This window comes from Cetorhinus maximus, chromosome 14 (assembly GCF_964194155.1).
Source record: "Cetorhinus maximus chromosome 14, sCetMax3.hap1.1, whole genome shotgun sequence".
In the NCBI taxonomy this organism is placed as follows: Eukaryota; Metazoa; Chordata; class Chondrichthyes; order Lamniformes; family Cetorhinidae; genus Cetorhinus; species Cetorhinus maximus.
In genome coordinates, this window is record NC_135892.1 from 15,118,010 (window position 1) to 16,271,442 (window position 1,153,433).

The 1,153,433-nt window shown below is 43.1% G+C and overlaps 8 protein-coding genes, 1 non-coding gene and 1 pseudogene across 28 annotated transcripts in view; 4 read left to right on the forward strand and 6 right to left on the reverse strand.

Annotated features, from left to right (window-relative positions):
* Window positions 1–9,593: 9,593 nt before the first annotated feature.
* Window positions 9,594–64,023, forward strand: nup133 (nucleoporin 133). Its single transcript, XM_078556544.1, has 26 exons — window positions 9,594–9,801; window positions 13,254–13,372; window positions 16,595–16,695; window positions 21,053–21,151; window positions 29,545–29,673; window positions 30,265–30,435; window positions 30,686–30,841; window positions 31,343–31,413; window positions 33,218–33,365; window positions 34,292–34,442; window positions 35,823–35,980; window positions 40,241–40,326; window positions 41,006–41,169; window positions 42,223–42,317; window positions 46,301–46,525; window positions 48,963–49,085; window positions 51,572–51,671; window positions 52,693–52,944; window positions 53,936–54,069; window positions 58,250–58,408; window positions 59,010–59,145; window positions 60,073–60,191; window positions 61,450–61,530; window positions 62,687–62,763; window positions 63,305–63,390; window positions 63,736–64,023. Exons 1-26 carry the CDS (start codon window positions 9,635–9,637, stop codon window positions 63,870–63,872), a joined length of 3,444 nt encoding a protein of 1,147 aa, XP_078412670.1. The 5' UTR covers window positions 9,594–9,634; the 3' UTR covers window positions 63,873–64,023.
* Window positions 63,993–71,933, reverse strand: pdcd2 (programmed cell death 2). The gene is made up of 5 exons (XM_078556545.1): window positions 71,402–71,933; window positions 69,476–69,610; window positions 67,502–67,617; window positions 66,871–66,984; window positions 63,993–64,778 (listed from the first exon to the last, which is right to left on the reverse strand). The coding sequence occupies exons 1-5, from the start codon at window positions 71,922–71,924 to the stop codon at window positions 64,617–64,619; spliced, it is 1,050 nt and encodes a 349-aa protein (XP_078412671.1). The 5' UTR covers window positions 71,925–71,933; the 3' UTR covers window positions 63,993–64,616.
* A 2,315-nt stretch (window positions 71,934–74,248) lies between these two features.
* On the reverse strand, window positions 74,249–83,143 carry LOC144689453 (centriole, cilia and spindle-associated protein-like). 3 transcript variants are annotated; one of them, XM_078556547.1, is made up of 4 exons: window positions 83,126–83,143; window positions 82,489–83,022; window positions 80,686–80,951; window positions 74,249–75,343 (listed from the first exon to the last, which is right to left on the reverse strand). In XM_078556547.1, the coding sequence occupies exons 2-4, from the start codon at window positions 82,844–82,846 to the stop codon at window positions 75,101–75,103; spliced, it is 867 nt and encodes a 288-aa protein (XP_078412673.1). In that variant the 5' UTR covers window positions 82,847–83,022; window positions 83,126–83,143; the 3' UTR covers window positions 74,249–75,100. The 3 variants fall into 3 exon arrangements, with proteins under 3 accessions (XP_078412673.1, XP_078412674.1, XP_078412672.1); XM_078556548.1 differs by lacking the exon at window positions 83,126–83,143 and having other exon boundaries at window positions 82,543–83,051; XM_078556546.1 differs by lacking the exon at window positions 83,126–83,143 and having other exon boundaries at window positions 82,489–83,051.
* A 1,253-nt stretch (window positions 83,144–84,396) lies between these two features.
* On the reverse strand, window positions 84,397–103,793 carry LOC144690074 (uncharacterized). Of its 2 annotated transcripts, none has more exons than XM_078557580.1 (6): window positions 103,714–103,793; window positions 101,721–101,906; window positions 100,008–100,098; window positions 93,062–93,248; window positions 85,644–85,677; window positions 84,397–85,441 (listed from the first exon to the last, which is right to left on the reverse strand). In XM_078557580.1, the coding sequence occupies exons 2-6, from the start codon at window positions 101,759–101,761 to the stop codon at window positions 85,423–85,425; spliced, it is 372 nt and encodes a 123-aa protein (XP_078413706.1). In that variant the 5' UTR covers window positions 101,762–101,906; window positions 103,714–103,793; the 3' UTR covers window positions 84,397–85,422. The 2 variants fall into 2 exon arrangements, with proteins under 2 accessions (XP_078413706.1, XP_078413707.1); XM_078557581.1 differs by having other exon boundaries at window positions 84,878–85,438.
* A 30,903-nt stretch (window positions 103,794–134,696) lies between these two features.
* stx11a (syntaxin 11a) lies at window positions 134,697–150,906 on the forward strand. 2 transcript variants are annotated; one of them, XM_078556549.1, is made up of 2 exons: window positions 134,697–134,879; window positions 148,963–150,906. In XM_078556549.1, exon 2 carries the CDS (start codon window positions 148,968–148,970, stop codon window positions 149,823–149,825), a length of 858 nt encoding a protein of 285 aa, XP_078412675.1. In that variant the 5' UTR covers window positions 134,697–134,879; window positions 148,963–148,967; the 3' UTR covers window positions 149,826–150,906. The 2 variants fall into 2 exon arrangements, with proteins under 2 accessions (XP_078412675.1, XP_078412676.1); XM_078556550.1 differs by lacking the exon at window positions 134,697–134,879 and adding an exon at window positions 139,381–139,591.
* Window positions 150,907–162,867: 11,961 nt separating this feature from the next.
* trnal-uaa (transfer RNA leucine (anticodon UAA)) lies at window positions 162,868–162,950 on the forward strand. The gene has a single exon. It is a non-coding gene; the product is annotated as a tRNA-Leu (tRNA).
* A 16,198-nt stretch (window positions 162,951–179,148) lies between these two features.
* utrn (utrophin) lies at window positions 179,149–810,041 on the forward strand. 8 transcript variants are annotated; one of them, XM_078556557.1, is made up of 79 exons: window positions 179,149–179,298; window positions 192,961–193,177; window positions 267,176–267,237; window positions 273,569–273,661; window positions 281,264–281,341; window positions 284,818–284,910; window positions 285,268–285,440; window positions 289,640–289,755; window positions 295,479–295,642; window positions 296,553–296,756; window positions 303,478–303,659; window positions 306,308–306,458; window positions 308,995–309,114; window positions 313,588–313,689; window positions 316,973–317,080; window positions 324,114–324,293; window positions 340,311–340,465; window positions 342,847–342,970; window positions 350,993–351,080; window positions 355,517–355,734; window positions 359,260–359,437; window positions 363,560–363,696; window positions 364,195–364,404; window positions 373,849–373,962; window positions 376,970–377,125; window positions 378,021–378,191; window positions 379,824–380,006; window positions 384,197–384,331; window positions 385,154–385,303; window positions 389,672–389,833; window positions 397,076–397,204; window positions 399,154–399,327; window positions 402,294–402,449; window positions 406,481–406,651; window positions 408,004–408,183; window positions 415,611–415,739; window positions 429,406–429,576; window positions 432,213–432,389; window positions 435,495–435,632; window positions 435,830–435,982; window positions 436,223–436,399; window positions 436,652–436,840; window positions 442,848–443,020; window positions 448,418–448,568; window positions 455,836–456,011; window positions 456,436–456,571; window positions 460,860–461,009; window positions 464,567–464,728; window positions 466,829–466,930; window positions 474,258–474,372; window positions 479,422–479,660; window positions 480,650–480,767; window positions 481,724–481,929; window positions 490,740–490,894; window positions 495,271–495,460; window positions 570,877–571,049; window positions 578,170–578,326; window positions 598,597–598,726; window positions 616,435–616,703; window positions 638,202–638,348; window positions 649,361–649,439; window positions 650,433–650,496; window positions 671,612–671,673; window positions 683,786–683,860; window positions 694,260–694,461; window positions 704,004–704,089; window positions 718,103–718,260; window positions 719,920–720,086; window positions 721,747–721,858; window positions 747,261–747,397; window positions 754,587–754,625; window positions 755,412–755,477; window positions 763,576–763,641; window positions 767,020–767,178; window positions 782,526–782,763; window positions 790,485–790,593; window positions 801,565–801,651; window positions 809,194–809,216; window positions 809,783–810,041. In XM_078556557.1, exons 2-79 carry the CDS (start codon window positions 193,093–193,095, stop codon window positions 809,792–809,794), a joined length of 10,926 nt encoding a protein of 3,641 aa, XP_078412683.1. In that variant the 5' UTR covers window positions 179,149–179,298; window positions 192,961–193,092; the 3' UTR covers window positions 809,795–810,041. The 8 variants fall into 8 exon arrangements, with proteins under 8 accessions (XP_078412683.1, XP_078412679.1, XP_078412681.1 ...); XM_078556553.1 differs by lacking the exon at window positions 809,783–810,041 and having other exon boundaries at window positions 809,194–809,382; XM_078556555.1 differs by lacking the exon at window positions 809,783–810,041 and having other exon boundaries at window positions 378,033–378,191; window positions 809,194–809,382.
* Window positions 514,132–514,520, reverse strand: LOC144689461 (histone H2A-like; annotated as a pseudogene).
* A 58,308-nt stretch (window positions 810,042–868,349) lies between the features above and the next one.
* Window positions 868,350–1,020,914, reverse strand: LOC144689463 (ras and Rab interactor 2-like). Of its 9 annotated transcripts, none has more exons than XM_078556568.1 (15): window positions 1,020,769–1,020,803; window positions 1,019,824–1,020,033; window positions 1,014,949–1,015,071; window positions 945,116–945,171; window positions 923,967–924,051; window positions 916,644–916,738; window positions 912,104–912,296; window positions 899,580–899,691; window positions 894,670–894,742; window positions 892,426–892,517; window positions 890,909–892,030; window positions 883,151–883,456; window positions 878,046–878,177; window positions 873,209–873,375; window positions 868,350–872,461 (listed from the first exon to the last, which is right to left on the reverse strand). In XM_078556568.1, exons 5-15 carry the CDS (start codon window positions 924,006–924,008, stop codon window positions 872,126–872,128), a joined length of 2,670 nt encoding a protein of 889 aa, XP_078412694.1. In that variant the 5' UTR covers window positions 924,009–924,051; window positions 945,116–945,171; window positions 1,014,949–1,015,071; window positions 1,019,824–1,020,033; window positions 1,020,769–1,020,803; the 3' UTR covers window positions 868,350–872,125. The 9 variants fall into 9 exon arrangements, with proteins under 9 accessions (XP_078412694.1, XP_078412693.1, XP_078412696.1 ...); XM_078556567.1 differs by having other exon boundaries at window positions 912,104–912,299; XM_078556570.1 differs by having other exon boundaries at window positions 1,020,650–1,020,776.
* Window positions 1,020,915–1,062,360: 41,446 nt separating this feature from the next.
* Window positions 1,062,361–1,153,433, reverse strand: part of slc24a3 (solute carrier family 24 member 3) — a 369,032-nt gene continuing 277,959 nt past the window's right edge. Inside the window, exons 7-17 of the mRNA XM_078556574.1 lie at window positions 1,111,327–1,111,401; window positions 1,099,098–1,099,123; window positions 1,097,887–1,097,940; window positions 1,093,989–1,094,125; window positions 1,091,851–1,092,011; window positions 1,088,731–1,089,004; window positions 1,080,586–1,080,752; window positions 1,076,332–1,076,446; window positions 1,071,966–1,072,078; window positions 1,069,772–1,069,837; window positions 1,062,361–1,066,920 (exon numbers count right to left, since the gene is read on the reverse strand). Coding sequence (XP_078412700.1) covers window positions 1,066,771–1,066,920; window positions 1,069,772–1,069,837; window positions 1,071,966–1,072,078; window positions 1,076,332–1,076,446; window positions 1,080,586–1,080,752; window positions 1,088,731–1,089,004; window positions 1,091,851–1,092,011; window positions 1,093,989–1,094,125; window positions 1,097,887–1,097,940; window positions 1,099,098–1,099,123; window positions 1,111,327–1,111,401 — 1,338 coding nt within the window. The 3' untranslated portion in view covers window positions 1,062,361–1,066,770. The remainder of the gene's footprint in view (window positions 1,066,921–1,069,771; window positions 1,069,838–1,071,965; window positions 1,072,079–1,076,331; window positions 1,076,447–1,080,585; window positions 1,080,753–1,088,730; window positions 1,089,005–1,091,850; window positions 1,092,012–1,093,988; window positions 1,094,126–1,097,886; window positions 1,097,941–1,099,097; window positions 1,099,124–1,111,326; window positions 1,111,402–1,153,433) is intronic.

Consider the following 1,153,433-nt stretch of genomic DNA (forward strand, 5'->3'; position numbering starts at 1 on the left):
TATTCTTCTTTTACCAATTACCTTTAAATCTGTGCCCTTTCATTCTCAATCCTTTCACGAGAGGGAAGTTTCTCCCTATCTCCCCTGTCCAGACCCTTCAGGATTTTGAATGTCTCAATCAAATCTTCTCTCCGCCTTCTCTTCTCCAAGGAAAACAGTCCCAACTTCTACAATCTATCTTCATTGCTAAAGTTCCTCATTCCTGGAACCATTCTTGTGAATCTTGTCTGCACTCTCTAATGCCTTCACACCCTTCCGAAAGTGTGGTGCCCAGAACTGGACACACTACTCCAGCTGAGGCTGAACTAGTGTCCTTTACAAGATCAACATAACCTCTTTGTTGTTGTGCTTTATGCCCGTATTAATAAAGCCCAAGATACTGTATGCTTTATTAATCACTCTCAGCCTGTTCTTCCAGCTTCAATGATTTATACACATGTACACCCAGGTCCCTCTGCTCCCGTACCCCCTTAAGAATTGTACCCTTTATTTTGTTTCGTCTCTCCAAAATCAAAGGTATGGTTGTTAAATTTGCAGATGATACAGAGATAGATAGGAAAGTAAGTTGGAAAGAGGACAAAGGGATATAGCTAGGCTAAGTGAGTGGGCAGAACTCTGGCAAATGGAGTATATTGTGGGCAAAGGTGAAATTGTCCATTTTGGGAGCAAGAATAAAAAAGAAGCATATTATCTAAATGGTGAGAAATTATAGAGCTCTGAGGTTCAGAGAGATCTGGGTGTCTTAGTGCATGAATTGCAAAAGGCTAGTACAGCAAGTAATTAGGAAAACTAATAACGTGTTATCATTTATTGCAAGGGGAATTGAATACAAAAGTAGGGAGGTAAAAGCAAAATACAGCAGATGCTGGAAATCTGAAACAGAAACAGAAAATGCTGGAAAAACTCAGCAGGTCTAACAGCATCTGTGGAGAGAACTTCCCTTCCTTTCCTTGACCTCTCTGTCTCAATTTGGTGATAGACTGTCCACCAATATTCATTACAAGCCCACCAACTCCTACAGCTCCTCACACTCTGCTTCCGGTAAGGACTCCATCCCATTCTCTCAGTTCCTTTGCCTCTGTTGCATCTGTTTCGATGATGCCACTTTCCAAAACGATGCTTCTGACATGTCTTCCTTCTTCCTTAACTGAGGTTTCCCAATCACAGTGGTTGACAGGGCCCACAACCGTGTCTGACCCATCTCCCGCATCTCTGCCCTCACACCTTCCTCTCCCTCCCAGAACCATGATAGGGTCCTCCTTGTCCTCACTTTTCACCCTACCAGCCTCTGTATTCAAAGAATCATCCTCCACCATTTCCGCCAAATCCAGCATGATGCCACTACCAAACACATCTTCCCTTCACCCCCCACTGTCAGCACTCTGTAGGGACCGTTCCCTCTGGGGCATGCTGGTCCACTCCTCCATCACACCCAACACCTCATCCCCCTTCCATGGCACCTTCCCATGCAATTGCAGAAGATGCAACACCTGACCCTTTACCTCCTCACTGTCTGCTGTCCAAGGGCCCAAACACTTCTTTCAGGTGAAGCAGTGCTTCACTTGCACCTCCTTCAATATGGTCTACTGCATTCACTGCTCCCCATGTGGTCTCCTCTACACTGGAGAGACCAAACGCAGACTGGGTGACGGCTTTGCGGAACACCTCCAGTCTGTCCACAAGCATGACCCAGACCTTACTGTCGCTTGCAATTTCAACACACCATCCTGCTCTTATGCCTACATGTCCGTCCTTGGCTTGCTGCAATATTCTAGTGAAGTCCAACGCAAACTGGAGAAACAGTACCTCCTCTTCCAATTAGGCATTTTACAGCCTTCCGGACTTAACATTGGGTTCAACAACTTCAGACCATGAACTCTCTCCTCCATCCTTACCCCTTTTTTCATTATTCATTTTTATTTTTAAATTTTTATCCATTTATTTTTAATTTTTATTTATTTTCATTTTTATTCACTGTTTTATCCCCACCTTTTATCCTATTTTCTATCTTTTTCCTCACCCCCACAAGGGTCATCTTTCACTTGTTTACGTTGTTCTTTCCAGAGTGCTTACCCTTGTCTTGCTTTTATCACATTCTGCTTTCTTACCTTAATGCCACCATCACCACCTCCTTTAGCCAGTACCACTATCATTAACACCACTTTATCCTTATTTTCATGACATCTTTGTCAATTTCTCCTTTGCCTCCACCCATCGCTGACCGTCTATCCAGCTTTACCTGCTCCACCCCCTTTAAACAGTATAAATTTCATCACATTTTTACTTCTCTTTAGCTCTGAAGAAGAGTCATACAGACTCGAAACTTTAACTATTTTTCTCTCCACAGATGGTGTTAGACCTGCTGAGTTTTTCCAGCCTTTTCTGTTTTTGTTACAAAAGTAGGGAGGTCATGCTTCAGTTGTACAGGACACTGGTGAGACCACATCTGGAATACTGTGTACATACTGGTCTCCTTAAGGAAGGATATAAATGCATTAGAAGCAGTTCAGAGTAGGTTCACTAAGCTAATACCAGGATGGGGCAGGTTGTCTCATGAGAAAAGATTGGACAGGCTAGGCTTGTATCCGCTTGAGCTTAGAAGAATAAAGGGCGACTTGATTGCAACATATAAGATCCTGATGGGTCTTGACAGTGTCGATGTGGAAAGGGTAATTCCACCTGTGGGGGAATGTAGAACTGGGGGGGTCACTGTTTAAAAATAAAGGGTCACCCACTTAAGACAGTGATGAGAAGAAATATTTTCTCTGAGAGGGTCGTGCGTCTTTGGAATTTGCTCCCTCAAAAGGCAGTGGAAACAGAGTCTTTGAATGTTTTCAAGGCAGAGATTGATAGATTCTTGATAAACAAGGGGGTGATGGTTTACCGGGGGTAGGCGGGAGGTGAGAGTCAGATCAGCCATGATCTTATTGAATGGTAGAGCAGGCTCAAAGGGCCAGGTGGTCTACACCTGTTCCTAGTTCGTATGTATATAAGAGCAGAAGAACATAAGAAATAGGAACAGGGGTAGACCATTCAGCCCCTTAAGCCTGCTCCGCCATTCAATAAGATCATGGCTGATCATTTTGTGTTTCAATTTCCACATTCCCATCTAACCCCGAGAGCTTTTGATTCCCTTGCCTCACAAGAATCTATCTACCTCTGCCTTAAAAATATTCACTGACTCCGCCTTCACCACCTTCTGAGGCAGAGAATTCCAAAGTCACACAACCCTCTGAGAGAAAAAAATTCTCCTCATCTCTGGCCTAAAAGTGCGACCCCTAATTTTAAAACAGTGCCCCCTAATTCTGGACTCACCCACAAGAGGAAACATCCTTTCCACATCCACCTTGTCAAGGCCGTTCAGGATCTTGTATACCTCAATCAAATCACCCCTCACTCTTCTAAACTGGATGGAAACAAGCCCAGTCTGTCCAGCCTTTCCTCATAAGACAACCCACTCATTCCAGGTATCAATCTAGTAAACCTCCTTTGAACCACCTCCAATGCATTTACATCCTTCCTTAAAAAAGGAGACCAAAACTGCACGTGTGATAAAGGATATCATTCCATTAGCCTTCTTAATTATTTGCTGTATCTGCGTACTAGCTTTTTGTGACTCATGCACTTGAACACCTAGATCCCTCTGCACCTCAGAATTATGCAGTTGTTCTCCATTTAAGTAATACTCTGCTTTTTTGTTCTTCCTGCCAAAGTGAACAACTTCACATTTTCCCACATTAAACTCCATTTGCCCGATCTTTGCCCACTCACTCAAACTATCTATGTCCATCTGCAAGCTCCTCATGTCCTCTTCACACCATATTTTCCTACCTATTTTTGTGTCATCTGCAAATTTAGCTACCATCTTTGCTCCCCTCATCTAAGTCATTGATGTAAATCGTAAAAAGTTGAGGCCCCAGTACAGACCCATGTGGGATTCCATTTGTCACATCAGAAAAAGACCCATTTATGCATACTCTCTGTTTTCTGCCAGCCAGCCAATCTTCTATCTATGCTAATATTTTACACACTACACCATGCGCTTTTATTTTCCGTAATAATCTTTGCTGTGGCACGTTATCAAATGCCTTCTGGAAATCCAAATACAGTAGGTCTAAACGCTCCCCTTTATCCACTGTTTATGTTACTCCTTCAAAAACCTCCAATCCTTTCACAAACCATGCTGACTCTTCCATATTGCCTTGAGCTCTTCTAAGTGTCCAGCTATAACCTCCTTAATGATTCTAATAACTTCCCCATGACAGACGTCAAGCTAACTGGCCTATAGTTTCCTGTTTTCTGCCTCCCTCCCTTCTTGAATAGAGGGGTTATATTTGCTACTTTCCAACCTGATGGAACCTTTTCAGAATTTAGTGAATTTTGGAAAATTAACACCAGCGCATCGACTACCTCATTAGCCACCACTTTTAAGGCTCTAGGGTGTAGTCCATTGGGACCCGGAGACTTGCCAGCTCGCAGCTCCATCAATTTGCTTGGTACCGTTTCCCTAGTGATTTCAATTTCACCAAGTTCCTTTCTCCTGTTCACCTCCTGATTTGTAATTATTACTGGAATGTTTTTTTTATCCTTGATGTTAGTAAATACAGAAGCAAAATATTTGTTCATTTCTCCCGCCATTTCTTTGTTATCTACTGTTAACTCCCCACTGTCACTCTTGAGAGGATCAACACTCACTTTACTTACTCTTTTCCTTTTTAAGTACCTGTAGAAATTCTTGTTATCCATTTTTACATTTCTAGCTAGCTTCCTCTCATACTCTAATTTCTTTCTCCTGATTAACCTTTTAGTTATTCTCTGTCGTTCTTTATATTCTGTCCAATCATCTGTCCTCCCACTCATCTTTGCAGAGTTATATGCTTTTTCCTTAAGTTTGATGCTTTCCTTAACATCTTTAGTTAACCGCGGATAGTGGGTCCACCCCTTAAAATTTTTCTTTACAGTAGAATGTACTTATTCTGAATACTCTGAAATATCCCCTTAAATGTCTACCACTGCTTCTCTATTGATCTATCCCCTAGCCTAGTTTCCCAGTTCACTTCAGCTAGCTCAGCTTTCATCCCCACATAGTTGCCCTTATTTAGGTTTAAGATACTAGTCTTTGACCCACTCTTCTCCCTTTCAAACTGTATGTAAAATTCAATCATACTGTGGTCGCTGCTACCTAGGCGTGCCTTTACTCTGAGGTCATTAATTAATCCTGTCACGTTACACAATACCAAGTCTAATATAACCTGCTCTCTGGTTCGTTCCAGAATATGCTGCTCTAAGAAACTATCTCGAAAGCATTCTAAGAACCCCTCATCCGGGCTACTACTGCCAATCTGATTTTTCCAGATATGTGTAGATTAAAATCACCTATGATTATTGCCGTCCCTATATCACAAACACACACTATTTTCTCTTGAATACTTTGTCCTACACTGTGGCCATTGTTAGGGGGCCTGTAGACCACTCCCACTAATGACTTTTCCCCCCTACTATTCCTCATCTCCACCCAAACCAATTCTACATCCTGATCTCCTGAATCAAGGTCATCTCTAACTATTGCACCAATACCCTCTTTGATTAACAGTGCTACCCCTCCACCTTTACAATGTTTCCTATTCTTCTTAAATGTCATGTACTCATCAATATTAAGGACCCAGACTTTGTCGTCCTGCAGCCACATCTCCGTCATTGCTATCAGATCATGTTAATTTACTTCAATGTGGGCCATCAATTCATTTGCTTTGTTATGAATGCTCCGTGCATTCAGATAGAGAGCCTTCAGTTTTGTCTTTTTGTTATCTTTGTGACATCTAGTTTTGGCTGTTGATGTATTGTTAGGGTTTTGCTCTGTCCCTTCCTGCCATTCTCTGACCCTCATTTCTCATATTACTATTTTGCTCTCCTGTCTTGACTCTACATCTTGAATTGATACCTCTAACCAAGCTTGATCCCTCACCCCTCTTGTTTAGTTTAAAGCCCTCTCTACTTCCCTAATTATGTGATTTGCGAGGACATTCATCCCAGCACAGTTCACGTGTAAACCGTCCCAATGGTACAGCCCCCACTTTCCCCAGCACTGATGCCAGTGCCCCACGAACTGGAACCCACTTCTACCACACCAGTCTTTGAGCCACACATTCATCTCCCTAATCTTATTTGTCCTATGCCAATTTGCACATGGCTCAGGTAATAATCCAGAGATTATTACCTTTGAGGTTGTGCTTCTTAATTTGGTACCTAGCTCCTCATACTGACTTTGCAGAACCTCCATTCTAGTTCTACCTATGTCATTGGTACCTATATGGACCACAACAAATGGCTCCTTCCCTTCCCACTGCAAGTTCCTCTCCGGTCCTGAGCAGATGTCCCGAACCCTGGCACTGGGCAGGCAACATAGCTGTCTGGACTCTCGCTCTTTGCTGCAGAGAACAGTGTCAATCCCCCTCACTATACTATTCCCCCACTACCAATACATTCCTTTTTGCTCCCCCTGCTTGAACGGCTTCCTGTACCACAGTCCATAGCCAGTCAGCTCATCCACCTTGCAGACTTCACTTTCATCCACACAGGTTGTGAGCACCTCAAACCTGTTTGACAATTGCAAAGTCTGAGGGTCCTCCACTACTGTCTGCTCGGTCCCATTACCTGCCTCACTGACAGTCACATTCTCCTGTCCCTCACTGCTGACCCTATTCTAAGAGGTGTGACTGTCTTCTGGAACAAAGTATCCAGGTATTTCTCCCCCTCCCTTATGTTGCGCAGAGTCTGCATTTTGGCCTCCAGATCAATAATACTGATCTGGAATTCCTAAAGCTGCTTACACTTCCTGCAGCTGTGTTTGTCATGAATCACTCTGGCGTCCAAAAGCTCCCACATCTCCCAGCTGCAACATAACACTTGTCCCGCCATTCTAACTTGTTATTTAATTTACCTCAATTACTTTCTTCCTATGTATGCTACAATTTACTGTGTTTATTGAATGCTAATAGCACTAACAACTAAGGTTATATGCTTCTTAACAAAGTATGTCTTTGTGCTCTTTTATCCTGTGTTGCTGCTCTCTTCGTGCTCTTTTAAGCTGTGTCTCCGCTCTCCTCATGCTCTTTGATCCTGTGTCTCCGCCGCTCTCCTCGTGCTCTTTTGTCCTGTTTCTCCGCTCTCCTCGTGCTCTTTTATCCTGTATCTCTGTCGGTCTCCTCGTGCTCTTTTATCCTGTGTCTCTGCTCTCCTCGTGCTCTATTATTCTGTGTCTCTACCGCTCTCCTCGTGCTATTTTATCCTGTGTCTCTGCTCTCTTCACGCTCTTTTATCTTGTAAATTCATAAGTCTGTTGTGTGGCATCGTATCAAATGCCTTTTGGATGTCTACGTAGACCACATCAAACCTCCGTGTTACCTCTTCAAAATACTCCCAGTTAGTTAAACACCATTTCACACAGTGTTTAGCTTGGTATAATTTGCAAACATCAAAATTGTATTTACTGAAATGGGTGATGTTGTGTTCAGTGTATTTACTGAGACGGTGATGTTGTGTTCAGTGTATTTACTGAGATGGGTGATGTTGTGTTCAGTGTATTTACTGAGACGGTGATGTTGTGTTCAGTGTATTTACTGAGACGGTTGATGTTGTGCTCGGTGTATTTACTGAGACGGGTGATGTTGTGTTCAGTGTATTTACTGAGACGGTGTTGTTGTGCTCGGCGTATTTACTGAGACGGGTGATGTTGTGTTCAGTGTATTTACTGAGACGGGTGATGTTGTGTTCAGTGTATTTACTGAGACAGTGATGTTGTGCTCGGTGTATTTACTGAGACGGTGATGTTGTGCTCGGTGTATTTACTGAGATGGTGATGTTGTGTTCAGTGTATTTACTGAGACGGTGATGTTGTGCTCGGGGTATTTACTGAGACGGTGATGTTGTGCTCGGTGTATTTACTGAGACGGGTGATGTTGTGCTCGGTGTATTTACTGAGATGGTGATGTTGTGTTCAGTGTATTTACTGAGACGGTGATGTTGTGCTCGGCGTATTTACTGAGACGGTGATGTTGTGCTCGGTGTATTTACTGAGATGGTGATGTTGTGCTCGGTGTATTTACTGAGATGGTGATGTTGTGTTCAGTGTATTTACTGAGACGGTGATGTTGTGTTCAGTGTATTTACTGAGACGGGTGATGTTGTGCTCGGTGTATTTACTGAGATGGTGATGTGCTCGGTGTATTTACTGAGACGGGTGATGTTGTGCTCGGGGTATTTACTGAGATGGTGATGTTGTGCTCGGCGTATTTACTGAGACGGTGATGTTGTGCTCGGTGTGATGCTGGTGTAAATGGCGGGATTTGATGTGGGGAGCGGGTGTTCAGCGAGGCCATGGGCGGGGCAGCGCCTGGACTGCTTAGGGTGGGGCCTATCAGAGGGGGTGGGGCCTATCATTACTGCAGACCCCAGGTCCGTTTGGGGGCGGAGCCTGCCACAGGGGGCAGCGTCTCCAGGGGCAGAGATAAAAACGAAAAACTGCAGATGCTGAAAATCCAAAACAAAAACAGAAACAGAAATACCTGGAAAAACTCAGCAGGTCTGGCAACATCGGAGAAGAACACAGTTGACGTTTCGAGTCCTCATGCCCCTTCAACAGAACTAAGTAAAAATAGGAAAGGGGTGCAATATAAGCTGGTTTAAGGGGGGGTGGGGGGTGGGGTTGGTTGGGACAAGCAGCCAGTAATAGGTGGAGATAACCAAAAGATGTCAGACAAAAGAACAAAGAGGTGTTGAAGGTGGTGATATTATCTAAAGGAATGTGCTAATTAAGAGTGGAGAGCAGGACAGCCAAGGTACAGATGGCTCTAGTGGGGGGGGGGGGGGGTAACTAAAAGGTAGAGATAAACAATGGATGGAAATACATTTAAAAATAATGGAAATAGGTGGGAAAAGAAAAATCTATATAAATTATTGGAAAAAACAAAAAGGAGGGGGAAGAAACGGAAAGTGGGTGGGGATGGAGGAGGGAGTTCATGATCTAAAGTTGTTGAACTCAATATTCAGTCCAGAAGGCTGTAAAGTGCCAAGTCAGAAGATGAGGTGCTGTTCCTCCAGTTTGCGTTGAGCTTCACTGGAACAATGCAGCAGGCCAAGGACAGACATGTGGGCATGAGAGCAGGGTGGTGTGTTAAAATGGCAAGCGACAGGGAGGTCTGGGTAATGCTTGCGGACAGACTGAAGGTCTGGGGGCGGGGCCTGTCAGGGGCGGAGCTTGTCGTGAGGATGCGGAGTCCGGACGGCCGCTGGGCGGAAGCTGGTCTGAGGGGGCGTGGCTTCCTGTCCGCGTGCAGGGTTGAATGTTGCCGCTCGAGGGCGGCACGTACCGTCCAGGACAGTTCCCGTCGTGAGGCCAGGAGTGTTTACAATATGGACCAATCAAGAGCGCCGTTCATCCGAACCGCTCGATTCAGACCAATCAGAATTGCGTTTGCCCCCATGCGCCCCGTAAATGTGACCAATCAGGTAGTGGGAGGGTAGGCGGGTCACGACGGCATTGTGGGTGCGTGCGGGATTTTGAAAGGCCGCGGCAGGAAACCGGGGGCCCGCGGAGAGAGTCAGAGACCGAGGCCGGGGCTGCGCTGCTTTCTCCATGTTCTCGCCGCGGACTCCTGGCGGGGCCAAGCGGCCCCTGACGGGCTGCCTTGGGTCGCCGCTGAGCCGGAGCGGCGGCGGCTTCACGGTGCAGGGGCGGCGCAGTGTGTCGGCCGGCGGGACGGGCGTCTTGTCCCCGGCCTGGCGGTCTAGCTTCTGCGCCCGGTGAGTGTTGTTGCTGCAGCTGGAAATAAGGAGGGAGGGAGGAGGGCGGAGGCGGGGGGAAAGCTGCTTTGGATCAGCGCTCGTCAAATCCCCAGCCGGTGAAGTAGTTTAGGAAGTGGTGGTGACGGTTAAACTGGAGCACAGGAAGATCCCATAAGTGGCAGTGAGAGAATCTGATCACCTGTTTTATAGATCGAGGTGCAGGGGTGGCACTGACCCCCCCCCCCCCCCACCCCAAACAGTGCTTGGTCTCCAGCCTCTGGTGTGGTGCAGGTTACATTTGCAGAGATTTTGAATGTGCTTGAGATTTTTGCAAACAGGTGGCGGATGGAATTCGATGTAAGAGGCTATTGAGCCCAAATAGTGAGGTAATCCATTCAAGTCAAATCAAAATGCTACCGATGCTGGAAATCTGAAAGGAAAGCGGGAAATACTGGAAAACCTCAGCAGGTCTGTCAGCATCTGTGCAGAGAGAGAGAGAGAGAGGAAACAGCCCATGTGACTCTCCTTCAAAGCTGAAGAGAGGTAGAAATGTCATGGGTTTTAGGCTGTTGAAGCGAGGGAAGAGACATTGTCATCCTCAAGAAGAGAACCAAAATCCTGTGAATGATGGGGGTTTTGTCCATTTGACTTTGGCCTGTAGAAGGCCCTGATGGCTTCAAAAAAAGCTTTGCATGTCATAACAGTCAGTATGCTGTTGGATCTCTTCCTACCGCATGTCCTTTATCTTCTGGATTTCTGTTTGGGTATCAGCCTTAAGCTGTTGGAATGCTGCCTTGACTTGTGACCTTGGGTTGTTCTGCCATGCAATGAAGACTGCTCATTTATGTCCCAGGTGGTGACATATTTAAGCATAATTTTCGTTGAATCAATCCTGGTGACGATGATGCTTGAACTCAATGGTCTGGACACAGGAAACTAGTTCAGCTGATTTTATTTGATCCCAATGTTCTGGAATTGAGTTGGATGTTTGAAGATTTTCCAGATTGCTTGCGAGATGCACTTGGAATTCCTCTCTTCAGTCAGGTTGCTTTAGGGCTGAGACATTGATCATCATCTTGTTGGGCTTTTGCATCCTGCGATGTCTTGGTGCTAAGTGGATGTTCATCACCAATTGAACAAAATGACAATCTCTCCAGCAGGCATCGGTCCCCAACATAGAACGAGTGATACAGACATTACTTGGATCTTTGACTCGAATAATGACCTAATCCAGGAGATGCCAATGCTTTGATCTTGGATGCCTCTGTGTGGCTCTGTATTTGTCCTCCTTGGTTGGAAGAGGGTGTTTTGTTATACTGAGGCCATGCTGAGCACACTTTGTCAGCAGGTGTTGTCAACAAACATTATTTGCATTGGCATTTCCCACCCCGTTTTTCCCATTGATTCCTCTCCAGATGTCGGAGTCACCTCCAACCCTGGCATTAAAGTCCACCAGAAGGATAATTTTCTTTTGGGATGACAGTGAGGCCTTCAAGGTCAGAATAGAACTTTTCCTTCACATCATCAGAGTTGAGGGTCAGGGTATGAGCAATGATGATGGTGGCATATTGGTTATGGCTGAACTGTAAGTGAAGCATCATGAGCCCCTCATTTATACAGTTGAAGAATTCTGGCATTGTATCCAAGATCCTATTTCAGATGGCAACACCAACTCCATGGACGTGAGGGTCTTTGTCAGCCTTTCCTTTCCATTAGAAGAGAGATCCCCCATACTTGGCCCTTCAGCTGCCCCTCCCAAGCAAGGGGGAATCTCACTGACGTCATTTGTGTCAATTTGGAGTTTTGATAGTTCACGTGATACAATTGCAGTTCTTTCTGGACAGTCATGCTCGAGATTATCCATAAATGTTATAACGTAAAATTTATTTTTCTTTCCATGAAATGGTGATCCCACAGGGTGTGGTTCCCTAGCCAGGAGAAAGTGAAACGGCCTATTTTTAGGACACCTTTTCTAGCCCCCTCTTCATTTGAGGTGAGCGGATGATACCCCGAGGAGGTCAGCTTAGTCACAGATGTTGCTGTCCAACGATGTCTCTGTCCCAACACAGGTGTCTGACAATCTCCACGCACTTGTTGCCTGCAGATTCTTGACTGGGGGCTTCAAGGTTACAAAAGTAAATTAGGTACAGAAGTAGGCCACTCTGCCCCTCTAACCTGCTGCACCATTCAATAAGATCATGGCTGATCTGACTGTAACTTCCCGCCTACCCCCAATAACCTTTCACCCCCTTGTTAATCAAGAATCTACCTAGCTCTGACTTAAAAATATTCAAAGTGTCTCCTTTGACCTCCTTTTGAGGAAAAGTTCCAAAAACTCGCCACCCTCAAAATTTCTCCTCATCTGTTTTAAATGGCTGACCCCTTAAACAGTGACCTCTACTTCTAGATTCTCCCACAAAAGGAAACATCCTTGCCACATCCACCCTGTCAAGACCCTCAGGATCTTAAAGGTTTCAATCAAGTCGCTTCTTACTCTTTTCTATATTCCAGTGGATACAAGCCTAATCTGTCCAACCTTTAGGTTCACAGCCCTGTCCTCGTTGCCAATTCTCCATCACCCCAGACCTTGGCACGTAGACCCTGGTAGGAGCTTCACTTTGTTTAACATGGAGACATTGTATGGACAGTACCCCAAACTTGACAGGTTGGTGGTCAGTTTTGGTGACATTTTGAGTCACCATGACTGGGAGCATCTTGCTGCTGCAGCCTTCCTCGCCTTCACAGATGGCGAGAGACAGCCTTTCTTCATCTGTTGTGCAGTTGAGGATTTTTTTGGACCACACTTTGTCTGCCCCCCCTACCCCACCCCTCACCAACCCTGGCATCTTTGCCACCATGGGTGACCCTACCAGGAGCAAAGAGCACCTGTGGCATTGCTCAAAGGATTGATTGAACGACACAAACCACCCCACCATGCCAAGGTGGAGATCCATGGAGGGAGTTCCTCAATCATGTTCTCTAGTTCCAGTTTAGATATATTGGCTGTTCATAATTAATGGTAAGTTCCCTATAATCCCTCTGCCAACATTGCAAATTCCTTTTTTTTTAGAATTTGAATAATCTTCTCGTAGCTGGTCCTATAAATGAGATTTAGCTTTTCTTCCTCACTCCGTAGTTCATGATCTCTCTCACCCTTCTGCAACTCTGCTGTTGCCTCAACTCTTTTTATATTGCAGTGAGAAATACACAGATGCTGTTTATTATTGGAATCATCTGAAGTTTACCATAAAGAAACTAGACTTCCTGGGGTTACAAATTTCTTGGACTCAATGAGTTTGGAAAGGAAATGTTCAGTTTAGGAAAGGTTCTCCAGTCTGGTGTATATTGTGTCTGGCAGATTTGTTAAACCGGAACAGTCAACATATTTTTGACCGAGTACAGTGATTGGTTTTGTGATTTTAAATATGGTCATTGTTGTGAGCTTTGACTGGAATTATTTTCTTCTCAAGTCCAACCCCAACCAGAGGAGCACAGTATCAAGCAATTGGTGAGACCCTCAACTATGAAATCAGGAATTTTGGATCTTCTCTTCCTGTTAAGGTTATGGAGGCTATAACCCTAGCTGAAGGTAACTTTCTGTTTTACTAAACAACTAAATGGTGTATAAATCATTGAATTGTTGCCATGTGTTAGGGCAGTTCAGAACTTTTGCATTAAGTACATTATTTCCAATGTGTCTGCTCACTGAGGCAGTAAACTCCATCTCTGCTCCCACCCTTAAAGTAAAAGAAGTTCAACTTGGCTTTGTTTGTTGCCTTTCAAACTGTTTTAAGGGACAGAGTACTTTATACTGCATTACTGCACTATTCCATAGGTAATTGCACCTGCATTGTTGCTATGTCTTTACCTCTTTAGTGTTTCACACTTTAGAATTGTTCGGCAAAGGCAGTCGAGGTACAGACACAATCATTACAGCATCCTTTAAATGACATGCAATCATCAATCTTCATCCCTGATACTAAAGTAGTATCACAAGGATGACTATACTGCACATTCCACATTGTCAGCTTTTAGTACAACACAGAATCAATGGGTAATCGAGTAGCACAGATCAGTGCAGGTACCACTGGAATAATGGAGCCTCTCAGGGATGCTTCAAGGTCATGGAAATGGTCAGTACAGTGTTTGTCCAATGGAAACCACTGACGTGCCTACAGTGATACTGGTTTACGCGCATGCATTAATTTAGTAGAAAATGGGTTACATACAATACTGGTAAATGTACTGCACAAGTGGATATTTACTTAACAAACACATCTCCTACCATTCAGTGACCAAGGAAGTGAAGGAGCCACAACATTCTAAAAACACTGGCATATTCTGCTTTTCATTTTATCAATCAATGCATGGAGGTTCAAGTTCTCATGCATACATCATGTGAATGAATATTGTGATCTTGTGGTGTCTTTTAGTTAATTTCTCTTTACTAATCAAACATTTACTGCCCTTGGTGCTACCATGGTTGACAGGACCATTTCCCACAGCTGCTCTCACCCCTTCCCTCCCCTCACAGCTACAATAGGGTTCCCTTTCCCACCTTCCTCCCCACCAGCCTCTGTATTCAATGAATTATCCCCTCTCATTTCCACCACTTGCAATGTGATGGCATCACCAAATATATCTTCCCCTCACCTTTTAAGCATGCCAGATGGACCTTCCCCTGCAATATCCTGTTCCAATCCTCAGTCACCCTGTAGAAGCACAGGAGATACAGCACCTGCCCTTTTATCACTTCCCATTTCACTCAAAGGCCCCAAGTACGCGTTTCACTTGTACTCCTTTCAATTTAGCATACCTTATTCACTACACTCAATGCTGCCTGCACTGGGGAGATAAAATACCAACTGGGCGTGCTTTGCTGAACACCTCCACTCAATCCATAAGCATGGCCCCGAGCTTCCTGTCACCTCTCATTTCAATTCTCCACCTCACTCCCACCCTGACTTTTCTGTCGTTGACCTGCTAGTGTTCTAATGAACCTCAGTGCAAGCTCGTGGAACACCAACTTATCGTTCAACTTGGCTGTTTACAGCCTTTTGGACTCAACATTGAGTTCAGCAATTTCAGATCAAGACCTCTGTACCTAATGTTTTTGTTTCCTCTCGTTTCCTTGTACTCTGTTTCCAGATGGCAACTATTCAAGGTCCTGCCATTCCCACCTCTAGACATCTTTCTTTTTTTTTTGTTTGTTCCATTACCACTTCATTTGGCCTTGCACCAGTAAGGTTACCTCTCCTGCCCTCCATCCCATCTCCCTTTTGTTGTTATTCCCACCCTTCACTTCTCATAACTTATTACATTTTTAACTTTTCCCAGTTCTGATGAAAGATCACAGACCTGAAACACTAATTATGTTTCTCTGTCCACAGATGCTGCCTGACCTCCTGAGTATTTCCAACATTTTCAGTTTTTATTTTGGGTTTCCAGAATCTGCAGTAGTTTGCTTTTGTCTTATTAGCCACATCTGGATTCCCGATTTAAGCACATGTGGCTAGTAACCAACGTTGAGCGACACTGCTGTTGCATGTGGCTACTGATTAAAAGTCTTAACAAGAACATGCATTTATATAGTGCCTTTAACGTAAAACATTGCAAAACAATTTGCGAACATTATCAAACAAAATTTGATACTGGGCCACATGAGATATTAGAATGGGTGACCAATTAAGGTTGGTCAAAAAGGTTTTAAGGAGGGAAGAGATCTTTCTGAATTCCCTGTTCCAATTGGATATCTTGAGCAAATCCTTTTGAGGATAAACTGCAATTAAGTGAGGGTGATATCTATTTTCTAATCCACTGAATAGCATTATCGCCAAATTTGGCAGTGTGTATGGTGAGGACTCACTGATTTATTGGAAGTATCTTGAAAACATCTTGTGATTTTGTGCATAATAATGGATAAGCTCAGCAGATCCAACAGCATCTGTGGTGAGAGAAACAAGTCTGTATGACTCTTCAGAGCTGAAGAGAAGTAGAAATGTGATGAATTTTATACTGTTTAACAGGGGATGGAGAAGGTGGAACAAAATAGAAGGTCAGAGTTAGGTGGGAGCTCAGGAGAGATTGACAAAGATGTCATGGACACAAGACAAAGGGAGTGTTAAAGACTAAAAAAGGTGCTGATAGTGACATAAAGGTAAGATAGCAGAAGCTGGTAATAGCAGAACAAGGGTCAGTGCTCTGAAAGCAAAACATAGAAACAAGTGACAGATGACCCTAGGATTTTGTACTCTTTGTCTCATTCTATATCGTGGTAACTCCGTGTTGCACTGTACTTCACAATCCTGCTTCTGGTGCTAATGTTAGTCAGAGGGTGTAATTAATGTCTCAACTTTTAATTAGGCAGCTTTCATTACAACTTGAACATGGGACATTATAAACATAATGACAGGATGCATAACTTTAACATTAAGAGTGAATTATACGTGTGCCTTGGACCCGTTCGTTATTCTCTGTCCTGTAGACCCTGCATCACTTGGTTCTTGAGTGGCCTTGATCCTTGAGTGCAACTAAAGAGCTTATTGTGATGAAAAGGCAATGCTGTGTTTATGACATTAATTGTTGTTTTTAAATGCCCCAAATCATTCCAAAGATGGGTAGAAGGAACTCCAGTGCTGAGTATAGGGCAAAGAGTTTAGGAGGATGACCAAAAGTTTGGTCAAAAAGTTGGGTTTTCAGGAGGTTCTTGGGAAGAGAGGTACTACTCTGATTATTGCAATGGATGTATTTGTGTGACTATCTGAAATGATGTTAAAGTTCTGTTCTTTATTGATCCTTTTTATTTTCACAGATGAGCCATTGAGTGTTAAAATAAGTGAAAATGGTTGGGCGTGGCTAGTTTGTGGTGAAAAACTGATTGTCTGGAAGATTGGCCAGATGCCCATTGCTAAGGTAACAAGCATTCACACTTCATGTTTCAATATGTTGCTGATTGTTGCTGCGTGACAGTTAAGTTTCAGTGGGTACCTTTCCTTTGAGTTAGAAGGTTGTGGGTTCAAGTATCTCTCCAGGACTTGAGCGCAGAAATCAATTTATCACTACAGTGCTGTACAGTCAGAGGTGCCATCTTTCAGATGAGACGTTAAAACGAGGCCCCATCTGCTCCCATGGGTGGATGTAAAGATCCCATGGCACTATTGCGAAGAAAAACAGGAGTTATCCCCAGTGTACTGGCTAGTGTTTATCCCTCAGTCAACATCACGAGCCGATCATCTGGTCATTATCCTGTTTGTGGGATCTTGCTGTGCACAAATTGGCTGCTGCATTTCCTTCCTTACTGCAGTGACTACACTTCAGAAGCACTTTATTGGTTGTAAAATGCTTTAGAAGGTCCTGAAATTATGAAAGATGCTATATAAATGCAAGTCTGTTTTGTAATTGGTTTATAGTTTTATTTTGCATGTTTAGAAGTGCAGTTATTGTGACTCGGAGGTGTATGTGAAACCAATTGTTTTTAGTGTGTCAGAGAGCTATGCCCTCAACTGTCATACTGTAGCTATTTGGTTTGTAGCCATGAATCCCCATGAGTGCATTCCCCATCTTGCGCTCTCAGTATCCAGCACCCCATGCTAAGTGTGGATTGGCCAGAAGCGGAAAGAACACTTCCCCTGGGCTAAGGCACAAACACCTAACATGTTGGTATGAATGTTGCCATCTCTCACTCTGGGTGCTATTATCTGTTTGGAAGGAGATTGCCAATCTGGTGCCTGCTGCTGAATTATGGGTGATTTGTACCAGGGGCAAAGGGTTTTAGTCTGCGCTGATAACATTCACATTGGTGAGCAGAGTAGTGATAGGAATTTGATCGGTGCGAGTTAGATTCAAATTGCGATTCCCAAATTGGGAGGGCTGTCTGCTGACCCAGGCTGCTACCTCACCTTAAAACAATCGATAAAAAAGACGTTAATGCACAATAAACACTGTCCTGTACAGTGACCAGGTAAATTCAGGCGGAAATTTCTATTTGAGTACTGCATCATGAGAACGGATACGGCGAGATAAAGAAATGAGTCAAGTATCTTCTCGAGGGCAGAATTCCTGACTGAAGGAGTGCTTCCCTGCAATCTCAGAACTCTAAATCTAAACAAAGGAAAGTACGAAGATATGAGGTGTGAGTTGGCTCAGATAAATTAGGGAACTTCATTAAAAGGTGGGTAGGCAATGGCTAATATTTAAGGAACGAATGTATGCATTGAATTCATTTCCGGTGCAAAAACGCAACAGGAAAAGCAGCCCAACCATGGCTAACAAAAGAAATTAGAGTTATAATTCGATCCAAAGAGGGGTCATATAAAGTTGCTGGAAAAAGTAGCAAGCCTGAGGATTGGGAGCAGTTTAGAATTGAGCAAAGGTGGACCAAGAGATTGATTAGGAGAGGAAAAGTAGTGAGTAAACTTGTAAGAAACATAAAAGCGGACTGTAAAAACTTCAATAAGTTCATAAAAAGAAAAAGATTAGTGAAGGCAAATGTAGGTCCCTTGCAGTCCAAACAGGAGAATTTATAACGGAAAACAAGGAAATGGCAGAGCAATTAAACAACTACTTTAGTTCTGTCTTCACGGAGGAAGACAGAAATGACTTCCCAGAAATGCTAGGGAACCACGGGTCGAGTGAGAAGGAGGAATTGAAGGAAATAGGTATTACTGAAAAAAAATGCTTAGAAATTAATGGGATTGAAACCCAATAAACCCTTACAGCTTGATAGTCTACATCCCAGGGTACTTAAGGAGATGGCCATGGAAATAATGGATCAATTGGTTGCCATCTTCTAAAATTCTGTAGATTCTGGAACAGTCCCTGCAGATTGGAGGGTGGCAAATGTAACCCCACTTTTTTTTTAAAAAAAGGAGGGAGGGAGAAAACAGTGAATTGCAAAACAGTTAGCCTAACATCAGTAGTAGGGAAAATGCTCGAGTCTATTATAAAGGATGTGACAGCAGGATACTTAGAAAAGATCAATGGAGTTAGATGTAGTCACCGTGGATTTACGAAAGGTAATTCGTGTTTGACAAACCTACTGGAGTTTTTTTTGAGGACATAACAAGCAGAATAGATAAGGGAGAATCGGTAGATGTGGTGCATTTGGATTTTCAGAAAGCTCTTGATAAAGTCCCACATAAGAGAGTTTGTAAAATCAAAGCACATGAGATTGGGGATAATATATTTGGCATGGATTGAGAATTAGTTAGCAGACAGGAAACAGTAGCAATAAATGGGTCTTTTTCAGAGTGGCAGACTGTGACTAGTCGGGTACTGCAGAGATCAGTGTTTGGGTCCCAGCTATTCACAGTATATATCAATGATTTGGATGAGGGAACCAAATGTAAAATTTCCAAGTTTGCTGATGACTCAAAACTTGGTGGGAGTGTGAGTGGTGAGGACAGTGTTAAGAGGCTTCAAGGTGATTTAGACAGGCTGAATGAGTGGACAAATACATGGCAGATGCAGTATAAAATGTGTAAATATGAAGTTAGCCACTTCGGTAGGAAAAACAATGGCAGAGCATTAGATTGGGAAATGTTGATGTACAAAGGGACCTGGGTATCCTGGCACACCAGTCGCTGAAAGCAAGCATGCAGGTGCGGCAAGCAGTTAAGAATGCAAATGGTATGTTGGCCTTCATTGCAAGAGGACTTGAGTACAGGAGAAAGGATATCTTGCTGCAGCCATACAGGGCCTTGGTGAGACCACACATGGAGTATTGTGTGCAGTTTTGGTCTCTTTTTAAATTTTTTATTCATTCATAGGATGTGGGCTTTGCTGGCCAGGCCAGCATTTATTGCCCATCCCTAGTTGCCCTTGAGAAGGGGGTGGTGAGCTGCCTTCTTGAACAGCTGCAGTCAATGTGATGTAGGTACACCCACAGTGCTGTTAAGAAGGGAGTTCTAGGATTTTGACCCAGTGACAGTGAAGGAACGGTGATATATTTCCAAGTCAGGATGGTGAGTGCCTTGGAGGGGAACTTCCAGGTGGTGGTGATCCCATCTGTCTGCTGCCCTTCCCCTTCTAGATGGTCATGGGTTTGGAAGGTGCTGTCTGAGGAGCCTTGGTGAATTCCTGCAGTGCATCTTGTTAATGGTACACACTGCTGCTACTGTGCATTGGTGGTGGAGAGAGTGAATGTTTGTGGATGTACCAATCAAGCAGACTGCTTTGTCTTGGACAGTGTCAAGTTTTTTTCAGTGTTGTAGGAGCTGCACTCATCCAGGCAAGTGGGGAGTATTCCATCACATTCCTGACTTGTTACTTGTGGACGGTAGGCTGGCTTTGGGGAGTCAGGAGGTGAGTTACTCATTGCAGGATTTCTTACCTCTGACCTGCTCTTGTAGCCACAGTATTTATATGGTTAGTCCAGTTCAGTTTCTGGTCAATGGTAACCCCCAGGAAGTTGATAGTGGGGGATTCAGTGATGGTGTGAACATCAAGGGGCCTTGCCTAAGAAAGGATATACTTGCCATAGAGGGAGTGCAGCGAAGGTTTACCAGACTGATTCCTGGGATAGCAGGATTGTCATATGAGAAGAGATTGGGTCAACTGAGCCTCTATTCACTGGAGTTTAGAAGAATTGGAGGGGATCGCATTGAAACATAAATTCTGACAGGGTTGGACAGACTGGATGCAAGGATGATGTTTCCTCTAGCTGGGGGTGTCTAGAACAAGGGGTCATTGTCTCAAGATATGGGGTAGGCCATTTAAGACTGAGATGAGCAGAAATGTCTTCACTCAGAAGGTGGTGAACCTGTGGAATTCTCTACAGCAGAAAGTTGAGGAAGCCAAGTCATGGAATATATTTAAGAAGGAAACAGATTTCTGGACTCTAAAGGCGTCAAGGGGTATGGGGGGGAGAGCGGGAGTATGGCCTTGAGGAGAGGATTAGCCCTGATTTATATTGAATGGCAGAGCACGCTTAAAGGGACAAATGACCTACTCTTATTTTCTATGTTTCTATAACTGCTGTGACATCCTTAAGCCACCATGAGGCTGTCTAAAGTGTGGGCATTGTGGGTTAAGGAGCTTTAACAAAGGTGTGGAAAACAGAAGGAAACAAATGCTGGTCCAAGTTGGATATGTTGTGCTAAACAAATAGTTATGATTTTAAGATCGAATCAGAAAAATCTCCACATTTGTAGCTTGAATCTTTCTGTGGCTTTAAAAACATTTAATACCAAGAAAAAAGTTGGTGCCCACAACAGATTTCACTCAGCATGTTTCTGGAAGTCTAGCTAAAGTTTTTTGTTTTCCTCCACAGCTTTCTGTGTGTAAAGAGTTGCAGTTGCCACCTTGTGATCTCCCATATGTTGCAGACCTGATCGCTTTATCTCATCCAAATGAACACTATTCCTTACAGGTGAGTACTTGTGTGTGTGGACAGCGGCTGTATAGCCAGCTGTGAATTTAGTGACATTGATTATGTGCACGAGTCCCAGAATAATGTTGGTACTTGCAGTGTAATCCCGAGAGAGTCCTCACAGAATCTACAATGCGCAAACCAGTCAATCTGTCCAGTTGGTCTACACTGGAGTTAATGATTAACTCAAACCTCCTCCCACTGTAATATCACTATCTCCTGTGTCTGTTCCCCGTTATGTATGCTTCAGGCCTCTTACATGCGTCAATGCTTTCTGCTTTGAACACTTCATGTGACAGCTAGTTCCATGCTCTCAACTGTGTAGAGAGATTCCTGTGTTGTCAGAGATGCTTTCTTTTGGTTAATGCATTCAGACTCAGGGCTGGTCTGCGTGTTTGGGTGAATGTAATTGATTCAAAGCATTTACTTTGTGTCCTTATCATTACCAAGAAATAGACTAATTGGCGGTCCGACCACACCTGCTGTTTGTGAGACTTCATTTTGTTCACTTTGGATAAAATAGCTGCTCCATTTACCTATATAGCTGTATGCTTTAACAATAATCAATTGAGTATTTCTGAAAAAAGAGACATGCTGGCGAAGCTTTTCGTCTTGTGTTCATCAGGATAGATTCGCAAGAACAACAATTTATGCCGCATGAGAAGAGATTGCTGATTGGTTGGCAAGTGGACTCTGGTAGAGACGTTGCCATGGAGAATGCACTAGGGAACAGTAACTGCCAAGCTATTGTTTAAATTTAGGCAAGTTGACACTGGTCAAGGCATTGCGATGGGGATTGAATCACGGAATGGCTGTCCCCAAGCTTTTGTTTAGCTGAAAAAGGCACAATGCATGCACATGCTCCTTCTGTCTGCAAAGGACAGGGCCCTATGCATGAACATATGTAGCTTCTAGCATGCATAAGTGAGTCACACTGTGTCCCCAAAGAGCTCGGAACATCATTAATGGTAATGGGTCCAGATTCGTATCCATTGGCTAAGTATGACTGGACAGCCTGGCTCAAAAGCAAGTTACAAAAGTGCTTGTTGGATTTGTGTAAGAGTGACAAGGTGCTGGGTGGTATATATGATAGGATTCATCCTCATAGCTTACTGTGCCCGCGTATGTATGTGCTGCCCATGGCACACACAAGTGATGCCCTTGTACACCCTACCTCCTCTATGACTGACTGATTCTGCACAACATGAATTGGCCAAATGGTTGGGCAAATTGCCTGAATAACTCTTCCACATGCACAATGAAGGATTCCTTCACTTCTGTGAAGACCATACAGGCTTTGTGTATTGATTGCAATGCTGTGTCCGTGTGTTCATTTGACATTACTAACGTTTACACCAATGTACCACTCAAGGAAGCCATTGATGTTTGCACCGCTTCATATCATGGAGATCTAGATGCACTGCCAATTTCTGAATCTGTATTCATTGAACTTATGAACTCAGCAACTCATGCAGTTGAGTTCAGTTTAAAAACACATCTACGCCCAAGTAGATGGTGTTGTCATGGGATCCCACAAACATGTTCTCACAAACATCTTTGTTGGTTTCTACGAGAAATACGTCTTTGGAATGACACCTAATCTCCTGCCCCTTGTATATTTCTGTTATGTAGATGATACATTTGCTATAATTAAATCTGCAGCTGCATATAAGAATTTCTTTACACACCTTAAGGGGCTCCATCCTGTGCTCCAATTCACCTTTTGAAATGGAGCAGCGAAATGAGCTCCCTTTCTTCAGCGTGCTAATTGAGAAATCTGCCAATGGATTCTCTACTAGTGAGGTAGATGCAGGGAGGATGTTTCCCTTGGTTGGGGAGTTTAGAACCAGGGGCCTCAGGATACGGGGCAGGCCATTTAGGACTGATGAGGAAAGATTTCTTCACTTAAGGTGGTCAACCTGTGGAATTCTCTACCACAGAAGGCTGTGGAGGCCGGGTCACTGAGTATATTCAAGAAAGAAATTGTTAAATTTTTGTATATTAGGGGCATCAAGGGGTATGGAGAGAAAGTGGGAATATGGTGTTGAGATAGAGGATCAGCCATGATCGTATTGAATGGTGGAGCAGGCTCAAAGGGCCGAATGGCCTACTCCTCCTAGTTTCTATGTCCACTGCTGTAAGCCTACCTTCACTGCTCATTATACACATTGAGGTTCCTACAGTTCCTGATCAGCAAACTTGTAAACAGGCCTGAGCCATTTGTTCGCCGTGCAAGCTTGATGCTGAAATTGGATACATCATATGAACATACATACATGCGAAATAGGAGCAGAAGTAGGCCATTCGCGCGCGTGCGCCCCCCCCCCCCCCCCCCAGCAAACCCCCAAGCCTGCTCCGTCATTGATTAAGATCATGGCTGATTTGTTTGTGTTTTGAATTCCACATTCTTATCTACCCTTGGTAACCTTTGATTTCCTTGCCTAACAAGAATCTATCTACCTCCACCTTTAAAAATATTCAATCACCCCACCTCCATCGCTTTGAGGCACAGTGTTCCAAAGTTGCACAACCCTCAGACAAAAAAATGTCAACTCTCTGTCCTAAAGGGCAACCCCTAATTTTAAAACAGTGCCCCCTAGCTCTGGACTCACCCACAAGAGGAAACATCCTTTCCATGTACACCTTGTCAAGACCATTCAGAATCTTATATATTCAATCAAGTCACTCCTCACTCTTCTAAACTCCGATGGAAACAAGCCCAGTCTGTCCAACCTTTCCTCCTAAGACAACCCACTCATTCCAGGTATCAATCTAGTAAACAAAAACAAAAAATGCTTGGAAAAACTCAGCAGGTCTGACAGCATCTGTGGAGAGAAAGACAGAGTTAACGTTTCGAGTCCGTATGACTTTTTAGTTCTGAAGAAGTCATACGGACTCGAAACATTAACTCTGTCTTTCTCTCCACAGATGCTGTCAGACCTGCTGAGTTTTTTCCAGCATTTTTTGTTTTTGTTTCAGATTTCCAGCATCTGCAGTATTTTGCCTTTATCAATCTAGTGAACCTCCCCTGCAAAGCAATATTGCGGGATAATGGCTACCCCGATTGGATCATTGCTCACTGTATATCACACAAACTTCTGAATGGGTCTAAGGCTGTCATGTTTGATCCTGAGAAGTGCCCAGTCTACTTCCGATTACCCTGGAAGGGCAAGGTATCTCAAACATTTGAGCAACAGGTCTTGCTTGCTGTTTTATGCTGCTACTATGCAGTAGCAACTCAAGTGATCTTCCCTACTAACAGGATGCTGCCGTCAAGCTAAAAAGATGTTCTGCCTATAGCACACGTGAGTAATGTGGTAGATGAATTTCGGGGCCAGTGTGTTGCCAGGTATGTAGGCCTTGTGTCCCAACAACTGGTGGATCGTATCAAACGGCATGTCCCTTCAGCTGCTCGCGACAGGCAAAGTACTGACTGTATCCAACCAGCCCATGCTTGCAAAACTCGAAACATAGTGTCCAACATTAGATGTGATTCCACAATTGGACATGCTATTTCAGCATCAAGCTTGCACGGCGAACAAATGGCTCGGGTCTGTTTACGAGGTTGCTGATCAGGAACTGTAGGAACCCCAACGTGTGTAATGACCAGTGAAGGTAGGTTTATAGTAGTAGACATAGAAACTAGGAGCAGGAGTGGGCCATTCGGCCCTTCGAGCCTGCTCTGCCATTCAATATGATCATGGCTGATCCTCTATCTCAACGCCATATTCCCACTAGACGATCCCAATTGTGCTAAGAATTACACTGACAACCAATTTAAGATTATCAGTTGGACTCGCAGTATAGCTCACATATGCATGCTAGAAGACACATATATTCACACATAGGGTCTGTCCTTTGCACACAGAGCCAGTCCACATATTACATCTTTTTCAATTAAACTAAGCTTGGGGGACAGCTATTCCTTTGTTCACTTCCCCATGACAAATCAGAGTTGACCTGCTTGGTTTGAATTTAAACAATAGCTTGGCAGTTAACATTCCCCTGCTGCATTCTCCATGGGGAGATGATAGCGTAGTGGTATTGTCACTGGGCTAGTAATTCAGAGACCCAGGGTAATTCTCTGGATTCGAATCCCACCACGGCAGATGGTGGAATTTGAATTCAGTAAAAATCTGTAATTAAATGTCAATTGTTGTAAAAACCCACCTGGTTCACGAAGGAAATCTACTGTCCTTGCCTGGTCTGGGCTACATGTATCGAGACCCACAGCAATATGGTTGACTCTTAAATGGCCTAGCAAGACCCAACTTCACACTGTGTAAAACTGCTACCAGACAGACCACCTGGCCTCGACCTAGGCATCGGATCTTGGAAAGTCCTCCTGACTAACATTTGGGGCTAGTGCCAAAATTGGGAGAGCTGTCTCACAGACTAGTCGAGCAACAACCTGACATAGTCATCCTCCTAGTCATCCTGATAATGTCCCACACACCACTGGCAGGACAGACCCAGCAGAGGTGGCAGTTGGGAGGGAGTTGCCCTAGGATCAACTCTGGACCCCAGGAAGTCTCATGGTACTAGGTCAAACATGGGCATTACCAAGTACTGCCTTCCCACAGCTGATGAATCAGTGCTGCTCCATATTGAACACCACTGAGGATTTCAATGTCCATAGTCAAGAGTGGCTCGGTCACAACACTCCTAACCGAGCTAGTCGAGTCCTAAAGGACATAGCTGTTAGACTGGGTCTGTGGCAGGTGGTGAGGGAACCAACAAGAGGGAAAATCATCCTCACCAACCTGGCTGCCACAGGTGCACCTGTCCATGACACTATCAATAGGAGTGACCACTGCACAGTCGTTGTGGAGAAAAAGACCCAACTTCACACTGAACATACCCTCCATCGTGTTGAGTGGCGCTGTGCTAAATGGGATAGATTTAGAATAGATCTAGCAACTCAAGATTGGCTATCCATGAGGTGCTGTGGGCCATCAGCAGCAGAATTGTACTCGAACACAATCTGTAATCTCATCACAATCTCATGGCCCGGCATCCCTCACTCTACTGTTACCATCAAGCCAGGGGATCAACCCTGGTTCAATGAAGAGTGCAGGAGGGTATGCCAGGAGCAGCACTAGGCATACCTAAAAATGAGGTGTCAACCTGGTGAAGCGAAAAAACAGGACTACTTGCATGCCAAACAGCATAAGCAGCAAGTGATAGACGGAGCTAAGCAATCCCACAACCAACAGATCAGATCTAAGCTCTGCAGTCCTGCCACATCCAGTCGTGAATGATGATGGACAATTAAATCACTTGCTGGAGGAGGAGGAAGCTCCACAAATAGTCCCATCCTCAATGGAGGAGCCCAGCACATCAGTGTAGCAAATGCTTCAGCCTTATGTTTTGCAATGTTCAGCCAGTAGTGCTGAGTGGATGATCCATCCTGGCCTCTTCCAGAGGTCCCCAGCATCACAGATGCCAGTCTTTAGCCAATTCAATTCACTCCATGTGATATCAAGAAACGGCTGAAGGCACTGGATACTGCAAAGGCTATGGGCCTTGACAATATTCTGGCAATAGTACTGAAGACTTGTGCTCCAGAACTTGTCGCGTCCCTAGCCAAGCTGTTCCAGTACAGCTACAACACTGACATCTACCCGGCTATGTGGGAAATTGCCCAGGTCTGTCCTGTACGCAAAAAGCAGGACAAATCCAACCCGGCCAATTACTGCCCCGTTGGCCTACTCTCCATCATCAATAAAGGAATGGAAGGGGTTATTAACAGTGCTATCAGGTGGCACTTAGTCATTAATAACCTTCTCACTGATGCTCAGTTTGGGTTCTGCCAGGGCCACTCAGCTCATGACCTCATTACAGCCTTGGTTCAAACATGGACAAAAGATCTGAACTCCCGAGGTGAGGTGAGAATGACTGCCCTTTGACATCAAAGCCACATTTGACCGAGTGTGGCATCAAGGAGCCCTAGCATAACTGGAGTCAATGGGAATCGGGGAAAACTCTCCACTGGTTGGAATCATACTGAGCACAAAGGAAGATAGTTGTGGTTGTTGGTGGTCAGTAATCTCAGCTCCAGGACATCACTGCAGGAGTTCCTCAGGGTAGTGTCCTGGGTCTAATCATCTTTAGCTGCTTCATCAATTACCTTCCTTCCATCATATGGTCAGAAGTGGGGATGTTCGCTGATGATTGCGCAATGTTCAGCACCATTTGCGACTCCTCCGATGGACTACATCAGTATGTCCGATTGTAGTAAGACCTGGACAATATCCAGGCTTGGGCCGATAAGTGGCAATTAACATTTGCATCATACAAGTGCCAGGCAAATACCATCTCCAACAAGAGAGAATCTAACCATTGCCCCCAGACGTTCAGTGGCATTACTATCACTGAATCCCCCACTATCAACATCCTGGGGGTTACCATTGACCAGAAACTGAACTGGGCTAGCCATATAAATACTGTGGCTATAAGAGCAGGTCAGAGGCTAGGAATTCTGCAATAAGTAACTCACCTCCTGACTGCCCAAAGCCTATCCACCATCTACAAGGCACAAGTCAAGAGTGTGATGGAATACTCCCCACTTGCCTGGATGAGTGCAGCTCCCACAACACTCAATAAGCTTGACACCGTCCAGGACAAAGCAGCCCGTTTGATTGGCACCACATCCACAAACATTCACTCCCTCCACCACCAACGCACAGTGGCAGCAGTGTGTACCATCTACAAGATGCACTGCAGGAACTCACCAAGGCTAAGCAACACCTTCCAAACCCATGACCACTACTATCTAGAAGGACAAGGGCAGCAGATAGATGGGAACACTACCACCTGGAAGTTCCCCTTCAAGCCACTCACCATCCTGACTTGGAAATATATCACCGTTCCTTCACTGTCACTGGGTCAAAATCCTGGAACTCCCTCCCTAATAGCATTGTGGGTGTACCTACACCACATGACTGCAGCGGTTGAAGAAGGCAGCTCACTACCACCTTCTCAAGGGCAACTAGGGATGGGTAATAAATACTGGCCCAACCAGTGAAGTCCACATCCAGTTGATGAATTTCTTAAAAAAAATAAATCCCCCCAACCAATCGGAATCCACTTGCCAACCAGTCAGCACTCTGTTCTCATGTAGCATGAATTGTTGTTCTCTTTACTATTGGTATTTTTGCAAATCTGTCGTAGCAAGACAAAAATCTTTGACAGCATATCTCTCTTTTTCAGCAATACTCACGTTCTCTATGAGCAAATGACTACTAATAATTAAATTGATATGTCAGGCTGTAGGATGTGACAAATAAATGAAGTACAAGTTTTCTTTAGTTTAACTGAGTAGCACATTTATCTGTCTATTGAGGATTCAGTCATTTATGATATTGCCATGCCTAAGTTTTGATTTTCCCCACGTTATCAGGCAATCGGGTATAAAATGATGTTCAGACTCCTGATGGTAATGCTTTTGATTTCAGTTGTGTTTTCTATATGTCAGAAACTCAAAGCTGCTGATTGACCAGCTCAATTTCTGTGGTAATCTTATTAGATAAAACACCTTTCTGTAAATTATTATCCATAGATCAGCCCCTGCACTGATGCTTTGTACATAAGGTGAGGAGGGAAATTGTATAGAATTACATCAAGTCTCCAGTACAGAAAGACGATTTAGCCCTACTGATCTATGCAGGTGTTTATGCTCCATATGAGCCTCTTCCCACCCAGCTTCATCTAGCCCAATCAACATATTCTTCTATTCCTTTCTCACTAGTTTCTTCTTAAAGACATCCATACACCTTGCCTTAAACTGTCCTTGTAATTGTAGCTCCCATGCTCTCATTGCCTTCTGGGTAGATAAGGAAGCAGGTGCGAATGTTGGTTTGGGGGTGTGGGGGTTGATATTTGAGTAGGTTTAAAAAAAGGTGCAGTTGATTTGGAAGTTAGTGTTCGATCTTTGAGGATAGATTTCTGACCAGCTGTGTCGTCTTAAGAATCTTGAGTTTTGTTTGTTTTCAAAAAATCTTGCAAAAGAAAATTTGAAAGTATGAGAGAGTGGATTGAAGCACTGAGGAGCCTAAAACTAGGGGCAAAGCAATTTTACTTTAGAGTTGTTCTCTACAGCTACTTTAATAGTGGGCACATGAAATTTTGTAGCCTGTGTTTAGACTTTATAAAACTGTTGCTATAAATAGCTCATAACTTGGTTTTGTTCACGGTGACCAGCGTAGCTTTTCATTTGTTCTTTGAGTTATGAAATCATCCTTGGCAGTGAAGTATATAAAATTAATCAATCACAAACTCAAATACGTGAGAATATAGTTTCTTTTTGTTTCTCCCCTTTTTGTATGCATCAAGAATAAAGACAAAAGCATTTAGCTGTTAATCACTGAAAATATTGTCACTTTTTTTTCTAGTCTGTATCAGTAATGGCAGCTTCCAGACAGGGAGTGATATGTTACTGGCCCAGCCTGGCCCATGAGGAATCCTACACAGAAATCACTCTGGATTCTGGCAATGACTGGAAGTGTCTGACTGCTGTATCGGTAAGTCCCATCACTGGCAGCCCATTGAGCAAGGGGGTGAAGTGTGATGGCTTGTGACCTATAGCCATGCAATTCCAGTATTGCATTAGTTGCAACATGCATTCTAAACTTGACTGATCAAGCAATTGGCATTTGGTCTTCTGTATTCCTGATTAATCAAAGCTGTAGCACAACATTGCTCCAGTACCATGATGAGATATGCCAACTGTGGCTGGCTGGAATACAGAGGGCTCCTATTTTCCCCTCTATCTACAAATTATATTTGGTGGGGATGGATTTGAGGGCAGAGACCCACTGCAGAATGTAGATGAGCTGTTAATGTAGAGAAAACTATTTTGGCTGTGGTCAGAAAAGCATACTGAATACTGAGGATGCATTAAGATCTGAAGTAAATACCATCTGCAACTCAAAATTAAACAGGTGAACTTTGGGATTGGCATCTGGCCATTGGTTATTTTGATGGAGTCATTTCACTTTGTGAAGTGCTGTCATGAACTAACTGAAGCTGTTTTTCAAGTTTCAGTATATTTGGCATTGCACTAAATCTGTTAAATAGGTTTCAGCCAACCATTGTGTTTTTCTTTGTTTTAGGGAAGTGGATTTATTCTTGCTTCCCAGAAGAACCAATTGCTACGATTAACACCAGATGGTTCAGGCAAAGTGACCTTCCGCCCCGTACAACAGGGGCAGGGAATGCTATCGGGGCTGGGGCGCAGAGTCTCATCACTCTTCGGCATTTTGACACCAGTTGCTGATGATGTGGTAAGACTTTACAACTGTTTGGGTCTATGTACAGCTGACTGATCTGTTGGGTTCATTCTTCTCATGTTGAATATGTGATTATTTAAGTTGTTAACTAGGATCGCTATTACCTAGAAGGAAACCTACTCTTTTGTCATTACAAACTAAGGTGTAACTCATAAATTGTCACTGTTTGCTTTGATAAGAGCTGCGGACTAAAGTATATTGTTGGATTTTCTCAGCTGTGACATTCTTTTCATTTCTGTGACAGCTGAGTTCTGTATTGTGGGATGAGGAAAATGAGTGTTTCTATACCCTGACTAATTCCAGTCTGAATAAATGGGAAGTGGATGAGACATCTGAGCGTCATGTATTCAGCTGGGACTTGAACAGATCCATGAAAGATGATCTGGGGGATTCAATCTGGGTAAGATGTCTTAATCTGATTTATCGAGACTTTTTTGCATGCAGATTGTGTGGAGTTTAAGTGGTACGCCTGTATAGAGGGATGTGCCCTGATGAGATATCTCTGTTAAATATCTTTTAAATGAGTTGATATAAATTTTGTATTATCAGTCTTTTTGAAGTTTTATTGCGGGGTCTCTTTACTGTCTAATTTCCTGTTTGTAGGAAATTTAATCCAAGTTCAATGCTCTGGGAGCAGTGAAACTGAATGCAACTCCACAGTGCTGTGAAGTGGGGTGGGGGGGTGTCTGTGGGATTTGTCCATCAGATCTGATTTGGGAGGGGAGGGGAATAGGTCTTTTGGGCTGCTGACTCACCACCTCAGCTGCAGGTAGTGACAGCAGACCAGGAAAAGGAAATATAACTGAAAGTAGAATTTCAGCTCACTGCTCCCCATCCACCCACCCCAGCCCCCTAAGAATTGAGGTGTTAACTTTGTGCTTTGACCTTCCACTAAACCTAGGGAGATGATGAAAATTATGAAGTCACTAAGTCTGGAATCAATATGCAGTATCTGGATTTGCAGCTGAGCAAGTAAGTGGAATTCCTTTTCTCATTACTGCATTTACTTGGAGTGTTTCTGGTGAGATTGACTTAAATCCTTTCCTTGTCTAGCCCCTCAAAGTGTAAAAGAAGTGGCAGCGAGGTTGTTCTTATAGCTTGGAATGAGAAAATTCAATCCATCAAGCCCTTCCCTGTACCGACCTGGTATAGTCTAATTGTCCACTTGATTAGTTTTGCCTCCTATGGAAGGCAAAGACCCAAACGTTCAATCTCCAAGAAGAATGGAATTTATCCTGAGTAATTGTGGAGATTAAGCTGAAAATTCAGTTCTATGAGCACTACAGTTTATACTGTAACAAAAACAAAAATTGCTGAAAAAACTCAGCAGGCCTGACAGCATCTGTGGAGAGGAAGACAGAGTTAACGTTTCGAGTCCATATGACTTGTGTTTTTTCTACAGTAGTCCCACTCTGCTGAGTTGTCTGCATTGGAAGGGGACACTGATCATATGTTTTTCTGTGAGCCTCAGTTGCTTATTATGGAGCCCAGAGGATGCTTGTAAAAGCTGTGGACTGATGCCACATAACATGGCCAGTGGGTAATGTGTGATGGAGAGAATGAAGGATGGAACTGTTGTGTACATCAGAGGTGAGTATGTGAGCATGGGAGGCAAAACTGGAGGCAGTGCAGTGTAGAGTTACAGTGTGATGGATGGCAGTGGAACAAAGAGGAAGGCTTCAAGGGTGGAATAGAAGGCAGCAGAGAGTCACGCTCTCTCTCGCCCATTACTCATTGAGGGAATGATGGAGGAGGATATGCTGGAATGGTTCAGCAAAACTAGGAACACGAGAGCAAATTCCCTTGATCTTGGACCCGAAAGCCCACCATTTCTGTTTATTTGTTGTGTGGGTTGAGAGTGGAACACTGCAAGGTGGCTGGAGAAGACTGTAAAGAGCTGGGAGTTGTTCCTGTTGATCTGGACGATGGATTAGACAACCTGGTGTGGAGGGGGGATGATGGTAAATGCTAAATACACAGAAGTAATGAAGGAGGAATGCCAAATGATCCACATGTTGAAAATGCTGCCAATTCAGTTCAGCAGGTCCTTGAAGCTTATGATTGAGCTCACACCTTTGTGTCCTAATGGAACTCCTTTATTGATGGTATGATTCAGCTCAGGTGGTCCCATGGGATCGAGGATGACTTGCTTCCACTTCAGTTTGTTGGCTGCTAAGTCCAATGTGCGATCTGCAGACTGCCACATGTAGGATGGTGGTGCTTGAAGTGTTGAGCTGAGTTGTTTGGTGGTTTGTGACTCTGATGTGTCAATTTCATCTCTGCATGCTCCCAAGGATGTGTCTCGGGATGTCCGGTGCCATCCCAAATAAATGCTCCCCATTTTGGTTGGTTATAAGCCAGGGGCTCCCATGAGTCAGTGGATATGTTTAGTCTCTTTAGGGATACTTTTGAGGACATTCCTGAAGTGTTTCCACTGTCTTCCTGGAAGTCTCCTGCCACAAGAGTTCTGAGCTCAGCACCACGTGATGTTCTCTTTCTGTGTGGAGTGTGGACTTTTCCCCCACTCATGCTTTCTCTCTCTGCTGTGCAGGTGGGGAACTTACATGTACTTATGCCCATGGGTTTATCTCCTTTGTACTGGCCCTGCAAGGATTGGGGGAGATATTCTACAGCCAAAGTTTTGACTTCAGTTGGGGATACTTTTATATATTGAGGGCTGCTGTTTGATGCTGTTGTTCTCCGTGTTTCAAGGGGGTACTGTTTTAAAATGAACAGTGATGTTTATCCTTCAAATTGTTGAATCCTTGTTTTCCAGGGAGGGTCTGGTGATTTTGACAGCAGCCTGGAACCATGGAGATGCTCCATGCTTAATCTACTACATTTTAACCACTCTGCAGGATAATGGCTATCACATATCTGATGAAATTAGAGTGGAGGTCACTGAATATTGTCCAGTGTATCAGGTAATACTTGGATACTGTGTTTGTTTTCACAGGTTTATTGTGGAATTTATACCATGGGAAGTAATTGAGATTTGCATAAATGCATTTTAAGGAGAAACCAGCTAAGTACGAGGGGGGAAAGGAATCAAAGGTACGGTTGGATTAAGTACAATGAGAGGAGGCTCATGTTGAGGACAAATGCTTGAATGGACCAGTGGAACGTATGGTTTGATCCTGTGCTGTGCATCCCGTGTAATTCTGTGTATTGGTTTTGGAGTTAAAATTTCCCCGTTAAAGGTGTTATAAATGCAAGTCATTGGTGTTGACTGGGTGCATTTTTAGAAACTTAAGAGGATGTTTAGCCAATGGAAGTTTTTAGTTTGGCTATGTATCCTTACAGTTTAGTTTTATGGCATGTAACTAACTAAAGCTTACTATTCTGATTTTCTAAAACCTAATAAAGAAGAACTTTTCACTTGTTCGACAATCTGTAGCATCCCTAATGTGGATTTCCAAATAATGCTGCAGTGGGGAGCATTGATGAGCTGAGAGCACTTGTGGGGCTGCTTGTGGATATCTGAGAGTGGTGGGACTTGCTGGGGATAGGAGAGGAAAGGTGGTCTAGGTGCAAGAGTATTGGGATAGGTGGTCTGGAGGTTGGGGGAGAAGTACCCCGACTGAACACACTGCCAGCCCGGGGGCTGCGATATGGTGAGACTGAGTGGCAGCGTATGCATTTGTCAGAATACAGCAATATAAATTTTACAAAAAAAATCTTTCCCCAGTTAATTTAACATTGGAGTTTCAAAATGGGCAGTACTGATTATAGCAACAAGATGGTTTTAAAGTTGTATTTCAATGCTCACCTACTGTTCCATTTCTGTCTTTTTGTTGCACTGTCTCTGCCAACTGAGAACACTGATCACATTTAAACAACTACATTTCAGCCAGGTGAGGAGCTGCCATGCCAGCGATTTTTGATTCCAGATTACTCGAGCCCATCTGCATACCTCTACACATACGATTTGGTGTTTGCCTGCTGCACGGGGACAGGACGAGCCAGTCTGCCCCAGGAGAAACTTATCCTGAATATGCCAGGTATAACTTCACAAGTGTTAATCACTGGCCTGTTGATAAATATGTTTTGGCACAGTGGTAGTAACTTTCTGCATTAATTAGAATCCTATAATAAATGGTTTCTTTATTTGAAATTGCTGAACATAGTTGTGTTCACAGAGCAGTTCTCCCTGCCCCCTACCACCCAGGATGTGAATTGTCTTAAAGTATCATTAATTCCCCACGTTTTCTACAGTAAAAAGCAGAAAGTTGTACGTATGAAAGCTAATGTAATGGTTTGTGTGTGGAGCTGTAAATTTGAAGTTTAATTTGCATTTTTTTTTTGTTAATTCATATCTGTTATATCTACAGAATCACCTCCAATGGCTTCTCTTACACCATTACCTTTGGTGTTCCCTAAGGATCATTTAGCCACCTTTTATTTCTCATCTACTTGCTGTTCCTTGATGACACCATGCATAATCATGGCATCAGTTTCCATCTGTACGTTGACATTACCCAACTATACCTCTCCACTGCCTCTGTCAATCCCTCCCCTTGTCTCAAAATTGTTCGACTGATTGATTGTTTAACGCCCAGTATTGCATTGAATTATCAGAAATTTCCTCCAGTTGTATCTTAGGAAGACAGCAGCTATTTGTCTTTGCTGCTCACCACTGACTACATTCATCTCCCCCTCAACTTTGAGGCTGAACCAGACTGTTTGTAACCTTGGGGTCTCATATTTGACCCCTAGATAAGATTCTGACTACATATCGGCACCATCACTAACATCGCCTCTCTCCACCTCCGCGATTTTGCCTAACTTTGCCCTTGCCTCATCTGTTGCTGAAACCCTAATAGACTTGATTTCTCCGATGCATTCTTGGCCATTCTCCCACATTCTACCTTTGGGAAACTTGAAGTCTGCTACCTGTGCCCTAACTCGCACTGTTTCCCCCTCACCCATCACCCCTGTGTTCACTGCCTTACGTTGGCTCCTAGTTAAGCGATGTCTCGCTTATTAAAGCTCTTGATTTCAAATCCCTCCATGACCTCTCCTCTCCCTATCCCTATAACCTCCTCTAGCTCTACAACATTCAGACATCTCTGCATCCTGCTAATTCTTGCTTGAGCGTTCCCAATTTTAATGGCAGGACAGCTGGCATTCCCTTCAGCTGCCTGGGCCTAAAACTCTGGAATTCCCTCCCTTAATCTCTTTGCCTCTGTTCCTCCTTTTAAAATACTCCTTAAGACCTATCTCTTTGGTCACCTTGTCCTCGAATCGCCTTAGGTGGCTGAATGTCAAATTTTGTGCCATTACACTCTAGTAAAGCACCTCAGGATGTTTTATTATATTATGCAAGTTGTTAATGTATCAGTTTGTGTGTTAATTGTTCAATGCTGTCACTGATATTGCAGCTGATGGTATCCTGGGAGCTGGAAGTTTTGCTGGAATGCCTGTGCTCTTCTGCAGGAACAGTGGTTTGGTTGCTGCTCGTCTGAAGGAAAGTGCATCAATGTTGCCTGAAAATATTGAAGATTCTTTGGCCTTGGCAGCATCTGAGACAGCGGGGCAGGTAAGGTTCAGTTCTGTTGTATACTATTTGGAATATACTGTGATGTCTAGAATAAAAACAGAAAATGCTGGAAATACTCAGCAGGCCAGACATCATCTGTGGGGAGAGAAAGAGTTAACATTTCAGATCACTGACCTTTTCACCAGAACTGACTGGACTCAAATGGAATGTCGAGTTTAGCTATCCATTTGATTGCTGCCTCAGAGGCTGAATGAGGAAATGAGGTGCCTCCGGCACCAGATGATATTGGGCAGGATGATTTGATGTATTCCATGGTCTGGGACTTGTGGCCACAGTTCAGGCTGTCCCTTAATCTCCTCTTATGGGGCAGATAGCTGCATTGTCCATGCTCTATTTGGATTTCTGTAGGCACTGCCCACTGTCTTTAAAGAAGGTTCAACTGCTATTGGATCAGTGATGAGATGTTGGTACTTTATGCTGTATAAGGGGAGGCGGTGGCTTAGTGGCATTGTCACTGGACTGGTGATCCAGAGACTCAGGTAATGCTCTGGGGTCCAGGGTTCAAATCCCGCCATGGCAGATGTGGAATTTGAATTCAATAAAAACCTGGAATTAAAAGTCTAATTGTTGTAAAGACCTATCTGGTTCACTAATATGTGACTCCAGATCCATAGTAATGTGGTTGACTCTTAAATGCCCTCTGAAATGGCCTAGCAAGCCACTCAGTTGTATCAAACCGCTAAATAGCCAATGAAAAGGAATGAAACCGGAAGGACCACCCGGCATTGACCTAGGCACCAGAAACGACAACAGCAAACCCAGCCCTGTTGACCCTGTCATCTTGTGCCAAATTGGGAGAGCTGTCTCTCAAACTACTCAAGCAACAGCCAGTTACAGATAATGTCCCAGACAACATCATCCCTGGGTTTGTCCGGTCCCATCAGGACAGACCCAGCAGAAGTGGCGGCACAGTGGTATAGAGTTGGGAGGGAGTTGCCCTGGGAGACTTCAACATTGACTCCAGCCCCCATGAAGCCTCATGGCACCAGGTCAAACATGGGCAAGGAAACCTCAGATGATTACCACTTTCCACCCTCCCTCAGCTGTTCATGTTGAACACCACTTGGAGGAAGCACTGAGGGTGCAGAATGTACTCTGGGTGGGGGACTTCAATGTCCACCACCAAGAGTGGCTTGGTAGCACCACCACAGACCAAACTGACCAACTGGGTAAACATAAATGACCTAATCCTCAGCAACCTTCCTGCCGCACATGCACCTGTCCATGACAGTATAGGTAGGAGTGACCACCGCACAGTCCTTATGGAAATGTCTTCACATTGAGGAATGTTGTATGGAACTATCACCATGCTAAATGGGATAGATTTCAAACAGATCTATCAACTCAAGACTGGGCGTCCATGAGGCTCTGTGGGCCATCAGCAGCAGAATTGTACTCAACCACAATCTGTAACCTTCTGGCCTGGCATATGCCCCACATTACCACCAAGCAAGGGGATCAACCCTGGTTCAATGAAGAGTGCAGGAGGGCATGGCAGGAGCTGCACCAGGTATACCTAAAAATGAGGTGTTAGCCTGATGAAGCCGCAATACAGGACTACTTGCACGCCAACAGCATAAACAACAAGTGATAGACGGAGCTAAGTGATCCCACAACCAATGGATCAGATCTAAGCTCTGCAGTTCTGCCACATCCAGTCGTGAATTGTGGTGGACAATTAAATAGCTCACTGGAGGAGGAGGCTCTACAAATATCCCCATCCTCAATGATGGAGGAGCCCAGCATATCGGTGCAAAACAAACGTTTGCAACAATCTTCAGCCAGATGTGCCGAGTGGATGATCCATCTCAGCCTGCTCCAGAGGTCCCCAGCATCACAGATGCCAGTCTTCAGCCAATTCGATTCACTCCCCGTGATATCAAGAAACGGCTGAAGGCACTGAATACTGCAAAGGCTATGGGCCCTGACAGTATTCTGGCAACAGTACTGAAGACTTGTGCTCCAGAGCTTGCCGCGCCCCTAGCCAAGTTGTTCCAGTACAGCTACTTCACTGACATCTACCCGGCAGTGTGGAAAATCGCCCAGGTATGTCCTGTACACACAAGTCAAACCTGGCCAATTACTGCCTCATTAGTCTACTCTCGATCATCAGTAAAGTGATGGAAGGGGTTATCAACAGCGCTGTCAAACGGCACTTGCTTAGTAATAACCTGATCACTGACTCTCAGTTTGGGTTCTGCCAGGGTCGCTCAGCATCTGACCTCATTACAGCCTTGGTTTAGACATGGACAAAGAGGTTGAACTTGTGAGGTGAGAGTGACTGCCCTTGACGTCAAGGCAGCATTTGACCAAGTGTGGCATCAAGGAGCCCTAGCAAAACTGGAGTCAATGGGAATCATAGGGAAAGCTCTCTGCTGATTGGAGCCAATCCTAGCACAAAGGAAGATGGTTCTGGTTGTTGAAGGTCAGTCATCTCAGCTCCAAGACATCACTGCAGGAGTTCCTCAGGGTAGCGTCCTTGGCCCAACCATCTTCAGCTGCTTCATCAATGACCTTCTTTTCATCATAAGGTCAGAAGTGGGGATGTTCGCTGATGATTGCACAATATTCAGCACCATTCATGACTCCTCAGATACTGAAGCAGTCCATGTCCAAATGCAGCAAGACCTGGACAATATCCAGGCTTGGGCTGACAAGTGGCAAGTAATATTCATGCCACACAAATGCCAGGTGATGACCATCTCCAACAAGAGAGAATCTAACCAGCGCCCCTTGACATTCAATGGCATTAGCATTGTGGAATCCCCCACAATCAAAATCCTGGGGGTTACCATTAACCAGAAACTGTACTGGACTAGCCATGTAAATACTGTGGCTGCAAGAACAGGACAGAGGCTAGGAATCCTGTGACAAATAACTCACCTCTGACTCCCCAAAGCCTATCCACCATCGACGAGGCACAAGTAAGGAGTGTGATGGAATAGTCTCCACTTGCCTGGATATGTGCAGCTCCAACAACACTTGACACCATCCAGGACGAAGCAGTCCACTTGATTGGCACCCCTTCCACAAACATTCACTCCCACCACCACTGATGAACAGTGCCAGCAGTGTGTACCATCTACAAGATGCACTGAAGAAACTCACCAAGGCTCCTTACACAGCACCTTCCAAACCCACGACTACTACCATCTAAAAGGACAAGGGCAACAGATAGATGGGAACACCACCACCTGCAAGTTCCCCTCCAAACCACTCACCGTCCTGACTTGGAAATATATTGCCGTTCCTTCATTGACGCTGGGTCAAAATCTTGGAACTCCCTCCCCAACAGCACTGTGGTTGTTCCTACACCACATGGGCTGCAGCAGTTCGAGAAGGCAACTCACCACAACCTTCTCGAGGGCAATTAGGGATGGACAATAAATTCTGGCCTAACTAGCAATGCCTACATACTGTAAATGAATAAAGTGTTCCATGATTCCATTCATATGGATAGTGGATTGATACCAACTGCATGAATATTAACTGCTGTTTCCCAAAGCGGCCGGTGTGATTTTTAACACTTATTAGGTTTTCAAGTCTTTGAACAGGAAGGTTTAAGTTGCTTGTGATTTTTTCCATCTCACTGAGCATGATGGTGTTGCAATGAACAGCAAATGGACAATGTGGGATAGCACCAGGAGCCACTATTAGAATGGGCTTGAGCTTTTCTGACACTGTCTTCATAGTGCCGTTTAGCTGCAGCTCCACGATCTTCGTGCAGCAGCTGCAGGACCAAGAGCAGAGTAGACTCGGACCCCAATAGTGGTGCAAGGTATCCTGGTTGTCGTTCTCATAACCTCCCTGACAGTTTCTGGACTAGGTTCAACCTATTGTGTTGTGTAATGGAACCTGATCGCTGCACTGCTGCCATGTGCAGTGTGACCAGCAGGGAGTGTGATATGTGGAAATGAATGGTGTCAGTGTCTTTAATTTTCTTTTACAAGAATAGTTCTGGCTTTATGGAAATCTGAACTGGTATTAATTTGATATGAAGGTAGAAACTTTGAAAATAGATGAAATTGTAGATAACTAAGATTAAAAATGCGCAAAATAAAAATTCTGGGATGACTTTTTTTCTGATTCCGCTTTGGTTGCAACCCTATCTTCCCTGGGGTGGGCAGGAGGCATTACAGACACTGGTCTGCAAGCTGGTGCTGCACTGTTTGTTTGTTGCAGTTAATTTCTGAGATTTAATGTTTAGTTAGATTAAAATCCATTTTTTTTTTCTCTCAGGCTGATGCCAGGCAACCATTTGAAAGGTCAGAGGCACAGGAGGATAAAACGAAGATGTTGAAGACTGCCTTTGTGATGTATTGCAGGTATGAGCAGGTGGTGTGAATCTTTGTTCTAAGTGTAGGTGCTTTGAGATTGTAGAATGCAAAGTGCAGATTTGCCAAAATGACACTCGGGTTTAAGAGGGTTAAATTATGTGCATGGGTTACATAAACTTGGACTGTTTTCCTGTAAGTTTTTAGAAGGTTGAGGTGTGATCTAATCCAAGTGCTTAAAATGTTAAGGGACTTAACAAGGTAGATTCAGAGTAACTTAACTCGGGTGAAGGAATCTGGATCAAGGAGATATAAATTACAGTTAGGGCATTTAGGAGTGAAAGGAGGAAGCACTGAACACAAAAAGGTTGGGGAAATGGGGAACTGTCCCCAGAAAGGCTGTGGACACTGGGGATTAATTGGAGTTCATCAAAACTCAGATCAGTAGATTTTTAAGGGAACCCCATGGAGTATGGTGTTGAGATACAGGTGAGCTATGATCTAACGGCATGCTTGAACAGACTCTGGGCTGAATGGCCTCCAGTTCCTATGTATTTCTGAAATGAAAGATGTAAATGTTATTCAGGTTGTTGGTTTCGTATTGAAGCAGATCTTCCATTCACTTTCAGCGGTTTTGTTTGTAAACTTAAAAAAAGAAACTCAAACCTCTGAAATCACTTGTTCATTCTGCTGTTGGAATTGGAGTTACTTTAATCATTCTAACTTGCAGAAAGGACGTTATTGGTGCCCAGAACATGTTGGAGGAAATCTTCCCGGACGATGCTGATATGGGACCAGACGCTGATCTGGACATGGCTGTGGCACAGATTAGTCTTGATCTGATCAATGACTATCCTGCTTGTGACCCACGCTGGGCTGAATCTGTACCCAATGGTAAGATTCTGTATTGGAAAGCTGCACCACTGAATTTGTTGGAATACACTGTTTATTAGATAAGTAGAAATTACCGTGGAAAGTGGATTAAAGTCCATCAACATTCTCCAGCCTGTCCACTGTTTCCCTGATGCTGCATTGCCCTCTTGTGCTGCTGTTTGATCACACTTGGTGAACTGTCCATTTGCTGCTGCAACAACAGGATAATTGGTTACTGCTCACGACGAACATCTGATGAGAATATTGTCAGTATGATCTGAATTATGCGCCTTTTAGATAGGTTGCTGAGACCTCCTTCAATATTTCAGATCTCCAGTGGTATAGGACCTTTACTCGACTCTGTGAGGTTAGAAGGGGAGATAACAGCATTGTAGCTTTGGCATAGTCCTGGGATCTTGGATAAACTTTTTAACTTTGTGAATATCTTCTTCATTTTTCCCCCACAGCCCAAATGAAAACACCAGTCTGTGAGCAACCTAGGGTTTCCATGTTTGCTGCTGGAGCTTACAGTTCCTTTGTGAAACATGTTGTGATTATGGGGTTTGGACAGATATCTGTGTAAATTTGGAATGGTTCAAATATCTTCCTGATTCGGCAGCAGAATTTGCAGCCAGTATATTTCCTGTTCCTGTGCCCACAGGAAAGAATGCCTGGTGTAAAGGACAAAAGCAAACTTTCTTGCTGTAACTACCCTTGCAAATTAAAAGCTTTTGTGCATTAATAAGGTAGCACTCCCTTCCCTCTTGTTCCTGAGTCTTGATGTGGGAGATTCTATGTAAGCAGTGAATGCTTCATGTCTGATGTGAGGAATTGATGGGTATCCGCTGATGGAGACAAACCTGAAGGATTCCAGTTGTGCAGCCTCCTTGGCATACTTTTATCCTGAATTTTGGGCTGGCATTGGGTTGTTAATGTGGAAGAGATCTTTTGCAACCATAATTATAACATAACTATATATGAAGGTTGTGAATAATGCTTAATTTTGAGGTGATTCTTGCAGTTTATTAGAGCAGTGTAAGGTTGAGCTGTATGAACATTGTGTCTTCTTCACAGATGTGAGTAGGTTTAGCAACACCTCCCTGCTGCTGCTTCATCAGCTGGAAGATAAGATGAAAGCCCACTACTGTTTGATGGAATTTCTTCAGGATGTAAGTTTTAATTCAAAGAATGAAGAGCTCGCTCTTGTATAGTGTCTGGATGTGCCAAAGCTATTGAATTATTTTGAAGTCTAAGAACATAAGAGCATAAGAAATAGGAGCAGGAGTAGTCCATTCAGCCCCTCAAGCCTGCCCTGCCATTCAATAAGATCAGGCTAATCTGCCCCAGGCCTCAACTCCTCTTTTGTGCCAGCTCCTCATAGCCCTCAACTCCCTGATATTTTATTTTAAAAATCTACCTCCCTCCTCTTTAAATACTTACAGTGATCTAGCCCCCACAACTCTCTGGGGTAGAGATTTCCAGATATTCACTACCCTCTTGAGAGAAGAACTTCCTTCCATCTCAGTTTTAAATGAGTGTCCCCTTATTCTGTAACTATGTCCCCTAGTTCGGATCCCCCCACTAGTGGAAACACTTTCTCAACATCTACCCTGTCAAGCCCCTCAGAATCTTGTACATTTCAATAAGATCACCCCTCATTCTTCTGAACTCTAATGAATAAAGTTTAGCCGTTCTTGATAAGTCCACCCCTTCATCCCAGGAATCAGCCTTGTGAATCTCTTTTGAACTGCCTCCACTGGGACCAAAACTGTACACAGTACTCCAGGTGCAGCCTCAACAACACCCTGTACAGCTGTAACAAGACTTCCCTATTTTTAAACTCCAATCCCCTAGCAATACAGGCCAAAATTCCATTTGCCACCATAATTACTTGTTGCACCTGCATGCATATTTTTTGTGTTTCATGTACAAGAACACCCAGATCCCCCTCTGCTGCACTTTTCTGGAGTCTCACTCCGTTTAAATAATAGTCTTCCTTTTGATTTTTCCAACCAAAGTGCATGACCTCACTCTTCCTTACATTAAACTCCATCTGCTAAACTTTTGCCCACTCACTCAACCTATCTATATCCCCTTGCAGATTCTTTATGTCCTCATCACAGCATGCCCTCCCACCTATTTCTGTTTCATCAGCAAATTTGGATACATTTAACTCTGCCCCCTCCTCCAAGTCATTAATATAAATGGTAAATAATTGAGGCCCTAGGACTGATTCTTGTGGCACTTCACTAGTTACATCTTTCCAACCTGAAAATGACCCATTAATCCTGGCTTTCTGTCTCGTGTGTTAACCAATCCTCAATCCATGCTAATACATTACCCCGAATACCGTGAGCTCTTACCTTGTGCAATAACCTTTTATGTGGCACCTTATCGAATGTCCCTTGGAAATCTAAATACACTACATCTACCGGTTCCCCTTTATTAACTCAGCTGGTTATATCCTCAAAGAACTCTAGCAAATTTGTCAAACATGATTTCCCTTTCACAAAACCATGTTGACTCTGTTTGATTGCAATAAGCTTTTCTAAATGTCCTGCTATTTCTTCCTTAATAATGGACTCTAGCATTTCCCCAGCAACAGATGTTAGGCTAACTGGCCTATAGATTCCTGCTTTTTTTCCTCCCTCTCTTGAATAGGGGTGTCACGTTAGCGGTTTTCCAATCCACTGGGACCCTCCCGGAATCCAATGAGTTCCGGAATATTTCGATCAGTGCCTCCACTATATCTGCAGCCGCTTCCTTTAAAAACCCTTGGTTTCAGGCCATCCGGTCCAGGTGACATGTCTGCCTTTAGTCCCATTAGTTTCTCAAATAATTTGTCCTTCATGATAGAGACTGTTACACGATCTTTTCTTCCCATTAGCTCCTTGCTTATCTGATATCTTTGGGATGTTTATAGTGTCCTCCACCATGAAGACTGATGCAAAATATTGGTTTAAATTATCTGTCATTTCCCTGTTGTCAATTCTCCAGTCGTATCCTCCAAGGGTCCCACGCTCACTTTAGCCACTCTCTTTTTATATACCTGTAAAAGCTCTTGCTGTTTGTTTTGGGTAGGTTCTGCAATGTATTGCTCTAAGAAACAATCCCTGATGCACTCTATAAATTTGTCTTCTGTGTTACCCCTGCCAATCTGATTTGTCCAGTCAATATGCAGATTAAAATCACCCATGACAATTGTAGCCATTGATATGCAGGCAAGTGCAAAGCTGATTTACACACAGGAGAATCCCACAAACACAAAATGAGATAAGTGATTAGGTGTCCTGACATAGGTGGTTATGAGAGGAATGCAGGCCAGGAATCTTGCATCTCTCCTCTTTTGAATATCTTTTTCTTATTCATTCACGGGATGTGGGCTTCATTGGCTGGTCCAGCATTTGTTGTCCATCCTTAATTGCCCTTGAGAAGGTGGTGGTGAGCTGCCTTCTTGAACCGCTGCAGTCCATGTGATGTGGGTACACCCACAGTGTTGTTTCGGAGGGTGTTCCAGGATTTTGACCCAGCGACAATGAAGGAACGGCGATATATTTCCAAGTAATGATGGTGAGTGGGTTGGAGGGGGACTTCCAGGTGATGGGCTTCCCATGTATTTGCTGCCCTTGTCCTTCTAGATGTTAGTAGTCGTGGATTTGGAAGGTGCTGTCTAAGGAGCTTTGGTGAGTTCCTGCAGTGCATCTTGTAGATGGTACACACTACTGGCACTGTGTGTCTGTGGTGGAGGGAGTGAACGTTTGTGGATGTGGTGCCAATCAAGCGGGCTGCTTTGTCCTGGACAGTGTTAGGCTTCTTGTGTTGTTGGAACTGCACTCATCCAGGCAAGTGGAGAGTCAGGAAGTGAGTTACTCATCGCAGGATTCCTAGCCTCTGACCTGCTCTTGTAGCCACAGTATTTATATGGCTAGTCCAGTTCAGTTCTTGGTCAATGGTAACCTCCAGGGTTTTGATATTGGGAGATTCAGTGATGGTTATGCCATTGAACGTCTGGGGCGATGGTTGGATTCTCTCTTGTTTTAGATGGTCATTGCCTGGCACCTATGTGGCATGGATGTTACTTGCTACCTGTCAGCCCAAGCATGGATATTGCCCAGGTCTTGCTGCATTTGGATATGGACTGTTTCAGTATCTGAGGAGCCGCAAATGGTGCTGAACATTGTGCAATCATCAGTGAACATCCCTATTTCTGACCATATGATGGAAGGAAGGTCATTGATGAAGCAGCTGAAGATGGCTGGCCCTAGGACACTACCCTGAGGATCTTCTGCAGTGATGTCCAGGAGCTGAGATGACTGACTTCCAACAACCACAATCATCTCCTTTTGTGCTAGGTATGACTCCAACCAGTGGAGAGTTTTCCCCCTGATTCCCATTGACTTCAGTTTTGCTAGGGCTCCTTGATGCTGCACTTGGTTAAATGTGGCCTAGATGTCAAGGGCAGTCACTCTCACCCCGCATAGCGTTATGGCCTCACTTGCTTCATGTGAACAGTGGATGAGATCTCGACAACACCTCATCCAAAAGACAACATTTCAAACTATGCAGGACACAGTACTGCTCTTGTCTTTACGTGGGACTGGAACACATGAGCTGCTTACTCAGGTGACAGTGTCATCACTGGGCCATGGCAACCTTGAGTTTCAGTAGCAAATCCACCTGAATTTATTTTCCAGCTTTGAAACGTGTAAAATGTCAGGGACAGATTCCCCTCAGGACTTGGCCATACTTTGCAGAAATTTGAAGTTTAAAAAGAAGGCAAACTTACTCCACTAGGCATCCCCAAACCCCACCCACCGTGTCTCCCTCAATGATGTCCACCATCCCCTGCAGTGAAAGCGAGGAAAAATGTTTTCACAGAACTGTTGAAGGGTCGTGAGGACTCGAAATGTCAACTCTTTTCTTCTCCGCCGATGCTGCCAGACCTGCTGAGTTTTTCCAGGTAATTCTGTTTTTGTTTTGTTTTAGAGTAAATAGCACTGGTTGAAAAGCTAGCATCAGCACCAGCACAGTGGGCTGAATGGTCATTTCCTTTGATGTAATTTATATTAAAGAATGACTAGAGAAACATTTAATGTTGTTTAGCATCAAATTTATTAATCCCTATGGATTCTTGCCTTTTTTAAAAATCTAGGCGGAATTACTAAATCGCCTCCAGACCGTTACGGTGCGTGGAATCCCAATGGCTACGCGCCTCTTGCTCTGTGAACATGCAGAGAAACTTTCCGCTGCTATTGTTCTGAAAAACCACCACACCAAGCTTCCTGAAGTTGTAAATGCTGCAATTAACTCTGCTCTGAGTAAACAGAATGAAGGCATTCCTCAGAACCTGACCCCAGCTGATATTTTCTTCCGGGAGGTATGCGTTTCGTGTTCTGTTTAGATTACACTGGTTAGAGGACATGAAATGTTTTGCTGGGATGATTACTGATATCTGTGAGAAAAGCACTAAATTAACTTTTTAAGATGAAATTTGTCTTTTCTTTTAAACATGAATTAGAAAGTTAGAGAGGCTGAAGCTGTTTTATATTATGCACAGTAATTTGAATGTAACCTGCAATGCCCAGTTGCCTGAGATTTCAGGTGATGTGTTAATTAATGACCATTGGTAAGTGTTTACAAATACCATGTAAGCTGGACTCGAAGCTTAATTGGGTAGGAAGGAAGAGTGAGCTTGCCCTTCTATAGCGCCTATTGTGTTCTCAACGTCCGAAGAGTTTTGGAGTCTTGCAGCCAATGCAGTGCTGTTATAAAGTGCAATCGCTGTTGTAATGTAGGAACCGCAGCAGCCAATTTGTACACAGCAAGCTCCCACAAACAACAATAAGGAAATTGATCAGATTATCTTTTTTTGTGTGTGATGTTGAATGAATAAGTAATTGGCCAGAGCACGGGTTAACTCCCTGCTCTTATGCACATTGGAACATTGGAAATCGGAGCAAGAGTAGGCCATTCAGCCCCTTGAGCCAGCTCTGTCATTCTGTTAGATCTTGGCTGATCTTCTACCTCAGCACCATTTTCCCACACTATTCCCATATCCCTTGATGTCTTTACTAACTAGAAATCTGTCGATCTCTCTGTCTCGAACATATTCGGCGACTGAGCCTCAACAGCCCTCTGGGGTAGAGAATTCCAAAGATTTACCACCCTCCTGAGTGAAGAAATCCCTATTCATCTCAGTCCCAAATGGCCTACCCCTTATTCTGAGACTGTGCCCCCTGGTCCTAGACCCCCTGTAGCCAGTGTATGTATCTATTTCTAGGCTGCGTTAACCTTCTGTTTTCTGAGCAAGGCTTCTCCATTAGAAATGGAGCTAAGTTGGTCATTGCAAACCATTACGGTATGCTGAATTCCAGCAGGGCTTCCTAGGAGAGTACAGTTTTTGTCACTCAAAGGTGCTCAAGTTAAAATAAAGCAGCCTGTTTTTCTAGATATATCAGATATTTATGCAAACTGGAACATAAGAATAGGAGCAGGTGTAGGCCATTCAGCCCTTCAAGCCTGCTCTGCTATTCAACCCATTTAGGGTTGCCCTCCCACCTTAACTCCACCTTCCAACACTCCCCCCATATCCCTTAACTCCCCCCTCCTTGAAATCTCTGCCTGAAAGCAGGTTCTTCGGTGATTATTTGCCTAACCATGGCAAAGTGCCATGATTTTACGGGTAGGGCGAGGAGTTGGGTCCTGAGGCTACTGATTGGGGATTGAACCCTGTGCTGTTGGCGTTAATCTGATCCACACACCAGCCGCCTCGCCAACTGGACTAATTTATTCCTTTTAGCATCCAAAAATTTATCAGTCTCAGTCTTGGATACGCACAATGAGGATCCATACCTTATTGGGGTAAAACTTGAAATTCCTGATAGTGATCCGTAAATCCAATGACTTTGTACTTGCTGGGACTCTGCCAGCCCTCAGCTTTGCCGTTTCTTCCCCCCCGACCCCAAACTCCCGGCCAACCTCTGCACTTCACTGTCTGCTGCAGGTGGTTCTTGCTGCCCTGTTGCCATTGGATTTTTTTTTCCTAATCTTAAAGTTTGAATGTTTATTTCCTTTTTGTTCAGCTTGGTTTGTCAGTGTGGGGAGAAAGTCACTGCCTCATTTGATGGAAATCTAACTAACTGGTGGATTTAAATCCTAAATCACCAATCATGCTGCAGTCCTTTTCCACCCAATGATATAGTGACTTTTCGCAATTTCTGTTTTCCTTTTAAAATTTATACTTTTTGTTCAGTTGGTATTTATTTTAAATCTGCAGAAATACAGAAGGGCAGGGCTGCACCAGCACCCAGCCTCACAGGCTGTTGTTTAGATGCCCCAAGTGTATTTTCAGTTGTGTGCAGCCCTGCCCTTGTCTTTTGATTTTATTGTTGGTCAAATATCCTCATTTCTGTTGCATTTTCTCCTGGACAGTCTGTTGGAAATCTCTGCTTTTTTAACTTCATAACAGTCAGCCCACAAAACGTGCTGAGGCTGCAAGAGACCATTCACTTTGCCACTTCAATCAAGGGTGGGTATTGTAAGCAGCAATATGCTGTTGGGAAGGTGCTTCTGCACAGTGAGGGAGATCTGAGGTACCTGGTGGCCACCAAAAGCTTGTATTGCAGGAGCAGCTCATCAACCAGTCATCTTGGTGCAAAAGGGAGAGGACAAGCATCAAGCTCTCTTGAATTGCAGAGAAATTATAGAAACAGGCTATTCAACTCAATGGGTTGCAGTTTACTGGAAAGAGGTTATTTATTTTCTTTTTGCAGTTATACATTGTGGCACCAAATTTACATACCTTCCCTTGACAGGTCTCCCAGATTGATACTGCATTCGATTGTTTGTTGGAGGAAGAAGAGCGTTTTTTGGAGGAGAACCACCCACTGTCTCTGGAATGGGCACAGATGGTAATAAATGTTAACAACATCTTGAAGGTAAAGCATTGAGAATTTTCATATTTTAATTTAAAGTTGACACAGCCAGTTTACTGAGCCTACAGAAAAAGCAAAATACTGCGGACGCTGGAAATCTGAAATAAAAACAGGAAATGCTGGAAAAACTCAGCAGGTCTGACAGCATCTGTGGAGAGAGAAACAGAATTAACTCTGTTGAACTTGTTTTTGAGCTCTGAAGAAGGGTCATACGGACTCAAAACGTTATCTCTGTCTCTCTCTCTCCACAGATGCTGTCAGACCTGCTGAGTTTTTCCAGCATTTCCTGTTTTTATTACTGAGCCTTCACTTCACCTTTGGAAAGTATTCTATTTTCTTATTTTGTATGGAAACAAGGGTGGGGGGGTGTTGATTGGATTTAAAGGGACACTAGCTTCATATAAGAGTTGAGCTGAACTTATGAAGCAGTACTGGAAATCACATCAACATTGAGTCACTAATGCGTCATCTGATGGAAATGTACTATTTCTGTTTCCACCTTCTACCCTAATATAGTTAGCTGTTTCTTGGCAGTTGGTATTTTGTTCCAGTGCAGTCCTCCTGGAAATCTGAGGCAAGTTAGCTTTTGACCTTCTGCGTAGCACAGGCTGTGAGCGGACCAGGAGGAGGAGGAGGACCAACTCAAATCTTGTTTTAGCTGTTCTTGTTGTTCCTACCTGCTCCAGAACATAATATCTTGCATTTGATCTGTGACGTGCATCTCGAGCCTAGAAAGTGCGAGTGCACCTCCTCCTTGTACATTGGTGGTGATCAGGACCCCTGCTCCTACAGCTTCCTCTCCCTGCACTGTAGCTGTACAGTTCTGTTGTTGCTGACGCTTGTTGGGACATTACAGGTAGTGTGGGGGAGGGATCAGCTGAAGAGCCTGCTGTTGAGGCGAGGCATTGAAGATCAGTTAGTGTTCTTGGAACCATAACCCAGCAGCACCTTCATAGAGGCGACATTGGGAAGAGAGTTTTTACCTGTTTCAGTTTGAATTCTCTTACAACTGCATTCCATTCAAAATATTCTCACTTGCATCGATCTAAATCCAGTTGGCATCCTAAGTACTGTTTTGTCGGCCTATTGAGCAATGCTCTTTGTTCATAGTGTGACCCAGAAGCCTTCACAAAACTAGCTGTTTGATTGAGAAAGTGGTTTCTGCTTGCCTGTTGTCCATAGTCAGCATGGATGGAAAAGCTAATAAACTAAATAAACAGATTGAGAAAAGACAATTGATCCCGTCAAAGCTATTCAATTTGTGAACTGTGTGTAAGACTTAGCTCTGCTGTTTCAGTGGGCTACAAGTCTACAGTGGTCACAAGTTAATTGAAATACTAATGGGTTCAGTGCCCTACACACTCATACATGGAGGCATTGATCAAAAGGTAATAGCCTACACATAAAGAGAGGGGACAAATTCATCAAGGCTCCTTAGACAGCACCTTTCAAACCCACGACCACTACCATCTAGAAGGACAAGGGCCTCGACCACATAGGCTGCAGTGGTTCAAGAAGGCAGCTCATCACTACCTTTTGAGGGCAACTAGGGATGGGCAATAAATTCTGACCCAGCCAGTGAAGCCCACATCACGTGAATGAATGAAAAAAAAATCTTCACTAGCAATCTAATCTGCCTCTTACTGCTGAAAACACAACTATCTGAGTGAAAGTAAACTCATCACTTCCAATATTGGGAGAATTATGGTGAAGCAATTAGGTAGGCTAATAAAATATTTGGAACAGTGGAGTGTACAGGGATGCTGGACCTGTTTAGCATTGGTCTGACTGTTTCTTGTCTGTAGGAAGTACCTGGCTTGATGACACACAAGGGTAAAATAGAATCTTTGGATGTTTAGAGCAGAGAATATAGCCATTTAGTCTAAATGTCTGTGCTAACCCTCTGCAAGAACAACTTGGCCAGTCCCACTCCCCTGCATTTTCCCTGTAGCCCCGTAAATTTCTTCCAGTTGTCCAATTCCCTTTTGAAAGCCATAGTTGATCCTGCCTCCTCCACACTCGGTCAGCGCATTCCAGATCCGAACCACTCAGTGAGTAAGAAAGGTTCTTCCACATTTTGCCTCTGGTTCTTGCGACATTTACCGTAAATCTGTGTTCTCTGGTTCTCGATCCTTTCACGAGTGGGAACAGTTTCTCTCTATCTGCTCTGTCCTGACCCCTCATGATTTTGAACACCTCCATCAAATGGCCCCTTAACCACCTCTCCTCAAAGGAGAAAAGCCCCAGCTTCTCCAGTCTATTCACATAATTGAGTCCCCCATTCCCTTTCAAATCTTCTCTGCACCCCCCTCTAACGCTTTTACATCCTTCCTAAAGTGTGTTGCCCACAATTGGACACTTCTCCAGTTGAGACCTAACTATTTTATGTAGATTTACAATTACTTCCTTGCTTTTGTACTTTTTTTTAAAATATAAAGCCCAGGATTCCATTTGCTTATTAATTGTCTCTCTCTCTAATTGATGTGCAGGATATGCTGCATGCGGCTGTCCATTACCGACACAATAAAAGCTCATTTTATAAGTCACCAGAAGAGGCTGAACAAGAACCCGAGTATGTTCCCTGGACAGGTGAGATGGTTTCTGTGGATTTAATTGGAAATGCAATGGAATTCAGTGGTTTGGAATATAGCTGGTGTGGGAAAGCTCTGGTGTAGTCTGTAGTAAAGATTTGTGTTTCTTAGTTTAGAATGGCTTATCTGGATTCTAATCTAGAACTGTGTTCAAGTTTGCTGTGGCAGTTGAGAACTTTCCATGTGCAATATGTCTGTTTACCAAGTGGTGTTGTGACACCAGCAAGTATACATCATTCACATGAGAGGTGGAGAGTGAGAGTTCTGCACATTTCCTTGAGGTATTCGCTCAAGATTTTGGCTCATTTAGTACATTCCATCTTCACCCCTCCTTCCCTCACCCCCATGCAGAATTATTTTGGGAGGATTTGAGAAGGAAGTCAAGCTGCTCCCTGCCTCTGTGCAGGTTTTGAATCCGTCATTGGCTGCCTTGAGCTGTAATTTTGTCCTCCCCCTGCTATTTGTATATAAGTAACGAACGAACTCCACTTGTTTCCTGTCACAACTGAGTTCAGGGCAGTTGCTGGAACAAGGTGATGTGCCATTCTATGGTGCATCAGAGAGGTAGGACATCAGGTAGAGAGGAAGGCCGGTAACCTGTGGACACAGATTTTAAAAATTTCTGCGTAAGAGATGAAATTTTTTTTTAAACTCGTCGAGTAATGATCTGGAATATTCTGCCTGAAAGAGCGGTGTAAGCAATCTCAACAATAAGTTTCAAAAGGGAATTGTATAGATACTTGAAAAGGAAAAAATTGGAGGCCTATGGAGAAAGATCAGGAGGGTGGGACTAATTGGATATCTCTTTTAAAGAGCCAGCACCAGCATGATGGGCAGAATGACAGAATCATTCTGTGATTCTATGAACTTTACCTGCCCCATACAGAGAATTAATCTAATGTGTAGAATCATTGTTAAAAATTCAGCTATTGCTTATGACCCAGCTTACAAATGACAATGCAATTTACATTTCAGGCTTTCAATTTCTCAGCATTTTATTTATTATTTCCTCTTTAAAGCATCCAGTGGTCCAACGGGTGTGAGGTCTGTGATCCTTCGGCAGACTGATGCTGTTCTAAACAAGGTGTACCCACAAGTCGACACTGCTTTACGCAACACCCTTCTTGAACAACTGGTGGCCCTAATTGATTTCTATTTGGATGGCTACGTATGTCAACTCAAGTCAGTGGACAGACCCACTCAGCAGGAAAGATACAATAAACTAGAGTTGGAGTACACCCAGAAACGCTCACGTTTGCTGTCGCAATTACGTATGTACAACAATCCACTTTTCCAACATTTTTGTCTAAGCTTGAAGAAGGTGGGGCTGTTCTCCTTAGAGAAGAGAAGGTTGAGAGGTGATTTGATAGAGGTGCTCAAAATCTTGAGGGGATTGGGCAACGTCGATAGGGAGAAATTGGTCCTAATGGTGGAAGGGTCGAGAACCATCGGACACCAATTTAAGGTGAATTGCAAAAGAAGCAAAGGTGACGTGAAGAAAAGCTTTATTACGCAGCAAGTGTTTAGGATTTGGATGCATTGAGTGTGGTGGAGGCAGATTCAATCATGGTTTTCAAAAGAGAAATTGGAGAATTATCTGAGGAGAAAATAATTGTAGGGAGACAGGGAAGAGGCAGGGAAGTGCGACCAGCCAAGTTGCTCTTGCAGAGAGCCGGAATGGACAAGATGGACCAAATGGTCCCCCTTCTATGCTATAGCCATTCTATGATACCAAGTTTACAGAGTAGAAGTCTGCACTCCTCAAATGTCACTTCTTTCTGCATCTTCAATGGAAAACTGATGATTTCAGCAGCTACTATCATCTTATTTCTTTCATCAGTACATTTTCTTTCCCCTGACCTGGTTGGCTAAAAGCTAGATGTAAATTAATTCCTTATAAAGGTCAGTAGTTTAGTTGCTCACTTTCAGTTACAGCAATGGTTTCTGTTAAATATCAGTGAGACTTCACTGCCTATGTTCCAAAGGCCAGTAATGCCTTTGTCTTCTATTGGCTGCTAATTTTACTCTTCCAGCTCCTTGTGCTCATTGCGCCCCAAAATATCAGGAAAGCCAAGATAACTGGAGACTGAATACACTACACTTGGAAGATCATTGTTCTCCTCAATTCACATTCCCAGATTCTATAGGTGATAACCTGTAGGAAAGTGTGATTTGCTCAGTAGATTTTGAAGTAACCTGATGTGTGGGCCTGGGATGGTGGTGTTTGAGAAATATGTGACTTTAATATTTTTATTCTTTCAGTTTCTCTTGGGCAGTACCAGCTGACTGCTTCACTGGCAGAGAAATACTGTGACTTCGACATCCTAATACAACTGTGTGAACAGACTGACAATCAGACCAGACTACAGCGTTACATGAACCAGTTTGCAGATCAGGTGCGGCCTTTCTATCTGTCTTCCTATTTTTTTAAGTTGTAGATTTTAAAAGATAACTAGTAATTTTGTTTTCAATAAGTAACTTGCATTTATAATAAACATAAAATGCTGGGGAAACTCAGCAGGTTTGGCAGCATCTGTGGAGAGAAAGAGTTAACGTTTCGAGTCCAACATGACTCTTCTTCAGAACTTGCATTTATTTCCTGCCTTTCATGACCTCAGGACATCAAATTGTGCTTTACTGCCAATAAAATACTTTTGATGTACAGTCACTGTTGTAATTTAGGAAAAGCAGCAATCAAATTACATACTGCAAGCACCCACAGACAGCAGTGAAACACTTGACCAGGTAATCTGTTTTAGTGACGTCAGTTGAAGGATAAATGTTAGCCCTGGGATCTTTAAATCCATCTGAAAGGGCAGATGCGGCCTTAATTAAGCAGCTCACCTGAAATACAACACCTCCAATAGTGCGACACTTCCTCAGTGTTAGACTAGATTACATGTGAATTGAATCCACAACCATCTGCTTCAGATGAGTGCTACCCACTGAACCACAATTAGGAGCATGAATCGGCCATTCAGCCCATCGAGCCTGTTCTGCCATTCAATATGATCGTGGCTGAGCTTCCACTTCAATGCCATTTTCCCACACTACCCTCATCCCTATGTCATCAGCATTTACGAACATACATATGTATGAACGTACGAATTAGGAGAAGTAGGCCACTCGGCCCCTCAAGTCTCCTCCGCCATTCAATAAGATCATGGCTGATCTGATTGTAACCTCAACCCCACATTCTTGCCTACTCCCGATTAACTTTTCACCCCCTTGTTAATCAAGAATCTATTTAGCTCTGCCTTAAAAATATTCAAAGACCCCTCTTCCTCAAAAGGCGGTGGAAGCAAGTTCCAAAGACTCACTACCCTCTGAGAGAAAATTTCTCCTCAGCTCTGTCTTAAGTGAGCGACCCATTATTTTTAAACGGTGACCCCTAGCTCTAGATTCTTCCACAAGAGGAAATATCCTTTCCACATCCACCCTGTCAAGACCCCTCAGGAATCTTAAAGGTTTCAATCAAGTTGCCTCTTATTCTTCTAAACTCCAGTGGATCCAAGCCTAATCTGCACAACCTTTCCTCATAAGACAACCCACCCACTCCTGGTATTAGTTTAGTAAGCCTTCTCTGAACTTCTAATGCATTTATATATTTCCTTGAATAAGGAGACCAGTACTCCAGATGTGGTCTCACCAGTACCTTACTTGTTGTACCTGCACACCAGCCTTTTGTGATTCATGCATTAGGACACCCAGATCCCTCTGAATCTCAGAGCTCTACAATCTCTCACCATTTAGATAAATGCTATTTTTATTCTTCCTGTCAAAATGAACAATTTCACATTTGCCTACATTATACTCCATTTGCCAGATTATACTCCATTTGCCAGATCTTTGCCCACTCACTTAAGGAGACTACAAAGGTAGGAAAGCAAATTGTGAAGAGGACATAACCCTTCTTTGTGTCATCAGCAAATTTAGCAACAATTCCTTTGGTCCCTTCATCCAAGTCATTTATATAAATTGTAAAAAGTTGAGGGCCCAGCACTGATCCCTGTGGCACACGCCTCGTTCCATCACCAAGAGTGGCTTGGTAGCACCATGACTGACTGAGCTGGCTGAGTCCTAAATGACATAGCTGCTAGACTGGGTCTGCAGCAGGTGGTGAGGGAACCAACAAGAGGGAAAAACGTAGTTGACCTCATCCTCACCAACCTGCCTGCCGCAGATGTATCTTCCATGACAGTATCGATAGGACTGACCACCGCACAGTCATTGTGAAGGCGGGACTTCGTCTCCACAATGAGGATACCATACCCTCCACTGTGTTGTGTGGTGCTACCACCATGCTAAATGGGATAGATTTCAAACAGATCCAGCAACTCAAGACTGGGCATCCATGAGGCGCTGTGGGCCATCAGCAGCAGCAGAATTGTACTTGAACACAATCAATGACCTTCCTTCCATCATATGGTCAGAAGTGGGGATGTTCACTGATGATTGCACAGTGTTCACCATTCGCAGTGACTCAGATACTGAAGCAGTCCATGTCTAAATGCAGCAAGACCTGGACAATATCCAGGCTTGGGCTGACAAGTAGCAAGTAACGTAAGTGCCAGGCAATAACCACCTCCAACAAGAGAGAATGTAACCATCGCCCCCCAGACGTTCAATGACATTACTATCACTGAATCCCCCACTATCAACATCCTGGGGGGGTTACCATTGACCAGAAACTGAACTGGACTAGCGATATAAATACTGTGGCTATAAGAGCAGGTCAGAGGCTAGGAATCATGTGACGAGTAACTCACCTGACTCCCCAGAGCCTGTCCACCATCGACGAGGCACAAATCAGGAACATCCAGGACAAAGCAGCCCGCTTGATTGGCACCACATCCACATTCACTCCCTCCACAGTAGCAGCAGTATGTTCCTTCTACAAGATGCACTGCAGGAACTCACCAAGGCTCCTTAAGACAGCACCTTCCAAACCCACGACCGCTACCATCTAGAAGGGGAAGGGCAGCAGACAGATGGGAACACCACCACCTGGAAGTTCCCCTCTGAGCCACTCACCATCCTGACTTGGAAATATATCACCGTTTCTTCACTGTCGCTGGGTCAAAATCCTGGAACTCACTCCCTAACAGCCACTGTGGGTGTACCTACACCACATGGACTGCAGTGGTTCAAGAAGGCAGCTCACCACCACTTTCTCAAGAGCAGTTATGGATGGGTAATAAATGTTGGCCCAGCCAGCGAAGCCCACATCCCATCAATGAATAAAAAAACGCATGTGGCACTGCGAGTAATCCTGAGATATCTGCTCTTGAAGTCCTACTTTTGAATTTCCTTCCTAAAACCCTTAAATCTGCTTTCAGTGCCTCATCCCTCTTCCTACCCATGTCATTGGTACCAATGTGGACTGTGACCTCTGGCTGTTTACCCTTCCCCAGAAGGATGTCCTGCAGCAGATCTGACATCCTTGATCCTGGTACCAGGGAGGCGACACACCATCCTGGAGTCATGTCTATGGCCACATAAACGCCTGTCTGATCCCCTGACTTTTGAATCCCCTATCACTATTGCTCTTCCACTCTTCCTCCTCCCCTCCTGTGCAGCTGAGCCAACCATGGTGCCACGGACTTTGCTCTGGCTGCACTCCCCTGAGGAACCATCCCCCCCCTTACCAGTATCCAAAATGGAAAACCGATAAGCCAGTAAGATAGACTCAGGGGATTCCTGCACTGTCTGCCTGGTTCTCTTAGACTGCCAGGCGGTCACCCATGCCCTCCCTGCTTGCATGCTCCTAACCTGCAATGTGACCACCTCTCTAAAAGTGCTATTAACGTAATCCTCAGTCTCACAGATGCCCGACAGTGACTTCAGCCGCCGCTCGAGTTCCAAAACCCAGAGCTCAAGCTTCTGCAGCCATTGACACTTCCTGTAGATGTGTCCATCTTGGACATATGGTGCATCCATTACTTCCCACATACACAGAATGTACATCGCACTCAGTTGAACTGACCTGTCATACTGTAACTTTTAAAATGTTATTACAAATAGAATAAGTAGAATAACTTAACCAGTTACTCACAAATCAGCTTCTTCCCCTGTAACAGTGAGCCAGCTACTGGAGGCTAAAGAAAGGAGCTCCTCCCTCACTGAGCTCCCTCAGTCACCAAACTCCCACTTAAACTCTATGGCTCAGAGCAGCACTCAGGCAGATGAAGCAGTACTGAGGAAAGCCTGTTATACTTTCTGACAAACCTGGTTTTCAGAAGCTTGAGTCAGTTGTTTAAGCTCGCTACCTAATTAACTAGCTGCAGCTGCTCTGAGCTTGTATACCCCTGTTTTAAGGCTGGAATAAAACTTCTCAACTTAAAGAGTAATTTTTAGTTAATTGTAAATAAAAAGAGAAAAAAGGAAAAAAAACTGGACTTTAGATAGAAATTAACCCTTAAAACTCCATCACTCACCAGTTCTTGGTGCACAGATTTTCTTTAAAAGTGAAACTTGTATTCAGCATGAGCCAGTTTCAGGCTTGTACTTGCTGTGTGAAAGAGACTGGTTACTCAAAGAGGAAAGGTTGATGCAAATCCTTGTTTCATTTAACAGAACTTTTCCGACTTCCTGTTTCGTTGGTACATGGAAAAGGGGAAAAGGGGGAAGCTTCTTTCACCGCCAGTGTCACAGCATGCACAGCTGGCCAGCTTCCTGCAGTCCCATGAGCACCTCAGCTGGCTTCATGAGATCAATGTCCAGAACTTTGAAAAGGTATTGGATTACGCCTCTGAAACTTGTGCTGTTTACATGTGAAATCTTGGGAAGAGAAAGAGAAAAGTCTGCAAAGGTTGGGAATTGGGTCTGCACAGAGGAAAGTTAATGTTTAGGGAGGAAACCCTACATTAGGAATCCCTTCCCCCCCCCGCACTGGTTATTTTCCCTGAGGGTGTGAATATAGTTGGTCAGTATTTATTGGCCATCCCTAATTGTCCTGAGCCAATGCTGCTGGATGGAGGTGACTCTGTTCCCCCGATGTTTCAAGCAGTAACCTTCTCCCTGGTATAGGTTACAGTTCAGGAGCTGCTGCAGATGTAACTGTGGTGATGTTTTACTGCCTAAAGGCTGTGTTTCCAGTGTGTTGTCTCCAAGTTGCTGAGTAGCAGCCCTGGATTTGTTTGTGCGCTTATCTGGAACCTGTGGCATGATTTTACAGAAACCAAGGGAAATTGGGAAGGAAATGAGACAAGATTATTTAAAAGCAAACTATTTTTATTTTGCTTTTGACCTGGAGTTGCCTGTGACCTGTTTTCAAGTCTGTGATAGGACACACTTTTTCATGTATAAGAGTCTGGTTAATTTTCACTTGTTGCAGGCACACAGGACATTGCTCAATCTCGCCAACCTGGAGACACGGTACTTTGCAAAGAAGAAAACTCTCCTGAGCCTCAGTAAACTGTCTGCATTTGCTTCTGATCTCCCTGATGACACTCTGCAAGAGAAGGTGGAGGGTAAAGTCAAGCAGTCCCTTAAAAGTTTCTGTCTTGCTTTTCTTTTCTCTTGTTAATTTTTGATAATTGCTCACAGATGTCAGAATTCATCATAACAACTCATAAAACTCTTTGCTGCATTTTGGCTTCTCGATGCAGCTTCAGATCTCGGGTGAGTTCTCCAATGCAGAGCCTGATGTACACACCAGATAAGAATCTGAAGCAGAATCCATTGCTGAGTCTGACCCCATCCTCCCTCACATAGGGTGTAGGATGCTCCCCTGAGGGTACAGATCTCAATGCAGTGCTGGTTTGTTTTCCACCCTCTTCTTGAGGTACAGTTTAAATGGAGTCAAATCTGTGCTTCTCTGGCTCTTCACTTCGTACCTTCTAAGTTGCTGCCATTAATCACTGTCATTAGGGTAGCTCTCCTCTCCTGTTCCTCTTGAAGGTTGTTAAAATCTAGAATGCATTACCTGAAAGGGTGGTGGAAACAATTCCATAGGAACTTCTGATGGGCATTTGGGCATGAAGGAGAGCTAATTTGCAGGGTCCTGAGGAAAAGGCTGGGGTGTGGAAATAAATTGGACAGCTCTTTCAGAAATCTGGTGTAGGTATGATGGGCTTTGCTACGATTCCAGTTACCTGAACCTGATTCTTCCTGGAGGTGCACAAGTGTCAATGAATAAAGCCGTACTGAATTCCAAGTTAGAAGTAGCAATGTAAATGTTAACTGTGATGCATCTGATCTGGGAATGTTTGACACTAAGAGTAGGAAATGCTTCATTGCCCAAGCATTTATCTCAAAGCTGCAGAAAGCATATGTCTGTCTGGTCACAGCAGTAAAACCAGTTATTAATGTTTGACTAATAATGTTTCTCATGTTCCTGATGCCTTGATCTTCCTCCTATCTAAAGCAGCAACCTCATTGTGCTTATTTTGTCATAGACTTGACCGTGCAGGAGCGGTATCTGCTTCACCAGGAGACCTTGCCAATGGAGCTGCTAAATAAGAAACAACTCAACATAGACACCATGCCTGTGTTAACTGCTTCACAACTGATCTATGTAAGTACACCTTAAGTGTGAGGCGCTCCGTGACTGATCCAAATGTCCAAAATCACGATATAGAATGTGTCATGAGGAATTGCAGCAAGATGCTGAAACCATGGAAAGTGTGCAGTCTAGATCGACTAGGATAGGAAACTAGTTATGGGGAGTGACATGATTGATGGGAAGGTTCCCACTGGAAAGGCAAGAGGAGATTTAACAGAGGTTTTTGAACTACTAGGGGAAAACAAAGATCACTTCTTCTAGTTAGTCAGTGACCAGGAGTCATTGGTTATTAGAGACAAAGGTTGTTTGGAATGCTTCACACTGGAAAAATAAGCACATGGAATGCACTGTTAATTAAATTTGGGAAAAGCAAGGTGTTGCTATTCATCCAGAAAAATTGTAAAATTATTATCCATGTCTTCAATGTCCTGAAGCTCCTCACAGCCAATTAAATTTCTTTGAAGCACAGTCTCTATTTCGTGGGTAAATGTATGCACAGCAAGAACCCACGATGAGTAAATGAGCTAAACAACCAGAACCATCCGTTTTTCATGGTGTTGGTTGTGGGCAAAGTTGGCCAAGGCACCAACATTTCCTGCTATGGGATTTTTTTTGTATCCGCCTGAGCAGAGTTACTGTTACAGTCAATACTCCTCCAAGCCATCTGCTTTTAGTTTTCCAAGGGGAATTGTTGCAGTTATGATCACAGGTGAGGTGAGAGTGATCGCTCTTTACATGAAGTAGCATTTGACCATGTGTGGCATCAAGGAGCTCTTTCAAAATTCAAGTCAATTGGAATCAGGGGGGAAAAAACATACCACTGGTCATACCTACCACAAAGGAAGATGATTGTGGTTGTTAGAGACTGATCAACACTGCAACAGGGCACCACTGCAGGAGTTTCTCAGGATAGTGTCCAAGGCCCAATCATCTTCAGCTGCTTCATCAATGACCTTCCTTCCATCATAAGGTTAGAAGTGGGGACACTTGCTGATGACTGCACAATGTTCACCATCCTGACTTGGAACTATATCGCCATTCCTTCACGGATCATTGGATTTAAATCCTGGAACTCCCTTCGTAGCAGCACTGTAGGGGGGTGTACCTGCACCACATGGACTGCTGCAGTTCAGGGTGGTTCACACCACCTTCTCAGAGCAATTAGCGATGGACAATAAATGCTGGCCTAGCTAGTGACGCCCACAACCATGAAAGATATTTTAAAAGTTATGTTTGATAATTAATCGGATTTAATATCCAATTTCTGCAGCTTTACATCAGCGATGACAACACAAGAGCAAATGAATACGATTTCAAGAAGGCCCTTGATCTCCTGGAGTTTGTTGAAAAGGTATAGGGGGGAATCTTGGAGCTGAAGGAAGCTTCCTTAAACGGTAACAGGAAAGCACATATTGCAGTTTGAGTAGAAGCAATAATGAATGTTGGTTGTTGATTTTTGTGATATTTGCTCTATATTAAATGATTAGATCCAATAATTACACATCCCCAAATGATTATTCATTCTGAAATGTTAGTTGTATGCACTTATTCTGTTTTGTTCCTTCCAAAAATTTCAGCCAATTTTCAACCTGAAGCATTCTAGTTACAAAGATTCTGTATTTCCTTGAACCTGGGTTCACCATTTTTGTACTAATGCCTCAAAATATTTAGTTACTTAGCAAAAGGAAAGGCATCAGGCCCATAGACATTTTGCCCCACTCCTTCACTTGGATAGCCCCTCACTCTGCCCCCACCAACCCCAAACCACCTGCAGGAGAGACAACAGGAAATGTTGCAGCCAATTGAGGAAACCTCTGCCTATAATTCTCCTTGAATGTGATTTGATGAGCTCCAAACACCACAACCCCAGGTATTACCACTGTGGCTTTTGCCATGATCTTGTGGTGTTCCAAGAATTCATTTTAGTTTATAGAAACACTCAAAATAAAAGCTTCATTGCAATGAAACAAACATTCTTCTGTTCAAGTTAGCTTTTCTTTTCTGTTGGCAATTTCAGTTTTTACGTCAGAGGCAGGACTTTTGCAGGTGCCCACTATGTAGACTTCTGTGAAGATTCCCTCTCTTGAGGTACCCAGGGAAATACAGCACTGCATGTGTATAGGGGGAAAAAAATGAGGGGATTTTTTTTTTTTGAATGTATTACTTATGAAGGAGCTAAGATTTCCTGCATCGATACAAACCTGCAGCTTTTCACCCTGTTCCATAATTCTTCTACACTGTAGAACATAGAGTTGAACATCTCACCTGGTGTGACAGAGTAGAGAAACAACACTGATTTCCAGCAAATGGGGGACATATGTAAGAGACTTGAGATGGAGAGCAGGAGAATTTTATTTGCATGAGTTGTGCAGCTGTGAAATGCAGTAAATGCTTTGGCAACTGAGGCAGAAACTAAAGGGGAATAAGCGCATGTGGAGGAGCACAGCAGCAGGCCCTTGATAAACTATTTTTGGAGGCTGATTGTGTTTTCTGTCTATTCTCTATAGGAGGAGGGTCTTGATGCTGATGTCAACGTTGATTCATTGAAACTGGAAATCTTCTGTCGAGCTATTCAGAGAGATGAGTATGTGCATTATCGATTCTCTATCTTCCCTTATCTCAACATATATATTAAAAAAAGAGGCTATCTAGTCACAAATATAAAACTATTGCCTGCATTGCTTTGTAAAGCTCTGCTTACATTGTTAGATCATTTATAATGAAAGCTTTTTAATTTAAGCAGCTATTATTAGCCTTCTAATTTTTGACTTAATTACCTCACTTTTCCCTCCCACCAAATCCATTTTCCAGCTGTTGGTTTGACTCGGTCAATCCCCTAATGGCACTATCCCAAAGTGCAGCACCTGACTTTCTTGCCCCAAGTGATGTGTTGTGGGGAGAGTTGGAATTGTGCAGGTGTTATTATTTTAGCGAATTAATATATTAAATGTTTGAACAAACCAACCTTCTGGTGGGAGCCTTTCCCCATGTATGAAGTCAGTTACTCCTGTGCTGGCTGTTTCAGATCAGTCATTCCCTTTGCCAGAAAATGCCATCCCCAATGGGTTGTTGAACTCTCAATTAACACAGACTCACAAGACAATGTTCTGTTTATTTTTGTTCAGTTGGTCTTTTGATGTAAAAGCTGATCCAATTGAAGCTGCAAAGGCGACTGTACTGATAAAGGTCATAGAAAAGCTCATGGATGAAGGTGAGTGTTACATTAAACGGGCTCCTAGCAGCTCGATACTAAATGCTGGATCAGTAATCACGCACTGACCTTAAGCTCACTGTTTTTTGTCAGTGTTCCTTATAGCAACAAAATGCTTTATTGGGGATCCTGCACAATTGCTTATTGATCTCTGTATATGAAATGTAATCAGTTCATGTGGGTATGTGCTTGAGTCTCTGGGGTGGTGCTTAAACTGAACCTTCAACAGGTTCCAGAGTGGAGGAGCTGCAGTAGCTAGCGTTCCTCATCCACCTGCTGCATTTGTTGATCTTGGTAGACAGGTATGTAGTGGCTCTGACTCTTTTCAAATGTCTTTCATTTTAGGAGTTCAACTGAAATATTATTTGCCTGAAGTAAAGGACTTGCTACAGTCAGATTATCTGGTAACCCTGAGATCCAGTTCCTACTTTGAATTCCTCTTACAAGCAAACTACGAACATTATTTAAAAGCACAATCCTGATTCCTCTCACGTCTATCTCCACATTCTGTTGCCTTTAAGATCCTTCACTCAGCAGGTCACGTACTGAAAATAAACAACCTGCAATGTTTAAACTTCTGTGTAAAAATGAATTAATTTGCATTTCTAATAAAAGTCATTTAATTTTATAAAAGGCAAGTGAACTGTTGATGCTTACAAAATAGGCAATTTGACATGCAACTGAATGTGGGCACCTTGGTCTGACAGGAGCAAAGTATTTCTATTTCCCAACAATGGTCTCTGCAATCTTTGCTGAACACACTCATAAGTGCCAGCTTTCTCTCTCTCCCTCCTGCACTCCAATGACTGTTGACATTAGGGGTGGGGGGAAATCCAATGAACATGATGCCAACCTGACCTGCCATGCCATAGGATTGTTCCTTTTGCTCCCCTTTCCTTAGGACTGCAGGTAGTTACTCATTTTTGTCTGTACAATATCTTACAATTTTTCAGCACGTAACTTAAACTTGCAGATAGTAAAGATGCCTGGAAATGTCAGCTCCATTGATCTCAGACTGTGATGTTCCCCTTGGATCGAATAGTTGAAATTCAATCAGCAGGAATTACTTAAAAGCTGTAGTATAAAATCCGTGTGTGATGAGATTGAAACCTTCCACAAGCCAGATCTCTCCCAAATCAGTAAGTTTTCAGTCTGAGAAGCTGTGGTGTTGCAGGGGAAACGATTGCTTGAAACAATGGGTAGCCGTGTTCCTGTGCAATGAATAATTACAGCTGATCTGGAGCGAAGTCCTGTTTCCAGAGAAATTCTGCACTATACTCATTGCTGTGATCACAGCTTTGCTCACAAGTGTAAACACTGAGTGTTCCCCAATCCAAACTCTCATCAAGGCAATCCACTTTCAAGTGATTTAGCAACTGTGGCATCACCTGAAATAAAGGTCAGTGAAAATTAGTGGCTGAAATTCATCCCCCCGCCCCCTCCTCCAAACACACTTTTCTAGTTCTTCCACAAGCAGATTTCAGCTATGCAAATGCTGTAAACTTAAATTACCCCCATCGCAGAGTACAAATCCCTGAGCAGCAAAACCAAGGGTACAGCAAGCAATTAAGTCAAATGCTACATTAGCCTTTATCGCAAGTGGATTGGAGTAAAGAAGTCTGGATCTGCACCTGAAGTGCTGTAACCTGCAAGGTTAATGGGGTGGCTAGTTTTTTCAGTCAGTACAGACACAATGGGCTAAATAGCCTTGTTGTGTGCTATAACTTTTTTTTCTATGGTTCTAGCTGCAATTACACTTGGGTAAGGAGACTAAAACTGTGCAGTATTCCAAGGCTGGATATACTTGCCTTAGAAGGAGTCTAACAATTCACTAGCTTGATGCCTGTGATGAGGTTTCAATAAAATGGGCCCATACTATGTAGTTTAGAGGAATGAGAAGTGATCTAATTGAAATACATAAAACTCCAGGGTAGATGCTGGGAGGTTGTTTTCCCCTGGCGGGAGATACTGACAGTCATACTCTCAGGATAAGGGGTTGGCCATTTAAGACCGAAATGAGAAATTTCTTCAGAGTTGTGAGCCTTTGGAATTCTCCAGGCAGTGGGCTGTGGATGTTCAGTCACTGAGAAAGCTGGAGAGTGCATTAAATAACATTAGAACTCGGAGCAGGAGTAGACAATTCAGCCCCTCGAGCCTGCCCCGCCATTGATTACGATCATGGCTGATCTCATCTCGGCCTCAACTCCAATTTCCTGCCCTCTTCCCATAACCTTTCAATCCATTACTAATTAAAAATCTGTATCTCCTCAAATTTATTCAGCATCCACTGCACTCAGATTCACGACCCTTTGAGAAAAGTAATTCCATCTCATCTCTGATTTAAATCTACCACCCCTTAGCCTAAAACTATGGCCTTTCGTTCTAGAATGCCCCACAGGGGGAAACATCCGCTCCACGTCTACTTTGTCTATCCCCTTTGGCATCTTATATATGTCAATTAGATCTCCTTTCATCCTTCTAAACTCTACTGAGTATAGGCTTAAACTGCTCAATGTCTCCTCATAAGACAAGCCCCGCATCTCTGGAATCAATCTAGTGAACCTCCTCTGAACCGCCTCCAGTGCAACAACACTTCCCTATTTTTATACTCTATTCCTTTAGCAATAAATGCCAAAACTCCATTTGCCTTCCTTATTACCTGCATACTGTATGATTCATGCACAAGGACACCCAGATACCTCTGCACTGAAGCACTCTGAAGTTTCTCTCCATTTAAATAAGTCGCCTTTTTATTCTTTTGACCAAAATGGATAACCTCTCACATCCACGTTAAACTCCAAATTTGGCCCATTCACTTAACCTGTCTATATCCCTCTGTAAATTGTCATCCTCACCACTTGCCTTCCCACCTATTTTTGTGTCGTCAGCAAACTTGGCGATAGTACATTCATTTCCCTCATCCAAGTCATTAATATATATTGTAAATAATTGTGGCCCCAGCACTGATCCCTGTGGCACTCCACTAGTTACAGGTTGCCATCCTGAAAATGCCCCCCATAGATTATAATAGACTCCAATATTTTCCCAATGACACATGTTAAGCTCACTGGCCTATAGTTACCTGTTTTTTTGTCTCCCCTTTTTGAATAAGGGTGTTATATTGGCAGTTATCCAATCCTCTGGGACTTTACCAGAATCTAAGGACTCTCGGAAGATTACTACCACCGCACCCACTCACTGTGCAGCTATTTCCTTTAAAATCCTAGGATGCAACCCATCAGGTCCAGGTGACATATCAGCCTTTAGCCCCATTAGTTTCCCTAGTACTTTTCCTCTAGTGATTGTTATTGTATTTATTTCCTCCCCCCGCCCCCTGTTTTGCCCCGTGATTATTTAGTATTTTTAGTATGCTATTAGTGTATTCTACTGTGAAGACTGATGCAAAGTATTTACTCAAATCCTCTGCCATTTCCTGGTTCCCCATTATTATTTCCCCAGCCTCAACAAAATAATTCAAACCTGAAATTCAAATTCACGCTTGGCTCCACATGAACAGTTGGGGATATCTGTTTCGGAGGGTATGTTCTCCCCAGACACCCACAATGGACTTCCTCCTCTGCAATAACGCAGCACCTAGAATAAGGAACATTAACAGCGAGGAATGAATACAACCCCTCTAAAGCTTCATCTTATTTTCAGGTTAAGTCAAACCTAGCATTTACTGAAAAGCTACTTGTGGGTGTTAGAACAGAAGTCATTTTGCTTTGGCCATTTCTAAACATTAATCCTGCAGTAAGATTATTAAGGAAAATATTTAGATTTTGCTCAAGAACCATGACTTCTGTATTCTATCTATTGAACCAGTGGTAAATGATGACTATTATAAGCCCCAAAAACTAGCAAATGGAAGGTGAGAACTAGAGCTGTGATGGGACTGGTCTCCCCTTATATCTTTGCCTATAAAATGGACCCCTCTTCCACTTTAAATCTCCCACCTGTACCAGGAATTCTTGGTGTACAGTTTGTATATAATGAGGTTGTCAGGCTACAAGTCAGTGTAACAGATTACTGCTCTGCATTGTGACATTGTAAAACTCAATAAAACTAGTTTAAGTTAGGAGTGAAGGAAAAAACAGTATAGGACATGTACCTGATCAGGTGCCAGTGCTATCCTCCTCTTAAACTTAGCGAAAATGCGGTCTTCCCTCAACTCATGTCTTGCCATGGCCTCCAGCTCCTGCTCGTCTATGTCTTCAGTCACACAATCTGAAAACAAACATCTAGGTGAGACTAGAACTCATCAACCCTCCATCACACTTTCCTAATGACCCTATCAGGGTCAAGCTGCCTGCTTAAATTTCAAACAACGTTTGGCAGTTATCTGTCAGTCACCATTAATTGGTGCATTCGCCATGGCAATGCATCTACCAATCAGATTCCACTTGCCAACCAATCAGCACTCTCTTCTCATGCAGTATAAATTGTTGTTTTCCCCTTGTATTGGTATTCTTGCAACTGTCCTAATGAATGCAAGACGAAAATCTTTGGCATTTCCCTTTTTTCAGCAACATGAAATCCTCGTAGTCTTAAGTAGGTTAAATGTATCTTTATTAACTACAAAAACTATGCACACATATACAGAAAAGGGTTCAACTTAGGAGCTGTCTCCATGCTCGCTTGTGCACACTGCTCTGTCCAACATTAGACTGACCCCTAGTTGCAGGTCATCTGTTCTCTTACATCACTGTATGGGTGGTACAGTACTCAGTCCCAGTTAACCCTATATGTGCAGACCCTTATATTACAGAAGCAGGCCATTCTGTTCTTCAAACCTGCTCCTTCATTCGATAAGATCATGGCTGATTTGATTGCTATCTCAACTCCACCTTCCTGTCTGCCCCCCACAAACCCTTAACTCCCTTGTCTATCAAAAATCTGTCTAACTCAGCCTTGAATAAGTTCAATAACCCAGCCCCCACTCGGGAAGAGACTAACAACCCTCAGAAAAAAATGTCTCCTCATTTCCATCTTAAAAGGGAAAACTCACTTCTTAAACTGATTCTCCTAGTTCTAGTCTCCTCCATGAGAAGAAACCTCCTCCCTGTATCCACCCTATCAAGTTCCTGCAGATCTCATATATTTCAACAAGATCACCTCTCATTTTTCTGAACTCCAGTGGGAACAGGCCCAACCTGTTCAACCTTTCTTCACAAGATAAGCCCTTCATCCCAACAATGAGTTCAGTGAATCTTCTCTGAATTGCTTCCAATGCAAATATCTTTTTTTCAAATAAGGAGACCAAAACTGTACATAGTCCTTTACCTCTGGTCTCACCAATGCCCTGTACAGCTGCAGTAAAGCTTCCCTACTTTTATATTCCATTCCCTTTGCAATAAACACCAAAATTCAATTTGCCGTCCTAATCACTTGCTGTACTTGCATCCTAACTTTTTGTGATTCGTGTACCAGGACACCCAGATCCCTCCGTACCACTGAGTTTTGCAATTGCTCTTCATTTAAATAGTATACTTACTTTTTTATTCTTCCTGCCAAAGTGGACAAGTTCACATTTTCCCACATTATACTCCATCTGCCAAATTTTTGCCCACTCACTTAACCTGTCTATATCCGTTTGTAGATTCTTTACCTCCTCTTGACAACTTACTTCTCCATCTATCTTGGTATCATTAGCAAAGTTAGCTACCATACATTTGTCCAAGTCAATAATATAATTATAAATAGTTGAGACCCCAGCACTGATCCCTGTGGCACTCCACCAGTTACAGCTTGCCAACCTGAAAAACTCTCTGCTTCTTATTAGGTAACCAATCCTTTATCCATGCTAATGTGTTACCCCCTACACCATGTGCTCTTATTTTTCATCGTAACCTTTGATATGGCACCTTATCAAATGCATTTTGGAAATCCAAACAGATTCCCCTTTATCCACCTTGCTTGTTATTTCCATAAAGAACTCTAATAAATTAGTCAAACATGATTTCCCTTTCACAAACCCATGTTGACTCTGCCTGATTCCATTATGATTTTCAAATGTCCTGCTATAACCTCCTTAATAATGGATTCTGGCAATACAAATAAACTGTTAATCCAAGCCTTTACTTACCACTTTCTGCTGCCGACAAGGATTCCACACACACAAGATTTTCTGGCTTCTGGTCCTCCGAGTTCTCAAGTTCCATCACCAATTCAAACTCTGGGAAAAGGATGTTGGGAGACGACAAACTGCCAGCTGCTTCACCTACAAAAATACTGGGTATGTAACTCAGCACTGCTGCCCAAGGGAACTGGCCACTGCCTTTGGTGGGAGATGTTGCCACCAGGAGGAAGAGCCTAAGGTTCTTAATCCTCCTGCTTTGGGCAGGAATCTACCAGAATGGGGGATTGATCACCTGGGTGTTGCTGCTGGTAACTCAGAAAAAAAGCTGTACTTGATGTGTTCGTGCATGTACAGTACCCGCTGGGACCTCCCATGAAACCAAATTGTCCCAGCCCTGCTAGCACCTCACCATTATTTGGAAATACTGCTGCTTCATTACTGGCTGTGAACATAATGGCATCAACCAATGGAAATGACCTGGAAGCTCTGAGTCTTAGAGCAGTACTGAAGCTAAAGAGAAAGAGAGCAACACAAAGTTGGGCCAAAATTTGGAAGTCCTTGTACAGCATGTGATGGATATGATACTATCCTCTGCCATTTCTGCCAACTCCAGCATGATGGCACCACCAAAAACATCTTCCCCTCACGAAAAACTAAAGTTAGTTGAACAAGATTTTCCTTTAACAAATCCATGCTGGCTATCCACAGACATTGGACAAGTATGAATTAATTTAACGCTGGATTATCATTTCTATTGAGCTTCCCCATCACTGAAGTTAAACTGGCTGGCCTGTACTTCTTTTTTTGAACAAAGGTGGCCTGTACTTTTTTTGAACAAAGGTGTAACATTTTCCATTCTCCAGACCTCTGACACCCCCTGTATCAAACACGTATTGGAAGATCATGGCCAGTGCCTCTGCAATTTCCACTCTCACTTCCCTCGGATCCATCCACCTGGCCCTGCTGACTTATCAACTTTGAATACAGCCAGCCTTTCTAATATCTCCTCTCTATCCCATCCAGTGGCTCAGCTCCCTCCTCTTTCACTATGACACAAACCGACTCTGTCTCTAGCTGCCTAACCTCTGGAATACTGGTTTACCAATACTTACTGGTAAATGTATCAGTGGGTTATTGTATTTTTGGCTGTCCCTGGGCTTCATCACTCACCCATATAAAAACTGAAAATGCTGGAAAAACTCAGCAGTTCTGGCAACACCTGCGGAGAGAGAAACAGTTAACTTTTCGAGTCTGTATGATTTCTTCAGAGCTAAAGAGAAGTGGAAATGTGATAGATATTACACTATCTCCCACCATTTCCAGTATGATGCCACCATCCCCTCACCACTCCCCCGTCAACATTCCATAGGGACTGTTCTTTCTGTAACGCCCTGGCCACTCTGCCATCACCTCCAACTACTCATCCCCTTCCTACGGCACCTTCTCATGCAATGGTAGAAGATGCAACACCTGCTCCTTTACCTCCTCACCACTTCACTTGCACCTCCTTCAATTTGGTCTATTGTACCAACTGTTTCCAACGTGGTCTCCTCTGCACTCCCCCCACCCCGCCCCCCCCCCCCCCCCCCGCAAAGGGCCATCTGTCAACTTGTCTCTATGTTGTGCTTTCACAGAGCGCTGACCCTTGTTCTGCTATTAACACATTCTGCTATCTTACCTTTATGCCACTATCAGCACCTTCTTTACCACTATCATTAACACTCCCTTTGTCTTGTGTCTGTGACATCTCTGTCAATCATTCCTTTGCTGTCACCTATCCCTGACCTATTTTGCTGCACCCCCTCTTAAACACTATAACATCCACATTTCTACTTCTCTTCAGTCTGGAGTCATATGGACTCGAAACGTTAACTTTCCACAGATGCTGTCAGACCTGCTGAGTTTTTCCAGCATTTTGCTGTCATCACTCACCCAGCCGCCCACAGGCCTCTCGATGCCCCGCTCTCCAGTCCAGGCTCTGATGCTCCTTCCCGCAGTAATGGGCCCAGCGGCAGCGGGAGCAGCTCTTGGGCCCCGAGGCCCCGCACACGCGGCAAAGCCGGAGGCCGGGCCTAGGCCCCAGGACAGCCTCGGACTCGGGTTCGGGTTCGGCTGGGTAGAAGTCGTTGATCCGCCCCAGTTGACTCCGGAAAGCGGCGAATCGGCGAATGGGGCAGGCCGGGGCCGCGCAGCAGAAGACGAGGAGCGTGCGGTGGAATGCGCGGCCCCGAGGCGCGTACACCTGCAGCAGGAAAACCATCGGCCGCGCGCAGCCGCCGCACCGCAGCCGCTCGGGGTCCGGGAGCTGGAGGCTCAGCCAGGCCGGCCGCCCGCCCACCTTACTGGGGAACTGCGAGCTCAGCAGCCGCGCCGGGGCCGCTGGCTCCACGAAGCCCAACTCGACCGGGGCCGGGGCCTCGCCATTCGGCACCATCGCGGGGTTCGGCGCCGCCATTCTGCGTCACTTCCGGCAAAGTGTCCATCAGCCTAAACCTTCCCCCCAGGCATCGAGAGTCAGGGAATTTAATCCTTCCCAGGTCAGGGGAGGCCCCTGGGATTCGACTCATGGAGATTTCACTGTGAATGTTAGTAAATCCGAGCAGGTTAGCTCCTGGAGAGAAATCAAAATCCTGTCACTAATTTTGACAATTTACACCAAATGCTAGAAAGTTAAACACTACCAGATCATGGTGAATCAGGAAGGCCACTTGGCCCAATTTAGATCAACCACCCAGAGATCCAGTTGTTCCTGAGATCATTCCAGTGTTTATGTCTGCTCTCCTATCTGCAAATTTCAATCAAAATCACATTTCACTCACTTGAACCACCTGTGGGCATTCATTTCCATAGAAGCAGGAAACTACGGGCCAGTTAGCTTCACATCTGTCATAGGGAAAATGTTAGAAGCTATTATTAAAGACGTTACGGCAGGGCACTTAGAAAAATTCAAGGCAATCAGGCAGAGTCAGCGTGGTTTTGTAAAAGGGAAATCATATCTAATCAATTTATTGGAGTTTTTTGAAGGAGTCACATGTGCTGTGGATAAAGGGGAACTGGTGGATGTACTGTACTTAGATTTCCAGAAGGCATTTTACAAAGAGCCACTACAGAAAATAAAAGCTCATGGTGTAGGGGGGTAACATATTGGCATGGATAGTAGATTGGCTAGCAAACAGGAAGCAGAGAATAGGCACAAATGGGTCTTTTTCTGGTTGGCGGAATGTGACGAGTGGTGTGCCATAGGGATCTGTGCTGGGGCCTCAGTTTTTTACAATTTATATAAATGGTTTGGATGAAGGGACTGAAGGTATGGTTGCTAAAATTGCAAGTGACACAAAGATAGGTAGGAAAGTAAATTGTGAAGAGGACAGAAGGAGGCTGCAAAGACAGATAGGTTAAGTGGAAAAAGATCTGGCAAAATGGCGTATAATGTGGGCAAACGTGAAATTGTTTATTTTGGCAGGAAGAATTAAAAAAACAGCTTTTTAACTTAATGGCAAGAGATTGCAGAACTCAGATTCAGAGGGAACTGAGTGTCCTGGTGCATGAATCACAAAAGATAAGTATGCAGGTAATTAGGAAAGCTAATAGAATGTTATAATTTATTCTGAGGGGAATTAATTACAGAAGTAGGGAGGTTATGCTTCAGTCAGGGCACTGGTGAGACCACATCTGGAACATTGCATGCAGCACTGGTCTCCTTATCTCCTCAGGAGGTTTACTGGACTAATACCAGGAATGGGCAGGTTGTCATGAGGAAAGATTGGACAGGTTAGGCTTGTATCCTTTGGAATTTAGAAGAGTAAGAGATGACTTAATTGAAACCTTTAAGATCCTGAGGGGTCTTGACAGGGTGGATGTGGAGATGATGTTTCCTCCTGTGAGAGAATCTAGAACTAGGGGTCACTGTTTAAAAATAAGGGGTCACTCATTTAAGACAGAGAAGAAGAGAATTTTTTTCTCTTGAGGGTTGAGTGTCTTTGGAACTCTCTTCCTCAAAAGGCGATGGAAGTAGTCTTTGAATATTTTTAAGGCTGAGCTAGATAGATTCTTGATTAAGGGGGTGACAGGTTATCAGGGGTAGGCAAGAATGTGGGGTTGAGGTTACAATCAGGTCAGCCATGATCTTATTGAATGGTGGAGCAGGCTCAAGGGGTCAAGTGGCCTACTCCTGCTCCTAATTCATATGTTAACTTTACTTGTACCCGCAATAATCTTATAAGATCACCTTCCAGATGCCTCACCTTCAATTGTTTCTCCAGAACTCTCGCTGGAAGACTCAAATCAGCCTTCAGTGACCAGAGCTGGGTACAGACTCACAAGAGCCTAGAGCCAGTTTAGAACCATAGAAAAGTTACAGCACAGAAAGTGGCCACTCAGCCCATCACGTCTGCACCGGCCGAAAAATAAAAAAATCTAGCCACACAGTTCCATCAGAACTTCCTGACTTATCTCCTGCTGTTTGACTATTGTAGTTCAGCATTCTACTGGCTTTGTCGATTAATTCTACTGACATTCTCGGATCTCTTTCAGCTTCACCCTTCGCTGTTTCAATCTTGCTGTTGCTAGTCTAGCTGACCCCTGCTGGGAGAGCAGTCAGAGCACATGGGTTGGGAGAGGGAGAGCTAAAGAGAAATTCTGTTTGGACATTTTCAAGCACATGATCACCACCTCTTAGGGCTAATAGACAAATAAGAACTGATTATTTTGTGTAAAGGAAGAAAAAATATATCCCACCAAGAATGCAATTACTCTCTTTTGCTAAAGAGGGACATCCAATCACAAATAAATACATTTATTGAGCATATTAGCCTATTGCACTTTACACAGAAGAAACATTTACAGATACACACCATAACGTGAGTCCTTATTAAATATAATTTTTACAGCAAGTTTCACAACCTCAGACTGCCTCAAAGTACTTTACAACAGTGACTACTCTTCAAATGTATTTCATTGATTTGTAATGTACAAAACAGCAATATAATAATGACTAGGTCATCTACATAAATTACAAAAGCCAAAATCCCAGGTGTACAAAGATTACAAAAGTGAACCCCTATAGAAAACAGCCCGCTTACACTTTCCCTGAAAGTGCACTCTCATTATGTAATGAGTATCATTGTGTAAAGATCACTGACAAAACCACAGATAATAAAAATTACCAATACAAATTGTGCCATTTGTGCAAAGTAATACTAAGTTTACAGAAATTCAAGTGCAATCAATCTTTACTAACAGGACTCAATGTATACACACTAATGAAACCCTAACCATTGGACCCATGCAGCTCACAGAGTAATTCGAAGAGTCAACCACACTCAGTCTTGAAAATAACTGCGGGAGAGGTTTCTGTTTAAGCAACACAGGGAACAATTCCCATTTCCGAAATGGATCCCTTTAGTCTCATTGTCAATGTCACAGTTTGAAGATAGAAAACCAATGTCATCATTAGGTCTATTCTATAAGTCAGCAAAACAATTCTTCTATGTTTGCTAATTATGAGTTTTACATATGAATTAACTCTTGTAATACAGATTCAAGTCAGGTCCGTTAACTGAGCTCTATACACACACCTGAATAAATAAGCGAAACCAGCCCAAGCTCTCTCTAACAGGAAGCTACTGGAACTCAGAGGGACCGTGTTGAGTAACATCGCATGTATTCAGACAGCCAGGGATCTTCTTCCCCAACAGGCTTCAACACGCGAACTTGCAAGTGCTCAGAAAGTGATTTGTGTCCTGGGGAAAATTTACACTGCCGGTCAGATGAGTGGGTGGTCAGTGGCACTTTGCCCCGGGGTCGTCTCTGAGGCATGCGCATCGCTCTCTGCACCTGACGTCTGGTCTGGGCACGTACTGCAGATTCATAAATCTGTCAAACAGAAAGAAAGTTCACTCTGTGGAAAAAGTGTGCAGTCTACATTTGAAACAAGATCAGCAAGGACAAGCACCGGCCAAGAGTTTCCACTCTGGGTGCAATCGTCAATACAGGCACACCTGGGTTCAACATCTTTCAGATCATAATCTCTGCCCAATTTTTTCAGACAGTAACAATTGGTAATAATTGTTATTCCCATTTACACCTCCTCTATACCCATCTTTAGTGGTTAATGGATGTTTTCCAGGCTGGAGGAAGGTTTGTCGTGGAGTTCCCCGGGGGTCTGTGTTGGAAACATAAACATAGAAAAATAGGAGGAGTAGGTCTTTTGGCCTTCGAGCCTCCTCCGCCATTCTATATGATCAGGGCTGATCCTCTATCTCAACGCCATACTCCCGCGCTCTCCCCATACCCCTTGATGCCTTTAAACTAGAAATCTATTTCCTTCTTAAATATATTCAGTGACCTGACCTCCACAGCCTTCTGTGGTAGAGAATTGCATAGGTTCGTCACCCTCCGGGTGAAGATGTTTCTCCTCATCTCAGTCCTAAATGGTCTACCCTGTATCCTGAGACTGTGACCCCTTGTTCTAGACACCCCCCAAGCCAGAGGAAACATCATCCCTGCATCCAGTCTGTCCATCCCTGTCAGAATTTCATACATTTCAATGAGATCCCCTCTCATTCAAACTCCAATGAATATAGGCCTAGTCTCCCCAATCTCCCCTCATACGACAATCCTGCCACCCCAGGAATCAGTCTGGTGATTCTTTGCTGTACCTCCTCTATGGCAAGTATATCCTTTCTTAGGTAAGGAGACCAAAACTGCAAGGGTTGGGACCCTTGCTTTTCCTGATATATATTAATGATCTAGACCTTGGTGTACAGGGCACTATTTCAAAATTTGCAGATGATCCAAAACTTGGAAGTATTGTGAACTGTGAGTAGGACAGTGTAGAAAGGACATAGGCAAGTTGGTCAAATGAGTGGACAGGTGGCAGATGATGTTCAATGCGAAGTGATTCATTTTGGTAGGAAGAATATGAAGAGTCTCTAAAGGGTGTGCAGGAACAGAGTTACCTGGGTGTATATGTGCATAAGTCACTGAAGGTGACAGGACAGGTGGAGAGAGCAGTTAATGAATCATGCAGTATCCTAGGCTTTATTAATAGGGGCACAGAGTATAAGAGCAAGGTGGTTATGTTAAACCTGTATAAGACACTGGGTCGGCCTCAGTTAGAGTAATGCGTCCAGTTCTGGGCACCGCACTTTAGGATGTGAAGGCTATGGAAAGAGTGCAGAAAACATTCATGAGAATGGTTCCAGGAATGAGGAACTTCAGCTATAAAGATAGATTGAAGTTAGGACTGTTTTCCTTGGAGAAGAGAAGGCTGAGAGGAGATTTGATAGGGACATTCAAAATCACGAAGGTCTGGACAGAGTAGACAGGGAGAAATTATTCCCACTCGAAAGGAATGACAGCGAGAGGGCACAGATTTAAAGCAATGGGCAAAAGAAGCAAAAGTGATATGAGAAAAAACTTTTTCATGCAGCAAATGGTTAGGATCTTGAATGCACTGCCTGAGAGTGTGGTGGAGGCAGGTTCAATCAAGGTATTCAAAAGGGAATTAAGACTGTTATTTGAAAAGGAAGAATGTGCAAGGTTATGGGGAGAAGGTGAGAGAATGGCACTAAGTGAATTACTCATTTGGAGAGCTAGTGCAGAGATGATGGGCCAAATTGCCTCCCTTTGCACTATAACAATTCTGTGATTGTTTCTTTACTTATCCCATTACCATCTCCTTTTGTCTTGTACCATCATCACTTTTGTCATTTAATCTCTCCCAGCTTCCACCCTACCAATTCCACTTTCCTGCCTCCCCATCCCATAACCGTCAAACTCCCTTGTAGATCAAAAGTCTTGAATATATTCAATTACTCAACCTTCACTGCTCTGCAGAAAAGAATTCCAAAGATCAAACTATTGAAAAAAGAAATTCCTCCTCATTAAATGGGAGACACCTTATTCTGAAACTGTGCCCCCCCCGCCACCCTATTTCTTTCTCTCTCCAAAGATGGTGCCTGACCCGCTGAGCATTTCCCTCCCAGTTGGGGAGGCAGTGGCGTAGTGGTATTGTCACTGGACTAGTAACCTAGAGACCCAGGTTACAGAGACATGGCTGCAGGAGGACGTGGATTGGGACCTGAATATTAAAAGGACATATAAGGACAGAAAGCAAGGAAAAGGTGGAGGGGTGGCTCTGTTAGTTAACAATGGTATTAGCACAATAGAGAGGAATTATAATTCAGGAAAACAGGATGTGGAATTGGGTGGAGATGAGAAATGATAAAGGCAAGAAGTCACTTGTGGGAGTCTTGTATCAGCTCCCCTAACAGTAACCACGTGGTAGGATGGAGCATAAAGGAAGAAATAATGGGAGCTTGTCAGAAAGGCACGGCAATAATCATGGGAGATTTTAATCTACATGGAGACTGGAAAAATCAGATGGGCAAAGGTAGCCTAGATGAGGAGTTCATAGAGTGTTTCTGGGATAGTTTTTTAGAACATCACGTTCTGGAGCCATCCAGAGAGCAGGCTATACTGGACCTGGTATTGTGCAATGAGATGGGATTAATTAATGACCTCATAGTGAAGGTGCCCATAGGTAGCAGTGACCATAATATGATTGAATTTTACATTCAGTTTGAGGGAGAGAGGAGTAGGTCCAAGACTATGTTTTTAAACTTAAATAAGGGCAATTATGAGAGCATGAAAGCAGGGCTGGCTAAAGTGAACTGGCAAATTGGGTTAAGGGATAGGTCAACAGAGATGCAGTGGCAAACATTTAAGGGGATATTTCACATTACACAGAGTGGAAACATTCTAACGAGTAAGAAAAAGTCCAAGGGACAGACACACCATCAGTGGTTAACTAGAAAGGTTAAAGATAGTATCAAACTTAAAGAACAAGTATACAATTGTGCAAAGATAGGTGGGAGGTCAGAACATTGGACAGAATTTAAGAAACAGCAAAGGATGACTAAAAGATTAATAAGGAGAGAAAAATTAAAGTTCAAGAGGAAGCTAGCCAGAAATATAAAAACAGATAGTAAGAGTTCTTATAAATATTTTAAAAAGAAACGAGTTAACAAAGTGAGTGTTGGTCCTATTGAAAGTGAATCTGGAGAATTGATAATGGAAAACAAGGAAATGGCAGATGAATTGAACAGGCATTTTGCATCAGTCTTTACTATAGAGGATACAAGTAACATCCAGAGGCAGCTATAAATCAGGAAATGGAAGGTAGGGAGGAACTCAGGAAAATTACAATCACTAGAGAAGTGGTACTGAGTAAATTGTTGGAGCTGCGGGCCAACAAGTGCTGGGTCCTGATGGACTTTATCCTAGGGTCTTAAAAGTAGTTAGTGAGATAGTTGATGCATTGGTTTTAATTTTCCGAAACTCCCTAAATTCGGGCAAGATCCTAATAGATTAGAAGATAGCAAATGTAACTCCATTTTTCAAAAAAGGAAGGAGACAAAGCAGGAAACTACAGGTCAGTTAGCTTAACATCTGTATTAGGGAAAATGTTAGAAGCTATTATTAAAGAAACTATAGCAGGGCACTTGGATAAGTTCAAGGTAATCAAGCAAGGTCAATATGGTTTTGTGAAAGGGGAATCATGTTTAATCCACTTATTGGAGTTCTTTGAAGGAGTCACGTGCTGTGGATAAAGAGGATACTGGTGGATGTACTGTACTTGGATTTCCAGAAAGCATTTGATAAAGTGCCACCTCAAAGGTTATTGCACAAAATAAAAGTTTGTGGTATAGGGGGTAACATATTGACATGGACAGAAGATTGGCTGGCTAGCAGAAAGTAGAGATAAGGCATAAATGGGTCTTTTTCAAGTTGGCAAGATGGAATGAGTAGTGTGCCACAGAGATCAGTGCTGGGACCTCAACTGTTTACAATTTATATAAATGACTTGGATGAAGGGATGGATGGGATGGTTGCCAATTTTGCTGATGACACAAAGATAGGTAGGAAAGTAAGTTGTGAAGAGGACATTCGGAGTCTACAAAAAGATACAGGTAGGTTAAGTGAGTGGGCAAAGATCTGACAAATGGAGTATAATGTGGGAAAATGTGAAATTGTCCATTTTGGCAGGAAGAATAAAAGAGAAGCATATTATTTAAACAGAGGGAGATTGCAGAGCTCTGAGATACAGAGGGATCTGGCTGTCCTAGTGCATGAATCACAAAAGGCTAGTATGCAAATACAGCAAGTAATTAGGAAAGCTAATATAATGTTATAATTTTTTGCAAGGGGAATTGAATACAAAGTAGAGAGATTATGCTTCAGTTATGTAGAGCACTAGTGAGACCACATCTGGAGTACTGTGTACAGTATTGATCTCCTTATTTAAGGAAGGATGTAAATGTGTTGGAAGCAGTTCAGAGAAGGTTTACCAGACGAATACCTGGAATGGATGGGTTGTCTTATGAGGAAAGGTTGGACAGGCAAGGCTGTATCCACTGGAGTTTAGAAGAGTAAGAGGCGATTTGATTGAAACATAAGATCCTGAGGAGTCTTGACAGGGTGGATGTGGAGAGGATGTTTCCTCTTGTAGGTGAATCTAGAACTAGGGGTCACTGTTTAAAATTATGGGGTAGCCCATTTAAAACGGAGATGAGGTGAAATTTTTTCGCTGAGGGTCTTGAGTCTTTGCAGCTCTCTTCTTGAAAAGGTGGTGGAAGCAGAGTCTTTGAATATTTTTAAGGCAGAGGTGGATAGATTCTTGATAAGCAAGGGGGTGAAAAGTTATCGGGGGTAGGCAGGATGCAGATTTGAGGCTACTATCAGATCAACCATGATCTTATTAAATGGCGGAGCAGGCTCAAGGGGCCAAATGGCCTACTCTGTTCATAATGGTCTGGGGACCCGGGTTTGAATCCCACCAAGGCAGATAGTGGAATATGAATTGAATAAAAATCTGGAATCAAAAGTCTAATGATGACCATTGTCGATTGTCGTAAAAATCCATCTGGTTCACTAATATCCTTTAGGGAAGGAAATCTGCCACCCTTACCTGGTCTGGTCTACATGTGACTCCAGACCCACAGCAATGTGGTTAACTCTTAAATGGCCTCCAAAATGGCCTAGCAAGCCACTCAGTTGTATCAAACTGCCTCTGCAGTGCTTCAAGAAGGCAACTCACCACCACCTTCTTAAGGGCAATTACGGATAGGCAATAAACGCTGGCAAAGCCAGCAAATCCCACATCCCATGAATGAATTTAAAAAAAGCTTCTATTACTTTTCCAGTTTTTTTACCTGTCCTCTCAAAGCAGAAGCACTGACATTGTATGTCTTTTTACAGCCCACCTCAGCCTCCCTCTCTGCCCAGCCAAACATTGCAAACGGAGGTTTGCTTTCTTTTGAGGCAGCAGGTGGTGTTGTCAATTGGGGTGCTTTTCGTGATTTTCCCAAATTTGCATTCCTTACACGACGACAATCGAGAGCTGGTTGGACACACAATTCACTCTTTGTCTGTCCCTCAGCTTTATCTTTTTGATTCAGCTGAAGAACTGTTTCATTCACTGTTTAAAGAGAAAACAAATGGTAAATCCCTGTAAATGATCATTTCACAAACCACCACACATGACAATCACATACTGAAAATGGCACAGTGCGAGGCAACATGAGACCAGCTTTTGCGAGCAGGCAGCAACATTTCAGACATTTAAGAAGTATTTAGATGAGCACTTGAAACGCAATAGCATACAGGATTACGGGCCAAGTGCTGGAAAATGGGATTAGGATAGGTGCTTGATGGCCGGTGCGGACATGATGGGCATGAGAGCCTGTTCCTGTGCCCGGAGGCAGGGGGGGGTGACTCCTTTACCCAGGGGTCATGGGGGGGTGGGTCATAGAAACATAGAAAATAGGAGCAGGAGTAGGCCATTCATTATGGTTATGGCTGATCATCCAACTGCTCCCACTTTCTCCCCATATCCTTTGATCCCTTTCGCCCCAAGAGCTATATCTAACTCTAATGTTTTGGCCTCAACTACTTTCTGTGCTAACAAATTCCACAAGCTCACCACTCTCTGGGTGAAGAAATTTCTCCTCATCTCAATCCTAAATGGCCAAACCCTATACTCAGACTGTGACCCCTGGTTCTGGACTCTCCCAACATCAGGAACATCCTTCCTGCATCTACCCTGTCTAGTCCTGTTAGAATTTTATAGGTTTCTATGAGATCCCCCCTCATTCTTCTGAACTCCAGCGAATATAATCCTAACTGACTCAATCTCTCCTCATATGTCAGTCTTGCCATCCCAGGAATCAGTATGGTAAACCTTCGCTGCACTCTCTCTATAGCAAGAACATCCTTCCTCAGATAAGGAGACCAAAACTGCACACAATATTCCAAGTGTGGTCTCACCAAGGCCCTCTACAATTGCAGCAAATCATTCCTGCTCCTGTACTCGAATCCTCTGGCTACGAAGGCCATCATACCATTTGCCTTCTTTACCGCCTGCTGCATCTGCATGCTTACCTTCAGGGACTGGTGTACGAGGACACCCAGGTCTTGGTGCACAATCCCCTCTCTCAATTTAGAGCATTCAGATAATAATCTGCCTTTCTGTTTTTGCTACCAAAGTGGATAACTTCACATTTTTTATCCACATTATACTGCATCTGCCATGCAGTTGCCCACTCAGCTTGTCCAAATCACATTGAAGCATCTCTGCATCCGACTCACAGCTCCCCCTCCCACCCAGCTGTGTGTCATTTGCAAATTTGGAGATATTACATTTAATTCCCTCATCTAAATCATTAATATATATTTGTGAACAGCTGGGGTCCCAGCACCGATCCCTGTGGTACCCCACTAGTCACTGCCTGCCATTCGGAAAAAGACCCGTTTATTCCTGCTCTTTGTTTCCTGTCTGCCAACCAGTTTTCTATCCACCTCAATACACTGCCCCCAATCCCATGCTCTTTGTAGGAACTGTTCCAGAGTCTACAGAATATCGGAAGATGACCACCAATGCATCCACTATTTCTAGGGCCACTTCCTTAAGTTACTCTGGGATGTAGATTATCAGGGTCGGGGCCCCGGTCGTTTACCTGGGGGGTCGGGACCGGGTCGTCTACCCGGGGTTCGGGGCCCCGGTTCTTTACCGGGGGGTTGGGGCTCAGGCTGGGGCTGGGGCTCGGGCGGCTTGGCGGCCGCAGTTTGGTTCTGAGGCCGGGGCGAAGCCTCGGGCTCCGGGGAAATCGGTTCTGCCCGGTCCCTGGGAGTGGAGGAGCCGGAGCCGGAGCTGGAGTCTGAGTCCCAGCCGCTCCAGATCAAGGGGATGTGGGCCTGTTCGAGCAGCCGCCTCATGTTGCGGTATTGAAGCCGGTCCGTGTAGCAGCTGCTGTGAATCTCCCACTGCGGCCCCTTAAACTGCTTCATGTATTCGCTCTTCATCCGCTTCGCCATCAGCTTCCTCACGACACGGCTATCGAGCCACCGGCAGCTCCAGACTTCACCACTGATTCCGCCTTGGAGACTGGTGAGGAAACGGGGGGAGAGATGAGGCTCTCGACGGACAGATCCACAAATCAAGCCCGCGGCTCAAATTCCCCTCGGAGCCTGAGACAGGGCCGCCATTAACACTGACCCCACCCCTGGTAACATCACCGGCCCCGCCCCTGTGAACTTCACTGACCCCGCCCCCTGCGAACTCCACTGACCCCGCCCCCTGCGAACTCCACTGACCCCTCCCACCCCCTGCGAACGTCACTGACCCCGCCCCTGCGAGCTTCACTGACCCCGCCTCCTGCGAACTCCACTGAACCCCCCACCCCTGCGAACGTCACTGACCACGCCCCCTGCGAGCGCCAATGACCCCCCCACCCCCTGCGAACGTCACTGACCCCGCCCCCTGCGAACGCCAATGACCCCCCCACCCCCTGCGAACGTCACTGATTCCGCCCTGACTCTTTCACACTGACCCCGCCCTGTGTACGTCATCACCACGCCTCCTCCAGACAATGAACCCTATTACTTTACGTCACTAGCCACGCCTCTTTCCTCCCTGATTGGTTTGAATTTCCCGCTCTATTTCACGACTGGAACCCGCTCGGTTTCCAGCTTCAAGCCGGGTTTGGTGACGATGGGTTCAGGTCGGGACGGAGCTCCCTCAGGCCACCGAGCAGTTTCCCCTTCAAACCCTCACTCCCAAACCACAGCAGCAAAGACCAGCCCTCTGCTACTCACCTCCCGATACAGCCGCGGGATCTTGTACATCCCCTGGAGAGGGCAGTCTGATCCCACTGAGAGCACCCCTGACACTGCAGCACTCCTGCAGCACTGCACTTGTTTGTAAGGCTAGATTGTGGGTTCACAACATGGGATGGGGTTTGAACCCAGTCTTTCCCAACCTAGTTGACGTCTGGTATTTGATTCAAAAAGCAAGAAATGAAAGATGTGCATTTATACAGCACTTCTAATGTCTTCAGGACATGAAACAATTCTCTTCTCAACAATTGCTGGTCCTTCTGAGGTGGCCGCTCCTGGGGAGGTAGTGGTGTAGTGGTATTGTCACTGGATTGGCATTGCAGAGACCCAGGGTAATGCTCTGGGGTGCAGGGTTTGAATCCCACCACACCAGATGGTGAAATTTGAATGCAATAAAAATGTGGAATTAAAAGTCTGATGATGACCATGAAGCCATTGCCGATTGTTGTAAAAACCCATCTGGTTCACTAATGTCCTTTACGGAAGGAAATCTTCCATCCTTACCTGGTCTGGCCTACATGTGACTCCAGACCCACAGCAATGTGGCTGACTCTTAAATGTTCTCTGAACAAGGACAATTAGGGATGGGAAATAAATCGCCTAGCCAGCGACACCCACATCCCATGAATGAATAAAAACTTGAAGGTGAGATCCAGGTTCTTGATGCAAGAGTTGAGCCTCATTTGGAACATTTGCCAATGGATTTGTTTCCCTGTCTCAACTCTGAATAAAAGTAAACATTTTATTTTGGAGCTCCTTTATTTTATAAATATCATTGCAGTAAATTTTCAGGTAACTGAAAAATAAAGATGGTGATCAGTGCAAGTTTACGATTGTTTTGAGTGATTTGATTGGTTGTTATCTGCTGCTTCACAGTTCAGGTCTAGTACTTTAAAAAATCCCTATTTGATCACTCTTACTGCTGGATGTTTCCTTCCTATGGTAGTCATCAAATTAGTCAAATATATAAGCATAGGTAAGTGTTTATTTTAGCTTGTCACTAATTTTTGCTAAATGAATATGTGATGCCCTGAGGTGTGAAACCCCTGACATGTGAGACCCCGAGCGGTGACTCCCTGAGCTGAGAGACCCTGAGAGATGACATTGTGAAATGTGATAGTTCTCAGTTTCGAGGACATACTTTCAGGTGTGACATCTTTTGTGAGGTTTGATACAACAATCATGATCTGGAGTTAAGAATTTTAATTATATAGATTAATTCTTTTGGTGACACAAGAACAAATCACGTACAGTCAAACTTCTGAAAGCTGACCTGATTTAAATGTAGTTAATTTGGAAAGCTTAATGACAAACTTTTATTGACCAATAAGAGTAATCGTTGGTCCTCAACCACTAGTCTGATCCGGCTCCTTCAAATCACAAAATTGGGACTTTTATTTTCCTGCTAAACACGGGGAAATTTCGATGAAGGTTTTTACAATTGGTCAACTTCTTAAAACAATAATTTATGACAATGCTGCTTTATTATAAACATTTCTGTAGCTGATCTGAGCAGTGTGAGTGAAGAGTATGAACCTTAATGAGCTGATAAACCATTCAGACAAAGTGTTGCTATTGCTACTTCCCCTGAGGAGAACAAACATTGTCTTAAATAAGCACAGATGTTTCACACAGCAGCTTCACAAGGTGACCCAGTGGAATAGTACGTTCGTGTATACTTGGTGAATGCAGAGCTGCCCACGAGTTCAATAGAGTGGTGCATATTATTTTAGTTGTGTTTATTTTTTCCAATGACTTGATGAAGCTGCACCGACTCAGGCCAGTTGGAACCTGCTGGATGAGATTAAGAGAAGGTGAAGGTTGGAGTGGAACTGGGCTGCATATCAGCTCAAAGACAATTGAAATAAACTCTAGCTGCAATTAACTGAAGGAACAACAAACAAGACAGCAACAACTTGCATTTATATAGAACCTTTAACATAGGAAAGTGCCCCAAGGTTTCTCACACAAATCAGACAAAATTGACAACATTTACCTGAAGATTTTTTTATTTTTCTTCTTTCTGCAACCTGCAAAAGGCAAAGTAAAAGATTGTTTAATCACTTTGTGAGTTCGGCGTGTCAGAGAGTTTTGCAATTCCTCCTACTACATGCTGAAGAGCTAGGAACAAGGGGGAAATCATCACTGTTGTTCCTTCCCAAGTAACACAGAGACCTGGGTTCGAGTTGCCCACTGACACTGATCCCAGGGGAGCAATATCTAAGCAACAGTAACTCATTCATTGCTATTGTTTATTCATTCTCAGGGTCACTGGCAAGGCTGACACTTACAGCTGCCCTGGTTAGTGATTTGATTGGCTCACCAGGCTGCTATGGGCAGTTAAAAGTGAACGCTGTTGATATAGATCCGGACTCTCATAGGGCAGAATTTTTCCGATGGCGAAGTTTGCCACCCTGATACCAGAGATGTTGGCCAGCAATGCATTCCCAGTGATCAGAGCGGCCATACAACCACAGGCTGGAGACAAGACTACCACGCCTTACTCAGGAGGAAGTCCCATTTTAGATAGCTGCAGCCAATCAGATTGGCCAGCAGGCCGGGGCCCTCGGGCACCCGAAGGTAGGAGGAGCAACAGCTGGACACCCTTGGGTCATCAACTCAGGAATCTCAGAGGCTGTCCTCTCCCTCCGAGTCCCCTTTGCCTGTGACACCCTCAACCTCATCCTCTGCCGCCGCAGAGGGAGCAGCTGACCCACTGGGGGACAGCCAAAGCAAGCCGGGACCCTCAAAGCCTGGGCTCTCCAGAGGACCCACGCCAAAGTCATCAGAGCCAACAGGGCCAACTATTGCACAGGTCATCTCCACCCCTGCTGCAGATGTCAGGGCAGCACCTAGAAGTGTTAGGCCTAGAAAAGTTAAGAATTTTTGATCACAAGTGATTGCACGCATTTTGTCACTTTATAATTTGAGAATATATTCACTTTCACTGAATAATGTGTCATGGTGTCTTTCAGCTTCATTTACAGGCTTTGCAAGTCCTCCCCCTGCACCCATGCCCACCGCCTCCCCACCCCCACCCCATGAGCAGTTATTTTATTCATTCATAGGATGTGGGCGTCGCTGGCTAGGCCAGTATTTATTGCTCATCCAGTGATGGGGGAAAGGACATGGGTGAACTGGGGGAGGGGAAAGGACAGGGGAGCTGAGGACAAACTTTACCAGTACCATGCTTCTAAAATCGAAAGTGAGTGGAGCCTCGTGTTGAGTGGGAACAGGTGCTGCTTGGGAGTGTGATCAGTGGGTGGGTGGAGATGCAGCTCAGCTCAGATGCACAACTGAAAGAGAACCCCAGCAGGCAGCATTGAAAATGTTCAGGACATTGAGATGAGTGTGATAGGAGCAAGGATTCACGTGCATGGGAGAGTGCTTGCACGAGGCTCCAAAAGGCCCTGCCACACACACACTTCTCCCTCCAGAATCACTCGTGGGCTGGCTGTGTGAAGCTGAACTGGAGGCAATGGCGTAGTGGTATTGTTGTTGAACGAGTAATCCAGAGACCCAGCGTAATGCTCTGAGGACCCAGTTTCAAATCCTCCCACGGCTGATGGTGGAATTTGAGTTTGATTTTAAAAATCTGGAATTAAAAGTCTGATGATAACCATGAAACCAAAGTCGATTGTTGTAAAAACCCATCTCGTTCACTAATGTCCTTTAGGGAAGGAAATCTGCCGTCCTTACCTGGTCTAGCCTACATGTGACTCCAGACCTGCAGCAATGTGGTTGACTCTTAAATACTCTCTGAACAAGGGCAATTAGAGATGGGCAATGCCCATCCCCCTGTCATCACTTGCCAGCTCCCCACTTTCACCTACAAGCCAGTGCCCTTTTCTTTTCAGAATGTCCAGGTGTATGTTCCCTACTTTCCTGAGGATCCCACCCCCATCCACGTTGATCTCCTCGACCTCCTCCTTCCCACCCCCAGGGTCCATGTCTGCCTCTGAGACCCCACCGACCACCCTCACCGTCCCTTCCACCGCTACTGTCTCACCCTCCCACCGCACGGCCTCACTCATTCTCACCATTCCCACCTACCACGCCCACCATCATTTCACTCCACAGGAGGCAGTCGTTGACTCCACAGATCCCTCCCTTGCCATCCCCCCTTACTCCTTCCTCCACCCGGACTCCTTCCTCCCACTGGACTCCATCCCCCCCGCGAGCTCCTTCCTCCACCCGAACTCCTCCCGCCCCATCAAAGTCCTTCCCTTACACATTCCTCCCCCCTTACACCTACCTCACTAGTTGCTGTATTCTACCCCGTTACACCCTGTTCCACCCATACTCCCTCCCAACCTCAACCCCCCCCTCTGACATCATCGTTCCCCCCATCCTACCCTCGCCCTCCTGGTACACCTTCCTCTCCCAATCAAACCTATACCTTCCTCTTCACCCCCTCAACGATCATCTGTAGCAGACCATGGCCAAGATACTGGTGTCACGAAGTAGACCCTCAATGGTGACCTTCCAGCTTCTGTGTGCTGCTTTGTGGCGGAGCCACGTTCATGAGAATCCACCCAGCATGTGATGCAGGTGTTCCTCCAGGGTCTGGTTGCTGTCGGACTCCAGCATCTTCTGCTCCTCGGATGTCCGCGATTTGGGCAGTGGTAAGTCCCGACTTCTGCACGTCACACTTGTCAAGTCACGTTCTGCACCGGCGTGTTTTCCCACCGACCTGGGTGGTAATTTGACGTGGCAATTCCGGTGAGCCGGACTTACAATGATATGCAGATGTGTTAAAATGAAGTTCCAATGTGCAGCGGCGGGAAACACAGCAGCCCGCCATTGATGGGTAGTGCAAACCATTGCAAACTGGTTTCATGATGGCGTGAAATTGATTTTTGGCCTTCCCGCCATGATGCCCAACGCCAACGGGCATGGAAAATTCCATCCTGAGTGTTCAATATAGTTCGCCACGTTGTAATTAAAATCAAACCCACCCAACGCAGGGAAGATTTACAAGGATGATATCAGAAATGGGTGGATATACATTTCAGGAAAGGAGTGACAGCTGGGTCTCTTTTCTCTTGAAAAAAGGGGTGGCCTAATAGTGGCCTTTAAACTTATGAAATATTTTGATAGTGTGGATACAGAGAGAATGTTTCTTCTTGTGGGGAATGTTGCAAATATCTAATTCCATAATTCAGGTGTTTTAGAGGTATAACTTTTAGTTTTAGGAATTAAAGTATTAAATGTAAAATAAATGGGAAACATCTGATTGAGAAACTGATAAACAACCCTGAAGTAATTACAATTCAAACAGATCTGGGGTAATTACAGTTTAAATGGTAACCTATGTTTCTTTCTTGAGGTCAGGGTTAGAATTGAGAAAACTTAAACAATGGATGAGCCATCTTGGAGATTTTTGGTAGGGACAGCAGGTCTACAATTATTTCAATAAGAGAATTAAATTATTCACATAGTCCCAGGTCAAAGAAGTTAAAAGCACTTTTGTAAACAAAGGGGTTTCTTGCCTGAAAAGGGGCCGTTAACTCAATTGGAGATATAAATTAGTCATGCAAATCTCAGGGACAAAATGTTTGGTTTTGAAGCTAAACCTTAATTAATGTAATTTTCTGATTGGAACCATCCCGGGTATATCACATTACCATGGAGACCAGTTGCGGGAAACTGCCCTTTTGTGTGGGGTTTATCTGTGTGTTTTTGCTCACTGAAAACAAGCAATTCAGCTTGTAGCAAGCAGAGTAGACGGAGCTGTAAAGCAACTATGGGAGCAGACTGGAAGAAAGCAGTCTGTGTTGGTCCAAAGCCAGGTCAAGGAATGTAGGCTGGCTGGGCTGAATGGCCTGTTTCTGTGCTGTATGTTTTATGTAATCCTGTGCATCCTCAACTTCAGGTCTGACTCAACAGTGTTGGCCAAGATCCATCTTTCAGCTTTCCTGGGAACTGGCAAAAAGGTCGTGTGGAGATGAATTAGATGTTGAGACTAACTTTGTGAAGCAAGAAAAAGGTGTAAAAAATAAAATAAAATGTATATTTCCTGATTGTATTAGGAACATTTTCACCAGAATCGAAAATATTTTATTACTCTTAGAAATTGGCATTCATGCAAATTTCTGAATTTGTGTTCAGAGCACAGAAGCTGATTCTACTTTGAAGCACCTTTTTTTTGCCATGAATGGATAGCATTGCCACAGGAATAACACTGGAAAAGTGTTCCTCAGCACCAAAGACCACATGGGACCCCCACCACACTTTCTTATCCACTCCAAAAGGTAAACATTAAACTGTCAGATCATTGAATTCAGGCTAAAATTTAACAATCATGTTTATGTACATGCATGATAATTATAACTGAAGCAGAAACTCACAGCAAGAAACTGGCAAAAACAAAACTCCAATTATACCATTTTGCCTTCTTGTGGTTTTTGAGAAGCTGCTCTATTTTTGCTGGAAATGGTGGGGGAAAGAGCCCTTATTCAGAACAGGAAGCCAGGCCCAGACCAGGGTGTGCTAAATATGTTTTCATGGACACCTAATCCTCATGGCCCTCTAAAATAAGTAAGTGCTCCTATTCGACAGGACTTCCAGCTGACAATGGGGTAGTGCACAAGTTCAAAAATACAATTTGTAAATGAGTCGAGTAATACTTAGAAAATATCACTCTGCATACACAGTATGGGATAGGATCATACCAGACTCATCCTAAAGAAAATAACAGGACACAGGAATAAGAACCCACTTTTCCTCAACCACAGGAGCTCTGCGTTATTAGTTTTGGTACATCAAATAGATGCTCTTTCACTGTTTCATCATCTTATGAATAGGAGAGAATTCTAATCACCTTCCCTTGACATTCAACAGCATTACAATCATCAAAACCCTGCCATCAACATCTTGGGGGACAATATTGGCCAGAAACTAAACTGGACCAGCCATATAACTACTTTGGCTACAAGAGCAGGTCAAAGGCTGGGAATTCTGCAGAAAGTAACTCACTTCCTGACTCCCTAGAGCCTGTCCACCATCTACAAAACACAGGTCAGGAGTGTGATGGAACACTCTTCACTTACCTGGATGAGTGCAACTCCAACAACACTCAAGAAGCTCAACACCATCCAGGACAAAGCAGCCCTGCTTGATTGGCACCCCATTCACCACCTTCAACATTCACTCCCTCCATCACCGATGCACTGTGGCAGCAGTATGTACAAACTACCAGATGCAGCGCAACAACTCACCAAGGCTCCTTCAACAGCATTTTCCAAACCCACTACCGCTACCATCTAGAAGGACAAGGAGAGCAGACACATGGGAACACCACCAGCTGGAAGTTCCCCTCCAAGCTGCTCACCATCCTGACTTGGAAATATATCGCCCGCTCCTTCACTGTCACTGGGTAAAAATCCTGGAACTCCCTTCCTAACGCACTGTGGGTGTACCTACGCCACATGGACTGCAGCGGATCAAGTCGGCAGCTCACCACCACCTTCTCAAAGGGCAATTAGGGATGGCCAATGAGTGCTGGCCTAGCCAGCGAGGCCCACATCCCATGAATGAATAAAAAAAATAAGGCACCAGTACAGGATGGGTTGCATCCAATTAAACTGAGAGAAGTAAGAGTAGAAATTGTAGAGGCACTGGCCATAATTGTTCAGACTTCCCTAGATTCAGGGGTGGTGCCAGAGGACTGGAGAATTGCAAGTATTACACCCTTGTTCAAAAGTGTGAAAAGATAAGCCCAGCAACTACAAGCCAATCAGTTTAACCTTGGTGATGGGGAAACTTCTAGAAACGATAATTTGGAGCAAAATTCATAGAGTAAATGTGATGTGAGGAAAAATTTTTCACCCAGAGGGTGGTTGGACTCTGGAACGAACTTCCTAAAAGGGTGGTGGAGGCAGGTTCCATCGAGGTATTCAAAAGGGAATTGGATTGATACCTGAAAGGAGAGAGTGTGCAAGGTTACAGAGATAAGGCAGGGGAGTGGGACTAGGCGGAATTCTCTTTCAGAGAGCCAGTGCAGACTCAATGGGCTGAATGGCCTCCTTCTGCACGGTAATGATACTGTGATACTTGGGCAAATGTGAGTTAATTATGGAAAGTCAGCATGGATTAAGGGCAAATTGCATTTAAGTAACTTGCTGGAGTTTTTTGAAGAGGTAACAGAGAGTGTTGATGAGGGCAATGCTGTTGGTGTGGTGTACATGCACTTCCAAAAGGTATTTGATACAGTGTCTCGCAACAGACTTGTGAGAAAAGTTAGAGCTCCTGGAATAACAGGGACAGTAGAAACATGGGTCAGAAATTGGCTGAGTGACAGGAAACAAAAGGTAGTGGTGAACGGCTGTTTCTTGGACTGGAGGAAGGTTTGCAGTGGAGTTCCCCAGGGGTCAGTGTTGGGACCCCTGCTCTTCCTGATATATATTAATGACCTAGATCTTGGTATACAGGGCACAATTTCAAAATTTGCGGATGTTACAAAATTTGGAAACATTGTGAACTGTGAGGAGGATAATGTAGAACTTCAAAAGGACATAGAAAGTTGGTAGAATGGACAGACAAATGGCAGATTAAATTTAATGCAGAGAAGTGTGAAATGATGCATTTTGGTAGAAAGAGCATGGAGATACAATAGAAACTAAAAGATACAATTCTAAAGGGGGTTCAGGAGCAGAGGAACCTAGGTTTAAAAAAGCATAAATCATTTGAAGGTGACAGGACTGTTTGAGATAGCTGTTAATAAAGTATATGGCATCCTGGCCTTTATCAATAGGGACAGAGAGTACAAAAGCAAGGAAGCTATGTTAAAAATGTATAAAGCACTGGTTCAGCCTCAACTGGAGTATTGTGTCCAATTCTGGACACCACACTTTAGGAAGGCTGTGAAGGCTTTAGAGAGGTTGCAGAAAAGATTCACGAGAATGGTTCAAGGGATGAGGACCTTCAGTTACATAGAAAGACTGGAGAAATGGGACTGTTCTCCTTGCAGAAGAGAAGGCTGAGAGGAGATTTGATAAAGATATTAAAAATATTGAGGGCTATGGACAGAGTAGATAGGGAGAAGCTGTTCCCATTGGTAGAAGGATCGAGAACCAGAGGGCACAGATTTAAGGTAATTGGAAAATGAAGAAATGATGGCATGAGGAAAACCTTTCCAAGCAGCGAGCGGTTAGGATCTGGAATGCGCTGCCTGAGTGCGGTGGAGGCAGGTTCAATCGAGGCTTTCAAAAGGAAATTGGATCATTATCTCAAGAGGAAAAATTTGCAGGACCGGGGGAATAGATGGGAAAGTGGCACTAGGTGAAGTGCCCCTACAGAGGGCCAGCATGGACATGATGAGCCAAATGGCCTCTTTCTTTGCTGTAACCATTTTATGATAATACAAACATTTTCCCTATTCAACCTGTGAAGCTCTGCTTTGATTACACTTACCCGTATCCGATGTGACATCAGGGTTGCTGTGGCTTTGCACTCTTTCAAACAATTCTTTCTGTGGACTCTCAGTTGGGCTCACTGCGATTTTATTTTTCTTTGTATGCTTCCTTTTTGTAGCCAGGCCTGGTATGAAGACACTGCTGGTTTCTTCTTCAATCATCAGACCCTTGGCCTCTGGAACATTCTGATAATGTTTGAGACGAGATATGCGATATTATCTCACTCTGGAAAGTTTTTTTTATTGTAAAAGTGTTTATCATCCAACAAAAACAAAGGCCTCACATTTCCTGTCATTTCTTTAAGTTGTGCTAGGGTGAACTAAATGTGCTACTGACAGGAGCAGCGGGTCCATATTTCTTGCACAATTATATGGGGTTTTGTTTTTTTTTTATTCGTATGGCTAGGGAAGCAATTACAGTTTGATGTTGAGGTTAACAATCCATTCAATGGCTTCAGCTGACACATTGTGAATGGTTGTGATGCCACCAGGAACGGATCCCTCAGGACAGAAGTTCAGCAGATGAGTAATGTGTACCATCTACAAGATGCATTACAGCAACTGATCAAGGCTCCTTCGACAGCACCTTTCAAACCCACTACCCTCTAGAAGGACAAGGGCAGCAGATAGATGGGAACACCACCACCTGGAAGTTCCCCTCCAAGTCACTCACCATCCTGACTTGGAAATATATCGCCATTCCTTCACCATTGCTGTGTCAAAATCCTGGAACTCCCTCCCTAACAGCACTGTGGGTGTACCTATACCACATGGACTGCAGCGGTTCAAGAAGGCAGCTCACCACTGCCTTCTCAAGGGCAACTAGGGATGGGCAATAAATACCGGCCCAGCCAGCGACGCCCACATCCCGTGAATAAATAAATTTTAAAAATGGTCTGACTTGGACTTGAATTGGCCACAGACACAAACTGAGCTGTTCCTCATGTTCCACTTGTGGAGCAAGTTGCCACATCTTTCCCGGCCCGTCCTCATGCAGTCGATGGTTGTCCAGATTTGGAAGGTTGAAACCTGGGGTTTCACTCGGGTCAGTTACCAGGTTTCTGTTGGTGATGTTTGCCAGTCAGTCAGGAGGTGTGCCTTCGAGAGATGGGGCTGTCGTCAGTTTGTGGAGTGTGGTCCAGTAGGGACTATGGGATTTCAGATGAGCCTGTGTCTTTTTATTTGAGGATCTGTCTCAGTGGGAGTGCTTAGCTAGCTCAGTCAGTGGGGTTCTTTGAGGAGGATGTTCACACTATGGACATCAGAAGGTTCAATATGTACTAGCACAGGAAGCAACTCAAGCTGTGTTGGTCTCAACATCATACGAACATACCAATCAGGAGAAGGCCACTCGGCCCCTCGAGCCTGCCCTGCATTCAGTAAGATCATGGCTGATCTGATTGTAACCTCAACTCTACCTTCCTAATATCAACTCCACATTCCCACCTAACCCTGATAATCTTTCACCCCCTTGCTTATCAAGAATTTATCTAGCTCTGCCTTAAAAATATCCAAAGTCTCTGCTTCCATCACTTTTTGAGGAAGAGAGCTCCAAAGACTCACTATCCTCTGAGAGGAAATATTTCTCCTCGTCTCTGCCTTAAATGGGCGACCTCTTATTTTGAAACCGTGACCCCTAGTTCCAGATTCTCCACATCCACCTTGTCAAGACCCCTCAGGGTCTTATGGCCAGAACCTTCTGGTCAGCGTGCGGGGGTGGGCCCCACTCACCGACGGGTAAAATGACGCGCGGTGATGTCAGGCATGCATCCTGATGTCACCGTGCGTCATTCCGATCTTCAGTTCGGCGGGCACGCACCGGAGTCAGCTGCACACCCGCCGAACTGTCAAAGACATATTAAGGCCATTTAAATAGCAATTTAAATAATTAACATAGCTGCCCATCTAACCTTAAGGTTGGCGGGCAGGCAAAGCATTTATCATGAAACTTCATCCATGGGCGGATTGAGGTTTCATGAAGGTTTTTAAACTTTAATTAAAAAATTTTAATAAAATTCATAGACATATCCCAGCTCGTGACACTGTCATATGAGGGGACATGTCTTAAAAATATTTTTGTTTCTTTATTTAAATTTTAAAAAATCAAGCTAATCTCCCTGAGGCAGCTCTGTGACTCAGAGAGATTTCTGCGCTCTTTCGTGCACATGTGTGAAAGAGCGCAGGCCCCGACTCTCCCACATCCCCCCCGCCCACACAAGGAGCACACAGCGCATCCGGGCGCACATCATGCTGGGCGGGCCTTAATTGGCCCGCCCATGTAAAATGGTGGCGTGCAGCCAATTGTGGGCGGTGATCGGCTGCATGCCCACTCCCACCCAGCCCCCACAACGGGGAGAAAATTCTCCCCTATATGTTTCAACCAAGTCGCCTCTTATTCTTCTAAACTCCAGTGGATACAAGCCTAGCCTGTCCAACTTTCCCTCATAAGACAACCCACCTATTCCAGGTATCAGTCTGGTAAATCTTCTCTGAACTGCTCCCAATGCATTTACATCCTTCCTTAAGTAAGGAGGCCAAAACTGTACACAGTACTCCAGATGTGGTCTCACCAGTGCCCTGTATGACTGAAGCATAACCTCCCTACTTTTGTATTCAATTCCCCTCACAATAAACAATAATATTCTATAGATAAAAACAAAAAGCTAAAAGCTACTGCGGATGCTGGAAATCCAAAACAAAAACAGAATTACCTGGAAAAACTCAGCAGGTCTGGCAGCATCGGCGGAGAAGAAATCAGTTAACGTTTCGAGCCTTCATGGCCCTTCGGCAGAACTGAAGCATAGTTAGAAGAAGGGAGATCTCCCTTCTTCTAACTATGCTTCAGTTCTGCCGAAGGGCCATGAAGGCTCGAAACATTAACTGATTTCTTCTCCGCCGATGCTGCCAGACCTGCTGAGTTTTTCCAGGTAATTCTGTTTTTGTTTTATAATATTCTATTAGCTTTTCTGATTATTTGTTGTACCTGTATGCTGACCTTTTGCGAATTATGCACTAGGACACAGAGATGCCCTTCCATCTCACAGCTCTCACCATTTAGATAATGTGCTTCTTTTTTATTCTTCCAGCCAAAATAGACAATTTCACATTTTCTCACATTATACTCCATTTGCCAGACCTTTATCCACTCACTTAACCTGACTGAACCCCTTTGTAGCCTCTATATATCCTCTTCACAATTTACTTTCCTACCTATCTGTGTATCATCAGCAAATTTAGCAACCAAACCTTTGGTCCCTTCATCCTAGACAATTATATTAATTGTAAAAAGTTGAGGTCCCAGCACCGATCCCTGTGGCATACCACTCGTTACATCTTGCCAACCAGAAAATGACCCATTTATGCCTACCTTCTGCTTCCTATTAATTAGCCAATTTTCTATCCACACTAATTTGTGGCTCCTCAGATACTGGAGCAATCCATGTCCAAATGCACTAAGACCTGGACAATAACCAGGCTTGGGCTGATAAGTAGCAAGTAACATTTGCGCCACACAAGTGTCAGGCAATGACCATCTCCAACAAGAGAGAATCCAACCACCGTTCCTTAATGTTCAATAGCATTACCATCACTGAATCCCCCATTATCAACATCCTGGGGGTTACCATTGACCAGAAACTGAACTGGACTAGCTACATAAATACTGTGACTACAAGAGCAGGTCAGAGGCTAGGAATCGTGCAATGAGTAACTCACCTCCTGACTCCCCAAAGCCTGACCACCATCTACAAGGTACAAGTCAGGAGTGTGATGGAATACGCCCCATTTGCCTGGATGAGTGCAACTCCAACAACACTCAAGAAGCTTGACACTGTCCAGGACAAAGCAGCCCGCTTGATTGACACCACATCCAAAAACATTCACTCCCTCCACCACCGATGCACAGTAGCAGCAATGTGTACCATCTACAGGAATTCATCAAGGCTCCTTCAGCAGCACCTTCCAAACCCACTACCGTCTAGAAGGACAAGGGCAGCAGATAGATGGGAACACCACCACCTGGAAATTCCCCTCCAAGTCACTCACCATCCTGACTTGGAAATATATCGCCTTTCCTTCACCATTGTTGAGTCAAAATTCTGGAACTCCCTAACAGCATTGTGGGTGTACCTACACCACATGGACTGTAGCGGTTCAAGAAGGCTTCTCACCTTCTCAAGGGCAACTAGGGAACTAGGGATGGGCAATAAATGCTGGCCCAGCCAGCCACGCCCACATCCCATGAATGAATAAAAATTTTTTAAAAAAATGTTACCCCCTACACCATGAACTTTTTCCTGCAATAACCTTTGATGCGGCACTTTATAAAATGCCTTTTGGAAATCTAAGAACAGTACATCCACTGGTTCCCCTTTAACCATAGCACATGTGACTCCTTCAAAGAACTCCAATAAATGGATTAAACATGATTTCCCTTTTACAAAACCATGTTGACTTTGCCTGGTTGCCTTGAACTTATCTAAGTGCCCTGCTATAATGTCTTTAATAATAGCTTCTAACATTTTCCCTATGACAGATGTTAGGCTAACTGGCCTGCTGTAGCTTCCTGCTTTCTGTCTCCCTCCCTTTTTGAATAAAGGAGTCACATTCGCTATTTTCCAATCTAATGGGACCTTCCCTGAATCTAGGGAATTTGGGAAAATTAAAACCAACACCTCAACTATCTCACAAGCCACTTCTATTAAGACCCTAGGATGAAGTCCGTCAGGACCGGGGACTTGTCAGCCCACGGCTCGAACAATTTTCTCAGTACCACTTCCCTGGTGATTGTAATTTTCTTGATTTCCTCCCTTCCTTACATTTCCTGATTTATAGCTATTTCTGGGCTGTTACTTGTATCCTCTATAGTGAAGACTGATGCAAAATACCTGTTTAATTCAACTGCCATCTCCTTATTTTCCATTATTAATTCCCCAGAGCCACTTCCTATCGGACCAATGCTCACTTTTTAAATTCTTTTTTAAACATCTATAGAAACTCTTACTATCTGATTTTATATTTCTAGCTAGCTTTCTCTCATACCCTAATTTTTCCCTCCTTATTAATCCTTTTGTCATTCTTTGCTGTTTTTATATTCTGTCCAATCTTCTGACATGCCACCTATCTTTGGGCAATGATATGTTTTTTCTTTAAGTTTAATACTATCTTTAACTTTTTTAGTTAACCATAAGACATAGGAGCAGAAATTAGGCCATTCGGTCCATTGAGTCTGCTCCACCATTCAATCATGGCTGATAAGTTTCTCAACTCCATTCTCCCGCCTTCTCCCCGTAACCTTTGATCCCCTTACCAATCAAGAATCTATCTCGGTCTTAACTACACTCAATGACCTGGCCTCCACAGCCTTCTGTGGCAATGAATTCCATAGATTCACCACTCCCTGGCTAAAGAAGCTTCTCCTCATCTCTGTTCTAAAAGGTCTTCCCTTTACTCTGAGGCTGTGCCCTCGGGTCCTAGTCTCTCCTACTAATGGAAACATCTTCCCCAAGTCCACTCTATCCAGGCCTTTCAGTATTCTATAAGTTTCAATCAGATCCACATCCCAGAAATAATCCTCATGAGTTCCCAGAGCTGGATATCTACCATGCTTGTGTGTTGGGCTCCTGAGCCAGGTTCAGCAGAAGTACTGCGCTGTTGGTTAGACCAGGGGAAGTGAAGCAGTGTACAGTGTGTTGGTTCTGCTGCCCCAGGTGGTACCCACCAGGTTCCAGTTGAGATTCCCTCTCATCTTGACCTTGGCTCCGGTATTCTGGAGGTATTCTGTCAATGTATGGTCAAGAGTGATGCCAAGGTATTTTGTCTCCAGGTCGTGGGTGAGTGGTCGGCCACAGAACTGAATATGAAGTTCTTCCCTGGCCTTCGAGCTATTTAGGCGGAAGCTGATACAAGTATTGGCAGCGTTTGATCAAAGCCTCCATTTTCTGAAGTAGGCTTCCAGAGGCTTTGCTGAGATCACACCTACTGGAATACTGTGTGCAGTTTTAGTGTCCGTAGCTATGATGTACTCATAGGATGTACTCGCCTTGGAGATGCTACAGCAAAGGTTCACTAGATTGGTTCCTGGAGAGCGTTGCCCTCTACTGAGAGGCTGAGTAAATTGGAGTCTATATTCTCTGGAGTTTAGAAGAATGAAAGTTGATCTAATTGAAGCAAAGAGGAGTCTGAAGGGCTTGACACTGTAGACATGGAGATGTTATTTCCCCCAGCTGGGGATTCTAGAACACGGGGGCACAGTCTCAGGTAAGGGCCCGATCATTTAGGACTGAAGTGAGGCAAGATCAGCAGCAGAAGGACTACCCTCCCTCAAGCAGGGGACAGCTGTTAATGGCAGTTAAAAGCCTATTGTTAGAGGCCAAATGGAAATTTCCTGTCAGTCTCTGGGCCCCCAGGCATTGGGGATTAGATCAGTGGCCTGCAGCAGCCTCCCAGTGGCTGACCTGGGAGGCCAGCACTTCAGGCAGACCCTGAGGCCCTCCTCACCCACTTAGTCTCAGCTGCAGCCACAGGCCACCCGATGGAGGGGTTCCCTCTACTATGGTAATCTGGCTGCTGAGACCATTTTTAAATTTAGAACTTTTCAAAGTTGCAGAGAGGGCATCTCTCTCTCTCTTACTGGAACAGCAGCGAGCTGCAGCTCCTGCCAGTTTAGAGGGTTTCCTATTGGCCCTCCAGCTTCGAAGGCTGCTGCCATCCTTACTTGCAAGCGCCCTGTGGACACTAACCGGCAAATTCAGGGAAAATCACTGCTGGGCGACTGTTTCTCATACAGTGCAATGCTGTGACTTCCATTTGATCCTAATGTTTGGGTCCCTACCCAAAACCCAAAATCCTGCCCCATGTATATAGTAACAGCTGCCTAGTTGTTTACAGCAGTTTGAGGAGATTCAGCAGGTTTTTTTTATATAAAAGAGGAGCAGTAATAATCACCTGAGTTAGTGCAAGAGTCTCACTGTAAACAGGCTGGAATGGGTCATTAATTAGCTCATCCTCCACTTGAGATTCCTGTTTTCTCTGCTTCCTTTTGAATAAGCACATCACAAATATTTAGTTTGTGACCAATATGTAATGTTGATGCAAACATAACGACCCAATTAATCTGCTTCCTGCTATCCACTTGACTAAATATTCTCTACTTCACCAAATCTCACCGGAAAGAATAGCACATTACACTCAGCTTGAAGAATAGATAAAACTCTTGCTGGTTTGAATTATTCACTGCATGGGGTGTGCAACAAATCTCCCTCTCATAACCAGTTTACAGAATTCCTTATTTACACATGATAGGAGGAGAGAGGTGAGGGGGTGGTGGTGTAAGGAGGAGTGGGGGAGTGGGAAGGAACAACAGAATGAAAAAACAGTAAAAACTGGGAAATAAGGATACTGGCCCTAACTGGTCTTGTACACCTTAAAATGGAACACCAGTAAAACATGGAAATAAGAGTGCTGGTCCGAACTGTTTATTCCTATTGGGGGTGAACAGAAGAACAACTTACTTCCTTATAATCTCACTTTCCAACTCCAACTGTTGTCATGTTAGTTGGTATGGGGAAGAGGAATGGAGTCAGAGGAGAGAGAAATGGGCAAGGGGTTGGGGTGGGGGTGAGGGGGACAGAATTAGGAGACAAGATAAGATAAAATAAGGTAGGAGAGGGTTAGTTAAGACAGGTGGGTTGGTGAATAACTCCGCCACTGTTCGTGCTCGCTCTCCAAACAAACCGAGGATAAATCAACAGGAGCAAGGGAAAAGATTCTCCTGTTAGTGGGATATTGCAGAAATCGAGAACCTTGAAGGAGCTGAGCTGTTTGGAAATCTGTTCACACCAGACTCTGCCCGAAACAGCACAGGATTTCCACTAAAACATCAACAGAGAATAGCAAAAGCGCCTGAAAATGAGCTGCCATCTGGATATTCCTTTGGGGTTCGCTAGGGAAGCTGCGTTTGGATTACAACATTCCCTTGCCCCAAACATGAGCTCCACATTGAGAGAGGATCCATACTCAAGAGTTCTAGAAACTGCTCTGGATAGGCTGCTGGAAAACGAAGGTAAATTTAGTAAAGCCTAGCTCCCAGCAGGAGTCTCAGTTGGTAAGATTCCCATTCAATAAAATGAAAGTGACAGTGTGGAAAGTCAGGATTGGGCTCATTTATCTCTGTCTTTTTCTCCGATCCATAATCTCATCCAGCCAGTTGCTGCCAGACAAGTACAGTCTTGCAAAGTCCACCCTATGGTGTATATGGAATCATAGAACCATACAACAGGAAGGAGGCCATTCACCCATCATTCCTGTGCTGGCTCTTTAAAAGAGCTATCTTATTGGTTCCATTTCCCTGCTCTTTCCTCATAGCCCTGCAAATTTTTCCCTTTCAAGTACTTATCCAGTTCCCTTTTGAAAATGATTTTGAATCTGCTTCCATTGCCCTTTCTGCAGCTGATTCCCAATCACATCAATCGCTGCATTAAAAAAAAATTGCTGTTTGCCTGCTTTCAGGTATTTTTGCTGCTACCTGAAATTTATCTGGACTGTATAATTTCAGGTAACCTCAATGACCAAAGACATAACTAGGACTATCATACAACTTCTTACTCAAACCTGCTAGTGAGTGGTTTAACTTATTCTAATTCCCATCACCACACGTACCCCACACTGAGCCTTTTCTCTTGGTCAATCGTTTGCTCCATCGTGTTTGTCACTTGAACGGAGAAGGTGCTCCTTTGACCAGTGATTAAGTTAATTTGGTTTCACAGCCGAGTGCAAAAAAGCATGATTCCACAACGAGGACACAAACTATCCCAGAAAACTGGATTCAACAGCAGTTGGAAAGATCTGGTAAAAACAGAAGGTCAGGAGTTCAAGCTCTTTTTCAGATTTTGAGAACATGATCCAGGCTAACAGTACAGTGCAAGACTGAGGGAGAGCTGCAATGTTGGAGGTGCCGTCTTTCAAACGTGGTATTAAATCAGGCCTCTGTCTGCCTGATCAGGCGATGTAAAAGATTTCACAACACTACAGGAGGAGAGTATGGAATTCCCCAGTGTCCTGACTACATTTATGCCTCAGGAGTACAGACATTATTTAATTTTTTTTGTGCATACATTGGGTATCATGTCTGCCAACATAGCAGCAACTGCCTTCAGTCACCTCTCTTAAATCCTCTGCCACTGTGTCTCTAATAAATTTTTTACTGTTCAGCCTTTCCATCTCTTGTACACTCTCTGCTGTTTCTCCTGCCTCTCTCCTCAATCTTCCACTGACCAATGCAACTCTCTCTTACATTCTCTAACGCTTTGTCCATTGCTCTTCTAAATATTCTGATGCTCACTCCATCTTTTTCTAAATTCACTTAATGTTCCATCCATTTCTCTGTCTCCTAAATTCACTGCTGTTCAAACCAATTCTTCGAAATACCCTCTTTCGCTCAGTCTCTCTCCGAAACCCTCTGTCAATCTCTCTCTTAAACCCTCTCTCCTCTGACAGTCTCATCTGGAAACTCCTATTTCCACTTGTTCGTGTCTCAGTGCAATATTTATTTAGTCGATGTGAAAGGGCAGCGTCATAAGAACAACTTGGCACCTGTAATTTTAGCTCCTTTACATTGAACGGAAGCAGACTATGACTGAATTAAATAGATGTGAATCAAATCAAACATTCACAAATTTCTGTAGTTAAAACATTGTTCCTTGTATTTATCCAATGAAATTAATCTTGTACATAAATCTTCCAGTGCTACAATTTGATGTACCAGGAGTGTCCTGGGGTGTTTCATTATATTCAAGATGCTGCGTAAATATAAGTTGTTGTCGAGTGGCAAGGTGTCTCTTTAGGGTCATATTGGCTTCATGGTGAAATACTCGGTAACAGGAGATTTAAAGCAAGTCAATTTTCTGTAGCTGAATGTGTAACTTGTTATCTGAGTCAGGCTGGACCGGCCTACTCTCAGGCAGTACAGGTCATTGACCACATGGGCAGTGTTGGTAATTGACCAAATGGGCAGGGCTGAATATCAACCAGCCAGGTTGGTGCACTAATGTGAGCCATTAGGATAGATGGACTACAGGGGGGTGCTTGAGTTTTCTGGCTCAGCTCCAATCCCTAAAGCTGGTATCCCAAGGTGGAGGCTTCTCCTCACTGGACAAACTCTGTGGTTTGCCAGAACCCTGTGCTGATAAGCTGCATGGTTTTAGCTGGTTAATGCCACCCGTCTCTCTCCCACGCTCTGAAATCCCTAAACTTTGGCCTTTTACAATCTGTGATCAATGCTCTTTATGTTTAATTTATTGCATTCTTTGGACAAATGGGTGCAGACCGGGGTGGGGGGGAAGGGCGGGGGGGGGGGGGGGGGGGGGGGGGGCGCTGTGCAGGGGAAGCTGGATTTACACGACTTAGTGTATCGCCCCAAAGTGAACTTGCCAAATTGGCTAAATCCAATTGCCAGGAAGATCCAGCAAGAAACCTGATGCCTATTTAAATCTGACTTGGGATGATTTGCCACATTCTCCTACTTTACTCACTCAGCCAGCCTCAACTTTTGCTTAGAAGTTCCTACATCCTGATTACACTGAGTCCCAGTGTTTGTGCGTTATACTTGCACCAGTAAACCTAGCAATTGCTCCATGTTTTGTGTTGTACTCACCTCTTGTCCTGTGTACCTGTCCTGACTGCACAGGTGATTAGAACATCAACCGCCACCTACTGTGTCTCCCAGTCACTGGCCTGGAAACTTCTTTGTGGCTCTGCATTGTCATTGGTCCATACACGCAGCAAACAATGGCATTTCCAACCCCTTGAAACAAAGAATGTTTGCTAAAGAAAGGTGTTGCAAGGAACCAGCTGGATGGGTTCCAGTTTCTAGCGAAGGAAGAGAGAATGTGGAGAGAGAATGGGGGAGGGGGAGGGGGAGAGGAAGAGGAGAGGGACGGGGAGAGTGGGAGCAGATGGGGAGAGGGCTGGGGGAGGGGAGAGGAGGGAGCAGGTAAGGGAAGAGGAGAGGAGGGGGAGAGAAAGTGGGAACACCCTTGCTGAAGGTTAATAACATTGCATTTGTTTTTCAAATTAAAGCTCCCCAACTGTGGTTGAGATTATGACATTGAAATGAATATGTACATTGGACTGTGAGGTTAATGAGTTATCCGATACGTAACTTGAACCAGCACTTAGAAACCACACAGAGTGACAGTCACACCTCTGCTAAAGACTGCTGCTCAGAACTCTGTATGCCGAGAACTCCCGAGCTGCTTCTGCTGACTTTGTGTCAATACCTTTCAACTTCTTGCCACCTGCAGCCTGGTTCCAAGGGTTGGGTTGAATTGGCAAAATCAAACTGTGAACAACCTACGTTAGATTTATATAGCGCTTTTAATATAGGAAACATATCCTAGAGCCCAAGCAAGTGAAGGAGCCATTAGAAGGGGCAACCAAAATCTTTACCAAAGAGATGGGTTTATGGAAGATCTTAAAGGAGGAGAGGGAGAAATGAAGAAGGTGGGAATTAGGTTCTAGGCAGCTGAAGACACAGCTGTCAACAGCGGAGTGAAGGACAGGGGGTATGCACGAAAAGTCAGAGTTGGAGGAATGGAATTATCTGGGAGGCTTTAGAGCTGAAGGTTACTGGGGTGAAGGAATGAGGCCAGCAACAAATCCTGCTATCCAACCAGTCAATTCAGAGTGTGACATTCAGCCCATCTTCTGTCCTTGTACAAGGGCCATGAAAGGATTTCAACAAAGCCTGACAGTCTGTGGTCTTTTGTCTCCCCTGGGCCAATTCATGAGCACAAATGAATCATTTTATAATCCCGTTATTGGGTTTCTTGTTAATGAAGCATCATGTGACACACTACGTACACAGCTTATCAACACAATCGATAAAACAAGAATTCACTCTTGCCTGGTGTCAGCCATGGCTCGGTGGGTCGCACTGTCGCTGCTGAGCCAGCAACTTGTGGGTTCAAACCTCACTCTGAAGGATATTGAATGTGAACATGGGCATTGCATTATTCTGCTTCTAATCTCCAGGTGCCTCTCCAGTCCTCATGCCAGCAGCTTTTCCGGAATTTCCCTGGGTCTCCTGTAGCCAGGATCCAGGCAGAAGTGGAAACTGAGTCAGGCCTTAGTTCTGGTGTCTTTGAGGAAAGGTGGCCCTCCTGTGCCTGATAGCGGGCACGTAGAGCACACTCACCCAGCCTGTGCCCCTGGCTCGGTAGTTTACACCATTCCCACAAGGTGGAGACAAGCATTAAACCTTAAAGGCCAATTACGGGGGCATGAAGATAGAGCTGATTAAAGTGAACTGGGAAATTAGGTTAAGGGTAGATCAGTAGAGATGCATGAGCAGACATTTTAGGAGATATTTCAGAATACTCAGAAAAGATACATTCCAATGAGAAAGAGAGACTCTAAGGCAGGCTTGTCCAACCTTTTCACGTGGAAGGGCCACATTTCAACTTTTTACTCACTCAAGAGTCTAATCAGCAAATTTCAGAAGATATGCTTTGGCACAACATTAAACATAATTTCAAAGAAAAGCTGACCAATGAAAATAAACAACTTGCTGAACAAAAAATGTCAAAACAAATTGATCATTTTTTTGAAAAGAGTAATAAATAAAGATGACCATTAGAGTGTGAAAGTGTGTGTGTCCAGCTCACTCCCAGCCTCAGGTTCTCACTTACTCATCCTCACCCCCTGTGAGAGTGCCTGTCGGTGTGTGGGATGAGGGTGGATGAGAACCCTGAGACTGGGAGTGAGCCAGACACACACTCTCCCCTCCACACACACACACGCACACCCCTCACACTCAACCCTCACACTAAACCCTCCCTCTCACAGACTTACTCCATTCACACACACACACCCCTCTCTCATACACACACACTCACCCCTCTCACTTCTCTCTCACACACTCACACTCACCCCTCTCACCTCTCTCTCACACACTCACACTCACCCCTCTCACCTCTCTCTCACACACTCACACTCACCCCTCTCACCTCTCTCTCACACACTCACACACACCTCTCTCTCACACACTCACACTCACCCCTCTCACCTCTCTCTCACACACGCACACTCACCCCCTCACCTCTCTCTCACACACACACTCATCCCCTCACCTCTCTCTCACACACACACACCCCTCTCTCTCACACACACACACACCCCTCTCTCATACACACACACTCACACCTCTCACTTCTCTCTCACACACTCACACTCACCCCTCTCAACTCTCTCTCACAGACTCACACTCACCTCTCTCTCACACACTCACCCCTCTCACCTCTCTCTCACACATGCACACTCACCCCTCTCTCACACACTCACACTCACCCCTCTCACCCCTCTCTCACACATTTATAACTAACATTATAAGAACGGTCAGTCCTGTATTTGGATGGGTAATAACAGTAAACATTAGGCCAGCCAGGTATCTGGATTGGATGTTTACAGTGAAAGTGATGTCAGTAATCCATATGGTTGGATGTTAAATGCTCCAGTTTTGCTAAGACAAATTGCACCATGCTGTAACAGAATCTTGGTTGAAAATCCACTTATTGTATGGTTCAGGGACACTGTCTGTGTGTAAATCACCCTCCCACCCACCCATACCTCACCCTCACTCACTCTCGATCACCCCCACTCAGCCACACACCCTCATTTACTCACCTACCCTCACTCACTAAATTGGCAGGGGATGGGGTGCAATGAGAGGGGAAGAGAGTCCTAGAGTGAGGCCTGAGGCCTAGCGGTGCACGGACGCGGGTGCACTCTGTGGGCCGTGGGAAAGCAGTGGGAGTTGGGGAAATGCAGGGAGAGAGTGGGGAATGCGGGGGAAGAGCTGGAGGAAAGTGGTGACAGTCTGGGGGAAGTGGTGAGAGCCTGGGGGAAAGTGGAGAGAGCCGGGCGAGTGGGGAGGAAGTAGGGGGAATGTGGGGGGAGCCGCGGGGGTGGGGGGAGAGTGGGATGGATGTGGCAAGAGCCCGGGGAAAGCAGGGAGAGAATGGGGGCAGCCAGGGGAAATTGATGAGAGCCCGGGAAGTGGGGAGAGAACAGGGGGGGTGGGGTGGCAGGAAAAGCATGGTTCAGTGCGCCCCACAGTTAATCTCTCTATCTCCACATATTCGCAACTGCCAGCATTCACTGGCCTTCCAATCACAGCCTGTTCCTCTCCCATGTTGGCTGCTGATAGGCCCTCTAGGCAGTCCCTTGCTGAAATCTTCAATTTCACTAACGTGTCTTACCGGCATTTTGATCACTGGCTCTGGGGGACACATGGAAGGGCTTCACAGGCCACAATGCACCCATGGCATGCTGGTGGAAAAGCCTGGAAGGGAAAGACGCACCATCAGTTGTTAACTAAAGAAGTTAAACATAGTATCAAATTGAAAGAAAAAGCATATAATTCGGCAAGTTTGAGTGACAGGTCAGAAGATTGATCAGAATATAAAGAATGGCAAAGAATGACTAAAAGTTAATAAGGAGGGAGAAATTAGAGTACGTGAGAAAGCTAGCGAAAAATATAAAAACAGATAATAAGAGTTTCTATATGCATTTAAATAGGAAAAAAAGTAAGTAAAGTGAGCATTGGTCCTCCAGAGAATGAGAATTGGGAATTAATAATGGAAAATAAGGAAATGGTGGATGAATTGAACAGGTATTTTGCATCTGTCTTCACTGTAGAGGATACAAATAACATCCCATAAATAATTATCAATCAAGAGGTGAAAGGGAGGGAGAAAGAAAACAATAACAACGACCAGGGAAAGGGTACAAGAAAATTATTAGAACTAAAAGTAGACAGGTCCCCAGGTCCTGATGGACTTCACTCTAGAGTCTTAAAAGAAGTGGCTGCTGAGGTAGTAGATGAGTTGGTCTTAATTTTCCAAAATTCCCATGATTCTGGAAAAGTTCTATAGGATTGGAAATAGCAAATTTGACTCCTCTATTCAAGAAAAGAGTGAGACAGAAAGCAGAAAATCACAGGCCAGTTTGCTTAGCATCTGCCATAGGGAAAATGCTGGAATCTATTGTTAAGGAAGTTATAGCGGGGCACTTAGAAAACCTGAATGCAATCAGGCAGAGTCAACATGGTTTTGTGAAAGGGAAATCATAGTTGACTCATTTATTGGAGTTCTTTGAGGAGGTAACAAGCAACATGGTTAAAGGGGAACCTGTGGATGTGGTGTACTTAGATTTCCAGAAGGCATTTGACAAGTTGCCACATCAAAGGTTACTACGCAAAATAAGAGCTCATGGTATGGGGGGAGGGGGGTGGGGCGTGTAACATATTAGCATGGTAGATGATTGGTTAGCTAACAGGAAACAGAGAGTAGGCATCAATGGGTAATTTTCAGGTTGGCTAGATATAATGAGTAGAATACCAGAGGGATCAGTGCTAGGGCCTCAACTTTTTACAATCTATATCAATGACATGAATGAAGGGACTGAATGTATGGCTGCTAAGTTTGCTTATGACAGAAAGATAGATAAGAAAGTAAGTTGTGAAGAGGACATAAGGGGTCTGCAAAGGTACATAGATAAGTTAAGGGAGTGGGCAAAAATTTGGTAGATGCAGTATAATGTGGGAAAATATGAATGTGTCCACTTAGGCAGGAAGAACAGGAAAGAAGCATATAATTTAAATGGAGAGAGATTGCAGAACTCTGAGGTACAGAGGGATCTGGGTGTCCTGGTACATGAATCACAAAAAGTTAGTGTGCAGGTACAGCAAGTGATTTGGAAGGCCAATGGAATGTTGTGGTTAATTGCAAGGGGAATGAAATATAAAAGCAAGGATATTTTGCTACAGCTGTACAGGGCATTGCTGAGACCACATCTAGAGTAAGGTGTACAGTTTTGCTCTCCTTATTTAAGAAAGGGTATAAATGAGTTCAAAACAGTTCAGAGAAGGTTCACTCAACTGATTCCTGAGATGAAGGGATTATTTTATGAGGAAAGGTTGGACAGGCAGGGCCTTATTGATCTTATTGAAACATATAAGTATATATATATATATAAGTACTTGAGGGGACTTGGCAGGGTGGATGCTGACAGTACGTTTCCCCTTGTGGGAGAGACGGAAACTAGGGGACACTGTTTAAAAATAAGGGGTCTCCCTTTTAAGACAGAAATGAGATCTTTTTTCTCTCAGAGGGTCATGAATCTTTGGAACTCTCTTCCCTAGAAAGCAGTGGGGGCGGGTCAATGAATAATTTTAAGGCAGTGGTAGATAGATTCTTGACTAACAAGGGAGTCAAAGGTTATTGGGGGAAGCTGGAATGTGGAGTGGAGGTTAGAATCAGGTCAGCCATGATTTGAATTTTATTGAATGGCGGAGTAGGCTCAAGGGGCCAAGTGGCCTACTCCTCCAGACGTACTGGAGGACAGTGAATGTGGTATCATTATTCAAAAGGGTAGTAGGGATAAACCAGGTAATTACAAACCAGTGAGTCTAACATCAGTGGTAGGGAAACTATTGGAAAAAATTCTGAGGGACAGGATTAATCTCCACTTGGAGAGGCAGGGATTAATCAGGGATAGTCAGCATGGCTTTGTCAGGGGGAGATCAAGTCTAACAAATTTGATTGAATTTTTCGAGGAGGTGACTAGTTGTGTAGATGAGGGTAGTGTAGTTGACGTAGTCTATCTGGGCTTCGGTAAGGCTTTTGACAAGGTCACTCATGGGAGACTGGTCAAGAAGGTAAGAGCCCATGGGATCAAGGCCAATTTTGCAAATTGGATCCAAAATTGGCTTAGTGGCAGGAGGCAGAGGGTGATGGTCAAAGGTTGGTTTTGCGATTGGAATCCTGTGATGAGTTGTGTACCGCAGGGTTCAGTGCTGGAACCCTTGCTATTTGTAGTGTACATTAATGATTTAGATGTGAATATAGGAGGTATGATCACTAAGTTCGCAGATGACACAAACATTGGTGGTGTTGTAAATAGTCAGGAGGAAAGCCTTAGATTACAGGATGATATAGATGGGCTGGTAAGATGGGAAGAGCAGTGGCAAATGGAATTTAATCAAGTGTGAGGTAATGCATTTTGGGAGGACTAACAGGGCAAGGGAATATGCAATGAAATGGTAGGACCCTGGGAAGTACAGAGGATCAGAGGGACCTTGGTGTACATGTCCATAGATCCCTGAAGGCAGCAGCACAGGTAGATAAGTTCGTTAAGAAGGCATATGGGATACTTGCACTTATTAGCTGAGGCATAGAATATAAGAGCAGGGAGGTTATGTTGGAGCTGTATAAAACGCTAGTTAGGCCACAGCTGGAGTGCTGTATGCAGTCCTGGTCACCACACTATAGGAAGGATGTGATTGCACTGGAGACGGTGCAGAGGGGATTGACCAGCATGTTGCCTGGGCTGGAGCGTTTCAGCTATGAAGAGAGACTGGATAGGCTAGGATTGTTTTCCTTAGAGCAGAGAGGGCTGAGGGGGACCTGATAGAAGTATACAAAATTATGAGGGGCGTAGATAGGAAGAAACTTTTCCCCTTAGCGGAGGTGTCAATAACTGGGGGGCATAGATTTAAGGTAAGGGGCAGGAAGTTTAGAGGGGATTTGAGGAAAAACATTTTCACCCAGAGGGTGGTTGGAATCTGGAACACACTGCCTGAGGGGTGGTAGAGGGAGGAACCCTCACAACATTTAAGAAGTCTTTAGATGAGCATTTGAAGTACCAAATCATACAGGGTTATGGACCAAGTGCTGCAAAATAGGATTAGAATGGGTAGGTGCTTGATGGCCGGCACAGACACGATGGGCCGAAGGGCCTGTTTCCGTGCTGTATAAATCCATGACTCTATAACTCCTGCCCCTAGTTTGTTTGTTTGTATGTTAAAGGCTGAATTTGTAGGCCCCTGTGGGGTTGGGCATGGAGTTGAGTTGGTGCAAAATTTTATGCCACCAGCTGGAATACTGGCTCCCTGGCTCCATCCCACTGCCCCAGGCCATTTTCCCAGAGGCATAGTGGAGGGTGGGGTGAGGCAGGAGGGGTGGCTACTTGCCCACAAGCAGCGGGTTGCTGACTCAGCCAATTGAAGGCTTAATAAGGATGAATGTCAGAGGCTGACTGGGATTTTCCAGTCATCCTCCAGGTCCCCAGAGACATTAGGGAACAGGGCAGCTGTTTGGAGATGGCCTCCCAGTGACCAAGTGCAGGCCACCCTGTGGAGGAGTTCTGCTCCCCGCTCCCCGCGCCCCCACCCTTCCAAAGTGGTGGCCATGCTGCTTGATCCATTTTTAAAATTTTCAATTTAAATAAGTTGGAGAGAGTGAACCTTCAGCCTGTAGCATCCTCCCATACACCTGGGATGACATCATGCTACTGCTTTCAAGCTGGAGGAGCCAGTTCTAATGAAAGGTATGACATGAAACGTTAACTCTGTTTCTCTTTCCACAGATGCTGCCCGACCTGCTGAGTATTTCCAGCATTTCTGTTTTTATTGGAGACCTTCCTTTTGGCCCTCTGACTTTGAGAGCCCACCCCCTGTCCTTGCTTGGATTGCAAGCCCACCATTTGGCCATTAATTTGCCATTTCCTGGAAAATCAGAGGTGAGTGACTGTTCCCCAGACTGCGGAAGTTTCTGACCCATTTGTGCCCAACAGCAGGGTCCTGGGACTGAAAGGGAAAATCCTGCTCTGAAGAGTCTATTCGCAAATTGTCAGTTCTGTTTTCTACATTGCAACAGTGACAACACTTGAAAAAATTGGTTGTAAAGTGCTTTGGGAGATCCAGAGATTGTGAAAGGTATTCGGTAAAGGCAAGTCTGAATGTCTGCATTCACCAAACGGTAAAACAAAGTTACCACAGCTATTTCGTAGCATAGAGAAAGTTCCAGAACAGTCCATCCTTGATCAAACAGTCATTTTGTATTCTAATGACTGAGAAGTTATAATGGCATCTCAATCAAGATGAGAATCTTTACTTCCAGTAAGTTCCTGTTTTAAATGTAAGAACCCAGGAAACTGTAAAAAAGATATTGAGCAAAACTTCCGTGAATATTTCCAATTCCTTTATCAGGAAACGTATGATACGTTCAGTATGTTATTGCGAGTGTGTTAAGGGAAGGGCTGTGTTAATACGCAACCCTGGAGATGGAATGAGCTGATGATGAATGTGATTAGGGGGTGGAGGGCTTAAATTCGGTCTCCCTTTCTCTGGTCAAGGTGCTCTGCCTGGAGTTGTAATTTGGAACCAAGAGAAACCATGTGATAGGTTTGATAATCAGATGGCCAAACTGAACGGCTCTGCACTGTTTATACAATCTTCGCATCCAAAGAGGAACCAAGAGCATGAAGGTCCCAATAGACACTAACGATCTGCCTTTTGTGTTTATTTCCTCATCTCGTGTGCCAACAAATGGGGGAAGGGATAAATATTTCAAATTGGGACTCCTATGAAAAAAGCCTCCCTCACATGGGTGCACACGCTGTTTGTTGTATATTAATTTTATGCATGTGGGGAACACCTGCAGGTGGGGAACATTAACTTCCTAACAGCACTGTGGGTGTACCTACACCACGTGGACTGCAGTGGTCCAAGAAGGCGGCTCATCACCACCTTCTCAAGGGCAATTAGGGATGATAATGCCCACATCCTGTGAACAAATAAATAACAAAGAACCGAGCATTCACTTGAGCTCAATAAATAGACACAGACTAAAATGGTAATTGTTGTGTTAGGAGGTGTATACTTGTAATGTGTAACACTGTAAATAAATATAAAAGTGTGTTAAGATTGGCTCTAATTCCATCCTTCACCAGCAAGCTTTATGGCTGTAATGATTAAAGTTTATAGAAAGAAGACATAGAAAAATGGGAGCAGGAATAGGTTGTTCGGCCCTTCAAGCCTGCTTCGCCATTCAATATGATCATGATTGATCATCTATCTCAACAACATACTCCTGCACTCTCCCCATACCCCTTGACGCCTTTAGTGTCCAGAAAGCTACCTATTTTCTTCTTAAATATATTCAGTGTCTTGGCCTCCACAGCTTTTGTGGTAGAGAATTCCAAGGCTCACCACCCAGTGAAAAAGTTTCTCCTCACCTCAGTCCCAAGTGATCTACCTCGTATCCTGAGACTGTGAACCCTTGTTCTAGACCCCCAAGCCAGAGGAAATATCATCCCTGCATCCAGTCTGTCCATCCCTGCCAGTATTTTATATGTTTCAATGAGATCTGCTCTCATTCTTCTAAACTCCAGTGAATACAGGCCCAGTCGGCCCAATCTGTCCTCATATGACAATCCTGCCTCCCAGGAATCACTCTGGTGATTCTTCACTGCACTCCCTCTATGGCAAGTATATCCTTTCTTAGGTAAGGAGACCAAAACTGCATGCAATACTCCAGGTGTGGTCTCACCAAGGCCCTGTATAGCTGCAGTAAGATATCCTTGCTCCTGTACTCAAGTCCTCTCACAATGAAAGCCAACATACCATTTGCCTTCTTAACTGCTTGCTGCACCTGCATGTTTGCTTTCAATGATTGGTGGACAAGGACACCCAGGTCCCTTTGTACATCAACATTTCCCAATCTATCACCATTTAAATAGTACTCTGCCATTCTGTTTTTCCTACCGAGGGAGGATAACTTTACACCTATCCACGTTATACTGCATCTGCCATACATTTGGCCACTAACTCAGCCTGTCCAAATTGCCTTGAAGCCTGTTAACACCCTCTTCATCGCTCACATTCCCACCAAGTTTCATGTCGTCAGCAAACTTGGAAATATTACATTTGGTTCCCTCTTCCAAATCATTGATATACATTGTGAATAGCTGGGGCCCAAACACTGATCCCTGTTGCTACCCCACTAGTCACCGCCTGCCGCTCTGAAAAAGACCCATTTATTCCTACTCTCTGTTTCCTGTCCGTTAACCAATTCTCAATCAATGGAATATATTACCCCCAATCCCATGGCCTGAATTTTTCCCACGTCGGGCGGGCTTGGCGGGAGCAGTGGGGGCGGTCGTGAAGCTAACCGCCACCCGCGATTGGCTCTGCACTTCCATTTCATGTCACTTAAGGCCCAGCCAGTGTAATACGCGAGTAGGAGGGAGAGTCGGGTCCAGCGCTCTTTCGCGCATGCACATGTGTCACACGAGATGGGACATGTTTTTATTTTTCAGAAAAGGTTTTTATTTAATTCGTAAAAGCTTTAGGAAAACTCATCCCGCTCGTGGGTGAGGTTTCCTAAAAAACGTAAAGGCCACTTGGCCTTTTCACCTGCCTGCCAAATGTTAGGTTGGACGGAGAGTGTAAAATTAATGTTAATTACCTGTTTAATGGCCTTAATAGGCCTATCAATTATCGGTGGGCACGCAGCCGACTCATCGCGAGACAACATGGTGACGTTGGGATGCACGCCCGACGTCATCACGCAATATTTTACATGCTGGCGTGTCAGGCCCACCCTTGTACGCCAACTGTAAAATCCTGACCCACGTTCTTTCATTTTACACACTAACCTTTTATGTGGGACTTTATCAAAGACTTGCTGAAAATCCAAATACACCACATCCACAGGTTCTCCCTCATCTATCCTGTTAGTTATGCCCTCAAAAAACTCCAGTAGGTTTGTCAAACATGATTTCCCTTTCATAAATCCATGTTGACTTTCTCTAACCTCATTGATATTTTCTGTGTCCTGTTATCACATCCTTTATAATAGATTCTAGCATTTTCCCTTCTACTGAGTCCGTAATTCAGTGTTTTCTCCCTCCCTCCTTTTTTAAATAGTGGGACTACATTTGCCACCCTCCAATCTGCGGGGACTGTTCCAGAATCTACAGAATTTTGGAGGATGACAACCGATGCATCCATTATTTCCATGGCCCCCTCCTTTAGTACCCTGGGATGTAGATTATCAGGCCCTGGGAATTTATTGGTTTTCAGTCCCATTAATTTGTCCAGCACTATTGTTTTAGTAATACTAATTTCCTTCAATTCCTCCTCCTCACTAGACCCTTTGTTCCCTAGTATTTCTGGGAAGTTATCTGCGTTTTCCTCACTGAAGACAGAATGAAAGTAGTTGTTTAATTGCTCTGCCATATCCTTGTTCTCTATTATAAATTCCCCTGTTTCTGACTGTAAGGGACCTATATTTGTCTTCACTAATCTTTTTCTTTTTACATACTTATAGAAGCTTTTACAGTCTGCTTTTATGTCCCTTGAAAGTTTACTCTCATATTCTATTTTTCCCCTCTTAATCAATCTCTTGGTCCTCCTTTGCTGAATTCTAAACTGCTCCCAATCCTCAGGCTTGCTGCTTTTTCTAGCAACTTTATATGACTCCTCTTTGGATCTAATACTATCTTTAATTTCTTTTATTAGCCATGGTTGTGCCACTTTTCCTGTTGTGTTTTTGCGCCAGAAAGGAATGTAACTGTTGCAATGGATACATCCATTCCTTAAATATTAGCCATTGTCTATCCACCATCATGCCTTTTAATTAAGTTACCCAATCTATCTTAACCAAATCATGCCTCATACCTTTGTAGTTTCCTCTGTTAAGATTTAGGACCTTAGTTTCATATTGGACTACTTCACTTTCCTTCCTAATGAAGAATTCTAGCATGTTATGGTCACTGTTCCCTAAAGGAACATTGCACAAAACCAAATCTAGGATCACCTGTTCCCTAGTTGGTTCCTTGACGCAATGGTCTAAAAAACCATCTCGTACACACTCCAGGACTTCGTATTATTGCTAATTTGGTTTACCCAGTCTACATGTAAATTAAAGTCACCCATGATCACTGTAGCACCCTTGTTACATACATCTCTAATTTCCTGTTTAATACTGTCCCCTATCTTACGATTACTGTTTGGAGGCCTATGTACAACTCCCACTAATGTTTTCCGCTCCTTGTTGCTTCTTAACTCCACCCAGACTCACTCTATATCTAGATTTTCTGAGCCAATATCCTCTCTCACTAGCACACTGATTTCATCCTTAACTAACAATGCCATGCCACCTCCTTTACCTTTTAGCCTGTCTGTCCTAAATATTGAGTATCCTTGGATATTCAGTTCCTCGCCTTGGTCACCCCACAGCCATGTCTCCGTAATCACAATCATATCTACCTTATTGCAAATGCTCCGTGAATTCAGGTACAGTGCCTTTAGACTTGTCTTTTTAACATTTTTACACATCATTTTTTGTACTGTGCTGCTGGCCCTTGTTTCCTCTGCCTTCCGCTTTTTCATTCTACTTTTCTGTCTTTCATTCCTATCTTTGTTTCCCTCTCTTGTGTCTCCCCACTCAGGTCCCCATCCCTCTGCCAATCTAGCTTTTATCCTCCCCCACAGTACTGGTGAATACCCCTGATAGGATATTTGTCCCGGTCCCGCTGGGGTGCAACCTGTCCAGCTTATACAGGTCCCATCTGCCCCAGAATTGGTCCCAACGCCTCAGGAATCTAAATCCCTCCCTGCTATACCATCTCTCCAGTCATGCATTCATCTGGTCTATTCTCCTATTCCTGATCTTGCTAGCATGTGGCACTGGGAGTAATCCTGAGATTGCTACCTTTGAGGTCCTGCTTTTTAATTTATTTCCAAACTCCCTATGTTCTGCTTGCAGGATCTCATCCCTCTTTTTACCAATGTCTTTGGTATTGATATGGACCACAACCTCTGGCTGTTTACCCTCCCCCTTCAGAATGTCCTGCAGCCGCTCAGTGACATCCTTGACCATGGCACCAGGGAGGCAACATACCATCCTGGTGTCACATCAACGGCCGCAGAAATGTTTATCTGTTCCCCTTACGATAGAATTTCCTATCACTATTGCTCTCCCAATCTTGTTTCCCCTGCTTTGTGCAGCTGAGCCACTCGTGGTGCCATGGACTTGGCTCTTGCTGCATTCCCCTGAGAAACCATCTACCCCAGCAGTATCCAAAATGGAAAAAGGCAAAATACTGTGGATGCTGGAAATCTGAAACAAAAACAAAAAAATGCTGGAAAAACTCAACAGGTCTGACATCATCTGTGGAGAGAAAGACAGAGTTAACGTTTCGAGTCTGTATGACTCTTCTTCAGAACTAAAGAGAAGTAAAAATATAGTGAAATATATATTGTTTAAGGGAGGTGGGACAGGTGAAGCTGGATAGAAGGCCAGTGATAAATGGAAAATCTGTTGGAGAGGGAGATGAACCCGGGAATTCCTACATTACCTGCCTAGCACTTTTACTCTGTCTGGTGGCCATCCATTCCCTTTCTCCCTGTGCACTCTTTATCTGCAGTGTGACCACCTCATTCTACATGCTATCCATGACGATCTCATCCTTGCAGATGCTCCACAGTGACTCCAGGTGCAGTTCCAGCTCTGAAACATGGATTTTGAGTAGCTGCTGCTGGAGACACCTCCTGCACACATGGTCGCCCTGGACACTGGAAGTGTCCCTGACTTCCCACATTGCACAGGAGGAGCATTCCAATTGGCCAAGCTGCCTTGCCATGACATACCCTTAAATTATTCCCTTTACTTTTACTTCCTCTAGTTTAGAAAATGTTAAGAACAGAAGAAATACGCACCAGGTCCTACTTACCAAGGTCATGGCTCTTCTTACAGAGGAAAGGTACCAAACTCCCTCTCTCACCAAACTCCAACTGAAGCACTCTAATGCAGCCCAGAGCAGCACTCCAGTGCAGACAAAAGCAGCATTGTAGATGGCTTGTTTTTACGCTGTCTGAATCTAGCTTTTGAAAACCTATTTAAGCCAATTAACTAATTTACTAGCTGCAGCTGCAGGAAGAGCCTGTATAACCCCTGTTTTAAAGCTGGACTAAAACTCACTTCTCCCAACCCAAAGAACAACTTTCAGTTATTTGCTAAATAAAAGAAAGAATAGACTTCAGAAAGAAATTAACCCTTAAAACTCCCTCTCTCACCAAACTCCAACTGAAGCACTCTAATGCAGCCCAAAGCAGTGTGGTGGCCGAGACAACTATAGGGAGCCCACTCAGTATTGAAAGGGTTAATGGAGAAATTGAATTAAATGCTTAGGCCTAAGATAAAAATACTGCAACCTTGAAGAACGATAGCATCTTGTCTGACCACTATAGCAGGATGGGCCTTGAGACATTCCATGTGTCTCTCACTTGGGCCGAATGTAATCAAAGTTGTGATAGTCAAATTATAAACAACTGCACTTGTGGTGTAGGAATGGAAATTTACTGGAACATGAATTGGTCAGTAAACTTATGCAAATAAGTGGATTGAGATGTACAAAATTTACTGATTGGTTGTAAAATGCTTTTAAGCAAGTCTTTGTGTATTCTGCTTTGAGATTGTACAATAACTCTCGCTGTATTGTTCTCCCTTGTGCACAAGTAATAAATGGGGTATCTACGTACGAAATGATGCCTCGGTGTGATTAATCTCCGACAGCAGCACTCTAGTGGAAATCACAGGCTGTGAGCCCACAGTTTCACAATGCATGTTCCTGCAAGAGGGGAATTGATTTTTTAATATTTTAAAAATAGCCTTTATCTTTGAGGGACAAAAAATATCCAAAGCTCATTCCTGCAGTATTTCCATTCATTGCAGCAGGAGATCAAGAAATATTTCCATTGAAATTCAGGGGTAAAGTTCAGCAAGTAACAAGGTTTTAGGAGATTCCATACCTTTTTCAATGGGGACCATGAGTTGGATAATCAACATGGAGGTCACCCCATTCTCCCTGTGACCCTCCTGCACCCTACATTCCCTATGATTCCCAAGAACTCCACTCTCCCTAATACACTCCCCCTACACCCCACTGTGACATGGTGTTAGGAATCTATATCTTCAAGAACTATATGGTTTTTTACAAAAATTGAAAGGACATTGAATTATTTGGACGCTCCCCCTGAGTTTTTTTCTAAAAGGTTACAAGTTCACTCTGGTTGGTGAGCAAACTACTTTCTACCAGAAATCACATGACTTCAGCTAAGTGACCAGCAAGATACTTGGGGAGATAAGAGTTAAAATATAAGAACACTTCTGTTGCCAGGCATTGGGCTCCTACTGATTGGCTGAAAAACACCTGGCCTGGGAGAAGTTCTGTCTGAACATGTTTTTTGAACTCAGTGTGTGTTTTGGGAACAAACTGTGAAGGAAACTTGCTCCTCACTCTCTCTCCGTCCATCTCTTCCTGTATTGCCTGCAGCCCAGGGTGTTCATCTTCAACCAGAAAATCCTCATCTCGGTATAACTCCTCTGTATTTGAAAGCCTGCCACAAGTGAGGGTTAACAACGACTATTTCACTGAAGATCCTTTGGAAAGGACTTTCAGACAACTACTGTGACCAGCGCTATGTCTTCGCACACAGGAACACCAAATTGACAGCGTCAAGACCTTTTTGAACTTTTTCATTTTTCATAAAGTGTTCCCTTTTGCCAAGCTCCACAGGACCTTACTTGCCTTGTCCTTTGTTTTGTGTGTGTCTGTGTGTTGGAATTTTAAAAGGGGTCAATTATTACACTTCTGGATTATAAATTGTATGTTAACCAGCTTTGCAACTTGTTTAAAAAGGGAGTTTTGTTTCACAATAAATCAATTATTCTGAGTTTATTGAAAGAAACCTGGTTAAAGTCTCTTTTATTCCGGGTCTAGCAGTAGTGAAGGTAAACACTTGGGCATTTTGGGTGAGTACATTAAACATTTATACTTATGGTGTGACCTGTGGGGTAGTGGGGCTAGAGAAACTACACAGTCTTCCCATCCCAGTCATAACAATGGACACTCATTGACCAAGACACCTGCCCCTTCTTATATTTACCATAGTGCTGCTTGGTTTTGGTACTCTCATGTTGTGGTTGTTTATACGTGGCCAATTGAGGCTCCAACACACAAACAAAAAATGCATTTATATAGCAATTTTCATAACATTCTTACATGCTTTACAGCTGAATGAAGTACTTTTGAAATGTAGTTACTGTTATAAAGTAAGGAATGCAGCAGCCAATTTGGGCAGAGTAAGATCCCACAACAGTAATGTGACAATGACTAGATAATCTTTTAATTATGTTGATTGTGTTATGAACCCCAGCTGATTTTACCCCTGGACAAGCCTGATCTCAGAGTGGAACCCAGCTTGATAGATCCTAATTTTTAATTTGTTTGTTTAGGTATGCGGAGAGTAGCTACTGAACAGAGTCACATGAGATGAATCAGCTGATGAACTTTTAGCAGAAGAATAAAACATTTATTTGACAAGAAGATGAACTATATTACAATGCCCCTTCACCCACAAGTATACCTTTACAGATATATACAGATTTGTAAGGATAACACAAGTTACAAAAGCTATCTTATACTCTAATGTTCACAGTAGATACACAGTTCATGTAAACCAATAGTCAACGCGTGGTCAGACACACCACACTCTGAAACCAAATGACAGAAGCCACTTCAATCAGATGCTATGGATCTCTCCTCAACTCCCCCCAGATGCTTGTCACACTGTGAGTCAATCAGTCTCACTGCATTTCATCTTTCACATGAGTGTTTTAAATCTCCACTGTCTAAGAACTCGCTTTGGAGTCTTCTCCCAAACCAACACTTTCTCTCAGATGCCTTCTGCAAGGGTTCACCTCCAGAGTTTCGAATTCTCTTTCCAATGTTCCTCTCACCTGGGTCACCACATGCATTTAAGTTGTCTTCCACACACTCTCTCTCACTGACTCAGCCATCAACAGTGCTGCTTCACAGGCCCATAGCAAGGAGTTACAGACCTTCAGTTGGGTCTTTGGACCTTCTGGCCTCTTGCAAGCTGTTCTTGCTTTAAATGTGCTCTCTGCAGCTTTTGTCTCTTTAAATCTGATGCTTGGAGCCTTTCTGCCCCTCATTCATGACTTCATTAACAGTTCCTGTCCTTCCTTTGCCTAGAAGGTCTGCTTGGGACTTTCTCCTGTTCCGCTCCCCTGGATCTTGGTGTCTTTTGGGGCTTGCTATCTGTTTTTTTTGCTCCAGTCTCTCTCTGGCAGATACTTTCAACCAATTTTAGCTTGAGGCTGGCTATCTGTCCCTTCTGGATGGGGCTTCTGTTTGGCAGCTGTCTTCAAACTCTGAACTCAAAAACTGATGTTTCTTTAGTTTTTCTGTGTGTCTGTGGGAGGGAGCTGCCTCTCTGGGCCCCTGTTGCTAGGCAACAGCCCAGTTTCTCTACTCATTTGTTTAATTAGCTGCCACAGTCATAAAACTTTCATTAGAAATGCAGGCAACCTTTAACATGAAACTAAAACTCAATTTGACTTTTTCTTAACACACAGATACAGAAATATAAATCAAACTTAAACATTAAAGCTAAAACTCATTCCTAACACCCACAAAATACAAATATAACTTAGTTAAACTATCTCTATTTCCTAACAATTGGAGGGGTAAATATTGGTCAGAATATAAGGGATAACCCCCCTGTTCTTTGAAATAGTGCCATGGGATCATTTATGTCCACTTAAGCAGGCAGCTGGGACATTTCTTTGAAGGTCTCAACTGAAAGACAGCACTTCTGACAGTGTAGGCCTCCCTACTGCACTTTGGCATCATCCTATATTTTTGTGCCTGGGTCCCTGAAGGGGGATTTGAACCCACAACCCTTTGACCCAGGAGTAAGAGTGCCACCAATTGAGCCAAGGCTGACATCTATCAGTAAGTCAATCAGTTGTGCAATAACTTTATGAGTTACAGAGCCAGCACCATCCCTATTACAGAGTCTCACTAAGCATTGATGCTAAAACTGATTTCTTTCCTTATCACATGCAAGAGCCTTCAAGGAGTCTCATCTGAGCCCTTGGTAACGCCTACCTTCTGTATGGGAGGGTACAATAGTCTAGAGACATTGAACCCTGGATTAACAATTTAGAACTTGCCTCATTGAATTTAATTTCTCAAGTTGCACAATCAATCTGGTGATTTGTGGATTGGCAACAGAAAAAAATAACTTTGAGAGCTTGCCAGACTGGTGTAAAAACTCAACTGCTTCAGAAATGACCTTGAGGGAAGGAAAGCTGCCGTCCTTACCCAGTCTTGCCTACAGGTGACTCCAGTCCCCCACTCTGCATTTCACTCTGCTCTGAAGTGATCTGACAGGCTCCCCAGCTGTCAGGATACAGGAATGCGCAATAGCTGCGGCTGTACACACCTTGAATTAAAATACATTTTAAAAAGTATCTCCATTGTCTGAGTGGTTTGTTTGTGTTGAGAGCGTTCCCAACATGCCCGAACCTGCTGCCTTTCACAATTCAGACAGAATGAACTAAGGCAGCAGGTGAATGGTTCTCTGCTCCAGGAGAATTATTTCTCTTGCTCATCCTGGAGCCCAGCGTGAGGGGATTGAGTAAAGATTATGACTGGGGTGGGATGTGTGGCTCACAGCGTTGGAACTAATACTCACTGTAGATGGAGAAATTGTACTTCAGTGAATGACGTTACTTAAAATGTTTCTCTCTGCTCTGTTAACAGGATCCTACACTCCTCAAGGCACTAGAATCTGTGAGTATTATTGCACGGATTTATTAACCAAATTATCTAGCAGTTTCACTTCTCGTTTTTTCAAACATCAGCTTTTGTTTCTGCACTTTAAAAAAATAATAATTCTCGCGATGTGGGTGCGGTGGTGAAGCCGGTATTTATTGTCCAGCCCAGAACCCCGCAAGGTGGCTGATGGGGAAGCAATTGTTCATAGTTCATCTCAGAGGCTCCTTAACCACATGACCTCAGTCATCAGGCACCAATTCGTTCATGGCGGGTTACTGACCCCTTTGGAGGAGACAGTCCTGGCCACTATGGAAAGGGATAGCACCGGAAGATTCATGGCCAGGGTTTCTGCATTCCTAATCTTTATCCCTCATCCCACATACTTTGCATGAGAACATGCAGGTGGTGGTGGTACACGATTCCTCCTCTATCGTCCTTGCTCACCACAACCAAACTTTGTCCTTTTTCATTTCAGTTTGTCAGGATCTGGAAGTATGGGTGGTGCAGTGGTTAGCATTGCTACCTCACTGCTCGAGGTACCTGAGTTCGACCCTGACCTTAGGGTCTGACTGCCCGGAGTTTGCTCTCCCCATGTCTGTGTGGTTCCCGCTGGGTGCTCTGGATTCTTCCCACTGTCTAAAGACGTGCTGCTTAGGTGGATTGGCTATGGTAAATTGTCCCCCTGTTTGTGAGTGTGTGCCCTGTGGCATCCTGCCCATCACAGGGCACACAGGTGAGGTGACCACCCATTCCATATTGGAAAGGATGGGCTCCAAAATATGCACAAAACCCTGCGCCAAATTGGAGCTGGATTTCTCTATGATCTGCTTGGATGGCAGAGTAAACTCAAGGAGCTGAATGGTCTTCCTCTGTTCTTAGATCCTGATCTCCGTTTTTCCATTTACCCGCCTTTGTTTATTGTCCTTGAAGTCAAACAAAAATCTATCGATCTCAGTTTTGAACATTTCCTTCCTGAGATACAGTGCCGGGAGCTGAACACGGTTATCCAGATGAGGTTTGACCAAGGCGCTCTTCATCACTTCCGGCACTTTGTGTCCAACCCTTGAGATAAAAGTCAATATACCATTGGCCTTTTTTTAAATTACTTTTTGTACCAGTCGACTAGCTGTAAGTGATTTACGCAGTTGGACACTCAAACCTCTGCTGCTCCACAGGTCCGAATCTCTCACTATTAAGATAATCCGATTGATCTTTCGCAGATCCAAAGTGGTTGACTTCACATTCCCCGACATTGATCTTCATCTGCTACATGTGTCCAACCCACCTACTCCAAAAGGTTAGTTTTTCTGCTTTGGATCAGCCTGAACTAACTTTTATTAAATTAGATCACAGCAGGTGATTTCCTTTGCACTTGTTTTATTTCCTCCAGAGTCTTATCATTCTCACCAGGCGATCTCCCCACACTGCTCCCACCAGGTTCCCATGAAAACACCTGTCTGTAGAGATTGCCTGTAATCGGGACTGTTGTTGTGACTGTAACTCACCCCCTGAGTCTTGCCCCTGCTTGTTTGCTTCAGTTGCCAAGGTATTTAATGTGTGACTGAGCACCATCCAGTGTGCATTCTCTCTGTCTGATCAGGCTGTTGGACTGCATTTTGGAACAACTGTATCATTATATCCTTCCTGTTGCAACAATATTTTGTGTGCTATTTTTCATAGAAAATGTGCGGGTTGGTTCCATAGCTCGAGAACTCAAACACCTGATCAGAATTGGTTGGAAGTGATGTGGTATTTTTTATTCTTCTTTCCTCACACCCCCCAATGTTGTCAGCCCTGAGTGGAGGTCACTTGCTTACTGGCAATGCGTGTGTGGGTGCAGGAAAACAGAAGCATGAGTGGAACATGGCTTAGCTACGTCCACAGAAACAGGAAATTCACATTGTATAACAGTGAAATGTTACAGAGGCCAACCTCAGTCAGTGAACCATCTAGACCTGAAATTCCACAGGGATTCTCCTGCCCTAGGTCCAGCACCAACAAGACTCCGCAAAGAATGGTTCAGCTACACTCCTGTACCTCACAAAACTGGCCATGGATAAGGAATAGTGGCAGGCTCTTCAGCTGCTTAGGACTTAGGAACCTATGTTCCTATGACTTAAGAATAGGAAGAGACCATTTGGGCCTTCGAGCCTGCTCCACCATTCAATAAGAACATGGCTGATCTGGTTGTGGTCTCAACTACACTTTCCTTCTGCCCACTGCGCCCCCACCCCCACCCACCCATAACCCTTGACTCTCTTGTCGATCAAAAATCTGTCAAACTCAGCCTTGACTGACCCAGACTCCACTGCTTTCCGGGGAAGAGAATTCCACAGACTAACAACCATCTGAGAGAAAGAAATTCTCCTCATCTCTGTCTTACTAGGGAGACCTCTTATTCTTAAACTGTGTCCCCTAGTTCTAATTTCCAGCATAAGGGGAAACATCCTCAGCATCCACCCTATCAAATCCTCTCAGAATCTTATAAGATCATCTCTCATTCTTCTAAACTCCAATGGGTATAGGCCCAGCCTGTTCAATCTTTCCTCATAAAATAAGCCCTTCAGCCTGAGGATACAGCTCCTCCAGTTGCTTGTGACTTAAATTCAACAGCCAGTTCTACCCGAGGCCCTCACACACACACTATCCGACGTGGACTGATTACACAGTGGTCAGGAGCACATTGCTTTGACTGTAATAGCCTTCACTTTTTCTTCAAAGCTTTATGTCCTTGCTCTCTTACAGTCATGCAAAACTTCCCTTTTCAACTCCCATGAGTTAATGTGACTAATTCTACAGCCCCCACGATCATCATTCTCGAGCCCTACATATCAACCTCACTATCAGCATGTGTGATCTGACTAACAAGAATTGGACTTTTGCTAAGTACTGCTCCAGTGTGTAAAACATCTTCACCCATAAATATATAATCTTTTATTTAATCCACCTTAACGCCTCCACCCAAAAGGCCACTGCTATTTATCACCTTGGGGTGGCCTGGATTCTGCATCTGATTTGTAACTAGTTAATGGAAGACACATTTGGAGAATATGGATATTGTATTAAATTATATTGGTTATAATTGAATTTTTTTGTCAAACCAACCAAAGCTCAGTGGCCAACACTCTGCATTGACATTTCACAGGCTAGGATGTTGGCTAAACAGAACTTGTGTCCCTCAATGTGTTAGTCTGCAATCCTCAGCTCTCACCCTCCCCCATATCTTTAAGGACTGATCTATTATTCTTAGGGGAAGCCTAGTGTGTGGCAGTACCCACCTGCCCCCCTCCCTCCAGAAATTCAGAAATGTGCAATGTTTCAGGGCTTCTGATACGAGGTCACTGACCTCCATCATTGCAGGGTTACGCCCCAGTGTCTGCATGGAACATGACCTCAACCCTGACGGCCACAGGATTAGACGATGGTATCTCTCTGTTACTCTCTCTCCAGTTATTCTTTCCCTGTATTCCTTTCACTGCTACTTACATAGGGCAGAATTTTGCCCTTGGTGGGCGGGCGGGCCCCAATGGCTTGGCGGCGGGCACACAGCCGACCCCCGCCACCGAAACGGGGCCCGCTGCCATTTTGAGTGGGCGGGCCAATTAAGGCCCCGCCCAGCAGCCTGCCAGACAGGAAGCGCTTTGCATTCCAGTGCCGGGGAGGGGAGGGATTCCCCATCTGTCAAAGTGCGCTCTTTCGCACATCTCCCTGAGACTAAGTGCTGTCTCAGGGAGAGTACTGACAGGTAAAAAAACACCAAAAATAGAAAAATTTAAAAATTATTAACATGTCCCCCTCATGTGACAATGTCACAGAAGATGGGACATGTTAATAAAAAGGACATAAACTTTATTACACTTTTTAAAAACGGACATGAAACCTCATCCCGCCAGTGCATGAGTTTCATGCACTATCAGAAGCCCGCTGGGGCTCCTGGCCTGCCCGCCAGCCTTAAGGTTGGACAGGCAGGTCTTTAATAATCTTAATTACCCTGTCAATGGCCTCAGTTGGCCATTGACAGGTTGGTGGGCGGACAGCTGATTTCGTTGTCCACCCGCCTTCCTAAAAATTTAAAGGGGCCAGGATGATGTCAGGGGTTCCTTCTGACATCATCCCATGTCTTTTTCCCATCGGCGAGCGGGCCCCGCCCCCAAATCGCGGATGGGAAAATTCAGCAGATAGAAAATAGGAGCAGGAGTAGGCCATTCGGCCCTTCGAGCCTGCTCCGCCATTCATTATGAGCATGGCTGATCATCCAACTCAATAGCCTGCTCCCGCTTTCTCCCCATACCCTTTGATCCCTTTCATCCCAAGAGCTATATCTAACTCCTTCTTGAAAACATACAATGTTTTGGTTTCAACTACTTTCTGTGGTAACAAATTCCACAAGCTCACCACTCTCTGGGTGAAGAAATTTCTCCTCATCTCAGTCCTAAATGGTCAACACCATATCCTCAGACTGTGACCCCTGGTTCTGCTCTCCCTCAGCATCAGGAACATCCTTCCTGCATCTACCCTGTTTAGTCCTGTTAGAATTTTATAGGTTTCTATGAGATCCCCCCTCATTCTCCTGAACTCCAGCGAATAGAATCCTAATCGACTCAATCTCTTCTCATATATCAGTCCCGCCATTCCAGGAATCAGTCGGGTAAACCTTCGCTGCACTCCCTCCATAACAAGTACATCCTTCCTCAGCTAAGGAGACCAAAACTACACACAATATTCCAAGTGTGGTCTCACCAAGGCCTTCTACAATTGCAGCAAGACGTCCCTGTTCCTGTACTCGAATCCTCTAGCTATGAAGACCAACATACCATTTGCCTTCTTTACCGCCTGCTGCACCTGCATGCTTACCTTCAGCAACTGGTGTACAAGGACACCCAGGTCATGTTGCACATTCCCCTCTCTCAATTTATAGCCATTCAGATAATAATCTGCCTTCCTGTTTTTGCTACCAAAATGGATAACCTCACATTTATCCACATTATACTGCATCTGCCATGCATTTGCCCACTCACTCAGCTTGTCCAAATCACACTGAAGCATCTCTGCATCCTCCTCACAGCTCACCCTCCCACCCAACTTTGTGTCATTTGCAAATTTGGAGATATTACATTTAATTCCCTCATATAAATCATTAATATATATTGTGAATAACTGGGGTCCCAGCATCGATCCCTGCGGTACCCCACTAGTCACTGCCTGCCATTCGGAAAAAGACCCGTTTATTCCTACTCTTTGTTTCCTGTCTGCCAACCAGTTTTCTATCCATCTGAATACACTGCCCCCAATCCCATGCACTTTAATTTTACACGCCAATCTCTTATGTGGGACTTTGTCAAAAGCCTTCTGAAAGTCCAAATAAACCACATCCACTGGCTCCCCCTCATCAACTCTACTAGTTACATCCTCGAAAAATTCCAGTAGATTTGTCAAACATGATTTCCCTTTCATAAATCCATGCTGACTCTGTCCGATTCTGCTACTGTTTTCCACGTGCTCAGCTATTAAATCTTTTATAATGGACTCTAGAATTTTCCCCACTACCGATGTCAGGCTGACTGGTCTATAATTCCCTGTTTTCTCTCTGCCTCCCTTTTTAAATAGTGGGGTTACATTAGCTACCCTCCAATCTGTAGGTACTGTTCCAGAGTCTATAGAATCTTGGAAGATGACCACCAGTGCATCCACTATTTCTAGGGCCACTTAAGTACTCTGGGATGTAGATTATCAGGCCCTGGGGATTTATCAGCCTTCAATCCCATCAATTTCCCCAACACCATTTCCCTACTAATACTGATTTCTTTCAGTTCCTCCCTCTCACTAAACCCTGTGTTCCCCAACATTTCTGGTATGTTATTAGCATCCTCCTTTGTGAAGACAGAAACAAAGTATGTATTTAGTTGGTCAGCCATTTCTTTGTTCCCCATTATAAATTCCCCTGTTTCTGACTGCAAGGGTCCTACATTTGTCTTTACCAATCTTTTTCTCTTCACATACCTATAGAAACTTTTACAGTCAGTTTTTATGTTCCCTGCAAGCTAATTCTCGTACTCTATTTTCCTCTTTTTAATCAATCCCTTGGTCCTCCTTTGCTGAATTCTAAACTGCTCCCAATCCTCAGGACTGTTGATTTTTCTGGCCAATTTGTATGCCTCTTCCTTGCATCTAATACTATCTCTAATTTTCCTTGTAAGCCATGGTTTGGCCACCTTTCCTGTTTTACTTTTGTGCCAGACAGGAATAAACAATTGTTGCAGCTCACCCATGCACTCTTTGAATGTTTGCCATTGCCTACCCACCATCATCCCTTTAAGTAACGTTTCCCAATCCATCATAGCCAACTCGCACCTCATACCATCATAGTTTCCTTTATTAAGATTCAGGACCCAAGTCTCAGAATCAACTAAATCATTCTCCATCTTGATGAAGAATTCTATCATATTATGGTTGCTCATCCCCAAGGGGCCTTGCACAACTAGATTGCCAATTATTCCTTTCTCATTACACAATACCCAGTGGAGAATGGCCTGTTCTCTCGTTGGTTCCTCAATGTATTGGTCCAGAAAAACATCCCGTATACACTCCAGGAATTCCTCCTCTACGGTATTGTTACTAATTTGATTTGCCCGATCTATATGCATATTAAAGTCACCCATAATTACAGATGTTCCTTTATTATATGCGTCTCTAATTTCGTGTTTAATGCCATTCCAAACATCACCACTACAGTTTGGGGGTCTATATACAACCCTCACTAACGTTTTTTGCCCCTTAGTGTTTCTCAGCTCTACCCATACAAATTCCATATCGTCGGAGCTAATATATTTCCTCACTATTGCGTTAAATTCCTCTTTAACCAGCAATGCAACTCCACCGCCTTTTCCTTTTTGGCTGTCCTTCCTAAATACTGAATACCCCTGGATGTTCAGTTCCCATCCCTGGTCACCCTGCAGCCATGTCTCCATAATCCTAACTATATCATACCTGTTTACATCTATTTGCGTGGTTAATTCATCCACGTTATTGCGAATGCTCCTCGCGTTAAGGCACAAAGCCTTAAGGCTTGTCTTTTTAACATTACTTGTTCCGTTCCCGCTATTTTTCACTGAGGCCCTGTTTGATTCTTGCCCTTGATTTCTCTGCCTATCACTTTTCTTATTCCGCTTTCTGTCTTTTGTTCTTGTCTTTGATTCCCCTTCCTGTGACTCCTTGCCTAGGTTCCCACCCCCCTGCCATTTTAGTTTAAATCCTCCCCAACCACTCTAGAAAATGTTCCCCCTAGGACATCAGTCCTGGTCCTGCTCAAGTGTAACCCGTCCATTTCTACTGGTCCCACCTCCCCCAGAACCGGTTCCAATGTCCCAGGAATCTGAAACCCTCCCCTTCACACCATCTCTTCAGCCACGTATTCATCCGATATATCCTGCTACTTCTACTCTGACTGGCAAGTGGCACTGGTAGTAATCCTGAGATCACTACCTTTGAGGTCCTACTTTTCAACTTACTTCCTAACTCCCTATATTCTGCTTTTAGGACCTCATCCCTTTTTTCATCTATGTCCTTTGTACCAATGTGCACGACCACTGGCTATTCACACTCCCCCTTCAGAATGTCCTCTAGCCGCTCTGAGACATCCTTGACCCTAGCACAGGGAGGCAACATACCATCCTGAGTCTCGTTTGTAGCCACAGAAATGCCTATCTATTCCCCTTACAATTGAATCCCCTATAACTATCGCATTCCCACACTTTTTACCCCACCCTGTGCAGCAGAGCCAACTGCAGTGCAACGAATTTGGCTGTTGCTGCTTTCTCCTAAGAGGCCATTCCCCCCAACAGTATCCAAAGCGGTATATCTGTTTTGCAGGGGAATAGCCACAGGTGATTCCTGCACTGCCTGCCTAGTCCTCTTGCTTTGCCTGGTGGTCACCCATTCCCTTCCTGCCTGTGGACTCTTAGCCTGCGGTGTGACCACCTCTCTATACGTGCTATCCACAATACTCTCTGCCTCATGGATGCTCCACAGTGTTCCCAGCCGCCGCTCCAGTTCCAAAACCTGGGCTTGCAGAAGCTGCAGCTGGAGACATTTCCTGCACACATGCTGGCCCCGGGCACTGGAAATGTGCCCGGCTTCCCACATAGAGCAGGAGGAGCACACCACGGCTTTGAGCTCTCCTGCCATGACTTACCCCTTTATATTAAATTAAACCTTTTGGAAGAGACTTAATATCAATTACTCTCGGGCCCTTCTTCCCTGCTCCTCGTTGTTACAGGATATAGTCCCTACAAATGATGAGCCACAAAATAAGACCTTAAAAGCTATAAGCAATAAAAGTAGTAAATGCTTACCCGGCCGTACTCACGGTACTCAAAGGATCACCTCGTTCCCTCCTCACCGAACTCCCTCAGTCACCTCTGCTCCCCCAGCTACTCTTCAAACCCTGACTCCTTTCGCGCTCCTCTTCAACTCCCAACTCCTCTTGCGCTTCTCTTCAACTCCTGACTCCTCTCGTGCTCCTTTTCAACTCCCAGCTCCTCTCGCGCTCCTTTTCAACTCCCGACTCCTCTAGATGCTGCTGACTGTCTGAACCAGAGTCCTCTCGCTCTCTCCTCTAGGTGCTGCTGACTGCCTGTCCCAGAGTCCTCCTCTCGCATTCTCCTCTAGGTGCTGCTGACTGCCTGTCCCAGAGTCCTCCTCTCGCTCTCTCCTCTAGGTGCTGCTGACTGCCTGTCCCAGAGTCCTCCTCTTGCTCTCTCCTCCTACTTCTCTGTGCCTCTCTATAAATCCATCTAATACTCTCTCTGACATTCCCTCTCACTGATCTGCTGATTTCTCTGTTACTGTAACAATCAACCTCACCCCCACCTCCCCCCGCACCACCTTTCCCCACCCCCCCACCAACCCCAGAGGCCATTTTGTCTTTTGGCTCCAATGATCCAGTGCTACTTTATCTCCAGCAATATTTCTCAGCTCTGCTTCCTGAACACTGTGGGAGCACCCTCAACACATGGACTGCAGCTGTTTAAAAAGAAGGCCCACAGCCATCTCCTCAAGGGAAACTAGGGATGGGCAATAAATGCTGGCCCTTGCCTATGATGCCCATAGCCAAAGAATGCATTAAAAAACTGATCATTATGCACTGTACAGCTCTCCATTGTCACCCCTCCTCCTCAGCAGTTGTCTCTCTGTTGTATAGCTGATTGCTGCATGTTTAAAAACTTCGCAGGATTATGAAGATGACTAGGCATTGCATATGCTGTTAAAAAGCTACACATCAATGTCACTTCCTCAACTAGCTACCCCAAATTTACACATGTTCTTGTGTCAATCACTTAAGTGATAGAAAGAACAAACAGCCTAAAAACAACTTATATTTATGTGGCACCTTTAATGTAGTAAAACATCCCAAATGTTCATAAGAATATTATCAGAATTTTCACATCGTGCCACAGAGCTAAGCGATCCCACAACCAACAGATCAGATCTAAGCTCTGCAGTCATGCCATATCCAGTCGTGAATGATGGTGAACAATTAAACAACTCGCTGGAGGAGGAGGCTCCACAAATGTCCCCATCCTCAATGATGGAGGAGCCCAGCACAGCAGTGCAAAAGATAAGGCTGAAGCATGTGGAATAATCTTCAGCCAGACGTGCCAAGTGGATGATCCATCTCAGCCTCCTCCGGAGGTCCCCAGCATCACAGATGCCAGTCTTCAGTCAATTCAATTCACTCCACGTGATATCAAGAAACGGCTGAAGGCTATGGGCCTTGGCAACATTCCAGCAATCGTACTGAAGACTTGTGCTCCAGAACTTGCCACATCCCTATCCAAGCTGTCCCAGTACAGCAATAACACTGGCATCTACCCAGCTATGTGGAAAATTGCCCATGTCTGTCCTGTACACAAAAAGCAGGACAAATCCAACCCATCCAATTACTGCCCCATCAGTCTACTCTCCATCATCAATGAGGTGATGGAAGAGGTAATTAACAGTGCTATCAAGCGGCACTTGTTTAGCAATAACCTGCTCACTGACGCTCAGTTTGGGTTCTATCAGGGTCACTAAGCTCCTGACTTCATTACAGCCTTGGTTTAAACATGGACAAAAGAGCTGAACTCCCGAGATGAGGTGGGAGTGACTGCCCTTGACATCAAGGCAAAATTTGACAGGGTGTGGCATCAAGGAGCCCTAGCAAAACTGGAGTCAATGGGAATCAGGGGGAAAACTCTCCACTGGTTGGAGTCATACCTAGCACAAAGGTAGATGATTATGATTGTTGGAGGTCAGTCATCTCAGCTCCAGAACATCACTGCATGAGTTCCTAGGGTAGCATCCTCAGCCCAACCATCTTCAGCTGCTTCATCAATGACCTTCTTTCCATCATAAGGTCAGAAGTGGGGATGTTCATTGATGATTACACAATGTTCAGCACTATTCGCGACTCCTCAGAGACTGAAGCAGTCCATGTCGAAATGCAGCAAGACCTGGACAATATCCAGGCTTGGGCTGACAAGTGGCAAGTAACATTCATGCCACACAAGTGCCAAGGAATGACCATCTCCAACGAGAGAGAATCTAACCATTGTCCCTTGATATTCAATGGCATTACCATCACTGAATCCCCCGTTATCAACATCCTGGGAGTTACCATTGACCAGAAACTGAACTGGACTAGCCATATAAATATTGTGGCTACAAGAGCAGGTCAGAGGCTATGAATCCTGTGGCAAATAACTCACCTCCTGACTCCCCAAAGCCTGTCCACCATCTACAAGGCACAAGTCAGTAGTGTGATGGAATACTCCCCACTTGCCCAGATGAGTGTAGCTCCAACAACACTCAAGACCCTTCCAGGACAAAGCAGCCCACATGATTGGCATCCCATCCACAAACATTCACTCTCTCCACCACCAACGCACAGTGGCAGCATTGTGTACCATCTACAAGATGCACTTCAAGAGACTCACCAAGCCTCCTTAGACAGCACCTTCCAAACCCACGACCACTACTATCTAGAAGGACAAGGGCAGGAGACACATGGGAACACCACCACCTGGAAGTTCCCCTCCAAGCCACTCACCATCCTGAATTGGAACTATATCACTATTTCTTTGCTGCCGCTGGGTCAAAATCTTGGAACTGTCTCCCGAACAGCACTGTGGGTGTACCTACACCACATGGACTGCAGCGGTTCAAGAAGACAACTCACCACCAACTTCTCAAGGGCTATTAGGGATGGGCAATAAATGCTGGCCCAGCCAGCAAAACCCACATCCCATGAACGAATAAGAAAAAATATAAGGAGATATTAGGACGTGTGACCAAAAACTTGGTCAAAGGGATAGATTTTAAGGGGAGTCTTACAGGCGGAAGGAGAAGTGGAGAGCTTTAGGGAAGAAATTCCAGAGTTTAAGGCCTTGACATCACACACGGCTGCCAATGGTGGAGTGATTAAAATTGGGGATGATCAAGAAGGCAGAATTAGAGGAATGTAGCTATCTCCGAAGGTTCTAGAAGAATTAAATTACAGCGATAGGGAGGGTCGGCAGGTTCGATCACTGGAGATTTCAGTACCACTGTGGTTTACAGATTAATTGGCAACAGGGACTAGGAGTCCCCAACTCACAAACTACCCACGACATTCTGTTGTGAATTCGTTATTCAAAGGATACAAAGTGAAACACACTTACAGGGCAATCAAGTCAACAATGAGTCTGCATTTATATTTGATGTACTGTCGAGGGGAAATTCTGACCGAATGGGGCTTGTCTGTGGCTAGGAGTTCGAGGAACTGCGTGCCACCTCTCTCCCCCCTGCCATCTGACTTTACATGCTCAGTAATCAACCGTAACTCACCCACAGGAAAGGAAACTATTTCTTTATCTCATTGTCACTTCCCAGAATGATGTTATAGTCACATGGTACAATAATAGTGCCTCCTGTCCTGGGCTCAGCAGTCTGACTCTAGGCTACACCGTGACTGGGTGCTGATTTCTCGCCTGCATTTGTTCAAGGAGGAGAGGGAAGCCACTGCCTGCCCTATTCTCAGCCTCAACGAAACGCTCCAAACAAGAAGGGGACACACATTAAGCAGAGGTACTGGATTCTGACACCATCCGTTCAGCTGGTTTGCACAGCAGCTGAGTGAAAAGTTACCTGGAAGACTTTGAACTGCAAACAGAACCCGGCTTTTAACAATTGTAAGAAGGAAGCCGGAGTGAGGGGCTTGAAGCCCAGTCTGCACAACACAACTCGGTCTGTTCCGAGAACTCTGCTTGCTTTCTCATTCCACGAGCAGGACTATTTCTGAGGGTTATCTTGGTGAGTGACCAACATTTCCTGTTCTCAAAACAGCCATAGCTCACATTGAGAAAATAGATAAGTTAATATGTTGTTTCGCTTTAAAAATAGATTCTAATTTTAGCTGCTGGCTGGTTGTTGGCATGATGAAAAGGCTTTTAAATAAAAGAAAATTTGGTTAGCTTTACTGAAAAAGTTGAAGCATGAAATATTTTGCAATGGGCCAGCCTAATAAGCTTCTAGGAGTAATAATCGACATTATGTGCATCTCATCTGGAGAATCAGCTTTCCTAAGCATAACTTTTCTCGCCCAACTAAATAGGTCGAAGGTGCACAGACATTGAAATGTGCTAGAAAACACTGACACCTTTCACAATCTCTAGTTTGTTGACTGTTAAACTGTTCATTTTTTCCATAGGATAAGAAGTGGCATTTATTGCTCAACCCTAGTTGCCCTGAGAAGTTGATGGTGAGCCATTTTTTGAACTGCTGCTGTCTGTGTGGTGATGGTGCTCCCAGAATAGTGTTGGATAGGGAGTTTCAAAAGATTTATACAGTGTTGAGAATAGAGCGCTGGTAAAATATAAGTCAGGATGGTGTGTGACTTGGAGGTGATGGTGTTCCCATTAATCAAAGATCCAGTAGTTGGATTGATAATTGTCTCCTAGAGCCAGTTGATGTTTTTATAGTCACTCTTTAACGCCCCACCTCTAGGTGAACTTACAGAGTCTCTCCTCCACCATTTCCGCAAACTCCAGCATGATGCCACCACCAAACACATCTTCCCTTCACCCTCCCCACCGTCGGCATTCCGTAAGAGCCATTCCCTCCGTGACCCCCTGGTCCACTGCTCCATCACCCCCAACATCTCATCCCCTACCCACGGCACCTCCCCATGCAATCGCAGAAGGTGCAACACCTGCCCCTTTACCTCCTCTCTGCTCACTGTCCAAGGGCCCAAACACTCCTTTCAGGTGAAGCAGCACATCACTTGCACCTCCTTCAATTTAGTCTCCTGCATTCACTGCTCCCAATGCCGTCTCCTCAACATTGGAGAGACCAAACGCAGACTGGGTGACCGCTTTGTGGAACACCTTCGGTCTGGCTGCAAGCATGACCCAGACTGTCCTGTCGCTTGCCATTTGAACACACCATCCTGCTCTCATGCCCACATGTCCGTCCTTGGCCTGCTGCAATGTCCCAGTGAAGCCCAAGGCAAACTGGAGGAACAGCACCCCATCTTCCAATTAGGCACTTTACAGCCTTCCGGACTTAACATTGAGTTCAACAACTTCAGACCATGAACTCTCTCCTCCATCCTCACCCCTTTTTTATCCCCCCTTTTCAATATTCATTTTAATTTTTAATTTTAATTTTTTATTTTCTATTAATTTATTTTTATTTTTATTTATTTTCATTTTCATTCATTGTTTTACCCCCGCCTTTTATCCTATTTTCGATCTTTTTTCCCCACCACTGTCCCCTCCCCCCACCCCACCCCCACAAGGGCCATCGGTCACATGTTCATGTTGTTCTTTCCAGAGTGCTTATCACATTCTGCTTTCTGACCTTAATGTCACCATCAGCACCTCATTTAACCCTTACCACTATCATTAACACCTCTTTGTCCTTTCATCCATGACATCTTTGTCAATCTGTCCTTTGCCCCCACCTATCGCTGGCCTTCTATCCAGCTTCACTGCTCCACCTCCTTAAACAGTATAAATTTCATCACATTTTTACTTCCCTTTAGCTCTGAAGAAGAGTCACACGCACTCGAAATGTTAACCATCTTTCTCTCCACAGATACTGTTAGACCTGCTGAACTTTTCCAGCATTTTCTGTTTCAGTAATTTACAGAGACTCTGTCTTTTTGGAAAAGCGTATGGATAATTATTTCTTGTTAATTTCCAAGCTCTTCTTTGTAACACTGTAGGGTGTCCAGGCTGAATGTGCTGTATTAATGGATGATAGGGAGAGGGAGATTTAGCCAATACTCCTGATGTGGACTTTCCCAGGGTAGGAGGTCATTCTGCAAAAGCTGCACGTATCCTACAAGTGAGGATGATGGTGGTCAGTCACACAGATACCTCTGCCTGACTTCCTGGAAGTGGGATAATGGAAAAGACAAGTTTGCTTTTATAACACAACATCTGCAGGTCTCAGAGCTAACAAAGCCCTGGTGAAGAGTAGTCACTGCTGTAAGAAATGTGGCAGCCAATCTGCACACAGCAAACTCCCAGAAACATCAAATGAGGTAATGACCAAGCCATCTGTTTTTGGTATTGGTTGAGGGAGGGAAATATTCTGGAATCTTCTGCATACACCTGAACAAACAGGCTTGGTTTAATATCTCATCTGAATGATGTGCTTCCAACAATGCAGCACTCCCTCAGTACTGACATTCAGACAGTGCAGCACTCCCTCAGTACTGACCCTCCAACAGTGCAGGACTCCCTCAGTACTGACCCTCTGACAGTGCAGCACTCCCTCAGTACTGACACTCAGACAGTGCAGCACTCCCTCAGTACTAACCCTCCAACAGTGCAGCACTCCCTCAGTACTGACCCTCCAACAGTGCAGCACTCCCTCAGCACTGACACTCAGACAGTGCAGCACTCCCTCAGTACTTACCCTCCGATAGTGCAGCACTCCCTCAGCATTGACACCAGACAGTGCAGCACTCCCTCAGTACTTACCCTCCGACAGCGCAGCGCTCCCTCAGTACTGACCCTCTGACAGTGCAGCACTCCCTCAGTACTGACCCTCTGACAGTGAAGCACTCCCTCAGTACTGACCAACTGACAGTGCAGCGCTCCCTCAGTACTGACACTCAGACAGTGCAGCACTCCCTCAGTACTGACCCTCCAACAGTGCAGCACTCCCTCAGTACTGACCCTCTGACAGTGAAGCACTCCCTCAGTACTGACCAACCAACAGTGCAGTGCTCCCTCAGTACTGACCATCTGACAGTGCAGCACTCCCTCAGTACTGACCCTCTGACAGTGCAGAACTCCTTCAGTACTGACACCAGACAGTGCAGCACTCCCTCAGTACTGACACTCAGACAGTGCAGCACTCCCTTAGTACTGACACTCAGACAGTGCAGCACTCCCTCAGTACTGACCCCCCGACAGTGCAGCGATCCCTCAGTGCTGACCTTCCGACGGGGCAGCATTCCCTCAGTACTGACCCTTTGCCAGTGCAGTGCTCCCTCAGTACTGACCATCTGACAGTGCAGCACTCCCTCAGTACTGACCCTCCAACAGTGCAGCACTCCCTCAGTACTGCACCAAAGTGTCATTCTAGATTATGGGCTCAGGTCCTTGGAGTGACTCTGGCTCAAACATTACCAAATTACACCAAACTGACCCTAGATTAGCAACTGCAGGGAAATGGTGCCATGTGTGAGTTTAGAGAAAGTGCACAATATAAAGGGCCTCTAGAAATAATGAAAAGGGGAAACAATAATGTGCAAACAGGGAAGATATCTCTCTGAAGTTGTTCCTCTTCTTAAGTGAAAGTTATAAACGGTTCATTTCCCATTGCTGCACGGTTCCCACACTTGGACCTTGTACATCTGCTGCTTTGGATGAAGATTTTTTTCTGAGGCAGCTAGTTTTGGATTTAGCTGTGTGTGGGAGTGGGGCTAAAGCAGATGGTAGATCAGACCTAGAGAGAAAAGCGGATCAGTGAGTCATTCTGAAATTCGTGCTTACACGCATTGAAGTAACAATTAAAAAATTTGACGTAACTCTGAACATGAGAGTTCAACTGCATTTCAACCGCGTCAATGCATTAAAATCAGGATAGTTCAGGAACATCACTCATCAGTACTGAACAAGAATGGCACTACTACCAGCTCCTTTGCTGATCTCTCTACAGAGAGATCCCTCTCCTCTCTCTCTCCCTCCCTCCCTCTCTTTCTCCCCTCCCTCCTTTACATTCTGAATTCAATATTCAGCTTCTGGAATCTCCCTTCTCTTATTCGCCTCCTGAACTTGCTGATTGCAGTCATACAGAGGCACCAGTAACTCTCCTGTATCTTCATATATTAGCAGTTCCCAGCCAGGGAACTGGATGAGAAGCTGGTTAAAGACAGTGAACGATGCAAGTGATGTGTAGCAACAGGTTGGGGGAAGTTTGCGCCCCAGCTGGATAGCTGTTCTTTGGAGCAGTCGCCCAGTTTTTCCAGGATCAATACAGGCAATGAACCCAGTGAGATGAATTTAGTGAATGTGGACGACCTATCGCGTTTGAAACTTTCTGGAGCAGATTTGATAAAAAATCAAGTTGCCACAGTCGCTAAAATGTTGTTTAAGATATTGGTGGCGTCGGATAAAATTTCAAATAACGAGCAGGAACTTCAGAATGTACACGGATTTTCCCCAAATGACATACACTTTCCATAAACTGCTCGTGTTTATAAATAGTTTGAGAAGCCCCAGTGGTTTCAGTGTATTTGCGCTGGGTTGAATCTGTGGCGACAGAAGTAGGCAGGGCGGGGACACTGGTTAATGCTACATTTCAGAGGCTTTATTGTGGAGTCTCTGCAGAGAGATCAGCAGAGGAGCTGGTAGGAGTGTCATTCTTGTTCAGTACTGATGAGTGATGTTCCTGACCTATTCTGATTTTAATCCATTTACGCGGTTGAAATGCAGTTGAAACTCTCATGTTCAGAGTTACTTCAAAGTTCACTAGAGCATCTTTCAGCGAAGTCCTCCCAACAGAATGTAAGTGATCACTCGGGGAGCTGAACATTGCTGGGAGGGTTCAGTGAAACCAGTATTCTGTGAACGTGGAGAGAGGGAGAAACATTGGCCATTCTCTCTCTCTCCCCCTCTCTCTCTCCCCCGTCTCTCTCCCTCCCTTTATCCCTCACTTTCCCTCCCCCCTCTCTCTCCTTCCCTCTCCCCCTCCCTCTCCCCCTCTCTCCCTTCTCCTCTCTCCCTCCCTCCCTCTCTTTCTCCCCTCCCTCCTGCCACAGCCCTGATCTGAGATACCTGCTGCATGTTTGAACCTGATTGCTGTGCGACAAATAGCAACAAGCTTGTTTGATTAATCATGGCTTGCAATAATCTCACTTTGGAAGGCATGTTTTTACATTTCTGTGTCAGATTGTGTACTGTATTTCCAAATGCGGGGGCAGTGGGAGTGAGACCATTTTTTTATTATTCATTCATGCAATGTGGGCTTCGCTGGTTGGGCCAGCATTTATTGCCCATCCCTAATTGCCCTTGAGAAGGTGGGGGTGAGCTGCCTTCTTGAACCGCTGCACTCCATGTGGTGTAGGTACACCCGCAGTGCTGTTAGGAAGGGAGCTCCAGGATTTTGACCCAGCGACAGTGGAGGAATGGCGATATATTTCCAAGTCAGGATGATGAGTGACTTGGAGGGGAACTTGCAGGCGGTGGTGTTCCCATGTATCTGCTGCCCTTGTCCTTCTGGATGGTAGAGGTTGCGGGTTTGGAAGGTGCTGTCTAGGGAGGCTTGGTGAGTCTCTTGTAGTGCATCTTGTAGATGGTATACACTGCTGCTAATGTTCTTCGGTGGTGGAGGGAGTAAATGGTTGTGGATGTGGTGCCAGTCTAACGGGCTGCTTTGTCCTGGACGGTATCGAGTTTCTTGAGTGTTGTGGGAGCTGCACTCATTCAGGAAAGTGGGGAGTATTTCATCACACTCCTGACTTGTGCCTTGTAAGTGGTGAACAGGCTTTGGGAGTCAAGAAGTGAGTTACTCATCGCAGGATTCATAGCCTCTGACCTGCTCTTGTAGCCACAGTATTTATATGGCTAGTCCGGTACAGCTTCTGGTCAATGGTAACTCCCAGGATGTTGATAGTGGGGGATTCAGTGATTGCCATTAAACATCAAGGGGCGATGGTTGGATTCTCTGTTGTTGGAGATGGTCATTGCCTGACACTTGTGTGGCACGAATGTTACTTGCTACTTGTCAGCCCAAGCCTGGATATTGTCCAGGTCTTGCTGCATTTGGACATGGACTGTTTCAGTGTCTGAAGAGTCGCGAATGGTGCTGAACATTGTGCAATCATCAGCGAACATCCCCACTTCTGACCTTATGATGGAAGGAAGGTCACTGATGAAGCAGCTGAAGATGGTTGGGCCAGGACACTACCCTGAGGAACTCCTGCGGTGATGTCCTGGTTGTTGGAGGTCAGTCATCTCAGATTGACCTCCAACAACCACAATTATTTTCCTTTGTGCTAGGTATGATTCCAACCAGCGGAGAGTTTTCCCCCTGATTCCCATTGATTCCAGTTTTTCTAGGGCTCCTTGATGCCACACCCTGTCAAATGCTGCCTTGATGACAAGGGCAGTCACTCCCACCTCACCTTGGGAGTTCAGCTCTTTTGTCCATGTTTGAACCAAGGCTGTAATGCAGTCAGGAGCTGAGTGGCCCTGGCGAAACCCAAACTGTGCATCAGCGAGCAGGTTATTGCTCAGCAAGTGCCACTTGATAACACTGTTGATGACCCCTTCCATTACTTTACAGATGATGGAGAGTAGGCTGATGGGGCGGTAATTGGCCAGGTTGGATTTATCCTGCTTTTTGTGTACAGGACATACCTGGGCAATTTTCCACATAGCTGGGTAGATGCCAGTGTTGTAGGTGTACCGGAACAACTTGGCTAGGGGCGTGGCAAGTTCTGGAGCATAAGTCTTCAGTACTATTGCTGTATCTTGATATCACGTGGAGTGAATCGAATTGGCTGAAGACTGGCATCTGTGATGCTGAGGACCTCCAGAGGAGGCCAAAATGGATCATCCACTCGGCACTCCTGGCTGAAGATTGTAACAAATGCCTTCTCTTTTGCACTGATGTGCTGGGTTCCTCCATCATTGAGAATGGGGATATTTGTGGAGCCTCCTCCAGTGAGTTGTTTAATTGTCCACCATCATTCACAACTAGATGTGGCAGGACTGCAGAGCTTAGATCTGATCTGTTGGTTGTGGGATCGCTTAGGTCTGTCTATCACTTGCTGCTTTACTACTTGGCATGCAAGTAGTCCTGCGTTATAGCTTCACCAGGTTGACAACTCATTTTTAGATATGCCTGGTGCTGCTCCTGGCATGCCCTCCTACACTCTTCATTGAACCAGGGTTGATCCCCTGGTTTGATGGTAATGGTAGATATACCGGGCCATGAGGTAACAGATTGTGTTCGAGTACAATCCTGCTGCTGCTGATGGCCCACAGCGCCTCATGGATGCCCAGTTTTGAGTTGCTAGATCCATTTGAAATCGATCCCATTTAGCAAGGTGATTGTGCCACACAACATGATGGAGGGTATCCTCAATGTGAAGGTGGGACTTCGTCTCCACAATGACTGTGCGGTGGTCATTCCTACCGATACTGTCATGGACAGATGCATCTGCGGCAGGCAGGTTGGTGAGGATGAGGTCAAGTGTGTTTTTCCCTCTTGTTGGTTCCCTCACCACCTGCCACAGACCCAGTCTAGCAGCTATATCATTTAGGACTCAGCCAGCTCAGTCAGTAATGATGCTCCCGAGCCACTCTTGGTGATGGACATTGAAGCCCCCCACTCAGTGCTTCCTCCAAGTGGTGTTCAACATCAGCACTGATTCATCAGCTAAGGGAGGGCAGTACGTGGTAATCAGCAGGAGGTTTCCTTGCCCATGTCTGACCTGATGCCATGAGACTTCATGGGGTCCGGAGTCGATGTTGAGGACTCCCAGGGCAACTCCCTCCCGACTACATACCACTGTGCCGCCACCTCTGCTGGGTCTGTCTTGCCGGTGGGACAGGATATACCCAGGGATAGTGATGGTGGTGTCTGAGACATTATCTGTAAGGTATGATTCCGTGAGGATGACTATGTCAGGCTGTTGCTTGACTAGTCTGCGATAGAGCTCTCCCAGTTTTGGCACCAGATGTTAGTAAGGAGGGCTTTGCAGGGTTGACAGAACTGCGATTGCCGTTGTCGTTTCCAGCACCCAGGTTGATGCCAGGTGGTCCATCTGGTTTCATTCCATTTTTGTGGTTTGTAACAGCTAAGTGGCTTGCCAGGCCATTTTTTAGAGGGCATTTAAGAGTCAATCACATAGCGATGGGCCTGGATGACAGATTTCCTTCCCTAAAGGTGAACCAGATAGATTTTTACAACAATCAACAATGGTTTCACGGTCATGATCAGACTTTTAATCCCAGATTTTTATTGAATTCAAATTCCACCATCTGCCATGGTGGGATTCCAGAGCCCTGGGCCCCAGAGACTTACCCTGAGTCTCTAGATTACTAGTCCAGCAACAATACCACTATGCCATCGCCTCCCCTAAGTTTTCAGGTAAACTCACCTCGAACAGTTTGCTGTGAATATAACGTGACAGCTTCATGGCTCTGAAGCCCAGCTGGAATTGCACATAGAAAATAACAAGGAAGCATTCTAAAACTGCATCATAGAAGATGTCATCCTCCCAGGGAGAGTTTCATATCTGACAAGGGGAAAGGTACTTTGTATTAGTGCTGGTAGACATCTTAAGCAGAGAGTATGGGACAATTGTCATTCCTATACTCAGTGTAGAGCAGAAAGATCAGGTGAGTTTCAGCATACCCTGGAATTTCCTTTGTGGGGACAACTAGTAAATTAGATCTGAAAATGCACCCATTCGGTGAATTTTCCTGGCTATAAGGTGGGTGGGCTGGTAATATGGTCGGGGAAGGTGCCAGGGAGGGAGCTCAATGTCTTCCCATTGCCATGACATATCAGCAGCAATGCTAATCTGCATCATGGCTTCAACTGGGCAGCCAGTTGAGCCACTTAAGGGCCACTTCCTGCCTCGCCGGCATTTTGCCCACTCCGGGAGGGCACACCACCAACTGGGGAGACCTCCAGGCAAATCCTTGCAGGTTTCCTGGAAGAGGGACCCTCATTTATATGAATCCATGGCACAAGGGGAGGCAGTGGCATAGTGGTATTTTCACTGGACCAGTAATCCAGAGGACCCACGGTAGATGGTGAAATTAAAAGTCTAATGATGACCATGAAACCGTTATCATAAAAACCCAACTGGTTCGCAAATGTGAAAGGAAGGAAATTTTCCATCCTCACCTGTGACTCCAGACACACGCCAATGTGGTTGACTCTTAAACGCCTTCTGAAATGGTTTGACTAGCCACTCAGTTGTATCAAACCGCTAAAAATCCTAAGAAGAATGAAACTGGATGGACCACCCAGCATTGACCTCGGCACCAGCAACGACAATGGCAAACTCAGCCCTGTTGACCCTGCAAAGTCCTCCTTACCAACATCTGGGGCTAGTGCCAAAATTGGGACAACTGTCTCACAGACTAGTCAAGCAACAGCCTGACAGAGTCATCCTCATGGAATAATACCTTACAGATCATGTCTGGTAATGGCTACCCTTGTGGAAACAGCCCAGCTGCTGTAATATGACCCCCTCCCCCCATATGTAGGCTTACAGAGCAAAAGGACATGGCAGCATTGCAGGGCAGCTATTTAGGCAATGATACCCAGAGTGTGACAGGAAGGGACAGAGTGTATAAACATAAAAAACAGCAGGGTCAAAGAGGAAAAAAAATGATAAAAAGACAAAATTAATGGCTCTTTACTTAAATGCATGGACTATTCAGAACAAAATAAATGAATTAATGGCACAAATGGAGGTAAATGGGAATGCTCTTATAGCTATTATGGAGACATAGTTACAAGGAGATCAAAGCTGGGAACTAAATATTCAAGGGTATGTGACTTTTTGAAAGGACAGGCAGGAAAGAAAGGGCGATGGGGTAGCCTTGTTACCACGAGATGGAATAAGTACGATAGCAAGAAATGATCTTGGATTGGAAAATGTAGAATCCATATGGGTGGAGATAAGAAATAACAATGGGAAGAAGACACTGGTGGGAGTAGTCTTTTGGCCCCCTAACAGTAGCTATACTGTAGGGCAGAGAATAAATCAGGAGACAATGAGGGCATGTAAAAAAGGCAGTACATTAATCATGGGTGACTTTAATCTTCATGTAGATTGGGAAAATCAAATTTGCAGAGGTAGCCACGAGCAAGAATTCATTGGCCAGAATTTTTCCGTCGGCGATTTGGGGGTGGGGCCAGCTCGCCGACGGGAAAATGACGCGGGAGGAACCCCCGATGCCATCCCGCCCCATTTAAATATTCAGGAAGGCGGGCGGACAGCAAAATCAGCTGTTCGCCCACCGACCTGTCAATGGCCAATTGAGGCCATTGACAGGCTAATTAAGCTAATTAAAGGCCCTGCCCGTCCAACCTTAAGGCTGGCGGGCAGGCCAGGAGCCCCAGCGGGCTTCTGAAAAAACAGGAAACCTCATCCACTGGCGGGATGAGGTTTCATGTCTGTTTAAAAAATCTTCAATAAAGTTTATATCCCTTTTATTAACATGTCCCATCTCGTGTGACATTGTCACATGAGGGGGACATGTTAATAATGTTTTTATTTTGCTATTTTTGATGTTTTTTAAACTTTCACCGATCTCCCTGAGACAGCACTTAGTCTCAGGGAGCAGCGCGCTCTTTTGCCTGTCCGCCAATTAAGGCCCGCTCAGCGTGATGTCCACCAGGAAGCGCTATGTGCTCCCTGTGCAGACGGGGTGGGATTCCCTCAGCCGGGAGTGTGCGCTTTTGTGCATGCGCGTGAAAGAGCGCACAGATCTCCCTGAGGCAAAGTGCTGCCTCAGGGAGATCGGCTCTGATTCTATTTGGCTGCGCGTCCACCGAACTGAAAATCTAAATGACACGGGGTGACATTGGAACGCACGCCTGACGTATCCCCATATCATTTTACGCGTCGGCGAGCGGGCCCCACCCCCGCTCACCAACCAGAAAAACCTGCCTTTGGAGTCAATTATAAAGGATGTAATAGCAGAGCATTTAGAAATGCATAATATAATCAAGCAGAGTCAGCATGGCTTCATGAAGGGGAAATCATGACTGACAAATTTATTAGAATTCTTTGAGGAGGTAACAAGCAAGATAGATAAAGGGGAATCAGGATATATAATATTTTTGGATTTCCAAAAGGTGTTCGATAAGGTACCACACATAAGGCTACTTAATAAGATAAGAGCCCATGGCGTTGGGGGTAGTATATTAGCATAGATAGAGGATTGGCTAACTAATAGAAGACAGGGAGTTGGGATAAGGGGGGCATTTTCAGAATGGCAACCTGTAACTAGTGGAGTGCCACAGGGATCAGTGCTGGGGCCACAATTATTTACAATATATATTAATGACTCGGATGAGGGAAATGAATGTACTATCGCCAAGTTTGCGGATGACACAAAATTAGATGGGAAGACAAGTGGTGAGGGTGACACAAAGAGTCTACAGAGGGATATAGACAGATTAAGTGATTGGGCAAAAACTTGGCAGATGGAATATAATGTGGGAAAATGTGAAGTTATGCACTTTGGCAGAAATAGAGGAACTGAATATCATTTAAATAAAGACTGCAGAAAGCTGCAGCACAGAGGGATTTAGGGGTCCTCGTGCATGAATCCCAAAAAGCTAGCATACAAGTTCAGCAGGTAATAGGGAAGGCAAATGGAATGTTGGCCTTTATTTCAAAGGGAATGGAGTATAAAAATAGGGAAGTCTTGCTAAAACTATACAAGGCACTAGTGAGACCACACCTAGAATACTGTGAACAGTTTTGGTTCCCTTATCTAAGGAAAGATATACTGGCGTTGGAGGCAGTCCAGAGAATGTTCACTAAGTTGATCCCGCATACAGAGGGATTTTCTTATGAGGAGGGGTTGAGTAGGTTGGGCCTGTACTCATTGGAGTTTAGAAGAGTGAGAGGCGACCTTATTGAAACATATAAGATTCTTAGGGGGATTGACAGGGTAGATGCTGAGAGGTTATTTTCCCATTGTGGGAGAGTCTAGGACCAGAGGGCATAATCTCAGAGTAAGGGGTCGCCCATTTAAGACAGAGATGAGGAGGAATTTCTTCTCTCAGAGGGTGGTGAATCTGTGGAAGTCATTACCGCAGAGGGCTGTAGATGCTGGGTCGTTAAGTATATTCAAGGTTGAGAAACACAGATTTTTAATCAGTGAGGGAATCAAAGGTTATGGAAAAGGCAGGAAAGCGGAGTTGAGGATTATCAGATCAGCCATGATCTCACTGAATGGTGGAGCAGACACGATGGGCCAAATGGCCTACTCTGCTCCTATGTCTTATGGTCAGTGGGCTAGATGCTCTTGGGAGTTGGGCTAGTGGCCTCAATTGGACAGCGGCCTGTTGATTGGCCTCCGCCAGTAAAATGCCACCCAGGGTCTTGCTGCCCGCTGTTTTCAGCCACAGTAATGGGACTTCTCCAATGCCAACAAAATTCAGCCCAATGCGTCGCTCAAGGTACGTTCAAATTTCCTGCGAATTTAATTAGAATAGCAGGAACATAAAACTGGCAGTAATTGCTAAACTATTTCCCTAAGGACAGTTTCAAATCACTTTCGGCATCATTCATGCCCATCAAGTGCAATGTGTTCAAGAATCTACAGTTGGGGTAACTTTTCTATTCTGACGCAAGGTCATTGACCTGAAATGTCAACTCTGTTTCTCTCTCCATGGATGTTGCCTGCCCTGCTATTTCCAGCATTTTCTGTTTTTATTTTCTTGCATAGTGTGATTTAGCCTTGTGCCGGAAAAATCAAAAGAAACGGAATCTACAGACGAGGACTCCAAAAAAATTACAATAAAACACCAGAAAAATTATCTTGTTTCCTGAAAATCCGGTGGTAAATTCAGGGGAGCCTCCGAACAATTGCAGGAAACTCAAGTCTAAAGATTTGTAACTTGGGGTGAAACCAGTTTCATTAGAAGATGGATTGACAGACAATCACAAAAGGTCAAGGAGATTTGAGCAGTTTTCAGTGTTAAAAGCGCTATATAGATTTGTTATTATTCTACTTACATTACCCACTTGCAATCTTTTAGGTCACATACTTGATTTGCACTTAGATTACGCATGTCTCAGAGCTAGAAAATGCAGGAAATTCCAGGCCACAGTACAAGTTCAAGGTTGTGATATTCGGGTGAGGTTATTTACATGGTTTCTCCATGATTTCTGCCAAAGTTATGTTTGTAGATTAGGGGAGGAGAGCGCGCAGGTGAATCCTTCCAGAAATTCCAGGTCTTGGAGTGTAAAAAGTACAGCATTTGGCCCAGCTGACACATGCTGATGTTTATGCTCTACATTAGCTTTCTCCCACCATACTTCACACAACCCAATCAGCAAAGCCTTCCATTCCTTGATCCCTCATCTGATTACCTAGTTTAACACTTGAATCGATTATTAAGTCCAGGAGCTATCTCCACACCAGAGCCCAGTGGAAGACTGTCCTCTTGGGACTGTCATGCATTTGCTTTGTGTCACTTTAAGCATGGATTCAGACTGTTTACAACTACTGTATCAATGTGAAATGAAACCCCTGTACAGCATTGCTACAGTTTAGTAACATGGATTGCATTTTATGTACTGAGGGAGCACTGCACTGTCAGAGGGTCAGTACTGAGGGAAGTCCACACAGTGGAAGGGACATTATTGAGGGAGTGCTGCACTGTCGGAGGGTCAGTACTGAGAGAGTGCTGTACTGATGGAGGGTCAGTACTGAGGGAGCTCTGCACTGTTGGAGGTGTTGCCTTCCTGATGAGACCTTAAACCAAAGTCCCATTATCTCTCTTGGGTGGATTTTAAAGTTCCCATGGGTATATTCAAAGAGCAGCAAGAGAGTTCTCCGTGTTGTCCCGGTCAATATTTATCCACTAACCAACATCACTAAAACAAATTGACCTTTATCTCAATGTTGCTTCTGGGATCTTGCTGAACTGAAATTGGCTGTCATATTTCCCACGTAGAACAGTGACTGGACTGCAAAAGAGCTTTATTTTTTGTAAAATGCTATGGGATCATCCTCAGGTTGTGAAAGACGCTATGTAAATGCTCGTTTTTCTTTTTGTTTTGATTGAATTTTGTAAATTCACTTCTTAAGGTACACTGAAGTTTCTAGTTTATTTTTGCTGGTGTCATTTTGCTTTACTGATCTTGATTTTCTGTGTGTTCTTTCAGAAACAATGAAGGACAGACTTGAAGAATTGATAGAGTGTTCGAAATCATATCAAGAGCAAACAGAGGCCCCTGATGAGACGGATTACCCTCAGGAAAGCTTGGTGTTTGAATGCGACTTCATTTTGCAGGTGCTATACAAGGAAGTGCAGCAGCTCCGAGAGGAAATTGGGCACCTGAAAATGGACATCAGACGTTTAGGGAAGCAGAACACCCGCTTTCTCACCTCAATGCGACGTCTCAGCAGCATCAAGCGGGATTCAAATTCTATTGCCAAAGACATAAAAAGCCGGGGTGAGAAGATCCACCAGAGGCTGCAGGACCTGAAAAGTTACATAGAAGAAATAACGAATACTCATGGGCCCAATGCTGCCATCATTCGTATCGCCCAGGCTCAGCACTTTGCCCTCTTGAATCATTTCCACGATGCTATGTTGGAGTACAACACAGAGGAGATGAAGCAGCGGGAAAACTGCAAGACCCGAATCCAGCGGCAACTTGAGATCATGGGGAAGGACATTTCTGGCAACGAGATGGAGGACATGATAGAGCAGGGTAAGTGGGATGTGTTCTCTGGGAATCTGCTGAGTGAGGTACGTGGGGCACGGACTGCACTCTCAGAAATTGAGCAGCGGCACCGGGAGCTACTGAAGCTGGAGTGCCGAGTCCGCGAGATTCATGACTTGTTCCTGCAGATGGCAGTGTTGGTGGAGGAACAGTCAGAAACACTCAACAACATCGAGGTAAATGTGCAGAGAATTCAAGACTACGTGGGTGAGGCAAAAGTTCAGCTGCAGAAGGCAGTGGAACACAAGAGGAACAACATTTGTCGACAAATATTCTGCTGTTCCTGTTGCTGCTCCTGATGCAACAATTCTCGCTCCCAACTGTACCTGGCCATTCTTTCACTGGGTCAAACCACAGTTAAATACTCTCTTCTTTTGACGGTAGCTGTTGCAGAAAACATCCTGATTGTAGCCATGATTGTGTCCCTTTGTAGCTTTTTTTGTGTTCCAGCGACCTCTCCAATTATAAGGAGGGACTTAGATTGCAAAATTTGCCTTTGTCCTCCTACAGCCACAGCTCAGGACACCCACTCTCCCATACTGAACATGCCCACTTCCTTCTTCCACATCTCCAAAAGTTGTGGCTCATCATCTGTTAGATTCCAAAAGCCAAGCTTGGATTACAGACCTGGATTTGTTTATTGCCCTTCTGGACTGAACTTCAGGAACGCATCAGATAGAGAATCTTCCATGGGTTGACGTGACAACATTTCTTCTGTTCTTAGGATGTCTGGCTGATGACAAGGTTGGCATTTATTGCCCGTCCCCAGTTGATCCAAGAAGCTAGTGCTAAGGCTTTTCCTTGAACTGCTGAACTCCTGATTTTTATCACCAATGCTTTGAGCTCCATAAAAACTGGACTTTCTCATCACAATTAGGAATGGGGGTTTGCGTTGTTTATACCAAGAGTTTCTCATGCTTCACTTTGCCCTAGGTTGCGGCTCCAAATGTCTCACAGTTTTTAATCTTCCTGCTGAACCTTTCCTGCTTTGTTTCCCAGTTTTGGTTGGAAGGGGGATGAGGGAGTGCGGGAGATTGAGGAAGGGGAGGAGAGTGAACAAAGGGCTGTATGATGTGGCATTTGTGCTGTTCACCCTCTCTCCATCTTTTTCATCTCCAGAGCTACAGAATACAAGGCAGAAAGTAAACTAAAAGTGCTGGTTCTCGCAGCCAATAAGAATACAGGAGTCCCGTGATTCTTGTAGTGTAATGGGTTAATCGAATAACTGATGTAAGCTACGATGTATCTGTGACATCAGCAGTCATGTGCTAGAGACTCTGTACAGCAGAACTATCAGGCAGCACACAGGGGAGATGTGTCCACTCAGTAACCCACCTTGTATATATTGTACATAGTGTAAATAAAGCAGTTTGCAGTAATTGCCTAAGTCAGGTTACAGTCCCTCTATGTAAGATACATAACCTAGCATGTCCATGAAACAATTCTGGCCCCAGATGAGCAACCCAGAGGTCATAAATTCAAATTCCATCATGCCAAATTATAAAATTTAATTTATGAATCTGCTGATTTGTGAACCGCAAGTGACAATGAAGCTGTCTGACTGTTGTCAAAACTCAACTTGTTCATTAATGTTCTTCAGTGAGGGGAAGCTGCATCCTTACCCAGCCTTACCTACACAGGACTCCAGTCCCACACTATGTTTGATTCTTAATGTCCGTGGAATAGTCAATGATTGCCAATAAATGTGGCTTCACCAGTGTTTTTCACATTCCATGCAGAAAGGTCATGCCAAGGAGATTAGAGTTATGGGTATTAACGCTCTCCTCAGCTAGTTTTAAAGAATCTTCCACACCAACAATCTTAAATTCTATATCCCTTCCACACATTCTGAGTCTTTCACCTTTTGCTGTTTTGCTTCAGATTTCTAGCCTACTTGGTTACTCTTTCTGATTTACAAGACAGGGGCTCTAGAAAGTGTTCAGTGTAACTGGTCTTGGACAGTTGCATCAATTCAGTCTCTTCTTACCCTCCAGTCCCCATCTCCCTCTTCCGTCACTCCCGTTCCTCCTCCTCTCAGCCTTCCCCTCCCCTCCCTCCCCTTTCTCACTTTCCTCCACCCCTTTCCCTGCCTCCCCCTTGCTTCCCCTCACCCTACTCTACCCCTCTACCCACCCACCGCCCCCTAGAACTCGCACTATGAAGCATTGTGTGTAACAGTAAACAAGCTGCTACAAGCTTAGGAGCTGCTAAATGCGAGAGGCTGAAGTGACTCATTTAGATCTAAAGAATGAGGAGATGTTGCTTTGAGAGGTCAGGGGCTGCAGTGTACACTCGCTGAGTGTTGTTAGTTGCAGATGAACACACTTTGAAAGAGCAAAACTTTACCCTGAAAATGTTACTGGGCTAGGGAGGTAGAAAATTAATCAGGGACCCTGCTCCCAACTGTGGTTCTTGTTGGAGAGTGATCCTGTGGGTAGAAGGTGTGAATTTACACAGTCACACTTCCTTGGGCTCATTCAGTATAGGTCAGAGAGAGGGAGGACCGTAATGTCCAGGCTCATTCTCTCTCTGGGCGTCTGCCTCTCACTGCGAGATTCACGACATGGACCTGCCAAACTCTCTGTGCGCACATGTAGGAGGATCTGTGAGGGGTGTGGTGTTGCTGAACTGTACTCTGACCTGAAAAAGTTCCAATTGTCAGTATACAAATTGATTAGATGATTTAAGTCACTGTGTTTCAAGCCTATTGGCCCTCTACAGCTAAGATGCTGAACAAAATTAAAATATTATCAAAAAAAAGATAAAGCTTTTAAAGGTGCACTCCAAAGATATCCTGTATCTTCCAAATTCACTTGAGTTTATGTCTCTTCAGCTTGTTTGCAGTTGGAAGGAACTTGGAATTTGTTTTATAGGGTGATGATGACAAAAGAATCAAGCTGTTAAAGGACTAAATTGGAGCCATCGGCCAAGGTGAGTGGGACACGGATCAGGTGCAATGACAGCTGGATTGACAATGTGCCTGAAAACTCTCCGGTCAATGGGGGGGTATTGGTTAATTTGCAGAAGAGCTCTGTTTGAGATTACTGAGCGATTCAGCCCAGCTGGTGATGGGAGGATGGTTGGGCTTTGGTGAATGAGTCCTCCTCCTTTTGCTTCTTCGGCAGTCTCTTGGGATTAAGGATGACTTGCTTCCACTCTGGTTCAATGGGTTCTGAAAAGGCTGACAGACCAATGCATGATCTACAGACTCTGCCACGTGTGGGTAAGACAGTGCTTGCAGGGTTGGGTAGATTGGCTGTTTAGAGGTTTGTTCACTCCCTCCGAGGTCTCGACTTTGCCATTGCATATTCCAACAAAGTCAATGTGTTTGGTTTCTTCTCAAATGAACCTTCTCCATTTTGGTCGGTCACAGGTCAGCGACTCCCATGAGTCAGTGGGGATGTTTGACCTCTTCAGGAATGCTTTGAGGACCCTAAAATGTTTCCATGGTTCTCCTGGGAATCTCCTGCTGTGGGGGATCTGTGTCAAGCATTCAAACAACATGTCCTACCCAACAGAGCTGGTTTTGAGTGATTAGCACATCGATGCTGGGGGCATGTTGGCTTGGGAGAGAACGCTGCTGTTGGACTGGCTTTTCTTGCCACTGGATTTGGGGTATCTTGCGAAGGCACCATTGGTGGTACTTTTCCAGTGCTTTGAGGTGCCTGCTGTAGGTCGTCCAAGTCTCTGACAACCTATAGCAGTCAGCCATGACCTCATTGAATAGTAGAACAAGGTTGAGGGCCCAAATGGCCTCCTGCTATTCCTGTGTGTTTCAGTATTTTATTAGATTCATGCAGGATGCATTTTAAAACAAATCAGGTGTAGGAAGGGATGTGCTTCTGCCTCCAGTCAGAATCTTACTCCAACTGTGTCACAACTTACCAGACAGCTGTATAACTTTGGTCTTCTTTGAAACATTCATTGCCAACGGAATTCTTGTTTCAAATCCTAATTTGATATTTAAAACTATTCCAATCCAGGACCAAAAGAAAAATTAGATGTTCAGTTGATCACCAGTCAAAAGCAGTTTTATAAAACAAAATAAACTGTAATTGATAAGGTGTGTTTGAAATTGTTTACCATGATGTGGGAAAAGTAGAAACAAGATCTGAAAGCAGAAACTTTAATTATTTGAAGAATTATTTCACATTTTTACTACCTGAAAAACGCATTTCACCACATGCAACAAAACCTTGAGTTCCTGAAAAAGGCTTCAAAGCAGCAGGAAATCAAATTGATTATCACCAGTCTCTGGATCAGGAGAACTGAATTTGTCTTTCTCACTGTTTGGTAAATAATTAAAGATTTTGTACTGTGTGTTTATTTGTAAAACTTTGTATACAAGACTGATCTTTGATGTTTTAATTCCACCCTATGTTATCTTTTTTACCTAAAATAAAACCCACCGAATTGTTTAAAAGGTAAAAGACACCTTTTAAAGGATATCAGTATCACTATATATTCATGTTGCAGTGGGAGTGATGGTGACTGGTGATGTGCATATTTTCTGATTGCAACTGAAAGGGAAATTTAAACCTGTGTTCTCAGTCACCGCTGGGTACAATAGTCACCGAGAGTTTCCTCGGGTTGCCTGATCCATGGGAGTAACTACGGCGGAGTTTGGGTGGAATGGGATGTCTACCAACATTAAAATGACTGAGTGGGAGACCTGAGGAAATTCTCCGTCAACATTGTTGTTTTAGATAAATGATTGCTTAAAAAAGTTGATATGAAGATGTAGGGGCTTCGGCCAAATATGAAACAGAAATTTTATTTGTCTTCCCTTTTCAGTATCATTTGGGATTTGCAGGTGGGAGCTCAGTGGGTGTTTATTAATAAGCTTTAAACCTAACACTGAATACCTTAAGTACTGGAATCGATTTTACAAATCTGTGTTCCCGAAACAGAGCCTCTCCCAATGAGAAAGAGATGAATTATTCCACTCCCAGAGGGATAGTTCAGGAAACACTCCTGATACTTTACAGTATGGTCATTCATCCTTATCAGGATAAATTTATTGTTTCAGTGGGTTACATTTATTAACAAAATACTTGTATTCAAAGTGAAGACAATTTCGAGTGTGTTTCTCTCTTTCCTCTAAGCCAGAGATTGGTGACAGGTCTATCCCGCTCCACATCACCGTTTTTCCTTTCCTCTCTCAGTTAACTTCATTACACTGTCGTTTCTTAGCACGCAAACTTTGCACATTTTGACCATTGCATCTTTGTCTGTTATTTTTCATTTCTCAATCAGGCTTTGTTTTACATTAAATTATTTTTGATGCCTTTTTGACTCAAAACTCACTGTAAGATCCGTCAAGATCCCAGGACACTTTTCAAAGAACAGCAGGAAAGCTTTCCTGGTGTCTTACCCAATATTCTTCTCCAAAATTCTTCCCCACTAGTACCCAAAAGCACACCTATTCATTCCATTTGCTGTTTTTGGATCTTGTTGCGTGGAATTTGGCTGCCACGTTTCCTTCATAATAACACTGACTGCATTTCAAAAGGTAATGAATATGAAGCATGTTGAGATGGTTATGAGAAAGGAAAGAACTGCATTTATATAGGACATTTTGTGACTTCAGGCATCCCAAAGCACTTTATATCCAATGAAATACTTTCCACATGGACTGCAGCGGTTCAAGACGGCAGTTTACCACCACCTTCTCAAGGGCAATTAGGGATGGGCAATAAATGCTGGCCTAGCCAGCGAAGCCCACATCCTGTGAATGGATAAAAAAAAAATCACTATTATAATGTAGTAAACACAGCAGCCAATGTGTTCACAGCAAGCTCCCACAAACAACAATGAGATTAACAATTTAGATCATTTGTTTCAGCGATGTTGTTGGGATAAATATTGGCCAGGATATTGGGGATAACTCTCCTGACCTTTTGGGTTGTAGGAAGATGGAGATGCTCTAGTCAATTGGGCAGTAAAGTGGAAAATGGAATTCAATCTGGAGAAATGTGAGCTAATGTATTTTGGAAGGTGCAATAAGGCAAGGGAATGCACGATAAACAGAGGATACTGGGCAATGTGGAGGAACAAAGGGACCTTGGAGTGTACATCCACAGGTCCTTCAGGGATGCAGGTCAATAATGTGGTTCAGAAAATCTATGACATGCTTTCCTTTATTAGCCCAGGGATAGAATACAAGAGCCAGGAGGTCATGCTAGAACCATTTGCAACACTAGTTATGCCACCAGCTTGAGTATTGCGTACAGTTTTGGTCACTGTATTACAGGAAAGATATGATTGCACTGGAGAGGATGCAGAGGAAATTTATGAGGATGTTGCCAGGACAGGAAATGCCATTAGGAAAGATTGAATAGACTGGGGTTGTTTTCCTTGGGACAGAGGAGGCTGAGGGCTGACTTAATTGCAGTGTATAAAATTTTGAGAAGCTGAGATGGGGAGGTGGCAGCACAGTGACTGGACTGGTAATCTAGTAAACCAGGGGACCTGGGTTCAAATCCCACCATGGCAGATGTGGAATTTGGAATTAAAAACCTTGAATTAAAAGTCTGATGATGACCATGAAACCATTGCTGACTGTCATAAAAACTAATGTTATTTAGGGAAGGAAATCTGCTGTCCTTACCTGGTCTGGCCTATATGTGACTCCTGACCCACAACAATATAGTTGACTCTCAAATGCCCTCTGAGTCAAGGGCAATAAATGCTGGCCCTACCAATGATGTCCACATCCCATGAATGAATAGAAAAAAAAAAGGATGACCTATTTTAGCAGAATTAAAGAAATTTGTAGAAAGATCAGAGGGGAGTTGAGGAATTTTTTTTTATACAGAGAGTGGTAGGGGCAGAAACCTAGAGCTCACTGTGAAAGGATGTTTAAAAGGTTTAAAAAGTATTTGTCAAGCGGCACAGACTCCTTTTGTGTTGTAAATTTTCTGTTCTATGATTTCTTCGAAATAGCGTCATAGGATCTTTTATGTCCACCCAAGAGGGTGGGTGGGGCTTTGGATTAACACCTCATTTATAAAAGCTCCTTCTGACAGTGCAGTGCTCCTTTAGTACTGTCAGTCTGGATTTGGGGCTTGTGAGGCTTGATGAGGTGCTTTATAAATGTAAGTCTTTCTGTTTTCTCTGCCATTAATCCTTTTCACTGCTTCTAAATTTTCCCTGATTCCAGTTTTGAATTTAATTCAGTTTATGTCCTCAGATCCAGTTATGATGTAATTCCTGTGGATTTACCTTATGTCTAATCATTAAATATTTTACATAATTTGCTGAGGTCCAATCTTAGCAGCCTTCATTCCAGACTGTGTTATTTGAACTTATCTTTTCAGCGAGATATAAAAGTATTCATTCTATTTCGACTCCAAGAAAACACTGGGGTAAAGTGTGAGTGCTGTAGTGAGATCCGTGTAGTGGAGCCTCACTTGGTTTAAGTGTGGAGGTCAGTGCACCCAACTCAAACCTCTTCCAGTTTTACAACAATATCAAGCGTACCAAAATACATGCCAATAATTTGTCCCTTAACCTAACAATTCAAGTGCTTTTTACTGTCTGCAGAGTTTCACTGGAGGGTCAAAATGCAATGGAGAAGACAGCATGAAGAATTCAGTACACCTTGAGTTATAATCATCATACTTGTTTGTCCTTCATATCAAAATAATTAAATAAAGGAGAAAGGAAATAATTGATATTGGGTAAAGCCTTCCTCATACTAACACATGAATTGAGATCTTATCCTCTGTCACCACTTTAGTCATTGATATTCATCAAGATCACTCTTGACCTGGTTAACTCAGGATTCTGCTATCCTTATCACATCCTACTGTTCACTGCTATAGAGTCAAGCAATCCAGCACAGCAGATTGATGATGTTCCTTCAGTCACTTAGATCCCTTGTCCCTGCCTCTCTGCCCCTCATTGTTTAAGCCGCTTCTAAACATTCACCAAGCTCTTTGTTACTCTTCCTAATATTTCCACCTTTGACTTGGCATCCATTTTTGTCTCTGAAACAAATTTTCTTCACATGTGAAACCAGATGATGAGTGGTGTCAAACTGTTCTACCATGTTGGACATTCCAGGCCAGCTTCGTTCCCTAGCATAACGCATTGGATAGTGTCAGAGAACAGGAGCTCTTGATTGATTTTGCACAGTAACCCAGTGACGCTGAGGTTAATTGTAAGGCACCTCCTCTCGCCTTGACTAGTGCAAGGTAAGTCAGTAACTGCTCCACTGAAGCAACAAGGTGAAAGGAAACTGCACATCCCACTCCATGTCAAAGTTTCACTGGTGTGAATGTGTCTCCCATACCGCGCACAATCAAGAGGGAACCATAAAACTGCTCACATATCACGAATGGAGTTTTGAAATACACCAGGGGAAACATTATCCAGTGTGGGGAGGCCAGGGGGTTATAACCAATCAGCTGACAGGCAGCCAGCGTTCTCGTCCTCAAGCTATGAAAGCAACTCTGCAAAATTGTGCTGGCATTTTATCGACTTCATGTGTCAGATCTGTGCATTCGATATCAGTGAGAAGCAAACTGTGAAAAAGGAGCAGGAAGTGTGTTGGTTTTCACTCGTCCATGCAGCTGGTATAGTTTCTGTCAGAGCTGTGGGTGGTGATGTGACTCTGTGCAAGCTTGTTTTATTTTGCAGGCATACAAATACTTTTGGTGATTACTGTGCAAGATACTTTTCAACTAAAAGTCAAAGTTTGCAATAGATTTTGTTCAGATGAAAGGCATGTTATTACAAAATATTTACAGCACAAAAACGGGCAATTTGACCCAACAGGTCCATACTGGTGTTTATGCTCCACGAGTCTCCTCTCACCCTTCTTCATCTAACATTATCAGCATATTCTTTTATTCCTTTCTCCGTCATGTGTTTATCTAGTTTCCTTTTGAACACATCTATACAATTCAGCTCAACTAGTCCCTGTGGTAGTTCCACATTCTGATCAGTATCTGGAGAAAGAAGTTTCCCCTGACTACCCTCTTGGATTTATTAGTGACTATATTATATTTGTGGCCCCTAGTTCAATTGTAAACACTATCTCTATGTGTCCCCTATCAAAACCTTTCATATTCCTACAGACCTCAATCAGGTCACCACTCAGTCTTCTCTTTTCTAGAGAAAAGAATTATGTTTTCCGTATTCTATCCTCCAGCCCTGAAGGTGCTGACTCTTGCTGGCGTAAAGTTCTCCAGGCTACATCCCTCTGGTATCTTATCCCCGTGGGTATTCTTGTGTGCAAGTCTAGATTATAAGGAAATAAAACTTTTCTTAGCACTTTGAATTTATTTGCTGCAAACGACTTTGAGGAAATGGAATGTTCCGGAAATGAAAATGCATAGATGTTATGAAAGGTGATAAATGTCCAAAGTCATTAAGTAATTCTGACCCCAAGCCAAAGGCTGTTCTTAATATGTGCCAAATGTAACAACTACGTCAATGTACCAAATCTGTCCGTAAGTACCACATACACATATGCACAATTTCTCAATTTACAGACCCAGAGTAGATTTCTAAAATTTGTCTACAGATTTTGCTTTCAATCATTTTCTGTAAATTGTTAGAATCTGTAGAAGCTGACTGTGATTCAAATGGTACCCACTTCTTCCACCATGGGTGTATAGTAGCAGGTGAGTTCCATAAAAGATGCACTGCAGGAACTTACCAAGATTCTGTCAATAGCACCTTCCTGACCCTCTACCATCTAGAAGGACAAGGACAGCAGATACATGGGAACACCACCACTGCAAGTTCCCTTAAAAGCCACCCACCATCCTGACTTGGAAATATATCGCCGTTCCTTCACTGTCACTGGGTCAAAATCCTGGGACTCCCTCCCTAACAGCACTGTGGACGTACCTACACCACATGGACTGTGGTGGTTCAAGAAGGCAGCTCGCCACCACCTTCTCAAGGGCAACTAGGGATGGGCAATAGATGCTGGTCTATCCAGTGACGATCATAGCCCAAGAATGAATAAAAATATTTTATTTTAATCTACATCACAGGAAGAAACAAATTCTACTGACTACTCAGTCCTCTTCAAGTAATCTTCAAGCTCTTTAACATTTTCAATTACCCAACTGCAGCTACCATTTATACAAATAAACATCCAGGTGGAATCATTGTGAGATTTAATTAGTTACATCAGGAAGAGAAGAAGCGACTAAGTTAGTTACTAGTTATGCAGAATCACAGAATTGGTACGGTGCAGAAAGAGGCCTATTGTGTCTGCACCAGCTCTAATAATGAGCAAGTAGTACCAATGCCCCGCCTTCTCCCCCTAACCCTACACATTCTTCCTTTTCAGATAACAGTCTGATTCTCTTTTTGAATGCATCAATTGAACCTGCCTCCACCACATTCTCAGGCAGAGCATTCCAGACCCTAACTACTCATTGCGTAAAAATAGTTTCTCCTCATATCACATTTGCTTCTTTTACCAATTACTTTAAATCTGTGCACTCTCATCTCATTCTCAATCCTTTCACGAGTGGAAACAGTTTCTCCCTATCTTTTTTTATTCATTCACGGGATGTGGGCTTCGCTGGCTGGGCCAGCATTTATTGCCCATCCCTAGTTGCCCTTGAGAAGGTGGTGGTGAGCTGCCTTCTTGAACCACTGCAGTCCATGTGGAGTAGGTATACCCACAGTGCTGTTAGGAAGGGAGTTCCAGGATTTTGACCCAGTGACAGTGAAGGAATGGCGATATATTTCCAAGTCAGGATGGTGAATGGCTTGGAGGGGAACTTCCAGGTGGTGGTGTTCCCATCTATCTGCTGCCCTTGTCCTTCTGGATGGTAGTGGTTGTGGGTTTGGAAGGTGCTGTCGAAGGAGCCTTGGTCAATTCCTGCAGTACATCATGTAGATGGTACACATTGCTGCTACTGTGTGTTGATGGTGGAGGGAGTGAACGTTTGTGGATGTGGTGCTAATCAAGCAGTTACTTTGTCCCGGACGGTGTCAAGCTTCTTGAGAGTTGTGGAAGCTGCACTTATCCTGGCAAGTGGAGAGCATTCCATCACACTCCTGACTTGTGCCTTGTAGATGGTGGACAGGCTTTGGGGAGTCAAGAGGTGAGTTACTCATCCCATGATTCCCGGCCTCTGACCTGCTCTTGTAGCCACAGTATTTATATGGCTAGTCCAGTTCAGTTTCTGGTCAATGGTAACCCCAGGATGTTGATAGTGGGGGATTCAGTGATGGTAATGCCATTGAACAACATGGGGCAGTGGTTGGATTCTCTCTTGTCCAGACTCCTCATGATTTTGAATACTTCAATCAAATCTCCTCGCAACCTTCTTTTCTGCAAAGAAAACAGTCTCAATCTCTCCAATCTATCTTAATAACTGAAGTTCCTCATCCTTGGAATCATTCTCGTGAACCTCTCATGCACTCTCTCTAATGCCTTCAGAACTTTCCAAAAGTGCAGCGCCCAGAACTGGATGCAACACTCCAGCTGAGGCCAAACTAGTGACTTATACAAATTCAACTAAACTTCCCTGCTCTTGTGCTCTATGCCCCTATTAATAAAGCCTAGGATACTGCATGCTTTATTAACTGATCTCTCAACCTGCCCTGCCACCTTCAATGATTTATGCACATATACACCTAGGTCCCTCTGCTCCTCCATCCCCTTTAGTGTTGTGGCCTTTATTTTATATTATCTCTCCATGTTCTCCCTACCAAAATGAGTCATCTCACACTTCTCTGCATTGAACTTCATCGGCCACCTGTCTACCCAAGCCACCAATTTGTATATGTCCCTTTGAAGTTCTACACTATCCTCCTCACAGTTCGCAATGTCTCCAAGTTCTGTATCACCCACAAACTTTGAAATTGTGCCCTGTACACCAAGGTCTAGATCATTACTATAAATAAGGAAAAGCAAGGGTCCCAATACCGACCCCTGGGGAACTTCAAGCCTTCCTCCAGCATGAAAAACATCCATTAACCAATGCTCTCTGTTTCCTGCCAATTCCGTATCCATGTTGCTACTGTTCCTTTCATTCCATGAGCTATAGCTTTGTTCACAAGTCTGTACTGCAGTGCTGTATCAAACACCTTTTGGAAGTCCACGTACATCACATCAACAGCATCGCACTCATCAACAGTCTCTGTTGCCTCCTCAAAAAACTCCAGAAAGTTAGTCAAACATGGTTCTCCCTTAAGAAATCCATGCTGGCTTTCCTTTAATTAACCCACATTTGTCTATGTGACGATTAATTTTGTCCTGAATTATTGCTTCCTGAAGTTTCCCCACTACCAAAGTTAAACTGACTGGTCTGTAGTTGCTGGACTTATCCTTGTACCTTTTTTTTGAACAAGGGTGTAATGTTTGGAATTCTCCAGTCCTCTGGGATCACCCCTGAGTCCAAGGAAGACTGAAAAATGATGGCCAGTGCCTCCGCAATTTCTACTCTCACTTCTCTTGCATCTCATCCAGTCTTGGTGCCTTACCCACTTTACGGGTAACCTATCCAACACGTCTTCCTTTTCAGTTTTAAAGCTCTCTAGTATCTGAATTATCTCCTCTTTTTCCCCTGGCCTGGGCAGCAGCATCTTCTTCCTTGGTAAAGACAGAAGCAAAGTTTAATATTTAATATCGCAGCTATGCCTTCCGCCTCCATGAGTAAATCACTTTTTTTCAGTCCCTAATTGGTCCTATGACTGCTTTTTTACTGTTTATATGGTCAGGGAAGACTTTGGGACTCCCTTTTAATGTTAGCTGCCAGTCTCTTTTCATACTCTCGCTTTGCTTCTCTTATTAGCTTGTTTACCCCCTCTCGGTATTCAGCCTGGTTTCAACAATATTTGAAAACTGCTGCCTGACCTGAATGTTTTTGGTTTGTCCAATTTTTTATTTGTTATCGGTCACATATGAGCTAATTAATCAGTAACATTAATTGTAATTACTGAGAGGTTTCACTGTCCTATTCCCAGGCCCCCTCGGTGGTGAGGAGTGGGGGGAATGAGGCCCGGGCCAGGGGGGCGTGGCCTGGGCCGGGGGGGGGGCGGGGACTGCCACAGTGGGCGGGGCCTGCAGCCGGGGATGGGAACCTCAGAAGGGGCGGGGCCGTGTGCAGGGGCGGGGCCATGAGTAGAGGCGGGGTCTGATGCAGGGGGGGGCGGGGCCCGTCTTGTCGCTCCGCGGGCTCGAGTGGAATGACGTCAGGCGCCGCTCTCGGTGTCCCGCAGCCCCGGGGGTCGCGGGCGGGATCGGCGAGGGACGAGCAGATTCGGTTCCCGCCCCCGGCTGGGTACACAGAATGAGACCAGAAGCCTAGTTCGCACCCTGTAACATCATGGGGCCATGTTCCCGTAGGTTTTCTATCTCCTACCAGGATGGCCGAGTGGTTAAGGCGTTGGACTTAAGATCCAATGGACATATGTCCGCGTGGGTTCGAACCCCACTCCTGGTAGCTGGATTTTTGTACTAAATTCAGCTGAAGGCACTCAACACTTTTAATTTCTCATGGAATTATAAGCAAAATGTTGCATTGTAAAAATATATTCAGTCACTACATATTTAGGATCTTTATAATTTTTGCATATATTGAAATTATATAAAATAGAACTTTTATATTCATATTCCTGTATGTTCATATGTTTATGTTCATATTCCTGTATGTTCATATATTAACTAAAATTATTTAAAATATATCAAAACACCAGTATATGAATATTGATCAATTTTTAAAATAAAATTGCAACATTCATATTTGTATTTAATATGTAAAACGGTTATGCAACTCCAAATTGTGCTTTATGCTGAGAAAGAATTTTATAAAATTATTTCTGAGAAACAATGTTAACGTCATGTGTTAATTCGTGATCTGTCAACTCAGCCACAGGTGGTACTTGAAGAGTCAGGTTGCTGAGGTGTTTGGAGGTTTGTGTACTCTCTCCAATGCCTCATCTTTGCCTCTGGATGTTCCTGACGAAGTCTCTCAATGTGTTTGGTGCCTTCCTGATGTGCCTTCATATTGGTTGGTCACAAGGCAGGTTGCCCCCTGGGTTGGCGGGTATGTTCGACCTCTTCATGGACGCTCTGAGGGCATCCCTAAAGCATTTCCATGTCCTTTCATTTATAGCACTGGTTATATAAAACATAACTTTAATATAGTGTCTATTTCCATATTATGTAAAAGAAGTTACATAGAAGTATTTACTATTAAAATATACTTCTAAATGTTTTATGTTTAAAATGCACACTGCTTACTTGTCCAGAACTACAACATACGAAAAAAGTATTTTAAATAATTATATGAGGTGAGTCAATGACCATCTTAATGTTAAAGTCTGTGAGGAAGTCGTCCTGTTATAGTATCTGGATGGATGAAGTTAGAAACACAGAAAAAGTTAGGGCTCAGGAGGAGGCAGTGTGGGCTGAATGATCTCCAAATGATTCTCTGCTTTACAGAACATTGACTCCCAGTGTTCACTGTCTCACATTACAGCACAATCCTCCTCTCACTTGTCGCTCAATGGCAGCAGAGGGCAGCAAGTTAATGTTGCTTTTTACTCCTGCGTAAGTACCAGGTTTCATTCTATAAATATCTTCCTATTCAGAGATAACACAGACAGAAGTAATAAATTAATGCAAATTGTTTCGTAACTTTAAAACATTGAATTTTTTTTATCCTTGACAGTTTTCGCCATTACTTTGCTGCATGCTGGATGACCGTTAATAGGTTGGTGTTAATCATCTTGTGGTATTTTTCCACTATCCACAGCCCAGGCCTTGAGGCTATTCAGCTAGAGGAGGTGTGTTAGAGGCAGGTGAAAATTAGCACCACCTGCGATCCTTGCCGCTCAGTGACCAGCAGCCCAAACCATGGCAGATTTTGACTCACTATATCTCTGACTACTCTTAGTACATCCCTGACTGAGATCAGCTCCTCAAACACAAATCAGTGATTAAACCTGGTCTGCATGGCTGACTACTCACTGGAGGAACTCACTGAACTACTGGGGGAGTAGACAGTGAACTCATGATGACAGAAACATCATACTGCCTATGGCAGCAAGTACTTATATCACTGAAAGAGGACTTGACCAGTAGTGGAAGGGTTAGCATTGACCTGAAACATTAACTCCATTTCTCTCTCCACAGTTACTGCCTAACCTGCTGAGTATTTCCAGTATTTTCTGTTTTTATTTCAGATTTTCAGCATCTGCAGTACAGTAAGTCCTCATTTTAATGTGCCCCAATTTAAGTGGATTCGCTAAAAAGTGGTGTTTGTTTTAGGGTCCTGTTTCCTTGTTATAAGTGATGACCTCCGCTATTGTGTTTTCTCCTGTTTCGCATGTTATCGTGTTTTGTCATGCACCATCATGTTTCATGTGTGTGCCATCGCTGTCTGCATATATGCTGTCACTTTTCACATCCTGTTGGGTCAGCGCCATTGGGCACTGTAGTGTGGTACTGTATTCAAGGCAACATTGATTTTTTATTTGAAAAAACAGAGGCATCCAAAGCCAGAGTTTATTCAATTTTGGAGTTTTGCTATGGGCGAGACTTATAAATCACTTGTAAACATGAGCGGGAAACACCCGGTAAGTTGTGGCAGTGTACCTGCTGCTGCAGAGAAAGCAAGGAAAGCCATCAGCCTACCAGTGAAATTGGATGTTTTAAAATGCCTTGAGGCTGGAGAACAAGTAGTCGATGTTGCTGGAGTTCTTAGGCTACCCCCTACGTCAGTGGGATCAAGCCATAGTAACACTGACAAAATCAGTGGCCATGGAGAATCTCAACAATGCTGTCCCTAAGATTCAGCGTCAAATCATCACCTTGGTGTGGAAGGCTGGCTTTGATGAAGTGGATGAGGCTGATGTGGTGGAATTGCTTGAATCTCATGGAGAGGAATTGTCCAATGAAGATTTAATGCAGCTAGAGAATCAACGAGCTGAAGAAGAAGACTGTACTAAAACACCACCCCATCGGTCAACAATACAATTATCACGAGCTTTCCAGCTCATTGAAGGGGCAATGGAAATCATCACAGAGGATGACCCAAACAGAGAGCACAGTGCCAAAGTGAACAGGGGAATCATGATTTAATTAACTGCTACAGAGAGACCTACCAGGAGAAGCAAAAGAAAACCATTCAACAGTCCTTGCATAAATTTTTCAAGGTTGTTGACGATCCTGGCCCTTCATCCCATTAACTCCATCAGGACCTGGTTGCTGCACACCACCTTCACTTCGAAACCAAATCACTCCAACTTCAGTCATTACGCTTACAGAAGAAGAGGACCAGGATCTCAAAGCCTAAGGTCAAGGCATCATGCAGACAGCTCAAGTAATGTCTTCGAGAGATCCTCCAAATCCAGTGGTAAGAAAGGTGGAGCAACAGCCAGGTCTTCCCCCAAGCCAACATGCCCAACATTGAAGCTCTAAATCATTCAAAGCCCCTACACTTCAGGGATGTCCCCAGCGCATCGCTGAAAGCATCCAAAACATCTCCTCAACCCCTCAAGCCAGAGTGGAAGCAAGTCATCCCCGAACCTGAGGGACTATCTAAGAAGAGATTGGTGAGTATTATCTAATTTGAATTTTTACAGGATTTATTTTATATTTAATGGTTTATTTTATTTTGCAAGTTATTTCAGCTAGGAATGCACAGTGTTGCACACGTATGGTACAGTATTTCAACTTGTACATTGTTATTTTCTAGGCGAGAGAGGTCCAATGGAACCTAACTCCAACTTTAACATTGATTCCTATGGGAAACCATGATTCACATCAGGTTAATTCACTTAAAGTGGCGATTTTCAGGAATGCAACCACCACTTATGGTGAGGACTTATTGTATTTTGCTTTTGACCAATGGTTTTGTCCCTTAGCATGTCCCTCAATGACATTTTCCTCTGTGAACAGATTCTCTTGGGTATGTACTACAGCAACTCACCACGGTTACTTCACCAGCACATCACTCTCCTGAAACCACTTACGGCTGAGAAGAACAAGGGCAGCAATGTTGTGGAACACCACCACCTGCAAGTTCCCCTCCAAAGCCACACACCACCCTGAGTCGGAAATATATCACTATTCCTTTATTGTCACTGGGTCAAAACCCTGGAACTTGCTACCTAACAGCGCAGTCTGTGCACTTTCGTTTCACAGACTGCTGCTTAAAGGAAAGAAACATCTCAAGGGCAGTTAGGGATGGGCAATAAATGCTGGCTTGGCCAGCAACACCCATTTGCTGTGAATTCACAACCTCAATTTCAAGCCGTGCCTTCAGGTGCTGGGGTCCTAAGCTCTGGTATTCCTGCCCTAAGTCTCTAACCCTTGACTTCTATTTCCCCCTTCGAGGCGTTCCTTAAACCTGACCTCTGACCAAGCTTTTGGTCACGACCTAATATATCTTCATGTGTATCAATATCAAATATTGTTTGATAACACTCTTGTGAATCGGATTGAGATGTTTTACTATATTAAAGGTGCTATATAAATGCAAGTTGTTGTAACACTTAACATAGCATTAACTATGCAAAGGCAGTTGATTGTAGCCATAAAAGTAACGTCTACTCCTTGAATTCAAAGTTAATTAATTAAAGCTTTTCATGTTTGTTGTCAGGGTGTGAGCATTGCTGACAAGTCCAGCATTTATTGCTCATCCCTAATTGTGAAGTTGATGGTGAGCTGCCTTCTTGAACCGCTGCAGTCCATGTGGTGTAGGTACACCCACAGTGCTGTTAGGAAGGGAGTTCCAGGATTTGGACCCAGCGACAGTGAAGGAGCAGCGATATATTTCCAAGTCAGGATGGTGAGTGACTTGGAGGGGAACTTGTAGGTGGTGGTGTTCCCATGAGCCCGCTGCACTTTTTCTTCTAGGTGGTAGCGGTTGCAGGTTTGGAAGGTGCTTTCTAAGGAGCCTTGGTGAATTCCTGCAGTGCATCTTGTAGATGGTACACACTGCTGCTACTGTGCGTTGGTCGTGGAGGGAGTTAATGTGTGTGGAAGGGGTGCCAATCAAGTGGACTGCTTTGTCCTGGATGGTGTCAAACTTCTTGAGTGTTGTTGGAGCTGCATTCATCCAGGCAAGTGGGGAGTATTCCATCACACTCCTGATTTGTGCCTTGTAGATGTTGGACAGGCTTTGGGGAGTCAGGTGCTGAGTTACTCGTCGCAGGATTCCAAGCCTCTGACCTGCTCTTGTAGCCACAGTATTTATATGGCTGGTCCAGTTCAGTTTCTGGTCAATGGTGAACCCAGGATGTTGATGGTGAGGGATTTGATGATTGTAATGCTGTTGAAAGTCAAGTGGTTAGATTCTCTCCTATTGAAAATTGGCATTCATGGCCAACTCATGGATGATGAAATGGCGAAAGAGCATCTATTTGATGTACCTAAAGATGAGTCTTATTGGACTCCATCTCATACTGTTTTACACAGAGTAATACTTTTTAAGTGTTACTAGATTGTCATCTACAAATTGTGTTTCTGAAAGCTTAGATTTTATCTGGAGGTTGATTTCAGTGATAATTTGAGGATTTGGATCAGTCTTGACATCTATAAACACAAGAGGTGCCATTAATCCTCACCTTTGTCTATAGCAATTGTCACATTACCGGGTGTGACATTTAGTAACAAGCAACATGGGTGAGTTTATCTTCTCTTCAGCAGGGCCACATTTCAGTCATTGTCCAACATCCTTCCATCTACAGAAGATGGCAGACGTGCAGCAAACAATCCGTTTCATTGGGGTGTCTTCATATGGTGCACCTCTGCTGTGGCTGAAAAGGCCGATCCTTGAGAGACAGGTTCTGCTACAAGTGCCACACATGAAGCTACCAGGTGGCATTGTGGGCTGTTGTTTTTGGTGTTGGCATCTGTTGCCAAGTTGCTGTAGCTGCTGGTCATTGTGGTGGTGTACGCCAGCCCACAGGAGGTGTTGCCATTTCTCTCTGTTGTCAGTTAGTTACTCACAGGTGTGACAATCAATGTCTACGGCCTTCATTTCAAGCTTGGAAACATCTTTGAAACGGAGCTTTGGGCATCTGACTGGTTGTCTGGTTCTGGCTACCTCACCGTCCAGAAAGTCCTTGTGTGTATGTGACTGTCTTACAAGCTGCGGTACTGCCTGAGCCAAGAAGCTGTCTCTGTTTGATAAGTGCCAACATGTTTGGGAAATTTGCTTTTGAGAGAACTTCTGCATTTGTGATTTTGTCTTGCTATGATATACCCATAATGCATTGCAGACAGCGAAGATTGAAATTGTTGAACTTCTTTTCTTGTTAGCTGTAAGTGGTCTGTGTTTCACAGCCACACAGCAAGTTGCTGGGAACACAGGCCTTATAAACCATCAGCTTGGTCCTAAGGGTCAGCTTGATGTTATTCCACACACCTTTCGTGAGTGGGCCAAGGTGGTTTGCTTCGGGGTACACTCGGTCTGCAAGTAGATGGAGTCTTTTAAGTATCACCCTGGCAAAGGCCTCCCAGTGACGCTAAGGAATGAGATGTCCCTAGTTGTTGTAATCCCCTCTGCCGCCTTAGTTTTTGTTGAGTGAGATAATTTTTGTGTCACACATCCCCTGTGGAACAGAGCCTACATTCCAGCAGAGAAGGAGAAGGTCATGAAGCTGTGGCAATAGATGGAACTTTCCATGCTCCAGCAGTTTTGCTGAGATTCCATCCTTGCTGGGTATCTTTTTATTTACTAAGCCAGTCTATGGCCTTCTTGAGCTCAAGTGATGAGGGTTTCTTGTCCAATTCAACCATAACAGGAAGCAGTTGGAGAACATCAAGTGCTGACTGGGAGATATCCATCTCACAGTTAACAGTGGTGTTCAGCCCATTGGGCCACGTGTTTACTTATGTTGGCGAGTATTTTACCGTCTCCGACTTCAGTGGGGCAACTTTGGTGATGGTAAGATCAAACGACCTCTTGACCTCTTCATACGTAGCTTGTAGATTTCCATTGTCACAGGCAGTCTGGATTTCTTGACATATATTGATCCAGTGTTTGTTTATGCAGTATCTCCCTGCCTGTTACACAGCTGTCTCAGCTACTTTCAGGTCGTGCAGTGTTTTAACCGTTGGGTTTATGTTGTGCATCTTGTAGTCTTCATTTTTGCATCAATGACAGATACCATCTCAGCTGAGTAGGTCTCAAACCAGTCCTTGTTGCGGGTTATGTGAACATACAAACATACAAATTAGGAGCAGGAGTAGGCCACTCGGCCCCTCTAGCCTTCTCTGTCACTCAGTAAGATCATGGCTGATCTGATTCTAACCTTTAAGGGTTTTAAGGGTTTTTTTAAGGTTTTCTTTTAAGGGTTCCGCTTTTCCCAAATGATGCTTCTGCAACTTCACAGATGATTGAGCTCAGTGACTGCCAAGCAGTGGAAGCTGGGTCATTGAATTTATTCAAGGCTGAGTTAGATAAATTTTTGATACACAAGGGAGTCAAGGGTTATGAGGAGCAGACAGGACAGTGGAGTTGAAATCACAATCAGATCAGCCATGATCATATTGAATGGTGGAACAGGATCGAAGGGCTGAATGGCCTACTCCTGCTCCTATGCCCTATGTTCCTAAGCTTCACTGATACCAGCATCAGTGCTTCCTGGTAAACCTATGGTGGGTAACAGTCGTCCTAGTGACAGTGTGAAGTGCTGGTATTTGGCATCATTACTTGTGCAAGGGATGTTGATGCTTGGTGGCCCATTGTGTTTAGAACTGTGAAACTTTTGGGAGTGCACCTTCACTTTGCTGCTGACAAGAGAGTGTTCAGTGTCACAATCTGCACTGTGGTAGGTGTGGGTGTGGAGGACACTGGGCAGATCATGCCTTCTCGTGATGCCCAGGCCTGGGTAGTGCCAATGTCCAGACCTTGGATGTTGCCATGATACCTCATGACGATGCCTGCCCTGAAAGAAGGTGTGATGATGCAGAGTTCATTCAGGGCACAAAGCTCAATAAGACATCCACTCTTGTTCATTTTGCCCACCCCATGACAACCTAAGGCAGGTTGACTATGAATCACTGTCTGCCCCAACATGTGAATTGAAGTCACCCAGGATGAATAGCCTCTCTCCATTATAGCCAATCTTTCAGAAGAACACATCCAACCTAAAGGGAGCCAATGTTTAAAGTTCAAGCAACGGTATTGGGAAAAAAAACTCAACCGAAACAACCCTAAATGTCACCTTCACAACTCCCCAGCAAATCTGTAATACTCTTGCCTGTCAAACCACAGGCTTTTAATGGTGTTACAATAAGCTGATGAAAGGCATCAGGGAGATTGAATCTAAGAGATTACCTAATGATCTGTGGTCAACAGTTCTAGTTCCGCCAGCACATCTACACTTTTCTGATTTACACCCTTTTAGGAAATGACTTCAGTTCCTTAAAACATTCTGGGAGATAAGTGCAGCTCATTGTGCTCCGAGGTGTTGAATCATTCAGAATTCTAAATTCCCACCTGTATCAAATGAAGTAGAGACTAATTCTAGGTGAAGAGGTTGTGATCTATCCTTGCTTTAATACCAAAAAACAGATCGGACAGTGACTTATCGAAAATTAAATGACAGGATAATGTCAGGAAATAGCACCAAGGGGTTAAAGATGATTCATGTGTTACGTTTAGGTCACACCATGGGCAGAATTTAATCCAGGTGATGGGGGTCTTGCCAGGCCAGCTGGAGAGCTGATGTGATCCTCTGTGCATTGCCTTTGGGGAGGGCCTGCTGATCAGGCCATTGGGCCCTCCCTAGCTAGGATTAAGAACCCTGGGGTTGGAAATCCTGCCTCCTGAGAGCTGCCAACCAATAAGAGGGCGAGGGGAACAATTGAATTAGTTTGGGAATAATACAGGGCAATGGGTAGAGTGTGGGGCAGTGGGATTAGTTTGGGATTGATACAGACCTATGGGGAGAGAGCAGGGCAGTGGATTTAGTTTGGGACTGATACAGGGCTATGGGGAGAGTGGGGCAGTGGGATTAGTTTGGGATTGATACAGGCCTATGGGGAGAGTAGGGCAGTGGAATTAGTTTGGGATTGATACAGGCCTATGGGGAGAGAGCAGGGCAGTGGATTTAGTTTGGGATTGATTCAGGGCTATGGGGAGAGTGGGGCAGTGGGATAAATTTGGGATTGATACAGGGCTATGGGGAGAGTGGGGAAGTGGGATTAGTTTGGGATTGATACAGGGCTATGGGGAGAGTGGGGCAGTGGGATAAGTTTGGGATAATACAGGGCTATGGGGAGAGTGGGGCAGTGGGATTAGTTTGGGATTGATACAGGGCTTTGGGGAGAGTGGGGCAGTGGGATTAGTTTGTGATTAATGTAAGGTAACGGGTAGTTGTAATGTGAATTGTACTTTTCTTTATCTCATTGTTTGTAAATGCTAAAGAAAGATATTGTGTGCAATGAAATGGGGCAAGAACTCGCCATATTGGAGCAGTTTCACTCTGGAGATGGAACAGTGAGCTGTGAAGAGAGGTACTACCTCACATCCCCTGGGATCAGAGACAGGCTGAAGTCAGTGGGATCCCTTCAGGTGAATTGTGTTATTGTGGATGGGCTTGGGATGCTCAGCTGGGAATGGCTGCTGGCTGGGACACGTTGACATGTCTCTGACAATGAGGCTGGCATTGTGTCATATCCTGGGGCTGTTGATATATTTTCAAGCTTCCAGAGAGCAGCAATTATTACATCTAAAACATTCTCTTTGAGAATGGGTAACAATTTGTAATTTAATCAAAAAGTTCAGATGTTATAAATTAGGAATGTACTGATAGATCCTGATCAAATTACAGCCTCAAACATCCGTCTTGTTTTATTTTTTGTCTCTATAAATAAACACAGTTTTTCATTACAACTCTGCCTTTGTTTATCTTCACTCACTCTCTCCCCACCTCCTGGAGGGGGTGAGGTGTTGACTATCCTGGGGTTTCCCTTCCATTAGCATCTGCTACCAAAGATGAACATTTGATTAAACTAAAGGAAAGTCTCATTTTCACTGACAGTGGCAACCCTGGAGCCAACCTGAGTGTTCGAAATGGAGCTGGACGAACTTCTACGAGTGGGTATGGAGAGTAGGTGAGTCAATGGGGGGCTATGGAGGGTAGATGAGCCAAGGGGATTTATGAGGATAGGTGGGTGGATGTGGGGTGCTGTCACAGAATCACAGAATTGTTACAGTGTAGAGGAGGCTATTCAGCCCATCATGTCTGCACTGGCTCTCCGAATAAGCAATACACTTAGTGCCTGCACATGCTTCCTTTCCAGATAACAGTTCAATTCTCTTTTGAATGCCTCGGTTGAACCTGCCTCCATCACACTCTCAGGCAGTACATTCCTGATCATAACCACTCATTGTGTGATTTTCTTTCCTCATCACTTTTGTTCCTTTTGCCAATTGCTTTTGATCTGTGCCCTCTTGTTCTCGATCCTTTCACAAGTGGAGGGCAGGTGGGTAGATGTGGGTCTTATGGAGGGTAGATGAGTGGGTTATGGACGGTAGGTAGGTGGATGGGGTGCGATGGAGAGTAGGTGGGTAGATTTATACGCTCAAAGGGTGGCCAAAGGAAAAGGTGTAAGGATACGCTCAAGGTTGCCCTAAAGCACGGAGGCATTAACACCACTGACTGGGAGGAGAATGCTGCCGATCGCTTGACATGGCACCACCTGGTCCATCCAGGTGCAAGGCTCAGTGACTCGACAGCGAGGCAGAGCGGCAGCGCCAGAGGAAGGAGAAGGAAGCCAACCCGGGTCTGCGATTTTCACTCCCCTGTGCAACAATGCAACCCCACTGCGCAAGAACATATGGATCCAGAATTGGGCTCCTCCGTCATCTGAAGTCTCACCAACCTGATGGATGTCTTCCTCGATTCAGAGGGACTGCCGCCGCTGAGATTTACAAGAGATTAATGCAGTGAGAGGTGCAACTGTCACATGGACAACATTTCTCCAGAAACCAACACCACATTAGAGCAATGACTACATTTTTAAAGTGCTTCATTGGCTGTGAAATGCTTTGGGACATCCTGAGCTTGTGAAAGGGGGCTTTATAAATCTACTTTTTCCATTTATTCAGCCTGTATGTTGGGTATATACATACAGTGCTATGTTAAACCCACTCTGCCACACAGTCTTGATGCTTAGTCGGTAAGCCACAAAGTCTGGAAATGTTTCCTACCCCTATTTGTGAGGAGTCCATCGATTTTAGATGGGGAAGTGTATGTGGTGCTCCCCCTGGTAGACCAGACTTAATAAAGGCTCAAACCTGAATCGTGGTCTCTTAAGAAAGGCACCAGTAGTTTATTTCTACCTATGGGATACAGGATCTTAGGAAGGAGTCAATCAAACTTAGGTGGGAGGAGATGTCACCCCATCAGTGTAAAAAATTGTCCTACTGGTCCTGGGCATCCTTTAGTATCTCACACAAATGCTATTTGATCAGGTGTCTCATAGCGAGGGCTTTCCTGTCACCCACACATGGGCAGGAGCATATAGACTAGTGACAACAAACTCAACACTTGACCCGTAGACTTCAGCTACTCACTCAACAAACTCCCTGAGCCATTGACAAACCACAGTCGGCCCTTATCAGTTGAAGTAATACTTGTGCTTAAAATAAAATCATGTGCCTGATGTGTATGATTGGAAGCAGAATACATTGAAGCATGAACTGTGATATTCTGCAGGGGTTTGCTCCATGGATACCAATGCTTAAAATCTGCTCCAGTCCTTTTACAGGAGCCTGCGATCAGTTTAAAGGAGAAAAGGCGAACTGCAGGAATCTGGGCCTGAATTTTACCTTTGGCAGGCGAGCCCGATTGGCGGGCCCAGGAGCGGTTGGGAAACAAGCCCCTGACCACGATTTCACGCTGGTTGGTCAATTAACGGCCAGCCAGCACGAAACGCACACTGAAAAGCTCAGCGCTGCCGGGGTGAGGGTGGGAAGAGGGTGGGCAATGACATGTCTACGGGCGAGGGTGAGCACTGAAAGAAAGCTCCCTGATGGCAGACAGCTGGCTCAGGGACCTGGAGACCTGAAAAAGCAGAAATAAAGGTTTTAAAAACTGAAATAAGTGTCCATGCATCATAATCAATCACCTGAAAATATAGCTGATAAAAACGCTGTCCACAGGTTTTTTTTAAAATTTTATTTGATCGTGGAAATTTCCAAATGCCCTTGGATGAAGTTTGATTAAAAATGCAAAGGCTGCTTGGCCAATTCGCCTGTCCACCAACTGTAGGGTTGGATGGGCAACGAAAAATCGGATTCAGTTGCACCGTTAATGGGCTTAATTGCCCTCTTAATTGTCAGTGGGTGTGCTTCCGACTTTTGTGTGCGCCCGCCAAGCAAAATATTGCACGAGTGTGCAATGACGTCAGGATGCTCGCCCGATGTCTTCCTGCACGATTTTACGCCCGATTGGATCGGGCTCGTGCCCATCTGCGGCATGTAAAATTCTGCCCCTGAAGTAAAAACAGAAAATGCTGGAAATAGCCAGTATTGTGAAAGGCAAAAACATTGGTAATGCTTCATCCTCAGAGCCATCACCCCAACCTTTCTAATGTTAGATGTTGACTACTGCTGTGTATTTCCAGCATTTTCTGTTTTTATTTCCCTGGTACATGTTGTCCAAGTTCTGCTTGTCAATTGATAATTCTTGTGATAAAAAGATGTTGATCTGTAAACTCAGATAAACCTTATTATACTTGTGTTGAAAAATAACTATACAAAGGAAAGTAATTTTCATGGTTGAAATGTCACAATGACAATGCGATTAAACAAATTTCAATTGATTGATTTAAATTACAAACATGTGCCTGAAACTAATTTGCTATCCTCTTGACAGTTTACCTCAGGCGCTATAAATAGAATATATAATTCCACGTGTCATGTGACTATGATCCCGTCTGAGTTATGCGGTCAGCCTGACTTATGCAGATATTTATCATGTCATGTGACTGATCCCTGTTTGAGATGTTAACCTGAACCAGTTCTGTTGGCTTAAGTCGATGTAAAATTTTTTCGTGGCAATGTTCAAAGAACAAGACCAACATTCTTCCCTCAAGAAATAGCATGAAATTCAAATTAACTTGTTATTTGTGTTATCACGGTTATGGGATCTTGCTGTGTGCTAATTGGCTGTGCTGTATTATTCTATGATACTGTGAATTTTCTCTTTCTCATTTACACTAGGATTTGTGCACCATTATTATATATGTTGTCTCCACTAATTGTTTTACTTGGCCATATTGCCATTATTATCTGTTGTGGCAAAGCTTTTATATTCACATAACCTCTGTGGAAAATTTTACAAATTAATGTACTTAAAATTAATCAAAAACTTCAATGTGACTCAGCACCAAATCTGCTACATTGATCCTTATCTACAGCTACAGGAAAGCAGAGGGAGGAAATGTCGATTTTCTGTTGTGAAGAACAATAGGATTGGTGGCAAAAAAATAGTTCCAGTCTTGAAAGCTGAAACAAACGTGTGTGAAAATAAAACATATTTATGGAGTTCCCTGACCACTTAAGTGCTATAAAATTAAAGGGTCATCATTTTCATGAAAAAGTGCTTGGCAAAGTTTTCTTATTGTTTAGCAAGGGAAGATAGCCAAAAGCTTATAGGAGTGCTGCACAATGTTCATGGTAATGCCGCAAGTGTTTACATCATTATATGTGTTTGCAGAGAAGTGAAAACAGGTGTTAGGAACATAGGACTTCAGAGCAGGAGGAGGCCATTTGGCCCTTTGAGCCTGCTCCGCCATTCAATAAGATCATGACTGATCTGGTTGTGGTCTCAATTCCCCTTTCCTGTCTGTCCCCCCGTAACCCTTGACTCTCTTGTCTATCAAAAATCTAACTCTTCCTTGAATGAATTCAATCACCCAGCCTCCAGTTCTCTTTGGGGAAGAGAATTCCACTGAGAGAAAAAAAATTATTCTCATCTCAGTCTTAAAAGGGAGACCTCTTATTCTTAAACTGTGCCCCTGTTATGGCAGTTGGATGGTAAATGCCAAGCTGCCCAAATCTCAAAGGGAAACTTGAAGCAGCTGCCACAACTATTTGCAATTTGTGCTTATTTTGAGATGCGGGCTTTGAATTCAGTCAAAAGAAGGCCACCAAGTTTTATAGGTTTCTTAAAAAATTATATGAAACCTTTATGAAGTAAAAAAAATATTTTAAGCACATACATAGGTTTACAAATTACTATTATAATAACTTCTAGCTCCCCTGATTAATCTAACTCCCAATTACACCTCCATTAAGGCAACAGTAAAAGCACATGGATTTTCAAAGACCCAGGCAAAGTAACACGATACCCTGAACAGTCAAATTCAAGTTTTCTTAACTTCAGTTCTTGCAGACAGCAGTTTGAGGCTTAGAGGCTAGAGGCTTTTCACACTTGTTAGATCTTAGAATACCTTCCCTTACAAACAGCCTTCTCTCCTTTCTACATATTTTCCCCTTTGAATGCAAATTCCCATTGTCTCACTATGCCTTTGGACTTTACATCTCTAACAATAAAAATCTATCATAGTGCCAATTTTACCAGCAATCTTTGGGAAAAATAAACACACTGTTTCTTAACTTCTCCTGGGTAGGTGTAACATTTCACCCCCTCTTTTGAATTCAAGCTGGTCTGGTTTATTTAAAAATGCAAATGTTCCCTTTACACCTCACATTCTAAAACATCCCCCATGTTTACCTACTTAACATTTCAAATCTAGCTTATCTTCTGACACATCAAAGCCTTCAAGCCAGCTGCCTTTAATTCAATTAAGTCCCCTCCCCATGCCACACACACACCCATAGACACAGACCTCACTATTACTCTACAATGAATTCCAATAACATTATGAAAATTATTATATCTTCCTGACAGTCGCCTAGTTCTAGTCTTCCCCATAAGTGGAAACATCCTCCTGATACCCACCCTATCAAGCCCCCAAACTCTGAAGACATTCTCTCTTTGAGGCTCGGTTCATTTGCAAATTGGAAAATTTGGGATTCTGGTTGATGACCATCTCAAATTGAGAATGATGTCAATAGGGAGTTTAAGAGCTCTGCTGTTTTGCACAGTATAATCTCTTGCATTGTATATGAACATCAATAGTCAGGATTTTTATATGGCTTGATAATGGTGGTGGTAGTGGGATTGGAGAATGGAGATTCACAACTGAGATTGATTTCTTTTTTTGACCTCAAACAGAAACAGGAACCTTCATTGAGCCTTCTATTCCCTTTTTGTTATCTATGCCAGCTCTTTTTTAAATCCCGCTTCCCCTCACTTTCTCCATATCTTTTAATACCCTTACTTCCCAAGTAAGCATTCGTCCCTCTTTTAAACTTTTCAGATATGTCCTCTGAGACAGTGCATTCCATGTTCTCACAACCCTTTGCATGAAAAAGATTCCCCCTAGTGTGTGCATTGTCTTGAGTTATATGACACATCCAGATTTTAAGGACAGAGTTTTTGGATAATGATTACCAGCAGGATTTTCCATGGTATTTGAACTTCCCTAGCCCAGGGGCATGGAAGGAAATTTGGAAAAATAGACGAAGGATCAAACCTATGACCTTTCTGGTTTGAAGCTAGACATCATATTGCACACTTACCAACTGATTCACCAGGGGAACTGCACAACTGTTTGTTGCCAGGGAGCACTCTGAGTTTGGTGCACTAAGATCACAATATCAGTAGTGCCATGGGATCTTTTATGGGTTCTTGGTTTAATGTCTCATCCAAAAGACAGCATTTCACTCCTTCAGTGCTGCACTGGAGTATCAGCCTAGATACTTCAGTCCTGGAGTGACTTAGACTGCCATAGTGTAGGTGCTATATATAAATGCAAGTGTTGTTCGTTGTAAGTGGAAGTGAAACAAAAAGCAAAAGTTGGAAATGTACAACATGTCAGAACAGCAACTGTAAAGACCAAAGGCAAGATTACAACCTGTAGGTCAGTCAGAATCTGTGCAGACAGGAGACAGGTTCAGGTTAGTGAATTAGTTATCTAAATCATACTTAAACTGTCAACCTTTTGTTTTTACAGACTTGGACTTGATTTGCTATGCATTTCCTGCATTTTTGGAGTTTGTTTCAGATTTTCAGCAAATGCGATGATTTTCTTCATCTCTATAACTGCAAGCTGCTTTGTATTTCGACATCACATTGAGTGGGAGCTGATATGTCTTGGTATTTGGAGGATGAAATGGCTCAGGGTGAAAGCTGCAAATCAGTAGGGTTGCCAAATAGTTGGAGGGGAGGCTGAGGAGTGGCCCCAGGGTTCCTGTCCAAGTCCTGGAATGCAGGACCACTCATGGATTGTAGTTGATCTCTGGGCTGTGGTCCCCAGGTTTGTGGATTGACTCCTGGGTTGACCCCCTAGCCTGTGGATTGGCCCCCAGGTTGATTCCTAGGTTGCAGATAGACCTTGGGTTGACCCCTAGGTTGACCCCTGAGTTGCTGATTGACTCTAGGTTGACCCCTGAATTGCTGATTGGCCCTGAGTTGACCCCTAGGTTGACATTTGGGTTGCTGATTGACCCTGAGTTGACCTTAGGTTGACCCTGGGTTGCTGATTGACCCTGGGTTGACCCCAGTGTGCGCGAGTCGCTGCCACTTTGATTGACAGGCGCTGTCATGTGACCCGGGCGCCATGTTGGAGTCGCGGCCGCTGGAAGCCGCGGAATTTTGCGGAGCGGAAACCGCAAAACGGAGCCCGCAGCCCGAGGGCGGGAACCGCAGCGCAGCCCGGCCCAGACTGAGGGGAGACTGAAGCGCAGCCACGGGGTAAGTCAGGCGGTTCCTACCAGCCCCGAAATTCCGGGATCGTGTCCGCTTCAGGGAAAATCCGGGATCCGTCAGTGAGCGAGAAGCGAGAGGAAAAAAGCAAAGGCCGAGCGGGGGCCTGAGGGGCAGAGGCCGGTTCACTGGGTATCCGGGTCGCACTGGGTCAGTGGGTGGGTGCCTGGGTTGCGGTGGGTCAGTGGGAGGGTGCAAGGTTGTGGTGGGTCAATGGGTGGGTGCAAGGTTGTGGTGGGTCAATGGGTGGGTGCAAGGTTGTGGTGGGTCAGTGGGTGGGTGCCTGGGTTGCGGTGGGTCAGTGGGTGGGTGCCTGGGTTGCGGTGGGTCAGTGGGTGGGTGCCTGGGTTGCGGTGGGTCAGTGGGTGGGTGCCTGGGTTGCGGTGGGTCAGTGGGTGGGTGCCTGGGTTGCGGTGGGTCAGTGGGTGGGTGCCTGGGTTGCGGTGGGTCAGTGGGTGGGTGCCTGGGTTGCGGTGGGTCAGTGGGTGGGTGCCTGGGTTGCGGTGGGTCAGTGGGAGGGTGCAAGGTTGTGGTGGGTCAGTGGGTGGGTGCCTGGGTTGCGCTGGGTCAGTGGGAGGGTGCAAGGTTGTGGTGGGTCAATGGGTGGGTGCAAGGTTGTGGTGGGTCAATGGGTGGGTGCAAGGTTGTGGTGGGTCAGTGGGTGGGTGCCTGGGTTGCGGTGGGTCAGTGGGTGGGTGCCTGGGTTGCAGTGGGTCAGTGGGTGGGTGCCTGGGTTGCGGTGGGTCAGTGGGTGGGTGCCTGGGTTGCGGTGGGTCAGTGGGAGGGTGCAAGGTTGTGGTGGGTCAATGGTTGGGTGCAAGGTTGTGGTGGGTCAATGGGTGGGTGCAAGGTTGTGGGTCAGCGGGAGGGTGCAAGGTTGTGGTGGGTCAGTGGGTGGGTGCCTGGGTTGCGGTGGGTCAGTGGGAGGGTGCCCAGGTCGCGGTGGGTCAGCGGGCAGGTGCCCTGGTCACGGTGGGTCAGCGGGCAGGTGCCCAGGTCGCGGTGGGTCAGCGGGCGGGTGCCCGGGTCACGGTGGGTCAGCGGGTGGGTGCCCGGGTCGCGGTGGGTCAGCAGGCGGGTGCCCGGGTTGCGGTGGATGGGTGCCTGGGCTACCCACCAGGTGGTGCTTAGTTTACATTGATAAGTGAGTTTTGCCCTCTGCATGTTATTCCATGTGAGGCAGGTGGGTGGGTTAAGAAGGTCGGGAGGGCATTAATAGTAAGCTTTCCTTTGTCATGAGTTGGGGAAATGAAAAGAATTGAGTCATGCTAGGAATCTAGAATAAAATCAGGAAATAATTGGCAGATTTATGTTAGAAAAGAGAAAAGGCAATTTGATATTTCAAATGTAAATTTCTTGTCAAGAACAGAAAGCTGGACATTTGCTTTGTCCTCTGTTGACGGATTGTTGTATCTTCAGCATTTTCTGCCTTTAATTTGTTGGTGGATGCAGCATGGATGGGAGGGAGTCGTGGACTTGGGGGAATTGTGGTTGTAGTCATCAGTCTCAGCGTCTCAGTGCACATGAACTGGATAGAGATAACGCTTTCAAAAAAGTGACAGGGTGATCTTGTGATGTAACATTACAGCTGAGTTGTGAGATTACTGCTCTTGGAGTTGTAAAACAATCATCAAGGCTTGATTAATAACCTCAGCAGATTGTTTCCTTGCTGGTGTACAGATCCTGTGTGCTGTTTTCACTCTAGCTTCTCAGCTGTATAGTAGTTCTTGTGAGCAGGATGATTAACCCTAGAGATGTCACAGCTGAGGTCAGCCTTGTGCTCACCTCCAAGAATCATAGAACAGTTGCAGCACAGAAGGAGGCCATACAGCTTGTGTCCGTACTGGCTCTCTGCAGCAGCAGTTCACTAAGTGCCACTCCTCTGCCTTCTCCCTGTAGCCCTGCACGTTTTTCCTCTTCAGATAATTACCCATTTCCCTTTGAAAGCCTTGATTGAACCTGCCTCCACCACACTGTCAGGCAGTGTATTCCAGATCCTAACCGTTCACTGCGTGAAGAAGTTTTTCTTCATGTTGCCGGTGTTTCTTGCCAATTACCTTAAATCTGTGCTCTCTGGTTCTTGATCCTTCAGCAATGGGAACAGTTTCTCTCTATCTACTCTGTCCAGACCCCCTCATTAATTTGAAAACCTCTATCAAATCTCCTCCCAACTTTCTCATTTTCAAGGAAGGCAGTCCCAGCTTCTCCAATTTATCCACATAACGAAAGCTCCTCATCCCTGGAACCATTCTCGTGAATCGTTTCTGAACCCTCTTTAATGTCTTCACATCCTCCCTAACATGTCCGCCTCTAGCTGGGATTACTGTGCAATGAGCAGGAGATGATTGTTTTCTATTCCACCCCATGCCATCCCACCCCATGCCATCCCATGCAAATACTGTGACATGCAGACTGAGATCGGCACAGACATTGTGTGGAATCTGGGATTTCCCTCATCTGTATAGCTCAAAGTTATTCCACTGTGTCACAATGATCTGCAATCTGATCAGAATGTCAAGAAAGACCTGGGATGAGGGTAAAATTAAGATGTTGACAAGGGGTCAAACCAAAAGCGACAATGTCGCCAAACCAGGAGTTCCAGTTTTCTGAGCAATTGTATTGATTTAATGGCAGAGAGTGATTTTCACCTTTTACTCTGGTCTGTGTGATGCCTCTCTTGCTCCATCAGTAGCAGAACTTACAGCTGCCTGGCTCCGACTTACTGAAATTCTCTTCCTCTGTTTTCCCCCTTCCCTCCACCCCATGCCCTTCTCCTCTGTTTCTGGGTCCTGTCTCCATTTTGACTGTCTTCATAAAACCTACCACTTGACTATACCTTTGGTCCCAGATCCCTAAATTGCTCTAATGTTCAGGAGAGATTGGGTCGACTAGGCCTGTATTCACTGGAGTTTAGAAGAATGAGAGGAGATCTCATTGAAACGTATAAAATTCTGACAGGGATGGACAGGCTGGATGCAGGGATGATGGTTCCTCTGGCTGGTGGGTGGGGGGGTCAGAACAAGCGGTCACAACCTCAGGATACGGGGTAGGCCATTTAGGACTGAGATGAGGAGAAACCCCTTCACTCCGTGTGGTGAACCTATGGAATTCTCTGCCACAGAAGGCTGTGGAGGCCAAGTCACTGAATATACTTAAGGAGAAAATAGATAGATTTCTAGACTCTGAAGGGACCAAGAGGTATGGGGAGAGAGCAGGAGTATACCGTTGAGATAGAGGATTAGCCATGATCATATTGAATGGCGGAGCAGGCTCGAAGGGCCGAATGACCTACTCCTTCTCCAATTTTCTATGTTTCTATTTTGTTGTTCTGTGAAGTGTTTGGGACGTTTTTCATTTTTATTAGTGTTATATTAATACAAGTGCATTCAAGAGACTACTGGTGTCCTTTGTGACTTCATTTCTGGAGCTAGAGCAATGACAACTTTTGCCATGACCATAAAACAATTTGTGTTAGAAATACCAAGTAATTTGCTTTCAGTTTCTAACAACAATAAGCAATTGTGGTTTTCCTTGAAGTCATGTTGAAAACATGTCACTTTTTTTATTGCATCTGCGGAGAGGAAGACAGTTAACGTTTCGAGTCCGTATGACTCTTCAACAGAACGTTCTGTTGAAGAGTCATATGGACTCGAAACATTAACTGTCTTCCTCTCCGCAGATGCTGTCAGACCTGCTGAGATTTCCCAGGTATTTTTATTTTTATTTTGGATTTCCAGCATCTGCAGTTTTTTGCTTTTATCACTTGTTTTATTCCTAAGATTGCTATCTTTCACTGCCAAAGTGTGCTATTCAAGAATTAATATTTCTAGCCTCATTTAGAACGAAATCACATTGCACTTTCAACATAACTTTTTTGTTGCTTGTGGAACTGGGATTTTATCTTGAGACATTTGGTGCTCAAAGATATATGAACATGCCAGTTAGGAGCAGGAGCGCTCCCCCATTTAATAAGATCATGGCTGATTTGATTGTGGCCTCAACACCACTATCCCCCCTACCCCTAATATCCTTTGATTCCCTTGTTAGTCAAAAATTTATCTACCTCTGCCTTAACAATATTCAATAACACTGCGTCTACTGCTCAATGCATTAAGTCAAACAGATTCACCTGTAGTTTTAGAGTCCTTAATTTGCTATCAGCTTTGTGAATTAGAGTTGGTAGTCTGGATTGGCTTTTTATTGGTTTATACAGTGCTATACTTTTCTAGTTTTTAACAATAAAATTTTTTAGCAAAAATAAAGCCATATTAGTAAAAAATCATGCAAAATTTATACTAACAGTATAATACATATTTCTAGCTTAATGACATCAGAAACTATGCTAGGCTGCTTTGTTGATTGTGGCATGAAACATTGCATCATTCTTTAGTTATTTTTGCCTCTATGAAGTGTTTTGTAATATTTTATCATGTTAATAGCACTGTAGCTACTCCTGATTAATCAAAATTGTTTCTTACGACTATAAAATTTTCTAATAATTTTAATTGGGTGAAGTAAGTAACACCAAAATGCTAAAAAAATGTGAATTTGGATCATTTGTGTGCCATCTCATGTTTGACAATCTGTACATAGTGTAGGTGAAAATCACTGGTTATGAAGCACAGTTTTAAATTACAGAATCTTCTGCAGAAGGAGGCCATTTGGCCCATCAAGTCTGCACTGGCTCTCTGAAAGAGTATTCTATCTAGTCCCACTCCCCTGCCTTATCCCCATAACCCTGCATGTTCTTTCTCTTATTTTATATTGGAGTGGACTACACTCATTTTATCAAAGTAACATTTGCAGGTGATTGCTTTGAATTTCCTTTGTAATTTGTTTAACATCCAGACAGGTAATCTTATATGTGAAAAACATCTTTAGGAGTGAGGCTGAAACTATAGAACCCCTTTGGACATGAGATTTCGATAAATAGCTCCAGCATACTGAAAATTGATTCTTCTCTCTGTTTTATCTGACTCTCACATTTGTCTATATTTTCTCTTACTAATTTGTATTTTCCTTTTACTTGTTTATTCCTCTGTTTTCCATTTTTATGCTTGAGCCTTTTCCAGAACATTTTTTTCTCTTTTACACAAAGTCAGGTGCAGCTCAGTTTAACTTATTTTGTAAACTCAGGAGTTAGTCTTGTTAAACAAATCCAAAGGATCACAAAGGATCACAAAGGGGCAAAGGTACTAAGAAGTACAGTTAGTAATTAGGAAAGCTAAAAGAATGGTACAGTTTATTGCGAGGGGAATTGATTACAAAAGTAGGGACGTTATGCTTCAATTATACAGGGCACTCGTGAGACCACATCTGGAGTACGTGTACAGTAGTGGTCTCCTTATTTAAGGAAGGATGTAAATCATTAGCTATAAGTAGTTCAGAGAAGGTTCACTAGACATACCAGGAATGGGCCTTACAAGGAAGGATTGGACATACTAGGCTTGTATCCATTGGAGTTTAGAAGAGTAAGAGGCGACTTGATTGAAATCTTAAGATCCTGATGAGTCTAAGCAGCGTGTTTCCTCTAGTGGGAGAATCTAGAACTAGAGGTTTAAAAATAAGGGGTTACTCATTTAAGACAGATGAGAATTTTTTTCTCTGAAGGTCGTGAGTCTTTGGAACTCTCTTCCTCAAAAGGCAGTGGAAGCAGAGTCTTTGGATATTTTGAAGGCAGAGCTAGATAGATTCTTGATTAACTAGGGGGTGAAAGGTTATTGGGGGTAGGCAGGAGTGTGGAGTGGAGGTTACAATCAGGTCAGCCATGAGCAGACTCAGAGGCTGAGTGGCCTACTCCTGTTCCTAATTCATGTTTGTACGTAAGTGGAACTAGCAGTTTAGGAATTGTGTGCCCCGAACATCCATTCAGTAATACACAATACAGCAGAGCATGGAGGTTCATAGGCTTGGCTCCTGGTGTGCAGTTGAGTTGAAAAATTGCAATATTGCTCTGTTCTAATGGTTGGGGGAAGAGAAGATTGAAGAAAATCAGAGGGAAAAATTGTGTCTAGGTATCATTGCCATCTCCCAGCAGCTAGTTACAGGGGCAACAGCGATTTGGGAGAAGTTCATGTGCCTGGGCCCTCAGCACTAAGCTGGGGAAGTTAAACAGCTCTCAGTATGAGGAAACATTTCCTATGTTACACTCAAGTTTTCAGTGAATCTTATTTTTCCTGGAGTGGGTGTTGGCTGATCCAAATGAATCACTTTAGTGTTCTTTTTGTGCTCAACTTCTCTCATTGTGCTCCCTAGTGGCAGAAATTAAGCACTACAGATCAAATTCATTCTGGGTAGCGACCTTGCGTGTGGAATTTATCAAACACTGCGTGCTGTATAAAAGATTAGTGGCAGATCTTAACTGCTGCTTGTGCTAGACTGAAGGTTGCTTGATGTGCAGACTGTCTGGATGTCAGTAAGTAAACTATGGAACTGAACTTTAAACCAGAAGAGTTGCTGGTTTGATCTAAAATATGAACTGCATTAGCTTAGCAGATCTTAGTTAGGTTGGCAGCTGCACTGCTCCTTTGGGCCTCTGGTGTCCCTGGGCTAGGGAGGGGAAAGATTAGACTGGGTTTCTGATTACTGTTCAATGACTTCTGCTGGAAATTGCGTTTAGGGGTGTTGGATGAGGATAGGATTTGGTCTGAGAGTGATGCCCCCGACTCTCCCCACCTCCTTGTCCGGTTTTATAATTCTTTCCTGTGCTCACTGTATGAAGCATGTTTGCTTGGGGTACTGGGAGTATCAGATACCCCAGCACCGACATGAGTGTTTTTCATATTCATTTCTGATATTTAGTTTTGGTTGAATTATGTAAATGTGGACATTTGAAAAAGCACACTGCTTGGAAAGTGAAATGTCACAGGACTATATTTTTTCCTGGTGTTGTGTTTTTTTGATTTTTTTTTATGTCTGACAAGTTGTAAAAATGCAGTGCAATGTCTGCATTTTGAAACTGTGATGAATAGATGGAAGCGTGCTGAACTGGTTATTGCTCTTCCCTCTGTCTTGTTAACCCAATCACTTCCGAATCCTTCAGACTACAAAATTTTAATGTCACGTGCAGTCCACCCCCTGAATAAGTGCTGCTGGTTTGAAGTCTCCTTCTGGGTGCACAGTTCAGCATGAACTTGCTGGTCACAGCATTTTGACTGCTAATTATGAAATTCCACTTTATTCAGCAGAATAAAGGTTTAGTCACTGCAGAACACAACAGGCAGCATTTATAAGAAGTTCTGTGTGAGAGCATAATTAAGTTGGTCATTAATCTCAAGTCGTGCTTGCTTCAGGGAGTACATTCCCCCAACAAAAAATATGAACCCAGTTAATGCTATCTATAGCAACATAATCTGTTGGTGAGAATGTGCATGGACAGGGACTATTTCCTGATTTGTAATGATGTATTGCAAAGGATTTTGACCGTGTCCATATTTTGAACAATAAAGGGATGTTTTTGTTAAAGGGTAATTTTAATTGGTGATTTAAAAAAAAATAATTGATAAATGCTTCAACTATTGCTTTATGTATTCTGCTCTTGGCCTGTGACTTTTAAAGAAAAAATCCGTTATTATGTGGTTGTGGAATAATGCATGGAATTAGATGGAAACTATTGCTTAGTACCATGTGGTTTTTGGCTGTCTCTGCTCAGTTTATCCAGTGAGGCGCACAGATGAGAAAGGCTCCATGTTCGTTCTCTGAACTGAACTGAGTTAGCTGGTTATGGCACCAGGGTGAGACAGGGAGGAAAAAGTAGTCACAATTCCTGCTCCTGACAGCTGCTCCCTGACCTCCTTTCCACCTTTACTGGAAGTGTGTGTTTGTGCACTTCTTGGGTAAAGTTGGGATTGGCTATGATGTCCTTCGTAGTCAAATAGCATGTCAGTATTTCATTGTCCAAGCCCATGCAGGTGACTTGGGTGAAATTCTGAAGGACTATCATGGAAATGTGTCCCAGCTTGGATTAACATTTGCAGAACAGTCAAAATTAGGACAGAAAAAACATGTTTGGAAATGCATTGAACTTTGAAATAACTGGTGATTGTAGATACCAGTAAGACCTTTTTAATGTAATAAAAACAGAAAATGCTGGAAAAACTCAGCAGGTCTGGCAGCATCTGTGGAGAGAGAAACAGAGTTAACGTTTCGAGTCCGTATGACACTCCTTCAACGTATTTTGCACCTATTTTTCTATCTGATGCACTATCACTGATGGCCCTAACTTTGACTGCAGTGCTGGATGATGGATCTAGTTGTTGTTGTCACCTTTTTTGTTTCTGGCTGAGGTCGCCTGTATTGGGCAATAAAATGGTCTTACTGTTGATGTCCTACAGACTGAATCTGGTCTCCGTTTTCAGTGCTGACTTCTACTTTTGGTCCAATCCCAGCTCTTTAAACTTCTTAGGCTTGGGATGGGCTGATGAAGGCTGCTCCCTGATTGGTACTCCTTCAATCGCGTCTATGAGGTGTCAGCTGTGGCTCAGTTCATAGCACCCTCGCCTTTGAATCAGAGGGTTGTGGGTTCATGTCCCACTCCTGGAAACCAAGAACTGTGATTGTACTTGGAAGAGTTGCAATCTGTGACTGTTGATAACTCGAAAGAGTTTCAATCACGTCTATTCACTAATTAGGGAAATAGCCTTTAGCAGTTCTCTGCAGACCTGGAAAGTCCAAGGAGCTGAAATTGGAGCCTCTGCGTTTAAACTTTGAGCATAGATGGTGGACGTGGAGGAAGAAAAGTTAAGCGCTGTGATAGTGTTGACAATAGGAAGTGAGTGGCAGAGAGGTATCACTGGCATGGAAGAAAGTGGTGTGTAGGAGGGGGGGAATAGACTAGCCTGATAAGTGAACATCAGAAAGGTAAGTGAAGCGTAGGTGCCTGAGAAATATTTGCTATGGATTTTGTGTTTTTGAAGGAGCTTGGAGTTTTTTGTTGGGTAAGTTGTATTTTTCTTTTGTTGATGGGGAGGGATTCTGCATTTGTTATGAGTGAGAGTTGATGAGAATTGCTTGCTGCTTGTGGCAGTTGGATCTGAAGGATTAAAATGAACACTTCAAAGCTATTTGAAGAGGGACATTGCAATGTGTCTGTTTCTGTCTTTACCCAGTGTCCATATACTGACCTTCAGTAGGGGTTTTTGAATAGTGATGAGTAGTGGGAGCTCTGGCTCAGAATTTGTTTTTGCTTCCCTAGCCAGAAAGCTTGGTTTAAGTTAAAGTTTAAGTTGGAAAATATTTTTAAAATAAAACCAGGCCTCAGTCACGGGCTGGCTGTATTGGAGAACACTGACACACTGAGTCTCAACATCTTTTTTATTAATATGACTACAATGAAACAAATAGGCAACATGGCGAAATAAAGTATGCAAGAAGAAGTAAAACATGAATGCCAGTATAATGAATGATCTAGTGTGTACATTTCCTCGGTGTAGTCTTTGCTGAAATCTGTGACAGTTGGTTTAAAAAAAATCAAATCACCTGACTGCCTCAGTGATTCAGTCATGTAGTGAAATTAGAACACTCGTGGGAAGCCGCACATTCATTAGCTGGTAACCAAGTTTGTCCCCTTTAATAAGGCCTCACTGTAGTGGTCACATTCTTTATTTCTCCTTTTTTCCTAACTTATTTTAATTTCCTAACTGAAGATCAAACTCTTAAATTACAAATACTGCTGGGTTTTAATGCTACGTTTGTGTCTTTGATGTTCCCAGGACATAGTTTATGATGAGTTGTAACTCTGTCTTGCTTTGATATCCATTTTTTTTCTATTAATGCACACAATGGGCAGGGATCTGTGACCTTGGAGTTCCAACTATTGCTGTTTTGGTAGTGATTGTGTGACTTGTTAAAGGGACATTAGGCTGTGTCCCACAGTTTTCTGGACTACTGCCAGTACCTAGGAAGTAACTTCTCCTTTGACATGGTGCTTCTACACTGTGTATGTTTTGGTTCCCTGTGGACCAGAGATCGCCAGTGTTTACACATTAGGATGCATTTCAGGGCGTGGTGTTGCAGCCTCTTCAGCTCCAGTTTTCAAGCAGACCATGAGAGTTCTCAGCCTTTGTGGGCTGCATGGTGTGGCCTCAGATTTCGGAGAAGGTTTTTAACTATGGTTAATTTTTTATATATAATTTTAATTATAATATAATCAACTATAATTTCATTTATCTCAAATTGCTGACCCTAACAGATCTTGGTGTTCTGGTTTGGGATTGATCCTCCAAATCCACGTTTCCAAACCTTCAGCCCTACAAACTTCAAACTGGAAAAAACAGTGAATAGGAAGTACAAGTATGAATGGGGCTGAGACAGCTGAGTTTAAAGGATTGGACAGTCTGGGCTGAGAGATTTCTGGAGGACTGTGGGCCTAGTGTGAAGGCACCTGCCATACTAGTACAGGGATGTCACTAAGTGTTTTTAGGGAAACAAACCCACAGGTTAATATGCTTTAATGCCAGTAAGCTTCTTATGGGGTTATCTTAAATTAATTAGTTCTAGTTGTTCCTACTCATGTCAGCACTGGTATCAGATATACAATCATCAATATTTCATCCTAGCGTTTATAGATCAAAAGATGCTGCCCACATTGTGTATAATTTGCTGTGGGATTTACTGCATTATACAAAATCGTTAGGACAACATTGTAGAGAGAAATAATAACCTGTTGAGTATTTGAAGCTACAGGTAGCACTCAGGGTAGTTGGGATGATTCTGCAACAAATAGAAACAAAAAGTGCTGGCAAAACTCAGCAGGTCTGGTGGCATCTGTGGAGAGAGAAACAGAGTTAATGTTTCAAGTTGAATATGACCCAAAAGACTCTGAAGAGTCACATTTGACTTGAAGCGTTAACTCTGTTTCTCCCTCCACAGATCCTGCTAGACCGGCTGAGTATTTCCAGATTTCCAGCATTTGCAGTATTTTGTTTTTATTTTGTGATTCTGCAACAAGTCTGCCTTCACCTAAAAGAAAAGAAAGAACTTAGAACTCATGACCTTAGAATGTCCCAAAGTGCTTTACAGCTAAAGATGTAGTTAGTGTTGTAGGAAATGTGGCAGCCAAAATGTGCATCATAATATCCCACAAGCAGCAGTGAAATAAATGAGCAGATAATCTATTTTGACGATCTTGATTGAGTGGCAAATATTGGACAGGACACTGGGAGAAACTCCTTTTTTTGAATAGTGCGATAGGATCTTTTATGTCCACCTGAGAGGCTAGGCAGAGCCACGGTTTAAAGTCTCATTTGAAAGACTGCACCTCTGACAGTGCAGCACTCCTTCAGTTCTGCACTGGGATTGTAAGCCTAAATTTTGGGCCGAGGTCTCTGGACTGTGGAGGTGAGAGTACTGATTCTGTGGGAGAAAATGGAAATGATGCGTTAAAAAATGATACTGGGGTTAATCCAAAGATGTTATATTGTGTCTGAGTGATAAAAATGACTGTTCAATTTGTTCAATTAGAATATGCTTGAATTTGTAAAATTACCAGGATTTGACACAACTAAAGTACATCCTGGATCAACACCCGCCTGGCCCTCAATTATTAATCTGTATTAACCTAAGTCAAAACTCTTAGTTGGGTGTCATACTGCAGACAAGTCACCATCTTGATTGAGTAGCCATTTTTCAAATGTAAACCTACACATTGGGTTTCAGAAGGCCATTCAGATGTTGGGAGCTACAGAACCGAGACTAATTCTGGTCCCAAAGGGATTTTGATAGTTTCTTTAAAAAGAGGATTGTTAATGGGGAGTGAACACAAGAGTGGAATTAGCAAAGATGAAACATGGAAAACAATGCCGGTTCAGATTCGATGGGCAGCATGACCTGTTTTTGTGCTGGAGCATTTGTGATTCACCGGATTTCCACACAGTGTTCACTAGCAGTATGAAACAGGAAGCTTGGCTCATCTTTGGCAACCTCCCCAGCCTGGAGAAGCTGAGATCGATTGTAGCATGCTAATACTGCTGCAGTAGAGATCAGTTCAGTACTGTTAAGTGCAGTAACTGGAGCTGGGGCCAGATAGATTGGATTAAAACAGAAAACAACTAGTATGTGTTTAGGGAGGTTTCTTGAACTAGTGGGAAGTGTTGACCTTTTGGGGTCCATACTGGGATGACTGTTGTTCATACCAATTTATGGGGTGTAGTAAATAACATGGAGGACTGTGCCAAAATACAGGAGAACATACAGGCTTGCAGAGCGGGTGCATAAATGGCAAGTAGAATTCAATATTGCAAAATATGAGGTGGTTGGATTTGTTAGGAAGGATAAGGGGGCGACTTACTCCTTGTGAAGTGAGAAACTAAATGGGGCAGAGGAACAGAGATTTGGGAATACAGATATCTCCCTTAGTACTGCATTGGAGTTTCAGCCTAAACTTTCGTGCTCAATTCCTGGAGTGCAAATTGAACCTACAACCTTCTAATTCAGAGCCGAGAGTGTAACCGGCTAATCCATGGCTGACACATTGAGTAGGCTGCAGCTAGTAGGCTAAGAGAAGACCCAATAGAGTTCTTTAAAATTCTGGAGTGATAGGATGAATGTAGGAAAACTGTTTCCACTTGGGGGTTAGTCTGGAACAAGAGGTAACCATTAACATATCAAATTAAAAAACGGAGCAATTTCTTTACTCAGTAATGCAAATGCATTTAAGGGAGACTTAATGCAGACATGAAGGAGAGGGGAATAAATGGTTATGGGGGCAGGGTGGGCACAGGTATTTACTGTGGAGGAGGCTTGTGTGAATCATAATTACCGGCATAGATTAGATGGGCTGAATTACATGTTTCTGTGTTGTAGATTTTATGTAATTTGCTGTTGTACAGACAAACAACATGTTTAGTATAAAGAAAATAATGGATGTTTGTAGGTATGGTTTCAATTAAAATGATAAAGGTTGACTTTGAAACCATTCTTTTGAAAGAGATTGTTTTAATTCTATAACTTGATTACATTGAGAGAAGTAGAGTTGCTATGATAAGAGATTTCTATCACCTCTAAGGTTGGTCTTGTGATTGCTGCCCTCTCCTTGAATTTGCACAGCATTCGTGAACTGGTGACAGCTTATATTATGCATTGGGAACATAAGAAGTAGGAGCAGGAGAAGACCTTACGGCCCATTGAGCCGGCTCTGCCCTTCAGTAAGATCAGCTTGATCTTCGGCTTCAGCTCCACTTTCCCACCTGCTCCCCATATGCCTTGATTCCCTGAGGTTTCATGTTTTGATGAATGTGAAAAAAAACCCATGACGCCTTTTCAAAGAAGTGGAGTTCTTTGTGCTGACCAACTTTCATCCTTTAACCGGCACCACCAAAGCTGATTGTGGACATTTATTTCATTTACTGTTTGTGGGATCCTGCCCTGTACAAATTGGGTACAGCCTGTGCCTAGATAATAGTGAAATCAATTTAAAAAAAAAATCTTATGCCTGTTGACATATTGAAGATATGGAAGAAACTTTCCAAATGCAAGTTCTTTGTTTAAATTGTATGGAGGGTGTGCTGTTGACTTGTCAGTATATTTAACTTAAAGTTTCAAATGTATAAAATCTGCAATGTAAAATTTTCCTTCAAATACTCTTAAATATATATGTTTCCAAAATATTTTGTTTTATGGTATCCTTTATTATTTCCCCTCTGATTCATTTAGGTGTTGTGGGTCCAAATAGAGGCAAAGTACATGAGGGAACGCTGGAGAAAAAGGACCTCTGAAGTTTGCCCGATTTTTCTTTTTTGACTCAACAGTGGATATAAGCTACAACAGGTCATATTACCATTAACTATGGCCAAGGTTGCAAGTGGGGGAAGAAATGCTGACTGTGGCAGCGCAGCAAATGAGTTCGGTGACATCATCAGATGGAGATCAGGTATGTCATAAAAAGTTTTATTGTATTAGAACCTTGGCTTAGTTTTTTCTTCTCCTTAACCTGGATGTTCATAACAGTTGCAATATATCTGTCTCTGTTGAGAATAACTAGTTATTTTAGGTATTCTATCTGGCTATATGTACAGGGAAGCTTTCCTGGTCCCTAACTATTATTAACTACACTCTGGTTTTGTGCTAGGTGTTTTCATTCATTTGGAGACCCAAGGTGTGATTGTGTTCTGTCTTGATCTCAACACTTTTATAACTAGTGTATCACCTGTGTTATGAATGCGGGACTTTATAAGACAGTTATGTTTTAAAAAGCCGTCTTTAACTTAAGGTGAAACAGAATGGTCTGGATAGGGGATGATGGTGGTCATATTAAACCTTTGCCAAGACAGGCCATAGATCTGGTTGTCATGAAGAAGAAACTCAAACTGAAACTTATTGAAAATGAAGTAACAGTTTTCACACCTTTACCGGGAAAAGGGACAGCTGCTTTTTGGATGCAGAGACACAGACCGAGAGAGAAAGAGATAATGCAGCTGCTGTGAAGAGCAGTAGGAGAATGTGTTTGTGTTAACAGCCAGGCAGAATGCTGGTGAGAGCTGGTTCTCTGTCTGAAAAGAAGATGGAGAAGGCAGGACCTTTGGAGGTTTAAGGAACAAGGAGTTGCTGACCTTGCTGGTGCGAGTCGGTTTATTCGGAGTGGGATGATTTTCGAAGGATACTGGAGGATTCAACCTGTTGTGGCAGGGAGAAGTGAGCCTGCTGGAAAATTGAGAGCATCTTGGGACTGAATCTTGTAATGTTAAATGTCTGCCAGAAGTGCGATGCACAGTGAAAGGGGCTGTAAGACATGTCTCGATTGTGTTAGTTAGTTAATGTGAAAGTGTTTGGTTTATGTTGATTTTAATTTTTGTTACATTAACAGTCTTAAAATGTGAAATCCTGTCTTTTGGTTTATTTCTGTTGGTTGCTGAGAAATTAATTTTTTTTAAGTTATCGGTCTCTACAGGAATTGTAACACCTGTGGCGTTGATAATGGCATAAAACCAGAAAATGCTGGATAATATTCAGGTCAGGCAGAATCTGTGGAGAGAAACAGCGTTAACGTTTCAGGCTGATGACTTTTTGATGACCTGAGGTTTGTTAAAACTGTTGGTATGGTAAGTTTCCAAACGGCTTGTTAATTTCTAGTTCTGGGCAGAAATAAGTGCCCCTTTTCCTTCATTTATTCATATTTTGACACTCAGAAATATGACTCTATCATTGTCGGTATTGATAGTCACCATCAAACATTGTTCCTTGAGCCACGGTTTTTGAAAGTTAAGCAGTCCCACCTGTATCGAAATTTAAACTTAATAATAAAGCCAGAATTCAGCAACAATTATTATTTTTACCCAATGTTTTCTTCCTGTCATGTTGACAGAAATTTATACTGCAGCATGGTAGTTGGTTGCCCTCTGATACCTACATCAGGATATTCATTAGGGAGGAGGGAGGGGTCAGGTGGCGTCATGGTCTCCTGATCCCAATCTCACCTGGTATTTGGGGGCATCTTTCTGGCAGGATTCAATATATAACAACTAGGAGTTGGAATCCTGGCTGATCTTTTTCCTACTCCAGGTGGTCAAATGTAGTGTGCCAGCATCTGTCCCAGCTGGGATCAAATGACTCATCCCAGAACAGGACCTGAGCATGGCACTTTCCCTAGTGTGGGGTTGGTTAGCTCACTTGGCTAGATGGCTAGAGTGTGATGCAGAATAATGCTAACAGCTTGGGTTCAACCCCTGGAGCAGTTGTGGTAGTTCATGGAGATTTGCCTCCTTGCCTTACCCTACACTTGGAAGTGGTACCCTGCAACTCATGTATAACCAATTGTCTCTCTCTAATGGAGAGAGATGCCTCTGGTCCTTTATGGATTATGGCTAATTACCATACTTTTCCCAGTGTATGTGGTTTATGATATTTACCACAGCTGGGGGAAATACAGATTTATTTTTAATATTTAAACATGCCATGTATGGTGGTGATATTCAGTGACTGTGTTGAAACATGTTTTTAATATTTCAATAATTCAATATTTTAATATTGAGCAAAATTCAAATATAATCAAAGCAGTACCTTCTATGGGCATTTCTTAGCTCAGTGAGTATCAATTGTTGATTTAGCCAGTGTATCTATATTCATTTCTACTTTGACTTTTTCCTTCTCCTCCTCGTCTACCCTCTGCATGCACTTATCTGTGGATAGCAGAGGCTTTCCAGTATTTTGGCCAAGTATCCAGTCTAAACGTTTGAGTGTTAGTGGGTATTTGTTAAGGTAAAGGAGCTTCGCAGTTATTGTGGCTGAATACAGTAAAGTCCTGTCATTTGTGACTTCCTGTTTCACAAATTCATTTACCTGTGCAAAAGTCTTTGTACTGGATCGCCCATTGCGGGTCCAACTGTTCACTAATCCGTGGTTTTAAGCCTAAAAAATACTGTAAGAGCCAACTTTGGAAAATACAGGACCAAAAAAAAGAAAAACTGCCTAAATGAAGATTAAAGAAAGCAAGGTGTCTGTGGCGTATTTCCTGCAGTAGGAAATGTGCACTGCACGTGTGTCGTCTGTTACTGTTTGCACATGGGTGTTCTTTGTTGCTGTGATTTAATTCCTGATCACAGTGCAGTATCGAGGAAATCTTTAAGCCTGTACAGTACAGTACCGTATTAAAAAATGAGAGAAAAATCTTTTTCACACAGCGAGTGGTCTGAGTCTAGAACGCACTGCCTGGAAGTGTGGTGGGGGCAGGTTCAATTGAGTCATTCAAGAGGGCATTAGATGATCATTTGAATAGAAACAATATGCAAGAGTATGGGGAAAAGGCATGAGAATAGCACTAAGTCATAATTCTTATTTGGGGAGTTGGTGCAGACACAATGGGTCCACTGGCCTCCTGCGCCATAACAATTCTGTGATTCTGTGATTGAGTCAGAGCCAAGTAGTAAATGTCCTAAAAAAAGTGACGACGCTTGCACCATTTTTCAGTCTATCTAATATTGTCACTTTTTGGGCAAGTGCTACCATGCTGGCCAGTGTACACAGTGTCAGTGAATCTATAATCAGGTACATTAGGTAGTCTGAAGATAAAATAAGGGCCAGTGTTAGTGTTTCTGGAGTCGTACTGCCAGGTTAACTTTTGTTAAGTAGGAGAGATTCACACTTGGAGGAGATGGAGAAGTTACTAAATGTGTGGATAGAGCAACAGAAACAAAGGAGGACCCCAGTTAATAGCCAAATCATTAGAAATAAAGCACTTGAATCATACCAGCACATAGAAAGTAGTAAAGAGGATAGTGCTGTTGCTACTGGTGATAATAGTGATAATGAAGGTGGTGCAGAAGGTGCCTATCCTTTGCTTTCCAAAGGATTTTCAGCCTATACAGGATGGTTTGATTGCTTTAAAAAGCATTTTTGTCTACGTAATGTGAAGTTGGTGGGGTTTGGGGAGGGGGTTGGGGGGGCTGCATCAGCTGGCCGTGCAGCTGCAGGAGAGTTTCCCATGGTGCTGCAGGAATACATTGAGGAGAGAAGGTACAGAGTGGGTCTTGAACACAGACAAAACTGACCTCTTCTGGAAGAAAGTGCTGAATAGGGCTTGCATATCCAAAGAAGAAAGGACTGCAAAGGACAGGCTAACACTTCTACTATTGTTACGATCCCCAGCTGAGGTTACTATTGACAAGCCTGATCCCAGGGTGGAATCCAGATTGATAGATCCTAACTTTCATTTGTTGTTTAGATACATGGAGAGGGGCTACTGTTAGAGACACCAGAGTCAGCTTATGAACTTTTAACAAAAGCATAAAATATTTATTAAACAAGAAAAAATGAACTATATTACAATGCTCCTTCGCTCACAACTATATCTTTAAAGATATATACAGATTTGTAAGGGGAACACAAGTTACAAAAGCTATCTTATACTCTAATGTTTACAGTAAGTACAGTCCATGTAAACCAATTGGCGACCTGTGGTCAGACACCACACTCTGAAACCAAGTGACAGATGCCACTTCAGACAGATGCTGTGGATCTCTCTTCAACTCTCCCCCAGGCACTTGTCACACCGCGAGCCAATCAGTCTCACTGAACTCTGCCTTTCACACGAGGGTGTTCAATCTCGACTTTCCGAGAACTTGCTTTGGAATCTTATTCCAAACTGACACTTTCTTTCAGATGCCTTCTGCAAGGGTCCATCTCCAGGATTTTGAACACTCCTTCTGATGCTCCTCTCCCCTGGGTCACCACATGTATTCAAACTCTCTTCCACGCACTCCCTCTCACCAGCTCGGCTGTTAATAGTATACCACTGCTTCACATGCCCATAGCAAAAAGTTACAGAACTTCAGCTGTCTATTTGGACCTCCTGGACTTCTCACAAGCCTAAATCACTTTAACTCTGCTTCCTGCAGCTTGAAGCTTTAAGCTTGAAGCTTGGAGCCTTTCTCTGCTCCTCACCCTTAACTTCACTTAACAGCACCTTTTCCAAGTTCCTGTCCTTCCTTTGACTAGAAGGTCTGCTTGGGACTTTCTCCTGTACCACACCCTTGGATTCTTGGGGACTTTCTTCTTTAGCTTGGGACTGGCTATCTGTCCCTTTTTGCTCCAGTATCTCTCTGGCAGCTATTTTCAACCAATTTTAGCTTAGGATTGGCTATCTGTCCCTTCTAGGTGGCTTTTGCTTGGCAGCTATCTTCAAACTGAACTCAAAAACTACTGTTTCTAGTCTCTTGTATGTGTATCTGTGGGAGGGACCTGCCTCTCTGGACCCCTGTTACTTGGCAACAGCCCAGTTTTTCTGCTCTTGTGTTTGCGTAACTTCTCTTACAGTCGTAAACTCTCATTAGAAATGCAGGAACCTTTTAATGTGATACTAAAACTCAACTTGACCTCTCCTTAACACACATGCAGAAATACAGATCAAACTTAAACATTAAAGCTAAAACTCATTCCTAACACCCACAAATACCAATATAGCTTACCAAACTATATCTATTTCCTAACACTATGTGCCATTGTGGCTGATTTTAAATGTAAACCAATGCTGGTTTATAGGTCAGAAAATCTTGAGCCCTTAAAGGGAAAAATAAATCTCATCTGTCAGATTTCTGGAAGGCTAACAGCAATTCCTGGGTTACAGCATTAGTGTTTGAAGACTGATTGGAGAATTGTTTTCTGCGTGAGGGCAGGACTTATCTGAGGGAAAATAACTTGTCCTTTGAGGCCCTACTTGTCGTCGATAATGCTCCTGGATATCCACACACTCTTGCAGAGAGCCATCTAAACAGTCATTTTGTTTTTACCCCCAAATATGACCACTTTTCCAGCCTGTGGTCCAGGGGGTCATTGCATCCTTCAAAGCTTGCTACACCCAAAAAAATTTCAGCCACATTCTCAACCTTATGGAAGCAAACCCTTCGACCACAGTGCATGATTCCTGGAAGGAATTGAACATCCTCACAGCAATAGGGATAATTAAAGACTCAAGGGGTGAGGTTGGAGAATCAACCGTAAATGCCTGCTGGAAAAAAGTTTGGCCTGAGGCTGTGAATGATTTCAAAGGGTTCCCCAATGTGGACGCTGAAGTGACCAAGATTGGTGAGTTGGCAAAACCAGTTGGTGGAGAGGGATTTGAAGACCTGGCCACAGATGAAGTAGAGGAGTTACTTCAGTGTAACAAGAGTAACTGTCCACAGAAGAATTGTTGGAACTGGTGAAATTAAGTGAATTTAAACAGGAACAGGAGCAGCAAGAACCTAAGAAGTCTCATTTTACACCCAAGATGATGGCAGATCTCATAAGAGCAACTGAAGATTTGAAAAGCCAGGCGACAGGCTATGATACAAACCTGGAAAGAAGCATTGCCTTTAGTAGTGAATTGACACAGCTGTTGCTCCTTCCCGAGAACTTTAGAAAATTGGAAGACAAAAGGTGAAGCTGTCAAGAATAATGTTTTTTTAAATCTATGTCAGCATAGCTATGTAGGCAGTTCACCCACTCCCTCCACCTCTACTCTCAAGGGAAGTAAAGTACTGTTAAGTGTGACAAATTTTACATTGTTTTTTTTTACTGTTTTGTTAAGCAATTTCTCCAGTAAATTTCTCAAATTTATTAAAAAACAGTTTTTATTGCCTTTGAACCTTTATACGGGTCAAGTTTTAGAATGGCTGGAACCTATCTAATTGACTCCCATTGTAAAGTGTGTTCGCTGTTCGCGATTTCGCTGTTCGCGATTTCGCTGTTCGCGATTTCGCTGTTCGCGATTTCGCTGTTCGCGATTTCGCTGTTCGCGATTTCGCTGTTCGCGATTTCGCTGTTCGCGATTTCGCTGTTCGCGAGGTTTCACAGGAATGTAACCCCTGTAAACTTTACTATATCTTACATTTGCGTTTTTTTTCCAGGGCCTTTAGAGTGGTTATACATCTCTGCTTACATTCAAGACTGGTTGGAAGGAACTGTTCTTTGCATAGATGGAGAGGGCAGCTTGTTGTAATTATACTTTCATTATTGAGTAATCATAGTACAGACTTATTTTATATATACCTTGACAGGTCATGACTGTAAGATCATTTAAACAGATTAGCTAGTTGCTATCCCATTGCTTTTTGTGGTATTTTGCTGCGCACAAATTAGCGGCCATGTTTCCCTATATTACGACATTGACTTCACTTCAAAAGTTGCTTAATTGGCTGTGAAATACGTTGGTACATCCTGTGGTTGTGAAAAGCACATTATAAATGCAAGTTCTTTCTTTATATAGTAAAGATGAAAAATGTGTTTAAAAGAACTCATTCTTTGGTTTCCAGTCCAAAATCAATATACTTGCTTGCTTCTTAATAGATACATCTGTGTGGGTCACGTATATCATTTGCAGCTCCTGTTTTCCCTGCCACTTGACTGCTTTGGGAATGCTTGTGAGAAATCAGTTTGGTTGGCTTTACTGTTTTCAGTAGGAACATGAGTGATGCCTGCCATGGTCTTATCTGGAATTATGAGTTATGTTGTTTGTGTATTGTTCTTTTGGCATGAGGGTGAGGCATTTAAAACAAGATGTTCAGTCTTAATTTTAAGTGATGTAATCATGGACAATGAAAATGAGGGCACATGCTCTTCATCAATAATCTGAACAAGATGCAATAAAGGAGAGGAACTTCTGGAAATTCTGACAGATAAATACAGAGTTTGGAATTGAAATAATGTATTAAATAAAGTATACCCATCGATATTGGCCCTATATAATTATATCCAACTGATAGCAATTATGCAAATTTGATGCAAGTAGGACAGGTAGACTTGATGATTTATATCATTGTTGATCAAACTCTAGTTTGCAAATCATATGTGGCTCCATGCCCTGATTATTGAGCCCTAAAAGCCCAAGTAGCAGTGTCCTGTACTACTATTTTCAATCCACTGATTTGTCCTGTTCGATTTTTGTGGGCCTGTAGTTTTAGAAAGGGCTTTTTTTAAAAATGCTATTTGCTCATTGTTGGATGAATCCAAATGACATCGGGAACTGCTAATAGTAGTTTGAGATGTATGGGAGTTAAATTTCTGCCAAGAATCTGTGCTATTCGTAGAAGGGAACCACAAGGGTTAAAGATTGGAAACTTCTCGTACTTTAGAATTAGTTATTTTGTTTTTTAAGCGACTATTCTCTTACACTACATCATTTGTCATTTTGAGCACTGGCTAATAAGTTGCCCCAAGGTTTTTTTATTATGCACCAATGGATTTTTGGTGCCATGGCCAATTAAGCTTTCACAATTGGAATAAAGATTTTATTTTCAAACACCTGTCATAAGTGATATTGAGTTGGAGTGTTACACAGGATTAGGAGTCTTGAAGTACTGAAATACTATAGGTATGGGAAATAAGGGGATGATTCACTATATTGTCCTCTTTAAACTGAAGAAAATACATTGATTCCCTTTTGATATAATTTTCAAATTATTTTCTCTATGCTAACACTGAAAGGTGGTGGTAGAAGATCCAGCGGTAATTTTCAAAAGGAAATTGGATATACATTAGAAAAGGAAAAGTTTACAGGGCTATGGGGAATAAGCAGAGGAGTGAGTCTAACCAGATGGTTCTACCTTTCTGAAAGAGAGCTTCAGTTTAGTGTTCCTAGCCATACATGGTTTTGCATGTAGCTGAAAAAGCACAAGTAGACAACACTGCTCTGGCATCTGAACCAGTTTGCATCTGATTTTTGTATCCAGGGACCAAACATTACCAGGACCAGGCTTGTCCAACTTTTCAGCATGGGGGACCAAATTTCAAATTTTTTCTCACTCAAGGGCCAATGAGCAAATATTGGAAAGATAAGGTTTGGCACAACATTAAATATAATTTTTTTAAAAAGCAGAGGTATGAAAAGAAGCAACCTGCTGAGCAAAATAAAAAGCCAAAGCAATAAATTGATGATTTAAAATAATGAGTAATAAATAAAGAAGGTTTGTGTGTGTGTCCAGCTCACACTTAGTCTCAGTCTCAAGGTGCTCACTCACTCACCCTCACCCAGTATGTGTGGGTGTATGTGTGTGTGTGTTGGTGTGTGGGGGTGAGGGTGAATGAGAATCCTGAGACTGGGAGTGAGTGGGAGTCATTTTGAACTCAAAACGTTACATCTGTTTTTCCCTCCATGGATGCTAAAGACCTGCTGAGTTTTTCCCAGCACTTTCTGTTTTTATTTCAGATCTCCAGCATCTGTAATATTTTGCTTTTATGGCCTGGACTGTTGAATGTTTGCTAATCTGTTGAAGACAGTATCTGGAAGTCAAAGAAGGAAAATCCTTAAAATAAAAAGCAAATGAAACGTCTCTCTCATTTCCTTTGTATGAACCTAGGTTAGCTTTCTTTTGATGACCGAACACCCAGATTGTTTGCCAGAGATTTGTGGCAAGCATGAACTTTTCTAATTTCCCTTCTCCTTAAAACTTTAGTTCACTTCAAAGCTAAGATTTGTGTTGCAGTTTAATAATTGTCCAGCTTATTGTAGAACACCCTGAGTTGCAATTCATTCAGTCTAGATGATGGACAGGCTTTGGGGAGTCAGGAGGTGAGTTACTCACAGCAGGATTCCTAGCCTCTGACCTGCTCTTGTAGCCACAGTATTTATATGGCTAGTCCAGTTCAATTTCTGGTCAATGGTAACCCCCAGGATGTTGATAGTGGGAGTTTCAGCAATGGTAATGCCATTGAATGCCAAGGGTTGATGGTTAATTCTCTCTTATTGGAGATGGTCATTTCCTGGCACTTGTGTGACGTGAATGTTACTTGCCACTTGTAAGCCCAAGCCTGGATATTGTCCAGGTCTTGCTGCTTTTGGACATGGACTGCTTTAGTATCTGAGGAGTCGCGAATGGTGCTGAACATTGTGCAATCGTCAGCGAACACCCCCACTTCTGATCTTATGATAGAAGGAAGGTCATTGATGAAGCTGCTGAAGAAGGTTGGACCCAGGACACTAACCTGAGGAGCTCCTGCAGTGTTCTCCTGGAACTGAGATGACTGACCTCCAAAAACCACAACCATCTTCCTTTGTGCTAGCTATGACTCCAACCAGTAGAGAGTTTTCCCCCTGATACCCCCTGACTCCAGTTTTGTTAGGGCTCCTTGATGCCACACACAAATGCTGCCTTGATGTCAAGGGCAGTCACTCTCAAATCACCTCTGGGGTTCAGCTCTCTCAAATTTAACAAACAGGTACTGACTTTAAGGGTTCCATAAATCCTACACATATCAGCATTCTTGGCCTCACTGACTCTGACATCTACTCCATTGCTAAGATAAAAGCAAAATGCTGCAGATGCTGGAAATCTGAAACAAAAACAAGAGTAGCTGGAAAAGCTCGGCAGGTCTGACAGCATCTGTGGAGAGGAAGGCAGAGCTAACGTTTCGAGTCCGTATGTCTCTTTATCATAACTCTTCTGATGAAGAGTCATACGGACTCGAAACCTTAACTCTGTCTTCCTCTCCACAGATGCTGTCAGACCTGCCGAATTTTTCCAGCTATTTTTGTTTTTGTACTCCATTGCTAAACCCACTTTGTACCAAAATTTACTTTCTCACCAACAACTTTCGTAATGTAACATATATAATACAATTCAATACTTAGCCCTTTATAAACCTCAAGGCCATCCCAAAAATGGATCCTACTTCAATTTTGGAGAGGGTCTTTGAACACTTCATACACTCATGGACAGGGTGCAAGAAAAAGATTATCTGATGAGCAATTTCTTTCTTGCCTCCAGTCCCATATCTGCCGCGTGCCAACCTTCTTTACCAGTACTGTACTCCTCTTCCTTCCAAATTCCCAATGCACCATCCCACGTGCCCTTCTTCCTCCTTGTGCTGACAAAGAGCTCAAAACAATGGAACTCAGCATCTTTCTCAATCTTTCCTTCCTTTAATAATCCGCAAGATTTTAAAAACTTGAACTTGGCCTCAACGAGATTAATACTCAATCTACAGTATCTTCTTTGTTGGCATCCTGTACAGCAAGCTTCGGCTGTTCACCATTATTTTCCATTTAAAAGATACAATTTTGCTTGGAGCACATTTAGTACCAATTAATTGAATCTCCCTGATAAAAAAAGACCCACATCAATAACAGATTAATAAGGACTTCAATTTGTACTAGATAAATCTCCCAACACATGTATGTGGAACAGTGTATTTAGTAATAACCAGTAATAATGATACAAATCAGCAACTATAACAGCACATCACTGTTCATCTCTCTTTGTCCTCTTCACAACTTTCCATTTATTTTTAAAGCTGTCTATTACAGCACCCAATTGGTTGCCAAGGTATGCTTCTCTGTAAACAAGGGGAATTTCTAATAATCTGGATTGGAAGTGAACCAGAAATCCCACTCTCCTAAACCAGTGACTCCTGTGAATCGGTATCAAATGATTGAACTGCAAATTACTACAAAGCCTAGCCTTGAGATCACCTAGTGAACATTAAAGGTGGTGCTGTAGTGGTATTGTTACTGGGCTAGTAATCCAGACACTCAGGGTAAAGCTCCAAAGACCTGGGTTCAAATCCTACCATGGCAGATGGAGGAATTTGAGTTCAATCAATAAAAAACCACTGTAAATTGTCATTAAAAAACCATCTGGTTCACTGATGTCTTTACGGGAAGGTCTGGTCTACTCCAGATCCGCAGCAATGTGGTTGACTCTTAAATGCCCGCTTAAATGGCCTAGTAAGCTGCTAGAAAGTCAATAAGGAACGCAACCGGATGGATCACCTGGCATCGATCTAGACACCGGAAATGACCCTGCAAAGTCATCCTCACTGACACCTGTGGGATAATACCAAACTGGGAGAGCTGTCTCACAGACTAGTCAAGCAATAGCCTGACATCTCATTCTCATTCAATGTCCCAGGCAGCACCATCACCATCCCTGGGTATGTCTGAACAACCTCCTCTTTCATCATGACCATTTTTATATTTGTTCATGGGATGAGGGTGTCGCTGGTTAGGCCAGCATTTATTGCCCATCCCTGATTGCCCTTGAGAAGGTGGTGGTGAGCTGCTCTCTTGAACTGCTGCAGTCCATGTGGTGTAGGTACACCCACAGTATTGTTAGGGATGGAGTTCCAGGATTTTGACCCAGCGACAGTGAAGGAACAATGATATATTTCCAAGTCAGGGTGGTGAGTGGCTTGGAGGGAAACTTGCAGGTGGTGGTGTTTCCATGTGCCTGCTGCTCTTGTCGTTCTAGATGGTCGCAATTGTGGGTTTGTGTTAGGAAATAGAGATAGTTTAAATAAGTTATGTTGGTATTTGTAGGTGTTAGGAATGAGTTTTAGCTTTAACGTTTAAGTTTGATTTGTATTTCTGCAACTGTGTGTTAAGAAAAGGTCAAGTTGAGTTTTAGTTTCACTTTTAAAGGTGCCTGTATTTCTGATGAGAGTTTATGACTGTAAGAGAAATTAAGCAAACATGAGTAGAAAAACTGGGCTGTTGCCTAGCAACGGGAGCCCATAGAGGCAGGTCCCTCCCACAGACACACACAAGAAACTAGAAACAGCAGTTTGATTTGGAAGCTGTTTGAGTTCAGTTGGTTTTGAAGATAGCTGCCAAGCAGAAGCAACGTAGAATGGGCCGCTAGCCAGCTCCAAGCTAAAGTTGGTTGAAAGTAGCTGCCAGGGAGAGACTGGAGTAAAGGGGACAGATAGCTAGCCCCAAGCTAAAGAAGAAAGTCCCCAAGAATCCAGGGGAGTGGTACAGGAGAAGCAGGCCTTCTAGTCCAAGGAAGGACAGGAACCTGGAAAAGGTGTATTTAGGTGAAATTAAGTGTGAGGGGCAGAGAGAGGCTCCTAGCCTCAAGTTTAAAGCTTCAAGCTGCAGGAAGCAGAGTCAAAGTGATATAAAGGCTTGTGAGAAGCCAGAAGGTCGAAAGAGACAATTGAAGATCTGTAACTTTTGCTATGGGCATCTGAAGCAGTGGTGTACTGTTGATAGCTGAATCAGTGAGAGAGTGTGTGTGGAAGAAATCTTGAATGCGTGTGGTGACCCAGGGGAGAGGAACATCAGAAGGAGAGTTTGAAACCCTGGAGGTGAACCCTTGCGGAAGGCGTCTGAGAGAAAGCATCGGTTTGGGGTAAGATTCCAAAGTGAGTTCTTGGAAGGTGGAGATTGTAAACCCTCCTGTGATAGATGGAGTTCAGTGAGACTGGTTGGCTCATGGTGTAACTAGCGTCTGCGGGGAGTTGAGGAGAGACCCATAGCATCTGTCTGGGGTGGCCTCTGTCACTGGGTTTCAGTGTGTGGTGTGTCTGACCACAGGTCACCAATTGGTTCACATGTACTTACTGTGAACATTAGAGTATAAGATAGCTTTTGTAACTTGTGTTACCCTTATAAATCTATATATCTGTAAAGGTATAGTTGTGGGTAAAGGAGTATTGTAATATAGTTCATCTTTTCTTGCTTAATAAATGTTTTATGCTTTTGTTAAAAGTTAATTAGCTGACTCTGGCGTCTCTGTTCAGTAGCCCCTCTCCATGTATCCTTAAACAAACAAATAAAAGTTAGGATTTATCAAGCTAGGTTCTACCCTGTGATCAGGCTTGTCCAGTGGTAACCTCAGCTGGGGATCATAGCAGTTTGACAAGTGCTGTCTAAGGTGCCTTGGTGAGTTGCTGCAGTGCATCTTGTAGATGGTACGCACTGCTGTCACTGTGCATCAGTGGTGGAGAAAGTGAACATTTGTGGATGGGCTGATTTGTCCTGGATGGTGTCAAGCTTCTTAAGCGTTGTTGGAGCTGCACTCATCCAGGCAAGTGGAGAGTATTCCATCACATTCCTGACTTGTGCCAGCGTGATTCCAAGTCTCTGACCTGCTCCTGTAGCCTTGGTATTTATATGACTAGTCCAGTTCAGTTTCTGGCCAGTGGTGACCCCCCAGGATGTTGATAGCGGGGGATTCAGCAATGATAATGCCATTGAATGTCAAGGGGCGATGGTTAGATTCTCTGTTGTTGGAGATGGTCATTACCTGGCATTTGTGTGGCGCTAATGTTACCTGCGAAGTATCTTCTTCCTTGGTAAAGATAAATGCGAAGTATTCATTTAATACCTCAATTATGCCCCCTGCACCCATGCATAAATCCCATTTTTTGGGTCAGATCCATTCTTACCCCATTGAAATTGGCTTCCTCCCAGTTACTGATTCTTACTCTGGATTGCTCCTTTTCCATAGCCAGCCTAAACCTTATGATACAATGATCCCAGGAACCAGGTCTAGGAATGCCTCCTTTCTCGTTGGACTGGAAACATACCACTGTAGAAAATTCTCCTGAACACACTCTAGGAACTCTTGCCCCTCTCTACCCTTTACACTGATACCAGCGCAGTCTATAATCAGATAATTAAAATACTCTATAAGTGGTTATAACCATTAAGCTATTCTATAATGTTTGCACCTCCCTGTAATTTCTTTGCAAATTTGTTCTTCTACAACTTTTCCACTAGTTGGTGGCCTATAGACTACACTGAGCCATGTGATCTCTTTTGTTCCTTAGTTTTAGCCAAATAGATTATGCTCTTGACCCCTCTGGGTTGTCCTCTTTCTCCAACACTGCAGTGCTCTCCTTAATCAATACTGCCACCTTTTCACCTTCCTTTCCTATCTTTCCCAAACATCTTGTATCCAAGAATAATGCCCAATGCTGCCTTCCTATGAGCCAGGTCTCCATTATCACCACAACATCGTATTTCCACATGGCTACCTGCACCAACCTTTTTTATCACACTCCTGTTCAGAAACATGCACGGTAACCCTAATTGAGATTTTATTACTCCCCCCCCCCCACCCCAAACTTACACTAAAGCCACCTACTACTTTACTATATCCTATTCTGGTGCTCTCTCCCAGTATTCTGTGCACCTTGGAATTCCTCTCTCTGGTTCCTACACCTCTGCCAGGCTAGTTTAAATCCTCCCCTATAAGCACTAGCAAATTGCCCCACAAGGAAATTGGAACTGGCTCTGCTTAGTTGCAACCTGTCCGGAATGTACAGGCCTGATCTCCCCAAGTGTTGGTCTCAGTGTCCTGGGAATCTAAAGCCCTCCCTCCTGCACCATTTTTCTAGCCACATATCAGCTTTATCCTCCTATTTCTACACCTGTGCATGGTACTGGGATGAAACCAGAGATTACTACTTTTGAGGTCCTGCTTGTTAATTTCCTACCTAGCTCCCTAAATTCTGACTGCAGGACCACATCCCTGTTTCTGCCTATGTTGTTTGTACCAATGTGGACCATGACTGTTTGCTGATTACCCTTCCTCCACAGGGTGCTCTGCAGCCATTCAGTGACATTCTTGACCCTGGCACCAGGGAGGAAACATACTATCTTGGGTTCACGTCTATGGCCGCACAAACGCCTGTCTGTTCCCCTGACAATCGTATCTTCTATCACCATTGCTCCTCCAGTCCTCTTCGTGCCTCCCTGTACAACTGAGCCAGTAATGTTGCCATGAACTTCACTCTGGCTGCACTCCTCAGATGAACCATCACTCTCCTGAATATTCAGAACTGATATATGATTTATATAGATTGGTGTGGGCAGGGTTCTGGTTCATTGTGATTCATTATATCTGCTGTACTTATATAACCAAATAATTGAGTAACTTAAGTTTGTATTATGTCTTATCCCTCAAGTTGTGGTAATCTGCCTTCACATCCAGTTAATTTCTTCTGAAATTCAATCACTTGTTATGTATGCTAGAATGGCACATCAAGGTCTCTGAGAGAACAAAATGAAAAGTGACCATTGATTTGGTTTGTTTTTGGTGCTGTTGGTTAAATGATGCCCTTGGTCATAACATGGGGATCTGGGAAATGCCATTGTGGAAAGCAACTAGGGAATGTTGAAATCTGGGCTTCTACTTCAGGAGATTGGGAAATATTTATACAGAGTATTACCCCGCCTTTTCAGCTTTCTGAGGGACAGTTTATAATAGGTTAAATTGTACAAGGTTCGTGGAAATTTCAAAGGCCTAATGTCATTCTTCTGTTCCAACAAAAGCAAAGAAATTCTTAAAATTCCATGCTGTTTGTCTGTTTGCTGCTGACAGGTGAACATTGGCTTCAGCAGCAAAACAAACTAGATTGTGTATGTTTTAAGATCTAAAATTGAAGGAATTTGAGTGAGCTGTCAGTGGCGTGTATCGTGTGCAGGCAGGTCCACTACATATTGGTCTGTGAACTTCTGACAGTGATAATAAAACAACACTTCTTATGTTAGGTATTTTTTTCTTCCTTGTGGAATTTGAAGATCTTGCACATGAAGCCATTTTAATCTCTTTAGGCATCTTGGTGGAATTCTCGTCGTGCGGGGGAGGAAAAGGTTGTTAATTAAATACATTCTTGCACCCCATTTTTTAACGTTGTATGCATTGTTCAGAATTTTATGTAATGATTACAGTGATAAAATGCAACTTAAAAATGTAAAAGTGGATAAAATTTAACAGTATTCAAAATATTAAAATAATTCGTATTTGTACATAAGATAAAAACAGAAAAAGCTAGAAACACTCAGCAAGTTTGGCAGCTGTTGATATTTTGTAATTTTGGCCCTTCCTTGTCTAGTATTTATTTATCACCTTACATTTCTCATGATCTTCCAAAATGCATCCTATATAATGAGTTATTTTGAAATGCAGTCACTGTTATGTAGGCAAATGCAGCATATATTTTCTGTTTTTTTTATTCATCCATGGGATGTGGGCGTCGCTGGCTAGGCCAGCATTTATTGTCCATCCCTAATTGCCCTTGAGAAGCCCTTTGTTGCCCCTCAAAGAGAAGAGGATGCATCTATACTACTATATTTGCTTCACCCACTCCATGTGGTAGCGAGTTCCACATTTTCACCACGCTATGAGCAAATGAATTTCTTCTGAATTCCCTATTTGATTTCTTACATTGCTGGCCTCTAGTAATCCTCTTCTCCAAAGGTGGAAACAGTCTCTGAATCCATTCTATTAAAAACCTTTTCATAATTTCAAATATTTCTATTGGGTCACCCCTCAATGTTTTTTCAGGAAAAAAGATACCGAGCCTGTTAACCTTTTCCCCCAGAAAGTATACTTTGTTCATAAAATTTGTAAAACTATATTACACAACAGTTCAAATTTGATGTTACATGAAGTTCAATACAGATAAATTTCTCTTAACACACTACATCAGGTGCCTCACTATACTTTGCCGTTAGTTATCCCTGTTCATCCTTTCCTGATATGTAGACTGTTATGACCATGTTGAGAGGGGTGAGCTGAGTCATCTCTTTGCCCCACCCCTGGGTTGGTTATAACAGAGTTTGAATTAAAAAAAAAATGCAATATTACTAATTCAATACGTACTAAACTATGTATAGCTTGGTGTAAGAATTAAGCCAGCCAGATTCCTTGAGTTAACAAGTAAGGAGTTAGTTTTATTACTAAAACTCACTCAGGTAAAGACACAGACATGATTAATGATTAACACAAAGGTTTAAAATGTACAAATATGTCCAGCTTGCCAGTAATACAAAAAAAAACACACACACAACTTCCCCAGGCATGCACAATAGAAATAAAACTTTACAGAGTATCAGATGTTAAAACTTGCCCAAGTAAAAAAAAAATGGTGAAGTCAGAAAAATTATTCACTGATGGTCCGAATGCTTGTTCACAGCTAAAGTCACTTTCTAGGGTAGCTGCTGGTACTTTGGTTTGTCACTGAAGCAGTCACTTGCAGTTGTGGCTGGTTGATTCTCTTTTCCTTTGAAGACAGTGGTGTTGAGTTGGAATCCTCCTTTAAGAGCTTTTGGTTTGCAGCAATGAGATCTTTTGGTGGATTTTCAAATCACAGACAGGACTGTTTTGTTGAGAGAGAGAGAGAGAGGCGGGTGGTGGGCACTTCTGTCCCTGTGGCAATCTCTATCTGTTAGTTCAAATCCAGTATATTTTACACCCAAGAGCTGGTCACGTGTCCTCTCGCTGGTTTCAATCTGAGGCTTATCTTAGCCATTGTCTCTAGGAGCTCAGTAGACTCTGTGTCTCCATAAAGTGGCTTATGACCTTCACAAATGCAATCTAGTAGCTGCTGTCGGCCCAGTATCCTTTGTTTGACACACAATATTCTTTTCAATAAGGTTTAATATATATTTATATCCAACAGATGACATTACAAATTAATATTCTGTAAAGGACATCTTTGTAACAATACCCACACATTTCTGGTATCATCCTTGTAAATCTTCTCTGCAACCTCTCCAGTGCCTCTATCCTTTTAATATGGCAACCAGAACTGCACACAGTACTCTAAGCATGATCTAACCAAGGTTCGATACAAGTTTAGCATAACTTCCCTACTTTTAGGTTCTATGCTGCTAGAAAAAATGTCTAGTGCTTATAGTATCATAGATTCATAGAATGAATATAGCACAGAAGGAGGACAATTTGACCCAACACATCTGTGCCAGATGTCTGCAATAACAATTCACATAGTGCCAAGTGATTGGTGTACTTGTACTCCAAGATCCCTTTGTTTCTCTACCCCACCTAGACTCGAAACTTCCAAATAATAAGTGACCTCCTATTCCTTCTACCAAAATGTACCCCCTCACATTTGTGTGTTGAACTTCATTTGCCGTATGAACCAATGTGAACTTTAATGTGTCAGATTTTGGATAAATTATTTCTAAAACTGTAAATTGCTAAAAATAATGAAGGAAATTTGCTCTTTAAATACTGCAGAAAATATGTGCATGTAAGATGAATGCTAAACAAGGTGCACAAAGTGGGGCATGGGGGGGAACACATTTTGCACCATTGGTGCTTTTCTGTATATTGGACAGTTTTATGGTGATGCACGTTATAATTGTGAAAACAGCAACCTTTTTTTTTAATGACTCAGTGAGGACTTTACACTTGATGCACTGCACACCTCTTCTCCCCCTCTTCACAGCTGTGATAGTTCAACCCAGGAAACTGGGTACTTTAACCTGAATCCCAGCATTATTATGACATACAAAACTGGTACTCTGAATTCCTGTGCCATGTTGTCAAATAAATGGTTGCGCCCATGTTTTGTCCAATTTCGTGCATGTTGGTGCTCTGATGACATGTTTTGACTTCTGAGTAATTTCCACAGCTGCTTTGTCCTTTCTTTTGCTCTTGGGACTAATTATTTAAGGGTAATATTGCATTTAAATGCTATAATTAAGAACTCAGACATCTAGTTGCTTGAGCTTTTGAAGGGGGGAGGCAATGCTCACTAAGTCATTTGAGGCAGTAAAGAACAGCCATGTTTGTTACTTCTGCATTTGTGTCATTATGATGCTTTTCAACGCAACTTCTGTCACTGTTTATATGAAAAAAACACACCAAGTGCTTTCATGAGGGTGATGTCTCTTCAGACTCTTGTCTGAGATTTGTAAAACTGATAAAAATGTTTGGTTGCATGGATAAATCAAAGGCAAACACTTTGTGCATGATCTCAAATGCTTTTGATTGCAGTAACCATGATATCAGAACCTTGTGTGTACGTGCACTCCCCAATGAAAAGTTTGCACATAGAGAGCCTTACCATCTGTGTGACTTTTATTTGACAAACAATAAATTCTAGCTTTTTCTCGCAGGACAATATAACCAAAAGGTCTAATTAGGGTTACAATGACTTTTGTCAGGAATTTCACCTTTTTTGGCCTCCTTTTCAAGGTATTTCTGCTATTGCTTCTGGTTTTATTTGGCTGGACCTTGCTGTAAAAATAATGTGTATCAACAATGAATTTGCTGGTCCATTTGCATAGGCAGTTAATTGATAGACTGTGACTTGTGAATCTCCAGAACTCGCTGGTTGATATATCCCACTTTGACAAAAATAAAAATACCTGGAAAAACTCAGAAGGTCTGACAGCATCTGCGGAGAGGAACGCAGTTAACGTTTCGAGTCCGCATGACTCTTCAACAGAACTAAGGAAAAATAGAAAAGAGGTGAAATATAAGCTGGTTTAAGGGGGGTGGGACAGGTAGAGCTGGATAGAGGGCCAGTGATAGGTGGAGATTGCCAAAAGATGTCATAGACAAAAGGACAAAGAGGTGTTGACGGTGGTGATATTATCTAAGGAATGTGCTAATAGGTGACATTAAGGGTAGAAAGCAGGACGAGCAAGGGACAGATAGCCCTAGTGTGGGTGGGGTGGGGGGAAGGGATTGAAATAGGCTAGATCTGAATTAAAACACTCCTATCCTGAGAGCAAGAGGAGGACACAAAACCACACTATATTTGAATGGAGTTAGAAGTTGCATTATCCCACAATTTGCTAAATTAAAACACCTTTGTTGCTTCGTTTCATCCCTGAAAGAATGGTAGGATAGTTGCCACTCCCAGACTTCTGCCAACAATATCTAAAAGCCCTGCTTGGTAAGGAATTGAGCTTTCAGATTGACAAGGCTCCTCTTCTCATGCTGAGCTGGTTGATTTCTGCCAGAGTAGAGGTAGCTATGCTAACACTCCCTTAAAGAACCTGTGCTGTGGGGGTGAAAAAGGTACTGGATTCATGCTCTTAATGGTTGTCAAGTGACTTCTACTAAAATATGGTTGCATTGCATATTTTGGTGAAGAGAGGATTGGGTCTGTTGGGTTAGGGATGCTAAAATGGCTCCACAGCAGCTTGCAGCTAGTATGCTGGCATCTGTCCTGTGAGTTCTATAAATTCTGGAAAACAAGTCTGTTGCAGAAGAACTTTTTAACCTGTAATTAAGCAGTCTCGAGGGGTGAAATGGCTTACTCCCCCTATTTCCTATGCTAAATCAGACCAGGGAGCCTGTGCTGACTTAATTACCTAGCGTCTTCCATTAAAGAGTAGATAGTGTATATACATATGTGTCCTAATTACAGAGCAGATACTGTGGAAGTTATTTATTTTCTTACCACTAGACAGAAAACCTTTCCAGTTATGAAAATGTCATTGTAAATTAATATACCTTTTAGCACCTGTATATCTTGATGCAAGTTTGTAAAGTTATCTTCACTGAATTGAGTGACATATGTCAAGAATTTGTCCTGCCACAAATCTCATCTATCAGACTACACCATCAGCTTCAGTTTTCCAATAGGAATTCTTTGTTATCTCGGACTTATTGTTTATGCTTTGACACTTTCCCTTGAATTCAGGGTTTCATAAACCATAGCAGTCAAAGACATTTAGTCCATGAATAACAACAACTTGTATTTATCTAGCACCTTTTAACATAATGAAACATCTTCAGAGGTTCAGTATCAAACAAAATATGACAATGCATCTCATAAGGAACCATTAGGGCAGGTGACCAAATGCTTGAAGAGTAAGGTTTTAAGGAGCTTAAAGGAGAAAAGAAAGGTAGTGAGGCATGGAGGTTTGGGGAGGGAATTCAAGACAATGTTTTGTTAGCTGAAGGAACGCCACCAATGGTGGAATGATTTAAATCAGGGATACTCAAGATGCCTGAATTGAAGGAGCACAGATAACTTAGAGTTGTAGGACTGGAGGAGATTACAGAAATAGGGAAGGACGAGGCCATTACAGGATTTGAAAAGTAGTATGAGAATTTTAAAATCAAGGAGTTGCTTAACTGAGAGCCAATGTTGGTCAGTGAGTGAGTGATACGAGTTCGGCCATGGGTACAGATACTTAAAAATCCTATTACTCTTAACAGATTATATGATGCAGGTTTCTTATCAGTAACTGTGTGAATTACTCTTGAAATGTTATGTAGATAAACATAGAAACCAATTTAAATTTCCAAAATGGAAATTAATGACCTGTTAATCTATTTTTGGTTGTGATTGTCGAGGGATAAATGTTGGTCAGGAAGTGGGGAGAAGCCCCTGCTTTTTTTCGAATTATACGTTGGGACTTTCTTACATTTTTAAAAAATTCATTCATTCATGGGATGTGGGCATCCCTGGGAAGGCCAGCATTTATTGCCCATCATTTGTTGATTTGGATGTGGAGACTAAATGTGATATTTCCAAGTTTGCTGATGACACAAAACTAGGTGGGGATTTGAGTTATGAGGAGGATGCAAAGATGCTTTCTGGGGATTTAGACAAGCTAAGTAAGTGGGTAAGAACATGGCAGATTAAATATATTGTGGAAAAAGGTGAAGTTATCCACTTTGGTAGGAAAAACAGAAATGCAGAGAATTTCTTAAATGGTGAGAGATTGGGAAGTGTTGATGTTCAAAAAAGCCTGGGTCCTTGTTCATGTGTCACTGAAAGCTAACATGCAGGTGCAGCAAGCAATTAGGAAGGCAAATGGTATGTTGGCCTTTATTGCAAGAGGATTTGAGTACAGTAGTAAAGATGTCTTGCTGCAATTGTTTAGGGCTTTGGTGAGACTACACCTGGAGTATTGTATACAGTTTTGTTCTCCTTACCTATGGAAGGATGTACTTACCATAGAGGGAGTGCAACAAAGGTTCACCAGACCAATTCCTGGGATGGCTGGATTGTCCTATGTGGAGAGATTGAGGAGACTGGACCTATATTCTCTTGAGTTTAGAAGAATGAGAGGTCACCTCATGGAAGCGCATAAAATTCTTACAGGGCTCAACAGGGTAGATGCAGGAAGGATGATCTAGTTCAATGACAGAGCAGGCTCCAGGTGCCTATTCCTGCTCTTATTTCCTGTGTTCCTATTTCTAATTGCCCTAATGCATGTGGTTGTTAGCCATCTTCTTGAATACAACTGAGTCGGCTTGTAAGGCCATTGAAGTTAAGAGTCAACCACATTGCTGTGGGTCTGGAGTTACATATATATAGACCAAACAGGGTAAGGATGGTAGATTTCCTTCCCTAAAGAGTGATGAGGAGTAGAAGAGTGATAATATTGATAATATAAAGCTAATGAGGTAACACTAGCCAAGGGGACTTGTAGTAAGTAGAAAATTGCTCAATTTGGATTGTGCCAGGGCCACTCAACTCTTGACCTTATTACAGCCTTGGTCCAAACGTGGACAAAAGAACTGAATTTAAGAGGTGAGGATAGAGTTGATTGCCTTTGACATCAAGATAGTATTTGACCAAGTCTGCCATCAAAGAGCCCTAGTAAAATTGTAGTCAGTGGCGAAGTCATACCTAACACCAAGGAAAATGGTTGTGCTTGTTCACCCCCGGGTAGAAGTACAATCATCTCAGACCAAGTACATTGCTGCAGAAGCTCCTCAGGATAGTGCCCAAGGGCCATCCATCTTTAGCTGCTTCATCAACCTTCCCTCCATCATAAAGTCAGAAGTGGGGACATTCGCTGATGATTGTGCAATGTTCACCATTTGCAACTCCTCAGATACTGAAGCAGTCTGTGCCTGTGTGCAGCAAGTCCTGGGCTGATAAATGGCAAGTAACATTCATAACACACAAGTGCTAGGCAGTAACCATCTTCAACAAGAGTCAATCTAATCATCTCCCCTTCACATTCAATGGCAGTACCATCACTGAACCCCTACCAACAACATCCTGGGGTTACCAATGACCTGAAGCTTAACTAGTCCAGCCATCTGAATACTGTGACTACAAGAGCAGGTCAGAAGCTGGAAATTCTGTGGTTCTTTTGCCAGTCACCGTAAACCTGTGCCTTCTGGTTATTGATCCATCAGCCAATGGAAATAATTTATTTTTATTTACTCTATCCGAACTCATGATTTTAAAGAACCTCTATTAATCTCCTTGCAGTCTGTGTTCTTAGGATAACAACCCCATTGCTCAATTCTGTCCAAGTAACTGTAGTGTAGTGGGGCTGTGGCTGGCAACTTTTGTTGCAGTTGGAACTGTTGACAGTGCTTGACTAACTTTGTTATCTGCATCTATACCAGGCCACCACACGAAACTCCTTTCGAGCATTTTCAATTTAGAAATGCCAGGATGAGTGCTGTGTAATTCGGTTAGGAGCAGTTCCCTGCTTGATTCAGGAATGCCTACTCTTGCACCCCAGAGTATGATTCTATCCCGACAACTCAATTTGTATTTGAGGGTAAAAAATGGTTTCATTTCCTTGGAGACTGGCTCATTTATCCGTCTATAAGTCTAACTTTGGACAGAAGTGGATATTGATTGGTCCAGTTCCTGATCTGCTTTTTGCAGATAGGCGATGTGTCTAGAAAATTCAATGCAAGGACGATTTCTTGGGGTACAGGAGTACATGAGATGCTTTCTTGCAAGGGTCGGCAGCTAAGGGTGCCCACATTTGCTATGTGTATCCCAGGTTGGTGCTTGAATGTGTATTCATAACTGGACAGAATTAACGCCCATTGCTGAATTCTTGCTGAGGCTGTCGGTGGGATAACCTGGACTTGATTGAAAAGGTCCAAAAGCGGTTTATGATCGGAGACGATATAAAATGCGTGCCATGTAAGTACTGGTGAAATTTTTTAAACTCCGAGTACTATTGACAGTCCTTCCTTCTCAATCTGCGAATTACCTTTTTCAGCCACTGAGAGGGTTCTTGATACGTAACCTATTGGCCTCTCAGAGCTGTCGTCAATTTCATGGGACTCCTGCACCAATGCCATGTGGAGAGGCGTTGCAGGTCAATATCAATTCTTTAGACAGTTCGAAGTGCACTAACAAGGTTGAGGAGTGCAGCAGTTGCTTTACTCTGAAATTTTACTGTTGAAGGCTGCCTCCTGTGGAGCCTTCCTGGACCAACGATGGTGTTCCTTCAGTGGTATGTTCAAGGGGGCCAGTACAATCGATAAGTTGGGTAAAAAAATAGACCCGTAGTAGTTTTAACATCCCTAAAATGATTTGAGCTCGATGATATTTATGGGGGAAGGTGCCTCCTTTATCGCCTTAACCTTTTCTTCCATGGGGTGTAATCCTTGTGCATCCACATGGTAGGTAGCCTCGGTGGCTTGGAAAGTGCATTCTCCTTTTTTAGGCGGACTCCAGCTTCCAGAAATCTTTTTAATGCCTCCTCTAAATTTGCTAAATGCTCGGCCTCTGTCGATCCAGTTATGAGGACATCGTCAAGGTATACGAGAACGTGTGGTAATCCCTGTAGCAAACTCTCCATCGTCCTTTGAAACATTGCACATGCCAAGGACACGTCAAAAGGTAGGCACCTATACTGGAATAGGCCCTTGTGTGTATTTATTGTTACTTACCCCTGGGATGTGTTATCTAACTTGAGTTGCTGGTACATGTGGCTCATATCTAACTTAGTGTAGAATTGACCTCCTGCCAGCTTTGTGTACGAGTCTCCAATTCTTGGAATTGGATATTTATCCAACTTGGTGGCCTGATTAACTGTTAGATTATAATCACCACAAATGCAGATATTCTTATCCGGTTTCAGTACAGAGACGATAGGTGCTACCCATTCCGAAAATTGAACCGGCTGTATGATGCCTAGCTCTTCCAACTTGTTTAACTCAGCATTGCTTTTTCTCTTAAGGCACATAGCACTGGTCTTGCCTTAAAAAAAAAATCGGGGAGTTGCCTCTGAATCAACATAAATCTTGGCTTGCAAACCTTTGATTTTTCCTAACTCGTTGCGAAGGATGCTGTCTTTTTTTAACAATTCTAGTAGTCCTCCTGCCCCCATTTGAAAAATCTTGGATCAAGTTAACTTGATTTCTTCTAGCTAATCACTCAGACTCAGCTGTCTACAGCACAGAAGGAGGTCATTCGACCCATCGTGCCCGCGCCAGTTAAAGATCTGACTGCACTAATCTCATTTTTCAGCGCTTGGTCCATAGCTCTGGAGGCTGTGGCAATGCAAATGAATATCTAAATACTTCTCAAATGTTACTAGAGTTTCTGACTCAACCACCCTTTCAGGCAGTGAGTTTCAGACTCCCACCACCCTCTGGATGAAAAAATTTCTCCTCAACTCCCCTCTTAGTCTTTTACCTCTTACCTCAAACCTATGCCCCCTGGCTATTGACCCCTCTACTAATGGAAAAAGTGCCTTCCTATTTATCCTATCTATGCCCCTCATAATCTTATACACGTCTATCAGGTGCCCTCTCAACCCTCATTGCACCAAGGAAAACAACCCCAGCCTATCCAATCTTTCCTCATAGCTCAGACCCTCCAGCCCAGGCAGCATCCTGGTAAATCTCCTCTGCACCATCTCCAATGCAATCACTTCCTTCCTATAATGTGGTGACCTCAACTGCACGCAGTACTCCAATTATGGCTTAACCAGCGTTTTGTACAGTTCCAGCATAACCTTCCTGTTCCTGTTCCTGTATTCTGCGCCTTGGCTAATAAAGGCAAGTGTCCCATATGCTTTCTTAACCACCTTATCTACCTGCCCTACTACCTTCATGGATCCATGGATATGCGCACCAAGGTCCCTCTGACCTTCAGTACTTTCCAGGGTCCTACCATTCATAGTGTGATCCCTTGCCTTATTAGACCTCCCCAAGTGCATTACCTCACACTTTTCTGGGCTGAATTCCATTTGCCACTGCTCTGTCCATCTGACCATTCCATTGATATCCTCCTGCAGTTTACCTCAGGTTTGTCCTCCTCACTATTTATCACCCTACCAATTTCTCTCATCTGCGAACTTCTTGATCATACCCCCAACATTTAAGTCCAAATCATTTATGTTCACCACAAACAGCAAGGGCCCCAGCATTGAGCCCTGTGGAACCCCACTGGAAACAGACTTCCAGTCACAGAAACATCGCTCTACCATCACCCTCTGCTTCCTGCCTCTCAGCCGGTTTTGGATCCAATGTGCCACTTTGCCTTGGATCCCATGGGCTCTTACTTTCTTGGCCAGCCTGCCATGAGGGACCTTACCAAAAGTCTTCCTAAAGTCCATGTAGATCACATCAAATGCATTACTCTCATCAATACTCCTCAATACCTCCTCAAAAAATTTGATCAAATTTGTCAAACATGACCTTCCCTTAAATTCATGCTGACTATCCCTGATTAATCCGTGTCTCTCCAAGTACAGGTATATTCTGTCCCTCGATTCTTTCTAGTAACTTCCCCACCACTGAGGTTAGACTGACTGGCCTGTAATTTCCTGGTCTATCCCTCCCTCCCTTTTTTAATAATGGGACAACATTTGAAGTCCTCCAGGCCTCTGGCACCTCACCTGTGGCCAGAGAGGATTTGAAAATTACTGCCAAGGCCCCTGATATCTCTTCCCTTGCCTCCCTCGACAACCTGGGATACATCTCATCTGGGCCTTCAGATTTATCCACTTTTAAGGCTGCTAAACCTGCTAGTACCTCCTCTCGCTCCATGTTAATTTCCTCTAATATTTCACAGTCCTCCTCTTTGATGTCTATACCTGCGTCATCCTTTTCCATTGTGAAGACCGACTTGAGGACTGCACCCACGTTTTCCGGGCCCACACATAGATTACCTCTATGGTCCTTAATTAGCCCTACTTTTTCCCTAGTTATTCTCTTGCTCTTTACATTTTTAAAAAACCCTTTGAGTTTTCCTTTATTTCTCATACATTCTCTTAGCTTTCCTAATTTCCTTTTTAAGTTCCCCTCTGTACTTTTTAATACTCCTGAGGACTCTGCCATATTGAGCCCTTGGTATTTGCCATAAGCTTCTCATTTTTTGTGAATCCTAACCTTTTCTGTCCCTTGACATCCAGGATTCTCCAGACTTGGTCCTCCCCCTTGTCTTTACAGGAAGATATTTGCCCTGTACTCTCGCTATTTCCTCCTCGAATGCCTCCCACTGCTCTGATACAGTTTTATCTGCAAGTAGCTACTCCCAGTCCACTTGGACCAAATCGTATCTCATCTTAGTAAAATTAGCCTTTAGAAGTTTTATTCCTGGCCCAACCTTATCCTTTTCCATAACTACCCTAAATCTAACTGAGTTATGGTTACTGTCTCCAAAATGCTCCCTTACTGATACGCCTTCAACCTCCCCAGGCTCATTTCCAAATATTAGGCCCAGAATTGGCCTCTACCTTGTTGGGCTTTCTACGTACTGGCTAAAAAAGTTCTCCAGGATGCAACTTAAGAATTTTGCTCCCTTCCTACTTTGCACACTAAAACTATCCCAGTTAACATTTGGGTAGTTAAAATCCCTGACTATTACTGCTCTATTATTCTTACACTTCTCTGAAATTTGATTACATATTTGATCCTCTATCTCTCCCTGACTGTTTGGGGGCCTATAGTACACACGCAACAGCGTGTTTGCCCCTTTTGTGCTTTTTACTTCTACCCATATGGCCTCATTTGATGATCCTGCCAAGATATCATACCTCCTCACTCCTACCCAGGCCCACTATTATTACTGGGAGCTGGGCTGACTGCTGCCCGTAGCTCACAGGCACCATGGCAGTGCCTTTCACTTTTGTGGCTTCTCTCGTGTCAGCCTTCAACTGGGTAGAAGTTCTCTCCTGGCTTAAGGGTTGGGTACCTTCTCTCAGGTGCTGAAATGTGCGCTCACCTATCACTGTGGCTGATGTCCCTGTATCCACCTCAATAACTAGAAGCTTCCTGTTTGCGTGGAGTGTGACAGTAAGAGTTTGCCTTGACTACTTTATGATTAAAAGAAGAGTGAATGTCTGAATCTGTTATTTAAGGCTCTCTCACATTATTTATTTCTAACATCTTTGCTGGCTGGTTACTTGGCAATCTGGACTTAGCTCTGTACTGCTGTATCAAATAGCCTTTTTTGCGACAGTAATAGCATCTTGCCTTCTTAAGCCTATGTATTTCAGGAGTGTGGTCACCTCCACATCGGTAACATTTCAACGCCAGGATTGCTGATTGCCTCCGGTATTTTTTTTGATTTCTGGGTGATTGGGAACAATTTCTGCTTCGCAGCTGCTTCTGCGGTTTTGGCTCCACATTTGGCTGCAGGTTCCTGCCCTAACTGGTAAACGGTGCCATTTTGCATGCTCTGTGGCTCCTGAGAACCCTTTTCAGCACTTTCCCTGGCCAGCGCTATTTCCATTGCTCACTTAAACTTTATATCGACTTCTGTCAGCAATTAGAGATGAATGACGTCGTTGCGCATGCCACAAACTAACCGATCCTGTAGCATGTCATTCAAGGTTGCTCTGAAATCACAATGCTCTGACAATTGCTTCAACTTAGCAATATAAGTTGCGATCGATTCACCCGTGGCCCTCACCCTCGTATTAAATTTGAATCTTTGCATAATGACTGGTTTGGGCTGAAAATGGCCCTTCACTAAATCCACGAGCTCACTGAATGATTTGGAGTTGGGTGCACTTGGGGCTCTGAGACTACGAGTAAGTTTGTGGGTTTGCCTCCCACAGACGCTCAAGAGAAATGCTTTGCGCTTTGACTCCTCCCCTATTTTGTTGGCCTGGAAATAAAACCCGAGGCGCTCGATGTAAAGTCCAGTCCTCCGTGGAGGAGCGAAATAGGCCAATCCTCCCAAAGAGAGGCACCCAGGTGAGTATATATATTTTTCCCTCCTTTAAAATGAGATACTCTCAGTTGTAGGGCGAGAAGCAGCGCAAGGATCATTTATTCTCATCGCCAGATGTAGAGATGTACTACCAAGAGGCTTCTTTAGCTGAACAACAAACTTTATTTACAGAGTTGCAGGCATGTAGCAAGGCTACAGTACACACTCTAGACTAGGAAAACTTTGCCCCTTATAAGCTTCCCTGTGCTCGGTGCTGGTTGGCTGTTCTGACCACATGACCTTTACTCAGTAAGGCTGGCCTTAAAGCAACAATCACCACATCCTGCTTTCTGCATGGTGAGGTCCCATCCTGCAGTGGGATGATGCCCTTAAGTAGGCATTAATTGGCCACTTAAGGATCTCAGTTGACAGTGGGTAGAAAGGCTATCCACGGGCCTTCCCACCACAGACTTAATTGGGGCGGAGGTGGGAAGGTGACGGTGCCCCCAATTGCTGCTCTCCCATCCGATTAAAGGCCCCCCTACCAACAAGTTCTCCATGGGGGACGACAGAAGATTCTGTTCCTGGTTAGGCCTCAGCGGGAGTATTGTGTCTAGTCTGGGCACCACATTTTAGAAAGGATGTTGAGGCCTTAGAGAGGATGCAGAGGATTTCTACTTGAATGGCGCAAGGTATGAGGGACTTAGTTATGTTTAAAGACTAGAGAAGCTGAGATTGTTCTCCTTAGAGTGGGGAAGGTTAAGGGGAGGTTTAAGAGAGGTGTTTAAAATTATGAAACGTTTGTTTGAATAGATGTGGAGAAACTAGTTTTGTTGCCAGAAGGGTTGGTAACCAGAGGATGCAGACGTAAGGTAATTGGTAAAACAAGCCCAGGGGACATGAGAAATATTTTTACTCAGAGTTCTTAAGATCTGCAGTACATTGCCTGAAAGGTTTGTGGAAGCTGATTCAATAGTAACTTTTGTAAGGAAATTGGAGAGAATGCTTAAAAAGGAAAAAAATGCTGGGCTATGGGGAAAGAGCAGGGGAATAGGGCTAATTGGATAACTCTTTTGGTGAGCCAACACTGATCCGAAGGACTGAATGGCCTCTTCTGCTGTACGATTCTATTATTCTTGCTCATGAGCCTGGTAAATGCATTCAACAAATGCAATTCAATACTACTTCCTGTTTGATTGTCCCTAATTAGCCAGTACGAGTTTAGACCTGTAGAGGTGGGATGGTGATGTTTTGTTAGTGGCTTATCGTGGAAAAGAAAAGCAAAGAAAATTGGGTTAAAAGATGAATGTACTTCACAATGTTTAATGCAAAGCTGATTGTTGGAGAAAATCATTCTTGAACCTCTATGCTGCAGTAGAATGCTGAAATTTAGACTAGTTGCTCTGCTGTCCCTTCTATTTACTTAGTGTAATATGTTGTCCTTGAAATTTATGAATAAAAATTTGAGTTTAATATTTTGGGAACAATCACAATGACAATTGGCAATTGCTACAATTGGAAAGGAATCACCAGCACAGAATAGCTAATTGCTGTTTTGTCATGTGTTCCTGAACCAGATGGGCCTGTTTGGGGTTTGTCCATTTTCCCTAAGTAAGCTACTTGAGACTGTAGTTTGTTAAAACCATTATTAGTTATTTACAGCTCTATGTACATCTTGGAAACTCTGCATGAGGTTGGACTTCTCCCCCCTCCAGATCTCTGTCACTTAGTTATGTGTCACCACACCATAGTTACAGCAGCATCAGGTGCTTTTGATGTTAACCCTTTACTCTACATCTTCCCCCAAGTCTTTATCCCAACTATATACATCCTCCTACATCTCCCCCAGAAGTCTCTGACTTTACAGGGCTAGTCCCTGAGATGACTTGACCAATCTCCCTGATCTTGTTCTGATCTCCTTAGGTCGAGGACATTCTATGCTCTCTCTTTGTTTGCTATAAGTGTCCTTCCCGTGGGTGGCTGTAGAACTTTGTCTTATTTCTTCATTATCTCCATCAGGATCTCAATAGCAAACTCAATTTTCTATTGGCCTTCTCTCCAAAGATATTAAGGCACTGCGTTTCTTCTTATATTTCCCTGGTCTATCTCAATCCTGTAAGATCTCGATTGTGGAGCTCTTTCTATTATTATGCCTTCTTCCTGTCAGTCTTGTATCCATACTCTCCCCAGGCTGCAGCACTGATGAAGAAGGGTCATATGGACTCAAAACATTAACTCTGTTCTCTCTCCTCAGTTGCTGTCAGACTTGCTGAGTTTTTCCAGCATTTTCTGTTTTGTTTCAGATTTCCAGCATCCGCAGTATTTTGCTTTTATCCTTGTGGGGGTGTTTGCTAGTGCTGTTGGTGGAGGTTTAAACTAATTTGGCAGGGGGATGGGATATGGAGTGGAGGTATAGTCGTGGGTGATGTACAGGTAAGTATAGAAGAAAAACCAAGTCAGTCTGGAAGGCAGAGCGTATATAGTCAAATAAAGGTAAAAGGGAGCATGGCAAGGCTGGATGGCATTTATTCTAATACAAGGAGTCTTGCGAGTAAGGCAGATGAGTTGAGGACGTTGATTAACACACGGGGATATAATATCATTGCTATCACGGAGACATGGTTGAGGAAGGAGCAGGACTGGCAGCTCAGTATTAGAAACATAGAAACTTGGAGCAGAAGTAGAGTAGGCCATTCGGCCCTTCAAGTCTACCCCGCCATTCAATATGATCATGGCTGATCCTCTATCTCAACACCATATTCCCGCTTTTTCTACATACCCCTTGATGCCCCTAATATCCAAAAAAAATCAATTTCTTTCTTGAATATACTCAGTGACCTGGCCTCCACAGCCTTCTGTGGTAGAGAATTCCACAGGTTGACCACCCTCTGAGTGAAGAAATTTTTCCTCATCTCAGTCCTAAATGGCCTTTCCCATATCCTGAGACTGTGGCCCCTGGTTCTAGACTCCTCAACCAGAGGAAACATCCTCCCTGCATCCAGTCTGTCTAGCCCTGTTAGAATTTTATACGTTTCAATCAGATCCCCTTTCATTCTTCTAAACTCTAGTGAATACAGGCCCAGTCGAACCGATCTCTCCTCATATGACATTCCTGCCACCCCCGGTATCAACCTAGTGAGCCTTCGCTGCACTCCCTCTATGGCAAGTATATCCTTTCTTAGGTAGGGAGACCAAAACTGCATGCAATACTCCAGGTGTTGTCTCACAAAAGGCCCTGTATAACTGCAGTAGGACATCCTTACTTCTGAACTCAAATCCTCTTGCAGTGAAGGCCAACATACCATTTGCCTTCCTAATTACTTGCTGCACCTGCCTGTTTACTTTCAGTGTATAAGGACACCCAGATCCCTTTGTACATCCACATTTCCCAATATATCACCATTTAAATAATACTCTGCCTTTCTGTTTTTCACACCAAAGTGTATAACTTCACATTTATCCATGTTATACTGCATCTGCCATGTGTTTCCCCACACACACAACTTGTCTAAATGGCCCTGAAGCCTCCTTGCATCCTCCTCACAACCCCATCCAGTTTTGTGTCGTCAGCTAACTTGGAAATATTGCATTTGATTCCCTCATCCAAGTCATTTATATGTATCGTGAATAGCTAGGACCCAAGCACTGATCTCTGCGGTACGCCACTAGTCACCACCTGCCACCCGGAAAAAGATCCATTTATTCCCACTCTCTGTTTCCGGTCTGTCAACCAATTCTCGATCCATGCCAGTAAATTACCCCTAATCCCAAGTGCTTTAATTTTGCCCACTAGCCTCTTATCAAAAGCCTTTCTGAAATCCAAATACAGCACATGCACTGGTTCTCTCTTATCTATTCTACTAGTTACACCCTCAAAAAACTCCAGTAGATTAGTTAAGCATGATTTCCTTTTCATAAACCCATGCTGACTTTGTCTAACCTTGTTAATACTTTCCAAGTGTTCTGTTACCATGTCCTTTATAATAGACTTTAGCATTTTCCCCACTACTTATGTTAGGCTAACTGGTATTCATATCCATATACTCTGGCGTATAGAATCTTCAGGCGGGACGGGGGTGAGGGGGCATGTAAAAGAGGAGGTGGTGTCGCAATATTGATCAAGGAGTCTAGTAATTATAGTTTTATTTAGTGTGTAACGCATCTTTAAGAATAATACTTGTTACGGAAGATCACATGATTTGTAGTAATCAGTAGGAGAGTAGTGCGGGCTACCTCTAGCCGTCAGCGTAGAGATAGAGTTGGAGTTGAAAGCACACGTGTAGTTGCTGCTGAGTATATTGTAAATAGACTTAATGTTTCCATCCACCAAAGCCCTCGGTCACGATGCAGAGGTTTAGGTTTAATTCGCGAAATAGAGCACGAGGTGAGACAATTGCATGCTACTTGGCAAATTTGAAGCAGCTCACGAAACACTGAGAATTCGGTAGGACTCTATGCTTCGAGATTGTTTAGTGTGTGGTGTGAATGAAGTGTGACTATTCAGAAAAAGATTATTGTCCGAAGTGAATTTTGATTTCAAGGAGGCACTAGAGATAGCACTGGCCGTGGAAGGTGCAGTAAGAGATTCAAAGCAATACAGAGTGTGCAAAGTGGTGCCATCCTCCACATCAGGCAGTAAGCCCCAGCTGAAAAGGGCGCGAAAATACAAGACTCTGCCGAGAAGCGGGAAACAGCCCCCACTAGCCGAAGAATAAAGACAAATAACTTAGCAGCAAAATCGAAGAATAATTTTAATAAGGGTGGAAACAAGCAGCATTTTAGCGATTGGCAGTTTAAAAAAATGGAATGCTACTATTGTCACAGAAATGGATGTACGAAGAAGCAATGCAAGGAAAGATTCAAGCAGGCTTGTAAGCAAAAGAAGAAGCCCAGTGAAACCTACAATGAAGAAGAGCCTGAAGCATACATTAACTCATTGCTTAATCTGAAAGTTGGAAAGACAGAACCAATATTTGTCACAGTGAAAGTAAATGGCAAACTGGTTACAATGGAAGTGGGCACGGTAACTTCCACTACAGTAATTGGGGATCACTTTCGGATATCTGAGTAATGGTGAATATCAATTAAGTTTAGAATAAGCAGCCGCCAAGCTAAAAACATGTACAGCTGAAGACATTCAAGTAAAAGGCTTAAAGCAGAGTAACTGTCCATTATGGAAACCAATCGACAAAGCTACCAGTGTTGCTGTTGAGAGGCAGAGGACCAAGCCTTCTAGGGTGAAATTAGCTAAGGGAAATCAACCTTGATTGGCCACTGGGATTTCAAAAGGAAGCTGGAAGTGTTCCTGTTCTGAAAAAGGAGTGTGTAAGGACTCAACAACCTGAAGAAAGGCAGGTTGTCTTAAGTCAAAACCTGGTAAAACAGCAGAAGAAACTCGAAGAGACCCTGCTTGATGGCAGAGTTCGAGACGAGGTGAGCAAACATCGAAGGGAAAAAGAAAACCTGTTGAAAGATCTTCACACACTACAAAGTTCCCTCAGGTCTAAGTTTGTATCTTTGGCTAAGTATGAAGAGAAACAGAATTCGGCACCTCTCCGAACAAACTGAAGAATCAGTTGGCAGAGAAGACACAACAATGTTCAATTTTCCAGGAGGCAGCAAACAAATACTAAAAAGAGATGGAAGAGCTGAAGAATCCGCTAAATGAAGCCGAAAAGGCTTTGGAAGCAAAAGTTGCAGAATTTTCCAAGTAGACAGATAATGAAATTGTGGGAGACTCAGCCACTGAGCTCAGACAAGTTGAGCTTGCACCTGAGAGAAGTCTGGCTAATGGCGAAGTCAAAAAGAAGGCCAAGATTAAATTCTGTGCTAGAAAGAAGGCACGTAGAAAGAAAATACAGAAATACTAATAGGGCCTTCATTCTGGCAGCATACGAATACACTTTCGTACATAGGCCTGGCAATCAAATCGCAAATGCCAACGCCTTTAGTCGTTTGCCTTTACAAGAAATTGATGAGCACATCCTAATTCCACAGGAACTTGTTCTACTGTGAAGTTTCTTAGATTCCTTGCTGGTATGTGCCCGACAGATCAGAGACTGGACAGGTCAGGACCCAGTCCTATCTCAAGTACGAGAACAAGTGCTACAGGGTTGGTCGCAGGAGCCCATATCTGATGAAATAAAATTGTACTTCAACAGAAGACATGAAATAACCAGCCAGGATGGCATCTTATTGTGGGGAGCAGGAGTGATAGTTCCTCCAAAAGTTAGGGAGCACTTTTAATTGAACTACCCAGCGCACATCGAGGAATTTCTCAAATGAAGACCATAGCACGCAGCTTCTATGGTGGCCGGGGATGGATGGCAAAATAGCGTTTAGTAAAGCACTGTATGCAATGTCAGCAACTGCAAAAGTTGCCAGAGATAGCTCCATTACACCCATGGGAGTGACCAGGTAGACCCTGGGTGCGGTTACACATCGACTACTTTGGACCTTTCCTGGGAACAATGTTTCTGCTCATTGTCGATGCCAATTCAAAATGGTTGAACGTATATGAGGTGAAGTCACCAATGTCAGCCACTACAATTGAGAAACTACATCAGAGTTTTGCCATTCACAGACTACCAGAAGTAGTCATTTCCAATAACAGCATGGCCTTTATGAGTGCTGAGTTTCAACAGTACCACTCATGTAAAAACTGCAGCATACCAACCTTCCTCAAACAGACTGGTCGAAAGTGCGGTTCAATTTCAAGGCAGGCATGAAAAAGCTAACTGGTGATTCCTTGGCAACTAAACTAGCACGTTTTCTTTTTTATTATATGACTACCCCTCACACAACAACAGGTGTCACACCTGTGGAGTTATTGTTGAAACGCTGTCTCAGGACAAGATTGAGCTTAATAATGCCGAATTTAGAGGGGAAAGTGGAAAGGAGTCTGGGAAGCCAGAAAACTAGACACAACTGGCATAGTTGCGAGAGGAAATTTACCGTGGGAAGCTGGTATACGCGAAAAACTTCGGGGAAGGACCAAAGTGGTTACTGGATGAAATAAGTTCAGTGACTGGGCCTCTATCTTACCACGTGAAGGTGGAAGGCTGGATCATCCATAAACAGTTGGACCATTTAAGGAAGAGAGAGACAAATCAGCAAGATATGGTTCCACTAGTGACCATGACCGGGTCTGCATTCCCTGTTGAGGTCTCAACCCAGGACAGACATGTCTGATGTTCCTGTAAAAGTTGAAGATACAGAACTGCAAGTGCCCACCAAAGCACCTGATGTTCAGGCAACTCCGGAAAAGGAGGTTCCTGACAAAGAATCTGAGGTTGTGGAGCTGTGACACTCCACGCATACTAGGAAACCACCTGAAAGACTGAACTTGTAAATTCCTTACCCAGTGTAAATATTATGTTGTCTTTAAAAATATGCACTTGTAAATATAATATGTGTAGCTGAGTTAAAGGGGGAGGGATGTAGTAATTGTGGTTTTATTTGGTATGTAATGTACCTTAAGTATAATACTTGTTAGGGAAGATCACATGACCTGTAGTAACCGATAGGAGACTAACCCTGGCTACTTCTAGCAGTGTAGAGATAGAGTTAGAGTTGAAAGCACAAGTGTAGTTGCTGCTGAGTATATTGTAAATAAACTGAATATTTCCATGCAAGAAGTGTCTGCAGATCAACTCTATCATCAATAGTAGCAACTTGGCCACCCTTACATCAGTCAATTACTGCAATGAGGAGGGATGATATCTTAGAAGGTTCCTCAAATGAGGCCAAATGGGTAGAATTTAAAAACAAAAAGTGGGCAGTTACATTGCTGGGAGTGTACTATAGACCCCCAAACAAGCAGGGAGAGATAGAAGGCCAGACATGTAGGCAAATATCAGAGAAGTGTAAAAATAATAGGGTAATAATAGTAGGGGATTTCAACTTCCCCGCTATTAACTGGGATAGACAAAGTGTGAAAAGCTTAGAGGGGACGGAATTCTTAAAATGTATCCAGGAGAACTTTTTAAGCCAGCGTAGAAAGTCCTATGAGAAAGGGGGTGGTGCTGGACCTAGTTTTAGGGAATGAAGCCCGACAAGTGGTTGTAGTGTCAGTGGGGGAGCATTTCGGTGATAGTGACCATAACTCAGTAAGAATTAAGGTAGTTATGCAAAAAAAACAAAGATGGACCTGAAATAAAGTTTCTGAACTTGGGGAAGGCCAATTTTAATATGATAAATGATCTGGCCAAAGTGGACTGGGAGCAGCTACTTGTAGGGAAATCTATATCAGACCAGTGGGAGTCATTCAAAAAGGAAATAGTGAGAGTGCAGGGCCAGCATGTTCCCGTAAAGGTGAAAGGTGGGACCAACAAGTCCGGAGAACCCTGGATGTTGAAGAATGTACAGGATTTGATAAGGAAACAAAGGGAAGCTTGCACTATATACTGAGGGCTCAAAACAGCGGAAGCCCTAGAAGAGTATAGAAAGTGCAGGGGGTTACTTAAAGAAAGAAATTAGGAGAATGAAGAGGGGGCATGAAAAAACACTGGTGGGTGAAATAAAGGAAAATCCAAAGGCTCTTTATAAGTATATTAGGGGAAAGAGGATAACCAGGGAAATAGTAGGGCCCATTAGGGACCAAAGTGGCAATCTGTGTGAGGAGCTGGAAGATGTAGGTGAGGTTTTAAATGAGTACTTTGCATCTGTATTCACTAGAGAAGGATGATGTAGGTATACAAATTGGGGAGGAGGACTGTGATTTACTTGAACAAATTAGCACTGAGAGGGAGGAGGTTTTAGCGGGCTTAAAAGTGGATAAATCCCCAGGCCCAGATGAGATGTAACCCAGGCTGCTGTGGAGGCAAGTGAAGATATTGCAGGAGCCCTGACATTAATTTTCAAATCCTCTCTAGCCACAGGAGAGGTGCCAGAGGAATGGAGGACAGCTAATGTGTGCCATTATTCAGGAGGGGTGGTAGGGATAAACCAGGGAACTAAAGGCTGGTGAGTCTAACATCAGTGGTAGGGAAACTTCTGGAAAAAATTCTGAGGGACAGAATTAATCTGCACTTGGAGAGGCAAGGCTTTTGACAAGGTTCTCACGGGAGACTGGTCAAGAAGGTAAGAGCCCATGAGATCCAGGGCAATTTGGCAAATTAGATCCAAAATTGGCTTAGTGGCAGGAGGTAGAGGGTGATGGTCAAAGGTTGTTTTTGTGACTGGAAGCCTGTGCCCAGTGTCGTACAGCAGGGTTCGATGCTGGGTCCTTTGTTGTTTGCAGTGTACATGAATGTAGGAGGTATGATCAGTAAGTTCGCAGATGACAAAAAAATTGGTGGTGTAAATAGCGAAGAGGAAGGCCTTATACTACAGGATATATAGACGGGCTGGCTAGATGGGCAGAACAGTGGCAAATGGAATTTAATCCTGAGATGCGTGAGGTGATGCATTTTGGGAGGACTAACAAGGCAAGGGAGTACATGATGAATGGTAGGACCCTACAAAGTACAGCGTGTCAGAGGGACCTTGGCGTGCATGCCCATAGATCTTTGAAGGTAGCAGGACAGATAGATAAGGTGGATTAGAAGGCATATGGGATACTTGCCTTTATTAGTCGAGGCATTGAATACAAGAACAGGGAGGTTATGTGGGACTGTATAAAGCGTAAGTTAGGCCGCATATGGAGTACTGTGTGCAGTCCTGGTCGCCACATTATAGGAAGGATGTGATTGCACTGGAGAGGGTGCAGAGGAGATTATCCAGGATGTTGCCTGGGCTGGAGTGTTTCAGCTATAAAGAGACACTAGAAAGGCTGGGGTTGTTTTCCTTTGGGCAGAGAAGGCTGAGTGGGGACTTGATAGAGGTATACAAAATTATGACGGGCATAGGTAGGGTAGTTGGGAAGAAACCTTTCCCCTGAGTGGAGGGGTCGATAACCAGGGGGCATAGATTTAAGGTAAGGGGCAGGAGTTTTAGAGGAGATTTGAGGAAACGGTCTTTCACCCTGAGGGTGGGGGGGCATCTGGAACTCACTACCTGAAAGGGTAGTAGAGGTGGGAGCCCTCACAACATTTAAGTATTTAGATGAACACTTGAAACTGCATAGCATACAAGGCTACAGGCCAAGTGCTGTAAAATGGGATCAGAGTAGATAGGGGCTTGATGACTGGTGCGGACAAGATGGGCCAAAAGGCCATTTTCCGTGCTGTAAAACTCTATGACCTCCTGGATGAAATTTAAGTCCTCTATTTTGGTTGCTTCAACTAGTATTCTTGATAGTGCATCTGCTGTCGTCTGGTACTTGCTTTGAGTGTACCCAGTTACTGAATCATACCTCATTAGCCTCAGTCTGAAACCTTGAATTCTCGGTAGCACCTTTGCAATCTCCTTCATGTTCAGAAGAGTGACTAATGGCTTATGGTCGGTTTCAATTTTAAACCGCCATCCTATTATGGATTAGCTTCAATTCTAAGCATGCCTTCCTGCTTAATAACGATGATTCTTGGTTCTGTACGACATACAGAGGTTCAATGATTTTTCTATCCTTGTATTTAATTTTTGCCAGGTATTGTCCTATGACTGTCAGTGTGGTCCCACCTGGACCTTGTAACTGGATGGATGATGGCTGTAGTGTAATGTGCTTAAACCACTTTACTTTGTCAGATAAGACTGAAACACCTGCCCCTGTGTCTAATTTTAAACTCTGTGGCTTGTCCAGTCACTTCAGGTTTAATGCTCCAGTATTTATTTTCTGTTTCATTCACTTCTCCAAGGAAAGTTATTTCCTTTTTCTGTGGTTCTTCTACTACTTGTGCTTGGGTTTGGCTTTAATATTTTTTATTTCTTTTTTGCAGACTCTCTGTTCGTAGGATCGGCAGACAATTTTAAAATGACTTAACTTTCCACAGTTGTGGCACTCTACTCACCCTGCTGGGCATTCTTCCTGCTTGTGCAGGCTTTTCCCGCCACACCGAGACCATTTCAAGATGGCGGTTGGTGCCTTTTTTGCCATTTGCACAGGCTTTTGTTTTGGTGCAATTTCATCTCCTGGCCTACATTTTGAATGGCCTCACTCATTCGATTCCAAGGGACCTCACTCTCCCTGCAAGCATATACTCTATTTTGCTTTCTGAGCTCAGTTTGCCCCGTGATTTGTACTGCCTTAATTAAAGTTAGGTCTCTTGTTTGTCAGAGATCTGATGGAGCTTCATCTAGGACCCTGCCTACTATGTGATCATGAATCCCTCAGTATTCTGTAGTCGCAATTTTCTGCCAGCCTGAATAGATTGTTGGTGAACGAATTCATGCTTTCACCTGGTCTTTGTTTTCACTTGTTAAATTTTATCCGTCCTATAATTAAATTTTTGTGAAGGCTGAAATATGAATCAAATCGGTGCTGGTGCAGACACCATGGGCTGAATGGCCTCCTTGTCCACTGTAACGATTCTGTGAAATGCCTGCAAGATCTCATTGTAAGGGCTCGAAGAATTATTGACTCTCTGTCTCCCTAGTACATTGTTGACAATAGCTCCAATTGCATAGAGTACTGACCAGATCCTTTTGTTCCTTTTTGTGCAAGCTAGAAATGGTTTTATACTTGGAAAACCTCTTTCTCCATTTGTCCCAGTGCTGAGCTTGTTGCGAACTTTCTGTGCTTTGTAAAAGTTCTGGGAGTGGCAGTTTAGATTCTATGCTTGTACCAAGTTCTGGACTTGTTGCTGCTTCACTGGTGTTGCTTGTTGATTCTGGTCTGTGCTCACTGCTGTCCATACTCCTGGTCTCAGCTTGCAGAAGCTGCACCCACGACGCTCCGACCTTTTTGGTGAGCCCTCAATCTGCCCCTTTCATCCTTTTTTCAAGGATCTGTAGGTTTGTCAGGTCTGAAGTCTTTTCATGAAGTTTTCTGGGTCTTTTACTTGCTGTCTGCTGCTACCATGTTTCATTGTTTATTTGGGGTCCAGCTGGGGTTCTTTGGGATTTGCCTATTTCCCCTAGGTAAGCTACTCAAGACTGTAGTTTGTTAAAACTGTTATTATTTATTTACACCGCTATGTACATCTTAGGAACTCTGCACGAGGTTGGACTCCTCCTCCCTCCAGATCTCTGTTCCCTAGTTACGTGTCATCATATCATATTATATCAACATCGGCCGCTTGTGATGTTGACCCTTTACAGTTGCTGTGAAATGTGCTCTTGTGTTAAACTGTTCCACACGCCCATCATTTTGAGCCAGACAAAATTCAACATCTAATGACTTAAATGGAGTTGCGATCACTGGGAAACCTGTGACTATGCTTAGCAGAATAATTAAACAGCAAGTCTGTAGTGTGTGCCATCAGCCCAGCTCATAGCAGCATCTCAGATTCACTCTGAGCAAGTGTATGGAGAGAGCGAAGCGCTGATTGTGGCTGGGGTTTGTGGTTACCTGTTTTTGACTGTGCGTATTTTAGCTTGTGTGTTTATCCTGTACCTCCCAGCTTGCATTGAGTGATGTTAAATATCCGTTTCCTCTGCATGTTTTCCTGTGAACTGAGCTAAAGAGATGAATGTCCGGAGGGTGAAACCATTCACGTGGAAAACCTATCCTATTTTTCATACTTGCAGCAAATATTTAAATGTACCAAATGGACTAGGTGGTAAGTATGCAAGTTTTAATGGATGTTTACTTGAACGAGGAGGTGTAAAATGAACAGTTTACATAAAGGACCCTATGAAGGCCTAGTTCCTACATTACAACAATGATGCAAATCAAAAAGTACTTAATCAGGTAACTTAAGATCACGAAAGGCACAATAGGAGTGCAATTCTTTGGGGACCACATTCAAAGCCTGAGCTTCTGAAATAAATCCAATCCAAAAGCAGAGGTGGTACAGGTAAAAATGAATGGGGTGAAAATTTATAGGCAGGATGTACTGGAAAAGCTGACTATGCTTAGAGTGGATAAGTCACCTGGCTTGAATGTCTTGCATCCCAGGTTGCGAAAGGAAGTGAGTGTGGAGATAGTGGAAGGGCTTTCCATAATATTCCAATCTTCCCTAGATACAAAGAGGGTGCCAGAAGGTTGGAGAGTGGCAAATTTGACACCCCTATTCAAGAAAGGGTGTAAGGACATTCCTTGTAACTATGGGCCAGTCAGTTTAACATCAGTGGTGGGTCAGGTTTTAAGACCATAGGAAAGAGGAACAGGAATGGGCCATTCAAACCCTCGAGCCTGCTCCACTATTCAACTGGATCACGGCTGATCTTCTACCTCAGCACCATTTTCCTGCACCATCCCCATATCCCTTGATGTTTTTAATATCTGGAAACCTATCGATCTCTGTCTTGAATGTACTCAATAACTGAGCCTCCACAGCCCTATAGGGTAGAGGGTTCCAAAGATTCACCACCCTCTGAGTGAAGAAACAATAATCAGGTTTGAGTTAGTTAAGGAGAGCCAGCACAGATTTGTGAAAAGCAGATCGTGCTTGACTAACCTAGTTGAATTTTTTGATGAAGTAGCAGAGAAGGTTGATGAAGGAAATGTGGTGGATGTTGTCTAGATGGATTTGTACACATTTTGACAAAACATCACATAAAAGGCTAGTTAATAAAGTTGAGATTCATGGAATAGGATAGCTCAGATCAAAATTGGCCGTAAGGACAGAAACCAGCGAGTCATGATAACAGGTTGTTTTTTTTCAGACTGAAGGTTGGTAGACATATATAAATGACTTAGATATTGGAATACAGATTAATATTTCAAAATTTGCTGATACCAAACAGTGAGAGGATACAAATCGACTGCAACAGAACATAAGCTAGCAAAATGGGCAGACAAGTGACAGATGGAATTTAATAAGATCATAAGAAATAAGAGCAGGAATAGACCACTCAGCTCCTTGAGCCTGCTCCGCCATTCATTAAGATCATAGCTGATCTGATTGTAGCCTTAACTCCACTTTTCTGCCTGCCCTCTATAACCCTTTACCCTTGTTGATTAAAAATCTAATTAATTTAGACTTGAATATATTCAATGACCCAGCCTCCACTGCTCTCTGGGGAAGAGAATTCCAAAGACAAATGACCCTCCAAGAGAAGTTCCTCCTCATCTCCATCTTTAATGGCAGATCCCTTATTTTTAAATTTTCCCCTAGTTCTAGATTCTCCCACAAGGGGGGAGTATTCTCTCAGCATCTGTTGTGGAATACCACCCCCAACTCCATCCCCCTCCTCCTCTGCGCAGTCCTTCAGTTTGCTATTGCCTCTCAAATCCATGCTTTTTATTTCCCCAGAACATCATGCTTGAATCCCTCCAATCAGGTTTCCATCCCTGCTGCAGTACCGAAATGGCTGTTATCAAAGTCACGGGTGACATCTTATGTGGCAGTGATAAACCTCCTTGTGTTTGTTGACCTGCAGTCTTCGACACTGCACCATTCCCTTTCAGCCCACCTTCTCCATTGTCCATCTGGGTGGGACTGCAAATGCCTGGTTCCATTCTTATTTGTCTTGCCTTGACTTGAGAATCATCTTCAATGACTTCTCTACTTGCTCTCACACCGTTACCTCTGGAGTCCCCCAAGGACCTATCCTTGACCCCCCCTCCTCCTGTTTCTCATCTGCATGCTGCGCTTTGGTGACATAATCTGAAAACATAACGTCGGGTTTCACATGTACACTGATGAAACCTAGCTTTACCTCACCATCACCTCTCTCAACTCCTCCACTGTGTCTCAGTTGTCTGCTATCAAGTACCGGATGAGCAGAAATTTCCTCCAATTAAATATTGGGAAGACAGAAGCCATTACCTCTGTTCCCCACCACAAACATCATTCCCTCGCTACCAATTCTGTCCCTCTCCCTAGCAATTGTCTGTGGCTGAAACTTGGTGTTGTACATGAACTTGATGAGTTTCTGATGATTGTTATGTTTCCCAGCTGAGGTTACCCCTGGACAAGCCTAATCCCAGGGTGGAACCTAGCTTTATAGATCCTAACTTTAATTTTTGTTTGTTTACATATGTGGAGAGGGGCTACTGAACAGAGTCACCGGAGTCAGCTAATGAACTTTTAACAAAAGCACAAAACATTTATTAAATAAAAGATGAAGTACATTCCTCAGGGTAGTGTCCTGGGCCCAACCATCTTCAGCTACTTCATCAATGACCTTCCTTCCATCATAAGGTCAGAAATGGGGATGTTCACTGATGATTGCACAATGTTCACCATTCGCGACTCCTCAGATACTGAAGTGGTCATGTCCATGGAGCAAGACCTGGACAATATCCAGGCTTGGGCTGACAAATGGCAAGTAACATTCATGCCACACAAGTGTCAGGCAATGACCATCTCCAACAAGAGAGAATCTAACCATTGCCCCTTGATGTTCAATGGCATTACCATCACTGAATCCCCCCCATTATCAACACCCTGGGGGCTACCATTGACCAGAAACTGAACCGGACTAGCCATATAAATACTGTGGCTACAAGAGCAGGTCAGAGGCTAGGAATCGTGCAATGACTAACTCTCAAATCCAGTCCGCCATCTACAAGGCACAAGTCAGGTGTGTGATGGAATACTCCCCACTTGCTTGGATGAGTGCAGCTCCCACAACACTCAAGAAGCTTGACACCGTCCAGTACAAAGCAGCCTGCTTGATTGGCACCACATCCACAAACATTCACTCCTTCCACCACTGACGCACAGCGGCAGCAGTGTGTACCATATACAAGATACACTGCAGGAATTCACTAAGGCTCCTTTGACAGCACCTTCCAAACCCACGACCACTATAATCTAGAAGGACAAGGGCAGCAGATAGATGGGAACACCACCACCTGGAAGTTTCCTTCCAAGTCATTCACCATCCTGACTTGGAAATATATCACCATTCCTTCATTGCCGCTGGGTCAAAATCCTGGAACCCCCTTCCTAACAGCACTGTGGGTGTACCTACACCACATGGACTGCAGCAGTTCAAGAAGGCAGCTCACCATCACCTTCTCAAGAGCAACTAGGGATGGGCAATAAATGCTGGCCCAGCCAGCAAACCCCACATCCCGTTAATGAATAAAAAAAAATTACAATACTCCTTCACACACAACAGAGGGTGATGGTCAAAGGTTGTTTTTGCGATTGGAAGCCTGTGACGAGTGGTGTACCGCAGGGATCGGTGCTGGGACCCTTGCTGCTTGTGGTGTACATTAATGATTTAGACGTAAATAAAGGCGGTATGATCACTAAGTTCGCAGATGAAACGAAAATTGATGGTGTCATAAATAGTGAGGAGGAAAGCCTTAGATTACAGGATGATATAGATGGGCAGAGCAGTGGCAAATGGAATTTAATCCTGAGAAGTGTGAGGTGATGCATTTTGGGAGGACTAACACGGCAAGGGAATACACAATGAATGGCAGGACCCTAGAAAATACAGACGATCAGAAGGACCTTGGTGTACATGTCCATAGATCCCTAAAGGCAGCAGCACAGTTAGATAAGGTGGCTAAGAAGGCATATGGGGTACTTGCCTTTATTAGCCAAGGCATAGAATATAAGAGCAGGGTGGTTATGTTGAAGCTGTATAAAATGCTAGTTAGGCCACAGCTGGAGTACTGTGTGCAGTTCTGGTCGCCACACTATAGGAAGGATGTGATTGCACTGGAGAGGGTGCAGAGAGGGTTGCCTGGGCTTGTGCATTTCAGCTATGAAGAGAGACTGGATAGGCTAGGGTTGTTTTCCTTAAGAGCAGAGAGGCTTGATGGGGGGGGACCTGATAAAGGTATACAAAATTATGAGGGGAATAGATAGGAAGAAACTTTTCACCTTAGCGGAGGTGTCAATAACCAGGGGGATAGATTTAAGGTAAGGGGCAGGAGGCTTAGAGGGGATTTGAGGAAATGTTTTTTCACCCAGAGGGTGGCTGGAATCTGGAACACACTGCTTGAGGGGGCCGTAGAGGCAAGAACCCTCACAACATTTAACAAGTATTTAGATGAGCATTTGAAATGCCATAGCATACAGGGCTACGGGCCAAGTGCTAGGAGATGGGATTAGAATAGATAGGTGCTTGATGGTCGAACTCTCCTTCTGATGTTCCTCTCCCCTGGTTCACCACATGCATTCAATCTGTCTTCCACACACTCTCTCTCACTGACTCAGCTATGGACAGTACACCACTGCTTCACATGACCATAGAGTTACAGACCTTCAGTTGCCATTTTGGACCTTATGGCCTCTTGCAATGCAAGCTGGTTTCGCTTTAAATCTGCTTTCTGCAACTTTTGTCTTTTGAAACCTGAGGCTTGGAGCCTTTCTCTGTGCCCTCACTCAACTTCACTTAACAGGACTTTTTCCAGGTTCCTGTCGTTCCTTTGACTAGAAGGTCTGCTTGGGACTTTCTCCTATTTCACTCCCCTGAATTTTGGGGTATTTTCTTTAGCTTGGGACTGGCTATCTGTCCCCTTTGCTCCAGCCTGGCAGCTGCCTTCAAAACCAGCTGAACTCAAACAGCTTCCAAATCAAAACTGCTGTTTCTAGTTTCTTATGTGTATGTCTGTGGGAGGGACCTGCCTCTCTCGACCCCTGTTGCTAGGCAACAGCTCAATTTTTTTTACCCTTATTTGTTTAACTTAGCTGCAACAATCATTAAACTCTCATTAGAAATGCAGGCACCTTTTAAGGAGAAACTAAAACTCAGTTTGACCTTTTCCTCACCCATAGTTACAACAATACAAATCAAACTTAAACTTTAAAGCTAAAACTCATTCCTAACACTCAAAAATACAAATATAACTTAAACTATCTCTATTTCCTAACACCATAAACTTCCCCCATCACTAAGAGTGCATACTTGCACCTCCGTAACATCAACTGACTCAGCCCTTGCCTCAGTTCATCTGCTGCTGAAACCCTCATCTATGCCCTTGTTCTGTCTAGACTTGAATATTCCTTGCTGACCGCCCATCTTTGACCCTCCATCAACTTTAGCCCATCTGAAATTCTGCACCTAGTTCTGTCCTATGATCACCTCTTTGCTGATTAACCTGTCTTGACTCCTGGCCAGTGCCTTGCTTTTTAAAAAATTCTCATCCTTGTCTTCAAATCCCACTGTGTCTTGCCCCTCCTTATCTCTCCAATCTCTTCCAGCCCTACAACTGTCAGCAATATCTGCACCGCACCAATTCTGACCTCAACTACTGAGGACCTAAACTCTGGAACTTCCTCCCTAAACCCTTTTGCCTTTCTACCTCTCTTTCCTCCTTTTAAGATGCACCATAAAATTAACTCTTTCATCTGCCGTAATATCTCCTAATGTGATTTGGTGTTAGATTTTCTTTGATAGTGCTCGTGTGCTGAACCTTGGGGCACTTTACCACGTTAAAGGTGCTGTATGAATGAAAGTTGGTTATAGGGATTCTGGAGTGGTTTGTGTTATTGCAGCAATTCTCTCTTCTCCCCTCTCAACATCTGATACAGTTATAGGGTTAAAGGCAAAATACTACCGATGCTGGAAATCTGAAACAAAAATAGAAAATGCTGGAAAAACCCAGGCGGTCTAACAGCGTCTGTGGAGAGAGAAAAAAAAACAGAGTTAATGTTTCGAGTTTGTATGACTCTGGCTCTGAAGAAGAGTCATCCAGACTCAAAACGTTAACTTTTTTTTTCTCTCCACAGTAAGAGGGTTACTGGAGTGGTGGCTGGTATTGCGACACTCTGCTCCTGTCTCTTCTCAACACCTAACACTGTACCTAGTGAGGGCAAGGGTGGCCAATAGGGAGCAATTGTGAAAATAGCTCAGTGGTTCAGCTGAGCCTCCCATTTCAGATAAAGACAGGATATTTGAATCCATTGATTTAACTGCAACTGGGACAAACAAACTGGTTGTGTGTGTATCTGAAACAAGGCAGCACGAAATGTTAAAAATTTCTCTAGCACATTGTTGCTTTCAGTAAGTAGTGTGGGAGTGAGGGTACATAAATCTCTGAATAAATGTGATCGCTTTCTTCGAGTGGACTGCAAGGTCTTTGGCCAGTCAGCTACAGTAACAGGCTTGATGTTTTCATTATCAGGGCTCCTGTATGGTGTGTATTTTGATACAGGTATTACTGTGTGGGTTTTGTACACTCTCTTCTATGTTACATATATCATGTATCTGTTCTGTGCTCAGTGAAAATGATGTCCTTCAAATTAACACTTGTGCTCACCCTGTTAGCTAATGAATAATTGGGGATCAGAAAGAATTTTCTTCATTGCTTTTTCCTGAAAAACATCAAGATGCTGAGTTTCCTGGCTGCTGCCTTCTCCTGCCCACAAGCCCCTATTTTTAAAAAAAACTTTGGAGATGCGCTGTGATTATTTAGTGTGTTTTTTTTCGCCTGTGGTTGTGGCCACATTAGTGAATATATACAAATTCCCCAGCTTTCTGTAGCAGTGTGCAGTGATTGCTGTGCGAGGAGATTTTTAATGTTGCTGAAAAGCAACCCACAATGATTCTCAACAAAGCTAGTGGCCTTTGGGTTGATTTATAATCTTGGAGCTGGCAGGCTGATTTAGTTGCAGCACCTCAGGACTTGCATATCTTCCAGTGTTGGATAGGAGCCATGGAAATTCAGGAGTTTCAAATTGTTTGGAATGCGTAAGTGATATACGCTTACTGCTTGTGTGTCAATGAAAACAAAATGTAAGAAGAAAAAGCTTACATCGAAATAGCACCTTTCGTATCCTCTAGACTTCTGAAAATTAACACATTTCGAATACCTTTAAATCTCTTCCTTGCAGGTTTGGTGCTTTTGGGTAAGGACACTTGAAATGTGCGAATTCTGCTTTATACTGGAGGGTTCTGCTTTGTACAGGGGGTGGGGGAGGGGGGTGGTGATCTGCTTTGTTATGCAGGCCTGCAGGCCAAGATGTTTATAATTTAGATTTTGGAAGGAATGGTTGATATATTTATGAAAACAGTTCAACCAGGGAAAAAAATTCTTCTGGCCTACTCTATCAGCTACTTAAATTAAAAAGCACAATTATGCTCATTGTGCAACTTTAAAAGTTAATTGTTGGCACTTTATTTCCTTTGCTATCATGTTCCAGCACACTGGTCATAATTGTGCTTGTTTTAAATGTAGGTGGAAATTGGCTCTTGGTTCAACAGTCACTTGCTTATGTGCATTTAGAGCCTTTGTGAAGAGATTGGCGAGGGTGTAGAAGGCGGATGTTTCACATTTTGCCTTTGCGGTTGTAAAAAGTATCAAGTGTTCATTGATGGGATCACACTACGTTGCAGCATAATTAAATTAATTTCACATGTGCTGAACGTATTATTGGCATTTTAGAAACCTACTGTTAACAGGTGCCCTGGTGTCAAATGAAGTGTGGCATGATTGCGCAAGAATTTATTTACACATTTGTAGATATGTTGAGCAGTATGCAGTGGTGTTTTTTAAAACTATAACTGGCCATTTCCTTGGCATTGGTACATTCTTGATGATTAGATCAGAAATGCTTGTTGACTGCTGGTAATGGGGGAGAGAAGTATTTTGTAACTGTTCAAAACCATCAAAGAACAGGAGTCTTTCCAAAATGAGAAAACCAGGAATTCAAATTCTTTACATTTTAAATCTGGTTGGTCTACAATTGATAAGCAGAGAGGTAGTATCTGTTTGCAAGTTTGTGCAAGTACAGGGTGGTATATATTCCACACACATAGAAAAAATGAATTGAAGTCAGTAATTTCAGGAATATTCTGTGCGTTTCTGCTTTGTTTTTCTAGAACAATGATCAGAAAAAGTTTGTTTTAACTCAACAGTGCGCACCTTTATTTCAGAGAGCCACCTTCGTGCCCCTGGGTTTGTTTTATGGAGTGATTTCACACAAGTTTGGCTTCAAATTTTTCTGTGCTGAAAACTCCCTGGAAATGTCAAGACTCTCCTGGACATTGCCTGACCTAATTTCCAAAAGGTAGTCATTGACCCAAAGCAAAACGTGGTAACATTGCACAATTTTTTTTAGTCAACCACAGTAACAAAAATGATATGTTGGTAGGTTAGCCAATATATAAATCTCTGATGGATTCCAGAACTTGATCTTGATGTCCCCAAGATTGAAGAACCTGCTGATACTCCCAGTGCTAGGGCTGGGGATGAAGGAGACATGAAAAGGAGTGATGCAGGGTTGGAGGCTGGATGCATTCCAGGGCTATTGCTTGTGTCTTGGCAGAGAGTTGTGTGTTGCTACAAGACAATTAAGAATTGGAGGAGGGTGCAGGAATGCTGTGGCTGTTCAGCATATGGCATAACTAGCTACAAATTTAGTTTTACATCAACATATATTAAGTCTAATGACTGAACTATTCAAAAGTTGTAAATATATTTATAAATATGTCTGAAAATGCAAATATGGTTTTATGGTCAGAGCATGACCATATCTATGTTTATAGAGAAACAGTGGACAGCAAAGGCTACATTTATATATTGAAATTGTTGTTCGTGTGCACTTCTTGTCCTGACTTTTTGGTCATGCTTTTACGCCAAAATTTTGCATTGAAGCTGCCCAATTTAAACATTTAGAATAGAAATACTCTTGTCAACAGTTGCCTGTCACAATGTAATTGCAGGCTCTAGCCAACGGTTGGGAGGGAGGTGGGGGGTGGGGTTAGTTTCTGAAGTCTCTCAATTCCATTATTTTAAGAAGAAGCATTTTAGGAGTATATTTTACAGTTTGCTAGAAATGGCTGGGAAGAGTGCACCTAAATTGATATCAGAACATATGGAAAGTGTTTCTCCTCTTAGATTCCTACCATATGCTTAAAAACTACAAACAACCCTATATCAGAAGATCATGAGTTCAAGCCCCACTCCAAAAACTTGAACATATAATTTAGCTTGACATTGCAGTGCAGTATTTCCCTACTCAATTTATTGACGATATTCTCTGGATTAGTGACAGACATCAATTAAAGAAGCATGATGTGTAGTGTGGTTGGATAACTCCCTAAGCAAGGTAAAGAGTCAAAAATCCCAGGACACCAGCAGGCAGAGGTGTTGAATAAGTACCAGCATTCAGGCCTTTTTAGATCTTGAGGTAGAAGAGAAAGCTGAAATGCCATTACCAGTAAGAATGTGGTGACTCCCCAGGAGTCACCAGCACACATGCTTCCAAGGCACTAAATAACACCGCCAGTAGGGAGACCGTTGTGTTCCAAGGTAAGGTAGCAAGTGCTGGAGAACAATACTAAGGAGAGCCAGTGGTAACTGTAGCTGATAAGAGGGCTATTAACGTCACATTTACTAAACCTGGAAATGAGCTGATGTTGATAATCAAAGTAAGAATTACTGAGGTGGAAGGCACTGTTACAAGTTCAGAGTTTTGCCTTCTATACCATTTCAGGTACAGCAAGTACATCTCATAAGTGGTCTGAGCATCTTAAGTTTTGGGTGTGACCCTACTGCCTAATAGCTAATATGTGCAACCCATACAGAGAAACAGCGAGGTTAGGATTCCCTTCTTTAAATCAATACAACCTGCCTTTGTGTAATAGAACAAAATAATATATCACAGACATGGGCGATCTGTTGGTCTCGTGCTGATCGCAATTGTAGAGCACCCCTTTGGGGATGCGGCCATCATCCATCTCACCGACCTAAAGGAGTCGCCGCTGACTTGAGAGAACAAACCTGGGGATCCCTGCATGTTGGTGTACTTCCATATTTGGCACACTGTTCTGCCAGGGGATGTCAAATATTCACCTGAGGCAGCAGAGGTGGAAGCTATTCAGCCACTTTCCTTGGCTTGCATGAGTTGTCCATGCTCACTGCTGTAAAAGAGGGTGCTGGGAACCTAATCCTGGTACACATGGAGCTTTGTTTTTTGGGTTAGTTTGCTGTTGGTCCACACTCGACTTTTCAACTTTGACATGACAGCATGGCCTGGGCAATCCTGGTGCTGATTTCAACATCAAGGTTCAGGTTGCTGGTAATTGTTGATCTAAGGTATGTGAAGCTGTCGATGACCTCCAGAGAGAGGTTGTCAAAGTTGATGGAAGGTGGAGTCTCTACGTCCTGGCCTGTAACTTTGGGCTTCCTGGTGCTGCTTCAGTTTAATCTCCTTGCAGACTCAGGAGAACCGATCTACAAGCTGTTTCAAATGAACTTCAGTGTGGGATGTCAGCGCAGCATCATCAGCAAACCAGCAACTCACTGACAGGACATTGCGCACTTTGATCTTGGTACACACTCCACCAATAATGTATATATGTTATAATGTAGGGAAATGACTAGGCACCTTCCATATAAAATAAATACATCAATTTAATGCATCTTTTTGGGTGGACTTGCCTTGATGCTGTTACCTTTGCTGGAAGGATCCCTGAAGTGAAAGACAGCTTTGTTGGATGCCAGCTCCACTGAAAGCTCTGTTGATCTGGAGAAGACAGCACAACATTCTTTGAGAGGCAGGGTAGTCTGAAGTTATCAGTTTACACTCTGTTTTTAGTAGGTAGTCCAGCTGTGCTTCCAGGAAAGGTTTGGTATAAGGAATGCAGAATCACATTGAGAAGAGATTTTTTTCTCAGGCTCATGGACCCAATAGTGATGTTGATGGTTCTAATCATTGATTTTTATTAGTTATGAGCGGCTATCAATTTTTTTCCTTGCCACTCCCAAAAAGCCATTAACTCTCTGGAGCATGTTTGTACAGGCATGATTTGACGCAGTCCAGTTTCCCAAATGACATTTATTCAGCTGTGACCTGTGGTGACATTTGTGAACAATATGATCAAGTTGGTGCAGCATCACAGCTGATCCTGATCCTATCTTGTTGTAGTATTCACAAGTGCAATTTGTACAGGGGTCCTGTTTTTTTATTTATTCATGGGATGTGGGCTCCAGCCAACATTTATTGCCCATCCCTAGCTGCCCTTGAGAAGACAGTGGTGAGCTTCCTTCTTGAACTGCTGCAATCCATGTGGCGTAGATACACCCACAGTGCTGTTAGGGAGGGAGTTCCAGGATTTTGACCCAGCAACAGTGAAGGAACGGCGATATATTTCCAAGTCAGGATGGTGAGTGACTTGGAGGGGAACTTCGAGGTGGTAGTGTTCCCATCTCTCTGCTGCCCTTGTCCTTCCAGATGGTAGTGGCTGTGGGTTTGGAAGGTGCTACCGAAGGAGCCTTGGTCAATTCCTGCAGTGCACCCTGTAGATGATGCTGCTGCTACTGTGCGGCAATGGTGGAGGAAGTGAATGTTAGTGGATGTGGTGCCAATCAAGTGGGCTGCTTTGTCCTGGATGGTGTCGAGCTCCTTGAGTGTTGTGAGAGCTGTACTCATCCAGGCAAGTGGGGAGTATTCCATTACATTCCTGACTTGTGCCTTGTAGATGGTGGACAGGCTTTGGGGAGTCAGGAGGCGAGTTACTCTTCACACGATTCCTAGCCTCTGACCTGCTCTTGTAGCCACTGTATTTATATGGCTAATCCAGTTCAGTTTCTGGTCAATGATAACCCCCAGGATGTTGATAGTGGGGATTCAGTGATGGTAATCCCATTGAACATTAAGGAGCGATGGTTGGATTCTGTCTTGTTGGAGATGGTCATTGCCTACCACCTGTGTGACACGAATATTACTTGCCACTTGTCGGCCCAGCCTTGGAACACTGGCTCTCTTTCCTCTGTCTAACTGGGGTCCGCCGAGACTAATTGTAGTGCCCAGTTGCCGCACCAGCAGATACCAGTTCAGTCGACACAGAGCTAGGCTCTTTCATGTTCTTTGGGTTAGCTACTTGCGGCAAACTTTGCTGAGCCCTCAAAGGAGTGCTTTGCTGTTTGTGTTACTGCCAAATGCTGTGGAATATAGCTGCATTATAATTGCAGCTCCTGCATAATACTGAATCTGTACTGCAATATTATTGGGTATTTGTGTATGTTAAAATAGAAATTGGCGTTTATGGTTGCCAGGGGAAACTGCAGAGGCTGGTGGGATAGCATTAGTGGTGTCAAGCTGACTGTATTCTTACACCAAAGAGCTACTGATATGAAAGTGAAACCTTCTGACCTGAAGGTTAGGTTCACAAATAAATTGCTCTGTTGGCAGCATTTATTGCTACTAAGCATATTTCATACTGCAGCAATGTCACAGAATTGTCGGTTTATCACTAGTTGATGCTTGCTTGCCATTTAATATCTGATTTAAAATATAACTTGCCCCCAGTTCAGCAGGAGAAAAGTGGCTAGGGATCTAGCACCTCTTAAATGCAATACTTCTAAATTTACTGATGACACAAAACTGGGTGAGTTTGTGAGGAGGATGCAAAGAGGCTTCGGCAATTTAGACAAATTGTGTGTGTGGGCAAACACATGGCAGATGCAGTATAACGTGGATAAATGTGAAGTTATACACTTCGGTGTGAAAAACAGAAAGCAGATTATTTAAACGGTGATATATTAGGAAATGTGGATGTACTAAGGGATCTAGGTGTCTTTGTACGCCAGCCAATGAATGTAAACGGGCGGGTGCAGCAAGCAATTAGGAAGGCAAATGGTATGTTGGCCTTCATTGCAAGAAGATTTGAGTTCAGAAACGGGGATGTCTTACTGCAGTTATGTAAGGCCTTGGTGAGACCACACCTGGAGTGTCGTGTGCAGTTTTGGTCTCCCTACCTAAGAAAGGATATACTCGCATAGAGGGAGTGCAGCGAAGGCTCACTAGGCTGATACCGGGGATGGCAGGACTGTCGTATGAGGAGGAGTTGGTTCGACTGGGCCTGTATTCATTAGAGTTTCGAAGAATGAGAAGGGATCTTATTGAAACGTATAAAATTCTAACAGGGCTAGACAGACTGGATGCAGGGAGGATGTTTCCCTGGTTGGAGAGTCTAGAACCAGGGGCCACAGTCTCAGGATAAGGGGAAGGCCATTTAGGACTAAGATGAGGAAAAATTTCTTCACTCAAAGGATGGTCAACCTGTGGAATTCTCTACCACAGAAGGCTGTGGAGGCCGGGTCACTGAGTATATTCAAGAAAGAAATTTATAATTTTTTGGAGCATCAAGGGGTATGGAGAGAAAGTGGGAATATGGTGTTGAGATAGAGGATCAGCCATGATCATATTGAATGGTGAAGCAGGCTTGAAGGACCGAATGGCCTATTCCTGCTCCTTGTTTCTATGAATAACCAATAGTCCCAGCCGGAACGGAGCATGTCGACCCTGGGTGGTGATGGGTTCAGGCTCAGATGTGCTGTAGCTCATGTTTGCATCACCTTTGAAACAGAATAAATTAAGGAGACCAGGTTTTTTTTAAGTATGCAGAAAAATTGTTTTCACAGAGAGTTGTTGGAACATTAAATAATTTACTACAGATGGCTATTGAGGCAGAGTGTATAATATTTAAAAGGTTACTGGATAAGGTTTTGCAAAGAACAAATATGAAAGGATACAGGGAAATGTGTTTCAAACATCTCCGGTGAAGGAGACATTAGGAACCAGGCTCAATGGGCTGAATGTGTGTCCTCTGTGTTATCTAGTGAGGCTATGTGAAATTGGCAAACTATGCAGTTCATATTGATTCAATATTTTGCTATTCCTCCAACACCAAAGCCAAATAACAACTGACTCACCTACAGTATGAAAATCCAGGGAAAAAATGTGTTCAAGGTTAATTGGCCCAGTTTCAATAACATGTTTTTGATACAGTATACATTTATTTGGCAGCTGCAGATGCATGCCAAGGAATTTGTTGTGAATTGTATGACGAGTCTTCTGGGATCTATATTTCTCTTGGCCACAGCTAGTTTCCTGTTGGTTTGATGAATGCAGGCACATCTTGCACTTTGAAGAATGGAAAAGTGCTCATGGGAGGCACTGCACATTTGTTGTGCAGTGTGCTGAGTACTGGTGCCTTCCTTATGCAGTCTTCCTTATCAGATGGGCTCAAAATTTCTTTCAGTCCCTGTGGCTGTATGAATATTGTGGGAGGAGAGGCTTGTCTGTGAGAGTGGAGAAAGGTTTGTTTGTACAGCACCTTTCCTACTGGCCTACAGCTTATGAGTTATGGCTGCTCTCCTAAACAGAAACACACCAGTAAATTATTTTCCTTGGATTTAACCCTTAGGCTTTTGGCAGTTCAGACAAGCTCCTCAGTCACTAGACTGATCGATTTTTGTTTTTCAGCTCATGCTCTGTGTTGCTAACATGAACATTGGTGCAAAAAGTTAAAGAAACATGAAGTGATTCATCACTTTCAATACCATAAAGGACTAAACATCCAAAACACAATTTTACCTAAAATGAACATGATCTTTGTGTCCTCGTCCTTCCATCTCTCTTTCCTTTTCCCTTTTTCTTTCATTAATTTGAAATTTTGTATCCATGAATCTTTTCTGCGACCTCTGTGTTGCTCTGCCAGTTAGTTCCCTTACTAAAACATTTGACCAGTTAATTATTGTACATCTGCCACCATTAAAACCAGTGACAGTCACAAATTTGCTGCATTAATGCTGTGACTGTTGCTGCTGCTTAGACTACTACAGATTGTTGCTAGCGGGTTCAGTATGTTTGCCATAATAATGTGTTATTTTCTCATAAAGAGATTGTTCAGATGGGCATGTTCAAGGGTGTAATAAAGTGAAATATTTTTACTTCATAATGAGAAGTTTTCCTTGTCATGAAGAGTCTCCTTTTGCTTTAAAACTTGCTGTTTGCATCCCCGTCCTTGGGTGTTTCTTTGCTTACTTAAAAAAAAGCTCTGGCTAAAGATTTTCTCCGAGTAGTTTTAAAATATTAACTCTAGGCTGCAGCAACAGAAGCTATAGGCTAAGCAATGGTGATGAGACCTAACTAGGGGCAGCATTCTGAGACTTTTATTAATGATTTCAACAGTTGCATTCTAGTAGCAGCAGGAATACCTAGTATTTATTGAGTACATCTTATGTAGATTAGCCTGCTGCTTACCTCAATGACACCATCTCAATAAACAATAAATGAAACACCCTCTGAGTTTCTCTCGCCATCTATTCTTGTATGGGACTAATTGCAGAAATTAGAAAGCACATTAGATCAGTAGCCAAATACATCATAAGACCTCTCTGTGAAGTCCTAAATATTATATATCCTATTAACTGAACAGAGTCATAACAGCACAGAAGGAGACTATTTGAACCATTGAGTCCATGCTGAGACTACAGAGTAATCCAGTCAGTCCCATTGCCCCATTCTATCCCCATAGCCTTGCAAGTTTATTTCCCTCAAGTGCCAATCCAATTTCCTTTTGAAATCATTGATTGTCTCTGCTTCTGCCACCCTCGTAGACAGCGAGTTCCAGTTCGCTACCACTTGCTGACAGCATTAACTGTATCACCTTCCTTCGGTTGTTCTTGAGGTATGCTTGACTGAAGGCTACCACTCAGCTCCAAATACATCTATTCTGCTCTGTAGTAGCTTTGGCAAAAACATCTCCAGAGAAGTATGTTGAAATAGTACTTTATCTGCCATACCTAATGCTTCCTACCTATTGTTTGTTGTATGATGTGAGATTGGTTTGATAAGGCCTGTATTCACTGGAGTTTAGAAGAATGAGAGGGGATCTCATTGAAACATATAAAATTCTGACAGGGCTGGACAGACTGGATGCAGGAATGATGTTTCCTCTGGCTGGGGGTCTAGAATAAGGGGTCACAGTGTCAGGATACGGAGTAGGTCATTTAGGACTGAGATGAGGAGAAACCCCTTCACTCAGAGTGGTGAACCTGTGGAATTCTGTACCACAGCAGGCTGTGGAGGCCAAGTCACTGAATATATTTAAGAAGGAAATAGATTTCTAGACTCTAAAGGTGCCAAGGGGTATGGGAAGAGAGCGGGAGTATGACATTGAGCTAGAGGATCAACCATGATAATATTGAAGGCTGAGCAGGCTCAAAGGACCGAATGACCCACTGCTCCTATTTTCTATGTTTTTGCAATTTATTTTTAACTATAAGGGCAACCATAGTTTTGTTAACCATACAAATATTTACTTACATTTAAAGATGTAAGACAATCTAGTTAATGAGACAGGTCCAAAATGGGAGATGTGGGCTTTGATTCATGGGGTACTGGTACCAGTATTGGAGAAAGAGGGAGCTGTACTGTTGGGACAGCCTTCACCTGAACCAGGCTGGGATGAGTGTACTGGCGAATTCTATAGCTAGGGCTGTAGAGAGGGCTTTAAACAGCAAGTAATTAGGAAAGTTAATAGAATGTTATCACTTATTGCGAGGGGAATTGAATACAAAAGTAGGGAGGTTATGCTTCAGTTGTACAGGGCACTAGTGAGACCATATTTGGAGTACTGTGTACAGTATTGGTCACCTTATTTAAAGCAGGATGTAAATTTGTTGGAAGCAGTTCAGAGAAGGTTTACCAGACTGATATCTGGAAAGGGGGGGGTTGTCTTATGAGGAAAGGTTGGACAGACTAGGTTTGTATCCGCTGGAGTTTAGATGAGTATGTTGATTGAAACATATAAGATCCTGAGGGGTGGATGTGGAGAGGATGTTTCCTCTTGTGGAAGAATCTCGAACTAGGGGTCACTTGAAAAATAAAGGGTGGCCCATTTAAAACAGAGAGGAGGAGAATTTTTTTCTCTGAGGGTCATGAGTCTTTGAGACTCTCTTCCTGAAAAGGTGGTGGAAGCAGAGTCTTTGAATATTTTTAAGGCAGAGGTGGATAGATTCTTGGTAAGCAAGGGAGGGTGATAGGTTATCGGGGGTAGGTGGGATGCAGATTTCAGGTTACTATCAGATCAACCATGATCTTATTAAATGGCGGAGCAGGCTCGAGCTGCTGAATGGCCTATTCCTGTTCCTTGTTCATATGTAACTAAATAATGGGAGGGAGGATTCACATGAGGGGAAATCTGGAATGTGAAAGAGAGGGTGAGGCAATAGTTCAGGTTAGTGATGCAGGTAATGATAAACAGTGTGTGACAGGGAGAAACAGACCATATAATCATAAGAGTGCACCAGCAAATAAGGTCAGATCAGGGAACAATGGTGAAGAGACATCATTAAAGGATCTTTATCTGTATGCACTCCACATTTGTGACACGATAGACAGTACAAATAGAAATAAATGTGTATGTATTGATAGTCATTACAAGGACACATTTGCAAAGTGACCAGGGTTGGGAGCTGAATATTCAAGGGTATTTGACATTTTGGAAGGACAAGAAGAAAGGAAAAGGAAGTGGGATGGCTCTGTTTATAAAGGATGAGATCAGCAGTGAGAAATGATCTTGTTTTGGAGGATCAGGATCAGAATCAGTTTGGATGGAGGTAAAAAAAATAGCAAAGGAAAGAGATCACTGGTGTGAATGGTTTATAGGGCCCCTGACAGTAGCTATGATCTTGTGGAAGAATCTGGAACTAGGAGTCACAGCTTAAAAATAAGGAGTCACTTATTTAAAACAAGAGATGAGGATTTTTTTCTCTGAGGGGGGTGAGTCTTTGGAACTCTCTTCCTCAAATGGCAGTGGAAGCAGAGTCTTTGAATATTTTTAAGGCAGAGCTAGATAGATTCTTGATTAACAAGGGGGTGAAAGGTTATTGGGGGTAGGCAGGAATGTGGAGTGGAGGTTACAATCGGATCAGCCATGATCCTATTGAATGGCAAAGCAGGCTCGAGGGGCTGAGTAGCATACTCCTGCTCCTAATTCATATGTATGTATGCATGGCCTTAGGTGGTTTTATCATGTTCAAGGTGGGGGCGATGGTGGTGTTGTTGCTGGGTTTGCTATCATAAGTTTGCAACAAGCCTAGGAAATTCAAATGCCTTCGTTCAAGAAAATAAACCAGTTTGCAAAATATTAATTTGATGCTCAACTACAGAAATCTCAATCCTACACTGCATAGAATTTAAAATCTGAGTAACCATCCAACAGCAACTTCACAGGAAGGAATATTAGCCTTATTCACCAGCTGTTTCCGTGATTAGCAAGTTGTGTTGTGAGAAAGAATAGTCTCACCATATGCAGGAACTGTACTAAGGTACATGGAATCCCTGCATCCACCCAATGCACAAAAGAACACTGTCAATGCTGCAATTCTTAATAACAAGTGTTTCATCAACTGCAAATTTCTACAATGGTGTAAGATTGCTTAGGGTGGTTGATATGACATCCTATATATGATATAGAAATGTCGAGTTAATTTGCACAGTGTATAGACCACAGCATCTAGACTTTGCAAATTGTATGATGTACTTTTAAATTTAACACAGAACATTGTGTAGCTAATAGACAAATCTGAATTAATATAAAGGCTGATTTTGCAGCCAATGAAAAATTTAGATTGTGAGGATCAGTAGTACTATGGAATGGCCAGATCAATCTTTTTGTTTTAATTAATTACACCTCCACTAAGAAATTCTTGGCTCAGTAAACTAAGTTAAGATCATAAGAAATAGGAGAAGTGGGCCATTTAGCCCATCGAGCCTGCTTTGCCATTCAATAAGATCATAGCTGATCTAATTGTGGCCGTAACTCCACTTTCCTGCCTGCCGCCCCTCACCCCATAACCCTCGACTTCCTTGTTGATCAGCAATCTCTCTAACTGAGCCTCAAGTTATTCACTGACCCAGTCTCCACTGATCTCTGTGGAAGAGATTTCCAAAGTCTAACATTCAGAAGAAATTCCTCCTAATTTCCATCTTAAATAGGAGACCCTTATTTTTAAACTTGATTTTCCCCTCGAGCCTGTTCTGCCATTCAATAACATCATGACTGATCTGAGCGTAAGCTGTGCTCCACATTCCTGCCTACCCCCAATAACCATTCACCCGCTAGTTTATCAGGAATCTATCTAGCTCTGCCTTAAAAATATTCAAAGACTCTGCTTCCATTGCCTTCCACTTAACCTATCCATGTCCCTTTGTAGCCTCATTATGCCCTCTTCACAACTTACGTTCATACCTATCTTTGTTGTCAGCAAATTTAGCAACCATATCTTTGGTGCGTTCGTTCAAGTCATTTATATAAATTATAAACAGTTGAGGTCCCAACACTGATGCCTGTAGCACCCCACTTGTTACATCCTGCCAACTAGAAAAAGGCCCCTTTATGGCTACCCTCTGTTTCCCGTTAGCTAGCCGACCTTCAATCCACGCTAATATGTTTAGATATATCTAGAGGTGACCAAAAGCTTGGTCAAAGAGGTGTGTTTTAAGGAGTGTCTCAAAGGAGGAAAATGAGGTGAAGAGGTTTAGTGGGGGATCTTGGCTGCTGAAGGCATGACCACAAATGTTGGATCAATTAAAATTGGGGATGCTCAGAAGGTAAGAATTACAGGAGCACAGATACTTCAGAGGAATGTAGGGCTAGAGGAGATAGCAGAGGCGGGGAAGGATGAGACCATGGAAGGATTTGAAAACAAGAATGAGAAGTTTAAAATTGAGACATTGCTTAACCAGGAGCCATTGTAGGTCAGTGAGCACAGGGGTGCCAATGTGAACTGGATTTAGTGCGAGTTAGGAAATGGGCTACTGAGTTTTGAATGACCTAAAATCTTCGGAGGGTAGAACTGGGAGTCTGGCCAAGAATGCATTGGAATAGTCAAGACTAGAGTGAACAAAGAAAATGATGAAGGCTTCAGCAGTGGGTGAGCTGAGATAGGGCCGGTGCTGGGTGGTCAGATGTGGAACGGTGCTGTTCTTCCACAGACTGGCATTTTACTACATCTATCATTTGGAACTGTTGAGCTTGACATGGTGTATTAGTATCTTGCTGGTATGAGGCATATTTATGTTAGAGAACGGTCTGGAGCTTTGAAACATGCTTGTGGACATTCTTGAATTTATTAAATCTCTCATCCTTTATGCCTCTGCTCCTTTCCCTGAAAAGCCTCCAGCTAATTCTTCCCTTTGTTCCCAAATTCCTGCACAGCAGGTGACAGGGTAGAAAACCCTAGGCTACAACAGTCGACCTTCTTGACAGTTCTAATTAAGCAGAGCACTTGGTCATGCTAGCAAGGTTTAACTTCTACTAAAGCTGTTGAAATGTCTAAATTCAGAGCAAATACTAGGTGATAACATACGAATTAGGAGCAGGAGAAGGCCACTCGGCCCCTGACCCTGCTCCGCAATTCAGTAAGATCATGACTGACTTGATTGTAACCTCCACTCCACATGATGGTAGTGATATCTAATAGTTAAAATGTAAATGTGTCCCCTTTCACTGAAACCCATTGTTTATTATTAAATATCACAATACATTCATAAATTTAAAACTAGTCTCCCTTCGTAATACAGGGATAAACTTCCACCAGAATTTTATTTCCCAGTGTTTAATACTTGTGTCTTAACTCTAGTGGCTGTCCTGCATATTAGACTGCTTGTAGCCATTGTAATTTACTTTGGAGCTTTACTTTGGAGCTCTACTTTGTTGTGTTGAAAGCTGACTTCACCTAATGACTAGAAATGCTAGGTTGACCAGTTGAATCCCTGTGACAATGCACATAGACAACAGAATTTCTCTCTGGCTGTAATAATCTCTTGTGCTTAATTTTCTAAGCACTGCTTATTGTCATAGTTTCTACTTTTTTCCTTCAATCTTTGTTATTGTCGCTATGTCTCTCACTATTTGCTTATTTTTCCTTTCTCTGATTCTCTCCTAAGTGCCTTTTGCACATGCAACTTGACTGATTGACATTGTAGCTTTAAAGTTTAGAGAATACAGCAAAATGCAACCCACCTGCTGGAGCAGGTAATGAATGGGATAATAGGTCTACAGCTGGGAGGTGCTCTAAGATGCATGGGTGAGAAAGAATTAAGAGAGGAGGGAAGGCCTGGTATGATCATCTTAGTTTTTTATTTGTTCATCAGATGTCAGCATACGAGTATTTATTGCCTATTTCTAATTGCCATGAGAAGGTAGCAGTGAATTGTCACCTAGAACGGTTGCAGTTGTGTAGCGTAGGTGCACCCACAGTGCTGTTAGGTAGGGAGTTCCTGGATTTTGTCCCGGCAGGTAATGTATTTCCAAGTCAGGATGGTCGGAGATTTGGAGGGGAACTTGCGTGGTGTTCCCCTGCACCTGCTGTCCTTAATCTTCTAGGCAGTAGAGGTCACGGGCTTGGAAGGTGCTGTTGAAGAAGCGCCAGTGAGTTACAGATGGAACATATGAATTAGGAGCAGGAGTAGGCCCTTTAGCCCCTCGACCCTGCTCCACCATCCAATAAGATCATGGCTAATCTGATTGTGGCCTCAACTCCGCATTCCGCCCACACCTGATAACCTTTGACTCCCTTGTTAGTCAAGGATCTTATCAAACTATGCCTTAAAAATATTCAATGACCCTGCCTCCACCGCTCTCTGGGGAAAAGTGTTCCACAGACTTTTGACCCTCAGAAAAAAGTTCTCCTCAACTCCGTGTTAAACGGGAGACCCCTTATTTTTAAACGGTGTTCCCTAGTTTTAGTCTCTCCCACAACAGGAAAGATCCTTTCAGCATCCACCCTGTCAAGTTCTTCTCAGGATTTTATATACTTCAATCAGCTCAGTTTCCATTCTTCTAAACTCCAATGGATACAGGACCAACCTGTTCAACCTTTCCACATAAGATTAACCTCCACTCACCACTTTGCCATATCGCAGGAATCAGTCGAGTGAACCTTCCCTGAACTGTTTCTAATGCAGTTATGTCCTTTAATAAATAAGGAGACCAAATCGAGTTTTGGGCTCACCAATGCCATGTACAACTGTAGCAAAACATCCCTACTTTTATGTTCCATTCGCCTTCCTAATCACTTGCTGTACCTGCATACTAACTTTTTGTGATTCATGTATCAGGACACCCAGATCTCTCTCTACCATTGAGCTCTGCAGTCTCTCTCAATTTAAATAATATGCTGCTTCACTATTCTTCCTGTTGAAGTGGAGGGGGGGGGACTGTTTCCTGTCCAGCCCAATTTTCAGGCTGGTGGGAGGAGTTTTGGGTTACTGGGGAAGGCCAAAAATAAACCAGGTTCAGGCCTTGGACTTAGAAGGTGTGAGGTGGGTAGGGTCTCCATCAATAACCCCATTCTACGTCAGGCTCTGCCCCCTCCCCCACACCAAATAAGGTCCAGTCACTGCAGGTCCCTCCTCTTTCACCCCCCCGTCCCCAACCACTGGCCTCTCCACCAACAACCCAGAACCCCTCTGTCCATCCCCCACCCCCCCACCAAGCCTTGGCCCGAAGACCCCCAAAACTTACCTGGTCCTGCACACTCAGGACTTAGTCTCTGGAGTCCTGTCCACTGCAGCTTCTGGCATTGTGGAGACTAGACAGCTGCAGGCCAATCAATGACTGGCAGCTCTGTGAGGCAGGAATTCCTCCTGAGTGAGGGGCAGAAGTCCCACCTCCAGCCAATTAATGCTCTTTGGAGCATTAAATGGCTGTGGGGCAGGCAGTATTGGTGGGGATGTGTTCCCTGTCATCTTTTTGGATGGCAAAAAAACAAATCCCGCTATCCTAAAAATCCTGGCCCACATCTACATGTTCCCCTTTAACTACGTTGTTTGTTACTTCCTCAACAAACACAAAACAAATTAGTGAAACACTATTTCCCTTTCAGAAAACCATGTCGACTCTACCCTGATTGCGTTGAGATTTTTTAAATGTCCTGCTATAACCTCCTTAATAATAGATTCCAGGCAGATGTTAACTAACTGGCCTGTAGTTTCCTAATCCGTGTCTCCCTCCTTCCTTTCTTGAAAAGAGGAGCTACATTGGCTATTTTCCAATCTGATGGAACCATTCCAGAATCTAGGAAATTTTGAAAAATTAAAACCAATGCACTTACCACCTCAGCAACCACTTCTTTTAAGACCCTCGAATGAAATCCATCAGAACGTGGGGGCTTGTCAGCTTTTAGACACCATAATTTTCTCTACCCTTTCCCTGGTGATTGGAATTGTTTTAAGTTTTTCCCATCTTTCATCTCTTGATTAGCAATTATTTCTGGGACATTATTTGTTTTCTCTACAGTGAAAAAATATCTGTTTAATTCATACCCCATTTCCTTAATTTCTGTTATTAATTCCCAGAACACACGCTCTAGAGAACGAATGCTCACTTTACTACTACTTTTCCTTTTTTAAATATCTGTATAACTCTTACTATCTGTTTTTATATTTCTAGCTAGCTTTCTCTTGTGATCTTAATTTCTCCCCCCTCATTATTTTTTTAGTTATTCTTTACTGTTTTTCATATTCTGTCCAATCTTTTGACCTGCCACCAATTTTGTGGAATTGTATGCTTTTTCTTTTGATTTGATACTATCTTTAACTTCCTTAGTTAGTGTTATGACATGGCAGATGACGTGTGCCAGGTGGATTGAATCCACGAGGGAAACTTGATCCCGCTATCACAATGGTTTTGCAATTTGTATTTATTTCTAGATGTGTGCCCTGAATTCAATAGTAATAAGTCCACCCAGACTTCAGGGATTTTTTTTAGAAAACTAAATTAAATATTTATTAACAAAAAAAAAAAAAAAAAAAATTTTCAAGCACATACATAGGTCTACAAGGTTGGCAAGTCACCACAATACCCTGGACAGTAGAATTCAAAGTGGTTTTTCTCCTTTATACATGTTTCTCCCTTTTAATGCAAATTCCATTGTTTCCATATGACTTTGGAACTTTACTTTTCTCATAATGTAATTCATTGCATGGTGTTAATATTATCAGTAATCTTTGGGAAAAATAAACACACTGCTTGGCCTAGCTTCCCTGGCTAGGTGTAACATCCTACCATCTCTTTGAAATTCAAACTACCCTGATTTATCTAAAAAGGCAAATTCTCCTCACTTCACCTTCTAAAACTTTAGCCATTTTTACGTATTTAGCATTTCAAACCTAGCTTCTTTTAATGAGTCAAAGCCTCCAGACCAGCTGTCTCCAATTCAATTAAATCACACACACACACACACACAATCCAGAACAAACTACTAGCCTACTTTTACAATAAATCACAATAATATTATGAGAATTATTATACTTCCGTGACATTCGTCACGGATGCGTGTCCTACCCCTAGAGATTTTCATTTTCATTAGAATGTATCTTTGCTTAGTGTTATGAAATATCTCCTTAAATGTCTGCCAGTACATCTCTACTAACCTATTCCTTAACCTAATTTTCCAGTCCATTTTAGCCAGCTCTGTCTTCATATCCTCATAATTGCCCTTATTTAAGTTTAAAACATTAGTCTTGGACCCACTCTTCTCTCTCTCGTTGTATTCGAAATCCAGTCATGTTATGATCACTGCTACCTGGGGGTGCCTTTACTATGAGGTCATTAATTCTGACTCAGTGTGCTTTATTAGATCTAGAATAGCCTACTCTCTGGTTGGCCCTTGAACCTGCTGCTCTAAAAAACTATCCCGAAAACACTGTATAAGCTCATTTTCCACACTACCTTTGTCAATCTGATTTGCCCAATCTATATGTAGTTAAGTCACCCATGATTACCACTGTACCTTTCTCACAAGCCCCCATTATTTCTTTCTGCATACCCTGTCACACAGTGTAGTTACTGTTAGGGGGCCAAAAAGCTACTCCCACAAGTGACTTCCTCCCTTTCCTGCTTATTTTTACCCAAACTGATAATACATCTTGATCTTTAGAATTAAGGCCATCATTCTCTGATGTACGAATGTCATCCTTAATTAATAGAGCTACCCCCCCAACCCCAACCTTTCCATAAGCCACTCATCATCCTGACTTGGAAATATATCGCCGTTCCTTCACTGTCGTTGGGTCAAAATCCACTGCATTTATATGGCTAGTCCAGTTCAGTTTCTGGTCAATGGTAACCCCAGGATGTTGATAGTGGGGGATTCAGCGATGGCAATGCCATTAGGTCCTGTGGGGTGATGGCTGGATTCTCTCTTGTTGGAATTGGCCATTGCCTGCTACTTGTGTGGTGTGAATGTTACTTACCACTTATTAGCTCAAGCTTGAATGTTGTCCAGATCTTGCTGCATATGGGCACTGACTGCTTCAGTATCTGAGGAGTTGCAAATGGGGCTGATCATTGCACAATCATCAGCGAACACCCCCACTTCTGGCCTTATGATGTTGGAAGGGTCATTGATGAAGGAGCTGAAGGTGGCTCAGCCTAGGACACTACCCTGAGGAATTCCTGCAGTGATGTCATGGGACTGAGATGACTGACCAACAACCACAATCATCATCCTTTGTGCTAGGTATGACTCCAAACAATGGAGAGCTTTCCCTCTGATTCCCATTGACTCCAGTTGTGCTAGGGCTCCATGATGCCACACTTGGTCAAATGCTGCCTTGATATTAAAGGCAGTCACTCTCACCTCACCCCTGGAGTTCAGCAAATGTGATGCACTGGGGAGCAAGGCTGGTGGTGGTTTGGACTGAGTGAGGTAGGAAGGCAGCAGTACCTGAGTCATCTTTGGTGTCTCAGCTGAGGCAGTGGGATTAAAGCAAGAACAGGTGAAGCAAGACCACACTTCCATGGCTTGATGTGAGGTTGTGGAGAGGAGCATGAGATGCTAACTGGAAATGGGATTGGGGAGTTATGGGGTTCTTGAAGTATTTCAAGTGTTGGAGGTAGAAGCAGGATGACGGGAGAGAAGATGGAAGGAGAGAAGAGCTGACATATTCTAGGTGGGCTTGAAAGAAAGCCAGATCAAGCTGAGGAGTAGAGCAGAGACTGGAGAGTGAAATACACATTGATAAATTTGTGGTCTGGATCAAGTGCTTAAGATGTTGGTCCTGATCCAGTCTGCTTGTAGTGACTTAAGCTTAGAATGTGCTAGGTCTTTCTATATTACAATAATCACAGAATCACACAGTGCAGAAGAGACCCTTCGGCCCATCGAGTCTGCACCGTCACGTGAGAAATAATAACTACACTTTAAAAAGTTTTTATTTGGAGAGCACGTTGGGAAGACCTGAGTTCATGAAGGATGCTGATAAATGCAAGTCTTTCTCTTTCATTCATTCTTTGCACTTTTAACTTGTGAAAAATCACTCCTCTAGAATGTGTCAGTGCAGCCAGTCTGAGTGATGAGCTGAGCTGAACCTTCTGATACTGATGTTTCCCAGATCCACATCACAACTGTTTTTTGCAACAGCAAATTACATTTCTATCTTCTAGAAGATGTGCCACTGAATTTCCAAACTTTCGGACCATCATTTCAGTCCGTAGTGATTGAAAATCAAATTCCCTACCCCTTATTGGTGAACTCTCTGCAAGAATCCTTGAAATGGATTTTCATTATTACAGTGGAGTTTGCCATCTGACCTATGAACTGACAAAGTTGTGTTGCCAGTTTTTTTTTGCTGATGTTTGGATGGAGGATTCTGGTCACATTAGTGAGTTAATGAGTTTTTTTGCGCCCATTAACTGCCGCTAGGAAATTGCATATTAGCAAATAATTTACACGTTGAACCAGTGGTAGAAAGTTCTAAAACTGCTTTTAAAATTAACCTTTCATTATTAATGGATCATCCTGCTCTGGGATCTGTTCTATGGCAAATTAGAAGCTGACAGCTAGAAGTGTATCAGGTCATTGGAGAAAAAGAGCAAAGCATTGCTGTCCTGTTTTTGTATGTGTCTGCTGCTGATTAGTTTGAAGCAATGTGGCAGCTACTTTAGTGTGTAGGATGTGATTTAAAAAAAAAAATTCATTCACAGGATGTGGGCTTCGCTGGCTGGGCCAGCGTTTATTGCCCATCCCTAGTTGCCCTTGAGAAGGTGGTAGTGTGCTGCCTTGGTGCACCCACAGTGCTGTTAGGAAGGGAGTTCCAGGATTTTGACCCAGTGACAGTGAAGGAACGGTGATATATTTCCAAGTCAGGATGGTGAGTGACTTGGAGGAGAACTTCCAGGTGGTGGTGTTCCCATCTATCTGCTGCCCTTGTCCTTCTAGATGGTAGTGGTCGTGGGTTTGGAAGGTGCTGTCTAAGGAGCCTTGGTGAATTCCTGCAGTGCATCTTGTCGATGGTACACACTGCTGCCACTGTGCTTCGGTGGTGGAGGGAGTGAATGTTTGTGGATGTGGTGTCAATCAAGTGGACTGCTTTGTCCTGGACAGTGCCCAGCTTCTTCAGTTGTTGTAGGAGCTGCACTCATCCAGGCAAGTGGGGAGTATTCCATCACACCCTTGACTTGTGCTTTGTAGATGGTAGACAGATTTTGGGGAGTCAGGAGGTGAGTTACTCGCCACAGAATTCCCAGCCTCTGACCTGCTCTTGTAGCCACTGTATTTATATGGCTAGTCTAGTTCAGTTTCTAGTCAATGGTAACCCCCAGGATGTTGATAGTGGGGGATTCAGTGATGGTAATGCCATTGAAAATTAAGGGGTGATGATTGGATTCTCTCTTGTTGATGGTCATTGTCTGACACTTGTGTGGTGTGAATGTTACTTACCACTTATTAGCTCAAACCTGAATGTTGTCCAGATCTTGCTGCATATGGGCACTGACTGCTTCAGTATCTGAGGAGTTGCAAATGGGGCTGATCATTGCACAATCATCAGTAAACATCCCCACTTCTGGCCTTATGACGTTGGAAGGGTCATTGATGAAGGAGCTGAAGGTGGCTCAGCCTAGGACACTACCCTGAGGAATTCCTGCAGTGATGTCATGGGACTGAGATGACTGACCTCCAACAACCACAATCATCATCCTTTGTGCTAGGTATGACTCCAAACAGTGGAGAGTTTTCCCTCTGATTCCCATTGACTCCAGTTGTCCAGGTCTTGCTGCATGGACATGTCTGCTTCAGTATCTAAGGAGCCGCAAATGGCGAACATTGTGCAATCATCAACGAACATCCCCATTTCCGACCTTATGATGGAAGGACGGTCATTGATGATGTTTGGATGAACATTGATTTTTCCAAGAGCAGGTTGTGAGACTTAAACCAGGTCTGTACTGCCACTGGCATAAAATCCACACACCTGTAACCAATGGCACATGAAGTAACAGCTCCTCTTAATGGTCGATTTTATTTGGTTATACTCTGTGCAGTGCTTTGGGATATTTTACTGCATTAAAGGTGTTATATAAATATGAGTTGTTGTTGATGGTTTCTGAATACCAATGACAGGCAGCTATGTAATGCGCAGTAAAAACAGAAAATGCTGGAAAAACTCAGCAGGTTTGGCCATATCTGTGGAGAGAGAAACAGAGTTAACGTTTTGAGTCCATATGACTCTTCTTCAGAGTTAGTCAAGTAGAAATGAGATGGATTTTATACTGTTTAATAGTGATGGTGGAGCAAAATAGAAGGTCAGGGATACGTAGGAGCTGAGGAGAAATTTGATGAAGGTGGCATGGACACAGGATAAAGGAAGTAATATTGGTAATGTTAAAGACTAAAGTAGGTGCTGATAGTGGCATAAAGGTAATAGAGCAGAATGTGTTAATAGCTGAACAAGGTGCAGCGCTCTGTGAAAGAAAAACATAAAAACAAGTGACAAATGGCCCTTTTTGGGGGCGGTGGTGTTGGGGGCAAAGGATGAAAAAAAAAATAATTGGCTTAAAGAAGGGATTAAGATGGAGGAGAGAGTTCATGGTCTGAAGTTGTTGAACTCAATGTTAAGTCCGGAAGGCTACAAAGTATATAATTGGAAAATGAGGTGCTGTTCCTCCAGTTTGTGTTGAGCTGCGCTGGAACATTGCAGCAGGACAAAGATGAATGTATGGGCATGAGAGAAAGATGGTGAATTGAAATGGAAAACAGCAAGACGGTCTGAGTCATGTTTGCAGACTTAGCGAAGGTGTTCCGCAAAGCGGTCACCAGTCTGTGATTAGTCTCCCCAACGTAGAGGAGATTGCATTGGGAGCTGTGAATACAATAGACCAAATTGAAGGAGGTGCAAGTGTAGCGCTGCTTCACCTGAATGGAGTGTTTGGGGCCTTGGATTGTTGGGAGGGAGGAGTTAAAGGGGCAGGTGTTGCACATTCTGCGATTGCATGGGAAGGTGCCAGGGGACGGGGATGAGGAGTAGAGGGTGCAATACTGGAGTCCTTAACTTGGTGATGTGGGATTTGACTTCCAGGCTGTCCAATGTGTGCAAAATATTCAACTTTTATACAATTCCTCTCTTGTGCAGGCAGAGTTCCCCAGAAGATTTACTTGCGCCACTAGGCTTTACTGATTTTTAAGGATCAACACAGTTAGCCCTGCAGAGAGTTTATCACCCAGGCAGATGTGGTTCAGCCATGATCTTATTGAATGCTGGAGTAGGCTCAGTTGACCATATGGCCTACTCTTGCACCTTTTTCTTATGTTCTTATTCTCATATTCTCAGCAGCTTCAGTCCATTGTTACCCAATGTCTCTTATTGGGAAATTTGCTTACGGACATCGCCATCACAGTTTTGATAGCGTCCATGATACTAATAGACTCCTGCTGATCATTGCAGAGCAGCAATAACATTTTTCAGAGATAGTAAAGTAGAGTTAGCCCCAAGAATAGTACGTTAGTACCCTAAATGAGGAGGTGGTGGCATAGTGGGAATGTCACCGGATTAGTAATCCAGAGGCCCAGGCTAATGCTCTGAGAACACGGTTTGAATTTAAATTCAGTTAATAATTCTGGAATTAATAAGCTAGTCACAGTAGTAGTGCCGGCGAAACCATCGTCGATTGTCGTAAAAACCCATCTGGTTCACTAATGTCCTTTAGGGAAGGAAATGCTGTCTTTACCTGGTCTGGCTGACCAGTGACTCCAGACCCACACCAATGTGGTTGACTCTTAAATGCCCTCTGAAGTGGCCTAGCAAACCTCTTAGTTATATCAAACCTCTGCGAAGTCTCAAAAAAGGAATGAAACAGGATGGACCAGGCAATATTGACCTAGGCACCGGAAATGATGGCAGCAAACCCAGCCCTGTTGACCCTGCAAAGTCATCCTTACTAACTATGCTAAAATTGGGAGAGCTGTCCCACAGACTAGTCAAGCAATAGGCTGACATAGTCATATTCACAGAATCACACCTTACAATGTACCAGACACCACCATCACCAGAGGTGGCAGCACAGTGATATACAGTTAGGAGGGGTGTTGCCCTGGGAGTTCTCAACATTGACTCTGGACCCCATGAAGTCTCGTGGCATCAGGTTGGACTTGGGCAAGGAAACCTCCTGCTGATTACCACGCACCATCCCTCCATAGCTGACGGATCAGCACTCCATGTTCAGCACCACTTGGAGGAAACACAGTGTTTAGGGCACTGAATGTACTCTGGGTGGGGACTTCATTGACTTCAAGCTGCAAGAATCAACCTAGGTTCAAAGAAGAGTGCAGGAAGGCATGCCAGGAGCAGCACCAAGCATACCTAAAAATGAGGCATCAGCCTGGTGAAGCTACAACATAGGACTACTTGTGTGTCAAACAGCGAAAGCAGCATGCGATAGACAGAGCTAAGCGACCCCACAACCAACAAATCAGATCCAAGCTCTGCAGTCTGGCCACATCTAGTCGTGAATGGTGGTGGACAATTAAACAATTCACTGGAGGAGGAGGCTCCACAGATAACCACATTCTCAATGACGGGGAAGCCCAGCACATCGGTGCAAAAGATAAGGCTGAAGCACTTGCAACAATCTTCAGCAGAAGTTCTGAGTAAATGATCCATCTCAGAATCCTCCCGAGGTCCCCAGCATCACAGATGCCAGTCTTCAGCCAATTTGATTCGCTCCACGTGATGTCAAGAAATGGCTGAAGGCACTGGATACTGCAAAGGCTATGGGCCCTGACAATATTCCGGCAATAGTTCTGAAGACTTGTGCTCCAGAACTTGCCACGCCCCTAGCCAAGCTGTTCCAATACAGCTAGAACACTGGCATCTACTTGACAATGAAGAAAACTGCTCAGGTATGTCCAGTCCAAAAAAAGCAGGACAAATCCAACCCGGCCGATTACCACCCCATCAGTGTACTCTCTATCATCAGCAAAGTGACAGAAGGGGTCATTGACAGTGTTATCAAGTGGCACTTAGAAACAACCTGCTCATTGACGCTTAGACTGGGTTCCGCCAAGGAGCCCAAGCAAAACTGGAATCAGAGGGAAATCTCTCCACTGATTGGAGTCATACCTAGCACAAAGGAAGATAGTTGTGGTTGTTGGAGATAAATCATCTCAATCCCAGGACATCACTGCAGGAGTTCCTCAGGGTAGTGTCCTAGACCTAACCATCATAAGCTGCTTGATCAATGACTTTCCTTCCATCATAAGGTCAGAAAAGGGAATGTTTGCTGACGATTGCAGAATTCAACACCATTCGTGACGACTCAGATACTGAAGCAGTCAGTGCCCAAATACAGCAAGATCTGAACAGCATTCAGGCTGGGCTGATAAGTGACAAGCAACATTCGCACCACATAAGTGCCAGGCAATGACCATCTCCAAAAAGAGAGAATCTAACCATTGTCGCTTGACATTCAATAGCATTACCGTAGCTGAATTCCCCACTACCATCATTCCATTGACCAGGAACTGAACTGTACCATATAAAAACTGTGGTTTTAAGAGCAGGTCAGAAGCTGGGAATTCTGTAGTGAGTAACTTACTCCTTAACCCCTCCAAGTCTGTCCACCATCTGCAAGGCATAAGGCAGGAGTGTGATGGAATACACCCCACTTGCCTGGTTGGGTGCAGTTCCAATGACCCTCAAGAAGCTTGGCACTGTCCAGCAGATGCATGGGAACACTACCACCTGCAAGTTCCCCTCCAACCCACATACCTTTGACTTGGAACTATATTGCCGTTCCTTCACTGTCATTGGGTCAAGATCTGGGAACAGCACTGTCGGTGGACAGTCCACCACATGGACTGCAGTGGTTCAAGAATGAACTTACCACCACCTTTTCAAGGGCAGTTAAGGATGGGCAATAAAAATGCTGGCCTCACCAGTGATGCCTACGTCCTGCAAAATCAGTGGTGTGTTTTAATTTACTCATGGGATGTGGAGTATGTGAAGAGAAGAAGGCGATGAAACTGGGAAAGAAAAAAAAATGATGGATTGCTTCTGAAAGTGTGAAACCCAGCATTGTAGCAGTGAATTATCTGCTGACTGTAAGTGTTAGTTCCCATGACTTTGTGATCTAGTTTCCATGACTGCAAACTTATTGCATTCTGTTTTCCTTTCAGATGAACATGATGGTGTGCAAAAGAAAACCTTCACAAAATGGATCAATGCACGCTTTGCAAAGGTAATATTGAGATGCAGTGTGAAACTTGAACATTGTTGTTGAGAGCACCTCTACTTCCTGGTGTTGAGGCAACATGAGAATATGCAGGATTATCGTGTAGTCTGCAAAACTGCATGAATGAACTGGATAGAAATGTTGATGTTTATTTCATAAGTGGCTTGGTTTACTGTGTGGGGTTGATATACTTTACAATGTTTGAATTCTGATGATGTTACTGGAACACTACTCTGTAGATTGGTCTCTCATACTGAAGTTGGAAATGCACAATATGACCTACTGTCTGTTGTTTCTGGAAGCAGAATCCCATATTTGTTTACATAGTTCCATCTTTCAGTACAGTTGTCTCCAAGAGAGTCATCATGTGCTGGGAATTGGCACTTTTTCTTTCCCCTCAAATAAATTTTTCCATGACGTACCCACTTCCTGTGCAGTCTTAGTAAGGGATCTGGCAAGCTGCAAATTGATGTGTTCTGTACTTTAGGTACAGTGTGGCTCAGTGAGGCTGAAATAGACCTAATCTCTCCTCCTTTGGTAACTTTTAGATATCTGAAATTTTGGAAACTTGCGAAATTTAAAGTAAAGCTTCAGAATTGTGTCTCTACTGTGATAGTGATTCTGCGCAACTTGTGCTGGTGCTGCTTCAGTCAGATAAGATTAACCCTTGATACCTTCAGTAAAGATTGTTGTACCGATGCATGGTGGGGGAAAGAGGAGAGAGAAATACAACCTGATTTGCACCAGGTTGCTATTATGTGACTTTTGCACTTCAGTTGAGCAAGTTGTATATTAGATGGGGAATAGGTATTGGAAGGCTAAGGTGTGCCAGAGACTCAAAAAAATTAACTCCAGTCGGGGAAGGGACTAGGATAGTTAATAAAACAGGGCATGCATGTGAAAACCACTTAACAGGCCAAAAGTCTGGGTGGGCTGAGGGGGCTGGGGTTGGGAGGAAACAAATTTTAGGGAATTAGAGTTTTTTTTTTCTTGAGAAAAACTAAGTTTCCCAAGAATAGAACTGGATATAGTTCATTGTGGAGCACATCTCCCAAAAATATTTCTCATCTATTCCCATGTGAAAGTACTCTGTTTATTTCTCTTTTTTTTTGCTTTTGAGGTGTTTGGAGTTTTTTTTCGAAATAACATTGAGGATAAACTAGCAAGTAATTTTAAAGCAGACAGTAAGAGCTTCTTTAAATATGTAAAAAGGAAGAGAGGGAGGCCAAAGTCAGTATAGGCCCCTTAGAGAATGAGACTGGGGAAATAATAATGGGGAACCAGGAAATGGCAGAGGAGTTGAATAAATACTTTGCCTCAGTAGAAGACACTAATAGCATACCAAAAATACCAAATTATTATGGGGCAAAAGTGGGGGGGGGGAGAAGAGGAAATAAATATAATAACTATCACTAGAGAAAAAGTACTAGGGAAACTAATGGGGCTAAAGGCCAATAAGCCCCCTGGACCTAATGGGTTGCATCCTAGAATATTAAAGGAAATAACTGCAGAGATGGTTGATGTACTGTAGTAACCTTTCAAGAATCCTTAGATTCTGGAAAAGTCCCAGAGGATTGGAGAACAGCCAATGTAACACCCTTATTCAAAAAGGGAGGGAGACAAAAACTGTTAAATAGGCCAGTTAGTTTAACGTCTGTCGTTGGGAAAATGTTGGAGTCTATTATAAAGGATGTAATAGCAGAGCATTTAGAAATGCATAATCTAATCAAGCAGAGTCAGCATGGCTTCATGAAGAGGAAATCACGCCTGACAAAATTATTAGAATTATTTGAGGAGGTTACAAGTAGGATAGATAAAGGGGAACCAGTAGATGTAATATATTTGGATTTCCAAAAGATGTTCGATAAGGTACCACACATAAGGCTACTTAATAAGATAAGAGCCCATGGTGTTGGGGGTGGTATATTAGCATGGATAGAGGACTGGCTAACTAATAGAAGACAGAGAGTTGGGATACGGGGACATTTTCAGGATGGCAACCTGTAACTAGTGGAGTGCCACAGGAATCAGTGCTGGGGCCACAATTATTTACATTATATATCAATGACTTGGATGAAGGAAATGAATGTACTATCGCCAAGTTTGCAGATGACACAAAAATAGGTGGGAAGGCAAGTGGTGAGGATGACACAGTCTACAGAGGGATATAGACAGGTTAAGCGAGTGGGCAAAAATGTGGCAGATGGAATATAATGTGGGCAAGTGTGAGATTATGCACTTCGGCAGGAAGAATAGAGGAGCGGAATATTATTTAAATGGAGAAAGATTGCAGAAAGCTGCAGCACAGAGGGATTTGGGCATCCTTGTGCATGAATCCCGAAAAGCTAACATACAAGTTCAACAGGTAATAGGGAAGGAAAAGGGAATGTTGGCCTTTATTTCAAAAGGGAATGAAGTATAAAAATAGGGAAGTTTTGCTAAAACTATACGAGGCACTAGTTAGATCACACCTAGAATACTGTGAACAGTTTTAGTCCCCTTATCTAAGGAAAGATATACTGGCATTGGAGGCAGTCCAGAGAAGGTTCACTAGGTTGATCCCAGGTATGGAGGGATTTTCTTATGAGGAGAGGTTGAGTGGCTTGGGCCTGTTCTCATTGGAGTTTAGAAGAATGAGAGGCGATCTTATTGAAACATATAAGATTCTTAGGGGGCTTGACAGGTTAGATGCTGAGAGGTTGTTTCCTCTTGTGGGAGTGTCTAGGACCAGAGGCCATAATTCAGAGAAAGGGGGCTCTCATTTAAAAGATCAGCCATGATATCATAGAATGGCGGAGCAGACTTGATGGGCCGAATGGCCTACTTCTGCTCCTACATCTTATGGTCTTATATCATCTTTGTAACTGAATCTCCAGCACATCAATATTTTTAAATTGTTAATGGGATGTGGGTGTCACTGGCCAGGCCAGCATTTATTGCCCATCCCTAATTATCCTTGTTCAGAGGGCATTTAAAAGTCAACCACATTGCTGTGGGTCTGGAGCCACATGTAGGCCAGACCGGGAAAGGACAGCAGATTTCCTTCCCTAAAGGACATTAGTGCACATCAGAACCTACATATTACATTGATTGAGACATTTAGCAAGTAACTGACTTGTTTACAAGTTATTTACTGTCGCTGTGTAGATGTGCAGTATGGACTCAATTGGCTCCTATATAATGCTCAAATCAATTTACACATCTCAGGCTGGAGATGTTAATTGTTTGGAGTTGGAAGGTTGTGGGTCAAAGTCCCATGCCAGGAGTTAAGCATGTGATCTACCTTGATGCTTCATTGCAGTACTGAAGGGAGTGCTGCATTGTCCATAACAAAAATAAAAATGCCTGGAAAAACTCAGCAGGTCTGGCAGCACCTGCTGAGAGGAACACAGTTAACGTTTCAAGTCCGTATGACTGCTGCATTGTCCATGTTGTGATCTTTCAATTGAGATGCTAATCTGAGGCCCCATCTGCCTGTTTGCGATGTAAAAGATCCTCTGACAAAGCAAAACTGGGAGTTCTCCATTGTCTGTCTGGCATTCCTCCTCAGCCAAAACTGGGTGTTCTGTGCAAATTGATTGTGGCACCTTCCTACATTGGAACCGTGGCTGCACTTTGGATATAACTCTGGCCGTGAAGCACTTGGAAATGCCCTGAGGATGTGAAAGATGCTATAGAAATGCAATAACTTATTTTCCTTTAAGATTTAGTGTTGTCCACTAATGTGGCAATGATATTAAAAAATAAAGCACTTCCTAAACCTCTGGGCCCATGAAATTCAAACAGGAGAAAACAAGAGTAAGGAATATCAGCACAAAATGACAGATGGAAGGGGCCACATATAATCTGTACTTTGGAAAGAGACAATCATAGCAGGATTTCAATCCTGAAGTTGGTGGTGTCCAGGGTGAACATGGCGGCCTTTGGTACTGTTACTCTGTAAATAAGAAGATTGATAGGCTCAGACCTTGGAAAGCATAGTTGTGGAAGGTTTTATTAATGTTCCCCCACACTCCATTTTGCTTGACTGGATGATCCACAGAATGATGGAGAGCGATGCTGGTAATCAATTTTATACATGAAAACACATTTTAAAAGTATGACATCAGTAAATAATTAGCACTTGGGTAAAACAATCTCACAACATAATCCAAGTGCTGCAATATGGCATGGCAGATTGTACATGCAGATCAGATTTTGGAATTTCCGTCAAGGGTTGTAGGCATTCTCCTTGTTACCTTCCACAGGCTGGTGCTGCATGCAGGTCCTTTCCAAAAATGGAGAAATTGGTATTTTGTGGACTTTTCTGAATTGTATCAGTGTCTGCTTAAATTTAATTGCGTCCTCTGAAGAGAGCTCAATTTAATGAGTCTACAGTCTTGAGTAGTTGTTTAATCACAAACAGCACAGATTAAAAGTGCAGCCAATTTGATTGTGAGCAACACAATCATGTAGGGCAGTGCAGTGGTGCACTTAGCACATGTAATGTTCTATATATACACACACACACACGAAGTTCAGAAACTTGGGCAGAACTAGAGGTAGCACAGTGTGTTCAGGAGGCAGCCACATATTCAGAATGCTTGAAGCATGAACACTGAAGGTAAGCCATCTGCCCTAACATAGTTCAGTGTTTGCTAACATTTCCGTGTGTAATTCCTCTCTTTTTTAAAAATAATTATTTTCTTTGTGCAAACATGCAAGCTGTTCACTATAAAGTATTAGGCACAAAATGTTTCAAAAAAAACAAATTTGGAGAGCACTAGAGAGTGCAATGCAGAAACTTTTCCCATGGATTTTTTTTTAAACAGCTTTTAGTGATCTTTATTTACTGAAATTATTTGCTTACTGATTGGCGCATTTCTTTTTTACATCCTTCGTTCTTAGAAGAGTGAGGCGTGGTCCCACAGAGGTCAGCTGTCCTCTTGCCCAAGTGGCCATTCTCTGTGTGTGCCTCTAGTTTGTCAGTTCTGGATTACTATTCTGTCGTGGGGTGGTACAGCTAACCTCACTGCTGTTGTCATCTGAGTTATACCTCAAAAATGAGCAACCTGGATTTTGCCCTCTTTTTCCTGCACCCACCGCCCACTCCCCACGAGGATGCTTTTGGTATTGGACTGTTGCTGCATGTACGATTCACTAACTTGGCAAAGTGCAGGAACTAAACTTCGCACTGTATAGGTCTGTTTTGGCTTTGTCCCAAACTGAGTAGCCCATGTGCTTAATTTCAAATCTCTGCTGGATATGGTCAGTGAAAACTGGGAAGATGTGAATACAATGTATTTAACGTAATATCCAATGCCCTTGTTGTTTTATTTGATGAGGGCAACCAGTTGTATTTATGTACATCTTCACTGTAGTAAAATGGTCCAAACTGAGAAGTGAAATTGGATACCAGGCAGTGGGGGAAAATTAGGGCAGGTACCACAAACTGGGTCAATGAAGTTAGGCTTGATCTGCTAGCTCATTTGTGATCAACTAACTCAGCACAAATTGGACGCTAAACGAGAGAATTTCTTGAGCTCAAGGCAAAATACTGCGGATGCTGGAAATCTGAAGCAAAAACAAAAAATGCTGGAAAAACTCAGCAGGTCTGACAGCATTTGTGGAGAGAAAGACAGCGTTAACGTTTCGAGTCCGTATGACACTTCTTCAGAGTTCAGAAGAAGAGTCATATGGACTTGAAACATTAACTCTGTCTTTCTCTCCACAAATGCTGTCAGACCTGCTGAGTTTTTCCAGCATTTTTAGTTTTTAATTTCTTGAGCTGTTGGGGAAATGCCATCAGATTCTAGAATGATTGCTAAACCTAGCTCTATTTTGCTTCTGTCAATTAGGTGGCTGAGTTGAAATAAACTAGGATTAATTTTTAATGTCTTAGTGCAAATCATTAACTATATGCTAACAAGAATTTGCCGAATCAGAGTCCTGCACTGAAAAGTGAGTTTTCATCCTAGAAATGACTAAGGTCAACAGTGGCAAAGGGGCCTTGCTCAGTTATCATGGCTCCTTATGCCTGCTGCACTTGTAAGTCTGTTTCCATAATAATATTTTACAGGATGCTGGGAATATAATGTCTAAATAATTGGAGGTGAGACAAGTTCTTTGTTCAGTTTTATTAAGAACGTTACTTATTGTTAAGCATTAAGAAAAGGTTTTCAGTTGTTTAAAAATCTAGTTTCACCAATGGAAATCGTGTAAGCGAACTTGCATGTTTCCTGAGATGCAGCTGGGACCTGGACACTGATGAATGCAAGTTGAGAAGAATCTTTCAAAGAGCAATTCTGCAGCACGTTTATTAAAAATGGGAATTTTCTGAACTTTGTTTCTGCTGCAGGGCGGAAAGCCACCAATCAAGGATCTGTTTGCCGACCTCCGAGATGGGCGAAAACTCTTAGATCTTCTGGAAGGACTTACAGGATGTGTGTTGGTGAGTTTTCATTTTAATAACTGCATATGCTGTATATGGGATGCAGAATAGAACACTTGCTACTGTGAAATCTTTATTTAAGTATTTGTCAGTTGCGGGCACTAAGCTTCTCCTCTCTACCTTAGAGTTAGATCATGCTGCAGAGCTTCAAGCTCCAACATCTTATGGTACAGATAATTTTAGATGGAGGCACTTTTGTTCTGTAGATTAATATGTACGATGGCTATATAGAGAATGCAATAAGTTCTTTGACAGCTGTGACTATAAGTACCAATAATCATTGCCTGGTTATATTAAAGTTGAAAGGTATGGGATGCCTTTAGACTGCTCAAGAGGATTTTTAAAGTTAATAATTACATTTGTACAGAGGATTTTAAAATGTGTGTGTTTATATCAAAGGCATTTTGCGCCAGCAGTAATAACCTTGCTCCTGGGTTCTGAGTCCACGAAAGTTGCACTACTACTCCTCCTGCAGTTCTAAATAGAAATCACATGTCATTCCTTAGATAATATCACCAACTTCAACACCTTTGTCCTTTTGTCTATGACATCTTTTGATTATCTCCACCTATCACTAGCCCTCTATCCAGCTCTACCTGTCCCCCCACCCCCCCAACCAGCTTATATTTCACCTCTTTTCTATTTTTCCTTAGTTCTGTTGAAGAGTCATACAGACTCGAAACATTAACGGTATTCTTCTCCGCAGATGCTGTCAGACCTGAGTTCTTCCAGGTATTTTTGTTTTGGATTTCCAGCATCTGCAGTTTTTTGCTTTTACTGTTTAAAGTAATCACCAGTTACATTGAGATTTGTTTTTTTCCCCCTTGTGGCTGATTAACCCTCAAGAAAGTTCATTATGGAATGATTTTTGACAGGCTCCCTGTTAGAAAAAGTAGTTCCTGGGCTGATTCTCTCTGCTAAGACCAATGTGATGCTGATAGTGCCATGAATTGGGACAGGTTCAATGTTTGTTCACTTTTCCACTCTTAATTATTTTTTTGTCCATTCAGTTATTTTCCTTGTCTCCAGTGCTGAAAGTGCTGTCTCTTGCTGGGATTCAGTTCTGTCAGGGTTGATAGCCCTCTGTCTCAGGCAGCATTCTTCATGTTCAGGTTTACACAAGTGAGTGCTGCTGGTCTATTCTTCCTGCCTCTGAGGCACCAGAGGAGCATTCCCACGATTGTCTGAAGAATAGGAATTTAGTCTGTGGAACGGTGCAGGCCCCTGCTTCATCCACCATTCAGTCTGTTGGATCACCCCTGCGTCATTGCAGCTTTGCTGCAATGGTGTTACCTAAAAGCCACTGTAGATAGAAACACTCTATAGGGCATCAACTTCAAGGTTTATGCAGACTTAAAGGAGTCAGTCAAATTGGCCTTAGAAGAGTAGATTGTGGCAGCAGTCTGTCTTATGTCCTCTATCAGTGCACGTGCATTTTATTTCCCTCTGAGCAAGTTTAGGAGGTTAGCGTTCGTTTTCTTCCAGCTGTTGGCTTTCCAGAGGAGGTTCTGCAGTTGACATTGGATTTGAGTTTTTTTAAATAAGTTTGGAAATTCCGTTTGAAGATGGTTCATCTCTATATTCAGTGTGCTCGTTTGAATTATCTAGGTGTCTGCTTTCCTTTGCCACAGTTTTGGCTGTTGGGCTTTTTTTCTCCCTGCAGCTTCACTCGTATGTTTATGCTTAATGTACCTGTATATTTTCTATTAAGGTTGCTTGTTTCTCTCCCCCCGTCCATATGTATCAGTATGACAAACATTGAGTGCCTTGACCCTTGTTTTTATTGGTATGAAAGGAATAAACAGTTTTCCAAACCAGGTGGTGTGTGTGATTACCATCACCTCAGATTCAGTACTTGTTCTAGATTGTTAGAGTGAATTTAAAGCAAAACCATGGAAACAGTTGCATGGCTAAAGCAGGGAAAAGTTCTGATCCATGCATGTGTTTTAACTCTTGGTGAAGCACGTGAGCTGTTTTTACTGGATTTGATTGTATTAAGGAATGTTAAGTAACTACTACATGTTTACAGTTTACACATTGAACAGTGTTGTTTGTATTCCTGTATTATAGGAACATAAGAAACAGGAGTAGGCCATTCACCCCTTCGAGCTTGCTCCGCCTTTCAATGAGATCATGGCTGATCATCTACTTGAACACCATTTTCCTGCACTATCCCCGTATCCCTTGATGCTTTGAATATATACAAATCTATTGATCTCTGTCTTGAACTTATTCAAACGACTAAGCCTCCACAGCCCTCTAGGGCAGAGAATTCCAAAGATTCACCACCCTCTGAGTGAAGAAATCCCTTCTCATCTCAGAATAAGGGGCAGGCCATTAGGACTGAGACTGTGTCCCCTGGTTCTAGACCCCACCCAAAACCAAGGGAAACATTCTTCCTGCATCTACCCTGTCGAGTCCTGTGAGAATTTTATATGTTTGAATGAGATCACCGCTCATTCTTTTGAACTCCTGAGAATAAAGGACCAGTCAATTTAATCCAGTCATAGGACAATCCCTCCACCCCAGGAATTAATTTAGTGAACCTTCTTTGCACTCCCTCTGTGGTAAGAGTATCTTTCCTTGGGTAAGGAGACCAAAACTGCACATGCTTTTCCAGGTGCGGTCTCACCACAGTTTAAAGCCCTCTTTACTTCCCTAGTTAAAGGGGGACATGGTGGTGTAGCGGTATTGTTACTGGACTAGTAATTCAGAGACCCAGGGTAATGCTTTGGGGAGTTCGAATCCCACCACGGCAGATGGTGAAATTTGAATTTAACATCTGGAATCTGGTGAAATCTGGAATTAAAAGTCTGCTGATGACCATGAAACCATTGTCGAGTGTTGTAAAAACCTATATGGTTCATTAATGTCTTTTAGGGAAGGAAATCTATCATTCTTACCTGGTCTGGCCTACATGTGACTCCAGATCTACAGCAATGTGGTTGACTCGGAAATGGCCTAGCAAGCCACTCCGTTGTATTAAATTGTTAGAAATTCAATAAGGAATGGAACCAGATGGACCACCTGGCATCAACCTAGGCACCAGAAACGACAATGGCAAACTCAGCCTTGTCAACTCTGAGAAGTCCTCCAGACCAACATCTGGGGCCTAGTCAAGCAACAGCCTGACATACTCATACTTACAAACAATGTCCCAGACACCACAAACACCATTCCTGCAGAGGTGGCAGCACAGTGGTACACAGTCTGGAGGGAGTTGCCCTGGGTGTCCTCAACATCGACTCCAGACTCCATGAAGTCTCATAGCATCAGATCAAACATGGGCAAGGAAACCTCCTGCTGATTACCATGTACCATCCCCCTACAGCTGATGAATGGGTATTCCTCCATGTTGAATACCACCTGGAGGAAGCACTGGGGTGCAGACTATACTCAAGGTGGGGGACTTCAATGTCCATCACCAAGAGTGGCTCAGTAGCACCACTACAGACCAAGTCCTAAAGGACATAGCTGCTAGACTGGATCTGTGGCAGATGGTGAGGGAAAAACATACTTGCCCTCATCCTCACCAACCTGCCTGCCACAGATGCATCTGTCCATGGCAGTATCGGTAGCAGTGACCACCTCATAGTCCTTGTGGAAACAAAGTCTCATCTTCACGTTGAGGATACCCTCAATCATGTTGTGTGCCATTACTACCGTGCTAAAAGGGATAGATTTCAGAAAGATCTAGCAACTCAAGACTGGGCAATGAGGCGCAGTGGGCCATCAGCAGCAGCAGAACTGTATTCAGCCACAATCTGTAACCTCATGGCCCGGCATATCCCCCACTCCACCATTACCGTCAAGCTGGGGGAATCAACCCTAGTTCAAAGAAGAGTGCAGGAGGGCATGCCAGGGGCAGCACCAGGCATACCTAAAAATGAGGTGTGAAGCTACAACACAGGCCTACTTGCATGCCCAACAGCATAAGCAGCAAGTGATAGAGTGAAGCACTTCCACTGCCAACATGTCAGATCCAAGTTCTGCCACATCCAGTCGTGAATGGTGGTGGACAATTAAACAACTCACTGAAGGAGGAGGCTCCAAAAAATATCCCCATTGTCAGTGATGTGGGGGCTTAGTACATCAGTGCAAAAGATAAAAGCAAAATATTACAGAGGCTGGAAATCTGAAATAAAGACAGAAAATGCTGGAAAAAGTCAGCAGGTCTGGCAGCATCTGTGGGGAGAGAAACAGTTAATATTTGGAGCCTGTATGTCTCCTCTTCAGAGCTATTTAAAAGCCATCACATTTCTACCTCTGTAGAGTCGGACAGACTCAAAACGTTAACTATTATACTCTCTACAGATGCTGCCAGACCTGTTGAGTTTTTCCGGCATCTTCTGTTTTTATTTTAAAGTAGTGCAGAAGATAAAGCTGAAGCATTTGCAACAATCTACAGCTGAGTGGGTGATCCACTTTGGCCTCCTGCTGAGATCAGAGCATCACAGATGCCAGTTTTCAACCAATTCAATTCACACCATGTGATATCAAGAAATGGCTGAAGGCATTGGATACTGCAAAGACTATGGGCCATGACAACATTCCGATATTAGTATTGGAGGCTTGTGCTCCAGTACTTGTTGCACCCCTAGCCAAGCTGTTCCTGTACAGCTACAACATTGCATCCGCCCAGCAATTTGGAAAATTGCCCAGGTAATACCCTGTCCACAAAAAGCAGGACAAATCCAACCCGACCAATTACCACCCCCTCAGTCTACTCTTGATCATCAGTAAAGTGATGGAATGGGTCATAGTCAGTGCTATCAAGTGGCACTTGCTTAGCAATAACCTGCTCACTGACGCTCAGTTTGGGTTCCGTCAGGGTCGCTCTGCACCTGACCTCTTTACAGCCTTGGTTCAAACATGGACAAAAGAGCTGAACTTCAGAGGTGAGGTGAAAGTGACTGCCTTTTACATCAATGCAGCATTTGAACGAGTGTGGCATCAAGGAGCCATAGCAAAACTGGAGTCAATGCGAATCAGGGGAAAATGCTCCTCTGATTGGCGTCATACCTAGCACAAAGGAAGATGGTTGTGGTTGTTGGAGGTCAGTCATCTCAGCGCCAGGAAATCACTGCAGGAGTTCCTCAGGGTAGTGTCCTAGACCTAACCATCTTCAGCTGCTTCAATGACCTTCCTTCCATCATAAGGTCAGAAATGGGGATGTTCGCTGATGATTGCACAATGTTCAACACCATTCGCGACTCCTCAGATACTGAAGCAGTCCATGTCCAAATGCAGCAAAACCTGGACAATATCCAGGCTTAGGCTGACAAGTGGCAAGTAACATTCATGCCAAACAAGTGCCAGGCAATGACCATCTCCAATAAGAGAATCTAACCATCATCCCATGACATTCAATGGCATTACCATTGCTGAATCCCCCATGATCAACATCCATTGACCAGAAACTGAACTGGACTAGCCATATAAATATGGTGGCTACAAGAGCAGGTCAGAGGCTAGGAATCATGCGATGAGTAACTCATCTCCTGACTTCCCAAAGCCTGTCCACCATCTACAAGGCACAAGTTAGGAGTGTGAAGGAATACTCCCCACTTGCCTGGATGAGTGCAGCTCCCACAACACTCAAGAAGCTTGACACCACCCAGGACAAAGCAGCCTGCTTGAATGGCGCCGCATCCACAAACATTCACTTCCTCCACCATGATGCATAGTAGCAGCAGTGTGTACCACCTACAAGGGACAATGCAAGAACTCACCAAATACCCCTTAGACAATACCTTCCAACCCACGACCACTTCTTTCTAGATTGGACAAGGGTAGGAGACAGATGGGAACACCACCATGTGGAAGTTCCCCTCCAAGTCACTCACCATCCTGATTTGGGAATATATTGCCGTTCTTTCACTGTCGCTGGGTGAAAATCCTGGAACTCTCTCCCTAACAGCACTGTGGACTGTCGCTGTTCAAGAAGGCAGCTCACCACCACCTTCTAAAGGGTAATTAGGGATGGACAATAAATGCTGGCTTAGCTAGCAATGCCCACATCCCATGCACAAATAATAAAAAAAACACAGCTCACTGGAATATTGGCCCCAGCACGGTTGAAATGTAGACCCTCCCAATGGTATAGGTCCCGTTTTTCCCAGTACTGGTGCCAGTTGAAACCCATTAGTCCCACACCAATCTTTGAACCACATATTCAGCTCTCTAATGTTATTTACCCCACACTAATTTGCATGTCGCTCAGGTAGTAGTCCAGATATTACCACCTTTGCAGTTCTGCTTTTTAATTTAGTGCCTACCTCATACTTTCTATGCAGAACCTCTTTCCTAATCTTACCTATGTCATTGGTACCCACATGGACATCACCACTGGATCCTCCCTCTCCCACATGCAAGTTCTTCTCCAGCTTTGAGCAGATATCACGAACCCTGGCACCGGGCAGGCAACACAGCCATCTGGACTCTCACTCTCAACTGCAGAGAATAGTATCTACCCCCTGACTATACTATCTCCTATCACTACCACATTCCTCTTCGCTCCCCCCACTTGAATGGCATCCTTCACCACGGTGCCATGGTCAGTCTGCTCAGCCATGTTGTAGTCCTTCTCAGCCACTTTGTAGTCCTTCTCCTCAGCCACATAGGTAGCAAACACCTCAGACCTGTCGGACAAAGTCAGGGGCTGAGGTTGCTCCATCACTACATGCTGGTCCCTCTTACCTACTTACTCACAGTCACATGCTCCTGTCCCTGACTAACTCTAAGGTTCTGTCTAACTTAAGGGGAGTGACTGCCTCCTGAAACAAAGTGTCCAGGTAACTCTCCCCTTCCCTGATGCCCCACAATATCCGCAACTTGGAGCCAAAGTTATCTAGGCTGCAAACACTTTCTGCAAAAATGGTTGTCCAGGATTGCAGTGCATTCCACAGATTCCCACATGCTGCAGTCACAGCACACAACCAACCCTGCCATTTTTGTCCAACTTTATTTATTTAGTCAATTGGTTAGTAATTTACATAGATAAAGTAATAGAACATTGCTCTCACCTAGCTTAGAGACAAGGAAAGAAATTCACCATCCACTGGAGGTTGTAGAAAAAGGAGTATCTCTTTCCCTCTGTGCACTAAATTCCCAATTCCTCACTTAAACATAATCTGGTGTTCCCTTTCTGTATGTGGTTCTCAAACCGCTCTGTTTATATGGAGCTTCAGATGACTCAGATGGCTAGCTCAGCTTTCTGTTACAGTAATTAACACCTATTAAGGGCAACTACTTTCAGCTGATTAACAGATAATTGCCATTTCAGGCAGCTCCCTGTTTAACTTGGCTATTCAACTAACAATATTTGAAATTAAGAACCTAACTATTAATCTAAATTTAAAGTTAAGAAAAGCTTATCAGAAATTCCCATATGAACCAAGTTCCCAACTCTTCACTCAATCTACGCCTCATTAAGTCATAGCCTGGTGTCCACGTGCCCCTTTCTCTGTTATAACTACAGAAACAAGTTTGGATTCACAGCTTATTGAGTGACTTTAATTTGCAATTTAGCTAATTCCTTTCATTGCTTCCACTATAATTTGCTATGTTTCCTTTTTAAGATGTACTTTTTTCCTCCAACAGACCAAAGAACGTGGCACCAGTAGGGTACATGCTCTCAACAATGTCACCCGAGCATTGCATGTGCTACAGCAGAATAATGTGAGTTGGTTTAAATATCTAATCTTTGCCTTCATGATGCATCCTTATTAATCTTTCAAATTTTGGATGCATTTCGTATGATGTACTTTTTTCAGGACAAGGTAACTTTGAGATTTGCCTTTTTACATGGTCTAATGCAGGGGTGTCCAACTTGTGGTCTCTCAACTCGGAGTCCAAGCAACTGAGTTCAATTTCTATTTATTTCTTATGTTATTTGACCATTGTTGTCTCAGGAAATTTGAAAAGGATAGTTCTTAGCATTGTGGCTAAATTGGCAGATTAATCGTAAATTGGAACGTCAAGATTTATTCGTGTCAGCAACTTGAAATATATGTAAATCGCTAGGAAGATGGATTTAAATTTTAATGGGTCTCCTGATGCTCTATGATGCACACGTAGCCCATGAACACAGAAGTTTGGATGTCTTTAGTCCATTTAGGTTACAGGGTTCAGGGCACACCAAGTGCAAGGTAAATTTTGACATGAAAGCAGTCAGCTTTTTGCAATGTACTGTTCACGTTTAAACCAGATTACTAAAGTTTTACTCTGGCAAAAGCTGTAATTTTTTTCAATTTTTCAATGAATAATCTGCTTCATTTAAAATGTGATTGTGTGTAAAATGATACTTGCAATAGAAAATGATCATGTGCAACTTGAAGCTTGATGTTGCGTTATGGTTGCAAGCATTGAATTGCACCTACGGTCATGAACTAAAAGTAACAAATGTGTTCACAAATCTGAAGTGTGTGTCCATGGCTCTGAAGAAGAATGGTACGGACTCGAAACGTTAACTCTGTTTCTCTCTTCTCAGATGCTGTCAGACCTGCTGATTTTTTTCAGCATTTGCTGTTTTTATTTGTGTCCACAAATTTACCTTTAGCCTTATGTTTGGGAACTTATATGTTGAAAATTTACACATGCCAGCCAGATGTTTTTATAGACATTTTATATTGTCTGAACAGCATTCAAATTCAAATGTCAGATTTTTGGGCTCTCAGGGAATTGAAGGATAAGGGGAGTGGGCAGGAAAATGGAGTTGAAGCCCAAGATCAGCCATGATTGTATTGAATGGTGGAGCAGGCTCGATAGGCCATGTGGTCTACTCCTGCTTCTATTTCTCGTGTTATTGTGAATTTTTATGCAAAAACACTACACAATTTTGCAATACTACAGCTCTCAAATTTTGCTCTCTTCCTCTTCCCCTTTGTTCTGTTTTGGATGAGGAAGGGGTATTGTCATATTGTCACATGGTCCATCAGGAAGTGTGATTGCTTGTTGCAGGGACCTACCTTCCTCTTCCGTCTCCTGCAGCTCTCATCCCTTAAAAGAAAAAATTCTGGGAAAGACCAATTCCAGCAAGTAACTCTTAGTGTGAGCTTCTGAGAGTTGAGTGACTTAATGTTACAGCTAAAGGATTACCCATTAGCGTTTTTTTTCATCAAACTCTTAATCCCTTCTGCTTCATAAATTATAATTGTTGATTTAGCACAGGTTCGGGGAGTGTTTTAAGGAATTTTTAAAAATCCTGTCCGCTTTAAATACTTTGAGTGAAAATGTGGATGATTATTTTTTGTATTTGATATCAAATTGCACAATTTGTTGCGCGATTATTTTCCCCTGTATCTGAGCATGTTTACTGACCAAGCCAAATTCTTAATTACCGTCAAGCCGTACAGTGATTTTACCAGGTGCATGTATTTTTTCCTGAATAAAGAGAAAATATAGCATAAGTCAGAGGTAGCAACAGAATTAGACACTAAGAAACGTTTCAAATTACCTGTTGAGAAGAAAATCAGAAATGGATTATAATGACAGTATTTTAGAAGGAAAATGAACTTTGTGAATATTTAAAATATATTATGCTCATTCTAGTTATTATGCAGAAACTTGGTGATAGTGGTTACACTGAAGGTCAAGAATTAATAAACAACATTGCCTTCCATTATTCAAGGTGGTCAATACCAGACACCTATATGACATGACTCTAAACTCATGCTGGGATGTTATCCTGGTCTTGCTGTTGGATGGCATTGGCTATTTCATTATTGGGGGAATTGTCATGAAAATATAATAATTTTCATAATATTCTGATTTATTGTATAAGTGAGTTAATAGTGGGGTTTGGATTAGTTTTTGTGTGTGTGTGTGTGTGTGTGTGTGTGTGTGTGTGTGTGTGAGAGAGACTTAATTGAATTGGAGACAGCTGGTCTGGAGGCTTTTGAGTCATCAAAAAGAAGCTAGTTTTGAAATGCTAAATATGTGAACATGGCTGAAGTTTTAGAATGTGAGATGTAAGGAAAATTTGCATCTTTAGATAAATTAGGTTAGTCTGAATTTCAAAGAGATGATAAGATGTTACACCTAGCCAGAAGAAGCTAAGCCAAACAGTGTGTTTATTTTTCCCAAAGGTTACTGATAAAATTAGTATTATGAAAGATTTATATTATGAGAAAAGTAAAGTTGCAAAGACATAGAACAATGGAATTTGCATTGAAATGGGAGAAATATGTATAAAGGAGATGAGGCTGTGTAAGAGGAGAAGGAATTCTAAGATCTAGCACAAGTGTGAAAAGCCTCTGTACATCAAGTTGCTGTCTATAGGAACCGAAGCTGAGAATACTCATTTTGAATGCGACTGTCCAGGGTATTGTGTTGCTTTGTCTGAGTCTATTTATTTTGTTTTTACTGTTGCCTTAATGGCGGGGTAACTGGGAGCAAGATTAATTAGGGGTTTTAGGAGTTGTTATTATAGTAATTTGTAGACTTATGTATGTGCTTGAAATCTTTTCTTTTTTTAATAAATGTTTAAGTCCGTTTTCTAAAAACCTCTGAAGCCTCAGTAGTCTTATTACTTCTCAATTTAAGACACGCATCTCAAAATAAAATACAAATTGCAAAACAGCTGTGACTGCGTGATCAAGTTTCCCTCGTCGATTCGATCCGCCTGACACACATCATCTGCCACATCATAACGGAGTTGTGAATGGGATTGTACACTGTAGAATTGTCAATGAACAGCTCTACTCCTGACTTAATGAACTAGGGAAATTCTTAAAGAAACAGCGAAAGGTGGCTGAGCTAAGCATGGCACCTGAAGGAACTCCTGCAGTGATGTCCCATCTCCCACACCACAATGGTATTCTTTGCATTATGTATGACTCCTCACTGCAGACCCTTGATCTGCTTTGCTTCTCACCATCTTAATTCAATATTCAAAACTTCATGTTGAGAAGGGTGTGGAAGAAATTGAATGTGTTCTGTTGGTTCATTTCATATCATAAGGTGACACTATTTTCTCTGAAAGTTAAGCTATACAGTATAATATGGTACCTCTCCTTTGAGATGAACTTATAATGGATACAGTGCTTTTCCCTTTTGAGATTAACTTTTGAGATAGATGTAGAACTTGGTGAATCTTAAAAGATTTTAGTTTCTGTTGTGATGTAAAAGTTATTCCTGTTTCTTTCCTTCTCCAGGTGGAACTGGTAAATATCGGTGGAACTGATATTGTGGATGGAAACCATAAACTGACACTTGGGCTTATTTGGAGTATTATTCTACATTGGCAGGTGAGTAAACAGTTACCAGCTCAGCCCATTTGCTGGTTCATCTACTGAAGGGTTCTGATGCAACTTTTACAACCGAAAGTAAGGAAGCTATCAAATACATTTTAACAAGCGACTCCTTCACACATATGACATGATCACTATCTAGTGCAGTGAAGGTAATAGTGACTGAAGCATCCTTAATTAACGGGCAGCAGTTAGGGTGGGTAAGATGGTTCCTAAGAGAAATGTGCACCTAATGGCTGAGCCATCTGCAAACATTTTTCTTCTTTCCCTAGCTTCTGCCAGAGATTGTGGTTTAACTTTAATCCTCATTGTAAATTATTTTAATCTGACTAATTATATTATACTTTGATACAGGTCAAGGATATAATGAAAGCTATAATGTCAGATTTGCAACAGACCAACAGTGAGAAGATTCTGCTGAGCTGGGTCCGTCAGTCAACCCGACCTTACAAACAAGTTAATGTTTTGAATTTTACAACCAGCTGGGCTGATGGACTTGCTTTCAATGCCATTCTTCATAGGCATAAGTAGGTATCAGGCATAATTAGGCAAGTAGATGTGTTTTAGCATACATCGTGTATTAGAAAATTTTAGATATCTGTGACACCAAATGATAACTGGTTGAAAGTATAACCTTCCAATCCATTGCTGCGTGGAGTCATCAACTGAAGACACAGTATTAGTTTTTGCATGTACGCTGGCAACACACATCTCTACCTCACCACCATGTCTTTTGACTTCTCCACTGTTGCTAAATTATAAACTGTTATCTGACATCCAGCAGTGGATGAGCAGAAATTTCCTCAAGTTAAATATTGGGAAGACTGTTTTTGATCCCCACTCCAAACTCTGTTTCCTAACTACCAACTTCATCCCTCTTCCGACAATAGTCTGAGATTGAACCAGTCTGTTCACAACCTTGGTGTCCCATGTGATCCCGAGATGAGCTTCTGACCTCATTTGCACCATCTCTACGACCGCCTATTTCCACCTCAGTAACATCGCCCAACTTTACCCCTGTCTCAGCTCATCTGCTGCTGAAACCCTCATCCATGCCTTCATTACCTCTGGACTCGACTATTCTAATGCACTCCCGGCAGGTCTCCCACATTCTACCCTCCAGAACCTTGGGGCCATCCAAAACTCTGCTCCTCATGTCTTCACTGTCAGCAATTACCATTCCCCCATCATCTCTGTGCTTGCTGACCTACATTGGTTTGTGGTCAAGTATTTCAAAATTCTCCCATGTTTTCTATTCCCTCCATGGCTTTGCCCCTTCCTATCTCTGATCTCCTTCAACTCCACAACCCTTTGAGATTTCTGAGCTTCTCTAATTCTGGCCTCTTGGGCATTCCCAAATATAATTGCTCCACGATTGGTGGCTGTGCCTTCAGTTGCCTGGGCCCCAAGCTCTAGAATTCCCTCCCTACACCTCCCTGCCTCCCCTTTCCCCTTTAAGGCACTTCTTAAAATCTACCTCTTTAATCAAGATATATCCCCTTATGTGGCTCAGTGCCATACTTTGTTTTATAATGCTGCTGTGAAGTTCCTTGGAATGTTTATGTTAAAGGTGCTATGTCAATGTAAGTTGTTGTTGTTTTAAACTTAGAGAATCAGATGGTATGCTGAAGACTTGGTTTAAAAAATACAAGGCATGAAAAATATGGAATTTCTGCAAATGTGATTTAAACTAAAATTCAATTTGGTCTGCAATTACAGTATTTCAGAATTCTAATGTATTATGTTTTCCTCATGACAGAATTGTAAAGTTTTTGGCTGGGCTGTCATTATTTTTTCAGCGTGGTTCATAAAGTGTTAAAACCAGGTTGAGTTGAAAAATGACCCAGTCTGGCTGATGCAGATCAGCTAGTATAATTCAGGAAGGCCTGGATATCCAAATGTTTATTGTTAGCGTTGTTCTTAGATGAAAGAACATCTCACAGTTTATCCTGTGTTTTTTTGAAATTAATTTGTTCTTAGGCAGACACTGCAAGATATTCAACTAAAATGCAAACATATTTTGTGCTTTTTTAAAATATATGTTTGACAGCTTTACTGGAGTCTGAGAGATTCAGTATTCATTTCCCTTGTTCCGGTCAAATTATGGAGGATTGCAAAATTAAATCTGAGAGATTAGACTGAAGCATTCACAACAATCTTTAGCCAGAAGTGCTGAGTGGATGATCCATCTTGGCCTCCTCCAGAGGTCCCTAGCATCACAGATGCCAGTCTTCAGCCAATTCGATTCACTCCACGTGATATCAAGAAAAGGCTGAAGGCACTGGATACTGCAAAGGCTAGGGTCCCTGATAATATTCTGGCAATAGTACTCAAGACTTGTGCTCCAGAACTTGCCGCGCCCCTAGCCAAGCTGTTTCAGTATAGCTACAACACTGGCATCTACCAGGCCACGTGGAAAATTGCCCAGCTATGTCCTGTAGACAAAGAGCAGGACAAATCCAACCCGGCTAATTACCGCCCCATCAGTCTACTCTCGATCATCAGTAAAGTAATGGAAGGGGTGACCAACAGTGCTATCAAGCAGCACTTGCTTAACAATAACCTGCTCACTGATGCCCAGTTTGGGTTCTGCCAGGGCCACTCAGCTCCTGACTTCATTACAGCCTTGGTTCAAACATGGACAAACGAGCTGAACTCCGAGGTGAGGTGAGAATGACTGCCCTTGACATCAAAGCCGTATTTGACTGTGTGTGGCATCAAGGAGCCCTAGCAAAACTGAAGTCAATGGGAATCAGAGAGAAAACTCTCTCCACAGGTTGGAGTCATACCAAGCACAAAGGAAGATGGTTGTAGTTGTTGGAGGTCAATCATCTCAACTCCAGGACATAACCGCAGGAGTTCCTCAGGGTAGTGTCCTCGGCCCAACCATCTTCAGCTGCTTCATCAATGACCTTCCTTCCATCATAAGGTCAGAAGTGGGAATGTTCGCTGATGATTGCAAAATGTTCAGCACCATTTGCGACGACTCAGGTACTTAAGCAGTCCATGTCCAAATGCAGCAAGACCTGGACAATATACAGGTTTGGGCTGACAAGTGGCAAGTAACATTCACGTCACACAAGTGTCAGGCAATGACCATCTCCAACAAGAGAGAATCCAACCATCGCCCTTGATGGCATTACCATCACTGAATCCCCCACTTTCAACATCCTGGGGGTTACCATTGACCAGAAACTGAACTGGACTAGCCATATAAATACTGTGGCTACAAGAGCAGGTTAGAGACTAGGAATCGTGCGACGAGTAACTCACCTCCTGACTCCCCAAAGCCTGTCCACCATCCACAAGGCACAAGTCAGGAATGTGATGGAATACTCCCCACTTGCCTGGATGAGTGCAGCTCCTACAAAACTGAAGAAGTGGGTCACCATCCAGGACAAAGCAGTCTGCTTGATTGGCACCACATCCACAAACATTCACTCCCTCCACCACCGACGCACAGTAGCAGCAGTGTGTACCATCTACAAGATGCACTGCAGGAATTCACCAAGGCTCCTTATATAGCACCTTCCAAACCCATGACCACTACCACCTAGAAGGACAAGGGCAGCAGATAGATGGGAACACTACACACCTGGAAGTTCTCCTCCAAGTCACTCACCATCCTGACTTGGAAAAATATCACCATTCCTACACTGTCGCTGTGTGAAAATTGTGGATCTCCCTTCTTAACAGCACTGTTGGTGTACCTACACCACATGGACTGCAGCAGTTCAAGAAAGCAGCTCACCACCGCCTTCTCAAGGGCAACGAGGGATGGGCAATAAATGCTGGCCCAGCCAGCGAAGCCCACATCCCATGAATGAATTAAAAAATTTTTTTCCCAGCATCCGCTGTATTTTGTTTTCGTATATGATATTTTCATTATGTTTGATAACTGTTTGGGATAAAGGTCCCCTCCACTGTGTCCTCTGGTTTGTAACATAACATTGATGCTGTTGTGTGGGATTGTAAGAAATTATGTTTTTGTTTGTATGAATTTAAACAGTGGATAAGGTAATTCCACCTGCACTCAAAATTGACCCCAACTGTAAGAAAGTGGGGAGAGGTTGGAGAATGGCCCTGGTCTTACTGCATTTGCAGTAAATTAACATTTTTTAAGGATCTTAACAGGGAATGGTTCTTGCCCACTTTGTGAACATTTTGTTGCACTTAGTAGTCATAAGAATCTAATCTTGACCATAATAACAAATTAAATCTCAAATATGGAAATCAGCTTCCTGCTTTCCTCTTTTTTTCCTCTACCTTGCAATTAACCAATTATACAAATCACTGAAATAACCACTCAACTGAACGGTTCTAAGTTTCCATGTCATATATGTACTGTATAGTAGGAGGATGCATTCATTATCGGGAATGTTTGTTCCTCTTCTGTTTACCTCATCAACTAGTTCCTGTAGGTCATTTGACCATGGTCTTCACAGCTGAGCACATTCCTGTTATTCCTGATATCCACACACATGCCATTGTGTTGGGGTGAGAGATTGGATTGGTGCTTTTTCTGAATTGTGGTAACTCCTTCAAAGCAGTAGCCAAAATTGAGTACAGATCAGGAGCTGAGCCTGGAACCTTGCTGGTATTGTGTTGCTTAGTGACCACTGAGACCTAGGCACTGCCCATCATACTTTGATTCTAACTTAAAACTATTCCTCTACAACATATTGTTTTCTAATTGAACATTGTTTTAAAACCATGTCTCTTCCAGACCAGGTTTGATCAGCTGGGATAAAGTTATGAAGATGTCTGCATTGGGACGCCTGGAACATGCTTTTAACATGGCTAAAAAGCATCTGGGGATAGAAAAGCTGCTGGACCCTGAAGGTTAGCTGTAGTTTGGTATTAGTGCATCTGGTTTATCTATATGACACAGTGCAGTGAATTCATTCTGAATGGTATAAATGGGTGAGACTAAGCAGCGCCATGAAGTATTTGTCATCTGCTCTGCTGTATTTCTGATCTTGACTGTGCTGCTGAAGAGGTTGGTGGGGCAAGGGAGGGAGATTTGGAGCATTAACAGAGACCTTGGAATAGATTTGCCACAGTCAGTACATGATGGGAAAATGCTGGAATCCATTACTAAGGAAATCCAGACAGTGACCTAGAAAATCATACTATGATCCAACAAAGTCAATGTGGTTTTACAAAAGGAAATTTATTATGAGTTTTTTTGAAGATGTAACCAGAAGGGTAGATAAAGGGGAACCAGTAGGTGTGGTATGCTTAGATTTCCAAAAGGCATGTGATAAGATGCCACACAAAAAGTTAGTATGCAAGATAAGGGCTCATAGAATTAGGGGTAATTTATTAGCATGGATATAGGATTGGTTATTAGACAGTAAATGGAGAGTAGGGATAAACAGGGCATTTTCAAGTTTGTAGGCTGTGACTAGTGAAGTGCCACAGGGATCAGTGCTGGGGCCTCAGCTATTTACAATCTATAATAAAGACTTGGACAAAGAGACAGAAAATGATGTATCTAAGTTAGTTGATTTTACAAAGCTAGATGGGAATCACAAATGAACAAAGAGCAGGAGTGGACCATTCAGTCCCTCGAGCCTGCTCTGATTGTAACCTCAAATCTGCATCCTGCCGACCACCTATCATCCCCTTGCTTATCAAGAATCTATCCACCTCTGCCTTAAAAATATTCAAAGACTCTGCTTCCACTGCCTTTTCAGGAAGAAATTTCAAAGACTCATGACCTTCTGAGTGAAAAAATTTCACCTCATCTCTGTTTTAAATGGACGACCACACTGCGAGCCCGACTGACAATCTTAAATTGGTTGTCAGCTTAATTCTTAGTATACTGAGGATTACTGAGCAAATGTTGTCCAATTGTGGAATCACATCTAATGTTGGACACTGTGTTGACTTTTGCAAGTATGGGCTGGTTTGGTATGGTCTGTACCTTGTCTGTTGTGAACAGCGGCTGGGGCACTCTGTTTGATATGATCCGCCAGCCTCTGGGATGTACGGCCTACATACCTAGCATCACACTGGCACTGAAATTCACATACCACGTTACTCATTTGTGTTAAAGGCAGAATGTCTTTTTGGCTTGACAGCAGCATCCTGTTAGTGGCGAATACCACATGTGTTGCTCCTGCATAGCAGCAGTGTGAAACAGGTAACTTCAGCTGTTGCTCAAATTTTTGAGATATCTTGCGCTTCCAGAGTAATCTGAGGTACAATTTGTTGTTTTCCCCTTATATTGATATTCTTGCGAAGTGCACTGACGAGTGCAAGATACAAAGCTTTGACATGTCTCTTTTTTCAGCAATACTCAAGTTCTGTACTACCAAACGACTATGGTGGTGGTTATCGGAGGCCAATCAACTCAGCCCCAGGATATCACTGCAAGTGTTCCTCAAGACAGCATCTTAGGCCTAACCATCTTCAGCTGCTTCATCAATGACCATCTCCAAAAAGAGAGAAATAACTATCCCCTCTTGACATTCAATTTTTTTTTATTATTCATCCACTGGATGTAGGCTTCGCTGGCTGGGCCAGCGTTAATTGCCTACCCCTAGTTGTTCTTGAGAAGGTGGTGGTGAGTTGCCTTCTTGAACCGCTGCGGTCTATGTAGTGTAGGTACACCCACAGTGCTGTTAGGAAGGGAGTTCCAGGATTTTGACCCAACGGCAGTGAAGGAACGATGATATATTTCCAAGTCAGGATGGTGACTGACTTGGAGGGGAACTTTCAGGTGGTGGTATTCCCATCTATCTGCTGCCCTTGTCCTTCTACGTGGTAGTTGTCATGGGAAGGCGCTGTCGAAGGAGCCTTGTTGAATTCTTGCAATGCATCTTGGAGATGGTACATACCGCTGCTACTGTGCGTCGGTGGTGGAGGGAGTGAATGTTTGTGGATGTGGTGCCAATCCAGAGGACCACTTTGTCCTGGATAGTGTCAAGCTTCTTGAGTGTTATGGGAGCTACAGTCATCCAGGCAAGTAGGGAGTATTCCATCACATTCCTGGCTTGTGCCTTGTAGATGGTCTTTGGGGAGTCAGGAGGTGAGTTACATGTTGCAGGATTCCTAACCTCTGACCTGCTCTTGTAGCTACAGTATTTACGTGGCTGGTCCAGTTCAGCTTCTGGTCAATGGTGACCCCCACCACTGAATCCCTTACTATCAACATCCTGGGGGGTTACCATTGGCCAGAAACGGAACTGGACTAGCCATATAAATAGTGTGGCTGCAAGATCTGGTCAGAGGCTGGGAATTCTGCAATGAGTACCTCACCTCCTGACTCCCCAAAGCCTGGCCACCATCTACAAGGCACAAGTCAGGAGTGTGATGGAATGCTCACTACTTACCTGGATGACTGCAGCTCTAACAACACAAGTAGTTCGAAATCATAAAGGACAAAGCTAACCGCTTGATCGGCACCCCATCCACCACCTTAAGCATTCATTCACTCCACCATGGGCGCACAGTATCATCTACAAGTTGCATTGCAACAACTCGCCAAACTTCCTTTGGCAGCACCTTCCAAACCCATGACCTCTACTCCCTCGAAGATTAGGACAGTGCATGCATGGGAAGTCCACAAACTCCAAGTTCCCCTCCAAGCCACACAACATCCTTACTGGATCTATATCACTGCTGTTTTACTGTCACTGGTCCAAAACCGGAACTCCCTCCCTAACAGCACTGTAGATGTCCCTACACCGGATGCACTGCAGCGGTTTAAGAAGGCAGCTCACCACCACTTTCTCAAGGATAATTAGGAATGGGCAATAAATGCTGGCCTTGCCAGTGATGCCCACAGCCCATGAATTAATAAAAAAAAACAGCCTTCTTGAACCACTGCCATCCATTTGGTGTTGGTGCACCCATTGCTGTAGGAATAAAAACAGATAATGCTGGAAGTACATAGCAGGCCAGTATCTGTAAATAGAAAGGATGGTTACATTTTCTTGTACATCCCTCACCAGAACTATGATAAAATAAACAATATGTTTTAGTAAGGTTGGAAAAACTGACATAAAACATGATGGTGTGTGATCCATTAGTTGTACCAATCACAAGAAGACTTAAAGTAGTGAGTCATAGGGAGTTCAGGGTCACTTTGGGAGATGCTCGATTAAAGCAGTCACCTTTGGTTTCCTCAGTGCAGTGAGATGGTGGCTGGAGCAGTAAGTGCAGTGTACTGGGTTGAAGTGTACCCGTGAATTACTGACTCTAATTTTGCATCTTTTTGTTTACCATTTTCAAACTAGTATTTGACTTGGTAAAAGAACTTTGTAATGATCAGCAGGAGTTATTTTGAGCAGGTTAAGTGACCTAGCTTGGTTACAGTGAGCCCTTGAATGTGCTTAATTTCCCACACATTTATAATGCTGGCTCATAAAACTGCTCCTGGAATATCCCTCATTAGCCATATGTTATTGCTTAAGCAGCCTTATTTTGTTCATTGAAAGCTGTAAAATTTGTACATGAGATTGTGTTTGAGAAGAGTGCACTTTGTCAGTGGAACTTAGCTTAGTTATTTCTGTGGAAAAGCTGCTGCTTGGCAGTATTTGCATTCTTCCCTATTTCAATTTCTGTTGAAAATGAAGAAGTCATTTTTTTACTGTGTGGCAACCTTTTTTAAATTGTCACCTCCTAAATTTGAAACTTTGTTACTAAAAACACTAAAAATTCATGCAAACCCAGACTTGTTTTAATGTTATGCTCCTGGGATTTTTGAAAAGGCTGCACAAAGCAAAGTGATTCTTCCATGAAGCCTAAAATTGTTTGTATTGAATGCCTTCAATTTCATGGCTTCCCACAACTCTGAAATGGGCTGCTCAATTGCATTGTAAGGTCAGACAGTTGGGGCACAAACTGTCACAGTAATGATGATTAAATTCATCCATGGTGAGTTTAGTCATTCTCAGTTATTCATTAAATTTGTTATTCCAAATGTTTGCCTAATTGTTTTCAGTCTTGAGCAATTTAATTTACATTGTTTTTTGGCAATGATCCATTCCTGGGATGTGGCATCGCTAGCAAGGCCAGCATTTATTGTCCGTCTATAATTATCCTTGAGAAGGTGGTGGTGGTGAACCGCCTTTTCGAAATGCTGCAGGAGTGGTGAAGGTACTCCCACAGAACTGTTGGGTAGCGAGTTCCACGATTTTTCCCTAGTGACGATGATCTATTTCCAACTCAGGATGGTGTGTGGCTTGGACAGGGACTTGTGGATAGTAATGTTCTCATGCACCTGTTACCCTTGTCCTTCTAGGTGGTAGAGGTTGCAGGCTTGGGAGGTGCTAGTGAAGATGCTTTGGTGAGTTGCTGCAGTGCGTGCATCTTGTGGATGGTACATGCTGGAACCATGGTGCACCAGTAGTGGAGGAAATGAATATTTAAGGTTGTGATTGGAGTGCTGATCAAGTTGGGAGGTTTTTCTTGAATGGTGCTGAGTATTCCATCACAGCCTTGACTTGTGCCTTGTAGGTAATGGAAAGGCTTTGGGGAGTCATTCACTGCTGATACCCAGCCTCTGACCTGCTTTTGTAGCCAGAGTTCTAATGTGGCTGATCCAATTAAGTTTCCGGTCAATGATGACCCCAGGCTGTTGTAGGTGGAGGATTTGGTGACAGTAATGCCAATGGTTATCAAAGAGGGGTAGCTAGATACACTTTTGTTGGAGATGATCATTACCTGGCACTTGTGTGGTCTGCATGTTACTTGTAACTTACCAGCCCAAGCCTGAATGTCGTGCAGGTCTTTCTGCATGTGGGCACGACTGCTTCATTGTACTATGTTAGAGATTGAGATAAAGTGTGATGCAAACTGCATTATGTATTGACCTTGTCTTACATTTGACTGAAATCGTATTTTCTCATTCAAAGGGCCATTTGATTGAACCATATGATCACAATTGTCACTTGACGAAATAGCTATATATATGACTTTTTTTGCTATTGAAAATCGGCATTTTTAAACTAGTGTTTTTAATCTGTGTTGGCTGGTATTCCAACTGCTGTCCTTTTGTTAAACTTTGTATTTTGATAAACTTCACTGAATGTTGGAGAAAAGAATCATTTCTAACAGTAAATGTGTCTTCAGAAATTGCGTGTCTTCAGAAATTGCATATCACAGCTATGTGATGATTTGAATGCAGGATACATTGGCTCAATCTGGTTCAAAATTGGATTTGCAAAATTGTATTGTCCAGGTGAATGGATTTAGCATTGGCTTATGAAGCATCCTCTTACTGTTGCATATTTGGGTTTTGAAACCTGTGATATTGCTGCATATTTCTCGCTCTTATAGTGGAACTAATAGAACTCCTTTGTGAATTTGAAATCACTTCACTACCCCCTCCCCCTCAGTTGAGTGCACTTTCTGCAACACTTCAAAGGTGGCCTTTTATAGAGAGAGAGAGTGGTGAAAACATTAGTGGACAGGTGCAGAATGCTGAATTTTTGAAGTAGGTCTGGTCCCTATGGTTATCATGTGTAGGCTTGAACAAACTGTACATTTTAATTTTACACCCCTGTGGTGTTTGCCTAGGTCTCCATTTCTGATTTATGCTACTTTTCATCCAGATATTGCTGTTTCCCTACCTGACAAGAAATCCATCATCATGTACGTAACCTCTTTATTTGAGGTGCTTCCTCAACAAGTCACGATGGAGGACATCCTTGAAGTGGAGACTCTACCAAGGCAGTACAAAGTTGAAAATGCAGAGGGACCTTTATCTCGTCAGCAGGTATGGAACTGCCTGGTATCATGTAGCTAGTGAAGTACACAATGGTGAGAGTTCTGGGGTGACGTTAGTGAATTACTCAACTAGAGCACTGGTTCCATATGGTCCCTCAACATTATTGGGCTTACTTTGCTACTGTGTTATGTCGTGTACGGCTCTGAGGCAGATGCACAATATTGCTGAACACAAGCCCATATACCTTGTGATTATACACTAGGGAATCCTTTTTGTTTGTTGTGGCTTTCTTGCCTCTTATCTAAGCATCATTGAAAAGATACAAAGTGACTAAGAGGTTTTCCTAAACAATATCAGACAATGGTGGCCATCGTGATGCTAATGTTTTTGCATTAAAATGCTGTATTATTAATTTTAAATACATTATAAATGTTGACCCTAGTGGATACTGTATTAAACAGATTACTGATTGCAATTGGTTATAACACTTTAGCTTTAACCAAAAATGGTGGGAGTTAGTAAGCATTTAATAAGCAGAAAACATTAAAGGAGGTGTCCAAATGGCAACCTTTGGATTTTATGTGGCCCCTGAGCTTTAGCTGCCTTGCCCTAGAAGCCCAGACAAATCAGTCCTGCTGCTAATTCTTTCTCTGTTGCCCTGTTTGAGTTTTGAGAGACTGGAGGTTTGGAAAGGGCTGTACTGACTGTTGTGTATAAATTCTAAATCAGAGCACCATAATCTGCTTGTGTCTGTGACTTGAAATGTCTGTAGATTATTTGTGGGCCTTGAAACATCAAGGTACGTACCTGTATAGTTCACAAAAACAAAGGGCTTGGAGACCCCAGTTTGGATCAATCCCTGGACCAGTTGATAAGTTAGATGTTCTAAAGTTCTTAACTTACAAATTGAATAACCATTAGCGTTAAAAGGATGATTCTTCTTCTATTCTTTGATTAGAATGTGACCTCCGAGAAGGAGTCACCGAGCTCTCGGGCTGAAACTTCTAGCACTGTGCCTGAGACGGACGTGGATTTGGACAGTTACCAGGCAGTTTTGGAGGAGGTTCTAACATGGTTATTGTCTGCTGAGGACACTCTTCACATGCAAGATGACATCTCCTCTGATGTTGAGGAGGTGAAGGAGCAGTTTCACATCCATGAGGTATGTACAGCTACTGTATTAGGAACTGTCAGGCTTGGTCTTGTACTCTAAATCTTTGTTAGAAGTAAAATAAAATACAGTTAAGATTTATTGTAACTAGGATTGTGTACAGGGCTTTAAATTAAATGAGGGGAGTGGGGTTAGGGGAAGGGAGGTTTAGAAATCTAAAGTGCAAAGTTGAGACAATAGAGCAGTGTAGTGATTTGGATAAAGGCAAGCAGAGTGGGACAGGAGGGACAGAGAGTTTAATGGTTACAGTGCATTAGCTAATAAAGTACATGCAAAGAATAGTGGTAAAATAATAAAATTAAAGATTTCATAGAACATTAAGCAAGAAAGAATTGCAACTTGTAACAAAGATAATGTAATAATTGTGGGGGACTTTAACATTAGACTGGACAAGTCAAATTGGCATAGGAAGTCTGGAAGATGAGTTTGTAGAACTGTTGCTTTTGTAACAGTTTACAGGAACGATATGTTGTGGAGGCAATGAGGTGTAATGAGGCAGGATTGATTAGTAATCTTTAAGTAAAAGATCTGCTAGGGGGAAAAGATATCATAATACAATTGAATTCCATATTAAGTTTGAGAGAGACAGGAGAAATTACCATGGAGAATTATGAAATGGCAGAGACATTGAACAATATTTTATGTCTGTTTTCAGAATAGAAGACACAAATTGCTTGCCAGAAATAGAGGGTAACCAAGGGGATATTAGGAGTGAGGAAAGTAATTAATGTCAGCAGAGAAAAGATGTTGGAGAAACTGAAAGGACTAGAAGTCAACAAATCCCCAGGATCTAATGGCCTAAGGTTCTAAAAGCGGTAGCTGCAGAGATAGTGGCTGCACTGGTCTTGATTTTCCAAAAATCCCTAGATTCTGGATTGGAATTTAGCAAATATAACACTGCTATTCAAGGAGAAAAGAAGGAAGACAGAAAACAGGGAATGACAGGCCAGTTAGCCTGACATTAATAGTCAGGAAACTGCTGGAATATATTATGGAAGTCTTAACAATGCACTTAGAAAATCATGTTATCATCAGACAGGGTCAACATGGTTTTGCAAAAGGGAATTCATGTTTGAAGAATTTATTAGAGTTTTTTAAGGATCTTACTGACTGGGTAGGTAAAGGGGAGCCAGTAGATGTCACATGCTTGGGTTTCCAAAAGGCGTTTGATAAGATGCCGCACAAAAGGTTAATACACAAGATAGGGCTCTTGGAGTTGGGGGTAATATATTAACATGGATAGAGGATTGGTTAATGGACAGGAGGCAGAGAGTAAGGATAAATGGGGCGTTTTCAATTCTGTAATCAGTGGACTGCTGAAAAAAACAGTGTGGGGCCTCATCTATTTATAATCTAAATGAAGAGACCAAAAGTAAAGTAACCAAGTTTGCTGACGATTCAAACTTGGATGGGAATGTAAACTGTGAGGAGGCTACAAAAAGATACAGGGTAACGAGGTGGCAGATAGAGCGTATTGTGGGGAAGTGTGAGGTTATTCATTTTGGTTGTAAGAATAGCAAAGCAGAATTTTTTTCAAGTCTGACTTCTAAATGTTGATGTTGAGAGAGACTTGAGTATATTTGTACAAGGAACATAGAAAGTTAGCATGCAGGTACAGCAAGCAATTGGAAAAACAAACAACACGTTGACCTTCATTAGAAGAGGATTGGAATACGAGAATAAGGAAGTCTTGCCACAATTGTATAGGACTTTGGTGAGACCACACCTGGAGTACTGTGCACAGTTTTGGTCTCCATATTTAGGAAGGATTACTTGCATTTGAGTTGGTACAGCAGAAGTTTCAGTAGATCTGTTCCTGGGATGTGAGTGTTGTCTTTTGGTGAGAGGCTGAGTAAAACATTTGTTCAGCGTCAACTGGAGTATTGCGTCCAGTCCCGACCACAACCCTTTAGGAAGGATAAGAGAGCGGAAATGATTTATAAGAATGGTTCCAGGTATGCATAACTTCAGTTACATAGACCGATTGGAGGAGCTGGGACTGTCCTCCTTGGAGAAGAGAAGGTTGAGAGGAGGTTTCATAGAGGTATTCAAAATCATAAGGAGACTGGACAGAGTACATTGAGAGAAACTGTTACCATTGGTGGGAGGATTGACAAACCAGAGGGCACAGATTTAGAGTAATTGGCAAAAGAACCAATGGCGACATGAGGAAAACATTTTTCATACAGCGAGTAGTTGGGATCTGCTTGAGGGTGAGATGAAGGTATTCAGAAGGGAATTGGAGCATTATCTGAAAAGGAGAAATTTGCAGGGCAACATGAAAAAGATGGGGGAGTGGCACCAAGTAAATTGCTCTTGCAAAGAGCCAGCACAGACACATAGGGCCGAATGACGCCCTTCTGTGCTATAACTATTCTATCATTCTATGATTGATTCTAAATTGGGCTTTATACCCCCTGGAGCTCAGAAAAATGAGAGATGATTGAAACGTGCAAGATTCTGAAGGGGCTTGACAGGGTAGACATGGAGGAATTGTTTCCCCTGGCTGGGGAATCTAGAACACAGGGGCACAGTCTCAGGATAAGGGATCAATCGTTTAGGATGATGAAAAATTTCTTCACTCAGAGGGTTGTGAACCTTTTGAATTCTCTACCCTTTAGGGGTGGCGATTGTTGCTGGACTAGTAACCCAGAGACCCAGGGTAATGCTCTGGGGACCCGGGTTCAAATCCCGCCACGGCAGATAAAATCCTGGAATTAAAAGTTTGATGACATTGTTGTAAAACCCATCTGCTGGGAAGGAAATCTGTCGTCCTTACCTGGTCTGGCCTACAAATTGGGAGAGCTGTCATCCTCATGTAGTCATCCTCATGGAATCAGAATGTCCACCATCATCACCATCCCTGGTATGTCTCATCGGCAGGACAGGCCCAGCAAAGGTGGCGGCACAGTGGTATACAGTGGGGGAGGGAGTTGCCCTGAGCGTCCTCAACATCGACTCTGGACCCCATGAAGTCTCATGGCATCAGGTCAAACAGGGGCAAGGAAAATTCCGCCCTCCTTCAGCTGATGAATCAGTGTTTCTTTATGTTGAACACCACTTGGAGGAAGAACTGAGGCTGGCAAGTGGGACTTCAATGTCCGTCACCAAGAGTGGCTCAGTAACACCACTACTGACTGAGCTGGCTGAGTCCTAAAAGCTGCTACATTGGGTCTGCGGCAGGTGGTGAGGGAACCAACAAGAGGGAAAAAATACTTGACTTCATCCTCACCAACCTGCCTGCCGCAGATGCATCTGTCCATGACCACTGCACAGTCATTGTGGAGACGAAGTCCGGCCCTCACATTAAGGATACCTTCCATTGTGTTGTCTGGCACTACCAGCGTGCTAAATGGGATAGATTTCAAACAGATCTAGCATCTCAAGGCTGGGCATGAGGCGCTGTGGGCCATCAAAAGCAGCAGAATTGTACTTGAACAGAATCTATAACCTCATGGTCCCGCATATCCTCCACTCTACCATTACCATCAAGCCAGGGGATTAACACTGGTTCAATGAAGAGTGCAGGAGGGCATGCAAGGGGCAGCACCAGGCATACCTAAAAATGAGGTGTGAACCTGGTGAAGCTATAAAACAGGACTACTTGCTTGCCAAACAGCATAAGCAGCAAGCGATAGAGCTAAGTGATCACACAACCAACAGATCAGATCTAAGCTCTGCAGTCCTACCATATCCAGTCGCGAATGGTGGACAATTAAACAACTCATTGGAGGAGAAGGCTCCACAAATATCCCCATCCTCAATGATGGAGGAGCCCAGCACATCAGAGCAAAAGATGTGGCTGAAGCAATTACTACAATCTTCTGCCAGAAGTGCCGAGTGGATGATCCTTCTCGGCCTCCTCCGGAGCCCCCAGCATCACAGTCAATTCTTCAGCCAATTCGATTCACTCCATGTGACATCAAGAAATGGCTGAAGGCACTGGATACGGCAAAGGCAATGGGCTCTCACAATATTCCAGCACTAGCACTGAAGACTTGTGCTCCAGAACTTGCCGTGCCCTTAGCCAAGCTGTTCCAGTACAGCTACAACATTGCATCTACCCGGCTATGTGGAAAATTGCCCAGGTTTGTCCTTACACAAAAAGCAGGACAAATCCAACCCGGCTAATTACCGTCCCATTAGTCCACTCTCGATCATCAGTAAAGTAATGGAAGGGGTCATCAACAGTGCTATCAAGCAGCACTTGCTTAGCAATGACCTGCTCGCTGATGCACAGTTTGGGTTCCGCTAGGGCCATTCAGCTCCTGACCGCATTACAGCCTTGGTTCAAACATGGACAAAAGAGCTGAACTCCTGAGGTGAGGTGAGAGTGACTGCCCTTGACATCAAAGCCGCATTTGACTGGCCCTAGCAAAACTGGAGTCAATGGGAATCAGAGGGAAAACTCTTCACTAGTTGGAGTCATGCCTAGCACAAAGGAAGATGGTTGAGGTTGTTGGTGGTCAATCATCTCAGCTCCAGGACATCACCACAGGAATTCCTCAGGGTAGTGTCCTCGGCCCAACCATCTTCAGCTGCTTCATCAATTACCTTCCTTCCGCCATAAGGTCAGAAGTGGGGATGCTCACTGATGATTGCACAATGTTCAGCACCATTTGCGACTCCTCATACTGAAGAAGTCCATGTCCAAATGCAGCAAGATTTGGACAATATCCAGGCTTGGGCTGACTAGTGGCAAGTAACATTCGCATCACACAAGTGTCAGGCAATGACCATCTCCAACAAGAGAGACTCCACCCAGCGCCCCTTGATGTTCAATGGCATTACCATCAATGAAACTCCCACTATCAACATCTTGGGGCTTACCATTAACCAGAAACTGAACTGGAATAGCTGTATAAATACTGTGGCTACAAGAGCAGGTCAGAGGTTAGGAATCCTGCAATGAGTAACTCACCTCCTGACTCCCCAAAGCCTGTCCATCATCTACAAGGCACAAGTCAGGAATGGGATGGAATACTCCCCACTTGCCTGGATAAGTTCAGCTCCCACAACACTCAAGAAGCTAGACACCTTCCAAGACAAAGCAGCCTGCTTGATTGGCACCACATCCACAAACATTCACTCCCTCCACCATTGACGGACGGCAGAGCAATGTATACCACCTACATGATGCACTGCAGGAATTCACCGAGGCTCCTTATACAGCACCTTCCAAACCCATGACCACTACCACCTAGAAGGACAAGGGCAGCAGATAGATGGGAACACCACCACCTGGTAGTTCCCCTCCAAGTCAGTCACCATCCTGACTTGGAAATATAACGCCATTCCTTCACTGTCGCTGGGTCAAAATCCTGGAACTCCCTTCCTAACAGCACTGTGGGTGTACCTACACCACAGGGACTGCAGCAGTTCAAGAAAGCAGTTCAGCACCACCACCTCAAGGGCAACTAGGGATGGGCAATAAATGCTGGCCTAGCCAGCGAAGCCCACATCCCATGAATGAATAAGAAAAGAGGGATGTGGTGCTTCATCATTGAATGTATTTGAAGCTGAGATAGACACAGATTTTTGTTCTCTCAGAGAATCAAGGTGGGTGGGTGGGCAAGTGGGATTGAAGTAGAAGATCAGCCATGAGGGCCAGTATGGTCTACTCCTTCTCCTGTTTCTGACATTCTTATGTTTTTATCTGATCATTTATTGTTATTTGTAGACTCCTACTCTGTGCAAATTGGCTGCAGTGTTGCATAAATCACAACAGGGATCACATATCAGAAAAAGTACTTTAGTGGCACTTACATGTTCTTATACAACCTGAATATATGGATGGTGCTATAAAAATGCAAGTTCTTTCTTTACAAAAGGGAAAGATCGAAATGCTTTGAAATTTGTTGCTGTTGCCATAGTGGTAGATGAAGAAACATGTAACATCTCCGATATATTGTGGTTTACTTGTGCGTATGGCTGCGTTGGTGGCCGGATTAAGACAGTGGAGTTTCAATTGTTGGAGTAGAATTGCCACTCATGACACTTAATATGGTGACATAGACACAAGGCTCTAACTGGCTATTATCCTCCCCCCATCCCCCTATTCTCCTGCTCCCCCATTCCCCCCTTCCAAGTAGTTTAAACTCATGGGGTTTAACATTACATCTGTTAGTACCTGTGTCAAAATAGCATGTAAAGGAATTTTTCATAAACATGTTAAACATTGCTATTAGCAGAGAAAATGCCTAGCAGTCAGTAATTAAATTTTTCTTTATTTTAAAAAATGAAAATGGCTATGAAGTCTGCAGGATGGTGTTCGATAAATTAGTTATGCAGTAGAATGACTTTCTGGAAAATCAATTTGATTTACCCCATTGAGGAAGGCTGTAGGATATTTATATTGATAACCTAATACCTTTATAATATCCTAGGATACTGTCCTAATAATGGATTGAAAAGATGGTACGATTTGATTTTTAAAAAATACAATACATTTTTGGGGTTTTAAAGCAATCGTTTATTCCATAACGTTTGCGATTTAGGCTGAAAACTGATTTCTTTTTTAAAAGTCAGAATTAGCCAAGGCACAAAACCTGTAAACTAAAATACTTACTGACGTTATCCTTGTGCACCAGAGTGACTTTTATTAATGGGTTTAGGATGATTGGTGGGTATGATTACATTTTTTAGTCAATGATGGATTTTGTTAAGCATGTAGCCCTCAATTTAACTGTCATTTTCATCTTTCCTGACCTAGGGATTTATGATGGAACTGACTGCTCATCAGAGTAATGTGGGTAATGTACTTCAGGCCGGAAACCAGCTCATTGCACAGGGCAATCTGACAGAAGAGGAAGAGAATGAGATCAGAGAGCAGATGTCTTTGCTTAATTCTAGATGGGAAAACCTGAGAGTTGCCAGCATGGACAGACAAGCCAAGTGAGTTGTAAACTGACTGTTCAGCCTAAATATCTTTAACATTGTAGTTTAAGACCAGCTGTTGAATTAACGCTTGTGATGGCTGGGCTGGAGAAAGGCTTTGAACGTTAATTTTTAAAAATATTGCTTAACTCTGGACCTCTGACTTGAGTGAAAGCCCATCACCATGCCTAAGGCACTGAGATCCACCATCATGTGTCTGACCAAGTTTCTCTGCAGCTTAAGCATTGCTTCCTCCCTGTTGTATTCCAGGCTTCTTGAGATAAAAACTAATATTCCATAAGCCTTTTTGATTATCTTTTGTATCTGTGACCTAGTTTTTAGTGACTTGTGTACTTGGACACCCAAATCTATCTGCTTCTCCGCAACTCCTGTTATCGGCATTTTACTATGGTAATGTTGAAACTGTCAACATTTGCTGTCATTACTCCACTTAAACTGACTACAACTTTGGAATTCGGACATGTGCAGAATAATGTGAAGTCCAGAAGTTGTTATCAGTAGGCCTGCATCCTTCCATAGATGCACTGTAGAGCTTCCCACAGACTGCAATCTCCTCTGGAATCAAGAGCTTCCAATCTGTTAGTTTCACCGTAAAGTCCCTGGAAAATGTCACATCTTGTTGAATGAAGTATAAATGGGTTTTTAATGGAATGCTAACTTAATAATTGCTGCTGAACACTTTAACTGGCTCAGAAAGGCTAATTTTATATTTGTGGAATGTCAAATTTCTCCACAATGATCAAAAGTTCTGCATATTCTTAAACTATTTTTCTCTTTTAAAAATGTTTTATCTTTCCTTTAGTTTCTGTCTTAATAGTCATATATTTATTTTGTCATCTGAAAATTAAAATTAAGATTGAAAGAGTTTAAGTGCTTTTAACTTCATGGTTTTCTGTTGGTGAATAATTCAGTTCAATTGGCTGCCTACCTGCTTACCTGACATTGCTGCTGCTACATGCCAAGACATCCTCTTAATTTGGCGCTAGATTTAAACTGCCGTCAGGAGAGGGAAAATCCCTGCCAAAGAGATTGCTAGGTTCTCGCGGTCAGTGGCAAGCAGCCTTTCTTCACAAAATCCAGGCCAATGTATTTAGCAAAATATTCCAATTCGTCCAATTCAAAGTGGATGATCTTGCATTGATCTCTGTCACAGTCTTGCCCTCCCATGGAACATGGCAAAGTTTGAAGATGGTGAATTATGAAAACTTAGCATAACTGGGCTTTTTACAGTGTATTCCAACAATGTATTTGCTTTATTGATTCAGTATATTGTCTTGAGATTAGCCTCATCAATTTCAATATTACTTCTAGGTCCTATTTTAATCCTTTATGCACAAATTCTAGGTACATTTATAGTGAAAATAATCAGGCTAATTCTTATGACTGCAGAATTCTTGCTGTTATAGAGTGTAGCCACTTTCATGTTTTGTCTCACTTTCATCCTCTCTCCATTCTCTTCTAACTTGTACACATGGGGAGATATCCATTCCTAGTAGGTGTGAATTTTTCATGAAAAATATTCATGAAATCAGCTGCTATTGCTCTGGTGGAAAGTCATTGCCTTTTGGAAGTTATTTGTTTACTGATCTGAGCACTTGATGATGCTTGGTGACCAGTGTAGACTGCTGCAGCTCGGCATGCTTAAAGCACGTTATATATGTGCATGGTTAGGAAAGGGAAACCAGGACCCTCTATTGTGAATATATTCCAATGTTCAGCTGCAGTGTTTGATCTTCTTCATAGGATGACATGGCATAGAAGAAGGCAATTCAGACCATCATGCCCATGTAGGCTCTTTAAAAGAGCTGTCCAATTAGAGTCCCTGCTCTTTCCCACTGCCCTTCAAATTTCTTCCCTTGAGGTATTTATCGAAAAATACATGAATTTATATTGTGCCTTTCACAACCACCAGACATCTCAAAGTGCATTACAGCCAATGAAGTATTTTTGAACTGTAGTCACTGTCTTATTGTAGGTTAGTTCCCATTGACCCTGCTTCCTGCACCCTTTCAGGCAATGTATTCCAGATCAAAAACAAAAACAAAAATACCTGGAAAAACTCAGCAGGTCTGGCAGCATCTGTATTCCAGATCATCGTTACTCACTGATTAAAAAGGAAATCTCTTCATTGCATCTCTGGTTCTTTTGCCAATTAACCTAAATCTGTGTCCTCTAGTTACTGATTCTCATGCCATTAGCAACACTATTTCTTTGTTTATTCTATCAAAATGCCTCATGATTTTGAGCACCTATGTTGAATGCCCCCCTAATTGTCTTTACTCTAAGAAGAACACCCCATTTTAATAGTCTCCCCACATAACTGCATGTAACTTAGGTTCAGCTCCTGCATTGCCAACAAGGTCTTGGTGAAATTTTTTTTATTTGAAAAATAATGGTGACTCAAAAACACCAGAAATAGGAGCAGGAGTAGACCATATGGCCCATCGAGACTGCTGTGCCATTCAGTGTGATCATGGCTGACCTTGGGCCACAGTTCAGTTTTTCTACCTAATTCCCATATCCCTTAATTCCCTGAGAGACCCCTTACCACCACCAGCCACCACCACCCCCCTTCCAACCTGTGCCTAGTCTCATTCAAAATTGTATGTTTCTTGATTTAAATTCCAAATTCCAAAATTTTTCAGGCTTCACGAGGTGCTAATGGAACTGCAGCAGCAGCAGTTGCAGCAGCTATCAGATTGGCTGACTCAGACAGAGGAACGTATTCAAAAGCTGGCAACACAGCCTACAGGAGATGAGTTGGAGTCCTTCAAACAGCAGATTGATGAACACAAAGTAAGTGCATTTGGCCTGAGAATCACCAGCCACCGATAAGAGTTGGTGTGATGACTGAGCAGTGCTGTTTGACAATAGTATCGAGTGCTGAAACTCAGCAGACCAGGGGCTTATCTTAAAAGCAAATTACTGCGGATGCTGGAAATCTGAAATAAAAACAGAAAATGCTGGAAAAGCTCCAGCATTTTATGTTTGTATTTTAAATTAGGGAATTAGGTTACTGATTTGTGAATACCTTTACATTAAGAATTGTCATTCTTTTTGGCCTCTTTCAGCCTCCATATGCATATTAAGACTCAGCCACCCAGTTAGGGGAAATTAGTTGGGATTTGTAATTCTGTTAGCCGGACCATTCACAGCTCTTATCTGTACCTTTGTCTGTTCAAGCTTTGTTTTGCACTGCATCCTTTTACCAGTTAGCTGCAGTCCTTATGGTTCTGTGTGTACAGGAACAAATGATTTAGGATTAATGAGTTTCAACTTCAATGGTGTTTTTCTAGCCATTCTTTTGCACAGGACTTATAGTGTTTCATCAGCTTTCCAGCTAAACTTCACTTTGAGGACATTAGCATCTCAAGTCTAGTTGGGCTACAGTGCTCTTGGTTTTAGCTTCTTCTGTTGGATATTCAGTCAATTTGTTTTCGATCTGGAAAGATAGTCCTCGTTTTCATAGAATCGTAGAATGGTTGCAGCACAGTAGGAGGCCATTTGGCCCATCGCGTCCATGCCAGTTCTCTGCAAGCGCTTCACAGCTAGCCCCACTCTTGTCTTTTCCCATAGCCCTGCAAATTTTTCCTTCAGGTATTTATCCAGTTCCCTTTTTAGAAGCTGTGACTGAAGCTGCCTCCACTACACTTTCAGTCAGTGCATTGCAGATCAGAACTGCTCATTGCATAAAAATAGTTTCCTCCTGTCTTTGGTTCTTTTGCTAGTCGCTTTAAATATGCCTTCTAGTTCTTGACTCTTACACTGATGAGAACATTTTCTCTCTGTTTATTCTGTCCAGAACCCTCATGATTCTGGACACCTCTATCAAATCCCCTCTCAATCATTTCTTCTCTAAGGGGAACAATGCAGCTTCTCCAATCTATCATGTAACTGAAGTCTCTCATTCCTAGAACCATTCTCGTGAAACTTTTCCACCCCTTCTCAAATCCTTCCAAAATGCAGTGTCTAGAATTGGACACAATATTCCAGTTGAGGCTGAACTAGTGTTTTATAAATGTTCAGCATAACTTCTCTGCTTTTATACTCTCTGCCTTTATTTATAAAACCCAGGACCCATGTGGCTTTTTAACCATTTTCTCAACCTACCCTGCCTCCTTCAGTGATTTGAGCACATGTACCATGAGGTTTCTGTTCCTGCACCCCTTTAGAATTGTACCTTTTAGTTTATATTGTCTTTCCTCGTTCTTTCCCTTTTTGGGAATGTACCTCGACTGTACCCGAATCACCATCTCTTCAAAGGCAGCCCATTTTTCAATTACAGTTTTGCCAGCCAATCATTGATTTCAGTTTACTTGGGACAGATTCATTCTTAACCCACTGAAATTAGTCCTCCTCCAATTAAGTGTTTTATGCTAGATTTCCCTTGTGCTTTTCCACAGCGAATCAAAACCTTATTATGCAATTATCATTGTTCCCTAAATAGACACCTGTCCTATAGACACCTGATCCACCTCATTCCCTAGAACCAGTCCAACAATGCCTCCTTCCTCATTGGGCCAAAACTTTGCTTCCTTTAATTTGATCTTGGGATGTCGGTGACTCTGACAAGGCCACAGAGCTTGTGGTGATGTACAATTCTGTTGCTGTTCATAGACCACAGTGTCTCTTGCATGCCAGTTTTGAGCTGCTAGATATTAGCCTTTCACACTTAGCATAGTGTTAGTGTAACACTACATGATGGAGGATATCATTAATGTGGAGCAGAGACTTGAAATATGACTTGAAGCCCTGGGACTTCATGATTAGTTACAGTTGCTTCAGTTTCTCTTTGTGGTCTCTATCAAAGTTATGAGATTTTCAAATGTTGACAAGTGCACTGTTAAAATAGTAGAAACTGGAAGTAAAGCACCAAGATTGATGCCTTATACTGGCTGTGCTGTACCATATCAGCTGGAGACGCAGCTTGGTTGTGCCTCTCATTGCACCTGCTACACTACTGTACACCTGTCGATCCTGCACACCAGTTGTAAGTTTCTATTATCTTGCAGGGTGCAATTTAACTAAATTTGTTAGATTTTTAAAGAAAAAGATCTCACAAAATGCAAAATTGCCACTTGGGCCAAAAATGATCTTATCCTTTGGGGCCACAAGAATCACAGGTTTTGCTTGGGGGTGATTTCCTCTTTGAATTGGCTAGCCAGAGTTTAAGGACCTCCGTTTGGTATCCTGATATTGAGAATTGAAGCTTATGTTTTGTAGTTAATACCTATCAGAGATTTGAATTTTATAATGATCTCTTCTTGTAGTCCTAAGGCACTTCTTTATTAATAACAAATATGATCTGCTGATGTGTTGCATTCTTTCTCAGCTATTGCAAAGTGACTTGGAGAAAGAGCAGGTGAAGGTGAACTCTCTGACCCACATGGTAGTGGTAGTGGATGAGAACAGTGGCGAAAGTGCTACAGCTGCACTGGAGGACCAGTTGCAGGTAACTGACTTCTTCTAGCTGCTGACTTCACTAGCCCAGCAATGCAAGAACCTTGAAGCTGAAGGAATTTGTTGCATGATATTCAATAACAGATTGTAAATATATTGTACATTATTCAATATTAGAAAGTATGGATCAGAATGTGAGGACATTTTTTTTTAACACTTGGGAAATGTTGCTTCCAATCCACATCCCATATGACGATCCGAAGAGCTTAATAGTCGATAAATTCCTCTTGAAGTGCTGTCACTGTTATGTAGGAATATTTGGCAGCTAATTCGCATACAGCAATGTCACACAAAACAGAAATGAAATGAACAACCAGTATAATCTATTTTTGTTGATAAAGGGATAAATATTGACCAGGTCACCAAGAGAATTCCCTTGTTCCTTTTCCAAAAATACCATGGTCTCTTTTACATCCACCTGAACAGACAGATGATTCCTCAGTTCCCTCATCGAAAATAGCCACCACTGCCATGCACCACTCCCTTAGCACTGCATTAAATGGTCAGTCTGGATTATATGATAAAGTTCCAGAGTGGGACTTGAACCCATAATCTTCAGACCCAGGTGAAAGTGCTACCACTGAGCAGAGGCTGACTACGTGTAAATATCAACCGTACCTACAGAGGAGGAGAGAACTGAAACTCCAAGCCTTCTGCTTCGGGTTTATATATTTATTTGACTGAAGAAATTTTGAATGTTACAGCAGTGCAGTCACCTGTCCATTATACATTCAATTGCAGAAAATACAATCTCTGAGTATAGGGGTTATTTTTGAGAAAGGTAGTATGCTTTCCAGAGTAGTAATAATGGGGGACTTCAGTTCCCCGTACGTAGATTGGGATAGTGGCAGTGTAAGGGGCAGTGAGGGACAAGCGTTCCTAGAGTGTGTTCAGGAGAATTTCCTACAGCAGTATGTGTCCAGTCCGACAAGAAAGGAGGCACTGCTCGACCTGGTTCTTGGGAATGAGATGGGCCAAGTAGATCAAGTGACAGCGAGGGAACATTTAGGGGACAGTGATCATTGTATCATAAGGTTCAGGATGACAGTGGAAAATGACATTAGTCAATCCGGAGTAAGAATAATCAACTGGCAGAGAGCAGACTTCAATGGGGCAAGAATGGAGCTTGGCTGGATAGAATGGAACCAAAAGTTGGCAGGAAAAACAGTAGCTGAACAATGGACTACCTTCAAAGAGGAGATGGTTTGGGCACAGTCAAGGTACGTTCCCTCAAAAGGGAAGGGTAGGACAAACAAATCCAGAGCTCCATGGATGACAAAGGAGATAGAAATTGAGTTAAAGAAGAAAAAGTGTGCTTTTAATAGGTATCAGGTAGCAAATACGATTGAGAACCAAGCTGAATACAGAAGGTTCAGAAGGGATGTGAAAAAGCAAGCACGAGAAGCAAAATGGTATTATGAAGAAAAACTGGCAGCTAACTTAAAAGGAAATCCCAAAGTATCCTATAAGCACATCAATAGTAAAAGGGTGGTAAAAGAAGGAGTAGAGCCAATTAGGGACCAAAAAGGGGATTTACACAAGAGGCATGGCTGAGGTGTTAAATGAATACTTTGCATCTGTCTTTACCTACGAGGTCGATGCCAGGCCATGGTGACAGACAAGGAAATTCAGTAACTAGAAGGGCTTAAAATAGATAAGGAGGAGGTATTGGATAAGCTGTCGGTGCTTAAAGTTGATAAGGCACTGGGACCTGATGAGATGCATCCAAGAATATTGAAGGAAGTGAGAGTGGAAATTGCAGAGGCACTGGCAAAAATCTTTCAATGTTCCCTGGATTCGGGGAGGTGCCGGAGGACTGGAGAATTGCAAACATTATACCCTTGTTCAAAAAAGGTTGCAAAGATCTGACCGGCAATTACAGACCAGTCAGTTTAACTTCGGTGGTGGGGAAACTTTTAGAAACAATTATTTGGGATAGAATTAATAGTCACATTGAAAAATGTGGATTGATTTGGAAGAGTCAGCATGGATTTGTTAAAGGAAAATTGTGTCTCACTAACTTGCTGGAGTTTTTTGAAGAAGTAACAGAGATGGTTGATGTGGTGCATATGGACTTCCAAAAGGTGTTCGAAACAGTGCCACACAACAGACTTGTGAGGAACGTTATAGGTCATGGAATAAAAGGGACAGTAGTAACGTGGATACAAAATTGGCTGAGGGATAGGAAACAGAGTAATAGTTAATGGGTATTTTTCGGGCTGGAAGGTTTGTAATGGAGTTCTCCAGGTATTGGGACCCTTGTTTTTCCTGATATATATAAACGATCTAGATCTTGATGTGCAGGGGACAATTTCAAAGTTTGCAGACAACATAAAACTTGGGAGAATTGTAAACTCTGAGGAGGACAGTGTAGAACTTCAAAAGGACATTGACACATTGGTGGAGTGGGCAGATAGGTGGCATATGAAGTTTAATGCAGAGAAGTGTGAGATGATACACTTTGGTTACAAAGAACATGGAGAGACCGTATAAGATAAAGGATACTATTCTAAAGGGTGTGCAGGAGCAGAGAGACCTGGGTGTATATGTACGTAAGTCATTAAAGGTGGCAGGACAGGTAGAGAGAGCTGTATCTAAAGCATACAGTATTCTAGGCTTCATTAAACTGGGCAGACAGTGCAAGAGCAAGGAAATTATGATGAACTTATATAAGACACTGGTTAGACCTCAGCTGGAGTAATGTGTACAGTTCTTGGCGCCACACTGTAGGAGGGATGTGAACACACTGGAGAAAGTGCAGAAGAGGTTTACGAGAATGGTTCCAGGGATGAGACATTTCAGTTATGAGGAAAGATTGGAGAATTTGAGACTCTTTTCCTTGGAGAGGAGAAGGCTAAGAGGAGACTTGATCGAAGGGGTCTGAACAGAGTAGATAGTGAGAAACTGTTCCCGCTTGTAAACGGATTGAGAACCAGAGGGCACAGTTTTAAAGTGTTTCGTGCAAAAGAAGCAAATGCGAGGTGAGAAAAAACATTTTCATACAGTGCGTAATTAGGGTTTGGAATGCAGTGCCTGGAAGTGTGGTAGAGGCTGATTCAATTGACGCATTTAAGAAGGCTTTGGATGATTATTTAAATAGAAACAATGTGCAGGGTTATGGGGAAAAGGCAGGAGATTGGCACTAAGTTAAAACGCTCAGAGAGCCGGTGCAGACACAATGACCCGAATGGCCTCCTTCTACACCATAACGATTCTGTGATATTCATAATAAAATACAAGCAAAGAAACCTGCAGTTTTCATCATTTTGCATCCAGCACAATCTCTGTCACAAATGCCATTCCTATCTGACCATTGTTTTTGGTTGCATTATGGCAGACCCAATCCTCACCTGACATACACATATACACTGCTAAGAAAAAAACCCTAATCAATGTATTATCTTTGTTTTTCCTCTCTCCCCCTCTTCTAATCCCCCCTCCCCCTAAATTTCAGGTTAATTGAGGTCAATTGTATATTCTCAGTAAATCAGTTAAAGTACCAAGCTAACAATTAGACTGGGAGTGAAGGAAGGTGCAGCCATATGGTCATATGTACGCATCTCCCTCTGCGTATGTTTCTGTTTTTTTCCCTCCTCCTCCCTTCACTCTGTGTATGTGTGTCTTTCTCTTTCTCCCTTCCCCTTTGTGTCTCCCTGTTTCTCTTACCTTGCTATTTTGTGTGTATGGGTCTCTGTCTTTTCCCCCTTTTTAGCCGCCTCAAAAAATTGCTGCTTCTTTCCAAAAGCACCATTTTGCTGCTCATGTTTTTATTGACTTTGTGTCTTCGCAGATCCACTACTGAATCTAATTTATGTAGTTCACACCGTTATTTTTCCCCCTTTATAATTCCTGCTGGATTACGGTTCCTTTTTTCTCTGACTGATTTATGCTGTACTCCCATTCATTCCATTGAATTGCTTTTATCACTTCTTTGTTGTCATGGAGTTCTTGATTTCAAGTTTTAAAGAGCCTGATTGAGTTTGATGTGAGATATTACCCCACCAAGCTGCCATAGATCTGTTCTCTTTCAGTAGTCTCATGTTGCTGCAAGTGAACCTGGATTCTTTATGATCCAGATCTCAAACCCTGAGCACTCATACAGGCATTGGGTGATCAGTGTGCCTCACCCCTTGTTTCAGAAAATGGAAAATAACAGAAAATATCAGTGTATGAGAGGCTCCAAGTTGAGCAGCTAGGTTTTATTTGCAATTTTTTAAACACATGGCATCATATGGAGAACAGTACAGTCCGATACAGAGACTAATTACAAAACTCCCAAACTGCTGAGATGCAACCTGCCCATATCATAAGCCTATCACTCGCTTCAGCACACCTGCCAGTTCAGTTGCTGGAAGTGAGCTGTGTCCCTATTCTGTGTTGCTCAGCTATTCAATGCTAAATTTGCTGAACGTGTGCAGAACTTGCCCAATGAGAATTTGTTAATTTTTGGTTTTAATTGTTGCAGTCACTGGGTGAGCGCTGGGCAGCTGTTTGTCGTTGGACTGAAGAGCGATGGCACCTGCTCCAAGATGTTTTTGTCAAGTGGCAGCAACTATTCGAAGATCAGGTGAGTGAAGATACGGATAATTGCATTACATTACGAACAAAAACTCATAAGACCATAAGACATAGGAGCAGAAATTAGGCCATTCGGCCATTGAGTTTGCTCCGCCATTCAATCATGGCTGATAAGTTTCTCAACCCCATTCTCTCCCCGTAACCTTTGATCCCCATACCAATCAAGAACCTATCTATCTCGGTCTTAAATACACTCAATGACCTGGCCTCCACAGCCTTCTGTGGCAATGAATTCCATAGATTCACCACTCTCTGGCTAAAGAAGTTTCTCCTCATCTCTGTTCTAAAAGGTCTTCCCTTTACTCTGAGGCTGTGCCCTCGGGTCCTAGTCTCTCCTACTAATGGAAACATCTTCCCCACGTCCACTCTATCCAGGCATTTCATTATTCTGTAAGTTTCAATCAGATCCCCCCTCATCCTTCTAAACTCCATCGAGTATAGACCCAGAGTCCTCAAACGTTCCTCATATGTTAAGCCTTTCATTCCTGGGATCATTCTCGTGAACCTCCTCTGGACCCTCTCCAGGGCCAGAACATCCTTCCTGAGATACGGGGCCCAAAATTGCTCACAATATTCTAAATGTGGTCTGAGCAGAGCCTTATAAACCCTCAGCAGCACATCCCTGCTTTTATATTCTAGTCCTCTCGAAATAAATGCCAACATTGCATTTGCCTTCCTAACTACCAACTCAACCTGCAAGTTAACCTTAAGAGAATCCTGGACTAGGACTCCCAAGTCCCTTTGCACACCAGATTTCTGAATTCTCTCCCCATTTAGAAAATAGTCTATGCCTCTATTCTTCCTGCCAAAGTGCATGACCTCACATTTCCCCATGTTGTATTCCATCTGCCACTTCCTTGCCCATTCTCCTAACCTGTCCAATCCTTCTGCAGCCTCCCCTCCTCCTCAATACTACCTGTCCCTCCACCTATCTTTGTATCATCTGCAAACTTAGCCAGGATGCCCTCAGTTCCTTCATCGATATCATTAATGTATAAAGTGAAAAGTTGTGGTCCCAACATTGACCCCTGCGGAACTCCACTAGTCACCGGCTGCCATCCTGAGAAGGACCCCCTTATCCCCACTCTCTGCCTCCTGCCAGACAGCCAATCTTCTATCCATGCTAGTACCTTGCCTCTAACACCATGGGCTCTTAGTTAATGAGCAGCCTTCTGTGCGGCACCTTGTCAAAGGCCTTCTGGAAGTCCAAGTAGATAACATCCATTGGCTCTCCTTTGTCTAACCTACTTGTTACCTCCTCAAAGAATTCTAACAGCTTTGTCAGGCATGACCTCCCCTTGATGAAACCATGCTGACTTTGCCCTATTTTACCATTCACTTCCAAGTATTCTGAAATCTCATCCTTAATAATGGACTCTAAAATCTTACTAATGACCGAGGTTAGGCCAATCGGCCTGTAATTTCCCATCTTTTGCCTCACTCCCTTCTTAAACAGGGGGATTACGTTAGCGATTTTCCAGTCCTCTGGGACCCTCCCTGACTCGAGTGATTCCTGAAAGATCACCACTAACGCCTCCACTATCTCTTCAGCTATCTCCTTCAGAACTCTGGGATGTAATCCATCTGGTCCAGGTGATTTATCCACCTTCAGACCGTTCAGTTTTCCTAGCACCTTCTCTTTGGTAATGGCCACCATACTCACCTTTGCCCCCCGACTCTCTTGAACTTTGGGGATGTCACTCGTGTCTTCCACCGTGAAGACTGACGCAAAGTACCTATTCAGTTCCTCCATTTCTTTTTTCCCCACTACTACTTCTCCAGCGTCATTTTCCAGTGGCCCAATGTCCACTTTTGCCTCTCTCTTACCCTTTATATATCTAAAAAAACTCCCTTGCAATCTTCTTTTATATTACTGGCAAATTTACCCTCATATTTAATCTTCTCCCTCCTTATTTCTTTTTTAGTTGTCCTCTGTTGGTCTTTGTAGGCTTCCCAATCCCCTGGCTTCCCACTGCTCTTCGCCGCATTGTATGCTTTCTCTTTAGCTTTAATGCTGTCCCTGACTTCCCTTGTCAGCCATGGTTGCCTCGTCCTCTCTTTAGTATGCTTCTTCTTCCTAGGGATGAATTTTTGCTGTGTCTCCCAAATTACTCCCAGAAACTCCTGCCATTTCTGTTCCACTGTCTTTCCTGCTAGGCTCATCTCCCAGTCAATTCTGGCCAGCTCCTCCCTCATGCCTCTGTAGTTGCCTTTATTCAACTGTAATACCGTTACATCTGATTCCAGCTTTTTCCTCTCAAATTGCAGGGTATATTCTATCATATTATGGTCACTTCCTCCTCAGGGTTCCTTCACCTTAAGCTCCCTTATCAAATCTGCCTCATTACACATCACTAAATCTAGAATTGCCTGTTCCCTAGTGGGCTCCACCACAAGCTGCTCCAAAAAGCCATCTCGTAGACATTCCACAAATTCCTTTTCTTGAGATCCACTACCAACCTGATTTTCCCAGTCTACCTGCATATTGAAATCCCCCATGATCACTGTAACCTTGCCTTTCTTACACACCTTTTCTATCTCCTGGTGTATCTTGTGCCCCACATCCTGACTACTGTTCGGAGGCCTGTACATAACTCCCATTATGGTTTTTTTACCTTTGCGGTTCCTCAACTCTACCCACACAGATTCTACATCATCTGACCCTACGTCATTTCTTGCTATCGATTTAATTTCATTTCTTACTAACAAAGCAACCCCACCCCCTCTGCCAACCTGCCTATCTTTTCGATAGGATGTATATCCTTGGATATTTAGCTTCCAATCCTGATCCCCTTGTAGCCATGTCTCCGTGATGCCCACCACATCATGCCTGCCAATTTCAATTTGCGCCACAAGCTCATTTACCTTATTTTGTATACTGCGTGCATTCAGATACAACACCTTCAGTCCTGTATTTCCTGTCCCCTTTCTCATTGTCGTCCCTTTATCTGTTGTGTTTGAAGTTAGATTCCTAGCCCTTTCCAAACACTCTGTCCTATTTTGTGTTCTGGAGACTTTAATAGCCTCTCCTGGGCTCTCCTTTCTTTTCAGTTTTTTCATAATTTTCCATGAAGTTGAATCCACCCCCCCCCACATGCTAACCTGCTGCTTTGTTTCCCATTAGTCATACTTCTTGGAGTTTTACCCTTCCCTTCACTCACCTGCATATTCAGTAATACATTGACTTGAGTTTGTGATAGCTTCTGTGGCATTTAGGAGGGATGATGGGGAAAATCAATTTAAAAAGAACTTTGTCTTGCTTCCTTTTGCAGCTGATGCTTGAAGCTTGGTTAACTGAGAAGGAAGAAGCTCTCACTGAGGTGCAAACCAGCAGCTTCAAGGATCAGAGTGAGGTTGGAATGAATATCTGCAGACTGGCAGTAAGTGTGCATTTAATGAGCAACAGTTTTCAGGGGAGCAACTGGTTTCAGTTCTCCCATTTGGTTAGGGTGATGGAAGTATTGCTAAGGTTGCCTTTGTGGGTTTGAACTAGTGATGGGATACAATAATCAGTTCCTGGTTGCTGTCCATTTGAGGTCTTCTGGGAACTCAACATGTGTGGACACTGGTTGAAGAACGAATCAGACTCAATGCCTGACACTGCTCCTACCCTCCATGCAGAGAATCACTTTCCTGAGACTGGTATGAAAAATGGCCACTTGGGCAAGCTGCTGGCGGTAGAAATAATGGGGCGGGGGGGGGGGGGCGTGGAGAGTGCGCAGGGTCTATGGAACTGTCTTCTGGGGTAGATTTGAGAAAATAATCCTGGGTAGGTCCTGGACTTTAAAAGGAGAAAAAGGTCATTTTTGATGTAAAATTACTTATACTTTTATTTATCTTCAGCCCCTTGCAAACCTGGATTTGATTTTTGCAGATAGTGCATGGACTTTACAAATGCCTGGTAGAACTGTATAAGTGACTGCAAAATTACACAGAGACAGTGCATTCCAGTGAATCTATGGTTATATTTACAGAACTAGTAATAAAAGCACATTTGTATCAGTAATGATAGCAGCCTGGAGTACTGAGAAGCAGTGATCCAAAGGTTAAAGGTTAGGAAAAGGAGAGGTGAGACCAATTAGGGGCCAGAAAGGGGATCTACACATGAAGGCAGAGGACATGGCTGCAGTACTAAATGAGTACTTTGTACCTGTCTCTGTCAAGGTGAGATGAGAGTGACTGCCCTTGACATCAAGAGTGTGGCATCAAAAGTCCCAGCAAAACTGAAGTCAATGGGAATCAGGGGGGGAAAACTCTCCACTGGTTGCAGTCATACCTAGCACAAAGGAAGATAGTTGTGGTTGTTGGAGGTCAATCATCTCAATCCTAAGACATTTCTGCAGGCGTTCTTCCGAGTGCTGTCTTAGGCCCAATCACCTGCAGCTGCTTTATCAATGACCTTCCCTCCAACATAAAGTCAGAAGTGGCGGTGTTCACTGATGATTGCACAACATTGTACATCATTAGCAGCTCCTCAGGCACTGAAGCAGTTCATGTTCAAATGCAGCAAGACTTGGAAAACATTTAGGCTCGGACTGATAAGTGGCAACTAACATCCGTGTCACACCAATGCCAGGCAATGACCATCTCCAACAAGAGAGAATCCAACCATCTCCTCTTAACATTCAATGGCATTACCATTGCTGAATTCCCCACTATCAACATCCTGGGGTTACCATTGACAGAAACTGAACTGGACTAGCCATATAAATATTGTGACTACAAGACCAGGTCAAAGGTTGGGAATTCTTCTGCGATTAACACACCACCTGACTCTCCAAAGCCTGTCCACCATCTACAAGGTACAAGTCAGGAGTGTTATGGAATACTCCCCACTTGCCTGGATGAGTGCAGATCCAACAATACTCCAGGAGCTCAACATCATCCTGGACAAAGCAGCCTGCTTGATTGGCTCCCCATCCACCATCTTAAACAGTCACTCTCTCCACGACAGGCACACAGTGGCAGCAGTGTGCACCATCTACAAGATGCACTGCAGCAACTGTCCAAGGCTTTTTTTGACAGCACCCTCCAAACCTGTGACCTCTACTACCTAGAGGGATAAGGGAGCACTAACACCAGCAAGCACTCCTCCAAACCTCACACCATCCTGACTGTCGTCGGGTCAAAATCCAGGTACTCTCTTCCTAACAGCACTGTGAGTGTACCTGCACCACATGGACTGCAGCGGTTCAAGAAGGCAGCTCACCACCACCTTTTCAAAGGCAATTAGGTATGGACAATAAATGCTGGCCTAACCAATGATGCCCACATTCTGTGAAAGAATAACTTCAGAAAAAAAATCTGCTGTCAAAGTCATAGTGAAAGAAGAGATAGTGGAGACACTGGATGTGCTAAAAATGACAGCTGTGGTTTTAGAAAGGCTGGCTGAATTTAAAGTTAAGTCCCCAGGACTGGATGAGATGTATCCAAGCATACTGAAGGAAGTAAGGGTGGAAATTGCAGAGGAACTGGCCATAATATTCCAGTCTTCCTTGAGATACAGGTTGGTGTCAGAGGACTGGAGAATTGAAAATGTTACACTCTTGTTCAAAAAAAGGGATAAGGTAAACCCAGCAACTACATGCCAGTTAGTTTAACCGTGATGGTGGGAAAGCTTTTAGAAACGATGATCGTGGACAAAATTAACAGTTGCTTGGACAAATGTGGATTAATTAAGTGACTTCTTGCCTTTATCATTTCTCATTAATTAAGGAAAGTCAGCACAGATTTGTTAAAGTCAAATCATGTTTAATTAACAAGATTTGAGTTTTTTGATGAGGTAACAAGAGTTGATGAGGGTAATGCAGATTATGTGGTACACAACAATTTCCAAAGTGAAGTGTGAGGAGGATTTCCAGAGGACATAAACAGACTGGTGGATTGGGTGGAAATGTGGCAGTTGAAATTTATGCAAAGAAGTGTGAAGTCATATATTTTGGTAGGAAATATAAATATAAAGGAAATATAAAAAATACAAATTGTTGAAGGTGGCAGAGCAGGTTGACAAAATGGTGTGTGGGCATCAGCATTTATTGCCCTTGTTCAGAGCGCCTGGAGTCACATATAGACCAGACCAGGTAAAGATGGCAAATTTCCTTCCCTAAAGGACATTAGTGAACCAGATTGGTTTTTACGATGGTTTCATGGTCATCATCAGACTTTTAATTCCAGATTTTTGTTGAATTCAAATTTCACCATCTGCCATGGTGGGATTTGAACCCAGGTCCCCAGAGCATTACCCTGGGTCTTTGAAATACTAGTCCAGTGACAATACCACTATGCCACCATCTCCCATCAAATTCTGGAGGATTTTTAAATAAATATAGACATAGAGTGCAAAAGCAAGGCAGTTATAGTGAACCTTTATAATACACTGGTTCAGCCTCAATTGGAGTGCTGTGTTCAATTCTGGGCACCACACTTTAGGAAGAGAATGAAGGCATTAGAAAGGGTACAGAAATGATTAAAAAGAATGTTTCCAGGGATGAGGTACTTCAGTTGCTTGGATAGATTGGGGAAGCTGGGCTGGTCTTCTGAGAGGAGATTTGATAAGAGGCATCCAAAATCATGAGGAATCTAGACAAGAGTAGATAGGAAGAAACTGTTACAGAGACACAGCTGCAGGAGGACATGGATTGGTCCTGAATATTAAAGGGCATAGGACATTTAGGAAGGACAGGGAGCGAGCAAAAGGTGGAGGGGTGGCTCTGTTAGTTAATGATGGTACTAGCACCACAGAGAGGAATTACCTAAGTTCAGGAAACCAGGATGTGGAAATGGTTTGGGTGAAGATGAGAAATGGTAAAGGCAAGAAGTCAGTTGTGGGAGTTGTGTACAGGCTCCCCTAATAGTAACCACATGGTAGGATGGAGCATAAAGGAAGAAATAACGGAAGCTTGTCAGAAAGGCACAGCGATAATCATGGGAGATTTTAATCTACATGTAGACTGGAGAAGTGGCAAAGGTAGCCTAGATGAGTTCACAGAATATTTCCAGGATAGTTTCTTAGAATAGCATATTCTGGAGCCAACCAGAGAGCAGGCTACTAGACCTGGTATTGTGCGACGAGATGGGATTAATTAATGACCTCATAGTGAAGGCACCCCCAGGTAGCAGCAACCATAATATGATTGAACTTTACATTCAGTTTGAGGGAGAGAGTGGGTCCGAGACTATATTTTTAAACTTAAATAAAGGCAATCATGTGGGCTTGAAAGCAGAGCTGGCTAAAGTGAATTGGCAAATGAGGTTAAGGGATAGGTCAATAGAGTTGCAATGGCAAACGTTTAAGGGGATATTTTGGAATACACAGAGTAGAAACATTCCAATGAGTAAGAAAAAGTCCAAGGGATGGACATATCATCCGTGGTTAACTAGAAAAGTTAAAGATAGAATCAAACGTAAATAAAAAATATAAAATTGTGCAAAGATAGGTGGAAGGCCAGAAGATTGGACAGAATTTAAGGAACAGCAAAGGATGACTAAAAGATTAATAAGGCGGGAAAGATCAGAGAGAAAGTTAGCCAAAAATATAAAAACAGATAGTAAGAGCTTTTAAATAGTTTTTAAAAAATGAGTTAACAAAATGAATATTGGTCCTATAGAAGTGAGTTTGGAGAATTGATGATGGAAAACAAGGAAATGGCAGATGAATTGAACAGGTATTTTGCATCAGTCTTCACGAAAGAGAATACAAGTAACATCACAGAAGCAGCTAGAAATCAGGAAATGGAAGGTAGGGAGGAGCTCAGGAAAATTACAGTCTCCAGAGAAGCACTGAGTAAATTGTTGGAGTTGCAAGTTGCCTGGATCCTGTTGGACTTTATCCTAGGATTTAAAAAAGTGGCTGGTGAGATAGTTGATGGATTGGTTTTAATTTTCCGAAACTCCCTAGATTCGGGGGAGGTTCCATTAGGTTGGGAGATAGCAAATGTAACTGTATTATTCAAAAAGGGAAGGAGACAGAAAGCGGGGAACTACAGGCCAGTTAGCTTAACATCTGTCATAGGGAAAATGTTAGAAGCTATTATTAAAGAAACTATAGCAGGGCACTTGGATAAGTTCAAGGTAATCAGGCAGAGTCAACATGGTTTTGTTAAAGGGAAATCATGTTTAACCAGTTGGAGCGCTTTGAGGAAGTGACATGTGCTGTGAATAAAGGGGAACCAGTGGATGTACTGTACTTAGATTTCCAGAAGGCATTTGATAAAGTGCCATATAAAAGGTTATTGTGCAAAATAAAAGCTCATGGCATAGGGGGTGACATGGATAGAAGATTGGCTGGCTAACAGGAAGCAGAGAGTAGGCTTAAATGGGTCCTTTTCAGGTTGGTAAGATGTAAGGAGTGGTGTGCCACAGAGATCAGTGCTGGGACCTCAACTGTTTACAATTTATATAAGTGATGGCTGAATGGATGGATGGGATGGTTGCCAAATTTGCTGACGACATAAACATAGGTAGGAAAGTAAGTTGTGAAAAGGACATAAGGAGGCTACAAAAAGGATATAGATAGGTTAAGTGAGTGGACAAAGATCTGGCAAATGGAGTATACTGTGGGAAAATGTGAAATTGTCCATTTTGGCAGGAAGAATAAAAGAGAGGCATATTATATAAATGGTGAGAGGATGCAGAGGAATCTGGATGTCTTAGTGCATTAATCACAAAAGGCTAGTATGCAGGCACAGCAATTAGAAAAGCTAATAGAATGTTATCACTGATTGGGAGGGGAATTGAATACAGAAGTGCGGAGGTACTGCTTCAGTTACACAGAGCACTAGTGGAACCACATCTGGAGTACTGTATGCAATATTAGTCACTTTATTTAAGGAAGGATGTAAATGCATTGGAAGCAGTTCAGAGAAGGTTTACCAGACTAATAACTAAAATGGGCGGGTTGTCTTATGAGGAAAGGTTGCTCAGGCTAGGCTTGTAGCCACTGGAGTTTAGAAGGGTAAGAGGCAACTTGATTGAAACCTTTAAGATTCTCTGGGGTCTTGACAGGGTGGATGTGGAGCGGATGTTACCTCTTGTGGGAGAATGTGGAACTAGGGCTCACTGTTGAAAAATAAGGGGTCGCCCATTGAAAACGGAGATGAGGTGAAATTTTTTCTCTGAGGGTCGTGAATGTTTGGAACTCTCTTCCTGTAAAGGTGGTGGAAGCAGAGGCTTTGAATATTTTTAAGTTAGAAGTGGAGAGATTGTTGGTAAGTAAGGGGGTGATAGGTTATCGGTGGTAGGTGGGATATAGATTTGAGGGTACTATTAGATCAACCATGATCTTATGAAATGGTGGAGCAGGTTCAAGGGGCCAAATGGCCTACTGCTCCTTGTTTTTATGTTCGTATGTTCCCAGTGGTGCAGGGTTGAGAGCCTGGGGACACTTATTTAAGGTGAATGGCAGAAGAACCAAAGGTGACATGAGGTAAAATGCTTTCATGCAACGTGTAGGTAGGATCTGGAATGCACTGCCTGAGATTGTGTTGAAGGCAAAGCCAATCATGGCTTTCAAAAAGGGATTTGGATAATTATCTGGAGGAACAATTTTCTGGGCTGCAGGGAAAAGGCGGACCTGGTGGGACTAGCTGACATGCTCTTGCAGGGAGCTGGCACATACACAATGGACTGAATAGCCACCTTCTGTGCTGTAATTATTCTAAGTGCAAATGCATGTTTGTTTTTCGGTAGCATAATGTAGTGCATCACAGTGTTTTTTGTGCTCAAGGTTTGTATGAATTGGGTGCTGTTTGTAAAGAAGCACAGACAAGCCCTACTATATGTTGTCTGCTTTCCTGTTGACCTGTTGAGTGTAAAGGCTTCATTAGAATTACCCATTTGGAGTCAGAAAAGAGAGAAATAGGATATGAACTTATATTTTAAAAGAATAAAACTTCAAAATAATGAGCAACAACTTAACTAATGTTGATCTTTGATGAGAAAAGCTGCATAAGTCGGACAGTGCAACTGCCTGCTGTTTAATTTTGTTAGTAAGTGACTAATAATTTTGAATTTTGTGCTTCCATAATGAATTACTTTTGTTATCTAATGACCTGGAAGCACAACTGCTAAACCTTATGTGGTGTTCAATGGTTTAATTGACCTGTGTTTGATTGTGTTAGTCTGTTGACTGATCTATATTAATTTGCTTGATTGATTAAGCCTGGGTATAGCCTCAGAGTGAACAGAAGCTTCCAGAAAGACCTGAGAAGCCAGAACTGTGAACAAGTGTGTAGAAATTCTGTGATTACTGATGTAATTTAAAGCACTGTAAATGAGCCTGTTGTAGACTTAGAACCAGTCTCATCTCTATATTATTCTGAGGTAAGTCAGACATGTATAATATACAACAAATTGGCAAATACAACACCTTATTCTACAATGAGGCATTGATTATTGCCATGTACATTCTATTAGATTTTGAAGGAAGACCTGGGAATGAAGCGTCCAGCATTGGACCATCTGGGTGAACTTGGTCGAGACTTAATGGAACTGCTGAACAACAGTAATTCATCAAAGAAAATTGAGAGCAATATGGAACAGCTATCGCAAAAATGGGACAATTTAGTGCAACAGCTGGAAGATTACTCCAAACGGGTATGAACTGCATCAAACTGAATTGTTTAATTGTACCACGTACCAAAAACAGAAAATCCAAGCAGTGTAGTAGGTGCTGTGGGCACCAAACTTACACGGTGTATGTTGTGACATTTCCAGCACATTCTGAGACTTCTCTTGGAAGAAGGTAGTTTGCATGCAACTGAATCTGAAATGAAAATTGGTTAGTATTTGAGGATTAGTAAACGTGGTGGTTTAGGGCTGTAGGTTCTGATAAAAATGAAAACTACTTATGTACATAAGATAAACTGGATTCTTTCCAATGGTCAGCTGTTGTGGGATATTTGCAAACTACATGTTTGCTGTGTGGTGAATGACCTATTGCTTAATTTACTAAGGTTCATTTTCTTAACTGCTCAAAGCCCTCTCTACACATATTTGCAGGAACATTTGGCAGCTAATTTAAACTCTCAAGCACTTTTTATAGTCCCAATCTTAGGATAGTCAAACGACTTCATACTTGTGGTTTTCAGTTTCATTTTTGGGGCTTTGGTTGCTTTGAGTTATGGCTGAACAGTTTCCAGGAATATTCTGGGAATGTCTTTACAGTTTTACCTTCCTTTCTTTGTATCCTCCCCTCTTCCCTGAATTGGGTGACTTCACACTCCAAAAGCAGCGCTGTTGTTATAAAGAACTTCCTTGTCATTCCAATGAGTAGGAGTGAAAATAGTCAATGTTGAGAGGTTCCAAATCATTATTTCTTCCTTCAGCAAAGAAAGCACTTTCCAAGTAGAGTATTATTAACAGAACATACTTGAATATAGGCATGCATTCCTCCTTGTGTTTCTCAGACAAAGGAAAAATGGCTATTGTAAACACTATCCTTTTCAAACTAGAATTGGCATCGCCTTATGTGGTAATCTCTTGGTTAATTCCGAGTGAACTTCAGAACATGATTATCCTCATGCACGCATCAATTATTTTTGCAGTCTAAGTATGGAATGGCTTTTGAACATTGTCAGCAGTGCATGTAAGTCCAAGTGTCCTTGTTTTATTATTGTTTTGACTAGTTCATTGGCAAAACTTCCAAGTCTTGTCTCCAAGGCTGGAACAAACTGATGGTTGCTAGGTAAATCTCTATCTCCCTTTGACTCTCTCTCTCATTGTTGCTAGGCTTGGGTAACACTGATAATGTATTCCAAGCCATTCACCATCCTGACTTGGAAATAAATTGCCATTCCTTCACCGTTGCTGGGGCAAAATCCTGGAACTCCACCCGTAACAGCACTTTGGGTATAACTACACCACATGGACTACTGCGGTTCAAGAAGGCAGCTCACCGCCACCTTTTCAAGGGCAATTAGGGGATGGGCAATAAATGCTGGCCTAGCCAGCGATGCCCACATCCCATGAACATATAAAAAAAAGAGACTATTCTCCAAGTGATTTTTAAAAAATTCATGAGATGTGAGCGCCGCTGGCTAGGCCAGCATTTATTTCCCATCCCTAATTGCTCTTGAAAACTCAACCACATTGCTGTGGGTCTGGAGTCACATGTAGGCCAGACCAGGCAAGAACGGCAGATTTCCTTCCCTAAAGGACACTGGTGAACCAGATGGGTTTTTACAACAACGGGCAATGGTTTTGTGGACATCATCAGACTTTTAATTCCAGATCTTTTTTTATTGAATTCAATTTTCACTATCTACCATGGTGGGATTTGAACCCAGGTCTGCAGAACATTACCCTTGGTCTCTGGAATGCTAGTCCAGTGACAATACCATTATGCCACCGTCTCCACATTGCTATACATTTCGGTCTATATAATGAGTACTGGTGAGATCAGAGCTAAACTCAGTGTGTTCTTTCCCTGATGTTCACACAGACACCTGCCAATGGTCCACACGAATGAGTGCTGTAGTTATGGGAATCCCGGCTGAATTCCCTCCCTGTTAGCCTAGGGTTGCTGAGGACTAAAGCAAAAGCCTGTAAGCTCTAATACAAAAGGAAAATACTGGGTATGCTGGAAATCTGAAATAAAAACAGAAAAGACTGGAAATACCCAGCAGGCCAGGCAGCATCTGTGGATGCTGTTAAAAGTTAACTTTTCAGGCTGATGAGCTTGGGGTTCTACTGAAGAGTCTGGGCTTAAAATGTTAACGCTGTTTCTTTCCACACTTGCTGCCTGACCTGTTGAGTATTTCCAACATTTTTATTGACCTCTAAGCTGCTGCCTTGGCTGAGAACAGTTACCAAAGCACAGGCTGGGAACTCACACCCGGTATTCAGTTCCACACTAGGTAGCCAGTCTCCCAATTGAGCTATCACTGAAAGCTCTGAGTGTCAATTTACAAATTATGTTGAAATCTTGGATTGGTAATCCACAATCCACTTCCCTATCCTGGTCTTCCTGGCTACATTGCTAAATATAAACTTTGGTTTGTGAATTTTAATTTGGGGTTGTTGAACTAGCTAATTTTGTTTAGTAAAAGTAATGTCTGTCTGTTAGGTTTAAGATTTTGTTCTTTTTAAAATAGTCATACTGCACTTAAAATAGCAATACGTTCTTCATATGTGTTTGCATAGAAAAACCATCAACTTGAAGCATTAATTCTCCCTGTCTCCACAGGTGCTGCTTGGCATACTGAGCATTTCCAATGTTTTGTTTTTATTACATGCTCTTAGTGCTTTCAGTTACATGAGGCAAACAATAACAGACAAAATTTCTACTCATCAGAGAGATGTTTCTGTAATTTTATGGCCTTACATGCCTGATTTATGCGCATGAGGTTGTGGATCTCAACATCATTTAGCTGGTTGCCAAGAACTTTAAAGATTTTAAATCTAATTTAATGTTTCCATGCTCCATGGCTTGATATGCCAGCAGTAAAATGCCCCAGCATGCTATTGAGTCCTGTATTAGTGTAAAGCCATTTTTTGACCTGGTAACTGGTTAGATCAAAATCCTGGAACTCCCTTCCCAACAGCACTGTGGGTGTACCTACACCACATGGATTGCTGCAGTTCAAGAGGGCAGCTCACCACCACCTTCTCAAGGGCAGTTGGGGATGGGCAGTGAATGCTGGCCCAATCAGTGAAGCCCACATCCTGTGAATGAATAAAAAAAAACTTGAGTTTAATGGTAAGGATAACAGAGACCTGAAGCTCAGGCAGGGTGTAGCAGCTCTCATTTTAAGTTCTGTTGGAGCCTCCAGTTGCCAAAGATCATCATGACCCTGATTCCAAGTTTGATATTTTCCTAAAGCAGCATTCCCTAAACAGGCTATTCAGAATTTTTCAAGTTTTATCTTTGAATCATAGAAATTTACAGCACAGAAGGACACCATTCAGCCCCTCATCTATTGATTGGTTCTTGGGAAGAGAAGCCGTGCTTAACCCCACACCCCTGTTTTTGGTTCGCGATCCTGTAAGTTCCTCATCCTCAAGAACCTGTCCAGCTCAGGTTTAATATTATTTATGAAATCAGTTTCCACCATGTTTTCTGTTAACAGCGTTCCAGACCCTGACAACTCTGAGTGAAAAAGAAGCTCCCCATCTCCCTTGTACATCTTCTGTCAATAATTTTGAATCTATGATCTCTGCTTATTGACTCACTCATGGGGTAGGGTGGGGGAGTAGTTTTTCCTCTATCGACTGTATCAAAACTTTTCATCTTGAAAACCTCTTAGTAGGCCACCTCTTAACCTTCTATGTTCCAATGAAAACAGTCCTAACATTTTCAACACCTCATAATTGAAGTCCCTCATCCCTCGTAACATCCTGGTAAACCTGTTCTGTACCCTTTCTAAGGCCTTTACATCTTTCCTGAAGTGTGGAACCCAGCATTGTTCCAAATACACCAGTTGAGGCCTAATCAGCGATGAACAAATTTCTAGCATGAACCCTTTCGCTTTCATATTCTCTTCCTCTATTTGTAAACTCAAGTAACACACATGTTTTTGCAAGGACCTTATCAACATGCCCTCCACCTTTAAAAAGTTGTGTATATGGACAACAAGGTCACTCAGTTCAATAACACTTTTAAAATTGTGCCATTTGTGGGAGTGTCTCCTGCCAATGCAAGATGGCCGCCGATACCTATCTGCACATGCACACTTGGCTGCGCATGCACAGAATCCTATGCCATCATTTGCAGGAGACACAGTGCCGATTGGGAGCCGTTCACCCAGTTTCTGAGCCCTGCAGCAGGCGGGCAGTTGGGATGTGACCTTCCTGCAGTTTCTGGGCATCAAAATGGGGAGGGGGGAAGGCTCCTGATTCAACTGGTGATGCTCGTAATTCCGTTTGCAGCTCCACAGCTTGTTTCTCCCAGCACAGCACATTTAAGCACCAACAGGACAGACAGAGGATGGAATGCAGGCTCCACATTACTGAGATGTGTTGCTATGACGATGGTTTATTGGAAGAAAGGTGCCTTCCCAAAAGAATGGGGGAGAAAAGGCAAGAAAAATGTTAAAGGAAATCAAATGGGATAAAGCAAACTGCGGGACGCCTGAGAGATTCTGGTGCCAGCTCTGTAATATTTGCAATTCCAGGGCCAGTGATCACTGCCCATGTGTCCTGCTGCACATTGCCCCCTATAAAGATGGTGGCTACGCATTCATGCACATGCTTGGTGTTGGCAGCAAACACAGCCACCATTTACACTGTCTTTGCATATTTGACCTCACAAAGTGCATCACTTCATGCTTCTTTGCATTGAACACCATTTGCATATGTCTGTCCATTTCGTTGTACTGACTATGTCATCCTGAAGCCTATAACTATCCTCATCTCTATCTCTCTTTTGGCAACTTTTATATCACTTACAAACTTTATAAGTGATAAAGTTTCCTGCTCCCCACACATGATGCTGGGCTGTTTAGAAAGATTGAAAAGTATAAAACATAAGAAATAGGAACAGGAGTAGATCATTCGCCCCTCGAGCCTGCTGCGCCATTCAATAAGATCATGGCTAATCTTCTTGTGTTTCGATTTCCACATTCCCATCTAACCCTGAAAACCTTTGATTCCGTGGCCTCACAAGAATCTATCTACCTCTGCCTTAAAAATATTCAATGACCCCGCCTCCAACACCTTCTGAGGCAGAGAATTCCAAAGTCTGACAACCCTCTGAGAGAAAAAATTTCTCCTCATTTCTATCTGAATTTTAAAACAGTGCCCCCTAGCTCTGGACTCACCCACAAGGCCATTCAGGATTTTGTATACTTCAATCAAATCACCCCTCACTCTTCTAAACTCCGATGGAAACAAGCCTAGCCTGTCCAACCTTTCCTCATAAGACAACCCACTCATTCCAGGTATCAAACTAGTAAACCTTCTCTGAACCGCCTCCAATGCATTTACATCCTTCCTTAAATAAGGAGACCAAAACTGCACACAGTATTCGAGGTGTGGTCTCACCAATCCTCTGTGTAACTGAAGCATAACATGCTTATTTTTATGTTTAATCCCTCTCGTAATAAAGGATAACATTCCATTAGCCTTCTTAATTACTTGCTGTACTTGCATACTAACTTTTTGTGACTCATGTACTAGAACACCTAGATCCCTCTGCACCTCAGAATTATGCAGCCATTCTCCATTTAAGTAATACCCTGCTTTTTTGTTCTTCTGGCCAAAGTGAACAACTTCACATTTTCCCACATGAAACTCCATTTGCCAATCTTTGCCCACTTACTCAGCCTATCTATATCCATCTATAACCTCATGTCCTCTTCACAACATACTTTCCTACTTATCTTTGTGTCATCTACAAATTTAGCTACCACGTCTTCACTCCCCTCATCTAAGTCATTGATGTAAATCGTAAGAAGTTGAGGCCCCAGCACAGACCCCTGTGGGACTCCACTTGTCACATCTTGCCAATCCGAAAAAGACCAATTTATGCATACTCTCTGCTTTCTGTCAGCCAGCCACTCTTGTATCCATACTAATTTGTTACCTCCTACACCATGCGCTTTTATTTTCCGTAATAACCTTTGATGTGGCACTTTATTAAATGCCTTCTGGAAATCCAAGTACAGTATGTCTTTATCCACTGTGCATGTTACTTCTTCAAAAAACTCTAATAAATTGGTTAAACATGATTTTCCTTTCACAAAACCATGCTGACTCTTAGATTGCCTTCAGCTCTTCTAAGTGTCCAGCGAAGACCTCCTTAATGATCGATTCTAACAGCTTCTCCATGATAGAAGTCAATCTAACTAGAGTTTCCTGTTTTCTGCCTCCCTCCCTTCTTAAATAGAGGTTTTATATTTGCCACTTTCCAGTCTGATGGAACCTTTCCAGAATTTAGCAAATTTTGGAACATTAATGCATCCAAAACTGACCCTTAAGGGAACACCACTGTGACCACTTCCCAGTCTGAAAGCAGCTTTCTATCACCATCCTTTGCTTCTTGGCACTGAGCCTATTTCATATTCATACCACCACTTTCCCCTTAATTCTGTGGGCTTCCATCTTCTTAATAAGCCTCCTAAATGCCACTTTGTCGAATGCCATCTGAAAGTCCGTATATACAACATCTACAGCAATATCTTAGTCAACCTTCTCTGCAGCCTCTTCAAAGAATTCAATCAAATTAGTTGGACCCAATTTGTGTTTAACAAATCTGATAGGAATGTATGAATCAGCGCATATTCTGTGGTGATGGATTCAAGCTTGTTTTCAAAATCAGGTCACAAGGTTGCACTTAGAGCTCCAGATCACTAGGATCTTTCTAATTGCTGCTGTAATTTAGCAATTTGGGGCTAAATCTAAGCTTTATTTACTGGTGTGGAAAAAGCTGGGCAGCTGTTGTGTGACAGTGCACCCGCCTTACAGAACATTTAGTACCAACAACTGCACTCTGAGCCTACCCTAATATTATTGGTGGAAAGCTGACAAAACTCCTAAGGAACAAAACAGTATTGTGTAAAAGTAAATCTGATGCACCTACAGTTGTTTGTCCATAAGGCCACAAAACCAGTGCTATGTTTTTGAGGTTGTAATAAGATTATTTATCCTATTGCTCAAAGATTGTGTTAAATAGAAACATAGAAAATAGGAGCAGGAGTCGGTCATTTGGCCCTCGGAGCCTGCCATTTTTTTATTTTATTCATTCAAGGGATGTGGGTGTCGCTGGCTGGGCCAGCATTTATTGCCCATCCCTAATTGCCCTTGAGAAGGTGCTGGTGAGCTGCAGTCCATGTGCTGTAGGTACACCCACAATGCTGTTAGGGAGGGAGTTCCAGGATATTGACCTAGCAACAATGAAGGAACGGCGATATGATTCCAAGTCAGGATGGTGAGTGGCTTGGAGGGGAACTTCCAAGTGGTGGTGTTCCCATGTATACGCTACCCTTGTCCTTCTAAATGGTAGCAGTCATGGATTTGGAAGTTGCTGTCTAAGGTGCCTTGGTGAATTCCTGTAGTACATCTTGTAGATGGTACACACTGCTGCCACTGTGTGTCGGCGGTGGAGGGAGTGAATGTTTGTGGATGGGGTGCCAATCAAGTGGGCTGCTTTGTCCTGGATGGTGTCAAACTTCTTGAGTGTTGTTGGAGCTGCACTCATCCAAGCAAGTGGAGAGTATTCCATCACACTCCCAATCTGTGTCTTGTAGATTGTGGATGGACTTTGGGGAGTCAGGAGGTGAGTTATTCACTGCAGGATTCCTAGCATCTGATCTGCTCTTGTAGCCACAGTATTTATATGGCTAGTCCAGTTCAGTTTCGGGTCGATGGTAACCCCCAGAATGTTGATAGTAGAGGATTCAGCGAAGGTAATGCCATTGAATGTCAAGGGTTGATGGTTAGATTCTCTCTTGTTGGAGATTGGCCATTGCCTGACACTTGTGTGGCGTGAATGTTACTTGCCACATGTCAGCCTAAGCCTGGATATTGTCCAGATCTTGCTGCATCTGGACTGCTTCAGTATCTGAGGAGTTGCGAATGGTGCTGAACATTGTGCAATCATCAGTGAACATCCCCACTTTTGACCTTATGATGGAAGGAAGGTCATTGATGAGCTGCTGAAGGCGGTTGGGCTGAGGACACTACCCTGAGGAACTCCTGCAGTGACGTCCTGGAGCTGAGTTGACTGACATCCAACAACCACAACCATTTTCCTTTGTGCTAGGTATGACTCTAACCAGTGGAGAGTTTTCCCCGATTCCCATTGACTCCAGTTTTGCTTAGGCTCCTTGATGTCATACTCAGCCAAATGTGGCCTTGATGTCAAGGGTATTCTCTCTCACCTCACCTGTGGAGTTTAACTCTTTTGTCTACGTTTGAACCAAAGCTGTAGTGAGGTCAGGAGCTGAGTGGCCCTGGTGGAACCCTAACTGGGCATCAGTGAGCAGGTGATTGCTAAGCAAGTGCCACTTGATCGTTGTTAATGACACATTCCATCACTTTACTGTTGATCAAGTGCAGATTGATTGGATAGTATTGGCTGCGTCGGATTTGTCCTACTTTTTGTTTGCAGGACATACCTTGGCAATTTTTCACATTGCAGGGTAGATGCCAGTGTTATAGCTGTACTGGGACAGCTTGGCTAGGGGCATGGCAAGTTCTGGAGCAGAAGTCTTCAGTACTATTGCTGGAATATTGTCGCGGCCCATAGCATTTGCAGTATCCAATGCCTTCAGCCGTTTCTTTATCACGTGGAGTGAATCAAATTGGCTGAAGACTGACATCTGTGATGCAAGGGACCTCTGGAGGAGGCCGAGATGAATCATTCACTCAGCATTTCTCTCTGAAGATTGTAGCAAGTGCTTCAGCCTTCTCTATTGCATTGATATCCTGGGCTCCCCCATCATTGAGGATGGGGATACTTGTGGAGCCTCCTCCTTCAGTGAGTTGTTTAATTGTCCACCACCATTCACAATTGGATGTGGCAGGACTGCAGAGCTTAGACCTAATCTGTTGGTTGTGGAATTGTTTACCTCTGTCTATCACTTGATGTTATGCTGTTTGGCACACAAGTAGTCCTGTGTTGTATCTTCAACAGGTTGACACCTCATTTTTAGGTATGCCTGGTGCTGCTCCTGGCATGATCTCCTGAACTCTTCATTGAACCAGGGTTGATTCCCTGTCTTGGTGGTAATGGCAGAGTGGAGGATATGCCAGGCCATGTGGTTACAGATTGTGGTTGAATACATTTCTGCTGCTGCTGATGGCCCACAGCACCTCATGGTTGCCCAGTCTTGAGTTGCTAGATCTGTTTGAAATCTATCCCATATAGCATAGTGGAAATGCCATCAGGAGTGCTGCGACCGAGCCACTCTTGGTGGTGGACACTGAAGTCCCCCACCCAGAGAACATTCTGTGCTCTTGCCACTCTCAGTGCTTCCTCCAAGTGGTGTTTACCATGGAAGAATACTGATTCATCAGCTGGAGGAGGCGGTGGGGGGGGCACAGTACATGGTAATCAGAAAGTTTTCTTGCCCGTGTTTGACCTGATGCCATGAGACTTCATGGGGTCTGGAGTCGATGTTAAACAGCTAGGGCAACTCCCTCCCGACTGTATACCACTGTGCTGCCACCTCTGCTGGGTCTGTCCTGGTGGGACAGGACATACCCAGGGATTGTTATGGTGGTGTCTGGGACATTGCCTGTAATGTAGGATTCAGTTAGCATGACTATGTCAGGCTGTTGTTTGACTAGTCTGTGAGACAGCTTTCCCAATTTTGGCACAAGCCCCCAGATGTTCATAAGGTGGATTTTGCAGGGTCGACAGGACTTATTTTGCCAATGTCGTTTCCGGTGCCAGGGTCGATGCTGGGTCGCCCATCCAGTTTCATTCCTTTGAGACTTTTTAGCAGTTTGATACAACTGAGTGGCTTGCTAGGCATTTGAGTCAACCGCATTGCTGTGGGTCTGGAGTCACTTGTAGGCCAGACCAGGTAAGGATGGCAGATTTCCTTCCCTAAAAGCAATTAGTGAACCAGATGGGTTTTTATTCAAAAAGGGAGGGAGACAAAAAATAGTTAACTATAGCCCAGCTAGTTTAACATCTGTCATTGAGAAAATGTTAGAGTCTATATTAAAGGGTGTAGTAGCAGAGCATTTAGAAATGCATGATATAATGAAGCAGAGTCAGCATGGCTTCATGAAGGGGAAATCATGCCTGACAAATTTGTTAGAATTGTTTGAGGAGGCAACAAGCAGGATAGATAAAGGGGAGCCAGTAGATGTAATATATTTGGATTTCCAAAAGGCGTTCGATAAGGCACTGCACACAAAGCTATTTAATAAGTTAAGAGCCCATGATGCTGGGGGTAGTATATTAGCATGCATAGTGGGTTGGCTAACTAATAGAAGACAGAGTTGGGATATGGGGTCCATTTTCAGGATGGCAACCTGTAACTAGTGGAGTGCTACAGGGATCAGTGCTGGGGCCACAATTATTTACAATATATATTAATAACTTAGATGAGGGAAGTGAATGTACTATAGCCAAGTTTGCAGATGACACAAAAATTGGCGGGAAGGCAAGTGGTGAGGATGACCCAAAGAGTCCACAGAGGGATATAGACAGGTTAAGTGAGGCTTATGGCACGCATGCCCGCCGCCGCCCGCAAACTCCCGCTATCCATGGGAGTTGTGAAATACACTGGATGGGCATGCGTGCCAATCGGGTGCGCACCCGCCTGCTCCCACTCTCCCCCCCCCACCACCACCACCACCACCAAATGGAAAATCCTGGCCCTAGATTTCCTGAGCCAATATCCTCTCTCACTACTGCACTGATTTCACCCTTAACTAACAACGCCACCCCACCTCCTTTTCCCTTTTGCCTGTCCGTCCTAAATATCGAGTACCCTTGGATATTCAGTTCCCAACCTTGGTCACCCTGTAGCCATGTCTCCGTAATCACAATCAGGTCGTACACTTTTACATCTATTTTCGCTGTTAATTCAGAAATTTAGAATAATTAATTTAATGAGAAGATTAGTATTGTAGAACACAAACTTCTTTTAGATCATTTTTCAGAAAGATAATTTTGAAGCAATATTTTTCAAACTCCAAGATGAGAACAAGTAGTTTTCCAGAGTACTAGTAACTTATTGTTATGTAGCAAGATCTGGAATGCACTGCCTGGAAGGGCTGTGGAAGCATATTTAGTAATAACATGCAAACATGCAAAAGAGAATTCGATAAATACAGTAGTTGAAAGGAAATATTTATTGGGCTATGGGGTAAGAGTTGAAGACTGGAATTAATTGGATAACTCCATCAAAGTACTGGCACAGACAGGATGGGTTGAATGGACTCCTCCTGTGCTGTAAGATTTTATGGTCTTGGATAGGATACTGAAAGGGTTTCAAACTTGTTTTTCTTGAAGGAAAACATCAGTCTTTCAGAGATTGGCTTTCTGATGTGCTATTGAGCAGTACTGCTGATTGAGTTTTCTGCTGTAATTCAGCTGAAGAATTGTGGCCTTGGATTGAAAATGTCTAACCCATCTGCCACATTGCAACTTTCTGATTCCTTGTGTGTCTCCTTGAAGTATGATCTTTCACCCAAGACACGATATGCCTTTGAGCAACACTCTATATTTATGCATTCAAAAATCCTGTTCAACTTGATGTGGCATTGCCATATGTTAACCTCTCAGCAGATGCTTTAAGCATCCTTTGGCCCATAAGGTATTTGGTATGTTCTATTCATGATTTCATGGTTGTCTTTTCCGAGCAGTGTCTAATTCCTTAAAATTGTTTGCTCCTTCAGTTTACCTTCTGTCTGGTTAATCTCCTTATAATCAAGTTGTTTCTTAGCTTGGGCGAGCATTTCCTTTACATTCCCTTTTGGCTTAGAATTATTTCTGTTTTGGTCTGTGATGATAATCTTACAGGTCTAGCAATGGTTTTGCCATTTGTGGTTTTGGGATCTGCAATTGCTGAAGATCTGTGGGCAAAAAGCACCTGACCATTAGTTTTAGTAAATATTTGTGTTGGGAAACTCATGCAATCTTTGGATTCAGATGATTGTGAATTAATGGATCGGACTTTCGTGCTTGCCTGACACTTGAGTTCCATGGTTGTGTTACAGATTTGTAGTGCCTTTGAACTGAACCTTTCTTTTGTTTTCAATTTCATTATTTTCTTTCCAGTTAATAGTAATTTCAACCTTGGCTCAAAAGAGCATGTTGTAGAATCAGTTTGGGTAGAGATAAGAAATAGTAAGGTCAGAGGCCACTTGTGGGAATAGTTTACCAGCCCCCTAACAGTAGTTACATGGGAGTATACAGGGAGAAAGAAATGGTGTGTGTAAGAAGGACACCACCATAATCATGGGTGACTTTAGTCTACATGTAGATTGGGAAAATCAGATTGGCAAAGGTGGCTTGGAGAATGAGTTAATCGAGTCTATCCGTGACAGTTTCTTAGAGCAGTATGTCCTACAGCCAATCAGGAACCAAGCTATTCTGGACCTGGTAATGAGCAATGAGACAGGATTAATCAATAACCTCATAGTAAAGGAGCCTCTAAGCGACTGCACTCTTGACATGATAGAATTTCATGTTTGGTTTGAAGGGGAGAAGTGTGTGTCTAAGACTAGTGTTTTAAACCTGAATAAAGGTAATTATAAGGGTATGAAAGCAGATCTAGCTAAAGTGAATTGGGAAACTAGGTTAAAAGGTAGTACAGTAGAGATGCAGTGGTAGACTTTTAAGGAGATATTTAATAACTCTCTGCAAAGATATTATTCCAGTGAGAAAGAAAGACTCTTTGAGAAGGACGCGTCATCCATGGCTGAATAAGGAAGTTATGGATGGTATCAAGTTGAAAGAAGCACTGTACAATCTGCAAAAATTAGTGGTGGGTCGGAGGATTGATCACGTTTTAAGAGCCAGCAAAGAATGACTAAAAATTAATAGGGAGAAAGAAGAGTATGAGAGAAAGCTAGCTAGTAATATAAAAACAGATAGTAAGAGTTTCTACAAGTATTTAAATAGGAAAAGAGTAACTAAAGCTAGTGTTGGTCCTCTAGAGAATGAGTCTGGGGAATTGAGAGTGGAAAACAAAGAAATGGCGGAAGCATTGGGAACAGGAATTTTGTGTCTGTCTTCACTGTTGAAGACTTAGAAAATTTCCCAAAGATACTCAAAAATCAAGGGTTGAAAGGGAGGGGCGACTAAAAACAATCACCATCACTCAGGAAAAGGTGCTGGGAAAACTATTAAATCCGAAAACCGAACACGTTCAAAAACAGTACTGTTTTTTGAACCTCATAGACCTTTAATGCAGGAAGCCTGTGACCCAAGCTGACATGACCCGAGCTGATAAGGAACCTTGCCGACTGCACCCGACCTTTATTATTCAGTGGTACATCTTACTTTTCTAACCATTCTATTTATTTTAGACTATAGCTAGCCTATGCTTAGGCCGTTGTAATATAAATAGGCCTAGGCTTATATGCGGTATCTGAAAAACAAAATGATCTGAAATCCGAAACGCAGTCGGACCCGGGGATTTTGGATAAAGGATACTCGGCCTGTCGACCTAAAGGCTAACAAGTCCCCAGGCCCAGATAGCCTGCAACCTAAAGCCACAAAAGATGTGGCTGCAGAGATAGCAGTTGCATTGGTTGTAAGCTTCCAAAATTCCTTGGATTCTGAAAGGGTCCCGGTGGATTGGAAAATAGCTGACATACCATCTTTATTCAAGAAAGGCGGGAGATAGAAAACAGGAAATTACAGGTCAGTTAGCCTAACATCTGTAATAGGGAAATTGCTAGAATCCATTATTAAGGAGGTTATAGCAGGTTACTTAGAAAATCATAATGTCAAATCAGAGTCAACATGCGTTTGTGCAAGGGAAATCATTCTTAACGAATTTATTAGTGGTTTTTGAGGAAGTAACAAAAAAGGGGAACTGTAGCTGTGGTGTATTTGGATTTCCAGAAGGCATTTGATAAGGTGTCACATCAAAGATTACTACACAAGGTAAGGTTACATGGTGTAGGGGATAACATATTAGTATGGATAAAGGATTGGTTAGCTAACAGGAAGCAGGGAGTAGGGATAAATGGATCTTTTTTGGGTTGGCAAGCTATAACAAGTAGCGTGTCACAGGGATCAGTGCTGGAGCCTCAACTATTTGAAATCTATGCCATTGATTTGGATGAAGGGATCAAATGTATGGTAGCTAAATTTGTTGATGGCACCAAGACAGGGAGGAGAGCAAGCTGTCAAGAGGAGGTCTGCAAAGGGATATAGACCTGTACCATGTGGACTGCAGTGGTTCAAGAAGGTAGCTCAGCACCACCTCCTCAAAGGCAATTAGGGATGGGCAATAAATGCTGGCCTAACCAGTGACACGCAGATCCCATGAAAGAATAAAAGAAAAGATAGGTTAACTGAGTGGGCAAAAATTTGGCAGATGAAGTATAATGTGGGAAAATGTGAACTTGTCCAGTTTGTCAGGAAGAATAGAAAAGCAGTACACTATTTAAATGGAGAGAGACTGCAGAAGTTGGTCATACAGAGGGATCTGGATGTCCTGGTACATGAATCACAGAAAGTTAATATGCAGGTACAGCAAATGATTAGGAAGGCTAATGGAATGTTGTCATTTATTGCAAGGGGGGGAATGGAATATCAAAGTAGGGAAGATTTACTGCAACTGTACAGGACCTTGGTGAGACCAAGTCTGGAATACTGTGCACAATTTTGGTCTCTGTATTTGAAAAAAGATACAATTGCATTAGAAGCAATTCAGAGAATGTTTATTCGTCTCATTCCTGGGTTGAGGGGATTATCTTATAAGGAAATGTTGAACAGGTTGGACCTGAATCGATTGGCGTTTAGCAGAATGAGAGGTGATCTTATTGAAACGTATAAGATCCTGAGGGGACTTGACAGGGTAGATACTGGGAGGAGAGGGTGGGAGAGACTATAACTAGGGGACACGGTCTTTAAGAATAAGAGGTCTACCATTTAAGATGGAGATGAAGATAATTTTTTTCTCTCAGAGTTGTTTGTATGTGGAATTCTTTTCCCTAGAAAGCAGTGGAGGCTGGGTGATTGAATTTAACCAAGATAGAGTTAGACAGATTTTTGATAAGCAAGGGAGTCCAAGGGACAGGCAGGAAAGTGGAGTTGAGACCACAAACCGATCAGCCATGATCTTATTGAATAGCAGGGCAGGCTTGAAGCACAAAATGGCCTACTTCTGCTCCTAAATCCTATCTTCCTGAAATATGTCTGCATTACCAATTTTGTGTGGTGCAGTGGAAGACAGGCAGCTGATAAACTGAATAACCCTAGCTTTCTGGGCCTTAGAGGGTTGTTAGTTTAACAAGGCATAACCTCCTTCATTAGTTAGCTTGTTTCTAAGAATCTTTTTTTATTTAGCCCACATTGCAAGGCACAGTTGGTATATTTTTGCTCTCAATGTTTTTGGCAATTATTTTTTCTCTTCCTTTTCAAGTAGGTGATGATTGGTAGTTGATCAGTTCCCAGATCTCTGACAATTCTTGAGACCAGCTCCCTGTCGATTCTAATCTTGAATTGGCCTTAGGTTGACTCCCTTTACATTTCACTCAGACATCTTCAGGTCTGCTTAGGGAGTTGGGCAGGAGTAAATGTGTGGTGTGCAGTATAACAGTGCATAACACAATTGGGCTGAAGTATCACTGTTTGTATCATATAGAGCAGTTTGTGTTTAAAGTGTTGAAATATCAATTGTTTTTCCTTCTCACTGTTTAAAAAGGTAATCGTACATGTTATTTACAAGGTATGTCGGAATTTGTAATTTGAGTCGTGTAAGCAAGGATCTGGGATGAGAAACATGCAAAAATGATAGTCTGGATATTGCTGTACAAGAGGAATAGAAGTTTAGGAGCTGGTATGTCAGGGGGTCTGTTAGCATAATGTATCAGTGAGCTTTGTCATGAGGGCAATACCAGTGATTTTTACCAGTTAATGTCTGGCATGTATTTGGAGTAAAAATAGAGAGGGAAATGGTGCCGTAGAAAACATTCCACTTTAAATATGCATTTCTTTCTTTGTTTTCTGTCATCTTCCTGCCACCGCTCCAACAGGTGTCTCGGGCAGTGCCTGATTTGGGAATAGCTCATGTTGGTCCCATGGAAGTCGTGAAAATGACCACAGAGCATTCAGTTCAGAAGCAGGAATTGGTTCCTCCCCCACCACCCAAGAAAAGACAACTCCGCGTGGATGTGGAATCCAAGAAGAAGTATGAGATGTTTTAACTTCATGTTTTTCACTATCTTTTCCATGTGCAACAAACATTGGCAAGTAGTGGGCATTGATGCTCCAGGAAAAATTACATTTTAAGGAAAAGCAGTTAAAAACTGGTGGGAATACATTTCCAATAAATCAAAAGTTTCTAAAAGAACCAAGAAAATCTAAACAAAATCAAACAATGCTGGAAATCATCATCTGAAAATAGAAAATACCAGCGATGATTTCAGACTTAGCCATTCATCAGAACCCAAGTGTTAATGAAGGGTTAACCTGCTTCCTTTACAGAGGCTGACTGATTTTTTCATTTCCAGCATTTTTTGTTTTTGAGCAGTCAGTTTGTTAGAGATTGTTCACAGGTGTAACCTCAAGCTATTAAAAGTTCGTAAAATGTTGAAATCGGTGCTGCATTTCTGGTAAAAGAAGGTAAAATCTTACTAAAATTTTAACTGCATTAAGAACAGCAGCTGCATTAAGAAAAAAATCCACATAAAGATGCCGGGAGAAAATAAAGGCTGACATGCCATCTACATCTAAATCAAGACTACTAAATAACCTTTCCTGTTGAGTGTAACCAAGTGTGCAAACTCCCCCTAACTCCACTCCCATGAAACTAGCAAGTCAAGTTGAGGTATAGTCCCACAAGAACTCCCAGCCACCTGTTGCTCGCTTCAGTGCCATTCTTTATTTGTAATCTAAACTTGAGCATCAGGATAATTGTCATGATCCCTAGCTGAGATTACCCCTGGACAAGCCTGATCCCAGGGTGGAACCCAGCTTGATAGATCCTAACTTTTAATTTGTTTGTTTAGATACGTGGAGAGTAGCTCCTGAACAGAGTTAGGAGTCAGCTGATGAACTTCTAACAAAACGTAGCACATTCATTGAACAAGAAAAGATAATACAATACTCCTTCACCCACAGCTACACCTTTACAAATATATACAGATTTGTAAGGATAACACAAGTTACAAAAGCTATCTTATATTCTAATGTCCACAGTAAGTACACAGCCCATGTACCAATACGCAACCTGTGGTCAGACACACCATACTCTGAAACTAAGTGACAGATGCCACCTCAACCAGATGCTAAGGATCTCACCTCAAATCCCCCAGACGCTTGTCACACCATGAGCTAACCTGCCTCACTCAACTCCGTCTTTCACATGAGGGTTTCCAATCTCCACTCTCCAAGACCTCGTCTTGGAATCTTCTCCCAAACCAATGCTCCCGCTCAGATATCTTCCGCAAGGGTTCACCTCCAGGGTTTCGAACTGTCCTTCTGATGTTCCTCTTCCCTGGGTCACCACATGCATTCAAGATGTCTTCCACATGCTCTCTCCCACTGACTCAGCCATCAACAGTACACCACTGCTTCACATGCCCATAGAAAAGAGTTACAGACCTTCAGTTGTCCCTTTGGACCTTCTTACCTCTTCTCAAGCCTTTATCTCTTTAAGCTTGAAACTTTAAACTTGAAACTTGGAGCCTTTCTCTGCTCCTCTCTCTTAACTTCACCTAACAGGACCTTTTCCAAGTTCCTATCCTTCCTTTGACTAGAAGATCTTCTTGGGACTTCTTCCTGTTCCACTCCCCTGGATTTTGGGTCTTTTCCTTAGCTTGGGACTGGCTATGTGTCCCCATTGCTCAGTCTCTCTCTGTCAGCTATTTTCAACCAGTTTTAGCTTGGAGCTGACTATCTGCCCCTTCTAGGCTGCTCCGGCCTGGCAGCTATCTTCAAAGCCTGCTGAACTCCAACAGCTTCCAAATCAAACTGCTGTTTCTGGAATTTCTGTGTGTGTCTGTGGAAGGGACCTGCTTCTCTGGACCCCTGTTGCTAGGCAACAGCAGTGTTCTTCTATTCTTGAGCTTGCTTAACTTCTTAAGTCGTAAACTCTCATTAGAAATGCAAGCACCTTTTTAAAGTGAAACTAAAACTCCATTTGACCTTTTCTTAACACATAGATACAGAAATACAAATCAAACGTAAACTTTAAAGCTAAAACTCATTCCTAACACCCACAAATACCAATATAACTTACTTAAACTGTCTCTATTTCCTAACAATAATCAACTATCATCAAAGCCAAACTCAATCCTGCGATGACCCAACATTGATGCATATGTTTCAGAATGGAGTTCTGGCTGACTTATTACCCTGTTTCCCCTACCCCTTTGCTACCAACGCAGGAATTTGAAAATGCATCCATTTCACTATAATGGTATACCTTTTCCTAACATATGAAGAACGTACCAGGAGTATTATGGGTGTCAGACCTCTGATAATGAAATCATGATTTTCTAAACATGATTGTAAATTTTGTCCGATGTCTTGTAATGGTTGTACCAACGCACATTACCCTCTTGCTAGATTCAATGTGGATGCTAGTGAGCTCCTGAACTGGATTGGTAAATCAAAATGTGAGATTCAAGCCATGATGCTCAATGACTTCAGGAGGCAGAAAGATATTTCTGGCATGAAGGAAAAGATGAAGGTAAGGTTGCAAGTTTTTGGAAGAAAATATTAAATGAAAACTGTTTAGTCTGTTAATTGATCATTTGGGTTTTAAGGATAATGTCAAACGAGACAATTAATACTACAGATCAGGCAGCCTCCCTGCCTCGCCCAGAATGCAGGCTGTGAGTGAAGCAATAGTGGTTTACCTTGGCAGTATCTCCTGAAGCGGCCACTGCTGCTGCTGGAGAAATCCCGAAACAACTCCAGCTTCCACTGCTAGATGGGGAAGCAAACAGCAACTTCATTTTTGGTTAAACTCTTTTGTAGCAAATTGGAAACATGAAGATTCACTCAGTGTGCCTTGACATAATCTCCAGTGCACTGTATTTTACAAAATTTTCAGGTAGGTGTGAAAGCAGACAGCAGCTAAAGGATTATCATTGACACTGAAACTAAATTTTGACAGGCGATGGCGTAGTGGTATTGTTGCTTTACTAGTAATCCAGGGGCCCAGGGTAATGCTCTGGGGATCCAGGTTCGAATCCCGCCACGGCACATGGTTGACTCAAATGCCCTCTGAAATGGCCTAGCAAGCCAGTCGATTGTATCAAACCGCTACAAAGTCTCAAAAAAGGAATTAACCCAGATGGACTACCTGGCATCGACCTAGGCACCAGAAACAACAACGGTGAACTCAGTCCTGTCGACCCTGCAAAGTCCTCCTTACTAACATCTGGGGGCTAGTGCCATAATTGGCAGAGATATCTCACAGATGAGTCAGCTTGACATAGTCATCCTCACAGAATCATAACTTATAATTAATGACCCAGACATCACCATCCTGGGTATGCCCTGTCCCACCGGCAGGAGATACCCAGCAGGGGTGGCAGTACAGTGCTATACAATCAGGAGGGAGTTGCCCTGGGAGCCCTCAACATTGACTCCAGACTCCATGAAACCTCAGGTCAAACAAGGGCAAGGAAGCCTCCTGCTGACTACTACGTACCGCCCTCCCTCAGCTGATGAATCAATGCTTCTTCATGTTGAACACCACTTGGAGGAAGCACTGAGGGTGGCAAGGGTGCAGAATGTACTCTGGATAGGGGACTTCAATGTCCATCACCAGAAGTGGCTCGGTAGCACGACTGCTGACCTAGCCTACTGAGTCCTAAAGGACAAAGCTGCTAGACTGGGTCTGCGGCAGGTGGTAAGGGGACCAATGAGTTAAAACACACTTGACCTCATCTTCACCAACCTGTCTGTCGCAGATGCATCTGTCCATCACAGTATCAGTAGGAGTAACTACCACACAGTCCTTGTGGAGACGAAGCCCAGCCTTCGCATTAAGGATACCCTCCATCGTGTTGTGTGGCACTACCACTGTGCTAAATGGGATGGATTTAGAACAGACCTAGCAACTCAAAACTGGGCTTCTGTAAGGCGCAGTGGACCATCAGCAGCAGCAGAATAGTACTTGGAACATAATCTGTAACCTCATGGCCTAGCGTATCCCCCACTCTGCCATTACCATGTCAGGGGATCAACCCTGATTTAATGAAGACTGCAGGAGGGCATGCCAGGAGCAGCACCAGGCATCCCTAAAAGGGTGTCAACCTGGTGAAGTCCTGTGTTGTTACAGGACTACCTGCATGCCAAACAGCATAAGCAGCAAGTGATAGACAGAGCTACGCGATCCCACAACTAACGGATCAGATCTAAGCTCTGCAGTCCTGCCACATCCAGTCGTGAATGGTGGTGGACAATTAAAAAAACTCACTGGAGGAGGAGGCTCTACAAATATCTGCATCCTCAAAGATGGGGGAGCCCAGCACATCAGTGCAAAAGATAAAGTTGAAGCATCTGCAACAGTCTTCAGCCAGAATTGCCGAGTGGATGATCTCTGCCTCCTCCGGAGATCCCCAGCATCACAGATGCCAGTCTTCAGCCAATTCGATTCACTTCATGTGATATCAAGAAACGGCTGAAGGCACTGGATACTGCAAAGGCTATGGGCCCCGACAATATTCCGGCCACAGTACTGAAGATGTGCTCCAGAAATTGCTGCGCCCTTAGCCAAGCTTTTCTAGTACAGCTACAACACTGGCACCTACCCAGTTATTTGGAAAATTGCCCAGTTATGTCCTGTACACAAAAAACAGGACAAATCCAACCCTGCCAATTACCACCCCATCAGCCTACTCTTGATCATCAGAAAAGTAACGGAAGGGGTTATCAACAGTGCTATCAAGTGGCACTTTCTTAGCAATAACCTGCTCACTGATGCCCAGTTTGGGTTCCACCAGGGCCACTCGGCTCCTGACCTCATTACAGCCTTGGTTCAAACATGGACAAAAGAGTTGAATTCCAGAGGTGAGGCGAGAGTGACTGCCCTTGACATCAAGGCTGCATTTGACCGAGTGTGGCATCAAAGAGCCCTAGCAAAACTGGAGTCAATGGGAATCGGGGGGAAATCTGTCCACTGGTTGGAGTCATACCTAGCACAAAGGAAGATGGTTGTGGTTGTTGGAGGTCGATTATCTCAGCTCCAGGACATCACTGCAGGAGTTCCTCAGGGTAGTGTCCGAGGCCCAACCATCTTCAGGTGCTTCATCAATGACCTTCCTTCCGCCATGAGGTCAGAAGTGAGGATGTTCGCTGATGATTTGCACAATGTTCAGCACCATTTGTGTCTCCTCAAATACGAAGCAGTCCATGTCCAAATGCAGCAAGACCTGGACAATATCCAGGCTTGACAAGTGGCAAGTAACATTCATGCCACACAAGTGTCAGGCAATGACCATCTCCAACAAGAAGAATTTACTCATCGCCCCTTGACGTTCAATGGCATTATCATCACTGAATCCCCCACTATCAACATCCTGGGGGTTACCATTGACCAGAACTGAACTGGACTAGTCATATAAATACTGTGGTTACAAGAGCAGGTCAGAGGCTAGGAATCCTGTGACGAGTAACTCACCACCTGACTTCCCAAAGCCTGTCCAGCATCTACATGGCGCAAGTCAGGAGTGTGATGGACTACTCTCCACTTGCCTGGATGAGTTCAGCTCCCACAACACTCAAGAAGCTTGACACCATTTGGGACAAAGCTTGATTGACACCACATCAACAAACATTCACTCCCTCCACCACTGACACACAATGGCAGCAGTGTGTACCATCTGCAAGATGCACTGCAGGAACTCACCAAGGCTCCTTATACAGCACCTTCCAAACCCGTAAGGACAAGGGCAACAGATAGATGAGAACACCACCACGTGCAAGTTCCCCTCCAAGTCACTCACCATTCTGATTTGGAAATATATCACCGTCCCTTCACTGTCGCTGGGTCAAAATCCTGGAACTCCCTTCCTATTAGCACTGTGGGTGTACCTACACCACATGGACTGCAGCGGTTCAAGAACGCAGCTCACCATCGCCTTCTCAAGAGCAACTAGGGATCGGCAATAAATGCTGCCCCAGCCAGCGAAGCCCACATCCCATGAATAAATTTTTAAAAAATCAAAGGTTATTGCGGAAAATAAAAGCTCATGGTATAGGGAGTATTGGCATGGATAGAAGATTGGCTAGCTAACAGGAAAAAGAGTTGGCATAAATGGCTCTTTTTCTGGTTGGCAGGATGTAATGACCGGTGTACCACTGGGATCGGTGCTGGGACCTCGACTTTTTACAATTTATATCAATGACTTGAATGAAGGGACAGAAAGTATGGTTGCTTAATTTGCAGATAATACAAAGTTGGGTAGAAAAGTAAGTTTTGAAGAGGATGTAAGGAGGCTACAAATGGACATAGGTTAAGTGAGTGGGTAAAGACCTGGTAAATGGAGTAGAATGTGGGCAAATTTGAAATTGTCCATTTTGGCAGGAAGACTAAAGGAAGCATATTATCTAAATGGTGAAATATTGCAGAGCCCTGAGATTCAAAGGGATCTGGGTGTCCTAGTGCGTAAATCACAAAAGGTTAGCATGCAGGTACAGCAAGTAATTAGAAAAGCCAAAAGAATGTTATCATTTATTGCGAGGGGAATTGAATACAATTATATAGGTTATACTTCAGTTGTTCAGAGCACTGGTGATACCAGATCTGGAGTATTGTGTGCAGTATTGGTCTTGATTTAAGTAAGAATGTAAATGCGTTAGAAGCAGATCAGAGACGATTTACTAGACTAATACCTGGAATGGGCGAGGAAAGGTTGGACAGGCTAGGTTTGTATCCGCTGGAGTTTAGAAGAGTAAGAGGTGATTTGATTGAAACCTTTAATATCCAGAGGGGTCTTGACAGGGTGGATGTGGAAAGGATGTTTCCTCTTGTGGGAGAATCTAGAACTAGGGATCACTGTTTAAAAATAAGGAATCGCTCATTTAAGACCAGGAGAAAATTTTTTTCTGAGGGTAGTGAGTCTTTGGAACTCTCTTCCTCCAAAAGCCAGTGGAAACAGAGTCTTTGAATATTTCTAAGGCAGAGGTAGATAGATTCTTGATAAGCTCAGGGGTGAAATGTTATCGGGGATAGGTGGAAATGTGGAGCTGAGGTTACAACCAGATCAGCCATGATCTTATTGAATGGCGGAGCAGGCTCAAGGGGCTGAGCCTTGTTGAATGGAGGGGTAAGCTCTAAGGGCCAAATGACCTACCCGAAATCCTATTTCTAATGTTCTGATCATTTTATGACATGCAGATCAGTCACTCGTGCAATGTATCTGATGGAATTTATAAAATTGACACATTGGAGGAATTAGGTAAAGGGATTTGTTGCGCTAGAGTTCTGTACCATCCCTGGGCTCCTGCTTAAATTATGAAATGTTCTGCCATAAATAGCTCAAGGAAATCTGATGCATTTGATGGCATAAAAATGTTTGTGAAATTAAGGCCCTCTCTGGAAACTGCACAAGAGGATAAAAAATAGGATCAGGAGTCGACCATTCAGCCCCTCAAGCCTGCTCCACATTTTAAGGTTCATGGCTCACTCCACTTTCCCACCCTCCCCTCATATCCCTAATCATATAAGTAATTTCTCCAGTGGCCCCTATTCCTGAGTTACCCTCATGACTGACAATGAGGCCCATTTGCAGCTTTCCAGAAGTCTGGCCAACTACAATGGTGGGTGATCTTAAGAAACCAGCAGTGGCGTAGTTAAAGTGAAAAATTGTGAATGAAACATTGTCTTGTTTTAAAATTTGAAATGTTCAGGTTTTATGCTCTGCTTTATGGTTACTGTCAATATCTAAAGAATAAAGATTATGGCCTGCGGAGCAGCAAATGACTCCGCGTAAACTGCTGATATGCCTGGGGACCATGAAGAAGTTCAGATGCATGCACAAGTTATGTGGGAGGTTTAAACTTCTGATTACTGTTTTTACCCTGCCCAGACTGCTCTGTGATTCTCTACAACAGTGGGATGAGACAGGCAGAACCACACAGACATGGGCTGTTGGCCTATGCTTAGCTGTTTTTACACGGATTTACTGAGCTCTTTTCCCGGTAGGTGTAAATCTGCTTCAGGCACGTAGCTCTAAGTAAATCAGCTGGAGTGTCAAAGCAATCCAGCACCACGGCAACCACAATACAGCTCAGCATCGCCCCTCCTGACTATGCCCACCACCCCCTTCCCGACTATGCTCACCACCCCCTCCCTATCCCCTTCCCGACTGTGCTCACCATCCCCTTCCCCACCCCCTTCCCGACAATGCTCACCACCCCCTTCCCGACTATGCTCACCACCCCCTCTCTATCCCCTTCCCGACTGTGCTCACCACCCCCTTCCCGACTATGCTCACCACCCTCTCCATCCCCTTCCCGACTATGCTCACCATCCCCTTCCCCACCCCCTTCCCGACTATGCTCACCACCCCCTTCCCGACTATGCTCACCACCCCCTTCCCGACTATGCTCACCACCCCCTTCCCGACTATGCTCACCACCCCCTTCCCGACTATGCTCACCACCCCCTTCCCGACTATGCTCACCACCCAGCCCCTAATGATGTTCATCACCCCCACAGTGTTCAAACCCCTCTGACAATGCTTACTCCTCACCCCAAGCCATGTTCACCACCACCCCTACCCACTATCCCCCATCCCCCAACAATCTTCACTCCACCATCCCACACCCCTTTGGAATCCCTGGCTCTTGTCAATGTTGGAAGAGTCAAGATTTTCAGGGGAGGTGGAATTAGCAATGTTGGGGGTGTGGGGTGGTGCTGAGTATTGTCAGGGGGTAAAGGGGAGTGGTGAGTATTGTCACGGGGTGAGGGGGTGTTGAAAATTATCAGGGAATAGTGAAGCAGGGAGTACTGTTGAGTGTTAGGGTGAGGGGGGAGGTTGAGCATTGTTGGGGAATGGGGGCAGGCTGTGCAGTGTCAGTGAGGGGGGCGATGGGGGCAGGCTGTGCAGTGTCGGTGACGGGGGGGGGGGATGGGGGCAGGCTGTGCAGTGTCGGTGAGGGGGCGGGGGATGGGGGCAGGCTGTGCAGTGTCGGTGACGGGGGGGGGATGGGGGCAGGCTGTGCAGTGTCGGTGACGGGGGGGGGATGGGGGCAGGCTGTGCAGTGTCGGTGACGGGGGGGGGATGGGGGCAGGCTGTGCAGTGTCAGTGACGGGGGGGGGGGGGATGGGGGCAGGCTGTGCAGTGTCGATGGGGGCAGGCTGTGCAGTGAGGGTGAGGGGGGGGGATGGAGGCAGGCTGTGCAGTGAGGGTGAGGGGGGATGGGGGCAGGCTGTGCAGTGTCGGTGAGGGGGGGGGATGGAGGCAGGCTGTGCAGTGTCGGTGAGGGGGGGGGATGGAGGCAGGCTGTGCAGTGAGGGTGAGGGGGGATGGGGGCAGGCTGTGCAGTGTCGGTGAGGGGGGGACGGGGCAGGCTGTGCAGTGTCGGTGAAGGGCGGGGGACAGGGGCAGGCTGTGCAGTGTCGGTGAAGGGGGGGACGGGTCAGGCTGTGCAGTGTCGGTGAGGGGGCGGGGGATGGGGGCAGGCTGTGCAGTGTCGGTGAGGGGGCGGGGGATGGGGGCAGGCTGTGTAGTGTCGGTGAGGGGGGTGGGATGGGGGCAGGCTGTGCAGTGTCGGTGAGGGGGGGATTGGGGCAGGCTGTGCAGTGTCGGTGAGGGATGGGGCAGGCTGTGCAGTGTCGGTGAGGGGGGGATTGGGGCAGGCTGTGCAGTGTCGGTGAGGGGGGTGGGATGGGGGCAGGCTGTGCAGTGTCGGTGAGGGGGGGATTGGGGCAGGCTGTGCAGTGTCGGTGAGGTATGGGGCAGGCTGTGCAGTGTCGGTGAGGGGGGGATTGGGGCAGGCTGTGCAGTGTCGGTGAGGGGGGGGATTGGGGCAGGCTGTGCAGTGTCGGTGAGGGATGGGGCAAGCTGTGCAGTGTCGGTGAGGGTGGGACGGGGGCAGGCTGTGCAGTGTCGGTGAGGGTGGGACGGGGGCAGGCTGTGCAGTGTCGGTGAGGGGGTGGTTGGGGGCAGGCTGTGCAGTGTCGGTGAGGGGGCGATGGGGGCAGGCTGTGCAGTGTCGGTGAGGGGGCGATGGGGGCAGGCTGTGCAGTGTCGGTGAGGGGGCGATGGGGGCAGGCTGTGCAGTGTCGGTGAGGGGGGGATGGGGGCAGGCTGTGCAGTGTCGGTGAGGGGGGGATGGGGGCAGGCTGTGCAGTGTCGGAGGTGATGGGCCCATTTAAAACTCTGCAAGTCAATGAACTGACTGAAGCCAGACCTTAAGGGGCATGTCTACAGTTCATGATTGAAAAAGGGACATAGTTTCACTTGAGCTGCTTCACCATGAGGCCTCTCCACTATGTTTGTCACTGGATTCAATCGGGAGCCAGGACTAGAAAGTCTGAAGGCTCCAGCGTCAAATGGTAAGTGGGCAGTTTATAGCTGTGTGTGCTGCTGCTGACTGGATGGGCTGGACCATTGTAAAATGTATTAATAGTCCATTATAAAAGTGTAACAATTAACGAATAAAATGACTTGAATATTATATGTAAGTATCGATAAATTAGTCATATCTAAACAGTGACTTTAAATTTGTTGAAATAATTTGATGACTCTAGGTCCTGGAAAAAGAAAAGGCTGAAAAAGAGAGACAATTGAAGGAAGTAAAGCAGGTGGGACAGGCCCTGCTTGAGTCAATGGAGAAAGGTAAAACCACATCAAGTCTAAATGTCATGAGCTTGGTAAAATTGTGGTAAATGATTATGCATTGATTTATCCTGTTCTGTCAGATATTTGAAGCTTGCTGACTTAATGTTGAATATTGAGTACAAAATTAAAAAGATAATCTTTAGTAACCTGATAATCTGAATTTTAAAAGCAGTAAATGCTAGGAATACACATAAGGCCAGTCAGCGTCTTCAAACAGAAACAGTAGGTTGAAGTTTTGGGTATAGCCTTTTTGTCAGATACTCTTTCAAATGGAAACACCTGTGAGGAGGCTGTCCTGTGTTTAAAAAATGGCCTGGGTATTCAGGCTGCAAAGCTTTCTCGTGGTGTGATTTGAAAAATTCTGACGTGCCTGCCATGGGATATTTTTAAATAGACAGTGGTGATAAGAGAATGATTTATTGTTCGTTCTTTGTCCCATTACACTCCTGTTAAGAGCCTTTGGTTTGCTATGTTAAAGGCATTATGTAAATGTAAGTTGAATATTGCTGAAAAAAGACATGTTTTCGAAGCTTTCCATCTTGCACTCATCAGGGCAATTCGCAAGAATACCAAATGTAAAGGGAACAACAATGCCAGATGTGCTAGAAGATACATATATTAATTTGCAGGGCCCTGTCTTTTGTAGACAGAAAGAACATGTATACACATTGCACCGAAACAAAATAGGGGTCAGCCATTCTCTGGGTTGTTCTCCAGGGCAATGCCTTGACCAATCAGAGTCAACCTGCCTGGTTTGAATTTAAACAAAGCTTGGCAGTTAACTGTCAGTAACCAATTAACTGATTAATTCTCCATGGCAACGCCTCTGTCAATCAGAGTCACTTGCCAACCAGTCAGCATTCTCTTCTCATGCATAATAAATTATTGTTCCCTTTACATTTGGTACTCTTGCAAATTGTCCTGAAGACTGCAAGACGATAAGCTTTGACAACATGTGTCATTTTTGAGCAATAATCAAGTTCTGTAGTAACAAATATAAATGACTTGGATGAAGGGATAGTTGCCAAATTTGCTGATGACACAAAGATAGGTAGGAAAGTAAGTTGTGAAGAGGACATAAGGAGGCTGCAAACAGATATAGATAGGTTAAGTGAGTTGGCAAAGATCTGGCAGTTGGAGTATAATGTGGGAAATTGTGAAATTGTCCATTTTGACTGGAAGAATGAAAACGAAGCATATTATAATGGTGAGAGATTGCGGAGCTCTGAGGTGCAGAGGGATCTGGGTGTCCTAATGCATGAATCACAGAAGGCTAGTATGCAAGTACAGCAAGTAATTGGGAAAGCTAATAGAATGTTATCATTTATTGCAAAGGGAATGGAATACATCAGTAGGGAGGTTATGCTTCAGTTGTACAGGGCACTAGTGAGACCACATTTGGAGTACTGTGTACAGTATTGATCACCTTATTTAAGGAAGGATGTAAATGTGTAGGAAGCAGTTCAGAGAAGGTTTACCAGTGTGATACCTGGAATGGGTGGGCTGTCTTTGCAGAAAGGTTGGACAGACTAGGCTTGTATCCACTGGAGTTTAGAAGAGTAAGAAGCAACTTGATTGAAACCTATAAGATTCGGAGGGGTCTTGATAGGGTGGATGCGGAGAGGATGTTTCCTCTTGTGGAAGAATCTAGAACTAGAGGTCACTGTTTAAAAATAAAGGGTTGCCCATTTAAAACAGAGGTGAGGTGAATTTTTTTCACTCAGAGGGTCATGAGTCTTTGAAACTCTCTTCCTGAAAAGGTGGTGGAAGCAGAGTGTTTGATTTAAAAAAAAAAATTCGTTCATGGGTTAGGCCAGCATTTATTGCCCTTCCCTAATTGTCCTTGTTCAGAGAGCAATTTTTTAAGAGTCAACCACAATGCAGTGGGTCTGGAGCCACATGTAGGCCAGACCAGGTAAGGATGGCAGATTTCCTTACCTAAAGGACATAAGTGAACCAGATGGGTTTTTACAACAATTGGCAATGGTTTCATGGCCATCATCAAACTTTTAATTCCAGATTTTTATTGAATTCAAATTCTACCTTCTGCCATGATGGGATTTGAACTCAGTTCCCCAGAGCATTATCCTGGGTCTCTGGAATACTGATCCAGTGACCATAAATTTTTAAGGCAGAGATGAATAGATTCTTGGTAGGCAAGGGGGTGATACGTTGTCGGTGGTAGGTGGGATGCAGATTTGAGGTTACTAACAGATCAGCCATGATCTTATTAAATGGTGGAGCAGGTTTGAGAGGCTAAATAGCCTACTCCTGCTCCTTGTACTAAATGTAAGTTGTTGCGTTCTTGCAGTGCTTTTGATTGAACCCTGGCTTCTGCCGTTTATGCTGTTCAGTGCAATTTTCATAGCTCAGAATGGGTCTTCCAAGGCTGCTGCAGGAATACAGGAAACTGATTTAACAGTGGACACTCCAGGAGCTTGGTCATAGACATTAGCCTCCTGAAATATGCATGAAAAGAACAGCATTAAAAACAAGTGAATTTGGTAAATAGTAGAAGTTATCCTTTTATATGTCTTTAGAAGAATTTGCTGAAGTCTTTCCAGGTTCATTTTTAGCTAGTGTTGTGTATGTTTTTGTGTGCCTTCATATCATTAGGTCAAAATTAATTCAATTAAATCTAAGAAACGAAATGAAAGATAAACTAGGGGAAAGAAATCAAATTCATAACTGGAAAAGAATGGATCACTGCCCAAGATATTACGACCAATTATTTACAGATTTAATATCCTTGCAAATTTTAATGGAATCTGCTGTTGCTGATCTTAAAGTTGGGCTTATAGAGGTATATCTAAAGCTACCTTTTACAGCAACACACTGCACTATAGGAGCGTCCAAACCTTAGCCTCTGGACCATATGGCTCTTGACTTACAGTTTAGCCTTAATGTTTAGCAACTTAGTCTTGAGTGTGTATTTCTTTCTATTCACTGGCCTGACCTGTTTGAATTTTGATGGCCTGCACATTTGGAGAGGGCTGTTTTTAGCCTTATTAATGGATAAATCCTAAATTTGCGCTCGCAACTTCAGATATAAATTGATACATTGGGATCCTATATAAAGTTTAAATCAAAGCTCTATAATCAGAGCTATGAAGCCTTGCAAGGCATGAAGCATTGTTGATTTTGGAACATTTTGAGCAGCGCACTGTGTAATATTGTATAACCCAAACATGAAATCAGAGGAAGGATTAAATGGTTTAACTTTTAGGTGGCTTTACTCTGAAGCTCCCTTCATTTATAAAAACCATAGCAATTAACTATAAAAAAACCTCACTGTAGAAATACTCTAGGCTTCAAATAAAAAAAGTAAATTATTTTTTAAATTTAGTGAATTTAAGATGTTCTTCCAATCATCAGGCATGTGAATTCTAGTCTGCACAATTATCTTACTATTGCAACAGGCATGCTGGTAATTGTAGTGTAATTCACTGACGATTGAAGTGAATACCCTAATTAGTATGTTTTGGTTTCTCTCCCTACCACTTCCTAAAAGATTAGGCAGCTTCCTTTCAGAGTGCCCAGTTCTTGTTTCTTCTTGGAAGCTATTCTAAGAATGATTATAACCTGCTTCTAGTTCAAGATGTTTCCCTGCAGTAAACTACTTGGAGCTCTGAGCCACCTTTCTGACTAGAGGAATACGATACAAATCGAAGTTGGCAGTACAATTATCGATCCCTGAGTGGATTGAAGATTACTTGTTGAAATTGTTGTTAGCCTACTTGTTTTTGTTCTAAAGCAACTTTACATATTTTAAAGCTGTGATGTTGGGGTACCCTTGTAGATGGAATGGTCTTTTTGGGACAGCAAGCTATTTCATATGCACATCTGTTGTGATCGGCCTTGCTGAGTCGACTTTCCCCTTCTGCTTCTATACCCGACTCTATTCTCCTGGCAACTGTAATGGTTTGATCTGCCATCAAGGATTGTATTATTGCCTCATACACTGTGGAAGTAATCACTTTTGGTATGAGGACTAGCCTGCAGTGCCAGCAAGAGTACCACCTTGTTTGCACTGTCAGTTTTGCTGCTGAAGGTGGAGCATTCAGCAGCAAAGCAAGTGTATGGTAAACATCAATGTAAGTTTAATATTTTGACTCTTGTGTGTTTGGGATAGATGAAAACATAATTCAAGCTTTGGGTCAAACCTAAACAAATAATGAGGAGGAAGCATTGATTGGCCTGTGGCTGATGATGTGAATTTAGAGATGGGGAGGAAAAGAGCTGAGATTCTAATTTCCTTTTTGCAATTAAATTGGAAAGTGCCCTTTATACTCACATGTACAAATAGTAATGAGATAGTCTATCCTCCTAGCCTTCACTTTGGGTTTGCTCACCCAGAAAATGGAAAGCAGATCTAGTTATGCATTTAGTCATTCTACCCGCCGTAATACTTGTGCAATGTAAACTTTTTGCAGAAGGACTGCCAGTAGAGGAAGTAAAGCACTCACTGGAGAGAGTGTCAGTGGAATGGAAAGATAACAACCAGCAAATGGACAAGCTGAAATGTAAGGTGCAGTTTCAAGAGGATATTAACTGTATTTATTCAGATCTACAAGAGCTTGAAAAGATTGTGAAATCTAAAGAAGACTGGCTGAAATGCGCAACCAATGCTTCACTGAAAGAATCCTGTCAGGTGCGTGACTTTCTATACTGTAGGATATTGTCACATAGCTTAATTGAAGGAAGTGAACAAGAGCATTAAAAATTCAACTCTAGATTAGTACCCCAGAAAGCAATGGTTGAGGAAAAAGAAATAAACTTCTGGGAAATATAACTGAGGATCCAAGATAAATACATACAAAGCACATGTAAGTGCAGATTTAATAAATGCGACCCTAAATGGATTAACAAGGTAATTTCTAATGTTATGGATGTAAGAAAACAGGGAGCTGATGAAGGAGTTTGCTGATGGTGCGGAAGCTTCAGATATGAGTCAGGGAGGTGAGGTGGTGAATGTAGTGAGTACCGTTTCTAATCTATATAAACAGCCTGGATTCAAATCCAAGTTACTTAAGTTCACAAATGGGGCTAATTTAAGAGTGCTGTTGAGTCTGATGATGTGGAAATAGGCAAGCTGTAGGGAAAGTTTGCAAAAAGGCAGAATTATGGAAGACGAAATTCAATGAAAGTATAATTGGAAAGTGTTACACATTGGAAGAACAATTGGGGATACATGAATGGATGGTGTTAAATAAGTTGGAGGAAAGGCTGAAAGTAATCTGGTGTTAGAGTAGGTTCAATGTTTATTATTTCTGGCCATTAACAAAGCAGAGGAAGTGCTAAGCTATGTGTATATATGCTGAGGCTGCCCTGCTAAAGCTGTATAATGCTCTGTCCAGGCCTCAGCGATGGAATGCGTGGATCTCTGCTGATTGAAGTTCCCTGTTACGTGTTCCACAGTTGAATGATCTATTGGCATCCACTGAGCTCATACATGAGAAGCAGGCACTTGGTTTGGGATATTGAGAGGCTATTAACATTCAATGAGCTGCATTCCCATATTCAGGGGAATGGAGGAAAAAATAGAAAAAAATTGGGGGATGTTTAGGAAGTATTCTGATAGTTGTAGTTGGCCAACTGTTGGTTTTCACACTCTAGCTTCTCTTAATTTATATTCCCTTTTCATCTTCCTTTTCTGCCCTGGCTGACTCGCACTAATGCTTTACATTAAATCAGCACAGATCTGTATTTATTGATAGTCATTTGGCTTCCTACCTGTCCTCATTTTGTGATTTTACTCAGGAACATATTAAAAGTCACTGTGAATTAGCAGTAGGTGTGCTCAGCTCCTAAGGTTCAACTTTCTCTCCAATCTGTTCTCCTTAAACAGTTACGTTGTAGGCCTATAGCATTTACTTAGTGTGTTAACTCTGGGTAGAATTAGGGTTTTATAAAACTGATTCTTGAAAGCTTTGATGTAATTTGATGAGCAACCATGTGCACCAGGGATAGAGTGCACACCATTGATTCCTGACAAAACCTGGATCACAACTGAACTAAAGATGAGAAATACTGTACTCTGATTTGCAGCTTGTAGAGAGTTGAATGCAATTTCATGTTACAACTTAAACTACAACCAAAAAAAAAATAGAGGGAGAAAATAAACTTTTGAGGGTAAACTAGCAAGTAATATAAATATGGACAGTAAGAACGTCTTTAAATATATAAAAAGGAAGATAGAGGCCAAAGTGAACATAAGCCCCTTAGACAATGAGGCTGGGGAAATAATAATGGGGAACCTGGAAATGGCAGAAAATTGAATAAATACTTTCCATCAGTCTTCACGGTAGAAGACATAATAGCATTCCAAAAATACAAAATAATCAAGGGGAAAAATGGGTGGAGGAAATAAGTACAACAATTACCACTAGAGAAAAAGTACTAGGGAAATAGTGGGCCTAAAGGCCGAGAAGTCCCCTGAACCTGATGGGTTGCATCCTAGGATATTAAAGGAAGTATTTACACAAATAGTGGATGCACTGCTAGTAACCTTCCAAGAACCCTTAGATTCTGGAAAAGTCCCAAAAGATTGGAAAACTGCCAATGGTAACACCTTTGTACAAAAAGGGATGGAGACAAAAAACAGATAACTACAGGCCAGTTAGCTTAACATCCGTCACTTAGAAAATGTTAAAGTCTATTATAAAGGATGTAATGGCAGAGCATTTAGAAATGCATAATATAATCCAGCAGAGTCAGCATGGCTTCATGAAGGGGAAGTCATGCCTGACAAATTTATTAGAATTCTTTGAGGAGGTAACAAGCAGGATTTATAAAGGGGAATCAGTAGATGTAATATATTTAGGTTTACAAAAGGCGTTCAATAAGGTATCGCACATAAGGCTACTTAATAAGGTAAGAACTCATGGTGTTGGGGGTAATATATTAGCATGGTAGAGGATTGGCTAACTAACGGATGACAGAGTTGGGATAAGGGAGGCATTTTCAGAATGGCAACCTGTAACTAGTGGAGTATCACAGGGATCAATGCTGGGCCACAATTATTTACAATAACTTAGATTAAGAAAGTGAATATACTATTGCCAAGTTTGCGAATGACACAAAAATAGGTGGGAAGGCCAGTGGTGAGGATGGCATAGAGTCTACAGAGGGATATAGACAGATTAAGTGAGTGGGCAAAAACTTGGCAGATGGAATATACTGTGGGTAAATGTGAGGTTATGTATTTTGGCAGGAAGAATAGAGGAGCTGAATATTGTTTAAATGGAGAAAGACTGTAGAAAGCTACAGCATAGAGGGATTTGGAAGTCCTCGTGCATGAATCCCAAAAAGCTAACATACAAGTTCAATAGGGAAGGCAAATGGAATGTTGGCATTTATTTCAAAGGGAATGGAGTATAAAAATAGGGAAGTCTTGCTAAAATTAGACAAGGCACTAGTTAGACCGCACCTGGAATACTGTGAACAGTTTTGGTTTCCTTATCTAAGGAAAGATATTGACATATATATATTGACATTGGAGGCAGTCCAGAGAAGGTTCACTAGGTTGATCCCAGGTATGGAGGGATTTTCTTATGAGGATAGGTTGAGTAGGTTGGGCTTGTACTCTTTGGAGTTTAGAAGAATGAGAGGTGACCTTATTGAAACATAAGATTCTTAGGCAGCTTGACAGGGTAGCTGAGAGGTTGGTTCCCCTTGTGGGAGAGTCTAGGACCAAAGGGCATAATCTCAGAGTAAGGGGTCGCCCATTTAAGACAGAGATGAGGAGGAATTTCTTCTGAGGATAGTGATCTGTGGAATTCTTTACCACAGAGGGCTGTAGAGGTTGGATCGTTAAGTATATTCAAGGCTGAGATAGACAGACATTTTCAATCAGTAAGGGATTTAAGGGTAATGGGGACAATGCAGGAAAATGTAGTTGAGCATTATCAGATCAGCCATGATCTCATTGGATGGTGAAGCAGACTTGATGGGCTAAATGGCCTACTTCTGCTCCTATGCCTTATGGTCTTATGTCTTAGCCTTACCAGTTATTCTGTTTCTCATTATTACAGCCAATTTGCAATAAAATTACTCATGTTGGGGGGAAGGATTGACAAACTGCACAATTTGGCTCATTGTTTACAGGTCAGAGAGAAGTAACTCCAGAAGAATGTGTGGTAGTTTTGCATAATGTGCTTATTTTTATTTCCTGCAGTATGAAATCAACAAACTGAGTGAGATAACTCCATGTGTAGAGAATCTAATGGCTCGTGGGGAAGTGCTTCACAATGAGCCTGGAGCTCCAAGCTTCCTCCAGGAGGACATTAGTAATTTTAACAACCAGTTCAAGTCACTTCTGCAGAAACTACAGAAGAAACAGCAGGCACAAGCAGGTGAGCGGGCCTATGATTATCTTGAAGCAAACTGTGAAGTCACTGGCATGCTTCTTACTTTCTGATGCATTTTGTTGTACTTCGGTTTTCTGTGTCGCTGCATGGAACATAGGAACAGGAGTGGGCTAATCAGCTCTTTGGGCCACTTCCGTCATTAGACCGTGGCTGGTCTGTACCTCAACTCTATTTATCTTTCTTTGATCTGTATCCCTTGATATCTATACCTAGCAAAATCCTATTGTTCTCAGTCTTGAACTTCACTTGATTCCCAGCACCCACAGCCTTTTGGAGGAAAATTCCACATTTCCACTGCAGTCCTTTGTGTGGAAAAGGGGCTGTCCTATGATGAAAGGCTGTGTAAATTGAGCCTGAGTTTAGAAGAATGAGAGGTGATCTCATTTAAATATACAAGATTCTGAGGAGGCTTGATAGAGCAAGTACTGAGAGATTGTTTCTGCTGGTTAGGGAGTCTAAAACACGGGCACAATTTCAGGATAAGGGGCTGATCATTTAGTACTGAAATAAGAAGAAATTATTTCATCCAAAGGATATGAATCTTTGGAATTCTCTACCCCAGAGGGTTGCGGATGCTCCATCAGTAAATGTATTTAAGGCTGGGATAGACAGACTTTTGGGGTCCTGGGGAACTGAGGGACATGGGGAGTGGGTGGGAAATTGGAATTAAAGCCCAAGATCAGCCATGGTCATGTTGAATGGCAGAGCTGGCTCAGTGGGCTGTATGGTCTACTCCTGCTCCAATTTCTTGTGTACTTGCTAGCCTATCACTAATTTTAGGATTATGCCCCCTTATTCTGGAAATAGCTTCTCACCAGAGAAGATAGTTTCTCTGTTTTTTTAATCATTTACAAGACCTCAGTTGGATCAGATTTCTAAACTCAAGGGATTACAAACCAAGTTTCTGCAACCTGTTCTCATGATATAATGATTTTAGTGAATCTGTGCTGCATTCTCTCCATATACTTGGGTTCGGTTGGGGAGATCTGCTCTCACCTGGTTCCATTCTTATCTATCGAATTGTAGCCAAAAAATCACTTGAAATGATTTCTCTTCCCACTCCTGCACTGTTACCTTTATTATGCCCCAAGGATCTATCCTTGGCCCCCTCCAATTTCTTACCTACATCTGCCCCTCGGCAACACTATCCAAAAGCACCTCTTTAGTTTACATGAATACTGAAGACACCAAGCTGTACTTGACCACCACCTCTCACAACAGTTGCTGTGTTATGAGACTGCCTGTTTGACATCCAATACTGGATGAACAGAAATTTCTCCAATTAAATATTGGGGAGCCTGAAGCCATGATTTTCAATCCCTGCTCCAAATTCCATCCCTAGCTACTCCATCCCTTTTCCTGGCAACAGTCTGAGACTAAACCAGTCTGTTCACATTTGATTACAAGATGAGCACTAAGACCATCTACTTCCACCTCCGTAACATCACCTGCTGCTGAAATACACATGCGTATATTTGTTATCTCTAGACTGGACTATCCTAACGCACTCCTGGCTGGTGTCTCACATTTTACCCTCCGTAAACTTAAGGTCATCCTAAAACTCTGTGTCCATGAATTAATTGCAGCAAGTCCGATTCATCCATCACCACTGTGGTCACCGAATTACATTGGTTCCTGGCCAAGCAACGTCTTGATTTTAAAATTTACATGCTTGTTTTCAAATCCCTTCATGGCCTTGTCCCTCCCTTTCTCTGTAATCTCCTCCAGTTCCACATTCCTCCAAGATATTTGCACTCATCTAATTCTGGCCTCTTTAGCAACTCTGATTTTAGTTGCTCCACAACTGGTGGTCTTGCCTTCAGTTTCCCAGTCCCCAAGCTCTGGAATTCCCTTGCTTTTCCCCTTTAAAACCCACCTCTTCAACCAAGCTTTTGGTCATCTGACCTGATATCTCCCTATATGATATTTCCCTATATGGCTCCCTGTCCAATTTTGTTCCATAATGCTCCTGTAAAGCGCCTTCGGATGTCGTATTACAGTAAAGATGCTCTATAAATGTAAGTTGGGTGCCCAAAACTGAATGTAGCACTCCAGGCAGAGTCTGACCAAGGTTCTGTACAATCGAGGCATCATTACCTTGCTCTTGTATTGCAAAACCCTTGGGATGACGCCTAGTATTCCATTAGCTTTCTTGATTACTTATATCTGAGCGCCAGCTTTTAGTGATCTGTCTGCATGGATTCCCCAATTCTGCTGCTCCTACATGTCTCCTAGTTTCTAACCATGAAGTATTCTGAATTTGTCTTTCTTAGATCCAAAGTGGATGACCTTCCACATCCTCACATTCAACACCATCAATCAGAATTTTGCCACATGTCTGATTTTTTTTCCCCCATCTGCCCAACTTACCATGTTTTCTAATTTAGTATCGTCTCCAAAATTGGGTTTTTTAAAAATTCTTTCACGGGATGTGGGCGTCGCTGGCAAGGCCAGCATTTGTTGCCCATCCCTAATTGCCCTTGAACTGACCTTGCCAGGTCATTTCAGAGGGCAGTTAAGGGTCGATCACATTGCTGTGGGTCTCATGTAGGCCAGATCAGGTATGAATGGCAGATTCCCTTCCCTCAAGGACTTTACACCTCTCTCTTCCGTCATCCAAGTTATTGTGTATCCCACATAGCTGTTTAGGCCCTAAGCTCTTAGGGAGCTCTAACTCGCCTCTACCTCACCTTTATGCATTGCTCCACTGATATAAAACAGTCATTATAACCTACGCCTTTGACCAAGCTTTTGGTCACCTGTCCTATTGTCTCCTAATATGACTTGATGTCACGTTTTGTTTGAAAATGCTCCTTTGAAGCACCTAGAGATGATTTACTACATTCAAGGAGCTACATAAGTGCTTTGATTTGGTTTCTAGAACACACTAATGCAGAATCTATCAAATGCCTTCTGGAGGTCATTATAGAAAATATCTGTAGACATTCCCCTGTCCACCATGTTAGTGACGCTTCAACTACATTAGTTCAATATGTGCTGCTCTTCACAAATCTATGAGCGCAATGTTATCTTTATTATTTCTTGATTTTGTCTGTGCAGCATCTCGCATAATTGTGGGAAAATGTGGAGTTGTCCACTTTGGCAGGAAAAATAAAAAAGCAGAATATTATTTAAATGGAGAGAGACTGCAGAACGTTTGGTCTCCTTGAGCGATTTGCTTGCATTGGAATCAGTTCAGAGAAGGTTCATTAGGCTAATGGCATGGGATGAAGTTGAGCAGGGTGGGCCTATTGGAGTTTAGAAGAATGAGAGGTGATCTTACTGAAACATATAAAATTCTGAGGGGGCTTGACAGGGTAGCTATTGAGAGGCTGTTACCTCTTGAGGGGGAATCTAGAACCAAGGAACACAGTTTAAAATCAAGGGGTCTCCCATTTAAGACAGATGAGGAGGGATATCTTCTCTCAGAGGGTCGTTAGTCTTTGGAATTCCCTTCCACAGAGATCACTGAAGACTGAGTCATTGAATATATTCAAGGCTGAGTTAGGCAGATTTTTGATCGACAAGGGAGTCCAGGGTTATGGAGGTCACAGTCCCATCAGCCACAATCTTATCGAATGGCAGAGCATGCTCATTGGGCCGAATGGCCTACTTCTCCTATTTCTTATGATCTATGATCTTATGATCTTCATGCCTCGTACAGACATTGCATAATGCAATATTTTACAAGTCAACAAATAGCAACGCACTCTGGTGATAGCATAAATTAGGTCGGGTTGCCTTGGTTGAGGCAAGGGTGAGGCTGCGCTGGGATAGGTTCCACAGGCTATTTTGGGCACTGCAAATTCTTTGATTTCTACTTGACATTGTTTCTCAAGACCAAACAAAGTGACAATACTAAGATTTCGGACCCCTTGCATGATGTAGCTGGTGGGTGCTTCAGATGAGTGCACTGTAATCAATGTGTAGTTGATTTATAGTGTAGCACATAATAATTACTGCTATTTTCATCTAAGCATGAGTGCATTCACTGCAATAGCACAAATCCCAGTAATTTTGGTTGTGGTTATGCTGCTTTAGTAATGCTGAGGTACTGTTGCTGCAGTCTTGTACTTCGCTGGGCTTATTGTAATCTCTCATTAAAAGGTTTGGAAGGTCCTCAGAAACTTGATGCTGTAAAGTCCCTGAAAGTGTTGCTGGATTGGTCTGAAGCCCAGGTTACACCAAACTGGAGTGCAGTTACGAATCTGGAGACTGCTCAGAATGTGTTAAAACACATAGTGGTAAGGAAAAGCTAGTTATGAACAGAAGTTTATAATGCACTGTGGCTACTTCCCCTAGTTAAAGGAAATTGTTAAGTAAAAAATGTTACACAGTATGTGCCAATTTATCAAATTCTTGACACTATTTTTCTTGGGAGAATAGGTAGTGAGTAATAACTCTTCGATAAACATGTTAATAGAGATGCAATAAGGTGATCAAAATTCTCGAATGCTTCAAAATTCCTTAACAATACTAAACGGTGTGTTTCATAATGTCTGCTCTGGCTATTAGTTTGGGATATTCAGTAGCACTAGGACCACAAACGGAACATCACAGCCCTAACCCTTACTGGAAATGGTCACTCAGTAACAATCTCTCACTGCCTCTCTCCCTTCCTCCCTGCCCTCGATCTCTGCACCCCCCCCCCCTCTCTCTCTCTCCCCCTTCCCCTCTCCCTCTCCCTCTCCCTCTTTCTTTCTCTTTCCCCCCACCCCATCTTTCTCTCTTGTTTATCTTAGACTTTACAAGATGAATTGACAAACCATCAACCAGAAATAGACAGACTGGCTGTAGAGCCACAAAGGATGGCGGAAAAACTAACTTCTGGTAAGACCGCCTATAGCCTGGAATTGGAGGCAATTCAAGCACGGTGGAGAAAGCTGATGGCAAAACTTTGTGAAGACAGCCAGATGCTGGAAGACACAATATCGAAACTGCAGCAATTTCAGGTGAGTGAGACTGTGCAAAATGAATGTTACACAGCATTGAACGGTAGAGGCCTCAGTCTACCAAGTAGGAGAGGGAACAGGCATCAGGAATGGGAATGTACAAGACATAACTTTGCAGGACTGGGGGAATGCTGCAGTATCCACTGAAGTACCGAGCCAATATTTATTTTCCATATTCCCATTTCTGAAATGTTGGCTTGCCTCTGGTGGCACCACACTTCCCTCAGAAGATTGTAGGTCAAACCCCAGCACATACAATCTACACTGTCACTTCAATGCAATACTGAAGGAATGCTACGTTATTGGAAGTGACCTCTTTTGGACAAACTGAGGCCCTGCCTTTTCTGATGGAGTAAAATTGTATGTCCTCCTGGCCAACACTCCTCCCTCAGTCAACTTTGCAGAAAATAAATTAATTAGTTAATAAACTCAACTTGCTGTATGTATTTTGGCTGCTGTGTTTGCTTATGTAGCAACAGCATAGTTGCATAGATCTTTGAAGGTGGCTGGACATATTGGGAGGGTGGTTAGCAAAGCATATGGGATCTTGGATTTCATAAATAAATGTACCTGTATTGAGTACAAAAGCAGGGAAGTTATGTTGAATCTTTATAAAGCTCTGGTTAGGCTACAACTTGAGTATTGCATCCAATTCTGGTTACCGCACTTTAGGAAATGTGTGAGGGTCCTTGAGAGAGTCCAGAGGAGATTTACCAGAATGATTCCAGTGATAATGAGGAATTTTATCTACAAAGCTAGGCTGGAGAAGCTGGGGATGTTCTCCTTGGAGCAAAGAAGATTGAAGACAGAATAGATTGAGGGGTACAAGATTATGACAGGTTTGGATAAGATAAACAAGGAGAAGCTAATAGTACACGGACCCAGGGAGACAGATTTAAGGTTTTGGGTAAGAGATGCAATGGTATGTGTGGAAGATTTTTTTTTATGCGGGGGTAGTAATGACCTGGAATTCACTGCCTACGAGGGTAGTGGAAGTAGAACCAATTAATAATTTCAAAAGGAAATTGGATGGTCAATTGAGGGAAATAAACGTGCAGGGTTTTTGAGGATAGAGTAAGAGAGTGGGACTGATTAGTTTGCTCTACAGAGACCCAGTATGGGTTCGATGGGCTGAATGGCTGCCTCCTGTGCTGCAAATGCCTCTGAGACTCTTATATTACAGGATGTGAAGTGTTTTGGGATATCTTAAAAGCGTAATGAGGCACTATATAAATGCAAGCAGTCTCCTCCTGAGCAACAAAAGCAGGTTTTCCTCATATGGAATCTTCTCCAACTGGTTTACAATAAGGAGAACGTGGATAAGGTGGATATTAAGCGTGGAAAGGGGTAAGGAAATGAAAAGATGGCTGTGGGGAACTGAAGAAATGGTTGCAGGGTAGGTTTGTGACAGCTGAGGAGGAGATGACAAGGTGGAGGGAACTGAGTCAATATTTGCAGAGGACAAGGAGCATGGTGGCTGAATAAGTGACTGCTGATGATGAATTGGAAGGCTGCAGAGGTGAGGAGAAGCCCAGTGAAGTCAGAAGACCACAACAGAGAGGCTGCCCGCTATGATCTTGTCCATGCCACTCACCTCCTGCTCCCTTGTCCTTATTTGCACTAAACTAGTGACTACCTAACTTTCCCTCCTGCTGGACATGTTAGCTGATATTTCTACTGGTTTTCTCTTCAGGTACTGTCCTCCTTTCCTTCAAATCTGCCATCATCACCCCTCTCAAATAAACCTCCTTGATCTCACAGGCCTTGCACACTACCACCCAATCTTTAACCTCCGTTTCACACTGAATGTGTTATTGTCTCCTAAATCAACACCCACCTTTCGTAGAACTCCATGTTCAAATCCCTGCCATCTGGTTTCTGACTCTGCCAGAGCTGATTTTAAGGAGCTGAGAACAGAACTTGGGAAAATAAAATGGAGAACAATATTGGCAAACAGTGATGTAGATCAACAGTGAGAAACATTTAAAACAGTGTTCAACACAGTGCAGGGAAAATATATTCTGCTCAAAGAAAAGAACAAACCAAACACTAGTGAGACTCCATGGATGAATAAAGACATAAGGAAAAATTGAGGGTTAGGAAAGAGGCATACATTAAGCACATAGACAGTAGAGCAGTGCGTGCTCGGAGAGAATGGAAAGAGGTTAGGAGAAATTTTTTTTAAAAAAAAGTTAGGAAAGCGAAGAACCATGGAGTTGAATTATCAAGGATCATAAAACAAAATAGTAAAGTATTTCACAGGTACTAATAAAAAGGAAGTCTGTGATGAGAATTGGACCATTAAGAGACAAACAGGGTAGTACTACAGGTAATAATAGAGAGTTGGCAGAAATATTAAAAAATTATTTTGCTTAAGTATTTACCAGGGAGATGGAACAGGTAGACAAGACATTGAAAGATGAGATGAGCAAAAAGGTTAAGTGCATTTAAAATAAAAATGGGATGTATTGAATAAACTAAACAAACTCAAAGTTGATAAGTTTTGTGTCACCTACAAATGTTGAAAATATGCCTTGTACACCCAAGCCGTAAGTCATCAATATATTTTTAAAAAGCAGTGCAGTTGAGGGAGATAACCAAAGGCAAGATTGAGTAGGTGGCTTTTGAGAAGACTCAACTGTTAGGCTGCATTTGATTAAGAAAAACTTTCCAAAACTCATGTCAAGAACCACATGTGAATAATGGTTGCTTCAACATGGTAATGGAGGGGTGTTGAACTTTCTCCAAGGCAACCTTCAGGAGAGGAAGAAATTAGAGAAATAATCAATGGAGAAAATATCATTTTGGTTCGTAATGTTCAAAAGTCACACAAGGGGAGGCAGTGGCACAATGGTATTGTTGCTGGACTAGTAATCCAGAGACCCAGGGTAATGCTCTGGGGACCCATGTTTGAATGATGGTAAAATCTGAATTCAATTAAAATCAGGAATTAAAAGTCTAATGATGACCATGAAACCTTGTTGATTGTCATGAAAACCCATCTGGTTCACTAATGTCCTTTAGGGAAGGAAATCTGCCGTCCTTACCTGGTCTGGCCTACGTGACTCCAGACGCAAGGCAATGTGGCTGCCTCTTAAACACCCTCTGAAATGGCCTAGCAAACTACTCAGTTGTATCAAAACCACTAAAAGTCACAAAGGAATGAAACCAGACGGACCGCCTGGCGTCAACCATGGCACCAGAAACGACTACAGCAAACTCAGCCCTGTTGACCCTGCAAAATCCTCCTTAGTAACATCTGGGGGCTTGTGCCAAAATTGGAAGAGCTGTCTCACAGACTAGTCAAGCAACAGCCTGATATAGTCATAGTAACGGAACCCTACCTTACTCACAGTGTCCCTGACACCACCATCGCCACCCCGGGTATGTCCTGTCCCATCAACAGGGCAGACCCAGCAGAGGTGATGGCATAGTAGTATACATTCAGGAGGGAGTTTCCCTGTGAGTCCTCAACATTGACTCCAGACCTCGTGAAATCTCATGCATCAGGTCAAACACGAGCAAGGAAACTTCCTGCTGATTACTTCGTACCACCCCTCCCCCTCAGCTGACGATTCAGTGCTCCTCCATGTTGAACACCACTTGGAGGAAGCACTGAGGGTGGCAAGGATGCAGAACGTGCCCTGGGTTGGGGACTTCAATGGTGGCTCGGTAGCACCACCACAGACCAAGCTTGCCAATCCCTAAAGGACATAACTGCTAGACATGGTCTGCGGCAGGTGGTCAGGGAACCAACAAGAGGGAAGAGCATACCTGACCTCATCCTCACCAACCTGCCTGCTGCAGATGCACCTGCCTATGAAAGTATTGGTAGGAGTAACCACTGCACAGTCCTTGTGGAGACACAGCCTTGTCTCATGCCTAACAATGAGGTGTCAACTTGGTGAAGCTAGAACACAGGACTACTTGCGTGCTAAACAGCAAAAGCAGAAAGCGATAGACAGAGCTAAGCAATTCCACAACAAGTGGATCAGATCTAAGCTCTGCAGTCCTCCCACATCCAATTGTGAATGGTGGTGAGCAATTAGAAAACTCACTAGAGGAGGAGGCTGCACAAATATGTCCATGCTCAATGATGGGGGAGCCCAGCACATTAGTGCAAAAGATAAGGCTGAAGCACCTGCTACAATCTTCAGCCAGAAATGTTGAATGGATGATCCATCTCAGCCTCTTGCAGAGGTCCCCAGCATCACAGATGGCAGTCTTGAGCCAATTCGATTCACTCCACGTGATATCAAGAAACAGCAGAAGGCACTTGATACTGCAGGTGCTTTGGGCCCTGACAACATTCTGGCAATAGTACTGAAGACTTGTGCTCCTGAACTAGCCGTGCCCCTAGCCAAGCTGTTCCAGTGCAGCTACAAGACTGGCATCTACCCAGCAATGTGGAAAATTGCCACGGTATGTCCTGTAGACAAAAAGCAAGACAAATCCAACCCAGCCAATTACCACCCCATCAGTCTACTCTCCATCATCAGTAAAGTGATGGAAAGGGTCATCAACAGTGCTATCAAGCAGCATTTGCTTAGCAATAACCTGCTCACTGATGCTCAGTTTGGGTTCCGCCAGGGCCACTCAGCTCCTGACCTCATTACATAAGGACATAAGAAATCGGAGCAGGAGTAGACCATTTGGCCCCTTAAGCCTGCCCCTCCATTTAGTAAGATCATTTCTGATCTGCCCCAGGCCTCAACTCCTCTTTTATGTCAGCTCCTCATAGCCCTTAACTCTCCGATATTTCAAAAATCTCTCTACCTCTTTAAATACTTTCACAGATCTAGCCTCTGCAGCTCTCTGGGGTAGGGAATGCCAGACATTCACTACCCTCTGAGAGAAGAAATTCCTTCGCATCTCAGTCTTAAATGAGTGTCCCCTTATTCTGTAACAATGTCCCCCAATATGAGATTTCCCCACTGGTGGAAACATCTTCTCAACATTTACTCTGTCAAGCCCCCTCAGAATCTTGTACATTTCAATAAAATCAACCCTCATTCTTCTAAACTCTAATGAATAAAGGCCTAACTTGTTTAGCTGTTCTTGATAAGTTGACCCCTTCAACCCAGGAATCAGCCTAGTGAATCTCTTTTGAACTGCCTCCAATGCCAGTATTTCCTTTCTTAAATACAGGGACAAAACTGTACACAGTACTCCAGGTGCAGCCTCACCAACACCCTGTACAGTTGTAACAAGACTTCCCTATTTTTAAACTCCAACCCCCTAGCAATACAGGCCAAAATTCCATTTGCATTCTTAATTACTTGCTGCACCTGCATGCTAACTTTTTGTGTTTCATGCACAAGAACACCCAGATCCCTCTGTGCTGCTCTTTATTTGGAGTCTCTCTCCATTTAAATAATAGTCTGCCTTTTGATTCTTCCTACCAAAGTGCACGACCTCACACTTTCCTACATTAAACTCCATCTGCCAAGATTTTGCCCACTCACTCAACCTAACTATATCCCCTTGCAGATTCCTTTTGTCCTCATCACAACATGCCCTCCCACCTATTTTTGTACCGTCAGCAAATTTGGATACATTACATTCTGCCCTCTCCTCCAAGTCATTAATACAGATAGTAAATAATTGAGGCCCTAGGACTGATCCTTGTGGCACTCCACTAGTTACGTCTTTACAAACTAAAAAAGACCCATTAATCCTGATTCTCTGTCTTCTGTGTGTTAACCAATCCTCAACACATGCTAATACATTAACCCCAATACCGTGCAATAACCTTTTATGTAGCACCTTATCGAATGCCTTCTGGAAATCCAAATACACTACATCTACCGGTTCCCTTGTATCAGTTCTGCTTGTTATATCCTCAAAGAACTCTGGCAAGTTTGTGAAACATGATTTCCCTTTCACAAAACCATGTTGACTCTGTTTGATTGCGTTAAGCTTTTCTGAATGTCCTGCTATTTCTTCCTTAATAATGGACTCTAGCATTTTCCCAACGACAGATATTAGGCCGACTAGCCTATAGTTTCCTGCTTTTTGTCTCCCTCCCTTCTTGGACAGGGGCGTCACATTAGCGGTTTTCCAATCCACTGGGACCCTTCTGGAATCCAGTGAGTTCTGGAATATTTTGACCAATGCCTCCACTATCTGCAGCCACTTCCTTTAAAACCCTTGGATGCAGACCATCAGGTCCTGGCGACTTGTCTGCCTTTAGTTCCATTCGTTTGCCAAACACTATGTCTTTGGTGATAGAGACTGTTACACAATCTTTTCTTCCCATTAGCTCCTTGCTTATCTGATATCTTTGGGATGTTTATAGTGTCCTCCACCGTGAAGACCAATGCAAAATATTGAGTTAAATTATCTGCCATTTCTCTGTTCCCCATTATCATTTCTCCAGTTGCATCCTCCAAGGGTCCCACGCTCACTTTAGGCACTCTCTCTTTTCATATAACTGTAGAGCTCTTGCTGTTTGCTTTTATATTTCTTGCCAATTTGCTTTCATAATCAATTTTCTCCCTCTTTATTAGCTTTTTAGTTCATCCGCTGCTGGTTCCTAAAAAATTCCCAATCCTCTGACCCACCATTAGTTTTTGCCACCTTGTATGCCTTAATTTTTGATTTGATACTCTCCTTGACCACCTATATTAACCATGGGTGGGTCATCCTTCTCATCGAATGCTTCTTTTTGACCAGGATAAATTTTTGCTGAGCGTTATGAAATATCTGCTTAAATGCCTGCCACTGCTCATCCACTGACCTTCCCCTTAGTCTATTTTCCCAGGCTGCTTTGGACAACTCTTTCTTTGTACCTCTGTAGTTGCTCTTATTTAAGTTGAGGACATTGGTTTGAGACCCGAGCTGCTCGCCCTCAAAATGAATTTGAAATTCTACCATGTTGTGATCGCTACCCCCAGGAAGGTCCTTAACTACAATATCTCTTATTAATCCCACCTCATTACACACTACTAGATCTAAAATAGCCTGTTCCCGGGTAGGTTCTGCAATGTATTGCTCTAAGAAACAATCCCTGATGCACGCTACAAATTTGTCTTCCATGTTACCCCTGCCAATCTGATTTGCCCAGTCAATATGCAGATTAAAAGCACCCATGACAATTGTAGCGCCCTTCTTACACACTTGTCACCTACCTGTTTTCCTTTGACGTCACACTTCGGCTCTGACAGGTAGAAACATGTTGAAGGGGCTCTCTGCTGCTGGTTTTTATTTCCTGTCGCCATTGCCCTTCTCACACAGGTCTGCTGTCTGTGTGCCGGGCCTCACTCTCTGCCGCCAGTTTTTATCTCTCGCCGCCGCTGCCCTTCTCACGCAGGTCCGCTCTCCGTGTGCCTTGGTTCAAATATGGACAAAAGAGCTGAGCTCCAGAGGTGAGGTGAGAGTGACTGCCCTTGACATCAAGGCTCCATTTGACCGAGTGTGGCATCAAGGAGCCCAAGCAAAACTGGAGTCAATGGGAATCGGGGGAAAACTCTCTGCTGGTTGGAGTCATACCTAGCACAAAGCAAGATGGTTGTGGTTGTTGGAGGTCAGTCATCTCAGCTGCAGGACATCACTGCAGAAGTTCCTCAGGGTAGTGTCCTAAGCCCAATTATCTTCAGCTGCTTCATCAATGACCTTCCCTCCATCATAAGGTCAGAAGTGGGGATGTTTGCTTTTGATTGCACAATGTTCAGCACCACTCGTGACTCCTCATACTGAAGCAGTCCATGTCCAAATGCAGCAAGATCCAGACTTGGGCTGACGAGTGCCAAGTACCATTCGCGCCAGGCAATGACTATCTCCACAAGAGAGAATCTGACCATCACCCCTTAATGTTCAATGGCATTACCATTGCTGAATCTCCCCTATCAACATCCTGGGGGGTTACCATTGACCAGAAGCTGAACTGGACTAGCCATATAAATATTGTGGCTGCAAAAGCAGGTTAGAAGCTAGGAATCCTGCGGCAAGTAACTCACCACCTGACTCCCCAAGGCCTGTCTACAAGGCACAAGTCAGGAGTGTGATGGAATAGTCTCCGCTTGCCTGGATAAGTGCAGCTCCAGCAACACTCAAGAAGCTCGACACCATTTGGGACAACAGGGCCTGCTTGGTTGGCACCACATCCACAAACATTCACTCCCTCCACCACCGACGCACAGTAGCAGCAGTGTATACCTGTTATGACCCAGCAATTGGTAAAGCTGAGTTATTTAAAAATCCCAGAGGGAAACTTTAAACAACTGTCAAAACCTATATTTTAAGTGTTGTGTTTGAGATGCACCTCTAAATTCAGGAATCAGACCACCAGTTCTCGCGAGGTTTTTATATTAAACTAAATGAAACATTTTATTAAGCTACAACACATTAAACACATACACATGACTACAAATTACTGCTGTCATAACTTTTAAATGACCAAACTAATCTCCATTAAGGCAACAGCAACCCATAGACTTTCAACAGACACCAGGCAAAACATTTTCACCTTACGAATTCAAAATGAGGTTCCTCTTACTTTGGTTCCTGTGGAAACAGTTGACGGCTTATAGTGACTTTGATCTTACATTGCCTCTGCCCTGCACACACACAACTGCTGTCATTTATACCCAACACGGCTCATTGAATGTAAATTCTCACTGTATCACCAACCCCCTTTGAACTCCACCTCTTCTAACAATAAAACCCCTTTCATAGTACCAATTTTATTAGTAATGTAAACATTGCTTGGTCTCTGCTAGCTAGCTGCCAGATTTCATCCCACTTCTTGAATGCTCTATTCAAAAAAAATGCAAATACACTCTACCTCTCTTACATCTCAAAACTAGTACACATCAAAGCATCCAGACTAGCTGGCTTTAATCCAATTAAGACACACCCACAGACTAAACTTCTATTCTAAAAGAAAAATATTTTCCAATAATATTATATACATTAATAGCTTCATGACAGTACCATCTACAAGATGCACTGCAGAAACTCACCAAGACTCCTTATACAGCACCTTCCAAACCCATGACCACTACCATCAAAAAGGACAAGAGAGCAGATACATGAGCACACCACCACCTGCAAGTTCCCCTCCAAGCCACTCACCATCCTGACTTGGAAATATATCACCGTTCCTTCACTGTCTCTGGTCAAAATCCTGGAACTCCCTAACTGCACTGTGGGTGTATGTACATCACATGGACTGCAGCGGTTCAAGAAGGCAGCTCACCACCACCTTTTCAAGGGCACTTAGGGATGGGCAATAAATGCTGACCCAACCAATGACACCCACATTCCATGAACAAATAACAAAAAAAAACCATGTTTCCTCTGACCCTGACTGAACCATATTGAGTGAAATGATGCTGGAAACCCTGTTCTGCAAGCCAGCGAATGCTTGACTTGTCCTTATTGAAGTGTGCACTTATTTTTGATGATTATTAATACATTGCTTTCTCATTCTCTTCAATGCAGAAAGATGCCAATGCCTTGGAGAAATGGATGGATCATGCAGAGATCTTCTTGTCCAAGAATACTGTCACATTAGGCAATCATGAGGGGTTCCAGCGGCAGGTGGAACAGTGCACGGTGAGAACAGATCTGCCAGTGAAATGAGCTTTGTTAAAATAATGCATAAACATTAGAATGTGGAAATAGGCCATTTGGCCCAAGCCATGTTGTTGTTTACCCTCGACATGATGATAATCTCAGTCACATGTACCCGCCCTGTTCCCAGATCCCTTCAAACCCTTTTCCTTTGTCCTCATGCCCAATCTAATCTTAAATATTGACAGTTTCTTCCTCAACCATTAACCCTAGGAGTGAATTTCACAGCTGCACCACTGTGTGTGAAGAGGTTTCTGTAACCCGCTGTTCTAAATGTCTTGCATTTAAACTTGCACCTATAACCCCTTGCACTTAACCCCTCAATTACAGGAAATAATCTGCTCCAACTATCCTGTTTTATAATAATTTTAACATTTATGTCATATTGCTCTATAGTCATATGTTCGAATGAAAAATTTTGAAATCTTTTTCTTTGTATTTGTACTTCCTGATGCCAAGCAGGATCCCAGTGAACTCAGCACTTTCTAATACCACAAGAACCTTGCTATAGTCTGGAGATCAGTGGTGTTTGCAGTGCTCTGAGATTAAATTAAGGCCTTATGAAGGATTATCACCTCTTGGCTTTTAAACTTCATACATCTTGTAATGAAGCTTAGAAATTATCAGCTTGTTTTTACAGCCTGAGGTCCTGTGAACCTTCCCTTCAAATCCCACTGCTGTCTCAAGCAGATTCTACTTCCATTTCTGCTCTTATTTTTGTTACAAAAATGTATCATAATCTTCTTTCATAATCTTCTATCTGCTACTTTGTCAAAGGCTTTCCTGAAGTTCATACATCAGATTCACTGCATTTTCTCGATCTACTGCATTAGTTACCACCTCAAAAAATTTTGAGTTTTGTCAAGCATGATCGTCTCTTTTGAAATGCCTGCTGCTTGCTTCAATTGTCTCTTTATTTAGATATGTAGTAGTTTCATTCTTAATTAAAAGCACTTCAAAAAAAAGTTGTACCCATAAATGTTAAGCTAAATGGTCTATAGTTACTTGGATTAGCTCCATCTCCTTTTCTTAAAAATAGGACGCCACTGAACCTCTCCAGTCTTCTGGCATGTTCCCTCTGCGTCTACTGGTAACTTCTTCAGGATCCGAGATGTCTCCCATCGGGCCAGAGACACTGTCTTCCCTTAGCTTGACTGTATTATCTAAAATGTTCCTTTTATCCGTCATAATATTCCTCATCTCCATTCAATTTTACCTCCTCTCCAATATCCAGTTCTTTAGTAAAGACCAATGTAAAGTACATATTAATTCATCTTTGACAAATTGATGTTGGATCTGCTCTCACAGGACTTTCATTTCTTGTTGACCATTATCTTTTTACTGATACACTTGCCCTTCATGGACCTTATTTAATTTTAATTAATTTCTAACCTTGTTTACCTAGGGCACCTTGAGATTGCTGGTAGTTTCTTATTTTAATGTATCATTGAAAGTTCCCTTTATTTTTTAGGAATAAAAGCACTGTTGATCCACAGTGTGCCAATTTCTCCCTCCAGCTCAGCTCGTTTGCACAACCACCTTTCTGGAATATCCTGTAATCCAATCTAGTGTTCTAGTTTTTGTACTCCTTTTTTCAAATTGAATCTCAAAGCTTATGTTGTGGTCACTGGTCCCAAGCTGCTCACTCCTCATATTTAGCACATCGACTTGAACTTTGTTATTATTCATAACCAGATCCAGCAACACTACCACCATTGTAGATCAAATAATGGACTGCTTGAGGAAGGAGTCCACTACGCAGTTTAGGAATTGCTTTCCCATTTCTCCATTTACCCAAAAGAATAAAACGTTTATTAAACAAGAAAAGATGAACTATACTACAATACTCCTTTACCCACAGCTATACCTTTATAGCTATATACAGATTTGTAAGGAAAACCCAAGTTACAAAAGCTGTCTTATACTTCAATGTTCACAGTAGGTACACAGTCCATGTAAACCGATGGCATTCTGTGGTCAGAGACACTATCTGAAGCCAAGTGACAGATGCCACCTCAACCAGATGCTATGGATCTCTCCTCAACTTCCCCCAGATGCTTGTTACACTCTGAGCCAACCAGTCTCACTGCACACCGTCTTTAACATGAGGGTTTCCAATCTCCACTCTCCAAGACCCCGCCTTGGAATCTTCTCCCAAACCAACGCTTTCTGTCAGACGCTTTCCACAAGGGTTCACCTCCAGGGTTTCGAACTCTCCTTATGATGTTCCTCTTCCCTGGGTCACCACATGCATTCAAGCTGTCTTCCACACACTCTCTCTCACCGACTCAGCCGTCAACAGTACACCACTGCTTCAGATGCCCACAGCAAAGAGTTACAGACCCTCAGTTGTCTCTTCTCAAGCCTCTAGCTCTTTAAGCTTGAAGCTTTAACCTTGAAGTTTGGAGCCTTTCTCTGCCCCTCACTCTTAACTTCACTTAACAGGACCTTTTCCAGGTTCCTGTCCTTCCTTTGACTAGAAGTTCTGCTTGGGACTTTCTTCTGTAACACTCCCGTGGATTTTGGGGTCTTTTCTTTAACTTGGGACTGGCTATCTGTCCCCTTTCCTCTGGTCTCTCCTGGCACCTACTTTCAAAACCAGTTTTAGCTTGGAGCTGACTATCCACCCCTTCTAGGCTGCTCCTGCCTGGCAGCTATCTTCAAAACAACTGAACTCTACAACTTCCAAATCAAAACTGCTGTTTCTAGTTTTCTGTGTGTGTCTGTGGGCAGGGCCTGCCTCTCAGGACCGCTGTTGCTAGGCAATAGTCCTGTTCTTCTACTCTTGTTTGCTTAGTTTACAGCCGTAAGACTCTCATTAGAAATACAGGCACTTTTTCAAGTGAAACTAAAACTCAACTTGACCTCTTCTTAACACAGATACAGAAATACAAATCAAACTTAAACATTAAAGTTAAAACTCATTCCTAACACCTACAAATACCAATATAACTTACTTAAACTATCTCTATTTTCTCACAACATGCAGACGTTTAGGAATGAAATTCAGAATATCCAGTCAAATTTGACATCAATGAATGAGATTCAGGAGTCATTGAAAAAGCAGCCAGTGCCAGCTATCTCCAAATATATGACATCTCGCATGGTTGACTGCCGCACGCGATGGGAAATTGTGAGCAACCAGGTATGGAGAAATGTTCCATGGTTTGTTAATTCACGGTTCTCCAGTGTGTCAGAAGGTGTGTATAATTATAGAAACTTTGGGCCAGAACAAGGAACAGTGAAAGTGGTGGAGATCTGTTTGGGCCTTGAATTTGTGAGAATGTTCTCAGTCGAAATGTAGAATGCTTACCCATGCTAAACCATGAGATTAAGCCCTTCTTTTAAATGTATTTTCTATAGTCCAGACTTATGATTCTTCCTCTCCAACATTTCTCCACTTGTCTCCTGTGCTGAATCCTGCTATGACATGGCTTTTTCAGTGCTAGCCAACAACAATACCTTGGCCAAAATCCATGGGCCATTACTCAGTGGGTAGCAATCTCACCTCCAGTGCTGAAGATTGTGGTTTCAAGCCAGAGATCTAGAGACCTGAGCACAGAATATTGTCTCACCCATTATGCCACTTGGAATTGTCCACCGTAAGGAATAATACGCCTGGCATGAAGGTCTTGATGTTGTATAAAGTGCAGGTGTCCTGTGATAACTTGTCCTACATTTTTCTATTATATTTTCTATTTTTGTATTATGAATTATATTTCAGTTTATGATTTTGAACTTTCCTGACCTTTTACTGTTGGATATGGATCTCAAAACCTTCCCTGAATAAAGCGCATAATCAGTTAATTTATATTTACAGGGAGTCCTTTCTGGGTTAAGTGACAGATTTCAAAATTTTTCCTGAGCCCTTAATTAATGCACCTCTTGTTCAGTAATTTAAAAGGTGCCTCCTTTTTCTTGCTAAATATGACTTTGTTGCTGCAGAGTTGGAGTACACTTTCTGTTGGTTCCTTAGCACCACAAGCTGCTGTGTGTAATCACAGGAAAACCAAAGTCTATTCATATTTCTATTTTTGCAGATTATGTCTCAGCAGGCTAAATTGTGCGAAGGGCAGGAGAAGACATTGAACTTGAGGAAAGATCTTGTGGAGATGCGTGAATGGACTATGCAGGCTGAAGAGGAATATTTAGAGAAAGACTTTGAATATAAGTCACCCGAGGAATTAGAAACTTCATTAGAGGAGATGAAGGTAAAATGTAATGCACTGTCTCTAATAATGATGAGGTGTGAGTGTTGTGAAACTTGTCTATTTACCTCGGGAGTTCAGGAACTACAGTTCTCAGCGAGCTTCAGGACTTCTGTGCATGTGTGGCTGGGAATTGGCTGCATATGCGCAGTTTGAGTCTTTTTCCATTTTCGTGCCTCTTGCGTGTGCACCAGCCACCAGGAGATGTCTACACATGCGTAGTTCATTTCTTTTATGTCTTTAGACCGGGAACTGGCCCTGTGCGCCTGCGCAGAAGAGAAAAAAAACGTGAAACAGCGCGAAACTGCATGTCAGGTGACCTGAAAAAGAGTACCATTGCAGAGAAGGTGTGCTGAGGACAGGACATGGGGAAGGGGACAGGGAGAAGATCCCAAACAGGGGAGTGGAGCAGAAACCAGTCCCAGGTAGGGGACACAGATAGAGATCAGAAACGGATCCTGTTAAGTAAAGTTGAGGAAAATGAGCGAGCAATAGGCTCTGAATTAGAGAGAGAGCTGCAGGGAGCAGACTTGATGCAAAATGGGCTTGAGAGAAGCCTGAAGACCTGAGAGGGCAGCCAAAGGTTGATGACTGCATGCTGCGGGCCATAAGGGCAGCAGTCCCCTTTTGGAGCAATGGTGTTCTGCTTGGCATGGCCGAGGATCTTAAAGTGTGCTTGGAAGGTGAAGCTTGAGCATACGCGGAGATCCAATAGAAAAGCATCTCAGAAGGTGCGATTGAAACCCTAGAGGTGAATCCTGGTTGAAGCTGTACAAGTGAGAGCGACATGTGGGAGGCAAATTTCAAATGTGGAGATTGGAAACCCTCGTGAGAAAGACAGAACTTCAGTGAGGCTGGTTGGCTCACAGTGTAACAAGCGTCTGGGTGGGTTGTTAAGAAATCTATAGAATCTGCTTTGTTTGCATCTGTCGTTTACTTTGGAATGTGGTATGTCCACAGTTCGCCTGCTAATTCACTTGTACCGCATACTTATCTTGAATAGTAGAGTATAAGATGGATATTGTAAATTGTGTTATCTCTCTGAATTTCTGTAAAGATATAGCTGGAGTGAAGGAATAGTGAATATTTGAATTATTTTCTTGGGTTCGTACTGAGATCTTTCCAACCTTTTTGTCTGTTGTAATATAGTTCATTTTTCTTGTTTAATAAATGCTTTATTCTTTGTTTTAAAAGTTCATCAGACTCCTGTAAATCTGTTCAGTAACTTTCCTCTATTGTTTCTGAAAAAAATAAAAGTTAGGATCTATCAAGCCAGGTTTCGCTCTGGGATCAGACTTGTCCAGAATTAACATAGCTGGGATTGTAACATGAGCAAAAGAATTCATGTTAGAAATTTCTACATGGTAATTGTTTAAGATCAAGTTTACTTTAGGTAAAGTCCAGGGCATTACAGAGCAGCAAGGTCACAGGGTCAGGCCTGTGCTGTTAGCAAATGTTGGGCAGGGCTACAATGCAAACGCTGGTCAATTGCCCCTACATTAAACCAGAACATGACTGAAAAGTGTGGATGTGTGGATATTGGGCAAAGAGAAGATTTTGCTCCATGGTTAAATAGGTTACTCTTTTTTGAGGCTTATTTGAAGAATGACCACAAGATTCTTTTTTTCCCCGCAGCGGGCAAAAGAGGAGGTACTGCAAAAAGAAGTTAGAGTGAAGATTCTGAAAGATAACATCAACACAATTCTTAAGAAAGTGCCATCCAGTGATCAGGAAATGATATCCAGGGATCTTCATGCTGTGTTGGAGAATTACAAGAGACTTTGTGATCGGATTGAACGAAAGTACCTGACCTTAAAGGTGAGGAGTTGTAATTACACTTCAATTAATCAAAAGAAGAGGATGCCAAGTTTTAGTGCAGTTTGATAAAATGCAAATACTTTTCTATTCTTGATGGGAGGTGAGGTACCCAGGGAAGGCAGCTAGAGAAAACTGGAGAGAGAGCTCTCTTGACCTGCACGTGTAAATCCAGTGGCAATAGTGAGGGGCTGGAGCAGGTTATCTCCTGTTGAGTGGCATTAATGAGGAGTTGGAGCAAATACTCTGAAGAGGGGAGAACACAAAACATACCTTTCAAAATCCGAAGAATGAGCAGTGTGTACTCATGAAATGTTTTAAAGCTGATTCCACAGCTCAGCTTGCACAGCTGGTGGTTACCAAATGTAAACTTGCTCACTAAGTCTGGTGTCCAGAAAGATCTAAATGAAAAATATGCCACACCTGACTCCCTCACTGGATTAGTGCAGGCAGCACTGACTTTGGGATTGCCCATGCAGTGTAAGAACTCCACTCCTAAGTATGGTGACACTGGTACCAGCAGAAGGAAAAGCTTCAAATGGGCAGCAAATTTTACAACTGAAGTCACTTCTTTCTTTCTATTTCTAGATCTGATTTTCCATTTGTTTAGATTTTTGCATTTCTGCACAGATAAATGAAGTGCAAACTGTCTTCGCTCTGTTCATGTAATAAGGATGCATCAGTGGGTTAGGTATGGGGAAAGATTGAGTTATGAGGCATAGATTTCTCTTGCTCGCTCTCTCATACAAACTTATGAATTAGGAATAGGCCATTCAACCCTTGAACCTGCTTGTCATTCACTAAGATTATGGCTGATCTGATTGTGGCCTCAACTCCACACTCCTCCTACCCCTGATAATCTTGACTCCCTTGTTAGTCAAGAATATGTCTACCTGTGCCTTAAAAATATTTAATGACCCACCTTCCACCGCTGTCTGTGGAAGAGAGTTCCAGAGACTCGGGTCCCTCTGAGAGAAAATTCTTATCATCTCCCTCTTAAATGGGAGACCCCTTATTTTTACACTGTGTACCCTAGTTCTAGTCTCTCCCACAATCCTTTTAGCTTCTAGTCTCTCCCACAATCCTTTTAGCATCTACTCTGGCAGAAGTCTCCTCAGGATTTTATATGTTCCTAAAGATCGCTTCTCATTCTTCTAAACTCCAGTGGATACAGGTCCAGCCTGTCTAACCTTTCCTCATAAAATAATCCCCCTCATCCCAGGTATCAGTCGAGCGAACCTTCTCTGAACTGCTTCTAATGCATTTATATCATTTCTTAAATAAGGAGACTAAAACCGTACACAGTATTCCAGATGAGGTCTCACCAATACCATGTAAAACTGCAACGAAACATCCCTACTTTGATTTTCCATTTCCCTTGCAATAAATGACAACAGGGCTAACATGGCAAGGGATTACACTATGAAGGGTAGGGCCCTGGAAAGTACTGAAGATATATCCACAGATCCCTGAGGGTAGCAGGGCAGGTAGATAAGGTGGTTAAGGAGGCATGTGGGATACTTGCCTTTATTAGCCGAGGCATAGAATACAAGAGCAGGGAGGTTATGCTGGAACTGTATAAAACGCTGGTTAGGCCACAACTGGAATATTATATGCAGTCCTAGTCACCACATTATAGGAAGGATGTGATTGCACTGGAGAGGGTGCAGAGGAGATTTACCAGGATGTTGCCTGGGCTGGAGGGTCTGAGCTATGAGGAAAGATTGGATAGGCTGGGGTTGTTTTCCTTGGAGCAGTGAAGGTTGAGGGGGGACCTCATAGAGGCATATAAGATTATGAGAGGCATAGAAGGCACTTTATCCATTAGTAGAGGGGTCAATAACCAGGGGCATAGATTTAAACTAGGAAGTAGAAGGCTAAGAGGGGAGTTGAAGAGAAATTTTTTCACCTAGAGGGTGGTGGGAGTCTGGAACTCACTGCCTGAAAGGGTGGTTGAGTCAGAAACTCTCGTAACATTTAAGAAGTTTTTAGATATTCACTTGTGTTGCCATAGCCTCCAGGGCTATGGGCCAAGCGCTGGAAAATGGATTAGTGTAGTCAGATCTTTGTTGACCTGCATGGACACAATGGGCTGAATGGCCTCCTTCTGTGCTGTAAACTTCAATGAGTCTATTACATTAGCCTTCCTAATCACTTGTTGAAACTATCATTGATTGTTGTACAAACCCAACTCGTTCACTAATGTCCTTTCGGCAAGCAAATCTGTCATCCTTGGTCTGGCCTACATATGACTCCAGATCCACAGTGATGTTGTTGTCTCTTAACTACTCTCTGAAATGGCCCAGTAAGCCACTCAGTTCAAGGACAATTAGGGATGGGCAACAAATGCTAGCCTTGACAGCGACATCCACATGAAAGAAGAAATTTTTAAAAAATTAGTCAAATATGATCTCCCTTTCACAAAACGATGTTGACTCTGCCTGATTGTATTGAGATTTTCCATGTGCTTTGCCATAATCTCCTTAATAATAGATTCCAGCAATTTCCCTACAACAGTTGTTAAGCTAACTGGCATGTGGTTTCTTGCTTTCCATCTCCCTCCTTTCTTGAATAGAAGGGCGATGTTCGCTATTTTCCAATCTGATGGGACCTTTTCAGAATCTAGGGAATTTGGAAAATTAAAACCAATGCATCAGCTATCTGAGCAGGCACTTCTAAGACTTTGGGATGAAGCCCATCAGGATCTGGGGACTTGTCAGTTTTTAGCTCTAATAATTTTCTTAGTATGCTTTCCATGGTGATTGTAATTGTTTGACGTTCCTTCCTTTCAGCTCCTGATTCACAATTATTTCTGAGATTTAATTTGTATCCTCTACAGTGAAGACAGATAAAAAATATCTGTTCAATCCATCTGCCATTTCCTTATTTTCCATTATTAATTCCTCATTCTCACTCTCTAGGGGACTAACGCTCACTACACTTTTTTCCTTTTTATTTAGAAACATAGAAAATAGGAGCAGCAGTAGACCACTCAGCCCCTCGAGCCCACCCTGCCATTCAATATGATCATGGCTGATCCTCTATCTCAACCCCGTGCTCTCTCCATACCCCTTGACGCCTTTAGAGTCCAGAAATCTATCTATTTCCTTCGTAAATATATTCAGTGACTTGGCCTCACAACCTTCTGTGGTAGAGAATTCCACAGGGTGACCACCCTCTGAGCAAAGAAGTTTCTCCTCATCTCAGTCCTAAATGGCCTACCCCAAATCCTGAGACTGTGACCCTTTGTTTAGACCCCCAGCCAGAGGAAACATTATCCCTGCATCCAGTTTGCCCAGCCCTGTCAGAATTTTATGCATTTCAATGAGATCTCCTCTCATTCTTCTAAACTCCAGTGAATAGAGGCCCAGTTGGCCCAATCTCTCCTCATACATAGAAAATAGGAGCAGCAGTAGACCACTCAGATTGATACCTGGAATGAGTGGGTTGTCTTATGAGGAAAGGTTGGACAGACTGGGCTTGTTTGCACTGGAGTTTAGAAGAGTGTGTGGTGATTTGATTGAAGTATATAAGATCCTGAAAGGCCTTGACAACGTGGTCGTCGAAAGGATGTTTCCTCTTGTGGGTGAGTCCAGAACGAAGGGGCACTGTTTTAAAATTAGGGGATGCCCTTTTTTGGACAGAGATGAATTTATTTCTTAGAGGGTTATGCAACTTTGGAATTCTCTGCCTCAGAAGGTGGTGGAGGTGGGGGTCATTGAATATTTTTAAGGCAGAGGTAGATAGATTCTTGTTAGGTGAGGGAATAAAAGGTTATCGGAGGGAAATGGGAATGTGGAAATTGAAACCAGGAAGATCAGCCGTGATCTTATTGAACGGCGGAGCAGGCTCGAGGGGCCGAATGGTCTACTCCTGTTCCTACTTCTTATGTTCCTATTAGCCCCTATTCACCCTGTTGCACACTGGTGGGGACTGCCAATGTCCTTGGCCAAAAATGGATTGATAGACCTGCCAGTTAGGCATCTGTTTGTACTTCTCTCCAGGCTCAGTACCTTCGCCCCCACAGCTGCCACTCCCTATCCCAATTGACCTTCACTCCCCTCCCCTCCAGCATAGTCCCCTTATTGCACCCTCATTGACAAAATATCTGCTGTGCTGACTGGCCTTCTGAAAAGATGTTTTATTTCTCCCTAATCTAACTAAAACTTTCTGCTTTCTCCCCTCTGCCACAGGAAGTATGGTCTTGCTGGTGTGAGTTGCTCCATTACTTAGATATAGAAAACAACTGGTTAAAGAATCTGGAACAGATGTTGTACACCACAGAACATGTACCAGACAGCATTGAAGCTGTCAGTGTGGCCCTTGAGGTAACAATTTTATTGAAAATTCAAAGATGCAGCTTGAAATCTAGTTGCCTTAAGTTGTATACAAATACTTTCTATCCAGGCAAATAAGACAACTCAATAGGGTAACTCATTTAGGATGTGTTTACGTGACAGCTGTGGCACTAATGTGCTCTAGTTTTGCATCATACCAATTCTGCAGTTATACGTAAATACCTCCTGAACCTGGATTTAGGAGCCAAGCAGGTCCGGCAGAAGGCTAACTACTTCATTATCTCGGGATTTGTAAATGAAGCACCGTGACCTCTTGCTAGCCAACATGCACGTAATAAATGATATTTAAATAGGTTATTGCAGGATAACGTTTTAAATCTCCAATTAAAAACATTGTAATAGGGACGTTTTCCTTTTCTACTAACATTAGCAGTGATTATACTCTAATAATATTTTAACTCGGGAACATTATCCTGTTATGACTCATGTTCTTGAAATAACATAGTGTTCTGCACTTGGAGATGTTGTACCTGATGAAATTCCCACCCTAGATAGTGGCATGTTCTTCCCTGAATCCACCCAAGTAATGCACAGAGATTTTGCAGTGACATTAATTTGGCTGGTGGTGATATGGTTAAAAATGCCACATTCATGTTAGATGTACTGACATTTTAATACACAAAGTTCAAGTTCTGTTCAGTATTTTTGGAAGTGTTTGCTAAATTGTCTCTAGCTAGTAAGGTTCCCATGACTGTAGCTATTCACTACTCTTATTTCATTGACCTCTGACACGACTTGGCTGGGAGAATCATTTCAGTTACTTTGCTCTGTACTTTATTTTCCACCCATCAGTCCCTTGAGTCTGTGCTACGCCATCCAGCAGATAACCGAACACAGATCCGAGAACTGGGCCAAACATTGATTGATGGTGGAATTTTGGATGAACTTATAAGTGAAAAGCTGGAAGTATTCAACGCTCGATACGAAGAGCTCAGTCACCAGGTAGGAGGCCCTCGGCAGCACAGTTGTCCTGCGCTGCTTATCTTAAAATGCTTTAATACTGTTGCTTGTGTGTCCGTGAGATTTGAAAGCCATTAATGGAAGAAGTATTTTATTCTGGATTAATTGCCTGACTACTTTTTATTTTGTAAATGGACAGACTGCCACAAATGAGTAGAATTGCAAGTCTATTGGGTACCTGAGGAAACATATGAGATTTAACTGCTAGGTTGTGAGGGTGCTGAAAATGAGTAACAAGTTAAGCATCAAATCAGCATTCAAGTGGAGACCAAATCTGTACTCCAAAATTGTGTTCTCACAAATTCCCTGAAATTTCAAGTCTCTTTCAGATAATATGTTTGAACATAGTGCTAACCTTATAAATACACTTTAAATTTTATACTTCGGTCAAATTGAAGGATTTTAGTTTTTTTTTATTCGTTCATGGGATGTGGGCGTTGCTGTATTATTGCCCATCCCTTATTGCCTTTGTCCAGGGGGCATTTAAGATTAAACCACATTCCTGTGGGTCTGGAGTCCAGGCCAGGTAAGGACAGCAGATTTCCTTCCCTAAAGGACCAGGTGGGTTTTTACAACAATCGGCAATGGTTTCATGGTCATCATCAGACTTTTAATTCCAGATTTTTATTGAATTCAAATTTCACCATCTGGTGTGGCGGGATTCAAACCCAGGTCTCCAGAGCATTGCCCTGGGTCTCTGGAATATTAGTCCAGCAACAATACCATCATGCTACCGCCTCCTTATGATTATAATGAATTCAAAAAAATCAGTATTTCTGAATTTGTTTATGGAAATTGTTGTCTGTGGGTAAAACGATTTACTGTAAACGTATCTCCTTGGAGATAAGTTTCTAGAAATATTTTTTGTGAGATATTACTATAATCACGACTGTAGTTAGTCATCTCTTAATCATGTTGCAAACATACAACAGTGTTACATGAGTGGCCCAAGTTAATCATTTGACTCCTTGAGCCAGTCAGATTCTGACATTGGTCTATGCCCACTGCACTGTAGCATTTCAAGAAGGAAGACCATAAGACACAGGAGCAGAAGTAGGCCATTCGGCCCATCGAGTCTGCTCTGCCATTCAATGAGATCATGGCTGATCTGATAATGCTCAACTCCACTTTTCTGCATTGTCCCCATAACTCTTGACTCCCTTACTGATTAAAAATCTGTCCATCTCAGCCTTGAATATACTTAACAACTTAGCCTCTACAGCCCTTTGTGGTACAGAATTCCACAGATTGACTACACTCTGAGAGAAGAAATTCCTCCTCACCTCTGTTTTAAATGGGCGCCCCCTTACTGTGAGATTATGCCCTTTGATCCTAGACTCTCCCACAAGGGGAAACAATCTCTCAGCGTCTACGCTGTCAAGCCCTCTAAGAATCTTATATATTTCAATATACTGGCACTAGATACTGCAAAGGCTATAGACCCTGACAATATTCCAGCAGTATTGCTGAAGACTTGTGCTCCAGACCTTGCCGCGCCCTTAGCTAAGCTGTTTCAGAACAGCTACCAACACTGGCATCTACCCGGCTATGTGGGAAATTGCCCAGGTATGTCCTGTAAACAAAAAGCAGGACAAATCCAACGAGGCCAATTACCGCCCATCAGTTGACTCTCCATCATCAATAAAGTAATGGAAGGGGTCATCAACAGCGCTATCAAGTGGCACTTGCTTAGCAATAACCTGCTTACTGACGCCAGTTTGGGCTCTGCCAGGGCCACTCGGCTCCTGACCTCACTATCGCCTTGGTTCAAACATGGACCAAAGAGCTGACCTCCCAAGGTGAGGTGAGAGTTACTGCCTTTGACATCAAGTCAGCATTTGACAGAGTGTGGCATCTAGGAGCCCTAGCAAAACTGGAGTCAATGGGAATCGAGGGGAAACCTCTCCGCTGGTTGGGGTCATACCTAGCACAAAGGAAGACGGCTGTGGTTGTTGGGAGTCAGTCATCTCAGCTCCAGAACATCACTGCAGGAGTTCCTCAGGGTAGTGTCCTCGGCCCAACCATCTTCAGCTGCTTCATCAATGACCTTCCTTCCATCATAAGGTCAGAAGTGGGGATGTTCACTGATGATTGCACAACGTACAGCACCATTCGTGACTCCTCAGATACTGGAGCAGTCCGTGTCCAAATGCAGCAAGACCTGGACAATACCCAGGCTTGGGCTGACAAGTGGCAAGTAACATTCGTGTCACACAAGTGTCAGGCAATGACCATCTCCAACAAGAGAGAATCCAACCAACGTTCCTTGACGTTCAATGGCATTACCATCACTGAATCCTCCACTATCAATATCCTGGGGGTAACCATTGACCAGAAACTGAACTGGACTAGCCATATAAATACAGTGGCTACAAGAGCAGGTCAGAGGCTAGGAATCGTACGACAAGTAACCCACCTCCTGACTCCCCAAAGCCTGTCCACCATCAAAAGGCACAAGTCAGGAGTGTGATGGAATACTCCCCATTTGCCTGGATGAGTGCAGCTCCTATAACTCTCAAGAAACTTGACATTATCCAGGACAAAGTAGCCTGCTTGATTGGCACCACATCCACAAATATTCACTCTCTCTACCACTGACGCACAGTAGCAGTGTGTACCATCTACAAGATGCACTGCAGGAATTCACCAAGGCTCCTTCGACAGCACCTTCCAAACCCACGACCGCTACCATCTAGAAGGACAAGGGCAGCAGATAGATGGGAAAACCACCACCTAGACGTTCCCCTCCAAGTCACTCACCATCCGGACTTAGAAATATACCGCCATTCCTTCACTGTCACTGGGTCAAAATCCTGGAACTCTCTTCCTAACAGCACTGTGGGTGTACCTACACCACATGGACTGCAGCAGTTCAAGAATGCAGCTCACCACCACCTTCTAAGGGGCAACTAGGGATGGGTAATAAATGCTGGCCCAGCCAGTGAGGCCCATATCCCATGAATGAATTTAAAAAAAAATAAGGTCGCCCCTCATTCTTCTAAACTCCAATGAGTACAGGCCCAACCTACTTGACCTCTCCTCATAAGAAAACCCCTCCATAGCCGGGATCAACCTAGTGAACCTTCTATGGACTGCACCCAATGCCAGTATATCTTTCCTTAGATAATGGGACCAAAATTGTTCACAATATTCTAGGTGTGGTCTAACCAGTGCCTTGTATAGTTTTAGCAAGGCTTCCCTATTATTATACTCCATTTTCTTTGAAATAAAGGCCAACATTCCATTTGCCTTCCCTATCATCTGTTGAACTTGTTTGTTAGCTTTTTGTGATTCATGCACAAGGACTCCCAAATCCCTCTGTGCAGCAGCCTTCTGCAGTCTTTCTCCATTTAAATAATATTCAGCTCCTCTATCCTTCCTGCCAAAGTGCATAACCTCACACTTACCCACATTATATTTCACCTGCTAAGTTTTTGCCCACTCACTGAACCTGTCTATATCCCTCTGTAGACTCCTTATGTCATCCTCACCACTTGCCTTCCCACCTATTTTTGTGTCATCTGCAATCTTGGCAATAGTACATTCACTCCCCTCATCTAAGTCATTAATATATATTGTAAATAATTGAGGCCCTAGCAGTGATCCTCGTGGCACTCCACTAGTTACAGGTTGCCATCCTGAAAATGCCCCCCTTATCCTGACTCTCTGTCGTCTATTAGTTAGCCAATCCTCTAATTATGCTAATATACTACCCCCAACACCATAGGCTCTTATCTTATTGAGTCACCTTATGTGCGGTACCTTATCGAACGCCTTTTGGAAATCCAATTATATTACATCAGTGGTTCCCCTTTATCTATCCTGCTGTTACAAGCTCACCACCACCTTCTCAAAGGCAATCAGGGATGGGCAAAAAATGCTGGTCCAGCAAGCGATGCCCGTATCCTATGAAAGAATAAAAAAAACCATAGACCAGCCGATCCCAATTTTAGCCTATGCTAACCATACTACTCTACAAACACGTCTGATTCCCACAATCTTTTCGAAACATGTTACGTTTTATCCCTTTGTTTGTATTCTAAAAATTATTTTGGGTGTTTTTAAGAAGATATTTTTAATCCTATGAAGTCAGAAGCTGGCCTGTTCACCCTCTTTCTAGCGCAACACTTCTGCCCTGTGATTCCTAATCCTGATTTAAGTCAGTTTCATGTGATGTAGTAGCCATCACTCATCAGGTAGATGGGCTTCAGACTGAAAACCTCCCGCTCTGTATCTCAGTCCTTTGTGCTGGGATTGTAAGCAATATCCTGGGAGATTTTCCAACTTGTGCGTTGAATATGGCTTCCTTGTAATTGATTGTCACTAGACCTCTTTTGTTTGTTTTTATAGGCTGTGAGCAAGCAGATCTCACTGGAGCAACATTTACAAATGTCTCAAGAAAATGAACAGCGAATGCATGATCTCCAGGAGTCACTTGGACTACTAGATAAACAGTTAACCTTGTATCTAACAGACCGCATAGATGCCTTGCAGATGCCGCAGGAAGCTCAGGTTACAGAAATGCATCTTTTAATGTGCATAATTAATGAAAGAATTTGCCACCACCCCACCCACCCTATGGCATTTTCTGGACGACCCAACAACAACAATTTACATTAGAGTCACTATATAAATATAGTAGAATATCCCAAGGCGTGTTAAGGAGCATTATCCGGCCAATAAAGCCGCACTGCCTAATCCCACATTCCAGATTTTGTTCAGTAGCCTTGTAGGCAACAGCACCTTAAAATGCATATCCAAGGACTTTTTAAATGATATGAACGGTTCTGCCCCTATAACCCTTTCAGGCAGTGAGTTCCAGATCCATACCTCTGGAAGAAGAAAATTTCTCCTTGAAGCCACTTACCTCTCAAAAAGCAAGGTAGCTGGCACTGAACCTTGTGGAACCCCAATGGAAATAACCTTCTGGTCTCATAAACACCCATCAACCCTTTGCTCCCTGCCTCTGAGCCAGTTTTGGAGCTAACTTGTCACTTACTCTTGGATCCCATGGGCTTTTACTTTTGTAACCAGCCTGCTATGTGGAACATTATCAAAAGACTTGCTAAATCCCATATAGACATCAGTAAATGCTCTACCCACATCGACCCTCCTTGTTACCTCCTCAAAAAGTGTAATCATGTCAGCCAGACATGACCTTCCCTTAACAAATCCATGGTGACTGTCTTTGATTATCTATATTTTTCTTCAGTTATCCACTTGCTCTTTATGTATTTGTATATTTCCTTAATGTATTTCTTTCATTTTATTTTCCAATTATTTTTCATGGTCTCACTTTCCCATCTGAAAGCCCTGTAACCAGAAATGTTGAACTACTATTTCTTTCAGCCATGTCTTAGTAGTAGCTATCATATCAGACTCCATTGTGTCAACCTGTGTTTTCAGCTCATCTGCCTTATTCCCTAGACTTCTTGTAGTGAAGTTTATAATTATTTAGTACTGCCAAGCTTCCTTGTCTATTTTCTGGCCTTTTTTCCTCTGCCTTCCAAACATACATATTAATTTTCTGCCTTCCATTTCCAACTTTTCTTCTCTCACTTAAATCTCCTCTGAGGTTCCTTTGCCAAGCTGGTTTAAAGCCTCCCAACAGCACTAGCAAAACCGCCTGCGAGGATATTGACCCAAACCTGTTGAAGTGCAACCTGTCCGGCTTGTACAGGGCCCACCTTCCCCAGAAGCACACTCTCAATGTTTCAGGATTCCAAAGCGCGCCCTGCAGTAGCTATGTATTCATCAAGTCTACCTTCCTATTTCAGCACTCACTCGCATGTGGCAGTGGGTGTAATATGGACATTACTACCTTGGAGGTTTTGTTTTTTCAATCTCCTAGCTCCATAAACTTTGTCTGCATGGCTTCATCCCTTTTTCTGCTGATATCATTTGTGTTGATATCTGGCTGTTCACCTTCCCCCCTTCAGAATGTCATGTAGCTCTTCAGTGGCACCCTTGGCTCTACCACCTTGGAGTCATGTATGCGGTTGTAGAACTGCCTGTCTGTTCCCTTCATCATCAAATCCCCTATCAATATTTATTTTCTCCTCTTCTCCGCCCCCCTGTGCAACTGAGCTACCCTGGTGTCGTGAACTTGGCCCTGCCTGCACTCCCTTGTGTGACCATTACTGTCACCAGTATTCAGAACGGAATTGTGGTTCTGGGTGAGATACACCGAAAGGAACCCTGCCCTGCATGCCTGATCCTCCTTGTCCTTCTGGTAGTCACCCGTTTCCTCTCTACCTGCACATTTTTAGGCTGCGGGGAGACCACTTCCAGAAACCTGCTTTCCACGAAGCTCTCAGTCTCCCTGACCAAGCTTTTTATCACTTGTTTTAATATTGTCTTTGACTTCCTGTGTATTTTATTTCTAATCGTGCCTCCGTGAAGCATCTTAGTTTTCACATTAATGATGCTTTATAAATGCAAGCAAATGTTGTTTAATGAGGATACTTCCAAAATTGTGCTGCCTGTGTCTTAACTTGCACAATGTTCCATTCCCCTATCATCTGCGTGCTCACTGATCTAATTGGTTTTCAGTCCAGCCTTATCTTGATTTTAAACTTCACCTTTTCAAATCCTTCCATGGTCTTGCCCCTCCCTATTTCTGTAATCTTCTACAACCCCACAACCCTCTGAGATATCTATGCTCTCCCAATTCTGGCCTCTTGGGCATTCCCAATTATAATTGGTGGCTCTGCCTACAGTTGCCTAGGCCGCAAACTCTGGAGCCTCCTCTCTAAATCTCCCTGCCTCTCTACCATACTTTCCTCCTTTTAGACACTCCTTAGAACATAAGATAAAAGCAAAATACTGTGGATGCTGGAAATCTGAAACAAAAACAGAAAATGCTGGAAAAACTCAGCAGACCTGACAGCATCTGTGGAGAGAGAAACAGTGTTGATGTTTTGAGTCTGTATGACTCTTATTCAGATCCTTCTCCTTATACCATAACTCTTTGACTAAGCTTTGGTCATCTGACCTAATATCTCATCATGTGGCTTGGTGCCATGTCTTGTTTTATAATGCTCCTGTGAAGCACCTTGGATGTTTCATTATGTTAAAAGTGATATATAAATATAAGTTGTTGTTGACTGTTGGACAAGCATCGTGACAAACCAAAGATGGTTGAGAGGGGTGGTGAAATAATGTTGGATGTTGTCTGAGCATGCGTTTTGGATGATGTCGCTAAGCAACAACATGTAGTTGGTTCATAGGATTGGGCTACGGATAGATCCTTGTTCACTTCATCTTGGTTGGTTATGCTGTGCTTCAATTATTTTTTGTTCATCAAAAAAAAGGACATCTGTACTTGGGATGGGACTTTTCCCTGTTCAGTTTTTGCAGGGTAAAAATTTTCTTAGCAAGCTGCCTATCTGGCGCAAGTAGAAACTCATCGCCATGTTTGTCACATTTGGAATGGTTGCTTGTCAACTGTAGCATTCTTCAAATACAGCTGAGGAATAGATTAGCACTCTCCATCTATTGGGAAAGTATATAAATGCATTAGAAACACATCAGAGAGGATTCACTTGACTGATACCTGGGAAGGGGAGTTCAAACTTATGAGAAAAGGTTGGACAGGCTGGGCCTGTATCTTTTGGAGTTTGGAAGATTGAGAGGTGATCTTACTGAAGCATAGAAGATCTTGAGGGGATTTGACAGGGTGGATGCCGAAAGGATGTTCCCCCTTTTGGGAGAGACTGGAACTAGGGGACATGGTTTAAAAATAGGGGGTCTCTCATTTAAGATAGAGATGAGAAGAAATGTTTTCTTTGAGGGACATGAACCTTTGGAACTCTCTTCCCCAGAGAGCGATGGAGGCAGGCTCATTGTATATTTTTAAGGCAGAGCTAGGTAGATTCTTGACGGACAAGGGAGTCAAAGGTTATCGGGGGTGGGCGGACTGTGGAGTTGAGGCCATAATCAAATCAGCCATGACCTTATTGAATGGCGGCACAGGTTCTAGGAGCCTAATGGCCCACTCCTGCTCCTAATTTATATGTTCATATTGTCTTTGATGAGGCTCAGTAATGCAGGTCCACAGCAATTAGTCTTCCTTTTGCTTCAGCCATGAAGTGTGAATTAATAGTTCTTTTGATCCAGCCTTCTGAAGACAGTTTCACCCTTTTGCTACAACACCTCCTCTATTGTATATTTATTTTACAACAGCATCTTCAGCTGTTTTGTCAATGGCCTTCTCCCCACCCCCCACCTTAAAGTCCGAAGAAGTATTGTTTACTGATATTGTAGTGTTCAGCTCCATGCTGAAAATTCCTCGAATAATGAAGCATTCCATGCTCACGTGCAGTAAGGCTTGGACAATAATCAGCTTTTGCTGGTGAGTAGCAAGTAATGTCTGTGCCAAAAAATGCCAGGAAATAATCATCTTGAATAAGAGTGTCTAACCACCTCCCCATAACATTCAGTAGTGTTACCATTGTCTAATTTCTCACTATCAACATCCTTGATCAGAACTCAATTGGTCACAAAAAAAGCGATCAGCACTTTTAAAAGAATTCTTCTGTTTGTCTGAAGGAAGTTCAGGTTATTGACCATCTTAGTGTCCAGGTGAACGCTTGTACCACCCAAGCTTATGATTAGTGATTTTAACTGCAATATTCCAGATCTCAAGTTGTGGTTCTAGCCACCAATATTGAACAAGGGAATTCAACAGGGTGACTCTCTGGAACACCAACCATCAGGTTCCTCAGCTTTGATCCAGTTAGAGAAATTACAGAAACTCTACAGTGCAGAAGGAGGCCATTAAGTCCATTGAGTTTGCACTGGCTCTCTAAAAGAGCATTCTACTTCGTCCCACTCCCCTGCCTTATCCTGTAATCTCACACATTCTCTCTTTTCAGGTAGCAATCCAATTCCCTTTGAATACCTCAATTGAACCTGCCTCCACCACCCTCTCAGGGAGTTCATTCCAGACTCCAACTGCCCTCTTGGTGAAAAAAAAATTGCTCATCTCACTTTTACATCTTTTGCCAATTATTTTGAATCTGTGCCCTCTAGTCTTTGATGCTCTCTTGAGTGGGAACAGTTTCTCACTATTTACCTTGCCCATTCCCCCCAGGATCTTGAATATCTCTATCAAGTCTCCTCTCAGCCTTCTTTTCTCGAAGGAAAACTGACCCAACCTCTCCAGTCTATCCTCATAGCTACAGTTCTTTATCCCTGGAATAATTTGTGTGAATCTCCTCTGTACTCTCTCCAATGCCTTCACATCCTTCCTCAAGTATGGCGCCCAGAACTGGACGCAGATGAGGCCTAACTAGTGCCTTATGCAAGTTCTACATGACCCTCTTGTACTCAATGCCCATATTAATAAAGCCTAAGATACTCTATGCTTTATTAACTGCTCTCTCAACATGCCCTGCCATCTTCAATGACTTATATACGTATACACTGAGGTCCGTCTGTTCTTGCACCTCCTTTAAATCCTCTCCCATTATTTTATACTGCCCATATTCTTCCTGCCAAAATGAATCACCTCACATTTCTCTACATTGAACTTCATCTGCCACTTGTCTGCCCAATCCACCAACATGTCTATGTCCTTTTGAAGTTCAAGACTATCCTCATCACAGTTGACAACGTTTCCAATCTTCGTATCATCTGCAAAGTTTGAAATCATGCCCTGCACACAACAGTCTAGGTTATTACTGTATATCAGGAAGAGCAAGGGTCCCAACGCTGACCCCTGGGGCACCCCATGATAAACCTCCCTCCAATCTGAAAAGTAACCATTTATCACTACTCTCGGTTTTCTGTCACTCAGCCAATTTCTTATCTAAGTGCTTACTTTGCCTTTTATTCCATGACCTAGAATTTCGCTCACAAGTCTGTTGTGTGGCACTGTATCAAATGCCTTTTGAAAATCCATATACACCTCATCAACAGTGTTTCCCTTATCAACCTTCTCTGTTACCTCCTCAAAAAACTCCAAGTTAGTTAAATGTGATTTTCCCTTAATGAATCCATGCTGGATTTCCTTAATTATCCTGCACTTGTCTAAGTGATTATTGATTTTATCCCAAACAATAGTTTCCAGAAGTTTCCCTGCCACTGAAGTCAAACTTACTGGCCTGTAGTTGCCAGCTTTATCCTTGCACCCCTTTTTGAACAAGGGTGCAACATTCATAATTCTCCAGTCCTCTGGCACCTTCCCTGTTTCTAAGGAAGACTGGAAGATTATCACTAGTGCCTCTGCAATTTTCACTCTTTCTTCCCTCAGTACCCTTGGATACATCTCATCCGGTCCTGGTACCTTATCAATTTTAAGTAAAGATAGCCTTTCTAATACCTCCTCCTTTCAATTGTAAATTCTTCTAGTGTACCAGTTACCTCCTCTCTCACCTCGGCCTGGGTAGTATCATCTTCCTTTGTAAAGAAAGATGTAAAGTATTTGTTTATTACCCCCGCAATTTCTCCTGCCTCCACGTGCAAGCCCCCTTTTTTATCCCTAATCAGCCCTACTCTCATTTAGCACCCTTTGGTTATTTATACGCTTACACAAGACCCTGGGATTCCCTTTAATGTTAGCTGCCAGCCTCTTTTCATGCTCTCTCCTTGTTTTTCTTATTAGCTTTTTCACCTGCCCGCTGGCCCTTCTATATTCGGCCTGACTCTCCATTGTATTTTCTACCTGACATCTGTCGTATGCGCACTTCTTCCTTTTCACCTTCGCTTCTACCTCTCTGGTCCTCCAGGGCACTCTGGATTTATTTGTCCAACTTTTCCCTTCAAGGAAATATACCTTAACGTTGTCTGCAATAATTTTTCTTTGAAGGTGGCCCATTGCTCAACCACCGTCGTTTGATCCCAATTCACTCGACTCAGATGCATTCTCATCCCATCCAAGTTGGCTTTCCCCCACATAATTCTCCCTGCTCTGGATTGTGCCTTGCCCTTTTCCACAGCCAATCTAAGCCTTATGATGCAATGGCCACTGTCCCCTAAATGCTCTCCCACTGATATTTGATCCACTTGGGCCAACTCATTCCCCAGAACCAGGCCTAACAGTGCCTGACCTCTTGTCAGACCAGAAATATACTTCTGCAGAAAATTATCTTGAACACATTCCAGGAACTCTTTCCCCTCTTGCCCCTTTGCGCTATTCCTATCATAGTCTATATTTGGATAATTGAAGTCCCCCATTATAATTACTGTATAATCCTTGCGCCTCTCTGTAATTTCTTTGCAAATTTGTTTCTTTACATCCCTTCCATTAGTTTGTAGTCTATATACTACATTTATCAATGTCATTGCATCTTTTTCATACCTTACCTCTAGGCAGAGCGATTCTGTTTTTGGCCCCTCTGGAACTTCCTCTCTCTCCAGTACTGTAATGCCATCTTTAATCAATAGTGCCACTCCCATGTTACACTCATGTCCCATGTTACACCCATGTTACCATTCTTTGCTAGGTTTTAGAAAAAAAATAAACATCAAATCGATGACAAATGTTTTTATTGTAAATGGCAATACAGAACAATCTAAAACATTTTTAATCATTGTGCTTTATTGTTAAATCTGCATCCTGGATCTCAATTTGAATACAAACCTAAAATTGACAAGAAAGCATGTGGTTGCCAGCTCTATCCCTGGCAGTAGGCTTGTGTCATAACTTGAAAGTATGCTATTAGATGCTTGTGATTTAAAGAGTGAAATATTGTCCTGATGGCTTTCTGTAAGGTGGCTCACAATGTGACTTCCTTTGTATATTATTAATAGAAAATTAAAACAGATATTGCAGCCCATGAAACCAGCTTGGAGGAGATGAAGATGAAAAATGTGGGGACCCTACCTTTATTAGATAACAAGCCCTATTCTCGCGGTGGCACTCAATTGGATTTGCTTCAGGTATGAGTGGATTTGACTGAAGATTGAGTGACATTGAATGCTGTGTTTTGGAATATTTGAAACAAATTATGCATTTGTGCAGGCCTTGAGCAACATTTTACATTTAAAATTCTCAAATGTGGATTGAATCAAATTTGCAATTCAGAAGCTGTTCTAGTAATTCCAAGATTCATGTAATTCACAATGAAACAGTTTTGTCTGTTGATTGACTGGAGGATTGTTTTGGCGGGTGGAACCTGGCACATGAAATATGTGGCGTGCGAAGAATTGAAGTATGTGACACACATGTGGCTGCCAACGATTGGTGATGGTGGTGGTGGCAGAGTGAGTTGTTGGGGGGTGGCATTGGTGAAGAAAAAGAAATGCAGAAGGTAAGAGTAGCCCAACAACAAGGTTGCCCTGGCTGGACAGACTGGGTTTGGGGAATGGCATCGGTGGGTGGGGCAGAGGAAATAGCATGGGATGGAAGAGGTGTGCACAAGGCATGGGAGGGAGAGAGGTGCGAGACACAATGGGGGTTGGGGGAGAGGCAGCATGCTGGGGGATTTGAGGGGCATGGAAGGGGTTACGGCATGGGAGCTGGGGAGAATGCATAGGCCGATGGGGGTGGGATGGAATGGCGGAGGGGATGGCATGGGAAGAATGGAATGGCATGGGACGGAGGGGATAGGAAGGATGGGATGACGTGAGAAGTGTATGGCGGGGGCTGGCATGGGAAGGATGGGGTAGCATGGGATGAGTGGGAGGGAGGGGAATGGCATCAGCAGAGTGCCGTGGGAAGTATGGGGTGTAGCTTGGGATGAGTGGGAGGGAGGGGAATGGCATCAGCAGAGTGCCGTGGGAAGTATGGAATGGCTTGGGATGGGGTTGGCATGGGAGGAGCGAATGGCATAGGAGTAATGGATGGGTGATGAAATTGGTAAGTATGCTAATTTGACTGCAAATGTTTTGCAGATCTCTGCTTGTATATATATATTTGTTATATAAGGACTCTGCTGTTTTGGATTAATTTGGGCCAGTGTGACCATTGCTCATTTTCTCACATACCCTAACAGTAGAGAAAATCATTCGGAGCTTGCTTAAACCGTGGCAGTTAACTTTCCTGGTGCAATCTCTGTGGTAACACCTCTACCAACCAGAGTCCACTTGCCCACCAATCAGCACCCTCTTCCCATGCAGTATTAGTTGTTGTTCCCGTTGAGATCTGGTATTGCGATTCTATCCTGATGAGTGCAAGACAAAAAACCTTGACAGCATGTCTCTTTAGTTCAACAATACTTAAGATCTGTACTACTAAGCAACTATTTAATTTAACTCTTAATTTTGTCTCCCTTCGGTCTTGCTCAATTTTATTAATCTTCTACACATTGAGTCACCAGGGCAATGCTGTCTCTATCCTAGAATTTCAATTGATTCAAATTGAAGATTGGGATTCTAATTGTGAAACATTTGTGGTTTGGCTCTAAGTTGAAATAAGTATCTATGTTTTACGGTGCTGGTTTGTATAAATGTTGACATTTTCAGCTACTAATATTTCTATAATCTGTTTCTTACTTGTGTGTATTTCTGTCTCCCTATATCTTTTTCTATAGGGCTTTGCTGCACTGAGGACTCTAACTGGTAGTTTGGGTTTTCATTTTATTCTTGTTTGTCTTTGCCTTTATATGTGTGTGTGCTTTTGTGTACATTGCACATTCTCAATATTATAATTATCTTCTAAATCTAGGTTTATAAAGCTTTTGGTTGTTATGGGCTGCATAAGTATGTGCCATGAAGCTTCATATATAGTTTAAATCCACCACCCTGTTAATTTGCAGACACCTCAATTTGCTGATTTCTTCTCTCTGTGCTTTTTTTAGATTGCTGTATATACTTTCATGTAAACTAGCAAAGTGTGAGATATTCAGCACATGAGCCTTTACTATTTTAACATTTTGTATCATTGACAGAGGAAACTTCGAGAAGTGTCAACAAAGTTCCAGCTTTTCCAGAAACCAGCAAATTTTGAGCAGCGTATGCTGGATTGTAAACGTGTGTTGGATAGTGTTAAAGCAGAACTGTACGTGTTGGACATGAGGAGTGTAGAGCCTGAAGAAATACAGCCCCAATTGGATAATTGTATGGTAAGGGTCAAGAAATATTATGGAGCAGAAATAGGCCGTTTAGCCCATCAAGTCTGTTACTGTACAAAATGGGAAAATATCATCAGGCCTGTTGAGGTACAGTGCAACTATGTACACCACTTATCCACCCCTTAACCGTGGGATCTGGCTAGAAAAAAGGCACAATAATAAGTGAGAAGCTTCAAATGGTGGGAGATGGTTGAGGGGCAACAACAAATTTGCATTTATATAGCTTTCATCTTAGTAAAATGTCCCAAGGTATTTCATGGGAGCACATTGAGACAAACATTGACATTGAGCCAAATGAAGAGGACATCATGATTGCTGACAAAGAACTTGATTAAATAGTTAAGTTTTAAGGAGTATCCTAAAGAGAAGTGGAAAGGTTTGGAGAGGAGAACAACTGAAACTTTGATGTAATTGTTTCAATCCACTCTTGAGAGTCAGCTGTTCTACACAAACTGAGTCTTTCATGACTACTTCATGCTCTCCATCGAAATATGTACTTTTGAATTACACTTGCTTTATAGAAACAGGAGCAGAAAATTTAGGGCACTGAAGGAGACCATTTGGTCCATCTTATTAGTGCTGGCTGAGGAAGAGCTATCCAACATAACATCACTTTTCAGCTCCTGGCCTGTAGCCCTGTAGGTTAGAACATTTCAAGTGCATATTGAAGCATTTTTAAAAAATGATTTCAAGGTTTCTGTCTGTACCACCTTTTCAGGCAGTGAGTTCCGGACCCTCGCCGCCCCAAGGGTGAAAAATGTTCTCTTCAACTCAGCTCTAAGCCTTATACCAGTTACTGATTATTTACCCCTCTGCTACTGGAACTAGGCCCTTCTTATCCGCTTTATCTAGGCCTTTCAATTTTATAGACAACAATTAAAACTCCCGTTAGACTCCTCTGTCCCAAAGAAAACAACCCTAGGCTATCCAGTCTTTCCTCATAGCTAAAGTTTTCCTTTCCTGGCAACATTTTCATAAATCACCTTTGCACCCTCTCTTGTGCGATCACATCCTTTCTGTGTGAAGACCAGAACTGTATGGCTGACTCTAGCTGCAGCCTAATTAGCATTTTATACAGTTTCAGCGTAACTCCTCTGTTCTTATATTCTATACCTTGACTAATAAAGGAGTTGTAGGCAAAATGCACAGCTCAGTGGCACATGGCAAGATCCAGCAAATTCCAAATGCCCAGTTATTCTGTTTTTGTTGACTTTGATTGAGATTAGAGACCAAGACACCAGGAGAGTTCCCTGCTCCTCTTAGATAAGTGCTAAGGGATCTTTTACGTCCACCTGAATAGATAATTGGGACCTTTGGTGCAACATTTCATTCCTAAGGTGACACCTTTGTTTTTTTGCAGTACTCCCTTTATTTGACTACAGCAGCAACCTGGATTAAATGCTGAAGTCGTGGGTTGGGGCTTAAACCCACAACCTCTGCCTTGGCGATGGGAGTGCTGCCAATTTAGTCAAACTGGCAGTATTCTTAAAACTATCTTCATAGCAAAAGATAGGGTTAATCTCATAACTTGCACACCTATTATGTTGTCTCTTGTTAATTTGCTTAGCTGTTCATTTTGTAACTTCATACAGTTAAGTCAATTTTGTCTGCAGGTGTTCTAAATGATGAGAAATAAAAAAAGTAACTCAGTGTATCTGGATTTACAATGTAAATGTGACTTTGAGCACCCATTGCCACTGTAACCATTTGCTTCTGTATGCCTCATGCCTTTGGATGCTGATTGAGTATTGTGTTAAATTACCAAACGCGTCATCGGGTATCTATTTCTCAAATGGATGAAGGGAGCAAGTAATAAGCCACAATCTACCTTTGGAGCTCTTTCCTCATTCCCTTTGCATTGCTCGTGTTTTATATCCCTTTTCACTACATTGACTTACATTAAATTCTGCACATTGCAAACATATCCAGGGTCGAATTATATTTCCTGAACCAAAACAACAGAAATAATAATGGCCTTCTTTACCAGGATCAGCCATGATCATACTGAATGGCGGAACAGGCTTGAAGGGCCGAATGACCTACTCCTGCTCCTATTTTCTATGTTTCTATGATTTTTAGAAATGATGGAGTGGCCCCCGGATTTGACACTTGGGATACAATTCTGAGTTTTATTTTCCACCAGATGTGATTGTATATGTGTCATATTAGACATGCATATATACATCATCGAGAGTTCATATATGTATTATAACATACGTGCAGATATGCCATTGGATATCCATATGTCATATTGGACATGTTTGTCATATCAGACATGAATGTACATTATATTGAATGTTTGTGTTGGACATGCACGTATACCTAACCTATCGATCATGCATAAGTGTGTCGTGATAGACATGTGTATGTCATAATGGGCATGTATCATTTTCACATTCACTTGTGTCATATGGGCTGCTCTTTTACATGTCACATTGGACATGCATGCATCATTGTATATGCATTGTATGTAATATCAAATGTTCATATGTTGTATTGGACATGCATACTCCTATCAAATATTCATGTAGTTGTCATGTCTGACATGCATGTAGAATGTGGATGACTATGCTATTGACTGCTCTTTTCTGAACATTTTAATTGCAATTTGTCTGACTGTTCATAATAATCTTGGATATGTTTTGTAAAATATGTACTTTTATTAAAATCTAGTAAAAGACTGCTTGATTTACATAAGCAATTGTTAAAGTATGGGAATTTAAATTTTCTATATAAATGGTATTTCGCAACCACAAAATTAAAGATTAATTTTCTTATACTAAGTTTTAATTGGAACTTTTCTTCCACCTCCCCACCACCTCGCTCAAACGTATGATCAACAAAAAAGGCTGTATTACGAAGCACAGATAAAAGTGCACATTCCATGTGTAATTCAGTTATTTTGGTGGTAAGTTGTGTTGCTATGTTGGCTAACCAAAGACTTTTCTTTTATTTAGAAACTATATAAAACTCTGAGTGAGGTGAAGCTTGAGGTGGAGACAGTAATAAAGACTGGGCGACAAATTGTCCAGAAACAGCAGACAGACAACCCCAAGCTGATGGACGAGCAATTGACAGCCCTGAAACTCCTATACAATGATATGGGTGCTCAGGTAAGCAGAGCAAAAGGTGCAAGCAGATTTTGGGGTGATTTAGTAATGACTAGTTAAAATGATTCAAGATAGTGCTCCCTAATTTAAAAGCGGAAATATTTAATTTGACAGTATTAAAACCTTTACTTGAGTACAGTCAAGACGTTTAAGTAATTCAAATTTATATTTTTCAGTCATCGGAATAGGCGGGGATGTTGGATGTCAACATACAAAATAAAGATTTTAGTTCATGCACATACAAGTGTAGAACTTGATGGCATTAGTTGAGATCTTATTTTGACTTGCTAGCTTAGTTGCCTTTGGCAAGTGCTCTGGGATTCTAAAAATAGCAACTCATTCCCACAGTGAACATGAGTTTGCAGTAATAAACTTTTATCTTTTGTACATTAACTAAAATCTTTACTTTGTATGTTGCCTGTGATTTTTTTCATAGTAGAAAGCTCTGAGAGTGAACCTTGGCTGAAGGCTGGATGTTAGTGTGCTATGATGATGAATAGTCTGTCAGCATTAACGTCTTACTGACAAATGAAGAACAGACACATGTGGAAGGTCCTGGGGAAGTTTGATGTCTGCTAGTCATTTAACTGAATAGTACCAGTCAGGCAGGGAGGGAGGAAACAGTAAGAGAATAGAACCTGTTTCCCCTTATGAAGACTGAGTTAATCAGAGTTTTGTTATGAAATCCATTCTTTCTGGGTCGCTGTGTGCAATGTAAGCTTGCAGTCCGTGGAGCTTGTAATATTTAAAGCACAAGATGTTTCGATGCTTGTTATATTTGTTCCTGCCTAGTAACAAAGGCAAGACCCTCTTGGAGTGTTTTGATAGGTCACCAAATCAGTTTGAGTCAGTGAACAGCAGTTCTGAGGTAGTCAGTTTGAGTCAGTCAGTCAGTTTTAATCCAAAGAGCGTGTCCCAGGTAGGGGACAAGGAGGGGGACAGGGAGAGGTCCCAAGAAGTGTCCAGGAGAGGGAGAGGTCCCAAAAGGAAGTCCCAGGTAAAGGACAAAGACAGGGCACACAAACAGGTTCCAGTTAGGTCAAGGAGCAGAGAAACAGGCTCCTAGTTAGAGAAAGGGTTAAGGGGAGCAGACTTTAAATGAAGAGGGCTCAGGAGAAGCCCTGGTAATTAAAGAAGGGTGCGATGGCAAATGTACTCCTTTGGAGCCAAAGATCTGATGATGTGCCTTAAATTTGGTGCTTGGGTGTATACTGGGGAATCCAGGGGAATGGAATCTTGGAAGGCAAGATTGAAACCCTGCGAGGTGGGCGGTTGTTGATATCGTCTTGGCCTGGTAATTGAAGAGGCGTAAGAGAGGCCCTAAAGATCTGGGAAGGCAGCCGAGGGTTGGTGACTCCATGCTGTCGGCAGTTGGGGCAAAGGCACCCCTTTGGAGCAGTAGTGTTCTGCTTGGCACGACTGAAGACGTGAAATTGCGCTTGTAAGTTGATGTTTGAATGTACTTGGGAATCCAGGGCAATGGGATCTCAGAAGGTGAGATTGAAACCCTGCGAGGTGGGTCGTCATTGAAGTCGTCTGTGTTGGAGTGACTTTTGGAGAAAATTCCAAGGTGTGATCTTCGATGGTGAAGATTGGAAACCCTTGTGAAAGAGACAGAGTTTCAGTGAGATTGGTTGACCCACAGTGTGACTAATGTCTCGGTGGGTTGTTGAGAAATCCATGGAATTCATTTTGGCCCCATCTGTCATTTATTGTGCAGTGTGGTGTGTTCAACAATTGGCTTGTTAATTCACAAATACCTCATACATATCTTGAATGTTAGAGTATAGGATAGATATTGTAAATTGTTTTATCTTTTTAACCTTGTAAAGTTTATTTTTGTTCGTTCAAAACCTGTGGAATCCTATGGCTTTCTTCACTTCGTAAGTGTCTTGGATCTCAAACTTTGTCTACTTCAAACAAAATGCTATTGGCCCCTAACTGGATCTCACCAACAACTTGGGGTCTGGCCATAACAGTCTTTAGCACATGCACATTTTAATAAAGCTGCCTGGGCCATTTGGACTTCATATAAATGGGATTTATTTCATACTGCCAGAAGCCTTTGCTTTGGATGCGATGGGAAAAAAGTGACAGGAAAGAAAATATGTGTACATTTGACTTGTGGCCTGTGGAGTGAAAAGCTGTTTAGGGAAATAACAAATTCCAGTTGAATTAAAATTATTTAAAGCTGCATTGCTGTATAATTATTTTGAGTGTTCAGATCTGCTTCTCCCTTGGGGTGGTTTTGTGTACACTGAGTAAAGACTGAAAGCTCCAAAATATTTTTGGCTGCATGTCTCATTCTGCGTATTCATTCTTTTATTAAATCACAGCAAGCTCTCAGGTTTGATGGCTGCTCAATGTTAAGTGATTTCTGACCTAGAACAGCAGTTTGAGGCAGGGTGGGGCTAAGGAGTTATGGAGGTTGGTTATAGTTGTGTCAATATTTCAGTTAGAAAAGGGGAACTTTAGCTGAGGTCCTTGCTTCTAATCTCTTGAGTTGTGTGAACACATGTAAGGGCTGGATCAGACTCATCACTGGATGGCCAGTTGATACTGCATAACCTTGAATGTGTGGTTTGGCCAATTGGACGAGGTAGCAGTGGGCAGCAAGCAGAATTGTCCCATAGCATGAGTTGCCAATTTTGTAAGAATGCCCAAGTTGGAGTTGAGGGTAATTGTAGACCTGCTGAGTAAAAGTCAGGTCCTTGGGTGATAAGACTGGATTGGTGAAACCATGATGGATCATGATGCTGGCATGCTGTAGTGCTTCCAGTGTGATGATAGAATGAGAGATTGAGGCCAGGGAGAGAGTAGGGAAGAGGAGATGTCATAGGAAAGTAGGAACATAGAAACAGGAGGAGGCCATTTAGCCCCTTGAGCCTGTTCCGCTATTTAATGAGATCATGGCTGATCTGTGACCTAACTCTATATACCCACCTTGCCCTATATCTCTTGATACCTTTGGTTAGCAAAAATCTGTCAATCTTTGTTTTAAAATTAATAATTGATCAAGCATCAATTGCTATTTTCAGAAGAGCGTTCCAAGCTACTACCATCCTTTGTGTGCAGAATTACTCCCTAATTCACTCCTAGAAGGTCTGGCTCTTATTTTTAGGCTATACTTCCAAGTCCCAGCAGAAGTAGTTTCTCTCTACTTGCCCTAGATGTTCCCCGTAATATCTTAAAAACTTCAATTAACTCACCATGAACCTTCTAAATGCCAGGGAATAAAACCCTAGTTTGCGTGAACACGTCCGGTAATTTAACTCTTGGAATCCGGGTATCATTCTAGTAAATCCACACTGCACACCCTCTAAGGTCAATATATTATTTTCAAGGCATGGTGCCCAGAACTGCCCTCAGTACTCCAGGTGTGGTCTAACCATGGCTTTGGATAGCCAAAGCATAACATCTACCCTTTTGTATTACATTCCTCTTGATATAAAAGCCAGCATTCCATTAGCCTTTCTGATTATTTTCTGTACCTGGTCATGACTTTTTAATGATCTATGTACCTGGACCCCCAGTCTCTTTGGACCTCCACAATTCTGCTTTTTACCATTTAGAAAGTACTCTGTTCTATCCTTTTTGGGTCAAAGGTGCATGACCTCAGATTTGCCTGTGTTGAAATCTATTTGCCACTGTTTTGCCTATTCACTTAATTGGTCAATATCTCATTGTCATTTTATGCTTTTATCTACGCTGTATACAATATTGTTATAAAATGTGCAGAAAACACATGAAAACACAGAGTGCTTGGCTACCTCCCAATTCTGATGTGAAGCTTCCTGAATAAGATTTTGGAGCCTCACAAGAATGACAAACCCAACTCAGCTTTACTAGAGCTTCTGCTCCGAAGAAGGGTCATACAGACTCAGAAGATTAATTCTGCTTCTCTCTCCACAGATGCTGCTGGACCTACTGAGTTTTTCCAACGTTTTGTGTTTTTGTTTCAGCTTTACAAAGGCAGTTTTATTCTGTAACCTGATAGTGGTCCAGCCTTTCACATGCTTTTTCTTGCCTCCCAGGTCACTGAAGGTAAACAAGACTTAGAAAAAGCCTTGCAACTATCTTGCAAGTGGAAGAATGAGACCAAGTCACTTTCAGAGTGGTTGGCAGCTACAGAAGATGAAGTGATCAAAAGATCATCTGCAAGAGGAATACCTGTTAACTTAGATTCAGAAATCAAATGGTCTAGAGTGAGTATTTTTGTTTCTTCTCTCAATTAAAGGCGAGAACCCTTTTGCACTTTTCTCATACTCGCTTGTTGGCAGCTGGACATCATGTCATGTGGAGTTTCAGGCGACGTAAATTATATTTTGAAGGCTTCTTAGTTGATTTACAGACTTCCTTTTCAGGAGCAAATTCAGAAGCACTTTTTCACTTTGGAGTTAAAAAATAAATTAGCCATGAGTGAACTGAATGCCTGAACAATTAAGGGCTGAATGTCCCCCCTCCTGTTTCTCATGCTCCTATCTCCTCTTGGCATGTGCTGTTTTGGGCAAAGGGTAGGTAATCAACCCTATGGCATTATGAACCCAGTTGTTGGCAACAGAGAGAGAATGGGCAGCTTTGAGTGGTGTTACAAAGCGCATCACAGAAATAGGCCATTCGGCCCACATGTCATTGCTGGTGTTTAATGCAGCACTCAAGCCTACTCCCACTCCATAGTGCCAAATGTTTAATTGCAGGGAGTTCTTTACTGAGCACTTTGCCCATGAAGGTTGCACAACAGGAATAGGACTAGGCCATTTCGCCCTTTGAGTCATTGGTGAAGATGGTTTGAAGTGGTTGGTATCAAAAAGGCGAAGAAAACGATCATCAAGGTTTGCTTCCTCCCATAATCTTCACTAACAGCCACCTTACAGCTTTTCTTGAAGATATTTATCCTTGCATGAAGGCGCATAGCGCCATTTCTCTTCCTGCCTGCAATGTTCTCACTTGGCACGTTTCCTCGAGACCAGTTTACAAGGTAGCAGATGGTCCATGAAAGCAGTGCACATCAGTAAGATTCTTAGTGAAGATTGTAAATTAAATGTAAAATAATGTAGGTGGTGTGGCTAAACAAATAGCTACATAGGCATGACCATGCTTATCAGATGGTGCCTTGTTATGTTCGATTCAAATCTTTATCACAGGATTATACCAGAAGTACCTATTTTATTTGTTCCTGGGATGCCAGTGTCCCTAGCAAGGCCAGCATATGTTGCTCATCCAAAATCGGGCTTGAGAAGGTGGTGATGAGTCGTCACTTTGAACCTGGCTGCCCACAGTGCTGTTGGGGAGTTCCAGTTTTTGATCCGACGACAATGCAGTATAGTCTGAATCAGGATGGTGTGTGACTTGAAGGGGAACTTGCAGGTGGTGGTCTGCCAAAGCCTCTGCTGCCTTTGTCCTTCGAGGTGGTAGAGGTCACGGTTTGGAAGGTCGTATGTCAGATTTTGATGGGCTATTTGCCTTATTCCAATCCTAGCCTTCCCCTTTAAAGGGGGAAGCTTAATTGTTTATGAAATCATTATGAATTTATTAAAATAAATATTCTTTTTTATAGCTAATTCTGAAACAATTGGAGGTGAGAAAAGCTGAACTGGGTAGTATCACTGAGAGTAGTGCTGCACTGCAGGGTCTGATAGAAGACAGCGAACGTGTTTTGGAGGATAACCTGTGCACGCTGAACACCGTTTGGAACAGGGTCTGCACTCTGTCACAGGGGTGGTGTGACAGACTGTTGGTAAGTAATGTCACAGCATGTGGTTAACAGGTAACTTTGCCACAGTGATGGTTTGGAAGACTGCTGATAAATAATGTCATAGCAAGTGGTCGACAGCATACATCAATGAAGTATGACAAAATTGCTCGCATCAGTTCAATCTTATTGGAAAGCAGCAAAGAGCTCATGTTTGATTGATTGTCCGCATTGTGCATTGCAGTAATACTGGAATGTTTGGACAGTAATTTGCAGTAAGGTAGGTATGATTACTGGAGACTTTAAGTCCAGTTGCAGGAATACAACTTGTAGGGGCTCCATTAAGATTGTCAATCGGATAAGTGGGTGATTCAAGTTGACTAATGGCTATTACTATTGCAAACATATTACTTCATAATTGCTTGTCTATGCCTGGACATTTTGAAAATGAAAATGGAATGCAATTCCTGCAACAGTGTAGTGCCCACACAAAGTGGGGCTGTTGATCTGTTGACTGTTCATGTGAACTGCTTTAATATCAGTACCTCAAAGTGGCAGACCCAAGTATGTGTCAGTTCAAAATGTTTAATTTCATGATTCATGTGTTTTGGGAATTGAATTTTTAAATGCAAGGTAATTGAAACTCGAATTCAAAAATTGTCAGATCACCAACATATTTACACATCAAAGGTATTTTCATGTGTACCCACAAGGTCAGAGTTAGAAGGGTGGGAACCATAGACCAGCAGATGGGCCTGTTTGGCTGAGGACCTGAAGTCAGTAAGTCTGAGGAGAATTGCCCTGTCTTTGTTAGAGATGTGCGTCATTCATGTAATTCCCCAGATCAAAGAAAGGTTGAAAAGCAACTGGTAAACCAAGGAAAGTCTTAAAGCATCCACTTACTTTTCAAAGGACAAGTTTGGGAAGGTAAAGTTAATTCGTTTGGATCCCTATCTGGGACATCCCAGGGACGCCATGTTGCCATGGGGATAGGTTGCTGAGAAGGTACCCTTTTGTGTTGGGTTTACCTGTATTTTTTTTACAGATACAGACAGAGACATAGAAAGCTGCTAGCAGTGGGTGCTTGGAAGCAACTGAGACCAGTAGGAAAAGGTTGTTAGAAACAAGGATGTTTTCTGATTTTGGAGTTACTAAGCAAGAAGGCAGTGAAGCTAATACTTGAGCTGAGGTGTCCACAGTTGTGAGGTGCTTAAAAAAAATTGGGGGCCTCCTGGCTGAATGCTAGTAGAAGGACCCTAAGAAATCTCCATACCTATGAGAATAGCAGGGACACTGAGGAGAATCAAAGCGAATTCCAAAGAGCTATGGAAATCTTGCTTTAGTCTCAGGAGAAGTGCAGGAACCCTCAAGATCCTGGAAGGTATAGGGGAAATTGGGTGGAAATAACAGTAGAACAAGGAGCGTACCGTTTAAATTTTCGGGTTTAAGTAATAAGGGTTTACAAAATATAGTGTTAAGTTAGTAGGAATAGCTTTGTTTAATTCTTGCACAGTAAAAGTTTTTGTTTAAAATGTGAAATTTTGGTGTAGTACGTAGTGTAGTTCTTTCAGGTAACAACGAGGCTTAGAATTTCTTTTGAAAAGTTAATGGTCTCCCCTGAGATCATCACATAAAGTTATTATCGATGATTCTGGAACTTCTGAAGCCTAAGAGAACTATCAACAACCATAATCAGCTGTGAGGAAAGGAAAAAAAAGACTTTAAATTATATAGTGACTTTTATGACCTCCGATCATTCCACAATATAGTCAATGAAGTACTGTTTGAAGTGTACTTACTATTACAATGTAGGAACTCCAGGGATGGAAAGGTTCTGATTAAGTCAAGGAAAATCCACTATATTTTTTTGAATAATTACATTTTACATAATTATACACCAATGTTATCTTGTGCAAACATATTTAAATGGATACAAGATATGCAGAGCTAAACCCCTGGATAAAATAGAAATATGCATCTGTCTACATATTTGGTTACATTTCAACATTGGAGTTGCTTTTTTAATTAGCTAAGATAAATGCATTATTCATCAAATGGAATTGGATAAGCATAGAAATTACAGTAAAGAATGAGGCCAATCGATGCTGGCTCTTAATTTCATATCCCTGCTTGTTCCTCATTCCCTCTTCAAATACTTAACCAATTCATATTTAAGTGCCGTTAATAGCCTCTGCTTCAATAGCCCTTTGCGGGAAAGCGTTCCTTATTCTAACAGCCCTCTGTCAAAACATATTTTCTAACTTTCCCTTCCATCTTGAGTGATGATCCCCAGTCTGTACCATGTTGTGACTGATTCATTTTCCAGTGGCAACAATCTTTCACTCTCCCTTTCTCAAAATCTCTTAAAGCCCTCTCCGTTACTCTGTTAGTGAGAAAACACCAATATTAGTGCCTTTATAAATTCTCATCCCTGGTATTATTCTATGAATCTTTACTATACCCTTTTCCATAACTCTAATATTCTTATAATGTGGTGTGCAGAACTGAATGCAATGTTCCAACTCTGTTTTATACATTATGCTTTTGTATATAGCCATGTTTGCAACAAATACGCCTAAAATATAACTTTTAACATGATACAACTTCATCTTTTTGATGATCACACATTTCCCTGAAAATGAACAGCTTGCACTCAGTATAAAGGAAAAATGTATTTGTTGGATGTAATGAGAAACAAGCACATAAGGGAAAAACTTGGCATACATCACTTTTTCTTCTGCAATCTGTCATTCTTCCTGTTGTAATGGTATCTTTACAAGTGTCTGTTTCCTGCTGTGTTTGTAAAATTATTCTTCACTTAAAATAGTTCTGATCTTTAATATTTTTCTTTTCAAATACTTATCCAGTTGCCTCTGAAATTATATTCCTGCCTCAGTAACCATTTGTAGTAAAGCATTCCATGTTCTAATAGCTCTCTGTGAAAATGTTATATTTTTTTATAATACCCCTTTCATGCTTCCAATGATTGTTTAACTTCCATATAAGCAGAGAAGAATATGTTACTATCCTTGTGGAATGCGACCTTTGGGACATTGTCCCTGGAACTCTGGGGGCCCCCGACAGCCGAGCAAACCTGAGGCTCACAGGGTTAGAGGCAAGCACTCCATTGAGTACTGGATAGGTGCCATACTACCCGCTACCATTATACCATGCACACCCACTGAGGTAATAGTTCATGGGTGTTTTTGCAACCGGAAGGCTGTTTCCAGTGGGGTTTTTCAGGGCTCAGTACAAGGTACCCTGCTTTTTGTGGGGAGGCGATGGCATAGTGGCATTGTTGCTGGACTAGTAATCCAGAGACCCAGGGGAATTCTCTGGGGACCCAGGTTCAAATCCCGCCATGGCAGATGGTGCAATTTTAATTTAATAAAAATCTGGAATTAAAGGTCCAATGATGACCATGAAACCAATGTCGACTGTTGTAAAAACCCATCTGGTTCACTGATGTCCTTCAAAGAAGGAAATCTGTCATCCTTACCTGGTCTGGCCTACACATGACTCCAGACCTACAGCAATGTGGTTGACTCTTAAATGCCCTCTGAAATGGCCTAGCAAGCCACTCAGTTATAACAAACCACTACAAAGACACAAAAAAGGAATGAAACCTGACGGACTACCCGGCATCGACCTAGGCACTGAAAATGACAACGGTAATCGCAGCCCTGTCGACCCTGCAAATTCTCCTTACTAACATCTGGGGGCTAGTGCCAAAATTGGGAGAGCTGTCTCACAGACTAGTTAAGCAACAGCCTGGCATAGTCATCTTCACGGAATCATACCTTACAGATAATGCCCCAGACGCCACCATCCCTGGGTGTGTCCTGTCCCACCAGCAGGACAGACCCAGCAGAGGTGTCGGCACAGTGGTATACAGTTGGGAGGGAGTTGCCCTGGGAGTCCTCAACATCGACTCTGGACCCCATGAAGTCTCATGGCATCAGGTCAAATATGGAGAAGGAAACTTCCTGCTGATTACCACATATCGCCCTCCCTTAGCTGATGAATCAGTGCTCCTCCATGTTGAATATCGCTTGGAGGAAGCACTGAGGATGGCAAGGGCGCAGAATGTTCTCTGGGTGGGGGACTTCAATGTCCATCACCAAGAGTGGCTCGGGAGCACTGCTACTGACCGAGCCGGCCGAGTCCTAAATGACATAGCTGCTAGACAGGGTCTGTGGCAGGTGGTGAGGGAACCAACAAGAGGGAAAAACATACTTGACCTCATCCTGACCAACCTGCCTGCCGCTGATGCATCTGTCCATGATTGTGTCGATGGGAGTGACCACCGCACTGTCATTGTGGAGACAAAGTTTCACCTTCACATTGCGGATACCCTCCATCGTGTTGTGTGGCAGTACCACTGTGCTAAATGGGATAGATTTTGAACAGATCTAGCAACTGAAGATTGGGCATCCATGAGGTGCTGTGGGCCATCAGCAGCAGCAGAATTGGACTTGAACACAATCTGTAACGTCATGGCCTGGCAGATCCCCACTCTACCATTACCATTACCGGGGAATCAACCCTGGTTCAATGAAGAGTGCAGGAGGGCACGCCAGGAGCAGCACCAGGCATACCTAAAAATGAGGTGTCAATCTGGTGAAGCTATAAAACAGGACTACTTGCGTGCCAAACAGCATAAGCAGCAAGTACTAGACAGAGCTAAGCGATCCCACAACCAACAGACCAGATCTAAGCTTGGTAGTCCTGCCACATCCAGTTGTGAATGGTGGTGAACACTTAAAAAAACTCACTGGAGGAGATGGCTCCACAAATATCCCCATCCTCAATGATGAAGGAGCCCGGCACAGCAATGCAAAAGATAAGGCTGAAGCATTTGCAACAATCTTCAGCCAGAAGTGCCGAGTGGATGACCCATCTCGGCCTCCTCCGGAGGTCCCCAGCATCACAGATGCCGGTCTTCAGCTAATTCGATTCACTCCATGTGATATCAAGAAACGGCTGAAGGCACTGGATACGGCAAAGGCTATGGGCCCTGACAATATTCCAGCAATAGTACTGAAGACTTGTGCTCCAGAACTTGCCGCGCCCTTGGCCAATCTGTTCCAGTACAGCTACGACACTGGCATCTACCCGGCTATGTGGAAAATTGCCCAGGTATATCCTGTACACAAAAAGCAGGACAAATCCAACCCGGCCAATTACCACCCCATCAGTCTACTCTCCATCATCAGTAAAGTAATGGAAGGGGTCATCAACAGCGCGATCAAGCGGCACTTGCTTAGCAATAACCTGCTCACTGACGCCCAGTTTGGACTCTGCCAGGGCCACTCAGCTCCTAGCCTCGTTACAGCCTAGGTTCAAACATGGATAAAAGAGCTGAACTTCCAAGGTGAGGTGAGAGTGACTGCCCTCGACATCAAGGCAGTGTTTTACCAAGTGTAGCATCAAGGAGCCCTAGTAAAACTGGAGTCAATGGGAATCAGGGGGAAAACTCTCCTTTGGTTGGAGTCATACCTAGCACAAAGGAAGATGGTTGTGGTTGTTGGAGGTCAGTCATCTCAGCTCCAGGACATCACTGCAGGAGTTCGTCAGGGTGATGTCCTTGGCCCAACCATCTTTAACTGCTTCATCAATGACCTTCTTTCCATCATAAGGTCAGAAGTGGGGATGTTCGCTGATGATTGCACAATGTTCAGCACCATTTGCGACTCCTCAGATACTGAAGAAGTCAATGTCCAAATGCAGCAAGATTTGGACAATATCCAGGCTTGGGCTGACTAGTGGCAAGTAACATTCGCACCACACAAGTGTCAGGCAATGACCATCTCCAGCAAGAGAGAATCCAACCATCGCCACTTGATGTTCAATGGCATTACCATCACTGAATCCCCCACTACCAACATCCTGGGCGGTTACCATTGACCAGAAACTCAACTGGACTAGCCATATAAATACTGTGGCTACAAGAGCAGGTCAGAGGCTAGGAATCGTGAAACGAGTAACTCACCTGCTGACTCCCCAAAGCCTGTCCACCACCGACAAGGCACAAGTCAGGAATGTGATGGAATATTCCCCACTTGCCTGGATGAGCGCAGCTCCTATAACATTGAAGAAGCTGGACATCGTCCAGGACAAAGCAGTCTGCTTGATTGGCACCACATCCATAAACATTCACTCCCTCCACTACCGACGCACAGTAGCAGCAGTGTGTACCATCTGCAAGATGCAGTGCAGGAATTCACCAAGGCTCCTTAGACAGCACCTTCCAAACTCACGCCCACTACTACCTAGAAGGACAAGGGCAGCAGATAGATGGGAACACCACCACCTATAAGTTCACCTCCAAGTCACTCACCATTCTGACTTGGAAATATATCGCTGTTCCTTCACTGTTGCTGGGTAAAAATCCTGGAACTCCCTTCTTAACAGCACTGTGGGTGTACCTACACCACATGGACTGCAGCAGTTCTAGAAGGCAGCTCACCTCCACCTTCTCAAGGAATGGGCAATAAATGCTGGCCCAGCCAGCAAAGCCCACATCCCATGAATGAAATAAAAATGAAGGATTTGGAAGTAAATGTATGGAGCATGATCAAGAAGTTTGCAGGCAACACAAAAATTGGCCATGTGGTTGATAGTTAAGAGGGAAGGTGTAGACTGCAGGATGATATCAGTGGACTGGTCAGTTGGGCAGAAAAGTAGCAATATACACCTGAAGTGCCGTAACTTCCAGGGCTATGGAACAAGTGCTAGAAAATGGGATTAGGTGGTGGGTGGGGGGGAGGGTCGATTTTTGGCTGGTGCAGACATAATGGGCAGAGTGACCTCCTTCAGTGCTGTAAATTTTTCTATGTTTTGCTAAGTATCTAAAAAGGAGGGATGTGCAGTAGTTTGGGGAGAGGGCGGGTAGTGGAAACATGTGAATTGCTCCTTGGAGAGCTAACATGGACATGATGCCTTTCTCCTGTGCAGTAACATTTCTATGATTCTAAATAATGTGAGCCACCTTGTGGTTGCTTTAATCAAGTGGTGTTCCCCTGCAGTTATTGCGAAGTTATGGCAAGAAGGGAAATCCTTTCTAACTCCTAACTTTATAATTTTTTTCACAAATGATCTTTTTGCTAAATGGCCAATGTGGTGGAAAAACTCTTATAGAGCGATGTTTAATAGCTTCATGTTTTTATAAAATTTGTCACTTTGCTTCATGCCCTTTCATATTTAATACCAATTTGGTGACTTTGCATGTAATCATACCTCAGGATAGTGTGAGAACGCTGCTATGAAATGTTACTGTAAATGTATCTCATAATGAATACTTTGTACTGTCACCATCTTCAATACTTTTCATAAGGCAGCACCTGTATGTACTGTTGACATCAAGTGGCTTGTGACATTGTAATGATTTACTTAGCTACTTTATGGATAAAAGCACGAAAGAATTTTCATACTGGAATTCTGGACAGTTTTTGTCATTTCTTTCTTTTTAGGATTATCAGAACCAGATGGAAGGCTTTGATCAAAATGTTGCACACATAAGCACCTGGCTGTATCAGACTGAAATTCTGCTGGACGAGATTGATAAGAAGTCAGATGATGAAAGAGAAGAAATACTTAAGGTAAAAAATTACGAATGTGGGAGATTTTTCAGTGGGGGAAAACTTGCGCCTTAAAAGATTTCTCCAAGATATATTCTCATAGGCAAATGTTATTCAAAGTCTTATTTCCTCCCCTCCCCTCAATCTTAGTGTAAGTCCTTTTTTTGTTGCTGCTGTTGCAATCTTGGTAGAGACCAGTAAATTTCTTTTTTAAAAAAGAAAAGAAACTTGAAACCCCAGTTATTTATTAAAAGAATGCAGCCACACGTTTCCACGGTTTAAAAAACAGACTTTTTATTATACAAGAGTCAAACAAAGCAAACAGTAAATACTATCTTAACTAATCACCAATACGCTACAACCTAGAGTCATAAGTTAAACATAAATTAACAGGCAAATTGAGGTCAATTATAAACTAGAAAAAAATCTAAGACAAATCTTACAAATTGGCTCAGCAGTCCACACGATATACAAGTCATCACCCTCAGTCACAAAGTCCTTCAAAACAAAGAATTTCAGCTCCTCTCCTAGGAGCTAATCTGATCCGAGACAAGAGCAGTGCACAACCAACCCAAGTTCCACGGGCATGGTCTTCACCAAAAATAGCACACGCTGGAATCCCCATAACTCAGCCTAGATGGTGTAGATCCACCAATATTATCTTTAAGTAACACTTAAACGTTATCTTTAACTAAGCTGCAGCAACTTATTCTCAGCTTCTGGCCTCTCTCATCGTCAGCTTGCCTGTTCTGCACCATTTGACTCATCAGCTGCTACTTCTGAGCTTGTATGGCTCTGTGTTCCTTTATATAACCTCAAACAGTTTCAGTCTGGCCAGGAGTTTTGGTTTCCTTAGAAACTGGGAGGGTCTGTTTCCCTTCTCGGTTTGGGTCTGCCTTAAAAAAAAATACAGCTTTGAAATCATGGATTCCGTCACACTTTCTTTTTCAAGGCCATGGCATTGGAAAGAATCCTCAATGAGACAAGAACACACAAGTGTATATTTTTCCTGGTCAGAGAAATTGGTGACAGGTAATGGCCATGTTTTGGTAAGAAGACTGAGAAAGGCCCAAACTATAACAAATATTTGTAACAGTTTTCCTTTTATGTTCAGCCCTTGCATACAAGTGAATAAGTGGCTGGTCAATAAGTAAGGCCACTGAGATACTGTTCCTTTGAGTTCATGCTATACCTGAACAGTGCTGACTTTTCTGCCTTTCTCTTAGTCCTGTTTATGTATTGACCCTCACTAGAAAACGTTTTCTTTCTTCCTTTTTAACACAGTTGAGTAAAGTTCAACTTTATGGTTTCATGTAAAGAAAAGTTTTTCTTTGCCAGGAGCCAGCTGAATAGATGTGAGAAGATCCAGCAGTTCCATAATGTCAGCTGGCAGGGACAAGAGCCATGCAACTTAATCCCACTTTTCAGCTCATAGTCTGTAGCCTCGTCGGCTTGGCACCTTCAACTGCGTGTCCAAGTACTTTTTAAATGTTATGAGGGTTATTTTTTCTTTATTCTTTCATGGGATGTGGGCATCATTGGAAAGGCCAGCATTTGTTGCCCATCGCTAATTGCCCTTGAACTGAGTGGCTTGCTTGACCATTTCAGAGGGCAGTTCAGAGTCAACTGTATATTGTGGGTCGGGAGTCACATGTAGGCCAGACCAAGTAAGACAGATTTCCTTCCCTAAAGCAAATAGACGAACCAGATGGGATTTTGTGACAATCGTTGGTGGTTTCATGGTCACCGTTATTGAGACTAGCTTTATGTTCCAGATTTTAATGATTGAATTCAGATTCCACCAGCCTGCCGTGGTGGGATTTGGCACCCAAGTTCAAATTCCACCACAGAAGCTGGTAGAATTTAAATTCAGTTAATAAATTTGGAATTAATAATAACCGCAAAACCATTGTCGAATGTTGTAAAAGCCCATCTGATTCACTAATGTCCTTACCCTGTCTGGCCTACATGTGACTCCAGACCCACAGCAATATGGTTGATTCTTAACTGGCCACTGAAATGGCATGGAAAGTCACTTAGTTGTATCAAACCGCTACAAATTTTAAAAGGAATAATGAAACCGGACAGACCACCCGGCATCGACCTAGACACCAGAAACCCAGCCCTGTCGACCCTGCAAAGTCCTCCTTACTAACACCTGGGGGCTTGTGCCAAAATTGGGAGAGCTGTCCAGCAACAGCCTGACGGTCATACTCACGGGAATCCTACCTTACAGGTAATGTCCCAGACACCACCACCACCAGCCCTGGGTATGTATTGTCCCATCAGGATTGACCCAGTAGAGGAGGCAGCAGTGGCACAGTGATATACAGTTAGGAGGGAATTGCCCTGGGAGTCTTCAACATTGACTTTGGATCCCATGAAGTCCCTTGGCATCAGGTCAGATATGGGCAAGGAAACCGCCTGGTGGTTACCAGCTACTGTCAGCTGAATCGGCACTCCTCCACACTGAACACCACTTGGAGGAAGCACTGAGGGTTGCAAGGGCACAGAATGTATTCTGGGTGGGGGACTTCAATGTCCATCACCAAGAGTGGCCCAGTAGCACCATTATTGACTGAGCTGGCTGAGATCTAAAGGACATAGCTGCTATACTGGGTCTGCAGCAGGTAATGAGGGAACCAACAAGAGGGAAAAACCTACTTGATCTCATCCTTACCAATCTGCCTGTCACAGATGCATCTGTCCATGACAGTATTGGTAGGAGTGACTATCACACAGGCCTTGTGGAGATGAAGTTCCATCTTCACATTGAGGATACCTTCCATCGTGTGATCTGGCACTACCACCATGCTAAATGGGGTAGATTTTGAACAGCTTTAAACTGGGCATATATGAGGCACTGTGGGTCATCAGCAGCAGAATTGTACACAACCACAATCTCATGGTCTGGCACATCCCCCATTCCCATCAAACTGGGAGATCAACCTTGGTTCAGTGAAGAGTAACCTGCCTTCAGGGAGCTGGGAGAAGCTGGACCTGGGCAAGAACACCTCTACTTGGCAGCGGATAAATAGAGGGTGAGGCTCGGGGCCTTCATTGTCTTCAGGGAGTTGGGAGATACTAGACCCCCATGAGAACATCTCTGCTCGCCAGCTGGCTGAGTTTGAAAAATAACTCAAGCAGTGACATCACAGGAAAACCGTAAATTCATTGGTTGGTGAGAAACTGCTGTTAAGGAGTATCTATCTGTAAATAGCTGAAAATTAGAAAAATGTATTTTTAAAAAGTAGCAACTTAAACACAAGCAAAAGGAAAATAAAGTAAAGGCAAAGTGAAATAAAGTTAAATTAAGAAAAGTTAAGGCATGGCAGGGCAGCTTAGTTGCGTGTCCTGTAGCGCGTGGGAAGTCTTGAACGTTACCCGTGGCCTGGAGGACCACATGTACAGGAAGAGTCACCATCTGCAGAAACTTGAGCTCCGGGTTTCAGAGCTTAAGCGACGGCTGGAGTCACTGTGGCGCATCTGCGAGACTGAGAGCCTCGCAGATGAGAAGGAAAAGAGAAGCTTTTAGCAGGTACAAGGGAAGCAAATCAGCGGAGGCATCAGTGGAGTACAGAAAGTGCAGGGTGGAGCTTAAGAAAGCAATTAGGAGAGCAAAGAGGGGATATGAGAAAGCTCTGGCTGGTAAAAGTAGGGAAAATCCCAAGATATTCTATAAGTATATCAATGGGAAGAGGATAACCAGGGAAAGAGTAGGGCCCATAAGGGACCAAGGGGGCAATCTATGAGTGGAGCCAGAGGACATCACTAGAGTGTTGAATGAATTCTTCACATCCATCTTCACCCAAGAGAATGAGGATGAAGATATCAAACTCTGGGAGAGAGACTGCGAGGCTCTTAAGCAAATTGATATAGGGAGTGACAAGGTATTGGCGGTGTTGGCAGGCTTAAAAGTGGACAAATCTCCAGGTCCGGATGATTTGTGTCCCGACTGCTGAGGGAGGTAAGGGAGGAGATCGCAGGGGCTCTGACCCAAATTTTTAATTTCTCTCTGGCCACGGGGGAGGTGCCAGAGGACTGGAGAACAGCTAATGTGGTTCCGCTATTTAAGAAGGGTTGTGGAGATAAGCCAGGGAACTACAGGCCAGTGAGTCTCACGTCAGTGGTAGGGAAACTATTGGAGAAAATTCTGAAGGAGAGAATCTATCTCCACTTGGAGAGGCAAGATTTGATCAGGGATAGTCAGCATGGCTTTGTCAGAGGGATGTCATGCCTAACAAATTTGATTGAATTTTTTGAGGAGGCGACCAGGTGTGTAGATGAGGGTAGTGCAGTTGATGTAGTTTATATGGATTTCAGCAAAGCCTTTGACAAGGTCCCACATGGGAGACTTATAAAGAAGGCAAATGCACATGGGATGCAGGGTAATTTGATAAGGTGGATTCAAAATTGGCTTAGTTGTAGGAGACAGAGGGTGATGACAGAAGGATGCTTTAGTGATTGGAAGCCAGTGTCCAGTGGCGTACCACAGGGATCTGTGCTGGGTCCCCTATTATTTGTCATTTATATAAACGACATAGATGACTCTGTGGGGGGATAGGATTAGTAAGTTTGCGGATGACACAAAGATTGGCTGGGTGGCTAACAGTGAGGTTGAGTGTCTTGGGCTACAGGAAGATATAGACGGGATGGTCAAATGGGCAGATAAGTGGCAGATGGAAGTTAACCCTGAAAAGTGTGAGGTAATACACTTTGGAAGGAGTAATTTGACAAGGAAGTATTCCATGAACGGCATGACACTAGGAAGTTCTGAGGAACAAAGGGACCTTGGCGTGTGTGTCCATAGATCTCTGAAGGCAGAGGGGCATGTTAGTGGGGTGGTGAAAAAGGCATATGGGATACTTGCCTTTATCAATCGAGGCATAGATTACAAAAGTAGGGAGGTCATGTTGGAGTTGTATAGAACCTTGGTGAGGCCACAGCTGGAGTACTGTGTGCAGTTCTGGCCACCACATTATAAGAAGGATGTGATTGCACTGGAGGGGGTGCAGAGGAGATTCACCAGGATGTTGCCTGGGATGAAACATTTAAGTTATGAAGAGAGGTTGGATAGACTTGGGTTGTTTTCGTTGGAGCAGAGAAGACTGAGGGGCGACCTGATCGAGGTGTACAAGATTATGAGGGGCATGGACAGGGTGGATAGGGAGCAGCTGTCCCCCTTAGCTGAAGGGCCAGTCACGAGGAGACATAAGTTCAAGATGAGAGGCAGGAGGTTACGGGGGGATGTGAGGAAAAACCTTTTTACCCAGAGGGTGGTGACGGTCTGGAATGCACTGCCTGGGAGGGTGGTGGAGGCAGGTTGCCTCACATCCTTTAAAAAGTACCTGGATGAGCACTTGGCACATCATAACATTCAAGGCTATGGGCCAAGTGCTAGTAAATGTGATTAGGTAGGTCAGGTGTTTCTCACGTGTCAGTGCAGACTCGATGGGCCGAAGGGCCTCTTCTGCACTCTGTGAATCTGTGATTTGTATGTGGATAGCATGTTTAGGGAGGTGGTCACATTGCAGGTTAGGAGCATGCGGCTAGATAGGGAATGGCTAGGCAGTCTAAGAAAACCAGACAGGTAGTGCAAGAGTCCCCTGAGATGGTCTCGCTCGCTAATCAGTTTTCTGTTTTGGATACTGCTGAGGGTGATTCTTCCTCAGAGGATTGCAGCAAAAGTCAAGTCTGTGGCACCATGGGTAACTCAGTTGCACAGGAAGGGAGAAAGAAGAGTGGAAAGGGAATAGTGATGGAGGATTTGGTTGGTATGGGGAACAGACATTTCTGCGGCCCTATTTGTGACACCAGGATGGTATGTTGCCTCACTGGTGCCAGTATCAAGGATGTCATAGAGTAGCTGCAGGACATTCTTCTGGGGGAGGATGAACAGCCAAGGCCATGGTCCACATTGGTACTAACGACATAGGTAGGAAGGGGCATGAGGTCCCGAAAGCAGATTCCTGGAAGGTAGGAAGGAGGTTAAAAAGCTGGACCTCAAAAGCAGTAATCTCAAGATTACTCCCAGTCCCATATGCTAGTGTGCATAGGAATAGGAGAATTGACTGATTGAACACGTGGCTGGAGAACTGGTGCAGGAGGGAGGGCATCAGATTTCTGGGGCACTGGGACCAGTTCTCGGGTGGGTGAGACCTGTGCAAGATGGATGGGCTGCAGCTTGGCAGGACTGGGACTAACATCCTTGCAGAGAGATTCTCTAGTGCTGTGAGAAAGGTTTAAACCAGATTGGCAGGGAGCTCAGATTGGAGAGAAGCAAAACTGATAATAGGAAGTAGGAAAATAGTAAGCGAAATTAGAAGACAAATGAAGCAAAGGCAATCATCAGATAGGATCAGAATGTAGAATAATGTCAGAAGGGCAGAATTAAAGGCACTCTACTTGAATGTCCGTAGCATTCAGAACAATGTTGATGATTTGAAGGCACAAATTGAGGTACTTGGGTATGATTTAGTTGTCATTACAGACGTGTGGGTGACCAGGATTGGGAACTAAATATCCAGGGATATTCGTCATTTAGGAAGGACAGTCAAAAAGGAAAAGGAGGTGGGGTAACACTCTTAATATGGGACGCGATCAGTACATTAGTAAGAGAGGATCTTAGATCGAAGGATCAAGATGTAGAATCAGTTTGGGCGGAGCTTAGAAACCGCAAGGGGCAGCAAACATTGGTGGGAGTTATAGGCCACTAAACATTGGTAATGTTGGGCAAGCTATAAGTCAGGAAACTAAAGAGCTGTATGTAACATCGGTAATGCAGTAATAGTGGGTGGCTTCAATTTACATGTGGACTGGGTAAGCCTAATCAGCACTAATGCTGTGGAGGATAAATTCCTGGAGTGTGTACAGGTGGATTTCTGGAGCAGTATTTTGAAGAACCAACTAGGGATTGGGCTATTTTAGATTTGGTATTATGTAATGAGAAAGGGCTAATTAATAACCTTGTTGTAAAGGAGCCTTTGGGAAATAGTGACCATAATATGATGGAATTTCACATTTAAGTTTGAATGTTATGGTTCATGCTGAAACTAGGGTCTTAAATCTGAACAAAGGAAACTATGAAGGTATGAGAGGCAAGTTGGTTATGGTGGATTGGGAAAATAATGTTGGCAGGCATTGGCTGGTATTTAAAGAAATACTGCATGGTCTACAACAGATCTACATTCCTCTAAAGCACGAACATCCAATAGGAAAGGCAAATCAACTGTGGCTAACAAAAGAAGTTAAAGATTGCATTAGATGAAAGGAAGTGTCTTATAAAGATGCCAGAAAAAGTGATAAACCTGAGGATTGGGAGCAATTTAGAACCCAGCAAAGGAGGAGCAAGAAATTGATTAAGAAAGAGAGAAGAGAATATGAATGCAAGCTAGTGAGGAAAGTTAAGGCAGACTGTAAAAGCTTCTTTAGGCTTGTGAAAAGTAAAAGATTAACTAGGGCAAATTTGGGTCCATTACAGATGGAGACAGGAGAATTTATAATGGAGAATAGGGAAATGACAGAGAAACTAAACAATTACTTTGTGTCTGTTTTCACGGAAGAAGGTACAGAAAATCGCCTAAAAATACTAGGCAACCAAGGGACTTGTAAAACCGAGTAAGTAACTGAAAGAAATTAGTATTAGTAAAGAGCTAGTACTTGAAAAATTAACTGGAATGAAGGTTGATAAATCCCCTGGACCAGATGAGCTCCATCCCAGAGTGTTGAAGGAGGTGGCTATAGAGGTAGTGGATGCATTGGTGGTTATCTTTCAAAATTCTGTAGATTTTGGAAAGATTCCTGGAGACTACAAAGTAGCAAATGTAACCCTAGTATTTAAGAAGGGAGGGAGAATGGAGAATTATAGACCTGTTAGTTTGACGAAAGTAGTGGGGAAAATGTCAGCATCTATTATGAAGGGTGTGATAACTGGACACTTAGAAAATAATGGTAAAATTGGGTGGAGTCAATGTGGATTTAGGAAAGGGAAATCCTGTTTGACAAACCCATTGGAATTTTTTGAGGATGTACTTGTAGCGCACGTGTAGCATAGGTAAAGGAGAACCAATGGATGTGGTGTATTTGGATTTTCAGAAGGCTTTTGATAAGGTCCCACACAGGAGGTTAGTAAACAAAATTAGAGCACATAGGATTGGGGGTAATATGTTAGTATGTATTGAGAATTGGTTAAGAGACAGACAGCAGAGTAGGAATAAACAGATCATTCTCACGAAGGCAGGCTGTTACTAGTGGGGTACTGCAAGGATCAATGCTAGGGCCACAGCTGTTCACAATCTATATCAATGATTTGGATGTGGAGACCAATTGTAATATTTCCAAATGTGCTGATGACACAAAACTAGGTGAGAGGAAGATGCAAAGAGGCTTCAAGCAGACTTGGACAGGCTAAGTGAACGGGCAAGAGCATGGTAGATAGAATATAATGTGAATAAACGTGAAGTTATCCACCTTGGTAGGAAAAGCTGAAAAAGAGAATACTTCTTAAATAGTGAGAGGTTGGGAAATGTTGGTGTCCAAAGGAACCTCGGTGTCCTTGTTTATGAGTCACTAAAAGCTAGCATGTGGTGTAACAATCAATAAGGAAGTCAAAAATGGTATATTGGCCTTCATCGTGAGGTGATTTGAGTACAGGAGTAAAGATGTCTTGCTGCAATTTTATAGAGCCTTAGTGAGACCGCACCTGGAGTATTGTGTACAGTTTTGGTCTCCTTATCTAAGTAAGGATATTCTTACCATAGCAGGGGTGCAACAGATGTTCACCAGAATAATCCCTGGGATGGTGGGATTGTCTCATGATGAGAGATTGAGAAAACTGGGCCTGTATTGTCTAGAGTTTTAAAGAATGAGAGGTGATCTCATTGAAACTTACAAAATTCTTACAGGGCGGAAGGAAATAGGAAGTTTTCCCTGGCTGGCAAGTCTAGAACCAGGAGACACAGTACCAGAATAACGGGCAAGCCATTTAAGACTGAAATGAGGAGGAGTTTCTTCACCCAGAGGGTGGTGAATCTTAGGAATTCTCTATCCCAGAGGGCTGTGGAAGCTCAATTATTCAGCAAGTTCAAAACAGAATCCGATAGATTTTTGGAAACTAATGACGTCAAGGGACATGGGGATGGTGTAGGAAAGTGGCGTTGAGGTAAACGACCATGATCTGATTGAATGGTGCAACAGGCTCAACGGCCTGAATGGCCTACTTTCCAATGTTCTTAGGAGGGCATGGAGGAGTAGCACCAAGCATACCTAAAAATGAGGTGTCAACCTGGTGAAGCTACAACACAGAAGTACTTAACGTGCCAAACAGCCGAAGCAGCATGCGATAGACAGAGCTAAACAATCCAATGACCAACGGATCAGTCTAATCTCTGCAGCCCTGCCCACATCCAGTCGTGATTGGTGGTGGTCAATTCAACAACTAACTGGAGGAGGAGACTCCACAAATATCGCCCCCCTCAGTGATGGCGGAGCCAACACATCAGTGCAAAAGACAAGGCTGAAGCATTTTCAGCTATCTTAATCCAAAAGTGCCAAGTGGATGACCCATCTTGGTCTCCTCCTGAGGTCCCCAGTATCACAGATGCTAGTCTTCAGCCAACTCAATTCACTCCACGTGATATCAAGAAACGGCTGAAGGCACTGGATACTGCAAAGGTTATGGGCCCTGACAACATTCTGGTAATAGCATAAAGACTTGTGCTCCAGAACTAGCCGCATTCCTAGCCAAGCTGTTCCAGTACAGCTACAACACTGGCATCTATCTGGCAATGTGGAAAATTACTCAGGTATGTCCTGTCCACAAAAAGCAAGACACATCCAATCTGGCCAATTACCGCCCCATCAGCCAACTCTCAATCATGAACACAAGTGATGGAAAGTGTCATCTACAATGCTATCAAGTGACACTTACCCAGCAATAATCTGCTCACTGATGCTCAGTTTGGGCTCTGCCAGGGCCACTCAACTCCTGACCTCAGCCACAGCCTTGGTCCAAACATGGACAAAAGAGCTGAACTGAAGAAGTGAGGTGAGAGTAACTGCCCTTGACATCAAGGCAGCATTTGACCGAGCTTGGCATGAAGGAGCCCTAGCACAATTGGAGCCAGTGGAATTCGGGGGAAACCTCTTCACTGGTTGGAGTCATACCTAGCACAAAGGAAGATGGTTGTGGTTGTTGGAGGTTACTCTTCTCAGTTTGGGACATCACTGCAGGCGTTCCTCAGGGTAGTGTCCTAGGTCCAACCATCTTCAGCTGTTTTATCAGTGACCTTTTCCCTCCATCATAAGGTTAGAAGTGGGGATATTTGTGGTTGATTGGACAATGCCCAGCACCATTCCATTGCTATTACCATTGCTGAATCCCCCACTATCAACATCCTTGAGGTTACCATTGATGAGAAACTGAACTGGACCAGCCATTTCAATGTTGTGGCATGAAGAGCAGGTCAGAGGCTGCAAAATCCTGTGGAGAGTAACTCACCTCCTGACTTCCCAAATCCTGTCCACCATCTAAAAAGCACAAGTCAGGAGTGTGATGGAATACATTCCACTTGCCTGGATGAGTGCAGCATCCAGGTTAAAGCAGCCCGCTTGATTGGCACCCAGTACTCCACCTTCAATGTTCATTCTCTCCACCACCAATGTACAGTGGCAGCAGTGTGTACCATCTACAAGATGCACTGCAGCAACTCACGAAAACCCCTTCGACAGCACGTTACAAACCCATGACCTCTACCACATAGAAGCATAAAGGCAGCAGATGCATGGAACAGCACCACCTGCGAGTTCCCTACCAAGTCTCTCACCATCCTGACCTGGAACTATATCACCGTTTCTTCACTGTCGCTGGGTCAAAATCCTGGAACCTCCTACCTCAGAAACTGTGGATGTTCTTACACACCTGGATTGCAGTGGCCTAAGAAGGCAGCACACTGCCACCTTCTCAAGGGCAGTTAGGGATGGGCAATAAATGCTGGCCTAGCTAACGATGCTCACATGCCATTAACGAATGAAATAAAAAATAAATCTATGCCCCCGGTTATGGACCTCTCAACCACCGGGGAATAGGGCCTTCCTACCCACTCCGTCTGGGCCCCTCATAATTTTGTACACTTGAATGAGGTCTCCTCTCGGCCTCCTCCATTTCAATTAAATCACCCCAAGCTTATCAAATCTTCCATCATAACTAAAATTCACTAGTCCTGGCAACATCCTCATAAATCTCCACTGTACCCTCTCCAGTGCAACCACATCTTTCGCATAGTGTGATGACCAGAACTAGTATTTTATACTGTTCCAGTGTAACTTCCCAGCCCTTGCCTTTATTAGCTGAGGCATAAAATACAAGTATCCAGTCTGCTTTCTTGTCCATCATATTGACCTTCTTCAGGAATGTGTGGACCTGCAGTCCAAGGTCCCTTCTGTTTCTCTACACTTCTTAGTATCTTAGCATTTATTGTGTACTCTCGTGCCTTGTTAGTTTTCCCCAAATGCATTACCTCCATGTTCTATTCTTCAGATTGCCACTGTTCTGACTATATGACTTGCTCAGAGAAATCTTTCTGCAGTCTATAGCTTTCTTCTTCATTATCAACCATGTGACCAATTTTTGTATGCTCTGCAAAATTCTTAATCATACCCTCTGCATTCAAGTCCAAATCATTGCTATATACCACAAAAAGTAAGGGACCTTATACTGAGTCCTGCGGAACCCCACTGGAAACAGCAATCCAGTCACAAAAGCACTCATCAACCATTAATTACCCTTTGCTTGCCTCTTCAACCAATTTTTGATCCAGCTAGCCACTTTACCTTGGATCCCATGGGTTTTTCTTTTTGTGATCAGTCTGCTATGAAGGACCTTATCAAAAGCCTTGCTAACTTCCATATAGGCTACATCAACCTCGTCAACCTTCCTTGCTACCTCTTCAAAAAATTTAATCATGTTAGCCAGGTACGACCTTTCCATAATAAATCTGTGTTCAAAATGAACATTTATGCTATCCCTCATAATTTTTTTCCAATTTTCCACTAGCGAGATTAGGCTGACTGTCTTATAATTACTGTGTCTACCCCTTTCTCCATCTATAAACAATGGTATAACATTAACTGTTCTCCAGTCCTCTCGCACCACACCAGTAGCCAGTGAGTATTAAAAAGTGATGGCCCAGGTAACTTTCTGGTCAATGGTAACCCCCAGGATGTTGATGGTGGGGGATTTGGCAACAATAGTGCCATTGAATGTCAAGGGGAGATATAGAGATTTCCTCTTGTTGGAGACGATCATCGTCTGGCACCTGTGTGTGCGAATCTTGCTTGCTACTTATTGGCCCAAGTTTGAATATTGTCAGGTCATGCTGCATGTGGGCATGGACTGCTTCAGTATCCGAGGAGTTGAAAATGCTATTAAATGCTGTGCAAATGTCCGTGAACATCCCCACTTCTGCCCTCATTATTGGTGGGAAGGTCATTGATGAAGCAGCTGAAGATGGTTGGGCCTAGGACACAACCCTGAGGAACTCCTGCATCAACGCTCTGGGGCTTAGATGATCAATCTCCAACAACCACAACCATCTTCCTTTCTGCTAACTATGACTCCAACCAGTGGAGAATGTTTCCCCTAATTTCCAGTGAGTTCAATTTTGCTAGGGCTCCTTGATGCCACATGACCAAATGTTGTCTAATGTCAAAGGCAGTTTCTCTAAACTCACCTGTGTAATTTAGCTCTTCTGTTCATATTTGGACCATAGCTGTTATGAGATTTGATGCCGAATGGCCCTGATGGAGCTGAACCAAAGCATCAGTGAGCATGAGACATATTTAAGCAAGCCTTCCACATCCTTTTGCAAGTCCCAATACAGTAAAGTCCAGCCTTTTGAGGAAGTTACGTTCCTGAAAAACCTTGCAAATGGCAAAATTGCGAATGATGAATGTGCTTTTCAGTGGGACTCAATTAGATAGATTCCAGCCATACGAGGGCAGCATTGGTTTGGGCAGTTACTCTGCAACAAATTGTGGTGCAGTACCTATATATGACAGATGGGGGAGCCTCTGAGCAATACATCGGTGAACATTTCAATATTAAACAGAGCCACTATTGCAGCTCTGGTCCGAGTGTTTTGGACATTTCCGGGTTAATCCTAGCCTCTGCTCTGTCATGGCTGCATTCTTCCCGGGAAAACAGGAGAGAGGGGGAAGAAAAAGTGGATAAGCGAACATTGCTCATGTGATGGGCGATGCGCTGTACAAAGTACAAAGTGCGATAAGTGAAAACGCCAACAAGGAAGTCGCGAAAGGCAGGACTTTATTGTATTCTTAGGAATAGAGAACTACACTGGACCAGAAATGCCCAGCTCCCATCCATTCACCCAGTTGTAAAGGTCACAGAATTCCTCCTGCACTGATAAACCTTTGATAACCATTTATCACCTTAAAATGCATTATGTTCTACTGTCTCCTTGGGTAGGCTGTTCCACATGTTTACACGCTTTTCAGGAAGAAGCTAGTAATGTAACCAATGCAGTGGTACACATGCTATTTAATATAACTTGGTAACTGTCTTCAAGATTACTGCAATGTGAGCAAACACTGAATGCTGCCTGGGTTCTATAGATCTGCATAAGCACTCTCCAAAAGTTAGAGCCGTGTAACTGTTGAAACTGTTTTGCAGCGTTTTCAATCTGAACTGGATGGAATCAGTTTGCAAGTTGATGATGTACGTGACCAAGCCATTTCCCTCATGAACAATAATGGTGCCATGTGCCGTGAAGTGGTGGAACCAAAGCTCATTGAACTGAATCGCAATGTTGAGAGAGTTTCTCAGCACATCAAATCAGCAAAAGTGAGTGGGTGTAAAAGCACAATTTTTGGTTGAGAACAGTCTCAATGATTACAGCATTTAGGACAAATTTAGTTTTGAAAGGAATTGTAATTTCATATCAAGTACAACAGACTGTTCAGCGCATGCCCAACTTTCACTCATTAAAAGGGAAGAAAAGTCTAGATTGAGTACTACTTATCTGAAGTATTTCCCGACTTGATATTATTGTTGAAGAGGGCACTTATGTCAAAAATTATTTTTCATGGCAATTTTTTTCAACGCACCAATTTATTGACTTGGTCAGAAGCTGCAAGGTTGAATCCACTCAGTAATAGGCTGCCCCAGTGAGTGTTCTAGACTGGTTTCACAAAAGCCGTGACTTTGGAAAACGTGTCTGTTTAAGGCTACTGAAATATCTGCTTCTGGCAGGTGGGTTCTATCCCGAGACTGTAATGTTTTTGAACGTGTTGTGTAACTTTACGGAGCAGTGGGGCCAGGATGACCCTTGACCCTCAAATATATCGTAGCCTAATCAAATTTCATTTCGCAATAATTATTCCAGTTCTATTTACTAGCTGTGGCTCCATGTCTCAGAAAATTGTTAAGACTTTGTTCTGGATTTAATGGACTGTTATTCCTGGGCTTGTACTCCAATGTTGTGTACCTGGACAGGAATTGAGAAAATTTAGACTACTTTGAGCCCCATCAAGACTGACAGACTGGGATCCTACTGAATTTGGAGGTTCTTTTTGTTACACAACCTCTTACAGACTTCCCGTCATTGTCTACGTTCAGAAGAAACATGGGAAATGTCAGTTGTGAGGAGATGAAGCTTTCTTTTTTTGCATTAAAAGAAAGGCCTGCATTTTTAGAGGGCCTTTTGCAATCACCAGACATCCCAAAGTGTTTACCAGCCAATTAAGCAGTTATGGTCTCCGCAGGGACCGTTAATGTTGAAAGAGAAATTCAATCATCCAAGTGATTTACTGAAAGAATGAAGCCACAAGATTCCACAGTTTAAAAAGGAAATTAATTTTACTGTTTGCGAATCAAGTAAAACAAACATGACTAAATAAATACTATCTTAGGTAATTACTTATACTTTATATCAAAAAGCACAACAGACACAGTCACATATATTTTAGATTAAAATTCTCAACTGAACCTTCCCTTTTCCACTATTACTTTCCCCAAAAAGTCTTTGGCTACTTATCAGGTTCTTGAGGGTTGTCCACTGTCTTAGGACCAACTCCAAACTTTTCCACAACAAAAGTTCTGGGACTTTTCAGCTCGAGCATGAGCTTCCCTCATAATTCCTGCGCAGTGACTTAAAACAGAAAATTAGAAACACCTCAGTTTCCAATAATAATTGGAGGCAGTACAATGAAGGTTCATTAAATTAGTCCCTGGGATGGGAGAGCTGTCCTATGATGAGAGGCTGAGTAAATTGGATCTATTTTCTCTGAAGATTAGAAGAATGAGAGATGATCTAATTGAAACATGCAAGATCCTGAAGGGGCTTGACAGGGTCGACACTCAGAGGTTGTTTCCACTGGCTGGGGAATCTAAAACACTGGCACAATCTCACAGATAAAGGGTGATCATTTAGGACTGAGAGGAGGAGAAATTTCTTTACTCAAAGGGTTGTGAAATTTTGGAATTCTCTACCCCAGAGGGTATTTGATGCTCTATCATTCAATATATTTAAGGTTGGGGTAGACAGATTTTTGGTCTCAGGGAATCAAGGGGTATGGGGAGAGAATGAGAAAGTAGCGTTGAAGCCCAAGGTCAGCCATGATCATATTGAATGATGGAGCAGGCATGATTGGCCGTATGGTTTACTCTTGCTCCTATCTCTTCCCTTCTTGTGTGTTGAACCTTTTTGCCTTTTCTTGCTGATAGTCACTAACAATCTTTTCTCCTCCACCACCCCGAGAACTACTTCTTTGCTCTTTTGTTCTCTCCAACTGACAGGCTCCATCCTTCTCCAGGACCACGTTTCACAACTATCTAGTCTTTGGATGTCTGCTGTTCTCAAGGTCCATGTTTCAGCCCGATACAACAAGGCACTCAAAATCATTGTCCTGATAATGCTTTTCTTAGATTTATCATCATTCCCATGCTGTGCAATTCTTTATGTTTGGAGAATGCATTCCTTGCCATTGCTATTCTAGCTCTGATTTCTTTATGGCAGTAACCATCTTCTGACAAGATGCTTTCTAGGCACTTAAGTTGTGTTATTTTTTCCAGATGTTTACCATTTATCTTGACCTCTGCTTTCCCACTATTTTTTCTTTTTTATCTTCATAAAATTAATGTAAAAATATGAAAGTTAATTCCATAAACTTTTAGTGCTTCATTCATTCGATCCATTAGTATCTGTAGATCTTCTGCTGTGCTAGCCATTAGGGCCTAGTTACCTGCAAATATTGACCTGTTGATCTCCTACTTTGACACCTTTCTGTACTTCATCTAATACTTTTTTAATCATGGCTTCCAGATAAATGTTAAAGAGCAATGATGGTAATAATTCTTCATTTTAGCAACGACTAAATTTGTCTCCACATATTTCTGAACACAACTAGCAGTGGCTATAATTAACAAGAATTTTAATATGAAACGAATATGGATAACTACTTTATTATATGTGACTGTAGATGGAGGCAGCAATTAAAGAACCTGCAAAACATGACAATAGGTTTAGACCAGGTCCGAAGACCGACCAGGTTTCACCCATTGATCTAGATCGCTTTGAAGCTGAGTTGCAAATCAAGATAGACGACTTGGAGAGAAAGCTGCAGTGTGGTGAGGAGATCCCTGATGATGATGAAAAGGTAAAATATAGAAAATTACTAAACTTTTACTCATTGTAGCTTCATCGGAGAGTGTGCTAAATATCTGATCTTATTCCAAATATCTTGATATGATAATATACTTATTGCATAAATATGTGAAAAGACTGTCATGGTGTGTTTACAGCTGCTGTGTAGTAGTTCTGTGGTCCATTGGAAAAACACACTGCTTGCTGTAAGCCGTTAACATCAGGCTGCCCCTGGCACAATTCCTGCTTGTTGCTGAATTAATGGGTATCAGCCAGAGTGCTCCAAATGAATTGAGAGAGGGGAAACATCAACTAATTCACCAACTAAGCCAAATGACCACCACCTGTGCTATAAATTTTCTTTGGCCTGAGTTTTCCCTGCATTGGACGGGCTCGGCAGGAGCAAGCAAGGGTGGTCGGGTGCGCAATGCCAATTAAGGCCCGCCCAGTGTAATGCGCATCTCCGGCATCAGCATGAAGGGGTGGGTGGGGGGGTGGGAGCTTAGTGTCCACTGGGTCCAATGGCAACTTGGCAGCCTATTCAAAAATGGTGCAGGCAGCTATGCGAAGGCTGCCATTGACTTTGCAGTACCATAGCAATGCAGAACGTCATTGCAGAACAGGGCAGGCGGGAGTGCAGGTCAGCGGGGCAGTCGGCCCCGAGGTTTTCTGACAAGTGTCTCGCTGCTCTCCTGGAGGAGGTGGCAGCACGCCGGGATACCCTTGTCCCAAGGGATGGGAGGAGGAGGCCCCCCCACCTCAGCAAAAATGCCTGGGAGGAGGTGGCATCGATGGTCAGCTCCCATGATGTGGTGAGGCGCACATGGGTTCAATGCCGCAAGCGCTTTAATGACCTCCTGCGATCGGGAAGGGTGAGTAATGTGTTGGATTGGGTCACTTAGCACAGCAATTAGGAATGCCCCCCCACCCGGACCTCAGAGCTCTTAGAGTGAGAGTGGTAAATGTCAATGAGGCAGCATCTGGACAAGTGGATCTAAGCCTACCGGGTGCTCCTGCCTCCCTGGAGATTGCCCAGGTCTGCGTCTATCCCCTCAGTGTTCTCCTAAGTGTGCTCGTCCTTGGACTCACTACTGGACTCATCGTCTGCTGCCAGAGCAGCTACATCAACATTTTCTTCCTCCATTGCGTCCCCCCTTTCCAGTGCCAGATTGTGGAGAGTGCAGCATGCAACCACTATCAGTGACACACGATCTGGGGGGTATTGCAGTGCGCCCCCTGAATGGTCCAGGCATCGGAAGCACATCTTGAGAAGACCGATAGTTCTCTCTACTTCAGCCCTTGTGGAGGCGTGGCTCCTATTGTACTGCTGCTCGGCCTCTGTTCTTGGATGGCGGAGAGGCGTCAGGAGCCACCTTTTGAGGGGATAGCCCTTGTCTCCCAGTGGCCATCCATCTAGTTGGGCTGGAGCACTGAAGAGCCTCGGCACCTGGGAGTGTTTCAGGATTTAAGTTTCATGGGAGCTGCCAGGATACCTTGCACAGACTTGTAGAATCAGCATCCTGTGGTCACACACTATCTGCACGTTCATGGAGTGGAAGCCCTTCCTGTTGGCGAAGGCACCGGGCTCACCTGCTGGCGCCTTGATGGCCACATGTGTACAGTCTATTGCACCCTGGATGTGGGGGAAGCCAGCAATTGATGCGAAGCCTCTGGCTCGCTCTGCTTGGCTGGCCTCGTCTGTATGGTAGTGAATGAAAGTCAACGCACGCCTGAACAGAGTGTCTGTCACCAGCTTGACACAACTGTGGGCAGCTGATTGGGAGACTCCACAAAGATCACCCACTGACCCCTGGAAAGAGCCGGAGGCATAGAAGTTGAGGACCACCATGACCTTCAGCGCCACTGGCATGGGGTGTCCACCCACACAGTTGGAGCTGATCTCAGGGCCAATCATCTGACAGATGGAGGTCACGGTCTCCCTTGAGAGGCGGAGCCTCCTTTGGCATTGAATCCCGGACATATTGAGGTAGTTGCATCGCTGTCTGTAAACCCTGGCAGCAGGATAGTGGCGTCTTCTGCGGCCCCTTCTGCCTTGGACTTCCTGCTGGCCCTGCGCCCCTTGTGCCCGTGCCTCCCCACCCACAGGTCCCTCCCCTGGAGGCTGCACTGGGACACCTGGCCTCCTCCCCCTTCTGGCCCTCCCTTCCTCTTCAGAGGAGGTGCCTCCAGCAGAGAGCACAATTCCCATTCCCAGGGTAAGGGAAGGCTGTCCGATACCTGGAAGGCCTCAAGTGTTATGACTCCTCTGGAGTCCTGAACTGAAGCCTGTTATTTTTGTAATAGCAGCTCTGAAGCGAAATGAAGTTGTCTTATTCACACAAGCAAGTAGCAGTGAGTTATAATCTAAAGTAGTAACAACTCGCATTTGCGAGCCCACTAACCCCTCTTATCCCGCCCGTGGATGAGGTTTTTGAAAAGGTGGCCTACCCACCTGCCCATTATGCCCGTGTGACACCCTGAAAATCGCAAGGGCTGCGCAAAATCGATTTTAATTGGTGCTTCAAGGGCTTTAACTGGCCTGTTAATTAATGGCGGGTGCGCCTCCGTCCTCATAGTGTTCCTGCCTTCCGAAATATTGCGATGGTGCAAGGTGACGTTGGGATGCATGCCCGACGCCATTGCACGTCGTTTTAGGCTCTGGTGTGTCGGGCCCGCCCCCGCACGCCGTATGTAAAGTTCTGGCCTATGTTTCTAAAAAAAAAAGATCCGAGGCGCTTTACACAGGACCTTCAAACTAGCCTTTGTTTACCTTTCCCTAGTATCCTGCAAAGACTTAGCTTCTTCTTTCTTCCTGTGCAAAGTCCCTCAGAACTTATTCTGCTTTAAAGACATAGTAAAAATATAAGTTGTATGTATTAGGTCCTTGCGCTATTTACATTAGGATCTAAACACAGAAGTGTTTTCCGATTCCAGGTTATATATGTGCATGTGGGTTTGTTCATGTAAGTGTATTTATGGGGGCACATGTGAATGCACTTGGGTAGGCGTGTGTATGTTTGCCTGTGGGTGCGAGTGGGCATGTTTGTGAGCATTGGGATATGTATGTGGTTGCATGGTCTGTCTTGTCTGCTTTCTACTTAAGAATTTACTTTTCTAGGTGGATGAAGAGGAAGCGGATGTGGAGGAGATGTTACAGAAAGGAGAGCGGCTGCTACAGCTGACCGATGATGATGGAAGACTGAAGCAAATCCACAAAAAACTGATCCTTCTACAGACAAAGCATGCCTCTGTTAAGGTATGAGTGGCTGGAGTGTTTAGAGCAGTTTGTAGCCCTGGTGTTAACCACATCATTATCCGTGGGCAGAGATCAATCTTTGTAAGCAGTTCCCAAGTTGCTGCCATGAAATCTGGCTGCTCAAATAAATTTATCTTTAGCTACTGTGGGAGGAACTCATTTAGGGTTGAAGACATATTTTTTGCTCTGGCATTTAGGAAGCAAAGTTAACACAGAAGGAGCAAGTAGGAGAGCTGTCACCTGGGTGGTACCAGTACAAGAGAGAGGAAAGCCAGTTTCAGAAGTGGCTGGATGACATTGAGCGGCAACTGTTGGACTCTTGTAGCTCAAAAGACGAGAAGAGATTACAGGTAATAAAATCAAGCTGCTTTTAATTTCTGTCTTTTGGTTTGTTCCTTGTGGTTTCTTTTGAAGTAATACAGGATACTTGCTAAAAAATGTTAAGATTTTCAACAGATATTAATTAGGACTAAAAGCATGGAGCTGCTGAATATTATTGATCTTAGTTTATTCACTAAGTAACATTGTTGTGTGAAAATAGTACAAGATAATCCAGAGATGTTGTCTCAAAATGTGCTTTTTCTTTCCAGGAACTGACCCTAGAATTTGAACAGCGGAGGGAGGACTTCAATATCTTAACAAAGAAGGGCCGAGGTCTGGGACAGTATAGTGCCTCTCCAGGAAAGGGCAGCGTCAATGTGGAAAAACGTTGGTGTCAAATAGAGACCCAGTTTTCCACTTATCAACCACTGCATTTGAAGAATCCAGTAAGTTTGTTTCTATGAATTTTATAAACTTCAAACTGTTAAAGCAAAGGTTAATTTATTTTAAAATGTGGAACTAGCATCCTACTAACATTTGAATTGGGATTGTTGGTGGTATTTCACTGCTTTTCTGAAAATGTAATGCCAATGTGAGTTTGCAAAGCAGGCAGCACTACTGACTGAGGAATCCAGAAGTTGGCCATTGCCCGTTACTACTTAGAAGTCAACTTGATTCTGCTGTCTCTCTCTCCTCAGGAAGCCCGAGTTATTGCTGGGCATTACGCCACCAGTACAGGGATGGCATCGCAGTATTTCCCATCAGATTATCTTTTGGACATTAACAAGGCATTGCTTGCTCTGGCTGATGTTGAGCTAGTACTGAATGCACCAGAATTGAACAATGGGAAATATGAGGACTTCTCAAGTCAGGAAGATTCCCTAAAGGTGTGTTGGATGTACTGGAAAAGTGGTTTGTTGATGCTTATGTTTATGAATGAGCCATATGATGAAATTTAATCAGCAAACATTGAATTAATGTAGTAACGCAGACCTGTATTAGATGATGTAACACTGTGGACAGGGCAGAACTGCCCTGAAATATGCAATATGTTGTGTGTCACATGCTGTGACAGCTCTGGTATAAAACTAACTAGTTGAGCAATGCTGCAGGAAATTCGCTACGTTGTCATAATTCATTTTATAAACACTTTTTAATAGATTAGCTAGTTATTTATCATAGGAGAAGGTGGGATTGTTCTTGGAGTAGAGGAGATTCGATAGAAATGTTCAAAATCTTGAGTTTTGACAGAGTAAACAATGAGAAACTGCTTCTAATGGCAGAAGGGTTGTTAACCAGAGGACGCACATTTAAGTTAATTGACAAAAGAACCAGAGGGGAGATGAGGAAAACATTTTTCTTAAATTGCAATCTGGAATACACTTCCTGAAAGGGCGATGGGAACAGAACGGTAGTAACTTTCAAAAGAGAATTGGATAGATACTTGAGGGGGAAAATTTTACAGGACTGCAGGAACAAGAGTGGAGGAATGTGCTAGACACGATGAGCCAAATCGTGCTGTATCGTTCTATGATGTTATGCTCTCATTTACTGATTGTAGGAACTTGTACATGAAAACAAATCAATATAGTTTTAATTTTGCTGGTTTGCTGTCTTTTCTCTCAGTTTTAAAGTATACAGCCGTGGCATGGAACCCAAATCAAAATTATATCAAATATTTTAATTATAGTTTCATGATTGAGGATAGGTATTGTGAAAGATAAGGAAACTTTTATTCAAGTTAGTGTGTTTTTTATAAATTGTAGGTAAAATGGTGGTAGCAGAAGTTGTGAGGTACTTGGATTGGATTTGGTAACTCAGAGCTGAAATATGTGATGATGTGCAAGGAATCAGGCTCCTGATTGAGGGGGGGGGGATGTTTTGGTTATCACAGGAGATTAAAAAAACAGATTCAGAGAATATATTTGAAGAAACAAACTTGAGAAGAGAGAAAATAATACCTGCACACAGACAAAGGAAATGATAAATTGATTGTTGAAAGTTGAAGGACTGAGCTGAATGCAAGAAGAGGGTTTTTAATTGCCCCGGATGGAAAAAGCAGGAATTTGGGATATGCTGAGAAAAACCTTGATGTGTATTGGTGCTAGTCAATCTCAATTTTATAATGGCTGGTTTATTTCTAATTGATAACATCTACATTTTCAACGAGGTAGCTTTTAATCTGTGATTTATTGTCAATTCCAGTCCTGTTGAAAGCAGCCAAGGAAAGGCAATTTGTACTTGAAGCTCTTTATCAAAGGCATGAAAGTGGTTTTTTACCTCTGTTCTTTCTGCATTGGGGGATTGTTTGAAATTTGCAATGTCTGTACTGTGAGGCATTAATTGCACTCTCAGCTTTGAAGACATAGTTTGGATGTGGGTAATTGTAGTGTGGCAATAGCTTGTGTGCTTTAATGACACTTTTCGTTGTGTAATTTTAGCTCAATTGATAGGATTCCACATGGGGTAGGATATTGGTTGTTGACTGATGTCAGAATTAAGTGACCTTGACGGAAAGCCTTGATCCCTGTGGTAACACTTTTTGGTTAGTTGTACCTTCAGGACAAGGCAAACTTTACAAACTGAAAATGGAACTTGATGCGGAAAATAGACAGAAAATTCAGTACATTTCTTATGTCTCAATCCTAATGCAGTGAAGGCTGAAAGACATTTTTGTGCTGAGCATCTTTCTTTTCATTTATTTTCTGCAAAACGGATAGAATAGAGGATAGAAGTTCCATAGGTTCCTAGTCACAAATGGGAGCCAGGTTAGTGGAAAAACTGTTCTGTTTTGTTGCCATGTCCAACCGTAAATGTTACAACTTTAGTCGGTCGGGTTTTGTTGCCTAGTCCAACCTTAAATGTTACAACTTTAGCCTATTGGGTTAAACAATGTGTTACCATTTACTCTGGATGCTTTGAAGGGAAGGGAATACTGTGAGTATTGAAGTGCTCCATAGTTGAATTTGTCAATATGGCAATCACTTTGTTAAAGACAATTGCTGGTTAAGCAGGTGATGGGCATTGATTATCCCATCTAAATAGAATAAAAAGATACAGCTGGAACACTGTGTGGAAGCTACTTGGAAGTCAGTAGCACTGAGGAGTTGTCTTGAAAATATACCAGCTTGAATCAAATGATCAGCCTGGATTAATTTTCCCACCGTAACCTCTTATTGTGAATAACAGAATTGCCTCGGTCAGGAAAACATATTCGCTCCTCTTTGTAAGTGGTTTTAATCCTAACCATACGTTATGCTCTTTGGTCTGTTCTCATAGTAAAGTGCACCTTTGAAAAATCTGCATGTGAGGGCATAGGTCACATGGAAAATTCAGCTACATTTCATAACTGACAGAAGAGGAGGCTGATTTGAAGTTAAATATGGTCAGAAAGTGCCAATGGGTTTCAGTGTCTCAAACGTGGCCTCCAAACCCAGGTAGCGCAATCCAATTGAGCTTTGTTTGTTTCTTCTTGGCTTTTCTGATTTTAATCGCGCTGGTGCCTCATTCATGGCTAAATCAGAACTGAAATATAAAAAGCTAATGGGAACATAAATTTAACATTACATGGGGCCCCTAGGTGCCATTGTATTCACTAACTAGTCCATTAAAAGCAAGGTACTCTGGCTGAGAGGGAGGGTCAGGTAGTCGTGGATTAGTGGCTTTATCCCTTTTGTTGAAACCATCATGCGATATTAAGAAACTTTTTTTCGCCAGCACGGCGTGAGGACTTTGGTCATAACTCATTTCTGGTTTCACGTTTGAATATAAATGAGGTCTACCATTTTCAAGTTCCAATTCACAGCTCCACCTTTTAAGGAAAGTATATTGGTGCTTTCCCCAGCAATAACCAGAAAATTTAACCTCACTGTGGAACTACAAGTCCAGATCTCTTGGAATGGTTATTCAGGTCTCACCTGTTTTGTTCAGTTCAAAAATGTTGCTCTAAAATGATCCATTTTGGTGTTACTTTGTTGGAATGTGGCTGAAGCAAAACATTTAAATAGAAATCTGCTGAAAATTGACCCACAATGGTTTGTAATTTGTAACTTGATCTGAGTGAGGCAGGTATAATATATATTGCAGGCAGTTTGAGTTCAAGTAAGGTTTTTTTAATATATTTTTCCCCTAACTTGCATGCAGATGCTTGATTTTTTTCTTCCTTTCTAATCTAATTGTATCATAAATGCTGTCCGATTTGAGATCAACTAATTCAGGACAGATCAGGGACTGAACCTGGGATTTCTGGCCTGTATAGCTTGATACTTCATTGAGTGGTATCTTTACCAGAAGTCCATAGAATGAGCTGTTCATGGGTTTTAGTGCTGCAGTTTGAAGCTGCTTTCAAGAATTTTGCAAAGTGATGTCTAAATTTCCCTGAAGTACACCCTAACATCCTATTGGAGTTTTTGTACTCTGAGCCAGAAATTCCCTCAGGAGATATTTCCTTGGAATTTGTTCCAAGCTGTGGAAATTGTGGGTGGGAGAGATGTAAATGATGGTCAATTTTTAGAGTAAATTTAGTTAATGCTGAAGCCTTGTGTGTCTCTTTATATACAGTGTTTTTTTAAGATTGATAAGTTACTGTAGTTGCACTTGGGCTATCGATACTTGGCCTCCTTATGTAAGGAAGGATGTAAATGCATTAGAAGCAGTTCAGAGAAGGTTTACTAGACTAATACCAGGAATGCGTGGGTTGTCTTATGAGGAAAGGTTGGACAGGTTAGTCTTGTATCCACTGGCACTTAGAAGAGTAAGAGGTGACTTGATTGAAACCTTTAAGATTCTGAGGGATCTTAACAGAGTGGATATGGAGAGGATGTTTCTTCTTGTGGGAGAAACTAGAAGTAGGGCCACTGTTTAAAAGTAAGGGGGCGCTTATTTAAGACAGAGATGAAGAGAAATTTTTTCTGACAGGGGAGAGTCTTTGGAACTCTCAAAAGGCAGTGGAAGCAGAGTCTTTGAATATTTTTAAGTCAGAGTTAGATTCTTGATAAACAAGGGGGTGACAGGTTATCAGGGTAGGCAGGAATGTGGAGTGGAGGTTACAATCAGATCAGCCATGATCTTATTGAATGGCGGAGCAGGCTCAAGGGGCCGAGTGGCCTTCTCCTGCTTCTAATTCGCATGTTCATTACGTAAGTGCCACAGAGGTGTATTCTGCTGCTACAGAATTTCTACGGCTTAAGGTGCTGCAGAATTTGGCATTGACTTGTCAGTTTCTAGAAACCTTGGTTATAGTGCAGCAGGCATATAAGGAGCATTTTTGAAAGTGTTTGTATATTTGTCTGTCTTTAATTCAGATTCTGGTAGGATGGAAACCAGTGGATGGTGTTTCTTCACAGTGAATTCTCAGTTCTGTGGACCAGCTGCAGAGTTTTCCCCGGGTGAGCAAGTCTGCTGCTGGTCTGTGCAAAACTAATTTAACACCGGGAGAGGGATCACTGATAACAGAAATTCCAGAATCGAAATTGACAGGAGACAAATATTAAAAAAAAAACCCTTGAAGGCAATGTGATTGGACAGCTTGATTGTATTGTCTGCTGAAATGACTCCAGTGAAGGCAGAGCTCAACATGTGTGTGTGTAAAATATATCCATGGAAGTCTGCTCACTGCCAATTTTAGTGTATAGCAAAAGAGTTGACTGGATAGGACCATCAACATTAGAAATTAAAGCAGATTTAGTTTTTAAACTTTGTTTTACGTATATGTAAGATAGACATTGCAGAGTCTGTACTTAATGCTACAGCTGGTATGTAATACTTCCAGCTCAAAGTCACCTCTTGGCGGTCTTACTAATGACACCAATGGCTTTCAGATTGCTTTTATAAAAACTATTGGAAATGTCAGTGTCTTTAACGAAACTACCAATCTTTAAGATATATAAGACAACTGGTAGTTTATTGTATTGGTGTGACATTGTACTATGGTAGGATGTGGGCTTATTAGTTGCAACTTGCTTTAACTGTCCCCATTTGATATTGTTAGCCAGACACTTCTTCACAAGGAGAGGAGAGATTGGCCATGAGGATGGGTGAGGTTGGGTTGACTGGAGCTGTTGCTAACTCCCAATACACAGACCCAGTGATAAAACAGTGGAAGTGAGCGAGAAATTGGGGATATGTTGGAGTGGGAATGGTCACAAGGATGGTGTGAGGTTGAATTTACTTGAGCTGCTGATGTCTACTTTTTAATACCCCATTCAAGCCTTGGGAGTGAGTGGCTAACTGCCATTCCTGAGGATTTTGTGTGTCAACCTTTTTGTTCATAAGTATGTGTGTGTTACTGTTCCTTCGCTGTCGGTGGGTCAAAACCCTGGAACTCCTTCCTAACAGAAATGTGTGTGTACCTACACCACATGAACTGCAGCGGTTCAAGAAGGCAGCAATTAGGAATGGGCAATAAATGCTGGCTTGCCAGCAATGCCCACATTCTGTGAAAAACATAAATAAAAATAAAAAAAATCTCAGCATAGCATTGATGTTGTATTTTTGGTGCATGATCAGATCCCTGTTGTCCTGAGAAGTTTCAGTTGTACTGCAGGTCATTGGGCCTTGCTAGTTCATTTAGTATAGTGATTGAATTCCGAGGTTGTAGGTTTGTTTGCTATCAGGTAAATGGCTAAAGCAAAGATGAATGATCAGAAGAATGTGCTTGGAAAATTGCATATTGCTTAGCTGTAGATTGAGGTTGTCGAGGCCTGTTAGCGAAGAGTATATTTTGGACAGATTGTGATTTGCGAGAGGTCATCTAGCTTTTATTTCAGCCGTTAATAGATAAGGTTGCAATGTTTGGATTGCCCAGTACATTTTGGTTTTCTAAATGTCACCCCTTCAGTGACAGCCAGACATCCAGTGGTGTCCAAGTTAACTGAACACTTGCATCTCTTGCAGAATATAAAGGATATGCTGGAGAAACTTGGAGAGCAAATTGAGGACATTCACGAGAATCAGCCTGACGCCCTCCTCGAAGCTTCTGCAGCTGAGACTGTCCAAATAGGAGACACACTGACACAGCTCCATGCAGAATGGGATCGAGTGAACAGGATGTACAATGATCGCAAAAGGTATGGAACTAGTATCATTGTTGGCAGGGGGTCAGCAGATTTACTTTTATATTGCCCTAGTGCCTGGGTGCTGCATGGATACTGTAATAAAAAATTACAACAGAATCTTTGGTAAAAGAAACAAAAACTTTGATAATGGTTCAATTGTTTTTTGCTACTGAGACATATGGAGAGAGGTGGTCCAAATGCAGACTACTCCAGTTGGTGCCATTTGAAAAGGTGTTGGTGTCAATGCCCTTGGTCTGGAGAAGGGAAAAATATCAGCTTCTAAAAGTGAGCTTGAATTTATTACTGTCAAGTGGTGGACTTTTCAAGCACTCCAATTGCCAGCAAAATGTTGGCAAGAGTGTTTTGTGGCTTACCTGCTGGAGAAAATTTACACTTTTAGAATTCACTTGATGACTCCTAATCAATCTTGGTTTTATTCTGATTGACATTGCTAGCAGAAAACTGCAATAGCAATTTATATTTTCAATTATCAGCAATAACATTTAACCTATTAAGAAAATCAATTCAAAGCACAGAGCATGTAGGTTCCTTGTTGACATAACATGGGCTCCACTTGTAATAAACTGAACAGCAATTTGGAGGGGTTAATGCCAAAATAGGCTGAGTGGATTGGATGCAGTTTGTGTTCCGCCAGGGCCATTCAGCTTGTGATCTCAGCCACAGCCTTGGTCCAAACATGGGTAAAAGAGCTGAGCTCAAGGGGCGAATTGAGTTACCCTTGACATCAATGCAGCATTTGATCGTGTGGCACCAAGCAGTCCGAGAAAAACTGGAGCCAGTGGGAATCGAGGAACACACTCCACTGGTCGGAGTCATACCTAGCACAAAGGAAGATAGTTGTGGTTGTTGGAGGTCAATCATCTCAATCCCAGGACATCACTGCAGGAGATCTTCAGGGTAGTGTCCTAGACCTAACCATCTTCAGCTGCTTCATCAATGACTTTCCCTCCATTTATAAGGTTCGTGGGGATGTTCGCTGATGATTGCACAATATTCAGCATCATTCACAGCTCCTAACTCCTCAGATACTGAAGCAGTCTGTGGTTCATATGCAGCAAGACCGGGACAATATCCAGGCTTGGGCTGATAAGTGGCAAGTAACATACATGCCACACAAGTGCCAGGCAATGATAATCTCCAGCGAGAGAAAATCCATCCATGCCCCCTTGACATTCAATGGCATTACCATTGCTGAATCCCCCAGTATCAACATCCTGGGGGGGGGGGTTACCATTCTCCAGAAACTGAACTCGACCAGCCATATAAATATTATGGCTACAAGAGCAGGCCAGGGGCTGGGAACCCTGCTGCGAGTAACTCATCTGACTCCCCAAAGTCTGTCCATTATCTACAAGGCACAGGTCAGGATCGTGATGGAATACTCTCTATTTGCCTGGATGAGTATAGTTCCAACAACACTCAAAGCTCAACACCATGCAGGACAAAGCAGCCTGCTTGATTGGCACCCCATCCACCACCTTAAATATTCATTCTCTCCACCATTGGCACAGTGCCAGCAGTGTGTACCGTTTACAAGATACGCTTCAGCAACTTACCAAGGCTGCTATGACAGCATCTTCCAAACCTGTGACCTCTACCATCTAGAAGGACAAGGGCAGCAGATGCATGGGAACACCAACACCTGGAAGTTCCCCTTCAAGCACATACCATCCTTACTTGGAACTATATTGCTGTTGCTTCACTGTCGCAGAATCCTGGAACTCCCTCCCTAACAGCACTGTTAGTGTACCTACACCACATGGACTGCAGTGGTTCAAGAAGGTGGCTCACCATCATCTTCTGGAGAGCATTTAGGGATGTGCAATAAATGATGGCCTAGCTAGTGCTGCCTACATCCCGTGAACAAATAAAAAAAAAAGGCAGGTACAGTGCAATTGTATTTTGAGGGTAACAGGGCCAATAAGTTTGAAATCTTATGGGATATGGATACTCTGGAAAAAATTAGCATGGGAGCAAGGAAACAAAACAGGCAGTGAGTGTTAAAATAAAACTATTGTACTGTCCACTGATCAGGAGAGAGAGATCTAGAGGTTTTAGTGTGTGTTAAATAAGACAGTACTGACCAGGAGAGAGGTCTGTCGTGGGTCAGTTGACATGGAAAGAAAATGACCAAAATAAAATTGGAATAAAAGCAAAATACTGCAGATGCTGGAGATCTAAAATAATAAAAAAAGTACTGGGAAAACTCAGCAGGTCTGGCACCATCTGTGGAGTTAATGTTTCCAGTTCAATATGACTCTTCTTTGGAACTGAAGAGAGGCAGAGATGGATTTTGTGCTATTGAAAAAGGAGGGAAAAGGGCTCCACCTGGTAGAATATTTAGTTTTTGTTGGTACCGACTGGTAACGAAGATGATACCAGAAGTTGAGAGCTTAAACTGAGGACATGTTGAAAAAGTTTGATTTGTTTCCTTTGAAGAAGCGGAAACTTCGAGACGTAATTGAAACTCTGAAGGGAATTGGCAAATATTAGTCTAAACTAATTCACTCTTCACAGTGTCAAATGTCAGGGGCACAGATTAAATATTAGGACTAAAGAGTTGGAGAAAAGCCCAAAGTTTTCGAGCTCCCCTGCTGAACTATGACTTCCTATCTCATGGTCGCATCCCAGTGAATTTACACTGCTCCCTTTGTTAGGAAATAGAGATGGTTTAAGTAAGCGATATTGGTATTTGTAGGTGTTAGGAATGAGTTTAAGTTTGATTTGTATTTCTGTATCTGTGTTAAGAAAGGTCAAATTGAGTTTTAGTTTCACTTTAATAAAGTGCCTGCGTTTCTAATGTGGTTTTTACCACTGTTGCAGCTAAGGTAAACAAACGAGTAGAAAAATTGGGCTGTTGCCTAGCAACATGAGTCCAGAGATGTAGGTCTCTCCCACAGACACACGCACAAGAAGAGAAACAGCAGTTTGGTTTTGGAAGCTGTTGGAGTTCAGGTTTTGAAGATAGCTGCCAGGAAGAACCTGGAAGGAGCAGATTGCCAGTCCCAAGCTAAACTTGGTTGAAATTAGCTGCCAAGAAAGACTGGAGCAAAGGGGGACAGCCTGCCCCAAGCTAAAGAAGACCACCAAAAACCCAGAGGAGTGGAACAGGGGAAGCCCCAAGAAGACCTTCTAGCCGAAGGAAGGAACTTGAAAAAGGCCCTGTTAAGTGAAGCTGAGTAAGGAATAGAGGAAGGTTCCAAGCTTCAGATTTAAAGAGGCAAAGGCTGCAGAAAGCAGATTTAAAGCGAGAATAACTTGCAAGAGGCAAGAAGGCCCAAAGAGTCAGCTGAAAGCCTGTAACTCTTTGCTTTGGGCATGTGAAGTAGTGGTGTACTGTTGACGGCTGAGACAGAGTGTTTGGAAGACGGCTTGAATGCTTGTGGTGACCCAGAGAAGAGGAATGTCGGAAGGTGAGTTCGAAACCCTGGAGGTGAACCTTTGCGGAAGGTGTCTGAGAGAAGTTGGTTTGGGAGAAGATTCCAAGACAAGTTCTTGGAGAGTGGAGATTGGAAACCCTCGTGTAAGAGATGGAGCTCAGTGAGACTGGTTGGCTCATAATGTGACAAGCACCTGGTGGCAGTTGAGGAGAGATCCATGGCATCTGTCACTTGGTTTCAGAGTATGGTGTGTCTGACCACAGGTTGCCTATTGGTTTACATGGACTGTATAGTTACTGTGAACATTAAAGTATAATATCTTTTGTAACTTGTGTTATCCTTACAAATCTGTATATATCTACAAAGGTATAGGTGTGAGGAAAGAATATTGTAATATAGCTAATCTTTCCTTCAATAAATGTTTTATTCTTTTGTTAAGGTCATCAGCTGACTCGTGACTCTGTTCAGTAGTAGCTATTCTCCACGTATCTAAACAAACAAATAAGTTAGGATAAAAGCAAAATACTGTAGATGCTGGAAATCAAACAGAAACAGAAAATGCTCAAAACTCAGGTCTAACAGCATCTGTGAGAGAAAGAGTTAATGTTTCCAGTCTGTATGACCCTTCTTCAGAGCTAAAGAGAAGTAGAAATGTTTTGAAATTTATACTGTTAGGATCTATCAAGCTGGGTTCCATCTGGGATCAGGCTTGTCCAGGGGTAACCTTAGCTGGGATCATAATACTTTCAAATTATTTTTTATACCTATCCAAAAATTTCCTAAACTCTATGCACAGAATCCAACTCTGGCCTAAACCGGGATGCACTTCTTAGATTTGGATGAAACATATTTGTTATCCTATGTAACTGTAACAAAGGTAAACTATTGCTCCTTGCTCTTCTGGACCACCACCACTTCCCTTGACCCCTCCATTGTCTTTAAATAATCAGACTGCTTGTTGAGCATCCAGGACAGAAATTTCCTTAAACTAAATATTGGAAAGATTGATGCCAATGTCTTCAGCCCCTGCAACAACTCAGTTCCCTGGCAACTGACAGAGACTGAATCAGACCATGTGCAACTTTGGTGTCATGTTTGACAGCGAGATAAGCTTCCAATCCCAAATCCATCACTAAGACTGCATATTTCCCCCTTTGTAACATCAGACAACACTGCCCCAGCTTCTCTTCTGCTGAAACCCTCATCCATGCCTTTGTTACCTCTAGGCTTCATTATCCAAAGCACTCCAGGTTTGTGTCCCAGGTACTACTAACAAACTTGAAGTCCCATTCACCCATCAACCTTGTGCTTGCTGATTTACATTGGCTCCTAGTGAAGCAATGCTTTTATGTTAAAATTATCATCCTTGTTTTCAAATCACTCCATTGGCCTCGCCCCTCCCTATCTCTAATCTCCTGAAGCCCTACAACCCTGCAAAAATCTGCACTCCTCTAATTCTGGCCTGTTGGGCATCCCTGCTTTTGAGCTCTCCACCATTGGTAGCTGTGCCTTCAGCTGCCCAGGCCCCAAGCTCTGGAATACCTTATATAAATCTCTTTGCCTCTCTACCCTCTCCTCCTTTAAAATACTTTTTAAACCTACCTCTGTGACCAAGCTTTTGGTCACCCGCCTCTTATGTCATGTGGCTTGGTGTCAAATTTTGCTTTATAATGCTCCTGTCAAGTGCCTTGGGACATTTTCTTACAATAAAGGCTCTATATAAATACAATTTACTGACATTGGCGCTTGAGTGCTGGCTGAATGTGAGGGTTTCTACAGGCAAAACAGGTTTCTACAGGTAAAGCAGGCACATATTAGAGTCATTTATGCCACAAAAGGAGGCCTTTTGTCCCTATGAGTCAATGCCATATTCTCCAATTCCTAATGCAGCAATATAGATACTGTCTGAGGAAATCCTGTTGCATGCATCAGGTGGTGGCTACTTGGATAGTGAGTGAAGTGGCAATGAATATAGCACTCAAATGTGAATTTTCTGTCTTTTCGGCAGCTGTTTTGATAAGGCTGTGGAGGAATGGCGACGGTTTCACTGTGATTTGAATGACCTGAATCAATGGGTGATGGAAGCTGAACAGTTACTGCCTGGTGCCCGAGGTCAAAATGGTAGTCTGGATTTGGAGAAAGCCAGGATTCACCAACAGGTGAGTTTGTCATTCATTCTATTCACATGTCTAAAAGAACGAATATACCTGCAGAGTTACCTAGGGTTTGTGTGGAAACGGAGGTTTGTTCTTTGCTGGCTTGTCATTGAATGGCGCAGCAAAACCAAGTGACCACTCTCCCCCCCCATTTCACCTCCTTAAAACTTATTACATCTCTAACATTTCCCAGTTCTGATGAAAGGTCATGACCTGATAAGTTTTTCTCCACAGATGCTGCCAGATCTTCTGAGGATTTCCAATATCCACTTTATTTTGCTTTTTGATCAACAGAAGGTCTGATCAGCCAAATCCTTTTATATTCCCTCTTTTTTAAAGACTTTCCTCCTTAGAGTCATAAAGTTATACAGCACAGAAACGGGCCCTTCATCCCATCATGTATGTGCCAGCCATCAAGCACCTGTCTATTCTAACCCCATTTTCCAGCACTTGGCCCATAGCCCTGTATGCTATGACATTTCAAGTGCTCATCTAAATGCTTCTTAAATGTTGAGGGTTCCTGCCTCTACCACCCCCTCAGGCAGGAACCCTCAACATTTAAGAAGCATTTAGATGAGCACTTTTCCTCAAATCCCCTCTAAACCTCCTGCCCCTTACCTTAAATCTATGCCCCCTGGTTGCTGACACCTCAGCTAAGGGGAAAGGTTGTCTTGGGTTGTGAGCTGGGGGGAATGTGCCACACAAGGGAATGGCCTATGTCTCACTTAGGGGATGATGGTGTCTCTTGGTGTGGGGGAGACAGTGAAGATTTCTGTTGGTGTGAGTGAGGGTATTCACTCAGGTGGTTAGGGGCAGATACTTAAGAAGCTATGGATATCATGTTCCTTGGGTGCTTGTGTCTGCGGATGAAGGAGCGCACATTAATCTCTCATGCACCCCCCCTCACCCCCGCCCCAGCCCGGCCTCGTGCTGGAGTTTAGAAGAGTAAGAGGCAACTTGATTGAAACCTTTAAGATCCTGAGGGGCCTTTACAGGGTGGATGTGGAAAAGATGTTTCCTCTTGTGGGAGAACCTAGAACTAGGGGTTGCTGTTTAAAAATAAGGGGTTGTTCATTTCACAGTATCTTTACAGTGCAGAAGGAGGCTATTTGGCCCATCGAGTCTGTACTTGCTCTCTGAAAGAGCATTCCACCTAGTCCCAATCCCCTGCCTTAGTCCATAACCTTGCACATTCTCTCTTTTCAGGTAGCAATCCAATTTCCTTTTGAACACCTCGATCGAACCTGCCTCCACCACCCTTTCAGGAAGTTTGTTCCAGACTCCAGCCACACTGGGTGAAAAAAATTTTCCTCACCCCACTTTTACGCCTTTTGCCAATTATTTTGAATCTGTGCCCTCTAGTTCTTGATGTTCTCTTGAGTGGGAGCAGTTTCTCACTATTTGCCCTGTCCATATCCCATAACCTTCTTTTCTCCAAGGAAAACAGTCCCAACCTTTCCAATCCATCCTCATAACTACAGTTCTTCATCCTGGGAATCATTCTTGTGAATCTCCTCTGTATTCTCTCCAATGCCCTCACATCTTTCCTAAAGTATGGCGCCCAGAACTGGACGCAGTACTCCAGATGAGGCCTAACAAGTGTCTTATACAAGTTCAACATGACTCCTTACTCTTGTACTCAATGCCCCTATTAATAAAACCTAAGACACTATGCTTTATTAACTGCTCTCTCAACAAGCCCTGCCATCTTCCATGACCTATGAACATATACATCGAGGTCCCTGTGTTCCTGCACCTCCTTTAGAGGCTCTCCCTTTATTTTATACTGTCTCACCATATCTTTCCTGCCAAAACAAATCACCTCACTCTTCTCTGCACTGAACTTCATCTGCCACTTGTCTGCTCAATCTATCAACATGTCTATGTCCTTTTGAAGTTCAAGGCTATCTCCATCACAGTTGACAATATTTCCAATCTTTGTATCATCTGCAAATTTTGAAATCATGCCCTGAATACCATAGCCTGGCTCATTTATATGTACCAGGAAGAGCTAGGGTCCCTACACTGATCCCTGAGGAACTCTACTACAAACCTTCCTCCAATCTGAAAAACCACCATTTATCTGCTTATCCAAGTGCCTGCTTTCCCTTTTATTCCATGAGCTAGAATTTTGCTCACAAGTCTGTTGTGTGGCACTGTATTAAATTCCTTTTGAAAATTCATTTGCACCACATCAACAGCGCTTCCTTTGCCAGCCTTCTCTGTTACCTCCTCAAAAAAACTCCAGCAAGTTAGTTGAACATAATTTTCCCTTGATGAACCCATGCTGGCTTTCTTCAATTATCCTGCACTTGTCTAAGCGATCATTGATTTATCCTGAACTACAGTTTCTAGAAATTTCCCTACTATTGAGGTCAACCTGACTGGCCTGTAGTTGCCAGCTTTATCCTTGCACCCCTTTTTGAACAAGGGTGTAACATTCGTAGTTCTCCAGTCCTCTGGCACCTCCCCTGTGTCTTAGGAAGACTGAAAGATTATCACCAGTGCCTCTGCAATTTCCACACTCTCTTCCCTCAGTACCCTTGGATGCATCTCATCCAGTTCTGGTACCTTATCTATTTTAAGTAAAGGTAACCTTTTCTAACACCACCTCCTCCTCAATTGTAAATTCTTCTAGTGTACCAGTTACCTCCTCTTTCAGCCCTACTCTTTCTTTTACCAGCCTTTTATTATCTACATGCTTATAGAAGACTTTGGGATTCCCTTTTATGTTTGCTGCCAGCCTCTTTTCATGCTGTCTTCTTTTTTTCCTTATTGGTATTTTACACTTCTCCTCTGGTCCTTCTATATTCAGCCTGACTCTCCATTGTATTCTCTGCCTGATATCTGCTGTATGTGCACTTCTTCCTTTCATCTTCACCTCTATCTCTCTCGTCATCCAGGGTGCTCTGGATTTATTCGCCCTACCTTTCCCCTTCAAGGGAGTATACCTTGACATTGCCTGCAATATATTTTCTTTGAAGGTGGCCCATTGTTCAGCCACTGTTTTTTCTGCCAAAATTTGATTCCAACTCACTCGACTCAGACGCATTCTCATCCCATCGAAGTTGGCTTTCCCCCCATTAATTATCCCTGCTCTGGATTGTTCTCTGTCCTTTGCCATGATTAACCTAAACCTTATGATACAATGGCCACTGTCTCCTAGAGACTCTGCCACTGATATTTAATCCACTTGGACTAACTCATGCCCCAGAACCAGGTCCAAAAGTGCATGTCCTCTCATTGAACCGGAAACATACTGCTGCAGAAAATTATCATGAACACGTTCCAGGAACTCTCGCCCTTCTTGCCCTTTTGCACTATTCCTATCCCAGTCTATATTTGGATAATTGAAGTCCCCCATATTATGATTACTTTATGACTCTTGCACCTCTCTGTAATTTCTTTGCAAATTTGATTCTCCACATCCCTTCCGCTAGTTCGTGATCTATATACTACACCAATCAATGTTTTGCACCTTTCCCATTCCTTACCTCTAGCCAGAGAGATTCTGTCCTTGACCCCTCTGGAACATTCTCTCTCTCCAGTACTCTAATACTATCTTTAACCAATATTGTCACTCACACCCACTGCCCCCACAACCACTTTTCTCCTTTTCCTATTTCTCCTAAACACCTTGTACCCAGGAATATTTAACGCCTGCCCTTCTGTGAGCCAGGTCTCTGTTATAGCAATAATATCATAATTCCATTTGTCAACCTGTGCCTGCAGTTCACGAATCTTATTAATCACACTCCGTCCATTCACATACATGCACATTAACCCTGATTTAGGCTTTTTTACTTTCCCGCTTATTCTGACTCCATCTAATGACTTACTGTTGCCTACTCTAATTCTATCAAACTCTCCAAGTATTTTATCTACCTTGATGCAACTCTCTGAAATATCCTCGTTATCAGTTGATACTTCACTACTTCCCATTGCCAGTTTTTCTCCTCTACACTCTGAATTCGACCCCCCCCCCCCCACCAAGGTTCCCATCCCCTGCCAATCTAGTTTAAACCCTCCCCAACAGCACCAGTAAACTGTCCCATGAGGGCACTAGTCCCAGCCCTGTTAAAGTCTAACCCATCTGCCTTGTACAGGTCCCACCTGCCCCAGAACCGGCTCCAATGCCTCAGAAATCTAAAGCCCTCCCTCCTACTCTATTTCTCCAGTCACATGTTGAACTGCTCAATCTTCCTATTCTTATGTTCACTAGCACATGACACTGGGTGTAACCCTGAGATTATTGCTCTTGAGGTCCTGCTTCTTAACTCCCTGAAATTTGCTTTCAGGATCTCAGTGAGATAAGGAGAATTTTTTTCTCTGAGGATCGTGAGTCTGGCACTCTTCCTCAAAAGACAGTGGAAGCAGAGTCTTGGAATATTTTTAAGACAGAGCAAGATAGATTCTTGATTAGCAAGGAGGTGAAAGGTTATCGGGGGCCGGCGGGGGTTTGGAGTCGAGGTTACAATCAGATCAGCCATGATCTTATTGAATGGTGGAGCAGGCTCTAGGGGCCGAGTGGCCCACTCCTCCTAATTCGTATGTAAGATGGTTGGACCTAGGATGGTACCCTGAGGAACTCCTGCAGTGATATCCTGGGGCTGAGGTGATTAGCCTCCAACAACCACAAGTATCTTCCTTTGTGCTATGTATGACTCCAACCAGTGAAGAATTTTCACTTGATTCCTAATGATTTCAATCTTGCTGATGTCACACTTGGTCAAATGCTTCCTTGATGTCAAGGTCAGTCACTCACCTCATCTCTGGAATACAGTTCTATTACCATGTAAGGGGAGATGGTATAGTGGCACTGTCACTGGACCAGTAATGCTGAGGCTTGGGCTGATGCCCTGGGAGCTGGGTTCAAATCTCACCATAGTAGCTGGTAGAATTTACATTCTATTAATAAAATCTGGATTTGAAAGATAGTTTCAGTAACCTTGACAACTCTCATCCATTGTTGTAAAAACCTATCTGGTTCACTAGTGTCCTTTAGGGAAGGAAATCTGCTGTCTTTACCTGGTCAAGCCTACATGTTACTCCAGATCCACAGCAATAACATCTGTGGTAGGGAAAATGCTATTATAAAGGATGTGATAACAGGACGCTTAGAAAGTATCAATGGGATTAAACAAAGTCAACGTGGATTTATGAAAGGGAAACCGTGTTTGACAAACCTCTAGAGTTTTTTGAGGATGCAAATAGCAAAATAGATAAGGGAGAACCAGTGGATGTGGTACATTTGGATTTTCAGAAAGCTTTTGATAAAGTCCCACATAAGAGGTTAGTGTGCAAAATTAAAGCACATGGGATTGGGGGTAATATATTGGCATGGATTGAGAATTAGTTAGACAGGAAACAGTAGGAATAAATGGGTCTTTTTCAGAATGGCATGTGGTGACTAGTGGGGTACAGCAGGGATTAGTGCTTGGACCCCAATTATTCACAATATATACCAATGATTTGGGTGAGGGAACCAAATATAATATTTCCAAGTTTGCTGATGACATGAAACTAGGTGGAAATGTGAGCGGTGAGGAGGATGTTAAGAGGCTTCAAGGCGATTCAGACAAGTTGAGTGCGTGGGTAAATACATGGCAGATGCGGTATAATGAGGATAAGTGTGAAGTTATCCACTTTTTTTGGGAGGAAAACAATGGCAGAGTATTATTTAATTGGTGATAGATTGGGAAATGTTAATGTACAAAGGGACCTGGGTGTCCTTGTACACCAATCACGGAAAGCAAACATGCAGGTGCAGCAAGCACTTAAGAAGGCAAATGGTATGTTGGCCTTCATTGTGAGAGGACTTGAGCACAGGAGCAAGGATGTCTTATTGCAGCTATACAGGGCCTTGGTGAGACCACACCTGGAGCATTTTGTGCAGCTTTGGCCTCCTTACCTAAGAAAGGATATACTTACCATAGAGGGAATGCAGCGAAGAATCACCAGACTGATTCCTGGGATGGCAGGATTGTCGTATGAGGAGAGATTGGGCCGACTAGACCTGTATTCACTGGAGTTTAGAAGAATGAGAGGGGATCTCATTGAAATGTATAAAATTCTAACAGGGCTCGACAGACTGGATGCAGGGATAATGTTTCTTCTGGCTGGGGGGGGTTCTAGAACAAGGGGTCACAGTCTCAGGATGCAGGGTAGGCCATTTAGGATTGAGGTGAGGAAAAATTTCTTCACTCAGAGTGGTGAACCTGTGGAATTCTCTACCACAAAAGGCTGTGGAGGCCAAGTCACTGAATATATTTATGAAGGAAATAGCTTTCTAGACTCAAGGCATCAAGGGGTATGGCAAGAGTGCGAGAGAATGGCATTGAGATGGAGGATCAGCCATGATCATATTGAATGGTGGAGCAGGCTTGAAGGGCTGAATGACCTACTCCTTCTGTTTTTCTATGCTTGGATCAAGGCTATAGTAAAGTCAGCAACTGACTGGCCCTGGCAGGACTCAAATTGAGTACTGGTGAGCAGATTGTTGCTGAGTAATTACCTCTTCATAGCACTATTGATGGCATCTTCCACCACTTTGCTGATAATTAAGAATAACTGATGGGGCGGTTATTGACCAGATTAGATTTGTCCTCTTTTTTGTGGACAAGATGTACCTGGGCAATCTTCCATGTTGTTGGTTAGATGCCAGTGATGTAGCTGTACTGGAATATCTTGCCTTGGGACGTAGCTAGTTCTGGAACACAGATCTTCAGCAGTGTTGCCAGGATGTTGTTGGGGCCTGTAGCCTTTGCTGTATCCAGTGCCTTCAGCCATTTCTTGGTGTCGCGTGGAATGAATTGAATTGGCTGAAGATTGACATCTGCTGTGCTGAGAAGCTCGGGAAAAGGGTGAAATGGATCAATGGATCATCTGCTTAGATGGTTGTGAATGCTTCAGCATTGTCTTTTGGATTGATGTGCTGGGCTCCTCCTTAATATAGGATGGGGATGTTTGTGGAACCTCCTCTTCCCATTAGTTGTTCAATTGCCCACTACCACTCACGACTGGATGTGCCAAGAATGCAGAGCTTTGATCTGATCTGATGTTGCAGAATCACTTGGCTCTGTCTGTAACATGCTTCCTTTTGTTTTAGCGTGCATGTAATCCTGTGTTGTAGCTTCACTAGGTTGGCACCTCATTTTGTTTTGGGTAAAATTGTATTGTTGGTGAATTAGTGATCAACTCTGTTGGATAAAGTGGGAGGTGGTCCATGACCTGTATCCTTTCTGCAACAATGCTGTTGTTTCCCTGATAGGAACTGGAAGAAGGTCTCAGCAGCCACCAGCCAGTGTACATAACATTAAATGCCTCTGGCACGGACATAATACGCGAACTTTCAACAGCAGATGGATGTCTCCTGCAGGAGAAGCTCAATGGATTGAATAAACGCTGGAGAGCAATTTCTGTGGAAGTCAAAGATCGGCACCAAAGGTAAATGAGCATCCTTTAGTATGGCAAATGCTTGAAGGGTGGATAATGAGTGATTATTGCAGTGCACCCTGAGAGAAATTGTGGTGGAAACTTTGCTTCACAGTATGACCATTGGTCAGTGTGAAATTTTGCTGGAAACCTTTCTATTCAATCATCTCTACAGCTGCCAGGATAAAGCTCAATTTTCACTTTGATACAAAAGATATAATTTATTATGTTGAAATAACATTCAACCAGCACCAGTGACTTGGAAAGAGAAGGCAGTTGACTGGAAATGTCTTAAATCTGAGTTTCAACGCTGCCATGAGTTCCAAGAATTAACAGTCTTTAGTTTCTAAGCTGTTTGTAGATGTCAGCAGAACAAGTTGTGCCCAGCTCCTTGATTCTGCAGTTGCTAACAATTCTGTTATTTTCTGTTTCTTAGGTTGGAAGGAGATGGCCAGCGATACTCTGATTTAAGGAATCAGCTGGATGAATTCGGTCTGTGGTTAGATAAGGTGTTGAACTCTTTAAGGGCTGTGCATTTGCCACTGAGTGAACATGTTCTGAAGGAGCTAAAGGCAAGCGTAATGCAGCTTGTGTGTTTAAGTCTATGTTGATATACTTCTAAAGCATTTATATTTTAATATTTTGTCTTTGAGATTGTCTAGCTGAGAGTGACGTGTTGCTTCCTGTTATTGCCCCTTTAAGCAGAGTTGGGGAGTGTGCAAGAGCAACTTGTTTTGATTTATCCTTTTGTTCTGCAGTTGACCTGACATACTCACTCATCTGCTAGGGCTGTTCAATCTACATGTATCTTTAGAAGTTTAATGTATTCGTTTCTCATCCAATGCCCCACTCTGTCCCCCGTATCTTATCCAGCATGTTACACGGCAATCTGACATCCTCAGTGTACCCTTAGTCCGAATTGACTGTGCCCTTCTTGTAAATGCAAATATCAACCAGCAATTTAACTTTTAATTTCTCACTCATCTGTGACTGAATACAGTCCAAGGCTTTGTTCTCAAGCATAGACAGAGTTATTATGGCACAGAAAAAGGCCATTCATCCCTTTGAATGCATGCTTACTCTCAAGACCAATGCATTCATTGACATTAACCTGCTCTATCCCCTTCATCCTCAAGTACCCATCCCATTTCCTTTCGAAATCATAAATTGTCTCCACTTCCACCACCTTTGCAGGCAACAAGGTCCAAGTCATTGCCTCTTTTGTGTAAAACAAGAAGTTCTTCCTCACATCTCCCCCTTGTCTATCTGTTGCCCCAGGCCATAAATCTGTATCTCTTTTTTGCCCTTTTACCATCAGCTAATGGAAACAGCTTTTCTTCGTCAACTTGATCTAAACCTGTCGTAATCTAGTATTCCTCTTTCAAATCTCCCTTCAATCTCCCTTGCCCCTAGCAGAACAACCCCAACTTCTTCAACCTAACCATGTAGCTAAAATTGCTTGTTACTGAAACTGTTGTAGTAAATCTGCCCTGCACCCCATCATGGACCCTTACATCCTTCCTAAAGTGTTGTGACCAGAACTGTATGCAATGCTCTAGTTGTGGCCACAACTAGAACTTTATAAAGATTCAGCATAGTTTCCCTGCTTTTGTAATTAATACCTCTATTTATGAAACCGAGGTCCCAATTGCTTTGCTAGCCACTTTCTCAATAAAGCTGTTGACTTGCTTGTCATGGGCAAAGCTTCAGTATTGATGCTATACCGCCTGAACTCATTAAGCACAGGAAACTGGCACTTCTGTAATTGTCTGCATGAACTTCTCTGTCTCTGTTGGAGGAAGGATGCAGTGCCCCAGGATGCAAATATTGTGAACCTGTACAAGAACAAGAGTGACTGGAGCGACTGCAACAACTGTTGAGGATCATGGGAGAAGTATTTGCTCGTGTTGCCCTTGTCAGACTGCAGATCCTGGCTGAACTGCATCTACCCTGAATCCAAGTGGTTTCAGAACTGGAAGATCTACAATTGACATGTCCTCCTCTGTTTGGCAGCTGCAAGAGAAATGCTGTGAGCAAAGGAGGCCACTATATATTACCTTCATCGATCTCACCAAGGTGTTTGACCATGTGAACTGAGGCAGTATATTTAAGCTGCTGGAGAAAATTGGCTGCCCACTGAATCTGAATTATGTGATCTCCTCCTTCCATGACAGCATGATGGGTAAGGTCAGCTTTGACAGGGCAACATCAGAACTCCAAGATCTGCAGTGGGTTCAAACAGGGTTGTAAAAGCACAATACTGCAGACGCTGGAAATCTAAAATAAAAACAGAAAATGCAGGAAAAACTCAGCAGGTCTGACAGCATCTGTGGAGAGAGAAACAGTTAACATTTCGAGTCCTTATGAATGCAGAGTCCTTTCCAGCATTGAAGAGTCATACAGATTCGAAATGTTAACTCTATTTCTCTCTCCACAGATGCTGTCAGACCTGCTGAGATTTTCCAGCATTTTCTGTTTCTATTTCAAACAGGATTGTGTTCTGGCGCCAGTGCTGTTTGGCACATTCTTCTTCTTTGCTGCTGTCATGTTCCTTCAGGTCGTTGACAGAGGGTGCTTACTTACAAACCAGAACTGACAGAACTGTTCAGCCTTTCTCGCCTGAAATCCAAGACAAAGGTGCACCAAGTCCTCTGTTACTCTGCACTGATGTTGCCACATTCCGTACTGAGTAACACCTTCAGCGGCAAATGGACATGCTTGTAGAATTTAGTTTCATCATCAGCATCAGGAAGACAAATGTCATGGTCCAGGATGTTGCCCTCCTATCTATCAGCATTGACAATGTGATGCTGGAGGTTGTTAGCTTCACATATCCAAGCTCCACAAGCAGCAGTTTATCTGTCACTTGATGCTGAAATCAACACATGAATTGCAAAAGCTGCAGCTGTTATTTCCAAGCTGAGTAAGAGAGTGTGGAGCAACAGCAACCTGACCGAGAACACCAAACCCTGAGTCTGCCAAGCCTGCATCTTCACTGCATTCCTTTACAGTGGTGAGACCTGGACAACATATACTAGGCAGGAGAAAAGGCTGAACAGTTTCTACCTTTTCTGTCTTCAACATATCAGCAGCCTCTCTTGGCAGGGCAAGGTCACTAACTCAGAGGTCCTGGAGTCTGCTGATTCCATCAGCATACACTCATTGCTAAGCCAACCACGTCAGCTCTGGCTCGGCCACATTCATCAGATGGATGATGGCTGTATACACACAGACCTTCTGTGCGGTGAACTACTACTGAGTCATGACCTCCTGGGTGCCCATTTCTCTGCAACAAGGACACCTGCAGGCGAAATATGAAGATGGCGGATATTGATACTGCCAACAGGGAGACAGTCGCTGACAGATGTGACCTCTGAAAGCTGACTGTTTGGAAGGGCATGGGAAGCAGGGAGCCAAAATGAAACGCTCAGCTGGCTAAGAAGAGGGCCTGGAGAAACTAGAGGCCAACGAATTGTGCATGTTCTCAGCCCACTGTCTTAATCTGTAGCAAATGTGGCAGAGACCTCTATGCCAGAGTGGTGTTCCTGAACCACATCAGCCGATGCTTAATACAGAGTTGACCACCATGGCGCAAATCATCGTCTTATGAGATGGAAGGCTGCCACGAAGTCCTGCCATTTTCAAAGATCTATGCACATGCACCTACAGGCCCCCCCCTGTCCATGCAGACTCTTTATATCTGTGCCACTGAGTAGGTGCCTCACCTCACACTTCTCTGTATTAAATTCCATCTGCCTCTTGTTTTCCCATTTTACTAACATATCCATGTCCATTTCCATTTGATTTGTACCATCCTCATTGTTTGCCACTCCTCCAAGCTTGGTATCATGGGCAAATTTTTAAATTTTACTCTATTCCAATGCCCATGTGTTCCCAGCACTGTACTTTGGGGAGTGCATTGTCTACCACTCTTTCTTGAATAAGGGTGTCACATCTGCCACTCTAATCTTCTGGCATTTCCCCCATATCTAGGTAAGATTTGAAGATTGTGGCAAGCCCTCCGTTATCTCCACTCCAACTTCTCTTAGCAACCTAAGATACAATCCATCCAGGCAAGGTGACCTTCCACTCTAAACATAGGCAGGATGCACTGTAAAGACTAACTATCAATTTTCCACCCCATCCATTTCCTCTACCATCTTTTTGCAGATATCCACATCCTCTTGTTAAACACCAATTCAAAGTACAGATTAAGTATTCTAGCCTTGCCCTGTGCCTCTAAGCATATATTGCTTTCTTTGCCACTGATAGGCCTCTTCTTCACCCCCCTCCCTCCCCCCAAATACCATCTGCTTGCTATTCATATTCCAGTAGAATATTTTTGGGCTCCCCTTTATGTTAACTGCCATTTTATTCTCATTCTCTCTCTCCCATTTATTTTCCTCTTCACTTCCCCTCTCAAATATTAAATCTGGTTTCATTTGAAGAATTTACCTGGCATGTATCATATATCCTCTTTTATTTTTGTTGTTTCATCATATTCTCTGTCTCCCTCATCATAAGGAGCCGTGGCTTTATAATTCCCCTACCTTTTTTGTTCTTATTGGAATGTACCTGAACAATCTCCTTAAGATCACCCATTGTTCCGGTAACAATTTTACTGTCAACCTTTGGTTTCATTTTACCCTGGCTAAATCCCCTCTTGTCCCATTCAATTTAGCACTGTTCCAATTTAGATCGTTCTTTGCTCTTCTCCATTACTAAGTCAAACCCATGATTTTCATAGATGCCGTCGACCAAGAGTGTTGGCGTAGTGATGATGAGGCAGGTGCAATTGTTGGCTAGGGTGTATTTGTAGAGTGTTGCATCAGTTAAATAATACAACTCTATTGCTCGCAGGTTCCAGCAACAGACCTGGAATTGCGCAGTGATAATCTGACCATGATGAACAGTATTGCACAGGATGTGCTTTCAGATAAAAGCCTCAGTCTGCAGGAGAGAGACGAGCTTTCTGCAAAACTTAGAAATATCAATTCAAACTGGAGTAAGGCAAGTATTTCTTTTAGCGAAATTACTGCTCATAATTGATATGTTAATTCATGATAAATTGCCTTATGACGTGGCAGATGATGTGTGCCAGGCAGAACAAATCCACAAAGGAAACTTGGTCACGTCATTGCAATGGTTTTGCAATTTGTATTTATTACGAGACAATGTGTGCCCTGAGTTCAGAAGTAATGAGTCCATTAAGATCTTGAGATTTAAATTAAAATATTTATTAACAAAATAAAAATTCAAGCACATACATAAGACTATAATTACTTAATACTATAACAATCCTAAAATTCCTAATTAACCTGACTCCCAGTTACACACCCCCTTTTAAGACAACAATCCAAAATAGATTTTAGATTTAAAAAAAAACAAGGTAACACAGTACCCACTTGACAGTGGAATTCCAAATAGTTTTTCCAACATCAGTTCCTGGACACAACAGACTTGTGCACAAATGGCTGGAGGCTTCTTTAGGGCTGTTTCTCGCACACAAAAACAGAAATTGCTGGAAAAACTCAGCAGGTCTGACAGCATCTGTGGTGAGAAAGACAAAGTTAACTTTTCAAGTCTGTATGACTTTTCAGAACTGAAGAGAAGTAGAAATGTGGTGAAATATATATTGTTTTAAGGGGGCTGAGAGAGGTGAAGGTGGATAAAAGGCCAGCGATAGGTGGAGGCAAAGGAGAGATTGCGAAAGATGTCATTAACAAAAGGTTGAAAGGGTGTTTGTGGTGATACTGGCTAAAAGAGGTGCTAATGGTGGCATTAAGAGTAGAAAGCAGGATGAGCAAGTGACAGATGGCCCTCGGGTTGAGGTGGGGGGAGAGGATGGTGTGGGAGGAAAGATTGAAATAGGCTGAAAGGTGGGGATAAAACAATGAATAAAAATGGAAATAAATTTTAAAAATAATAATAGAAATAGGTGGAAAAAATATATATATATAAAAATTAAAAAATAAATATTTGAAAAAAGGGATGAAGATGGAGGAGAGAGTCCATGATCTGAAGTTGTTGAACTCAATGTTAAGGCCGGAAGGCTGTAAAGTGCCTAATTGGAAGATGAGATGCTGTTCCTCCAGTTTGCATTGAGCTTCACTGGAACATTGCAACAGGCCAAGGACGGACATGTGGGCATGAGTGTGTGTTGAAATGGCAAGCGACAGGAAGGCCTGGGCCATGTTTGCGGACAGACCAAGGTGTTATGCAAAGCAGTAACCCAGTCTGCGTTTCTCCTCTCCAATGTAGAGGAGACCGCATTGGGAGCAGCGAATGCAGTAGACCAAATTGAGGGAAGTGTAACTTGAAAGGAGTGTTTGGGCCCTTGGACGGTGAGGAGGGGGCAAGTAAAGGGGCAGGTGTTGCACCTTCTGTGATTGCAGGGAAAGGTGCAGTGAGAAGCGAATGAGGTATTGGGGGTGATGGAGGAGTGGACCAGGGTGTCCCAGAGGGAACGGTCCCTACGGAATGCCGACGGGGTGGGTGGGTGAAGGGAAGATGTGTTTGGTGGTGGCATCGTGCTGGAGTTGACGGAAATGGCGGAGGATGATCCTTTGAATGCAGAGGCTGGTAGGGTGAAAAGTGTGGACAAGGGGGACCCTATCATGGTTCTGGGAGGGAGAGGACGATGTGAGGGCAGAGGTTCGGGAGATGGGCCGGACACGGTTGAGGGCCCAGTCAACCACCGTGGGTGGGAAACCTCGGTTAAGGAAGAAGGAAGACATGTCAGAAGCACTGTTTTGGAAAGTGACATCATCGGAACAGACGCCACGGAGGCGAAGGAACTGAGAGAATGGGACGGGGTCCTTACAGGAAGCAGGGCGTGAGTAGTTTTAGTCGAGGTAGCTGTGGGAGTCGGTGGGCTTGTAATGAATATTGGTGGACAGTCTACCACCAGAAATGGAGACAGAGGTCAAGGAAGGGAAGGGAAGTGTCAGTGGTGGACTATGTGAAAGTGATGGAGGGGTGGAAATTAGAAGCAAAATTAATAAATTTTTCCAGGTCCAGACAAGAGCATGAAGCGGCACCGAAACAGTCATCAAAGTATCGGAGAAAGAGTTGTGGGGCGGGGGCCTGAGTAGGACTGGAAGAAGGAATGTTCCACATACCCCATAAAGAGACAGGCATAAATGGGGCCCATGCGGGTATCCATAGCCACACCTTTTATTTGGAGGAAGTGAGATGAGTTTAAGGAGAAATTATTCAGTGAGAGAACAAGTTCAGCAGATGGAGGAAAGTGGTGGTGAATGGGGATTGTTCGGGCCTCTTCAAGGAAGAAGCGGAGAGTTTTTCTAGCAATTTTTGTTTTTGTTTCAGATTTCTAGCATCCGCAGTATTTTTGCTTTTATCTCACTTTTACATACTCCTGTTAGATCTTACATGACCTTCCAACGTAGCCTTTCATTCTACTTTATATATGTTTCTCTTTCTTTAGTATGTAAATTCCATTGTTTCATATGTCTTTGGAACTGTACCTTTCCCAAAATATGAAAACTTCCAAACTTTGTCAGTAACCTTTGGGAAAAGTAAACATACTCCTTAGTCTTGTATATCTGGCAAGTTGTAAACAGACTAATATCCATTTGAAATCCAAACAATCCCTTCACTTATCTAAAAATGCAAATCCCCTTCACACCTTACATGCTAAGACAGCATCCATGTTTTGTATTTTAAGTACATTTCTACACCTAGCTTCTTTCGATTTCAACCTTACAGTATACATGATGACTCCAAATGTAATTAAATCACACAGAACCATCTATGCTCACACCCATAAACCTACTTTACAAAAAAGCCAGAAAAATATTATGAAAATCATTATACTCTTGTAACAGCTTCAAGGGGATTGGCCATCATTTTGGACTGCTGGAAAGGGAAGTCTTTCAGCTAAAAGGCACAGCAAGTGTGTTACTTTAAATCTCTGATTTCATTGTTGCTTAGACTGGCGCTCCAGTTTCCACCATTGTTTGGATCCAGCTCATTCCATATGTACCTTATACTATGAGCAAGTAAAAGGGCAGCACAGACATTAGGGGAAGTTCAATTATTTCAGTCATCACTTATGGAAATAATTAACCTCTGAATCTTTCCAATTTAAAAATCTATTGGAAATATATATTGAGCAGATTTGTATTATACCCCATACTGTGTTTTAAATAAATTAAGATTAAGTACCTATATTTTTCCAGAGGCAGGGAGCTACGATGTGAATAATGATGACAGATTGCTTGCCTTATTTCAGTGTTGCTGGATCCTTCTGTCATTTTTGGGAGTGGAACCTACATTGCCTGAAAATGCTACTGAGTAAATGCCATAAGTTTTTTAAAAAATCCTTGGCTAGGTGGTTCAGACAACTTTGAACCAGCCAGCGATGCCACAAGAATTAATTAATTCATCTATGGCTGGCTGCATGATCACAGCAAGATCGCATTTAGATTTCAAAGGATCAGCAAAAGAAACTACATCTGTATAATTTACATAGCTCATGTTCTGCCTGATGATTACAGACTCGGACAAATTTTATTTTTGATGCAATGTCTTGTCTTTCTATTTAGGTGTGCAAAGAACTGCCTGTTAAAGTGAAAGAAATTGAGATTCAGCTTCAGGATTATGCTCAGTTCAAAGAAAGCCTGGAGAAACTGTCCAACTGGGCAGTAATTGCCAGGCAGAATCTACATCCCAGAGGATCACCTCTACCTGGAACAACACAACTTCAGGTAAGTTCTGCTTAGGAGCAGATAGGTGTAGAAAGTATGGGCAGAATTTAATCCAGGTGATGGGATTCTTGACAGCTGCCTGGAGAGCTGCTGAGAGCCCCACATTGCTCCTTTAGGGGAGGCCCACCGTATTAAGTGCCAGTTAGATATTTAAGTTTTTTATTCATTCATGGGATGTGGGCTTTGCCGGCTGGGCCAGCACTTATTGCCCATCCCTAGTTGTCCTTGAGAACGTGGTGGCCAGCAGTGGGCCTTACCCAGAATCAAGGACTGATTTTTGCCCCCAAGAGCTGCCAGCCAATTGGAGGCCGGGGGAGTGATGCGCGCTGTCAGCAATGCACCCATCAGGAGACCAGGATCAATGAGGGACCTATGACACAGGTGAATGAGGGCAGGATGGGAATCAGAAGAAAGGGCAGGGTGTGGCTGTGAGTGGGGAGTCCCCGCACCCCCTGTCGGGGTTCCTTGATCAGGCACTGACTGACAAATGCGGGACACTCCACCCCCATACCCCACCCAAGGAGCCCGCAAGCAAACGCGACAGGGTTTTGTCTTTCAGGCTTACTGTTGGCTATTGCCCCGCCCATCATTGGTTCAATACCACTAGCAGTGGGATGAGGTCTGCAAGTGGGCATTAATTGCCTATTTATGGGCCAGAATTGGTGTCAGGGCAGGAAGGCCACCTTATGAGCCATCCCACCCTGTAGATAATTGGGGCAGAGTCCCCAGCCAACACACTCCCATCTGATTAAACGACCCCTGTCTCCAAACTTGCATCGGTGGAAGACATTCAATTCCATCCTACGATAGACTTGTACTGCACTATTTACACGTACCAGCCAGTTCTCTTTGTAGGAATAGAAATTGGATGTGTCCAGATAATTTGTATGCCCTGCAATGTAGTTCAGGTTTATTCATCATCAAAAAGCCTCAGAAGATTAATTCTCGAATGCCAAGTACTTCTGCCATTTTGACATAGATCTATGCATGATGCCGCTATCAAAGATATTGGCATGAAGAAAATCTGCTGATAGCTTAAACTCAGGAAGCTGTTGATAATTGATGCTCTGATCCCTACACGTAAATTATATCAAGCAAAAAACACACTTGATAGAGACTGATTTTTGGACTAAGCATACTTTATCTGAAAGGCGCAGTCTGCCATAATAAAGAGCTGTACAGACTACATCTGCACTTTGGCTTTCTGCTCTTAGTTTGTCTGGTTGGTTGGAAATGGGTCTGCAGATGCTGCTGGGGTGTAAGTCTGCTGCTGCTGTGACCCGGAGTGCGGTTCTGCTGCTGCTAGGGTGCAGGACTGCTGCTATGGACCTGGGGTGCAGGACTGCTGCTGCGGAGCTGGGGGTGTGGATCTGCTGCTGCTGCGGAATTAGTAAGAGAGCGCTATGGGCTGGGGGTGCTCTGAGTGGGATCCAAAATCTTGGCTGGGAAGGAGGTTAAAAGGCAGTTGTATTTCTGCTGCAAGTGTGAATGTAGATGTGGGCTGAAGGCAAAGGTAGGCCTGGCTGTGATGCTGGCATCGACTGAATGCCGTGACTGCACTGTTTGATGAATTAGCAGAAAGCCACTCCTGTTGAATTCTATCCTGGCAACAGCTTCAGAAGAGAAGAAGGAAGAACGCAAATTCAACCTGAAATACTTTCTCAAAATTCCATGATTGAAAAATGCAAGTAGCTTTTAACACTCATTGATGGGATTTGGGCATCACTGGCAAAGTCAGTATTTATTGCCCATCCTCAATTACCCTCGAAGGTGGTGGTCAGTTCCCTTCTTGAACTGCTGCATTCCATGTGGTGTAGGTACACCCGCAATTCTGTTAGGGAGGGAGATTCAGGATTTTGACTCAGCGACAGTGAAGGAACGGTGATATAGTTCCAAGTCAAGATGGTGTGTAACGTGGAAGGGAATTTGCAGGTGGTGGTGTTCCCATGCATCTGCCACAGGATATAATAGCCAAACCAAAAACCTAATTTGTTTCAACTGGAGAATAACTTTTTTAAAAATGGTGATTATTGTGTAAAAGTTTTGTTTTGTGTCATGTCAGTATTGCGGTCAGTGATTTAAAGTTACAATTTCTGTCAGTTATTAGAAGCTGCTGTGGTGGACCACCAAACTGGCATTGAGACACTTCTTGCGAAAGCTGTGGAGTTAGACAGGAAAAGCCATTTGCTCCCTGAAGAAAAGGTAACTAATGGGATTTCTAACTGTCATGGATCCATGCAAGACACTTTTTTTCTCCGCATTTTTGTAGAGCTTATAGTTATTCAAAACATTTTGAGGTGGGAGGGAGCTGTAAATCAGATGACCCAATAAAAGATGGATTCAAACCAGCGCCCCTTAAAAGTGTACGCTCGGACCCTGGCTTGAATTTGTGTCAACTATGGCTCAATTGGTAGCCCTCACGCCTTTGAATCAGAAGGTTGTGGGTTCAAATGCTTCTCCAGGACACTCAAAAATCTAGGCTGACATTCCAGTGCAGTAGTGAGGAAGTGCTGCACTGTTGGAGGTGCCATCTTTTGAATGAGCTGTTAAACCATGGCCCTGCCTTTCCCCTCAGGTGGACAAAAACAATCCCATGGCACTATTTTGAAGAAGGGCAGGAGAGTTATCCCCAGTGTCCTGTCAATACTTATCACTGAATTAAGATCACAAAAACAGATTAACTGGTCATTACGACATTGCTGTTTTTGAGAGCTCGCTGTACACAAATTGGCTGTCATGTTTTCTACACCACAACACTGGCCATGCTTCAAAAATACTTCTAAAAGTGCTTTATAGTCAATGACGTCTGGTGGTTGTGAAAGGCGCTATATAAATGCAAGCCTTTTTTTTGAACCCATGAGGTGAGAGATTCCCTTTGTTGTTTAGAGCTGCTTCGTGGAATGATCTGTGTGGTATCTTGAATGGTGAGAGGTTGAGAAGTGTTGGTGTCCAAAAGTACTTGGGTGTCCTTGTTCATGAGTCAGTAAAAGCTAGCATGCAGGTGCAACAATCAATTGGGAAGGCAAATGGTATGTTGGCTTTCATCACAAGGGCATTTGAGTACAGGAGTAAAGATGTCTTGCTATATAGAGCCTTGGTGAGACCGCACCCGGAGTATTGTGCATAGTTTTGGTCTCCTTATCTAAGGAAGGATATACTTGCCACACGGAGTGCAATGGCGGTTAACTAGATTAATCCCTGGGGTGGCAGGATTGTCTTAAGAGGAGAGATTGGGGAAACTGGGCCTGTATTTTCTAGAGTTTCAAAGGATGAGGGTGACCTCATTGAAATTTACCAAATTCTTACAGGGCGTGACAGGGTTGATGTAGATAAGTTGTTTCCTTGGCTGGTGAATCTAAAATCAGGGATATAATCGCAGGATAAGGGTGCAGGCCATTTAAGACTGAGATGAGGAGGAATTTCTTCACTCAGAGGATTTTGAATCTTTGGAATTCTCTACCCCAGAGAGCTTTGGAAGCTCAATCATGGAACATGATCAAGCCAGAACTAATAACATCAAGGGATATGGAGATAGTGTGGGAAAGTGGCATTGCGGTAGATGATCAGCCATGATCTAATTGAATGGTGGAGCAGGCTCAATGGGCTGAATGTCCTACTTCTGTTCTTATGTCGGGGAATAAAGTTGTAAAGTGATTCATGGCACAGAAGGAGGCCATTCGGCCCATTGCGTCCATGCCAGGTCCCCGCAGAGTGATTCATTCAGTCCACTCTGCTGCTTGACCCCCATGGCCCTGCAAGTTAATTTCCTTCAAATTTCCATCCAACTTATAGGAAATATTTTAAACAGCGCAACCACATAATTGCAATTAACTAATGAGTTTACTTAAAAGCACAGCTCATGTCTGAATTATGGTTTCAATGCTATTACTCTGATATAGGGTTATGGATTGAATGAAACAACTCTGTAAAAGCTGATCTCTCACTTGCAACACAAGCAACACTCTCCCTTGCTTGACATCCAGCAATGTAAATTCAAATGATCCTCAACGTTTATTTTTATAGGAAAAGCTGCAGGCTGGGAAAATATTTTCCCATCCCCTAACTACCGACAGTATTCTCTTATAGATATTAAATTCAAGCTGATCACTATTAACAAAATAATTGCCCCATCATATTCTGATGTCACTTCTGTTGAAACTTGAGGAAATATTAAGACAGCAACATTTGATGCTGCATTTTAGAAAATTAAACATTTTAGAAGTAGTGAAAGAAGAGGATGCTCCTAATTTGTGCATTAAATTGTAAATTTAATTTGGCCTTGCGAGTGTGGATAACGGAAAATTGTTGGTAATGCAATTAGTGGGCAAAATAGCAGAAATTTTATTCTGCATTTGACTTTTTTCCATTTTTTGCTCTGACGCATCATACAAAAGCAGACCTTCTGCACCCCAACACTGACATCCTACACCTTGAATGTTTACACAAAGGCTAAATTTGCACAAGAGCTGTTCACAAGACCTTACATGCAGCTGGCTAGACCAGATATTAGCTAGGTTAGGTATTGTCGATGGTGGTACTCCTTAGTTTTAGTCCATTATTTGATGCGCTGTAGTAACAGGTATCGAGTCATGCGAATCTGAATGTACTGGAAGTTTCAAATAATTTGTGTTCTGTAAGCACAAAGTGTGCTTTGAAATTCCACCTCGACGTCTGGTTAAAATGTGATGCTATTGAGCACACATGTTTAACTAAGGATCCTTAAAGCTTAGAGCAGGACTTCCTTTGAGAGCAGGTAGGTGTCTTCATGAAAGTATAAAATAAATCCTCCCAAATTATTTTCTCCTTGGGGGACAGAAAAACTGTCACTAATCTCATGGGAGGAGGTTGATTATTCTAAAGCCTCCATTAATATTGCCCTACATTGATCACAATAAAGCATGTGACTACTAACTAGGATTATGCTCTTTCTGATGCTTTTCTCAGGGTACCATATGTGATGTTCATGACAGCGCATATTTAAGAGCTTGTTGTGCAGCAAGTTTCAGGTGCAAATCCATATCCCACACTCCATGAGCTCTGCCCACCCTGCCATCAAGTGAAGCATGCTGTCTTGGTATCTAAATAAGTATTGAGCAATTCATGCAATGTTCCAGCTTATTTAACAGATTTGTAATCAATGGTTTGGCTTTTCCATAGTTAATCAGGTTGAAAGCATTAGATTTCTAGAAGGGATTCCACAGTGATTAATATATCCCTGCAGTGGTATATTCTTCTGAACACAAATGAAATGCTCTTTGCATTTAATGACTGTCGGTCTGTTAAATTTTCTTTAGTTATTATTCGCTAGCTGACTTCCTGTGGAATCGTGCAAGTGGTGTCTCAGGCAGTATTCAGTTCAAGTCAGGCAGTAGAGTAGGTGAGTAATTAGATCCAGGGAGGGGGAGAGCAAGAGTGCAATGGGCAGTAGCATAGGGAAAGGGGAGGGGGTTGTGAATTGGGAGGCAAGACATGGTAAACACTGTGTTGTGGGCAAGGGTGGTGGTGTTGCAGTGTAAGTTCCTTCCAGAGTCTGATCATATCCCCTGCGTGGGGAAGTAGTTTCCCTCCGACCTAAGGCTAAATGGGGAAGAGTGGTTGCCAGTCTGCATTTCCATGGACCCAATTATCTGTTCTAGAAAGTGGGGCAAGCAGACAGAGAGGGAGAGTGAGATGGGGAAAAGTATTGGGAATGGGGAGTAAAGGGAAAGGATGGAGAAGGTGGAAGGTGCAGGATGCAGGAACCTCTCTGTGTGGAAGGGCTGTCAGTGTACAAATCTCCCTGTCTAGTTACAGCCACAAACAAGAATCTTAAATTTAAACAAAGCCAATTACCTAGGTATGAGGAAAGAACTGGCTAAGGTTAATTGGGTAAATAGACTAATAGGTTTGGTGGCAAATGAACAGTGAAAAACAGTTAAAGAAACAATTCAAAATCTTCAACAAAAATGGATTTCATTGTAAAACAAAAACTCAGCGAGAAAGACCCATCCGTAGCTCACTCAAGAAGATCAGGATGTTATTAGATTAAAAGTTGTTTACAATGTTGTAAAAAAAACTAACAGCTTTGAGGATTTGGAGTGTTTTAGGAACAAGCAGAGGGCCAGCAAAAAGTTGACAAAAAGGGAAAAAATAGAATGAGAGGAAATTAGCCAAGAATATATTAAAAAAAAGATTGAGAGCTTTTATAAGTATATATTTTTTTCATTCATGAGATGTTGGCCTCACTGGCTAGGCCAGCATTTATTGCCCATCAGGAAATTGCCCTTGAGAAGGTGGTGCTGAGCTGCCGTCTTGAATAGCTGCAGTCCACATAAAGAGGATGAAAATAGAGTGATAGAGTTGCACAGCACAAAAACAGGCCCTTCGGCCCATCGTGGTCATGCTGGCCACCAAGCACCTATCTATTCTAATCGCATTTTCCAGCACTTGGCTCGTGGCCCTGTATGCTATGGCATTTCAAGTGCTCATCTAAATAATACTTAAATGTTGTGAGGGTTCCTGCCTCTACCACCCCCTCAGGCAGTAGCTAAAGTAAATGTTGACCTCTTAGAAGGAGAGACAGGAGAAATTATCATGGGGGATGAGGAGATAACAGAGGCATTGGACAACCATTTTGTGTCTGTCTTCACAGTCATACCAGAAATAGATAGTAACCGAGGGGCTAAAAAGAGTGAGGAAATTAATTTCAGCTGAGAAAAGGTATGGCTTACACCCGAGGGTTCAAAAAGAGATTGCTGCAGAGAGGGCGGATGCTCTAGCTTGATTTTCCGAAATTTCTTAGATTCGGGAATGGTCCCATCAGATTGGAAGTTGGCAAATGTTAGACCGCTTTTCAAGAAAGGAGGGAGAGGGAGAACAGTGAACTACAGGCTAGTTAGCCTAACATCAGCTTAAGCAAACAACAGCCAATGACATAAGAATGTAAATTGGAGCAGGAGTAGACCATATGGCCCGTCAAGCCTGCTTTGCCATTCAGTACAATCATGGCTGATCCTCCACTTTCCCATCTGTTTCCCATATCCCTTGATTCCGTCAGAGACCAAAAATCTGTCTGTCTCAGCCTTAAATATATTCAATGATGGAGCATTCACAGCTCTCTGGGGTGGAGAATTCCAAAGATTCCTAACCCTTTGAGTGAAGAAATTTTCCTCATCTCCGTCTTAAATGATTGACCCCTTATCCTGAGGCTGTGCCCCAGTGTTTTAGATTCCCCAGCCAGTGGAAGCAACCTCTGAGTGTCTACCCTGTCAAGCCCCTTCAGAATCTTCAGTGTTTCAATGAGATCACCTCTCATTCCTATAAACTCCAGAGAATACACTCAGCCTCTCATCCCAGGGACCCATCTAGTGAGCCTTCATTATAAAGCCTCCAATGCAAGTAGAATCACAGAATGATTACGGCATGGAAGAAGGCCAATCGGCTCACCATGTTTGTGCTGGCTCTCCGAAGGGGCAATTTACCTAGTGCCACTCACCCGCCTTCTCCCAGTAGCCCTGCACATTCATTCTTTTCAGATAATTCAATTCCCTCTTGAATGTCTTGATTGAACCTGCCTCCATCAAACTCTCAGGCAGTGCATTCCAGATCCTAACCATTCGTTGCGTGAAGAAGTTTTTCCTCGTGTTGCTATTGCTTCTTTTGCCAATTACCTTAAATCTTTGCCGCATTGTTCTCAACCTTTCCACCAATGGCAACAGTTTTTCCATATCGACTCTGTCCAGACCCCTCATGATATTGAATGCCCCTCTCAACCTCTCTTCTCCAAGGAAAACAGCTTCAACTTCCCCAACCTATCTACAAAGTTTGTTAACCCTGGAACCATCTTTGTGAACCTTCTCTACCGTCACTGTAATGACTTTACATCCTTCTTAAAGTGTGGCACCCAGAACTGGATGCAATACTCCAGTTGAGACCAGAATAATTTACAAGTTTAACATCACTTCCTTGCTTTTATACTCTAGGATGCTGTTTGCTTTATTAACTGCCCTCTCAACCTGTCCTGCCAACTTCAGTGATTTATGCACATGTACACCTAGATCTCTCTGCTCCTCACCCGCTTTAGAATTGTACTCCATTTTGTATTATCCCTCTGCTTTCTTCCTACCAGAATGAATCACTTCATATTTCTCTGCATTAAGTTTCATCTGCCACTTGTCTGCCATTCCACCAACCTATGTCCTTTTGAATTCTACGCTATGCTCCTCACAGTTCACGACTTAGAAATTTTGTATTGTCTGCAAATTTTGAAATTGTACCCTGTACACCAATGCCTAGGTCATTAATATATATCAGAAAGAGCAGGGGTCCTAACACCCAACTCCACTATAAACCTTTCTCCATCTGAAAAGCATCCATTAACCACTACTCTCTGTTTTCTGTCACTCAGCCAATTTCATATCCATGTTGCTGCTGTCCCTTTTATCCTATAAGCTCTAACTTTCATTTCTAGAAGCTTCACCACTACCAAGGTTAAATTGACTGGCCTGTAGTTGCTGGGCTTATCTTTACACCCCTTTTGAGCAAGGGTGTAACATTTGTTATTCTCCAGCTCTTTGGCACAACTGCTGAGCCTAAGGAAGACTGGAAAATTATGGTCAGTACTGCCACAATTTCCACTTTCACTTTCCTTATCATCCTTGGATGCATTTTTTTTCATCCAGTCCTGGTGCCCCATCGCCTATACAATACCACCACCTTACCAATTTTAAACCCTTTGTGCCTGAATTACCTCCTCTTTGACTATAACCTGTGCAGCATCCTTTTCCTTGATAAAGACAGATGCTAGTATTCATTTAATACCTCAGCTATGCCCTGCCTCCATGTGTAAATCCCTTTTTTGGTCCCTAACTGGCCCCCCTCCTCCTTTATCCCCCTTTTACTATTTCTATGCCTATAGGAGACTTTGGAATCCCTTTTATGTTAGTTGCCAGTGTCTTACATCGTATTCCAGGTGTGATCGTACCAAAGCTCTGGACAATAGTGGCAATTTTTTATTCCTGTACTCAATCTCCTTGCAATAAAGGCCAACATGCCATTGGCCTTCCTAATTGCTTGCTGTACCTGCATGCTAAAATTTCTATATTGCAAGGGCATAATGCTATTTAACTATGAGTTGCAATCCATGGACCGCATGCAGCTCTGAACTCTGACAATCCAACCCTCAAAGCTCAGGTAGCTCGGCCCTATTTTACTTCTATTTCTTAGTTGCTGATTTGGTCTATTTGAATTTTATGAACCTAGAGGTTCAGAAATGGCTGTTCTCAGCGCTTTGGTAGATAAATTCAAAATCAGAACACCAGAATCTATTAGTATTGGAATTTGGAAAATGTGGGAAAGGCATTAAACTTTATATTTGGTTCTGAGGCTCATGGTACAAAACAGCACGCCTCATAAAACAAAAAGCTTAAACACCAAGGGGTGCTGAACTTTGGCAGAATTCTGAGGAATTGAAAGGTTACGGTAGTGAAAATAAGAACTGGATAAAGATTGCTTCTGTGTTATGAAAATGTCCTGTCTAATCTCTGTGCAGACTAAGGTGGCTCAGCTATCTGTCGACTGGAAAACTCTTAACACTGCTTTGAAAGATCTTAGTCAGCAGACCGTCATGGGAAGGAGTCAGCATATGTCACAACCGAAAGTTAAAGGTGAGAGCTGTTCTTAAAATCATAATGCAAAAGCAAAATATTGTGGATGATGGAAATACTCGGCAGTATCTGTGGAGAGAGAAACAGAGTTAACATTTCAGGTCAATGACCTTTCATCAGAACTTCAAATCATAATGCTGAATTGAGGAAGTTCTACAATTTTGCCAGTCCCATTCAATATTTTAAAGCAGTATGTTGCTAAAATGTTTACAGTGCACATGGAAAATAAATAATGTTTTTCTGTTTCACTCCCCATGATCCTGTGATTTGTTCTCTTGTGATGCTGATTTGAATTTATCCTTTTGTCCTTATCTAAAAAGCAAAGCAAAAAATAGGAACCTGATCAGAAGATTTGAATTACAATATTAAATGGCTGTGCTGGATGTTTAAAACTTGAATTTCTTGTTTTTATAATGCAAGCGCTTGAGTAGGATCTGAAATTTAACAGTGCTTTTGTCAATTGTGCTGAATAGTCAGTGACATTATCTTTCCACTACATTTGCACCCAAGTATGTTGGAACTGATGTTACAAAATGGGAAACAATTTATGGACTTTGGTACCCTGAGAGGATAGAAATAGTTGTCCAATTTAGCTCATGGGCCTAGGCCTGTTTTCTTGTCTAGATTTTGAGTTGTGTTGTCCCCATCTAGGAAGTACCCAGAACCAGTGTAAGTTTTTCTTAAGATATCTATCTGAAGCAAAAACTGCAACTTTCCAAGTTCGAAAATTGAGTGTTATTGAGATATTGCCAAAAACAGTGAAAAACATAAATTATATTTTGATTTTGCTAGCACTGGTGACATATAACCACTACTGCTAAATTTTAAATGTGTGCAGTGTAAGAAATGGTCAAAAGAAGTATCACTAAGGACATCTGAGATGTGGAATTATTTTATGGTGCTTTACTTTTTAAAAATTCTTTCATGGGATATGGGTGTCGCTGGCAAGGCCAGCATTTGTTGCTCATTCCTAATTTCCCATTTCAGAGGGGCAGTTAAGAGTAAACCAAATTGCTGTGGGTCTGGAGTCACATGTAGGTCAGACTGGGTAAGGACAGCAGATTTCCTGTCCTAAAGGGCATTAGTGGGGCATTAGTGAACCAAATGGGTTTTAATGACAATCAATAGTTTCATGGTTACCATTACTGAGACTAGCTTTCTCTTCCAGATTTCTTGTCATTTAAAAATAAGAAAGAAAACTTAAAAAATAATTCATCATATCTTCCCTCAAAATGTCCAAATGTTAGATAATGGAGTTGTGCAGCTGCAGAGTTGATGTTCCCTGAAAGAACCAAGAAACTTGCCTTTGTCATACAGTATTACTATCAGGCATCTGTCAATTGCTTCAGCAAATCTCAATCAACATTTAATTAAAATCACAGCTTAGGAAATATTCAACAGCTAATGTCATATTATGCAGATGAGACCTTACCCCATGAAAATCACAGAATCACAGTGCAGAAGAAGCCCTTTGGCCCATCGAGTCTGCACCGGCACGTGAGAAACACCTGACCTACTACATAATCCCATTTACCAGCTCTTGGCCCATAGCCTTGAATGTTATGACGTGCCAAGTGCTCATCCAGGTACTTTTTAAAGGATGTGAGGCAACCCGCCTCCACTACACTCCCAGGCAGTGCATTCCAGACCGTCACCACCCTCTGGGTAAAAAAGTTTCTCCTCACATCCCCCCTAAACCTCCTGCCCCTCACCTTGAATTTATATCCCCTTGTGACTGACCCTTCAACTAAGGGGAATAGCTGCTCCCTATCCACCCTGTCCATGCCCCTCATAATCTTGCACTTAAAAGGTTGGGGCCATGTTGACCTAAGAGGTTAACAGAGAGAGAGGTAAGATCATTAAACAGCAGGTAGACTTTCGCTAAAGAACTGGCGATATGATATTTTCAGGTATTCCAGTAAAGGATAAGTTATTCATGTGGTTTTCCAGAATTAAGGAAAGCTTTGGAATTAAATGGCAGTTAATTTGCATTTCTACCTGGCTGTATGTGTCACGTTGCAATGGAAATGTGTGGAGCTTAGTGAGTGTTTTGGTTAATGTTTGCAAAAGCACCCAAGAGACTGTCAGCTTTGGTTCTTAAAAGCAAAATACTGCGGATGCTGTAAATCTGAAACAAGAACAGAAAATGCTGGAAAAGCTCAGCAGGTCTAACAGCATCTATGGAGAGAAAAACAGAGTTAATGCTCTGAAGAAGAGTCATACGGACTCGAAACATTAACTCTGTTTTTCTCCCCACAGATGCTATCAGACCTGAGTTTTTCCAGCATTTTCTGCTTTTGTTTCAGCTTTGGGTCTTATGTAGCTTGTAGCTCCTGGGAAGTCAAGAGATAAAGCCAGACCTACACCTGAAGTAGAGTAAATCCTAGATCTGTTGTCTATGACGCAGCCTGTGTTTGGGAGATGGTATTCAGTATAAGACAAAGCTGGTAAAGGGAAAAACGACTGGAAGATTTGTTTGTTTGGAAGCTAAAGGAAGGAATTTACAGTAATCTTCTCAATAAAAGGCAATTAACCATGTTTCAGTTGGATTTCTGGAAGTAATCAGCTAGGCTTGTAGTTTGAAACCAAAACAATGGATTATTGGAAACCAAAGGTGTTTTCTGATGTTTTAAGCCACTGTTTAGGAGTCGCAGGAGGCCTGTGCTTGAACTATAGTATCCAAAGAAGGAAAGATATTAAAGGGTCGCTTAGGCAAAAGCTAATGGAAGGACCCCCATGAAACTTTGTACCTTGGCAAATAGCTGGAACACATTTTGAATTACAGAGAGCTTTGATCTGCCTTTGGTAGTTGTGCCAGGAAAAGTGAATGAACCTTAGATTTCATAAGATAAGGGAACTCTTTTGGGGGGTGCGGGGCGGGGGGAAAGTAAAAAGTAGGACTGAGTTTTTAGCTTAAGTCTTTAAGCTATAGTGTGAATTTGTGGTGCTTGCTTTGTTTATTTCCTCTTTATATATACAGTAAAGTTTATTTTTGTTTAAAAATATGAAACCTTGTGGCATAGCTCGGTCAGTTAATTACTGGGTGTTTGGATTTCTTCTTCAAACGTTAGCAATCCCTAAAAGGATCATAACAGAGTTTCCATATCACTGAGGAGGTTACAGGCCAATTCACATCCAACAATCTGCTCCGAAAACTCTGCTTACATTTTGACAGCTGTGAAAATTCCACCACAGCAACTCTCCAGAATTCTAAAACAATCTTCAACGCTCTAAATCAAACAATCCATAGCATTGTTTTTTTTAAAAAAAAGTCAATTTGCCCTATCTCCTAATGTTAATGGATCCTTTAAAAGAAATTCCAGGATCCACATCTTCATCCAAAATTAATCCAAAGTTCTTCCTTGGGCCGTACCCTATCTGTGTACCAAGTTTCGTTGAGATCCGTCGATTAGCTTTTGAGATATATTGTTCATAAACAGACTAACAAACAGGAGTGAAAATATTACCTCTGGCTTCTTTCAGTGGTGGAGGTAATTAGCTTTCACTGTGGTGTGGGCAATCAATATTGTCTTTGCTGAGTTGAGCATGTATTTACCAGAAGAAGCGTGGTCTCTTTAGTGCATTTTTGCATTGGGGGATTGGGCAGAGGGTTTGAGAGGGGAGACACTCAGCATCTTTTCACTCTAATGAATGACAAAGTTGAAAATTAGTTTACAGAAATAAGATCCTATTGAACACTGATAATGTTCAAAGAAGTTTGATCCTTTCCTTAGAGTAACCATCTCTCCCCTCCAGCTGATGGTTTAATGCAAGGTAATGCAAAGCCATGCAGCTGCTGAAGGGAGGCAAACGATGGGAGTGTTAAATAAATGGAAATTGCCAATGGAAAGCAACACAGAATAGGGAAATGGAAGTGTTAATAAAAAATGTCGTGAAATTGTCCTTACAATGTGGAATACTGTACAAGTCCAATGAAATTTTTAGGTTTGTAGCCCTAGGAAGTGAGGATTAGTTTGTATGAAGCACAAGTTTTGTCTCATGGAGTCATACAATAATACAGCACAGGAGGAGGCCATTCAGCCAATCAAATTTGTGCTGGCTCTTTCAAAGATCTTGAGAATCATGTAGAGCCAGGGTGTTCTGGCCTTGGGAGAATTCAAGGGCAAGTAAGTTGATCAGATTTTACAACTTGATCACTGAAGATTCAAGGGATATTTATACTGGAAAAAAGGCAGCTTACAGGGAAGCTTATCGAGGTAATTAAGCTCTTCAAGAGAAGAGAGATACTGGATTTCATAACGTCAATATTAATACTAGCTTTAGGGCAAGGACACATGGGTTCAAATTTGGATGAGAAAAGCGGAATACAACGAAAAGGAAAACTCATTCTAATGGAGGATGATAAACTTGTGGAATAGCCCTACCCAGGGAGGATGTGGAAGCAGAGGTGGACTGAATTTTAAGTGTGTGATGGATTTTTTTTGCCGCAGGTTATCAGAGGCAAAGTGAAGTAAGAAGTTTGTTGACTTTAGGGTGGTGCATGGGTGTTGATCATAATTTCTGCTTCTGTACTATCCTAGGGTTCCTGAGTAAATTGGGACGTATGGAGGCAAGGAGTTATTTAAAATATGACTACATCATGTCATGTGTCTCCAGGGTACCTTAGAGTGCGCTAGGTTGCCTTAAGGAGTTTAGGGGAATTTCACAAGGGTTTTCCAGAAATTGATCCAAACTCAGTTATCAACTTAATTACTTTTTGTAACTCTCAAAAATTAGCTTCCCCACAACAGCAATTTACATTTATATAGCTCATTTAACATTGCAAAACATCCCAACAGGAGTGTTATCAAACAAAATTAGACATAGAACCACGTAAGGAGGTATTAGGACAGATGACCAAAAGCTATGTCCAAGGGCTAGGTTTTAAGGATTGTTTTAAATGAGCAGAGAGAGAGATATAGCGGTGGAGAGATTTAGGGAGAGGAGTGGTTGGAAGGTGGCGCTCAAGGTTTCACTGTCTAATGGTTCGGGTGAATGTGGTTGAGTCCGATGGTCTTTTTCCATCTTTCTCTTTGTATATTTTTGTAGTTCACTCCACTGTTCAAACAGTGACCCTACCGTCAGCAATGCCTCCCTCTCCTGGAGCTACTCACCTGGTTCTACGGGATGCCTTCCCCTCAGATTCTGAATCATTGATGCCAGCGGATCTGGACAAGTCTGCAATGGAGCTCATTGACTGGCTGACACTTATTGATCAGATGATCAAATCAAACATCATTACTGTTGGAGATCTGGAGGAGATTAATAAAACCATTGTACGTCTGAAGGTATGAAAAAAACATTTGCAACAATAACCTAATAACTTGCAGTTGTTTATTGTGCCTTTAACATAATGAAGTGTCCCATGTGCTACTTGTAAATTAATTGTGTTTAATCATATGCAGGCTGTGGGCTTTATCTGGGGTTTCACTTGAGCACATGTACAGAGACACTTATTGAACCTATAGTATGATTGAGTTAGGAAGTGTATGGTTGTAACAGTTCAACTCTGAATAAATGTAAGACTGAGTAAAGATTGTCTCAAGTACTATCCTTCGGCAACCGACTTTCAACGTTAGAACACAAAGCTGCTTCAAACTGACCAATCAATGCCTGCCACTGTCCTCCATGGATCTGGGAGATGGATAGACTTGAGTTGTAGAGGTTTTAGGAGAGAGGTGGGCTGAATGGAGAAGGTTTGGCAGAGATGGCCAGGGCAGTGGAGAGATTAATAGTGAGAAGGGGCGGTGGAGGGATTAATAGTGAGAAGGGGCGGTGGAGGGATTAATAGTGAGAAGGGGCGGTGGAGGGATTAAATTGGTTAAACTCCGATGTGACCTTGTCCCGCCACCCACTCTCCACCCCCTCCCCCACATCTCCCCCCCAGTCATGGGACCTACTTGGCAGCTTTTCTACCTTTATCTTAAATGGCACAGCTGTGATCGCGAAGATCCTTTCTTGGGAATCAGAGCGAACTGCAGCCCCTGTGCTCTGTAACTAAGGTAGTTTGAGATTCAGCATTGATGGCAAGTTGACATTTTTTGTTGCCTTTCTGGCTGGTTCCATTCATTCAATCCTAACTTCTAATTCCTATCTTTCTTCAGTTTTAACCTTCAAATACTAATCTTGCTCTATTTACACACATACAACACATCAACTAATAGTTACATATTCAGCAACATTATCAAGTTAAAGGATGGTTGGAATTGATTTGATTGAGATTATAATAGTACGGTTTGGTTTTGTTGTGCTCACACATTGATTTCTTTGAGAACAGACTACAAAGAATGACTTGGAACAGCGAAGACCTCAGCTCGATGCTATTTTCACCCTTGCTCAGAATCTGAAGAATAAAACAGCTGATCTGGAGGAGCGAGCTGCAGTTACTGAGCGATGTAAGTGAGGTTCCTCCACAAACGTCTGTAAACCTGGTGATGTCTGTGATCATTTTTTATTTCTGCAAATATAATCAGAGACTTGAAATTGTGTGTGAGATGGTTGCAGTGCTTTTTCTCGATTGTTGGATGATATATTTATGACAGTGCTTCACCATGTGGTTCCTTTAGAAAAGGTGCAGAGATCCAGCTATTGCAGCTTCCTGTAGTGAAGTACTGCTTGACACTAGCGTGAGGAGCTGGGTGACGCTGGTACAAGGTTGAACTAAAAGAAACAACAAAGCAGAGAATGAATGTGGAGCAGATTACTATCGTGATCTCAAACTTTTTAATTTGCTTCTCTCAGTTGTAGCGAGAAGACTTTTTTAAAACTGACTTGTTGCATAATGCTGTCAGAAGTACATAATTTGTTTTTTCTTATTAAACACAATTGTGCACAAGAATCGTAAGCAATATAGTTTTTTTATCCTTTCATGGGATGTGGGCATCACTGGCAAGGTCAGCATTTGTTGCCCAGCTCTAATTGCCTTTGACAAGGTGAGCCACCTTCTTGAACTGCTGCAATCCATGTGGTGTAGGTACACCCACAGTGCTGTTAGGAAGGAAGTTCCAGGATTTTGATCCAGCAACAATGAAGGAACAGTGCTATAGTTCCAAGTCAGGATGGTGTGTGGCTTGGAGGGGAACTTGCAGGTGATGTTGTTCCCATGTGTTTTAAAGCCATGTGGTGCATAGTTGCAAATATCAAATTTTAATCAGGTATACGGATTTTCCTGAGTTTTCAGAAAGATGTTCCGAAAAAAATCAAGATTAAATGTAGTTTATTCTGCACATGCATTGTTGGATTTGCAGACACACTTATCATGGAATGCTACAGCTTTTCTAATGTGTTTTTAAGTAGAATACGCGAAGAAATTTCTGCATGTGCTTTACTTCCTTTTGGTGTTTCTGTGCAGTGGTGAGGGTCCAGAACCAGTGGGACAACACGCAGCACAGACTGGAGGCACGGCAACAGCAGCTGGAAGAGCTGCTCAGTGACAGCATTCAGTGGGAGGAGGAGTTGCAGGCAACTGAGCGGCTGGTTGGTCAGAGTGAGATCCGCCTGCAATCCATGCTCCAGGTTACTTCAGATCCACTTGCCCCACAGCTAGCAGAAAGCAAGGTAACTTGTTGGCCTTCATTTCTAAGTAGCTTATTGAGTGAGCCACAAAGTCTGTTAAAGGGAATATCTTGACCACTGTAGGTTGTGTTCCACTCACCGTAGACACTGATAACTGGCAAATTTGGTCTTTTCAATCCGTGCATGAGCTTCCACGTGCATTCTAACGTGGTGAACCAAAGAGGCTTTTGGCTTCTAGCTGCTCTCTCTCTTCTGGACGCTGGAAGACTAACTGGTCTGTGAGTTTTCAGAGATATCTTAAAACCTTTCCTGTCGCAAAGCTCATTTTCATGACAACATGAATCACATGGACTTTGTATCCGGATGGAAATGCGCTTTTCCTGAGAGCTCAACATATTTTGGAACTAAATGGACAGTTTAAAGCACAACTGTTTACAATCCAACAATTTCAACACTTTCCTGGAACTTCAGAGACTCCCACTATCCACTGTTAGCATATTGGCTGCTCCCATTGTGTTAAACACCTTGCACCTTCATCCCAATAAAGCAATCTTAGTCCCCCTTTAATCTCTGACAATCAAACTACCCTGGCCTGCTGTGAGGCAGACTTCAAAAGAGGTCACATGATCCCCCCTTCATTTTACCTGAAGTGAAAGAGACAGCCCCAAAACACCATAATCTTATGACCCTCATAATTATAACACCTCCCCCCAAAGAATGAAAAGTCATCAGCATAGTAATGAGTTTTCATAAATGTTATCCAAAATCTAACAGTTTATAACATTCTATACGTTTTAACAAATAACTTAGTACATACAGTACAAGTAATATTCTTGCTCCCCTACCCCATGCTGCCAGAACTTCCATTAAACAGTCCATCATGGCAGCATCACAATGTTTAACCTGCCTTAACCCAAATACATGTAGCAGTTAGGATTTAAAGTCCGCTTTTTGGCGATTCTTAAAGTTCTTTCTCTCATATGACTGAGAATTGGTTTCGTTGCTGGTATCTTCAACTTCTGAGATGCGCTGTAGCAAATCTCCTTTTTTCATGAGGATTAAAGTTCACAATGTTTCCATGTCCTTGGTTAGACAATTGTATCGTTGGTTTGGTTAATCTTGTCAAGAACAACATTGCTGACTTCTGATAGTCCCTCTGGCTTTTGAATATTAACAGGTGTAAATGGTAGAACCAGAAGAAATTATCTTTTGTAATGTGTTTTACATGGTCATCAGGGTGTTGACTTTTTAACTCAGTCTTTGGATTGCTCTGTTCAGATTTTGCCTTCTGATTTCCATTCTGTTTTAGAGCTATAGGTTCTTTAATGTCCATGTTTTTAAAGAAGGTCTCAGCAAGTCCACTATCCAAGTCGCCTTTCGCCTGTTTAAATGCAGGATTACGGTTCTCCCCCACTGTTTTAAAAATTTAGTTGAGGTTACATTGATGTTCTGATAAAAGTTCCTTATATTCAATTTTAATCAGCTCTTGCATTCTTTTACATTCCTTCGGTTTATTGCCTCCCCACTCGAAACAAGCTTTGCCAATTCCTTCCAAATAAGAACCACTGCTGCTTCATTTTGAAGTTTTATTTTCCACCCTAGGATTCTAATCTGTCCTAGTAGTTCCACAGTAATGACATTAGTTAGAGCCAAGTCATTTTGGTTTAAAGCACTGTTCCCATTAGCCTGGAATTCTGCAGCTGTATTTTGTTTTGACACCTAAGGCTTTGAGCCCGCAGGCAGTTTTAATTGAGATAGATCTTACTCATTTCCAGTTGTTGTTAACTCTTTGTTGTCAGTCTGAGGCCTCAAGGCTTCTTTACTCACAGTCTGAGCTTTTAATTCTTTGAACACATCTTTAGTTGAAACAGTACTTTCTACAGTAGGTTTACAAACAATCCCTGATTTTTTTGCATATTGTCAGTTTCAATGGACTTGCCTACTATCCCTGGAGATGGCATCACTTTATTCCTGGTGGGTCATTTTCTAGTATAAAATTAACACTAATAGGCAATTTTGACAACATTCCAACAATAACACATCCATTGGCTAAAGTATAGTTCAAATTCACTCAACAGGTAAATAATTTCCATCAATATCCTGTATCAACACATTTTTACTTAGTGAACTCTCCGGTGACGAAGTCATGTCTTCTGCTAATGTCAAGCTTTGAGTTCACCCTGTAACTCGAAGGATAACAATCTTGTGACTCCTTTATCAGGCAAAAATGTAGTTACTTCACCTTCAAATATAAAACTCCCATAACCTTTTATATTTACACCCACTGTAAATACATTAGATGGTATTGGTTTGTCATGGGCTTCGCTCACTGGCACCACATTTTCTAGAGAAAGATTAGGCTTGCCTACAAAAGCTACTGTCTTAGCTTTCAACTCCCAGAAGTCAGCCTTTACATGCGCCCTTCTCGGTCAAGGCAACATGTTGGTCTCCATGAATTATATTTATCTCCCACACTCTTTTCCACTACTCTGAAAAGCATTTCTCTTTTCATTGCAATGCACCCCCTTACATAATTAGTGTTCTGTTCGTCATCAACTTGTTTATCTCTCCAGTTATCTGTGTGCGTTTGCAAAGTAAGATTTGCTGCCACCTATGTGTTTGTGGGACAATTTGTAACTATTATCTAGAACTGCTGCTTCCCTTATTTTAGAAATGTTATGCTCTTTCTAGGTGGGACTTGATTCCTAAAGGAATGCTGTTTTCAAATGTCTCAATCAACAACACCTCTCTAAGGCTTTCAAAATCTTGATCAAGCTTTCATTACCTTGTATCTTCTATCAAACACCATTTCTTTTCCTCTAGCAAATTCCACAAAAGTCTGATTCTGTCTCTTCTTCAGATTTCTAAACATTTACCTGTAAATTTCTGGGATTAACTCAGATGCATTTAGCACAGCAGTCTTAACGGTATCAAGTCTACGGATTGTTCACCTGAAAGAGTCGAATAAACCTACAATGCTTTTCCTACCAAAACACTTTTTATAATAGAATTGTCCAAATTTTTCGTGGCCACCTTAATTGCGTAGCAATTTTCTCAAATGAGACAAAATATATTTCAACTCCTTCCTCACTAAATTTAGGCACTAAGCAAATTTATATAAATGACTTGGATGAAGAGACAGATGGTATTGTTGTTAAATTTGCTGACAACACAAGGATAGGTAGGAAAGTAAGATGTGAGGAGGATATGAGGCTACAAAGTGACATATAGGTTAAGTGAGTGGGCAAAGATCTGGCAAATGGAGTATAATGTGGGAAAAATGTGAAATTGTTCATTTTGGCAGAAAGAATAAAAAAGAATCATATTAACCAAATGGTGAGAGAATGCAGAGCTCTGAGATTCAGAGGGATTTGTGTGTTCTCGTGCATGAATCGCAAAAAGTTAGTATGCAGGTTTAGCAAGTAATTAGTAAAGCTAATAGAATGTTATCGTTTACTGTGAGGGGAATTGAGTACAAAAGTAGGGAGGTTATGCTTTAGTTGTACAGGGCACTGGTGAGACCACATCTGGAGTATTGCGTACAGTATTGGTCTCCTTACTTAAAGAAAAATGTAAATGTTTTAGCAGTTCAGAGAAGGTTTATTGCATTAATATTTGGAATGGGCAGGTTGTCTAATGAGGAAAGGTTGGACAGGTTAGGCTTGTATCCACTGGGGTTTAGAGTAAGAGACAACTTGATTGATACCTTTAAGATCCTGAGGGGTCTTGACAGAGTGGACGTGGAGGGGATGCTTCCTCTTGTGAGAGAATCTAGAACTAGGGGTCACGGTTTAAAATAAGGGGTTGCTCATTTTATACACAGATGAGGAGAAATTATTTCTGAGGGTGGTGAGGCTTTGGAACTCTCTTCCTCCAAAAGGCAGTGAAAGCAGGGTCTTTAATATTTTTAAGGCAGAACTAGATGGATTCTTAATTAACAAGGGGGTAAAAGGTTATCAGGGTAGGTGGGAACTTACAATTCAATCAGCCCTGATCTTATTGAATGGCAGAACAGGCTCGAGAGGCCGAATGGCCTACTCCTGCTCCAAGTTCGTATGTAAATATTCCTTGCCAAATCAAAGCCAGGCGTTAAATCTAGCTATCGTCAAATCTGCATGCTCCCTCCTGTTCGCATAATGAAAGCCTTTCTCTGTCCAGTTCAAATTTCTAGGCTTCCCTTTTTCCTCTTTGCAATTCAAGGCTTTCCTTTCCTTTACTGTCTGAAACTGTATATCTTCTCTTTCATCCCTTTGGAATTCTACTTTAAGTTTTCGCATTTCCCTTTCTTTATCTTTTCCTTTCAGTTCAAGTTTTGCCTTCCTCTATCTCTTTCGAGTTCAGTTTTTAAAAATTTCTCTTTCTATTTCTTTTCCCTCCCTTTCAAGTGCAAGTTACATCATTCGTAACTGAATCCTAGTCAACTCGATCTGTGTTTCATCTGGATTCAATCTTTCTTCCTCAAGGTTCAAATGTTGAACCAATACCTCAACTATCTCAAAGCGAAATACTGCAGATGCTGCAAATCTGAAACAAAACAGAAAATGTTGGAACAGCTCAGCAGGTCTGGCAGCACCTGTGGAGAGAGAAACAGAGTTACAGTTTTGAGTCCGTATGACTTCTTCAGATATACATTACACTGTCCTTTTAAGTAAACATTCAATTCTCTAGAATCTGGCCAAAGTGAAAATGCTAGAGCCTGTTATAAAAGACGTGGTAACAGAACACTTGGAAAGCCTGCCACCCAGAAAAATACCCATTTATTCCCGCTCTGTTTCCGGTCTGTCAACCAATTCTCAATGCACGCTAGTATATTACCCACAATCCCATATGCTTTAATTTTGCCCACTAGTCTCTTATATGGGATCTTATCAAAAGCCTTTTTGAAATCCAAATATACCACATCCACCGGTTCTCCCTTATTTATTCTAGTGGTTACATCCTCAAAAAACTCCAGCAGATTAGTTAAGCATGATTTCCCTTCTATAAACCCATGCTGACTTTGTCTAATCCTTCCTGTTAATGCTTCCCAAGTGTTCTGTTGCCGCGTCTTTTATAATAGACTCTAGCATTTTCCCTTTGGCCAGATTCTAGAGAATTGAATATTTATTTAAAGGACAGTGTAATGCATATCTGAAGAAGTCATACGGACTCAAAACTGTAACTCTGTTTCTCTCTCCACAGATCCTGCCAGACCTGCTGAGCTGTTCAACATTTTCTGTTTCCATTTCAGATTTGCAGTATCCACAGTATTTCGCTTTGAGATTAGTGGCAGGCGGTGACTAGTGGTGTTCCACAGGGATCAGTGCTTGGGTCCCAGCTATTCACGATACATATAAATGGCTTGGATGAGGGAACCAAATGCAATATTTCCAAGTTTGCTGACGACAAAACTGGGCAGGGTTGTTAGTAGGATGCAAGGAGGCTTCAGGGTGATTTAGACAAGTTGTGTGTGTGGGGAAACAGATGGCATATGCAGTATAACATGGATAAATGCTAAGTTATATGCTTTGGTGTGAAAAACAGAAAGGCAGAGTATTATTTAAATGGTGATATATTGGGAAATGTGGATGTACAAAGGGATCTGGGTGTCCTTGTGCACCAGTCAATGAAAGTAAACAGGCAGGTGCAGCAAGCAATTAGGAAGGCAACTGGTATTTTGGCCTTCATTGCAAGAGGATTTGAGTTCAGAAGTAGGGATGTCTTACTGCAGTTATAGAGGGCCTTGGTGAGAGCACACTGGAGTATTGCATGCAGTTTTGGTCTCCCGACCTAAGAAAGGATATAGAGGAAGTGCAGCGAGGGTTCACTAGGCTGATAGCGGGGATGGCAGGATTGTCGTATGAGGAGAGATTGGTATTCAGAGTTTAGAAGAATGAGAGGGGATCTGATTGAAACGTATAAAATTCTAACAGGGCTAGACAGACTAGATGCAGGGAGGATGTTTCCCTGGTTGGAGAGTCTAGAACCAGGGGCCACAGTCTCAGGATATGGGGCAGGCCATTTAGGACTGAGATGAGGAAAAATTTCTTCACTTAGAGGGTGGTCGACCTGTGGAATTCTCTACCACAGAAGGCTGGAGGCCGGGTCACTGAGTATATTCAAGAAAGAAGTTGATAAATTTTTGGATATTAGGGGCATCAAGGGGTATGGAGAGAAAGCGGGAATATAGCGTCAAGATAGAGGATCAGCCGTGATCATATTGAATGGTGGAGCAAGCTTGAAGGGCCGAACGGCAGCCGCCTCCTAGTTTCTATGTTTCTATGATTCTTGGCTTCCAAAGGTTTACTTTTGTTTTGCTTTCTCAGCCTGGTAACTTCTAACCCCCAGAACTGTCTTTCATGGTGAGAGAATTACAGGAGATCCTCCCTCTAATGCAAGCTAGGTGAATCTTCCAGCCTTGTTTTAACTCCTCTCAAATTTGAGGCTGGATTTTATGGCCCCCGCCTAGCGTATTTTCAACAGGGGTTTGGGCAGCCGGGGGAGGGGGGGGGGGGGGGCATGTCAAATAATATTGGGTGGCTAACCCTCCACCTTCCCACCCACCCCTGAGTGGACCCCCATAAAATGCTAGGTGGGCGGGTGTGAAAATCAGCTGCCTGCTAGCCATATTTAAATGAATATTTAAAGATCAATTAGGCTTATTGGCAAGTCTACTGACCAGGATAATACACTTCCCACATCATAATACGGTTGGCATGGGCAAGCAGGCAGGAGTGGGCAGTCTTTTTTTTTTTCGTGGCCTCGTTGTAAAACGACGGGAAGGGCGGGCACCTCATTTGGGGATGTCCTGTGTGTATTGGGGCAACCCTCCACAAGATGTCGCCCCTAAAATTCCTTGTCACCTGCCCTCCAAAACTCTCATCCCCCTCGCCATCCCTTTCTTTCCTCTCCCTGGGTTCTTCCATCCCTCCTGCCCTAAAAGCTTGGAACTTGCCTTTCTGAGGCAGCCATCGCTCTTCTTCGTATTCCTTCCTGCAGTCTGGGCAGCTCTCGAAGGTGGGATTTCCTTGCGCTGAGGGACAGAAGTCCCTCTGTCGGCTCACTCCTCTGTTAGCCAGCTCCTTGCGTGTAATGGCAGTGGAGCGGGCTTCTTTGTGGTGTGTCAAGTGTCGGCTGCTCTCCAAATTTCCCCTGATAAGTGCAGCCCTTGGCCTTTCCAATCTGAGGACAAGTTTCCACTGGTATTCTGGCACAGTGAACCAGAGACTTTCAGCCTGTAGCTGCTCTCTATCGGACCCTGGCAGACTAACTGGTTTGTGAGTCTTCAGGGGTAAATTAAAAACTTTTCCCTGCTCAAAGCCAATTTCCATGGCAATGTGAATCACATGGGCCTTAAATCCAGGTAGAAATGTTGATTGGCTAAACTGGGACTTTGGAGACTCCCAGTCTATTTGCTGCCATTGTCTCTGTGTGTAACACCTTACACCTTCTTTGCAGTAAAACAATCTTTGGCCCCATTAATCTCTAACAAGCAACCACCCAGGCCTGCTGTGAGGCAAACTTCATAACAGGTTACATGGCCCCCTTCATTTTACCTTAAATTAAAGACACAATCCCAAAACATAGCTATCTTATAAACCTCATATTTGTAACAACTGTCGTTCTTGGTTTGAGCTTGATATCTATCTATTTATTTATTTTTGAAGTATTAGATGATGCTCAAAATTTATTCTCCAAGCCCCAAATATTTTTTGGTGTATGATTTAATGAGTGTAACTTCTCAAGGTTTTTGCCTAATAAAGTGTCAAATTGAACTCAACATGAGCCATTCCTATTAACTCAACAGAAACCTGATTTTGAACCAGTTCAAACATTGATAAATGACAGCGATCAGAGAGGGAGAAAAGGTGGCACTCCACCCATTCACATTGCCGTTTTAGTTCACCTGCGGTGAATGGATAAGTACTGTGCTACCTGAGGAAAGTAGTCTCTTGAGCAGTGATTTATAAATGTCCCAACAGTGGGAGTGGATCACAGTTAAGATCAGCACCTATTGACTCCCACACAAACTGCAGGCTGAGTTCACCTTTCAGAGCAATGATGATGCTGAACCACAAACTGATGGAATTTCAATAATTTTGGTCCCGTGTGCTTCTGATTCGGCGTGTGAAGGTGTTTAGCAGATTACTAAACTCGACAACTGAAAACTGTTCTTGCTGTCTGCTTTTCAGCTATGAAAAGCACCGGATAACTGTCTCCAGGGCCATTCTGTGGGCTCCCTCCAAGACTGTGCGCTAACCACCCTTACACAATTATTACATTCTTGTCATCACTTAACAGTTTGATCAGTGATCTTGTGTGTTTATGGTACTTTGAACTGCAAGCTCAGTAGTGGAAAGCAGGCCATCCTTTGGGATTGGGTTGAATAGCGACTCTATTGGGGTAAATTAAGAGTTGAATATGGCGCAAAAGCCGATTGTAGTTTTTTTCCTGCTTTAACCCTGCATAATGAGATTGCAAACATGCTTCTATATAACATGGTTAACAATTTTATTACACTCCTTTCCCAGAGGAAATCTTCCCCTCCCCAGAACCCCCAGAAATAGTATCTGTCTAGGCCAATGTTTGTAGAGTGAAGATTGGGTGAGATACTGGTGGGCCCAGGGAACCATGTCCTTGCATGCAACTGCCTTGGGAGAAATGTAGAAGGTAGAAGAGTGACCCGTTGCTCTTTTTGAATTGCGTTTCCCTTTCAAAGTAAGCAGAAATATTTGGGAATTGTAATTGAAAATACGGCATACATCTGAAAGAAAAGAAGTGGTGCAGGGAGGATAATCTTGGCGTAATTCTAAGCATGTTTATGCTTTGGATACAACCTGTATCTCTTGTGTTTATAACTATCTGTTTTTCAGCACTTCCTACAAGAACTGCACAAAGGGCAGTTTACAGTGGCTGCATTTAATGACCTGTCCAGTAAACTACTCCGTGATTATGCAGCAGATGATACTCGGAAGGTGAAAGAGGTTACAGATGGCATCAATACATCCTGGAATAATATTAATCAAAGGTGAGATGAAATTATTCCACAGACTGGAACCAGACTAAAAACTTTAGGATGGAGGATATATTGTTTATTGTGTGTGTGATTCAGATATTCCACCTATACCTGTTCATTTTCCCTACCTCCATCTGGTTGTTTTGTGTTCTCCGTTGTTTGGCTGAGAGAGTACACTGACAGCCTGCTCCCGGTCCTTGCTCATGCAGCTGTATTACTGACTGACTGTGTTGCTAGCTGCTGACTGGCTGATCAGAATGGCACCTGTTTTCCCTTTTGTCCTGCTGTTCTTCTTTCAGTTGTTCCGTCATGCAGCTAAAACTGAGGAATTACTGTTAAGTGAAACTGGGAATTAACCCACCTCTTATCACTCCATGGGGTGGTGTATTCGAGAAGGATGTGCTGGTGTAGTAGTCATGTTACTGGCATGGGTAATTCAGTTCCCATTCAGGCACTTAGAGAATTTGACTTGAGTTAAAAATAAATCTGGAGCTAAAAAAGATGCATCAGTAAAAGTGACCATGTTGCTGTCAGATTGTCATAAAACTCAACTGGTTCACTAATGTCTTTTTATTTCTAATAAATGAGACTATTCTGAAGAAAAGCAGGGGTGTTCTCCCCAGTAACCTGGTCAGTATTTAACCCTCAACCAACACCACTGAAACAGATGATCTGGTCATTATCACATTGCTGTTTTTGGGAGCTTCTATGTTCCTTAGATCATAATAGTGGCCACACTTCAATAAAGAACTTCATGTTCTCGTGCATGAGTCACAAGTTAGTATGCAGGTACAGCAAGTAATCAAGAAGGTTAATGGAATGCTCTCCTTTATTACAAGAGGAATTGAACATAAAAATAAAGATGTTTTGCTTCAGTTATCCAGGGCATTGGTGAGACCACATCTTGAATACTGTGCACAGTTTTGGTCTCCTTATTTAAGAAAGGATGTAAATGCATTGGAGGCAGTTCAGAGGAGGTTTACTAGATTGATAACTGGAATGAGTGGGTAGTCTTATGAGGAAAGGTTGGACAGACTGAGCTTGTTTTCACTGGAGTTTAGAAGAGTGAGTGGTGACTCGATTGAAGTATAAATGATCCTGATTGGTCTTGACAGGGTGGACATGGAAAGGATGTTTCCACTTGTAGGTGAGTCCAGAACTAGGTGGCACTGTTTTAAAATTAGGGGTCGCCCGTACAGGACAGAGATGAGAAATTTTTTTGAGGGTTGCGAGACTTTGGAACTCTCTGCCTCAGAAGGCACGGAATATTTTTAAGTCAGAGGTAGATTCTTGTTAGGCAAGAGAATCAAATGTTGTCAGGGATAGATGGGAATGTGGAATTTGAAACACAAACAGATTAGCCAGGATCTTATTGAATGGCAGAGCAGGCTCGAGGGGCTGAATGGCCTACTTCTCCTATTTCGCATGTTCATATTTCTGTCAGGTGCTTTTGGATGTGCTGAAAGCATGAAAGGCGCTGTAAAATGCAAGTATTCCTTTTCCTTTTAGGATCATAACATAGGGATCTCTTGCCCTTACCCGTTCTGGCTTACATAGAGGATGCCTGTTGCATGCACTCTTCCCTCCAAAGCAGCCTAACAAGCTACTAGGGCAACTGGAGATGGGCAATAAACACTGTCTTGACAGCAGCACTGGCATTCCAAGAATTAATAATAATAAAAAAATCCCTGTTTAAAAAGAACATCTAACGCATTTCCATGTAGAGAATTCTGTGATCGAGAGCCCAATGTTAGATCTGGTACACGGTGCTGGAGGTCTGTACTGGTGGTTGATGTAGGGAGTGCTGGACAGCAGACCATCCGTCTCCAGGAGTAATGCAGTCAACCACTCATACAGAAGCACTGAATTCAAATGCAGGGTTGGACAAAGATGTGATGGTAACATTGTCATTCCAATTTTCTGATCTGTGATCCTTTTGAGGTCAGTGTATTTAACCTCCTGTACTTAAAGCTGCAATAGATCCCTCTGATTTACTTGAGCTTTTGCTCAAATGATGAAGTTATCTGAGGTAGGGAGTTTGGGTAAAAATCAGACAGAATTCCCACATCTAAATGTACTGCTCCCTGCTGGAAATTGTTCATGTGATGTGAGGCAAGGTCAGAATTGGACTTGGCTGGGATGTGCCTCAGAATTGGAAATCATGTCAACTCTTAGACATAAGGAGCTACTGGAGAGAGATAGGACTGTACCTCAGTAAGTACAGTATTCACTACTCTTATTGGAACACGAGAAAATTTTGCATGGGGTTTGCTTACCCACCAGATGCTTCAGTGAGCCTTTCTGACCCGTAAAATAGCAGCAGTAATCATCCAAATAAACAGATTGAAGGTTTGGGCGCTTCCTTCTTTCGCTTTTCGACTTTGTGTTTTTTCCGATGTTAATTATAGTCTGCTTGAATCAAAGTGGTAGCATGTTTAGACCAGTCATTACTATGTTTTATGTGAAGAAATGAAAGAATGATAAAGTGACACAATACGTTAAAGGAATGGACCAGTTGCTTTGTGGTTGCTCCTACTGCTGCATCCTCTGTTTCCATCTCCAATCGTTCTGTGCACATTCTGCTTGCATTCACCTTGACCCGAGTAACCCACTAATCTCCGTTGTAACAGTTACCTATCCAGCCTTATGTAAGTAAGCTACCAGTTACTTTATTAACTGTTCTGAGTTGCAACTGATTCTTATCTTTTAAAAACCTCAATGCATGAAGTTCTTTCAAATCTTTACATCCTAATTCCTAAATTGGTGGTGAATTGTCATTGGCCTCGTATTGTCTGCTGTTGGTGCTTCAGAGGTTGGACCTTCGCTTTCTTTGGTTTCTTCTTCCCGAACGATCAAAGGTCTGCTCAGGGTCTGGCCAAGCAGTCGGCATATTTCAAATGCTTTACGTCGAGAATTAGCAACAGCTCGAAGACATGCCTGCCGTCTGATAGTTTCTACAGACTCAGTTGTGTGATAAAACTGAGGTGATCCAACAATAACAGAATAAGTTAGACAGTTCTTAAGATTTGTGAAAATGCTCAAAAAGGGAGGAAAAACTCTCAATGGAAAGGTGTGGTAAGTAAGGATGACTTAGTGCTTCTTTTAGCAGAACCAGAACTGAAGTAATGAGAAAATGTGACCTGCCTGTGGTACCATGTTAGGCGAAAATTGTGCTAGATGGGATACTTTTTTTACTCGTGTGCATGATGTGGGTATTGCTGGCTAGGCCAGCATTTATTGCCTGACCCTAATAGCCCTTTAGAAGGTGGTGGTGAGCCACCGCCTTGAGCTGCTGTAGCCCATGTGGTGCAGTTACACCCACAGTGCTGTTAGGGAGGGACTTCCAGGATTTTGGCCCAGCGACAGTGAAGGCAAGGTGATATAGTTCCATGTCAGGATGGTTTGCAGGGGAAATTGCATGTGGTGGTGGTCCCATGCGCCTGCTGCTCTTGTTGTTCTAGGTGGCAGAAGTTGTGGGTTTGAAATGTGCTGTTGAAGGAGCTTTGGTTAGTTGTTGCAGTGCATCTTGTAGATGGTACACACTAGTGCCAGTGGTGGAGGGAGTAAATATTTAAGGTGGTAGATGGGTTGCCAATCAAGCAGACTGCTTTGTTCTGGATGGTGTTGAGCTTCTTGTGTTGTTGGAGCCGCACTCATCCAGGCAAGTGGAGATTATTCCATCAAACTCCTGATTTGTGGCCCTGTAGATTGTGGACACAATTTGGGGAGTCAGGAGGTGAGTTACTTGTCACGGAGTTCCCAATCACTGACCTGTTCTTGTGGCCTCTGTATTTATATTGCTGGGCCAGTTAAGTTTCTGATTAATGGTAACCCGCCCCAAGATGTTGATGGTGGGGTTTCCGTGATGGTAATGCCGTTGAATGTCATGGGGAGATGGTTAGATTGATGGAAATGGTCATTGCCTAGCACTTGTGTGGCATGAATGTTACTTGCTGTAAGGCCTGGGAGTGCAATGGGATAGATTCCAGTTGATAAAATCTTTGTGAAAGGCTGGAATAGAGATGAAACTGTATATGGCAAGAACGGTAGAATGACAGTAGACAGTCTTGAATGGGAGCTGCAGAAAAGGGAATGTTGCCAAGGTCAGGTGACGTGATTTAACAGGACAGGTTAACCCTACGTCCAAACTAGTATTTAATTCTGATTAATATGGGAAATGGGCTTAATGTGATGATCCTTTGATTCTATAAATCAAAGATGCTGCTTGAATATGAATAATTAATTAAACTTGCAAATCCCTCAGAATTTTAATATTTTTATGCTCTCCTGCCCTTATAACCCACGTTCTTTAGTCTGTCACTATTTGTTGTGAATCTCTGTGTGGTGGTTGCCTGGCCTCAAACTGCTATTTTTTTTGCTTCTGTCAGAGCCAGCGAGAGAGTTGGATACCTGGAGAGTGAACTAAAGCAGCTGCAGAGCTTGCTGCAGGAGTTGGAGGGATGTCTCAGGTGGTTGCAGGAAACTGAGAGTGCAGTTGATGTCTTGGCCAATGCAGCTGAGAAAGAAGACACTTCGCAGGATAGTGCTGAGGTCAAGGAACTCAAACACCAATTGCATGTAAGTATAGTTTGAGGTGAGGGGTGGATTATTTGATTATCTGTGGGGTGTTGATCTTTTCAGTGAAACCAATATGAACATACTTTTGATTCTGATTTTGATCACCTGCTGGCTAGTTTTGCAGATATTAACCTCTTTTGAAAAGGGTGTCAGGTGTCTACTCTAAATATTAGAAAGATACATGTGATGGGTGTATGTTCTTCACACCAAACAAGAACCTTCAGCTTCTTTTCTAAGATATAACACAATCTTTGAGAGATGATTCCTGCAAGTCAGTTTTATGATCGGTCTGCTACTTTAATTCAAATGTCACTTAAACAGCTGGGACCTGCATCTGTGGAAGGTATGCATATTGGAGGAAATTAAAACTTTTGGTATTTAAGGATGGGGACTGAGTTATTACTCAGTGCAGGTATGTACTGTTTTATAAAGGAAAATCTGCATGAGAATGTTTGTCAGTGATTGAAACACATCACAATTCTGCGGGAAATTTGTAGAAATTGAAGTGACAGTGCAACAAGCGTACATACATTAACCTTTTTATAGCGCTACGCTTCAGGCCATATAAAAGTCTTGCTGCAGTGAGTGATGCATCAGGGAATTGATGGTATAGGGTATTGTAAATAGTGTAAGCTCTGTACAGATAAGCAGAGCAGCTTTCAACAGATGGAATTTCTGTACTAACAAATATCCACTAAATGGACATGCCTAGCAATAATAAAACTTTCCTTCCTTCGTAACACACGAGCAGGTTTTGATGATTTTGCTATGCAACACCTGTGTTCATCAGCTGGAGGAGCCACGTAGTTTATTGTCTATCTGAGTCAGTGAACTTGACTAGCACACTAGTATTTCATCTATAAAACAGCCTAAACTCATTCCAATTTTCATTTTAAAAACTAACTTTTCAACTGTGAAATTGCCTGATCTACACTTTGAAAAGCGTTTACATATTTTTTGCAAACTTAATATATCAATGGGGAAAAATGTAAATGGACAGGTTTTCATGTATTTTATATAAATACTGTACAGGTGGGTAGATTAGACATTTATAAAACCAAGATTATTTCTTCCCTGTGATGAGATTTCTACACAGTAATTGTAAAATAGCTCAGCAGCTCCAATACTCACCGGTCAATCAGCTTTAAAAAAATCTGCAATATATTCAGACAACACCAAAACCAGTGATTGTGTGATAGATCCTGCGCTTGTACTCGCAATACTAAGTATTTACACGTGTAAAAGTAGTAGCCTTTCTTAAAAGGAAATTAAAAGACTAATTAAAGATGCTAATAAACTGATAAATTGCTGGAAGAAATAGAAAGGATTACTGGAAATCCGAACTGAAAACAAAAGATTCCCAGCAAGTAAGTTGGCCTCTGAAAAATGCAGATAGGGTCCTGCTGAAACATTAAGCTGTTTTCCTAGATGCTGACCCAGCTCTCTGCTATTCTAGCAATTTGATATATTAAGATGTGAGTAGCTACTGTGGATTGTTAACTCCTTGTTCAGTTATCTAGAGAAATTGAGGCTTTTTTCATTTGAACAGAAAAGGCCAAGACGAGATCTAATCAATGGGATTGACAATCAGGGATTTTGATAAGCTAAATTGGGAAAAACTATTTGCACTGGGTAGTGTGTCAGTAACTTAAGGACATACAATTAACAGAATGAAGGGAGAGTCTAAAAATGTTGTGCAGAAGATTGGAAAGAAAGAAAATGTCCTACAAGAAACAATGGTGGAAATGAATCCAAAATAGCTTTCAAAAGAGTAGTGGGTAAATATTTGAACAAGAAAATGTTTAAGGGGATGGAACTTGGGATATTCTTTTTTTTGGTAGCTGGCATATGTGATTTGGGCTGTGCTGTAAAAAAATGTCAATTTTTACCATATTCACTTCTTGGTCAAGGTACAAGTTCTGATGAAGTGTCATCATGAAACCCTAACTATGTTTCTTTCTGTCTCACAGATACTGCCTGACCAGCTGAGTATTTTTGGTTTTTATTTTAGGTTTTCAGCATTCCCAGTATTTTATTTAACTTTTGCATTAGTTACAGGATGTTAGTATTAATTGCCTATTTTTCTGAAACAGGGGTCAGCCTTTTAATTATAGGTGTGATTGTCATGGAAGGTGCTACCTCAATTTTGGAATATCAGTGGTTCACCTTCCTTCACCCCAAACCTGCTCCCTCAATCATAATCTTCGTTTTGCCAATTTCTTGCAGTCAGAACCTGTAGATATTTATATTTTTTAGTTGAGAATTTATTAGGAACTTGGAAGTAACATGGAAGAATAAAAGCAACAAATGTTGGAAATACTCAGCAGGTCAGTCAGTAACTTTGGAGGAGAGAAACTGAGTTAACATTTCAGGTTGATGACCTTTCATCAAAACTGGAAAAAAATAGAGATGTAACAGGTTTTAAGTAATCTCAGTGGCAGGGAAAGGGTGACGAGGGAGAGGAAATTTGAGTGGAAGGCAGAAGTGATTAAATTACAAAAAGGTGATGGGCTGCAAGACAAGGTGGTGTGATACTGGGACAAGTAAAGAAACAAAAGATGGATCTACAGGAGCTGTAAATGAATGTTGGTGTTTATTGCAAGGAGAATGGAATATAAAAATAGGGATGTTTTATTACAACTGTACAGGGCCATGGTGAGACCAGATATGGAGTACTGTATACAGTTTTAGTCTCCTTATTTGAAAATGGATATCATTACCTTCAAAGCAATCAGAGACAGTTCACGCGACTCATTCCTGGGATAAAAGGCTCATCTTATAGAGAAAGGTGAACAGGTTGGGCCTATGCCCATTGGAGTTTAGAAGAATGAGAGGTGATCTTACTGAAGTATATAAAATCGTGAGGGTATTTTATAGGGTAGATACCAGCAAAATATTCCCCCTCGATGTGGAGACCAGAACTAGAGGACACAGTTTAAGAATAAGAGGTGTCTCTTTTAAGACGGAAATGAGGAGAAATTTTTTCTCTGAGGATCATCAGTCTGTGGAATTCTCTTCTGAAAGCAGTGGAGGTTGGGTCATTGAATTCATTCAAGGCTGAGTTAGATAGATCTTTGATAGACAATGGAGTCCAGGGTTAGATCTTTGATAGACAATGGAGTAAAGGGTTATGGGGGCAGAAGAAAAGTGGAGTTGAGACCACAATCAGATTAGCCATGAACTTATTGAATGGCAGAGCAAGCTCGAAGGGCCAAATAGCCTACTCCAGCTCCGAAGACCTAGGTTCTAACAGCAGAATCATTATCAACATCGCCTGTCTAAAAAAAATTGGAAGCAGTAGTTATGATCTGAAATTGTTAAATGCAATGTTGAGTCCAGAAGTCTATAAAGTGCCTTATTGAAAGTTGAGACGCTGTTTCTCAAGCTCATGTTGAGCTTCATTGGAACAGTAAGAGACCAAGGACAGGGGTCAGAGTGGGAGTAGGGCATAGAATTAAGATGACAAGTAAGGGAGCTTGGGGTCATGCTGCAGACTGAATGTAGATGATGTACAAAGTGATCACCCAATCTGCATTTGTCTCCCCACTATGCAGAAGACCCCATTGTGTGTGCTAAAATGAAAAAAATCACTGTTCCTCCCAGAAGGAGTGTTTGAGGCCCTGAGCAGAGGGAGGAGATGAAAGGGAAGGGAGTGAATGATGGGGATGATTGAGGAGCAGACCAGGGTATCATGGAGGGAATGGAAATTCTTAAAGAGGAGGGATGGGGACGATGTGTTTGGTGGCGGCGTTACACAGGAAGTGGTGAAAATGGCAGAGGATGATCAGTTGCATGTAGAGGCTGGCGGGTGGAAAGTGAGATCAGGGGAACGCTGTTTTTATTTCAGATTTTCAACATTCTTAGTATTTTGTTTTAGCTTTAGTGAAATGGAAGTATTTTTGATTGAAAATCAAATTAAAGAGTCATAGGTTAAGAATAACCATTTAAAAATGATGGTGCTGTGATTAGCCTGCCTTTGGTTGAAAGTCCTTCGGAAATTTACCAGTGTTAAAGATACTCTTTTACAGTTCTTTGCAAAATTAATCCCCCCTCTCCTAGTCACCTTCATTTTATTAAATTTTATGCTACAGTCTCAGGTATCTGCTCTAGAGAGCATTTCATTTTTATGTAAAAAAAAAATTACAATAACTCCATTGCTCTTTATCCATAGTAATCTTAGTGTGACTTTTAATGTACAGGTATACAATGTCATCCTCCCAAAAGATTGTATGCAGGGCGTAAGTACTATTCAGTAATGAATTGTGTAGGCTACAGCGTATGAGTGATATTAACGATTCATGGCAGCGTTTTCACTGTTCCCCTCGTTTCATGTTGGTAATAAAGCACCACAAAAGTTTATAGCTTTTGGAAATATACAATGAACTACATGAAAACTGGAGCCATGGCAGTAAGCACCCTGGCTATTATAAGTGTATTTCAAATGGTACCAGTACAGTATCATGCACATTGGGGTTAATATTAGACTGTAAGCACCAAAAACTCCTCCGTGGCAACTTCCTAGGAATATTCAAGGCTGTTGGGGAAAACTGCCCAAATCTCCTTGATGGGGATAATGTTGCCAAACTGTAGCTATACCTCTGTTAGCCTGAATGAATTAGATAAACAGAGCAGAAATATTTATCTGAAAAGGCAAAAAAGTCAGCATTGGTTATAAAAAGAAACTTCAACTAGCCAAACTACCACAAGTCTTACTGAGCAGCACAGGTTCAGGCACCTGCTTGGGTGGTCGTGGGAATAAATATTTCGCTGTACACTGTCTTTGTGTCCACTGTCCAGTCCATTCTAATCTCGTGATCTGGGTGACCTTTTGCATATGGATGATGTCGGCAACCTCTTCCATTTTCCTTTATTTGCGGAATCACCCCGGTGGTGTAACCCTAACAGCCCAGCCTGCACTCCAGGAGGGAGTTTCAAGTGTTGGCATGTATAGATATTGAAGGTTCTTTCAGTTCATTGGTAATAGAGCCACAATTCAATCTGTGCTACTGAAACTGAATGTCATCTTTATCAGAATGACATCTACTTTTTAATTAAATGCTTACTGATTAACTTGTACTAGAATTACACAGCCACTAGCAACCCTAGAAACTCCCTACCTAACCAGGAAAGATGTAGCAATATCAATATTGTGATAGTCTTCCTTTTCCCTTGCTCAGTAAATGCAAATACAGCAAAATAGCTTGTGAAGGGCTTGGAGCAAGCCACATGTGACAGCAGTAAAATTCTATTTGTGAAACAGCACATGGACTTTCCTTTCTTTTAATTTAATTTGGCCAAACTACACACCTAATGTCTGCACAGGGTGTGCAGAGCCTGTGGTGGAAGGAAACCATCCTTCAGAGTTTTTTTTATCATGCTCAAAGATGCAGCCCTGCTGACAAAAGGTGACTCAGAATATTCAGAAAAGCGTCAAGCACCTAGCTGAATCAGATCTGGCTCACAGTCTCCTGGATGCTACTGTAATGTTTCTGACACACTCCTGACCCAGTGCCTTTGGGTTTCCTCCTGATAGCAATCCATTAGTACATGCCATGTGGGCTGATGTGGGTTCAAACACTACGGAAGTTAACCCCATGCTGCTGCAAGCTGCATAAGAGTAAAATCTTTCATGTGTGGTCTGTATGTTCAGTTCACTGCCGGCAGCTAGTTGATATGCCTGCAACTACTCCCAACTCTACATGGGCATCCTCCCCATCATAACTCTGAAGTGCACCCTGTCCTGTCTGAATGGGATAGCATTTAAAACTTGAGGTTTATTCAAAGACCACCAGACGCTGGAGACAGCGTGGTAGTGCACCTGTCATCACTGGCACTCCTGATAATGAATCTCAAATGAGAACTATAAAGCCTAGTGTTGCTTTTGTGTAAGAACAGATTGTATATCAACAGTTAAGTGGGGAGGGTTCAAAATAATTCTGGGTGCTGTTTGACACGTGGTTATATTTCATGCCAAAGCTAATTGTGTGCTGCAAGTACTATAACCAGATAATGGGAAACACTTGACTGGCTGCACAGATGCTCAGAACTGCAGCATTCAAAGCAGAAATAATAAACTCATAAGATGTAATTTTTTTTCACATTTACCTATTTATCCTGAACGTGAATTTGCAAACGCATTTGGTCCAAACACCTGTAATGTAAGGTTAATTTGTTTCACTTTCAATGGAAGACAGGAGGATACCCTTCCATGACATGCTTGTGTGATTCATATCAAGATAAGTACACCATCGACCTTTTTAGATGGTGAGGTTGTACTGCACAGGCATACTAATTTAGGAAGTAATTAATGCACAGTGAACGATCCATGGGTAGAGCTGACCTTTCATTTCACATGACTTATCAGGAATAATGGTTAGCTATAGTGAAATCTGTTGGCAATTGCCAGCTTTGGGATTGATATCAGGCAGTCTTTATACAAAGGTGGTCTTCTGCATGTTAAAGCCTGTCTCTCTTATGCAGGTATGGAATTGACTATTGCATACTGGTGGGTTTCAGCATTCCGCGAATGTTATTGATTATTTCACCTGATGATGGCTCCTGATATGCACAGTATAGTCAGCATGCATTGAAGCAGTTAATGCTTATTTTGTTTATTGTTTTTTGACCTTTATCTGTTTTGACTGTTAATCTGCAATGCTCTCATCCACTTAACTATGAGTGGCAAGGTAGTAATTTAGACAACCTGCTTTATATACAAAAGCAAAATACTGCAGTTGCTGGAAATCTCAAATAAAAACAGAAAATGCTAGAAATGCTCAGCTGGTCACACAGCATCTGTGGAAAGAGAAACAGGGTTGACATTTCAGGTCAGGATGACCTTTCATCAGAACTGCTTTGTATATAATTGTTTAATGAGGGGGCATTGTAAGTAAATGCAGAGTAACTTGCTGTCACGTCCTGTGCCATCAACTCATTCCCTGTAAAGTTTGGAGGGAACCTCAGATTGAATGAAACATAATGTTTCATATAACATCATCAGAGGCATGGTCATCTGACCCTAGCCATAGGCCCAATCAGTATTTCTGTTGAATCCACAGAGATTAGCTTCCTTTTTATTCTTGGCTGTTGGGAGGCTGATAGTCAGTCAGTCATTAAAGTCAGTCTCCACAGTCTGCTAGCATTGAATTATATTATGATTGGTAGCTTCGGATTGACATCCTGGCACAAAAAGGAGTTTATCACTGTTAATTGAAGGGAACATTCAGCCACGGAGTCAGAGTGTCAACCTACCAGCTTTCTCACCCAACCTGAGATGTTGGGTCTACACTAGTCAGTTTTCAAAGCTTTCAGAAGGAGCAAGTTTGGGGGGAGGGAGAATGGGGAAGTGAAGGGTTGAAATACTGCCTTGTACGTATGGCCCCTTGCAGTGGCAGTTTGTTTTGATGAAACTTTAATACCACAAAAATTGTTCAAACCTAGAACCTGAATGAATAAAAGCATCTATGACTTATATTAGTAAATTTCATGTAACAAAATTTTCCAATAGTATCACTCAAAAATGGTACTTGGGCACATGTGAAAGAGATCTATTTTTTGTCAGGAATTCTGGATGCCATGATAAGATGCTTATAAATGAAGTTACTCTTTATTTCTGAAGGAATAGTCAAGTTTAAATTTTAAAATCTGCACAGATAGCTGCCCTGCTTATTGAGATAATAGTGGCTACATTATTTCCTGCATTCATTGTTACTCTATTATGGTACTTAAATCCAGGTTTGCCTACAAATAAAATTTATTAACTCACATCACAACAAATATCCATTCTTATGAAGTAGAATGTTTACTGCCGAGAAATGCGTTGTACTTTGCCTTGGGACATTTTACCACATTAAAGGCATTATATAAATACAGGTTGTTGTTGTACAGACATAATTATTTGTGGCCAATCCTTGGTGCTGAGATTCCAAGGTTTCAATTCCGTGTCCAGCATATCCGGCCTCTGTGATGTCAGTCCCGATGCACACTTAATATTTGGAGTGCTCATTTGTGAAATGGATTAAACTTTACTGTTTAAGAAATGCTAGCTAACTAGCTGAACTTTTGCGATACTCTTCTTCAGTGCTTGCTTAACGATATGTTGCTGTCCAGGGAAAGCAAATTTCTAGGCATTAAGAACTGGTTTTATTTTTATTATATGTATTCCCCTCAGATTTAGACAAATGTGAAATGATTCCCTTAAAATGCATGGAATGTTTCCAAAAAAAAAAATGATAGTATTGAAGTGCATTTGTGGGCTTTCCTTCAAAACTGAGATTCTTGCAGGTAGTACATGATGCAGTGCTACAGTTGGGAGTGTTTATCACTGATTGTGGGAGTAAATAGTATACAATGGGATTTTTTAAAAAATGACTTCAGTGTAGGCTAAATCTTGAAAATAAATCTATTTTGTTCTGCTCTGTATAATCTATTGTCTGTTTAAACATTTTTTATGTTGTAGATTTTGGGAGAAGATACAGTGAAACATGCCCCAATCCCAAATTCAGATATTCTCATTTTTCAGTTGGATTTGGTCTAGTCTGGCTTGATTACTAAGGGAAAGATTAAACTTGTTTCTTTGAATATATTCCAAAAGAAATTGTATCTCCTGATCACCTGCTCCAGCTTTGTGTAATGAGTGTACAGATTTGCTTGAATGCAAATGTCATTGTTAATCCTCAGATCATGTAACTTTAAACAGGCAGATTCCTAAAAAATAGCAGCCACCAGGTCACAGAGAACCAGATGGTTTTCAGAGTTTGTTTTCAGTTTGAGATGAGGGACTTGAATCACGTGGAGAGATCAGAGAAACTGTTCTTGTTCTCCTTAAAGCTGAAAAAGTTGAGGGGCATTTAATGGAGCTGCTCAAAATTATTAAGGGTTTTTAAAATTAATTCTTGGGATGTCAGCATCGCTGGCAAGGCCAATATTTATTGCCCATACCTAATTGCCCTTGTGAAGGTGGCGGTGAACCACCTTATTGAACCACTGCAGTCCATGTGGTGTTTAGATGGACCATGGGGACTGCTGAATTACCTGCCTCATGCTTTTACTCTATCTGGCAGTCATCCATTCCCTTTCTGTCTGTGCATTCTTTACCTGCGGTGTGACTACCTCACTGGGCATGCCATCCACAAAGATCTTGGCCTTGTGGATGCTGCACAGTGACTCCAGCCGCAGCTCCAGCTGTGAAACGTGGATTTCAAGTAGCTGCAGCTGGAGACACTTCCTGCACACGTGGTCACTCTGGACATTGGAAGTGTCCCTGACTTCCCACATTGCACAGGAGGAGCATTCCGTGTGGCTGAGCTGCCCTGCGATGACTTACCCTCAAATTCCTCCCTTTACTTTTACTTAATGTACTTTAAGGAATATTAAATATATACTAGGGACCTTACTTCTTATACTTTAAGCACTGCTTAATCTAAACTAAAGACCAATTTTTCCTTTAAAGACTGGACAGTGGAAATACTCACCAGGTCCTACTTACCAAGGCCACTGCTCTTGTCTGCTGACTCCAGGTCCTGCTCTGGTCTCAAGCCTGGTTCCCCTCGGTCTTTAAGGCCACAGCTGCTCTCATGTTATTAAATGCCAAAGGCAAAATCGAAGGAGCATCTCTTTCCCTTCCTCTATTACCTTCCTTAATCACGCAATTCCCAGCACTCTATTCTTAGTCACATTAAGTTGGTTGGCTTTATATGCTCCTAAGACAAAGGCTGGCAGACCCAGTCACAGAGGAACCAGTTTCAGCTATTTCTTTAATTAACTAAGCCCAACTGCTGATCCACTAGAAACCTTGTTAAAACCTTGCTTATGGCTGGGAACTTTAGAATTTAAACTGTAGATTTCAGTTAAATGCTAACTACTGACAAAATTAGGCTTTTACAAAAAGATTTAAAAAAAATTAAGACTCCTAACTCACCATCCAGTCCTCACCCCTCAACTCTTACTGTTTTTATATTTCTAACTAGCTTTCCCTCATTCTAAATTTTCCCTCCTTATTAATCTTATAGTCATTCTTTGCTGTTTTTTATATTGTGTCCAATCTACTGACCTGCCACCTATCTTTGTGCAATTATATGCATTTTCTTTAAGTTTGATACTATCTTTTAACTTTTTCAGTTAGCCACAGATGGTGGGTCCACCCCTTGGAATATTTCTTTCTTGTTGGAATATTTCCACTCTATATTCTGAAATATCCCTTTAAATGCTTGCCACTGCATCTCTATTCACCTATCCCTTAACCGCATTTGTCAGTTCACTTTTGTTAGCTCTGGCTTTCATGCCTTCATAATTGCCCTGAATTAAGTTTAAAATACCACTCTTCTTTTCCTCAAACTGAATGTAAAATTCAATCATGTTTTGATCGCTGCCACCTAGGGATGCCTTCACTGAGGTCATTAATTAATCCTATCTTGATGCACAATACCACGTCTAGTATAGCCAGCTCTCTGGGTGGCTGCAGAATATGCTGTTCTAAGAAGCTATGCCAAAAACATTCTATGAACTCCTCATTCAGGCTCCCTTTGCCCTTCTGATGTTCCCAGTCTATGTGCAGATTAAAATCCCTCATGATTATGACCGTACCTTTCTGACAAGCTCCCGTTATTTCATCTTTTATACTTCTTCCTACCAGGTGGTTACTGTTAGGGGGTCTGTACACCATTTCCACAAGTGACTTCTTGCTTTTATCATTTCTCACCTCGACCCAACTGCTTCTACAACCTGGTTTCCTGAACTTCAGCCACCCCTCTCTATTGTCCTAATACCATCATTAATTAACAGAGCCTCCCCCAACCACTTTTTCCTAGCTTCCTGTCCTTCCTAAATGTCACGCATTCTTAAATATTCAATTCTCAATCTCTGTCATCCTGCAGCCCTGTCTCTGTAATGGCTATAAGGTTGTACTTATTATCAGGTTATCTGTGTTTTGTTTTGAATACTACGTGCATTCAGATACAGAGCCTTTAGCTTTGCCCTTTTATTTTTGTAACCTCTAGCCTTATCTGATTTACTCTTAGATTTGTACTCTGTCCCTTTCTATCATGCTCTGTTTATCATTTCCCATATTAGTACCTCTCTCTCTTGCCTTGTCTTGGAAGTTGCACAGTGGCATCTTCCCAAATTTGATCCTTTGCCCCCACTATTTAGTTTAAAACCGTCTCTGCTTCCATAATTATGCGGCTTGCTAGAACACTCTTCTCAGCATTGTTCAGGTGTAGACCATCCCAACAGTATAGCCCCTACTTTCCCCAATACTGGTACCATTGCCCCATGAACTGAAACCCACTTGTCCCATTTCAACCATCCATTCATTTCTCTGATCTTATTTTCTCTAAGCCAATTTGCATGTGGTTCAAAGGTAGTAATCCAGAGATTATTACCTTTGAGATTCTGCTTCTTAATTTGGTGCAAAGCTCTTCATACTGACTATGCAGAACTTCTTATCCTGCCTATGTCATTGGCACCTACATGGACCACGGCGATTGGATCCTCCCCATTCCCACTCCCAAGCTCCTCTCCAGCTTGAGCATATGCCCTGAACCCTGACACTGGGCAGGCAACACAGCCTTCTGGACTCTAGCTCCTTGCTGTAGAGAACAGTGTCAACTTCCCTCAGTATACTGTCCCCTACTACCACTAAATTCCGTCCGTTCCCCCCCCCACTTGATTTTTGTGTACCACGGTGCCATGGCCAGTCAGCTCATCCACCCTGCATCCCCCATACTCATCCAAACAAGCTGAAAGAACCTCAAACCTGTTGGACAGTTTCAAAAGCTTAGGCTTCTGCAATCTTGCATCCTGGGTCCCTTTACCTGCCTCACTCGCAGTCACACCCTCCTGTCCCTGACACTGACTAAATCAGAAGACCCTATCCTAAGGTATGTAACAGCCTCCTGGCACAAAGTGTCCAGGTAACTTTCGCAGTGTCTGCAGCTCGGCCTCCAGCTCAATGACTCTGAGCCGAAGCTCCGTGAACCGCAAAACTTACTGTAGAAATGTTTGCCCTGGATCACAGTGGCATCTAGGGGCTCCCACATGCTGCAACCGTGACACATCACCTATCCTGCCATCCCAACTGCTTAATTATTTTATTCAATTAGTTTCCTTTTTTATATATTTTATTAACCTTACCACCAGTTTGTATACTATTTTAAATCTTAGGAATAAAATAAGCCTTAACCACTTACCTGATACTCACCAAACAGCAGGTTTCTTCCTCTGTAGTAGAGTAAGAACCAATCCTGACAGGGTGAAAAAGCAAAGGAGCACCTCCTTCCCTACTTCACCTCACTCCCTCACTGACCCAACTCAACAACACACTCATATTCAAAGTTGCACTCACTGAGAGGCCTGTATTTATATGCTCTGAAACTAAAGAGTTAGTTGAGACTCGGGTACTGAAAAACCAGTTAGGCTGACCATTTGAAGCCAATTTAATTTGTATCATTTTAAAGTAATACATTTAAAATAAAAGTATAAGCAGTCCGCTTTTCTGATAGGGAGCTGTGATATCTTAAGGGATCTGAACTTGGTTTGACTACAAAATGAAGTTATTAAAAATGTTAAGAGATCTGCAGTGCAATTTTTCAGTTGAAGAAAATATGCATACTTGCTTTAAGACCTGTCTGCTTGTGATGTATTGCCTTGCTTTGTAAAACAGGCACAGTTAGAACAGATATTCTTCCTGAAATTTATTATACTGCTTTGCACAATGCTGAACCTAGATTTTGGATTTTTATTTGATAAGCCAAACATTTCTGCTCATTTTCTTTCTCATTCCCCTCCTCCGCCTGCCTCTGTCCCAGGAAATATTAGCTGTGAGGCTGGGTTATTATTGGAGGTTTTCCCAAAAGATGAAGTTTTATTTGTAAGTGTTTGTATGTATGTGTCTTTCTTTCTCTCTCACTTGCTCTGTTAAGAAACCTCCTCTGTTTCACAGGGTTGTGCTGCAGCAAGCATAACTGAACATCATTCTTTATTTCTCAGTGGCATATGGTGGATGTGCTGGACATGACTGGCTAATTCCATTCTATAACAACCTTTCACCTTACCCTGAGTATATTAAGCTTGCAGCTCCTTGAAGCTTCTCTGGAAGATGCAGAGTGAGCATGCTCAAAGCTGGCAAATCAAGTCCATTGAAAATAAGAAAATGGTTTTTGCACTTCATTTATTATGTAAATTCTAAAGGGCCTGCACTTGACAGGCAAACTTACAATGATGGCTGTAGTGAGAACATCTCTGCAGAAAGTTGTAGTGTTTTTGCAGCGTTTGCAAAGGATGGCAATTTCCTCTCCACGCTATCAGAAACTACGTAAGGTGAGTATGATTGACAGAATCTGACGCATCTTTGTATAATTTGTTCACAGCTGGTGCTGAGTGAGCTGTTTTGAGATTTTGTATGACAATGACATTCAGAATGACTTTGGATAATTGGATATAATCATTGATAAATGTCTGTGTGGTCTGTCACTGAGATCTTTGTGCACCTAATTCTATAGTGCACTTGTACTGAATTAAGACATGCTTCCTCTACTCTACAGTACCCACGCAGGTAATTGGAGTGTACATGCTTAGTACATTCAGTAAGTGGCTTTTTTTATGCAGCTTGTGCTGTTGGGGCTTGCTTACTGTTAAACTGATAATAGACCAATGCTGACTAATACAGACAGATACTCTTTTCCAGATAGCTTTACCACATTTGAAAGTAGAAGGTCTATAAACTGATGTGAGATTGTGTAATACCAGGCTGGATAGAATTGTACTGTATTTTTTCTAAATTGAGTTCTGCATTATTATATTTTATAACTAGATTAATTTCAACTGCTAAATTTAGTGTTTTTTGAATAGATTGATATTCTCGCTAAATAAATGGCTCATTAAGTTCAGAGAATGTTCTCACTTCTGTTTAGCTTTCAATCAAAGCTAACAGCTGTCTGTATCATTCAGTTTTGCTGTTTTTATTAAGCAAAATATTGAAAAAGCTTTACTGAAAGTAACACTTCCATTGTGCATGTTAAACAGATATCTAAAAGGACTTTTGAAGTGCTGCACTTAAGAGCAAGGCAACCAGCTGACTGGTGGCTACATTTTCATGATTAATCTGTGCGTGTTTTGGGAGAGGAGCAGAATAAAGGAGAATGCCTAGCAGTTCTATGTCCTGCAAAACAATTATTAAATATTAAAATCAGCAAGTAGATTATGTTGGTAGTAAATTATTATTGTCCAACAATTACGTCATCTTTGTAGCAAAATTATATCGTTTTAACCCATACGCGCTTGTGGTTTGAACACAAAATTAAAACACAAATTGAAAATGCATCTACATTTGGTAATAAATAGTAAATTATCATGTAGTAGTGTTCATTTTTTTTCAGCAATGGAGATGAACAGGATTAGCAGCTAAACTCAAGATATTTATGAGCTAGCAAAAGCATAAGTATGTGTCTCGATGTACATGAAGCTAAATAGTAAGGGTGAAGCTTAACTTGGGATTAGCTGGTTCAATTGGATGTAAATTGATACTGACAGAAGTGACAAAAGTTTTTAGTTGGTCTTTAGTTGAACATTTGGTATTGGTACAGATTAAAAGGCGGCATTAAGAAGGTAGTTAAGAGGTGCATTGGGTAAGAATGCATCTATTCGTCACTGGGCTTCAGCCTTTTTCCACTAAAGCAGCGCTTTGGAAGTTGTTTCTTCTGAATATTAAAATTTTGTAGTATGTATCATATTGCTTTTTTTTTTTACAAAACTTGTAGTGAACTACTTACATCCACTGTCAGCTTTGACAGTAAATAAAGAGCCTGACAGCTCGCCAACAATATTTCTTCAAGCAGAGTACTTTGTTAATGAGAAGTTTCTGATGGTGCAGGTCATTTGTGCAGAATGAGCCTTGCAGGCTGAGCCCAGTTCACAGGGGAGAATGCTTCAGTAGTTCCACTAAAGAGGCTGGAACAAATCTAGAGCATGAAAAAGCCACAATAGAAATAAACAGGTCACCTGGATTGCAGTAATAAGGAAAGAACAGGAGAGTTAAGAAACCTGGAGTATGTAGATCCGATCTAAAGGAATAGTATATAATCCAAAGGCATTACTTATGACTTGGTTCAGTTTCAAGCATTTCTACTTCAGTGACTGTTTACTCTAGAAAGATCAGAACCTGTTAAATTTTGTACAAAATAAAAGTTGCTAAGCTTTATTAAAGAAAAAGCATGCATCGGGGAAAGGTTTTTTTTGCTAATTATTGCAGTGAGGAAGATTTTCTTTAATACCAAGTTTATGATTTTGTTACAGAAATCTTTCCCTAATTTGTGCTTTGATGCTCAGAGGATTTCTGGATGTTGGAATTCTTTTCACAGGAATTGCTGTTTAAAAGATTCACTTTGTTGCCTACATGGAATTCTCATTATGATTGCAGAATGAGTCTCTTTGAAAGTGGCTGGTTTTGTTTCCAACATTGATCAAGCGTTTATTCTGCTCAAGTCAGATCTTGGTGTGACCGTAGTGATTCGAAGCTTGACCATTGCGTGTATAGAGACAGTAGGAGAAGTAGAATATCCTGTATAGAGCTGCTTCTTTGTAGATAGTGGCATGACCTTGTAATTGTTGAGAGATGTGCTGCCTGCATGTGTGAGCAGATGAATCTGAGTTTTATTTTGAAGTGTATGTAAAGAGATAGACTCTTGACACCTGAGTGGTAGAAGTTGGGATTGTGCTCACCGCAATATGGTGCTGATTGGTCTCTTTGGCACTGTTGTGAGGATATGCTGAATAAAAGATGCTTTTCTTGGTGCACAAAAACTGGGGGGAATTGCACCAGCTTTGTGCACTTCCCAACATCTGACTAGAATGAAGTGTACTTCCAGGGAAGAGAAAATAATCAAATTGATGGGTTTAGGGAGACTTCGAGTGAAGCTTCAAGATGCAGTTATAAAAAAAAGTCGTGATGGTATTGGCTTTTAAGAGTTACTGAAGCTGAGACCACCAAGAAGCTGAATTAATATGAGTTGAGATGCAAGAATGAACCCAGTGAGCCTCAGTCAGCAAGTGCGCATGTTAATTTAGCTCCTTCATGATTATCAGACTCCAAATCTTCAAGCTGGTAACCCCAATGTCATTGGTAATCGAGGCAAAGTAAGTGAACAAAGCAAAAATGTATGCAGTTGATCATAATTCCTTGTCATTGATAAAGTTCACAGGCCATGGTGATGATAAAAAAACCCTCTTTAATTTGGTTGATTGAATGTCATGAGCCTGAGTTCAGTATGTGTCTAGGATGCAGTATGATTTACATTAAAACAAATTATGAAAAAGCAGTAGCTTTCCTAATTAAAATTACAAGATAGTTTTTAGTTTGAGGAGCTCTGGAAGGATACATTATACAGGCTGACTTTAGGCTTTGTGTTTGTTTTACTTCAGTTCTACAGGAGTTGTGCATGTAATTTTCATCAAAGATGAGGAGCTCCTCTGGGTTGTCAGATTGTAATTCACACAGGTAGATAGTGGCTTGACTGCTGGACCATAAATATTACATAAAGCCCCATTCATTCCTTGGCAGTTTTATTAACCGGGATATTACTTGCTATCAGGATAGCTGTCAAACCTCATCAGAAAGAATCTTTCAAAGGACTCAGCTGAGAAGAACATACTACAAAGATCATTTTCTCTTCAAGTTGTCAAGTCTGATCATTGATTTGTTAAGGATGACTGGTGGACAACTGTAGCAGTGTAGTACAAGCAGTGATACGAAAATGCCGAGTGTCATCTCGGTTATATTGTCTTGATTTAACATGTCATCTGAAAGACATTGCGTCAGTCCCTTACCCCTTGAATACTGCACTGAAGCTTCAACCTAGAAAATAATAACCACACTCCAAGAGAGAATTATGTGAAGCATTTTGAGCTCTTTCAGTGAGTAAATCCCAATTTAAATACAAGTATTATTTGAGATGTGAGTCTTCCTTGAACCCACAGCTTTCTGGTTTAGTCTAGAATTATATCAACAGAGTTTGCATTTCTCAGAAGCACAGGCTGACACCTAAACACAAGAGTACACGTTTGTGATGGAAGCAAACCAGAAATTCTCCCAATAGAACAAAAAAAGTATAGGTATAAATCTGGGATAAAAATGTATTTTCTGCAACATGGAAATGTGAAGTTAATCATTATATACTGATTATATATTTATAGAAATATATGAAAATTAACAGTGATATTAACTTTAAATTCTACAGTAATTTTACTTCCTCTTTTGTTTTTCTTCCTCTCCCTAAAAATTTGCAGACAGAATGTATGTATGTTTTCTGGAAGCAGATGTTTGCAGTTATTTATTCTTTTGCCAAATAACTTCAAGCTATAATCGTAGTGTGAACATTTCCAGATACTGTGGAATGTACTTAATATCCAGTTGATGGTGAGAAACAAAGTATATTTACTGGTTTTTTAATGTTTTTTAACGTCAGGGTTATTTGTGCCGACTAGGGTGAGGAAAATTGGTGATGAGTAATGAAACACTTCCCATGTTTTCCACTCAATGCTGTTTTTCACATGGGACAGAGCAACACCAACAGATATAAAGTAATGCTCCTTTTACTCTTGTCCTTGCACGTCCTTTGATTGCAGTAAATTATACAATTAGCCCAATGTCTTCAGAAAGTGCAAGCAACATAATTTCATTCTCCAGCCTTTCCCTTCAACGCTTTTCTCTTTCTAATCTCTTTTTTTAAAGCTGTTATGGGTTCTGTTTCTACCACTGCAATAGTATTCCATTTTCCAAACAAAAAATAATTCATTCTATCCTCTCCCTTTGTTCTTTTGTTGTTGATATTAAAGATATGACCTCAAGAGGCTCACCGCCCAATCGAAAGGGTTTTTCTTATTTAGCTTATTGAAACCCCTCAGAATTTTTATTATCTCTGAGGGGTCGTCTCTTAGTCAAATGAAAAGGGTACCACTTTCGCATATATAAAGCCTCTGATCCCTGCTATCATATTTATCTTCTCTGTTGCCTTTACACCCTTCCCAAAGTAGGGCACCCAAAATCGGATGCAATATTTCAACCTTGACCAAACCAATGTCTTATATAGGATTAACTTTTGCACTCTATTCCTATTTATAAATCCTAGGGACCAGTATATGTCTGGTGTATATTTTGACAGCATTATCAATTTCCCATCCTACTTTTAAAGATTTATGCAACCGAGACTCTATAAGTTTGTATGCTTTTCTACTTATTTAAAGTTTGACCATCTGTTATATATTTTCTGTCCATGTCCTCTCATTTCTCAGCATTAAATGTTATATAACACATCTGTCTGTCCAATCCACTAACCTGGTTGTCCTCTCAAAGCTGCTGGCAATCATCTTCACAGTTAATTATGCTGCTCACTTTTGTCATCTGCAACTGTTGATATTGTTGCCCCTTATATCTGAGTCCAGATTACTAAATGACAGAGGAAAATGGTCATAATACTGACTGTTTTTTACGTCCATTCAGTCAGAAAAATATTCTTTAACCATAATTGTCTGCTTACTGCTCATTTGACAACTCCCTATCCATAACGGCACATTTTTAAAAATTCTTTATTGGGACATGAGCATCTTAGACAAGGCCAGCAGTTGTTGCCCATCCCAAATTGCCCTTGCAAAGGTGATGTTTTTTCAGGTGTCGCCCCTTCAGGCATAAACCTTGCTGGGGTGTCCGGTTTTCTTGGGCAGCAGCACAGCCTGGATGTTGGGCAGGACCCCACCCTGGGCTATGGTGACCCCTCCCAGCAGCTTGTTGAGCTCCTCGTCGTTGCGGATGGCGAGCTGCAGGTGGCGTGGGATGATGCGGGTTGTCTTGTTGTCCCGGGCTGCGTTGCCGGCCAGCTCGAGGATCTCGGCCGTCAGGTACTCGAGGACGGCAGCCAGGTAGACGGGCTCCGGCCCCGACCTGCTCGGCATAGTGACCCTTGCGCAGCGGCCAGTGGATACGGCTGACGGGGAACTGGAGCCCGGCTCTGGAGGAGCGAGTCTTGGCCTTGGCGCGCCCTTTGCCTCCGGTTTTACCGCGACCGGACATCTCTCAGAATTAGCTCTCATTGATGTTGAACCACCTTGAACCGCTGCAGTCCATGTGCTGTAGGTGCTGTTAGGAAGGGAGTTCCAGGTTTTTGATCTAGTGGCAGTAAAAGAATGGTGATATGTTTCCAAGTCTGGATTATTTGTCATTTGGAAAGGACCTTGCAGGTGGTGTTCCTATGCATCTGCTGCCCTTGTTCTTCTCCGTGGTGGAGATCGTGAATTTGGGAGGTGCTGTCAAAGCAGCCTCAGCAAGTTTTTGCTGTGCATTCCTTCCAATATTGTGTTCCTAAATTTTATTAACAAGCCTCCTATATGGCATCTTATCAGATGCCTTTTGAAAATCCATATATCCAACATCCACTGCATTTCCTTTATACTGTAATCTCTTCAAAGATCTCCATTAAATTTAACAGGCACCGTGCATTTTGCATATCATGGTGGTCTCTCTCAATCAACCCATGTCTTTATTGGTGAGCGTTAATTTCATTCCATAAAGTTAATTACTTATATTAAACCTACTGGTAATAGTTGATTTATTCCTATCTCCCTTCCTTGAACAAAGTGTTACGTTGCCTGTTGTCCAGTCATCTGATACAATTTCTAACATTGTGGTCAGAAACTCTTATTTATCAACTTCCTTCTGTATTCTAGAAGGCATTTGATCAAGTGCCACATCAAAAGTTATTGCAGAAAATAAAAGCTCATGGTGTAGGGGGTAGTCTTATGAGGAAAGTCTGGACAGGTTAGGTTTGTATACACTGGAATTTAGAAGAGTAAGAGGTGACTTAATTGAAACCTATGAGATCCTGAGGGATCTTGAAAGGGTGGATGTGGAGAGGATGTTTCTTCTTGTGGGAGAATTTAGAACTAGGGGTCACTGTTTAAAAATAAGGGGTCGCCCATTTAAGTCAAAGCTGAGGAGAAATTTTTTTCTGAGGGTTGTGAGTCTTCGGAGCTCTTCCTCAAAGTTGGTGGAAGCAGAGTCTTTGAATATTTTTAAGGCAGAGCTAGCTAGATTCTTGATTAACAAGAGGTGAAAGGTTATCAGGGTAGCCAGGAATGTGGGGTTGAGGTTACATTCAGATCAGCCATGATCTTATTGAATGGCGGAGCAGCCTTGAGGGGCTGAGTGGGCCTACTCCTGCTCCTAATGCGTTTGTATGTTCTAGGATGCATGCAGTTGGGACCTGTTAATCTTTTCACTTGGAGTTCCCCCAACAATATAAATTTTCCTTTGCATTTTCTTTTAGCTTTTCTAATCATTCCTCCTTCCCATCAATAATTCACTCAACTCTGCTTGATTTCTCAGAGATTGCCAAATTGTGATCGATTCGCGCAGTGGACTCTTGCCCGTGGAGAATGAGAATTTTGCCCATTTGCATCTATAAAACGCTGTGATTTATTCACAGATTTCTTTGGCAATGTTTAATTTTGAAATATACATGGTGAAAGGATTTCAAGGGAATCTATATGAAACCTGAACAGTAATTGGAGCTGTACAAAGCCTGACAAGGGAGTTGGAGTTTTGTGCCCACATTGGACATAGCAGCCACAATGGTATTTTATGGGGTACACAAGCAAAACTTGGCTAAAGATTTACTTCCTGGTTTTGCCTTTCTCTATTCCCACCCTTGACTGTTAGCGTGTGATACCGATTGCCTATTTGGTATGGAGAGTTGGCAGGAATATGGAGTTAAGTCCAAGATCAGCCATGATCATACTGAATGGTGGTCCACTCTTGCTTCTATTTCTTATATTATTACGCAGCAGTTTGTTTGGATCTGAAGCTACTTAAAGTTCTTTCACTAAAAGTTGTCAAGAATATTTTGACATGCTTCTATGGAGGATGAAGAAGAAAGATTCTTTAAATGACATACAGACTGCACAGTATAATCCCTTCTTTTCATGTCTACAGGTTCAGCTGGGATAGGGGATGTGGTTAAGTAGCTTCAATTTTCCTTCAGATCCAAACAAACTGTTGCGTAAGAATATAAGAAATAGAAGCAAGAGTGGAACATGTGGCCCATCGAGCCTGTTCCACCATTCAGTATGATCGTGGCTGATCTTGGACTTAACTCCATATTCCTGTCAGCTCTCCATATCCCTTGATTCCCTGAACGATTAAAAATCTGTCTGGCTCGGCCATAAATATATTCAGCGATGGAGCATCCACAGCCCTCTGGGGTAGGGAATTGCAAAGATTCACAACCCTTGAGTGAAGTAATTTCTCCTTATCCCAATCCTAAATGATTGGCCCCTTAACCCGAGGCTGTGTTCTAGATTCCCCGGCCAGGGGAGACAACCTCTGAGTGTCGACCCTGTCAAGCTCCTTCAGAATCTTGTATGTTTCAATGTGATCATCTCTCATTCTTCCAAACTCCAGAGAAAATACTCAATCTCTCATCATAGGACAGTCCCCTCATCCCAGGGACCAATCTAGTGAACCTTCACTGTAATGCCTCCAATGCAAGTATATCCTCCTTTAAATTTGGAGACCAAACTGGACACACTGCTCCAGGTATGGTTGCACCAAAGCTCTGTATAATTGTAGCAAGACTTCCTTATTCTTGTACTCCAATTCCCTTGCAATAAAGGCCAATATGCCGTTTGCCTTCCTAATCACTTGCTGTACCTACACGCTAACTTTGTGTTCCTTGACCTGGCATAGGACCTGAGACTTTATAACATGTTGAAGATTTGCAGGTCTGCCTTTCTGCATATTTGTGATAATATTTCTGTTTGTGGTACAGTTTCTGTTTTCTCTGCAACCCAAGAAAGTAGAATGTCAAGATCATAGATTCAGGTGAGGAAAGATGGGAGGAAACTTGAGTGGAGTGTAAGCCCAGCATGGACTAGTTGGGCCAAAATGGCATCTGTGTATATCCTTTGTAATTATCCTCCTCTGTAAGTTAGTCTGTACTCCTATGGTGTGTGGTAAGAGCACATCATTTAAAGATTGAGGATGACAGCACTAGGTTGGTGAAATCACAGCCATGAATCCTGGACTCTGGTAGAACAGATATTTTATTGCAGGTATCTCCAGTGCTGATTCCTGTTTGTGGCCAGGGACGCTGGGATGGCATGCATTGATCTATGGCTCGCTCTTGTTGGCTTGGCAATTTGCCTCTAGTTAGCATTACACCTAATCACTTCAGATCAGCAACTTGCTACCGAAGGGAAGCCTGAGTACACTTGCAAACTAAAGCTATGATTCAAATTGGGCCTTCCACTGCAGGGGGCAGTGCACTAATGCATTGTGCTGCTGGTCTGTTGTGCTCATCTGTTTATGGCAATGAAGAGCAAATTTTCCAAAATCTCGCTTTGCTGAAAATATTCTTCAAAGCTGACTTTCCCAGAAGGAACTCCAGCACTGCCCCTATTGATAATAGCCAGAAATGACTTTGTGATATCTGTGGATTTTCAGAATATTTAGCTGCAGTGGTAAAGTGCTTTTCTTAGAGATCTGCTTGTTGGAGTATCAACTTTAGTGTTCAACTATGTCCATGGGTATTGTCCTTCAATTGATCAGCTTGAGAATATGCCTTGTCCACTAAAGATTAGACCTAGAACAATTTGTATTTTATAGATGAACTGAGTAATCACCTAGTGTCCATACCCTTCCCTGCTGCCACTTAATGGTGGTGTGACCTTACTCCATAGAACCATAGAAAAGTTATGGTACAGAAAGAGGCCATTCAGCCCATCATGTCTGCGCCAGCCAAAAAGAAACTAGCCGCTCATTTTAATCCCACTTTCCAGCACCTGGTGCGTAGCCTTGCAGGTTACAGCACTTCAGATACAGATCCAGGTACCTTTTAAATGAGTTGAGCGTTTTAGCCTCAACCACCAACTTAAGCAGCGAATTCCAGATGCTCACCACCCTATGGGTGGAAAAATATTTCCTAATGTCCCCTTTAATCCTTCTACCATTCACCTTAAATCTATGCCCCCTGGTAATTTACCCCTCAGCTGGGGGAAACAAATCATTCCCATCTATCCTTTCTAGGCCCCTCAAAATTTTGCACACCTCAATTAGGTTACCTCTTAGCCTCCTTAGCATTCCATATGCTTTCTTGACCACCTTGTCCACCTGTCCTGCCACCTTCAAGGACCTGTGGATGTGCACTCCAAGATGTCTCACTCCCTCAACCCCTCTCAATTTCCTGTTGACAATTTCCTTGCTTTGTTTGCCCTCTCCAAATGCATTACCCCTCACTCTGCCGGATTGAATTCCATTTGCCACTTCTCCGTCCATTCAACCAAATCATTGATATCATTCTGCAGACGATGGCTATCCCCTTCACTATCAACTACACAGATAATTTTTGTGTCATCTGCAAATTTCCCAATCATGCCTCCCATGTTTAAGTCTAAATCATTAATATATACAACAAACAGCAAAGGCCCCAACACTGAGCCCTGTGGAACACCACTGGAAACTGTTTTACATTGACAAAAACATCCATCGACCATTACCCTTTGTTTCCTGTCACTGAGCCAGTTTTGGATCCAACCTGCCACCTTCTCCTGTAACCCATGAGATCTCACTCTCCTGACCAGTCTGCCATGTGGGACCTTGTCAAGTGCCTTACTGAAATCCATGTCAACAACATCCACTGCACTACTCTTGTTGCTGATGGCAACTGGCCGGACATTAATTTTAAATATTGCTATCAAGGGTAAATATAATAAGTCTAAGATTATGTTGCTAATTAGTGTTCTTCATGTTTATACATGTTACGTGATCTTTTAAAGCTGTTGACCATTGTTAGCCGGAGTGTAACAAGAAGCAGCAAAGAACATGGCCTTGTATGGCACTGAACTAAAATTGAATATAACTGGTCTATAACTAATTAAGTCAACATGGCCTGTATACTGAAAAGCATGACATTGGGACATAAAAGGTTTTGATTGTACTGATATCGTAGGGATATTTAAAAATCTGGCTGTTCTGAAGGATGAAATACGTGGTTAGAGAATGGTTTTCAAATCATAATACGATTTTGTGCTCATCTCTTGTCCATGATTAACAGATTGTAGAACTAGCATGGAATTACCTTGAAGTATGAAATTAATTGCTGGAGTTCAAAAATATTTGTCCTATCTGAAAAATAAGTTTGTAGTAATTCTCTGCCATTGTATAACTGACATCTGAATTCCTTTCATCAAAATATGCGTCTTAGGCAGCCCCTCGGGGTTGAGGATGATTTGCTTCCACACTAAAAATGAGTTCTCGGGTGACTGAAGAGTCCAGTGTGCGACCTACAGCCTCTGTCACAGGTGGGGCATACAGCGGTAGGGGGAAAGGGTGGGTGGGGTGCCCGGGTTGCCACGCGCTCCTTTTGCTGTCGACACTTGGCTTCAACTAGCCCTTGGCGATGAGACCTGAGGCGTTCAGCTACTCCCCGGATAATCTCCCTCCGCTTTGGGCGGTCTTAGGCCAGGGATGCGCAGATGTAGGTGGGGATGTTGCACTTTTTCAAGGAGGCTTTGAGAGTGTCCTTGAAGCATTCCTTCTGCCCTCCTGGGGCTCACTTGCCGTGTCGAAGTGATTGTTTCGGGAGCCTTGTGTCAGGATTGTGAATGTTGTGGCATGCCAACAGAGCTGATCAAGCGTGGTCAATGCTTCGATGCTAGAGATGTTGGCTTGAGTGAGAACACTGATGTTGGAGCGCCTTTCCTGCTGATGGATTTGCAGGATCTTGCGGAGGCAGCACTGGTGGTACTGCTCCAGAGTTTTGAGGTGCCTGCTGTGCATAGTCCACATCTCTAAGCCATATAGGCAGGCGGGTATCACTTCTGTAGACCGTGAGCTTGGTGCCGGGTTTGAGGTCCTGGGGATGGGCAGTGAAGTGTGGAGGGGGCAGGTTGGTAGAAGACCTTTGTCTGAAGGATGTTTTGTGTAAGGCCCATGCTCTCGTACGCCTAGGTGAAGGTGTTGACGATGGCTTGGAGCTCGGCCTCCGAGTGTGCACAAATGCAAGCATCACCTGCATACTGGTGTTCAATGACAGAGGACGGGACGATCTTGGATCTGGCCTGCAGGCGGTGGAGGTTGAACATATTCCCATTTATTCTGCAATTTAGCTCCACTCCAGCGGGGAGCTTGCTGAGGGTGAGATGGAGCATTGCAGCAAGGAAGATTGAGAAGAGCATCGGTGCGATGACACACAGCTTTGCTTGATCCCGGTCTGAATGTGGATTGTGTCTGTTGTGGATCCGTTGGTCAGGATCCATGTCATTGTGGAGGAGGTGGAGGCTGGTGACACACTTTTGCGGCAGCCAAAACGGAGGAGGATGCTCCATAATCCTTTGCAGTTGACAGTGTTGAAGGCTTTTGTGAGTCAAAGAAGGCCATGTACAAGGGCTGGTGCTGTTCCCTGCATTTCTCTTGCAGTTGCCGCATAGTGAAGATCATGTCTGTTGTGCCCCATAGCGAGCATTGCGACTCTGGCAGGAACTCTTCAGCTGCAGGGTATCTAACATTTATTTACATCTCAGTGACTACTGAACGGCACAGAAACATTTCAAAGAGAAAATCAGCTGTGTGCCTGTTTCTATATTATAATGCAGTATGCAGAATAGATATGGACATGGCTGCTGGCATAAAACCCAAGTCAACTAGGAATCCTATATGCATGTAGTTTATCCATTATATAATGTAACTAGCAGATCTCTTGTGATATTGCTCATGGTGAATTGGAATATACATTTTTATAGTAAAAGAGGTGTTACCAACTGACCATGACAATCATAGCGCTCTATGTGCAAGAATTAAAATGATTGATTCCATTTATATCTAAAAAGATACGTTTTCTATCTCGACTTCTTCTGTTCATTCACCCCACTGTCATATCAGCGTTAAGTGAATGAGCAGAAGGATGAATACGGATAACATATAACCTCAGTTGAGTTGTAACTGCCATATAATTTGCTCATTGGGTGAGATTCACCCAGCACAAGGCACATGCATTAGGCTTAAGTTTTAAGTGGCAAAACATTTAGGTAAACTGTTTGATGTAATCAGATTTTTTTCTCAAATAGAAAGTGCCCCATATGCATTTCCCAAAACATGGTGCTCTCGACAGGGACAAACTGTACCCATTCGTGAAAGGATCAAGAGTGAGAGGGCACAGATGAAAGTAGTTGGCAAAAGAAGCAAAAGCCGTATGAGAGAAAGCTTGTTCACACAGCGAGTGGCTAGGGCCTGGAAATCACTGCCTGAGAGTGTGATGGAAGCAGGTTCAATCAAGGCATTCAAGAGGGAATTAGATGATTCTTTGAAGAGAAACAAAATGCAGGATTACGGGGAGAAGATAGGAGAATAGCACTAGGTGAAATGCTCATTCAGAGAGCTGGTGCAGACATGATGGGCCGAATGGCCGCCTCCTCTGCTGTAACAGTTCTGTGATTGTGACACAAAAATGAATAACTGAAATGTAGACAACCATCAAGTGATGCAGAAATAATTTAACTTTTCTGTTCTGCAAGCTAATATTTACCTTCTGAAAATTTTGTACACTCTTGATTTGCACCACCAGTGCTGCAGTTCCCATTTGAAAGGTCATTGCCATTAACCCTCTTGCTAATGTCTAAACAATACTCAGTTGCTGCTGAGGCAGGGATTTAGCCACTACAGTTGGAGTACCTCAATACTGGCAACCTCAGGACCGAGTCGTGCTGGATTTCAGAACTTGCAGGGTTTTGGGGAACAAAAATTGGAACCTCTTAATTCAGTGAATAGGGGTCACAATATGATCTCTGGGTCAGGTGGGGTCAAGGTTCTTTAAGCCACTCTTGAGCGTGAGCTTTCAGGCACCATGGTTTTCAGGTAGCCGGATTTGAGGTACTTTACCTGTACCATTCCAAGTACTTAACAGAAACTAAAGATGGCAGTTTTGTCTAGATGGAGTTGAAATGAGTCAAATACAATTTATGTTTCATTCAACACTTAGATCTGGGCTTTTCATAGTTGTTAATTAATATCCTCCTCCCTGGTTGGTTGGACATTTGTCCTTGTCTATGGGATCCATCACTTCATTGACCTGAGTCTCATCAGTGTTGACATGAATAACTGCATAAAGGAAATGCGTGGAGTGTTGGTGTACGTTTCTGCAAACTAAAAATGACAAACTTACTAGAAATGTTGGGGAAAATATTTCATCATCCACAAACCAGGTTTGAAAGTTTAGTGCACTTCAGAACTGGCAGATAGTCTATGTCACATGACAACAGACCTTTCTGCTCGAGTAAACTCCTCCCACAACATGGCAAACATTTGGGAGGTTACTTTTCCTTTGAAAGTTTGCATTTCTCTTTCATTTTGTGACCTATTTCCTATTTACTCGTTTTTCTGACACAGCCTCTTGTCCAGTCAATTGTATCCTGGTAGGTAAGTGATAGGAAGCAGTGATCTTTCTGATGAGACTCTGCTATACGCTGTCCTGCAGGTGTGGTAGTACAGCTACTTTCTCTACAGCCTGAAAATCAGGGGTGGACAAACTATGGCCCACAAGCCACATCCGGCATGCAGGAGCTTTTCATCCAGCTTGCGGGCTGCATTGAGTTGCACCTCAGGAGTTGTAGTTTGTCAAGTTTGCCTCTCCCATTGGGGAGCTGGACATTGCAAACTATAACTCTCGGTGGGCCTTGCCCTACTGGACTTCATCCAATAGTGCTGTGAATGGCTGGTGGGATTTTTGGCAGGATTTTTGGGACAACAGTTCGAATGCTCCCCGAATAGAACATTTATTTTATCTCAAGAAAATTCATAACTGAATAAGTTTATGAAGAGAAGGATGGAGAGTGAAGTGCATTTGGGTGTAAAACACTAGTGTGAATTTGTGTAGAAAGATCTGAGTGCCGCTGTTAAACAAAAAGTCTGTTCGAGATTTCCTTCATTTTCATTCTTTCCACTACAAATCATTGTAATTGAATGTGGTTTAGTTTATTTTCAGCAGCACCTGCTGTCCATGGCCCTTTTCGTTTGCAGGAAACTGCTAACTATTGGAGCGGAGTTGCCAACCCTCTGGATTGCCTGGGCAGTCTCCCAGGCACTGATGCCAGCAAGATAAAAATCTTAGGAAGATCATTTTGGGCATTTAAAAACTAGAATTTTTGTTTTCTTTGAACACTTCTGTTTATAAGTGTTAACAATATTTGTGATGTGGAGCAGGGCTGTTGGAGTTTGGAAACTATTTTGTGATGATAACTCCTGGAATGAAGAATTATTGATGATTCAACAAAGCTAATTACAGATTCACATGTAAAGAAGTCATCAGTAAATGGGCAAACTACCAAACTTTTAAGTTGTGCAGCACACTGAAAAGTTTTAGGTATAGTAACATTTGTGTTCTGACAGGAGCAACACAGTTGTATGATAAAATGAACAAACATAATTATGCAATTTTCTAATGGTACTTGTTCAACACTGTTGATTTTACAACAAAATTGTGAACATGAATTGTTCGTTTCTTGATTATTTATGGCCCACCATACAATTTCGAAACCCAGATGTGGCCCTTAGGCTGAAATGTTTGTTCACCCTCCTTTAGATCACAAGGTTGAGTCCCATGACTGAGACACTAAAATCTGCCCATCCTGTTTCCTGCACCGTCTGAATGTGATGAGCTATATTAGCTGTTACTAGTTGGGAGGACAATATGACTAAAGCTGTTGCTGGCAGCTCTTCTACTGCTGCAAGCGCATCTGTCAACCTAACAGACTCTGATGGAGAAGAGTGGGAACAAGGCTTTGTGGAGGTGAACAGCCATCTGGGAAGGAAAATGAGATTAGAAACCCATTGAAATTATGATTTTGATAAAGAATGGCACAGTTACCATTTTAATTTATGTCTGGTCTTAATGGTTTCTGTAACAACTGCTTCAGAAGTAAAAGAATGAAAGTTCTATTGTGTTACTGCACAAATTTATTTATATCCTAACTTATTTTACTATAAATCCACAAAGACCTTCTTGAACAAATTTTTAAAAATTCATAGCTACTTCAAATTAATTTTCATAAAATCACCCAAGCATTTGGAGTTGCTATCGAGATTTTATCTACCTGAGTTGATGGGCAGAGGTTCAGGGAGGCATGGTGATAAACTTCTCTGTGGACAACTTGGACAATATCTGTTTTTATTTGCTACAAATTCATTAATTCAGCTTAAACTTTATCAGAGTTCAATCGCGGTGCAAGCTATCTGAAACTGTGAAATGGAAAGAAAGTAATTTTTAACAAGGTGAGCTGTTGGCACTGACAAATAGAATGTGATGCAAAAGGAATGAGATGTCGGTATGCAGCGGTATATTAATTGGCGCTTGCTGTATGTTCAGCTGCTGGATTTAATGCTTGCTGACTAGAGGAATGCTGTTGGTGTTCTAAATTATGCTGCTAAGCTTTCCAGCTGCTCTGAGAGAAATCATGTCGGTGGAGTTCTGGACCAGTGGGCGGGGTCCTGCCTGGTGATTGGGGTCCTGGGCAGTGGTTTATTTATTAGACCTAAGTTCTGAATTGTCTTAGCACTCAGTACTGACTCCTCAGTTTTAGATTACTCACTTCAATTTGAAATTTGTTGCAAACATAACCATTAGAAAATTATTTATCAATTAGACCGCACCTGGAGTACTGTGTGCAGTTTTGGTTCCCTTACCGTAGGAAGGATATTACTGCCAATATGCAATGAAGGTTCACCAGACTTGTTCCTGGGATGACAGGACTGTCCAGTGAAGAGAGATTTGGGAAATGGGGCCTGTGTTCTCTAGATTTTTGAAGAATGAGAGGTGATCTCATTGAAACCTACAAAATACTTCAAGGGATAGACAGGGTAGATGCAGGTTAGATGTTTCCCCTGGTTGGGAATCTAGAACCAGGGGACAAAATTTCAAAATAAATAGTATTTTGGTAGAACTTGAGTATTATTGAGAAAAGACATTTTGTCCAAGCTTTTTGTCTTGTACTCATCAGGACAATCGCAAGAATACCAATGTCAGGGGAAGCAACAACTTTATACCGTATGAGAAGAGAGTGTTGAAGGCTGGCAAGTGGGGTCTGATTGGTAGAGGCGTTGCCATGGAGAATGCACCAATTAATGGTGCTCTGACCTGCTCATGTAGCCGCAGTATTTATATATTTTATTGTTCCTTCATGGGATATGGGCGTTGCTGGCTAGGCCAACATTTATTGCCCATCCTCAATTGTCCTTGAGAAGTGAGTGGCTTGCTCAGCCATTTCAGAGGGCATTTAAGAGGCAACCACACTACTGTGGGTTTGGAATCACATGTAGACCAGACCAGGCAAGGACGGCAGATTTCCTTCCCTAAAGGGTGTTAGTGAACCAGATGTGTTTTTACAACAATTGATAATGGTTTCATGGTCATATTAGAATTTTTAATTCCAAATTTTTTTATTGAATTCAAATTCCACCATCTGCTGTGGCAGGGTTCAAACCCAGGTCCCCAGAGCATTACCCTGGGTATCTGGAGTACTCGCCCAGTGACAATATCACTATGCCACCACCTCCCTAATTTATATGGCTAGGCCAGTTCAGTTTCTGGTCACTGGTAACCACCAGGATGTTGATAGTGGGCAATTCAGCGATGTTAATGCCATTGAATGTCATGGGGCGCTTGTTAGATTCTCTCTTGTTGGAGATGTCTGACACTTATGTGGCATGGATATTACTTGCCACTTGCCCGCCCAAGCTTGGATATTGTTGCTTTTGGACATGGACTGCTTCAGTATGAGGAGCCGCGAATGGTACTGAACATTGTGCAATCATCAGTGAACATCCCCACTTCTGACCCCCATGCTGGAAGGAAGGTCATTGATAAAGCAGCTGAAGATGGTTGGGCCTAGGACACTACCCTGAGAAACTCCTGCAGTGATGCCCTGGAACTGAGATGATTGACCTCCTACGACCACAACTATCTTTTTTCGTGCTAGGTATGACTTCCACTAGCAGACAGTTTTCCCCTGATTTCCATTGACTCCAGTTTTGCTAGAGCTCATTGATGCCACACTCTGTCAAATGCTGCCTTGATGTCAAGGGCAGTCACTCTCACCTCACCTCTATGGGTAAATAATTATTAAAATTTATGGGGAGGATTTTTTAATAAAAATTAAAAGATTGAATTTGCGATGGGCTGGCAAGGTTTATTGTGAATGTTTTGCTTTGTCATGTTTTGTTGTGTGTTTTGGGGTGTGTTTTATCCTCCTTGCGTTCCCTTTGATGACAATTAAAGAGTCAAGTGTTTACAAGAATACTTTTCAATGATTGGAACTGTGACCCTTTGTAAATGATCCTACAGGTGGCAAAATGTATGTCGGGCATGAAGTCATCTCTGACTAAAGAAGTGAAGCCTGTGAGATTGGTTTTGATGTTCTTAAACTATTAACTCTTTCACTAGCACAAGTCAGTCTTAAATGCGCTCATTCTAGCCTCAGCCGTGACTTATGTCTTTAACTTTTGCTTTAACTTGCATTTTTGCAACTAGTGCATTCCTTAACTGAAATGCATGCAAATAAAGTGAGCTGAGAAGGAACTAAAGTGAAAAGGAACAACAAATGCTGGAAATCCAACAAAAACAGCATTAACTGTACTGTAATTGTATGGTCATCTAAAACTTTCCCTTGCTTTCTTTATTTCTCAAACTCCAGTCAGTAAATAGTTTGGCATTGAAGCATGTATTTTCTCACCTCTACATTTACGAATCAGATGGAAACTTTAACATTTTTTATGAAGATGTTGTGACACTGGAGGCTGCTTCTATTCTGATAGTTATAATAGTGACAAGAATAAGGCAATCCATCAAATGCATTCATCTGCATCCCAGCCTAGAATCTCATCCCTACAATCCATTCCAAATCAAATTTGGAAGAAATAACATAAATGAAGAGCATCAGCACAATAACTGGAATAAAAGCTTTTCTGTTTTACTGTTTTGAGCATCTCAGTTTTTGACCAGTTGAACATCATTATGACAGACTCACCCCAACTGCGCTTATTTTCTCTCTCTTTTTCTCTCTCTCTCTCTCTCTCTCTCTCTCTCTCACTCTCACTCACTCACTCACTCACTCACTCACTCACTCACTCACTCACTCACTCACTCACTCACTCACTCACTCACTCACTCACTCACTCACTCACTCACTCACCTCACACTCTCACTCACTCTCTCACACTCTCACACTCTCACACTCTCACACTCTCACACTCTCACACTCACTCACACTCTCACACTCACTCACACTCACTCACACTCTCACACACACACGCGCACACACACACATATATAAAATGTAGAGGAGTTCTAGGAGTTGAATGACAGTCCAAATCAATTGGGTGGAAAAAGATTCTGACTATTATTGTTTACTATTGTCTCTTTTAAAGTGTTTGAAGTTTGCATAGTGAGATCAAGGGAAACTGACTGGGAGGAATTACTGAATCAAGTCTTGAATGAGCTGAATTAATGGCCAAATATCTGGGTTCTGGACTGTTGGAGACTGAATGTATGACCAAAGATGTGCGCCAGGACTCTGCAGAAGTCCTGATACGCAGAACTGTGTGAGAATTGCCTGGAAAGTTTAAATTTTCAATGGACAATTCCTCTGCTTCCCAGGACCTTGCGCAAATCGTTCAGAGCCTGAGACCGAACCATAGACTTTGGATGGTTCCGCAGTACTTAACTGGAAATGTTACAGATAAAACCTGGTTTAACACATGGGTAACTCCACCTACCCCCTGACCACCTGACTACACCGTTGATCCGACCTTACTACCACCTGATTAACCCTATGCCCCACGACCAGACCCAGCCCTGATCTAACTACCTCCAACTGCCTGACTGGCCTCCGACCAGACCCAACTAGCCCCCTGACCTGACCTAACCTAACTACTCCTGACCCCTTGACTAGTTCCAAACTGACCTAACTACCCCCGACCCACTGACTGCCCCCGACCCGACTACCCCACCACCGACCAGACCTGACTAATCCACCTGACTTGACCAGCCTCAACAACCTCCTGACCACATGACTACCCGTCTGACCTGCCCCTTCAATTTCCCACCCACTCAACCACCTTGCCACATCCCACCTATCCACTCATCCATTCACTAACCCACACTCATTAATTAAAAGAGTTGACCTTTAAATACTTGCCAGAATACGGCAGCTTGTGCTGTAAAAAGGGGGCGTGCCTTCTGCGCTGATCCTCTTCGCAGGTCTCTGCGTAGATTCCTGCGCTGAGGCAGTTCTTCTGGATGCTGCTTTGGAAATTTGCCCTTTTTAGATGTAACTAGGTAAGTGTGCAGTTCTCTGCCTGATCAGCGCAGACGCAGTGGTTCTGATGCTGATTGGAAGATTTGGGCCTATATTAACATGCAGCTATGACCTTAAGGTGTTTCAATTATCTTGCCATTTAACCTCTCTGGTTTGAGATTTTTCATTTTGTCAGTCCATGTAATTCCTCCATACTAATCCCCCAGTATATCAAAGGCACTTGCTGATTTTTCATTTAACATCCTCCATGTAATGCCCATGCTTATTGGTGTCACGTACAGATGGAAAATTTCAGTTACGCCTGTGAAATAGGAAACTAAATTTGGGTGATGCTATTAGTCTGAGGCAAACCATTTTGGCAGCTGGCCTTAGCTCAACAGTTACATTTTTCTCACCAGGTGCTCCATCATCACTACTAAACATTCACACAAATGTATATTTGATACATGATGCTGTGTTAGCCTGTAATAACTGACTAGACAAATCCATTAAAGGAATGTATTCTGTCAAATAGAAAACCCACACGCTGTCTGCAGAGTCTTCGTTATCAGCATTGAATCTCATACATCTTTTTATTATAAACCCTAGAGATAATTGTCTTGAAAATATTTAATCAAGTCTTTATAGGACTGTACATGTCAAATCAGATAAGAGCCTGAGCCTATCCACTGTATGCACCCTCTAAACCAAGATGTTAGAACTTCTTATCAGCTAACTAGAACTGCATATTTTTCCTATGATTATTTTTTTTCTGTCTCTGTTGTCTTTGTGCATGCACTGCTCAAATGCTTTGGTTGCTCAGGAATGTCACATTGCCAGTCCCTTGAGATTGATGACATGCTTATTGATCCTGAAGTGGGAAACCTAGCAGTCACTTGGAATCAGGAATAATTGGAAAACTTTGTTAGATGCAGTGCTGGCTCCTAGTATACAAAGAACGAGTTTAAGACTTCAATTTACATTTAATAAAAATGGTATCCACCACACAACCCAGGGTCAAATCCTACCTGCCAACAAAAACAGAACTGAGTGACTGAGGATCTCTCCTTGCAGCAAAGGAGATTGAGGGGAGATTTGATAGAGGTACACAAGATTAAGAGAGATTTTGATAAGGTAGATGAAAAAAACTTCCCATTAGCTGATTGTACGAGGACTAGGCACAGAAAGTTAGGAATGTGATGGAATACTCCCCACTTGCCCGGATGCGTGCAGCTCCTACAACACTGAAAAAGCTTGACACCGTCCAGGACAAAGCAGCCTGCTTGATTGGCACCACATCCACAAACATTTACTCCCTCCACCACCGATGCACAGTAGTAGCAGTGTGTACCATCTACAAGATGCACTGCAGGAATTCACCAAGGCTTTTTAGACAGCACCTTCCAAACCCACGACCACTATCACCTAGAAGGACAAGGGCAGTAGATAGATGGGAACATCACCACTTGCAAGTTCCCCTCCAAGTCACTCACCATCCTGACATGGAAATATATCGCCGTTCCTTCACTGTCGCTGGGTCAAAATCCTGGAACTCCCTAACAGCACTGTGGGTGTACCTACACCACATGGACTGCAACGGTTCAAGAAGGCAGCTCACCACCACCTTCTCAAGGGCAATTAGGAATGGGCAATAAATGCTGGCGCAGCCAGTGAAGCCCACATCCCGTGAATTAATAAGAAAAAGATTTAAGGATTGGGCAGGACATGCAGCAGGGTGTGAGGAAGAACTGTTTTATGCAGCGCGTGGCAATGACCTGGAACTCGCTGCCTATGATGGTGGAGGTGATCAATGTTTTCAAAAGGAAATTAGATGAGCTTTTGGGGGAAGTAAACTTGCAGGACTGTGGAGATAGAGCAGGGAAATGAGATTGATTAGATTGCTCTACAGGGAGCCAGCATGGATTTGATGGTGCAAATAGCCTCCTTGTGTACCTTAGTATCACTATGACTCTGACTACATGAAGATATTTACATCTATTAGTAGGGGATTTGGTCTTGTGATAGTCTTCTGTGCCAAATTTATTTTCTATTCGTTCATGGGGTGTGGGTAGGCCTGCACTTTTTGCCTATCCTTAATTGCCCTTGTTCAGAGGACATTTAAAAGTCAACCACATTGCTGTGGATCTGGAATCGCATGTCAGCCAGACCAGGTAAGGACGGCAGATTCCCTTCCCTAAAGGAAGGGAATCAGATGGATTTTTACAACAATTGGCAATGGTTTCGTGGTCGTCATCAGATTTTTAATTCCAGATTTTAATTGAATTCAAATTTCACCATCTGCCGTGGTGGAATTTGAATCCAGGTCCCCAGAGCATTACCCTGGGTCTCTGGAATACTAGTACAATGACAATACCTTTTGCCACTGTCTCCCCTGGTGGATATGTTCCTTTTCCATACCCAATTGGCTCTCACTTCACAAGTTGCTCATTGAGAAGGCATCCTGATAGATGACATTGTTCATTCAGGATAGTTTTTTGCATTGTTGAAGTTAGATGGCGGTCCTTGTCCACCAAGCTCAATTGACAAAATCCTCTATGGGACAAAATAGATCTTCCCAAATTGAAATGGCCCATTGGTTCTCGGACTCATGCCAACTCGCTCATGTGGGCATAAGGTGAAAACTTTGGAAAATGGCTTCGGGTATAAATCATTTGTCCATTTCAAAAAGACAGACATAAATAAAGACTGTGTGCACATATTTTATGGTGGCATCAAAGCACCCTCTTAAATTAAAATCTCATTGTCAACAGTGCTGCAAATTTAACAATACAGTGTATCTTTGTATTGATTACTGGCCCTTGGCACCACTTGATGTTGGGATCCTGAACCAATCCCAATACAACACCCCAACGTCAGCAACAACAATTTGCATTTTTATAGCACCTGTAATGTGGTAAAACAGGCCACTCAAAGGAGTGTTATCAAAACAGCTTTGACACACTGCCACAAGAGGTATTTGGACAAGAAGCTTGGTCAAAGAGAGAGATTTTAAGGAATGCCTTAAAGGAGGAGAGAGATTTAAGGAGGATATCCCAGACCTTCGGGCTTACGTAACTGAAGTCACAGCTGCCAAACGTGCAGCGATGGAAATCGGCAATGCGCAAAACACTAGAGTTGGAAGAGCACTGAGGCCTTGGAGGGTCTAGGGCTGGAAGAGGTTACAGAGATAGAGAGGTACAAGGCTGCGTTTGCTGTCAGTGCTGCGCATGCGCAGTTGTATAGGCTGCCACCATCTTTATAGGGGGCAATGTGCAGCAGGACCTGTCAGACAGGGCTGGAAAGAGAAGGTGGCAAATGGGACCACTCCATTCGCCCATCCTCACCCCTAACCCCCAATTAAAATTACACATCACGTTGGTGTCTTTTTAGAAATTTATTAGAAGATGAAATGTCAAAGAAATGGCTGGGGAGAGAGAGAAAGCAGAAGAGACTGAGACAGAAATGGCTGCACTCCAAGTGCCCGCCCGCAACAGGGCTCAGGAAGCATGGAATTGCTTGAAATTTCAGACCAGCCATTTAGTTAGTTCAGAGGGATGGTCCATCTGGTTGTATTTTTTTTGTGTGGTATTAATCACTTTGGGGATCCATGGACAGTGAAATGAGGTTCATTATTATAAGTTTGAAGACTGCCGGAAAGAAGCTGTTACCATTTGAGGGTGGATTTGTGTGTCCTGCAAATGCATCATTGGATTCTGTGCATGCACTGACAAGTGTGCATGGGCAGACAGGTATTGGTGGCCTTCTTGCGTTGGCAAGACATACAGTGGAGGTACAAACCCATGAAGAAACTTATAAATGCAGAACAGAATTTTAAAATTGAGACACTGCCGGACAGCTGAGGGCAATGTTACAGCGGTCTTGGTGCAGGAAGAGATGTAGTTTGTAACTCAGCTCAGGGTAAAATAAACAACCAAGGTTATGAACAGTCTGGCTCAACCTTGGTCAGTGGCCTGGAAGACACATGAAGTCCAGCATGATTATTGCAGCAAGGCTTACTTTTTCCCTTGAAAATGCCTGAAAATTCTTGGGACTACTGTGATTAGATATTCTGTCTATGTGGCATGAACAGCATTGTGAGCAGTTTCACTACCTGTCACAATGGTCAACAGGCTGATAACCTACAATGTAGATGATGCAATAATGTTTTGGCTGTAGAACTCCTTACCTGCAGACTGTATCCACACTTTACTATTGTTTCACTGTGGAAGGTGGTGGGGCGTGAAAAACTAGCTATTGTGATAATCAGGGTTATTCCATATGCACTAAATGTTGGTGTTGCAAAGTATATGGTATGCTGCAAGGCATGACTGCTTGGACTCAAGTTTCAGGGAAGACTTGTACTTCAATCAATTTTTCCTTAAAGTAGGCTTTAATTCTTTTCTAGGATTCATGCTGTTCCTTTAAGTGGATTGCTCAAGTAGTGTTTTAGTGGTATAGACAGGGTGCATATCATCCATCACCTTCTGCAGCTCCTTTTAAAACCTTTGTCTATATCGTCAATGGAGCGGCGCATAAATTGACGGTATTTTTTTCTTCTTGAGCTGAGACAGGGAACGTTTTTCTGTCCGTTGCCAAGATGGTTTTTAGTGCCCATGAAATGGAGAATTTTGACAATTGCTTGGGAAAGATAACCCTGAGTAGGAATTATTCTGATCCATTTCACCTCTCCAGTTGACTTCAGATCGAGGGAACAGGCACGAGATTAGTAGCATTGTTAATAATGCCACATTCAGTCTGGCTGTGTTGAAGAGATTGAGTGTTATGTATGTAGCAAGCTTATATGATAAATAAATAAGCTAACGGCCTAACCTCTTAACTGGATGCAGATACTGACAGTGCATGACAATATTATTTCTGGACAGCTGGCAACCATTGGTGTGTGCTTTTTTTTGCTCTCGAGTACTGACTTTTAAAATTGAGACTGAAACACATGATTTAATGGAGTCTTTCAGCAAGTTTAGTGCTCAGAATCAATAATGAGTGTTACTGAGATCATGAAAAAAATCATTTTACAGGCATTAAAGGTGCAGGTTGTTGTGCTGTTACAGCTACCAGTTGTCACACTGACATAACTAGTAGTAGTAGTGTTAGAGGTTCCTGTAATTTATACCTTGCAATTGCAAGTATTTCCCTTTTAGAAACTACAAAATAAATTGACACTATGACCTAATTTTACAACAATCAACTTTGACTTCCATCAGTTCAAATGTTCTGCATCCCGATTCCTGATATTTCAGACCCGAAGAGTTGTTGCATTTTTGGACTTTGTACAATTCAGCCTTGTTGAGTTTTATTTGAATTGAATCATTTTGGAAATGTTGCCTTTTGTGTTTAATATGATATGGATCTGAAATTCCTAGAAAGACTAAGTAGCTGATAACCACGCAACAATGCAGAAACCGGAGCATTTCGAATAAAAATCTTGTATAAATACAAATTGCAAAGTCAATAGATTGTAGCAAATTCAACATTAAGCTTTACATATTATATGTGGACTGATTCTCGGGTACTGCAGTGCAATACATCGTGAACTTGCAAACTTTCAAACATCCCTAATAGCAAACAACAAGAATGGAATCCCTTGATGCCAATCATGTGGATAGTCTTGACCAAATGCTCTAACCATAGTCTTTAAAGCCTGATGCCACATTTCTAGGGCACCTTGTGATTCAGGGTGATAGACTGACAACCCAAATTACTTTATTCCTAGGCTGTTCATTACTTCTTTAAACAGCTGTGACATGAAATGTGACCCCTGATCTGACTTTACTTCTTTTGGTAATCCATATCTTGTAAAGAATTTGGTTAATCCCTTTATAATCACCTTTGTTGTAATTTTCTTAAAAGGTATTGCTTCTGGAAATCTCATGGACACATCCATGATGGTTAGTAAGTACTGATTCCCACTTAGTCTTAGGGAGGGGTCTACATAATCAATCAGGATCCTGTTAAAAAGGTTCCTCAAACTCTGGATTTGGATTTAAAGGCGCAGGTTTAATTACTGCTTGAGGCTTTCCTATCACCTGACAGATGTGACATGTTTGACAGAATTTGACCACATCTTTATGTAGTCCAAGCCAATAGAAATGTTTTTGTATCCTAGCTTGAGTTTTCCTAATTCCCAAATGTCCAGCCATTGGAATTTCATGAGCCACTCTTAAAATTTCATTCTAGTACCCAGATGGTATCACTTGGTGCACTGTCGCCCACTTTTCATCTGCCGGAACATGAGGCGATCTCCATTTCCTCATTAACACATTGTTCTTAATGTAATAACACTCTGGAATGTATTCTGCTTTTGTTTCAGAATAAGCTATCTGGGCCAGAATCTTCTGCTCGGGGTGCGGGGGTGGGTCCTACTCGCTGACACGTAAAATGATGCACGGTGACGGGCGTGCATTCTGACGTCACCGCGCGTCATTCAGATCTTCAGCTCAGCGGGCGAGCATCGGAGTCGGCTGCGCACCTGCCGAACTGTCAAAGGCCTATTAAGGCCATTTAAATATCAATTAAACTGATTAACGGAGCTGTCTGTCCAACCTTAAGATTGGCGGGCAGGCGAAGCGTCCAGGCGGCCTTCGCATTTATCATGAAACCTCATCCATGGGCAGGATGAGGTTTCATTAAGGTTTTTAAAGTTTAATAACATTTTTTAATAAAAGTCATAGACATGTCCCAGCTCATGTGACACTGTCACATGAAGGGTCATGTCTGAAAATGTTTTATTTTCTTTAGTTTGAATTTTGAAAATTTTAAATAATCTCCCTGAGGCAGCTCTGTGCCTCCATGATTTCTGTGCTCTTTCGCGCATATGTGCAGAAGAGCGCAGGCCCCTACTCAGCCTACTCCCCTTGCCCGCACAGGGAGCGCACAGTGTTTCCGGATGTGCATCATGCTGGATGGGCCTTAATTGGCCCGCCCACATAAAATGGCAGCGCGCAGCCGATCGCGGGTGGCGATCGGCTGCGCACCCGCCCACAACCGCTCCCGCCCAACCCCACTCCTGATGGGGAGAAAATTCTCCCCCTGGTATAATTGTTTCAAGTCTGGATTCTGCTGCTGTAATTCCACTAATTTCAATGAACTAAACGCCTCTCCTCTCTAACCTTCTCCTCCTGAGTAATCTTTTCAAAGATTGATCCAGCCAACTGAATTTCAGCATCCTCCCCCTATCTTTTAGATTCTTCCTCTTCCTGCTTAAACTTGTGCACCTGTGATCTCTTCACCGCACAATCTGGAAACAATCCAGGATGCTCTTTCTGTAAAACCTTTTGATTGTGTCTCAACAGGCTGCTCTACTACAGTAGGCATAGTCAATATCTGTGATCCAGCTATATCATTGCCCAGAATAAACTGAACCCCTGCAATGGGTAATTTCTCTACTACCCCAACAATCATCTCCTGATTTCAAATCACTTTTTAAAAATTTACTTTACATAATGAAATAGATTTGACTCCTCCATGAATTCCCCTGATCAAAGCTCTAACCTGCAATAACCATTCTGGACAACAGATGGCACTAATCCATAACATTAAGGACTGGGTAGCACCCGTGTCCCTTACAATTTTGACATCCTTTCCTCTCTTCCCTGTGAACATGGATATATTTTCCCTTTGCATATAAAATCTTTAAACATCTCTATAACCTGCCCTTCGGAACTCCCTTGGACGGGTTGTGAACACATTCCCACTTCTCCAGCTACCACTGATTCTTTCTGCTCCATCTGTCCAAAAACCACTGGTTTGCCTTGCCCCTGGATCTCAGAGTCCACAGTACTCTTACAGAACTCTTCTGAGTTCCTATCACTGCAATCGGTCTCCCAACTAACCCCCCCAACAGTTTGACCTTGTATGTCCAACCTTATTACAATGGTAACATATCAGTTTCCTTCCTTCAACTCTACTTTCCACCTTTTCATCTTTAATAGACTGGCGTCCTTCAGCTTGATCCTTATTACGAATACTTTGCACCATCACTGGGTTTTCTATGCTGATATCCATGTGACCCTTTTCCTAACTCAACTGTTAATGTGAAATATCATACGTATCGGCTAAAACAGCAGCTTCCCTGATCTTTTTGCTTTGTCTTTCATCTAAATATGTCTTGATGTTTACTGGAATGCTATTTCTAAATTCTTCCAAATTCAAAAGACTTGTTTAATTTTAATGTCCTGAACCATTGATCATAGATTATTTCTTTTTCACTTGAAAACTACAAAAGTCTGATGAGGTCTCGTCCTTACAGTCCTAAACTTCAACTGATAAGCTTCAGGGACAAGTTCATAAGCACTTAATATTGCCTTCTTTACTATCTTGTAATCTGCAGACTCTTTCTCTGATAAGCTAGCATATACATTTATTGCTCTACCTGTCAAAACACTCTGTAACATTATAGTCCAAGCATCTCTTAGCCAATTCAATTTCATAGCTATCTTTTCAAATGAGGTGAAATACCTTTCAACTCCATCCTCTGTAAAGTTAGGCACTACCCAAAGATTTTTAGTTAAACCAAATTTCACAAAGGAATCAAAGTCACCATCTGAATCACCATCTTAACTTTCTTCCTTCATTCTAAGTTTCATTTTGGACAATTCATACTATCTGGTTTCTTTCTCTCCCTGAAGCTTTCTCTCCCTGAAGCTTTCTCTCCCTTTCCTTAATTGTTAACTTCTCTCTCTCAAATTGTAACCTTTTATTTTCCTGTTCCTCTTTTTCCCATTGAAGCTTTTTTATTTCTATTTCTTTTAGTCTGACCTTTTCTTTTTCAAGTTTTTTTATTTCCCTTTCTTTTTCTCTTTCTTACAATTCAAGCTTTTGCCTTTTTCTATCTCTTTCTATATCAAGCTGCTTCATTTGCAACTGAGATCTTACTACCTCCAGTTGTGACACACTAGTTCCAGGTGTCCCTTCCTCTAACTTTAAATGCTGGGTGAGTACTTTAACCATATCAACCTGACGAAATTTTGCTTTTATCTCTACCTGCACTTCACCTGCTAACTCTCTCAACTGAGTTTGCCAGTTCAGTCAAATACTCCACAGTTACATTTTGTACTCTCAGAAAAGTCTTGGCAATTGCCAAAGCTATTTTTCAGTCCAACCACTTTAAAATCCCTCAACACAAAACCCATGAGTTCAGTGCTTTTCTTGTACTCGTATCCCTTGGATTCCCAAACTCCAACCCCAGTCAAGGACTTTTAATAATCCCGCAAAGAGCCCCCAAATTTGTTATGACCATAGCAGATGTTAATTGCTGCACAAACCAAATCCCAGAGGGAAACTTGACTTACGGGCCATACCCTTTTTTTGTATTCTGAAAATGAAAAGAAAACGTACTGATCTCAGCAGCAAGAAGTCCAGCAACACTTTTGTGATTTTAAACATTAAAAGTAAAAGTTTCATTAACGAGAATAAAAGAGGATTTAAGCACACAAGATTACAGTTGCAGTTAAAATTAGTCTTACAATATATTCCCCCAAAGGGCTTTCTGTTTGGTCAGACCCACAAGTAAACACCTTCCATGTAACACTCCCTTCTTGATGTTTAACTATAAAAATCCAGTAATATTACCCAAGGCAAAAAGCTGTAGCTTTAACAAAGGTATAACACATGACCTTTTAAACTCTCTCCCACTCTGCTGTGAAAATCCCAAACTTCAGAACACTTTTTTGCAGCCCAAAGAGTTTTGTGGCTTGATTGGATGGCTGATTCAAACTGCATCTTCTCCCAGCCTAGTGCTATTTCCAGGAGATTTTCCTCACACAGCCAATAGCTCACAGCTACAGCTAACAGCTGCCAGCTCACTTAAGCTTTCCACAGTAATTCTAAAATACCTATTTTCATCTCAGGTTCCATTGTTCTTGCACCTCTTTGAAACTCAAATCTTTTCAAACATAAAATCTTTCATGTTTCTATTTTGTCTCTGCTTTCGGGTCAATAAATTTTTAAATACCCTCTCCTGTTTACCTATGGAACTCCTGCAAGCATGTTCCTTTCCACCTCTGACTTGTTTGATATTCAAACAAACTCTCAGCTTATCTAAAAATGCGAATTTTAGATCCAATGTATTCCCTTGTACCTCAAACCTAACGCCTCTATGCTTTTGTTTTAATCCCCCCCAGACATTCTGTTTTCTAGTAACCTTTCCCTAGCTTAATTAAAGAATTCTCTCTCTCTCTCTCTCTCTCTCACACGCACACACATTCACACTTCACTCACACTTCAGACACACTTCACACACATTTCACACACACTTCACACACACTACACACACACTTCACACACACACTTCACACATACACACTACGCACGCTTCACATGCTTCACATGCTTCACACGCTACACACGCTTCACACGCTTCACTCACACGCTTCACACACACACTTCACTCACACACACTTCACTCACACACACGACACACGCTTCACACAGACACTTCACTCACAGACACTTCACTCACAGACACTTCACTCACAGACACTTCACTCAGACACTTCACTTACAGACACACACTTCACTCATACACACACACTTACAACACACTTCACACACACACTTCACACACACACACATTTCACACACACGCACACTTCACACACACACACACTCACACACACACTTCACACACACACACATACACACTTCACACACACACACTTCATGGGGTATAATTTTGGAAGATTTATCTTAAATAGTTTGTTTACAGTTTTTCTCGAAGTCTGAATGCACAGTTGCAGGTCCTGGCCTCTCTGTGACATAGGTGTAGATCATGTGGTACTGCCTATCTACAGTGTCTTGTCAGATTTTCATGTGTATACTCAGTTTTTGATTTCCCAGGACCTACCAAGATACTATAATAACTGTGTGTGTACTGTTTGAAGATGAAGGTCTCCTGAGGTTGTTAATTTACCCTAACCTGTCATTGGTATGGTGGCTCTCACTCATCAGAATGCAGTTTTACCTCCAAGTACAGTGTAATTTGTGCTCATTCTCTGTCCGACTGATATTCTTGTTATATCATCTGTTGCTATTATCGCTTTTGTTCAAAAGAATTGATGAATGGGGCTTGAGTGAGGCCTGTGTATGGACATGCCTGATGTAAACCTGCTTGATGGCACGTGGTCTGACTGTGGTGCCTCTGTACCTATTGGTAGATGCTCCTGCTGTATTAATCTTTTTAGTTAATAACTTTTAATGCCTAATCCAATGCTTGGGGTTTTACAAGTGTCCAGTTTGGCATTTTTATGCTTTGAATGTGTATTTCCTGCCAGATTTGTGGCAGTATTAAAAACTGAGTGTTGTCAGTAAAATCTCATAAGCATCAAGGTTTAAGATTACATGTAGGGCAAGTTCAAAGATCAATCTGATTGGACAAAGGGCCACTTGTGCAAGGCAAACTGAGCTGTAAATTGAAGCATTGATCTGACTGACAGTGATGATTTGTCTACACATAGGTTGGGCTACAGCTACTTCAATGTTCAGCTTGGGATCTATCTACTGAAATATTTTAAATGAACTGTCACATTGATACAGTGAAACCAACCAGCTTGGCTGAGTGCAAGCTTAAATATTTACAAAACTCTTTGATTTCTGCCATCTGCTGAATCCTCATTGTTTCGATAGCCAGTCTATGAATTTAGGGATTGTGATCATAAGTGTATCCATCTAACACGAGTGCCTGCGCAAGCATCTACACCACTGGATCTGACATAGCTTTTGTGTTTAAAAAATAAAACTTTATTTCAAATCAAATGCAGTGAAGGGAATCTATACGACTATCATAAAATTAATTTAGATAATCAAGCACACCCTTGCGTAACAAAGTATTAATGGTGCTACAGCAGTGTGTAAGGATCTTTTGAAATTCTACATGCAACCCTCCAGGTACCTGGGCCACTCAACACTAGATTAGGTCTCGTGCTTTATGAACGCTTCTGTTTATGTAGCTAATTTTCAATTGCATGGTGGTATCATATGGATGGCAGATGTCAGCGTTTGCCTTGCAACTAGCTTTTGTGCAATGCAGATAGCTTCAATCAAGTTTTCATTGTCCAAGGGGACAGGATGTAATTGATGTTTGTTGGACAAAGTGTGAGTTGATTTATTTTTATTCAGAGCTGTACTGCTATTACAGCCATGTCCCTGTCTGTCTGGAGACAGTAATAGCTTAGATGAGTTGTATTCACGTGCATGTGTCAAGAATGATAAAAGGTTAACTAGTTTAACACACGGTGTGATTCTGTGCTGAGTGGCTCAAAAGCAATAATATTTACAGTTTTGTGACTGTCATGTTTAGTGAATTCTGCATCCAGTGAAAGCTTGGTAAATCTCAGCATCTCCAACAAAGCCACTTACTTAATTTATACCCATATTCCTGCCTTGTGTTTTTATCCAAATTGCTGTATAATCTATTACTTGCACAATTCGATTAATACTTCAACATGGCACAGGAGAGTTGCTTGAGCAGTCTCTAAGGGCAATTAAATTAAATCCTTTTCTCCATTCACTGCTCATCTGGGGAGTCTTTCTGAGCTATTTTCTGGAAAGGGTCTTTTTAGTTTACGTAATTTGAATTTTGCAGCAATTGAAGGATATCTCTAGACCAGAATTATTTATAGTTTGAACCACCTTGAGTTGGTATCTGTCTATTTCAATATACTTACATGCACAGAACCGATGTGCTTTCTAATGAAATGCTGGCAAGGTAGACTAGGAAATGTAATGATCCATAAAGATTTATTGTTCTCATGAGGAAATAGCTGGAACTTGTAGACAGAGACCTAAGTAATTTGTTCAGGCCTGTGCGCTCTCCATTCAGAGGGTTTGTCATCCGCCTTTCTTGAAAGTACTTTATTCAGCCAGTCTGATTGCAGAATTCTTTGGATGTACAAATGTTTGCATAAAAATAATTAGAAATAATGGGAAGAATCAGTCTGCAATCGGATTTGACATTTGCTTGTAGTTTTGAGTCATCCTGTAGTAAGTATGCTGTCAGATTATTCCAGAGCCTCAGACATGCTAAAGCAATAGACTTTTGGAGACATTATTTCTGTCAGCAATTGTTCTGCTTCAGTGCCACCAAAAACAATCAAATCTGTATTTGTGTTGTTTGGAAATATTTGTAGGCTTCCCATTGCTGTAGGTTTGATTTGAAAGCTATCAGATATAAAAACAAACTATTTTAAACATGCAGCTGTTTAACAGAGTCTACTTCATTGACTAGAATACCTTGTAAAACGTTTAGTTTGTAAATGGACACGGACAGTGATTATGTGAGTAATGTCACAAAATTTGCACTGCTGCAGATGCAGCATCATGAAAGTGCCAACTTGCTACTGTTTAGGCAGAGTTTTATGAGCAGGTTTGTTGTGAAAGACTAATTTAATCATCTAGTCAATAGTATATTCTGGCTGAAATACTAAAACATGGTGACAAGTTTTGAAATGAAGCAGCAGCTTTAAATCCTGCATAGAGAAACAGACAAACCACAAAACACAACAGATTAAAGAGCACAGCGAAAAACATTCTTCTGATTTATTATTTTTTGTACTGTTAACACTTTGAAGCATATGTCATTGAAGATGTGCCTTCCCTAGTAATGTGTCTGATTTATATTCATCTCCCAGTCACCACCTTCCTGGGCAAAAAAGCCAAAATTTAACCAACCTTTTCTCCAAGGGCAGGCCTTTGACATTGGGAATCGGTCTTTTGGGTGTGCTCTGCTCTGCCCTCTAGACTTGGAATTTTCCCTGTATCTCAGTGACCAGAACCGGAGATGGTATTCAAGGTGCAGTATCACCAGTGCAGTTTGATCATGGCTTTCTTTGACTTGTTTTCTGCTGTTTTGGTTATGTAGTTCAACAGTCTTGTTGGCTTTATTGATTGTTGCTCTGCTTTGGTCACGTTAAGTCAAGTAAAACACCAGTTGGAAAGTGAATTTAATTTGATTCCATGTCTGAAATAATTCAGTTTGTTTGAGTAGTGTTTTCCATTCAGATATCTAGAATTTTCTAATGAATTACTTACATGATGCACTATTCCTAAACCAGTTGGGAACATGCACTTTTGCATAGTATTTTGTTCGGACAAGTATAGCGTCATGTACGTAGAAAAATCCAGACAAAAGTCTACGAGATGGGTTCCATTAAAAGAAACTGATCAGGAAAGAGACTTTAAGATGGTGGTTGATTGTGAATTTTTAACAAGGCATGTAAGGTAACTTATGAAAACATATGACATTGAGCAGGAAAAGACCATCTGGTTCAACAATGTTTTTTTTATACTCCTGTCTAGTTTACTGTCGTATCCTATTTTCTTTTCCTTTTTATCAACTTTTTCCCTTTGCATCAACTTTTTAAAATTTGTTCATGGGTACTGGCCTCTCTGACTAGAACAGCATTTATTGCCCATCCCTAATTGCCTTTGAGAAGATGATGGTGAGCTGCCTTCTTGAACCGCTGCAGTCCATGTAGTGTAGGTACATCCACAGTGCTGTTAGCAAGGGAGTTCCAGAATTTTGAGCCAGCGACAGTGAAGGAATGGAGATATATTTCCAAACCAGGATGGTGGTGGTGGTGGTGTTCCCATGCATCTTCTGCCCTTGTCTCTCTAGGTGGTAGAGGCCTTTTGTGGTCCTGTTGCTGGTTTCTAAAACACTGCCAATCCTCATACTTACGATCTTACTGCAAAAACAGTAGCAAGCCTCTTCTTTCAATCTAATACTATCCTTAACTTCCTGTGTGAGCCAGGATGGGTCTTTTTGCTGAGTTTTTGTTTTTCAATGAAATGTATTTTAATTGAACATTTTGAATTGTTTCTTTAAATGTCTCCCGCTGTTCATTTACCACCATATCTTTTAATCTATTCACCCAATTAACCTTAGCCAGTTCTTCCGCCATACCTATGTAATTGGCTTTAAGTTTAAGTTTCTTGTTTGTGATTGAAGTTTGTCATTTTCAATGATGATATATTTCCCAGTGTATCTTTTTTTTAAATTCATTCATGGGATTTGGGCTTCGCTGGCTGGGCCAGCATTTATTGCCTATCCCTAGTTGTCCTTGAGAAGGTGGTGGTGAGCTGCCTTCTTGAACCGCTGCAGTCCATGTGGTGTAGGTACATCCACAGTGCTGTTGGAAAGGGAGTTCCTGGATTTTGACCCAGTGACAGTGAAGGAACGGTGATATATTTCCAAATCAGGATGGTGAGTGACTTGGAGGGGAACTTCCAGGTGTGGTACTCCCATGTGTCTGCTGCCCTTGTCCTTCTAGATGGTAGTAGTCGTGGGTTTGGAAGGTGCTGTTGAAGGAGCCTTGGTGAATTCCTGCAGTGCATCTTGTAGATGGGGCACACTGCTGCTACTGTGCGTCGGTGGTGAAGGGAGTGAATGTTTATGGATGTGGTGCAATCAAGCGGGCTGCTTTGTCCTGGACGGTTTCAAACTTCTTGAGTGTTGTGGGAGCTGCACGCATCCTGGCAAATGGGCAGTATTCTATCACACTCCTGACTTGTGCCTTGTAGTTGGTGGACAGGCTTTGGGGAGTCAGGAGGTGAGTTACTCTTGCACGATTCCTACCCTCTGACCTCTTGTAGCCACAGTAACTATATGGCTAGTTCAGTTTTACTATGACATTACTAATTAACACTGCTTCATTACACAATGCTAGATCTAATATAGCTTTATCCCTAGACATTTCTACAATGTATTGCTCCAAGAAACTGTCACAAAAACATTCAACAAACTAATCTTCTAGATCACTCTCTTGCCAATTTGATTTTCTCAGTCTATATGAAGATTATAGTCCCCCACAATTATTACATTGCTTTTATTACAAGCTCCAATAATTTCTTGTTTAATGCTTTATCCAACAGCATAACTACTGTTAGGAGGCCTATAAAATACTCTCTCCAGTGTTTTCTGACTCTAGCTATTCCTAATTTGTACCCATACTGATTCTACTTCATGTTCTTCTGAGGCCAGACCCTTTCTCACTAATGTCCTTATGTCATCCTTCACTATCAGGGCTACCCCTCCTCCTTTGCCATTCTTTCTCTCTTTCTGAAATATTGTGAACCCTGGAATATTTATTTCCCAACCTTAATCACCCTGTAACCATGTTTCTGCAATGGTGATTAGATCTAAATCATTTACCTCTATTTGTGCCACTAGTTCATCTATCTTATTGCAGCTGTTTATGTGCATTCAGATAAATAACCTTCTGGTCTTATTTTTTTACTTCTATCCCCTGCAATGACCTTATTCGCTGATGTACAATTTTTGTAAAACCCTCCCTTCCTGTCCCATTCTGCTTGCCTTTACCCACATCACTATACTATTCCGATATCTCCACCTTTTTCTTTGGATTTCAACGTCTCCCTTCACCCAAACCCTCCCATCTTTTACCAGCAAGTATTTGTTTTCAAAGTTCAGACAAACCCAAGTGGTGTTTGTGATTATGGAACCACTGCAATTCTTTAAAATGGGAAGTTGACAAGTTTTTTGGAGATAAATGTATGTCCAGTTATAGAGGGAAAGCAGTTTGTTTAATTTAGGAGGTGATGTGCCAATACAACCTCCTGGAGATTATTTGATTGCTGTAACAAGTCAGAGAGGACTTTCTTGGAAATTTTCCTAACTTGGCTTCAGGTGTCTTTTGCTACTCTTAGGAGGTGGCATTACCAGGGAGTTGATGCCTGTGAGGCTATGCTGCACATTAGATTGACAAGCTCAGTGGGGCTGGTGGTCTTTACTGGCCTTTCTTTTCAGAGATTCATATACTGGATGAGAATTTAGTAAATGCTGTACAAAAAAAAAAGAAATATATCAATTCTAGTACTGTGACCTTGTTGACCTGTATAGTTTTGCTCTTCCTGCCACCAAAGATACAATGTGGAGGAGCTAGTTTAAATTGAGTTGTAATACAATCTATCTACCATTCATGTTGGTGGCAGCTGTTTATACAGATCTCTTTTATGCATGCCTCGTTATAGCTATTTTATCTGATTTATCTCTCTCTCTTTACAATTGAATCTACTGTCTTTTAGAAACATGACTCTCAAATAGAATATAATTTCACTTTCTGATCTCGCTTGTTAACGCAGTACATGAGGGAAGGGGTGGCTAATTAGCACCAAGAGAAGGTAAACAATCTGCCAGCAATTGTAACAAGACTTACTGATGTAGAAATCCCAGGAGGTGTAAGTGGATTGAATATTTTGTTTGATATGGCTTCTGCTTCGCATCAGCATGATTTGTCACATTGCTAAGTTCATCTTTTGGGAGTATTATGCTCAAAAATAAGTTTTTTGCTTTATTTAAGAGTCTATCCTTAAAGAGTGATAGGTCAGATAGGAGGTGGAGAAACACTAGGATTCCTGAAGGTAAAGGGAGAGAGAAAATCAATGAACTGTTTATCCTGGACTGTTGTTTTTTTTATTTGTTCATGGGATGTGGCTGTCACTGGCTAGGCCAGCATTAATTGCCCATCTCTAATTGTCCTTGTTCAGAAGGCATTTGAGAGTTAACCACATTGCTGTGGGTCTGGAGTCACATGTAGGCCAGACCAGGTAAGGACAGCAGATTTCCTTCCATAAAGTACATTAGTGAACCAGATGTGTTTTTATGACAATTGGCAATGGTTTCATGGTCGGCATCAGACCCTTAATTCGAATTTCACCATCTGCCGTGGTGGGATTTGAACCCGGGTTCCCAGAGCATTACCCTGGGTCTCTGGAATACTAGTCAGTGACAATACCACTATGCGACTACCTCCTTTGCAGGTTACCGGGCTGCTGGTCCAGTAAAGAAATGATGTACAGTAAAGGAAGAACAAAATTCAGTTTAAAGTCAGCAAAGAAAATTAAAATAATTAATTGGGCTGTAACTTCTGAGCTCCAGGACATCATACTTGGGTGTACCCTAAAGATACGCTGGGGAATCCGCTTGGAAATTTTCTAGTTAAGATTTGCACGGCAATTGCCCAGAGTGCAAACATCCCCTGGGCAATTGCCCTGCACTGGGAACCATCTGCAAATGTGATTTAAATCACAAACTTTGGATGGTTCTGACTGGGTTACATCAATAGTTACCCAGAAAAAGTTAGAAGGATTAAAGCCACTTTTAACTTCTGCGTAACTATTGTACAGGCCCAGGGGACCCCCCTCACACCCCTGACTACTCCCCTGTCATGGGACTCCCCACCTTCCTGACCCCCTAGGGCTCTCTTCTCCACCCCCACTCCCCAACACGACTCCCCCCGTCCCCCCCAGACCTGACTCTCACCACCCCGCTGCGGTGAGGACTTCCCATGCATTGACTCTGATCCCGGTCAACTTGCCGAAGTTTTACTTGCAGACGTCTTTGTATTGCAGATGTGGATGACCTATTGTTCTTGGTCAAATAGCAAATTCGCCATAGAGCATGCCTATGGGGATGTGGCTGTCATCTATTCGGTTCACATGACCCAGCCAACAGTATCGCCGCTGACTCGAGCAAACATGCTGGGGACCCCTGCATACTGGTGTATTTCCATATTCAGCACTCTGTTTTGCCAGGAGATGCCCAAGATTCCCCAGAGGTAGCAGAGATAGAAGCTGTTCGGTTGCTTTTCTCGGCTTGCATAAGTTGACCATGCCTTGTTACTATGAAGGAGGGTGCTGAGAATACAAGCCTGGTACACATGGAGAATTGTATTTTCGGTTAGATTGTTGTTGGTCCACACTTGACCTCTCAACTTTGACATAACAGCTGTGGCTTTGGCAATCCTGGTGCTGATTTCAATATCAAGGGACAGGTTGCTGGTAATTGTTGATCCAAGGCATGTGAAGCTGTTGACAGCCAGACTTCATATACTTCCAAAAGTTAAAATGGCTGCTATCCTAAACTGTCAAATCATGCTTCCATATCGGACTCGAAACGTTAACTGTGTTCCTCTCCGCAGATGCTGCCAGACCTGCTGAGTTTTTCCAGGTATTTTTATTTTTGTTTTGGATTTCCAGCATCTGCAGTTTTTTGCTTTTATCTTCCATATTAGGTATTGAGTTAGTCTGGAGGGCATTGTCCCTTGTCTTTTTAGCTGAAATAATTAACCTTTTAAAGGTCTCAGTCATCAACTTCAATGGTTCCCATTCTCCCAGATTTAGATAGGAAAGAGCTATTCACACCTTTTCGGGAAGTCATGATGAGTTTCTGTTTACCCTTGTGGAAATGCAAATTGAATTTCAAATGTCTTCATATGTCTGGATATGTTTACCTGCAATCCATTTGGAATTTACTGGAAGCTTGACCACATTACAGTGGAAAAGGCCAGGTGATTTTTGGCAGCCATCTTTAAGGCTTCTTGTGTCCATCTTAAAAGCAAGATTAGCTTTTTTATAAAATCTGTAATATCACAATTACCCGTACACGACACTGGATATTGAATTACCTTATCATATATTCAATGCCTAAGTAATCAGCAGGAAGAAGTGGTGTCCATTTATTGTAGTGGTCATATTGTGTGATTTTTGTAAAATTTGCTTTTCTTTAGAACAGGGGTTAAGTTTTAAAAGTACGTGTAACCCATCCGCTATTCATCTAAATTGTTTTCCTTATTACTTTTTCAAAAAGCTCCTTGTTTTAGCTGCCTAAAATAGAGCTTGCCAGGGAAGGTTTTAAAGAGCACACTGTAGAAGCTTTTACATTCACAGCTGTTATGTTCAAATTATGTGAGACCAGAGTTCATGAACCAATTCCCTGCGACTACATTTCTCAAGTTTTCTGCAATTACAGAATTAAGCTAATGAGCTGGTTCTTGAAGGATAGGCATCATGCAGCTGGCTGCAAGCCAAATGTAAAAGTGCTCGCCCTGCACTAAGACTGGCTGTCAGGGAGATGTGTTAAACATCATCTCCTGCAGCTATGTGAGTCCGAGTACAAGTTTTGCACAATGCAAAAGCAGCTTTTGTGCAGGGAGTGTCCCTTACTGTCACTGTTATCCTATCTGCGCAGTGTTTGTTTCAGATATATGCTCTGGTCTAACCAGTGGATTGAGTGTTCAGAATTCTTAAAAAGCGGGAGTCTCTAGTGACATTTGTGTGTATTGAACCAAAGGAGTCAGGGTGAGGATTGAAACCTTCATTTGTGAAACCGGGCTTTTCAAAGTTCTTGGAGATTGCCGGAATGATGGTGCAGTGATGTCTACAGAGTTGTAAATCTCTACATGTTTACATGTCTCTGAACAAGAGAGTGATGCAGTATTTTACCTTCAAAACAAACATATCATCTACATGCTAGGATAATGAAGTTGTTCGTATTCTCCACTTCAAATGGTATTCTGGGAAGTGTTAGGAAGAGATTGATTAACAAAGATAATTATTTTGTTTATCGAATTTTTTACATTTTTATATGAATGACAAATATTAGTTGAACATTTAATTAGTTGTATTTGTGATTTTAATTTTGGAATATAGCTGCTTAAATGTTCATAAACACTGCTCTCCAACATGTCAGATAAACGGAAACAAAATAACATATCAATGCTGTGCCCTATGTTTTAAGCACGCTCTAGAATTTGAGTCCATATGCTTAATGATACTCCAGTGCAGTATTGGGGGAACGCTGCATTGCTGGAGGTGCCATCTTTGGATGAGATGTTAAACCAATAATGTATGACTATGAAAAACCCTGAAGCACTATTTCAAGAGTACCGAATTCTTGCCATGACCTGGCCGACAGTGTTCCCTCAACCAACATTACAAAAACAGCTTAAACTAGTCTGTCATTTAATTCACTGTTGTGGGACCTTGCTAACCAAGTTAGCCTAAGTAATAGTGACTACATTAGAAGTAATTTATTAGTTATGAAATGCCTTTGACAAGTCAAGGCAGTAATGTACTGTATAAATGCAAGTCTCTTTCTGTTTCCTCCCTTTCCTTGGACCATGGAAGATTTCTTCTCATCAATGTGGAATGTACATCACTGCTGTTTTATCAACTGCATTTGAGAATGTCTTTTGTATTAAAGGGCCTTTTTATAGGTGCTAATCTTGGCATCAATGATCCCACTAAACTGTGCACATGCTTAGCCATGCAGCAGCTTGGAATGTACTGTGCAGGCCTTGTTCCCTATTAAACACTGTCTGTGGCTATGCATAAAAGTTTAAATGTAGCCCACATTGAAAATATTGGCCATGCACAATGATAAAATTTTAACAGGAGCATTCCTTGGCACTAGAGGAAAAGCAAAAGACTGTTTTGTCTTGCATGGCTGTACTTTCGAAATTGATTCTTGCCTGGAATTGACTGCATGGTACAGACCAGTTTCATTATCTGCGGCTGGGTACTGGAGTTCCTGTGCTAATGGATCTCACCAAAGCCCGTTTAAGTAAACACAATTCATCTCGGGGATTGGACTCGAATGTTTTTTTAGAACTGACAAATGTAGAGGACACAACTATGAGATATTTTTACTTTCATAAACACTCATCATGATCTTAAGCCATCTGCATACATTCTGTAACTTCCCTTTGCATTTCAGTAACTCAGCCAAGAACTAACACAAATGGTTAGAAATCAGACTGCCAGATTAAAAATGACGACCATTAATGGCCTGGAGTCCATTCATTCATAGTTTACTTTGATCCCCACACCATAGGAATGTGAGTAGGCCATTTAGTCCTTAGAGGCTGTTCGGCAATTCAGTGAGATCGTGGTTAACCTGTGGCATTTGATAAGGTGCCACATCAAATGTTACTAGACAAGGTAAGGGACCATGGTGTAAGAGATAACATATTAACATGGATAAAGGATTGTTTAGCTAACAAGAAGCAGAGAGTAAGGATAATTGGGTCTTTTTTGGGTTGGCAGCTGTAACCAATGGAGTGCCATTGGGATCAGTGCTGGGGTCTCAACTATTTACATTCTACATCAATGACTTGGACGAAGGGACCAAATGTATGGCAGATTTGCTGAAAGCTAAATTTTCCAATGACACCAAGATAGGTGGGAAAGTAAGTTGTCAAGAGGAAGTAGCGAGTCTGCAAAGGATTGTGGACAGGTTAAATGAGTGGGCAAAAATTTGGCAGTTGGAGCATAATGTGGGAAAATGTGAACTTGTCCACTTTCGCAGGAAGAATAGAAAAGCAGTACACTATTTAAATGGAGAGAGATTGCAGAACCCTGAGGTACAGAGAGATCTGGGTGCCCTGGTACATGAATCCCAAAAGGTTAGTATGCAGGTACAGCAGGTGATTAGGAAGGCAAATAGAATGTTGATGTTTATTGCAAGGAGAATGGAATATAAAAGTAGAGGAGTTTTACTGCAGCTGTACAGGGCATTGGTGAGACCACATCTGGAATACTGTGTACAGTTTTTGTTCCTTTATATTACAAAAGATATAGTTGTGTTAGAAGCAGTTCAGAGAAGGTTCACTTGACTTGTTCCTGGGATGAAGGGCTTATTTTAGGAAGGAAGATTGAACAAGTTGGGCCTATACCCATTGGAGTTTAGAAAAATGAGAGGTGATCTTGAAATATATAATATCCTGAGATGACTTGATAGGGTAGAAACCAGGAGTATGTTTCCACTTGTGGGAGAGGCTAGAACTAGGGGACACAATTTAAGAATAAGAAACCTCCCTTTTACGATTGAGATGAGATTTTTTTTCTCTCAGTGGGTCATTAGTATGTGGAATTCTCTTCCCTAGAGAGCAGTGGAGGTTGGGTCATTTAATTTATTCAAGGCAAAGTTAGACAAATTTTTTGATGGTCATGGGAGTCCAGGGATATGGGGTCAGACAAAAAAGTGGAATTGACACTACAACCAGATCAGCTATGATCTTATTTAACAGTGGAGCAGGCTCGAAGGGCCGAATTGCTTGCTCCTAAGTCCGATGTTCCTATTGTAACTGATCTGGGACTCTAGAGGTGGAATGGAGATGGGAACGATAAGATAAGTAACTTTTCATACATAATGAAAGAGAATTGAAACCTAGCAAGTTTTTAATTTATTGCGAATACAGAGACCTTGCTGCAGCCTTGAACTCCCTTTTAAGTACAGAGATTGCAGCATATAAACCAACCTGGCATATAAAATAACCCCTTCTATGGTGCTAAAATGCATGTTTAGGCTTATACTCGGTGTATAAGTCAACAACCTGCCCCCTTCCTCCCGCATTATTTGAATGAATAAAGGCATGTTTCGGGCAACCTTTTCCCTAGGAGTCAGCCTCATTTTTTCAGCTCAGAAATACATTTTTAGGGTACTCGCCTAATAAGTCAGCACAGGGATCAAGCAGGTGAGGCAGGCTGTGTTGCCAAGATGATGTGTGGGAGTTGAAGGCCTGACTACATAGAGCAGAGACCGTGCACGGCGACTGATGAACAGAAATGTGAAAAGAATACAAAGATGGTTGCAAGCTATAAGTTGTCACGTTTGCTAACTCGTCAAATAAGCAATCGAACTGTGGATTGCAAAGATTCGAAAACCGTTCTAGTGAAAACCACAGCATGCGAGAAGTCACGATTCACAATGGTACTAATGTGCATGGCCGATGGAACAAAATTATGGTAATTTTCAAATGTAAAACCATGCTGAAAATCAAGTTCCCTGCAGGTGACTTTGTGCATGTCTATGACGATAGTTGGGTGAACGAGGATGGAGTGAAGTTGTCGATAATGTGTGGAATAGGAGTCCTGATAGCCTATGCAAAGAACGCAGTTTATTAGTGTAGGACGTGTTCAGAACTCATAACCGATGAGATCAGGAGGCAGATGCGAAGAACTAACACCCACATTGCAGATATATCAGGGGATTCTAACATCCGTAGTTCAACCTTTGGATGTGTGCCCCAACAGGCCATTCAAGGATTGTGTTCCTACTAAATGGAGTAGACGGGTGATTGATGGAGAAAAAAGTGGAAATATGCGTGCTGTCACGCTTGATGTTTTGAGGTTTTGTCATCAAATCGTGAGATGCTGTTAAAACACAGTCATCAGATCATGCAAAAATTGCAGAATATCAAATTCAATGGATGGAGAGAAAGATGATTTGATGTGGAGGGATGATTATGAAATCAAAAACACCACATCTGATCCAGAGTGGATCTTACGATGATGTCTTAGCCAGAGTGACTCACAATAAATTCAATGAATCGGATTTGCGTTGGATGCTGAAGACAAATAATTTTACGGTTTTTGAAATGTTACGATTGTGGTTCAAACTATTCTTGCAGAATTATTTTGTTAAATAAAATGCAAAGTGTTGATTTAATTTGAATTACTGGTTGTTTCTTTTCACATTGCAATATAGTGCCACCTACACCAACGCTGTCAGATCACATTTATGTTTTTGGTTTTTATTCGTTCATGGGATGTGGGTGTCACTGGCTAGGCCAGTATTTATTGCCCATCCCTAATTGCGCTTGAGAAGGTGGTGGTGAGCTGCCTTCTTGAACTGCTGCAGTCCATGTGGTGTAGGTACACCTAAAAGTGCTGTTAGGGAGGGAGTTCCAGGATTTTGACCCAGTGACAGTGAAGGAACAGCTGATATATTTCCAAGTCAGGATGGTGAGTGACTTGGAGGGGAATTTCCAGGTGGTGGTGTTCCCATGTGTCTGCTGCCCTTGTCCTTCTAATTGGTAGCAGTCATGGGTTTTGAAGGTGCTGTCTAAGGAAGTTCGGTGAGTTCCTGCAGGACATCTTGAAGATGGAACACACTGCTGCCACTTTGTGTCGGTCGTGGAGGGAATGAATGTTGGTGGATGGGGTGCCAATCAAGCGGGCTGCTTTGTCATGGATGGCGTCAAGCTTCTTGAGTGTTGGAGCTGCACTTATCCAGGCAAGTGGAGAGTATTCCATCACACTCCTGACTTGTGCCTTGTAGATGGTGGACAGGCTTTGGGAGTCAGGGGGTGAGATACTTGCTGCAGGATTCCTAGCCTCTGACCTGCTCTTGTAGCCACAGTATTTATATGGCTAGCCCAGTTCAGTTTCTGGTCAACAGTAACCCCCAGGATGTTGATTGTGGGGGATTCAGCAATGATAATATTATTGGATGTTAAGGTGCGATGGTTAGATTCTCTCTTGTTGGAGATGGTCATAGCCTGGCATTTATATGGCTTGAACGTTACTTGCCACTTGTCAGCCCGAGCCTGGATATTGTTCAGGTTTTGCTGCATTTGGACATGGATTGCTTCAATATCTGAGGAGTCGCGAATGATGCTGAACATTGTGCAATCATCAGCGAACATCTCCACTTCTGACTTTATGATGAAAGGGAGGTTATTAATGAAGCAACTGAAGATGGTTGGGCCTAGGACTACACCTTGAACTCCTGCAGTGATGTCCTGGAACTGAGGTGACTGACCTCCAACAACCTCAACCATCTTCCTTTGTGCTAGGTGTGACTTCAACCAGTGGAGAGCTTCCCCCCTGATTCCAATTTTGCTAGGTCTCCTTGATGCTGCACTAGGTCAAGGGCAGTCACTCTCACCCCACCTCTGAAGTTCAGCTCTTTTGGCCATGTTTGAACCAAGGCTTTAATGAGGTCAGGAGCTGAGTGGCCCTGACAGAACCCAAACTGAGCATCAGTGAGCATGTTATCGCTAGGCAAGTGCCGCTTGATGGCATTGTTGATGGCCCCTTCTATCACTTTATTGATGATCGGGAGTAGACTGATGTGGTGGTAATTGGCCAGGTTGGACTTGTCCTGCTTTTTGTGTATAGGACATACCTGGGCAATTTTCCACATTGCTAGTTAGATGTCAGTGTTGTAGCTGTACTGGACAGCTTGGCTAGGGGCGTGGCAAGTTCTGGAGCACTCTTGAGTACTATTGCCGGAATATTGTCAGGGCCCATAGCTTTTGCAATATCTAGTGCTTTCAGCTGTTTCTTGATATCACATGGAGTGAATCGAATTGGTTGAAGACTGGCGTCTGTGATGCTGGGGACCTCCAGAGGAGGCCAAGATGGATCATCCACTTGGCATGTTTGGTGTATAAGATAACCCCCATTTTGGGAAGGATTTTTTGAAGTTTCAATGGTCAATTTATATGCTGTAGATGCCACTTTGCATAATATGTAACAATGGGAATATTTTTGGTTAATGCTTTCCAAAACAGCAGTTTATTGTTCTTGGAGTTGTGAATTTGCAGTTCCCTGTTGTGATGTAAACCAGAGCCGTGTAGCATTGCTTTTAATTCTTTCACGGGCTGTGGGCATCACCGGCTAAGCCAGCATTTATTGCCCATCCCTAATTGCCCTTGTTCAGAGGGCATTTAAGAGTTTGGAGTCACATGTAGGCCAGACCAGGTAAAGACAGCAGATTTCCGTCCCTAATCAGCAGTGGTTGGGCAATGGTTTCATGGTCATCATCAGACTTTTAATTCCAGATTTTTATTGAATTCAAATTTCACCACCTGCCGTGTTGGGATTCGAACCCAGGTCCTCAGAGCATTACCCTGGGTCTGTGGAACACTAGTTAGTGACAATACCATTATGCCACCGCCTCCCCTTAAGTATCCAGCGCCTTCAGCTGTTTCTTGATATCAAGTGGAGTGAATCAAATTGGCTGAAGACCGGCACCTGTGATGCTGGGGACCTGAGGAGGAGGCTGAGATGGATCATTGACTTGGCACTTACGACTGGAGATAGTTGCAAATGCTTCAGCATTGTCTTTTGCACTGATGTGCTGGGCTCCTCCATCATTGAGGATGGGGATATTTGTGGAACCTCCTTCTCCAGTTAGTTTTTTAATTGTCCACTACCATTCTCCACTTGATGTGGCAAGACTGCAGAGCTTAGATGTGAACTGTTGGTTGTGGGGTTGCTTAGCCCTGTCTATCGTATGCTGCTTCTGCTTTGGCCTTCAAATAGTCCTGTGTTGCAGCTTCATCAGGTTAACACCTCATTTTTAGGTATGCCTGGTGCTGCTCCTGGCATGCCCTTCTGCACTCCTCATTGAACCAGGGTTGATTCCCTGGCTTGATGGTAATGGTAGAGTCGGGTGTATGTCAGGCCATAAGATTGCAGATGGTGGTTGTGGGGTAGGGGGATGTTAGGTGGTAATCAGTTGGATATTTCCTTGTGATGTTTTACCTGATGTCATGAGATTTCATTACGTCTAGAGTCAATGTTGAGTATTTCCAGGGCAACTCCCTCTGACTGTATACCACTGTGTTGCCACCTCTGGTTGGGCTGTCTTGTCGATAGGACAGGATGTATGCAGGAATGGTGATGGTGGTGTCTGGGACATTGTCTGAAAGTCATACTCACAGAATCATGCCTGTGTCAGGCTGTTGCTTGACTAGTCTGTGAGTCGGCTCTCCAAATTTTGGCACAGGCTCCTGTAGTATAAGGGTCTGACACAAAGGGTTAATGGAGACTGAATACAGTACCACCCACACATGACCCAGACCCAGACCCAGGAGTCTGTAGTGTTGACCAGAGACTGGTTAAGACCTAGGCATGGAGATACTTCCAAGCCTGTACCCTTTACTATACACGTATAGATAGTTCTACTTGTTAATAAAGACCTACAGTTAACCTACGGAAGACTATGAATACTAGTCTTTAAGAGACACTGTTCTGTAACCAACACCCTCCCAACATGGCGGCAGAAAGGGATCAAAACCCACAACTTCGCTGAAATGCTGAAATAAAGCAAAATGCTGGAAGACTAAGAAAAACTTCAACAAAGCTTTGAGACTTGAAAGAAGCTCCCAAAAGAAGTAGAGGATGCAGAGGAAAAATCGCCATACCACAGAGAAAAGGCGTGAAAGCTGAAGGCAGTGATTTAAAATTCCTTACTACAGCAAAAGGTTCCATTGAATGTCATTTGGAAGTGCAGAGTCAACAGAACCTGCAAGGGTGAACTAAAGGTTTTAAAATTCCAGGCTGCAGTAAATATTTAAACTAACTGAGTGTCAAATGTGCTGTTTGAAAGAAACCCGTTGCTGAAAACCCGATCCCTGAGTCGGAACTTCAGCACGTGGCCTCTGAGCTCATCAACAGGAAAAAAAGAGAGAGAAATTAATTAAACATCTCAGGAGCTGTCTAGCTCAGAAAAAAGAACAAGCAAAAGCTGGAATTCGACTGCTTCATTGCCAGGTAAAGTAAACCGCTGAACGAAAGAAGTCAGGCAGCCGATCTAGGCAGGCATTTTTTTAAAAAAAAAATTCTCAAGAGGCACACCGTCGCTATTTTGCAGAGCCTGTCAAAACTGGCAAGTGCGGGAAATCCCTTTGTCTCTGAGACGCTGGCGACGCCATCCTGAAATCCAGGAAAAGCTCTACAGAGAATGAGCTTTTATTTTCCACAATAACCTTTGATGTGGCACCTTATCAAATGACTTCAGGAAATCCAAGTACAGTACATCTACAGGCTCCCCTTTATCCACAGCACGTTACCCCTTCAAAGAGCTGCAATAAATCGGTTAAACCTGATTTCCCTTTCATGAAACCATACTGACTTTTCCTGATTACCTTGAGCTTTTCAAAGTACCCAGCTATAACCCCCTTAATGGTTGATTCTAACACCTTCCCCATGACAGACGTCAAGCTAACTGGCCTATATTGTCCTGTTTTCAGCCGCCCTCCCTTCTTGAATAGAGGGCTTATATTTGCTACTTTTCAGTCTGATGGAACCTTTCCAGAATCTAGGGAATTTTGGAAAATTAATACCAACGTATCTACTACCTCATTAGCCACCACTTTTTAAGATCCTAGGATGAAATCCATCAGGGCACGAAGATTTGTCAGCCCGCAGCTCCATCAGTTTGCTCAGTACCGCTTCCCTAGTGATTGTAATTTCACCAGGTTCCTCCCTCTCCCTTCCATCTCCTGATTTACAGGTATTACTAGAATGTTTTTTATATCTACCTAAGCTTGATCCCTCACCCTTCCTTGTTTAGTTTAAAAACCTCTCTACTTCCCTAGTTATGTGGCTCGCTAGAACACTGGTCCCAGCATGGTTCAGATGTAGACCGTCCCAATGGTACAGCCCCCACGTTCTCCAGTACTGATGCCAGTGCAGAAGCCACTTCTCCCACAGCAGTCTTTGAGCCACACATTAATTTCCCAATCCTATTTGCCCTATGCCAATTTGCTGCTCAGGTGGTAATCCAGATATTATCACCTTTGAGGTTCTGCTTCTTAATTTGGTGCCGAGCTCTTCATACTAATTATGCAGAACCTCTTTCGTTGTCCTGCCTATGTCGTTGGTACCTACACGGACCACGACAACTGGATCCTCCCCCTCCAACTGTAAACTCCCCCTCCAACTGTAAACTCCTCTCCAGCTCTGAGCTCGTATAGCAATTCAAAGAAAAACGTTTTGTACAAATATTTTCGTAGAAACAGGGGATTTAACAACAGCGGAGCCCAGATTCAGTAATAGTAAAAACAATTAAATGGCATGGGTATGAATTGCTTCTCAGTGCATTGTGACGTATTTACGATACAGCTAGAGGGTGCTTAAACATTTTTAAAAATGAATTCATGGGATGTGGGCTTTTCCGGCTGGGCCAGCATTTATTGCTCATCCCTCGTTGCCCTTGAGAAGGTGGTGGTGAGCTGCCGCCTTGAACTGCTGCAGGTCATGTGGTGCAGGTACACCCACAGTGCTGTTAGAAGGGGAGTTCCAGGATTTTGACCCAGTGACAGTGAAGGAACGACAAAATATTTTCAAGTCAGGATGGTGAGCGACTTGAAGGGGAGCTTCCAGGTGGTGGTGTTCCCATCTATCTGCTGCCCTTGTCCTTCTAGACGGTAGTGGGTTTGGAAGGTGCTGCTGAAGAAACCGTGGTGAATTCCTGTAGATGGTACACATTGCTGCTACTGTGCATCAGTGGTGGAGGGAGTGAATGTTTTTGGATGTGGTGCCAATCAAGCGGGCTGCTTTGTCCTGGATGGTGTCAAGCTTCTTGTGTTGTGGGAGCTGCACTCATCCAGGCAAGTGGGGAGTATTCCATCACACTCCTGACTTGTGCGTTGTAGATGGTGGACAGGCTTTGGGGAGTCAGGAGGTGAGTTACTCATCACAGGATTCCTAGCCTCTGACCTGCTCTTAGAAGCATAGAAGAGTTACAGCACAGAAGGAGGCCATTCGGCCCATCTTGTCCATGCCAGCCCGAGGACACCCAGGTGCCCTTTCTAATCCTACCTTCCTGCACCCGGCCCATATCCCTGCAGTTTACAGCACTTAAGGTGCAGATCCAGGTACTTTTTAAAAGAGTTTAGAGTTTCTGCCTCTACCACCAACTTGGGCAGCGAATTTCAGACACCCACTACCCTCTGCGTAAAAAAGTTCTTCTTCATGTCTCCCCTACACCTTCTACCACTTATCTTGAATCTATGTCCCCTGGTTCTAGAATTCTCCATCAAGGGAAACAATTTTATCCTGTCCACTCTATCTATTCCCCTCATAATTTTGTACACCTCAATCAAGTCACCTCTCAGCCTTCTTTGTTCTAAGGAAAATAACCCCAACCTATCCAATCTCTCTTCATAGCTACTCTTTTCTAACTCTGGCAACATTCTTGTAAACCTCCTCTGCACTCTCTCCAGAGCTATTATGTCCTTCCTGTAATGTGGTGACCGGAGCTGCACACAATACTCCAGTTGTGGCCCTGCCAGTGTTTTCTACAATTCTAACATTATATCCTTACTTTTATATTCTATACCACTGTCAATGAAGGAGAGCATTCCATATGCCTTCTTTACAACCTTGTCTACATGAACTACTTCCTTCAGGGACCTGTGTACTTGTACGCCAAGATCTCTCACTTCATCTACCCCTCTTAGTATATTCCCATTTATTTTGTAATCCCTGTAACTATTTGAGCTCCCTAAATGTATGACTTCACACTTCTCTATGTTAAAATCCATCTGCCACTTTACCGCCCACTCCACTGACCCATATCGTTTTGGAGATTATGGCTATCCTCTACACTATCCTCTACACTATCCACTACTCGGTTAATCTTTGTGTCATCTGCAAATTTCCTATTCGTGCCCCTCACGTTCATGTCCAAATCGTTAATATATAACACAAACAGCAAGGGTCCCAACACCGAGCCCTGTGGAACACCACTTGAGACAACTTTCCATTCGCAAGGGCATCCATCGACCATTACCCTTTGTTTCCTGTTACAAAGCCAACCTTTTATCCAGTTTGCCACATTACCCTGAATCCCATGGGCTTTTACTTTCCTGACCAATTTGCCAAGTGGGACCTTGTCAAATGCCTTGCTAAAATCCATGTACACAACATCCACTACACTACCTTCATCAACCCTTCTTGTCACTTCCTCAAAGAATTCAATCAAATTTGTGAGGTAAGACCTTCCTTTAACAAATCCATGCTGACCATCCCTGACTAGTCCATGCCTTTCCACATTACAGTTAATCCTATCTCTCAGGATTGATTCTACTAATTTGCTCACCACCGATGTAAGACTAACTGGCCTATAGTTGTTTGGCATTTCCTTTGATCCTTTTTACACAATGGAACTACCTTTGCATTTCTCCAGTCCCCCGGTACCTGCCCTGTAGCCACAGTATTTATATGGCTAGTCCAGTTCACTTTCTGGTCAGTGGTACCCCCAGGATGTTGATAGTGGGGGATTCAGTGATGGTAATGCCATTGAATTTCATGGGATGATGGCTTCTCTTTTGTTGGAGAAGATCATTGCCTGACACTTGTGTGGTGCGAATGTTACTTGCCACTTGTCAGCCCAAGCCTGGATATTGTCCAGGTCTTGCTGCATTTGGACATGGACTGCTCAGTATCTGAGGAGTTGTGAATGGTGTTGAACATTGTGCAATCATCAGCAAACATCTCCACTTCTGACCTTATGAGGGAAGGGAGGTCATTGATGAAGCAGCTGAAGATAGTTGAGCTGAGGACACTACCCTGAGGAACCCCTGCAGTGATGTCCTGGGACTCAGATGACTGATCTCCAACCACCACAACCATCTTCCTTTGTGCAAGGTATGACACCAACCAGTGGAGAGTTTTCTCCCTGATTCCCATTGACTCCAGTTTGGCTAAGGCTCCTTGATGCCACACTTGGTCAAATGCAGCCTTGATGTCAAGGGCAGCCACTCTCACCTCACCTTGGGAGTTCAGCTCTTTTGTCCATGTTTGAACCAAGACTGTAATGAGGTCAGGAGCTATGTGGCCCTGGCAGAACCCAAATTGGGCATCAGTGAGCAAGTTATTGCTAAACAAGTGCCACTTGATGGCACTGTTGATACCCCTTCCATTACTTTACTGATGATCGAGAGTAGACAGATGGGGTGGTAATTGGCCAGGTTGGATTTGTCCTGCTTTTTGTGTACAGCACATGCCTGGGCAATCCTCCACTTAGCTGGGTAGATGCTAGTGTTGTTGCTGTGCTAGAACAGTTTGGCTAGGGGCGCGGAATGTTGTGGAGCACAAGTCTTCAGTACTATTGCCAGAATATTGTCAGGGCCCATAGCCTTTGCAGTATTCAGTGCCTTTAGCTGTTTCTTGATATCACGTGGAGTGAATCGAATTGGCTGAAGACTGGCATCTGTGATGCTGGGGAGGCTGAGATGGATCATCCACTCGGCACTTCTGGCTGAAGATTGTAGCAAATACTTCAGCCTTATCTTTTGCACTGATGTGTTGTGCTCCCCTATCATTAAGGATGGGAATATTTGTGGAGCCTCCTCCTTCAATTAGTTGTTTAATTATCCCCCACCATCCATGACTGGATGTGGCAGGACTACAGAGCTTAGATCTGATCCATTTGTTGTGGAATCACTTAGCCGTGTCTATCACTTGCTGTTTATGCTGTTTGGCACCCAAGTAGTCCTGTGTTATAGCTTCATCAGGTTGAAACCTCATTTTAGGTGTGCCTGATGCTGCTCCTAGCATGCCCTCCTATACTCTTCATTGAACCAGGGCTGATCCTCTGGCTTGATGGTAATGGTAGAGTGGGGGTTATGCCTGGCCATGAGGTTACAGATTGTGTTCGAGTACAATTCTGCTGCTGCTAAAGACCCACAGAGCCTCATGGATGCCGAGTCTTGAATTGCTAGAACTGTTCAAAATCTATCCCATTTAGCACGGTGGTAGTGCCACACAACACGATGAAGGGTATCCTCAACGTGAAGGCGGGACTTTGTCTCCACAATGACTGTGCGGTGGTCACTCCTCCTGATACTGTCATGAACAGATGCATCTGCGGCAGGCAGGTTGGTGAGGATGAGGTCAAGTATGTTTTTCCCTCTTAATGGTTCCCTCACCACCTGCCGCAGACCCAGTCTAGCAGCTATGTCATTTAGGACTCGGCCAGCTCGGTCAGTAGTGATGCTACAGAGCCACTCTTGGTGATGGACATTGAATTCCCCAACCCAGAGTACATTCTGCGCCCTTGCCTCCCTCAGTGCTTCCTCCAAGTGGTGTTCAGCATGGAGGAGCACTGATTCATCAGCTGAGGGAAGGTGGTATGTTCTAATCAGCAGGAAGTTTCCTTGTCCATGTTTGACCTGATGCCATGAGACTTCATTGGGTCCAGAGTCAATGTTGGGGACTCCAAGGGCAACTCCCTACCGACTGTATACCACAGTGCAGCCACCTCTCCTGGGTATGTCCTATCCTGTCGGTGGGATGGTGATGGTGGTGTCTGGGACATTACCTGTAAGGTATGACTCCATGAAGCTGACTATGTCTGGCTGTTGCTTGACTAGTCTGTGAGACAGCTCTCCCAATTTTGGCACTAGCCCCCAGATGTTAGTAAGGAGCACATTGCGATGTCGACAAGGCTGAGTTTGCCTTCGTCATTTCCGGTGCCTAGGTCGATGCTGGGTGGTCCGTCTGGTTTTATTCCTTTTTGAGACTTTGTAGCCGTTTGGTACAGCTGAGTGTCTTGCTAGGCCATTTCATATGGCATTTGAGTCAACCACATTGCTGTGGATCTGGAGTCACATGTAGGCCAGACCAGGACAGCAGATTCCCTTCCCTAAAGGGACATTAGTGAACCAGGTGTGTTTTTACAACAATTGACAATGGTTTCATGATCATCATCAGACTTTTCATTCCAGATTTTTATTGAATTCAAATTCCACCATCTGCCGTGGCGGGATTTGAACCCGGGTCCCCAGAGCATTACCCTAGGGTAATTCTCTGGATTCACAGTTCAGCGATGACAACACTATGCCATCGCCTCTGTATTTGCTATTATTCGTTGCTGTATATAAGTTTATATCTACCAGTAACCTTAATTCATAATGCGAGCTACTTGGCGATGACAATTTCAGTAAATTTAGAGCCTCCTTAAAATCGTTTGCTTTTAGACTGGCCTGAACCTTTATTTTTCTAGGGGTTAAAGTTCAATCACTTCAATTAGGTGCCTGAGCTGCTTTGCACGACACTGAATTCTCTAATTTTTGTCTGCATCTTAATTCCATAGCTTGAAATATATCCTTAGCTGCAATCTGCATAAATGTCGTTACGAACCCTGTGTGCCAATAAATGCATGAATATAGATGAATATATCTATAAGAAAAACTGAATAGAAAGAAGCTAGCAGAGTTTGCTAGCCATAAATAACAAGAATATCTTTTCAACTGTGTCCTGCTGAAGAATATCATTGCTTAAGTAAACAAGATCTTTGATTACCTGAAAATTCATCTCTGCTTTCCAACAGAGAGGGTTTGAGAATAAAAGTCAACAGCAAGGATATTTTGCAATGTGCTTTTCGTGTGTGTTTTCTCATTATTAAATCAGAGTCTGGCTCTTTGCTCATTTCTCCAGGACTGAAGTCCTGCCAAAAATGAGGCCTCAGGAAGTGGGAGTGTATCTGGTTCCAGAGAGCAGGGAGGCTGCAGGATGCTGATTAAAATAATAAACATCATCTGGAAATAGAAGATTACCACAGACTATTGGAGCAGCGCTAAATAAAAGCTGAGGGTCCTGTGCTAGAGTAGACAGTGTAATATCCTGTATTGAGAGAGGGCAAGCACAGTGGGACTAATGGGCACAGATCTCTGAACCCTCAGCTTCCCCTTTGCTAGCGAAAAATAAATCGAGGGCCTTGGGAAAATCAAGCTGTTGATACATCAACACGTGTCTACTTGTGGATTAGTGGCTCTGGTCCAGTATCATGTTATTGTCCTCTTAACCCTGTGGACTGAAGTCCCATTCAATGTAATCGCTTGGATATATGTTTATAATAGACGTCGTTTGAGGATTGCCTTTGTTACCTTTGCACAGAAAGTCCTTTACGGAATTTCCCATGTGACCATTGGTCAATTATCTTTGACTCTCAAGCTGTCAACAGTTGCAGCCAACTGTTTGATTGAGACGGGACCCATGAGCAAATGTTTTAAAGGAACAACATCTGGACCATCGTAAGAAACGGGAACCAGTGAAGCCTTAGACTAAACTTTAGAGTGAAAACTGCCTGAGAGGATGAAAGCACTATGGAAGTTGGCTAAAAACTGCAGAAGATTACTCACCATCCTGGATCTAGGTATCTTTGGGCGAGTTCTTTTGAATTGATGGATGTGTGAAGCTGCTAAAATGTAAACCACAATCAGATGGATTTAGTGTGTATGAGAAAATCTAGGACAGGCTAAAGCGGGAGGTGAACCTTCTGCTTGCAGATGTAGAACTGCAGCACAAACAGCAGTAATGAGACAACCTTTTTCAGAAAGATGTAGGATGTGTCAAGGTGAGACATAACGATGATTGGCCTGAACTTCAGCTTGCAGGAGTTGCTAAGAAAAATTGAACAGGTATAGTAAGAAAAAATGATTTTATCTTATGGCCTGACATTTAGTTAATTTTTAAATCATTTACCAGGTTTAATTTCTGTTAGTGCACCACTGTTAGTAATTCCACCACACGAGTTCCCTTTGTGGACTATTTTAATACATTGTTGATCACTTTATTTTCAAATGGGTTAGCAACTGTGTTAATGTCGCACACAATTGAACTTTATGAATGTATCACAGGGGATAAAAATCAAAGTATATTTATGTTAAGTTTAGTGACAACTACAATGTGCGTTCTAATGTTGAAAAACTTAAGAATGTATTTAGGGAAGAGATTGTGGGACTGGTTTATTTATGTTTTAATTCATTACTAGGGATGTCTGCAACAATTAGAGAAAGCACACCCCTGTAATGGAGTGCTCGAAGCTTCATTCTTTAGTTACGTTAGGAAGCTCTCAGCTTTTAATGGTTCTGCAGTAAATACATGAAAGTGAGTTTAAGTGGTTTAGATAGGCTATGTGCATTAAACCCCACAAACTTCGACAACTTCCAATCAAGGGGAAAGGCAGAGGAGGGGAGTTATTCACTAACCATAAATGCATTGATTGAATACTTGTGTGGAATTTAATATTGCACTGCATTTGTCATTGTTATTATTTAAAAAAAAGTAGGATTTGCCACTGAGATGGTGGAGCACTGCAAGAGTAGCACAGAGGAAACCTGTTCTGGTTATAATTGCCAGCTGCTAACAGCAGGGGCCACACTTTATAGGAGTTCTGTCAATATTCTGGGACTTATTAGCCTTTTGCCATTCACTGCATGAATTATTTAGTGTTTGGATTTTACCCCTGGGAGCTTGTAATTACTTTTACTGACCTGCTACTGTGATCTAATTGCCCCTGTCAGTTTACTAAAAGAAATCCAGAGAGCATAGGTTGACAAGAGTTCCTCAAAGTGTGGTGCAATTGGACTGGAGAGTGGGTGTTGCCAACATGAACATCCGTTTCCTGTCAGGTACCTGGAGCGATTGAACTGACTTTTCATTTCCTGAATTTGGCCATCTCCACAGCAGCAATTAAGGAAATACCAGAATAAAGTCTTGTTATCTTTTTAAAAGGGGGTTTTGTTAAAGAGGATTTATTTGATGGCTTTTACAGTAGTTTCAGGGTAAGAGAGATGGGTGCTGAATTAAGCTTCTAGTAGAATCAGTATCCTAAAGCAGATTGATAGTGAATTTCATATTGTGTTGAAGTGGGGTTGTATTAGGATACAAGAAGTAATTATGTTGCTTTTATATGTGGTTAATAAATGGATGCATGAACATGGGACAGCAGTAAACCGTTACACATCATGAATATCAGCTGATAAAGCCAGAGAGCTCTTGTGCACGGCTTGTTTCCTTAATGTACAAGGTGCAGGCTGAGCTAGAGAAAGGTTTTGATTGCTTGAGGCAGAGTTCAACAATTGTATAAGGCAACTGGTTACATTAGATTTCATACAATGATCACAATGTGTCCTAATCATGCTAAACATGGTGCAGAGCAAAGCAGTAGATTACATGCATCTCCGAATATCTATAATCCAGGCAGAGTCCAGCCCATGCTACATAATAGCAAACAGGCTGAGAGCTAGTTGTATAAAGATTGATAACTCATACTGACACAGCAGCTTCTTAACACAGCAACGTTTTTGATAGGAGCAGACCATTGCTTTGGCTAGAGTTATCCTTCCCATCCAATCCCCCCCATTGGCTTCATTTTTTGATTCTGGAACGAATAGCCCCGTGCACCCACTTTCATACGTACGCTTCCTTTAGGCAGGTCCTTGTTCATCACCTGCTGATGCTCGATCCTGAATCGTTTCCTTGGCAGTTTATTTTCAGTGGTGATTTGCCATTGCCTTCCACTCTTGGGGGCAACATGAGGAGACAGGTCCCAAGTTTACCTCAGCCGGAATGGGAATCGAACCCGCGCTGTTGGGAATTTGTCCAGACTAATTTTAATCCCTGCCATGATTTCCCATACCAATATTCCCACTGGCTAAAACTGTATTAAGATGTTTAAATTTCTTAAATTAAGTTTTCTAATTCCAAATCTTTTATATTTGTGATAATCTTGAATACCTCCAATAGGGCCCCTCATTCTTCCTTTTAACAAGAGGTGAAGTCCCACAATAGGAAATCACTCCAACTAATCAACCCTCTAATTGCAAGAATCAACCTTGATTTCCTCCTTTGGGCTCTCTTCATTAATTCTACATTTTTCAGGTAAAACAGGGACAGAAGCCGATTGCATTAATCCAGATACGTAGATACAGTGGTGTTCCCCAAGGGTTGGTGTTGGCACCACTGTTCTTTTAGATATCTATACATTCTCCATAGTATATAAATAATAAATGCTAAATATTAATGGCCTGGACTTGGGATATAGGGTATAATTTCAAATTAGAAATTTGCAGCTGACATGAAACTCAAATGTAGTAGGCATGGAAGTGAATAATAGATTTCAGAAGGCCATAGACTAGTGAAATGGGCTGGGAAGTGGCGGATGAAACTTAACACAAGTGTGAAGTGATGCCTTTGGAAGTAAAATTGATGAGAAGCAATATCGGCTAAATGTAACAATTTAAATGGGTGTGCAAGAACAGCAAATCTTGGGGATTCACAAACAAATCTTTGCAGGTGGCAAGACAAGTTGATAAAGCTGTTAAATGCGTACAGGATCTTTGGCTTTATAAATAGATGTATGGAGTACAAAGTAAAGACATCATGCCAAATTTTTAATAAATTACTGGTTAGTCAGCTGGACCATTGTGTCCAAACCTGGATGCCATTTTTTTTTAGAAGGGGACATAAAAGGTGTTGGAGAGGGTGCAGAGGAGACATTTTTTTTTTTTTTTTTTATACTCAGCGGATTAAGATCTACAATGCAGCACCTGAAGAGGTAGTGGAAGCAGAACCAATAGTAACTTCCACAAAGGAATTTGTTTTTCATAAAAGTGAAAAACATGCAGGGCTATGAGGAAAGGGCAGTAGAGTGGGACAAATTGAATGACTCTTGCAAAGAGCCAACACAGGCAAGGTGGGATGAGTGGTGTCCTATGCTTTAAGAATCTAGGATACAGCTTCACAAACCCAGATACAACTTTAACATTGCTTTCTTAGATGTAAATATAACATCCCTTATTTACACACTTGAGCATTTTATTTGTTTTCTACACCACTTTCAAATATTGATCCAGTGGTTTTTAATGACACATCAATCAAAACTCCATATCTATCTTCTGGTCTGTTGCCTGAAACTAAATAAGAACATAACATTAAAAAATAGGATCAGGAGTAGGCCATTTTAGCCCCTTGAGCCTGCTGTGCCATTCAATAACATCATGGCAGATCTGATTGTGGACTTAACTCCACATTCCATTCGGTCTCCTCCGGAGGTCCCCAGCATCACAGTTGCCAGTCTTCAGCAAATTCGATTCACTCCACATGAGATAAAGAAATGTTTGAAGGCACTGGATACTGCAAAGGCTATGGGCCCTGACAATATTCTGGCAATAGTACTGAAGATTGTGCCCCAGAATAGCCAAGCTGTTGCAGTACAGCTACAACACAGGCATCTACCCAGCAATGTGGAAAATTGCCCAGGTATGTCCTGTACACAAAGTAGGACAAATCCAACCCAACCAATTACTGTCCCATCAGTCTATTCTCCATCATCAGTAAAGTAATGGAAGGGGTCATCAACAGTACTATCAAGTGGCAATTGCTTAGCAATCACCTGCTCACTGACGCTCAGTTTGGGTTCTGCTGGGGCCATTCAATTCCTGACCTCATTACAGCCTTGATTCAAACATGGACAAAAAAGCTGAACTCCAGGGGTGAGGTGAGAGTGACTGCCTTGACATCAAGGCAACATTTGACCGAGTGTGGCATCAAGGAACCCTAGGAAAACTGGAGTCAATGGGAATTGGGAAAACTCTCCACTGGTTGGACTCATACCTAGCACAAAGGAAGATGGGTGTGGTTATTGCAAGTCAATCATCTCAGTTCCAGGACATCCTCTGGGTGGTGTCCAAGGCCCAACTATCTCCAGCTGTTTCATCAATGACCTTCCTTCAATCATAAGATCAGAAGTGGGGATGTTCGCTGATGGTTACACAATGTTCAGCATCATTCACGATTCCTCAGGTACTGAATAAGTCCATGTCCAAATGCAGCAAGACCTGGACAATATTCAGGCTTGGGCTGATAAGTGGCAAGTAACATTCATGCCACGCAAGTGTCAGGCAGCCAGACATGACCATCTCCAACAAGAGAGAATCTAACTATTGCCCTTGATATTCAATAGCATTACCATCACAAACCCCACTAACAACATTGTGGAGCTTACCATTGACCAAAATCTGAACTGGACCAGCCATATAAATACTGTGGCTACAAGAGCAGGTCAGAGGCTAGGAATCCTGCAGTGAGTAACTCACCACCTGACTCCAAGGTCTGTCCACCATCTACAAGGTCTAAGTCAGGAGCGTGATGGGATACTCTCCACTTACCTGGATGAGTGTAGCTCCCACAACACTCGAAACTTGACGCCATCCAGGACAAAGCAACCCGCTTGATTGGCACCCACAAACATTCACTCCCTCCACCACTGACGCACAGTAGCAGCAGTGTGTACCATCTACAAGATGCACTGCAGGAACTCACCAAGCCTCCCTTCCAAACCCACGACCACTACCATCTAGAAGGACAAGGACAGCAGATAGATGGGAACACCACCACCTGCAAGTTCCCCTCCAAGTCACTCACCATCCTAACTTGGAAATGTATCACTGTTCCTTCACTGTCTCTAGCTCAAAATCCTGGAACTCCCTCCCTAACAGCACTGTGGGTGTACCTACACCACATGGACTGCAGCAGTTCAAGAAGGCAGCTCACCACCACCTTCTCAAGTGCAATTAAGGATGGGAAATAAATGCTATCCTAGCCAGCAACGCTCACATCCCATGAATGAATCAAAAAAAGCCCTTAATAAACATCACAGCTGTGGCTTCTTTATTAGAGAGGCTTTGCTGGGATTTTTTGATCGTGTGTAATGGTAGTCATCATACGGCCAGCAATAATAATAACAGGGAAGCTAGCACTGTTTTATGTATCAATAGGGTAGCGAGTACAGGCAAGTGCAGATGCACAGTTAAATGTCAATATCCAGAGGTTGCTGTATGCGATGCTATATTTTTCCTCAAGATATACGAAAGTGTATATTGTCTGATCTTCTGCTGTGTAAATGTACTTCAAAGATCTTTCCAAGGCAGTGAATCAAAATTTCCAGTAACCACATTGAGTTTCTGGACAGCTCAAAAATTGGAGGGTCTAATGTTCTTAAATCTGGGTACAATTTGTAATCCCGCCTTACTCCTTGAAAATATTGGCAAATTCTTGGAGGTATACATGCCTGGAAGTGATCCATAGTTCAAAATGAGATGGAATTAATTCATCTGCACACTTTGAGCTAATAGATGATTCAGAAATGCAGGGATGAGTCATGGAGCTCAGAAGGTCCATAGCTACTCGATAAAATTTGTATGCTTTGAATATTTCGGCCAAATGCATGCACAACGTTTTAACTATAAGTCACTTTTGCAGATTGCTCTCTGTTCTCAGTCAGTTAATTTTGCAAAAACCCACCCACTTCTTTTAGTGTCTCAATGTCCCAGCACAGTTGATCTCCTGTCCTTCATATATCGTAATATGACAAGACGTGATGTTGATTACTTCCTTAATCTAGTTCAGAAACAAACATCTCTTTCAGGTACATGTAGTACCTGTCCTTCCACTTCGGACCTGGGTTGAAGTCTCTTGTCTGTTAGTTATGATAGTTGGTCTTGTGTGAAATGAGTTTGTCATATGCACTGCAGTTTTAATTGGACATGTGCTGTTAACATAAAACTGCCCCTAAATTGGCCCTGTCTTGCCAATTTTTGATGAGCCACTAAGTCAGCAAGGGAATTTCGTTGCAGTGGGGAAGGGTAGAGAACTTAACTCTGCATCTGGTTATGCTGGCATGTTTTGGGAATGATAATCCCAAAACACTGCTTCATTTGGCATTGCAGCACAAGGAATATAACCAGGTGTCTTGTCAAAAGTATAAAGTAAACATCAGTGGTGGCAAAAGTATATCTTTTGTAACATTTGAAATAGGGCCCAAGATTTTCTGTAAGGCTTCTGTTGTATGTTCAACCACAAACATAGCTCTCAAACAGATTGTTCAGGTGATAAAAATGTGTAGCTACAGGTCTAGAGGAGATATCCCTGGAGAATCTGGATCCTAACTATATTGCCTTTGCTTTCCTCAGGATATCCAGGCTGAAATTGATGCTCACAATGACATCTTTAAGAGTATTGATGGCAACAGACACAAGATGGTGAAGGTTTTGGGAAATTCAGAGGAGGCTGCCTTGCTCCAGCATCGACTTGATGATATGAACCAACGATGGAGTGACCTGAAGACAAAATCTGTTAATATCAGGTCAGTAGACCATAGCAGGGTGTTTTAATGATTGCTTTTCATTGAGAAGCCTAGGCAAGGGACTAGGACCACAGTGCAGAATACCAGTGTCAAAAACTAATAACCAAGGTAAGATAAAATGGGGAGTCATGATTAGGTAACGGCAATGTCAACTTTAAAAGTCTGAAGATTTTAGGAGTAAGCTAAAATGCAGGGATGGGTGGAAGTTAAGGAATTTTGAAGTCGTCATGAGGAATGACTTAGAGTAGAATAAGTTGTAGATAACTATACATAACTTTTACAAACACATCACTGGCAAATTGGTAAGTGCAATGAGTCTTGATCCCAAAACAACGGGGAAATCAGGAGGAGGAAAAACATGTAAAGCATCATACTTGAAACTTGAAAGCAATGAGAAAGGATATTTGACTGTAAGGATATTTGATTGATAAATACAGAAGAGAAAAGTTGACTTGGTGCAGAGAGGGTCATTTGTGTTTGTTCATGTGATGTGGGCATCAGCATTTATAGCCCATTCTTAATTGCCCCTGAGAAGTTGGTGGTGACTCATCTTCTTGAACCCACTGCAGTTCATGTGAGTAAGTATACCCACAGTGCTGTTTTGGAGGGAGTTCCAGAATCTTGAGCCAGCAGCAGTGAAGAAATGGCATTGTGGTTCCAAGTCTTGATGGTGGAGTGACATGGAGGGGAACTTGCAACTGGTGATGTTCCAATGAGCTGCTGCCCTTGTTCTTCTCGGTGGTAGAGGTCATGGGTTTAAAAGGTGCTGTCAAAGGAGCCCTGGTGTTGCTTCAGTCCATCTTGTAGATGGTAGACACTATGGCCACAGTATGCTGGTGGTGGAGGGAGTAAAGTTTAAAGTGGTGGATGGGATGCCAGTAAAGTGGATAGCTTTGTCCTGAATAGTGTGAAGCTTCCCGAATGTTGTTGGAGCTGCACTCGTCCAGGTAACTGCAAAATATTCCATCACACTCCTGACTTGTGCCTTGTAAATGGCGGACAGGCTTTGGGAAATCAGGAGGCAGGTTACTTGTCACAAAATTTCCAGCCCTTGTAACCACAGTATTTATATGGCTGACCCATTTAAATTTCTGGTCAATGAATACCCCAAAAATGATGATGGTGGGGAATTCAGCAATTGTAATGCTGTTGAATGTCAAGGGAGATGGTTAAATTCTCTCTTGTCAGAGATGGTCACTGCCTGGCACTTTTGTGGCATGTATGTCACTTGCCTCTTATCAGCTCAAGCCTAAATGTTGTCCAGGTCTTGCTGCATGTGGGCATGGACTGCTTCAGTATCTTGAGGTTATGCGAATGATGTGGAACATTGCACAATCAGCCAACATCCCACTTCTGACCTTATGATGGAGGAAAGGTTATTGATGAAACAGCTGAAGTTGGTTGCACCTTGGACCGAGGCCCTGAGTGCAGCATAGAATCTTAACGGCACAGCAGGAGGCCATTCAGCCCATCATGTCTGCACCAGCTCTCCAAATGAGCATTATGACCTAGTGCCATTGCCCTGCCTTTTCCCCATATCCCTGCACATTATTTGATAATCATCTAATGTCCTCTTGAATGCCTTGATTGAACCTGCCTCCACAACACTTCCAGACAGTGCATTCTAGACCCAGACAGTGCATTCTAGACCCAAACAACGCATTGTGAGAAATAGTTTTTTCTCACGTTACACTTGCTTCTTTTGCAAGTCACTTTAAATCTGTGCCCTCTCATTCTTGATTCTCTTACGAGTGGGAACAGCTTCTCCCTATCTACTCTGTCCAACCCCTTCATGATTTTGAGCATCTCGGTCAAATCTCTCCTCTGCTGCCTTCAGAACAGTCCCAACCTCTCCCATCTATCTTCATAGCTGAAGTTTCTCATCCCTTGAACTATTCTTGTAAACCTCTTCTTCACTCTCTCCAATGTGTTTACATCCTTCCTATAATATGGTGCCCAGAACTGTACACAATATTCCAGTTGAGGTCCAACAAGTGTCTTATATAAATACAGCATAACCTTCCTGCTCTTGTACTCTATGCCCCTATTAATAAAGCCCAGGATACTATGCTTTATTAACTGCTCTCTCCACCTGTCCTGCCACCTTCAATGATCTGCGCACATGTACACCCAAGTCTTTCTGCTTCTGCACCCCCTTCAAAATTTCACCCCTTATTTTATATTGTCTGTCCATGTTCTTCCTACCAAAATGCATCATCTCACACTTCTCTGCATTGAACTTCATCTGCCACCCATCTGCCCACTCCAACTTGTCTATGACGTCTTGAAGTTTCACACCGTCGTCCCCTCAGTTCACAACACTCCCAAGCTTCGTATCACCTGCATACTTTGAAATTGTCCCATGCACACCAAGATCTAGATTGTTAATATACATCAGGGAAAGCAAGGGTCCCAATACCAACCCCTGGGGAACGCCACTACAAACTTTCCTCCAGCCTGACAAATATCCATTGACCATTACCCTCTGCTTCCTATTTTTCAGCCAATTTTGTATCCACATTGCTACTGTCCCTTTTATTCCATGAGCAATAACTTTTCTCTCAAGTCTGTAGTATGGCATTATGTCAAATGCCTTTTCAAAATCCATGTGCACCACATCAACAGCATTACCCTCATCGACCTTTTCTGTTACCTCTTCAAAAAACTTCAGGTTAGTTAAACACGATTTCCCCTATAGAAATCCATGCTGCTCTTCCTTATCAACCCATGTTTTTCCACGTGACTTCTAATTCTACGGTGAATATTTGTTTCTAAATCTTGCCCACCACTGAAGTTAAACTGACTGGCCTGTAATTGCTGGGCTTATCCTTATGACCTTTTTTGAACAAGGACGTAATGTTTGCAATTCCCCAAGTCCTCTGGCACCACCCCTGAGCCTAGGGAAGACTGAAAGAATATAGCCAGTGTCCCTGCAATTTCTACTCTCACTACTTTCAATATTCTTAGATGCATCTCATCATGTCCCGGTGCCTTGTCAACTTTAAGTATCGACAGTCTATTCAACACTTCCTCTTCATCAATTTTGAACACTTCTAGTGACAGTTTCCTCATCTGTCACCATGGCCTGGGTAGCATCTATCTCCTTGGTAAAAATGCAAAGTATTCATTTAATACCTCAGCTATGGCCCCTTCGTCCATGTGTAAATTCACTTTTAGGTCCCAAATCAGCCCTACTCCTCCTTGTACCACACTTTTACTATTTATATGCCTATAGTAGACTTTGGGATTCCCCTTTATGTTGGGTGCCGGTCTTTTCATAATCCCTCTTCGCTTTTCTAATATGCTTTTTCACCTCCCCTCTGAACCTTCTGTATTCCTCTTGGTTCTCAATTGTATTTTCTACCTGACACCTGTCATAAGCACGCTTTTTTCCTTCTTTATCTTAACTTCAATCTCCTTTTTCATCCAGGGAACTCTGGATTGGTTTGTCCTACCTTTCCCTTTCGATGGAATATACCTTGACTATGCCTGAACCAATTCTTTTTTGAAGGTAGCCCATTGTTGAGCTACAGGTTTTCCTGCTAATCTTTCGTTCCAGTCTATCTGGCCCAGCTCCGTTCTTGCCCCATCGAAGTTTGCTCTTGTCCAGTTAATTATTTTTACTCTGGATTGCCTATCTTCCTTTTCTATCATCACCCTAAAATGTGTAACACAATGATCACTGTTTCCTGAATGTTCCCCCACTGACACTTGATCTACTTGGCCCACTTCATTTCCGAGAACCAGGTCCAACAGTGTTTTTTCTTGTTGGATTGGACACGTACTGCGGTAGAAAATTCTCCTGAACACAATCTAGGAACTTCTGCCCCTCTCCGCCTTTACACTACTACTGTTCCAGTCGACATTCAGGTAATTAAAGTACCCCATTTTAACTACTCTATAATGCCTGCATCTCTCTGTAATTACCCTGCAGATTTGTTCTGCTACGTCCTTCTCACTAGTTGGCAGTCTACAATCTACACAGAGCAATTGTACCCTGTTTGTCCCTTATCTCTAGCCAAATTGGTTCTGTTCTTGAACCCTCTGGGACATCCTCTTTCTCCAGCACTGCAATGCTCTCCTTAACCAACACTGCCACCCCTCCTTTCTTATCTTTTTTGAACCTCTTGTATCCATGAATATTTAACTCTCAGTTCTACCCTTCCTTGAGTCAGATCTGTTATCGCCACAACATCATATTTCTGCATGGCAATCTGCACCTGTAACCCCTCAATCATATTTACTATACTCCGTGCATTCAAATACATGCATTGTAACTCTGTTACTTTCTCCCTTACCCTGACTTTACCTATTAACTTACTATTCTCTATACTAGAGCTATCTGTCCCTCCCAGTATTTTGTGCTCCCTGGTATTCCTCTAATAATTTTTTCTTGGTTCCTAACCCAAGCTGAGTTAGTTTAATGCCCTCCCAACAGCACTAGCAAAACACAAGGAACTCAGTCTCAGCTCTGTTCAGGTGCAACAGGTTCATCTCCCCCAGAGCCAGTCCCAGGAATCTTAAGATGTCCCTCCTGTACAATCTTTCCAGCCACGCATTCATCTGCCTTATCCTCCTATTTCTGTATTCACTGGCACGTGGCACTGGGAGTAATCCAGATATCACTACATTTGAGGGCCTACTTGCTAATTTTATACTTACCTCCCTAAACTGATTGCAGGACCACATCCCCCTTCCTACCTACGTCATTGGTACCAATGGGGACCATGACCTCTGGCTGATCACCCCCCCCCAGAAGAATGTCCTGCAGCCACTCTGTGACATCCCTTGTCCCTAGCACCAGGGAGGCAACATACCATCCTGGAGTCACGTCTGCAGCCACAGAAACGTCTGTCTGTTTCCCTAACTAATGAATCCCGTATCACTATAGTTCTTCCTTTCTTCTTCCTCCCCTCCTGTACAGCCAAGCCGCTCGTGGTGCCACAAACTTGGCTCTGACTGCACTCCTATGAGGAACCAGCGCCCTCACCAGCTTCCAAAACAGAAAACTGATTTGTGAGTGGGACCCCAGGGGACTCCTGCACTACCTGCCTACTTCTGTTGGACTGCCTGGTGGTCACCCATTCACTCTATCACCAGACCCTTAAGCTGTGGTGTGACCACCTCTCTGAATGTGTTACCCACGTAGCTCTCAGCCTCGCTGATGTGCCACAGTGACTCCAGACACCGCTTGAGTTCTGGAACCCAGAGCTCAAGTTTCTGTAGCTGGCAGCACTTCTTGCACATGGTCAGCTAGGACACCAGTAGCATCCATGACTTTGCACATATCACAGGACACACACTCCACTTGACTGAGCTGCCCTGCCATGTCTTAACTCAACTTCCCTTACATTAATTTTATTCTACTTTAGATTATCTATATTACTTTGTTACATTGGCCCTAAATTTCCCTTATTCTTGGCATTTTGCAGTTAAATCCAAGTATAGGAACATTAAAAATTTTACACTTTTCTAATTTACTTACCAGTTCCTACGTACCAAGGCCACCATTCTTCTTTGAGCTAAGGTAGAAAAGGAAAGGAGCACTTACTCCCTTCTCACCGAACTCCCCCAATCACCAAACTCCAATTGAAGCTCTCTACTGCAGCCAAACACAGCACTCCAGTGCAGATAGTCAGCACTATAAGAGCCTACTTTTATACTCCCTGAACCTAGCCTCCGAAAACTTGATTAAGCCAGTTATCTAATTAACTAGTTTCAGCTGCAAGCAGAGCCTGTATGAGCCCCATTTTAAGGCTGAACTAAAACTCACCATCTTCCATCGGTGTCAGCTGTGGCTCAGTTCATAGCACCCTCGCCTTTGAATCAGAGGGTTGTGGGTTCATGTCCCACTCCCTGAAACCAAGAACTGTGATTGTACTCGAAAAGAGTTGCAATCTGTGACTGTTGGTAACTCAAAAGAGTTTCCAACTCTAATAGCAACTTATAGTTAATTGCTAGATTAAAGAAAGACTAGACTTTAGATAGAATTTAAGCCTTAAACTCCCTCAGTCACCAAACTCCAACTGAAGCTCTCTACAGCAGCCAAACACAGCACTCCAATGCAGACAAAAGATTAGAGAATATTTCCCTTGATTCCCTTTGATGAGGATGAAGGCTTATGGCTGCGAAAGATTACAAGTCAGATGATGAGTTATTTTCTATTTGTCCAAGAGTGAGAGTGTTGCTCCAATATGGAAATAAGAATAAGCCATACAGCTGGTGGAAGTGTAAGATTTATATAAAATTTCTTGCTGAACAAGTGGGGTAAATTCCCACAGGCTCTGTGGATGCTCATAACAAACTGTGGGATCTGTATTCTAATGAAAACAAGACCAAAACATTATCCTTCCTGTTTACCCCCTTACCCCCAAAATAATTCTGGATTTGTATATAAAGCATGTTTTATTCATGGTAAGAAGACTGCAGCAGTTCAAGAAGGCAGCTCACCATCACCTTCTCAAGGGCAATTAAGAAAGGGCAATAAATGCTGGCCTAGCCAGTGATGCCCACATCCTGTAAATGAATAAAAAAAATTCTGTACCCAAAATCATTGATATTCTTAATTTGCATCTGTGATGCACAACCACCTGTTTATTCTAATAAAATATTGATCCAAGGTATTTGATTTAATGCTAACACAAAGCTTTAAGTACAGTAAATTTATGATTTAATGAAATCAAATTAAATAGTAATTTGCATATCCTAAGTTTATCTGCATTTGTGTGAAACTGCATAAGTGCAAAATGTAAAAATTGGCTTGCATGTAAAAATAGTTTTTAAGAAGCAAAATTCATTAACAATGTGAGAAGTTTTTAAATGAGATAAAGCTAAATGTTTGAATCCGTTTTTTACAGGGTACATTAAAGCCTATATCCCAATAGGTATGGGGTTTGATGCAGCCACTTATTTTTAAAGCATTAGAAATGCATCACAGTTTGTTTTGACAAGTGTTGGTAATATGTGGACAAAAGAGCTAGGGAATGGTCTCCATTTCATTTGTGAAAAATAAAGATTGGATTTTTTAAAATGGTTTTTACTTGAATGGCTGAATTGAGAAAGAACTTTACATAGATTAAGTTGAGCACTGTTGGCAACATCTTTTCCTGGTTTGTTGCAGAGCTCATTTGGAGGCCAATGCAGAACGATGGAACAGGTTGCTGGCATCATTAGAAGAACTAAGCAAGTGGTTAAATCTCAAAGACGAGGCACTGACAAAACAGATGCCTATTGGAGGTGATGTTCAGACTCTACAACAGCAACACGACCACTGTCGGGTAAGTATGCAAGTTGGCTGACAAGATTTCTTCTCCTGCCTCTCCCTGCAATCCTGTTCTCCTTTAGCCATCTGTATCTTGAAGATACTGATTACAATTCAGGCATAAGGTTATGTTTCTACTGCCTGTCACCCTGACTGAAATCCTTTTCAATTGCTGCGGTTGTGTGTATCCATATACCGCTTCTTTCCAAACTTCCCTGTCCTTGCTGAAGTTCTTTTGGCCTGGAATATTTAGCTCTTAATAATGACTGCAAAAAGTGACACCACTGTTCCTGCCCAGAAGGGATATGATTCAGTAGCTGCCTTGTCAATAACACCTGGAGACACTGTATCACTGAAAGTGACTGAAATTGATTGTACGCATATGATTGAAGAAGGCAGCTCACTTATATCACTTACAAGTGGCTGTGATTATGGCATGCAAATAACTGTCCTATGATTCACTATATATCACTATCTCAATTAGCAAGTCCTAATGTTAGAGAAAAAATTCCAGCATTCACCTAATACACATAATAAGGGGTCTTATTGCAGCCCTTGGACTATGGTATGACTAGATATTGGATGAAAACGTAAAACCTTTCTGATTGGGGATGCACACTATGCTTGTGGTAGCTGATGACACTGATCCCAAGAGAACACCTGAAATTTTTAACAGGACCAATCAGGTTTTAAAGAGTTACACAGCCAGAATTTATTAGGTGCCTAGAAAATATCATCTCAAAGCAATCTGTACAATCTAATTCTGCACCATAAAAAGGGGTTAGAAGCAACTCTCAACTCATGCTGTATTGTTACCTATGGCTCAGCTGGGTCCATTCTTGTATTCAGAAGGTTATGGGTTCAAGTCCTATTCCAGTAACTTCAATACAAAATAGGATAGTTGACACTGCAGTGAAGTAGTTTTGAATGAGACATCAAAACCGAGACCTTGGTGATAAATGTTCCCTCTCATTTTCTTTTTTGGTTGTGCACAGTCTATTTATTTAAGTGCATTGTACCTTTGAATTTTTTTTGCACGGCTGCATGGTCTGCACAATAACTCCCAGGCTGCTGCACCACCGCACATCCTAGAGGAAACATTTTTGCCTGTAAAAGGATGTAAAAGATCCCATGCATGAATTTCAAAGAACAGGGAGCTCTCCCAGGTGTCCCAGCTGAGTTTTAATCCAATCATAAAAGCAAAATACTGCGGATGCTGGAAATCTGAAACAAAAACAAAAAATGCTGGGAAAAACTCAGCAGGTCTGACAGCATCTGCGGAGAGGAACACAATTAACGTTTCGAGTCCGTATGACTCTTCATACGGACTCGAATCGTTAATTGTGTTCCTCTCCGCGGATGCTGTCAGACCTGCTGAGTTTTTCCAGGTATTTTTGTTTTTGTTTTGCTGTTTGAGGGAACTTGCTGTGTGGAAATTAGCTGCCACGTTTCCTGAATTACAACAATGACTACACTTCAAACTTCATTGGCTGTAGAGTGCCTTGGAATGACCTGAGGTCATGAAAAAAGCTATATGAATGTAAGTATTTCTTCTTTTCCCACTGTGACCAAATTGGCTGTAAACCTCTGTAATTTTCGTACATTTTTCTGTCACCCTCTGACTTTGATCCAAGTGTCTGTATATCTGCCTGTGGCCAGAAACAAGATTTCTTGTGAATTATTCAGCAGCATCTCCATTTGTTGTCAATTTAATTAGGTTATTCTCTAAGTCACATCTTTAACTCCAAAGTATTTTCAATCTGCTCATCTTTATTTTATAATGGTGTTTTACCTTGGTTCACTGCTGTCTCATTTTTTTAAACAATTCAAATTGGGCTCAGAGCTTAGCGACAAATGGGAGCAGTGGGAAATGAGAATTCATGGCCACATGGCCACAGGCTGCAGTTTATAGCAGGTAAATGCACAGTGATGTGATTTGGCAAGGGTAAGAGGAACATGTAGAAATGTATGAACGGAATGGAGTGAGAAGAGATACTCAGTCCCTGTTGCTAAGCTGTTGTTATGGACAGGAGAGTGGCGAACTAAACAACTTTATCCCCTCACTGTCTGACCAAAAGCAGAGGTGTTTTTGAAATATTTTTAAAGTGGGCTGTGGCATGTTTCCCCAAAATTGGTAACATGCGGCAAACTCTTTAATGATTAACTCAGAAGGTTAGTTTATTTCACATTCGAACCCAGGGTGTGGGGGGGTTGGTGGGGATTGATCACAATCTCTCTCCCTCTCTCTCATGGTGGAGGGATCAATAACCAGGGGGCATAGATTTAAGATAGGGGGCAGGAGGTTTGGAGGGGATGTGAGGAAGAATTTTTTCACCCAGAGGGTGGTGGGAGTCTGGAACTCACATCCTGAAAGGGTGGTAAAGGCAGAAACCCTCATAACATTGAAGAAGTATTAGGATGTGCACTTGCGATGCCATGGCATACAAGGCTATGGGCCTAGTGCTGGAAAATGGGATTAGAATAGTTAGGTACTTGTTTGACTGGTGCAGACTCGATGGGCCGAAGGGCCTTTTTCTGTGCTGTAGACCTCTATGATGCTATGACCCTTTTCTCCCGTAGTATAAATTGTTGTCATTGTTTGAAATTTGGCATTCTTGTATTTGTCCTGATGAGTGCAAGAAGAAAAGCTTCTGCAATATTCGATTTCTATCTTTCTTCGGTTCTGACAAAAAATCATCGACTTGAAACATTAACTCTGTTTCTCTGCACAGATGCTGCCAGATCTGCTGAGTATTTCCAGCATCCATAGTGTTTTCTTTTTTATGTTAAGGATGCATGTCTTTCATGCATCACTTTATAACAGAAGCTAAGCCTCTTTGATCACAAGGGGAGTGAGGGAAAGGCAGGTCACTAAACTGCTGCTGTTCTGTGTGTATGTTTATGCGTATGAGCATGCAGTCGCTGGGTGTTTGTTTGTGTGAGGGAGTGTGTATGTTTAAGTGTGGGAGGAGGGCTGCTGTTGTGTGTCATTAAAGTGGCAGGTGATCTCATTGCTTCTCCTCAATTGAAATTCTGAGGACATCATCAAGTAAAGAGCAAGAAAATTCAAAAGAAGAATGTTTTGTCCTGGACAAAGAATCTGATCAGACTCTTATCAAAGACTTCTAGGCAGAAGTCAGACAGAAAGGTTGACAAAAATTACAAATAAAAGCAGCTATCAATACGAGTTGCTCAAGTTGGCAGAGCAGAGATGAATGTAATCCCACACAGCACAATCACTCAGGGATAGTGCATGAGGAAAATATAAACAGAGCCTCCAACAGTTACAAGAGGTGGCAGCATGTTTTACGGAGTTCAGCAGCTATCAAAATAACTTTAAGAACTAAATAGGAACAAACAGTAAATGGAATTCAATGCCAGGGAAAGTAATGGAACGCAAGCTTCAATTTTTCAGCTATGAGGAGAGGGTCAGAGATCAGTGTTTTCTTCGTAGAATAGCTTGAATAGAGACAGGATCAAAGATTTATAGTTGTGAAGCGACAGATAAAGGTTTAGATCAAATTTCTTTGTAAGCCAACAGGACTAAAACAGGCAACGTGGAGAATGATAGTTATAGGATTAATAAACCAGAAAGCAGCAATGTGCTTTTAGACAGGAATGAACAATCCACGCTCCATCTAGTCTCTCCATTCAATTATCTTTACTTTCTGCAAGGTATCTATGTATCATGATTTATAAAATATAATAATAAATCCTTTCAACTGCAGGAACTTGTCTATTTTGCTTAGAAATTCTTTAAAAGTTTCTTGTTTCACCAAATCTACTTAAAATTTAACCCATCTGTCAATCACCGTTTTGCTGAAGAATTGTATAAAAGAATTCCCTTTACGGCAAAAAATGTGCATGTTTCCTGTTGATGGAACAATGATATAAAGTTGAAACATTCTACCAGGTCTACCTTTATTTATCCATTCTTTAGAGAAAAGCCTTGGGTACATAATCACTCATCATGACTCAGTCCTCTAAATCCTGTCTTTGATCTTGAAACCTTTTCCCAAATAGCCTACTCCAATAATATGAAACTGCTCCTTACCAAGGCCATAAACAATTTTCAAATGCCCTATTTTAACCTATGTTATGTGTTTTTAAAATTTGTCCATTGGATGTGAGTGGTGCTGGCAAAGTAGCATTTATTGCACATCTCTAATTTCTCTCAAGGTGGTGGTGAGTCACCTTCTTGAACCGCTGCACTCCATGTGGCCTAGGTACACCCACTGTGCTGATAGATAGACAGTTCCAGGATTATGATCCAGCAACAGTGAAGGAATGATGATTCAGTCCTGTTAAGGATTTAACTCAGTTAAAAAATCTGTGCAAATCAGAAAGAGGCAAAATCATACACAGAATGAAAAGGCCTTAAGAAGGCTTTTACTAGACAGGCTCTGAAGAAGAGTCATATGGATTAAGGTGGACATGCACACCAAGGTCCCCCTGATCCTCGGTACTTCCCAGGGTCCTGCCATTCATCGTGTATTCCCGTGCTTTGTTTGTCCAGCCCAAGTGCATCACCTCGCACTTATCCGAATTAAATTCCATTTGCCATTGATCAGCCCATCTGACCAGCCCGTCTATATCCTCCTGTAATCTAAGGCTATCCTCCTTACTATTTACCACTCCACTAATTGTCGTGTCATCCGCGAACTTACTGATCAACCCTCCTACACTCAAGTCTAAATCGTTTATATATACCGCAAACAGCAAGGGACCCAACACCGATCCCTGTGGAATCCTACTGGATACAGGCATCCAGTCACAAAATCACCCCTCGACCATCACCCTCTACTTCCTGCCACTCAGCCAATTCTGGATCCAATTTGCCAACTTGCCTTGGATCCCATGGGCTCTTACCTTCATTTCCAGTCTCCCATGTGGGACCTTATCAAAAGCCATGCTGAAGTCCAAGTAGACTATGTCAAATGCATTGCCCTCATCTACACACCTGGTCACCTCTTTGAAAAATTCAATCAAATTGGTCAGACATGACCTCCCCTTAACAAAACCATGCTGACTGTCCTTGATTAATCCCCGCCTCTCCAAGTGTAGATTAATTCTGTCCCTCAGAATTGCTTCCAGTAGTTTCCCCACCACTGAGGTTAGACTGACTGGCCTGTAGTTCCCTGGTTTATCCCTTCCTCCCTTCTTGAATAACGGTACCACATTAGCTGTCCTCCAGTCCTCTGGCACCTCTCCTTTGGCCAGAGAGGTATTGAAAATTATTGCCAGCGCCCCTGCTATCTCCTCCCATGCCTCACTCAACAGCCTGGGATACATTTCATCCGGGCCTGGAGATTTATCTACTTTTAAGCCTGCCAGACCACTTAGAACCTCCTCCCTTTCTATGCTAATTTATTTAGTTATAATCACAGTCCTTCTGCCTGATTTCTATACCCACATCGTCCCTCTCACTTGTGAACAATGACACAAAGTATTCATATAGAACTCCTACCTACGTCTTCTGTCTCCACAAACACATTACCACTATGGTCCTTAATGGGTCCTACTCTTCCTCTCGTTATCCTCTTACTCTTAATGTACTTGTAAAATAACTTTGGATTTTCCTTTATTTTACCTGCCAATGTTTTTTCGTGCTCCCTTTTTGCCCTCCTAATTTCCTTTTTAAGTTCCCCCCTACACATTCGGGCTTCCGCTGTTTTGAGCCCTCGGTATCTGCCATAAGCCTCCCTTTCTCTCTGTATCCAATCCTGTATATCCCTCAACATCCAGGGTTCCCTGGATTTGCTAGTCCCACCCTTTGTCTTTACTGGAATACGTTGGCCCTGTACTCCCCCTATTTCCTTCTTGAATGAGTCCCACTGCTCTGACGCAGATTTACCTAAAAGTAGCTGCTCCCAGTTCACTCTGGCCAAATCATATCTGATCTTATTAAAATTAGCTTAGAACCCTGATTTCTGGCCCACCCTTGTCCTTTTCCATAACAACCTTGAATCTAACGGAGTTATGATCACTATCTGCAAAATGTTGCCCCACTGATACCTGTACCACTTTCCCGGCTTTATTCCCTAAAATTAAGTCCAGGACAGCCCCGATTCTTGTAGGACCTTCTACGTACTGGCTTAAAAAGCTCTCCTGGATACATTTTAAGAATTCCACTCCCTGTAAACTTATCACACTATGACTAACCCAGTTAATGTTGGGGAAGTTGAAATCCTCCACTATTACTACCCTATTATTTTTACACTTCTCTGAAATTTACCTACATATCTGCTCTCCTCCCTGTTTGTCTGGGGGCTTATAGTACACTTCCAGCAATGTGATTGCTCCTTTTTTGTTTTTCAGTTCTACCCATATGGCTTCATTTGAGGAGCCTTCTAAGATGTCATCCCTCCTTACTGCTGTAATTAATTCCTTGATCAATATTACGATACCCCCTCATCTTTTACCACCTCCCCTGTCTCACCTGAAGATCCTATGTCCTGGAATATTGAGCTGCCAATCCTGCCCCTCTCTCAACCATGTCTCTGTGACAGCAATGACATCATACTTCCATGTGTTAATTTGTGCCCTCAACTCATCTGCCTTATTCGTCAGACTCCTTTCATTAAAATAAATACCATCCAACCTTGCCAAACTCCCTTGTGCCTTAACTGGCATTTAATTTCTATGCCTTCCAGATTCACTTGCTCTCTCTTCTAATTTTGGCTGTGCATCTCCCCCTGCTGAACCTCCCCTCAGGGTCCCATCCCCCTGCCGAGTTAGCTTAAACCCTCCCCAACAGCACTAGCAAACCTTCCCGCAAGGATGTTGATCCCATTCTGGTTCAGGCGTGACCTGTTTGCCTTGTACAGGTCCCACCACCCCCGAAACGGTCCCAATGTCCCAGAAATCTAAAGCCCTCCCTCCTGCACTATCTCTCCAGCCACACATTCACCTGGACTAACCTTCTATTTATATACTTACTAGCGCGTGGCACCGGAAGTAATCCAGAGATTACTACTGCTGAATGTTTGGCAAGTGGACTCTGGTCGAGGCGTTTTCTCACTGTGCAAGTTTGATGCAGAAATAGAGCTCATCAAAGCTATCCTGTGGGACCGTGGCCATCACAATCAGGTCATTGCTCTCTGTCTATCATGCAAGCTTGCAAATCGGCTGAAGACCACCACTTTCAGGCCTGAACAGTGCCTGGTCTACCCCAAATTACTCTGGGAAGACAAAGTATCTCAAAAATTTGAAAGCAGGCTAAGTAAGCTGTTTCATGCTGCTATTATGCAGTGGCTATGCGAGTGGCATTTACCACTATCAGGATGCTGCTGCTGCCAGTCCAAAAAGATGTTCTGGTCATCACACAATTGAGCAATGTCATGTATGAATTTCAGTGCTGGTATGATGCCAGGTACATAGGCCGTACATCCCAACGATTGGCTGGCTGAATGAAACAATTGAAGGAACTTACTGTCTGTAATAATCAGAGTACAGATTATACTCAGCCAGTCCACACTTGAAAAACCCAAAACAAAATGTCTACTGTTAAATGTGATTCTGCGATTGGGCAGGACTCGCTGAACTGAGTGTGCTAATAACTACTACAACAGTCGATTTAAAGATAATCAGTTGAACTTGTAATTTGGCTAATTTACACTTGCCAGAAGCGACGTAGATTCTTATGCAGGAATCTGCAAAGACAAGGAATATGTTCAAGCCTTGCACTTTTGTGGAATTACCTGGGAGCTTGGGGAGCCTATAGTTCCCTTTTGCTTTCTCCATGGCAATGTGTTGGCCAATCAGCATCAACTTGCCAACCAATCAGCCTTTTCTCCTCTGGTATAAATTGTTGTGGTTGGTTGAAATTTGGCATTCTTGCATTTGTCCTGATGAGGGCAAAATGAAAAGCCTCGTCAATATGTCTTTCTTTTCAGCAATATTAAAGATGGAAATGTAAGAGATTTTAAGCCAGTAGAAAGAGGAGGGGCAGGAAAAACAAAAGGGAGGGCCTGTGATAGGGTGGCCGGCAGGAGAGATTAACAAACAAAAGACCTCATGATGCAAATGCCAAAGAGAGTGGTAATGGGTATAGTAAAAAATAAAGATTGTGTCCAGATGAGGCGTGAATGGCTATATAGCAGCCATTTGAATGCAACATGAAGGGTTAAAGAAGCCGTCAAAAAAACATACAGGACAAGAGGCAGCGGTTATGATCTAAAGTTGTTGAACTCAACTTTGAGTCCAGAAGGCTGGAGATTGCTGAGATGAGAGATGGGGTGCTGTTCTTCAAGCTTGTGCTGAGTTTTATTGGAACACTGTAGCAGGCTGAGGGCAAAGAGGTCAGACCGGGAGCAGTGTGGAGAATTAAAATGATAAGCGACATGGAGCTCGGGGTCATGCTTGCGGACCGAACGGAGGTGTTCCGCAAAGTGGCATACTTTTGGTCTCCCCGATCTAGAGGAGACCACATCATGAACAGTGAATACAGTATACTAAATAGAAAGAAGTACAATATCACTGCTTCACTTGGAAGGAGTGTTTAGGGCCTTGGATGGTGAGAGGGGAGGTGAAAGGACAGGTTTTGCATCTTTTGCGTTTGCACAGAAAGTTGCTGTAAGGAACGGAGGGGCTGTTAGGAGTGACTGAGGAGTGGACCAGAGTGTCATGGAGGCAAAGGTCCTATTGGAAGGCTGAAAGTGGATGGCAGGGGAAGATGTGTTTGGTGGTGCCATCACATTAGTGCTGGCAAAAATGGTAGGGGATGATCCCTTAAATACGGAGGTTGGTGGGGTGGAAGATGAGGACAAGGGGAACCCTAAAATGGTTCTGGGAGGGTGAGGAAAGGGTGAGAGCAGAACTGCGTGAAATGTATCAGACATGGTGGAGAGTCCTGTTAACTACGCTGAGTTGGAACTCTTGGTTGAGGGAAAAGGAAGAGCTATTGGAAGCGCTGGTGTGGAAGGTTGTATTATTAGAACAGATGTGATGGAGACATAGAAACTTGGAGAGTGAAATAGAATCCTTACAAGAAGCAGGGTGTGAGGAAGTGTAGTCAAGGTAGCTGAGGGAGTTTATGGGCTTGTAGTGAATATTAGTTAATATCCCAACTCCAGAAATAGAGATGGAGAATTTGAGGAAGGGAAGGGAAGAATCAGAGATGGACCAGGTGAAGTTGAGAGAAGGGTGGAAATTGGAAACAAAGACAATGAAATTTTTCAGTTCATGGCGAGAGCAGGCGGTGTCATCAGTGTACTGGAAAAAGTAATGAGTGAGGGGGCCCAAATAAGACTGGAATAATTAATGTTTCACATATCCCACAAAAAAGCAGGCATAGCTAGGACCCATGCAGGCACCCACAGCAACACCTTTTAGTTAGACCTTTTTAAAGTGATTCCTTTCTATGTGCTTTAATTTGGGGTAATTATAGTTACCCATGTTCCTTGATTCCTGCTTAATCTGCTCATATGATTCCGTACTGATTTTATTAGTTTGGTTCAGAGACCACCAGCAGCTCCCATTTGTTGTCTTTAAACTGTTACATCTGAATTAGCCCCGTGGACTTGTGCATCCTTTGTTGAGTATCCATTCCCCTCTGACTAAAGATGCTATCCTCTGCACTTTGTATACAACACTGATAGAACACTATTTGAGAGTAAATTATGTAGCCATAAGCACAACAATGATGAAAAATACTCTTTGATTTCCATATGTTAAAAATAAATTATGAAATTTGTGTCCAGCCACAAAATTTGGACTGTCTCTGATTTGTGTTCAGGCTTTCATCCCTGTATTACTTATTGTACACCATGATTTTTCACCTTTTACTCCTCAATATCTTCTTCTTTTGTAATTAGTACTGGTGGGTAGCCATAATCCTAGATTTTACTAATTATACCCTTCTATCTCCTCCTTAATTCCTCCACTGTCTCTAACATCTCCTAAACTGATCCATAATATTGATCTTTATTCTCTGTATTCATTTTGTTACTACAGTACTGCTCATTTTGCCACTGGTGTGGTGACGGAGCACATTGGTATACCATGTCATGAAAGAAACCAGGTGAATATTTGCACTTTTAGTTCTTCTTTGGTGAGTTCTTATATGCAACTTTCCAGTCTGGAACTAATGGGGATATCAAAGGGTGTGTTATCTGGATGGCTCTTGTGCTTTGAATTTAGGTTAAGCAGTATTCCACAAGGCCCTGGTGCTGGCTTCCCATATTGCGATTAGATTAGAATTTCAGTTTTCTGTAGTGTATGCTGTGTTATGATCCTAGCTGATGTTACTACTGGATAAGCCAAATCCCAGGTGTAAAGAAACTATTTTTTATTTTTCTTGGACTGTGGCTTTAAAAAGCTACCATGGCTGCAGTTGAAAGACATGTTCGCTGGAACAGGATGAGGAATATCTACAATGTTGCTATCCTGGAACATAGGGTGCCATAAGAGAATAGGATGGTGCCGGAAAGGAGTTCTGGGCTGGGGGAACTGCCTAACGACAGCATTTTAATTGGTTCCTGACCAGGTGATCAGGGCTTTGTGTGGTAGCAGTGCAGGCAGAACAGCTCCTAGCCTACAAAAAAGGAAGACCTGAAACCTCTGTCGCCTGTGTTTGTAAGAGTCCAGCAATTCTGTCATAATAGCTAGCTGGCTATCCCTCACATCTCTGTAACCTGCTTTCTCTGAAAACCCCTGTCAAGAGGCAAAGGGGAAAATCACTGTTAGAGACATTGAAAGGCAAGTGCTCAACCAATGAACTAAATACTGAAAGTGCTGGAAGATCACCTCGTGTCATCAATAAGAACTGAAAGGAATTTGGAAGGCATTGATCAAAATCCGGAATTGGTGAACTGTTTTATCCCACCTTTAAAATCCATGTTTTTGTGTATTTTTTGTGTCTTGTATGTGTGTGCATAGTGATTTAAGAAGGGGGAGAGTTTAAGTTATAGTGTTAGAAAGTAGCAGTTCATGTTTCTTTGCCACTGGTTAACAACAGTTTGTTCAATCAACAATTATTTATTTATTAAGTTTACAAACCTGGTGCCCGTATTCTGTTAACCTAAATTAAACAGTTAGGTAGAATTGGGGCAATCTGGTGGTTTAGTCAAAGTTTCACATTTGTTGCGGCTCGAGGAACAGTGAGGCTTGATATTACAGCGCAGTATCCCCATGAGCCATGACACAGGGTGGAACCTAGCTTGATAGATCTTAACTTTTAATTTTTGCTTAGATACGTGGAGAGTGGCTACTGAACAGAGTCACCAGAGTCAGCTGATGAACTTTAAACAAAAGAATAAAACCTTTATTAAACAAGAAAGGATGAAGTATATTACAATACTCCTTTGCCCACAACTATACCTTTTCAGATATATGCAGATTTGTAAGGATAACAAAAGTTACAAAAGCTATCTTATACTGTAATGTTCACAGTAAGTACACAGGCCATGTATACCAATAGGTGACCTGTGATCAGGCACACTACACTGAAACCAAGTGACAGATGCTGCCCCAAACAGATGCTGTGGATCTCTCATCATCTCCCCGCAGAAACTTGTTATGGCATAAGCCAACTGGTCTCACTGAACTCCGTCTTTCACACGAGGGTTTCCAACCTCCACTCTTGAAGAACTCGCTCTGGAATCTTCTCCCAAATGACACTTTCTTTCAGATGCCTTCCACAAAGGTCCACCTCAGGGGTTTCAAACTCCCCTCCCAATGTTCTTCTCCCCTGGATCACCATGTGCATTCAAGCTTTCTTCCATGCACTCTCTCTTACTGACTCAGCCATGCCAACAGAACACCACTGCTTCACATACCCATAGTAAAGAGTTATAGACTTTCAGCTGTCCCCTTGGATCTTCTCGTACACCTGTATCACTTTAAATCTGCTTCCTGCAGCTTTCCTCTCTTTAAGCTTGAAGTTTAGAGCCCTCCTTCTCTGCTCCTTACTTTAAATTCCGTAGAACAGAACCTTTTCCAGATTCCTGTCCTTGTCCTTTGACTAGACTGCCCTCTTGGGACCTTTCCTGTTCCACTCCTCTGGATTTGGGGACTTTCTTCTTTAGTTTCTGGAACCTGCTTCTGCAGTTTCCTCTCCTGTCCTGCTCATCCTAGCAGCTGTCTTCAACTTTAGTTTGGGACTTGCTATTCCTCCCTCTGCTGTCCAGCCTCTCTTGAATCCTGGCTTCAACTGAACTAAAACTGCTTTTCTAGTTTTCTCTGTCTGTGTGTGTGTGTGTGTGTGTGTGTGTGTGTGTGGTGGTGGTGGGGGAGGGGGGCTCCCTCCCTGAACCCCTGTTGCTAGGCAACAGCACAGTTTTTACTACTTTGTTTTAACTTTCCTAAACCACTAACCCCCCTTGGTAACACAACTCCCCACTTCAAGGGTCATAAACTAATTAGAATACAGGCTCACAAGCAATGCTTTAGACCTGCTGTCTCCACTCTAAAATGAAACTAGATCCCAGGTTTCACTTTTTTAACTCACAAATAGAAAAATATCATTAAACTGAAAACTAAAACTTAAGGTATATTTTTATTCGGAACACCCACAAATACAAATATAATGAACTTAAACTACCTCTATTTCCTAACAGCTGTCACACCGTAGGCATCATGGTTCGTTTTATCATAATACAATAAGATGTTTTTCTCTCCTACCTCCCTCAATACACATTATATCTCACATAGCAGACCTCTTTGTGCCTGTGTGTGCTTGCTTTGTTACTGATCAAAATCAACTGATTGAAACACTTGCACATAACACTGTGAGAGATCACCCATCAGCCACCCCACACAGGCTGCATGGTTGCAAGGAGCAGATTGAAGTGTCTGCTGAGACAGTGTCTGTCTCAGCTCATCAAGGCAGAAAGTGAGTGAATCTGTATATTTTAGAAGTTCTGGGTTGGAAATTTGAACAGGACATAATTTCATTTGTCAGTTATACTTTTTCAAAGAATCTCAGTGGGAAGATGAAAAGCATGAAAAGCAATCAGCTCAGGAATGGATGTGGGGAGAGAGAGAACTGAGTGAATAAAGCTTTGAGGAGAAAAACCTTTATAGAAGTACATTAGAATTAGACAGCTTATTAAAATTTATGCATCTAACATTTAATTTGCTTTGCAAAGTAAATTCTTTTTTATTCAAATTGTTAAGTATCTGTCATCAGAGAACATTTTATTGGCCTTAAAACTAAATTAATGTATCTAAAATGTTTTTAGCAATTCATAAATGTATGTAATTTAATTGGATGCTAAAATTCAATAGATCCAAGGATTATGAACATTAATCGATTAACAAAATCCATCATAGTGGTCTGAGATACACTAGTTACTATAGTTATTAGCCTCATACAAAGACTCCCATGTAAAGTGCATGTTTTGATTTAAATGTATTAATTATATATGCAGCATTCACTGTAACTGAGACAATTGCTTTAGCAAAGGTGGGGAGGTGGTGGAGGGGGAAGGTGGATTGTGACCCAGAAAACAACCTTATGCCTTCAGCTGTCAGATCCCCTCTAACATTTCTAATATGATGTTGGTGCAAGCCATGTTTTTGTGCACTTTCAATTACACTCACATGCTCTTACATTTGTATTTGCACACTATTCTACTAATCTTGTTCTTCTGTGAACACCAGATTGAATTTTCCTTTACAGCTAATTGATTCCTTTCAGAGATTGAAATCAGCAAGGGAGAGAATATGTTCAGGAATGACCTCACATACTTCATGACTTATAGCTGACCCTGACAGCTGAGTCCTGGCAGAGCTGCAGTCACAAAGACATGATTATGCCGCAGCCTGCAGCTCTCTGGCTCTGGGGCTGTTGTACAATTAACTGATGTACCATCCTCTTGGAGTCAATCTCATGCATATTTGACATTTTGCCCAGGGCAAAGATCCCCTGCCACTTGCAGGCAGATGCAAATTTCACTCATCAAAAAGGTGTATTTCCCTTTTGTGGCATGTCCCAATGCCCCACAATAAAGGTTGGCAAACTACTCATTGGACATTTACTAGTCACAAATAATATATGTACTCAGTATGGAATCAGGGAATAAGAAACCTCCTCCCATCAGCCTGGCTCACTTGCCTGTGGATAGAAGGTTGTGGGTTCTTGAATACATTACACTTAATACTTTTCGACTTAAATGTAGGCCATGTGATTAAGATGTTTGCAAATGATATGAAAGTTGGCCTCATGGTCGATTGAGGGGAAGAACGCTGTAGACTGCAGGAAGGTATTAATGGACTGGTCGGGTGGGCAGAAAAGCAGCAAATAGAATTCAATGCAAAGACATGTGAGGTAACACATTTGGGGAGGACAAATAAGGAAAGGGAATATACAGTAAATGGTGGGTTTCTGAGAAGTATTAAGGTACAGAGGCACCTTGGAATGAATCACTATAGAGCCCTGAAGGTAGCAGGAGAAGTAAATAATGTGGTCAAAAAGACATATGGTATACTTTTCCTTTATTAGATGAGGCCTAGAATATAGGAGTGGGGAGGTAGCACTAGGACTGTATAAAATGCTAGTTAGATTGCAGCTAAGGTACTGCGTACAGTTTTGGTCACAGCATTACAAGAAGGATGTGATCTCACTAGGAGAGGGTACAGAAGAAATTTGTGAGGATATTGCCAGGAATGGATAACTATGAGGAAAGATTCGATAGGTTAGGTTTGTTTTCTTTGGAACAGGAGTAGGCTGAGGTTTAATTCAAGTGTACAAAATTATGAGGGGCTTAGATAGAGTAGTTAGGAAGGATCTATTTCTGTTAGCAGAGAGGACAACAATCAAGGGACACAGATTTGAAGCAATTGGTGCAAGGATTAGAAGGTTGTTGAAGGGTAAATTTTTAAACAGGGGTGGTGGGGCCTGGAAGTCACTGCCTGAAAGGATATTGAGGCAGAAACCTTCATCACATTTAAAAAAAACTCTTGGATATGCACTTGAGGTGTCATAACCCACAGGGCTACAGACCCAGAGCTGGAAGATAGATAGCTCTTTTTCGGCCAGCCTGGACATAATGGGTTGAAGGGCCTCTTCTGTGCCATGAATCTTCTTATAATTCAGGGAAGCTCTTAATGAATCAAGAATAGGAATTAACCAAAGTTAAAGTAAGCAAAAAAAAATTTAGAAAAAAAAAATAGCTCTAAAGATTGGCCTGGGTTAGGAGATTGGTGAGGTAGTGGAAGACAGAGTAGGGATAATGCATATGTACTCAAATTGGAAGAAAGGGACAAATGTTGTCTCACAAGGCACTGCGCTGGTGCCTTAACAATTCATTGTATTTATTAATGACTTATATGGCATAACAAAAAAGCCATATATCTAAGTTTGCTGATGACAAGATAGGTAACATAGGTAGTATGGACGGGTGCATTAAATTACAAAAAGTCGTTTATAGATTAAGTGAATGGGTAAAAATGCAGGTACAGCAAGTGATTAGGAGGGCAAATGGAATATTGGCGTTTATTGCAAGGGGAGTGGAATATAAAGGTAGGGAAGTTTTACTGCAGCTGTACAGGGCCTTGGTGAGATCCCAACTGGTATACTGCGTACAGTTTTGGTCTCCTCGTTTGAGGAAAGATAAAATTGCATTAGAAGGTTCACTCAACTCATTGGGATGAAGGGCTTATCCTATGAAGGGAGGTTGAACTGGTTGGGCCTATACCCATTGGGAGTTTAGAAGGATGAGAGATGATTTTTTAATGCATTCATGGGTTGTGGACATTGCTAGCTAGGACAGCATTTATTGCCCATCCCTAACTGCCGTTGTTCAGAGGGCATTTAAGAATCAACCACATAGCTGTGGGTCTGGGGTCACATGTCGGCAAGACCAGGTAAGAATGGGAGATTTCCTCCTCTGTGAACCAGATGGGTTTTTACGACGATCAATGGTTTCATGGTCAACATCAGACTAATTTTAATTGAATTCAAATTAGTGAGATTTGAACCTGGGTTCCCAGAGGATTACCCTGGGTCTCTCTCTATTCCAGTGACAATGCCACTATGCCACCATCATCCCCATTGAAACATAAGATCCTGAGGGAACTTGATAGGGTAGATACCGGGAGGATGTTTCCACTTGTGGGGGAGCCTTGAACTAGGGCACATAAAGATGTCTCCCTTTTAAGACTCATATGAGGAGAATTTCTTTCTCTGAGGGTCGTTGGTGTAGAATTCTTTTCCCTAGAAAGCAGTGGAAGTTGGGTCATTGAATTTATTCATGTCTAAGTTAGACATTTTTAATAGGCAAGGGAGTCGACGGTTATGGGGGCAGACAGGAAAGTGGAGTTGAGACTGCAGCTAGATCAGCCACTATCTTATTGAATAGTGGAGCAGGCTTGAAGGGTCGAATGGCCTATTCCTGCTCCTAAGTCCTTCCAAACCTTCAACATCTACCACTTAGAAGGTCAAGGGCAGAAGATGCATGGGAACACCACCACCTGCAAGTTCCTCTCCAAGCCACACACCATCCTGACTTGGAAATATATCGCTATTCCTTCACTATCTCTGGGTCAAAATCCTGGAGCTCCCTTCCTAACAACATTGTGGGTGTCCCAATGCCACATGGACTGCAGCGGTTCAAGAAGGCAGCTCACAATCTTCTCAAGGGCGATTAGAGATGGGCAATAAATACTGGCCTACATACCATAAGTGGATATTAAAAAATCTCTTTTTGGCTGAAGCAGACATGGTGAGCTGAATGGTCTCTTTTTGCACTGTAACTTTTCTATGGTCACCCTGATCTAATTTCTTTGCAAATTATGTTACTCTAATGTAAGAACACTTTTCTCCACTAATTTGCAATTTTTTCTAGCTGACCTAATTTGCACATGCAATCATATCTAATCATGCTGATTTGTTAACCATTTTAGCATGATGAATATACACACAAATTTCATAAATATGGGACTTCTAATTGCAGCCCCATGCAACAAGGAAGGTAGTTAAACATGCTGCGTGGTGACTAGCTTTTCTCTTGGCTCAGATAAGCAGTGGAGGGAACCTGAAACGAAAACGAAAATTGCTGGAAAAACTCAGCAAGTCTGACAGCATCTGTGGAGAGGAAGACATAGTTAACGTTTCGAGTCCGTATGACTCTTCATCAGAACTGAAGAGAAATAGAAATGTGGTGAAATGTAAGCTGATTAAGGGGGGTTGGACAGGTGGAGCTGGATGGAGGGCCAGTGATAGGTGGAGGCAAAGGAGACATAGCCAAAGATGTCGTAAACAAAAGGTCAAAGGGATGTTGACGGTGGTGATATTAGCTAAAGGATATGCTAATGGTGACATTAAGGATAGAAAGCAGGATAAGCAAGTGGCAGATGTCCCTAGTGCGGGCAGGGTGGGGGGAAGGGATCGAAATAGACTAAAAGGTGGAGATTAACAATGGATGGAAATAAATTTAAAAATAATAGAAATAGGTGGGAAAAGAAAAAAAAAATATAAAAAATATATTATAATAATTAGAAAAAAGAGGATCAAAAAGGGGAGTGCGGATGGAGGAGAGAGCTCATGATCTGAAGTTGTTGAACTCAATGTTAAGTCCAGAAGGCTGTAAAGAAACACTTTGTCGGACACAATTGTTTATACAGATCACAATCCTTTAAAGTTTCTGGACAAATCTCGAGACAGAAGTGCAAGGCTAGTCAGATGGAGTTTTTGACTACAACCATTTAATCTACAGATTACACATGTAGTGAGACAATTGCAGATGCATTATCAAGAGTTTGTAGCTTAAAGGGAAAATTGGACATTTAAAAGCCTGGACATTGAACTGAAATGATTTCTGTTAATATGAACGATTTGTGTTATTATGTTAATGCATGCATCTGGTAATGTAATAGTGTAAATATATAGATAAGTATAGGAGATAGTATAAGATGAGTTAATAAAAATGAAGCCATCTTTTTAAACTATGATGGTTCATTTTTCAATAAGGAGGGGGATGTCAGGAAGATATTATAATGTTATTGGAACTTATTGGAAAATAATGGTGTGTGTGAGAGAGAGACTTCATTGGATTAAAGGCAGCTGGTCTGGAGGCTTTAATGTATTAGAAGATGAGCTGGGTTTGAAATGTCAAGTAGGTAAACATGGGGCAAGTTTAGAATGTAAGGTGTAAAAGGACATTTGCATTTTTAAATAAACCAGACTAGATTGTTTTCAAAGGAGTTTTCAAGTTTTCAATTGACCATTGACAGATCGGCGGGTGGACAGCTGATTTGGCTGTCCGCCCGCCTTCCTGAATATTTAAATGGCGCGGGATGATGTTGGGGGTTCCGCCCGACGTCATCCCGCACCATTTTCACGTCGGCGAGTGGGCCCCGCCCCCAACTCACTGACGGAAAAATTCTGGCCAATGTGTTTATTTTTCCCAAAGATTACTGGTAAAATTGGTACTATGATAAGTTTTTATCATCAGTAAGGTAAAGTCCAAAGACATAGTGAAACAATGGGAATTTGCATTCAAAGGGGAAAATATGTAGAAAAGAAGGAAGGCTGTGTGTAAGAATAGGCATTTTAAGATCTGACAATTGTGAAATGCCTTCAGCGTCTAAGCTGCTGTCTACAAAGAACTGAAGTTAAGGAAACACTTTGAATTGGAGTGTTCACGGTATCGTGTTTCTTTGCCTGGGTCCATTAAAATCTATGTGTTTTACTGTTGCTTTAACAGATGTGTAACTGGGAGTCAGATTCATTAGATTTAGAAGTTATATTAGTAATTTGTAGACGTATGTGTTTAAAACCATTTCTCTTATTAATAAATGTTTAATCTAGTTTTGTAAAAAGCTATAAGACTCGGTCTTATTACTACTGAATTCAAAGCCCGCATCTCAAAACATATAAATTGCAAAAATAGTTGTGGCAGTTGTCTCAAGTTTCCTTCTGGGATTTGAACAACTCAGCATTTACCATTGGCTGTGTCATAACAGTCAGTTTTATCATGTATTGGAAGTGGCAGCCACATCAAGCACAGTAATTAGTTAATTAACCAACTAAATTGTGATATTGGCTGAGAGATGAATAGTGACCAAGACACCAGAGCAACTACCCTATTTTAGATCCATTTGAGAGACCAGACAGCACCTTGGTTTAAATGTTTCATCTGAAAAACGGCACTGCTGACAGTGGAACACTCCCTCAGTACTGCAGTGAGGTATTGGCCTGGGTTATGAGCTTAAATCTCTGGAATGGGACTTGAAGCCACACCTCAGGGGTGAGAGTGCAACCACTGAGCCACGGCTGATATCCCAGGTTGAATGTAGGTTGCAAATGGAAGTGTACTTCGGGCTTAAAGTAACGCTCAGATTACAATGAGCACCTAAAAATACATTGAAGCTGACATATACAGCCAGAATCTGACTCAGTTGGTTGTATGTGCATGTATGTAACCAGGTCTGTCTCAAATGTGCACACTGACCACTTCAGCTCCCATCAAAACTAGGATAATACTGTGGTGATTTCATGTAGAGTATAATTTGGCTAGTGGCAGTGAGGGGTGTATTTAATGCATTTCACTCAAGTTGTAAATTAGGTGCAGCAAAAATAATGCAGCAAGCACCACACACAGGTGAAGTGGGTGTATTACAATGCTGTGAAGGTGCAGCCTTGAAATTAAGATCATACTGTTTAATTTGATTCTTGCACCTTGAGCACTAATGGTTGGTTGACACTTCATAGGTGCGGTAAAGAAAAAAGGGTGGGCCGTCATGCATGGATAGTAAAGGCCAATTGTAGTCTTTAATAGCCAACTGTGATCCCTTTTGTAAGATTACTTGGGTGCAATTATTGCACCGACCCCGACCCCATCCAAGGAGTTGATGATTTAGTTTTGGAGGTGGCCAATATTTTAAGATGGCAGAATAGAATCGCCTTCAATCCAAAATCCTGTGATTTGTTGCTAGGGACAGGAAAGTAACTTGATTCCAGGCCTCTGCTTGTTGAAAATGGATTTAGTCAGGGTGATTTTCCATCAATTTATCTTCCTCCCTCCTCTGTCTCCACTCAAATTGGCACAACTGATATTGAGAACATCCCTACAGGTAGCTGTGGACCTTAAAATGTGCCCAAACACATTGTGTCAGCATTGTTTATATTTAGTGATGTTCAATGTTGCTGTAATTATTGGACTCTTTCTGTATTAAAGGCACTTTCATCCTTAGATTCTCCATTGATTGACTTTACTTCATTGTGACCTAATAACAATTATCAATGTTCATTCTTTTTGGCAATGGTGATTAATTGGGTTTACAAAATGAAATGTATGTTTCTTTTAAAATGTAATAATTTCTTAATGAAACTCTCATGTCCAGGCACTCAGACATGACATAATGGATAAGGAGCTGACAATCATAACTGCACTGGATTCTGCTCGATTATTCCTTGCAGATCAGCCCATAGAAGGGCCTGAGGAGCCTCGGCGCCATCTTCATATTAAAACAGGTCAGTGAATTAATTCTTCTGTAGCGGAATGAAACACTTTGCTGAAAAGCACTTGGCTTTTTATTAGTTTATTTTTACTCAATATAAAGGAATGCTAGGCTGTAGAGTGAGAAGTAATGCAGGGGTTCAGATCCATTTTGCATTGAATGTTGCAGTGGGTGGCACAACTGCTGGATGAAAGATTCTGTTACATTAATAATTTAGAATCGTCACATGTACTGTTATGGGTGCAATTAAAATTTTTTCCACTTACATAGTGATCCTAGTAATTTTTTATTTTCTGGATAATCCATTTAAGGGGATCACTGCTGTGGGTGAAATCTGTTAATCGGGTACGTAGCATGAAATGAACCATTCCTAAACAAATTCCTTCCACTGGACATTTTTTCTGATCTTTGGGCCGTTCTGTTTACCATTTAAAATTTATATGAATATGTATATTTTGTGATCATCCTTTACTTCTAAATTGCATATCAGCTTTGCTCAGTTGGTAGTACTGTCCCATTGCGTTGGAAGGTCATGGGTTTAAGCCTCATTTGAATACACGACCTAGGTTGATACTCCAGTGCTGAGGGAATGTTAGATTGTTGGAAGTGCTGTCTTTCAGGTGAAGCTTTAACCCAAGGCCCTGTGGGTTCAGGTAGACATTGAAGATCTCATGCCGAGGCCTTCTTCCAAAATTACTCCTCAACCATTGCCACGATAAACAGATTAATTGGCCATTCACCTTGTTGTTGTTTATGAAACCTTGTGTGCAAATTGCCTGCATTATTTGTATTCATAACAGTGGCTACACTTTCAAAATATAATTTAAAAAATGGAAGGAGCTTTGAAAAATCTTTGAGGACATAAGGTGCTTTATGAGTGCAGTTTCACCATTATCTCCAGCAGCCTGATGTTTCTCAAGTGGAACTGTTCCATAAGAAACAGTGCATGGTACATTTATTACAAGCTGTGCAGCAAGTGTGCACTCATATTTCTTAAGCAGATTAATTAATAACTGCATTTTCACATTAATGAGTCTTAATGTCAGTAGCTAATGCCTGATTCAGGCTCTAGTTCGAACACCAGCTTGAGCTCTGCGCTGTAAAGACCTTTGTCGTTTAAATATGTTCTCTTCCCTATACTTGTTGGTGGATGTGTTTATCAATGCAAGTGTTATCTGTAGTTTGTTCCTGAAGTGTTTACTTGAACGCTGTATGTCTCTTTGTTTTGCTGAGCTTTTACATATCAGTGATTCATGTGGTCATGCCAATTAAGCGACCATTTCAACCATTGGTGCTTAGGCCATTAATTTTGCTGGGCAAAAAAGTCCTTTGAGTTGCTTGTCAGCCATATAAAAGACTTGTTTTGGGAAGTTGTTTCCTCATTCAAAGTGGACAGTGGACAAGAAGCAAGATCAATTAAGAGTTTAAAGTTAGGAAAAAATTGAAGGTTAAAAAAGCAGTTTGAAGAAAGTCAAAGGGGAAATGAGACAAAGAGAATGGAAAATATTGCATGAGGGAAAGCGAGACAAAATGAACAATGTGTACAGTCTATTCAGTAGTTAATTGTTAGAACAGAACTTGAGTATTGCTGAGAAAAGAGATTTGTCAAAGTTTTTCGCCTTACACTCATTAGGACACTCGCAAGAATACCAATACAAGGGGAAAACAACAATTTATACTGTTTGAGAAGAGATTGCTGATTGACTGGCAAGTGGACTCTGGTAGAGGTGTTGCTATGGAGAATGCAGCAGTGATGGTGACTGACAGTTAACTGCCAAGCATCATTTGAAATTTAAACCAGGCATCTTGACCCTGATTGGTCAAGGCATTACTTTGTTTAGCTGAAACAGGCATAATGGGTGTACATGTTCTTTCTGTCTGCAAAGTACAGGGCCCTGTGTATTAATATATGTAGCTTCCAGTACATGCAAATGTGCCACACTGCGAGCCCGACTGACGACCTTAAATTGGTTGTCAGCTTAATTCTTAGCACATTGAGGATTACTGAACAAATGTTGTCCAATTGCAGAATCACATCTAATGTTGTACACTGTGTTTTGAGCTTTGAAAGCACGGGCCAGTTGGGTACGGTTTGTACTCTGCCCGTTACGAACAGCGGCTGGGACATGCTGTTTGATACGATCCACCGGTCTTTGGGACGTACGGTCTACATACTTACTTACCATCACACTGGCACTGAAATTCATATACCACATTACTCATTTGTGTGATAGGCAGAACATCTTTTTGGCTTAGTGGCAGCATCCTGTAAGTGGTGAATACCACTCATGTTGCTACTGCATAGTAGCAGCGTGAAATGGCTAGCTTCACCTGTTGCTCAAATTTTTGACCTACCTACCGAACCCCATTTACCAGCACTTGGCCCATAGCCTTGAATGTTATGATGTGCCAAGTGCTCATCCAGGTACTTTTTAAAGGATGTGAGGCAACCCGCCTCCACCACACTCCCAGGCAGCGCATACCAGACTGTCACCATCCTCTGGGTAAAAAAGTTTTTCCTTACATCCCCCCTAAACCTCCTGCCCCTCACCTTGAACTTGTGTCGCCCCATGACTGACCCTTCAACTAGGGGGAACAGTTGCTCCCTATCCACCCTGTCCGTGCCCCTCATAATCTTGTACTCCTCGATGAGGTCGCCCCTCAGTCTTCTCTGCTCCAACGAAAACAACCCAAGTCTATCCAATCTCTCTTCATAACTTAAATGTTTCATCCCAGGCAACATCCTGGTGAATCTCCTCTGCACCCCCTCCAACGCAATCACATCCTTCCTATAATACGGCGACCAGAACTGCACACAGTGCTCCAACTGTGGCCTCACCAAGGTTCTATACAACTCCAACATGACCTCCCTATTTTTGTAATCTATGCCTTGATTGATAAAGGCAAGTGTCCCAAATGCCTTTTTCACCACCCCACTAACATGCCCCTCCGCCTTCAGAGATCTATGGACACACACGACAAGATCCCTTTGTTCCTCAGAACTTCCTAGTGTCATGCCATTCATGGAATACTTCCTTGTCAAATTACTCCTTCCAAAGTGTATCACCTCTCACTTTTCAGGGTTAAATTCCATCTGCCACTTATCTGCCCATTTGACCATCCCATCTATATCTTCCTGTAGCCCAAGACACTCAACCTCACTGTTAGCCACCCAGCCAATCTTTGTGTCACCCGCAAACTTACTAATCCTACCCCCCCGCAGAGTCATCTATGTCGTTTATATAAATGACAAATAAAAGGGGACCCAGCACAGATCCCTGTGGTACGCCACTGGACACTGGCTTCCAATCACTAATGCATCCTTCTGTCATCACCCTCTGTCTCCTACAACTAAGCCAATTTTGAATCCACTTCATCAAATTACCCTGTGTCCCATGTGCATTTGCCTTCTTTATAAGTCTCCCATGTGGGACCTTGTCAAAGGCTTTGCTGAAATCCATATAAACTACATCAACTGCACTACCCTCATCTACACACCTGGTCACCTTCTCAAAAAATTCAATCAAATTTTTTAGGCATGACCTTCCTCTGACAAAGCCATGCTGACTATCCCTGATCAAACCTTGCCTCTCCAAGTGGAGATAGATTCTCTCCTTCAGAATTTTCTCCAATAGTTTCCCTACCATTGACGTAAGACTCACTGGCCTGTACTTCCCTGGCTTATCTCTATAACCCTTCTTAAATAGTGGAACCACATTAGCTGTTCTCCAGTCCTCTGGCACCTCCCCCGTGGCCAGAGAGGAATTAAAAATTTGGGTCAGAGCCCCTGCGATCTCCTCCCTTGTCTCTCTCAGCAGCCTGGGACACAAATCATCTGGATCTGGAGGTTTGTCCACTTTTAAGCCTGCCAACGCCTCCAATACCTTGTCACTCCCTATGTCAATTTGCTCAAGAACCTTGCAGTCTCTCTCCCCGAGTTCGATACCTTCATCCTCATTCTGGGTGAAGACGGATGTGAAGTATTCATTCAACACTCTAGCAATGTCCTCTGGCTCCACCCATAGATTGCCCCCTTGGTCCCTTATGGGCCCTACTCTTTCCCTGGTTATCCTCTTCCCATTGATATACTTATAGAATATCTTGGGATTTTCCCTACTTTTACCAGCCACAGCTTTCTCATATCCCCTCCTTGCTCTCCAAATTGCTTTCTTAAGCTCTACCTTGCACTTTCTGTACTCCGCTAATGCCTCTGCTGATTTGCTCCCCTTGTACCTGCTAAAAGCCTCTCTTTTCCATCTCATGGTATCCTGAATATCTCTGGTCATCCATGGTTCTCTGGGCTTGTTACTCCTTCCTATCACCCTAGAGGGAACATGTTGAGCTTGTACCCTCCCCATTTCCTTTTTGAACGCCCCCCCATTGCTCTTCTGTAGATTTCCCCACAAGTAGCTGTTCCTAGTCTACCTTGGCCAGATCCTGCCTTATTTTACTAAAATCCACTCTCCCCCAATCCAAAACATTTTTTTGCAACTTGTCTATTTCTTTGTCCATAACAAGCTTAAATTGTACCATGTTGTGGTCGTTATCACTAAAATGCTCCCCCACCACCACCTCGCAAATGTGAAAGAATTCTCCATATACGTGGAAAAGTTGATCAAACCTAGTTGTAACAATTTGCACAACCATTTGGCCACTTCATGTTGTGCAGAACCAGTCAAAGACTGGTAAAGGGACATCACTTTTGTGTGTCTCGGGCAGCCCATACATACACGAACACAGCGAGCCATGAGGACAAAGGCTGTGATATGTATCACGCGACAGCTCACCACTCTTACACAAGTCCAGCAACTGGTTTTTTTTTAGCTTTCTTTCGAGCAAGGATGTCCAGACATGTTGAGCGGTAGGCCCAATGGATACGAATTTGGACCCATCATTAAGAATGGTGTGAATTTTGTTGAAACAGTTTGTTAAGGATGGCTATTCCCGTCCCTTTGTCAGGTTTAGTGTTGTGTATGTCCAGGTTGGTCTTAAGGTCTCGCAATGCTGTAAGGCATTTGCGTTGTATGTAGAAGTCAGAAAGATCATTTGGAATCCTGCAATATGCGTGTGCTAGATCAGCTAGGCACGCTTTCAAGGATTCAGCGTCTTCAGTGGATGCTGGTTTGTGGCAGGATAGTTGGGAGTAGAGGAGTTTGAACTAATCAAATACCTCTTCCTGTTTGATCTGGCATGAAGGCACACCAAAATTGAAACCAAGAGCAAGAACAAACTCTTCGCTTTCTGAGATTACATGGCCAGAGATTTGTTATGTGTTTAATGGCATCATTAATTGCACTGCCAAACCGCTTCCGTTTAAGTGAGTTTATGGTGTGGACATGTTTCAAACGGGTACTGTTTATGGTGAGGTCATCTATTGAAGCAATATGGTGACATAGGCAGATCAAATTGGAAATCAGCGTTCTGTTCATTCTGTAATATTCATCTACTTCCTTGATAACCTCTGCTGTCTTAATATTACATGTCTGTTTGCCGCAATTAAATTTAACTAAAAGCAAAGGACTGGAATTTATATACTGCTGTCACATCCTTAGGTCATCCCAAAGTGCTTGGCAGCCAGTTATTTGCTTGTGATGTGTAGTTATTGTTATAAATTGGCAAACACAGCAATGAATTTGTGTACAGCCATGAAATAATGTTCAGGTAATCTGTTTGGTGATGTTAGTTGAACTTAAGAACATAATTAAATAGGAACAGGAATAGGCCATTCAACATAGTCGTAGACGTCTACAGCACAGAAAAAGGCCCTTCGGTCCATCGAGTCTGCGCCAGTCAAACAAGTATTTAACTATTCTAACCCCATTTTCCAGCACTAGGCCCATAGCCTTGTATGCCATGGCATCACAAGTGCACATCCAAATACTCCTTAAATGCTATGAGGGTTTCTGCTTCTTCCACCCTTTTAGGCAGTGAGTTCCAGATTCCCACCACCCTCTGGGTGAAAAAATTCTTCCTCACATCCCCTCCAAACCTCCTGCCCCTTACCTTAAATCTATGCCCCCTTGTTATTGATCCTTCCACCAAGGGGGAAAGTTCCTCCCTGTCTATCCTATCCATGCCCCTCATAATTTTATACACCTCAATCATGTCCCTCCTCAGTCTCCTCTGCTCCAGGAAAAATAACCCCAGTCTATCCGATTTCTCCTCATAACTAAAACTCTCCAGCCCAGACAACATCCTGGTAAATCTCCTCTGCACTCTCTGGTGCAATCACATCCTTCCTATAATGCAGATTCCAGAACTGCACGCAATACTCTAGCTACCTAACCAGCGTTTTATCCAGTTCCAGAATAACGTCCCTGGTCTTATATTCTATGTCTCAGCTAATAAAGGCAAGTATCCCATATGCCTTCTTAACTGCCTTATCTACCTGTTCCGCTACCTTAAGGGACCTGTGGCATGCACATCAAGGTCCCTCTGATCCTCGGTACTTCCCAGGGTCCTACCGTTCATCGTGTATTCTCGTTTTTTTACATTTAAACCTGCCAGACCACTTAGAACCTCCTCCCTTTCTATGCTAATTTCTTTAATTATATCACAGTCCTTCTGCCTGATTTCCGTACCCATGTCATCCCTCTCACTTGTGAACACCGACACAGAGTGTTCATTTAGATCCCTACCTACATCTTCTGGCTCCACACACAAATTACTGCTATGGTCCTTAATGGGCCCTACTCTTTCCCTAGTTATCCACTTACTCTGATGAATGTACTTGTAAAATAACTTTGTATTTTCCTTTATTTTACCTGCCAATGTTTTTTCATGCCCCCTTTTTCGCTCTCCTAATTTCCTTTTTAAATTCCCCCTGACACATTTTATACTCCTCTAGGGCTTCCACTGTTTTGAGCCCTCGGTATCAGCCATAAGCTTCCCTTTTTCTCTTTATCCAATCCTTTATATCCCTCGACATTCAGGGTTCCCTGGATTTGTTGGTCCCACCCTTTGTCTTTATTGGAATACGTTGGCCCTGTACTCTCCCTATTTCCTTCTTAAATGAGTCCCACTGCTCTGACGCAAATTTACCTAAAAGTAGCTGCTCCCAGTCCACTCTGGCCAAATCATATCTGATCTTATTAAAATTGGCCTTCCCCCAATTTAGAACTCTGATTTCTGGCCCATCCATGTCCTTTTCCATTACAACCTTGAATCTAACGGAGTTATGATCACTATCTGCAAAATGTTGCCCCACTGATATCTCTCCCACTTTCCCGGCTTCATTCCCTAAAATTAAGTCCAGGACCGCCCCCTTTCTTGTAGGACCTTCTACGTACTGGCTTAAAAAGCTCTCCTGGATACATTTTAAGAATTCCACTCCCTCTAAACCTATCACATTATGACTAACCCAGTTAATGTTGAGAAAGTTGAAATCCCCCACTATTACTACCCTATTATTTTTACACTTCTCTGAAATTTGCCTACATATCTGCTCTTCTATTTCTCTCTGACAGTTTGGGGGCCTATAGTATACTACCAGCAATGTGATTGCTCCTTTTTTGTTTTTCAGTTCTACCCATTTGGCTCCATTTGAGGAGCCTTCTAAGATGGTCATCCCTCCTTACTGCTGTAATTGATTCCTTGATTAATATTGCGATACCCCCTCATCTTTTACCACCTCCCCTGTCTCGCCTGAAGACCCTACATCCTGGAATATTGAGCTGCCAATCCTGCCCCTCTCTCAACCATGTCTCTGTGACAGCAATTACATTATACTTCCATGTGTTAACTTGTGCCTCCAACTCATCTGCCTTATTTGTCAGACTCCTTTCATTAAAATAAATACCATCCAACCTTGCCAAACTGCTTTGTGCCTTAACTGGCCTATAATTTCTATGTCTTCCAGACTCACTTGCTCTCTCCTCTAATTTTGGCTGTGCATCTCCCCCCTGCTGAACCTCCCCTCAGGATCCCATCCCCCTGCTGAGTTAGTTTAAACCCTCCCCAACAGCACTAGCAAACCTCCCCATAAGGATGTTGATCCCATTCCGGTTCAGGTGCAGCCCGTCCATCTTGTACAGGTTCTACCACCCCCAGAAATGGTCCCAATGTCCCAGAAATCTAAATCCCTCCCTCCTGCACCATCTCTCCAGCCATGCATTCACCTGGACTAACCTCCTATTTCTATACTCGCGAGTGGCACCGGAATTCAAAGAATACTACCTGTGAGGTCCTGTTTTTTAATCTGCCTCCTAGCTCCCTAAATTCTGCCTGCAGGACCTCATCCCTCTTTCTACCTATGTCATTGGTACAAATATGGACCACAATCTCTCTCTGTTTGCCCTCCCCCTTTAGAATGCCCTGCAGCCGTTCAGTGACATCCTTGACCCTGGCACCAGGGAGGCAACATACCATCTTGGAGTCACGTCTCCGGCCGCAGAACGTTCTGCCATTCAATGAGATCATGGCTAACCTTTTACTTTATTACCATTTTTTTGCACAATCCTCATATCCCTTGCTGTTTTTAATATGTAGAAATCCATTGATCTCAGTTTTGAACACACTCGACGACTGAGTCACCACAGCCCTCTGAGGCAGAGAATTCCAAAGATTCACCACCCTCTGAGTGAAGAAATTCCTCCTCCTCTCAATCCTCAATGGCCTACCCCTTGTTCTGAGACTGTGTTCCCTGGTTCTAGACGCCCCAGCTGAAGGGTAAATGTTAGACAATGTGAGGATTTCCTCGTGTTCTTCATTCAGTGCAATGGGATCTTCTCTGCCTACCTAAGCAGGCACAAAGGGCCTGTTTAGCATTTCATTCTCAAGGTAGCACTTCTACCATTGCTCTTTCACCTTGCTCTGTGTCCTTGGCTTTTTAAAAAGGATGATATAATTAACCATCTATGTTGACTAATTTCTATTGGCAACCAAGGATACTGATGCATTGTGTATTTGTGTAGAAACAAAGGTCTAGCCTGATAATATCACTAAACTCCTAAAATAAAATGTACTTTTACTCATTCAATTGCCATACAGCAGTGACCTTGATACTCTATTGTAAGTTTAAAAAGTTACATAAAACAATGCATTCTTAATTCACCATTTTATTCAAACGCAAATCCATTATATTCAATTGTTGAACAAATGCAAAATAATAGTCAGTCATTTACTGCAAGGTCCTTCTGATCTTGAGCCAGAAGTTTACGTGGATCTATGGTTAACCAGAATAAATTACCTTAAAATTATGAAGCTTGTAATTGTTGCCTAGATTTGCCTAATAGGCCGCTTTTACAATAGAGAATACTTTACCAGCTTTGTTACGAAAGCTAAACTAAACTCATCAGAGAGCAGGGGTGCTGGAAACTCCAAGTCCCGACAGTCCTTAGGAGTGTACCAGGAGCGGGCTGTGCATGCGCAGTTCAGCATTTTAAGTTGTTCAGGTCAAGGAAGGGCTCAGCGTGCCTGTACAATAAGAAAATAGTGTTGAAAAAGTGGGTCATGTGAGCCAGAAGTGGGACACCATATTGGGGAAGAATCCCAGGCAGGGGACAGGGAGAGGTCCCAGTTATGAAGAAAGAGGAGCAGAGAAAGAAGCTCCAAGCAGAAAAAGGTCTGCAGTTGCAGGCTTTAAATGGTGAGGGCTCAGGAGAAGCCATGGCAATTGAATGAAGCAGCAGAAGGTTGGTGACTCCATGCTGAGGGCCCCTGGGGAAAATGTTACCGTTTGGGGCAGGAGTATTCAGCTCGACATGGCCGAAGAGCTAACGTTGTGCTTGTGAGTTGGTGCTTGGGTGTATACTTGGGAATCCAAGGAAACAGATTCTTGGGAGACCAGATCGAAACCCTGCGAGGTGGGCTGTCATTGATGCCATCCGAGTTGGAGGGACTTTTGGAGAGAATTCAGGGGCGAGACATTTGAAGGTGAAAACTGGAATACCTTGTGTGAGAGACAGTTTCAACGAGATTAGTTGACTCAAAGCATTACTGGTGTCTGGGTGGGTTGTTGAGAAATCCGTGGAATCTGCATTGGTTGCATCTACCATTTATTGTGTGGTATGTTCAACCACAGTTTGCCTGTTGTTATCATGTGGCAGGTGAAGTGTGCCAGGCGGACCAAACCACAAGGGAAACATGGTCCCGCTATCGCAACAGTTTTGCAATTTGTATTTATTACGAGAAGATGTGTGCACTGAATTTTTTTTAATGCATTCACGAGACGTGAGCTTTGCTGGCTGGGCCAGCATTTATTATCCTTCCCTAGTTGCCCTTGAGAAGGTGGTGGTGAGCTACCTTCTTGCCCGCTGCAGGCCATGTCGTGTAAGTTCACCCACAGTGCTGTTAGGAAGGGGATTCCAGGATTGTGACCCAGCGACAGTGAAGGAACGGCGATATATTTCCAAGTCAGGATGGTGAGTGACTTGGAGGGGGACTTCCAGGTGATGGTGTTCCCATGTATCTGCTGCCCCTATCCTTCTGGGGTCATGGGTTTGGAAGGTGCTGTCTAAGGAGCCTTGGTAAATCCCTGTAGTGCATTTTGTAGATGGTACACACTGCTGCTAATGTGTGTTGGTGGTGGAGGGAGTGAATGTTTGTGGAGTTGGAGTCTGAGCTGCAGACATTGTACCTTTTCATGGAGGGGATGCTACTTGGATACTTTGCTTCTGGAGCTGGTCCCATCCCTCAGATTAGGTAATTCAAATCTGGTCCATGATCAGGGTCAGGAGGGTGTGACTGCAGGTGAAGCAGGTGTAGGGACCCAGGGGGGAAATGTTCTAGGAGCTCAGACCCTGCAACTGTCCAACGGTGAGCGAACTGACCACCGCGCCGTGGTACAAGGAGCAATTCAAGTGGAGGGTGGAAATGGGAGTGTAGCAGTGGTAGGGGACAGTATAATGAGGGGGATGGATACTGTTCTCTGCAGCCATGAGCGTGAGTTCCAAAGGCTGTGTTGCCTGCAAGGTTAAGGACATCTCCTCAGGGCTGATGATAAACTTGGAGTGGGAGGGGAGGGATTCAGTTGTTGTCATCCATGTTGGTACCAATGACATTGATAGGACTAGAAAGGAGGTTCTGCTGAAAGAATTTGAACAGTTAGCTAAATTAAAAAGCAGGACCTCCAATGTTATAATCTCGGGATTGCTACTTGAGCCATGGGCAATCTGGCATAGTGCAAATAAAGTCAAGGAATTAAATGCATGACTCAAAGATTGGTGTGGGAGGAATGGGTTTCAGTTCATGGGGCACTGGCAGCAGTACTGGGGTAGAAGGGAGCTGTTCCAGTGGGACGGGCTTCACTTGAACCTTGCTGGGACCAGTTATCCTGGTGAACCGAATAACTCGGGCTGTAGAGAGGGCTTTAAACTAAATAGAGGGGGGGGAGTGTTCTGGAAAGGGTATACGTAGGCTTGCAAAGCAAAATGATATGGCAGCCTTGCTGGGCAGCTATTTAGGTGTTGGTACCCAGAGTTTGACAGGAAGGGACAGAGCGTACAAACATAAAAAACAGAAGCAAATACGGTCAAGGGGGGGAAAAATGGTAAGAAGGAAAATTTAATGGCCTTTTACTTAAATGCATGTAGTATTCGGGGAAAAAAAATAAATGAATTAACAGCACTAATAGAGGTTAATGGGTCTGACCTTATAGCCATTACGGAAACGTGGTTACAAGGCGAGCAAGCAGGGAACTAAATATCCTGGGGTATGTGACTTTATGAAAGGACATGTGGGAAGGAAAGGGTGGTGGGGTAGCTTTGTTAGTACAAGATGGAATAAGTACAATAGCAAGAAAGGATCTTGGATCGGAAGATGTTGAATCGAAATGGGTGGAGGTAAGAAATAACAAGGGGAAGAAGACACTGCTGGGAGTAGTCTATAGGCCCCCTGGCAGTTGTTACACTGTAGAACAGCGAATAAATCAAGAGATAATGAGGGGATGTAAAAAAGACAGTACATTAATCATGGGTGACTTTGATCTTCATGTAGATTGGGAAAGTCAAATTGGCAGAGGTAGACATGAGCAAGAATGTATTTGGGACAGTTTCTTAGAACAATATGTTGTGGATCCAACCAGGGATCAGGCTATTTTGGATCTGGTAATGTGTAATGAGGCAGGTTTAACAAATGACGCCCCCCCAAGGAAACAGTGATCATAATATGGTAGAATTTCACACTCAGTTTGAGTGTGAGAAATTTGGGTTGGAAATAACTATGCTAAACTTAAATAAGGGTAATTACAATGGAATGAGGGCAGAGTTGGCTGGAGTGGACTGGTAAAGCAGTTTAGCAGACAGTTGATGAACAATGGCAGACGTTTAAGAAAATAGTTTGTGACTTTAAACAGAGATATATCCCATTGAGGAAGAAGGATTCAAGGAAGGGGATAAACCAACCATGGTTAACCAAGGAAGTTAAGGGTAGTATCAAATTGAAAGAAAAAACATACAATGTAGCAAAGATTAGTGGTAAGCCAGAGGATTGGGAAAGTTTTAAAAACCAACAAAAGATGACCAAAAAAATAAGAGGGAAAAAACAAACTTTGAGGGTAAACTAGCAAGCAGTATAAAAACGGACAGTGAGAGCTTCTTTAAATATATAAAAAGGAAGAAAGAGGCCAAAGTGAAAATAAGCCCCTTAGACAATGAGGCTGGGGAAATAATAACGGGGAACCAGGAAATGGCAGAGGAGTTGATTAAATACTTTGCTTCAGTTTCCACGGTAGAAGATACTAATAGCATTCCAAAAATATTAAATAATCAAGGGGCAAAAGTTGGGGAGGAAATAAATATGATAACTACCACTAGAGACAAAGTACTAGGGAAACTAATAGGGCTAAAGGCCGATAAGTCCCCTGGACCTGATGGGTTGCATCCTAGTATATTAAAGGAAGTAGCTGCAGAGATAGTGAATGCACTGGTATTAATCTTTCAAGAATCCTTAGATTCTGGAAAAGACCCAGAGGACTGCAGAACGGCCAATGTAATACCCTTATCCAGAAAGGGAGGGGGATAAAAAACGGGTAACTATAGGCCAGTTAGCTTGACATCTGTCATTGGGAAAATGTTGGGGTCTATTATAATGGATGTAAAAGCAGAGCATTAAGAAATACATAATCTAATTAAGCAGAGTCAGCATGGCTTCATGAAGGGGAAATCATGCCTAACAAATTTATTAGAATTCTTTGAGGAGGTAACAAGCAGGATAGATAAAGGGGAACCAATAGATGTAATATATTTGAATTTCCAAAAGGCGTTTGATAAGGTACCGCACATAGGGCGACTTAATAAGATAAGAGCCCGTGGTGTTGGGGGTAATATATTCGCACGGATAGAAGATTGGCTAACTAACAGAAAGACAGAAAGTTGGGATATGAGGGGCATTTTCGGGATGGCAACCTGTAACTAGTGGAGTGTCACAGGGATCAGTGCTAGGGCCTCAATTAATTACAATATATATTAATGACTTAGATGGAAAGTGAATGTACTATAGCCAAGTTTGGGGATGACACAAAAATAGGTGGGAAGGCAAGTGGTGAGGATGACACAGAGTCAACAGAGGGATATAAACAGATTAAATGAGCAGGCAAAAACTTGGCAGATGGAATATAATGTGGGAAAATATGAGGTTGTGCAATTTGGCAGGAAGAATAGAGGAGTTGAATATTATTTAAATGGAGAAAGACTGCAGATGGCTGCAGCACAGAGGGATTTGGGAGTCCTTGTGCATGAATCCCAAAAAGCTAACCTACAAGTTCAACAGATAATGGGGAAGGCAAATGGAATGTTGGCCTTTCTTTCAAAGGAAATGGAGTATAAAAGTAGGTAAGTCTTGCTAAAACTATACAAGGCATTAGTTAGACCACACCTAGAATACTGTGAACAATTTTGGCCCCCTTATCTAAGGAAAGATATACTGGCACTGGAGGCAGTCCAGAGAAGGTTCTGCCAACTCCAGCATGATGCCACCACCAAACACATCTTCCCTTCACCCCCCCCGGTGGCATTCCGTAGGGATCGTTCCCTCCGTGACACCCTGGTCCACTCCTCCATCACCCCCTACTCCTCAACCCCCTCCTACGGCACCTCCCCATGCAAACGCAGAATATGCAACACCTGCCCTTTCACTTCCTCTCTCCTCACCGTCCAAGGGCCCAAATACTCCTTTCAAGTGAAGCAGCATTTCACTTGCATTTCCCCCAACTTAGTCTACTGCATTCGTTGCTCCCAATTCGGTTTCCTCCACATTGGAGAGACCAAACGCAGACTGGGTGACCGCTTTGTGGAACACCTTCGGTCTGTCTGCAAGCATTACCCAGACCTCCCTGTCGCTTGCCATTTTAACGCTCCACCCTGCTCTCTTGCCCACATGTCTGTCCTTGGCTTGCTGCACTGTTCCAGTGAAGCTCAACGCAAAGTAGAGGAACAGCACCTCATCTTCCGACTAGGCACTTTACAGCCTTCCGGACTGAATGTTGAGTTCAACAATTTTAGATCTTGAACTCCCTCCTCCATCTCCACCCCCTTTCCGTTTCTTCCCCCTCCTTTTTGTTTTTTCCAATAATTTATATAGATTTTTCTTTTCCGACCTATTTCCATTATTTTTAAATGTATATCCACCCATTGTTTATCTATACCTTTTATGCTCTTTTAGTCTTATTTCACCCCACCCCCACTAGAGTTATCTGTACCTTGCTTGTCCTGCTCTCTACTCTTAATTAGCACATTCCATTAGATAACATCACCACCTTCAACACCCCTTTGTTCTTTCGTCTGTGACATCTTTTGGTTATCTCCCCCTATCACTGGCTGCTTGTCCCAACAACCTCCCTTTCTCCCCCCAAACCAGCTTATATTTCACCCCTTTCCTACTTTTACTTAGTTCTGTTGAAGGGTCACGAGGACTCGAAACGTCAACTGTGCTCTTCTCTGCCGATGCTGCCAGACCTGCTGAGTTTTTCCAGGTATTTCTGTTACTGTTTGTGCCAGAGAAGGTTCACTAGGTTGATCCTGGGTATGGAGGGATTTTCTTATGAGGAGAGGTTGAATAGGTTGGGCCTGTACACAGTGGAGTTTAGAAGAATGAGAGGTGAACTTACTGAAACATATAAGCTTCTTAGGGGGCTTGACAGGCTAGATGCTGAAAGGTTGCTTCCCCTTGTGGGAGAGTCTAGGACCAGAGGGCATAATCTCAGAGTAAGGGGGTGCTCATTTAAGACGGAGATGAGGAGGAATTTCTTCTCTCAGAAGGTAGTGAATCTGTGGAATTCTTTACCACAGAGTGCTGTAGCGGCTGGGTCGTTAAGTATATCCAAGGCTGAGATAGACAGATTTTTAATTAGTAAGGGAATCAAGGGTTATGGGGAAAAGGCAGGAAGGTGGAGTTGAGGATTATCAGATGAGCCATGATCTCATTGAATGCTGGAGAACACTTGATGGGCTGAATGGCTTGCTTCTGCTCCAATGTCTTAATGGTCTTATTGTCTTATATTGGAAAATAAGAGAATGAACAAATATTTGAATGAAATTGTGAAAAAAAAGAACAGAATGGGGCAGAGAAAAATCCCAGCTACAGGAGCCACAAATGTTTAAAGAATGTTCCTTCTAACCTGTCAGTACTGTCGCTGCTAGAACAATTCAAACCTCTGCCCCGTGATCCCATATTGAACCATAAAAGTTTACAGCACCGACAGAGTCCATGGAGTGGGGAACTGAAGGTTAATGCAAGAGCACCCATGGGTTAAGATGCTTTTAGTTTCAAAGACTTCAGAACTTGTGATGGGATTATCGTTGCAAGTAGTTTTTTTGATAAAATATTATTAAATGTTGAAATACTGCAATATTTTGGAATAAATGTTGTTAAATTGAAAATATTGGAGATAATATAAATGCTTGAAAAGAAAACCACTGCTTGAAGTATTTTGGAATTCTAATTGAATGTTACCATTTTAGTATTTAGCTGTCTTCTGTTTCTTTTTATTAGTTTTATATAGCAGGCATTGACCTGGTCCTTCATTATGGTGCCTATTGTGCTAGGCATTACATTTTTTGGCATTACTGAATGGATTGTTGCTTTCAATTGCTTAATCCCCAGTGGCAACTTTCACATCTTGAGCCCAATTTTGTAGTTTCATCTATTGTATTCAACTCTGTATCACAATCAAAGTATGGCATAAACAACTTTCACTTTGCTTTGTTTAAGTCAAACAGTACAGATTTTCCCTTTTTGCAAACCAGCATTGTTTAGGTGAGATGAAGATAAAACTGCTCCATTTTATTAGATTAATGAGCCAGTAAGATTAATGTTTTCCTCTGTCTGAACAGTGTTGCGTTGGTGCCAGTTCAAATCTTGTGAATTTTAACTGCAGCTTGTTCAAGTATCCTTATAATGCCATTCTTGCCATGCCATAGTTGGCAATTTCGATATGTTTCTGCATACAGTTCTCAAACAGTTCCTTGGGCCCTGAACTTGTCAGACATCTCAATATAACAACCAATTCAAAGAATGCAACTCCTGGTGGGGTCAGAGACAAATTAATCCAAACTGCTCTGGAATGTATTCATGCCTCAGCTGCAATCAGGCGAAACACTCGAGTCTGATTTTTCATGCTGGTTTTTCTCTCTTGTAGTTTTCTTTTTCACTTTTCATAATTAGCAGAGCAGTATATGAAGTGACATTCTCTTTTGTTCCTTTTCCACCCTCCTCTGCCCCTTTGCTTGCTTAAACCTATTACATTTCTAACTTTTTTCCAATCCTGATGAAAGATCATTGACCTGAAATGTTAACTTTGTTTCTCTCCACAGATGCTGCCTGACTTGCTGAGCATTTCCAGCACTTATTGTTTTTATTTCAGATTTCCAGCATCTGCAGTATTTGGTTTTTGCCTTAAGCGAGTTATGTTGATTTTTTTATATAATATTTGAAATTCCTTGCTGTTGTGACCTTTTTAAGGTTTAGAAGCAGCAGTGGTTTGAATTTAATACATTTCACTATTCCCACATATATAAGTTGTTTTGAAATGTTGATGATGCCACTTGCTCCCTTTACTGGTATTTGAATCATTACTGAAGCATTGAGCACGGACATGCCGAATATAATTGGGTAAACAATATGAGGCCAATCAGTCTCCTGGAACACTATCTCTATGCAAACAACATTGCAAGATTAATTGGCAATGAAGGATTATGTACGTGCTTTAAATGAACAGATTTGAAACAGAGATTTCATAAGTTGTCTGGAACTGTCTGTCCCTTCAGCCTAATTGAGTGAGTGGCCTAGGGAAATCTTTGCAGGGAAAAATTAAGAGGGTTTAATATCCTCGTTTAATGATTTCACTTGCAGCTCCTGAAAGATAAGAGTTGTGTGTGCTGCATATTTGGTCTATAATCACTGTGAAATAAGTTCTGAAAGGATTTCTCAAATATTTATCTTGAGTGTTTTACCTCTTTATTCGCTCTAAATCTTTTCCCTTTTTCAAAATTCCTTTCATTGTCACAAATTGCAAATATCCATTGAAGCTTGTTATCCCAATTGATCCTCTCTGCCTTGCAAAATGCAGGAAAAACTGACACTCCTGGTCCTACCACCTGCTCATTAATCACAGGGTTTATCATTGATGTGTCTGTGTCAAAACTTTCAGTCCTACACTACCTTACCCTCATTCCAATAGAAGGTGCCACAAGACCTTTGAAGGGAAAAGGTTTAGGAAGAAAATGGAAGTTTTAAAGATTTTGTACCATGAATGGTTGATCAGTAATTGCGCTTGTGCAATTCTAGACCCTACCCCAGAAGAAAGAGCCCAGAAAATTGCCAAAGCTGTGCGCAAACAGTCAACAGAAGTGAAGGAAAATTGGGAGCAGCTGAACACCCACGCAAGCAACTGGCAGGAGCAGGTGGAAAAGGCCTTGGAGAAACTTCAGGAACTACAAAAAGCTATGGATGACCTCGAGGCTCATGTGATAGCAGCTGAAAATGTCCGCACTGACTGGCAACCTGTTGGTGACCTGCTCATTGACTCCTTGCAAGATCACATTGACAAAACCACAGTAAGTGCAATCACTTTACTTTTCATTTATGAACAGATCTCAACAGAATTCTATCTCTAAACAAGAAACAATGTGAACACTGAAATATAGATATCAATTGTATGGTCGTTGACATTTTATAAATTAAAACTACTGAATTGAGCACTGTGTCTAATGATAACACTATAATAATAATATTTAGTGTTATAGAGGATTCCACTACTCAGTGGAATTAGATGATTTATCTGTGAATGCATTGTTATCAGGGTTAATACCATTTGAATAGAGTTTAGAGTTGTGTTGAAACCTGCACAATTGTATTGATTTTTTTAATGAATGTTTCTCACTGGGATTCCCTCAGTGGCTAACTTGTTAAAGCATTAACCAGCTCAACCAAATTAATCCCTGCTCTCTGCTGAATTAGTTGATCTCAGTTGGGACAACATCATGAGTCCAATAATTGGTCTCAATCCTCACTAGGTTATTGACGGGGAGACTAGACCTGAACATGCCAATATCTTCAAAAGAGGCTAGGGGAATCAAGGGACATGAAGATAGGGTGGGAAAGTTGAATTGAGGTAGAAGATCAGCCATGATCATATTGAATGGCAGAGCAGGCTTGAGGGGCCATACAGCCTTGTACCCCTATTTCTTATTTTCTTTTGGAAAGGAGGGAAGATTAACAAAAAAAGAACTAAACTATTAAAGTCCAAACATACATCATTCAACAACCTTGTACAATCCAAACAAATCTTGTTCAGCATATTAATAATGGTAATTATCAATCCTGATCTACCATTTTAGCAGTTCTAATCTGACCATTAGGGGACCTGTTTTGTGACTTTTTTGAAGGATCTTCAAACCCATGAAAGCTAGCCGTCCTTGGTCTTAAAATCATTGTTATTTTCATAGAAACATAGAATAATACAGCTCAGAAGGTCATCATTCAGCCTATTACAGATCTTTGAAAGAGCTGCCCAATTAGTCCCGTTACATTAATCCGCTACAGCAATAACTCCAACAATTTACATTAAAGGCACTATATAAATATAATAAAACATCTGAAAATGCATCAGGGGAGCATATTGGAACAAAAGTCTGACATTGGGTCACATAAGGAGATATTGGGTCAGATGACCAAAAGCTTGGTCAAAGGAGGAGGCTTTAGGAAGTGTCATAAAGGAGGAAAGTGAGTTAGCAAGGCGGAGTGTGTAGGAAGGCAATTTCAGAGCTTGTGGCCTAAGCGATTGAATGCAGCCACCAATGGTGGAGCAGTTATAATCAGGCATGGACAACATGGAAGAATTAAAGAAGTGCAGATACAATATCCGAAAGGAATATGTTGTAATAGTCAAGTCTAAAGTAACAAAGGCATGAATGAGAGTTTCAGCAGCCATTGAACTGAGATGGGAGTGAAGCTGGGCAATGTTACGGAAGTGGAAATAGGCCATCTTAGTGATGGCATGAATATGTGGTCGGAAGCTCACTGTGTGATCAAATACGACATCAAGGTTCCAAACAGTCTGGCTTAATCTCAGACTGTTGCCAGGGAGAGCAATGGAGTCAGTCGTTTGGGAATGGAGGTTGGAGCGGGGACTGAAAACAATGGCTTCAGTCTTTCCAATATTTAATGGGTATTTCCTCATAGTCCTGCAATTTTCTGCCCTGCTTAAAGGGTATTACTGATGAGAAAACAGAAACATAAGTAATTTCTTGCCTTTTCTTGTCAATATGTATTAATTTGTTTTCCACTATATTCTCCAAGTGCTATTAAAACATGTGCAGTATACTAATTGAATCATTGAACCTTTCAATTGAGGTTTTAAAAATGTAGATTATAAGGTTAAATTTCTTTTATTGAAAATCTAAGTGAAGGACTAAAACCCAAATGGATAGCAATACCAAGAGTAAAAGGAATTAGATGCAACCACCACCAAATAAATAAAAATAGTAGTGATTAGGTGATATTAACTCTATGTTCTTGAGGGTGGAGAACAAAGGTCAACCTCCCCTCCATTAGTGGGGAGGATTAGTTGGGTGGGGTAAGAATCCACAATGAAATAGATTTACATGGTCTAATGAAAACATTGCCTCAGTCTTTGCTTTCTACCATGACTATAGTTTTAACTTGTTCTGTTTTGAATGGTTAGGATTAGAAATGCTACATTTGACCTCATTACAGCCTTGGTTCAAACATGGACAAAAGAGCTGAACTCCAAAGGTGAGGTGAGACTGACTGCCCTTGTCTTCAAGGCAGCATTTGACTGAGTGTAGCATCAAGGATCCCTAGTAAAACTGGAGTCAACAGGAATCAGGGAGAAAACTCTCTGCTGGTTGGAGTCATACCTAGCACAAGGGAAGATGGTTGTGGTTTTTGGAGGCCAGTCATCTCAGCTCTATGACATCACTGCAGGGGTTCCTCAGGGTAGAGTCCTTGGCCCAACCATCTTCAGCTGCTTCATCAATGATCTTCCTTCCATCATAAGGCCTGAAGTGGGGATGTTTGCTGATGATTGCACAATGTTCAGCACCATTTGCGACGACTCAGAGACTGAAGCAGACCATGTCCAAATGCAGCAAGACTTGGACAATATCCAGGCTTGGGCTGACAAGTGGCAAGTAACATTCGCACCACACAAGTGCCAGGCAATGACTATCTCCAACAAGAGAGAATCTAACCATCGCCCCTTGACATTCAATGGCACCATTATCACTGAATCCCCCACTATCAACATCCTGGGGGTTACCACTGACCGGAAACTGAACTGGACTAGCCATATAAATACTGTGGCTACAAGAGCAGGTCAGAGGCTAGGAATCCTGTGGCGAGTAACTCGCCTCCTGACTCCCCAAAGCCTGTGCACAATCTACAAGGCACAGGTTAGGAGTGTGATGGAATACCCTCCACTTGCCTGGATGAGTGCAGCTCCAACAACACTCAAGGTGCTTGACACCATCCAGGTCAAAGCAGCCTGCTTGATTGGCACCACATCCATAATCATTCTCTCCTTCCACCACTGACACACAGGAGCAGCATTGTGTACCATCTACAAGATGCACTGTAGAAACACACAAAGGCCCCTTAGACAGCACCTTCGAAACCCATGACCACTACTATCTAGAAGGACAAGGACAGCAGATAGATGGGAATACCACCACTTGGAAGTTCCCCTCCAAGCCATACACCATCCTGACTTGGAAATATGTTGCTGTTCCTTCATTGTCACTGGGTCATAATCCTGGAACTCCCTTCCTACTTGCACTGTGGGTGTACCTACACTACATGGACTGCAGCGGTTCAAGAAGGCAACTCACCACCACCTTCTCAAGGGCAATTAGGGATGGGCAATAAATGCTGGCTCAGCCAGCAAAGCCCACATCCCTTGAATGAAAAAAAAATTGATATTCTGATATTGTAATTTTTAAACAAAGACCACATTTGGCCTATTATTAAGTCATTTTAGGCACCTCTATTTCGTCCATAAATGTTTGGATCCAAGTCAGTCAAAAAGATACACTTAGAGCATTTGACTTGGGAAGGAAATTGAGGTTTGACAGGTGGCAGTGGTGTGCCCTACACCATGCTCTTTTATTTTCCATAATGATTTTTGATATGGCACCTTATCAAATGCCTTCTGGAAATCCAAGTATGTTATGTCTACAGGTTCCCCTTTACCCACAGCGCATGTTACTCCTTCAAGAAACTCCAATAAATTTGTTAAACATGATTTTCCTTTCACAAAACCATACTGACTCTTCCCTATGGCCTTGAACTCTTCTAATTGCCCAGCTATAACCTCCTTAATGATTGATTCTAATAACTTCCCCATGACAGATGTCAAGCTAACTGGCCTATAGTTTCCTGTTTTCTGCCTCCCTCCCTTCTTGAATAGGTGTTATATTTGCTTTCCAATCTAATAGAACCTTTCCAGAATCCAGCGAATTTTGGAAAATTAACACCAGAACAATGCCTCATTGGCCACCTCTTTTAAGACCCTAGGATGTAGTCCATTGGGACCTGGAGACTTGCCAGCCTGCAGCTCCGGCAATTTGCTCAGTATCGTTTCTCTAGTGATTTCAGTTTCACCAAGTTCCTTTCTCCTGTTCATCTCCTGATTTTGCAGCTATTACTGGAATGGTTTTTGTATCCTCTATAGTGAACATAGAAGCAAAGTATTTGTTCATTACTTCCGCCATTTCCTTATTATCTACTATTAACTCCCCACTGTCACTCCAGAGGACCAACATTCACTTTACTTACTCTTTTTCTTTTTAAGTACCTGTAGAAACTCTTGCTGTCCGTTTTTACATTTCTAGCTAGTTTCTCATACTCTAATTTCTTTCTTTTGATTAACCTTTTAGTCATTCTCTGCTGTTCTTTATATTCTGTCCAATCATCTGCCCTGCCACTCATCTTTGCGGAGTTGTATGCTTTTTCCTTAAGTTTGATGCTTTCCTTAACATCTCTAGTTAAGTGATGGTGGGCCCTCCCCTTGGAATTTTTTTAAAAGTAGGAATGTACTTATTCTGAATAATCTGGAATATCCCCTTAAATGCCTGCCGCTGCTTCTCTATTGATCTATCCTCTAGCCTAGTTTCCCAGTTCATTTCAGCTAGCTCAGCTTTCATCCCCACATAGTTGCCCTTATTTAAGTTTAATATACTAGTCTTAGGCCCACTCTTCTTCCTTTCAAACTGGACGTAAAATTCAATCATATTGTGGTCGCTGCTACTTAGCAGTGCCTTTACTCTGAGGTCATTAATTAATCCTGTCATGTTACACAATACCAAATCTAATATACCCTGCTCTCTGGCTGGTTCCAGAACATGCTGCTCTAAGAAACTATCTCAAAAGCATTCTAAGAACTCCTCATCCAGGCTACTACTGCCAGTCTGATTTTTCCAGTTTATGTGTAGATTAAAATCATCCATGATTATTGCTGTCCCTTTATCACAAGCACACAATATTTTCCCTCGAATACTTTGTCCTACACTGTGGCTATTGTTAAGGGGGCCTGTAGACCCCTCCCACTAATGACTGCTTTCCCCTACTATTCCACACCTCTACCCAAACTGATTCTACATCCTGATCTCCTGAGCCAAGGTCATTTCTAACTATTGCACCAATACCCTCTTTGATTAACAGTGCTACCCCTCCACTTTTACCTAGCTTCCTATTCTTCTTGAATGTCATGTACCCTTCAATATTAAGGACCCAAACTTTTCCGTCCTGCAGCTCTATCTCCATAATTGCTATCAGATCATATTTATTTACTTCAATGTGGGCCATCGATTCATTTGCTTTGTTATGAATGCTACATGCATTCAGATAGAGAGCCTTCAGTCATGTCTTTTTATCACCTTTGTAATATCTAGTCTTGACTGTTGATGTATTCTTAGGCTTTTTCTCTCTGTCCCTTCCTGCCATTCTCTGACCCTCATTTCTCATATTACTATTTTGCTCTACTGTCTTGACTCTACACCTTGAATTGTTACTTCCACCCAAGCTTGATTCCTCATCCCTCTTGTTTAGTTTAAAGCCCCCTCTACTTCCCTAGTTATGTGATTTGCGGGGAGACTCGTTCCAGCACGGTTCATGTGTAAACCATCCCAATGGTACAGCCACCGCTTTCCCCAGTACTGATGCCAGTGCCGCACAAACCAGAACCCACTTCTCCCACACCGTCTTTGAGCCACGCATTTGTCTCTCTAATCTTATTTGTCCTATGCCAATTTGCGTGTGGCTCTGTTAATGTTCCAGAGATTATTACCTTTGAGGTTCTGCTTCTTAATTTGGTACCTAGTTCCTCATACTGACTTTGCAAAACCTCTTTCCTAGTTCTACCTATGTCATTGGGACCTACATGGACCATGACGACTGGATCCTCCCCCTCCCACTGCAAGTTCCTCTCCAGCCCTGAGCAGTTGTCCCAAACCCTGGCACTGGGCAGGCAACATAGCCACCTGGACATCCTGTCCTCTATCACAGAGGTCTTAGACGACAGTACACGGGAGAGCCTGGACAAACCGCTAACTCCTGACGAACTGACTAAGGCCCTTGAGTCCTTTGAGAAGAGTAAAACTCCCGGAAGCGACGGCTTGCCGGTGGAGTTGTATTCAGCTCTGTGGGACTGGATCGGCCCAGACCTGCTAGAAGTGTACGAGAGTATGCTCCTGGCCGGCAGTATGTCAGAATCCATGAGGAAAGGCATTATCACCCTCATCTACAAGCACAAGGGGGGAAGGGAGGAAATTAGAAATTGGCGACCCATTTCACTGTTGAATGTGGACTATAAGATTCTGTCCAAGGTCATCGCCAATCGGGTCAAATCCGCTCTGGAATTGGTGATCCACCCCGACCAGACCTGCACTGTGCCGGGCAGGAAGATCTCTGATAGCCTCGCGCTGCTCAGGGATACGATTGCCTATGTACAGGACAGGGGTGTGGATACCTGCCTCATCAGCCTGGATCAGGAGAAGGCCTTTGACAGAATATCGCACACCTACATGGTGGATGTGCTCTCCAAAATGGGGTTTGGGGAGGGAATTCGAAATTGGATCCAACTGCTCTACACTAACATCAGTGGCGCAGTCTCAGTCAATGGGTGGGAATCAGATAGCTTTCCTATTAAATCTGGAGTCAGGCAGGGCTGTCCTCTCTCGCCTGTTCTTTTCGTGTGTTGCATAGAACCCTTTGCTGAGTCCATCAGGAAGGATCCGGGCATAAGAGGAGTGACGATCCCAGGCAGTGGAGGCACTCAGATCAAAGCCTCCCTGTACATGGACGATGTCGCCGTCTTCTGCTCGGATCCGCTGTCGGTGCGCAGACTGATCCACATCTGCAACCAGTTCGAACTGGCCTCGGGAGCCGAGGTAAATCGTGGGAAGAGCAAGGCCATGTTCTTCAGGAACTGGGCTGACCGATCCTTTGTCCCCTCACCGTCAGGGCTGACGGCCTGAAGGTGCTGGGGATATGGTTCGGAGGGACCGGGGCATGCGTTAGAAACTGGAAGGAGCGAGTGTCTATGGCGAAAAGGAAACTGGGCATGTGGGAGCGATGCTTCCTCTCCATTGCAGGTAAGAACCTGGTCATCAGGTGTGAGGCACTCTCGCTGTTGCTGTACGTGGCGCAGGTCTGGTCCATTCTACACTCCTGCGCGATGGCGATCACCCGAGCCATCTTCCGCTTTATCTGGAGGTCGAAAATGGATCGTGTCCGCAGGGACGCGATGTACAAGCCTCTAGATAAAGGGGGAAAAAACGGGCCCAACATCGCCCTTGTACTGACATCGTACCTTTGTGTGTGGCTGCATCAAGCGGTGCGTAGACCCTCAGTACGCAAACACCAAGTGTCACTACGTGCTGAGGTTCTACCTGTCCCCAGTGTTGTGAAGGATGGGTCTGGCCACACTGCTGCGGAACGCTCCAAGTAGTTGGACTGTGCCATACCACCTGTCCCTCGTGGAAAAATTTATGCAGAGAAACAGCTTTGACCACAAGTCCATCAGGCAGTGGTCGGCACGTAACGTCTTAGAGGCCCTGCAGGAAAAGGAGAGGGTGGATCCTGTGGGATGGTTCCCCGAGCAGACTGTCAAAGTCATTTGGCAGAATGCCTCATCGCCAGAACTTTCCAACAAGCACCAAGACGTAGCTTGGCTGGTGGTGAGAAATGCCCTCCCCGTCAGATCCTTCCTACACGTCAGGAGTCTCACCCCCTCGGCACGTTGCCCTCGAGGTAGCTGTGGTGGGGACGAGACCGTTGTTCACCTCCTTGTAGATTGTGCCTTTGCAAAGAAGGTCTGGAGAGAGATGCAGTGGTTCCTGTCAAGGTTCATCCCGAGCAGTTCTGTGACACAGGACTCTGTGCTCTACGAGCTGTTCCCAGGGACACACGCCGAGGCAAACATCAACTGCAGCTGGAGGATCATCAACTGCAGCTAGAGGATCATCAACTCGGTGAAAGACGCTCTTTGGTCTGCCTGAAACTTGTTGGTCTTCCAGTGCAAAATGTTGTCCCCGACTGAGTGTTGCAGACTGGCACATTCCAAAGTCCAGGACTACGTGCTGAGGGACATACTAAAGCTTGGGGCAGCCACCGCAAAGGCGGAATGGGGAAGGGTCGCTGTCTTAAGACCTTTCTGCCACAGTGCACCGAGGGACTGGGAACTGTTTAGAGCCCCTTGGGCTGTACAGCTCAAAATGAATGTCTGCAAATGATTGTAATATTCATTTATTGTATTGATGCACCTCGTGATACATGTTGTAAAAGTTGAACCTGATTGTACCTTTGTGATGGTGATTTTGAAATGGTTTGGTATGTTCTTCCAGATATTTTATGTATAAAGTATATTTTTCCAAAAAAAAATAGCCACCTGGACATCAACAATCAAGACTTGCTGCAGAAAACAGTGTCAATCCCCCTAAACACCCAATCCCCTACTACCTTTACATCCTTTATGCTCCCCCTGCTTGAACGGCTTCCTGTACCACAGTGCCATAGCCAGCCAGCCCACCCACCTTACAGACTTCGCTTTCATCCACACATGTTGTGAGCACCTCAAACTTATTTGACAATTGCAAAGCCTGAGGCTCCTCCCCTACTGTCTGCTCAGTCCCATTACCTGTCTCACTGACAGTCACATCCTCCTGTCCTTCACTGCTGACCAAAAAAGATGACCCTCTTCTAAGAGGTGTGACTGTCTTCTGGAATAAAGTATCCAGGTATTTCTCCCCCTCCCTTATGTTGCGCAGTGTCTGCATTTCGGCTTCCAGATCAATAATCCTGATCCAGAATCCCTCTAGCTGCTTACACTTCCTGCAGATGTGTTTGTCATGGATCGCCTTGGTGTCGAAAAGCTCCCACAGCTCACAGCTGCAACTTAACACCTGTCCCGCCATTCCAACTTATGTTATTCAGTTAATTTACTTTAATTACTTTCTTCCTATGTATGCTACAATTTACAGTGTTTATTGAATGCTAGTACCACTGACAACTAAAGGTTATATGCTTCTTAACTACAAGGTATGTGTTTGAGATGTTTGTTTAAATTACTTTATTTTTATTGCTTTTTTTATCTTTATTTTTATTGCTTTTTTTATCTTTATTGTTTGATTTTAATTTTAACGTTTTCAAATGTTGGTTTATTATTTTAAAGTTTCAGTTATTTTTATTTATAGATCTATCTTAACTTGCCTGCCTAGGCTGGTTTCTCTCACACTGTCCCTTAGACTGAGCACTTACTGGCCAATCGACTTACTAGCTTCCTGAGTCGTTACAGTTGCATCTTTTCTTTTTCCCGGAATGCAGCCTCACAGCAGCTGAAGCAGTGAAACAGTGTGCTGCTCAGCTCCCGATTGTCTTCCGCAGGTCTGCTCTGCTCTGACTCCCAGCAGGGTACCAAGGTACCCAAACTGAAGTCCCCGCCGCTCTCTGCGTCCTTTTCAAACTGAAGTCTCCCGCTTTCCACGCCCTTATCAAGCTGAAGTCCCCGCCGCTCTCCGCGGCCGTTTAAAGCTGAAGTCCCCGCCGCTCTCCGCGGCCGTTTAAAGCTGAAGTCCCCGCCGCTCTCCGCGGCCGTTTCAAGCTGCCATCTCTTTAGACTATTTATCCTCAGCTCCTATACTCTTTCCTTGCAGCTCATTCCTTTTAGTTCAGCCTTGTTGCTCTTCTCTATGCCCTTTCTATTGCAAGTTCAGGATATATTTTTATGGCATTGTACTAAAGCTGAACAGACTGTTCCTCCTAGCAAAGCAGAAAACCTAACATTTTTGCACATTATCTTCCATCTGTCATATTCTTGCCCACTCACTGGGCAGAATTTTTCAGCCCCGTTTCGGCGGGGACAAGGCCGTAAAATGCGGCGAGCCATTATGAACCCCATTGACTTCAGCGGGGACATAAAATCCCGCTGTTGTAAAATTCTGCCCACTAAGTCTGTCCAACTCCCAAAAATGGGTATCAGCCTTAGACGTTTGTTGTCTGCAGGTCTCTGTGTGGAGTTTGAGCACAGCTTGCATCCAGACAGCAACATAATCTGCTTTTCCACTTAGAACATTCTTTGTGCCAATGAAAAATTTGTGAATGGTTAGTTCCTCATAATATGTTTGGTATATTGCAGGTACAAGGGAAGCAAATCAGCAGAGGCTTTAGTGGAGTACAGACAGTGCAGAGTGGAGCTTAAGAAAGCAATTAGGAGAGCAAGGAGGGGATATGAGAAAGCTCTGGCTGGTAAAAGTAGGGAAAATCCCAAGATATTCTATAAGTATATCAATGGGAAGAGGATAACCAGGGAAAGAGTAGGGCCCATAAGGGACCAAGGGGGCAATCTATGGGTGGAGCCAAAGGACAACGCTAGAGTGTTGAATGAATACTTCACATCTGTCTTCACCCAAGAGAATGAGGATGAAGGTATCGAACTCGGGGAGAGAGACTGCGAGGTTCTTAAGCAAATTGATATAGGGAGTGACAAGGTATTGGAGATGTTGGCAGGCTTAAAAGTGGACAAATCTCCAGGTCCAGATGATTTGTGTCCCAGACTGCTGAAGGAGGCAATGGAGGAGATCGCAGAGGCTCTGACCCGAATTTTTAATTCCTCTCTGGCCATGGGGGAGGTGCCAGAGGACTGGAGAACAGCTAATGTGGTTCCACTATTTAAGAAGGGTTATAGAGATAAGCCAGGGAAGTACAGGCCAGTGAGTCTCACATTAGTGGTAGGGAAACTATTGGAGAAATTTCTGAAGGAGAGTATCTATCTCCACTTGGAGAGGCATGGTTTGATCAGGGATTGTCAACATGGCTTTGTCAGAGGAAGGTCATGCCTAACAAATTTGATTGAATTTTTTGAGAAGGTGACCAGGTGTGTAGATGAGGGTAGTGCAGTTGATGTAGTTTATATGGATTTCAGCAAAGCCTTTGACAAGGTCCCACATGGGAGACATATAAGAAGGCAAATGCACATGGGACACAGGGTAATTTGATAAGGTGGATTCAAAATTGGCTTAGTTGTCGGAGACAGAGGGTGATGACAGAAGGATGCATTAGTGATTGGAAGCCAGTGTCCAGTGGCGTACCACAGGGATCTGTGCTAGGTCCCCTATTATTTGTCGTTTATATAAACGACGCAGATGACTATGTGGGGGGGTAGGATTAGTAAGTTTGCGAATGACACAAAGATTGGCCGGGTGGTTAACAGTGAAGTTCAGTGTCTTGGGCTACAGGAAGATGTAGACGGGATGGTCAAATGGGCAGATAAGTGGCAGATGGAATTTAACCCTGAAAAGTGAGAGGTGATACACTTTGGAAGGAGTAATTTGACAAGGAAGTATTCCATGAACAGCATGGCACTAGGAAGTTCTGAGGAACAAAGTGACCTTGTCGTGTGTGTCCATAGATCTCTGAAGGCAGAGGGGCATGTTAGTGAGGTGGTGAAAAAAGCATTTGGGACACTTGCCTTTATCAAGTGAGGCATAGATTACAAAAGTAGGGAGGTCATGTTGGAGTTGTACAGAACCTTGGTGAGGCCACAGCTAGAGCACTGTGTGCAGTTCTGGTTGCCACGTTATAGGAAGGATGTGATTGCACTGGAGGGGGTGCAGAGGAGATTCACCAGGATGTTGCCTGAGATGAAACGTTTAAGTTATGAAGGGAGGTTGGATAGACTTGGGTTGTTTTTGTTGGAGCAGAGAAGACCGAGGGGCGACCTGATCGAGGTGTACAATATTATGAGGGGCATGGACAGGGTGGATAGGGAGCAGCCGTTCCCCTTAGTTGAAGGGTCAGTCACAAGGGGGCATAAGTTCAAGGTGAGGGGCAGGAGGTTTAGGGGGGATGTGAGGAAAAACTTTTTTACCCAGAGGGTGGTGACGGTCTGGAATGCACTGCCTGGGAGTGTGGTGGAGGCGGGTTGCCTCACATCCTTTAAAAAGTACCTAGATGAGCACTTGGCACGTCATAACATTCAAGGCTATGGGCCAAGAGCTGGTAAATGGGATTATGTAGGTAGGTCAGGTGTTTCTCACGTGCCGGTGCAGACTCGATGGGCCGAAGGGCTTCTTCTGCACTGTGATTCTGTGATTTTCATGGGGTAAGGTCTCATCTGCATAATATGACATTAGCTGTTGAATATTTCCTAAGCTGTGATTTTAATTAAATGTTGATTGAGATTTGCTGAAGCAATTGACAGATGCCTGATAGTAATACTGTATGACAAAGACAAGTTTCTTGGTTCTTTCAGGGAATATCAACTCTGCAGCTGCACAACTCCATTATCTAACGTTGGACATTTTGAGGGCAGATATGATGAATTATTTTTTAAGTTTTCTTTCTTATTTTTAAATGACAAGAATAATTTGTGCTTAGATTGAATTCAAATTCTACACTTTTTAAAAATCACTGTGGGGCTGCATTTTGAACAATTTCCACAACCTTTTTAAAAAAGAAAATCAGTGTTACTTGTTTTCTCTGCTACAAAGTATGATGTAAAGGTGCAGAAAATTTCTGGAACATTCCACATGTATTTTTATTTGATGTGTTGTGGTTGTTTTCCTGGAGCAAGTCTGTTTTACACGGAAATATACTGTTTACAGATGTACTCCCTTTATTATGAAATTTAACTGGTGCAAGATGAAGAGGATTTTTCTTTACTGAGGCAAATATATTTAGTGTGTTGGAAAATGCATTGGTGTTAGGTTTGTCATATGATGTATTGTTCATTCCAGGCTTTCTCAATAACGTCTTATTCTTTCATGGGTTGTAGGCATTGCTGGCTAGGCCGGCATTTGTTGCCCATACCTAATTGCCCTTTAACTGAGAGGCTTACTAGGCCATTTCAGAGAGCAGCTAAGAGTCAACCACATTGCTGTGGATCTGGAGTCACATGTAGGCCAGACCAGATAAGGAGGGCAGATTTCCTTCCCTCCCGATAGGTTTTTATGACCATTGATAACGGTTTCATGGTCATTACTAGCTTTATTTTCCAGATTTTATTAATTGAAATTAAATCCCACCAACTGCCATGGTGGGATTTGAACCCATGTCCCCAGGGCATTAGCCTGGGCCTCTGGATTACCAGTCTAGTGACATTACTACTACAACACCATCTCCACCCATACCTGCTACGTTATACACCTGCACCATGTTCACACAGTGCTTATATGATAGACTAAGTTGACACAGTTAAAAGAAATGATTTTAAAGAGCAGAATACTTAAGTGTCATTTAAAATGTTGATACCCTATGGTGTCTTTTTTTTCCCCAAATGACAACAATGTCAAAACAGATCATTATTTATGCCAGAAGCAGGAGAATAGTAAAAGCAGCTACAATATTTTGTATAAACCCAAAATATCTGCATGGTACATCAAGTATGTAGTGAAGGTTTTCACGATTGCATTCTCTGTGGGCTGTATCATTGCCCAAAACTGATCTTTTATGAAGTTCAAATGTAGAGTTAAGCATCACTTGCATACAATTACATGGAGTTAACAGCACAGAAACAGATAATTCTATCATCTTGGGGGTTACCATTGACCAGGAACTGAACTGGACTAGCTTGACACCATCCATGACATAGCAGTCCACTTGATTGGCACCCCTTTCACAAACATTCACTCCCTCCACCGCCGACACATAGTGTCAGCAGTGTGTACCATCTACAAGATGCACTGCAGCAACTCACCAAGGCTCCTTAGACAGCACCTTCCAAACCCACGACCACTACCACCTAGAAGGACAAGGGCAGCAGACAGATGGGAACACCACCACCTGGAAGTTCCCCTCAAAGCCACTCACTATCCTGACTTGGAAATTTATCGCCTTTCCTTCACCATTGCTCGGTTAAAATCCTGGAACTCCCTCCCTAACAGCACAGTGGATGTATCTACACCACAGGGACTGCTGCAGTTAAAGAAGGCAGCTCAGCACCACCTTGTCAGTGGCAATTAGGGATGGGCAATAAATGCTGGCCCAGCCAGCGATGCCCACATCCCATGAATGACTAAAAACAAATTCTCTTTCTGCTCATGTTTATGCTGCATTGAACTCCCTCCCACCCTCCTTCATGTAACCCCATCAGTGGAACCTTCTATCCCTCTTTCTTTCATGTGCTTATCTAGCTTCCCTTAAGTTTATCCTCAATCACTCCTGTTGTAGTGAACTCCACTCACCAGCCTCTGTGGCTCAGAGCTAGGGTGCTGCTGGGAGGCATGGCGTTTACCTCCTTTATCTTGCTGAAGTAGAGTTGTAGGAGATGTGGGTTTATCTGCTGTGACCCAGCACAGATTCTTATGAGTTGTTCAAACTGTTGGTAATTACAGCGATCAATTTTGAGAGCCTCTGTGCCTTTGACAATTTCTTCTGGCTGCCAAATAACAAAACATAGGTCTTTAAAGAAATAGAACACTAGCTCTATAATAAAATACTAAAACACTAAAATATCAGATAAGGTATAGAAATGTGTCCTTAGTGATCTGGACAATAGGACAGGTTGAACAGTTAATAACACTGTAAACAGCTTGTGATACCACAGCTTATGTTGTGATATCTGTGCCACATACGCATCTCGCAACTGGACCTGAAGGAAGCTCTTGTATTACATTGCTAGGAACTCTGAACCATGTAGAATTGTCTGGATAGCTCTTATATGCCGCAAATATAACATACATAAGGACTTGGCTGTCACAGAAGAGAAACGGTATGCTATATTTGGGATGCATCCACCATCAAATTCCATTGCTTAACTCTTTATTCTAAATGGTTAATGGGAAGCTTGCTAGATCCTCACCAATAACAGAAAATGATCTCTCAAGTTCTCTCAAACACCTAGATTGAATGTACGGGGACAATCCCTTATGGTGCTATCTAACACAAGGTTAATGAAGACATTGAATAGGATGAGTGAATGTGGACAACCTTGATCCATTCACCTTTCGAGAGAAGTCGACTCTGTAGTGCTTATATCCCACGTAAAATCTTTGGAACAGCTGTGTACCCCATATATTGCTAAATGAGGACAGCATGTGGCATATGGTCAATAACCTTATGAAATCTGATGAAAGCCATGTTCGTGCACTTTACCTGACCACATGTGATGCAATGAATTTCATTATGCTGCTTAAGGAGCTTAAGGATTGCTTGCTGCTCATTAGCACCTAGTGAACAAGAGGAATAGCTTGAGCTTTTTAAAATGTCAACTGAAGTGAACAGACTATTGGAAAGTGGCATGACAGAGGCTCGAGCCCTGTGTAAATAGTCACATGCACACAATACCATGTGTATATTATAAAAGTGCTGTCGTGCACTCCGTGTTTTGAAAGCTCTGGCTTACACAAACCTGTTGGTGAGTACCTTGGAGGAGCAGTCACTTCTTCAGCAAAACTCTTTGCAAAAAGGTACGGCTGAAGCATTTGCAACAATCTTCAGTCAAAAGTGCTGAGTGGATGATCCATTGCTGTGGCCTCCAGAGGTTCCCAACATCACCGATGCCAGTCTTCAGCCAATTCGATTCACTCCACATGATATCAAAAAACGGCTGAAGGCACTGGATACAGCAAAAGCTATGGGCCTTGACAATATTCTGGCAATAGTACTGAAGACTTGTGCCCCAGAACTTGCTGTGCCCCTAGCCAAGCTGTTCCAGTATAGCTACAACACTGGCATCTACCTGTCAATGTGGAAAGTTGCCCAGGTATGTCCTGTACACAAAAAGCAGGACAAATCTAACCTGACCAGTTACCGCCCCATCAGTCTACTCTTGGTCATCAGTAAACTGTTGGAAGGGGTCATCAACAGTGCTATGAAGCAGTACTTGCTTAGCAATAACCTACTCACTGATGCCCAGTTTGGATACAGTCAGGACCGCTCAGCTTCTGACTTCATTACAGCCTTGGTTCAAAGATGGACAAAAGAGCTGCACTCCAGAGATGAGGTGAGAGTGACTGCCCTTAACATCAAGGCAGCATTTGATCGAATGTGGCATCAAGGAGCCCTAGCAAAACTGGAGTCAATGGGAATCAGGGGAAAACTCTCCACTGGTTGGAGTCATATCTTGCACAAAGGAAGATGGTTGGAGGTCAGTCACCTCAGTTCCAGGGCATCACTGCAGGAGCTCCCCAGGGTAGCGTTCCAGGCCCAACCATCTTCAGCTGCTTCATCAATGACCTTCCTTCCATCGTAATGGAAGTTGGGATGTTTGCTGATGATTGCACAATGCCCAGCACCATTCACAACTCAACTGATACTGAAGCAATCCCATGTCCAAATGCAGCAAGAACTGGACAATATCCAGGCTTGGGCTGACAAGTGGCAAGTAACATTCCCGCCACACAAGTGTCAGACAATCTCCAACAAGAAAGAATCTAACCAGCGCCTCTTGATGTTCAATGGCATTACCATTGCTGAATCCCCCATTATCAACATCCTGGGGGGGTTATCATTGACCAGAGGCTAAACTGGACCAGCCATATAAATACTCTGACTACAAGAGCAAGTCAGAGGCTACGAATCCTGCGATGAGTAACTCACCCCTGACTCCCCAGAGCCTGTCCACCATGTATAAGGCACAAGTCAGGAGTGTGATGGAATACTCCCCGCGTGCCGGGATGATTGCAGCTCCAACAACACTCAAGAGGCTTGACAGCATCCAGGACAAAGCAGCCCCGCTTAATTGGCACCTCATCCACAATCATTCACTCCCTCCACCACCGACGTACAGTAGCAGCAGTGTTTACCATCTACAAGATGCACTTCAGGAATTCATCAAGGCTCCTTAGACAGCACCTTCCAAACTCATGACCACTATCATCTAGAAGGACAAGGGCAGCAGATAGATGGGAACACCGCCACCTTGAAGTTCCCCTCCAAGCCACTCAGTATCCTGACTTGGAACTATATTGCTGTTCCATCTCTTGTCGTTGGGTCAAAACCCTGGAACATCCTGGACGCCCACATCCCATGAATGAACAAAAAAAAACCCGGGTGAAGCAGTTTAAAATGGATTTAGCAGCATGTTTTACACTTTTATAGCACAGCTGATCTGTGTAGATAATTCCACCTAGCTGGAAACAGATGTCTGTTGTCAAGCTGATGAGGAAGATCTGAAACACAGAACAACAGCTGATGGAAGCTCTTACCTGGAGACCAAATAGAAAAATAGTGTCCTATTCAGAGTCTTGTGCCTACCCTGGTTGGACTGTAGGTAGACAAGTAGCCACTGCTGAATCTTTGGCCCACTGTTCATTGGAGATTAATATTTGTCAAGGTTTTGGCTCAGAATATGGTGGAAACGCTTTTAAAGTTATGTGGTGAGTTATGCTGCACGCCAACCTGCTCCTCTGGGTTTCTGGTACATTGTGTCCAGCTATTGAGGGCTAAAACCCACACTTGTTAGATGTTTGGCAACCAACTGTTAGTCCTCCATTTGGTGGTAGAAGTAAGCTTCATTGAAGTTTCTCCACAATGATACACCAGCTCGTTAAAGAACCAAGTTAACCCACTGCAGTAGACTCTCAAAGCCTGGACTAAGTAATTCAAAGCATGCCAAAGCATTATTGACAATTGACCACCAAACTTGGTGCTCTGATGCAACCTGAATGGACAAAGCTGTCACTGATGAGGGATGGAATTCTTCCCTGTGATCTCTAGTTAACTGTGCAAACCAATGCTGTATCAAGCAATGTGCTCTTGGATGGACAAACCTCAGGAAGCTTACTAATCCTCTGCTCTGAGAAGCAATGAGATTTAACTGGCTAAACAGCAGCGTTATATCTGCACACTCTTAGGAGTCCTGAACCATTTAGAAACCAAACCTAAATGTCTGCTCTGAGCTTAGTGGAATGTGTACCTAGGGAAGAGTATGGGCTCTGTCAGGCAAATAGAATGCTACAGTTGGAAATTTGTTTGCCAGTGGCTTGAATTGGAAACAGTTAATGGTGATGGGTTTCAGTATGCCTCAGGCTACCATTGTGTGAGAAGATTGCCATTGCCATCAAGCCATTGTTTCCAAGACTGTCACTGACCTTATCTCCTCTGGAGATCTTCCCTCCACAGCTTCCAACCTGATGGTCTCCCAACCTTGGACGGCCCGCTTCTACCTCCTACCCAAAATCCACAAACAGGACTGCCCCGGCAGACCGATCGTGTCAGCCTGTTCCTGCCCTACGGAACTCATTTCTTGCTATCTTGACTCCATTCTCTCTCCCCTTGTCCAGTCTCTTCCCACCTACATACGCGATTCCTCTGACGCCCTACATCATATCAAGAAATTCCAGTTCCCTGGGCCCAACCGCCTCCTCTTCACCATGGACGTCCAATCCCTCTACACCTCCATCCCCCACCGGGATGGTCTGAGAGCTGTCCGCTTTTTCCTCGAACAGAGACCCGAACAATCCCCATCCACCACCACTCTCCTCCGTCTGGCTGAACTTGTTCTCTCACTGAACAATTTCTCCTTAAACTCGTCTCATTTCCTCTAAATAAAACGCATGGCTATGGGTACCTGCATGGGCCCCAGTTATGCCTGTCTCTTTATGGGGTATGTGAAACATTCCTTGTTCCAGTCCTACTCAGGCCCCCTCCCACAACTCTTTCTCCGGTACATCGATGACTGCTTCGGTGCCACTTCATGCTCTTGTCTGGACCTGGAAAAATTTATTAATTTTGCGTCCAATTTCCACTCCTCCATCATTTTCACATAGTCCATCACTGACACTTCCCTTCCGTTCCTTGACCTCTCTTACTCAATTTCTGGTGATAGACTGTCCATCAATATTCATTACAAGCCTACCGACTCCCACAGCTACCTCGACTACATCTCCTCACACCCTGCTTCCTGTAAGGACTCCATCCCATTCTCTCAGTTCCTTTGCCTCCGTCGAATCTGTTCCGATGATGCCAATTTCCAAAACAGTTCCTCTGGATGTGTCTTTCTTCCTTCCTTAACTGAGGTTTTCCAGCCACGGTGGTTGACAGGGCCCTCAACCGTGTTCAGCCCATCTTCCTGTAAGGACTCCATCCCATTCTCTCAGTTCCTTTGCCTCCGTCGAATCTGTTCCGATGATGCCAATTTCCAAAACAGTTCCTCTGGATGTGTCTTTCTTCCTTCCTTAACTGAGGTTTTCCAGCCACGGTGGTTGACAGGGCCCTCAACCGTGTTCAGCCCTCACACCTTCCTCTCCCTCCCAGAACCATGATGGGGTCCCCCTTGTCCTCGCTTATCACCCCACCAGCCTACGCATTCAAAGGATCATCCTCCACCATTTCCGCCAACTCCAGCACGATGCCACCACCAACCACATCTTCCCTTCACCTCCCGTCGGCATTCCGTAGGGACCGTTCCCTCCGGGACACCCTGATCCACTCCTCCATCACATCAACCCCCTCCCACGGCACCTTCCCATGCAACCGCAGAAGGTGTAACACCTGCCCCTTTACTTCCCCCCCTCCTCACTGTCCAAGGGCCAAACACTCCTTTCAAGTGAAGCAGCACTTCACTTGCACTTCCCTCAATTTAGTCTAATGCATTCGCTGCTCCCAATGCAGTCTCCTATACATTGGAGAGACCAAACGCAGACTGGGTGACCGCTTTGCAGAACACCTTCGGTCTGTCCGCAAGCATGACCCGGACCTCCCTGTCGCTTGTCATTTCAACACACCACCCTGCTCTCCTGCTCACATGTCTGTCCTTGGCCTGCTGCAATATTCCAGTGAAGCTCAACGCAAACTGGAGGAACAGCACCTCATCTTCCGACTAGGCACTTTACAGCTTTCCGGACTTAACATTGAGTTCAACAACTTCAGATCATGAACTCTCTCCTCTATCCCCACCCCCTTTCCGATCCCCCTTTTTCCAATAATTTATGTATTTTTTAATACATATATATATATTTTTTTAATATATATTTTTCTTTTCCTACCTATTTCTATTATTTTTAAATGTATTTCCATTCATTGTTTTACCTCCACCTTTTAGCCCATTTTGATCCCTTCCCCCTACCCTACCCCCACTAGGGCTATCTGTCACTTGCTCGTCCTGCTTTCTATCCTTAATGTCACCATTAGCACATTCCATAGCTAATATCACCACCGTCAACACCCCTTTGTTCTTTTGTCTGACATCTTTGGCAATCTCTTCTTTGCCTCCGCCTATCACTGGCCCTCTATCCAGCTCTACCTGTCCCACCCTACTCAACCAGCTTATATTTCATCTCATTTCTATTTTCCCTTAGTTCTGATGAAGAGTTATACGGACTCGAAATGTTAACTGTATTCCTCTCCGCAGATGCTGTCAGACCTGCTGAGTTTTTCCAGCTATTTTTGTTTTTGTTTCAGATTTCCAGCATTCGCAGTATTTTGCTTTTATTATATGAGAAGATTATGTTGGGGAGTGATGGTTATCAGGCAGGGCTACACACATTTTCTTAAACAAATCTGATACAGAGCGCTGAGGTGCAGAGGGACTTGGCTGTCCTCGTGCATGAATCACAAAAGGTTAATATGCAAGTCCAGCAAGTAATTGGGAAAGCTAATAGAATGTTATTATTTTTTGTGAGGGTAATTGAATACCAAAGTAGTGAGGTTTTGCTTCAGTTGTATAGGGCACCAGTGAGACCACATTTGGAGTACTTTGTACAGTATTGGTCACCTTATTTAAGGAAGGATGTAAATGCGTTGGAAGCAGCTCAGAGAAGGTTTACCAGACTGATACCTGGAATGGGTGGGTTTCCTTATGAGGAAAGGTTTGTATCTGCTGGATAGAAGAGAAAGAGGTGACTTGATTGAAACATATAAGACCCTGAGGGGTCTTGACAGGTTGAATGTGGAGAGGATGTTTCCTCTTGTGGACGAATCTAGAATTAGAGGTCACTGTTGAAAATAAAGGGTCGCCCAATTAAAACAGAGAGGAAGGTGAAATTTTTTCACTCAGGGTCATGAGTCTTTAGGACTCTCTTCCTGAGAAGGTGGTGGAAGCAGAGCCTTTGAATATTTTTAAGACAAAGCTAGATAGATTCTTGGTAAACAAAGGGGTGAAAGGTTATCGAGGATAGGTGGGTTGTAGATTTCAGTTTGCTATCAGACAAACCATGATCTTATTAAATGGTGGAGCAGGCTCGAGGGGCTGAATGGCCTATTCCTGCTCGTTGTTTGTTTGTATGACAAATGCAGAATTGAGAAAACATAACATAGGAACATAAGAAATAGGAGCTGGAATAAGCCAAATCGCACAGCCCAAAGTCCTGTTGAGACTATTTGTTCTATATTGTTTCCCGATTCCTATATTTATTTAATTCACTGATCTACACTGACTGTAATTGTAATGAGTTAGTGTGATGAAATAAATTGAAAATGACTTGGGGTTGGCACTTGCTCAATCAGACATCAGTTTTATAAAACTCCAAATTACTCTACACACTCACTAGACTTCTGGATTTCATACTGCAATGTTAGTTTTAACTTAATTTTTCAAACCTTTAATAACTAAACTGATTTTGAGATATTTCTCATTATTTTTGCATGCTCTTTGTTAGGTTTTTAAAGAAGAAATTGCCCCAGTGAAGCAAGAAGTCAAAATAGTAAATGACCTGGCTAGCCAATTATCTCCACTTGATGTCTCTTTATCTCCAAAGACTTCTCACCAGCTTGACGATCTAAATATGCGATGGAAGCTTATACAGGTAAGAGTGGAAAACATTTCCCGAGCTAATCAACTTGCTCCTGAAAGCACCTACTGCCCCACGATTATCAGAAAATAATTTATTTCCAAACCTAGGTGCAAGTTAAAGAAACGTACATTTTTTAAACAAGTAATTTATATTTTGTCATGCGTTATGAAAGTATTCAATCTTTGTTATAGTCCTTTTTCAAAAATACAGCGTGCTTTACTCTGCTGGCCTGTAGTCTTCACCTCAGAGTTTAATCCAGTGACAGAGTCAGAGCTAGATAGATGGCGATGAAAGTGAGCACCCAAGTCATGCTGCTGAAGTGCATGTGGACTGGAACAATATCAATACCTTCAGGATGAAGCTGCAAGTAGCAGGAATTTTAATGGGCAAAAACTTCTTTTTAGCGCCCATCTATAAAGATTTGGAGCTGAGCCATTGTGATAATTTTTGGGCACTTCAGTGTTAGTGTCTCATCCATTTTAATCCTTGAAAAGACATCGCAGAATTGTTATTGTACAGAAGGAGGCCATTCAGCCCATCGTGTTTGCACTGGCTCTCCAAATGAGCCATTCTTCCGCCTTCTTCCCATAACCCTGCACATTCTTGCTTTTTGGAAAGCAGTCTAGTTCCCTTTTGAACGCTTCGATCCAACCTCCCTCCACCACACACTCAGGTAGTGCATTCGAGACCTTAACTAGTCATTGGGTGAAAAAGTTTTTCTCATATCACTTTTGCTGCTTTTGACAATTATTTTAAATCTGTGCCCACTCATTCTAGATGCTTTCAAGAGTGGGAACAGTTACTCCCTACCTACCCTGTCCAGACTCCTCATGACTTTGATTACCTCTATCATATCTCCTCTCAGCCTTCTTTTCTCCCAGGAAAACAGTCGTAACTTCTCCAATCTATCTTGTTAACTAAAGTTTCTCATCCGTGGAATTGTTCTCGTGAGCCTCTTGCAGATTCTCTCTAATGCCTTCATATCCTTCCAAAAGTGCTGTGCCCAGAACTGGACTCAATACTCCAGCTGAGGTCTAACTAATGTCTTGCACAAGTTCAACATTATTTCCTTGCTCTTGTACCCTCTGTCTTTATTAATAAAGCCTAGGATACTGTATGCTTTATTAACTGCTCACTCAACCTGTCCTGCCACCTTCAATGACTGACGCACAAAAAGGCCAGGTCACTCTGCTCCTGCACCCACTTTAGAGTTGCGCCCTTTATTTTATATTGTCTCTCGATGTTCTTCCTACAAAAATAAATAATTTCATATTTCTCTGTATTGAACTTCATTTACCATCTGTCTGCCCATTCCACTAACTTGTTTATGTCTTTTTGTAGTTATACACTACTCTCCTTCCAGTTCATAATGCTTCCAAGTTTCGTATCATCTGCAAATTTTGAAATTGTGTCCTATATACAAAGTTCTAGGTCATTAATATTTATCAGGAAAAGCAAGGGTCCAAATACTGTACCTTGGGGAGTTCCACTGCAAACCTTCCTCCAGCCTGAAAAATGTCCATTAACCACTACTCTGTTTCCTGTCACTCAGCCAGTTTTGTATCCATGTTGCCACTGTCCCTTTTATTCCATGAACAATAACTTTTCTCACAAGTCTGTTGTGTGGCACTTCATCAAATGCCTTTTGGAAGTTCATGTACCCCACATCAACAGCATTGCCCTCATCAACCCTTTTTGTTACCTCTTCAAAAAACTCTGGCAACTTAGTTACACACGATTTTCCCTTAAGAAATCCATGCTGGCTTTCTTTAATTAACCAGAATTTGTCTATGTGACTATTAATTTTGTGCTGAATTATTGTTTCTAGAAGTTTCCCCACCAGCAAAATTAAACTGACAGCCCTGTAGTTTTTGGGCTCATCTTTACACTCCTTTTTGAACAAGGGTGTATTGCTTTCAATTCTCCAGCCCTCTGACACCACCCCTGAGTTGAAGGAAGACTGAAAAAATATGGCAAGTGCCTCTACAATTTCCAGTTTTTCTTCCTTCCATTCTTGGATGCATCTCATCTGGTTCTGGTGCCTTATCAACTTTAAGTCCAGACTGCCTATCTAATACTTCTTCCTTATCAATTTTAAACCATTCTAGTGTCTGAATTACCTCCTGTTTCACCATGGCCTGGGCAGCATCTTCCTTGGTAAAGACAGATTCAAAGCATTCATTTACTACCTCAGCTATGCTCTCTGAGGGCATGATTGTGAATAGCTGAGGCTCAAGCCTTGTGGCACCCCATTAGTTGCAGCCTGCCAACCTGAGAATGACCTGTTTATTCCTACTCTGTTTTCTGTCCGTTAACCAATCCTCAATCCATGCCAGTATATTATCCCCAATTGCATGTGCTCTAATCTTAACCTTATCAAAAGCCTCCTGAATACACCACAGTCACTTGTTTTTACTAATACTAATTTCTTTACGTTCCTCATTCTCGCTAGCCCGTTGTTCTGTGGTATTCCTGGGAGGTTTTTTGTATCTTCCTCCATGAAGATTTCTCTGCCATTTCCTTATTCCGCATTATAAATTCTCCTCTCTCTTCCTGCAATGGGCTCACATTTGTTTTTGCTAATCTTTTCCATTTTACATACCTACAGAAGGTTCTTCCAGTCCGTTTTTATGTTTCTCACTAGTCTACTTTTATATTCTATTTTCTTTTTATCAGTTTCTTGGCCCTCCTTTGCTGAATTCCAAAATGCTCCCTATCCTCAGGCTTACCTTTTTTTTGGCAAGTTTATAAGCCTCTTCCTTTGATCTAACACAATCTTTATCTTCTTTTGTTAGCCATGGTTGCATCACCTTTCGTGCTTGGTTTTTGTTCCTGAAAGGAATGTAAATTTGTTGTAAACCATGTATTAATTATTTAAATGCTCGCTATTGCCTGTCCACTGTCATACCTTTTAATGTAGTTTCCCAGTCTACCACAGCCAATTTGTCCCCCATACCTTCATTTGTTTAGATTTAAGACCCTAGTTTTGGATTGAACTAAATCATTTTCCATCTTAATATAAAATTCCAGCTTCTTATGGTCACTCTTCCCTAGAGGCTCATTTACAACAAGATTATTAATTATCTCTTTCTCATTGCACAATACTAGGTCTTAAATAGCCCATTCTCTGGTTGGTTCCTCACTATATTGTTCTAGAAAACCTTGTTGTATACATTCCAGATATTCATCGTCCACAACATTAGTGCTAATTAGGTTTACCCAGTCTATATGTAGATTGAAGTCCCCCATGATTACTGTATCACCCTTATTACATGCACCTCTAATTTCATGATTTATACTGTGCCCTACATTACCACTGCTGTTTGGGGCCGATAAACAACTCCCACCAATGTTTGCTGTCCCTTGCTGTTTCTTAGCTCCACCCAATCTGATTCTACATCTTGATTTAAGATCCTCATTCACTAATGTACTGACCTCATCTTTTATTAACAGCATTACCCCACCTCCTTTCCCTTTGTGTCTATGCTTCCTAAATGTCGAATACCCTTGAACATTCAGTTCCCAGCCTTAGTCGCCCTATAGCCATGTCTCCAAAATGGCAATTAGATCATAACTGTTTACTTTCATTTGTGCTGTGAAGTCATCTACCTTGTTGCGGGTGCTTTGTGCATTCAGATATCATGCCTCTAATTCTGTCTTCTTATTATTTTTGTATGCTCTTCCTCTTCCTCTCAGACTCAGGCTATCAATTCCAATATTGCTACCTTGCTCTCTTGCCTTTTTTAATTTACCACATCTTTCCCCATCTGATCCCTCACTCCGAACATTTAGTTTAAAACCCTCTACTGCTCTCAAAAGTATTACTTCCTTGCTGTTATGACCAATGCAGTCGGTGAAGCTGAGTTATTTAAAAATCCCAGAGGGAAACTTTAAACAACTGTCATAACCTATAATTTTAAGTGTTATGTTTGAGATGCGACTCTAAATTCAGGAATCAGACCACTAGTTCTCGAGGTTTTACATTAAACTAAATGAAACATTTCATTAATTACACAGGTTAAAGTATATACACATGGCTACAAATTATTACTATCATAACTTTTAACAAGTTCCCAAACTAATCTCCATTAAGACAACAACAACCCATAGACCTAACTAAACACCAGGCAAAGCATTTTCACCGTACGAATTCTAAGTGAGGCTCTTTCCACTGTGGAGCCAGTTGGAGGCTTGCAGCTGCCTTTTGATCTTACATTGCCTCTGTCTGCACACCCGAAAACTGCTGAAGTTATACCTACCACCGCTGATTGAATTCAAATTCCCATTGTATCAACAACCTCTTTGAACTTCACCTTTTAACAATGAAACCCCATTCATTGTACCAATTTTATTAGCAATATAAACATATTGCTTGGTAGCTGCTAGAAAGGCGTCAAGTTTTCATCCCACTTCTTGAATGCTCTATTCAAAAAATGCAAATACATTCTACCTCTCTGTTTACATCTCAAACTAGCACATATCAAAGCACCCAGACTAGCTGGCTTTAATCCAATTAAAACATACCCGCAGATTAAACCTCTATTTTAAAAGAAAAATATTTTCGAAAATATTATATACATTAATAGCTTTGCGACACTTACATTACCTCATGTTGGCTCCACAGCCTGTTACAGCAGTGAAGGTGAATGCTACTTAACTAGCATTTGCATGAACCAGTCAGACAGTTCAAATAAAAATACAGCCCTTCTGTATCCTTGTTCTTCTGTGTGGAAATCTTATTTCTGAATTAGTATTCAGATGCTAAAGATACTTGGGTTGATATCCTGGAAATCCCTATCTAACACCATTGTGCAGATCAAGGAGAAGGCAAGTAGGAATTGGAAATAACTACAGCCTTGATGGTATCACCCACATACTGAGAAGAATTTTTGTTTTAAGAACCAAGCACTTTGATGTGATTTTAATAAAATGGAGACAAAATAGTACTGGGATTTAAACCTGTGTTTGCTTGTGTGTTATCACTGAAAAATAAGATCATGGCAATTACACCACATGTTTAATCAGTTTCGCAGTACATAGGTAAGAATATGTTTAGAAAATAATTAATGGAGCCATTAAAATGAAAAGTGCTAAAAAAAATACAACTGCATTTCAATTGTTTGTGAAACGTTTAAATCAGATTGCGTGATATTCACCATTATTATACTAAGGGTAGTTCTTATTGAATGCTGCTTATTGTAGTGCTTCAAGAAAGGCCTGAATATAGCTAATGATTTATTATAGTTATCAGCTTTCACGTGCATTCATCTGAGGGTTCAGACTTGTTTTGTGGGGATTTGAGGCATGAACCCACATCCTGTCACATTTTACACCATTGAAGTGTGCCCAGCCCTGTACTTGCCTCCTTAAGGATTTACATCAACATACACCAGACTATTCTTCCAATATCTTTTCATGAAATTTTACTGCTTTTCATCCCGCACTCCATGCCATATCTATTAATTTCTGTTTCTCTCATCATTTGTTTGTTATCTTAGTGTGAACTTTGTAATGTACTTCATTGTTTTCTACATAATTGTTGTGGAAAATGCATATGGTGCAGGTTAAACTGGTGATTCGTTGGCACTTTGACAAGTTTGACTCACTAGCCCTGAGAAGGCAAATGTTGAGTACTCACTTCAAAACTGGACACTGACTGGAATCGAGGCTTTCCACATTTTATAAATATATTTTAATGTATCTCAATATAAATTTGGATTGTGTGGTGCAAAGTTGGAATAGGAACAATGTGCAGGGTTACGGGGGAAAGGCAGGAGGTTGGCACTAAGTTAAAATGCTCAGAGAGCCGGTGCGCAGACAATGGGCCGAATGGCCTCCTTCTACACACTAACAATTCTGTGATTCTGTGAATTCTGAGTTGCACTGATTCATTAATGCTCTCCAGATTGAGGCCATGAAAAAAACAAACTTGGATCTTTGGCAGAGTTTAGACTCTCAGGCAAACTTGTTGCGATGGATTCTTTAGTATTATTCATGTTGCGCAAAGATTGCACAGAACAACAGCCCAATAAAGTACAACAGAGAATGGGGCATGAATTCCTGTGTGGATCGCAAGGTAATTGCAAGAGATTATACCAACACTTGAAGTTGTTTTACACAAGTATGTTGATGTGGTGTACATGGACATTCAAAAGGCATTTGATACAGTGCCACACAAAGGACTTGTGAGAAAAGTTATAGCTCATGGAATAAAGAGGACAGTAGCAACATGGATACAAAATTAGCTGAGTAATAGGAAACGGAAGGTAATGGTCAATGGATATTTTTCGTGCTAGAGGAAGGTTTGTAGTGGAGTTCCCCAGGGGCCGGTATTGGGACCCGTGCTTTTCCTGATATATATTAACAATCTAGATCTTGGTGTGCAGGGGCAATTTCTAAGTTTGTGGATGATATAAAACTTGGAAGCATTGTAAACTGTGAGGAGGACAGTGTAGAACTTCAAAAGGACAGAGACAAGTTGGTGGAGTGGGCAGATAGGTGGCAGATGGAGTTCAATGCAGAGAAGTGTGAGGTTCATTTCGGCAGGAAGAACATGGAGAGACAATATGAAATAACTTCTTAAGGGTGTGCAGGAGCAGAGACACCTGGGTGTATATGTGCATAGATCATTGAAAGTGGCAGGACAGGTACAGAGAGCAGTTAGTAATTCTGGGCTTTATTAATAGGGGCATAGAGTATAAGAGCAGGGAGGCTATGCTGGGCTTATATAAGACACTAGTTAGACCTCAGCTGGAGTATCCTGTGCAGTCCTGGGTATCACACTATAGGAAGGATGTGACCTCATTGAAGAGAGTGCAGCAGAGGTTTACATGAATAGTTCCAGGGATGAGAAACTTGAGTTATGAAGATAGATTGGAGAGGTTGGGGCTGTTCTACTTGGAGAGGAGAAGGCTAAGAAGAGATCATGTGGGGGCTGGATCGAATAGATAGGGAGAAACTGTTTCTGCTCATCAAGGGATCAAAAACAAGAGGGCACAGATTTAAAGCGATTTGCAAAAGAAGTAAATGTGATGTGAGAAAAAAACTTTCACACAGCGAGTGGTTCGGGTCTGGAATGCACTGCCTGGAAGTGTGGTGGAGGCAGGTTCAATTGAGGCATTCAAGAGGGCATTGGATAATTATTTGAATAGAAACAATGTGCAAGGTTACAGGAAAAAGCAGGAGAATGGCACTAAGTCATGATGGCTTATTTGGAGAGCTGGTGCAGACATGATGGACCGAATAGCCTCCTTCTGTGCCTTAACAATTCTATGATTCTGTGACTCCATTAGATGACAGCTAGTTAATCTGATCTTTGTTGTTCACATCATCCAATGCTAAATGTGATCACAAGGATGAGAGACACTATGGATGAATGTCTCTGTATTCTATAGGAGCCTACCAAACAGAAAACACATTAGGTTCCCAGTGCACAGGATCTTGCAAAGCAAATGGCATCCAAACTGCTAATTCATGCATCTTGCTGTGCAGGGTTCTTCTAAAAAAAAGGAGGTGCTTTTTCCCTTCCTTGTTATGTTACTGATGAAGGTGTTCCATACAGGTGGGTAAGATACCTGCTAGCAGCTAAAATCCAAACCAAACTCCATACACACAAGGTACAGTCTCCCTCTCCTTCAAATCAGCCAATATCACCCCTGTGCTGCAACCATTTTATGATTCGTATCTACATTAACAGCACCTTATTCACTGAGATCAAAGTGAGATTTCTTCCTTTGTCACTGTAGTTTTAGAGGGAAAGCGTCAATTTTGGCTCCTGTTATCGAAAGTAGTAATCTCCGGATTACTCTCAGTACTACGTACAAGTGAGTACAGAAATAGGAGGATAAGACAGATAAATGAATGGCTGGAAAGATGATGCAGGAGGGAGGGCTTTAGATTCCTGGGACACTGGGACTGGCTCTGGGGGAGATGGCACCTGTACAAGCTGGACGGGTTGCACTTGAACAGAGCTGGGACTGAGTTCCTTGCTAGTTGGGGGAGGGTTTAAACTAACTCAACAGGGGTGTGGGAACCAGGAGAGAATATTAGAAAGTAATACCAGGGTGCACTGAATGCTGGGAGAGGCAGATAGCACTAAAATAGAGAATAGTATGTTAGTAGGTAAAGTCAGGGTAAGGGAGAAAGTAATGAAGTCTATATCAGGGCTACACTGCATGTATGTGAATGCACAGGGTATAATTAATACATTTGGGGAGTCACAGGCACAGACTGCCTTGTGGGATAATGATGTTGTGGTGATAACAGAGACCTGGCTTAAGGAAGGGCGGTTCTGGGTGTTAAATATTCCTGGTTACAAGCTGTTCAGAAAAGATAGGAAAGGGCAAAAATGAGGGGGGGTGGCGTTTTTGGTTAAGGAGAGTATTGCAGAACTGGAGAAAGAGGATGTGTCAGAGGCTTCAAGGACAGAATTGATTTGGCTCGAGCTAAGGAATCAGAAGGGTGCAATTACATTGCTTGGTGTAATATATAGACCACCAGCTAGTGGGAAGGACATGGAGGAACAAATCTGCAAGGAAATTACAGAGGTGTAAACATCATAGAGTAGTTATAATGGGGGACTTTAATTACATGTTTATAGACTGGGATAGTTGTAGTGTAAGGGGCAGTGAGGGACAAGCATTCCTAGATTGTGTTCAGGAGAATTTCCTACAGCAGCATGTGTCCAGTCCAACAAGAAAGGAGGCACTGCTAGACCTGGTTCTTGGGAATGATCTGGGCCAAGTGACGGTGGGGGAACATTTAGGGGACAGTGATCATTGTGTCAAGATTTAGGATGACGGTGGAAAATGACATTAGTCAATCCGGAGTAAGAATAATCAACTGGCAAAGAGCAGACTTCAATGGGGCAAGAACAGAGCTGGGCCGGATATACTGGAACCAAAGGTTGGCGGGAAAAACAGTAGCTGAACAATAGACTACCTTCAAAGAGGACATGGTTTGGGCACAGTCAAGGTACGTTCCCTCAAAAGGGAAGGGTGGGACAAACAAATCCAGAGCTCCCTGGATGACAAAGGAGATAGAAATTAAGTTAAAGAAGAAAAAATGTGTTTACGACAGGTGTCAGGTAACAAATACAATTGAGAACCAAGCTGAATGCAGAAGGCTCAGAAGCGATGTGAAAAAGTAAATACGAGAAGCAAAAGAGGGATTATGAGAAAAGACTGGCAGTTAACATAAAAGGAAATCCCAAAATATTCTATAAACAGATTAATAGTAAAAGGGTGGCAAAAGGAGGAGTAGAGCCAATTAGGGACCAAAAAGGGGATTTACACATAGAGGCAAGAGGCATGGCCGAGGTGTTAAATGAATACTTTGCATCTGTCTTTACCTAGTAGGTAGATGCTGCCCAGGTCATGATGACAGAGGAGGAAACTCAGTCACTTGAAGGGTTTAAAATTAATAAGGAGGAGGTATTGGGTAAGCTGTCGGTACTTAAAGTTGATAAGGCACTGGGACCTGATGAGATGCATCCAAGAATATTCAAGGAAATGAGAGTGGAAATTGCAGAGGCACTGGCAATAATATTTCAATGTTCCCTGGATTTAGGGGAGGTGCCAGAGGACTGGAGAATTGCAAACATTACGCCCTTGTTCAAAAAAGATTGTGAAGATCTGCCCTGCAATTACAGACCAGTCAGTTTAACTTTGGTGATGGGGAAACTTCTAGAAACAATTGTTCGGGATAGAATTAATTGTCACATGGAAAAATGTGAATTGATTTGGAAGAGTCAGCATGGATTTGTTAAAGGAAAATCGTGTCTAACTAACTTGCTGGAGGCTTTTGAAGAGGTAACAGGTGGTCGTTGAAGGCAAGGCCATTGATGTGGTGCATATGTATTTCCAAAAGGAACAGTGCCACACAGCAGACTTGAGGAAAGTTATTGGTCATGGAATAAAAGGGACGGTAGCAACGTGGATACAAAATTGGCTGAGGGCTAGGAAACAGAGAGTAATGGTTAATGGGCATTTTTCGGGATGGAAGAAGGTTTGTAGTGGAGTTCCCCAGGGGTAGGTATTGGGACCCTTGCTTTTCCTGATATATATAAATGATCTGGATCTTGGTGTGCAGGAGACCATTTCAAAGTTTGCGGACGACACAAAACTTGGGAGTGTTGTGAACTGCGAGGAGGACAGTGTAGAACTTCAAAAGGACATTGACACATTGGTGGAGTGGGCAGATAGGTGGGAGATGATGTTCAATGCAGAGAAGTGTGAGGTGATACACTTTGGTACAAAGAACATGGAGAGACAGCATAAAATAAAGGATACTATTTTAAAGGGTGTGCAGGAGCAGAGAGACCTGGGTATATATGTACATAAGTCATTAAAGGTGGCAGGACAGGTAGAGAGAGCTGTTTCTAAAGCATACAGTATTCTAGGCTTCATTAATAAGGGCATACAGTACAAGAGCAGGGAAGTTATGATGAACTTATATACGACACTGGTTAGACCTCAGCTGGAGTAATGTGTACAATTCTGGGCACCACACTATAGGAAGGGTGTGAATGCATTGGAGAGAGCAGAAGAGGTTTACGAGAATGGTTCCAGGGATGAGACACTTCACTTGTAAGGAAAGATCGGAGAAGTTGGGACTGTTTTCCTGAGAGCGAAGGCTAAGAGGAGACTTGATAGATGTTTTCAAAATCATGAAGGGTCTGGACAGAGTAGATAGTGAGAAACTGTTCCTGCTCGTAAACGGATTGAGAACCAGAGGGCACAGTTTTAAAGTGTTTTGGAAAAGAAACAAATGCGAGGTGAGAGAAAACTTTTTCACACAGCGAGTAATTAGGGTTTGGAATGCATTGCCCAAAAGTGTGGTGGAGGCAGGTTCAACTGAGGCATTGAGGAGGGCATTGGATGATTATTTAAATAGAAACAACGTGCAGGGTTATGGGGAAAAGGCAGGAGATTGGCAATTTAATTTAAAATGCTCAGTGAGCTGGTGCAGATATGATGGGCTGAATAGTCTCCTTCTACACTGTAACAATTCTGTTATCATTGTAGGTTGCTGTTGAGGATCGGATCAAGCAGTTACAAGAAGCATACCGGGATTTTGGTCCTTCATCACAACACTTTCTCTCCAGTAAGTCGGATTTAGAGAAACCTAGCACCTTCATTTTGTTGCATTTTAAATATATTAATGTTGCAGAGTATTTGATTTTATATGTGCACGCGCGTAAGTGTAAGGCTAAAAGGCACGTGGTTTATTGTTCAAGTGAAGCATTGTTATGCGTGTTACCGGCCTATCAATAAATCTATGATTCTGTGATCTCAGCAAAACACAAAGATTAATTTTTTAATCCAGTGGGTGCAGGCAACGGCGTAGTGGTATTGTCAATGGACCAGTGATCCAGAGACCTAGGGTAATGCACTGGGGACCCAGGTTTGAATCCTGCCACGGCAGATGGTGGAATTTGAATTTAATAAAAATCTAAAATTAAAAGTCTAATGATGACCATGAAACCTTTGTCAATTGTTATAAAAACCCATCTGGTTCACTAATGTCCTTTAGGGAAGGAAATCTGTCACCCTTACCTGGTCTCGCCTACACCAGCAATGTGGTTGACTGTTAAATGCCCTCTGAAATAGCCTAGCAAGCCACTGAGTTGTAACAAACTGCTACAAAATCACAAAAAAAGAATGAAACCTGACGGACCGCATCGAACTAGGCACTGGAAACGACAATGTCAAACTCAGCCCTGTTGACCCTGCAAAGTCCTCCTTACTAACATCTGGGGGTTAGTGCCAAAATTAGTCACTCCTTTGACAGCAACTTCCAAACTCATGACCACTACCATCTAGGTAGTGGGTGAAAATTCTGGAACTCCCTTCCTAACAGCACTGTGGGTGTACCTACACAACATGGACTGCAGCGGTTCAAGAAGGCAGCTCACCACCATCTTCTCAAGAGCAACTACGGACGGGCAATAAATGCTGGCCCAGCCAGCAAAGCCCACACCCCATGAATGAATAAAAATTTAAAAAAAAAACAATGTTGTGCACTTGAGGTGTTAATTGTGGCCTATACATCTGTTTGGCATACTTTAGTTCTAATCCTGTATTTTCATTTCTGTAGCCTCCGTTCAGTTGCCTTGGCAGAGAGCTGTATCCCACAACAATAGAGTGCCGTATTACATCAAGTAAGTTTTCTTACTTATGTTCATACTGTGCAATCGCTATACTTTTACTTCCTCCTGTAATTAAGTTGTAAAACATGAGAAAAGTAAGGAATCCAAGATAATTAACTCATTGAAGGGTGGGAGCCTTCTAAAGCATTGACTTGTGGCACAACCAAGAAGGGGCATTTATTGGGTGCCTGAGCTTGATAGACCTGCTTTTGGATGAGGAGGTGCCAAAAATCTGTGGTGATCTGGGAGACTGGGAGTTGGAGGAGAAACCACTGACAAAAAGTACACTTTTCAAAATTATAAATGCAACTTGTGTTTTCTTCTGTTTGGAGATGAACTGCTTGCTTATGTTCTGACTTGTAGTTCTAACATCAGCATAGGTTTTTGAAAACTTGTTTTTTGTAATAGAATAGCCTTCAATATAGTGCATGGAGAACGGAGTGTAACTGAGTGAAAACTTGGAGTTTGGTGAGGGGGGAGTTTTAAGTGTTAATTTTGTTCTTTAATTTTGCTCTTGAAACCTTATGTAGTCTGTAATGAGCAGTAACTGGAAAGTACTGTGTAAACAGGCTAAGCTCTTTCTTGCAGTTTAGACAGGGTAAATTCACTCTCAGCTGTAGGAGCTGAGTAGTTAATTAGCTAACCGGTTGAATCTGATTACTGCACCCCAGTTCAGTTTACTATAAATTCAGGGCTCTTTAGTGCAGCCTTGGCAAATGGTGTGCAGCTGAGGTAACTGAGTGAAGACTTGAGGTTTAGTGAGAGGGGGAGTTCAGTGAAGGGTGGAAGGAGGTGTTTGTTTCCTTTTTCTAGCCTTCTCACCCTGTAGGAATTGGTTTTTGTTCTACTAGCTGTTTGGTCTGTTTGTATCTGATAAGTGGGTAAGCTCTATTCTATCCCTAAGGTTTAAAATAGTACACAAATTGGTGGTAAAGTTGATAAAATATATAAAAAAGGAACATAAATAAATGATCAATATAATTAAGCAATTATTTAAAATGCATTAAGGATGGAAGGACAGCTCATGTGTCAAGGCTCCAACATGTGGGAGCTCCCGGATAACATTGTGATCCAGGTCAAACACGTCTGCAGTAAGTGTTTGCGGCTTGAGGAACTTTGGCATAGAGTCAATGAGCTAGACGCTGAGCTGCAGACTCTGTGACACATCAAGGAGGGGGAAGTTACCTGGATGCTTTGTACCAGGAGGCAGTCACACCACTTAGGATAGGGTGTTCTGATTTGGTCAGTGGTTAGGGACAGGAGGGTGTAACTGCAACTGAGGCAGGCAGGGGGACTCAGAGGGCAGGAGTGCAAGCCTCTGTAATTGTCCAATAGGTTTTGAGGTGGTTTGGATGAGAACGCAGGCTGCAGGGTGAATGAACAAACTGACCAAGGCACCGTGGTACAGGAAGCCATCCAAGTGTGGGCAGCAAATAGGAACAGAGTGGTAGTATGGGATAGTATAGTGACGGGGATTGGCACTGTTTTCAGTAGCAAAGAGCGAGAGTCCAGACGGCTGTGTTGCCTGTCTGGTGCCAGGGTTCAGGATATCTGGAAAGGAACTTGCAGTGCGGGGGGTGGGGGGGGTCCATTTGTCATGGTCCATGTAGGTACCAATGGCATAGGTAGAACTAGGAAAGAGGTTCTGCGTAGAGAGTATGAGGAGCTAGGCACTAAATTGAAAAGCAGTATCTCAAAGGTTATAATCTCTGGATTATTACCAGAGCTGCATGCAAATTGGCATAGGGTACATAAAGTGCGAGAGATGAATATGTGGCTCAAAGACTGGTGTGGGAGAAGTGCGTTCCGGTTTGTGGTACCAGTACTGAGGAAAGTTGGGGCTGTACCGGTGGGATAGTCTATACCTGAACTGGGCTGGGGCCGGTGTTCTTGTAAACCGCATAATTAGGAAAGTAAGAGAGGATTTTAAACTAAATAGCGGGGGAAAGGGATCAAATGTGGAAAGATGTGGTATATCAAAGAGTAGAAACAAGGTAAGAGAGGAAATGAGGGTCGGAGAATGGCAGGAAGGGACAGAGAGAAGAAACCTAAGAATGCACAAAGAATCAGACTAGATGTCACAAAGATAACAAAAAGACTAAACTGAAGGCTCTGTATCTGGATGCATGTAGCATTCATAACAAAGTAAACAAATTGATAGCACACATTGAAGTAAATAAATATGATCTGATAGCCATTACAGAGACCTGGTTGCAAGATGACAATGATTGGGTCCTGAATATTGAGGGGTATATGACCTTCAAGAATAGGAAGCTAGGTAAAGGTGGAGGGGTAGCACTGTTAATCTACGATGTCATTTGTGCAATAGTTAGAGATGACCTTGGTTCAGGAAATTAGGATGTAGAATCGGGTTTGGGTGGAGATGAGGAATAGTAGGGGAAAGAAGTCAATAGTGGGAGTGGTCTACAGGCCCCCTAACAGTAACCACAATGTAGGACAAAGTAGACAAGAAGAAATATTGGGTGCTTGTGATAAAGGGACTGCAATAATCATGGGTGACTTTAATCTACATATAAACTGGAAAAATCAGATTGGCAGTAGTAGCCTGAGTTCATAGAATGCTTTTGAGATAATTTCTTAGGGCAGCACATTCTGGAACAAATCAGAGAGCAGGTTATCTTAGGTTTGGTATTGTGTAATGTTTGGATTAATTAATGACCTCAGAGCAAAGGCACCTCTAGGTAGCAGCAACCACATATGATTGAAATTTACATCCAGTTTGGAAGGGAGTAGAGTGGGTCTAAGACTAGTATTTTAAACTTAAGTAAGGGTAACTATGCGGGCACGAAAGCTGAGCTAGCTGAAGTTACCTGGGATACTAGGCTAGGGGATAGATCAATAGAGAAGCAGTGGCAGAAATTTAAGGTGATGTTTCAGAATAATCAAAATAAGTATATTCCTACTATAAAGAAAAATTCTAAAGGGAGGACCCACCATCTGTGTTTAACTAAAGAAATTAGGGAAAGCATCAACTTAAAGAAAAAGCATATAACTGTGTAAAGATGATGTGCAGGTCAGATGATTGGTCAGAACATAAAGAATGGCAGAGAATGACTAAAAGGTTAATCAGGAGAAAGAAATTAGAGTATGAGAGGAAGCTAGCTAGAAATATAAAAGTGGATAGCAAGAGTTTCTACTGGTATTTAAATGGGAAAAGAGAAGGTAAAGCGAGTGTTGGCCCTCTAGAGAGAGAGAATGGGGAATTAACAGTAGATAATAAAGAAACGGCAGATGAAATGAACACATATTTTGCTCTGCCTTCACTACTGGGGATACAAAAAACATTCCAGTAATAGCTGTAAATAGGATGTGGAGGGGAGAGGAATTTGGTGAAATTATAATCACTAGAGAAGCAGTACTGAGCAAACTGATGGAGCTGTGGGCTGACAGGTCTCCGGGTCCAGATGGACATCAGCTTAGGGTCTTAAAAAAGGTGGTTAATGAGGTCGTTGATGTGTTGGTGTTAATTTTTCAAAATTCCCTAGATCCTGGAAAGGTTCCATCAGACTGGAAAGTAGCAAATATAACCCCTCTATTCAAGAAGGGAGGGAGGCAGAAAACAGGAAACTATAGGCCAGTTATCTTGACATCTGTATTGGGGAAGGTATTAGAGTCGATCATTAAAGAGGTTGTAGCTGAGCATTTAGAAAAGCGCAAGGTAATTGGGAAGAGTCAGCATGGTTTTATGAAAGGGAAATCATGTTTAACCAATTTAATAGAGTTCTTAGAAGGGGTTAAATGTGTGGTGGATAGAGGGGAGCCCATGGACGAACTATACTTGGATTTCCACAATTTTGATAAGGTGTTATTGCGGAAAATAAAAGCTCATAGTGTAGGAGTGGTAACATATTCGCCTGGATAAAAGATTGGCTGGCTGGCAGAAAACAGAGTATGCGTAAATGGGTCTTTGTCTGATTGGCGGGATGTGACGAGTGGAGTCCCACAGGGCTCTGTGCTGGGGCCTCAACTTTTTACAATTTACTTCAATAACTTAGATTTTTTTTTATTCATTCATGGGATGTGGGCTTCACTGGCTGGGCCAGCATTTATTGCCCATTCCTAGTTGCCCATGAGAAGGTGGTGGTGAGCTGCTTTCTTGGACCGCTGCAGTCCATGTGGTGTAGGTACACCCACAGTGCTGTTAGGGAGGGAGTTCCAGGATTGTGACCCAGAGACAGTGAAAGAATGGTGATATATTTCCAAGTTAGGATGGGGAGTGACTTGGAGGGGAGCTTCCAGGTGGTGGTGTTCCCATCTATCTGATGCTCTTGTCCTTCTAGATGGTAGTGGTCATGGGTTTGGAAGGTGCTGTTGAAGGAGCCTTGGTGAGTTCCTGCACTGAGGGGAGCAAAGACATGGTAGCTAAATTTGCAGATGACACAAAGATAACTAGGAAAGTATGTTGTGAAGAAGATGTATGGAGTTTGCAGATGGATATAGATAAGATGAGTGACTGGGCAAAAATCTGGCAGATGGAGTACAATGTGGGAAACTATGAAGTTGGTCACCTTAGCAAGAAGGAAAAAAAAGAGAATTAACCGGAGGGCGACTTCAGAATTTCGAGGTGCATAGGGACCTAGGTGTTCTCATGCATGAGTCACACAAAGTTAGTATGCAAGTACAGCAAGTAATCAAGAAGGCTGATGGAATGCTATCCTTTATTACAATAGGAATTGAACATAAAAATAAGAATGTTATGCTTCAGTTATCCTGGGCATTGGTGAGACCGCATCTCAAATTCTGTGTGCTGTTTTGGTCTCCTTATTTAGGGAAGGATGTAAATGTGTTGGAGGTGGTCCAGAGGAGGTTTACTAGATTGATAACTAGAATGAGTGGGTTGTCTTATGAGGGTAGGTTGGACAGGCTGGGCTTGTTTCTACTGGAGTTTAGAAGAATTTGGGGTGATTTGATTGAAATTTATAAGATCCTGAATGGCCTTGACAAGGTGGATTTGGAAAGTATGTTTCCTCTTATAGGTTAGTCCAGAATTAGGTTTTAAAATTAGGGGTCACCCTTCTAAGACAGAGATGAGAATTTTTTTCTCTGAGGGCCCTGCAACTTTCGAACAATGCGATAGAGATGGGGTCACTGAATATTTTTAAGGCAGAGGTAGATAGATTCTTGTTAGGTGAAGGAATCGAAGGTTATCGGGGGTAGATGGGAATGTGGGACTCAAACACAGGCAGATCAGCCATGATCTTATTGAATGGCGGTGCAGGCTTGGAGGGGTAGAATAGCCTACTTCTGCTCCTATTTCGTATGTTCGTATGTTGCATAAACCTTTCCCGGAAATAGAGAAACTTGTGTCAAAGGCTGCATTATACCTGGGCCTTGATAATAGCAGAGTGCGGGAAACCTGATAATTGGTGAAGAACCAGGCAAAGCCACTACAAACCTCTGCCCAACAACTGACCATATTGACTACCTATCCAGTGGAAAGGAGCTACAGGGCAGAGGTTGGGACAAACCAGATAGCTTTGGTGGGTGGTGTGGTGCAGCAGAGGGGTAGACAGGCACACGGAGTGGGTGGGATAAGAGATAGAGTAGAGGAGAGGTACTGACTCAACATCTGAGAAACAGGTGGACAGACTGTGGGGTTATGGACTGCCAGATAGCGTAGGGAGGTGGTTGACAGACAGCTCAAGCAAAGGGGAGAATAACAATGTAAGGGACGGGGAAAGACAGTCAGATAATGTGAGGGGAAGGAGGCAGACAGAAACAGCATATGGAGGGAGGAAACAGATGGGCAGACTGGGTGTTGGCAACAGGCAGTCAGCATGGAGGATGGCGAGACAGATGGATAGACTGTTAGACTGTTGGGCATGTGGGCAGACAGACTATATGGGTAGGGTGATGGACAGCTTGATGGAGGGGACAGACAGTGTGGGATGGGCAGGCAGATGGATAGTTTGGAGGGAGAGTAGACATAGCCGGTTCTTGTGGGGAGGAGGCCAGGTGGTTGGCAGCTGAACATCATGGGACATGGGGGTAAAGGTGGCAGACAAACAGCCCAGGTGAGATTTTGAAATATCAGGCTGTGACATATTATTTTTCATGTTAATTAGGCCCTATCTTCCTTTTAGTAGAACTATCATCATTGGCCTGAATCAACGTCATAATCATTGCGCTGCCAGAATGGGATCGGGTTGTTCAATCCAAGTATTTTAAAGCCCCCACTCTGTACTTGTATTGTGACTGTATTCCTAATAAAACTGAATGTAAAATATGATGTAGGATTGTGCTGTATATAAATAACATGGTGGGTCAAGTAATCAATCTTATTATTTGCTTTGAATTCATTCATCAAATCCTAGATATTGCAACATGGGGAGACCATTCAGCCCATCATACCTTTTCTGGATCTGGCTCATTGCCTGTTACTACCTACTTTTATCCCATTCTCTAATTTTATAACCTTTGCATCAATAGCCATGTATAGTAAAACGATTCCTTTACTAGCACCCCTCAAAGGAAAAAAATATCTTCTTAACCTCCTCCTTTGTTCTTGAATTAATAATCCTTAGTCTATGTACCCTTTGTACTGAGTCATCAATCAATTGGAATAATCTTTCTGTATTAACATGGACTGCAGCAGTTCAAGAAGGCAGCTCACCACCTCTCAAGGGCAGCTAGGGATGGGCAATAAATGCTGGTCCAGCCAGCGAAGCACACATCCCATGAATGAATTTAAAAAAAAAGCTCTCAGCTCCTTTCATCATTTTGAAAGTGGTTACTTTTATAAATTTTAAACTATTAATATACAAATTATTATACAAAAATATTATTATACAAAAATAATAAGGCTACAAAATTTCAAATGGAGCAACTGTTACTCTAAAATTTAAAATTCCAGGAAGAACTGAATGTATGTAACTGATACGGTGAGTTAAGTTTGCTGTTGAATGTCTCAATTGTTAAGCTAAACTCTTCTTTCTACTGCTCTGGCATTCCCCAGTGCAGCAATATCTTGGTATTTAACAGCAGCTGAAAGTCAAAATACAAATATTATCTATCATTACAATTTCTATGGAAAGATTTCTTAATCCTTCTCATATTTTACAGGTATATTATGGAACTTAAAGATCATAGGTGTAAATGTCTTTTTGCACAGCAATCTAGCATGCATAATGACTGAAAAAGAAATTTTAATAGATTAGTGAACTGTGGATCAGGGTATTTAGAAGCTACAAAAGCGTGACAGGCATACATTAAAGAAAGGTGATAATCTCCCAAATTGCAAATGTACCAAAATGCTGCTTTCCCCTGAAGAAAGATGTTTCTATGAAATAAGAATAGGACTGCTTGTTCAGCAAATACTCTTGTTTATCTTCACTGTTCAGCAGTAAATTAGAAAGCTGTCATGATGATTAAAAACCTGGTTGTCTATTCTACACCACAACAGCAATGCAAGTTAACATGCAGACTCAAGAATGCTACAAACATGAGGCTGTGATTAGAGGAAGTGTCTTCCCTTGAAGTATGTAGCTTCTGATTTGCCTCATAGTGCCAGCCCGCCTTTTTTGAATGACAGCATTTGAGTTAATGAAAGTATCCTGAAGGATTTTCTTTTTGTTGGACTGTGCCATAAAATAAGCAAGAAATGATTAAGAAGACAAAAACAAAAAGCTAAAAGCTACGGCGGATGCTGGAAATCCAAAACAAAAACAGAATTACCTGGAAAAACTCAGCAGGTCTGGCAGCATCGGTGGAGAAGAAAACAGTTGACGTTTCGAGTCCTCAGGACCCTTCGGCAGAACTGAGTGAAGTTAGGAGAGAGGTGAAATATAAGCTGGTCTAAGGTGGGGGGTGGGGGGAGAGAGAAGTGGAGGGTGGGGGGGGTGGGGTGGTTGTAGGGATAAGCAAGCAGTGAGTGATAGGAGCAGATAATCAAAAGATGTCTGGACATCTTTGATTATCTGCTCCTATCACTGCTTGCTTATCCCTACAACCACCCTCCCCCCACTCTCCACTTCTCTCCCCCCCCACCCCCACCTTAGACCAGCTTATATTTCACCTCTCTCCTAACTTCACTCAGTTCTGCCGAAGGGTCCTGAGGACTCGAAACGTCAACTGTTTTCTTCTCCACCGATGCTGCCAGACCTGCTGAGTTTTTCCAGGTAATTCTGTTTATGATTAAGAAGACCTTGTGTGGAGCCACCATCGTTCAGAGTAAAGGAATAGAAAGCTTCTGCTTAAGGAGGTCATGATGTGGAATTGCACTAGGCCCTATACGAGTGGCTTGAGGAGGTGTTGTTGTAGGTACTATTCTGACATTTTGTCAATTTTGATGATTTTAAAGCAGACTTGTAGTTGCACCCTCCCTGGTAGATTGCAGTTTTCTGCTTAGTTCTGTCTTTACTGTGCATTGTTAGCACCATGTGTTTTGATCTTTTCGTTGATGCGTTTTCTGTAGTTTCCCAAATAGCCATGGGCTTTGGTGGCATTTTTCTATGTCAAATATTTTGTTTTGCTTCCATAGCCTGTTGCATCAGATGTGTCCAAACAGAGCTCTTGATCCATAGGCAGCCCTGGCTTTCTGACCCTTGAAGCATGGGAATCACAATTCTGTTTGTGTTTGTTGTTTACTAGTTTGTCTTGAGCCTAGAGATTTGGAAAGGACTCTGTTACTCTGTTATTGGATAAATTCTAAATCTGAAGGCAAAAACCTGTTAGTATCAACAATTTGAGATTATGAGAATTTACAGGAGCATGAGTTAGTGGCTCCCGAGGCCCTAGACACACCACAGAACAGAGAGGGACTGTACCTGAAAGGCAGGAACTGTTAACAACACCAGCTAACAAGGGAGCCCGGAAGGGAAGCTGGGTGATCCAGCTTCAGTGGTTAGAAGCTCAGGGATAGTTTAATTTTATCACTACCAATGCTAGTAGAGCTAAGCATGTATTAGAAGTGAGCTCAAACCATTCGATGATTCTCACAGTGATTGTCAACATAATTAATCAACCTCAAGTAGAAATGTTTATCGTGGAAAGTTGCTATAAAAGGTCAGATGCTTTTTATTCACAAGGTTGAAAAACTTCAATTCTGCATTACTTATTTACATTAAAGTCCATGTTGACCCTTGTTCAGTGACTGAACTCAAAACATCATTTCTACTGCTATCGTCCGCGAGCATCTGAGATCTCAATGTTTTACAAATGTAGAATAAATAATGCTGTTTCCACAGTAGTTTTTTTAAAAAATAAACTTAATTAGAAGAGGGGGAGAGAGAGAGAGATTTTAACTGCAGCACAGTCTCTAGGGTTTGTAATCTCACTAGTCCATCACTTAAAGTGTTTTCATTGCTGCTGTGACCTGGACTTTGTGATTGTGAACTGGGGGAAGGGCCCCTGCAGCAAGCTGAAAATTAAACTCTGTTCATTCTATTAAAGTGTTTCTTTGCAAATGGGGTTCTCTTTACAACATGATTCTTTTCCTCTGCATACAATAAATACAATTTAGATAATAAATAAATGGAACCATGATATTTTTAGAAAGGCTTACAAATTCCAACATTTAAAAATACTTTGATTTATAGGATATTTGACGTTGCATTGTGCCTGCAGCCTGGTTTACATGATGCTTTTGAGCAGAGTCTAGACCCACCAAAGCTAGGGTAACTTTATTAATTATTTAGTTAGGGTGAAGAGGTTAATCTTAAGAAGATTCAATACAGAGCACATCCAAATGCAAAATTTGAAGTAGGCTAGTTTGTCACTAGTATTTCTTTCTAATCGACATGTGCCACCATTTAAGTTGATCTGAACTCTTATTAATAGAGGGACCTCAGTTTAATTTCCTCTCTGAAAGATGGCACCTTCCACAATCCAACATTCTCAGTCTAGATGTCAGCCTAGATAAGATGCTTCATTCTAGGGCTTGAGCACACAGACCTCTGATTCAGTGGCAAGCGTGCTACTAGTTTGTGACAGAAATACATTAGCTGCTCTCAGAAAGGTGAAGTTTAAATAATAGAGATAAGCCCTTAAATCACAGAATGGTTACAGCACAGAAGGAGGCCATTTGTCCCATTGAGTCTGGACTGGCTCTCCATTGGAACAATTCACCTAGTGCCACTCCTCCACTGTCTCCCAGTAGTCCTGCACGTTCTTCCTTTTCAGATAATCCAATTCCGTCTTTCCGTCTTGAATGCCTAGATTGAACCTGCCTCCACCACACTCAGGCAGTGCATTCCAGATCCTAACCACTTGCTGTGAGACAAGGTTTTTCCTGATGTCACCATTGCTTCTTTTGCCAATTATCTTAAATCTGTGCCCTCTTGTTCTTGATCCTTCCATCAGTGGGAACAGTTATTCCCTATCTACTCTGTCCAGATCCCTCATGATTTTGAATACCTCTATCAAATCTCCTCTCTCCCTTCTTGGAGGAAAATAGTCCCAACTTCTCCAGTCTACATAACAAGTTCCTCATCCCTGGAACCATTCTCGGGAATCTTTTCTGCACTCTCTCATGCCTTCGCAACCTTCCTAAAGTGTGGCATCCAGAACTGGATGCAATGCTCCAGTTGAGGCCCAATGTTCTGTACAAGTTTAATATAACTTCCTTGCTTTTGTACCCTGTGCCCCTAATAATAAAGCCTAGGATGCTGTATGCTTCATTAATTGCTCTCAATCTATCCTGCTACCTTCAACGATTATGCACACATACACCAGGTCCCTCTGCTCCTGCAATCCGTTTAGAATAGAACCCTTTATTTTATATTGTCTCGCCGTGTTCTTCCAACCAAAATGAATCATTTCATGCTTCTCTGCATTAAATTTCATCTGCCAACTGTTTACCCATTCCACCAACCTGTCCATGTCCTTTCGAAGTTCTACACTGTCCTCCTCACAGTTCACAATACTTCTAAGTTTTGTATCGTCCCCAGATTTTGAAATTGTTCCCTGCGCACCAAGGTCTAGGTCATGAATACATATATCAGGAAGAGCAGAGATCCTAATAATGACCCTGGGGAATGCCACTATAAACCTTCCTCTAATCTGAAAAACATCCATTAACCACTACTATCTGCTTCCTGTCACTCAGCCAATTTTGTATCCTTGTTGTTGCTGTTCCTTTTATTCCATGAGCTCTAACTTTGCTCGTAATTCTGTTGTGTGGCACTGCATCAAATGCCTTTTGGAAGTCCATGTACACCACATCAATAGCATTACCCTCATCAGCCTTCTCATACCTCAAAAATCTCCAGCAAGTTAGTTAAACATGATTTTCCCATAACAAACCCATGCTGTCTTTACTTAATTAACCCACATTTGCCTAAGTAACTTTTCATTTTGTCCCAAATTATCATTGAGAAGCTTCCCCACCACCAAGGTTAAATTGACTGGCAAAATATGGCACAAGTAGGTGTGTATTGTTCGATCTCAGTATTCAATGAATATAACTTTAGAACTTGATAAATTCACACCTACTAGGGCATTCATTTTAAACTAGGAGCTGGGAAATCAAAAATATTCAATTGGTTTAAGTAGAACAGTAAGTACGAACAAGGAGCAGGAACCATTCAGCCCCTCGAGCCTGCTCCGCCATTTAATAAGATCATGGCTGATCTGATAGTAACCTCAAATCTGCATCCCACCTACCCCCAAAAACCTAGCAGCTTCTCTATCTCATCTGAAAACCCTGTAACCAGGAACATTGAGCTGTCTTTCGTGTCCCCCTTTAAGCCAATGTTTCTGTAATAGCTGTGATATTATACTGCTGCGTTTCTGTGCCCTCAGCTCGTCTGCTTTATTTGCTAGACTCTCCTTGCATTGAAGTATACACTCTTGAGCACTGTCAAACTAATGACCTCTCTTCAAGAAATGCCACCCCTTATTTTCTAACCTTTGTTTCCTCTGAGTTTCAGACTCGTTCACTAATTTTCTGCCTTCCATTTCTAATTTTGTTCCATGTGAATTCAACCTCAGGTTCCCACCCTCCTGCCCAAAAGCACTGGCAAGCCTCCCCGCAAGGATATTTGTCCCGGCCCTGTTGAGGTGCAAATCATCTGGCTTGTACAGGACCTGCTCTCTCACTGTCTCTGAAGCTGCTACCCATTTTCTCTAGCACTCTTTCAAAAGCTGCTGTCCCCACACACTCTCTCGCTGTTTCTGAAACTGAAATCACTGAGATGTGCAAAAACTATGGAGTGATAATAGTGGGGACTTGAATTACTCAAATATCAATTGGAATTATGTTAGACTAAAGGGAAAGGAAGGGGGGCAAATTTTGGAAACGTGTTCAAGAGAACTTCCTTTCAAAGGTTATTGCACAAGATAGGAGCTCAAGGTATCGGGGGTTATGTATTAGCATGGATTGAGGATTGGTTAACACACAGAAGACAGACTTGGGATTAATGGGTCTTTTTCAGGTTGGAAAGACGTAACTAGTGGAGTACTACAAGGATCAGTCCTAAGGCCTCAATTAATTTCTATCTATATTAATGACTTGCAGGAGGGGGCGGAGTGTAATGTATCCAAATTTGCTGACAATACAAAAATAGGTGGGAGGGTATGTTGTGATGAGGACATAAGGAATCTGCAAGGAGATATAGATAGGTTGAGTAAGTGGGCAAAAACTTGGCAGATGGAGTTTAATGTAGGCAATTGTGAGGTCATGCACTTTAGCAGGAAGAATCAAAAGACAGACTATTATTAAAATGGCGAGAGACTCCAAAACAGTGCAGCACAGAGGGACCTGGGTGTTCTTGTGCATGAATCACAAAAAGCTAGCATGCAGGTACAGCAAGTAATTAATAAGGCAAATGGAATTTTGACCTTTATTGCTAGGGGGTTGGAGTTTAAAAATAGGAAAGTCTTGTTACAACTGTACATGCTGGTGAGGCCGCACCTGGAATATTGTGTACAGTTTTGGTATTTAAGAAAGGATATACTGGCATTAGAGGCAGTTCAAGAGATTCATTAGGCTGATTCCTGGGATGAAGGGGTTGACTTATCAAGAACAGCTAAACAAGTTAGGCCTTTATTCATTAGAGTTTAGAAAAACGAGGGTTGGTTTTATTGAAATGTACAAAATTCTGAGGGGGCTTGACAGGGTAGATGTTGAGAAAGTGTTTCCACTAGTGAAGGAATCTCGAACTGGGGGACATAGTTACAGAATAAGGGGACACTCATTTAAAACTGAGATGCGAAGGAATTTCTTCTCTCAGAGGGTAGTGAATGTCTGGAATTCTCTACCCCAGAGAGTTGCAGAGGCTAGACCACTGAAAGTATTTAAAGAGGAGGTAGATAGATTTTTGAAATATCGGGGAGCTGGAGGCTATGAGGAGCTGGCATGAAAGAGGAGTTGAGGCCAGGGGCAGATCATCCATGATCTAATTGAATGGCAGGGCAGGCTTGAGGAGCCGAATGGCCTACTCCTCCTATTTCTTATGTTCTTATGTATGTTCTCGATCCAACTAGGAAGGAGGCATTGCAGGATCTGGTGCAGAGGAATGAGATTGATCAAGTGGACTAAGTATCTATGGCGGAGCGCTTGGGCAAGAATGATTATCACACCATAAGGCTTAAATTAGTAATGAAGAAGAGCAAGGTACAATCTAAAGTAAAAAATTGAAAAAGGGCAAACTTTAATGGGATGAGAGGGATCTAGCCAGGGTAAAATGGAACCAAAGACTGTTAGGAAAACCTGTAACAGAACAATGGGTGATCTTTAAGGACAACGAGTTTCCAGTATAGGCTAGGTACATTCCAACAGGGAATGCTAGGGGAACCAAAGCCAGGCTCCTTGGATGACGAGGGAGATAGAGAATATAACAAAACAAGAAAAAAGATGGTACATGACTCATTTCAGGTGAATTCTTCGAGAACTGGGCCAAATACAATAAATTTAAGAGGGGAAGTGAAGAGGAAAATAAGGCTGGCAAAGAGCGAACATGAGCATAGAATGGCATAATTCAATCAGTCAAAACTTCTTTACGAGAGGATGCGAGTCCATACAACAGTATTCCAACTGACATGCTAACACTGCCAGAGGTATACAAGATCATGACAGATTTAGATAAGGTAGACTAAGAAAAGCTGTCCGCATTCGTTTATGTACAAGGACCAGTGAACACAAATTTAAGGCCTTGGGCGAGAGATGCAGGGGAATGTGAGGAAGAACCTGTTTATGTAACAGCTGGTAATGGCCTTGAACTTGCTCTGTACAAGGGTGGTAGAGGCAGAGACCATTAATGGTTTCATAGGGAAATTGTATGGGCACTTTAGGGAAATAAACTTGCTATGGGGCTAGAGCAAGGGAATGGGACTGACTAGATTACTTCTCAGAGAGCTGCATCGAATTGTGAACTGTGAGGAGGCTAGTGATAGACTTCAGGAGGATAGACAGGCTGATGGAAAGGGCGGACAATTCTGAAGAGGATGCAAGAACAGAGAACCCACTGGCTATACGTCTTTTGTGCACCTATCACCGATTAAGTGCCCCATTTGAAAGGACCACTATTACTCCAATGTAACAAAAATGAAAAACTTTAAAGGAAACCTAATTTAAATTAAAATAACATTCCTGGTGTTGATAATGCACTCCAGACCCCCTGGGATCCACCTGTCGTAGAAGGTGTCCAGCATACCAGTAGATACAGCATGTTACCTCTCCAAGGACATCCAGGTGTGAGCATAGCTACAGAAGAGAGAGGCAGGCTGTTGGGCTGAATGACCCCTCGGCCGCCGGCTGTCTGGACCCGTTAACGACCACCTTGGCCAAGCCCAGAGGCAGTCCAACACAGGCCAGGCTCAGAAGCAGTCCAACACAGAGTACCCTGGGTAGCCAAAGATCAGGAGCATGGGCTGAAGTGCAATAAGAAATTGAGAAGCAACCCCATCTTGGGGTTATAGCTGCACAAATCTTTTAAAGATGGCAGGATAGGTTGAGAAGATGGTTAATTAAGCATATGGGATCCTGGGCTTTATAAATAGAGGCAGAGAGTACAAAAACAAAGTTATGATTATTAATTGTGTTTAATTCTATGTAGGTGGTGGGCATTAATTGGATCTTTGTTTGCTTAGAAAATCAGGGTTGAAGGAGTCAATTAACCCTTTAGCCCCTCATTTCCAAAATGATTTGAAATGATAATCCTTATTGGTGACAATGGTTATATTTTATTTAGTATCAGTGAAACTTGACACATACTAATGTTTGAACAGGAACATTAAAGCACAGCAGTATTACCACTGCGCTCTGGGAAGAAGCCTGCTCCCCACATAATCATTCCTTGGTTGTGCCAGTCAACACGGCATGTATACGTGTGGCCTCCCTGCCAGCCACATCCTCCTGTAAGGCACCTGTCTGCAAGATGGACCCAGTCTTCCTCTGTCTGAATACCTCTCTCGCTCTCAGAGGATCCCTTATTTTTTTACCCCCCACAGCAAAGCCTATGGAGACTGATTTAACCCAATCATTGCCTAGCTATCAATCGAATAGACCAATTACAAAAGCTGGTATTGAACTATCTGTGTATCCCTAAGCCAAGCCAAGCTTTCAAGATCTTGACATTCAATGCCTAGCAGCGAAAGCATTGTGACCATGACATCCAGGTGTCTTGTCTAGGATTGTTTTTTCTATCCTCTGGGAGCTGTTTATTTTTGTGCGCTCTCAATTTACTGGACTACTGCTGAAGTTTGCCTTCTTCTGACCAGTTGATCCCTTCTACACAGTTCGGGCCAATAAAACATTTGGTTAATGAAGCCCAAACCGCAATTCCGTAGTCACCTCTCAGCTGCTTTTACCCAGGTAGTTCAGTATAACAATGAAATTAAAGAAGACTACAGTTAGCGGTAGTATTTGAGTTAGCTCCTGTTAATTAGCAAGAAATCTTAATGTAAAGATTTCCCTGGATTCTTATAACTTGAGCACATATAAAGAGACACTTGTTGAAACTGTGACGTGGCTGAATTAGGAGGGTACTATGAGCCCCATAGAGACCAATAACTTTTAAAAAGAGATGTGAATTTCCAAGTGACCCAAGGAAAGTATTGCACAATAAGATTTCATGTATTTATAAGACTTTTACGGTAATAAACTGAAATCAACATAGGCTAAGCATTACTTAATAGGCATTCATATACCAAACTACAGAAAAGCTACTTCCCCATTAACTAACACAACCAAAATTACTTTATAACCCATTTGTATGTTATGCCAGACACTCTGCAGGTTCCATCTGCCACACCGTTCAAGTTTTAATTCTTGGTTTCCATTTTCTACCATATCTGAAGAAAGTCTCCAGCAGCCAAACATCTTAATTATCATGCATAACAATTGAATTCACTTCACCCTGTTTAAGTTCAGGATCATTTTTCTTTGTTTGTTTCCATGATTTAATCCTTCAGTGTTCTTTTCCAGGAAACATAGGTTTAACACTGTCTCTTTTAGTGTTCTGTCGAGTAAAATCATTGTTATTTGCTCCAAGAACTGCACGAAAATTATATCGATGATCAGACAAAAAGATTTGATGTTCCTTTCTAGTCAGTTCATGAATTCTTTTGATTTTTGTTTTCCCATTCAGTCTGAGCTTTGTCCAATTCTTTTCTAGTAAGAGTTTGACTGCTTCTTTATTTTTGAGTTTTAATTTACTTTCAAAGACATGTATTATTTTTCACAGCTCTATGATGTCAGTATTGGATGCAGCTGGATCATTCTGTTTCAAATCAGTTCTTTCCTTTGTTTCATCATTAGCTTTGAGTACAGTTGGTCTGTATGTTTAATTCAGATGGCTTTACCTCATCTCAAATTGCCATGAACTCCTACTTTCCAGTCTGGTGCTTCAATGTCATTTTAACATTAGCAATTTGAGTTTCTGACTCTTTGGACACACCTTTAGTTAAACAGTAATTCTCACAGCAGGGTTACAGCAAGACATGAATTTTTAAAATAACTTAAATTTCCCTGCACAACTTCACTTTCCACGGCTTCAATGGGTTGCTTGGAACCATTGGAGACAGCAATATTTTAACCTCAACCAAGTCATTGCCTAATAAAAATTCTATGCCATCAGTGGGCAAATTAGCAACAACCCCCACAATTGCAGGGTTGTTAATTAAACCACATTTTACATTAACTCTATACATGGGAACAGGTAAACGACTCACATCAATACCCCATATCAATACATTTTTATTTAGCGAATTTTCTGGAGGGAAGTCCCACCACCTACCAACATCAGTGACGGGCTGATCCTGTATCTCTAAGAATATAGAGGAATAAAATCAGGGTGAGATGGGGTGTAAGTGGTAATGCCCCTGGACCAGTATTCTAGAGGCCCAGGCTGATTCTGTGGGGACATGGGTTGAAATCCCGCCATGGCAGCTGGTGGAATTAAAATTCAATTAATATATCTGGAATTTAAAAAAAACTAGACTCAGTAATTGTGACCATGAAATCTTTGATGATTGTCATAAAAATCCACCTGGTTCACTAATGTCCTTTAGGGAAGGAAATCTGCTGTCTTTATTTGGTTGGGCTGACATGTGACTCCAGACCCACAGCAATGTGGTTGACTCTTAAATGCCCTCTGAAATTACCTAGCAAGCCACTCAGTTGTATCAATCTGCTACGAAGTCTTAAAAAAAATGAAACAGGACGACCAACCAGCATCGAACTAGACGACGAAAACGATAATGGTAAATCCAGCCCTATCGACCCTGCAAAGTCCTCCTTACTAACATCTGGGGGCTTGTGCTCAAATTGGGAGAGCTGTCTCACAGACTAGTCAAGCAACAACCTGACATAGTCATCCTCATGATCATACCTTACAGACCATATCCCAGAAACTACCATTAGCATCCCTGGTTATGTCCTGTTTCAACAACACCAGAGGTGATATACATTGGTAGGGAGTTGCCCTGGGAATCTTCAATATTGACTCCGGATGCCATGATGTCTCGCGGCAACAGGTCAAACATGAGCAAGGAAACCACCTGTTGATTACCACCTACTGCCCGGACACCCCCACCACCGCCTCAGCTAATGAATCAGTACTTCTTCATGTTGAACATCAATTGGAAGAAGCACTGAAAGTGGAAAGGGCACAGAATGTTCTCTGGGTGGGGCCTTCAATGTCCATCACCAAGAGTGGCTTGGTAACACCACTACTGATCAAGTCCTAAAGGACATAGTTGCTAGACTGAGTCTGCAGCTGGTGGTGAGGAAACCAACAAAAGGGAAAAACTACTTGACCTTGTCCTCACCAATCTACCTGTCGCAGATGTATCCATCCATGACAGTATCAGTAGGAATGACCACCGCACAGTCCTTGTGGAGACAAAGTCCCGCCTTCACATTGAGGATACCCTCCATTGTGTTGTATGGCACTACCACCATGCTAAATGGGATGGATTGCAAACAGATATTGCAACTCAAAGCGGGCATCCATGAGGCACTGTGGGCCATCAGCAAGTATCATTTCCTTTTCTCTAGCAAATTCCACAAAAGTTAGACTTTGTTTCTTCCTTAAATTTCTAAATTTCTGTCATTAAGCCCGCAGTATTAACTTGTAGGCATTAAGAACAGCAGTATTCACTGTATCGTAGTCACCAGACTGTAACTCCGGAGAGAATGCAGGAGAGGTTTACAAGAATGGTTCAGGGATGAGACACTTCAGTTATGAGGAAAGATTGAAGAAGTTGGGACTGTTTTCCTGAAAGAGGAGAAGGCTAAGAGGAGACTTGATAGAAGCTTTCAAAATCATGAGGGGCCTGGACAGAGTAGATAGTGAGAAACTGTTCCTGCTCGTAAACAGATCGAGAACCAGAGGGCACAGTTTTAAAGTGTTTCGCAAAAGAAGCAAATGTGAGGTGAGAAAAACTTTTTCACACAGCGAGTAGTTAGTGTTTGGAATGCGCTGCCTGGAAGTGTGGTGGGGTCAGGTTCAATTGAAGCATTGAAGAGGCCATTGGATGATTATTTAAAATGGAAACAATATGCAGGGTTGCAGGGCAAAGGCCGGAGATTGGCATTAATTTAAAATGCTCAGAGAGCTGATGCAGACACGGTGGGCCGAATGGCCGCCTCCTACACCATAACAATTCTGTGATTCTGTGATCTGCCTGACAGAGATGAGTACACTTCCAAAGCCCTCCCCATGAACACAGTCTGCAATAAAGCATTCCAGCTTTACTTTTGCCATTGCAGTTTTGTAGCAGTTTTCTCAAATGGCACTGAATTTAGGCAGACAGGTCTTCTCTTTCCAGAAACGCCTGAGCATTGAACATAGCAATGTTGACTTCTCACTGAATACAGCAAAAGTAAATGTGAAATCTTGTTTGTTTTAACTCAGGAGAAGGACTAAAAGGCTACACATCTGCTGAGAGCATGGCATAACGTACAAATGGATCATAAAGTTAAAATTCTTAATATGTGAAATTGTGTTGTGCGATTCTGTCGGTCGCTGTAAAAAAAACTGAAATCACCGGGCACTAAACATCACTCAATAGGCAAATAATATATCAAACTGCAGAAAAGACACTTCCTCATTAACTAATTAACTCGACCAAAAATACTTTATGATCCGTTTGTATGTTACGCCATGCTCTCAGCAGATGTGTAGCCTTGTCAATTAAACCCACACTCTTCCTGGCTTTTCAGCAGGCTCCCTTCTCCCTGCCACACCAGGACAAGTCTTCCAATGTCCTTTGAAAGTCAGTTCCCTCGATCATCTGAATACCCCCAAATTGACTTGCAGCAAGGCTCACTCCGACGACTCCTTGGCCCTTAAATCTCCACATGTCCTGTCTCTTTTGAACAGAAAATTAGTTCTTACAAGCATCCTGCTCTCCTGCTCTCTCAGCAGTAGCTTCTGCTTCTTGACCCAGCAGCATCTCCCTCTCTCTGTCTGCCTATGTTTCAAAAGGCAGCTGTTCCTTTACTGTGGGTTATTGTGTTAAGGTGTGAAAACTGGCATTGATTTTCAGTAGGTTTCGGTATGAGTTTCTATCTCCATGGCACCCAAATCACATGGGCCTGTCTCTGGGCAGAGTTTAAACTACACATCCCTTATTCTAAGACATTCTGTCTAACTTAAATTAAAATAGACTGTTAAAACATAACCACCTTATAAAGTGTCTCATTCGTAACAAAGTGTAAGCTTGCAATGTTTCACTCTGTAAACAAATGTAAGGCTGAATAAAGATTCAGTCCAGTACCATACTTCACTAACTCGCTTCCTGGATTATAACAATGAGGAACCTTTATATAAATATTCTAGCTTGACCTACTGGTGTATTGTGTCCATTTCCCCAATTTAGGAACGATGTGAAAGCTTTAGAGAGGATACAGGAATGCTCCCAGTGATGAGGGATTTCGCATGGTTAGATTGGAGAAGCTAGGGTTGTTCTAGGGTTATTTTTGTTAGAGAAGAGAAGGTTGAGAGGAGATTTGATAGAAGTGTTCAAGTTATGAGGAGTAGAGATCATAGATAGAGAGAGAAACTGCTCCCATTGGCAGAAAGGTCAAGAACCAGAGGACACTGAAAAGAACCAATGGTGATCTGAGAAAAAAAATTATGCTGCGAATGGTTAGAATCTGGAATGCACTGCCTCAGAGTGCAGTGGAGGCAGATTGAATTGAGACTTGTGGAAGGAAATTAGACAAGCACATATAGAGAAAAAAGTTTCCAGACTATGGGGAGAAGGCAGCGGAGTGGGATTATCTGAGTTGCTCTTGCAAAGCTTAGGCATGGAATTAACCTGTACCGTTACCATGCTATGATTCTATGATGGTTTTGAATTTTAAAGCGAATATTTACAGGAACTCTCTCTAGGAACAGCAGTAGAGCTTTCAGTTAAAGCATGGCTGCTCTGTACCTCAATTCTGTTTACCCACCTTTGTTCTGTATCCCTTGATACCTTTACCTAACAAAAACCTATCAACCTCAGTTTTACACATTCCAGCATCCATATCCTCTTAGGGTAGAGAATTCCAGGTTTCTACTATCACTTGTGTGGAAAAAGTGCTTCTTGATTCCATTCCTGAATGGGTTGGCTTCAACTCCGTTATAATGATAGATACATTTTTGGGAAGAAAAATTTATAAAATTTTCCAGCGTGAACTTATGGATTTAATGTTGATTTCTGTGCATTCTCTATCCAGCCACCAGACTCAGAGTACCTGTTGGGACCATCCGAAAATGACAGAGCTTTTTCACTCATTGGGTAAGTGGACTGGCTTCAGGACACTAAGGGTTCTGTATCTTTATTAGACTATTGCAACACAAAGAGTAACAAAAGTAAATTCTGGTTTGTCTGCAAATATGTCTATAAACCTATTTAGATGCATGCATGTAGGCATAAAAGCAATATTTGAAGTAATGTATGAACAGGGATTATGGGCTATGGTGACGTAAAAGCAAGAAAGAAAGACTTGTGTTTATATAGCACTTTTCGTGGCCACTGAATATATCAAAGCACCTTACAGCCAATGAAGTAATTTTTGAAGTGTAGTCACAGTTGTAATGTAGGAAATGTAGCAACCAATATGTACACAGCAAGCTCCCACAATCAGCAATGTGATAATGACCAGATAATTTGTTCTTGTTATTTTGATTGAGGGTTAAATATTGGCCAGGAAACTGGGGATAACTCCCTTGCTCTTCGAAACAGTGCCGTGGGATCTTTTTATTACATCCACCCAAGCAGACAGATGGTCCATCGGTTTAGTGTCTCATCCGAAAGAGCACGCCGCTGACAGTACAATATTTTCTCAGTACTGCACTAGAGTGTCGACTTGGATTTTTGTGTTGAAGCCTTGGATTGGGACTTGAATCTGAAACCCTGTGACTCAAAATGATTGGCAATGAATTCTGGCTATAAATAGCACCAAAAATCAATGCTGCTGAACTTCTAAAATGCAGGTACATAATGGGTGATGTACCTTTAAACCCCTACTTTGCCATAAGTGGTGATGGCAACACTGACTCCGTACAATTTAACTTGTCGCCTCAGTAACTTGAAAATGTTTTGCTACATTTCAGATTCTATAGGTAAGTTTCCATGCTTACACTGAGTATGGATGGGAGAATCAGGGCTGTGTTGTTGTATTGCATGCTCTGACCTTGCCTTCCTTTGAGTGCAGCATAGATAAATTTACCTCAGTTGACAGTATTTACAACCTGAGGTCCTTTCAGGAATAAGTATACTTAGAATAGATGTCTCCCTTTGCACATATATAAGAGGCAGTTTGTCTCTTCAATAACCTAAGTCTGTCAAGTGAGTGCTGACAGTCACTTCAATGCATGACAAAAATGTCAATACTCAAGTACAAGGCATTTAAAAATTGTAAGTTAGTCAAAAAATAACGCATATTGCATCAGAAAGGACACAATTGACATAACTTTGAAACAGTCCCTTTTTATAGAGCCATACAGTAATTTACAGCCATTCAGCCCATTGAGTATATGCCAGCACACTGTGGAGCAATGCAGTCAGTTGCATTCCACCACTCTATCCCATAACTCTGTAATTTTATATCCTTCATGTGCCATCCAATTTCCCTTTTCAAATCATTGATCATTTCTGCTTCCACCACTCTCATGAACAGCGTGCTTCAGGTCATCATTGGAGAAGGCGCAGGCATAAAGATATGTCACTGGACTAGTAATCCAGAGGCCCAGGCTAATGCTCTGGGGACATGGGTTCAAATCCCGCCAGGGCAGCTGGTGAAATTTAAATTCAGTTAATAAATCTGGAAATAAAAAGCTGACCTTGGAAATAGTGACCATGAAACAATTGTTGATTGTTGTAAAAATCCACCTGGTTCACTAATGCCCTTTAGGGAAGGAAATCTGCCATCCTTACCTGGTCTGGCATACATATGATTCCAGACCCACAGAAATGTAGTTGACTCTGAAGTGCCCTCTGGAATGGCCTAGCAAGCCACTCAGTTGTATAAAACCATTATGAAGTCTACAAAAAGAAATGAAACTGGAGGGATCACCTGGCTTTGACCTAGGCAACCGAAAGAACAACAGCAAACCCAGTCCTATTGACCCTGCAAGGTCCTCCTTACTAATGTCTGGGGGCTTGTGGCAAAATTGGGAGAGCTGTCCCAGAGACTAGTCAAAAAGCAGTCTGACATAATCATACTCACAGAAACATACCTTACAGAGAATGTCCCAGACACCACCCTCACCATCTCTGGGTATGTCCTGTCCAACCGAGAGGACTGATCCAACAGAGATGGCGGCACAATGGTAAACAATAGGGAGGGAGTTGCCCTGGGAGTTCTCAACATCGACTCCGGACCCGATGAAGTCTCTGAAGTCAAACATGGGCAAGGAAACCTCCTGCTGATTGCTTCTGTATCTGAGGAGTCGTGAATGGTGCTGAACATTGTGCACTCATCAGTGAACATCCCCACTTCTGATCTTATGATGGAAGGGAGGTCACTGATGAAGCAGTCAAAGATGGTTGGGCCAAGGACACTACCCTGAGGAACTTCTGCAATGATGTCCTGGAACTGATATGATCCAACAATCACAACCATCTTCCTTTTCGTTAGATATGATTCCAACCAGTGGATAGTTTCCCCCCTGACTCCAGTTTTACTAGGGCTCCTTGATGCCGCTCTCGGTCAAATCACAGAATTGTTGCGGAGTAGAAGGAGGCCATTCAGGCCATCGTGTCTGCACCGGTTCTCTGAGCATTTCAACTAAGTGCCAATCTCTTGCCTTTTCCCTGTAACCCTGCATGTTGTTTCTATTTAAATAATCATCTAATGCCCTCTTGAATGCTGCAATTGAACCTGCCTCCACCACACTTCTAGGCAGTGCATTCCAAACCCTAATTACTCACTGTGTGAAAAAGTTTTTTCTCACCTCGCATTTGCTTCTTTGCAAAACATTTCAAAACTGTGCCCTCTGGTTCTCAATCCGTTTACGAGTGGGAACAGTTTCTCACTATCTACTCTGTCCATACCCCTCATGATTTTGGAAGCTTCTATCAAGTCTCCTCTTAGCCTTCTCCTCTCCAAGGAAAACAGTCCCAACTCCTCCAGACTTTCCTTGTAACTGAAGTATCTCATCCCTGGAACCATTCTCGTAAACCTCTTCTGCACTCTCTCCAATGCATTCACACCCTTCCTATAGTGTGGTGCCCAGAACTGTACACATTACTCCAGCTGAGGTCTAACCAGTGTCTTATATAAGTTCATCATAACTTCCCTGCTCTTGTACTCTAAGCCCTTATTAATGAAGCCTAGAATACTGTATACTTTAGGAACAGCTCTCTCTACCTGTCCTGCCACCTTTAACGACATGTACATATACATCCATGTACCAAAGTGTATCACCTCACACTTCTCTGCATTGAACTTCATCTGCCACCTATCTGCCCACTCCACCAATGTGTCAATGTCCTTTTGAAGTTCTACACTGTCCTCCTCACAGTTTACAATTCTCCCAAGTTTTGTGTCATCCGCAAACTTTGAAATTGTCTCCTGCACACCAAGATCTAGATCATTTATATATATATCAGGAAAAGCAAGGGTCCCAATACCTACCCCTGAGGATTTCCACTACAAACCTTCTTCCAGCCTGAAAAATATCCATTAACTATTACTCTGTTTCCTATCCCTCAGCCAATTTTGTATCCAAGTTGCCACTGTCCCTTTTATTCCATGACCTATAACTTTACTCACAAGCCTGTTGTGTGGCATTGTATCAAATGCCACTTGGAAGTCCATATACACCACATCAACGGCCTTGCCCTCATCAACCTCTTCAAAAAAAACTCCAAGTTAGTGAGACACGATTTTCCTTTAACAAATCCATGCTGTCTCTTCCGAATCAATCCACATTTTTCCACGTGACTGTTAATTCTATCCTGAATAATTGTTTCTAGAAGTTTCCCCACCACCGAAGTTAAACTGACTGCTTGGTAATTGCAGGGCAGATCTTTACAACCTTTTTTTGAACAAGTGTGTAATGTTTGCAATTCTCCAGTCCTCTGGCACCTCCCCTGAATCCAATGTTGCCTTGATGTCAAGGACTGTTACTCTCACCTCACCTCTGGTGTTCAGCTATTTTGTCCGTGTTTGAACCAAGGTTATAATGAGGTTAGATGCTGAATTATAATGGGGGACTTCAATTATCCAAATACAGACTAGGATAGGAATAGTGCAGAGGGGCGAGAGTTCTTGGAATGTGTTCAAGATCATTTTCACAGCAGTATGTTTCTGGTCCAATGAGAGGTCAGGCACTGTTGGACCTGGTTCTAGGAATGAGTTGGTCGAAGCAGATCAAATATCAATGGCAGAGCATTTAGATGACAGTGACCATTGTATTATACGGTTAAGGTTGGCTATGGCAAAGGACAAGGAACAATCCAGAGCAAGGATAATTAATTGGTGGAAAGCCAACTTCAATGGGATGAAAATGCATTTGAATCAAGTGAGTTGGAATTAAATGTTGGCAGAAAAGATGGTGGCTGAACAATAGGCCAACTCCTGACTCCCCAAAGCCTGTCCACCATCTACAAGGCACAAGTCAGGAGTGTGATGGAATACTCCCCACTTGCCTGGCTGAGTGCAGCTCCCACAACACTCAAGAAACTTGACACCATCCAGGACAAAGCAACCCGCTTGATTGGCGCCACATCTACAAACATTAACTCCCTCCATCACCAATGCACAGTAGCACTGGTATGTACCATCTACAAGATGCACTGATGGAATTCATCAAGGCTCCTTAGACAGCACCTCCCAAACCCACAACCACCACCATCTAGAAGGACGATGGCAGCAGATAGATGAGAACACCACCACCTGGAAGTTCCCCTCCAAGTTACTCACCAACCTAACTTGGAAATATATCGCTGTTCCTTCACTGTCGCTGGGTCAAAATCCTGGAACTACTTTCCTAAAAGCACTGTGGGTGTACCTATATTACATGGATGGCAGCGGTTCAAGAAGTCAGCTCACCACCACCTTCTCAAGGGCAACTAGGGATGGGCAATAAATGCTGGCCCAGCCAGCGAAGCCCACATCCCGTGAATGAATTAAAAAAAAAAAACCTTAAAAGAAAATGTAGTGCAGGCAATGTCAAGGTATATTCCCTTGAAGAGGAAAGTTAGGATAAATAAATCCAGAGTGCCCCAGAGGACGAGACAGATAGAGGCGAGGATGAAAAGGAAGAAGTGTTCATACGACAGATGTCAGATAGAGAATACAGTGGAGAATCAAGCTGAATATAGAAGGACCAGAGGGGAAGTGAATAAAACTAATAAGAAAAACAAAGAGAGAGCATGAAAAGAGACTGGCAGTGAACATTAAAGGGAATCCCAAGGTTTCCTATGAGCATAAAAATAATAAAAGGGTGGTAAGAAAAAGAGTAGGGCCAATTAGGGATAAAAAAAAGGGACTTGCACATGGAGGCAGGAGAAGTAGCAGAGGTATTAAATGAGTAAACAAAAACAGAATTACCTGGAAAAACTCAGCAGGTCTGGCAGCATCGGTGGAGAAGAAAAGAGCTGACGTTTCGAGTCCTCATGACCCTTGAGTTCTGTTGAAGGGTCATGAGGACCGAAACATCAGCTCTTTTCTTCTCCACCGATGCTGCCAGACCTGCTGAGTTTTTCCAGGTAATTCTGTTTTTGTTTTGGATTTCCAGCATCCGCAGTAGCTTTTAGCTTTTTGTTTTTATCTCAGTATTAAATGAGTACTTTGCTTCTGTCTTTAAAAGGAAGAAGATGCTACCCAGGCCGAGGTGGTAACTGGTACACTAGAAGAATTTACAGTTGAGGAGGAGGAGATGTTAGAAAGGCTGCCTTTACTTGAAATAGATAAGATACTATTAGGAACGAGAGGTAGTTTAAGTAAGTTATATTTGTATTTGTGGGCGATAGGGATAAGTTTTAGCTTTAAGTTTAATTTGTGTTTCTGTATTTGTGTGTTAAGAAAGGTGGGGAATCTTGAATTTTGTTTCATTTTTGAGTGGAGATAGCAAATCTAAGCTCTGTTTGTATACCTGCATTTCTAATAAGTTTTATGACCCTTGAAGTGGAGAGCTGTGTTATCAAGGTGGGGGTAGTGGTTCAGGCAAGTTAAAACAAAGTCCAAAAGACTGTGCTGTTGTCTAGCAACATGAGACTTACAGAAAGAAACAGAACAGCAGTTTTTTTTGTACAGTTGGAAGCAGGTGTCAGAAGAAGCTGGACACAGGAGAGGGCACTGCAGGAAGCAGGTTCCAAAGAATGAAAAGAAATGTTCCCAAAACCAGGGAATGGAACAGAAGAAAGGTCCCAGGAAGACTGTGAATTCAAGGGAGAAAAACAGGAATCTGAACAAGAACCTGATCAGTGGAAGCGAAAGGAGCAGAGAGGAAGGTGCCAAGCTTAAAGTTCAGAGAGAGGAAGTTGCAGGATGTGGACTTAAAGCAAAATAGGCTTGCAAGAAGCCAGAAGATCCAAGGAGACAGCCAAAGTTTGTTGATTCCTTACTATTGGCAAGTGGTATTCTGTTGGCATGGCTGAGTGTCTGAGAGAGGGTGCGTGGAAGAAAGCTTGAATGCACGTGGTGATTCAGGGGAGAAGAACAATGGAAGGAGAGTTAGAAACCCTGGAATTGGACTCTTGTGGAAGGCGTCCAAGAGGAAGGGTCGTTTGGGTGAAGATTCCAAAGCAGGTTCTTCGAGAGTGGAGGTTGGAAACCCTCGTGTGAAAGATGGAGTTCAGTGAGACCGGTTGGCTCATGGCGTAACAAGCCTCTGGGGGGAGTTGAAGAGAGATCAATAGCATATGTTTGGGGTGGCATCTGTCATTTGCTTTCAGAGTGTGGTGTGTCTGACCACAGGTCACCTATTGGTTTACATGTACTGTGTACTTACTGGAAACATGAGAGTATAAGATAGCTTTTATAGCTTTTGATATCTTTACGAATCTGTATATATTTGTAAAAGTGTAGCTGTGGGTGAAGGAGCATTGTAATATAGTTCATTTTTTCTTGTTTAATAAATGCTTTATTCTTTCATTAAAAGTTCATCAGCTGACTCCTGTGACTCTGTTCAGTAGTCCCTCTCCATGTATCTAAACAACAAATGAAAGTTAGGATCTATCAAGCCAGATTCCACCCTGGGTTCTGACTTGTCCAGTAGTAACATGAGCTGGGATCATAACAGTACCAGGACCGGATGAGATGAATTCAATGGTACTGTGGGAAGTGAGAATTGAAATTGCAGAGGCACTAGTGATAATCTTCCAGTCTTCCTTAATCACAGGTTGTGCCAGAGGACTGGAGACTTGTGAATGTTACACCCTTTTCAAAAAGGTGTGCAAGGATAACTGGCAACTACAGACCAGCCAGTCTGACTTCAGTGGTAGGGAAGGTTCTGGAAACTATAGTTCAGGACAAAATCAATAGTCACTTAGGCAAGTGCAGGATAATTAAGGAAAGCCAGCATGGATTTATTAAGGGAAAATCATATTTAACTAACTTGCTGGAGTTTTTTGAGGAGGTAACAGAAAAGGTTGATAAGGGAAACACTATTGATGTGGTTTTTATGGATTTTCAAAAGGCATTTAATACAGTGCCACACAACAGACTTGAGCAAAATTCTAGCTCATGGAATAAAGGGTAGAGTAGGCACTTGGATAAGAAATTGGCTGAGTGACAGGAAAGAGAGAGTAGTGATAAATGTTGTATTTCAGATTGGAGGAAAGTTTGTAGTGGAGTTCCCCAGGGGGTCAGTGTTGGGACCCTTGCTCCTCCTGATATATAGTAATGACTTACACTGTCGTGTTCAGGGCACAAACTCAAAATTTGTAGATGACATGAAAATTAGAAATGTTGTCAACTGTGATGAGATAGTCTTGAACTTCAAAAGGATGTAGACATGTTGTGGATCGGGCAGAAAAGTGGCAGATGAACTTCAATGCAAAGAAGTGTGAGGTGATTCATTTGGCAGGAGGAATATGGACAGTATAAAATAAAGAGAGAAACTCTAAAGGAGGTCTAGGAACAGAGGGACCTCGGTGCATATGTACAAAAGTAATTGAAGATGGCAGGGTATGTTGAGAGAGCAGTTAATAAAGCATTTGGTATCTTAGGCTTTATTAATAGGGGCATTGAGTATAAGAGTAAAGAAATCATGTTGAACTTGTATAAGATGTTAGTTAGGCCACATCTGGAGTACTCCTTCCAGTTCTGGGTGCCATACTTGAGGAAGGATGTGAAGGCTGTTATGACGTGGCAGATGATGTGTGCCAGGTGGATCAAATCCATGAGTGAAACTTGATCATGCTATCAAAATTGTTTTGTAATTTGTATTTATTACAAGATGTGTGCACTGAATTCAGATGAATAAGTCCACCAAGAGATTTAGAGATTTTTAAAAATTAAATTAAAATATTTATCAACAAAATTAAAGATTTCAAGCGCACACATAAGACTACCTCTCTAATAACTCCTAAAATTCCTAATTAACCTGATTCCCAGTTACACTCCCTTTAAGGCAACTGTGCACAATAGATTTTAGAGTTAAAACACACTCAGCAAGTCAACACAATAACCTGGACAGTGGAATTCCAAATGGCTTTTCTCCAGCTTCAGTTTAGTAAGATGGCAGACTTATGCACAAATGCTGTAGGCTTCATTAAGGCTTTTCTCACACTCCTGTTACATCTTACATGGTCCTCTCCTGACACACAGCCTTTTATTTTCCTTTATATATATATATATATATATATAATATATATATATATATATATATTTATTTCTCTCTTTTTAAAATGTAAATTTTATTGTATATACGTCTTTAAAACTGTATCTCCCTCATAATATAAAAACTTTAAGGTTGACACTACATGTTGTCAGTAAATAAACACATTCCTTAGCCTTGCTTATCAGGCTAGTTGTAAACAGACTAAAATCCCTTCATTTATTTAAAAATGCAGATTCCCTTCACACCTTACATGCTAAGCCAGCATCCATGTTTACTCAGCATGTCAAGCACCTAGCTTCTTTTGATGATTTGAACTTGCAGTCTACTTGACTCCAAATGTAATTAAATCTCACACCCACAGACCTAACTATACTTACGCATATAAACCTACCTCACAATAAGCCAGAAAAATATTACGAAAATTATTATACCTCCATGACAAGGCATTGGAAAGAGTACAGAGGAGATTCAGAAGAATGATTCCAGGGATAACGAACTGTAGCAATGAGGATGGATTGGAGAGGTTGGGACTGTTTTCCTTGGAAAAAAGAGGGTTGAGAGGAGACTTGTTAGAGGTATTCAAGTTCCTGAGGGGTATGGGCAGGGTAAATAGTGAGAACCTGTTCCCACTTAAGTGACCATCAAGAACTAGAGAGCACTGATTCAAAATAATTCGCTAAAGGAGTAAAATGTGAGGAAACATTTTTTCACCAAGAGGGTGGTTGAAGTCTGGAATGAACTTCCCGAGAGGGTGGTGGAGGCAGGTTCGCTTGAGGCATTCAAAGCGAATTGGATTGACATCTGAAAAGAGAGAATGTGCAAGGTTACATGGATAAGGCAGGGCAGTGGGACTAGGTGGAATGCTCTTTAAGAGCTAGTGAAGACTCAATGGGCCAATTGGCCACGTTCTGCACGGTAAAGATTCTGTGAACTTAGAGGCAGGATTTTCATGTGGTGAGATACCAGACATAAATAGCCTACAATTAGGGTAGGGAGAAATGGTATCACAGGCATCAGCTCCCTGGAGGCTGAGGTCACACATGAGTACTGCTGCAGAAAACTCAAGGGTGCAAGCTGCAGAAGAAAGCTGTTGGGTGTGCACAATGAAATGCTTGCTGCATTGCAAGATCTGTCAGAAAACCTGTGCGCAATTTTGAAGAGTACTGAGGAGTCCAGTGACAATTTTGCACAGAGCTTGGAGCCCCATTAGAACACTTGTGGACCCAACCTTACATAGCATCTGATGGCCAATGTCTTGGCTTTCATTGCAGTGTAAGCAGAAGCCATCCAATGTCTGAGTGCTGCAGAGGAAGCTCGGCTTGCTGCTATCCAAGTTCAGATTGCTCCCTTGCAAGTTCAGACTACTGCCATTATGGCTCTGAATATTAGTGTTTGAAAGGGCTTGCAGAGTGTCACAGCAGTTCAGCAATCTACGCTAGAATGTTAGGATTGTTGAGCTGCTGCCCCAGAGGAGTGATGGTGGCTCCATGGAACACAGATTTACTGTCCTGTCAGGATGACAGCATTCATCCTTCAACCACTGCCACTCCGCCAGTGCCCTTGCTGTTGTCCATCACCCAGCGAATGCAAGCTGCGACCAAGATGGTGCAATCTGAAGCTAGACCTTCTAGGCTTAGGGCCACTCATGGCTGATCTCCAAGCCCATCTGTCTCCTTCCCTGAAAGAAAGCAGCCTTCCACCAGCAATGCTGCAGCCACTGGGGTAGCACTGCATCAGAGCACTAACACAGGCAAAGGCACACAGAAGAATGAGGGAGTGTACAAGGGTGATTAGCAGTCTGACATGCTTTGATTTGTAAATTTGATGTGGAATGTTTGTTTTGTGCTGGCTCTTATTTTTGCATTGTGGCCAGCCAATGCTGTGACCACTACTAATATAGGGAAGGTGAAGTGTGGGACAGTTGGTGTTTGGAGAATACAGGTTGCATTAACTATAGCAGTTGTATGAGTTGTTTACAGGCAGTCCAATCAGAAAGTGGCTGCCCAGGTTGCTTCCTCCCCTCCTGTTCCTTGTCCTCCTGCTCCTCAGATGCACACCATAAAGTTGGTGCTCTTACGGCGAGGTTGTGCAGCATTCAGCAGATCACTATGAGTCTTGATAGCTGCTCTGCCAAGTACTGAAGGGCTCCCCAGAGCGGACCAGGCAAAAGTTGTTTCTGCAGGGCAGTGGCCTCCTCTATCACATTTCATGTGGCAGCATGGCTTTTACTATGTGCATGTTGCTCACATGTGCATGGGTTGCATACCAGAGTCATGAGCCATGTAATCAGAGGGTAGCCCTTCTAGTTCAGTAGCTACCCTTTGGTTTGTCGTGATGGCTCACATGCAGCTCACACAGCAAAAAAGTTGCAGAATGAGGGTATCATGACAGCTACCAGGACACTGGGCATTGGCCTGCATAGTTCTCTGCAAATGCCTAGTCTTGCACCAATGTCTGTGAATAACTGGTTTCTGCAGCAGCCTTGAAGTCTGGACGAAGTCCTTCAGTACCAGCCACACCACTCCCTCTATAATTTAGCAACTTCAGAGAATTCTAGAAAGCACCAAACACTTGTATATCGTAGCAACAACTAGTATAAACCCATCAGGAGCTAATCTGAAAGTAGTTGATAATTCCTTTAAATAACACTGGCAGAGGGGCCATTCATTCTGCTGCTGAACATATGTTCAGCCATGTGTCATTAAGAGACTGTTGAGTGGTGAGCTGCAAAATTACAGCGCTGGTGATGTCATACCTACTCTGCATCCTTCCATCAGATGTTCACTGCACGCAGGCTAATTCCATAATGGCATCCTTTGTGACTTGCACCAGAATTGTGCACAAGAGTCACAGATACCATTTTGGATCTCTGAGGCCATTCATAGTACCCAAAAATAGGGCGGTAAGCATCAAAATTTTACTCCAGGGGCATGTGCCTGTCTCTTTTTCCCCTCCTTCAAATCCCACAATGAGATTACTGAGTCACTCTCTTTATCCCTCATCTTTCATTCACCCACAGACCTTTGCAAATAATGACATTTACTACTATATTCTTACATCTTTACAAAAGAAGATTCATTTCAGAACTAAGAACTTTTAAATGTGAATTTAAGCAGCGTGATGAATGTTGCGTGGCTCGCTACTATCTTAGGGGAGTTAGGGATGGGCAACAAATGCTGGCCTTGCCAGTGATACTGACATACCATGAAAGAATATAGAATAAAGATAAGAATTGAACTAGTTAATTTTCATTTTCAGAACCAGAAGGCACAGATTTAAGGTCACTGGCAAAAGAATGAAAGCAGCGAGTGGTTAGGATCTGGAATGCCTGAGAGTTTGGTGGAGGCAGAATCAATCACAGCTTTCAAAAAGAAATTGGATAAGCACCTGAAGGGAATAAATTTGCAAGACTATGGGAAAAGGATGGGGAATACAACTAGCTACAGCACTCTTGCAACAGCCAGCATGGACTCAATGGGCTGAATGGCCTCCTACTGTGCTGTAACCATTCTATGATTCATCCTTCTATTAATTGGTTGAGGTAGTTGAGAATGTGTTTTGGTTGAAATAGTTGTACTTATCTTCAAACATTTTCCTATTTTTTTTTAATACAGGTGATTTAAACAATGTGCGTTTTTCTGCCTATCGGACAGCCATGAAGATCCGCCGACTACAGAAAGCTCTCTGTTGTGAGTGGCTCCATATATTCAGTCATCTGTAATCTGATGCTTTATTTTATTGTGGAATTCCTTTCACGTCTGCTGTCAGGTTCAATTGCTTACAATGGGTCAGATTTTGCAGTAGCAGAGTAATTAGTTAGACTTGCCCCTGCACCCTTCAGCTCAAAAGATTTTTACCTGCAAAGTTGCTGAAAGTGCGAGCTGATAATGGAGCAGCCAAAGCAATAAGGCATTTGGGACTTGGGTGAACAGGGGAACCAACTGGATAACTCCTTAAAAATCAGGATATAACCATATGAAGGACTGAGAATCAGGCTGAATTAAAGGAGCAATAATTTGATGTCAGATCAGGTACGAAAAGACAAATAAAGAGAGGGAGATAAAGATTGGATTAAGGGAGAAAGAAAAAGTAAGAATTGAGGTTGATTGGCAGTCATTAACACTTATCATGTCATTAAAAGAGTACTTGCAATGTGTAATGACGAGACTTAACTTTCTGTGGTGAATTTAATGGGCATATACAGCAAGTTCCCAAAAAAAGGGAGGCTAAAGTGAGATACCATTTTCATGAAGCTAACAGCAGAGCGCACAACTTTGGTATTTAACCACGTATCTGCCCCTTGCCTTTAATTACTGCACCATTTATACATTTATAACAGAAAGTGCCATTAACCTAATCATTACTTTGACAGAAAATTCTGAAGCAATATATAACCAGTTCATAATAACACCACCAACTTGTATTTATATTGTACCCTTAACACAATAAAATATCCAAAGGCACTTCGTAGGAACATTGTAGAATAAAATTTGACACTGAATCACATAAGGAGATGTTAAGGCAGATGCTCAAAATGTTGGTCTTAAGGAGTGTCTCAAAGGAGGAAAGAGTGTTGGAGAGGTTCATTGAGGGAATTCCAAAGCCTGCGGCCTAGGGAGTTGAAGGCACGGCCACTTGTGGTGGAGCAATTCAAATTGGGACGCTTCAGCAGTCACATTTAGAGGAGTGGAGATATCTAAGAGGGTTGTGAGGCTGGAGGAGATTAGAGATGGGGACGAGCAAGGCCATGGAAGATTTGAAGATGAGCATGAGAATTTTGAAACTGAGGCATTGTTTAACTGGGAGCCAATGTAGGTCAGTGTGATTAGGGATGATGTGTGAATGGGACATGGTGCGTATTAGGACACAGTCAACAGAGTTTTGGATGACCTGGCATTTAAAAAGGATAAAACTTGGAGTCTGACTTGGCATGTATTTGAATAGTCAAATCTAGAGATGATAAAGTCATGGTTGAGGGTTCCAGCATCCAATGAACCTATACAGGGGCAGCTGAGCAATGTCACAGATATGGAAATAAGCAGCCTTTTTCATAGCAGGCTTATGTGCTCGGATATTCACCTTGAGGCCAAATATGGCACAAAGAGTGCAAACAGTTAGTCTCAGACAGCTGCCAGGGAGAGAGGTGGAATTGGTAGCTGGAGCAGACTTCCTTGCAAGGACCAAACACAATAGTTTTGCTCTACCCAATAGTTAATTGGGGGAAGCTGTCTTTAAAATTCATTTACAGGCTGTGTGCTTCGCTGGCTGGGCCAGTATTTATTGCCCATCCCTAGTTGCCCTTGAGAAGGCGGTGGTGAGCTGCCTTCTTGAACCACTGCAGTCCATGTGGTGTACCACCCACAGTAGCTGTTAGGGAGAGAGTTCCAGGATTTTGACCCGGCGACAGTGAAGGAACAGTGATACATTTCCAAGTCAGGATGGCAAGTGACTTGGAGAGGGACTTCCAGTTGGTGGTGTTCCCATCTATCTGCTGCCCTTGTCCTTCTAGATTGTAGTGGTTGTGGGTTTGAAAGGTGCTGTTGAGGGAGCCTGCAGAATTCTTGCAGTGTATCTTGTAGATGGTACACACTGTTGCTACTATGCGTCGGTGGTGGAGGGAGTGAATATTTGTGGATGTGGTGCCAATCAAGTGGGCTGCTTTGTCCTGGATGGTGTCAAGCTTCTTAAGTGTTGTGGGAGCTGCACTCATCCAGGTAAATGGGAAGTATTCCATCATACTTCTGACTTGTGCCTTTTGATGGTGGACAGGCTTTGGGAAGTCAGGAGGTGAGTTACTTGTTGCACAATTCCTAGTCTCTGACCTGCTCTTGTAGCCACAGTATTTATGTGGCTAGCCCAGTTCAGTTTATGGTCAATGGTAATCCCCAGGATGTTGATAGTGGGGGATTCAGTGATGATAATGCCATTGAACATCAAGGGACAATGGTTGGATCCTCTCTTGTTGGAGATGGTCATTGCCTGGCACTTGTGTGGCGCGAATGTTACTTGCCACTTGTCAACCCAAACCTGGATATTGTCCAGGTCTTGCTGCATTTGGGCATGGACTGCTTCAGTATCTGAGGAGTTACAAATGGTGCTGTGCAATCAGCAGCGAACATCCTCACTCCTGACCTCATGATGGAAGGAAGGTCATTGATGAAGCAGCTGAAGATGGTTGGGCTGAGGACATACCCTGATAATTTATAGACAGTGGAGGAATCAAGAGAGGTGATGGTGTGGTAGAGCTGAGTATCAATAGCGTATGTGTGGAAATTGATGTGTTTTTGGATGATGTCACTGAGGGGCAGCATGTAGATGAGAAACAGGAGGGTGCCAAGGATAATCCTTTGGGGACACCAGAGGTAACGATGCTGGTGCGAGGAGAGAAGCTATTGTAAGTGATTTTCTGGCTATGATTAGATAGGTAAGAATGGAACTAGGTGAGTGCAGTCACACCCAGCTAGATTACGGTGGTGTGGCCAATTGTGTCAAAGGCTGCAGACAGATCAAGAAGGACAAGGAAGGAATGTTTGCCTTTGTCACAGTCACATAGGATTCATTGTGGCTTTGATCAGAGTGGTTTTGGTACTGGAGCAAGCACTTGATTGGAGGGATTTATTTGCACTATATTGCTTGCACAATAACTCTTCGAGACTATGATATGAATACTGCTGTAGAGAATATGCAGATATTGATTATTTTAGACTCTGAAAGAGTCTGTGTTTAGCTCTTTCATAGCGCCTACCTCAAGGTGATGTTTTCATTAATCCAGATCAGTCCATTTTAATTCACCATAATGATTTTAGAGATTGAAGTTGATTTATAAATTAAGTGGCCCAACATCTGCCTATTTGACAGTAGTAACTTAAATAAGACACACAGATACAAGATGGAGCTGATATTGCACTGATTTGGGGGCAGGACATTGGGACATTGTGGAAAGCAGTGTGAGGTGTATGTTGGCATCCATGAGTCCCTTAGTCAATGATTGCTCAGACTCAGTCATACTGCCTGGGGAAATCACACCATGTCTATTACCCAATGAAATGTAGATGATTTCAGAACAGTATTTAAGGCCTGTGGATATATTGCCCACAATCCTGTTGGCCTAGTTTGGGATCCAAGGGGTCATGTTAAAATATTTGAAAGAAAATCCATTAGATTAGGTGGATCTTTATTTTCCATAGGAACGCATCTTGTTATTTGTGATTGACATTAATTTACCCGGGCAGTTTCTCAAGAGGTCAATTACTCTCTGCATCATCATGATTTTTGTGGCAGAGGTCATAGTGCAGTTATATCTAAAGACTTGCACAACTTTATCTTCCTATGATCTTGAGTCGATTACATTTTACTGAATTTTGCTGATTTGAATAGTTCTAGCTGATTTATACCCACAGCTGTCATATTGTGTCAGGTTTTTGCAAACTAGCAAAACTGAGCTTGGCTGTTTCCAGCAAATGTGTAGTATTTCAGACGTCGCTTCATCTCATAGGTGGTCCTACATGAAACCACTTGTTAAACGATTTAAATGACTGAAAAGTTGAAGTATGATTTTGTGCTGTGGTATTCAGACCTTGAACCGAAACTATCCAGTTTCTATATCAAGATCTGGCTGAGGAATTAACTTTTTGAAGAATGTTCTGATACAGAGATAGACTAATAGCTTCCTCAGAAATCATGGGGGACAGGCCAGGAAGTTAAACAAACAGTGAAAAAAACACCAAGCTTGACATGGATCCTATGTTGTGTGTTTAATGAATTTATCACAAAGTTACACAATGAGGATATTTTGTTGGAGGCTGTTGAAGGATAGCCCCATTCTTAAGATTAGATCTTGGGGGCAATTTGGAGAGGATGTACCTCTGAAAGAGACCAGAACCTTGCAGAATTATCCCTTGTATGTGAGGGGGAAGAATGAAAATGCAATTTTGACCATTAAATTTATTTCACAGTGAAAGTGCATTTTTGTGTGCATACAGTAACGGTTGCTGCACTTCAGTAAGAAATAACCAACATATAAGTTCTCTACTGTTGTAGTATAAGCCATTAATATTCTATTTCTTGCCATGGTAGAAGTGTTGGCAGCAGGGATTTGCCAAGCCACTTTATTGTAATTTGACTCTAGAGGTCAGGCATCTGTTCTAGCACGTTCACCCATGTCCTCTTTGAGATGTATTAGAGTAGCAGTGCATATTTTGGGTTATTGTTGATGATTCTCCAGGAGTCTTACAGATTTTGCATAGTTCCTTCTAAATGTGGGCTCCCTCTAGTGTTTAATCTTTTAAGTAAGACAATGGTTCTCAAACTTTTTTGGTTGGATATTTTCAAATGAATTAGTAACCACTGACTTCCCCATCTTAATTGCTATATAATACTCAAAATATGAAAGTGCTGCATGTAAGGAGTGTTTTAATAATGTTATTAAGAAAACAGCTTTTTACTTACACATATCAGGGAGATGGATATGCCTGCTTCTCACTGCCAAATCTGTCTGTCCTTGGTGTGATGTTTGACAGGGACGCTCATAAATGATTGACTGCTAACTTATCCAGTGTATGCTATCCAACAATTGGTCTCATTAATTAGAAAAAGGGTGGGATTGGTTTATGTATTTTTTAAAAATCCTATATTCATGATTTATAAATAGTTGTGGATCTCTATATTACAGTAATTAAAAACTAATTATAGATAGAAGCACCCCAGAGATGTTTCCATTAGTGATAAATAGTGAAGCTCTGTACTTGGCCACAGCTTTCCAACCAATCAGCACACAGAGAAGCGGTGCTTATCGGAATTGGTTGGGGTGAGAACGTTATTAGTGTTCATAACACTTCATTTATAATTATTGAAGCAAATTTTAGCAAAATCTTGAAGTTCAATATGCATCATGTAAAATTATGACAGAGATGATTTAGTTTGTGGACCCCTGTTATGACCCAGCAGTTGGTAAAACGGAGTTATTTATAAATCCCAGGGGGAAACTTTAAAAACTGTCATAACCTATATTTTTAAGTGGTATGTTTGAGATGCAACTCTAAATTCAGGAATCAGACCACCAGTTCTCGAGAGGTTTTATATCAAAATACATGAGACATTTATTAATGTACACAAGTTAAATATATACACATGGCTACAAATTATTACTATCATAATTTTTAACAAATTCCCAAACTAATCTCCATTAAGGCAACAGCACTCATAGACTTAACTGGACATCAGGCGAAGCATTTTCACCTTACAAATTCAAAATGAGGTTCTTTTCACTTAGTTCCTGTGGAGACAGTTGGAGGCTTACAGCTGCTTTGATCTTACGTTGCCTCTGCCCTGCACACACCAAAACTGCTATCGGTTATATGCGCACATCTCATTGAATGTAAATTCAAACAATGAAACCCCTTTCATAGTACCAATTTTATTAGTAATATAAACGTTGCCTGGTCTCTGCTAGCTAGGTGCCAGATTTCACCCCACTTCTTGAATGCTCTATTCAACAAAATGCAAATGCACCTCTACTTCTCCATTTACATCTCAAAACTAGTACACATCAAAGCACCCAGACTAGCAGGTTTTAATCCAATTAAGACACACCCGCAGACTAAACCTCTATTTTAAAATAAAAATATTTTCCAATAATATTATATACATAATAGCTTCAAGACACCCCTAGAAAGTCTCTACCATGGACCCAGTTTCAGAACCACTGAGATAAGATAGTTCTTGTGTGACATTCATTTCTCTGGTGCTGTTATCCATTATACCGCTATGGTGTAGCTATAATCCTGATTAACTTTCCTCCTCCTTTCCCATGCAATACAATCTTCGCTAGATACGGTTGGGAGAGTGGTGGGGTGGGGGTGGGGGGGTCGTTGCCAGAGGATTGGAGAGTGCAGATGTGATGCGCTTATTCAAGGAGGAGTGTAGGATAGTCCTAGCAACTACAGATCAATTAATTTAACATCAGTGGTGGATAAGGTTTTAGAAACAATATTCACAGAGAGCATTGAGTTAATAAGGAGAGCTAGCATGGCTTTGTGAAAGGCAGACCGTGCTTGACTAAATTTATTGAATTTTTTAATGAAGTAACAGAGAAGATCGATGAAGAGAACGCAGTGGATGTTGTCTGTGTGGACTTTAAGAAAGTATTTGACAAAGTAGGACAGAAAAGCCTTGCTAACGAAAGTGAGGCTCTTGAAATAGGAGGACAAGTGTCAAATTTGGGTTAAAAAAATTGATTTAAGGACAAAAAACAGTGAGTTGTGGTAAATGGTTCTTTTCAGACTGGAGGGTGGTCGAAGGCGGTGTTCCCTGGTTCAAGTGTAGGGCCACTGCTTTTTTTTGATATATGTAAATGACTTGGATATTGGAATACAAAGTAAACGTTTAAAATTTGCTTATGATACCAAACTTGCAGGAGTGGCAAACGGTGACGATGATACTAATTGACTGCAACAGGATATAACTAAGCTAACAGAATGGGCAGAGAAGTGGCAGATGGAATTTAATACGAAGAAGTGTGAGGTGATGCAGGAGGTCTTGTGGCTTAGTCAGTTGTACCACTGCTTCTGAGCCAGAAGCTTTGGGTTTGAGTCTAACTCCCAGACTTGTTGGCCGCAGAAGAACCCAGCTACCAGTGCAGGCAAGCCAGCGCATATCGTAGACAGTCCCCAGCCTGGATAAATGGGACGGGTTAGTGGCAGGAAAGGCATCCTGCTGTAAAACCGCCTGCCAAATCCAAAAATAATGATCATTGTGAGGGTGATCAATCAGCAATGTGGTGACCCCCATATAACATGGGAAAAGCTGAAAGAGAAAGGAAGGAAGGAAGTGTGAGGTGATGTGTTTTGGCAGAAGGGATAGAGAGAAACAACATGACTCAGTGGCACAGTTCCAAAGAGTGCGCAGGAACAGAGACACCTGGGGGTGCATGGGCATTGTGCTGTGAAGTTGGAAGGACATATTGAGAGAGTTGTTAAAAAAGCATATTCAACCTATGGCTTGATAAATAAAGGCATTGGGCTGAATTTAACAGGGCACCAGAGTTCCTGCCCACCTCCCCCCCCCCCCCGCATCGCCCGACCTCCCCACCTTGACGATAAAGGTCGAGGGGGAGCCTGCCCAATATGTCGATGGCTGTCCCAATGGCGCAGAGAGTGAATGTTTGTGGGTAAGGTGCCAGTCAAGCAGGATGCTTTGCCCTGGATGGTGTCAAGTTTCTTGAGTATTGTTGGAGCTGCACATGTCCAGGCAAGTGGAATGTATTCCATCACACTCCTGACTTGTGCCTTGAAGATGGTGGACAGGCTTTGGGGAGTCAGGAGGTGAGTTACTCGCTGCAGGATTCCTAGCCATTGACCTAGCCACAGTATTTATATGGCTAGTCCAGTTCACTTTCTGGTCAATGGTAACACCCAGGATGTTGATAGTGGAGAATTCAGTGATTGTAATGCCATTGAATGTCAAGGGGCAATAATTAGATTCTCTCTTTTTGGAGGTGGTCACTGCCGGCACTTGTGTTCCGTGAATGTTACTTGCCACTTGTCAGCCCAAGCCTGGATATTGTCCAGGTCTTGCTGCATTTGAACATGGACTGCTCAGTATCTGAGGAGTTGTGAATGGTGTTGAACATTGTGCAATCATCAGCAAACATCTCCACTTCTGACCTTATGATGGAAGGGAGGTCATTGATGAAGCAGCTGAAGATAGTTGGGCCTAGGACACTACCCTGAGGAACTCCTGCAGTGATATCCTGGAGCTGAGATGACTGACCTCCAACAACCACAACCATCTTCTTTTGTGCTAGGTATGACTCCGACCAGTGGAGAGTTTTCCCCCTGATTCCCATTGACTCCAGTTTTGCTCAGGCTCCTTGATGCCACACTCAGTCAAATGCGGCCTTGATGTCAAGGACAGTCGCTCTCACCTCACCTCTGAAGTTCTGCTCTTTTGCCCATGTTTGAATCAAGGCTGTATTGAGGTCAGGAGCTGAGTGGCCCTGGCGGAACCCAAACTGAGGATCAGTGAGCAGGTTACTGCTAAGCAAGTGCCACTTGATAGCACCATTGATCACCCGTCCCATCACTTTACTGATGATCGAGAGTAGACTGGGTTGGATTTGTCCTGCTTTTTGTGTACAGGACATACCTGGGCAGTTTTCCACATTGCCGGGTAGATGCCAGTGTTGTAGCTGTACTGTAACAGCTTGGCTCGGGGTGTGGCAAGTTCTGGGGCCCAAGTCCTCTGTACTATTGCTGGATTATTGTCAGGGCCCATAGTCTTTGCAGTATCCCGTGCCCTCAGCCATTTCTTGATATCACGTGGAGTGAATTGAATTGGCTGAAGACTGGTATCTATGATGCTGGGGACCTTTGGAGGAGGCGGAGATGGATCATCCACTGGCATTTCTGGCAGAGGATTGTAGTGAATGCTTCAGCTTTATCTTTTGCGCTGATGTTCTGGGCTCCCTCATCATTGAGGATGACGATATTTGTGGAGCCTCCTCCTCCAGTGAGTTGTTTAATTGTCCACCACCACGTGCGGCTGGACGTGGCAGGACTGCAGAGCTTAGATCTGATCCGTTGGTTGTGGAATTGCTTAGTTCTGACTCTCACTTGCTGCTTATACTGTTTGGCACATAAGTAGTCGTATCTTGTAGCTTCACCAGGTTGACACCTCATTTTTAGTTATGCCTGGTGCTGCACCTGGCATGCCTGTTGGCCTCTTCATTGAACCAGGATTGATCCCCTGGCTTGGTGGTAATGGTAGAGTGGGGGATATGCTGGCCCATGAGGTTACAGATTGTTGTTGAGTACAATTCTGCTGCTGTTGATGGTCCACAGTGCTTCATGGATGCCCAGTCTTGAGTTGCTAGATCTGTTCTAAATCTATCCCATTTAGCGTGGTGATCGTGCCACACAACACGATGCAGGGTATTCTCAATGTGAAGATGAGACTTCATCTCCACAAGGACTGTGCGGTGGTTTTTCCTACCGACACTGTCATGTTCAGATGCATCTGCGGTAGGCAGGTTGGTGAGGATGAAGTCAGGTATGCCATAAATGTTTCCATGACTGATGCTTATAGAAGTCCATCTTGGTCATTCAGATTGATAGACACCTCTGAGGGCTTCATCTCTATATCGCCCTTGTATTTTGTTTATGGTGGTTCTGTTACATTAGGATGGTTCAATTGGCATTCCATGCTTTGAGTTTTGCTGGGCTATTTTGGCTGCATGCTGAACTAACATTGAAGCGAGGATTGCTTAACTGCTGATCTTGTATGGTAGGCACTTAGAATGGCCCATAAATATGACAAAACAGCAACTCAAAATAAAGGAGAAATTCAGGTCAAAACCCAAAGCACAGAAGACCTTTAAGAGCCATAGAGTTATACAGCACTGAAACAGGCCCTTCAGCCCATCGTGTCCATGCCAACCATCAAGCACCAATCTATTCTAATCCCATTTTCCAGCATTTGGCCCATAGCCCTGTAAGCCTAGGCATTTCAAGTGCTCATCTAAATACTTCTTAAATGTTTTGCGGCGTATAAGTTGAACAAGAACGTGTAAATCAAGAATTAATAGCTGTGACATAAAGTATGGTTTAAATGAATGTATATTGCCAGGCGGGAAGATGGTGGGATGGGGAGGTGGTGGGGGAGAGACGAGGAAAACCACAGTTTGAGGCCCTGGGAAAGAACTAATTAGAATTCGAGGCGAAATTCAAGATGTTGGATTTGAGCATGGTGAGGATGGATGGAGGTTGAAAAGCATAGACATTTTAAATTGTTCTGAATTCTGCACCACAAATATTAAGGAGGGCTCCGTAATTTACAGTGCTACCACTCCACCATCGTTCTACAGAAGTGACTAAATAGAACTACAAAACGTGACCAACATTGCTGACAGCTCCCGAGTTAGATTTGACTTGGTGCACTTTAGAATGAAGTGGCCTGTTTCTGACTTCCCCAAATACTTCTCCGAATCATTGCTTTTATTTCCAGGACAGAAATGAATGAATGTAACTTTTGTTTGGATAGCTCTAGTAAGTTAAAGCCTCTATTGAAGTCAGTTTTCTTCATCCTTTGTAGTGGATCTGTTGGAGCTGCACACAGCACAACGCATCTTCGAACAGCACAAATTGACACAAAACGAGCAACTTCTAAATGTGACTGAAGTAATCAACTGTTTAACAACCATTTATGATGGCTTGGAACAAAACCACAAGGACTTGGTCAATGTGCCTCTCTGTGTCGACATGTGTTTGAACTGGCTGCTGAATGTCTTTGATACGTACGTACTGTTTTCACCTGTGGTATTTGTGCTCTAGATTGACTTTAAGCTCATTAATCTGGCTACTATATATTGTATTTTGATATATGCTTAGTCAGCTAAGCAAATGTGGGGCCTGTCAATTGACTGAAATTAATGCTAATATATTGACATAAGTTTCACTATATTCTAGTTTTCATTTGAGTTAAACAGATAAAATAGTTGAAAGGTTTTGTGTGCTTTGTTTTAAATCAGAAAATTGAAGCTCTGGTGTTACACTTTTGTTTCTATGTGGTCAGATCTGTGCAGGATTTCTTAGACATATTGACAACCTTCAGTACTCATGCTCCTCAAGGTGACAAATGTTAATGCTGGAGAATGACACATGTTTCAAGCACCCAGTGCAAACATCACCTAGTCCATGACAGGTGAATGTACAACCAGATATAGGTTAAAGTTTCCTGTGGTCTGGCCTCAGCCCCAATCTCAGAAAAGTACCAACTGTGCCACTGTGGCATTTTCCAGACCAATCATCCTTAGGCTTGTCTCAGTCAGAATGTCAATTAAAGCCCATTTAGGAGCAGTTTTATGGCCCCTATTGGAACTGTATTAAGGCTGTTTACACCACAATGTTTGCTTACACAGAGAACTTTTATCTCATCAGTCTAGACTGGCTATGATCCTCTGCCTTGGAGATAGAAATCCAGTGTCAAACTGACCATGTCCCTCTGGATGTCCACTACCCGGCTCCGCCCTGCACCCCACCACCCTCAGTTTCCCAGACATATAATTAAGCTTTTTATGCTTCAATATCAAATCTGTACTGTGACTGTCAATTTTCTTCTTCATTAGTTTAGTGACTTTTTATTGATTATGGCTCTCTGATTCTTTTCTTTATTTTGGTTATCTTCTACTTTAATTGTTAATCCTGTTCTTGCAAATTCATGTTCAGTCAAGTGATGTGTTCAGGCCATTGGATTCCTGTGCACACATGGAGTGTTCAGGACAGTGGGTTATGCAGTGTGAGATTAGCATAATCTTGAGGATAGGTTTGCATGCTGATGCAGCAAATTTGAAACAAAACCTAAATATGTGGGTGCTGAAAACCTGAAATAAAAATAGAAAATGCTGGAAATATTCAGCAGGCCTGGCAGCATCTGCAGCGAGGAAAACAGTCAACGTTTCAAGTCATCCACATGGGCATGGAAAGGGTGAAATTGCCTGGCTTTCTGTCGTGAGACACGTGGCAGCATTACTGGGTGTGGCTATCTCTGACTGATGTTCCGAAAGGCATCTTACCAGGATATCTATCATTCAGTTCCAGCCTTTGAAGGATTGTTTGATTTTGGTGAGTCAGGCTTTCTTGAGCAGGGCCAGGAATCTGATCAGGAAACTTGCTTTTTCTCTGAACAGGGTTTTCTATTCTTGATTTGTTTTTTGGGGAGATCAGTTACTTTCAGCTATTTGAATAGGTGATAAAATAAAGCTTGCCTGATCCAGTAATCCATTTTAAGTGCCCTGCTTTTACTTATGAAGTGCTCTATAAACTGTACTTCCATTCTGATCGTTTACCAATGAAAAAATTTCATTCATATTAACACTTTTTATTTCAATTAACCAAAAACAGCATTTCTTTCACTTTGTAAGATAGAGTAATTCATATGCAAATGTGAACAATCTTTGTTTTAATTTCCAGCAGTTAATTTTTTGCTAATTTCTTCTACAATTATTTTTGGAACGTTGATTTCATTTGGTGATGTATTAATATATTTAAAATATGAATTGAATAATTTTGATGGCTGGATGATACTTTAGAAGTTTTCACATTATTAACTTCCTACTCAATTTTCACTCATTATATAAAAAAAGTTTAATTAACCTTTGTTGTACTTATTGAAGAAATGGAATCTTGTGGCACGGTGGTAGTGTCCCTATTTCTGGGCCAGAAGCTACAGGTTAGAGTCCCACTCCAGGACTTGTTGGCCATGGAAGGAGTGTTTATGACATGGATCAACAGGCTGGTAACCAGCCCAGAATCCTTTCACCACCTCCCCAGTGTTCCCCAAAGGAATAAAAGTGTGTGAAGATATGCTGAAAAAAGATTGAAGAAATAATGGATCTCTCCTGGTACTTTTCAATGGGAATGAAGGATCTAGAGCGAGCATTGTGATATTTATTGAGTCCCTGCAGCAATGTAAACATAATGGTAGTTTGTCCACCACTGTCGGTTTTATCCGACTGATGAGGTATAAACACACATTCCATAACTGAAACCTACAAGCCTTGCAGACATAATATCTGTAGTACTTACCTTTTCCTTTAGGAACCTTAATATTGGTTTGCTCTTCTATTCCAGAACATTTTTTTTTCAGTTATTTACAACAACATAACTTACATTTATGTAGCAGCTTTAATGTAGGTAGGTAGTAGTGATTTTCCTGAGGACAGGTCATCTGATCATTTATCCATGCCTCATGGTCTTGCACTTTCCTCTTCAGATGCTCAGAGAAGCCTCTCATTTTCAATTTCAAGTTGTCTAACATCATCATTCTCTTTCTGCTGCTTGGTCTACATGATATTCACTGACAATCTTTCCACCTCCACCATCCTGAGAACTACTTCATTGTTGTTGTGTTCTCTCTCACTGTCCCATTCCATCCTTCTCCAGAACCACATTTAACAACTTTCTAATCTTTGGGAAAATGTCCAAATCCACTTCACATAAGGCCAATAGGATGAATTTATCACCAAGTCAATGGAGGAAATATTAGGACAGATGACCAAAAGCTTGGTCAAAGAGAGAGATTTTGAGTATAACTGAAAAAAGGGACATGTCTAAGGTTTTTGTCTTGCACTCTCAAGTTATTCGCAAGAATACCAATATAAGGGTGAAAACAGCAATTTATACTGTATGTGAAAAGAGTGCTGATTGTTGGCAAGTGGTGTTGCCATGCAGAATGCACCACTGATGGTGACTGACAGTTAACTGTCAAACATTGTTTGGAATTTAAACCAGGCAGCTTGACCCTGATTGGTCAAGGCATTGCCCTGAGTGGATGATTCAGCGAATGGCTGTCACTTATTTCGTTTAGCTGAAACAGGCGCAATGTATGCACATGTTCTTTCTGTCTGCAAAGAGCAGGGCCCTGTGTATTAATATATGTAGCCTCCAGTACACGTAAATACACTACATTGCAAGCCGGACTAACAATCTTAAATTGGTTGTCAGCGTAGTTCTTAGCACATTGAGGGTTACTTAGCAAATATTGTCCAATTGCGAAATCACATCTAATGTTGGACACTGTGTTTTGAGTTTTGCAAGCACGGGCTGGTTGGATACAGTCAGTACCCTGCCCGTTACGAACAGCGGCTGTTTGATATGATCCTACATACCCAGCATCACACTGGCACTGAAATTCATATACCACATTACTGATTTGTGTGATAGGCAGAACGTCCTTTTAGCTTGACGGCAACACCCTGTTAGTGGTATTCGCCACTCTCAACACTGGCTGATTAAAGTACATTATAGTTTGTGAATGGAAATTTTGTGGAAGAAAATGAGTAAATCTGTTGACTTTGTGGCAATTACTGGTGATAGTAGGTTTTCCTAACTCCCTAGTGTATAAATCAGCACATTTGGCTCAAATTTCCCATTAGCCGATAAGCCTGATCAATGTAAGCAACTATCTGAGGCAAGCACAATTCGTGTTCTATAGGCTTGTGATATCCTTGTTGTGTTATTCATGCCATTGATTTTTTTTTTCAACAAACTATCACACTGAAGTAAATTATATTAGTTTGCAAATGAGTTTGATTTTTTTACTTAAAGTTGGTTTGAATATAAATTGTGGGAATATATTTACCACAAACTTGAATCTTCAAGTGACTTAGAATCATAGAAAGTTTACGGCACAGAATAAGGCCACTTGGCCTATCATGTCCATGCCAGCTGAAAAACAAACCACCCATCCGAATCCCACTTTCCAGCATTTGGTCCGTAGCCCTGCAGGTGTATGTCCAGAAACCTTTTAAATGAGTTGAGGGCTTCTGCCTCTACTAACCTTTCAAGCAGTTCCAGAACCCCATAGCTCTCTTGGTCAAAAAAAAAAATTTCCTCATCTTCTCTCTAATCTTTCTTCTTTAAATCTATGCCCCCAAGTCACTAACCTCTCTGCTAAAGTAAATAGGCCCTCCCCATCCAAGTTTGTACATCTCAATTAAATCTCCCCTCAGCCTTCTCTGTTCCAAGGAGAACAACCCCAGTCAATCCAATCTTTTCTCATTGCTGCAATTTTCCAGTTCTGACAATATCCTTGTAAACCCCCTCAGTACCCTCTCTAATGCAGTCACGTCTTTTCTGTAATGAGGTGACCAGAACTCCGTAGAATACCCGAGTTGTGGCATGACTAATGTTTTATATACAGTTAAGTCCGAACATTTGCGACTTCCTTGTTCGCGAATTCACATTTCCGCACTTTTTACTTTGTAGACAGCATTGCCCATTATGTGAGCAATGCTCGCTTATCTGCGGTTTCTTCTCCCTGCCCCTTGTATTCCTGGGGAGACGGCAGCCACGATGGAGCGTCCAGAGCTATAATATCGGCTCTATTCAATTTTAAATCTTCACTGATGTATTTCTCAGAGGCTCCCCTGTCTGTCCTATACAGGTACAGCACCACATTTTTGCTAGAGAGTCCCGTGCTGCCCTTGCATGGCTGGAACAGATCTAATTGAATCCCACTCAAAAACATGTTCCCCCTTCACGATTTTGCCATTTGCGAGATATCGTGGGAAAGTAACTCCCATGAACGGCGGGACTTTACTGTAGTTCCAACATAACTTCCCTGCCCTTATTTTTTTTTTCATTCATTTACTAGGCTAGGCCAGCACTTATTGCCCATCCCTAATTGCCCTTGAGAAGGTGATGGTGAGCTGCCTTCTTGAACTGCTGCATTCCATGTGGTGTACACCCACAGTGCTGTTAGAGAGGGAGGGAGTTCCAGGACTTTGACCCAACAACAGTGAAGGAATGGTGATATATTTCCAAGGATGGTGAGTGACTTGGAGGGGAACTTCCAGGTGATGGTGTTCCCATGTAGCTGCTGCCTTTGTCCTTCTAGATGGTAGTGGTCGTGGGTTTGGAAGGTGCTGTCGAAGGAGCCTTGGTGAGTTCCTGCGGTGCATCTTGTAGATGGCTCACACTGCTGCCACTGTGTGTCGGTGGTGGAGGGAGTGAATGATTGTGGAAGGGGTGCCAATCAAGTGGGCTGCTTTGTCCTGGATGGTGTCAGGCTTCTTGAGTGTTGTTGGAGCTGTACTCATCCAGGCAAGTGGAGAGTATTCCATCACACTCCTGACTTGTGCATTGTTGTTGGTGGACAGGCTTTGGGGAGTCAGGAGGTGAGTTACTCGTTGCACAATTCCCACCTTCTGACCTGCTGTTATAGCCACAGTATTTATATGGCTAGTCCGGTTCAGTTTCTGGTCAACGGTAATCCCCAGGATGTTGATAGTGGGAGATTCAGCGATAGTACATACGAACATAGTAACATATGAACAAGGAGCAGGAGTAGACCATTCAGCCCTTCGAACCTGTTCCGCCATTTAATAAGGTCATAGCTGATCTGATTGTAACCTTAAATCTGCACCCTACCTACCGCTGATAACCTATTGCCCCCTTGCTTACCAAGAATCTATCCATCTCTGCCTTAAAAATATTCAAAGACTCTGCTTCTGCCACCTTTTCAGGAAGAGAGTTCCAAAGACTCATGACCCTCTGAGTGAAAAAATTTCACCTTATCTCTTTTTTTCAGGCAACCCCTTATTTATAAACAGTGATCCCTAGTTCTAGATTCATCTACAAGAGGAAACATCCTCCCCACATCTACCCTGTTAAGACCCCTCAGGATCTTATATGTTTCAAACAGGTCACCTCTTACTCTCCTAAACACCAGCGGATACAAGCCTAGTCTGTCCAACCTTTCCTCATACCCACCCATTCCAGGTAATAGTCTGATAAACCTTCTCTGAACTGCTTCCAATGCAGTAATGCTGTTGAATGTCAAGGGGGTATGGTTAGATTCTCCCTTGTTGGAGATGGTCATTGCCTGGCACTTGTGTGGTGCGTACGTTACTTGCCACTTGTCAGCCCAAGCCTGGATGTTTCCAGGTTTTGCTGCATTTGGACATGGACTGCTCAGTATCTGAGGAATTACAAATGGTACTGAATGTTGTGCAATCATCAGCGAACACCCCCACTTCTGACCTTATGATGGACGGAAGGTCATTGATGAAGCAGCTGAAGATGGTTGGGCCTTGGACACTACTCCGATGTACCGGAGCTGAGAGGATTATCTTCTATGCTTCAGCTAATAAATGAAAAGATTCCATATGTCTTCCTTACCACCTTATCAACCTGTCCTGCTACCTTCAGGGATCTGTGGACATTCACTCCAAGGTCCCTCGCTTACTCTACACTTCTCAGTATCCTTCCATTTATTGTGTAGTCGTTTTCCTTGTCTGACCTCCCCAAATACATCGCCTCACACTTCTCTGGGGTGAATTCCGTTTGACACTTTTCTGTCCACCCGACCAATCCATTGATATCTTCCTGCAGTCTTCAGCAATCCTCTTCGCTATCAACCACATGGCCACTTTTTGTGTTGTCTGGAAACATTTTGATCATTCCCCCTACATTTGCGTCCAAATCATTAATATCTAGCACAAAAAGCAGGGGACTTAGTACTGAGCCCTGCAGAAGCCTTCTGGAAACAGCCTTCCAGTTGCAAAAACGTCCATCAACCATTACCCATTCTTTCCTGTCACTCAGCCAATTTTGTATCCTGCTTGCTATATTACCCTGGAGTCCATGGGCTTTTATTTTTTTAACCAGTCTGCCAATTGGAACCTTGCTAAAGCCTTGCTAAATTCCATGTAGACCACTTCAATTGCACAACCCTTATCAATCATCCTTATTACTTCCTCAAAAAATTCAATCAAATTAGTCAGACATGACCTTCCCTTAACAAATCCATGCTGACTGTCCTTGATTGGTCAATGTCTTTCTAAGGAGCAGTTTATCCTGTTTTTCAGAATTGATTCCAATAATTTGCCCATACCATGGTCAGACAGACTAGTCTGTAATTATTCGGTCTATCCCTCGCTCCCTTTTTAAACAAAGGTACAATGTTAGCAGGCCTCCAATCCTGTGGCACCTAACCTGTATCCAGTGAGGATTGGAAAATGATGTTCAAAGCCTCTGCAATTTCCTCCCTGGCTTCTTTTAACAGCCTGGGGTACATTTCATCAGGCCCTGGTGATTTATCCAATCTCAAAGATGCCAATCCCCTTAATACTTCCTCTCTCCCTATGTTTATCACATTCAATACGTCACGCTCCTCCTCCTTAACTACAATGTCTGCATTGCCCCCCCTCTTTTGTGAAAAGAGACACAAAGCATTCATTAAAAACCATACCCACAGCCCCCGCCTCCACACATAGGTTACCTTTTTGGTCTTTTGTGAGCCCTACTCTTTCCTTAGTTATCATCTTAATCTTAATGTACTGATAAAACATCTTTGGGTTCACCTTGATTTTACTTGCCAATATTCTTTCATTCCCTCTCTTTACTTCCCTAATTTCCTTTTTGATTTCACCCCAGCACTTTCTATACTCTTAGCTTTTTGTAACATTGAGTTCTCAGTGTCAGACATAAGATTTCTTTTTCTGCCTCATCTTACCCTGTAAGCTCCTTGACATCCAGGGGTCTCTAGTTTTGGCCATCCCAACCTTTTTTTTGTGGGAAAATGTTTACTCTGAACCCCTCAAGTCTCCCCATTGAATACCTCCCACTGCTCTGATACTGATCTACCTTCAAGTAGCTGTTTCCAATCCACTTTTGCTATGCCACTCAGCTTAGTAATGTTGGCCTTGCCTCAATTTAGAACTTCAACTCCTGTTTTATCTTTGTCCTTTTCCATAATTATGTTGAAATTAACTGATCACTGCCACCAAAATGCCCTCCTACTGTCACTCCTTCCACCTGCCCAGCTTCATTTCCTAAAACTAACTTCAGAGCTGAGCCCTCCCTTGTTTGACTTGCTACAGACTGGCCAAAAATGTTTTCTTGAATGCACCTTAAGTATTCTGTTCCCTCCATTCCTTTCACACTAAAACTATCCCAGTTAATGTTGGGGTAGTTAAATTCCCCTGCTATTACTGCCCCACTGTTTTTGCACTTCTCAGGTTTGCCTACTTATTTGCCTTCTATCTCCCTCTGGCTGTTCAGGGGTCTACAATACACTGCCAATAGTGTGACTGGCCCTTCTTCGTTCCTAAACTCAATCCGTATGGTCTCAGTTGATGAGCCTTCTAACATATCATCCCTCCTCTCAGCTGTAATTGCTTTACGAACCAATTTGCCACCCTTCTCCCTTTTTATCTCCTTCCTATCTCGTCTGAAAATCCTGTAACCAGGAATGTTGAGTTGTCTTTCCTGTCCCTCTTTAAGTCCTGTTTCTGTAGTAGTTATGATATCAAACTGCCACGTTTCTATCTGTGCCCTCAGCTCATCTGCTTTATTTGCTAGACTTAGGATGGTTCTGTTATTATTGCTAAATTCATTATTGTTTCGTATAGTTTAATTGGCTAGGGCAGCAATTTCTTCATTCTTTCCTTTGAAAATAAATGTGTGGCCTGTTTACTGGTATCTAATGTTGCTTTTTACTCACCCCATTTACTGATCCATTTGCATTGCTTGTGCTCCTTAGTTGTTTAGAATGGTCACACTATTCTTAGCTATGTAAATCCTGCCACTATCAACATCCTGGGGGTTACCATTGACCAGAAACTGAACTGGACTAGCCATATAAATACTGTGGCTACAAGAGCAGGTCAGAGGCTCGGAATCATGCGACAAATAACTCATCTTCTGACTCCTCAAAGCCTGTCCACTATCTTCAAGGCACAAGTCAGGAGTGTGATGGAATACTCCCCACTTGCCTGGATAAGTGTAGCTCCCACAACACTCAGGATTGACACCGTCCAGGACAAAGCAGTCCGCTTGATTCGCACCCCATCCACAATCATTCACTCCCACCACCACCTACGCACAGTAGCAGTGTGTACCATCTACAAGATGCATTGCAGGAATTCACCAAGGCTCCTTCGACAGCACCTTCCAAACCCACGACCACTACCATCTAGAAGGACAAGGGCAGCAGATAGATGGGAACAACACCACCTGGAAGCTCCCCTTCAAGTCACTCACCATCCTGACTTGGAAATATATCGCCATTCCTTCACTGTCACTGGGTCAAAATCCTGGAACTCCCTTCCTAACAGCACTGTGGGTGTACCTACACCACATGGCCTGCAGCGGTTCAAGAAGTCAGCTCACCATCACCTTCTCAAGGTCAACTAGGGATGGGAAATAAATACTGGCCCAGACAGCTAAGCCCACATCCTGTGAATGAATAAAAAAATAAATAAATCAAAGTAGTCCTGTACTGTATTCAAATAAGTAAAGCCAATCTGTGACCTTATGCAAATTTCTTTTCCAGGGGTAGGAGTGGAAGAATCAGAGTGCTGTCTTTGAAAATTGGCTTGATGTGCCTATCCAAGGGTCACCTGGAAGAAAAATACAAGTGTAAGTAACGACTTGGTCACTGCAGATAGGAGTATATATACTGACTCAGTCACTGCTGATACAATTGCAAGTAGCAACTTGGTCCCTGCAAATCCTTCAGAGTACATTCCTGGTATTTTGAACATGGATGATGTTGTTGCTTCCTATAAACTGAACATCACCAGTCACGTGAATAACTGCTGTTGTTAGCAATAACTTTTTTAATCATTGGAATGTTTGGAAAAATATTAAAACTCTTTACCTTTGCGACAGCAGGTAAGTGAAGGTAATGTTTTCACCCCTGTTTGTTAGTCTGTACTCTGTAAACAACATACCTCAAAAACCATTGGATGGAATTAAGTGAAACTTGGTAGAAAGGGTATGGCCCAAGGAAGAACTGAGTAGTTTTTGGCGAAGATACAGACCCAGATCCTGTTTTTTTTAAAAAGATCCATGCACATTGGGAGATGGGGAAAATTGACTTTTTTTTTGGAAGTTGTTGATTGTTTTAGAATTTTGGGGATTGTCTCTGTCACTGTGGTGGAATTTGTCACATGGGAGCAGAGTTTTCAGAGCAGGTTGTTGGATGTGACGCCTCCTCAGTGAGGTGGAAGCTCTGAGTAACAAGATTTCCTTTTTCAGCTTTGTATTTACAGATCATCAACTAGGCAGGGAAAAACCTCAGGGAAAGGCTGCATAATTGTAATAATGTTGAGTTAACACAGCGTGGCGGAGGTACGCACTCTACTGAGCCCTCTCTTCATTTTTTTATTCGTCCATGGGATGTGAGCGTTGCTAGCAAGGTTAGCATTTATTGCCCATTAGTAATTGCCCTTGAAGGTGGTGGTGAGCTACTTTCTTGAATTGCTGCAGTCTATGTAGTGTAGTTACGCCCATAGTGTTGTTTGAAATGGAATTCCAGGATTTTGACCCAGTGCCAAGGGGGCTAGTGTGTCACTTGGGGACACTTGCAGTTGGTGGTGTTCCCATGCACCTGCTGTTGTTATTCTCTTTGATGATAAGGTCATGAGTTTGCCGTGATCCTGTCAAAGGAGCCTTTGAGAGTTGCTGTGGTGTATCTTGTTGATGGTAAACACTGCAGCAACGGTGGTGGGGGGAGTGGGTGAATGTTTAAGAATGCATTAGCTAGTGATTCAGGTGCCAATAAAGCGGGCAGCTTAGTCTTGGTTGGTGTCTAGCTTAATATGCAGTAGCATTACAAGGAGCCTTGTCCTCACTACTTGCAAAGTGCCATTTGAGTTGTTAAACGTACTGTTGATCTTGCAATGCAAAGAGAATAATCAAAGCTGTTGCTGATGTTACCAAGAGCATCTCAGGAAATAATAACACTGTTCCTATACTTGATTCTTAAAACACAAGGGTGATGCCAAAGGTTGAGCTCAACACAACTTATTAAAATTAAGAAATAGATGTGTACTTTACCTTAATTTTTGTGAGGTTTATCAAGCTGGGTATCATTAACTTCTTCCATCCCTGGCCTCTCAAATATAATCAGCAATGATCGTCCGCAGGCCAGCAACAGAATGGACAGATGTACACATCTCCAGTAATAAATCTCTGCCCCAGTCAAAGAAGAGCAACAACTTGCATTTATGCTTTGTTGTAACGTGGTTAATATGACTTGGTTGACCAAAGTGTCCTCTTCAGCTACCTCTCTTCTGTCCTACTGCTTTCCCTTAACTGGTTCACATCAGAGAATCTCCAGTAATGGCTTTTACATCAAAAGATTTACAGTCCAGAAGGAGGCTATTCAGCCCACTGTGTGTGTGCCAGGACATTTCTTCCCACCCCAGCACAGTTATGTCTGGAGACCACCAATGACTCCCAGCAACACCATCTGAAGGCATAACATAAGATTTCACAAGTGCACCTGACAACATGCAGCAGTACCTCACTATCCACCTATATGAACATATGAACAAAGAGCAGGTGTAGGCCATTCAGCCCCGCAAGCCTGCTCTGCCATTTAATAAGATCATGGCTGATCTGATAGTAACCTCAAATCTGCATCCCACCTACCCATGATAATCTATCACCGCCCCACCTTGCTTACCAAGATTGTATCCAGCTCTGCCTTAAAAATATTCAAAGACTCTGCTTCCACCACCACCTCAGGAAGAGAGTTGCAAAGACTCATGACCCTCTGAGTGAAAAAAATTTCACCTCATCTCCATTTCAAATGGGCGACCCCTTATTTTTAAACAGTGACCCCTAGTTCTAGATTCTTCCACAAGAGGAAACAACCTCTCCACATCCACCCTGTCAAGACCTCTCAGTATCTTATATGTTTCAATCAAGTCACCTCTTACTCTTCTAAACTCCAGCGGATACAATCCTAGTCTGTCCAACCTTTCCTCATAAGACAACCCACCCATTCCAGGCATCAGTCTGGTAAACCTTCTCTGAACTGCTTCCAAAGCATTTACATCCTTCCTTAATAAGGTGGCCAATACTGTACACAGTACTCCAGATGTGGCCCTGTACAACTGAAGCATAACCTCCCTACTTTTGTATTCAATTCCCCACAATAAATGATAACATTCTATTAGCTTTCCTAATTACTTGCTATACTTGCATACTAGCCTTTTGTGATTCATGCACTAGGACACCCAGATCCCTCTGTACCTCAGAGCTCTGCAATCTCTCACCATTTAGATAATATGCTTCTTTTTTATTCTTCCTGCCATAATGGACAATTTCACATTTTCCCACATTGTATTCCATTTGCCAGATCTTTGCCCATTCATTTAACCTATCTATATCATTTTATAGCCTCCTTATACCCTCTTCACAACTTACTTTCCTACGTATCTTTGTGTCATCAGCAAACTTGGCAACCATCCCTTCAATCCCTTCATTCAAGTCATTTATATAAATTGTAAACAGTTGAGGTCCCAGCACTGATCCTTGTGGCACACTACTCGTTAAATCTTGTCAACCTGAAAAAGACCCATTTGTGCCTACTCTCTGCTCCCTGTTAGCCAACGAATTGTCTATCCATGCCAATATGTTACCCCCTACACCATGGACTTTTATTTTCTGCAATAACCTTTGATGTGGCACTTTATCAAATACCTTCTGGAAATCTAAATACCGGCTCCCCTTTATCCACAGCACGTGTTACTTCCTTAAAGAAATCCAACAAGTTGGTTAAACACAATTTCCCTTTCAAAAACCATGTTGACTCTGCCTGATGACTTTAAGCTCATCCAAGTGCCCTGCTATAACTTCTTTAATAATAGCTTCTAACATTATCCCTATGACAGATGTTAAGCCAACTGGCAGGTAGTTTCTGGCTTTCTGCTCCCTCCCTTTTTGAATAATGGAGTCATATTTGCTATCTTCCAATCTAATGGGACCTCCCCCGAATATAGGGAGTTTTGGAAAATTGAAACCAATGCATCAACTATCTCGCTGGATACTTCTTTTAAGACCATAGGATGAAGTCCATCAGGACCCGGACTCTTATCAGCCCGCAGCTCCAACATTTTACTCAGTACCACTTCTATGGTGACTAATTTCCCTGACTTACTTCCCCACTTCCTTGTCCTGATTTATAGCTGCTTTTGGGATGTTACATATATCCTCTATAGTGAAAACTGATGCAAAATACCTGTTCAATTCATCTGCCGTCTCCTCGTTTTCCATTATCAATTCTCCAGACTCACTCTCTATAGGACCAATGCTCACTTTGTTAACTCTTTTTAAAATATTTATAAAAACTCTTACTATCTGTTTTTATATTTCTGGCTAGCTTCCTTTCATACTCAAATTTTTCCCTCCTTATTAGTCTTTTAGTCATTCTTTGCCGTTCCTTATATTGTGTCCAATCCTCTGACCTTCCACCTGTCTTTGCACAATTATATGCTTTTTCTTTAATTTTGATACTAACTTTAACCTTTCTAGTTAACCACGGATGGCATGTCCATCCCTTGGACTTTTTCTTACTCGTTGGAATGTATCTATTCTGTGCATTCTGAAATATCCCTTTAAATATTAGCCACTGCATCTCTATTGACCTATTCCTTAACCTAATTTTCCAATTCACTTTAGCCAGCTCAGCTCTCATGTGCTCATAATTGCCCTTATTTAAGTTTAACAACTTAGTCTCAGACCCACTCCTCTCTCCCTTAAACTGAATGTAAAATTCAATCATATTATGATTGCTGCTACCTAGGGGCACATTCACTATGAGATCGTTGATTACTCCCATCTCATTGCACAATGCCAGGTATAGTATAGCCTGCTCTCTGGTTGGCTCCAGAATATGCTGTTCCAAGAAACTATCCCGAAAACATTCAATGTACTCCTCATCTCGGCTATCTTTGCCAATCTGACTTTTCCAGCCTATGGGCAGAATTTTACGTTCCGCGGTCAGGTGTGGGCCTGATCCAATCGGGCGTAAAATAGCGTGTGATCCCGCAATATTTCCGTCGGCGCGTGCGCACGAGAGTCGGCAGTGTGCCCGCCAACAATTAAGAGACCTATTAAGGCCATTAGAGTTTCAATTAGTGGTGATTTTTTGCTGCCCGTGCAACGTTACAGTTGGCCGGCGGGCGAATCGGTCAGGTGGCTTTCAGATTTTTAAGGAAACCTCATCCAAGGGCGGGATGATTTAATAATTTTATTCAATTGTATATTTTACTTTTGTTTTTATATATTTTGTTAACCGTACTGCCAGCTGCTAGAGTATTTTGAATCTTAGGAATAGAATAAACCTTAGTCACTTACCAGATGTTCAACAAATAACTAGCTTCTTCTCCTGTAGCAGAGTACGACCACTTCCTGAAGGCTGAGAAAGTTAGAAAGCAAATGAACACCTCTTTCCCTTCCTTCCCTAACTCCCTTAATTACCCAGCTCCCAGCACTCTATTCTAAGTCGCACTTCTTCAGTAAACCTTACCGAAAGCTCCACTTTTCTCCTATGCACCGAATTCCCACTTTGAACCAAATTCCCAAATATACTCACTCGGTCTCTGTCTCACTCAGGCTGAAGTCTCCTCTCACTGTGCACCTCTTGATCTTGCATGGGCTCTATGTTGTCAAACTGATTTTCCAACATCCACTCCAAGATAAGCTGCAAATTTCCCTGATTGAACATTGGGAAGACTGAAACCATTGTCATTATCACCTGCCACAAATTTTGTATGCTAACAACTGACTGCGTCCCCCTCCCCTGCCACTTTCTGAGACTGAACCAGATTGTTCGCAACCTTGGTACCCTATTTTTTGAGTTGAGATTTTGACCCCGTTTCATCTCCATTTCCAAAACCTCCTATTTCTACCTCTGGAACATCACCTATCTCAATCCCTGCTTCAAATCACCTGCTGCTGCCTTCATCAATGCTTCTGTTTATGCAACTCAACTATTCCAATGTTCTCCTGGCCAGCTTCCTACCTTCCGCCCTCCCTAAATGTGAGGGCTTCTGCTGCCCATATTCTAACCACTGCCAAGTTCCATTAACCTGTTGCTTCGCTTACTCACTTTGGCTCCCAACCAGCACTTTAATTTAAAAATTCCGCATCTACATGTTTAAATCCTCCCATGGCCTTACCCCCTCTTTACCTCTGTAATTTCCTCCAACCCTACACCCTCAGATCTCATTGTTCCTGAAACACTGGCCTCTTGTCCATCCCTCACTCTCTTCACCCTACCTTGTTGGCCATGCTTTCAGCTCACTAGGCCTAAAGCTATGGAATTCCTTCCATTAACTTTTTTGCCTTGTTACATCAACCGGCATCGACCTAGGCAGCAGAAATTACAATGACAAACCCAGCCCTGTGGACCTTGCAAAGTCGTCCTTACTAACATCTGGGGGCTTGTGCCAAAATTGGGGGAGCTGTCTCACAAGACTAGTCAAGCAACAGCCTGACATAGTCATACTCTCAGAATCATACCTTACAGATAGAAACATAGAAACTAGGAGCAGGAGTAGGCCATTCGGCCCTTCGAGCCTGCTGCGCCATTCATTATGATCATGGCTGATCATCCAACTCAACAGCCTGCTCCCGCTTTCTCCCCATACCCTTTGACCCCTTTCACCCTAAGAGCTATATCTATCTCCTTCTTGAAAACATACAATGTTTTGATCTCAACTACTTTCTGTAGTAACGAATTCCACAGGCTCACCACTCTCTGGGTGAAGAAATTTCTCCTCATCTCAGTCCTAAATGGTCTACCCCATATCCTCAGACTGTGACCCCTGGTTCTGGACTCCCCTGCCATCAGGAACATCCTTCCTGCATCTACCCTATCTAGCCCTGTTAGAATTTTATAGGTTCCTATGAGATCCCCCCTCATTCTCCTGAACTCCAGCGAATATAATCCTAACCGACGTAATCTCTCCTCATATGTCAGTCCCGCCATCCCAGGAATCAGTCGGGTAAACCTTCGCTGCACTTCCTCTACAGCAAGTACATCCTTCCTCAGATAAGGAGACCAAAACTGCACACAGTATTCCAGGTCCGGTCTCACCAAGGTCCTGTACAATTGCAGCAAGACATTCCTGTTCCTGTACTCGAATCTTCTGGCTATGAAGGCCAACATACTATTTGCCTTCTTTACCGCCTGCTACACCTGCATGCTTACCTTCAGCGACTGATGTACAAGGACACCCAGGTCTCGTTGCACATTCCCCTCTCTCAATTTATAGCCATTCAGATAATAATCTGCCTTCCTGTTTTTGCTACCAAAATGGATAACCTCACATTTATCCACATTATACTGCATCTGCCATGCATTTGTCCCAGCTTGTCCAAATCACACTGAAGCATCTCTGCATCCTCCTCACAGCTCACCCTCCCACCCAGCTTTGTGTCATCTGCAAATTTGGAGATATTACATTTAATTCCCTCATCTAAATCATTAATATATATTTTGAATAACTGGGGTCCTAACATTGATCCCTGTGGTACTGCACTAGTTACTGCCTGCCATTCGGAAAAAGACCCGTTTATTCCTAGTCTTTGTTTCCAGTCTGCCAACCAGTTTTCTATGCATCTCAATACACTACCCCCAATTCCATGCGCTTTAATTTTACACGCCAATCTCTTATGTGGGACTTTGTCGAAAGCCTTCTGAAAGTCTACTAGTTACATCCTCTCAAAATTCCAGTAGATTTGTCAAGCATGATTCCCCTTTCATAAATCCATGCTAACTCTGTCCGATTCTGCCACTGTTTTCCATGTGCTCAGCTATTAAATCTTTTATAATGGACTCTAGAATTTTCCCCACTACCGACGTCAGGCTGACTGGTCTATAATTCCCTGTTTTCTCTCTGCCTCCCTTTTTAAATAGTGGGGTTACATTAGCTACCCTCCAATCAGTAGGAACTGTTCCAGAGTCAATAGAATCTCGGAAGATGACCACCAATGCATCCACTATTTCTAGGGCCACTTCCTTAAATACTCTGGGATGTAGATTATCAGGCCCCGGGGATTTATTGGCCTTCAATCCCATCAATTTCTCCAACACCATTTCCCTACTAATACTGATTTCTTTCAGTTCCTCCCTCTCACTAAACCCTGTGTTCCCCAACATTTCTGGTATGTTATTTATGTCCTCCTTTGTAAAGACAGAACCAAAGTATGTATTTACTTGGTCAGCCATTTCTTTGTTCCCCATTATAAATTCCTGTTTCCGACTGTAAGGGACCTACATTTGTCTTCACCAACTTGATTCTATTCACATACCTATAGAAACTTTTACAGTCAGTTTTTATGTTCCCTGCAAGCTTACTCTCATACTCTATTTTCCTCTTTTTAATCAATCCCTTGGTCCTTCTTTGCTGAATTCTAAACTGCTCCCAATCCTCAGGACTGTTGTTTTTTCTGGCCAATTTGTATGCCTCTTCCTTGCACCTAATACTATCTCTAATTTTCCTTGTAAGCCATGGTTTGGCCACCTTTCCTGTTTTACTTTTGCGCCAGACAGGAATAAACAATTGTTGCAGTTCACCCATGCGCTCTTTGAATGTTTTCCATTGCCTATCCACTGTCATCCCTTTAAGTAACGTTTCCCAATCCATCATAGCCAACTCACCCCTCATACCATCGTAGTTTCCTTTATTAAGATTCAGGACCCAAGTCTCAGAATGAACTATGTCGCTCTCCATCTTGATGAAGAATTCTATCATATTATGGTTGCTCATCCCCAAGGGGCTTCGCACAACTAGATTGCCAATTATTCCTTTCTAATTACACAATACCCAGTGGAGAATGGCCTGTTCTCTCGTTGGTTCCTCAATGTATTGGTCCAGAAAAGCATCCAGTATACACTCCAGGAATTCCTCCTCTACGGTATTGTTACTAATTTGATTTGCCCGATCTATATGCATATTAAAGTCACCCATAATTACAGATGTTCCTTTATTATATGCGTCTCTAATTTCCTGTTTAATGCCATTCCCAACATCACCATCCCAGATCATGTCCCAGACATCACCATCCCTGGGTATGTGCTGTCCCACTGGCAGGACAGACCCAGCAGAGGTGACGGCACAGTGGTATACAGTTGGGAAGGAGTTGCCCTGGAAGTCTTCTATATCGACTCATGGTCTCATGGCATCAGGCCAAACATGGGCAAGGAAGCATCCTGCTGATTACCACATACCGCCCTCCCTCAGCTGATGAATTTGTATGCCTCTTCCTTGCACCTAATACTAGTGCTCCTCCATGTTGAACACCACTTGGAGGAAGTACTGATGTTGGCAAGGGCACAGAATATACTCTAGGTAGGGAACTTCAATGTCCATCACCAAGAGTGGCTTGGTAGCACCACCTCAGACCGAGCTTGTCGAGTCCTAAAGGACATTGCTAGACTGGGTCAGCGGCAGATGGTGAGGGAACCAACAAGAGAGAAAAACATACTTGACCTGATCCTCACCAACCTGCCTGCTGCAGCATTGGACCACTGCACAGTCCTTGTGGAGACGAAGCCCTGTCTTCACATTGAGGATACCCTCCATCGTGTTGTGTACCACCGTGCTTTTTAAAAATTAATTCATGGGATGTGGGCGTCGCTGGCTAGGCCAGCATTTATTGCCCATCCCTAATTGCCTTGCTCAGAGGGCATTTTTTTTTTAAAGAGTCAACCATTGCTGTGGGTCTGGAGTCACATGTAGGCCAGACCAGGTAAGGATGGCAGATTTCCTTCCCTAAAGGACATTAGTGAACCAGATGGGTTTTTACTACAATCGACAATTTCATGGTCATCATGAGACTTTTAATTCCAGATATTTACTGAATTCAAATTCCACCATCTGCCGTCTACCCTGGGTCTCTGGAACACTCGTCCAGTGACAATACCACTACGCCACCGCCTCCCTTAAATGGGGTAGATTTCGAAAAGATCTAGCAACTCAAGACTGGGCATCCATGAAGTGCCTTGGGCCATCAGCAGCAGCAGATTTGTACTTAACCACAATCAGTAACCTCATGGCCTGGCATATCCCCCAGTCCACCATTACCATCAAGCCAGGGGTTCAACCCTGGTTCAATGAATAGTGCAGGAGGGCCTGCCAGGAGCAGCACCAGGTATACCTAAAAATAAGGTGTCAACCTGGTGAAGCTACAGGATAGGACACCTTGTGTACCAAACAGCATAAGCAGCAAGTGATAGTCAGAGCTAAGTGATTCCAGAATCAACGGCTCAGATCTAAGCTCTGCAGTCCTGGCACATCCAGTCGTGAATGGTGGTGGACAATTAAACAACTCGCTGGAGGAGGAGGCTGCACAAACATCCCCATTCTCAATGACGGAGGAGCCCAGCACAGCAGTACAAAAGATAAGGCTGAAGCATTCATAACAGTTTTCAGCCAGAAGTGCCAAGTGGATGATCCATCTCAGCCGTCTCCAGAGTTCCCCAGCATCACAGATGCCAGTCTTCAGCCAATTCGATTCATTCCACGTAATATCAAGAAATGGCTGAAGGCACTGGATACTGCAAAGGCTATGGGCTCTGACAATATTCCTGCAATAGTATTGAAGACTTGTGCTCCAGAACTTGCTGCGCCCCTAGCCCAGCTGTTCTAGTACACCTACAATATTGCATCGACCTGGCAATGTGGAAAATTACCCAGGTATGTCCTGTACATAAAATCCAACCCGGCCAATTACCACCCCATCAGTCTCCTCATCATCATCAGTAAAGTGATGGAAGGGGTCATTAACAGTGCTATCAAGTGACACTACTTGGCAATAACCTGCTTACTGATGCTCAGTTTGTATTCCACCAGGGTCACTCAGCTTCTGACCTCATTACAGCCTTGGTTCAAACATGGACAAAAGAGCTGAACTCCTGAGGTGAGGTGAGAGTGACTGCCTTTGACACCAAGGCAGCATTTGACCGAGTGTGGCATCAAGGAGACCTAGAAAAACTGGAGTCGATGGGGATCAGGGAGAAAACACTCTGCTGGTTGGAGCCACACATAGCACAAAGAAAGATGGTTGTGGTTGTCGTAGGTCAATCATCTCAATTCTAGGATGACATTTCAGGAGTTCCTCAGGATAGTGTCCTTGACCCAACCATCTTAGCTGTTTCATCAGTGACCTCCTTCCATCATAAGGTCAGAAGTGGGGTTGGTCGCTGATGATTGCACAATGTTCAGCACCATTCGTGACTCCTCAGACACAAGCAGCTCATGTCCAAGACCTGGACAGTATTCAGGCTTGACACGTGGCAAGTGACATTTGTGCCACACAGGTGCCAGGCAATGACCATCTCCAACAAGAGAGAATCTAACCATTGTCCCTTAACATTCAGTGGTGTTACCATCACTGAATCCCCCACTAAAAACATCCTGGGGTTACCATTGATTAGGATGTGAACTGGACTAGCCATATAAATAGTGCGGATACAAGAGCAGGCCAGAGGCTAGGATTCCTTCGGCGAGTAACTCACCTGACTCCTCAAAGCCTGTCCAACATCTACAAGGCTGAAGTCAGGAGCGTGATGGAATACTCTCTGTTTGCTTAGATAAGTGCAGTTCCAACAGCACTTGAGAAGCTTGACACCATTCAGGGCAAAGCAGCCATTTGATTGGCACCCCATCCACAAACATTCAATCCCTATACAACCGATGCACAGTAGCAGCAGTGTGTATCACCATTCTGACTTGGAAATATATCGCCGTTCCTTCACTGTCGCTGGGCCAAAATCCTGGAACACTGACAGCACTGTGGGTGTACCTACACCACATGGACTGCAGAGGTTCAAGAAGGTAGCTCACCACCACCTTCTCAAGGGCAGTTGAGATGGGCAATAAATACTGACCTAGCCAGTGACGCCCATATCCCGTAAATGAATAAAAAATCCTTTCTCCTGCTTTATAACCCTGCTTAAGATCTATCTCTTTGACCAAGCTTTTAGTCGCCCAATTAATATCCCCTTCTTTGTCTTGGTGTCAATTTTTGCCTGATTACACACTTGTAAAATTCCATGGGATAGTTTACTATGCTTTAGGAGCTATATAAATGTAAGTTGTTCTCATTTTGAAAAGACATTTCAGAGTATGCTACAGTGCAGAGAAGAAACAACATAAGTACAGAGTGGGAGGAACAGGTGGGGGGTGGTGGTTAAGGGCATGGAAGTGTGCTTGTGGACAGGGTGAAAACAGGGCAAGCCTTTTGAAATTCAAGGCCAGCTACTATTTCACCAGGCTGGCATCGCCACTTCCAATATGCACCAATCTTGTTTCCCAGCTGAATGAAATTGACATTGTGATAAGGTTTCTGTTACGAGGTTTCACCGGTACTGAAGCATCTCTTGAAACATATTTGGACAGAGTCATTGCTTGAACCTGCTCCTTATATGGAGAAGTGAAACTCTTTCGAGTTATCAACAGTCACAGATTGCAACTCTTTCGAGTACAATCACAGTTCTTGCTTTCCGGGAGTGGGACATGAACCCACAACCCTCTGAATCAAAGGCGAGGGTGCTATGAACTGAGCCACAGCTGACACCTCCTTATGGAGAAGTGAAGGTGAACATGTGCTCTCAGTGACTATTAGGATCATAAGGAGATTAGGATCTAATTTCCTGTTTCCTTTAGCTGTGCCCTCTTCACCAGTTATTATGTCAAAGTGCTGAACAAAATAATTGCTGACAGAACAGAGGATTTAAAGAATGGAACATGGCACCCTAAAATTCCAGTAATTCTGTGTATTGTAATAAAGTTTTTTTTACAAATTAAAGCAAAGTTTAATGATGAATGTGTATATCCAAGGGGCAGAATTTAACCCAAGCAATGCGGGATCTTTCCCGCTGGCTGCAGAGCCGGCAAGAGCCCCTCTCACCTTCTTTAGGGAAGGCTGCTGTATTAAATGCCAGTCAGGCACTTAAGTGGCCAGTGGTGGGCCTTCTCCAGGACCATGGACCCCAGAGGTAGGAATCCTGCCATCCTGAGAGCTGCCGACCATTCTGGCATCTCTTGTTTGCAGGCAGTACCGCCGGAGGAGCGGTGGTAGATGCCAGCAATGCATCCACCAGAGGCCCAGCATCAGTTAGGGTCCCAGGCCACAGGTGAGTGAGGGTGGGATGGAGTTGGTGAGCGAGGGGGTCGGAGACAAGAACAGGGGGGTGGCTGTCAGTGGGTCCCTACCTTTCCTGATGCCAGGTCCCTTGGTCAGGCACTGAGTGCCTGATAACAAGGGTCCCTCCCTGGGAGGCCACAAGCAAACTCGCCAGGGTCTGCTTTTCGGGCACCCCACGAGGCGCCTGCCCCACCCGCTGCTGGTATTCAACCAGTGGCTGCTGGCTGAGGCCTTAAGTTAGCATTATTGCACGCTTAAGGGCCTCACTTGGTTTTGGGATGGGAGGGCCATCCACAAGCAAATTAATACATCTGGCTGTCAAGAAATTCTGTATGATGATGGTAGACTCTGTACATTGATGTAAATAAAGTGTCAATTTATGCATCAAGTGAGGAAAAATAACTTCCTTATTTGGTGTGTGAGTAATTCTTATAGAAGAGATAAGAAACTTGATTTTAAAAAACGATTGCCTTTTGTACTATTCTGTATGACCATTGTATGGCCTTTTAAAAGTTATACTCACCTTCGGTTTTAATTTAAGGACAAAGTGTGTTACATTATAATGCAGAGCATGCTGTCGCTCCTTGTCTAACCTTAGGACAGTACCTATGGGTTTTAAAAATATAGTTAAAGATGTGCTTCTTAAGTTACTACTGAAATGTTTTATATCTATCTACTGTTTATATTAACTAACCTAACAGCGGTTGGGGGAGTTCTATATTTGCTTGTGTAACGTTTTCTGTGGTGTTTGTTATGGATGAATGTATTTCATAATCTGATCAATGTTTATTAATTTGGTCCTGTTGGCACAATTTGTGAATTTGTTTTTCTTTGTTATTCTGCTTGTGATGGCCTGAATTCTGAAGTTAACCATGTAGGGGATCAGTGGGAACCAGTCACCATGCAACTTCAGAGCACAATAGTAAGCTGCTCACTATATTTGTTATAAACTACCTCATGGGCACAGACAGATTATGAAGGTGGATTGAAAACAATTGTTTTATAATTACAAGCTGAACTCATGACCTAAGATTCGATTTAGTTAGCAAGCTCCTCATCACAACAGCATTTCACACATGTGGCAACACCGTGAGAAAGATCCCTTGCATTTAAAAGGATGCACATATAAGCAAAAAGTATAATGGCGAAGAGGACAAAGAAAGATTAGAGCAGTTTAAGCTTTACAATCAAGAAAGAAATTGTTGAAAGGATTTCCTCAGAGAAGCATACAATATACAATACTAAATTTTATCTGAACAAACACGTTCTTTTTTTCAAAGTAGATCACAAGTGTAGAATCGGAGATCAAAAAATAATGAATTTATACCAGGTATCCGTGTAAGTTTCTTTACTGAGAAAGAAATGTTTAACACCATCTACAAAGCAAGGTAATCGGGATAAATACATTGGATGTATTGAGTTCTCAACTGCCTCTCTTAAGATTAGCAATATCAGTGTTTTTCTTATTGATAACTTTTGCAGATCTTTTCAGACAAGTAGCTGAACCCATTGATCTGTGTGACCAACGAAACCTGAGCCTTTTGCTTCATGATGCAGTCCAGATCCCTCGGCAGCTTGGGGAAGTGGCTTCATTCGGAGGCAGCAACATTGAACCAAGTGTCCGCAGTTGCTTCCAACATGTAAGTGTGCTCTACTCCAGTTCCTAAAGACAAGGGCGCACAACAAAAGGCTGTCTTCAATCCAACACTAATTAAGTTGGATAACGTCAATCAGACTGACCTAAGGATAGTTCATAGAGTAATGCCACTTTGCAAAGTTGAGACCAAAGCACATTAATGAAGCAGAGTATGTATCTGTCTCAAAACAAAAACAGAAACAGAAATACCTGGAAAAACTCAGCAGGTCTGGCAGCATCGGCGGAGAAGAGCACAGTTGACGTTTCGAGTCCTCATGACCCCCCCCCCCCACCCAATTCTGCTGGGGGGTCATGAGGACTCGAAACGTCAACTGTGCTCTTCTCCGCCGATGCTGCCAGACCTGCTGAGTTTTTCCAGGTATTTCTGTTTCTGTTTTTGTTATGGATTTCCAGCATCCGCAGTTTTCTGCTTTTATCTATGTATCTGTCTGTCATACCTGACCTGGGAATGTTTGATGCTGACACTGGTAACCTTAAATAGGTGGTGACCCATTCCTCACTATTGACATCTCTCAATTTGACGAGTGTTAAGAATGCTTCACAAGATCTAACAGAGACTGCAAGTAAGCTACAGACATATCCTATTTGTATGAAGGGATTAGAATTCTTTAAAGAACCTTTTTTAAGAAGTGAAGCCACGTTACTTTTTGTATAACCATTCCACATTCATCTTATTTTCTTATTTTTTCACATTCAATCAATCCACAACTCTGTTCAAACATTGTTGTTGCACTTACGTGGGAGCATTTATTGAATGGAACTTTCTTATACTGCAGTTTTCAACAACAAATGTGTCTGTAAGATTTCAAATTGATCTGTTAGCTGAATCACATTGTCAGTCGACCCCTCCTTTTATTGCACCTCCAGTCGGCTGCCTTCGTGTCTTTGTGTCAATTATTTAAGCGCAGTCTATCTCCCTACATTTATACATTAACAGATTTATTCAGCTCTACATCATTGGAAAAGTGGGTTATGGTTTAAACTTATATTTACGTAAGAGCTTCTCTGAGAAACATCTTCCCCTTCACGTAAAATTACTTTTTGAAATACATTGACATAACTCAGCAAACGCAGTAGCCAATATGTGTGCATCATTATCTCACAGCTAGCAACTAAATAATTGACTGGTAAATGTGTTTTTTTCCTGAATGTTGTTGGTTGAGGGCAAAATGTTGGCATGAGCACTCAGACACTGCTTGCTATTTTTCAGGAACAATAGGATCTTTAATGTCTCATCTGAAAAGGGGATCTATTCTTGGTTTAATATCTGAGAGGACACCTGCAACAATGCAGCACTCCTTCAGTATTGCCCCTCCAAAAGTGCAGCATTCCCTCAGGACTACCTTTCCAAACTGTAGCACTCCCTCATGACTGTTCCTCTGGTAGTGTGGCACTCTAGATTCTCTGCTCATGTTTTGGATTGAACCCGCAACCTTCAGTTCCAGAGGCCAAGTGTGCCACCACTAATCCAAGGCTAACATCTGTATAAAATAGTTAATACTTAAACATTTTAATTATACCAATCCAGTAAAAACAATGTTTGAAAGCCCAATATGAATGTATTAGATAGTAAATCATTGAGGATAGCAGACAATAAACTTTGCCTAAATGTTGATGCAGCTAGTCTTTCATTTTTCCCCAGGGCCAGAACACACCAGAGATTGATGCTAAACGGTTTGTAGAGTGGATGAGACTGGAGCCTCAGTCCATGGTCTGGCTGCCTGTTCTGCACCGTGTGGCAGCTGCCGAAACTGCAAAACATCAAGCAAAGTGTAACATCTGCAAAGAGTGTCCGATCGTAGGCTTCAGGTAAGACATGCAACCTAGCCGGGAGTTAAGTGATATTGGGGGAGAATTTTTGTTAATTTAGAAACTTCTAAATTCAGCAAATAATGCAACAGAAGTAATTAAAAGTCCTAAGAAATTCATGGATCATAGAAGTAATCTGCATCTTAATTTTTGGGAGAGGTGAGTACTGCAGGTTTGACATTTTGTTCCTAGACCCATCGAGCACAACTGCTCTGGATCAAAACCAGGTTGTGACTGGGCTTCTGTCTGCCTCTCTAGTTTGTAATTATTGAAAATGTACAGAAGCACCTTCAATCAGAAAGTGCATATTCTATGAAAGTGGTTCCACATGGTGTTGCAAGATGATCGACAAGGCTTCTTGTCCATAATTCTCACCCAACTAAATTCCAGATTTTGGAGAGGATTTCCTTAAGGGAATTTGCACCTTTTTGATGAACTTTTCTCCTATAATTCGAAGCTTGATGGTCTTGGAAAAGAGCCTCCATTGTTTAATATCATTTAGTTTAATATTAATTGTTGTTCCATTATGACTGACATCAGTTTTATCATTGTCAAATATGTTGGCTCCTGCAGTCTCTTGAGGCCAGTCTGGTACTGCTGGCTTCCCATCTATTCAGGATCTATGCCTCCAAATATATCTCTGTTTTACCATCTCTTCAATCTTTCTTATTCCCAATGCACCATCTGTCTATGCATGTTCAATGTGTGGCTCAGAAAAGTGATTCCTCTCATCCCTTGAACTGCCAAATTACATTTGTACAAATTATATTTGTAATAGAATTATGAAAGCTGCAGTTCTATCTCAGTTTATCTACTGCCTTGAAAATTGTGGCCTAGCCTGTAATTGACAGTGAAGTTCTTGTGTTGATCTTGTTGCCCATGCTGTTTACATGTAGATTTCTCCTCTTAAACGGTTTGATGCATTGTTTGACATTGCCTTGGACATCTCCAAAGATTTGAACAGAATCTGTTATTTTTACCACGATGTGGGCTTCCAACAAAACCCTAATCATGACTATTTTCCCTTCATATATCTATTTGTGCTTTAACTAACGGCTCATTCTCGGAGTTTGCCATAAAGTCAGGAATTTCCAAGCTTCTGCCCTCTCTGCTGCTCCGTTTCATCATATTAATGACCTCCGTTCTATATCCAATTCTAGGCACTCATATGTTGATAATTCCACTCTGCATTGATCAAGTTTCTTTAATTTGTGCACCCTTGGTGAACATAACCTCCATCCTTTGTGCAGTGGCTACATCATTACATTTTATTTTTTTGCACTCTTTCTCTACCTGTAGAACTTCCCTTCTTCCTGAGCCCAAAATGCAACATCCTGCTCATTTGTTGCCCTCTTTACAGTCTCACACGTTACAACCACTGCAGTCCACTATTCAAATTCATCTTTACAAGCACATCAAAATTGTGGCCCTCTTTGCATCTGTTTGTCCTCCCTACAATTTTCTGTTTTTTGAAATACAAACTTGTGTAATTTAACCATTTAACTTTTTTCCCCTTCAATAGATAGGAAGATCTAAACTAAAATAGAAGATGGAAGAGAAAATAAAGTCAAAACCCTTTAATCACCTAATTGTGGAGAAGAATTGAATTTCATACAAAACTTGCTTGACATTTCTTTTTCTCCTTGCTCTTCCTTCCCAGGTACCGCAGCCTCAAACACTTCAACTATGACATCTGCCAAAGCTGTTTCTTTTCAGGGCGCACAGCAAAGGGACACAAGTTACATTACCCAATGGTGGAGTATTGCACTCCGGTGAGTAATATATATTCCATATTATACAATTGTTCTAATCTGTGTGGATAAATCACTGTGAGAGACTTGGGGATTCAGATACAGTAACCTTTAAAAGTAAAACGCATGGATAAAATGTTCCTATACCGTAGTACCCCTATGAAATTACCAACACTTAAGTATAATAAAGGCATCTGGCGGTGCTTATTGAGTGCCAGAGGTGGATGAACTTGGTGTCATTCCAGATGCAGTCTTTTGTGCACCCAAATTTACAGCACAAGATTCAGGAGCAACAGCTTTTCTTAAGTCCTTCAGTTTTCTGACTCATGCTGGGAATTGCCAGAAACACAAGCTAACTTCTAATATTTCACCCAAGTGCCCATTCCTCAAGTGTGACCTGCACAGTAGATTTCAGTTGGCTATTCGATTATGAGAATGAGGGGCAACACAATAATTCACTTAAGCAAGCCATAAATAAATGAGTGGAATGGGCAGACAGGTGGCAGATGCAACTTAATTCGTCTAAGCGTGAAGTTAACTATACCTCTGGAAAGCAGCTAAACGGTGTAGCTCAACAGAGAGATCTAGGAGATTTAAATACATAATTCCCTGAAATTTGAAACAGTTTGATCAGTAAGGGGCATGCGAGGAGACAGGAGATTACGCTGAAGTGAGACGGCGACCGAATGAGTAGTGAATTATGTTCGCATGAGAATTTGGTGCATGGGGGAAAGAGGTGTGGTTTACATAGGAATTATTCTAAGTTAATTAAGAAAGTAATTAAATTAAGTTAACTAAATAACATAAGTAACAATGGCAGGACAAGTGTTATGTTGCAGCTGTGGAATGTGGGAGCGTTTGGTTGCCAAGGCAATCCATGACAAACACGTCTGCAGAAAGGGTAAGCAGCTAGAAGAATTCTGGATCAGGATTATTGATCTGGAAGCCGAACTTGATACACTGCGCAACATAAAAGAGAGGGAGAAATACCATGGTCTACCTGGACTTTAGCAAGGCTTTTGATAAGGCCCCGCATTGGAGACTGATAACGAAGGTAAGAGCCCATGGGATCCAAGGCAATTTGGCAAATTGGATCCAGAATTGGCTAAATAGCAGGAAGCAGAGGGTGATGGTCGAGGGGTGTTTTTGCAACTGGATGCCTGTGTCCAGTGGGATTCCACAGGGATCAGTGTTGGGTCGCTTGCTGTTTGTGGTATATATAAACGATTTAGACTTGAATGTAGGAGGGTTGATCAGTCAGTTCGCGGATGACACAAAAATTGGTGTGGTGGTAAATAATGAGGAGGATAGCCTTGGATTACAGGAGGATATAGACGGGCTGGTCAGATAGGCTGATCAGTGGCAAATGGAATTTAATTCGGATAAGTGTGAGGTGATGCAGTTGGGCAGGACAAACAAGGCACGGGAATACACGATGAATGGTAGAACCCTGGGAAGTACCAAGGATCAGAGGGACCTTGGTGTGCATGCCCACTGGTCCCTTAAGGTAGCGAGTCAGGTGGTTAAGAAGGCATATGGGATACTTGCCTTTATTAGCCGAGGCATAGAATATAAGAGCAGGGAGGTTATGCTGGAACTGTATAAAACACTGGTTAGGCCACAGCTAGAGAATTGTGTGCAGTTCTGGAATCCGCGTTATAGGAAGGATGTGATTGCACTAGAGAGAGTGCAGAGGAGATTTACCAGGATGTTGCCTGGGCTGGAGAGTTTTAGTAATGAGGAGAGACTGGATAGACTGGAGTTATTTTCCCTGGAGCAGAGGAGATTGAGGGAGGACATGACTGATGTATATAAAATTATGAGGGCCATAGATAGGGTAGACAGGAAGGAACTTTTCCCCTTGGTGGAAGGATCGATAACCAGGGGACATAGATTTAAGGTAAGGGGCAGGAGGTTTAGAGCGGATGTGAGGAAGAAGTATTTTCACCCATAGGGTGGTTGGAATCTGGAACTCACTGCCTGAAAGGGTGGTAGAGGCAGAAACCCTCATAACATTTAAGAAATATTTGGATGTGCACTTGTGATGCCATGGCATACAAGGCTATGGGCCTAGTGCTGGAAAATGGGATTAGAATAGTTAGGTACTTGTTTAACTGGCGCAGACTTGATGGGCCGAAGGGCCTTTGTCTGTGCTGTAGACCTCTATGAATCTATGACTATGACCTGAACACTTTGTTCTAAAAGACCTCTGGACAAGGTATCTGGAGACACCTGTTAGAATAGGGTCGCCTGTTTTGGTCAGTGGTGAGGGACAGAGGGATGTGACCATGAATGAGGGCAGGTAAAGAGACTGAGCAGACAGTAGTGGAGGAGCCCCAGACTTTGCAATTGCAATTGAGGTGCTTACAAGCTGCTTGGACGAAAGCGAGATCTGCAAGCTGGATGAGCAGGCTGGCCATGGCACCATGGTACAGGAAGGTGTTCAAGAGGGAGGAGCAAACAGGAATGTAGTGGTAGTAAGGGGCAGTATAGTGAGGGATATTGACACTGTTTTCTGTAGCAAACAGCGAGAGCCCAGAGGGCTGTGTTGCCTGCCCCGTGCCAGGGTTCGGGACATCTGCTCAGGGCTGGAGAGGAACTTGGAGGGGGGGGATCCAGTTGTCATGATCCACGTAGGTATCAACGACATAGGTAGAACAAGGAAAGAGGTTCTGCATAGTCAGTATGAGGAGCTAGGTACCAAATTAAGAAGCAGAACCTCAAAGATGATAATCTCTAGATTATTATCTGAGCCATGTACAAATTGGCATATGGCAAATAAAATTAGAGAGATTAATGCGTGGTTCAAAGTCTGGCATGGGAGAAGTGGGTTCCCGTTTGTGGGGTACTGGCACCAGTACTGGGAAAAGTGGGGGCTGTACTGTTGGGACAGTCTACACCTGAACCATGTTGGGACGAGTGTTCTTGCAAATCGCATAACGGGAAGTAGAAAGGGTTTTAAACAAAATAATGGGGGCAGGGGATCAAATGTGAGGAGGTATGGTATATCATCGAGTAGAGGCAAGGCAAGAAAGAAAGGTATTAATGTGGGAAATGATAAACAGACCATGACAGAAAGGGAGAGAGAGTACATGTCTAAGAGCAAACCAACAGATAAGGCTAGAGGTTACAAAAGTAATGAAAGGACAAAACTTAAGGCTCTGTATCTGAATGCACGTAGTATTCGAAACAAAACAGATGAACTGATAGTGCCAATAGAGATAAATAAGTACGATCCAATAGCCATTGCAGAGACATGGGGTGAAATCGTCCCAGATTTGCACTAAATTCAGTAGTGGCTGGAAAAAAGGACATTTTACCCGCTTGCCGCAATGGCGGCTTTTCACGCAGTATCACCCCAATCCCACCCCATTAATCACGCATTCCTGGGAAACTTGCTGTTTCACTGATGGGCGGCCTCCGATTTGTCCGTCACACCATTCATCTCACCGCTTCCTCATGCTGGGTGCCATATTTAAAGTGCATCTGTACACACATCTCACGGTGCTTCCAGCTCAGGACTGCTGCACAGAAGACATGGCCCTGAAAGGCAGGATGACTGCAGCCCCCTGATTCAGTGACGCATCCCTGGAATGCCTTTTGGATGCTGTGGAGGCCTGCTGTGATGTCCTCTACCCCCGCTCTGGGTGAAGGCCAGCAAACAAGGTCACCAGTCTTGCATGGGAGGCGGTGGCTGCAGTGGTCCGTGTCAACGCCCTGCAAAAGAGAGCAGCCACCCAGTGCAGAAAACGGATGAATGATCTCCTATGTTCTGCCAGGGTAATTCATTCTTCTCATAACTCCCAACTCTCTCACTCACAAACCCACCACACACCCACAGGAATCTCACACCTCAAGGGACAACACCACTAACTCTCTCACACACCCTCACATCTCCATCCGGCTCATATCCTCTGGAGCTCAATCCTCATTCCGTTCATGGCTCCGCTCACCACACAAACATTCTACACAGTGTCATGTGTCCTACTCACACTCTCTCCATCTGTTTTCAAGCAGGAGAAGCTGGCTCACATCAGCAGGGAGAGGTCCCAGGGCAGGGGGTGACATTAGGCCCCTCACTCACTTTGAGGAGCATTCCATCATGCTAACTGGTGAGGGCATTTACCATGCCTGTGGCGATGATGGGGTCTGCGGCAAACACCCACGTGAGGATCCTGCACCACTTTATCACTCTCTCAATGCAACTGTGAGTGCTTGCTCTCCTGCTTTTAACTGTGCTGCCATGCACTAATCATCTCTACTTTGCTTCACTGGGAGCTCTGCCAAGCGACCAACACCCTTAGCCTGCCAGTCCCTCAGCTCCACCTAGGTCCTCAGCTCCAGCCAAGGGGACACCTCCTTCATGGAAGAGCTGGAAATAAGCAGCCTGGAAGACCCGTCATAGCGCTTACCCCCACCCTGCACCAGCGCAGAGACACACACCTCGATGGGACTTGGATGTCGAGCCTAGAGCAGGCTCGGGTTCACAATCTGATGGTCACTGCATGAACACATGTCTGCAGCAGGAGGAGGCAGGTTCAGCCGAGCTCTCCGGCACTCAGAGGACTGCTGGGAACAGGCATCTGTGAGATTCGAGTCAGATGCCGAGCCTCTGGATTTGGCTTTCCAACTCATCCTGGAGAGTCAGCAGAAGGCGGGGGAACATCACGCAGAGCTGTTGGAAGCCCTCAAAAGTGGCACATGAGTCTGAGGCGTGCATCTGCCTGCTCTCCACTGAAGTAGTACCCACATCTGTGCGAAAGGAGGTCTCCATGGGAAGGATGGAGGATGCCATGGAGACCCTCTGGAATATAGCTGTGGGTGAGTTCCTACAGTGGTTACGTGAGAGGGAAACGGGCACCTTGACATCCCTCCTGGTGCTTTTTTTAAATTCATTCGTGGGATGTGAGCGTCGTTGGCTAGGCCAGCATTTATTGCCCATCCCTAATTGCCCTTGTTCAGAGGGCATTTTTAAGAGTCAACCACATTTCTGTGGGTCTGTAGTCACATGCAGACCAGATGAGGACAGCAGATTTCCTTCCCTAAAGGACGTTAGTGAACCAGATGTGTTTTTTATGACAACAATGGTTCATGGTCATCGTTAGACTTTTAATTCCAGATATTTATTGAATTCAAATTCCACCATCTGCCGTGGTAGGATTCTAACCCAGGACAACGGAACATTACCCTGGATCTCTGGATTACCAGTCCAATGACAATACCACTACGCCACCGCCTCCTTCCCCTCAAGGGGTCTGGCCGGAGCCCTCAGGCACCCGAATGGAGGAGGAGCGACAGCTGGACACCCCTGGATCATCCACTGAGGAATCTGAGGTTGTCCTCTCCCTCCGAGTCTCCTTTGCTTGTGGCCCCTCAACCTCGTCCTCTGTTATCGCAGAGGGAGCAATTGGCCCATAGGAGGACAGCCAAAGCAAGCTGGGGTCCTCAAGGCCTCGGCTCTCCAGAGGACCCATGATGAAGTCATCAGAGGCAACAGGGCCAACCATTGCACAGGCTGTCTCCACCCCTGCTGCGGATGTCAGGGCAGCATTTATAAGTAGTAGGCTTTGAAAAGTTAAGACATTCTGATCACAGGTGGTTGCACGGGTGAACTCATTTTGTCACTTTATAATCTGAAAACATATTCACTTCCACTGAATAATGTGTAATGGCGTCTTCAGCTTCATTTACAGGCATTGCGAGTCCTTCCCCCTGCACCCCCTCACCTCCTCCCCACCAGCAGTTCAGCTGCACACAGCCGGCCTACCAGTGATTCTGGAGGGAGAATGTATGTGTGGCAGGTCCTCCTGGAGCCTCATGTGAGCCCTTTCCCATGCATGTGGATCCTTGCCCCCAACGCACTCATCTCAATGTCCTGAACATTTTCAATGCTGCCTGCTGGGGTTCTCTTTCAGTTGTCCATCTGAGCTGAGCTGCATCTCCACCCACCCACTGATCACACTCCCAAGCGGCACTTGTTCCCACTCAGCATGAGGCTCCTTTGATTTTTGATTTTGCAAAATATCACTGGTGAAGTATGTCTTTAGCACCCTTGTACTTTCCCCTCCCCCAGCCACCCATGTCCTTACCCCCCATCACTGTTTACCCTCCTGGCATCACCTTCCACCTCCCCACCATCATCTAGCAGCCAGAACCCTTTTCTTTCCGGGATGTCCAGGTGAATGTGCCTTCCCCGAGAATCCCACCCCCATCCACAATGACCTCCCTGGCCTCCTCCTTCCCACCACCAGGGTCCGTGTCTATCTCTGAGTGTTCACCAACCACTCTCGCTGTCGCTTCTACCGCTACTGTCGCACCCTCACCCTACCGGCTCATTCTGCCCCCTCTCATTCTCACCATTCCCTCCTACCACACCCACCCTCATTTCACTCCCAGGAGGCAGTCATCGACTCCACAGACCCCTCCCTTGCACATTCACCGGGACATTCTCCTCCACCCCCCCGCCCCAAAATTAATTCCACCACCCTTACTCCTTCCTCTCCTGGACTCCTTCCCCCTGTGAATTCCTGCCTCCCCCAGACTCCTTCCCATCTTTGAACTCCTCCTCTCATGCCTTCCTCCCCACTTAAACCTATCTCCCCCGTTATACCCTCCCCCCATACTCCCACCCCCCCCCGACCTCACCACTGCCGACACCTTTGTTTCCCCTCTCCCAACCTCACCCCACCTCCCGACACCTTCATCCCCCCAACACCCCATCCATGGCCCCCGGTACACCTTCCTCTCCCAGTTAAACCTCCTTTTCTATCATTCTCCCCCACCCCCCCACCCACCCCCGAACCCTGTAAGGCTCCAGCAACTTCTGCTCCTTGGATGTCCGTGACGTGAGCAAGGCTCTTGCTGAAAGTCCTGACTTATGCACGTCACACTCATCAAGATGTGTTCTGCACCAGTGTGTTTTCCCACCGATGTGGGTGGTAAATTTGACGTGCTTATAATGATATGCAGATGTATTAAAATGAAGTTCCCGACGTCCAGTGGCAGAAAAGGTGGCCTGCCATTGATGGGCAGAGCCGACAATTGCAAACTGGTTTTCACGACGTCATGAAACCAATTTTTTGGCTTCCCGTCATATTGTTCGCTCATGCCCACCATGATGCCTGACACCTATGGGCACAGAAAATTCCACCCATCGCTGCAGGATGGCATAGATTGAGACCTGAGTATTGAAGGTATGTGACTTTTAGGAAGGACAGGAAATTTGGATAAGCTGGAAGGGTGACTCTTTTAATTAAAAACAACATTAGCACAATAGAGAGGGATGGCTTAAGAAACCAGGATATGGAAGCGGTTTGGGTAGAGATGAGGAATGATAAAGGCCAGAAGTCGCATATTGGAGTGGTGTTCAGGCCCCCTGACAGTAATCACATGGCAGGATGGGGTATCAAAGAAGAAAGTGGGAACTTGTCAGAAAGGTACAGCGATTATCATGAGGGATTTTAATCGACATATAGATGGAACAATCTGATGTGCAAAGATAGCACATCTGAGGAGCGTGTGAGAGGAGGACCCTGGGACAGGCGGTCAGTAGCACCTAGAGGAGAGTGTGAAAGGAAGACTCTGGGACAGAAGTCAGCAGCATCTAGAGGAGAGTGCGCGAGGAGAACCTTGGAGCAGCACCTAGAGGAGAGCAGAAAAGCTATAAAAACAGCACGAGAAGTGGCGAGAGTTTGAGAGCAGAGATGACTGAGGGAGTTCGGTGAGGAGGGAGGAGGTGCTCCTTTCCTTTTCTACCTTTCCTCAAAGAAAAGCGGTGACCTTGGCAAGTAGGACCTGGTGAGTAAATTAGTAAAGTGTAATATTTTTAAACAGGTTGCTGTACCAGGAATAAGGGAAATTTAGGGCCAATATAATAAAGTAATGTAAATAATCCAAAGTAGAATAAAGTTAACGTAAGGGAATAGAGTTAAGACATGGCAGGGCAGCTCAGTCGAGTGGAATTCATGTCCTGTGATATGTGCAAAGTCATGGATGCTACTGGTGTCCTAGCTGACCACGTGCAGAAAGTGCTACCAGCTGCAGAAACTTGAGCTCCCGGTTTCAGAGCTCGAGTGGCGGCTGGAGTCACGGTGGCACATCAGCGAGGCTGAGAGCTACGTGGATAGCACATTCAGAGAGGTGGTCACACTGCAGCTTAGGGGCCTGGAGACAGAGTGAATGGGTGACCACCAGGCAGCCCATCAGAAGTAGGCAGGTAGTGCAGGAATCCCCTGGGGTCCCACTCACAAATTGGTTTTCCATTTTGGAAGCTGGTGAGGGTGCTGGTTCTTCAGAGAAGTGCAATCAGAGCCAAGTTTGTGGCACCACGAGCGGCTCGGATGTACATGTGGGGAGGAAGAAGAAAGAAAGAAAGCAACAGTGATAGAGGATTCATTGGTTAGGAGAGCAGACAGGCATTTATGTGGCTGTAGAAGTGACTCCAGGATGATATGTTGCCTCCCTGGTGCTAGGGACAAGAATGTCACAGAGCGGCTGCAGGACATTCTTCTGGGGGAGGGTGATCAGCCAGAGGTCATGGTCCCCATTGGTACCAATGACTTAGGTAGGAAGGGGGATGTGGTCCTGCAATCAGAATTTAGGGAGCTAGGTATAAAATTAGCAAGCAGGACCTCAAATGTAGTAATCTCTGGATTACTCCCAGTACCACATGCCAGTGAGTACAGAAATAAGAGAATAAGGCAGATGAATGCTTGGCTGGAAAGATAGTGCAGGAGGGAGGGCTTTAGATTCCTGGGTCACTGGGACTGGCTCTGGGGGAGATGGCACCTGTACAAGCTGGCAGGTTGCACCTGAATAGAGCTGGGACTGAGTTCCTTGCAGGGCATTTTGCTAGTGCTGTTGGGAGGGCTTTAAGCTGACTTGGCAGGGGTGTGGGAACCAAGAGAAAAAATTAAAGAGGAATACCAGGGTGCACAAAATACTGGAAAGGGACAGATAGCACTAGTTTTGAAAATAGTAAGTTAATACGTGAAATCGGAGTGAAGAAGAAAGTAACGAAATCTAAATCAGGGTTACTATGCATGTATGTGAATGCATGGAGTCTAGTAAAAAGGATTGAGGAGTTACAGGCGCAGATTGCCATGCAGAAATATGATGTTGTGGTGATAACAGACCTGGCTCAAGGAATGGCAGATCTGGGTGTTAAATACTCCTGGGTATGAGGTGTTCGGAAAAGATAGGAAAGGAGGAGGGGTGGCGGTATTGGATAAGGAGAGCATTGCAGTGCTGGAGAAAGAGGATGTCCCAGAGGGTTCAAGGACAGAATCAATTTGGCCAGAGCTAAGGAACAAAAAGGGTGCAATTACTTTGCTCGGTGTAGTCTATAGGCCGCCAACTAGTGAGAAGGACATGGAAGAACAAATCTGCAGGGAAATTTCAGAGAGGTGCAAGCATTATAGAGTAGTTATAATGGGTGACTTTAATTACACGAATGTAGACTGGGACAGTGGTAGTGTAAAGGTTGGAGATGGGCAAAAGTTCCTAGTTTGTGCTCAGATGAATTTTCGACCGCAGTATGTGTCCAATCCAACAAAAAAAAGACGCATTCTTGAATCTTGTTGTTGGAAAGGAGGTGGGCCAAGTGGATCAAGTGTCAGTGGGGGAACATTTAGGAGACCGTGATCATTGTATTATACATTTTAGGATGATGATAGAAAAGGATATGGGCAATCCAGTGTAAGAATAATTAACTGGACAAGAGCCAACTTCAATAGGGCAAGAATGGAACTGGGCCAGATAGACTAGAACGAAAGATTGGCAGGAAAAACTGTAGCTGAACGATGGGCTAATTTCAAAAAAGAATTGGTTTGGGCACAGTCAAGGTATAGTCCATCGACAGGGAAAGGTAGAGCAAACAAATCCAGAGTTCCCTGGATGAAAAAGGAGATAGAAATTAAGATAAAAAAGAAAAAGTGTGCTCATGACAGGTGTCAGGTAGAAAATACAATTGAGAACCAAGACGAATACAGAAGGTTCAGAGGGGAGGTGAAAAAGCATATTAGAGAAGCGTAGAGGGATTATGAGAAAAGACTGGCAGCCAACATAAAGGGGAATCCCAAAGTCTACTATAGGCATATAAAGAGCAAAAGTGTGTTAAAAGGATGAGTAGGGCCGATTAGGGACCTAAAAGGGAATTTACACATGGACGAAGGGGCCATGGCTGAGGTGTTAAATGAATACTTTGCATCTGTCTTCACCAAGGAGATAGATGCTACCCAGGTCATGGTGACAGACGAGGAAACTCTGTCACTAGAAGGGTTCAAAATTGATAAGGAGGAAGTGTTGAATAGACTGTCGGTATTTAAAGTTGACAAGGCACTGGGACCGGACAAGATGCATCCAAGGATATTGAAGGAAGTGAGAATAGAAATTGCAGGGGCACTGGCCATAATTTTTCAGTCTTCCCTAGGCTCAGTGGAGGTGCCAGAGGACTGGAGAATCGCAAACATTACGCCCTTGTTCAAAAAAGATTGTAAGCAATTACAGACCAGTCAGTTTAACTTCTGCGGTGGGCAGGATTCCAGAAAAATTATTTGGGATAGAATCAGTCGTCACATGGAAAAATATGGGTTGATAAGGAAGAGCCAGCATGGATTACTAAAGGGGAAATCATGTTTAACTAACTTGTTGGAGTTTTTTGAAGAGGTAACAGAAAAGGTCGATGAGGGTAATGCTGTTGATGTGGTGTACATGGACTTTCAAAAGGCATTTGATATAGTGCCACCCAACTTGTGAGAAAAGTTATTGCTCATGGAATAAAAGGGACAGTAGCAACGTGGATACAAATTTGGCTGAAAAACAGGAAGCAGAGAGTAATGGTCAAAGGATATTTTTCGGGCTGGAGGAAGGTTTGTAGTGGAGTTCCCCAGGGGCCGGTATTGGGACCGTTGCTTTTCCTGATGTATATTAACGATCTAGATCTTGATGTGCAGGGGACAATTTCAAAGTTTGCAAGTGATACGAAGCTTTGGAGTGTTGTCAACTGTGAGGAGGACAGTGTAGAACTTCAAAAGGACATAGATAAGTTGGTGGAGTGGCAGATGAAGTTCAATGTGGAGAAGTGTGAGGTAATGCATTTTGGTAGGAAGAACATGGACAGACAATATAAAATAAGGGGTGAAATTTTGAAGGGGGTGCAGGTGCAGAAAGACTTGGGTGCATATGTGCATAGATCATTGAAGGTGGCAGGACAGGTGGAGAGAGCAGTTAATAAAGCGTATAGTATCCTGGACTTTATTAATAGGGGCATAGAGTACAAGAGCCAGGAGGTTATGCTGAATTTATAAGACACTTGTTAGACCTCAGCTGGAGTGTTGTGTACAGTTCTGTGTGCCACATTATAGGAAGGATGTGAACACATTGGAGAGAGTGCAGAAGAGGTTTACAAGAATGGTTGACAGGGATGAGAAGCTTCAGCTATGAAGAGAGGTTGGGACTGTTCTCCTTGGAGAGAAGAAGGCTAAGAGGAGATTTGATAGAGATGTTCAAAATCATGAGGGGGCTGTACAGAATAGATAGTGAGAAGCTGTTCCCTCTTGTAAAAGGATCAAGAATGAGAGGGCACAGATATAAAGTGATTTGCAAAAGAAGCAAATGTGACATGAGAGAATTTTTTGCGCACAACCAGTGGTTCGGGTCTGGAATGCACTGCCTGGAAATGTGATGGAGGCAGGTTCAATCGAGGTGTTCAAAAGGGCTTTAGATGGTTATTTAAATAGAAACAATGTGCAGGGGTACGGGGAAAAGGCAGGGCAATGGTACAACGTCATAATGCTCATTTGGAGAGCCAATGCAGACATGATGGGCCGAACGACGACCTTCTGTGCCGTTAAAATTCTGTGATAGCATAGATGATAAATTCATAGAATGTATTCAGGATAATTGTTTAGATCAGCACATTCTGGAACTCACCAGGGAGCAGGCTATACTAAATCTTGTATTGTGCAATGAGGTAAGATTAAGTAATTACCTCAAAGTGAAACTCTTTCGAGTTATCAACAGTCACAGATTGCAACTCTTTCGAGTACAATCACAGTTCTTGGTTTCCGGGAGTGGGACATGAACCCACAACCCTCTGATTCAAAGGCAAGGGTGCTATGAACTGAGCCATAGCTGACACCTCCCTCAAAGTGAAACTCTTTCGAGTTATCAACAGTCACAGATTGCAACTCTTTTCGAGTACAATCACAGTTCTTGGTTTCCGGGAGTGGGACATGAACCCACAACTCTCTGATTCAAAGGCGAGGGTGCTATGAACTGAGCCACAGCTGACACCTCCCTCAAAGTGAAGGTGAGCCAATGTAGCAGTGATCATAATTTGATTCAATTTTACGTTCAGTTTGAGGGAGAGAAGAGTGGGTCTAAGACTAGTATTTTAAGCTTAAATTAGGGCAATTACAAGGGCATGAAAGCAGATCTAGTGAAAGTGAACTGGCAATTTAGGTTAAGGGATCAGTCAATACAGATGCAGTGGCAGACATTTAAGGGGATATTTCAGAATAGATACATTCCAACGACAAAGAAAATTTCCAAGGGGAGTATCCACTATCCGTGGTTAACTAAAAAAGTTAAAGATAGTATCAAACTTAAAGAAAAAAAATATATAATTGTGCAAAGATGGGAGGCAGGTCAGAAGATTGGACAGAATATAAAGGACAGCAAAGAATGACCAAAAGATTAATAAGGAGGGAAAAAAATAGAGTATGAGAGAAAGCTAGCTAGAAATGTAGAGGTAAATGGTAAGTGTTTCAATAGATATTTTAAAAAAGGAGAATTAACAAAGTGAGCATTTATCCTATAGAAACTGACTCTGGGGAGTTACTAACGGCAAATAAGGAGAAGGCAGATGAATTGAGTAGGTCTTTTGCATCGGTTTTCACTATAGAGGATACAAGTAACATCGCAGTAATAGCTGTAAAACTAAAGGGAGGGAGGAACTCAAAAAAAAAAAAAATTACAATCACCAGGGAAGTGGTATTTAGGAAATTGTTGGAACTGAGCGTTGACAAGACCCAGGGTCCTGATTGATTTCATCCTAGGCCTTAAAACAAGTGGCTAGTGAGATAGTTGAAGCATTGGTTTTAATTTTCCAAAATTCACTAGATTCGAGGAAGGTTCCATTCGATCGAAAAAAAGCTAATGTAACTCCTGTATTCAAAAAGGGAAAGAGACAGAAAGCAGGAAACTATAGGCCAGTTAGCTTAACATCTGCCATAGGGAAAATATTAGAAGCTATTATTAAAGACGTTATAACATGGCACTTAGATAAATTCAAAGTAATCAGACAGAGTCAGCATTGTTTTGTGCAAGGGAAACCATGTTTAACCAATTTATTGGAGTTCTTTGAAGAAGTAACATGTGCTGTGAATAAAGGGGAACCGGTGGATGTACTGTACTTAGATTGTCAGAAGGCATTTGTTACGGTGCCTTATCAAAGGTTATTGCAGAAAATAGAAGCTCATGGTGTTGGGGGTAACATATTGGCATGGATAGAAGATTAGCTAGCTAACAGGAAACAGAGTAGGCATAAATGGCTCATTTTCTGGATGGCAGGATGTGATGAGTGGTGTGCCATAGGGATCAGCGCTGGAACCTCATATAAATGATTTTAATGAATGGACCGATGGTATGGTTGCTAAATTTGCTGATGACGCAAAGAAAGGTAGGAAAGTAAGTTGTGAAGAGGACATAAGGAGGCTACAAAAGGATATAGATAAGTTAGGTGAGTGGGCACAGTTCTGGCAAATGGAGTATAATGTGGGAAACTGTGAGGATGTCCATTTTGTCAGAATGAATAAAAAAGAGGCATATTATCTAAATGGTGAGAGATTGCAGAGCTCTTAAGATGCAGAAGGATCTGGGTGTCCTAGTGCATGAACCACAAAAGGTTAGTATGCAGTTGCAGCAAGTAATTAGCAATGCTAATAGAATGTTATCATTTATTGCAAGGGGAATTGAATACAAAAGTTATGGAGGTTATGCTTCAGTTATACAGGGCATTGGTGAGACCACACCTGGAGTACTATGTGCAGTATTGGTCACCTTATTAAAGGAAAGATGTAAATGCATTAGAAGCAGCACAGAGAGGGTTTACTAGATTAACACCTGGAATGAACGGATTGCCTAATGAGGAAAGGCTGGACAGGCTAGGCTTGTATTCGCTGGAGTTTAGAAGAGTAAGAGGTGACTTGATTGAAACATATAAGACCATAAGTTCCGAGCTCCCCGGCATTGGATTTGGGAGGTACCGCAAAGATGCGTTGGAGAATCCCTCTTTGGGATTCCCAGGTAAGGGTTTGCATGGCAATTGCCCAGAAGCGCTAACTTACTCTGGACAATTGCCCTTCTCTGAGAATCATCCGAAAATGTGATTTAAATTGTAAACGTCGGATGGTTTTGTCGGGGTTACACCAATCGTTACCTGGAAAAAGTTTAAAGAATGAAAACCGCTTTTAATTTCTGGGTTGTAAGCACACAGATCAACCCCCACGGGGCTCCCCCCCAACCTCCGACCCCCCCCAACCTCAGGCTCTCCCACCCTCTGATCCACCCCACCCCCCAAATCCCATCCATTTACCTTAGACACTTACCTTCTCCCTGGCCGGTCACTTTCACTGGGCCCTTTAAACTTACCTGCTTTATGGCAGCAAGAGTTGTAAAAAGGGGGGCATGGCCTCCTTGAATCCACCGGAACTGCATTTCGCTGGAGCCTGCAAGGAGTCTTTTGATGCTGGCCCTGAGCAGCTCCTGTGGTTGGAAGTGTCAGCGTAATTTTCAAGGGCAGTTAAGTGTGCATTTATTTCTTCTATTTCCTGAGGACCATTTCTTTTCCACACTAGTTGGAAGTTATGACCCATAAGATCCTGAGGGGATTTGACGGGGTGGATGTGGAAAAGATGATTCCTCTTCTGGGAGAATCTAGAACTTGGGGTCACTGTTTCAAAATGAGGGATCGCCCAGTTAGGACAGAGATGAGGAAAAACCTTTCCTCTCAGAGGGTTGTGAGACTTTGGAATTCTCTTCCTCGAAAGGTGGTTGAGGATCCTTGAATATCTTTAAGGCAGAGGTAGATAGATTCTTAATAAGCAAAGGGTTGAAAGGTTATCAGAGGTAGGCAGGAATGTGAAGTTGAGGTTACAATCAGATCAGCCATGATCTTATTGAATGGCAGAGCAGGTTTGAAGGGCTGTGGGGCCTATCCCTTCTCCTAATTCAGAGTTTGTGACATCCTTTTGGGTTTTATAAATAGGGCATCAATACAACAAGTACTACATTTCTACAAAATATCGTTCGATCATAAATGAGTACTGTGTGCAGTTTTGACCATCTCTTTGTAGAAAGGGCATTAAAACCAGGCAGTAGATTCATCAGAATGGTGCCGGCAAGAGAAACCAGAATTAAGAGGAACTACGTGTTGCTGGGGCTATTTTCACTGTAGCAGAGAAGCTTAAGAGGAGATTTAATAGAGGTTTTCAAAAGGATGATGCAGAAATTTCCTTCAGTTAAATATTGGGAAGACCTAAGCCATTGCCTTCAGTTCACACTACAAACTCTAGCCACCGCCTAGAGGAGCATAGAATGTACAGGGGTGAAATTAAAAAGAAAATTAGGAAAACAAAGAGAGGGTTTGAAAAAGTATTGACAAGTAAAATCAAGGAAATCTCAAAGATGTTTTATAAATAAAGAGTAAGAGGATAACTAAGGAAAGAGAAGGGCTGTTTAAGAGACCAAAATGTTAACCTGTGTGTGGAGGCGGAAGATTTAGACATGGTTCTTAATGTTTTGACAAAAGATGGGGAAATGCTGATGCTTTTTAAATCTTTCATGGGATATGAGTGTTGCTGGCTGGGCCAGTATTTGTTGCTCATCCTTAATTGCCCTTGAGAAGGTGGTGGTGAGCCACCTTCTTGAACCACTGCAGTCCATGTGGTGTAAGTACACCCACAGTGCTGTTGGAAAGGAGTTCCAGGATTTTGACCCAGTGATATAGTTCCAAATCAGGATAGTGTGTTGCTTGGAAGGCAACTTGCAGGTAATGGTATTCCCATGCATCTGCTGCCCTTGACCTTCTAGGTGGTAGAGACCGTGGTTTCGAAGCTACTGTTGAAGGAGGCTTGACGTTTTGCTGCAGCCGCATCTTGTATGTAACACATTGCTGTCATTGTGCATCTGTGATGGAGGGAGTGAATGTTTAAGGTGGTGGATGAGGTGCCAATCAAACAGGCTGCTTTGTCCTGGATGGTATCGAGCTTCTTGAGTGATGTTGGAGCTGCACTCATCCAGGCAAGTGGAGAGTATTAGAACCATAGAAAAGTTACACCACAGAAAGAGGCTATTCAACCCCTCACGTGTGCCAGGCAAAAAAGATAAAAATTAAAAAAAACTAGCTGCCCATTTTAACTCCACCTTCCAGCACCTGGTCTGTAACCCTGTAGAACACAGCGCTTTAGGTGCAGATCCAGGTGCCTTTTAAATGAATTGAGGGTTTCTGCCTCCACCATCAAACTAGACGGTGAATTCCAAACACCCACCACCCTCTGGGTGAAGAAGTTTTTCCTCATGTCCCCTGTAATCCTTCCACCAATCACCCTAAACCTGTGCTGCCTGGTAATTGACCCCTCTGCTAAGGGAAACAGATTAGACTTCCTGTCTAGTCTATATAGGCCCCTCATAATCTTGTACACCCGTCAGCCTCCTGAGTTCCAAGGAAAACAACCCCAGCCTATCCAATCTTTCCTCAGAGCTGCAATTTTCAAGCCCTGGCAACATTCTTGTAAATATCCTCTGCACTCTCTCCACAGCAATTATGTCCTTCCTGTAAATGTGGTGACTAGAAACAGTACACAAAATTACAGCTGCAGCCAAACCAACATTTTATACAGTTCCATCATTACATCCCTGCTTTTGTATTCCATACCTTGTCCAATAAAGGAAAGCATACCATATGCTTTCTTTGCCTTAGCCACCAGTCCTGCTACCTTCAGGGACCTGTGGACATGCACACCAAGGTCTCATACTTCCCCTACCCCTCCCAATATCCTCCCATTTGTTGTGTATTCCCTAGCTATGTTTGCCCTCCCCAAATGCATTACCTCTCACTTTTCTGGATTGAATTCCATTTGCCACTTTTCCTCTCACTCAACCAAACCATTGATATCATTCTGGAGACAACAGCTACCCTCTTCACTATCAACTACATGGCCAATTTTTGTGTCATCTGCAAATTTCCCAATCATGTCACCCCTTCCACAAACATTCACCCCCTCCACCACCGACGCACAGTAGCAGCAGTGTGCACCATCTACAAGATGCACTGCAGAAATTCACCAAGGCTCCTTAGGCAGCACCTTCCAAACCCATGACCACTACCACCTCGAAGGACAAGGGCAGCAGATAGATGGGAACACCACCACCTGGAAGTTCCCCTCCAAGCCACTTACCATCCTGACTTGGAAATATATCGCCGTTCCTTCACTGTCATTGGGTCAAAATACTGGAACTTTCTTCCTAACAACACCGTGGGTGTACCTACACCACATGGACGGCAGCGGTTCAAGGCGGCAGCTCACCACCTTCTCAAGGGCAACTAGGGATGGGCAATAAATGCTGGCTTAGCCAGTGACACCCACATCCTGTAAATGAATTAAAAAAGAATTCAGCGAATAGCAAGGAACCCAACACAGCCCTTTGGAATTGCCACTGGAAACCGTTTTCCATTTGTAAAAACATCCATTAACCATTACCCTTTGTTCCTATCGCTGAGCCAATTTTGAATCCAACTCATTATATTCCCCTATATCCAATGGGCTTTTACTTTTCTGACCAGTCTGCCATGTGGGACCTTGTCAAATGCCTTACTAAAATCTATGTAGACAACATCCACTGCACTACTCTCATCAATCCACCTTGTTACTTCCTCAAAAAATTCAATTAAATTAGTAAGACATGACCTTCTCCTAACAAAACAATACTGACTATCCCTGATTAATCTGTTCCTTTTCTAAATGACAGTTTATCCTGTCTCAGATTTGATTCTAATAATTTGCCCACCACAGAAGTCAGACTGACCGGCCTATAATTATTTGGTCTATCCCATGCACCCTTTTTAAATAATGACACAATGTTCGCAGACCTCCAATCCTCTGGTACCTCACCTGTATCGAGTGAGGATTGGAAAGTGATCCTCAGAGCTTTCTTTAAGGCTTCCTTTAACAACCTGAGATACAATCCATCTGGTCCTGGTGACTTATCCACGTTCAAGGATGTCCAGTACATCCTCTCTCACTATGCTTATTGTATTTAACATTTCATACTCCTCCTCTTTAATTAGAATATCTGCATCATCCCTCTTCTTAGTGATGACAGAGACAAAGTACTCATTAAGAACCCTGCCCACATCTTCTACATCAGCGCACAAGTTACCATATACATCTCTGATAGGCCCTACCCTTTCCTTAGTTATTCTCTTGCTATCAATGTACTGGTGAAACATCTTTGGATTTTCTTTGATTTTACCTGCAAATATTTTTTCATATCCTTTCTTTGCTTTCCCAATTACCTGTTTTACTTCACCCCTGTGCTTTCTATATTCCTCTAGGCTTTCTACAGGATTAAGTTTTTTTTGTAACTGTCATAAGCTTGCCTTTTTTTGCTTTATCTTACCTTGTATACTTGTAGATAACCAGTGGGCTCTAGATTTAGCAGTACCGCCCTTTTGCTTTGTGCGGACATGTCTACACTGTGCCCGTAGAATCTCGCCTTTGAATGCCTCCCACTGGTATGTCCCTGATTTCCCTCCAAGAAGCTGGAACCAGTTCACGTTTGCTAGATCACCCCTCAGCTTCTTAAAATTTGTTTTTCCCCAATCTATCTCCAAAATGGTTACCCACTGTTACCTTCATCCATTTGCCTAGCTTTATTTCCTAAGACTAAATCTAGAATTGCACTCCCTCTTGTTGGGCTTGTTCCGTGCTGGCTAAAAAAGCTCTCTTGAGTTCTTTTTTATTCATTCACGGATGTGGGCTTCGCTGGCTGGGCCAGCATTTATTGCCCACCCCTAATTGCTCTTCAGAAGGTAGTGGTGACCTGCCACCTTGAACCGCTGCAGTCCATGTGGTGTAGGTACACCCACAGTGCTGTTAGGAAGGGAGTTCCAGGATTTTGACCTAGCGACACTGAAGGAAAGGTGATATATTTCCAAGTCAGAATGGTGAGTGACTTGGAGGGGAACTTCTAGGTGGTGGTGTTCCCATCTGTCTGCTGCCCTTGTCCTTCTAGATGGTAGTGGTCATGGGTTTGGAAGGTGCTGTTGAAGGAGCCTTGGCGAATTCCTGCATTGCATTTTGTAGGTGGTACACACTGCTGCTACTGTGTGTCGGTGGTGGAGGGAGTAAATGTTTGTGGATGTGGTGCCAGTCAAGCAGGCCACTTTGTCCTTGACAGTGTCAGGTTTCTTGAGTGTTATGGGTGCTGCACTCTTCCAGGCAAGCAGGGAGTATTCCATCACACTTCTGACTTGTGCATTGTAGATGGTGGACAGGCTTTAGGGAGTCAGGAGGTGAGTTACTTGTCACATGGTTCCTAGCCTCTGATCTGCTCTTGTAGCCACAGTATTTATATGGCCTGTCCAGTTCAGTTTCTGGTCAATGGTAACCCCCAGGTTGTGGATAGTGGGGGATTCAGTGATGGTAATGCCATTGAACACCAAGGGATGATGGTTGGATTCTCTCTTGTTGGAGATGGTCATTGCCTGACACTTGTGTGGCGTGAATGTTTCTTGCCACTTTTAGCCCAAGCCTGTATATTGTCCAGGTCTTGCTGCATTTGGGCATGGACTGCTTCAGTATTTGAGGAGTCGTGAACGGTGATGAACTTTGTGCATCAACAGCGAACATCCCTACTTCTGACCTTATGATGGAAGGAAGGTCACTACCCTGAGGAACTCCTGCAGTGATGTCCTGGAGCTGAGATGACTGACCTCCAACAACCACAGCCATCTTCCTTTGTGCTAGATATGACTCCAACCACCGGAGATTTTTCCCCCTGATTCCCATTGACTCCAGTTTTGCTAGGGCTCCTTGATGCCACACTCTGTCAAATGCTGCCTTGATGTCAAGGGCAGTCACTCTCACCTCACCTCTGGAGTTCAGCTCTTTTGTCCATGTTTGAACCAAGGCTGTAACGAGGTCAGGAGCTGAGTGGCCCTGGCGGAACTCAAACTGGGCATCAGTGAGCAGGTTATTGCTAAGCAAGTGCCGCTTGATAGCACTGTTGATGACCCCTTCCATTACTTTACTGATGATCGAGAGTAGACTGATTGGACGGTAATTGGCTGGATTGGATTTGTCCGTACTTTTTGCGTACAGGACATACCTGGGCAATTTTCCACATAGCTGGGTAGATGTCAGTGTTGTAGCTGTACTGGAACAGCTTGGCTAGGGGCGTGGCAAGCTCTGGAGCACAAGTCTTCAGTACTATTGCAGGAATATTCTCACTAGCTAATCTCTGTGCGAGGACATTCGTCCTGGTCCTATTCAGGTGTAGACCGTCCGCTTGTACAGATTCCATCTTCCCCAGAATTGGTCCCATTGCCCCAGAAATCTACAGTCCTCCCTCTTGCACCATCTCTCCAACCCCACACTCATCTGGTGCATTCTTCTATTTCCATGCTCACTAGCACGTGGCTCTGGAAGTAATCCAGAGATTACTACCTTTGAGGTCCTGTTTGCTAATGTCTTTCCTAACTCCCTGAACTCTGCCTGCAAGACCTCATCCTTTTTTCCATCTAAACTGCTGGTACCAATGTGAACCACGACCTCTGGCTGTGCACCCTCACCCTCCAGAATGCTCTGAAACCACTCAGTGATACCAATGACCCTTGCACCAGGGAGGCAAGATACCATCCTGGAATGACGTCCGAGACCACAGAAGCATCTGTCTGTTCCCCTAACTATAGAATCACCTACCACTATTGCTCTCCTGCCTTTTCTCCTACCTCCCTGCACAGCTGAGCCAACCATGGTGCTCTGGTCATGACTCTCACTGCTGTCTCCAGAGGAACCCTCTCCCCCATTGGTACTCAGAACTGAATACCTGTTAGAAAGTGGGATGTCCTCGGGGGGGTCTGTTGCACTGTCTGCCTTGCCTTTCTTGTCTGTCTGATGGCCACCCAGTCCCTCTCTGCCTGCTTTTTCTTAAGCTGCAGAATGACTACCTCCTGAAACGTGCTATCCACGTAGCTCTCATCTTCGTGAATGCTCTCATCTTCGTGAATGCTCTCATCCTCGCGAATGCTCCTCAATGACACCAGCAGCTCTTCAAGTTCCAAGATACGACGCTTGAGTTTTTACATTTGGTGGCACTTTTTGCACATGAAGTTGTCCAGGACATGGGTAGCATCCTGGAGTCCCCACATGGTACAGGATGTGCACTTGATGGGTATGAGCAGCCCTGACATGCCTTTAATTATTTATTTACTACACTGAAATTGGAATTTAAGTAAACACAATAAAATGTTAACTCTCGCTCTGTTCTCGTGCTGGTTTCTTTCAAAGCTCCAATTCTCCCTGGAACTCTTGCTCTATCTTTGCGGTTGTTATTTTTAAAATCCCGACTCTCATAGAAACGTAGAAAATAGGAGCAAGAGCAGGCCATTCGGCCCTGTGAGCCTGCCCCACCATTCAATAAGATCATGGCTGATCCTCTATCTCAATGCCATACTCCTGCACTCTCCCCATACCCCTATCTATCTATATGCTTCTTAAATATATTCAAATACTTGGCTTCTACAGCCTTCTGTGGTATAGAATTCTACAGTTTTACCACCCTCCGAGTGAAGAACTTTCTCCTCATCTCAGTCCTAAATGGCCTACCCCGTATCCTGAGACTCTGATCGCTTGTTCAAGATCCCCCCTGGCAGAGGAAACATCATCCCTGCATCCAGTCTTTCCTGAGATAATAGCAAAATGCTGCGGATGCTGGAAATCTGAAATAAAAACAGAAAATGCTGGAAAAACTCGGCAGGTCTGGCAGCACCTGTGAAGAGAGAAGCAGAGTTAACGTTTCGAGTACGACTGAAGAATAGCCATACGGACTGGAAAGGTTAACTGTTTTTCTACCCTGTCAAGTCTGCTCAGAATCTAATATCTCAATGAGATCACCTCTCATTCTTCTAAACTCCAATGAGCAGGCCCAACCTGCTCAGCTTTTCCTCGTAAGACAACCTTTTCACCCCAGGAGTCAGCCTAGTGAACCTTCCCTGAACTGCATCCAATGCAAGTATATCCTATGACTGCAGCCGATGTTGTTCGCTGAGCAAGCCAAATTGCAGAGAGAAACTTGTTTTTAATATACAAAACAAAAAAAGTTATGATCAGTAAAACGAGGGTAAAATTACTGATCCCAGAAGCATAGAACCCTAGTAATGCTTTTAGGATTTTAAAGCTATAAGATTTATTAACAGGAAGAAAAAATAACTTAAACACACAAGATTAAAATTATACAGTTGAAACAGTCTTACAAAATATTCCCCCCAAAAAACCCACTTGGTTAGAACACACAAGTAAACTACTTGGCAACAGCTCCCTTATAGATTTTTAACCATTAAAAATCCAGTAATATTGCCCAAGGCAAATGCTATGTTAATAAAGTATATAACATGACTTCTTACTTTCTTCCACTCCACTGTGGAAACCTGAAGAAAGTTCAGAAACAGACTGCTTTCTGAAACCAAAGACTTTTCTGGTTTGAAATTGAATGGCTACTTCAAATATGCAACTTTTCTCAGCACAGAACTGGTATCAGGACATCTCCCCCGCACAGCCACCTCAACTCAACTAATCCTCTCTCCTTAAATATCTTTTTTTTTTCTTTTCATCCTAGGCTCCATTGTCTTAAGCACCTCTTTGAAGTCAACTTTTCCAAAATATAAAAATCTTTCACGTCTTCCTATTGCCTCCACTTTCGGGTCAAATAAAATTTAATAACCTTCCTTTGTTTACTTATTAAATGTTTGTAAGTTGTAGAAGTCCCTTAAACACCTTTGAAATTTAGCAGCTGAAAAGTCAAGTCCTTACCTATCACCGAATGCAAATTTTAAAACCCAACTCAATTACTTGTAATTCCAACTTCACCATAGCCTCTCATTACAAATGCATGCATCTAGTGCCTTTACCTTTTACCTCTCAGTTCCCACAGACAAGCTGTCTTTACTAACCTTCCCCCCAGTTTAATTAATCATGGACATACACACACTCACACACACACACACACACACAGCCTTCTTTACAGAATACCACCATATCCCCAAAAATATTAAAATAATAACATCCATCTTCACAGTAAGGAGACCAAAACTGTACACAGTACTCCAGGTGAAGTCGGCACCAGAGTCGGCTGTGCGCCCAACGAACAGTCAAAGTCCTGTAAAGCCATTAATAAACCAATAAAGGATGTGCGGGCGGGATGAGGTTTCATGAAGGGTTTATTACATTAATAAATACTCTTTGAACATTTCAAAAACATGTCCCAGCTCATGTGACGCTGTCATATGAGGGGACATGTGTAAATGATCTTTACCTTATTTATTTAAAATTCTCATTTTGAAATTAATCTCCCTGAGGCAGCTTCCGACTCTCCCTCCTTCCCCTGCCTGCACAGGTAACACTGAGAGCTACTGGGCGCATGTCACGCTGGGAGGGCCTTAATTGGCCCGCCCACATAAAATGGCGGCACACAGCTGATCGCAGGCGGCGATCGACCTGTCCGACGGGGAGTAAATTCTCCCCCAAGTGTCAGTGGGAGAACATTCAGGGGACAGTGATCATTGTATCAAAAGGTTTAGGATGACTGTGGGCAGGGGCAATGAGCAATCCAGAATAAGAATAATTAACTGGGGGAAAGTCAACTTCAATGGGGTAAGAACGTATCTGGGCTAGATTGGCAGGAGAAATGGTAGCTGAATGACAGGCTACCTTCGAAGAAGAGATGGTTTGGGCACAGTCAAGGTATATTCCCTAAAAAGGGAAAGGTAGGGCAAACAAACCAGAGCTTCCTGGATGAAAAAGGAGGTAGAAATTAAGATAAATAAGAAAAAGAGTGCTTATAACAGACGCCAGGTAGAAAAAAACAATTGAGAAGCAGGCTGAATACAGAAGATTCAGAGGGTGAGTAAGCAAATCAGAGAAACAAAGAAAAGAGACTGGCAGCTAACATAAAACGGAATCCCAAAGTCTTTTCTAGGCGTATAAATAGTGAAAGGGTAGTAAAAGGAGAAGTCGGGTTGATTAGGGACCAAAAAGGGGATTTATGCATGGAGGCGGGTGGCATGGCTGAGGTATTAAATGAATACTTCGCATCATAAGAACATAAGAAATAGGAGCACGAGGTTATTTATTAATTCTGCCTCGCTACACATTACCAGGTTTAAACTTGCCTGTTCCATGATTGGTTCTAGAACGTATTGTTCTAAGAAACTATCCCAAATACACTCTTATGAATTCATCCTCCATGCTACATTTGCCAATTTGATTTATCCAATATATGTGAAGAGTAAAATCTCCCACGATTATTGCAGTATATTTCGTACAAGCCCCCATTATTTTTTGATTTATACTCTGCCCTACAGTATAGCTACTGTAAGGGGGCCTATAAAGCACCCCCACCTTTGACTTTATTCCTCTGCTATTTCTTATCCCCACCCAAACTGATTCTATATTTTTATCCTCCAACCCAAGATAATTTCTCACTACTGTACTGATCTCATCCTTGATTAACTGAGCTACCCTGCCTCCTTTTCCTTTCTTCCTGTCTTTCTGAAATGTTATAGTCAAAGAATGCTGCAACACAGCAGAAGGCCATTCAACCCAGTGTGTCGGATGGGTAATTATATCTGGTTTGATTGGACATAAGTGCATTATGGTTAAAATAATTAGCTCTTCAACCAGAAAGATTTGAACCCTGCAACTGCTTGATATTTGATATCATTTAAGTAGCTTGTTTCAATGCTTGGCCACAAGATTGAGGATTCTATGAAGGCAAGGCCTTGTGTCTCAAGGGGAGCGAAGAACCAGATGTTTACACCTTCAAAATGCTGTGTTTTACCCAGGTGATGCAAAACCTGACAATTAAAATTGAGTTTATTAAAACTGAGTTGAAACTCGAGGGCAATGCCGGCTTAATTGTCCATAACCGATCATTCAGGCATATCTAATCCTTTGTCATAATCTTACAGGTTTTGTAAAGACAAGTTCAGCTTGATCCTCAGAGGTTCCCACTCTATTATTTTCCACCCTTAAAGACATTTAGTCCAGGAAATATAACTTTATAGATTGCGTGTGATGGAGTGAGTTGAATGGGTTGGTTCATGTCAATCCTTAACTAAATTTAAATTTTTTTACTCTTTTAGACAACATCAGGTGAAGATGTACGTGATTTCACCAAGGTGCTGAAAAATAAGTTCAGATCAAAGAAGTACTTTGCCAAACATCCCCGCTTGGGTTATTTGCCAGTGCAAACAGTCCTAGAAGGCGAGAATCTTGAGATGTAAGTTTGATGATGTAAGATTTGCAAATATATAAATTCCTGTTTGTGGAATGACAAGTATTGCAGCACACTTCAACCTGCAGTTTAGAGAGAGGAGGAGGTTTTTAATCTGTGTGTATACTACAAATTACACAATACAGCAGGTAACACGGCATTAGATGGAAGCACTGGTGCACTTTGAACTCACCTCCAGAAAATCACAGTTACCCACCCAGAGAGCTGGTTAATACTGTCATTGAAAGGAACATGTAGCCTTCTTAGTTATTTTACTCTCTCCAATAGTTTTGTCCCTCTCTCCTTCAAATCTGCCATCATCATTCCACTCCTCAAAAACGCAACCTTTGAATCCCCCATCCCTGCAAACTGCCACCCCAGCTCCAACTTCCCTTTCCTCTCAAGACCTTGCCTCCTAAATTTGTGCCTGTCTTTCTCAGAACTTCATGTTTGAATCCCTCTGATCAGGTTTATGCCCCTGCCACAGTACTGTAATGGCTCTTATTAAAGTCATAAATGACATTCTATGTGACTGTGACAAAGGCAAGTTATCCCTCCTCATCCTTTTCGACCTGTCTGCAGCTTTTGACATGGTTTTTCACATCATCCTCCTCTCCACAGTCATCCAGTTGTGTGGAACTTCATTTGCCTGGTTCCATTCTTATCTAATTGTAGCCAGGGAATTGCCATCAGTGGCTTCTCTTCCCATTCCCGCAGATTACCTCCCTTGGACCCCTCCTGTTTCTCATCTACCTGGTTCCCTTTGGCGATATCATCCACAAACAGGTCTGTTTCAACATGTGCGACCATGACAACTATGTCTACATCACTGCCATCTATCTTCACCAACCCCCCTGCTGTCACACTGGTTATCTGACGTCCAGTACTGGATGAACAGAAATTTCTTCCCATTAAATATTGGGAAGACTGAAACCATTGGGTGGAATTTAATGCTTTCCCTGTGGCGTGTAGATGGTGTGGGGCACATTTAATCAGGCAGAAGGGTGGTGGGTGGGGACTCTGCTGCCAACCTGCCGCTGCCCTAATTAATCTGGTGGTGGGAAGGTTTGTGGATGGCTTCCCTGCCTTGTTGCCAGTTGAGGCCCTTAGGTGGGCAATTAATGCCCACTTAAAGGCCTAATCCTGCCACTGCTGGTATTCAACCAGTGGCAGGCAGGGGACCTGCCATGCGAAAAGCTCAAAAATCAAATCCTGTCAGGTTGTTTGTGGGCTCCTGGGGGATGTCCCTCGTTCAAAGCCATTCAGTGCCTGATCAAGGGACCTGGCACCAGGAAGGGGATCCTGCTGAGAACCACTCTCAACCTTGCTGTTGACACCTCTCCCTCCCTCCATGTGATCCCCCTCCCACCATCAAGCACCTGTGGCTTGGGTCCCTGGGCGATCCTGCACTTCGGGTGGGTGCAGTACTGGCAGATGCCACCGCCTCCTTCATGGCACTGCCAAGCAATGCACATCTGCTGGCCTCTGATTGGTTAATTGCCTGATTGGCACTTAATGCGATAGGTCTTCCCAAAAGGTGGCCCCAGTCGCCTACTTTAAATACCATCTGTTGCCTTCAGCCCCTGCCACAAACCTCTTTCCCCCGCAACCAACTCCATCCATTTTCCTGGCAACTGTCTGAGGCTGAATCAAACTGTTGGCAACCTCAGTGTAAGATGAGCCTTTAACCACACATCAGCAGCGACATTAAAACTGCCTTTTTCCATCTCCATAACGTGGCCTCTCTCCAACCTTACCTCTAAGCTACTAAAACCCTCACCATGCCTTTTTCACTCTAGTCTTGATTATTTTAACACATTCCTGGTTGGCTTCCCACATTTTACCCTCCATAACCTTGAGCACATTAAAAACTCTGCTGCTCTGATGCCGTTCACCCATCACCTCTGTGCTCGCTGACTTACGCTGGTTCACAGTTAAACAATGCCTTGATTTTAAAATTCTCATCCTTGTTTTTAAATCCCTCCATGGCCTGGCTCCTATCTATCACCTCCAGCCACACAACCCTCAGATATTGCACTCCTTCACTTTCAGCCTCTTGAGCATCTCCAATTTTAATCATTCCACCATTGGAGGCCATGCTGTTGGCTGCCTAGGCCCTAACCTCTGGAATTTCCTCCCTAAACCTCTCCACCTCTGTACCTTGCTTTCCTCCTTTAAGATGCTTCTTAAAAACTAGCTCTTTGCTCAAGCTTTTGGTCATCTGCCCTAGTGTCTGCTCATTATGTGGCTTGTGTTAAATTTTGTTTTATAATATCTCTGAAGCACCTTGGGATGTTTTATTACTTTAAAGCGTATATATATAATACATATGTATATATAATATATGTGCTGATGACCCTAATGAACCATTGGGCTCACTTGCTGATGCTTCTTGTCTGACCACTTCCACCTCTACAACAACAAATGGTACCAGTGCAGCCAGAGCACTGTCCAATACCAAATGCAGCCCTAGTAACAAATTCAAAATTACCAGCATATGTTTTTAAAACTTCAAAATTTTAAACGTTTAATTTAGTAATGGGATGGTTTCACTGATGGCTGAGTTGAAGAGTGTAGCTGAGCCTTACATTTTGATTTCATTGATTTGATTTCCAGCCTCTGCCTGTTGTCAGGTGCCCCGGCTGTACAGAGGAAACCAGGAAAATTGTTTAGTGATGTCGTGGGAACAGGACTGGGATGAATATCCTCACAGGGAGATTTGCTAGTACTGTTGGAGGGGGGGAATTTAAATTAGATTGACAGCGGGATGGGAACGTGAGGGCAAATTCAGAGCAGAGAACACGAGATGGAGAATTAGTGAGTGACTCTGAAAGACAGAAGAAACACAGGTTAAAAAGTGTAGAGCACAGGAATTTGGTAACGTTAAAAGGTATATATATAAATGCAAGGAGTATAGCAAATAAAGCCAATGAGCTGAGGGCACAGATAGGTGCATGGCAGCATGATGTCATCGCTATAATGGAAACTTGGCTTAAAGTGGGGCAAAAATGGCAGTTCAGCATCCCAGGATAGAGAGGGGGATAAAAAAGGTGGGGGTGTAGCATTATTGGTTAAAGAATCAATTACATCCATGAGGAGGGATGATATATTAAACGAAGCATCAAGTAAGGCCATATGGATTGATCTCAGAAATAAAAAAGGGGCTGCTAGGAGTGTACTATAGACTTCAAATAGTGGAAGGGAATTAGAAGAGCAAATGTGTAGACAAATTTCTGAGTGCAAAAACAATAGGGCAGTAATAGTTGGGGACTTCAACTACCCTAATATTAATTGGGATACAAACAGTGTGAAGAGTACAGAGCGCACAAAATACTTGAATTGCATTCAAGAGAACTTTTTCAGCCAGCACATAACAAGCTCAACAAGAGGGGTCACATTTCTAGATTTAGTCTTAGGAAATAAAGCTGGACAAGTAGACGAAGTAGCAGTGGTGGACCATTTTGAGATAGTGATCATAATACAGTTATATTTAGCATCATTTTGGAAAAGGACAAAGATAGAACAGGAGTAAAAGTTCTAAATTGGGAGAAGACAAATTTTACAAAGTGAACTGGCGAAAGTGGACTGGATACAGCTACTTGAAGGGAAAACAGTATCAAATCAGTGGGAGGCATTCAAAAGCAAGATTCTACAGGCACAGTGTAGACATGTCCCCACAAAGAAAAAGAGTGGTACTGCCAAATCTAGAGTATCCTGGTTATCCAGAAGCATACAGGGTAAGATAAAGCAGAAAAGGAAAGCTTATGACAGTCACAAAAAGCTTATACCGTAGAAAGGTGAGAGGAGTATAGAAAGCACAGGGTTGAAGAAAGAAAGGAAATTAGAAAAGCTAAGAGAGGACATGAAAATATATTGGCAGGTAAAATCAAAGAAAAGATTTTTTACGAGTACGTTAAAAGCAAGAGAATAACTAAGGAAAGGGTAGAGCTATCAGGACACGGCGTTATAACCACAGCTGATGTTAGTGCTGAGCAAGCCAGATCTCCGATTGAAACCTGTCATTGCTGATCGTAATTTTTTTTTGTGCACTGTAGAAACAAGGAGGGAAAGCTACTGAACACAGAAGCACAGGACTCTAGTGATAACTGTTCAAATTTGAAGAATTAAATTGTTTATTAAAAGAAAGAAAAGATAAAACTTAAATGCACAAGATAAAAGATACACAGTTAGAAAAAGCTTTATAAAATAACCCTCAAAATGCTTTATCAAAGGTATACAATAAAACCATGCTTTGGGCAACAGCCCTTATCGATTCTTAACCATAAAATCCAGGAAAGTTACCCAAGCTGAGAAATTGCTTTCACTTTAAGCAGAAGAACAATCCATGACTTCTCAGAACAGCTCCATACTGATGTGGTTTTTCCAAAGGGAGATTTAGAACAAACTCTTTCTCAGGACAAATATTCTCCTGACCCAAAACTAAGTTTCACAGCTTTTCAGCACACTCCATAAGACTATAAGATGTAGGAGCAGAAGTAGGCCATTCAGCCCATCGAGTCTGCTCCGCCATTCAATGAGATCATGGCTCATCTGATAACCCTCAACTCCACTTTCCTGTCTTTTCTCCATAATCCTTGATTCCCCTACTGATTAAAAATCTGTCTACCTCCGCCTTGAATATACTTAACGACCCAGCCTCTACAGCCCTCTGCGGTGAAGAATTCTACGGATTCACTACCCTCAGAGAAGAAATTTCTCCTCACCTCTGTCTTAACTGGGCACCTCCTTACTCTGAGATTATGCCCTCTGGTCCTAGACTCTCCCACAAGTGGAAAGAACTTCTCAGCATCTAGCCTGTCAAGCCCCCTAAAAATCTTATATGTTTCAATAAGGTCACCTCTCATTCTTCTAAACTTCAATGAGTACAGACTCAACCTCTCCTCATAAGAAAATCCCTCCATCCCTGGGATCACCCTAGTGAACCTTTTTTGGACTGCCTCCAATGTCAGTATATCTTTCCTTAGATAAGGGGATCAAAATTGTTCACAGTATTCTAGGTGTGATCTAACTAGTGCCTTGTATAGTTTTAGTAAGACTTCCCTATTTGTAGACTCCATTTCCTTTGAAATAAAGGCCAACATTCAATTTGCCTTCCCCATTACCTGCTGAACTTACAGGAGTTGGTTTCAGTGGGACTCCCTCCACAGCAACTACCACAGCTGAAACCCCGTTTTCATAAATACCTTTTCACCTCTTTCATCTTAGTTCTCCATTGTTTTTAAATATCCCTTTGAAAACTCCAGTTCCCAAATATCAAAACCTTTAATGTTCTTATATTACTTCTATTTTGGGTCAGTAAAATTTATAATGCCTGTTCCTATTTACTCACAGATCTCCTGTAAAATGCAAATGCTCTTTTAAACCTTTGAGACTCCTTTAATATTCAACAGTGTTATGATATGGCAGGCTGACCAAATCCCAAAGGGAAACTTGGTCAAGCAATCACAACAGTTTGCAATTTGTATTTTCGTTACAAGAAGGTATGTGTACTGAAGTCAGAAGTCACCACTTTTGGAGATTTTAAATATTAAAATAAAACATTTATAAAGAAAAGAAAACTTAAACACACATTACAATTTACATTTACAAAGATTACAGTTACTCAGTTAAATTTAGTCTTACAACATTTCCCAAAAGACTTCTACTTAGCTGGACTCTCAAATAAACACCCTTTCCCAGGCAACAGTCCCTAAAGATTCGTAATATATAAAACATCCAGTAGTATTACCGCAAGGCACCCACTGTTGCTATAGGGGAGGTATGTCACAGGGCTTCTCGCTCCCTCTCACTCAACAATGGAAATCCAAGGCTTATAACAAAATCTTGCCTTCTGGAACACACAAGCACTTTTCTGGGGTGGCTAGAGGCTGCTTACTTCACAGGTCTGTCCTCGCACAGTACACTCTTCAAGATATCCCATTGCCATACCTCTTATACAGCTTTCAACCTTTCCTTAAATATGTTTTTTCACTTTCACCTTTAAACCTATTTTTCTTAACTTTCTTTGGAGGTTACCTTTCCCAGAATATAAAAATCTTTCATGTTGTCTTTATGGCCACCAATTTCGGGAAAAAAAACTTAACAACTTTGCCCTTTTCATTTACAACCTTTACCAGTTGTAAAACTTTTTTCTCTTTGAAATTCAACAGCTAAAACTTCAACAGCTAAAAATTCAACTCCTCATTTATCTCCCAATGCAAATTCCGATTCATGTTGGATTTATGTGTATCCCACCTTAGCTTGTTCATCTCCACTTCAAAATGCCTGCTTTTATATCTAAGCCCTTTGATGATGGTGTGTTGAAATGACAAGCGACCGGAAGGCCTGGGTCATGCTTGTGGACAGACTGAAGGTGTTCCGTAAAGCGGTCACCCAGTCTACGTTTGGTCTCTCCTATGTAGAGAAATTCAGGTTGGTTTATGGAACAATGAAGGAAGGACAAGTGTCCATGTCCTGCACCATCTGCTAGGAGTTCCTGCTCACAGCCACATGTTTCATCACAGGAATAAAACTTCCATGCCTCTGGCAAACATAACTCACATCAAAGCTGATCACAAAAGCAGCTCCTGGCACAGTTACTCCTGTCCTGCTGATCAAAACAACAAGTGTGTTGATGGGCCCAAGATGGAAATATGAGTATTTAATTTGGTCACTAGCAGTTGAGAAGAGGAAGGCATGTTGAGATTGGTTTGGTACTGGACTGTACAGGCTAGGAAGACCTGAAGCTCAATGCCGTGCTGGGGAGGAGAAAATGAAAGGAAGAAACATAAACTCAGAAATCCAGAGTTGAGGAAGAAAGATTGTTGAAAGGATGATTAGTGTTGTGGAAACAAATGGAACAATAGCAGAACATAAAGTAGGAAAACACATTTGGGTAGAGTGGGAGGAAGAGAGAGAACAGGAATATGAATATTTTCAAAAGTGTATGAAGAAATTAAGATTATTAGTTTTACCAAAGGCACAAAAATAAAAGTTGTCCAACTAGGCTTAATGACAAGAGGTGCTGTGTCGTCTTTGGCAGTTATTTGTTTTGCAGCTGTTTTCTTAATTTGGTTCTGAACTGATGGACAGCATGTGGGTTGAGGACATGGTTCTACTTTATTAAGGTTAAGTGTTACATAATATTTTGAGTTGCATTAACTTATGTTCTGCTGTTTCCTCTTTTCTCTTGCAGTCCTGTCACGCTTATCAGTATGTGGCCTGAACAGTATGAGTGAGTATGCTCATCTTCCATCCTGCATGCCAAATGGGTGATTTCACCCCACCCATAGTTTATTACTGTATTCACTGCGCTTACTGCATCTAGTTGGCAGTTTGGAGCATAATCAGGTTGTTTGATTGTCTACGGTAGCAAATAGAAAACTTTGTTTACTGAGACAGACAGACCTCCTAACTAATGGATAGAGCAAAACAGGAGAATTTATCATTTCCCTGTTGTGTTTTCTATTTATATAACTGACATAATATTTTGGGAGTTATCTCTCATTAATTTCATGAAAAATTACAATAAAGCACAGATGGTGCTTTAATATTCCATCTGTGTTATGTGAACTGCCTATCTCCTTTCTCAAAACCCAATTCTCCAAAAACAAAATTGGACATCATTTTCGAAAGAATTATTGCTGTCATAAATGATTATAACAATATAACGGCCCCCAGTGTTGCATCCTTCAGAAGCAAGATGTGGCGCTGATGTGAGCAACATTGTAACTCCTGAATATGCCCCAAAGATTTGCCATAAACCAGTGGACAGAAAGAAAATGCCAAACCTTTCCACTTCAGCCCTGTAATTTGAGCCATGAAAGTGCGACACCGCTGCTTAACACTTCATTGAAGGTGATTTACTTTGAAAATGAGGTGGAGAGCTAGTTGCAGCCAAATTCCTACCTCAAATTATGATACTTCTATTGCAGTAGATTATGATGACTTCATTTCTTCGCTATTTTGATATTTTTTGACTGAAATATTGGCCAGCATATATTTTACTATTTATTTACAGCCCTACGCAGTCTCCACAACTATCCCAAGATGACACACATTCAAGGATAGAACATTATGCCAACAGGTAAAAAAAAAATAGCAATTGCTTCATTGAAATTCTAATATGTTCCTCTTGGATGTGAAATGATGAAACTGATTTCTGTTGTGACCAAATGCAAAATCACTTAAGTTTTAATACGTCCTAGTGTTGGTCTCAAATTCAGTGTTGCACATTTGCATTCAAAAACAAGCTCGCCATTATTGAGCTATCATCCTCTTTTTGTTTTCTTTTTTCTGTTTTCTGTTTTAATTTAGCCTGAAATTTGATCAAATACTGCTTATAATGATTTTTGAAATGGAGTATTCCATTGCCTCCAGCTTTTTGACAAGACATTATCAGAATAATGATATCAGAAGGGCTTTCCCTGAATTGTTCATCCACCAGAACAGAATATGTATTATAGAATCGTGGAACGGGATTTTACGTCCAGTGAGTGGGTGCCAAGGGTGGATACAGAAGTAGGCATACCTCCTGCTTTTTAAAAAATTCTTTCACAAGACGTGAGTGTCGCTGGCTAGGCCAGCTTTTTTATTGCCCATCCTAATTCCCCTTGAGCCACCATCTTGAACTGCTGCTGTCCATATGGCATAGGTACACCCATAGTGTTATTTGGGAGGGAAGAACAGGATTTTGTCTCAGTGACAGTGAAGGAATGGTGATATAGTCCCAAGTCAGGATGATGTGTGGCTTGGAGAGAAACTTGCAGGTGGTGATGTTCCCATGTGTCTGCTGCCCTTGTCCTTCTAGATGGTAGTGGTTGTGGGTTTGGAAGGTGCTGTTGAAGCAGTGTTTGTGAGTTCCTGCAGTGCATTGTGTAGATGGTACACACTGCTGCCACTGTGCGTTGGTGGTGGAGGGAGTCGATGTTTGGAGGTGGTGGATGGGGTGCCAATCAAGCGGGCTGTTTTGTCCTGGACGGTGTCAAGCTTCTTGAGTGTTATTGGAGCTGCACCTATCCAGGCAATTGGAGAGTATTCCATCACACTCCTGACTTGTGTCTTGCAGATGGTGGACAGGCTTTGGGGAGTCAGGAGGTGAGTTACTCTCCGCAGAATTCCCAGCCTCTGACCTGCTGTTCTAGCCACGGTATTTACATGGCTGGCCAGTTCAGTTCCTGGTCAATGGTAACTCCCAGGATGCTGATAGTTGGGGATCAGTGTTGGTAATGCCATTGAATGTCATGGGGAAACGGTTGAATTCGCTTTTGTTGACAATTGCCTGGCACTTCTGTGGCGTGAAGGTTACATGCCGCTTATCAGGCCAAGCCTGAATGTTGCCCAAGTCTTGCTGCATGTGGGCACAGACTGCTTCAGTATCTGAGGAGTCGCAAATGGTGCTGAACATTGTGCAATCATCAGTGAACATCCCCACTTCTGACCTTGTGATGGAGGGAAGCAGCTGAAGGTGGCTGAGCCCAGGATACTACCCTAAGGAACTCCTGCAGTGATGTCCTGGGACTGAGATGACTGACCTCCAACAACCACAACCATTTTCCTTTGCTAGGTATGACTCCAACCATCAGAGAGTTTTTCCCTGATTCCCATTGACTCCAGTTTTGCTAGGGCTCCTTGATGCCACATTTGGTCAAATGCGGCCTTGATATCAAGAGCAGTCATTCTCAGCTCACTCCTTGAGTTCACTTCTTTTGTCCATGTTTGAATTAAGGCTCTAATGAGGCCAGGAGCTGAGTGGCCCTGGTGGAACCCAGAGTGCTAGTGAACAGGTTGTTTCTGAGTAAGTGCAGCTTGATAGCACTGTCAACACCCCTTCCATCATTTTGCTGATGATCGAGAATAAACTGATGGGGCAGTAATTGGCTGGGTTGGATTTGATCTAATTTTTGTGGACAGGACATATCTGGACATTTTTCTGCATTGTCAGGCAGTTGCCAGTGCTTTAGCTGTACTGGAACAGCTTAGCTAAGGACTCAGCTAGTTCTGGAGCACAAGTCTTCAGTACTATTGCTGGAATGTTATCAGGGTCCATAGCCTTTTGTGAAGATGGATATTATTTTTAAAAATATTTTTGGGAATACGGTGGTATTGTATAAAGAGTCTGAGTGAATGTTTGTTTGTGTGTGTATAATTAAACTGATGGAAGGTTAATAAAGACAGCTTGTCTGTGGGAGCAGAGAGATGAAAGGTAAAAGTGCTAAATGCATGCATTTGTCATGAGAGACTGTGGTGAAGTTGAATGTACGAGTAAATAGTTGGTTTTGAAATTTGCATTATAAGATAAGTAGGAACGTGACTTTTCAGCTGTTAAATTTCAATGGGAGTTTAGAAGTGACAAGGGACTTTAATAACGTACAAAAGTTTCACAGGTAAACAAGAGAAGGTTATGAAATTTTATTTACCTTGAAAATGGAGGCACTAGGAAGACGTGAAAGATTTTTATATTTTGGAAAAATTGAGCTCATAGAGGAGCTTAGGAAAATGGAATCTAAAATAAATTGGTAAAAAGATATTTACGAAAAGATGCTTAGCTGAGTTGGGTTGGCACTGTGGGGGAGATGTCCTGAGACCAGCTCTGTGCTGAGAGAAGTTGTGACTTTGAAGCAGCCACCCAGTTTCAAGCCAGAGGTCTTTTTTTTCAGAAAATAGTCTGTTTCTGAACCTTTCTTTCTGGGATTTACGCAGCAGAGTGGAAGAGAGTGAGAAGTCATGGTATACCTTTACTAAAGTGACAGCAATTTTGCCTTGAGTAATATCACTGGATTTTTATGGCTAAAATCTATAACGGAGCTGTTGCCAAGTAGTTTACTTATGTGCCCTGACCAAGTAGGTTTTTTGGGAGCTGCCTCAAGGAGATTGAAGCGCTGTTTTTAAAAAAAAATGAAGAGAATAAAAATTTAATAAAACATGTCCCTTCATGTGACTCTCTCACATGAGCTGGGGCGTGTTTTTAATCCAAAAATAAAGTTTTTATTTAATGTTTATTTGCTTTAGGACACCTTATCCCGCTCCTGGATGAGGTTTCCTAAAAATGTAAAGGCTGCTTGACCTTTTCGTCTGCCTGCTAACCATTAGGTTAGATGGGCAGCGTAAATTTGAATTTAATTTGATTGTTAATGGCCTTAATAGGCCTTTTAGTTATTGGCAGGCGCGCAGCCAACTCTGGCGTGCACCCGCCGAACGAAATATCGCGAGACTACACGATGACGTCAGGGCACGTGCCCTACGTCATTGCGCGTCATTTTACACTCGGGCTCACATGCCGAGCGTAATATTCTGCTCTATTTTTCTGGGATTAGTAGTCTTCCCTTCGTTTTCAAAATACAAAAAAAAAGCTATGACCAGTGAGACTAATTCCCTCTGGGATTTGGCTTGCTTAGTGAATAACATCGGCTGTGGTCGTAACAATTTGCAGTTCCACTGCCTCCAGCTGTTTCCTGATATCATGTGGAGTGAATCAAATTGGCTGAGACTGGCATCTGTGATGCTGGAGACCGTAGGAGGAAGCCAAGATGGACCAACCACTCGGCACTTCTGGTTGAAGATTGTTGCAAATGCTTCAGCTTTATCTTTTGCACTGATTGTTGGGCTCCTCCACTATTGAGGATGGGGATATTTATGGAGCTTCTTCCTCCAGTGAGTTGTTTAATTGTCCACCAACATTCAAGACTGGATGTGGCAGGACTGCAGACCTCAGATATGATCTGTTGGTTGTGGGGTCTCTTAGTTCTGTCTATCGCATGCAATGCTGCTTTCACTGTTTGGCATTCAAGTAGTCCTGTGTTGTAGCTTCACCAGGTTGACACCTCATTTTCAGGTATGCCTGTTGCTGCTTCTGGCAATCTTCATTAAACCAAGGTTGATGCCCCAGTTTTATGGTAATGGTAGAGTGGGAGTGCCGGGGCATGAAGTTACAGATTGTGGTTGCATATAATTCTGCTGCTGCTGATTGCTCACAGCACCTCATGGATGCCAGTTTTGAGTTGCTAGATCTTTGCCCACTCACTCGCCCTATCCATGTCCCTTTGTAGCCTCCTTACGTCCTCTTCACAACTTGCTTTCCTATCTATCTTTGTATCATCAGCAAATTTAGCAACCATACCTTCTTTCCCTTCATCCAAGCCATTTATATAATTTGCAAAAAGTTGAGGCCCCAGCACTGATCCATGTGGCACGCCACTGGTTACATCCCATCACCCAGAAAGAAACACATTTATGGCTACCGTCTGTTTCCTGTTAGCTAGTCAATCACCTCTCCATGCCAGTGTGTTACCCCATACACCATGAGTTTTTATTTTTCACAATAACCTTTGATGTGGCACCTTATCAAATGCCTTCTGTCGATCTAAGTACAGTACATCCATTGGTTCCCCTTTATCCACAGCACATGTGACTCCTGCAAAGAACTTCAATAAATTTGTTAAACATGATTTCCCTTTCAGAAAACCATGTTGACGCTTCCTGCCTTGAATTTATCTAAGTGCCATGATATAACATCCTTAATAATAGCTTCCAATCTTTTCCCTATAACAGATGTTAAGCTAACTGGGCTGTCGTTTTCTGCTTTCTGTCTCCCTCCCTTTTTGAATAAAGGAGTTACATTTGCTATTTTCCAATCTAATGGAGCCTTCCCTGAATCCAGGAAATTTTGGAAAATGAAAACCACGCATCAACTATCTCACTAGCTACTTCTTTTAAGACCCTTGGATGAAGTCCATCAGGACCTGGAAATATTTTAGCCTGCAGCTGCAACAATTTGTTCACCTCTTCCCTGGTGATGGTAATTTTTCTGAGTTTCTCCCTCCCAATTCCTGATTTATAGTCATTGCTGGGATGTTACTTGTATCCTCTATAGTGAAGACCAATGCAAAATACTTACTCAATTCATGTGGCATCTCTTTATTTTCCATTATTAATCCCCTAGACTCAGTTTCTACAGGACCAGTGCTCACTTTGTTAACTAAGTATCTATATAAACTCTTACTATCCGTCTTTATAATTCTAGATTGCTTTCTCTTGTACTTTAATTTTTCCCTTATTAGTAATCTTTTTATCATTCTTTGCTGTTCTTTATATTCTGTCCAATCTTCTGACCTGCCACCCATCTGATGGTGGGTCCTCCCCTTGGATTTTTTCTTTCTTGTTGGAATGTATCTACTCTGTGTTTTCTGAAATAGCCCTTTAAATGTCTGCCACTGCATCTCTATCGACCTATCCCTTAACCTCATTTGCCAGTTCACTTTAGCTACTCTGTTTTCATTCCCAATTAATTGCCCTTATTTAGGTTTAAACTACTAATCTTGGACCCACTCTTCTCTGCCTCAAACTGAATGTAAAATTCAATCATATCATGATCACTGCTACCCAGGGGTGCCTTCACTGTGAGGTTGTCAATTAATCCTATCTCGTTGCACAAAACCAGGTCTAGTATAGCCTGCTCTCGGTTAGCTCCAGAACGTGTTGTTCTAAGAAACTATGCTGAAAATATTCTATAAACTCCTTATCTAGGCTACCTTTGCCCATCTGATTTTTCTAGGCTATATGTAGATTAAAATCCCACATGATTTTGTACCTTTGACAAGCTCCCATTGTTTCTCCCATAATACTCTGTCCTACCATTGAGGTACTGTTAGGAACCTGTACACCACTCCCACTTCTTGCCTTTATTGTTTCTCATCTCAACCCACACCTTTCCTACATCATGGTTTCCTGAACTCAGGTCATCCCTCTCTAATGTGCTAACACCATCCTAATTAACAGAGACATCCCTCCACTTTTTCCTAGCTTCCTAAAAGCCAAGTACCCTTCAATATTCAGGTTCCAATCTATGTCATCCTGCAACCATGACTCTGTAATGGCTATCAGATCGTACTTTTTATTTCTGTTTACCTTATCAATTTCTCCATTTTGCTTTGAATGCTATGTGCATTCAGATGCAGAGCCTTTAGTTTTGTCCTTTTATTATTTTTGAATTCTGCTATTAAATTTAGTGCCTAACTCCTCATACTATCTATGCAGAACCTCTTTCCTAGTTCTACCTATGTCATTGGTACCTACATGGACCACAACAACTGGATCCTCCCCCTCCCACTGCAAGTTCCTCTCCAACCCTGAGCATGTGTCCTGAACCCTGCCAATGGACGGGCAACACAGCCATCTGGACTCCTACCCTTTCCTGCAGAGTACAGTGTCAATCCCCCTCACTATACCGTTCCATACTGCCACTACATTCCTTTTTGCTCCGCCCGCTTGAATGGCTTCCTATTCCAAGGTGCCATGATCAGTTTACTCATCCAACCTGCAGTCCCCACTCTCATCTAAACAAGTTGAGAGAACCTCAGACTTTTTTTTTATTCATTCACGGGATGTGGGCTTCGCTGGCTGGGCCAGCATTTATTGCCCATCCCTAGTTGCCCTTGAGAAGGTAGTGGTGAGCTGCCTTCTTGAACTGCTGCAGTCCATGTGGTGTAGGTACACCCACAGTGCTGTCAGGGATGGAGTTCCAGGATTTTGACCCAGCAACAGTGAAGGAACGGCAATATATTTCCAAGTCAGAATGGTGAGTGACTTGGAGAGGAACTTCCAAGTGGTGGTTTTCCCATCTATCTGCTGCCCTTATCCTTCTAGGTGGTAGTGGTCATGGGTTTGGAAGGTGCTGTCGAAGGAGCCTTGGTGAATTCCTGCAGTGCATCTTGGACAATTGCAAAGGCTGAGCCTCCTGCACTCCTGCCCTCTCAGTCTGCTTTCCTGTCTCATTTGAAGTCACACCCTCCCTGTCTTTGACCACTCACTAAATCAGAAGACCCTATCCTAAATGTTGTGACTGCCTCCTGGTACAAAGCATCCAGATAATTAGGTGGGTTTTGGCGAGCAGGTGGGTGGGAAGAATTTCCGTGTACTATCTTAGAGGAGGCTGCCCCCTAATGTACAAAGGGCACAATCCCTCTTCCTTCCCACCCTTTTAAAAATAAAAAGAAAGCCTGCCCACTCCCGCCTGACTGGCCACGCCAACCGTATTATGGCATGGACAGTATTATTCAGATTAATAGGCTTCCTAACAAGCTTAATTGACCTTCAATTATTAATTTAAAGATGGGGGGCAGGCTGCTGATTTTGGCACCCACCCACCTACTAAGTTATTGGATGAGCTTGGGGTGGGTGGGAAGGTGGTGGAGTGGGCACCCACCCTATTTTATGTGTTCCCCCTGCCAAAAACACACTCAGCGGGGGCATGTAAAATCTGACCCATAGTGTGTGTAATGTTTTTGGGAATTTTTCATTCTAGAACCCCAAAGCCAAAGCAAAATAAACTTTTGAACTCAATGGAAAAAGGTGGAAAAGCTCAATTGAAAAATTTCACAAGGTCCCTCCCTGGGTTAGAGGCCTGGCCCTGAGTTAAAGTTGGACCGTAGATTTTACAGGTGCAGCTTGAAATGGGATGGAGCTGTCAGAATCCAGTTCATAGAAATCAAGAGGCTACAGCACCAAACTGACTGTCCCTCTGCCTCCAGTCTGCAGTTTTGTTCAAGGAGCAATCTCATGATGGTACAGTGGCAGGGGAGGAGTGGAGAGAAGGGAGAAAGTGTTCTTCTGAAGTAGGGACAAAGTGAGGAAGCTTAAATTTTTATTGAACTTGTTGTACCTGATCCTTGATATGCTGATATGAAAGCAAAATACTGCAGATGCTGGAAATCTGAAATAGAAATAGAAAATGCTGGAAAACCTCAGCAGGTCTGACAGCATCTGTGGAGAGAGAAACAGAGTTAACGTTTCCAGTCAGTATGACTCTTCTTCAGAGCTGGATTACATTAGGTTCCCAAAATAGAAAGTTTTAATTTCCCAATACTCACTTCACCTTTAATGAATATAAAGTTTGTGCAGAAGTACCAAAATATTTCAGCTTAGTATTAAAGGGGAGACTTTCTCATGAAAAGTTGTTTGGCAAACGTTCTTTGTACCACTGTGACCTAAAGCATTGCATCTCTTCTCCTGGGTGAGGGTGGGGTAGTTTGTCAAACGTGAAGACTGATCAGGTATTATATGACTTCAGATGGAGCTACTCTCCAAAGCTTGAATAATAATAAAAGCTACGTTTTTTTAAATTATAATTGGGTTAATTTTGATTGTTTACCAGAATCTAACAACATAATGTGATCTCTTTTATTCAGATTGGCACAGATGGAGAGAACGAATGGCTCTCTGCTCACAGATAGTAGCTCAACCACAGGAAGTGTGTAAGTAATTTGAAGAATTAGAATCATAGAATGCTTACAGCAGAGAAGGAGGGCATTCAGCCCATCATGTCTGTGATGGCTCCTTGCAAGAGCATATTAGCTAGTCCCCTCCCCCATCTTTTCGTCATAGTCCTGCAAACTTTTTCTCTTGAGGCGATTCTCCAATTCCCTTTTGAAGGCCAATATTGAACCTGCCCTCCACCACACACTCAGGCAGTACATTCCAGATCCTAACCATTCAGTGCATCAAAAAATTATCCTCATGTCACTGTTGGTTCTTCTGCTCTTCACCTTATATCCTTGTTCCCTAGTTCTTGGTCCTTCCACCAATGGGAACAGTTTTTTATCTAAGCTGTCTAGACCTCTTAAGATTTTGAACAACTCTATGAAATCGCCTCGAAACTTTACTTTCCCTTCTTTAAGGAGAGTAGCCCCGGCTTCTCCAATCTATCTTTGTAACTGAGGTCTCTTTTTCCTGGGACCGTTCTCGTAAATATTTTCTGCATCTTCTCTCATGTCTTTATGTCCTTCCTAAAGTGTGGTGCCCAACGTTGAACATAGTACATAGAACGTAGTGTTTTATAAATAGTGTTTTATAAAGGTTAATCATAACTTTTGTACTCAATACCTCTATTTATAAAACTGAGGATCCCATATGCCTTTTTAACTACTTTCTCAACATGCCCTGCCACTTTTAAAGATTTGTGCACCTATACCCCCACGTCTCTCTGCTCCTGTATTCCCTTTCGAATTATGCTTAGAGTTGGATCTAACCTTAACCCTAACCCTTTACATTTCCTTTCCTCATTCTTCCTACCAAAATTTACCACTTCGCACTTTTCTGCATCTGCCACATGTCAGCCCATTCAGTCATCTTGGAGTCAAGCTATTCTCCTCATAGTTCACAGTACTTTCAAGATTTGTGTCGTCTGCAGATTTTGATATTGTTCTTTGTACAGTCAGTCTAAATCATTAATATCTATTGAGAAAAGCAGTGATTCTAGTACCAATCCCTGGAGAACCTTAGTCTCCTTAGACAGCACCTTCCAAACTCATGACTACTACCATTTAGAAGGACAAGGGCAGCAGACACATGGGAACACCACCACCTGGACGTTCCCCTCCAAGCCACTCACCACCCTGACTTGGAAATATATCGCCATTCCTTCACTGTCGCTGGGTCGAAATCCTGGAACTCCCTCCCTGACAGCACTGTGGGTGTACCTACACCACATGGACTGCAGCGGTTCAAGAAGGCAGCTCACCACCACCTTCTCAAGGGCAATTAGGGATGGGCAATAAATGCTGGCCTAGCCAGCGATGCTCACATCCCATGAATACATAAAAAAAACCCCAATGTATACCTTCTTGCAGCCCAAAAAAACAACCATTCACCACTACTCAGATTTCCAGCATCCGCAGCATTTTGCTTTTACCAGTACTCTGTGCTCTGTCACCCAACCAATTTCGTATTCATGCTGCCACTATCCCTTTTAGTCCATAGGCTTTAACTTTGCTGACTGGCCTGTTATGCAATTTGCAATTCTCTAGTCCTCTGACACCATCCCTGAATCGAAGGAAAATTGGAAGATTATAGGTAGTACCTCTGCAGTTTTCACCCATATTTCCTTCAGTATCCTTGAATACAACCCATCATGTCCTGGTAACTTACACATTTTAAGTACAGCCAACCTAACTAATAACTTTTTTTAAAAACAATTTTTAGCCCATACAGTGTCCCAACTACCTCCTCTTTTCGCTACAACTTTGGCAGCATCATCTTTCTTGGTAAAGACAGATGCAAAGTACTCATTTAGTAGCTCAGCCATGCCCACTGCCTCCATGTTTTAATCCCCTTTTTGGATCCTAATCAGCCTCTTATACTACCCTTTTACTAATTATATGCCTGTAGATAACTTTTGGATTCCCTTTTATGTTAGCTGCTGGTCTCTTCTCATGCTCACTCTTTGCTCTCTTATTTCCATTTTCACTTTTCCTCTGAACTTTCTATATTCAGCCTGGTTCTTATTTGTATTATCAACCTGATATCTCTCATATGCACCCTTTTTATGCTTCATCTTTCTCTCCATCTCTTATCATCCAGGAGGCCTGACCTTTCTCCCTTATGGAAATATACCTCACTGTACCTGAACCGTCCCCTCTTTAAAGGCAGCCCATTGTTCCTTTACAGTTTTGCCTGCCAATCTTTGATTTCAGTTTTCCTGGACCGGATCTGTTTTCACCTCACTGAAATTAGCCCAACCTCAATTAATTTATTTTGCTCTGGATTGATCCTTGTCCTTTCTATTATCCTATACCTTATGATACAGTGATCAGTTTTCCATAACTGTTTCCCCACTGACACTTGATCCACCTCATTTCCCAGAACCAGATCCAGCAATGCCTCCTTCCTCATTGGACCAGAAATATACATATCAAGAAAATCCTCCAGTACACATTTCAAAAACTCTTCCTTCTGCCCTTTATTACCATCCCAGTTCATTTTAGGATAGTTAAAGTCTAGCATATTGGCACTACTCTACAGCCCTTCCACCTCTCTAATTTTTGTACAGATTTGCACCTCTCCCTCTTTCCCACTAGTTTGTGCCTACTGAATACACCCAGTAGGGTAACGGTCCATCTATTGCTTTTTGATTCTAACCACATAGATTCTGTTCTTGACCCCACTAGGACATCCTCTCTCTCTCCAGCACTGTAATATTCTCCTTAATACTGCCAATCCTCCTCCTTTCCTTCTCTATCTTTCTTGAACACCTTGGGCAGGATTTTTCCTATGGCGGGTGGACTGGGCGGGAGCAGATGGGGCGGACGCAGAGCAGATTGTTGCTTGCGATTGGCTTCGTGCTGCCATTTTACGTGGGCGGGCCAATTAAGGCCTGCCCAGCGTAATACGCGACCGGTAGCGCGCTACCCGTGTGGGCAGGGGGGGAGGAGAGAGAGTCAGGGCCAGCACTCTTTCGCACATGCGCAGAGCTGCCTCAGGCAGATTGAATGTATATTAAAATAATGAAAGAAATGATTAAAAAATATATTTAAACATACCCCCTCATGTGACTGTGGCACATGAGTGGGGACATGTTTTTCTAAAATATGATTTTTATTGATTACCACTTAAAATGCTCTGCCTTCAAATAATTGAATTTCAGGTAATAGATAGGAAGACAACAATAACTTATTGAATTAAGTTTACGCTTTTAAGTTGTAACCAGATCAATAGCTGAATTTATTCATAGTTTATTCTGGCAGGTAGGACAAGGACTGAGAACATCTATTAACTTTTATACAGGTATAAAGTAAATTATTTAAGCATGACAGAAGAGCTGTAAAATGAGATTGCATAATTTTTTCCTGATGCAGTGATGATGAGCACATACTGATCCAACAGTACTGTCAGACACTGGGGAGAGAGTCACCCATAAGTCAGCCCCAGAGTCCTGTGCAGATCCTCAAGTCGGTGGAGAAAGAGGAACGGGGTGAATTAGAATTCGTCATTGCCAATCTTGAAGAGGAGCAAAGGTGGACACATTTTATTGTTTACTCTTGCAGTGTTTTTTAATTATATTGATTTTTCTTCCATTCACTAAAGGTTCTCATTCATTCTGTGGGACAGTTCCCATATTCCTCCGAGTGACTAACATTCAGACTTAATCCTGAATCAGTGATATCCAAAATGCTCCCGTCACAAGCCTTACCATTCTGGCCCAAAAAATCTGAGCCCTGTTTGCAGTTATTTGCACCTGATTCTACCTATCTCTGCAATTGTTCTAGCTCTATAGCTTCTCATTGAACTCTCCAACCTTTAGATTTTGGCTTCTTGTGTATCCTCCCTCCCTTTGCCACAAATTGGTGGCCATGGCCTAACCCGCCCCCCTCTAAAATTTCCTACCCTCCCACCACACTATCTAACTACCCCTCCCCCCATCAGCCCTTTCCTCCTTTAAGGGGGAACAGTAGCATAGTGGTAATGTCACTGGACTAGTAATCCAGAGGTTCGCGCTAATGTTCTGAGATGGGTTCAAATCCCACCACATCAGCTGGTAGAATTTAAATTCAATTAATAAAATATGGAATTGAAAACTAGTCTCTGTAATGGTGATCATGAAACTATCATCAATTTTCATAAAAACTCATCTGCTTCACTAATGTTCTTTAGGGAAGGAAATCTGCTGTCCTTACCTGACCCTAGACCCACAGCAATGTGTTTGACTTTTAATTGCTGTCTGAAACAGCTAAGTAAGCCACTCAATTCAAGGGTAATTAGGGATGGGCAACAAATACTTGTCAACCAAACTATTAGTCATCCCTCTTAATATCTCCTTTTTAATTCAGCATTAATTTTTCCTTGTGTCTCTATGAAGTGTCTTGGGATTTTTTTCTATGCCAAAGATCTGCAGGTTAATGTTCCATATTTGTTGTTTTATCTTGTTTCAACTTTGTGGCTCTGATGATTTGGAAAGGCTAACTTTAGCATAGCTATCTCATTGGATCAATCCTCAGTTGGACTACCAAGACCTGTTAGAATCAGCAATTTGAGATAGAAATTAACGGGAACTTGGGTTTAAACTTTATTTGCGGATCCTGAAACTCCATGGCACACAATATTACAACCCATGAAGACAAAAGCCTTGAACACACCTGGCCTAGACTGTGAGTGTTGCAGGACTTTTGAGTCTGGAAACATCCTGATATTACCTTCTTCATCTCCAACAAGATAGCAATCATGAAAAGAAATTTAGGTTTATTTTCTAGGGTAGGACCAATGATCACAAAATAAATTGGAGACTGATCCTAAAATGGTCTCTTAGATGTGACACAGTTTCACCCTAGATACATGCGACGGAATTTTCTGTGCCCGCTGGCATTGGGCGTGATCGGTGGCGTAAGCAGACAATGTGGTGCGATCGGTTTTAGGACTGCGGGAAATCAGTTCGTGATCGTCCGCTCAGCCTGCCGACAGTGGGCTGCATTTCCCCCCATCGGACATCAGGAACCTCATTATAATACATCAGCATATCATTATGAGGCCAGCCCGCCGGAATTGTCCCCCTCGCCGGATCGTCCGTCCAATTATCAGGCCAGCCTGCCGGAATTGTCCCCCTCGCCGGATCGTCTGTCCACATCGGCGGGAAAGCACACCGACGCGTTTCACAACAGCACGTAAAAGGCATGCACTTGGCAGTCTGCACTTTGAGGGGAACTCAGATGTGAGTATAAAACTGTATAAAACACTGGTTAGGCCACAGCTAGAGTATTGCGTGCAGTTCTGGAATCCGCATTATAGGAAGGATGTGATTGCACTAGAGAGAGTGCAGAGGAGATTTACCAGGATGTTGCCTGGGCTGGAGAGTTTTAGTTATGAGGAGAGATTGGATAGATTGGGGTTATTTTCCCTGGAGCAAGGGCTAAGGGGAGACATGATTGAGGTGTATATAATCATGAGGGGCATAGATAGGGTAGACAGAAAGGAACTTTTCCCCTTGGTGGAGGGATCAATAAACAGGGGGCATAGATGTAAGGTAAGGGGCAGAAGGTTTAGAGGGGATGTGAGGAAGAATTTCTTCACCCAGAAGATGGTGGGAATCTGGAACTCACTGCCTGAAAGGGTGGTAGAGGCAGAAACCCTTATAACATTTAAGAAGTAATAGGATGTGCACTTGCGATGCCATGTCATACAAGGCTATGGGCCTGGTGCTGGAAAATGAGATTAGAATAGTTAGGTACTTGTTTGACTGGTGCAGACTTGATGGGCCAAAGGGCCGTTTTCTGTGCTGTAGACCTCTATGATTCTATGAGTACATAGTAACGTTGTGCAGCGCTCGCCAGAGTATCCTGTTGGACTTCACGCTTCCAGGGGTCAGGGTTAGGGGCAGCCCTGTTGTTGATGCAACTGGTGGCGGAGAGGGCAAGGGCAGCCCTGCCATTGAATATAGTGCACAAGCATTCTGGGTGGGGGTCAGGGTGGGCAAGGGAAGTGGCCATGCATTAGGGAAACCTGTATAAAGTTCCTCTGCAACTGAGACAGTTCAGACACAGCTACGTTGAAATGATTGGGGTCAGGCTCCTAGCTTAGCTGCCCACTCAAGCAAGCCAGAGGCATCAGAGTGCCACAAAGTGCTTCAGAACTCCTCCCCACCCTCCCACCACTGGCACAGACTACAAATTCATGAGCGTTTTAGTGGACTGCAGAATAGTTATACGACTACACGATTGTACAGTCTCCTCGCTAAAGCTGGGCATGGAGCAGTCACTGCTGGAGCCGCTCACAGCCCCTTGCAATGTCAGCATCCTGGTTTGGACCAGTCTCCCCCATGGTTCAAGCTAACAGGGCAGTGCACTAATCTCTGGCCACCCGAGTGGTGGCCAGTACTCTCCAGGAAGCATTAAGGGGCCTTCACTGTTAACCAGAACAGGTTCTTAGTGCACCCATGCTATCCACACGTCTCTCTCTTTAATCCAGCAGGAGGAGTACATCAGGATCATGGAGCCTGGTGAACCAGCTGTATGCCTGATGGCCTACAGAGCGCGAAGACGACTGAGGAGAGAGTGACTGAGGTCCCTGGCTGTGCAGAGGCAGGAGCAGCAACCTCAGGAAGAGGCGGCTGGGGCTCAAGAGCCATAGTGAGCTGTCACAGGCCAGCGCTGAGTGACACCCAGGGTCAATAGATGCCGCCTTTCATTCCTGTAGATGACCGAGAACCAGTGTCGCCGAAGACTGCGCATGTCTAGGGAACTAGTCGGTCACATCTGCCAGTTATTGCAGGATTTGGCGCCACAAGGACATGGAGGGCATCCACTGCCAGTGGCCACAAAATTGACTATGGTGCGCAATTTCTACACCAGTGGCTCCTTTCAGGTCTCCACAGGTGATCTCTGTGGGATCTCATAAGCCTCTACCCACAAATGCATCTATGAGGTCACAGATGCTATCTTTGGGAGGGCACACAACTTTATGCATTTCGCCCGGTACCAGGACAGCCAGGATGTAAGAGCAATTAGATTTGCCCAGATCTTGGGTTTCCTACAAGTGCAGGGTGCTCAGATCTCAGTCGCAACACTAGGTGGACTACATCAACTGCAAGGGCTTCCATTCGCTGAATGTGCAGCTGGTGTGTGACCACCAGAAACGCATCCTGCAGGTATGCACATGGTTTCCAGGGACTGTGCATGATGCCTACATCCTCAGTCAGTCAGAGATCCCTGGAATCTTCCAGGGTCCACAGAAGCTGCAGGGATGGCTCCTCGGGGACAAGGGCTACCCACAGGGACCATGACTGATGACACTCTTGTGGCGGCCTTAGACTGCAGCAGAACAACGATATAATGAGGCTCATGCTGCAGCTTGCTACTTGGTGGAGCAGACCATCGAGATGCTGAAAATGAGGCTCCAGTGCCTGGACCGGTCTGGTGGAGCCCTGCGGTACAGTCCGCAGAGGGTGTCATGCATCGTTGTCGTCTGCTGCGCCCTTTACAACGCTCCAATGGGGAGACGAGCTGGCTGAGGAGGAGATGGAGGAGCTGGATGTCTCCTCTGATGAGGGGGACGTTGATGGGGATGAGGGTGAGGAGGTCCTTGGAGGTGATGATGATGGGGAGGAGGCCCTCGCACTGGCTAGGCGAGGCAGGCATGCTCAGGAAGCCGTCATATCTGCCAGATTTATGGAGGATAATGACGACATGCAGTGAGGTGACTCAATAGATCCTCACATTGCATCTGTGAACGTTTGACTCCAGTCTAGCTTATGGCAGCGTGAATACCGACTATGGGAATGCTCCTGTCATGGAGACGCATTGGAGGCCCTAATAGTCGCTCAATCATAGGAGGATGATGACGACATGCAGTGAGGACACTCCATAAATCTTCACATAACCTCTGAGAATGCCTGACTCCTGTCTGGCCGAGGGCAGACCGCTTGTGCTCTGTGATCAGGGTCATTTCATAGAGACGCAGCCATGAAACTTTAGAAGTTTCTGACCCTTTGTCAGCCTTCAGCACCTGAGCCCTTCAGGAGGACAGCGAAGTCCTGGACTAAGGCCTCCATGGCGGCTGCCGTCCTACTAGTGTTGACCTTGATGCATTGGCATGCCGGTGCTATCACTTCAGAGTGAAGGTGGACGTACTCCTCCATTGTGCCTTGCAACCTGAGGAGTGCAGCGGACATCCCTTCCTAATGTTCCCGAGCTTGCCTTTACAGTTCCAGCAACTGTGACATGATCGAATCCAGAGGCTTTTCATCTGACTCGGACTGAGTAGATTTCTGGTCTCCAGCAGTCCTCCGAGTGCTAGAAACCTGGGAAGTCCCTGCTTCCACTGCCGTGGATCGGACGGTGCAATGTGCTCACCAGATTGTGATCCCGGGGCTGCTCTAAAGCTAGGCCCCATCGAGGTGTGTGTCTCTGTGCTAGAGGAGGGTGTGGGTCAGCGCTGTGACAGGACTTCAAGAAGGGTGCCACCAGATTCCTCTGCAGTGGCTTCTTCGGGGCTTGATTGGAGGCCGTTGGCTGTTTGGCAGATGTGCCTGTGAAAGCAAGGAGAAATAATAAGTGCATGGCAGTGGCCTGTCAAACAGGACACATCACTCACAGCATGGTTGTCATGCTGGACCCTCACTAGGTAGAGCAGCGTCAACCTCACCGTCAGCACAGGGCCAGCCCAGATCCTCACTGGCCAGCTGGAGGGCATAGTTTTCAAAGTCCATGAGGACCTTGATTTCGGGCGTTCCACCACTCCAGTCTGCGACCTCTCTCTCTTGTGTGCCAGCTTGTGCTACATGAATAGAGATGGAGAGAGTATAAGCAGGACGCCTGCCAGGCCAGATGATAAGTATGCCTGACCTGTGTGGGTGGTGAGTGGTCCCATGGATGGGATGAGGACAATGACGATGTGTGAGAAAGTGAATGTCCTTTGAACCGACAGTGAGTGACGACCCTGTGAATGGGTGATGGGTTTGTGAGTGTGCGAGTTGGCGGAACGGAAACCATCATTCACCCTCTTGCGGCACTGGGTAGCTGTCCTCTTTTGAGAGGCATTGGTGCTGACCACCACTGCCTCCCAAGCCGGGTTAGTGCTGTTGCTGCCCATCCTGCTGCCAGTGTGGGGGTAGAGGACACCCCGATGGGCCTCTATGGCATCCAAAAGGCGCTTGAGGGATGTGTCGCTGAACCTGGGGGCTGCAGTTGTCTTCAGTTTCAGAGCCATGTCTTCCATGCAGCAGTGGTGGTCTGGAAGCACTGATGTGCGCTTGTGGCTGGACTTTAAATATGTCGCCTGGCGTGATGCAGCGGCGGGGTGATGGTGGACGGGTGAAGGAGAGCCTGCCCGCCATGGAAACGGCATGTTTCCTGGGAGTGCATAAATAATGTGGGGGGGGTTTGGGATGATATGGCGTGAAAACCTGCACTTAGTGCAAATCTGGGATGATTCCGCCCATGCTTAAATACTGAACTAATCACTAATCACTGTGCTTGTCATACCGTGAATAGAGATGGAGAAAATGTGAGGTGTGCCCTTATGCGCTATGAAGTTATGCTGAAAATAACTGAGGAAAATAGTGCAGCGTTTCAGTAGGCAGTCAAGTACTGCCAAGTAAAACCATCACAACCAGAAGGTACTTTCTTACATTGGATGCTATTTTGCCGCAGGTACACTGGAATCCTGATTTACTCATAAGTGTATTTTTTTAAAAATTTGTTCACTGGGATGTGGGCGTCGCTGGCTAGGCCAGCATTTATTGCCCATCCCTAAATTGCCCTTGTTCAGAGGGCATTTTTTTTTAAGTGGGTCTGGAGTCACATGTAGATCAGACCAGGTGAGGATTAGTGGGTTTTTAACAGCAATCAACAATGACTTCATGGTCATCATTAGACATATAATTCCAGATATTTATTGAATTCAAATGCCATGGTGGGATTGGAACCCGGGTCCCCAGAGCATCACCCTGGGTCTCTGGATTACTAGTCCAGTGACAATATCAGCATGCCACTGCCTCCCCTTGAAAATCCGGGGGAGATGGTGTATGCCAATGTACTTTTTTTTTTAAGAAGGTTCCCCACTGGAGAGCTATCGTTCTGTGTCGGGTCTGAATCAGTTTTTTTCTTTATACAGTGGCTACAATTATACTGTAATTGCAGCTTGAGTCCAATGTTGGGGTTGGCCTGACACCAAAACAATCGCTGGAGTAAGCAGTTTTTAAAAATTCATTTATGGGATCCCTAATTGCTCTTGTTCAGCGGGTATTTAAGAGTCTACTACATGGCTGTGGGTCTGGAGTCACATGTCATTCGTGAACCAGACAATTGACAATGGTTTAATGGTCATCAATAGACTTTTAATTCCAGGATTTTTTTTACTGAATTCAAATTCCACCATCTGCCATGGTGGGATTCGAACCCAGGTCCCCAAAAGCATTACCCTGGGTCTCTGGATTACTAAGATAAAAGCAAAATACTGCGGATGCTGGAAATCTGAAACAAAAACAAAAATAGCTTAAAAAACAGAGCAAGTCTGACAGCATCTGCGGGGGCCCCTCGCAGATGCTGTCAGACCTGCTCTGTTTTTCCAGCTATTTTTGTTTTTGTCTCTGGATTACTAGTCCAGTGATAATACACTATGCCATCACCTTCCCTTTCACTTCAGGATCAGATTGGCCCTACACATCTGATTCATATTTCAACTTCAGCATTTGTGCAAGAAGCTTTGGCTGTGCACGGTTACAAAACTTAACGAATGTGACTGCATCACAAGCCTCAACTTATGTTTAGTTTGGCAGACTACACATCAGTTTCTTTACACAGACGAAAGATGTTATGGAAGAACATAAGAACGAGGAGCAGAAGTCATTCGCCCCATCAAGCCTGCTCCACCACTCTAAGAACATGGCTGATCTGATCGTGCCTCAACCCCACTTTTGAACTGCCCTGCTTTTAAATTCGAGCCCCCTTGCAATAAAAGCCAACATTCCATTTGCTTTCCTAATTATTTGTTCCTGCATGCTAACATTTTGTGATTTGTGTTCGAGGACATCCAAATCCCCCAGTACCACAGCATTCTGTAATGTCATAATTAGCACAAAGGAAGATGGTTGTGGTTGTTGAAGGTCAATCATCTCAGTTCCAGGACATCACTGCAGGAGTTCCTCAAGGTAGTGTCCTAGGCTCAACCATCTTCAGCTGCTTTATCAATAACCTTCCTTCCATCATAAGGTTAGAAGTGGGGATGTTCACTGATGATCGCTCAGTGTTTAGCAGCATTTGCGACTCCTCAGGGACTGAAGCAGTCCATGTCCAAATGCAGCAAACCTGGACAATATCCAGGCTTGGGTGGACAAGTGGCAAGAAATGTTCACGCAACACAAGTGCCAGGTAATGACCATCTCCAACAAGAGAGAATCTAACCATCACTCCTTGACATTCAATGGCATTACCATCACTGAATCCCCCAATATCAACATTCTAGGGGTTACCATTGACCTGAAAGTGACTGGACTAGCCATATCAATAGTGCGGCTATAAGAGCAGGTCAGAGGCTGGGAATCCTGCGGCGAGTAACTCACCTTCTGACTTCCCAAAGCCTGTCCACCATCTACAAGGCACAAGCCAGGAGTGTGATGGAATACTCTCCACTTGCTTGGATGAGTGCAGCTCCAACAACACTCAAGAAACTCAACACCATCCAGGGCAAAGCAGCCCACTTGATTGGCATCCCATCCACAAACATTCAGTCTTTCCACCACCACTGGCTCACAGTGGAAGCAGTGTGTACCATCTACAAGATGCACTACAGGAACCAAGGCTCCTTAGACAGCACCTTCCAAACCCACGACCACTACCATCTAGAAGGACAAGGGCAGCAGACACATGGGAACACCACCACCTAGAAGTTCCCCTCCAAGTCACTTACCATCCTGACTTGAAAATATATCACTGTTCCTTTGCTGTCGCTGGGTCAAATCCCTGGAAATTCCTCCCTAACAGCACTGTAGGTGTACCTCCATCACATGGACTGCAGCGGTTCAAGAAGGCAGCTCACCATCACCTTCTCAAAGGCAATTATGGATGGGCAATAAATGCTGGCCTAGCCAGCGATGCCCACATCCCATGAATGAATATAAAACAAGTGTCTCTCCATTTAAATAATATTTTGTCTTTCTTTTCCTCCCACTGAAGTGGATAATTGGTTTTTGTAAAACACTTGGTGCTTGCTAATGATTACTGTTATTACCATGTCACTCTTGGGGTTCTAGTTTTCTGTCTGCAGCACTTGTGGTCTCTATCATCCTAATAAAAATACATCTTTGCCCTGGTGACCTTAGAGGGATGAATATAGATGTGATGATTGATACGTCCTTCAACAGATTAGCAAAATGACGTGGGGAAAATATGACCCAAGAGAGGAGAAGTTAACAAATGACTGAATAGATTTAATAAAAGCAAAATACTGTGGATGCTGGAAATCTGAAATAAAAACAGAAAATTCTGGAAAAACTCAGCAGGTCTGGCAGCATCTGTGGAGAGAGAAACAGAGTTAATGTTCCGGGTCCATATGACTTGTTCAAAGCTTTTCTTTAATACTTCTTCAGAACACTAAATATGTTTTAAGTGGCTTTGACAAAATAAATATGATCATCCTTTCATTAGCATAATGCACACATTTCAGTGTGTGTTTGCTTTAATGAAGGCTTGCCCAAGCAATAGATTTTAAAGCCAAGTGGTATTAATAGCCACTACATCTAGAGTTTATTTGTCATCCTTGGGCCCAAGAAGATGTGGTCATTCGAATCTCAGCGAGTGACCATTCTAGATCTCTGCAACTATGTTTGAACAGGCAATTAGAGTGATATGTTTCTTCGAACCAACCAAGAAGAATTACATTGACAGATTTGTAAGTGGAAACAGACACCCTATCCATCTATAACCAAGAATTTGTTTTAAAAAATTATAATTTTAATTAGAGATGATCTCCCTCCAGCTTGCAGAAGTGATAAAAATTCATTATAGCTAATTCTCATTAAGAACCTATTGTCCTGTTGAAATATTTCATTAGAATGATTGTCAAACTCGCAAAAGAATCTGCACATGTGAATTTACCCAGTGAGTAGATGAGGCAGGTTTGAGTCAGGTGATCTCAACTGAACAGTTTCAGACATGATTCATTTCAGTGCTCACCAATGTGAGAGATGATCTCAGGCACTCAGTGCTCAAACACATCCCTCACCTTAGTGAGAATAAAAGTTAATTTATGTCAGGCACATAGTCAATGCAGAGTGAAGCTCCCTTTACATAGAAACATAGAAAATAAGAGCAGGAGTAGGTCATTCAGCCCTTCGAGCCTGCTCCACCACTCAGTATGATCATGGCTGAATGTCGATCTCGACACCATGCTCCTGCTGTCTTCCCCTACCCCTTGATGCCTTTAGGGTCCAGAAATCTGTCTAATTCCTTTTTAAATATATTCAGTGACTTGGTCTCCACAGCCCTCTGGGGTAGAGAATTCCACCGGTTCACCACCTCCTGAGTGAAGAAGGTTCTCCTCATCTCAGTCCTAAATGGCCTACCTCATACCCTGGGACTGTGACCCCTTGTTCTAGACCCCCTAGCCAGAGGAACCATCATTCCTGTATCCAGCCTGTCCACCCCTGTCAGAATTTTATATGTTTCAATGAGATCCCTTCTCATTCTTCTAAACTCTAGTGAATACAGGTCTACTCAGCCTAATCTCTCCTAATACTGCGGTCCTGTGTTATGATGCAGCAGATGATGTATGCCAGGCAGACCAAATCCATGAGGGAAACTTGATCGTGCTATCACAACGATTTTGCAATTTGTATTTATTTCAAGATGCACTCAGTTCAGAAGTAATAAGCCTACTAAGACTTTTAGACTTTTTTAAAAAACTAAATCAAAATATTTATTAACAAAAGATAAAATTTCAAGCACATACATAAGTCTACAAATTACTACTATAATAACTCCTAAAATTCTAATTAACCTGACTCCCAGTTACACCCCCTTTAAGGCAATGGTCCAGAAATGGATTTTAGATTTTAACCAGATCCAGCAATACCCTGGACAGTGGAATTCCAAATGGCTTTCTCCAGTTTCAGTTTCATTAAGGCTATTTCACACACTTCTGTTAGATCTCACAATGCCTTCTCCTGACACACAGCCTCATTCCCCTTTATATATGTATCTCTTTTTTAATATGTAAATTCTATTGTTTCATATGTCTTTGAAACTGTATCTTCCTCACAATATAAAAACTTCCATGTTGCTACTATTTATTGTCAATAACCCTTGGGAAAAAATAAACACATTCCTTAGCCTTGCTTATCTGGCTAGTTGTAAAGCAGACTGAGATTCCTTTGAAATCCACATCTCCCTTCATCAATCTAAAAACGCAAATTCCCTTCATACCTTACATGCTAAGACAGCATCCATGTTTACTCATTAGCATGTCATGCACCTTCTTTTGATAAGTCGAAGCCTGTAGTCTACTTGACTCCAATTGTAATTAAATCACACACAGACAGACCTAACTATACCTAACCCCATAAACGTACCTTACAATAAACCAGAAAAGTAATATGAAAATTATTATACCCTCATGGCACCCCTCCTTATGAGAAAATGAACGGTCATAATTTAAAAAGGCGGCTTCATTTTCTTAACCCATCTTACACTACCTACTATACCTATATACCCGCACTATTACTTTACCAGATGCATGCATTAACATAACAATGTATATGTACAAATCCTTGGTATCAACAGAGGTCATTTCCAGGTTTTAAATGTCCAATTTCCCTTTAGCTTTGAACTCTCGACAATGCATCTGCAATTAAATTTCCTCATCTAGTTACATGTATAATCTGTAGATTAAATGGTTGCAATAATAAACTCCATCTGAACAGGCTTGCATTTCGGTCTCGAAATCTGTCCAGAAATTTTAAAGGATTGTGGTGAATTTAAACAATTGTTTCTGACGAATTGTTTGCAACATAAACCTTGAAATGCTGCAATGCTAACACCAGACCCAGAGTCTCCTTTTCTATCGTTGAATATTTTCTCTGTTGTACATTCAACTTTCGTGAAAAATACCCTATCAGTTTCTCAATTCCAGTTTCATCTTCTTGCAACAGTACAGCTCCAATGCCTACATCACTCGCATCAGCGGCCAACTTAACCTTTGTGATAAACTATGATTGTCCCACTTTCTCAATGCAATCTTCCAACCGTGGTATAGGATATGAATCCATTTCGGTCACTCCATTCACCTTTCAATAATTCACACACAGTCTTTGTGTTCCATCCAGTTTCGGTACCATCACAATAGGCGAACTCCAGTTACTGGAACTAGACTCAATGATGTCATTTTGAAGCATGAATTTAATTTCTTTCTGTACTTGTGATAACTTTGCTGGACTTAATCTATAAATATGTTGCTTTATTGAAGATGAATCTTCTACACACACATCATGTGTAGCTAAATTTGTCCTCCCCAGCTTATTCCCACAAATAGCGTTGTGTGACTGCTTCTCCAAATCACTTGTCTGGAAGGTAACTTAATATTACATTAACATTTTTAAGCACCCCCTCATTATCAGATTTGATTAGAGGAAAATCAATTTTAGAATCCTTCATTTGTACCTTTTTCTCCTTATCTACCACCACTAATACCTCCTTTTGGTCCTCTTCCCTGTCAAAGTACTTTTAAGCATATTTACATTACACACCCTCTGCTTCTTTCTTCTATCTGGAATATTTATTAAATAATTCACTTCACTCAGTTTCTTTTCAATCCTGTAAGGCCCACTAAACCTTGTCTTTAATGATTCACCCAGTACTGGTAACGAAACTAACACTTTCCCCCCAGCAACAAAACTGAGTTGTGGCTCTCCTATCTGCCTTCACTTTCATCAGCTGTGATTTCTTTAAATGTTCCCTAGCTAACCCACATGTTCTGTTCAATCTCTCTGTGAAGTTTGATACATAATCCAGGAGAGTAGTTTCTGAATTTTTACCCACCAATTTCTCATGAATCAAGTTTAGTGGTCCCCTTACCTCATGACCATAGACTAATTGCAAAGGACTCAATCCAGTCAATGCATTAGGAGCATCATAATAGCAAATAACAAGAATGGAATTCTCCGATGCCAATCCTGGGGATAGTCCCAACTATACACCTTCATCATGGTTTTTAAAGTTTGATGCCATCTTTCCAAAGCCCCTGGTGATTCAGGATTAAGCTGTTGACTTAAACTGTTTTATCCCCAAACTGTTCATTACTTCCTGAAACAGCTGTGACATGAAATTTGAACCCTGATCTGATTGTATTTCTTTTGGTAAATCATACCTTGTAAAAAATGTAGTTAAATCTTCCACAATTCTCTTTGTTGTAACATTTCTCAAAAGTATCATTTCAGGAAACCTTGTAGACACATCCATTATTGTCAGCAAGCACTGATTTCCACTTTTATCCTTGGGGTAATCAATCATGACCCTAGTATAACGTTCCTCAAATGCTTGAATTAGAATTAAAGGTGCCGGCTTAATCACTGCTTGTGGTTTCCCTATCACCTGACATGTGTGACATGTTCTACAGAATTTGACTACATCTCTATGCAACCCAGGTCAATAAAATTGTTTTTGTATCTTCACCTGTGTCTTTCCAATTCCTAAATGTCCCCCTATTGGAATTTCATGAGCTATTCTCAGTATCTCATTTCTATATCCAGATGGTATAACAATCTGATGCACTTCCATCCATTTTTCATCTGCAGAAACTTGATACGGTCGCCACTTTCTCATTAACACATTACCCTTAAGATAATAACATTCTGGAATACACTCTGCTGCTGTTTCTGAGTAAGCTATCTGACATAACTGCTTTATTCGGGGATCCTTTTGTTGTAACTCTACCAACTGCCTTGAGCTAAACACTTCAGCTGCCTTCTCCTCCATTCTTTCTCCTTGAACAATCTTATTAAAGATTGTATCAGCTAATTGAACTTCAGCACCTTTTCCCTGTCTTTTAACTTCCTCTTCTTGTTTAAACCTGTGAGCTTGTGATCTCATTACCACACAATTTGGAAACAATCCAGGATGCTCTTTTTGCAATACTTCTGTTGAAAGCACCTCTGCAGGCTGCTCAACTATCATAGGCATCACCTACATCTGTGACCCAGTTATATCATTACCTAAAATAAATTGAACCCCTACAATGGGCAATTTTTCCACTATTCCAACAATCACCTCACCTGTTTTCCATGTACCCTTTAAATTTACCTTCCACAATGGAATAGGTTTAGCACTTCCATGAACCCCACTTATCATCATCTGTTCCTGAAGTACTCCCTCTGTACAGCTACAATAAGACATCCTTGCTCCTGTACTCAAATCCCCTCTCAATGAAGGCCAACTTACCATTTACCTTCTTAACTACTGCACCTGCATGCTTGCTTTCAGTGATTGGTGTACAAGGACACCCTGGTCCCTTTGTCCGTCAACATTTCCCAATCTATAACCATTTAAAAATATTCTGCCATTCTGCTTTTCCTACCAAAGTGGATAACCTCACACTTAACCACATTATACTGCATCTGCCATGTAGGTGCCCACTCACTAACCCCGCCTTGAAGTCTCTTAACATCCTCCTCAGCTCTCTCATTCCCACCAAGCTTCATGTCGTCAGAAAACTTGGAAATATTACATTTGGTTTCCTCCATCAAATCATTGATATCTATTGTGAATAGCTGGAGCTCAAGCACTGATCCCTGTGGTATCCCACTAGTCGCCCCCTGCCACTCCGAAAAAGACCTGTTTATTCCTACTGTCTGTTTCCTGTCTGCTAACCAACTCTCAGTCTATGCCAATGAATTACCCCCAATCCCATGTACTTTAATTTTACACAGTTACCTCTTATGTTGGACTTTATCAAAAACTTTCTGAAAATCCAAGTACACCACATCCACTGGTTCTCCCTTATCTATTCTGCTACACCAGGTCCCTGGTCACTGCCCTGATTGAATGCTTCAGTCCCAACCTTGGAATTGAATCCGCTATTGCACTAGTGTATTTTTTTCCCAACGCTATCCACCATTGCACTTCTCTGACATTGTCATTTGGTGTAGATATGTGTTGTTTTTGACTGAGAACCCTTACAGACAATAGAACTTCTCATTTGATCAATTTGGGTTGGAATTGAACTCAAAGCAAAGGTCAGCATCAAGTTTTCTACACTTGCCAGCTCCCTATAGTTTTAGATTTAATTCAAGTGATGTAAGTGTATCATATGATGCTGCCTTTTACAATATACTAGATCAGATGCTAACCTATAATGAGATTAATTGGCACAATCACTGCAATATTTTCTTACAGACGCAAGCAGTAGTGAAGTGGGAAAGTCCAGTCATCCTGCTGTCACTATACTGTGGCAAAAGTAAGCTGTCACTTTAGTTCCCTGATGAAACCTCAGGTGAAACTTGTAGTGTAAGTGTTCCGCCTTTAATTTTGGTGCCCAGTGATCACTATTTAGTAATCACTATGGACATGTGTGGACAGCAATTGAAGACTGGATTGAGTTTACCTGCCCAAATCCCCTCTACACCCACAAGTCCAATGATCTGTTGATGCTCCATGTCAAGGCTCATTTGCGAACAATGGTCACTTGAGCGAGGTACTGGAGAGCCACCGGCACTCATGAAAACATGATCAAGCACAAAGTCAATACTTGGTGTGAGAAGATGCTGTGTAGACAGTTTATGATGCATCATTCAATCTGTAGCACTATAATTGGATTTCTAGATACTGGACGATGAAAGAGGCATCAAAAAAGTGAACTGAAATTATAATTGCTTCTGTTATCACAGAAATCTACAGGCTGAGTATGAACGGTTAAAGCAGCAGCAGATCCTGAGAGATATAAAACCCCTGTCATCGCCTACCTTCTCAACAACCCAGCAGAATTATCAAGATGCTGAGCTCCTGGCTGAGGCTAAGCTCCTACGACAACACAAGGGGCGACTTGAGGCCAGAATGCAGATTTTGGAGGACCACAACAAACAACTGGAGTCACAGCTGTGCCGACTGCGAAAACTCCTGGAAGAGGTAGAGCTTAATCAGGCACTCAGGTCTATTGGGAACTAATGGGTGAAGTTACACATTACAATTTCCCAGTTTTAAAGTGTGTTTCATTAATTGAGGTTCTGGTCTGTCTTCCAAACTGTCTCCAGGCGTAACTAGATTGAGTTGGAATGTTTGAAATTGAGCTGAAATAAATAATGAGAACATCTACAGCAGGAACGTGCAGCCTGGTGGCAAAGCTGATTTAAATTCAAGGTCATTGCCTGTACCATTTGAGGTACCACAGTAAAACTTAATATTCTTTGCAGAAATCCCAAAGCCATTACCCAAAACCAATTGAAACTGAGAATCTGATTATCTTCTCATGTTGCATAAGCTGAAATTCTGGAGGATATTTTCCCTGGTTTTCTCCCCTCTGCTAAAGGAAGTTGGTCCATGCTCAGGTACCATTGTGCAGGTGTTGTTTGCCTTCCTTTATCCACTGAATTGGCCATTCCTTTGTGCGTGCAGTGAATGTCACCTGACTCTTTTTGCCAGAATGGTGGGGTGGGGTGGTACTGATCCAATTCTGACATTTACCACCAGCCACAGGAGTTGAGGCTGTTTAATTTGAGGAGTTAACTTTCAAAACAAAAATTGCCTCCTGTGCAGTATAATTCAAATTTAATTTTTAAACGGATGCTGATATAAAATATTTCTCTATATATATCATCTGTGACACAGTAAGCTTTCATTGGCCAGGATTTTATGGCCTCTCCCGCCCAGCAGGATATTACGGTCCTGCCGAACTGATTGGAGATTTAAATGGGTCGCCGCATCCGCTGGGGGGAGATACGCTGCGGCGGGGCCATACAATCCGGCCATTGTGATGTAGCCTTGGTCAATGCTATTCAAGAGTCATTTGTTTAGGTTTAGGTGATGCATGCTGCTTTTCTTTATGATTGATACATGGTACTTTTCTATGTGAATATAGCTACATCTTGAGAAGAACTACATTTCTCTGCTTCACTGGTGGTGTAGAAGAGAAATAAATCAACTGTTGTCTAGTTCGAACTCAGACGAGAGACCAGCTACAACGACCTCTTTTACTATAGTTTTGAGCATCCCAAAGTGCTAGCAGTGGAGATAAAACATTGCAGTCACTTGCTTAAAACTGCAACAATCTAAACAAATGGTACATAAATAAATTGGACCAAACAAAGCATCTCATACATCACAACAGCCAACAGGCAGACATCACCTACTCCACTAATAAGCCACAAGGCAATGTTTTACCTGCACTGTAACAACAGGCCAAAGCATTTGAGTTAAATTCGAAACCCTTGACCCGGATTTTCACGCAGTCTCCCAGACTCTGCAGAACTTTAAAATTGGCAGGTGGGACCTGGATCTGGAAGTCCCACTCCCATGTCCAACAGATCCCATTTTTGCTGGTAAGGGAAAGGGGGTTGGGCATGAATCACACAGGAGGGAAACCCAAACTCAGCTGTGCTGAGTTCAAACAGATCCCATTTTGGCTGTTGCATGGCTGCTGCACACCCATACTGTGGGAGTCACGAATAAACATTGTTGAAGGGCAAATAAGGTCTGTTTAACAGTCATGATCTTAATTTTTTTAAAATTCCCCGCTCTGGAAAAAAAAACTGGCTGCAGCTGTAAATGATTGTTTAAAAAAAACTCTGCTGAACTGCTTTGATTGACAGGCCAGCTGGATGTAATATCTGTTCAAGCAGTTTCAACAGAGTTATTTGTTGACATTTCCCTAAGAGTCATTCATGATGAATACCTGGTTGACTTTCAAAAGCTACAATTATCTCAGCAGGTGGTTCTGAGTTCACAGTCTGACAACTTAAAGAGGCTATTTAGGAATTAGGGTTATGAACAAATGTTTCTTTGTTTTTTATAAGAGATTAACCATTTGAGATTGAAAAGGTTTGATGCTTCTATGAATGGCAGCTTTTTCACAACCAAGTCTGTGTAGTCGGAGCTGTATTAGCTTTTTAAAAATGTATTTATTTTGATCTCCACATGGCTCCTCAGGTCTGCCCATAGTTGATGTTGGGTAAGTTGGCATGGATGGTATGAGGGAGCATGGGGGCTGGGTGAGAGGTGAAGGACAGAGGGCCTAAAATCTTTTGAAACATTGGGACCACATCCTAGAGAACTGATCAGGCCTTCTAACCAGCCGGCCTCAACCTTGCCCTCCTAGCATCTATTTCCAGGGTTGGCAGGCCTGCCTTCATCATGCATCCACCCCTCTGGAGTGAAAATATTACAATCCGAGGCACTTTTTAACCAGGGCAGGTCAGGCCAGTCGGGAAATTTCCTGACTCGAGATACCTGCCTCAGTTGCAAAAATCTAGCCCCTTGTCTCCACTTGCAAGACCCTGTATAACCTTACACTTGTAGACCTGCACCTTTCCTTGGACCTCTGTACCAGTCCCTCATTCTTCCAGTTCTGACCTGCTTTGCATCTCCACCCATCCACCCTGGGCTGCACTGCCTTCAGTCATCTTCACCTGTCACAATAAACCCCCTGATCTTCCTAACCCTCTCTCCAAAATTCCTCTCTTTGACCATGCTTTCAGCTCCGTCCTTTAATTCCTTTTTCCTCTCTGTACAGTATCTGGTTTTACCTCAGTGAAGCACCGGGACATTTTATCAAGTTAAGGAGAAAGCTGTTGTTGAACACAGCTCCATTATATGGTATAGCAAATAGTTATGCTAGTGTCAGAACTCCAGCCATTCTATTTAAAATTTATTTTTAAACTGTCTCACACAAAAATGATGCTTCCCCTTTGTGATGTTGCATAATTGACTGATGGAGGCTATCTATACAAACTCGTGTGCAATGATAACTTCCTGTGATTTACTTACGGAATAGACTAAGCATTCAGCAAATAGGCAGCACCCTGTACATTAGTACCGGGGACTATTCAGCACTCATCAGATTTTGTTTCATTTGTTAAAATGAAGGTTTAAACAGATTTGTATTATTTCTTTAATTTTCAGGTGCTGACAGAACATTTTAAGACTTTGGATTTTAAGATTGGTGTAAACTAGGACACATTCTATGCACTAATAAGTAGTCAGTCATTTTTAGCAGCTGCTTAACAGACTGTGCACCTGTATTGCAGCGAGTGCTCAACATTCAGGGGGACAATGCTTTGCTCTCGCATTGAGAGAAATGTGTCATTATACCGTGCAGATCTATCATGCTGTCAGTGTAAGGGAAAGTGCTGTGAATAAATGATTTGAAAAATGTGGCGTGCCCCAGTTTAAATTGTTTAAGATAAATGTTTCATTACCAGAAGCAGAACTCCTGTGAGCTGAGATAACTGGTCATTAATGTCTCAAACCTTATTTTTAATGAGACTTTGAGATTTGATCTCCCTTTGAAGACTGTGGCAGTATTTGTGCATCAACGGAAAGTGCTTTTTGGCATTCCTGTGCATAACTATGCAGGCTATGACTGCAAATGCAAGAACAAGGCCAGGGAGACTATGGGGGCAGAGGAAAGATAAAGAACCAAGTTCGCAGCATGTTAACCACTTAAGTTCTGAATACCATTCTGAGTGCCATGCTGAAGAAAATTGGCTGCCCGCCAGAGCTGCTCAAGGTGATCTCTTTCGATGCCAATGTGATGGGTAGGTCAACTATGACGGAGCAACATCAAAACCCTTTGAGATCTGCAGTGGGGTCAAACAGTGCTTTGTTCTAGCACTGGCACTCTTTGGCATATTCTTCTCTATGCTGCAGCTATATATCTGACAGAAATCAGGAAACTACAGGCAAGTTAGCTTAATATCTGTCATAGGGAAAATGCTGGAATCTGTTGCAAAGGAAGTTATAGTGGGGCACTTAGAAAATCTCAATGCAATCAGGCAGAGTGAACATGGTTTCATAAGAAGGGAAATTGTGTTTGACTAATTTATTTGAGTTATTTGAAGAAGTAACAAGCAATGTGGATAAAGAGCAACCTGTGGATATGGTGTACTTAGATTTTTAGAAGGCATTTGACAAGGTGCCACATCAAAGATTAACACACAAAATAAGAGCTCATGATGTAGGGATAACATATTAGCATGGATAGAAGATTGGTTAGCTAACAGGAAACAGAGAGTAGGGATAAATGGGTCATTTTAGGGTTGGCAAGATATAAAGAGTGGAGTGTCACAGGGATCCTCAGCTATTTACTATTCATATCAATGATTTGGATGAAGGGACAAAATGTATAGTTGCTAAATTTGCTGATGACGCAAAGATAGGTAGGAAAGTAATTTGTGGAGAGGACATAAGGAGTCTGCAAAGGGACATAGAAGGTGAGTGGGCAAATCTTTGGCAGATGGGAGTATAATGTGGGAAAATGAGAATTTGTCCGCCTTGGTAGGGAGAATAGAAAAGCAGTATGTTTTCTAAATGGAGAGAGATTTCAGAACTCTGAGGTACAGAGGGATCTGGATGTCCTGGGACATGAATCACGAAAAGTTAGTATACAGGTACAGCAAGTGATTAGGAAGGCAAATGGAATGTTGTTGTTTATTGCAAGGGGAATGGAATATAAAAGTAGGGATCTTTTGTTACAGTTTTGCAGGGCATTGGTGAGACCACATATAGAGTACTTTGTACAGTTTTAGTCTCCCTATTTAAGAAAGGGCATAATTGCAGTAGAAGCAGTTCAGTGAAGTGACTGATTCCTGGCATGAGGGGGTTATCTTATGAGGGCAGGTCGGGCCTGTGTCCATTGGAGTTTAGAAGAATGAGAGGTGATCTTATTGAAACATGTAAGATCTTGAGGGGACTTGACAGGGTGGATGCTGAGAGGATGTTTCCCCTTGTGGGAGAGACCAGAACAAGGGGGGGACAGTTTAAAAATAAGGTATCTCCCATTTAAGACAGAGATGAGAAGTTTTTTTTTCTCAGAAGATTGAGTCTGTGGGACTCTCTTTCCGAGAGGGTGGTGGGATGCAGGGTCATTGAATATTTTTAAGGCAGAAATAGACTCTTGACTAACAGGGGAATACTGGAGATAGGGAAGAAAGTGGTGTTGAGGCCACAATTAGTTCAGACATGATCTTATTGAATGGCAGAGCAGGCTCAAGGGGCTGAATGGCCTACTCCTGTTTCAAATTCATATGTTTGTACATATCTTCATGTCATCCACAGAGTGTGTGTACTTACATACCGGAACTGACGGAAAGCTGATCAGCCTTGCCTGAGGTCCAAGACAAAGTTGCTCAAAATTCTTATAGGACCATAGGGGCAGGAGTTATCCATTTGGCCTACCGAGCCTGCTCTGCCATTCAGTTAAATTATGGCTGATCATCTACCTCAATGCCTCTTTCCCACGCTATCCCCATATCCCTTGATGTCATTAGTATCCAGAAATCTATCGATTTATGTTTTGAACATTCTCAATGATTGAGCTTCCGCAGTGTTCTGGGGTAGAGGATTCCAAAGATTTACCACCATCTGAGTGAAGAAATTGCTCCTCATCTCAGTCTTAAATGGCCTACCCCTCATTCTGAGACTGTCCTCTGGTTCTAGAATCACCCCCAGCCAGAAAAAACATCCTATATACACCTGCCCACTAAGAATTTTGTAAGTTTCAGTGAGATCACGTCTCATTCTTTGAAACTATAGAGAATGCAGGCCCAGTCTCCTCAATCTCTCATCATAAGACAATCCTGCCTTCCCAGGGTTAGCCTGGTGAACCTCTGTTGCACTCCCTCAATGACAAGTGTATCCTTTGTTCGATAAGGAGACCAAAAATGTACACAATACCCTAGGTGCAGTCTCACCAAGGCTTTATAAAATTGCAGCAAGACATCTTTACTCCTGTACTAAGACCCCCATGTGATGAAGGCCAACTTACCATTTGCCTTCCTAATTGCTACACCTGCATGCTTAGTGACTCATGAATAAGGATACCCAGGTCCCTCTGGACATCAACACTTGCCAATCTCTGACCATTTAAGAAATACTCTGCCTTTTTGCTTTTTCTACCAAAGTGGATACGTTCACACTTATTCATATTATATTCCATTCTGCCATGTTCTTGCTCATTCAAATAGCCTGTCCAAGTCGCCTTGAAGCCTCATCACATCCTCCTCACAACTTACATTCCCACCTAGTTTTGTGTGATCAAGAATGCAGAATAGAATGAGTACAGGGTTGGAAGTTGCCAACAAGACAAGTGAAATTGCAAATTTAAGGAAAACTATTTAAATAACTGATTATCCCTCCTGGCGATAATCTAGAAAAATGACACCAGTGTCATGATATCATCACAAGTGCCATGTCTCCAATGGAATAGTATTCGCAACAATTTAAACTCTGGAAGCAAAACTGATTTTTGGAAGAGGCATTATAAATTGGCTCGTAAAACCTTAAGTAACCTCAGAATAAATCAGTTTTATCATCTCTTTGTTTTATGTTAAAGGGATACAATGCATTTCCATCTAATGTTTTAGAAAGCTCAGAACAAGCTGTCTGGGGTGATATTGCAACTGCCCCCAATTACTTAAAGTTGGTCAGTTGTGTATGTCAGGACTCCACCAAAACTATGTGCAAATGCCTTGCTCAATTAACTTGTATATTCTCAATTACAATCGTGTTGTAGTTTTGAACCTGATGCAAAAAGCAATGTGGCATTGGAGGATGTTGCTGTGGTTGTGCCACATCAAGTTGGCAAATTTGGACTTCAACCACCACCCAGCCAAGATCTTAGCTCCCTTCCCTCCCTTTCTCCCTCCCACAAGATCTTAGCCCAGCTCTTGGTCCGGGCTTGCAGTTAAGCTACAGCATTAACTTCTGCCATGCAGTTCATAACTTTGAGAGTCAGTAGTCAGTACATTGTACCAACCCCAATTATAATCCTGCCAAGTATCTTGTAAGATGTTTCTCAAACATTATAGCCCTTTTGAAAATTAAATCAGTTTTTCTAGTTTAACCTTGTTTGGTTACACTTTCTTTTGGTCATGATCATTGTCCCTTCATCACTTGCATCATCACCAAATTGGTAGGTAGACTACAATCTTCTAGATATTTGCCCCTCTTAGCTGCCTGTGTTGAGGTGCAAGTGTCCCATGGGCGACTTTCAAATCCTTCTACCTGAGGAAAAATTGCTTGTTCCCATACTACGTGACAGAGATTGCAAGCGCAATCTCATTTCCTACCCCTTTTCTCATTCAATCAATGGGATGGAGTTAAAATAACATTTCAAATTCTCTGATAAACATTCAGTTTTAGCTGGTGTTTTGGTTCAACTTTCTTCAAGCAAGTAATTGGGAATGATGCTCCCAGTCTATCACATTATAATCCAGGTGAGACGTGTGGAGTTGGGACCACATAGATCACTGTATTTTATAATGTAAACCATGCAATAATTACTGACAGGAGTCAATAACTTTAAATTATATTAGGGTGCCTGCCCTATTTCCATATGGAGACTAGTATTTTCTCTAACATTAATACACTAACTCATTCGTTACAAAATACTCATTTGGCTTCATTCCCACTGTAGCCTGACTGCTGAAGAAAACTACATAACATGTCCTTCATCTAAGTAAAGAATATGTGTGGACTATAACAAATGTCCCAATGATGACCAATAACCTACCCATATTCTTTAATAACTATTTTATCAAGTACATTCTCCATCCCTGTGAGTCTTGTTAAAATTTATAACAGTAGTATGTTATTATTATTACTGTGTGACTTCTACTGTTGCAATTTCTTTATAGCCGTTAACAGAATCGAAACTGAACGGAGTTACAGCTGTTTCTTCAACTACATCCTTTCAGCTTGCTGAAAATGGTCAAACCTATAATGAGGACTTCAGCTCACAGACAGGTTAGTGATGAATGAAAAGATTCACATGAAAATAAATGCAAGTACCCCTTAACCCACAGATAAGTTAAAAAACCTGTTACCAGTATGGTACATAATTGTACCTGACATGAATATGAAGTATTGAACAGTAAAAAGCCAAACGGTCCATCTAGCTAACCCCATCATGATGCACAATCATCTCTATCAAGGAATTCTATTCGAAGCATTCAAAGAAAAGGTAGTATTGCTTCTTCCTTCTCCCCAAAGGTTAATGGAAAGAAGCTCCAAAGTTTATTATTCATTCTTAAAGGTGGTTATTTGATACAGCATGACATTTCATGTCCCTGGAATGCTGGAACAATGGTGTTCCATAGAGTATTCAATCCGCTGAGTCTATTTTTTGTCACCCTTTAGAACATAAGAGCAGGAGTAGGCCATTTGGCCCCTCGAGTCTGTTCTGCCATTCAATAAGATCGTGGCCGATCTGCTTGTGTTTCAAATTCCATATTCCCAATTACCCCCAATAACCTTTTATTCCTTTGCCAAACAAGAATCTATCTACCTCGGCCTTAGAAATATTCAATGACCCCGCCTCCACCGCATTCTGAGGGAGAGTGTTTCAAAGTCGCACAACCTCCTGAGAGAAAAAAATTTCTCCTCATCTCTGTCTTAAAAAGGCAACTCCTAATTTTAAAACAGTGCCCCTTAGTTCTGGACTCACCCACAAGAGGAAACCTCCTTTCTATGTCCACTTTGTCAAGACCATTCAGGATCTTATATACTCCAATCAAGTCACCCCTTACTCTTCTAAACTGCAGTGTGTCCAACCTTTCATCATAAGTCAAACCACTCATTCCAGGTATCAACCTGGTAAACCTGCTCTGAACTGCCTCCAACACATTTACATCCGTCCTTAAGTAAGAAGACCAAAACTGCACACAGTATTCGAGATGTGGCTTCACCAATGCCCTGTATAACTGAAGCGTAACATCCATACCTTTATGTTAATTTCCTCTTGTATTAAAGTATAGCATTCCATCAGCCTTCCTAATTACTTGCTATACCTGCATACTAACTTTTTGTGACTCGTACCAGAACACCTGAATCTCTCAGCACCTCGGAATTCTGCAGTCATTCTCTGTTTAAGTAATGCTCTGCTTTTTTATTCTCTGCCGTTTTTTATATTCTGACCAATCATCTGTCCTGTCACTCATCATTGCGCAGTTATATGCTTTTACATTATGTTTGATGCTTTCCTTAATTTCTATAGTTAACCAGGGATGGTGGGTCCACCCCTTAGAATTTTTCTTTACAGTAGGAAAACGGATTCAGCTGAGTTAACTGAATGAAGACTTGGAGTTTGGTGAGAGGGGGGGTTCAGTGAAGAGGGGGAAGGCGGTGTTTGTTTCCTTTTTCTGTCCTTCTCACCCTGTAGGAATTGGTTCTTGCTCTACTACTGGGAAAGGAACTAGCTGTTTAGTGAGTATTTGATAAGTGGGTAAGCTCTATCCTATCCCTAAGGTTTAAAATAGTACACAAATTGATGGTAAAGTTAATAAAATACATAAAGAGCAATATAAATAAGTGATTAATATAATTAAGTAATTATTTAAAACACATTAAGGATGGCAGGACAGGTGATGTGTCAAGGCTCCAACATATGGGAGCTCCTGGATAACCATTGTGATCCAGGGCACACACATCTGCAGTAAGCGTTTATGGCTTGAGGAACTTCGGCCCAGAGTCTCAGCTAGAGGCTGAGCTACAGACTCTGTGACACATCGGGGAGGGGGATGTTACCTGGATGCTTTGTACCAGGAGGCAGTCACACCAGTTAGGATAGGGTCTTCTGATTTGGTCAGTGGTCAGGGACAGAAGGGTGTGACTGTGAGTGAGGCCCAGAGGACAAGAGTGCAGGAGCCTCTGCAATTGTCCAATAGATTTGAGATTCTCTCAGCTTGTTTGGATGAGAGTGCGGGCTGCAGGATGGATAAGCAAACTAACTATGGCACCATGGCACGGGAAGCCATTCAAGTGGGGGGAGCAAAAAGGAACGTAGTGGTAGTATGGGACAGTATAGTGAGGGGGATTGGCACTGTTCTCTGTAGCAAAGAGCGAGAGTCCAGATGGCTGTGTTGCCTGCTCAGTGCCAGGGATCAGGACATCTGCCCAGGGCTGGAGAGGAACTCGCATTGGGAGGGGGAGGATCCAGTTATCATGGTCCATGTAGGCACTAATGACATAGGTAGAACTAGGAAAGAGATTCTGCATAGAGAGTATGAGGAACTAGGCACAAAATTGAAAAGCAGAACCTCAAATGTTGTAATCTCTGGAGTATTACCTGAGCCACATACAAATTGGCATAGGGTGCTTAAAATTAGAGAGATGAATACGTGGCTCAAAGACTGGTGTGGGAGAAGTGGGTCCTGGTTTGTGGGGCACCGGCATCAGTACTGGGGAACGTGGGGGATGTACCGTTGGGACAGCCTATACCTGAACTGGTCTGGGATCAGTGTTCTTGCGAACCGTATTACTCGGGAAGTAGACAGAGTTTTAGACTAAATAGTGGGGGGCAAGGGAACAAATGTGCAAAGATGTGGTATATCAAAGAATAGAGACAAGGTAAGAGAGAAAAATATTAATATGGGAAATGAGGGTCAGAGAATGGCAGGAAGGGACAGAGAGAAAAAAACCTAAGAATGCCCAAAGAATCAAGACTAAATGTTACAAGGATAACAGACTAAGCTAAAGACTTTGCATCTGAATGCATGGAACGTTCGTAACAAAGTAAATGAATTGATAGTAAATAAAATCTGATAGCCATTATGGAGACCTGGCTGCAAGATGACATGGATTGAGTCCTGAATATTGAGGGGTGTATGACTTTCAAGAAGAATAGGAAGCTAGGTAAAGGTGGAGGGGCAGCACTGTTAATCAAGGATGGCATTTGTACAATAGTTAGAGATGACCTTGGTTCAGGACATCAGGACGCAGAATCTGTTTGGGTGGAGATGAGAATAGTAGAGGAAAGAGGAGGTCACTAGTGGGAGTGGTCTACAAGCCCCCTAATAGTAACCACAATGTAGGACAAAGTATACAAGAAGAAATATTGGGTGCTTGTGATAAAGGGACTGCAATAATCATGGGTGACTTTAATCTACATATAAACTGGAAAAATCAGATTGGCAGTAGTAGCCTGGATGAGGAGTTCATAGAATGCTTTTGAGATAGTTCTTAGAGTAGCACGTTCTGGAACCAATCGGAGAGCATGTTATATTAGACCTGGTATTGTGTAATGTGACAGGATTAATTAACAACCTCAGAGTAAAGGCACGCCTAGGTAGCAGCGACCATAATATGATTGAGTTTTATGTCCAGTTTGAAAGAATTGGGTCTAAGACTAGTATTTTAAACTTAAATAAGGGCAACTATGTGGGCATGAAAGCTGAGCTAGCTGAAGTTACCTGGGATACTAGGCTAGAGGACAGATCAATAGAGAAGCAGTGGCAGAAATTTAAGGGGATGTTTCAGAATATTCAGAATAAGTATACCCCTGCTATAAAGAAAATTTCTGAAGGGAGAACCACCATCCGTGGTTAACTAAAGAAATTAGGGAAAGCATCAAACTTAAAGAAAAAGCATATAACTGCGCAAAAATGAGTGGCAGGTCAGATGATTGGTCAGAATATAAAGAATGGCAGAGAATGACTAAAATGTTAATCATGAGAAAGAAATTAGAGTATGAGAGGAAGCTAGATAGAAATGTAAAAACAGATAGCAAGAGTTTCTGCAGGTATTTAAACAAGAGAAGAGTGGGTAAAGTGAGTGTTGATCTCTAGAGAGAGAGAATGAGGAGTTAATAGTAGATAATAAAGAAATGGCAGATGAAATGAACAAATATTTTGCTTCTGTCTTCATTATAGAGGATACAAAAAACATTACAGTCATAACTGTAAATCAGGAGGTGGAGGGGAAAGAGGAACTTGGTGAAATTACAATCATTGGGGAAGCAGTACTAAGCAAACTGATGGAGCTGTGGGCTGACAAGTCTCCGGATCCAGATGGACTTCATCCTAGGGTCTTAAAAGAGGTGGTTAATGAGGTAGTTGATGCATTGGTGTTAATTTTCCAAAATTCCCTCGATTCTGGAAAGGTTCCATCAGACTGGAAAGTAGCAAATATAACCCTTCTATTCAAGAAGGAAGAGAGGAAGAAAACAGGAAACTATAGGCCAGTTATCTTGATATCTGTAGTGGGGAAGGTATGAGAGTCGATCATTAAAGAGGTTGTAGCTGGGCGCTTAGAAAAACTCAAGGTAATCAGGAAGAGTCAGCATGGTTTTGTGAAAGGGAAATCATGTTTAACCAATTTATTGGAGTTCTTTGAAGGAGCAACATGTGCAGTGGATAGAGTGGACCCTGTAGACATACTGTACTTGGATTTCCAGAAAGCATTTGATAAGGTGTCACATTAGAGGTTATTGCAGAATATAAAAGTTCATAGTGTAGGGGGTAACATATTAGCCTGGATAGAAGATTGGCTGGTTGTCAGAAAACAAAGTATGCATAAATGGGCCTTTGTCTGATTGGCAGGATGTGACGAGTGGAGTCCCGCAGGGGTCTGTGCTGGGGCCTCAACTTTTTCTAATTTGCATCAATGAGTTAGATGAGGGGAGCAAAGGCATGGTGGCTAAATTTGCAAACAACATAAAGATAGGAAAGTATGTTGTGAAGACAGATATAGATAAGTTGAGTAAGTGGGGAAAAATCTGGTAGATGGAGTAAAATGTGGGATAATGTGAAGCTGTTCACTTTGGCAAGAAGAATAAAAAGGCAGAGTATTACTTAAACAGAGAACGATTGCAGAATTCTGAGGTGCAGCGGGGTCTAGGTGTTCCTGTGCATGAGTCACAAAAAGTTAGTATGCAGGTACAGCAAGTAATTAAGAACGCTAATGGAATGCTATTCTTTATTACGAGAGGAATTGAACATAAAAGTATGAGTGTTTTGCTTCAATTATACAGGACATTGGTGGACCGCCTCTGGAATACTGTGTGCAGTTTTGGTCTCCTTATTTAAGGAAGGATGTAAATACATTGGAGGTGGTTCAGAGGAGGTTTACTAGATTGATCTCTGGAATGAGCAGATTGTCATATGAGAATAGTTTGGACAGGCTGGGCTTGTTTCCACTGGAGTTTAGAAGAGTGAGGAGTGACTTGATTGAAATGTATAAGATCCTGAATAGTCTTGACAAGGTGGACGTGGAAAGGATGCCTCCTCTTGTGCGTAAGTCCATAACTAGTGGGCACCTGTTTTAAAATTAGGGTTGCCCTTATAGGACAGAGATGAGGCGGAATTTTTCTGAGAGTTGTGTAACTTTGGAACTCTCTGCCTCAGAAGGCGGTGGAGATGGGGGTCAGTGAATATTTTTAAGGCAGAGGTAGATAGATTCTTGTTAGGTGAGGGAATCAAAGGTTATTGAAGGTATTTGGGAATATGGAACTCGAAACACAAACATATCAGCTATGAGCTAATTGAATGGCAGAGCAGGCTTGAGGGGCTGAATGGCCTACTTCTCCTATTTCGTATGTTCAAATATACTTATTCAGAATATTCTGAAATATCCCCTTAAATGTCTGCCAATGCTCCTCTATTGATCTATCCTCTAGTCTAGTATCGCAGATCACGTCAGCTAGCTCAGCTTAGAAGCCCACATTGTTTGCCTTATTTATCCCATTCATAACCATATGTAAAGGTGAATGAACCTAGCCATCTCACTGCATATTTTAATTGGAAATCATGATGCTACAAATTGCCTGAATCCCAGAACAGAAGCATATTCTATTTTCCCTCCTTGCACAAGGGTTTTTCTGTTTTTGAATGATGCTATGCTACAGCTCACTGGCACTGAAACATCGTGCTGGACATGGCTCAATCCAATGTTCCTTTTAGTGGCACTTAACAGCCTCAGTTGCACCACAGTGGAGAAAATTGGAGATCAGGTGACTAATACTGCTCTTACAAACTTTCTAGTAACTGGTTAATGACTAGCTGATATCTGGCTGCAGGCCTCCATGACTTTAACAAGCTGCTTTCATTATCTTTAAAGCACTATTAATTTTTTATGTTTTCAATGTTTTATCTGCAAGTTCTACACATGTGTAGCATTTAGGTGCTTTGCTTTCTTAGATCTTTACTGGTCAGGGTTCTGAATGTAGGCTCTTTAAAAAGAATCTTATTTGGACCTGATAGAAAACCAAGTCAGAGTTTCCAGTCTGGAGGACGACAGAGAACTGTTATGACCTAGCAAATGATGTGTGCCAGGCGGACCAAATCCATGAGGGGAACTTGGTCGAGTTATCACAACGCTTTTGCAATTTGTATTTAGTATGAGGTATATGCACTGAATTCAAAAGTAGTAAATCCAGCAAGAACTTTAGAGGTTTTAAAAATTAAAATTAAAAAATTTATTAATAAAATAACAGATGTCAAGCATCTTAAGACTACAATTACTACTATAAAAACTCCTAAAATTCCTAATTAACCTGACTCCCAGTTATACTCCTTTTAAGGCAACGGTCCATTTTAGATTTAAAACAAACTCAGCAAGTTAACATAATACCCTGGACAGTGGAATTCCAGATTGCTTTTCTCCAGCTTCAGTTTTGTTAGATAGCAGACTTATGCGCAAATGTTGGAGGCTTCATTAAGGCTATTTCACACACTCCTGTTAGATCTCACATGGCCTTCTGACACATAACCTTTCATTCTCCTTTATATATGCTTCTGTCTTTTTAATATGTAAATTATATTGTTCCATATGTCTTTGAAACTGTATCTTCCTCATAATATAAAACTTCCATGTTGCCACTATATATTGTCAGTAACCTTTGGGAAAAATAAACACATTCCTTAGCCTTGCTTATCTGGCTAGTTGTAAACAGACCAAGATCCCTTTGAAACCCAAATATCCCTTCATTTATCTAAAAATGCAAATTCCATTCACACCTTACATACTAAGCCAACATCCATGTTTACTCATTAGCATGTCAAGCACTAGCTTCTTTTGATGATTTAAAGCTTGCAGTCTGTTTGACTACAAAATGTAATTAAATCACACACACGCCCAACTATACCTACCCCCATAAACCTACTTCACAATAAAACAGAAAAATATTATGAAAAAAATGTTAGTTTCATGACAGCACTGCATTCACATTTAAACCACAGGATAATTAGTTGGACTTTTCAACTTCCTCTCTATTTTGATCAGCTGGAATCTAACATATATGTAACCTACTGAGAATGCTCATATAGAATCATAAAATATAGTATAGCACAGAAGGAGGCTATTCAGCCCATCGAGTCTGTGCTGGCTCTTTCAAATTACAATCTAGGCTCTCATGCCCACATGTCCGTCCTTGGCCTGCTGCAATGTTCCAGTGAAGCCCAACGCAAACTGGAGGAACAGCACCTCATCTTCCGATTAGGCACTTTACAGCCTTTCAGACTTAACATTGAGTTAAACAACTTCAGACCATGAACTCTCTCCTTCGTCCTCACCCCTTTTTTATCCCCTTTTTTCAATATTCATTTTTATTTTTTAGTTTTTATTTTTGTTAAAAGTTATGATAGTAATTTGTAGCCATGTGTGTATGTTTAACTTGTGTAAATTAATAAATGTCTCGTGTAAGTTGGTATAAAAACCTCTCGAGAACTGGTGGTCTGATTCTTGAATTTAGAGCTGCCTCTCAAACATTCCGCTTAAACTATAGTTTATGAAAGTTTTTTAAAGTTTCCCTCTGGTATTTTTAAATAATTCAGCTTTACCAACTGCTGGGTAATAACAATTGGGGGCCCGTCCGGGATAAAAATATTTCCAATTCCTTGATTGGTTTGGAGTTGGTGAATCTTAAGGTTACGAGTACAAGAGGCACTTTGAATTCAGGAGTTGGTGAGGTATTTTAGAAGTGGTGAGAATGCAAGATGGCTTTGGCAATTGCTAGGACTTGTCTGGGAGTAGAAGAGATAACGCTGATTGGGTTGGACAAAATAATCAAAAGTAAGTTAACAGAGTTGACAGATAAGTTAAAATTGGGGTTACCTACGAGGGCTAGGAAATCAGATGTAATTAAGAGTATAATGACACAGCATCTACAGTTGGAAGTGAAACCTGAGACTAGTGGGTCACAGCTGGAGGTAGTGAGACTTCAGTTACAAATGAAGATGCTTGAATTTGAATAAGCAAAGGATCTGAAAAAGCTTGAATTAGAAGCAAAGGACAGAGAAAAATGGTTTTAAAAGGGAATTAGAAATTGTGAAGGAGGAAAGAGAAAAAAAAGAGAGAATTCGAACTGAAAATGTTGGTAGTTAAAAAAGAGATGCCAATAGGTGAGGAAGGACTCATCTCCAGAGTAGAACCCAGAGGAGAGGTGTTTAAATTTGTACAAGCTCTTCCAAAGTTTGAGGAAAAAAGATATTGAAGCATTCTTTATTTCATTTGAGAGGTTAGCTAAACAGTTGAAATGGCTACAGGAAAACTGGATGTCCAGTTATTATTACAGTCTAAGTTGTTAGGTAGGGTGCATGAGGTATATGCTCGCTATCAGAAGAAATGTCGGTGAATTATGACGTGATGAAAAAGGCTATTTTGAGTGCATTTGAGTTGGTTCCTGAATACAGGCAGAAATTTAGGAATATGAGAAAACAACCTGGGCAAACTTAAGGTAAAAGCAAAATACTGTGGATGCTGGAAATCTGAAACAAAAAGAAAAATAGAAATGGCTGGAAAAACTCAGCAGGTCTGACAGCATCTGCGGAGAGGAACACAGTTAACATTTCAAGTCTGTATGACTCTTCATCAAAACTGAGGGAAAATAGAAATGAGATGAAATATAAGCTGGTTGGGGGGGGTGGGACAGGTAGAGCTGGAGAGAGGGCCAGTGATAGGTGGAGGCAAAGAAGAGATTGCCAAAGATGTCATAGACAGAAGGACAAAGGGGTGTTGACGGTGGTGATATTAGCTATGGAATATGCTAATGATGACATTAAGGATAAAAAGCAGGATGAGCAAGTGACAGATAGCCCTAGTGGGGGTGGGGTAGGGGGAAGGGATCGAAAGCTAAAAGGTGGAGATAAAGCAAAGAATGGAAATACATTTAAAAATAATAGAAGTAGAGGAAAAGAAAAACTTATATTGAGTTTTAAAGAGCAAAACAAAGTAATTTTGACCAGTGGACATGGGCTTTAAAAGTAGAGACAACCTATGTACCTCTTAGGAAAGTAATTCTTTTGGAAGAATTTAAAGATTCAATCCCTTCGGTAGTTAGAACTCATGTGAAGGAACAGAAGGTTGGTTCTGTAAGACAAGCAGCAGAGATAGTTAATGATTATGAGTTAGTTCATAGAGCTAAACCTTTTTTTCGTCACCCTTTCAAATTGGAAAAGGATAAAAATTGGGAAGATGGAAGGAAGGCAGGTAGTCAGGGAAGAGGAGGAGTAGCTGGAAGTCCCCAGGAAGTTTTTTCTCAGAATAAAAAGGAAGATGCTGAAGATAGAAGTGACATTCGAAAATTGAGGTGCGTTCATTGTAATAAAGTGGGGCACACAAACTCAGGAAAAATCTGTTTGAAATTTTGGGGTACAGAAACGCTCTGAAAGTACTAGCTTTGTTACCAGTACTAGGTGATTCATTAAATGCAAGATTTAGTGGGCCTTACAAGATTGAAAAGAAACTGAGTGAAGTAAATTATTTAATAAATATTCCAGATAGAAGAAAGAAGCAGAGGGTGTATCTTGTAAATATAGTTATGTTAATGCATCTGGTAATGTAATAGTGTAATAAATATAGGAGATAGTGTGAGATGAATTATTAAAATGAAGCCGTCTTTTAGAATTATGACGATTCATTTTTCGATAAGGAGGGGAATGTCATGAAGCTATTAATGTATATAACGTTATTGGAATTTTTTTTTAAAATAGAGGGTTAGCCTGTGGGTGTGTCTTAATTGGATTAAAGCCAGCTAGTCTAGGTGCTTTGATGTGTACTAGTTTTGAGAGGTAAGAGAGGGACAGTGCATTTGCATTTTGTTGAATAGAGCATTAAAGAAGGGGAGTGAAATCTGGCACCTAACTAGCAGAGACCAAGCAATGTTTATATTACTAATAAAATTGTTACTATGAAAGGGGTTTTATTGGTAGGAGAGGTGGAGTTCAAAGGGGCTGGTGATACAGTGAGAATTTACATTCAGTGAGATGTGCTGTGTATAACCGATAGCAGTTCTGTGTGTACAGAGCAGAGACAATGTAAGACAAAAGCCTGTAAGCCTCCCACTGTGTCTGCAAAGTGAAAGGAACATCATTTTGAATTTGTAAGGTGAAAATGCTTTGCGTGGTGTCTGCTACCACAGAAAGTAGTTGAGGCCAAAACATTGTATGTTTTCAAGAAGGAATTAGATATAGCTCTTGGGGCGGAAGGGATCAAAGGATATGGGGAGAAAGCGGGAGCAGGCTATTGAGTTGGATGATCAGCCATGATCATAATGAATGGCGGAGCAGGCTCGAAGGGCCGAATGGCCTACTCCTGCTCCTGTTTTCTAAGTTTCTATGCTTAAAGTCTATGGCTTGCTGTTGCCTTAGTGGAGATTAGTTTGGGAATTTGTTAAAAGTTATGATAGTAGTAATTTGAAATGTGTATATGTTTAACTTGTGTAAATTAATAAATATCTCATGTAAGTTGATATAAAAACCTCTCGAGAACTGGTGGTCTGATTCCTGAATTTAGAGCTGCCTCTCAAACATACCACTTAAAATATAGGTTATGACAGTTGTTTAAAGTTTGCCTCTGGGGTTTTTAAATAACTCAGCTTTACCAACTGCTGGGTCATAACAATAGTAGGTGCAATTTTTTTTTCTCTTTAAATTAAAGGTAGTCAGAATCACTTTTGTATGATGACTTTCTGATTTTCTTGATTTCTGATTGTGTTGTTTTCAGATGACTTATTGATTCCACCCCAGGACACAAGTACAGACCTCACAGATGTCATGGAGCAAATCAATAGCTCTTTTCCAGTTTGCAGCCGTAAGTACACTGATAATTGTGCTCTATTGATTAAGCTTGATTTGTAGTTCTATTACCGTTTTTCTTGTACATGTTAGAAATTACTTAATGCTAAAATCTTCATAACCATGTCATGCTTTGTATGAATTAATTGACTACATCTGCCCTCACTAGCTGAAGAAACTTATTTCAGAAGGAAAGGAGGAGTGTTAAGCCAGACTTAATACAGTCTTCAAACCGTAGCACATGTGAATAAAGTTCTTGGCTGTGTAGTTTCTTCCAGGTGCACTATACCTGAACATAGCTAACATAAAACAATTTGAGACCTGACTTTCCATCACATAGATGGAAGGCTGAATGCTAAAGTATCCGATAAAAAGTTGCAAAATTGCACCTCTGGTGCTGAATTGTTTACTGTACGTCTAAAATAATATGATCCTAGTTAGCAAGGCCTTCATATTAATCATGTCAGGCCAACTGAGTTAATATAAATTGAAAATTCATAGAACACAGGTTGCATATGTCATGGAAGAATTTATTAGTGAGCAAAACAGTGGCGTCTAAATGTCACTCAGATTCCAAATATATGATAATTAGCGCACAGTCCTTGATGATTTGCCACAGGTGTAAGTTAGAAGCTGTTAAGCGAAGGCATGTGTTGCTATGTAATTAAGCAGGAGCATTCCTCATGTTTGGCAGATCTAAACAGATGTTCCACTATTTAGAAGTTACATAGACATAGTCACCCACCTCACTGTAGTTTGTTTTGCTTTTAGTTTCTTCCTTTCAAATTTAATTTGATTGTTGTCTATTTTGCTATTGCACTCGGGTTTTGTTCCCAAAAGCTCCCTTCACTGTTGTGGGTCAAATCCCTGGAACTCCCTCCCCAACAGCATTGAGGGTGTACCTACACCACATGGACTTCAAGAAGGTGGTTCACTACCACCTTCTCAAAGGCAATTGGGGATGGGCAATAAATGCTGGTCTAGCGAGCAGTGCCACATCCTATGAACGAAAAAAAGCTGCATTTTCACTTTAGTTTTCTCTGTCGCCCGTAGACAGATGCCACTAAAAGTGACGTCTCTCTTAGCTGCTACATTGTCAGTTTGGACGTTTTAACAATTGTTTTGGCAGCTTTTAAGTGAAATTCTGAAGTAATCTGGGCTCAGTGCCTGATTCTTTGAAGATAATACATTAGAAACCAGAGATATTTGATGAGTCAATAAAGGTATATTTTTCTAGTTTTAATCTGTCTTTGTTTTCTTGCCCTGGTTTGTCACTGTTAGTTATTTGGAATTTCTATTCAGCAATGTTGTTGAGTGATTTTTGTCGGGCATAAAATTTAAACAAAATTTATGGTAACATTTTAATGAGCAAGATGTAGACTGTCTTCATAAAGTATACAAAAATACATATTTTTTAAACAAAGTACCCCCATCCACTACCAGTGGCAGGACCTTCAATAGTTTCAATTCTATTCTCCTAAACCTCTCTATCTCTTCTCCTCTTGCCACCTTCTAAGAATGTGTCTCTCATACTAAGCTTGCAGATGCTTCTGTTCATATTCAGGAAAGGTTTCTTTTCCAGTTGGAATGTTCCTTGTTAAAGAAATTCAAGTTGATTTTTTGCATTTACACTTGTAATCTACCAGCCTCCAACATAGACGAATCTCCATGATGACAGCAGTTTTGTTCCTTATATGCCTTTAACTCCTTTTGTGTCAAGCTTCCCAGTGGAGTTTTTCTGTAGCCTGCAATAAATTATTAGCACAAATTATTTTTAAACTGAATATCAAAAAATGTGAAATTTTTGTAACAATCTTTACCTCAACTAGAGAAATTATTTCAAGAAAGCCTTATGTAGACACAGATAATCTTTAGCATAATTGTGTGGCACATTTTGCCTGTTGCTTCCAGTTGATTTTTAATTTTTTTTATTAGATGTGCATGCAGCATTTATTGCCCATTCCTAACTGGCCTTAAGAAGGTGCTGGTGATCTTATTGCAATCAGCCTGTAGGTGACAAGCACCCTGATGTGATTTAGTAGTAGGAACAGAGTAAAGGCCATTTGTGTCCTTAGTAACTTCCTGCTCGCATCTCTATAACTTGTTTTTAGAGTCTTAGAATCATTACAGCATAAAATGAGGCCATTCAGACCGTCAAGTCCATGCCGGCTCTCTGTAAAGCTATCCAGCCAGTTCCGTTATCCCATTCTTTCCCCATAGCCTTGCAGGCTTATTTCCCTCGCGTCCATTATTTCCTGATTTATACTTTGTCCTGCAGTGAGGCAGCTCCTCGGTGCCCTATAGATGACTCCCATCCGTGACTTCTTCCCGTTGCTATCCCTTATTTCCGCCCAAGCTAATTCCACGTCACGATCTATCGCACCTATATCACTACTCACCACCCCATTAACAAAGCTACCCCACCTCCTTTTCCTTTTTGCCTATTTTTCTAGAATGTCAAATACCCTTGAATATTGAGTTCCCAGTCTTGGTCACCCTGCAACCACGTTTCTGTAATAGCTATCAAGCCATATGTATTTATTTCTATTTGAGCCGTCAACTCATCTATCTTGTTACAAATGCTGCATACATTCAGATAAAGAGCCTTAAGCTTTAATTTTATACCATTATTACTCATTCTGGTTCTAATTTCTGCTGCACTCTTCTGCTTATATTTTCTGCCCCTTCCTGTCACACTTTGATTATTGTTCGCCTCTTTACTACCCTGTACCTCTGCTCTCTCAATTATTTTTGATTTTCTAATCTTCCCTTCAATTGAACCCTCCCTCTCCCCCCCCCCCCAATTAGTTTAAAGCCCTATCTACAACCCTAGTTATACAATTCGCCAGGACACTGGTCCCAGCATGGTTCAAATGAAGCCCGTACCAACAGAACCTCTCCTTCCCCAGTACTGGTGCCAGTGCCCCATGAATCGGAACCCATTTCTCCCACACCAATCTTTGAGCCACACATTTACCTCTATACACCAATTTGCATGTGGCTCAGATAGTAATCCAGAGAGTATTACCTTTGTGGTTCTGCTTTTTCAATTTAGCCCTGAGCTGCACATAATCCCTCAGCAGAACCTCTTTCCTAGCCCTACCTATGTCGTTGGTTCCTACATGGACCACGACAACTCGATCCTTCCCCTCCCACTCCAGGTTCCTCTCCAGCCCAGAAGAGATTTCCTAACCTTGGCACCAGGTAGGCAACACAGCCTTCGGGACTCTGTCTTTGCTGCAGAGAACAGTGTCTATTCCCCTAATAATGCTATCCCCTATTACTACTACATTTCTCTTTTCTCCCCCCACTTGAATGGCACTCTGTACCACGGTGCTGTGTTAGTTCACTCACCCCCCTGCAGTCTGCGCCCTCGTCCACACTGGGAACAAGAACCTTGTACCTATTGGACAAGGGCACTGGCTGAAGCTCCTCCATAGCTAAATTCTGGATCCCCATACCTGGCACACTCGCAGTCACACCCTCCTGTCCCTGACCACGGACCAGATTTGACGTAATTAATCTAAGGGGTGTGACTGTCTCCTGAAACAGTATCCAGGTAACTCTCCCCCTCTCTGATGTGTCACAGTGTCCGCAGTTCGGACTCCAGCTCATCAACTCTGAGCTGTAGTTCTTAGAGCACCGTGGATCGGACCGGCACCCACCAGTGCCCACATACTACAGCTGCAACACATCGCCTGCCCAGTCATCTCTATTCTATTTAATTAATTAATTTGGATGTTAAATATTTTAAAAGTGAATTTCTTAACTGTACTCTTCAGCTGTAATAATGTCTCCTGATTTGAACTACTTGGTCAATCAAAAGAGACACAGAAGAGAGACCCACCAATCACCTACCTGTTTTCCTTTGATGTCACACTTCAGCTCTGACAGGTAGAAGCAGGTTGAAGGGGCCTCTCTGCCACCGCTGCCCTTCTCATGCAAGTCCGCTCTCCTCGAGTGCTCCCGGCTCTCCTCTCGCTGTTTTAAAGTATGAAACTCCCGGCTCTCCTCTCGCTGTTTTAAAGTATGAAACTCCCGGCTCTCCTCTCGCTGTTTTAAACTGTAAAAATCGCGGCTCTCCTCTCGCTGTTTTAAAGTATGAAACTCCTGGCTCTCCTCTCGCTGTTTTAAAGTATGAAACTCCCGGCTCTCCTCTCGCTGTTTTAAACTATAAAAATCGCGGCTCTCTTCTCGCTGTTTTAAGCTGTGGTAGTAAGAGATGGGGTGGGTTCTATTCGGGCAAGATGTATGCTTAGAGGTGCAAGGCAAAGCTAGAATATTTAACAAGTACTTTGTATCAGTTATAACTGAGGAAGTGGATGCTAACAAAATATCAGTCACAGCAGAGATAATAGGCGCAATTAAAATTGATAGGCAAGATGTATCAGGAAACCTGGCTACGCTTAGAGCAGATATGTCACCTGGTTGGATGCCTTGGATCCCAGGTTGCTGGGTGTGGGAATAGTAGAAATGTTTGCCATTATCTTCCAATCTTCACTAGAAACTGAGTTGTGCCAGAGGAGGTGAGTGGCCAATGTGACATCCTTATTTCAGAAAGAATGTGAGGAGAGACCTACCAATTACAGGCCAGTTAGTTTAACATCAATAATGGGTAAGCTTTTAGAAACAATAATCAGGGGGAAAAAAAAACTAACAGGCACTTGGAGAGCTTTGAGTTAATTCAGGAGAGCCAGCATGGATTGGTACAAGGGTGATCATGCTTGACTAATATAATTGCAATTTCTTGATGAAGTAACAGAGAAGTTTAATGCAATAGATGTTGTCCAAATGAATTTTAAAGCTTTTGACAAAGTAGCACATAAAAGGCTAATTAACAAAATTGAAGCTCGTGGAGTATTAGGGTCAGTGTCAGCTTGGATGAAAAATTGGTCTAAGGACAGATAAGTGAGTTCTGGTAAATGGTCATTTTTCAGACTGTAAGGTGCTTGACAGTTGTGTTTCCCAAGGGTCAGTACTGGGACCACTTCTCTTTTGAAAAACAAGGGGTCCTAACTTAAGGTTGTGGTTGCATTCCTGAAAATCACAACTTTAAGTGAAATTAATTCGTGAATCATGGGCTCCCAAAGGAATCAATTTTAAAGCCAGATTTAGGCTTCTTTGGACATTTCTTGCCCAGAAAAACTAATGTACAAGTTGAAATACTGTACTGAAGATATGTAATACTGTACATTCCCAGTGCAAATAACTTGAAAAATAAAATAAATCACTAAATATAAAAGAAATTCAATACATGATGTAATTTTTTAAAATTATACTCACCAAAGTAGTAATTTTAGGTTGACCAGGCTCCATCTAGTGGCAGAAATTGATCAGTGCAGGAAGCTGCTGGAATCCTGGGACTACCCGCACCGACTAATTATTGCCACTAGATGGAGCCCAGGAGCTTCAGAACCGGAGCCTGCAGTGAAGCCAGGGGCAGAGCAGCTAAAACAGACCCCGGAGAGAGCAGAGGGCGGGAGGCAGGCTGCAGAGCAATGCCCAGGGAGGGGGGGTGGTTGGAGGCAGGCAGCAAAGCAACGCCAGAGTGCAAGGCAAGCCAGAAAGCAACGTCGGGAGGGAGGGGGGTAGATGCCAGGGATTGGAGGCTGGAGAGTAATGCCTGGCCGGGTGGGTAATGCTGAGAGACAAGGGCAGCAGCGGGGGAAGAGGGATTGGGGGCGAGAGCGGAAGTTCTGCCGGAAAGATTTTATGCACGGACTTTTATGCAAAAGAGGAAATCTGTTAAAGTGAAACTGGCAGCATTAAATGGACATACTGACACTACTTCATTAACAACGCTAAAGTGATATGACGTTAAGTGAGTCGACGTTAAGCAGGGACTCACTGTATATAAATAACTACTCTCTCTTTATGTAGCAACTGCATGTCCGACAGTTGCTTATCCTATCATATGCCATATCATCACAAGGGGGCAAGGAAAAGTGGCAGGCACCACTTCAGCCAGTATGGGGATTGAACCCTTGCCACCAGTGTAGCCAAATGAGCTTACCAGATGTTGGAACACTCAGCAAAATTTCAAAAAAATTGCTGAAGATTCCAAACTTGGAGGTGTAGCAGACAGAGAGGATGATAACAATCAACTGCAACAGGTCAAGAATAGGCTAGCAGAATGGGCAGACAAGTGGCAGATGGAATCTAATTCAGAGTAGTATGCAGCATTGCATTTTGGCAGAAGGGAGAAGGAACCTCCATGGCACTCCATCTATGGCAAGTGTATCCCTCCTTAGATAAGGAGACCAAAACTGTACACAATATTCCAGGTGAGGTCTCACCAAGGTTCTATACAAGTGCAGCAAGACATCTTTATTCCTGTACTCAAATCCTCTTGTGACGAAGGCCAACATACCATTTGCTGCCTTACTTGCTTGCTGCACCTGCATATGCTAACTTTTAGTGACTCGTGAACAAGGACACCCCAGGTCCCTTTGGGCACCAGCACTTCCCAACCTCTCTCCATTTAAGAAATATTCTGCCTTTCTATTTTTTCTACCAAAGTGAATAACTTCACACTTATTTACATTATAGGAGAGGAAATATAGACTTAATGGCACAGTTCTATAGAGGGATAAACCTGCGGGTTCATGTTCATAGAACTTTGAATGTGGCAGGACATATTGAGAGAGTAATTAACACAAGCGTATGGTATCTTGGGCTTCAGAAATAAAGAGGTATTGAGTACAAAAGCAAGGAAGTTATGTTGAACCTTTATAAAGCTCTGGTTAGGCCACAACTAGAGAATCACATCCAGTTTTGGTCACCGTACTTTGAGGGATGTGAGGGCCATTGAGTGGGTGGAGAGGTGATTTACCAGAATAGTTCCAGGAATTAGAGATTTCAGCTACAAAGTTAGTTTGGAGAAGCTGAGGTTGTTCTCCACAGAGCAAAGAAGATTGAGGTGAGATTTTATAGAGCTGTACAAGATTATGATGTGTGTGGATCAAGTAGACATTAGCTGATGGTACAGTGCACAGGAGACACCGATTTAAGGTTTGGGGCAAGAGGTTCAGGGCAGATATGAGGCAGAAACCTTTTTAGGCAGCAAGTGGTAATGACCTGAATTCGCTGTGTATGAGGATGGTGGAAGTGGAGATGATTGGTGATTCCAAATTGGATGGATACTTGAGGGAAATAAACCTGCAAGGCTATGGGGAAAGAATGGGATAACGGAACTGACTGGATAGCTTTACAGAGAGCCGGCATGGACTCGGGCTGAATGGCCTCCTTTTGTGCACTGTAATGATTCTGTGACTCTAAAAGGAATTACTTCTGAACCCACTTCTTGCAGTGTGCTGCACCATATAAACTTGAAACCAGCAGTGAACAATAGAACCCGATCGAGCATGACTCTTTGTTATGATGCCATCAGTGCTCCCCATTGATTTAGAATCAGAAAGAGAATGTTTAAATGAATTACATTTCTTTGAAATTGGGTTTTTATAAGAGACCTTGATGATGATGCACCCTCTCATTCACTTTACAGTTTACACCACTTTTACTAATGTCTGGTTTTTCCTTCCTCCCACATAAATCACAGCAAGTTTTACTACAAGGCAACAGGTAAGAGTTTTTGCATGTGTTACATATAAGAAATTAGATTTCTTGTGTGGGGTTGAAAGAGAGGGGGAAGACTGGTAAGATGCTGTCGTTTGCCCAATTTCATCCAGGTCACTGAGTTGAGGTTCCCTCACAGTAGGAAAGAGTAAATGAAGGGCAACTCTCAAAGTAAATCGTTTGAAAACATACCACTCCCTGCATGGCATTATAACAGGCCAGGAATGGACCATTCTCACTTCCCCCGACCTGCAAGCTATAATGTTGGAGCAATTATTTGGGGATTGTGGTGTTGTGGTGGGGGGTGGCATTTTGCATCTTCTGATTGCTGAAACAAAAATATTATTCAATATGAAAAACTGTAAACCGTGTCCTGAAGTTTGGTTTCCCTTACCTGGAGTGCATGAATTTGGTGAACTGTTGGGTTTTTACAAATTGCCAGATTTTCACGACTTTTCCTGATGGGATTTGAATCCATGACCTCCGGATAGTTAACTCCAACATTATAACCACTATACTACATAACTTTAATTGATTGCTAACCTGTAAATGTGTTCTTCTACATCTCACAGGTAATGATGTAACAACATTCCATACAGCAGACGCTTGCATTGAGACAACTACTTCCTGTAATGACCAGCAGCAGTTGTGAATAATAAGGAAACTGAATGGGACCTTCAAAGAATTATCAGTTCCACCAATTTGTCTCATTGAAGGAGCTTACCTCTGGAGAGCCAGCAACTAGTAGTTTTGACTATTGTCTGTTCCTCTTTGCTTCTTTTACTATGCAATTGTAAAATAATGAAGTATAAAATGTTGGACTCTGAAAAATGTGCCATTATTTGTATAAACATGCAGCATTTGGGGAGGGGGATCTTTTTAAAATCACTTTTTACTACTGGTGTTAGAGAATATTGATGGGTCGTTCTCAAACTGTTTGCACATTTTACAGTGTTTTTAAGAAAATGCTACTCTCTCTAACGCCACCCTCTTGGAAAACAGCCTTACAGATGTGTCTCTGAATGTTGGCTGTGTGCCTAAGAACACAGCTTATTTTGAAGTTCTGCCAAAGTCTTGCAAATATGGGAGGGGACGTTTTCTCCTCTACAGTGTGAATTTCTGTGCCCAAACAAATTTTATGAATAGGTGATTATTTTAATGAATTGTAACAATGTAAAGCCATGACCACTTTTCTACCTCAGACCCTCCTTCCTTCAATAATGGTTCTTACGTAATGTATTCCCTGGCATACAAAGCTTTCATTTCATCAAATCAAGTGCCATAAAGGATCCAAATATTTGGTCAGTAGTGACTTGGTGGCATACAATATTATCTTTTGATGCATCCTGTGAAAATTTGAGTATCAGCCCAACATCATACACATGTTAACCCCCTCCCCCCTCCTTAATGATGTGATTCCTGGCCATTAAGTAGGCTGCACCACTACACTATACACTTTCTGATCCTTCTTAGTTCAATAATTGATGTTATATTTTAACATGTAAAGGCAGTGTTGTCTTCTAGCTTAAATCCTTATCACACCTGAAATCACTACACATTTCATTCAAAATAAAGTTCATTTATATAACACAAGAACAGAAAATATCTTCTAATTTTTCTCTGTGTGGCTCCTGCTGTTAATATGGGTTTTTTGTAACATTTGCAATGTTCCCTCGTGGATAAAGCAAGTCTTAACGGCTGTTTACGAACTAAAATCTGCACTGGTGTTAATATTAAACTCCATGTTACTGGTATTGCCCTGAACAATATGAAGCCCTCAGACTTTGTGCTAGCCAGACTGGACACTGAGAAAGCTCTCCATTGTCTCTTGTCAACAAGCTTTAAATTCTGTTAACAGTAGAGAATCTCAATCTGTCGGTCTTTATTTGCCCTTATACTTCATCAAATGGCATGGAGCTACTATTTCATTCCATGACTTATTGTGAACTGCGATTGGAATCAAAAGACTTGTTCAGGAAATTATTGCCAGAGCTGATGATTCGTACCTAATTTAATAATGGCATGAAATGGTAACATTAATGTCAGGACAGTAAAGACAATAGGCAGGAAATTGATTGAATGGAATACAAACTATCAGTCTACTCTCAATCAAAGTGATGGAAGGTGTCATTGATAGCACTATCAAGTGACACATACTCAGTCATAGCTTGGTCACCGATGTTCAGTTTGGGTTTCATCAGGGACACTTGGCTCCTGACCTCATTACACTCTTGGCCCAAACATGGACAAGAGAGCTGAATTCCAGAGGTAAGTTGAGGTGTCATTTGACCAAGTGTGGCATCAAGGAGCCCTAGAAAAATTGAAGTCAATAGAAATAACGAGGAAGATCTCCACTGGTTGGAGCCATACTCGAGAAAATGGTTATGGTTGTTGGAGGTCAAACATCTCAGTGCAGGATATTTCCCTAGGTGCAACCATCTTCCGATGATATACCAATGACCTTCCCTCCATCATAAGGTCAGAAGTGAAGATGCTCACTGATGATTTAACGGTGTTCAGTGCCAATTGCAATTGCTGAGATACTAAGCAATCCATGCCCATATGCAGCAAGACCTAGACAGCATTCACTTTGGCTCAACTGTGACACAAACTTTACTTACCACCTATGTGCCAGGCAATGGCCAACTCCAACAAGAGAGAATCTAACCATCTCCCCTGGACATTCTACGATATTGTCATTGCCAAGACTGCACCATCAATATCCTGGGGATGATCATCGACCTGAATCTTACCTAGTGCAGGAGTTTTGGATAGATTCCAATTGGCGTCAACCCAACTCACTGGTAATTAATTTTAATTCCCGGGTTTTGAACAGGACTTTAAACCCACAAGGTAAGGCGAGACTCTTCAGATAGTGAATTCAAAGAAGTTTTTTTCAAATAAAAATATAAATGCATATGGAGTTGTAATATAGAATGAAGTTATAATACAAAATTAGTTAATCATACATCCATACAATTAAACCTTATAGCTTTCATTGTCTCCTTTCTACATTAAAATAATTTCAAGTACATAACCCAAACATGGAGTATAATTATGCATAAGACCTCTACAGCTTGCAGTGGGTGATCAGTTCCATGAAAGCGTGTATCAGAATATGGCTAGCTAACCGTGGCTCTGGAGATTTAACCCTTAGAGAAGGTTAAAGACCTTACACTAGTTTCTTTAGCTGCTTTGTTAGCTTCTGCATTACCTTCACCGTAGGGTTGTCCCTGTTTATGGGCAGCTAAGATTGACTACGATTTTTAAGTGCTGTCCAGATCTTTTTCCACAAAGAAACATGAATGAAAGGTTTGCCTTGTGGTACAGTGTGGATTTTTGTGATATAGAAGGAGAGTTAACATGGCATTGATGACAACGGCACTATCGGACCAAATATTTACTGTTTGATTAGAAGTTTCTCAGATGGCTGTTAAGAGGGCAAGTGTCTCTGCATACTGGGAAGAGTGTTAGTACATGGTCTTTTAATAATTCTTCCTGGTAGTATTACAGCATAGCCTGTGTGTGGTGATCCTTCACTGTGGTAGGAGGAGCCATCTAAATACACACCTGGAACATCTTTGGTCCCTTCATCACAAAAACAGAAATACCTGGAAAAACTCAGCAGGTCTGGCAGCATCGGCGGAGAAGAACAAAGTTGACGTTTCGAGTCCTCATGACCCTTCAACAGAACTAAGTAAAAATTGGAAAGGGGTGAAATATAACCGGCTTATATTTCACCCCTCTCCTATTTTTACTTAGTTCTGTTGAAGGGTCATGAGGACTCGAAACGTCAACTTTGTTCTTCTCCGCCGTTGCTTTCAGACCTGCTGAGTTTTTCCAGGTATTTCTGTTTCTGCTTTTGTTTTGTATTTCCAGCATCCGCAGTTTTTTGTTTTTATTTTGGCCCCTTCATGACTGGATGTGATTCAAAGTCAATTAGAGGAAATGGACACTTGTGAGAACCTCCGTCATCACCCAACAAATGAGGCAGTAAAGTCATCTCTCTCGTCAATGTCCGTGTGCAATAATTCCAGTGTCCACTTACTCAATCGTTGTGATGAGACTAATGAATTTCCAGGTTTCATCAATAAATTCAATGCTGCAAATCTGTGATTTATGTAAAATGGTGCATTCTCAAAACGTAGTTACGTTCACATGCAGAGTACAAAGTTTATGCCCCTTCCAGAACACATGACGCAAACGCAATCAATTGCAACTTTTCAGAATGTCCCTGGCAAATGCAGTTAAACTGTTGAAGCGACCTCTAGATGGAACGGTTGAGTAGGATCAGGTGTTATAAGACTAGTAACCTGAATAACTGTCATTTTAAGTGTTGTTACAGCTGTGGCATTTCTTCCAGCTTGGCTGAATATTGTCACCTTTAACTTTTAAAAGTTGTACAACGGCTTTGCCAGTTCAGCAAAGTTTGGAATAAAGTTTCTCTGATGACTGACCAGATCCCAAAATGATCGGAGGACCAGTTTTGGATGTAGGGGCCGGTAGTCTGAATAGTTTCTACTTTGAGGGATTCCGATGAAACTCCCAATTAGCTTCTTTAAACAATTGAACTTCTCGTGGATTAACTTTCAAACCTACCTGAGCTAGGATCGTAAGCAATTCATCCAATAGGAACAAACGTTTGATCAGTTTCAGTTGCCGATAGGATGTCGTTGATATATTGCACCAGGCAGATCTAGAAAAGTCTCTCAAAATGACTGCCATTTGTTTGAGAAATATTGTAGGAGTATATTGTGGAATCCCTGTGGCAAACAAGATCTGCTGAGTTTTTCCAGGTAATTCTGTTTTTGTTTTGGATTTCCAGCATTCGCAGTAGTTTTTTGTTTTTAGTTCGAGTGTAACTCTGATCTTCAGATGTGAAAGCAAATTTGTACTGATCCCTTTTTAAATCGCCAAAATCCATTAGAGATATCTAGGGTAGAAAACACTTGGAACCAACTGAGACCTTTGACAAAAGAATGAAGATTTCTCGCAAAGAGGTGAACAGGCTCGTGTTTCAGAACTAAGTTTACAAGAATCGATAATTAACCTCCAACTACCATCAGCTTTTTTTTACAGACCAAATAGGTGAGTTAGTTGCGAATGTGCCTTGCCTTACAACACCCTGCTTGATGAGGGACTGAATTGTTTCTGATATGAGTGATTTCCTTAGGAATTGGATACTGTTTAACAAAGGCATGGGTGTTTCTGTTAATAGTCTCCCCCTTTCATTCGCCCACAATTATGTTTGCCTGGAGCAAAGACAAGGCGTTTCTGAATTAACTGTTCCACTTGGTCATTATCATGTTTAGGGGTTCGAACGAACCAACCTTTTTAATTGCAAACGCAAACTGAACATCTGAGATTACTACAGTCTTTTCATTTTCTGATCCAAACCACAAACAGTTATGATTATAATCAATAATCGCACCGTACTGAACAAGCACATCTGTTCCCGATATCCCCATTTCTATCTTTATATCCGTATACACTGGTTCATCAACTACACAAGTGAGACTTCCCAATCGGAGTTCAGTAGCCTTTCCTATAAACGCTCATTGTTCACTGCCATCATATCCTCTTAATTCTGTACACCCCTTGCCTGCTGCGTGGTCGCATTGAGCATATGAGGTGTGGATGATTGCGACTGCAGAACCCGTGTCAATTAACATATTCTGTTGCCAGTCCCCATCAAAAACAGCAGGAATGACTGATCTTGAATCGCAATCACATCGGAACCCCAGTACCCACCATTCGAAGTGGTGCAGACGCTTTCTTTGGGACCCGTTTGTTGGTGAGTATTATTATTATTGGGTATTACTCACCGCTCCTGTCAACAAACTGATTTTTAATGAAGGTAAACATCTCCATTTCCTTTTCCACTTGTGTCATTTCATCCCCCATTTTCGAGTCGATCAAATCAGAGTGGTTTTGGTTTGGTCCTGAAGAAGGCACCCCCCTCCAATCCAGCAACTACCAGATAGGCCAGTTGAAGAGGAGAAGTTACAATCCCCGACCACACAGCCACCACAGAGACTCAGGCTTCCTTTAACTGGTTTTATTCAAGCATATGCAAGGGAGCCGCAATCATTCCTAGGAATGAAGACCCAGCTCCCAGATTGATTACATTTCAATACTTTTGTACTTTTTCTTATCATAACACATTTGAGTACATTTGAGTACATCCAATCGGTAACCGACACACCGGTCCCATGCTAACTCTATCCTATTGAGTACATAAACATGTGATTTTGCTAACCAATTATTCTAAAGGATGTATACATAATTATATTATCCAATCAGAATTAAAACGTGTACGCAAAGACCTTGGTTCTCTCAATTCAAGACTTTGTGTTTCATCAAAGCCCCCTCTTTGTCCATTGTATGTCTTCCCAAATCTAAGCTAAAACCATCTGCTTCCCTATGTGAGAGGAGAGTACATCTAATCTAATTTCACCCCTCTCCTAATATTACTCAGTTCTGTTGAAGGGTCATGAGGACTCGAAACGTCAACTCTTTTCTTCTCCGCCGATGCTGCCAGACCTGCTGAGTTTTTCCAGGTAATTCTGTTTTTGTTTTGGATTTCCAGCATCCGCAGTTTTTTGTTTTTAATCTAATTTATATCCTGCTTGTGTCTTCCAGTCTGACTCAAGGTTGTGCAATGTTCATCTGGCAATCTTCAACTGTTAATATGTTTAGCATCAATGGCTGCCTGGAGATTTTAAGCATGTTCATCAAATTCTTACTGTGTTCTCCTTTTTTTAATATGTATATTTAATTTCTCCCTAACAAGTCCCCTCTGACCTTTCTGGACAGGGCCATTGGTGGATGATTTTTCCTTACAATCCCATGCGAAGTGATCTGTTTTACCACAATTGTAACAGGAATAGTTGGACATTCTTGGGCTCGTAGATTATTTTTGTAAAGGGTCTGTCAGTTTTGTCCTTCGGCTGCTGCAACATTCTTTCTGGCAGGAGGGGTCACTTTTGGTGGTTGTTTTATTGACTTTCTAACTGATGTCAATGCTTCCGTAGCTATTTCCTCAATATGGTGCCAATGGTCAGCTACTCTAACGGAAACTCCCAAAGCACTCTTAACCTTTGGATGTAAATTCCTTATAAATGTGCTTTTAAAATTAATTTGATTCTTTCCTGCCTCTACTTCTCTGAGTAATATCTGTACATATAAATCACCTCATCGATTCTCAAAGGCATGTGGTGATTCATCAGGAGGTTGTTTAGCCTGATCCATTTTCCCATATATATTTATGTCTGCTGTACCCAGGGCACTTAGAAAAGTGGATATTATTTCTGCAGATGCCTCTGTAGTAAGGATTGCTGGGTCTGTATTTTCCTTCAGTTCCCTCGTGCAAGCAGCTAAAATAGTTTATTTCAAATCACTGTCTTCTACTTCCGAGTGACCTCTCCTAAAGTTTGCCCATCGCCTGCCCACTACTAAGGGGTCATCTCCATCCTTAATCATTCCCAATTCATGGACACAAGCTTATATCTCCGTGTGGGAAAGAGCAAGAGACTTTTCCCCTTCCCTTACAACATGTCCATGGTGGTCTTTGATACTTCTTGTTATTACTGCAACGGGAGCTGGTTTCTTTTCAGATAGGAGTTGGGGGGCGGGGAGGGATTATGAGTAGAGGGGTAAATATAGCAGTGCACAACAGTGTAATTGGGGAATCCCAAGTTCCAACTTCTTCAGCAAGCAGTGATGAATTTGGACATTCCCAATCTGACATATGTGCCTCCGATCTGGCTGTAAGTTTGGGACTGATTCTGGAATTGAATCTGGCACTGAGACTGGGGCTGAATTTCTCCTAGTAAGGGCAGTGATAACTGCATGCTGTTTTACTAACCTCTCTTCTAGCTCATATTTTCAGTTGACAGTCAGTATGATCTTCCTCTGGCTTTCTGTCATTAAGATGTTCCCTGATAGCATCCCGTGCATCCCTTAGTTCCTGGTTAAGAACCTTGTTCTCTTGTTTATACTCTGCCAGTTCTCGTCTCAGCTCATATGCCTCAGTACTCATGTAACTCTGATGACATAATGTGGAAGCTGTACGATCTACATCTAACTTGAACTTGAAATTGCAGACCATGAATTTCTTGCTCTTTTGGTTTCTTTAACTCTTCTATCTCTTTTGCTCAAAGCTCCCTTTCCTGTTCTAACTGCAATTTCAACTCTTGAATGATTTTCCATTTTCCCTAGCACATAAGAATGCACTGAATTTCAAGAGGTGTCTAGCCTTTCCAAGTATATCTTTTCACCTGTGAAAGCAACTGTATGTGTGAACGAAATTAATTTGTCTGACACTTCGATAAGAATGTTTGCAATTCAGGACCACGTATTTGATCCTTTGTACTGGGATGAAAGAGGTTTAATTCTAACCAAGTTCTGTTTGTTTGGATTTTTTGGTAGCCTTACTTCAGTTTCTTTTAAGCATAATCTAGCCATCCTTGTGCTTTCTGTTCATTCTAACAGAACCGTTTCTTTCATTTAAACCCAATAAACATAACAACAGACAGGGAAGAGTTAACTTTTACTGAGAGAACGCTAAACAAGGGTGATTATTGCGTTACGACAAAAGTAACGGAGCTTGCATTGGATTTCTCTGCCACTCTGGCACTTCGGTCAACACAGAAACACTCATAGTTGCTGAAATATTCTGTTTCTCAATTCAGTTACTGATGCACCAAGGACAGATCTCTGATTCTATTCTCTTTCTTTCTCTCTCTTACTAGAACAAAGCAATTGCTCTAACAAAATAAAATATCTATCCTTCTTTCACAACCTTTAAAACTCACTTATCTGAATAACAAGTCTTTTTAGCTTGTCCTATCAGGGTCACCAATTTGTTGGATTTTTGGATGGATTCCAATTGGAATCAACCCAATTCACTGGTTATTAATTTTAACTCTCGGGTTTTGAATGAGACTTTCAATCCAGTAAGTAAAGCGAGGTTCAAAGAAGTTTTACTTAAAGAGAAATACAAATGAGATTTATAATACGAAATTAATTAAATCAAAATATATAAATATCATACATCCATACAATTGAACCTTCCTCTAGGTATCATTCTCTGTCTTCTTTCTACACTAAACTAATTTCAAGTACATAACCCAAAACATGGAATATACTTATCTCATCCATAAGATCTCTACGACTTGCGATGGGTGATCAATTCCATGAAAACGTGCATCTTCTTATCTTCAGTCAGAATGTGGCTACCCAACATTGGCTCTGGATATGGGAATTTTAACCCTTAGAGAAGGTTTAAGACTGTCTCTCTCCACATGTTAATGGGAACTTGTCATCCATTGATTTGCTGACATATTCTTTCATTTAGCTTAATTAGTCTTGGCCTTTGTGTGTAATTAATCTTGATGATAGAACAATGAACTTGTTCAATATATTCTTTTAATCCTATTTCAGATATGCAACGTGTTTTGTCTAACTTTGGTTTCTAAGCTTTCTTCTAATCTTAAATACATTCTTTTGTAGCCACTTTGGGTCTACATTTTAACTTAAGATTTTTAAGAAGACTTAATATCAAACATAAAGTCTCTTAGAAACATACCTAGAATTAACCTGTGTGAGTTTAAAGATCAATTTTGTGATAAACTACTAATTATTTAATAGTTATTTAATTATAGCTGAGGCTTAATCTTAGTTTCCAGGCTGGGGTCCAGCTATTCATTGTGAGTTGATGGATCAACATCTCAGCTATCCTTACCTGGTGTTTGCATAGTTATGTACATTCTATTAGTGCAGATCTGTCTTGTTTGTTTTTAAACTACAAAAGTGATTCTAGGGAATTGATCTTAATTTAAATGTGAAGACTTAAAAAAGTGACATAACACAGCTAAAGTTATATAACCTACAAAAAGTGAACTAATAATACCAATTCTCTTAATGATCAAGGGTTAATTCTTTGATTGTTATTAAAAGACATACTGTTTACAATTTGACATTACTGGCACATATTTCAATAGATTGCTATATGTTATATGCAGTAATTATATTGAACTTAACAGAAGTTTTTCAAAATTGCAGTATCATGTATTTTGTTAAAATACTTTTTTTCAGAGGGTATTAATCTAGTCAAGCCTTTTACAACTATTGATTCATATAATGTCTTCAAAAATTAATCTAATTCATTGTCAGTATAACAAAACATAAAGTGATTACTGTTAAGGAATCACATGTTATTTCTAAGATGGCTTCCTTTGACCCTATTAGTTTATTGAGTAAGTTTAGTCTGAGAATGATGATTTCTACCAAAAATCATCATCTAAGCTTGTTCACATTAGGATATCCTTAGAAACACTGTGACTACAACAGGTGAGAGGCTGGAAATTCTGCGATGAGTTAATCATCGCTTGAAACCCCAAAGCCTGTCTACCATCTACAAAACACAAGTCAGGGGTGTGATGGAATACCCTCTACTTGCTTGGATGAGTGCAGTTCCAACAACATTCAAGAATTTCAACACCATCTATGGCAAATCAGCCCACTTGATTGATGCCTCATCTACCACCGTTAACATTCGCCAGGCAGATCGTATCAACCAGCATGTCCCAGTCGCTGTTTGCAATGGGCAAAGTACCCAACCAGTCCGTGCTTGCAAAACTCAAAACTCAGTGTCCAACATTAGATGTGGTCCCGCGATTGGACAACATTTGCTAAATAATCCTCAGTGTGCTAAGAATTGCACTGACAGCCAATTTAAGATTCAGTCGAGCTTGCAGTGTGGCACATTTGCGTGTACTGGAAACTACATATAATCAATACACAGGGCCCTGTTTCTTGAAGACCGAAAGAACATATACACACATCCAGCCTGTTTCAGCTGAACAAAATAAGTGACAGCCATTCACTGATTCATTGCTCAGGGCACTGCCTTGACCAATCAGGGTCAAGCTGCCTGGTTTAAATTTCAAACAATGCTTGGCAATTAGCTGCCGTCACTTGAACATTCTCCATGGTAGCGCCTCCACCAGTCAGAGTTCACTTGCCAACCAATCAGCACTCTCTTCACATATAGTATAAATTGTTGTTTTCCCCTCAGATTGGTATTCTTGCAAAGTGTCCTGGTGAGTGCAAGATGAAAAGCTTCAACGTGTCTCTTTTTTCAGCAATACTCAAGAAACCTAAGGGCTAAAACCTGAGGAATCCCCAGGACCTGATTACCTATATACTAGAGTTCTAAAAGTAGCAGCTGCAGGGTTAGTGGATGCACTGATTTTGATTTTCTAAACAGATTGGAAGTTAGTAAATGTAACACCACTACTCAAGAGAGAAAATGGAACTGCAGACCAGTTGACTTGACATCAGGAAAATGCTGGAATCATTAAGGAAGTCTTAACAATGTATTTAGAAAATCATAATATGATCAGACAAAGTCAACATGGATTTATGGAAGGGAAACCATGTTTGACAAATTTATTAGTTTTTGGGGATGTAACTAGTAGGGTAGATAAAGGGGAACCAGTAGATGTAGTATACTTGGATTTCCAAAAGCCATCCAATGAATGCCACACACAAGATTAATATGCAAGATTAGGATTAATGGAGTTGGGAGTGATACGTTAGCATAGATGGAAGATTGGATTATGGACATGAAGCAGAGAGTAGAGCTAATCAGGGCATTTTCAAGTTGGCAGGCTGAAACAAGGCAAGTACCTCAAGGAGCAGTAGTTGAGGCTCAGCTATTTACAATCTATATTGATGACTTATACAAAAAGAGAAAGAGCAATGTATCTAAATTTGCTGATGATACAAAGTAGGTGGGAACACAGGCTCTGAGGAGGACAGAAGTAGGTGAAAAGAGACAGGTAAAATGAATGGACAAATGGCAGATGGAGTGTAATATGGGAAAGGCTGAAGATATTCACTTCATTAGTAAGAATTGAAAAACTATTTTTTGAAAGACATGACACTTTTAAATGTTGATGTTGAGAAAGACTTGGGTATATTTGTACAAGGAACATGGAAAGTTAGCATTCAAATAAAGCAAACAATTAGAAATGAAAATTTAATGTTGGCCTTTATTGCAAGAGGATTAGAGTACAAGAAGAAGGAAGGCTTACCTCAATTGTAGAGGGCTTTGTTGAGACAACACCTGGAATATTGCATGCAGTTTTCAGTCTCCATTTCAAAGGAAGGATATGCTTGCCATGCAGGTGGTACAGTGAAGGTTCACTCGATTGGTTCTTGCAATGTGAGGGCCATCTTATGATGAGAAGTTGAATAAATTGATCCTATACCCTCTGAAGTTTAAAAGAATGAGAGGTGGCCTAATTGAATCATACAAGGTTCTGGAGGGGCTTGACAGGATAGACACTGAGGATTTTGTTTCCCTGGCTGGTGAATCTATAACACGAGGGCACAATCTCAGAAAAAGGAGGTCAATCACTGGCCATAGATGGTGTTGAACTTCTTGGATGTTGGTGGAGCTGCACTCATTCAGGCAAATAGAGAGTCTTCCATCACACTCCTGACTTATTCTTTGTAGATGGGAGCTTTGGGGTGTCAAGAGATGAGTTACCCATTGCAAAATTCCCAGTCTCTTACCTGTTGGAGCCACAGTATTTATAAGGCTGGTCTAGGTATTTTTCTGATGAATGGTGCCCCCAAGAATGTTGATGGTGAGACATTAGGTTGAATGTGAAGGAGAGATAGTTAAATTTTTTCTTGTTGGAGATTTTCATTGCCTAGCACTTCTTACTAGCTGATGTTATTAATGTTATCAGGCTGAATTTCATCCATGTCTCTAAATCAAGATTAAAGTCTCTCAAAATGTTTCCATTGACTTCATTATAGGCTCTTTTTTTGCTTAATGCACATGGTTCTTAATCTTCCCCCACAAAGCAGGTCAGTACAAGAAACTAAATACCCCAAAGGAAGGGTCACAGTACAGGCAGCCTCTAAATACCCTTGTGGAGTGAGGGGCTCTACAGAGCACGCCAAACACTGCCATTGTAGGTGCGACAGTACGAGGGGGGGGGGGGACTCTAAACACCCCCCCTAATGAGAGGGGAAGTGCAGGGGGAACTCTAGATATTCCCATAAAGGGAGGCGTGGTGCAGGGTCTCTATGTGTCTCGACAGAGCATGGGGTAGCATCGAAGCTCTCACAGTGGTGAGGCAGTACAAGGGGCTAAATATCCCTATAGAGAGAGAGGTGGTCCTGGTGGTCACAAAATATCCCATAGGGAGTGAGTGGATGGAGCGGGATATCGCCATTGGGGAGATGGAGTACAGGGGTCAGTCTAAATACCCCCAGAATCTTAAGGTCGGTAGGAGCCGAGCTGTATCCCAGAGGTAGCGAAACAAATAAGATTTGTATCCGCAAATCAGACGTCAGATCAGTAAATGTTCTCTAGATATCACAGAATCACACTGTGCAGAAGAGGCCCTTCGGCCCATCGAGTCTGCACCGATATGTGAGAAACACCTGACATACCCACCTAATCCCATTTACCAACACTTGGCCCATAGCCTTGAATGTGATGACGTGCCAAGTGCTCATCCAGGTACTTTTTAAAGGATGTGAGGCAACCCGCCTCCACCACACACCCAGGCAGCGCATTCCAGACCGTTACCACCCTCTGGGTAAAAAAGTTTTTCCTCACACCAACAACCCCCCCCACCCCCCCACCCAAGCCTCCTGCCCCTCACATTGAACTTCTGCCCCCTCGTGACTGGCCCTTCAACTAAGGGGAACAGATGCTCCCTGTCCACCCTGACCATGCCCTTCATAACCTTGTACACCTCGATCAGGTCACCCCTGAGTCTTCTCTGCTCCAATGAAAACAACCCAAGTCCATCCTACCTCTCTTCATAACTTAAAATGTTTCTTCCCGGGCAACATCAAGGTGAATCTCCTCTGCACCCCCTCCAGTGCAATCACATCCTTCCTGTAACATGGCAACCAGAACTGCACACAGTACTCCAGCTGTGGCCTCACCAAGGTTCTATACAACTCCAACATGACCTTCATACTTTTGTAATCTATGCCTTGATTGATAAAGGCTAGTGTCCCAAATGTCTTTTTCACCACCCCACTAACATGCCTCTCTGCCTTCAGAGATCTATGGACACACACGCCAAGGTCCCTTTGTTCCTCAGAATTTCCTAGTGTCATGCTGCTCATTGAATACTTCCTTGTCAATTACTCCTTCCAAAGTGTATCACCTCACACTTTTCAGGGTTAAATTCCATCTCCCACTTATCTGCCCTTTTAACAATCCCATCCATATCTTCATGTAGCCCAAGACACTCAACCTCACTGCTAACAACCCAGCCAATCCTTGTGTCATCCGCAAACTTACTAATCCTACCCCCAACATAGTCATCTATGCCATTTATATAAATGACAAATAATAGGGGACCCAGCACAGATCCCTGTGGTACGCCACTGGACATAGGCTTCCAGTCACTAAAGCAGCCTTCTGTCATCGCCCTCTATCTCTTACAACTAAGTCAATTTTGAATCCACCTTATCAAATTACCCTGTATCCCATATGCATTTGCCTTTTTTATAAGTCTCCCATGTGGGACCTTGTCAAAGGCTTTGCTGAAATCCATATAAACTACATCAACTGCACTACGCTCATCTACACACCTGGTCACCTCCTCAAAAAATTCAATCAAATTTGTTAGGCATGACTTCCCTCTGACAAAGCCATGCTGACTATCCCTGATCAAATCTTGCCTCTCCAAGTGGAGATAGATTCTCTCCTTCAGAATTTTCTCCAATAGTTTCCCTACCATTGACATGAGACTTACTGGTCTGTAGCTCCCTGGCTTATCTCTGCAACCCTTTTTAAATAGCAGAACCACATTAGCTGTTCTCCAGTCCTCTGGCACCTCCCCCGTGGATACTACAGAATATACAAACTAAAAACCACAGAAGGTCCTTAAATTACAAGTGATAAAAGTAGTAAATACTTACCCGACCTTACCCACTACTTACCAGTCATTTCTCTCCCTTGTAGCATCTGCTGCTGCAGCAGGGCAAGGCCATGCTCTGAAGATTTAGCAAGTTGGACAGCAAAGAAAAACTGCAAAGAGCACCTCTTCCCCTCTGCATCATATTCCCAATGTTGACCGAATTGCCAATACCTACACTCAGTCTGGCTATGTTTCACTCAGGATGAGGGCTCTCCTCTTCTCGTGTGCAAGCACACTGATCAGAGCCAAACAGAGTCTGACAGAGTCTGACAGAGCCAGACAGAGCCAAACAGAGTCAAAAAGAGCCTGGCAGAGACAAACAGAGCCAAACACATCCTCACAGAGCCAAACACATCCAAACAGTGCCTGGCAGAGCCGGACAGTGCCTGGCAGAGCCGGACAGTGCCTGGCAGAGCCATAGAGAGCCAAAAATATCCAAACAGATCCAGGCAGAGCCTTGCAGAACCAAACAGAGCCATACAGATCCAAACTGAGCCTGGCAGAGCCATACACAGCCAAACAGATCCAAACAAAGCCTGGCAGTGCCATACACAGCCAAACAGATCCCAACAAAGCCTGGCAGTGCCAAACAGAGCATGGCAGAGCCATCCAGAGCCATACCAAGCCTGCAGAGCCAACAGAGCCTGGAAGAGTCAAACTTGGCCAAACAGCTTGGCACAGCCAAACAGAGCCATACAGAGACAAAAAGATCCAAACAGAGCCTGGCAGAACCAAACAGAGCCTGGCAGAGCCATACAGAACCAAACAGATCAAAACAGAGGCAAACGGATCTAAACGGATTCAAATAGAAACAAACAGATCAAAACAGAGCCAAACAGATCCAAGCAGGGCCAAAGAGAGCCTGGCAGAGCCAAAGAGAGCCTCGCACAGCTAAAGAGAACCTGGCAGAGCTGAACAGAGCCTGGCAGAGCCAAATAGAGCATAGTAGAGCCAAACAGAGCCAGAAAGAGTCAAAAAGAGCCTGCTAGTGCCAAATAGAGCCAACAGAGGCTGGCAGAGACACACAGAGCCTGGAGGGGCCAACCATGGCCAAACAGAGCTCGGCACAGCCAAACAGGGCCGTACAGAGCCAAAAAGATCCAAACAGAGCCAGGCAGAGCCAAACAGAGCCAGGCAGAGCCAAACAGAGCCAGGCAGAGCCAAACAGAGCCAGGCAGAGCCAGGCAGAGCCAAACAGAGCCACACAGAGCCAAACGCTGCCTGGCAGAGCCAAAAAGAGCCTGGCAGAGCCATAAACAGCCAAACAGACCCAAACAAAGCCTGGCAGAGCCAAACAGGGCATGGCAGAGCTAAACCAAGACTGGCAGAGGCAAGCAGAGCCAAATAGAGCCTGGCAGAGCCAAACAGAGCCAGGAAGATCCAAACAGAGCCGAACAGAGCAAAACAGAGCCTGGCATAGTCAAACAGAACCAAACAGTGCCCAGCAGAGCCAAACAGAGTCTGGCAGAGCCAAATAGAACCTGGCAGTGCCAAACAGCGAAACAGAGCCAAACAGTGACTGGCAGAGCTAACAGAGCCAAATAGAACCTGGCAGTACCAAACAGAGCCTGGCAGAGCCAAACAGAGCAGAACATAGACAAACAGAGTCAGAGCCAAGCAGAGGCAAACAGTGCCTGACAGAGCCAAACAGATCCAGACAGATCCTGGCAGAGCAAAGCAGAGCCAAACAGTGCCTGGCAGAGCCAAACAGTGCCTGGCAGAGCCAAACAGTGCCTGGCAGAGCCAAACAGTGCCTGGCAGAGCCAAACAGTGCCTGGCAGAGCCAAACAGTGCCTGGCAGAGCCAAACAGTGCCTGGCAGAGCCAAACAGTGCCTGGCAGAGCCAAACAGTGCCTGGCAGAGCCAAACAGTGCCTGGCAGAGCCAAACAGTGCCTGGCAGAGCCAAACAGTGCCTGGCAGAGCCAAACAGTGCCAAACAGAGTGAAACAGAGGCACATAGAGCCAAGCAGAGCCTGGCAGTGCCAAACAGAACCAAACAGCACCTGGTGGAGTCAAACAGAGCGAGTCAAAGGCAAACAGATCCAACCAGTGCAAACAGAGCTAAACAGAGCCAAGCAGTGCCTGGCAGAGCCAAACAGATCCAAACAGAGCCTGGCAGGGCGAAACAGCAGAGCCAAAAAGAGCGAAACAGAGCCAAATAGAGCCGGCAGAACCTGGTAGAGCCTGGCAGAGCCAACAAGTGCCTGGCAGAGCCAAACAGAGCCAAACACAGCCAAACAGAGCCAAGCAGAGCCTAACATCCAACAGAGGGTGCTGGTGAGAAGTGACTGAAGCATTCTGGGAGAAGTCAGCGCAGTCACCACGACTCAGGAGGGAATCGAGGAAAAGGACTCTTGCACTCAACAGGAGGAAGGGCATCCAACAGAGGGCGCTGGTGAGAACTGACTGAAGCATTCTGGGAGAAGTCAGCGCAGTCACCACGACTCAGGAGGGAATCGAGGAGAAGGACTCTTGCACTCAACATTTGAAAAAGAGCGCAAATATTGAAAATAAAAGGAGGGGAAGCTGAAGAGGAGTGGCCACCCTGTGAGCGGCCAGTGGGCGAGTGGCCCAGTGAAGGAGTGGAGCTTTGAGGCTTTGGCTCGAGAGGCTTCAGCGAGCAGAGGCTGAGTACGAGCTTGCTCCCAGTGGGGTAGGGCCGGGTAAAGTCCTTTAAATAAATTAGGACTGGGTAATGGAAGCAGCAGTTGGGGCAGTCGAGTGCTCCGAATGCAGCATGTGGGAAGTCATGGACAGCACAATTGTCCCTGATGATTACACCTGCAAAAGGTGCATCCAGCTGCAGCTCCTGAGAAGCCGAGTTAGGGAACTGGAGCTGGAGCTGGATGAACTTCGGATCATTCGGGAGGCAGAGGCAGTAATAGACAGGAGTTTCAGGGAGACAGTCACCCCTAAAGGTCAGGAGGCAGGTAGCTGGGTGAATGTCAGGAGAGGGAAGGGGAATAGACAGAAAGAGCAGAGCACCCCTGTGGCCGTTCCCATCAACAATAGGTATACCGTTTTGGATACTGTTGGTGGGGACGACCTACCAGGGACAAGTTGTAGTGGTCGCGTCTCTGGCACCGAGGCTGGACCCTCAGCTCAGAAAGGAGGGAGGGAAAAGAGGAGAGCAGTAGTGATAGGGGATTCGATAGGTAGGGGGACAGATAGGAGGTTCTGTGGGAGAGATCGAGAATCCCGGATGGTCTGTTGCCTTCCTGGTGCCAGGGTCCGTGATATCTCGGATCGAGTTCTCAGTCTTCTCAGGAGGGAGGGTGAGCAGCCAGATGTCGTGGTCCATGTAGGGACCAATGATGTGGATAGGAAGGAGGGGGAGGTCCTGCAAAGAGAGTTTAGGGAGTTAAGTGCAAAGTTGAAGGACAGGACCTCCAGGGTTACGATCTCAGGAGTGCTACCCGTGCCACGAGCTAGTGAGGCTAGAAATAGGAGGATAATGCAGCTAAATATGTGGCTAAGGAGATGGTGCAGGAGGGAGGGCTTCATGTTTCTTGACAATTGGGCTCTGTTCCAGGGAATGTGGGACCTGTTCCGACGGGACGGTTTGCACCTGAACTGGAGGGGGACTAACATCCTTGCGGGTAGGTTTGCTAATGCTGCTCCGGGGTGTTTAAACTAGATTTGCAGGGGGCGGGGAACCAGAGTGTTAGAGCAGATAGTGAGGTGGAGGAGGATAAAGGTCAAGAGAGGAATGCATGTATAGACAGAAATCAGGGGTCCGTACGTGATCGAAATGTTCTCAGGTGCATCTATTTCAATGCAAGGAGTATTGTCGGAAAGGCAGATGAGCTTAGGGCGTGGATTGGTATGTGGGATTACGACATTATTGCTATTAGTGAGACTTGGTTGCAGGAGGGGCAGGACTGGCAGCTCAAAGTTCCGGGGTTCTGTTGTTTCAGACGTGATAGAGGGGGAGGGATGAAAGGGGGAGGAGTGGCATTACTAGACAGGGAAAATATCACAGCTGTGCCTAAGCAGGACAGCCCGGAGGGCTCGTCTACAGAGGCCATATGGGTGGAGCTGAGGAATGGGAAAGGTGTGACCACACTAATAGGGTTGTATTATAGACCGCCCAATAGTCAGAGAGAATTGGAGGAGCAAATCTGTAGAGAGATAGCAGACCGATGTAAGAAACGGAAAGTTGTGATGGTAGGAGATTTTAACTTTCCACATATTGACTGGGACTCCCATACTGTAAAAGGGCTGGATGGCTTGGAGTTTGTCAAATGTGTTCAGGAAAGTTTTCTAAATCAATATATAGAGGTACCAACGAGAGAGGATGCAATACTTGATCTCCTATTAGGGAACCAGACAGGTCAGGTGACAGAAGTATGTGTAGGCGAACATTTTGGGTCCAGTGACCACAATGTCATTAGTTTTAAGCTAATTATGGATAAGGATAGGTCTGGTCCTCGAGTTGAGATTCTAAATTGGAGAAAGGCCAATTTTGTGGAAATGAGAAAGGATCTAGGAAGAGTGGATTGGCATAAGTTGTTTTCTGGCAAGGATGTGTTCAGTAAGTGGAAGGCATTCAAAGGCGAAATTTTGAGAGTGCAGAGTTTGCATGTTCCTGTCAGGATTAAAGGCAAAGTTAACAGGCATAGGGAACCTTGGTTTTCAAGGGATATTGGCGATCTGGTTAAGAAGAAGAGAGAGGTGTATAGCAGGTATAGGCAACAAGAAGCAAATGAGGTACTTGTAGAGCATAGAAAATATAAGAAAATACTGAAAAAGAAAATCAGGAAGGCAAAAAGAAGACATGAGGTTGCTTTGGCAGATAATGTGAAGGTAAACCCGAAGGGTTTCTACAAGTATATTAAGAGTAAAAGGATAGTAAGGGACACAATTGGTCCCCTTGAAGAACAGAGTGGTCGTCTATGTGTGGAGCCTCACGAGATGGGGGAGATCTTAAACAGTTTTTTTGCATCAGTATTTACTCAGGAAACTGGCATAGTGTATAAGGAAGGAAGGGAAACAAGCAGTAGTTTCATGGAACATACTGAGATTAAAGAGGAGGAGGTGCTTGCTGCCTTACGGCGAATAAAAGGTAAATAAATCCCCCGGGCCTGACATGATATTCCCTCGGACCTTGAGGGAGACTAGTGTAGAAATTGCAGGGGCCCTGGCAGAAATATTTAAAGTGTCCTTAGCCACGGGTGAGGTGCCGGAGGATTGGAGGGTAGCTCATGTTGTTCCGTTGTTTAAAAAAGGCTCCAAAAGTAAACCAGGTAATTACAGGCCAGTGAGCCTGAGGTCAGTAGTAGGTAAATTATTGGAAGGTGTTCTGAGAGATCGGATATATAATTATTTGGACAGCCAAGGGCTGATTAAGGATAGTCAGCATGGCTTTGTGCGTGGTAGGTCGTGTTTAGTGAACCTTGTAGAGTTTTTCGAGGACGTTACCAAGAAAGTAGATGAAGGAAAGGCTGTGGATGTTGTCTACATGGACTTTAGTAAGACCTTTGACAAGGTCCAAAAGTGGGAGGTTAGTTCAGAAGGTTCAGACACTTGGTATCCATGCAGAGGTTGTAAACTGGATTCGAAATTGGTTGTGTGGGAGAAGACAGAGAGTGGTAGTGGATGATTGCTTCTCAGACTGGAGGTCTGTGACTAGTGGTGTGCCTCAGGGATCTGTACTGGGACCATTGTTGTTTGTTGTCTATATCAATGATTTGGATGATAATGTGGTGAATTGGATCAGCAACTTTGCTGATGACACTAAGATTGGAGGCGTTGTGGACAGTGAGGAAGGCTTTCAAAGCTTGCAGAGAGATCTGGACCAACTGGAAAAATGGGCCAGAAAATGGCAGATGGAATTTAATGCGGAAAAGTGTGAGGTGTTACATTTTGGAAGGTCAAACCAAGGTAGGACATACACAGTAAATGGTAGAGCACTGAGGAGTGCGGAGGAACAAAGGGATCTGGGAGTTCAGATACATAATTCCCTGAAAGTGGCATCACAGGCAGACAAGGTTGTAAAGAAAGCTTTTGGCTTACTGGCCTTCATAAATCAAAGTATTGAGTATAGGAGTTGGGATGTTATGGTGAGGTTGTATAAGACATTGGTGAAGCCAACTTTGGATATTGTGTGCAGTTCTGGTCGCCTAACTACAGGAAGGATATCAGTAAGATTGAGAGAGTGCAGAGAAGATTTACTAGGATGTTGCCGGGTCTTAAGGAGTTGAGTTACAGGGAAAGATTAAACAGGTTAGGACTTTATTCCTTGGAGCGTAGAAGAATGAGGGGAGATTTGATAGAAGTTTACAAAATTGTGAGGGGTATAGACAGAGTAAATGCTAGTAGGCTCTTTCCACTTAGATTAGGAGAAATAAACACGAGAGGACATGGCTTTAGGGTGAAAGGGGAAAGGTTTAGTGGGGAACATTAGGGGGAACTTCTTCACTCAGAGTGGTGAGAGTGTGGAACGAGCTACCATCTGAAGTGGTAAATGTGGGCTCACTCTTAAGTTTTAAGAATAAATTGAATAGATACAGGGATGGGAGAGGTCTGGAGGGTTATGGACTAGGTGCAGGTCAATGGGACTAGCGGAATAATATTTTGGCACAGACTAGAAGGGCCGAATGGCCTGTTTTCTGTGCTGTAGTGTTCTATGGTTCTATGGTTTGGCTCTGCCAAACTCTGTTTGGCTCTGCCAGTCTCTGTTTGGTTCTGTTTGGCTCTGCCAGGCTCTGTTTGGCTCTGTTTGGCTCTTCCAGGCTCGGTTTGGCTCTGTTTGGCTCTGCCAGTCTCTGTTTGGTTCTGTTTGGCACTGCCAGGCTCTTTTTGGCACTGTTTGTCTCTGCCAGGCATTGTTTGGCTCTGTTTGGCTCTGCCAGGCTTGGTTTAGCTCTACCATGCTCTGTTTGGCTCTGTTTGGCTCTGTTTGGATCTTAAGGCTCTGCAGGGCTCAGTTTGTCTCTGTTTGTCTCTGTTTGGCTCGGTTTGGCTCTGCCAGGCTTGGTTTGGCTCTGCCAGGCTCGGTTTGGCTCTGTTTGGATCTGTTTCGCTCTGTTTGGTTCTACCAGGCTCTTTTTGTCTCTGTTTAGCTCTATTTGGCTCTGTTTGGCATTGTTTGGCTCCGCCGGGCTCTGTTTGGCTCTGCCTGTCTCTGTTTGGCTTTGTTTGGCTCTGCCTGTCTCTGTTTTGATCTGCATACTGTAGTTCAATGACAGTGGATGTGACGACCTTGGATCTGGCCTTCAGGTGGCGGTGGTTGAACAGGTTCCTGTTTTTTCTGTAGTTTAGCCCCACTCCAGTGGGGAGCTTGCTGAGGGTGAGATGGAGCATTGCGGAATGGAAGACTGAGAAGAGCATCAGCGCAATGACACAGCCTTGCTTGACCCTGGTCTGAATGTGGATTGGGCCTGGTGTGGGTCTGTTGGTCAGGACCCTGGCTTGTATGTCATCATGGTGCAGGCAGAGGATGGTGACAAACTTTTCGGGGCAGACATAACAGAGGAGGATGCTCCATAATTCTTCTCAGTTGACAGTGATGAAGGCTTTTGTGAGGTCAAAGAAGGCCACTAACAATGGTCAGTGCAGTTCCCTTCCTTTCTCTTGCAGTTGCCGTGCAGTGAATATCATATCTGTTGTGCCTCATAGGTATATGGTTCCTATATTGTGTCCTCAAACTCAATGTCATCTTCCAGGGTATAGATATTTTGGATTTTTTTTCTTTTTCGTTTGACATGCTCTGCCTCTGGTATCTCTTTTACCATCTTCTATTTTTGTTCTGCGCATCTTCTCCTAGTGATTAGACTTCCCACAAGCTCTGCAGTTTGATCCGAATGTGGGACATTTCCTTCTGTTTGTGAATACATGTGGTGATCCATTTTGTTATGCTGCATCAACCCTGTGGTCTTTTCCTTGACTTCACTGAAGACTAGCTGTTTGGGTCATCAGTGTCATCAGCGTGGCTTCATGTGCTCTGGCAGTGTCAAGAGCCTGTGACGTTGTGAGCTTGTATTTTCCAATCCGAGGTGTTTGTACATCAGGGTGTGCAGAGCCCCAAATGAGCTAGCGTTTCATCCATTTCTTTGAATTCACACTTTTTAAAATTTCATTCTTGGGATGTAGGTGCCTCTGGAGTTCCGCTGTTTTGTCTATGTTTGAACCAAGGCTGTAATGAGGTCAGGGGCTGAGTGGCCCTGGCAGAACCCAAACTGAGCTTTAGTGAGCCAGTTATTGCTAAGCCAGTGCCACTTGATAGCACTGCTGATGACCCTTTCCATCACTTTACTGATGATCGAGTGTAGACTGAGGGGGCGGTAATTGACCGGGTTGGATTTGTCCTGCTCTTTATGTACAGGACATACCTGGGCAATTTTCCATATTGCTGGGTAGATGCCAGTGTTGTAGCTATACTGGAACAGCTTGGCTAGAGGCACAGCAAATTCTGGAGCAAATTCAAGTCTTTAGCACTATTGCCAGAATATTGTCAGGGCCCATAGTCTTTGCAGTATCCAGTGCCCTTAGCCATTTCTTGATATCACATGGAGTGAATCAAATTGGCTGAAGACTGGAATCTGTGATGCTGGGGGCCTTCAGAGGAGGCTGAGATGGATCACCTGCTCAGCACTTCTGGCTGAAGATTGTTGAAAATGCTTCAGCCTTATCTTTTGCACTGATGTGCTGGGCTCCCCCATCTTTGGGGTTGGGGATGTTTGTGGAGCCTCCTGCTGCAGTGAGTTGTTCAATTGCCCACTAGTTGCTGGCTACATTTCTCAACCTTGTTAAGAAATTTTCAACAGGCTCACCTGGTTCCTGCCTCAGCCTTTGAAATTCATATCAGAATCTGATGGTTTGAATTCGGCTGATGTTCATGTCACTTAGTCATAGAAGCATTTATGACATAGAATGAGGCCATTCAGCCCATCAAGTCCATGCCACATGTACTGAATTTTTCAAAAACTTTGGCTGGGCTTTTATTGTTGTCCTCACTCATTTATCAGCCATTGGAAAATATCTAAACCTTTCTCTCATGTACACACAAGGATGAATCTGCCCCTTTCCACTTCACTTGTGCCTTTTAGAAAACCACTGAACATCAGTCCACATTTTTGTTTAAACTTCTCAAATGTCTCTACAACATCATCGGCCTCCAAATTCATTATGGACTCGAACTGTGCATTCATTTGCTGCGGCTGTGGCCAATTTGCTTTCACACAGTTCACTCGCTTTTTTTCTCTCTCTCTGTGGCACGAATTCAGGTTGATTTTTCTCGATATAGTTCAGCATTTATTTTGTTAATAACGTTTGGGTTTTACTCACGAGCACCTGCTGCCACCATGTTATGCCATGTGGTTCCCAGGAGTTCTAAATAATCACGCTATTTCACACAGATACTGGAGCCGATCTTGAATATATTTCTGACATCTCACCAAGTGGTGCAAAGCAATATGTTGCTGCTTTGGCACAAGGCAGCAGTGAGTGGTGTGCAATGGAAACACTTTAGGGATGTCCTCAAAACATTCTTGAAGAGATCAAACATCCCTGGCGATTCATGGAAGTCCCTGGCTTGTGTCTGACCAAAATGGAGAAGGTTTATTCCGAAAGGTGCCGAACACACTGAAAGACTTTGTCAGGAGCACACAGAGGTGAAGTTTAGGTGTCGGAGAGAGTGCACAAACCTCCAAACACTCATCTGCCCAACCCTTCAAGCACCACCTGCCCCACATGTGGCAGCGCCTGCAGATCGCTCATTGGACTTCTCAGCCATCTCAGAACCCGTCAGACCAGAGTCAAGCAAGTCAACCTCGATCCCGACGGACAGTCTGAGAAGAAGACCCCGGATATAGCTACCCATGGCAATATAATCCCTAACTCGTCTCAGAATACCATGACAATATTACAGACTCAGTTCCGTGCACATGGTGCATTCACACGTCATTGGGTGGGAATGATCGAATAGGCATTCACCGAGCAGGAACCAGAGCTACTGACACAAGAGGGCGCCATTATCAAGCCGTATGAACATTTTACAAAATTGCCTTGTGTACCCATGTCACGCAACAGCTGAGGGAAAACACTATGAATTCCAAATAATCTGCATTTCAGATCATTTATACATACTGCCAATCTTAGCTGGGATTTAGAGAAAGAAAGAAACTTCTAAAACTTTACATTATTTTGCATTATGTTGTTACATTTATTCCGTATCTCTGTAGATAAATTTTCTACTATTATTGCAAGGAATATTTCTTTGAAAGTTTTTTTTTTCACTAAATTATTTAGGGAAAATCTGTTCTATATGTCTTGGTCTAAGGGTGAGCTGAATAGTGATGCCTGGCATGAAAGTGAAAGCATTTCTTCGAATCAGACCGAAGTCCATGGTTATATCCCAATGGAGACTCTGCAATCACCTATGCAGGTTGCTGAGAAGACAACAGTGTTGTTGCCCTCATTCTGTGACCTGTGATCCCTGCTCTCCAATGAGGGGTGGGGGTTGGGGGTAGACGGGGTGAGTGAGACAGGAGTGCTGAGTCAACCCTTAAAGCTAAAGAGTTTGAATCATGAAAGGGATCTAGGTTTCAGGTGGGTATATAATAAGTTGAGAAGCCTAGGGGTCGAGCTACTACACACGGAGTGCTGTGTTCCACTAGACGAGCTACGCTGTGTAGAGCTCAACCTAATCAAACTAGTGATTTTGAATGACTCCTTCCAAAACACTTCTCTTTATTCATTCATGGGGTGTGGGCATCACTGGCCAGGCCAGCATTTATTGCCCATCCCAAATTGCCCTTGAGAAGGTGGTGGTGAGCTGTCTTCTTGAGCTGCTGCAGTCCATGTGGTGTAGGTACACCCACAGTGCTGTTAGAAAGGGAGTTCCTGGATCTTGACCCAGTGACAGTGAAGGAACGGCGATATATTTCCAAGTCAGGATGGTGACTGGCTTGGGGGAGAACTTCCAGGTGGTGGTGTTCCCATGTGTCTGCTGCCCTTGTCCATCTAGATGGTAGCTGTTACGGGTTTGGAAGGTGCTGTCGGAGGAGCCTTGGTGAGTTGCTGCAGTGTATCTTGTAGATGGTACACACTGATGCCACTGTGTGTTCGGCCATTTAAGGCTTTTCGCCAGGGTTTACGCCAATTCTGTGAGGGAATCCAGAACAAACAGACACAATCTTAACATTCGAGCCAGCCCATTTGGTAATGAAACCAGGAAGCACTTTTTCACAGAGGGTATTGGAAATCTGGAATTCTCTTCATCAGAGGTCAATGGGTCAACTGAATGTTTCAAGACTGAGAACAACTGGGGTTTTTTTGCTAATGGTTCAAGAGGTAATAATCAAAGGCAAGTAAATAAAGCAGAGGCACAGATCAGCCATGATCTAATTGAATGGTGGACAGAATCAAGAGGCTGATTTGCCTCCTCCTGTGCTCCCTGTGTGGCCTTCAAATTCTTGTGAGGGGTAACACCTTGTGGGCACAACCTCTTCAAATGCCACCTTACCACCCTGCTTTCCTCCACCTGGTAAAGCTTTCTTCTCCATTTCAATAGCTCAGGTCCGTTGCGAATCATAAACACAGCTCAGGGGGTGGAGTCATCCCAGGTTTGCACTAAGTGCGGTAGTGGGCGGGAAAAAGAACGTCTTTCCCGCCAGCCACAATGGCGGCTTTTCACGCCGTAACATCCCAATCCCGCCTCATTAATTATGCGTTCCCGGGAAACACGCCGTTTCCATGGCGGGCGGGCTCACATTCGCCTGCCACGCCATCACCTCGCCGCTTCCTCATGCTGGGCACCATATTTAAACTACAGCCGTGTACACACCTCTCAGTGCTTCCAGCCCAGGACTGCTGCACAGAAAGAGGCAAGAAGACTGCAGACCCCCCGATTTAATGACGCGCGTCCCTTGAGCGCCGTTTGGGCAGTGTGGAGGCTCACTGTGATATCCTCTACTCCCACTCTGGGCGAAGATCAGCAAGCAATGCTCAATCCAGCATGGCAGGCGATGGCAGCAGTGGTCAGTGCCAATGCTCTGCAAAGGAGGACAACCACCCAGTGCTGCAAGAGGATGAATGGTCTCATCCATTCCGCCAGGGTAAAGTCAACCTCCTCATCACTCCCAAATCACACACTCACAAACCCAGCACACATCCACAAGGATCTCACATCTCAAGGGACAACACCACTAACTCTCACACACACCCTCACATCCCCATCAGGCTCATATCCCCTGGAGCTCAATCCTCAACCTATCCATGGCTCCACTCACCACACAAACATTCCCCTCAGTGCCATGTATCCTGCTCACACTCCCTCCATCTGTTTTCATGCAGGAAAAGCTGGCTCAAAGCAGCAAGGAAAGATCCCACATGGGAGTGTGGAGTGGCCACATTAGGCCCTTAGCTCACTTCGAGGAGTGTGCAATGGTGCTGACTGGTGAGGATGTGGACCCTGCCTGTGGCAATTGTGAGGTCGGTGGTGAACACCCGCGTGAGGATCTTGCACCACATCATTCCTCTCTTAACGTAAATGTGCGTGCTCTCTCTCCTGCTTTTGACTCTGCTGCCATACACTAATTATCTCTACTTTGGTTCACAGGGAGCTCTGCCAAGTGACCGACACACTCAGCCAGCCAGTCCCTCCATCCAGGTCCTTATCTCCATCCAAGAGGACTCCTCCTCCATTGAAGAGCTGGAAATAAGCAGCCTGGAAGACCCATCACAGCGCTTACCCACACCCTCCACCAGCGCAGAGACACACACCTCAGTGGGACCTAGATCTGGAGCAGGCTCGGGTTCACAACCTGATGGTCACCACATGGACACGTGTCTGAAGCAGGAGGAGGCAGGTTCAGCCGAGCTCCCCGGCACTCGAAGGACTGCTGGGGAAGAGGCATCTGTGGGGTCCGAGTCAGGTGACGAGCCTCTGGATTTGGCCTTCCAACTCATCCTGGAGAGACAGCAGAAGGTGGGGGAGCATCACACAGAGCTGCTGGCAGCCCTCAACAGAGTGGCATGCGGGTCAGAGGAGAGCGTCCACCTGCTCTCTGATGAAGTGGTGCCCACATCTGCGCGTAAGGAGATCTCCATGGGGTGGATGGTTGATGCCATCTCAACATCCCCCCTGCTCCCAAGTGCTCCTTCCCCTCAAGAAGTCAGGCCGGTGCCCTCGGGCACCCGAAGGGAGGAGGAGCGGCAGCTGGACACCCCTGGGACCTCCACTCAGGAATCTCAGAGGCTGTCCTCTCCCTCCAAGTCTCCTTTGCCTGTGACCCCCTCAACCTCAACCTCATCCTCTGTCACTGCAGAGGGAGCAGCTGGTCCACAGGAGGACAGCCAAAGCAAGCTGGGGCCCTCAAGGCCTCAGCTCTCCAGAGGATCCATGCCAAAGTGATCAGAGGCAACAGGGCCAACCAGCTGTCTCCACCCTTGCTGCGGATGTCAGGGCAGCACTTGGAAGTCTAAGGTGTAGAAAAGTTAAGAAATCCTGATTACAGTTGGTTGCACGGGTGAACACATTTAGTCACTTTACAATCTGAAAATATATTCACTTTCACTGAACAATGTATAATGGTGTCTTTCAGCTTCATTTACAAGTTTCGCAAGTCATTCCCCTACATCCCGCCCCCTGCCCCCCACCCCCACCCAGGTAATGTCCAGGTAAACGTATACATTCCCTGCCTTCCCAAAAATCCCACCCTCATCCACATTAACCTCCCCGACCTCCTCCTTCCCATCCCCAGTGTCCGTGTCTGCCTCTCAGTTCCCACCAACCACCCTCGCTGTCCCTTCTACTGATACCGTCGGACCCTCACCTTCCCCCCTACTGCCTCTCTCTGCCCTCGATCATCCTCACCATTCCCATCTACCACACCCACCCTTAGTTTGCTCCTCAGGAGGCAGTTGTCAACTCCACAGACCCCTCCCATGAACGTTCATCTGGACATCTCCACCTCCGGACTCCTTCCCCCCCTTGGAACACCTTTCCCCATTGGAATTCCTCCCCCACTGGACTCCTTCCCCCTCTGCAGCCCTTCCCCCTCCCCCGAGTCTTTCCCTCTTCCTGACTCCTTCCTCCACCCTTACTTCGTCCTCCAGCCTTACTCCTCCTCCTCTCCAGATGGAGACACGATGACATAGTGTCAGATGGTGTAGTAATCCAGAGATCCGGGGTAACGCTCCAGGGCCTGGGGTTGAATCCCACCAAGACAGAGGGTGGAATTTGAATTCATTAAACAATCTGGAATTAAAAGTCTAATGAGGACCATTGAAACCATTGTCAATTGTTGTAAAAATACCCATCTGGTTCACTAATGTCCTTTAGGGAAGGAAATCTGTTGTCCTTACCTGGTCTGGCCTACATGTGACTCCAGACCCACAGCAATGTGGTTGACTCTTAGCGCCCTCTGAAAGGGCCTAGCAAGACACTCAGTTGTATCAAACCACTACAAAGCCTCAAGAAAGGACCACCTGGCGTCAACCTAGGCACCGGAAACAACAACGGCAAACTCAGCTCTGTCAACCTTGCAAAGTGCCCCTTACTGACATCTGAGGGGCTAGTGCAAAAATTGGGAGAGCTATCTCACAGACTAGTCAAGCAACAGCCAGACATAGTCATCCTCATGGAATCTTATTTTACAGATAATGTCCCAGACACCACCCATCACCAACCCTGGGTATGTCCTGTCCTCCCACCAGCAGGACAGACCCAGCAGAGGTGGCGGCACAGTGGTATACTATCAGGACGGAGTTGCCCTGGGGGCCCTCTACATTGACTCTGGTCCCCATGAAGTGTCATGGTATCTGGTCAGACATGGGCAAGAAAACCTCCTGCTCATTACCGCATACTGCCCTCCCTCAGCTGGTGAATCTCTGCTCTTCTATGTTGAACACCACTTGGAGAAAGCGCTGAGTATGGCAAGGGTGCAGAATGTACTCCAGGTGGGGGCATTCAATGCCCATCGCCAAGAGTGGCTCAGTAGCACCACTACTGACTGAGCTGACCGAGTCCTAAAGGACATAGCTGCTAGAGTGGGCCTGCAGCAAGTGGTGAGGGAACCAACAAAAAGAAAAACATCCTCACCAACCTGCTTGTGACAGTATCGGTAGGAGTGACCACAGCACAGTTGTTGTGGAGATGAAGTCCTGCCTTCACATTGAGGATACCCTCCATCGTGTTGTGTGGCACTACCACCATGCTAAATGGGATAGGTTTTGAACAGATCTAGCAATGCAAGACTGGACATCCATGAGGTGCTGTGGGCCATCAGCAGCAACAGGATTGTACTCAGCCACAATCTGTAACCTCATGGCCTGGCATATCCCCCACTCTACCATTACCATCAAGCTAGGGGATCAATCCAGGTTCAATGAAGAGTGCAGGAGGGCATGCCAGGAGCAGCACCAGGAATGCTTAAAAATGAGGTGTCAACCTGGTAAAGCTACAACATAGGACCACTTGTGTGCCAAACAGCAGAAGCAGCAAGTGATAGACAGAGCTAAGTGATCCCACAACCAACAGATCAGGTTTAAGCTCTGCAGTCCTGCCATATCCAGTCGTGAATGGTGTTGGACAATTAATCAACTCACTGGAGGAGGAGGCTCCACAAACATCCCCATCCTCAATGATGGGGGAGACCCGCACAGCAGTGCAAAAGATAAGACTGAAGCATTTGCAACAATTTTCAGGCAGAAGTGCAGAGTGGATGATCCATCTTGGCCTCCTCTGGAGGTCCCCAGCATCACAGGTGCCAGTCTGCAGCCAGTGTGATTCATTCCATGTGATATCAAGAAATGGATAAAGGCACTAAATAATGCAAAGACTATGGGCCCTGACAATATTCTAGCAATAGTACTGAAGACTTGTGCACCAGAGCTTGCCATGCCCCTAGCCAAGCTGTTCCAGTACAGCTACAACACTGGCATTTAACTGGCTATGTGGAAAATTGCTCAGGTATGTCCTGTACACAAAGAGCAGGATAAATCCAACCCAGTCGAGTACTGCTCCATCAGTCTACTATTGATCACCAGTAAATTAATGGAAGGGGTCATCAACAGTGCTATCAAGAGGCGCTTGCTTAGCAATAACCTGCTCACTGATGCCCAGTTTTGGGTTGCACGAGGGCCACTCAGCTCCTGACCTCATAATAGCCTTGGTTCAAATATGGACAGAAGAGCTGAACTCGCGAGGTGAGGTGAGAGTGACTGCCCTTGACATCAAGGCTGCATTTGACCGAGTGTGGCATCAAGGAGCCCTAGCAAAACCGGATTCAATGGGAATTGGGGGTAAAACTCTGCACTGTTTGGAGTCATACCTAGCACAAAGGAAGGTGGTTGTGGTTGTTGGAGGTCAGTCATCTCAGCTCCAGGACATCACTGCAGGAGTTCCTCAGGGTAGTGCCCTCGGCCCAATCACCTTCAGCTGCTTCATCAATGACCTTCCTTCCATCATAAGGTCAGAAGTGGGGGTGTTCGCTGATGATTGTACAATGTTCAGCACCATTTGCAATTCCTCAGGTACTGAAGCAGTCCATGTCCAAATGCAGCAAGACCTGGACAATATGCAGGCTTGGGCTGACAAATGGCAAGTAACATTCACACCACACAAGTGCTAGGCAATGACCATCTCCAACAAGAGAGAAGCTAACCATCGCCCCTTGACGTTCAACGGCATTACCATCACTGAAGCCCCCACTATCAACATTCTGGGGGTTACCGTTGACAAGAAACTGAACTGGACTAGCCATATAAATACTGTGGCTACTAGAGCAGGTCACAGGCTAGGAATCCTGTGGCAAGTAACTCACCTCCTGACTCCCCAAAGCCTGTCCACCATCTACAAGGCACAAGTAAGGAGTGTGATGGAATACTCCCCATTTACCATGCAGCTCGCACAACACCCAAGAAGCTTGACACTATCCAGGACAAAGCAGTCCGCTTGGTTGGCTCCACATCCACAAACATTCACTCCCTCCGCCACTGACGCACAGTAGCAGCAGTGTGTACCATCTACAAGTACACTGCAGAAACTCACCAAGGCTCCTTTGACAGCACTTTCCAAACCCATGACCACTACCATCTAGAAGGACAAGGACAGCAGACACTTGGGAATACTACCACCTGGAAGTTCCCCTCCAAGCCACTCACCATCCTGCCTTGGAAATATATCACCATTCCTTCACTATCGCTGGGTCAAAATCCTGGAACTCCCTTCCTAACAGGACTATGGGTGTACCTACACCACATGCACTGCAGCAGTTCAAGAAGGCAGCTCACCACCACCTTCTCAAGGGCAACTAGGGATGGGCAATAAATGCTGGCCCAGCCAGCGAAGCCCACGTCCCGTGGATGAATAAATAAAAACTCTTTCCTTCCCCTGGACTCCTTCCCCCCTCTTATCTCCTTCCCATACATCTTCCTCCCCCCTTACACCTACATCCCCGGTTGCCGTATTCTCCCCATTACCTCCTCTGCCCCACCTTACCCCCTCCCCCCTCCCAACCTCATCCTCTGACACATTTGTTCCCCTCTCCCAACCTCAACCCCTGAACACCTTTGATCCCCCATCTCAACCTCACCCCACAGACACCTTTGTTCCCTCCCCCGAACTTCACACCCCCTGACACCTTCGTTCCCCCTTTCCCGACCTCACCCCTCACTACCATATTCGTTTGCCCTTCCCAACCTCACCCCTCAGTGACACCTTCATTCCCCCCTCCCAACCTCAGCACCCCGCCCCCGACACACCTTGCTCTCCCAGCCGAACTTAGACCTTCCCCCCCACCACAACCCCCCGCACCCTCCCAGGTACACCTGTCTCCCGCAGTCAAACCTACACCTTGCTCTCCACCCTCTCGACCATCATCCATTGCAGACATGGCCAAGACTCTGAGCAGATCTGCAACGGTGACTTTCCACCTTCCGTGAGCTGCTTCCCGGGAGAGCCATGTCCATGAGGACCTGCCTAGCATGCGATGGCTATTCCTCTAGGGGCCCGTTGTCGTCAGGCTCCAGCATCTTCTGCTCCTCGGATGTCCGCGATGTGAGCAAGGCCCTGACAGTAAGTCCCGGCTTCTGCACGTCCCACTTGCCAAGACGTGTTCTGCACTGATGTGTTTTCCTGCCTCTGTGCTCGGATGATCCAGTGTGGGGGAGATGATTCCAGCAGGATGGGTTTATAACGATATGCAGGCGTATTACAATGCAGTTCCCGACGTCTGACAGTGGAAAATGCGGCCTGCCATTGACGGGTGGAGTGGACGATTGCAAACTGGCTTCACAACGTCGTGAAGCCGATTTTTGGGCTTCTTGCCATGTTGTCCGCTCAAGCTGCCAAACACAGCGAGCATGGAAAATTCCGCCCAGGATTCATCACCATATGAAAATATTACTGTGCTTTCACTATACCTGGGTCGGGTCCGTCAAAGCAAAATAATCCACTCCAAAAACTCTTGCAAACCCAGCCATCACTTTCTTCAGCTGCTCCAAAGCTCCAAAGTAAAGCACTTACAACCATAGAAATGTTGCAGCACAGAAAGTGGCCATTCAGCCTATCCTGTGACTGCGCCAGCCAAAAAAAAAATAAATAAATAAAAACTAGCTCATTCTAATCCCACTTTCCAGCACCTGGTCTGTCGCCTTGCAGGTTACAGCGCTTTAGGTGCAGATCCAGGCACCTTTTAAATGAGTTGAGGGTTTCTGTTTCCACCACAAAGCCAGACTGTGAATTCCAAACACCCACCACTGTCTGGGTGCTGAAGTTTTTCCCTCATGTCTCCTCGAATCCTTCTACCAATCACCTTAAATCTGTGCCGCCCCCCAGGTAATTGACCTCCCTGCTAGGGGAAACTGGGCATCCCTGTCTACCCTATCCAGGCCCCTCATAATCTTGTACACCTCAATTATGTCATCCATCAGCCTCCTCAGTTCCAAGGAAAACAACCACAGCCTAACCAATCTTTCCACATAGCTGCAATTTTCAAGCCCTGGCAACTTTCTTGTAAATCTCCTCTGTACTCTCTCCAAAGCAATTATGTCCTTCCTGTAATGTGATCACCAGAACTGTACACAAAATTCCAGCTGTGGCTTAACCAGCATTTTATAAAGTTCCATCATTATATCCCTGCTTTTGTATTCTATACCTCATCCAATAAAGAAAAGCATTCTATATGCTTTACTTACCACCTCATCTACCCCTCCTGCCACCTTCAGGGACCTGTGGACATACACTCCAGGGTCTCTGACTTCCTCTACCTCTCCCAATTACCTCCCACTTATTGTGTATTCCCTAATTTTGTTTGCCCTCCCAGAATGCATTACCTCACACTTCTCTGGATTGAATTCTATCTGCCACTTTTTTACCCACTCAATCAGCTTGGAGATAACAGCTTTCCTTTTCACTATCAACTACATGACCAATTTTTGTGTTATCTGCAAATTTCCCAATCAAGTCACCCACATTTAAGTCCAAATCATTAATATATACAACAAACAGCAAGGGACCCAACACTGAGCCCTGCAGAATGCCACTGGAAACCATTCACAAAAACTTCCATCAACCATGACACTTTGCTGGGAAGAGTGTCCTCTGCAGTCACCGTTGCCGGGAAGCAGTCTGGGAAGAGCGTCCTCTGCAGTCACCATCGCCGGGAAGCAGCCTGGGAAGAGCGTCCTCTGGAGTCACCGTCGCTGTGAAGCAGTCTGGGAAGAGCGTCCTCTGCAGTCACCGTCGCTGTGAAGCAGTCTGGGAAGAGTGTCCTCTGCAGTCACCGTCGCCGTGAAGCAGCCTGGGAAGAGCGTCCTCTGCAGTCACCGTCGCCGTGAAGCAGTCTGGGAAGAGCGTCCTCTGCAGTCACCGTCGCTGAGTAAAAAAAGCAAAGAGTGACATCACAGGAAAACCATAAGTTCATTGGTTGGTAAGTAACTGCTAGTTTGAACTACCTATTCTAAGTTGATTTCAGATTAAAGGTGACAATTGGGGCCCAGGATCGGAGGCCTAACACTTCAGCTCTCTCAGCAGAGAGAGCAAGTTCCAGTTGATTTTAAAAAGTGTATTTTGAATCTCTATTCTAACTTGCTTTCAGATTAAAGGTAAATAGGAGAAACATTTTACAGATTGATAAACTAAAGACCAGTCGGAAATTTAAAAACAAATTGAAAAACTAATTAAATAAAATAGAGATGCAGGGCCAGGTGATGTGTTGTAGCTGCATGATGTGGTAGACCCCATTGTGGTTCCTAGTGACCACATCTGTAGTAAGTGTTGGTTGCTCGAGAAATTCCGGCTCAGAGTTGATGAGCTGGAGTCTGAGCTTTGGACACTGTGGCACATCAGGGAGGGGGAGAGTTACCCGGACAGTGTTTCAGGAGGCAGTCACACCCCTTCGACCAGTGGTCAGGGACAGGAGGGCGTGACTATGAGTGAGGCAGGTAGAGGGATCCAGGAAGTAGCACTGCAGGATCCTCAGCCCTTGCCCTTATCCAACAGGTTTGAGATTCTTGCTCCCTGTGTGGACGAGAGTGGGGACTATAGGGAAGATGAGCAAACTGACCATAGCACCATGGTACAGGGAGCCATTCAAGTGAGGAGAGAAAAGAGAAATGTAGTTGTAATTGGGGATAATATAGTTAGGGGAACAGATATTGTTCTCTGTAGCCAGGATCGAGAGTCCCGAAGGCTGTTTTGCCTACCTGGTGCCAAGGTTAAGGATATCTCATCTGGGATGCAAAGGAACTTGGGGTGGGAGGGGGAAGATCCAGTTGTCGTGGTCCACGTGGGTACCAATGATAGAGCTAGAACAAGGAATGAGGTTCTGCTGAGGGAATACGAGCAGCTAGGGGCTAAATTAAAAAGCAGAACCAAAAAGGTAATAATCTCCGGATTACTACCTGAGCCACGAGCTAATTGGCACAAGGTCAATAAGATTAAAGAGGTAAATGCATGGCTCAAAGATTCGTGTGGGAGAAATGGGTTTGAATTCATGGGACACTGGCACCAGTACTGGGGAAAGAGGGAGCTATTCCATTCAGACGGGCTCCACTTGAATCAGGCTGGGACCAGTGTCCTGGCGAATCGAATAACTAGGGTTGTAGATAGGGCTTTAAACTAAATAGTTGGGGGGAGGGTTCAGTTGCATGGAAATATAAAAAATCAAAGTTTAAGGAGAGGGTAAGAGCGCGGGTTAGTGACGAGGCTGACTGTTACCAAAAAGTGAAAGGAAGGGGCAAGTGTGTGAACGCTGTATTGCACCAAAGAATCATGTAAGAGTAGGGAAAATTGGCAATAGGGCAAACTTAAAGGCTTTGTATCTGAATGCGCGTAGCATTTGGAATAAAATTAATGAGTTAACAGATCAAATAGAGATAAATAAGTATGATATGGTGGCAATTACTGAGACCTTGTTACAGGGAGAACAGGTTTGGGAGTTGAATATCCAAGGGTACTCAGTATTTCGGAAGGAGAGGCATGAAGGAAATGAGGTGGCGTAGCTTTGTTAGTAAAAGAAGAGATCAGTGCTATAGTGAGGAATGATATAGGCACTGGAGAGCAAGATACAGTCAGTCTGGGTAGAAATAAGAAATAGCAAGGAAAAGAAGTCCCTGGTAGGAGTAATCTATATGTCCCCAAACATTAGTTCAGCACTAGGGCACAGTATAAACCAGGAAATATTGGCAGCATGTAAGAAAGGCACGGCAATAATCATGGGTGACTTTAATATGCGTATAGACAGGACTAATCAAATTGGCAAGAGTAGCCTCAAGGGAGAGTTCATAGAGTGTATTAGAGGTTGTTTCTTGGAGCAATATGTTGTGGAACCAGCAAGGGAGCAGGCTATTCTGGATTTGGTTTTGTGTAATGAGATGGGATTAATTAATGATCTCATAGTAAAGGATCCTCTAGGGAAGAATGATCATAGTATGCTAGAATTTCAAGTTCAGTTTGAGAGCGAGAAACTTGAGTCCCACACTAGTGTTCTGGAGTTAAACAAACTACATAGGCATGAGGGCAGCTTTGGCCCTAGTGGATTGGGCAGGAAGACTACAAGGTAGGACAGTTGATGAACAGTGGCAGGTATTTAAGGAGATATTCAATTCCTCCCAAGTAAAATATATTCCAAAGAGGGAGAAAGATGGTAAGACGGGGAAAAAGCATCCATGGCTAAGCAAGGAAGTTAAAGATAACATAAAGGCAAAAACTAAGGCATACCAAATTGCAAAGGTCAGTGGCAGGCTGGAAGATTGGGAAACTTTTAAAGATCAACAAATAGTTATTAAAAAAATAATAAAAAGAACAAAGGTAAATTATGAAAGAAAACTAGCATAAGATGTAAAAACTGAAAGCAAAAGCTTCTACAAGTATATAAAAGGAAAGAGAGTAGCTAAAGTGAATGTTGGTCCCTTGGAGGATGAGACTAGGGAGTTAATAGTGGGGAACGCAGAAATAGCAGAGACGCTTAATCAATATTTTGCTTCCATTTTCACGGTGGAGGACACTAGTACCAGCCCAATAGTAACAGGTAGTGCAGAGGGTATAGAGAAGGAGGAACTTAGAACAATCACCATCACTACAAGTACTGAGCAAGCTATTGGGATTAAAAGGTGACAAGTCCCCAGGACCTGATAGCCTACATCCCAGGGTCCTAAAGGAAGTGGCAGCGGAGATAGTGGATGCATTGGCTATAATATTCAAAAATTCCCTGGATTCTGAAAAGGTTCCAGTGGATTGGAAAAATGCTAATATATCGCTCTTATTCAAAAACAGGGGGAGGCAGAAAGTAGGAAACTATAGACCAATTAGTTTAACATCTGTCATTGGGAAATTGTTGGAATCCAATATTAAGGAAGTAGTAATGGGGCATTTGGAAAATCAAAATGCAATCCATCAGCATGGTCTTATGAAGAGTAAATCGTGTTTAACTAATTTGCTAGAGTTCTTTGAAGATGTGACAAGCAAAGTGGAGAATGGGGATCCTGTAGATGTAGTATATCTGGACTTCCAGAAGGCCTTTGATAAGGTGCTGCACAAAAGATTAATACACAAGATAAGATCACATGGAGTTAGGGGTAATATATTAGCTTGGTTAGAGGATTGGCTAACCAACAGAAAGCAGAGAGTCGGGATAAATGGGTCTTTTTCTGGATGGCAAGCTGTAACTAGTGGGGTGCCACAGGGTTCGGACCCCAACTATTTACAATCTATATTAATGACTTGGATTCAGGGATAGAAGGTACTATAGCTAAATTTGCAGATGACACCAAAATAGGTGGGAAAGTAAGTTGCAATGAAGAAATAAGAAATTTACAAATGGATATGGACAGGTTAGGTGAATGGGCCAAAATTTGGCAAATGGAGTTTAACGTGGATAAGTGTGAGGTTATCCATTTTGGTCGGAAGAATAAAAAGACGACTTATTTTTTAAGTGGAGAGAAACTTCAGAATGCTTCAGTGCAGAGGGATCTGGGTGTTCTTGTGCATGAATCTCTAAAAGCTAGTATACAGGTACAGCAGGTAATAAGGAAGGCAAATGGAATTTTGGCATTTATTGCTAAAGGAATAGAGTATAAAAATAGGGAAGTGTTGTTGCAACTGTACAAGGCATTGGTGAGACCGCACCTGGAGTACTGTGCACAGAGTTGGTCCCCTTACTTGAGGAAGGATGTAGTTGCATTGGAGGCGATTCAGAGGAGGTTCACTAGATTGATTCCAGAGTTGCAGGGCTTGTCTTATGAGGAGAGATTGAGTAGTTTAGGCCTATACTCGCTAGAGTTTAGAAGGATGAGAGGAGATCTAATTGAGGTATATGAGATGCTAAAGAGGATAAACAAAGTAGACGTGGAGCAGATGTTTCCCCTTGTGGGGCATTCTAGAACGAGAGGCCATAGTTTTAGGCTAAGGGGTGGTAGATTTAAATCAGAGATGAGAAGGAATTACTTTTCTCAAAGGGTTGTGAATCTGTGGAATTCACTACCTCAGAGTGCAGTGGACGCCAGGAAGCTGAATAAATTTAAGGAGGAGATAGATTTTTAATTAGTAACGGGTTGAAAGGTTATGGGGAGAGGGCGGGAAGTTGGAGGTGAGGTTGAAATGACATCAGCCATGATCATATTGAATGGCGAGGCAGGCTTGAGGGGCTGAATTGCCTACTCCTGATCCTAGTTATGTTCTTATGTTCTTATGTTTCCTGTCGCTGAGCCACTTTCAGATCCAACTTGCCACATTCCCCTGTATCCATGGGCTTTTACTTTTCTGACCAGTCTGCCAGGTGGAACCTTGTCAATTGCCTTACTAAAATCCCCGTAGGCAACATTCACTGCACTACCCTCATCAATCCTCCTTGACCTCCCACTAACAAAATCATGCTGACTATCCCTGATTAATCTGTTCATTTCTAAGTGACAGTATATCCTGTCTCCCAGAATTGATTCTAATAATTTGCCCAACACTGAAGTCAGACTAACCGGCCTATAATTAATTGGTCTATCCCTTGCATTCTTTTTTTAAAATGGTACAACGTTCGCAGACCTCCAATCCTCTGGTAACCTCACCTGTATCGCATGAGGATTGGAAAATGATCCTCAGAGCGTCCACTATTTCCTCCCTGGCTTTTTTCAACAGCCTTGGATACAATCCATCTGGCCCTGGTGATTTATCCACCTTCAAGGATGTCAGTCCCTTCAGTACATCCTCTCTCACTATGCTTATCGTACCTAATATTTCACACTCCTCCTCTTTAACTAGAATGTCTGCATCATCCCTCTCCTTAGTGAAAACAGAGACAAATTGCTCATTGAGAACCCAGCCCGCATCTTCATAATCAGCGCACAAGTTACCATTTACATCTCTGATAGGCCCTATCCTTTCCTCAGTTATTCTCTTGCTCTTCATGTACTGGTAAAACATCTTTGGGTTCTCTTTGATTTAACCCGCCAATATCTTTTCATATCCTCTCATTGCTTTCTTAATTACCTTTTTTTACTTCATCCCTGTACTTTCTATAACCCTCTAGGCTTTCTACAGTATTAAGTTTTTTGAGACTATCATAAGCTTTCTTCTCCTGCTTTATCTTACCTCGTATGCTTCTAGATACCCGGGGTCTCTAGATTTGGCAGTACTGCCCTTTTTCTTTGTGGGGACAGGTCTACACTGTACCCATAGAATCTCGCTTTTGAATACCTCCCACTGGTCTGTCACTGATTTCCCTTCAAATACCTGTAACCAGTCCACTTTCACCAAATCACCTCTCAGCTCCGTAAAATTTGTCTTTCCCCAATTTAGAACTTTTACTCTTGTTCTATCATTATCCTTTTCCATAATGATGCTATATCTAACTGTATTATGATCACTATCTCCAAAATGTTCACCCACTGCTACTTCATCCACTTGCCCACTTTCATTTCCTAAGACTAAATCTAGAATTGCGCTCCCTCTTATTGAGTTTGTTACGTGCTGGCTAAAAAAGTTCTCTTGATTGCAGTTCAAGAATTTTGTGCTCTCTGTGCCTATGACACTGTTCGTATCCCAGTTGATATTAGGGTAGTTGAAGTCCCCGACTATTATTGCCCTATTGTTTTTGCACTCAGAAATTTGCCGACATATTTGGTCTTCTGTTTCCCTCTCACTATTAGGGGGTCTGTAGTACACCCCTAGCAGTGTGGCTGCACCCTTTTTATTTCTGAGCTCAACTCACATGGCCTCATTTGATGATTCATTTAGTATATCATCCCTCCTCACAGCTGTATTTGATTCTTTAACCAATAACGCTGCACCCCCACCTTTTTAGCCCCCTCTCTATCCTGCCTGAAACCCCAATATCCAGGGATGTTGAGCTGCCATTTTTGCCCCTCTTTGAGCCTAGTTTCTGTTATAGCAATGATACCATGCTGCCATGTGTCTATCTGTGCCCTCAGCTCATTGGCTTTGTTTGCTATTCTCCTTGCATTTAAATAAATACCTTTTAACATTGCTAAATTCCTGTGCTGTAAACCTTTGCTTCTTGTCTTTCAGAGTCACTCCCTAGTTTTCTAGTCCCTGCTCTCTGCTCTGAATTTGTCCTTTCTGAATCTGCCCTCAGGTTCCCAGCTCCCCTGCCAATCTAGTTTAAACCCTCCCCAACAACACGAGCAAATCTCATTGCAAGGACATTCATGCCAGTTCTGCTGGTATCATCTGGTACTGGAAATAAATACGCTTCTTTAAGTTAAACATCAACTACCCTTGGGGCAATTTTTAAAAAGATTATTCTTTCACAGGATGTGGATGTCGCTTACTAGGCCAGCAGTTATTGTCCATCCCTAGACTTGGGCAGTAATCATATGATTTGGTTACTTTTAGACCATTTCAGGTCATGATAATGTAGGATAATAAGTCTTGACGTCATATACTTGGTAAGAGGTGTCGGTAGGTAGTCTTACCTTGGCAAATGGTTTCAGTTTGGCACATATTTTTGTATCAACTCCCAAGTCCTCTGGTTGCTTTAAGTTGCATTCGTCCCTTGTGTGATACCAGGCATTCTACAATGTGCCCTTTTGGTGAAGGTGCCCTATAATGGGACAACCTTCCTTTCAGCACTTTCCTGAAGAAGCAACTCTTTGTGGTGTCACCCTTCATCCAGGAGAATGCGATACATAAAGTTTGGTGCGCAGCAAAGGTATTGGTCTTGCCAAAACATGAGAAAAATTCTTGGCTTGCAGATGGTTACCATTCCACCTCTCTGCTAAGTTTTGTGTACAAATTACTTAAGAGACTTATCCTTATATGGAATGTCCTTGCCATTGCTGAGGTCCAGAGTGTCAGTCAAATATATAGGCCAAATTGCAGCCACAAGATTCAGCACCTGCATTGATAACGGCCTCCAGACCAGACAGAAGTCAGGTGCAGCATTCCTGCATCTTACTGCTACAGATGGCACAATTTAGAATACAGGACTATTGTACCAACTTTCATTGGCCCTGTACTGCAATGGATTTATCATGGCTGTGGAACTTCTGCTAACAGGCTACCTGCAGCTCCCAAAGCAAACTCTCCAGGATCTCCTAAAACAACAGTCTACCTCGGTGTCCAGATCAACACTAACACTTTCTAACCTCTTCACCAATGAACTTCCCCAAATCATTGCCAGTGGGTTTATTTATACAGACTGTCTGGCAGCAGGGGCCCAGGATATCAGTCACCTGGAGGAAGACCTGGATGTTGATGAGGTGCCCACTGTTGTAAAAGATGGAAGTGTGTAAGCCAAGGTCGCACAACGCTGTTTCCAGCTGTTTCTGTCTAAGCTACACAAAGGCCAACAAATTGCCCAACAGCTTCCCAAATGGATTCAGATTGGGCCATGACCTGTGTATCTCAGTGTTTCACTGAGATGCAGCTTAACTTTCAAGGAATATCTTACAAACGCCCCACTGAAAATAAAGACAAGAAACAACTTGATCAGTGGCCCCTGGAGCCAATGTGCAGATGCTAAGAAACTCTACTTTTGCACTATATAGCAGTGTATTGCTCCATGATATGGGTCAGTGCTTCCCACATGGGCAGGATGAAGGAATGTGCATAAAAATAGGCATAATGACACTAAACAACCCAACCAACCAACCAACCTGGCCTGTCTGCCACACCTGTCCAGTGTGGTCCTTCCAGATGTCAAGCAAAAGGTCACCGTACAGAAAGTGCAAGACATACTAATCTACCCCAATGATATGATTAATTCACCAAGTCCCAGTCTTAGCCCAAGACATTCTGTTCAGAAAGCATCTCTAAGGAACCTGCATATCACCTCCCAAACCCTCAGAAGGCACACTAGGTGACAAGAACAAGCTTCTATATAGCGGGTGCAAGATCCAACAGTCCAACCTCCTGGATTTGACCAACATGTGTGGATAAAGCGCAATAATTACATCTTAATTCTTAGTTTCTCTGGTTATTTCTATCTCGTTTCCTCTTAATAAAACCACATAATGCTTGTTTTATTATTATCTTTGCTCTAATTGCCGATTATATTTCTGTACCGCATGTTTAATTCCTTATTTTGGGGAGTCTTGCTTCCAATTCCTTTTGTTTAATGGTTTCACTGTAAACAGAAGAATATATAAGGTCACATTCCAACTGGAATAACTGATGAAATACTGGAGTGCACTTCTTGTGGAAAGAATAATTCAGTGACAGAGAGTAGCACACATCAGCAATGCTATTACTGGTACATTCCATTCCGAATTCTAACTTAATCTTAGAAGGGAAATTCTCAGGTTCTGAAGTGAATGTGAAAGGAAGAGGCATGGTCAGTCTGAAATCTCACTCTCATATTAACAGTGCCCCCCGCAATCTCCCTTCCACCATCACCACCACAAATGCAAAGATAGAAGCAAACCAAGCAATGAAACATTGTCCAGCTAATACAGTTAAAGTACCTAGCTTCTGGTAATCATTTCACTGCAAATCCCGGAATAAACAGAAATACTGCCACTTTCTCCCCATTATATAAAAATAAATGAATCAGTGATGGATTTAACCAGGATTATTCACCTATTTTAAGATTTGTTCATAATAAACTCTCAGTGAAATTTCAACTACACTCCAACCTCTCCCATCCAGAAATCCCAAGCCTGGAAACACCAGTTGTCTGGAAATTTTTTGAGCGACTCATCAGTTCGCGATTCGCCACTCAAATGTTCACATGCTGCAAGAAATCGAGACGGCATCGGCTCATTTTACAACTCTGCCTTGCACATGGTACGAAGGGCACCCTCCTGAGTCTTTACTTGGCTTGTCCACGTTGCAACTACCTTCAGGATTAACCACAACCGAGGGCAATAACTCCGTCTGGGGAGGTCCAGGGGTGATCTTGATACGACTGTGCTGCGATGTCAATCAAGCGTGGCAAACTACGCCAACAAAGAGCCGCAGCTGAGTTCAGATTAGTTGTTTGTTTTGTCCAGAGACATACCCATAAACACACCATCTGATGCATTGTTTATTAGCAAATCATACAACAGTATAAGAAACAACAAGAACTAACATAAAAGCAAAATATGCGGATGCTGGAAATCTGAAACAAAAACAAAAATAGCTGGAAAAACTCAGCAAGTCTGACAGCATCTGCAACGTTTTGAGTCCGAATGACTCTTCATCAGAACTAAAGAAATATAGAAATGAGGTGAAATATAAGTTGGTTTCTGGGGGTGGGACAGGTAGAGCTGGAGAGAGGGCCAGTGATAGGTGGAGGCAAAGAAGAGATTGCCAAAGATGTCATAGACAAAAGGACAAAGGGGTGTTGAAGCTGGTGATATTAGCTATGGAATGTGCTAATGGTGACATTAAGGGTAGAAAGCAGGACGAGCAAGTGACAGATGGCCCTAGTGGGGGTGGAGTGGGGGGAAGGGATGGAAATGGGCTAAAAGGTGGAGAGAAAACGATAGATTGAAATAAATTTAAAAATAGGTGGGAAAAGAAAAATATATTAAAAAAATTATAAATTATTGGAAAAAAGGGGATCGGAAAGGGGGTGGGAATGGAGGAGAGAGTTCACGATCTGAAGTTGTTCAACTCAATGTTAAGTCCAGAAGGCTGTAAAGTGCCTAGTCGGAAGATGAGGTGCTGTTCCTCCAGTTTGCGTTGAGCTTCACTGGAACATTGCAGCAGGACAAGGGCGGACATGTGGGCATGAGAGCAGGGTGGAGTGTTGAAATGGCAAGCGACAGGGAGGTCTGGGTCATGCTTGCGGACAGACTGAAGGTGTTCCGCAAAGCAGTCACCCAGTCTGCGTTTGGTCTCTCCAATGTAGAGGAGACCGCATTGGGAGCAGCAAATGCAGTAGACTAAATTGAGGGAAGTGCAAGTGAAATGCTGCTTCACTTGAAAGGAGTGTTTGGGCCCTTGGACGGTGAGGAGGGGGGAAGTAAAGGGGCAGGTGTTGCACCTTCTGCAATTGCATGGGAAGGTGCCGTGGAAGGGAGTTGAGGTGTCGGGGGGTGATGGAGGAGTGGACCAGGGTGTCCTGGAGGGAACGATCCCTACGGAAAGCTGCCGGGGGGTGGGTGAAGGGAAGATGTGTTTGGTGGTGGCATCATGCTGTGTGAACAAGAACTAACAGTTGTGCTCCATTGTTAACGCATGGTACCATACCCAGCAAATGATGTAAGCTTACTCAGTGTAAGTCTTTACTCACCCATTGGGGATTAGCATAAATTGGACATGTAGGGGGAATAGTCTCTCTGGTCCCCACACACCAAGCAGTGGTTACACCCAAGTCCATATTGTCATCGTCAGCAAGGCCACGTCAGCACAGTCGATTTTGAAGGGATGTCAACTTCCATCCTGGACACTGCCTTTCATTGACAGCTGGACTCTTAAAAGATGTTGGCTTGTCATTTCTTTACTCTTAACCGGTGCAATGGCTTGAGGACGCATGTCTTTGGCAGTCCTGTGGCATCCCATATCTCTGTTTACATGGCCATTAATCTGAAGAAAACTAGAGTTGAGTTTTTTTATATTTGACCCTGATGCAATGATTGGGTAGCCCAGGATGGTGTGAGGTTACAAAGCCTTTTGATTTCTCTCTCTATACTGTCTGTGTCCTTCTCTGTCAGTCTCTCTCAATCTATCTGTTAGTCTATTTTTCCTTCTCTCTCCCTCTCTCTCCAACCGTCAATTTCTCCATCTCTGTCTCTCTTGATTTCTCTGTCTGGCTCTCTCGCTTGTCTTTATTTCTCTCTGTACCTTTCTCTCACTCCCTCTCTCTCTCCTTTTGCAGCAATGCTTTTGAGCCCATCCAAGTATTCCCAGGGTATAGTTTTTTTTTTTAATCCTCCTCAGAACATCCAAAAAAAGTACAACAAAACATAAGCATGTTATGCTTACAATATCAGAAAAGGTTGAAATCACAAAGAAACTAGATGAGTGAAAGATCTGTGTGTGGAGTTTGGTGCAGGTATCTCAACTGTTTACAACATCAACATCACAGCATGAAAATATGGAAGGTATTGTATTTGGATAAGTAAGACAATTTTTATTCCTCCTTTACAATGTTTTATCATGGGTTTTATGTTTCAGGTGATTATTTATATCTACAGTGTTTCCTAGTTCACACACTTCAGGCATTCTGATGTCATTCCATAATCCAGAAAATTGTGAAATCCAGAAATGCTTAATTGGTCCCAAGCATTCTGGACTGGAGAGGTTATAATGTGTTAACCGTATCCAGCCAGTAATTAAATTGTAACACAACTAATCCGATTCTTTTTAAACTTGGGCCATGCTGGCAAGACCCACACATTTGTTGGACAAACAATGATTGTTTGTGCGACTAACTGGTTTGTTGGACTTCTTTAGAGGGTGTTAAGAATTCAACCACATTATGTTGATTAGAATTGCATTGTAAGATCCCTGTCCCCAAAGGAGCTGTTGGAATTTTACAAAACCCTATCGAATTGCATGCCCATTACTCAGTGCACAAATGACCAGATTTGTTGAATTCAGTTTCACAGTTTACCACAATGGGATTTGAACTCACAATCTCTGGGTTGCTAAACCAGTATTTTAATCTCTCTACCCAGATAAACCACAATTTCCACACCCCACCAGCTTCCGCATTCAAAGGATCATCCTCCGCCATTTCCGCCAACTCCAGCATGATGCCACCACCAAACACATCTTCCCTTCACCCCCCTGACGGCATTCCATAGGGATCGTTCCCTCCGGGACACCCTGGTCCACTCCTCCATCACCCCCTACTTCTCAACCCCCACCTACGGCACCTCCCCATGCATACGCAAAAGATGCAACACCTGCCCCTTCACTTCCTCTCTCCTCACCGTCCAAGGGCCAAAACACTCCTTTCAAGTGAAGCAGCATTTCACTTGCATTTCCCCCAACTTAGTCTACTGCATTCGTTGCTCCCAATGCAGTCTCCTCTACATTAGAGAGACCAAACGCAAACTGGGCGACCGCTTTGCGGAACACCTGCGGTTTGTCCGCAAGAATGACCCAAACCTCCCTGTCGCTTGCCATTTTAACACTCCACCCTGCTCTCTTGCCCACATGTCTGTCCTTAGCTTGCTGCATTGTTCCAGTGAAGCTCAACGCAAACTGGAGGAACAGCACCTCATCTTCCGACTAGGCACTTTACAGCCTTCCGGACTGAATATTGAATTCAACAACTTTAGATCTTGAACTCCCTCCTCCATCCCCACCCCTTTTCCGTTTCTTCCCCCTCCCTTTTGTTTTTTCCAATAATTTATATAGATTTTTCTTTCCCCACCTATTTCCATTATTTTTAAATTTATACCTTTTATGCCCTGTTAGTCTTATTTCACCCCACCCCGACTAGAGCTGTACCTTGAGTGTCCTGCCATCCATTCTTAATTAGCACATTATTTTAGATAATAACACCACCTTCAACACCTCTTTGTTCTTTTGTCTGTGACATCTTTTGATTATCTGCTCCTAACACTGCTTGCTTGTCCCTACAACCACCCCCCCCCCACATTTCTCACCCCATTCCCCCCACCTTAAAGCAGCTTATATTTCACCCCTCTCCTAATTTTACTCAGTTCCGTTGAAGGGTCATGAGGACTCGAAACGTCAACTTTATTCTTCTCCGCCGATGCTGCCAGACCTGCTGAGTTTTTCCAGGTAATTCTGTTTTTGTTCACAATTTTCACAATCCTAAACAAAGAAACTCATCTTTTAAAGCTTTTAGGTTATCTGAACACACATCCCTTGAGCTTCAAGACTCAAGGGAGCCATGTGATTGATACAGTGAAGCAGAGTGGACAGATCGACGGCCTCTGAACAGCATTCATTACTCTGAGCAAATAGTCAAATTGGGCATGTTAATGTGAAGAGTGCTGCACACTCGCACCACATTCTCCCCGTGTCTATTTGAAACTCAGCAAGAAATCTAATAATGGACCGGTTTCAAAATGGATCACTTCCAAAGTCTCGAGCAAAGATCAAAAGCAAAATATTTTAAAAACAGGAGAAATGGCACTTCATAAGGTGCTTATTAAAATATTCTTGGCTTTAAAAGCTGTCACAGTAAAGAAGGTGTTTTCAATCAGTGGATATAACACACAGCACGGAAACAAGTGACTTGGCTCAGATGGACTGTCTGTGTATTTTTTCATTGCACAGCTGTATCCACTCACTCATTTGCTTCCTTTAACCTTTTCAATTGACAAGGGCTTTTTTTAATATACGTTATGTCATTTTATTTGACAATTCTGTCAGCTAACTCGATACCAGCAAGAGGGTCCAAAAAAGTTTATATAAACCAAATGGGGAAGGCTTCGGGACACTGACACACCCCTCCCTTCCCCCAGCTACATATCTCCCATGCTGCCGTCCGGTTGCCAAGGACGTGAATCAGTATCCCTCAATCAGGCTTCCAATGCCGCAGCTAAATATTTGTGGACACTGCTCCAAAAATACATAAGCAATAGAATTCCACATTGTAATCATCCCCTTTGTAAAGATGTCCTCTCTTTCTGCGTTCACCTTAAGTTTGTGCCTTCTCATTACTATTTCATTGATAATTGGGAACAATCCATCACAACAAAGACTGCAAAACATAGTTGTTCTGCTGTTGCACTGGTTATCCCAGAGGCCTGAGTTATGATTCGAAGGCATGAGTTTAAATCCCACTGCAGCAGCCGAGAAATTTAAATTCAACTAATTAAATAAATCTGGAATAAAAAGCCAGTAACTGCATGGTGACCATGAAGCTATTAGAGTGTTGTAAAAACTCATCTGGTTCACTCATGTCCTTTAGCGAAGGAAATCTGCCATCCTTACCCTACATGTGACTCCAGCCCCACAGAAATGTAGTTGACTCATAACTCCCCCTCTGAAATGGCCTAGAAAGCCGCTCAACTGTATCAAACTGCAATGCAAGCTAATAAGAATAAGATCTGACTACACCAACCTAGGCACCAGAAATGACAACGGCTCTGCAAAGTCTTACTTACTAACATCTGGGGATTTGTGCCAAAATTTGGAAAGCTGTCCCACAGACTAGTCAAGCAACACCTGACATAGTCATACTCTCAGAACCACAGCTTTCACTCAATGTCCCAGACTCCTACATCAACATCCCTGGATTTGTCCATCCTGCTAACAGGACAGACCCACCAGAGGTGGCAGCACGGTGGTATACAGTTGGGGGGAATGGCCCTGGGAGTTCTCAATGTTGACTCCGGACCCCAGGATATGGCATCAGGTCAAACATGGGTAAGGGGACTTACTGCTGACTACAACCTACTGTTCCCCACCCCCCTCAGCTGATCTATGTTGAATGCCAATTGAAGCACTGAGGGTGGCAGTGTATTCTGGATGGAGGATCTCAATCTCCATCAGAAAGACTGACTCAGAACAGACTGAGCTGGCTGAATTCTGAAGCACATATCTGCCAGACTCAGCTTGCAGCAGGAGGCGAGGAAACCAGGAAGGAAAAACCTACTTATGAACCCATCCTAATACTGAAGCAGTTCATGTCCAAATACAGCAAGACCTGGGCAAATCCAGGCTTGGGCTGACAAGTGGCAAGTAACATTTGCGCCACACAAGTGTCATCTCCAACAAGAGAGAATCGAACCATCGCCCTTTGATGTTCAATCATTGAATCCCCCACTATCAACATCCAGGGGGTTACAATTGACCAGAAACTGAACTGGACTAGCCATATAAATACAGTGGCTACAAGAGCAGGTTAGAGGCTAGGAATTGTGCGACGAGTAACTCACCTCCTGACTCCCCAAAGCCTGTCCACCATCTACAAGGCACAAGTCAGGAGTGTGATGAAATATTCCCCACTTGCCTGGTTGAGTACAGCTCCCACAACACTCAAGAAGCTCAACACCATCCAGGACAAAGCAGCCACTTGATTGGCACCACATCCACAAATATTCACTCCCTCCACAGTCGCAGCAGTGTGTACCATCTACAAGATGCACTGAAGGACTTCAGCAAGGACCCTTCAACAGCATCTTCCAAACCAACGTCCACTACCATCTAGAAGGACAAGGGCAGCAGATAGATGGGAACACTTCCAGCTGGAAATTCCCCTCCAGGTCACTCACCATCCTGACTTGGAAATATATCGCCATTCCTTCAATGTCGCTGGGTCAAAATTCTGGATCTCCCTTCCTAACAGCACTATGGGTGTACCTACACCACAGGGACTGCAGCAGTTCAAGAAGGCAACTCACCACCACCTTCTCAAGGGCAACTAGGGATGGGCAATAAATGCTGGCCCAGCCAGCGAAGCCCACATCCCGTGGATGAATAAAAAAAATTCCCTGACCTTTCAGTGTAATGTCAGGGACCAGTCCATCAGGTCCTGCTGACTGCCTCTTGCCACCTTTACTTCCTCCTCCCACCTGCCAGTGACATAGTGATTCCCTTCAGGTTTGGGCAACACCAGGTAACATGAAAACTTGCCGCGCGTGTTGGTTCCCCTCCCACGTTATGAGTGCACCGTCAAGTCCTGAAGTGGGCCTTGTGTCCAGAGCTTCTGGCCCAGAGGTAGGGACACTACCCACTGCGCCACAAAACCTGTGGTTTCCTTAGGGCACCCAAATAGCCTCGAATGAGCTGCCCATAATGATATTGGATACATCGGGTTGGAGTACAATTTACAACTCAGTGCTCGTTTCCAGGCTTTAGCCCACAACTTACTAAACACAAACAAATCATCCTGTTTCCCCTCTCCAAATAAGATATATCATTAAAGTATAACAAAGTATTGATGACACAGTACCAGGTCATTCAGCCCAACATGGCTTTGTTTTTCAATGAGATATCCAAGCTGAATCCCCTTCGTTTTGGAGACTGCCTTAAAAATATATCTAATTATGTAATTGAAGGCTTGTTAGATGGAAACATCAAGATAAATCATTCAATATGATGGTTTCTAAGAGATTCTGGCCTTGATTATTTCCATGAGGTGGGATGGGAGCTGGGGCCATGGGGGGTGGGGGGTGTGGTTGGGGGAGGGTGTGGGGATGAGGGACAGAATTTGTAGTTGGGAAATCCTGAAATACAGGTATCCCAGAGCCAGGTTAAGAGCCTGGCTAGTAGTCAGGCAGGTGGGCAGCAGAGGAATGGGGTAGCACACATGAGACATGGTCAGCATTTGGCAGGGCTGGTGGTGGGGGAGTGCGGTGGGGAGGAGGGTGTTGTAGTTGAATGCCAGGGTCCTATCACAGTTGTCAGGGGTGGTTCATTGGGTGATCACGGGAGTCCCATTAGGTGGAGGTAAGCTTGGTGGGCTGGGGGGGACGGTGGGGGAAGCACTCATGCTCCTTCTGGCCCTCAGGCAGTGCTGTACAGGCACTTACCTGATGGATCCGGCCCTTCATGTCTCCCTTCAGCTGCCAGGTTTCTTGAGGCTCTGGGAAACCCAGCCTGCAGGTGTTAAAATGATAAGTCAAGTTAAATTGGAGGCACGTCTCTTGAGAGCGGGTTGATTGTCTGCCCCACCTCAATCTGCCTCCATTTAAAGCAGGGAGGGCGGGTTGGGGTCGGGCTGCCTAATATTCATTCTTATCTCATACAACCCCAACAAGTTCAAATTACACCCCCTCCCCCCACCCCCCCCACCCATCCCTGCCACTCCTGCCCCATCGCTCCTAATTTACTTAAAAGTTAAAATAATTGAAGCTGAATTCTTGTTGTTTGTGCATAGATTTTAATTCTTGAGGGCTTTGCGACTGAGTCAACCACAAACTCGCACAGATTCTTGACTCACAAGCGTCACAGATCATGCCAGACCAAATATATTTTCAGGCTTGAGCTGTGGAAACAGCGACAGAAAATGGTGTGTTTCTGCTACACATTTCCCACTCTTTAAAGGTGGTGCATGGAACTTTCACAATAATTGTGTTTACACAGCACCGTGCCTGCGAGTCATGATTCAAAACCCTTTCCTCCTGAAATCCAACAAAACAAGCCTAGGCCAGGATTATCTTCCTGTTTACACAGACAAAGAATTCCACTCATGCGGCATTTGATTTCTCTGTTTCCAAGAGATTTCCCACTCCTAAAACATCATGTTAGGCCAACTCCAATACAAGCAGAAATCTCGGCTCTAAAAGCAAAGGCATTTAACCTGGGGTGACAGGGAACAATTTTTCTGGGAATGGGAAAAATTAAATAGTAGTCATTCCAAATAATTGAAGCTGAGTTCTGTTGTTTGTGTATACATTTAAATGGAAAAATAACATGATTAAGTACATAAGTAAATGCACATGTTCGTACAGTGATGGTGCCTGAATCTGTGACTCATTCAGCAGAACAGCTGTAATTTGTCTTAGTGATGTGTTGACTAAGCTCCCAGGGTCCAGAAACTGGTTATTCTGTACTGATGCACTGCATTCCTGCACAATAACACAACCAAGTTAAAAGCCTTTCCTATCACAATCTTAATACCAGTCCTTTTTGCCCCTTGCACTCCCCCCTAACTTTTACTATATAATGAAACAAAAACCTACAAACTAACCACTGACCTGAAAGCAGCATCATCCCTACATTTCCTCAAAAAAAATAGGAAGAACTTTTCCAGCCTTGTGTAGAGTTTGTTTTTAATTAGAGACTTTATAGTTAGCCCAGCCAATCCCAATGTGGCTTTGCCTTCCTTTTTCCTGTCTCTGAATTTCAGTGACTGAATTTGACAAGCATACTGCCTTGAAACTCATCTTAGAGCCTGAGCAGCGCGGCCCAAGATCACTGTGGCTCTTGCCGTTTCTGTCACAGGCTCCTGCAGGTAACATTGGCTATACCTCCAGTTGGCCATTCCTCATTGTATCAGGGAGGTGACTGAGGTTCTCTATATCAGCAGGAATGCCTGCACTGTAGCAGGATGTGAGAGCATTAGGCTTCTCCCACACAGCACACCTCCCTAGGGTGCAAAGTCATAGACGGCACCCACATTGCCTCGAGTGCGTCCCATTACCAGCCTGGTATCTTTGCCAGTACAAAGGGATTCCACTTCTCAACAACATCCAGCTGACTTGCGGCCACAGGCAGGGCATTGTGCAATCTTCTGTCCTGCCATTGCTGTAATCAGGCCAGCGGGTTGCTGGATGGCTACAGAAAACCTGTTGTATTCCTTTCAGAATGGAGTGGAAGAACGGAAGGGAAGAGAGTGCAGTACAGGTGAGTCGGGAAATGACTCCTGTATCAGAAAACATTTATGAACAACAGAAAGAGCCTCCGATAGCACAAGAGGGAGATCTCACAGTTGTAGGCCCTACAGTGGAACTGGAGGCCAGAGCTTTAATAGATTAGACAATGAAATAAAGGCTACAGAACGGGCCTGAAACAGAGCTAGAAGTCAAAATCCTAATGATCATGAAATTTTGGGATTGCCAATAAACTCAAGTATAAACAAATAAGACAGACAAAACAAAAGGGCAGTTAGATAGTTGGAATGTCTTTGGAGTTTATTCTGAAGTAAGTGTCAACCAGCTGTGTCACAAAAGTACATTTGTACTGAAAACAATCTTTGCAGATGGGATTTATAAGGTTAACGCAAGTTTAATAACTAGAGGTTTTGAAGAGAAACTGGGTAACACAGATGTTAGAGTGGATTCTTCCAATGTTGGAAAAATAATCATAAAAATCTTTTTGGCTCTTTTGGCCACATTTCATGGGAGTGTAGGTCAATAGACATAAAGACAGTTTTCTATAGGGCCTAAAATGGCCTGCTGCTTACTCTGAGGCCATTTCCCCTGGTTCTAAACACCCCAGCCAGGGGAAACAACTTTCTTGAATTTACCCTGTTGAACCCTATAAGAACTTTGTATGTTTGGATGAGATCACCTCTTATTCTTCTAACTCTAGAGAATACGGGCAGAGTCTCCTCATAGGACAATCTTGCCATCCCAGGAATCAGTCTGGTGAACCTTCGTTGCACTCCCTCTATGGCAAGTATATCCTTCCTTGAACAAGGAGACCAAAACTATACACAATGCTCCAGGTGTGCTCTCACCAAGGCTCCGTACAATTGTAGTAAGACATATTTACTCCTGTACTCAAATCCTCTTCACATGCTAATCTTCCTGTTTGGTATTCTATTATAGCTGTTCCATAATATTTCTTATGTTTGAGCATGGGAAATGTTGTCCTTTGGCTTGGGAAGCTAAAAAAAATAAGAGTTGTTAAAAGCACTTTAGCTGCTGAAACACTGGCTCTTATGGAGGCAATGGATATGGGATTCTATTGGGAAAAGTCACATCCTGTACAATGGGAGTACTGAATATGGTAGACTCATTGAGTGTAATGTAGATAAATTCTCATTGTGGGATAACGTATATGTTACAAAAAGTGTGAAAGGGAGAAGTTTACAGACTGACCTTGCCAGCTGAAATAAATTCTGGAGAAAGGAAATCACCAAAATTAAATAGGTGGACTCAAGCCATCAATTTTCAGGTTGTATTGCCAAAACAAATGCACATATGAAGAAATTGTTGGGGGTCCTAGAGGACAGACATCTCACAGTGTAATACTTTGTATAAAATTTGGAGCTTCTTACTTTAAAAAAATTTTTGTTATATGCATGCAGTCTAATTTTTTGTTAGAGAGAGAAGGGAATCTGTTAATCGTATATTAATTGTGCCTAATTGTATTCAGATGGTAGGTATTAACTTGGGATTCACCAGTTCTCACGTATATATACTGGAGCAGGCAGAATGAGGGGTTGTTTGTTGGAGATGCACAACATGCAATGTGTACCTCAGTAAGTAAAAGCTGGTAAGTGTATAATGGCTAAGCTCCAGTATTCTACCCTTCACTATCTGGGTATCTGAGTTCTAACAACACCAAAAGGATACGAACTACACAGACTGTGGGAGGGTGAGCTAAACACTCATTATGATGCCCTTACACAGTAAACCATTAGAGAATCAGTACAAACCAGGGACCGTGCCTTTAGCCACAGAACCTGGAGAGGGACGCTCATCAAAATACAATTTCTGTTGGGTTTAGTTTCTTGCTTTGTGACATTCTCCAAACAGCTTCCAAATACATCCGCCATTGGCTTCTTAACAGCAGCAATTGCAACTGCTGCATCCTCCTCTCTCACTAACCTGCCTGCTCAGTACACCCTCCAGTAGCTAATCTTGCCAGCCTTCTTTCTGTCCTCACCCACCACTCCCATCACAAAGACCACCTATTTCCACCAGTCGCAGTACTTCTGCCACTGAAACCCTCACCTACGCCACCCTGCAGACTTGACTATTCCGATTGAAAATGTTTTATTAACCCTGTGCTATTGTTCCAGCTGCTGTGAAGGAATATTTTCAAATTGCTTCTAACCATATATTTACAGCTGTGTATTACCACGTGTATTGTAGAAAAATCTGAGCCAACAGTCCTAGACAATCAGCATCAAACATTTGCAGCGCTGGTTTCCCATTGAAGGAACACTGACTAATGTTCTGCCTATTTGCTAAAATGTTTGCACATGGACAGGCTCCCTCCACTATGTCAATGGAATTGTTTCTACTTCTTACATAACAGCAGCAATTTGCATTTGTATAGCACCGTTAATGTAGAAAAAAAATGACCAGTCAGAGGTGTGACAAATCAGACAAAAATGGATGCTGAGACACAGAACCACAGAATTGTTACAATGTAGAAGGAGGCCATTTGGCCCCTCATATCTGCATCGCTTTCCAAATGAGCATTATGGCCCAGTGCCATTCTCCTGCCTTTTCCCTGTAACCCTGCACATTGTTTCTATTTAAAGAGAGAGATTTTAGGATCAGGTCAAAGAGGTCGGTTTTAAAAAGGGCCTCATGTGGAGGAGATGGAGGTGTTTCAGAAGAGAGCTTTAGGGAAGGGTGGGGCTTAGATGGCTGATGGAATAGCCATTAATGTTTGAGTGAAGAGAGTGAGGGATGAAAAAAGGCTGGAGTTAGACGGAGAGCTTGGGAGGGGGATTTTAGCTTGAGGAGGCTTCTGAGATGGGTAGGAGGTAAGCTATGAAGGGATTTATTATGAGGATCAGAACTTCAAATTCGTGGCTCAACAAAGACCGTTTGATGAATCAGAGACTTGGGGGAGAATTTTATGGAGGCCATGGGGGTCTCAGCTACCAGTTGGACAGCCAACAAGAGACCTACACTGCCTTCTCCTGGGAAGGTCTGCCATCTTACAGAACCAAACAAGCAATTAAGGTTACCAGAGGGCCTTCACAGGATCAAGACCCAGGGGACGGGAAGTTCCACCTGCTGGGAGCTGCCATCCAACCACTGGCCGGCAGCTCTTATGCTCAGCAGTGTCACCGAGGAGGCAGTGGCTGCTGCAGGAAATACACCCACTGGAGGCCCAGGATTGTGGAGCGACCCAGGCCAGGGGTAAGCTATGGCGGGAGGGGTTTTGCAGGGTGGGGGTGTCTTGGGGGAGGGGAGCGTCGGCAGCAAGAGCAAGGGGGTAGCTCTCAATGGGTCCCCCGCGCCCTCCCGGTGCTGGGTCCCTTGTTCAGCTACTGAGTGCCCCTGAAAGAGGGACCCCTCACCACCCCACCCTCCCCACCTCCTCTCAGGCAACCACAAGCAACCTGCACAGGTTTGTGCGTTGTATCCCCCGTGTGGCGATAGGCCCGTCTGCCACTGGGCTAATACCAGCGGAGGGAGGGAGAGCCCATTAAATTGCCTCAATTGGCAACGGGGCAGAAAGGCCACCCACGGGCCTTCCTGCTATGGTCTTAATCATGGTGGGAGTTGGAAGGTGGTGGAGTCCCCACCAGCACTATCCTGTCCAATTAAAGTCCCCCTGCCTCCAAACCAGTCATAGCGGAGAGCAGATTGTGGGGTAAGGGTACAGGCAGCAGTGTTTTGGATGAGCTAACGTTTAAAGAGTGGAGAATGGAAGATGGCCAGACAGCAGCTAGAGCAATGGCACCAAGATTAATGAAACATTGTCAATAAATACAACATGCTGGAAATGAAAAATGTGTAACACAACAGCCCTCGATCTTTTAAAGCAGGCTTACTAGAACCAAAGCAATGAAGGCAGCTGACACAATCACATCTGGTAAATGAATCTGGTAGCATTTCTTATTGACACACTTGAACTACTCATTATGAACTCAACAGGAAGCTATCATTAAACATGGGTTTCATGGAAGCTGGCTTCACAGCATAAGGGATAAGCAAACAATACATAGAAATAAACAGGACAGTTCAAAAGGTGACATTTGTCCTACGGCTGGAATTGTACAAAATAATTTCCATTTACTTGGCATTTCTAACATAGTAATAGTTCCAAGATACTTCAGAGAAGTGCTGAGCAGGAAATAATAGAAGAGATGACTGAATGCATGAGTCAAGGGTAGAGAAGACAAGACTTTAAGGAGGGAATTCCAGGGAGTGGGGCCAAGACAACTGATGTCTCTATGCTAGTGCTGAGATAGAGGGAGACTGAGGGTCACAGGTCAGATGCAGAAGACTGACATGAAGTCTTTAAAATTGATATTGTGAGGAATGGGATCTAAGGAAGATTAGGGAAGGCAGGTGTGAAGAATAGGATGTTCGCTGCAGAGTTTTGGACAGATTGAAATTTGGGCAGATTGAAGAGGACGAGTCTGGAAGCAACAGAAGTGCAGAGGCTGTGGCCTGCATGAGTTTCAAAATATCATAAGACTTGAGCATTAAGGGTGTCTCTGTACTGCAACATTGGTGTCACTACAACATTGGTCCTGACTTGATCTGGGATAAAAAGACTGTGGAACCTCCGGTGGACACAGCTTCACAGTTATCAGATTTACCACTGCCTGGTATAAAACCTCAGATGTCAAACCTGTTTCGGTGCTGGAGTATGTTGTATAAGCTTGCCTCAGTGAAAAGTACTTTCACCTCGGAGTCAGCGTTCAAAACCCAGACAAGGGATTTCAAGCCCCTAATTCAGGCTGACTCTGCAGTGCAGTACCAAGGGGTGCATCGCTGGATATGCCATTTTACAGGTGAGAAATTACACTGTCATTTTTATTTCTGACATTTCCCTGATACTCTAGTCATCATTTATCCCTCAATCACCATGAACAAAACAGAATAAATGGTCATTTACCTTATTGCTGTTTATGGGACAATGCTGTGAACAAATTGGTTCCTGTATTTGCCTATGGTCGACTACATTTCATGATAATTCATTGACTCAAAGTGTGTGGGACATCGTGAGTTTGTGAAAAGTGATATATAGCAAGTTCTTTCCTACATGGAGTATAACTGCCTGCATCAATCCTCATTTACAAAGGGCCTTTTGACCTTCTGAGCACATTTTGAACTTATGTACAGTTGATTTAAATGTTTAGAGAGTGTAGATACCATATGCTCACTAAATGTTTTTAATTCCTGGGAGGGTTGCTCTGTTCATCTGTGTAAATTTGCAAAGGATAAGCTTATACCTTCAATAAAATGTGCCATTGCACTGTCAAGGCTTCAGTAAGCTGACTGGTTGATAGGTCAGAATCTACTGTTGTAGCAAGTACTCGCACACATTCAGTTCCTCTCCTGCAAAGTGCTAGCCAACAGTTTGCAAGCACTGCTTGTAAACAGGAAATCATTGCAGCCACATTTCCACATTCATAGAATTGTTGACCAAAACTTTAGGATCATGTTGTTCATGGTTGGGCATCCAACGTTATTCAGTTCCTGTGTGTACTGGCTGTTCCTTCAAACATATCCTCCATGGGGTTTCATTTTTGTTTAACCACTTCAGGTACTGTATTTTCTTTTTGAAATCTTCTATAGATGAGATTATCATGACATTTGCTGTGCTAAACAATATGGGTTTATTGCCCATTAGCAGGGTTAAGGTTAAATTATATAAGCCTCTTAATTACAAGCACTGCAACTCAGATTTGACACAGACATGATGTATATCAGTAGAAGCTGTAAAAAGCCCAAGAGCTTACTTATACAAGTAGAACTACTTCAACACGAGAATGAAAACCATTGTTCCCCCTTTTGAAAGCAAACTTTAAATCGCACATTGAGCTTGCAGTTGGCAAGTCACAAATGGACAGATTCATTTAAGGCCAACTCAGTTTAAGGTGATTTTTTTTTTTGGAGCCTCAGTCACTTCCTTCCTGTCCAGGTTTCTGACAAACAGCTAAACTAGGAATTGCATGGAGCAGTTTTGTTTGTCAATACATCGGTCCGTTAAAGAGACAGTAACAAATAAAATTTCTGACATGTCTTGAGTTGAAACATTCACAAGTATTTCACTAAACCATTCAGCTTTTATTACGTGCAACATACAATGTTTCAGTTGTATAGGCAGTACACTTATACAGTAAAGAGGGGTTTTGCAGTCATGACCAAAAATCTTACTGCCATACTGGTATACAAATTCTTAATACTGTTCTAAACTACATACAAAAATCACAAATGTCATATCATCAAAAGGCAATCTACCTACATATAAATTGTATGTAAGCAAATTCCAGGTTAACAGTTTGTTCCCATAGTACACAGTAGTATAACCTGTTCTTATGCTGGTAATTGGCAATTTTTGCTCTGCACCACTCAATGCCACAGAATGTGGTTCAACTGCATCACTGAAACAGAGGTTTTGGTTTACCAGTGGTCATGAATATGCTATTGTTCCATGTAATACCTCACTTCTCTAGGAGCATGTCAAACAAGTAGAAAAGCATGAAACCAGGAGGTGGTTTATAGGTTGGAATTGTAGGATGATAGAGTGAAACTCAAAGGGTACAGTTGGAAAACTTGGCCAATAGGCTTCTGCCAAAGATATTTTGCCATTTCATGATCATCAGCTTGCAGAAGAACCCAGAAAGATACTGAATGCAGCTTACAAGAGAACAGCATTGACTCCCAGGGAATGTGGTTCCCTGATCTAGCCTTTTGTCAGCATTGCAACTATTGGGAATGTCAAGCTGGTTTATGCACTTAACAGCTTCCACCATGTAATATCGTACTGGCCCATGGAGCTGCAATGTTTAGTGGGGAGGCTCACCAACCATGTCAGCTAAATCAGAAATGTAATTGAAAAATATCTTTTCTGAATTTGTAAGAGAAACTAGGAGTGCTAAATTCAAAAATTTGCAAGGTTAAGTTTGTAAGATTAAGACCCTCATGCAATGGTTTGCAAGTGAACAGAGGCAAGTAATCCTAGGGTGGGATTATATGCACTGTTATGTGCACACTCTATAAAATGTCTCAAAGGTCCCTTGACATTCCCCTGTGTTTAGAATTTGGGCTTAAATGTTGTGTGTAGAGGATCATGTGGAATATCTTTGCTCGCATGACAAAGCTTCATCATAATAAGACAAAAAAAAAAATCAAACCCTGGTTGCACTGATGCTACCCTTGGACCACATGGAGCCTGGCCACTTTATGTAGACATAATTCAGCGGCTCCATGGTTTTTTTGCCTTATGTTATTTGATAGCAATCAATTTTTCCTCAGCTTTCATTTGCCCCATTGCCTTTCAGCATTAATTCTTTTCTTCAAGCCTCTCCATCACTGTCCTTAATGCCCCCACCCAAGCCACAGGACAGTGCCCCGGGTTGTACCAGTGTGAAGGTTTCCATTTCCCATTGACCGCCCTCGATACCTCTCCAAGTTAGGCTGTCAACTTAGTGCCAATATGCGTGCAGTTTCGTGCAATAGAGCCACTGCCTTGAAACAGCCGAAAATCATTGCACTATCGGAGCCTTAGGGCTCAGAGAGGGAGGACCCACTGATCCCATTGTTCTGGGCTGGATTCCAACACAAGTGTCAGAGGGGAAAATAAAAACACAGCTCCAACGATGAACACTTTTAAAGCTGATGCAATTTCACAGCATTTTACAAAACAAGGTCAGCTGATAAAAGTGGGCCCTCAAAATACAGACACAATAATGCAAGGAGTGATGATAATGCTATCTTCTACAGGTAGTCAATTGGGTTAAACACAAGATAATCTCACTGTTAAAAGCTAGCATGGAATGTTTAAGTGGCAGTTGAGTGCAGTGAAGATACAGTAATGTAAACATAATGATATATCAACTGAACATAAATGCAGTAAAGATCAGTATTTCTTTCCTGCCCTGCTTGCCATCTGGCAGCTCAGATGAGAATGATTATAGAAGGTGGATTTGAATGGTAGGTAATGCCGGAAAATAAACCTATAACTGTGTGGTCAGGTTTACTTTCTATACTGAAACAAAAACCGGACTCAAAACATTAACTCTACTTTTCTCTCCACAGATGCTATTAGACCTGCTGAGTTTGTCCAGCCTTTTCGGTTTTTGTTTCAGATTTCCAGCATCCAGAGTGTTTTGCTTTTATTTTACTTTCTATACTGTTGGGCCACACTACCCTGACCCTTTCTACAATCAAACGTTCTTTTGTTTCCCTTTTATGCTGCTGCTTTCTCTCTCTCTCTCTGTCTCTCTCTCTCTCTCTCATTCAACTTTCTACTGCCCACTTTTGGAGTTCTTTCCTGTGCTGAGGCGCCAGTCCAATGACATTTGTTTTGTGCTCATCAAGAAGAAGGATGAATAATTCTAGGAAATGCAACATTCGCCATTTTGGGCCTCCAGTGACAATGAGCAAGCACTCCCTACTCAGGTACAATGCAGGTTAGATGCAGAGCACAGTTCTGATCCAACAATTTTCTTTAGCTCTCAGCCTCTTGTCATTTCCTACACCATGTGCTCTCTCCAAACTGTTTCATAAAATCACAGAATAATACAGCAGAGGAGCAGGCCATTTGGCCCCTGGTGCATATACTGGCTCCTGGAGAGAGCTATCCAATTAGTCCCATTGCTCTGCTTTTTCCCCGCCATAGTCCTGTAAATCTTCCCTGTTCAACTATGTATCCAATTCCTTTTGAAAGTCACTATTGAATCTGTTTGCACTACCCTTTCACACAGTGGATTCCAGATCAGGACGACACACCATGTAATTTCTTTTGTCCTCATGTCACCTCTGTTTCTCCCCCAATTACCTTAAACCTTTGGTTACCGACCCTTCCGCCACTAGATACAGTTTCTCCTCATCCGCCCTCCGTAATCTTGAACACCCCCATCAACTTAAACTTTCTCTGCTGGAAGGAGCTTCTCCAGCCTCTCCACCTTAACGGAAATCCCACATCCCCTGGTGCCATTCTAGTAAATCTCCTCTTTAAGGGCCTTGATATCCTTCCTAATGCGCGGTGCCCAGAATTGGCCACAGCATTTGCATCCGAAAAGATTACGTGGATTTGGGTGCTGATTAATATGCCTGGAGCAGTAATCTCACACAGGCCACATCACTGGATATTTCACAGGGAGGTGTTGCATCTCATTTGGAGCTGAATAAAAGGCCAGATGGCGTTGCAAGGCTGGAAATGTTGCAGCAGTATTACACAATTGTACAACAGCTGTGTTGTGAATGATTCGAAGAACAATTTCATCCTTTGAGCAAATACCTTACGCTCAAGATAAAAAATATTGATCAATATATTGTGAATAATAAAAAAAAAACTAAAAAAAAAAAAATTAACAATTGTTACAATTATATGCCCAGATGTTTACAAGAATAATCATTTCTGGCTTAAAAAAATATTAAAAAAACTTTCAGTTAACCAGCAACTGCTACCAAATTAATGTCTCTGGGATCCACAGAAACACAGTCTTCCTATAAACATAAAACCATTTATGCAGCCTGCGCCCAAACTGATTTTATTCCCACTTTTAGTCTAAGAGTAGGATGCAGATCATCCAGCTACTGTGACAGTTTCACTGATGCATTGCATCTGACTGGTCTTTGCCACGCACAGAGTGAATAGCTGTTGCACGAAGATGGAGAAACCCAGTAACCAGCTGTGTCTCTGGCAAAGCGTTACACACATTGCTCCAAGAACATCAGCAATGGTTCACCTATTAAGGTTTACTGGGTTCTACGAATACACACCCCTGGCATGTTACAAAAATTAATTCAAATAAAACGGAAAACAACCTCAAAGAATGCCCTTCCGGTAAAGAAAAAAAAGGTCATTTTGTTGTTTAAGAAGTAGTGTTGCATTCTCCTGGAAGTGCGGTGCTGTTCTCAATGAAGTTGCTGGGAAGGTCGCTCTGAAGGCGCTTGTAGACAAAATAAAACAGCTGTGACTGAGGCCGACTGTGCAGCTCTGCCTTGATTTTCTGTGGAAAGGTATCAGGAGCCAACTGCTGCCAAGTGTCGTTGATCAGAAGGAAAAGACTATAGTTCTCAGTGTCCTGAACTTGGAACTTGGCAGCGCAAAGGTCACTCAGCTCCTCTGTCGTTGTAAACGGTCTCACCAGTAACGTCTTTGCTGTACAACCACTTGTTGTGTTGTTGAAGGCCACACGCAGGTAGTTCTACACAGATTGAGATGAAGGAGAGAGAAAGAGGGTCATTATAACATGGCACTTAGTAATTGCAAGGCTACAGCGTATCTAAAACTCACGACGACATTAGATTGCATATAAATGGCAAATCATTGTTTCACTGAAGGCACAAACTCCACAGGTAAAATACCACATTAGCAAGACCCTAAGATACAATCAGCTTTAAACATGAAAAGACTGCTGTTGAGGACATATCTGGCAGTCACCTGTATAGTGAATGGTTCCATTTCCCTAGATAAAACTGAGATACCAGATAAACTGACAGGTCGGTGGACCATAACCAAGTTCTCATGAGAGTGTGGATCTCACATCTTACATGACAATTCTTGGAGTAAAATCTTTAATATATTTGTATGTTTTTGGCTTCTTTAAATGGCATAGCTAGTAGCACTAATATTGTGTCCCATCTTTTATTTTCCTGTTGCTTTATATTTAACATGAACAAACTCAATGTTAAAGACACAACTGGCTGCTATTCCCAACTTTGGGTAGATAAGAGTTGGATGTGGGATGCTGGAAGTCACTTGACAACAACAATGTGTGGTAAAATAACAAACTGTGAAACTCACGTGAAAAACAAAAGTGTTGGCTGCATTAGTGAAATGATAGACTGGCCTTGAATGCTTTCAAAAATAAAAGGACTCATGTGCTATGTATTTAACCTGTAAAAATATACTCCTCAACACCTATCGTGCACTTTTCCCTCAAGGGCTGTACCTGGAAGTCTTCCACAGAAGGAGCTGACCTGCTGTTTGCAGTCCTCCTCTTGTGCCATTGGTTTAGGGTATTCCTGGTTTGTGAGCTCAGTAACCTGGCTGCCTGTTCCTCTTGGAAATTTTTTATAAGTGAGAGGGCTCCATACGTACTGGTCAGGTAATAGCCACCTATACAGAACAAAACAACAGGGGGTTATATGAATAAGGTCCATCTTACAGCCAGGTTTTGGGTAATGCCGAGTAGACAATATACAAACAACAACTTGCATTTGTATGGGAATGTTCCAATGCACTTCACAGGAACACTATCAAACAACATTTGTCACCAAGTGAAACAAGATAATGTTAGGACAGATGACCAAAAGCTTGGTCAAAGAGGTTTTAAGGGGGGGGTCTTTAATTCTGAATTTGCAAGCATAAATCAAAACTGCCTGACATTACAAAGCTTTTAAATCTTAAGCACAGTTATACATTTCATATTTTGTTAAATTTCTTTTGGAAAAATAACGTGCAGGTGGTGGACCTGAGGCTCTGGAAAATGGTATCCGGTCATTTTTAAACGGAAACTTAGGACTGGTGGTGAACGTCAACATTTCCAGCAGCGCTGAAGGCTTGTGTGGAGTTGGTGAGGGGTTGGTGGCCGGTATGGGGGGAGAAGTTCGAGAGTGACTTTCTCCTTCAGTAATTTGTTTTGTTATAATGACATTCAGTGACATTACCATCACTGAATCCCCCACTATCAACATCTTGGGGGCTACCATTGACCAGAAACTGAACTGGACTAGCCATATAAATACTGTGGCTGCAAGAGCAGGTCAGAGGCTAGGAACCCTGCTGCGAGTAACTCACCTCTTGACTCCCAAAAGCCTGTCCACCATCTACAAGACACAGGTCAGGAGTGTGATGGAATACTCCCCACTTGCCTGGATGAGTGCAGCTCCCACAACACTCAAGAAGCTTGACACCATCCAAGATAAAGCTGCCTGCTAGATTGGCACCCCATCCACAAACAATCACTCCCTCCACCACCGACACGCAGTGGCAACAGTGTGTACTATCTTGAAAACGCACTACAGAAACTCACCAAGACTCCTTAGACGGCACCTTCCAAACCCATGACCGCTACCATCTAGAAGGACAAGGACAGCAGATACATGGGAACACCATCACCAGGAAGTTCCCTCCAAGCCACTCATCATATCGACTTGGAAATATATCGCCGTTCCTTCACTGTTGCTGGGTCAAAATCCTGGAACTCCCTCCCTAACAGCACTGTGGGTGTACCGACACCACAGGGACTGCATCGGTTCAAGAAGGCAGCTCACCACCACCACCTTCTCAAGGGCAATTAGGGATGGGCAATAAGTGCTGGCCTAACCAGCGACACCCACATCCTGTAAATGAATAAAAAAAAATTATTTATTTGTTCATGGGATGTGGGCATCACTGGCAAGGCAACTATTTCTTGCCCTTGAGAAGGTGGTGGTGAGCTGCCTTCTTGAACTGCTGCAGACTATGTGGTGTAGGCACACCCACAGTGCTTGTCGGGAGGGAATTCCAAGATTTGGACCCCGTGACAGTGAATGAATGGCGATATAGTTCCAAGTCAGGATGGTGTGTGGCTTGGAGAGAAATTTTTAGGTCTCTGCTGACCCTGTTCTTCTAGGCAGTGGAGATCACAGGGCTGGAAGGTGCTTTGGGAGGAACCTTGGCAAGTTGCTGCAATGCATCTTGTATCTCACAGAGGCACAGTATTTCACCATGAGTCAGCAGTGGAGGGAGTGAAATGTTTAAGGCAATGACTGGGGTGCCGATGCCCTGGATGGTATCAAGCTTCTTGAAAGTTGTTGGAGCAGCACTCATCCAGGCAAGTAGGAGTATTCCATCACACTCCTGACTCGTGCCTTGTAGATAATGGACAGACTTTTGGGAGTCAGGAGGTGAGTTACCTGCTGCAGAATTCTCAGCCTCTGACCTGCTCTTGCAGCCAGTGTTTATAATGACTGGTCCAGTTAAGTTTCTGCTCAATAGTAACCCTCCAGGATGTCGATGGTGAGGGATTCAGTGATGGTAATGCTGTTGAATGTCAAGGGAAGGTAGTTAGACTCTCTCATGTTGGAGACTGTCATTACTTGCCACTTGCACGGTGTGATAAAAATAAATTAAATAAATACGGAGAATGCTGGAAATACACAACATCTGGTCAGCATCCAAAAAGAGAAAAGGCAGGTGGTTTTGGGTAGGCACCATTCGTCAGGACTGGAAACTCTAACAAAAGGACCTCTATGTGAATTGTTAACTTGTATCCTCTCTCTTTTCAAGGCTGATACGCTTCACTCAAAGTCCCAAGGGATCCATCTGGCATTACTGAGACTGGTTGCGTGAGACTTGTATTAATATAAGCAGTGTTACAATTAATAATCAAATATTTTAAAAACTGAATTGCATTGTTTTAACTATAATTTCGCCCATTACGTGTTGAGCCTCAATAACTCCTCAAAGGTAATGCTGGATATCACTTTCCAGGTTTGATGTAAATCTTAACATTTTTTGAATAAGTTTATTCCGGTAGCGCCATTACTTCTGATAAACGCGTGAAAGGGGCCGGGTTTACTGGAGCCCGCTGGATTGGGCAAGACGGAGAGCGGGAAGTCAGAATTACCCTGGAAGCAGCGCGTTAGACTCCCGACAGCCAGAAAACCGCAAGTGATTAAGGCAGCGGCGGCAAGGTAATCAAACAGAAACCCACTCATTAGCACGAGAAGTTCATCAATATGCTTAATTGCCCACTTGCTTATAATTTCAATCCAATTAGACGCAAGTTAATCCTGCCTCCCTGATTTAGTGCAACTCACACTCGTCTGTTATGCCTTCAGTAGCCCGTCCAACGAAAGAAGATGATTTATATGTGGTTTCTTTGACTCACAGGGTTGTTTTGGCTTTCAGGGGACTGAGTCACAGGGCACTGGATTGACCTTACAGACGTCTGGTCTGTGTGAAAAGCTGCTGGGCTGACACTGAGGGACGGAGACACTGAGGGACGGCGCCTCAGGCAGGTAGCTCAGAGCCCAGACGTACTGGGTCCAGAATTTAAAGGGGCAGTGGACAACTGAGGTAGAGCGGGACCATCCTTTAAAGTGGCATCACAGTTAAGTCCCTCGGGGGGTGGGGGGGAGGCACTTCGGAGGCTGCCTGCAAGGAAAGGGAGATGTAGCGGCAGTGTGGGAATCACCCACTTTGTCCTTCTTCATCCTCGAAGTACTCGGAGGGCATTCACCAGCTGGTCTGTGACATCTCAAGAACTCAGCTGAATTCATTCATGCCGCTGAATGGTCTCGTGTGACGGTGGAGGAATCGTTCCCCTGGACGGCAGGGATGTATTTTTGAGCTGCAGCAACAGGAATTCAGATGCAGGCGCTTTCTTACAAAGCCTGCAAGGCAATTTCCAACTCCAGCACAGGGCCCCCTGCCTCTTAAATGTGCTGGCAGCTCGTGCAAGGTGTGGGCTTCCTTAAGTCAGAGCCACCTCCCCCGCCCCCTCCTAAGTGGTCCAGGGGCAGCCCCGCATCATCCACATTCACCAGCTTGCCGCGTAATTGGGTTCAGCTGACCGCCATGGGCCTGTGCCAGGTCCCTGGTGACTCCTGGGCCTGCCGGCGGGTGCCACGATGGTAGGGCTACATCCAGCCCAACACGTTTTAATAATCTAATCTATCTGGTTTTCAATTGGAATCCACTTACTGACAGAACAACGTGTTTAGGACTATTGCTTGGAGTCTGATGAACAGCGGTAAGCTACTCAAGTAATGTGTGAGGCAGGTAAACGTTGCTATCAGATTTCAAGTTATCTCCCTTCGTAAGTCAGGAGTAGTCATGAGTTTATACTTGTGAAGTACGTTTACATGAACTTATCAATAAATCGTTTTAAAATTAATAATTTTATTTGTAGGTCGGCACCAACTCCCATTTCAGTCGGGTTATCTGGGGAGCGACATCACTGACAATGTACCGGCATGTAGACTAAAACAGAAAGGAAAGAGAACTCCCTGTACCTAAACAATAAAAATTCCATTCATACAACAGGATGCATTAAAACTGTGTTCCCAAACAAAATAATTCCCAGTAAAACACCAGTTCAGTGCCAGGAATGTATTCCAAAAGTTTCACTGTATTGATTTATTTATTTCGATGTGAACCAAGTTACTCAGTTCACATGAAGAAGAAAATGAGTTATTCATTTCAACAGGCAGTTCTATTCCTATTCTCACCGACCTTGTCAGCTTTTAAGTCAATAATGGAACAAGTTAAATACAGAGTGAACTGACTTACGTCACTCACGTTTAACCAAGACCATGCATTTCTGCCTCGCCCAGTCAAATGTGTCAATAATTATTTCTTCCTACTTTCCTTTGTCCACCCTTTCCCTTCCTAAAGACCCCCCAGCTCTACACAATCTTAAAGCGAAGACAGGCAGGAAACCTGTAACAATGACATACACTTCTAGTAAATGGTTAAACATAAGAGCTGACCTGTTTCCATTTTCCCCCCTTTGAGAAATCTGAACAGCTCATTCTAACAGCACAAGAACTTGTCATTCAGGTGACTGTGGAAGCAAACTGTGCCCTTCTCTTCTTGGCACAGCACAGTTATGCCATGCCACTGTGTGACCCACGGACTGGAAATAATTCATCCAGCCACCATCAAAATAAACCTTTGTATAGGATTTGCTGCCACTCCATTGAAAGATGTGGAATCAAATGAATGAGTCGTTGTGAATCATTCAGTTAGCAGTGTTCTAAAAACACTGCAACACGATGAATAATAACTCTGTTTTGTACCTTCTCCATGCAGCAGTGATGGGTCCAACAGCTCCATCATGTATTCAATCTCAATCTCCAACTCTGGCATGTCACACTGGGCTACAATGTAGGTCAGCATTGGCAGGAAGTCGTCAGCCCCATATAACCTCCCTGTGGGCACAATTACACAGACTGATCAGAATCAAACATTTTTTTTGTCTGTTTCCTGTGATAACATATACCGTACATTACAGGATGAAATGAATTCCCAAAAGGCAAGACGATTTCTGTACATTATGTGAGTGTATTATATCATATTTTCATGGTTTATCAATCAAGTATTTCATTGGCCACCTCATGTTGTGTCAGAGGCACACCAGAGCTCTGGTTCAAACCGCTGAAAGGCTTAATTTAAGATTGATGTCTGGAAACTCTGCTTCACATAGGGGACTCCTGGTTACGTTGGTCAAGCCAAGAAAGCCCTGGTTTTATCGGAAAATGAATTCTGTTCTCTTAGGTGCAGCATTCAACGGTGAACAACGCCTGTAATGCCCTATTACATGAATCAAGCTAGATAGGCAAAATGGCCATTCTCATGTGTACAGATCAAGTGATTGGACATCTTTCATTGTATCTGCTCTAAACTCTCAAACTCACTGGAAGTATTTCAAATCCTGGTGTTTTAAAAACCCGTAAATTAGATATGATTTTGTTACTGACAGTGTATTCTTATGTGATAATATTTTTTAAATTGCATTTTTGCTGCAGAAATTGCCCAGTAGAAGCATGACAAAACACTGGTTTCTGGCACAAAAACAGAAAATGCTGGAAAAACTCAGCAGGTCTAACAGCAGCTGGGGAAAGAAAAGAAAACAGAGTTAACATTTCCGTATTTTTTTCCAGCATTTTCTGTTTTTGTTTCAGATTTCCAGCATCCGCAGTATTTTTCTTTTATCTTAATGGTTTCTGGCAGATGCTGTCTCAATGTTTTACTGAAACAAGAATGAGGTGGCCAATTCTTGGAAGTTACCTCCTTAAATACCTGGTATTGACTCAGATAAAACAGTGTGTTTGAAAATGGATTTAAGATTACACGGAAGAGCAAGGAAATAGGATTAGAACAGATAGCTCCAGTGGGGGAGATAGTATCAGCACAGGAACAAAGGGGTGAATGGCCTCCCTCCTTGCCAACGCAGCTATGATAATAATTAAGATTCTAAACCAGACCACATTATGCCGCATTTACCAACCCATCTTTTTTCAGGTGTCACTCCCATTTCCCGATGGATGTAGATTTAATAGTGTATGGCTGAGTGAAGGAAGCTTTTTTAAAAAAAAATTCACTCATGGGATGTGGGCATCGCTGGCTAGGCCAGCATTTATTGCCCATCCCTAATTGCCCTAGAGGAGGAGGTGGTGAGCTGCCTTCTTGTACACTACATGTGGTGTAGGTACACCCATGGTGCTGTTAGGGAGGGTTTTGCAGGATTTTGACCCAGTGACAGTGAAGGAATGGCGATATATTTCCAAGTCAGGGCAGTGAGTGGCTTGGAGCGGTGGTGTTCCAATGTGTCTGTTGCCCTTGTCCTTCTAGATGGTAGCTGTCGTGGGTTTGGAAGGTGCCGCCTAAGGAGCCTTGGTGAGTTGAATGGAGTGCTTCCATTCTCCCAAACTCAAAGCCTACTGCACAGATGCATGTCCACTGTCTGAAAGCAGTCACACTGACACTAGAATGTGACTGCTGCATGCAAATATAATTGACCTGCAAGTGAAGCAAGCACAGGTTAACAAAGCTCATCTGTGCTGCCATTTATGTTGTGCCGCAGTATTGGGTCACCGAAAAGAAGCTCAGGGGCAGAATTTAGCCCTTGGCGTGCAGGATCGGCGGGGGCAGTCGGGAAGCTGACCACAGCCCGCGATCGACAGTTAAGGCCCACCCAGCGTGATACGTGAGCAGCAGCGCTGAGCGCTGCCTGTGCAGGCGGGGGGAGGAGGGCAAGTAGGCCTAGCGCGAACTTCATGCATGTGCGCGAAAGAGCACTGAATAATCTCCCTGAGGCACGGAGCTGCGTCAGGGAGATGAGGAATATATTGAAAAAAATGATTAAACAACAGAAAAATTGAATAAAACATGTCCCCTCATGTGGCCCCTCAAGTTTTTATTTCATTTGTATTTGCTTTTGGAAACCTCATCCCGCCCGTGCGCTATTTCACACTCGGTCGGGTCAGGCACGGGCCTAAAAATTCTGCCCCAGATGTGGGAATGGAAATTCACATCGCTCCACTCTTTTGAGGATACTGAAGGTTTGCGCCCAAGTCATGTCATAGGCAAATTGCGAATACCCAATCCTTATAGAACGCATTATTTTTGGTGATGCTGGCAGCCTTTGACTCAACTCTCCTACTCCTCCGCCCCAAGAAAAATATAGATTGCATTCCACATGGAAATATATAATTTACTTACTGGAACCTTACAATTATAATAACTAAAATCTTATAATTTAACAGTATAACCAACAAAAACGTAACAGTATAGGAGGAGGCTGTTTATTGAAAGAGCGGTTCCAAGCCCCAGCCCATGTTACACGTATTTATCCACTTGCTTTATAAAAGCTATTATGGAATCTGCCTCCACCAATGTTTCTAGCAGGAAACAAATGCCTCGACAACTTGCCGCACACAAAATAAGCATTTTCCCAACTTCTCCTTTGATGCTTTGGATTCGGACTTTTATGGACAATTCTATCAGGCCAATTCTTAATTTTCGATATTGCAGGGTCAAAAAGTCCCCTTTTCTCTTGCCTCCTTTCATAGCTTCCACCCCTGTGACCATCTGGACCATCTCCATGCCCCGAGTATCTGTCCTAAAGTAGGAATCGCAAAACATGACAACATTCTAACTGTGGTCTAACCCGGTTGAACAATACCTCTGTACTCTCTTCTCCTATGTCTCATTTTGGGTTTTTTGATTTTTTTTCCCCCTGCTTTATAAAATGGGCTTTGGGATTGTGCTACATTTAGGCAAAAATATTTCTTTTAGAGATTTGGAAAGAAAAATCACAAACTGCAGTTGAACGTAAATAAAAACATTTTAAAAAAAAAAATATGCTGGAAATACTCAGCAGGTCAGGCAGCATCTGTAGAGAGAAACTGAGTTAATGGATGGAATTTAATGTCCTCCCCCATGAGTTCCGTGGTGGGGGGAACATTTAATGAGGCCGGAGAGTTGGGATGGGGACCCGGCTGCTTTCCCGCCTCTGCCCCAATTAAGTCTATGGCAGGAGGGCCCCTGGACAGCTGCCTGCCCCGCCACCAATTGAGGCCCTTAGGTGAGCAATTAATGCCCACTTAAGGACCTCATCCCACTGCCGCTGGTGTTCACCCAGCAGTAGGCAGGACACTCATCATGTGAGGAACCTGAAAAGCAAACTCTGTCAGAATTGTTCCCGTGCTTTGGCGGGGGGAGGGGGTGCTCTAGTTCAACAGCGTACAGTGTATGATCGAGGGACCCGGCATCAGGAAGGAGGGGGGCCAGGTGAGAGCCAACCCCCTGCCCTTGCTGCCCCGAAAACCCCCTCCCACCCGTGACACCCCCTCCACCTCCCCCCAACACTCACCTGGGTCCCATGTTGTATTGGCAGTAGGTACCACCGCCCTGGTGGCAATGCCGAGCAATGAAGAGCTATTGGCCTCCGATTGGCTGGCAGGACCGAGGTGTCCAACTCTTGCAGAGAGAATTAAGGGACACTCTGGCATGGGGGTCCATTGGAGCAGGGTGTGGAGTGGGGTGGGTGGGTGGGGGGTGGAATGTAGTGCCAGATCTGAGATTTAATGGTCCAAATTAGGGGAAAAACAGAGTCTTAGATGCATGTAGCCCGGGGACACCAGGCAGTGAGCTCGATGGCAGGGCATTCCTGTAAAATAAGGGACACCTGGTCACCTTGGGCAGCTCCTCCCCTCACCTTCCCTAGAGTCCTTGACCCTGGGGAAGGTACGCAGCTGCCCAGCTAAATGCCTGGCTGGCACTGGCACCATGCAGTGGCGACAGAGGCTCCTGTTGGCTCTCCAGCCAATGGACAAGACCATCTCCTTCATAAACTCTGCCCAACCTTTCAGGTCAAGATATTTCAACCTGAAAAGTTAACTCAGTTCCTCTACACAGATTTTGCCTGACCTTCCAGTATTTCCAGCATTTTGTGTTTTATTTTGGTTTTCCAGAATCTGTAGTTTTTTGCTTTTGTATTTTTGCAGTTGAATAAATATTGAAGTCTGACTGCTGGTACAATAATGATCAACACTCTCATCACAGGTCCATGAGCCAGCATGACCCCAATGAGAAAGGACAGGGCATATGGTTTATTATTTTTCCTTCAAATTTTCCCAGAAGCAAGTGAAAATGCACTAATTGGTACTTGCTTTGCCTTGGCTATTGCTTTAGTTCACTTGTTGATTGGGAAATAAAACAACTCGCCATTAATCTGGCCTCACTTTTCTAAAGAAAAGATTGAAGTAGTGTATGTGAGGCCATGTGCGAGGGGCATGATATCCAATTATTAGGGCATGCCTCTAAACAGATGATGCCCAGACTACTAACGAGAGCAACCAGTATTGCTGCACACCAGAGAATATCTAAAAGCAGACACTAAGACTTATAAAAGCTATATGATTTCCTAACACCTTTATCACGTTGTCCTCTCTCAAATATGTGTCCATCTGAAGCTCCTGGTCTCTTTTCTCTTCTATTTACTTCGAACTTTCAACGATTTGACGTACACGTTCCCTCCATATTCTCGCTTCCAAAAGGTATCACCTCATTGCTCTTCCTATGAAATTTTATTCAGCATCAAATAACTGTCTGAATCTTCTGAAATTGCTTGTAGCTCTCTTAGTAATAAGGAACACTCTATTTTTGAGTCATCTGTTGAGCACACATACCCAAGTCTAGTCCCTCCCTTGTGGCAGCTTACCAACACCATTTGAAAGTCAATACACGACATCATCTTTATTTGTGTGCTCTGTTATTTCAATAAAATTGTTTAGACATGGCTTGTCTTTTACAATTAATTAACCCACTCCTGGCACTTTAAAAACATCCATTAACTGATTATTGTTCCAAGGCCCAGTGTAGTAAAATAACAACATACCTGAATTGTTCTCCATGACAGTGTAGATAACTTTACAGACCCTCAGCAGTAGGCACACCTTCTTCTCAGGAGAGTATGCCTTCTGCATATTCGAAAGCTTGTGCTTTATTTTATCCAAGGTAACAGCGTCAGGGACGGCGGCATCTACTCCCAGCTCCTTAGGCACTTTCTGTTTAACAGAGAGCAGATTTTCTTTCAACTGCTTCCAGGAGCCGTCAGAGATGTGAAATTGCTTCAAAGTTGCGTAAATATAAGATTTCAGCGGCTTCAGAATGCATTTGTGCATCGCTTTCTCCAAAACAAACCCTGAAAAATGTCACAAAAAAAAAACAAAGCGTTCAAAATCCAAATCAAGTTCAAGTTTAGGGCTGGAAATAATACTGTCTGATAATAGATTAGAAACGTTTCACAGCAAAGGAATCATATTCATGTGTGTCATACATCTATTTAAAAAACGTTAAGAGGAGAAAAGTCAACTGGTATTTATTGAAGCTTTCTACTCCACAAAATTACAGGAAAGCTTTCCTCCTTTGTTGATGTGATGAAAGGACGCAGTATTCCCCTTTCATAATGTCAAACGAGGAAAGGCTGCATGCAGAATATGGTCAGATTTTGAAGTTTTACAATAGGAACACAAAAGACTGTGCCAGAGAAATATTATCAATGCTCAGCTATTTGAACATGGAGCAATTCAGCATGGTGGCATCAATTCAATATTAGTGTCAAACCTGGCTTTGGCACTTCAGTATAGTACCGAGGGGATTCGGAACGGTCAGAGATGCTCATCTTTGAATTGAGATAATATACTGACGCTCCATCTGCCCTCTCAGGTGCACATGAAGGATCCTATTGGACCTACTCAAGGAAGAGTGGGGGAATTGTCTTGGTTTCCTGACCAATACCTATCCCCCAACCAGAATCTAAAATCGATGATCTGGTCATTTATTTCACCGCTGTTTGTGGGACCTTGCCGTGCATAAACTGCCTGTCGTTTACAACAGTGACTACACTTCAAAAGTATTTCAGTTGCTGCAGAGGAAGACAATGGGCCAAGAAGGTGCAGGATTTGCTGGTCTGTGTTTTCTCCCAGCCCTCTCCTCAGCCAGCTGAGCTAAAAGTTGTTGATAGCTTCACATATCTGGGCTCCACAATCACCAGGAATCTGTCACTTGGTGCTGCAATCAACACACACGCGCGCGCACACACGCATACATGACAGGGGCTTCAGCTGTTATGTCCAAGCTAAATAAGTGTGTGTGGAACAACAGCAACCGGACTGTGAACACCAAACTGCAAACCGAGCGAGAATGTGTCCTTAGTGCACTCCTCTACAGTGATGGGACCTGGAAAAAAGGCGGAACATTTTCCACCTTCGCTGTCTCAGATGTACCCTTGACAACACCTGGCAGGACAAGTCACCAACTCCGAGTCCTTGAGCAAGCCAAATCCATCAGCACACACTCATTGCTAAGCCAACAACGACTCCTCCAACTCGGCCACTTTCATCGGATGGACGGCGGCCGTATAGCCAAAGAACTTCTGTACAATGAACTGACCGCAGGGCCATGAACTCCTGGACATTCATACTTCCACTACAAGGCTACCTGCAATTGAGATACGAAGATGGCGGGCATTGACACTGACAACTGGGAGACTGCCACTGACGGCTGTGGCCTCTGGAATCTGACTGCTTGGAAGGGCGTTGGAAGGTACGAGCAGAAACAAAAAGCCCAGTTGGCAGAGTAGAGGGCCCAGAGGCAACAGGGGCAGCGAATTGTGCACCTTCCCAGCCCCCTTGTCTTCCTCTGCAGCAAATGAAGCAGAGACTGACATACCAGAATGTGGCTCCTGAGCCACATCAGGCGGTGTTTAACACAGAGTTGACCACCAGGCTGCAAACCGTCATCTTACAAGGCAGGAGGTTGCTGCCATGTAAGGAGAAATTGAAACAGGAAAGGGGATGGTTTTAAGTAATGCCTTAAAGGAGGAGAGAGAGGTATAGAGGCAGAGAGGTCTAAGATAATTGTAGGATTCTGTCCCTCATTCAGCTTGCTGAGGACTGGGATAGTTGTCGAGTGTTTCGCCGATCAGCTTAACTTAGCAAAGACTAGTAACGAAGGATGAGCTTTCCTAGTATATATGACCCAATGACATGAATGGCCACTCATTGATGGCAGCAAGATTCACTTGAATCATTTTGTAGAAACATTATTGAATTGCTATGGGTTTGAATCAGGGTATAGACTATTAATACACACCACCAGTTTAACTTCTGAAATGAGGTAGCTGTAACTGTCTCATCCAGTTATATAGTTAAATAATATCAGTTATATAGTATACCATGTAGTTTAGGATGAAAATATACAGCTTGAAAAAGCATTACATTCTCTTGACGCCACAGAGACACGAGTATTTAACTCAAATTAATTTAAATGAATCTAAAAGACCTCCAAGACTCTCCTGCTGTGTGGTGGCAAATAACTTTAAAAAGAAATCAGTGCTGTTTAGAAGAAAGGACCATCATTTGCAACGCGATGATGGCAGCATTAGATGTAACAACAACTTTCATTTATATAGCACTTTCAATAAAGCAACCTAAGGCGCTTCAGGGAACAAACTGACAAAATTGACAGAGCCAAAAAGGGAGACAATGGGACAGGTGGGTTTGAAGGACTGTCTTAAATGAGAAGAGAGAGAGGTGAAGAGGTTCAGGAGGGAATTGCAGAACTTAGGGCCTAGACAGCAGAAGGCTCAGTCACAGATGCGGCGAAGAATTTGGGGGATGGGTAAGAGGCCATAGTTGAAGAAATACAAGAGTTCTCAGTTTTAAAGCAGGGGGAGGTTATAGAGATAGGGATTGAGAATTTTAAAACTTGAGTGTTTGGGGACTGGGAACCAGTGTAGGCTTATGTGAGTAATGGGAGAATGGACCTTGGTATGAGTTAGGATATGGGCAGCAGAGTTTTGGATGAGCTATAATTTTTACAATGTACATTATATCACTGTATTGAGTGTTCATAAATGTGGAAGAAAAAGTTTATCTGCGTTTTTTTTCAATGTTGATGCTGCCCCTAAGACAATTCATCACTATGGTGTGTTCAAAACTGGGAAGGTAATGCACACACACACACACACACACACAACACACACACACACACACAACACACACACACACAACACACACAACACACACACACACAACACACACAACACACACAACACACACACACACAACACACACAACACACACAACACACACACAAACACACACACACACAACACACACACACACACACACACAACACACACACACACAACACACACACACACACACACACACAACACACACAACACACACACACACACAACACACACAACACACACACACACACACAACACACACACACACAACACACACAGCAAATCTGGGCCAATTCCACCCTAAGTGCGGTAGCAGATGGGAAAAACGACGATTTACCCGCCGGTCACAATGGCGGCTTTTCATGGTGTACCATCCCAATCCCGCCTCATTAATCATGCATTCCCAGAAAACGCGCTGTTTCGATGGCGCGTGGGCTCCGATTCGTCTGCCATGCCAGCATCTCACTGCGTCCTCATGCCGGGCACCACATTTAAAGTGCAGCTGCGTGCATACCTGTCAGTGCTGCCAGCCCAGGACGGCTGCGTGCACACAGGACGGCTGCGTGCACACAGGACGGCTGCGTGCATACAGGACGGCTGCGTGCACACAGGACGGCTGCGTGCACACCGGACGGCTGCGTGCATACCTGTCAGTGCTGCCAGCCCAGGGCGGCTGCAAAGAAGATGTGGCCCCAAAAGGCAAGCAGGCTGCAGGCCCCAGGTTTAGTGACGTGTCTCTCGAGGGCCCCTTGGATGCTGTGGAGGCCCGCCGTGATGCCCTCTACTCCAGCACTGGCCGTAGGAGGGGCAGCAACATTACCACTTCAGCTTGGTGGGCGATGGCAGTGGTGATTAGTGCCAATGTTGCACAGAAGGGGTTGGCCATCCAATGCATCCAATGCAGATAGAGGATGAATAATCTCACTTGTGCTGCCAGGGTATGGCAATCATCTCATCACTCTAAACTCACACACTCAAATCCATCACACATTCACTGGCATCTCACTCACTGCCAGCTCAAGGGACATCACCACCCATTCTCACACACACACCCTCACATCTCCATCTGGCCTCCCCAGCCCTCACCATCTTGAGGCCACTTGCACAGATCAACAAGTGCCCCCACACACACCCTGGGATATCTCCCTTCCCCAGTACAACTCTAGCCCTGCAGCTGCGCCTTATGGTTGGTCTGGTAGATAGAGTCCTGCCCGTGAGCCCTCCTAAAAGTGATGCGGTGCTGCCTGCAAAGCCTGGCGCTGATGACTGCGAGTGCTGCCCGAAGCAAGGTAGGCAAACAAACCTCCAGGTCACGAGCAAAGTGCAGCTCACCAGGTGCACGTCGCTTATGTACAGCTGTGAAACACATTGGCATGGAATCACGCTGACGTGCCTGGGTGATCCAGTGTGGGGAGATGATTCTGGTGAGCTGGGCTTACAATGGTATGCTGATGTATTCCAATCAGTTTGCCGATGTCCGGCGCCGGGAAATGCGGCCTACCATTGACGGGCAGGGGGGACAATTGCAAACTGATTTCACGATGTTGCAGAACCGATTTTTGGCCTTCTTGCCATATTGTCCGTTCACGCTACCAAACACGCCCGACACCAGCAGACACTGAAAATTCCGTCCACACACACTCTCCCTCTCAGAACACACGCCACAAAAGCGGGTACAGTAAAGCCAGTGAAGTTTGGCACCACGTTTTTTTAATTCATGCAACAGCCAGGTAAAAAATAAAAACTGGATGAAGGAAGAGAGCTGCACTCATAGCCTATCCTGTTGCAGGTTGGCATCCACACTGGAGAAGCAACATTCATCAGCCACCATGGTGGTTTCACAAATGGATGTTTAAAGTAGACTGTGCCTTTCAGGGACTGAATGTGACAAATTAAAATTATCTACTGAGATAACAACAGGATCTGCTTTAGGGAGCTTGCAACCTGGATCAGTGCCCAGGGTCCCAGGCCATGAGGGGCACCCAAAGCTAAGTAACAAGTGCTGGTAGCAGGACGGAGAGGAGGGGCCCTTATCTTAATCTCCACTGGGGACCTGTATGAGTCCAATGCCAGCAGCGAGCAGGACCTCAAAGATTCACCTTCCTTCCTTCTCCAGGCGTTAAAACAGCCATAACTAGGACGAGTGAAACTTCGCTGTAATAGCTTTTTTCTCATCTTCAGTAGACTGCTGACAAACCTACCCGACTAGCCATTGCTCAGGACCCTGACTTCCCATTCCAAGGCTTACTAATCCTGAACTCCCTTCAAACAGCCTAGGTTTAGCTGAGCAGGAGAGCGGGGCAGAAGCTTAAAGGTTAACTAGCTTTATTTACTTGCTGGTTCTAGCGGTTCTCAAGGGTTGTTGGGTAATTCAGATTTTCAGTTTCTGCAAAACACCGGAGGAGCCAAAACCAAATGACCTCACTGTTGGCAAAAGATAGTATTGTCTTGATTATTTTTAGAAAGTGAAATCTGTGGTTAGTATTCATTTCCACTTTTGCTGACTCTTTTTTTGCTCAATGTTACCCATATTCCCTCCAATTCTGGAATGACAAAAGATGATCCTGGAAACACACAGCGGGTCCCAACAGCATTATTTTAAATTAGTCATTCAGAATACAAAAAAAAAACAAAAAAAAAAGGTGGAAGAGCCAAACAAGTTCATGTTTTAGGTGTGGACTTTTCATCAGAACTAACTCAGCCAGCTGATGCTCAGTTCTGATGAAGGGTTTCTCCTTGAAATATGGATTAACCAGAAAATGTTTGCTCATTTTCTGTTTTCATTTCAGATCCCTAATTCTTTACGCCACACTTGCCAATTCTGGGATCTTTAAAAAAAAGTCACCTCAGCATCTTAAACGGCACCATCCTGCAACTTAAAAGCCAAATGAAAAATAAGTTAATGGTTTGCTCAGACTGCTTGTTTCCTGTTTCAAAGACAGCTAAAATCTGTTCACCAGATGACAAGCATGCTTAGTCAGCCATTTCATTTCTTCCAAACTCCTGCGGCGTATTTGAGTAATTAAACATAGTGCTGTCAAGGGCCAAGTGGTGGGTGTGTAGAGCAAATCCTGAAAAGGGAAAACTTAAATAGAACTGAATAAAACAAACTAAAGTTAGCATCTGCCTTTTTCTAAATATAAAAAGGGGCAGATTACTGCTAGATCAATAAGAGCCATAGATATGAACAATTTTTTACCCCCTCCGCCCCAAGGCTTTTGACCTTTAATTTCTGCTCTTGACAGAAGCTTTCATTAGGGCTGCTATATATTGGTCACAGTGAGTACCACTGTGCATCCTGCAGACAGCTCTTCTTTGGATCTTCCCTCCCTCTACACAGGGAGGTGCACGGTTTCCCTTCGACACTTGCCTGCAACACTTTTGAAATGGCAATTCATCACTGAATCTGCGACTTGCAACTGCAGGCGAGTCTATGTTGGCAATCGATCTCCATGCTCCATTAACATTGTCAGTGTGTCTGTACTGGGAGGACTTGGCTGGGTTTTGGCAAATTATCTAAACAAGACATTACTTACACTTCTGACTGAATAACTTCCCGTTCAAATAGCTCATTGCAACAAATATTATCCCAGCAAGGATTAAATAACCTATGATTCATGGCTGATTTTTAGCTTTCAAATAATTTGCAAAACTGAAGACCAATAAAAAGGCACTTATTTCTCTTGAACTAACCTTGGCTGTTGATAAATTTTATGGGTGTTGACCATTTTTCTACAACATTTACTAATCCTTAGTTAACAATACAAAAGCATCTATACCCCAAGCACTAAAACTATGAACACTTAAAGGTTAACCTCATGACAAGCTCTGTTCTATTGCACTCAGAGCCTTTATAAAATGGTTCTGTGACGAGTGTATTTACATAATCAGATATGCTACATATAATTAAACTTGTTTTATAATTTCAATACGCTTTTAGAGGCAGTTTCTGAGTGAGAACCAGATGAGTCCAATACACACAACCAACATTGTAAGTAAGCCTTTTAATAGGACACAAGAACATAGAGCAGAAGAAATGCTGCAGGAATAAAGAATATGCTATTCGGCCCTTCAAGCCTGCCTAATAGGAGCGGCCTTGAAGTATAAATGTTCGAGAAACTTTGTTTACAAAGAGGGAAAATGCCAGCAAATACTTTAGGCCACATTTAGTGACAGTGTCACACGCAGGTGATTTATTTCAACATGAATTACACCACTGGATCACGAATTTATCACCCCACCCAATTAAGCCTCTTGAAACAGAAAAGGCTGGCTTTCCAAAAGCTGCACTTATACAGACTAGGTTTCGGGGTTTTTTTTTACCCCATCAAGTGTCCCTTTAAAGGCACCTGCAGTGTATCAAACTCTTCATACATCAATCTTAGTACTGACGCTCCCCACCCCCTACCCTTAAAGGGCAGGCTCTGAGACATTTGCAAGACGGCGTTCCTCCTTCACTAACATACACAGTAAATCTCATTACATGAAAAGAAACTCAAGTGCCTCCTCCAGAACTTAACTGTTTCTATAATGGCACCGCAGTGCACCTCAGCAAGTCATGCAGGAAAATGCAATTTACTTTCAAACGTCAAAAAGACCAGCCGACAATTTGCTCACCTATTTCGTCTTCGGGGATGAGGGATTCTATTGGCGGGTCCAACTCCGAGCTCTGGATCAAGTAACTTTTAACCTGGGTCATGAACTGGCGAATGGTGAGCAGCATGTCCGTGCTGGAGACGTGGCAATCCTTGTTTTCCTTGAAAAAGCTGATGTAGTCCTGGATCAAGCAGCCAAAGTATGTGCGCTTATCCTGGGACATTTCTGCAATTTTCTTCACCATCCTCTTCTCCGGGGTCATGAACGAACTGAACACGCCACTAACTTTTTGAATGTGCGACTTTACTATTTTCGGGAGGACGAAAGAGCCGCGTCTTTTCTTTTTGGGGGTGCAAGGTGGGGGGGCAACCTCCTGGTCACTCTCAGCGTCAGAATCCTCCAAGCTGCTGTTTGTGTCGCCCTCGTGGTTGTACGGGCAATTGCGTTCGACATCCATAGTGCTGGAATCCGATTCCGTGGAAGTGGTCGACATGCTCACGTCGCTAAGTCGCTGCCTCTCTTTGATTTCCAGGATTTGAGCACTGATATTTCCAGCCGGTCCTTCGCCACTACAAATCACGTTGTGCAATGGCCGAGCCTCACCCTTGCTTCCAGCAGTCACTGCCTCCTCTGATGTGTAATCAAAGATTTTCTGTGCGGCTCTCAGTATAGGTGTCGAGTTTCTTTCCATTTCCGAGCTGTTGGCTTGCTTCTTGCTGCGGGGCGGTGGGATCGGAACAGCCTTCGTCCCTGGGCGTTTGAACGCGCCAGCATCTTCACCTGCTTGACTGCTGCTTGTCGTTGGGCTGTTGGTCTGGTTCATGTTCGGGCTCAGCCGAGGGGGCGGTGGTCGGGGTGGGGGGAAATAGGGCCTGCCCGTCTCCCTGGATTTTGCACACTGCCTTTTCAGGCTGCCGTTAATGTCTTTGCTATGCACTTCTAAAAACAGGGGATTTATAAAGCACAAAGCACCATTGGTCTGGCTACATTCCAGCTCTGAAGGCGTCCGTGTCTGTATGGAATGCACTCCATTTAAGAGAGAGGGCTGCTTCGTTTCTGTGCTCGGGCAGCCTGTGTTGAGAGGACTGGTAGGAGGTGCAGGATTCTTGGCTACTCTCTTGTACACAGGAGAACTCCAGAACTCTGAAACAAAAGAATATCATAAAGTTGAGAACAGATGGGCTTTAGTTTCCATCTAGCGTACGTCACTATAGATTAGAAATTAACCCTGTCAGGGACTGACCTGTCACTATTGCTGGATTTCACAACAACATCTTCAAGAGATCACTTTATGAATGTGGAAACAATTCCAGTGACAAGCTGTAAAATTATTAAGCCTTACCTGATACGAAGCAGCATTCGCGAACGCAATAAAAGTTTATTTGATTCTGGGTTTAAAAGGGGGCAAAGTCCAATAACGTCAGATAAGACGGTGTTTGCCGCTTCTGAATGAGTGAGTATTTTCTACAGATCAAAGACCCTACAGTCTTCTCAATCCCGCACTTCAAGCAGAATCTGTAGACCTAAAGTATACTCACCCAGACCCAAGAATGCAATTGCTTCCAGCTCTGTCTCAGTCTTGGCAGCTGTAATTCCATGAGGCAGTTTTAAAGGGAAAGGCAGCACATCCCTTTTGAAAACAAAAAGCCAGAATTTAACGTCACTGAAGGCGATATTGAATCCGCATGAGTAAGTCAGGCAAGCGGTAGGGAATACTTTGGGAAAATGTGGGAAGTCCCAAGGAAGTTTTGCTGATCATTAAATCGCAAAAGAAATTCTTTCACAATAATACATATGCATTCCTTTATATTCCAGTAAATCTCTACAAGGCTTTCAGTCAAGTATTCCCCTCAACAAGGCTTGCAACTTTCCCTTAATATCTTTTTAAGTTCAAAATATTAATTTGCTTTTTTTGCACTGGATTGGTGTGTGAATGGGGCTGAAGACACTTTTTAGACATTGCCGTGCTCCATGGATCCATTTACACTATATACCAGGCATCAGAGAGAAGTCTAACAGTGGTGCCACCAAAATTGATCTCAAAATCATGCTGCTGAGGGGTGTAAACTGAGGAGTGTACCTGTGACAAACTGGCTAGTGTGCAAGCACACCATTCAATTGCATCATGAAATCATCAACTAGTCATACCAGACCAGATTACAAAATGCGCGGGGAAGTGAGGCATATCTGTAATAATGTCATCAAGGGTCACCTCCATACAGAATGAGTAACACACTGCCATTGGTACAGCTCAAGTAGCAGGTAGACCTAACTCTCAAGAAAATCTGTCTCTTTCATCAGTTTAACAAAATTCATTTTTATTATCTTCACCTGCCTGTATGAGACCTAGGTAGTGGCACCTTGCAGTGAGGATGAATGAAGTAAGGTCACCACGCATGCACGTAAGAGCACAGGCCCCGACTCTCCCTCCTCCCCTCGCCCGTACAGGTAGCGCTGTCGGGTGTGTGTCACGCTGGGCGGGCCTGAACTGTCCCGCCCACATAAAGTGGCGGCAATCGGCTCCACGCCTGCCCGCGCCTGCTCCTGACCAGCCCGCCTGACAGGCAGAAAATTCTGCCCCAGGGGTCAAGAGTGTCCCACTGTGAAGAGGAGGGTCACTTCATCAACATTGTTAAGTTGGGCTCACAATTGCAATTGGAAGGCCGATTTACATTTGACAATTGTCGATTGCGTTTCCCAGGGGCTGAGAAACTTGGCAGTGAAAGGGAGGTGTGAGCTGTTGGCTGCACAAGATAAGTATCTTTCATAGCATCCCTCGAGAGTCAGGACCCACCACCCTGTCCAAAGGCCTAATGGCAACCCTCCCTCCTCACCCCAATTGGTGGGGACCGTCCCGGTCGTGGCCTCCTGCTTCTGGTTTTCCAAAGGCGGCCTGGATGTTAACTTGGCCGGCTGCAGGGCGGGAAACGCAAGAGAAAACGACGAGGCCCTGCCAGTAAATTTGGCAGAACCCCCACATCTTGTTGGGTTAATTGGCCGTTTTGGGCATCCCTTTGCCACCTCCCTCTAAATATCGGGGATCAGTACTAATAATCTGCGGACAAGGAAACGAATTGTGATTTCTCCTCAAGCACAAGAATATTTATTTATGCTCCTGATCTCCCATTCCTCAAAGCGGTTATATTGAAAATAAGCCCACCCACTCGCCCTAGAGTAACGGCCCCTTTAATAAGGAGCATCACCCAGATTGACATCCCCACCTGAAGTATTATCCTAACTTTTCAGTGCTGACAGACAGGCTGTGTGTTTCCAGGATTTAAAAAAAATATATATTTTGGACTAACAGCAGCCTTGCCCAACACAAGTTGCTTTTGTGAAGCAGTGACAGAGGTTGTTTTGACTTGAGTCGTGACCAGAATCATTACCACTGCTGCAGGACCTAATTATACACCAGGTGTTCAGTGAAAAACATTGTGCTTTTAAAGAATTACCATTCTCAACACCACCCTCCCCCCTGCCCCCCCGCCCGATACCAAATGGTTTTTTTAAACACGCGTAATGGTTTTGTTTAATTTGGGGAAACTTGCTTTTAAAAAAAAAATTCCCCAGCAGCTTTGTGGAATCGCTCAACTATTTAATCAAGTATTTCCTGCACTGACCCAACAGGAAATGGTTACTTTTGTAGTCTAGGATAACAGCAGAGATGCATGGGCGTGGGTGAGTGGATGGGAGCAGACACACAAAAGAAACCTTTCTGAACTTCCGACATCAGTTTTTGCACCAGACAGATTAATAATGTTGACATTTTTCGCTCCTCTTACCTGCTGATACAGTAGAAAGCAATGAGCCTAAACAAGTCTGCGAAGCTCAGGCAAGATCCTTCCAGTGAAAAAGCTATATAGCAAGAAAGAGAAAATTAGCAAGCAGCACTTAAGGAGCGTATGAAAAATCCATTAGACAGCACAGGGTATTCTGTTAAAGCCGTGCAGTAAATTAACCAAAGTATCATGATAGTCTTCACTAGTAACAAAAAAATGCAATATGTCTGTTTTGAGACAGATATAGCAGACATGACTGCTCTCTCTAAGCTGAAACAGCTGTTCTGAGCCCATTCACATGCCAAAATTAACTTGTTCCACACTTGCGGTGACATCCTCAAGGGTTTATTGGAAACGTCAACCTTTCTGAATAGAACTAAACAAAGACTATTTAAGTTATATGTAGGTAGCACTTAGACAGACTTAGAAGAACGCAAGTTAATTTTCATATGGTCCTTGGGTTTAATTGAGCAACCAGCTTGAAAATCCAGCTCTATTTTCCAGCATCCCTCTCACCATTGCTGCATTAGCAGTAGGGCCGCCCAGCTGGTAAACACAAGGCCAGTCTGCTAATCACTATTTAATGTACCATGCACATGCTGCCAATATTGACCTTTTTTTTAAAAAAAAATGTCAATATTTGACCATGACACAAAGGCATAACGCCAACATCAGCAAAAAAATGGGAGCAGCCATAAATGCAATGGAGTTTAAGTTTCCATCCATTCCACTTTGACCGGAATAAGCAATTGGTTTCCCAGGCGCTGTTGCTAGCGATTCAGGAGAAACGGCTCTCGTTTGCACTGTTCTTGCTTGTGCAATGCCTCAGTTGTCAGGGCTAGCAGCCACAACCTGTTGGTTCCCCTGTTTATGGGCACACACTGCTTCATTACTGCCCGTGAGGACAGTACCATTAGGATCAATGAAAATTGCCTGGAAACTCCCAGGTCCTGAGAGAGCAACTTGGGGAAGAAGAGACATCAACACAAACTAGTTGTGGGACGGACAGAGAGAAAGCAATTCACACTGATGGAGTTGGGGGAGAGTGAGAGAAACACACAAACTGCAGGAGGAAGAAAGAGTGGGGGGGTGGGGGGGCGGGGGGGAAGAGAGAGAGAAAGAGAGAGAGAGTTAGAGAGAGAAAATAGAGACAGACAGAAAGAAAATAGAGACAGACAGAAATAAATGCAAATTAGGAGAAGGAAGGAGGGAGGGAAATGTAAACATTTTTAAAAATTCTTTCACTGGACCTGGGCATCGCTAGCCAGCATTTCTTGCTCATTTCTAATTGTCGCTTTCTTGAACTGCTGCAGTCCGTGTGGTGTAGGTATACCCATAGTGCTGTTAGGGAAGAAGTTACAGGATTTTGAGCCAGCAAAGGAATGGTGATGAAGTTCCAAGTCAGGATGGTGTATGACTTGAAGGGGAACTTGCAGGCGATGGTGTTCCCATGTGTCCGTTGCCCTTGTCCTTCCAGGTGGAGGATGTCACAGGTTTGGACAATGCTGTCAAAGGAGAATTGGTGAGTTGCTGCAGTACATCTTGTATACAGTACCCACTGCTGCCAGTGTAAGCCAGTGGTGAAGGAAGTGAATGTTTGAGGTGGTGGATGGGGTGCCAATTCAGTGAGTGGTTTTGTCCTGTTGAGTTTTTTGTGTTGTTGAAGTTGCACTCATGCAGGCAGGGAGGGAGGGAGAGAGAGTTCATGTTGGCCAATGATGCACATTGTTGAAAATGGTCCCAGGGGTTAGGCTTCAGTCCTTCTCTCTGAGGACTGAGCCACGCCTTCCTGAAGCTGGGAAACAGCAGTGGGGTGTAGGAATCAGTGTATTGAACTAGGTCGGGTTAGGTTTAATTTATTATGTTTATAGCCCGCTGTGTATTATAAATTCATAAAATTGTGCATGAACTTTAGTTGTAAGCTAATTATATCGGTGGTGATTTTGTTGAATCAGTGGAACTTATTTGATATTTCTCATTGCATTTGATAAGTGCAGAAACATACGAACCAGGAGCAGAAGGAGGCCATTCGGCCCTTGGAGCTGGCTCCGCCATTCAATAAGATCAATGCTGATCTGTTTATACTTTGAGTTCTACATTCCCAACTACCCCCAATAACCTTTGATTCCCTTGCCTAACAACCTTTGCCTTAAAAATATTAAATGATCTCACTTCCACTGCCTTTTGAGGTAGAGTTCCAAAGTCGCACAGCCCTCAGAAAAAAATCCTCTTCATCTCTGTCCTATAAGGGTGACACCTAATTTTAAAACGGTGCCCCCTATTTCCGGACTCAGCCACAAGAGGAAACCTCATTTCCATGTCCACCTTGTCAATTCCATCCTGCATCTTATATACTTCAATCAAGTCACCCCTCACTCTCCTAAACTCCAGTGGAAACAAGCCCAGCCTGTCCAAACTATCCTCACAAGACAACTCGCTCATTCCGGGTATCAGTCTAGTAAGCTTTCTCTGAAATGCCTCCAATGCATTTACGTCCTTCCTTAAATAAGGAGACAAAACTCCACACAGTATTCGAGATGCGGTCTCACCAATGCCCTGGATAACTGAAGCATAACATCCTTTCTTTTATTTTCAATTCCTCTCGTAATAAAGGATAGCATTCTATTAGCCTTCTTGATTACATGCTATACCTACATACTAACTTTTTGTGACTCATGGACAAGAACACTTAGATCCCTCTGCACCTTGGAATTCTGCAGTTGTTCCCCAAGTAATTGTCTGCTTTTTAATTCTTCCTGCCAAAGTGAACAACTCCCACATTATACTCCATCTGCTAGGTTTTTGCCACTTACTCAACTTATTTATATCTGTCTGCAAATTCCTTATGTCTTCTTCACAACATACTTTCCTATCTATCTTTGTGTAGTCTGCAAATTCAGCTACCATGCCTTCGCTCCCTCATCTAAGTCAATGATGTAAATTGTAAAAGGTTGAGGCCCCTGCAGGACTCCACTAGTCACACCTGCCAATCAGACAAAGACCCATTTATGCATATTCTCTGTTTTCTGCCAGCCAGCCAATCCTCTATTCAGGCTAATATGTTACCCCCTACACCATGAGCTTTTATTTTCCGCAGTAACCTTTGATGTGGCACCTTATCAAATGCCTTCTGGAAATCCAAGTACATCACGTCTACAGGCTCCTCTTTATCCACAGCACATGCTACTCCTTCAAAGAACTCTAATAAATTGGTTAATCATGATTTCCCTTTCACAAAACCATGCAGGCTCTTCCTGATTACCTTGTGCATTTCTAAGTGCCCAGCTATAATCTCTTTAATGATCAACTCTAACACCTTCCCTACAACAGATGTCAAGCTAACTGGCCTATAGTTTCCTGTTTTCTGCCTCCCTCCTTTCTTGAATAGAGGGGTTTTACTTGCTACTTTCCAATCTGGTGGATACACAGAAGTACTTTTTGTTGAAACATTACTTATTCTTATATCTTTCAATTCTTTTGTGCTCTTTCTTTGATTTATAAATTATTCTTCTCATCACATTATAAAACAGTCAAATATTTTATTCAGAACTTGGTGATTTGGAAACACTCAGCTTAGGTAAATTTAATAACACTTGCAAACAATAGACATATGAGTGGCAATCGATTGTCACATCATCAAGCATTATGAGCAGTATCACGTGATTATGTCTCCAGGATGCAGTGCTGCTGTCAGTAAACACAAATTGCTCGAAAATAAAGTCACTCTCAGAAATGAGCATTACTATCAAAGGCAGGGTTTATTGGCCATTGCTAATTGCCCTTGGAGAAAGCGGTTGTGGTGAGCTTTCTTCTTGAACCACTACAGACCGACCGCATGATGAAGATGCCCTCACAATGGTGTTAGGGAGGAAGTTCCAGGATTTTGATCCAGAGACGATGAAGGAATGGTGGTACATTTCTAAGTCAGGAAGGTGTATGACTTTGGGAGGACCTTCCTTGCAGGTAATGGTCTTCCCATTTGCCTGCTGCCCCTGTCCTTTTGGATGACAAACTTTGAAGGTTTGGGAGATGCTGTCAAAAAAGCCTTAATGGATGGACAAGTGCCTTTCTGGCTAGGGACAGTGCAAGTGCTCAGTCAGATCAAACAAGCCACCAAATCACCCACTCTGCAAACAGGAAATTAAAATGTTAATTACCACCTTCTAGTAATTCTGATCTTCCTCCAGCTGTTGCTCTGAAACTCCACTACAACATTACAAGGATCAATTCTAAAGCACTGGGTTATCAAGTGCACCATGGAACCACTTCAAGTAAAATATAAATGGGGGAGATGATAAATCTCCATTTAGGGAGGATGAATACAGAACTGCAAGGTTATACCCATCAGGAGAGGATGAATAGGCTGGGTCTTTTCTCCCTTGCAGACAGAAGGGCTGAGGTAATGGAGGTCTTTAAAACTATGAATGGATTTGATAGAACAGACACAGAGAGACTGTTTCCACGTGTGGGGGAAGAGCAAAACTAAAAGCCCTAAATAAGATAGTCACCCAAGAAATCAAATAAGGAATTGAGAAGACCTTTACCAAGAGTGTGGTGAGTGTGTGGAACTCACTGTATTAGGGAGTGGCTGAGGAAAACAGTATAAATACATTTAAGGGGAGGCTAGATAAGCATTTGAGGGAGAAGGGAATGGAGCATTATGTCGATAGAGTTAGACGAAGAAAGACGGGAAGAGGCTCGAGTGGAGCCAATTTGGACTGGTTAGACTGCACCAGTTTCTGAGTTGTACATTCTTTGTCGAAAGTCAAAGCTTTTTAACTGCAAAAGATTGCTAAATTTTCAAAAAGCCAGAATATGACAGTTTCATGGTATTTTATTTGCCTCATTTTATGACAATATCTTCCCTCCTGTTTATTTTTCAAAGATAATAGAATAAGACGGAGTGTACTTACTGTATTGGCTTTCCTTTATTGGAAAATCTTGAACAAAATGAGATCCCGATTCAGGCAAACGCATGGATATGACTTTCTTCTGCGTCCTGCACGATCTTCGGACCAGAAAGATCTGTTATAATAAACAGATACTGTGGTGTTAAACATGATAGAACATAAGAAATAGAAACAGAAGTAGACCAGCCCGTCGAGCCTATTCTGCTATTCAGTATGATCACAAATGATCTTCAGCCTCAACTCCACTTTCCCACTCGCTCTTATATCCCTCAATTCCCTGAGACACCAAAAATCTGTCTATCTCAGCATTAAACATATTCAGCAATGGAGCACCTGCAACCCTCTAGGGTAGAGAATTCCAAAAATTCACAACCATTTAGGTGAAGAAATATCAGTCCTAAATGATCGATCCCTTTTCCTGAGACTGTGCCACCATGTTCTAGATTCCAAAGCCATGGAAACAACCTCTCAGTGTCTACCCTGTCTAACCCCTTCAGAATCTTGTATGTTTCAATGAGATCACATCTCATTCTTATAAACTCCAAAGAGTTTATGCCAAATTTACTCAGTCTCACATCATTTTTATGAAAGTATAATAATTTTTCTAATATTATTCTGGTTTATTGTCAAGTAGGTTTATGGGTGCAAGTGTGTATGATTCTGTCTATATGAGTTAATTACTTTTGCAGTCAGGTAGACTGCAAGCTTGAAATTATCAAAAGAAGCTAGGTGTAGAAATTAACTTGAAATGCTAATGAGTAAACATGGATGCTGTCTTAGCATGTATGGTGTGAAGGGAATTTGCATTTTTAGATAAGTGAAGGGATTGTTTGGATTTCAAAGGGATGTTAGTCTGTTTACAACTAGCCAGATAAGCAAGGCTAAGGAGTGTGTTTATTTTTCCCAAAGGTTACTGACAATATTGGCAACATGAAAGTTTTTATATTATGAGAAAGGTACAGTTCCAAACACATGTATAAAGGAGGATGAAAGGCTATGATGGGGGTCATGTAAGATCTAACAGAATTGTGTGAAACAGCCTTGAAGAAGTCTCCAGCCATTTGTACAAATCTGTTGTGTCCAGTAACTGAAGTTGGAGAAATCCATTTGGAATTCCACTGTCAAGTGAGTACTGTGTTAACTTGCTGGATTTTAAAAAAAATGTAAAATCTACTTTGGACTGTTGTCTTAAAGGGGGTGTGTAACTGGGAGTCAGGTTAATTAGGAATTTTAGGATTTGTTATAGCAGTAATTGTAGTCTTATGTATGTGCTTGAAATCTTTCCTTTTGTTAATTAATATTAGGAATTTTTAAATTAAATTACAAAGGTCTTAATGGGCTCATTACTTCTGAATTCGGTGCACACATCTTCTCCTAATAAACACAAATTGAAAAACCGTTGTGATAGCTGGCCAAGTTTCCCTTAAAGATTTGGTCCGTATGGCATAAACATCTGCCACATCATAACAATCATAGGTCTACTTCTCATTCCAGGAATCAGTCTAGTGAATTTTTGCTATACCGCTTCCAGAGCAAGTATATCCTTCCTTAAATGTGGAGACCAAACTACGTACAGTATTCTAGGTGTGATCTCACCAACACCCTGTACAGTTGTAGCAATACTTCCTTATTTTTGTTCACCAATCCCAATGCAATAAAAAGTCAACATGCCATTTGCCTTCCTAATTGCTTACCATACCTGCACACTAACTTTGTGTTCCTTGTAACAAATACACCCAAGTCCCTCTGAACATCAACATATACAAATTTCACTCCATTTAAAAATATTTTGCTTTTCTATTTTCACTACCAAAGTAAATAACCTCACACTTCCCTACAGTATACTCCACCTACTACCTTGTTGCCCATGCACTTAACTTGTCAATGTTCTCTTTGCAACTTCTGTGTTCTCCTCACAGCTTGCATTCCCATCTAGCTTTCTATCAAACTTAGATAAACTACTCTGTCTCTTTGTCTAAGTTATTAATATAGATTGTAAATAGTGTTGGCCCTGGCACTGATCCTTGTGGCACTCCACTAATCACAATCTGCCAACTTGAAAAGGCCCCATTTATCCCCACTCTGCTTCCTGTCCATTAACCAATCCTTTATCCATACTAATGTATTACCCCCAACACCATAAACCCCTACCTTACTTATTAATTTTTTGTGTGGCACCTTCTTGAAATCCTTTTGAAAATCCAAGTATATACTACATCTACTGGTTCCCCTTTATCTAGCCCACTAGTTACATCTTCAAAAAGCTCTAATAACATTTGCCAAAGGGCAAATGATCTCTCTCTCATAAAACCATGCTATCTCACACTCTCCTTTCTTGGATAGTGGTGTTACATTTGCTAACTTCCTATCTGCTGGGGCCATCCTAGAATTTAGGGAATTTTGGAAAATCATAACCAGCGTATCAACTGTCTCTGCAGCTATCTCTTTTAGAAGCTTAGGATGTAGACCATCAGGTCCTGGAGATTTTTTGTTATTCACTCACGGGATGTGGGCTTCGTTGGCTGGGCCAGCATTTATTGAAACAAGTTGTTTAAAAATACAAAGCAAGCCATTGTCTGTAAGTCATTATTATAAGTTAAGAAATCCAGAAGGTAAACTGATGTCTAAGTTAAGATCAGCAGTCCTATTAAGGATAAAAGTCATCACTGAGAGTTACAATGCAAAAGTGAGTTGCTAATCTTTTTTAAAAAAAGATCCCTAGTTGTCCTTGAGAAGTGGTGATGAGCTGCCTCCTTGAATCGCTTCAGTCCACTTTGTCAAAGTTTAGTCCCTTAAGTTTCTCTGCTGATATTAATTACCTTAATAGCCTCATTCTTATCATCTCCTTGGTTACCCTCTATTTCTGGTACGTAGAGATTTGCACAACTATTTCCATTGGTTCAAGAACAAGTAAACCAACTCACCCCCCCTGGCGGCATTCCGTAGGGATCGTTCCCTCCGGGACACCCTGATCCACTCCTCCATCACCCCCTACTCCTCAACCCCCACCTATGGCACCTCCCAATGCCCACGCAGAAGATGCAACACCTGCCCCTTGACTTCCTCTCTCCTCACCGCCCAAGGGCCCAAACACTCCTTTCAAGTGAAGCAGCATTTCACTTGCATTTCCTCTAACTTAGTCTACTGCATTCGTTGCTCCCAATGGGGTCTCCTCTACATTGGAGAGACCAAACGCAAACTGGGCGACCGCTTTGCAGAACACCTGCGGTCTGTCCGCAAGAAAGACCCAAACCTCCCTGTCCCTCGCCATTTTAACACTCCATCCTGCTCTCTTGCCCACATGTCTGTCCTTGGCTTGCTGCATTGTTCCAGTGAAGCCCAACGCAAACTGGAGGAACAGCAACTCATCTTCCAACTAGGCACTTTACAGCCTTCCGGGCTGAATACTGAATTCAACAACTTTAGATCTTAAACTCCCTCCCCCATCCCCACCCCCATTTCCATTTCTTTCCCCTCCCTTTTGTTTTTGCCAATAATTTATATAGATTTTTCTTTTCCCACCTATTTCCATTATTTTTAAATCTATAACTATAATACCCTGTCAGTCTTTCCATCCCACCCCCACTAGAGCTGTACTTTGAGTGTCCTGCCATCCATTCTTAATTAGCACATTCTCTTAGATAATATCACCACCTTTAACACCTCCCTGTTCCTTTGTCTGTAACATCTTTTGATTATCTGCTCCTATCACTGCTTGCTTGTCCCTACAACCAACACCCCCCCCTCCCCAACTTCTCTTCCCCCACCCCCAACCTTAAACCAGCTTATATTTCACCCCTCTCCTAACTTCACTCAGTTCTGCTGAAGGGTCATGAGGACTTGAAACGTCGACTCTTTTCTTCTCCACCGATGCTGCCAGACCTGCTGAGTTTTTCCAGGTAATTTTGTTTTTGTTTTTGTTTTGGATTTCCAGCATCCGCAGTAGATTTTTGTTTTTAACACTTGAGAACAGTCAGCTTAACATTAGTGATAGCTAGGCTTTCAGAGGCCTTAATGCAAGATAAAATTAATCACCTAGAAAGACAAAGACTAATTAAGGGCTACCAGCAAGAGTTTGTGAAAAGGCAAATAAGGCCTTAACAAACGTGTAAGTCCTTTGAGGTGATAACTGTTTTCATGAAAAGAATTCAGTGCAGATAAAAGCAAAAAACTACGGATGCTGGAAATCCAAAACGAAAACAAAAATACCTGGAAAAACTCAGCAGGTCTGGTAGCATCTGCGGAGAGGAACACAGTTAACGTTTTGAGTCAGTGCAGGTTGTGTATGGATGTTCAAAAGGCATCTAACGGGTTGAAGCACGAGCGCTTGTTGATAAAATTAAGATGCATAGTATTGACAGGAATGTGGAAGCGTGGACAGAAAACAGAGCAGCAGGAGAGGAGATTGGGCAGATAGCGATTGGATGAAACTTAGTGTGGATAAGTGCATGATGAATAAGGAAAAGAAAAAAAACACCAAATGGCAAAAGCTTCAAAAAGATCAGCGAGGCTTAAGGTTTTAGATGCATAAACCATTATTTTATTAGTCTTTCCATTCCTAAAGAAGCTGGAATCAATCTTTAACTTTTGAGGAGAGACAAGAGAAACTGAGACTCTCAATAGGGAACGTTTGCTTAAAATTATGAGTGGCTTTTATAAGCTAAACAGTGAAAAACCACTTACACTGGTTGGCAGGTTCATAATTGGAAGACATAAACTTAACATCGCCATCAAATGAACAAAGGAAAAAAACATTGGGAGAAATAGTTCTTTGCAGAGCGTGGTTGGGACATGGAATATCCTACTGTGTACATTAATCGCTTTTGAAAAGGAAGTTTGAAAAAGAAAAATTAACAATGGTATGGGGCAATGTGTGGTAAAAGGACTGAGTGGATGATGGACTGAATGTGCTCCATTTATGCTAGATAATTCCATAAATTAAAAAAGATGTGGCAATACTCATGTTATCATCCAAATTCTGCTTTTTAGTGTCTTCTCTGGTGTACTCCTAACATAGCATGCACATGACAAGGGGTCACAAACTGAACTGAACTACAATGACCGATAAGGTGATGCCGCAGGGCATTGTATGGGACATTTAGATCAGTTGATGTTAACTCACAACACAGACAAAGAGACAGGAAGAATCACGTGCTGACAGTCCATATTTAGTTTGGTGGAAAGCCCCGGATTAACTATTAATAATTTCAAGTGCCGTGACTGGAACTATTGATAAAGCAGAGAAGTGATAAGGCCAAGATATATGATTAGAATTAATTATTTTTGTCTGACAAAAAAAAGAGATTTGTTTGCTGCCCTTACTTTATCCAAAATCAAGTTCCTCTTGCCCATCATTCCTGCCCTTGGCAACCTACGTTGGCTTTTAGTTCCCCCAATTTAAAATTCTCATTCTCTTGTTTAAATCCCTTCATGGTTTGCCCCTCCCTATCTCTGCAACCTCTTTCAGCCCTGCAATTTATCCTCCTGAACTCCCCATTCCGCTGACTCTGACCTATTGTGTATTCCCTCTCTTTTCGTTGCACCACTGACGATTGGTTTTTCAACCATCTAGGCCCCACTGCCTGCAATTCCCTCCTTAAATTCCTCCACATCACTTAAGACCCTCCTTAACCCTCTTTGACAAAGCTATTGTTTGCTTCCCCTAATACCTCCTCTATGGTCTGAGCATCAATTTTTGTCTGATTCTGCTTCTGTGAAGCACTTTGGAACGTTTTTCTGTGGCAGAAGTGCTTTAGAAATTCAAGTTGCAATTGTTTTATTGCTTAACTTCTTATAGTGGGCTTGTAGGAAGCTTAGAAATAGCATTCACCATCTGCACATACATCTGGACATGCTCATTTTAAAAAAGATTAGCAACTCACTTTTGCATTGTAATTCACAGTGATGACTTTTATCCTTAATAGGACTGCTGATCTTAACTTAAGACATCCGTTTACATTCTGGATATCTTAACTTATCATAATGACTTACAGACAATGGCTTGCTTTGTATTTTTAAACAACTTGTTTCATGCCAACTTCTTCGATCTAGTATATAAGGGCATAACAGGGAATGACATTTACTTGATATATATCTAGGGTAGCGAGGTGTGTGTGTGGAGAAGCTGGCAGAGAGAACTTTGTGGAACCATTCTACAAGACGTCAATAGTTGTAGTCCAATTAAGGTAAAAGCAGGCAGTACATGGGCTGCAGGAGGAGCAGATTTGATCAGTCAGTAGTATTTTGCTGTTCTATAATTGCATATGAGGATAGTAACAGAATCAATTAACTGTTACAACATTATGCATCATGCAAGTAAATAGAATGATGATTGAATACTTTGGTCCAGTGGTTTTCAAACTTTTTTGGTTGAAGGGCCCCTTTTCAAATGGATTAGTCATCATGGAACTCCCGCATCTAAATTGTAATACTATAAACCTCTTGCATATTTTCATTTCTGAACGTGAAGTGTTAAAGAGATTTGCCTGGAATTTTGTCAGGGCTGCCTGATACAGTGAGCATTGATGTGATTATCGATGTGAAAATTCTTATCTTCCCTTCAGCCAAAAGGTAACCCTACAGGTTCAGCAACATGCCAGTCGAGTACCTCACCGCACATCACCTCCCTGCTCTTTCTGGAGTGGAATTGGCTTGGTGGCTCTTTATTCGGACTTTCAGGGGTAACCCTCCACCACCCTCCTACTCACTGCACAGCTGCTGAGTGTTTCAGCGTTTAATTCCTCCCCCTCTGCTGTTTACCGGCCTGTCCACACTGGAATATTACTGACGGGTGGGTGGCAATTTTGCCATCGAGGCACTGCCAGTAACTGGGACTGTGGCTTTAGTCTGGATCCAGTCACAGGCCCAGCTGCTGAACTCAGTGTACAAAGTTCAGTTTTATCATCATCCTAGGCCCCTGAACAAAGCTGATGTGGTGGCTCCTTCCTACCTTCTGCCAGCCCCAGCCCCAAGAATCCATTCCTGGTTCTCTGTGACCTCTCGGCTGTGAATCTATTCCTGGTTCTCTGTGACCTCTCGGCTGTGAATCCATTCCTGGTTCTCTGTGACCTCTTGGCTGTGAATCCATTCCTGGTTCTGTGTGACCTCTCGGCTGTGAATCCATTCCTGGTTCTCTGTGACCCCTTGGCTGTGAATCCATTCCTAGTTCTCTGTGACCCCTCGGCTGTGAATCCATTCCTGGTTCTGCTTGACCCCTTGGCTGTGAATCCATTCCTGGTTCTGTGTGACCTCTCGGCTGTGAATCCATTCCTGGTTCTCTGTGACCCCTTGGCTGTGAATCCATTCCTGGTTCTGTGTGACCCCTCGGCTGTGAATCCATTCCAGGTTCTATGTGACCTCTCAGCTGTGAATCCATTCCTGCTTTTGTGTGACCTCTCATCTCCTTTCTTGGGATTCTCAGACAGTCCAAGACTCCACTAATCCCATTACCTTCCCATTTCCAAAGCTGCTCTGGCTCCAATGCCTGCGTGGCAATCACTTACCAACGTCTCACTGTGTGAATATACCAGGTCACGGAAAGTGAGCTCTTCACTGTTAAGAGTTGAGCGGGCACAGGCGATCAAAATAATGCCCATCAGTACGTGTCCATTCCTTGCCCCTACAGCAACCAGTCCCATCACTTTATTTTGTGGATCCTAGAAAGTCACTAAGAACCCAAAGTTTGAGACCAATTGCTTTAGTCTGTAATGTGCATCCTGTCCCAATCATACAGTGCAGTCATTCATTCGAAATTTAAGGAACAGTGTTTGGGTTTATTTTTGGATGAACGTTTTGTGTTTACTTTTTCTGCTGACAGGAGTTTTGAATTTGATTTTATAATTTTACAAAATGCAAGTGTATTTTTAATTAAAAAATAATAATCTTAAATCCTCTGCCAGATTTTCCTTGGATAATTACAATATGACTGAATTTTATGCTGGGGGTGGGATCCACCCTTAGGTAAAAATTGATGGTGAGCCTGCCTCCACCCGGCCATTTAACAGCTATCGGAGTTTAACTGGCTTGAGGCGGGCCTTCTGGTCCCTTCCAAGAGGATTTCCAGCCTCAGAGCTGCTGGCCAATTAAGGGGTGGGACTGCAGACAGTTCTGAAGAGATGTCGTCAATGCAGCCCAAACTTGAAAGGTAACCCCAGGGTCTCACTGGGCCCAGGGGCGTGAGGGTGGAGGTTAGGTGGTCAGGGATCATCAGGGCTAGGGAGAGAGCAGAAACCCCAAGGTGGGGGGCTTCCAATGGACATAGAGTGCCAATGGAGGCACCTTCCCTCTAACCCTGCTGCCCAGTCACCAGGACACTTGGCATTGACTCCCCCCGCTGCAGGAAACATCCCAGTGGCAGCAGGAAGAGGCTCTTAAGTAGCCACTTAATTGGCCACTTAAGGGCCTCAATTCAATTTATTGGCTACTTAAGGGCTTCAATTGGCCCATGGCCAAACAGGTTACCCAATGCTTTCCCCGCCGCTGGTAAAATCACAGCAGGGGTGGGCACAGCATCACTGCCACGGTGTCCAATTTTACGACATCCTGTTGCCCCCACCTTCCTGGGGTTGGGTGGGGGGGTGTGGGTGGGGGGGTGGGAGGAGATGGCAGAGCTGAACTTCCAGCAATAATGGGGCAGCAAATTTTACAGGGAGAATCTAGGTTTGTGGAATTAGCTGCTGTCCAAAAGACATAGTAATGGGCACATTCCAACCTGCCTCAGCATCCTGCAGAAAGTGGCAAGGAAGAAAACAATGGAAGCAAATTGCCCACCATTTCCACTCACTATCCGCCCTACCCACCACACTACGGTGAGATGGGCTGGGGTGCGGGGAGCATTGAAACTAGCCAATCACGGGTTTTTCACCTCTACCTCCCGTTGGCTGCTTATGGAGTTTAACATAAGAACATGAGAACTAGGAGCAGGAGTAGGCAATTCAGCCCCTCGAGCCTGCCCCGCCATTCATTACGATCATGGCCGATCTCATTTCGGCCTCAACTCCAATTTCCCGCCCTCTCCCCATAACCTTTCAACCTGTTACTAATTAAAAATCTGTCTATCTCCTCCTTAAATTTATTCAGCGTCCCGGCATCCACTGCACTCTGGGGTAGTGAATTCCACAGATTCACGACCCTTTGAGAAAAGTAATTCCTCCTCATCTCTGATTTAAATCTACCACCCCTTAGCCTAAAACTATGGCCTCTCATTCTCGAATGCCCCACAAGGGAAACATCCACTCCACGTCTACTTTGTCTATCCCCTTTAGCATCTTAAAAACCTCAATTAGATCTCCTCTCATCCTTCTAAACTCCAAAGAGTATAGGCCTAAATTGCTCAATCTCTCCTCATAAAACAAGCCCCACATCTCTGGAATCAATCTAGTGAACCTCCTCTGAACCGCCTCCAATGCAACTGCATCCTTCCTCAAGGGGGACCAAAGCTGTGCACAGTTCAACTGGCAAAGGTCTTAGAACAAGTCACCGTTGTCAGCCAAGGACGAAGCACATTGGCAAAGGCTCCAAAAATAGGAAAACAGAAGCAAAATATAATTTATCAAAGGATTACAAGTATTTTTAAAATTATACATCGATAGAAGTGATTTTGAGGCAAATCTTTTTTATTACCTGTAATTCTGCAATGTACCATGTGGGGGAGATCAGTAAGAGCAATTGATTCAAAAGGCCTTAGAATTATCAATGGTTTTCATTCTCCTGTCAACAAAGTCACAAGTGAGAAAAGACCATACGTCCTATCGTAAGGGAAGGTTCACTAGGTTGATTCCTGGGATGAAGGGTCGTCTTATGAGGAAGAGTTGAGCAGATTGGGCTTATACTCATTGGAATTTAGAAGAATGAGAGGTGATCTTATTGAAACATATAAGATCATGAGGGGGCTTGACAGGGTGGACGCTGAAAGGATGTTTGCCCTCCTGGGGGAATGTAGAACCAAGGGACGCAGCTTCAAAATTACGGGTCTCCATTTAAGATGGAGTCGAGGAGGAAGTTCTACTTTCAGGGCGTTGTTATCTTTAGAATTTTCTACGCCAGAGAGCAGAGGGGACTGGGCCATTGAATATATTCATGGCTGAGTTAGACAGTTTTTGATCGACAATGCAGATAAAGATTATGGGGGTTGGGGGGCTGGCAGGAAAGTGGAGTTAAGGCTTAATCAGCTCAGCCATGATCTTATTAAATGGCAGAGCAGGCTCAACGGGCCGAATGGCCTCCTTCTGCTTCTATTTCCTATGTTCTTATGTCACTGCCCTATTAAGAGTTTCCTGAATTTTTATTTTATCATGGATATCTCCCCATTCTTTCTGAGTATTCACTTAAAGGATCAACAAGTCCTTTTCTTTAACTACGTATTGATAGCTCTATAACTTTCAATCCCATCTCTCAATCGCAGCCAATTAGGCTCCTCTTAAGAGTTGCCAACCGACTCTTAATCAATGGTCTTCTCTGGAACGCTCCACATGTCCACCATTTTGTGGGGAAGAAAATGGGTTTTTAATCTTGCTTGACATTTGTGAACTTTGCTCTTGTGTCTTATGCTGACTGACCAATTTAAACGGCTTGTTCAATCGACCTGTATACTTAAAACAATTTTGTAGACACGATTCATATATCTCTCTCCTCAGTAATCTTTTCTGCAAAAAAAAAATTGGATGACTTCCGATTGGACCTCTTCTTGCTACCTTTAAGAGGATTGTTTTACAATTATTATCTCTAATCTCAATCTAAATTGTATCTATATTCCTTCATACGGTTGCCATCATCAATGTATCTGCACTCGTCCTTCACCTTTCACTATCTCTGACCGTTGAGCCGTTTCCTGATGCTTATTACTTGCTATTATGGTTTTACTGACTCTCTTCATTATGTTTATAATATTGCGTATTCTTTATTTAGCTGAAACATTAGTGAAACTGAATATATTTTAAACTAACACGGAAGTGTAGAAATTTTTTTTTAAAAAAAGCAATTTTAAAAAGGTATCCCAAAACAGCGACGACTCCCCTGGCATCCTGCTGACACCATGGTTAAATACCAGTTTACCACAAAGGAAAAGCTGACAAGCTCTTCCTATTTTTGAATTTCAGATGCTAAATTTCAGACTGACCGTGGAACTCAATGGCACATTTCTGCAATAAACATGTGAACGGTGGGGAGGTTCAACATTCCACTGCCAGTTTTCCCAAGGACTTACCAACGACAATTCCTACAAGCTAAGACACACAACAGCACTCTCCTTTAGTATTTATTTGAAAAACGAGTCAGCAATTAAGAAAACAATAATCTTCAGAAGCAAAGCGGCTGATCTCCTGATCAGGGCTGTCATGCTTGTTACATCTCTGCTCAATACCAGCAACAACTTCCACGTAAAAAGTTAACAGAGTTTAAGAAAAACACAATGCTCTTCGCAAATATAAAAATGCACACTGAGCTCGGTAGGGAGGTGTTAAAGGCCATGGTTAAAATAAGCAGTCTGCGGGATGCTTTTGAAAGCGTGGAAGCAAGTCGGACCTGAAGGGGTTCAGGAAGAACATTCTAGACAATTGAAGACTGCAAACTGCAGGTGGAAGAGAAGGTGCAAAGGCGGCAGGAGCTTAAAGAAACAGGCAGCTAAATTCGAGGGATTTGTAGATAAGGACAAGGATTAGAACTGAATCACCCGAGGGGTAGGGAGCCAATGGAGGCTGCCGAGGACAGGGGGATGGCGGGATGACTTTGTGTGGCAATAGGACGCAGATGTACTGTCGGTTAAGTCAGAAAGATTAGAGTATTGTCAGGGTTAGTATATTGTGATGATGGTCACAAGGGATGTCTGGAATACCTCTGACTAGGGCTGTCTCAGCCCTGTGCACAAGACAGAAACCAGACTAATGGGATTTGTTTAGTGAGTGATGAGAGAGAGAGACACACAGCCGTATGGGAATGATGTATAGGAGGATCATATAGAGGAAAGGGAGATTATAGTTAAGTGTATTGTTGAAGTGAAGGGAGGTTACAGGTTGGACACTGCTGGAAAGAACAACAATGTTAGTATGGGCTTTTCGAGGAGATGGTGATAGCCATCTGTTTTGAGTTCCGACCAGCAGATGGACAAACCCTGCAGAAAAAGTAGCTGTGGGCAATGCCAACCTTGTGCTGCTAAAGAGAGTAGTTAAGTTGCGATGAATTGTGTGGAGGCATGAGAGGTTGGTCTCACCGAAGAGATGAATCCGACATTTCTAGGCCTAGTCTGAAGTCCCCTTCACCACCACTGCTAAAAGGTACACACGGGCTGAAGATTAGACAGTCAAGTCAAGCTCCAATACCTCATTTTAAGAACATGCTACTAACTAAACCCAAACACGAAGGCCCCGCTAGCCTGTGGAGAATTTTACATTTTCTCTTCAAATTTTTTTTAAAAAATGTACTGGTGGCATATTTTTCAGACGAAAGTGGGATAATTCAGCCGCCAGACCTTTCACGTCACAATTGTAAGTTATGTCACTTGTCTTTTGAAAAGTTTCAGGTCAATAACTTACCCCTGCATCCTCCGGTTGTAGAATGCGCAGAGCATCCTCATCACTCAGGGTGAGATGTAGCCAGACTGGATGGGTGTGTAGAAGCCGATCAAAAATACTGAGGTTGCATAAGAAGCTTTCATAGCCAGAATCCCTCATCCAGTACTTAGCAGCTTCTTCTCTCTGAAAGCCATAGTCCATGTCCTCTTGCGCACTGCTCAATAAGATACATCTAATGAGAAATATGTAGGCCACTAAACTACATGCTGAAAATAGGCAGTTATATAAGTATGCAAAAAGCAAATTATAGCACTTCATCTTAAACATAATTTTATAAATATTTTTCATCACCAGGCTGCAGACTAACTTCAAAAGACTCAACCACAACCTATTTGTACGTGGTGACAGATAGAGACAAAACTAGAACAGGAGTGCAGTGTTTCTCTAGAACAGTACAAAGTAGCATAAAAGCCAATTTCCCCAGTGAGTTTTATGAGAATATGCAATCAAAATAACTCACGCACACAGTACTTGGCAGAGAGGAACTTATAATTCATTTCATTTAGTGTATTTTTTGCATCCAATAAAACTAAGTTTGAACTCTGGGACGTGGTGGGAGTTAACGGTGCATAATCTATTTGGGGACAATTTGTTAAATATTCTGCATATTTTCAGACTGCGTGGGAATGAAGGAGCGGGTTAGTCTACACAAATATTTGAAAACATGTCATTAAAACGAAAGCAAAATGCTGCAGATGCTGGAAATCTGAAACAAAAACAGAAAATGCTGGAAAAACAGGTCTAACAGCATCTGTGGAGAGAGAAACAGTTAACATTTCGAGTCCGTATGACTCAAGAAGAGCCATACGGACTTGAAACGTTAACTTAGAAAACACATCATTGTGAGCAAGTCACTTTGTGGGATATTACCTGTTTGGATAAAGTTTGAATAAGGAACTCTAACCTCTTTTTGAAATTCGCCACAAACAAGTTGAATATTCAATTTTATTTAACAGGCTCCTGGTGGATATTCTGTTCACAAGCAGCCAAGGAACTGAAGTGGGGTCAGTGAGGGACCGGGAGTCTGTCAATTGTGGTTTATTGCACGTTATTTTAAAAAATTTAATTAGTTTGTTTTCTAACTTATCAGAGAAAACTCTGTGCGCAGGACATATAGCAAACACACTAAATATCTCGCCGGCCAGGAGAATTGACAACCATTCCCAGTTAAGATGATGCATATATCCTGCTGTATACAACCAGAGGCAAAAGATCTCATTGCTGTGAATGCTGGGCTGTGATGAATTAGCTGGTATCTACCAGAGGCCTACAATTGAGCTCCGGTATCCCTGAGCTAAAGAGGGAAAAACAGTCAGAATTTACACTCTTGACTGCTGCCCAGTTCCTCCTTGCAGAAAGTGCATCTACGTGGAATTTGAAGCCTGTAACCATATATATGCTCGGGTCTGATGCCTTTGACATCCGAATAGCCATTAACACATGCTATGGGCTCACACATGCTGAGCAGCCACTTGGGGTGGTACTGGAGGGCTTTTGGTAACTTTGAACCAGAACCTAAGCAGGAGTCCCCAGTGAAAAAACCTGAGGGAGGAAAATAAATGCTAAATAAAGTGGCGGCAGCACAGTGGTAACAAATACCAGGTGCTTTATGAGCTTGTGCCCCAGTTCGAGCTGGTATTAAAGTCTGATTTGCACTGGCGAGTAGGATTTTTCTTTTCTCAGTTAAGATGGCAATGGGTACATTTCCTGTAACCATTGATTCTGGCAGCTAATGTACGAGGCAGTTTGGTCAAACTGTTTTGCCTAAACAGTAAAAAGTCCAACCCAGCACTGCAGGTTAAACCGGTAAAGCATGTAAAGATAATTAGACAAGAGGCAGCTCCACAGGGCTGCCTCAGTTACACTGTCAATTACAGTATAAAGAGGAGGTGAACTGTCAACATTAATTATAGCTAGGAATTTCCCTTGGACAGGAAAGAGATTTTGGGTGTACCCTACTGGCTGAATATTTACATCCGAATTGTGAGACAATTTTCTTCCTTTGTTTGCATTTCTGTTTGGGCATCATCGGGGAAACCTTGACTTAATAGATCCACTACAATACTTTCCATTGGTCTCACCAATTCTGCGAGCTGTCCCCATGTCACAAACAATAAGAGGCTCCAACTTTACGGAAGTAAAAACCGTCTAAATATAGTAGCAGTGCCTTTACTTAGTAAAAGCGCTTCACACGTTCAAATACTTTTGAGGTGCACTGACTTGTGTAAGTGAATGTAACACTGATACTACGGCAGCAACACCCCAGAAACAGCAATGAGATGAATGAGTAATTAACTTGGTTGTCTGGGGCTTGTAGAAAGGAGGAAGAATGTTGGCTAGCCGGCCAAGGGAGCAATATCTTCTCTTTTAGAAACTTTGTCATACAATCATTATCGTTCACCCAAAACTCTAGAACGGGCAGGTAGGATCTCAGTTTAACATCTAATCCAAGGAACTGCACCCACAACTCAGCAGTCCTTCAGTACCGCGTTGGAGCGCTGGCCCAGTATGCTCGCACTGTTACAGGACTTAAATACACAACTTCCTAATCCAGGAATATCAACTGACTTTGTGGAGGGATTTCTATTTTGCTGCATCGGCTCCTTTTTGATTGGAACAAATCCCCCTGTAAGTATTTTATTCAAGCCATATTTCTTTACTCCTTTGTGGTAATAAAATTGAGACTGTTTGATTAATTTCAAATGCAGCAAGTTGCTAGTTAATTAGTCATTTTAAAATCAATTTCCGTTTTCATTGTTTCTTTGTTGCTGTCGGTGAGATGAGGATTTTTTTTTAAAAAACGTAGCAAGTTATGATCTGGAATGTTCTAACTGAATGCAGGTTTAATAATAATTTTCGAAAAGAAGAACTGCATAAAATGTCTGAAGGAGAAAAAGTACTGCAGGGCAATGGGCAGGGAGTGGGACTAATGGATAGCTCTCCTGGTGGCATTTTCTGCCTTATGCTATTTCCAGTTCCCAACCCTGTTCTGCCTATCAGGGTGCCTGCCTGTGAGGCCTTCCCAGAGGCGACCAATTAAGAGGCTGCGTCTGGGTCCCTGTGCTGCAGGCCCAATCAGAGCCTTGGAACAACAGACACTGCCCCTGTGGGAGGGGGAAACACGAGGGTGCCTCCATCTTGATGCGCCCTCTGAAGTGTTTACAATTTAATGAAATAAACGGTGGTAGCCCCTTCACAGGATGGCTGGCGACAGCAGCTATGCTCACAGATGGCCGCAGCTCTGGTAAGCGGGGTTAGTGCAGGAGGCCTAGCAGGCCCAAGGGCCCGTCTGCCGCTGGCAGCCGTATCCCCAATTAAGTTAATTATCCAGACTGGCTACCGGCCGTTACCAGGTGGGTGGCCTCTGTCAATGAGGATCTGCTTCTGGCAAGATTGCCCAGAGGTCGGAGTGCACAGCTAGCCCAATGCCAACATCTATGACATTCCTCCCAGTTCTGTCTTCTAGCCCCCTCCCGCGGAACCGGGAAAATTCTCCCTTTCAACAGCCAGCGCAGGCGCAACAGGCTGAACGGCCTCTTCTATGCAGCATTTATACATGATCGTACGATTCTATGACCTACTTACAGGCCTCAAATTGAATACGAGGATTGAGAGACCAGGAAAAGCAAGAGACAACATGACAGAAACTTATTTTTTGTTATGAAGACACCTGCATCAATTGAACATTGAAACAATACAGTAAAGCAATCCAAAATTTTTACCTGGGAGGTTCCAAAGTAAATATTCTGGTCAGAGATACTGATACACGCAATGTTGGTTACAGAAATGTACAAGAAAATTTTATATGAAATAATTCATTACCACTTGTTTTTATTTTTCCAGAAAGCGAATAAGGTTTGATTAATTTGAACAATGCAACCCAAGAAAAAAAAACTTAAAATTCTAACTGTGTAAGAAACCCCTTGAAAGGAGTGCCAGTATGGAAAGGATCAGGAGAGATGGTGGTGTCGCGTAGTGATCCAGAGGCCCAGGCTAATGCTCTGGGGATATGGGTTCAAATCCCACCATGGCCATTGGTGGAATTTAAATCCAATTAATAAAACCTGCGATTGAAAGCTAGCATCAGTCTGGCGACCACAAAACTATCGTTGATTGTCGTAGAAATCTATCTGGTTCACCAATACCTTTTAGGGAAGGAAATCTGCCATTCTCACCTGGTCTGGCCTGTGCGTGACTCCAGACCCACAACCATGTGGCTGACTCTGAAATGGCCTGGCTAGCAATTCAGTTCAAGGGCAATTAGGGATGGGCAACAAATGCTGGCCTTGTCAGCCACGCCCTCATCCCATGAAAAGAATTTAAAAAAGGGGGGGCCCAACTAAAAGAATCTCTGACTATGCAGCCCAACAATTCCACATAAATTTACGATGATAAATTTAGGATACGTTATAGGTGCAGAAGGGAAAACGAGTGGGGGCTGGTGGCAGGAAATCATGGCAGGAAAAGATGCGCCACTAAAAAAAAAGATCGGAAAACTTACTGCAGCCACTGGGCATATTGAGCATCTTCATCTGGATCAGGGATTGAATGACCCATCTTCAGCTCTCCAATCTCTAAGGCAAGCGTGTCAATCAACTGTGATGAGCAGACAAAAGCCTATTGTTAGACAGCAGAGAAAACGAGTGAAGAGCAAGATTAACCAATCTGCAGAAACGTGACATCATTAAGAACACAATTTATTCAGGACAGGATTTCCCTTGTACTGCTGTGGACATTAATACTCCCATCAAAGGAATGCACGCTGTCCGTATGTCAAACTGAAAATGACAGATACACGCATTTCGTGCACCTTCTGAATAACATTTAGCTCCAGGAAAAATCAGAGACTGGAATGGAAAATGAATAGCTTTACTTTGGATTTGCCTGCAAACCTCACCTGTGTCTACACTAAAAGCTGAGTTTCCTGGAACTTCGCATTCCAACAAAAACATTCAGCAAGCTCATTCAAAGACATATCCATCTCATGAGTATTACTGCAGGTTTTGGTAAAAAGAACCAGTTGTACAAACAGCAGCAAAGCCTTTCCACTCCTCAGGTGTAATTTTCTTGAGCTGGTAAAAATAAATTAAGCACTGTGATTGGGAATCCAACTCTATCCCAAAAAATAGGCAGCATTATAAGATTGGCATACCCCTGATTACCCATCGAGAAAGTGGCTATCATTTCTCTTCATAGCATCAGACCAGCTCTTGAATTACACCAGAGTTAATGCCCCCATTTACTTTTCCAGATGTGCATTCTATACATTGATCACTCTGGGTGAAGATGGATCTCCTGGCAGTCTTAAATTTGTCCCCATTTCCCCTTGTCCTACTCTTGTGTCTTAACTTGAAGGATTTCATGAATCCATCTTACTCCGTGCTATTTTCTTTAATGTACCTCAGCGTGCTTCCCTCTTGTCGCCTCCTCTCAAGGCTGAGAAGCCCAAGTTTCTCCAGTCTCTTCTCATAACATGTGCAAGCTGTGGTTCAGTTGGCAGCACTCCACTCTGAGTCAAAAGCTTGTGGCTTCAAGTCCAAATCCAGGATTTGAGCACAAAATCTAGGCTGGCCCTCTGGTGTGGTGAGGGAGTGCTGAACTGTTTGAGGTGCCACCTTTCAGATGAGATATTAAATCAGGACCCTGTCTGCCCTCTCAAGTGGGCGTAGCGATTCCATGGCACTATGTTGAAGAGTAGTAGGGGGCGGGGGGTTAGGGCAGTAAGGGTAGGGAAGTGTCCTGGCCTGGTCATTATCACATTGCTGTTTGTGGGAGCTTACTGTGGGCATGTTGGCTGCCGCATTTCCTACACTATAACAGTGACGACACTTCAAAGGTACTTCATTAGCTGTAAAGAGCTTTGGGACAGCCTGAGGTCATGAAAGGCGCTATATAAATGCAAATCATTCTTTTTTTAAAAGCTTACTTTGACACAGACAGTCTCATAGTCTACCAGACTTGAATATTCCCTCATGCTTTGGTTAAAATGGGATACAATACTCAAGGTGCATACTCAATTAGTGCAAGGTACTGTTTTAACACCGCATTCGCTGCTCCCAATGCAGTTTCCTCTACATTGGAGAGACCATACACAGACTGGGTGACCGCTTTGCAGAACACCTTCAGTCTGTCCGCAAGCATGACCCAGACCTCCCTGTCGCTTGCCATTTCAACACTCCACCCTGCTCTCATGCCCACATGTCTGTCCTTGGCCTGCTGCAATGTTCCAGTGAAGCTCAACGCAAACTAGAGGAACAGCACCTCATCTTCCAATTAGGCACTTTACAGCCTTCCGGACTTAACATTGAGTTCAACAACTTCAGATCATGAACTCTCTCCTCCATCCCCACCACCTTTCCGATCCCACGTTTTTTCTAATAATTTTTTAAATATATTTTTCTTTTCCCACCTATTTCTATTACTATTTTAAAAAATTTTCCCATCCACTGTTTTATCTCCACCTTTTAGCCCATTTCGATCCCTTCCACCCCACCCCACCCCCACTATCTGTCACTTGCTCGTCCTGCTTTCTACCCTTAATGTCACCATTAGCACATCCTTTAGCTAATATCACCACCGTCAACAGCCCTTTGTCCTTTTGTCTATGACACCTTTGGCAGTCTCTTCCACCTATCACTGGCCCCCTATCCAGCTCTACCTGTCCCACCCCCCTCAACCAGCTTATATTTCACCTCATTTCTATTTTTCTTTAGTTCTGATGAAGAGTCATACAGACTCGAAACATTAACTTGTCTTCCTCTCCGCAGATGCTGTCAGACCTGCTGAGTTTTTCCAGCTATTTTTGTTTTTGTTTCAGATTTCCAGCATCCGCAGTACTTTGCTTTTACCTTACTGTTTTAACGCAACTTCTTTGACCAGGTGTCTACAGTTTGACTACACAGTTCATCTTTTATTTGCTTTGCTGACTGTTGCTCCGCAGTCATTTCTGTTTAGTGATTTCGGTTTCCACCAGTTCACAAAGGGGTTTACACACCACGCATGCAATAAATTTAAGCTGTATTTACACTATGACTGCAGCATTGGTGCTTTCTGGGGTTAAGTGGAGTGCATCTTCCTGCAGAGCCAGGTCATGCTCCGAACTCCAGGTTTACACTTCTCCTTTAGCACTGGTGCAAAGCAAAATTGCTTTACACAAACGCGATAGATGTGTAAACATAGCTTTCTTTTTTCAAAAAACAGTATTTTTGTGACATCCTAAAGACTGGGATCATGCCTACATTTGCCCAAGGAAATTATTTTGTAATAGAACCCCAGTGTCTTTTGTGGGATGAGGCTAGCACAGAACGATTGCCATATTTGCTTAGCTAACAAACGTGCACCACAAAAATCAGCATTTGAAATATTTCAATCAGTTGATAAAGTACCACATAATTGCATCTTTTAAATTGTATTTTTATAACTACTAATGGCACCAACCATATAAAAAATAGTCGTTTGGTAGTACAGAACCTGAGTATTGCTGAAAAAAAGAGATGTGCCAAAGCTTTTCGTCTTGCACTCATCAGGACACTTCACAAGAACACCAATACAAGGGGAAAACAACAATTTATACTGTATGTGAAGAGAGTGCTGATTGGTTGGCAAGTAAACTCTGATTGGTAGAGGTGATGCCATGGAGAACGCACCAGTGATGGTGACAGACCATTAACTGCCAAGCATTGTTTGAAATTTAAGCCAGGCCCTTGACCCCAAGTAGTCAAGGCGTTGCCCTGAGGAATGAGTCAGCGAACGGCTGTGACTTAATCTGCTTAGCTGAAACAGAGCAATGTGTGTACATGTTCTTTCTGTCTGCAAAGAACAGGGCCCTGTGATTAATAGATGTAGTTTCTAGTACAGGCAAATGTGTGATAGTGCGAGCCCGACTGATGATCTTAAATTGGTTGTCAGTGTAATTCTTAGCACATGATCCCCTAAGCCCTAAACTAGACCCCAGCCACACAACAAAACTGGAGTGGCTGCCCGAAGGATCATTTAAAGGCTCTGATTTACAATTAAGTTGCCTGCTGGTGGTCAGTAAAGAGGCTGCATAACACTTTAGTGAATGGGGCTTCAATTAACAACCTCTCCTAATGAAGACCAGCTGAACAGGAGTAAACAAAGTCATTACTGAGGAATGCGTGCACTATTTAAAGCTACGTTCAGCCTTTCTGTTAATTTGTGGCTGATGGTTTGAAGAGAACGTTGAAGACATTCTGGACCACTTTGACAAGACTTTGCTAACACTCTATCAACATGCATCCTGAAACTTCAATCAGGACTTCACCTTACTGGACGTATTATGAAGGACACTAGGAGAAAGGGCGTCCTTGGGTCATGGGTATCTTGTTAGGGGTCCAGCCATTGTCTTCACGGGGAGTGGGAGGTGGACATGGAGCCAGGCAGAGCAGCAGCAGCTGCTGCAGGAAGGAGGGACAGGGGGGGTGAGGTGGATTCCTTCACCCTCTATGGATATGGGATTTCTCTCTTCCTCTGGGTCTCCTCCACCAGGACCTCCAAAGCCGTGTCTGAGAACCTGTGTGCCCTCTCCTTTGGTCCCGAGCCACACATGCCGCTGTGCGTCAGCCAGCTCACTCCGCACTTTCAGTGGGGCTGTGCATACTGCTCCATGAAAATGGCTTCCAATCAGCCCCCGAGAGCTAAACCTGCAGGCGTCTGCTTCAAGTTCAAAATCACGGTAACCTCAGTTATATCCATGGCTGCACGCCAAAACCGGACGTTCAAAACAGGCATGTTTTATTAGCACAACACCACTTGGCTCCTTTATCCATTGTTCCTCCAAAATAACATCCTGCCTGACACTGAGCATTCTTCAATCTGATTGGTTGAAGAGCCATGCTATTTCTCATTATGCTCACAGATGCCACAGGTCCCCTGTAGAGGGCGCCACACCGGGTCAGACACCAGGTTGGAGCAGTGGGTCACGTGGCCATGTTTGAATCACCCCTCATTCACCTATGCATGCACCAGCCAGCATGGTGCTTTCTGGGGACAAATCAGAACTGCACGTCCACAAAGCGCGTACCGAGACTCCGGAATTCCCTCCCTAAGCCTCCCCGCCTCTTAAGACAGCATGTCACGGTCTTAAATCAGAAAAAAAAAATGGTCACAGGAACCCAAATGGTGATAAATTTCATGGTATAAGGGTGTTGAAACAGTTCTCTGTTAATTAACAACAGTGATTTCTCCAACCTTCCTGCAGCATTAGTGACTAGCTTTGCACCGTCCATTCAGGTTCTCAAAGGTGAGCAAAAACAGACTCCACTATTCTGCCTTGTTGAAATCAGAGTCAGAGGAAATTTAAACAGTCAAAAGGGCAACCAAAAGGGCAAGAGTCCAGACATCACCCCGGCACTTTTTTCCAAACCAACATCAATAAAACTTCACCTAGACTCTTATCATGCTGTCAAATTTGGTGTAATAGAGCACTCACTCATCATGTGAAAATGACATACAGAGCTAACTTGTTTTTGAAAATGAGATGCGTCAAAAACAGGTCATTATTTTTAAACCCAGCATCTCACTCTAAATAAAAGGAAATACTCAGCAGGCCCAACTCCTGTGACCCTGCGCAAACTATCCAAGTGGTACTCCTACAACCATCAACAGAGATAGCTTTTACAGCAGCCGCGTGCAATTTCACTGAAAGAAAATAAAATCAGATGTTCCAACTTGCATCAGCCAGGCTGCCCGCAGATTTCCTAAAACACTAAACACAGAGACCACAAAGCGACATTCCACAGAACTTAGATCCTGAAAACAAGTTCTTATGCAACATGAGTACTCCATTATCATTGTTAATACTCTGTATAAAAGAACAGATTTAGCAATTACAACTCGCACCACGTGCCCTGTTTTCTTTAACTGTGGCAGCCCACATCAGTATCTCGAGCTTCTTTACCCACTTCTCAACTTCTGACGAGATAGAACTTATGAAAGAAGGAACGTATTTGCTTTTACGTAGCACCTTCCATGACCTCGGAGTGTACCACGGCACTTTACAGCCTTTGAAGTGTTGCAGTGTGACCCTGATCAATCAGGAGGTGGTGAACTCGCTTAAAATGCATGGAAAAGTCTTGCTTGGGTGCCCTCAGTAAAATTGTTTCCCTTTCACTTAGTTGAAAATGAAGATTGACAAGGAAAGGCTGACCTGTACCTTAACTCCACCTACCGGCCTTGTGGTTCCACAACCCTTAATACCCTTGGGAAACAGAAATCTATCAATTTCATGTTTTGAATTTTCCAGTTGGCCCAGCCACAATCAGCTTTTGGGGGAGGGAAGAGAATTCCAGATTTCCACTCCCTTTGTGAAAGGGAGTGCTTCCTGACATCACTCCTGAATGACCTAGCTCTGACATTAATGTGATACCCCGTGTTCTGAACTCACCCACCAGAGGAAACAGTTTCTCTCCATCTACTCTATCAACTCCTTAACCATCTGAAACACCCCTTACTCTTCTCTATTCAAGAGAAATACAAGCCTAGTCTGTACATGCTGTCCTCACAATTTAACCCTTACAGTCCTGTATCATTCTGCTGAATACACACTTAACCTGCTTAAGGCCAACATATCCTTCCTGTGACACAGTGCCTAGGGCTAAATACAGTATTCCAGATGGGGTTTACCCAGAGATCTGTACAGCTGTAAAGTACCTTCTACCCCTTTGTATTGCAGGCTTCTTGAGATAAGGGTCAATGTTCCATTCGCCTTTTTAGTTATTTCTGTAACTGTCCACTACCTTTAGCGATTTCTGTATTTTTGGGCCCCTTAGTCTCGCTGATCATTCATAGTCCTAGCTTCCCACCAGTTAGAAAATAATTGAATCTATTTTACTTAGGCCCAAAATGGGTGGCCTCACACTTTCCCACAATGAACTCCATCTGCCACAGTTCTTTTTTCCACTCACTTAATCTATCAATGTGCCTTTGCAAATTTCTGCTCCCATCCATGCTACTTACTGTGCCACCTAACTTAGCGTCAACAGCAAACTTAGATATATGGCTCTCTATTCCTTCATTCAAATCATGCATTAAAAATGGCAAAAGTTATGGAGCCAGAACAGATCCCTAGGGGACAATACTAGCCATATCCTGCTAATTTGAGTACATACCTATTTTCTGTCTCCTACCTCCTAACACATTTCCTACCCTTGTCACTAGGTTCACGCCAATTCCATGTACTCTCATGTTTGTAACAGTCTTTTATCGAACCTTGTAAAATAGTTTCCGGCAGCTTAATTAAATAACATCCACAGGCATTCCCTTATCTACAAAATTGGTTACCTCTTCAAAAAATTCTACTAGGTTTGTCTGACGTGATTTCTTACCTTTGACAAATCCACACTGGCTTCTCTGATCAATTCATATTTGTCTACTAAGTCACTGTCACTAATTGCAGATTAGTTAAAACCAGGCATCCAGGTAGTTCCAGTATAAGGCTGTTTGTTAAGTGTCGATTTATGTTTTATCCCACTAACTGTTATGTCCAAGTTTTGATTGTCTCAGCAGAGCTGTCTACAGGAAGAAGGAAACACAACAAGGGCGGGATCATTTCCTCATCTCCCAAGCATGTTTCCTGGCATATTCACTGATGGCAAAGCACTGACAAATGCTGTTGGACTGAAGCACTCAAGCTCACACTTCCAAAAAAAAGAGTACAGTGTGGATCTGAGGGGTGGGGTGAAGAGGGAGAGGGAGAAAGGGCTCAAGGCAAAAAAATAGGAGAACAAATTAAAATAAAAAAAACAGCAGCACATAGTTTAAAAGCATTGCTTTTGATAAAAGTACTCCAACAAAATTAAAATACCTTAAAAAAACTCCCTCTCCGTGGCTCAACCAGACCTGACATTCTCAGTGGATATCCAGGATGGCTTCAGAGTTAACGAGACAGCCTGAAACCAAAGACACTTAATGGTTATTCCATGCAAAAGGAAATTCTGATGCTCGTTGTAAAACCACCAGTGACAACAGACGTTCTGCCAAAATCCATGGTAGCAACACCTTTTTATTAAATCCACACTGGCAAAGTTAAGGAGGGGCACGATTTAACATTTCTATGTTGAAAGGTGACCCCCAAAATAGAATAGATCACACAGCAGCAACAGAGCTCAAAAATATTTTACCTTCAAGTATCATCTCCACCTTTAACAGATAAAAGCAGTGTAAAGCTCATTGAATCCAAAGGCTCGAGAATTGTGCTGCAAATGAAGTTCTCCACATGCTCTTGAAGGCAATTTGAGGTCAAGCGACAGGAGCAGCTGCTTGTGTTTAATTTTTGGTTTGGAGTACGAGCTCATTAATTCCCTTTTTTTCTAAATAATAGCAAATCCACTGCTTTTTCACTCCAACACAAAAGTAATTTTAGCAAAAGAAAACGGGCTTTCAAACTGTTAGTCGTTCTTAAAGGGCGCATCCATTTTCAACCTGAGCTTTGCAACCATTTTTATTCCATTTTTGAAAACCAAGCAAAATAATTTTAAATGGAAGTCATATCTACAAATTGTCGTTACTGTAAGGTAATATTTTGAAGAAACTAGATCTTTACTAGACCCAAGTAGATAAGAGTTTAACTTCCCACAATTTACAATGCATATTACCATCATCCATACACACACACACACTTTTTACTGATTCAGAAATCAGCAAGATTCCTTAAATGTTTTTGGGCTTACTCAGATTCTGCTTCGAGGCGAGAAAACAACTGTGCTTTGAAATAGTAAGGGTACCTCCATGCCTCAAACAGAATTCCATTCGCCAGTCTCCAAAGAGACAGCTTGAAAGTGACTCTGCTGTTCTTAACACCGTTGACCAAGAGCATTTGTCATCCCCATCTCGCCATTGCTTCCTGCTGAAACAGCAGTTAAATGCTATTGCTTGGTGCACACACACACACACACACGCACGCACGACCTCTGTGGTAGTCTTCTTTTTTGAGACGGCCCTTCGGGATCGAGGAGAACATGCTTGCACTCTGGTTCAATGGGATTTGAGATGGCTGCTAAGCCCGATGCACAATCTGCAAACTCAGTCACGTGTGGGGTAGGTGGTGCTTGAAGGGTGGGGCAGATGAGATGTCTAGAGGTTTGTGTGCTCTCTCTGACACCTTGACTTCATCACTGCATATTCCTGATGTCGCTCAGTGTCTTCATGGATAAACCTACTCCATTTTGGTTGGTCACAGGCCAGCGACTCCCATGAGTCTGCAGGGATGTTTCATCTCTTCAGGGATGCTTTAAGGACATCCCTAAAGCCTTTCTGCTGTCCGCCTGGGAGTCTCCTGCTGCAACCCAGTTCCGAGTAGAACAGTTGAGCTGGGGAGGGAAGCTCATCAACGACAGGGGGACAATCAGCGCTTGCTGGAGAGAACATTTTTAATAACTCCCCAACTGAGACACTGCTTTCAACTCCATTCCTCAACACCCAGTCCAGATCAGTCCTAGTGCTACCACTTATTTTCACTTTAATTTATTTTCATTTTTATTCATTTATTCATTGTTTTATCCCCATCTTTTACCCTATTTTCAATCTTTTTTCCCCACCACCGTCCCCTCCTCCCACCCCACCCCCAACAATGGCCATCTGTCACCTGTTCATGTTGTTCTTTTCAGAGTACTTACCCTTGTCCTGCTATTATCACATTCTGCTTTATGACCTTAATGCCACCACCAGCACCTCCTTTAGTCCTTATCACTACTATTAACACCCCCTTTGTCCTTTTGTTCATGACATCTTTGTCAATCTCTCCTTTGCCCCCCACCAATCGCTGGCCTTCTATCCAACTTCACCTGCTCCACCCCCTTCCCCCTTAAACAGTATAAATTTCATCACATTTTTACTTCTCTTTAGCTCTGAAGAAGAGTCATATGGACTCAAAACATTAATTCTGTTTTTCTCTCCACAGACGCTGTTCGGCCTGCTGAGTTTTTCCAGCATTTTCTGTTAAAAAACAAATGTCGAAGAAACGCAGGCTGTCTTAAGCTAAAACATGGTAAAACAGAAAAAGGAACTCAAAGAGTCTATGCTTAATGACAGAGTTCAAGATGAGGTGAGCAGCCTTCGAAAGGAAAAAGAAAACCTGCTGAGAGACCTTCACACGCTACAAGATTGCCTCAGGTCTAAGTTTGTACCTCTGGAAAAGTATGAAGAGAAACAGAAAGAATTCAACACTTCTCTGAATAAACTGAAGGATGAGTTGGCAGGGAAGACACAACATATTCCAGGAGACAGCAAACAAACACAAAAAGGGACAGAAGAGCTGAAGAATCAGCTTACATGAAGTCAAAGAGGCTTTGGAGGCGAAAGTCACAGAATTTTCTAAGAAACAGACAGATGACGAAATTTTGGGAGAATCAACCACTGAGCTCACTCAAATAGAGCTTGCATTTGACAGTAGTCTTGCCAATACTGAAGTCGAAAAGAAGGTCAAGATTAAAGTCAGCACTAGGAAGAAGACACAAATAAGACTTTAATCCTGGCAGCATATGAGTATACTTTCGTACATAGGCTTGGCAGTCAAAACGCAAACGCCAACCACTTTGTCATTGGCCTTTATGAGGAAATGATTAGGATGTCCAGTTCCACAGGAACTTGTTTTATTGTTAAATTCTTTAGATTCCTCGCCGGTATGTGCTCGACAGGTCAGAGGCTGGACAAGTCGGGACCCAGCCCTATCTTAAGTAAAAGAACAAGCGCTTCATGGTTGGTCACAAGAGCCTGTATCTGACGAAATGAAACCATACTTTAACAGAAAGCATGAAATAACCAGCCAGGATGGCATCTTATTGTGGGGAGCATGAGTGATAGTACCTCCAAAGGGAAGAGAGCCACTTTTAATTGAACTACACAGCGCACATCCAGGAATATCCCAAATGAAGACCATAGCTTACAGCTGCCCATGGTGATCTGGGATGGATGGTGAAATAGAAAGTTTAGTGGAGAATTGTGTGCAATGTCAGCAACTGCAAAAGTTGCCATCGACAGCTCCGTTACACTCTTGGTAGTGGCCAGAAAGACCATGGGTGCGGTTACACATTGACTATGTGGGACCTTTCATGGGAACAATGTTTCTGCTCATTGTGGATGCCCACTCAAAATGGATGGACATGTATGAGGTAAAGTCATCAATGTCTTCTGCTACAGTTGAGAAGCTATGTCAAAGTTTCACCATTAACAGACTCTACCAAAAGTACTTGTTTCTGATAACAGCATGGCATTTGCGAGTGCTGAGTTTCGACAGTTTATCAGCCTCAGTGGTGTCACTCACGTAAAAACTTCACCGTGCCACCCTTCCTCAAATGGAATGGCCAAAAAAGCGGTTCAAACATTCAAGGCAGGCATGAAGAAGCTAGCTGGGGATTCCTTAGCAACCGAACTAGCATGCTTTCTATTCCATTATAGGACCACCCCTCACATAACAACAGATGTCACACCTGTGGAGTTATTGATGAAACGCCATCTCAGGATGAGATTCAGCTTAATAATACCAAATTTAGAGGGGAAGGTGGAAAGGAGACAGGGAAGCTAGAAAACTAGACAGGACTGGCATAGTTGCGAGAGGAAATTTACCGTGGGAGAGACAGTATATGTGAAGAACTTCGGAGAAGGACCAAAATGGTTACTGGGTGAAATAAGTGCAGTGACTGGACCTCTATCTTACCATGTGGAGATGGAAGACTGAGTCATACAGAGACATGTGGATCATAGAAGGAAGAGAGAAATAAATCACCAAGAATTGATTCCACCAGTGTTCACGACTGGGTGAGTGTTTCTTGTTGAGAGAACTCAGCCCCAGTGCAGACATGACTAATGTTCCTGTAAGAGTTGAGGATACAGTTCTGCAGGCACCCACCGAAGCACCTGATGTTCAGGCAATTCCAGAAAAGGAGGTTCCTGACAAAGCATCTGAAGCTGTAGAGTTAAGATTTTCTACACGTCTAAGGAAACCCCACACAAACACTGAATTTGTAAATTACTTACTAGTGTAAGTATTTTGTTATCTTTAGAGAATTGTGCTTGTAAATATAAAATATACACCTGAATAAAGGGGGAGGGATGTGGTAATTACGGTTTCATCTAAATGTGTAACATAAAACTTTAAGAAGAATGCTTGTTAAGGAAGATCACATGATCACAGGAGAGTAGCGCAGGCTACCTCAGTAGTCAGTAATTAGTAGTGTAGAGAGAGAGTTTGAAGTGAAAGTACACGTGTGGTTGCTGCTGAATAGCTTTGTAAATAAACTAGAAGTTTTCAACCTAAGAAATGTCTGCTGATCAACTGTATCAATAGCACCGACTTGTCCGCCTCTCACAACAAACTGGGGATGAGGGTCCACAGGATCCAACAAGTAACTACAGAGGAGTCTCCCCATACTGTCTGCCACAGAGAAGACCATTGCAAGGATCCTCCTCAATTGCCTCCTTCCAGTGGCTGAAGAGTTCCTTCTAGAGTCGCTGTTTGGTTTTTGCTCATCAGGAGAGACCACAGACATGATCTTCACCGCGTGGCAAATTCATGAAAAATGCAAGGAACGGCACCATCCACTGTATGTGGCCTTTTTCTCATGAAAGCGTTTGACTCTGTAGTAGGCCACTTTATAATCAGCCTGTCCAGTAAAGGCTCCAGGAATTTTTGCTTTATAGCTCTCCTTAAATGCATTTCATGTCATAGAGCCTCTCCAGTACAATTCACACGATTCATCTGTGCTGCAAATCTACCCTGAAAGTTTTAGGCACGTACATGGCATTGGGTGCCATTCCATGATAATCACATGGCACCTGCAGTAACTTATGCATGTCTGCATGTTGCACTGAGGCAAAACGTGGCCTTAAGGTGGTAGTGGAAGTAATGCTAACCTGATATACTGAACAGAACAGAGACCTTTCTGTGCAATGTCAGAAGAGGAACCGGGTAGTGGAGTAAATGTTGAAACAACTCTGCAAATGCTGACTTTTGCCAAGCATCGTCCTTCCATTTGTATAGCTCACACTCTTATAAGTCATCGATCATTTCACACAGCAAATCATTTTTTTAAATGAGGTGGTGGTGGTATAGGCAAACATTCAGGATTAATAAAAGTTAAATATGCATAAAACTTTGCAAAGCACCAGTTACAAGTCAGAGATAAAAACAAAAAACTACTGTGGATGCTGGAAATCCAAAACAAAAACAGAATTACCTGGAAAAACTCAGCAGGTCTGGCAGCATCGGCGGAGAAGAAAAGAGTCGACGTTTCGAGTCCACATGACCCTTCAACAGAAGGGTCATGTGGACTCGAAACGTCGACTCTTTTCAGTTACGAATCATAGTTGTTTAACCATATATGTCTACAGATAGCATTTGCTAAGATTTGCTTACAATATTTGTAGACAAAAATCAGTGCTTAAACCACTGCCTGCCCCTTCTCCTGACGTTGCTGATGAATGTCCTCTTTGCCTCAATGTGGCTTGCGGACATGCATAATCATGTGGCTCCTGCAACAAGCGTCATTAGCTCAGTGAAACAGCTAGGGCTGAGTGGTTTGCTGTCAAAACAGGGGCTCCCTATACCGAGAACCTAGTTGAAACAGCTGCCATACTGATCGCCACAGAAAGCTTTGCTCTGCAGAAAACTGCTCCTGTTTTCACTTTGGGTGTAATTGCTTTTCACAAATCTACAGATGCTCCCAGCAGCATATGCAACCGGTTGATTGCCGGTGTCAGGATTATGACGAAAGACTGGGGAAATGAGAGCTTTCAGGCTGGAACGGTGGTGCCCGAGTGGCGATCTTGGAGAGGAGTATGATATGGCATTCCAAATGAACATTTCCCATACTCCTTTAAAGTAAACTGTGGGAGTAGGATAAGGGGGGTGGGCAGGTTGAAATTTCAGGTCTGATGTCAGGTGGTATGGACTCATGCGGAGAGTAAAACCCTGTAATCAATGCAGAAAGGATTAGAAACAAAAATAAAAATACCTGCAAAAACTCAGCAGGTCTGGCAGCATCTGCGGAGAGGAACACAGTTAACGTTCTGTTGAAGGGTCATACGGACTTGAAACGTTAACTGTGTTCCTCTCCGCAGATGGTGTCAGGCCTGCTGAGTTTTTCCAGGTATTTTTATTTTTGTTTTGGATTTCCAGCATCCGCAGTTTTTTTGCTTTTATCAGAAAGGATTAGATACAGCTATGGGGAAGAGAGGAGGGTTGTTTTAGATGGATAAATTATTGAAGGGTGAATTAAAATGGGATGAATGGCCTTCTTCATCCATTGTAAAATGTATGATTATATACTTGCATTGCGATCTCCTCTATACAACACTGAACGTTGGTCTTGCAAGATAATGTACTAATTGGATAACAACACTACTCCAAGTCAAGACTAAAAAGCTCTGAAACAGAACCAAGAAGCAAAGACGATAAACAAAATGTAGTCTCTTGGGACTTAGTGATTATTCCATAGCTTTCTGGCACAACCTTTATTTACACCATATAAGTGGTAGAAAAAAAACATTTAATTTGCAAAACTTTTAAGGTCGGAGATCTTTACTAATGGTGACCGTGTCTTGACATTGGAATATATAAACAGATATATCACAGCTGTCGTGGGGCTCAGTAGGAATTTCCTTCACACTGCTAGTAAATCCATCAGTGGTGGAAACACCTTGTTTACTTTTTATTCACAAAGTCTCCTGAGAACTTTGAAAAGTGGTCAGTGCTAGAAAATAAGTTTGACTTTTGTCCTTTAAACTTAATTTGAGGTAAGTGCAGTTTTGGAATAGAATAATTTGCCCAGTGAAGTTATTTAGAGGGGTGCTTGCTAAAAATCTGACCAAGGAAATAAATCTGAACAGGCCAAACATGCAAATAATCCTATAGGACAACCGTCAGTATAACTTCTGCAGCTTTATCACCCTATCCTATATGCCAGCAGCTCCCCAAAGTAACACTTACATATAAAACAATGATTTTTCTTCATGTAAGTCTGCAAACGCCATCCCAGCAGGAGCAAAAACTTGGATGCCTTTACAGAGCTTTATCCAACTCATTTTTATTTATTAAACGAGGTGGTAGTGGAAGTAATGCTAACCTGATATACTGAACAGAACAGAGAAAAAGGCCTAGAAATTGGATCTTGCTGCACCTGTGCTATAGGCATAAAAATGTGCAACTAAGGGTCCAATATGTTGGACAGCGTGCACTCATTTCGCCCGCAATGTTGGTGAAAGTACCATAGTAGGCCGTTCTAGGGCAAGTGCCTGAAACATGCTTTAGGCTCTATGCATATGCAAATAGGGAGCCTTACACCTATTTTGTTCTAAGTTCATTGTGCATGACTGCAGCATGCAGTGTGTGTGCAGCAGTCAATTTCCTGGAACCAGAACTTAACAGGCCTTAAAGGGGCCACTGGGAAGGAAAGTTACTCGCCTTACTTTGGAGCCAGGAGAAGCACTCTTACTCCTTCCGGTGCCACATTAAATCCAGATGCTGCTGCTAGTCACCGCTCCATTGCTTCCAAGGTACCTCTCCCCACTCCTGACTCTCCCTGCCACTCTGGCTGGCATGCAGCCAACCAATCATGCTGCCCCTTGAGGAGTGGGGACTGGCACCTACAACTTGCCTGTGTTAAGCAAATGAAGACCAATGGGCCATAGCCTTGTCACAAACCCCATTAAACACCAGCACTGGGATCGCACTTCGATTCGGGTGCAGTTCAATTTCTAGGCCAAAGACTGCAACTAAAGGGCTGAAACAACAATACAGACTCAGGTTAATTTTGGTTATCCTATGTGTTCTGATCGCAAAAGGGGTTTTGCTTTTTTATCTTCCCCCCCACCCCCCTTTCTTGGAGCTCTATATCCACCTGCTGAGAGGTATGTGGCAGAGGTACAAAGTGATTCATCCTGTGATCTTTCTACATGATTTGGCAGGAAGCTTGTAACATCCCCTCGAATGACTGGCCAGGATTAGGGATCCATGTGCTAAGGTCTTTAATATACTTTTCTACGCCTCCGTTTTTTTGGTACATCAATCTGCTACATCACCAGCTCAGATTCTATGTCGTTTAAAGCTTTAAGAGAAAAAAAAGAGAACTCTTCTTATATCATCAAATGCTTATTAGTCAAGGCCCTGAAGTTAATTGACACCTTTTCCTGCCACATTATCAGGAATATTGAATTTTTCTGTCACTAGTTAAACAGTTCAGGTCGAGGTTACCCAACCTTTACTGCACCTCGATAAAAGCAAAATACTGCGGATGCTGGAAATCTAGAACAAAAACAAAAACAAAAATACCAGCATCTGCAGAGAGGGGTACAGTTGACGTTTCGAGTCCGTATGACCCTTCATCAGAACTAAGGCGTATAGAAATGAGATGAAATATAAGCTGGTAGAAGGGGGTGGGACAGGAGAGCTCGATAGGGGGCCAGTGATAGGTGGAAGAGACTGCCAAAGATGTCATAGACAAGAGGACAAAGGGGTGTTGACGGTGGTGATATTATCTAAAGGATGTGCTAATGGGGACATTAAGGGAAGCACCTCACTCTCTGAAATCTATACTGATTAACTTTTATGGTGTAACCTTTCATCCTAATCGATTACATACTGTTAATGACATCAAGAAATGATGGTAAATTTGGTATATCACTGATTTATTGGAAATGCTAGATGAATTTTCTCTTGTTTTATTGAGGTTAATTGCACACAGACCAATAGCAATCCTGGAACCTTGAAACAAAGTTGTTATTGTTCTGTGTACAATTAGCCTCTATAAAGCTAGAGAGAATTCATCTAGGCTTTCCAATCACGATGACTTATCACATGGCTCCTGCAGGGTAGGGCATCACCGTGTGGATGTCACATGCAGACCAGATCAGAATCAGCTACGATGCTTCCATTGGTTGAAAAGCCTTCTGAAACCCATGGTACAGATCCACTGTCTTCCCTTGCCCCTGTCCTTTGGAACCGGGATTGACTCTTCTATTTAGTTTCACCTATGTCCCGTCTTTCAGAACTTAGTCAGTCAGTTAGTCAGATACTGAAACTTGTTTTGTTGCAGTGCACATGTCAGGAATTTGGTGGTGTTGATTTACCTGATACCAGGGTGAGCCATCTCCTTCAGGAGAGCAGGGTTGGAGTTATTTATGCAACACCCTTAAGATACCTAAATGTATCAGAAAAATCAACACCACCAAATTCCTGACATGTGCACTGCGACAAAACAAGTTTCAATATCTGAATAACTGAATGACTAAGTCCTGAAAAACGGGACATAGGTGAAACTAAATAGAGGAGCCATTGTGGGGTTCAATTAATGTACTTTGAACATTTACAGTACATTATTTTCTGAATTGCCCATTGAACCATTCAAAGATACGGAAATGAAACATAGCTGGGCAGGTTTCCAATTTTGGTTTGCTTGTGCTCTGATTAAGCTATTGCAAAACTAGCTGGTATAAAATCTCACCTAGTCTATGCTCAATGTTTCTCATAGAAACCATGAAAGGATCTGGTGATTTCCCACAGGAGTGTCAGGATATAGATAGTGACAGTTTTCCTAATTTCAGCATTTTACTGCACATCAACGAGAAATGGAAGCAAAGGGTTGGCCAGGAAAGGCTGGTCTAATGCCCATCAAGACACCCAGAATAAATATCTTTTGAATGGTTGGACTAAAATTGCCATACTTTTAGAAAGACATGAAGCACCCTGTCCTTTCCAACCTAACCAATTTTGAATCCACATCAAAAGCCTCAATTAACACTGAAATGTCGCAGTCCTCAGCAGACCGGTTTAATCAATTCTTATAACGCTTAAATACTTTACTCACTTACAAGAAAGGCACAAATGATCCAGCCCCACCCTACGAACACACTTTTTCTTTGGCTTGATCACTGCGTAGAAACGGCTGTCGCTATGGAGGACGCAATGGCAAAGTTTACAACAATAGATCAAATAAATTGCTCCTAATCTAACCAGGAACCAGGAAGGATAAAGAAATTAGGTGTGTCCAAACAATCCGGCTCACCAGAGACTAAGTACTTCTAAGTAAACACCTTCAGAATCGACTTATTGCTTCGACCGATTTAAGGACACACTAATTTTTCCTTGCTGAAGAGATTTTATATGCTGGTAAATGAAAGCTTTCTATTTCGGACACCCAAGCCACAATTTTAACTATTGCCTTATAGTGCTGAAAGTGACTGAATCATCTGTGACTTCCTCAATATATCGGTAACTACTAATCTTACTAATGCTGCTCTTATCTAGGAGGGTGCCAGAGCATAATAATTAGGGGCCATGATCTCCTTGATAGTCCCCTCGTTATGTTTGAAGGCACCTGAAGATCTTCTTAAGGCAGATGATGCAACAATGGAATTGCCTCCCTGTTACGCCACAACATCAGAATATCGCAGCCATTGGCAGATGCCTGGGCCTGCAGACATAATGGATTGCATAGTCTAAATTCCCTTTTCCAGTTATTCACATGCCATAACTGCATTGTAAGCTGACAACTTTGAGATATCAATGATTGGATATCAGTAATTAAAAGGAAAATCTACCTATATAATTGTAGCACATTAAAAACTCTATCCAAAATTCATAATATAAAGCATGGAATATTATTAAAAATGCAAATGCTCTGAGAATAAAGGAACTAAATACCTGTAACTGCTGCACTCCTATTTACTGTGACTGAGAGCTGTGATTACATTGAAAGTAGCAACTTCATCTCCAAAGGTTGATCAATTGTGATTTCAAGTTCAACCACAGTTCTTACCCCTCCTTGTCTGAGCTGAGAATCCAGTACCTAAGCCACATAGAAAACATTTCAAAATTCAGCAATTGCCTTTGACTCCCAACATGCAAACGCCTTGAGGCCACTTCACACGGGTGAGTGCTAAGTTATAAAATCAACACGAGTTTGCGCTGGCATTATGCTCACAGCCATTTCCGGGAATCCATGGGGCTCTCTTTTTACTCAAAGGTTAATAGCAATAATGCAATATCTGCTAATTAATAGACAGTGAAGCAGAGGAGTTAGCGAAGAAAAGTTCTAATGCGAATCTCACATGAAAAGGAAATAAGGTCAATTATCTCCTCATGACACAATTATTGTTGGGAAATTTGAAGCAGACTGCATGCTTTACACAAACCTATGTTTTATGTGGGAATTATTAAAAACAAAGAATTTTTAATGTTTGGATTACAACTGTTTCAATACTGGTGTGGAAGAGATCACATCATATTGACTATTGTTTTATGTATATACGTACAGAATCTTTCACAGAATCATAGAAATTTTACGGCACAGAGAGAGGCCACTTGGCCCATCATGTTTGCGCCAGCTGAAAAACGCGCCACCCAGCCCAACCCCACTTTCCAGCATTTGGTCCACTTGAGGCAGATATCCAGACACCTCTTAAATGAGCTGAGGGTTTCTGCCACTACTACCCTTTCAGGCAGTGAGTTCCAGACTCCTACAATCCTCTGGGTGAAAAACCTTTCCTCATCTCCCCTCTAACCTTTCTACTAATCACTTTAAATCTATGCCCCCTAGTCACTGACCTCTCTGCTGAAGTAAACAGGCCTTTCCCATCCACTCTATCCGGGCCCCTCACAATTTTGTACATCTCAATACAAGCTCCCCTCAGCCTCCTCTGTTCCAAGGAAAATGTTTACCCCAGCCTAAAGCTGCAGTTTTTCAGTCCTGGTAACATCCTCCTAAATCTCCTCTGTACCCTCTCTAATTTCAGACAACAAAATTACAAACTTAGAAAATAGTTTAAGTCTACAGTTAGGAATGCTGATTTAATTTATAAAATTTCCAGCAGCTTGGTTCTTTCTAATATTCTATCTTCCATTCAAGCCCTATATTCATTGTGAACTTTATTTTATTTCAATCTTATATTCCATATTATAGTCAGCTAGTATACTCTTTTTCTGTTAGAAAATATAAAATTCCAAACATTTCATGAAATGTGTTTAGAAGCCTCGCCATCTACAACAGATAGGAGCAGCACCTAACAATAAAGCGGGCTCTGATTGGCTACAATTGGGTCTAGCTCCAAATGGTGTACTTCCATTCAACAAAGCTCTCCATTCCTAAAATTGAGATGGTTGAGGGCAATGTTTGGCAATTTTCTAATACATTTATCCCCTTCAATGTTACCATAATATATATATTATGGTAGTATGATGTGCCTGGACACTTCCACGTTAAGCCATCGGCTAGGATCATTCCATTTCAGTGTGTAATATTATTAGGGATCTCAAAATGAAACGTTTGACGTTAGTACTGCGGACAGGCTCAATTCTTTGGCAAGCAGTAATATCATCAGTTGCAGAAAGAGGTAGTCTCAAAGTCACAGGACAACATTCTAAATCACCCCCCGGAGCACGTCTAGACTGTTAGGGTGGACAACCATGCCAAACTCTAATATTAAAACAAAATCTAAGCAAACAGGTTACAACTATTAGTTTCTAAACATGATACTTAAAAATAAATTTGCATGCATTCTCAACTCAAAGACCTTCATGGTGATGGGATTAGCAAAGCTTTAAAGATGATTACCAAATCAAGGGAAATAAACAAATTTCAAATTGCTTCTGTATCAATTTAAAAAGTTGTATTTACAACGTCCTTCACTACATGAAAGGGGGCCTAACTGCCTCTATCTATTTAAGAGTTTGACAATCTCTACATGACCATTATTTGGAACTTATCCCAAACTTCCCTTCAGTCCAAAGTTTAATTATCTTTATTTAAGACAGATCTTGTTGTCAATGCTCGTTTTTGTTGCGATTCTAATCTATTTAAAAGGTTGAGTCTCCTCAATGTTTCCAAGCGCACTCTGTAATTGAGTATAATAGGGCTTGACTAATTCTTTCAAGGATTTTGAAAACATATTTTTTAAAATGATCTTACATAGCTCTCTTCTAGGCCCTTCAGCTGAAAAGTAAAGAGAGGTGATCTCATTGAGACGGACAAGATTCTGAAGGGGCGTGACAAGATAGACATTGGGAGGTTGCTTCACCCTGGCTGGGGAATCTAGAACATGGGGCACAGTCTCAACATAAGAGGGTCAATCATTTAGGATTGAAATGAGGAGAAACGTCTTCACTCAAAGAGTTAAGAAACTTTGGAATTCCCTGCTTTAGAAGGTTGCAGATGCTCCATTGTTGAGACAGATTTTTGGTCTCTCAGGGAATCAAGGGATACGGGGATTGAAAGGAGTAGTTAAGGCAGGCAGAAAATGAACCATGATTTTATTGAATGGTGGAGCATGCTTAAGGGGCCATATGGTCTATTCCAGCTACTATTTCTTATGTTTTTATGTAATACTTTTCCAGTTTCATCTTTAGAATGAGTGTAATTAGGAAAAGCATAACTGACTTATTACCAGCAATATGATTTGAGGAACTGAGTGGGTAGTTGAATGGTCACACTTTTCTTTCACTTCTGTTCCAGTTTGAAACTCTCCTTTTGCTTCCAGCTGGAAGAAGACTGGAGATCTCAACCCAAATCCAAGCGAGCACATCGCTCAGTGCCTTTCAGCAACAGCTGGTGCCAAAACAGAAAGCGTTCTGGCAAATGCAACTGGAGGCTCTACTGAAGGTGGGAAGACAGACACATTTTCAGAGCGCAATTTAAATGGGAATGCTGGGCCTGGTAACTCCTCCAGCACAGGTTCACCCAAGTTACCTGGGAAAGCCCCAGGGATTCCCCATCCAATGCAGAAAATGTGGGTATGATCGGTCTGCATCCCTTTTTCCTCTTCACTTTGCCAGATTTCCTAGGTGCAGTAAAGCGGAAAGTCTACTTAATTACCTTGACGCCCAGTAAATAGTTACAGCAGTAGCCCTTGAAACTTCAAACTAGAGCCTTTGATAGGACATGACATCCAGCGAAGAGCTGGATTCTTGAGCATATCTAGCTAGCTAACGGACAGTGTATGTGATTTCCTTGGAAGACTATGTATCAAGCCATGTTTATAGGAACAGGAGTAGGCCTCTTAGCCCCTAGAGCTAGTTCCACCATTCAGTGAGATCACCCAAGACCTAACTCCACCCAGATACCCCTCCAGCTCTCATATGTGTCAGAGTTTCTCCAATTCACACTCCCGCACAATGACCCCGAGCTGGAGAGAATTGAGACGGCATCTGTTGCAGATATTGTTCACTCAGAACAGTTTCACTGTTCACAAACTCTCTCACACTGCAGTCTAGATGTGCATCCTGCTTTGCCATATCTTAGTCTAGCTGATTTATATCTACTTTTCAGCTTCTTGTAATTATTTTTAAAAAATATTACATTAACTTGCACAAACACACTAGACAAAATTTTATGTACTCACTCAAGTTCACACAAAGCACTACAAATATGGTTAGCTAGGCCTTAAAAAAAGACAAACCAAGCACTAGGTTTTATTTCTAGAGGGATGGATCATAAGACCATAGGACATAGGAGAAGTAGGCTATTCGGCCCATCGAGTCTGTTATGCCATTCAATGAGATCATGGCTGATCTGATAATCCTCAACTCCACTTTCCTGCCTTTTCCTCATAACCCTCGATTCCCTTACTGATTAAAAATGTCTGTCTATCTCAGCCTTGAATATACTTAACGACCCAGCCTCCACAGCCCTCTGCAGTAAAGAATTCCACAGATTCACTACCCTCTGGGAGAAGAAATTCCTCCTCATCTGTGTTTTGAATGGACGACCCCTTACTCTGAGATTATGCCCTCTGGTCCTAGACTCTCCCACAAGGGGTAACACCCTCTCAGCATCTACCCTGTCAAGCCCCCTAAGAATCTTATATGTTTCAATAAGGTCGTCTCTCATTCTTCTAAGCTCCAATGGGTACAGGCCCAACCAACTCAACCTCTCCTCAAAGAAAATCTCTCCATCCCTGGGATCAACCTAGTGAACCTTCTCTGGACTGCCTCCAATGCCAGTATATCTTTGCTTAGATAAGGGGACCAAAACTCTTCACTGTATTCTAGGTATGGTCTAACTAATGCCTTGTATAGTTTTAGCAAGACTTCCCTGTTCTCTTTGAAATAAAGACCAACATTCCATTTGCCTTCCCTATTACCTGCTGAACTTGTATGCTAGCTTTTTGGGATTCATGCACGAGGACCCCCAAATCCCTCTGTGCTGCAGCTTTCTTCAATCTTTCTCCATTTGAATAATTTTCAGCTCCTCTATTCTTCCTTCCAAAGTGCATAACCTCACACTTTCCCACATTATATACCATCTGCAACAGTTTTGCCCACTCACCTAACCCGTCTATATCCCTCTGTAGACTCTTTGTGTCATCCTCATCACTTGCCTTCCCACATATTTTTGTATCATCCGCAAACTTGGCGATAGTACATTCATTTCCCTCATCAAAGTCATTATTATATATTGTAAATAATAATGATTGTATAATAATAGGCTCCAGCACTGATCCCTGTAGCACTCCACTAGTTACAGGTTGCCATCCTGAAAATGCCCCCCGTGTCCCAACTCTCTGTCATCTATTAGTTAGCCAGTCCTCTATCCATGCTAATATACTACCCCCAACACCATGGGCTCTTATCTTATTAAGTAGCCTTATCAAACGCTTTTTGGAAATCCAAATATATTACATCTACTGGTTCCCCTTTATCTATCCTGCTTGTTACCTTCTCAAAGAATTCTAATAAATTTGTCAGGCATGACTTCCGCTTCATGCTGACTCTGCTTGATTATATTATGCATTTCTAAATGCTCTGCTATTACATCCTTTATAACAGACTCCAACAATTTCCCAACGACAGATGTTAAGCTAATTGGCCTATAGTTACCTGTTTTATGTCTCCCTCCCTTTTTGAATAAGGGGGTTACATTGGCAGTTTTCCAATCTTCTGGGACTTATCCAGAGTCTAAGGACTCTTGAAAGATTACTATCAGTGCATCCACTATCTCTGCAGCTATTTCCTTTAATATCCTAGGATGCAACCCATCAGGTCCAGGTGACTTATTGGCCTTTAGCTTCATTAGTTTCCCTTGTACTTTTTCTCTAGTGATAGTTATTGTATTTATTTTCTCCTCCCCCCACCTTTTGCTCCTTGATTATTTAGTATTTTTGGAATGCTATTAGTGTCTTCTACCGTGAAGACTGATGCAAAGTATTTATTCAACTCCTCTGCCATTTCCTGGTTCCCCATTATTATTTCCTCATCCTCAGTCTCTAAGGGGCTTAGACTGACTTTGGCCTCTCTCTTCCTTTTTATATATTTAAATAAGCTCTTACTGTCCGTTTTTATATTACTTGCTAGTTTACCCTCAAAGTTTGTTTTCTCCCTCTATTATTTTTTTGATCATCTTCTGTTGGTTTTTAAAATTTTCCCAATCCTCTGGCTTACCATATCCTCTGATCTTTGCCATATGGTATGCTTTTTCTTTCACTTTGATACTATCCTTAACTTCCTTGGTTAACCATGGTTGATTTATCCACCACCCCGCCCCGCTACAATCCTTCTTCCTCACTGGGATATATTTTTGTCATGACCTATTTTCTTAAATATCTGCCATTGTTCATCAACTGTCTTTTCTGCTAAACTCCTTTCCCAGTCCACTACAGCCAACTCTGCCCTCATTTCTTTGTAATTACCCTTATTTAAATTTAGCACAGATGTTTCTGAACTAAGTTTCTCGCTCTCAAACTGAATGCGAAATTCCACCATGTTATGACCTCTGTTTCCTAGGGGATCTTTTACTCTGAGATCATTTATTAAACCTGCCTTGTTACACATTATTAGATCCAAAATAGCCTGATCCCTGGTTGGATCCACAACATATTGTTCTAGGAAACTGTCCCTTTATTAAAGGGACTGTCCTTTTATTAAAGGATGGAATTGAATAGGGGTGTCATGTTAAATCTGTATTGAACTTTAAGAGTACTGTGTGCAATTCTGGTCGCCAAATTCCGAAAAGGATATAGATGGCATATTGTTGTCTGCATGGATTTTAATAAGGCATTGGTCAGAAAAATTAGATCCCATCGGAAACAGGGGAAGGTGGCGAGTTGGATCCAAAATTGGCTCAGTGACAGGAAACAAAGGGTCATCGTCACTGGATGTTTTTGTGAGTGGAAAGCAGTTTCCAGTAGCACTCCACAGGGCTCAGTGTTGGGACCCTTGCTGTTTGTCGTATATACTAATGATTTGGACTTCGGTGTCGGAGGCATGATTGGGAAATTTGCAGATGACACAAAAATTGACCGCGTAGTTGAGGGTGAAGAGGATAGCTGTTGTCTCCAGAATGATATCAATGGTTTGGTTAGTTGGGCAAAAAAGTAGCAAATGGAATTTAATCCAGAGAAATGTGAGGTAATGCATTTGGGGAGAGACACCTGGCACCAAAATCTTTGTTCATGTTGGGGTATGTGCCACACTAACGCCACTGGTTCCTGATGTGCAACTGGCAAGTAAAGTAAGCTTGTTGGGTTTGCAAAGACAAAACTGCCTGAAAGACCCATAAAAATCCAAATCCAGATCCAGCAAATTCACCCTGAGGTCATCGTGGGCTGCGCAAGGCCCTCATGTTAAGAACCAGGAACACTTGCGCTACATGCAACCTAACATAGAAACTGCATCCTGCATGCTGAAGTTAAAATGCAGAGTTTTCCACTATTTGTTCAATGAACATTGCTGGGCTATGCATTAATCTATGGAAGCTCACTATGGGAATCCCAGTACAATGTTTCCAAATCTTACTGTACTCCCAGTGGCCAATTTTGTATAACATCTGTATGTTGCATTGCCCTTCAAGCCCAAGCTAACATTTTTAAAAAAACTATAAAAGGGAATTATCTTGGACTGATTTCCCCTAATCTTTATGATAGTAAAAAGAAATACCATTATAAAATTATCACTTATTAATTAGCCAATGCAATCTTCATCAGCTTGATGCTCCAGGGAAGAAATAACATTCAAGTACGTATTCATTCATTTTATTTGACTCTTGCTTTCAATTGTTACAATTCTAGTCACACTCAGCATTTGACCTGATGTTGTAACATGCACATGAATGTAAGCTGCAATTAGTTCAAAATGATTGTAGATAAGGAATAAGATCATGAATACCAAAGTTATTCCTGTGCGCAATTTTAAAAAAACACTATTTACATGTTGTGATGTTTAAACAGTACACCATTTCCTGAGAAAGTTGGCAATAACTGTTGTGCATCTTTATTATAAACAAGCTTTCCTAGCGAGATTTTGACTGTGTCACATGGCTGAGATAACAGCTCAGCACAGCCATCAACGTTCTCACTTTTGCTCAACATCTTCCTGTCGACTCACTCTAAGCACTGCCGCACCCAGTCTGAACGGGCGGATAAATGGCCCTGTGCTGGTTTCTGCTAATGATGCACTATTACTGATAGTTAAGAGCAGCAAAAACATGGACTGGGCAATGTTCTCGCCTGCCGTCGTCTGTTGGGAAGCAGCTCCCTCTCCCCTACACCCGCCAGTAAGCAAATAAAATGAAGTTATGTACAGAGGCAAATCCAGATTGTGTTGTCCTGTCAGTGGGGGTTGGAGGCAGGTCACAGCATCGGCCATTTCTCGGCACCCCCGCCGCGCTTGATCACTCAGAGAAAGGGAATAACGGCAGTATCTTGTGGTTGCCCCTTCCCACTGCATTAGTATGGTGCAGTCCAGCCCCCAAGGAAAAGCCCTGGGGATCCCAGTGGTAGACGTGCGCAGATCAGGTGATCAGCATTCCCAGGCCCTGAGTATTCACAACTCTCAGTTGTTAGCACAATGTCCAAAGATCAGAAGTATCGGCATCGATTTTAACTCAGCGGGAATGGGTTTTGAGTGAGTTAAAATTGGGTTCGTGGCGTGTGACACCATTGCACCCTTCCCTCGAGCCACCTCACTTGCTGGCTTGTGTAAAACCAAGGGGGTCGTTTCACACGGAGTTTTAAGTCCTACTTTTACGTAAACGTACAGATCCTCAAATTTAACAACACCCCACCAACAGGCAGGAGAGGGTTGGGTTAAAATAGTGGGAATCACCAACCTGACTTCATTTCCCCCCGTATAAACCTTTAGGAAACCAAACCAGGTGATCGACAAAGCTCCCACAGGCGGGGTCCTAGCTAAAGTTCAAAAGTCGTGGCTCGATTACATCAGTGCCGCAACTTCATCCAAGGGGAGGACTACACTGTTGGCTGCCAGTCACCAGGTCCGAGGCAGGAGGTGTCAACTGCCTAAAGTACTTACCGCAAGTCAGCTCCTTTTAGCGCTCCTTGTGGGCCAGGAGGAGCAGGTGTAACCCCTGGCCTTCAGCTGGTCCCTGCCTTTCCCCGCCAAACATGATTGCAGCCTCAATTTTTGCCACCACCAAGCAGAGCATAGGAGTCACTCCACCCCACTCCCTGACTGCCAGTGACCATCCCCACATGTCCCTAAGCGTAGCATCCTACCGATGTTTACGGCTCCCATGCATTGGCCAGGCAGTCAATCTGGCAATCTTTCGTGTGCAAGTTTGCCCACATTTATTCAAATGAGGTCCTGTTGTTAAGATTGGCAGGACCTCCACGTTCCCTGGGCCTTGCAGCAATCATCACCCATTAACATGCTCCCCATCACCCTTTGTCAGCTTTCCATCAACTGGCTTGCTTTTGGAACAATCCATTCTAGAACTGAGATTTCTATGCATGCAGAAGTTCTGCCACGTTAAGATTTACCCTAACATTCAGAAACCCGACTCTCTGTATCTTAACTTGAGAAAAGCTAACATTAGGAATATTGGGATAGTAGTTTAAATATGTAAGAGCCTAGTGGGTAGCACTCATCTGGTGTTAGAGAAACTGTGCCATTTGTTTATAAGTAAGAAATTGGGCATGAGAATAAAAAGAGGCAGACTTGAGAAGATGTAATTTGCAACTCCCACCCAATTGCTCAATTTAAGTGCACACCCATAATACTTGGAATGGTTTAAATGCATCACAGATTTTGCAAACTCATGTGCCAAGGCCTGTAGCACTTTTGAGTTGAAAAGGACAAAACAAGGCAGTAGTAGTATCGTAAGGAATGCTTGAACCAACCAAATTCACTTATGATGAATTACGGCAATGCTTCCAGCTGACAGTCAAAACAGCTGGATGGATGAGCCAGACATGATGGGTAATTGCTTTTCTTTGCAGCTACACCCATGGTTGCTTTTTTTTTGGAAAAAAAAACACATATGCTAAACATATGATTTAGGAAAGCAGCATGTTAACCTGCGACAGAGAGCAACAGGTTCTCCACACCACCCTCACTCTGCTGAGGAACGAAGGTTGCAGCTGGTCTCCCCGAGGATCATCACCCAAAGGCCTATAGTCTAGGAATTATCGTGTGCACTAAGAGCATTTGAATGTTTAATATGTTAATGTGACATTTTTCAGGTCACTATTTTAATGAAGGCAATAACTTGCTTAGAAAAATGTCCCGTCTCCTAATATAGTGCTTCGTCTGTTACTTTAAGTGGCTGCGCATTAATATTGCCAAGTCCATCCTTATAGCACTAAATGCTACAGCAGCAAAACTGCATCAAAAAGCTAATACTGCTTTGGTACAAGTTACTACTGCAATAAAGTTTATTTGTCTGCAGGTGCCTGTATTCGTTTGCGAGTACAGATGAGCACCATAGGTTTATGTGGGTTGTGCTGACCAATGTTTATGCTAGTTAAGTGTTAAGTGCAACAGTTCGTTCTTTCTTTTTTACATAGAATTTACAGCATAGAAACAGGCCGTTCAGCCCAACAGGTCTCTGCTGGTGTTTATGCTGCACATGAGCTTCCTCTCACTTTAATTCGTCTCACCCCATTAATTAAGCCTTCTAATTCTTTCTCCCTCACCTGCTTAGCAATTAGGAACTTATTACTTTTATGTGGAGGGGGTCAAAAAAGTGAAGCAGGACTTCAATAGGATATAAACCAACAGAACATTGCACGTACCCGTATTGATTCTTCTTCCACAGGAGATAGCTATACCATTAGGAGTCAGTATGTCACTAGGATTAAAACAAAAAGGGATGGTTAGAATAGAACAAAATGAAAAAACAATCCCAAAATATTTCAGCCAACAGTCAAAACACTGATTATATCTAATTTGGCATTTGGTCATAAGATGTAATACAAGAAGAAATTAAACAGTAAATCATTTTTCCCATATGAAAAGACGCAGTCTGGTTCAAAATGCAGATGGCGTATCACCTCTGGTATTGCATACTATCCTACGTGACAGTGAAATGCTGGGCAAAATTTAAAGTACTCCAAAAGAGGGCTTATGAATACATCCTATCGGACCTCACTCAAAAATACCTCACCTGGCTTGCAAAATTTCTCAATACTAGATATAATTTATTACGTGCATCAAGTTGCATTGACTCTATAACCTCTAACTCCACCTCTCAATAAATGCCCCACTGACTCTCAGCCTCAGCTTATCCAATGCAAAGTGATACTATTACTTACTTGTGAACAAAGCTACATCTTGTTCAAAACACATTTTTAAAAAATTCAACAAATGTATTTTTAAGTATTTTATTACTGTCTATAATAGTAATTGTGGAAAAGACAAAGTTACTACGAAGCTTCATTCGTCAGTGTGGCACTTACAAAAACATGTGCAGCATGCCAAATGATTTCGGAACTTCAACTATGAGGTTTGCAGCAATCCAAGGAATTAGAACGGGCAATAACCAGCCTATGTACCAACAGACCCTGGCTAACCCTACAGTAAGATCACCAACTTGCATTTATATAGCACCTCTGACATGGTAAAACGTCAGCAGATGCTTCACAAGGGACCTTACAAAACTTTAAGGAATTAACAGCTACAATGCTTTTAATTATCTTAACCACCGCTGTTAGTTCCAGGAGGTTCAACATACGCCTTAGCCTACTTATCTCTCCTTGTAAAGCTACATCTTGTTCGAAACAAACTTTAAACAATTCAACGAATGTGTTTTTAAGTATTGTATTACTGTCTATCATAGTCAACGTGGAAAGAAACAAAATTACTACGAAATTTCTGATGAAGTTAGAGACAAAAAAGATAAACTCTGCATATGCAAGTAATATACTTCTTTGAATGTTTCATCAAAGGCTGCCTAACCTCAGTCAGCCCCTTATGAATAGCGACGAAACAAAACGCTAACAGCAGTCTAAATGAAGAGCCAGCGCTCCAAACGTACTTACCTAAAGAAGTTCTGGATTATTTATAAGCACGACACGAGAAGTGTAACAGAAACAGCATTCTGCACCAAGCACAGACTTTTGCAGAAACAAAGCAGAGTAGCACCCTTTTTCCTGTGGGCTGCAGTCCAGGTTCTCATAGCAAGCTTCTCTGCTGGGCGAGCCAATAGGAAGAAAATTACTTCTGCAGAGATCATTTATAATGAGGTCATTTAAAAAGGAAAGTTGGGTCTGCTATCAAACAACTTGCCTCTGCCAACCCACTTCTGTTTGGGATCCAACCAAATGTTATTTATTTCCAGGCGGCTGGGTAATGGCTCACTTGAGAACTCTAGCGCTACAGAAATAGGTTCCACAATGTACTTCATCCAGCTCCCCCCCATTCATATACTTTTAACCCCTTTTGCCATCCTACTTTTGCCCATGACAAAGTTGTCAAGATTGCACCGAGTTCTAGATTCTGCAAGGCTTGCGCTTGATACAATTCAGCAGGCTCAAGAAGCCACCTGGTCTGCTCTTGCTCCTGTCATGTTCTTATTGCGCTTGCTTTTACAATCGTTTTTTTTTCAAGCAATGGCGTGGCAAGAGGCATACAGGTGCAGACGATGGAGTCACAAAGAGAAGGATGGGACCCAGGCTTCCTCCCATTGCCCCGCTGGGTTCTCAATTTCAGCTATGCTGTTGTGGGGAAGTAGAGGGTAGAAACTGAGGCCTAAAAAGCAGAGGAAGACTTTTCCCTAATTATTCCCACAGGGTAGGCTCTAAGTGGCTGGTCCAGCAGAGTTTAGGAAGATTCCTGGGCACCAGGCATTCACACTTCTGGACTAAAAACTGTCATATGGCCATGGAAGAATCTAGAAGAATTAATATTCTTCAATACAAAAGTCCATGGCATTCATGAGCAAGTTATTTTCCCTTTAAACTAAATGTACTTGAAGAAGTTCAACAATCCGATGGAACAAAGTGCCATTAACTGACCTTACAAGATATTATTTTTGGGCACGACATAAGATGAGATATACATCAGATATATTGAAGTATAGTAAAAGGACATGGATTTGACAAACTATATTATCGTATTGAAGTGGGAAATTTTAACACCTTTGTCTTTCTCTGAGAATCTGAGCCATCAAAGAATATTTTTGAATTCTAATGATTCAACAATGCACCCCAACAATAAGTTAAATGAAACCTTAACAATCTAACATTTCTTTGATTGAGATAAGACCATAAGGTGTAGGAGCAGAAGTAGGCCATTTGGCCCATTGAGCCTGGTCCGCCATTCAATGAGATCATGGCTGATCTGATCATCCTCAATTCCACTTTCCTACCTTTTCCCCATTACCCTCAGAGAAGAAATTCCTCCTCATCCCTATCTTAAATGGGTGACACCTTACTCTGGGATTATGGCCTCTGGTCCGAGACTTTCCCAGAAAGGGAAACAACCTCTCAGCATCTACCCTGTCAAGCACCCTAAGAATCTTATGTGTTTCAACAAGGTCATCTCTCATTCTTCTAAACTATTCAAGATCCTGAGGGGTATAGACATGGTAAATAGTGAGAAACTGTTCCCTCTCAAGCGAACATCAAGAACTCGAGGGCACAGGTTCAAAATAATGGGCAAAAGGAGGAAATGTGATGTGAGGAAAATTTTTTACACCCAGAGTGTGGTTGGAGTTGGAACAAACTTCCTGTAAAGGGTGGTGGAGGCAGGTTTAATTGAGGTATTCAGAAGGGAATTGGATTGCTACCTGAAAAGAGAGAATGTTCAAGGTTACGGGGATAAGGCAGAGGAGTGGGACTAGGTGGAATGCTCTTTCAGAGAGCCAGTGCAGACTCAATGGGCTGAATGGCCTCCTTCTGCACTGTAAGGATCCTGTGATACTGATTCCAAATGGAAAAAAGTTTCTCAGGTAAGTACAATTATGGAGCTAAATTGGCCGTGCAAATTAACACTTGTTAATTTAATAATTTAATTAATTTAATAATGTCAAAGTGAAAGAAGAAGGTCATGCAAACCAGGAAAGTCCCAAGTTTGACTTCTGATCTGTGTTAATTGGACAGTGGTTAGGACACTGCAATTAGGGAAGGTGGAGAGGTGGGGTGGGGCTAAATAATGGGCGAGGTTCCAATTCCTGAGCACTATCCAGCAATCTGTGTTGGCTGTGCGCGCTTGGGTTTCAGGTGGAAACAGGGCGAGACTACACGACGATGCAGATAAATAGCCTGCAGGCACTCACTGTCACAGGTCAACATGAATGGTCATTTCCATTAAGGTACTGGATGGCACCAAATATTCACAGAATCATAACCCACCAAAAGATCTGCGCTTTCAAACGAGGAGGGGAAAGCTGGGAATGACAATAACAGATGTCTGTACAGGAACTCTTAAATATTCCATTCCACAAGCGTTGTAGGCTTGCCAGGTGAAGGATGAACAGAACTGCAAAAAGGATGTATGGATTAGAACCACACAAACAGTGACTCTTCATTATCGTATTGAAGCAGGAAATTTTAACACCTTCGTGCTTTCCCTGAGAATCCCAGTCACCAAAGAATATTTTAGAAATTTTAAAAATGCATCCCAACAATTAAGTTAAATTAAACCTTAACAATTCAACATTTCTTTGATTGAGATGTCACTTTCTGTTGAATAAATGACACTTTTGGTACTCTTTTCTAAAAACAAATATAACTAAGGAGGAGCAGGCGTTGCTACTACCTAGAGATCTTGGTGCCTTTTGCTATAACCTGCTTGTATGCTCATTAAGGTTGGATGGGATGCATGTCCAGTACATACATAGCTTAAAGACAGTGAATGGTGTAATAAGAAAGTAACAAATTATGATCATGATAAATAAGTTACTTTTAAGAAACAAAAGCAAAAGGTGAAATCTCAATGTTCAAACTTGATGATGTCCTGCACTTAATAAAAGTGAAGGCAGGATATGTTAGGGAGGCAGCAATACGCTAATCCTAAGCCTAGGAGTTAAACACCTGATGATGTATGTACAGGGCGAATCCCTCAAACCAGTCTTTTGAGTGCTGAATGTTCCTTTCTATATTCAGGGTGAGGAAAATCCTATGTGTAGAAATACATAGAAGCCGACTTCCACCTCCATAACATTGCCTCTGTCTCCAGCTTATCTGCTACTGAAATGCTCATTCATGTCTTGGTTACCTTTGTACATGACTTCCCACATACTCCGGCCAATCTCCCAGGTTCTACCCTATGTAGACTTGAGGTCACCCAGAGCACTGTGGCCACTATCTTAACTCGCACCAATTCTTGTTGCCCCTGATCACCTCTGTGCTTGCTGACCCAAATTGGCGCCTGGTTAAGCAATATCTTAACTTTAAAATTTTCATCCTCGTTTTCAAATCCCTCGATGGCCTCGCCCCACCCCATCTCTAATCTTCTCCAGCCACACAACACTACGAGATATCCGTGCTCATCAAATTCTGGCCCCTTGAGCATCCTCAATTTCAATCACTCCACCATTGGAGGCTGCTTCAGTTGCCTAGGCCCAAGCTCTAGAATTCCCCTCTGTGCCTCCCTACCTCACTTTCCTCCTTTAAAACACTCCTCAAAACCTACTAAGGTGAATCAAGCTTTTGGTCGTCTGACCTAATGGGTGGAATTTTCTCATCGCGCCCGCAGCGGGTTTTGTGCCGGGCGGGGGCAGAGAATCCAGAGGCAGGTAAAAAAAAAAAAATTGCAATCCGCCCTCGTAAAAATAGGTTGCAGTTCCCCCGATGGTGTGTTTATGGCGGGTTGGTTATCCTGCTGACGAGAGGCGTGAACGCCATTTGCATTTATCAACACGTGATGAATGCTCATTAAAACAGCTGCTCACTGGAATCTGGTCAGGCCTTCCAATTCTCCGTCACGCCAGCAGGAAATTATGTGGGCCTCAAATCTGTTTGAAAAGGGGTGGGGTGCATATGTTGGGTGTCGTCCCCATGTTGCCTACATCTTGATGGTGCCCACCAGGGTGTGTGGCTATGGAGTGCAGGGCCGAGCGCAAATCCAGCAAGACCTGCTGGACCAAGATCTCCGTGGTGGTCGCCAGCCTTCCCATGGTGACCTTGAGGTGCTCGCATGTTGGAGACCCCGACATCAGACAGAACACAGACGGACCCCTCCATCATTCGCTCTCGTCTGCTGAGTGGCTGTCGAATCTCTGCCTGATGTTCTGCCGCCTGTCGTTGCATCTCCAGCATTGAGTTGGCTGCTGCTTCCAGAGGCTCATCATCTGATTCGGACCGAGCGGATGGCTGATCTCCAGCAGCCCTCCGAGTGCCGGAGACCTGGGCTGTCCCTGCCTCCGGCTGCTGCAGGGACGTGTCAGTGAGGTGTTCTCCAGAAAGTGACCCTGAGCCTAATCTACAGCCACCCACCGATGGGTGTGTCTCTGCACTGGTGGGGGGTGCGTGTGAGCGAGGTGACGGTTCTTCTGGAGCTTCCTCTTCAGATGAAGTCTGTGGCCTCGCGTGTTTGTTGGGCTGGCTTGGGAGCCTTGATCTGCATGCGCCTAGAAAATAGAGTTTCAGTTAATGAGCTAGATAAGACTTCATGTGTCTCACTCTGAATGTCAGGGTTTGACGAAGTAATGGAGTTGTGATCTGTAATAGGTTGGTGGGAGAGGCCGATCTCTCCTTCCCTACAGGAGCGATCCCTGTCCTCCCCAGCCAGCTTGGCTACAGCCTCCTCAAACTCACTGAGGGCAATGATGTCGGCCGCCCCTCCCCTGGTCTATGCTCTTTCCCTTCCATTGTGTGCCAGCTTGGTCTGTATGAAGAAGAAAGGCAGGTATGTGATGAGAAGGGATGGAGCAGAGGTTGGGTGAGATGCGTGTCCCCTGTGTGTGGTGAGCCCTCCCCAGAAGCGCCAGAGGATGGAGTGTAAGCAACATAATAAATGAGATGGTGGTGATGTGAAAACCTCGGTGAGAGAATGACTGTTGATATGTGTCCCCTGCTAATGGTTGTGTGGGATCCCTGAAGAGAGCAGCCATTTGAGTGCATGATGCCACGATGAGAGTTTGATATTGGAGGGAGTTGAAGGATGACTTACCCTGGAGTTGATGAGATCATTGATCCTCTTCCTGCACTGGATGGCATGTCAGGCACAGCCGAGCTGATCTGCTCCGAGACAGCCTCTCACGCTGGAGAGGTGAGGCTGCTGTGCTTCCTGGGATCCATCCCTGGGATAGAGAACGTGCCTTTGCACCCGCACCTCTCTGACCAAGGCCTGGAGGGCCTGGGGCATGAAACCGGGTGCTGCCTTCTTCTTCAGGCTCTCGGCCTTCTTCTTCTGGCTGCCAGACATCTCTGGTGGGCTGGAGAGGGTGAGATTGTGGTGTTGGGCTGGCCTTTAAATATGGTGCCTGGACCTTCGAACCCACCAGCTGACGGATGGTGAATCAGGCGATTCGGACCGATACACGCCTTTGCATAATTAATGGCCCTCCAAGCGCAGAATGGGGCGCGAGTTCCCGCCATTCCGGACAGCGGGGTGGGCACTGCCCAAACTGCCCCCCCCTCACCGCACTACGTCTGATTAATGGAAAACTCCGCCCGATATCTTATGTTTCTCTGCGTCATAAATTAAATTATAATGTTCCTGTGAATCGCCCTGGGACGTTTTGTTACCTTAAAGGCACTATATAAATATAAGTTGTTGTTACAACATGGGAGATAGGTATTTTGGCCCAACCAGCCTGTCAGCAGTTACTGCCCACACGAGTAAATAATGCTCATCCCAACTACCACCAGGCCGGTTTCCGTCATCTGCCTATCCAGTCGAACCTTAAATATTGGCACAGTTTCTGGTTCAACTACTAGCCAAGCAATTCCACATCTTCATAACTCTCTTGCTTAAAGAAATTTGTTTACTCTCTGTTCTAAATCTTTTATGTTCAATCGTTGTACCTATGTCCCCTTGTTCTAGACCCCTCAACTTCTGTAAACAATTTACTTATTACAGTGGCTTATCTTTTCATCATTTTGAACTCTTCCACGCTATCGCCCATGATCTCCATTGCTCTCACGATAAAAGGTTACATTTTTCAAGCCTCTCTTGCATTTGTTCATATCAGGCAGTAGAATCAGTGTTGTAGCTCCAATAAAACCTCAACATAATCGGCTATAGTGAGGAACTTAATACCGTGCGTGGTCTCTGACTGAGGTCTTAGAAGTTTTATATATATATATAGGCTTTTATATTCTGCAATTCTTGTTATAAAACCTTGAATTCAATCGGCTTTTTGTGGCCTTATCCACCTCATGTGCTGCCTTAATGTTGTGTAAATCTGTACCCCTGAATCCATCAGCCCTTCTGCAGCACCAAATCTACGTCTTTTCAGAGTAAAAAACTGATGTTAGCTTTTTTTTAAAACTAAAACACATTACAGTATCTCACACTTATTGACATTGTCAGATTGTCCACCCCTCCCCCATCTTAAATGGTATCCATTTGCTACTTCCTTTGTTGCTCTGTGAAATAACTGCACGTACACATCATCTAAAAAAGGTAACATGCTCCCTCTACACCTACATCCAAATCAATATTTACAGATTGAACAGAAGCAGCCTCAGAAACGAACTCTGTGGGACACCACTAACCACTTCCTACCACTCTAAAAGGCCCCCTTATAATTCTCTATTTCCTCTTCCCTTATAGTTGCTTTATCCACATGCACTGTGATGTCACCATGAATAAAGACTCCAAAGTTTCCCCATTACAGAAATTAAACTTGTAATTATTTAGATTAGCTCTATCATCCAATTAAAAAATGGGTACTATATTGAACCCTCTCCAACACTCTGGCGCATATCACTAATCAATAGAGTCCTGAGCTATAATTTCTAGGTCCTCACAATTTCCCCTCTCATCAACTAAATTATCTGAAAATGTCCTTTTACCCCTCATAACAGCCTGGACTTTCATCTTTAAGGTGGGTAGTAGGAGTCGGGAAATTTCCTGGCTTGACCCGCCTTGGGAAAAAGACTGCAAATTACCACAAAGACGGGATTTTCATTGCAGGTGCGGGCTGCAGTTGGGCCAGCCGACCTGGGGAAGAGATCGGAGAGAGTCACAGGGGCTGCGGGGAGCCAGGGTGGGCTGTTTAAAGGGCCCGCCTTGGTGCTGTTGGACTTCATCACAAGGACAATGAAAAAAGTAGGCCCTCTAGCTCTCACCTCCCACACTACCCCCATGCCCCATCCATGCCATCTTATTGCACCCCCCCCACCCAACCATGGCCATGTCCCCCATGCCAAGGTATGCCACCCATCAACCCCCCCCATGCCAAGGTATTCCCCCATGTCCCCCCCCCCCCCACCTTGGACCCTCATGTCCCCCCATGCCAAGATAAGCTGTCAATTTCATAATATTTATTTACACAAGATAAAGAGGTTTCAAGTGCTTGTAGTTTCAGTCATTGATACTTTAAAGGGTCTGGATGGTTGACACTGGCATGCCTTGGCATGGGGGGCATGTTTTGAACTTGCCTTTCAAAATGTTCCCTCATGCAGACTGACACCTCAGGAGGTGTCAAAAGCCACGATACATTGAAAAGCTGGCCTAACTCCATGAAATTTATGGAGGACTAGGGCATGTCTATCCCCGCAATGGACAGGTCAAGAGTACAGGGTGTGGCTTCGTGACCTGGACCAGCCTGCACCCTTACAAAACCCTGGTAAAAAATTGGAAACCCTGGGAATGGGATCGGGAATCCCAGAATCAAGTCTTGGCCACCATTTTTATTGGTCCACAGAGTCTCCCCGACTCCGTGAAAATCCAGCCCAATATTTCTCACTCCTTCTCAACTACTTAGGATTCACCTCTTCTCTGATATGTTTGTCTCTGGCAATGTCTGATCTGAAGTACGGTAATTATTAAGTATCTCCTCCAGCTTTTAATGGTCACCCACAAATTAAAATTCCTCTCCTTTTGGGGGCGCCTCCTGATTAAGGACAGGCGTTTGAAAAGAAGGAGTTGAATATCTGAGCTCCCTTTTTCCTGAAACCCACTATTATTTCCATAATTTCACAACTGACGTGTTAAAAAACTTTAATTTGCAGACATTAATTGTGATTCATTGACAGACATATTTTTACTTCTATTTAACTAAGTCATCCTGAAATCTACTTTATTTTTAACGGAATATAGTTCTGCAAACTATTTTCTTCAAAAAAAATGCGGTTGCTTCATAGAAACTGATGCACAAGGCTATTTCCAGCGTGCCTTAGCTAGCTTGCAGCATCTTGCTGAAAAAACTTACTTTAAAAAGCACGAACCATCTATTGTTCTAAACTTTATGCTCACTTTTTCTCTTTCTGATTGGATGTTAAACCATATCATACTGCAGTCACTATTCCTGAGTTACTGACCCACATTGAGTTCATCAACATCAGCTATATCCTTAGTCATAGCCAAGGTTCATCTAATTTTACCTTTAACCGCCCTTGGTAATTGCCTGATGTATCAATAATTGAGTTGTTGACTAATCACGGAAATTACTCTCAATCAATTAGTCTACAGTCCCATACAGGAGAGAAGGAAAGCCCCAGTGGAGGACATTTTTGGGATCCATAGGTCCAAAATCACCTATTCCTCCCAATCATGCCACGCCCACACTTGTCCTGTCTCATATTAGTCCGATACTGTATCACAAAATATTACTTCCTGAAGAAAAACTTATCTAACTTTGAATGAATCATTATTCTCTAGAATGCCTATTTACGATTTGCTCAGTGAAATAATGTTTTGAATCTCACTGCCTTCAAGTGCAGTTCATGTCTTCTGATCCTACCAGAACGAGGCACGGTCTGCATTAACCCACGCTAACCCACGTTCAATTTTTCTTCAGAAAAAAAGAGCTGAAGTGTTGAACAAAGAGAATTTTAGTGATCAAGACCTGTACACAAGACTCAGCATAAGGCGTACTGCTACATGTTACCATACCAACAGATGTGACCAGCTCACAAGAGGAACATTTGAAAGAAAATAAAAAGTTGGCAAGCGCGAAGCTTCCAATTAAATCACAGGTCTGATTTTTCCCAGAATCCAATGAACATAATGCTTACTGACAAAACTGATGCCCTGGGAACTCCCAAGGCTGACCTCATTGCTTATGCCCAGTGAGCTTCAAGTCCGCAGGGCATTTGTTGGTGGGAATGTACTGTCGGCAATGAGTGCGACACTGTCGCTACTTAAAAAGGTTGCTTCATTGCCAGTCGGGAAGAAAACCGATGGCTGGCCAACCTCCACGCTGAGCATTTTCAGCTGCAGTTTTCCCTGCACAAAGTGGCGCAAAAGAGGGCTGCCGCGTCAAAAACCTTGGGATCCTCAATACACCTTCACTGTGCACAAAAGGACCGGTACGTTTGCCCTCATAACAACAGTCACCGTACTTTTAGATAATCCTGAGAAAAGTTACATAGAATGACGTAGAATCTACAGCACAGTAACAGCCCAGTTTTGGAAATTATATTCCACACAAGCCTCCTCCCACTCGAGTTATCTCTTTCCCCATATTGCCCCATTCCACTCTCCTTCACGCAAACGTGTCGCCGTTAGCTTAGTCAACCACTCCATGTGCCAACAAGTCCTGCATTCAACACGTTCTGCATTCTTACCACTGCATGTGTGAAGAATTTCCTCTTAAACGCTACAGTTGATCTCTTTGTGGCTTTCTTATATCTATGCCCCTTGGTCTGGATTCACCTGCAACTGGTAACAGTTTTTCAACATCGGCCCTATCAAATCCATTCATAATGTTGAACACCTCCATTCAAAATCATGAAGGGTCTGGACAGGTTAGATGAAGCTGTTCCCACTCATGAAAGGATCGAGAACGAAAGAGCACAGACTTAAAGTAATTAGTAAAAGAAGCAAAAAAGTGATATGAGGAGAAACTTTCTTATGCAGTAAGCAGTCAGGGTTTTGAATGCTCTGCCTGAGAATGCAGTGGAGGCAGGTTCAACTGAAGCATTCAAAAGGGAATTAGACTTTTATCTGAAAAGAAAGAATGTGCAGGGTTACAGGGAGAAGGCCAGGGAATGGCACGAGTTGAGTTGCTCATTCGGAGGGACAGTGCAGACAGGATGGGCCAAATGGTCTCCTTCTGCACTATAACAATTCTGTGATTCTATCAGGCCTCCTCTTACCCTTACCTCTCTGAACTTGCTGCATTCCGTTCTCTCAGGTCCAACCCTGACATTGTCATCAAACCCACTGACAAGGGTGGTGCTGTTGTTGTCTGGCGCACTGACCTCTACCTCGCGGAGGCTGAGCGTCAACTCGCAGACACTTCCTCCTACCTCCCCCTGGACCATGACCCCACCACTGAACATCAAGCCATTGTTTCCAGCACTGTTACTGACCTCATCTCCTCTGGAGATCTTCCTTCCACAGCTTCCAACCTGATAGTCGCCCAACCTCGGACGGCCCGCTTCTACCTCCTACCCAAAATCCACAAACAGGACTGTCCCGGCAGACCAATCGTGTCAGCCTGTTCCTGCCCCATGGAACTCATTTCTTGCTATCTTGACTCCATTCTCTCTCCCCTTGTCCAGTCCCTTCCCACCTACATCCGTGATTCCTCTGACACCCTACATCATATCAACAATTTCCAGTTCCCTGGCCCCAACCGCTTCCTCTTCACCATGGACGTCCAATCCCTCTACATCTCCATCCCCCACCAGGATGGTCTGATGGCTCTCCGCTTCTTTCTTGAACAGAGGCCCGAACAATCCCCATCCACCACTACTCTCCTCCATCTGGCTGAACTTGTTCTCACACTGAACAATTTCTCCTTAAACTCCTCTCACTTCCTCCAAATAAAAGGTGTGGCTATGGGTACCCGCATGGGCCCCAGCTATGCCTGTCTCTTTATGGGGTATGTGGAACATTACTTGTACCAGTCCTACTCCGGCCCCCTCCCACAACTCTTTCTCCGGTACATCGATGATTACTTCGGTGCTGCTTCATGCTCTTGTCTGGACCTGGAAAAATTTATTAATTTTGCTTCCAATTTCCACCCCTCCATCATTTTCACATGGTCCATCACTGACACTTCCGTTCCCTTCCTTGACCTCTCTGTCTCAATTTCTAGTGATAGACTGTCCACCAATATCCATTACAAGCCTACCGACTCCCACAGCTACCTTGACTACAGCTCCTCACACCCCGCTTCCCGTAAGGACTCCATCCCATTCTCTCAGTTCTTTCGCCTCCGTCGCATCTGTTCTGATGATGCCACTTTCAAAAACAGTTCCTCTGACATGTTCTCCTTCTTCCTTAACCGAGGTTTTCCACCCACGGTGGTTGACAGGGCCCTCAACCGTGTCCGGCCCATCTCCCGTGCATCTGCCCTCACACCTTCTTCTCCCTCCCAGAAACATGATAGGGTGCCCCTTGTCCTCACTTATCACCCCTCCAGCCTCCCCATTCAAAGGATCACCCTCCGCCATTTCCGCCAATTCCAGCATGATGCCACCACCAAACACATCTTCCCTTAACCCCCCTGGCAGCATTCCACAGGGATCGTTCCCTCCGGGACACCCTGGTCCACTCCTCCATCACCCCCTACACCTCAACCCCCTCCCATGGCACCTTCCCATGCAACCGCAGAAGGTGCAACACCTGCCCCTTTACTTCCCCTCTCCTCACCGTCCAAGGGCCCAAACATTCCTTTCAAGTGAAGCAGCATTCCACTTGCACTTCCCTCAGTTTAGTCTACTGCATTCGTTGCTCCCAATGTGGTTTCCTCTACATTGGAGAGACCAAACGCAGACTGGGTGACCGCTTTGCGGAACAGCTTCGGTCTGTCCGCAAGCATTACCCAGACCTCCCTGTCGCTTGCCATTTCAACACTCCACCCTGCTCTCACGCCCACATGTCCGTCCTTGGCCTGCTGCATTGTTCCAGTGAAGCTCAACGCAAACTGGAGGAACAGCATCTTATCTTCCGACTAGGCACTTTACAGCCTTCTGGACTGAATATTGAGTTCAACAATTTTAGATCATGAACTCTCTCCTCCATCCCCACCCCCCTTCCCGATTCCCTCCATTTTTTTTCCGATAATTTATATAGATTTTTCTTTTCCCACCTATTTTCATTATTTTTAAATGTATTTCCATCCATTCTTTTATCTCTACCTTTTAGCCCATTTTGATTCCTTCACCCCACCCCAACTAGGGCTATCTGTACCTTGCTTGTCCTGCTTTCTACCCTTAATTAGCACATTCTTTAGATAATATCACTACTTTCAACACCTCTTTGTCCTTTTGTCTATGACATCTTTTGGCTATCTCCACCTATCACTGGCCCTCTATTCAGTTCTACCTGTCCCACCACCCCACCTTAAACCAGCTTATATTTCACCTCTTTTCTATTTTTACTTAGTTCTGATGAAGAGTCATACGGACTCGAAACGTTAACTGAGCTCCTCTCCGCAGATGCTGCCAGACCTGCTGAGTTTTTCCAGGTATTTTTGTTTTTGTTTTGGATTTCCAGCATCCGCACTTTTTTGCTTTTATCTCCTCTTACCCTTCTTATTCCAAGTGAAAAGAGCCCCAGTTTGCTCAAGCTTTGCCAAGAGTTGCATCCTTCCTATATTGGCAATATCCTGGTGAATCTTTTCTACACTTTCTTCTGTCCCAGTTATACTATTTTCCCAGGGTTTTAGTGGCTCTTTCACGAAGGTAGTAGCCCTGCAGAAATTCATCCCCTTTAGGACATAGTCTCTTACCCTCTTCATTGAGCTAGTTCAGGAGTTAGTTCCTGCCTTTGGGACAAACGAAAGATCATTGTTGAGATCACTTTTGTGCATTGCAATAAATACTCAGAAAACTCCTTATAAAGGAGTTACTTTCACTGCTCCACTGATGGGAAACCAGATTTCCCTGAAGCTCGGAACCATTGTCTCCAGGCCTCAGCAAGCATAACTCATTTGGAAAGGAAAAATTAGACACCCAACTGTAAGATTTATACTCCAGATAATTTGCCCGCAATTCAAACATAGTAACGCATTCAGAAGAAGAAAAAAAACAGCAGCTGGCTACATAGGAGGGAGCTTTAACAATGTGTTTCAACTGACAAACTCATCTTTTACACAAAATACAGGCACAGCAACTATTACGTAAAGCAATGTGTCAACCTTTTACTAGGACCTCCACAAGGATGATAAAGGCTCCACTATTCTGTAATTGAATGAATAGGGACAGGGTGTGAGTTCATCTCTTTTCAAGGTTATATTTGGCATCTCTGACATTTGAAAGGCTGTTGTGTTGCTTGTTGACAGGTCTGGTTGATATTATAATCGTGGTGGTTACACCCTTTTGACTGGGCTGAGCAGACATGGGTCTTACAATTCGCAGTACATTACTGACTTTTGGCACAGCCTCTATTTTTTTGCCCCCTCCCCCCCTCCCCGCCTTGTTGTTCTGCAAGCTAAAACATATTTTAAAAATCTTGTAGGATCGGACAGTCACGATAATCAGGTTGCCATTTGAGGTGCAAAGTTGCTTTTAATTTCTCTTAAATTTCGGAGAGAAAATCTAACAGTTGCATGATAGCATAGTGGAGACCTGATAGTCAAAAAGTCGTGTTCTCACTCCGTTTTCCTTTTCTCAATAATAACATACCTTCAATTCTGTAAGTCTATGGGGGACAAAATTGGCCATCTGCAGTAGCGCATATGGGGCTCATAGCAAGCTGGCAGATCTTTACAATGCAACCAAAGTCATGGTTTCTGGAGCAGTGGAGTGCCGGGTCATCAACAGTGCTATCAAGTGGCACTTGCTTAGCAATAACCTGCTCACTGACGCCCAGTTTGGGTTCCGCCAGGGCCTATCAGCTCCTGACCTTGGTTCAAGTATGGACAAAAAAGAGTTGAACTCCCGAGGTGAGGTGAGAGTGACTGCCCTTGACGCCAAGGCCACATTTGACCGAGTATGGCATCAAGGAGCCCTAGAAAAACTGAAGTCAATGGGAATCAGGGGGAAAACTCTCTGCTGTTTGGAGTCATACCTAGCACAAAGGAAGATGGTTTTGGTTGTTGGGGGTCAGTCATCTCAGCTCCAGGACATCACTGCAGGAGTTCCTTAGGGTAGTGTCCTCAGCCCAACCATCTTCAGCTGTTTCATCAATGACCTTCCCTCCATCACAGGGTCAGAAGTGGGGATGTTCGCTGATGATTGCACAATGTTCAGGACCATTCGCAACTCCTCAGACACTGAAACAGTCCATGTCCAAATGCAGCAAGACCTGGACAATATCCAGACTTGGGCTGACAAGTGGCAAGTAACATTCGCACCACGCAAGTTTCAGGCAATGACCATCTCCAACAAGAGAGAATCCAACAATCGCACCCTGATGTTTAATGGCATTACCACCACTGAATTCCCTACTATCAACATCCTGGGGGTTACCATTGACCAGAAACTGAACTGGACTAGCCATATAAATACTGTGCCCATAAAATTAAGTCAGAGGCTAGGAATTCTGCGCCGAGTAACTCATTTCCTGACTCCCCAAAGCCTGTCCACCATCTACAATGCACAAGTCAGGAGTGTGATGGAATGCTCCCCACTTGCCTGGGTGAGTGCAGCTCCCACAACGCTTAAGAAGCTTGACACCGTCCAAGACAAAGTAGCCCAGTTGATTGGCACCACATCCACAAACATTCACTCCCTCCACCACCGACACACAGTAGCAGCACTATGTACCATCTACAAGATGCACTGCAGGAATTCATCAAGGCTCCTTCAACAGCACCTTCCAAGTGCACGACCACTACCATCTAGAAGGACAAGGGCAGCCGATAGATGGGAACACCACCACCTGGAAGTTCCCCTCCAAGTCACTCACCATCCTGACTTGGAACTATATTGCCGTTCCTTCATTGTTACTGGGTCAAAATCCTCAAACTCCCTTTCTAACAGCACTGTGGGTGTACCTACACCACATGGGCTGCAGCAGTTCAAGAAGACAACTCACCACCACCTTCTCAAGGGCAACTAAGGATGGGCAATAAATATTGGCCCAGCCAGTGAAGCCCACACCCCACGAATGAATAAAAAAAATAGGAAATGGGTAAGTGCCCAAAAATGTAGCAAAAGAAACTATTACAGGAAAGTTCTGTGGGTCTGGACTTGTGGAACCGGCATAGTTATAGACAATGATGAAGAGAAGGATGGAGGCACAGGGGAAGAAAGTCAGAACGAACAGAAAAGCACTGTGGTGTAAATGTCTGCCCATGGGTAAAAGAAAGACACCATCCAGGAGAAGACAAGTAGTTGTGGGAGATCTAGAAAGCACAAAGGAATATGTAGAAAGATGTGAGGAAAGGGAGGGAAACTGGCCTGAAGACATGGTTCTCTTAGGAGCCTCCATTAACAAAAAGTAAAATGGAGACATTGCACGGAAAGAGTGTAGTTAAATCAGACTGATATTGATCACCTGGTTAAAGGAAAGACTGTGATAGCAGGCATCACATAGGCCTGGTTCAGTAATAATGCAAGCAACTTTGCAAAGATACAGGAGAAACCCTGAGAGGATGCCTGAGAGGATGCCCACCACCAAGGAACAACACCCCAGTAGAAAATCCCACAGAGGAGAAACAGGGTGGGGGGGAAACATTAGGAGAGATAAAATGGTCAAGAAATATGCTGACTTGGGCACAAATCCAAGCAATTGTGTATTGGTGTACCACCATTTCTGTGGACTAGTCAGAATTAGCTTGACAGATGAAGGTTAACATCCATTTTTGTGAATTGAGTGTGTGTTTATCATGGATTAAAAAGGAGATAAAGCAGAAATAATTATCTCATGAAAATACTCCAGATTATACATTAGTAAATATAAAATCCCATGGGGGAAGAATTTTCTCCCCGTCGGAGGGGTTGGGCGGGCGCGCCGTGATTGGCTGGGCGCCGCCATTTTACGTGGGCGGGCTAATTAAGGCCCGCCCAGTGTGACGCGCACCGAGGAACACTGAACGCATGCACGCAAAAGAGCGCAGAAATCTCCCTGAGGCACAGAGCTGCCTCGGTGAGATTTGATTAACATTTTTAAAAGAATCAAACTAAAGAGAAAAAATAATTTTTAAGACATGTCCCTTCATGTGACGGTGTCACATGAACTGGGGCATGTCAATGGACTTTAATAAAAACTTTCATTCAACTTATAAACCCCTCATGAAACCTCACCCTGCCCGTGGATGATGTTTCATGAAAAATGCGAAGGCCGCCTGGGCTCTTCGCCTGCCCTCCCGCCAACCGTAAGGTTGGACAGGCAGCTCCATTAATTCATATTTAAATGGCCTTAATAGCCCTTTGACAGATCGGCGGGCGCGCAGGCGACTCTGGTGCAGGCCTGCCAAACTGAAGATCTGAATGAGCCGCGCTGACGTCGGGACGCACACCCCGACCCCCCCCGCCAACCCGAAAATTCTGGCCTTGGAATCTGGCAATAGTTTGGTGGGAGTTGAATATGGAAAATAGCTTGTTCATGGCTAATTGACTTTACCAGTTAAGACTCTAACAACATTGTTAAAAGTACTGAAATATTGGTAAACCTATACTACTGTAAGGAATATATATATATATATATAATTTCCTAAAAAAGGAAGCTCTTTATCAAATCACAACATCAATACCCAAGAAGCAACAATATCCAGCAAACATAAAATAAACACAAGTAGCCTGGCATGATTTAATTCAAATACATATTTAATATATAACATCTTCTGTCATAATGTATGTTAATTACCAAAATATGATGGCCCAAATTTTGCGGTCACTTGGCATTAACTTTGCTGACAGCTGCCCACAGAGTTTTTGTGGCTTTTAAGCCAAGACTTGCTCTAATCAGATGTCTTTCCCAAAGCAGTGGCTTCTAGAGGGGGTATATGACATCTCAGCGGGGTAAAATACAGCAAGGCTCTTCAACCAATCAGATCGAAGAATCCTCACTGAGGAAAAAAGAGTCTGAACCAGGGAGTATAAATCAGGAAATATAAATTAGATTTACATCATTTAATCAAAATTGAAAAACACAGATGGGATGAAGGGAGCAATAAAGAGGCAGACGGAAAATGTAAAAATATAGATGTATTGTTTTTCATTTCCAGCACTAGTTTTCTTCTGAAAGAATGAGACGCTACGTGTGTAAGATTAAATTTTCAGTGTTAGAGAGGTTGTTCAGCGATCATTGTCACTTAACATGCTGTTAAAAATTCACCTGCTGCTGAGTGCACTAACACTAACATTCGGTCCAGAACTGACCATCTCCAGGGGATCATACCCTGAATGCACCCCAGAAGACACGCTGGGGGACTCCCTGGAAGTCTCCATGCAAGGGCTGCATGGGAATTATCCAGGAACTGCAAACTTCCAATACGAGATTACCCTGAACTGGGAACCATCCGATACTCCGATTTAAATCAGAGGCTTCGGATTGTTCAGACTGTGTTAGCAAAATAGTTGCCCATGAAAAATTAGAAGAATTAAAACAACGTCTGGGTAACTATAGTACTGACCCACACCTGACCACCACCACCCTGCCCCGACTACCCCACCTACTCCTGACTACCCACTCAACCACCCTTCACCTCCCTGAATACACCCCCATCTACTGCCCCCATAAACACCTGACCCGAATCTACCCTACCACCCCCAACTAACCCCCACCCTCCCCAATTGAGCACCCAGCTCCTTCCAGACCCTACATACCCCCCACCACCTTCCTGACCTCCCAAAACCCCCACCTTGACTGACTACTTGACCCCACCGCCGACTAGCCACCTGACAACCCCCATCCAACTCCCCAACTGACCACCTGACCCTGTCGACCCATCCTACCGTACTCATCCTCAACTGACCATCCTACTGCACCCCTCCCCACCGCCCCAACCCCCCACAAAATCCTACCCACCTCCCTTACACACTTACCTTCCCCCCTGGCTTTTCAAAGTGGCTGTGACTTTACAGCAGAAAGTGCCTTAAAAAAGCGTGTCAGGCTTCCTTACCTCCGACACTGCTGCCCTAGACTGAAGGCACTGGGAACCTGCTGCATTGCACTGAACTTTTCTGAGGAGGCCTGAGTTGGAAGGTTGGGTGTGAAAAAATAGGCAGGTAAATAAAAAGGAGCGGCAATCCGACTGTGCTTACCACTCTATGGAAGTTATGGCCCTTCCAGTCACCTTTAGTGTGGAAATACAGGGCAAGTACAGCAAGTTCAGTCATTTCAGTGCCGAGCCTATTGGCAAGGACTGTAACAGCGCATCCTATGGAGGAGGAGTTGTTCCTTATTATTCTACTCATTATACTACCATTATTCTTATTGCAAAATTTGGTCCTTAATTACTCGTTTAGTTCCTCCATGGCCACTGATACTTTTCCACCACCTGAGTAGTTTGTCCTAAAATAATTTCTACTTAACCATGCCCCCTTGAAGCTCTGGTGATGCCCATTTCAAACAAGAAATAGGGAGCCAATCCCAGTGAAACATGAAGAAAAAGGAAAGCTTTTTCCTTTAAAACTTCAATTGTTCATAATTGCATGTGTATAATATATATATCAATCACCAAGTATCAGCTATTCCTAGATTTCAATCATCAATGGATGATCTTCAGCAAGTTAACGCAGACAAAGACATAAGCCAATAATTGCACAATGCAGCAAAAAGCTGAAGAAATATGAGCTCATGGCCAGATTACAAACTGGTAAAGAATATATAAACAATTTATTAAAGGCTGATTAGGGTCGATTAAGAAAGGAGAAAACAAGGGTAAACCCTGATTGAAAATTCGATACTCAGTCATGTTTGCACACACAGACATACACACACACAAATGCATTTTGACTATTTATCCCAGAAACAATAATGTCCAAGTAACCTCTGGTAACCAATTTAGATTAATGCCCGTGTTCAGTTTATCTTTACTGTAAAGATTCAACATTCAACTTTCCCTCTGTAGTTCGTAGAAAAACCACATCTTGCAGCTATGAGTTAAAATACTAAAAATGTTTACATAATTTATTTCCTGGCAATTCAATTATTGTGAAGCCCACTGCAATTATGTCACAATTTTAATCTTTCAATGAGTCCATTATGCATCGACCACAAGCTGCCTGGGGCTGAACAATATTAACTGGCGACAAGTACTGTTAAAAATCAAGGGAACACATTAAATCTGTTCCCAATAATTGTTTAATTAATTACAGGCAGTGATCTTAACTTGCTTGTAAATTTCTCAAGCATCATTCTCATATTTTATGATGCAATCCAGACCTTTAATGAAATTAAAGCATAACAACAATGACTTAGCTATATCATTCTCTGGCATTTATATAAGCACCGACACCATATTAAAACATCCCAAGACATTTGACGAGAGCATTATCAAACAAAAATTTGACACTGAACTGGGTAAGAAGATACGAGGACAGGTGACTAAAGTTTGGTCAACAAGGTAGGTTTTAAGAAGCGCCTTAAACGAGAAGATAGAGAGTCAAAGAGGTTTAGGGAGGGAGTTCTAAAGCTCAAAGCTTAGGAAGCTGAAGGCACAGCTGCTAATCGAGGAGCAATGAAAATTGGGAATGTTCAAGAGGTTAGAATTGAAGTAGCGCAGGGATCTCAGTGAGTTGCAGGATTGCAGGAGGTTACAGAGATAGGGAGAAATTATGGAGGGATTTGAAAAGAAAGGTAAATCAGCACAACCCTGCTGTGCATTGTACTCATACCACTCAGTAAACTGGCCCCTTTTTTTTTGGTGTGATTCATGTCAGTGCAGACAAATGGAAGGAGGTAGATTTGAGATAATTTCTGAAGATAGGCGGCGAGGTAAGCAAGGCAGAGGAGTTTGGTATGAGAATTGCAGGGAACAGGAAAAATCCTAAAACACTTTACATACACTAAAATACATTATCTGGTTACTGTTATGTGGGTAAATGCAGCAGTCATTTTCCATTCAACAAAACCCCACAAACAATCCCAAGCAATGAGCTGGATGACCAGATAATCTATTTTTCATGGCGTTGGTGGAAGACAATAGGCTAACTTCTTATATAAAAGCCAAAAACTGCGGATGCTGGAAATCCAAAACAAAAACAAAAATACCTGGAAAAACTCAGCAGGTCTGGCAGCATCTGCAGAGAGGAGCACAGTTAACATTTCAAGTCCGCATGACTCTTCAACAGAAGTAAGTAAAAATAGAAAAGAGCTAAATATAAGCTGGTTTAAGTCGGGGTGGGGGGGGGGTTGGAACAAGTAGAGCTGGATAGAGGGCCAGTGATAGGGGGAGATAACCAAAAGATGTCACAGACAAAAGAACAAAGAGGTGTTGAAGGTAGTGATATTATCTAAGGAATGTGCTTATTAAGGGTAGAAAGCAGGACAAGCAAGGTACAGATAGCTGTATTGGGGGTGGGGTGAAGGAATCAAAATGGGCTAAAAGGTAGCGATAAAACAATGGATGGAAGTACATTTAAAAATAATGGAAATAGGTTGGAAAAGAAAAATCTATATAAATTATCAGAAAAAAAATGGAGGGAATCGGGAAGGGGGTGGGGATGGAGGAGAGAGTTCATGATCTAAAATTGTTGAACTCAATATTCAGTCCAGAAGGCTGTAAAGTGCCTAGTCGGAAGATGAGCTGCTGTTCCTCCAGTTTGCACTGAGCTTCACTGGAACAATGCAGCAGGCCAAGGATGGACATGTGGGCATGACAGCAGGGTGGTGTGTGGAAATGGCAAGCGACAGGGAGGTCTGGGTAATGCTTGCGGACAGACCGAAGGTGTCCTGCAAAGCGGTCACCCAGTCTGCGTTTGGTCTCTCCAATGTAGAGGAAACCGCATTGGGAGCAACGAATGCAGTAGACTAAGTTGAGGGAAGTGCAAGTGAAATGCTGCTTCACTTGAAAGGAGTGTTTGGGCCCTTGGACGGTGAGGAGAGGGGAAGTAAAGGGGCAGGTGTTGCATCTTCTGCGGTTGCATGGGAAGGTGCCGTGGGAGGGGGTTGAGGTGTAGGGGGTGATGGAGGAGTGGACCAGGGTGTCGCGGAGGGAACGATCCCTGTGGAATGCCGCCAGGGGGTGAAGGGAAGATGTGTTTGGTGGTGGCATCATGCTGGAGTTGGCGGAAATGGCGGAGGGTGATCCTTTGAATGTGGAGGCTGGTGGGGTGATAAGTGAGGACAAGGGGGACCCTATCATGTTTCTGGGAGTGAGAGGAAGGTGTGAGGGCGGATGCGCGAGAGATGGGCCGAACACAGTTGAGGGCCCTGTCAACCACCGTGGGTGGAAAACCTCGGTTAAGGAAGGCTAACTTCTTAGATTTGTTCAACATGCATCATGGAATCATTTAACACTCTGCTGAACCATTGCAACAGGCAAATAGGCTTTGGTATAATATCTTCACCAAAGGATGCATATCCAAAAATGCAACATTCCCTCAGCAGTCCATTGAAAAGCGATTTCAGGTGCTCAAGTCCTAGAGCAGGGCTTCCAGCCTCAGAATAGCAGAGAACGCCTGCTAATATGTAGGCAATACTAATTAGTAAGCATCCATTACCCATCCCTAGAGTCAACCATTTAATACAGGACTGGAGTCACAATGTAATGTAAGATTGGAGTCACGTGTAGGCCTGATCAGGTTGGGCTCACGGGTTCCTCCCTGAAGGGCATTGGTGAACCAGCTAATGACAAAATGTTAAGTTTTCTAGTGCCAGCTACGGTTTACTAGATTACATGAATTTCATTTCCCAACCTTCCATGTTAGACCCTCTTGGTTGCTAGTCGCATGGGGGATATGATTATGGAATGGGGAGTGCCCTGTTGGGGCAGGAATGGAGAGAGGGTCAGCAGCAGCCAAGTGCATCATCTTAATTTTGGATAAGGTCATGACTGTGTATTTCAAGGCTGAAACATATTTAGATCAAATTCTTTTTCTGGGGCAGTGGACATGAGGTATCATTTATTACATGACAAAGTTTCTAAAATTACAAACTGAAGTTAAAGTTTGAAGTAGTTTAAAATGAAAAAAAAAATACGCTATTAAGCCTTTTATCTCTAATAATTATATCTGACAATTAGCCCAAGGTTTAATCCAGTATTAATGTTAAGCCTGATAAAACCTGGAACCATTTATGTCGACGTACTGCTCTCATATTGTGATCCACATACTGCTTTCCCAGTTTAGTACATCATCTCGCTCCCGTATTGACAACATACCGCTAAGTTGTGCCACATAGACATGGTTATAAAAAGTAGGGAGGAGAAGCTGCTAACTGAGCAGCTGTCAATATTTATTTCTGATTGATATTTGTATATTTTGTGGGTTAAAATCAAAGTTTTCCAAAGACAAGTGTTCAGTTTTATTGCTCCCAAAAGAACACAACTGCTTGTAGTTGACCCAAACCCAAAACCCAAAATTCAGAAGACTGATCCTTAATGTAGCATTATCTGTGCATTGTTCACAGCATCATCTTTGATCTCTTTACACGCAAAGCTCAGGAAATAAATCTGCGTCTGTATTTTCCGACTGCAAACCATTCTTCATCTCGCTGATTTCCGCGACAGTGAGTTGGATTTCACGGTTTCCACGGGGTGAGCGAGACGGGACACAAAGTGCGTGGTCCGCTTGGTCACACCCCCCAGCAAAGGTGAAGCAAGCATTGGCCGGCCAGTTAACGGCCACCCCAGCGGGAAGGCTGGCCAATTAGCGTTGGGAAGGGGGAGCGGGGGGGGCTCCACACCCAATCGGGCAGGACATTCGGCGGGAGCGGGGTTAGGCCATGAACTGGAAGTAGGTCCTGGGCACCCATAAAAAGGCACATTGGCATCGGGTTGGTGGCAGCTTCACGGCAAATCCACGTTTGGTGACAGCATTCTCTGAAAATGACAGCACCCGTAGCGGACACTGAAGCAGCAGAGTTTGTTTTTCCATTCTGTGGGCTATTGAGCCAGCAGTGTTTCATTCAAGGCCCTTGCCAGTGAGGAAACAACATCTGAGCACACCTGTCCCATTCCCCAAGTGTTCAGGGGAAAAAAGTCATATTCTACCCTTTAACTCTGTTTGTCTCTCCACAGAGGCTGAAAGGCTATTTTCAGCATTTTCTGCTTTGAATGCTCACCACCTCTTGCAGCTATCAGGCCAAGTGGTGAGGCTTAGACCACAGTCGGCCCCATGGCTTGATGATTGACCTCCTGCTCATCTTCAGACTCATCCCAAGACTCATTACCAGAAGATGTAGCTTGCTCCATTGGATCATCTGTGTCAGGGCCTCCACTCTCTGTAGCACCAGGTTGTGCATGGCGCAGCAGGCCACAATGGTTAAGTGAGTCACGAGCCCGAGAACTTGCAGACAGCCACCTGCATGGTCCAAGCATCAAAATTTCACTTTGAGCAGACCATCGGCCTGCTCAGCGACAACGCTGGGGGACCTGAGGCTCTCATTGTAACACATCTCGGCCTCTACCCACGGATTTCTCACTGGGGCCACCAGCCATCTCCTCAGTGGGTATCCCTCGTCTTCAAGAAGCCAACCCTCCAATGGCTCTGTTAGACAGAGCATCCACGGCGCCTGGGAGTGCCTAAGGACGTAAGAGTCGTGACTATTGCCAGGGTAGCGAGTGGGGCTCTGAGAGAGAGGCCACGAGATCCAATCTGGAGTGAAAAATATATACTGGATTTATAATAGTCAGAAAGACTGCTACAGGGGCAATAGCCTTACTGCGCTCTCTATTTCTTCTGAAGCCTCCCTCAGGAGACCTCATTGCTGCAAACTGAGCGTTCTTAAAAGGAGAATTCTTGAATCAATCAGCCACGACTGCAGACTGACTGCTCCACTGTGGAAAACAATCCTTCAGCTGTAAACAAACCTCTGGGCAATCCGTGAATCATTTTTTTCTGATGTTACTTGTTGCTTGCCCAGTTTTTTTTTTAAAAGATTTGATACTCCCCAAAAGTTTTCTGTCTTGTGCATGCCTGGGGGTTGTGTATATTGTTTTTGCATTGGTGGGTCGTTAGACACATTTGTACATTTTAAACCTCATCATTTCTGCATCTTTACCTGAATGAAATTTAGCAATAAAACTAATTCTTTATTTGTTAACTTAGGGAACCTGGCCAGCTTATTTCTTGCACTGGGCTAGACACAGTTAAATGGGTATTAAACTGGCTTTTTAAATTCAAATTCTATTATAACCAGCTCAGGAGTGGCCCAAATGGCTATTTACTGGAGAGAGATGCCTATTGTTAGGGAATAGAGATATTTTATGTGAGCTATATTGGCAATTGTGGGTATTAGGAATGAGTTTGAGCTTTAATGTTTAAGTTTGATTTGTATTTCTGTATCTGTGTGTCAAGAAAAGGTCAAGTTGAGTTTTAGTTTCACTTTAAAAGGTGCCTACATTTCTAATGAGAGTTTACGACTGGAAGAGAAGACAAGAGTCTGAGAGAAAGCATCAGTTTGGGAGAAGATTCCAAGGAGACTTCTTGGAGAGTGGAGATTGGAAACCCTCGTGCGAAAGACAGAATTCAGTGAAACTGGTTGGCTCATGGCGTGACAAGCATCTGGGGGGAGTTGAGGAGAGATGCATAGCATCTGGTTGAGTGGCATCTGTCACTTGGTTTCAGAGTGTGGTGTGTCTGACCACAGGTTGCCAATTGATTTACATGGACTGTACTTACTGTGAATATTAGAGTATAAGATAGCTTTTGTAACTTGTGTTATCCTTCCGAATCTGCATATATCTGTAAAAGGTATAGTTGTGGGCGAAGGAGTATTGTAATGTAATTCATCTTTTCTTGTTTAATAATTGTTTTATGCTTTTGTTAAAAGCTCATTAATCCTCTCCATGTATCTAAACAAACAATGAAAAGTTAGGATCTATCAAGCTGGGTTGCACCCTGGGATCAGGTCTGTCCAATGGTAACCTCAGCAGTAACCTTAGCAAGAGTCGACACCTACAGGGTGGAAAGAGAGTAAAGATAAACTGAAAAATACCTCCAATTTAGCGGAGGAGGCGTGTGTGTGAGAGTGAGGGCAATATGTAGCACCATCAGTAAACTCTTCCACTGCAAACTGTAGGGATTATGGGCAAGCACCACTTAATACCCTGGAAGGCAAGAAAATACAAAAGCTGCCGTCTACTTAGCTTGTGACAGCTTTCCAGCTAAGACCCCTCCCAATTAGCATCGATGATTAAAAGGGATGCTCATCTACAGAATTTCAATGCAAGGCTTTTGACTACAGCGTGCACCGGACCCAACAAACACAGCAAATTCAATAGACCTTTTTCCAATTGTGCCAAGTGAAAGAGGGTGAAAAACTATTTTGACGGAGGTATCTATTTTTAAAACTATGCAACTATCCATTTTCTAACAAAAATGGCACCCCCTGAAAACAAACAACCTAAAACTAAACAATGCACCCTGACCGATTCAGTTACTGTGGTCGCCAGTGTTCCCCAAATATTTGCACCCTGCATTTTCTTTGAAAAAAAATCAGATTTTTTTTTTTAATTGTCTCAGAGAGTTGTTTGATTTATTTTGGCTTGTTAGATTCATTTAGTATTTAATCTATTTAGATGCATTTACATATAAAAAGATTTTTTATAGATTGTACAAAGGCTTTATGAAAGAAAGCTCCATTTACGAGGGAGGTAAAAGCGGGATAAGACCTGAACAACCTCTTCTGATTTTACTATTTGAAAATAAAGATGAGCAAAGTGGAGATATGGCAGCAAACAGCAAGTGCTTTCGACAGGTTTAGGCTCACTGTGACATCAGTTTAGTACAGTATGACTGATGCAAGCAAAAGGCTGCTTCCAACAATTCGCTCAACAACACTCTTCATTCTAGTCCCTTTTTCATAATTGGAAAGCAAATCCGCCCCTTCCATCTGAAGAGTATAAAAGGAGCACAGGTTCACACTGGTGCTAAGTAGGTGTAGGCTCCCTGAGATACTCATTTCTAGGTCAGGAGATTAATCTAATATTAGCGCCATCCAGTGTACACACAAAGTAACACAATTTTGTATTGTACAACTTCCACTCCTTACAATAAAATCTGATGTGATATTTAATTTAAATTTTTCTGAATGACACTGGGCAGACAGCAAGAGAATGCAGATTTTCCCATTTGGTGGTATTGACTAAGAGATGAATATAGGCTCTTCAGTCATTTCTTTTTAAATCCTCCTGAACAGGCCGATGGGCCCTCGGCCCACCATTTTATCTAAAGGGTGGGATTTCCAATAATGTAGCCTTCCCTCAGTGCTGCATTCATGTTTCAGCCAAGACTGCCTTCAAGAACCTGAAGTGGTGCTTGAATCCATGACCTGCACACTCAGACATGAGTGCTACTATTAAGGCAAGTTGCAGTGTGGAAAGGGTACAGCAAAAAGGATACAAGGAATGAGATTAAAGTTGTGCAGAACGGTTTGGAACACTCGGGTATTTTTCCATTAGAACACAAAAGATTAAAGGGTCGATTCAATAAGGCTTTTCAAAGTTAGAAAAATATTTTGACGCAAATACTGAAAGATTATTTCCACTAATGGCAAGTCGTCAACAAGAGAGTGTGACAAAGAATTATCTCTGAAAGAGCAATAGACAAAAATTAGAAGATATTTTTGCTTCATTTCTATGTTTGGATGGTCAATAATCTCAGAAGTCTACCACTACTTTAACTCAGGTGTTATACAGATCAATATGTTTCTCCAGCCACAGCCCAAGTTAGGAAAGGGAAATTCTTATTGTGCTTGTAGTTAGATGTAACATTTTGAGCGTGCACAGGGTGAAAACTGCACTCGCTCACTACACTTCACTGAATTCCTAATGGAAAGACTGGATATGTTGAATGCCAATTTTCACATAATTAACTTCCCATCTCAGCCAGATGGCCAGTAGGGAGGGGCACAGCATCGGGAAGAAAGAGTCAATTATTTAGGCATTTCCAACATTTAAAGACTATCCACCCTCAAGTAAGCAACAGTTACAATTGCCAAACCATTTGATGATCAGTTCTTGTGGAACGCTCCTATCAGACCATGAATATAGGTTTTGTTTCGGAGAATGCCATTCGTCACTGCATGTCCCCCACATCAGCGCCTGGATTAAACGGTTGGTGGTAAATAAGAATTATACACAGCACCAGCCATGGACTTCCAGAAGACCAAAACACCTGGTGATGATGTGTAGGACCATCTCCCCATACTGACGTCAATCATAGAATGAGGAAACGCAGAATTGGGGGCAACAGTTGCTAGGAAACATTATTCGGAGACTGAATAAGAGACTTACACATATACACCCAGGGCTTGGTCCCTAAAATTATTAGGCTGCAGACAGGGATGTGGCTGCTCCTAATGTGCCACACTTCAAGTTACAGGATCCTCCATTCCATAGGGTTTGGTATGCAGCCATAACATGCTCAGGAGCATAGTAACAATGCACATTTTACGACAAGATGTGTTGCTTACTGTGCTACCTTTGGAGGAGCACCAGATACCTATTGACCATATAATGAAGGCTACTGACAAATGTGAGCCAGAGCCAATGAATAACCTTCATGTATCCACCAGGTAAGAGGCAGAGGTGAACTATGTAAGGTTTCCTTTTGGTTCCAGTGGCTTGAAGGTCACACAGTGATCATCATTATTGGAAAGAGCTTAACTAAATTTGCTTGTAAAGTGGCCAATGAAAACAGGAAAATAAAAAAGGGTGATCGCCTCCCGAGAGCAGGCAGTATCTTCAATACATGATGGGGATTATGGCATGGTGCTGCTCAGCCTCGGCTATAAACTGGTTAGCCTCTGAAAATAGGTGTAAGAATTGCCGTCACAATTAATCCACATGCACGACTAGAGTGCAGGCAGCATGCTAACTGTACTGCCTACTGATTATAATGGTTTCTTTGTGTAGCTGACCACACTGTTCGGTGGCTGCACACATCAGTTATCACTGGTAACGTTTGTTAAAAGCTAACCTGTACCTTTAAGAGGAGGAGAGGTGCATCGTGGCTACAGCAGATGCTGGGAGTTGTTTTACAATTGAATCTGGCCTGGAAAAGAGATGGGAACGGCTGACCAAGGGAGACAATGGGCCCCCCCACCACCATCTTATCGAATGCTGCACTGGAGGAAGAAAGTGGAAAAAAGAAAAGCAATCCTGTGACAGTAGTGAAGGCAAGGGGCACACTAAACACACAATGGGACGACAGTAAGAACAGATAGTCATGGAGGTTACTGCCAGGAGTGCAGCTCGAGGGGCCTGGATGAGCGCCAGAAGAAATGTCATTATCTTAAGTAATTAACATTCCTGGGGAATTTAAATTCAATTCAATAAATCTGGGGAAAAAACGCTAGTTACCAGTAATGGCGATCTGTTTCATTAATGTCCTTTAGAGAAGAAAATCTGCCTTTCTTCCCGGTCCAGTCTTTGTGTGACCTACAACAATGTGGCTGACTCTCAGCTGCCAGTTGAAATGGCCTGGCAAACCATTCAGCTGTTAAGAAGGTAACTCACTACCACCTTCTCAAAGGCAATTAGGGATGGGTAATAAATGCTAGCCTTGGCAGTGATGCCCACATCCCATAAACACATTGGGAATCCTGCCAGACAGCCAGCGTGCAATGTCAAGGAGTATTGAGAAGTCTGTCAGAAGGCTTTGCCCACATCTTGGAAGGCCGACTCTATGAACACATTTGTTGAACCAATGAAGTTGACATGACCGATGTCTCAGAACAAGCAGTAGCCACCCAAGATCGGAGTGCTTCGATGTAAGTTCAGGCAGCTGCCATCATGGCTGTGGATACCAGTGTCCAAAGGGGCAGTGCCCAGCACTATTGCGAAAATCCAGCAATTTGTTCTCTACCAGGTTACGAGGATTGCTGAGGTGCTATCTGGGAGAGTGACAACAGATTCACGCTTCATGAACCTGCTGCCCTGTCTCCAGGTGACACCATTCATGCTTAAACCACCGCACTCCTCCAGTGCCTTTGCTGTTGCCCATCAGGTAACCAGCCCAAACTGCTGCTAACCATGGTGCAGACTGAAGCTGGGGTTTCTAGGCTGAGAACTGCTCAAAATCATCATCCACAGCCAAGTCCAACCCCGCCTCCCACCCCCCACACCCCACCCCACTGCAAGTCTGCAGCCTTCCACCAGTCATGCTTCAGCCTCAGAGGGTAGCACTGTGTAGAAGCACAACAACAGGCAAAGGCACAAGGAAGACAGGCATTAAGGGAATACACAAAGGTGATCAATTTATTTTTCCATGCAATATTGTATGATTTCACTTATAAATTTATATTGGAAAGTTAATTTTATATATTTTTAAATTTTTGCTTTGTGGGTAAGAGGATGGCAGAGGGAAGGGAAGGAGTGTGGGACTGATGGCAAATGGGAATTTAGCATTGACGGATTTGCTATCTCTCGAATTAGATTTTCGCATACAGCCTAGGCAGAAACGGACCGTCTAGGTTACACTCTCCCTTCCTTTTCCTCCTTGTTCTCCTCACCTGCTGGCAGTGGCAGGAGTTACTCCCACATGATGGCAAGGTTGTGCAGCACGTACAATCACCACAAGTCTTCAGAGTCCTTCAGCGAAATACTGCAGGGCTCCTCCAGAGAGATCCAGGCAGTGGAATCACTGCTTCAAGACGCCAGTGTTTTGCTCTGACAGATTCCTTAAAGCACGGCTCTCATGGAATGCAAGCTGCACATCTGGGCGCGAGTTGCAAATCATGAGTCATGTCTGTGGACGATTTAACTCTGAACAAGTGTGAAAAATCTCCCAAAATGAATAGAACTTGCAGCAACAGCCTGGAAAAGAAAATAATCCAGCAACCAACCTGTAAGGGAATGTGGCGTTCAAACTGGCAATGCATCAACGTTACATGCTGATTGATGTCATGATCTGCCTGTTCTGCATCTGGTAGACTCTTTGACATTAATTGCCATACCAATATAGCATCCAGCATACTTCATGAAGTGTGCGTGTGAAGGGCCTTAAAGGGTCTTCTAGCATTCGAAAAAGAAAATTAGTGCTACTGAACCCCAACTTTTCAGGTCGATGACCTCTCATCAGATTGGTTCACCTTTTCTCTCTCCACAGATATGGTTCGGCCTGTTGAATACATCCAGTGCTTTCTGTTTTTATTTCAGATTTCCAGCACCCGTGGGATTTTGCTTTTGTGAAAGAATTCGAGGGTGGGAGACAGGCAAGGAAGAACAAAATAAATTTACCATTAACACACGCCATTTAATCATTCATAGGACAGATATGGAAACTTCATAAGTTATCATTTAAATCGCATTTCACCAGGAGACCTTCTGCCTAGTGGATCAGGTAATCTACCTACAATCCACATAATATCTCAAGACAATAAAGTAAAGTGTAGCAAAATAGCTCTGCTGAGCTAAATGCTTTTATTCATTTTCAAGTAGTAAGTTTTTCTGGCAAGGCTAGGAATTATTGCCTGGCCCTAGTTGTCCAGAAACTCACTGCAACGTTATGGGGAGGCACAACACTTTGAACGAAGAACAAAGAACAAAGAAAGGTACAGCACAGGAACAGGCCCTTCGGCCCTCCAAGCCTGCGCCGATCATATTGCCTGTCAAACTAAAACATTTGGCACTTCCGGGGTCCGTATCCCTCTATTCCCATCCTATTCATGTATTTGTCAAGCTGCCTCTTAAACACCACTATCGTACCTGCTTCCACCACCTCCTCTGGCAGCGAATTCCACACACTCACTACCCTCTGCGTAAAAAACTTGCCCCGCACATCTCCTCTAAAGTTTTCTCCTCTCACCTTAAATCTATGTCCCCTAGTAATTGACTCTTCCACCCTGGGAAAAAGCTTCTGACTATCTAATCTGTCCGTGCCACTCATAATTTTGTAAACTTCTTGCTCCGCAACAGTAGCCCTAGTCGCAAGGACAGTGTCAGGGACATTTAATCTACTCCAACTGAGTAGCTCCTAGTGTTGCCCCACATTGCCTGACCTGTCATTTACCACAACGCCTTCATGATACATGAGATGGAAAAAAATTCGTGAGCAAAACTGACCTTCCCAAGATTTGAAAAAAACCACCACAAAAGCACTTGAAGTCGTACTGGCCATTCTGGGAAATAGCAGCTAATGTTCCTACAGCTGGTATCAACTGACTATCCAAATGGGATGGAATTGTGGAACCAACACCTCATCACTGACCAAACAGCAGAGGCCCCTGGCATCAAACTCTGCCACAGTGCACAGAGCTCAATGGAATCCACACAGCTAGGGGACAGATGACATGGCCATCTTCTCCATTAGTGGAACCGGAGAGATGACCCAAGGTGTCATTGTGGCCATGTCTCCCAGACCATGGAACACCTCACCTTAATCTGGCCACTAAGATCCATTGCGAGAAGTACCTCATTTCAGTATTGCAGGAGGCCACTGAATGGATAAATTACATTTTCCAGGGCCAGAATATTGCGCTCGTCAGGCGGGCGTGCGCCCAACCCGAACGAGCGTAAAATGACGCATGATGTGTCAGGTGAGCATCCCGACATCATCGCACACTTGTGCAATATTTCAGTTGGCGGGCGCGTGCGGGAGTGGGAAGCACGCCTGCTGACAATTAATGGCCTATTAAGGCTATTAGAGATCCAATTGAATTAAATTTTTCGCTGCCCACTCAACCTTACAGTTGGTGGGCAGGCAAAAAGGCCAAGCAGCCTTCAGATATTTTAGGAAACCTCATCCACGGGCAGGATGAGGTTTCCAACAGCAATTAAAAATGAAATAAAAATTTTAACATTTCATTCATAACATGCTGGAGTACTGTGTGCAGTTCTGTTCGCCACACTATAGGAAGGATGTGATTGCACTGGAGAGGGTGCAGAGAGGTTCACCAGGGTGCTGCCTGAGCTGGAGTGATTCAGCTACGAAGAGAGACTGGATAGGCTAGGGTTGTTTTCCCTTAGAACACAGAAGGCTGAGGGGGTTCCTGATACAAAATTATAACGGGGAAATATATAGGGTAGATAGGAAGAAACTTTTCCTCTTAGTGGAGGTGTCAATAACCAGGGGGCATAGATTTAAGGAAGGGGCAGGAGGTTTAGAGGGGATTTGAGGAAAGATTTTTTCACCCAGAGGGTGCTTGGAATCTGGAAAACATCACCTGAGGGGATGGTAAAGGCAGGAACCCTCACAACATTTAAGAAGTATTTAGATGAACACTTGAAACGCCAAAGCATACAGGGCTACGGGCCAAGTGCTGGAAATCAGGATTAGAATAGATAGGTGCTTGATGGCCAGCACAGACGAGATGGGCTGAATGGCCTATTTCTGTCCTGTATAACTTTATGATTCTATGTCTCTGCTCATATGACAAAGTTACGTGATAGCTTCAGGAGTGCCACTCTGCTTCAAGCATGGCTGACCCACAGACTCTCCTGTGCTTACCGCCTACCACAGGCATCTTGGAAAGATTTGCAGGTTGGTAATCAACCTGTTTGTCCAGGTTTTGAACACACCTTACTTGGCCATCAAGTCCTGGGGTTGGACTCAAACCCAGAGCTTCTGGCTCAGAGGCAGGAACGCTACCCACTGCTCCTCAAGACCTCACAAACATAAGCCTAAAACATGATTTCCTTCATCGGTCATCAATATATAAGGTAAAAAGCTGCTACAGATCAGTAGGGAATGGAACTTGTCACATCCCACTAATAACAGAACATTCCTTCTACTCCTAATTTCCTCTTATCACAACTCTCCTACTCCCCAAGCAATTAACAACCCATGTTACAAGGTTACCTCCAATTCCATGTGCTATCATTTCTGCTAATAATCTCAACTAGAAGTCCACAGGTCTCACCCTTATCCACCATACTAGTTCAAAAAATTCAATTAGATTAGGGAGTGGTCTGCACAAGAGCTGTTGGGTTCACAGCACTACTGGTAAAAGCTATAAACTTAAATGCTTAAAGAACAGAGACAGGTGAATCTTCGCTCACTTGCATTTAAATTAGGAGGCCAGACAGAGACTTTACAGAACACGTTTGACATCACACGGTAATTATGCTCCATGCAGTGCTAAACCAAAGCAGTGAAAGACTGCTTCCTCTAAGGAAGTTAGTGAAGTGATAAATCAACATTAAACTCAGTGTAAATTTGCTGCGAAAGATTATTAAAGGTTTTAAATAGTTGTCATAAGATGCATTAACATTCCTTTACATGGCCATAACAAAAATTAAACTGGATGAAATGGGTCAGCACACAATCATAAAAACAAGATCACAAAGATTAAAAGAGCTGTGCATTTTAATTACTGTTGATACTAATGAGGGACAAAGGGTATACATGCAAACGAATGACTACTGGGACACTACTGTGACATAGGTCTATACCACTCAATTAAATCATCTATCCTGAGGCATAGCAAACACCTCAATTCACATTGCACTGGATCCCAGCAGCTAAAATTCAGTTGAGAAGTGTTCGTACAGTAAGACTGTGCAGAGATGGTAGGTTACAATAACTCACATTTACATGGCACAGAAAAAAGCGTCACGGCATTTCAGAGACATAAATCTTAGAAAAGTTTGTTGCTAAGGCAGGAAAGGTAATATTAGGAGCAGTAACTAACAGCTTGGTTTAAGAAATGGGTTTTTAAGGTCAGTCTTCAAGGAAGACATAGAGAGGTGGAGGATTTTAGGAGGGGGGGGGGAAGAACTTAAAACGATTATACTCCCTAGAGCTTACTAAAGTACTAGGAAAATTAATGGGACTAATGTCTGACAAGTCCCCTGTTGTTTCCCCGTTACTGTTGGTAATTTCTTGCGAACTGTCCTGATGAGTGCAAGACCAAAAGTTTTGATAGCATGTCTCTTTTTTCAATAATACTCAAGTTCTGCACTACCAAACGAAAATCATAAGGCAATCGGGCAGAATCAACATGATTTTCTGAAAGGGAAATCATGCTTGGGAAATTTATTAGAGTTTTCTGAGGACGTAACAAGCAGGATGGATAAAAAGGAGCCACAAAAAATTGGCAGATGGAGTATAATGTGGGAAAATGAGAGGTTGTGGTGGTACAGAGGGATCTGTGTGTCCTTGTACATGAAGCACAAAAGGTTAGCATACAGGTACAGCAAGTAATTAGGAAAGCAAATGGAATATTGGACTTTACTGAAAGAGGGGCAGAGTATAAAAATAGCTAAGTCTTACTACAGAACTGCACAGTGCATTGATGAGAGCACACCTAGAGTACTCTGTACAATTTTGGTCCACTTACTTAAGGGAGGATATATTTGCATTGGAAGCAGTTCAGAGAAAATGCACTAGTTTAATTCCTGGGATAAAGGGGTTGTCTCATGAGGAAAGGTGGAACAAGTTGACCCTATACTCATCCAAGTTTAGAAGAATGAGAGGTGATCTTACTGAACCATAAGATTCTGAGGTCGTTGTATAAGGTACATGTTAAGAGGATGTGTTTCTCGTTGCGGGGGAATTCAGAACTAGGAGCCACAGTTCAAAAATAAGGGTCTCCTATTTAAGATGGAGAAGAGGAGGAAGTTCTTTTCTCAGAGGGCCATTAATCTTTGGAATGCTCTTCCCCCAGTGAGCAGTGGAGGCTGGGCCATTGAATAGATTCAAGGCAGGGACAGGTGATTTTTGATTGTCAAGGGAGTCAAGGGTTAGGAGGCACAAACAGGAAAGTGGTGAAATCCTGCACCTATTTCTTATGACGGAACTCCAGGGTGTGGGGCTTAGACATCTGAAGGTTCCAACTTGCCATAGTGGGGCTCCACAAGAAGCCATACTAAGAAGAATGGAGAGTTTGGAGAGTTGACTACAGAGCTAGATGAGATTACAGTGACAGGTACAGGTAAGGGGGTGAAGTGTTAGAAACAAAAAGATGAGAATTATATGTGGACGTTTCGCAAGCAAAGGAGAGATGGGTGAAAGGATACAGGCCACAGAGTTTTGGATAAGCTAATGTTTATGGAGGATGGGAAGCTGGCCAGATGAGCATTCGAATGAAGAAGTCTGGAGGGGCTGTAATTAGTATTGAGGGCTGAAGCTAATGGTTTTGGTTTACCCAATGTTTAACTGGAGGACATTGTGGTTCATCCAATATTTTCAGTGGACCCCACACAGCGATGTTCAAAGACCACTAGTGTAAATGAATTATTAGTAATGCAACCAGTAAGCTAGTTGTGGTCATTTGAAGGAGTTTTTACCTCAGTAATGTGGATCTCTTGATCTGCAATCAAAGCCTATTGAGCCAATTCAGTCAATATAAATAGCATCACAAGGGATTGAAAATAAACAGGAGGGAACAGCACATGGGAAGGATATAGTGCACCAACATTCCCAAGGGCCAAACTAAATCTAGAAACTCTTCAAAGCAACAAATTTAGGAAAACCCCTAGCCCTCCTCCATTCGTCTTTATGGAACTATACCACCTTTGTTTTTTATGCTTTTCATGAGGGCCAAAGGTTCCCACTTCCCGAAAGCAATGGTTAATCTTGTTTCGCCTTTGCTTTGATTATATGAAGCAATTGAATCAAATTTCATGCCCACAAGCCACATTTGAGTGGGCCAAGCTATTGAGTGTGTTTGAACAGCTGTGACAGACAAAAAGAAAAGCAAACGGTATAAATCCCAAGGCAGCTTAAAGAGATAAAGGAAATGAGACAACCAGCCTTGCACTAACACCTATGTAACACTATGGCCAGGAGAGAGTTGGGATGGCAGCTGGTGGTGTTAAAAATGAAAAAGTAGGAGAATGTATTCCCAATCTGCAGCATGTAAACCTGCCACCATTTTTACAGTGGTGTTTTAAAAAAATTCATTCACAGGATGAATTTATTTACCATCTCTGGTTGCTCTACAGAAGGTTGTGACGCATTGCCTTCTTGAACTGCTACAGTGTCCTTGTAGCCACAGTATTTATATGGCTGGTCCAGTTCAGTTCCTGGTTAATGGCAACAGATTCAACAATGGCAATGCTCTGATTGTCAAGGGGAGGGGATTAGGTTCTTTCTTATCGGAATTGTTCATTGCCTGGCACTTGCCCTACAATAAAGTTACTTACCACATCATCCCAAACCTGAATGTAGTCCAGGTCTTGCTGCATGTGGGCACAGCCTTGTTCAATATCCAAGGAGTTACAAGTGGAACTGAACTCTGTGCAATCATCAGCGAGCATCCCCACTTCTGACCTTATGATGGAGGGAAGGCCATTGATGAAGCAGTTGAAGATGGTTGGGTCCCAGACCCTGAACCCTGGCCTCCACCTCCAGCTCCGAATACTGACGATTATCCTCAAGACTCACAGCTTCCGCACCGTGCTGCTGGTTTTTCCACCTGGCACTCAGCCAGACTGCCAATTGGGGTGGCTGCGAGGTGGGAATCGAGTGAAAAAAAAATTTGATAAGTGAGGTACTGCCGTTAAATTCTGGAGAACCTCTTTGTCCTCAGATTTGAAGTATTCCCAGCTGCTTTCTCTCTCCCCTGCACCCTCTCTGCCTCCGTGGTAACATTGGGGTCTGTGTGTTCCTCTTAGCCACCCATCAATGTCACGGATTATGCTGTACACGGGCTGTATTTTAGACTTCTATACTTTGGTTTATTCATTATAGTTGGTAACACTCTTGCCTCTGAGTCACAAGGTTCAAGTTCCACTCTAGGACTTCAGCACAGAAATCAAGGCTGACACTTCAATGCAGTACTGAGGGAGTGCTGCACTGCTGGAGTTGCCATCTTTCAGATGAGACATTAAACTGAGGCCCCATCTATGCTCATTGCTGTTTAAGGAACTTGCTATGTGCAAATTGGCTGTCTACATTACAATAGAAACTCCACTTCAAAAGTACTTCATTGGTTGTAAATCTTTGAGAAGTCTGGTGGTTAAGAAAAATGCTATATAAATGCAAGTTTTTTTTTTACAGGCAAAGCAGTTAGCTGCGTTCAGGTAGACAGAGATAAACTGCATATATTATTGCAACATCTGAATATCTAGGATAGATAAAAATAACTGGTCCACTGAGCCTGTCCAATACTTTCACAATGTAACACAGCTAACATCACTGTGCCAGCCAATGTGTTGGAGCCAGGGCGGGACTAATGGCAAACACTCCATTGTACAGCACTCAGCAAGTAGCAAACTGGAAAGCAAACAGAACCCATTTCCTCTGCAAAAACGTTTACTTTGATTTCTACCAAATACAACAAACAGGTTCACTACCAAAACTGTAGCAACTTCTCCCGATAGAAGCAGGATGATTTATGCAGCAAAATGCAGTGAGTGGGGCATAGTGACACATTATAAATAACGTGCATAACATCAGTCCCAGTCACTTACAGCAGTGCAGCCTCCAGGTGGGATTTATAAGGGAATTCCCAATCATCTGGATGGGAACTGTGGTGTCATTATATAGGGATGATTTAGATTACTGTGCTGAACTTAAAAAGGTTTATAAAAAATAATCCCTTACTTTTGGCAGGGGCCAACCTTGGTTCAGTGCCTTGGAACTGACTCAGAAGATCAGTGTTCAAATCCTTCTCCTAAATCTTGTGCACATAATCCAGGCTTGTGCTTCATTCCAGGCTGAGGGAGTGCCAAACTGTCGGAAGTGCCGTCTTTTGGCTGAGATGTCAAAGCAAGGCCCCATTTTCTTTCTCAAGTAGACATCAAAAGATCCTGCGGCACTATTCGAAGGGAAGCATGGGAGTTTTTTTTTAAATAGGACCTGGCCAATACTTATCCTTCAGACCGGTCATGGTTGCTGTCTGTGGGACCCTGGTGTGCACAAACTGGCTGCTGGGTTTGTAAATAGTACTCAGAAAATTACTTAAAATTAAAACAGTTTGGGACAGAATAAAAAGTGCTTTCTCTTTAGTGCTTTCTCCTGGGGAACTACAGACCCACATCTAAACACAATACCACCCAATCACACAGTGTTGGAACTCAATTCATGCCTGTAACATATCATAATACAACATGTTGGTGTCACCACAGGTGCACAGGAGGGGAGCAGGATGAGTGGAAGAGTTATAGTGGCAAGGGATTCCATAGTTAGGGGACCAGACAGGCAGTTTGCAACCTCAGACATGACCCCAGGATGGTATTTTGCCTCCCTGGTGCCAGGGTCAAGGATGTCACAGAGCAGCTGCAGGACATTATTTTGTGGGAGGGTGAACAGCCAGAGGTCGTGGTCCACACTGGAACCAATGACATAGGTAGGAAAAGGGATGGGGTCCTGAAAACAGATTTTAGGGACTTAGGAAGGGAACTAAAAAGCAGCACCTCAACAGCAGTAATCTCAGGGTTACTCCCAGTTTCACACGCCAGTGAGCATAAAAATAGGAAGATTGAGCAGTTCAACATGTGACTGGAGAAATGGAGGAGGGAGCGCTTTAGATTTCTGAGGCATTGGGAATGGTTCTGGGGCAAGTGAGACCTGTAAAGAAGGACGGGTTACATCTGAACAGGACTGGGACTAATGTCCTCGCCAGAGGTTTGCTGGTGCTGTTGGGGAGGTTTAAACCAGATTAGTAGAGGGATGGGAACCCAAGGGGAAATTCAGAACGGAGAGAAGAAAAACTGGCAGTGGGAAGTAGAGAAGTACCAACTTTTAAAGAAGGATATATCAAAGAGACGTGTCAAGGTAAATAGAATATTTGGAGAGGTTGACAGAATTAGACTAGGCAATAGTAAGTCATTAGGTGGGGTCAGAGTAAGAGGCAAAGTAAAGCTTAAATGTGCAAGGAAATTACAGAGAGGTGCAAGAATTATAGAGTATTAATAATGGGGGACTTCAATTATCCAAATATAGACTAGAATAGGAATAGTGCAAAGGGACAAGAGGGGTGAGAATTCCTGAAAGGCGTTGAGGGTAATTTTCTGCAGCAGCGTGTTTCCAGTCCAACTGTTGGACCTGGTTCTGGAGAATGAGTTGGCCCAAGTAGATCAAATATCAGTGGGAGAGCATTCAGGGGACAGTGACTGTTGTATCACAAGGTCTAGGTTGGCCATGGAAAAGGACAAGGAACAATCCAGAGCAGGGATAATTAATGGGGGGAAAGCCAACTTCGATGGGATGAGAATGCATCTGAGTCGTGAGAGTTGGAATCAAATGTTGACAGAAAAGACAGTGGCTGAACAATGCCTGCAATACCTTTTCTTTGAAGGTGGCCCAATGTCAAGGTATATTCTCTTGAAGGGGAAAGGTAGGACAAATAAATCCAGAGCACCCTGGGTGATGAGAGAGAGAAAGAAAAGTGAAGATGAAGAAGAAGAAGTACATGTATGACAGATGTCAGGTAGAAAATACAATGGAGACTCAGGATGAATATAGAAGGACCAGAGGGGAAGTGAAAAAAAACTTAAGAAAAGGAGAAAACATGGAAAGAGACTGGCAGTTAACATAAAAGCAAATTCCAAGGTTTTCTATCAGCACATACATAACAAAAAGGGTGGTAAAAGAAAGATTGGGCCAATTAGAGATAAAAAAAAAAGGGCTCTTGCACGTGAAGGCAGGAGAAATATCGACGGTATGGAACAAATACTTTGCATCTGTCTTTACAAAGGAAGAAGGTGCTACCCAGGCCGAGGTGAGACAGGAGGTAACTGGTACACTAGAAGCATTTACAATTGAGAAGGTGGTGTTAGAAATGCACCCTTTACTTAAAATTGATAAGGTACCAAGACCGGATGAGGTGCAAGCGAGAGTGGAAATCGCAGGGGCACTAATGAATCTTCCAGTCTTCCTTAGACACAGGGGTGGTGCCAGAGGACTGGAGAATTGTGAATGTTACACCCCTGTTCAAAAAGGGGTGCAAGGATAACTACAGACCAGTCAGTCTGACTTCAGTGGTAGGGAAACTTCTGGAAATTATAGTTCAGGACGAAATCAACAGTCGCTTAGACGAGTGCAGGATAATTAAGGAAAGCCAGCACAAAGTCATTAAGGGAAAATAATGTTGAAAGAATTTGGAGTTTTTTGAGGAGGTAACAGAGAAGATTGGCTAAGTTTGCAGATGATACAAAGATAGGTGGAGGGACAGGTAGTATTGAGGAGGCGGGGAAGCTGCAGAATGATTTGGACAGTTTAGGAGAATGGGCAAAGAAGTGGCAGATGGAATACAACGTGGGGAAGTGTGAGGTCATGCACTTTGGTAGGAAGAATAGAGGCATAGACTATTTTCTAAATGGAAAGAGAATTCAGAAATCTGGAGTGCAAAGGGACTTGGGAGTCCTAGTCCAGGATTCTCTTAAGGTTAACTTGCAAGTTGAGTCGGTAGTTAGGAAGGCAAATGCAATGTTGGCATTTATTTCGAAAGGACTAGAATATAAAAGCAAGGATGTGCTGCTGAGGCTTTATAAGGTTCTGGTCAGACCACATTTAGAATATTGTGAGCAATTTTGGGCCCCGTATCTCAGGAAGGATGTGCTGGCTCTGGAGAGGATGCAGTGGAGGTTCACGAGAATGATCCCAGGATTGAAAGGCTTAACATATGAGGAACGTTTGAGGACTCTGGGTCTATACTCGATGGAGTTTAGAAGGATGAGGGGGGATCTGATTGAAACTTACAGAATACTGAAAGGCCTGGATAGAGTGGATGTGGGGAAGATGTTTCCATTAGTAGGAGAGACTAGGACCCGAGGGCACAGCCTCAGAGTAAAGGGAAGACCTTTTAGAACAGAGATGAGGAGAAACTTCTGAAGCCAGAGAGTGATGAATCTATGGAATTTATTGCCACAGAAGGCTGTGGAGGCCAGGTCATTGAGTGTATTTAAGACCGAGATAGATAGGTTCTTGATTGGTAAGGGGATCAAAGGTTACGGGGAGAAGGCGGGAGAATGGGGTTGAGAAACTTATCAGCCATGATTGAATGGCGGAGCAGACTTGATGGGCCGAATGGCCTAATTTCTGCTCCTATGTCTTATGGTCTTATTGATAAGGCAAATACTGTTGATGTGGTGTATATGGATTATCAAAAGGTATTTGATACAGTGCCACACAACAGACTTGTAAGCAAAATTCTAGCTCATGGAATGAAAGGGAAAATGGGCACTAGGATAAGCAATTGGCTGAGTGACAGGGAACAGAGTAGTGATAAATGGCTGTTTTTCAGATTGGAGGAAGGTTTGTAGTGGGGTTGCCAGGGATCAGTGTTGGGACCCTTGCTCTTCTTGATATATATTAAATGACCTAGACTGTGGTGTTCAGGAAATGATTTCAAAATTTGCGGATGATACGAAGATTGGAAACGTTGTCAACTGTGATGAGGAAAGCCTTGAACTTCAAAAGGACATAGATATGTTGGTGGATTGGGCAGACAAGTAGCAGAGCAAGTTCAATGCAGAGAAGTGTGAAATGATCTATTTTGGCAGGAAAAATATGGTGAGAGTATAAAATAAAGGGAGAAACTCTAAAGGAAGAAATGCAGGAACAGAGGGATCTCAGTGTATATGTACATAAGTCATTGAAGATGGCAGGGCATGTTCAGAGAGCAGTTAATAAAGCATATAGTATCTTAGGCTTTATTAATAGGGACATTGAGTACAAGAGTAAGGAGGTCATGTTGAACTTGTATAAAACACTAATTAGGCGTCACCTGGAGTACTGCGTCCAGTTCTGGGTGCCATACTTGAGGAAGGATGTGAAGGCATTGGAGAGAGTACAGAGATTCACAAGAATGATTCCAGGGATTAAGAACTGTAGCTCTTTGGATAGACTGGAGGGTTGGGACTGTTTTCTTTGGAGAATAGATGGCTGAGGGGAGACTTGCTAGAGGTATTCAAGACCCTGAGGAGTATGGACAGGGTAAATAGTGAGAAACTGTTCCCACCCAAGAGAACATCAAAAACCAGAGGGCACAGATTCAAAATAATTGGCAAAAGGAGTAAAAGTGATGTGAGGAAAAATGTTTTCACCCAGAGAATGACTGGAGTCTGGAACCAACTTCCTGAGAGGGTGGTGGGGGCAGGTTCAATCGTGGTATTCAAAAGGGAATTGGATTGCTACCTGAAAAGAAGGAACATGCAAGGTTATGGAGATAGGTTAGGGGATTGGGACTAGGTAGAATACTCTTCAGGGAGCCAGTGCAGACTTAATGGGCCAAATGGCCTCCTTCTGCACTGTAAAGATACTGTGATTTTGTGAACATTATTGCATGAACATAATGTAAACTGACTGAAGCTGGTATGCAAATATAGGTTTGTGTGAATTTTTTTTTTAAGCATTCTTTCCATGAAAATAAAATGGCTGACGTTTTGCAAAATGCTATTTTTAAATGTGCTGGTTAATACACATTGGTTACAGATACATGTATCTTTTCTATACAAAGAAAGTCTTTAACCCATTTAAAATAACGCACAGGGATTTTACACAAACACACTGTACTACTTAAGTCAGACTTGCATTTATACAGTGCTTTTCAATGCCACAGAGCTAAGAGCCAATAAAGGACTTTCCAAGTGAAGTCACTGTGTAATCAATCAATGTAGGAGTTGCAGCAGCCAATTTGCATACATAAAATAATGACCAGAAAATCTATTTTAGTGATGTTGCTGGAGGGATAAATATTGGCCAGGACACTGAACTCCTCTGTTCTTCTGCGAATAGGATTGTTTACGTTCAACCAAGTGGACAGCCAAAGAAAAGGCACGTCAGTGATTGCAACAGCTGGAGAGGCATAACACTACCGTCAGTACTTGGCAAGGTCTTCAGCAGGGTGCTCCTCAACAGATTGAAAGCAGAAATAGACGGTGCCTTTCGTGAAGAACAGGCAAGTTTCTGGGGTGGCAGGTCACGCTGCGAGCAGGTATTTACACCCAGGAACATCAGGGCAGAGCCTAGGGTATCAGGAGCCACTGGGTATCAACTTCATTGATCTCAAGAAGGCTTTTGATAACATCCATCGGACATCACTCTGGTCCATGGCGAGACAATATGGCATCCTGGAGCGGTACATTAACATCTTCTAAGCCTTATATTGCAACTCCAGCTGCTATGCCAAGACCAGCATGGAGACCACAGACTCCTTCAACATCATCACAGGAGTACGGCAAGGCTGCATACTCTCCACTTTCCTTTTCCTCTTGGTTATTAATTTCATCATATGGAAGGCAATAGTGGATGCAGGCTTTGGCATCCCATGGCAATGCCACCAGTTGACTGACCTGGATTTCACAGATGATATCAGCTTGCTGGCTAAAGAACCGTGTGCATTCCAAGACATGACCACCAGTCGTGAGAGTAGCAGCACCGAGGTTGATTTACAGATCAGCTGTGAGAAGTCTAAGACGGTGACAACTGGATGGCAACAAGGCCTTCCCATCACCATCAGGTGACTGAGCCTTGAGGGCATTGACCGCTTCCCCTACCTTGGAAGCAACATCTCCATGGAGGGTGATATAATGATCGACGTCCACACGAGGACAGCAGATCAGCATTGGGCTTCCAGTAGCTACAGGCATCCAATACCATAAAGCGGCGACTCTACACATCCAAAGTACCAACTGCAATCTATGCCAGTGAGACATGGAAGAGAACAGCAAAGATGTTACCTAAGTTGGATGTCTTTCACCAGTGTCACCTAAGAAAGATCTTGGGCATCACATGGAGAGACATCACCAATGAAGAACTGGTCAGAAGCGCCTGTGGAACATCATGATGGAGGGACGACTGAGACTGGCAAAACATATATTTCACCTTCCAAATGTACTCTGCACCAGAGTGGCAGTAGGATGGACACCACCAGATAGCAGTAGAAGATTGGACTGGCAAAAGACAAGCTGGCGAAGCACATTAAAAGAAGACCTTAAAGAGTGGCACACCACCTGGGCAGAATGAAAGCAACTGCGATGGACCGGGGCCTCCAAGAATATAGTTCTCCCTCAGTACTGTTCTAGTGTCAGCCTAGATTATATATGATCAAGTCTCTGCTGTGAGGGAGGTTTGAACTCAACCTTCTGATTCAGTGGTGAAAATGTGCAACCACTGATCTGAGATCTTAAAATAGCACTTCTTGGAATTTTAGTCTCGACATGTTAAAAAAAAAGCTAAAATATGTATTGCATAGTGATTAAAGTTAAGCACATTCCTCTTAAAAAAACACAGGAAATGCAATGCAATTTTCGGACAATGTATGTTTCAAATCCACGATTTCAGAGCTGCCTGAGCGTTTCCAGCATTTTCTACCTGAATTTCAGATTTGCAACATCTGCAATATTTTATTTCTTTACTTCATTTTTAAAAAAAAAATAAAACAAGTTGTTCACTATGACATGTTCTTGTTTGTCAGTGACAGGGCTTCCACCACCCGGAATGTTAGTTGCACTCAAACCTGTCACTGATCCACAACTTGGAGGACGTTGCAGAGCGAGCTGATTCAGGAACAGAGCCCAGCCAAAAACTCCCTCGCGTGACGACAGTTCTACAAAGCCTGAGGAAGCTTCATTTTGGACACCATACAAACCATAATCCAAAACTAACATAACCAACCAGGAACAGTGCTGCAAGACATGAAACAATTACCTTATGGAGGAATGCTGGCCCACTGTACAAAGGCTTACTAAACAAAAGAGCAAAAACCAAAGTAATGACAAGGGTTTAATTTACGAGTGAGACTTCCTTGTATTTTGCCCTTGTTCTGCAGGTTATCCAAACACTGCGGACTATCCCTAGCTCAGAGGACAGATGGGCGAGTTAGAGGAGCACATCAGAGCTATCCGGTTTCCCCCCTCATTTCTGTGGAGAAGCGTTTGAGCAGCTATCACGCAGTGGCGTCAGAGGTAGGATTCCCTCCCATCCCTGAAATAGCAACTCCTTTCCCGAGCGCTGCTTCTAGTCCCCCAGTATATCAGCCCTTTAAACTTCTGGCCACAGACCCAAGAGTAGCCTCAGTAAAACCTACTGTAGGTACAAAGCTGAAATCCTCCAATAAAGGCTATTTTGAAACAAAGTACAAGCATTGCTACAACATAAAGTATGTCTTTGAACAGCAAAGTGCTTATTGTCGCTTTGACAAAGAAGATAGCTAGAACCACGGTTCACTATTTCTGGACACATACCTCTGTAATATCCTGCCTTGTTGCTTTTCAATGGAATTGGCCAAGTTCAGTATGTTAAATTCTTTGGTTTCAACTGGAGTGGAAGAGGGAACCAGAGGAAGGAAACAAAAACAAACTCGCTATCTGGACACTATGCAAACACATGGTCAAACACACTCACACACACAGCATTTTACAATGCTTACTGAAGGCTACACATGTGAAACTTTATCTCCCGAATTTTCTCTTTACCTTCTTGGTGGTGGGGTTGGGGGGTGGGGTTAGAACTTCTGCTCACTTACATAAGTAACATCGGCACAATCTGAGCAGAGTCATCTGAACGGGCGCAAAAAGAGACAACTTAAAACGTGAGATGTGTCAAAAATCCACTTCCACCGGTGATTTTTGTCATTTTTTAATTTGGGTTCAAGATTCAATTTGCCCAGATCAAGCCTCACCCACAAAACTGGCCATACTCCCCAGGCCAAAATTCAGGCTGGGAACTGAATACTCAAGGGTATTTGACACTTCAAAAAGGATAGGAAGAAAGGAAAAGAAGGTGGAGTTGCTCAGTTCATGAAGAATGAGATGGTATAGCAGTGAGAAATAATCTTGATGCAGCAGATCAAGATGTGGAATAAGTTTGTGTTGAGATAAGAATTAGGAAGGAAAAGAGGTCACAAGCGGGAGTGGTTTATAGGTCCCCTAACAGTAGCGACACCTTAAGATAGAGTATAAATCAAGAGCTATCGGGGGCTTATAAGAAAGGTCTTACAATAATTGTGGGCAATTTTAAGCTTCATATAGATTGGTCAAATCAAAATTGCAAACAAAACCTCGAGGACAAGTTCATGGACAATATTCAGAACAGTTTATTCGAACAATACATTGTTGAACCAACCAGGTAACAGGCTGGTTTAGACCTGGTAATGAGCCTTTGACGGTTTCTCTTGTGGGGGAATCTAGAGCTAGAGGGCAGAGTTTCAAGGTAAGGCTCCCCCATTTAAGATGGGAGCAAGGAGGAATTTATTTTTCTCTCAGAGGGTCGTTAGTGTTTGGAATTCTCTTCCCCAGAGAGCAATGGAGGCTGGGTCATTGAATATATTCAAGGCTGAGTTAGACAGACTTTTGATTGACAAGGGAATCAAGGCTTATGGGGGCAGGCAGGAAAGTGGAGTTAAGGCCACAATCAGATCAGCTATAATCCTACCGAATGACAAAGCAGACTCGAAGGGCAGAATGGCCTGCTCGCTCCCATTCCTTATGATGCTGTAAGGGAACTCCAGAGCGTGGGGGCTTAGACAGCTGAAGGTTCCAACTGGTAATGGTGGGGCTACACGAGAAGCCAGAGTCGGAGGAATGGAGATTTCAGGAGGGCATTATAGGGCTAGGTGAGATTACAGTGACAGGTACAGGCAAGGCCATAAAGTTATGGAAGTATGAGAAGTGATAATAAGTGGACATTGTCGCAAGTGAGGTGAGCAAAATCTGGAACTAGGAGGGCACAGTTTCAGAATTAGGGGTCTCCCATTTAAGATAGAGATAAGGAGGAATTGCTTCTCATACAAGGTCGTTAACCTTTGGAACTCTGTACTCCAGAGCAATGGAGACTGGGACATTGAATATATTAAAGGCTGAGATAGACAAATTTTTGATCAACAGGGGAATCAAGGGCTATGGGCGGTGGGGGAGGGGAGGAGGGAGTGTTGGGGGGCAGGCAGACAGGATGGAATGTGGAGTCGAGGCCACAATCAGATCAGTCATGATCTTATTAAAATGTCAGAGCAGGCTGGAGGGGCTGAATGGCCTACTCCTTCACCTATTTCTTAGGTCAAAGGTGCAAATTTGAGCTGGTTAGGGAAGATTCTTAAATGTGCTCATTTTCTTATGGGCAAAGGCATTAGTAGGCATGTTTTATTATTTTTTGATATGAAGGGAAACTTAAGAAACTGACTGGTGTACACTAATAAAACTATCAAAAGGTTCAGTATAGTTGTTTTCCTAAAAGTCAATTTAATATTAAACCAGGTGGAGAGAAACTTATTTTAAAATGGTTACTTTTGGTGATAATCCTATTTTTCAGCTGAATTAATAAAACTGCAGCAATTTAACACTCTAAACTATGCCAAGGAATACTTTTTACTGGAAAAATAACATAATTGTTTCCTTTTTCTTCTATTCAGCTGCCCAAATAGACTAGTTGATTGTCGATTCTACATTTGTGATACTGTAAATCAGATTAGAGGAAACTTGAAGTGTAGCCTAACCAGCACAATCTCAAGGGTGCTGTGGGTGGTAATTTCCTGATTGCGGCCAAAATCGAAACTGGGAGGTTTATTGCACGCACTTTGTTTTCATTTCAGGTTTTCAGTATTTGCAGTTTTATTTTTGAAAAGGAAAAAAAATGGACAATGTTTTGACAATGGAGTTCATTACACATTCAGCAAAACAGGCTCTTAAACCCACAGGTTACTCAGCATACCTCACTCCAGGACAAGATATTCCGACCTATTCCGTGACCCCTTGCAAAATAAAAATAAAAAACGTGCATACAATGCTGAATTACAGAAACCTTTAGTATTAAAACTAACCTGGCAATACCAGATGCCCTACCTCACAAAACCGATGCTCTGGCAAGTTGAAAATCCAACTAATGCCTTCACACAGGAAAATAAACACAACAGCGGAGAAAAGCCAAAATTTTTTTTTAAATCATGAATCATTTTGTATGCAGGTCCAGTCAGTCATTCTTCATTCTAATTAATGAATCAGATTGTCCAAAAAAAAAGAAAACACCAATTACCAAAACGAATTTTGCCCAAGGTACAGCTACCACCACACTCCCTTGCCGACTGCACTCAACCCAATCTCTTACAACGGCCAACAGCACAGAGCTCGAGCAACACTTTTCTTCTGCTCACGATCCGACTGGAGAAGAATGAGGAACACTTCTCGAAGTGGCAATTGGTCCTTTGTGCTCCCGCTCAGAGAGCTGGCAGCACGGTCCCTTCCTTATGCCATATCCCCAACTGGCAGGCCAGCCATTTCTGCCAGCGCACTCTTCCCAGTGCTGAGCTCGCCTTACCAGCAGTAACTTCGCTTAACTGTGACTCTAAAAGGAGTAGGAGGGGTTTGAAGGTCCCAAGTTACAAAAACTGTTTGTCCCAAGCTTTGCTGCGAGTCATGCCAAGGGAGATCCAATGATTATATCAATAATAATTTAACATGAATGTGAACCGCATAATTTAAGAGGGTAATCCAATCTGTTCAGCACGTTAACATAAAACACTTGTGGTTTCTGACATCTTGAGATTTCCTACCGTAGATTAGTGCTATGCAATTCATAACACAGTATCCAGCACCTTCCATTCACATTGTGCTGACACAGCATCTACAGTGCATTTGGAACGGAAATGCGTTTTGTAAAATTTTAAAGGTGAAGGTGTGTGATTAGCAGTGCCAAGATCTGCTCAGAGAAGATTTGCATTCCAGCTTCTTTCTCTGACCAGCAGTTATCACAGAATGATTGTCGATTATTTGTAGGAATCATGATCACAGACAAAAAGACAAGGCGCAAATTAAAATGAAAAATGGGGGCCTTTGAACCGCGATAACTGCTGAGGAACTGAAATGATTTAAAAAAGGACACTGCCAAGAAGTTCACGCAGAAAGTCCGGATATGAACACAATAGTCTCGAAATAACATGAAAATAATGATTGAAGCAAAATATCGCTGAGTCCAAACGCTTGTGTTGTTTGCATCTTTTCAACTGGTTTAATAAATAAACTTCATTCTTTGACGCAATGAAATAAAGAAGCAATGGCCATTCTTTGAAGCTCATCGGTCTGCTCATTCCAGTAGACCACAGGCAACTTGCACAATCCGGGACTTTTCATTACTCGAGTTCGAGGAAGTTTAATTTCCAAGATTAGAGTTTGAATTCTCTCCCAACCCTGAAAAAGAGTATGTACTCCAGGGAAGCAATCTTAACATTATTCTTCTTCGACCCATTAGATTCCACGAACATTATCACTGTGATGCCAGCAGGACTCGAGCCACTGGGGGCAATTTTCAACTGACAGCTGTGGATTTCTCAACTGAAAAATAGGCCTTAAGGGACCACTGGCGGCCACTCAAGAAACAACCAAGGCATTTTTGAACTTTTATTTTTACCGGGCTGCGTGGGAATCAGTTAATTTCCCACCATGCCATGACTGTTAAACAGCCCCAGGATGCCCATTTGGCAGATTAAACAAGGCCTCAATAAAAAATCATTTGGGGCTCCTGACACCATCTTTGATGGAACAGCATAGCCACTTCTCTCTTTGCGCAGGTTGCAGAGGTCAAAGATCACTCATATTCATGGAATATTTGTTCTTCCATATCCACTACTTATTCCTAAAAAATTCAATCCCTTTCATAGCCAGACGTTTGTCCATTTTTAAAAAGGTTGTCTACTTTGATCGACTACTTTTAACACATGCCTCGCTGGTCTCCCACATTCTACCCTCCGCACACTCGAGGTCATCCAAAACTCTGGTGCCCGTTACTTAACTCGCACCAAGTCCCGCTCACCGATCATCCTTGTGTGCGTTGATCTACATTGGCCCCAGGTTTTGAATTTAAATTAATCATCCTTGCTTTCAAAACCCTCCATGGCCTCGCCCCTCCCTATCTGTATAATCTCCTCCAGCTCCGCAAACCTCCAAGATATCTCTGCTCACCTAATTCTGGCCTCTTGAGCATCCCTGATTTTAAAATCGCTCCACCGTTGGTGGCTGCGCCTTCACTTGCCTCAGGCCCAAGCTCTGGAATTCCCCCTTTACATCTCTCTCTCTCTCCTCCTTTAACACACTCCATATCTCTTTGATCAAGTCTTTCATCATCAAAATAAATATCTGCTTTTGCAGCTCAACGTCATTTTTTGTTTCATAATGTTCCTGTGAAGCGTCTTGAGATGTTTTATTTCGTTGAAAGCTCTATGTAAGGACAAGTTCCTGTTGTTGATGCCAGTGCATCAGTCATTATTTCTATGGGATCACTAGTTGGAAGTGCAAATGCAAAATTCTCCAAACAACTGCAGCTTGCATTAACATAGATCAAAACTGTCTGCTGTACCAGAAAAGTAACTTGACTAGTGAGCAATTGTTTCAACCATACTCAGACACCCAAGGGATACATCATGTAATTAGCTTGTTCAAACAGCCACACGTTGGCTTAATCTGTGTATAATTCCACTCATATCATTTTGCTTTTTCAGATTTCCCAATGGACATCTTTGTACAGATTAGGCATTTTTTTTTAAAATGGCTAGCAGAACAGCCAAATACATAGTATTTGTTCTGCATGAAGCTTGTTGCTTTAAGGTTTAGTGTTTTGGAAAGAATATATTTCAAATGTCCGCTACTAAAAGCCATACATTCCAGAAATGTTCAGTTTGGGTGCGTATTTGGCCAGTTTCAGAGCAATAGCAATAAGGGGGAAGGGAGGGTGTGTGCGGTGCCTGCCCACCCTGACTTAACCAGGGAAACTTAAATCACAATCCTCTCTTCCAATCCTGATTCTGCATCCCGTGCTCAAAGCAAAATTGTGTGGATGTCAGGCGAATTGGGTTGAGCAATGCTGAATCGCCTCCCGAGACACTTGTCTGTATTCACGCAAGAAGAAGAGTCACATGAGGGGTCTGGAGAGTGATCAGCATCTGCGAAACCACGTCCCAGTACCGAGCTGGCATCCTTTCATCCACAGAAGATGATGCGCACACAGCAAACAAACCCACTCCACATGGGGTGCTTTCATACGGCACACCTTTGCTAATCGAGGCCAACTCTCGACAGGCAGGCTCTGCCACAAGTGCCGCACGTGAAGCTACCAAAGTGTCGTGGCGGGTTGTTGTTTTCGGCGTTGACGTCTGTTGGCAAGCCACTGGTCATCGTGGTGGTGCACACCAGCCTGCAGGAGGTGTCACCATTTCCCTCTGTCACCAGCTAGTGACTCCCGGATGCGATAATCGATGTCCAGCGTCTTCAAGTCATGTTTGCAAGTAGCTTTGAAGCAGAGCTTTGGCCATCCTACTGGCCACCTCGCCATACACAAAGTCCTTGGGGATGGGACTGTCTTCCATCGCACAGACATGCCCGGACCAATGAAGCCGCCTCTGTTTGACGAATGCCAGCAAACCCAAGATTGAGATGACTGCTACATTCATGGTGTTGGCCTGCCAGGATATACTCAGGAAATTGTTGAGCTTCTTTTCTTGATAGATGTATTTCACAACCAAACAGCAAGATGCAGAGAACACAGGCCTTAAGAACTATCAGCTTGGTCCTAAGGCCCAGTTTGCTGCTATTTCACACGCATTTCATGAGTCAGCCAAAGGAGGTAGCCGCTTTCCCTATGTATGTATCAAATTCTGCAACAAGGGACAGACTGTCTGTCACGGGGACCCAAGGTAGCAGAATTTGCTAACCGCCAATCCCAATAATAGGACTATAGCTTTAAGAGGACAGAAGTAAAGATTGGCAGGAAGAGGGGTTGAGGTGGGGAAGCGAATGACTGCAGACAAGTCTGCAGAAGTAAAAAAAAAATCAGAAAATATTTTTGAAATTACTACACAGCCTTTTCTCTTAATCTGAGGAATTTATCCTTTTTAAGTGGATAGCTTTTCTTCCCTCAGTCTTTTGATTCAATCTTCTTCATTTCGACCCGTTGATCATCATGGGACAAGTCACCATGAATCACTGTTATGCGCTCACTAGCAGCAACCTGTTTCTGTTCTTTGACCTTAACGTCCTTTGTAAGGCACAGCTGAAGCTCCACGTTGAAAAGCCCTATGTAAGGTTCTTGGTAATCAAACAGCAAGCTGATTTCTAAATTTTAGCAGCTCACAGTTCGATGAGAAACATCAAAGAAAAAACAATGAGTGCCAGGGAAAAGTAAGAGCAGAAATCAAAGTTAGCTGGGTATTACGTGCTGTGCTTGACTGAATAGAATTCAAACTGTCCAAATTTAAAATTAATTTAGGACCTTTACAGCCAGAAAAGGTTTCACACCATTTGCCCAAAAAGGAAGTAACATAAAGCTGTGGCCATCATTATAATCAAAGGAGACTTGCCAGCAGAGACAGGCGAGGTACTGCCTCACCTAGAATTGTGTGTTCCTGGATCAAGCTCCACGTGAGGTTATGGTCTCATGGGCAGAATTTTAATGTGGGGAATTGGTGGGGCGGGGAGTGGGTTGGTAGGACCGACTTTATAAAGGGCTGCCCCACAGCGATGTTACACTGCAGGCGGCCTTAACAAGCAGAGAGAGGGGCATCCGCCCCTCAGTGCAAGGGAGTCCCACTCTCGCAAGCAGCCGGCCAATCAGAGCTCAGTAGTGGGTGCTGTCTCACGACGATGGGCACCGGACCCAGGTAAGTCCCAGGCTTTTTGGGCAGAGGGGGATCGGGCACCCTAGGGAGGGGGAGTGCAGGTTTTGGAGGCCAGGCAGCGAGGCACAAAGAGGGGTGTGATCTTAAAGGGGGACGTGACCCCAATGCGCACAGGGCACTCCCAAAAGATGCACCCCCTCTTCCTACTTCAAGTACTTGCATCAGCTTTTGGTAAAAAAAAAAATGGCCTTCCCACTCTTGGCCACCTTGCACTGCCCAGCAATGGAGGCGGTTTTGGTCTTGAAGTTGACATTCATAGGCCTAAGGGCAGGCAGGCTAGTGGAGGCTTTACCTGCCCATCATGTTTTGAAAGTGGGGGCAGGCGGGGGTCGTCTAATTGAGCCATTTTCCACATTGTGATGGTGGGGCCCTACAAGAAGCATTCCCACATTATAGCAAGCCAGCTTGAATTCTGAGCTGGGGGCAGGGGGGGAGAGAGAGAAAGAGGACCGAGGGTGGGGGGAGGGGGAGAAGAGGAAAAAGGAGAGAGAGAAAAAAAAGAGAGAGAGGGAGGGAGGAGGTTTATGATGTGCATATGACAAGAAATTAAAATGCACTGCATGTGCATGGAGATGCATTGATGTGGTAACATACTTAGGTAGTTTCTTGCCTGTCAGAAAATTTACCAGCACTAGTTATAACAACCTGGGCTACCTTGAAACCATTTTTAATTTTTTGGTACAAGTTGAGCAGGATGACAAAAATATTGCATGGTTGATAAACTTTGAACAATATACATTAATTAGACTGAAGCTTTGTGAGCCAAGATGCAGGAAATGTTCTGGACACCATGCTGTTTCCAGTATCCACCTTAAATCCCAACTCTGGAAGAGTTGTCTATCTCAAACCTGACATTTGTATATAAACAGTATTTTTGAGTGTAAGGGTAGTGGAAGTAGTAGAGTCTAGAATTTACAAAAAAGAATTGTATAAATTGAAGGGAAATTAATTGCAAGGTTATGGGGAAAGAGCGGAGGAAGGATAGGAATAATTGAATAATTCTACCAAAGAGCTGGCACACACATAATGGGCCAAAAGACTTCCTTATCCGCTGGATTATTCTAAGAATCTCCATAGTACATACACTTTCTTGATGACCATTTTTCTCAAAATACCAGAACACAATTCAACAGCAGCAGCAATTTATATAGCACCTTTAAGGTAATAAAATGTCCCAAAGCGCTTTACAGGAGCCTTGTTACGAAGCAATAGTATGACACCAAGCCACATAAGGAGATATTAGGTCGGATGACCAAAGCTTTGTCAAAGAGGTAGGTTTTAAAGAACATCCTAAAAGAGGAAAGCGAGGTAGAGACACAGAGTGGTGTAGGGAGGGTACAGTATTCCAGAGTTTGGGGCCCAGGCAACTGAAAGCCTAGCCACCAATGGTGGAAGCAATTCAATTTGGGGATGAACAAGAGGCAAGAATTAAAGAAACGCAGATATCTCTGGGTGTTGTGGGGCTCGAGCAGATTACAGTATTAGGCGAGTCTATGGAGGGGTTTGAAAACAAGGATAAGAGTTTATAAAACTCGAGACTCTGCTTGACTGGGAGCCAATGTAGGTCAGCGAGTAAAAGGGGTGATAGGGGAAGATGTGGGTAGCAGAGTTTTTGATGGCCTCAAATTTACAGAGGGTAGATTGTGGGGTACTAGCCAGGGGTGTGTTGTAATAGTCAAGCCTAGAGGTATGAAAGCATGAATGAGGGTTTCAGCAGCAGATGGGCTGAGACAGGGGCGAAGTTACAGGAGGTGGAAATAGGCGGGCTTACTGATGACATGAATGAGGCCGAAAGCTCATGTTGGGATCAAATGCGACACCAAGGTGGCTAACAGAGAAGTTTAATCTCAGACTGTTGTTAAAACAACAGAAAATGAGGGAGTAGCTGGGGTACATAGTATTCATTATTGCTCCAACATGCTGTTTTTCAGGTACTAAAGAACATGTTATTGAATTGGTCTGATGTCATCTGCGTCCTCTCCGCAGGGTTTCTTTCAATGACAGTGTTGGCTTTCTAATGTATTTGAGCTCGATGGCACCAAAAAAATCATACTTTTCATTCCACAGGGTGATCAATATAGGCAATAAAAACTAGTTTAAAAAAATAACATCACAATTTAGAGGAGATTAAAGTGCAAGACATTGGGTGAGAAAATGGGGCTTGTCAGCACCCATATCCTGGCTTATGAGTGTCCTTAGCGCTCACTAAGTGCGTTCACTGTGCATGCGCGTATTTGAGGGAAAGATCACTTTGGACACCGTATAAGTGAAGCCCGTTAATGTCTGCTGGAAGTATACAGAACAGCCAGAACATGACATCAGTCAGGATAGAATGCTCATTTGATGCAGGCAGCATTTTCGAGCAAACAGTGACTACAAAGTGAAGCACTTTGGGACATCCTGAGTTTTATGAATGGTGTTATATAAAAATGGTCAACTGCAGAAAACAGGTTCTGCAGGAAAGAGAATATGTGTGTGTGTGTGTGTGTGCGCGCGTGTGTGCGTGTGTATATTCAGAGGGTTGGAATTTGTCAAAGATAGGACATAGCCTACTTGAGCATTGAGCCAGGTACTGAGGTACCTGGTTGACACCTGTGCAAGTGTATTGGGTCACTCGCTTGTGAAGTTTCAAGAGTGAAATAAAGAAAAGGAAAAGATAGGAAGAAACCTGCAAAAACCTTAACCAAACAATTCAAGACCTTTCCTTTTCCAAAGAACCTGGTCTTGTTTACATGTCGAGATGAACTGGTGAGCTTCTCTCAGTGCTTTTTGCATTTCTTCCAATTTCAGAGTTCAACACTCCAGCCAATGCCTTCTCAAACCTGTACAAGTGAACATGTGTTCAGTAGCAGGAAAGATCCTGAGCCAGCACTATTTAACGTGATCAATTTTTAAAATTCATTTACGGGATGTGGGCGTCTCTGGCTAGGCCAGCATTTATTGCCATCCTTAATTGACCTTGAGAAGGTGGTGGTGAGCTGCCTTCTTGAACCACTGCAGTCCATGTGGTGTAGGTACACCCACAGTACTGTTAGGGAGGGAGTTCCAGGATTTTGACCCAGCGACAGTGAAGGAACAGCGATATATTTCCAAGTCACGATGGTGAGTGGCTTGGAGGGGAACTTCCAAGTGCTGGTGTTCCCATGTGTCTGCTGCCCTTGTCCTTCTAGATGGTAGTGGTCATGGGTTTGGAAGGTTGCAGGTTAATCACTGGTTGATTTTTTTCTGGCTGTTGCTATGATTCTGCAAGTGTTTGGTGCTTTGTGCAGTTGCTTCAAGTTGCAAAAAGTGCAAGAAGTGGTGTGGCAGCTGCTGAGGGAGCTATTGCTGATTTCAGGGTTTCTGTCAATGTCTGAAAATAAGAACATCCTCACTGAAGTCTGCCAGCAGCCATAACAGCAACCTCAGAATGGGGCAAAGACTGCAATGCCTATGGCCATGATGATGAAGATGATTGTGGCCATGAATCTTTATCTATTTGGCTCCGTCCAGACTGGAGTTGGAAATATTTGCAACATCTCACGGTTTGCTGTCCATTGTTGCATAAGCAAGGTCACTGAGGCTCTCTGTTTAAAGAGAGCTGCCTACTTTTGATTCTCCCTAGCCAGAGACAGGCAAGTGAAGCAAACTCTCGGCTTAACTTGGATTGCTGACTTCCCCCATGGCACAGGGTGCCGCTGACTACGTGTACATTACTTTGCAGGTGCCACATGTCAACCTTTGTTGAACCTTTAAAGAGCTCTGGTCAGACCACAGAGTATTGTTTCCAGTTCTAGTCACTACACTTTCGGAAAGGATGACAGAAGTCCTTGGGAGGGTGCAGAGGAGATTTACCAAAGTGGCTCCAGGGGACTGAGAGAATTTAGCTTCAAGGTTAGGTTTGCAGTAGTTGGGGGTTGCTCTCCTTGGAGCAAAGGTGGTCAGATAGAGGTATACAAGGATGATGACAGATTTCGATAAGGTAGACAAAGAAATGCTGTTGCCATTAGCTGATGGGCCAAGGACTAGGGGACATAGATTTAAGGTTTTGGGGAAGAGATACAGGGACTGTGAGGAAGAACTTCTCTTACACAGCATGTGGTACTGACCTGGAACACTGCCTAGGAGAGTGGTGGAAGTTGAGACAATGACTTCAAAAGGAAATTGGATGGACACTTGAAGGAAATAAACTTATAGGATAACGGGGATAAAGCAGGGGAGTAGCACTGACTGTATTGCTCTACAGAGAGCTGGCGTGGACCCGATAGGTAGAATGGCCCCCTTCTGTGCCGCGATGACTACGTACGGCATAGAATGCTGTCAGTCACCACCCAATTTGGACAGGCAATGGGGACAAAGCTAGTTTCAGACAGGTACTCTGGATAGCTCTGCAGTTCTCTCACCAACTGGCGAATGGCTTTTGCCTGGCATGGACTAAGCAGATGCAAGCCACATACCCTTCCAACACCTGCTTCTCACCCAAAAAAAAACAAGTGCTGTATGATCCAATTTCTAGACCCAACTCAGATTTCTAGGGTCATGAGGACTCAAAACGTCAACTTTGTTCTTCTCCGCCGATGCTGCCAGACCTGCTGAGTTTTTCCAGGTAATTCTGTTTTTGTTTTGGATTTCCAGCATCCGCAGTTTTTTGTTTTTTTTTGTTTTTATTTCTAAAGGAATGGGTGGATGGTGGAAGGGGTGCAGGAGAAAAAGGGGAAATGTAATGCTCAAACATCATACTTGCTGTGGCTATTTTATCTTTCGTGGAAAATCCAAAAAGGAGATTTGCTTGAAACAGATTCGAAGACTAATTACAATTTAGTAATTTAGGTGGAGGGCAAGGGAGACACTGCTCGGGGGAAGACAACCTTCAGCCTCATTTTCTGTCTATTGCTGGCAAACAGAATGATAAGAGCCTTTCCAAACTCGAGTGAGGACAATGCACAGGGAATTTTTAAAAAAGGAGTTAAGGGAGTGAGAAGCTGGAAGAGTGAAACCGGTTTTAAAAAAAAAAACCCTCTTCAAAATTTTAACACTCAAAAGCTGAGGCAGTCTCGCGATGTCGGTGAAACAGCCTCAATAACTGCAGGTGAGAATGGTTCCTATTCAAAAAGAGAATCACACCACTTAAACGTGGCTGCCTTGCTTCAACATCTATTACAAAGTAACAAAATTGCTTTATCTAAGAATTTCAAACCCACTCTAATGATAACCCTAGAGCTGGTTGAAGTCTCCCATGTATTAGAGACCGATTCCAATGTCAGCAACTTGGGACATAGGGTAGATTGTTGAGTAACTGCAATAATCTGGGTCAAACTGCCCTGGAGTTCCAAGTTAAGACAGCACCTTTGGGCCAGTAACAATGCTTGCTGTTAAAAACAAAACAAATAGGAATTCCTCTGCAGGCAACTAGCCAGCACCATTGATCAAAGTGTTTCATTACTTCCTCCATTTACTAGTAACTGTTTTTATACGGTTAGATTTTTCTAGGTATTAATTATTTAGGTGGGGCAGGGCTGGGTGAGAGACGAAGGTAGGTTCTGGGAGAGAGGGAGTGGCAATGGAAAGGAGAGGGACATCATACATCAGCCTGTCAGTGAACTGCTCCATTGCAAACCGCAGGCATGAGACACAAACCAGCTCTTCATATCCGAGAAGGCAAGAAAATTCAATAGCAGTCGAGTGCTCCTGTCTGCTCTGCTGATAACTGAGCTATTCCAGCTAAGATCCCTGTGGATTAACACTTATATTGGGAAAGGTTGCTGATCCATAAAAATCTCAGTTTGAAATTCTAAGCAACAGAATGCACTGGACCTAAAACAATGATAACACAACACAGCAACTTCAAATGGATCTTATTTGTAAATCTTACCTCTTGTGATAAAAGCAGGAAGCACTTTTCAGGTTGCCTTCTTGACTACTTCTAGCCCAACAAGGAAGGAAGGATTGTTTGATTTAACTGAATTGAATTTAACTAATTGAAGTGGGGGTGAATAACTGATGCGAGGGCAGAACAACTGGAGAACAAGGAGTACAGCTTAGCTTCAATGCAAGAAGGAGAAGAATAATGAGCAGTCAAAGATAAGGGTGCTCAACAGGAGAAAGACAAAGTTCAGCAAGATAAGAAAATGGCTGACTCATGCCAATGTTAGCAAACAGATTGATGGACATCTTCAAATTCAATAATTGTCATTCAGGATAAATATAATCCTGCAAGTGACGTGTGCAAAGAACAGAGTTTGTGGATAATGAGAGATTGAAACTAAGCCAAAACTTCAAAGGGAAGCATAAAATTTGGAAATATAGCAATACTAAAGAAATGAGGAGGGATAGAGAAAGTGGGGAGGTGAAGAGGAGGTCACATGGCCTGAGGGGTAATACATTTTATAGATATTTAGAAACTAGAAGAATCGTTAGAGAAAGGGTAAAACTGCATTTCATGGTTGAAGGAGGGAGTCCAACTGAGGAGGCTGAATTAATGGCAATGCTATTCAATAAATATTTTGTATCAGTTTTTACAAACGATGCTGTAATTGCGAAAGCAGACGCACTTCAAGGAGGATAAGGAACATGTCAATGGTAACCACAGAACAGATACTGCCTCTAAAAACAGTTCACAAAATTTAATGTGAATAAGTCACTAGAGCCTGATGTCGTCTATTCAAAGCTGTTAAAAGAAGCCAGAGAGGAAATAGCAGAAGTCCTGGCAACAATTTCACAATCCCCTTTAGAATGCAAATTGGGCAATGACATTAGAGGAGATAAATACACTAAATGTCAGTTATGGGCAATTTGAGATAAAATTAGTGAACATTTAGGTATGTGTAGGTTAACCTAAGACAGCCAGAAAAAGTGTGAGATAATACATTTTAGGAGGATGAACCAGGAATTGGAGTAAACACTATGGGAAGACACCGAGGGTTATGGATAAACATACTTGGGGTCAAATATATACAGTGGCTCCCTGAAAACAAAAGCAGATAGATAAAGCCATAATGGGTGTAAAAGATGCAACAAATTGATATGAAACAGTGCATAATTAGAGTAGTGTGCACCATTTTGAATGCACCATTATCCAAAAGTTAGTGAAGTTACAGTGTGCAATTCACCAGGTAGAGGGTTATAGTTATGCAGAGAGACTGGGGAAATTGGGGCCATTTCCAATAGAGAAGAGAAAGCTTTAAAAATTATCAAGGGTCCAGAGTGAAAAAGGACGCACGCGGCAGAATTTTCCCTGAATTGCACGACGTGTGGTGGCAGACATGAAAAAAGATGTTTCTTCTGCCGGCCGCAAGGGTGGATTTTTGCGCCGTATCGTCCTCCTGCCTTATTAATTATTCAGCCACAGGAAACACGTCGTTTTACAGTCAGGCGGCCTCTGAATTGCCTACCATGTAGTTACCTCAACATTTCCTCACTCCAGATGCCATATCTAAACTGTAGCCGCGCACACAGTTCTCAATGCTTGCAGCCCAGGATGGCTCCAGTGAAGACATGGCCCCAAAAGTCAAGAAGAATTCAGTGGCCCATCTATGGAATGCCTTTCGGAAGCCCGCCGTGATGTCCTCTATCCCCGCACTGGCTGCAGGAGATCCAGCAATCTCACCACTCTGGCTTGGGAGGTGATGGCAGTGGTGGTCAGTGCCAATGCTGCACAGAAGAGGTTGGCCATCCAGTGCAGAAAGAAGATGAATGATCTAACCCATGCCGCCAGGGTAAAGCAACCAACTCATCACTCTAAACTCTCACACTCGGTAAAGTGATGGAAGGGGTCATCAACAGTTCTATCAGGCAGCACTTGCTTAGCAATAACCTGCCTACTGACACTCAGTTTGGGTTCCACCAGGGCCACTCAGCTCCTGACCTCATAACAGCCTTGGTTCAAACATGTACAAAAGAGCTGAACTCCCGAGGCGAGGTGAGAGAGTGACCACCCTTGACATCAAGGCAGCATTTGACCAAATGTGGCATCAAGGGACCCAAACAAAACTGCAGTCAATGGGAATCAGGGGGAAAATCTCTCCACTCGTTGGAGTCATACCTAGCACAGGAAAATGGTTGTGGTTGCTGGCGGTCAATCATCTCAGTCCCAGGGCATCACTGCAGGAGTTCCTCAGGGTAGTGTCCTAGGCCCAACCATCTTCAACTGCTTCATCAATGACCTTCCTTCCATCATAAGGACAGAAGTGGGGATGTTCGCTGATGATTGTACAATGTTCAGCTCCATTTGCGACTCCTCAGATACTGAAGCAGTCCATGTCCAAATGCAGCAAGATCTGGACAATATCCAAGCTTGAACTAAAGTGACATGTAACACTCACGCCATACAAGTGCAAAGCAATGACCATCTCCATCAAGAGAGTCTAACCATCGCCCCTTAACATTCAATGGCATTGCCATTGCTGAATCCCCCCACTAACTACATCCTGGGTGTTACCATTGACCAGAAACTGAACTGAACTAACCACAAATACTGTGGCTACAAGAGCAGGTCAGAGGCTAGGAATCCTGCAGCGAGTAACTCACCTCCTGACTCCCCAAAGCCTGTCCACCATCTACAAGGCACAAGTCAGGAGTGTGATGGAATGTTCTCCACTTGTCTGGATGAGTGCAGCCCCAACCAACTCAAGAAGGTACTAATGATCACGAGTGCTGCCCAAAGCAAAGTAGGCAAACCAACTTTGAAGTCCTGAGTGAAGTGCAGGTTGCCAAGTTCATGTTGCTTATGTACAGTTGTGCGACACGACGGCATGCCCGGACGATCCAGCATGGTGAGGATGATTCCGGCGAGCAGGGCTTATAATGAGGTGCTAAAGTATTGAAATGAGCTTCCCGATGTGCTGCAGCGGGAAGCACGGCCCGCCATTGACGCATGGAGCAGACGATCGCAAACTGGCTTTAAGGCTACGTGAAACTGATTTTGGTGACTTCCCAATATTTCCCGCTCCCACCCGCTACAACACCCGCTGCAAACGGGAGCGGAAAATCCCGGCCATTATTCCCGCTCTTTGGGCGCTCGGTAACGAGGGCTCAGCGGTATGAGATTGTCAAAGAGTGCAAAGAGAGGTTGGGTGATTGGAATGTTTTGTCAAAGAGCAGTGCTTGAGGCAGAAACAACTGCATTTTTTACAGGGAAATTGAATAAATATTTCAAACAGGGGAAAGTACAGACCGAAGGGAAGAGTTCTCAAGGCAGCGAAACTAGTTTTGTTTCTATATGCTCTAAACATGTATAAGTTTTAAGTTCTGACGAAAACTTTGGGAATTGTTGGTGAAGAAGTCTGATTTATTAATTTATCACTTGCAGGCACTTGGAAGAATAAAACAGTGTACCTGTAAAAGTAAAAAAAAAACAAAAACAGAATTACCTGGAAAAACTCAGCAGGTCTGGCAGCATCGGCGGAGAAGAAAAGAGTTGACGTTTCAAGTCCTCATGACCCTTCAGCAGAACTGAGTAAAGTTAGGAGAGGGGTGAAATATAAGCTGGTTTAAGGTGGGGGGTGGGGGGGGGATGGTGGTTGTAGGGACAAGCAAGCAGTGATAGGAGCAGATAATCAAAAGATGTCACAGACAAAGGAACAAAGACGTGTAAAAGGTGGTGATATTATCTAAGAGAATGTGCTAATTAAGAATGGATGGCAGGACACTCAAGGTACAGCTCTAGTGGGGGTGGGGTGGAAAGACTGACAGGGCATTACAGCTATAGATTTAAAAATAATGGAAATGGGTGGGAAAAGAAAAATCTATATAAATTATTGGAAAAAACAAAAGGGAGGGGGAAGAAACGGAAAGGGGGTGGGGACGGAGGAGGGAGTTCAAGATCTAAAGTTGTTGAATTCAATATTCAGTCCGGAAGGCTGTAAAGTGCCTAGTCAGAAGATGAGGTGCTGTTCCTCCAGTTTGCGTTGGGCTTCACTGGAACAATGCAGCAAGCCAAGGACAGACATGTGGGCAAGAGAGCAGGGTGGAGTGTTAAAATGGCAAGTGACAGGGAGGTTTGGGTCTTTCTTGCGGACAGACCGCAGGTGTTCTGCAAAGCGGTCGCCTAGTTTACGTTTGGTCTCTCCAATGTATTTGGATTTTTCTTTTCTTTTTCTTTTCCCACCTATTTCCATTATTTTTAAATCTATAACTGTAATGCCCTGTCAGTCTTTCCACCCCACCCCCACTGGAGCTGTACCTTGAGTGTCCTGCCATCCATTCTTAATTAGCACATTCTCTTTGATAATATCACCACCTTTTACAGGTCTTTGTTCCTTTGTCTGTGACATCTTTTGATTATCGGCTTCTATCACTGCTTGCTTGTCCCTACAATCACCACCCCCCCAACTTCTCTCCCCCCACCTTAAACCAGCTTATATTTCACCCCTCTCCTAACTTTACTCAGTTCTGCTGAAGGGTCATGAGGACTCGAAACGTCAACTCTTTTCTTCTCCGCCGATGCTGCCAGACCTGCTGAGTTTTTCCAGGTAATTCTGTTTTTGTTTTGGATTTCTAGCATCCGCAGTAGTTTTTTGTTTTTATACCTGTAAAAGTAACTAATTGCAATTCGTTTTAGAGATCAAATTGCGCACACATATTATTAAACAGCCGATGGAATCTGTGAAACTGTTTGTGGTCAGGACAATGACCATGATGGTCTGCCACACGTCACTCTTTTCTGTAACTGTCTTCATGTATAACAGAAACCAGACAGGTTACAGTACCATCCTGATCTAAACAAGTGATGGTGTGGTTTAGATAAGATTCATTCCAGATGTGTGTGTAGGTTGTGCCCAGAGTGTGGGGGAAAATCCTTTAGCTCTTTTGCTAATGCTATAAACCATTGCTTTTCTGGATAATACACTGAGCTTTGATTTTCACTGGGACCTATCTTTTTACAAGTTAAAAAAAATTTCTGTAAGGTATTTAAGTTCAGAGGTCATTTGACAAGTGGACTTTGACCAATCTAAAATGTTCATTTGAAGTAAAAAAAACACGAAAAAGACATTTGCACAGCTTCCATTAGAAGTTAATATTACAGCAAGGAAATTATTTTTATTTACCATTCTTCAAAGAGTATTATGTTAAAATGCATAATGGACTTCTGTCAGATGCACGTTTTAGAGTAAAATACTATTCATGGAAATCACATATTATAGGAAGATTTTCACTGGTAGGTGATTACCATACACAATCCTGCTGTGTGCATATGTCACTGTAAAGAGTTTAAGGATGAAAAAGAAACATATATGCTTGTATCGTTAAGCATATTCACAAACATTAATCCTGACATTGCTTTTTGACGTATAGATTTTTATTTCTCCAGCAAACGGTTTAATATTTCTTTAAAAATGGATTTCTGTGCTTCTCAAAGATCTGAATGCCAGTGAATAGAATGCTCCAATCTTAGTGCCCTGCATCAGAATTTAGCACCCTCACAAAAGATACACCAGAGGCTACAGTACCAGCCAGAGTCGAGCTCGCTCAGCTCTCTCACAATAGCACCAGCTTGACATTTCTATTTATACCACAGGTATGGACTCAAAACGGATGGGCTGCCATGCAGTGGGCTATTTTGGGTTCTGGATTCATTGTAAATTCTACGCACCTCCATTTAAAACAGTCATTAATAGATTCTTGGGCCACTGAAGTGCCAAAATGGTTGGAATTTGACAAATATTATACATACATTTCTCTCTTTTTTTCTGACACAATAATAATTATCAATTTCAATCCCGTAATAAAATTAATGAAAAGGCTGTAAATTATGGCTTTAAGTAATGTAAGCACTTTATGCTCAAGGTGAGGGGTAGGAGTGGTAGAGGACATTCCGGCTTTTAAAACAAAATCTGCAAATTATGGAATTTGCAAGCAAAATGTGGTTGTTGGCAATGGAGAGTTACAGTCATAACTTTTAACTCTAATTTTATCTTTACACATGTACTGTAAGAAAAATAATATGTTAGTATACATTTCTGGTCACAAAGATATAATTTTTTTCTAAACTACTGTTACACTTTAATTAGCTTGTCAACCGGATATTTTACACTATTCGAATTGGGTTAATACACGGTAATTTGAAGTGTGCTAATGATGGCATTTATTAAGCTACAGGCACACAGTGGGAAACTCTAATGAACGCATTTCATAAATTACATTGTAGGCATTCTAACACTGGGCTATTCCAGTTAACTATTCCCAGATTTTCAGGGTGTGTGAATTGAATTTGCGATCTTAAATGGGACAGGGGTCCAAGTTGCACATCAATCATTTCTATAGAAGATTGTAACAGGATAGGATGAAGACAACATGGTTTCTTCAACATTCCTATTTCCACAAAGGACATGATACAGTCCCTCACAAAAAGGGCAGAATTTTACAGTCTTACCGAAGTCAATGGACTTTTGAACGGCTCGCTGTATTTTCCAGCCCCACCCCTGCCGCGACAGGACCATAAAATTCCGTCCATGATTAAAGTGAAAACTCCTGGGATTGAGGAGGAAGTTGCAAATTAGATAATTAAAGTGTTTTAAAAGCCCACTTCCAAATGAACAAATGTGACTAGTGTAATATCCTGAGGCCCAGGAACTTTGACTACTTTCAGTGCGTCAGCTGTGGCTCAGTTGAGAGCACTGTCACCACTGAATTCAAATTACCATGTATTAACCCAATCCGAATATCCGGGTAAAATATCCAGTGGAGTACGGAGGGAGTGCTGCACTGTCGGAGGTGCCATCTTTCAGATGATACATTAAACTGAGACCCCATCTGCTTGCTTGGGTGGACGTGAAAGATTCCATGGCACTATTTCTAAGAAGGACAGGGGAGTTATCCTCTGTGACCTGGCCAACATTTACCCTCAGTCAACATCACAAAAAAAACAGGTATATTTGGTCACTATCACATTGCTGTTTGTGGGCGTTTGGTGTTAACATATTGGCTGCCATGCTTCCTACAATGCAGCAGTGACTACAGTTCAAAGTACTTAATTGGTTGTAAAGCACTTCAAGGCATCTGGTGGTCATGAACGGTGCTATATAAATGCAAGTCTTTATTTCTTCAGTATTTATAAATGGATTTAGTGTGGCAGTGAAACAGGACATTTCAGATTACAGAGCTGGGTGAAAATTTGGAGTAAACACTGGCTAGTGTCGTCACATTTTATGGCAACAGTGCCAATTAAGTGAAATGAGTGCAGTAGGATGTAATAGTAGAAATGCAAGAAACTATTGTAATACTCGAGGAAGGATTAGTGAGTCAACACGAGGAGTATTTCAGTCAGTTTTCACCACAATATAATAGATAGTACAACTGATTTAAAGAGAGTAACAAAGATGGTTCAGACTTAGATCACCGAGCTACGAATAATGTGGAAAATATTTAAAATTATTTATCATCACGCATACACTTTCCCAAAAATCAACAGCTGAATTCTTGATAAAACTATCAAATCAAATCTCCCACAGCTTGTGGCCATATTTTCAAAAAACTACTGTATTATTTCAGGTCAGCAGTAAGGAAGTCAATCCACATAAACATTTCCTATTATCCTCCAAGAGAGAGGTGATAACACATCAATATCACTAATATGTATTGATCAGAATGCCACAGCCATCATTATCCAGTGTATGTTGGGTGTGCACATCTGAGACATTCTAATCTCGGTCAACAGAAACATTGTGCTATAGCTGAAAATGCTGCTTGACAAAACGAAAGAGGCCGTTGATGTTAAAAGCAGAACAGAGAACACAATGGCTGTTTGATAAATGGCGATAGAAGGAACAAACTTGCATTTACATGCTGTCTTTTACAACCTCAGGCTGTACATCTGACAATGCAGCATTCCCTCAGGCTTGCATTGGAAAGGCAACCAAGGTTATATGCTTAAAACTCAGGAGCAAGAGTGCTCCCACTGAGTCAAGGCTTATCAATCCCACCTTGGATTGTTAGAGAAAAGTTAGGTGGTTAAAGAAGGGATAGTTTTTAATACAACTGGAGGTAACAATTGCTCTAAAATGTTGGTCAGGGAAGGTAACATTTATATAGCAATCCTTAAATCTGGGAGGCATCTCAAGAGCACTTTAAAATAAGGAAAAAATATTATGACAAAGAGCATTGGAAAGGGGGCAAGAAATGGAGAGGTTAGGGTGGGGAACTGCCGTCACAAACTGAAGAGGGAAAGGATTGGAAGCTGGGAACATTGAAAAAAAAAAATCTATTTCTCAAGTTAGGACGTTGAGCTGAGGATGGAGCAGGAAGTCAAGGTTTTATATGATATGGCAACCAGGAAAGTTGATGGAACTAAGGCCGGAGGTTTCGAAATGCTGAAGCTAGCCAAACAGAATGGCATGGTCCTGCCAATATTCAGCTGGAAGAACTTCTGCCTCATTGCTTGTCTTATACCAAGATCTCAATCTCACAGCATGACAAAACCCTTTTGAATCAATGGAGAAGGCAAAACGTTTAGATGGATGTCAACAGCATATATGTGCATCTGGATAACATTTAAGGAGACCAATAAGACAGTGAAGAGGAGGGGCTTGTGGGTGAATCATTAAAGTACACACTTGAGTTGCACAAGCCTTTGGCAGCTGTATAATGCCAGTTACACAGGAGCAGGACAAGAGCATGCAGTGCAGGTATACTGCAGAGAACAGCCACTGTTGAAGACTGGGATTGAAGATTGGAGAGGTGTCAAAGAGGGCAAGGAGCCATGGTTACGGTCACATAGAATGTGGTTTTTGATAGTGCTGGCACTATGTGTAAGGAACAGACAGATTAGAGAGACTCCAAAAAATGGTGAAAACTCCAAGTGAAGTTGCAAGCAACAGATTCAAAAGATCCTAATGAAGCATAAGCATTAGAAAGAAAGAGAATTGCGGTACATGTAAGGGCTTAGGATATGTTTCGTAAAGAGAACAAACAACAGTTTTGAAGGACATGGTGACAGAAGAATGGTTAATGATTTCAAATATGCGTAGAGGAGGGGGTTTTGGGTGGCCAGGAGCTGGGGTGGAAGGGAATGAACATTGCATGCGGCGGGATTTATGGACAGGACGAATGAGTTGAGGGGAGAAGCAGCAAAGAACTGAATTGTTGAGGAAAATTAGGTGGAAGACTGATGAGAAAGCTGGGAGTTTGGGTGCTAGCCAGATGCAATAATGTATATGAAACACCATCCTGCCTACAGAAGGGGAGAGAGATAGATACGGTGTGCCATTGGAAATGGGGAGCATTTGAAGCCCAAAGCATTTTGAATGTATAAACAATTATGTGTTTAAGTATTTAAATGCTCTTGTTTGAAAACAGTCCCTATAATGTGTGAAAATTACAAGTTTTCTCTTATTTTCTGTCACAAAAAGTTTTGGAAAGGAATTTTATGCAGTGTATTACTTTGAGAGTCATGTTCTTTTTTGCAGTTGCTTGCTTAAGCGATCCATTCCACAATCTCCTCTTTAATCAGTCATGACAAACAAGTGATTACATTCAGTCTTTGTCCCCACAGGAGTTACAGGAAAATGATAGCATGAGTAAGTATCATTTTTTACTCATTATAAAATACAATGTGTAGGCAAACAATAGTAATATTCAAAAAGGGATTATGACATTATACACCTCCCTAACAAGTACATCTTGTCCCTGAGTGCCCCTTAGTCATCCATCTCCACCATGATAGATGGGAGTGTGGAATTTGAAACACAAACAGATCAGCTATGATCTTATTGAATAGCAGAGCAGGCTCCAGGGGCCGAATGGCCTACTTCTGCTCCTATTTCATATGTTCATATGTACGTACATATCTAAGGTCAACAGCAACACTACCTAACACCACCACTTCACACCAAGATGGCAAATGACATGCAGACCTACTGCTGCAAATGTGATCTACTCCTGCGAAATTCAAACATCAAAAAAAAAGTTAATTTGTCAAATGCCAATGAGGATGCAAGAATTATCGGAGGCTTTGCTACTGTTTTTATTGTGTAACAACTTGGTGAAAGACTTAATCACCTGACAAATTAGGTCACAGCAAAGTTAAAAAAACAGCAAAGTGCAGGCCAGATCAGTCAACCGATTAATAAATGTGGCAACTAAGAACCCTGCGAGATGAGATTACCTGTTCCGCCAGCTGTGTGGTTTTGTCAAACAGTGATGTGTATTTTTGAAGTCTATCATTTACTCCAGCGAAAAGTTGAGTAAGCTGGTAGACAGTAATCAGTCTGTTCTTGTGCTCAGTTTGCTGCAATAGAAAGCACACATATCAGTGCTACTGCATGAAATATTAAAATTCTTCAAAGTGGCATGCTATAATTATTAATGTCCACTTTATTGCCAATTTAAAAACCTACCTGTTTCAGGTTTTACTGTGAGTAAAAAAGGAGAGAAAAATCAGCGGGAAACAAACTGGGTGCGTTCCAGATCATGTTATTGATCTGTACGCAGTATGTGCTGTATTGAAGTGCAGCACAGACAGCACAATGCATCAGTACACACTTATATTCAATACATCACACTTAAAAGACTAAAGACTAAATCAGAAACAAAGGAGATAGAGTGAACAAATGAAAAGAGAACAGGCAAAAGCAGAAAAACACTACAGGGAAAATTATAATAAACCAGTCGGGGTAAGAATCCAAATGAGAACATAAATTATGAAAAACTAGGCATTTAGAAATTTAACAGATCTTGAAGATTTCCGTTTTTGGATTCCCAATTAACTTCCAACGATGAAGGGAAATATATTTTTGTAGCCATATTATGTGTGTCCTGAAGAGTTTATTCCCTGCCACAAGAATCAGATTTCATCACTATGTCAAGCCTGGGTGATGAAAACTTTAGAAGCCAGGGAGTAGCTGATTAAAATCACACAGTCTTCAATATTAAATAACACATTTACAGCATTGTGATTGGAATGTAATAGAGATTTCAAAGCTTCAAGGCTTTATTGCTTTTTAACAGCGAAGTCAGAAAGCTGAAATGAAAATAACAGCCAGAATATTTACAGCAAGATAAGATTAAGATTACATGAAGAGAGATGGAAGTCTGCTGCCAGTAAAAACAGAAGTGTGTCGCAAAAGCACTTGTAGGACTGTATAATCAAAAAGCTCTTAAAACTCCAGGAGTACAGTCACTTTGCTACTTTTCCATCAATAACAAGTGGTTTCACTCTGCAGCGACACAAAGTGGCAACATAACTCTGCCAGTCTCCATCAGGCGCCAAAAAACACCAATTTCCAACCGTGTTGGACCTCTTTCAGCAGGCTGTCTCACTGCATTGGTTCAACATATGTGGAACATAATTGCAGCACGCTATGAAGCGAGGTTAAAAGTGTTCTGTCTCTTAGTCCCTAAAGACTGAGATTGATAGATTTCTACATATTAAAAACATCAAGGGATATGGGGATAGTGCAGGAAAATTATGTTGAAGTCGAAGATTAGCCATGATTTCATTGAACGACGGTGCAAGCTCATAGGGCTGAATGGCCTACTCCTATTTCTTATGTTCTCAAGCTTCTGCTAAAGGCATTTTTTAAAATTTAGGACAGAATAGGCAAGGAGATGTTCACTTTGCCCTATTAATAGAAAGGTTCTGCACTGCTTATGATTAAATTGTATTCATAGGATGAGTACAAAATTATTTTGAGATTTCTTGCCACAGTTGTGCTTCTGCTGTGAGTGATACTAATTTGAGACAATTCATTCTTGCTCCATTGGGTCTGGGAGTGAGGGATCCAAATTAGTAGTCATTCTGTTCATTGGGACCATGTTCTTTTCAGCTTGAGTGGGTCACAGTTATTAGGTTATTTCCCTTCAAACTCTGGTTCTCTTTCTTACCCATTGGTCCTTGTCATCTGACAGCGATGAGCCTCATGCCCATGCAGGGTAGCACTGCTTCACCTGCTAGCTAGCAAGTGTTGCATTTCCATCACTCCTGGCCCCAGCAAGCTCCATTTGCTTCTGTTGACCTGATAAATGGTCCAATATCTTCAATCCCTCCATGGCTATCTCAACCATCCCTTCTCGTTGTATGTTCTTCCATGGTTCTAGCTTACCATTATTTCCTTTCCTTATCATCTGTCACGTTTTGCCCAGCTCTACTTTAGGTACCAACCCCTAATGTGGCACCTAATTGCTTGATCTAGATGTAAATAAATCTCACCTAATACTCATGATAGGGTGTTACATGCTGCACAAAAGTCACCTGGTCCTCCAAGCCCCAACGTCAACAGACTGTTGGAACTTTCTTTCAAAGGTACTTGGACACTCCATGGCACAGCAGCAGATCCATCTTTTGTTTTCATTTCAAAGTAATTTGTAACTGGCTGGAGAAACACAACTTCCTCTATTAACATAGGAACCCTGTACCTTCATCAGATCTCATTACCATGACACTAGTTGCATTAAATTCTCCCTCGTTTTCTTTACAATTACATTTTTTGACGATATTTTGTGCTCATCAAGGAGAGTGACTTTAATATTGACGAGTGGCAAGTAACATTCACGCCACACAAGTGCCACACAATGACCATCTCCAACAAGAGAGAGTCTAACCATCACCCCTTGACATTCAATGGCATTACCATAGCTGAAACCCCCACTGTCAACGTCCTGCGGTTACCATTGACCAGAAACTGAACTGGACTAGCCATATAAATACTGTGGCTAAAACAGCAGTCAGAGGGTAGGAATCCTGCGATGAGTTACTCACCTCCTAAGTTCCCAAAGCCTGTCCACCATCTACAAGGCACAAGTTAGGAGCATGATGGAATACTCTCCACTTGCCTGGATGAGTGCAGCTCCCACAACACCCAAGGAGCTCGACACCATCCAGGACAAAGCGGCCTGCTGGATTGGTACCCCATGCACAAACATTCACTCCCTCCACTACCGACACACAGTGGCAGGAGTGCATACCATCTACAAAATGCACAGCAGGAACTCACCAAGGCTCCTTAGGCAGCACCTTCCAAACCCACGGCCACTACCATCTAGAAGGACAAGGGCAGCAGATGCATGGGAACACCACCACCTGGAAGTTCTCATCCAAGTCACTCACCATCCTGACTTGGAAGTATATCGCCGTTCCTTCACTGTCACTGGGTCAAAATCCTGGAACTTCCTAACAGCACTGTGGGTGTACCTACACCACATGGACTGCAGCGATTCAAGAAGGCAGCTCACCGCCACCTTAAGGGCAATTGGGGGTGGGCAATAAATGCTGGCCTAGCCAATGACGCCCACACCCCATGAATGAAAAAATAAAAACAGGATAGGTATAATATAGTTAGGTTCATGCATGCTCTGCCTGTCTTAGTCACAATTCCATAAAGGTTCCCCCTCATGACAGCAGTGTGACACATCTGCATCTCCGAAACCAGCCAAACTGCGGCTCCTCCAAGCGAGATGCCCAGGCCACAAAAGCACTGGATTATAGAAACTCATTTCACGTACAACCTTTGCAGCTTACGTCAGACATAAATGGTTTGAAACTCCAAATCGGTGTGGGACAACTGTTACCTGCAATTCTGATATACATCACTGTAACACACATGCTGCACTGAGGACCAGCAGCTTAAGACTATAGACCTTAATAAATAAGTGTTCTTTTCAGCAATGCTTCATGACTATGGAGAGTATTTATGGTATTATAGTTTTGGATGAGGCTTGTATGTTGCTTCCTCCAAATCGTTCATTTGCACTGACCCATGGTGTAGTTGCCCCTTTTGTTAATAAAATATCCGGCTTGCAGTCACTAGAGTTCTCCATTACAGAAGGACTAGCAGGATATATATATTACCTGTGGTAAGAAGGTGAGTCACACATTTAACTGGTTGCCAACTACCCTTTCAAGCTCACTGAGTTTGAAAGAATGGTTTAAGTCAGCAGGAAGCAGAGTTTTGTTCACAGGTATGATTAAGATGCAGATTAACGAATAGTCCTCCCTCCCCTGGATGCATTACAAACAATCTAATCAGGACAAAACTAGAACAATGTATATCTTAATAACTCAACCTTGACCTTTTATGTTTGAGAAATATATGCTTTTTCACTGCTGTGTCGACAACAGTCCAATGGCAGCCAACAAAAAAAAAACCCAATTCATTCCTGACCCTTCATGTGACTGAAAGGGGGAATGTTTATAAAGGCGTAACAAAAGGTGGGGGGAGTTTGCCAGGGTCAACCTTACACACCTTGTAGCAGTTATCTGCATGCTGGATTTATGGAGTGATATACCGAGGGACTGGAACCTATTTTATTGTACTGAATAGCAGAGTAGGGTCAACAGGCCGTATGGTCTACTCCTGCTCTTACGTCACACTTTGTCTGTGAAAATCATTTGGGCTCTAGGCACCTGACAAATGCTGCAGTTGAGGGCTACAGAGGCAAACAGTAAAAAATCCTAAAATGTTCACAATTGCACTACAGCAGCAGATCAACAGGAATGAAAAGTTAAAAAGGTGGATTCCGTGCTCTTGACTTTTCAATAGAAATTAGAAGTAGGGAGACTCTCCAAGATTAAACCGCAAAATATTCCATAACACAAGGGCTCAGAAGTAATGCCAGAATATTTAAGAGAAATATTTTTCACTGGGAGTTACTACCTGCACTATGCGGCATGGTTGGGCAATAGAATGTAATGTTAATCAGCAGAAAATTCTCAGATTCCTGCCCTAGTGCTCACTGTATTCTAAGGCCAAGAATTTAAGACTATGAAAAAAATGTAAAAATTACAGTGATACATATCTGCATGCACTATTACACAACAACTTCAATCCTTTGCCACCCGGAAAGAAAAGTCTGTTGGGTACACACAATAAGGAATCTTATGGCCATTACATTTTAACTTATTCAGTTTCATCCATTTCTAATGAAATTGTCTCTAATGGTTATACATTCTTCTTGCTGAATAATGAGTAAGAGGCATTTTAATATGTCAACAGTAATGGCATGCTTGAGAGCTAATAAAGCAACCTCAACTCCAGGAACTTACATAATAGATCCTAGGCTATGTCTCGTCCCTGCTGTCAAAGACCTGATGTTCCTCTGCCTTTGTCTGCGTTCTCAGTTAAATCCAAGTCTTTGTTTCTTTATCTGAGCCTGAGCTTTAATTCTCCCCGAGAAGTTTAATCATTTTAACAGCGACGACGAGGACAATAGGACAGAGCACCAAACCCAGGCGCAACTAAAGATTTATCTTCCTCTGTAACACAAGATAACAAAGGCATTACACTACAGAGAACAGTGGCATTGAATGCAGTCGCGCACCACTACAACCCAGCAGCAACAAACCAATGGCCAAATTGATGTAGGAGGTGGCACACATGAAGGGGTTTAATAGTGGAAAATGAATCAGCGTCAACAAACACACAGGTCTCATCTCTCCCATTGATGGAGGGTATTAAAATCTGAACATTCACATGCTTAATCCAGGTTAACTCTTCCCACTGAATTCAATTCAGCTGTACTGCGGGTTACAAATCTATGCCACCAGAGATCAACTTTGTCAAAGCCATCATTATGTCAAAGCAAAGGGAATTTGCAAGAAGAACCTCTCTCCAACACGCAACCCCCAACATTACAGAATGAGTAGTGAGCCTTCCCAACAGGACGACCCTCCCCATCCCCATCCCCGCCCCCACTACAGATATGCTCTTCACTGACAAGACTATAGGACTCTAACCATCCACTCACTCGGGCTGGTCTCCAGGGAAACATGTCGAGGCAGAGAGTACCTTCAAACACACAGTCAAGCTTATGGGATAAAATGCAGCTGAGAAAGAGAGAGAGAGACGTAGCTCAGTCAAACAGCTGCTCACCCCACGTCAGGACACCAAAACAAAAGCCGACTGCAAGCAACAAAGGCTCTTCTTCCCTCCAGCAAACACAACCGGCGCGCCTTTTAACTTCTCCTCAACCTCTCGCTCAGTGAACTTACCTGTACCCGAGGAGATGCTTCACTTCTTCTCCTCCCCCCTCTCTCTCTCTCTCTCTCTCTCCTCCTTCCTTCCCTCCCTCCCTCACACTGACATCTCTCCAAAGACCTGAGAGTCCAGCCTCACGACTGATCGGCATTCGCACTGCGCAGGCGCCACTGCACCGACCACAATTTAAAGACAAAAACAAAAGTAAACTTTGCTCAAACTTTGGGAGATCACGTGAGTTATGGGTAAAAGTGGGTGGTTTTGGGGGGAGGATGATCCTGCCGCCGGCTGTGCTGTTGAATACCGACTGTTTGCAAACATTGTACATTTGGGTTTTTTCCCCCCCCCCAGCTGTGTATGTCAAAGTTTATTTCCTCATGCTGAACAGAATCAACTTCTGCAACATTTTTTGTCTAAGATTTGTTAATAATAACATTTCGTTTCTTTCCCCCCTCCCCATAAATAAACCATCAATGTGTCTGTGCAGGGCAAATCCAGGAACCACTTGAAGGAAGGAAGTGTTTAAACAAAATTGACTCTTTCAAAGCAAACAATTTTTCAAAATATTTTCTTCCTCAGTCCATTCTTTGGATATTTGAATGGATGTTGTTTGAAAAACAAATAGTTTACCGTGGGATTTTGTTTTTTCCCCCCCTCCGGAAATATCATTCTGGAAATAAAAAGTTACGCTTTAAGACCCATTTCGTAACTTGCAGGAGTGCTGTGTCCTCCTGCTTTTACATTGGGAGTGGAGGAAACTTTTTTTTTACACAAGCGATAAAATAACGCGAGTTTACCTGAACACAAGGTGCCTCCTTGTCCAAATCAGGGACAGAGACGTTTTTCCTTGTTCACACTTTGCAGTTTGGAGAGGGAGACCTGCTGACTTGATTATCTATTTTTCCCAGAGTATATTTTTCATAAAATTTGTAAACGTACATGACACAATTCAAATTTGACATTACATAAGGTGGAAATACAGTTCCACCTTGGAGCATATTTCTACCTTAAAGGCACAATATAGAGACATGTCATTTGTGTACATGTAGATTAGGACACCTTTAAGTGAGTCTGGTTTTCATGAAAGAAACCCTTCCTTTGTGGGTGGATGTTTGTAATGGTGACATCTCAGGGTAATGAGGGGGGTGCCCTGTGGATAAATGTTATCACACAGCGCAGTGATTCCATTTTAATTCTCGCAGACCTGCCAAGTGTCACTTATCACTCGTGGTAATTCACTTTGGGCAGGGGATGGGGAGATAATAAGAAGCTTGTTTCCAATTTCAAAAAAAATGGGCACTAATTAATATGCCGATCATACATGTCAAATGTTACTTCTTCAATTAAAGTGCAAAGGAAGTGGTGTAAATATCCGTGATAAACTATGATAAACAAGCTCAGGCGTCAGAAAGGCTACTTTGACCATATTACCAGAGAGCCTCGAGAGTTGATACCACAGCTTTAATGACTGTATCCAGTAGGAGGAGAAATAAAGGAGGCATCGAAAGAACATTGCAGGAGGGGAAGAAAAGCCAAAATTTGTATCATTAATTAAATAAATATGAATCAGAATATGTTAGAAGCCAAAAATTTAATGTCAATGTAATTTGTATCATTATATTATTGTTTACTAATCACTGACAAAAGAATTGCCAAAAACTCAATGTACAACTTAAACATTTTTCCTGGTCTTTTAGATGATTCATGTAGTATTATTGTAATGTGCTGAATGATTTCTCGGAAATGCCCACATCTGGGCAGCCACAAGATCACAGACATTGCAGACAAATAGCTTCACTCAATCCATACAATCGAATTGTGGAGTTTACCTGCACGCCTTTGTGTTTCTCAAGCACTTTCAGAAATTCATTTCTGAAAACTGTTTCAGCCTTTTGCGGAATGTGCTTGATCATGATGTAGAATAATGTAGGACTACAGAGTGAACTATCAATATTGTCAAACAAGCATCATCACTTCCACAACTTTCTTTGTGCTTTAATGTTAAATGGGCCCTCGATTCTTATCCAACAAGCGGTGGAAACTTGAATATTGCTGAAAAGAGAGACATGTTGCCAAAGCTTTTTGCCTTGCACTCATCAGGACCAAATACAAGAAAGTCAAATTTCAAATGATCATGGCAATTTATACTACAGGAGAAGAGGGTGCTGATTGGTTGGCAAGTCGACTCTGATTGGCTGAGGCTTTACCATGGAGAAAAAAACGGAACGAAAGGCTCCCCAAGTTCCTGGGTATTCAAAAAAGCTGCAAGGCTTGAACATAGTCCTCTTGTTTGCAAAGAATGGGTCCCTGAAGTAGAAAGGTTCTTGGTCCGTAAGTGTACAGTAGAAGTCATTAGACAACGGCTTAATTGAGAATAATTAATTTGGAGGTTGGCACCATTGTGGAACAATGTTAGAATGCACTGTGCTAGGGAGTGGTAGATCACATGTCTATGCCCACGGTTGCTCAAACTGTGTCTTTGCTATCAAACATACTGAAATATTGCCACTATAGGGTGGTAAAGGGGGAGAGCAACAGCGCCAATGAGAGGGAGGAAAATAGATTGAAAACAGGGTTACTTTGAACATTTTTCCAGCGATCTGGCAACAGATAGTCTGCCCTCCCTTTGTCCCTGCTCAGATAGTAGGTGATATATGTATAAATAATGGGGAAGGGGAGAAAATAACAGAACTAACTTAAGTGAAAAAAAAAGCTTGTAGAATGTACCTTGCTTGCCATCTCTTGAAATCACAACATCTTTGTCACAATTCTGAATTATGGAACTTTAGTCCCTCGCTCCCCCTTAGCTTTATAATTTATTCGAGTTGTAATGTTCGTAATTTTTTTCATTCATTTATTTTAAAATGAAACTTTGCCAGAAAATAGAGCTTTTTGTTTCAAGTAAGTACCTTTGTAGGATGTTTGGAATTGGTGATTTATATTGCTACAATATAAAATATTAATTCGTCATTTACTGTCTCTGCATATGACAGAACATATGTCAGACTCTCAACCAGTGTGGCTTGGAAGATTTGAAAGTTTGCCACACCCAACTTATATTTGCCAAACACAATTGGCAAGGTAATGTAGACAGTATCAATGTTTTGGGAAGTAAAGGATAATGTGTCAGGAAGATATAATAATTTTCATAATGTTATTGGAATTTATTGTAAAGTAATAGTGGTGTGTGTGTGTGTGTGTGTGTGTGTGTATGAGACTTAATTGAATTAAAGGCAGCTGGTCTGAAGGCTTTGATGTGACAGAAGATAAGCCAGGTTTGAAATGTTAGGTAGGTAAACATGGTTGAAGTTTTAGAATGTGAGGTGTAAAGGGAACATTAACATTTTTAGATAAACAAAACTAGCTTGAATTCAAAAGCGGGAGTGAAATGTTTCACCTAGCCAGGAGAAGTTAAGAAACAGTGTGTTTATTTTTCCCAAAGATTACTGGTAAAATTGGTATGATGATAGATTTTTATTATTAGAGAGGTAAAGTCCAAAGACATAACGAAACAATGGGAATTTGTATTCAAACAGGGAAAATATGTATAAAGGAGAGAAGGCTGTGTGCAAGGGAAGGCATTTTAAGATCTAACACAAGTGTGAAAAGCCTCCAGCATCTAAGCTGCTGTCTACAAGGAACTGAATCTGAGAAAACTCACTTTGAATTCGACTGTGCAGGGAGTTGCTTTGCCTGGGTCTGTTTAAATCTCTGCGTTTTACTGTTGCCTTAACAGAGGTGTATCTGGGAATTAGATTAATTAGGGGATTTGGAAGTTATCATAGCAGTAATTTGTAGATCTATGTATGTGCTTAAAATCATTTCTTCTATTAATAAAGGTTTAATTTAGCTTTGTAAGAAACCTATAAGATTCGGTGATCTTATTCTGAATTCAAAACCCACATCTTGAAATAAGTACAAATTGCAAATAGTTGTGACAGCTGCTTCAAGTTTCTCTCAGGGATTTGGGCAGCTTGGCATTTACCATCCACCTGCCATAACAAATGAAACCCCACATCTGTAAATCATTTTTATTATTGCCATACCATGCAGATAGCAAGTAAACATTGAATTAAATAACCACTTATCAATTAGCTTCTCCAATGAGTTAACAGGCTTTCATTTCTAGGATCAGTTTTACAGACGAACACATAAAAATGTCAGGCAGAAAAAGACCAACTGGTTCATCTAACATGCCTCATACAATCATAATACCTTACACATTACTACACAAACACTCTGTCTACTCAGAACCATGTAATCACTTAGGAGAGGAGAAAAAAATATAAAAACCCAGGACAATTAAAGAGGTGGGGTGGGAAACCTGGAACATTTCCATCTGACCCCTTTAAGTGATTGAAACTAGTCCACGAGATCACATTGACCTAGGCTTGTGCTACACTAAACCTGCCTCTTAAATGAACTGAACTCTCCAGCCAGCTCTTAGAGGAAGAAATACAATGATTCAGCATGTACTGTATGAGCCAGCAGCATGTTCTACAAGCCAACTATTCTCTGGGAAAAGAAGAACCACTTAACATCCATCCATGATCAATCCATACCTGACTAATGTGATTAAAGTTTCCCTTTTCTGTCAGTATTAAAGATATTTTTGGAAAAGGATGGATAGCAAAAAACTGACCATAACATTTCAGTTCAGAATAGCTATTTTGAGAGATGGAAATACCATATTTGACTCAGGTTAAGGAGAAGGCATATTACTGTGGCAGTGCAGACTGGTTTATTCGGCATCTTGCCACTGTTATGATCCCTGTAGAGACTGATAACTTTTAACAAGAAATTTGAACTTCATATTAATAGCTGAATGGATGACACACAAGATTAAAGTTTAAAATGTTCACTGTAACAAACAGACTAAAAGCATTATTAACTAAACACTAATTTTGTAGGCAACTTATAGTTTAAACTACAGAACAGAATCTACACGTTGAACTGTTCTTTAAGTAAACATTTAATTCCTCCAGAATCAGCCCAAATTGATTCTTAGCTCCTGAGGATTTACTTCCGATCTTTTCCTTACCCACCCTGCAAACTTTAATCCCAGAACTGTCTTTTACGTTGCAAGTTTTCATGGAGACTCTCTCTCCAGCTAAAGCTAGGCAAATCTTCCAGCCTCATTATAACTCCTAATGAATTTGATCTTTCCAATCCAAGTGCAAGCTTCTATCCGTATTCCAACTCTGTGAAGCAAATAGACTTTGGGCCTCTTGCTGCTCTCTCTTTCCCAGACCCTGGCATACTAACCTGTCTGTGAGATACAGTGAAATTCGAGGAAAGCCAATGTCACAATGGCTTCTTCTGTACCCTTCCCGTTTTAAAGACCATCACCATGGCAATGCGAATCACATGGGCCTTGTATCCAGGTACATATGCTGATTAACTATCCTTGAGAGCCCAACTCTCTTTCATATTGGAACTAAATGGAAAATTTAAGAGCACAAGTTTTTTACAACCTAACATTCTCAACACTTTTCTGGGACTTTGAAGACTCTCAGACTATCCACAGGCTGCTGCAATTGTATCCAAGCATGAACACCTTGCACCTTCTTCCCAGGAAAACAACCTGGGCCCCCTACAATCTCTAACAATCAAACCACCCAGGCTTGCTGTCAGAACAGGTCATATGACCCATTCATTTTACATTAAATTAAAGTCACAGTTTCAAAACATAACAATCTTATAAACCTCATAATTGTAACACTACTCTCTGCAGGATTTCACCTGCGGCTGCACTATTTGCTGGCCACGGAATGGGACTGTTAAAAGCAACGAAAATGTCCATTGTCTTCAACTCTTGCTCTGAATTGATATCTAAAAGTCCAGCCTTGGAAATGTTACAGAGGAGAGATTAAGTTCAATGCAACCACATTAAAAGTGTTTTTCCAGAAGTATAGTCAATCAAATACAAAAATAGCAACATGTTTTATTGGCCCAGTTCCCTGGGGCATCATATCCTGGAGGTACTCCGGATGATGTGTTGGGGGACCTCCCTGGAAGTCCCCACACAAGGACTGCATGGGAATTACCCAGGAAGTTTAAATTTCCGGTGGGTAATTACCCTGTACGTGGTACCATCCGAAACTCCAATTTAAATCAGAGTCTTTGGAAGATTCCGACTTTCTCAGCAGAATCGTTATCCAGGAAACGAGGTGTGGTCAGGCCTTTTGAGGGGCAGTTGGGGGATTTCTTGGCTCTCAGCCAAAGCGCATTATCCATTCTTGGTTGCGAGCCTAGACATGCATTGGAATACTGAAACACCTGACCCCCAGGAAAAATAGTGCTTGATTGACATCTCTGGCTCTCTGATCTATGCTAAGAATTGCAAAATGTTTATTTACACAAGATAAAGAGGTTTAAAGTGCTTGCAGTTTCAGCTATTGGTACTTTAAAAGGTCTGGATGATTGACACTTTTATTGGGCTATAGTGGAAAGTTTATTTTTTTAAAAAGTGGAACATTATCAATGCATGACTTTTTAAAGATTTTTTAAAACATCCTATTGTGACTATAGGGTTCATTGGTTCTATGCAGTGTTTAGTGGGTGAATGGGCATGCAAATGCCATAGCTTGGCATAGGCGGCATGAGGGGCCATAGAGGTTGTTTCGGGAGTATACCTTGGCATGAGAGACTATAGAAAGTGAGCAGGAGGCATTAGATGGCAAGGATGAGGCAAGGGGAGTGTGTGGGGGTGTGAGGGAGTGAGAGGGGTGGTTGCTGGGAGAGTCTGTTTTTATTATAACTGGGATGAAGTCCCACAGCACCAAGGTGGGTGGGCCTTTAAAACAGGCAGGCTCTACACCCAGCAACCCCTGTGGCTATCTTGATCTGTTTTCCAGATTGGCTGGCCGAACTGCAGCCTGCACCCGCCCCCCCCAGGAATGAAAATCCCATCCTTCCTGGCACTCTCCTGAGATAGGCGGCCGAGCCGGGAATTTTCCTGACTCCCGCTACTCGCCTTGAGTATGAAAATCCAGCCCCTGGCATTTCTCCGGTCCCAAATGTGAGAAAGCAAAGTCGATGCATCATGATTCTGCAGCTGGGAAGAGGAACCTAGTATTTCCAATGTAAAATGCAGGAAGGAGCAGATGCAACCACATTGCTTACCCATAGTTTGAGCTATGCACCGGCCAAGTGTAAAAGTGCCTCAACTCCACTCTCTCCTCACCAGCAGTCTGCTGTTAAATGTCATTGTGAGTATTCAGTGTGCCTTTCCAGAAAAATAAAACCAGCTACAAGTCAGTCTGTGAGAGTTGCACTAGTGTTCTTATGAGGTTTGGGTTAGGGCACAAAATTAGGGCAAAGTTAAGGGAAATTCACTTTACATCTGGCACAGCTTCATCTCACCTGGGAGCTCCCTTGTGCATTCTACTGTTCCTCTTTTATTGCTACAGGGAAGCTTTATTGCATCGTATTGATATCACACCGATACGCTAGATTACTTCAATAAAGCTCTGCCAAGCTCACATTAGCACATTAGTGCTTAACAAAGTAATACTGTGATAAAGATGGCCTAGTGGCATCAGTGCCACCAGACCACCTTTTCCAAGAACTCAGGGGGTCTCTTGAAATTTCTAAATGAAGGAAGGAACTGACTACAACAACAACTCGCATTTATACTGCACCTTTAATGTAATAAAATGTCTCAGGGTGTTTCATAGAAATGTGGGAATCAAAATTAGACAGCGAGTCACAAAGAGATGTTAGGGCAGATGACCAAAAGCATGCCCTAAGAAGTAACTTTTAAGAGTGTCTTAAAGTAGGAGAGTGAGTTGGAGAGGCAGAGAGGTTTAGGGAGGGAATTCTTGAGCTTAGGGGACTTGGCAGCAGAAGAAACATCCACCAATGGTGGGGCGATTAAAATCAGGGATGCTCAAGGGGCCAGAGTAGAGGAGCACAGAAATCTTTGAGGAACTATCCCCACAACTGTTTTGTAACCAGCAGTTTCGCTGTTAGTTGGAGACCGCTAAGCAAAGCTCTTATGCAATTAATTAGCTCTCCTATTTGTGGCTCAAAGATGATGTTAAAATAAGCAATATAGTTCTAAGCTTTTTCTGGTCCCAACATTTTACCAAGACAGCTACTCTGCAACATGGCTTTACCTTGCCCCACCTTTCCCCCTTTGCCACTAAAACTTGTCTATCCATGCTTTAATTATCCCAAGGTTGGACCTCTTGAACACTCTCCCCACTGGTCTTCAATTCATCCCGACACAGATGCTAATTTGTCCAAAACTCCACAGCCTGTATCCTGTCACTCACTAGGCTTTACTCACCCATCACTGCTGGCATCCATTGGCTGTTTCCCAATGCACTGGATTCAAAATCCTTGTACCTGTTAATACATCTCCCCAACTACCACCACAGCCATGCATTTTACCATCTCTATGTACCTGCTTGTGCTGCAAAGTTTTTCAACTCTTGGCTCCTATCCACCCCTTTCCCTTTGTCCCCACCTCCACACCAGCTTTCCTCACACAGTGGCAGACTATGGCCCCACCCTCTGGAACTTCCCCCTTCAACCTCTTAACGAAGTCACATCCCTCCTCACCAAAACTGGATAAATGTGCCATCCCCAGCATTGACTTCCAAACTAAGAACATCCATTTGGAAAAAGTCCTACGTGCAGTTGCCTATGGTTGTCCAATTGTAACACCACAGCAGTCCGTTAAAATGAATAGTTTACAGACCACATTATGATTGGAAAGCCTAGGTCGGTGTATTTCCGAAATTATCAACATTCAAATTAATTTCATCTGGGCATAACTATATATCTAACCTGCATGAAGGCCAAATCTTAGCGTGGGCACAACTTCTAGCTATTTGAACACTGAATTATTTTTCATATTCTGCAACATCAAATGTTTTAAATAAGGATGATTTTTCACGTTGTGGGTGTTGGGGGACTGAATCATTTTTACACTGGGCCAAGCTAACAGCTGAATGTAAAACTGAAGTGTTTGTGTTAGAAAGTTTTGAAGTGGGCTCCATGCATTTTTCACTCATCAGCTGTTCATGGTTAAGTAGGAACAGCTGTTGGTTATGGGACAACAATGTCTTGACATGCAAACTACTGTTTATTTTTCACCGTTGTCAGTCTAAAGCCCAATTTATGTTAGAGATCCTCCTACCATCCCAAACACATTCAGTTCAAAACTGAATTTGATCAACTACACTTTCTTACCTGTGCCTTGCACCAAGTTAGTAGTGACTTGCAAATCTGACACAGGCACAGAGGTGACCTTTCCTGCAGAAAAGTAATAGAGGGAGCAGGAGATACACAGGAACCACTTTATAATCAAAATTTGGATGGTCCCAGGTGCACAGCAACTACTGACTGTGGCACATCATCTTAGCTGGGTATCCAAATTCTAGAGAAATTACCTGAACTCAGTATCATCCACATATCATATCATCCCGTAGTGAGTAGTCACTTCAGCTATCTGCTTTTCTTCTACAGCTGTGTCTGTACCTAAGTGGTCCTGTAGAAGGAAGCTTGTGAATGTTGGACATCAGGTGGACTGAAGTGTATGATAAACACGGATAATAGATTCATTAATTAATGTGTCTTCCTTGTTTCTTTCTCAGTTTAGCTTTCTTTCAGACATGCCCCTTTAAAAGCGGACACCTCTGTTCATTTTTGTTGGATGACACGAGGGTAGCCCAAGACCTCCATATCATTAATTTGTTTTCTTTCATGGGAAATGGGCATCACTAGCAAGGCCAGCATTTGTTGCCCATCCCTAATTGCCCTTGAATAGGTAGCGGTGAGCTGCCTTCTTGAACCGCTGCAGTGTGGTACTCCCACAGTGCTGTTAGGAAGCGAGTTCCAGGATTTTGATCCAGTGACCAGTGAAGGAACGGCAATCTAGTTCCAGGTCAGGATGGTGTGTACCTTGGAGGAGAACTGCAGGTGTTCCCATGTGTCTGCTGTCCTTGTCCTTCAAGGTGGTAGAGTTCATGGATTTGGAAGGTGCTGTCCAAGGAGCCTTTTAGATGGTACATACAGCTGCCACTGTGTGGTGGTGCAAATGGTTAAGGTGGTGGATGGGGTGCTGATCAAGCAGACTGCTTTGTCCTGGATGGTGCTGAGCTTCTTGAGTGTTAATGGAGCTGCACTCATCCGGGCAATTGGAGAATATTTGTTATAGACTTGATTTTTCAGACAGGTTTCTCATAAGAAACAGTGAACTTTATTTACAGGGCTTCAGCAGCAGTTACATGCTCCCATCAAGAACCACAGCTGGACAAACACCTCTGCTAAGGTTCCCCACGCTTCAGGCTGATTGGTTCACACTGTTAAGTGATACTACACAGTACAAAAATTATTAAAGCTACAGTCACTACATTCCTTAAAGCTACAGTTACTACAATCCTCCCTGTTTAATTTTTTTAAATAATTTGTATTCACAAGAACAACTACATTCATGATATTACAAATATATACACGGGTTATGAAATTATAAGTTCAGTCTCTCAGATGGTTTCCTGATACGGGTGTAACGTCGTAGCTCCACGACTTTAGAATCTCTTACTGAATCTTCATTACCTGGAACTGCCGCAACATCAGGTACTTCCTCAGGCCCAGGCAGTTCAGTGTTATCCCCTCCGACAGAGACATCTGGTATGTCTATTCTTGGCTGACCAATCACAACGGGGACCACAGGTTCTACAATGGTTACAGAAGGAACATTAGTTTGTTGGCGGTATCTCCCTTCTTCTCAAATAAGCCACGCATTTTCGGGTGATCCGGCAGGGAGCTTCTACGTAGTACGACAATGGTCTGGTCACAGAAACTATTACACAGGTAACCAACTCGATCCACCACCGAAGTTTCATACAAATACTGTTTCACCGACAGTAAATTCTCACTCTCGACTATGCAAATCATGAGTCACTTTTTGATTCCCTTGACTGTTCTCTACCTTCCCCTCCAAATTGGGAAGTACCAGGCTTAATCTCGTACAAAGGCAGCGCTTCATTAGTAATTCTGAAGGTGTTGAACCTGTAGTAGTGTTAGGGGTCGTTCTATCGTGAAACAGGAAATGTGAAAGTTTATTCCCCTATGATCAATCTCAACAGTACATCTCTCCGCCCCTCTGTCTCTGATCTGTCACACTGCTTGCCCAACGTTCAGTACTGGATGGGGAGAAATTGTCCAACTTCATCCCTTCCCCGAACTCATCTACTGCTAAAACCCTCATCCATACCTTTATTCCCTCTAGACTTTTCTATTCTAAGGCACTCATGGCTGCCCTTCCATCTTCCATCCTTCATAAACTCGAGTTCACCCAAAACTCTGCTGCCCCTATCCTACCTTGCACCAAGTCCTGTTCACCCATCAACTAAAGCTCCCTAATTACATTGGCTCCCAATCGAGTGATGTCTTGTTTTTAAAATTCTCATCCTTGTTTTCAAATCCCTCTGCGGCTTGACACACCCCATCTCTGTAACCTCTTCTAGCCCTGCAACTCTGAGATCTCTGTGCTCCTCCATTTCTGGCCTCTTGCACATCCCCGAATTTAATTGATTCATCATAGGAAACTGGACCTTCAGCTGCCAGGACCCTAAGCTCTGGAATTCCCTCCCCAAACATCTTTAACTCTCCCTCATCCTTTAAGCCACCCATTTCTACCTTCATAACATCACATGACTCTGCCTCTGTCTCAGCTCAGCTGTTGCTGAAATGTTCACCCATGCCTTTGTTACATCAAGACTTTATTCTAATGGTGGTCTCCCATCTTGCACCCTCCATGAACTTAAAGACATCCAAAACTCTGCTGCCCTTGCCCTAACTCACACTAAGTCCCATTCACCCCTCATCCCTGTGCTCATTGATCGACATGGGCTTCCAATTAAGCAGTTGTATACAAGGCTTCCTTCCTAACAGCACTGTGGGTGTACCTACACCACATGGACTGCAACGGTTCAAGAAGGCAGCTCACCACCACCTTCTCAAGGACAATTAGTGAGGGCAACAATGCTGGCCTTGCCAACACCGTCCACATCCCATGAAAGAATAAAAACTATTATGATCCCACAAAGACCAATAACTTTAACAAAAGAAATTTGAACTTCTAGTGACTGACTGAAAGGATCACATGACAAGATTTCTAATTTTAAGACTTTTACTGTAACAAACCAAAAGCAACGTGGACTAAACACTATTTCAGCAGGCAACTTATACTCTAAACTGCAGAAAAAATACCTCATTTAACATTTAAAATGACTGAAAATCTCCCTCTTTGGTTATACTTTTTTCTGTCCCTTAAGTAGAAGGCACTCAATTCTCCAAGAACCAGTCCAAAACTATTCTCAGCTCCTTCTTCCTTTTCTAGCCAGATAACTTCTACTCCCCAAACTTACTTTATTTAGTGAGGTGAGGGATGAACAGCTATAGTCGAAGTTAGGCGAATCTTTCAGCTTCGTTTAAACTCTTGTGACCTTGGTCTCTTCAATCCAAGCGTGAGCTCCCACCCGCATCCTGCATAGTGAATGATAGAGACTTGTTGCTCTCTCTCTCTCAAATTCTTGCAGACTACCCTGTCTGTGAGGTTCAATGATATTTTTTGGAAAACCTGCAACCTGGAAGGCTGCTCACAATCTTGGTGTTATATTTAACCCTGATATGGGTTTCCAACCACACATTCACACCATTACTAATACCACCTATTTGCAATCCCGTAACATTGCTGAATCTGCCCCTGCCTCAGCTTATCTACTGCTGAAACCTTCATCCATGCATTTTTTTAACCTTTGTCTAGCCAGCCTCCCACCTTTTACCCCCCCATAAAATTGAGTTCATTCAAACTCTATGACTACCAGTGAGATCATAGAATGCCTGAAAGCACACTTCAGTCATTATGGCATTCCCAATGTTGTGATGAGTGACAATGACCCTCAATTCACGAGTGAAGAATTCAGCCTGATCTGAGCAAGGCACTTATCTGTTAGATTCTTTGGCGCAGATCTTTCGGTCTTCAGATGGTCATACTCCAGAAGTATCCTGGGTGATGTGCTATGGGACACCTCAGAAGCCCTAACACAAGGACTCCACAGAATTGCCTGGGAAGTTTCAACTTCCAATGGGCAATTCCCCTGTGTCCAGGACCCTCTGAAAATGTCTCCAACTCTCAGTTAGAGTCGGAGAGTTTGGAGAGTTCTGACTCACTTACCTGGATAGTTACCCAGGGAACGTTAGACAGGGAAGAACCATTCTAACTCCTGGTGGCTATGCAATTAACAGCCCCCCGCCCCCCCCCAACCCTCCGACTTCCCCCCACCTCCCACACTCCACACTCCAACCTGACCTCACTACCTTATCACCTTACCACCTTACCCAGCTGACACACTACCTACCCTGCCACATACCACCCTGCCACCTTACTCAGCTGGCACCTTACCCAGCCTGCCACCTGCCCACCCTGTGACCCTACCCACTCTACCACCCTACCCACCCTGACACATACCACCCTGCTGGCACTCTACCATCTTTGCTACTTTACCTCACACATTCATTCGTTAACACACTGAAAAGCTATTCAAATGTCCTAAAGCTTTTCACTGTATTAGCTAGTGCCGTAAAAGGGGGACTTGGCTTCACCTGATGATCCTGCGCTACGAGGAAGGACTCCCAGGACAGGTATGCTCCGCATTTCTGAAGAGGCGCAGTTCACAAGACTGAGCAGGAAATGTGGAGCTCTAGCATTGGGTAAAGAAAAATAGAGTGATTGCCACAACACGGAAGGTTTGGCCAACTGTCTCTTTTTATCGTTCATGGGATGTGGGCGTCACTGGCTAGGCCAGCATTTATTGCCCATCCCTAACTGCCCTTGTTCAGAGAGCATTTAAGAGTCAACCACATTACTGTGGGTCTGGAGTCACACGTAGGCCAGACCAGGTAAGGACAGCAGATTTCCTTCCCCAGATGGGATTTTATGATGGTAAATCACAATTATCAGACTTTTAATTCCAGATTTTCTTTGGATTCAAATTTAACATCTGCCAGGTCCCTGGGGTATTACCTTGAGTCTCTGGAATGCTAGTCTAGTGATAATACCACTATGCCACCACCTCCCCATAATAATGGCATAGGTTCTTTTATGTATGCTTGGCAGGACTTTGGATTAATGTCTCTTCCAAACAACGGCATCACCAACGGTGCATCACTCCCTCAGTACTGCACTGGAGCAGCGGCCTAGATTATCGTCCTCAAATCCAGTAGTGAGACTTGAAACCAGAACCTTCTGGCTCAGAGGCTAGTGTGTTAACAACTGAGCCACTCTCTAGTAGATTGATGTTTTCCAGAGCATGTCGTGCCACTGCTCCTTGTTAACTCTGGAAGAATTCACACTCTATACCAGCATCAACTTCCTTCAAAGGGAGTGCGGCTCTCAATAGCACGTTGGCATTGTACATCTTCTTCCCTTGCTTGTACTTCACTTCCAAATGATATCTCTGCAAACAAAATAACTTCCTTTGCAGATGTTTTGGAGCATTTGGAAGTGGTTTGAGAAAGATGTTTTGAAGTGGCTTGTAGTCAGACTCTGCTGTCACTTTGTCTCTCCCAAACAGGTACTGATTAAAATGTTCACAAGCAAAGACAATAGCCAGGCACCCTGTCGCAAATCTGTGTGTAGTGTTGTTCAGTTTGCATTAAAGCTCTGGGTGCAAACACAGCTGGTTGTCCTTGCTGCATAAGGGTTGCTTCAAGGGCTGTTTCACTGGCATCAAACTGCAGGATGTCTTCATCATTGACATCATAGTACCTCAGTACTGGCGTTGTGATCACTAGTTGTTTGATGTGAGTGAAAGCTGCTTCTAGCTCTGTGACCCAATACCACTGAACATCCTTTGCAGTGAGCTTGTGTAGGGGTTCACACTCTGGTGACAAATTGGGCAAGAACTTTGCTAGGTAGTTCACAAATCCTACAAATCGTTGAACTGTCTTCACATCTGTTGGTTGCTGCATCTTTTCTACAGCGCGTACATTATCAGGATCAGGGCAAAGCCTTTTCACTGTCAGTACATGACGGTGGCACAGTGGTAATGTCAGTATACCAGAGGTCTGGGGACATGGGTTCAAATCCCACCACGGCAACTGGTGGAATTTAAAATAAATCTGGAATTGGAAGCTAGTCTCAGTAATGGTGACCATGAAACCATTGTTGATTATCATAAAAACCCATCTGGTTCACTGATGTCCTCTAGGGATGGAAACCTGCCATCCTTATCTGGTCTGGCCTACATGTGATTCCAGACCCGTAGCAATGTCTCTGAAATGGCCTAGCAAGCCATTCAGTTCAAGGGAAATTAGGGATGGACAGCATTATGTTGGCCTTGTCAGCAACGTCCACATCCCATGAAAGAATTTAAAAAAAATCTTCAGTTGCAGTTTTTTCTTGCTCAGCTTCAGGTTCATCTGGCGAGCTCCCTCTAGCAGGCTCAGTAGATTCTGATCATGGTCTGTAATGGCTTCTTCCATCATATCTTCACATCCATTGAATGGCAGATCATCCGTGATTGCTTCCACTCCTGGAAGATCATTGACTATCTTATGCTGTTGGCGTTGGTAATCTTCCAGAGCAGCAGAAATACCCAAAGGCATGTGCACCTCCCAAATGGTGTCCAGAACGTAGTCAGAAAATTGCTGCTTTCATCAAATTTCACTTGCCAGTATCCATCCTTTGCATCTAGGGTGGGAAAGACCTTTGCCTTGGCAAGTTGCAGCAAAATTTCTTCAATGGTTAGCATGGGTTAGTGAGATCCCTTCAAAGCTTTATTGAGGCTCTTTGGATCTATGCACACTCTCAGCTGTCCAGGTTTCTTTTTTACAGTTTCCATGCTGCTCATCCGCTCTGTAGTTGTTGTCACTTTCTTGATGATTCCTATCTTTTCTTTCAGGCTGGACTTGAGGGATGTCCTCGGAAGATGTTGAGTTGGTCTCTCACACTCTCATCTACTTCAAGATGATACTCACCAGGAAGACATCCAAGACCTGTGAAAACATCTTTCTAGTTTGTCAGGGTCTGTTCAGCAGTCAACGGCTCGGTGCCATACAAAACACTGGAAATCACTGCTGGTACATGGAGGGTGACCAGTCCAAGCTTTTGACTTGTTTCAGCTGAGATGATGGGATTTTGTTTAGAGTCTACTATCTGGAACTGTAGATCTTCTTTCTCCCCATTGCACTGGGTTCTCAGTTTAGTCTGTCCACTTGGGGTGAGCATTGTTCTGTCATATATCCTCAACTTTACCTTTGACGGTTTCATTTTTGGGTCACCATCTTGGGCAACTTCACACAGGCCTGCGAAGCTCATGATGTTGCACATAGCACCAGTGTCTGACACTTCATATTAACCTGATGCTTTCCTTCCGCAGTCATCATTCCAATAGTCACAAACCATTTTTTACCTTGAGACTTGAAGGTGCCAGGCTGTTCTAGGGTGTATTCATCAGAATCATTGTCCAACATCTCGACAGCAACCATCTTTATAGGCCTGCTTTTCTTCTTTCCAGCAGAAACCGCAAGTGTTTCAGCTCCTTGCAGTTAGAGCCCTGCTTTTCCCATCCTGGATATGTTTCCTTTTCTTTAGTGTGGTGTCCTCCATAATATTTACATCCAGTACTCCGGCCTTGATCTTCCTGCTGGCCCTTCTGTAAATAGTTCTTCCTTTTCTCCATTGTCTTGTGCTTGGAAGGCCTGAACTGCCTCTCTGCATAGCGCAAAGCCTCGTCAGTCCTGCCATCAATACTCTTCAGCTGATAACTAATCACTGCAGAGCTTCCGCACATGACGATAGTTTCCTTGAGAATAAGTTTCCCTTTGCTTAGCGGACGTGCTCTCATGCAGGATCTCTTGTTCATCAGACAATCCCATCGCTGATCAGTTGCTGAAACTCACAAGATTCAGCTAGACATCTGTGTTGTTACATACTGTTCAATACTCCCCCCCCCCCCCCCTCCGCCCCCCACCCCCTGACCCACTTCCTGAGCTCTGGTGTTGAACACATAGCGTTGATAAATAATATTAGTAGGGGCTTCAAAGTGGGTCTTCAGGGCCTCCAAGTTTTCACAAGACTGGCTTTTCTGCTCCTCAGTGAGATCTAGGGTGGAATACAGCTTGTAGCACTCTTTACCCAGCACTAATAACAGAGTTACTGCTCTTATTTGTTCAGGTTTCTTCTTTAGCTCTGCGGCAATTTTGTAGTTCTGCCTTTGAGACTGGAAGAATTTCCAATTTATTCTCAAATCTGTGTTCATCTCCATAGGGGCCAGTACTGGAATATTCAAAGCCATACTGACTCACCCAGCAGTCAATGCCCTTTACAAAGTTGCAAACTAAAGTTTTACTTATTCTCTGCTGGCTTTATTTTTTAAACAGCAGCTGGCTCTATCACAGCTATCAAAATCCACTCAAATTCATTGTATACTCCTGACACCATGTTCCATGTGGTGGATAAAAGGGCTTCTGCCCAAAGTCTTTGTTTCCCCCCAAGATTACCTCAGCAGTCACATGACTATGGCAAGCCACAGTACACAAGTGGCAGCAGTGCACAAAGGCATTTCTCCAAACAATGGTCCTGTCCCTCCCTGTCTTTGTTACCCCCTCCAGTCCCACAACCCTTGGAGGTAACCCTTCTTCCAATTCTGGCCTCTTGAGCATCCGTGATTTTAATCATCCCATCATTGACAGCTCTGCCTTCATCTAGTGCCAAGGCACTAAGCTCTGGAATTCCCTCACTAAACCTCTCCACCTCCACTCTTTCATCCTTTTAAGTTGTGCCTTAAAATCTAACACTTTGATCAAGTTTTTAGTCATCTGTTTTAATATCTACTTATGTGGCTCCAATTACAACATTAAAAGTGCCATATTAATACAGGTTGTTGTTGTTGTTGAGGGCACCTAATTCCATCTCTACCACCTTATCCTGCGTTGCAGGGTAATGCTGGGTGGGTGCAAAAATGAAAAAGTGTTCCCTTTCCTAATGCTGATACTATTCACCTTGGCGAGAACGTAAGTTTGCCTTCTCAACGAAAACAAACATTAATTTTTACATAAAGCAATTCCGTTCTTCAAGGACAAAAGTAGTTCCACACACAAACAACCAAGCTGAATTAAAGTTGTAGAAAAATCAGCATCGGTCTGTGCGATGAAAACAGAAAGTGCTGGAAAAACTCAGCAGGTCTGTTTGGAGCTCAAGATCCACCGAAGAGTTGGACTTGAAACGTTAACCCTGTTTCTCTCCCCACAGATCCTGCCAGACCTGTTGAGTATTTCCAGTGCTTTCTGATGTTATTTCAGATCTCCACAGTATTTTGCTTTTATTTTAGAATTTATCAGTACGTAAGGTTGCTCCATTGATACATGGGTCTCCAGCCAGCTCGCTTGTCAAAAAGCATTAGTAACTTAAGTGATGCACCTACACCCTGTGGATTTTTGGATATCAGAATGATCTTCAGAGTAAGTCGTGCTTGGATGCTAAGAGTTGTCAAAGTCTGAGCTACAGAAAAGGCTGAAAATACAGGATTTTAAATCCCCCTGCGACTCCACCAAGGGACAAAATATCATTTGCTTGTTTAGGTTAGACTGACATCCAAATTTGCTGTTCAGGAGCAGCCAAGGAACTTCAGTGAGTCGAACCAACCTGCTGCAAAGGATGTCACCTCCGCCTCTCCATGGCAGCAGCTGCCACACGCATCATCTAGTCTCTCCATTATCGGGATGTGACTGCATGCTGGTGTTTGTTGTGCTCGTTTCAATGGATTTGGCCATTATCAGGGCCAGCTGCAGTAAGGTTTAATTGATGCCCAGGCTTAGTGCAAAAGTGATTGAAACACTTGTGCCTTGCCATTAATATCAACACCCCACCACCACCCGGCCCCCTCCAGTAAAGTACTCACTGACTTGGATTAAGCTGCAGATATGAATGAATTTAGGCTCAATTTTTAAAGGGAAACATGTGCCAAAATTCAGAATAGCACATGGCGCTGAGACGGTGAAAGTAGTGCTTGCACTATACTGAGCCCCTGGGAACATTTCATTCAATATCTATTACAAATGACCCTTCGCTCCCAGTTTCTAACACACAGTCAATTCATTCCGCCGAACTTGCTTAGATCGTGGAATGAAAGCAACAGCTGACAGGAATCTTCCTTCTCCAAAAACAAAGTCTCTGCTGAGAACCTCGATTCATGATACGAAGATCTCGTTATCAGTTCACAGGCAAAAAAAAAAGTCCTTTGTTAACATCCCCGCGGTCACAAATGTGCTTACACTGTTCCTCAGAACCTGCTGATGAATGCTGTGGTTTAAACAAAAGAGAACAAAGACATCTTCAGTGAATGATTCATCTTGCTGCTTAAATAGCAATGGATTACATCCAGATAACTGCAAACCTTCCTGGCACAGTCTGGCACCAGGATAACCAGTTGCATCAAGAATATCCCGCAACTATGAACAATAGCCCAACGATTTGTTTATTTTGATGTCTTTATTTTGGTAGGAGAGTGGATAGGGGGCGGGGGTGCGACAGGGAATTAAAATAAATATAATTTCTCTGGAAAGGCATCCTGTTATTATTGAGCCCACATACTCCATTCCTGAGGTTACATCAGTGCGTGCTCACTTTGCGGATCAGGCTTGAGTCCCACTCTTGAGCAATGCTAGGCTTCACCTCGTGGTATGAGTTTCGTATAAACTTGCATTTTTTTTTTATTTCCCTCTTGTCCATCAGTATATTCCCTCTGCTCTGCCTTCCTCAAGGTGTTGCTGGGAAAACCAAGGCTGAGCGTCGGCAGGGGATGGCAGCAAGCTATTCGACTGCAGCAGCATCGCATCCGAGTCTGGACCCGTCCTCACCTGTTCCTGGGGTTTAGGGGGAACAATAGCAAGACAGTGTTTATTGCCTAGTCCAGATAGTCCTGGCAGGCATTAAGAGTAATGGAATTCCCATCAAAAGAAGGAATCTTGGCTGACTTTCCCTCTCGAATCCAGGGGCATGGAGGCAAATGGCAGTGGCCCGTGCTCTGCCTGTGCTGAAACCAGCTGAGAACAGGCCATGACCCAGATTTTGGCTCCCGGGTCGGGTGCATAGAGATGGGAGAGTTCCTGGCGGGTTGCTTTAGAAATCGGGCACCCAGAACCTGTGTGGAGATTGCCAGGTGCAGAGGCAGGCTGGGCAAAATGTCTGCCTCTGTGCTCTGGCACTTTGTTGAATTAAATAAAAAAAGATTGAAACACAAAACAGCCCTCCAGCCCTCATCCCCCACACACTCCCCATTCGCCATCCATGTCATCTCATGCCCCCCACCCGCCCTCCTATAGCCCCTCACATTCCCTTATGCCAACCCATGTCCCTCTAACCAGCCCCCATGGCTTCTCATATCCCCTATGCCCCCTTACATCCCATGGCTCTTTATAACCCCTATGCCAACTTAGTGCCAACTCATGCCAATACATGCCCTCACCAACCACCCTTCACCCTTACCCCCTCCATGCCAACTCACCTAGTATCTTTAGACAGTTCTTTGACAGCTTGACAGTTATTTTACAGTTCCAGTGAGGTTTGGCACTTTTTATGCACAATCAAGTTTACTTTTAACAGGTGCCTTTTTTTAAGGGTGCTTTACCTCTTCGAAAGGTGTCCTTGGACCATATCCAAAGGGGTACCTTACCTTTCTAAAGGGGTGCCCTGGCTATCCAAATGAATCCACCAAGTTCAGACATCCTCTTACCTGGTCTAATCTACACACTCCAGATTACACACTCCTGGCAAACCAAAATCCCACTTTAGTGGAGGCAGCTGGGGAGTTCAATGACCAGCTGCCTCTGTAAACAGCGCACGTGTGAACCCCGGCCTGACTTCAGTCCCAACCCCGCAAAAATACGCAGTGCTGTGTTCGGGGGCGGGTCTTAGGATTTCTGGGCTTGTGTCCACCATTTTCGCCATGATAGGGAGACTCTCCATCATGGTGAAAATCTGGGACCATATGAGCAAAGCTTTCTGGAATTTGGGGTGTATGTTTTTCATGCGTGTGCTTGCACTTACCAAATGACTGCAAAGGCTCTGAAAAATAATTAAACCAAGATAAATCTCTCAGCATCATGAAAAAGTAGAGGTGGCCCAGCATTGGGAAGGGGGGTGTGGGACACTGCGATGGGGGTGGGTAGAGGGGCATGGGCTGCCAACTTCCCATCTACACCTGATTAAACCTGTAGCGGGACAGCATCTCTCCCCCACCTCCCCTCCCTTACTCCCAGCCCCTCCCCTCCCCCTCTCCAACCCTCCCCTCCTCCCCTCCTTCTCCCTCCCCTCCCTTCCTCCCACCCTCCCCTCCCCTCCTTTCCCCTTCCCCTTCCCCCTCTCCCCTCCCCCCACCCTCCCCCTTCTCCTCCCTTCCTTCCCCCCACCCTCCCCCTCCCCCTCCTCCCCTTTCCCCCTTCCCTTCCCCTCCCCCCACCCTTCCCTTGCCCCCACCCTCCACCCTTTCCCCCTTCCCTTCCCCTCCCCCCTCCCTCTCCCCCTCCCCACTCCCTCTCCCCCTCCCCCCTCCCCCTCCCCCACCCCCCCTGTTGGGGCCAATTGAGGCAATTAATGCCCACTTAAGGGCTTCATCCCTCCGCTGTTCGTGGGCGGGAGACTCACCATGCAGGAAGCCTGAGAAGTAAACCCTTGTATTAAGACACAGCCGATGGTAAAGGCTGAGTTGTTCAAATCCCAGAGGAAAGCTTGAAACAACCGTCATAACCCATTTTTGAAATTTGTAATTTTGAGATGCAGACTTTGAATTCAGTAGGAATAAGACCACCGAGTCGTGTGGTTTTTAGATAAAACTAAGTTAAACATTTATTAATTTAACAACAAATGAAACACATATCCAAGGTTACAAAGTATGACTATAATAACTTTTTAACAAACCCCCAAATTAATCACCCCCAGGTAAATATCCAGTAAGGCAACAATAACCCATAGACTTTAAATAGACACCAGGCAAAGCACATTTGACCTTATGAATTCCAAATGAGGTTCCTTTGCAAGTTGTTTGGAGGTGTACAGGCTGGTTAGGTCTTAAATGCCACTACCTTACACACACAAACTCTTTTCTTTATATACCTAGCTTTCCCTTTAAATGTAAATTTTCCACTGTATCACTCGGGGTTTTGAACTTCAGCTTTTCTAACAATAAAAAACCCCTTTCATTTTCCCAATTTTATTAGTAATATAAACACATTTTGATGTCTCCCAGCTAGGTGCAAGATTTTACCCATTCTTTTGAATGGTTTATTCAACAAATGCAAATTGACTTTACCTTTTAACTTATGTTTATCTAATTAACATCTCAAATTACTATACATCAAAGCACCCAGACTAGCTGGCTTTCATCCAGTTAAGACACACACAGACATACACATAGACACAGACCCGACTACAAGTCGAATTTAAAAATAGTTTCCAATAACCTCATACACATTAATATCTCTCCATGGCATTTGCGTGTTTGCTTGGGGGTTTTGGAAGGGGCTGACGTCCCTCGTTCAAAGGCACTCACCGCCTGACTGAAGGATCCAGCATCAGGAAGATGGGGGGGCAGAGGTGGGCACTGTGAGCCACCCCCTTGCTCTTGCTGCTGAACCCCCTTCTCATCCCCCCCCCACCCCCGCAACTCTCACCCGCACCACACCGCCACCACCCCCATCACTCATCTGTACCTTAGTGTCCATAGCGATCCTAGGCCTCGGGTGGATGTAGGACTGGCACTAGCCACCACCTCCGCAGTGGTGCTGCCAATCAATGAAGAGCTGCTGGCCTCTGATTGGCCAGCAGCTCTCAGCGGGTGGGTCTTCAGCCCCTGGGCTCCTTGATCCCAGAGAGGCCCACTGCTGCCCAGGTAAGTACCCGCTTAGCACTTAATTTGATGGGCTTTTGCGAAAAGAGGTGAAGCAGGGCTCTTGTCAGCCCTGAAGCTGGCTGGCAAGACCCCCATTACCTCCGTTACATACCATCCAATGTTTTCTTGCACCGCAACCAATTGACATTCTTCCACTAAAAACAAAGGGTGAAGAGACGACAGTTATGGGAATATGCACACTGCTCTGTGTTTATTGACCCCTTGTGCTTTCATTATTTTCATTGGGAAGACGAGCTTTTGGCCTGTTTCCTAAACAGTCGATTAACAAAAGAGAGACTGCTTAAAAAAAAAACTAAAATTGTTGTCAAATTCCGCCCTCTCACTAAACCCTGTGTTCCCCAACATTTCTGGTATGTTATTTGTGTCCTCCTTTGTGAAGACAGAACCAAAGTATGTATTTAGTTGGTCAGCCATTTCTTTGTTCCCCATTATAAATTCCCCTGTTTCTGACTGTAAGGGACCTACATTTGTCTTCACAAATCTTTTTCCCTTTACACACCTATAGAAACTTTTACAGTCAGTTTTTATGTTCCCCTCAAGCTTACTTTCATACTCTATTTTCCTCTTCTTAATCAATCCCTTGGTCCTCCTTTGCTGAATTCTAAACTGCTCCCAATCCTCAGGTCTGTTGCTTTTTCTGGCCAATTTGTGCGCCTCTTCCTTGCATCTAATACTATCTCTAATTTTCCTTGTAAGCCATGGTTTGGCTACCTTTCCTGTTTTACTTTTTGCCAGACAGGGATAAGCAATTGTTGCAGTTCACCCATGCGCTCTTTGAATGTTTGCCATTGCCTATCCACTGTCATCCCTTTAAGTAACATTTCCCGATCCATCTTAGCCAACTCACGCCTCATACCATCGTAGTTTCCTTTATTAAGATTCAGGACCCAAGTCTCAGAATCAACTACGTCACTCTCCATCTTGATGAAGAATTCTGTCATACTATGGTTGTTCATCCCCAAGGGGCCTCGCACAAATAGACTGCGAATTATTCCTTTCTCAAGACAGGAAACTGAATTAAAACAGAAAGAGGATTATAAGAGAGGTTTTTAGTTGAAAACAACATCAGGATATGCAAAATGCCTTAACGTGATCTCAACCACCTGGGCGTGTGAGAACACTGGCACTTCCTGGTTCCCCTGCAAGTCACTCATCCTGAGTTGGATGTGTGTTCCCATTCCCTCACTATCGCTGGATCAAAATCCTGGAACTCTTCTAACAGGACTCTAGGAGCATCATCACCACATGAACTACAGCAGTTCAAGAAGGTGGCCCACAACCATTTTCTTTAGGGAAACCAGGGATGGGCAATAAATGCTGGCCTTGTTAGTGATGCCCACGTATCCTGAGAATTGATGAAGAAAGGAATATTTTCCCACCTTGTACATGAGTTGGATTTATGATTCATGGCTCACTAACTAATTAGTGCTCAGCTTGAGTGAGAAAATGTTGTTTTCTTAAATCATAACATTGCATTGCTAAACTTTTTTTTGTACTGTTTGTGAGGTAAACATACAGCTGGATGTAAGAGTTAACAGAAATAATACATTTCGATCATAATCTTAAACTCAAAATTGGAACCAAAATCCAGAAATTGATTTACAATCCCCATGAAAGTCAACTTGATAAAGTTATCAAAAATCAAACCAATTTCTCACCTATGGCGGAACAGACTCAATGAGCCGAATGGCCTAATTTCTGCTCCTATGTCTTATGGTCTTCTGGTCTTATATGTCAGTTGCTTTGCAGATGCATTTTCTCTCAGTTCTTTCCCCTTCACACTATCATGCTTTTTCCCTTGGAGCTCTACTGCACATTTAAATAGCGCCTCTCATTCCTAATTCCCATTGCTGATTTGAACTATTCCCTCCCTGTATCCTACCTGCTAGAGCTGATTTCAATTAGGGGGAGCTTTCAAATCAGGCTCGAGATGGTCCTCGAGACAGACGGAGGGATCCTGTGATGAGTCAGATTGATCTGTTGGAGCTGAATGTTGAGAACAGTCAGATAGACGGCTGAGATTACCTAACCCCGCCACCCAGAATGTTGCCGATAGCCTTCATTCTGCAGTGCATACTTCCAGTTTCAGGACATCACAAGAGATTGAGAGTACATCACTTGGCATAGGAGGGAACATGGGACAACAGTGTTAACCCAATCCATCCAACGATAGACAGAGAGTTCTTTAAAATTTTATTCTTGATTCATTTTGTGGCTTACAGAGTTGAATGGACATAGGATACAGGGCTGTAGCTGCAACTCAATTGGAATATTTAGCCCACACCTTGTGGCACTGAGGTTACAGTTGGGTATTAGTTTATTTAATAACGTTAAAGCATTTTCTCCTGAATTATCAGAAGTGAAAAAAAATTGACTCATTAAAAAGCTAATCTCACTAGGTGAGGCCACAGGAGGGGAAATGAAAGATATCGCGTTTGGCTTCAGACTTTGGGAGGCCGAGGTTACAATCTGGTGCAGCAGAGTGGAAGCCAATTTGTGGCTAAATTTTATGCGTATTCCTGGCACGCCTGCTGAGTTTGTATATCAATAAATCATGAGCACGATCATTATAATTTTCTGTCATTGAATTTTGGATGAAACGTCGACCTGCAATATCCCACTGTGTGTTTCTGTCGGGCGAATATGGAGTGCGGAATATTAAAACCACTCACGACTCTGCCTCCACTTGGGCTCCACCTGACCCCAGAATACTTCACACTACACTGGGTACCTGAAATGGGAGAGGATTCCATTTACTGGCAGTCGTATTTGCACTTTGACAAGTGCAAAATTAATTTGTAAACCGGCATTCCGTGCCAGTGGATAGTGAACAGATGAGTCATGAAGTCATAATCAGGTCTTGTGATTTGAATTTCCAGTTTCCGCATGAAAGACAAACACAAATCCTTGGGCAAAATAAAGGTCTAACCTCAGGTCCATGCGAGGGAAAAGGAGCTGAGCAATTGGATATTTTGAGTCCTAATCTAAATCCATCAGTCACATGACTGTACCTCAGCTGTGGCAGACACACCTTCAATCCTTACTCTCTGGCCAAGATCAGGGCTAAATAGTAACAGTGTGGGGGGCACGTTTTTGTGGATTCTGCCTGTGCCTGGTTTAGCTGATTTTGAGCCTTTGTCTGATTCAGCAACAGGTTCAACACCAAATCTGTGGCTGCTTAATTGCACAACTTCCTCCTTGACATCTGGCTTTCCTGCATTATTTCCTCTATCTGTGAGCTGACAGCCAGTTTTAGAACCATGTGTAAACAGACTCTGCTTTAGATTTCCTCTTTTACACGCCCACCAGCCTGAGACTGTTTGGCCACCATTCCATTCAGGTTAAAGGTGCTATGTGGTTCTAATTCTTTCTACTGCAGACTCTCATACTGTGGGAATGTTGAACTCCCCTCAGTCCTACCTTTCTCCTTTAATCTATGAACCTTAAAAGTACTATACTTACATACAAAACAGAAGTAGGCCACTCGGCCCTTCGAGCCTGCTCTGCCATTCAATAAGATCATGGCTGATTTGTTTGTGTTTTGAATTCCACATTCCCATCTACCCCCAATAACCTTTGATTCCCTCGCCTAATAAGAATCTATCTACCTCTGCCTTAAAAATATTCAGTGACCCCCCACCCCCAGCACCTTCTGAGTTAGTGAGTTCCAAAGTTGCACAACTCTCTCAGAGAAAAAAAATTCTCCTCATCTCTTTCTAAAAGGGTGACCCCTAATTTTAAAACAGCATTCCCTAGGTCTGGACTCACCAACAAGAGGAAACATATTTTCCACTTCCACCTTGTCAAGACCATTCAGGATTGTATACACTTCAATCAAATCACCCCTCACTCTTCTAAACTCCAGTGGAAACAAATCCAGCCTGTCCAACCTTTCTGTTCATTCCAGGTATCAATTTATTAAACCTCCTCTGAAATGCCTCCAACGCATTTACATCCTTCCTTAAATAAGGAGACCAAAACTGTGCACAGTATTTGAGATGTGGTCTCTCCAATGCCTGTATAACTGAAGCATAACATCTTTACTTTTATGTTCAATTCCTCTCATAATAAGGGATAAGGTTCCATTAGCCTTCTTGATTACTTGCTATACCTGCACACTTACTTTTTGTGACTCATGCACAAGAACACCTAGATCCCTCTGCACCTTGGAATTCTGTAGTTGTTCTCTGTTTAAGTCATACTCTGCTTTTTTATCCTTCTTGCCAAGGTGAACAACTTCATATTTTCCCACATTATACTCCATCTGTCAGATTATTGCCCACTCACTCAACCTATTTATATCCATCTGCAAACTCCTTGGGCAGGATTTTTGATATGGCAGGTGGGCTGGGTGGGAACGGGCGGGGGTGGGCGCAGAGCCAATCGCCACCCGTGCCACCATTTTACACAGGCGGGCCAACTAAGGCCCGCCCAGCATAATACGTGACCGGTAGCGCTCAGCTCTACCTCTGTGGGTGGGGGGAGGAGGGAGAGTTGGGGCACATGCATGCGAAAGGATGCAGCAATCTCCCTGAGGCACGCAGCTTTTATTTAATTAAAGCTTCAGGATACCTCATCCGCTTTTTGATGAAGTTTCCTGAAAAACATGAAGGCCGCTTGGGTTGGACAGGCAGCGTTCACAAGTGCTTCAATTCATTTCTTAATGGCCTTAATAGGCCATTTACATTTCAGCGGGCACGCAGTCAACTCTGATGCGCGGCCACTGAACGAAATATAGCGTTGGCGCACGATGACATCGGGACGCACGCCCGACATCATCGCGCGTCAGCGTGTCAGGCCCGCCCCCACATGCCGACCGGAAAATTCTGCCCCCTATGTCTTCTTCACAACATACTTTCCAACTTGGCATCATTTAATCAGTATTTACTGCTTTACCTCCTCTTGTCTATGACACGTTTAAATCTTGCCTTACTTTTTCAATGCTAACAGGAAACCAAAATAAACACACACAGTCCTAAAATTCCCACGGTTTGATTAGTAGGGTTTAAACATGGTCTGGATCTCTATTCGGGGGGTGACGGCGTGGGGAAGAGGGGAGAGAACTTGGGGAGGAGAGAGGATTCAGCAGTTTTATATCCCCATTGAAGTTGCACTGTAAATTCTAACATAAGTGAGAGGGGGCATAAATTGCACTGGGAGCTAATGCCTTAGCAACTGTATTGCCATTGAAGTTAAGAGGTGACCGGGCTTTCCTTTGTTTAAATGATCTTTTCCTTGCACTTACATGACGCAAATGCTAACCGACACTTGGCAGCCTCGGCTTGGATGTCACCCAAGTCTTGTTGGAGGCTGTTTCATTACTGGAGTTGAAAACTGTCAAATTATTACCGAGCAATTCCATTCCTGACCTTATGATGAAGCTGCAGACGGTGGATGCTTCTCTATGCAACAGTGGCAAGTGGTGTCCTATGGTTTTAATGATTGGTATCAGACACCACAATTGTTTTCTTTAGTCGCAGTTATGACTCCAGCTACTGGAATTATAGCATCGCGGTTATTGCTGAACTAGCAATGAAAGAAGAAAAACAGTAAATACTGGGAAATAAGTGTACTGGTCTTGTATATATAAAATGGAATGCCAGTTCAGACCAGCACACTTATTTCCCAGTTTTTATTGTTTTTTTCACCCCTGGGTCCTGGGCTAAGGACTTGGACACGCAAGTCCAAATCTTACCACAGCAGTGGGGGGACTTTAAATTCAGTTAATAAATAGAATGAAAAGCTAGTATCATCAATGGTTACCATTGTAGCTACTGGTCTGTTCTAAAAGTCCATCTGGTTCACTAATGTCCTTTAGGGAAATCTGCTATCCTCACACAATCTGGCCTGTTTGTGATTCCAGATCCACAGGTGCCTGGCCACCATCAGCACCTCCTTTAGGCAGTACCACTACCATTAACACCCCTTTGTCCTTTTGTCCATGACATCTTTGTCAATCTCTCCTTTGCCTCCACCAATTGCTGGTCTTCTATCCTGCTCCACCCCCCTCAAACAGTATAAATTTCATCACATTTTTACTTCTCTTTAGCTCTGAAGAAGCGTCATATGGACCCGAAACTTTAACTCTTGTCTTTCTCTCCACAGGTGCCGTTATGAGGTTTTCCAGCATTTTCTGATTTTTGTCCACAGCAATTGACTCTCGAATACAGTCAGCCACTCAGCTAAGGCCAATTAATGAAGGGCAATAAATTCTGACCTTGACAGTGATGCCCACATCCTGTGAATGAATAAAATAAACTGGAGAGATTTCCCATTGATCACCCTCATACTCCTTGGTACTTTATTTGGTCAAATGATGCCTTGATATTTAGGAGCACTATTCCACTCCGGCTTCAGCTCTGGCGCCCATGACCAAGTTAAATTTGTGATAACATTTAGGGCCAATGGCTCGGATCATATTTTGGTACAACATTGGGTTGAGTTTTCCCTGGCCTGTGGAGCTGGCTTTGGAGGGTGGGATTGAGGGAAATTTGGAAAAGTGGGTGTCTGCTTCCCACGTCCGAACACTTTTTCCAGAGGCAGGCTAATGGGTTTAATGGCAACCCGCCAGGCAGCAATCCAATTAAGGGTGGTGATTATCAACGATACAGAGGTCTGTTACATTTGCTGAAGCACATTCTGACAGTGAGACCACATGGATGGAAGAATGTGGGGAGAAATTGAGCCAATTATATGGGCTTAAAATGGCAGAACAAGGGTCAGCTTCAAAGGTTCAACCTCCCACTCCTGATCCATGCCAAGGGTACAGATGCTGCCATATTGGCATTAGCACCTTCTCAAGTGTCCCCACACCCTTCTGAAAGAAGCGTAAGATCCCTCACATATGTAAATATAGGGTCTTACACCTGGTTTGGGACCCCCTGCACCAAAGTGGTGAGTGACGAGTGGAGGTTGTTCCACTTGGCCTTCTTCAGTGGTCACTGTGACCCAAGCAGCACCAGCCAAAGAGTATTGCACTCGTCAGGGTACTCACAAGAATAACCCTTATATTGGTGTTCTTACAAGTGTCCTGATGAGGGCAAGACGAAAAGCTTAGACACGTCTCTTTTTTCAGCAATAGTCAAGATCTGTACTACCAAACGACTATTAGTATGCATTTTTTTTAAATGAAAGTGTTCCTGTGAATCTCGGAGGAAGAGGAGTGCTCCTCTTGGCTCCACAGCACTCCTGGCAGACGCATCTGACCCATATTTGTCTCCCTCCTGTTGTCCTCCCCTCTCAAACCTGCTAGGACTTACCTGAAGGTTGCTGCTGATGAGAAGGCCCACAATTAGGATACTGGCAATGGATAAGCTGCCTTTGGAGTATTGAAAGGACCATGACCCAATGTTGGTGAGCTGGGAACTCTCAGTTGGGGTTCACACTCCAAGTGTTGCATCAGTTATGAGCCCCAAATGGGCGATAACTAATTTTTACTCCATTGGGCAGGATTTTACTTATTGCCAGGGTTCCCACCTCCCCCACCCCCCAAGCTAAAAAAGTTGACGACGAACTTCCCCTGCTCCGGCAAGCTGCCCTGCAGCCATTTAACACTCAGGTGGGTGGAAGTTACACCTCCAAGAGCTGCTGGCCAATCAAATGGCTGGCAGCTCGCTGGGTCCAGCAGTGCCATTGGGAGTGGTGGCCACTGCTGGGGCTGCAACCAATCCCCAGTGAAGATCATCACTGGAGCTGGATGGAGAGGTAAGTTGTGGGGGCTTTTGGTGGGGCTGGGATAGGAAGGCCTGGTGAGGAGAGTGGAGGCTAGGGTGCACTGGCCAGTTGGGGGTGGGGAAACCCAGGTGGGGCCAGACCGTGGCAGGGGAAGTTGGGGGGGGTGCCTCTGATGCACCCAAGTGGGCCGTAAAGGAGGGACCCCCATTTCCCATTAGTAGCCCCAGGAGTGGGACCTGGTGAGCTTTGAACCTGGCTCTCTCCCCTGCTCGCCATGGGAAAAATTGCGGCAGGGGTGGGAGGAGGCTTCCTAAGGACCTCAATTGGCCCAGGGGTGTGTGAGCTGCCCAATGCCTCCACCCCACACTCAAAATGGCAATGGGGTCAAGGATTGGCAGGTAGGCATTGCCTAAAATGATGCCTAATTTTAAACCACCCCCCACCTGCCAAATTGCCCCCGGGGTATGTAAAATTCTGCCCTTAAAGTCAAAGAGAATCAGTGACTATCATGTACTCCTGAGAAAAGCTGAAGACAAATTCATTGAAAATGTGAAGAATGCTGACATATCGCAGTAACTTCCTTTCTCAGAATGGTGTCCAAGTGAAAACTCAAATAGCAAATCAATGAAACTTGTCATTCTGGTCAGATGGCAAATGGAAAAACACTGTTCCCCCTGTGATTAAAGAACACTGACTTTTCCAACCTATACCGTTATTCCATGATAAGACCTTGTTCTGCCTTAAATATATAATGCAGAGAATATACCCCAGCCAGGCTGAGATTGAACACCTGCACACAGTCCAAGAATTGTTATGTACTAGTCTAACACGATTGTTGAAATAAAGTCAAATTTCACTTTTACCACTTGCGATAACTTGGCAGACGGAGTGACTTTCTCGTGTCTAACTCTCCTATTTTCATCCCACTGAAGTTATGGTGCAGAAATAGAAACCTCCCAAGGAAATTTATCCTTTAGACCTTGGGTGTACCCAAATTCCAAATCATGTTGAACCCAACCATTCATTGTTTGCTTTTCCCTAGAGATGCTACAACCTCCATTTCCTTTACAGTATGTAGGTGTCAGGTTGAGGGGAGCATCTGACTCACGAGGCTTATTTGACACGCTGGGTGGCAACGTAATTATGAATTATCAATTCTGACTCTAAAATAGGTTTTACCATTTTACATTTGGCTGATTGAAGTTTCCCATTGGAATAACACCCCTACTTTCACGTCCTCTCCTAACTTCTTGATTGAGCATATTCGTGTTTTCCTGGAGGTCAGTAGCGACGTCATTGTAAGTTTGGATTTTTTAACCAGTTTAGTTCACCTTGTAGTTTGCCCACTCATACAGGGTCAACATCATTTACCTTCTGAATGTCTTTGTCATACAGGTGTACACCACCTCCTTTTCTGTCCATTCTCTTTCCTGGACATACTGCACCCATGAATATTAAATTTGTTTTCATGATGTTTCTGTTGTTCTCAGCACACCGTAACAAAGCCTGGCACCTTATTTCTCATGTTCCTAGCATTAGTAAAGATCCATCTTATAGATAAACCTCCTCTATGTTTCTCACTATCTGTCCATTCCTGGTCTCCATTTCTTGCATGTGACTCTGGGCATTGTCATTCTTGCCCACATCTTGTTCTCAATCATATCTGAGATCCGCTTTTGCCCCCTTACCCAACTGGTATGATTCGTGTCTGCTGCCTCACTAATGTTGAAAGTGAAACCAAACTGGACATGAGCCCAGAGAGGAAAAAGGCAACTCAATTCCAACAATGACACTCATAAGTAACCACAACTAATCAAGCAGAAAAAAAATTCTTAATAAGCAGGGCTGGGGGGGGTGGTCAAACTTTTTGTTGAAGTTGAGGAACTAAACACCTTCTAAACTATTAACTCTTTGCAAGAGTTCCTTTTATTTGATGAGAGACGCAGCTAAGGAACATTGTATTATTGCAGACCCTGGAGCTAAGTTTCTTCTGTAAGGCCATCCAAATGCTTTAATAATTACACAGTTGTACAGAATGGGTTTTGAGTCATAGTGTTTTAGATTGAGTTTTTTAAAACTTTATTCATAAGAGAGACGCATCAGGCAGTAAAACAACTGTTCCTTTTTCCTTTAAATATACTCAGAAAAACCTCTTAAAAATCATAAGCATTACATTAGGCATTTCACAAAAGCTTCAGGGACTTCAGTGAGAAACTGCACCCTTTGCAAAATATTGCTACTTATATTTGGTTAAAAAACAAATGGAACTTATTTGGTGGCATGAGGCACAATGCACTGAATAGTCCAATGTTTAGCATAAAGCTGTAGGGCACAGGCTTATCCATGCTGTTCCACACATGCTGTTTCCAATACCAGCCAATCTGTCATGGGAAAGTGCCAAACACGGTCAAGCATTTCCACAAAGCAGAGACAATGGGGAGTCAACTTTCACCCACTGCCGGCTACATACTCAAAGACCAGTATAGACATAGGTATTGGCAGCATGTATCTTCAACCTTCTTTGTTAACTGTGCAAACTATGTGGGGCATAGAAGTAAGTTAGGGATGGACGAGAAGTAGTTTACGTAAAGGAAAATAAAACAAGTTTTATAATGCTGCCTTATAGTGCAGCCATTCATGAGTTTTTAAACAGTAAGGTACTTTTAACTAAGATAAAAACAAAAAGCTAAAAGCTACTGCGGATGCTGGAAATCCAAAACAAAATAAAAACAGAATTACCTGGAAAAACTCAGCAAGTCTGGCAGCATCGGCGGAGAAGAAATCAGTCAACGTTTCGAGCCCTCATGGCCCTTGGGCTCGAAACGTTGACTGATTTCTTCTCCGCCGATGCTGCCAGACTTGCTGAGTTTTTCCAGGTAATTCTGTTTTTATTTTACTTTTAACTAATTCACTGCTAAGAACTGCACAGCATGAAAAGTCAACAGTTGATTTATTTTGATAGTTCACCAAGAAAAACGATAAGATTTAAATATTGACAAAAGTAATTGTTGTCTTCAAATTTCAAGATTCCTCAAAAAAAAATCCTTCAAAGAATTGTCTTTTTTTCAGAAATGTTTAAAATTGGAGTGCGTGAAGCGGTTTAATCAATCAACGTTTTCTCGGTAAGCTGGGCCTGTTACAAGGTGCTAAAGATCACAATTCATACAAATTAATGAATGAACAAGATGCGTTATACAAGCAGTGTTTATGGAGCAGAATAGAGAAAGTGCTTGCAAACTTGTAAAGCAACTCTGTTTCTAAATAATACGCTTAATAATCGCTAAAAACTTTATATTTTTTTCTATGTTCACCCAAAATGCACAATGTCACTGGTTTCATAACAGTGGATAACATACTTTATTTTGTACAAATTCATGTTTTGCCCTAACTGCTTCATTTTACCGAGCAGACAGGAATGGTCTCTCCCTCTCGTTGGGAAAAAGGGCATATCAATTTTGATTGAATTGTAGATTTGCTTGTAGTGCACAGAGAGAGAGAGAGAGAGAGCGAGAGACATGCAATATGTTATCGTAGAATTCAGCAGCATGCATCCAATGGTGTGGCAGTCAAACCAAAGGAAATGGATCAGTGCATCCGTATGGAGCAAGAGGTTCACGACTAAAATTTTTTGCTGGGGGTGCAGTACGTTAAGGCAGAGGGGTAAATCTGGATTTTGTGCGAGGGTAAAGCAGATGATAGCAACTCATCAGCTTGTACATCTCCTCCAATTTTTATTTCCAATAATCATAAGAGTTGAAAATCGGCATGTTATCACCAAATTATGACACAAAATCAAGATCTATCTCAGGCTCTTGCCCACCTCGCACTTAGTTGCTGGTTTCAATTTTATAGCAATATCGTAGAAACATTCAATTCTTCAGTTGAGTGCTCAAAATATTTTCATCAATAACACTCTAAAATAAATGGAAGCTGTGAATAGTGGAAGGTGGCTATCAAAACCCCAATAAAAGCTTTGGAACTTGAACTAAAGTATTTGATCCAGGTCTGCCAGTTTTGTCTATCACTAGTCTTGAAATAAAGCAGATACAGATCAGCGTCAGTTGGAAACCACTGACATTATTCATTGAGATCAATTCCTCTAAACACACTGAGATAGAAACTAGATCATTTCCTTCTCTGTTATACACCACATTGATTATACCTGGGGCTGGGGAGCGGAGGAATACAGTACGGTCAATCACAACAGCTTTTGCAAATGCTCATTCTCCTGAGCTGCAAGTTAATCACGAAGGTTAAATCCACATTTCTTACTTTAGCCCTCCTCTTCCTCAAATGTTCATTTCAGATAAGCTGTCAATTTCAGACAAGCCATTGGCAGAAAGGGCGGACTGTTTATAGACCAATCCAAATTGGTTTTTTTCCTGAGGCTCTACAGAGAAAATTGATTTAATTGTTATGAACCTGGCCGCTATCTGATCCTTCACAAAGTCTTCGACAAGAAGTTACATTCTGCCTGGTGTACAGGCTGTCATTCACCATTATGAAAATAATAGTGCACACATGCATCAAGCATTCTTACAAACCATTTAAAAAAAAAATAAACCCGCCCTTGCCTTTTAAAATTCTTAAATTTGTGAAGATATTTAAAACATTGCTCAGAAGCTTTGAAGAGAAAGAAAATGACAGATGGGTGCTGTCTCGAAGCTTTGTTTATCTTTCCTGTATCCGTGGGAAACTGCACAGTAAATGCTAACTTCACTCTCGTAGTCTACAGGTTTTTTATGGGCACAGCAAAACTCCCCGCGGAGAGCTGCTCTGAGGTCCTATAAATTGGCCACATCCCTGGTGTAAGCATGCAAGTGCATTCAGTGCTTAGGGTAGGGTTGCTAACCCTCCAGGATTGTCCAGGAGCCTCTAGGGATTAAGGATTAATCCTCTGGAAACTCCTGTAAATAACCCGAGAGAAAAATTATAGGGACGTTAAAAAAAAAAGGCGAATTTGACTTTAAAAGCAAAAATGTTCTTAAGAAGCCATATTGGACTCGAAACGTTAACTCCCTCTCTCTCCACAGATGCTGCCAGACCTGCTGAGTTTTTTTCCAGCGCTTTCTGTCGTTATTTTGATTTGAACTCTTTTGTTCATGAGTAATAAAATATAGGAGATGTGTGTGGGGCGGGGGGGGGGGGAGGGAAGCTATTTGACTGGGTGAGGCTGTTGGTGGCGGAAGGTCATGTAATGAAATTGCCAGGAAGACAGGAGTTGGAAACCCTGGTTTAGACCAAGTGTGATTGCGCACCTGAAACCTCAATAAATTCATGGTGGGAGTTTCTGGGAATCTGACCTCAGTGGGAATTAACAATTCCTGTTTCCACACCAATACTGCAAACTTTCAAGCGGATTTAAGGACACACGAATGGGAAAAGGAACCCCGTTGAAACACATTCGTGGCATAAACGGCGTGATGAAGAATCTGTTGCTCTTGTTACAGCTGCAAAGCAAACCGCTGAAGTAATATTCCAGGATCAGCCTCGTTCATCTGACAAGCACAGCTTCCAACCATCTCCTGAATCTACTGTGGCCTCAGAGTGCAGATGTAGACTATAAATTGGTGATGTATGCTCAAGCCCCCCATAATAACCCAAAGTGACAAAGCCTCACTAGGTAAAGCGGGTGTGAACGCCTGGAATTTCCATGGTGGCAAGCTCTTCAGTGGGTCAAAAACAGAAAATGCTGGAAAAACCCAGCAGGTCACAACAGCATCTGTGGGGAGAAAAACAGAGTTTTTCGTTTGGAGTCCGTAGGACTGTTGTTCAGAGCCAGCATTTTGCTTTTAACTTCAGTGGGTGCTTGGCGGAAACGCTGGAGAAAGGGCATAAGCGGCCTTTCACTCGCTGTTTCCCCTGGGAGTTCCCTGCAATCTTTCAGCGATATTATGGTGGGAGGTTGGGACAGCTTGCCAGGAGCGTCCTGTCCGCATTCAGCGGGGAGTACAAGAGGCTAATGGATATCTGCAGATGAATCACAAGGCAGGTAGACAATGTCATACAGCACCTGAGCAAAGGCTGAGCAGTTTCTGGCCATCAGCTCTGCTAGATTTCAGCCTGAGACTTACTTACATGCAGCAGTTATTATAATAAATATATAGCAACATTTCACTTCAGACTTCTTAATATTGCAGCAGCCCACTTCCTTCATGTAAACCTTTTGATCTGTAAAGATAAAAGTAGCACTGTCTCATATAAAACAAAGAGTATTGCCTCTGTTATGATGAAAAGGCTTGAAGATATATTGGATCATATGTTTCCAACATGGCATAATTCAATTCACTATTTGATTCATACTCTGCAAGTAGCTTCTGTCATTACCTTTAATTTATAGGAATGAATAAAACCGTCAGATTTGACTGGCCCCTTTAAAAAAAAAATATTATTTGTCTGATAAATGGAAAAGTAGTTGTTTGACAAAAATTCAAACCAGATTCAATTGGGTATGTCATGATGGGACAGTACAACACACTGTGTTGTGCAGTTGGCTCCAGCTTAACACTAACCTGACCTTCTGTTCTGATTTAGGCATTTCAATCTCCCAACTCAGTCCCTGTTCATTCCTCATCCGAACATAAAATGTTCCATTGTTGTCTGTTTTTTTCTCTTGCATCTTTTTTGCACATCGAGCTGAGGAATGTTAACACGAGGGACCAGAACACAAGACCGTCAGCATTAAATACTCCCTGGCCTGGGCGCCCTATGGTCAGGTGCAGAGCAAAGCTTTCTCCGCTGTGCTTTGAGAATGTCTCACCCCGCCAACCTCTCCCTTTCTGCTCCCACGCCCTTGGAAGAGCAGGAGAGTGAAGTATCTAGATCTTGCTTCAATCCTGCTCATGCGCTGTAGCAGTAAAAGTGTTAACCTATCATCTACTTAAAGAAAACCTTATTCTGTGAACATAAACCCAAATTGGTTGAGACTTTCCTAAACCCATTTTATTTAGGATCCCTCTTCTCCTGTCAGTCTGGGCCGGTTGAAAGACTAGTATCCCAAAACATTACACCCACCCAGTCCACTTAAATATATGTTTCTAATTTTAAGAAAGCTTCACACTATGAATAGATAAACCACTTGCCAAACATCAAGTAGAAACAGCAGTGCACCCTAGATGCATAATTATTTTAACTTAGAATAGGTGCGTTTGGCCAGTATTTTACTTTTGTTTTAAGCTGAATTGACGAATAGACGATTAATCGAGCTGCAGTGTTGACATTTTCAAATTCCCAAGTTAGTTCGTAGAATTCCTGATCCAGACATAATCCTGACACAAACAAACAATTTCTTGGCAAACTAGTGACATCTTTGAAGTACTTAACTGCATGAGAACTTAGTGGAAAAATACAGAAAAAAAGTCTTATTATTTTTACATGAAAATCGACACAAAAACCATTTTGACCATGCTTGACTGCAACAATGGAAGTAAAAAGTGGTTAAAACAGAAAGGATCATTTTTTTTCCCTGGAAAAAGGTCAGAGGAGGAGAATTCATCCTTATTATCACGATGGTCCCTGAAGTGGGGTGTGTCTCAAAAAAAATCATATTGTGGCATTTACAACAAGAACATGAACATATCATGTACTCTGCAGAGGGGCACGCCTTCTAACACACCATAAGCATGCTTCTACTGCCATGAATCAACATTATTGTGAACTAAGCAGATGTGTTGATGCAGGGAGGACAATGCTTGGCAACTTAGTTATAGATTATCAGGATGCTGCTGCCTGGTTTGGCCTTAATCAGGGAACAACGTCAGGCTAAACCCGTGGTCAGGGCCCTTAAGAGGAAGAATTTGATTGAAAAAAGTAAGTATTGCATAGCATTTAAACAACTTAAATGGTCATTTCAGAGTGACATGTTAATCCAAACAAGGGTATGATTTGATTATAATTAGCCTAATTAGCCTTGGGGAAATAACCTATCAATTAGAGCCAGGCCTATCATGGATGAAGTTCGGAAACATGCAGAGTGGTAGAAGATTGGAACTCCCTTTCGAAAATGGCAGTTGATGCCGGGCCAATTGTTCATTTTAATTTAAACTTTGAAGATTTTTTCACAACTAAAGGTATTAAGGAATGTGGGGCAGAGGTGAGCATATGGAATTAGGTCACAGATCAACCATGATCTCACTGAATGGTGGAGCAAACTCCTGTTCTCATATTCCCAATATTTAATTCATGACTCTATGCCTAATAGGCTGATTTTCCAAAGTTGTGCGCTCCACCACAATAGCTTTGGAGCCAGGAGATCATGTCAGAAAATCTCCCAAGGCATGCCAAAGTTTTCTGCCTCGTACTTTTTGATCATGCCCACGATTTTCTAATGTGTGCCCCCAACTGATAAGATGCTGCGATAGGAGTATGCATTCAGAAAAATCGGCCCAACTGTCCAATTATTAGCTGGGTCTGACACATTTTCTTGGGGTACTGTCACACAACTGATATATATTCTGTCAGATAGATACAAATAATTACCAGCAGTTAAATGCAAAATCCCTGAAACAACGCACAGAAACAGAATGACTCAATATAATCCAGGTTTGCTACTGTCAAAGTATTGCTAAAGATGGTGTTGGGGCACATGAAATAAAAACAGGAAATGCTGGAAAAACTCAGCAGGTCTGGCAGCATCTGTGGAGAGGGAAAAACAGAGTTAATGTTTCAAGTTCTGAAGAAGAGTCATACGGACTTGAAACGGGCCAATTAAGGCCCGCCCTGCGTGGATCGCGAGCGGCAGCGCTGAGCGCTGCCTGTGCAGGCAGGAGGAGGAGGGTGAGCTGGCCCAGTGTGCAGTTCACACATGCATGAGAAAGAGCACTTCAATCTCCCTGAGGCACGGAGCTGTGTAAAAAAAAAATGAAGAGAATAAAAATTTAATAAAACATGCCCCAGCTCATGTGACTCTGTCACAAGAGCTGGGACATGTTTTTAATTCAAAAATAAAGTTTTTATTTAATGTTAATTTGCTTTAGGAAACCTCATCCTGCTCGTGGATGAGGTTTCCTAAAAAATGTAAAGGCCGCTTGGCCTTTTCTCCTGCCCGCCCAACTAAGGTTGGACGGGCACCGTAAATTTGAATTTAATTAGATTGTTATTTGCCTTAATAGACCTTATAATTATACACAGGTGCACAGCTGGCTCTGGCACGCACCTGCTGAACAGAATATCGCGAGACTGCGCAATAATGTCGGGACGCACGCCCGACGTCATCGCGCGTCAGTTTACGCTCGGGCATGTGGGGCTCGTGCCTGCACGCCGAGTGTAATATTCTGCCCATTAACTCTGTTTTTCTCTCCACAGATGCTGCCAGACCTGCTGAGTTTTTCCAGCATTTTCTGTTTTTTTTTTCAGATTTCCAGCATCCGCAGTACTTTGCTTTTATCTATGATTGGGGAGCACATTTTTTGGCAGCCATCTCCAACCTGGACCATGCCCCAGTCAAGGTTGATCTTAATCACTTTGGTTTTCGTGCCATGCAGTAAGTTGTATATTAATGCAGCTCATTCTGCAGTGTAGGAATCAGCCGCTTGGGTTGCTCCATATTGTTTTGATAATTGATCGTAAAATGTCATTGGTTGCGAGGCCGCTAGTTCCTTTGAGGGCAAGTAATGCTCAACTCTTTTGGATGGGTTGGGGGGGATTAGCAAAATTTCACAGCACAGCTCTGAGCATCAATACACAACCTCCTCTGTTACAGCAAGTCTTGTGGGGAATAAAGAGTAAACAAACGTGTTCCCTATACCAAATGTGAATTTAATAATTCAATGGCTGAATAATAGATTGTAATAATATTGCTCTTTCCATATAAATCTAGACCTACATCAGAAACTGCTGCAAGGCGTACTAGGAGTCATGCTGTATTCAACTTAATTAAATTTCAGAAAGCAAGTGAAATTAGCCAAGAACATCTACTATTAAAATAATTGGACAGTTATTTCAGACTGTTATATTGTTGTTACAGTAATTTGTAAAAAGGTAGGAACTAATTGTTATGCAGTACAGAACTTGATTATTGCTGAAAAAAGACATTTTGTCGAAGTTTTTTGTCTTGCACTCATCAGGACAATTGCAAGAATATCAATGTCAGGGGAAGCAACAACTTTATTCTGAACTTGAGAATTGCTGAACCAGAGTCCACTTGCCAACCAATCAGCACTCTATTCTCATACAGTATAAAGTTGTTGCTTCCCCTGACATTGGTATTCTTGCGATTGTCCTGATGAGTGCAAGATGAAAAGCTTCAACAAAATGCCTCTTTTCAGCAATAATTGTTAAGTGATACCAGGGTGCCACATTTCACTGCTACATTGGTGTCACGTGCCGAGTGGCAATGCATCGGTGTATTGTCCACCAACCACATGGAGAGCAGTAAGAAATACACTCGATTAAGCTCCAGCATTTTGAGTCTAAAGTGTCATTATTTCTAAGTTATGGAAACCAGAAGACACATCACAGACTATACTTGATCAAGTATTATATGAGAGAATATTGCGTGTTTGTTTTCTTTTAAAAGGCATCTCCATTGCTCTTTCACTTTCATTTATTGTCTTTGGCCCTAGATCCGTGTGTTTTTGCATAAAATAGAACTGAAAGTCCACCTTATCCTTTGCTAAGCTGAAGAAACAGAATCTGCATAGTAAGCATAAATCCTGTCAAAAGTTCTTCTTTTCATAAGCTGTAAAAAGCCTCAATGAACATCCTATTCAAAAATCTCCTCTTGGGTTCTTACAAATTTTTGGAACAAACCTTCTACATTCCTCTAAGACACACTGCAAGTTTCCACTGAACATCTTCATTTGCACTAAGTGATTTTAACATAGTTCTTTCTACAAGTCAACGTGAAATCTTATACATCTATACATAAGGGATATCTGAAAGGAATGTTCCTTTTGCAGATTTTCATAGCTTGATAAATTTATCCCATCTATCTATCAGCAGTTGTGTGGCAGAAATTGCTTTAACGTTGACATAGAAATCAATTCCATCTATCATGAAGGAAAATTTGACAGAATGAATAGATTTTTAATGCAATATTGCGTTATCCACAGCATAACTAAAGCCAGATACAGAAGTAAGGATAAAGGTATTTAACCTGTATGTTTTGGCTTCAATATCATGATAACACAAATCTCTAGAACAGTTCTTACAGCGTCATGCCACAGATGGTTAATGATGAGCCACCTCATCGCTGTTCTCTGGGAATCAGTAGCACAGGTCAAAGTTCAACACTCATCTGCAACATAGTCATAGCAGAACTCCTGGAACTCCCTCCTAATAGCACTGTGGGTGTACCTACACCATATGGACTGCACTGGTTCGAGAAGGCAGCTCACCACCGCCTTCTTGAGGGAAATTAGGGATGGGCAATAAATGCTGGCCTAGCCAGCAATGCCCACATCCCATGAATGAATAAAAAAAGAACAGGTGTCATCTGCTGTGCATGATTTATATACAAAGGATTTTATTGTGGAATTCAAGCCATACTACGTAAAGGACAACAGGGGTTACTGTGCATGTGTTAAGAAAGCAGTCATTTACTTGCCAGAATATCTGAAGCCATTAAGTAATTCCTCGTTGTAGTTTAATCTGTGTCCTAATGACAGTGTGTTCAACTTTTTGTTAATGGGCGTGTCAAAGGATTGGTCCAGAGTAGGGTGAATTGCAGAATTAAGATTAGCACTGTCTGAAAACAAAAACATGAGAACAAGATACAGATTGGCACTCGGGGGACAAAAACTCAAAATGGAGGGCAGCATTCATGATCTGAAGTTGTTGTACTGAACGCCAAGTCCAGAAAACCATAAAGTGCTTAATGGGAAGTTGAGCTGCTGTTCCTCCGGCTTGCATTGGGCTTCACTGGAAGATCTGGGCTTCACTGGAACATTGTAGCAGGCTGAGGACAGAAATATGAGCATAGGAGCGAGATGGTGAATTGAAATAACAAGCAACCAGAAGGTTGGCGTCATGTTGGCAAATGGAGCGAAGATTTTCCACAAAGCAGAAAACATATTCACTCAGGAGGGAAGCACTGAGCTCATCTTCTCTAAACTTTGAAGTCGACCAACTCATTTGCAAAAGTCATTGCTGAATGCAGCAACAATTCTAAACAGAAAGCAGCAAACATATCTGGCAAGCAAAACTGGACAATATTACACCAACGGGCAGCTACTGTAATATAAATTCCGTTGGATTCGACCTATGACTATTACTGCTTGGCATTAGTTGATGTGGGTGCATTTTCGCAATTTGGTTCTTTACAATGTGACAGTAAAGCTTAAATTGCAATGCTGGCTTTTCCTAGCGTTAATCAATGATTTAACTACATATTTTACTTCCTTCGTTGTTGGTTCGTGTGTTGAGATGGATAAACCTGAAGTGCAGGAAAATGGGACAGTACAATGAGTTGCTGAGCCAACGGAGTAGGCCATGGATTTGCAAGGTCTGGGTTTGTGGGCCGGATTTTCGAGGCGGTTTGCTCAAGTTGGGAAATTTCTCGACTCGGCAGATCTGCCTGGGCTTGAAGGGCTCTGTTACAATCAATTTTCGGTCCAGGGAGGTGGGATCGAATCGGTCTTGCTGACACTGGAAGCAGATCACAGGTGGCTGTGGGGTGGCGGGTGAGTGCTGAGGAGGGCTGGTTAGAAGGCCCATCTCGGTTCTACGGTACTTTGGCCCAGTTGTTTTAGAAGCTGTTAGGCCCTCTAGGCCTCACTACCACCCCCCTCCACCCACTCCGTGACCCCTCCATGCCAACTCATGCCCTGTCTACTCCCCATGCCCCTCATTCCCCCATACATGTCACCTCACAGCCCATGCCACCTCCATAGCGATTCATCCACTATCCACCAAAGGCAGACCTCAGGAGTCATGTGGAGATGCAAAAAAACTAACAATTTAACATTTAAATTTTTTGAAAAGGCCCAAATTCCTTCAAGTCCTTTTCACACAAAGAGATCACCTTGCTTAACTAGTTTACTGGTAGAATTGAATGTTTAATCAACTCAACTGTGACAGCAATGCTGGGCAACAAGAGTAAGCCTCCAAGTAAAAAAAAAATGCTGCTGTTTACATGTCATAGTCACTCATCCAAATAGATTATACCACATTGTGTTGATGTATTTTGCAAAAAGGACGCCACAAAATATTGTACTCCAGCCAAACATTCAGGGGTGAAATTCTGGTTTCAGTTAACTAGCAAAAGTTGACATGAATATAAAGCAGCAGATGTTATTCCCAAGGCAAGCCTCTTGGATTTGGAAAACAATCTACAGCAATGGTTAGTAGACGACAACTGTTGACAGTTAAACAAATTGATAAAGGTATGGTGCATTTAGCCTTCCATAGCGCAAGCCATCATAAGCACAAGCCCCCATGTTCAACAGTTCTGTCATCTTAATCTCTTGGCAAGCTAGCAATACAGCTTCATTTTAGGCTTTCCTTTTCTAAAGAGATCCTACACTCGGAGCAGATTATGGTACGGGGGGAGAGTGAAGGGTGAAACCCCGATCAAAAAAACAGGAAAAACTGGGAAAGAAGAATACTGGCCTGAACTGGTCTTGTATACCTTAAAATGGAACACCAGTAAAAACTGAGAAATAAGAGTACTGGTCCGAACTGGTTTTTTTTACCTTCTGGAAAGGATATGAAGCATTAACTTACTCTCCCAATTCTGGTTTGAGGATTTGATGATGGAGTGAGAAAGAAAGAGATGGAGAGAGAGAGAGAGAGAGAGAGAGAAATACAGACATTAACACTGTAAAGATATTTACTGAAATCACAACCCAGGGATAAATGGCCTGAGCAACAATGATAATGCAAGTCCATGTAGCTGGTGAGTAATCCACACATATTATATAGACTCACTTATGGCAATCCAACCCTGAAGCTTAATGTCTATGAAACGTTTGAAGTGCATTAAATTTCTCATGTATTGTATCCTCAGAGCAAAAAACAAATCACGTCCCTATTGAAAATATGATTTAACACTGTCCTGTAGTAGTTGGTGTTGGCTTGTAAACTTTGGTGAGGTGTGATACATTGTATAACAATTCACCCCTTTCAGATCATAACTTGGGCATTCAGTGGTATCATTATATCGTCACTTAAATTACAAAGGAACCAGTTATATTTAGATCGAGACAACTAACTACAATCAGTCTGGTGGAGCCATTTTGTAGCAAAGTCATCTACAAATTTATTAACTACAGCAACAGTTAAAGACAACAGTCTTCTTCATCACGGTCATTTCTTCTCTGTAGGAAGTAGCAAACAAGCTGAAGAAGACATTACACTAAGACCAGGGGTGTCAAGCATGCAGGCGTGCACGGAGCTTTCAAATATTCCTGTAAAAATGTGCTGTGAAACTGCAAAGTGGCCTCCTGTGCTGTTTTTATAAATATATAAATTAAACATGCTTTATTCTTAAAACTACCTGTACAGACAAAAACTAGAGCAACTTTGCTTCTTCAGCTGCAGCATTTGTACCTTCATCAATATTTCCAAATCTAAAACCGTGCAGCTGGGTAAAACCGTGATAATAATAATAATAATATCTTATATACTCTACCTTTTCGAAAAGAAAAAAATTCCCAATATATACATTTTTATACCATCAATATACACACATGTACCATTGACTATGCAACTGTTCCAACAACAAAATAAAAGTTTCGTGCAAATATACCTCCCGGAAAAATCAGTCTCATCAGGAAGCAGTAGTATCTGGGTACAAACTGCAGCGCAGTGACTGTAAAGATTTCAAATTTCACATCACAGACTGCATGAAGGCTGTGGCTCAGAGCTTCAATTCCACTTTCCTTTAAACAGTAGGAACAGCTGGTGAGCATAAAGGTAAGGTGACTCTTGTCGATATGTACATTCTTGGTATTCAAGCTCTCTGGGGGAAGGGCAGGGGAGATGGAGAACGGGGATGGAAAGGGGAGAAAGTGAGAGGTAAAATTCACAGGGCAATATAATCCCTTGCTTCCAGACACACCTTATTTTCTTCAATAGCAATTACCATTAAAACCTCTATCAATCCCACTCATCTGTCTCAGGGCAAAATATTTTTTCTGATATAACTGAGAATATACAAACGTGGCAGGTACATCTTCCAGCCTTACGTTAATTAGCAGCCAACGAAATCAGATAGTTTCGAGTGTGTGTGTGTCTGTGTGTGTTGTGTGTATGTGTATGTGTGTGTCTCTATCATGACTCCACATAAATACATTAAAAATACGTTCACATCAATACAGGTGTTTTTTTTTTCTCTCAAAAATATGTCTTGTACCAAGTTCTCAGTAAGAGCAGTTCCATGTTGCCAACAATAAGCCATGGGACTTCAACTCTTTGTATTGTTTTTGTATTGCACTGATACCAAGGTGCTTGCTCCCAGGTCATCTTCACTGTACATCAGTGTTCCCGGCACATGGGAAGGTTCACAAAGGTGAATACGTTGAACTCTGTCAAGATGGAGAAACACAAGAAAACGGCGTAGAGGAAGAGGGACACACACCCAAGCTTCTTATCTAGTTTCCATTTGTTCAAATGAACGCCAACTACCTATGGAGGAAACAACAAAAGCACCAACAACAGGTTTTAGGGTTTCTTTAAAAGCCATCTTCAATATCTCACATTTCTCTCATGCGCATGATTGTTTAGTGTCTTTACAAGGGCTCACAAACACAAAAACAAACCAGGTGATAGCACAAAGGAACATTAGGAGCAGGAAGAGGTCATTCAGCCCCTTGATCCTGTTCTGCATTCAATGTGATCATGGCTGATCTGCCCACCTTCCTCTGGTACCCTTAACCTAACAAAAAAACTATTGATCTCAGTCCCAAAAGCTCCAATTGTCCTCCAACATCCACAACCTTTAGGGACAGAGAGTTCCAGGCTTAAGAACATCAGAAATAGGAGCAGGAGTTTGCCATGTGGCCCCTCAATCCTGCTCTGCCATTCAGTAAGATCGGGGATGATCTCTGACCTCATCTCCACTTCCCTGCCCGCTCCCGCTATGTAGGAACATGTTCGAAATACTACCCTTTGTGTGTGAAGAAGTACTTCTGATTTCGCGTTGGAATGGCCTAGCCCGAATTTTAAGATTATGCCCCCTTGTTAAACCTGTGACAATAAAAATCACTTCAGGAGACAATAAATCCATGTTGGTTTCCTTGCTCATTGAGCTTTGCAAGATCCAGTAATATAAATCTTGTTGTGGTTTGCGTGTGTTGAGAGTTCAGCACGTTACTACATTTGTTTGAAATTAATTTGATACTGTTCACCACCCCCCCCACCCCATTTGCTTTGCTCCTCATCCGAAGATGCTGACTTTTACTGGGGTGCCTTCTAACAGAAGGACGCTACTCAATGCAGCTTCATGTCACGCCTGCCCACTGGCACTTGACTGAGGGGTGAGTCAGGGCGAAGAATGTCAGAGCTGAGCCCAACCCTAAGCACGGCATGTATATTTTCAAGGTCAAGTCCCGGAACAACAGGTCTAGTGAGGTGATCATCATTCTACTCAGCCGTAGCAGAATACCGCCTGAACTGGCTGTAGGCGTACGCCAGGTAGTGAACAACTTAGTAAGCTGTAAGTATACATACACGTACCCATGATGGAGCCAAAATATAAGTGAGTGTTGGTTGGTGAGAGATCATTAAGGGCCTAAGATCAGACAGGCAGATTTTTACAGGAAGCATGAAGGAATAAGCTTGCAATCCTTTAATTTTGGAACGACAGATATTAAAATGAAGTACCCAAAAGCAAATTCGACCCTGCATGAATTATCGGTACTTTTCCGTAACAGTTTTTGGTAACACCCAGTGAGGTCATGTCCAACTGCTCAACTGAAGAACAATCACAGGTTCAAGGCCAGGAATATTAATTTAAGTAAAAAAATCAATAATTTTAAGTTGCATAATGTTAAAATTACTGAAATGTTATGTGATTTTAGTTTCAAGTTTCATACGTGAGGGCAAAGACGTTCATATTGGTATAATTCTTCCAGTGTCGCTAAGCAACCACGGCCAGAAACTTAGCTATGTTGGGCAGGAGCGGGCGCAGAGCCAATTGCTGCCTGCGATTGGCTGCGCGCCGCCATTTTACGCACGGAGCTGCCTCAGGGAGATGAGGTTGGTAATGGAAATCTTGAATAAAGGGTCTGAAAAATTATTCGAACGTGTCCCCTCATGTGTCACATGAGCTTGGATATGTTTTTACAGTTTGCAAAATGTATTTAATTATTTTATTAAACCTTCAGGAAACTTCATCCCGCCCGTGGATGAGGTTTCCTGAAAAATGCGAAGGCTTCTTGAGCTCCTCGCCTGCGTTGGTAACAACTTTAGTTGGTTTTTTTAATGGCCTGCATAGGCTGTTGACAGTTCGGCGGGCACGCAGCTGCCTCTGGCGCGCGCCCGCTGAACGAAATATCTAAATGATGCACAATGACGTTGGGACACACGCCCGATGTCATCGTGCGTCATTTTGCATGTCGGGCCCGCCCCCGCACTCCAACAACAATATTCTGGCCCAAGTTTTGGCAAAGTAGAAGCATCATTGGTGCTTTCCCTAACAAAATATACTTGACGTGGATCCCCTTACAATTAGGTGTGGTGTGAGGCTACACTACGGTAGTGTCCTTCCGCTGAAAAGAAATCTCACTAAAACACTGTAGGAAGCACACAGACTTTGGGGCTTGATATTATCAAATTCCTTCAGTGCATCTGGGTGCCACAGTGCAAAATAGTGCTGGAGCCAGATAATCAACTGGGACAAACAGTACAGAAAGGGGTTTTTTCTCCTGCCCTTGCTGGCGACATAACATTGTACTTTCTAGTCCTTGAGACAGAATTATCTGCAATAAAATGTAAGCCTGCAGACTTCTCACACACCAGAAACTGGATGAGGAAGAGCTTCGAAAGTGAACTGGTTAATTCGAATTTCTGGAATGTATTTGGATGGATTTTTTTCAAATTTACGACGAGGATTTTGACTCAAGTTGGACAGATTGGTTGAAATGATATCTTGGTTTAGCTGAAGTTCAAGTGCGAGCATGCCCTGCCTGAGAGAAGGGAGGAAAGCAGATTATGCGGAAGAGAGACATGTAAAAGAGTTGCTTCTGTAAGCAGGTAAAATTTGAAGAATTTATAAGTGCAGGAAGGCATGTAGAAAAACAAACAGGTCCTCAGGAGAGAAAGTTTTAGGAAATTCAGAGTAAATCCTTTAATTGCCTCTTGCAGAAAAGCAACAAAACCAGATGTTATGACATCAGCAGCATACACCCATGGAGCGAGTTATGGCAACATCATTGCACAAGCAACAACTGCAGTTCACCACTGGCGCAGCAATGATATCAATCTCACAACACACTGGCAATGGGCTGGTCCAAACATGATGGGAGTGAATACTTACTGTTACGAAGACAGAAGCTAGCAACAGTCCCACTGAATATATCAGCCCCCGACTGTTCAACGCTAACTAAAGAAAGAGAAAGGAAATATTTGATGTTTCTTGCAGAAAGTTTCACAGTGGTCATACTAGACTTCTTTCTGCTGATTAGAGTGCGGTGTGAGATGTAAAAATTACACTTTAGTCTCCAGCTCACTGGCTAAACTTATTTATTCAGTTTCTTTTCCCACTGCTTTTTCCCTTCAAGCCTTGAAGATAATACGGCAGCTATTCCAATCCCTTCCAAGCATGTTATCAGAAAATCGGAAGTGAAAGTCACCGTAATCCCGGAGGACCGTAGGCTGCTCTCTCATCAGAGGGAGAGATGACTGGTGGTGAGTTTAACCTGAAGGTCACCACACCTCAGGCGGGGAGCGAGGTTGGGAAGGCGGGGCCTTCATGGATGGCCTCAGCGGGTATGGGAATTGAACCTGCGCTGTTGGCGTCACTCTGCATCACAAACCAGCCGCCCAGCCAACCCAGCTAATCAACTAGCCAATCACCTGGAACCAATGGCCCATGATTTTTCAATGAGCCTCCTCAGTGTCCAAAGTTTTTTTCCCATGTGTGAGGACTTGGAAAATCCATGCCAGTGACTCTCAGTTACACAGGGCCCGGCAATCCCTGGATATCTGGCTCGGATGCATATTCTCCGAGTGTTAGCTTTGGCAGCACCTGTTGGCATACTACTTGATATGGAGGTGGGGAGAGGTTACAACAGAGCTTCATGCTGTCTTGCCCAAAAGTCGTTGGTAAAGAGCAGTGCTGAATTGGAAGGGATAATCAACTTTGCTGCATCTCTATATGAGTCGTCCGGACTCGAAACGTTAACTCTGTTTCTCTCGCCACAGATGCTGCCAGATCGGCTGGGTTTTTCCAGCATTTTCTGTTTTATTTCAGATTTCCAGCACCTGCAGTATTTCGCTTTTATCTTGCTGCTTCTCTATCCTTACAAACCAGCTTCTGTAGTTGGGGACACACTCAGGTTTGACATTATATAAACCCCTTTTTTGTTTTGTTGCATATTTGTGACTCTGATAATGAAAGAACAGGTATTCCATCCTGGACCACAACAGGCAATTGCTGGACACCCCATTTTTACAGGGACCACCTCAATATTGTAACATTTGCAATGTTGATCACCCTGCAGTAAGTATCATGCCCCTTTTTCCACTGCAGATGGATAAATTGCTAATGCCTGTGTTTGCCTGAGTTATATTTTGGTGGTTCTGAAGCCCTGGAAACACTGCAGTCCCTCTAGAGTTTGGTTCATAGCTTTATAGTCCTGGCCAAAGACTTGCCCAGATATTGTGGGAAAGTGTGTGCAAGTGAATTGCTGGTCCACAACTCAGCTGGCACGGAGAGGAAATGAGCGTTGAGCGGCAAGCCCTGGTTTTAGCGGCTATTCATCTTGCCCAATCACTTGTGGAGTTGTAATTTGTCTCTGGGGGCAGGGGGAATGTACACTATCTTCAAACATTGTCTCCAAATGCACCACTGTAACATATATCAAATATAAAAGCCTCTGAATGGACTTGTTCGGTGAAATGGCCTGATTTCCCTCTTCGCCCACCTTTAATCATTTTGGGTCGTTAAGTATTCATCACCATTGCACAGCCCCAATTGTTAAAGGTGGAGGAAGAGCTAAATGATTGGGTGGGGGGGGGGGTCATATGGTGGGATAGTGGAATTTTGGTGGCGTTCTGATGTTAAGGTGTTATGACAGGCGGGGGTGGGGACGGTGGGGATGAAAATATGACCAGCTCTTTATCAAAGGAAGCCCATGTAGGTTTGTGATGGGCACAACATGATGGGTGAAGAGACACAGGAGTTTCTTTTATTATATTCTCATGGGATATGAGGGGATTGCTGACAAAACCAGCATTCGCTGCCTGTCCCTAACTGCCCTGAAAATTGACAGGTAGGGTTACGGGCTGGGGAGGGAGGAGGACGGTAGGTTCAGCGGTGAACTCCTTCAACATCGGGTAGTCGAAGAAAAAATTACCTTGTTTTGCGGTGGGCTCTGTACATCAGTTTAAAAAGCTGCTTGATAAATAAACTCAGGCTAAAGAGGTAAAGACTGCGGCCTGGCAGTTTGCAAAATATGTCAGGACTGTAATATTTTTATACTCAATAACTGCATAGGATGAATACTTACATATGATCCGTAATTCACTGCAATTGTTTTTATAGTCCAGGGTAGGCCAAGTCCCATTAAGATGTCAAAGACATTGCTTCCTATGGAATTAGATACTGCCATATCTCCCATGCCTGTGAATATCAGAAGAGGTCATTTGTTATCCAACATCTTACTCAATTTTGTTTTACTACTACTTCATACTTCTTGGACATATTGAGCGGTGAGTCAAGCAAACATTTCCAATGTTTTGTTCACTTTCCCTTTGCCAAGCTCTATCCCATGGACAGAGGACAAAAAACTTTGGTTTTTACCTACAGTGTGCATTTCTTTGTACTGAACATGATTTGCCAATGAGTAACCCAGGATTGTGCTCTCTTTGTAAGATTCTGGCCAACTCCTATAAGTCCACATTCTCTCCTGGATTGATGTCTTGTGCAAACCTAGCTATTTTGCAGTAAGACTGCACTTCCAGATCACTATGTACAGTAGAAACAACAGGCATCTCAGCATAGATTCCTAGGCATCTCACTCAGTGACATTCCCTCCCAGCGTAACCCAACATCCTTTATAATAACCCTCTGTCTTCTTCCCTTTATCCAGTTATTAAGGCCCCTTTCAATTCTGGACTCTTCCATATCATCTCCTCCCTATCTTCTGTGCTAGGGTACAGCTCTCCTAATCACTGCCATGCTGAATTCCCAGTGTGTCTATTTGTGGCTGCTGATTTAGACTCAAGCCCACTACTTTTATCTTCCATTTTATTTTCTTCTCTTGACATCTCTTGAACTCTTCCCTCCTCCATCCACTCCTGTTGGGCATAACCAGTGGGTCAACAATCACCGCATCTCCCTCCAGAATACCCATTTACTCACAAATAAAATTGTTGCCGTCGACAAGATTTTTGTGGACCATTACAATGATGCTGTGGATTTAACAGGAACTTGCCCATTGCATTCCCTCCCTTTTTCTTGCCTACGAGGCCAAACCTCCCCTAAGGTTCCTCCCCGCCCTAGCCAAGAACCCGTGTCTTCCTCTCCTATTTTCCCTCATGCTCTCTCCAAGCTCATCCTGTCCCAGAGACCTACCTCTTGCTTCCCTGACCCTATTTCCACGAACCTGCTGACTGCCCAACTTCCATTTCTGGCCCCCACTTTAGCCGACATTGTCAATGGTTCCTTCTCCTCAGACACTGTCCCCTCCATTTCAACACCACCATCATTCCCCTCTCTTACAGAAAACATTACTGACTCCTCTGTCATTACAAACTACTGCCCCATCTCCAATCTTGATTTCTTCGCCAAAATCCATGAACATTTTGTGTTGTTGCTCCCAAATCTGTGTCAATCTCTCCCCCAGTTCCATATTTGAATTTCTCCAATCGGGCTTCTGTCTTAGCAAGGTGACTGACAGAATTCTTATCAAAGTCACAGATGATATCCTCGATAACTGTGACCTTGGTGCACCATCCTTTTCAACCTTTCTATAGCCTTTGACATAGTCAATCACACCACCCACCTCCAACACCTCTTCTCCGTTCTTCATTCCAGCAGGACTGCCCTTGCTTCATTCTATTCTTACTTATCAATTTGCAGCCAGAACATCTCCAGCAATGGCTTCTCTTCCCACCTCTGCACCATTACCTCTGGAGTCCTCCGAAGGATCTATCCTTGACCCCTCTTGATTTTCACCTGTATGCTGCCCTCACTGACATTATCCACGGATATAATGACCAAATCCTTTTCTGAGGTGGCAGAAAACCCGCTGAAAATGGGGGTGGGTGGCGACCCTGCTTTGGCAGGACCTGGGGCCTCATTTTGCCAGCAGCAGCCGATTTAAGTGTCTGCCACCACTAGCAGTGGCCATGGCTGAGGCTGCAGCGCAGACGAAGGTGCCTCAATGACTGGGTGCCCTCGAAGAGGGTGTGGCAGCGGCAGGTAGCTGGAGCTTGGAAGGCAAGCCCTGGTGATTGCGGGGTTGCTGAAGGTAGGTAGTGCCATTGCCATTATGGGAGGGGGTGCCCTCTGCAACTAAAGGGGGGTCACCCCCACCCCAAATCCATTGGGAGCCACCAGCTTTCACTGGCCTGTCTCTCCACAAGCTGAACTTTGACTGTATATCCTCTCCATCAAAAAGACTGCCTACTTCCACCTCCATGACTTTGCCAGCCTCCATTCCTGGCTCAGGCTGTCTGCTGAGGAGACTCAGCATCCATACTTTTTGTCACCGCTAGACTTGATTATTCCTGGCCATCCTCCAGCTTTCATGTACTTTGGCTCATCCAGACTATTCCGTAACCAAGTCCCGCTCATTCGTCACCTTTATGCTCACTGACTTACATTGGCTCCTGTTTCAAATTTAAAATTCTCATTCCCCTGTTTAAATTCCTTCCTGGCCTCACACCTCCGTAGGTCTGTAACCTTTGCCAGTGCTCCAGAATCTCTGTGACCTTCCAACTTTGGCCTCTTGTCCATTCCCACTCATTTCGTACCACCACTGGTGCCTGTGCCTTCAGCCATCTTGAGCCTAAGCTGTAGAATTCCCTACTTCTGCATTTCCTCTCTCCCTTTAAGACCCCCCTTAAAACCCACTTTGACCGAGCATTCAGTCAGCCCTGCTCACAACATCTGCTCTGGATTGGCAGAGGTCTTTGTCACTCCTGTGCAGTGTCTTCTGACCTTTTTTTTAAGATATGTTAAAGGTGCTATAAAAATGCAAGTCGGATGTTATGTATTGTTGGGGTCTTTTCTGGTTAAAAATTTTGTAATAAGTATTTATTTAGCAAATTAATTACCTCCTGGTTACTCTCATAAAATGAAGTTAATATATCTGTAGCTTTTAGATTAGCTTCTGTTGTGCTTCTTCCCTTCTGACTTGCTCAAAGTGCTTTGCAAATCTCCTGTAAAAGTTTACAAAATTTGCGGGGAAGGGAGAGAGTGCCAAGTTGGGATAAGGTTGCACAGAAAGAGGTGGAAAAAGTGATTGGGTTGCCAAGAAAAAGCGGAAGATGGATGGTATGAAGTTTGCTTCAGGATATCCAGTGAGATAAGGTGGGTGGGTGGTGGGTGCGGTACCTAATGGTACAGATGCCTTTTGAATCACACACTGATGAGGGCAAAGCATTAAGGATACCTGAACTCCAAGGGTTTCCTTGACAATCCTTTTGATGTAACGTTGGAGCAATCTGCTGCTACAACCCCTTCTCATTTACTCTTGGCAGCCCAATATCTTTTTATTTAGCCTTACTGTCTCAGTGGACCATTTAGGGGTCCACTGTGGTCATCAGTGGTCATCTCTAAAGTTTAGGTCAATGTTTCCATTAATATGCACATAACCTGCATACAGGTTATCGGGGGTTAGATGGGAATGTGGAAATCGAAACACAAGATCATCAGCCATGATCTTATTGAATGGCGGAGCAGGCTCGAGGGGCTGAATGGTCTATTCCTGCTTCTATTTTTAATGTTCTTATCCTGGCTTGTGGATACAGACAGGTCTCGGTGCTTTGAGTTACAATTATCCAGCAACCTGGCTAGAGCTCCAAGATCTCCTTCTCTGTTGATAAACTTCTGGGTACACAAAATTCAAAAAGGATGGAGCAATGAGTAACAAATATAAACACAAGTAGAATTTTGTGGGCCACATTGCCATGACTCTTGGCCGTGAGTCAATAATTCAGTGAATTCAGGAGCGTAGCAGTAGGTTGTCTTCTGAGTGTGGGGTTAATGGGTTTTGCTGAGATGGAGAAGAGGGAGGATGAGTTTGCATCAGACCCTCAACCATACTGTGCCCAGCCCGAGAGAGCTTGGGGCTGGCTGTGGGTGTTTGAAGTGTTCCATTCTCCCTCCTTGACATGCCTTATCTTGACGATCGAGCACAAATAAATGAATGCAAAATAAACCTATTGCAATGCACAAAAAGAACCGTACCGTGGATATGTGGATGGAGAATATACTGTGCAAATTATATATAAGATAAGCAGACTTGCTGAACCACAAACTGACTTCAGGCCTAAGCATTTAAATCATATTCCAATTGGCAAGGCAGCTTTATACATTACTCTCAGGTATACAAATAGACGTTTGGTCATACAGAGCTTGACTATTGCTGAAAAGAAGAGACATAGCAAAACTTTTCATCTTGCACTCATCAGGACAGCTACGCAAGATAATCCAACAGTAAAGGGAGCAACAATTTATATTCATGAGAAGATAGTGCTGATTGGTTGGCAAGTGGACTCTGATTGCTGGAGGCATTGCCATGGAAAATGCAGCAGAGAACAGTTAACTGCCAAGCTTTTGTTTCAAATTCAAACCAGGCAACAATACATTACTCTCTTTTTTCAGCAATACATTGCTCTCAGTGTTGATATTTATGCTATGCTTACCTTGCCGGGCAACTATAAGGCTGGCCATGCAATCCGGTACGCTTGTTCCAGCTGCCAGGAAGGTGATTCCCATTATAACATCAGGAATTCCTAGTGTGTACCCAATTATTGTGACCTAGACAACAGCACATTACTCTTAGTAACCGAGCACAGGATTCCGAAAGCCTTTATTTTTTGGCTTTCACACTAAGATAACCACCGATCAGCCATCACTGCAGGTTACTACTACACTGACCACAGCTGGACATGCACTTCTATCTGAATTTATTTCCAAATGCATTTATTTTGGTCATTCACATCATGTGCATTTTGAACACCTCTGCATTCATGTCTCCCAGTCTCCCTTCCAAATGCCTGAGCTACCAGCATTAATCCTGCGCTAAAGAGCTGCAGCATGGTTTCCACTGTGCCTTATTTACAATCTGAATCACAGCTCTCAACTGGCATGCACAAAACAATTAGGCATAGAGTGGATTAGCAGCGAGTCCCTTCACACCTGTGGCTGGGGGACGAATCCAGCCCAAAATGCTGGGAATGGACATTTTGTTATGTCAGTTGCAAGAGCATTAACCTTCCAGTCTCAACCCAAATCCAAATGGGGTGAGGGCCCCACAGCAGAAAACTACCATAAACTGTTAACCTCACCCCATAGGACAACTGGTGTGTACAACAGAAAATGATGCATTGTTGCACCAGGGAGTTCTCTTCTGAACTTGTACTAGACTGAAGATAAGGCCCTTCTCTGGATCCAACCTGTACTAAGCCAAGCCTGGGAACCCTTGATACTGATATAGGAAGTGCTCCCCTGCACTAACATCTGAGTGAATACAACAAGCTAACAGATCATAATACTGCAAAAGGTTGACAATTTCTTTGTAAGCTAAGGACCATCCCCAATTCCAATGATGTTCACGCTTTCAACCCAGCATTTATGAATGATAAAATATTTCAAGTGAATTCTTAATCTCCAGTTCAAAAACATCCCAGGATCTACAATCCCAACTTGCAAGGAAAGTCAGTCTTCTATTGAAGGAAGAGTAGCTGTAAAATCTTTGGTGATATTTTGTGATCTGAGAAATGACTACACAGTTTAGCCTGCAGCAGAGCACAACCACTCGCACAGCTTTTCCCAACAGGAGAAGGGAGAAGATGGAATGTGAGCCCACAGCTGTGTCCAGTTTGTGTCATTGGCTCTGACCTCACAGAGAGTGAGTTATGGACCACCCCACCATCACTCAGTGCACCTGACCGGAGAGTTTTGGATCCCATCCTATACTCCCTCCCGGTTTTTGCTCTTGGCTTGCGTTGTTTCCTTGACTTCCAGGACACCTGGTTCTTCTAACAGCTGTTAACAGAATCTCTCTCGCTCCCTCACACGCTCACACCCATATCTGCTTCTCTTCAAACACCTATTTTTCGAACTTTGGGGACTTTGGGGAACTTTGCTTGAATTCATTTTCAGGGGACACAAAGAAAAAAACTAGAAAGTGAAACATTAAAAGATATGGTCTTCTGATCCTGATTTCTCCCACCATCAAGACCCTGCAAGTCCTGGACTGAACTTGGCTGCATCAGGGAGCTCCCATACGGAATGTTTCACAGCTCATGGGATAGGTTAGCCTCACAATACTCGCATTTTTTGATTATTTTAAAAGTCATCCTCTGCACGTTCCCTCAATGTTCCTACTTTCCCGTGATCAATCTCCCAAGGCGCGATTCCTTAGTCCATCCATTCTCTGGCTGGAAAATCTTCTAGCTTCCCTCCTGCCCTTATAGAAACATACAGCCATAGAACATAGGAGCAGGTTTAGGTCATTTGGCTCTTCGAGCCTGCTCCGCCATTCAATATGATCATGGTTGATCCTTTATCTCAATGCCACACTCCTGCTCTCTCTCTCCATACCCCTAAATGCCTCTAGAAATCTACCTATCTCCTTCTTAAATATATTCAGTGACTTGACCTCCACAGTCTTCTGTGGTAGAGAATTCCAAAGGTTCACCACCCTCTGAGTGAAGAAATTTTTCCTCATCTCAGTCCTAAATGGCTGACCCCATATCCTGGGACTGTGACCCCTTGTTCTAGACACCCCAGCCAGAAGAAATATCATCCCTGCATCCAGCCTGTCCAGCCCTGTCAGAATTTTATATGTTTCAATGAGATCCCCTCTCATTCTTCTAAACTCCAGTGAATACTTAATAGGCGACCCAATCTCTCATCATATGACAATCCTGCCAAGCTGGAGTCAGTCTGATGATCTTTCGCTGCACTCCCTCTATGGCAAGTATATCCTTTCTTAGGTAAGGAGACCAAAACTGCACACAATACTCCAGGTGTGGTCTCACCAAGGCCCTGTACAGCTGCAGTAAGATATCCTTGCTCCTGTACTCAAGTCCTCTCACAATGAAAGCCAACATGCCATTTGCCTTCTTAAGTGCTTGCTGCACCTGCATGTTTGCTTTCAGTGACTGGTATACAAGGACACCCAGGTCCCTTTGTACATCAACATTTCCCAGTCTATCACCATTTAAATAATAATCTGCTATTCTGTTTTCCTACTGAAGCAGATAACTTCACATTTATCCATGTTATACTGCATCTGCCATGTATTCGCCCACTCATTCAACTTATCTAAATCATCTTGAAGCCTAGTAACGCCCACCTCACTGCTCACATTCCCACCAAGTTTTGTGTCGTCAGCAAGCTTGGAAATATTACATTTGGTTCCCTCATCCAAATCATTGATCTATATTGTGAATAGCTGGGGCCCAAGCTCCAGCAGGTTTGTCAAACATGATTTCCCTTTCATAAATCCATGTTGACTTTGTCTAATCCCGTTGATATTTTCTAAGTGTCCTGTCATCGCATCCTTTATAATAGACTCTAACATTTTCCCTACTACTGATGTTAGGCTAACCGGTCTGTAATTGAATTTTTTCAACTCTCAGTGTGTTACCATTGAGTCCTTGCAACAAGTTTTTGGGAGCAGATTATCCCAATCTTTTCACTGTATGTCATATGATGGCCCTCAGTAAAAAAATAAGCAATTATTAAAATAACCGTTTACAAATTTGCCAATGAAAGATACTGTTCTATCACAGCAATAAACACAATAAATACTTGAAAATATTATGTTTCCATAAAACAGGTTAGTGCGTGCACACAGGAACGTAACTTTGCCAAATACAAGTCTACCCTCATGTATAATGTCCAGGGATTGCAAAGTTCTAACTCTACAGGACTTCACTGGATGCAAGTACCCAACAAGGCTGCATATATTAAGCTGGCTGCAATCTGGGAAATGTAAGGGATTCCTGGGAGAATTAGGGAATGTATACAGGCAGACTCAGATGATTCACCAACTGGAAAACAAGAAATGTTAATCTGTGACGCGCAATGTACACATGAAATGGGGAGAGTATTCTTACAGCGAGGCAGTCAATGATGAGGCTTGCATGATAACAACAGTTCATTACTGGCCTGTGGCTGTGGTAAGACTGGCCAAACTTGCTTGGAACTGAGTGGGTTCAAACAAAGGTCACAAGGAGCATGTTTGACCTCTTGACTATCAAAGGAGCGGGAAGGATGTTATATGTTTTGCTGATGTAATCGGCTGAATGCTGCATTCTGATCAACTGAGTGAGTTGGATGGTGTCCAAATGTGAATTTATGTACAAAACAAACTGGTATAAGGGATTTCTAACAATGCAGCTTGGATCATTTTTCTCTCTTCCACTCTTGAAGGCATTGGTAGGTATAGTTTTAACAGTTAAAGACTGCCCTCTGGTACCACTCTGAGTATCTATTCTCAATGTGTGCACCTAGACAGTGGATACCGGTAGACTAATTAACTCTGAGACACCAAGCCTGGTCCCGTCCTCATCCCCTGCATGGCAGATGCCATTGCAAAGTGATCGGGAGTTAGAGCCATGTCTGATTATTTTGGGACTGCAGTTGGGAGACATGGAAGCAAACTGACAGAGCCCATGTTACCCGAGGACACACGGCTCAGCACAGACCAGGAATTGAACTGGGAACCTTCACAGGAAGCGCTGTCGTCCCCTGATCCATCAGGGCAGTTGACAATGAGTGTCCACCTTGACCCCTCCATGAACTCTTAAAAAGAAGCTAGAAACGTTCATGAAAATAGGAGTTGGTGGGGCGAGGTGGGGTGGGGGGGGGAAGGGGGGCATGGTGATGGGGGGTGGGAGTGGGGGAGCCTATTTCTTCTAACCCTCAGTGAAGCTTGTACTTACCATCCACACCATCATGTACGAGAAAACTGCAATCCACAAGGTAGCTGAGACGAATGTGAACATGAAGTACTTCTCCCAACGAGGCTTGGCACAGTTCGGAATGGTGAAGTACATCAGGAAGCACAGCGGCCATGCAATCGCCCACTTTATCACATCCCACATTCCCGCTGCAGAGACAAAGAAGAGGAGGGGTTCAATCTCAAGACGCGAGGACAGCTTTCCCAATAGGCGGTGGGGGTGGGGGGGGTGGAAACACGGGAATAAACTGAGGCGCTAGGGCCGGCATCGCAAGCTCTGGCTGCCAGTGGACAGCCTGGCATGACAGGGATATGTTCTGATCGTCAATGGATGACTATCAGCTGAGACTCACTGCTGGCAGCAAGTATTGGGAAATCAGCCCAACTGTACAGGTCATCAATATCTATCAGACCAATACTGTTCCAATTAGATAATCATTCTTATATTTTTGTCCTCTCCTCTCTCATTTAAACATTTAAAACTCTCCTTCATATTCTTATTGTCTTCTATTTTAACCAATATTGCTCTGGTCCTTACAAAGCATGGCCATATGCTACTCTAAACTTTTGTCCCATGCTCCCTCCAACTTCTACAGACACGGAATCACAGATTTATAGAATGGTTACTGAACAGGAGGCCATTCGGCCTGTCGTGTCTGCGCTGGTCCTCTGAAGGAGCAATTGACCATGTGCCACTCTCCCACCTTTTCCCTGTAGTCTTGCAATTTTTTCCTTTCCTGATAATGATGCAGTTCCCTTTTGAAAGCCTCTTTGAAAACCCAGTCTCCATCACATTCTCAGGCAATGCATTCCAGATCCTAACCACTTGCTGCCTGAAAAAGTTTCTCCTCACGTCTCTGTTCCTTCTTTTGCCAATCACCTTAAATCTATGGCCTCTGGTTCTCAATCCTGCCATCATTAAGGACAGTTTCTCTTTATTTACTTGGTCCAAATTATCAAATTTCCTCTCGACCTTCTCTTCAACTCCCAACAGTCCCAACTTCTCCAATCTTTCTAAATAACTGAAGTTCCTCATCCCTGGAACCATTCTCATGAACCTCTTCTGCAGCCCCCTCTAATGCCTTTGCATCCTCCCTAAAGTGTGGTGCTCAGAACCGGGCACAGTTTTCCAGTTGAGGCTGAGCCAGTGTTTTATGCAGATTTAACATCCATAGTTCAACTGCTTCCTCCTCCTTGCGAGGTGGAGATGGTGGTGTAATGGTATTGCCACTGGACTGGTGATCTAGAGACACAGAGTAATGCTCTGTGACCTGAATTCAAATCCCACCACGGCAGATGGTGGAATTAAAAGTTTAATGATGACCATTGTTGATTGTTGGAATCAATCACTGTTGATTGTTGTCCTCACCTGGTCTGGCCTATATGTGACTCCAGACCCACAGCAATGTGATTGACTCTTAACTGCCCTCTGAAATGGCCTAGCAAGTTGTATCAATCTGCTAAAAAGTCTACAAAGGAAAGAATTGACCTAGGCACCAGAAACGACAACAGCATACTCAGCCCTGCAAAGTCCTCCTTACTAACGTCTGGGGGCTAGTGCCAAAATTGCTTGCTTTGGCACACAAATAGCACTGTATTGTAGCTTCAGCAGGTGAACACCTCATTTTTAGGTATGCCTGGTGCTGCTCCTGGCATGCCCTCCTACACTCCTCATTGAACCAGGGTTGAATTGGGAGAACTGTCTCACAGACTAATCAAGCAACAGCCTGATGTAGTCATACTCATGGAATCATACCTTACAGATAATGTCCCAGACACCACCATCACCATCTCTGGGTATGTCCTGTCCCATCCGTAGGACAGACCCAGCAGAGGTGGCGGCACAGTGGTATACTATTGGGAGGGAGTTGCCCTGGGAGTCCTCAACATTGACTGCGGCCCCCATGAAGTCTCAGGTCAAACAGGAAACCTCCTGCTGATTACCACGTACCGACCCCCTCAGCTGATGAATCAGTGCTCCTCCATATTGAACATCACTTGGAAGAAGCACTGAGGGTGGCAAGGGTGCAAAATGTACACTGGGTAGGGGACTTCAATGTCCATTACCAAGAGTGGTTCAGTAGTACCAGTGCAGACTGAGCTGGCCTAAAAGACATAGCTGCTAGACTGGGTCTGCGGCAGGTGGTGAGGGAACATTCTTGACCTGATCCTCATCAACCTGCCTGTCGCAGATGCACCTGTCCATGACAGTGTCGGTAGGAGTGACCACTGCACATCCTTGTGAAGACAAAGTGCTGTCTTCACATTGAGGGTACCCTCTATCGTATTGTGTGGCACTACCATCGGGCTAAATGGGATAGATTTCGAAAAAATCTGGAACTCAAGACTGGGCAACCATGAGGCGCTGTGGGCCTTCATCAGCAGCAGTACACAACCACGATCTGTAACCTCTGGTCTGGCATATCCCCCACTCTACCATTACCACCAAGCCAGGGGATCAATCCAGGTTCAATGAAGAGTGTAGGGGGCATGCCAGGAGCAGCACCAGGCATACCTAAAAATGAGGTGTCTACCTGCTGAAGCTACAATACAGGACTACTTGTGTGCCAAACAGCATAAGCAGCAAGTGAGCTGAGCTAAACGATTCCACAACCAACGGATCAGATCTAAGCTCTGCAGTCCAGCCACATCCAGTCGTGAATGGTGGCGGACAATTAAAAAACTCACTGGAGGAGGAGGGTCTACAAATATTCTCAATCTTAATGATGGAGGAGCCCAGCACATCAGTGCAAAAAATAATGCTGAAGCATTTGCAAAAATCTGCAGCCAGAAGTGCTGAGTGGATGATCCATCTCAGCCTCCTCCGGAGATCCCCAGCATCACAGTTGCCAGTCTTCAGCCAATTCGATTCACTCCACATGATATCAAGAAACAGCTAAAGGCACTGGATACTGCAAAGGCTATGGGCCCTGACAATATGCTGGCTCCAGAACTTGCCGCGACCCTAGCCAAGCTGTTCCAGTACAGCTACAACACTGGAATCTACCCGGCAATGTGGAAAATTGCCCAGGTATGTCCTGTACACAAAAAGCACGACAAATCCACTCCATCAGTCTACTCTCCACCATCAGTAAACTGATCACCAACATCAAGTAATATCAAGTAGCACTTGCTTAACAATAACCTGCTCACTGATGCTCAGTTTGGGTTCCACCAGGGTCACTCAGCTCCTGACTTCATTACAGCCTTGGTTCAAACATGGACAAAAGAGCTGAACTCCAGAGGTGAGGTGAGAGTGACTGGCCTTGACATCAAGGCAGCATTTGACCGAGTGTGGCATCAAGGAGCCCTAGCAAAATTGGAGTCAATGGGAATCAGGGGGAAAACTCTCTGCTGTTTGGAGTCATACCTAGCACAAAGGAAAATGGTTGTGGTTGTTGGAGGTTAATCATCTCAGTGGGGATGTTTGCTGATGATTACACCATTCGTGACTCCTCAGATACTGAAGCATCCGTGTCCAAATGCAGCAAGACCTGGACAATATCCAGGCTTGGGCTGATAAGTGGCAAGTAACATTCATGCTACACAAGTGCCAGGCAATGACCATCTCCAACAAGAGAGAATCTAACCATCCCCCCTTAACATTCAATGGCATTACCATCACTGAATCCCCCACTATCAACATCCTGGGGGGTTACCATTGATCAGAAACTGAACTGGACTAGCCATATAAATACAGTGGCTAAAACAGGTCAGAGGCTAGGAATCCTGTGGCGAGTAACTCACCTCCTGACTCCCCAAAGCCTGTCCACCATCTACAAGTCACAAGCCAGGAGTGTGATGGAATACCCTCCACTTACCTGGATGAGTGCAGCTCCCACAAAACTCAAGAAGCTTGAAACCATCCAGGACAAAGCAACCCACTTGATTGGCACCCCCTCCACAAACATTCACTCCCTTCACCATTGACAGTGGCAACAGTGTGTACCATCTACAAGATGCACCGCAGAAACTCACCAAGGCTCCTTAGACAGCACCTTCCAAGCCCACGACCGCTACCACCTAGAAGGACAAGGGCAGCAGAGACATGGGAACACCACCACCTGGAAGTTCCCCTCCAAGCCACATATCATCCTGACTTGGAAATATATCACCGTTTCTTCACTGTCGCTGGGTCAAAATCCTGGAACTCCCTCCCTAACAGCACTGTGGATGTACCTACACAGCATGGACCGCAGCGGTTCAAGAAGGCAGCTCACCGCCAACCTCTCAAGGGAAATTAGTGATGGGCAATAAATGCTGGCCTAGTCAGCAATACCCACATCCCATAAATTAATTTTTAATAAAAACTGTATTGGAACTCAAGGCCTTGAAGCTCGGATGCATCTATTTGTGGATGCAGGGTTGTGGGGAGGGGAGGAGGCTGCAGGCTATGATCTCTGTGTCTGGATGGTTAGGCCTGAGGTGCCCTTAGAAATTGAGAGGGTGGAGCTCTCCTGAGCTGCTCACACTGCTGCTAGACAATTCTCAGACAAGCTGGGAGAGATGGCAACCCTAATGTTTGACTGGTGACTCACTCACCCTACATCTTAATCAAACGTCAGTCAGAGCCAGTAAGCGAATTATTGTGGAATGCATTAAATTTTATTGAGTCACAGTCTTCATAAAAGATGTTTTGCAATCTTTTTAAATGAACAACTGGGATGAAGAGGGCCAGCGGAACCCAGCATCAGTATCCCAATGGAAAACGCTAGATGATTTATTGCATCCTCCCTTTGTAAACAAGGACTTTCTTACCGTCTCCTTACAAGACGTTTTCTCAATGTGCCAAATGACTTATTTATGGAGATCAAGGAAGAGTTTAGAAATTCATTCTCGGGATATGCTTTGTTGCTGGCAAGGATGGCACCATCGACTGTTGCCCTCGAGGTGGACCTTCTTGAACCGCTGCGGCCAAAGTGGTGAAGGGGCTCCCACCATGTTGTCGGGTAAGGAGTTCCAGGATTTTCAGCCAGCGACAATGAGAGGAAGGTGATAAACAGTCAAGTCAGCTAAGTGACCGGGGACGGGAATCTGGAAGCGATAGTCTTCCCATGCACCGGTTGCCCTTATCCTTCTCCTGTGGACACAACACACTGCAGTTCAGGAGACCCAGCTAGTCTGTCAGCTTTCGTCAGATACAACTCGATTTGCCTTCCTTGAATCTAATTGTCTCGTGAATGTTCAGGCACTGTTTGTACAACGACACTGCTCTCTGAGTGGTATTATTTTCCTTTGCGGCTTGTTTTTTTTGTTAAGCTCTGACTTTACAATGCAAATTGAGAAAAATTATCTGGGCACGCCTCACCTTTGTCCAATAGAAGAGTACAAAAATCTTCCAGCCACGTAATAACCAGGCAGCAATTCAACAGAGGACACTTTGCACAGCCACAGCTTAGAAAACACCAACCACCCACTGTCCAGAGTTGGGAAGGGAGTGAGGAAAGAGGTGCTTGCTGCCAATTTGCAGCCAACATTTGAAACATTAATGATTTCCAACAAAGTTATAGCAATTTTCCTCAAGTTTGTGTGGCATGCGTCACTGGTTTTCTTCAGTTTTGCATTTCTGACTTAGGGGAAGATGTTTAACTTCCTGCTCGCCATAAATGCATTTGAATATTAACCTAGGGAGAAGGTTAACTTATTGTGAAGAGTGTGTGCTGAGAGTCACAGCACATGGACGGGTTAATACATTTGGACGCACGTATGCATATCCATTATTTTAAAAAAAGGTGTTCAGTTGTTTGTGGGATCCTGCTGTGTACTACCTAGTTCTTGCTTTTTCCATGTTAGAACAGTGACTGCACCTTGAAAAGTACATCACTGGTGGTACAGTGCTTTGGGACAAGCTGTGGTATTTAAAGGGGTTTATAGAAATGCAGTGCTTTCCTTAATCAGCAGCTTAAAATTCCCCCAAGTATTTCAATAAACTTGTAATTACAGGCAGTCCTCAGACTTTCCACACAATTGGTTCCTGAAAACCGCGTCGTAAGTTGAAACGTCGTAGGTCGGAATCAATTTTCCCATCGGAACAACATTATAAATGGCGGATTGGTTCGTGAACCTGATACCCTATTCACTAGTTACCCTTTACTCTTTTCCAACTTAGTTTCAAGAGTTTATGTTTGACATTTTGGTTAATGGTTTCACACTTTTTAACCTGTTTTCGGGATTTTTATAGGGTGATGAAGGGTCTTTTCGGGATTAGTCGCCGGGAGTTTTTATGAACGGGAATCCGCGTCCCCGACTTTGGGGAGCATCCGGTAAATTCTGACCTCTCCTGGACGGCTGCCCGAGATGTGGCTGACTTGGCTTTGGCAACGTTGGACGACACTTGAGCCTGGCCAGGGCCAGTGGGTTGCACGGAATCGGTCGGGTGCGGCATTCCGGGAGGATTGGCGTCAGACCGGAGGCGCCGGAATCCCATTGTAATCACTGGGAAAGCCGCCAACAGGACAAGGTCGCATTTTTACTGGCAGGTCGCAACCTCATTTCCCGCTGGTTTCAGATGTTCGTTCCGATGCATTTGGACCCCTGCCCGAGGCCGACTTGCTTTTGGGGCCGTTCAACCTTCGGCCAAGCCCGGCTAGCGCCCTCTGGTGCGCGGGAGTATTCGGAGGGAGGTTCCCCTGCTTACCCGGGCTTGTTCGGGGTCAGCGACCCAATATATAATAAAAATATAAAAGGTGGGCGGCGCAGAACGCAGATGTGCACGTATGAACGTTTGAACTTGTTCACTGGCAATGGCATCGTAAAGTCGAAAACGACATTGTAGAGTCGAAACAGGGTGTCAATTTATAAACATCCTATCATTGTAACTCGAACATCATAAAGTCGAGGACTGCCTGTATATAATTCCTTTAATGTAATGAAACATCCCCAGGCACTTCACAGGGGAATTATAAAACAGAATGTGACATCGAGCCACATAAGGCACATGACCAAAAGCTTGGTCAAAACAGGTAGGTTTTAAGGAGTGTCTTCAAGGAGGGAAGTGAGGTAGAGAGACGGGGAGGTGCAGGGAGGGAAATCCAGAGCTTGGGGGTCTAGGCAACTGAAATCAGGGAGCAATCACAATCAGGAATGCACAAGAGGCCAGAACTAGAGAAGCACGGATACCTCAGAGGGTTTTGGGGTTGGAAGGGATTACAGAGATTGGGAGGGGGTGAGGCCTTGGAGGGACTTGAAAACACGTATGAATTCAGAATCATATCCATATCCAATTTGTTTACATGTTCCAAGGCCACTATTGCACAGCCTGATTTCAACCCACATGGTAATAGCAGGCGAAAATCCACAGCATGCAACATAAATTCCAAACACGATAGCAATGGAATATAATGGTAGGGGGAGTTCTGGAGCAGACTGCAGTCACCTCACCATGCAATCTCCCAGCAGAGGGAACTCCAGAGCAGATTCTGCTGGCACATTCGATGTACAACATACACAGCAGAAGGAAAACTGTATACCATCTCTCACTCGCTGAGTCAGGCAGCATTAAAACAAACCATACAGCCCGCACATGTAACAGTGGAGGGTGCTTTAGAACAGACTCACACAGGCCATCTGAATACCTCTCCACACACTTTTCCAAAACCTACCAGGACTTAAATCTCTTCTTAAAAGCAGCCCCCAACTCAAAAAACAAAGTATGACTTGTATTTGTATAGAGTCTTTCACAACATCAGGGCACCCCAAAGCACTTTAGAGCCAATGAAATACTTTTGAGGTGTAAGTCATTGTTGTAATGTTGGAAGCGCAGCAGCCAATTTGCGCACAGCAAGCTCCCATAAACAGCAATGTGATAATGAACCGATAATCTGTTTTTGTGATGTTGATTGAAGGGTAAATATTGGCCAGGGCACCAGGGATAGCTTCCTTGCTCTTCTTAGAAATAGTGCCATGGGATCTTTTACATCCACTTGAGAGGGCAGATGAGACCTCGGTTTAATGTCTCATCCAAAAGACGGCACCTCCAATAACGGAGCAGTCTCTCAGTACTGCACTGCAGTGTTAGCCTAGATTTTTGTGCTCAAGTCCTGGCGCTGGCCTTGAACCCACAACCTCTCACCACTGCTCAGAGGTGAGAGCGCTATGAACTAAGCCATGGCCGACATGGACAACTCACCTGGTAAGTGGAATGGCACATAGGGCCCTTCGCCTTCATCCTCCTCCTCTTCCTCTTCATCATTTTCATTGTTCTGGTTGTCCTCATTCTCGTTCTCATTCTCCCTTTCATTGCCGGCCTCAGTCCTGTCCTCTTCCCTCCTCTGTCCATTGACATTCCTCTCGGTGGAGTTGCTCGGCCCTGTTCCATTCTCGATGTTGTGTTTTGCCGGCATTTTAATGGAAACCTCGGGTTCTCCGTTGGAAACTGTCTTGCTGCTGATCAGCCTTTGTCTCTGAAAATGCAGAAGACAACAAAATGGACTGCGTTAGCACCAGTTAAGGCACATAGGCTGGCCGGGGGTTAAAGGGCACAGGTCTATGTTTTCATGAGGAGTTGACATAACTTGTGGCTTCAGGAAAGAAAACGGAAATATCAAGAAAAGCAACCAAAAATCCACAGGGGCAAAAGGCACCAGCTCAACTATCAGCCTTTTTGGCTTAAACAAGATCAGGTCAACACAGACTTTGGAGCCTTCAGCATTCAACTATTTTGATGACATAGAGCTACCATCAAATTGGATGCTGTCACCTCCTTGTAACATGGGTTGGGAGTTTCTTTTCTGGTACAGTGCCCACCGCTTACACTTACCACAGGCTGATATTGGGCAAATAGCACTAACCATTTGCCATTACCATCAGGTTTAAACACAGCACATTAAACAAGCTGGCTATTTTGAGCTGTATGGGAGACGGAAGCTTTGCCACCTTAAGCTGCTGCCAGCCCACCTTAATGCTATTGAATTGATTTCCTCCGTAACAAAGACATGCATCCCTTATTCAATCCTTCCATGAGCTGCAGTGGCAAGTTAAGTCTGTAGCAGACCCAGGAGCATCAGGGAGAATTACAATGATCCAGGGATGGAGACCCGGGGAAAGTCTGTGCAGCAATTTTACCGTCCACTCTTCTGAGTGGACAAGTCACGTTAACGCCAACGCACCCGCTCTAAGTGGTGAGGACTGTATATAATTCTCACGCTCCTCATCTGCTCTGAGTTCCAGTAAGTCATTGCCAGTCTGATAGATGGCTGCACTGTATGGTCTGGTCACGTTATCACACCCGCTCCCAGGATAGCTGGCTGCCTTTTCAGTAACAGCAAAAAGCGATGGAGGAATGAATGGGAGTCACGGGGCAGCACCAGAGAGGCACTGAGCTGAGCCAAGGGGCTTCCCTAAAGAGTTAAGACTCCATGGGATCTGATAGTTCCTACGCTGCTAGGACCATGGAAAGGTTATCTATGGGAACGTCAAAGAGGTATGACAATAAGATTCACATCCAGGAGCTATACTCAAGGGACAGTCAGGGAGAAATTTCACTGGACTTCCCCTCAGTAGATTAAGCAGATTGTCTCCAAGGCAAGGTGAATTATAATTAGTATGTGGGTAGAGTGACCTTGATGGCCTGAATGGCCTTTTCTTATTTGGTAGTACAGAAGTGGAGTATTGCTGAAAAAGGGACATGCAATCAAAGCTTTTCGTCTTGCACTCATCAGGGTGGCTCACAAGAATTTTCCAACAGTAACGGGGGGAACAGCAAGTTATACTGCATGAGAAGAGAGTGCTGATTAATTGGCAAGTGGACTCTGACTGGTGGAGGTGTTGCCATGGAGAATGCAGCATGGAACAGTTAACTGCCCAGCTTTGTTCAAATTCAAACCGGGTGGGTCGACTCTGATTGGCCAAGGCATGTTCTTATGTTCTTACTGGATTAGTTACCCCAGTCTGCAATTGTGTGGTCTCCTCGTAGCTGATCAAAAATAATCTCAGGACCAAGAGACTCTCTGAGTTTTGGAGTTAAGGTGACGCTTGGCACAAATGAAACATCAACAAATAAAATATAAACCCTATGATTTTTTTTTCATAAAACAGTATTATTTTTCATCAAAGTACCATTCTTCCCCATATTAGTGGCAGCTTTTCTACTCATTTTTAACTTATGGTTTGTTTGCGTAACATTTACTTTAAATATAAACTCACTCTACCCTCCCCCGCACATATTTCCCTTCTTGGTCATCTATGCAAGAAGCACCTAGTAATGCTATCAGGAGCCATCTGCTGGGAGTTTCACAGACCGGGGTCCAGGGACAATGTTCTCTCCTACCCTGCGGCTCCTGGTTGGTGTCTCTCTTCTTCTCTACATTCATGGTAAGGCAGCTGGGGAAACCAGCAGGGTGAGATGATTGAGAATATAAGTGAGGTCTTGGTCCAATGTCGTAATCTGGAAAATCAGATTGCAACAAAGTCCTAGGCCTGAATTTTATTGCAGGTGTTGGGACCCTGACATCGCGGCGAAAAGTGGCTCTTGGGCCCAACACGTGGGATGGCGTGCAAACTCTAGATACTGCTGGTCCAATCATAGGGCTGGCAGCTCTGAAGCCTCAGCAGCACCACTGGGAGAGGCGGTGACCTCTGAGGCAGGCAGCAGACCCCAGGAGCTTGGCCAGGTAAGTCCAAAAGAAAGTTCGGTGGCTGAGGGTTAGAGGGGGAAACCCTTCTGGGTGGTGGGGGGGGTTGTTGGGGCCTCTGGGGCTGCCTTCACTGCCTGTGGCCCCCTATTCGGGCCATCCAGCCCTCTGACTCTGATGGCCCCCTGGGCTTCTGCCGGGATGCCACCTCCATTAAGCTGGCAGCCTCCACGTGTGGCAGCCCCTGTGAAATGCTCTCAATTGGGCCTTCGATTATGCTAATCATAAGTCCCAATGGCGGGATTGAGTGAGGGAGTTGGCCTGGTACAGCTCCTGCTGTTTTAATAGCCCCCAACCCTGTCTCTGCTCCTGCCACTTGAATGGCCGGTAAAATTCAAGCCATGTTTTCAGTAAAACAGAAGTGGCAGATTAAAGGGCACGCTTCTCTAAAGGGGCAGATATCACTGCATTGTTGGTCTTAAGGACTCAAAATAAAAGCTTTTATCGTTAGGCCAGGGTTCAAACTCACAGTGTGTGGGGGACGTGAAAATACCTTGAATTTGGGTCATAACACTGCCAGACATCTACGTTACATTCCTTTGACCCTTCAACAGGGGGGAAGCTCACACCTGAACCTTCTCTCCTGACACCTGCTGCAGTTGATAGGAGTAAAATACCTCATTGATGAGCATGCGACTGGCCATGCTGAGCCTGGTTTTGGGTCCAAAGTGACTGGTTATCATGATCCTTAAGCTGGCTTCAGAGAACGAGAGCTGGTGTGGATAAGCTGAGAGCAGCTCGTCCACCATGAGCACCGAGGAGTTGCGGCAGAGGTTGGCTGTGAAAAAAAATGATAACAGGATTAAGCCTCGTGGCTAAAAACTCTCACCAGCCCCAGTCTCCCCATTAGGACTGCAGCTTTTCTTTAATTCCCCCAAAGCTGTTGCTATTTCCCCCAAACCCGTGATGCTTCATAACTTTACACGTCTTCCGTTACCTAGGAAACTGGCTTTCTGAGGTTGTCCCGCTGTTCGCACCCGCCTGTCACTCATTTTGATTCCTTGTCCGGAAATTTATAAACATGAAACAACTAGACCATCTTCAGAAAAAAAGTCAATTTATTCCCCATTTGTGTTTGTGAATTGTGATGTGGGAACATCTATTGTTCCGCTTTTCAATGAATTTTCATCAACAGAACATGTCAAGAAGTTACACAAGCTATCATTTTCCCTCTTCCCGCCCCTATCCTGTCATTTGTCCAGTTTGGAATTGGTAAGTGGTGGCATCTTGAGGTTGGAAGCCTACCCGGGGGTGAATTAGAGGTACACATCTAATCGTCTTCCTTCTGCAAAGTGCTCCACTATGATGGGGCATTCAGATTAGCTCTTCAGCTGGGAGTCAACAAAACTTACCACAACCGAGATGGCTGACAGAAACCAGCACACGGCCCGATTATGAAGTACCAGGGGTGAGACGCTATGTAAGAGATTAGTGATGCTGGGGTAGTTCTCTTTAGAGAAAAGGAGGTTAAGAGGTGGGGTGGTGGGGATGGGGGTGGCGGAGTGGGGGGGGGTGAGGGTGATTTACAGAGGCGTTCACAATTGTGGGGGACTTTGATAGAGTGGACAGGGAGGATCAGTAACAAGAGAACACAATTTAAGATACTTGGTCAGAAATCCAGGGGTAGATGAGGAGAATTTGTTTTGCTTAGTGAGTTGTTATGAATGCACTGCCTGAGAGGCTAATGGAAGCAGGTTCAACAGGAAGTTCCAAAAGGGGAAGTGGATACATACCTGAAAGAAAAAAACTGCAAGGCCAAGGGGAAAGAATGGGGAAGTGGGACTATAAATGGATAGCTCTTCCAAAGAGCCAGCATGGAAGCAATGGGCCAAATGGCCTCCTTCTGTGATGTCTGATTCTAAGTAACCATTGCACCAATGGCTGGCCAGGCCTTAGGCTTTTTCTAGGCCTTTGTTTCCAGTGTGGCTTCATAAGCTGAAAGTTACCTGCCCGTGTTCTTCAGCTCTCTTGTTTGCCAAGAGGAAATGCCAAGTGTAATAAACATCTTCCAAGTTGATGGCTCTGTTGACAGAGTTCTGAGTTCAGATTTTCTGAAACTAAACTGCCTACAAACTCCTCCATGGAGGCAATGATATTTCTTTAAAAGCAGGAAGCTTTTCATTTCCCTCCCTTTAGAGAGCCGTACACTATGAGCCAGTACCTAGTACCAGGACCCACTGAACCTTGACTGTTGCCGTTGGAGACTATTTGGCCAAAGGGTGGAATCTCAGGCAGGCCTAAGCTCGTCCTCGCTCAACATCTTATTTTGCGCAGCTTCAGTGGCGGGAGGTGGAGGTGGGGGCTGCTGGGGGAGCAGGAGGCAGTCAAGGTCCAGGCTGTGGTGACCCTTCTTAATCACTGGGCCTTGTGTGGTTGGAGGTGGGGGGGGTGGGGGGGGGGGGGGCGGTACCAGGGCTTTGCAGCAGTTTTTCTTAAAATAATAGCTGGTGATTATGGTGCGCATTAAGATAAGGGATGTTAGTGCTGTTGGATGAAAGACTTTGCATTTCAGGCATCAAATTATGTTCCTAGTACAAATATACATCTCCTATAAATACAGAATAAACCTCCCTCTATATTCTACATCAACAGAACACCTCAGCATCAACCTCAGTCTCAACCTCCTCTGGGTTCCATCGCTTCCGTGCCTCTCCTTGTAAAATGTGCCCTTTGTGTGAGGTGCATTGTGTGAATACTAGATATTGATGGACATGACTTTTACAGACCTGTTACCCACATGGAGCCCAGTCCTTACCTTTCTTCAGTAAGACCACTGTGGCATCACAGTTGCTGTTGTCATCCATTTCCGTGTTATTTGCATTCCCATTAGCCATGTTCACAGAAGTCTTCTTCCACTTGCTTTCAAAGAAAAGTTGCATCGTGCTGTTGAACCTGAAACCCACGAGGGCAGTCATTAGCAAAAATCAGAATCATTCTTAAATATAATTCATTAAAGTCAGAAACGCATATTACAACACCTTCTCACGGGCAATTAGGGCTGGGCAATAAATGCTGGCCTAGCCTGCGATGCCCACATCCCATGAATGAACAAAAAGAAATAAATGAATTCATGTTTCCCACAACATTTGTGAAGAAGTACAATGCATGTTTCATTGTTGTGAATCTTGTGGAAAGTTTCAGAGACACACAATGAGATATTATATAAACACAAGTCCTTCTTCAGAGGAAGTGGGCTGGTGTTGTTTCCATCTCTTGCAGGGCAGGTCACTACGCAGCGTGTTTCCAAATCTGTGCTGCCCTCGTTCGAGTCCCAAGCTGTAACCCTATCCCTCACTCTGACATCCCCAGTGACTCAACCCTGCGCCACATCCCAATCCCTCAGCAGATAATATCAAAGCTGCGGCCCATCCCCTTATTGTGGGCCTCAGCTAGGTACAAACAGTGGTCTTCACGCTCGCAAAACATAATCTTTCCTGCTGGCAAAGTTTGGAACAGTAGTGGAAGTTGCGTTTTACTATTTACTCTTTCATGGGGTGTGAGCGTCGCTGGCAAGGCCAGAATTTGTTGCCCATCCCTAATTACCCTTGAACTGAGTGGCCTATGAGGCCATTTCAGAAAGCAGTCAATAGTCAGCCACATCGCTGTGGATCTGGAGTCGCATGTAAGGCCAGACCAGGTAAGGACGGCAGATTTCCTTCCCTAAAGGACATTAGTGAACGAGATAGGTTTTTACAACAATTGATGATAGTTTCATGGTCACCATTACTGAGACAAGCTTTATATTCCAGATTTTATTAATTGGACCTAAATTCTACCATCTGCCATGGTGAGATTTGAACCCATGTCCCCAGAGCATTCGCCTGGGCCTCTGGATTACAGGTCCAGTGATATTGCCCACAATCTCCACTGAAGAGTTGAGTACAGAGATAAGTTGAAAGAGCCCAATAATAAGATTGGCAAATTGCCAGGTCATTTTCCTACACTTTCCTTTTGTGTTTTTAGGTTTTAGCCACTTAGGTTTTCAGGAGCTTTTTGTGGTAATCAGGCTGCTGCCTACATTGTCCCACCCACCATGTCAGCTTCAACAATGTCATAATCGTTCTTCCTGAATCTGTGCTTTCTGGAAGTGGAGAAGGGTAACCTGGGGAATATTATGTAGGTTTTGCTTGGTCAGAGCCACTCTGCACCCATAGCAGAATCTACAGGCAAAGGTGGCCACACCTGCATTTGTCAGAGGAGCAGTGCCTGCATCGGTTGGGGGTTATACATGAAGCCCAGACCGAGTTATACCGTATGCTCCAAGCAGACCTGCAGACAAATTGCCTAGGCATGGCACTGTATTTAGCTGTAAAGGTCACAAATGCCCTTAACGTTTGCGCTTCAGGGTTATTTTAAATTGGCATTAGGAACATCAACAAAGTCACTTAACTGGCCATAGATGTATAAAGCACATCTTCAACATCCTGGGGGTTGCCATTGACCAGAAACTGAACTGGACCAGTCATATAAATACTGTGGCTACAAGACCATCAGGGTCTCACTGTAGTGTTTCCCTGACTCTGCCTGGGCCTCTCCGAGTGGGTCATTCTCCATGGGAGTACGAGGCGGATTCTGACACCCAGACACCATCCATGATCTGGATGTTTTTACCTGAAGAAGTTAGCATTTCAAATAGGAATGCATGGTGACGATGTTCAGCCTATTGGATACTTTGCATGCTGTTACACACAATCTGTGACATGAGGGAGATTTTTAAAAATTCATTTATGGGATGTGGGTGTTGTTGGCTAGGCCAGCATTTATTGCCCATCCCTAAAAGCGCTTGAGAAAGTGGTGGTGAGCTGCCTTCTTGAACCGCTGCAATCCATGTGGTGTAGGTACACCCACAGTGCTGTTAGGGAGGGAGTTCCAGGACTTTGACCCAGCGAAAGTGGAGGAACGGCGATATATTTCCAAGTCAGGATGGTGAGTGGCTCAGAGGGGAACTTCCAGGTGGTGGTGTTCCCATCTATCTGCTGCCCTTGTCCTTCTAAATGGTAGTGGTCGTGGGTTTGGAAGGTGCTGTCTAAGGAGCCTTGGTGAGTTTCTGCAGTGCATCTTGTACATGGTACATACTGCTACTACTGTGCGTCGGTGGTAGATGGAGTGAATGTTTGTGGAAGGGATGCCAATCAAGCAGGCTGCTTTGTCCTGGATGGCTTCAAGCTTCTTGAGTGTTGTTGGAGCTGCACTCATCCAGGCAAGTGGAGAGCATTTCATCACACTCCTGACTTGTTCCTCGTAGAAGGAGGATAGGCTTTGGTGAGTCAGGAGGGAGTTACTCGCTGCAGGATTCCTAGCCTCTGACCTGCTCTTGTAGCCACAGTATTTATATGGTTGGTCCAGTTCGGTTTCTGGACAATGGTAACTCCCAGGATGTTGATAGTGGGGGATTCAGCGATTGTCATTGATAAATGAGATGTGCCAATGGTAGTGTCATTGAATGTCAAGGGGAGATGGTTAGATTCTCTCTTGTTGGAGATGGTCATTGCCTGGCACTTGTGTGGCGTGCATGTTACTTGTTACTTGTCAGCCCAAGCATGGATATTGTCCTGGTCTTGCTGCATTTGGACATGGACTGCTTAAGTACCTGAGGAGTTGTGAATGGTGCTGAACATTGTGCAATCATCATCGAACCTCCCCACCTTATTATGGAAGGAAGGCCATCAATGAAGCAGCTGGAGATGGTTAGGCCTTAGGACACTACCCTGAGGAACTTCTACAGTGATGTCCTGGAACTGAGATGATTGACCTCCAACAACCACAACCATCTTACTTTGTGCTAGGTATGACTCCAACCAGCGGAGAATTTTCCCTCCGATTCCCACTGACTCCAGTTTTGCCAGGGCTCCCTGATGCCACACTCGGTCAAATGCTGCCTTGATGTCAAGGGCCGTCACTCTATTGGAGCTCACCAAGCACAGTGCCTGCCATTCATTCCTCATTGGTCTTTGGAACAGCCCTAATGGACTCCCCAATGTTGGCTGGCCTTATCTCACTGCTGCACTGACAGAGCTGATGAATTCCCCAGTTCTTCTGTAAAATGCATGGCCCCTGACAATTGCATGGCATATTACAACCTGGCTGATATTAAGTAGGTGGCTACCTGAAATGACCCTTTGCCAGAAAAATTGAGTTTGGCTGCCATCTCCACAACCCCAGGGAGAAGACAGGGGCCAGATGATCATGGCTGCACATCCTCATGGAGTTGCTGGCAGAGTCCATTTCTATTTGGTGCAGGGAACCCTCCTTCTACATACCTCCTCATTGATGACCATATAGGATCTGTGCTCACTCTAGGCTCTATGGGCTTGGGTAAAATCTGGTGAGGTCCACACATTCCTGTGATGCTGCTACCTTGCCTTTCCTCCTCCACCATGATATTGGGTTTCAAGGAGATGCCCAGGGGAAATGCCTTAGCTGCATACAAAAGCCTTCATAGGATCAAATGCTCCTGGTGGTTGGGAGCAAGTCCAGGTGTGTGTGTCGGCAAATCGTAAAACGAAATTACCCCAAAAATTCATCCAACAAGATATGAGGCCAAATGGAGAGTTCTTGAGAGTTTAAATGACCATGAAGCTCTATTCACCAGCTACCATTCCCTCCCCATCGATAAGCATAGGAGCGCAAGATATGAACAAATCTGTACTCACTTCATGATCAGGATGTAGACTGCATACATTGATATCAATACCAGAGACTCCCACCTGAAAAGGAAAATGATACGAATTCTAGGGTTGATCTTTGAATTGCAATGACACATTGTTTGAATGCTGCATGTGGCAAACTTCCAGATAAAGGGCAATTTCTAAAGGTCATTGATCCAACAAAAATACAAATAACTGTCAGTGAGTGTGGAGTGTAAATGGAGAGTGAGTGAACGTCAGTGAGGGTGGATTGTAGATGGAGAGTGAGTGAATCTTCATTGAGGGTGGAGTGTAGATGGAGAGTGAATGAATCTTCAGTGAGTGTGGAGTGTAGATGGAGAGTGAGTGAACGTCAGTGAGGGTGGAGTGTAGATGGAGAGTGAATGAATCTTCAGTGAGGGTGAAGTGTAGATGGAGAGTGAGTGAATCTTCAGTGAGGGTGAAGTGTAGATGGAGAATGAATGAATCTTCATTGGGGGTGGAGTGTAGATGGAGAGTGAGTGAATCTTCAGTGTGGAGTGTCGATGGAGAGTGGGTGAACCTTCAGTGAGGGTGGAGTGTCGATGGAGGGTGAATGAATCTTCAGTGAGTGTGCAGCGTAGATGGAGAGTGAGTGAATCTTCAGTGAGGGTGGAGTGTAGATGGAGAGTGAGTGAATCTTCAGTGAGTGTGGAGTGTAGATGGAGAGTGAATGAATCTTCAGTGAGTGTGGAGAGTAGATAGAGAGTGAGTGAACCATCAGTGAGGGTGGAGCGTAGATGGAGAGTGAGTGAACGTCAGTAAGTGTGGAGAGTAGATGGAGAGTGAGTGAACCATCAGTGAGGGTGGAGAGTAGATGGAGAGTGAGTGAACTGTCAGTGAGGGTGGAGAGTAGATGGAGAGTGAGTGAACCTCAGTGAGGGTGGAGAATAGATGGAGCGTGAACTGTCAGTGAGTGTGCAGTGTTGAAAGGTTTGCCTAATTTGATGAATATTGTATGTGTGGATCAGATAGATTGCATTTGGAAAAGTAAACAGTGCTGTATGAGCTCAGGAAGAGATAAGATGGAGGGATAGGTAAATTCAGATTTAAAATTGTTTCCAAAATTAGCAGTTTTTTCCATATTTTTAAAAAAAATATGATTTTTCATCCTTTTATGATGAATCTGTGGCAAAGGTTACATTAATACGGAACATCTAACGTCTAAGAAAAGCACAGATTGAATAAAAGGCACTCACCAAGACACCTTTTCATCATAAATAATCTAGAGAGAAAAAGGAGATATGTTGTGTATAAACATTGTTCCATATCAGCATTATTTCAATATAAAATATAGAAATTAAACACTCAACTTTCCTGACTAAAATAAGCAAGAATTTAGGAACATAAGTTAGCAAATAACGAAAGGGAAGGAATACATTTCATCTTTGCCAGGTGACAAAGCCTTTTTAGTTCACTATTGGCATTAGATTGTGTACATTAATGCCCTGTGCTTATTTGCATAGACTATGTCGGCCACTTACATTTTAAACCCACCCCACCATCATGTAATCCCAGACATCAGCTCCCATCATCTGTGTTGCTAGGCAACAACTGCGGGGACTCTTTTCAATGCTGCACTCCTGTTACACCTGCCCACATTAGGGCAAGCACATTTTGTAACTCCACCAGCTCAGCTGAGCAGTGAGGAATCAGTGGGGCAGATCTCGATGGGCCATCTGCTGAAGTTAGTCAATCCTGGCCTGGTGCGTGGAGGCTTCATTCTCAGTTTGGAAAACACAGGTTGGTTTTGAGACCCACCAGTCAATCTCGAGGATCTTGCCAAATAAGTGCTAATTTGTCATGTAGCTGGTCTCCTTCTCATCTGATGTTCGTGTACACAAATACTTCCTACCATAGGACATAGGCTAGCCCTCAGGAGGTAGCATCCTTGGCTCAGTGAGGAGCACTCTCACCTCTTCAGTCAAAAAGTTGTGGGTTTGACCCCCACTCCAGAAACTTCAGCACGAGGTTGAGGCAGAATATCTTAATGCACTCCTAAGGGAGTGCTACACAGTCAGGGGTGCCATCTTTTACACAAGACATTAAAATGAGGACCAATCTGCCCTCTCAGGTGGTCATAAAGATCCCACATTGCTCTTTTAAAGATGACAAGGGCTGTTCTCCCAGGTGTACTGGACAATTTTTACCCCTCACAGAGAAACACAGAAACAGATTGTCTGGACACTATGTCACTGCTCTTTGTGAGATCTCGCTGTGTTTTCCAACATTGCAAACAGTGACGGCACTTCATTGGTTGTTAAATACTTTGGGACCCCCTGAGGTTGCGAAAGTCGCTATGTAAATGACAGTTCCTTCTTTTGATTTGAGGATCTTTGCCCTTTGCAGATCAGAGGTGCTAACGCCTACAATGGTCTCTCCACAATCAACTCAGCCTCAGGTCCACTAACAACACGGACTGGGGTCAAGCCAATGATTGGTATTTATCAGCTCCATAACCGACAGGAATTGTTTTCTCCCTTATCGGGTTTGTTTCTGTTTGTTTTACCTTTGCAGTTCGAGATTAGATAATTTAGAATTATCACTGATCGTCCTTCATTTCCCTATTTATATGATGTTCACAAGTGAGTTGCTAGCAATGTGTGCTAAGGTCTGAATTATACAAAGTCAATGGAAAAAATGTATTTTGAAAATGGCAACATTTACATGCAGTACCAGTTGCTGCTGCAGGAGGTGATGCACATTCTGGAGAGTGGAATCTTTTGCTTCAACTTTTGCTACTGAACCAAGCAACGTGTATTTATGCTCCTTACACTGGACGATCTTTAGGTTTCACTGTGAGATTGCCAAATTCTGCGTCAATTGGTGCCACGTTGTGGTCAGTTTGGCTCTTTGGTTTCGCTTGCACTATGACAGCTCTGGTCCTCGAGAGGAAGAATATTCTGACCTTCGGCACTTCGAATGAAACAGCATTGTAGCTTTCTTTTAAATACTGATGTCCAGAGAGACTGTACGCGTACAGTGAGTTAGCATGCAAGTACAGCAAGTAATTAGAAAGGTCAAATGGCAGGTTGGCCTTTATTACGAGGGAGTACAAGGATAAGGAAGTCTGGCGACATTGTACAGGGCGTTGTTGAGACCAAACCTGGAGAACTGTGTACACTTGTGGTCTCCATATAAGGAAGGATATAGTTACATTGGAGGTGGATACCGCAAAGGTTCATCGGACTGGTCCCTGGAATGAGGGGGTTGTCCCATGATGAGGAGGTTGAGTCAGTTGGATCTATATTCTCTGGAGTTTAAAAGAATGAGGGGCGATCTCATTGAAACATACAAGATTCTGAAGGCGTTTGACAAGGTAGACACTGAGAGGCTGTTTTTCTCTGGCTGGGGAATCCAGAACACGTGGGGGCACAGACTTAGGATAAGGGGCTGATCATTTAGGACTGAGGTGAGGAGAAATTTCTTCGCTCAGAGGTTGGCGAGCGGGGGCGGGGATTTTCGGTTTGGCGGGTGTGCAGCAGAGTTGGCTGTGCACCCGCCGAACTGTCAACGGCCACTTCAGGCCTTTAAAAAAGGTAATTAACCTAATTAATGGTCCTGCCCGTCCAACCTTAAGGTTGGCTGGGGCAGGCGAAGAGCCCAGGCGGCCTTCAGAAAAAACATGAAGCCTCATCCACAGGCGGGATGAGGGATTTAAAACGTGTATAAAATTTTTAAGTAGAAGTCATTGACATGTCCCCCGCTCATGTGACAGTGTCGCACTAGGGGACATGTTAGGAATGTTTTTTTTTCTCTCTTTAATAAAGTTTTCAAACTTGAGCCCAGTTCCCTGGAGGTAGCACTTTGCCTCGGGGAGACCTGTGTGCTCGTCCACTCCCGGCTCAGGGAATCCCCCTCCCCCACCTGCCCGCACAGGGAGCGCACGGCGCTTCCGGGCGGACGTCTAGCTGGGCGGGCCTTAATTGGCCAGCCCACGTAAAATGGCGGCGGCGTCTCCGACTGGGGGCACCGATCGGGGGAGAGGGGGTGGGGGGGGGGGAAGGGCGTGGAAATGCTGCCCTTAAGTACAGGCGGAAGAACTGAACGCCATGAATTTAGAAGCATCTGCGCAGTTGAAAGTTAAAAAATTAAAGAGGAACAATACCAGGGCTTAGAGAGTTAAACTGTGAGGACAGGTTGCAGAAACGTGGCTCGCATTTCCTCAATCACAGAACATTGAGAGGGTTGATCTCATTAAGAGGTTTAAAACGTCAAAAGGATTTGATAGGGATGGAAAAAAAAATTACTTCCTCTGGTCGGGGTGGGGAGTGGGATTGGAATCAAGAAGAAAAAAAATGTTAAGTTTAGAGTGAGGCCCCTTCAGGGGAATAATCGAGAAGCAGATTTTTGAAACAAGGCAGTGTGGAAATTTGGAATGACACGCGTAGGAAGGTATGAAATAAGAGCAGGAGGAGGCTATTCGGCCCCTCGAGTCTGCTCTGTCGTTTGATAGGATTGAAATTCTCTCCCACCATAGGCTTGAAATTCTGGGGGACAGGTGGAGATTCAAGACTGAGGTCAATAGATTTTTAAGTAACAACGTCAAAGGATATGGGACAAAAGGAGAGTCAATGGAACTGATGTACAGATCAGCCATAATGTAACTGAATTGTGGAGCTGCCCCAAGGAACTAAACGGCTTCGTTATGTTCTTATTTACTTTTACATGGGCCTGGATTTATTTTCATTTGAAGGTGTTTAAGTGCTTATGATTTTCATTGTGTCCATCACTGCAAACTGGACTTCTTTCCCCCCGCCATTGTTGAAGACATTAATTTCCTAATTTTTCTTTCATGTTAGTTAGCTGTGCAGTTCCATCTTTCATGTTGAAGGGGTGATTAAATAGGGGCACGTTCACAGATGTATATCTGCGCGTTAACTGTCGGTCATTCCTGTGTGGAGACAGATCTACAAATAGCGCAGTCATAATTGAAACCTGACACAATGAACGACTTCCAGGCCAGAATATTCCGGACGGCCGGGTTTCCATTCTCGCCGTCCGAAGAGTCGGCGGGGAACCACTGACCCCGCCGCAGCCATTTCCCGCCCCCTCGCTCAGGAGCAAGTCCCACCTTAGAGACAGGCAACAGGAGCTGCAGTGGGCAGAAGAGGAAATGCATGAAGCTGACAGGGCCTAAGTCCTGGGCCTGGATGGAAAGGTCAACTTTCGAGGTCCCAGGCTGGGGATGGTAGGGAAGGCCTTGGTTGGGGGGGGGGGGAGGGGGAGGGGGTGGAAAGTGAGTGATTGGGGTGCTGGGGGAAAGGTTGAGGGGGGGGGGAGGGGGGGGGGAGGTCCAGCAGTCATTGGACATTAAGGGAGGAAGAGGGGGGCACCCGAGGTTAGAAGTGAGGGGGGGTTCTGATGAAGGTGTTTCAGCCCCCCATCCCGCTTCCCGCCCGAGGCCTAATTGAGGCTGGGAGGCCAATATTTGGCCACTTAAGGGCCTCAACCAGACAAAGGCAGGCGGCCCGTCCGAGGCCTTGCCCATCCCAGAGTAAAATTGCTGCGAGGTCAGGGTGGTGGGAGCCCAGGGGGAAATCTGCTCCTTCAATTTCACACACCCCTCCCCGCCTGAAAACATGCCGGCAGAGGTGTGTGAAATTCAGGCCCCAGTTTCCAGCAACAACCAGCTGATTTAATAAATAACACAGAAATAACAAGAATAACCACTAGATGGCAGTCAAACCCCAAACATATCAGGTACAACTATAAAATTGAGGCTCTTAATCTTCTCAGCTTCTGGTTTATGTAGAGCTTCAGATCGCTTTAGCAGAAATATGTAACTGTGTTCGGTCATTGACAATAATGATCTTCTGTGATATAGGTGCTTGAGAGAATAAAGCTTCCGAGCTCCCTTTTCCACCCCTGCCTTTATTTGGCTGATCCCCTGCTGAAACCCTTATCCACACCTTTGTTACCATCACACTTGACTCCCAGTGTTGACCTGAGGCATCATTATCTGAATTTGAGCTCAGTGAAAACTCTGCCGTCCGCATCATAACTCTCACGCACTCCCATTCGCGCATCACTCCTGTGCTCGCTACATTGGCTTCCAGTCCGGCAGCACTTTGCTTTTAAAATTCTCACCCTTGATTTCAAATTCCCCTCTGGCCTCATTCATCCCTACCTCTGGAATCTCCTCCAGTCCCACAACCCCCACAGATCTGTGCGCTCCTCCGATTCTGGCCTCGTGCACATCCCTCACTTTAATCTCTCCACCATTGGCAGTTGTGCCTTCAGCTGCCTAGGTCCTAAGTTCTAGAAATCCTTCCCTAAACACTGTGTCTACCTTTCCTCATTTAAGACATTCCTTAAAACCTACTCCTTTGATCAAGCTTTGGTGCTGGAAAATTCTCTGCATAGGAACATAGGGAGTGGGCGGGTAAAACAGGACTGAGTTTGCCGACCAACATCTTTGTATTCGCATCATGTAATAATATAATAATGTACAAACAATCTCTATCAATTGGTTCACAAGAGACTCAGAAATGATGCCAGGAAGACCTTTGGAAATCATAGGTCCAAACTCACCATTTTCCTCCAAAGCATGTCAGAAATTATATAAAGTGTGAAAATCGGTGTCAATCCCTCCAGTGCCTCCGTCTGATTCTCCGCAATTTTCTCATTCCCTCTGTCCATCCTGCTGAACGTTCCATTGAACTGACTCTCGCCTCCTGTGCATCCCCATCCCTCCCATCCTCCCAACCCCTCCCTCGGTCGCGTCTTCAGCCACCTCAAGGTGTTACTCTCTGATGCTCCCTTCCAAGAGCCTCCTCTTGTCCAAACCTCTTTAAATCCATTCATTCGACCAAGCTTCGGTCATCACCCTTGATTTTTTTGCCTTCTTTGCTTGTAATGTTTCCTTGAGTCTGTGTGTGAATCACCTCAGGATGATACAGGCACTATATAATTGCAAGTTGCTATTGTTCTAGCTGGTGCAGCTGGGTGCAGCCATTTTGACCCCTAGGTTAAATTAAAATGTTAAGACCATCAGAATATAGCATTGAGTTTGAGTTAAATATAAAGAAAGACTTCAAATTATATATTTAACTCAAAGCTCAATGCAATATTTTGATGGTCTTAACATTTTAATTTAGCCTAGGGGTCAAACTGGCTTTGCTTTATGACCTCTTTGGATTACTGTGCTAAAGTTGGCAGCACCACCTGTACAGTGGTGTTTCAGGGGACGTATTATTCATTCAGCCCAAACAATTAGTTTCCGCTAGTGGGGGAATCTCGAACTAGGGGACATAGTTACAGAATAAGGGGACACTCATTTAAAACTGAGATGAGAAGGAAGTTCTTCTCTCAGAGGGCAGTGAATGTCTGGAATTCTCTACCCCAGAGAGTTGTGGGGGCTAGATCACTGAAAGTATTTAAAGAGGAGGGAGACAGATTTTTGAAATATCGGGGAGTTGAGGGTTATGAGGAGTTGGCACAAAAGAGGAGTTGAGGCCTGGGGCAGATCAGCCATAATTTTATTGAATGGCAAGGCAGGCTTGAGGGGCCGAATGGCCTACTCCTGCTCCTATTTCTTATGTTCTTATAATGATACAGCATTGTGCTGCACGGGCAAAGCAATAAAATAGCTCTTGTGGCACCATTGAGCAGTTATCCAGGTGTGACCGGACTGCAGGTGTGACCGGACTGCAGGTGTGACCGGACTGCAGGTGTGACTGGAGGGAACTGAAGCATTTTAAAAAATTCTTATAGGATGAGGGTGTTGCTGGCAAGGCCAACATTTGTTAACCATCCCCAAGTGCCCATGAAATGAGTGGCCTGTTCATCTCACAGGGCAGCTAAGAGTCAGCCACATTGCTGTGGGTCTGGAGTCACATGAAGGCCTGACCAGGTAAGGATGGAAGATTTCCTTTCCCTCAAAAGGCATTCTTAAACCAGATGGGTTTTTACAACAATGGATGATGGCTTCATGGTCATCGTTACTGAGACTAGCTTTCAACTGCAGATTTATTTGTTGAATTTAAATTCCACCAGCTACCATGGCGGGATCTGAACCCCCCTGTCTCCAGGACATTAGCCCGGGTCTTTGGATTACTGGTCCGGTGTTGTTACCGCTATGCCACCATCTTCCCTATAATGGTAACGTTACTGGATTAATGACCCAGAGGCCTGGACAAATACTCTGGACACGAACTCAAATCCCACCGCAACAGCTGGAGCAATTCAAGTTCAATTGACGAATAAACCTTGAATTAAGAGAATGCGAATCTCATTAATGATGATCATGAAATGATCATTTTGTCATAAACACCAATCTGGTTCACTAATGTCCTTCAGTGGAAGAAACCTGCTGTCCTCAGGCGGTCTGGCCTACATGTGACTCCAGAGCCACACGTCCATGAGGCTGCCCTCTAAAACAGCCTCGCAAACCTTCCAGCTGAAGGGGGCTCACCGACACCTGCTCAAGGGCAGTCAGGGAGGGGGCAATAAATGCTGGCCTTGCCAGTGACGTTCACCTCCCAGGAATGAATATAAAAGTGAGACGAGGTAACTCGTTCAGCGGTTGCCGTTCTCCATTCCACACAAGGAAATTCGTCAGGTGTGTTTGTTGAAAAAGGCAGCTCAGGTAACCAGTCTCTCCTGGGGCATCGCCACCGAAGGCCTGACCTAAATGTGCACCTTCCAATCTGCCAGACTCCCTCCTGACTGTACAAGTGTGCACAACGTTTAAATGGCTACAATCTGGAAATGAGCACTGGCGCCACTCTCCGCAGTTTCATGTCAGTGAACCAAACACTTTATTTAGATCTGAATCTGAATATTTGGAGTAACGAACTCACTATAAACTGAGTCAATCTCAGTGATTTATCTTGGTAAATCATCAGAGCTTTAGGGATCTCCATCAAGTACATAGCAGAAAATGAATGCTACTTATTACATAGAAACAGGCCTCAGGCCCTATCAGTCTCTTTCACCATGTTTCACCACCAGAAAAATAAATACTATTTATTTTAATTATTATTACCAAACTGGTGTTTATGACAAAATGATCATTTCATGATCGTTATTAATGAGACTCGCATTTTCTTAATTCAAAGTTTATTCATCAATCGAACTTGAATTGCTCCAGCTGTTGTAGTGGGATTTGAGCTCGTGTCCAGAGTATTTGTCCAGGCCTCTGGGTCATTAATCCAGTAACGTTACCATTATAGGGAAGATGGTGGCATAGCGGTAACATCACCGGACCAGTAATCCAAAGACCCGGGCTAATGTTCTGGAGTCATGGCTTCCTAATCCCATGTGCCTGCCCTGTTCCAATATCCTGATATCCCCCTTTCTGTCAAACACAGATCCAACCTATTGTTAACTGCTGACATGGTCTTTGGTTCAGTAGCCAACAGCCTCACTATCCTTGATGTAAAAAGGTTTATCCCACACCGGCCCTCATCTGTGAATCCTATATCTACGTCCCTCTTGTGTAGACCACTGGGGACAATTGGTTTCATTCTACATTGTCTGGTCCCGGTATCATTTTAAACACCTGCGTTAGATCATTCCATAACCTCCTCTATTCAAAGGAGAACTCCCTGTTCTTCCAATCTGGGAATCGGGTTCCCATGCCACAGGAGCCGGGTGAGGGGGACGCGGGGGAACAGTAACATTCCCCACCCCACTCCAGGTCCACTTGCCCGAGGACAGGTATACGTCAGCAGTATTTTTCTGGAATAATTCAGGTACACCCAAACTCAAAACAAGCACAGAATTAAAACGAAGACATAACACTCCAGCTCTGAAGCACTTAGCTGGAATCCACAGACAGCAACTGCAGTAGACTCAGGTTCAGTCTACTAGCACGTCCACAAAGATGGCTCTCGCCCATTGCCGCTTTGAATGAGGTTCAGTTGCTCAAAGGGAGCCAAAAGTCGAACCCAAGCGCTGATTCAATTTACAGCATTTGGAACTTCAAATGTGTGGAGACTGGCAAAGATCTAAACATAATCTGAGTACGTTTGCCAGAACTGCTTTGAGCTGTGTGGCTGTGCGATAGTAATCATCCTGTAAGATGGAGAAGAGCTTACGTAACACAATTCAATACCCAGGTCCTGAACTGGATGGCACCAGGTAAGAGAATGTCAAACTACAGAACAATAGAACAAGGGGACAAAATGAAGCCCATTTACAATTTTCCAGGCAGATCTAATGGGCATCGAAGGTAATTTTCTGGGATTTTTCACGTCTACTTTGCAAAAGAATGACAAAAAACTCTTGACAGCAATATTTCAGTGCAAGGAGCCAAGGCAGTAAAATGGTTGGAACTTCAGGGGAATTAATAGAGGTTAACAACGGGGATTGTTTCTCTAGAAAATGATTAAACTCAGGGTTCATTCAGCAGAGAGAGAGAGAGAGGAAGCTGACGAGATTGGTTGCATCATCAGGGTCATAAGTATTGTCCCATCATGACCAATAACAGGATCGGACCTTGTGGTCATAAAGTAGAAAGAGGGTAAATGGGCTATATTAACATGGATTCAGGACTGGCTAACTAACAGGAAATGGAGTGGGAATAAATTGGTCAGTTTCAGGATGGCAACCCACAATCAATGGAGTGCCACAGTGCTGGGTCCTCAACTATTTACAATCTACACGAATGACCTGGACCAACTGTATTGTAGCCAAATTTGCTGAAGATAAGAAGGTAGGGAGGAAATCAAGTTGTGAGAAGGATACAAAGAGTCTGCAAAGGGATATCAATAGGTTAAGTGAGTGGGCAAAAATTTGGCAGATGGAGTTTAATGTGGGAAATGTGAGGTTGTCCACTTTGGCAGGAAGAATAGGAAAGCGGAATATTATTTAAGCGGAGAAAGACTGCAGAATGCTGCAGTACAGAGGGATCTGGGTGTCCTTGTACATGAATCACAATAAGTCAGCATGCAGGTGAAGCAAGGAATTAGGAAGGCAAACAGGAATGTCGGCCTTAATTGGACAGAGTATAAGAGTAGGGAAGTCTTGCTACAACTGTGCAGTGAGGTTGGTGAGATGGTACCTGAAGCACTGTTTACAGTTTAGGTGACCCTACTTAAGGGGGGACATACTTGCATTGGAAGCAGTTCAGAGAACCATTCCATAGGACCATAGAAAAGTTACAGCACAGAGGCCATTCCGCCCATCATGCCTGTGCTGGCCAAAAAAATAAAAAGAAACTAGCCGCTCATTTTAATCCCACTTTCCAGCACCTGGTGCATAGCCTGGCAGGTTACAGCACTTCAGACACAGATCCAGGTACCTTTTAAATGAGTTGAGCATTTCAGCCTCAACCACCACTGCAGGTAATGAATTCCAGATGCCCACTACCCTCCAAGTGAAAGAGTTTTTCCTCATGTCCCCTTTAATCCTTCTAAAAACCACCTTAAATCGATGCCCCCTGGTAACTGACCCCTCAGCTAGGGGAAACAGGTCTTTCCTGTCTACCCTATCTAGGCTCCTCATAATTTTGTACACCTCAATTAGGTCATCCCTCAGCCTCCTCTGTTCTAAGGAAAACAACCCCAGCCTATCCAATCTCTCCTCATAGCTGCAATTTTCAAGCCCTGGCAACATTTTTGTAAACCTCCTCTGTACTCTCTCCAGAGCAATTATGACCTTCCTGTAATGTGGTGACCAGAAGCACACACAAAATTCCAGTTGTGGTCTAACCAGCATTTTATACAGTTCCAGCATTGCATCCCTGCTTTTGTATTCAATAACTCATCCAATAAAGGAAAATAATCTCTATGCTGTCTTTATCACCTTATCCACCTGCTCTGCCACCTTCAGGGACCTGTGGACATGCACTCCAAAGTTTCTAACTTCCTCAATCCCTCTCAATATCCTCCCAATTGTGGAATATTCCCTTGCTTTGGTTGCTCTCTCCAAATGTATAATCTCACACTTTTCTGGATTCATTAGGTTGCTTCCTGGGATGAAGGGGTTGCCTTGTGATGAAAGGTTGAGCAGGTTGGTTCTATACTCATTGGAGTTTCGAAGAATGAGAGGTGATCTTATTGAAACATAAGATTCTGAGGGTGCTGGGCAGGGTAGGCAGGAGGATGTTTCCTCTCGTGAGGGAATCTAGAACTAGGGGGCACAGTTTCAAATTAATAGGTCTCCCATTTAAGTTGGAGATGAGATGAGGAATTTCTTCTCTCAGGTGGTCATTAGTGTTTAGAATTCTCTTCCCAAGCCAGATGGTGGCCGGGTCATTGAATGTGTTCAAGGCTGAGTTAGATTTCTGATTGACAAAGGAGCCAAAGGTTATAGGCGACAGGCAGGAAAGTGGAGTTAAGCCCACAATTAGATGAGCAATGATCTTATTGACTGGCTGAGCAGACTCAAGGAGCTGGATGGCCTACTCCTGCTCCTATTTCTTATGTTCTTATACAGTAGGCTACCTTATCACTGCTTCCATTTACCAGGTGCTGGCAATGATTCCACTGTTGTCATTGACAACTCCTCTAGACTCATCTTCTGTGTCGTTATTGTGTCATTACCACCCCACTAGCCTTGCACCATCATCCCTCTTGTCATTTAATCACTCCTACCCTCCATCCTACCGCAGGTCTTCCCTTTTATTCTCTTCTTCTTCGGGTTTCCCCGGCACTGTCCCTGCTTTTAATGGAAATTCTTCCAGCTCTGATGAAAAGCCATCAACCTGAACCGTTTCTCTGTCCAGGGATACCGCCCGACCTGCTGAGCATTTCCCAGCATTCTCGGCGTTTGCAGCAGCAGACGGCTCACTCAGCTTCGCCACCGTCTGGGGACCACGCGCTATCCTGTCAGCTTCATTGCGACACTGGCCTGGGGCGTCTCAGCACGACCAGGCCTGTGCCAGCACCTTGGCCCCAAACACAGGCCAACGGTTGGTGCTCAAGGAGACTCCGCAGCTTGAACCCCTGGCCTGCCTTCGCTGAAGGTGTTAGCACGTGGTCAGGAAAAGGCTTCTCCCCTAATGGCTGAACGGACACTTGGTGTGGAACCGATCTGTGCAAGAGCAGGGGGAGCCCGCGTCTGCTTGTGGCAGTGTTGGGACAGCTGCAGAGGTCATCTGAGAAAATCTTCCAATTCTTTCTGAAGTAAAATAACCTGATATTAATTCTGAGCTATTTGCCAAGGTCAGTCTTAAATCTATTTTAAATCAAATATCATTTCTGAGGTGAATTATTCTTTTTGTGAATTCTGGTGAAGTCACTGGAGAATGAACCTTTCAATGTTCTGATTTTTAACCCCCAAGACAGACTTTCTTTGATCATTAGAAATTGGGTGTAATCATTGAGCATGGGCCAGGGTAAGGAAGCCACACGCCAACCATCTAGTTTTTGGATATGGGTTATATTCTACTTCCCTAACTCCAACTCCCTAGAATTGGCTCCTGACACCCTTCCCAATCTTTTACACAGGGTTTCCATTAGAATTTGATAACATTCTTACCAAGATGAGGGCCAGCACTGATAGGGTGTAGTAAGTGGAATCTCTGATCAATGACCACCACGTCAATGGCACAACCTGTAAGCAGACAGAGCAGAGAGGACACATTACTTGCAATTCAAACAATTGCCAAGTCCCAACAGAGTAAAGCAAGGGTTCCATGAAGTGGAGTAACGCAGTTTGGTTTTTCACATGCAACAGCATCCACACGTCTGAATACAATAGAATTGCTTGTAAGGTTGTACATAACTCCTCAAAGGGAGGAAATCTAAACACTCCTCCTGCTCCATACATGAATTACGCCTAAAGACAGCATTATACAAGTCGATGCTCCAACACGTTTCCTACATTTGACAGGAAAAATGAAGCATGTGGCAACATACAAAGTTGAAGAGGGCAGTAACTCTGGTCTACAGGCTAAATAACATCAGTTACGGGCACTTAGACAGAGGGGTGAATTTTATGGGGGAAAGATTATCCGCGCCCCCTAGGCTGGAAAGTCCACCAGCACCCTGCCAACCAGAAATCCAGTTGCCCTGTTGCGATGGAGGCAGCCTTCACTGGTTTAGAGTGGGACCTCCGCCCCTCAGGGACAGGAAGTTCCTGGAGTAATATCCAATTGATGGGCCTCTCCGGAATCCCAGCAGTGCCAGGATCAAATAGTGGCCACTGCTGGGACTGCAGGCAATCCCTGAAGACCAAGTGGCATGGATCCTGTGGAGCTTAGGTAAGTTTGGGGATTTTGGACAGGCCTGCCTGGCAGATCCCGGTGAGGGAAGGTGACCCTGATGGGCACAGGGGGGGATTCGCCCAAAGATGGTACCTTCCCGCCTGCCAGCAGCCCATGCAATGAAAGCTCCTGGGCTGCTCACCATGCCCCCATCTTTCCCTGCAGACGGAAAATGAAGCCTTGAAGTGGTAGCTAATTGGCCACTTACGGGTCTCAATAGGCCTAAAGCTGGGCGGGCTTCCTGATGCCTTACCCACCCCTCCGTAATATGGGAGGCAGGGCGGGGGCGGGTGTGAAGGTGGTCGGTTGGCCACCCACTTTAAATTTCGTGACCCTCTGACTTCAATTAAGTCGGTGGCATAAAATTCACCCCCGAATGTTTCTCCCCAATCTTGGGATTCTTTTATTAACAAGCTCTTTGTCGAGAAGCCCTGAAACTATCCTTTCACGATCCAGGTCAGCCCGGAAAGCTTGCAAAAGTTAACAAACTAAAAAAAAAATCAACACATCCCAAACAAAAATCATGTTCAAAAAGAGCCTGGGATATATTTTTTTAAGAGTTTATGGCACACGAAAAGGAGGAAACAAACTGAAAGTGCAGCGGGACACGGATTTGCCATAACTTCAACTGCAGACTGACAGTATTTTTTATGCTTTCACGAGAGGTGCGAGTCATCAGCAAGGCCAGCATTAGTTGCCCACCCCTAATTGCCACTGAATGATTTAACATTCATCACTTTTACTGCATTGGGCAGAAGTGGAGTTTTCAGCAGTGATGGTTTTAGAATTTACTGACGGGGGTGCAGGGGAGGGTGGGGCTAGGGGGTGGCGGGGGGAGGTGTGAGAAACAGCAGCAGTAGATTTAATTTGCTGTGAGGCTGTGTCCTCACCTGAAGCGACTGATTTTTGGTATCTGATTTGGTATCTGGTTTTTTGGTACTTTGAAGACGATCGCAGTTCTAAATCGTAACTTTTCCCCAGGTCCCATTTAATTTCCAATTCTCTGTAGCTCTGCGAGCAGTTAACAGGATAATGCACTTAGACCAGGGAACATTCTTCTGATCGAAATCAGCAACCCACCTCAAAGAAAATAAATTGTCCACAGAAAGACAATAGGCAAGCATGTTCCATAACGTACCTGTGAGGAACACTGAATTTTTTTTTCAAATCTGGAGTTGAGCAGCTTATTTGGGAGACAAACGCTAAATAAACTACCTTTCAAAAACCCAATAGCTTCTTTAAAAATTTGCCACCGCTAGTTCATCAACAAACGACAGGAGTGAATGAAGTCTACTTGATTGATTCCAATCCGAGCCTCAAATGTTCTAACGGTCTTTATTTCTGTTCTTCAGCAATCATCTGAATGATTCCTGGAGCCTCCCAGCTCCACTGAAAACAATCTCATTGATTAATAGTGACAGCCTCCGCCTCCAGTGAAACAAGCAGAGACGCAGATTGAAACATTAGCACGGCTTACTCCAGCAGCTTATGAAGTGGATGCACGGGGATGCCAGTCTATTCCCTCCACAGAAAGGGATCGCGCTTTCCGGTCCGATAGAAGAGACCGGGTTTTGCAGCTCTTTGCTGACTCTCTGCTGAGGACTTTAGAGACCAAAGCCACTAGCCTACAATGACTGAACTGCAAGAAGAATTTGCACTGCTATTGCATCTTTTACTACAGCTGATGAAATGCCTCTTGACGTGTAGTCACTCTTGTGACATAGGAGACGCAGCAGCCAATTTGCACACAGCCAGCTCCCAAAAACAGCAATTGTATCATGACCAGATAATCTGTTTCGGTGATGTTGGTGGAGGGATAAATATTGTCCAGGAAAGGTCGACCTGAAACATTAGCTTTGTTTCTCTCTGCATTGATGCTGCCAAACCTGCTAGGTGTTTCCGGCATGTTCTTCTTAAATTTCAGATTTCCAGCATTTGCAGTAGCAGTATTTTGGTTTCTTTTTGGAGAATTGGATTGAGTTGCCTGATGTCAATATATTGATCCCAACCTGCCTCCCAAACCTCTGACCCTTTCCACCCAATGTGTAGAGTGGGGGGGAATTAAAATTGAGAGCGTAGGTTTTTGCCTCAACCATTAACCCTGGAAATTAGTTCTGCAACTCTGTTTCTTCTGTCCTTTGTTCTAAAGCTCTTAGGTTTAATGTTTGTTCTTGACCATTCTGTCTACCCTGTACCATCCTTTCTTCATTTTAAACACTTCTATTGTATTGCCTTGCGATTTGTGTCATTCTAAAAAAATAATGCCCAATTTTTCAGGTCTGTTTTCATATTTGTATTTCCTCTTGCCAGGCAGCATCCTAGTCAATCTGCAAATGACCTACTTGAAGGCCCCTATCGCCATTCTGCAGAATAGAGCCCAACATTGCATACCATACTCTAACCGAGGTCTGATTAATGTAGTATTAGGGATTTCAGGGTTGAAAGGGTTAATGTGTGGGGCTGGAGAAACAATACCGCCCACATGGTGATGTAAGGGAGACACATGACACAAGAGTCGAGAGAGGGAAAAAGCTGATGGTTTACATTGTGGTCTTGTATATCATAAAAAATTACGTTCATCCAGTAAATCAGTATTGTTCAGATGTTTCGATGTCTCTGCAATCGTTCCTTAGCCAATCACAACCAACATACAATGTGGTCTCCGAGGTAAGATCTTACAACAATTAAAGTTTTACTAGGCTTATTCTCCTCTTGGCTTTCATGTTCTACATTTCTTGTGAAAAATCTAGAATCCCTTGGCTTTTTTTTATAATCTGATCAACCTAAGGTACTGCCATGAATGTGAACCCCCCCAAATCCTTCTGTTCTTCCACAACGCTGAACCCACTTCATTCAAACTATAATTACTGCTGTAAACACTTTTAAACCAACACGTTTTGACTCACGCTACTGGCATGGAACTCTATCCGACACTCCCCTCATTCTTATCAATACCCCTTTCCAGTTTCTTTTGATCTTCCAAGTAATTGACTGTATCTCCTGTTTTGGAAAATAATTATAAGCTAAGAAAGGTTTCATAACAGGTCAGCGTATTCACATGGACTTGCAAGTCAATCTAGAAGGCGGCGATAAAACCTTACAAGATTAGCTAAGAGAACAATTTGGGATTTAGAGTTGTATAGAATGGTTTGCCGCCTGGAATTTCAATGTTGAGGGGGACAGGTTTCTTATTTAATAGTGGATAGAAGTCCTCCTTCTCTGTCTTCAATTAATCTCGCATACAAAAATTTTAATCAAGAATATAGAGGAAAATCACTGGTTGGATTGTTCATGATCAACAGCAAGTTGGCTGATTGCACATTCGGGTCTGTCGGTTCGACTAGAACATCCATAGCTGACACAATGTGAATGATCCTTAGTCAACTCTCATGCTACCTCCTTTGCTCTTGCCAGCCCCGTCAAGGTAGACTTGAGATAGCAGAGCTCTGAGATTCAGAGGGATCTGGGTGTCTGAGTGCATGAATCACAAAAGGTTAGTGTGCAGGTAGAGCAAGTAATTGGGAAAGCTAATAGGATGTTATCATTTATTGCGAGGAGAATTGAATACAAAAGTAGGGAGATTTTGTTTCAGTTGTACAGGGCACTGGTGAGACCACATCTGGAGTGTTATGTACAGTTTTGGTCTCCTTATTTAAGGAAAGATGTAAATGTATTAACAGTTCAGAGAAGGTTTACTAGGCTAATAACAGGAATTGGTGGGTTGTCTTATGAGGAAAGGTTGGACAAGTTAGGCTTGTATCTACTGGAGTTTCAAAGAGTAAGAGGTGTCTTGATTGAAACCTTTAAGATCCTGAGGGGTCTTGACAAAGTGGATGTGGAGAGGATGTCTCCTCCTGTGGGAGAATCTAGAACTAGAGGTCACATTTAAAAATAAGGGGTCACTCATTTAAGACAGAGATGAGGAGAATTTTTTTCCCTGAGGGTTGTGAGTCTTTGGAACTCTTCCTCAAAAGGCGGTGGAAGCAGAGTCTTTGAATATTTTTAAGGCAGAGCTAGATAGATTCTTGATTAAAAAGTGGGTGATAGGTTATCGAGGGGTAAGCGGGATGTTACAGTCAGATCAGCCATGATCTTATTGAATGGCGGAGCAGGCTCAAGGGGCCGAGTGTCCTACTCCTGCTCCTAGTTTGTATGTTCATATGTGTGGCTCAGGGGCTCCACTCTGCCATGGCACTCTCTGCCATGTTTGCTGCAAGGGAAGACATTGGGCTGAGAAGGTGCATGATTTCCTGGCCTCTGTTTTCTCTGGGTCCTCTTTTTGAGCAGCTGAGCTTCTCGTTTCTGCTCGCCTCTTCCAATGCCCTTCCAAACAGTCAGCCTCCAGAGGTCACAGCCGTCAGTGACAGTCTCCCGCTTGTCAGTGTCAATGTCTGTCATCTTCATATCTCACTTGTAGGTGTCCTTGTAGAGGAGGTATGGACGCTCAAGAGGTCATCACCTGGTGGCGGGTTCATTGTAGAGAAGGTCTTTGGGGTATACGGCCATCATTCACTCGATGAACATAGCTGAGCCAGTGCAGACGTCATTGGCTTAGCACTGAGTTATGCTGATGGAATTTGCTCCATTCTCCAGAATTCTCCAGAACTTCTGAGTTGGTGGCCTTGCGCTGCCAAGAAATGCTGAGGATATACATCTGAGACAGCCAAGGTGGAAACTGTTCAGCCTTTTCTCCTACCTAGCTTATGTTGTCCAGGTCCCACCACTGTAGAGGAGCACTTGGTGGACTCACAGTTTGGTGCTCTCAGTCAAGTTGCCGTTGTTCCACATTCTCTTACTCAGCTTGGACATAACAACTGCAGCTTCTGTGTGTTGATTTCAGCATCAAGTGACAGGTTGCTGGTGATTGTGGAGCCCAGATATGTGAAGATATCAACTACCTCCTGCATCACATTGTTAATGCTGATAGATGGTGGTATGACAATAACCTAGACCATGACATTTGTCTTCCTGATGCTGATGGTCAAACCAAGCTCTTTACAGGCATGAGAGAGTCTGTCCATTTGCCACTGAAGGTGTTCCTCAGTATGGAATGTTAATGCAGCATCATCAGTGTAAAGCAACTCTCTGTTGGGGACTTGCCGCACCTTTGTCTTGGATCTCATGTCAGCAAGGCTGAACAACTTTCTGTCAGCTCTGGTATGTAAGTAGACACCCTCTGTAGATGACCTGAAGGTATATAACAGCAGCAAAGAGGAGAATACGTCAAAGAGCATCAGTGCCAGAACTCGATACTGTTTGACGCCACTGTGCAGCTCTAAGTGTTCCGATGTTGCCCCATCATAGCTGACCTTAGCCATCATGATGCCAGGGAAAGAGGAGATCACATTGGGCACCTACGATAGGCAGCCAACTTTCTGCAGCAGCTTAAATAGACTGCCTTGGCTCACAGGATTGAATACCTCAGCAAACTCAGCCCTGTAAACTCTGCAAAGTCCTCCTTACTAACATCTGGAGGCTTGTACCAAAATTGGGATGGCTGTCTCACAGACTAGTCAAGCAACCGCCTGACATAGACATACTCATGAAATCATACCTTAAAGATAATGTCCCGGACACCACCATCACCATCCCTGGGTATGGTCAAACAGGCAGGACAGACCCAGCAGAGGTGGCAGCACCGCGGTATACAGTCGGAGGGAGTTGCCCTGGGAGTCCTCGACATTGACTCTGGACCCCATGAAGTCTCGGCACCAGGTCAAATATGGGCAAGGAAACTCCTGCTGATTACCATGATTGCCACCCCCCTCAGCTGATAAATCAGTACTCCTTCATGTTGAACATCACTTGGAGGAAGCGCTGAGGGTGGCAAGGACGCAGTGTGCTCTGGGAGTGGCTCGGCAGCACCACTACAGACCGAGCTGGCTGAGTCCTAAAGCACATAGCTGTTAGACTGGGTCTGTGGCAGGTGGTAAGGGAACCAACAAGAGGGAAAATCATACTTGGTCTCATCCTCACCAACCTGCCTGCCGCAGATTCATCTGTCCATGACAGCATCGGTAGGAGTGACCACCGCACAGTCCTTGTGGGGAAAAAGACCCATCTTCATTTTGAGGAGACCCTCCATCGTGTTGTGTGGCACTACCACCATGCTAAATGGGATAGATTTTGAAAAACTCTAGCAACTCAAGACTGGGCAAACATAAAGCGCTGTGGGCCATCAGCAGCAGTAGAATTGTACTTGATCACAATCTGTAAGCTCATGGCCCAGTATATCCTCACTCTACCATTACCACCAAGCCAGGAGATCAACCCTGGTTCAATGAAGAGTGCAGGAGGGCATGCCAGGAGCAGCACCAGGCATACCTAAAAATGAGGTGTCAACCTGGTGAAGCTACAACACAGGACTACTTGCATGCCAAACAGCATAAGCAGCAAGTGATAGACAGAGCTAAGCAATTCCACAACCAACAGACCAGATCTAAGCTCTGCAGTCCTGCCACATCCATGGTGGATGACAATTAAACAACTCACTGGTGAAGGGGGCTCCACAAATATCTCCATCCTCAATGATGGGGGGACCCAGCACATCAGTGCAAAAGATAAGCTGAAGCATTCACTACAATCTTCAACCAGAAATGCCGAGTGGATGATCCATCTTGGCCTCCTCTGGAGGTCCCCAGCATCACAGGTGCCAGTCTTCAGCCAATTTGATTCATTCCACATGATATCAAGAAATAGCTGAAGGCACTGGATACTGCAAAGACTATGGGCCCTGACAATATTCTGGCAATAGTACTGAAGATTTGTGCCCTAGAACTTGCTGCGCCCCTAGCCAAGCTGTTCCAGTACAGCTACAACACTGGCATCTACCCAGCTATATGGATAATTGCCCAGGTATGCTCTGTACACAATAAGCAGGACAAATCCAATCCAGCCAATTACCGCCCCATCAGTCTACTCTCCATTAATAAAGTGATGGAAGGGGTCATCAACAGTGCTATCAAGTGGCACCTGCTTAGCAATAATCTGCTCACTGGTGCCTAGTTTGGGTTCCGCCAGGGTCACTCCACTCCTGACCTCTTTACAGCCTTGACTCAAGCATAGACAAAAGAGTTGAACTCCAGAGGTGAGGTGAGAGTGACTTCCCTTGACATTAAGGCAGCATTTGACTGAGTGTGGCATTAGGTAGCCCTAGCAAAATTGGAATCAATAGGAATCAGGGGAAAAACTCTCCATTGGTTGAAGTCATACCTAACACAAAGGAAGATGGTTGTGGTTGGCGGTGGTCAATCATCTCAGTTCCAGGACATCACTCCAAGAGTTCCTCAGGGTAGTGTCCTAGGCCCAACCATCTTCAGCTGCTTCATCAATGACCTTCCTTCCATTATAAGGTCAGAAGTGGGGATGTTCGCACAATGTTCAGCAACATTCGTGACTCTTCCAACTCTAAAGCAGTGCATGTCCAAATGCAGCAAGACCTGGACAATATCCAGGCTTGGGCTGACAAGTGGCAAATAACATTTAAACCACACAAGTGCCAGGCATGACTATATCCAATAAGAGAGAATCTAACCATCGCCCCATGACATTCATTGGCATTACCATTGCTGAATCCCCCACTGTCAACATCTTGGGGTTACAACTGACCAGAAACTGAACTGGACTAACCATATAAATACTGTGGCTACAAGAGGACGTCAGAGGCTGGGAATCCTGTGGTAACTCTCCTCCTGACTCCCCAAAGCCTGTCCACCATCTACAAGGCACAGGTCAGGAGTGTGTTGGAATACTCTCCACTTGCCTGGATGAGTGCAGCTCCCATAACACTCAAGAAGCTTGACACCATTGAGGATAAAGCAGTCTGCCTGATTGGCACTCCATCCACAAACAGTCACTCTCTCCACCACCGACGCACAGTGGCAGTAGTGTGCACCATCTACAAGATGCACTGCAGGAACTCACCAAGGCTCCTTAGACAGCACCTTCCAAACCTACGACCACTACCATCTGGGAAGGCCAAGGGTATCAGATAGATGGGAACACCACCACCTGGAAGTTCTCATTCAAGTCATTCACCATCCTGACATGGGAATATATCACCGCTCCTTCACTGTTGCTGGGTCAAAATCCTGGAACTCCCTCCCTAACAGCACTGTGGGTGTATCTGGACCGCATGGCAGCTCACCCTACCTTCTCAAGGGCAATTACGGATAGGCAATAAATGCTAGCCTAGGCAGTGACGTTCAGATCCCAGATCCCATGGACAAATAAAAGGCTTGAGGGTCCAAGTGGCCTACTGCTGCTCCTAATTCATAATGTTGGTATGTACTCCTCCACAGGCTGACTTTTGCGGTCCTCACCAAAAGATTCAGTACTGAGATGAAAGCAACAGTGTGAACTTGCAGTACTTGCCCACTAGTTCTGCACTAAAATGGCAGACAAAGTTAATGCTGGTGAATTCAGGAGTGAGTTTGTAACAACATTTTACATGATGATTATTGCTGAACAACCTCTCTGGCCCTGAAAAATTAATTTTACAAGTTTGGAATCTTATTCCATCAGAAGAAAATTAGTATTGAAGATTTAATTTTTAAAAACTTTTTCTGCCTGATTCTCCCCTAATTGTCTCTTTATTTCCCAACCTTTGGGTAGTATTTAATGCAGGCAATGGGAGTCTTGCCAGCCATCTGGAGGTCTGGTATGCCCTGCATCACTTCTCTTGGGGATGTCCAGCTAGTATTAAGTGCTTCTCTGGCCCTTAAGTGGCCAGCGATAGGTCTTACCCTGCATCAAGGACCTCAGGGGCGGAAATCCCAACCTGAGTGCAGTTGGCCCCTGTAAGGGGCAGGCAGTGTCCATTGCAAACAGTGCCAGAGGGAGCAGTGCCAGTTTCTGGTAATGCACCCAGGGACAGGCCTAAGATCACCAAGGGACACAGACACAAGTGAATCTAGGCAGGATAAGGGTAATGAGAAAAGGGTTTGGGAGGTTGGAGGCAAGGCAGGGGAGTGGCTCTCAGCAGGCCCCTCCTTCCCGATGCCGTGTCTTTCGATGAGGTGCCAAGTGCTTTTGAACGGGGGACCACCCACTCCACAGGAAGCCTGCAAACAATCCCCACATGGTTTTGCTTTTCAGGTTCCATACATGGTGAGTCCCCTGTCCTCTGCTTAATGAGGCCCTGAAGTGGGCATCAATTTTTAAGTTAAGGACCTCAATTGCTGGCAGGGCGGGTAGGCCATCCACGAAACTTCCCACCCTGGACTTAATCGGGACAGAGGCAGGAGGGCAGCGGGGTCCCCACCTGGCACAGTCCCACCCCATTAAATGCCCCCCTCCCCTTCTCCAAACTCACCTTGGGGGGGTGGATATAAAATTCTGACCTTTATTTTGATTTTGTGCATATCATTAAAGTCTCACTTACATTTCTTGCAAGGGTTCAGCTATAGTTTTCTCAATACATGCAGATATCTGGTCAGTATACCAGCCATTTCGGGAATTGCAGCTCTGGTGCTCACACACGTTATGGTCGCTACAGTCAGCAAAATCCATACAAGAATCTGCTCAGGTGTTCAACCGACTGGGAACAGGATGCTTCTTCATGGATAGCAGCCAGAACACCACTTCCACATTAAGAGCACAATCAGCACCAAGCAAGTTTAAAACCAAGAATCGAATGTTTTGTGTGACGTGCAGTGTAACAACGGAATGGAAAGCATTTAAAATTAGCCGAAGTGAAAAGAAACTTAAAAGTTGCGCTATGATATCCCTTTTAAGTTGAGATTTTGTAATTATTCACAGGTGAACCGAAAATATACTTGTAACATTCAGTATTTTACTCTCTAGAAGTTCAATGCAGGTTTAGTCATTTGTGATGATTGCTGAAAGCTTTATTTGGCAACTGAGAAACAATCTATTTATTTCAAATATAAATGAACAAGCGATTATATATTGAAAAAGAGAACTTAACTGCAGGGTTGTAGGGTGACAGCAGGGGAACGGGACCATTCGGATAGCCGTTTCAAATAGATGGCACACATACAATGGACCGAATGGCCTCCTTCTCTGCTGTCTGATGTTATGATTCTATTTTTTGAAGGAGGACATCTGGATGGATGAGGAACACTAAGCCTCAAGGTTATAAACAGCCTGTGAGAGTTGGCAAAATGGAATAGCATTTCTTGGAAATGGTTGAACTGTGCTCCTGTGATCCCCCGTGGGAGGTTTGTCTTATCTAGCCTCAACACTGCCTCATGCATTTTCCAAAAAGCTTCAAAGGCAGCTGAAATCAATAGAAAAGCTATTCCAGAAGCTGCTGCTTCACTCTCTGCCCCCAGTGGAACACATCACAGTCCTTGTCCCCTCCCCTCGACAAATTTTATTTTCAGCCTGCCATTCTCAGTCCTGAAACCCTCGGCGCTTTCCTGCGTGTGAAAGCGGGCCGATGTTTCTGCGTCTGAATCTTACCTGCCAGCGTCCTGAATAAAATGCTTTGGGAATTTCCCTTCTCCCGCTCCCTAAAATCAGCTAGCCGTGCATGATCTTACCTGCTCTTAAAGAAGTCAGGTAGTTCCTTCATAATGCCAAGAGACATGGGAAGGAGTAGAACACCGTTAAAGCAGACAGTACAAAAGGGGCTCGAGAAGCAGTTGGGTGCAGATCCAGTTAAAGGATTGAGGCTATGTGAGAGGTCACCTGAATGGGACTGTCAGAAAGTAACAAATTAATGTTGATTTGTAAAAGAAAGGCAGGATTGCATTTATATAGCGTCTTTCACGACCACCCGGATGTCTCAAAGTGCCTTACAGCCAATAAAATCCTCTAAGCGTAGTCACTGTTGTAACGTAGGAAACACAGCAGCCAATATGTGCACAGCAAACTCCCTCAAACAGCAACGTGATAATGACCAAACAATTCGCCTTTCGTGACGTTGATTGAGGGATAAATATTGACCACCACACTGGGGTAACTCCCCTGCTTTTCTTCGAAATAGAGCTATGGGATCCTTTACATCCACCCAAACAGGCAGATGGCCTCTCACTTGAAAAATGATGACTGCAATTCTCCTTCAGTATTGCACTGGAGTTTCAGCCTTGATTTCTGTACTCAAGCCCTGAGCCTGAACTTGAACTCAGAGGCGAGAGTGCTCCCAACTGAGGCGTGGCTGACACTGTAAAAAGTTACCTAATTGGAGGCGGAATCAAACCAGTCACTAAACTACTTATACTCTTATTTTATGGGGGTCTCCAGGCATTGGGTGCGAGGTCACAGGAGACACTGTTTCACTGAGAACATTCTAGATGTCAATCTAAGAAACAGAGAACCAAACAGAAAAGAAAACAAAATTGATCATTAATATTTCTTGAAAACCTTAAAGAGACCTCTTCTCAACAGAGGGATCCCGTACCTCCAATCCAACAAACCAAGTTAGCTGCTAAAAAAGAAAGGTTGTTCAAGGAACAAAATGGTGAAAGAGATTTTCTTCTAAAATGACGAAAGTAATTCTAGGGGCACACCATGAATATCAAGTACTTTCTATTATCAACCCTGACTTGGTGTCAGGCAGACAAAGTCCATTAACGTTAGCTGAGATGATACTGCAGGATGATTTCCTGATCCCTCCCTCGCTGGTGTTGGTGGGTTTCATTCATATTAAGGTAATCTTCAATATGTATTTCTTATCTCCAGGTGCTACTGGGTTTTTGCTATGGGGGTCAATAGAGGGGCCTGGAATCCTGACGTTCTAAGTTTTTATTATTTTTTAAAAATGTAATTTATCTTAATCACGTTACATTCCACCTAAATGCTTTCCATGTGATTTCCAGAAATAATCACCTTCATGTTCCCACAGCAGAAAGCTATCATTCTCTGGTCTCCCATAATCAAGATTTTTAAAAAAAGCTTTCTCCCCCATGGGGTGACTTCCTGGCAAGATTCTCTGGACAGCATCCAAAATGGCTGAAATTAGCACAGTACCAAGGATACAATGGTGGCGTGGTAACGTCATTGCATTAGTAATCTAGAGACCCAGGCTAGTGCTCTGGGGACAGGGGTCCAAATCCCACCAAGACAGCTCGTGGAATTTAAATTAAAATAATAAATCTGGAATTGAAAGCTAGTCTCTGTACTGGTGATCAGGAAACTATCATTGATTGTTGTAAAAACCCATCTGGTTCACTAATGACCTTTAAGAAAAGAAACCTGCGGTCCTTACCTGGTCTGGTCTAGATGTGACTCCAGACAAACAGCAGTGTGGTTGACTCTCAACTGCCCTCTGAAATGACCCAGAAAGCCACTCAGTTCAAGGGCAATTAGGGATGGGCAACAAATGCTGGCCTTACCAGTGATACCCATGAAAGAATAAAGGAAAAAGAAACCTCAAAAAGATTTTTGAGAAATTTGTGGCAGTTTCCTAAAATACTGATTAACTTCCTTTGAAACTTGCAGCACAGGACACCATTCAGCCCATCGTGCCTGTGCTGGCTCTTTGGAGGGGCGATCGTGCCTAGTCCCCCATTACTGCTTTTTGCCCATAACCCATGGAAATTCCTGATTCCCCCAACTCTTTGTTAAAATTACTTCAGGAATCAGCTTCCCCCAGCTTTTTAGATAGAACATTCTAGATCCCAACAGCTCTCTTAGTGGAAACATTCTCCTCATGTCTCTTCTACATATTTTGCTAATGATTTTTAATCGATGACCTCTGGCTATTGATCCATTTACCAAAGGAAATAACTTTTCTCTCTCTACTCTGTCAAACCTCTCATCATCTTGAAAATCTCTATTAAGTCACCTCTTCACCTTCTCAGTTACATGTTCCATCTCAGAAACTGGAACACAAGTGTCCCTATATAGGCTTCAATTGGATGATCTTTCAACAAGCCATACACTCTCAGGTCAGGTCAGATTTCCTGAACCTTGACAATGAGTTATATATCTGTAGATATGAAATCTGCATACACCCATATTATGGTTCATGTTGCTTCACTGTGGATGCCCACTACCTGGCAGTTTTTAACCAACCCACCCACCACCCTTTGCCCTTAGACTTGCCATGGCAACTCACCTAGTATCCACCATGGGCAGACCTCAAAAGCCATGTTGAGATGAAATAAAATAGAGTTCCAAATACCTATTACAGTCTTCAATACAGTAAAAAAAAAGCCTCCCATTCATGAAAGCCCATTCAAAACATTTAAACCCCTCAAACACTTAAGCCCTTATAAAAACAAAGACTTGTATTTATAACCCCACATTAAAGACAACTAATCCTTTAATAACTTCTTTGAGCTGTCAGTCAAACTGTTAATTTAGGGTCCCCTACTAAGATAATGATAGGTTGTGGAAAGCAGCCAAGCATTAATCAGGACATAATGACAGACCATAGGGTAATGTCAACAAACAGATGTTGTATCTGTTACAACATATTTTCTTTTCAAGTCTCACTGACACTACAGATTAAGGCCCTTGCTGCAGTGAAAATAGGGTGTACTTGTACTCAGCATGGAGTTCAAATGGCCCTGCTGAGTTGGGTTTTCCTCATGTCTGAGTCATGTGCCCCCTCTTTCCATTCTCAGCAAAAACAGGATCTTTTGGAAATGGGGCAGGACCTCCGCATCTGGGTCCCATCCACCTTTTTGGAGTCCAGAGTCGGCATGACTCTGTGAAAATCCAGGCCTCATCCTCACCTGCACAAAGTGATGTACTCAAATCATCCAGATCCTTGTCAAGCTCCATTGGTTTCTTGAACTCTAAGATCCTTCTGCTTATATGTAAAGTCCTCCATAGCCTCAACTTATCCTATCTTTCCAAAGTCCCCCTAGTTATAAATTTCCTTCAGCACACTTAGTTTATCTAACTTTGGATGACTCATTTTACATTTCCTCGGCTCAGTAAGAGGGCTATTCCTTTAATTGCTGTGTCTTTGTCACCAGGAAGTCCCTTCACGCCACTACCTCCTGGACTACAAATGTAAAACCTGAAGAAACAATTTTTAGTTGTGCTTGCATATCCAATCCTTATACTCTTATTTTTATCCTTCTATTTGGCCTCCACCTTCTTGGTCAGAGGTGCTGTGTGAGAAGTGCAATAAGATACCAAGAAGTGTAAAGGAACAGAGGATGTTAACTGCATCAATTGAGGTTAAGTATATACAGGTCAAGAGCATTAATTGGATGGTTTGAGCACAGATAGACACTTACTGACATTGGGTATGGGTTGAGTTAGGAGGTATATATCTGTAACAAAACAAAAATACCTGGAAAAACTCAGCAGGTCTGACAGCATCTGCAGAGAGGAACACGGTTAACGTTTCGAGTCCAAATGACTCTTCGTCAGAACTAAGGAAAAATAGAAAAGAGGTGGAATATAAGCTGGTTTAAAGGGGGGGTGAGAGACAGGTAGAGTTGGATAGAGGACCAGTGATAGGTGGAGATAATCAAAAGATGTCATAGACAAAAGGACAAAGAGGTGTTGACGGTAGAGGTATATATCTGTAGTGTTTCACTCTGTGAATAGATCTATTCCAAATAAAGACTGACTCTGGTTTCTTCCTTCACTGACTGGCTATCAGGATTATAACAGAGAGATCTTGGAGTGCATGTCCACAATTCCCCGAGGGCAGCTGGAAAGGTAAATGGTCAAGAAGGCTGATGGGAGACCTAACTGCAGTGTATAAAATTGACAAGAAGGGTCAAGATAGAGTGGATAGGAAGGTCCTATTCCCTTTTGTTGAGAGGCCCAAAAACAGGGGACATAGGTTTTGGGTAAGTAGGAGAAGGTTGAGAAGGGATTTGAAGGGAAATAATTTCAACCAGAGGGTGGTGGGGATTTGGGACTCACTGCCTGAAAGGTCAGCAGAGGCAGATACCCTCATATCATTTAAAAGGCACTCGGATATAAGTGCCGTAACCTACAGGGCTACAGGTCAAGAGCTGCAAAGCAGGATTAGGCTGCATGGATATTTGTTGGCCGACACAGATGTGATGAGTCAAATGGCCTCCTTCTATTCTGTAAATTTCTATAATTCTACGAAGTGCTGCAGAAATGTGAAAAGTTAATGCTCTTGGATTAAAAAAAAAATGAATAGCTTTAAATCTATAGAGCAGCCAGCTGTTTTAAAATGGATCGCAGCAGAAAAAGTCACATTTGGTTTTTCACTATAATGCTTAGCCTCACTGCAGCCATCTCCTCTTCAGGTTGAAAGTAATTCCCCCTCTCCCCTTATAATAGTGAATACATGGAACAGATTGCCAACAAAATGAACAGAGGCTCATTTAACTCAATCCACCAAACGGAGTTGGCAAAGCCCTGGCCGGAATAGGAGGTGGTACAGACGGAGACAATCAAATGCGCCACTGGACAGACCAGGTCCTGTGTTGGTGAGAGAGGTGATCTAGCCTGTGGTGTTGTTGCGCAGGGATAGATATTCCGGCACGTTTGCCCTTTATCCTTGGAAATCAGGGAGCATTTGTATGGAACGTTTATTCAGGAGATAATAATAAGTGAGGTCGTATCCACAATAGGGTAGACTGTACGTGTAATGGTGTGTGCATGATAGGCTGAATGGCCACTTCTCATTCCATTCCCTTTTGAACCTTCACCTGAGAAAATCATTTACCTGCACAATTCCTGATCCGGGCGTGGAGATGGATATTATCTTTTTTAATATTACTGGGAATATGGTAGTATTCTGTTAAAAGGCTGTTTGTGTGTGTGTGTGTGTGTGTTTGTGTCCATGTGTAATTAAACTGGGGGAAGGTTCAAAGAGACAGCTTGTCTATGGGAACTGAGAGGTGAAAGGTGAAGGTGCTAGATGCATGCATTTGTAATACGAGGCTAAGGTGAAGTTGGAAATACAAGTATGTCAGCTGATTTTTAAAATTTGCAATAGATGAAAGGTAAGGACTTGACTTTCAGTTGTTAAATTTTAAGGGTAGTCTAGAAGTGACAAAGGACTTTTACAACTTACAAAGGTTTCGTAAGTAAACAAGGGGAGGTTATTAGATTTTATTTGACCCAAAAGTGGAGGCATTGGGAAGACATGAAAGATTTGTTATATTTTGGAAAAGTTGAATTCAAAGAGGAGGACAATGGAGTCTAAGATGAAAAGGAAAAAAAGATATCTAAGGAAAGATGTTTAGTTGAGTTGTTGAGTGGTGCAGTTCCCTTTAAGAAGGCTCTGAGATTGCAGAGTGTTACACTCACCAGGAAATATGACTAATTGTCTCCTGCAATTTTATTGTGTCTAAGATAGTAGAATCATTACTACAGGCAACAATAAGTCTGTTCTGATTTCCAAACTGAGCATGGACATATGTTTACTTCATATGTTTATGGGTATATTAAAAAAGTCTTAAATTAAATATGTTAATTTTCTTTTTGAAGACACAGCTAGAATGCCTCATTTCCTCTGCTGACATTTGGAAGGAACATTCATTACACTTGGCTTGCTATCTTTGCGATAGCAAAAGCCTTTACTGTTGAGAGTGAATTAATAATATTGGATGCTCTCTGCAGGATTGTTACACAGTACACAGCTGGATATGGTGCTTCATTTAACCTGCATGTAAACTGTAATTTCTACATTGTTTTAGTCTGAGAAAAACCTCAGGATGCCTCAGCTGAGGCTAAAATTAGAAACATGGATAGGGGTGACCAGAGGTCAATAGCACTCACCCCTTTAAATCTAAAACTAAATGCATGCCTCCATTCCCAGGACTTTACCAATTTTATTCATGTATTATCAACACATTTGAAATTCAGTTCAGAATATGCCAAACTCTCTGATGTCTGTCAAATTGAACAGTCCCATTGTCACCTTGCTTTGTACATGCCAGCTACTCAAGTGGAACAGCTTCGAAAGTGCTCCACTGTTTTGTTATTTTGCTCTTTATCATCTCTTTGCTTTGGAAGGAGGTGACACACGCAATGGTCCCTGTTGGCAAGCAAAGGCAGATGGACATGTGAAGAGCAGTCACTTGAGTGAGGTACCAGGGCAGTTGTACCTTTAACATAAATCGCCAACTTCAGTGGAGAGGTAAATAGTTATTGGAGGTGGAGGGGGTCGGGGGGGCACGGAGGGGGAAGGAGAGGATATCTGGGCCTCTGGAAAACCGAGGCCAGACAGTCTTGAGGCCCACTGATCATTCAGGGACTTCCGGGAGAAAGCAAAAACACCTGAACTCTATCTCCTTTATGTGCTCCAAGAACCTACACAGACTCCGATCCAAGGATAGTGTGGGCACAATCACCCCTCCCAGATACCTCCGGCTAACCCTTTGATTAGGTTCTCCAGGTGTATAGGGGAAAGGAAAGTGAGAGCCCTCCCATCTCCTGGCTGATGCCCACAGTGGGTGCGGACAGAGTTATGGTACAAGCTCTGGGATCGCTGTGGTAGCTTTGTAAATGTGACAATCTGGGGCAACAGCATTATGCCACTAACAGCATTATGCCACCTGTTCCTCCTCAATGCAGCCGAGAATCGAACATTTCCCAGGAATCACCACACGATGATGTCTTCCCCCGGGCCTTGTGGTAACCATTGTATATTTTATATATCTCAGAGCAATGGAAGGATGACAGGTTTCGAAGTGTGCAACGGGTTCATTTACAAGAGCTTTAAAATATCTCTGCAATCTCAAAATGTCTGCACTCATGTCATAGAGTTATGCTTACGGCCTAACTTCCAGTAGCTTCTGCGGTGTCTATTTACTTTGCTTTAAGTCCACACCCAGGCTCAAGCACCATGAGCATAGAGGAGTTACCAGACTCTCATAATCAGAGGACAATCGAAGTCTACAGTAACCTTCAATCTGCTTCAATTTAATGGCTTCGAAAGTCTTGCTCATCTAGACAGCATTGCATCACGATGTCAGCGAATTTGCTGACCAGAGGCTCACTGAAGACGCTGTTGGTCCACTTGTTTGATGTGGCCTTTATTGGTTGAACATCCCTCATGAACTGATTGGTCTTGAGCTTCAGTGCTGCCCCCTTCTCCTGTCCCACTATTTACTAATCATTCACTGGAGGGAAGTTCACTGGAATGCCGCAGAGAAAGAATTTGCAAAATATTTTCCATCAAGAAAAGTTAACTCGGGACTAAAATTACTCAAACAATCATCCATATAAAGTGCAGTGCCTCGGCAAAGTCAAGGTAAGCTTGGAGAAACCATTCCTGTTGGTGGAAGGATCGAGAACCAGAAGACATTGATTTACAGCGCAAAGATGACATGAGGAAAACCGTTTTTCCACAGCCCGTGGGACCGGAATGCCTGCCTGAGAATGTGGTGGAGGCAGATTCAACAGAGGCTTCCAAAAGAGATTTGGATAATTACCCGAAGAGAAAAAAAGAAATTACAGGGCCACAGGGAAAAGGCGAGGTCACTGTTTAAAAATAAGGAGTTCCCGTTTAAGACAGAGATAAGGAGAATTTTTTTCTCTGAGGGTAGCCAGTGGAAGCAGAGTCTTGAATATTTTTAAGGCAGAGGTAGATAGATTCTTGATAAGCACAGGGGTGAAATGTTATCAGGGGTAGGTGGAAATGTGGAGCTGAGGTTACAACCAGATCAGCCATGATCTTATTGAATGGTGGAGCAGGCTCAAGGGGCCAAGTGGCCTACTCCTGCTCCTAATTCATATGTTCGTATGAGTGCAACTAGCCAAGTTGCTCCTGCAGGGAGCTGGTATGGCCCTCAAGGGCCAAATGGTCTTCTGTGCTGTAACCATTCAACTGTGTTTAGGGCACATGTCTGCCTTCTGTGGATGAGACTCAGTATGTACTGAGGAACAAACCAAGGGCCTTAGTCTATCTTCTGCTTGGCAATGCAATTCCCAGGATATCCACTCCTCCTATCTACTCAGAACAGTGGAAAGTTTTAATGCTTCATCTCTCCATTTCTCATCTCGTTCCCCTGGAGAAGTGAGGGATACAGTGAGGGCATTGTCTAACATGACAAATTCACAGCAGCAAAATGACTCAAGAATGCCATGTGAGGCTTGTAGCTGAACTAGGTCTCAAGAGGGAGTATCTTTCTCCTTTGAAGTTGGGCTCAACCTCATAATGGAAGCACAAATCAATTTTTATTAAAGCGAATTGAAGAGCAGAAATTAATCAAGGAATAACCTGAGGTCCAGGAGCAGCTTCAGGCATGTCTTGAGATTTTCATACACTGGGGGCAAAGAGGACACAGGAATGGATTGTAATATACTGCCCACTTCAATTCCAAGACAGTGTCAGAATCAGTAGATTTGAGGAGTGTTCAAATGGAACTTGAAGCATTTTATGAACCTGGGCTCTTTGTGCTGCTTTATCTCAGTTGCAATCTGGTTTTTTTTTGCTCAAGGCAGTGAAAAGAAAAAGACAATTAATTACCTCACAGGCAAGGTCTCTGAAAGATAAATTTGTGTCGACAGAATGTAACCTGGTAATAGCGTGACCCAGTTAATTCATCGCTCTGACTTGTGTTTTAATCCGGCCCAATCCAATGAAATAAAAGTTTCCACTCTCTCTACTGGTTTTATGTCAAGTGTGTTTGGGCTGGCTAATGGTGATTCTCACTCAGTGCACATCTGCTGCACCAGACTATGTTTGTAGCTTAACAGTCACAGTCACTCTCGGAGACTATGAGGTTAGAAGATATTGCAAATGGAAATATTACATTGAGTGTTGCTGAAAAGAGACATGCTGTCCAAGCTTTTTGTCTTGCACTCATCAGGACGAATGCCAAATTTCAAAGGGAGCAACAATTTATACTGCATGAGAAAAGAGTGCTAATTGGGTGGCAAGTCAACTCTGATTGGTCATGGCGAATGCACCAGGGAATTTACTGTCTGCTGCACTTTTTGTTTAATTCAAAAAGGCACAATGCCTGGACATTGTCTTTTTGCCTGCAGAGGACAGGCCCCTGCATACGAATATATGTATTACATATATTACATTACTACAGTAGGGGCAATGCTTCCCTGAATTAGCAGACGAGGCATATTGGTGAGGTAGCACCAGTACAGTGCCTTCAACAATGAACAGGAGAGATTAACGTGCCACAGGGCTCAAGTAAATCCTGACTTAATTTGTCAAGTAGCTTTCGACCTTGGATTGGAAATTTACCTATCTGGATATTACCAGAGATGCAGGGCTTCTATGGAGGGACAGGAGAGTCTGGGGTTGTTCTCCTTAGAGCAGAGACTTACTAGAGATGTTCAAAATTATGAGGGGTTTTGACCGAGCAAATAAGGAGAAGCTGTGTTTCCCATGTGTTTTGTTGACCAGAATGGACATAGGATTCATGGCTTGACCAGAGCACTATGTAGGCTGAACAAGTTCTACTTTCATTTGTATTCCACTGTGTAGTTCAACATTCTGTTAGATTTGTTGACTGCTGCTCAGCACTGGCTGGACACCCCAGGCAACAAGTCTACTATATTTCTTGATCTTGTTCATCCATAGCTATACCAACATCACTCACACAGTACATCTGTGCTCTCCATTGCATTAAATTTCATGACGTTTTAAAGTCATAAACCAGTCCCTGGTCTTTGCTTTGATTTTCTTCCCAGATCATGTTCAATATTAATCATTCTGGGCTCAGGTTGCTCCCCAACTTCCACATTTTTGTATGTTAACTGGACCATTGATGAATATCAGGAATGAGGGGAAGCACTTCTCATGGCATCTCTGATGCTTTGGGTTAAGAAGCACTCATTACGTCAGCCAAAGCTGATGCCACACCATTTGAATTTTCCTAATTTATGTTAGGAGTGACCAAAGAACACCCCTCCTTTCCCCTCATACAATAAACTGTCTTCCCCGGCTGGAAGTCCACAGAACATCTCCAGCATTAGTTTGGATTTTTTTTTTCATGTTGGGATGATCTAGAATAGTTCACTCTGTGGTTTCCTACCTCCCTCTGCAACAACTAAATTCCAAATGACTCTGACATATACGGCTACATCACTTCCATTTCTGCCCGCTTTATCTTTTCTGGGCATTGCATGTTCCTGCATTTTATAACCATTCCCATCAACTGGAGATGGCCATGTTCCGGACACCAAATCAGAACACCCTGCTCTCATCAAGGCTCCCAGGCACAGCTTCTAGCATTTAAACATACTTCATAATATAGTTTTGCCTCCTTTATTGTCCTTCTTTTCTGGTCTCTGGTTGATGCTTGTGTTTGATTCACTGGCCTGGAAATTTCGAGAAGATTGTATGTGCAGTTTGGGGGAATAGCAAATAAATAAGAAACAGTCAGTTGATACCCAGCTGGCTTGAATGGCTTTCCACTAACTCTAAAGTGACATAAAGACAATAGGCGGAATTTAATTTGTGTGACAGGTGCCCTGCCTGTCAATTGGAGCCCAGCATCGCTTCCCTTGGGAGGCCCAATGCTATTTCAGGGCAATCAAGCACTTATCCGGGCAGCACGGGACTCCTACTTGATCAAGGCCCCATTAGGACAGAAATCCCACCCCAAGAGCTGTTGGACAATGAGAGGCCAGCAGCTGTCTGTTACCTCCAGCGCCATCGGGAGTGGTGGCTGCAGTTGGTAATGTATCGAGGCCTTCAGCCAGGGACAGTCGCTGGATCCCCGCAGAGAGGTAACTGTGTGTGGGATTGGGGATGCGGGGAGTGGGTCACCAGCAAGAGGATGGCACAAATTCACACAGTCCACTCGACAAATTATTCTCATTGAAACAGAACAATGAGAAGTTATATGGTTGGCTTACTCAGCCATACTGAGATTTTATGTTCAGAACCCCAACCTGATGACAGACTCAATAATTTTTCTCCAAAGGGATCAATCATCAATCCAATTTCTATCCCTATGTGTTTTTAAAGCCAGTACTTAGGTTGAATCTCTGTTTTTTAAATTACGCTGGTCATGTAGCGACAAAGAGGGCTAATAAATAAAGGTGTTAAAACAGGCTGTGTTAAACAGAAGAGAAGACTTCAGTGGTGAGATGTGTTCTGATGGCCTCTTGTGGCAGTCGCTGAAATCCTCTTAGTGAAAGACATTTTGATACGCTCCTCCATGTTCTGCCTCTAAGGCCACTACAGTCACCTCCCAGGGATGTCCAACTCCAGTCTTTTTGGTTTGGTAAAATGCAATGTGCAGCCACCTACAGCTACATGGAAGAGGTGAGTCACAACATTTTGCAGAGCCATTTCCTAACTGTCTAGGCAATAGAAACACCCTTTCAGGCCCTTATCATCCTCTCGATGACCACTCTTTTAGAGGGATGCGCCTTGTTGTGGTGCTCGTTTGCTGCTGCTCGGACCACTCTTAGTGCAGCCATTACCCACGAGAGTGGAGGGTCGACTTTGTTAGCCATAACCCATCCACTGACATGATTTTCTGCCCTGAAGAACTCGAAGAGCCGAATACTGAAGAATTATAACATTCGCTATCATTGTATTTTGAGATTATCTGCTCTATGTGGAATTGATATTGTTGTCAGTGGATTGCCACCATTGGGTGTCTTCAATAAGCCTTCTATCCTTGCCTCAGTATGTCCACCCCTAACTCCAGGTAGACAACCCACCATCCTGAAGTATTTGGAAAACAAACCCGTCCTTCCCTGAGCAAAGAGTCACCGATGACTTCTCTCCCTGTGATGTGCAGATTGTGGCTTCATCTTCACTATTTTCTCCAGATTTCTATCTGCCTCTTCTTCTGTGGCCTTACATCCTTCTGCATTATTAAGCAGGGGAGGTGAATGAGATTCTGGTGATCACCTTGCTAGTAAGCACGCAATGGCTATCTTGTACTGACTAAACCGCTACTTCCTGGCTAGTTTGGTGGATTATGGCTGCCTCCTAGGTGAGGGGAAACATGTTTTTGTGATGCTGTGTTCAAATAGCTCTGGATCTTCCTCATAGTAAGGAAATTCATTCACATTCATTGGTAATCTAGACATCGCTTATATTGGAAAGTTAAACATGCCTGACAATCATGGGTTCCATGGGTGTTGTTGACTGCTTTAACTTGAAAAGAATCCAAAAATTTGAATCTGATCCGACTTATTGATTCTGTGTCCTTGCGAGGCAGGTCTCCTAACAGCAAGAATGACTTGTATTTATAAAGCCACTTTATGAAGCCAAATTGACATCGAGCCACCCAAGGCAACATTAGGGCTCATGGTTAAAATGTTTGGTAAAAGCGGTAGATTTAAAGGAATGTCTTAATGGACGAAAGGGAGGTAGGAAGGTGGAGAGTTTTAGGAAGGAAATTCCAGAGCTTACTGCCTAAACAGCTGAAAGCATGTCCACCAGGGATGGACCAAGAGGCCAGAATTAGAGGAGCTCAAGGATCTCGGAGGGTTGTAGAGCTAGAGGAAATTGCAGAGATAGGCGGTGGGGGGGGGGGGGGGGGGGGGGGGGGGGGAGGTGAGGCTATGGAGGGATTGTTGGAAAACAAGGATGAGAACTTCAAAATCGGTTTGAAAAGCACTGCTTGACCGGGAGGCAATGCAGTTCAGTGAGCATAGGGGTGATGAGTAAAGGTAATTTAGTGTGAGTAAGGACATAGTTCAGAACTAGAGATAGTTTAAGAAAGATATATTTATATTTGTTGGTGTTAGGTATGAGTTCTAGCTTTAAGTTTAATTTTAATTTGTGTTTCTCTATTGGTATGTTAAGAAAGGGGGGAAAGGACTTGAGTTTTAGTTTCACTTTAAAAGATGTCTGCATTCTAATGAGGTTTTATGACTCTTAAAGGGATGTTAAAACAAACACAAGATAGGAAAACATTTTTGTTGCCTAGCAACAGGGGTCCAGAGAGAGGGACCCAGAGAGACAGAGGAAAACAGAAAAGTAGTTTCAGTTCTGTTGAAAGGAGTTGGCAGAAAAAGCACCAAGAAGACCTACCAATCAAAGGAAAAGAACAGGAATCTGGAAAAGGCCTTGTTCAGTGTAAGTGAAAACAAGGAGCAGAGAGGAAGGCTCCAAGCTTAAAAGGAGAACGCTGCAGGACATAGACTTAAAGCAAAATAGGCTTGTGAGAAGTCAGAAGATCCAAGGAAACAGCCAAAGGTCTGTAACTCTTCATAATGGGCACGTGAAGCAGTGGTGTTCTGTTGGCATGGCTGAATTGCTGAGATGGAGTGCGTGGAAGGCGAAGCTTGAATGCACATGGCGATGCAGGGGAGAGGAACATTGGAAGGAGAGTTCAAAACCCTGGAAGTGAACCCTTGTGGAAGGCATCCGAGAGAAAGCATCATTTGGGAGAAGATTGCTGAGCGGGTTCTTCCAGAGTGGAGACTGGAAACCTTTGTGTGAAAGACGGAGCTCAGTGAGACCGGTTGGCTCATGATGTGACAAGCCTCTGGGAGGAGTTATGAGAAATTCATAGCATCTGTTTGGGGTGGCATCTGTCGCTTGGTTTCAGAGTGTGGTGTGTCTGACCACAGGTCACCTATTGGTTTACATGGACTGTGTACTTACTGTGAACATTAGAGTATAAGATAAGCTTATGTAACTTGTGTTATCCTTACGAATCTGTATATATATGTGAAGGTATTGTTGTGGGTGAAGGAGTATTATGATATAGTTCATCTTTACTAGTTTAATAAATGTTTTATTCTTTAGTTAAAAGTTCATCAGCTGACTCCTGTCACTCTGTTCAGTAGCCACTCTCCACGTTTCTAAACAAAAAGTTAGGATCTATCGAGCCGGGTTCCATCCTGGGATCTGGCTTGTCCAGTAGTAACATCAGCTGGGATCATAACAACATGGGCAGCAAAGTTTTGGATGTTGTCCTGTCTACAGAGGGTGGATGTGGAAAGCCAGCCAGGATTGTATTGGAATGGTCAAGTCTGGAGGTAACAAAAGCATGAGTGAGGGTTCCAGCAGTAGATAAACTGAGACGGGGTGAGATCTGTCCATATTATGGAAGTGGAAGTAGGCGGCCTCAGTGGTAGTGCGGATGTGTAGTCGAAAACTAAACTCAGGGTCAGATATGACACTAAGGTTGTGAACATCCTGGCTCAGCCTCAGTTGCCATGGAGAGGGATGAAGTTGGTAGCTAGGGAATGGAGTTTGTAGCAGGGACCGAAGATAATGGTTTCGGTCTTCCCAATATTTAAATGGAAGAAATTTCTGCTTATCCAGTGTTGGATGTCAGACAAGCAGTCTGACAATTTAGAGACAGTGGAGGGGTTAACAGTGATGATGGTGAGGTAGAGCTGGGTGCTGTCAGTGTACACGTGAAAACTAACTCTGTTTTCAGCTATGGTGTGGTGTTTAGAAAGCAATTGCCCACTGGCGAGAGAGTAACTAAGAAACAATTTTCATCCAATTCGAACAGTTTACCTAGACATATCATGTCATTAGATGACCTGACCTGCACTGTTTACTGAAACAGCTGGTCATTTTTGGACATAGCTTGACACCAAACTATTTCAATTGAAGCTATTTTCACTTCAGCATGGGGAACGAAATAGTGAAATGCAGACTGTCACTAGGTGTGAACCCATTGAGAAAAAAAGTTCTATGATGAACAATACCCATTGGGAAAAAAAGTCCTGTAATGAAATGATAGTTACTGTCATAGACTGACATTTCCAAGCGTACACATCTCCTTATTAGATGCTGTGTATCAGCATCATAATGGATCAGGAAAGTATTTGCTGATTTTACTGAACAGGCGAGGAACAGATCTTTTCCAGACTTGAGGAGGAATGCAATGAGAAAAACTCGTCTTTCTGCAGACTATATCAAAGTGACCCAACATTCATTGACAGAGGTGCCGAATCACGTGTGTAACACCTTTAAGAAAATACAGCTCTAAGGTTTCACCCTGTAAACATATCCCCCCATTAAAGGTGGAGCTCAAAATTACAACATATAATTATTCAATTCTCTTCAGCTGCAGATGGCATCCCTAATGTCACTCTATCCATGGCAATATTTGACTTTCTATAAGCTAGCCTTACACCAATAATAACGCTCATTGCTATGTTGGCACTCCAGTGCAGTACCAAGGGAGTGCTGCATTGTTGAAGGTGCCATCTTTAAATCGAAATGTCACCTGCCCTCTCAGAACCCATGGCATTATTTTGAAGAACAACAGGAGAATTATCCTGACCAATATTCATCCCTCAGCCAACACATAAAAAAAACAGATGTGATTGTCAGACTGTTGTTTATGGGAGCTTGCTGTGCACAAATTGGCTGCCATGGTTACCACATTATAACAGTGACTATACTTCAAAATTGCTAAGTTGGCCGTAAAGCATTTTGGGATGTCCTGAGGTCATGAAAGGCAATATATGAATAAAAGTCTTTTGACATTTTTCTTACTCTCAACCAGTTACCTATTCTGCTCTTTTAAAAGAATGCACAACACTGCACTATTTGCCAGGAGTCTATAAGCTATACATCCATGTCCCATCAGACAAAGAGTCTGTCACCTTCCTGTGTATTTAACTGAGCTTAAATATCTGTGGGTCTATAATACAGAACAATGAGAACCTAATGCTTCCAGGCTAGGTTCAGCTGGCTTAAAGTTCTGCCTCATGAATCTACCCGTACAATGTAAACTCTTTCCAGAGTTACTGGGGCAAATTACAGTTTAGATTTGGATGGTCCATGGGACTAATTTCAGTTCTCACAAAGAAAGTGGGCACTACCTCTCAAAAAAGGAAACATGCCTTGTAACTAACTAGTGTATCCAGGTGGTGTGTAAAATAGCTACTGCCCAAAAGCCTTTATTCACATATCATGACATCAGAGCTCACAATGCTACAATGCACTAAGGTATTTATCCAAACACCAGGTATCTCTTGCAGATGTGCCGGTACCATAAACTGGCAGCAGGAATGTCCCATTATTTGTTCATGAAGAAAGACAGACCAGGGTCTAGTTAAATCAACAAACAAATTGCATTTATATAACACTTTTAACGGAGTAAAAATGTCCTAACACACTTCTCAAGAGAGATCACTCAACAAAATTTAACACCGAGCCACAAAAGGAGAAATTAGGAGAGGGGACCAAAAGTTTGGTCCAAGAGATAGGTTTTAAGGAGCATGTCAAAGGCAGAAAGGGAGGGAGACAGAGGGATTGAGGGAGAAAACTCCAGAACTTGAGGTCAAGGTGCCTGAATGAATGTCACTGGAGGGGTGGGGGGGAGGTGGTCAGTGGGGAAGGAAATAGGATACACAAGAGGCCAAAATTGGAGGAGCACATAGATCTGGGAGGGCAGTAGTGCTGGTGGAGATTAGAGAGTTTTGAGGGGCATGGAGGGATTTGAACATAAAGTTGAGAATTTTAGAATTGAAATGTTGCTGGACCGGGAGCCAGTCTAGGGGCGAGCACAGGGGTGATTAGTGAATAGGATTTGGTGTGATTAGGGTGTGGACAGCAGAGTTTTAGATAGGCTTAAGTTTATGGAGGGTGGAAGATGGGAGACTGGCCAGGAAACCATTGGAATAGTCAAACCTGGAGGTAACAAAAGCATGGATGAGAGTTTTAGCAGATGGGCTGAGGCCGAGGTGGAGAGAGGTAATATTATGGTGGTCTTGGTGATGGAGAGGATATGGGGTCATAGACTCAGTCCAGGGTCAAATGGGGCCGTGCCAATAAAAACTATCACAATTCCTCAGCCCAAATATAACCTGAACTAAAGAGTGAGAATTATCTCCGACCTGGCTGAAAATAATTCCACTTCTTTTTTTAGCAAAGCAATAATGTGCTAACAAATGTATACTTCAGCTGTGAGTTTGGTCATAAATCAATGTGCTTCTCTGTTTGAAGAAACTCAGCTGGTCAAAAGCTCGATGCCAATGCTGCGGCTCAAGTCCAGTGACTCTGGCGAGATTGCAAAATCCCACTGGCTGGAGGAGCCATAACATTCTGCCCATCGTCTCTCGTCTATCAGGTCATCCCAAGTCATGCACCTTCCAACACCTGGGAGGACCAGACAGGCGATTTACTCGGCCCCTCCCTCCCCCAACCACTCATGGCAACAGGGGTCCCTCCAGGGCGATCTCCCATTTAAGCATTCTTTCCACTTTTCAGGTGGAGATAGCCAGCCTACATGGAGCAAACCTCTTGTCCTCCCCACTCCCCACCACCCCTCCCTGACCCCTTCACAGCAACGAAATCAGGGACTCAACAGAATCGAGTCTGGATCACTGGACTGGCCATGCATTAGCTAGTCCAAGGTACAGAACCACAGTCTCACCCTTTGGCACCAGGTGCTTCAAGCTATGCGGCATATAACAGAACTCTAAATAAACTGTAAAATGCCACATAAAACTTGTCTCACTAAACCACACATACCAGTTTGATTTATGAGCCACATTCAATGTGTGAAGTTTTATGGCATAGCTGCAGAAAACAATTCCAGCCGTAAAAGGTGCCATACTTAGGAATGTAGGACAAGCAGTGAAGTTCCGTGCTTGTGAAAATATGCAATGCTGACAGTCGAATTTACTCCCAGCGTCACACCACACCAAGTTCAAATGTTAGCGCTGTTTGAGGGGCTTTATTTTGCAGTCTACTGTCGAGATGAAATGATAATCACAAATGTAAGGTGATGCTTAATTTAAACAAAAAACTCAGAATGTGTCACAAGGGGAAAGAGCACAACAAGGTGGTACATGAGAGGGGATCGGGACAAACCAACATGAGAGACTTTTAAGTGACCTATAAAGGCAATGAGAGAGGCAACAAGACAAAATGACTGAAAGATCAAAGAGAGCAGAAGGTCTGGAGAACAAGCAGTAATGCGGACGGAATCAATGGGAAGCGAGGGATGTCCATTGGCAACATGTAGTTGAAAGTTGCTTGGATATGATGAATCAAGCCCTGATTCATCAGTGGAGGAATATGAAGATAAAACAGAGGCTCTCCACGTCATCTTCCTGGAGCACAGGAAACCAGTGCAGCTAGGCAAGAATGGTAGTGAAGGGCACGTGGGGCTTGTGAGAATGTCCACTTGGGTTGCACAGTTATAGACTAGACGAAGGCTGGGCACAGGGACGCCAGTAAGGAGAATGGAGAACCCAATTCACCAGGTGATGAAGGAGTAAGCAATGGCAGTGAGATGAAGTATGAGGTATCAGAGGTAGAATAATGCAGTCTTGGTGATAAATTGAATGCAAGGTTAAGAAGTTCGGGGAAGATTTGCAGAGAACATGGAGTTTCTGCAGCAGCCCAAGTGTAAACGAAGATTAAGAAGCAATATGAAGCAATCAACTGAACTAAAACTTTATTACTGTATAATAGACAATTACTGTTTAAGACTGTAAGATTTCTTTTAAAAGCTCTTATTGTTTGGAACACTCAATAAACTCGTCAGATCCACCAATTTGCTTTTTTTGCAACTGGCTGGAGGGATCTTACAAAATGTCACTCTGACTGCAGCCCTTTAAGAAGCTGCAGCTTGGCTTTCTCAGGTCTGCTTGGAGAGAACCTCTGCAGAGTTCCGGTAGCAGTTTTTACTTTGTGTATCCGCGTGTGCTATGATAGTCACCTATCTGATTTCTTCAACTGCATTTCAAAAATGCCCACCAGACATGTAACGTTTGTCATTTCAAAATCACAAGTTCATCTATTCCACTTGCTTCAGTCCCTTGTGACGTGAAAGCTTTTAGATTTATACAGACAATACATTTTCTTCACGAGCAAAGGAAACCTCAGAGCTGCCACCACAATTTTGGTTCTGCCCTGCTTATTGTCCAATTTTGGTTTCGGCATAGAGTGCTCCCCTTGAGGGGTGGGGAGGGGCAGGCAGGGGAGAAGGAGATGACGTCAGATTTTGTATGTGGCAATGTGTGTCCTTTTTAGGGATGATAATCAATCATTTTGGTCCACCAATCTGATTAATTTTGATATATGCCATTCTGACAAGCGAATACAGCTTTCTGCACTTCAACAGTTTTACAATCTGTGATAATCGTGCCAATCAGAAATGTCAATAACTTACGTTTACATTTCACCTTTAATGTAATAAAACTCCACCAGGTGCTTCACAGGGGAATTTAACACAAAATATGACACTGAGTCACATAAGGAGCGATTAGATTAAATGACCAAAGGCTTGATCAAAGAAATGGATTTCAAGGAATATCATAAAGGAGGAAGGCAAGGTAGGGAGGTGGTGAGATGTAGGGCTTGGAGCCCAGGCAACTGAATCACCAATAGGGGAGCGATTAAAATGGAGGTGCCCAAGAGGCCTGAAGTAGAGGATATCTCAGAAGGTTGTGGGGCTGGAGGAGACTACAGAGATAGGGAGGGGTGACATCTAACCTAATATTGGTTCAATATGAACCGCTTTAAACAAAGGCAGTGAACTTGGCTGTGCAAAAGACCGAGCTTGGAATGAGCAGCCTCGAGGTTCTGAAATCGTTTGAACGGAATCAAGATTTTCAAGGAACATTCAACACTCAGATAGCATTATGACTATAATAAACCAGTTACAGTGTTATAAACAGATCCATCTGTTCCACTAATGTGAGAGGTTGTATCAACAACTTACTGAGGTGTTAGGAACATCTCTTGGAACCACTGTTTACACACAAGGAAGATGAAATACTGGCAGAAAGTCGGATTGAACTTCTCCTTGGTTTCTGCTGATTTTAATTTTCTTTGCAAGAAGAATTCACTTAGTTAGAATTCCTAGTTAGAATAGTTAACTAGAATTAGGTAGAATTGACCTCTAAATTGTGCTTCAGTTGTCAATGGGGGTTGAGGGCCAGGTTTTGGTTACCGATGCAGGTAGCTTCCCCAACTCGCTGGATCCGCCTCTGTGAAAAGTACCCCGAGATGCGCAATTTTCACTTGGGGGGGGACGCGGCACAGCCGGGGGATAGAGTTAGGACTTCACCTCCTGCCTCCACAAAGGCTGTCGACCATCTACAAGGCACAAGTCAGGATGGAATACTCTCCACTTGCCTGGATGAGTGCAGCTCCAATTTTGTCCCAGTTGTTTCACAAGCTGTTAGGCCCTTTAGTCCTCACCCATCACCGCCCCGCCCCCCACCCCCATCACCCCTCATGCCCCTCCATGCCAACTCACAACTTCAACTCATGCCCCCTCATACGCCCAAGCCACTTCCATAGCCACTCAGGCAGTATCCACCATGGGAAGGCCTTAGGAGCCATGTGAAGATGAAAAAATAAACATCTAACAATCCTTTATAATTCTCATTCATACATACTTGATAATGAAAAAAAATCCCATTCATAAAACCCATTCAAAGCTTTTAAATCTCAAGTAGTTAATCTCTTAAGAAAACAAACACTTTTATTCAGACCCCACATCGAAGGCAATTAATCCGTTAATAGCCTTTTAAACTGTCAACCAAACTGTGAACTCAGAACATCCTGCTGAGATAATTGTAGTTTTTGAACCTTAGCCCAGCATTCATAATGACATAATAACAGCCCATGGGAAATCTCAACAAAGAGCTCTATTGAAACTGAACAACCAGATGCTCCTTTTTTTTCTAACCTGCACCAGATGGCCTGCCAATCAAATCAGTCCAACAGAGTTTCTTTTTTAACACTTATTGATGGCTGGCTGCACCTTGTTTTTTAAGGATTAAAGAGCAAATATTTAAAAGCTTCATATCACGTCAGTTATACAGACCTTAGCCATTCTTCCGTAGCATTTATGTCTACTCTATCAATTTGTGATTCCAAAAATGCAGGGTTAAGGCCCTTGCGACAGCCAAAATGGGGTCCGTTTGAGATCAGCAGAGTTCAAATTCTGGAATTCCCTCCCTAACAGCACTGTGGATATGCATGCACGAGATGTACTGCAGATGTGGTTTGAGAAGGTGGCTCACCACCACCTTCTCAAGGGGAAATAAGGATGTACAACAAATACTGATCTTGCCAGCAACACTCACATTCCATGAACGCATAAAATAAAATTGTTAAAAAAATAGGAAATACAGCTCCCACTTGCATCACTAGATCCAATATTACATCCTGCAGTAATATATAATTATTTCTTACAGTGCTTTTTCTCTCTGTCATTCTCTGGAAGAAGTTCCCTTCTGACTAGGGTCACATGGGCACCAGTCATTTACACAATCCTCACCCAACTTGACCATGCTTTGTGTATGAGGCTGGGCAGAGAGTGTTGGTGTGCCATTTGATCATAGACAGTATCAAAACCTAACCATATCCAACAACCACAAGCCAAAACTTCTAGCAGGAATTAATGGGCATTGATCAGAAATGGGAACAATGGCTGAATTCCCCATTCCCAGCCCAGGGACATGATGCCAATTATACTGTTAACCAAGGTGGAGATCAAGGTGATTTGGCACAGCCTGGTAATTTGATCCTGAAATCTTCAGGTCCGTATAATTCCTTTCCTGTCACCTTTTTCTTTTTCTCTTCCAGTATAGAAACTATAGTTTCCTCTTGCTTTCCAATCTACAGTCTATTAGGCCCTTTAGATTTAAGACTTGGAGGAGCAAGACAGCAAAGAGGATATGTTGGGAGTCACCAGCGCAGTCTACACAACAGTGTCAGTTTACAATCTTCAGGTGGTAAGAACATTGCAATCTCATGTGCAAGTCTATAGGCCTCGCAAAATTGTCACTGGGTCCTGATGTTCCTTCATACGAAAGCCCAGCATCACTATTGGTTTTCCTGAAGGGGGCAGTGTAGTGCAGGGCAGTACTTCTAACTACACTGTCTCTCATTGATTTTGTTTTGAAATACTTAATGTACTTAAGTTTGTTTGGAGTCAGAGGAAATAAATGAAAGTCAGCTTTGCTCTACCTGCTTTTGCCTCAATAGCCCTAGAGTCCCCCAAGGTTTGATCCTCAGCTTCCTCATCTATATACCTCCCAACTTGGCAAGATCATCTAAAGACATGGGGTCCAGTTCCATATGTATGTTAGTGACACCCAGCTCTATCTCACCACCACCTCTCTCGACTCTTCCACTGAATTTGTTGTCAGACAGTTTGGCCAAAGTCCAGCTGTGGATAAGTTGAACTTTCCTCTAGTTAAATCCATAACAAACTTCATGCCCTAGCTACTGATTCTATCCCATTCCCTGGCCACTGACTCAGTATGAACCAGAAGGCTTGCAAACTCGGTGATCTATTTGACCTTTGGCTGAGTTTCCGATCCCACAACCTCTCCATCACCAAGACCCCCTCCTCCCACTTCAATACATTGCCTGTCTCCAGTCCTGCCTCAGCCTGTCACAGAAACCCTCACTGTCTGACTCAATTATTAAACTATTACCCTTGATAAGTCTCCCATTCTCCACTGTCCATAAATTTCACCCCATCCAAAACTCTGCTGCCTGGTCCACTCAGTCAGGCTAAAAGTAATAGCCACAATTTATTTACAAAACGTTTTATTACACAGATATTATAGTACAGATAATTTACAATACAATGTTTGACTTACAGATTATTTTAAATTGTTTCCAAAAATCAAATTAATAGTGTCTGAAATTTTAGTATCATTTTCAGAGTCTTTTAACTGATTCTTTGAAGATGGTAACATTAGTGCACTTCTGCACACAGAACTCTGGCTCGCTAATATGACATGGAAACAAATGAATGAAGTCTGGGAATTGTTAAAACTTCCATTTATATTCCACTAATCTTAGTGTTAAGCTTCCTTCCCACTTGCAGGTAATTATGCCTTCATCAATTTTTAAATTTGAATTGAAAGGCGTGAAGGGCAGACCCCTCAACATTATTGTAGTTTTTAAAAAAATACTTCTTTCAACACCTGACCTACATAACAAATAGGTTAGCTCCAACAATCGCAAGCGTTTGGAAGTTCTGCATTCTGTTAATATTTCAAGGACCCAAGATACTCGTCCAAGCCAAGCTGATTTGACCAGATTTTAATTCAAGCAGCTGTATTAACTGAAGCAGATCGACCCTCTTGAAACTAACAGCTATCTCCAGGCTATCTTTGTGTGTGTTTTCTTGTTTCCCCTAGACAAACACAGAAGAACTCTTTGCAGATACTTCCATTTTAAATTCACAAATAGGCCTATCTAAAACATCAGATGAAAAGGATGCAGTCGAGGCTTTGAAGCAAACTGAAGCTCTGCTTCCATCACAATGGGCTCATGTATTTACCAGAATATCTTACTATGATTAAGCAATTGGTGACATGTTAATCTGGCATGCAGTGCTGGACTTTGATGTAAAAAACATCAAGGTAGCTAGTGTATCGCAGACAACAAAAAGCAGGTCATTTAGCCTCTAAATTATGAACAGCAAGAACACAGAAATGATGTAATTGATCTGAACTGACTTTCTGATTTCTAGTTCCATTCATGATCTGGATACAAAAGAGATTCATGTCCAAATCTCCACTGCTGATTTCAGTCAATCTCATGTGTGGAGAAGCCAAATAGGGGCATGCAACAAGAAGAGAAGCATCTCACCTGCCAGGCCATTGCTACATGCCTTCTACAAAAGCAACTCACCAAGCCTCCTTGGACAGCACCTTCCAAACCCATGACCTCTACTACTTAGAAGGATAAAGGCAGTAGACGCATGGGAATTCCTGCAAATTCCCTTCCAAGCCACACCCCTTTTTGACTTGGAACTATATCGCCATTCCTTCACTGTCGCTGGGCAATGAACATGGAACTCCCATCCAGCACTTGGTTCCTACAGCATATGGACTGCAGCAGTTGAGCAAGGTGGCTCACCAGCACCTTGCCAAGGGCAATTAGAGATGGGCAATAAATGCTGGCCTTGCCAGCGAAGCTGACATCTCATGAATGATTAGCCTGGAAGCTGGTTCAGCCACAAAGATCAGGCAGGGACCAACATTGGGAACGAATGGGGCAAAATAGAGGGTTTATATTCTGACTGGAAGGTAATCCACTTCTTTCTTCCTCACTGCATTGCCACATGATCTAGAACTCTTTGATGGTGGCATAGAGGCAAAAAGCAAAATTTATTAAGTTCACAGCCCTTGCCAATCACAAACATGTGAAGTAAAAGGCATTTGTGTTTTTAAAATAACCTCATAAACTTTCAGCTATGTCCAATTAATTTCAATAAGCTCTTAACAGAACAGAAGAAATAGGTGCGGGAGTAGGCCATTCGGCCCCTTGAGCCTGGGTCTGCCATTCATTAGGATTATGGCTGATCTTCTACATGAATCTATCTACCTTCTATCTTCTACCCTGAACCAGGATGGGGCCAACACCCTTGCGAGGAGGTTTGCTAGTGCTGTTGGGGCGGGTTTAAACTAACTTGGCAGGGGTATGGGATCCTGAGAGGAAGTTCAGCAGGGGGAGACACAAAGCCAAAATTAGGAGAGAGAGCAAGTGAGTCTAGAAGGCACAGAAATTATAGGCCAGTTAAGGCACAAGGGAGTTTGGCAAGGTTGGGTGGTATTTATTTTAATGCAAGGAGTCTGACAAATAAGACAGATGAGTTGAGGGTACAAATTAACACATGGAAGTATGATGTCATTGCTGTCACAGAGACATGGTTGAGAGTGGGGCAGGATTGGCAGCTCAATATTCCAGGATATAGGGTCTTCAGGCGAGACAGGGAAGGAAGTAAAAGAGGAGGGGGTATTGCAATATTGATCAAGGAATCAATTACAGCAGTAAGGAGGGATGACATCTTAGAAGGCTCCTCAAATGAAGCCATATGGGTAGAACTGAAAAACAAAAAGGGAGCAATCACATTGCTGGGAGCATACTATAGGCCCCCAAAGAGTTGGAGAGAAATAGAAGAGCAGATATGTAGGCAAATTTCAGAGAAAAGTAAAAATAATAGGGTGGTAATAGTGAGGGATTTCAACTTCCCCAACATTAACTGGGTTAGTCATAGTGTGATAGGTTTAGAGGGAGTGGAATTCTTAAACTGCATCCAGGAGAGCATTTTAAGCCAGTACATAGAAGGTCCTACAAGAGAGGGGGTGGTCCTAGACTTAATTTTAAGGAATAAAGCTGGGCAAGTGGTAGAGGTATCAGTTGGGGAGTGTTTTGTAGATAGTGATCATAACTCCGTTAGATTCAAGGTTGTTATGGAAAAGAACAAGGATGGGCCAGAAATCAGAGTTCTAAATTGGGGGAAAGTCGATTTTAATAAGATCAGATATGATTTGGCCAGAGTGGACTGGGAGCAGCTACTTTTAGGTAAATCTGCATCAGAGCAGTGGGACTCATTCAAGAAGGAAATCGGGAATGTACAGGGCCAACACATTCCAGTAAAGACAAAGGGTGGGACCAACAAATCCAGGGAACCCTGGATGTCAAGGGATACACAGGATTGGATAAAGAGAAAAAGGGAGGCTTATGGCAGATACCAAAGGCTCAAAACAGCGGAAGCCCTAGAGGAGTATAGAATGTGTAGGGGGGAACTTAAAAAGGAAATTAGGAGAGCAAAAAGGGGACATGAAAAAACATTGGCAGGTAAAATAAAGGAAAATCCAAAGTTATTTTACAAGTACATTAAGAGTAAGAGGATAACTAGGGAAAGAGTAGGGCCCATTGAGGACCATGGTGGTAATTTGTGTGTGGAGCCGGAAGATGTAGGTAGGGTTCTGAATGAATACTTTATGTCGGTGTTCACAAGTAAGAGGGATGATGTGGGTATGGAAATCAGGCAGAAGGACTGTGATATAATTAAAGAAATTAGCAGAAATGGAGGAGGTTCTAAGTGGGCTGGCAGGCTTAAAAGTAGATAAATCTCCAGGCCCGGATGAAATGTATCCCAGGCTGTTGAGTGAGGCAAAGAAGGAGATAGCAGGGGCGCTGGCAATAAGTTTCAATACCTCTCTGGCCACAGGACAGGTGCCAGAGGACTGGAGGACAGCCAATATGGTACCGTTATTCAAGAAGGGAGGAAGGGATAAACCAGGGAACTACAGAATCACAGTGCAGATGAGGCCCTTCAGCCCATCAAGTCTGCACCGACACGTGAGAAACATCTGACCTACCTACCTAATCCCATTTTCCAGCACTTGGCCCATAGCCTTGAATGTTATGACGTGCCAAGTGCTCATCCAGGTACTTTTTAAAGGATGTGAGGCAACCCGCCTCCACCATCCTCCCAGGCAGTGCATTCCAGACTGTCACCACCCTCTGGGTATAAAGGTTTTCTTCACATCCCCCCTAAACCTCCTGCCGCTCACCTTGAACTTATGCCCCCTTGTGACTGACCCTTCAACTAAGGGGAACAGCTGCTCCCTATCCACCCTGTCCATGCCCCTCATAATCTTGTACACCTCGATCAGGTCACCCCTCAGTCTTCTCTGGGGACATGTTTGAGGTGTATAAAATTATGAGGGGTATAGATAGGGTAGACAGGAAGGAACTTTTCCCCTTGGTGGAGGGATCAAAAACCAGGGGGCATAGATTTAAGGTAAGGGGCAGGAGGTTTAGAGGGGATGTGAGGAAGAAGTTTTTCACTCAGAGGGCGGTGGGAATCTGGAACTCACTGCCTGAAAGGGTGGTAGAGGCAGAAATCCTAATAACATTTAAGAAGTATTTGGATGCGCATTTGGGATGCCATGGCATACAAGGCTATGGGCCTAGTGCTGGAAAATGGGATTAGAATAGTTAGGTACTTGTTTGACCGGCGCAGAGTCGATGGGCCGAAGGGCCTTTTTCTGTCCTGTAGACTCTATGACTCTATAACTTTTAAGTACACTTTCCTGCACCATTCTTTGATTCCTTTAAGGTCCAAAAATCTGTTGACCTCCGATTTGACGATACTCAATGACTGAACATCCCCAGCCCTACAGGGCAGAACATTCTCAAATTCTCCTCATCTTAGTCCTAAACGGCCAACGCCTTCTCCAGAGCTCGTGCTCTCAAATCTCTCAGCCAGGGAAAACATCCTCCCACTATCTACCCTATCAAGCCCCTTGAGAATTTTATATCAACCTAGGTATTTAATCCAACATGTAATTTATTTGTGAAGGATCACTGAAATTCTACAAAGATTATCCCACTGGCTCATGTCTAAATGTTAAAGGTCAAATTGCTGGTGAGCTGATTCATTGCTTAAAGATAAAACAATTTTCACTGGTACTCTGCAATATCTAGTGAGGGCTAGAGGTTAGAAAGATGACTCGCAGATAGGCTACCCTGTCCCCTGGTGAATAATTCAGTCTGCGAGCTAAAGCAATTTTGTTAAAACTGGAAACGTAAACTGTATTGGGCAAGTCAAAATAGGACATGTATTTTTGTGGGGTTTTTTTTTACACTCACAAAATCGGGACCGTTGCACTTTTAAAGCTATTGCAGAATCCTGATATATCATCAGGAAAACAGGGGCTGGGATTTTCCTTTCCCGTGTGGGCGGGACCGGGAAATCCCAGCCAGGGGCTCTATCTGGCACAAAGATGCAACCTGGCACTTGTCGATGTTCCGGGATCAGGACAGCTTCCAATTTCTAGGTGAGCTCCCTTGGCCTTTGCGGGGACAGCCTGGGCAAAGGGATTGGGGAATGAAGGAAGGCATAAGAACTTAAGGAACTGATTATTTGAAACAGTCAATTTAATCAGTTTTGTGATGCTTCAACTTGTAAATTCCTCTTCTGCTGCCTTTGTCACTCTGTCACAACTGAGAGTAAATATCTGGATGATGCATATCCATCAATTCCATACCATTCTCTCATATAGTCACATAAGTTAATAGCACTGTAACTTCTGAGTCTGAACGTTATGGGTTCAAGTCCCAATCCAGGACTTGGGCACAAAATCTGGATTGACGCTCTAGTGCAGAGCTGAAGGAATGAGGGAACATTGGAGGTGCTGTCTGTTGGATGAGATATTAAACCAAGGCCCCGTTTGCCCTCATAGGTGGATGGAAAAGATTCAATGGTGTTATTTTGAAGAAGAGCGGGGAACTTATCCCTGCTGTCCTGGCCAATATTTATCCCTCAATCAACATCATAAAAAAAACAGATGATTTGGTCATTATTACATTGTTGTTTGTGGGAGTTTGCTGTGCGCAAATTGGCTGCCATCTTTCCTACATTACAAGACAGCACTTCAAAAGTACTTCATTGGCTGTAAACCACTTTGGGATGTTGTGAAAGGTGCTATATAAATGCAGTCTCTCTTTTACTGTATGTCATCTACCACTTCCAGTCAAGGGCAAGAAACGACCTAATAGATTATCTTCTGTCTCATTCCATTATAACTTGAGTAGAAGATCCACTGTCAAGATCAAATAATCCCCCCAAATTATGTGGTACATATAGGCCAGAACCTTCGGGTCGGCGAGCGGTCAGCGTAAAATGACATGCGGTGATGTCGGGTGTGCGTCCTGATGTCACCGCGCATCATTCAGATCCTCAGTTCGGCGGGCACGCACCGGAGTCGGCTGCGCACCCGCTGAACTGTCAAAGGCCTATTAAGGCCATTTAAAAACCAATTAAAATAACTAACTGAGCTGCCCGTCCAATCTTAAGGTTGGCGGGCAGGCGGAGAGCCCAGGCGGCCTTCGCATTTATCATGAAACCTCATCCACGGGCGGGGTGAGGATTCATGAAGGTTTGAAAAGTTTAATAAAATTCATTGACATGTCCCAGCTCATGTGACATAAACCAGGGATTGAACCTGGGAACCTTCCTGATCTGTATGGCTCAGCTCTCCCATTGAATAATCTCTCTGAGCTACTGGAGCAGCTTTGCCAGACTGTAGTAGCTCAAGCTATCCCAAGCTTTTTGGCAGAGCTGCCTTACTGTAAACTTTAAAAAAAAACGAAGACAGGCAAGGTCAGTAACACATAACATCACATGGGGAGGTGATGGTGGAATGGTATTGTCGCTGGACTAGTAATCCAGAGACCCAGGGTAATCCTCTGAGGACCTGGGTTCAAATCCTGCCGTGGCAGATGGTGGAATTTGAATTCAATAAAAAAAAATCTGGAATTAGAAGTCCAATAATGACCATTGTCAATTTTTAAAGACCCATCTGGTTCACTAATGTCCTTTAGTGAAGGAAATCTGCTGTCCTACATGGGACTCTTAAATGCTGGCCTAGCCAGCAGTGCCCACATCCAATGAATGGCTTCTGAGTTAGAAGTATGGGTTCAAGTCCCACTCCAGAGATAGGAATTTATAATCTAGATTAGGGTTATCAACTGTGATTGAATGCATTCATTATGGTTTCATTACAAGCCGTGCTCCCACACTCCATTAGTCAGCCAACACATCCATCCTTGTGACACACTGCCTTCTTAAAGACTCATTATCCAATTGGATTGATGTTTAACTGTCAGCCTAACAGCCTCCCTGCCTGCCACCCCACCCCATTTTCAATGTTTTTATATCTGGTACAAAGAAATGTTCAAATGAAATGACAAAAAAACCCACAACCTTTTATTATTGTCCTGATGATTTTTCTCCAGGTTTGCACACAGCAATGCCCTAGAGATTGATCTTCAATTCGTGGAGACTCCAGGCCAATCCTGGAAGGTTGGCAACCTTAATCTAGACTGACATGCCAGTGCAGTACTGAAGGAGATACCATCTTTCAGACGAGACGTTAAACCAACGCTCTGATGGCCCTTTCTGTTGGACAGAAAAAAAATCCTACAACACTATTCCAAGAAGAGCAGGCGCATTGTCACAGTGACCTGGATAACATTTATCCCTCAGCCAACAACACTAAAATAGAGATTATCTGGCTGTTATCACATTGCTGCTTGTGGATTCTTGCAGTGCACAAATTAACTGTTATGTTTCCTAACATTACAACCACGGCTACACTTCAAAAGTACATCATTGGCTGCAAAGAGAATTGGGAGATTTGCTGCAGTCATGATAGAGGAGACAGGGGAGACTTGTTTCCCCTCATGGACAGTCAATTAGCAGGGGGCACAGCTGATTGGCAGAAAGATTGGAGGGGGTATTAGGAAAAGCTTTTTCACCCAGTGGGTGGTAGGTGTCTGGAGTTCGCTGCCCGGATTGGTGGTCGAGGAAGAAACCTCCAGCTCATTTAAAATGTACCTGGATCTGCACCTGAAAGACTAGAAGGCGGGATTAGAATGGGCAGCTGGTTTTTCAGCTGGCGCAGACACAAATGGGCTGAATGGCCTCCTTCGGTGCCACAACTTTTCCATGGTTCTATGTAAATCCATGTCCTTTCTTTCAGTGAGCTAGGTCGTGAACCTTTGTCTACAAGGTGCTAACAGCAGGTTATCTGCACCGCTACCACCCAGTACCCCCCCACCCCATACCAGGATGTCAATGCCCTTTAATCTAAGACTAGTAGCCTCCAAAAGTTAGAGAAAGAAATAAAAAGTGCTGTGCCAGCAACAGAACAAAATGTGTATTGTTACTGGGAAGAAAAGTAAATGAGATAATGGAACATATGCTGATTAGCAATAAGAACATCACAGCATAAAACTCCAAACCTACGTTTCCTACCAATTAATTGCAAACCCGATTAGCCTAATCTAGATAATTAGTGGTATTATTAAATCAGTCCCTCAGGCACA

What these genes read in the sequence shown, in the direction of transcription:
- nup133 (XM_078556544.1), top strand. Translation starts at nt 9,635, where the DNA reads ATGTTCTCGCCGCGGACTCCTGGCGGGGCCAAGCGGCCCCTGACGGGC. An exon ending in TGATGGAATTTCTTCAGGAT is followed by an intron (nt 42,318 to 46,300) that starts GTAAGTTTTAAT and finishes TTAAAAATCTAG; the next exon opens with GCGGAATTACTAAATCGCCT. An exon ending in ACGTTTGCTGTCGCAATTAC is followed by an intron (nt 52,945 to 53,935) that starts GTATGTACAACA and finishes TTATTCTTTCAG; the next exon opens with TTTCTCTTGGGCAGTACCAG.
- pdcd2 (XM_078556545.1), bottom strand. Translation starts at nt 71,924, where the DNA reads ATGGCGGCGCCGAACCCCGCGATGGTGCCGAATGGCGAGGCCCCGGCC. An exon ending in AGAGGCCTGTGGGCGGCTGG is followed by an intron (nt 69,611 to 71,401) that starts GTGAGTGATGAC and finishes GTATTTTTGTAG; the next exon opens with GTGAAGCAGCTGGCAGTTTG. An exon ending in CTTGTCGGCAGCAGAAAGTG is followed by an intron (nt 67,618 to 69,475) that starts GTAAGTAAAGGC and finishes GTTTGTTTTCAG; the next exon opens with ATTGTGTGACTGAAGACATA.
- LOC144689453 (XM_078556547.1), bottom strand. Translation starts at nt 82,846, where the DNA reads ATGGCGAAGCGGATGAAGAGCGAATACATGAAGCAGTTTAAGGGGCCG. An exon ending in ACCCGGTCCCGACCCCCCAG is followed by an intron (nt 80,952 to 82,488) that starts GTAAACGACCGG and finishes CTCTTTAAACAG; the next exon opens with TGAATGAAACAGTTCTTCAG. An exon ending in CTTCTGCTTTGAGAGGACAG is followed by an intron (nt 75,344 to 80,685) that starts GTAAAAAAACTG and finishes TCTGTTTGACAG; the next exon opens with ATTTATGAATCTGCAGTACG.
- LOC144690074 (XM_078557580.1), bottom strand. Translation starts at nt 101,761, where the DNA reads ATGGAGCAAACGATTGACCAAGAGAAAAGGCTCAGTGTGGG. An exon ending in GAGAAAAGGCTCAGTGTGGG is followed by an intron (nt 100,099 to 101,720) that starts GTACGTGTGGTG and finishes CTTATTCAAAAG; the next exon opens with GAAGCAGAGAAAACAGGAAT. An exon ending in AGACTCTTGCACTAACTCAG is followed by an intron (nt 93,249 to 100,007) that starts GTGATTATTACT and finishes AAACATTATCAG; the next exon opens with AATGTTCCAGAGGCCAAGGG.
- stx11a (XM_078556549.1), top strand. Translation starts at nt 148,968, where the DNA reads ATGAAGGACAGACTTGAAGAATTGATAGAGTGTTCGAAATCATATCAA.
- utrn (XM_078556553.1), top strand. Translation starts at nt 193,093, where the DNA reads ATGGCCAAGGTTGCAAGTGGGGGAAGAAATGCTGACTGTGGCAGCGCA. An exon ending in CACTGGAGGACCAGTTGCAG is followed by an intron (nt 309,115 to 313,587) that starts GTAACTGACTTC and finishes TAATTGTTGCAG; the next exon opens with TCACTGGGTGAGCGCTGGGC. An exon ending in ATCACATTGACAAAACCACA is followed by an intron (nt 616,704 to 638,201) that starts GTAAGTGCAATC and finishes GCTCTTTGTTAG; the next exon opens with GTTTTTAAAGAAGAAATTGC.
- LOC144689463 (XM_078556565.1), bottom strand. Translation starts at nt 924,008, where the DNA reads ATGTCAGGTCTGGTTGAGCCACGGAGAGGGAGTTTTTTTAAG. An exon ending in CATCCCCGAAGACGAAATAG is followed by an intron (nt 883,457 to 890,908) that starts GTGAGCAAATTG and finishes GACATTTTTCAG; the next exon opens with GGTTTGTTTTGGAGAAAGCG. An exon ending in CTTCTGTGGAAGACTTCCAG is followed by an intron (nt 872,462 to 873,208) that starts GTACAGCCCTTG and finishes CAATCTGTGTAG; the next exon opens with AACTACCTGCGTGTGGCCTT.